Here is a 1,153,433-nt window from a genome sequence, read left to right as displayed (position 1 = left end):
GTATTTGTCAGGCTCTGGCAGAGCCTCTCGGGAAACAGCTATATCAGGTCCTGTCAGCATGCACTTCTTGACCTCTGCAATATTGTCTGGGTTTGGTGGCTGTATATGGAATGGATTTCCAGGTCAGGCAGCCTATGAATGGCCTTTCCTTAAGTCTCTGTTCCACATATTTCCTCATGTGAGTATTTTGTTCCCCCTTCTAAGTAGGACTGAAGCATCCACACTTTGTTCTTGCTTCTTCTTGAACTTCAATTGCTCTGTGAACTGTACTTTGGTAACCTAAGGTTTTAGACTAATATCCACTTGTCAGTGGGTGTATACCATGTGTGATTTTTGTGACTGAATTACCTCACTCAGAAAAATATTTTCATTTTTTAATTAATTTTTGATACTCTCTGTATTTACAATTGAAATAATTTGCCTAAGAATTTCATAAAGTCATTGTTCTTAATAGAGTAGTACTCCATTGTGCAAATATAGCACAATTTCTGTTGAAGGACATCTAGGATCTTTCCAGCTTCTGGATCTTATAAATAAGGTTGCTATACACATGGTAGCACATGTGCCTTTGTTATATGTTGGAGCATCTTTGGGGATTATGGCCAGAAGTGGAATAACTGGGTCCTCAAGTAGGACTATGTCCAATTTTCTGAGGAACCTCCAGACTGATTTATAGAGTGGTTGTACCAGCGTGCAATGGAAGAATGTTCCTCTTTCTCCATATCCTTGCCAGCATCTGCTGTGACCTTAATTATTTATCTTATACATTCTAACTGGTTTGAGGTGGAATCTCAGGGTTTTTCTTTTTTTTTTTTTTTTTTTTTTTTTTTTTTTTTTTTTTTTTTTTTGACTTGCATTTTCCTGGTGAGTAAAGATGTTGGACATTTCTTTGGATGCTTCTCTGCCATGCAGTATTCCTCTTTGATAAATTCTTTGTTTATCTCTGTACCCCATTTTCAATATGATTATTTGATTTTCTGGAGTCTAACTTCTTTGGTATATTTTTATATATTGGACACTACCACTCTATCAGGTGTAAGATTGACAAATTTTTTCTCAATCTTTTGGTTTGCAATTTTGTTCTATTGACAGTGTCCTTTGCCTTATAAAAGCTTTGTAATTTTACGAGGTCACATTTCTCTATTGTTGATCTTAGAGCATATACAATTGGTTTTCTGTTCAGGAAATTTTCAGATTAGTAATTATTAATCTACTTTTTATGATTTATAACATCATTTGTATACATTTTTTCTGCTGGATTTTGAAATTCCCTCTTATAATTCTGGTACATTAACGTGATATTTTGGTGACACCTGGTTAATAAGTTTCAATGTATGAGAAGTTCCTTGTACCATGAGACTTCACAGAGGCTGTGGTGACCTACCACCATATAGAAGAGAAAGAGGACAGGGCAATTTCAAGGGAAAAACATTGCTCACCTGAGAAAGTAATGCCACTCTGGAATAGTTCAGGAAACTTCTGTGTTAACAAACCCTGAAAGAGGGTAGGGTACTAGGACATTTTATCTCTAGGGTTTATGATAACTAAGGATTATAGAAGTGCAATTTCATAGGGATGCATGGCAGGCTGGCTAAAAAGCTAAAGAGTTTACTTATTTTGGGTTCTATTTAAAATAAAGGAGTCTGGTTTATTGACAAAAGGCTCTCAAGCTAAAGAATCACAATCTTCTTTGAAAAATAAAGAACCCAAGGATGGACTCTTCCTCAATACTTCTGTGCTCAGACCTGGGGTTATCCTATGGTCATCTGAACAAAACCTGCCCTCAGAGAGCTGATTTCTCAGGACGACTCTCACTCCTGAGCCCAAGGTCAGACCCATTTTCTCTCCTCCAACTGTCTAAAGAGAGACCTGAAGAAGCACACAGGGCATAGGAATCACAGGGCTACATAGAAGTGGACACATTCTGTCTCCATCTGCACCCACAGCAGGACCCAAAACCTGCCCACAGAGACCTGGTCTCCCATGAGCACACTCACTCCTAAGCCCATAGGCTCACAGGCACACAAGAAGGACAAGCTCCAGTCAGAACCAGCAAGACCAACTAACATTACAAATAAGAAGATGGCAAGAGGCAAACACAAGAACCTAAACAAAAGAAAAAAAGTCACCTTGGCATTACCAGAACCACGTTCTCCTACCACAGCAAGTACTGGATATCCAAAGACACTAGAAAAGAAGATTTCAAATTAAAATAATATTTTATGATAAAGATAGAGAAATTTAAGAAGATGATGAGGAACTCTCTTAAAAAAAAAATACAGGAGAACACAGGTAAACCAGTAGAAGCTCCTAAAGAAGAAACACAAAAATCCCTAAAAGAGTTATAGGAAAATACAACGAAACAAGTTGTATTTTCCTATAGAATTGAACAAAACTATCCAAATGTAAAAACGGAAATAAAAACAATAAAGAAATCACTAAGAAACATAGCCCTGTATATAGAATACCTAGGAAAGAAATCGGGAGTCATAGTTAAAAACGTAACCAACAGAACTCAAGGAAAAGAAGAGAGATTCTCATGTGCAGAAGATACCATAAAAAAACATTAACACAAAGGTCAGAGAAAATGCAAAAAGCAAAAAGCTTCTAACCAAAACATCCAGAAATCAGGACACAATGAGAAGTTCAAATCTAAGTATAATAGGTGTAGAAGACAGCAGAAATTCCCGACATAAAGGATCAGGAAATATCTTCAACAAAATTACATAAGAATACTTCTCTAATATAAAGATAGATGCCCATGAACATACAAGAAGCCTGGAGAACTCCAAAGGAATTGGACCAGAAAAGAAATTTCTCCTGTAATAGTCAAAAGAAGAAATACAGAAAACAAAGAAAAGAGTATTAAAAGCAGTAAGAGAAAAAGGCCAAGTAACATATAGAGCCAGACCTATTAGAATTAAAACAGACTTCTCAACAGAGACTATAGAATCTACAAGGTCTCGGACAGATGTTATACACACCCTAAGAGGACAAAAATGCCAGCCCAGGCTGCTATATGCAGCAGACCAATCAATTACCATAGATGGAAAAAACAAAATATTCTATGATAAAAACAAATTCACACAGTATCTTCCCACAAATCTAGTTTTACAAAGGATAATGGGTGAAAAACACCAACACAAGGAGGGAAACTACACCCTAGAAAAAGCAAGAAAATGTTCTTCTTTCAACAAATCCAAGACAGCCACAAAAACCTAATTTCACGTCTAAATACAAAAATAACATGAAAAAATCATTATTCCTTAAATTTCTTAACCTCAATGGACTCAACTCCCTAATAAAAAGATATAAACTAACAAACTGGATATATAAAAAGGACGCAGCATTTTTGCATACAGGAAACTCATCTTAGTGACAAAAACAGACACTATGTCAGAGGAAAAAGCTGGGAAAATTTTTTCCAAGCAAATGGTCCCAAGAAACAAGCAATAGTAGCCATTCTAATGCAGAATAATATTGACTTTCAACCAAATGTTATAAAAAAAGTTAAGGAACTTCAAACACATCAAAGTAATAATCTATCAATATGAGCTCTCAATCCTGAATATCTATGCTCCAAATGCAAGAGCACCCACACTCATAAAAGAAATGTTTCTAAAGCTCAAAGTATATATTGAACCACACACAATAATAGTAGGAAACTTCAACATCCTACTCTCATCAATGGACAGGTCATAGAAGCAGAAACTAAACAGAGACACAGTGAAACTAACAGAAGTTATGAACTAAATGAATTTAACATATATCTACAGAACATTTCACCCCCAAACAAATAGACCTTTTTCTCAGCACCAAAATAGACCATATAATGTGTCAGGAAACAGGTCTCAAAAGATACAAGAACTTGAGCCATTAGTGTTTTGTTCAGGAAATTTTCTCCTGTGCCTATGTGTTCTAAGGTTTTCCCTACTTTCTCATCTAATAGTTTCAGTGTATCTGGTTTAATGTGGAGATCTTTAATCCACTTAATCCACTTACACTTGAGCTTTGTACAAGGAGATAAGAACGGGTCTATTTTCATTCTTTTGCATGTTGAGTGCCAGTTGGACCAGCACCATTTGTTGAATAGGCTGTCCTTTTTCCATTGAATATTTACTGCTCCTTTGTCAAAAATCAGGTGACCTAAGGTCAAAGATTAACAAATGGGACTTAATGAGATTGCAAAGTTTCTGTAAGGCTAAGGACATTGTCAAGAAAACAAAAACGGCAACCAACAGAATGTGAAAAGATCTTTACCAACACCACATCAGATAGAGGCCTAATATTCAAGGTGTACAAGGAACTCACAATGCTAGACACCAGAGAATCAAATAACCCTATTAAAAAATGGGGTACAGAGCTAAACAAATCATTTTCAGTTGAGGAACACCGAATGGCCGAGAAACATCTGAGGAAGTGCTCGACATCCTTAGCCATCAGGGAAATGCAACAGATTGACAACACACCTGAATGTTTGAGCAAAAACAAAAGCAAATGTACCCAATAGGGGGAGGCAGCAAGAAATAATCAAACTCAGAGCTGAAAAAGACCAAATAGAAACAAATGGAACTATACAGAGAATCAAAAGAACAACAACAAAAACAAAAACAAGATCTGGTTCTTTGAGAAACTCAACAATATAGATAAACCCTTAGTTAAACTAACTAACCACCAGGCACAGAAAAAGTAGTCAAATTAATATAATGAGAAATGAGATGGCAGTCATGACAAGAGAAACTGAGGAAATTTTAAAAAATATATTATATCTGATAAAAAGTTTGTATTCAACAAAACTGAACAATACGGAGAAAATAGACCATTTTTTCTAGACAGATACCAGACAACAAATTTAAATCAGGAAGAGATAAATCATCTAAATAATTCCATAACCTCTAAATAAATAGAAGCAGTATTAAAAATCTCACAAACAAACAAACAAACAAACAAAAAGCCCAGGACAAGATGGATTAGTATGGAATCCTATAAAACATTCAAAGAAGACCTAATATCAATAAATTCTTTCTTTGAAGTTACAATTACACTCATACCTAAACCACACAAACACCCTACAAAGAAAGAAAACTTCAGAACAATTTCCCTTATGAAAATTGATGTAAAAATATTTAATAAAATTATTGCAAACAGTATCCAAGAACACATCAAAATGATCACTCACAATGATGAAGTGGGCTTCATCCCAAGGATGAAGGTATGGTTCAATATACAGAATTTTATCAACATAATCTACTATGTAAGCAAACTCAAAGAGAAAAAAAAAATCACATGATCTTCTCCTTAGATGCTGAGAAAGAATTTCCATAATTCAATACCCCTTCATGATAAAAGTATTAGAAAGATCAGGAATTCAAGGCCCATACATAAACATAGTAAAATAATATATAGCAAACCAATAGGCAACATCTAACTCAATGGTGAGAAACTTGGGACAATTCCACTAAAATCAGGGACTAGACAGGCTGTCCACTCCCCCTTTATCAATTCAATATTGTATAGGAATTCTGAGACACAACATTTAGAAAACAAAAGAAGCTCAAAGGGATAAAAATAGTCAAGGAGTAGTCAAAATATAACTATTTGCAGATGATATGATAGTATTCATAAGTGACCCCAAAATTCCACTAGAGAGCTCCTAAACCTGATAAAAAAAACATCAGAAAGTGGATGGATATAAAATTAACTCAAACAAATCATTAGCCTTCTTCTACTCAAAGGATAAACAGGCTGAGAAAGAAATTAGTGAAAACTACTCTTCACAATCGTCACAAATAGTTTAAAATACCTTGGTGTGACCCTAACCAAGCGAGTGAAAGATATATTTTACAAGAACTTCTAGTCCCTGAAGAAAGAAATCAAACATCTCAGGACATTGGAAAGATCTCTAATACTCATGGATTGGCAGGATTAATATAGTAAAAATAGCCTAGTTGTCTAAAGCAATCTATAGATTCAATGTAACACCCATCAAAATTCCCACTCAGTTTTTCCACAGAGTTAGAAAGAGCAATGTGCAAATTTATTCGGAGTAACAAAAACAGGGAAAATATTCTCAACAATAAAAGAACTTCTGGGGGAAACACCATCCCTGATCTCAATCTGTATTACAGACCAATCATGATTAAAACTGTATGGTATTGGTAAAGAGACAGGCAGTTATATCATTGGAATAGGATTGAAGACTCAGAAATAAGTCAATACACCTATAGTCACTGGATTTCTGACAAAGGAGCTAGAAAACATTGAATGGGAAAAAAAAGACAGCACTTTTAACAAATGGTGTTAGTTCAACTGCCAATCAGCAGGTAACGGAATGCAAATCAACCCTGTTATTTTTCTTTTTCTTGTTTTATTGAATATTATCTGTATTTACATTTCAAATGTTATCCCCTTTCCCCACACTCCCATCCCTGCTCTCCTTGCCTCTATGAAAGTGTTCCCTCCACCAACCACTCTCGTCCATCTCAGTGCCTTGGCATTCCCCTACACTTGAAAAAGAAGCCTTCACTGGACCAAAGACCATTGATGCCAGATAATGTTAACCTCTGCTTCATATGCAACTAGAGCCATGAGTCTTTTGCATGTGTACCCAATAGTTGGTGTTTTAATCCCTGGAAGCTGTGGAGGCTTTGATTAACTTCTTGTACAAAGCTTGAGTTCAAGAGGATCAAAGACCTCCACATAAAACCAAGTACACTGAAACTGATAGAAGACAAATTGGAGAAGAGCTTAGAACACATAGGCACAAAAGAAAATTCCTGAACAGAATGCCAATGGCTTATGCTCTAAGATAAAGAATCAAAAAAATGGGACCTCATAAAATTGTAAAGCTTCTATAAGACAAAAGACACTGTGAGTAAGGCAAAATGGAAACCAACAGATTGGGGCGGGGGAAATCTTTACCAATCCTGTATCAGATAGAGGGTTAAAATCCAAAATATAGAAAGAACTCAAGAAGTGAAACTCCAGAGAATCAAATAATCCTATTTAAAAAGGGGTACAAAGATTAACAAAGAATTCTCAACTGTAGAAAACAGAATGGCTGAGTAGCATCTAAAGAAATATTCAATATCCTTAGTCATTAGGGAAATGCAAATCAAAACAACCTTGAGATTACACTTCATACCAGTCAAAATGGTTAAGGTCAAAAATTCAGATGACAGCAGATGCTGACCAGGATATGGAGAAAGAGGAACACTTCTCCACTGCTGGTGGGGTTGTAAGCTGGTACAACCACTCTGGAAATCAGTCTAGTGGTTCCTCACAAAATTGGACATAGTACTGCCTGAGAACCCAGCTACAATACTCCTGGACATTTACCCAAAGACACTCCAACATACAAGAAAGACATGATCCACTGTGTTCATAGTAGATTTATTTTTAATATCCAGAAACTGGAAAGAACTCAGAAGTCCTTCAATAGAGGAATGGATATAAAAAAAAAATTGGTACATATACACAGTGAAGTACTACTCAGCTATTAGAAACAATGACTTTATGAAATTCCTAGGAAAATAGTTGGAACTAGATAATATCCTGAGTGAGGTAACCTAGTCATAATAGAACATGCATGGTATGCACTCACTGATAAGTGGGTACTAGCCCAAATGGAAGAACTGATTACAATATCCTAAAAAGAAGCCTAAAGGTGGGTTTTTGTCTACTAAATTAAAAAAAAGACATTATCTCCCTTAATATTCCTTTAGTGTCCAACTACCTCCGGAAAGGGCATCTACTTTCTGGTCAATGGTCCCAAACCAGCTAACCTGTATATAAAATTCATTTGCTTTTCTGTTATTTTGTTTCTCTGCTTTCCCCTCCCCCAAGAGGTAGCCTTGACAGTTTGTTTCCCTATAAACCTTTTGTTTTCTATCCATAGAGTTGTCTAGTTCATTGATTTCAATGTATCCTTGCTTACAGAAACACTAACATTTTAGTTAGAAATTAAAATCAAAGCTATAGATAGCTGACTGTCCACATGTCCTTCCTCACAGTGCTATAAAATAATATAATATTCATAGTGAGTATTATCAAAGATGTACTTATCAGTAATTATCAGTACACTGAAATTCTGTCATCATTAGTATTTTTCTCTAGTGAAATAAATCAAAACAATCTTACATGAAAAGCACAACAATAAATCAGTTTATTAATTTTAATTCACTTTCAGGAATGCATGATCATCTCAGTGTGTTCTATGATTGTAAACAATTTTCTCTTTTTAACCTGAATTATCCTTAGTGGGGGGGGGGGGCTGAAGAGATGGCTCAGTGGATAAGAGCACTGACTTCTTTTTCAGAGGTCATATGTTCAATTCCTAACAATTATGTGATTGCTCACTACCATCTGTGATGCAATCTGATGCCCTCTTCTGATGTGTCTTAATACAGCTACAGTTTACTCATATTCATTAAATAAATAAATAAATCTTTTATTTTAAAAGGGGACTAGAGACTTGACTCGGTGCTTAAGAGCACTGACTGCTCTTTCAGAGGTCATGGTTTCAATTCCCAGCAACCACTTCATAGCCTACAATATTCTGTAATGGGATCCAGTGCCTTCTTCTGGTATGTCTGAAGATAGCTACAGTGTACTGATATACATAAAATAAATAAATAAATATTTTTTTAAGTAGAGAAAAAGATACTGTGTTGAGGATTTGTTTGTTAATTATAGTTGTCTTGAAATTTAATAAAATTTATTAATAGAGAATATTTATCTAAAATCATCACAATCTCATATGACCCAGCCATAAAGTAACTCAGTGTACATAAATGAATTTATTTAAATACTGTTTTGTGCTTCAAACATAAAGTAATACATGATTATAAGTAAATTCCATGGGTTTTTTTGTTGTTGTCCTGTATTAAATCTGAAACTTTAGATTTTATAATTGAAAAGATAAAATTCATCTCATTCTCTATTCCCTTCCCTCCAATTCTTCCCCAGTGCACCCACCTATAACCATCACTATTCCTCTAAACGTCATGTGTTCCTTTTGTTTTGAAACCACTGAGTCACTGAAAGTCTATGTACAAATGTAAATCCATTTACATAGGTAGTCTTTCAAGGAACACATTCCTATAGAAAACATACTTTTCCTTCCCTAGAAATCATCAATTGCAAATTGCTCCTTCTCTGGGAGGAGACTTCATTAGTTATCTCTTCCACCCATGCTCATTTTTTGGTTGACATTTTATCATTGAGGTTTTCTGTATGCCATGAGAGTAGCTGTGAGTTCATGCATGCAACAATATTCTCATACTCAGAAAACTGTTTTTACTGCATTCACATACTTTTTCTGGCTCTTGTACTCTTTCTGTCTGAGCCTTGGGAAGAAATGCTGAATCTTAGTAACTTTTATATTGCTTTGATATGACACCAGTATAAAGCCAACTTAAAGAAAGAAAAAATTACTTTGGACTTACATTCCAGGAGGAATTAGCTCTATTGTCATCACAGGGAAACATAGCACCAAACAGGCAGACATGGTAGAACAGCAGCTAAGAGGTCAAAAAGAATGCAGAGGGTACTAGGGATGGCAGGAGTATTTTGAAATCTTAACCAGTCACAAACTCTCAGTACCTCATAATCCTTGACAAACAGCCATCAACTTGGGGCCAACTATTCAGATCCCTAATATATATATGAGACATCTCATTCAAACCTCCATATTCCAACCCTGGCACCAATAGTCTTTTGTCCATGTTCTAATGCTAAATACATTCCATCCAACTTCAAAAGTCACCCATAATACTTCACAGTTTCAATACAATTTAAATATTAAAAGTCCCTTCTGAGACTTAGGGCAATCTATTAACTGTTACTCTAGTAATAATAATAATGATAGATTCAATGCAATCCCCATCAAAATTCCAACCCAGTTCTCAGCTGACTTGGAAAGAGCAATGTGCAATTTCATTTGAAATAACAAAAGACCTAGAATAGCAAAATCCATCCTCAACAACAAGAAAACATCTGCAGGAATCACTATCCCTGACCTCAAGCTATATTACAAGGCAATTTGCTGAAAACTGAATGGTACTGGTACAGAAATAGGCACGTGGATCAATGGAATAGAATAGAAGATCCAGAAATGAGCCCTCATGTATATGGTCACCTGATTTTTGACAAAAGAGCTGTAAACATTCAGTGGAAAAATGACAGCCTATTCAACAAATGGTGTTTGTCCAACTGGCACTCAGCATGCAGAAGAATGAAAATAAACCCTTTCTCATCTCCTTGTACAAAGCTCAAGTGCAAGTGGATCAAAGACCTCCACATTAAACCAGGTACACTGAAACTATTAGATGAGAAAGTAGGGAAAACCTTAGAACTCATAGGCACAGGCGAAAATTTCCTAAACAGAACACCAATAGCTCAAGCTCTAAGGTCAGAGATTGACAAATGGGACTTAATGAGATTGCAAAGTTTCTGTAGGCTAAAGACACTATCATGAAAACAAAATGGCAGCCAACAGAGTGGGAAAAGATATTTACCAACCCTACATCAGATAAAGGCCTAATATCCAAGGTATATAAAGAACTCAAAAAGTGAGATACCAGAGAATCAAACAACCCTATGAAAAAACGGGGTACAGACTTAAACAAAAATTTCTCAATTGAGGAATATTGAATGGCTGAGAAACAACTAAGAAAATGTTCAACATCCTTAGCCATTAGGGAAATGCAAATCAAAACAATCCTGAGATTCCACCTTACACCAGTCAGATTGGCCAAGATCTAAAACTCAGAGGACAATAGATGCTGGCGAGGATGTGGAGAAAGAGGAACACTTCTCCACTGCTGGTGGGGTTGTAAACTGATACAACCACTCTGGAAATCAGTCTGGCGGTTCCTCAGAAAAATGGACATAGTACTACCTGAAGACTCAGTTATTCCACTTCTGGGCATTTACCCCAGAGATGTTCCAACATACAAAGAAGATACATGCACCACAATGTTCATTGCAGCTCTATTTATAATAGCCAGAAGCTGGAAAGAAGCCAGATGTCCTTCAGTAGATGAATGGATACAATAAGTGTGGTACATTTATACAATGGAGTACTACTCAGCTATCAGAAACAATGGCCTGAAGAAATTCTCAAGAAAATGGATGCATCTAGAGAATATCATTCTGAGTGAGATAACCCAGTCACAAAAGAATAGACATAATATGCAGTCACTGATAGTGGGATGATAACCCCAGAAAGCCCTGAACACCCCAGAAAAAACCCACAGACTGTGTGAAGATCAAGAAAAAAAAGAAAAAAGAATATATTTTAATTAAAATAGAACTGTATCACATCCCCCTTTCCTCCCTACAGCCCCTCCCAGTTTCTCTCCTATCTCCTCAAATTAATAACCTCTTTTCCTATATTATTGTTACATATATACATATGTGTATGTATAGGTACCCACAAATTCTTAATTACAACCTTATAAAATGTGTTATTATACTTTTATGCAAAAATGCTTAAAAATTTGTACATTTATCTTTGTTTTTTAAAGTAAAGTTAAAAAATAATGATAATAAAAATGATAACAACAACAACAACAACAACAACAATAATAATAATAGTAACAACATGCTTCCAACATATGATGGCACAGAGTATAAACTGCCATTCTGGAAGGGCAGAATCAATGAATAGTGAAGAAATCCTGGACCAAATAATACTGAAATCTAGCATGTGACATTCCAAATCTTATAGCCTCATGTTCCATGTCACATGACTTAATTGGCTGTCTTTACAGCTTCACTCCCTTCAAGTTACATGTTTCTCTTGGGCTGTTTACTTGCTTATGTGCATGTCTCCTTACAGAAATCCCACATTTCTGACTTGTCTTGAGATCTCTAATGATATCCAAGATTCAGTTTCCCAGCTTAAATAATGGCCTTTCAAAGACTTACCTTCTCATGGGGTTTCATGTAGAGTAATGGTTCTCAACCTATGAGTTAAGAACTTTTGGGGACTCAAACAACACTTTAACTTGTGTCACATATCAGATATCCTAGATATCAGATACTTACATTACAATTCATAACAGTAGCAAAATTAAAGTTATGAAGTAGCAGTGAAAATAATGTTGTGGTTTAGGTCACCACAACATGAGGAAATGTATTAAAGTGTCACATAATTAGGAAGATTGAAAACCACTGATATAAAGGTTTCCCTAGAATATATTTTCTGGCCTCAGTGGCATTCTTAACCATGGAAGGATATTCCATAACCTGTTTATTCATGTATGCCTTAGGATTCTAAAACCAGAACTATATGGAAGGCATGCCAAGCTTAGCTGCCTGCTTGGAATGGATTCTGCCTCCCTTGAATCAAATTAGTAGCAGATCTCATTCACTTTTGTAATTTTTAAACAGAACATTCCTTGGGACTTATTTTGTTCACAAATGGAAAGCTTAGTTAGGCAGTAACTTGACCTGATTGCAATCCTCCTTTTATTTTACTTTAAATCAGGCCCCCTTTTAGTCCCCTTATCACTTTCAGCAAAAGCCCTTCTCTCAATATTAAATTTTCTAGTGCTCTTTGATCCTTCAAACAATATATTTTGTATTTCTTTCAACCTCAATTAATTATTTTTCTTTGTAGGCTTCCTTAAGTCCAATTACTAATAACCACATAACAATCAACGTTAAGCTGTCTTGAAATGTTCCACCAAATATTAATTTTTAATCTAGCCTCAGGCAAATTCACAGAATTATGGCAGAAAGAAGGCATATTTTTGCCAACATTTCACAAGAATAACCTATAACCCAATTACTGTGAAAGTCCTTTGTCCCTGTCAAGCCTCTTGAACCATACCTCCACAGACCACATAGTTCTTAACATGGTTTTTAGGAATCCTACTAACATGGTCCTTTAAACCAAGATTCTAAATGCTTACATATTTCAACCACATTTGTAGTCCAAAGTTCCAAAGCCTTCCATTAAAACAAAACAAACAAACAAAAAAAACAAACAAGCAAATGAACAAACAAAAAACGTGTGTTACAGCAATAGCCCCGTTATTGGTAACAACTTCTGTATTAGTTGTTGTTCTATTGCTGTGACAAAACTCTATGACCAAGGCAACTTATAGAATGAAGAGTTTGTTTTATGTTTATAGCTCCAGAAGGATAAGAGTCCATCATCACAATCTTGGCAGGCAGGAAGGGTGCTGAAGCAACAGGTGAGAGTTCATATGTAATTCACAGAAAGAGAGTATACTGTGAGTGGGAAAAGCCTTTTGAAACTTTACATGTGAAACAAGTGTCACACCTATTAACTCATTCCAAATAGCTGCCAACTGGGTAATAACTACTCAAATGACCTGGATTGATTGATTGATTGATTGATTGATTGATTGATTGATTTTTACACTCCAGATTTTATTCCCTTCCAGGTCTACCTTCTGACTCTTTCACATTCTATACCTCCTTCCTGCCCCATATGCATGAAGATGTCCCCACCCAACCCACCCCACCAGACCTCTAAAGTCCCTGGGGCCTCCAGTTTCTTGAGAGTTAGGTGCACCTTCTCTGACTGAACCCAAACTTCTGCTGTATATGTGTTGGCGGCCTCATATCAGCTGGTATATGCTGCCTGGTTGGTGAGCCAGTGTCTGAGAGACCTCTGGGGTTCCGGTTAATTGAGACTGCTGGTCCTCCAGTTAATTGAGACTGCTGGTCCTCCTACGTGGTCACCCTCCTCCTCAGCTTCTTCCAGCTTTTTCCTAATTCAACCACTCAGGGAATCTATTTTTAAGTCATCGAGTGTAATATAAATCCCAGTGTCTTGTCCTTAGAATGCTGACTGGATGTTTGTATCTGTACTAGTAGTTGTCGACTGAAGAAAGAAGCTTCTTTTATGGCTATAAAAATAAGTACTTAAGAAGTTTAATATTATTATTATTATTATTTAACAAAGTATTTAGGTGCTTAATTGGGACTTATGATATACCCCGTCACTGGTTCTTGGCCAAGCTAACTGCAACAGGAATGAATTTCATCTTATGGAGCAGGTTTTAAGTTAAAAAAAAAATGGTTTGTTACTTTCATATCATTTGTGGGACTATTGCACTACTGAGAATGTCTTGATATGTCAGTCATTCTAGAATTTATGGGTTTTAAATGGTTGAAACTGTAAATTATAATTTTTGCCCTATGGTACTCTATATATCTCCTTTTGGCACTATGAAAACTTTGTAGTAAAGATTAACCTATCAGTTCAATACCAGCTTGATTTATTTGTGGTCTATTTCTCAAGTACACAATGTGTGCTTCATATTATATGCCAATCTGACACAAACAAAATTCATGTGAGAGGAGGGAAGCCTCAATTTAGAAAATTCCTAAATAAGATTGGGCTGTAGGTAAACCTCTAGAGCATTTTCTTAGTGATTGATGTGGAAGGGCCCAGTCCATTGTAGGTGGGGACATTCATGGGCTAATAGTCTTGGGTTATATAAGAAAGCAAGCTGAGAAAGCCAGAGTAAAAAAGTCAGTATCATCCTTCATGATCTTTGTATTAGTTCCTGCCTCAAGGTTCCTGACCAGTCTCTGTCTTGACTTCCTTCAGTAACGGAGAAAGATGTCAATATGTTAAACCAAATATACCCTCCCTAAGGTGCCTTGTGGCATGATATTTTAGGGCAGCAATATTGACCTAGGACATAATATACTCACAAGTAGGATTCTAACAAGGTCATTAAGGCAAGAAACTAAAATGTCAATAGACTAACATATTAAAAGGATTTATTGGGCAAAAAGGAGGTAACTGACTAACATATGGCATTTTGCTCTTATTTATTTATTTATTTATTTATTTATTTATTTATTTATTTATTTATTTATTTATTTAACTTGTTCAGTTAATACCCAACTCACTTCCCCACTCCCAGTCACCCCCTTCCATGGAGTGAGGACATTTGGCTTCTCATTTGGTATTGTATGTTGTCTGGGGATGGCTTTATTCCTGCTATAGGGTGACTCCATTTACACTTTTTTTTCCACAAATATGTATACTTTAAGACTCTTCAACACTAGTGAGTTTTCATATGGCTTTTTCAAAAGTCTTCAGAATATTTATTGCTATTCCTGAGTTCATTTCCCAGTGACTACAAAGGTAGTGCAAAATCACCTATAATTCTATCTTCAGAGAATCTGATATCCTCTTATTACCTCTGCTGATACCTGGACTCATATCCATATGATACCCACCTTCACAAACACACAAATACGTATAGTTAAAGTTTAAAAAATATTTTTGTGCCTTTTATTCCTTCCCAGACTCCTTCCTCTGCTCAGTTCTTCTATGTTCCTTCTAACACTTCCTGTTGAATCCTTCCACATTCTTCTTTCTTATCCCAGATGTCCTATGCTTAACCTTTGACTTCTCTTGCCTTCATTATTTCTCTGACTTATTTTGTTACTCCAATTTTAATACATATCTGAAGGTATAACATTATCACCTACATATGGAAGAGAATACATTGTCTTTCTCAATTACCTCATTGTGTATAACTATTTCTCATTCTATCCACTAGTATAAAATTTGATAATTTATTTTTTCTTTAAAGCCTATCAAACTCCCATGTGTGCATGTACTACTTTTCATTATCTGCTCATGAACTGACAAAATTATAGATTACTTATATTCACTGGCTACAATGAATATATTGTAATATATATATATATATATATATATATATATATATATATATATATATACATACATACATACATACATACATATACATATATATATGTATATATATTCACGGGCTACAGGGATAAACAGAGATGAGCAAGTATCACTATAGGAAAGTATAGAATTATTTGAGTATATTTACAGGAGTAGTACAGCTAGATTATATAGTAGATCTGTATCTAGCATTTTGAGGAACCTTGACGTAAAATTTTCATGGTATCTTCACCAGTTTTGTTCCCATAAATAGTGACTAAGTATTTCTATTTCTCGACACATACGTAATTGTTGGGAGTCATAAAAAAAAACCTTAAATATTCTGATTCTGATTTGAGTAAAATAAAATCCCAAACTAGTTTTATTCAAATGTCTTTAATAACTAAGAAGGTTAAACATTAAAAATATATTACTTAGTCATTTATATTTGTTCTGAGAATACTCTACTTAGTTCTATGTCCCAGTTTTGAGCTTGATTGTTTGTGTCCTTGATGGTTAGGTCTTTTTAGATTCTATGGGTATCCTAGATACAAACGTTCTGTTCTATAACTAGTAGAGAATTTTACCTATCTTGTAGGCTGCCTCATTACCTGAATGATGGTATTCTTTACTTTATAGACCCTTTTTAGTTTCATGTATACCCATTTGTCTAGAACTATACTACTGTTATTTTTATTTAGGAACATCTTTCTTGGTACTATACGTTTTTCTTCCAAGTTGTTTTATAGGTTCACACACATTTTCTTCCTCAATGACTGCTTTTAAAAAAATGTTTCATCTTTAAAGTTAATTTTACCAACACACAGAAAAAAACCACTGAGTATATAGTAGACACAAAATTTTCATGTATATGCAGATATAAGGAAAACAAAAAAAAATCTTCTGTGAAGAATGAAGAGTTCAAAACTATTTGAAATATGGATATGTCAAAGTAAGTTATGCTAATAACCTGCTAATCTTGAGGATATACATCATCTGTAGCTAAAGCACTTCACAGGAGTAATGTTGATTTTATAGAATTAGGCATTCTCTTACTTTATTAGTCCTCTTTTGAGTCCTGTACAAAATGTTCCACAGGAAATAACACTGATGACCAGACAACAGCACTTTGTAAGTGTCTCTGCCATTAATCAGCATGCCTGCATCCAAGGAGCTATTATTTTAGCCACATTTACATCCTGATTGCATTTTATTCTGTCTTGGCAAGGTTCACAATGTGATCTTCATTAGAATGTATTTTAAGCTTTCACATGCTGGCACGGCCATTATTTGTATCCCGTACTGTGAGCAGTAAATCATGTGGAAGATGGCTAGATGTAGAGTTTCTGGATCCAAAATTCTCTCCCTTTTGTTTTATTTTGTTCCTTGGTATTTCTCAAGGACTGAAATGAAATTTATAGTATAACTACACCTGGAAAATAAACAGATTGCTGTGAGAGTCACACATCCATTTTTCACTTTCAAGTACGTTTAATGACATCATCCTAGCTCTTCTGATACTTTTACTCAGGTGAGTCAATTTAACGTAGATATGTATGTAGAAAGAGCTTGGTAGATGTCAGAAGTAAATCTTAAAATCACTAAAGTAATTTATTATTGTGTCATATCTCTTGAAATTTTCTCTTATTTGGTTATGAACTGGCCTTGATCACTTGTATTTAATACCTGTCCCTTAGCAATGTGAAGGTCTATTAAAAGTATTCGTTTTAAATTTTATTTTACAGTAAAAAATAATTTGTATTATTTGACATCAAAATGTAGCTACTATAGCATGGTTCCTGCTTCCCTACTTGTCAGACAGGAAATATGACATATTCTATCATGCCATATAACGTCGAAAATCATATGATTCTAAATCAGACTTGGTTTGAATTCTAGCTTCCCAACTATAGGTTTATGGCCTTAGGTAGTGGTTTTAAACAGGAGTTAATCTGTTTATTTTATAATCCTTGGAATAAATGGAAATATCTGAGATAATTCGGGTTATAATGGCAGCAGATCACAGGTATTTCTACAGCACTGAACCAGAATTAGGACACAACCTACAGATAGCATGGTAATAGTGCCCTCCAGCATTGGGGCTTCCAAAGATGGGATCAACAGCTTTGAGCAAGGTTTCATTGGACCCATAGAGTGTGTGTTTACAGACAGGATATCAGTCCATATTATCTGTAGGGAAGTATGTCTGAAACTTCAAAGTAATCCCTTCAATTTATTGGACAAATTTATTGGTAGCCATAAAGAGGATGAATTATTCCACAAGATGTCCTAAAAGATGGAGTGGTGACCTTTGAGAATACAGGACATACCACTTTGGATTGTTTGAACATGCATGTTTATGGCTATATCAAGTGACTCAATGGGCCCCTGTAGCATCAGGTGTCTTAGGTGAGATTCTATCAGGAATGCTTCTTTCTCTTGGAGAAAGTACAGAGCAATAAAGAAGAATGGCCACAAAGAGCAGAGCATCCTTGAAACAAGAGGCAATGTAACCACTGTGTTCCTTAGCTCTGACAATTCTTCTTTGCCAATGAACAGATTGCTCTGATCATCATACTTTTTCAAAGCAATTTAAAAAATTTGTAAAATACTGTGTCCTATAAAGTCAAACTAACAAAGACTGTGTGGTACTCATACAAAGGTAGAGATATAGACTAATGGAATGAAAGATCTAGAATAAAGTCCAGACAGTTTTAAGCAGCTAATTTTTAATCAAAGGTATCAGGAACAATTTTTTTAAATGCAAAATTCCAGCAAACATAAAATATAAGTGTTCAATAATATTACTCATGAGAAGAATGTAAATTTAAAACTACAGTGAGACATTGTTTATTCTAGTTACAATGCCCATTCTAAACTTTTAAAATATCATGTGATAGCAGTATTAGGAGTAAGAAGAAAACCTGTACAATGTTGGTGGTAGTATACATTGATTTGGTTATTATAGAGAACTGTGAGAAGTTTGTTTTAATTCTAAACAAAAACTAGAATTACAATATGATCCCCCAAAATTATGTCTGTCATCTACTCAAAGAAAATAAAATGGAATACCAAATATACCAAAATTTTTATGTTTATTTAAGTATTATTCACAGTAACTGTAATATGGAACAAGACTAGTTGACCATCAGACGATACAAGTAAGGTATATATATAGTGTGTTGGTATTTAGCCAAGGAAAAAATGCAAATCTTAATACTGTCTTACCCATTCATCATCAAAGGTAATCTTAGGCAGCCGAGTCTTCATTAATCACATCTACAATACTTTCATATTGACTAATCTGTCCCCTAGTTCTAATTTATTTTTTTAATTTTATTAGGTATTCTCTGTATTTACATTTCAAATGTTATACCCTTCCCCATATCACTCCCTTCTCCCACTCAACTTGCTTCCATAAAGGTGCTCCCTCTCCAAACACTCTCTCCACCTCACTGTCTTGGCTGGTTGATGATGTTGTTCTTCCCAAAAGGTTGCAAACCCTTTCAGCTCCTTCAGTCCTTTCTCTAAAACTTTCACTGTGGTCCCCGTGTTCAGTCAAATGCAAGCATCCTCATGTGTATCTATATGAACTGGCAGAGCCTTTGAGGAGACATGCATATCTGGTTCCTGCCACTAAACACTTCTTGGCATCAGCAATTGTTCTTGGGTTTAGTGCCTGCATACGGAGTGGTTCTCCAGATGATGCAGTCCCTGTAGATCATTTTTTTCAATCCCTGCTCCTGTATTTGACCTTGTATTTCCTCCCGAGTGTTTAGTTCTCCCTTCTAAGAAGGGCTGATGCATTCACATTTTGGCCTTTCTTCTTTTTGAGCTTCATAAGGTCTTTGGATGGTTTCTTGGGAATTCTGAGAATGTTGGGCTTCTATTCAATTATAACTGAGCACATAACATAAGCACTCTTTTGAGACTGGGTTACCTCACTCAGGATGATAGCTCCAAGTTCCATCAATTTGCCTAGAAACTTCATGAACTCATTGCTTTTAATAGCTGAGTAATACTCCATTGTGTAAAATGTACCACAATTTCTGTATCCATATGACTGTTGAAGGACACCTGGGTTTTTTCCAGCTTCTGAATATTATACATAAGGCAGCTATTAACATGGGTGAGCATGTGTGCTTGTTAGATGTTGGAGCTTCATTTGGGTACATGACCAGGAGTGGTATAACTGAGGCCTCAGGTAGTACTACGTACAAATTTATGAGGAACCACCAGACTGATTTTGCAAACTGATGGTACCAGTTTACAGTCTTACCAGTAGTGGAGGAGTGTTCCTCTTTCTCCACATTCATGCCAGCATCTGCTGTCACCTGAGGTTTTGAACTTAGCCATTCTGACTACTGTGAGGTAGAATCTTAGTGTTGTTTGTATTTGTATTTCCCTGATGACTAGAGGTGTTGAGCAATTATTTGGGTGCTTCTAGGCCATTCAATATTCCTCTGTTGAGAATTGTTTGTTTTGCTCTGAACCCCATTTTTAATAGGATTATTTGATTCTCTAGAGTCTAGTTTCTTGAATTCTTTGTATATATTGGATACTTAAAAATTTCAACAATTTGTTATTAAAATTTACATCACATCACAATCATGGCCCCTTATTCGTCCTCTCCTCCTGTTCTGCAAAGTTCTTTCCCCATTTCTCCTCATAGAAAGGAAGTTACCCATTGGGTACCACCCTACCCTGGAACCAATATGCAGAGTGGTTGTAACAGCTTACAATACCATCAGTGGAGGAGTGTTCCTCTTTCTCTGCATCCTTGCTAGCATCTACTGTCACCTGAAATTTTTTATCTTAGCCATTCTGAATGGTTTGAGGTGGAATCTGAGGGTTGTTTTGATTTGCATTTCCCTGATGACTAGGGATGTGGAGCATTTCCTTAGGTGCTTCCCATCCATTCAGTATTCCTCAGTTGAGGATTCTTTGTTTATTTCTGTACTCCATCCTATTCTTAATATAATTATTTAATTCACTGAAGTTTAACTTCCTGAGTTCTTTGCATGTATTAGATACTAGCCCTCTATCTGATGTGGGGTTGGTAAAGATTCTTTCACTATCTGTCGGCTGCCCTTTTGTTTTGTTTTCTTAACAGTGTCCTTAGCCTTACAGAAGCTTTGCAATCTCATGAGGTTCTATTTGTTGATTCTTGATCTTAGAGCATAAGCCATTGGTGTTCTTTTCACAAAATTTCCCCCTGTGCCGATGTGTTCTAAGATCTTCCCCACTTTCTCTTCTAATAGTTTTAGTGTACCTGGTTTTATGTGGAGATCTTTGATCCACTTGCACTTGAGCTTAGTACAAAGAGATAAGAAAGGATCAATTTGCATTCTTCTTCATGCTGACTGCCAGTTAAACCAGCACTATTTGTTAAAGAGGCTGTCCTTTTCAAATTGAATGTTTTTAGCATCTTTGTCAAAGATCAAGTGACCATGGGTGGGTGGGTTCATTTCTGGGTCTTCAATTCTGTTCTATTGATCCACCTGTCTATCTCTGTAAAAATACCATGCAGTTTTTAACACAATTGCTTTGTAATACAGCTTGAGATCAGGGATGGTGATTTCCCAATAGGTATTTTTATTCTTGAGAATAGATTTTGCTATTCTAGGTTTTCTGTTATTCCAGATGAATTTAAAAATTGCTAATCTTCTTGATCCATGAGCATCTTCTGATATTTTCTTCAATTTATTTTCTCAAAGACTTGGTGTTCTTGTTATACAGGCTTTAACTTGCTTGGTGAGAATATTATATTATTTGTAGTTATTGTGAAGGCTGTTCTTTCCCTAATGTCTTTCTCGGTTAATTTAGCTATTGAGTAAAGGAGATCTCCTTTTTTTTTTCTATTTTTCTTTATATGTTAATTTTGCATCTAGCCACTTTGATGAAGGTGTATAAGTTGTAAGAATTCTCTGATAGAGTATTTCAGATCAAGTATGTATAATACTATAACTTCTATGAATAACAATACTTCAACGTCTCCCTTTCCAATTTTCACCCCTTTGGTCTCTGTTAATTGTCTTTTTGTGCCAGAAAGTGTTCATGAACCCTTAAAGAACACCAAGGAGCCATTTCTGATGTAATCACATTAGGGTCCCTTTATTACAATTTCAAGTTTAGGCTTACTCACTGCAGGATTGTTTGGTGAGTTTGCCCCAAACTCTGATCAGTACAGGTTTTATAAGAGATAGAAACAAGTGAGGGTGTGGTCCAGACTGGCAAACATTTAACTAAATATCTGTTGTAATCTGACAAGTGGGTGCTCTGAAGCAAGACCATACACAATCATGAAAGGTTTAAAAGTACATCTGAGACATATTTAAATTTTTTTACCAGTGAATAAAAATGCTGTTCATATTTATAATGTTTTGTACAAAACTATTAATTTGGTTCATAGGCATATAGTTTTTATAGTCTTGAATTTCGTTTTTATTCAGGTCTAATAGTTTCACTCATTATCTCTACAGTTAAACAATTAAGTGAAGGAGCTGTAGATCAGGTATATATAAAGTATTAAGCAGTAAATCAACTCTTACTTTATTGTGGTAATTTCATCTCTTGCCGCTGTATGTTTCATAAAAAAAGAAATAACGTGTAATTTCTAAGAAATAGAAATATAACTCACAACACATTAATCTGAGTTTAGCGGCTAATATTTTAGTCCAATATCTGTAATTTCTACACACGTCCAATCATTGTGTAGCTGTATTACCATGTTTTTCTCCTGATGAATGATTATTTGTATACTGTATATGTATTTTAGAATCAGTTTATGACTAAAAAAAGATTTTTTTAATTCTTAAAGAAATATAGCCTGTAAGTAATGTCAGTGTAACCCATTAAAGGTTTTCATTATAAAAGCTATCAAAAATTTAATTTTAGTTATTGTTTTATATAATTTTAAAACAATCTGCAATTTGCACAATTTCAAATCAATGATGTGCAAGTTTTTAATTGAATGGATACAAAAAAAGTCCTCTGAAAATATTCAAAGACAATATTTAAATTAATGTATTAGTTATCCATTACTGTGTACCACATTATCCATAATTTAGCAGTTAAAAGATATATGGAGTTAGTTACATCATAATTTCTGTGACTCAGAAAGCTGAATATGGCTTAGATAGAACTTCTCTGCCTGATGTTCTTTCATGAGACCACATGAACTTTGATATTTTGGAGACTGTAGAGATGGCTCTGTGGGTAACTCCATATGGCTCTGTCAAAGGATTCAAATAAACATAATTGTGTAACTCACTGCTGTTTGTAATTCCAGCTATAATGGATCTAATGTCTGTGGTTTCCTTGAGAGTTTGCATTCACATAAACTTACGTCTACCCCCACATATGCAGAATAAAAAATAATTAAATCTTTAAAAAGATTTAGAAAATAATTTTATCTACTGGTGGTAGTTCATCTGGATCTAGGCTAAAATACCATTTCAGCACTACTTATGAGGTTAACAGGTGTGGTAGCAATCAAAACTATCCTTGAAAATATCTATATTCTAGTCTATATACAAGTAGATTTGTTGTTATATGGCAAAAAAATTGTTTTGACAGAATTAAAATTTTAACTCAACAATTATTAATTGAGGAGACTAGTATGCCTTATCAGTTGATCTAATGTCTGTATTTAAAGTAGAACTAGGCACATAGAGGGCCCGGTCTCTGTAATCAGGACTCAGAATCTGCCCTCAGGAGACTGAGCTCCCAGAACAGCTGCACAGGCATACTTCCACCTGGACCTGTGATATTAAAAGAAAAATAAAGTTTTTAGGGGCTCTGAGACTTTTCCAAAACACCCATTTTTGAGAAAGTAGGCAAAATTTACTGGCTGACAGCCACATGGTCTCATAGAAAAGTCCAAATATACGTCAGCCTGAACTCCTCAAAGATTTTGAGAATGTGTATAAGCAAGGTTCTGAAAATGTAAAAATGAAGTTAAGTGGACAGGTCATGCTATGCTGACTAAACTTAGTTAAGATAAAACCTTTCTCAGAAAAAGACCCTCTCTACCCCTCCTGATAATAAGATTCTGAGAAAAACCACCAGGACATAGCCTGACCTGCCCCACCACCCACACCCCCCCAACACACATACACACAGGGACTTTTTATCTTGGCCTTTTTCCTAAGGCCAAGCACAGAGCAAAGATGAAGAAATGACTGAGCCAAGAACAGCCCCTTAAGCAGGCCTAGCCAATGCTTGATTCTTTGTCCTAAGATCCACCAATGTGAGTAAGCCAATAACTGTTGCTGAAATCTGCCAATTATAAAGAGTAAAAGATGTGTGACTTGTAAATTCGGGGTTGACTCTCCCTGCGAAGATGAGCAATCCCATGTACATGGAATTATAAGCCTCTTGATATTACAGAGGTCTATCATCTGTGTTCTGTGTCGCGCTCCTGAGATGACTCCTCGGGTCTTACAACAGACTAATGGTGACCCTGAGGCACAGGCCTGGGGAGGGAGCACCAGGAGTTCTCGGAGCACAGGGAGCTCTGTGCTCTCTAGAAGAGTCCTTTCTGTCCCACAGTGAGGGCCAGGTCTACACTACTGTGACTCAGGATCTGCTTCACAGGAGCTTTTCCACCTAGACCAAGTGTAAACCTGACACATAGGCCCACCTGCTGTTTGTCAAGGGAATAGCAGGTGTTCTCAGAGCACAGGGAGCCTGGTATTCCCTGGAAAAAGGACACATTTTGGCCAAGAGAGAAAGCTGGGTCTCCACCACTGAGACACAGGACCTGTGGGCAGAGGGCTGAGCTCCCAGAACAGCCTCATAAGAGCTCTCACACCTGAGCCCACAAAGACAGAACTGAGTCACTGCCATCAAAACTCACTGCCTGTCCAAAAAGAGCCGAACATCCAGGAGCTTCTGGGGCCACGGGGCCTTCAGACACACAGAAGAAGCAAGCACCAGTTAGAAACAAAAAGATCACCTACAATCACTAACAACAAGATGGCAAGAGGAAAGGACCAGAACCCAAGCAATGGAAACCAAGACAACCTGGTAACATCAGAACCCAGTTCTCCTACCACAGCAAGTAGTGGATTTCCCAACACTCAGGAAAAAAAAAGATTTAGACATAAAATAATACTTCATGATGTTGATGGAGATTTTCAAGAAGCCCTTGAATAACTCCCTTAAACAATTACAGGAGAACCAGCATAAATTATTCAAAGAACTACAGGAAAACACAACCAAACAGGTGAAGGAATTGAAAATGGAAATAGATACAAAAAAGAAATTAGAAGAGACAACCCTGGAGATAGAAAACCTAAGAAAGAAATAAGGAGTCATAGATACAAGCATCAGCAACACACTACAAGAGATAGAAGAAAGGATCTCAGTAGCTAAAGAGAACATAGAAAACATAGACAAAAGAGTCAGAGAAGATGCAAAAACCAAAAAGCTCCTAACCCAAAATGTCGAGGAGATCCAGGACACAACGAAAAGACCAAATATAAGGACAATAGGAATGGAAGAGCTTGAACAATATCAACTAAAAAGCACAGTAAATATCTTCAACAAATTCATAGAAGAAAACTTCCCTACCCTTAAGAATGAGATGAACACGACCATACAAGAAGCCTATAGAATTCCAAATAGATTGGACCAGAAAAGAAATTCTTCCCGACACATAATACTCAAAACAACAAGTGTTCAAAACAAAGAAAAAATACTAAAAGCAGTGAGGGAAAAAAGACATGTAAGATATAAAGACAGACCAGTCAGAATTATACCAGACTTCTCAACAGAGACTATGAAAATTAGCAGATCCTGGACAGACATCACACAAACTTTAAGAGAACACAAATGGCAGTCCAGGGTACTATATCCAGCAAAATTCTTAATTACCATATATGGAGAGACCAAGATATCTCAGGAAAAACCAAACTTCCACAATATCTGTCCACAAATCCAGTCTTACAAAGGATAATAGATGAAAAATCCAACAAAATAAGGGAAACTAGACCCTAGGAAAAGCAAGAAAATAATCATGCAAAAACAAAACAAAACAAAATAGAAAGGTACACAATCACAATTCTACCTCTAACAACAAAAATAACAGAAAACAGCCATCACTATTCTTTAATACCTGTTAACATCGATGAACTCAATTCCCCAGTAAAGAGACATATCAGACTGGATACATAAACAGGATCCAGCATTTTGCTGTATACAGGAAACTCATCTAAGAGACAAATACAGACACTACCTCAAAGTAAAAGTCGGGGGAAAAACCCTTCCAAGCAAATGGGCCCAAGAAAAATTCTGGAATAGCCATTCTAATATTGAATAAAATAGAGTTTCAATCAAAAGTTATCAGAAAAGATAAGGAAGGATACTTCTTAATTATCACAGGAAAAATCTATCAAGATGAACTCTCAGTCCTGAACATCTATGCTCCAAATACAAGATGTCTCTGCATAGCAATCTCTAATGGCCATGAAGCATTTAAAGAAACAATCACCATCTTTAATCATCAAAGAAATGCAAATCAAAATGACTCTGAGATTCTTACTCCAATAAGAATGGCTAAGATCAAAACTTCAAGAGACAGCACATTCTGCCAAGAATATGGAGCAAGGGGAGCATTTCTATATTGCTGGTGGAAGTGCAAACTTCTACAGCCTCTTTGGAGTTCAATGTGGCAGGTTTTCACATAACTAGGAATAGTTCAAAAGACTCAGCAATACCACTCCTGGGCATATACCCATAAGATGTTACAGCATACCACAAGGATACCTGTTCCACTATGTTCATAGCAGTTTTATTTGTAATATCCAGAAGCCATGAACAATCCAAATGCCCCTCAATGGATTTTTAAAATGTAGTTTATTTACATAATCGAATATTATTCAGTTATTTAAAACAAAGGCATCAAGAAATTTGTAGGCAAATGAAAGGAGGTAGAAAATACCATCAAAAGTGTGATAACCCAGATCTAGAAAGAGAAACATATGTACTTACTTTTAAGTAGATATTAGCCATAAAATACAGGATAACTATGCTAACCATCAACAATAAAAGGGAGAACTCAAAAGTGATTTTTGTATCTCACGGAGTAGTGGAAATAGAATAGACATTAGGAATTGATGGTAGGGAGCTTGGTGGGGGAAAGAGGTGGAGTAGGGAGCATGAGGAATCTAGTGAGGGGAGGATGGAGTGGGAGATCAATAAGAGAGAAAACTAGGATTAGTTGGGAGCATATCTGGGACATGCTAGAGACCATAGACAATAGAAACTCCCAGGAATCCATGAAGGTGACCCTATCTAAGACTCCTAGAAATAGAGAATATAGAATCTAAAAAATGTCATCTCCAAAAAATAATACACTTTCAGTGAAAGGATTGTGACACCATGTCACCCATAAAATATTCAACCCACAATTTGCCCAGCCTATCAGAGGTGCAGGCATTATGATGGAGCAGAAATTAAGGGAAAGGGAGGACAATGACTGACCCAGACTGAGACCCATGAGAGATAGCCCACCACTGACACTTTTAATAATATTATGCTATACTTGAAGACAGATGCTTATCATTACTGCCTTCTGAGAGGCTTCACCCAGAAACAGATGGAAACAGATGCAGAGACCCACAGACATAAACTAGGCAAATTTGGAGAATCTTGTGCAGGAGAAGAGAAAGGATTTAAGGACTATCAGATATCAGTGACTCTACAAGAAAACCAACAGAATCAACTAACCTGAACCTGTAGGGACTCATAATGTCTAAACAACCAACCAGAGAGCATGCATGCAACAGACATAGGTCCCTTGCACAAATGGAAGAGTTGTGCATGTTGGTCTTCATGTGGGACTTCTAACAGCTGGAGTAGAGGCTGCCTCTGACTGTTTTGCCTTCCTTTGGTCTCTTTTCACTAACTGGGTTGCCTAGTCTAGGCACAATAAGAATAAATTTATCTAGTACAATGCAATCCCCATCAAAATTCCAACCCAATTCTTCATAGAGTTGGAAAGAGCAATGTGCAATTTCATCTGGAACAACAAAAGACCTAGAATATCTAAATCCATCCTCAACAACAAGAAAACATCTGCAGGAATCACCAGCCCTGACCTCAAGCTATATTACAAGGCAATTGTGCTAAAAACCTCATGATACTGGTACAGAGATAGGCATGTGGATCAACCAGAAATGAGACCTCACATATATGGTCACTTGATTTTTGACAAAGGAACTGTAAACATTCAATGGAAAAAGGACAGCTTCTTCAACAAATGGTGTTGGTCCAATGGGCACCCAGCATGCAGAATAATGAAAATAGGCACTTTCTTATCTCCTTGTACAAAGCTCAAGTGCAAGTAGATCAAAGATCTCCACATTAAACCAGGTACACGGAAACTATTAGAAGAGAAAGTAGGAAAAACCTTAGAACACATAGGCACAGGAGAAAATTTCCTGAACAGAACGCCAATGGCTCATGCTCTAAGGTCAAATATCAACAAATGGGACTTAATGAGATTGCAAAGTTTCTGTAAGGCTAAGGACACTGTCAAGAAAACAAAACGGCAGCGAACAGAGTGGTAAAAGATCTTTACCAAGCCCACATCAGATAGAGGCCTAATATCCAAGGTATACAAAGAACTCAAGAAGTTAGACACCAGAGAATCAAACAACCCTATTAAAAAATGGGGTACAGAGCTAAAAAAACGTTCTCCATTGAGGAATATCAAATGGTGGAGAAGAATCTAAGGAAGTGCTCGACATCCTTAGCCATCAGGGAAATGCAAATCAAAACAACCCTGAGATTCCACCTCATACCAATGAGAATGGCTAAGATCAAAAATTCAGATGGCAGCAGATGCTGGCAAGGATGCGGAGAAAGAGCATTATTTCTCCATTATTGGTGGGGTTGTAAACTGGTACAACTACTCTGGAAATCAGTCTGGCGATTCCTCAGAAAATTGGACATAGTACTACCTGAAGACCCAGTTACTCCACTTCTGGGCATATACCCCAGAGAAGCTCCAACATACAACAAAGACACATGCACCACAATGTTCATAGCAGACATATTTAAAATAGCCAGAAGCTGGAAAGAACCCAGATGTCTTTCAGTAGATGAATGGATACAAAAATTGTGGTATATTTATACAGTGGAGTACTACTCAGCTATCAGAAATAATGACTTTATGAAATTCTTAAGGAAATGGATGCATCTAGAGAATATGATCCTGAGTGAGGTAACCCAGTCATAAAAGAACAGACATAATATGCAGTCACTGATAATTGGATACTAACCCCAGATAGCTCTGAACACCCCAGAAACAACTCACAGTCTATACAAAGTTCAAGAAAACACAAAGGACAAGAAAGAAAGAAAGAAAGAAAGAAAGAAAGAAAGAAAGAAAGAAAGAAAGAAAAAGAAAGAAAGAAAATGAAAAACTATTATGCTTAATCTTTACACACCAAGAGAACTCTATTTCCAAGTAACATCTTATTTTACATGTACTTTTATGTTCATATAACTAGTAAGATTTCAATGCACACTATCAAACCTTTAAAAAAATCAAGTACTGACAAAAATGTATTCATACACTTCTATGAAAAAATTTTTAAATCTGTACATTTATCTTTGCTTTTTAAAATAAAGTTGTTCAATTTAAAAATAAAATAGTAGATGGCATCAGGGAGAAAACTGAAAAAAAAGTAGATCTTGGTAATCTTTGTGGAATCTTTCAGAGAAGTCGAGCATAACATTAGTTTAGACTCAGAGGGTTATAAACTCCCATACTCAACTCCATCAGGGCTTTAACTTCCCTGCAGCCTCTGTCTTGTGGGAGCAAAGAACCTGCAGATTGCACCCAGTATGAATGGTTCTCCATGCACTAGTTCTATTTTTCATTCAATTAATCCAGACCAGAGAAACGTCATCTATGTATAGCACTATGATGGTCCTGATGTTGCTTTCCACCCACTGTTAATACAAAAGGGACTAGAAAAGGAGCAGTTTGTTAATGAAATCAGATTATATAACTAAGTACTTTGCTCAGGAAACCTCAGGAAGTTAGGTGAGTGGGTAGCCAGGAGTATATCTGTAACACAAGACAGATGAAATAGTCAAAGGTTCAGAAAAGCTTTGCCTCCTTTTTTATGAGTCCACTTTTCTGATCTTGTCCCTGTCCATTTGCTGTGTTTGGGAACAAAGACGAAGAACAATTTGATCATGTAGGTCTTTCATTAAACTCTTGAATTTTGCCTCTAGACATGAATACAAATATGGATCTGTATTGTATTTATATCCAGGAAATAGATGGAAGTCTAAATTTTCTGCAAATTACACTCTCACATGTAATCTAGCCAGCTCAGCCAAAATGATTAAGATATGGTCACCAGAAAATGCCATAAAGTTCCATCTCATAGTAAACAGTGAATAATAGTGTTTTATGAATTGCATGAGCTTTATCATATTTACTATTTGCACATCTCTGCACGCCTTTCAAAGTTAATACATTGTCCCGCAAAATTGCTTCACTATCCAGCCCCCAACCCTAATAAGTGCCAAAGAATTTTTTTCTTTCCCAGTTGAACAAGGTTCTTGTCTCAAGTCAATGTGAATCACATTAGTGAGATTCTATTGTAATCACGGTTTTATGTTTTATCTCCTAGGGATTATTCTAATAATGGCGTATGTGAAGCTTCTTCAGCAACATCTTTGGCATGCTGAGACACAGAAATAAGATGCTCCCGTTAAACTTAGAATACAAAAAAAGCATACATGAACACAGCAATTGTTTCCTTTTCAAGGAAATGTATTACAAATTCAACAATGATTTTAGAGGATTCATGATGAGCTTCTCAGAGATGTCTTTCAATCAGCAACAGCCATATCAGTGCGACCATCTGCAAAACAGTGACCAAATTATTAGAAATTCACAATTTGAAAACTTGATGTGACATTCCAAAATATTTCTTATTGGCTCAAATAAATTAATAAAATAAGATTATAAATATGGATATATTTACATGTATGTGTGCCTTTCCATAATGAGGAAAAGTAGTTAAATTGGAAAATAGGATAATGGACTTTTTAGTTTTCTCTGTACCTTTTTGCATTTAACATTGCTTTAAAGTTACAGTTGGATCAGAGAGTGGATTGGATCTTAAAAGGTTGGTTTTCTCTTTGGAGGGTTTCCATTACTTACCTTCCCGAAATCAATGAGTTTGTTATGGATCAACATCTTTTCTTTCAAGTTGAGCACTTGCTTTTGCACATTTACAGAAACCCTCCTTGTACGATGAGCGATTCACAGCTTTACATGATGGGCAGATCCAATTCACTGAAGTATGGTGTGAGAGAGGTTATTCCTGTTGCTTGGGATCAGAGGATTTTGTCCCTTGTGATTGTTTGGATTCTAACCCTTTTATTTCTTGAGGTTGCTTGATCTTTTGCTTTGGAACCGGTTGGTTTTTAGGGCATTTATTCATAAAATAACTTTTACATTTTCCCAGGTGGTTTTCTTGGAACCAGCTTGGCTCTTCCTTCTGGCTCTGGCTCTGGCTCCTGTCAGTCCCTGGTGGCATCGTCTGAGTTTTCTTCTCATTAGGACTCCCAGCAGTAGCCAGGCCTGTCATCTGCTGAAAAGAGTCTTCTTTCTGGCAATTTCTAGTTCCTTCTCCCGGGTCAGCGGCCCTCTGGAGCGTCTTTGTATCCTCTTTCTGGTTGCAGCTAACTATGCTTCCCAAGCGAGGCGTCCTCAAGAGAATCCCTGGATATTTTTTCAGGTTAGGGGTGGTTTTCTTCGCTTGGGTATCTGTCTCATGAGGAGTTGCCGAAACACATTTGGCATTGTGGCTGGTGCTCTCTTTCAAGCCAGCCACCTTATGGGAAATTCCTGGACATTTCTTCTGGGTGGAGCTGAGTTTTTTACCCTGGGCGGCTATCTCCCCAGTCATTACTGTTTCTTCCTCTATGGTGTGGTTACTGTTGACCTCCACTGCTGCTGTTTCCTGGTGCATCACTAGATTTTTCTTCTCGGTGGTAGCCATTATCTGGGGTATGGCATGATTTTCCTTGTGGCTGTTGTTGCTGCTGTCCCCATGGAGAGATGTTCCTTGAGGTTTCTCTGGACCTTCTTCTTCACTGTGGCTCACGCTGTCTCCTAGGTGACTTACACCCTGGAGGATCTCAGAACATTCATTCTGTATATGGCACATTTGGTCCCAAGCAGGAGCCGTTGTTTCCTGGGACCCCAGTGTAACCCACGAGCCAGGTGGGTAGATTCCTGGATCTATCTGAGGGGAAGCTGTAGGCATGGTTGCTGATGTTACCCCAGGGTTCATTAATACTGGACATGGTACAGGTGCTGAATATGGGAATCCCAAAGAGAATGGTGTATTGAGTGGATGAATCACAGGCATTCGAAGTAAGGGATGCACTGCTTGGACCCAAGGACTTTGAAGTCCAGGTGCGCAAGATAAGATTGGCATCTGGGCCTCCAAGTGGGACATGTTCTGGGACTCTCTAAATTCCAGATCTTCTAGCTCCTCTTCCTCAGCTGACCACAGTGATGCTCTACAGTGTTCCATTCTAGGTTCAGGCACAACAGCCAATGCAGACCTCTCTGCTTGGAGCAGCCTCCCGCGAAGTACTTCCCGCTCATCCATTGCCTCCTGGAGGGCAATCTGTGTGGACAGAAGTTGAGCAGCTGCCTGGTCCCTCTCTTCTCGCAACCTCTGTAGTTCAGAGACCAGAGTCCAGGAAGCCGACTCATGCTCTCCCACCTGGTCCTGTAGCCTCAAAACCCTACGTGCCTGCTGATCACGCTGCCTGGCAGCCACTCTCACACTTAAAGCCAAAGCACTCCAGGTACAAGCCCTTTTAAAGGAGCGTGGTACTTTGGGGTCAACAAGGATGGTGAGAAGCTGATCTTCTATCTCATTCCAAGACTGAGAGTGAAAGGTCGTATAAAATTCAGGACCCCCTCCATTTATAAGAACTTCATTATTAATGAATCTGATTACTTCAGTATGGCGGAAGCCACTGCTATGATCCCCAAATTCAACTGCCATGGCTGTGGGAGCTTAGCCAAGCAACATTCTGATGGACCTCCACTGTGCTCACTGACACAGCTGCCACATATGTGGCCAAATTGTTACCCTCTTTCCTCCGGACTCAGTTCTACTTCAGCCCTTGTCGGATCCTCATTTCCTCATCGATTCCTTCTCCTTTTCTTCCTTCTCCTGACAAAAGCCAAGCTGATCTTCTGACCAGGCCCACCTTACTCAACTGTAACTGAACCTTAGTTACGTAACACCCAACAGAACACGTCACAGAGGGGAAAAAAAAAAAAAAAAAAACTTGAGTCATGCTGCAAGGCATTCTGGGAACAGCTATATTTACCCTTACACTGGCAACAAGAACTACAGGCGAGGTAGATACTGTGGAAAGGGCAGTGAGCACAGAAAGGGATATGTATGTTGAAGGTCTTTCTGGAGACCATAACCTAGTGCATAAAATGAGGTCTTTAACAACACACTTTTTTACTGAAAATCAAGGTAGAATTTCTAGGCTGGGTAAAGACTGGGAGCAAGAGATAATGGATTAGAGTTATAGCCAGGGGAAAAATGGGATTTAGTGTCTTATAATTCGTGGAGATGAAACTGATTTGATTTCTTTCTTTCTCTCTCTCTCTTTCTCTTACCTCCCCCCACCCAAATTTGGAGAGGACATCAGGTGCAGGGGTGTAATGTCAGAGATCTAAAACAGAAAGCTGGCCTTGCAAAGCTGGCACCAAGAAGACTAGAAAATGGGTGCACAATGGAGTAGCAGTGGGAATCAGAATGTCATATATCTGTATATAGTAAAACGAGACACAAGCAGTCTGGGGACATTACAAATTCCAAAGAAAACTTAACAGTTCTTAAAGGGAATGGTGGTGAACAACACCATTCCATTGGCTGAGTAGGTGAGGAGGAAGAGAAAGCCAGGAGGTCTTCTAGGAAGGCTAAAGACAGGATCCCACAACAAACGTGTATACTCTCAACCAGTAAAATGAGGATAGAAATTTTCCAAACTTCACTCTCCTAACTAGAATTCTGGGAGGCAATATTTGCAGCTGAAGTGAAGAATGTTGGGTATCAAGAGTTTCTGAGACTACCAAAAATTTTGTCACTTGCCTGCACCTCAGAAGTTGCCCCTTATTGGGAGTCACAATGGGCAACAGGATGGATTCTGCCAGCAGTGTCAGGAAGCCACATGTTCCTTTAATAAGATTCACTAACCTAAGAGTCAATTCTAAACTCAATGCCTCAGGAGCTTTGGGATCTGCTGTGTTACCCCCTCACTTATCTGAAATTTTACATGGTCCTAAAGGAAGTGTGTCCCTAGATTGGCTGATGCATCAAGGGCCACTAGACACTGCAGAAATAATAAAAATATTACCTGAGAAATACAGAAGGAAACATATCTATCAAGAGTAAATAGAGTTTACCCAGCACAGAGGTCCAGAGTTATCATCCTGGCTGCTGTTTGTCACGAGACAGAAGGATTATCTTTACAATAAAGGACTTCTAAAACATCAAATGAGAAAACATATATTAAACAACTTAATAAATATTCTGTGAGCAGAATGAAGTATAGAAATCCCAGGTGGTCACTTGTATCTTCTACTTTATGTATCTTAATCCGCTTCCCCACAAGCTGACCTGTATTCTTATTAAAGTCTACACTTTTAAATGCTAAAAAAAAAAAAAAAAATGTTTCTGAGTTCTTCTGTCAGTGACTGTAAGCTTCAGGGAAAACGGTTTGTTTGTTTGTTTGTTTTCTTTTCTTTTTTCCATTTTTGAGTAAGAGGATAGAGTCACTAGATAACTACTAGATAACTCTTGTATAGTTCACATCTCAGTCACTCACAAAAAGAGCCTTCTATTTTCAAATGTAATCCTAATGCCTTCACATGTTATTTTAATACCAGCCTCTCCCATTTCTTGGTCTCAAACATTCTATCACACTGACATTTTTTATCTATTTTCTTCCACTACCATTTTTCTCATTATTTGAGCACATTCAAGTTACTTTCATACTACATAATATTCTAAGGTTCATTTTCTGTTCTTAATGTCCACTTCTGCAACTACCAATAATATCAAAAAGGGCCCTGTTTGTGTCTCTCCCTGTGCAATAACTCAAGGTTCCAAATATCCAATTCGTCCAAATCTGCTCTTCTGTAGCATAGATTAAGAAATAAAATAAGTATAAGTGAGCTATCAGAAGGAATGAAAATCAATAATCTGCTACTGCCTTAGTAAAAATCAATTTCCCCTCTATTTTTCTAAACCACACACTCAATTAAAATAAGGATTATTGGAACACAAGTATTGGGATATGTTGGATATGGTCTGATAATGGAGCAAGTACTACTAAGTAACTACTAGGTAACATTTACTGTGCACATGCTCTACAATGGTGTGGAATCCCTTTGCATTGTTTAGAACACAGTGCAAATTTAATCTTACATTTGAAATTTTCCACTTAATATTCGCAAATCACAGGATCCCATAGGATGCAAAACTATGATGAGATATAGACTATTGTAAATGTGTTGTTTTCACATTACCTACATCACCTCCCTTGTAACTACTAAAGAAGTGCTTTTTCGAGAAGTTGAGATGAGATGGGATTTGAACAATGTTTCATAAAATTCACATAAGGATACTGAGAAAGAAAGCAAATATAAAGTAGTTAAACTGATGTTTCTATGTTATTTACTATCAAATGCATGGGCAAGATCTGTAGTAGGTCATATTGTTCTTCCATATTCAGTTAAACCATATTATTCAATTCATATGATAAATGTCTCTTGTGTTTCTATACCACTATGTTTTTAGAAGCTTGCACCTGTTCTCCACCTACCTGCCTTGTATATCCCTACTATTTCTCCAGCTGCTCTTTGCTAGAGACACAATCTAGATACATATCTGAGACTACCAGGAAGGCGCCATGTGTGTACCAGCTTTTGTGATATTTCCAGGATCTACAATGCCTTCTGGGTGCTGAAAACATCATCTGCTTCTGATCAAAAACAAAACATATTCTGTACATGAGAGCAGGAGCAATACTGTGCTTTACAAGTAAAATTCTCGGAAGCATGGACTATTTAGAGATATAAGGAATATGAAGGAAATATGAGTCAATGCTAATAATATCATCTAATATTTTATTTTGTACATTTACCATAAAATAAAAATAAGATGGAAATATTCAGTATGGTTATAAAATATTACTCATTTAATATATTTATCTGTAAAAATGAACAGATTAATCTTCCCAAAATAATGACATTTTGCTGCTTGCACCAGTTTTGATTATGATAAAAACCATCAGTGTTTTGCTAGACATAATAAAAGGTTAGTATAAAAAGAGAAGTTATCATTTCTTCTTATTTAATATCTATGCAAACTGTTGAAATTATTAATAGTAACACATGTAGACTGGCAAATAATGTACCGATTTACATGATGTACTTTTGGTGATTCTACATTAAAGCAGCTCAATTATGATATTCTAATCTACTACTTCATTTCTGTTCTCTCTCAATCTTCAGTGAGCAAGAAATATTATATTCTCCTTCATTAGGTATGTTTTAGTTGACACAAAATAAAGAAGTAGTCATGTTTCCTTCTTGTGATTTTAAATCTTCTCTTTGGTATGGCAAAAACAATAGGTTATTATCCCATTTAACTAATTCAATATATTTATTGTGACTTCAGTATTAATCCCTTAACTAATACAGAACATATTACAAATGGTTGTATGAATGAATAAATGTTGGATAAATGTAGTACATCTTTTTAAAAAGTTTTTATGATTTATTTATTTATATTTATATGAGTATACTCTAGCTGTATTCAGAAATACACCAGAAGAGGCACTGGATCCTCTGCTGGGATCTAAGTGCTGTTCACTGAATTATTTTTAAATATTTCTTTTATACAAAAAACTGTTAACTTGAAGCTAAGATCTAAATATGAAATAGAACATAAGGTATTTGTCTTTCTGGGCATGAGTTATTTCACTCAATATATTTTTTGGTACTTCCATCCATTTTCTTGAAAATATGATTTCATTTTCTTTAACAGTAATGTTCTTTTATCTATATGTGGTAAGTTTTTCTTTTTCTTTTTTTAAGATTTTTTTTTCTTTTTTTATTGGATATTCTCTGTATTTACATTTCAGATGTTATACCCTTTTCTCCAATCCCATCCAATTTTTCTTATCAAAACATATTTCGATAGATAGCAAAGATAGTCCAAATTTCTAGTTACTATGACTAAAGTAGTGTTAAACATACATGTAGAATTGTTTCTGTTGTAGGATACAAAGTATGTTTAGGCCCAGGATTGGTAAAGACCGGTCATATGGCAATTATAATTCTAGATTTTCTGAGAAACTTCCAGACTGATTTTCAATATGATTTATCTAGTTTACATTTAGCAAGCAATGTATATAAAGAGTTTCCTGCCCCACCACCAATGCCAGCACATGTGTTATTTGGATTGTTGATTGCGGCGATTCTGACTAGAGAGGTATAGAATTTTAAGTAGTTTAACTTGCATTTCCCTAATTGGTAAAGTGACTGAGTTCTTTTAGAAGTGTTTCCTAGCCGTGTACATTTTTTTCTTTTGAGAAATATTCTGTTTGGCTTCAGCCTTATTTTTTAATTGGATATCATCTGTGTTTACATTTCAGATGTTATCCCCGTTCCCACAAACCCACAACTCCTCCAACCTCCCATTGCCTCCATGAAGGTGCTCCCTTTCCCAACCACCCTCTCCTACCTCAGCGCTTTGGCATTCCCCTACACTGGGAGAATGAGCTTTTGCTGGACTAAAGCCCTGTCTTCGCATTGATGGCAGAGAATGCCATTCTCTACTGCATATGCACCTGAAGTCATGAGTCTCTCTATAGGAACTCATTGATTGGTGTTTTAGTCCCTGGGAGCTGTGGTGGGTTTGGTTAGTTGATCATTTTGTTCTTCCCATGGGGTTGCAGACCCTTTCAGCTCCTTCAGTCCTTTCTCTAGCTCCTTCATTGGGTTTCTCATGTTCAGTCTGATGGTTAGCTGCAAGCATCCTCATCTGTATCAGTATGGCTCTGGCAGAGGCTCTGAGGAGGCATCCATATCAGATTCCTGTTAATAAGCACTACTTGGCATCAGTAATAGTGACTGGATTTAGTGTCTGCATATTTGATGGATCCCCAAATGAGGCCATCTCTGAATTGAGTTGTTTATTTTATTTCTTGCATTTACTAAAAAAATCATTCTATTCCTATACAATATATTATGATTACAATTTTCTCTCTGTGCAATACCCAGTTCTTCCCTCCTTCCCCTCCCATCTCGATCTATTCCATTTTCTGTATCTTATTAGAAAAAGAACAGGCTTCTAAGAAATAGCAACCAAATACAAGAAAATAAAATATAATAAGATAAAACAAAACCATTATACCAAAGTTGGACAAGCTAACAAACTGAAGTAGGCACAAGAATTAGAGACCCACTCAAGACACATTCAAAGTTCCCATGAAAATACTAACTGAAAATCCATAATATCTTCAAAGGAGCCTTTATGAAGACTCTTGACAGCCATGTGATTTCTGCTTCAGTCACTGTCAGTTTATATAAACTTTGCTAAATTCGTTTAGAGGCCATTGTTCTCCTGGTAACCTCAACTCCCTCTAGCTCTTAACACTGTTTCTACCTTTTCTTCAAGTGGGGTTCCCTGAATTGTGATGGGAGGGATTTGATGGGGGATATTACATGTAGAGCTGTGTATTCTAAGGTCTTTCTCTCTGCACTAATCATTAGGAGTCATTTTATTGTTACATTTTTTAGATCAGTTTTTTTTTTTTTTTCTTTTTTTTACCCTAGGCTCTTGGTTATCTTGTCTCTGGTTTTTTATCATCGAAGCTGTGTTGGCTACGGGGTCCATCTCATCGAATAGACTTTAAGTCAAATCAGAAATTGTTTGGTTACTTCTACAAGTTTTATGCCACCATTGGCCTAGCATATTTTACAGAAAGAGCAGATTATAGATTAAAGTTATGCAGCTGTGTTGGTAGTTAAATTTCCCTTTTGTTAGATACCATAGTACCTGCCCATATCAAAGATATTAGATCATATGAGTGAAGACTGTATGTAGGCTCACACTCTCCAAGTTCAATGAATTGTGGTGTGGGTGTTGGGTTCAGTACAGTAACAACAGTGACAACTGATGCTGGTAAAGGTGTGAACTAAGGGGAACACTCCTTTATTATTGGTTGAAGTACAAACTTGCCAAGTCACTATGAAAAATCAGTATGGGAATTCCTCAGAAAGTTGGGAAACAAGTCTACTTTATGATCCAGCTACATCACTTCTGGGCATATACTCAAGGCATGGTCTATCCTAACACAAGTATACTTACTCAGTAACGTACATTGATGTCCTGTTAGTTTTTTTTTAAACGTTATTTTAAAAACAAAGATAAAAGAAAAAAATTTTAAACATTTTTTGCATAAATGTATACAAATACATTTTTGTCAGTGTTTGGCTTTTTTTTCTTTTTTTTTTTTAAGGTTTGATACTCTGCATTAAGGTCTCACTAGTTACAATGAGCAAAAAGTACATGTAAAATAGGATGTAACCCAGAATTAGTCAACATTTTCTTGGTGTGTAAGGATTGAGCATAATTTTTTTTCTTTTCTTTTTGTCTTGAACTTCACACAGTCTGTGAATTGTTTCTGGAGCAGTCCAAGCCTCTGGGGTTACCATCCGACGATCAGTGACTGCATATTATGTCTGTTCTTTTGTGACTGGGTTTTCTCACTCAGGATGATATTCTCTAGGTGCAAACATTTTCTTAAGATTTTGGTTAAGTCATTGTTTCTGATAACTGAGTAGTACTCCATTGTGTAAATGTACCACAATTTTTGTATCCATTCATCTACTGAAGACATCTGGGTTCTTTCCAGTTTCTGGATATTATAAATAGAGCTGCAATGAACATTGTGGTGCATGTATATTTGTTGTATATTGGAGTGTCTCTGGGGTACATGCCCAGAAGTGGAATAGCTGGATCTTCAGGTAGTACTATGTCCAATATTCTGAGGAATCGCCAGACAGATTTCCAGAGTGGTTGTATCAGTTTACAACCCCACCAACAGTGGAGAAGTGTTCCTCTTTCTCTACAACCTCGCCAGCATCTGCTGTCATCTGAGTTTTGGATCTTGGCCATTCTGACTGTTGTGAGGTGGAATCTCAGAGTTGTTTTAATTTGCATTTCCCTGATGGCTAAGTATGTCGAGCACTTCCTCAGATGTTTCTCAGCCATTAGATATTCCTCAATTAAGAACATTTTGTTTAGCTCTGTACCACATTTTTTTCATAGGGTTGTTTGATACTCTGGTATCTAGCTTTTTGAGCTCTTTGTTTACCTTGGATATTAGGCCTCTATCTGATGTGGAGTTGGTAAAGATCTTTTCCCATTCTGTTGGCTACAGTTTTGTTTTCTTGACAATGTTCTTAGCCTTACAGAACTTTGCAATCTCATTAAGTCCCATTTGTTAATCTTTGACCTTAGAGTTTGAGTCATTGGTGTTTTGTTCAGAAAATTTTCTCCTGTGACTATATGTTCTAAGGTTTTCCCTACTTTCTCATCTAATAGTTTCAGTGTATCTGGTTTAATGTGGAGATCTTTGTTCTACTTACACTTGAGCTTTGTACAAGAAGATAAGAAAGGGTCTATTTTCATTCTCCTGCATGCTGAGTGCCAGTAGGAACAACACCATTTGTTGTATAGGCTGTCCTTTTACCATTGAATGTTTACAGCTCCTTTGTCAAAAATCAGGTTACCATATACATTCGGGCTCATTTCTGGATCTTCTCTTCTATTCCATTGAACCACATGCCTATTTCTGTACCAGTACCATGCAGTTTTCAGAACAATTGCCTTATAATATAGCTAGAGGTCAAGAATAGTGATTCCCACAGATGTTTTCTTGTTGTTGAGGACGGATTTCAATATTCTAGGTCTTTTGTTATTCCAGATAAAATTGCACATTTATCTTTCCAACTCAATGAAGAACTGGGTTGGAATTTTGATGGGAATTGCATTTAATCTGTAGATTGCTTTTGGTAGGATGGCCATTATTAAAATGTTGATCCTTCCAATCCATGTGCAAGGGAAAACTTTCCATTTTTTGAGATCTTCCTTGATTTCCTTCTTAAGAAGTTTGAAGTTCTTGTCATACAGGTCCTTCACTTGCTTAGTTAGAATCACAACAAGGTATTTCATAGCTTTTGTGACTATTTTGAAGGGTATCTTTTCCTTAATTTCTTTCTCCACATGATTTTCCTTTGAATATAGGAAGGCTACTGATTTGTTTGAGTTAATTTTGTATCCAGCCACTTTGCTGAACTTGTTTATCAGCTGTAGGAGTTCTCTGGTGGAATTTTTAGGGTCACTTAAGTACACTATCATGTCATCTGCAAATAGTCATGTTTTTACTTCTTCCTTTCCAATTTGTATCCCTTGGATTTCCTATTGCTGTCTAATTGCTCCAGCCAGGATTTCCAGTACTATGTTGAATAGGTAGGGAGGGAGTGGGCAGCCTTGTCGAGTCCGTGATATTAGTGGGATTGCTTCAAGTTTCCCAACATTAAGTTTGATGTTGGCTGTTGGTTTGCTGTATATTGCTTTTATTATGTTTAGGTATGGACCTTTGATACCTGTTCATTCCAGGACTTTTAACATGAAGGAGTATTGAATTTTATCAAATGATTTCTCAGCATCTAGTGAGATGACTGTGTGATTTTATTCTTTGAGTTTGTTTATATGGTGGATCACATTGATGGATATCCTTATATTAAACCATCCCTGCATCCCAGGGATGAAGCCTACTTGGTCATGTTGAATGATCATTTTGATGTGTTCCTGGATTCAGTTTGCAAGGATTTTGTTGAGTATTTTTGCATCAATGTTCATAAGTGAGTTGGTCTGAAGTTCTCTTTCCTTGTAGGGTCTTTGTGTGGTTTAGGAATGAGGGTTATTGTAGCCTCAAAAAATGAGTTAGGTAGTATTCCATCTGATTCTATCTTGTGGAATAGTTTGGAGAGTATTGGTGTTATATCCGCAATAAATATCTGATAAGATTCTGCACTGAACCCTTCTGCACCTGGGCTTTTTTTGGTTGGGAGGCCTTTGATGATTTCTTCTATTTCTTTAGGGGTAATGGGATTATTTAGATGGTTTACCTGGTCCTGGTTTAACTTTAAGATCTTGTATCTGTCTAGGAATTCATCCATTTCTTCCAGATTTTCCAACTTTGTGGAGTATAGGCTTTTGTAGTAGGATCTGATGATTTCTTGAATTTCCTCAGTTTCAGTTGTTATGTCGCCACTTTCCTTTCTGATATTGTTAATTTGTATACTCTCTCTTTGCCCTCTAGTTAGTCTGGCTAGGGGTTTATCAATCTTGTTCATTTTCTCAAAGAACCAGCTCTTGGTTTTGTTGATTCTTTCAATGTTTCTTTTTGTTTCTATTTGGTCTATTTCGGCCTGAAGTTTGATTATTTCTTGCTGTCTACTCCTCTTGGGTGTAACTGCTTTTTTTTGTTCTAGAGCTTTTAGTTGTGCTGTTAAGTTGCTGATGTATGCTCTCTCCAGTTTCTTTTTGGAAGCCCTCAGAGATATGAGTTTTCCTCTCAGTACTGCTTTCATTGCATCCCATATGTTTGGGTATGTTGTGTTTTCATTTTCATTGAGTTCTAGAAAATACTTAATTTCTTTCTTTATTTCTTCTTAGACCCTACTATTGTTTAACAGAGCATTGTTTAGTTTCCATGTGTATGTGGGCTTTCTGTTGTCTTTGTTGTTCTTAAAGAACAGCCTTAGACCATGGTGATCTGAGAGGATGCATGGGAGTATTTCAATATACTTATATCAGTTGAGGCTCGTTCTGTGTCCAATTATGTGGTCAATGTTCGAGAAGGTGCCATGGGGTGCTGAGAAGAAGGTGTATTCTTTTACTTTAGGATGATATGTTCTGTAGATATCTATTAATTCCAGTTGGTTCATAGTCTCTGCTAGTTTTACAGTGTCCTTGTTCAGTTTCTGTTTCCATGATCTGTCCATTGGAGAGAGTGGGGTATTAAAGTCTCCCACTATTATTGGGTGGGGTGAAATGTATTTTTTGAGCTTTAGTAGGGTTTCTTTTATGAATGTGGGTGCTTTTGTATTTGGAGCATATATGTTAAGGATTGATAGTTCCTCCTGACAGATTTCTTTGGTAAGGAGTAAAAAGTGTATTTCCTTATCTTTTTTGATAATATTTGGTTGGAAATTTACTTTATTCGATATTAGAATAGCCACTCCAGCTTGCTTCTTGGGGCTGTTTGCTTGGAAGTTTTTTTTTCCCAGCCTTTTACTCTGAGACAGTGTCTTTCTTTGTCTCTGAGATGAGTTTCCTGTATGCAGCAAAGTGCTGGATTTTATTTATGTATCCAGTCTAATAGCCTATGTCTCTTTATTGGGGAGTTGAGTCCATTTATGTTAATAGATATCAAGGAATAGTGGTTGCTGTTTCTTCCTATTATTGCTTTTGTAGGTTGAGTTGTGTCTGTGTCTCTTTCTTCTTTTGGTTTTCTTTCTTAGGAGTTTTCTTGTTTTTACTAGGATGTAGTTCCCCTCATTGTATTGGGGTTTCCACCTATAATTCGGTGTAGTGCTAGGTTTGTGGTCAGATATTGTGTAAATTTAGATTTGTCTTGAAATATCTTCATCTCTCCATCTATGGTAATTGATAGTTTTGCTCGGTATAACAGCTTGGGCTAGCACTTGTGCTCTTTTAGGGTTTGCATTGATATCTGTCCAGGCTCTTGTAGCTTTCATAGTCTCTGTTGAGAAATGGGGTGTGATTCTGATTGGTCTGCCTTTATATGTTACATGACATTTTTCCTTTACTGCTTTTAGTAATCTTTCTTTGCTTTGGGCACTTGGTATTTTGACTATTATGTGTTGGGAGGAATTTCTTTTCTGGTCCAACCTATTGGAGTTCTGAAGGCTTCTTTTATGCTCGTGGTCATCTCATTCTTAAGGGTAGGGGAGGTTTCTTCTACGATTTTGTTGAAGATATTTACTGTGCCTCTTAGTTGATATTCTTTGCTCTCTACTATTCCTATTATCTTTAGGTTTGGTCTTCTCTTTGTGTCCTGGATCTCCTGTACATTTTGGGTTAGGAGCTTTTTCGTGTTTGCATCTTCTCTGACTGTTTTGTCTATGTTTACAATGTTGTCTTCAGCCCCGAGATTCTCTCTTCCATCTCTTGTAGTCTATTGGAAATACTTGCTTCTGTGACTCCTGAGTTCTTTTTTAGGTTTTCTACCTCTAGGGTTCTCTCTTTTAGTGTTTTCTTTATTGTGTCAATTTCCATTTTAAATTCTTTCTTCCATTCCTTCATCTCTTTGGTTCTGTTTTCCTCTAGTTCTTTGAGTTCTTTGACTGTTTTTCTTCTTTCCTCTTTAAAAGCTTCTCATTCTTTTTGCTTTTCCTCCCATTCTTGCTTAAGGATCTCTATCATCATCTTGAGGTATGATTTTAGGTCTGGATCTTCTTTTTCTGGAGTGTTTGGCATTCTGCTGTTGGCTGTGATGGGAGCGCTGGGTACTGGTGTTGCCAGGTTGTCTTGGTTTCCTTGGGATATGCTCTTTAGCTTTCCTCTTGCCATCTTGTTTTCAGTGATATGATCTTGCCTTTCTCTTGTACCTGGTGTGTGTCCCTGGATCTCCGCTGCTCCAGGTGGCGGATGGTCCGAGCCCTGTTCTGTGCCCCAAAGCGGCCAGGTGGTAACAGAGGTCCCAATGCTGTGTTCTTGGTCCCTGTATCAGGCAGGGCAGGGGTGTGCTTTCCGTGCGCACTCGGCATAGATCTCTCTGCCCCCTGTTTACTTGGATCTCCTTCTCTCCAGGCCTTTGCCTTTGGGAACTTGATACACTATTCATAATAGTCAGAAACTGGAAGCAAGCTAGATATCCATCAGCAGAAGGGTGGATTAATATCTGATAACATGTGGTACACTTAAAGAATGGAATATTATTGAGCTGATAAAATGACAATGAAATTGACAGGCAAGTGGGTATAAATAATATAAAATCATCCTAAATGAGGTAACTCAGAGAGGTCAGTATGGTATGCATCTGCTTATATATAGATAGTTCCCATAAAATAAATGATAAAAAGTTAAAATCTATAAACCCAGAAAGGTCAGTCATACAAAAAAGTATTAGGGTGGTTACCGGAATCTCCCTGAAAAAGAGAAATAGGATGAATTTTATAAATAGTATGGAGGCAAGAAATGACTAAAATCAGAGTGCCAGGGGGAGAGGGGAGTGGAGATGAGATTGATGGAAGAAATACAAGAAGAGTCAGAATTGTGTGGAATTTGAGAAATAGTATGAAAACTTGGTACATTGGAAATTTCTCAAATATTTTAAGGCAGAATTAAAGATGTCTCTTAATAATGAGGAAAGCAAAGTACTAACTGGCTATCTATTCTCATCAAAATGAAGCTTCTAGTAATAGGCTGGATTAAATTCTGTTGAATTGTTTGTCATGGGGTCCCATGGAAATTGAAGTCCCAAAATGTCACAGGCTATTGCTAAGACAGTAGGTTGGTCTCTGCAAAATGACAGCAAAACTCCATTGCTGAAATGTTATTTTTAAATAAGATTTATGTTTTTAGCTCTTTGATTTTTCTGGACACCAGTCTTCTGCCAAGTGAATGAATGATAAAGATGTTTCTCCCATTCTGTGAGCATTCTACACAATTTAATCAAAATAATTGGAGGTGAAATAGAGCACAGTTGAATTAAAATAAATGAAGAGTAAAGAAGGCTGAAGAATTAACCAGCAGACAGATGGTGAAAGGAGGTGGTACTGATTAATTTATATAAAATTAATTATATATGAAAAAATCTTAATGAAAATCCTACAAGTTTTTAAGCAAACCTCAAAATTTTATAAAAATGTTTAAAAACAACAGTCCAGATGGAATTATATTGCTTAGGTGGACAACATTGCTCACAAGAAAGATGGATTATTAAAAGAAAAACCACAGTGCACAGAAATGGGCACCTCCATATAAGTTATTGGTCAGGGAGGTTACAAAAGCCTTCAAAATAACACAAGTTATTACCTTTGCCCTTGATTACCAACTCACACTACATGAAAAGTTCCTGTTTTTAGAGATATTAAATGAACTGACTTCAGAACATGGAAAAAACAGTCTGAGACTGGCTTAGGAATATCATTTCTGCTACCTAAGTTATATAGTTTTGCAAGACGCTATGCAGGATACTAAGGTAGAAAAGACTTTAGTGGTCTTTTCTCATCTTGGATCTTGCAGGATGCAATATGAACCTGCCAAGGGAGATGTGGCTACTACTGCAGTAGTATTATATTCTTACGCAGTAAATCACCATTTTCTCACTGAGTTAGGGAACTTCAGGCTTGGTACTCTATATAAAGTTAGTCAAAAGCTCACCACTGGGGATATCATAAGCCCTGGGGTAAAATGTAATATTGACTCTTACTAAATGGTCATGCTATAAAATTGACTTGTAAATATTATTTATATTTATATTTATATTTATATTTATATTTATATTTATATTTATATTTATATTTATATTTGTATTTGTATTTGTATTTGTATTTGTATTTGTATTTATATTTATATTTATATTTATATTTATATTTATATTTATATTTATATTTATATTTATATTTATATTCATATTCATATTCATATTCATATTCATATTCATATTTATATTTATATTTATATTCATATTCATATTTATATTATTTATATTCATATTCATATTCACATTCACATTCACATTCACATTCACATTCATATTTAGACTCAGACTCAGACTCAGACTCATACTCATACTCATACTCATACTCATACTTATATTTATATTTATATTTATATTATTTATACTCATACACCTAAGCTACTCTAAACCTTGATGGCAGCCTCATTTTTCAAATGTCAGCAGACAATGGAGAAATATGTTACTGGTCAAATATTAGCACTAAGAGACTGAGTGTGTAACCTCAAACAAGACATCTATATTGACCTCACCAGCAGCAAAAAGCCTCTGAAAACCTTAGTACAGAGTAAGCAGAAATATATGTAGAAAACATTCTATAAATGTGTCAGAAAAGTGTTTATTCTTGTGAGACAACAAAGCTTGCATATATCTTCCCATAGACATTTATACCCAGCATCAGGGTGCCTTGAAATGTTCCTCAAAATTTATGTGCTCAAGAATCCTTTTGCAAATAATAAAACTTTGATTCTTTGTAAATTAAGAATTATTCAAAATATTATCTTGCCAGTGTTAAGGAGGCAAAGGAATAGAAAAATATAAAAATGCAAGAAAATGATGACTCTAAGACTGCGTTGTAGCTATAGTTAGAATTTCCTATTCCTCTGCATATAAGCTTTGTGACCTTAAATAACATTTTCTAAAACTGATTAATATATAAAACACATCAATCAGACACTCAAAATATAAATTATGTGAATATCTCATTTGGAAAACTACAGGTCAGGGAGTGAAGTAAGGCAGAATATTTATTTTATTGCCTATTTTTGTCATGTGAATATAATGACCATATGTGCCTGGGAATCACTGGTTGTGGCACTTGTGTTGCAGAATGTAGTACTTGCAAATGGGTAGCAAAGGGTACCACAAATATGTAGAAATAAATACCTGCATTCCTTTACTCAAAATTCTGATATTTAATTAGGTTTATGTATATTCTTTCTTTTTAACATATTTATTTATTGGTTATTTTATTAATTTCCATTTCAAGTGTGACCCCTCTTCCCATTTAAACACCCTATCCTCTCCCCTACCAGTCCTACTTCTATGAGGGTGATCCCCCTACCCATCCACCTGTCCCAGCCTCACCTCTAAAACATCCCCTCATGCTAGGGTTCAAGCCTCCTCAGTACCAACGGCCTCTGTGCCCACTGATGCCAGATAATGCCATCCTCTGATACATGCAGCAGGGGCAATAGGTTCCACCATGTGTGCTCATGGTTAGTGGGATCTTTGGGGTATCTGGTTGGCTGATATTGTTGTTTTTCCTGTGGGATTGAAAAACCCTTCAGCTATTTTAGTCCTTCCCCTAACTCCTACACTGGGTCCACCTTGATCAATAGAATGGTTTGGCTGCATGCATCTGCATCTGTATTGGTGAGGTGCTGGCAAAGCATCTCATTGGACAGCTATATTAGGCTCCTGTCAGCAAGCACTTATTGTTATTAGCAATAGTGTCTGGGTTTGGTGTCTGCAGATGGGACGGATCCAGAGGTGGGGCAGTCTCTGGATGGCCTTTCCTTCATTCCCTGAGGCATTATTTGTCCCTGTGTTTCCTTTGGACAGGAGCAAATCTAGATTAATGATTTTGAGATGAGTGGGTTGTAACATCCCTCAACTGGGGGTAGGAGGTGGAGAGGGCATGCCCATCCACTGGATATGATCTCTACAGGCTCTCTTTCCCCTTTATGGGGTATTTCAGCTAATGTTATCCTTGTTGGGTCTCTGGCATCTGGGACCTTCCTAGTTGGTTACACTCAGTTCACAATCCTCCACTGCTACAAAACCCCCATTTAATTTACTGACCTTCTTTTCTTCTCCCCCATCTTCTCCCACACCTGATCCTGCCTCATTTTTCCTCCCCTCCTGACTCTATCCCAGATTCCTCCCTCCCTCTACCTCCCGTTGTTATAGTCTTCCCCCTTCTGAGTGTGACTGAAGCATCCACACTTTTGTCTTCATTTTTGTTGGGTGTCATGTGGTCTGTGAGTTGTGTCATGGGAATGCCTAGCTTTTATAACCAATATCCTCATCAGTGGGTACATACCATGTGTGTTCTTTTATGATTGGGTTACCACACTCAAGATAATATTTTCTAGTTCCATTCATTTGTCTGCACACTTCGTGAAGTTATTGTTTGCAATGGCAGAGTAATACTTCGGTGTGTAAATGTACCACATTTTCTGTATCCATTCTTCTGCTGAAGGACATCTGTGTTCTTTTCAACTTCTAGTTATTATAAATAAAGTTGTTATGAACATAGTAGAACATTTGTCCTCATTATATGTTGAAGCATCTTTTGGGTATATGCCCAGTAATGGTATATCTGGGTCCTCAGTTCTATGTCCAATTTTCTAAAAAACTATTAGACTGATTTCCAGAGTGGTTCTACCAACTTGCAATCCCACGAACAATGGAGGAGTGTTCTTTTCTTCTCATCCTCACCATCACCTACTGTCATCAATTGTTGATTTTAGAGCATGAGACACTGGTGTTCTGTCTGGGAGATTTTTCTCTATGTCAATATGTTTACTGTACTACTAAATTTAGAGTATCTGGATTGAGCTTTGTACATGGAGCTCAGAATGCACTCTTCTACATGCTGACCGCCAGTTGAAACTGCTCTATTTTTTGATAATGCTGTCATTTTTCCATTGGATTGTTTTAACTTCTTTGTTAAAGATTGGATGTCCATAGGTGTGTTGTTTAATTTCTGGGTCTTCTATTTTATTCCATTTATCTACCTGCCTGTCCCTGTATGGATATCATACAGTTTTTTTTTTTTTTTCACTATTGCTCTGTAATATACCTTGAGGTCTGGGATAGTGATAACCCTAGAAGTTCTTATATTGTTGAGAATGGTCTTATATATCCTGGGTGTTTTGTTTTTCCAGGTGAATTTCAGAATTGTTCTTTCTAACTCTATGATGAATTCCATTGTGATTTGGATAGGAATTGTTTTGAATCGGTAGACTGTTTTTGATAAAATGGCCAATTTTACTATTTTAATCCTGTTAATCCACGAGCATGGGAGATGTTTCCATCTTATCAGGTATTCTTCCAATTCTTTCTTCAGAGGAGTGAAGTTCTTGTTATACAGACCTTTCACTTGCATGGCTCATCACACCAAGATATTTCATATTATTTTTCACTATTGTCAAAATTCCCTAATTTTTTTCTCAGCCAGTTTAACCTTTCAGGAGAGGAAAGCTACTGATTTTTTTTTTTAGTTAATTTTATATCCAGCCTCTTTGCTGAAGTTGTTTATCACCTGTAGGAGTTTTCTAGTGGATATTTTGGGGTCAAATATGTATGCTATCTAACTATCCACAAATAGTCATATCTTTACATCCTTTTTTTCCAATTAGCATTCATTGATCACCTTTTGTTACCTAATTGCTCTGGCTAGAACTTAGAGTGCTATACTGAATAGATGTTAGGAGAGTCGACAGCCTTGTCTTTTTTCCCCCATTTGAGTTTGTTTATATAGTAGATTTATGCTGATAAATTTCAATATATTGAACCATTCCTTCACCCCTGTGATGAAGCTTACTTCATCATAGTGAATGATCATTTTTATGTGTTCTTGAATTTTGTTTGTGAGAATTTTATTGAATATTTTTTGCAGCAATATTCATGAGGGCAATTGTTCTGACATTCTCTTTCTTTGCTGGGTCTTTGTGTGGTTTAGAGCTCTGTCTAACTGTGGGTAGTATTTTTCTGTTTCTATTTTATGGAAGAGTTTGAGAAGTATTGGTATCAGGTCTTCTTTTAGGTCTGATAGAATTCTAAGCTAAAAACATCTTGTCCTGGGCTTTGTTTTTTTTGTTTTTTTTGTTTTTTTTTGTGGGGGGGGACTTAATGACAGCTTCTATTTCTTTAAGGATTATGGTACTGTTTAGATGGTTTATTTGATCCTGATTTAATATGGTACCCGATATTTTGTTTTGTCTCTAAAATCATCAATTCCATTTAGATTTTCCAGTTTTGTTGAGTATAATCTCTGACAATTTTTTGGGTTTCTTTAGTTTCTGTTGTTATGTCTCTTTTTTCATCTCTTTTTCCCCAGTCTTTTTATTTGATACTCTGTATTTACATTTAAAATGTTATCCCATTACATTACCCTGCTCCCTCTCCCCCCCCATCACCTCCATTTGCCTTCATAATGGTGCACTTCCTCATGATCACCCTCTTCACCCCATTGCCTTGGCATTCCCCTACATTGGGAAAACATGCCATCCCTGAACCAAAGGTCTCATCTCATATTGATTCCAAACACTGTTATCTTCAACTACATATGCAACTGGATCAATAGGTCTCTCAGTGTGTGTGCAAAGGTTGGTGTTTTACTCCATGGGAGTTTTAAAGGGTTTGGTTGATTGATAATGTTTTTCTTCCCATGAAGTTAAAACCCCTTTCAGCTTCTTAGGTTCTTTCTTTAGAAACCTCACTGGGGTCCCCAAGTTCATACTGAACTCTTTTTTTCATTTCTAAATTTGTAAATTATGGTACTGTCTCTTTGCCCTCTGGTCAGTCTGGCTAAGGGTTGTCTATCTTGCCTTTTTTTTTTTTTTTTTTCCAAAAAGCAGCTTCTGGTTTTGTTGATTCTTTGTATAATTCTTTTTGTTTAAGTGGTTGATTTTAGCCCTGACTTTGATAATTTTCTGCTGTCTACTGCTCTAGGGTGTATTTGTTTCTTTTTGTTTTAGAGCTTTCTTTTGAGATTGTTGTGAAAAGATTAATTTCTTGCCTTTTCTTGGGTGTAGTTTCTCTCCCTGTGTTGGAGTTTTCCTTCTATTATCCTCTGTAGGGCTGGATTGGTAGAAAGATTTTGTTTAAATTTTATTTAGTCATAAAATATCTTGGATTCTCCATCTATGGTAATTGAGAGTTTTTCTAGGTATAGTACCCTTGGCTGGCATTTGTGTTCTTTTTGAGTCTATATGATGTCTCCTCCAGATCTTTTAGAGTTTCTGTAGAGAAGTCTGCTCTAATTCTGATAAGCCTGCCTCAATATATTTCTTGACATTTTTCCCATGCAGCTTTTAATGTACTGGTGTTTTGATAATTATGTGATGGGAAGATTCTTGTCTAGTCCAATTTGATTGCGTTCAGCAAGCTTCTTGTATGTTTATGGGCATTTCTTTCTTTAGGTTAGAGAAGTTTCCTTCTATAATTTTGTTGAAAATGTTTACTAGTCTTTTGAGTTGGAAGTCTTCCCTCTCTTCTCTACATTAAGTTCTATCTTTCCATTGTGTCTTAGATTTCTTGAATGTTTTGAGTTGGGAGCTTTCTGCATTTTGTATTTCTCTGACTGTTATGGCAATGACTTCAAGGATATCTTCTACTCCTCACATTCTCTCTTCTATCACTTATTTTCTCGGTGATGCTTACATCTGTGATCCCTAGTCTCTTTCCTAGTTTTTTAATCTTCAGAGTTATTCCCCTTTTTTCTTTTTTAAATTGGATTATTTATATATTTACATTTCAAATATTATTCCCTTTCCTGTTTTTCTCCTCTCTTACTTCCCCTTCCCCTACTTCTATAAGGATGCCCTCTTCCCACTCACTCATTCCCACCTCACTATCCTGGGTTTTCTCTACAGTGGGGAAGCAAGCCTTCACAAGACTAAGGACTTCTCTTCCTATTGATGCCAGACAATGCTACCCTCCGTTTCATATTTTGCTGGAGCCAAAAGCTCTTCCATGTGTACTATTTGCTTGGTGATTTAGTTTCTGGAAGTCTGAGGATTCTGGCTATTTGATATTTTCGCTTTTTCCTATGGGGTTGTAAGGTTATTCTTTAATGTTTTTATTTCCATTTTTAGACCCTGGACAGTCTTGTTCAATTTCTATACCTGTTTGATTGAGTTTTCCTATATTTCCTTAAGATATTTATGTTTCCTCTTTAAGGGCTTCTATCTGTTTACCTTTGTTGTCCTGTGTTTCTTTAAGGGAGTTATTTATGTCCTCCTTAAAGTTCTCTATCATATTCATGACATGGAATTTTAGGTCAAAATCTTCCTTTTCAGGTGTTTAGGAGTATCCAGACTCATCGTGGTGGGAGAACTGGGTTCTGACGTTGCCAAATTGCATTAGTTTCTGTTGTTCATGTTCTTGCACTCACCTCTAGTCATCTGGTTATCTCTAGTGATAACTGGCCTTGCTGTCTCTGACTGGAGCCTGTCTGCTCTGCAAGCCTGGATGGGTCAGAGCTCCTGGGAGTCAAATTTTCTCTGGGTGTTGTAGGAGTGGGTAGGGAGCCAGAGCTCTAGGTCCACTCTGGGCTCAGGTACAATCCAGAAGGAATGTATGCCACTGGCTGGGCAGGATTTCCTGAGTCCGTGTGTTCTGGGGTTCTCAGTTTTGCTGAGTGTTGGGGCAGATCTTGTGGCCTCACCTGAGATCCTGTTGTGTCAGAGCTCCTGGGAGTCAAGATTTCTCTAGGTGTTGCTGGATTAGGTGAGGGGCCATAGACTTGGGTCCACTCTGTATTTCCTTTTTCAAATTATTCTAAGTTTATTATAACTATATAAATATAAACATATAAATATATGTTTAACATATAACATGTTTTATAATATGGTTTATTATAAACATAAATATAACTTATCTCACAACTTTGTCAGATAATACTAATGCATGAGCAGCTTTTTCATGCAGTAGCAACTATCATATCAAATATTCCTAATAATTGATTTTTCTTTATACATCTGTTGTTACTCCTTCATTGGAATGTTTTGGCAAGTAATTTTTTTGTGCTTAATGTCATGGACAGAATACAGAAATTTACACTTGATAGGCAAGAGTCATGCAACTGAGCTAAATTTGCACCCATATTATTTCTTCTCAGTTTATTAGAATACAGTAATAACTGTTTTGTCATTTTTTAGCCTTTCGGACATAGACATTAATATTTACATAACGATATTTTAATCTGTACAGTCACAAAACTAATTAGAGTTAGGAGTAAGTGGGGAAAAATTTTAGTATTCGGCTTAGAACTCTTCACACCTTACAACACTGTTTCTCACTTTAGATTGGAGTACGCTATTTTAGATACAGCAGAACAGTAAACAAATTGCTAGGTGTTATACATATTTTTTCTTTTGCTGAATCTATAAACCATTTGTTCTCAAACTGAATAATATTTGAAATTATCAAATATGATTATTGGAACTATTATTCATCTCCATCTACTTTATTTATAGCCATTGTAGTTCCAGATATTTCAGTCTTAAGTGTAGGCATATATAAGAGCATCCATTCTAAAATTCATCTATTTCTGTGAACTTGAGTTTCTCAGAAGTAGTGTCATTAAGCAATGAGTTTCCAGGAGCACAGAGTTTTAAAACAAGGTACAGCGATTATCATGAGTCAAGAGAAATTTATGAACTAACCACAAGATGACTGTGCTTAGAATCCCCTTGATGTTTTAATTTTTCCTTTTCCTAGTTATGTGTTCATTTCTCTCAATACAGGTAGTCAGTACCTAGAGCTCAGAAACTACCTTTTAAATATCTTGTTTTCTGCACATCATCTTGTAAATTTCTATTAAATAAATATTATTTCACTGATTATATTCTCTAAGGGTCTTGAGATGTTACAGTAACTCATGGTAATACTTTAATGAATGAAGCCTCTTTCCAGAATCAGGCAGAGAGTAAGTAAGCTATGCTTCACCTAAATTGAGCCTTCAAGATGAACCTGGCCTTCAGAAAAATTTTTTATTGCAATGTCTGTACAGCACGATTGTGTAGTGCCCATTGAGGCCAGGAGATGGCACCGAGTACCCTGGGGCCTAAGCAACAGATGTTTGTGAGGCCCCATGTAGGTACCAAAAATTGAACTTATATCCTCTGATATAGCAACAAATGCTGTTAACTGTTAAGCCAAACTCTACAGCCCAATGTGCTAAATAGTTTTACAGTGTAAAACACATGAAAATAGAATTCAAGGATATAATATTCTTCCTCTTTTAGTATTTATGATTCTTCTCAGTGATAATGTCTGTATTTATATGATATTAACATTGTATAGAATGACTATCACATCTCTATTTTCACTCCAACATATATTCCTCATAGTCACATGTAAATTTCTAAGCAGGTTGAACATTTCCATCTAAATGTTCTACAGTTATACAAAAGTCAAACCATGTTTCTATCAAGGATTAGTTCCTCTTCCTTTCTCTATTTTATTATTTTTTCTCCCATTTCCTGTTTTTATTAATTACTCAACTTTATAATGTAGAGACATTGATTGATTCCCCCTACATCTCTATTAGATACATATTTCATATTATAAATCTCTACAAGTCTTATTTTAAACCCTCAAATTATGACAAATAAATGTGAGAGCCATATAACCAGTTTCTTTTTGTTTTTCATGTTTTATAAATTTGTTGTATTTTCTTAAATTATTTTTTTTTACTTTTACACTCCAGATTTTATTTTCCTCCAGGTCCACCCTCCGACTGTTCCATGTTCCATACCTCCTCCCCGAACCCCCTATCTCAACAAGAATGTCCCCACCGCACCCCCAACCAGACTACTAAATTACCTGGGGCCTCCAGTCTCTTCAGGGTTAGGTACATTTTTCTCTGATGGAACCCAGACCAGTTAGTCCTCTGCTATACATGTGTTGGGAGCCTCATATCAGCTGGTCTATGCTGCCTGGTTGGTGAACCAGTATCTGAGAGATCTCAGGGGTCCAGGTTAATTGAGACTGCTGGTCCTCCTACAGGGTCACTCTCCTGGTCAACTTCTTCCAGGTTTTTCCTTTAACCCTGACATTTGCCCCTTAACACAGGCTAAAATGTGTCATATTTTCCATAGCTTAGGACATACAGAATACTTTTCATAAAAAAGAAAGCCTATCTCTCCATACAAATTGGAGACACACACATGCTACACTGCATTTCATGTTTATATTTCTAAGTATTTGTATTTGTTATTTGCTTTACCTAAAATAACATTTTTGAATGTAGATTGTGGCTAGAGGTAACATTTGAATGAATATATTTGTTGTCTGATAAAATGTTTCCAAAGATCTCAAGTTTATATAAACTTTATTAGTATTCAAAAAATAGATTATATGTTTTAGGTTATTTTTAAGGTTATTAGCACAACATGTTCAAAAATGCTGCTTTGGTTTTTTGATAAAAAAATCTAAGGGTCTAACAATACAATACAACCATCAAAATCATTTAGTTTCACTACAGTTTGGAGAAACTAAGACTCACAGTTTACATACTTACTAAAACTAAGTCATAATTAGCAATCCACAAAGATACTTTATAAATTAGTTCTTCCTTATATCATATTGTTTTTTATTACAGTAAAAGTTAACATATTTTATATACCAAGTAATTTTGATATCATAGTAAACTTGGTTGCTAAAAACATACTTATCTAACAATAAACTACTATTACTGAATAGAAGGCTTAGTACTCAAAAATGTATATTGCTAGTGCAGAGAAAGAGGATTTGTTTATTACCATATATATTGAACAAGGTCAAAACCATGTCTCCAGCTCCATGAGTCTTCAAAGCACTGCTGTGACCTCTGCAGGCACCTGCACAATGTGCTCACAACACACTTCATATATATATATATATATGTGTGTGTGTGTGTGTGTGTGTGTGTGTGTATACATATATACACAAAATTTTAAAGTCTTAACAATTAAAAAACAAAATATATAATATTATAAAGTAAACCAAAGATAATAAAAAAACCTTTAACAATATATATTTAAATGATGGTAGAGTGCAACATACATGCACTAAACACCAACTAGATAGAGCTATTGGCACATTAATAACAGTGTATTTGGAGAAAAAGCTCAGTACAGAAGATCCCTTGAGATCTCTAAGATGATGATGCAGTTTCTCCACATAAAAAGTTACAGCTACTATTAGATATTCTGTTTTTGTAAGATTACTTGTGATAATTGAACAAAGCATAAATTTTATAAACTAACATAAATAAAATAAAAAATTCATAAAATTTATAGGTTTGAGGTACAAAAATAAACATGTAAAATTATATTACAATATACAAATAGAAATATGCCTATAAAATTTAAGTAGTCTCCATCTTAAAATGATCAAAATGAGACAGATGTACCATAATTCTGGTAATATTATTTTGATAGTCCCAATAAGTGAATAAAATTGAGAAATTCTTAGTTGGTGGAACTGTCTCTAGGTGGATAAGGATGCATAGCTTTGTTGAGCAATTATGTTCCTGTGAGTTTAACGAGCACTGTGGAATTGAAAACAGTTCTACCAACAAACAAAACAAAAGCAAAATTTTAAATTACAATATTTTACAGAATAAAGTAATAATTTCAGGAAATTTAGAAAACATTTAAATGTCAAATTATATTCACATAAAATGAAAAGAACCTGCTACTCTTTACACACAAGGTTATGCATACCAAATTTGAAAAATTAATACAGGTATATAAATGTTCCTTTTTTATTTTTTTATTTTTTTTAAATTTTTTAAACGACTTTATTTTGTAAAACAAAGATACATGTACAGATTTTAAACATTTTTTGCTTAAAATTATACATTTTTGTCAGTACTGTTTTTTCAGACATTAAAATAAATTTTACATAAAACCATGTGAATATATTTTTTAGTCAGTACTTGATTTTTTTCAAGGGCTTGACAGTATGCATTGAAAACCTACAAGTTGGAATAAGCGTAAAGTACATGCAAAACAAAACGCAACATGGAAATAGTCAAAGTCTTCTTGTTTTGTGAATATATGTATATTTTTGTTTTCTTTATTTCTTGGACTTCATACAGTCTGTGAGTTGTTTCTGGGGGAGTGCAAGCCTCTGGGGTTAGCATCCCACTATCAGTGACTGCATATTATGTCTGTTCTTTTGTGACTGGGTTATCTCACTCAGGATGATCTTCTCTAGATGCAGCCATTTTCTTAAGAATTTGGTTAAGTCATTGTTTCTGGTGGCTGAGTAGTATTCCATTGTGTATATGTACCACAATTTTTGTATCCATTCATCTTCTGAAGGACATCTGGGTTCCTTCCAGCTTCTGGCTATTATAAATAGAGCCGCTATGAACATTGTGGTGCATATATCTTTGTTGTGTATTAAAGTGTCTCTGGGGTATATGCCCAGAAGTGGAATAGCTGGGTCTTCAGGTAGTACTATATCCAATTTTCTGAGGTATCGCCAGACAGATTTCCAGAGTGGTTGTATTAGCTTGCAACCCCACCAACAGTGGAGAAGTGTTCCTCTTTCTCCGCAGCCTCGCCAGAATCTGCTGTCATCTGAGTTTTAGATCTTAGCCAATCTGACTGGTGTGAGGTGGAATCTTAGGGTTGTTTTAATTTGCATTTCCCTGATGGCTAAGGATGTCGAGCACTTCCTCAGATGTTTCTCGGCCATTCGGTGTTCCTCAACTGAAAATGATTTGTTTAGCTCTGTACCCCATTTTTAATAGGGTTATTTGATTCTCTGGTGTCTAGTTTTTTGAGTTCCTTGTACACCTTGGATATTAGGCCTCTATCTGATGTGGTGTTGGTAAAGATCTTTTCCCATTCTGTTGGTTGCCGTTTTGTTTTCTTGACGATGTCCTTAGCCTTACAGAAACTTTGCAATCTCATTAAGTCCCATTTGTTAATCTTTGACCTTAAGCTTGAGCCATTGATGTTTTGTTCAGGAAATTTTCTCCTGTGCCTATGTGTTCTAAGGTTTTCCCTACTTTCTCATCTAATAGTTTCAGTGTATCTGGTTTAATGTGGAGATCTTTAATCCACTTACACTTGAGCTTTGTACAAGGAGATAAGAACGGGTCTATTTTCATTCTTTTGCATGTTGAGTGCCAGTTGGACCAGCACCATTTGTTGAATAGGCTGTCCTTTTTCCATTGAATGTTTACTGCTTCTTTGTCAAAAATCAGGTGACCATATACATGAGGGCTCATTTCTGGATCTTCTATTCTATTCCATTGATCCACCTGCCTATTTCTGTACCAGTACCATGCAGTTTTCAGCACAATTGCCCTGTAATATAGCTTGAGGTCAGGGATAGTGATTTATATGGTTTACCTGGTTCTGGTTTAACTTTAGGATCTTGTATCTGTCTAGGAATTCAACCATTTCCTCCAGATTTTCCAACTTTGTGGAGTATAGGCTTTTGTAATAGGATCTAATGATTTCTTAAATTTCCTCAGTTTTAGTTATTGTGTCTCCACTTTCCTTTCTGATTTTGTTAATTTGTAATCTCTCTCTTTGCAGTCTAGTTAATCTGGCTAGGGGTTTATCAATCATGCACATTTTCTCAAAGAACCAGCTCTTGGTTTTGTTGATTCTTTCAATGGTTCTTTTTGTTTCTATTCGTGTATTTCTGCCCTAATTTTGATTATTTCTTGCTGTCTACTCTTCTTGGATGTATCTGCTTCCTTTGTTCTAGAGCTTTTAGCTGTGCTGTCAAGATGCTGATGTATGCTTTCTCCAGTTTCTTTTTGGAACTGCTCAGTGCTATGAGTTTTCCTCTCAGTACTACTTTCATTGCATCGCATAGGTTTGGGTATGTTGTGTTTTCGTTTTCATTGAATTTTAGAAAATCCTTAATTTCTTTCTTTATTTCTTCTTTGACCCTGCTATTGTTTAACAGAGCATTGTTTAGTTTCCATGTGTATGTGGGCTTTTTGTTGTCTTTGTTTTTGTAAAAGACCAGCCTTAGACCATGGTGATCTGAGAGGATGCATGGGAGCATTTCAATATACTTATATCAATTGAGACTCGTTCTGTGTCCAATTATGTGGTCAATTTTTGAGAAGGTGCCATGGGGTGGTGAGAAGAAGGTGTATTCTTTTACTTTAGGATGATATGTTCTGTAGATATCTATTAATTCCAGTTGATTCATAGTCTCTGCTAGTTTTACAGTGTCCTTGTTCAGTTCCTGTTTCCATGATCTGTCAATTGAAAAGAGTGGGGTATTAAAGTCCCCCACTATTATTGTGTGGGGTGAAATTTTTTTTTGAGCTTTAGTAGTGTTTCTTTATGAATGTGGGTGCTTTTGTATTTGGAGCATATGTTAAGGATTGAGAGTTCCTCCTGACATATTTCCCCGGTAATGAGTAAAAAGTGTCCTTCCTTATCTTTTTTGATAACTTTTGGTTGGAAATTTACTTTATTCGATATTAGAATAGCCACTCCAGCTTGCTTCTTGGGGCTGTTTGCGTGGAAGTTTTTTTTTTTTTTTTCTCCCAGCCTTTTACTCTGAGATAGTGTCTGTCTTTGTCTCTGAGATGAGTTTCCTGTATGCAGCAAAAGGCTGGATTTTGTTTATGTATCCAGTGTGATAACCTGTGTCTCTTTATTGGGGAGTTGAGTCCATTTATGTTAATAGATATCAAGGAATCGTGATTGCTGTTTCCTGATATTATTGCTTTTATAGGTTGAGTTGTGTCTGTGTCTCTTTCTTCTTTTGGTTTTCTTGGTTGGGTGTTTTCTTGTTTTTACTAGGATGTAGTTCCCCTCATTGTATTGGGTTTTCCACCTATAATTCATTGTAGTGCTGGGTTTGTGGTCAGATATTGTGTAAATTTAGATTTGTCTTGAAATATCTTCATCTCTCCATCTATGGTGATTGATAGTTTTGCTGGGTATAGCAGCTTGGACTGGCACTTGTGTTCTCTTAGGGTGTGCATGATGTCTGTCCAGGCTCTTGTAGCTTTCATAGTCTCTGTTGAGAAATCGGGTGTGATTCTGATTAGTCTGCCTTTATTTGTTACCTGACCTTTTTCCCTTACTGCTTTTAGTAATCTTTCTTTGCTTTGGGCACTTAGAGGTTTGACTATTATGTGCCAGGGGGAATTTCATTTCTGGTCAAACATATTTGGAGTTCTGAAGGCTTCTTTTATGCTCGTGGTCATCTCATTCTTAAGGGTAGGGAATGTTTCTTCTACTATTTTGTTGAAGATATTTACTGTGCCTCTTAGTTGATATTCTTCTCCCTCTTCTATTCCTATTATCTTTAGGTTTGGTCTTCTCATTGTGTCCTGGATCTCCTGGACATTTTGGGTTAGGAGCTTTTTGGTTTTTGCATCATCTCTGGCTGTTTTGTCTATGTTTACAATGTTGTCTTCGGCCCTGAGATTCCTCTTCCATCTCTTGTAGTCTATTGGAAATGCTTGCTTCTGTGACTCCTGATTTCTTTTTTTGGTGTACTACCTATAGGGTTATCTCTTTTACTGTTTTCATTATTGTGTCAATTTCCATTTTAAATTCCTTCTTCCATTCCTTCATCTCTTTGGTTCTGTTTTCCTCTAGTTCTTTGAGTTCCTTGAGTGTTTTTCTTGATTCCTCTTTAAAAGCTTCTGATTCTTTTTGCTTTTCCTCCCGTTCTTGTTTAAGGATCTCTATCAGCGTCTTGGGGTATGATTTTAGGTCTGTGTCTTCTTTTTCTGGAGTGTTTGGCATTCTGCTGTTTGCAGTTATGGGAGAGCTGGGTACTGGTGTTACCAGGTTGTCTTGGTTTCCTTGGGATATACTCTTTTTCTTTCCTCTTGCCATCTTGTTTTCAGTGATATGTTCTTCCTTTTTCCTTGTACCTGGTCTGTGTCCCTGGGTCTCCACTGGTCCAGGTGGCGGATGGTCTGAGTCCTGCTCTGTGCCCCAAAGCTGCCAGGTGGTAACAGATTTCCCCGTGCTGGGTTCCTGGTCCCTGGAAAAGGCAGGGATGGGGCTTGCTTTCTGTTCGCACTCGGCAGAGATCTCTATGCTCCCTGGCTGCCCAGATCCCCTTCTCACTCTCTTTAAACCTTTGGGAACTGCTGTTCCAGGTGACAGATGGGCCGAGCCCTGTTCTGCACCCCAAAGCCGCTAGGTGAGAACAGAGGTCCCAATGTTGGGTTCCTGTTCCCTGAATCAGGCAGGGCAGGGACGTGATTTCCATGCACACTCGGCAGAGATATTTCTGCTCCCTGGCTGCCTAGTTCCCCTACTCACCAGTCTCTAAACCTTTGGGAACTGCTGGTCCAGGTTGCAGATGATTTTGAGTTCTTTCTATACATGGGATATTAGGCCTCTATCTGATGTGGGGTTGCTAAAGATCTTTTCCCAATCCGTTGGCTGCCTTTTCATCTCTTGACATTGTCCTTAGCCTCATAGAAACTTTGCCATCTCATTAAGTCCCACTTGTTGATATTTGGTCTTAGAGCACAAGCCATTGCTCTTCTGTTCAGGAAATTTTCTCCAGTGCCTATGTGTTCTAATTTTTCCCTACTTTCTCTTCTAATATTTTCTGTGTACCTGGTTTAATGTGGAGATTCACTTGCACCTGAGCTTTGTAGAAGAAGATAAGAGTCTATTTTCATTCTTCTGCATGCTGAGTGCCAGTTGGACCAACACCATTTGTTGAAAAAGCAGTCCTTTTTCCATTGAATGTATATAGCTCCTTTGTCAAAAATCAAGTGACCATATATGTGAGGGCTCATTCTGGATCTATTCTATTCCATTAATTCACTTGCCTTATCTCTGTTCAGCACCATGCAGTTTTTAGCATAATTGCCTTGTAATATAGCTCGAGGTCAGGAATTGTGATTCTCGCAGATGTTTACTTGTTTTTGAGGATAGATTTCTCTATTCTAGGTCTTTCGTTATTCCAGATGAAATTGCACATTGTTCTTTCCAACTCTATGATGAATTTGGTCGGAATTTTGATGGGGATTGCATTGAATCAGTAGATTGCTTTTGGAAAGATGGCCATTTTTATAATGTTGATACTTTTAATCCTTGAGCATGGAAGATCTTTTCATTTTCCCAGATCTTCCTCTATATCCTTCTTCAGAGAATTGAAGTGCTTGTCATACAGGTCCTTCCCTTGCTTAGTTAAAGTCACACCAAGGTATTTCTTATTGCTTGTGACTATTGTGAAGGGTATCTTTTCCCTAATTTCTTTCACCACATGTTTGTCCTTTGAGTAGAGGAAAGCTACTGATTTGATTGAGTTAATTTTATATCCAGCCACTTTGCTGAACTTGTTTATCAGCTGTAGAAGTTCTCTGGTAGAATTTTTGGGCTCACTTATGTACACTATCATGTCATCTGCAAACAGTGATGTTTTTCTTTCTTCCTTTCCAATTTGTATCCCTTTGAGTTCCTTTCACTATTTAATTTCTCCTACCAGGAATTCCAGTACTATCTTGAATAGGTAGGGGGAGAGTGGGTAGCCTGATCTAGTCCCTGATTTTAGTGGGATTGCTTCAAGTTTCTCAATGTTAATTTTGATGGTGGCTATTGGTTTGTTTTGTATTGCTCTTATTATGTTTACATATGGGCCTTGGATTCCTGTTCTTTCCAAGATTTTTGTCATGAAGGGGTGTTGAATTTTGTCAAATGCTTTCTCAGCATCTAGTGAGATGACTATGTGCTTTTTTTCAGTTTCTTTATATGGTGGACCACATTGATGGATTTCTATATATTAAATCATCCTTGCATGCTGGGGATGAAACCTACCTGATCATGTTGAATGATTGTTTTGATATGTTCTTTGGTTTGTTTTGCAAGGATTATGTTGAGTATTTTTGCATCAATGTTCATAAGTGAGATTGGTCTATAGTTCTCTTTCTTTGTACAGTCTTTGTGTGGTTTAAGAAGTAGGGTTATTGTGGTCTCGAAAAATGAGTTAGGTAGTGTTCCATCTGACTCTATTTTGAGGAATAGTTTGGAGAGTATTGGTATTATGTCATCAACAAATGTCTGATAGAATTCTGCACTGAACCCATCTGGATCTGGGCTGTTTTTGGTTGGGAGACTTTTGATGATTTTCTAGGTGTTATGGGATCATTTATATGGTTTACCTGGTCCTGGTTTAGCTTTTGTATCTGGTATCTGTGTAGGAATTCATCCATTTCCTCCAGATTTTGTTGTATATAGGCTTTTGTAGTATGATCTGATGCTTTCTTGAATTTCCTCAGTTTCAGTTGTTATGTCTCCACTTTCCTTTCTGATTTTGTTAATTTGGATACTCTCTCTTTACCCTTCAGTTGTTCTGGCTAAGGGTTTATCAACCTTGTTAATTTTCTCAAAGAACCAGCTCTTGGTTTCGTTGATTCTTTGAATGGTTCTTTTTGTTTCTATTTGGTCAATTTCTGCTCTGAGTTTGATTATTTCTTGCAGTCTACTCCTCTTTGGTGTTCCTGCTTCCTTTTGTTCTAGAGCTTTCAACTATGCTGTCAAGTTGCTAGTGTATGCTCGCTCCAGTTTCTTTTCGGAAGCACTCAGAGCTATGAGTTTTCCTCTCAGTGCTGCTTGCGTTACATCCCATAGGTTTGTGTATGTTGGGTTTACTTTTCATTAAATTCTAGAAAATCCTTAATTTCTTTCTTTATTTCTCCTTTGACCATGCTATCATTTAATAGATCATTGTTTAGTTTCCATGTGTGTATGGGCTCTTTTTGTCTTTGTTGTTATTAAAGGCCAGCCTTAGACCATGGAGATGTGATAGAATGCATGAGAGTATTTCAATCTTCTCATATCTATTGAGGCTTGTTTTGTGACCGATTATATGGTCCATTTTGGAGAAGGTGCTATGAGGTGCTGAGAAGAAGGTGTATTCTTTTGTTTTAGGATGATATGTTCTGTAGATGTCTATTAATTCCAATTGTTTCCTCTTTAAAAGCTTCTATTTCTTTATGTTTTTTCTCCCATTCTTGTGTAACATCTCCATCATCATCTTGAGGTATGATTTCAGGTCTGAGTCTTCTTTTTCTGGAGTGTTTGGCATTCTGCCGTTTCTGTGATGGAAGAGCTAGGTTCTGATGTTGCCAGGTTATCTTGGTTTCCCTTAGGTAAGTTCTTTTGATTTCTTCTTGCCATCTTGTTGTCTGTGATTATATGTAGTCTTGTTGTCAGTGATTGGTTTCCATCTCTCCCGTGTACCTGGCCTGTGTCCCTGGATCTCCACTATTTTAGTGGGAAATGGCTTGAGAATTTGGTCTGCACACAAGGGTCTTCTGGGTTGTTCTGAGTCTCTTCACCAGAGTTTCTGTTTTCCTGTACCAACCAGAGGGCCATACCTACTGTACACTTGGCTAGCACTCTCTCTGCCCCGGCTACTTGTAGCTGGGTCTCACCAACCCTGTGTTCCTGGATCTCCACTATTCCTGGTGGCAAATGGCCTGAGCGTTTGGTCTGCATGTAAGGGCCTTCTGGGTGGAAACTGAGTCCTTACAGCATAGTTCCTGCTTTCCTGAACCAATCGGGAGCCCATGCTTTCTGAGCGCTCAGCCCAGACCTTTCTGTGCCCCAGCTACTTGCAGCACAGTCTCACCACGACTGCGTCCCTGGATCCCTGCTCTTCCCGGTGGCAAATGGCCTGACCGTTTTGTTGATGACAGTACTTTTAATGTTGGACTTCATATTTGGATGAACTCCAGGTATATTGCATGAGTAGAGGCTAGAGTGATGGATCACTATTTAAGAACACTTGCTTCTTTTCATGAGGAACTTCAGTCCATTCCAACATACCATGGTGCCTGAAAACTGACTGTAACTCCATCTAATGACCATTCTTGTTTCACAGGCACTAAATACACATGATGTATGTCAAACTCAGTGACAAACACTCATACACATAAAAGAATAAGTAAATCTTTTTAAGTATATAACATGAGAAGACATTGTAGTCACCCAAAATGAAGTGATATAGAATGTAACAAACAACAAAAAAAAGTTAACCATTTTTGTTATGCACAATGCACCAAAATTATTTAAATAACATTATATACTTCAAATTTGTCATCAGTCTTTAGAATATATATATATATGCAATAATTAAATAAAAATCATCTATTAAATTGTACATTTCAGTATAAAAAGCTGAATTTCTTGATGTATGGCTAAATATTATTTTTCTTCTTCATAAAAAACAAAACATTCTGATGAAGTTATTTTCAACACATCAAAATAAACCGATTATATTAATTACATTTATGTCAAGATTATATAAAATTTCAACATAAAACTTTATTTTACTTTTACTGTGTCTAGGTTTAAATTTATCTATGTTTCTTACATTCATTATGAAAGATTTCTCCTGGATTAAAGAGGTAGACAGGCAGTGTCTACCCATCTTTGTAAGTATCCAAACACAGAACAAATTTTAATTTCTTCCTCAGTCCTTCTTAGAAGGAAGAACAAAATGTTCATAGGAAGAAATAAAGGGACAAATAGAAAAGCAGGGATTGGAGAAAAGATTATCCAGAGACTGCCTTACTTGGAAACTCACCCCATATGTAGTCACCAAACCCAAGCATTATTGCAGATGTCAAGTAGTGCTTACTGGAAAGAACCTGATATCAATGCCTTCTCTACCAGAGCCATACTGATACAGAGGAGGATGCTGGCAGCTGATCATCTGACAGAACACAAGGACTCCAATAAAGAAGCTAGAGAAAAGATGGAAGGAGCTAAAAGGGTCTGCAACCCCATGGTAAGATCAAAATGATCAATTAACCAAATCCACCACAGTACCCAGGGACTAAAACACCAACCAATGAGTTCTCAAATGGAAAGACCCATGGCTCCAGGAGCATATGCAGCACAGGATAGCATTTTCTGACATCAATGGGAGGAGAGGCCTTTGATCCAGTGAAGGCTCCTTTTTTCACAGTGTAGGGGAATATCAAGGTGCTGAGGTGGGAGAGGGTGGTTGGGAGAAGGAGCACCTCAATAGAAGCAATGGGAGTGGGAGTGGACAATGTGATTGGGGGAAATGATAATATCTGAAATGTAAATGCAGAGAATATCCAGTGGAAAATGAATGTAATTTTTTTTTCCCAAATTACCTTGAAGAATCAGTGGGACTTTGGGGATTGCTAATGGCACATGGGTGAACATTATTAACAAGACCATGAATAATCCCAAAGCAGCCAAACTGAAAGGTCTCTACCAGCATTGTTGTTTCCCCCCATAGGATCATGAAGTATCACTCTCCAGTTCTTCCTAGCCTATGTATTCTACCCTTTCTCTAATACCTTGATGCTATTAATATATAGAGCAGAATTTTTGTCAGCTGATAAGAAAGTGGCTGAATACTCAGTTGAGGATATCATGACTCTCCTACTCCTCTTTCCATGGCAAAAATACCAACAAGTCCAGATGGAATTATTCTTAACCACCAGGCAAGGCTAAACTCCTAAAAATGATGGCTATTTTATTCAGAGGATATTGTCCTGCCACAAAATGAACTGAAGGTCTCAGGAGGAAAGGATAAACATATGTTAAAAGGTTTACAAAATTTTTTGATGACACCAAACTAGACTCAGAAATATCAGCATGGTTAAACAAATTGGGTAAGTATGTAATAATTATATTAACATACTGATTTTTTTCTCTAACACTAAAGTTGAAGAGTTGTGTCCTGTAATATTGAAAACTGTTATCAAAACAACCTAAGACCCTTTGGTTTGTTGAGCATAACTTTTTACTATATCTACTTAAAATAAGACATGTGTTAAGTACAAGGTTAGGATAAAATAGGGAACCTTAAATGAGGAAATAGTTAAAGTCACTACCAACATTTAGAAAGCCGTTTGATTTGTGTAGTAGTTTTGAAAGAAGCTAAGGCTATGTGATGTGTTCTTTTTTTTTTTTAATCAAAGCAGTGAATTATTGACCATTGGTTTTTAGTTCATTTTTGCAATCCTCACAACAAAAAGTACTTGTATATTTAGTGTTTCATTCATCCTTATAACAAATGTTATTGATTATTCATTACATACCTAGAATTGTGTTAGGCACTAAATATCACAGACATAATTAAGCACACTTATGTTCTCAAGGGGCTCATTCCTAATGGGAGAAATAACCCTAGAAGCAGAAAATTAAAACACTATGTAGTAACTTCTGTACAAGTGATGCCCTTAATATTCTATTGGAGCAGAGATGTGGGATTACTTAATTCTACTCAATGAAGTCATAAAAAGATTGATGGAGGAGGAGTACTATGGCTAAATCTTTAAGCAAGAATTTGAACAGAAGCCAAAACAATGGAGGGAATCTATAAACACAAAATGTATAAGTGAAGATAGAAGACTCCTTCACCCTGCTTTTTATGAAACTACTAAGTTTCCTAGGTCACAACACTTGATATTAAAAATGATAAATTAACATGGAATAAAGTAATTTTCTATTTTCTCAATGAGTTCTAGAAACAGTATTTATATTCTTTCTCTCCTGCCCTCTCTCCCTCCTTATCTCCCTCCCTCTCTCTTTCCTCACCTCTCTCTTTCCCTCATTCCTTCTCTCTATCCTTATTCTATCTCTCCCTCTCTGAAGTTCTGAGGTATAGCTTTATTATTCACAGGCTAGATGAGTTCTCTCCCACTAAGTTATGTGCCCCATCACAGCGCTCAAGTGGGAGAGGGTGTGGGGGGAGAAGGAGTACCTTTATGGAAGCAATGGGAGGTAGAGGGGGTATGGGATTGAGGGAAAGGGGATAACATCTGAAATGTAAATATAGCGAAATTCCAAGAAAAAAGAACAAAATAAAAAAATATTTTACACAATTTCAAAAAATATTATTTCAAGAACTTTTTTTAAAGTTATGCAGACTGGTGTATATTCTTAAACACATGCAAATCAAATTTGTTTTTTTTTTTTCTGGTATGAGCTCAACATTCAATTTAACAAAATACTTTTTCAGAGAAAAACTGGGGATCGTTTGTTGTAAGTGAATATGTCCTGTAAATGAGACAAACAACCAGGAAATGAATTACTTCTTCTTAGGTTCTATAGCCCCCCCATTGTATTTCCTTTAATATTTTTACTTAATGTTTTGCATACAACCTGTTTTGACCATACCTTTCCACATCTGAATAAACTCAAGTTTGGGACTTCCTGATGCAAGAGTACTTATTTACAAGTAAATTGTATAAAAATTTGTGCTTCAAATTTGTCCTTGTCCTTTTGCCCCAGGCACTACTTCCTGATGCAAGACTATTTATTTGCAAGTAAACTCTATAAAAATTTGTGCTTCAGATTATACTATTTCATTCTTGCTTAAAAAATAGTTTTATAGCCTGGCAGTGGTGGGGATTGCCTTTAATCATAGCATATTGGAGACAGAGGCAGATGAATTTCTGTGAGTTTAAGATAAGCCCAGTGTACAGAGCAAGTTCCAGGACAGTGGGTTTTACATGCAGAAAGTGAAAAAAATCCTGTCTCAGAAAGCAAAGAAAGGCCTGGAGAGATGGCTCAGTGGTTAAGAGCACTGACTTCTCTTTCAGAGGTCCTGAGTTCAAATACCACCAGCTACCTGGTGGCTTAGAACCATCTGTAATGGGGTCTCTACTTAGCATAGTAATAAGTTTCATCAGGACTTTACTGATTATCTCTTCCCAATCCCCTCCTTTGTCCCTTTGCCCCAGACACTACTTCTTTTCACCCTGCCCATAGTTCTCCTTCTGTTTTCCAGCCACGTAAACTATTTTTGTAATTGTTTCCATCCCATTCTTCAACCCTCTTCTAAAACATAATGTGTACCTTTCATTGTCTTCTTATCATATACACCTATTTTTCTGCCTTTAAATGTACCTAGGCCACAGACTTCCAGAGTTTGCAGATTTTCAAAATATCATTCATTTAAAAGTTGGTCATCTCATACTTTTCCAAAAAATGAAACACTATTATTTTTAATTAAAACTATTATCATTCATTGTGTAAATCGGACAACACTAATGTGATAGTTTTATTCAAGATATCTCACCTGTTAATTAGCAAGTTGCTTCAGATAGGCACATTCTATGCTAATGCTTAGCCCATACATTTTTAATTAAAAATCGCTTCATTTCATGTTCATCACACTTTTTATTTACAGATTCAAAATATTTTAAAGTAATTTTCCAATTAAATTCTTGGTGAGTCTGGTAAGGCCATCACTAAAATTATTATCTTTCACAACCTGAAAGGGAGAATGTAGAACACAAATGGTACAAGAAAACTCTGATACTTAATGGTCAAATGAGTATGTATCTTCTGTTTCTCCTACTAGAATTCCACATACAATAGCTTTATTCTCTTCTATTGGGAATTCTAACTTTGTTTTTGAGATATATTATAAAAACAGTAATAGTAGGGTCACCTGAGTCCTGATTACCAGAATAGTTACTGATGGACGGTAAAATAAAGAGGTGCATGTACATGTTAATGGATAAACCAAGTCATTCAAGGTTACTATTTATATCTCAAGCTCCCTAAAATTTCCTTATGTAAAAATTAGGAATAATATATGCTTGATATTACTTATTTGACAATCTTATCTCAAGTGTATGTTATACAGTGCTGCCACATTAATTTTCTTTTGGGGGGATAGAGTATTATTTTACATTTTTTCATTTTTTTTGTTGGATATTCTCTGTATTTACATTTCATCTGTTAACCCTTTCCTGCAATTCCATCCCCCTCCCTCTGGAATTGCCTCCATGAAGGTGCTACCTCTCCCAACCACCCTCTCCCACCTCAGCACCTTGGTGTTCCTTTACACTGGCAAAAGGAGCCTTCACTGGACCAAAGGCCTCTCCTCTCATTGATGTCAGAAAACACACTTTGTACAACCCTATCCAGACTTTATTTACTTCACTGTTATATAATTATCTCTTCCCTTGTCTGATTTTACTCAGTGGATTATGGATTTGTAAACAGCTGAGACTTGACATTTAAATTGTATCCCCAGAACAAGTAATGTGAAAAACACATAGCAGGCCTCAATGAATGTTTACTGAATGAATAAATCTGCCCTCACTGAATGGTTAAAATGAAAGTAGCCATTATTGCTATTAAGTATCTAAGCAGCATATTTGTTATCCTTATGTTCAATGTTGGCTCACTGAGAAGGGTTCTACACTATTATTAAATTGCAACATATTAAAAGTTAGCTTTTCATAGAAAATTAATTCCCTAGAGTATGTTAACTGAGCCAGTTGATTTGTGGCTGTGTGTACAAAGGCGAACGAAATAGAAAGCTAAGTAACTGCTATGTCAATTCAGTTAATATTGACAGCTACTCTAGAGCACTCATGCAGATTACTTTATACTTAAATAGTAGAGATAATTGTCTCAAATCTAAGAGGAAATAATGGACGTGCATTTGTTCCCTACATTACATAAAATGGGCTGTTGTGACATGGAAAATTAGAGCTTATCCAAAACTAGTTCAAGAGTACTAGTTTTTTAAGTGTCATAAGGTCCTAGTTATAAATCCTTTTGCCCATTTAAAAGCTACATAGCATGAAGCTTGAAGGGAGCCACATTGAAAACTGTAGCTATCAATGAAGGACACTAAAAAATCGAAACTTGATTTTCAGCATTAAACAAAATTGGCAGTTGCACAACAATGACAAATCACTTCTGGGACACATTTATCAAACTAGTAGAAAACCAAAAATTACTAGAGACATTATGTTTACAGTTATCCTGTTGTACCTATAAAATTGGCAAATATCTTTAAATTCAAATATATATATATATATATATATATATATATATGATGAGCAAAATTATTAGGAAAAGTATTATTTACCATCTTCCAAGTTCAAATCACTTATCTCTCTTATGTGTATGCATGTGTTACTATGTGAATATGTGTACATAGGTGTGTATATATGTGCATGGGTATGGAGGAGAGAGGCTAACACCAGGTACTGTCTTTGATAATTTATATATATGTGTGTATATATAAATTGTCATATATGTATATATGTATGTACGTATGTATGTATGTATGTATGTATATGGTACAGGATCTCTCCCTGAACCGGAAGCTCACTTCTTCAACTACACTGGCTAATCATATTCCCAGTCACTATATTTGTCTACCACTATCCTCATATTATTGACATTTAAAATGTGAAAATGATTCCAGTGTATATAACATAGCTCACTTGAAATTCTTTTTAATTGACAGTACTGACATTAACTTTATTACAATTAGCATAATTTAGCATATAAGATAATCATACCATTTATTAGTAAAAGCTGATTTTTGCCAATAGGATCATCTTGACCTAGCCAGGGTTGAGCTATAACTAGATGATAAGGATTGTAGACTCAATTACAAACAGAAAATATAATGATATTTTTGTATGATGATGAAGATCCAGCTGAGTGGATTTTCTACTATGTCCAAGAACTATACTGCCAAGATCCATGACTTTTTCTTTGTTCTTTCTTCTTTTATTTTATATTTTTGTGTGTGGATTTATGAGTGTGTATATGCTCACATGCCAGAGTGTGAAATCAGAGCATAATTTTCAGGAGTCAACTTTTCTTCCACGGCATAGATTCTTGGGCTCATACTCAGGTCTTTAGCCTTGTCAGAAAGTAACTTGACCCACTGAACAATCTTACTTGCCTTACACTCTAAGTATTTCAAGGAAGTCTCCATTATGGATCATGAAGTTGGCTAGAGCTACCTGTATAACTGAGATTGATTTTAGATTCATAAAAACCATTTATTATCCTTCTGATTGTTATAATCACATATAGGTGACAATATATCTAAATAGTTACATAGTTTCTTTTTTAAAATAGTTTATTTGGTTTTTTCTTTCTATGAAAATTTTATACATGTATATGCTGCATCTTGGTCATATTAACCCCTAATCCTTCCCTTCAATTCTCCTGTCCCTCATGTATCTAACTCTAAAATCCATACATTCTTGCTTAATAATTACTCAATGTGTTCACTTAGATCTACCTATAGCTTCATGGGTTTGGGGTTATCCCATAATAATCTTATTAATCAATAGCTGATCTTGGCCCATAGCCACAGGCAGATCAGTCACACTGCCATCATTACTCACAACCTGACCAGAGAGAACTGAGCGCCCAGGGGAGACTCAGGATAATAAGGTCCCCAGGAACAGTCAGGGTGCTGAAATCGCAGTGTACTCTGGGATCAGATTGATCTGGCCTCCATCTCTGCTTGGAGCCACAGGCAGATCAGGCACACTGCCTTCAGGACTCACAGCCTGCCAGCAGAGAACTGAGCTACCAAAGGAGATTCAGGAGGACTCTTCCTTCTGAGCCCACAGATGAGCCGACACTCTATCTCCACTGATTGCCCTCCTAGAAACTCTCAGGGTGCAGGTATCATGCTTCTGCTTGAGTCTGTGCCCTTCAGACCTCCATCTGCACCCAGAGCTAGAACCGGCCCTTTGCCATCAGAACTCACAGCCTGACCATAGAGAGCTGAACACCCAGGACCAATCTCCCTCTGGAGGCCACAGCCAACAGACATACAGGAAAGACAAGCTCCATTCAGAGACAAGATCAAGTAACATCAAGGATGAGAAGATGGCAAGAGGCAAGCACAAAAATCAAAGCAACAGAAACAAAGACAACCTGGCAACATCAGAACTCAGCTCTCCCACCACAGAAAGTAGTCTATATCCCAACACAACAGAAAAACAAGATTTGGACTTAAAATTGTGCCTCATGCTGATGATAGAAGACCTCGAGAAGCACATGAATATCTCCCTTTAAAAATACAGGACAGCACAGAAAAAACAGGTACAAGCCCTTAGAGAAACAAGAGAAAACACAAGCAAATAGATGAAGGAATTGAACAAACCCATCCAGAATCTAATAATGGAAATGTAAGCAATAACGTAAACAGAAAGAGAAACAACCATGGAGATAGAAAACCTAGGAAAGAGGTCAGGAGCATAGAGACAAGCATCACCATCAGAATACAAGAGATGGAAGACAGAATCTCAGGGGCAGAAGATAACATAGAAAGCATTGATAAAACAGTCAGAGAAAATGTAAAAATTACAAGACTCCTAACCCAAAACATCCAGGAAATCCAGGACACATGAGAAGACCAAACCTAAGGATAATAGGTGTAGAAGAGAGCTGAAACTGAAAATCCAATGAAATATCTTCAACCAACTCATAGAAGAAAACTTCCCTAACCTAAAGAAAGAGATAACCATGACCACAAAAGAAGCCTATAGAATACCAAATAGATTGGACCAGAAAAGAAATTCCTCCTGACACATAATAGTCAAAACTCCAACCTTTAAAAACAAAGAAAGAATACTAAAAGCAGTAAGGGAAAAAGGACAGATAAAATATAAAGGGAGAACAATCAGAATCACACCAGACTTCTCAACAGAAACTATGAAAGTGGAAAGATCCTGGAAGACAACATACAGACCTTAAGAGAACACAAATGCCACCACCTCAGGTTACTACATCAAGTAAAACTTTCAGTTAGTATAGATGAAGAAACTAAGAGATTCCAGAACAGGAACAAATTTACACAATTTCTCTCCACAAATCTGTCCCTACAAAGAATGATAGATGAAAAACTCCAACACAAGGAAAGAAACTACACCCTAGGAAAAGAAAAATAAAATGATCCTCTTGCAACAAAACCAAAAGAAGAAAGGCACACAAACATAATTTTACCTCTAACAACAAAAACAATAGGTAACAACATTATTCTGTAATATCGCTTAACACCAATGTACTCAATTCCACAATAAAAAGAAATAGACTATCAGACTAGATTCGTAAAGAGGACCCAGCATATTGCTGCATACAGGAAACTCATCTCAGCAACAAAGACAGGGAGTATTTAGAGTAAAAGGTTGGGAAAATAGTTTCCAAGCAAATGTCCCAAGAAACAAGCTGGAATAGATATCCTGGTATTGATTAAAATAGATTTTCAACAAAATTAATCAAAAAAGATAAGGAACAAAACTTCTTACTCATCAAAGATAAGATCTATCAAGATGAATTCTCAATCTTGAACATCTTTGCTCCAAATACAAGGGCACCCACATTCATAAAAGAAATCCTACTAAAGTTCAAAGCATATATTGCACTACAAACAATAATAGTGGGAGACTTAACACATCACTCTCATCAATGGATGGATCGAGGAAGCAGAATTTCAACAGAGACACAGAGAAACTAACAGATATTATGAACTAAATGAATTTAACAGACATCTAGAAATATTTCATCCCAAAACAAAATAATATACCTTCTTCTCAGTACCTTATGATGGCTCCTTTCCCAAAATTGGCCATATAGTCATTCAAAAAAAAAAAAAAAAAAAAAAAAAAAAAAAAAAAAACCTGAACAGGTACAAGAACATTGAAATACTCCCATGCATTCTATCAGATCACCATGGACTAAGGTTGGTCTTCAATAACAACTACAAAAAAAAAAAAAAAAAAAAAAAAAAAAAAAAAAAAAAAAAAAAGCCCACATACACAAGGAAGCTGAACAATGATCTACTCAAAGATAAGTTAGCCAGGGAGAAAATAAAAAAAGAAATCAAAGACATTTTAGAATTTAACAAAAATGAAGGTACAACATACCCAAATTTACAGGACACAATGAAAGTAGTGCTAAGAGGAAAACTCATAGTTCTGAATGCCTCCAATAAGAAAATGGAGAGAGCATACACTAACAGCTTGACAGCACATCTGAAAGCTTTAGAACAAAAACAAGCAGATACACCCAAGAGGAGTAGGCAGCAGTAAATAATCAAACTTAAAGCAGAAATCAACCAAATAGAAATAAAAAAGAACTATACAAAGATCAATAAAACCAAGAGCTGGTTCTTTTAAAAAATCAAAATATTGATAATTCTTTAGCCAGACTAACTAGAGGGCACAGAGTAAGTATCCAAATTACAAAACCAAAACGAAAAGGGGAAACATAACAACAAAAACTAAAGAAATTCAAGAAATTATCATATCCTACTATAAAAGCCTATAGTCAACAAAACTGGAAAATCTAGAGGAAATGAAAAAATTTCTGGACAAATATCAGGGAACAAAGTTAAATCAGTTGCAGATCAACCATCCAAAGAGCACCATAACCCCTAAGAAACAGAAGTAGTTATCAAAAGCCTCTCAACCAAAAAAAAAAAAAGAAGAAAGAAAGAAAGAAAAAGAAAAAGCCCGGGTCTGTGAAGGGTTTAGTGCTGAATTCTATTGGACCACAGAGAAGACCTAATACCTATACTCTCCAAACTGTTCCACAAAAAAGAAACAGAGGAAACACTACCCAACTCATTCTTTGAAGCCACAATTACTCTCATACTTAAACTGCACAAAGACCCTACACAGAAAGAGAACTTTGGACAAATTTCCCTCATGAATATTGATGCAAAAATACTCAATAAACTTCTTCCAAACCTAATCCAAGACCATATCAAAATGATCATTCGCCATGGTCAAGTAGGCTTGATTCCAGGTATTCAAGGGTAGTTCAATATATGAATATCTATCAACATAATACACTATAAAACCAAACTCAAAAGGAAATAAAAAACAAACACAAAATCATCTCACTAGATGTTGAGAAAGCATTTGACAAAATTCAACACCCCTTCATGTAAAAAGTCTTGCAAATAACCAAAAAGCAGGAAAAAACCCAGATGTCCTTCAGTAGATGAATGGATACAGAAATTGTGGTATATTTACACAATGGAATACTACTCAGCTATTAGAAACAATGACTTTGTGAAATTCCTAGGAAAATGGATGCATCTAGAGAATATCATCCTGAATGAGGTTACCCAGTCAGTCACAAAAGAACAGACATAATATGCAGTCACTGATAATTGGATACTAGCCCCAGAAAGCTCTGAATACACAAGAAACAATTCACAGAAATTATGATGCTGAAAGAGAAGTTTTTTTATGCAAAAATGCTTTTAAAATTCTGTACATGCATCTCACTTTTTTAGAAAAGTTGAAAAACAAAAGAAATAGGATTTTACCAATAGCAGTGTCAATACGAGTAGCTAGTCAGGACTTTACCCAGAGTTTGATTGAGATGTATACTTAATAATTTATGCCTTCTGGGAGCAGCATTGTTCAATGATATAAGCTCTCTCTGTTCAAAACCTTTAAAAATACTTTAATTACATTAAATTTAATAGGGTTTTAATAGCCTTCTTTATATACATCCTTAATTTTCTTTAATCTACCACTTACCCTTTCTTTCCCTCAAACTCCTTCTTCTAACCCCAGTAATACTTTTAGCTCCAAGTATTCCCTCCATTGTTATTTTATGTTATATGTTATGTTTTACTATCCTCTTTATTGTTTTGTGCTGTGATTGCAAGACTATAAGCTCTCATGTAACTTCTTCATGGATACTTCTTTGTGGTAATGGTGGAGCACACCGATAGGATATGCTGAATAGGCAGAGACAGAATGATCAGTAGATTATTTTGAATCTGATAAAATAAAACATAAGTATTATAATATGCTAATGCTGCCATTGCTAAATTGTTATATGTGTGCTTTGAGGAGCATAAAATAGAACAAAGCAGAATATGATATATATTTACCACACACTTTCATAAATGTACTCATTATGTGTACCAAAGTGAGTAAAGGCTCAAAAGTAAAATTTGATTGTAAGACATAAAGTTTTGATACAGTAATGATATTGCTACTAGGAAAAGCATAGAATTGAAAGTCCCTTGAGGGAATATGAAGCTCATTATACAATTTGGCAGACCACTCAGTCACAGCAGGTAATATTCTTCTTCAGCCTGCTAAATTTGTCAAATTAAGAATAATGAAAACATCTTATGATTGTTTTCATCAGAAACTTTTGGTCTTGGATCACTTGAAATAAATTTACTTTGGAGTAGAAGAAAACCACTAGAGATTGATTTGCAAAAAAAGAAATAACTGTTACATTTTGCATACTTCTGGTGGAAATCTCCTACTTTGTTAAAAATGAACATATGTCTCTTAGATTTCAATTGTTCTCTTACAATAAAGACTTTAAAAGCCATTATCTTAAGTAAAAATGTCAATAAACTGAAAAATTCTTATTATTCTACTTGTCAGAAAAGTGTGATCACAGAGAAAATGGAACATACATGTAACATAATAGAAGTCTACAAATGAATGTAAAGGAAACCTCAGTATGTTACCTAGAATGGACTTGGATTCCTAGGCCTATCAATTCACTTGTTACAACCCTCCAAGAAGCTGGGACTCTAAGAAGACACCAACATCCAAGTGTAAGGTTGGATCTCTAAGACAAAATATAAAAAGGTTATTGAAGCACGAGTATAAGAGGAAAAAACTCTCACATACTAGAAATACAGAAAATGAACAATGAACAAAGCAGTAGTTGAGACAATTGTAAGAGCCAATTTCTTCCCCTTAATGATGAACATCAAGCTAGATGTAAAGATAGTAGAGGATATACCCAGGGGGACAAATGGCATATATTAATATAGATAGTATATCATATTCAATTTCCAGAAAGAAAAGTAATTGGGTGAAAAAGGATTGAAAGAAATCAGAGGAAAAACTAAAAACTATCTTACTTTGATAAGAATTATAATAATAATTAATAATAATAATAATTTGATCTTCCTTCTCAGAAACATTCAGACTAGTGGGGGAAATATTCAAACTGTTGATAGGAAAATTTATCCTACAAATTTATTTGCTTAGAAATGATGCTTTATGAGAAGAATGGCCTCCTAACAAATAAGTGACCTGTCTTGCATGAAATAGCTAAAGTACTTCATAAAGAAGAAAAATTATATTTCAAAAATAATAATACCAACAGTGTGCCTGAATCTTTTGTTCAAATGAACGCAGTAACAAAAATCACAAAAAAGTAAGAAGAATTAAACATTTTAGTATTATTATTCTTTGTATTCTCTGTGGAAAAGGATACCATACTTGAAGATAGATTTTGTCTTATATGTCTCTGTATACTTTCAAACTCCACGACAATCACTAAAAGCAAAAGAGCAAGAATGAAAGTTAATACATTAAATAAAGAGAAAAATAAGAATCATTGGAATGATATATTTTTAAAAGATTTATTTATTTAATGTATGTAAGTACACTGTAACTGGCAGACACATCAGAAGAGGGCATCGGCTCCCATTACAGATGGTTGTGAACCACCATGTGGTTGCTGGGAATTGAACTCAGGACCTCTGGAAGAGCAGTCAGTGCTCTTAACCACTGAGCCATCTCTCCAGCCCTGGAATGATATTTTAAATCTGCCAATGGAGAAAAAATAGAGGCACTTAGAACTCTACTTATAAACCAATAGAAACAAAGCATCAAGTTAAAGAACTTTGTGTGGAAGCAAATAACTTAGATACAGTAACAGAATTCTATGGTAGATGGAGAGGACTGTGGGATAATATCATTATATGCAAAAAAGCATCTGCCACATCAATACTCTAACTGAAGGAAGGGGACTATAGAGAAATTACAATACAGTAACACGGTTGCTTTGGCAACAGATCACATCGAAAGACCTTCTAGATCTATGTGATCCAGTGGAATGTAGAAAAATATGGCTTACAGCATGATCTGGCTGAAATGCAGTTATGACTTTAATATACACTTTTAATTCTTTTTTTCTTTTATTTAATTGGATATTCTTTGTCCCTGGGAGCTGTGGTGGGATTGGTTAGTTAATAATAATTTTGTTCTTCCCTTGGGGTTGCAGATCCTTTCAGCTCCTCAGTCCTTTCTCTAGCTCCTTAATTGGGGTCATCGTGTTCAGTCTGAGGATGTAGCTACAAGGAACATCCTCAATATCAGTATGGCTTTGGCAGAGCCTCTGAGGAGGAGGCATCCATATCAGGTTCCTGCCCGTAAGCACTACTTGGCATCAGCAATAGTGCTTGGGTTTAGTGGCTGCATATAGGTTGGATATCCAGATGAGGCCGTCTCAGGATGATCTTTTCTTGAATCCCTGATCCTCTATTTGTCCCATTATGTCTTCCAATGAGTGTTTTGTTCTTCATTCTAGAAGGACTGAGGTATCCAACTTCTGGCCTTCCTTCTCTTTCAGCATCATAATTTCTGTGAATTGTTTCTTGGGTATGCCGAGCTTTGGGGGCTAGTATCCACTTATCAGTGAGTACATACCATGAGAGTTCTTTTGTGACTGGGTAACCTCACTCAGCTTCAAGTTCCGTCCATTTGCCTAGAAATTTCATGAAGTCATTGTTTTTAATAGCCAAGTAATACTCCATTGTGTAAATGTATTACAATTTCTGTATCCATTCCTCCGTTGAAGGAAGTCTGGGTTCTTTCCAGCTTCTGGTTATTATAAATACAGCTGCTCTGAACATAGTGGAGCATGTGACCTTGTCAGATGTTGAAGCTTCTTTTGGGTATATGTCCAGAAGTGGTATAGGTGGGCCTTCAAGTAATACTATGTCCAATTTTCTAAGGAACTGCCAGACTAATTTCCAGAGTGGTCTTACCAGCTTACAAACGCCCTCCCCACCAAGAATGGATAAGTGTTCCTCTTTCTCCACATACTCACCAGTAATTGCTGTGACCTGAGTTTTTGAACTTAGCCCCACTGAGTGGTGTGAGGTTGAATCTCAGGGTTCTTTTGCTTTGCATTTCCCTTATCACTAGGGATGTTGAGCATTTCTTTAGGTGCTTCTCAGAAATTCGGTATTCCTCAGTTGGGAATTCTTTGTTTAGCTCTGTACCTCCTTTTAATAAGATTATTTGATTCTCTAAAGTCTAACTTCTTGAGTTATTTACATATATTGGACACTAGTGCTCTATCATATGTAGGATTGGTAAAAAAAAATTTTCCCAATCTGTTGGTTGCTGTTTTGTCCTTTTGACCACAGAAGCTTTGCAATTTCATGTGGTCCCATTTGTTGATTCTTGATCTTAAAGCATAAGCCATTGATGCTCTTTTCAGGAAAATTTCCCCTGTGCCTATGTGTTCTAAGGTTTTCCCTACTTTCTTTCCTATTAGTTTCAATGTACCTGGTTTTATGTGAAAGTCTTTGATCCACTTGGACTTGAGCTTTGTACAAGGCGATAAAAAAGAATCGACATGCATTTTTCTGCACGCTGACTTCCACTTGAACCAGCACCATTTGTGGAAGAAACATTCCATTGAATGTTTTCAGCTCCTTTGTCAAAGATCAAGTGACCCTAGGTGTGTGGGTTCCTTTCTGGGTCTTCAATTCTATTCCATGGATCGACCTACCTGTCTCTGTACCAATACCATACAGGTTTTATCACAATTGACATAGCTTGAGGTCTGAGATGGTGGTTTCCCAGAAGGTGTTTATTATTATTATTATTATTATTATTATTATTATTATTATTATTATTATTGAAAATATTTTTGCTATCCTGGGTTTTTTATTATTCCAAATGATTTTTTAAATAGTTCTTTCTAACTCTATGAAGAATTGAGTTGGAATTTTGATGGGGATTTCATTGAACTTGTACATTGCTTTAGGCAAGATGGTTGTTTTTACTATGTTGATCCTTCCAATCCATGTGCCTGGGAGATATTTTCACCTTCTGGGGTCTTCAATTTCCTTTTTCTGAGGCTTAAAGTTCTTGTCATACAGATCCCTCACTTGCTTGGTTAGGGTCACACCGAGGTATTTTATATTTTTGTGACTATTGTGAAGGGTGTCCTTTCTGTAATTTCTTTTTCAGCTTACTTATCCTTTGAGAAACATTTTAATCAAAACACAATCTTAAAAATAAAACAATGATTTTCATTTTTATGTGAGTTGTTGTGTTTTGCTTTTCAAGCTTTATCTACTGTTTATACACCCTTCTGCCTGCATGTATGCCTACAGGCCAGAAGAGGGCACCAGATCTCATTACAGATGTGAGCCACCATGTGGTTGCTGGGACCTGTAGGACATCTGGAAGAGCAGTCCATGCTCTTAATGGCTGAGCCATCTCTCCAGCCCTTTTTAAAGATTTGTTTATTTTGTGTATATGAGTGCACTGTAGCTGTCTTCAGACACACCAGAAGAGGGCATCAGATTCTATTACAGATGGTTGTGAGCCACCATGTGGTTGTTGAGAATTGAACTCAATTCCTCTGAGAGCAGTCAGAGTGCTCTTAGCCACTGCGGCATCTTTCCAGTCCCAAGTATTCGTTTTTAATGTTGGTCAATTACTTGGATTTGCACTTGTGAAATGGAATAATATTTTTTATTAAATGTGTCTAAGATTTATAATAAAAAAATCACCAATTCTTTCTCAGATTTATTTTAATTTTGTGAAGTGGGAATAGATTTTTAGTTCAGACTTTTTTCAAATAATAATGAAGATTCCCAGCTAAATTGATATAAACAAAATAATTAAAGTAATTATCCACATGATTTTGTATCTTAAATTATATATCCTACAATTAAAGACCTCATTGTTTTAGAGTGTAGATAACACATGTTTTCATCCTATAATTGAACTTAGATAAGTAGTTGATTGTTTTGTCTTTTTTATTTTTGTTTCTTTAGGCAGTGTTTATCCTGAAATGTTCCTGATTATTTTTAATTGTTATTTAAAAGATGGTAACAAATTATAGCTTGTCTATCTGTGAACCTGTACAGAATCTTTAACAATAATTAAGTAAAAATATTCTGCTTAGCTCCTGTTACAGTTCCTTTAGAATAGCCAAAATAATGAGATTATGTTTAACAAAACTATTTTTGAGATTGAAAAGAGAGCAGGTGGCTTAAAGAGAAAATTAATTTAACTTACAAACATGACTACATCTCTGTAAACCCATAAATAGTCTCTAGTCTTCCAGTTGTTCTCTTTTTGAACTTTTAAATGCTTTTTGGCAAGAAAATACTATACTTAATTATTTTAAAGTATGCTTTCAGTAATGTATATTTGATTTTAACATGTCCTAACACCAAGGGTGTCATTGGAAATTGTAAGACTTTTCTATATTTAATTTTATTTGGTTTCAAGGTCTATGAAGAAAAGATTTTAGTGAAGTGAAGGTTAATAATAACTTCACTTTAACCTTAATTATTTCTCTTTCTTTTTTCCTTTTACTCATTTTTAAACTGGCTAATTGTATTTGAGTGCCCTTTAAATCAGGACACCAATGACACTTTATTTCCAATTAACAGTAAAATCCTTTTTTGATCTTTTGACTTTTTATGGGATAAATTTATATTTCAGAGACTAACATGCATGACAACATAACTCTTTATACTTATTAATATTCTACTTTGCTGCTTTAATGAGATATCCAGGAAAGGTGTAATGGCATCTGCTTATCCGCAGCATTAATAACTCAAAATTAGGAAGAGACTAAAATAACTTTGAGACGTATAGTGGAATCAAAATATTAACTGAGCACTTACTATAGTCTTGAAACTTTCAAGTATTAATATGTATTAACTCATTTAATACAAAAACAGTTCTATAATTTGGACATTATGAATATTAAACAATATGAATAAATATGCTTAACCTACTTCATGGGTTTAGTCTTCTATTTATTTTATGAGTATATATATATATATATATATATATATATATATATATATATATATATATGAAATTTTGTAATTGATGTTTTATGACTTAATTCTTATACTATATATACAGTCTTCTCTAGGTAATAAAATTTCAATTGATTTTCATCTTTGTTTTCATACATTGTGTTATTATTTGCACCTAGGCAGCATTTACTTATAGACCAAGTCTAACATTACAATATTAATGAGAACATTGTTAAAGTTTTAAACAATATACTTTATCAAATATATCTTTTTTCCTCTCTTACAACTTTATTTTTTTTAAAAAGGGATACATGTACAGATTTTTAAAGGCATTTTGGCATATATCTTAAAACAATTCAAAATAAATAAAACACTTGACTGTATAAATTGGTGAAACAGTTTCAATAAATAGTCTGATTATCTCTAAAGTACATTGAGCTCATCGTCAAATGTCTGTGTAGAAATCAAAATTTCTTTTCTTTAAATGAGGCAAAATGACCATCTATACACTCCATTATGGTTGATTTCCACTGTTTTAAGCCTAAAAGAGTCAAACCGTTTATACAAAAATAGAATCTAACAGATCTTTCTAACTTGCCCCACATAAGTTCAAAGATTTTCAGTGGTTTTTATCCATATGTAGAAATATTTCAATGAACTCAAAGCAAATTGAAAATGGAAATTATCTCTGGGAGTGGATTCATTAATTGTATTAATTTAAAATATGATAATATGTAGTAAACAAAGCATATTTTGAGATAAGAAGCCAAATAAAGTAATCAAAATCTCTAGGCATGAGACCAAGTAACATGATTTTTTAACAAGCATCCCAGTGATTCTAATTACTTCACTAGGAATAAGATTTAGTCTCTTACTGCTTACGTTCCCAATAACACAAAATCACAGGATATGACTCCATGGTACTAATTGAACTAAATATAGAATTATCTCAAAAGGACCTGCAATTTTACATTTATAGTAACTTGGAAAAGTGAATTTTAAATGTTTGCATTTCTGAATGACTTGTGGTCGTTTTTTATCTTCAGCATGAATCATTTGTATAAAGTAATGAGCTTCATTGAAAAATTTCATGTGTGGATAAAATGTCTTCTGAATATGTTCAACTAACACATTAAAATTACAACAACAATTCAGCCAACATACATCATCTACTAAGTCAGAACTACTGAAGATAAATTCTAATCTTTTAAAAAAATAATTTCCTGGTGGTTTTATGATCAGTGATATCAAAACCCCTGGTCTAGGCTGCATGATAGCTCAAAATTTTCACTTTTTATTCCTTTTAAATTATACCTTTAAAAAACTGTTTGTTTCATTTGTTAAAGATTATAATATAATTACATCATTCCCCTATTCCCTTTTATCGCTCCAAGTGCTCCCCATCTATCCAAACTTGTTCTCTTTCAAAATTATGGTATAATTTTCATTAACTGTTGCTACATAAATATAGATAGGTGAAAGATACATAGACAGAGATATCTACATGTATTTGCAGAAACATAATGAAACTTTCTTTGTATAATTTATGTATATATTTTCAGAGCTGACCATTTGCCTATAAGTTTTGTATAGTTTTGAGGCTTTGTGGGCTTGCTTTGTCTCCTTTTGCATTCCTAATTTTGTTATCCTTATTCAGCTCATGTTTAGGCAATAATTTTGGTGAGATTTTATGAGTGCAGCTTCTGACATTCCAAGAGACACGATCTCACAGCAAAACTCCCTGACCCTTTGGCTCTTATAATTTGTGTACTGTATTTTACAAATATTTGGGAGTTGCTTTCTAGATATACCTATGGGAACTGGGCTCTGTAATGCTGCATTCCTTGGTTACTTATTTGTTCATTCTAGTAGCTAAATAATATCATGCAGATGTAAGACTATCAGGTGTTTTAATCCATGCGGTTATTATAGAAGGATTCAATGAAGCTAGTTAATATAACTTTTACTTTACCATTGTCTATTTTGGTTATTACTGTAAATAAATTTAAAAACAATCATAGCTCTTTTAAATAAAGAAAATAAAAATTAATTATATAAGAAGTCTTACCCAAGGCAGAAGGAAACATTTGAGTACTTTCACTTACTTAAGAGAATGAAATAGGACAACCACTTGAGTCCAAGATTTTAAAGGCATTATGGACAACAAAGTAAGGACCTTTTTAATAGCAACACAAATGCAGTCCTTTAATAAATACATCTAAACTCTATACAAAGTTTGTGGAGCTACTAAGTTTTTTAAATCTTCAGTGGTTGCATTCATGTGTAATAATGAATTTCAGAATATTTGTTCTGTCTCACATCCATTTTCTTATACTAAAACCCATTTTTTTTGCAAACTCCACTCCTACTTTGATGTATTTAGTGTAAAGTCTCTAAATCCAATCTAATATAAACCTCAATTAAGTTAGTTATATTAAAGAAACTGTACAGTAAACAATTTTAAAATAATGATTTGATATATGATTGATACAACCATTAGGCTAACAATGAAATTGTGCCTTCTATTTCCTCCACTATATGTAACCTCCTTTAAAAGAATCTACTCTCCGTGGAAAGTCTAAACAGGTTAGAGCTGAAGTTAATATTAATACTGGGTGGTAGCCATGGCACAGCCTGAATGTTGAGTTATTTGAAATCCTCTCCATCATAAAAGTTGGCCAATTAGCACTTTATTTAGCTTATTTCAAGTTTGCAGGAAATGGAATGTGTGCAAATTTTATGCTAAACATACAGAAGCAAATTCACTGAAGAGTGCATTTCTGGTATACCCAAAGCCATAGGCCTCAAAACTAACATGATAAAACCAAGCAAAAAAAAAAAAAAAAGGTAATTTTCTCTTGGTAATTTTTCTTTAATTCGCAGTGAATGCTGTCTTAATGTAGCCACTCATTCTCAGAATTGGCTAACCTATCCTGTTTATTTTTTTATTTTTTAATTGCACAACTTAATTTAAAAAAAAAACAGAGATAAATGTACAAATTATAAAAGCATTTTTGCATAAAAGTATATGACTACATTTTGGTCAGTACTTGATTCTTTTAAAGGTTTGATAGTGTGCATTAAAATCTTACTAGTTACAATGAGCATAAAGTACATGTAAAACAAGATGTAACATGAAAATAGTCAACGTTTTCTTGCTGCGCAAAGATTAAGCATAATGACTTTTCTCTTTTTTGGCGTTTCTTTTCTTGAACTTCATATAGTCTGTGACTTGTTTCTGGGGTGTTCAGAACTTTCTGGGGTTAGTATCCAATTATCAGTGACTTCATATTATGTCTGTTCTTTTGTGACAGGGTTATCTCACTCAGGATGATATTCTCTAGATGCATCCAATTTCTTAAGAATTTCATAAAGTCCTTGTTTCTGAAAGCTGAGTAGTATTCCATTGTGTAAATATACTACAATTTTTGTATACATTCATCTACTGAAGGACATCTGGGTTCTTTCCATCTTCTGTGTATTATAAATAGGGCTGCTATGAACATTTTGGTACACATGTCTTTGTTGTATGTTGGAGCTTCTCTGGGGTATATGCCCAGAAGTGGAATAACGGGGTATTCAAGTACTACTATGTCCAATTTTCTGAGGAACAGCCAGACTGATTTCCAGAGTGGTTGTACCAGATTACAATCCCACAAAGAGTGGAGAAGTGTTACTCGTCAGCATCTGCTGTCATCTGAATTTTTGATCTTAGCCATTCTGACTGGTGTGAGGTAGAAACTCAGGGTTGTTCTGATTTGCATTTCCCTGATGACTAAGGATGTCGAACACTTCCTTAGATGTTTCTCAGTCATTTGATAATCCTCAATTGAGAACATTTTGTTTATCTCTGTACCTCATTTTTTAATAGTATTGTTTGATTCTCTGGAGTCTAACTTCACGAGTTCTCTTTATACATTTGATATTAGATCTCTACCATATGTGGGGTTGGTAAAAATCTTTTCCCAATCTGTTGGCTGCCATTTTGTTTTCTTGACAGTTTCCTTACCCTTACACAAACTTTGCAATCTCATTAAGTCCCACTTGTCAATATTTGACCTTAGAGCACAAGCCATTGGTGTTCTGATCAGGAAATTTTCTCCTGTGCCTATGTGTTCTAACTTTTCTCTAATTTCTCTTCTAATAGTTTCAGTGTAGCTGGTTTAATGTGGAGATCTTTGATTTACTTGCACTTAATCTTTGTAGAGGGAGATAAGAAAGGGTCTATTTTCATTCTTCTGCATGCTGAGTGCCAGTTGGACCAACACCATTTGTTGAGGAGGCTGTATTTTTCCATTGAATGTTTACAGCTCCTTTATCAAAAATCAAGCGACCAAATATGTGAGGGAACATTTCTAGATCTTCTATTCTATTCCATTGATCCATGGGCCTATCTGTGTACCAGTACCATGGAATTTTTAGCATAACTGCCTTGTGATATAGCTTGAGGTAAGAGGTGGTAATACCCGCAGATGTTTTCTTGCTATTGAAGATGGATGTCTCTATTCTAGGTCTTTTGTGATTCCAGATGAAATTGCACATTGCTCTTTCCCACTCTATGAAGAATAGGGTTGGAGTTTTGAAGGGGATTGCATTGAATCTGTAGATTGCTTTTGGTGAGATGGCCATTTTTACAATGTTGATCCTTCCAATCCATGAGCATGAGAGTTCATTGGATTTCCCGAGATCTTCCTCGATTTCCTTCTTCAGAAATTTGAAGTTCTTGTCATACAGTTCCTTCACTTGCTTAGTTAGGGTCACACCAAAGTATTTCATATTGTTTGTGACTATTGTGAAGGGTATCTTTTCCCTAATTTCTGAATCTGCATATTTTTCATTTGAGTAGAGAAAGGCTACTGATTTGTTTGGAAATTTTATATCCAGCCACTGTGCTGAACTTGTTTATCAGCAGTAGAAGTTCTCTGTTAGAATTTTTGGGATCACATACATACACTATCATGTCATCTGCAAACAGTGATATTTTTTTCTTCTTCCTTTCCAATTTGTATCCCTTTTTGCTTTTTTTTGTCCTTTTGCTCTCTAATTGCTCCAGTCAGGACTTCCAGTGTTATGATGTATAGGTAGGGGGAGAGTGGGCAGCCTTGTCTACTCTCTGATTTTAGTGGGATTGCTTCAAGTTTATCACCCTTAAGTTTGATGTTGACTATTTGTTTGCTGCATATTGCTTTTATAATGTTTAGGTATGGGTCATGGATACCTGTTCTTTCCAAGACTTTTAACATGAAGAAGTATTGAATTTTATCAGATGCTTTCTCAACATCTACTGAAATGACCATGTGCTTTTTTTTTGAGTTTGTTTATATGGTGCATTACATTGATGGATTTCCATATATTAAACCATCCTTTCATCCCAGGCACACAGCCTACTTGATCATAGTGAATGATTATTTTGATGTGTTCTTGGATTCCTTTTGCAAGAATTTTGATGAGTATTTTTGCATCAATATTCATAAGTGAGATTGGTCTGAATATTTCATTGCTTGTAGGGTCTTTGTGTGGTTTAGGAAGAGGGTTATTGTGGCCATGAAAAATGAGTTAAGTAGTTTCCATATGATTCAATTTTGTGGAATAGTTTGTAGAGTATTGGTATTAGGTTGTCCGTAAATAAATATCTAATAGAATTCTGCACTGAACCCATCTGGACCTGGGCTTTTTTGGTTGGGAGGCTTTTGATGACTGCTTCTATTTCTTTAGGTGTTATGGGATTATTTATATGGTTTTCCTGGTCCTGGTTTAACTTTAGTATATGGTATCTGTCTAGGAATTCATTCATTTCCTCCAGATTTTCCAGCTTTGTTGAGTATAGGCTTTTGTAGTAGGATCAGATGCTTTCTAGAATTTCCTCAGTTTTGTTTGTTATGTCTCCACTTTCCTTTCTGAATTTGTTACTTTGGATACTCTCTCTTTGCCCTCTAGTTATTCTGGCTAAGGGTTAATCAATCTTGTTAACTTTCTCAAAGAAGCAGTTCTTGGATTTGTTGTTTCTTTGAATGGTTCTTTTTGTTTCCATTTGGTCAATTTCTTCTCTGAACTTGATTATTATTTGCCATCTAGTCCTCTTGGGTGTACCTGCTTCCTTTTGTTCTAGAGCTTTCTGCTGTGGTGTCAAGTTGCTAGTGTATGCTCTCTCCAGTTTCTTTATGGAAGCACTCAGAGCTATGAATTTTCCTCTCAGTACTGCTTTCTTTGCACCCCACAGGTGTGGTATTTTGTGTTTTAATTTTCATTAAATTCTAGAAAATCCTTAATTTATTTATTTATTTCTTCTTTGACCATGCTATCGTTTAATACAGAATTGTTTAGTTTACGTGTGTATGTGGCCTTTTTGTTGTCTTTATTGTTATTAAAGACCAGCCTTAGACCATGGTTATCTGATAGGATGCATGGGAGTATTTCACTCTTCTTATATCTATTGAGGCTTGTTTTGTGACAGATCATATGTTCAATTTTGAAGAAGGTTCCATGAGGTATTAAGAAGAAGGTGTATTCTTTTGTTTTAGGATGATATGTTCTGTAGATATCTATTAATTCCAATTGGTTCATAGTTTCTGCTACTTTCACTGTGTCCTTGTTCAGTTTTTGTTTCCATGATCGGTCCATTGATGAGAGTGGGGTGTTGAGGTCCCCCACTATTATTGTATGGGTGAAATGCATTTTTTGAGTTTTAGTAGGGTTTCTTTTATAAAAATGGGTGCTCTTGTAATTGTAGAATATATGTTAAGGATTGAGAGTTCCTCCTGACAAACTTTCCCTGTAATGAGTAAAAAGTGTCCTTCTTTATTGTTTTTTGACAACTTTTGGTTTAAAATCTACTTTATTTGATATTAAAATGGCCACTCCAATTTGCTTCTTGGGGCCGTTTGCTTGAAAGGTTTTTTTTCCCAACCTTTACTCTGTGATAGTGTCTGTCTTTGTCTCTGAGATGAGTTTCCTGTATGCAACAAAATGCTGGATTCTGTTTATGTATACAGTCTGATAGCCTATGTCTTTTTATTGGGGAATTGAGTCTATTTATGGTAACAGATATTAAGGAATAGTGGTTGCTCTTTCCTGCTATTTTTTGCTTTTCGAGGTAGAATTGGAACTGCGAGTCTTTCTTTTTTGGTTTTCTTGCTTAGGTATTTTCTTGTTTTTACTAGCATGTAGTATCCCTCCGTGTATTGGATTTTCCGCCTATAATTCGTTGTAGTGCTGGGTGTGTTGTCAGATATTGCATATATTTAGTTTGGTCCTGGAATATTTTGCTCTCTCCATCTATGGTGATTGAGAGTTTTTCTGGGTATAGCAGCTTGGGCTGACACTTCTGTTCTCATAGGGTCTGCATGACGTCTTTCCAGGATCTTCTAGCTTTCATAGTTTCTTTTGAGAGGTGTGTATGATACTTATTGGTCTGCCTTTCTATGTTACATGACCTTTTTCCATTACTGCTTTTAGTATTCTTTCTTTGCTTTGGGCACATGGCGTTTTGACTAATATGTCTTGGGAGTAATTTCTTTTCTGGTCCAATCTATTTGGAGTTCTATAGGCTTCTTTTATGCTGACTGTCATCTCATTCTTAAGGGTAAAGAAGTTTTCTTCTATGATTTTGCTGAAGATATTTACTGTGCCTCTTAGTTGATATCCTTCGGCCTCTTCTATTCCTATTATCCTTACGCTTGGTCTTCTCGTTGTGTCCTGGATATCCTGGACAATTTGGGTTAGGAGCTTATGGCTTTTGCATCTTCTCTGACTGTTTTGTCTATGTTTTCAATGTTGTCTTCGGCCCCCGAGATTCTCTCTTCCAACTCTTGTAGTCTATTGGAGATGCTTGCATCTGTGACTCCTGATTTCTTTTTAGGTTGTCTACCTCCAGTGTTGTCTCTTAGTGTTTTCTTTATTGTTTCCATTTGCATTTTAAATTTCTTCTTCAATTCCTTCATCTCTTTGGTTCTGTTTTCCTCTAGTTCTTTGATTTGTTTGAGTGTTTTTCTTGTTTCATCTTTAATAGCTTCTATTTCTTTATGCTTTTCCTCCCGTTCTTATTTAAAGATCTCCATTATCATCTTTTTTTTTTTTTTTTTTTTTTTTTTTTTTTTTTAGTATGGAATAGAGTTTATTCAGGTCATGGGAGGGTTAAGAGAGTGATAGAGGCAGAGAGAGAGAGAGAGAGAGAGAGAGAGACAGAGAGAGAGAGAGAGAGAGAGAGAGAGAGAGAGAGAGAGAGAGAGAGAAGTAGAGGAGTAGAGGCAGGCCATGAGCATGTGGGATGGGGGAGGGGGAGGCTGCAAGAGCACAAGAGCAAGAGAGGCCAAGAGCTCCATTGTCATCTTGAGGTATGATTTCAAGTCTAAGTCTTCTTTTTCTGGATTGTTTGGGATTTTGCTGTTTGCTCTGATGGGATAGTTGGGTTCTGATGTTGATAGGTTGTCTTGGTTTCTATTGGATAAGTTCTTTTGCTTTCCTCTTGCCATCTTGTTGTCTGTGTTTATGTGTGGTCTTGTTGTCAGTGATTGGTTCCCTTCTCTCCTGTGTACCTGGCGTGTGGAGCTCGTTCTTCACTGGTTTAGGTGGCAAATGGTTTGAGCATTTGGTCCACATGCAAGGGCCTTCTGGGTGGAAACTGCAGAGTTCCTGCTCCCATTAACCAATCAGGAGGCCAAGCTTTCCATGTGCCTGGCCTAGCCCTCTCTGTGCCCATGCTACCCTCAGTGCAGTCTCACAAGGCCTGTGTCCCTGGATCTCTGCTGTTCCCGGTGGCTGCTATCCTATTTAAAAACATCCTAATTACTTGAGTTAAAATGAAAAGGTACAGAATTTCTACAGTGGCACATTCAGGATATTAAAATGTGGAGAAAATTAATATTTATACCAGCTGTCAATTTGACACCATCTAGAATCACCAAGCAGATAAGTATGTGGGCATGCCTGTGAAAGGCATTCTACATTATGTTAGTTGAAGTGAGAGGATGCATGCTACACCACTGGAGCAAAGAAAATAGGGAAAAGGGAACTAAGCAGTAGCATTTCTCTGTCTTTGCCTGAGAATGTAGCTTCAATGTGACAAGCTCCTTCAAGTTCTTATAATCAAAATTTCCCTGTTATGCTGGACTGTATATACTTGAACTGTGAGACAAAATGAGCCCTATATTTTATTTGTTGATATTTTGGGGGGTTGGGGTAGGTTTTGGGAGGTTTTATTTGTTGTTTCTTTTTTTGCTTTTGAATAATATTTTGACATAGTAATTATACCGGTAATATTACAAGGGCAGATCTCAGACTGGTTGTGTATTTTTCCAATTATTTGGGCTCTTGGGTTTAAAGGTCATAAAATCATAAAGATTTCAAAGTTACTTAGTTCATGGGCAGCTTGGACTAGCTATGATTCTATGTCAAAACATAAACAAGTCCATAGATTATAATCTTTATAAACAGGATTTTAGCTTATAAATTTATGTTTTCCTGAATACATTAGTGAGTAACCTTATAAAATAAAACAACAATTTTGTGTAAAACCACCCTATTTATTTACATTTAGAGGCAGCTAAACAAATAAACAAAAAAGATGACCAAACTGCCATGACAGTCGAAATCCCAAATCAATTTTGAACAACCAAATTGTTTCAGAATTGGTCATCAAGATAGACACACTATATACGCTTATTGCAACTAGTACGTTTTCAATGCATACTGTCAAGCCCTTGAAAAAAATCAAGTACTGACTAAAAAACATATTCACATGGTTTTATGTAAAATTTATTTTAATGTCTGAAAAAACAGTACTGACAAAAATGTATAATTTTAAGCAAAAAATGTTTAAAATCTTTACATTTATCTTTGTTTTGCAAAATAAAGTCGTTTAAAAAAAAAGATAGACACACTATAGACAAAGCACAATCACAATGGTGTTGGTGTTAAAGACAAGTTGAAAACTTAGTTCATTCCTCCTTCAAAAAGATATAAATTTACTGACTCTCCAAATGTGAAGAATTTCATTTTTAAAAAAGTAGTATCATAGTAGTGTTGTAGAATACAAGTACAGACTTTTTTCTCTGAAAGATAGTCATTTTGACACTGCCTACTTGACATTTCATGCCATCACAGACGTAAATACAAGAACAACCTTTCTGTCCCAAGAAGAATCCTACTAATAGCATGAGGAGCAGCACATTAGCAGGATTTGTAAAAGTTCATTTAATTCAAATGAGAGACATATAGGACATTAAAAACCACCTCAATTATTGAAGTATAAGGAAGACCTTTATCTCATTCTGTTATTGTCATTTTTGGTTCATAATTGTGCAGTAGAAGTTTCCAAATAGAAAGGCTGGGTCTTAATAAGAATTTTAAGTGATTTTTGAAACATCAAAAGATCTTTTTCTAGACCAAAGCTGACTTTGTCCAAACTATATTTTATTTCTAGTATTTATGTGTGCCTAGAGGGTAATAAGCAGTATAAATGCAATGAATAAAATAAAATACATCTGACCATATACTCTCATGCCCAGGAAAGTCAAAAAGAGTGGATAAGGAGGAGTTTTGATGGTTTTAGTCTACTAACTGCATAACTGTTAAAGCAGGTTAGTACCTTAGTGGGCTCCCTAAGTCTCTAATGTACTCAAAAGGAGAAACTTCTTGGGAATATTAACCTCTAAATCACATACCAAGTTCCAGTGATGAAAGAATAAAGGAAGCATCATGCTAAATATAGAATACAGTCATGTACATTTTAGTCTAGCTGTAAAAGAGAACAAAACAAAACAAATCCAGAAACTAGATTCAGCTACATTTCCAAATTAAAAACATAGAAAAAAATAAGTGTATAGCACCCTCTCAGAGTGTGATACATTTAGACATTAAAACATTAATAATTCAAGAGCTAAGAATGTAGCCTTGTGGCAATTTTTGGTATTTAAAAATCATTATGTTTAATCTTTACACACCAAGAAAACTTTGACTATTTTCATGTTACATTCTGTTCTACATATACCTTATACTCATTGTAACTAGTAAGATTTCAATGCATACTATCAAACTTTAAAAAAAAATCAAGTACTGATAAAAATATATTCATAGAGTTTTATGCCAAAATGCTTTTAAAAATCTGTACACTTATCTCTATTTTTTAAAATAAAGTTGTTTAAATAAAGAAACCATAGAATGTAAGCTGTATAAAATCAAGGTTCTTTTATTCACAGGAAGAATTGATAGATCACTAAGGACGGGTCCTTATTGCTATATTGGATGTCATAGGATAGTACATACACCTGTATATTAGTTCATTTCTTAGATTTAAATTTTATTCATGTTATATATTTACCACATTATCATTCAATGTTATTTTAAGGGAACAATAAGTATTGAGATTTTGTTCACTTGGTTTGGCCATTTTTTATTTTTATAGCAATGTATCTTCAATTTAGAAAAAATGGGGCAGGGGTTGAAGAAAAAATCATTCAAAGACTGCCTCACCCCATATGCAGCCACCAAACCCAAGCTGATGCCAAGAAGTACTTACTTGGAGGAGCCAGATAATGGATACCTCCTCAGAGGCTCTGCCAGAGTCATGCAGATACAGTTGAGGATGTTTTCAGTAAACCATCAGACTGACCATGGGGTCCCCAATGAAGGACCTAGAGAATGGACCAGAAGAGGGAAAGAGTTTGAACCGCATAGGAAGAACCATATTAACAACCAACCAAACCATTCAAAGCTCCAAGGGACTAAAATACCAACCAATGAGTTATCATGGAGAGACCCATCTCTCCAGGTACATATGCAACAGTGGACAGCATTCTCCAGCATCAATGGCTGGACAGGCCTTTGGTCCTGTGAAGCCTCATTTTCTGAGTGTAGGTGAATGCTAAATCATTGAGGTGTACGGGGTGGTTGGAAGAGGGTACACCTTCATGGAAACAAGAGGATGAGGGGATGGAAGTGGGGGAAATGGCATAACATTTTAAATGTAAATAGAGAGAATATAAAAAAAAGAAAATATGGGAAATATCAACAATTCTGCCACATAAAATGACCTGTGTTGCCATTTTATTTAAACTCCAGTTTCAATGATTTTTACATACAGAAATGTACTGTTCCAAGTAAGTTTTGCTTCTATTAACAAACATTAATGTAAATTATAAATAAATATTATTAAACATAATAAAATAGTATTATGTTATTGATATGGATTATTACATTTACTGGTTTAACATATTTTCTTGCCTTCACGTACAAACAAAATCATCTGTCCATTAACATGCATGAAAACCTGCTAATAGAAATGGTTCACTATCCAAATAGGTTGGACCAGAAAAGAAATTCCTCCTGACACATAATAGTCAAAACGACAAGTGCCTAAAGGAAAAAAAAAAATAAAAGCAGTAAGGGAAAAAAGCCATCTAACATATAAAGAAATACCAATCAGAATCATACACGAATTTTCAACAGAGACAATGAAAGCTAGAAGAGCCTGGAAAGACATCATGCAGACCCTAAGAGAGAAGAGGTGCCAGCGAAAGCTGTTATACCCAGCAAAACTCTCAATCACCATAGATGGAGAGACTAAGATATTCCAAATCAAAACTAAATTTACACAATATCTGACAACAAACTCAGCACTACAACAAATTATAGGGGGAAACCCCAATACAACGAGAGGAACTACATCCTAATAAAAACAAGGAAACTTCTAAGCAAAAACACTAAAAGAAGAAAGACACACAGGCACAATTCAACCTCCAAAAGCAAAAATAGCAGGAAACAGCAACCACTATTCCTTGATATCTGTTACCGTAAATGGACTCAATTCCCTAAGAGATATTACTTGATATCTGTTACCATAAATGGACTCAAATCCCTAACAGATATTCCTTGATATCTGTTACCATAAATGGACTCAATTCCCAATGCTCTATTAAGTGATACCAGGGTCAAAGAAGAAATAAAGAAAGAAATTAAGGATTTTCTAGAATTCAATGAAAACGAAAACACAGCATATCCAAACCTATGGACAGAGACCCTACAAGGAAAGAGAACTTCAGACCAATCTCACTAATGAGCACTGATGCAAAAATACTCAACAAAACCCTGGCAAAAGGAATCCAAGAACACATCAAAATGATCATTCACCATGATCAAGTAGGCTTCATCCCTGGGATGCAGGGATGGTTTAATATACGAAAATCCATCTATGTAATCCACCATATAAACAAATTCAAGGAAAAAAAAAAACACATGGTCATCTCACTAGATGCTGAGAAAGCATTTAACAAAATTCAACACCACTTCATGTTAAAAGTCCTGTAAAGAACAGGAATCCAAGGCCCATAACAAAACATAATGAAAGCAATATACAGCAAACCAACAGACAACATCAAACTTAATGGTGGGAAACTTGAAGCAATCCCACTAAAATCGGGGACTCAACAAGGCTGCCCACTCTCCCTCTACCTATTCAACATAGTACTTGAAGTCCCGGCCAGAGAAATTAGACAGTGAAAGAAAATCAAATGGATACAAATTGAAAAGGAAGAAGTAAAAACATGACTTTTTACAGATGACAGGATAGTGTCCTTAAGTGACCCCACAAATTCCACCAGAGAACTCCTACAGCTGATAAACAACTTCATCAAAGTGGCTGGATATAAAATTAACTCCCACAAATCAGTGGCCTTCCTCTACTAAAAGGACAACCATGTGGAGAAAGAAATTAGTGAAAAGATACCTTTCACAGGAGTCACAAACAATATGAAATACCTTGGTATGACTCTAACTAAGCAAGTGAAGGACATGTATGACAAGAACTGCAAACCTCTAAAGAAGGAAATTGAGGAATATCTCAGAAAATGGAAAGTTCTCCCATGCTCATGTGTTAGAAGAATCAACATTGTAAAAAGAGCCATCCCACCAAAAGCAATCTACAGATTCAATGCAATCTCCTTCAAAATTCCAAAACAATTCTTCATTGAATTGGAAAGAGCAATGTGTAATTTCATCTGGAAGAACAAAAGACATAGAATAGTGAAATCCATCCTCAACAAAAAGAAAACATCTGCGGGAATCACTTTTTCCAACCTCAAGCTATATTTCAAGAGAATTGTGCTAAAAACTGCATTGTACTGGTACAGAAATAGGCATGTGGATCAATGGAATAGAATAGAAGATCCAGAAATGAGCCCTCACATATATGGTCACCTTATTTTTGACAAAGGAGCTGTAAACATTCAATGGAAAAAGAATAGCCTACTCAATAAATGGTGTTTGTCCAAATGGCACTCAGCATGCAGAAGAATGAAAATAGACCCTTTCTTATCTCCTTGTAAAAAGCTCAAGTGCAAGTGGGTCAAAGATCTCCACATTAAACAAGGTACACTGAAACTATTAAATGAGATATTAGGGAAAACCGTAGAACACATAGGCACAGGATAAAATTTCCTGAACAGAACACCAATGGCTCCTACTCTAAGGTCAAAGATTGACTAATGGGACTTAATGAGATTGCAAAGTTTCTGTAAGTCTAAGGACACTGTCAAGAAAACAAAATGGCAGCCAAGAGAGTGGGAAAAGATCTTTACCAACCCCACATTAGATCGAGGCCTAATATCCAAGATATACAAAGAACTCAAGAATCTAGACACCAGAGAAGCAAACAACCCTATTAAAAAATGGGGTACAGCGCTAAACAAAAAGTTCTCAATTGAGGAATATCAAATGGCTGAGAAGCATCTAAGGATGTACTCGCCATCCTTAGCCATCAGGGAAATTCAAATCAAAACAACCCTGAGATTCCACCTCACACCAGTCAGATTAGCCAAGACCAAAAATTCAGATGACAGCAGATGTTGGCAAGGATGTGGAGAAAGAGGAACACTTCTCCACTGTTATTGGGGTTGTAAACTGGTACAACCACTCTGGCAATCATTCTGGCGATTCCTCAGAAAATTGGACATAGTACTTCCTGAAGACCCAGTTATTCCACTTCTGGGCATTTACCCCAGAGAAGCTCCAATGTACAACAAAGACACATGCATCACAATGCTCATAGCAGCTCTACTTATAATAACCAGAAGCTGGAAAGAACCCAGATGTCCTTCAGTAGATGAATGGATACAAAGTTGTGGTATATTTACACGATGGAATACTACTCAGCTATCAGAAACAATGACTTTATGAAATTCTTAAGAAAATGAATGCATCTAGAGAATATCATCCTGAGCGAGATAAACCAGTCACAAAAGGACATAATATGCAGTCACTGATCATTGGATACCAACCCCAGAAAGCTCTGAACACCCCAGAAACAACTCACAGACTGTGTGAAGTTCAAGAGAAAAAAAAAGAAAAGAAAAAAAAACATTTTTTTTTACTCCTTACACACCAAGAAAACCTTGACTAATTCCAGGTTACATCCTGTTTTACATGTACTTTATGCTCAGTAAGATCTTAATGCACACTATCAAACCTTATTTTAAAAAAAGGCAAGCAATGACAAAAATGTATTTGTATACTTTTATGCAAAAACGCTTAAAATATGTACATTTATCTTTGTTTTTTTAAAATAAAGTTCTTCAATTAAAAAAATGTAAAAATTCACACAACTGGCTATTTAAAGTTTTAGTATTGCTTTTGCAAAATAAATTAAAATGTCATTTTAAATATAACATTCTCTTCAATATTGAAAAAAAAGAAAAAAGAGAATGTGCTGGACCTTAAATCATTAATTATCCAAGAGCTAATAATATAGCCTTGTGGGAATTTTTGGTATTCAGAGATCATTATGCTTAATCTATACTCACCAAAAAATCTGTTTCCACGTTACATTCTGTCCTACACGTATTTTTATCCTTATAGTAACTAGTGGGATTTCAATGCATGATATCAAACCTGTAAAAGAATTAAGTACTGAAAAAAAATACTCATATAGTGTTATGTCAAAATCCCTTTAAAAACTGTATATGTATTCCTATTTTTAAAAAGATAAAATTGTAAGAAAAAACGTTTTATAGCAAACAAGGAAAAATGGTTCAGTAAATGATAAAGTGTATTTGTCTTCTTGATGCTGTGAAATATGGAGTGTGTATTTACAACTTCTATTAGTTAATAGAGGAATGAGCTATAAAATACATTCATCTTGTTTAAAATCCTGTAGCACTTAAAATTGGTGTTCATGCCATAGGAATCATTTCTCATCTTTCATAGAACATTGAGTTATGATTTTAATTTTTACTCTTAATGTTTAAATACTTGAGTGCTACATTGAGGTAATAACAAATAGATAAAGATAAGAGAAAAGTGCAGGGAGAGGAGGAAGAAGGAATAATTGTTTGCTTTAATTTTAGCATAAAGAAATATTTGTCATTTCTAATGTACAAAAACTATTTGCTTGGAAACATATTCTGATTTCCTTTGCAAAAATGTGTGAGAACCATGCATGACACATTAAATCACTGGGGGTATTTTTAAAGATATATTTGAGTGGAAATGGCTTTTAATTAAAGGAGAGAAATGACTAGAACATTGATATTAAATGGCACATACACCTTTACTTTTGTGATCTCTAAATAAAACCTTGGCTATGGTTCAATGTGCACACATTGTGTTTTCTTTACTAAATTAAAAAAAAAAAGATTTATTTTTTTCACTGATAAAGGAGGAAATTACATATGAAGAAACTCTAATAAATCTATGAAAGACCAAGCTATTTAGCATTTCACAAGTCTCTTTATTCATCCATTCCTTGTCCCCAGTGAATATACCCCAAACCTCAGAACCAGAATCTATAAAATTACAACCTATGATATCTTGCACTTTTCCAGGAAAGGGCCACATTCGAGCACTTTGTGCATCTAGATCTACTTACCATTGTGATTTTGGAGTTTTAAAAATCCATTATTCTTATGAACTTCCCTTTTTGAGATACCCACATTGAAAACATTTTAAAAGAATGCTTGCACCACATTCTACATTCTTCAGTTATACGACGTACTCTTCTTCCCCCAAAGAATTTTGCAGGTTTTTACTGGCAAAGATTTTCTCACTGATTTCATACTTTAGATAGCAATTTACAGGAAATCCATACACCCCCCAGAATATTCTGGGAAAGGGTGATATTTCTTTGTTCCAATGTTTTATATGAAATACACACATATACACATCACATATTTTCATAATACCATGCAGTTCTGGTTTAACCTAAAGTAAAGTATTGTCCTATGAATTTTTCAATCATACCCACTGTTCTTTGCACCCCTTGCCTTTGTTGTCTTCTATTACGTCCTTCTTCCCTCCTCCATAGTTACATCCTCCCTCTGTTTTTCCATTTCCTCTCCAACTCCCACTTGGTCCCTTTTTTCCTGATTTTCCTCATTTATTCCAGTTAATATAGTCAAATATAAAGCTTTAGAGATATAAATAAGAGAGAAAAAGAACAGTGTATGCTTTCCAGGTGTAGATTCCTTTATTGAGTACTGTATGGTTCAAGTTCTATCCATTTATTTGCAGAAATCATGATTTAGTTTTGCTTTACTTCTGAATAGGATTTCATTGTGTATATGTACTTTATTTTCATTATCCACTCAATAGTTGAGGAACATTTAGGTTCCTCCCTTTTCCTAGTTTTTGTTAGAACAGCCATGAACATAGCTGAGCATGTGTTTGAGGAGTGGCATGCCAAGTCCTTTGGGTCTGTGCCCAAGCATAGTATAGCTGGGTAACGTATGTTAGCTATGCTTTTGGATTGTTGAGAATTCTCAACACTGATTTCCAGAGTAGCTGAATCACTTTGCAGTCCCACCAATAATGAATGAGAGTACCTGCTTCCCCACATCCTTACTAACATTGTTGTCAGCTGTTCTGTTGATCTTAGCCTTTCCGAATAGAACCTAATATAATCCCAAAGCATTACTGGCTTACAGTTCCCTAAGTGCTAAGAAAATTCAATACTTTTTGATGGATTTTATAGCTATTTTCAACTCTTCTGTTGCCAACTCGCTGTTTACATTCATAGCCTAGTATTTTAATAGGTTTATTTTCTTAAGTGATGTTCTGTGCATTATATACTTGAGAAATTGATATTTACCATATCAAACTTTAAAAGCACATTTAAATAAATTAATATTAAAGATTAAATAGCATTTCACCCATTTTCAGTACCACAGAATATTTGTTTTAAATTTCTGATGAAGCACGAGGCAAACTTTTCAGATTTACAGGACCAGCAGAATCAAGGACCAAGGAAATTTCTAAAAATATTAAGAGTCTCTAGCCTCCGAGTTTAATTCCCAGCAACCACATGGTAGCTCACAACCAACTGTAATGGAATCTGATGTCCTCTTCTGGTGTGTCTGAAGACAGCTACAGTGAACTTGTATTCATTAAATAAATACATCTAATTAATTAATTAAATAGTAAAAAAAATGTTAGACTAGGTCCATGAAAGTGAATGCATACATTAACCCTCTCATAGCAGCATTATAACCTCATTCATCTGGAAATGAGAAATTTAAATTTCCTAAAAATCAACCACATATGTGTGTTATGTCTATATTACTGAAGGTTTCAATCACATAACAGAGGAAATGTTCATCCCTATAAACACATACTCATTTCAAGCCCTCGAACATGTTCACTAATTGCTTATGAAGCAATCATATGAAGATTATATAATTTTTTGAAAAAACTATAAGAAAGAATAAAGTCTACATTTGCTAATAACAAGAAGGTAATCTTTACTGATACCCGAGGACATTAGAACTATCAAAAACTTTGCTTAAAGAATAAGATAATACATAGTTCAGTAATAAGTACTTGGTCTGTTACATTTCATTTTTCGTTTGTTTACATTAACAATACAAATAAAATTCAAGTGAACATTTTGAACTCAAAGACTATACACTAGATAGTCTTTATACTAGAATGTGGGTTAAGCTTGGACCATAGATTGTAAGTTTTCAAACTTTATTTAGTGTTTACATATAATAATCATTTTCTTCAATACTTATAATTTTATTATATTCAATATATTTACGTCAAAATAAGGTTTTTATATTATTTCTGTATCAAAGTCTGTCATGATTTATTTTAGCTCATTCTTTTAAAATTTCCCAATGTTAGGCATATCTAAACTCTACTCTTCATAGCACCCAATTTCAAATGGTTCTTCTATATGCAAATCTTTTGTATAAAATACAAAATATTCTGATTTCATATATAGGTAATTTTTGCACATACAATTAATCTTTTAGTATTCATATATTTAATTAACCCATATTACATTATTGTTGTCATTTTACATTACATAAAATCATTCTACTGCATGCAAGTTATAATTTTCATTTAGTGCTTTGTTTTTGAGAGATCTCAAAGACTTCTCCTTCTTTTGGTAATGCCATATTCAGATATATTATAGCCTATTTCAGAGACTCTGTATTTAACAGTACTACATTTACAAGTAGTACATGTTACTGAATGCATTGTCCTTTTATTGTCTCCATCTTATTTTGTCTCAGAAAACACAAACTATACAGATTATATAAATTCCACAATTTGAAAAGTGCACGTGGTAGCACACAGCCATAGTTCTAGCATTTGGGAGAGTGACAGTGGTAAAATCTAGTATTCAAGGCCATCTTGGGAAGCTTAGCACATTTTGGGCAAGCTTGAACTAAAGACTAAGACTTTGTCTTAAATAAACAACCAATAAACCAAATCTCTCTTCCTCCAAATCAAGAGGCTGGCCTGCTCAATATAACATAACAAGTTTATATCTATCATACTCATATATAACAAATTTTTGCTTATTACTGTTTATAAACCAATTTATATATTATGAGTTATGTAAACAAAGATCATGCTTTATAAAAATCATAAACAATTACAACCTTGCTGTCAGTAGTAAAATGTAACAAACCCTTTCTTCTTCAATGTACTCCAATTCAGTGATGTTTAGAGGAATATTTAGCATGAATCTCAGCATGTGCATTAACATATTGTGTTAACCATGTTGTCAGATGAGTCTGGCTTAGAGCTCTCTAGAGCATATGTTCTACCATTTCCCTCTTCTGCCTGTGATAATTGATAGAACTTTTCAGTCATTACAGTTGTTTAAATACCTAATGCCTCCTTGCTTTTCTTCTTCTTTATTTTCTCTATGCACAAGCCAGCCACATTCATCAATGTACTGTAGATATTTTGTATTCTAATGATGACCAGAAATGAGAAAAGATTAATTTGTCCCCTTGCATGTACTAGCTACTTACTATAGAAATTTAATGAAGAGTCTTAACATTTAATTGTAAATCCTTTCCAAAGAACAGTAACAAAATGATATGGAACTGAAAACAGAATAGAGAAAATTATGAAATCATTCTTCAGGTATGAAACTGATTCCTTCATGTTTCTTGTTTTCTTTAACTAGTTATGAACCTCCTTGAATGCAGAATATTTCATAATTCTTCAAAAATATTTTTACAAATCTAGTTCTATAGCTCAAAGATTTGGTTTATTTCTCATTGATATATATATATATATATATATATATATATATATATATATATCTGGTATATCATATTTTAAAATAATAAAAAAATTTCAGCCTTTTCTGTATTCTTCTTATTCTAATATTGTATATGTATATGGGATGTTTACTTTTCTTAATATAGGATTCTTATTTTCTTCTTTTGGTATTAATTTTAACTGTTAACATATTTATGAAGTGTAATATGATGTGCACTTCTCTCTGTTGAATATTTGATTGGAATGCATTCAGTGTACACAGTACTACTTAATCCACAGAGGAGTTCATGTGAGTTTTCAGTATTTAACAATTACTCTTAATGACATTTAACAAATGATTATGAAAAGTTTGTATTTTTCCCACTTTTATAGTATTAATATGGTATGCATGATAATGGTCCTAAAACGATTCCCACATTGGAATTCTTTTTTTCAGTATAGAATAGAGTTAATTCAGGGCATGGAGAGGGGTGTTAAGAGGGTAGTACAGTCAGAGAGAGAGAGAGAGAAAAGAGGAGAGGAGAGGAGGCTGGCAATGAGCACATGGAAAGAGGGGGGAAGAGAAGGGAATTCTTAAAGTCTGTGAATACATTGATTTATGATCCAGAAAGCTTTACACATTTGGTTGGTGGTAAGAGATGAGAGATTACATTAAGGATAATGTAATCCATATGGAAAATTTAAAAATCCATATGGAAACCTATATATATGAAATTAATTGGAATTTACCTACATGGAAGATAATGTTCTTCACAGAATCATGTATGACTTAACTATACAACGTATCAGAGTGACTTCTAAATCTGTATCTTTATGTTTCTAGGTTAGTACAGCTCTGTGTTCTCATCAGAGACATTTCTTTTTGTAGTGGATGGAGGTTAACACAGAAACCCAAGTCTGTTCAAAGTACAGAGAATATCTCTCTGTGAAGTATTCAGCCATAGATTAGGCATTTATTTCACTGTTTCCTGCATGGCTCAGGACTCATTACAGAGGATAAGGCCTTAAGAGCCCAACATGGGAGAAAAGTAGAACCCAACCATAACTTCTGAACTTGACAGTACTGCTGTAGCCATAAACTCAGCAACTGTGGGCGTCTTCACACAACCTATAGAGGATCAAGACAATAATCATTCGAGCAATTAGGGAGGTACGGGAGTTAATAGTCCTCTATAGCTCACTGAAGAGCTAGTTAGAGTTCAGGGAGTCTAAGGGACACTCACATTTCTTTATATTGTGGCCCCTGCTCAAGTAGATTTTCCCATATCCATATGTACATGTGTAACACAAACTGGATTCCTACTGTTATTAATAAAAAAAAGGAGTGTATCTGTCAAGATTACATGGTTTAAAACACTCACTGCTCTTCTCAGAGACCCAGTTTTCATTTTAGAGACCCATATGGTGGCTTACATAATGTTAGTAACTCCAACCCTAGGGCATTAGATGCTGTTTTTTAGACTCCTTGGGCATTATATACACATTGTGTACAGAAATACATGTAAGCAAAATATTCATCTACAAAATTACATTAAATAAATTATTTTTTAAATCTAAGAAGGAAGACACAAAGTTGGGAGGGGCAATAAGAAATACTTTGGTGGGGAGGTAGAAGTAGAAGTGAATGTAATTAAAATAAATTGCTGTGTAATAGAATCTTTAATAATTAATTATAACATTAGATGAATTACAGAAAAAGGATTAACCTGGATGTTTTCAGCAGAACACTAGATAGATATGGCACTGTTAATTTTGAAGTGTGAAAAATGGACAATGAGCTAGAGACAGTAAGTAGCCTCTAGATGAAACTAAATTAAAAAGAAATTGATAATGCCCTAGAACTTACAGAAAGAAATGTAGATATTAAACTGAGTTTAAGTTTAGCACAGAAGGATAGGGTAGCTATGAAGTGTTCTGAAAAGATTTATGTAGGTTTATTATCTCAATGCAGAGTTCAAGAGTGAAGGTTTTGAGATGTTATTGGAACATGAGAACTCAAAAACATGTGGATCGATCCACTGGTGTTTTCAGTTTTAAACAGCCTATGTTGGTCTATGACTCAATAGTTAATAGTGTAATCAGGCCTAAAAATCACAGCCATCCTCATACCTCCGCCTCAAAAGTACTGGTACCACATGAGCCACTATGCCCAGTTTTATATGTTTGAAGAGTAGAATTTTCCCTCTATCCTTCCTGCCTTTATCTCTGGTTTCTGACAACCATAAGTACATCAATTTATTCCATTTTTCTGCTTTCTCCATATTTTTCCTCACCTGGGGCCCAAAATGGCAACCAGACACTAGAATCTTTATAGCCATAGGCCAAAATACATATTTTCTTCTTTTGTTTACTGAGTAATTTTGTCAGCACAGCCAAAACTATCACATTTGTTTCAGATCTGTGTTTGACTTCTCCTCTAAGGATCTATTTTTTCTTATTGTTATTGTCTAAACCATTACATTACTAAAATCTATTATATCATCTTATATAACAGCAATAGAAAACTAATTCTGTGAATGTATTTCCCAATTGCTTCTCCATTGTCTGGTTGTTTTTTTATACCTCAAGGACTAAAGCAACAGAAACTATAAAACTAGAAAATATTAAGTAACTATAGATATACTAACAGAAAAACAAATAAAGATTAGAAATATATAATTAAGTATAACCATAAGAATGAGTCATGCCTGTCAGCCTGTTAGTATATGTTACAATATGCTTTTAGCTTTCTAGTTCACAATGAGAAAAAGAAATCTCATTGCTTATATATGCATCCTATTATTTACATTCAATGTCTCACAATGGTCTACTTTCTCAGAAGAATTTAAATTTCGCTTGAGGCTCACACCACTTGAGAATCTCTCATAAGAGGGTTTAATATATATTAGGGAATGATAACACCAACAACAAAAGTCCAAAGCTTATACTAAATTATATGATTTGTGGTATATTTCAATGGATGTAGCTTTGTTTATGACTTTTCAAATCAATATAACTGTGACCTAAGTTATAGTCTTTCATAAGTGTTTTTGAACCATAGGAAGCCCACAGATCTTACATTTGGCATCTTCAAAACTGACAATGTTTACTGTGGGATGAAATTTGTTCTTTTAGTAGATTTATGATCTTCCCATAAATAGCTAGATTCTCTAGTCTCCAAAGAATAGAATTTCTTTCTCCCTGTGTACTATTAAAGGTATAAAATTATTTATAGTATTGGTAAAATAGATTCTAGGGAGGCAAAATACAGATGAGATTATGACTATAGAAATGTCTAGTTACCATGTACTGGGAAGAACCGTTTGCAGGTCTGAAGAATCATTGTGTTCTCAGTCAGGTACAGAATTCTCTCTTATACTCTTCTGTTAAAATAGTGACAACTGATTGGCTTCAAACAGAATCCAGGAAGATCTTTGAGTCTTTCTTACACTAACCTCCCTTCTTAACATAAAAATCACTACAAAAATAAGATATTTAACATGCCAGTGCAACTAAAAGTAATTTAAATGTTTTCTTTAATTTAAGTGACTGGATGCCATTCCTTGATTTTGAATGCACTATTTGATGGAGGAAAATGCATAATCTTTATAGAATACTTAAATTGTAGTGGTACATTTTCTGTTTCAATACTACAAACAGTTGAGATATTTAAATGCTGAAACTTGAAAAATGAAAGTTTTAAGTAAGATATTATCTTTTAGAATATGAAGTTAAAATGTTCATACTTAAGGAGATATTTTTTCTTTCTAATTAAAACAATATGTCCTATTGTTTAACATTTTGGATAATAAATAACATATCATCCAGGCAGAAGAAGAAATAATTTAGTTTTCCAATGAGATTTTATAAGAAAAATCAGTTACCAAAGCATGATTGGGATGAAGTCACATATAGGGAACAAAACATGACACACTATAATTGACAGACTCCTCTAAGTAAAGCTGAACAATGAATACCCATATCTAATATTTTGGGGTACATTTATATTAATAGACTATGGCAAATTTTATATACATATTCCTTCAACTTCCAAGCATATCATATAGTAAATAACATCTAAAAGTAAGATATCCTATAGGTTTGCTTGATTGTCAAACAGCAATAGAAATAAGTCCACAGACAAAAAGGACACTTTGGAAAATTTGAAGGTTTCCATTAACAGTGATATTTTCAAGGGGAAAAAAACAAAAGAAAAAAATGAAATAGGCTGGATAAGAAGAAATACTGAAGATACCTAAGGAATCATTAAGTCTTACTTCAAATACATGTACTCCATAAAATTGGAAAAGATAAATAAGTACACAAGTTTCTTGATAGATACCACTTACCAAAGATAAATCAAGATTAGGTAAACAAACTAAATAAACCTATAACTACCAAGAAGCTAGATGTAATCATTAAACATCTCTCAACCAAATAAACTCCAGGGCAAGATGGTTTTAGGGGAGAATTCTACTAAATCTTCAATGAAGAACTAATGCCAATACTCCTCAAATTGTTTAACAAATTAGAAACAAAAGGAACACTGCCAAATTCATTTTATGAGGCCATGGTCACCCTGATACCTGAACCATACAAAGATTCAACCAAAAAAATAAATTTCAAACCAATCTCCCTTGTGAACTTTTATGTATTCTACTTAATAAAACAGTTGCCACCAAGTCTAAAAACACATCATCTCTATGATGAATCTAGCACAATGAAAACACCCAGGAATCTATGAGGGTTATCAGAGCTAAGACTCCTACCAAAGGAGGATATGGAGCCTCAATAAGCCATCTCCTATAACTAGGCAAGAGTTCTAATGAAGGAATTGGGACACCAACCTAGCCACAAAACCTTACACCCATAATTTTCTTCCATATAAGATGTACAGGGATAAAGATGGAGCAGAAATGGAGGGAAGACCCAAGCAATGACTGGTCAAGCCTAAGATCCATGCTATGAGAGAAAGCATACCCCTAACACTTCTCAGTATTGTCCTATATTAACAAACTGGAGCCTCATACCTGAGCTGAAAGAAACAGGTACAGAGAATCACAGTGAAACATTAAGTGGAGCTGGGGGTATCCTGTGGAGGAGAGGGAGAAAGGATTAAAAGAGACAGAAGAGTAAGGGACACCATGAGAAAACCTACAGGATCAACTAACATGGGCCTATAGGAGCTCACAGAGACTGAACTGCTGAGCAGAGAGCATGAATGGGATGGAATTAGGCCCTCTTCACATATGTAACAGTTGTACAGCTGAGTCTTCATGTGAGTTTCTTAAAGCTGTAACAGGCGCTGTCTCTGACTATATTCCCTGCCTTTGGATCCCTTTCCCTAACTGGTCTGCCTTGTCTAGCCTCAATAGAAGGAGATGTTCCTAGGTTTACTGTAACTTGACATGCCAAGGCTGGTTAGCATTCATGAGAGGCCTCCCACCCCCTTTTTTTTGAGAAGAAGGGGAGGAGATATGGATAGAGGGAAGAGGTGAAAGGGGGGACTGGGAGCAGATGAAATTACAATCACAATATAAAATGTAAATAAATAACTTAATTAAATAATGTTTTCATACTAAGAAAAAATATCTGCTTATCCCCACACGACATAAAAGTATTATCTCAAATTAGATAGCTTTCACTAATTCAAAGAAGCATTTGAGTCTCTTCACAGTACGTTACAATTATAATGGAATGTTTTTACAATAAATACAGTGTAAAAAACAAAACTAAACAAACAAACAAAAGATTTCCCCAAGACACCCATAACACATCTCATCTCTATCCAACCCTCATGCCTCTTCCTTCCTTCCTTCCTTCCTTCCTTCCTTCCTTCCTTCCTTCTTTTTCACCCTGATGGTTCAAATCAGTTCTGACCTTAAGTGCAAGGCCTGTGGCATCATCCACTGGAGAATAGGCAACCTACCAGTGACCATCTATCATAAAAAGGTGATGTCTCTTTCTTTCAGGAGCCCTTTCCACATCTGTACTCAAATTTGAATCTGGCTTAGTCATGTGTAAGTCTTGAGCCAGTAACCACAATGATAGTGAGTTCCTATGTACACAGCAATATCACACCCAGAGTACAGCATTTCAATGCACTCCTCCCATTCTCTGGCTCCTACATTCTTTCTGTTCCCCCTTTCCCAGTGTTCTTTAATCCTTATGTAGATCATGCACAAGTTGATAGAGATTTTTCTTATAATGCTAAGTACTCAGACTCAATCACCCTCACTATTCTGAATAGGTAAAAGTCTCTTTACTAACCACTACCCACTGCTTTAAGAAGTTTCTCTAATCAAGTTTATGATGAGCACAAATATATAGATATAAACAGAAATATTTAAAAGGCTGTTTGACAACATGGTCATTTAAAAGATCAATGTCATAGGTCCTTCCAAAGGGCCTCTTTTAAGATAAGATTTGTTTTTTTTTTTTCCCCTTACAACTTCATTTTTTTTTTAAAGAGAGATACATGGACAGATTTTAAGAGCATTTTTGCATAAAACTATATAAATGTATTTTTCTCAGTACTTGATTTTTTTTAAAGGTTTAATAGTATGTATTGAAATCTTACTAGTTACCATAAGCATAAAGCTCATATAAAACAAAACATGACATGAAAATAGTCAAAGTTTTATTGGTGTGTATAGATGGAACATAATGATTTTTAAATACCAAAAATTGCCAGGAGGTTATCTTCTTAGCTCTTGAGTTACTAATGATTTAACGTCTAGGTGTACCCATTTCTGATTGGGTGCTATACAGTTGTTGTTGCTTTTTTTTCTAAGAAGGACTGAGGTTTCCACTTTTTGGTCTTTCTTTTTTTGAGCTTCATATGATCTGTGAGTTGTTTCTTTGGTATTCAGAACTTTCTGGGATTAGTATTCAATTATCAGTGACTGCATATTATGTCTGTTCTTTTATGACTGGGTTACTTCACTGAGGATAATATGCTTTAGAATTTTCCTAGGAATTTCATAAAGTCATTGTTTCTAGTAGCTGAGTTGTACTCCATTGTCTAAATATACCACATTTCAGTATCCATTCATCTACTGTAGGTTTTAAGCATGTTCACAGAAGTATGCAACAATTCCCTCCTGCAGAACAGGCTCAAATCTAATAAAACTTGAGGTGAGATTTTTTTCCCCATACACAGTAGTGCTAATACTATGCCAGTGGTCACATCCTGCCTAGCAGGTCTATACTATAGCTTGTAGTTCCAGACACTTGTTTTTTGGTTTTTGTTTTGGTTTTTACTACCATTGCATCTGCACAGTACATTCTAACACTATGAAAGCTTGAGCAAACAGAAAGTAAGCTTAAGATAGCTTTCTCTGTGTTCTGAAACTGAAGTATATGGTGTAAAAAGAAACAATTTTACCATCTAGTTATAATAGCAACCAAAAACAATGTCGATGTCAATGATTTGTTTGAGGACCCCAAATGTCTCCTGGACCAATAATAAGTAAGCAGCTTAAATCATTTCCAATAGTGAAAGTTTAATTTAACACATCCTGTTTTCTGAGAGCAGCTTCATTTGGTCATGTGTGGTATCTTTGCTCAAATACCCTCTTAAAGTTGAATTTTAGTTACCTTACATACTAGTGTGTTTTCTCTCAGTCTTTTAGTTTTAATAAATGTATTTCCTTCCCCTCTTCTTTCATTACGCATCTCTTCCTCTTGGGTAAAGCCTTTTCAGCCCCAATATTCTTTCTTATTCATTGATATCACAAGAGATCCACTAGGCCTATTATTGCGACCTGAGTAGTAAGACTGAGAATTTCTACAACTATTTTCTTTCCCATTTCAGTTTTCTGTGTTCTCTCTTTCAGGTTGCCTATATTCTCCCATGACTTTTTAAAAAGTAAGTGGACTATATGCTAGAAAGAGACTTTCATTTTGTCTTCAAAAACAAACAACTCTGTCCAAAAAATTCAAAACAAAGAAAAACATCAGGACTGAATATGAGTAATAAGTGTGCATCCAACTAAACTGCAGAAATACTCCTTAGCACAAAACTCATAGCTTGACTAAGAATCAGTGAGCACCAGAAACCAAAGGCTAGAACATCCACCCATCAACAACAAAAAATATTCTACAATAAAAATCAACTTTAAAATTTTCTGTCCACCAATTCAGCTTAAAGAACACTAAAAGAAATACTTCAGTGTGAAGAAAACACACTGTGAATAATTAGCAAGAATGATATTTTCACAATAAAAAGACAAAACACATTGTCTTTGAATTATTCTCATGACTTTGAGATTATTAGAACTTTTCAAATTTATTCTTCCTGACAACCTTCTTGTACGTTGAAGATGTATTAATACGTAATTAGAATGAACTATTATTATAAATTTTAATGTATCAACTTTTCCCTTTCAAGTGCAATCTCAGAACAACAAATCAAAAGAGGGAAGAAAATGCATACCATGCCAACACAGCAGGGCTCCGGGGCAGCTGAAGTGGGTGAGATGAGTTATGAAACTCCCAGAGATGCTAAGCAGGTTTCAAAGCTTGCACTATCAGGAACTGGCCACCAACTAACTGTATCCCCAAAGTCAGCATATTGGGCACTATAGATGCCTTGGGGCTGTTGTGGGCTGTGGACTAGCAGTTAACACTGGACTTCATGTCTTACATTAAAGTCAAGTTTAAGAAGGATAATTAGGCAGTTGTACTAGGAATGAAACGCAGGGTCTCTGGAAGAGAAGCCTGTGCTATTAACCACTGAACTATCTCTCCAGACATGAATTAGATTTTACTTTAATTATTAACAAGCAAGGTTATTTCTCATTGCAGCAGCAGCACTTGCTATCTTTCAGCACAAAAACCCAGAGGTGAAATTGAATGTTGATTTTTCTTACTCTTCTTTTAAAATAATAGTAGTAAAAATATATCACATGTGTGATGCCTGATCCTTCCTGCTTTACTTTTATGCCTTGCTAACAATGTGATTAGTTTAAGCTGAAAACAATACAACACCATTTTACTTTCTAACTAATAATAATAACAAAAATAATAATCTATTTTCAATAAAATCAGCTAAACCTAAATAAGAAAATAGCAATTTATATTTAGGAACACTACAAATATGTGTAAACACATTTATTTGACTTGTTAATAATATCAAAAACAATATTAAAACCTAAGAAATTTCAACCATGATGCATAGTAAGCAGAGTATATGATAGAAATTTCAGTCAAACACGGTAATTGTTCAGTATTTAGTTTCTTTTAAAAATTATATTAGAAAGGGAAAGTTGATATATTAAAATTTATTATAATTCTAATTATGCATTAATACATATTCTTACTGATAGGTGCTTTATTTTTCAGTCTGAATTTATTATTATAACTTATGAAAGTTCAAAACAAACTTGCAATTTATTCCTTTAACAATCCATTGGTAATCATAAAGTCTCCTTTCCCTTCCCTCAAGCAATACCTTTTACCAATATGCAAACATAAGTACTTAACAGAATATGGTGATCTCAGAGCAGAGTATCCTCTGTTCTAAGAAATAAAAAACAGTATGAATAATTAGCATGAAGGACATTTTCACAATAAAAAGACAGTACACATTGTCTTGGAATTATACTCATGACTTTGAGATTACCAGAAACTTTCCAATATATTCTTCTTGCCACCCTTCTTGTACATTGAAGATGTAACCGTTTATCTCTTTCTTCTTAATTCCTGATATTACATAAGGTGTTAATCTTTTCTCCAAGGGTCAGAATAGTTTCTGGTAAATCATAAAACTGATGTTCTGTGAAGAATTGCTGTAATTGCTGTTCTAACAGAGTTCTTTGTGCCTTTGTGTCTATGTAGTAAAGAAAAAGAAATTTCCCTTCACTAATTGTCTTTCCTTTTTCTTTGAGTGCCAATTTCATTTTGTGGAACTATTTTAAAACTATTCTTTAGAAAATGATTTCTGTCATTCTTTGTAATATCTAATTCTTGTGGGACTCATCATGCAGGTTTTCTACTGCTGCCACACAAATGACACACAAGTGTTTTCTTTTTCCAGTTTCACATATTTGCAACATTTATGCTCTTGGCTATAAAATACATGGACTTTTCTTTTAGCCATTAGATATATCATAAACTCACTTTAATTCTGATAAATAAAAACTGATTTCAAATATTCTCCATGTTCAGAGAAATGCTATTACTGAAGAAATAGCCATTAGAACCCACCTAACATGACCTTGATGTACCTCAGCCATCCTAAACCAGAAGAGCAAGAGCTAACCCCCCCCCCCCGCCCCGCAACTCATCTATTGAGATGAGATCATCATCATCTTAATCAATTATGTTTTTGGCACTTCTCCAAGTGCTCAGATTCATGGATTGCATGTTTATCATAGTTGCCTGTCCTGCGTTAACAATATACCAGGTACTAGAAGGCTTTAGCTGCCTAAATTTATTACTTTTACATTTCTAGAGAATGGAAGGCCATGTTGAAGGTGCAAATTCTGCTTTGTGATAGCAGCTGTCAGACACATAAATGACCTTTCTTATATAATGTCATTTTATTTCTATTCCTATGTTAGGTGGGTTCTAATGGCTACTGCTCTCTCTCTCTCTCTCTCTCTCTCTCTCTCTCTCTCTCTCTCTCTCTCTCTCTCTCTCACACACACACACACACACACACACACACACACACACACACACACATGCACACATTTGAGAGTGCAGACTAGGGTGGAGAACAATCACAGTGGAAAGCTCTTATCAAAAAGACAGCAGTCAGTAAGAGTTAGGGGAAGTGAAAACTATGATCAGAATATTTTTAATTAAAAATTTTCCAATAAAAATTAAAAAATGAAAATGGCATCCATCTTATCAGATTGGAAGTTCATTCTTATGACCCCATTTGACCTTTATTATGTTCATTATTGTAAGATTTATTTATTTCTATTTATGTATATTTGTATATGTTTGTATTAGTATGGGGGTATGAATGCTTACAGATACCAGAATACCCACAGAGACTAGAATAGGCCATCAGATCTACTGTAACTTGATTCTCAAGGCTTGTGAATTGCCAGATATGGATGCTGAGAACTGAACTCTGCTACTATACAAGAGCAACAAGTAATTTTATCTGCTGAGCCATCTCCCAAGCCACTTTATGAATGTTTAAAACCTATGTCTCCAAATTCATTCATTTTGGAGTTTAGAACTTCAACTCTGAATTTAGAGGGAAATACAATTCAGTCCATAACAAGTAATTAAGTTCCCATACCCACTTCTCTCTACAACCTGTGGTGGCAATTGTTATGATAATTGTCAATTTGATGATATTTAGAAACACCATGGTAGCTGTGGTGGTTTGAATAAAAATGTTCCCATAGGCACACAAGGAGTGGCTTTTTTAGGAGGTGTAGCCTTGTTGAGGAAGTTTGTCCCTTGAACTTTGTGGTTTCATGTGCTCTAGCCAGACCCAGTCTCTCTCTCTATCTCTCTCTCTCTCTCTCTCCTCCCTCCCTCCCTCCCTCCCTCCCTCCCTCCCTCCCTCCCTCCCTCCCTCTCTCTCTCTCTCTCTCTCTCTCTCTCTCTCTCTCTCTCTCTCTCTCTCTCTCTCTCTCTTCCATCTGGTCCACATGTCAAACTCTCAGCTCCTGCTGCAGCACCATATCTATCTGTGGACTACCATGCTTCCTGCTATGAGAATTACAGAGTAAATCTCTGAATATATAAGCCATCCCCAATTAAATGTTTTCCTCTGTAAGAGATTCTGTGGTCATGGTATTTCTTCACAGCAACAGAAAACATAATGAAGACAGCAACAAACGTCTGGGTATATCTGGAAGTCATTTTAAACTGGACTGAGATAGGAATAAGTGATATGGGATTCTAGACTGGTGAAATGGTCAAGTGACAACCAACCATTAGACTAAGGTTAGGGACCCCTATGGAAGGGTTAGGGAAAGGACTATAGGAGCTGAAGGGGATTGTAATAACATAGGAAGAACAACAGTATCAATGAACCCAGATAGCCCAGACCTCCCAGAGATTAAGTCACCAACCAAAGATCATATATGGGTTGGTCTGTGGCCCCAGGCACATATGTAGCAGGACCTTGTCTGGACTCACTGGGAGAGAAGGTGTCTAATCATTTAAAGATTTGATGCCCCAGGGAAATGGGGATACTAGTGGGTGAGTTAGGGGAGTGTGGGGGTGTGGGGGTGGGGATGGAGGAGGAGTTGGGGTAATGGAAGAATGAGGTTGAGAAATCACCCTCCAGAGGTAAAGGGAAGGGCAGAGTAGGTGAAGAACTCTGGGAGGGAGGATAAGGAATGGGGAAACATTTGAAACATAAATAAATAAAATGATTGAATTTTAAAAAGAAAAAAAATAGAATGGTTCTTTGAAAATTATGCCTAGCCATTGAGCTCTTTATCTCTCTGTATTTCACTGAGCAGTTTCTAGGACATTTGTGCACTATCATAATGTACGGTCATCTCTATAGGCATAGAAACATGAATCCAAATTATCATGAACCAAACCTTTTCAAACCATGACCTCAATAAATTCTCTCTCCTTTTAAATGGATTTATAAGGTATTATATGCCACCACAACGAAAAAAACTGACAAAACACATTACATTTCCTAAATAAAATAAAGTGGTTCTATCACTGAACATTAGTGCACATGAAGAACTAACATTAATCAATCACAATACTATCACCAGATTTTTACAAATTATTTTTCATTACTGTTGCTGTTTTAATGTATTATTGTTGTTCTTAACCTATTATTTAGATTACTTTAAGTGAACCATATATATCAGATTGTAGATCTGCATGCATTAAATGCTTTTATGAAACAAAACAATTGTCTCTCAGGTTTTATGATATACTTTCTTCCTGCCAATTTGTTTAATTACTTTAACTAAAAAGTTTTATGAAAATTCTAGGTAAATAGTTTGGAATTTTTGAGGAACAATAAGTGAACTGTGTGAAAAAGAGAATCAATTTGTAGTGGGGATAAAAGAATCCTCTAAAGAATATTGTGTACAAGTGAATCCCAGAAGAAAAAAAAAATGTATTTGATATCTCCAGGGCAGAACAACTCTCATAGCCATAGGCAAAATTCTGTGGATCTATCTGAGCAGTTCTCTTTGATGAGAGATATGTGACCTGAGATTTGTCTTTACTTCCAAACATGCCTAATTTATATTCCCTTAGTGCATTCAGTAGAATTCTCTAGAGAGTATACCAGTGATTTAAAAATATATACTGGTCACATTCTGTTTTCCTCACTTTGTAGCAATTTACTGTAAATTAATAGAACTCAAATTCTAAAATATTGTAAATTTACATGCAAAACAAACTAAAAATGTTTATTTTTGTGGGTTCATTGCTGTTTTAGTTATAGTTTCTATTACTACAAAGATAGGCCATGGCAAGTTTTATAAAAGAAAGCATTTAATTGAGGGTGGCTTAGAGTTCAGAGGTTTAATATTTTATTGCATGGCAGACATGGTACTATAGAAAGAGCTAAGAGTTTTACATTTGGACTGGCAGGCACCGGGAAGAAAGAATGACACTAGGCCTGGCTTGAGCTTCTGAAACATGAAAGCCTACACCTAGTAACACATTTTTTCCCAACAATACCACACCTATCCCAAAAAGGCCACATCTCCTAGTAGTGCTACTCCCTATGAGCCTAAGGGGATAATTTTCCTTCAATAACAACTATTTATATACACCTCTTGAAATAAAAAATTGTTTTTAATGAAAAATAGCTTATTCCTTTAATAGCTGAACCACTTTAAAAATATCTTTTGCGAAAAAAACTAAACTTTTACACTTGTCTTTTGATATTAGGTTAAAACTAATGGAGTTGTGACAAAATCTATTTAGGTGAAGACAAGTTGTAGGTAATAAAATGTAGGTGCAAAAGGTGAGTCATTAGATGAATTATGAAAGCTTTCTGCACCTGATAAGTCAATCAAGAGTCCTTGCTGGTTTGTTTGATATTTTTACATATGTTCTCTCATAGACCTTTTTATCTGAGTTTGTATCATAGTACAGTTCCAGTATAACTCTGTGAAAACTTCCTTTCACATTATTGCATTTTAACAACTCAAACAATATCATTGGTGTTAGCATTTTGTCTAAGCCCCACCCCACAGTTACCTGGCAACAGCCAGGTATGCCTGACTCACTATAAAAGGAGCTGATGGTTCCCCTCTCTCTCTTTTGCTATTGCTTTCTTACTCCCTGCTTTTGTCCACTATCTCTCCTATTCCCTTTTCCCTCCCCTCTCTCTCCACAAGCTCATGGCTGGTCTATACTTTCCTCCTTGTCCTCCTCCTCCTCTTCCTCCACTCCTCTCCTTTTCCCTCTCCCTATTTTTCTCTGCCTTTCTCTGCCTCTACTCCTCTTTCAACTCCCTTTCATGCCCCAAATAAACCCTATTTTATATTATACTGTACTATGGCTAGTCCCTGAGAGGGAAGGGATGCCTCAGCATGAGTCCTCACAGGCACCCCCTTCCCCCACACCTGACTACACATTTACCAAAACATATTCCTTCTGTCATTATCTTTTTATAAACACAACAATTGGTCATACCTCTCACTTCAGAAATAGCTGACACATTTGAAAGGTGATGAAAAAAATATTTTGAAAATATTAAATATATAAACTATAAACAAAGGTTTACATGTGCAAATACAATAAAAAAACAAAGTTTACTTTCTAAAGTGTAATGTAACACACATATCCTTACACAGCTTTTATGTTTGCCTCTTGCCTCTGTTTCATCTAACAAGAGGATCTGAAACCACTCAGTGATTAATACAGATAAAAAGGTTCATTTCTTTGTGAAATAGTGTGTGGCACCCTAAATATCAAATTCACCATTTCTTTTTTATTTACCCTTTTAGAATTATTTTATTTATTTAAATTCCAGTCGTTGTCCATTCTCATAGGTCCTCATACCATTCCTCCACTGCCTTGCCTCTAAGCAGGTGCTCCCTCCCATCAGATCTTCCCCTTCCCTGGGGCCTCAAGTCTCTCAAGGATTAAGTGCAACTTTTCCCACTGAGGTCAGACCAGATAGACCTCTGCTATATATATGCCAGGAGCCTCAAAATGCTCTTGTGTCCTCCTGGTTGGTGATTCAGTCTCTAGAAGCTCTCTGGGGTCTCATTTAGTTGAGACTGCTGGACATCCTATGAGGTCACTCTCCCTTTTGGCTTCTTCAGTCCTTCCCCTAATTCAAATATAAGGGTCCTTGACTTCAGTCCAATGGTTGGGTATACATATCTTCTTTTTTCTCAGTCACCTGCTGGTAGGGGCTCTCAGAGGACAGACATGCTAGGTTCCTGTCTATAAGCACATCATAGCATCAGTAATAGTGTCAGGCCTTGGTCCCCCCTTCTACCTCCATAAGGTGGATCTCATGTTGGGCCAGTCATGGGACCTCTTTTCCTCGGTCTCTTCTCCATTTTATTCCCTACAGTTCTTTTAGATAGGAACAATTCTGGGTCAAAATTTTTGACTGTGGATTAGTAACACTGTCTCTCCAATTGAGACCCTATCTATCTACTGGAGATGGACTCTTGGAGTTCCCTTTCACCAATGTTGGGCATTTTGGCTAGGGTCACCATCAATGAGTACCGAGAGTATCTCACCTCCTGGATCTCTGGTACTTTCCAGAGGGTCTCCCCACCTCTTCCAGGCTGCTTATTTCTATTCATTGTCTTGGTCCCCTGGACTTATCTCCTGTTGGCCACATATCTGATCGTGTGCCCCTTTTGCCCTTTCCCTTCTTTCTCCCACTCAGAATTCTCCTTCCCTCTGCATCCACTGATAATTTCCTTTCCCCTTCTAAGTGAGATTGAAGACTCCTCACTTGGGCATCACTGCTTATTGTACTTATTGTCTGTAGGTTCTATACTAAGTTTCTGTAACTTTTGGCTAACATCTACTTATCAGTAAGTACATACCATACATGTCTATTTAGGTTTGATTTACATCACTCTTACATCATTATAATTTATTCTGAGATAGAGTCTCTCCAACATTCAGGACTAGCCTTAGTAACATTGTATAATAGATGGTAACCTTAAACTTTGTATTCTCTTTCCCCTCCATCCATGTTTTGGGGTGACAATTATTTGATCATAGAGAATTATATCCAGTGTATTTTATATCAGAATCAGAATGCAAGGCTTTGTACTTACTAAACATTCTTTACCAATCGATGTATATTGCCAACACCACATTAACTTGGGTTTCGGTCTGTTTAATATTGACATGTGATATTATATTTACTTAAAAATCTTGTATAATTGTAAATTTCAAAGAAAATAAATGAATCTCAAAAATAAAATATTTGTTCTAATTATATGTCACTATAAATAATATTGTAATAATCATCCTTGGACAAAAGATTCTATGTTTTTATGTGCATGAGTGTTTTCTTAAATGTGTGTACCTGGTGCTCTCAAGCCTAAAATAAGATTTTGCATCCCCTGTAACTAGAGGTACAAATGATTGTGAGGTATATTATGGTGTTATAAAGCAAATCTGGGTCCTTTTGGAAGAGTAGCAAGTATTCTTAATGAGTGATGTATCTCCCCAACTCCTAATATCTTTATATTTACATTACTGAACAACTTTCTGCTCATTTCCATAAGGTATATTACAATATTATAATTTTCAGATGAATAAATTATTTTCAAACACAGGAAAGTATACTGTGGTACTAGGCATGTGAATTACCATGCAGTTACATTTATAGCTTCTAAGTTATGTTATTAAGGTTATTAAAGCATCCTGGATTTGATGAGAAACACTCTGAGAATGTGATATATATCTTTACTCTCAAAACTGTTAATTGCATTTGTCCCTCATATAAGTATAAAATAAAAGAGTGCTTAAAAATACCTCTCACATTTACAAAATAGATTAAAATTGCAGAAACAAAACAAAAATAAATTGTCTCCAAACAAGGAAATTACAATAAGGATGTATTTATTTGTTTGATTGTTTTCCACATGTTTTCTCTTTAATTGTTTTTTAAAGATTCCAAGTAACATTTAAGCCATGTGTTTTTTTTTTTTCATTTTTATTATACAATCATTATATTTACATTTCAAATATTTTCCCATTCCCACCCCCTTCCCCTAACCTTGCTTCCATAAAGGTGCTCCCTCTCCAACCACCCTCTCCCAACTCATCCCTGCAGCATTCCTCTATACTGGAAAAACTAGCCTTCACTGGACCAAAGGTCTCTCCACCCATCGATACCAGACAATGTTATCATATGCTACATATGCAATTGGAGACATGGCTCTCTCCATGTGTACTCATTGGTTGGTGTTTTAGTCTGTAAGAGCTCTGGAGGGTTTGGTTGGTTGATAATGTTGTTCTTTCCATGGGATTGCAGAACCTTTCAGCTCTTTCAGTCCTTTCTGTAGCTCCTTCATTGGGGACCCCATTCTCAGTCTGATGGTTAGCTGCAAGCATCCTCATCTGTATCAGTAGAGCTATGGCAGAGCCTCTGAGGAGGCATCTATATCAGGATCCTGAAAGTAAGCACTATTTGGCATCAGCAACAGAATAGAGCTTGGGTTTTGGTAGCTTCATATACCCCAGGTGAGGAGGTATGTGGATATTTTTTTTTCAATTTTTGCTCCTCTATTTGTCCCTGTATTTCCTCACATTAGTGTTTTGCACTCCCTCCTAAGAAGAACTGAGGCATCTGCATTGTGTAAATGTACCACAATTTCTGTATCTATTCCTCTGTTGAAGGGCAGTTGGGTTCTCTCCAGCTTCTGGCTATTATAAATAAGGCTTCTATGAACATTGTGGTGCATGCGTCCTTATTATATGTTGGAACATCTTTTGGGTACATGCTCAGGAGTGGTATAGCTGGGTCTTCAGGTAGTACTATGTCCAGTTATATGAGAAACAGCCAGACTGATAAGTTTAGGAGTGAGAGAGCTCTCTATTGGCAGGCTGTGTGTCCTGATGGGAGTGGGCCAGCTCTAGCTCTGGGTGCAATGGAGACCAGAAGTTTCCAGTCTCAAGAGACACTGAGATACCGACACCCTGATAGTTCCCATCAGTAGGATTAGTCAGTGGAGAGAAATTGGAGCTCACTACTGGGCTCTAGAGGGAAAGTGGTCCTAGGTGCTCTGCTCTCTGCAGGCAGGATTTGAGTCCCAGGGATAAGTTTTTGAACATTTTACATTTTATATGGTAATGAAATAACAACCTTTTTAAAAGCACAATTTTATTTTTCTTTTTCTTTTCATAGAATTTTTTCTACATATTTACATTTTAAATGCTATCCTCTTTCTCGGGATGCCCTCCAGAAACCCTCTATCACATGTACCCACACTCCCTGCTTCTATGAGGGTGCTCCCCTACCCACCCACTCCTGCCTGCCACTCTGCCCTGGCATTCCCCTACACCGGGGCATCAAACCTTCACAAGACCAAGAGCCTCTTTTCCCAATGACACCTAACAAAGACATCCTCTGCTACATATGTGTCTGGAGCCCTGGGTCCCTCCATATGTACTTTATATGGTGGTTTATTTCCTGGGAGCTCTAGGGGTTCTAGTTGATTGATACTGTTGTTCTTCCTATGTGGTTGCAAACCTTCAGCCCCTTCAGTCCTTTGTGTAACTTCTTCATTGGGATACCACACTCAGTCCAATGATCGGGTATGAACATCTGTCTCTGTATTTTTCAGACTCTGGTAGAGCCTATCAAGAAACAGCTATATAAAGCTTCTTTCAGCATACACTTCTTGACCTCTGAAATGTTGTCTGGGTTGGATGGCTATATAAGGGATGTATCCCTAGGGAGGACTGTCTCTGATTGGTGTTTCCTTCAGTCACTACTCCACTTTTTTTTCTCTATATTTCCTCCTATGAATATTTTGGTCCTCTGTCTATGCAGAACTAAATAATCCACACTTTGGTCTTCCTTCTTTTTGAACTTTGTGTGGTCTGTGAATTGTATCTTAAGTATTCTGAGTTTCACTTGATTTTTGATAGGCACAAATCCAAAAAATGTTAAGTCACAAAATTAGATATTATAGAAATTAAAACCAGATCTTATGTAGCTTTGCAAAATAATACTGTGAGGCTATATCTCCCAAATTTTCAAAATCCTTTCAACTGGAATCATGTTGTAACATATCCTTTGTTCTCACATGAATAAAACTATTATTTATCAGAATATCTATTGTTGATAGTTTCCATTTTCACAAAGAGGATTTGTAAAACAATGCTTCAACTTCAACATTATGTAAACAGAAAAAAATCTTTTAAAGTTACCTAATCATGTTTATAAAAATACACAATTTTTTTCTTTTTTCTTTCTTCTTTGTTTTCTTTTTATTTATTCTTCTCTTTCAGAATATATTACAACCATAACCTCTCCTCCTGGACAAGGCAACCCACTTGACAAGAAGGGTCCCAAAAGCAGGCAAAAGAGTCAGAGATCCCCCATTCCCATCATTAGGAGTCACACAAAACCCTATCTGTACAAAAATAAAACCATGCTTATAGCATAGAATTTTCTATAAAATTTGCAAGGTATATATTTACTTATTTTAAAATACATGATCAGGGAGAACTTTATTTACATGCCATACAAGCTTCCAAATGAGAGAAGCTCACAATGTCTATGAACCACAGCAAAGCCTACCATGGCATGATCGCCGTAAGGATGCAATAGTGACACACATACCTTGGCTGTAAGCGATAACACTCTAAAGGATTAGAAACCAGCTAAAACTCTCAAAACAATATAAAGATGTGAGCTTCATGGGGGGGGGGGTCTAGCTTCTGGCTATTGTTTTCATTTTTTATTAGTCATTTTATTTATTTACATTTCAAATTTTATCATGAATCCAAGTTTCCCCACCATAAACTCTGTATCCCCTCCCCCTGCCTCTATAAGGGTGCTCCCCAACCTGCCTGCCCACCCCTGCTTCAATACCCTAGCATTCTCCTACCCTGGGTCATCAAGCCTTCATAGGTCCAAGGATCTCCCCTCCCATTGATGCCAGATAAGACACTCCTCTACTATATATCCAGCTCGGAGCCATGGTCTACCCATGTATACTCTCTGATTGGTAGTTTAGTCCCTGGGGAAGATTTGGGGAGTCTGGTTGTTTGATATTGTTGTTCTTCCTATGGGGATGCAAATGCCTTCAACTCCTTTAGTCTTTGTCCTAATTTCTCAATTGGGGTCTTCTCATTCAGTCCTATGTGTGTGCATCAACATCTGTATTGGTCAGGTTCTGGCAGAGCCTTTCAGGAGACTGTTATACCAGGTTCCTGTCAGCAAGCACTCCTTGGTATCAGCAATAGTATCTGGGTTTGGTGTCTGAAAATAAGATGGATCACTAGGGAGGGCAGTCTCTGGATGGCCTTTTCTTCAGTCTCTGCTCCACTCTTCATTCTTACAATTCCTTTTGACAGGAGGAATTCTGAATTAATATTTTTGAGGTGGGTGGTACCCCATCCATCTACCAGGGTACCAGGGATCATGCCTATCCACTGGATATGGTTTCTACAGGTTCTCTTTCCCCTTTGTTGGGTATTTCAGTTGATGTCCTCACTGTTAGGTACTGGGATCCTCTTTGATCCTTGATATCTGGAACTTTCTGGTGGCCACACCCAGTTTACCCTCCCCTATTTCTACATACCTCCTTTCAAATTCCTGACACTCTGTACTTCTCCTCCATTTCCCCCTATATCTGAACAAGCTCCCCCTTTTCCCTCTCCCTCCTCTCTCCCTCCCAGATCATTCTCTCCTTCTACCTTCTACGATTATTTTCTCTCCCATTCTGAGTAGAACTGTAGTATCCACAATTTGGTTTGGTCTTTCTTCTTCTTGGGTTTGGCATGGTCTATGACTTGTATCGTGGGTATGCTGAGCTATTTTGTTTTGTTTTGATTTTGATTTTTGGCTAAAATCAACTTATCAGGGAGTATATACCAGGTGTGTTCTTTTATGACTGGGTTACACCACTCATGATGATATTTTCTACTTTCATTCATTTCCCTGTTAATTTCATGAAGACATTTTTTTTTAATAGCCGAGTAGTTTTTCATTGTGTCAATGTACCACATTTTCTATATTCATTCCTCTGCTTATGGAGATCTGTGTTCTGTCCAGCTTCTGATTTTTATAAATAAGGTTTCAATGAACATATTAGAGCATGTGTTCTTATTACATGTTTGAGCGTCTTTTGGGTATATGCTTAACAGTGGTATAGCTTGATCCACAGGTAGAACTATTTCCAATGTTCTGAGCAACCTACAGACCAATTTCTAGAATGATTGTACCAGCTTGCAATTCCACCAACAGTGGAGGAATGTTCCTCTTTCTCCACATTCTCACCAGCATCTGCTGTCACCTGAGTTTTTGGTCTTAGCCATTCTGACTGGTGTGAGGTGGAATATCAAGGTTATTTTGATTTGCATTTTTCTGATCACTGAGGATGTTGAACATTTCTTTAGGTTATTCACAGCTATTCAATATTGCTTACTTGAGAGAACTCTCTTTTAAGCTCTGTACCTAACTTTTAGTACAGTTATTTGTTTCTCTGGAGTATAACTTTGTGAGTTCTTTGTATATATTGGATGTTAATCCTCTATCCAATTTAGTGTTGGTAAAGATCTTTTCCCAATCTGTGGGTTTCCATTTTGTCTTATTGACAGTGTCCTTTGCCCTAGAGAAGCTTTGCTATTTTATGAGGCCCCATTTGTCGATTCTTGATCTTAGAACATAACCCATTGATGTTCTATTCTGAAAAATTTCCCTTGTGCCCATGTGTCCAAACCTTTTCCCCATTTTCTCTCCTATTAGATTCAGAGTATCTAGTTTTATGTGGAGGTCCTTGATCCACTTCGACTTGAGCTTTGAACATTCTTCTACATGTAGACAGCCAGTTAAACCAGCACAATTTTTTGAAACTTTTTCTTTTTTCCACTGGATGATTTTGACTCCTTCATCCAAGATCAAGTGACCATAGGAGTATGAGTTCATTTCTGGGTCTTCATTTCTATTCTTGAGCTACCTGCCCATTTCTGTACCAATACCATGTGGTTTTTATCACCATTGCTCTCTATTATAGGTTGTGGTCAGGGATTGTTAGTCCCCAGAAGATCTTTTATTGCTGAGAACAGATTTTGCTATCCTGGGTTTTTTGTTATACCAGATAAATTTGAGAATTGTTCTTTCTATCTCTGCAAGGAATTGAGTTGGAGTTTTGATGTAGATAAAGTTGTGTTCTTACATTCACTGTATAATTTTTACCTCGATACAGAAATTTTTCTTGGCAACAGATAAAGACCATTAAAAGACATTATCAAACATGTAAATTTTATATTTCTTTCTTCTGATGCTGGGATGATATGAAGAAAGTACCCAAGCAGTGTGAATACAGGGATTGGATCTTTCTAGCTCTTTCTGAACTCTGACGGGCTGCTTCAACTCATTTGTTCTGGCACAAACTCCTCTCCAAGCTGACTGATTCAAACTAACTTCACTTGGTTTCTGGCTGAAATGCTCTGCTCAGCCTTTAACTATGTATGGTAATTTGGTCTAATCCTCTGACTACTTCTCACTCTTTGTCTTCACCTATGTCTAGCCTGTTCTCTCTGCAATCTGTCTCTGTAAAACTATTCCAGTAAATCTTTTCTAGAAGCTAAACTCAACCTAACTCAACTGACTTACTGAGTATGAATTTCTCTTTAAGAAGCCTCTCTTTCCTGTCCTTATGAGAGTTAGGTATATCTTATTGTCTCATTGTCTGCCCCACAATTATGACTTGCTTTCAAACATGGCTGCTTCCTTCTATAAACTAACCTTATTTCCAGTGCTAAAGATTAAAGATGTTTAATAAAGATGTGTCTATACTCTAGCCAGAGGGATTGAAGGTGTGTATGTACCAAGCGCTTGTGTGTATTCCAACTGCATCACATAGAAGTTCTTTGGATGTGATCAGTTTTCAGAGTAGCTATGTTGCTGGACTAAAATTCCTTTACAAAACAAAATGCAGAGCTGTGGAATAGAGTCCCAATGTATGCATCTGCAAAATATCCTCATACCTACAGCTCAGGGAATATTTTAGAAAAAGAGAAGGAAATTTGTAAAAGTTAGAGGAGCAGGGAGTTTGCTGTGAGATTGTGATCCTGTGGGTATTAGAAACTATGCAATAAACTCTCATTAACATGACTATCTAAAGAAAGCCTGAACAAAAAGGGCACCCTAGGGACATGTCAAAGAGATGGAGGAAAAGCTTATAAGGCCTCAGCCTTGTGCATAGAACTGCAGACAATTAATAAATGCTGAGTCTTCTCCATTAAAGAGTACACTGATTGGTTTTCCAATACCAAATAGCTGGCCCTGCCTGAAAATATATACAAGTAATATTACACAAATTGTGTTGTATTTTTGAATACACGTATATGTACATATGTACATATATACATACACATATATGTATATAGTACATCTTAAGTATTTCATCACTTTTAAAATTTAATTTTGGTTTCCAACTTATCCTTGCATGTATATAGAATATTATTTATGCTCTTTAACTTGAACCCATTTTACAGTATGTAAAAATTCATAGCATTGTGATATTATCATATCAATATTGTATTTTATCCTGCAGTTAATAAAATAATTGTGATAAAATATTTTTACAAAAAGTTTAAAATTCAGGAATATGTGATCCAAACTTGTACGTATCAATACATATATTATACAACCTTACTTTTCACTTTACTTACTATGTTTTCTAGATTCAAAGTAGCAGCGAACACTTGAAGCTTTGTATACATTTATACCTACATGTTTACATATATGTAAATATAATTTTAATAGTTAATAACTTTATATATTTTAATATAACCTATTGGCATGACTATAACATAGATGGTGCAACACTGGCTTTTATAATGGCCATAAGGATCTACTGTCATTACCAGAATCATAGTTACATTCACGGGATTACTCTACCTATAAACCCATAAAGTCTGAGAATAAGTAATTTCTTTTATAAATGATTTCATCCAAAGGAAAGTAATTTTCAAAAAGTACAGATCAGTTCCTCTGGCTTCCATTAACAGGAACCCTGTCTCATTAAAAGTGCCACAGGGTTCATATTAAGTCATGTGGAACAGTGAAAGGAAATCAATGAATGCTCAGACATTACCATGTTTACATTCTTTTGATGTTTTGTAGCTTAACCTCATTCTCATTTTAAATAGAAGATATTACCCATGGGAAAATAATGATAGATGTTATAATATGATGACAATAAGAATCACAAATGAAGGTACAGTTATCCATTTCTCTATAGATGAACACAACAAAGTTTTAATTTTCATCCCAATAGAATATAGTACATTCCAGCCCAACTCCCCAGAATATTTTTCTCCAAATAAGATTTATACCATACTGAAAATAGATTTCTGCAACTGTATCATTCATCTTAAAAGAGTTGTTCATTTGCCAAGAAAAAGACCTAAGATCTGAAGAACTTAACTCTGTGTCTTAAGTGTTTTAAGACACAGGGGATATAACCATATTTGTTCCAACTTCTGTTGAATAAGAGGTATGTGGCTCAACCTATACATTATGGATACAGAAGTATAACATATCAGTTTTAATTAAAGACAGCAAAAGGAGATCAAGGGGATACAAATCGGAAAGGAAGAGATAAAAACATCACTCTTTGCCGATGACATGATAGTGTACTTGAGTGACCCCAAAAATTCCACCAGAGAACTCCTACAGCTGATAAACAAGTTCAGCAAAGTGGCTGGATACAAAATTAACTCAAACAAATCAGTAGCCTTCCTGTACTCAAAGGACAAACATGTGGAGAACGAAATTAGGGAAAACGTACCCTTCACAATCGTTACAAAAACTATGAAATACCTTGGTGTGACTCTAACTAAGCAAGTGAAGGACCTGTATGACAAGAACTTCAAACCTCTAAACAAAGAAATTGAGGAGGATCTCAGAAAATAGAAAGATCTCCCATGCTCATGGATTGGAAAGATCAACATCTTAAAAATGGCCATCCTACCAAAAGCAATCTACAGATTCAATGCAATCCCCATCAAAATTCCAACCCAGTTCTTCATGGAATTGGAAAGATCAATGTGCAATTTCATATGGAATAACAAAAGACCTAGAATAGCGAAATCCATCCTCAACAACAAAAAAACATCTGCGGGAATCACTATCCCTGACCTCAAGCTATATTACAAGGCAATTGTGCTGAAAACTGCATGGTACTGGTACAGAAATAGGCATGTGGATCAATGGAATAGAATAGAAGATCCAGAAATGAGCCCTCATGTATATGGTCACCTGATTTTTGACAAAGGAGCAGTAAACATTCAATGGAAAAAGGACAGCCTATTCAACAAATGGTGCTGGTCCAACTGGCACTCAGCATGCAAAAGAATGAAAATAGACCCGTTTTTATCTCCTTGTACAAAGCTCAAGTGTAAGTGGATCAAAGATCTCCACATTAAACCAGATACACTGAAACTATTAGATGAGAAAGTAGGGAAAACCTTAGAACACATAGGTACAGGAGAAAATTTCCTGAACAAAACACCAATGGCTCAAGCTCTAAGGTCAAAGATTAACAAATGAGACTTAATGAGATTGCAAAGTTTCTGTAAGGCTAAAGACATCATCAAGAAAACAAAACGGCAACCAACAGAATGGGAAAAGATCTTTACCAACACCACATCAGATAGAGGCCTAATATCCAAGGTATACAAGGAACTCAAAAAGCTAGACACCAGAGAATCAAATAACCCTATTTAAAAATGGGGTACAGAGCTAAACAAAACGTTTTCAGTTGAGGAACACCGAATGGCCGAGAAACACCTGAGGAAGTGCTCCACATCCTTAACCATCAGGGAAATGCAAATCAAAACAACCCTGAGATTCCACTTCACACCAGTCAGATTGGCCAAGATCCAAAACTCAGATGACAGCAGATGCTGGCGAGGCTGTGGAGAAAGAGGAACACTTCTCCACTGTTAGTGGGGTTGCAAGCTAATACAACCACTCTGGAAATCTGTCTGGAAATACCTCAGAAAATTGTATATAGTACTACCTGAAGACCCAGCTATTCCACTTCTGGGCATATACCCCAGAGACACTTTAATACACAACAAAGATATATGCACCACAATGTTCATAGCGGCTCTATTTATAATAGCCAGAAGCTGGAAGGAACCCAGATGTCCTTCAGAAGATGAATGGATACAAAAATTGTGGTACATATACACAATGGAATACTACTCAGCCACCAGAAACAATGACTTAACCAAATTCTTAAGAAAATGGCTGCATCTAGAGAAGATCATCCTGAGTGAGATAACCCAGTCACAAAAGAACAGACATAATATGCAGTCACTGATAGTGGGATACTAACCCCAGAGGCTTGCACTCCCCCAGAAACAACTCACAGACTGTATGAAGTCCAAGAAATAAAAAAAAAAAAAACAAAAAAAATATACATATATTTACAAACAAAAAAAATCAATATATGCATGAGAGTCTGTATAACCTTATATTCTTTATTATACTTGAAATTTACTGTGCATATTATACTTAAAGTTTATTTTTGCTACTAGTCATATTACAAATAACTAATAATTTGATTGAAAATTCAAAGCAACTTTATTTTTTCAATGTTTCCTAAGTTACTTTTCCATTGTTACAAATCTTGATTGTTATTTGGAATAGATGAAGAAGCATCTTGATTAGTAAATTATATTTTCGAGGAAGTAAGTAAAAAAAAAAAAGAAAGAAAACTTGTTATTTAGAAACAGCATCTACTAAACCATCCTAAAATTAGAATGATGCAATTCCTTAAATATTCTTCAAAGAAAAGAGAGATTAAATTCACCAAGATTAAATTCAACAAATTACCACATTTGTCAGGAATACTTGCTTATGTTCTAGTAAAAACAATATATAGATTTAACATTGTGTTCAACTATTAATTTTCCATTTGGTAATTTGGATTAATAACTTAGCCTATTGGATTTTGATTGCCTCATTCTTAGATTGAAGTATCAATGCCAACCTCATGGTAACTTTAAAGAGTAAATCATATTACTTAATATGCAAAATATAATTGTATGATAACAGCATATATTTTGGTCTTTATATATAGCCTAGGCTAGTGATCTGCATGTAATTTTCTGGCCTTTATCATAATTCCAAGTTCTAACTCTTTTTATACAATTTTAATTTATGTCAGTTATATATAATTATGTATTTATATATTTATATGACAAATATTTAAAATTATTATAAAATAAATTAAATTTATTTTTAACTAAGTGTGTCCTCATTGCTTTTCACTCTTCATTTTGGTTTTCTTTCTTTTATAGATCCTCTCTGTATTTACATCTGAAATGTTATCCCCTTCTAGACTTTGTCACATCCCCATCCCCCTCCCCCTCTGCTTGTGGCTTGTGTCCACAAAGGTGCACTCACTAGAGAGGGTGATCATTTTAGCTTTCTAAGTACCAACACTTTCCAGAGAATATTTTTTTTCAATTGCAGAGTAAGAAATTGTTTTCTGATGTACATTGTCCCTAAGCTGTTTGTATTTTGATGTTAATTCTATTTCTTCAAGAAGGGCTGTCTGTCTAGTCCTGTACTCCTGTGGAGACTTCATCTGATCCTTCCTGTTTTACTTAGTAAAATAAAGGAAAGCCAGTGACTGGGCGGGGCAGGGGAGAGAGGAGATGTCTGAGGAGGTCAGAGGATGGAGGGTGAAGGTCGTGGCAATATTGAGGTTCCCAAGGACCAGCTGGACCCAGGTGGGATTTATTGGTGTTAAATAGCTATGAACATCAAGGATTTTATAGGTCTAATATCTCATATAGAAGGACAGTTTGTATCCTTGTCTATTTGATGTAATCTTGTTGTGTAGAGGGTTTGTGGATTGAGAGTTGGATATATATAAACCTGTACGAAATGCTATTGGGCTGTAGAGTTGTATTTATGTGGGAATTTGGGGTAGAGAAACACCCTGGGACAGAGGCAGAAAACCGGCGGTAGAAAACTACCAGGGAAGGGAGTTGCGTGGACAAGTTGGGCCTTGGTGGTGGCTCAGACCGGGTGCCAGAGGTGCATGTGGCTCTGTATCAGGGTTGGGCCTGAGGAGTGAGACCTCAGGGCTGATAAAGAGATATAAGCACTTATTTTTTAATATTTGCTACAACAGTCTGAAAATACCGAATTTGCATGTTTGCTCGGTCTCTCATGAGCATGTAGTCTTCAGAAAATTAATTAAATTGCCCTGAGCTTTAGTGTTCTCATTTTTATAATGAGAGCCAAAATTGTACCTACCCCATAGGATTTTTAGGAGAATTCAGGTAAATTATGTGATGCCACATTTCTCAAAAATGTTATCAATTATTTTCAATAATGCATAATGCTCATATTTTCAGTAATGCATCCTGCTCGTATTTTCATGTTGGAAGTTTGGCTGGCTTAATGCAAGCATTGGAGGCTATTTTAATAACAATTAGAAATATGAACCAACAGAATTGGCATAACCTAGGAACATAATAGAAATGCAGACTCTAAAGATGCTATTTTAAATCTAAATATGTGCATGCACACACACACACACACACACACACACACTCACTCAGAGAGAGAGAGAGAGAGAGAGAGAGAGAGAGAGAGAGAGAGACATCATCATCATCATCATTGTCATCATCATCAAAGGATGTTGGAGGCAGGAACTCAGGGTGGAAAACTGGAAGCAAGCACTAATACGGAAGCTATGAAAGAATGCTGATGACAGGTTTATTCTTTAAGATTTGCTCATTTATTCTTATACATTATAATATCACAGACCCAGTGGTCATAAAGCCTACAATGGTCTTGGTGCTCACACATTAATAACTAATTAAGAAAATATCTCATAGCCCTGCTTAGATGGTAGTCTCAAATGAGGATTCGTTTCCTGAAGTAACTCTAGTTTGTGCCAAGTTGACAAAAACCAACCAACCAAATAAACAAACAAAACTAAAAATGGGCAGAGGTATATCTATGTATATATTTAGGTTGCAGTTATGAGTTAGGCTGATTTAGAAATGTCAATTCTCCACTCTAATCTGCTACTTGTAGTCAGTGAAACATGATAGATATCTTGAGGTCCCAGGCCTTAAAATGTCTATTATGGCAGACTTTGAGTCAAATTAAACAAATATTTGTTGGCTCCTAAAATGTTAAGTGTCATAATTGAATCTTTGAAGAAGTATTGGTGTGCTGGTGATTATTATGTTATGCAGATTTTACACTTAGGTAGGAGTATTAATTGATTTTATTTCTTGGCAACTTGCTTAGTACATTTCAGTACTAAAAAAATTAGTTCTCAGGGAAGAGCTTTCCAGGTTACATTCAGCTTGATTTTGCCAAGGCCTCTACTCAAAATCTATGTTGTCTTCAGCAATACAAATTAACCTACAAGTTTTGGGAGGAAACAAGGCCACCAACAATAGCTTAAATATGAGACACTGTATACTGGAGTAAATGTGAGCAAATAATCCCATAATCCTTTGTATTCTATAAGAAGCCATCCTCTACATGAACCACCCCCCCCCCAAAAAAAAAGCCAAAGAATTGTTTAGGCCTTAATCCTGGGTTTTGTCTCTTAGTAAATAAAACTCGTCTTTATAAAAGTGGCCGCATATAATTTTCATCTTCCATCAATTGAATCCATCCTTATCCTTATTACAAATTCTTCCTCTCTACCCCTAAAGTCCCAGTTTAACATTACAAACTCCATTTTGCTTTCAGACTCCATTTTATAATTACTTACCCTGGGAGTGAACTCAGGTACTGGAACAACACCCAACTTCTTTTAGTAAACATGTCACCCTGGCAATAATCACAATTCTCTTGAGCAAATAACCAATCTATCCCTAGCAACAACCTATCAGCTGGTAGGGGGAAAGTTCCTAATGTCTAAACTAAATTGATTAAACTAGCAACCATTGTTCATACCAAGTTGAAATCATTACTAGCCAATAGAGGTGCACTAAGCAAATGTCAACCTCATGTAACTGCCAAGTTGGAAAGTCCTTAATCTGTTACACTGACCATCATAAGTAGGCAAGGCTTGCACCAGCTCAGCACAACTCCACTGTGCTGGAGAGGTTGGAGTGTCTGAGCTGAAAATTGAATAAAGACTCATTGCTTTTGCATATGAGTTGAAATACTGGCAATCTCCAGTGACTGTGGGCTTTTTGTGATCTGAGATTCCTAGGCCTGAGCACTGTTTCCCAAACAGTAGAATTTGTTCTTATGATAAAAGTTTTCTGTGGTTTACTATAGCAGTATACTTTCCAAGGTAAATTTTCTTCAGTTTTGTTTAGTGTTGTTTTATTTTGTTTGAAACAGGGTTTCTCTGTGTAGCCCAGGCTGTCCTGAAATTCACTCTGTATATCTAGGTGGCCTCTAACTCATAGAGACTCACCTGTTTGTTCCCCCTACATTCTGGAATGAAAAGCATGTTGTACTGTTTGGCTTTGTGTAAATTGACACAGGTGGAGTTATCACAGTGAGAGGAGCCTCAGTTGAGGAAATGCCTCCATGAGATCCAGCTGTAAGGCATTTCCTCAACTAGTGATGGGGAGGGGCATTGTCAGTGGTGCCATCCCTGGGCTGGATATCTTGGGTTCTATAAGAAAGCAAGCTGAGTAAAGCTGGGGAAGCAAGCCAGTAAGTTACATCCACCCATGGCCTCTGCATCAGCTCTTGCTTCTTGACATCCCTGAGTTCCAGTCCTGACTTTCTTTGGTGATAAACAGCAATGTGGAAGTGTAAGCTGAATAAACCATTTCCTCAACAACTTGCTTCTTGGTTTTAATGTTTTGTGCAAAAGTATAAACTCTGACTATGAAAAATTTTACCACCATAGTGGGGTATTCTGTAGCAACCTGACAATGTTTTTTGGAAGACTGTGGGAGGACTTTGGAACTTTGAGCTAGAAGAGCCATTGAGATGTTAAGAGTTCTGTGGGATAGACTTAAGGAGCTTGGAAGATACTGTTGAGAACAGTGCATAAAATGGCTTGCGAAATTTCAGAAGGAAGATCAAAGTCTCTTATCAGGGACATTGCTATTTTTGATTGTGAAGATTCTGTGGCTTTGGTTAGCTGGAGATGAAGAATCAGCTGTAATTAACAAGATACCAGAACTACAAAAGCAAATCCTTTGCAATACTGGATCTATCGTTGCTGGTCTGCTGGACCTAAGAAATTAGTGATGATTAAGAAGAAATCAGCATCATTTAGGTGAAATCTTGTATTTTCTGAAAGCACAAAGAAACTATGTTCCAGATATAGCTAAGGTCACACCTCATGCTGAGGCTGGAATTGGTAATGTGTAAGAGTCACCCAGGTGGTACTGGATTTGAAGGAATTAACATGTCATGAAGAGCAGCTGAGGCTTGGCACTGTGAGAGGCCATGGAAGGCCATTGTAGAAGGTGCAGCCCCAGTTGCAATTAATCCCCAGGAAGCAGTGTTTTGGAGATGCCACTACCATGAGATGACCACCAAGAATAGCAGTGGCAGTGGAGTACAGGCAGCTGGAGTCTAGAAGACAAGATGTTTGATTCTCTGGTGTCTAGCTTTTTGAGTTCTTTGTATACCATGGATTTTAGGCCTCTATCTGATATGGGGTTGGTAAAGATCTTTTCCCACTCTGTTGGCTGCCATTTTGTTTTCTTGACAGTGTCCTTAGCCTTACAGAAACTTTGCAATCTCATTAAGTCCCATTTGTTAATCTTTTACCTTAGAGCTTGAGCCAGTGGTGTTTTCTTCAGAAAACTTTCTCCTGTGCCTATGTGTTCTAAGGTTTTTCCCTACTTTCTCATCTAATAGTTTCAGTCAGTGTATCTGGTTTAATGTGGAGATCTTTGATCCACTTGCACTTGAGCTTTGTACAAGGAGATAAGAAAGGGTCTATTTTCATTCTTCTTCATACTGAGTGCCAGTTGGACCAGCACCATTTGTTGAATAGACTGTCCTTTTTCCATTGAATGTTTACAGCTCCTTTGTCAAAAATCAGGAGACCATAATTGTGAGGGCTCATTTCTGTATCTTCTATTCTATTCCATTGATCCATGTGCCTATTTCTGTACCAATATCATGCATGCAGTTTTTAGCACAATTGCCTTGTAATATAGCTTGAGGTCAGGGATAGTGATTCCCGCAGATGTTTTCTTGTTGTTAAGGATGGATTTTGCTATTCTAGGTCTTTTGTTATTCCAGATAAAATTGCACATTGCTCTTTCCAACTAGATGAAGAATTGAGTTGGAATTTTGATGGGGATTGCATTGAATCTATAGATTGCTTTTGGTAAGATGGCCATTTTTAAAATGTTGATACTTCCAATCCATGAGCATGGGAGGTTTTTCCATTTTCTGAGATCTTCCTCAATTTCCTTTTTTTTTAGAGGTTTGAAGTTCTTTTCATACAGGTCCTTAACTTGCTTAGTTAGAGTCACACCAATGTATTTCATAGTTTTTGTGACTATTGTGAAGGGTATCTTTTCCCTAATTTCTTGAAGCTAAACAAAAAGTTCTCCAATGAGGAATATCAAATGGTTGAGAAACTTCTAAGGAAGTGCTCAACATCCTTAGCCATCAGGGAAATGCAAATCAAAACAACCCTGAGATTCCACTTCACACCAGTCAGATTGGCCAAGATCCAAAACTCAGACGACAGCAGATGCTGGCGAGGTTGTGGAGAAAGAGGAAGACTTCTCCACTGTTGGTGGGGTTGTAAACTGATATAACCACTCTGGAAATCAATCTGGCTGTTCCTCAGAATATTGGACATAGTACTACCTGAAGATCCAGCTATTCCACTTCTAGGCATATACCCCAGAGACACTCCAATATACAACAAAGATGCATGCACCACAATGTTCATAGCAGCTCTATTTATAATAGCCAGAAGCTAGAAAGAACCCAGATGTTCTTCAGTAGATGAATGGATACAAAAATTGTGGTATATTTACACAATGGAGTAGTATTCAGCTATCAGAAACAATGACTTTATGAAATTCATAAGAAAATGGATGCTTCTAGAGAATATCATCCTGAGTGAGATAACCCAGTCACAAAAGAAAAGACATAATATGCAGTCACTGATAATGGGATACTAACCCCAGAAAGCTCTGAACACCCCAGAAACAATTCATAGATGGCATGAAGTTCAATAAAAAAAAAAAAAAAAAAAAAACATTATGCTCAATCCTTACACACCAAGAAAACTTTAACTAATTCTGGGTTACATCCTGTTTTGCATGTACTTTATGCTTATTGTAACTAGTTAGACCTTAATGGAAACTATCAAACTTTTGGAAAAATAAAGCCAAGCACTGACAAAAATGTATTTGTATACTTTTATGCAAAAATGCTTAAAATTTATTCATTTATCTTTGTTTTTTAAAATAAAGTTGTTCACAAAAAAAAGAAGAAGATGGCAAGGTGTGTGCTACAAAGAGCAGAGATATAGAAGTGACCCAAGCCCTTGGAAGAGCCTAGAAGTTCATGAGTGGATCCCAGATATTGGACAATTAGAGTTTGATTTTGATTTTGATTGTGTCTGCCCTAACTTTTTTCCCTCTTGAAGAAAAGTATTTTAGTGGAGCCCAATAAATTACTTGAATTGAAAACAACTTTGAACTTTAAAAGAGATTGGATACTTTAAAGGGATTGAAATTTTAATATGTAAGATTTTGTAAAGACTGTGGGACTCTTAAAGTTATTTGGATCTTGGTGATGAATAATAAAGTAAGAGTTGAGGCTTAATAGTGATATATTTTTATATCAAATTGACAAGGGGTCATTTGTACTGGCTGGATTTGTGTCACTGTCACACAAGCTGGGGTTATCACAGAGAATGGATTGAGGAAATGCCTCCATAAGATTCAGTAGTAAGGCATTTTCTCAACTAGTAATCAAGGGGAAAGGGCCCAGCCCATTGTGGGTGGTGCTATCTCTGGGCTGGTAGACCTGGGTTCTGTAAGAAAGCAGGCTGATCAACCCAGGGGAAACAAGTCAGTAACATCCCTCCATGGCCTCTGCATCAGCTCCTGCTTCCTGACCTGCTTGAGTTCCAGTCCTGACTTCCTTTGGTGATGAACAGCGATATGGAAGTGTAAGCTGGATAAACCCTTTCCTCGCCAACTTACTTCTTGGTCATGATGTTTGTGTAGGAATAGAAACCCTGACTAAGGCACATATACTACCACAATCTTTTTTAAAATAAAATTTTGATGTAACCACTTCTGAAACTTTGTTATAACAATTGCCAGCTGAACACTTGCCCCTGAAATTTTTACTGTGTTTATATGTATAAGAAAATTAAACCATGGAATCAAGCTCTGAAGAAGTTTTAATACAGTCTGAAAGACTGGGTCTGGATGTCCAGAGTTTTTATTCTCACCTTTCTGTGATTAATTTCTTTGCTTACCATGATCCCTGCAGGTACCTGCTCCCACAAGCTCATATTGTTTTTGGAGTTGATTGATGCTCCTAAGCAGAATTCATTTGAAAAAAGTTATGGGGAGTTATATTATTTGATGTTTGCCTAAATTTAAATGAATTTATGAAAGTTAGAGTGATACATCCCAAGAGATACATACAACCTCACATAGCTTACAGATTTTTCCATGTACCCAGGATAAAAAATACCCTACTGAGACTATTTTTAGAAGTTCATAGATGTTTCCCTGTATTGTTTAAACTTGTTCAAATTTAGGAAGTTGTAGTGTGTGGAGTAGTAGAGTGGTTTCACCTGATATGTTTACACTATCAAATGCTGAAAATTTAGATATATAGTGAGATTGAATAATAATGTGAAAAATATATAAATTCAGAAAATCATCTTTAAAATTCCAATTTACCTGTAACAAGTTAGTGGATTTTTTTTTCAAAATCATTCATTTTAGTACACTTCTAATTTACAGAAAAAAATTTCAATGTCAACCCATGGTTTTAATCATAATATACAGATCAAAATGACTACAATAATATTTTAGAAATATGTGTCCAATTTGAGACCTACTCATGATGTATCTTATTTATAAATGTTTGTGATTGAGTCAAAACAAGTAGAACTGCAATATGAGAATCTTCACAGGTAGCAGGAAAAAATACCTGGATATTGACCACCTGTATGAAAGCTTAAGAATGAACCATAGAGTAGGTATACATAATGACAATTCTACTGATGCAAAGACTAGAACCCCTTGAGTATGGAAAGCTGGAAAGCTGCTGTGGTCAGTATTATTGTAGAAATGGATCATGGGCATATCCTGGTGCATATCTTCTTATTGCATATTACTCCTATTTCCTGATCAACTAATTGCAGAAGAATATAGCTGGTCTCAAAGTGCCACATAGTGCTGTATTCCTTTATAACTAAAATATTAGATAGTTGCTAAAAGCAATAAGAGCTTCTGGTGAGTAATCATTAAAAAGAAAATTCTAGTAAGTGAAATATATTTCTCTTTGGTAAGAAACAGGGCTTTTACATTATAATATGAAGACTCCAGAGCATCAAAATCAATTTCAGAACACCATAAGAAAACTGCTTAACCTCTTTTATTAAGATTAAAATAGAAATGTATGATATGAGAACATTTCTTGATAAAAGATGCACAAATGGCCACCAAGAATATGAAAACCTTAGAATAGGGGTGAATAGCTGAAAGTATGTTTATGAAAAATTCTGCAAGTATAGATAATGAGTACCAAAATAAAATCATGAGAAGGTATGTGATTCTAATACTTGATCTCACAAGTGGGATATCTATGGTCTTCAACAGTTATTTATACTTTTCAAACATTTAGAGGAAGGGTATAAATGTTTCTTTCACACATAAATAATATATTAGTCAATATCATATAATTTATCTTTTTTGTTCATTATTCATAGTATATATACATTGAACTATGATATTGTACTCTGTAAATAAGTACAAACATAGCTGTTAATTCAAATTAGAATTAAAACCTATACTTATTTATAATGTTAATTTTTCTACAGAGTGATAATTGAAATCATTAGTAGAGCATTTGCCCAGTATAAACAAAGGTCTGGGTTTGATTTCCAGTATACAAGAGAAAGAGAGGGACAGAGAGGAGGAGGAGGAGGAGGAGGAGGAGGAGGAGGAGGAGGAGGAGGAAGAGAAAGAGGAGGAGAATGAGAAGGAGAAGGAGAAGGAGAAGGAGAAGAAGAAGAAGAAGAAGAAGAAGAAGAAGAAGAAGAAGAAGAAGAAGAAGAAGAAGAAGAAGAAGAAGAAGAAGAAGAAGAAGAAGAAGAAGAAGAAGAAGAAGAAGAAAGTGGGGGAGGGAGCCTGAATGCATGGATAATATGGCAACATACTAGATTTTTTATCTGAATTCACCCTCCTACCACCTATTTCTCTGGGACTTAATTTCACATCTGTAAAAACACTAAGTGGCAATTCTCATAGTTTCTCTGGAACTACATTGTTTAAGTTTTCAATTAAAGCCATGGAACAAATTCATTCTGACATTTTTTTTCCTTTGTATTCTCAGTTGCCTTTTTTATGGTTGTTGTCCACTATAGAATCATGGAGTACAAGGCTAATTAAACTATTAAAATTCAGATTGATTTTGTGAGCTATATCTATTCAGAGAATCCCGATTTTCAGATAACTTGGATTATTGAAAGTACACATGTAAAAGACACTGCTGAATTCTCCATTGAGAGAAATGTACATAGTAATATGAAAAAACAGCAGTAAAACTATGGTCTGAATGTGACAGGGATACAGTTTTGTACTCTCCATGAAAATATAAAATATTTATTCTCATTAACACAAGTAGCTTATTTCCAATTATATTAAGTACATCATCTATTATAACATAGACTATTTCAGAAATACAAGACTAAATGAATGTTTATATTCCTCCTCATTATCAAAGATCTCCACTTGAAAGACTAATCAAAGAGAGGAGTGTGTAAAAGCACCATTGAGACATAAGCTTAACATGTGTGACCAAGATTAAGTCAAAATTACTACAAGGGAGACAGAAAAGAAGTAAAATTAATCTGCACCCCTGCAAGGGACTTTTAAAAAATGAGCAGAAGGATTGATTTAAAAAACCTTCAAGTGAAAAAGACTATTTGAACAAAAGAAGCACTTGAATAAGATGAAACAGAATACCCCAGGCAGAATAAAAATGGTATTCGCTGTAAAGCTGATGTTCCCCAAAGAAGGAAACTCCCCAGAAATACGAAGGAAGATAAAGGCAGAAAGAATCAAAATGAACATTATGAATATTAAATTCTACTAAATGAACAAAGTGTTTGATTCACAAACAAGCACAGTAAGAAAGCTATCTATCAAGCAGAGTGTTTTCCTGAAAACACTGACTGACAATCAGTGCAGACAAAGAGGCACACATGCCCACTCACAATTCAACACTTAACTATGATGTTATTATTTGTATTCATGTCATATGACTATATTGAAAGTTAAATAAATGATCTCCAGACAAACACACTCACAACCCCCCCCCCACACACATACACACTAGTTGTTGGCATTCAGATAAGTTTGCATATCTGCATAGAAATATATGATATAATATCCATCCTCTTTGCCATCTTGCCTTACTCTTGTGCTGTTGTTGCCTTAGATAGCTTTTCTTTTACTTTCTTGTCATATATACACAACTAATTTTTGTATCTCTGTGGGCCAGAGAACCCTGATTCTCAGTTGAGACTGTAGAAGCCCTGGGAATGAGAAGTGAGACATCAGGAAGCTTCATGCTGCTATAAGCAGTACACAGCCCCCTGGGACTTTGGCCATGCCCCAAGTCCCCACTCCACAGGTAGATATGACCACAAGTCAAATAAGCTTCAGGAAGATGCAGGACCACCCCCAAATATGTAGACAAGTTCTTATCAAACCCTCAGCTCAAGCCAATGAGAAGTACCGGTTGTCAGACTCTGAACCATTTCAAAACTGTATATATCGGTGAGCTTGGGTTGAGATTTAAAAAAGAAAAATGCATGTAAAAATCATTCCACCACCTGAGAGCATTTGTTCTAAGAGCTGATAACATCTCTGATTAAGAAGAGGTTTCCTCTCCCAAATTTTCTTACTGGCTTGGTTTACCCTGGCCCAGTGCGCCATGGCAGTAGCATAAATGCAGGCAAACTGAACCCAGCAGCAAGGCAGCTCAAACACCCTGCCAAAGCCAAGCAGCAGAAGCAGCAGGCAAACTATTTGTTTCCCTTCTATTCGCCCCACCTCACAAGCACCAGCCAGACCCAGAGGCAGATGTGGCAGAGGTCACTCCTATCTCTAGCCAGACTATATGGATTTTCTGGCCTCAGGTCTCACGTATCCCTAAATTTTTTATTAAGAATTACAAGTAAATCAAATCACCACACACCAAAATCAATAAGAATGAAAGTCTATACAACTCAATAAACTATACAGTTAAAGTTAGTATTCAGACTAGAATCTGCAGAGTTTTTATTTCATTTTCTATCACTATATGAAATCTAAGAACCAAAAAGGAGAGAAAATACATTGCATTGTCTTTCTGACATTGCTTTAATTCTGTTTAATACCTATAATAATCCCCAGTTGTTTTGATTTTCATAAAATGGCATAACTTTTTTCATTGAGGCAGAAATATATTTTATATGTGTATCTAGATGGATAGTTAGATTTTCTTGATTAATTTCTCATCGATTCTATTGTTGGATATCCTATGTTTCTTCTATGACTCAACTACTCTGATTAGTTCACAAAATAAACATTGAAGTGCAAGTATCTTTGTCATAATGTCACAGAGTCGTTGGAATAAATATCCAAAAACAGCAGTGCTAGGCCTTGTGGAAGGTCTATTGTGAATTTTGAGAAGAACCTCCATACTGATTTTTATGGTTGGAGGGTGAATTTATATCTCACCAGTCATTCATCAAGGCTACGTTTTATCTCTATATTCCTTAGCATTTGTTGCTGGTTAGAAAATGACTGCCAATATGAAAAGTATGAGAAAGAATCTCAGTGTGCATTTAATTTTGTGATTCTTGTATGACTGGTGAGGTCAAACATGTATTTCAAATTTTTTAGCAACTCAAATTTTATATTTTGATTATGAACCATTTTATTTGACCATTTAGTCATTGAATTATTTTATATTTTAAATTTTGGAGTTATTAAGCCATTTTAGATATATTCGGTGTAACTTCATTTCCAATTGCCTCAAAAAAAGAAAAGTACAATGATTAAAATTAACAATAAGAAATAAATCACTATAATAATAACTTTAAACCACTGAAGAAAATTTGAATAAGATATTTGAAAATGAAAAGACCCCCCAATTCTCAGAAATTGGAAGGATTTCAAAATATGTATCATACCTGACAAAATATATATAGTCAATGTAATTTCAATCAGAATCCTTCTAACATTATTGCAAAATTTTAATATATATAGAAGTATATATGTTTTAGTCAATGTTGTAAAGGTATAAAACTGGTAGAATGAATGTATACACACACAGTCATACACATATACACACATGCACACACATACACACACAAACACACAGAGAGAGAGAGACAGACAGAGAGAGAGAGATAAAGAGAGAGGGAGGGAGGGAGGGAGAGATATGCAGTACTACAAGTGGAAGATAATAACAAGTAGGGGACTGAAGTAATCAGAATACAGTATATATCGCTATGAAATTGCCAAAGAAGAAAGTCAATAAAAGTCATTATTCTTTAAGTTGTAAAATATACACAAGACAAGTATGTAGATTAATGAAATAAAGAATAACTAGACAAAAACCATACACAAATAGAAGCCCATGGTTTTCAACTATTGTATCAAAATTTGGATTCTAGTAAGCACAGCCTCTTCAACAAGTGGTGCTAAGAAAATTGCATATCAACATAGAGAACAGCTCAGTAAAAATCTGTATTTTTCACCCTGTACAAAATCAACTGTAATTTGACCAAATACTTTTACACAAGAAATGAAACTGAAAATTTAAAGATATAATATGAGGATACACTTCAAAGTATCACCAGAAGAATGGAATACCTGAAAAGGACTTCAGTCATTTAGAAAATAATGCTATCAACTGATAATTGGGATCTCACAAAATTAAAACAGCTTATACACATTGATGGATATACTTAATTGAATACTGAGACAGAAAGTGTTAGATCATTCTCAGAAATAACAATCCCTCCAAAGTCCTGAAGTATGTTTCATGTTAGTTGCACATTTAGCAATGAGAAACATTCTGTGAAGAAAAATACTCAAATATGATAATGACCATCTCTGAATCATTTGAGACTTGGTGGTTGTACTTTACTCAATTTTAATTATTTTTATTTTTTAGGTTTTCTCCAGTAGGTAGGTAATTAAATACTTTTAAGATTATTTTTTCAAATGCATATGTCATTTTATAACAATCATATTTATAGTTTAAAAATAGATTTAGCTTAAATGTGGATTTTTGTAGCTTTAAAAGATGGGTGAGGTTCGTTAGAGTTCCAAAAGACTCTATATCTCACTACAGAGAGACTTGCTCACTCATTTTCATTGCTGCTCTATTACCAACAGGTAAAAATTAACAACCTAGGTAGACATCGACAGATGAATGGACAATAAGAACATGTTGCATTTCCTATGAAATCTTATTCAGCCACTAAGAAAAATGAAATAGTGAAGAATTTCAGATGGCACCATGAACAGTCAGATGAACCCAAGGGGCTGTAAGCAGTCACCTCCAAGCCTCATGCTAGACAGTGGGCTCATTTTGACCCAGGTATGGATGGCATTCCACCTGCAAGACAGCTGGGCACATACACAGAAGCCACACTGAAGACATCATCAATCTGTCAACTGTTGAAGTTGAAGAAGACCAGGGCCTTCACTAGCCTGCAGCGTGCTCCTCGACCAGCGAGGAAAGACGACCACCACCAGAGAATTTTTCTCAGATCACGCTTTATTGTGGGAGCCTCTTGGTTGAAGGGGAGAGCAGGAAGTGAGGGGCCCCGAACTACCCTAGCTGTCCGCTTATATAGGGAGAAGTGCATACGGGGCTTGCCATGATTGGTTGTCACCAGTCTGCTGACACCAGAGGCCTCAGGATTGGCCGGAGATAGGTTATGTACTGTGCATGAGCATTACTATATATGGAGTTGTTTACCTCAAACCGTAAGGCAGTCAGCGCCATCTTGTAATGACGTCCGCATTCGGCTCCCCACAGTTCCCCATTCTGTTTTAACTTGAGCACAAGGAACATCGGACTTACTCCAGTACAAGTCCCCACCTCATGATGTGTGGACTGCTCGAAGGAGGCCGTGTCCAAGGCGTACCTTCTCCTGTGCAATGGGAACTAGCCCAGGGAGGTGCAAAGGCTACGCCAAAGACCAGGTTTTACACGCGCCTTCCCCAGTACAATGAGAAAACGTGGTCTCGTGGGGGTGGAAAGGCCGCATGTGCAACCTAACTTAAGTGTTCTTTAAGGCTGAGAGCCAAGTTTGGGGTGAAGCACCATCCTCCAATGCAGCGAATGCCTGGGTAATAGCAACCTTATCTCGCTGATTTTGGGCGTGCAGCCGGCAGACCAACCATAGACAAAGTATGCAACCTCCCAGACAGCAAGCTATAAACAACCCCACCCCCACCCATTCTTTAAAGTAGGACTCAGCAGAAGAGAGCCAAGAGGTAAGTCCTTCAGCAAATCTAGGATCTCCGTGAGTAGCATTGATGGCAGTCACTGTAAAACTAAAAAGTTCATCAAGGTTGGCATTGAAATTTTCAGACCAATTTCAGGAGTGGCAGAGTAATTTTTAGTCTTGACCACAGGATTTTTCAGGGTCTAGCAGGCCTCAGTGAAATTTAGCACTTGTACATCTTCCACGGAGGTCGACTCATTCTTGATGGGGCACGTCAGCCGGGCTGGGACCCAATGAGGTGTTTCCTTTCCCTGGGGAAAAACACAAACAGCTCCCCTGAATCTAGATATAACCGGATCCTCTCCATACCATTTATTATCCAGCACATCTTTCCAGATAACTAGCCTCTCCTCATGCGGTGGTCCCTCGGAGGCATGCCTGTCTGCGGCTGATTTTCCATCATCATTTAGATGCAAAAAATTAAGGGTAAAGAGTGCAAGAGAGACTCTTTCCCAGGGGGTAGCTCCTTTTGCTATACCCCTTTTTGTTTTTGTAAACATTCTTTAAGATTTTTATTGGCCCTTTCAACAATGTCTTGGCCTTGAGGATTATAGGGCAGTCTTGTCAGGAGTGAAACTCCCATGTGATGGCAAAATTGCTTGAATTTTGCTGAAGTATAGGCAGGACCATTATCTGTTTTTAACACTTTAGGTATGTCCCATGCACTCCACACTTCAAGACAATGAGTAATAACATGAGAAGCCTTTTCTCCTGATAAAGGAGCAAAAATGACTCTTGAACAGGTATCAATGGACACATGTAAAAGATACTGAGATAATTGTTTAGAATAATTTGCAGCTTTAGTAAATTTTATATACTGAATACTGGTCACACATAGTCTTGAGAACTTCCATTGGCAGCCCAGCTGGGCAACCTGCCACAATATATCTATCTGTTTTTGAACCAGATCAATTCTCTAAGGTATTATTAATAACAGTTTCTATATTAGGAGAAAAGGTAAAGAGGCCCTTAATTGCCCAAGGTACTCCCCGAGATTGACAGCCAGTCTAAGGATGTAGGGCTGAATCTCTTCTTCCTGTACAGAAAGGTGACCACTTAGGTTGGGCTGCAATAGACAAATTACTCTGTGGCTGAGAAATAGGCCAGTGACCGGCAATCTAGGTGGCATCAACCTATCTAGGTTTTTTGTATAATTAGCAGTGACCCTATAAGTTTGGACTGACTTAACCACCTCTTTAACTTGCTTATGTTCGAGGTGATCATCCTCGAACCCGGGAAACATTTGCCTGATGGCATGGCGTTTCTCCGGTGAACAAAAGAACTCGCACTTCCTCTCTGGATAAAGCAGAAGAGCAGAGACGGTGGCTGCTTTAAGAGCTTCCAGTTTCACTATAGAATTCCTCCATCCCGGCTGAAACCACTCCACTTCAAATTTTGCTGCCTCCTCCTCTAAATCTTTCTTCTCAAACAATTTATCCTCTAACTCCTCTCCTGCCAGCTCTAATGCTTTTTGCTCTTTTAGTGGATACAAAGTATCCTCTCCTGGAAACTTGTACTTTGCTTCCTGGGGCACAATAGTCTCCTCTCTCAGTGGTCTTTCCACCTTTCGATTTTCTTTTTCACCTGCAGGCACTACTTTTAAGCTTTTGTCTTTGTTTTCCTTTTTTCCTTTTTCCTTAGGCCTACCCAAGTTTTCTCCTTTTAATTCAGCTTCTGAGATCTCTGACAAACTATCCTGGTACCTGGTTAACGCTCTATGTCCTTCCTTACACCGCAACCAAAAGCAGCAGGCAAGGACAACAATCACCCAAATCACAAACACAGCACAGAGAACCAGGGGGTCGGGACCCGCAAGCAACATACCTGGGAAAACTTGACTTACCGACATCGCCGCTCCCGCGTGTTGAGTTCTGGATCCTCTTTGGCCCCTCGCGAGGTCCCGGGTTCCGACACCAGTTGTCTCGCGCCCCACTTCCCGCCGGCAGGAAAGGCGTGCAACAACCTTTATTGTACAACACTCTGAGCAGGGGACCCACGTGGAAGAAAAATGCACTGCTTATATATGCCCAGGAGACTCGTGTCGCTACCTGATTGGTGCGCCCTCCAGTAACTCATTAGCATGCCCCGAGAGCAGGCTGTGATGTCTGTGGCACAGGCGTGCTATGTCTCTTGGGCTCTGTTTGCTGTGTCATTGGAGGGAAGCCAGCACCATGTTTGGGTGCAGCACAAACGGCTCTCTACACTAGCCCCTTTGCCACCAGTGCCTCCATGACATCCCAGGTCTCCTCTTTGTGAGTTGAGTCATATCTGACAGCTCTGTCGGCATTCTTGGGAAAGGAATTGTTTCCCTGCTCAAAGGCGAAAGGCCAGTGCATCAAGTAGATGTCCAAATACTCCAGTTGCAGATCAGCCAGTGTCTTCCTTGCACCTTTCAATATTTTTTCTTTGTTGTATATGGTTAGTATATTGATGGCTGTGTGCTTGAGGGGATTTCCTTTCCTGGTGCACTCTGTGCGTTTCTCGTACCTTGATAGCGATCCCCTTCTTTGGGTTAGGAAAAATGTTGTCTATGCTTTTGGTAAAAATATTTGGCCGGACTTTCTTCTCCTTCTACTTTTCCTATTATTAATATATTTTGTCTTTTATAATATCTCAGCTTTTATGGATGTTTTGTGCCTGAATTATTTTTATTTTTGGATTGAACATTTTCTTTGACTGAGGTATTGATTTCTTTTATCTTGTATTCATTGACTGAGATTTTGTCTTTCATATTTTGTTTTCCGTTGGTGAATCTTGGCTCTGAGGTTCCTGTTCAAATTCCTATTTTTTTTTTATTTCCAGTTTTCACTTAGTTTGGATTTTCTTATTAATTCTGTTTCCACTTTCATGTACTGAACAGTTTTATTCATTTCATTCCAATGGTTGATAATTGTGTTTACATAGATCTCATTAGTGGCTTTATTCTTCTTCTTTTAAAGGTCATTGATCATATTTGTAATAACTATTTTGACACTCTTTTTTTATGCTTTAGCTATATTGCATTTCTCAGGGTCTGCTGCAAAACTATTGCTAGACTCTATTGGAGTCCTATTGTCCTCTATTGGAGTCATATTGTCCTAGGTGTTATTGATTTTGTTATCATGCTGGTGTCTAGGCATCTATTTTTGAGATTATTTCAATCCTAGGTGTTGATATGTGCTTTTGTCTTTCTTTGGAGTGTTTTCTGTTCCTTGGTCTCTGTTATCCCATCTGGATTTTAGGAGCATGCTATGGCTCTGAGTTGCGTGGTAGGGAGTATTCAGAGTCCCTGCCAGCTATGATCACTGGAGATCTTTGGTATAATTTGTTTCTAGGTATTGGGAACATACAAGAATGGGAATGGGCTAGGAGGGTAAGGCCTTAGAGCTCCCACAGAAGTTTAGTTTGTGATGAATATTTGACTTCCTGACTAGTATGGTTAGCAGGTTTCTATGGGAAAAGATATTTTTTTAATAAAACAAGTTTCAGTAACTATATTACATGTACTTTATGTTTGTTCATTTGAATTCCTCAATTTGTAGAAAACCAACTACTTTCCAGGGTCTGTGCAGGCAAAAATGGATATAAAAGTAAATATATGGTTATATTATGAGGTCACAGATAAGTATCCAACTTCATAACTAACTTCATTCTTTATCTTGAGCTATAGAGTTTGACCAATACAATTTGTTGAAAATGTTTCTTTCTCCGTTGTATATTTTTGGTTTCTTTGCTTAAAAATCAGGATTATATCTGCCACCAGGAATAGCTGAGATCCAGGGACACAGGCCTGATGAGACTGCACTGCAAGTATCCGGGGAGCAGACAGGTCTGGGCAGTGCACCCAGAAACCGCACCCCTCCCCCATTGGTTCAGGGGAGCAGGAACTCTGCCGTAGGGACATGGTTTGCAACCAGAGGGCCCGTGTGTACAGAACAAACACTCAGGCCATTAGACACTAGGAACAGCAGGGATCTAGGGACACAGGTCAGGTACACGGAAGAGACAGGAACCAATCACTGACAATAAGACCACATGTAATCACAGACAACCAGATGGCAAGAGGAAAGCTAAAGAACTTACCCAATAGAAACCAAGACAACCTGGCAACACCAGAACCCAGCTCTCCAATCACTGCAAACAGCGGAATGCCAAACACTCCAGAAAAAGAGGTATGGTATCTAGAATATATATAAAAAAAAATCAAAGACAAAACAACCCAATTAAAAACTAGGGCACAGATTTTTTAAAAGTGTTCTACAAGATGAAATATAAATGGCTGAGAAATAACTTTTAAATGTTCAACACTTTTATGAATTCCACGCATGTAAATTAAAACTGTTTTGATATTTCACCTTTCCCATGCCCAAAAATATTGCCAAGATCAAAGTAACTATTGAAAACAGATGCTAGCATACATGGGTATGGAGAAAAAACATTTACACAATACTGATGTGAGTGAAAACTTTTACAACCATTATGGATATCACTGTTTAAGTTCCTTAATAAAACTGAAAAATAGACCTAACTCATAATGTAACTGTATTATTACTGGACAAATACCCCAAAATATTCCATGCCATTAAAGAGTTACCTGCTCAATCACGTTAGTTGTGACTTTCTTCACAGTGGTTAAAGAATAAACATTATATAAACTTGCCTCAACTGATTAATGGATAATATAATGTAGAAAACTTAATCATTTGAATATTATTCAGCTATCAAGTAAACTATAATTATGAAACTAGCTGGTAAATTTAAGAAGCTAAAAACAATCACCCTGGGTGACCCAGAAACACTAGTTTTCTCTCATTCTAGATGTTAGCTTCAGATAAAAGTGTTCCTGTAGAATTAAGCAAAGAACTCATAAATTTAGTAATGGCATTTGTGTCCGAGGTACTTTCAAGAGAAGGGAGATAGAGCACAGTGATGTAAAGGAATCAAGGGAAAAAATAGAATAGATTTTTTTTTCTTATTAGATACTCTCTGTATTTACATTTCAAATCTTATTCCCTTCCCCCTCCTCCTCCATTTGCCTTCCAAAAGGTGCACTCACTCCTAATCACCCTCTCTACCTCATTGCCTTGGCATTCCCCTACATTGGGAAAATGTGCTCTCATTAGACCAAAGACCTCTCCTCCCACTGATGCCACACACTGCGATCCTCTGCTACATATGTAACTCCATGTCTGCTCAATTGTGAATGGGTTGGCAGGGTAGAAGAATTGTAGTGAAGAAAAGCTTATACTAAAACCCTTTTGAGAAAGCCATACATTAAAATAATACGGAAACATTCTTAAAGAAATATACATATATAAAATGATGCTTAATGGAAATGAAAGGCAAGCAGCAATAATGCAACTAAATATCTCATGCTATCAAATGAAATATCCAGTGCCAGGAATGTATTACTTGTCAGCTTAGATTTTTCAAAACCTAATTTTAATAAGTGTTATCAAATACTTTGATCACCCTTCTAGCCCACTGTTCAAATGTAGTAAGAAAAGGTTATCAAGTCCAGAATGGCCTTGATGGGGACAGATTGACAGGTTCCTGTTCCCCTGACAGGACCAGTGGCTGTGGGCCTCCAAATGGCTGCCATGGGCATAAGGCTTGTTTGTATAATAATGTACATATTTTACATTTGTCCTTTGAGGACTGTCCTTCAAATTAACATTAATGACTCCACAATAATCAAAGATAGCATGGAGTAAGGAGATGAAGGTATGGCTAATGTCTCAGCAAAATGATAAATACTGGGACCTTCAGAACAATCTTTAATACTATGGAAAAGAACTCCACAAACCTGAGTTTAAAAATATATAATTTCTCAACTATACAAATACAATATAAACTATCCAACATCTAACAAGGACACATGCTCCATTATGTTCATAGCAGCCTTATTTATAATAGCCAGAAGCTGGAAAAAACCCAGATGTCCTTCAACAGAGGAATAAATACAGAAAATGTGGTATGTATATACAATGGGGTACTACTCAGCTATCAAAAACAATGACCTTCATAAAATTCCTAGGCAAATGAATGAATCTTTTTTTTTTCTTAAAACTTTATTTTTTAAAGAGAGGAATACATATACAGATTTTTAAAGGCATTTTGGCATAACACTATATGAATATTTTTGTCAGTACTTAATTCTTTTAGAGGTTTGATAGTATGCATTAAAATCCCACTAGTTACCATAAGCATAAAGTACATGTAGAATAGAACATAACATGGAAACAGATTTCTTGGTGAGTATAGATATTGAAGCTATCATCCTGAGTGAGGTAACCTAGTCACAAAAGAACACTCAGTATATGCTCACATATAAGTAGATACCAGACTAAAAAGCTTGGAACACTTAAGAAAATATCCATAGAACTTATAAAGCTCAAAGAGAAGGAAGGTCAGAATGTGGAAGCGTCAGTCTTTCTTAGAAGGAAGAACAAAATGTTCACAGGAAGAAATAAGGGATAAATAGAGAATTATGGATTGGAGAAAAAGATCATCCAGAGGCTGCCTCACCTGGAGAAACACCCCATATACACCCAATAAACCGAAGCACTATTACTGATGCCAAGAAGTATTTACTAGCAGGAACCAGAAATGGATGTCTAATCAGAGGCTTTCCTAGAATCATACAGAAACATCTGAGCATACTTTCAGCTAACCATCAGACTGAACATTGGGACCAGAGTAAGTGTTAGAGAAAGGACTCAAGGCACAGAAAGGGTTTCCAACCTCATGAGAAGAAAAACATTATCAACCAACCAAACCCTCCACAACTCCCATGGATTAAAACACCAGCCATTGAGCACATATGGAGAGACCCATGGCTCCAGTTGTATGTGTAGCAGAGGACAGCATTATCTGGCATCAATGTGAGAAGAAACCTTTGGTCCAGCGAGGGCCCGTTTTCCCAATTGGGAAATGTAGGGCAATGCCAAGGCATTGAGGTCCAGAGGGTGATTGGGAGAGGGTGTACCTTCCTCTAGACAAGTAGTGAGAGAGAGGGGATGAGAATGGGAGGATAACATTTAAAATGTAAATAAAAAGAGGATCCAATAAAATAATAAAAAATAAAATGAACCATAGAAAACCTGAAGTAAATGACTGCATTGATTTGTAAAATGAAAGACTGGTCTAAGGCATTCTGATTGGTATCAAGTGGAATCTCGGGGATTTTTGTTTGTTTGTTTGTTTTTGTTTGTTTGCTTTGTTGGTTGGTTTGCCTGTACCTGATAAATAAGGATGCTGAACATTAAGTACTGCCCAGCCATTCAGAATTCGTTAGTTGAGAATTATGTTTAGCTCTGTACTGAACTTTTTTTTTTTGATTTTTTTTTATTTTTTTAAACGACTTTATTTTGCAAAACAAAGATAAATGTAAAGATTTTAAACATTTTTTGCTTAAAATTATACATTTTTGTCAGTACTGTTTTTTCAGACATTAAAATAAATTTTACATAAAACCATGTGAATATGTTTTTTAGTCAGTACTTGATTTTTTTCAAGGGCTTGACAGTATGCATTGAAAACGTACTAGTTGCAATAAGCGTAAAGTACATGCAAAACAAAACGCAACATGGAAATAGTCAAAGTCTTCCTGTTTTGTGAATATATGTATATTTTTTGTTTTCTTTATTTCTTGGGCTTCATACAGTCTGTGAGTTGTTTCTGGGGGAGTGCAAGCCTCTGGGGTTAGCATCCCACTATCAGTGACTGCATATTATGTCTGTTCTTTTGTGACTGGGTTATCTCAGGATGATCTTCTCTAGATGCAGCCATTTTCTTAAGAATTTGGTTAAGTCATTGTTTCTGGTGGCTGAGTAGTATTCCATTGTGTATATGTACCACAATTTTTGTATCCATTCGTCTTCTGAAGGACATCTGGGTTCCTTCCAGCTTCTGGTTATTATAAATAGAGCCGCTATGAACATTGTGGTGCATATATCTTTGTTGTGTATTAAAGTGTCTCTGGGGTATATGCCCAGAAGTGGAATAGCTGGGTCTTCAGGTAGCACTATATCCAATTTTCTGAGGTATCGCCAGACAGATTTCCAGAGTGGTTGTATTAGCTTGCAACCCCACCAACAGTGGAGAAGTGTTCCTCTTTCTCCACAGCCTCGCCAGCATCTGCTGTCATGTGAGTTTTGGATCTTGGCCAATCTGAGTGGTGTGAGGTGGAATCTTAGGGTTGTTTTGATTTGCATTTCCCTGATGGCTAAGGATGTCGAGCACTTCCTCAGATGTTTTTCGGCCATTCGGTGTTCCTCAACTGAAAATGATTTGTTTAGCTCTGTACCCCATTTTTTAATAGGGTTATTTGATTCTCTGGTGTCTAGCTTTTTGAGTTCCTTGTACACCTTGGATATTAGGCCTCTATCTGATGTGGTGTTGGTAAAGATCTTTTCCCATTCTGTTGGTTGCCGTTTTGTTTTCTTGACGATGTCCTTAGCCTTACAGAAACTTTGCAATCTCATTAAGTCCCATTTGTTAATCTTTGACCTTAGAGCTTGAGCCACTGGTGTTTTGTTCAGGAAATATTCTCCTGTGCCTATGTGTTCTAAGGTTTTCCCTACTTTCTCATCTAATAGTTCCAGTGTATCTGGTTTAATGTGGAGATCTTTAATCCACTTACACTTGAGCTTTGTACAAGGAGATAAGAACGGGTCTATTTTAATTCTTTTGCATGTTGAGTGCCAGTTGGACCAGCACCATTTGTTGAATAGGCTGTCCTTTTTACATTGAATGTTTACTGCTCCTTTGTCAAAAATCAGGTGACCATATACATGAGGGCTCATTTCTGGATCTTCTATTCTATTCCATTGATCCACTTGCCTATTTCTGTACCAGTACCATGCAGTTTTCAGCACAATTGCCTTGTAATATAGCTTGAGTTCAGGGATAGTGATTCCCGCAGATGTTTTTTTGTTGTTGAGGATGGATTTCGCTATTCTAGGTCTTTTGTTATTCCATATGAAATTGCACATTGATCTTTCCAATTCCATGAAGAACTGGGTTGGAATTTTGATGGGGATTGCATTGAATCTGTAGATTGCTTTTGGTAGGATGGCCATTTTTAAGATGTTGGTCTTTCCAATCCATGAGCATGGGAGATCTTTCCATTTTCTGAGATCCTCCTCAATTTCTTTCTTTAGAGGTTTGAATTTCTTGTCATACAGGTCCTTCACTTCCTTAGTTAGAGTCACACCAAGGTATTTCATAGTTTTTGTAACTATTGTGAAGGGTACCTTTTCCCTAATTTCTTTCTCCACATGTTTGTCCTTTGAGTATAGGAAGGCTACTGATTTGTTTGAGTTATTTTTGTATTCGGCCACTTTGCTGAACTTGTTTATCAGCTGTAGGAGTTCTCTGGTGGAATTTTTGGGGTCACTCAAGTACACTATTATGTTATCGGCAAAGAGTGATGTTTTTATCTCTTCCTTTCCGATTTGTATCCCCTTGATCTCCTTTTGCTGTCTAATTGCTCCAGCCAGGACTTCCAGTACTATGTTGAATAGGTAGGGAGAGAGTCGCAGCCTTGTCGAGTCCCTGATTTTAGTGGGATTGCTTCAAGTTTCTCGCCATTAAGTTTGATGTTGGCTGTTGGTTTGCTGTATATTGCTATTAGTATGTTTAAATATGGGCCTTTGATTCCTGTTCTTTCCAGGACTTTTAACCTGAAGGGGTGTTGGATTTTGTCGAATGCTTTCTCAGCGTCTAGTGAGATGACCATGTGATTTTGGTCTTTAGGTTTGTTTATATGGTGGATTACATTGATGGATTTCCTTATGTTAAACCATCCCTGCATTCCAGGGATGAAGCCTACTTGGTCATGATGAATGATGGTTTTGATGTGTTCTTGGATTCGGTTTGCAAGGATTTTGTTGAGTATTTTTGCATCAATGTTCATAAGTGAGATTGGTCTGAAGTTCTCTTTCCTTGTAGGGTCTTTGTGTGGCTTAGGTACGAGGGTCATTGTAGCCTCAAAAAATGAGTTGGGTAATATTCCATCTGATTCTATCTTTTGGAATAGTTTGGCGAATATTGGTGTTATATCCCCAATAAATGTCTGATAAAATTCTGCACTGAACCCGTCTGGACCTGGGCTTTTTTTTTGGTTGGGAGGCTTTTGATGACTTCTTCTATTTCTTTAGGTGTTATAGGGTTATTTAGATGGTTTACTTGGTCCTGGTTAAACTTTGGGACCTTCTATCTGTCTAGGAATTCGTCCATTTCCTCCAGATTTTCCAATTTTGTGGTTATAAGTTTTTGTAGTAGGATCTGATGATTTCTTGAATTTCCTTAGTTTCAGTTGTTATGTCACCACTTTCCTTTCTGATTTTGTTAATTTGGATACTCTCTCTTTGCCCTTTAGTTAGTCTGGCTAGGGGTTTATCAATCTTGTTGATTTTCTCAAAGAACCAACTCTTTGTTTTGTTGATTTTTTCAATGGTTTTTTTTTTTGTTTGTTTCTATTTGGTCTATTTCTGCCCTAATTTTGATTATTTCTTGCCGTCTACTCTTTTTGGGTATATCTGCTTCCTTTTGTTCTAGGGCTTTTAGCTGTGCTGTCAGGTTGCTGATGTGAGCTCTCTCCAGTTTCTTCTTGGAAGCACTTAGGGCAATGAGTTTTCCTCTCAATACTGCTTTCATTGCATCCCATAGGTTTAGGTATGTTGTGTTATCATTTTCGTTGAATTCTAGAAAGTCCTTAATTTCTTTCTTTATTTCTTCTTTGACCCTGCTATCCTTTAACAGAGCGTTGTTTAGTTTCCATGTGTATGTGGGCATTTTGTTGTCTTTGTTGTTGTTAAAGACCAGCTGTAGACCATGGTGATCTGAGAGGTTGCATGGGAGTATTTCAATCTTCTTATATCGATGAAGGCTCGTTCTGTGTCCAATTATGTGGTCAATTTTCGAGAAGGTGCCATGGGGTGGTGAGAACAAGGTATATTCTTTTACATTAGGATAGTATGTTCTGCATATATCTATTAATTCTAGTAGGTTCAAAGTCTCTGCTAGTTTTGCAGTGTCCTTGTTCAGTTTCTGTTTCCCTGATCTGTCCATTGGTGAGAGTGGGGTGTTAAAGTCTCCCACTATTATTGTGTGGGGTGAAATGTATTTTTTGAGCTTTAGTAGAGTTTTTTTTATGAATGCGGGTGATTTTTTTTTGGAGCATATATGTTAAGGATTGAGAGTTCCTCCTGACAGATTTCCCCGGTAATGAGTAAAAAGTTTCCTTCTTTATCTTTTTTGATAACTTTTGGTTGGAAGTTTACTTTATTCGATATTAGAATAGCCACTCCAGCTTGCTTCTTGGAGCTGTTTGCTTGGAAGTTTTTTTCCCACACTTTTACTCTGAGATAGTGTCTGTCTCTGTCTCTGAGATGAGTTTCCTGTATGCAGCAAAAGGCTGGATTTTGTTTATGTATCCAGTCTGATAGTCTATGTCTCTTTATTGGGGAGTTGAGACCATTTATGTTAATAGATATCAAGGAATAATTGTTTCTGTTTCCTGCCATTTTTGCTTTTTTGGGTTGAGTTGTGTCTGTGTTTTTTTCTTCTTTTAGTTTTCTTGTTTAGGAGTTTTCTTGTTTTTACTAGGCTGTATTTTCCCTCCTTGTATTGGGTTTTCCACCTATAATTCGTTGTAGTGCTGGGTTTGTGGTCAGATATTGTGTGAATTTTGATTTGTCTTGAAATATCTTTGTGTCTCCATCGATGGTGATTGATAGTTTTGCTGGGTATAGCAGCTTGGGCTGGCACTTGTGCTCTCTTAAGGAGTGCATGATGTCTGTCCAGGCTCTTCTAGCTTTCATAGTCTCTGTTGAGAAATCGGGTGTGAGTCTGATTGGTCTGCCTTTATATGATACCTGACCTTATTCCCTTACTGCTTTTAGTATTCTTTCTTTACTTTGGGCACTTGATGTTTTTACTATTATGTGTCGGGAGGTATTTCTTTTCTGGTCCAACCTATTTGGAGTTCTGAAGGCTTCTTTTATGCTCGTGGTCATCTCATTCTTGAGGGTAGGGAAGTTTTCTTCTATGATTTTGTTGAAGATATTTACTGTGCCTCTTAGTTGATACTCTTCTCCCTCTTCTATTCCTATTATCCTTAGGTTCGGTCTTCTCATTGTGTCTTGTATTTCCTGGACATTTTGGGTTAGGAGCTTTTTGTTTTTTGCATCTTCTCTGGCTGTTTTGTCTATGTTTGCAATGTTGTCTTCTGCCCCCGAGATTCTCTCCTCGATCTCTTGTAATCTGTTGGAAATGCTTGCTTCTGTGACTCCTGATTTCTTTTTTTGGTGTTCTGACTCTAGGGTTATTTCTTTTAGTGCTTTCTTTATTGTGTCAATTTCTGTTTTAATTTCCCTCTTCCATTCCTTTATTTCTTTGGTTCTGTTTTCCTCTCGTTCTTTGAGGTCTTTGAGTGTTTTTCTTGTTTCTTCTTTAAAAGCTTCTGAATCTTTTTGCTTTTCCTCCCTTTCTTGTTTAAGTAACTCTATCAGCATCTTGAGGCATGATTTCAGGTCTGTGTCTTCTTTCTCTGGAGTGTTTGGAATTCCGATGTTTGCTACTATCGGAGAGCTGGGTTCTGGTGTTGCTAGATTGTCTTGGTTTCCTTGGGATATACTCTTTCTCTTTCCTCTTGCCATTTTGTTGTCAGTGATATGTTCTTGCCTTTTCCTTGTATCTGGTCTGTGTCCCTGGTACACTTTCTGTGTGCACTCCGCAGAGATCTCTCTACTCCCCAGCAGCCTAGGTTCCGGGTGGCAGCTGGGCCAGGCTCCGCTCTGCGTACTGAAGTTGCGTCTGGGTGGGAACAGACGTTCCTAAGATCTGTTCCTGGTCACAGATGCTCAGCCTCTCCGAGCCACCTTTCCGGCTGGCAGGTGGGCCAGGCTCTGCTCTGTGTCCTGAAGTCGTCTCAGGGTGGGAACAGAAATTCCTAAGATCTGTTCCCGGTCACTGGATCGGGGAGGACAGGGCAGGTCAGGGCAGGGGGTGCCCTTTCCGTGTGCACTCCGCAGAGATCCCTCTGCTCTCCCGCAGTCTAGGTCTCCCACTCACCAGTTGCTCAGCCTGTTCGAGCCGCCTTTCCGGCTGGCTGTTGGGCCAGGCTCTGCTCTGTGTCCTGAAGTCGTCTCCGGGTGGGAACAGAAGTTCCTAAGATCTGTTCCCGGTCACTGGATCGGGGAGGACAGGGCAGGTCAGGGCAGGGGGTGCCCTTTTTTAAAGTTTGTTCAAAAATAAAGTTAATAAATAAATTTTCCTTATTTTTACAAAGCCAAGATTACTGTCCTTATGTTCATTTCTATCATCAGTTCTCAATCTATGGGTTACAACCCTTTTAGAAGTAGAACTACCTCTTCACTGGGGTCATCTAAAACCATCAGCAAACACAGATATTTCAATTATGATTCATAACTGTAACAAAATGAATTATAAAGTAGCAATGCAAATAATTTTATAGTTGAAGGTTACAACAACACAAGGAACTGTATTAAAGGGTCACAACATTAGTAAGGTTAATTATCACTAATTTACATAATTTATATCATTTGTCAATGTATATATTAGACCATCTCTGCATAAAGGCCATATTGATCAGATAATTAGATAGATAGATAGATAGATATAGATGAAAGAAAAATTATATGAAGTCAAAATAAATAAATAAGAAATGACCACTTAATATAATTTAAACTCCTGTCAAGGAATATGTTAGATAATGTGTAACAATCCTATTATGATACCAATTGGATGGCAGGTACTTAATACTAGTAACTGAAGTGTAAAACCCATTCCTCCCCAAGTTACTCAGAAAAAAAATTCTTCGTTCTGTTAAGGTTTAAAACCACTGAAGTCAGTCTTTCTACATTATGGGGAACAACAAAATAAAACAAAAACAAATGAAAACCTAATAAGACCAACTTAAGGATAAAAACCTTATTTTGACTAGGGTTCCAGATGATTCAATATATGACAATTCAAACTTATCTCTGATTTTGATGCAAGGTCAAACATCAATACAAAGACTGAATAATGGAGCAAAATGGTTTCTTTTATACCAGCTAGAAAGCTATATGAGGACGGAGGTGGAAAGAAGATATGTATCCTTGTAAGATGCAATTCCGGTTGCTTATTTCTCTACCAGTTTCTACTCAACAAACTCATGAATTGATTAATCCACAGGTAAAGTTATTACTTTCAAAAACAAAATAGCCTTCAATGATTCGTTCTACCAGCACAGGAGCAACCCTCTTAATATCTTGAACTTTTGAAGTGGATACTTCATATTAAAGTCTTACTCATACATAGCTTTTCCTCATGTACCAACTTCATTTGAGTAAACCATCTTGTCTATGTAAACATGAGATATGAATATACATGATAATATGTGTTATATATTCATATATTTCTACAAAACTGACAACCAAACAGTTACTTAGTTGTCAAAACTAATACAATGTTAATATCCTGAGTAATAGCTGACTGTTAATAGGAAGCTGCACTTTAGGTAATATCCCTAGCCAGTGAGAGATCTTCTGGCACCTTCCTTCTGTTTTCATAATTCAACCTCTGAGACTCTCAATGGAAACCTCAAGAGCCAAAATATTTCTCCAAGAGTAGCCTTGTCTTCTTTACCCTTTTTCATTATAATCAGATACTTTTGAGTGACTGTTGAAGTGATATTTATAACTGTCATTCAATGCTCCATTAATATGTCATTAGCATGCCTGTTATTTTTATATAATATCTCAGCTTTTACACGCTTGGAAAATTCTATTTCTTTCTACCTTTTCAGTAAGAAAAATAAAGCTCAAAAAGATTAACATGACTCATATGACTCTGCATCCTAAAAAGACTGTCTCAGTCTAACTCGTATGAATTTAACCTGAAATTTTCTTAAACCTCAGTGATGCTGTCTGAGTTCATAGAAAAACATCCTGTCATTTCATACTTACGGGGGCTATTACTTGTCTTATTGTGTCTTCTTTTGTCATGCTTGGCTGCCATATTGTGGAGGCTTGATCTTTTCTGTTGAGGAAACAGAGGAGAGTGGATCTAGAGGAACGTGGGAGTGTAAGGAAAACTGGAGAGATATATTATATGAGAGAAGAAGCTATTTTTAATAAAATACTAAAAGAGTAAAGTGTTATAAAAACATCTGGACATCTACTTTTCACAATGACTCATTGAAAAGTGTAAACTGTTCATAATATGAGGATGACTCTCTCTTTGTGGGATGGCTAGCACTACAGAGGAGTGAGCAGATGGTGTTTTCAGGAGCATAAGACTTTTCACAGTTCATCTAAACTTACACTGACTGGATGATGTGTCACTTTCTGTACATATATAGAGGGTGCTGTCCAGGTTTCTACTTCTCATATGTTTTCACTCTAATTTTGAGTTTCTATAATTTCAATTGATTGATTAATTTATTTATTTTTATATTTTTTCTGCGACTCAAGAAATATTAAAAGCCAATTGCTATATAACACACTGGCAATGAAATGTTTTATAAGAAATATTTTGACATTAGCATGAGAAGATACCTAGAGATTATTTTTCTCAGTCTAAATGGTACCTGTAAAAATACATAAACAGAATTTCCTTCACATATGTATTACACACAGATCGATTCGTATCACCTTGCTGTTAAAATAATTTAAATCATATGGGAATCATGCTTTGTTTTTATGGAAACATATGAGTTGATTTTTTAAAAAAGTCTACAAGCAATTACTATGAATTAGGATGTATTTTTCTGCAGTGAATTATATTTGGAACTGCAGAAAAATGTTCGTATCAAAATGGTTTACTGGGCTCTGAACATTTGGAAAAGAAGATTGACTGGATTATATTTAAAAAAGTAAAGGAACAACTCCCTCACTTCTTCCTAAACTCTGAAAGACACATCTCTTTATTTAAAGATGAGCAAAGGGAAAGTTATTTTCCAAGTCATTCAGCCTTTAAACAAATCAATCTCACTGTAAACCTTCGAGACTCAAAATATTGAATATTAAAGTAAAGACACCATTGAATACAGAGCTTACAGTAACAGATCTGCAGAAACACATTAAGACTATTTCTTTGACATATCACTTTTAGCAGATGCCCTTTTCTGAAGATCACTTAACTCTGCCCATTTAACAATCCATTCCTTGTCTTTGATTTTGAAAGAGCATTGACATTTGCCCTTCTTATTTCTGTAAGCAGTGTCATAAAGCTTAATTTCAACCACAAGGTTCAACAGCGCAGAAAATTTGTACCACTTCTTTTCTATAGTGACTAAAATTATATTACACACACACACACACACACACACACACACACACACACACACATTCTAACAGAGAAAAAATGGATGAGATAAACATTCATAGTTATGATTGGTTTGTGAGGTTAATTATCTTTGTTCTTTTAAAATAAGTAATTTTTTGATATATATATTATATATAATGCATCATATAGAGCACATTTTATAGTTTCTGTTAATTTTTGATGGCATATAATCCTTAGGTATCAGACATTATCAAAATATTTTTTACACATCGAAGCAGAGTGTATCCTTATCTAAAGAACAAATTTCACATTTTTGTTTATTTTAAATACTATAGTGCTTTATTTAATAATCGATATGGATTATCATAAGTTATCTTTCAGGAAATATGAAATTCAAATATGATTACTCTATATTAGATTCATATGCTTCTATTACAAACTACCACAAATATGGTGTGACATAAAACCATAAACTTTTATTCTCTCACAGTTCTAGAGAAGTCTTACAATACCTTCACAGGATTTAAATGAGGATGTCGGCATCCAGTTTCCTTTCTGATCTGTAGCAAACAATAAATTCATGACCTCTTATGTCTTTTTATGGCCTCCAATCTCTGTTACCTTGAACTCAGTCACTTGAGTCTCTGTCCCCATAATCACAATGTCTTCTGACAATCCATTCATGTGTCAAGTTTTCTTTTTGAACTCTCCTACAAAACTGCATGATTATATGTAGTGTCTTCTAATATAAAGCAGAACATCCCCCATTTCAGGATCTATAAAAACCAGTATAGCTCCAGAGAGTAGGACAGGAATATCATCTGATTCAGATTGAACCACCATCCTACTGTACATACAAGCTAAATTATGGCTTCTATAAGCCATAAAGACATTGTCTTTGTAACTTCCACAAAAATAAATTTATGACTATTTTTGTTCAGCTTTGATAAAAGGTTCAGCAGTTAAGAGAACACAATTCATTTTCCTTCTTCTTATAACATATTCTGATTATAGTTCCCTCTCCTTAATCTCTTCACAGATCATTGACACCCCCAACTCCACAAATTCTTTCTCCTTCTCTTTAGAAAACAAATAAAGCAAAACATAAAACAAAAATAAAAACAAAACAAAGCAAAACTAATAGAAAAAAATCCAAAGTCTTCTATGCAGGTACACACAGAGAGACACGTAAGTCCACATACAAAATACATACACAAAACAAAACATTTATTCATAAGCAGAGGAAAAATAAGGTTAGAAAAAAAGGCCAAAAAAGCATGGCAAGAAAAAAAAATCTTCAAAAACTACCAAGCCATTGAGTTCATGCGCTGTTTTCCATGTCCTGAGCATGAAGTCTGCCCTTCAGTGTGGTTTCTATAGCCACTGATAGTCCAATTGAGAGACCCACTGGAGTATTTTTTTCATTCTGAGTAGTTGATACTTGAAGTGTTCTAGATGTTCTCTTTGTTCACATTCCTTCTTAGTTCTATGACATCATCTACCTTGGACCTGTGCAGGCTTTGTGCATGCTACCACCTTTTCTGTGTTTTTATATGTGTATCAGACCAGTTATGTCTCAAAGACACAGGCACATACACAATACATACACACACACACACACACACACTGCTCTTTCAGAGAAACTAACTTCAATTCCCAGAATCTATTTTGGAGATACACATCTACCTCTTATTCCAGGGCCAGAAGAGCCATTATCTTCTGGATTATGAAGCCATCTGTATTCATGAGCAATAATAAACACACTTATCACATGTACTTTAGCCACAAAGAGACACATTAATATATATAAAATCACAGGTATTTTGAACTTTTTGCTTAATATCCACATGTCAGTAAGTACATACCATGCATGTTCTTTTGTGACTGGGTTACCTCACTCAGGTTGGTATTTTCTAGTTTCATCCATTTGCCTGCAAATTTTATAAATTAATTGTTTTTAATAGCTGAGTTTTACTCCATTGAATAAATGCATCGACGTGGAACAATAGTTCCCAAAGGTACAGGCCTGGTTAGAAGTTGATATGAGTAGCCAGGGGGCAGAGAGATCTCTGCCAAGTGCACATGGAAAGCGCACCCCTGCCCTGCCTAATGCAGGGACCAGGAACCCAGCATTGGGACCTCTGTTCCAACCCAGAGGCTTTGGGGCGCAGAACAGGGCTTGGACCATCTGCCACCTGGACCCGTGGGGATCCAGGGACACAGACCAGATACAAGGGAAAGGCAAGAACATATCACTGACAACAAGATGGCAAGAGGAAAGGGAAAGAGTATAACACAAGGAAACCAAGACAACCTGGCAACACCAGAACCCAGCTCTCCCATGACAGCAAACATTGGAATGCCAAACACTCCAGAAAAAGAAGACCCAGACCTAAAATCATACCTCAAGACAATGAAAGAAATCCTTAAACAAGAACGGGAGGAAAAGCAAAAATAATCAGAAGCTTTTAAAGAGGAAACAAGAAAAACACTCAAAGAACTCAAAGAACAAGAGGAAAACAGAACCAAAGAGATGAAGAAGTGGAAGAAGGAATTTAAAACAGAAATTGACACAATAAAGAAAACACTAAAAGAGATAACCCTGGGGGGAGAGCACTTAAAAAAAATCAGGAGTCACAGATGCAAGCATTTCCAATAGACTACAAGAGATGGAAGAGAGAATCTCCGGGGCAGAAGACAACATTGTAAACATAGACAAAACAGTCAGGGAAGATGCAAAAACCAAAAAGCTCCTAACCCAAAATGTCCAGGAGATCCAGGACACAACGAGAAGACCAAACCTAAGGATAATAGGAATAGAAGAGGGAGAAGAATATCAACTAAGAGGTACAATAAATATCTTCAAAAAATTGTAGAAGAAAACTTTCCTACACTTAAGAATGAGATGACCACGAGCATAAAAGAAGCCTTCAGAACTCCAAATAGGTTGGACCAGAAAAGAAATTCCTCCTGACACATAATAGTCAAAACACCAAGTGCCCAAAGCAAAGAAAGAATACTAAAAGCAATAAGGGAAAAAGGTCAGGTAACATATAAAGGCAGACCAATCAGAATCACACCTGATTTCTCACCAGAGACTATGAAAGCTAGAAGAGCCTGGACAGACATCATGCGGACCCTAAGAGAGCACAAGTGCCAGCCCAAGCTGCTATACCCAGCAAAACTATCAATCACCATAGATGGAGAGATGAAGATATTTCAAGACATATCTAAATTTACACAATATCTGACCACAAATCCAGCACTACAAAGAATTATAGGTGGAAAACCCAATACAATGAGGGAAACTACATCTTAGTAAAAACAAGAAAACTCCCAAGCAAGAAAACCAAAAGAAGAAAGAGTCACAGACACAATTCAACCTACAAAAGCAATAATAGCAGGAAACAGAAACAACTATTCCTTGATATCTATTAACAAAATAAACTCAACTCCCCAATAAAGAGACATAGGCTATCAGACTGGATACATAAACAAAATCCAGCATTTTGCTGCATACAGGAAACTCATCTCAGAGACAAAGACAGACACTACCTCAGAGTAAAATTTTGGGATAAAAACTTCCAAGCAAATGGCCCGAAGAAGCAAGCTGGAGTGGCTATTCTATTATTGAATAAAGTAAATTTCCTACCAAAAGTTATCAAAAAAAATAAGGAAGGCGACTTTTTATTCATGACAGGGGAAATCTGTCAGGACGAACTATCAAACCTTAAAATATATGCTCCAAAGACAAAAGCACACACATTCATAAAAGAAACCCTTCTAAAGCTCAAGAAATATATATTTCACCCCACACAATAATAGTGGGAGACTTTGATACCCCACTGTCACCAATGGACAGATCATAGAAATAGAACCTGAACAAGGACACTGTAAAACTAGCAGAGACTATGAACCAACTGGAATTAATAAATATCTACAGAACATATCATCCTAAAGTAAAAGAATAAACCTTCTTCTCAGCACCCCATGGCACCTTCTCGAAAATTGACCACAAAATTGGACACAGAACGAGCCTCAATGGGTATAAGAAGATTTAAATACTGCCATTCGTCCTCTAAGATGGTCTTTAACAACAACAAACACAATAAAAAGCCCACGTACACATGGAAACTAAACAACGCTCTGTAAAACGATAGAAGGGTCAAAAAAAAATAAAGAAAGAAATTAAGTATTTTCTAGAATTCAATGAAAACGAAAACACAACATACCCAAACCTATGGGATGAAATGAAAGCAGTACTGAGAGGAAAACTCATAGCTCTGAGCACTTCCAAAAAATAAACTGGAGAGAGCATACATGAGCAACTTGACAGCACAGTAAAAGCTCTAGAACAAAAGGAAGCAGATACACCCAAGAGGAGTACATGGCAAAAAATAATCAAACTTAGGGCAGAAATAGAACAAACAGAAAGAAAAAGAACCATTGAAAGAATTAAGAAAACCAAGAGCTGGTTCTTTGAGAAAATCAACAAGATTGATAAATCCCCTAGCCAGACTAACTAGAGGGCAAAGAGAGAGTATCCAAATTAACAAAATCAGAAAGGGAAGTGGAGACATAACAACTGAAACTGAAGAAATTCAAGAAATCATCAGATCCTACTACAAAAGCCTATACTCCACAAAGTTGGAAAATCTGGATGAAATGGATGAATTCCTAGAGATATACAAGATCCTAAAATTAAACAGGACCAGGTAACCCAACTAAATAATCCCATAACACCTAAAGAAATAGAAGAACTTATCAGAAGCCTCCCAAACAAAAAAAGCCCAGGTGCAGATGAGTTCAGTGCAGAATTTTATCAGATATTTATTGCGGATATAACACCAATACTCTCCAAATTATTCCACAAGATAGAATCAGATGGAATATTACCTATCTCATTTTTTGAGGCTACAATAACCCTCATTCCTAAACCACAAAAAGACCCTACAAGGAAAGAGAACTTCAGACCAATCTCACTTATGAACATTGACGCAAAAATACTCAACAAAATCCTTGCAAACCAAATACAAAAACACATTAAAATGATCATTCCCCATGACCAGGTTGGCTTCATCCCTGGGATGCAGGGATGGTTTAATATAAGAAAATCCATCAATGTAATCCACCATATAAACAAACTCAAAGATCAAAATCATATGGTCACCTCACTAGATGCTGAGAAAGCATTTGACAAAATTCAACACTCCTTCATGTTAAAAGTCCTGGAAAGAACAGGAATCCAAGGTCCGTACCTAAACATAATAAAAGCAATGTAGAGCAAACCAACAGCCAACATCAAACTTAAAGGTGGGAAACTTGAAGCAATCCCACTAAAATCAGGGACTCGACGAGGTTGCCCACTCTCCCCCTACCTATTCAAAATACTACTGGAAGTCCTGGCTGGAGCAATTAGACACCAAAAGGAGATCAAGGGGATACAAATCGGAAAGGAAGAGATAAAAACATCACTCTTTGCCGATGACATGATAGTGTACTTGAGTGACCCGAAAAATTCCACCAGAGAACTCCTACAGCTGATAAACAAGTTCAGCAAAGTGGCTGGATACAAAATTAACTCGAACAAATCAGTAGCCTTCCTGTACTCAAAGGACAAACATGTGGAGAAAGAAATAAGGGAAAAGATACCCTTCACAATAGTCACAAACACTATGAAATACCTTGGTGTGACTCTAACTAAGCAAGTGAAGGACCTGTATGACAAGAACTTCAAACCGCTAAAGAAAGAAATTGAGGAAGATCTCAGAAAATAGAAAGTTCTCTCATGCTCATGGATTGGAAGGATCAACATTTTAAAAATGGCCATCCTACCAAAAGCAATCTACAGATTCAATGCAATTCCCATCAAAATTCTAACCCAGATCTTTATTGAGTTGGAAAGATCAATGTGCAATTACATCTGGAATAACAAAAGACCTAGAATAGCGAAATCCATCCTCAACAACAAGAAAACATCTGCTGGAATCACTATCCCTGACCTCAAGCTATATAACAAGGCAATTGTGCTGAAAGCTGCATGGTACTGGTACAGAAATAGGCATGTGGATCAATGGAATAGAATAGAAGATCCAGAAATGAGCCCTCATGTATATGGTCACCTGATTTTTGACAAACGAGCTGTAAACATTCAATGGTAAAAGGACAGCCTATTCAACAAATGGTGCTGGTCCAACTGTCACTCAGCATGCAGAAGAATGAAAATAGACCCTTTCTTATCTCCTTGTACAAAGCTCAAGTGTAAGTGGATTAAAGATCTCCACATTAAACCAGATACACTGAAACTATTAGATGAGAAAGTAGGGAAAACCTTAGAACACATAGGCACAAGAGAAAATTTCCTGAACACCAATGGCTCAAGCTCTAAGGTCAAAGATTAACAAATGGGACTTAATGAGATTGCAAAGTTTCTGTAAGGCTAAGGACAATGTCAAGAAAAGAAAATGGCAGCCAACAGAATGGGAAAAGATCTTTACCAACTCCACATCAGGTAGAGGCCTAATATCCAAGGTATACAAAGAACTGTAAAAGCTAGACACCAGAGAATCAAACAGTCCTATTTAAAAATTGGGGTACAGAACTAAACAAAACTTTCTCAGCTGAGGAATGTGGAATGGCTGAAAAACATCTAAGGAAGTGCTTGACATCCTTAGCCATCAGGGAAATGCAAATCAAAACAACCCTGAGATTCCACCTCACACCAGTCAGATTGGCCAAGATCCAAAACTCAGATGACAGCAGATGCTGGAGAGGTTGTGGAGAAAGGGGAAGACTTCTCCACTGTTGATGGGGTTGTAAACTGATACAACCACTCTGTAAATCAGTCTGGCGATTCCTCAGAAAATTGGACATGGTACTACCTGAAGATCCAGCTATTCAACTTCTGGGCATATTCCCCAGAGACACTCCGATATACAACAAAGATATATGCACCACAATGTTCATAGCAACTCTATTTATCATAGCCAGAAGCTGGAAAGAACCCAGATGTCTTCCAGTAGATGAATGGATACAAAAATTGTGGTACATTTACACAATGGAGTACTACTCAGCCCTCAGATACCATGGCTTAACCAAATTCTTAAGAAAATAGTTGCATCTAGAGAATATTGTCCTGAGTGAGATAACCCAGTCACAAAAGAACAGACATAATATGCAGTCACTTGTTTCTTGGGACCATTTGCTTGAAAAATTCTTTCCAAAACTTTTGCTCTGAGGTGGTACCTGTCTTTTTGCTGAGATGAGTTTCCCGTAGACAGCAAAATACTGAGTCCTGTTTTCATATCCAGTCTAATAGTCCTTGTCTTTTTATTGGGCAATTGAATTCATTGATGTTTAGAGACATTAAGTAATGAATGTCATTTCCTGTTGTTTTTGTTGCTAGAGGTAGAATTATGTTTGTGTGCCTTTCTTATTTTGATTTTGTTGCAAGAGAATTTTTTTCTTGATTTTCCTAAGGTGTTGTTTCCTTCTTAGTTTTGGAGTTTCCCATTTATTATTCTTTGTAGAGCTAGATTTGTGGACAGATATTATATAAATTTGGTCTTACCCTGAAATATCTTGGTTTCTCCATATATAATAACTGATAGTTTGGGTGAATATAGTAACCTGGGCTGGCATTTGTGTTTTCTTAGGGTCTATATTATGTCTGTCAAGGATCTTGTAGCTTTCATAGTTTCTGTTGAAAAGTGTGATGCCTTTTTATGTTACTTGTCCTTTTTCTCTTACTGCTTTTAGTATACTTTCTTTGTTTTGAACATTTGGTGTTTTGACTATTATTTCTTTTCTGGTTCAACCTATTTGGAGTTCTGTATGCTTCTTGTATGTTCATGGTTATCACTTTCTTTAGGTTAGGCAAGTTTCCTTCTATAATTATGTGGAAGATATTTATTGGGCCTTTTATTTGGGAATCTTTATAATCTTCTACACCTATTATCCTTGGTTTGGTCTTCTCTTTGTGTCCTGAATTTCCTGGATGTTTTGGGTTAGGTACTTTTTAATTTTTACATTTTCTCTGACTATTGTATCAATGTTTTCTATGTTATCTTCTGCTCCTGAGATTTTCTCTTTCACCTCTGTATTCTGTTGGTGATGCTTTGTGTCTATGACTCCTGACCTCTTTCCTAGGTTTTCTATCTCCATGGTTGTCTCTCTTCGTGTTTTCTTTACTGTTTCCATTTCTGTTTTTAGATTCAGGATGGTTTTGTTCAATTCCTTCATCTGTTTGCTTGTGTTTTTCTGTGTTTCTTTAAGGGCTTGTACTTGTTTTTCTGTTGTTCTCTGTATTTCTTTAAGGGAGTTATTCATGTTCTTCTCAAAGCCCTCTATCATCAGCATGAGGCATGATTTTAAGTCCAAATCTTGTTTTTCTGGTTTGTTGGGATATAAACTGCTTGCTGTGGTGGGTGAGCTGTGTTGTGATGTTGCCAGGTTGTCTTGGTTTCTGTTTCTTGGTTTCTGGCGCTTGCCTCTTACCATCTTTTTTATCTTTGGTGTAAGTTGATCTTGTTGTCTTTGTATAAAGTGTGTCTTTCCTGTGTGTCTGTTGGCTGTGACCTCCAGAGGAATATTGGTCTTGGGTGTTCAACTCTCTATGGGTAGGCTGTGAGTTCTGTGCCAAGACACACACTCTCTCTCTCTCTCTCTCTCTCTCTCTCTCTCTCTCTCTCTCTCTCTCTCTCTTTCTCTCTCTCTCTCTCTCTACAGAGAGTCTGGGGCCACCTGTGGGCTCAGGATGGTGAGCACTCTTGTGCCTCCTCTGGGTCCTCAGTTCTCTGTGGGCAGGCTACAAGTACTGATGACAGTGTGCCTGCTCTGCCTGTGACTCTGGGCAGTGTGCCTGATCTGCCTATGGCCAGGAAAATATGATTACCTATCTTATATCTGACAGAGGGCTAATATCCAACATATAAAAACTCAAGGAGTTAGATGCTAGAGACCCAAATAACTCTTTTAAAAATTCGGTATAGAGATGAACAAAGATTTACCAACTGAGGAAACTTAAATGACCATGAAGTACCTAGAGAAATATTCAACATCCGTATTCATCGGGGAAATGCTAGTCAAATCACACCAGTCAAAATTACTAAGGTAAAACACTCAGGTGACAAAAGATGCTGGTGAGGATGTGGAGAAAGAGGAACATTCCTCCATTGTTGGTGGGATTGCAAGCTGGCACAAACATTCTGGGAATCATTCTAGAAATTATTCTGAAGGTTCCTCATATAATTGGACATAGTATTACCTGAGGCCTCAGTTCTAATATTCCTGGGCATATACTCAAAAGGTGCTCCAACACATACTTGTATTTCTTAATTGCACTTAAGAGTTTTAAAGTTCCAAGCTCTGTTTTCCTATAATAGGATCTTAAAGTTGAAAAGACAAAATGTCTTAACATTAGTCTATGTCTTCTGAAACTCAATGAAGAAAAAATAATTTGGAAGATCCTTATAAATGTGGTAAAATTGTTGCATTGCGTCATCCCACTGAAAAGTCTGTAAATAGTAACACACAGTCTATTGTGAATGTTTCCTTTAAAATTTTTAAGGCTGGGACTAAGACATTAGTAACAGGAATAAGGGTGAACTAAATGACATGACTTCAGTGTGGCCTGGTTGTGCCTCAATTCATGTCTTTCAAATAACATTTCTCACCAATAATGTTATGCTACTGTCAAAGAGTTTATAATTGTTAGTCCATCTGTGGTTTTCAGAACTCTATTTCCTTTGGCAATAGGAGACTGAGAAATCATACAAATGTTATTGTGAGTTTTATGAAAGATTATAGTAATCAAAACCAAATCACATCTAGGTTAGCTAAGAGCAAATCAAAGTTCCGTTTTTATCCTTTGGTAAGAAAATGGTTTTATTTTTGTGTCCTGCTTTCCAACTAGGAATACTAAAGCCATCTATTTTCTACTATGTGTAAATTTTGTTTTACAAACTCAGTTTAAATGTTTTAATAAGATCTTTCAAAATTATATTACACCACAAACTCTTTTAGATTTATATTATACAACAAATGATATTTTATGTAACGCTTTATTAACTTCAGAACAGGTTTACACATACCTAGACTGAAATGCTTATTACTTTATACCCTCTCTAAGAAATCAGAATGTGTATTTTGAAAATGTACAATGAGATAAACAATTGGACTTTAAAGTTTACTTATGATTATTAATACAGTATTTTCCAATTTGCATGAAATGTTTCAGTGTTCAAAGTTTCACATACATATGACATAATAGAAATGAAAGCAGTGGTTAAATTATTGGACATATACATATTATTTCATTGATTTTTCATGACAAAACACTTAGAGAGGCATTTTATTATTCCATCTTATAGCTCAATACAGGTGCAGTCCACTTGAAAAGAATGTCTCCATTATAATAAGAAGGGTTCTGACAGTTAATAAACACAATTTAAATCTAAATTAGCTCTATCTGATTCAAGTCTATTTATGCAACAACTATTATACTATCTACTCTTTCATGCTTATGTCATCTTCTAATAATGTGTTTTTGAGGGAAATACCAACATACAAACATAATACAATATTCTTGTACATTGTACGTACAACAATGCACACAATGAAGTTGATGACTGAAAACTATCACTTAAATTCAGTTGTTAAATTAAGCACAGGAAACACTGGCCATATTAACTACCCTTTCAATTGGACAGTGTGTATTTACTTCAGTGAAATAAATAGTATGATTAAGAATATCAATGTGTTGATACCTTTGTGGATAAAGCTAATAGTTTTACTTTATTTGAAGCTATACACATGTTAGTTGACCTAAGCTACCTCAAAAAACTCACAAAAGGCATTTACACATCAAGAGTAGTTGGGCAGAAAAACTGAATAATACATAGCAAAATATTGTCTGTACTCTGAACAGAACAATGCATTCTATACTACACAAAAGAGGAGAGTAGTGGTTTATTGCAGTCTAAAGATAATATTAATAGGCAAATGAGCTATAAGTTTAATTATAAACAATGTGATTTGTGGTGCTATTTTATAGAAGCAGATGGATGTTACTGAATCATGCTTGAAATAGCAAATTTCCACTGATTATATATATATATATATATATATATATATATATAGACAGCCTCTCGAAATACAGTCACAGGGGAGTCCAAAACCTCTAGTCTCAAAGGCTTTGGCATGGCATGTTTGCATACACATACCACATAATTTAAAATTAAATAAATATTAAAAAAGAAAGTGGAATGCAGGCTATAAAATGCAAAAAAGAAGTACAAAAGGCGGGGAAGGGCAATGAAGAGAGACAAATTCGGACCTAGTAGGAGGGAACTGTGGACAACAGTAGGACAAAGGAAAATTCAAATAAAATTCAGTGACAATGTCACAAAACTCATCGTTTTGTATACTCATCCACAGATAATATTGAAAACAATCTCAGAGTTGGAAGAAGCCAAACACAGCTTACAATTCACCACACAGGCTTCCTCCACATTATGCCTTGCAAGAGAATAAACAGCATTTGTTTAACACTCCTAGTTAGATGTACCACATTGTGTTGAATGGAAAGTGGTCTTCTCCAGTATTATATTACAGTCTTCTTTGATTAGGTTGTCCTTCCCACCTATATGTACATTTATTAGGTTTAGTTGAGAGAAGAATAAGTTTAATTGTTTGAACCTATGGCAAAATTTTAAGGTACCAATTGTAGATGTTGTTTCTCAAGTTCTGGAAAGCGCTTATCCTGTTACTCAACTTTGCATTTATATACCAAAATTCCAGAGACAGGCAATATCAAGAGGAAAGGCTTGCTTGGCCTCACAGTTGTTGAAGTTTCTGTCTATTATCAGTTGGTTCCTATGCTGTAGAGTCTAAAACAAGGCAGCACAACACTGTGAGGACAGGTGGAAGAGAAAGCTGCATACCTAAGCCTAGCCAGAAGGTAAAGATGAAAGGCTTAGGAATCTTATATCCATTTCAAGAATATTGGTACTGTGACCAAATATTTACCCTGAGCCTCCACTTCCTAATAGCACCATGTACTTCAGACTAGCCCTGAATTTAACATGTGATCTTTGAGGTGCAATTAAAAATATTACCACGAATGTTTTCCGGAAATAATAGGAAAACAGAAAACAAACAAACAAAATATCCTTCTGCTGGATGTGTTGACACATGCCTCTGTACTTCCAGCAAATAAGAAACAGAGGGAAGATGGGACTTCTGTGGCAGACTTGGATATATAATTAGATTCTATGCAACAGATGAAAGGATTGAGTGATAACACAACTAAAAAGCATTTGCAACAAAAAAATGAAGACCAAAGTTCAGATCACCAGTGCACACAGAAAAGCTGAGTGTGCCAAACAACTATGGATCCTCGTGCATAGAATGTAGAGATAGGAGACCCAGAATCTCAATCTCAAATTTACTAATTTATCTCAAGGCCAAAATCACAAGATGAACCTTGAAAATTAAAGTGTACCAGGAGCTTCATTTCTGCAGATTTTCATCAATTCTATAGTTCTGCTGAATCAGTTCTCTTGAGAAAAATTTCTTTCTGTGTTGTGCCAGTAGGTTTGAAAAGAGACTGCATTTGTCAAAACCGGAGCTTAATTTAGAAGAATTTTAATTTGTTATATTTGATCATGAATCTATGTACCCAAAGTCCAGTATATTTTCTTTTCATCCTTGATTGCATTGGTCTTGTGCCTACTTTATCAACTATATGTACTAGCAATAGTCACACGCATAAGCATAGATGACTGTTTTCAGTGTGATTGGTTTTTATTCTGTGAATGTACTCTTCAAACAGTGTGAGGAAATCTTCAATATCAATGACTGGAAAGCTAAGGATACTCAATGCCTTCTTATCTACCATGTTTCTCATAGGTTCATATTTAAATACCAGAAATAAATATGATTGACTTAAGAAACAAAAAGTGGTAATTTTAACTTGTTTCTAATATGTTCTCAAACTTTTAAGGCACTATTATCTTGAGTTTATTTCTCTGCAGATTTTTCAATGTTTACCTTTCCAGGAGTGCTATGATTTACATTAAATGGAGATTCTATTGCTCGTTTTTTTCAAGAGTATCTACAAATATGTTCATAAAAGCTAGATTAAATGTAGAGTGTTCAACTATTACTGTTTCTTACTACAGCTTCATCCACCTTGGCTTATGTCAGTCACTCTTCACCTTTGGGGCATGGCCCCTTTGCCAAACCTCTATCTGCAAACATATTTACAATAAAATTCACAACAGTAGCAACATTACATTTATAAAGTAGCAACAATAGTAATTTTACAGTGGGAGCCATGATAACATGAGGAATCCTGTTAGAGGATCATAGTTTAGGAATGTTGAGAAGCAATTGTCTATGTGAACATAATAATAACCATGGAAACTGAGGCAAAAGGAAATGCACATTCTTGATGCCTGAAAGTTCTCCAAAAGTGTCTACTCTGGTTAGTTTCTCTTTTAGTAGTTGGATTATTTGGATTTTATTTTTTAGTAAACAAAAACACTTCAATAAGTGAAAAATATCTTAAAATAAACTCAACAAAAATATTAAAGGTCTTGACAATGGCTTCTTATAAGGCTAAAGAAAAAAAATTTTTTTAGAAAATAGTACAAAATTAAAGAACTTTCCATATCAAAAGATTGACAAATTTATAACTGTCAATATAGGCATATCACCAAAAGTAATACACCAAAATCAATGCAAATTTCTTTAAAAATAAATTTATTACTTATAAAATAAGAAAATGATCCTAAAATTATTGTAGAAACACAAAAGAACCTGAATAGTCAAAACAATTGTGGTGATATAAAAATACCTGACTTCAAATTGTAATATGTGACCCCAGGAACAAAAAGCCATGCTAATGGCACAAAAAATTAGAAATATAGATTAATGAAATAGAATTGTAAAAACAAGAATTAAGGCCACAGATTTACGGAAACTTGAACCCTAGATCTCTACCTCTCTCACTAAAAAAATTACCCTTAAAAATGAGACAGTTTGCTTAAATATGAAATCTGAATTTCTAGAAGGGAATAACCTCAAGAGCAGCTATACACAGTGTTCTTCCGAAAAGGTCTCCAATAACAGTGGAGTAATACTTCACATTTTATTTATGCATTCTTCAGTGGATATATATCTACGATGACAAAATTTTCTTTAAGTGTTTCTCAGCCACTGAAGATTTCTCTATTATAAATTATGTTTATATGTACCTTGTTTTTGAATTGGGATATTTAGTTTGTTTATGTATAATTTCTTGAGTTTTTTTACATATTTTGAATATTGGTCGTCTGTCAGGTGTGGAGTTGGTAAAATATGTTTGTTTTTTTTTTTTTTTTTTTTTTTTTTTTGCAAATTTTGTTCCACAACCGTGAGTTTTGCCTTACAGAAGCTTTTCAGTTTCACAAGATTTCATTTATTAATTCTTGTCATTAGTACCTGCACTACCAGTGTTCTATTCAACTATTTCTATGCCAATGAACTCAAATTTCCCAGTTTCTCTTCTTCAGGTTTAGTGTATGTGGCTTTGTGTTTAGGTCTTTGTTCCACTTGAACTTTAGTTTTGTGCCAGGTGATGAATGTGGTTTTGTTTGCATTCTTCTACATACAGACATTTAGTTTAATCAGCAAAATTTGTCAAAGATACTGTCTTTTTGCAATGTGCCTTTCTGGCATCTTCATTAAAAATCAGGTATCCATGTGTGTGTAGATTTATATCTTGCTCTTCAGTTATATTGCATTGATGGACATTTCTGTACTTCTGACAAAGTCATGTGGTTTTTTTTTTTTTTTTTTATTACTATACCTCTGTAGCACAACTTGAAATCAGTGATGATGATACATCCAGCAGTTCTTTTATGGTTCAGGATATGGTTAGACATATGAAAATTAGTAAATGTATTCTACCATATAAACAAAGTGAAAGAAAATAAAATTCCCATTAGAAGCCAGAAAGACTTTAAGGAAATCCTATATCCCTTCATGATGAAAATCCTGGAGAGAATAAGAATAAAATGAACATACCTAAACATAATAACAGCAATTTACAGCAAGCCCATAGCCAACATCAAGTTAAAGGAAGAGAAATTCAATGCAATTCCACAAAACTCAGGAACAAGGAAACATTATCCACTCTATATATCTATTCAATACAGTACTTGAAATTTTAGCTAAAGCAATAATACTAAAAGAGATCAAGGGGCTACAAATTGGAAAGGAAGAAGTCAATGTGTTGCTATTCACAGATGATATGATAGTATGCATATGTGAACCTTACTAGGGAAATCCTACAGCTCATAAACACCTTTAGCAAAGTGGCTAAATAAAAGATTTACTCAAAAAGGTGGTAGCCTTTCTATTTACAAATGGCAAACAGATTGAGAGATAAATCAGGGAAATAGCACTCTTTACAATAAACTTAAAATATTTTAATAAATGAGTTAATTCTAAACAGGCAAGTGAAAGACATGTATGACAAAAACTTCACATCTTTGAAGAAATCACTTGAAGATATCAGAAAATGGAAAGATCCCCCATGCTCATGGATCCATAGAATCAACAGTAAAAATAGCCATCTCACTAAAAACCATCTAGAGATTCAATGCAATCCACATTAAAACTTTATCCCATTTTTTTTTTTACAGATCTTGAAAAGACAAATGGAATTTCATTAAATCAAATTTTCACAGCATGATAAATAGCCACCAGAGCTAAAAGACACCATACAAAATGAAAAATCTTTGTCAACTATTCATCTGACAGAGAATTAATATCCACAGCAATCAACACCATCTTATCTCAGTTCTTCATAAATCATAATATTTAGATGATAAGAAAGGAGAAAATTTTGCCTGAGTCTCAACTTGGTACATGTCACATCAAAAATTACAAAATTACTTGTGATTTTTCTATTGTCTAAGTCTGTTAATAAAACCTGATGTTCAGTACATCACCCTGTTTTAATAACTATCTCTGTGGCCTGTTGTTGAGAGATCAATTTTGGAATTGTGTATTTGGTTGAACTTAACAACTGCCACTAATTACAGGAATATGAGTGAGTGTCCATTGGAAGGAGAATGGATGGCATCCAGGCAGCTACATCACTGGAAAGTCAATCCTAGACAGTGGCTTACACATGTATAAACTTGCATCCCTCCAACTTTCTGAAACACTTGTAGTTAGCTAAATAGGTCCATACCTCTTGCTTACTGCTTACTAAGACTTGTAAGTTTTGAAAAGCATGCCTCTTGATTCCTGGATGAATGCATACCATGCATTGATTTTTTTTTTTTTTTTTTACTAAACTATCATAATTGAAGAACAATTCATGGGAGAGATATGCACCTGTCATGAAGTAAATTTAAGTGTGTTTTAGAGGTAGTTGATTTTTAAATCCACATTTTATCTCTAGAAACATTTTCTAATGTCGGAAGTGCTTTCCCTTCCTTTCATATCTAAGTGTCCTGCGACATTTGCCACCTAAGAGAAGGTATTTCCTTGTCATGTCTCTATAGCCTGGACAGCTCTCCTTGAATGCATCTGTAGTCAGAGAAGTTGTTTACACCTGCCCACTCCCCTTCATGTACATGCTTTTTTCTTCCTTCCTTTTATCCTTAACTGATGTTTCAAGTTAATGAAATTTAAAAGAGAAACTTCAACTGAAGTTTTGAAAGAAATCAGTAGGGTGACATCTTTTTATATCAAAATTTGTATGGTTCAGCATCACAATAGGGTTTAAGTTGAAAGTATTAAAAGCCATTGAAAGTATTGTGAGTTATAGTTCCTCTTGGGATCTATACAATTCTAAGACATCATTGCCAGTAATCTGAGAGTAGTCTAATCAAAATTATCAGGGAGAGGATTAAGAATAGGTTGTATGTTTTACCCCTGCTAAGGAACTCTTCAGTGTTAGAGACTTTCCTTTTTAAAATCTGGCTCACTACTTGAAACCTTTATATACTATATGTTCATAAAAGGAGTAAAGAGCTATCTATCTGAGCCTTGATGGACACTGCTATTGCTTAGTTTGTGTTCCTAAATCTTAGTAAAATAAAATAAACAGGATTAAGGAATCATATTTAAAATTGGGTAAAAACTAAATGAAAAACCCTAATTATGGTGAGGTGAACCTTGAACCTCAGAGTTTGCAGTAATATTAAGCATCATGTATCTCAATATAATTATTGCAAATGTGAAACATGATCTAGTTTAAAGCACATTTAATCAGAATGGGCAATGGTTCAGAAATGTAAAGTTTCCATTTCAAAGATGTTAAAATTCATTACTGTATTAGATTCATGTTTTTAAAACTTTTTGGACATTGGGTTTAGACCCAGAGGAATTTTGAAAATCAAAATTGACAGTACATATTTAACTATCATAACCACTCTGCAATTATGCTTAGCTGCTATATTCTCATCCAATAACTCTACAATCTAGGAACTTGTGTGCGTATTGAGATTCCTATGGATGTTATAGCATTAATGAAATTGGTTTTTAAATTTCCCTAGGCTCAACCTAGACATTAAGAATATAAATGTAAATTAACAGAGAAGAACTAGCAGCTCTGAATGCTAACACTCAAATCACATCCATATTCATTTACATTTTACACAGACATCAGGGAAACAATCTCTCCTCCATTCCTCCAAAGAAATTACATTGATAATTTTGGCATGATCCCTGCAATGAAACAACATGGAATGTAGTACTCTTACATTACTTAGAATTCAGGCATATCAAAAGTTAATGCTTTAAAGGTCATTTACAAGACAATTTTTGGAAAAAAAAAGTGAATGTAGGTAGTCTATTTCTAAGGTTAAGGATATTTGAAGGTTTCTTTTAGTTAAATATGCTTCATAAAAAATCACTTGTTTTATATGTGTTATATATATATATATATATACATTATAATAAATGTTTAAGAAAGTATATCGCTAAAGCAATAACAATAGCTAAAAATAGTGATGTAGCTAGTAGAATCCCTACCCACCCACACATGAATTGGTTATTTGGGGATATGGGAGTGTGTGTGTGTGTGTGTGTGTGTGTGTGTGTGTGTGTGTAAAATCGGGTTCCACATAAGTGGAAAGACAGTTGAAAGGACTTTGTAGTTCTTTGGTCAAAAAGAAGGTCATCAATGTGGAACCATAGTGAAAAAGGCAGTAAAATTCCTATGACTCTATTTCAAGATTTACATAAAAACTCTATTGTAGAAGATTGTAGGGTGATAAAAAGTGGACTTAATAGGTGGGTCTTAGATTGGGGCCCATCATTCAAGATAAGCATTTTATTTCCCAGTTTGCCACATAAATCTTTCCTACCTGTGAATTTATCCTATGGACTTTCTTGTCTGACATAAATTTAACCCCTTGTGATATCTCTCTCTCTCTCTCTCTCTCTCACACACACACACACACACACACACACACACATATATATATATATATATCTTTGTGAAATGTAAGTAAATCTCTAAGTTGTAATTCTGTCGTAAAAGTAACCTGGATTTATTAATCATTTTTCTATAGCACTTCTGAAAGTGAGGCAGATGTCATTATTAACAGTCTAAATGCTAATTCAATTTTATTTAATGTTCATATAGGTAAAATCTTGCAAAATATCTTATTCTATTTTTTATAGTAAACAAAATCACACCTAAAATACTACAGGATCTATGAATTCTGATGTGTCATAGAACAATGCAAATTCATGAAACTTGGTTCATGAAAATGTGTATATGACTGAAGACAGAATGAATTTGTCATAAGATACAATAAGCCAATCAAATGTAGGAAAAATTAGGCTGCATGGGTTATTTATACAACAAAGAAAAATAAACTTTAATTTATGGCATCTAATATTATTAAAGATAATGGGAGAAATATAAATAATGTAAAGAAATTATGAGGTAATATTATCTCATTCTGCAAATTATCAAACTCACCCTAGACACATGAATATGTTTCTATGTGCCTTGTACTTCAAAGGTCCATGAACTGTAACTTTAATCTGAAGGGTAGTGCTGTTGAAAAACAATGAGGAACCTTTATCCAGTGAAATTTAATGAGAATATTTAGGTCACTGAGTATATTGACTGCTGCAGTCATCTTCGGAACCCAGTTCCTGCTCATAAAAGATTTTAACAAAGAGCAATGCTAATCCCTGAATGGCATTTGATTGTCTGAGATCTCTCCTCTCTTGTATGCACTCTCATTATGATACCATGAAGTTTTTAATCTCCAAAATTGTTGGTCAAGCAAACTTTTTTTTCTAAGTAATATTCTTAACTTTGGATAGTATATTGATTTTGTAACAATGGAAAAGTAGGGTAATACAAAAAAATTCCTTTTTATCTCAGTCCTATTTATTAAATAGATAGCCCCATGAAATGGACTAATAGTGTTAAATCAAAGCATACTATTTTAGAGAAAAATTTGCAATGTAGTGCACGGTGCATAATAATGCTATTCATTCAAATTTAAAAACTCATATATATGTCATGGTGGTTTGCATAGGAATGCCCCCATAGATTTGTATGTTTGAATGCTTGGCCATATAGGAAGTAGCACTATTAGGAGATATGGCCTTACTGCAGTAAATATGTCACTGCACTGGAGGAGGGCTTGTAGGTCACAGGTTCAAGTGATGTCCAGTGTGAGACACAGGCTACTTATGCTGCCTTCAGATCAAGATGAAGATGATCTCAGCTTCTTCTTAGGTAATACTATGTGTCTGCATGCTGCCATGTTCCTCATCATGATGACGATGTACTAAACCTCTGAAACTGGTAGCCAGTCCCAATTAAATGCTTCCCTTTATAAGAGTTGCCATAGTCCTGGTGTCTCTTCACAGCAATAAAAACCTAAACAATATAGAAGTATAGCAATATACACTTCCCAATTCTCACTATTGTTTTCATTACTTGATCTTTTGTCTTATGAAATGAAGTACCCAATCCAAAATTTGTCCTCAACTCATTCTATATAGTCTAGTATATAGAACCATAATAATATATGTCATACTTCAAGGTAATGGATAGTAAGGAGAAACAAAGATCTTAGTTTGACAAAGAACAGAATGGAAAAGGGCCTAGAAAGGATTTTTTTTTTTTTTTTTTTTAGCATTTCAGAGTAGAGTGATAATAGAGACACCTAAAGGAACTCTAAAAGAGTCTGGATGACCACATTTTAAGACCACACAGAGACTTTGATAACAAAGATTATAGAAATGTTCCTGGGAGATGAGTACTGTTTGACTGACTTAGAGAAATATAATATCATCCCTACCCTTATTTTCTATTACCCCTTTGACAAACTTAAAAACTTGTCCATGGCTCCTAAATCTTAAAGTCACTGATTATCAACCTGTGGGTCATGACCCCTTTGGATTGGCGTATCAGATATCCCACATATCAAATATGTATTTGCATTATGACTCATGAAAAACTGTATTAAAGGGTAAATGCTTTAAGTGGTTTGCATTTATTTCCTGACTCTTTTCTCATGTCATGTCATTTGCTGTTATAAACTGCTTACCCTCATTATACGCTAAATATACAGGCTGTTCTTGTAATCCTTGGGGTGTCCAAGTGTTTCTTATATGAACCAACAGATTCTACTATGTCTTCCCAGAATGCTAACTGCAACACACTCTCCAGTCCTCAGATTAATAGCACTGCCTCGGGGAAGTTTACCTAAGCATCTCCCTATCCCAGTCTAAATTAATTCTCTGTTCTCTTGCAGTTATTAACTTCTCTTCTTTTGGAGGAACTGCAGTTTAGAATTAACTATTCTGTAGGATTACTTATGCTCACATCTTGCCAGTAGAGAACATTATCAACAAGAATAGGGATATGTCTACTTTGATTACTACCATCTTTTTCCCAGTAATGTAGGTCCACACTAGGTCCTTCGTCATTTTTTTTTTAACTTGGTGAAAGTAAAAATGGAAGAACTATTACATATATAAAGAAAATTGCTCATGTTTGCTGAGTTGTGTGCCAGTAGTAAGGACATAGTTCAAACTTTTATTAGAGTTTTCCATTGAGGCATTGAACTTAGGGTTTTATTCATGCTAAGCAAATGGTCTACAAGTGAGCTGTACTTCCAGCTCTAAAATGCCTTTTAAATTGTATTTTATAATAGGCTATCATCTGATCATTGTTAGCATGTAATAGCAAGTGTTGATATGTATAATTATAAAAACTCTTTATGGCCACTATTGAGCATGTGTTTCCAAAGCAATGGATGGTTTAGATACTTCAATATAAATTAAAAGTTACCTGTAAGTCAATCTTGGTAATAATTTACTTAAAAGGTTATGATGACGAGGTCAGAAAGTTAGAGAGAAGTTCAAGTGCATTTAAACGCCAAGAGAACAATCCTAATTGTTCTAAATTCCTTTTGCTTTTCTTTGGGGTATAATTTCATCTCTTAAACAGAAGTCCTGGCACGTTTTGAAATCATTTCCCCCCTTTTGAACAACTATGTTAGTTAAAAAGTGTCTCAAAGTAATAGTCCTAAAACTACTTCCAATATAAAGACAAACACCACAGTTATGCAAGGAAGGCACTGCATTACCTTTATGAGGGAACATTACTGTTATTGCCACATTTGTTTATGTATCTTAATATCAAACATGAATTTTATATATAATAAAGACCAGAATAACATTCTTTCAACGGTCTATAATTTTTAATTTAAGCAGTTATTGTAATCCATTATAATAATAGTACAAATGAATGAATTTCTGCTGCACCCTGTTGGGAAGCCTTGGATTCTGAGAGTTATGATTAATCTGTATTGGGGCTATGGTTAATTTTGTGCATTGCTAAATCTTTTTCAAAGAGTGACATTTGATATAAATATAGTCTTCATTGAGAAGTACTTGCTATATGGAATATGAGGTGACCTGCAGCAGACACATTCTATTTTTCACGCACTTTGCTCCTCATTGCCATACTGACCAGCGTGGCTACATGGGACCCATTTAGATACTAAATGGGAATAAGTAAGGCGACATTAATTAGCTTGCCAATTGTTCTCCCGAGCCTTACGAGGGTGCACACAGCAAAACAAAATTATCATTTAACTGTTGTGACTAGTTGGATCCGGAATTCTGGTTGTTAGCTGCTCACATCCAGGCTCTGGAAAGTACCCTCTATCCTGAAATGGGTCTGTTTTTCCCAGCAGTGCCCACAGCTGTCCAGAAACGGGCACTCCCCAGCAACAAGCTGGTACCTACAGTTTTTCAGACATGTTTATGAAAGCTGTTTGAAAGAATCATTAAGCTACCATCCCTACTTCTGATTATTTCAGTCAGAAGTGAAAGTGCTGGCAGCACTCACTCTGGAAACTGATCTCTGCATGGCATGGTTATCGGTAGCAACAGGAAATAATGGTTCACCACAATAAGTATGTATTGAAAGTACAACTTTGAAAATATCCTCCCATTAGCCAAGCAACCAAACAAAACTCCTTCATTTCAGATGGCACACATTGATTTTCTTTATGTAATTGTTATTGACTTTAGTCCCTCTAATATTATCGTACTTATACTCTTACTTATGAGGGTACTTAGAAACAAGATTGAAATAAGTGAAATTTCCTTTGTGCATTCTTATCACAGAATGGAACCTATAGATTAAATGTACACTTTAAAAGTCAAAGCCAAAAGATCCATATATTATTTTCAAAGACACGGTCATTCTAGTGCATGGTAACAGCCATTGAAATATGCTTGTTGATTAGTGAATTTTTCACTAATCTTTGAACATCTCTTATCTTTTTTAAGTCTCAGTGTCTTTGCTGTTCCTAGTACTGGCTCAGTTCCTGCAATATAGTAGAAGCTCCAAATTCATTATGTGAATTGAATTCATATAATTACAATAGTTTCAGAAGGAAACATAAAGGTGAATGATTGCTTGTATAGGTGTCTTTGTTAAAGCCATGTATTTTTCTTTTTTCCTTTTATTGAAAAATATTTTCTTTTCTCATACAATATAACCTAATTATAGTTTCCTCTACTCCTCCCAGTTCCTACTGACTGCGCCTCTGTTCCCTTCCACTTCACTTCTGTCTCTCATTAGAAAAGAACAGGTGTCTCCATGTGTGCTCAAAGGTTGGTGTTTTCATCCATGGGAGCTGTGGAGAGTTTGGTTGCTTGATAATGTTGTTCTTCCCATGAGGTTGCAACACCTTTTAGCTCCTTCAGTCCTTTCTCTAGCTCCTTCATTGTGGTCTCCATGTTCAGTTCCAGGGAAAGGCATGTTTTCTCAATGTAGGAGAATGCCAAGGCAATAGGGTGAAGAGCGTGATTAGGAGGGAGTGCACCTTTGTGAAGGCAAATGGAGGGGGAGGGGGGGTAACATCTCAAATGTAAATACAGAGTAGCTAATAAAACAAATGAAAAAAAGAATTAAAAAAAGAAAAGAACAGGTGTGAAGAGATAACAACCAAACTTGACAAATTAAAATTTAATAAGATGAAGCATCCGATAGGAAATAAAGAATCCCAAAACCAGGCACAAGAGTTAGAGATCCACTCACTGTCACAGTCAGGAGTCCCATAAAATTACTAAGCTAATAACTATTATATATATGCAGAGGACCTGGTGCAGAGGCTTGAAGGCCCTGTGCCTGGTGCTTCAGTCTCTGTGAGCTCATAAGTGCCTTGCTTAGTTGATTCAGAGGGCTTTGTTTTCCTACTCCAAAGAATGTTTTGTTTTGCATTCTTTCTCTTCTGCAGGGTTCCAAGATCTGAGAGCAGGGATTTGATGAAGGCCTTCAATTTTGTCTCTCTTTCTCAGTGTAATGACTGGCTGTGGGTCTCTGCCTCTAATCCCATCTGCTGCCAGAGAAAAACTCTCTAGTGGTGATCTGACAAGACACCAATCTATGCATCTATGAGCATAGCAGAATATCACCAGGAATCATTTTATTGTCCCCTGACCCATGCTGGTCTCTGGAATATCTAGTCTATGGTTTTTGGTTACAAAAGTAGTGTCAGGTGTGAATCCCTTCTCCTGTAGTGGGCTTTAAATCAAATCAGACACTGTTTGGCTACTCCCGACAAGTTTTGTGCCACCTTTGCCTTGTGGGCAGGTTGTAGATCAAAGGTTTTGAGCCTGGGATAGAGTTTACATATCTCTTATCGTGGCCTGAACCTTTGCATACCAAAGAGACTACAACATAAAGATGAAAGCTCATTGTAGGCACTTCCAGCTTGAGTTCTCCAAGTTCAAAGAGCCATGTGGCTGTGGAGTTTTCCCTGGATATAGGGCCCCCTGTTTCTATAGAGCCTTTTGTCGAGCCACAGTCTTGGTTGGTTGTTTGGGGATTTCCATGCGACCCCCTTGGCCAACAATTCAATTCAATTCAACCTAGTTCTTGCACAACCCACCACAATCACTGGACTCACCTGTCTCTCCCCATACTCTCTTCCCTAACCCATCTGCACCTCACTTGATCCCCTGGTCTTGTTCCAGTCTGCCCATCATGGGAGGAGATCCATGCATCTCTGCTAGAGCCTTCTTTGCCTAACCTCTCTGGGTCTATGGATTGTAGCTTGGTTACAATTTACTTAATAGATAATATTTCCTTATAAATGACTATGCACCAGATTTATCTTTCTTGGTCTAGGTTACCTCACTCAGGATATTTTCTAGTTCTATCCATTTGCCTGCATATTTTGTGATTTCATCTTTTTTAAGCAGCAGAGTAATACTCCATTTTCTAAATGTACCAAAATTTATTTATTCTTCTTATGAAGGACTACAAGGTTGCTTTCAGTTTATTACTAAAACATCAATGAACATGGTTGAGCAAGTATCCTTGTAGTAAGATGGAGTGCCTTTTGTGTATATAGCTGGGTCTTGAGGTAGATAAATTCCCAGCTCTCTAAGGAACAGCTATATTGATTTTCATAGTAGCTATACAAGTTTGCACTACCACCAACAATGGATGAGTGCTTCCCTTGTGTCACATCCTCACCGGTATGAGCTGTCACTTGTGTTATTGATCTTAGGTATTAAGATGGAATCTCAGAGATATTTTGATTTGTATTTCTCTGGTGGTTAAAGATGTTGAACATTTTTTAAATGTTAATTAGCCATGGAAGATTCCTGTATTGAGAATTCTTTGTTTAGCTCTGTACCCCATTTTTAAATTGGATTATATTGCTGGGTATAATAGTCTGGCCTGGCCTTTATGAGCTCTTAGAGTCTGTAGCACATTTGTTCAGGACCTTATTGCTTTTACTGGCTCCACTGAAAAGTCAGCTGTAATTCTGATAGTTCTGCCTTTGGCCTCTTTCCCTTGCAGCTTTGAACATTCTTTCCCTGTTTTGTATATTCATTTTTTATTATTATGTAAAATTATGTATTTAAAAAATTTCATGTGAAATATTTGAATAATGTAAGCTAAGCAAATAGCGATTACGTGCTTCATTATGGTTGCTTATGTTGCCCTTTACAAGGGGCATCCTGAAACTAGCAATTTATTGTTTCCTTATTATGATTTCCACAATTGAAATGGAAATGCATGGTCTCATGTGTAAATGACATGTATATTCTACAGTTTCTTGTGGCATAAATATATCTAGGATATCTCTACCACTGAAGAAATGACTTGTCAAATACACCTATAATATCAGGATCTGGAACTTCCACTAAAGGAAGGAACAAAGTATTTTAAAATGTAAGAGAAATAACAGTAGAGGTGTAATCCTTGATTGGTTAGATATCTGAAAGGCCGGCAACTTGATTGAGTCTTCTTGCATGAAATCTTTAGGCCGGCTCCTCCTCCACTGTTTTAAAAAACTAGCAGCCAGAGAAATAGCGAGATCTTCACGGTTTTGAATCTTATTTTCTATTCTTATAACCTGCATGGGTTACCCATTTTCTATTCTGCCTGAATTTCCTCTGTTAATGGAGAACGCTATCAAACCTTTATCACGGATTTCAGAATTTCCTTAGATTCAATAACATTTCCAACCAATAAATTAACAGATAGGTGTTTCTCTTACCTCTCTCAGAAAACTAGCCAACAAACACACAATGATATCGATTCTAAGGTGAGAAGTGAAGATGTGTCTTATAAGTTTGTTTAGGGTTGTTTTTCTCCTCCGAAGTACGGTTTGGGTAGTTCTTAATGTAGAATCTTTACTTTTGTAAATAATATAAAATAATATGTTATTGCACGAAATCCTTGTTTGTCTTGAAGTAAGGTAGTGAACTTGAGAATTATCATTTATTTTCTGATGGAAAGAGAAGTTTTATATTCACTCCTTACAGTTTTAAAAAGCCCAACATTGAGATCACAGAGAAAGCAAGCCTGTTCAGCTCCCCCTCTCCCGCCCCCACCCCATCCTACCCCTTACCCACCCTGTAGTTATCTTTTGTTTCTTTGTTGGCAGGGCGATCAGGCTGGACTAAAGGTGCCTACTAGTTGAGCAGCAAAGATCCGAATGATTGACTAAAGATGAAGGTAGCTTAGAAAAGGGACGATGGGAATAAGTGTGCTCTTGATTCTTTATGCTCCCCACCCCAAAGTGTTCACCTCTAGGTACTACCTCCTCTCAAAGAAGTGATGGTTTATCAATGCTCCCTCCTTACAAATACCTGTACTGAAAGCATGAAAGATGGGAAGATGTGGTGCTAAGATCTCCCCCTGGCGTCGCCCTATGCTATCTCATTTTTGGAAACTAAAAGATCTCCCTTTGCTCTGGAGTGCAGGGATCATTCAGCCCGGAAGCTGTCCGCTGGCAGCTGTTGCCACCCTGGGAGGAGAACAGCTGGAAGCTTTGATGCGCTGCAAGATCAACTCTTCCGGTTAATTAGCGCCAGCCACAGCTCCAAACGTGCCTTACTGCAACCCCTAGTGGGCTTCCTAGGCAGTAATAGCCCAGTTCTGCCCAGTGTATTCTTACAGAGAAAAATTAAAAAGTGTGCGTGCACACATGAATATTTACACAAAACCTTCTGTCTGCACTCAAGAAAGCCATCAGTAACAGTCTTTAGGTCGGAAACAGCTCGATTGTCCGTGCGATTGTCATTTCTTTAGCTAGAGGCTGCTAGTCCCTGGGAACACATACACCGGCTTGCTCTCCTTGGGTCTTTGGTGCGCCCAATACCTCGATGCTACTGGGGTGGAGCTGAAGTGGTAGGGGCTTGGGAATCTGCAAAGACTCTTGTTCTTTTTTTTCAGTTGATACTGCTCCCCTGGCTAAGCATTTGGTATCTCCCAGGGTCCTGCTTTCGCTTGGAAGCCTCCAAGAAGGCATCTATATGGGCGTCGCCGGCGCCCTTCCCGGAACAGTAAAGGCTCCTTGGAGCTGGCGCCAAAGCCTCCCCACTTCAGCCACATCTGGTCCAGCCATGCAGATGTTAGCGGTTGGAGAGTGCCTCCACTCCAGGCGCCCCAAAGTCTCGAGCATGCCCAGTCAGGCTTCTAAGGTTCCCCAAGCTAGAGTTTCTGGGCGTGAAAATTCCACTTCTCCACTTTTTCAAGGAAGCTGAGGTGGGTGGGAGGGGAGGGATCCTAGGCTTGGGGCAGTGAACTGGGTTCACCTGGGTTATTGCCTTCTTGTCCATCTGGGTGAGGAACAGAGCTGTTTGGGGAACCCTGGGTCCACACACAGTAAGATTAAGAGCACGTTTTACACACACACACACACACACACACACACACACACACACACAGACAAACATCTTCCTTGAGGATTTTGTTAATGCTGACCTGTCCTGCTGCCCCTTCATGCGCTAGGGTCATACCATCAATGGCTGGCAATTTGGAGTTGCTCTCTATCCCCACCCCACCCTAACACACACACCAGAGAGCTTATGTGTGTACCTAGCACCATGTTCACCTACTTAGGTTTTCTGTAGGGCAAGGACGAGTAGAAAAATCGGAAGACACCCCCCCTTGAGTTTACCCCCCCCCCGAAAGTTACACTAACAAGAGACTTACTCTTTCTTAACTTGGTCCTGAAGCTTTACACATTGAAGCAGTGATGGAGAGTTTTAGCGCGTGTGTTCATGCTTGCGACTGTGTGTGTGTGTGTGTGTGTGTGCACGCGCGCCCGCGCCGGTGCACGCGCGTCCGTGTATCTGCTTGTGCACATCATGAATGCGAAACACTGTCCCGGGTTGGTTCTGAGATTAACAAACACTCCTTGGAAGTCTGCATTTCACCTCATCCTCTGGCGGAAATAATGATAAATGATAAGTGCTGGTCACGTGAGATCACAAACCATTCTAGTGTGGTATGAAATCTAAATTTTGTTTGTCCATATTGCCTTTTGCTCCAGTACCCAGCTTTCTCCTGCCCTCTCTTCACCCTCAAACACTCCTGACCATTCTCAGTTCCACTTCCCTTCCTCCGCTGGTTACCTGCTCCTTCAGCCCTCCTCCTCCTCCTCCAGCTCCTCCCAGCTCAACCCCCACCTCCCTGGGCTCAGCTGCGGCTAAAACCTGGAGTCTTGGGGAAAAGAAAAAAAAAAAAAAAAAGGAAAAAAAAAAAAAAGCCTGGGCTGTGAAGCTGTCAAACCGGGCATGCTCAGTAGACAGGGCAGGTTTTTTGGTCTCGAGTAGCGGAGAAACATTTTTTGCACAACCGCGATCAGCCTTAGAGCGCGGCGGCGGCGGCCAGGGCAACATCAGCACAGCCATCAGCGGTGCAGACGCTCGGCACCGGGCCGCGCGGTGAGCTCGAGCTCAGCCTGGAGTTCACCTCCCAGTGCCCGGGAGGCTTCTCTTACCCCTTCTGATCTCTCTGTATCTCTTTTTGTCTCTCTCTGTCTCTTTCTGTCTCTGTCTCTCTCTCACACACACACACTCTCTCTCTCTCTCACACACACACACTCACACACACACTCACATATACACATTATCTTGAAGAATAAAAAAAAAGAAAAAAAGAAAAAAAAAACCGACTCCCAAGCAAACATCCTTCTGGCAGCGATCCTGCACTGGCACCACAGTAGCCAGGTTCGGTTCCTGCCCCCAAGCGACCGCGGGCTGAGAGCTCCGCCGCCACCAGCTGGAGGAGAGCGATGCGGGGGCCAGAGCGGCAGCTCGAACAGTAATGTGGATTTACAGTCATTTCCCGCAGGAACCAGCAAAGACGCCCTAAGTCCAGTGCACTTATCGCAACCGGCAGAGCTGAGTACCTGGCAAGGAGGCGGGGAACCGCACCTGAAGACGCCACTGAAACTTGCGCCTGGACTAGGTAGGTCCCCTTCTTCTGGCTCTTACTTCCTTCCCGCTTGATCCTGCCTGCCTTCCGCCCCAAGGACTCTGGGCGAACTTCCCCCCTAGGATGCGATAGAATGCATTTGCGGATTGTGACTCCTGATCTTGAAAAGCTGGTTGCGCCCGCTTTGGGACTCCTGGTGGAGGGAACAGAGCCTCTGCAACCTTTTCTCTGGGTCTCCTTCTGCCCCTGGGATCTGGACCTCTCAGGAGAGATGGGAGATTGGCCTTGTCAGTTTAGGCTTCCGGCGGGCACTGGGGACACTGTCCTTCGAAGGTTTCGTGGGCTTCCCAGGTGGCACTTTTGCCAACCAACTCCTTCAGTACTGTTTAAGAGGGCTGTTTGCCTCTGCTTTCGCGCAGACCAAGGCACTCTAACAAGTGGACCAAGATGCTTGGAGTAGCAGGTGGGGAGGCTGTACCCAAAAAAGAAGGAGATGATCACCTCCTTCATTATCTCCACCTGGAGCGTCCACCAGGGTTCTGCCCCTCGGGGTCACCCATTACTCTCTTTCTCTCTCTCTCTCTCTCTGAAAGAAGATGCTCAAGGGTTAGAACGTACTGTAGAACCTGTTTGCTTCTTAATTGCTATTCCACCCTCACTCAGGGAGTTCGAGATCCAGGAGAACACCAGGACCCTCACTGAGGCCCCACCCAATGTGTTCTTTAATACCCCAATCTGTGTCAAAGGAAATAATCCTAACGGGGGCACTGGGTGCTTCAATCGCCGTCGGTGTTGGCCTTAACCAGGCGCTGGTCTGTGCGGGATTTTGTGTTTCAGGGTTTCATCCTGAAAACGTGGTGTCTAGAATCCAGCAACAGCCAGTACGTCTGCCGAGAGCCAAGCACCCGCTAGGCATGCCTGGGGAAATGTAACCTCAGCTTCTCCCATTCCGGGAACAGGCGGATTGCCAATTCAGTTTTAAGATGCTCTTTGCCTAGAGGTATGGAAAGAGCCTTAGCGCTACTTGGTGAGCGGATGTGCTAGAAGCCAGTAGCCTATTTAAACATTTCAGCAAATCGGGTGCAGCTGAATGTTTACAATTGCAGAAACAGCAGACCTCACTCCACTAGTGGATGTCCTCTCCACTCTGCTTCACCGCTGGGAGAATAGGGGCGGGGGCCAGAGCTGGCTTTCAGCTAGTACTTGCATTTGGCAGCGTTGGGTTTAGCAGATCTGCATCACTGCTGCTGTAGATATACTAATATGTTTAAAAAAAAAAAAAAACTCTACTTGAGTACAAAGCAATTGGTCAGAATTTCTCAAACTTCACTGGTTTTTCTGAGTACACTAACCTAGTCGTGTATTTATAGTGGTTCAAAGAAACAGGGAGAGAAGTTCCCTGTGTCACAGGAGAGAAATTAAGTGCCATTTGAATGTAGGCACCAAAAGCAAAGGATGTGTGCCCCAGCGAACTTTAATAGGTATCCTTAGATAAGCATTTAATTGATCATATTTCCGGTAAGGATTTCAGGCAGCTTCCTTGAATTGGAGATTGTTGTTTCATAATTATAATTAGCAAGCCAGGTACACTGCACTATAAGCATCAATTGCTACTTTAGATTGTTCCGTGAAGATGTGCAAATGTCTGCTCTATTGTACCTTTGGTTGAAAAAGAATCCTACATCCCTTCATCCTCTGAAATTTTCTGACCTGTAGCAGAGGGCACTGGAATAGTGCCCAGCAATAGCACCACCTAAAAGGGGAAAGCTGACTTTTAATGAAAGGACTGTCCTTTGAATGGCTTTAAGTTCTGCTCAGTAATTATCCTGCACTTGTTTACTTGAATACCACTGCCCTGTGTTCTAAGAATCTCCCAGTGTATATGTTTTAGAGGATGAATTTGCATAAGGCTTTGTATGACTCTTAAAAGTAGCTACCAGAATAGCAAAATCCAAGTTCTGACATTTTTATCCAAATTTGTAAGACTTTTAACATGATATGTTGAATAATTTACTATTGCAAAGTTCTTAAAGGCTAGTCAAAGGTTTTCAGGTATACTAAAACAAGGTTGCAAACTTTTGATGCTAATAAAATAAAGCCATAAAATGCATTTGTAATGTGGTTCAGGTATTTTCTAAAATGAGCCCATGATCTAGATGTTAATTAAAACTTTACAGGTTATTCATTATAACCTTAAAAAAAATCAGGTATTTCTGCCAAACAGATATAAAAATTAATACTCAACACAATACATCTGATAATGACAATAATAAAATTTGCTTTCTAGAACAAGGACAGAAATTTAGGAAAAACAATTGGGATTAGATGATATGGTGTTTGCTATTACATCTAGGACTCTGATATGGATTGAGGATAGATAGACATAGCATTTAATAAATTAGAGAGAGATCTTAAAGGAAAACATTGTTTTTTAAGATCATGCTGCTGTAATGATGGCTAACTAAGCATCCAAATATTCAAACACATTGGTGTACTAAAAAGGAACATCCTAGTGTATGGAATTATCAACACCCTCAAGGCCCTACTTCAAAGTTTGGATGTCCAGAAGGTCTCAGTGTGTGAGTTTGGCTGTCATATGTGTTAGTAACATTGACATGATTGATCATAGCTTCCCTTCTCATTGTACCTTTCTCCGGCCTTTATACAGATTCTTGCTGAAACAGAACAATATAGCCGTCACATTTATTCTCTATTATACTGTTTTGAATGATCAAACTGAAAAATTGTTATTTGATCTTTCTTTTGAAAACAAAAACAATGGGATTTTATTTTCTATGACAATTTTCAAAACTTAGAAGTGGTGAGAAATTTTAGTGATAGCTAACAAACAAAAAATTGTGTTTGATTCTACATTGGAGATAGACTTTCAGAATTCATGTGATGTTTGCCTGAAGCTCCTCTTCCTGAAAGTCTATCAGTGTCCGATTTAAGTAAAGCTCTTAAGTCTTCCGTATGGATTATGACTGGTCATTTTCCTAAGCTTTTAAAACATATGTTAATTTATTAGATATGAATATATTTCCTTGTGAATGACTTGAGGTCAAGGTAACACTGGTATTTTGAATACCTAATTCAAAGAAATTTTAATTGAAATATTTTAACATTTACTCGTACTTGTTACCTTCTTACACCCATCCCCACACACAAACATACATGCTCCAAAAGATGTATGCAGACACACACACACACACACACACACACACACACACACACACACACACTTTCTTGGAAGGAATCTTTCAAGATTCCTTAGCTATTTATATTCATTGTCTGATTTTATTTAAATTACATGTGTATAATTGTAAATTTTCTGTGAATTTTAAACCCAAATATAATGGTTTGTGAATATTTTACAAAGCTTCCCCCTCACCATTTGGGAAAAAAAAATTCTGAGTTGGGTTATTAGCACGACTACAGGTAGATGAAATGAGTAAAGCTATAGCCATATGATTATCAGCATATATCCATAACTTCAAATGTGAATGTAACATGGAACGTAAAAGAACCCAAATTTCAGAATTGTTCCACATAAACAGAAACTGATTTCAATCACCTGCAGATCCTGACTGTTAGATTAGATCGTTCTTTTTAATGGAGGTTGAGCTTATGTTTTCTTACTTTAAGAAATAAAACACCCTTCTTAACCGGATATAATCTTAGTTAGCTACTGTTAATAAAATCAAATTAATGCATGAATCATCTGGTTTAATGTTATTTGTTTACTTTCTTAGTTTCCTTTTCCTGATGATTCCTGTTAATGCAGATGGGAATAAATACTAAATAGCACCATTCGCAGTTAGATCAGGTGAATGTGATTAAAGGTTTTATACAGCTTTTGATTATTGTGAACAACCTTGATGGTTCAACCACAGCCTCAGTATCAGTGTTCCATCATGTAGCTTATATTATGTATAGTAATACTCTTGTTTGCTACACGTAATGTGGTAAAATTAAGCAAAGCCAAAGATATTGTTTACATTGAAACCTCAGAAAATATGACTGAATGGATTTAAATATATGGTATGAACTGAAAATCATATATGATATGAACTATAAATCATTGTTCTGCTAACAGTTCCATAAATAATTCAAGCAGACTAGTTTTATTTAGTGATAACAAAATTTACAGTTGATAAGGATCACTGATATTTTAAAAATAGTAACACTAATATAAAATTAAAACTATTAAATTATTATGTAACTTCAATACTTATTTGTAGATCTGAAAGTATAATCTTGGCTAATTAACAACCTTAAAAAATATTCTAAATTGTATTTCCTGCCCAAGCATCTACTTTTGGTAAACAATAGCATATGGTAAAATGTGTGTATATGCCAAATAGCCACTACCTCCCGGATGATGTTTTTAAAGTGATGTAATGATTCTGAAATATTAGGTTTTTCTCATCTACCCTACTCTAACTGTAAGAATGAAGTTAACTAGAAGATCAACATATCTATATGTATTAAGAATTTGTTTACAGATTAGTGGATCATTTTTGTGAATCAATTTCCCAGGAGCCTTCTTATCTGTGTTTCTTGGTCTGCAACATGATTAATATGACTTCTGGAAATTTATGATTGTATATGAGTCTCTATGATTATGCCTAGGTAAGACCCAAATGTATGCATACAACAGCCAACTGTTTGGAATTATTCAGACTAACCTCTGCTTGATCAAGAAAATGTTTCCTTCAGTGCCTGAGTGTTTTGGAATCATTTAACAGGATGATGACCACTGATATCTTTGCAGGGAAAGAAAACACACAAAACTCAAAAGAAATACTTTTTAGTGAAACATCTTTAAGATTTTTGAATTTCTCTAAGATACACAATACATCAAACGTCACCTTAGAGCCTTCTATGCCTTATATGAGATTTTACTGGCATCCCCCAACTAATACAAAACCAAAGCATACTGACTAATCTTTTCTAGAACAGAGAAGTTGCAACAATTTAACTTTGATCGCTACTTCTGGTGATTTATCACTTTAGAAATTAACACAATGGGTTTGATATGATTTTCTAGATCTCATTTCCCAACAGACCTTCTACTGCCATGGAAAGTAGATGGGACAGACAGCTGAGAGTCACTCATTCAGGACAGGAGCCTCCTTTTTCATTTCAGGTCAGCCTGTTGGTTCTAGAAAGTAACTGAAAAGGTCCAAACAAAGAATTTGTCAGCCATAAATTATTAAGCAGAGCAAAACTTCTGCCAGTTTTTCTTAAGATTTTATGTGTAAACCTCTTCTGTTTTTTCTACTCCAGCAGTTCTTTCAAAGTAGTCACAGAAGTAGAGGTTTGATTTGTACATTGTTGTTAGTATTTATGTAGTCTACAACACAATTTTGTTCTAATAGACCATTTGCAGCTGTAAAATAGTTTTGTAATAACTATTACACTGAAAAATATGTTCTTTCAAATTATAAGTCTGTAGACTTTGCAGAACCCTACTTAGTGATCAGAGCAAAACTAAATACAAGCAGTACTTGAATTTTCCAGTACTATGGGTTATTTTCCATTTTTAAATAGAAAAGCAATTCTGTTAAAATATCTATGCCCCACTTTTTTTTTATTAGAGACAAAATGTATTTGAATTCATTTATTTGGGATTTGTAAAAGAGTTATTTTACTCATCACTATAAAGCATGCTGATTGTTTTAATTTTAATCAACTAAGTTGTCATTTGATAAGTAGTCAACAATGAGGAAATTGCCTTTTAATGTCTCTCATATTTTGTTCTAACACTTTTGTGGCTGATTACAACTCATGAAATTGAATTTTAGAATCACAGTCTCTAATATGAGCTGAACTGAAACTCATGCTGTCTTTTGCAATGCCAGCTATAGGTTCTGAGAATCTAGTGAGTTTTCTTGTGAATTATTGTTGCAAACTTTTTTTATATTATGGCTAAGAAAAAACAATTCTTCAGTGAGGATCTTTGTAATAAAAGAAAGGCATATTTGTTTGTCATATAAAGATCAGAAGGTCTTTTATGTTTTAAATTACAATATTTTAAAACATAAATATGCTAGATAGAATTATGAATGATAGAATGGGCTATTTATTTAAAATCAAAAAAATTGTTTACAGTTTTGTATTATAAGGAATAGTGGGGATATTAATATCCTTGTGGCTGGATTTTGAAATGAATATATTTTATTTGATGTTTTGTTGGTATTTGATTATTTGCTTATTTACAAATAACCAAAAACTAGGTCACTCATCACTGTTGCACATGAAAAGTACCTAATACATGAATCATCTCTATCATGTCAATTTCTTTTAAACTTTATGCAAATAGTTGACAGTTTAGGGAAATAATAAAATAGCATATTAACTGTTTGGCTCAAACAATCTGATAAATCACATTTCATTGTATAGCCAAATGCTCAGGATTGAAGGAATTATAGCCTTCATATCTATTTTCAAAGTATAATATACTTACTGTTCAATTGTTTTTCTATTTGGAAGAGAAATATATTATCAATGTTGAGTGTGCTCATGCAGATAGAGTCACTCTCAGTAGAATTCAAATATGGTTATATTAAAGAAACTCCATTTTCATTTTTGGGCAATTAGTTTAGTGTTCTAGCTGCCTATATGAATGAGAACTTTTATATTAGCCAAAATAAAAGTAAATGACTCTCCGTTTGCATACTTCAGAGAAAAATCTTATTACTGGGTAAGGTCAAAGAGAAAATTTCCCAGTTGCCTGGTTTTGCCTAATAGGTATATTCTAAGTAAGTCTATTACCTCTAATGTCTCTATCTGGTTTAGACACCTGTCAAAGTACCAGATTAAACGCACAATTGGTTTATTAGATATCACCACCCCTGCATCCCAGCTGCATGTAGACATTTAAAGAAAAATTCTTTTATTGTTCAGCTAAAATTAAAAAAAAAAAACCCTACAGATGGCCCACCTCAATAATCCAGATTTTTTTCAGGTACATTTAAAATTAAATGTCCTAAGAGATGATTAATTCAGGAAAGTTATTGATAATGAACTCATCTTATGCTACACATCCTTTGCACCCATGATGATGCCTTATTAAAGGTGTCTCAATCTTGCTAATTACCACCTGTGTTTAAATATAGAGGTGTATAAATACACTACAACAGCACAGTGGCTGGAAGCATTCTAAACCTGAAAGTTTGTCTCTATTCCTAGCTACCTTAGTTCTTATCAACAAAATGTTTCTGATCAAGAGTTTCAATTTATTGTCTGTGCATTATGTCTCTTACTTTTAATGTTAAAAATTTCCTTTTCTAAAGCTGCTTTCCTTAATTGCAAACATTTGAGAGATATTGATGTGTGATCTCCTGCTCTATTAAGTATCCCCAAAATATAAATGTGTGTGTGTGTGTGTGTGTGTGTGTGTGTGTGTGTGTGTACGTGTGCATGAGCATGTGCATGTGTGTGTTCACAAAATTGATTTCTCTGGGAGATATTTATTAAAAGTATAGTTAGATTCACATCAATTTCACAAGCATTGTGTACAGACACATACCAATCTTCTCTGATATTTACTATATACTTTAAAGGAAAATGCTTCTGTGACTGAGCTTCCCATATATCCATAAAGCTTTAAGCAACATAGGACAAGTTTAGTAGAATTGTTAGACAAGTCAAACAAAGAAAATTATTCTGAGAAGATAATTTTAGTTTTACTAATGAGATCTAGTTACCTTTAAGAAAGATGGCTATCCAACTGAATAGGAGCTGGAAAAACATGCACATTCTCTGAACTTGGGTTCTTTTCCTTTTAATTTTTTTTTTTTATATTTATGTGTGTGCCCATGGGTTCATACACATATGGCATTTGTGAAGGTCAGAAGACAAAGGAAAGAAGGAAGTAGTCTATTCTATTTGTACCATGTTGTTGCTGAAAATTGAACTCAGGCCATTGGGCAGGATGACATGTGCCTTTACCTCTGAGACCTCTTGCCAGCACTGGATTTATATTCTTTATTGAAGGCTTCCTTTGAGAATACTTCAAAATATTTTGCATTTTTGAATTTCTGATGTTTAGTATAATAAAATCTCATCACTTAGGTAAGTGTGACACCATTTAAATTTTGATTGAGATCCATGAAGTATTAACACAAGCACACTATTTTACTACTATTATTACTGTTAGTCTTGTTCTCCTATTTGAGATTTAACAACTTGTAAATGTGAGATAATTTAAATGTAAACAATTAGAATCTAGTCCAGAAGAAGTATTTTAATGGTTAACTTATCACAAGAGGAATTTTTACAATGTAAGTTTTTAATATGAAATACAACATAGTTAAGCAAATGTATAAAAAATGAGAGAATATTTATCCCACACATTCGCGAAAATACTTGGTGGGACTTGGCTGCTGATGGTGCAGAGCAATATAATCAATATTTACAAGGAATTTAGGAATAATAGGTTTATACGTCTATGCATTTCCTCTGAAGAAACTTTAGGTGTCCCGTGGTGACCTCTTCTTTTACCCAGAGTTTCAGTTTTCCATATATTTTGTCATATATCAAAGAACAATCTTCATGAATAAAGATTTTCATCTGATAATTTTAACACCCTTGATGAACATTTACAAATGCCTCTATTTAGCTCCCTATACAAATTGATTCAAAAGACTTATCTATTCTTGAAGACAAACATATATGCCTAACATGATCATGTAAAAAAAATTCTCTAAGAACAATAACCAGAATACTGTGGAAACTCAAACATGATAAAGCTTTATAAAGGATAGATTGCTTAAATCAATTCCTTTTTAGAGTTTAAAGTTTATAAGTCTCCGTGTGTGTGTGTGTGTGTGTGTGTGTTTGTGTGTGTGTGAGTGAGTGCATGTGTGTATATATGTGTGTGGGGGGGTATGCAGGTGCCCATAGATGCCCTAAAAGAATGTCAGCTACTCTGGAACTGTTACAAGTATTTTTGAGCTGCCTGATGTGGATGCCAATAACTAAAATTAGATCCTCTAGAGAAACAATATATGTTCATAATGGCTTAGCCATTTTTTTCTGTGTTCTTAAATTAATTTTTATTGAGTACCCCTGGATATTTTTGTTAGAACACAGTGCTTCCCAACATTCCTAATGCAGGAACACTTTAATACAGTTCCTCATTTTATGGTGACTCCCAACCATAAAATTATGTCATTGCTACTTCACATCTATAATTTTCCCACTGTTATTTTAGAAAATGGTAATTTTTCTGATGGTTATTAAAAAATAAACAGGAAAGTTGTTTAAAAGTATATTTAAAACCAGAAATTACATATATTTTTGAATTGGTGGCAGGTTTTTAGATGACAGAGGTGACCAATTATCCTAATTTACTCTCTTATCATGATAAATACAATGACCAAAAGGAAACCAAAAAGGAAAGGTTCTATTTTTTGCTTACAGATTATATTAAACATTGAGAGAAGTGAGGGCAGTAGCTGGAAGCAAGAACCAGACGATAGGACCAGAATCAACAGCCACTGAGGAAGGTTTCTTACTGGGTTGTGACTTGGGACATGCTTATTAAGCCTGCTCATACAACCCAAGCTAGGTGCCACTCAGGGTGAGCTGGCCCTTCTTATATCAATTAGAAATCAAGAAAATGCCACATAGACATGGCCACAAGCTAATCTGATGAAAGCATTCCCTCAGTTGGAGTTGTCTCTTCTTAGGAGTGTGAATTTTTTAAAAGTACTTCCTGTATAGGCTAGAGTGGATCAAGAGTGAGATATGTGAAGAGACTATACTGCAAGTGTTAATGTTTCTCAGGGTGTGGACCAAACTTCAACAATAACTCATTATGCCATATAAGGACAACAAGAGAAAAAAAAAGAGTGGACAATGAGGTGAGATTTGGACTTACTTAATGTGCAATAGCACAAAGATATCGAGACCGATTTAGACTTTAGATGATTGAGCTGCAGAACTGATTATCATTTCTGAAGGTAGATATTTGGGTACCATCAGGAAACACAGCCATTAAACTTACAAGGACAAGTAATTAGAATGCGCTACAGACTGCAGAGCAGGGAGGAAGAAAAGCCCGTGTGAGAGTTTCAAAAATATTGCACTAAGGATGTTAGAGACACATGGAGGAAGTGTTCCATGTGGAGTTGTAAGCCCAGAGGAAAAGAAAATAATGAAATAAAATCTAAGTACACAGGATCTTGTACATGCCACTAGGAAAGGGGCATGAAAAATACAGTGCACGAGAGAAAACACAAATGCAAATTGGTGTTTTTTTTTTACTAGTCAAATTTCAGTAATCAAAAGAAATTCTATTAAATATGTGTGAAATTTCAGTTGTGAAAAGTGAATAACTTCAAATGATCATCTGTATATCATACCATCAGTGGTGTGTATAGACAGAAGTGTACACTTAAAACATAGAAACAATACAGAAAAATATAAATGTGAGGAATTTATTAATAAGAGGGTACAATTGTGCCAGACTCGGTTCTTAAGAGTCATTCCTGGCAGGTAAAACCTATAATCAAACCAATTAACAAATGCCTAACTCGGTTGATTCTACCTGCAATGACTTTATATGAGTCATTTTATCCCTGCTAATCATTAACAACCTCAACCAAGTCATCGTTTTTTTTTTTTTAAATTAGGACTAGGTAATAGTATTCACAAGGATTCTTTCATTGATTGTTGTTGCCCCTCTATGGTATTTTACAGAGCAACCAGTATGATTTTTAAATTCCATTAAGATATGTGCTTTTATCTCTCCTCTACCATTTAGAGAACAATCAAACATACCACATATAATATACAATTGAAATCTTTAAGAAAAAAAAGATACAAGAATTTGCATTATTTTGCTATCAGACGAGGTACTGTATTTCCTATCGAATCTTGCTCAAAACCTTATCCTCTATTTGTGTGTAATGATTTTTCCAGATTCCTACTAGTCAAATTTCTCATTGTATTCCTATGTTTAAATTATTGTCCTTTTGTTTTAACTGTGCCCTCCCCCCTTTGCCTTGACTTTTGTTACACTTCTACATTTCCCTCTCTCATTTTCTGCCTCTATCTCCTTTCTTATTAGAATTACTTGGTATCTTACTGTGGTTTTGCTTGTTTATAATTTATCAACTTCTCTAGCGTACAGGCTCCATGAGGCCATGAGCTACTTGCCTTTTTGTTTCCTACTACATCCAACCACATAATCTAGAACAGTGTCCCATGTATAGGAAGTGCTTAAGAAATATCAGTTTAATGAGAGATAAGAGAGACCCAATGGAACAGTAATTGGTAGAGATTCAGCAGTTTTCTGCGAAATCATTACGAATTTTGTAGCCAGTGGCTATGGTGGTGGATTACTGGTGGAGCATTTGTCCAGCATACATAGAGTCAGCATTCTACTCCTAGAGCCACAAAAACAATATTGGTATCCTTTATCCTAGTAACTTTACCTCTGAGAATTTGTTCTAAAGTAAAAGTAAATTCATTTGCAAAGTATTTTTAAAGATTTATTTATTTAATGTATATGAGTACACTGTAGCTGTCTTCAGACACACCAGAATAGGGCATCAGATCCCATTACAGATGGTTGTGAGCCACCATGTGGTTGCTTGGAATTGAACTCAGGACCTCTGAAGAGCAGTCAGTGCCCTTATCCAACGAGCCATCTCTCCAGCCCTGCAAGGTATTTTTTTTCACAGAACATTTTTTCCTCTTTTTAAAAATTGGATATTCTCAGTATTTACATTTCAGGTGTTATCCCCTTTCCATCAATACTCTTACTTTCTCCCCCTCCAATTGTCTCCATGAAGGTGCTCCTCTCCCAACCACCTTCTCCCACATCAGCTCCTTGACATTTCCCTACCCTGGGAAAATGAGTCTTTGATGGATCAAAGTCCTCTCCTCTCATTGATGCCAGAAAATGATATCCAATGGTAGAACACATGTTCAAAAAGAGAATTGCTAAATGATTTGCGATATGTTGAGAAAATATAACATTTTATGTGTACTATAGGTGATGTTTTCAAATACTTTTTGTAAAACGAAAATGTGCATATTATAACACCAAGTAAAAAAGTTGGCTAAATGACTGTATGTATCCCATATACATGTAGGGAAAAAGATTTTGGAACTAGATGCACAAAATTATTAAAAACAAAAAAAAAAACAGACCTGTTTGGGGAGGAAGTAGATAGGAAGCAGCTTTTATTTTTTATTTTTCTTTTCTGTGCATTTAGATGGTCTATAATAGATTATATAACTTTCATTATCAGAGTTTGTGTTCACAAGAAAGAGGAAATACAATGCACACAATAATTACTGGTGCATTGAAGTAAGATTTACTAGATAGATTAGAATAAACCTTTCTCCTTAAGTGGTGGGGATAGAGCAGTGCTTCTCGACCTTCTTCATGTTGTGACCCTTAGTACAGTTCCTTAGGTTGTGGTGACCACCAACTATACAATTATTTTGTTGCTACTTTATAAATGTATAACATTATACATTTTTGCTACTGCTATGACTCATTTATAAACAGCTGATATGCAGGGTATCTGGTATGTGACCCCCCTAAAGGGGGCTGGGAACCACTGAGGTAGAGGTAAAGAAATCAGGTTGAAATGTTCTCTGGATGTTTTGTTTAAAGAGACCCATAGGCAAGCGGAACAAGTGAAAGCCACTAATGTAATTTAGTCTTCATTTACTAGAGAACCAGCGAGAGCTGAGTTTATCCTCTCAGTATTTGAGCAGAATGTTAGGGGAAGATTAGGCAAGGTAAGGCTTCTTCATATTGCTGTGAAAAGCACTAGCGATTTGCTTCACGTAAAACAGAAGTGATTACTCACTATATTTCTTCATGTCGTGTAGTAATAACAATTAAGTGAAGTTAGACTACAGATTACTTGGCGAGTCAGCCCCAGTCACCTCTAATGGAAAAGAAGAAAAATAGCATTGACAACTTTTGGCAGGTCTCATCATTAGAAATGCCCATATTGCCAGAAAGAAAAGAAGCTGCATCCAATAATGTAAACCTAAAAGTTTTTTTAGGCCCTGAGGAAAAAAAGGTGACAACCCAGAGTGGAGAGGCATTAATTGTCGAGGAGCACAGATCATTGTAATGGCAAAACTGTCTCTGTTATTAACACAATTATTTTCTACAAGGTCCTTGAATAAAGGTTCCATTAGAAAAATTGCATCTGAGTTTTCAAAGCATGGGAAGCAACGCGGAAAGATACAGTCATTAGTAAAATAAAGTACAGCGACTTATGTGCCAGCCAAGGGCCTTGCAAATAGAAACCATGTTAATATAGCATGTATAGCTAAAATTTACTAAGAAATTGAGTAATTAAATGACACTTTTCTTAAGTTAATTAGAAGTTATTCTTTTGGAATCCATTGAAGACAGCAATTCCATATACACCTGTGTATATTTTATATATGTACATTCATATATTCATATTTTTAAAGTCTCATCTGCTTACCTTCAGTTCACTATTTACCTGTCCATTCACAGATGGCAATTGTTTAGAGATACTAAGCACCTCCTTTGTGCAGGCAGGAGGATATTATTGTTTTCATAGAATCAAATGAGAGGTCATAGCAGTATCTGAAGTTTGGACAAGATGGTCTCTTAACGACTACCTAGATTTGGATTTATGATTTGGCATCAAGATGTAGCCCATAAGTCAGTTGTGTGGGCCATCTTTCTAATGTTTATGGCTTCTGCTATTTTGCATCAGGTAAATATTATTTGCCTCTTTCCAGTGCCAATACTCTCAAACAGTCTAACTCCTTTTTGTTAAATGGTGGTTAGCACACATAAAGTCATTGAACAGTTTCTTCCTTTTGGAAATGAACACTTGTGTGAGATAAAGATTTGTAAAAAGAAAGAGAAGTAGAACATGTTTGCAACTCGTAAGTGATGGCATGTAACCTGAGGTATCTGACATAGATCAACCTATACACTGGCCTTCTATAATCTTAAATGGGGCGATTCGCTTCTAAATGCTGAAGCAGAAAAGCAATTCTGAAGTGAGCAGAGAAGAGCTATATCTTTTTAAAGCCAGTTTTCTTCTTATTTCTCTGTGTACCTCACCAAGCCAAAATGCTACATATAGGACAGTTTATTTTTTCAACTACTTTTTTTTTTTTTTTTTTTTTTTTTTTTTTTTTTTTTTTTTTTGCTAGCTTCCTTGGAGAATGAGCCTTATGGGTATGTGCCAATTTCTACAGACTTACTCTGGTGTGTGGAGCAGAAGAGACAGGAATACTTTTTGTAGTCTAGATGTCAGTACATACAGCAGTATCTTCCCTTGAAAGATTCTAATTTAGCTCTATTATGGAACCACATCCACACTTGAGCAGAGCTATGCCTTTTTTGGGGCAGCATTAACAGTGATAAAAATGCACATAGATAGAGCAATTAGATTGCAACTAATCAAGAGCACCACTTCAGTTTACTAGGAATGATTTATACATAGTACATTGGGCATGGAAATCATTAGAGATAATATTATACTCTATTATCACTACAAGGTCATCTTACTGATTTTTCCCCAAAGGTGATGATGATGTTATTGGCCTACATTCTTTAAAATGTATTTAAATATTATCTTTTATCTTGATATGTTCATACGATTTTTAAAAGATTTTTTTCTCAGTTTTGAAGTTCTCCAAATATAAAAGTAGTAGATTTTGGGATTAGTTGATTAATAAATTGGTGCCACGAGATTAATTAAATGTCAATCATAAAATATCAAAGGTTAAAGTTTAAAGTTGACATTTTCTTTTTCTTCTGCTTTGATTTACAATACTATCATTTCTACAGCAGAATTTTTAAGCAATTAAAATACATTTATTAATACAAGATTATACACTCATTACAGAAATATTAGATAATAGAAATATACATAAAAGAGGATCATATATTTTAAATATAGTTTTCTATACCGATTGCATTTTAAATTACTTTAATACACGTATTTTATTTACCAATATTTTGATAATAATTTCTAAGTAAATAAAATATATACATATGCATGTATATGGAGAGAAAAGCAGAAAAGAAGATAGCCCAAAAGAGATCTAACAAGCTTTTTCAAATGGCCTTGCTGTATCAGGCTGCAGTGGCAAAGAGCCATCCTTTATAACCAGCTCAAAGTACTTCCTGCCATTAACCAGTTCACCCAGGCCCTGGACAGGCAAACAGCTATGCAGCTGCTTAAGCTTGTCCACAAGTGCAGGCCAGAGATAAAGCAAGAGAAGTAAAGGCTACAAACCTGTGCTGAGAAGAAAGCTGCTAGCAAAGAGGACATCAAAACTAAGAGACTACCTCTCTGAGCAGAAGTCAGTACAGTCACCACCTTGGTGGAGAACAAGAAGGCTTAGCTAATGGTGATTGCCCATGATGTAGACCCCATTGAGCTGGTGGTTTTCCTGCCTGCTCTGTGTTGAAAGATGGAAGTGCCCTGCTGCATCATCAAGGAAAAGGCCAGGCTGGGGCACCTGGTCCACAGGAAGATGAGCACCACTTCTGCCTTCATACAGGTTAACTCAGAAGACAAGGGTGCTCTGGCTAGCTGGTAGAAGCTATTAGGACCATTTAGAATGACAGATATGACAAGATCTGCTTCTGGGGTAGTAACATCCTGGGTCCTAAGTCTGTGACTCACATTGCCAAGCTGGAAAGGGAAAGGCTAAAGAACTGGGTTAAATGTACACTGCTAAGTTTCTGTGCATAAATATAATTACAAAATTATCTTCCAAAAAGAGCTGAACACAATAAAAATATAAAGAAAAATAAATAGTTCCTCTCACCCCCAACTTTTAAGAATATTATTTGGAAACAAAGGTAAAAGTTAGATAAAGAAAGAATTGGCATGTCTTACTTGTCTCTATACCATGTTTGTGGTCTACTTAGTAGCCCATCCTGTAATTATGACTTGATGTAATTAACCAAAATATAATTATTATATTGTAAGTACTTTCAATTACTCATACAATTTTTTTCTTTTTCTTTTTTTATTGGATAGTCGCTACATTTACATTTCAGATGTTATCCCCTTCCCTCAATCCAATCCCCTTTCTCCCTCCGATTGCCTCCATGAATGTGCTCCCTCCCCAACTTCCCTCTCCCACCTCAGTGCCTTGGCATTCCCTTACACTGGGAAAACAAGCCTTCACTGGACCAAAAGCTGCTTCTCACACTGATACCAGACACTACTATCCTCTGCTACATATGTACTTGGAGCCGTGGGTCTCTCCATGTGTGCTCAATGGTTGGTGTTTAGTCCCTAGGAGCTCTGGAAGGTTTGGTTGGTTGATAATGCTGTTCTTCCCATGAGGTTGCAAACCCTTTCAGCACCTTCAGTTTTTTCTCTAGCTTCTTCATTGGGGTCCTCATGTTTTCTTTACATTTAACTCTTATTATTTCTTTATATATATGTGTGTGTGTGTGTGTGTGTGTGTGTGTGTGTGTGTGTATGTGTGTGTGTGTAGAAACCATTCAAGTAAATCATTTTAGTGTGGCTTGTTTTATGATATTAACCATTGTGTCTGAGGGCTACGCATGATATGTTGATATGTGTTAAAACATTTTACCTTCATTTTTATAAGTGTTTTATATATATACCTACATACACATATATATGTATATATATATATATATGTATGTATATATATATATGTATATATATATATATATATATATATATATATATATATATATATATATATGATTTGCTGTAGTAATGCTAGCTATTGAAGCTCTCTAAACCTTAGTTTTCCAAACCTAAACAATTATTTGGAGAAACAGATGAAGTTTGTATATGAATGCTTTCAGTAAGTACAAGTAAATAGTATACTTCAAAAACTATAGTTAGTATAAGCTTCATGTTGTTAATGACATTGTGGTATCATATCATCTCAAAATGTTGAGTATAAATTAAATGAGGCTGTAGGCGAGTAGATATAAATTCCATAGTATTCTAAGCATATACTCTGAAATTCAAAGTTTTCATCCTAGAATGGGACTCAGTGGTCGAATGCTTGCCTACATGCCTAAGGAGAAAAGTTCCATACCATGAGCCAAAATAATAACAACCAACCCCTTCTATTAGCAGTGTAGTTAGTATAATTGAAGATTAGAACAGACCTTTAAAAAAGAAGTGCACTTCCCTTGTGTATTATAAAATAATTTACAGTGTATATATAGTCTCATTATATACAGTGAATATATAGTCCTTCCCAGCATATATATAAATCCCCTTCACTCATGGCAGTATTTCATTGGTACTGTTTGTATATTTATATGAAATATAATTTGTTCTAATTTGTTTACAGAAATTACATGGGTGACTTTTGTTCTGCTTAACTTCTCTTCTGGACCTAACAAGGTATGTTCAATCAATGCTGAATTTTTTGACATAATAGTGTGTATTATTGAGTTTATTTTAACTGAAACGCATACTTTAATTTTTGGAATCTATTTATCTATTTTATATAAAAACATGTTTATATACACTATTATGATGAGAAGGTGTTTGCAAAAGCAAATGTTCAAACTGCCCGACAAGTTTGAATTATTAATTGTGTGACATTCTCTATACATAGTGTCTAACCCTAACCATAGTAACTAGTGGGACCTTCTGTAGAGTGAGTGGAAATACCAGCTGCCAGTAAGGAAATTTGCAAAATTATTTAATATTCTCATGGACTATAATAAATATTACACTTTTCTCTATCAGTGGAACAAACATTTCTATTCAGAAGATTCAGAACAAAATTTGTTTCCTGAAATGCATGTTATGATTATGTTGTAAAAGGTGACAAGTAAAATATTTAAATTTGAATTTTTAAATATAGACTAAGGCATTGCTTTAATTTATCTGACCTTCCATTTTTCTTCTAACACCTATCTAACCACATTTCTGTCCAATAAATTCACTAAGTAACCATCAAAAATCATTATAACCTTTCTTCTGATAAATAACTCATATAGCTATAATTCAATTAGAGTATTGACAAAGTGTTTTGAGATCAGTCTTCTGAAGGAATATATAAGAAAATGTGGCAAGATTTGTGACATACCTTATAGCTCTTAATTTTATTAAAACATTTGTCATTATTTACTTCTTAGTAATTAGGGAATAGATAATATTGCTCTTTTTAAACTTTGGTCCCTATCTGTGATCACGCTATACACCATTAATTAAATATTAATTTTCATTCCAAGTGAATGCAAGAATTCAAGAATGATCTGAATTTGAAGTTGGTAAGTCTTTGACATTACTTGGTACTTTAAAAACTACAGAAATATAGAAGTATAGAAAACTCAGAAATCTCCCAAATCTTAGATTTTGTACTTTGAAAAATATACTAAATATAAAAATATTCTATTAAATATTTCATTAATTAGAGCTCAACCTGTTATTAATTATTCTAAAACATGAACTTTAAATATATTGGCCAATTGTTACCATATTAAACATAACTCTATTACCATTCATCTAAACTATCTTTAGGAAAATAATATGACAAAGTCTAGATAATTACACAACAAAAATTATGATCAGATAATCAAATGACAAAATTAAAAGAAAATTTCCTTAGAGAAGAACTCAAGATTTTCACACATTATGTCATTTGTGAATGTGGAAGATCTCTACGTGCCCATTGAATGATATTAACATATCTTTCATACTAAGAAAACTTTGCAGCTCATGTAAATTAAGGGGAAACATCCCTGATACACTTGAAAGATACACACTTCCAAAAATTAGTGGCACTGATAAGATATTTCAGAAAACATCTAGGTTTCCTTCCTTAGAGAGAAAGCATTACATGGTAGAAAACCTGAACTCTACTCTGAGTCTTATGTTGACAATACATTTCTAGTTGAGTTATTTCTCTTTAGTTTTCTCATCTATGCTAAAACATTGTGATGGAAAATTATATTTTTCTCTCTGTTCAAAGAAAATCCTACAGTTTAAGATTGAGAGGTAGTTGGTGGGGTTAGAGAAATGGATACCTTGGTAATATTCTTGCAGCTTAATCATGAGACCCTGGGGTTGATCTCTTGAACCCCCTTTTCAAAAGCAAGGTACAATGCATTACCTTGGAACATACCTGAGGCTAGCACATAGATTCTCACTGAATGAGTAAGATCTCTACAGGTTCTGAGAATGACCTCATCTGAAAAAGCAAGGTTGAAAGTAATTGGAAAGTGTGGTGGTTTGAATGAACAATGAGCATAGGGTCATATATTTGAATGCTTGATTCCTAGTTGGTAGAACTGTTTGTGAAGGATTAGGAGATATAGCCTTGTGGGAGAAGGAATGTAATCAGGAGTGGGCTTTGAGGTTTCAGAGGATCATTCTATTCTCAGTTAGCTCTCTCTTTCTCTGACTCATGCTTGTCTGCCTGCCTGCTGCCATGCTCCCTGCCTTGCTGATCAAAGACTCAAGGACTCACCCTTAGAACTCATGAGCCCTTACAATAAATGCTTTGTTCTATAAGTTGCTGTGGTCATGGTCTTTTATCTCACCAATAAAAAATAGTCACTAAGACAGGAAGACAGCTAACCTTGACCTCTGGTTTTCACAAGCCCAGGCACATATAAGCACATGCACCCCTAACACACGACCCCCTGTGCACGCGCACACACGCACACACACACAGAGAGAGAGAGAAATTAGGATTCTTCTCAGGTATGTGTATAATTCAAGATTGGTGGTTAAACTGGAAAATATGCAGACAAATCAGCTGTCCAAAGATTTTCTGGTAAGTGGCTCAAATAAATTGGTAATAAATACTTATTTCTCTTTGAAATAAAGCAGCTGTGTATTCTTAAATGACTGCCAACCACTTGTCCCACCCCATAGCAATATGTGTACTGGCATTAGTCTAACTAGACTGAAGTCTAAGTTTAACCAGAAGTTTCAAAGTTTTTTTTCCTTAATAAAAAGGTTTAACTGTAGGATATTCCCATGCTGATTCTCTCTGTGTCTCTTAGAATTTAGCAAGCTCTATATTTCTTCCCTTTTGCTTAGGTGGTCATTCAAGGTCAAACATCTCTCTGTACCTTGAAAGCAGCCAAGTGCATAACCCGATGACTTCAAACTCCAATGCTTTCAATCTGGCACCTTTCATGAGCTTGTGTTCATATTAAAGCATTCAAAATATATTCTCCTTCATCTACATAGCACAGCAATAACATCCTGGGCATGACAGTGCCTGGGAGCAAATAACCACTTGGAGTTAATGATCTGAGGGGCAGCTGAAGGACCATTGACTCTTCCTAGTCTTTCCTTCTTCCCAATAAAATGTCTATTCTTGAAGTGCCAAGCCTTCAATAATTTTCCATCACACATCAGTTTAAGTAGTGGCTATAAATAATAGTATTTAATACATAATAATGAGATGTGGCAATGCAATAAAATACCAACAATTCAAGTGCTGTATAAGGTGGCTATTCTGATCAAACCAAAAAGGCAGCTGTAAATGAAGTTCACGAATCGTAATGTTTTAGAAGTGACTTTCACCTTATTGATTTGAAATGAAATAGAAGTAAAAATTCATGTAGTATAAGGGAGTAGTTCACTTTCTTTTGTTCCATATTCCACTCATGAATGGTTCAATTTAAAAATAATTTTATAATATCTCTGACATCTTTGAATGGATTTTAAGTAGTATAAGTTCATTTTTCCTATTTAGAATTAGATTCATGTTTTTTTAAAAAATATGTATGGCTGTGAACTCAGTAACACATACAAGTACACAATGGTTCTTTCCCAAATGAAATTTCACTTATTTTATTTATTATGGTGACATCCATTAAGTTTCCGCAGTGGGGCATCTTGCTAAGTTCTAGAGAAATAAGGATTGTCAAGGGGCAGGTCCTATTGTCAGAACAACATGTTATGTAGTTGAGGGCTAAAATATAGGTATTTATATACCAAGTAATCAATATTTTTAGTATGTGTTATATAAATGCATTTGCTTTGGACATTATTCTTCTAAATGAAAAGGATTCATATATCATATTCCTATTTGGTAAAATAATAATATATATGATCACAAATATCTCCACCTTCAAAAAAACTCTCAGGAAACACAGCTTACGTGAGGCAGAATTTCCTGCCCAAGCTCACCTTCCAATCCGCAAAATTTGTAAAAATACCATGCCATATGTCAAAAAGAATTAAGAGTGCATATAGATGTAGCAGAGGATGGCCTTATTGGGAATCAACAAAAGGAGAGGTCCTTGGTCCTCTAAGGCTTGGTGACCCTGCATGGGGGAATGTCAGGGCAGTGAGTTGGGAGGGAGTCTTTGGGAGGGGGAACATCCTCATAGAAGTAGGGGGAAAGGGTGGGATAGGAGGATTCTGGAGAGGAAACTGGAAAGGGGATAACAGTTGAAATGGAAATAATAAAAATATCCAATTTCTAAAAAGAGTACATATAGAATTAAAGATGCTAATCAGATGGCCTTAAATTACAGAGGATTAACTGCATAGAATCAATGTAATCACAAGGTCCTTAAAAGTAGAAGGCGACAGAATAGAGCTGCAGAAAACGTGAGAGCAATGTGACATGGCATTGGCAGCTTTAAGATAGAGGGAAGGGCCAAGGAATATGGGCAACCTCTGGGTGCTAATAAAAGGCAAAGAGTCATATTATACATACCCTGGTGCCTCAATGGAAAAACTCACCCTACTGTCACCCTAATTTTATCCTATCAAGAACCATTTAAGACTTCTGACTTAATGGAGTCTCAAAAATTTCTGTGTTGTTTCATTATCATAAGTTCTCACTAATGTATTAAAGTGAAGTTCTTGAGAAAACGTGTCTATTTGTAATATAATCATAACTACTAATAGATATGGTTCATGTTACTTCTGAGATATCTCATTCAGTGATCATCCTGAAGTCCCAATACTACCCCCATATATCCTCAGGACATTCCTACAGAGAAGTAATTTATTAGGTCCCTGCGAACCCATTCTCATTCAAATGGGTTCTTCTCAGGGAGAATTTTGACCTTTCCCCATCCCTTCTATAGGCCATTTGATAACATTCTTCCCATGCTTTTTGTCCCATAATCTTTTCCTTTTGTGTTTAGGGAACAGACAATATGGTTCAATGAGAAGTAGTCTTTCTTTGGGGACATTTACAGCAATGAAAAGAATGAACACACTATATTCCTAATATGTTTTTCATATTATATATACCTAGCATGGAGTTTCTGAGAAGAAAATGATGAAGTATTGAACATAGAAAAGAAAGCTAGTCTTATGTTTTGGTGTTACTTCTTTTCCTTTTTTTCAGGATACAACACAGCTAAGTGAATTTATTTAAGGCTTATAGGGATATTTGCATATTTGACATATTTGAAAAAATATAATGTCGCTAGATAAGTGGGTAAAAGAAAGAAAACCATATAACTAGGATAATTAATGCATAACAAACATTTTCCCCCCAAAAGTTTTTAAGTAGAAATTCTCTACATTTACATTTCAGATGTTATCCCCTTCCCACAATCCCATCCTCCCTCCCCCTCCCATTGCCTCCAAGAAGGTACTTTCTCTCCCAACCACCCTCTCCCACCTCAGCACCTTGGCATTTCCCTACACTGAGAAAATGAGCCTTCACTGGACCAAAGGCCTCTCCTCCTATTGATGTCAGACAATGCTATCCTCTGCTGCATATGTACCTGGGCCCTGGGTCTCTCCATCCAAACTCATTGGTTGGTGTTTTAGTTCCTGGGAGCTGTGGTGGGTTTGGTTAGTTGATAATTTTGTTCTTCCCATTGGGCTTGCAGACCCTTTGGCTTCTTCAGTCCTTTCTCTAGCTCCTTTATTTAGATCTCCGTCTTCAGTCTGATGATTAGCTGCAAGCAACCTCCTCTGTATTAGTATGCCTCTGTCAGAGCCTCTGAGGAGGCATCCATATCTTGCCAGGAAGCATTACTTGGCATCAGCAATAGTGTTTGGGTTTATTGGATACATATGGGATGTATCCCCAAATAAGGCAGTCTTTGGATGATCTTTTCTCCTATCCCTGCTCCTCTATTTGTCCTTTCATTTCCTCCCATGAACGTTTTGCTTTTCCTTCTAAGAAAGACTGAGGCATACACTTTCTGGCCTTCTTTCTCTTTGAGCTTTATAAGTTCTATGGATAGCTTCTTGGGTATTCCAAGCTTTTTGGGCTAGCATCCACTTATAAGTGTGTACACACCATGAGTGTTCTTTTGTGATTGGGGTTACCTCACTCAGGATGATAGCTTCCAGTTCCATCCATTTGCCTAGGAATTTCATGAAGTCATTGTTTTTGATAGCTGAGTAGTACTCCATTGTGTATATGTACCACAATTTCTGTATCCATTCCTCTGTTGAAGGACATCTTGGTTCTTTACAGTGTCTGGCTATTATAAATAAGGCTGGTATAAACATGGTTGTGCATGTGTCCTTCCTTTTTAGAAGTTGGAGCTTCTTTTGGGTATATGCCCAGGAATGGTATAGCTGGATACTCAAGTAGCACAATGTTCAATTTTCTGAGGAACCACCAGACTGATTTCCAGAGTGTTTGTACCAGCTTACAACCCCACCAACAGTTAAGGAGTGTTCCTCGTTCTCCACATCCTTAAGTGCTCAGAAATGTGTTTGTAGCCTAGGAACATAGCTACCTGAACTCTATCTTGCTGCTATTTATTTCTGTTTATATAAATGCTGCTAGTTTAAATGTGCCAACTTAAATACTGCACTGTTTATGATACCTGTTTCAATGCCATACTTTCCTAAACATACTAGACTTGTACCACACACAAGACAAAATGAGAAAAAACTATGTTAAAGACAAGAATGCAGTGCTCCATTGTAGAATGGCAGAGGGCTGTCCATCAGCAGTGATTCTCCAACTGCAATGTACATTACAGTTAATTGGAAGTCTCATTAAAACAAAATTTTCTGATTCACACATCTGAGTTTCTGCTTACATTCATATGGATGATGGCTAAAATTTTATATTTCTAACATGTTCTCAGGGAACATTGATGGCACGGGGCCATGGGGTGTACTTTGAAGATCATGGAGTCTGAAATGTGCTAACTATATGGAACTGATCAGGATAGGTAACTTAATAGTTGTTTAAAAGAAAGGCTTAGCCAACTAAGCAGACAATGCTTACATTCAGTACTACCAACAAGAAGTTTAGTAGGCAGAACTTAAAGAAAAAAGGTTTTATCCATATCAAGGAAGAAGAAACTAAAATCTTTAAACAGGATGTATGTATGATCCGGTTGTGTTCTACCATCTAGACAGTTTGACCTTGTTTTATGGACCAGCATCTGCTGTTCCCGCCAAACTTGTCTTTAGATGCATTTAATGCTATTCAAAGGCAAGATGGGAGATTTCAGATTTGGTAAATATGCGGGGAATAGTAGACATTATTTTATATCTATTGCATTTGGAGAATCTGACAAACATTTAAGTGAGAGGACCTCAAAAAAGTTAGATTTTCCATCAGGGAAATGCAAATCAAAACAACCCTAAGATTCTACCTCACACCAGTCAGATTGGCCAAGATCTAAAACTCAGATGACAGCAGATGCTGGCGAGGCTGCGGAGAAAGAGGAACACTTCTCCACTGTTGGTGGGGTTGCAAGCTAATACAACCACTCTGGAAATCTGTCTGGTGATACCTCAGAAAATTGGATATAGTACTACCTGAAGACCCAGCTATTCCACTTCTGGGCATATACCCCAGAGACACTTTAATACACAACAAAGATATATGCACCACAATGTTCATAGCGGCTCTATTTATAATAGCCAGAAGCTGGAAGGATCCCAGATGTCCTTCAGAAGACGAATGGATACAAAAATTGTGGTACATATACACAATGGAATACTACTCAGCCACCAGAAACAATGACTTAACCAAATTCTTAAGAAAATGGCTGCATCTAGAGAAGATCATCCTGAGTGAGATAACCCAGTCACAAAAGAACAGACATAATATGCAGTCACTGATAGTGGGATGCTAACCCAGAGGCTTGCACTCCCCCAGAAACAACTCACAGACTGTATGAAGTCCAAGAAATAAAGAAAACAAAAAATATACATATATTCACAAAACAAGAAGACTTTGACTATTTCCATGTTGCATTTTGTTTTACATGTACTTTACGCTTATTGTAACTAGTAGGTTTTCAATGCATACTGTCAAGCCCTTGAAAAAAAATCAAGTACTGACTAAAAAATATATTCACATGGTTTTATGTAAAATTTATTTTAATGTCTGAAAAAAACAGTACTGACAAAAATGTATAATTTTAAGCAAAAAATGTTTAAAATCTGTACATTTATCTTTGTTTTGCAAAATAAAGTCGTTAAAAAAAACAAAAAAAAGTTAAATTTTAACATTTAACTTAAAATATCTTGTATCCTTTTGTTCATTAATTTTTTATACAAAATTGAAGCAAAAATTCTACTAGCTAAATGACTGTATTGAATTTTTATTTTAACTGGTTTTCTGAATTCTTTGTTATACATGACACATACATATACATATATTATTAAGAAGCAATTGTTCTATAAGTATAATTGATTAATATTGTGTGTGTGTGTGTGTGTGTGTGTGTGTATGAATGTGATTCAATTGTGCTTTACTGACTTTCTATACATTTACAGTTAAACTTACAAGGTTTTTCTAGTGGTAAATTTGTCAGAGCTGACTATTATCTTTAATAGTATAGACCAGTGAATTCAAAGTAAGTTCACTCTTAAGTTTCCCCTTGAACATTCCTATGGCCTAGTTTTCTTTATGTTGCTATTTAGGAAAAAAATAAAAATCATGGGTAACAGAATATTAAGTTATTAAAGGGAGAGTAAGTATGTTATTTTAGCCTTTTCCTTTTCTATTGTGACCTATTTCATTCATGCTTAGAGTTTTCACAATCTACAGATTTTTCACAAACCTTCAAGATTGAAGGTAGTTTAAGAAGAAACTCTCTTTAAGCAGGATAGAACTCCTAAATGTTAACTGAAATGTTTAAATTAATAAAATTAATATTGTTCCAAAGGGATGAGAGCTTATTATTGTTGATTATACATACAATATTGCCTTGAATACATATATGTGTACATGCATATGCCTCAACTCATTTTTGTAGTTAAATGAACCCATAGAATCTTCTCAATGTAGAAGGAAAAATATATATCATAATTACAACCCTTCTTTACTGAAACTTCAATGAACAAGCTAGAATAAACTATGCCATTTATGCTTTGAAGATTCATTGCATACTTGTAATTTGTGGATAGATTAGAGACTCATTTATTTCCAATTGCAAGGTCTATAATGAACCTAACTTGTTGATTCAATTTAATTTTTTGTAACATTTAGCTATGACCAACATATTGCTCAGTTGGTACTTGTCCCTCTAGCTCAGAAAGAAATGGAGACGGAAAAAAAATTGAAAACCAACTACAAGATTGAATACAAAACCCAGGGTGATTGGTAAATACCTGTAGAGAAATCATGATCTGAAAGGTATTTACAAACAGGATGCTTAAGTAATAGGATAGTACTTGGTGGAGATAAAGCTTATGGTTTCCGAGCAGATATTATTTCATGCGATTATTATTATTTAATATTACAGATGAATGCAACAATATGCATTTTCAGTGAACCAAAGACTGTTTCATAGTTCTTCATTTTTCCATAATTAACCAAAAATTACTCTTTCACAATCCTAAAGCACTTGCAAGAAATAGTAATAATTTACGTTTTCCCTTAAAAAAAGAAAATTGATGATTAAAAATGGTAAAATAAGAACAAAAGGAAACTATAATCCTGTAATATGCAAGTGTAAACTGCAGAAGTGACCATGTTTTGTAAGATAGGTCTTAAACTAACCTTCAAATAGCATCTTGTTTTCATTATGGATCTTACAGATATCAGTTGAAACAATATAACTTAGATATTTCAATGATGTTTTATGAAAATGCACCAGCTACCTATTTTTGTCCCATATTCATTCGCATATCTGCATATGTATTTAAATCCTGGATGCATTTTAAAGGATACAGCTGACTAGATCTTCCTTGGAATGAAAATGATACCAACTAAATTATTCAGTCTTTTCAAAATAAGCTAATAGAAGTCACACAAATTTCCACTGTCCTTAATTTTACCTAATTATATAACTTTTTTTGTTAAAAAGCAACTTGATTGATGCTATAATATTTTTACTCAGCTCACGACAACATCCTGTAGGTTCTGTCATTGTGTCATTCATTCTAATTTGTACCAAGCTGATAGTTTTAATCATAAGAGTGCATGAAGTTAATGTTCGTTTTACTGCTGACAGTCATGAGGAGGTGGAAGAAGACACTGAAAGACGATCTTTTGGTAATTCTAAGAATCCCTGATTTTCTGTTAAGTACATTTTTGTAAGTCATTTTGTCATTTCGTAAACATCGAATGATTATTCCTTCAGACAGATGAAATATTCATTAAGAAGAGAAGTGAGGAAATCACAGTACTATTAAAGAATAGCAAAAGAGTGGGAGGCCTGTCAAGAATGCTCTGACCTGAGGAGAAAGAAATCAGAGTGCCATAGAGAGGGACCATAGAATGAAAACTTTTTTAAGGTAATTTCCATAAAGTCTGTAGAAATTTTAGCCTCCATTAAGATTTTTTTGTCCCCGGGAGCCTAAACGCTAAGTATGGTATGTGCTTTGTCTGCAGAATAAAAAAGAAGAGCTTCACTTAATCATTATCCTGGGAGCTGAACAGCCTGCTACATTTGAATAAAAATGCCTCCTTCCTAACTGATGGGAACACAGTGTTCCATGTATCAGTGATTTATGAAGAGCTTACTAACAGGGCTAACTTATAAATGAATGGCCAGTTTGAAGAATAATATTATTTGTTAATGTGTCTAGTATCAAATGAGATATTTTATACTTCTAAATTAGAAGAAAAAAAAAGCTACCAAGTGAGCATTGTCATTGAAAATTTTCACTTTGCTTTCCATGTACAGTGAGGGATCATGGCCAACCATCTCTTTATAGAGTTCATATCTCTGTTTTATCTTTGTCTTTACGAGATGGCCTCCTTACACTTCCTACCATTTAACACCTTACTAATACCTTCCTAAAGCTTGATATGTTGCTTTGCTAGCATATAAGCAGTGCCAGTGTGTTTTGGTTTTGGTTTTGATTGAGTTACACTTTATTTCTTCCTATGAGAAGGATTAAGTCACATTGAAAGCAGGCTTATTTTGGGTACATATTTTCTTCTACATGAGTATTTTCTCTTTGGGAAGGTGCTGCATATATTTTATCAGAATCACTAACATATTCCTGCCTTTCATCAATAGAAAAGGGAGCTGGAGAGACAAATTGTTTGTACAGAGGACTCAGACTGGGTTGCAAGCACTCAAATGGTAACTTACAATGACTTGTATCTCTCGTTCCAGGGGTTCTGACATTGCATTCTGGCCTCTGTGTGCACTGTACACATATGGTGCACATTCATGTTAGTAAACACTGATACAAAGGAAAAGGAAAAATGAATAAGTATAACAAGAAAGGACAAGAACAAAACTAATACACTCATAATGCTTTAGATGGCAATCAGAACATTTAATCCAGTGAGATCAGATAAAAAGCTCCATAGAGGTGGTATCCATACATAGTTGATCTTTAATGATGACTAGCAAGTGCCTAGAGCATTATCTCACACTTGTAGATATTTAGCAAATACATATTTAATGTTTTAATGAGTGAATTTCAGAAACAGTACTGTGCTAATCCAACAGGAGGAATAAAAATCTCTCTCTTGACTTGCCTTACTCACTTCAATATATTACACTGTACCTAACATGCTGAGATTTTCCCACATAGTCATATATTTAAGGTAATAATTGAATATCTAAGTGCAATTTATGCCCGTGTTAAATTATGCTTCTTGTGGGACAGCATGGCAGGATTCTCCTCGGGGTACTACAAATTATATTGATAGGGTGAAATGTGTTTTCATGTCTGTTTGTAAAATGTGGGATATTATTGAATTATTTTAAATGTCATGTTTGAGGTGAGCTTAGGCTGCTTTCTTTGGGCTTGACACATTTCAGTCTGTCATCTTGTCCTTAGAGATGCTGAAAATTAAATGGGGATCCTTAAATAATTTACCTTATAAGTTTGCTTATAGCTATGTGGTTTATCTAGCCAGATGTCAGTACCCTCAGATGCTGCTTGAACATAAATTAAAGCTGGTGCAGCATATCAAAGAACGGCATGTGAAATGGAAGGAAACCACTGCAATCTGTGCTAGAAAGGATGTTTTCTGTTTTAAAATGTTGGATAATATTGAGGAGGAAAAAAAGGCTAATTCATTCATAAAAGAACATTGTTTAAATATCAGGGGAAATTCTGTTCCTTCTATGTATAATGTCATAACTCACATGTCTGGAACTGGAAGTCTATAATAGATATCTTATTCTGGTTCCACGCCTTCTTATCCTTTGAAGACATTCTTTCCTGCTCTTTTTCAAATGCAATCGACCTAGTGTAGGTTATATGATGATAGCATCAACATTTCCAGTTTCTGGTAAAAGGAAAAAAAAACAAACAAAAATGGTCTAGACGATGTTTTAACAGGGCGTTTTATTCTAGTGAGAAATTATGCATCTGAGCTCATCTTCTCTGACATAAATGGAAAACAAACAACAGCCTCTATATAATTTAAGCAAGGTTGTGGGAGACAACTTAAAATGATAGAAGCAAAGCAGAATCATTCACAGCACTGCATACATCCTCAGTGGGACCTTGGGTAAGTCAGCTGCTATGCCTGGGTTTGCTTCTCATAGAAGATGAGGAATTTAAGATGAATCATTTCTCAGTTTCCTTGAATGCCCAGAGTTCCTTGAGAAGTAGTAATGATTTAGCAACCTCTACCTGAATTCTATTTGTTTTAGTAAATTATGCCTATGCTTTAAGACCCATGACAGATTTACAAGGATCCAATTACTGCATGAATGTCTTAATTTTCCCACAGTATGTACAGAGTTAGGAGGGCAAATTTTACATGTTCATATTATCTGGCTTATCTATTTTTACCCAGTTTATCTGATATATTTTTCATATTAAAAGTGTCTCCCCAAATATATTGCATAAGACTTTTAAATACAGCATTATGTCTATCCCATTTCCTCCATGGAATCTGGGACATTATGAGTTGTAACAAAATTGGCCAATGCTTAAGATGGTAATCACATACCATTAGGACTAAAAAAGAAGTTCAAATATACAAAGGTAGCACTTTGTTCTCATAGGAGACCAACTGTCTTGATAGCAAAAAGAATATGAAAGGTCCATGTATCAGTCTACTTAGACTTCTACAAATTACCTTGTTCTCTGTGGCTCAATGAAAGAAAATGAAAATTTAATTCTCAAAGTTCTGGATGTTAGGAGTTCCATGATGACAGTGCTAGGTCATAACTGGCCATCTGCTTCACAGATGATACCTTCTCACTATTTTAACATGATGTCAAAGGTATCAGGTCTCTTTGTGGCCTCATTTTGAGGGCATTTATTCTACTAAGGAGAATAAATACTCATGGTCTAGACAGTTTCCAAAACCATTTTCCTGATACCTACCCTGGGATTTAGGATTTAAGAATATTAATTCAGTGTGACTGGGAAGGCACAAACACTTAGAACATATCACTTTCTCTGAAAATCATTGCCTTAAACTCATGCATTGAAAGAATATTATAATTAATATGATCTTTTCTGGCTATAAAGAGCTATCAGGGTGTATCATTTGTGGGAAATAATTCTGTCTTTTTCAGGAAGGCGTTATTTCTGTAATGTTTATTTTCTGTTTTCTTTTTTCCCTTTTTAAATTTAGATTGACATTGACTGGTTTGCTGTATTGATTTTACTATGTTTAGGTATAGGCCTTGAATTTCTGATCTTTCCAAGACTTTTAACACGAAAGGGTGTTGAATTTTGTCAAATGATTTCTCAGCATCTAAAGAGATGATCATGTGTGTTTTTTTTTCCTTTCCTTTGAGTATGTTTATATGGTGGGTTACGTTGATGGATTTCCATATATTGAACCATCCCTGCATCCCTGGGATAAAGCCTACTTGATTATGGTGAATGATTGTTTTGATGTGTTCTTGGATTCAGTTTCCAAGAATTTTATTGAGTATTTTGGCATCAATGTTCATGAAGAAAATTTGTCTATTTTTTCTCTTTCTCAATAGGGTCTTGGTTTGGTTTAAGTATGAGCATAATTGTGGTTTTGAAGTATGAGTTGTATAGTGTTCCTTCTGTTTCTATTTTTTAGAATAGTTTGGAGAGTATTGGTATTAGGTCTCCTATGAAGGTCTGATAGAATTCTGTACTGAACCCATCTGGTCCTGGCCTTTTTTTTTTTTTTTTTTTTTGTTTGGGAGGTTTTTGATGACTTCTATTTCTTTAGAGATTATGGGACTGTTTAGATAGTTTATTTGATTCCGATTTAACTTTGGTGTCTGGCATCTGTCTCGAAATTGGTCTATTTCCTCTATATATTTCAATTTTGTTTAGTAGAGGTTTTTGTAGTAGGATCTGATGATTTCTTGAAATTACCCAGTTTCTGTTGTCCCCTCTTTCATTTCTGGTTTTGTTAATTTGGATACTATCTCTGTGCCCTCTGATTAGTCTGGCTAAGGGTTTATCAATTTTGTGGATTTTTTTTTCAAAGAACCAGTTCTAGATTTTGTTGGCTCTTTGCATAGTTACTTTTGTTTCTGTTGGTTTGATTTCAGCCCTGAGTTTGATATTTCCTGCAGTCTACTCCTCTTGGGTGAATCTGCTTGTTTTTGTTCTAGAGCTCTTAGGTGTCAAGCTACTAGTATATACTCACTCCAGGTACTTTCTGGAGGCACTTAGAACTATGAGTTTTCCTCTCAGTACTGTTTTCATTGCATCCCATAAATTTGGGTATGTAGTAGTGGTGTCATTTTTATTAAATTCTAAAAAATCCTTAATTTATTTTTTTAATTCCTTTCTTGATCATGTTATCATTGAGCAGAGCATTGTTCAGCTTCCATGTGTATGTGGGCTTTTTATTGTTTTTGTTATTAAAGACAAGTCTTAGTCCATGGTGATCTGATAGGATTTGTGGGAGTATTACAATCTTCTTTTATCTGTTGAGGCCTGTTTTGTGACTGACTATATGGTCAATTTTAGAGAAGGAACTGTGTGGTGCTGAAAAGAAAGTATATTCTTCTGTTTTTGGAAAAAATATCCTGTAGATATTGGTTAATTCCAGTTGGTTCATAACCTCTGCTAGTTTTGATGTATGCCTGTTCAGTTTCTGTCTCCATGATCTTTCCATTGATGTGAGGGGAATGTTGAAGTCTCCCATCATTATTGTGTGTGGTGCAATATGTGCTTTGAGGTTTAGTAGAATTTCTTTTATGAATATGGGTACCCTTATATTTGGAGCATAGATGTTCAGGATTGAGTGTTAGTCTTGATAGTTTTTTCCTGTGATGCAGAGGTGTCCTTCCTTGTCTTTTTTGATAACTTGTGGTTGAAAAATCTATTTTATTCAATATCAGGATGGCTACTCCAGCTTGTTTCTTGGGACCATTTTCTTGAAAAGCTTCTCCCCAGCCTTTTACTCCCAGGTAGTGTCTATCTTTGTCACTGAGATGAGTTTCCTGTATGAAACAAAATCCTGGATCCTATTTAAGTATCCAATCTGATAGTCTATATTTTGGGGGAAATTTAGTCCATTGATCTTAAGAGATATTAAAGAATTGTGATTGTTGTTTCCTGGTATCTTTGTTGTTAGAGGTAGGATTATGATTGTGTGTTTCTCTTTCATTTCTTTGCATGAATATTATTTTTTTGCTTTTTCTATTGTGTAGTTTCACTCCCTGTATTGGATTTTTCCGTTTATCATCTTTTGTAGGGCTGGATTTGTGGACAGATATTGTGTAAATTTGGTTTTGTCCTGGAATGTCTTGGTTTCTCCATCTATGATGATTGAGCGTTTCACTGCATAGAGTAGCCTGGGCTGATATTTATGTTCTCTTATGGTCTATATGATGTTTGGTCAGGATCTTCTAGCTTTCATAGTTTCTGTTTAGAAGTCTGGTGTAATTATGATTGGTCTGCCTTTATATGTTACTTGTCTTTTTCCTCTTACTGCTTTTAGTATTTTTTCTTTGTTTTTAAAGGTTGGAGTTTTGACTATTATGTGTCAGAAGGAATTTCTTTTCTGGTCCAATCTATTTAGAGTTCTGTGGGCTTCATGTATGTTCATGGTCATCTCTTTTTTCAGTTAGGGAAGTTTTCTTCTATAATTTTGTTGAAGATATTTCCTTGGATTTTTAGTTAGGTATCTTTGCAGTCTTCTACACCTTTTATCTTTAGGTTTGACCTTCTCATTCTGTCCTGGATTTCCTGGATGTTTTGGCTTAAGAACTTTTTGGTTTATGCATTTTCTCTGACTGTTGTGTCAATGAGTTATGTAGTATCGTCTGTCCTTGAGATTCTCTCTTCTATCTCTTGTGTTCTGTTGGTGATGCTTGTGTCTATGATTCCTAATCTCTCTCCCAAGTTTTCTCTCTCCAGGATGATCTCCTGTTATGTTTTCTTTAATGTTTCTATATCCATTTCCCATTTTTAGATTCCAGATGGTTTTGTTTTCTTCCTTTATCTGTTTGCTTGTGTTTTCCTGTATTTGTCTAAGGCTTCTACTTGTTTACCTGTGTTTTCTTGTATTTTTTTAATGGAGTTATTCATGTGCTTCTCAAGGTCCTCTATAATCAACATGATGTATGATTTTAAGTCCAAATTTTGTTTTGTTTTTGTTTTTGTTTTTGTTTTTTTTTTTTTTTTTTTTTTTTTTTTGATGTATTGGGATATTTTGCTGTGGTGGGAGAGCTGGGTTCTGATATTTCCAGGTAGTTTTGGTTTCTGTTGCTTATCTTCTTGTGCTTGCCTCTTGCCATCTTGTTATCTGATTTTAGTTGATCTTGCTGTCTGTGCTTGCAGTTTGTCTCTCCTGTGTGCATATGGGCTTGTGAGCTTTGGAGGAAGATTAGACCTGGGTACTCAGCTTTTTACAGACAGGCTGTGAGTTCTGATGTAGATGAGCTGGCTCTGGGCATATATGGAGGCTAGCACTGTCTATCTCTGCCCTGAGATAGTGTAGAGAAAGGGGGGCTTACCTGTAGGCTCATGAATGAGGGTGCTGGAGAGTCTTCTCTGCTCAGCTCTGTGCAGGCAAGCTGTGAGTCCTGATAGTGGTGAGCTGGCTCTGGCTCTGGATGTAGATGGAGGCCAGAATCCTGTAACTTTTCTGGAATTCTGACATCAAAAGTATCTTAGTTATGATTTCTTTTACTATGAAATAACACCACGACCAAGAGCAACTTCATGAGGGAAGGGTTTATTTGGCTTATACTTCCATATTGTGTCCATATTTGAAGAAAGCCCTGGCAGGAACTGAAGCAGAGGCCATGGCTGAATTATGCTTACAGGCTTGCTTCCAGAGGCTTATTCCCAGAGTCTGCTTTCTTAGATGCCCAGGACTACCTTCATATGGGTGACAACACCTATAATTTCCTGTTCTCCCACAGAGATCATTGATTAAGAAAATACCTCCCAGGGATGCCTAAAGGCCAATCTTACAGAGAAATTTTCTCCTTGGTATTCCCTGTTCTCAGAAAACTCAAGCTGGTGTCAGGTTAAAAAGAAGAAAATCAGCAAACCAACTGACTGTTGTTGTCCACTCAGCAAGAAGAAAGGCCATAGTAGGAGCTATTATGTTAGACTCTAGAGAGCGAGAGGGCGGTATGCATAAAGTGTATTCCATATGTTTGCAGTGACAAAGATCAGACATAAAACAAGCACACAAAATAATTTCTATACTATAGTGTAATAAAAACATATTAAAAGTATATAAGAGCTGATCTACAGTCATACACAAGTAGGTTTCTTGGCTTTCTTTTGGTTCATTTATTAGAAAGTACTTCCAAATTGTTAAAATTATTTGACATTTAGAAAATAAGTTAGACTCTAGCCTTTATGCAATGAAACAAAGTACATTCAAAGCTGAAAGATTAAAATAAGTATAAATATGAAGACATACAACTAATATGTCTGACTGACCACTTAATTTTATTAGATTAGAGAAATGGTTTTTGGAAAAAAACATTTCAGAAGATATGACTCAAATAACAAGACCTCTTCCTGACTTATTACTCACATTTTGGTTCATTTAATTCCCTCAAAGGAATGTATTCTTGAGAATTTTCTAAAAGTGAGGAAGATCATGGTTTTGAACAAAAGCATAGCTTTTCAAAAAATTGTATTTTAGGTAACCAAATTAAGATGGGCTGTGAATATATACATTTGAGATAAGACCATAGCTGTTTAAAAATATTGGAGGGTCAAATATAAACTAAATATCCCAGTTTGTTTAAAAGCAAAGCCAAAGCCTGACTGTGAACCAAATTAAGAAAGAGGAAAATAACTCTGATTTATGCCAGCCATGTGTGGCCACTATAGCCAGTTTGTTAGTCAGTTCTTTGTAATTGGATTTCTGAATTATTTGTTCTTCCTACATTATTGCCATCTTTAGGAAGAATGTGGCCATTTTTCAGCTTCCTGCATTGATAAGTAGGTATACAACTCCCACTGTTTTTCATGTGTGTCTAATTTTTGCCACTCTGCTGAAAAAATATGTGACAAATCAGAAGTCAGTATATTACATTTTATATCCTTAGTAGGAAACAGCTGCAGCAGGAGGTACAGTATAATACAGAATACTCAAGTAGAAGCATTCATTTAAGCCTGAAAGCATTCCTGTGGTACAGTTGTCCAATCACTAGCCACAGATAGATGGACAGAAGATACAGCTTTTCCCTCAAAGTACTTACTCTTAAGGATGACCTGCACACATACATGTTGTATTCATTTTCTCTGGCTAAATAAGGAACTCTTATAATCTAATTGACTGATAATGAAACCAATTTATTATTTCACAAATTTTGCAAGCCAAATGTATGGACATGACTTAAACTGTTTTTCCTCTCAGAGTCTCAATAAGGCTGAAGTTGTAGTGTTGACTGGACTTATTTTCCTTTAAGATTATGTAGAGAATATTATAATCCAATTCTTGCAGAACAAATTTCTCCATAACTGCAAGTGCATAGCAGTACATTTCTTCAGATCAAGCAGTAGAAAGGATTCACAGTGATTCAAATATCTAACATCCGTGATGACCTAGACACCCTTTGAAAGGACTTTTCTGATTATAGTAGGCTTACCCAGAATAAATGATCTTTTTATGAAGCCAATGTCAACTAATTGGGGCCTTAATTACTCCTGAAAAATCACTTTGTCTTTGCCATATTCTGTTTTCTACAAATATTTCAAAACATCAGGGCATATTCAAAGGATATTAATACAAGGACATGACTTACTATTATTCATTTGCTACCACAGCCAACACTAAGTACAATGAAAAAAAATCCCCCTTTTATGACTGGATTTTTAATCTTAGTGGAAATTACATCTAATGACAGAGGAAACACAAAGAAAAAGTGTATGTGGCGGTAACTTACTCATTCAGGAAAGGCTTAAAACAAATTTATCCACGTACCCTTGAATGCTATTCTAAACAGCTAAGACTGAAGCAAGTGCCACATACCAAGTAGCTTGGATAAATCTTTATTCCATTCCAAGTGCAAACCTAGAAGATTTCAAAACTCTAAAAGTTGTTTCTGTATAGAAAAAGAAGAAAGTTTTAAAAATCTACAAAAATAAATGGCAACAAATGTATTTATTTATAGCCACATACTCCATATATTTAGTTGTGTAGGTCAAACTTGCTTTTGTGTGACAAACTTTTCCATGAGAGATGCAATGGACTTGTTTATTGTTGCAGTAAATATTAAAAAGTGGAAATCGTTTATTATGCACTAGTTCCAGCCACATGACACTTCAGGTTTTCTTTAACTTAGTGGGTCCATGCAACCTCTAAGAACTCAGGCACAGTTCACTCCACTAACCCTGCACATTGTTTTCACTACCTTTCCTCCATCACCCAGTAGAAACATGACTCCACAATGATTAACTTATCAAACAGGATTATATGTTAAATTCTCAATTCATAAACCCTCTACACAATATAAACTGCCAATCCAGAAAAGATAAATTAGTCACATAGAAACCCTTAGAAATAATCATAACCTCATCAAGCTAGAGATGTACAAAGAGAAACATACATGTCGACTTCCATCTTCTCCCCCTCTTCTGTTAGACATTTCTCTGCCTGTCTCCCACTTTTAAAACTACTTATATAGATCTGGATAAGCAGAATGGTGAATAACATGACCTTAAATATAGGTCTTATACTCCAATTGTAGACTTCCTTGCACTGTGTTTATGTGTTAGCAAGTAAGTATAATGGAAGAAGAATTGACAAAGGAAGAAAAAGCATCCAATCTCTTTAGTTCTTCATTATAGTAAAAGATTCTGTGCTTGGTGGGCTTCTATTCCATTGTTCCTTTTAAGTTTCAAATAGTGGATGAATATAGACTCAAAGTATTTATACTGCAAATATATTTTAAAAAATAAATATAATGTTTCTAAAAGGTATTGTTGAATTTGAATAGAAAGACAACTTATGTAGGTCCTCCTTGCCCCATTAGTAAATTGATCCCTTTACTGAGAGTGGAACTCAGCAAGCATTCTTTTCCTACAGCAATTTTCATGATGTGAGCATTTGACCACTGGGAATGAGAAGCAATCACAAAATCATTTCATATAGGTCATTGCCCAAAAGACAGTATATTACATTTCAAGGCACTGTTGACTGTTTGTTCAAAGCTACTTTGAAATGCTTTTTTGTCTATCCAATTTCAATAGAGATTTTTGTTAGTTTTTCTACTCAGGCTACTCTGGGCTAAAGGATAGGATAGTTACTATAATTATTATAATTATAATAATAATTATTATCATTTATGCCATATTTAATTTAGTTATTTACACTTCAAATGTTATTTTTCTTCCCAGTTTCCCCTCTCCAAATCACCTATCCCATCTCTTCTTCCCCTGCTTCTATGAGGATGCTACCCAACCCACCAACCCACCCACACCTGCTTCCCTGCCATGGAATCCCATACACTAGGGCATCAAACCTTCAAAGGACCAAGGCCTTCTCTTCTCATTGATGCCAGACAACACCATCTTCTGCTACATATGAAGTTGGAGTCATGGGTCCCCCTGTGTGTACATGTGTATTCTTTGGTGATTTAGTCCCTGGGAACTTTGGGGGGAGGGTCAGGTCTGTTGATATTGTTGTTATTATGGATTGCAAATGCCTTCAGCTCCTTCAATCTGTTCTTTGGGGTCCCGATGCTCAGTTTGATGTTTGGCTGCAAGCATCCACATCTGTATTGGTCAGACACTGACAGAGCCTCTCATGAGACAGCTTTATCAGGCTCCTGCCAGCAAGCACTTCTTGGCATCAGCAATAGTGTCAGCATATAGGATGGATCCACAGATAGGATAGTCTCTGGATGGTCTTTCCTTCAGTTACTTTTCTATTTAGGTAAGAGCAATTCTGGGTTAAAAATTTTGAGATGGGTGGGTGGCTCCATCCTTCAACCAGAGGTCATACTAACTTCTGGATATAGTCTTTACAGGTTCTCTTTCCCCTTTGTTGGGTATGTTACCTAATGTCATCCCCATTGGGTTTTGGGAACTTTTTGCTTTTCTTAATAACTGCTTACTCACCCCAAGTTGCTCTATCTTTTCAATGAAATGTGTTGGACATCAATTTCAAATATTAACAAATATTGCCACTACAAGTTATTTGCAAATCTCTCCTGAAGTGAAAACAGTGTTGTTACTTCAATTGTCAAAGCTCTGCCCCTCCAGATGATATACATGGTGAAGTCAATATGGAGCAGATGAAAATTGTGATTCTGTAGTTTACATTATCAGTTAACATGCAATTTGATATACTTTAATTATAGATAAGTCATTTCAGAGCCATATTAAAGATATACAAACCTATCTAAATATCTTGTTACTCAGTGAACAGAAACATCTTATTGTCATAAAATTATATGTTTTGTGATATCTGCATTTAATATGCTGTAGCATGTATATTATGAGCCTCTTAATTTACAACAACAGTACATTACCCATATTCTAGGGCCTGGATTCATTACAGTTAACAGTATAATGCTGAGAAATTCATATACTGTCTATAGACCTCAGTATTTTAGTTTATTTTTCAAAGGTTTCCCTACAAAACAAAACACAAGATACTGATATAATCACACACACACACACACACACACACACACACACACACACATACACACACACACACACACACACATACTCACACATATGCACATACACTGGAGCCACAATGATCACAATTGATACTATTGAAAGAATGTTAGCAACTTGAATGAGCCCGATACTTAAACTTATTACATGGCAAAAATTTGTAAATACTTCTGGAGCTGGGAAGATGACTCAGTGGGTAAATCACCTGTTGCACAAGCACTAACATTTGAATACAGACCCCACTGCTGCAGGTGTCTAGCTCCAGCCTTTAGGAAGACTGGGGAGATGGAGATAAGAGGAATCCCCGAAGCACATTGCCCAGACTATCCAAATGCATGAATGAACTTCAGTGTCAGTGAGACTGTCTTTGAAAACAAAAGGAGAGGAATTAAAGAAAGACATCTGACTTTAACCTCAGTTCTTTATATATGCATGCATATAACCACATACCTATGTGCTCACATGCATATATTATGCTGCTCACATGCACATATTATGCACATACCTCACAATAAAAAATCACTCCCTAGTGTAAATATGAGCATTAAAATGTTTTATGTGAACTTAAATGTTGTTCTGTAAGGAGGTCACAATGCCTTACAATTAAAATGCATAATTAAAAATAGCCTAGGTTTTTAAGATTCCCAATATATTTTTATATAAAGTACTGCATGTAATTAGAGTTTACCCTTTAAGAAGAAATTCACAGACTAAGGAACAGATATTGATGTGTTGTGTTGTAAATACTATTGTATATTCTTATATATTTTCAAGACACACTATTTTACATATCTAAAACTCAAGTGCCATTGACACTAAATCATTTGAGCAATTACTTATACAAATTATTTTTTTCTCCAATGGCTGGAACAATGGCTTTTAAAAGCACTTGAAAAGTAGGTCAGGAAAACATCTTTTAGGTATTTGGAATCTAGGTATCTAATTTTTTTCAAGCTTTTTCCATGCTACATAGTAAAATAAAATTTATTTCCTATGTAGATGGCATGTTATAAGTAAATAAGTATCTCAGGTATGCATTTACACTTCTGAGTAATCTCATGTAATGATTTTTTTATGAATCATGGGTGTAATGACTATTGCAAGGGCTGGAGAAAGTTGAAAAAAAGTACAGCTTTCTCTACATTTCTCTTCAATATATAGAATCAATTATTTTTTTCTTCTGTTCTTTTCAAACTTCTCTTACTCTGTTTTCCATTCTCATAATGGTAATAAGAACTGGTATATTTTCACTAAGTAGAAAGTATGCAAATTAATGTTGAATTCTTCTTGTGATGACCTAGATAAAATGAGTGAGAATTGCTTTATCACTGTGAACTAATCTGTTGTGATAGACATGCCGAGTCATTTGTGACCGATTTGCTAACTCTTGCCCTGTAGTATAGACTTAGTTTTCCAGTCATAATCATGAATTTTCATTTATGAATACCGTTTGGGAAGAAGCTGAAGTAAATCAGTAACTAATTGTTAGGAATAAACCTAAAACTTTCTTTCTAGAAACTTTCTGTACTCAGGACTAAAGAAGATTAACTCCACTTTCTATGTTTAATAGAAATTACCACCCTTACCTATATTTAATGGTGAAGATATAGTTCACTTTAATGAGTGAGTACAGAAATATGTAGCCAGGGAACTGTGGAATGGAGTGGGGAGGAGCAAAACTCAGTGTCAAGGTATGTCTAACCATTACCCTGAGACAGGCAGGAGTAGAATTGCTATTATCCTGCCCCAGGCCTACTTGTCCCAGTAGCCCTGCACCCCTACCTTTGCCCACAGTACGTGGAGGCCAAGTTGAACTTTCTCTCTCCGCTTATAAGGTTTCATAATGTTGTACTTAAAATTCTTTCTTATGATAATGGAACATTCCCAGTGACCTGGACCTGTACCCTAATCCCAAAATCTTCTCTCCATCCCAAAGGTTTAAATAGTCTTTGTCCCCCACACTTATATTAAATAACCCTTTTCACCAAAGTTACACACACACACACACACACACACACACACACACACATAGTCTCTTCTCTCTGTGCTCACTACTGCCCTTCTCCCAATTGAGACTGAGGCTGATCATGGTATTGTGGGCCGGAAAGGGGGCCTAAATGACAGAGAAAGAAAGGAAAGGAGGATGTGTATTTTGCTAATATTTACACAATGGAATATTATTTTGAAGATAATTAGTATACTGAAGATACATTCTCTGAGAAGTCTTTGGTACAGCAGACAAATAAAGTCAGTTGATGAAGTAGGTCAGCCAATGATGTAAGTTCACATGTGTTTATGAAGTGTTTTTTATAGACTTGGTGGTCAGTCGGGTACAAAACATATCCGTTTGATATGTTAAACTCCTGTACTTAAAACTTCAAGTTTATACAAATCCAGAAAAGAGAAACTAAATGTAGCTTACAGTATTTATAAGCTACTTTGTAACAGAGTTGGGATAATGGGTCTTAAGAAAGCTTTGAAGGGTAAAGACTCATAAATGAAAATATTAAATTGAGGATATGATGAGTAAAGCTTTTATGATATTGAGTAGACAGAAAAGAACTTAGTGTTTGAAGAAGTATTTTGGATGTGATGAAACAGCATTAACTGAGATAATAGGGCTGGTCACATGGCTCAAGAATTATGAGTACTTACTACTCTTACAGAAAATCCAAGTTTGGCTCCAAGCACCCACATGGTGGTTTATAGCTGTCCATAACTCCAGTACTAGCAGATTTGATATGATCTTTTGACTTTTGCAAGCAGTAAACATGTACTTAGTGCTCAGAACATATACATAGGAAAAACACACATATATCTCAATAAAAATGGATGATTTTTTAAAATTACTCTAGTAAAGAAGATATTGGGAGTGGTTGGGAAAAGATGAAGCTTTGTCATTTAGAAGGAAGGATACGGCCATAAGGCTTGCCTAGGAGACATTTACACAAATGTCTAATTTAGGTCTTGTGTACACATATGGCTGAAATTAAGGAACTATTAGTTTTGGAACCAACTGACTTGGAACTGTTGTGCAAACAATCAGTTTGGTTGAATTTAGTTGTTTCTCTACAAACCAACTCATTATTAGAGAAGAACAGATAAAATAAGCTCATTCCATTGCTCATAGATAAACCAGTTTATAAATTATTTTGAAAATTTGACTCTTCAGATATAAGTTTCAGTGTGGTATCGATAGGTTGAGTCATATAAATATTGACAGGTGGTATTAAATATTTAGACTTAATAGGTATTTTCAAACTGACATGCCAAAATAAATGCTTATACGAGAATGTCACAAAATAATGTGATTTATTTTATTACATTATTTCCAGTGGCTCAGAATTTACTAACTTATGAATAAAAAAACAGAGAATAAAAATTATTGAGAAGAAAAGTGACAAAAGTCACATTTTATATGTCACATTTAAGTGCTGTGTAATGAGAAAGAAAACTCAGTTTTGTAGAAAGGTATTTACAAACAGACAGTGTGCATTTGTCAAAAACAATCAGAAAGGTTAATATCAGGCATAGCATTAAGCAGACCTGAATGTCACTTCAAACTTATATTTCCTAAAAGAATTAATATGACTTTACCCTTAACAAGAGACCAGGGATGCAGACATTTTTGCTCCTTTAAGCCAATTTAATAGAGGTTATGCTGATTCCATTTGATTATTACTTACTAATACTTTCTGAATAGCCATTACAGCAATGTGAATGATACTGTGAAGACTTCCTGTTTGTGACAACCTTTAGCAAAGATAGCTCATGAGAAAAAGACACTGATGGCAGTGTGCAGAGGGCAAAGTGAGACAAGAAATTCTCTTTGGGAAAAGAACCACTGTTTGGTGTCAATTCTTGCCCAACAGCCATATACAGCTGCTATTGATTTTTTTCTTCAGCTTCCAGTTTATAGCTGTAACAATAACAACATCCAGAGAGACTGGAGGCAGGAGTTCCATTTACAGTCCACTAGCACAGCCCTAGAAAACACTGATAGTAACTTGAATTAAAGCAATAGCCATAGGGATTATAAGACATGGACACGTGGAATAGACAATATGATGGATAAATTTTTCAAATGATGGTTACTTCAGAATGGTGGAATATAACAATTAAAAGTGGGAAACTCAAGTTAACGCTAGGGAAGTTTCAGTTGTGGGAATCGAAAGTACAGGTGCTGATGAATGAACCTGAGCCTACATGTAGTAGGGTCGCTGTTTAATTGAGTAAATCCATCCATTCTGCATATATTGCCTCTAGTATAGTCATAATTGTAACCTCTGGAGTGCTGGCATTTAGTGTGGGGGGGAGAAGGCGAGGGGGAGAGGGAGAGAGAGAAAACAAGAGAGAGGTGAGCAAGAAGAAAGACAGACACAGAGAGAGAGAGAGAGAGATGAGATGAGAGTCAGGGATGTCTTTAAAACTTTGGTTTTAATTCAGGTGATAGCAACCAATGAAACTGCACATGAAAGAAATAAAGAGAACCTAGGTAAACCTCAAGCTGTATTATAGTGTGACCGTGATAAAAACTGTTTGGTATTGGTACAGAGACAGGCAAGTAGATCAATGAAATAGAAATGAAGACCCAGAAATGAACTCACACACTTTTGGTCACTTGATCTTTGACAAAGGAGCCAAAACTAACCAGTGGGGAAAAAAAAAAACAGATTTTTCAAAAAGTGGTGCTGGTTCAACTGGCTGTCTACAAGTAGAAGAATGCAAATTGATCTATTTTCATCTCCTTTTACAAAGCTCAAGTCCAAGAGGATCAAGGACCTCCAGGTACTCTGAATCTGATAGAAGAGAATGTGCAAAAGAGCGTCAAACACATTTGCACAGGGAGAAATTTCCTGAAAAATACCAATGTCTTATGATCTAAGAACAAGAATTGACAAATGGGACCTCATAAAATTGCAGAGCTTCTGTAAAGCAAAGGACATTATCAAAAGGACAAAATTGCAACCAACAGACTGTGAAAAGATCTTTACCAATTCTACATCTGTTAGAGGGCTAATATCCAATATATGCAAAGAATTCAAGGAGCTCAAATCCAGAGAATCAAGTAACCCTATTAAAAATAGGGTACAGATCTAAACAAAGAATTCTCAACTGAGGAATATCAAATGGTTGAGAATCACCTAAAGAAATGTTCAGCATCTTTAGTCTTCAGGGAAATGAAAATCAAAACAATCATGAGATTCAACCTCACACCAGTCAGAATGGTAAAGATAAAAAACTCAGATGACAGCAGATGCTGGCGAGGATGTGAGAAACGAGGAACACTCCTCCACTGTAGGTGGGACTGCAAGTAGTACAACCATTCTGAAAATCAGTCTGGCAGTTCCTCAGAAAATTGGATATAGTACTTACTACCTGAGGACACAGCTAGACCACTCCTGGGCATATACACAAAAAGTGCTGAACATATAACAAGGACACGTGCTCCACTATGTTCATATTAGCCTTGTTTGCAATAGACAGAAGCTGGAAACAACCTAGATGTCCCTCAACAGAGAAATAGATACAGAAAATGTGGTGCATTTACACAATGGAGTACTACTCAGTTATTAAAAACATTGACTTCTTGAAATTCTTAGGCAAATGAATGGAACTAGAAAATATCCCGAGTGAGGTAACCCGATTACAAAAGAACACACATGCTATGCACTCATTGTTAAGTGGATACTGGCCCAAAAGTTTGAATTACCCAAGATACAATCCACAGACAGCGTGAAGCTCAAGAATTTGGAAGACCAAAGGGCAGATGCTTCAGTCCTTTTTAAAAGCAGGGACAAAATTGTCACAGGAGGAAATCAGAGACCAAGTGTGGAGCAGAGAATGAAGGAAAGGCCATCGAGAGACTTCTTCACCTGGGCATCCATCTCATATACTGTCACCAAACCCAGAAAATATTGCTGATGCCAAGAAGTGCTCACTGACAGGAGACTGATATAGCTGTCTCCTGAGAGGCTCTGCCAGAGCCTGAGAAATACATAGTTGGATGCTCTCAACCAGCCTTCCGACTGAGAATGTGGTTCGCAATGGAGGAGTTAGAAAAAGGACTGAAGGAGCTGAAGGGGTTTGCAACCCCATAGGAAAAACAACAATATCAACCAACCAGAACCCCCAGAGCCCTCAAAGACTAAACCCCTAAGCAATGGGTACACATGGAGGGACCTATCACTCCAGAAGCATATGTAGCAGAGGATAGCTCTATTGGGTGTCAATGGGAGGAAAAGACCTTGGCCCTGTGATGGCTTAGTACTTCAGTATAGGAGAATGTCAGGGCAGGAAGATGGGAGGGAGTGGTTGGGTGGTTGGGGGAACACTCTCATAAAGGCAGGGAGACTGAAGATGGGATAGGGCAATTCCAGAGGGGAAACTTGAAAAGGGGATAACATTTGAAATGTAAGCAAATAAAATAGCTAATAAAATAAATTAAAAAGGAAAGATAAGATAATTAAACCCTAAGAAAAGTATTTAAGGTATTGATAGAGGGGACATAGCCAATAAAAGAGTTACAGCAAAGGTATGAAGACTGATAGGGATCAGGAATATTAGTCATTCATTTAAGTTCTTATGCAATCACAAAGACTTGATTTCAATCTGAACCGACATAAAAAGCCAAGCACGATAGTGTTCTTTTACAATCCCTGCATCAAGAAAAAAGAAGCAGGTAAATCCCTATGGCTTACTAGCCTGCCATCCTATTTCCTTGGTGAACTATAAACCAGCTATATAAAGCATATAGATAATACCAGAGGAATGACACACTGGGTTGTCTTCTGCACGCTCAAACACACACATACACACACACACATGCATGTACATGTACAATGCTCTTGAATATCCACTTAATACACACATGTGATAGAATGAAAACATGGTATATAATACTTTGGAATCTAAACAAAGAGTGAATAAAGAGGAGTTGTGATGTGGCATCATTCATCAGATCTACCACAAAGAGTGAACAGGAGATTAAAAAACAGCACTTAGAATCGGCACTTTTGCTGAGCACTCTTGCAAAAACAGAGCATATGAGATAACAATGAGATACTGACGAAGAAGAACTAGGAAATACATTCTGGAACATATATTGTTAATGGTAGAAACCACAGTGAGAAAGCAAAAAAATACATGTAAAAATTGCCATATGATTATGTATTTTAATTCTAACTGCACACACGCTTCATTTGATGGCATCACTAACTAATGCTGTTTACCCACCATGATTTAAGTGCAGCACTCAAATTCTGTTAACAAGCATTAGATGTTTAATAGCTGAGAAAGCAAAGAAACACTCCTATAATAATGCCTGCATTACCGAAATAGCCAAACTCTTGAGTCCACCTACATTTCTGTCAGTGTGTGCGTGAATTAAGAAAATAAAATATATATACATCCAATATGACAGTATTCAGTCTTGAAAGGAAATAAATGTCTTTTGTGACAACATGGGTAGATTTGAAGAGTATTGCGCTAAAGGAAATCAATAAAACATAGAGAGAAAAAAGTAACCATATATTATAATTAACATGAGGAATGTAAAATGATCAAAGTCCTGAAGTGGAAGAAAGAATAATGTGTATGTTAGAGGGCGTGAAATGACTTGAGGCATTACAATCAAACAGATTAATTTTCAGATCAATTCAACAGTATCAGGATTATAGCTAGAAACAATTATGCAGATTTCAATAATTCTTTAATCAAACCCACTCTCTCAGAGGAGAACAGAGGGGTTATAGGGACAGGGACTCTGGGGGGGGGCGAACCAAGAGATGAGGCACCATTTTTTAATTAAAAAAATTATTTACTTAGAAGAATTTAGGATATCAACAAAACAGCCGCAGTTTCTTTTGCAATTGCAGAGTGCTATTCAGTTAATAGAACAACAATTATCTTCGTATAAGCTGAATAAGAGACAACTGAAGATTAAAATAAATAAATATATAAATAAATAAAATCCCCAAAACAAAACAAAACAAAAAAGCAACCAAACTACTGTCCCCTTATATAACTAATTTGTGTTGTGCACCAACAAGAACCTGCTTTAAATTTCTACGCCAATTTACAACCCCAGACTGTACCAGGCAAGGTTAGTGGCTATTGAAAACACCACCAGGACAGGGCTAGCTAAAGATACATTTGGTAGTGTGTTAACCATACAAAAAAAGACACTGTGCACGTTAAAAACAAATCTTACACAGCTTTACATTTTATTTTGTTTTTTAAAAGGAATGAGTTGTGTACAGGTGGGTTAAATGCTTTATAGGCAAGAAAAAAAACTGTGCTAGAACCAACTTATTCATCATTATCTTCATCTTCGTCTTCCTCTTCTTCCTCCTCTTCCTCGTCCTCTTCATCCTCCTAATCATCTTCCTCTTCCTTCTTTTTCTTGCTCTTTTCAGCCTTCACCACCGCTTTTTCACTGCATCAGGTTTTCCTTTAGCTCTGTAGGCAGCAATTTCCTTGTCCTACTTCTCCTTCAGCTTGGCGGCGCCTTCTTCTCATAGGGCTGCTTGTCATCCACGGCAGCATTGTTTGACATCATTCTTAGTTTCTTTGCGACATCACCAATGGATAAGCCAGGATGCTCACCTTTGATTTTAGGACAGTCAGTACTCAAAGCAAAACAAGAGGAAAGCCTAAAGAGTCCTCTTGGTTGCTTTGGGGTCCTTGAACTTTTTGGTCTCTCCTTTGGGAGGGGTGTAAATTTTCATTTCTCTTTCATAACAAGCCTTGTCAGCCCATTAGCCATATCTTCAAATTTCCCCTTTTCTTTAGCAGATATGGTCTTCCACCTCTCTGAGCACTTCTTGGGGAACTCTGAGAAGTTGACGAAGCATCCGGGTGCTTCTTCTTGTGCTCCTCCCGGCAGGTTTGCACAAAGAATGCATATAAGGATATTTTGCTTCTTGGCTTCTTAGGATCTCCTTTGCCCATGTTTAGTTGATTTTCCTCTGAGAGGCAGAGTCGCTCAGTGTCCAGCTCTAGCTTGGCCAGGCCCTGTCTCTAAGGAGCTCAATGTACTCGGATCAGCATTTTTTATGTAAAACAACAACAACAACAAAATAACTGCATAGAAAGTTCATGGAGTCAGCAAGTATGCCTTATCAAGAATAAATGTTATGACTTTAAAAATGCTAATTGCATAAGTTGGTGGATATGTTGTCTGGTTCAGTCAATCCATATTACATTACAATAAGTACCCCCCACACACAATTATAATATTTTATTGAATGATCAAAATGAAAGAAAGAAAGATGAAATCAAGTAAATTATGAGTCCTTTTTTTTTTTTTTTTTTTTTTTTTTTGGTGTGTGTGCGCCAATTTCAGAGTCTTAAAGCACCAGAAAGTACTGGGCAAGCAGAAGCTATCAGTGTTGAATTGAAAAGAATCCCCAGTGATTCCATATTTTAATATACTGATTGCCTCAGGAGAAAACAGTGACATAAAAGGTTTCTTGCTAGCCAGGTCCAGACATGCTACCATTTCAGAGGAAAGAAATGGACATTCAACTTCCTTAGTATCATCAAATTCTAATCAATGGCTAGTAGTAAAATACCACTGATTCTTTTCATTATCTACTTTCAAAGCAAGCATTAAAAAAGGTATGAATTTCATGTATATGTGTTGAGAAATGGTCTTAACACAAACGTCCAGAAAATTCTTTACTTAAACACATACATAGCAACAGCCTTAAAGTATATTATGAAATCAATAACATTATGCCTGGGCACGAGGAGGTAAATTTAGCCTGATTTCATTAAAATTTTGTGACTCCACTGACAAAAAATATTGCTGTCATTATTTTATCTAATTCGTTTATCATTTAAACTTGAGCACATACATTCTGTCTATTCAACAGTATTATTATAAATACTTATAAACTTAAAAATTCTAAACATTTATAGTACACAAATGCTAGTGATATTTGTCTTTTTTATATCATATTAAAAGATTTTATCTGAGATTCTATAAGAAAATAAATTTTCCGAGACACCTGCTAAACAGTATTAAAGAGGTAAGAGACAGAGGTTAACAAACCACATGCTTCATCCCCTGAAGTTTAAATAATTATTTTTCCAATAGTTTGATACAAAAGTTTATAATTACATAGGGTTTAGGACCATGAGATATGAACTAAAAGAGACTTTTCTATCCTTTAAATGATTACTTAACCATTTAAAGTAATTTTGGACAAAGATGTAACAAATTACATTTTATTATCTTGGATATGACTGACTACAAGTTGAAGAAAACACTAAAAAAATAAAAACATTTATTATCTTACTTGCTATGATATTGAAAAATTCTAAGTTGGAGTTAAGCATTTTTATGCCTCAAGACATCATTTATTTCCTGCTCTTCCTGCCACAGTATTTAGAATATGCGGTTGCTCATATTATCTTCATTGATAGAAATGCTTCTGGATAGAAGATCCAGAAACGAGCCCTCATGTATATGGTCACTCGATTTTTGACAAAGGAGCTGTAAACATTCAGTGGAAAAAGGACAGCCTATTCAACAAATGGTGCTGGTCCAACTGGCACTCAGCATGCATAAGAATGAAAATAGACCCTTTCTTATCTCCTTGTACAAATCTCAAGTCTAAGTGGATCAAAAATATCCACATTGAACCAGGTACACTGAAACTATTAGATGAGAAAGTAGGGAAAACCTTAGAACACATAGGCACAGGAGAAATTTCCTGAACAGAACACCAATGGCTCAAGCTCTAAGGTCAAAGATTAACAAATGGGACTTAATGAGATTGCAAAGTTTCTGTAAGGCTAAGGACATTGTCAAGAAAACAAAACGGCAACCAACAGAATGGGAAAAGATCTTTACCAACACCACATCAGATAGAGGCCTAATATCCAAGGTGTACAAAGAACTCAAAAAGCTAGACACCAGAGAATAAAACAACCCTATTAAAAATGGGGTACAGATTTAAACAAAAAGTTCTCAATCGAGGAATATCGAATGGCTGAGAAACATCTAAGCAAGTGCTCAACATCCTTAGTCATCAGGGAAATGCAAATCAAAACAACCCTGAGATTCCACCTTATACCAGTCAGATTGGCCTAGATCCAAAACTCAGATGACAACAGATGCTGGTGAGGATGTCCAGAAAGAAGAACACTTCTCCACTGCTGGTGGGGTTGTAAACTGATACAACCACTCTGGAAATCAGTCTGGCGATTCCTCAGAAAAATGGACATTTTCTGAGGAATAACTGAAGACCCAGTTATTCCACTTCTGGGCATATATTCCAAAGATGCTCCAACATTACAGTAAGGACATACAATCCACCATGTTGATAGCAGCCTTATTTATAGTAGCCAGAAGCTGGAAAGAACCCAGATGTCCTTCAGTAGATGAATGGATACAGAAAATGTGGGACATTCACACAGTGGAGTTTCACTCAGCCATTAAATGAGGTAGGAGTGGGTGGTTGGGAATGGGAGCTGCTTCATGGTAAAAAGGGGAGTGGGGAGGGTCGATAGGAGAGAAGGGAAGGGGATAACATTTGAAATGTAAATACATAAAATATACAATAAAAATATATTAAAAACAACAATGACTTCATGAAATTTGTAAGCAAGTGGATGGAACTAGAAAATATCCCAGTGAGGTAACCCAGGCAAAAAAGAAAACACATGGTATGCACTCACTGGTAAGTGGATTTTAGAGAGAGAGAGAGAGAGAGAGAGAGAGAGAGAGAGAGAGAGAGAGAGAGAGAGAGAGAGAGAGAGAGAGAGAGAGAAATCTCTGAACACCCATGATACAAGTCACAGACCATATATAGCTCAAGAAGAAGGAAGATCAAAGTGTGGATGCCTCAGTCATATTTAGAAGGGGAAAAAAATTAATCATGGGAGGTAGAGTGAGGGAGGGACTTGAGGGGGAGAGGGTAAGGGGAAGGGAGGGACAGAATCTGGTGTGGGAAGAGACAGGGGAGATATACAGAGGGTCAGAATTTGAACAGGGGTAAGTAGTAGTGGGGATGGGGAACCAGGGGTAGCCACCAGCCAGTTCCAGTTGCCAGGAAAGTAAGAGGCTCCCAGGACCCAGGAGAATGATATTAGGTCTTGAATATCTTATATGAAGGTAATTGTATAATGTGTGGCTTTGATGACAGGCTTCTTCACGTTAGCATAAACATTTCAAGATTTTTGTCACTGTAGTAAGCACTACCACTTCATTATTTTCTTATGTCTGAATGACATTCCATTTTACAGATGTGCTACATTTTTAAATAGATGTATCAGATAATGAGCAATAGAACTGTACTCATACTTTAACTATAGTAAAGATGCTACTATAAACAATTATGTACAGTTTATTTATTAAAAATGTGGTTTTGTTTAGTTTTGGTTATATAGATACCTAGAAGTAAATCACTTTATTACTGGACAGCTCTTTGATTAGCATTTTGAGTCACTGCCAAAGCCATTTCCAGAATATATGGAAGATTTTCTATTCCTATAAGCAATCTAGGGGTATCCTCTTTCAATTTCTTCACATCTCCTAAAAAGGTTGCTATTGACTTTTTTATTATGACTGTCCTATTAGGTGTCAACTACTATTTTATTATTATTTCCTAGTAGTGGGATTTGTTCTCAAATACACATATCACAGTCTGATCACAAGCAAATAAAAAATTCCTCATTTAAATAAATTTAACAACACTATTTCTGTTATTTCAATTTAACTTTTTACTTCCTTTTGAGTTCTCAGAATTTTTTCCTTTTTCCCTAGAGAAATAGTAATATTGTGAATGAATATTTCTAGATATAATAATCAATTTTAACATTTAAATATGCTATTATAACTATTTTTGTATATATGTTCACATTCATTTAAAGAATCTATTTACTTTTAATACACAAATTGGATGATATAATATCTGACTCACATAACACTAGTTGTCAGAAAACTAAAACATTTTTAAAATCTCATTTATCAGAAGCCTATGAGTTTGTTTTTAGTTTTATCATTTCATATGTGCTTTGTTCCCATAGAAGTAAGATGTCCTGGGACTGGAGTTACAGACTGTTATAAACTGCCATGTGAATGCTGGAAATCCCCTTAACCACTGAAGAATCTCTCCAGTCCCAAACATGAGAGTTGGTTCTGATAAAAAATCATTGTGATAAAAACATATTTTAATAAAAAGGACATACACCAGAGGTGAATTTCTGTAAAGCCAAAGCTAAATTTAGTATGAAGTCTGGTGGCAAGATTTCACTGCTTTTTTTCTAATGAACATTTGGACTCCTATAGAATTTTGTGGCTCTCTTTAACCAATTATACCACACTATACCCATAATTTTTTCCTTCTAAACTGAATTGCCTGCTTCTTTTACAATTTGGTAGTCTCAAAATCATATTATTTATGTACTCATGGAGTGTTTCTACCACCATGGCCCTAAGCAATTTCAACCCCTGAAACTCTAATCTTCCATATATATATATATATATATATATATATATATATATATATATGAAAGCATGCTGCATTTATTTAGAATTAGAAACTGTGATTTCCTTATCTAATTGTTTTTTTTATCTCCTTCATTTTAAACACAATACCAGAGTGTTTGGGCTTTCTTCAGTCCTAGTGTTGTAAGCTTCCTCTGTTTTATCAATGGAAGGAAATGTAGGCCTTATTCTTCCCCTTACTTCTAAGCATACAAATAGAATTGAAGTATATTCCCTCCACTTACACCAACACACATCTCTTACAACCACTGGTTAGTAACACGTCAACAAATATATAATGTTTCCTGACTGCCTAACACCAGTGAAGCTTCAGCATGTATAAATCGGCTAGAAATACCCTCACAAACGCTTGTCATCTTTTGGTAACCTGTTAAATCATAATAACTGGAGATGAAATCCAAGAAATACTATACTACCAACTCCTTAGTCTAGTTAATCTATGTTTATGGTATTGAGACCCTGTAAGCTAACAGAACACCCAACAACACTGTTTTGAGAAGCCTAGGTATTCATATTTTTGGCTACAACCCTAAATTCCCAGGAATAATCATTTAGATAACTATGACCTGGAAAGGGTTCCAAACCAAGACAACAGATTTAGAGACAGCCACCACTACCACCACCACCACCACCACCACTACCATCACAAGGGCATTTTTAAGGGACTCATGAAGACCAAGTTGAACATTTGCTACAAAAGAGTAGGAGGGCTAGACCCAGTCCATCTGTGTACTTTGGCTGGTGTTTCAGTCTCTGCGTACCCATAGACCTAGGTAAATTGACTCTGTAGATATCCTTCTTGATATGTCCTTGCCTCCCCCAATTCCCTCAACCTGACTCTCACTCTCCCACAAGACTCTCTGAAGTCCTGCCTGTTTGGCTATGGGTCCCTTCATCTCTATCTGTCACCTGCTGGATGAAGCCTCTCAGGAGACAGTTATGCTAGGCTCCTGTCTGCAAGCATAGCAGAGTATCATTAATAGTGTCAGGGATTGGTTATCCCCCATGGGATGGGTTTCAACTTGGAACAATCATTATTTGGCTGTTCCCTCAGTCTTTGCTCTAGCTCTATTCCTGCACATCTTGTAGGTGATACGAATTTTGGGTTAAAGGTTTTATGGGTGGATTGATGTGTCCTTTCCATGTTTGAAAGTCTGGCTACAGGAGGGAGCTATTCCATCTCTATATAGTAAGCTGGTAGGAGACTCAGCTAGTCCCACCCATCATAGATTCCTGGGTACCTCCCTGTCAGAGGTCTCTAGCTGTCCTGAAGATGCCCCTCCCCCGCCATACCTACTTCAGTTCTTTCTTCCCAGCCCCCTCCTTCCCACCTACTCTCTTCACACCAGACCTCAACCGGAGTCCCCCTTCCTGCCTCCTTTTTTCTTATCAGTTCCTTCCCTCTACCCACCTCTGATGTCTATTTTATTTTGCCTTCTGTGTGAGATTCAAACACCCTTCTTTAGACCCTGCTTTTTACCTAGCTTCTTTGTTTCTGTGGGTTGTAACATGGTTTTCCTGTACTTTATTTATGATAATATTCACTTACATGTGAGTACATACCATGTCTGTCTTTCTGGATCTGGAATACCTCACTCAGGATGCTATTTTCTAATTCTATTCATGTGCCTGCAAATTACATGACATCTTTATTTTTAATAACACTTAGTTTACAGTTCTGAAATACAGTACACTCTTAATTGGGCCTCAAAAACTTTTTCGAACAGAAAACCACCATACTAGTTTCTGTCACTTAGCCTTTGTCATGACTTCAATGACTTCAGAGTCTTATGTTAAACCCCAAGGTTATGACTCCAATTTAAATATGTAAATTTAAGAATTGTAATGTCAGTGCCCTTTATTTTGAGTGTAGATTGACTCCACACAGTGGTGTAGCTGGAATTTGATAATTTGATAATTACTATGGCCTACTGTAAATCTAGTTGGGTGGTGAATCAGCTAACATTTCTCTAATGGATTGTATTTCCCTTTTCATTAATTCCATGTTTGAAACTGGGTTGAGTTATAGATCAAGCAATAAAACCACTGGAATGATTTTTGAAAATGCTGTTATATTTTATCACACGGTGTCTTAAGAAAACTAATATTTAGAGATGTCTTGAGGATTAAAAAATGCAGCTTTTGCTGATGCAAGAAATACTCCCTGATAAGAGTAGACACAACGTCCACGCAGTGAAGATGACAATCAAGTGTTCTATTAAGTGAAGAAGCAGATGTCCTGTGTAGAAAATGTCGGTGTCACTGCTAGGAGATGTGTGTATGCATTACTCACCTCTGCTCAGGCACAACATTCAAATCACTTCCAAGTGTTCCTACTGAGGTACTGTCTCTGGGTTTGTGCTTTACATTTAACACTCACTTTGACTCTCCACAGAAGCAGGACAGCAAATTTGCACAGAATCGAAGGGTCAAAGCATAGCTTAATCAGAAAGCCCCAGCTTTATGCAGTGGGTCTAAGAGTGCTGCAGTCAGTGCCTTGTGCAAGTGAAACAAGGTATAAAATGGGTTATTTTTGGTCCTGTAAACTGGGTATTAAAACGGTAAAAAAAAAAAAAAAAAGAAATTGTAAGAATCACCCTGTAGCATCAGTAACTTCTCCCTTACTCAAAATCATAGTTGGAAGAAAAAAGCCTTCTTCCAAATATAATTTCATCCAAAATAATATCAAAGTAGAAAATAATGACAAAAATCAACTTTTGTTGTCTTAGTCTTACCTAAGGAATTTCAGCTGGTTAGGGGTTTTATTGTTTGACTAAGTTCCTTTTACTCTGGATTAATTCAGTCCCCCATGTATAAGCAAAAGACTCCTGTATTCAAGGGCTGAGCTAGTGTAGAAAGATTTTTAATTAATACAGTAAGTGATTCTGGAAATTACTTTCTAATAGAATCAGCCCATCCCTTCTCCCAGACATCTACACCAAGGGCATTGTAATGGTACAAGATCAAGGAACGGAAGGGGCCTTTCTTTCATTTCCTCCCGTTCAAAGTCCTCTTTAAGCACCAGCTCTTCTGGATTAAGCTCTTTCTTGGGGGAAAAACAAAAGACTTCCCCGGTGGGTCTCCAGATATTCTCCTAACAAATTCCTTTCTCCTGGAAGTAGCTAGCACTAAGACAATAGCTGGGGGATAGTGGATTGTTTTTTTTTTTTTTTTTTTTTTGAGTCACAGCTTGTTTAGGGAGGAGTTTTACCTTTGGCCTTTAAAGACACTACTCATTTGCACTCTTCTTGATTTAATTATTTTCCATTCCCTTTCTCTCAGCTGGTTAGCCCAGGTCTTGGGCAGCCTGATTTGAATTAGGCTTGTCATACTGCCCTGGTGACTGAATAATACTTCTTAAATGCTGGTGGTATTTTGCATGCCTTCTTGTCACAACAAAACAGTTTGTGCAAACTGTTCAGGCAAATCTGTTTCTGTAGTTGTATTTGGTAGTTGTATTTTTATGGTAGTTGCTTTTCTCTTAAATGTTTTCATATGGAAGAGTATTATTTATTTCTCTCCCCATTGTAATTAAATACTAGATAAGAACCAACATGTAGGAAGAAGGAATCAGTCCAGTGCACAGTCTCATGGCAAATAAACTGTGATGGCTCGGATCTGACCTTAGTTTGGGAACTGGAGACACTTCAGATCTCAGCAGCAGAAATGGGCGTGGGGCCATAATACACAATGGGTGAGAGGGAGACTGGGAGAGAAAGCAACTTTAAACACAGCAATAGCCTTTCCCTGTAATTCATATCCTCTTCTTCCATACAGCATGAATGGCATCGCATATGTGTGACTTTTCCCTTTTAATTTCACTGGCAGTGGCCATCTCTTACCTTTTCAACCTACAGGCACTCTCGCCTGTTCCTCTGGACATTCACATGTGGCCATTCTCACTTCCTCTCGCAGAACTGATAAATACATACAGTGATTTTACTGTAATGTATTCCAGGAAATCCCTCAAAATAAAATTAAAGTCACCTTATAGGCAAAACCATCTTTTAATATTTTAAAAGCGCTTAACAGAAGCTTTAAGATGCTTGGACATGACATCCAAGATGACATTCTTTATGGTTATTGTCAGTTCAGATTGCTCTAAGATTTTAGTAGATTCTCTTAGGCCAGAGTTCTTCCACCTCAGCAATATTGTCATTTGGAACAAGGTACATTTCTGCTGTGGAGGGGATGTTCTTTACATTATAGAACATCTACCAACATCTCTGGCCTGAAACCACTGTGTGCTAGTCAGGTTCCTTCTCTGAACTTGTGATAGTCAAAACTTTTTCTAGCACTGCCAAGTATCACCAAATGAAGATGAGCAGCCCGAAGCATTCTCTACTGAGACATACTGACTTAGAATTCCTGTAATATGGTTTCTTGTTAAAAATATCCAATAACATTTGAATATAAGTTATACAGGCAGATTTTCAATACTTGTAGTTATATTATTTGTATTATTCTCACAATTCTTAATATCATGCCTATACCAGAATTTTACTTCACTTTACATCCTGATCACTGTAACTTCTCCTAGTCCCCCGTGTCCTCTATACCCCCTCTTCTTCTCCTCTGAGAGAATGGAGGTCCCCCCTGGATGTCCACTCACTCTGGTACATCAAGTCCTTCCTTGCAGGGCTAGGCACTGCTTTTCTCACTGAGGCCAGACATGACAGACAAGTTAGGGGAATGGATTCTACAGACTGACAACTTTAGGGATAGTCCCCACTCCAGTTGTTCAGGACCCACATGAAGACCAAGCTATACATCTGTTACATATGAGGGGGAGGTCTAGGTTCAGCCTGTGTGTGTTCTTTGATTGGTAGTTCAGTCTCTGAGAGCACACAAGGGTCCAGGTTAGTTGACTCTGTTGGTCTTCCTGTGGAGTACCTATTCCCTTTAGGCCCAATATCCTTCCCCCAGCTACTCCAGGAGTACCCAAGCTCCATCCATTGTTTGGCAGTGAGTCTTTGTATCTATCTAAGTCAATTGCTCAGTGGAGCCTCTGAGAGGACAACCATGGTGGGCGTCCATAGTATACCAAACTCTTACAATGAATATCTGAATTCTTAAAAGGAATGTCACCTATTTTCCATGATTGTGGCCTAAGTATTCAGGAATCTATAATGTCCTGAGCTAAACTCCTATTATTCGTAACCATCATCTCCCACATGATAATAACATATCACCAATGTTTTCTCAGTACTTTCTTAAGTATGTTTTTGCTGTGATCCACCATGTTATGCTAAATATCAAAAGCAGAGCTGCTGAAATATTTTGGCTATATTCACTGCTTTGTAGCTTTGATATAAAGACTGAAAACCATTTATTTTAATATTTTGGGTACTTTTCCAAGAATTTTTATCTAGCCCTGCTTTTAAAATATATCATGTTTATATATTTCTTGACTCCATTCTTTCAGCATAGCTTCTCCTGTGAACTTGAGATCAGACACACACACACTTTAAAATGTTTAGATCCACTGAAATGTTGACTCCCTTGACTTTCCCAGGAATAGCACACAGACACATTTAATATCTTAATATGTTTTTTATTTCTTCTTTAAATAAGCATCGTTATGCCATTTAAGCAATAAATATTGGAGCAAGAACTAGTTTGATTTTCTGCTTTTAACTTGAAAACAATAGTAATTGTCAAACATTGAATCACAAGCTTACTGAAGCAATTTCCCCCAGAAAGTCTTTCATCCCACAGACATTTAATCCTTGTTCAAATTTGGCCAGAAAGTATGTCTGGTTAAAATATCTTATGATGGCTTATGGAGCTTATTTTTTTTGCTATTTTATGAATCAAAGGCATGTATGTTTTCTAAATACGCTACTAGCTTCAAACATAGTTTATTTCATTTACATTTATATATGAAGTCAAAGCTGAAGTTTCATTTTAGGTCAGGGGCTCATTAGGACAGGTACTTTTCTTTGAGAAAAGTGACCATTGGTAAGTTGTTCATGTGGGAGCATTAAGCGAACTCAGTGGGTTATTTAAAGTACGAAAGAGGGAGGCCATGAAGTTGCTAGAGATAGGGAAGATAATTTAGGGGAATGAGGTAAAGCTAAAGTGAGGGAGGGCATGAGGGTGGATATGATCAAGGTATATTGTAGACATTTATAAAATTTAAAACAGAAAACAAAAATATAAATAGTGTGTGATTACTTGCTTTACTGGAGTAAATGAGAGTCCTCTCCAATAAGATGCTAGTGTCCTGTCATCTTGTCAGTCTGTGCCTTCCACGCAAGGCCAGTTGTCTTACAACAGAGACCGTGTGAAGTTAGTGTAAGCTTGTTAGTGTTCATACAGTGGTGTGAAACGTTCAGAATTATATTAACCACCAGATTTACTTTTTAACTATTTTTTGCCATAATAATAGTTTTTGCTAAGAGTTTATTGTTATTATTCATAAAACAGCCATTTAAGACAATAAGTCACATCACTCATTTGCTTGCGAACAACACAGTCGGCATGTTTTAAACCTGATATTACCCTTTAACAGCTCACTACCATTTTAAATATTCCATTAGCCTTCAGCTCTTTCCTCATTCCCTCTTTTCCATTCTTCTGTCCTTTCTTGCATTATTTGGTTGAGGAAGATGATTCTCATTTACTATTTTGCTCTTCAATACTTGATTAGATTTTGACATCCCTATGTAGGTACTACAAACACAGATTTCTTGCTAACACAATAATCTCATTAAAATATAAATAATGTTGGATGTGCTACACCACTAGAAATAGGTTGTAATTTAATTGCATTTACTCATGGCACACTTGCATCTGAATTTATTGTGCAAGTATAGAAAGTGGTTAGGAGGTGAGAAAATAATTTTGTCTAGCCTATACTCTGATTCTTAGTAAACATGGTTTCTATGTATTTTTTCCATTCCTGTATAAGAAATGCTTTACAGAATTACATCATGTTAATTACATTCATTAAACATTTCACTTAAATCTACAATATATTAGATTTTAACTTTTGTTGCATGGAACATATTGTTCTTAATAATTAAATATATTATTAGTGCACCTGCTACCTGTGTATTCATGCTGAAATAAAATTTATCATTTCTTATGCTGGACACTGTATGTACAAATTCACAAGATATCTTTCCTGTTCACAGGAAGTACCAGTTGGTAGGAGAGGAGAGAACATAAGACCATGGCTGGTAGAACAAAGTCTTCAGTATAGATCTATACAGCATGTCACAGCAAACAGGGGAAATTGATTATGAACACATAAAATGGGCTATAGATGGAGATCATGACATTTAATCTGATCTTGAAAGAAAGATACAGGCTTTTCAGTTAAAGAATTAAGAGTATACATTGGAAGAGAGGGTGAGATTTGTTTTAAGCAGCTGATAAGTTGTAACATGGAAATACAAATTATTTAAAGCAGGATTCTGGAATAATCCTATTTCCATATTAATGATAGAATTTTTGTTGATAGTATTGAGGAAGGACTTAAGTGAGAAAATAAATATAAAGGGACTATTTACTAGTAAACTACAGTTTATGCCAGATGGAGTGTTGAGTTCCCAAATTAAGGCATGCACATTACAAATGGACATTTAAGAGTTATTTTAAATAAAGCACAGTAGCCAACTGTGAGGGAGAAAGGAGAAAAAAGAAAAACTGTCCAAAGGGCTGCAAGATACCCATGTTGGTATAACTGGAGAATGAAGAGCAGGGCTAGTAGGGTAGTTCATGTTAAGAGGGCAAGTAAACATGAAGTTCCATCATAGCCAACAAGCTTTTTATAATTAATACCCTGCATGGAAAGGGAAAATTACTTTTCTTCAATGGAGTGCCAGTGAATATATCAACCACAGTTAAAGGTAGGCCACATGCTCAGAAGTACTTCACTAATACGAAATGGACTCCTTATTTGTGTGTGTGTGTGTGTGTGTGTGTGTGTGTTTGATACTTTTCACTTTTCATGTTATTTTGTTTGAGTTTTGTATATTTTGGCCTTGATGGGTTGTTGTGTTTGTTTGTTTTGATTTTCATTCTGAGACCCTGATAGAAAAAAAAAAAACACAAAGTTGGGTGTGTAAGGAGGTAGGGAGGCTCTAAAAGGAGTAGGGAGTTGAAAACATAAAAAATAAATATATATTTTATAAAGTAAGTAAAAGAAAGAAAATTACTATTAGAAATTTTCTAATTTGCAACTTGAGTCAGGAGAAACAAAATTTAGAGACACAGACTTATGGGTAATTATCATAGATGAAATAGTTATAAATTTGGACCCAAGTAAAAAAAATCATAGGATTAGAGTATATATTCTAAAATTAAAAGAAGAAACAGGGCATATATTAAGGGAAATAACATACATTCTAGAATTGGCAGGAAAAGAGAAGCAGGCAGGAAGCTTAAGCAATTCAAACAGGAAAAGACCAAGATATAATGATATCATGGGAGTAAAAGAATAAAATATCTAGAAATGAAAATAAAGAAACAAGAAATAAATTAAAGAAAAAAAAAAGAAATATGCATAGAAGAATTAAAAGATTTAGAAATACTAAGAAAGATTAGGTAAAGTGCTCAGCTTGGGTTGAAGAACACTGTATAAACTAAACATGGTGGTGCAAATCCATAGTCCCAGTGCTTTACAGGTAGAGGTAAGAGAATCAAAAGTTCAAAACCATATGCATTCTGCTATACAGGAAGGTCAATGCCATCCTGGGCTCTGAGAGATACCCAGTGTCAATAAAAGATTGCATTGTGGTGGTGGGGGAGTGGAGGAGAAGGAAGAAGAGGAAGAGGAAAGAGACTGAATAATGAGAGAAGAAGAGGAAGAAGTAGAAGAGAGAATGGTATGAGTGAGTAGAAAGAAGAGAAGAAAAGGGATGGAGAGAAAGAGAATGCCTGTCTTTAGATTTTCTCATCTTCTGTAAAAGCTGCACTCATAGACACATATGTCTCAGCAGTTTAAAGAGTCTTTTCATGTTACTCAATTTTACTTTTTAGCTTTAAAAATTAGTTGAGCCATAATAGATTTTATATTTAAATCCACAAGACTCTAATCTCATAATTAGACTCTAAAATATCCTTTTGTACTTCCAATGAATCTGAAATCCCATCTTAATGGGATCACCAATCATCTCCCTAATAAGTTCATTGTCCACTCCTTACTGACTTTCCTTCTATCCCTCCCAGATCCTCACCTCTAGGCTTGGGTCTGCTTCTTCCCCTTGGGATATCCAGGCACCCTGGTACCTGGGGCTGGACTGGAAAGAATGGAGCTTAGCTGGGTTGGTGAATTAGACAGGGTATCTTTTGGCCTCAGTGCAGGTGAAACAGCCTTCTCTTGGAAATCTTTTTCCATGAAACAACTTTTTCTATTGGAGGCAAAAAGAGCTATATAAACCTTGGGGAGGAGGGAGTGTTTTGGGTTGAATATATACTATTGGCTGAAATTGAGGGACTGAGGTTCTAGGAATGCTTCATTTGTATGAAGAGGAATTCCAGGTGGGAGCTGGACCTTGTAAGGAAAGAGGGAGTCTTGAACCTGATATCTGGTCACTGGACTATACGACTACCATAAGAGTGGTGGAGGTGGGAATCTTAAGGTTTATGTGTTCAGAGTTATGCAGGCCCAGAGCAAAAAGGAAGCAGTCCTATTCCTCCTGGTCTCACAATGAGAATTTTGGGGTTTGGACATATCATGACCCCACTCTTGCACTGGACTTGCTCCTTTGGTTATAGGGCTTTCTGGTCTCAAACTCACAATTGCTCACAAGTTCCTTCTGTACTTTACTACATATAATATTTGATGTGTCAATTCTACATACATGTTTTTCCCATGATTTGCTTCTTCTATTTACAAGCAGCTAAAAACAAGAAAAAAATTTGTATCTCCTAGCTGATGATTCCCACTGCACATGCATTATATATGACATACTTGCATTTCAAGCTTCTAGCACTTAAATGTTTTAATGTAAATTGTGTATATAATATACAGTTTATTCATCTGATCTATTTAATACACTACAAATACAGAAAAATGTGGACAAATCTGTGTTTATGTAGAAAGTGAAAGACTAGGCCTCTGAAACATTCCTCTAGTTTATTTGGTGCTATTTAACATCTATTATAAGCAGGTACAGAATTGAAGGTGACTTAGTAATATGAAAGTAATAATTAGTAATAAACCACATTCAGATAGGTATGGTATGTTACAACAATAATGTGTGTTTGGTGAGACAAAATAAGAAAAATAATGTTTATTTACCCCCAGATATGATAGTGGTGAGAGAACAAAAGAATGGCTCTATTCAGTTTGTGAATGTCTAGTTAGGTTTTGTCAACTTTACACAAGCTACAATTATCTGAGAAGAGAAAACCCATTGAAAAAAATGCTTCTATGTTACTGTGCTATAGGAAAGCTTGTGGGACAAATTTGTATTAAATGATTGATATGGGAGGACCCTGATTTTCATTGATGATGTCACCTCTTGAAGGTGGTCTTGTGACATCTAACAAAGCAGGCTGAGAAAGCCATGTCAATCAAGCCAGTAAGGCCTGCTCTTCCATGGTCTCTGTTTCAGTTCCTGCCTTGAATTCCTCTTTTGACATTCCTCCTTGACAAATTGTGAACTGAAATTTGTATGATAAAATAAAAACTTTCACCTGCAAGGTATTTTTGCTAATGGTGTTTTATCACAGCAGTAGATACTCTAATAGAGTAAACCAATAAGTGAGATTATTGGGTTTACTTATAGGAATATGGGTGATTCAAAGAAGCTCTATGAATGGAAAACATATCGAAACTTGAGGCATATTGACTCATTAAAGTTGTATTTCTGCAACTCCTTGTACAGACTGTGGATGATACCAAGGAGGTGCTCCTCGTCTCAGTCTTTTAAAGTTTTCTTTACTTCTTGAGACTTACTATCCTCCCTCCATCCTCTAGAAAGGATTAAGTTCAAAGTGGAGAACTATAAAAGATTGGAACACTTTGAAGGGTGATAGAGGAGGACAGGTTCTAGATCAATGACATGGTGAGTTCCAGACTAGCTTGAACTAGAAGTGAGACCTTGTTTCAAAACAACAGAACATGTAACAGAAGTCAACTGTTGTCAATTTATATATATTATAAATATTGGGGATCAAAACAAAGCTATTAGTAACAGACAGATGGCCTGGTAACCATGAGTTATTTAACATTTTAATGTCTTAATGGTATGCAATCATGACATCTAATATAAATTAGATCCATGTTTCTTAAGATGTCTTTTGTTGTTTCTTAATTTCAGGACAATCACAACAATCCTAGTCAGAAAGACCTTTCCTACATTTATCTTGTAGAATAGTACTTTTGTTTCCTTATTGTTGTTTTAACCTTCCTGGTTTCAAATCAAAATCTTTTATCTATTGTAGTTAATTTTTGTATAGGAAGATAGTTATATGTGTAATGCCATCCTTGTCCATGTGGATACTAATATTTCTCAGCACCATAAGTTTTAGTTATATTTTTATTGAATAAGAAATACTGCCAAAATATAGAAAATTGATGAATACATGTGAGATGGCATGTTGACTTATTGGCAAAAGTCTTCTATTAGATCATTTCAGCCAATACAGATGGCATAAGAGGCACACATTTCACACTGTGTGACATTTTTGGAGGGGCACACAAGGAAGCATCCGTTGTCTTTAGATGGGGCATTTATGACAGGACAAAGAAACAACTCTATTAAAGTCTAGCTTGAGCTTACTTCTCAGGGAGGATTACTTATGGGAGCATGAGCATGTTTTATTCACAGGCTTACATGTATCTCTGAAGCTTTATCACAAAATTGTACTACTATAGCATTAGAAAGCTGCACTATTATTAGACTTCCCTGTAAAGGTATCAGGCATCTGCTTTGTGGAAAGGGCAGCTTCTCCATATTTCTTTATTATTATTATTATTATTATTATTATTATTATTATTATTATTATTATTATTATTATTCAATATGTTTTAATCTTGCTTTATGTCTCCTCCAACTTCTCCAAAATTTTTTTCTTCCTTCCTTCCTGCACACCTAAATTTGCTTCTTTATCTTCTCTCTCTTTAAAAAAAAAGCCAAAAAATGAAAACCAAACGAAACAACAAATCAATAAAATAAAAATGCCATAACAAAACCCCACAAAACAAAAACAGCAATAACATGAGCATGTGTCCTTCTTGTGCTGTCAAACTACTCCTGGGCAGGATGCTTGCCCTAGAATGTAGCTAATATACCCAGTGATACTTACTTCATTGGAGAAAAGTGATTTTTATTTTCCTAGTTTGTAGCTTCTTGGTTAGGGGTGAGACTTTGTGTACTTCCTCCTCACAGTATCACCCAGAAATTGTTTCATAAACATGAAGGTGAATCTTGTAAGTGTGTGACTTTCCTCAATCTTTGTCTTCTTTCCTTTCTCCAGAATGAAATTCTGTTTTCTATATTAATTTTTGTGGGTCCAAAACCTCAGCCTATGTTCTTCTGGAGACAGCCTTCCAGACTGCTTTCTCTTTGTTCTGCCTTCCTTGGAGCTCTCCAGAAAGTTCTCCAAGCAGTTCTCTCTTGCTATTTTAAACATTTCTCTAGGTAGTTCATGTCTTTATTACACATATCAATCCAGACACTGACTCTAGTTATCCTTTTGATTATCCTGTGAACAAGCATCCCAAGACAAAGTGCTTTGATTCTTAGGACACAGCAATCACTTTTTGTTTTAGATATTTATTTTTGAAACCATAATACAATTAGATTATAATATTAAAGTATATTATTTCCTGTCCCTTTTCTCACCCCAAAGCCTAAAACATATCCTTCTTGATTTTCCTCAAATTCTTTTATTTCTAGAATTGTTACATACAGCAGAAGTTATAGTCCATCGAACAAACCATGCTCCCTTGCATGGGAAGCTCTCTGTGGAGTTCTTGGTCAAGAAAGAAATTTTAATCCAGAATGAACAGATATAAAATAGAAACATCTCCTTTGTGCAGCCACATTTTCTAATGCTTTATTCTACCCTACACATGAGTGAGACTAACCTTGTGTTTGTACACAATTTGCATATAACTAAAATTTGTGGATAATTTATAACAATTAGTAGCTATTATCTAAATATAAAAGTTCTCTTTATAAGGTCATAATGTTTTGTTTAACTATCATCATTTCCGGGATTAATTTCATTTTCATGATTAAAAAAGTTAGAAAATAAGTTGCAGTATTAAAAGTGTCCTCTGCTAGTGAACCCAACCTCAGTCAAACCTATTTAAAGTTCCAAGAAGCTATTTTTTCCTATTATGTTTTCCACTTGATTTCCCTAAGTTGAAGTGAAGGGGATGAATAATTTTAATTTATCATTTTTGCATTCAAATATAAAAAGTCATTGGGTGCTAGTTGAAAATTTATGAAGTGACAGTCTTGTTAATAAAGATAAATGAGAAGGCTCGTTTTATTAATATTAATGTTGCACATAATATAGCTTTTCTAGGTAAATATAGGCTTACATTTTGCAAACTTTGCAAATTAAGTACCTATAGCAATAACACAGCTAAAGCCCAAGGTGTAGCTCTCAGTTTTCATTTTAATTGTAGACCATCTTTTAAACAGAGAACAACTAGGATTCATTTGAATTATGTGTGAGACATTTACTAACAACCTTTCTGATTTCTGGCATTTTTAGAGTGAGAACAAATAGTGGAAACTTGTCTTGTTTAATACGAGTCAGTCCTCATCACTATGAGTTCCAAAAGAAAGCCGGCCTTGCTTTTTGTTTGAGACAGGTTATAAATTGATAGAGGAAATAAAAAATGAGAAAATAGAAGGATTGGATACCCCGTCACTTCATTCATTCATTCATTCATTCATTATTTATTTATTTATGAGCATCTACTATGTACCAAACCCTGTGCTAAGTTGTATAAATAAGAAAGATGAGAAAAATAAATATATTCGGCCCCTTACTTCTCAAGTATGGAACTTTCTGTAGTCCTATAATGTTCTCTTACTTGTTGGGAGTGTGGTGGGCATTTCTCGTCTGTGTTAACTTAATATGATTAATATGTTGAGATGGAAAAGGGGAGGGAGTGTTGTACTTGGGCAGGGCTATTATAGAAGTCAGTCATTCTCTTCTTTATCACTTGAATAATGTTTTTCTTTCTAGATTAAGGTCAGTACATTCATTATAATACTTTTCACTTCCATTCATTTATCTGAACAAAATTGTGTGTGTATGTGTGTTTGTTTCCATACCAATTCATCACTTCATGGCCTTGTTTCACATTTTTATCCATTATGAATAAAACATCAACGGGCATATATCTCTGTGGTAATATGATTCCTTGTTGTGTATAGTAGCATAGCTGGGCCATATGATATTTCTAATTTTAGGTTTCTAATAACTTTTGTACTGAGCCCCCAAATGCTGTGTAAAATGTTCCAGACACATTTTCAGGGAAATACTGGATGGGATTTTAATATAAAAAATAATTTAGAAAATGGAGTTTACTGGTTTAGAAAGAATTGATGTTCAGTTTGTCAAAGGATTTGCTTTCTGTTTGACCTCTATCTTCACATCATTTCACAGCCCTTCCTGAACTTCTGTAAATTCCCAGGGACATGAAAAATAACTAAAAGCACTGTGGTGCTATTATGTTCTTAGAATCTGTTCACTGATCATGGCTTATATTTCATTTTACGTTTCCAAACTGTGATATTAATTATTTTGCAAAAAAATGTTAATTTGAATATAAATCACATAACCTTACAGACATTAGATATGCATAATATAAATTTAAATTTAAGGAATTTGAAAGGTAGATTCTATGTCATACTTGTGTAAGTCCTCTGTTGACTGGAGAAAATTAGTATTTGATGAGCTGCTAGGAATTGTCAGGGGATCAGTTAAACTATTCTAGTCTTTTTACTTTTTCCTCCTTAAAGGTCTCAAAATGGACCATGAAAGTAAAAGTTCTGTTTTACATATAATGCAAATTTCATACACTAGTGAAGATAAAGAAATTAGTGTCACAAGCTAGGAAGCAGAGAATATGGATTCTTTAGTAATAATTCAGTTGGTCTTCAGTGCATATTTCTTTTCTTATACTTTCTACTCTCTTTTCAATAATTTACTTTGCACAGACAGAAATATAATAAAAGGTAATGAATCACAAGGTAGTTCAGAGAAATATCTAAAGATATATTTGTTAATACATATAATATTATGACAGGAGCTTTCTACCTAATTCTCCGAGTCCTGAGACTTTTCAAAGTTTTTCCTTTGCTATTTGTATACCACCATATTTGTTTCTCTTTTCCTGATTTATTTGTAGTATACTTTAAATACTCTTTCCTTACCCATCTTCTCCCATGCTTCTCTATTTTCTTCTTTCCCTGGTCTCCCTATTATCATCTTCACAGTTGCATTTTCTAAAGGTATCAGAACCTCCCATCCTCAAGTCAATTTGGCTATAATAAATAACAATTCACATAAGGAAGGAAACTACAAAATTTGCTTAAGAGTCTGATTATCATTTCCAAACCATTTCATACTGTGAATAATAGGGGCTCACTTTAGAAGCTTTTGTTTTGTGTTTTTATGCAGGCTGGTAAAATATTCTTGAGGATTCTAAGGCAAGAGGTAAGCTTTAATAGCCTCATGTCTTGTGACTTATAACTGGTTTGTATCCAGATCATTTGCATCATAAAAAAGCAAATGTTTGTTGGATCAGTGAGCAACACTCCCAGCTTGAAGAACCAGCAGTAGACCTAGGGTATGTTTGAATAGTGTTTGAAATAATACTGTTAGTGTGCGTGTTGTTGTTGTTGTTCTATATTTATTGTATTAATAGAATGCTTAGGGTAAGGAAGAAATGCATTAGAGAAACCAAATATGAACAAGAAAAACTAATCACACATTGGTTAAAGCTACTGCCTTGGTTTGGCTGACTCCTAGAAGCACCATTTTTATCAGTCTCATGTTTGAAGGTCCATTAATCTTCATGAAATTGCTAGTGACACATAGGTGTGAAATAGTTGACTATGAAAACTAGAATATTTTCCTGTCAACGTAGAGGCTGTTCTTTAATAGAACAAAGTGTGTGATATTTCATAGTCATAACCTTGTTGTTGCTGGTCTTGTTAGTACGCCTTTAGTATATATATATGTTTTATATTTAGTGACATGTTTTCCTTAAATATGAATTTTCCTGGCCACAGAGGGATCTGTCTGGCTTCAGTGTTCCAGCCCTGTAGTGTGTGTGCCACAGCTGTCTCACCTTCCTTAGCAGGGAGTCTGACTGCACTTAACAAACACCAGCTCAGATGTTTTTAGTCTTACCATGATAGGCAGTGTTTCAGATAGAGCAGCAAATGTAGGAAACGGTGAGGCCAAAATAATGATGAACACATAGAGCACACACACACACACACACACACACACACACACACACACACACCTGGACAGACAGGAGCACAATGAGACTAAGGGTTTTTCTGCGGCTTTTGGAGGGCTGTAACATTCTTTAACAATTTATTTCTTTGTTCTAGTGAATAGGATTTTGTACCTGCTTTATATACCCCTGAGCTGTACAAACAAAGGTTTTATTTTGTCTTAGTTTTTAACACTGAACTTTTCATGGATTTGTAACAACTTAAATTTAAAATGCACCATCTTGGCATTTGCCCAATAGTAAATCAATCACTTTAAGGCAGATTGTTGTGGGAAAAGAAATGTGTATATGTAAAACTGTTTATGTTCACAGTGGCATTGGCTTATGAGTACATTTTATTTGGTCTATTCGAGTTTCATAGAGAAAGCTAGAATTTCATTTTAAAAGCTAATTCATGACTTAGTTTTTACTATTTGAAAGAAGTTTAAGTATTACTGATAACAAGGATTAATCTTCAAGTAAAGGACAACCATCTTTTAAAAACAATTTAGTACGTTATGTTTTGCTGTTATGTTATGTTATATTAGGCTAGGTTATGTTAGGTTATGTTATAGGTGCATAAATATGGTGACTATGTAGAGATGGGTAGGAATTATAAACAGAACTCACTGATGTAAGTCAAGGTACTGTAGGGTAGGATTAGGAGGCATTTACAGCGGAGGAGTCATGAGTACATCTGTCTCTTCAGCCTCACCAACACAAACATGTAGGGTTAGCACTGTCGCATGGCTGGCTGGCTGGTCCTTACCACACATACTTAGAAGATCCTCATTTGTAGCTTGAAATCATGCAGGTCGGCTGGCTAGGAGAGATCTGAGAATCTTTCTCATCTGTCAAATTTTATCTCCTTTTCTAGTAAGTTTTTGTGAAAGATTCCAAACTATTAAAATTACTTCTTAAAGGCTTTTGTTCCAGAGAGGGCAAGTTTTCCCAATGTAGGGGAATGACAAGGCAATGGGGTGGAGAGGGGGATCAGAAGGGAGTGCACCTTTGTGAAGGCAACTGGAGGGAGAGAGGGGTTGGAAGCAGGGTGGGTAAAGGGGTAACATCCCCAATGTAAATACAGAGTATCTAATGAAAAGGGAAAGTACTTCTTAAGGAGTAGCTATTACCTCAGCCTTCCTTACTGTTTCAGTCTCCATCAAAAACTGCTCTCACACCTATTCCAGTTAACACTGGTGGTTTGCTTGTAAAATAACACCATACAGTTGTTCTCAAACCACGTATCAAAATGCAATACATGGCTTTGAAAGGTGATTGTGATAAGTTGTCTTCTCATCTGCAGATACAATACAACAAATCCTAAGTATTAAGATTCCAGTAAAGCTCAAAATGCAACTTTGCCCTGATTAGTAATGCAAAAATTCCACACCTGTCAGAATGGCTAAGATCAAAAACTCAGTTGACAGCAGATGCTGGAGAGGATGTGGGAAAAGAGGAACACTTTTCCATTGTTTGTGGGATTGCAGGCTTGTACAACCACTCTGGAAATCGGTCTTGGTGTTCCTCAGAAAATTGGACATAGTACTACCTGAGGACCCAATTATACCACTCTTGGGCATATACCCAAAAGAAACTCCAACATCCAACAAGAACGCATGTTCCACCATGTTCATAGTAGCCTTATTCATAATAGCCAGAATCTGGAAAGAACCCAGATGTCTTCAACATAGTAATAGATACAGAAATTTTGGTACATTTACATAATAGAGAACTACTTAGCTATCAGAAACAATGACTTTATGAAATTCCCAGGCAAATAGACAAAGCTAGAAGCTATCATCCTGAGTGAGGTAACCCAGTCACAAAATAACACACATGGTATGCACTCACTGATAAATGGATACTAGCCCTCCAACTGCTCTGAATATGAAGAAACAATTCACAGACCTTATGAAGCTCAAAAAGAAGGAAGACCAGAATGTGGATGCCCCAGTCCTTTTTAAAAGGGAGAAAAAAAACATTCACCAGTAAAAATACAGGGACAAATTGTGAAGCAGAGTTTGAAGAAAAGATCACCCAGAGACTGTCTCACCTAAGGATCTATCACATATGCAGCCACCAAACTCAAACACTATTGCTGATGCCAAGAAGTTCTTACTGGCAGCAGCCATATATGGATGCCACTGCAGAGTTTCTGCCAGAGTCATACAGATACAGTTAAGGATGCTTGCAGTTAAACATTAGACTGAACATTGGGACCCCACTGAAGGAGCTAGAGAAAGGACTGAAGGAGCTGAAAGGGTTTGCATTCTCACGGGAAGAACCACATTATCAAACAACTAAACCCTCCAGAGCTCTCAGAGACTAAAACACCAACACATGGAGAGACTCATGGCTCCAGTTGAATATGTAGCAGACAATAGCATTGTCCAGCATCAATAGGAAGAGAGGCCGTTGGTCCAGTCATGACATGTTTTCCCAGTGTAGGGGAATGCCAAGGTGCTGAGATGGAGTGGGTGGTTTGGAGAGGGAGCACTTTTATGGAAGCAAGAGGAGGAGGAATGATAGTTGGGAGAAAGGGGATAACATTTGAAATGTAAATACAGAGAATATCCAATAAAAATTTAACGAAACAAGAAACAAAATAACTCAAACAAAAACAAACAAGAATTAATGCCGAAGTCTTAGTGTGTTCACCATCACAGGGAAAGAGCACACTGCTGATGGCTGAGTTGCTTATTTTCATGGATAAAGATTACCAAGAAACTTTTAAATTATCTTTTAAAGAAGAATATGGAGACACCTCACAAGATGCAAATGCAGAATGGAAGTGTCATGGCAGGAAGTTTGGTGGCTTTTTCTAAGTCTGGGAATACATAGGTTTCATGTCTGATGCTCTCTCACAGCTTCTCTCTGCACATGTGCTCTGACTTCTTTTTTTCCTTACATTTCTATTTAAGTTTGAATCTGTTCAATATGTATGTCCAAGTCCTAATTCTAAATGAACCTTTAGATCTAGTAACTGAACAAACACATCCAGTATCCTTTCTCTTACACAGGACATTTACAAAGGTATTTATGTGAACTCTCTTTCCTTTTACCCAAATAACATTTTACAATAGAGACCCCTGAAATTATAAGGATTTATGAACTTAAAAATCAAAACACCACCACCACCACCAACAACAACAACAAAACAAATGTAGACTGTTCTACTCAAAGCTTATAAGAAACATGTTTAGGTCAAGCATACTTGGGTGCCACCCAGACTGTTGCAAAATCTTCAGAAACTTTCACACTAAAGTAAGTAGGATTTTGTTCCTTGGCAATTGATTTTAAATTAACTTGATCCTTACTTGAAAAATATCTTTGAGTTCAAATCGACACCATGAAATGCCTTTACTGTGACACACAGTTGTCTGAGATATAGGCCAGAAAGAACAATGTTGCCCAGCTTACCTGATGGTGCTTTTATTCAAATAAATGAAATCATGTCTCTATGATGCTGTTGGTGAAGATACAGCAGTAATAAACTGTGCTGTAAACTCTAAAAGGTTAAGCACTACGTTTATGTCATTGACCATTTGCCTAACACAGTGACTACCACAAAATTTCACAATATATATTTGAAGGATGAATGAGTGAGGAAAACATTAGAACACTATTATTTTTTTTATTTTCAAAAATTACCTCAGCTGTTTTATCCTGGTAAGACTTGTGAAAATCCTATCTGTATAAATTTGATCAATTGAAGGAACATTCATGGAGAAAACAATACGGAACATGAGTAAATCATACAATACAAAAAGCCCTCACACTAGACTTTTGAAAAGAATCATGACCAAAGTTCAAGATAGATAAGGTATCCTTGTCATTAGCATAAAATATGATCATTATCACATGTTGAACATAAGAAAACATGCCTTCTTCTGGTTAGTGTTGATTTGTGATTAATCACTATCCTGTCTTCTAGGATTATCAATTAGGTCTTCCCATTTTTCCCTTATATTAATGGAATCATGTACTCTTTGCTTTTCCAACTCTATGACTTGAGAGTCAACTACTTTTCTTGTGGTTGGTTACATGGGCTGCATCTAAGTCTTTTAAAAATTAACAAATAGGTCACAAAAGAAAATGAGGGGACATAGTAGGGGCTAACAGACCTTCAATGACTATTTGTAGTGAAAATTAAAGATTTATTGAAGTGACACATGTTCTACTCAATTTAATGTGCCTTCTGTGTCTTCTCCATCATTGCTTCTCAAATCCTAATGATGCATCTTACAAATATTTGTCCTTGGGAAAATTACTTACTGAACCATAGATAATGTATCTCTTTACTATGGAAGAAAGTCCTTTGAACCTGTGTTCTCTCCCTGAGATGTGTCTGTAGGTGCTATTTATTTTTTTACCAGAGGCAGTGTTTAATTATTGATTCTCCATGCATATATCCTGAAAGTGTTTATTAAACTGAGGTTAGGGACATAGTTCTTTCCACCTCAATGCATGAGGTTATGAGACGACCTACCAGGGAGGGGTAATGAAAAAGGTGATTAAATTTCTAGACTGTTACATAGAATTAGATAAAATAGTAGAGTATGCATGATTTAAAATTGGTGAGGGCAGGCTTTCAGTATGAGGGAATCTTTACAAGTTATTAATCATATTTTTTGTGATGGCAAAAGTGAAAGGCTTTAATTAAATACACCTTAATAATGATCCCTTAGAAAACTCTCAAATAAATCCACTATCGAATAATCTATGGAAGGTGTGAGGTTACTCTTCTGTATCCCTACATAGTAAAGACAGCACTTGCTGACAAAGAAGATTGTCAGGCACTTACACAAATTACAAAAGAAGACTGGGGAATCAATGGCTGTCTGTTCAACATTGTTCTCATGCAAGTGTGCTTGGTGCCAGAAGGCTAGATGACATGGCCTTTTAGGAGGGATTTTTTATCCTTTTTATTTAACAATTATCATGTTTGTTTAAAAAAAAACATAAAAGTAAAATGCTTAAATTTTAAGAAATAAAATGAAGTGTTTCTTTTGTTGAAGGAATTAGTTGGTCTCTTTCTAAAGCCTTTCAGAATTTATGCTGAAAAGCACTTGGAGATAAAAACCATCCTTCCTTTCACTGCTTCTCCTAGCACCATGCATTTCAAGAGAGGAGAAAATAAAATGCACACTACATCTTTGCTTGGATAAAGAGCTATTATTTACTGTTGTTCATTTTAAAATGTTTTTATTGCTTTTCAAAGTGGTCAAGATGACACTTTTAAAACCCACAATTTTGTTTGACCTGAATATTGAACCACTCTAGACACTACTTGAAAGGTCTCTGTAGGCCACTGTGGCTCCATACAAAATAATAATCAATAACACTTAGACAATGAACTGGGTGCCAGGAATTGCTAGGCAATTTATATATGTTATCTCGTTTAATTCTCTCAATAACTTGCAAAGCAGATATCACTATAATTTGCAGTAGTTAATGAGAGGGCCTGAATTAGAACAAGTACATAGTCCTTAGTCCCATAACTAATTCTTCCAAGCTCTGAATTATGAACTTAGGCCTGTTGCCATTCCTTTTCTGCATTATATTTTTCTAACTTTTGAGATGCTTATCTCATTTCAAATAAGACTTTGAAACTTATGTGTCTTTAGATAGGGATACATTCCTATCTTTATCTGGATGGTCAATTAGACATGGTGGAAAATTTAGGATTTAAAAATGCTTAGACCTAAATTTGGACCTTACCTTTGCAAGTTGAAAGCTGTATAACCAAGTCAATTTACCAACCCTTTCTGAATTTCAGATTTGTATTTGTCCAAACTTTTATTGCTACGACAATGCTATCCATTATATAAACAAGCTCTTAATTTTCATTGGTTATTTTATTGATTTACATTTCAAATATTATCCCACTTCCCAGTATCCCACTTCATCCATGAGCTCCCTATCCAGTCCTCCCTCCCCTGGGTCTATGAGGGTGCTCTAATACCCACCCACCCACTCCTGCCTGAGTAGCTAAGTTCATTTCCCTATCCTGGGTCATCAAGCCTCCATAGGAACAAGGTTGTGTCAAGTACTCAAGAAGAGCAATTTGAATAAGAAATGTTTGATGGTTCTAAGTTTTGGAGGTTTCAACCTGTGAATGGATACTTCCATTGTTTCTGAGCCTGGAGTAAAACATAACATCATAGAAAAAAGGGAATGGAGTATAAATATTAGTTTCCTGTGGTGGCTGGGAATCAGAGAAGAAGAGGAAACAACTAAATATAAACGTCTTTTCCAAGAACATGCACTTCCCTATGGTATAACACCTCCCCAAATAGTAATATCAGTTGTACACCAAGTCTTCTACACATGAGCACTTAAGGGTATAATACTAGAGAAGACCTTGTTATGTGAAGTTAATAGATTTAGACATAATGTAAAGATAAAAGATATCAGGTAAGTAAAAACAGATATCAAGAAGCTGGAGATATTCTCCACTTAAAAGTTCTTGTAGATCTTCCAGAGGACCAGGTTTGGTTTTTAGTATTCTCACAATTGCTTATAACCATTTGTAACTCCACTTTCTCACTGTGTGCTGCTTGCATATGGTGTGTAGACAGCCATGTAAATAAAACACCCATAGACGCAAAATTGTAAAATGGTTAAAAATGTATCAAAATAAAGTGACAGCAGAGGTTGTCATTGTCTGCCATCAGAGTGGGAGCATTTTAATGGAAGCAAGGGGAGGGGGAAGGGAATGGATGATATGGGAAAGGGAATTACATTTGAAATGTAAGTATAAAATATCCAATAAAAAGATTAAAAAAGAAAAAGTAACAGCACTATTAATGAATTTTTTCAAATTTGTAAGAGCTTGGCAATTTCCTCTACTCACTAACTAACTCAGTAACCTCACAAAGAAACAAACAGCATCATATTCATTCATATGGAGCTTAGGTTTGGTGATTGAATATAGGTTATTATTACAAAATAACCTTGATTATTATATATGGATATTTTAGCAGTCTGTCCTTTCATTCATATTATGTAAACAACATGTGGGTATGTATTAATTTTAGGAAACTTCCATATGTACTTTTCATATGAGTTTAGTGCTATTTACCCTTCCCCATATTCTCTCCTTCAGTCCCAGATCTTCCAGCTGAAGCCGGGATTTAATCCTTTCTCTTCCATTATTCTCCTTTAACCCCTATAGAGTTACCCAACAATAGGGTGATAATGACCTTACTAGACACTATAGGCTGCAAATAAAATTCTCAGTGCCAGGAAAGGTTTACCACTTTTGGAGTTGTGGGACAGTTGTGTATCATAGACCCTTAAATATTGCAGTCTATTGTTAGTGGTCTTGTTTGCCAGCCAGACCTTGAAGGTAAGACCCTCTTGCTGATAATCCTACATTCTTTTATCTTTTTCTTTCTTTCTTTCTTTCTTTCTTTCTTTCTTTCTTTCCTTTGTAGGAGAAAGAGCTTGTTTGGCTTACAGTTCCAGAGGGAGAGTCCATAATGGTGAGGAAAATAAGAAGTGGCAAACATGGCAGCAGGAAGCTAAGAAATTCTAATTTCATCCACATGAAGGAAGAAGAGAGTGGGAAGGGAGAGAGAGGGAAGGAGATAGGGAGGGAGGAAGGGAGGGAAGGAGAGAGAGGGGGGCAGATTTAAGTGGGATGAGACTATAAACACTCAAAGCCTCCTCCCAGTGACCTATTTCCTTTTTTGTGTTTTGTTTTATTTTTGTTAGATAATTTCTTTATTTCTATTTCAAATGATGTCCCCTTTCCCAGTTTCCCCTCCTAAGTCCCTCTATCCATTCCCCCTCCCTTGTCTTTTTGACAGTGCTCCCACACCTACCCACCCACTCCATCCTGCCTCCCTGCCCTGGTAGTCCCTCACACTAGGGCATCAAACCTTCACAGGACCAAGGGCTATGTCTCAGGTCATTTGCCCTAGAGAAAAACCTACTACTATTATTCTGCATAATGAATATATCAAAGTAATAATAAATAAAATAAAACAAGTAACAAATAATAAGTAATAATAAATAAAGGCTCAGATATCATTGCAGAAGAGGGAACAAAAACAGTGTACCAATCAAAGGCAGTAGATAACCATAAGGAAACAGTGTCTTTTGGACACAACATGGAGGTTGCGTGTATAGCCTTACAGAAGTTTCAACAGCATGTATAAAATCTGTCCAACATCAAACTGAAACAAATCTCAGTGTAGAGAGGAGAAGTGGGCATGAAGCCACTACTACCCAAAGGTCATTGGAAAGAGAGAATATATTTTCTTTAAGAGGGTAGCCCCTGGCAAGTTGGCCATACTCTAGTGGAGAGGCACACAGCCAAGAATTTATAAGCAATACAAAGTAGAGTTGATAGGTTAAACAATGTGTGGATAAGTAAGTGGGGTTGTTTCTGAAAGGAGTAGGGTGAGGAAGAATGAATATAATCAAAATATATTATAACCCCCAAACTAACAAATATATGTAAAATTAATATCAAAACTAAAATTGAATTCCAATAAAACACATCTATAAAGCATCTGAAATTATTAGAATATTTTGATGCAGTAATTCATGCCTATTTGTCTACTTTTTAATTCTTACACATTCTAATTCAAAGTTGAAGCATATCACTCAAAAATAAATTCACTTTTATTTGTAATCTGACTTATATTTTAGCAAATATGGAGACTTGAAATTAAATTGCACTCATTTATGCTTCTTACAAGTGACTTTTATTGAGAAGAACCTTGTTCCCCATGATAATTATATTTTATATCAGGATCATGTGTATATTTTAGCATAAAAGCATATCATCATACATTGAAAATTATAAACGTCCAAAATCATTAATATCTGTTTCATTGCTTCTAACTTGAAACCATGTTTTTACTTAGTAGTTGTTGCTTACCATCACTTGTGAATCTCCTATTTGTGCAAAGTGAAACTTACAGAAGCATATGCTTTACATGTTTTTGATGTCAGCAAAAGTGATGCGTATTTAGAAGTGGAGGAAGATTATTAACCACGTGATTGGTAGATATTATTTGACAGTCATTCTGTTAAACTGAAATTCTACATATAACCAATGAGAATTATAATGAGAAATTTAACTTTTAAGCTTTCTATAAATTAATTTCATTTTCTGTCACACAATATTTAAGAGATAGTACTGTAAAATATACTTCTTAAGTTTATGTTAGAAATAGTTATATTCCCAGAAAGATTGCAGATAACTCATGTGTCTTAGTGATGGTTTTACTGCTGTGAACAGACACCATGAGCAAAACAAGTCTTATAAGAGACAGCATTTAATTGGGGCTGGCTTACAGGTTCAGAGGTTCAGTCCATTATCGCCAAGGCAGGAACTTGGCAGCATCCAGGCAGGCATGGTGCAGGAGGAGCTGAGAGTCCCACATCTTCACCTGAAGACAAACAGGACAAGACTTTCTTCTAGGCAGCTAGGACAAGGGTCTTAAAAACTGATGCTCATAGTGGCAAACTTACTCCAACAAGGCCATACCTTCTAATAGTGCCACTCCCTGGGCCAAGCATATATAAACTATCAAAATACGTATCATGGTTTCCTTTTATTTTAGGTGTGAGGTTAGATTTTTTTTTTTTGTGTGGGAAATTGTGGTTAGGGTGAATATCAGCAAGTTCTAAGGACTTTTAATCACATATTTTAAACCAGTAATCATGGAATAGTCAGATGCAACATTTTGCTGTGATGTTCAGAAACAATCATAGTTAATATGAATTTAGAGAAAGGAATTAAAAAAAACAGTCAATGTTAATAAGGCTTATTTTATAATTTTCCACTCGTCTGTGCTTTCTTCTGTTTATGGTCTTGTAAGTTTTTCTTTTCCTATCTAATTTAGTCTACCTGTTCTTAAAGAGATTGGCTTGTTAGTTAAATGTGACTCATTTATACCAGTAGAAAGAAAAGCGTTTTCATTCATCAGTATGAGCTAGCATTAATCTGCTCAGCTTTCATAAATTTCACTGTAAAAGAACTTAATTTGTTTCCATTATGAGAACTTTTGAGCAAGCACATTAAGTTATCATAATCAAAAAGCACTTAACTACATGTGCACTAGGCCAAGAGTATCACAGAGAGATATTTTCTGCCATCTGAGTGCTCAGTTACAAAGAGTAAATACCACAATATGTGGATACTTGCAAATGATAGGCTGTGCAAGATCCTAGAGAGTGAAGTTAATATCTGGGTATTAGATGCAAATGACATATCTGTGTCACACTTGGAAAAATCATGGTAACTAAGTACATACTCTATATCCAGGAGAAATGCAGAATCGAGATTGTGGTGTATATTCTGTGGAAGTGAATCCAGAAGATCAATGACAGAAAGAGGGTCCAGGTCAAAGTGATATCCAAGCATATAATAAAACTGGTTGTGATTCATAGTAAGGAAGGAGAACTGGAATAGACTTGATGTAGATCCAAAGCAAATGGAACATAGTTATATAGCTATGATGACAATATATATTCTTTTTCCTTCCCCGACTTTAAACAGCTTTTTCCCATATATTTTTCTACAAATATATTTATTCTTCCTAATTGAGTGATGCATGTGGGTAGAGATGCTGAGCAATGCACTATTCACTGAAATGCAGGAGTAGACTCATGTAATCTTGCCTTAAGGCAACATTAATATTAAAAAAAAACACTCATTTTAAGGTCAGATTCTACCAGTGTCTCAAGATAGGAGACTATCCAGCTCCTGCTTAAGGATTGCATTTTCTCTCACAATAAAATAGAAAATCTAGACAGATTTCCATGAAATAATGTTTAACATACACATTGAGTAAACCAATTCTTGTCTATATAGAAAAAAATTATTCTCTCAGCCCCTGAAACAATAAACTTTCAGAAAGAGATCTTAGGAAATATCTGTGATTAGTATGTTCTGCTCGAACAAACTAGTTATAGTTTCTCTTCAAATAACTTTCTCTTAAAGGTGCTTTTTAAATTTATTATTTTAGAACTATCTATATTTTATTATATTCTTCCCCTTTAAGTTCCCCCTTGATACTGTCCCACCTCTCTATACACTCAACTTCATGTTCCTTTTCTATGTCTAACAACAACATTAAAACAGAACAAAGGAAGACATCATGGAATTCCATTTGCATTGTTCAATTCCTCCAAAGCATAAGACTTGTTTTGGAGTATGGCTAATACACATAGTGTCACTGGATTGAAGAAAACATTTTTTCCTTCTTCTAGCAGCTATCAATTGAGGATGCTTTCTTGGATAACTTTAGGATGTTGTGCCCACTTTCCTTGTTTTCTTTTGGGGTTTTGTCTGGCTTGATTATCTATAAATTTTATGTATGCTATTACAGTCTCTGATAGTGCATATGTGCATTTGTTTGGCTGTGTCTGGAAAACACTGTTCCCTTGGAGTCATCCAATGCCACTTATAATCCATCTCCTGCTTCTTTCTCTAGATTTCTGAGCATTGGGAGAATTGTGATTCATATTGATACCCCTTACTGGCAGGAAAACGATATACTACAGACATCTACATTATAACTTAGATTTCCCCCCTTTTAAATATCTTTAATCTTTTTTTATAGTCCAGTTGTTATTCCCCTCTTGTTCTGCCCTCCAACAGTTCCTCATCCCCTTCTTTTTCCCCCATCTCCAAGAGTGTGTCCCTACACCCCAACACCCCCCACACCCTGTCAGGCCTCCCTGGGGCCTTAAGACTCTCTAGGGTTAGGTGCCTGTTCTCTTGGAGGCCAGACCAGGCAGTCCTCTCTCTGCTTTATATGTGTTGGGACCTCATATCAGCCAGTGTATGCTGCCTGGTTAGTGGCTCAGTATCAGAGAGAATAAAGGGGTCCAGGTTTGTTGAGACTGCTGGTCTTCCTATGGGATCACCCCGTAGGAGAGTTTCAGCATTTCTTGATCTCTACCAATTTTCTGTATATGAGTTGATATGTTAAGTACCATCTTCTATAAGGTGATGAAAGTTGCATAATACACTAATCTATCAGTATGGCAATATGCCATCACTATGATTTATTAGTGTGATAGCATAGTAGGTATTCTACTAGGCTCTTAGGTTCTTAGTTTCATTAATATGTATCAACTATGAGTTCTGTCTCAGGGAATAGGCCTTAAATCAGATTTTAGAAAGTGGACATAGTACTACCTGAAAACCCAGTTATTCCACTTCTGGGCATATATTCCAAAGATGCTCTAACATTACAGTAAGGACACACAATCCACCATGTTCATAGCAGCCTTATTTATAATAGCCAGAAGCTGGAAAGAATCCAGATGTCCTTCAGTAGATGAATGGATACAGAAATTCTGGTATATTTACATAATGGAGTACTACTTAGCTATCAGAAACAATGACTTTATGAAATTCTTAAGAAAATGGTTGCATCTAGAGAATATCATCCTGAGTGAGGTAACCCAGTCACAAAAGAACAGACATAATATGCAGTCACTGATAATTGGATACTAGACCCAGAAAGCTCTGAATACCCAAGAAATAACTCACAGACCATATGAAGCTTAAAAAAGGAAAGGCCAAGAAGAAGAAGCCTCAGTCCTTCTTAGAAAAAAAAAAAAAAAAAAAAAACAATAAGTGTAGCACCCTCTCAGAGTGGGGTATACCTAGACCTTAAATAATTAATAACTCAAAACTGAGAATATATCCTTGTGGTAATTCTTCATATTTAAAAATCATTATGTCTAATCTTTTTTTAAAAGCTTAACTTTAACGTTTTATTTTGTGTAAAAAAAAGGGCAAATTTAGTGAAATAATTTCATCTTGTACACAAAGTTATAATTTTATTACTTTTTACATCCATGCTGAAATTTGCATTTTGGTAATAAGGAAAGGAACATAAACTTCTCTGAAGGAATTTTTCATGCCATTATATACATTCCATGAGAAAGCTTCAAACACTTCCTCAGTGATCACAAGTTACCAGAAAATAAAAGATTAAATTTGTCCAGATATTGATCTGTATCAAACCAACACAGAAACCATGTAAAAACCTATGTACTTTACTTTGGCCTCTGTCCTTGAAAGGTTTGTCCAGGGACAGATGCTTTGTTTTTGTGTAAATGACTGTGGCTTTATTTAAAATATGAAAATCAAAGGAAGATACCCAGTTTAATCACAGTATTTTTAAAATCCCTCCCCAATAGTAAAGGATCATTACCAAATATATAGCACCGTAATACAAATATTGATGGGCAAGAGTATTCACATCACACAAAATTAATAATAAAAACAAACAAACACTGAAAACCCCTGTTAGTATCCACAGAATATTACACACCAAGAAAACTTTGACTATTTCCATGTTACGTTTTGTTTTACATGTACTTTATGCTCATTGTAACTAGTAAGATTTCAAAGAATACTATCAAACCTTTAAAAAAATCAAGTACTGACAAAAATATATTCATATAGTTCTATGCCAAAATGCTTTTTAAAAATCTCTACATGTATCTCTGCTTTTTAAAATAAAGTTGTAAGGAAAAAAGGCAAAAAGGAAAGTGGTCAGTTACTTCTATAACACGTATGACACTATTGAATGATTGGGTACAGTTTATAGACAGGTCTTTATTGTAGTTTGCAGTTTCATGGTCATGTGAGGTTTGTGATTACTTTTCTCTCCTGGTAGAATCTATAGTACATTTCAGCTACCTGGAATATTTGGATAAAGAGGAATTGTATGATAATATTTCCTAATAATTCTGTTGCAATTAGTTCCAAAATAAATTATGTGTGAAAATTAATAGTGAATAGAATATATAGAGTTTTGTAGCTGTTTGCTAAGATACTATGTGTAAATCACTTACTTGTATTCTGGAATCTTGGTAACTGCTTAAAAGATTGTCTGTTTTTTTTATTTTTTTTACTTTATTTTAAAAAACAAAGATAAAAAAAAATTTAAACATTTTTGCATAAATGTATACAAATACATTTTTGTCAGTGCTTGGGTTTTTTTTTCTTTTTTTTAAGGTTTGATACTCTGCATTAAGGTCTTACTAGTTACAATGAGCAAAAGGTACACGTAAAAAAGGATGTAACCCGGAATTAGTCAACGTTTTCTTGGTGTGTAAGGATTGAGCATAATTTTTTTTGTTTGTTTGTTTTCTTTTCTTTTCTTTTTTTCTTGAACTTCACACAGTCTGTGAGTTGTTTCTGGGGCAGTTCAAGCCTCTGTGGTTAGCATCCCACTATCAGTGACTGCATATTATGTCTATTCTTTTGTGTGACTGAGTATTCTCACTCAGGATGATATTCGCTAGATGCAACCATTTTCTTAAGAATTTGGTTAAGTCATTGTTTCTGATGGCTGAGTAGTACTCCATTGTGTAAATGTACCACAATTTTTGTATCCATTCATCTACTGAAGGACATCTGGGTTCTTTCCAGCTTCTGGCTATTATAAATAGAGCTGCTATGAACATTGTGGTGCATGTATCTTTGTTGTATATTGAAGTGTCTCTGGGGTATATGCCCAGAAGTGGAATAGCTGGATCTTTAGGTAGTACTATGTCCAATTTTCTGAGGAATCACCAGAGTGATTTCCAGAGTGGTTGTATCAGTTTACAACAGCGCGAACAGTGGAGAAGTGTTCCAAGATTGTCTGTTTTACAACCATTTCTATCATCATCCCACCATCCTCAAAGTATCAAATACTAAAGTCCATATTAGCCAGCAGCTGTCTCAGACACTATCCTTTGAATGTCTTACAGTAGAAAACCATTTCCTTTCTGAACCCTAAAGTCTTTAGATTATATAAAAGAAAGTACCAGTAATAATCAATGAGATCATTGGATAACTTTCCATTAAGCTTTGCTTTAGAATGTGCCTGTGTGGATTTCATATTAGTAGATCTGGGACCATATTCAAAGAAACCTAAACCGTGTTTAAGATCATGCCCACACAAAGAGAAAAATGATCAACCTAGCATGTTTATCTCTCTTAATTTCTGTGACTTTTGGAACACTATGAATAATTAATTATACAATTATTCATTAACTTTATTGAACCTCTAAATAATTCTGACCACCAGGTGTTTCAGGTTTCATGGATTTCCTATGTACCTAAATTTGCCCAAAACAGGAGTATTCTGTACAAATCATTATGTTGGGCTACTTTAACTTTTATGGCCTTTGATGTTTTTAAGGATAATCTACATAGGAACCCTCAAAATGCTCAATTGTGTGTACCTATCAGAATAAGAATGAGTGCAACAACAAATCTAGGTATACAAGAAGTCTAATTTTAAGCCAATGTAGCTAAATTTACCTTATGTATTCAGCCTCCCCATGAGTTAATTTATCTTTCCTTTCAAAATAAAATAGTAAAATACTGTTCTTTCTTCTTTCTCTAGTAATTGCTCACCATTTGTACTGACTCATTCTCAGCTTCTCAGTTTATCACCAAAAGGAAGTATCCAGATGCCTTTTACTTGACAAATTTCTGGTCCCAAGTTTCAATAACCTTCATGTTCATTGAAATTTATACAAGCAAAAACAATTGAAAATCATAGTATTAGTAAGGATTCTCTATGGCACAGTACTTAAAGAATGAATCTGTGCACACACACACCCACACACACACACACACACACACACACACACACACACACACAGAGGATTCATTGGAATGACAGGTGCAGTTTACTGAAAATGGAAACCCCAAGAATCTAGTAGTTACTCAATCTCACAAGTCTAGATGTCTTAGCTGATCTTTTTTATATGCTAAAACTCCCAAGTAGGCTGGCTCCAATTCCAGAGAAGTAATGGGTGTGCTAGCAAGGGGAGAGCAAACAGGCATAGAGCAAAAGCTTCTTTCTTTCAAGTACTTCCATTCCAGCCCATATTTAAAGTGTATCTTCTGTCCTAAAATTCCTAATCTTAGGCATGTGACATCTCCCTCAAAGATCTGAACTAGAAGAGTCTTCACCCACTTCCAACCAAGTAAATCACAGGTGTGTTTTCCTTTTCTGGATTGTACTTAATTCCAGATATAGTTACCCTAACAGTGAAGGATGGCCATCACAAACATTAATGAGGATTTTAACCCTTTGAAACCTAGTAAAACTTTCAGTTTCAGGGCAGAAAATTTTTGTAATTCTGAGACTTAAGACTTTTGACCCTATTGGGTAACTAAATTAGTAAAGGAAAAAAAAAAACCCACCACCACCACCACCACCACCACCACCAACAGCAACAACAAAAAAAATCAAGCTCTTCTTTTCAGTAGATACCAGGAACTTCTTAATAAAAATGTAAGAAATTGCAACAAGTGCATGCTTAGATCATTGTATCAGTAAAACTATCTTTTATAGAAAAGTGAATGTATAAGAATATGAGATATGAAATGCTAAAGCATAAGTTATGAGGAAATCAATCATTTGGATTTATTGATAGCAGAACAAGCTAATTGTTTCTTTAAATAATAATGCTTAGAAGAAATGAGACAATGGAGTGAATTTAAATATTTTTTCTTCTGTGCTTCTGAAAGTTTGCTCCTTTCCCTCTGAAAGGTTACTTCTTTCAAATCTCTGTCAAAATGTCATCTCATCAACAGATTTACACCCCTCTAATATGATAAAATACCTCAGAGTTGCTCTTTTTTGTTTTTATAACAACAATTACTATTTCATTGCAACATTTTATTTGACTTGGTTGTTTATGTAGTGCATGCCTTTCTTTTCAGTAGCAGGATAAAAGATCCCTTCCAAAAGCTGGCTTAAAAGTTAAATTTGGAATTATTAATTAAAATTAATTCCAATTAAGTATAATACAAATCACATAGATCAAAGTAAATTATTTTATAGTATACTGTATATAGTATTTTATAGTTATCATCTATTTTTTATTCATAAAATATTAGGTATTATCTTCTGAAGAAGTAAGACTTTATGTTAACATTTAATGACAGTTAAGGTAATTAATTTTTAGGTAATAATGCCTGATTTATTTTATCATTTCATACCATCAATCAAGATAATGAACTCTGCCATTGATAATACTACAACTTAGCAGTATTTTGGTGATAAATTTAGGTTTAGACTTTTGTTCTCAGATGTTGTGTAATTTTTCTGGGGGAAAGTGAATGAAAATAGATCAGTGTGTCACCCAGCTGCCATTAGATATGCTGTTTCCTATAGTAGAGGGGAACTAATATAGAGAGAGACCTGCAACTGGAAATCTTCAGAGAGTGAAAAATTTTGAAACACTCAATCCTAAAATGGGATGTCTACATCCAACCCCTGATCTCAAGGCTCAGGCAATAATGCAGAAGAGGAGGTAGAAAGATTGTAAGAACCAATGGATGATGACTCAAAGGAAACAATACCTTCCAGACACAACTGGATTGGTGCTTATAGGAACTCCCAGAGACCATGGCAGCAATCCCAGGATCTGTTCATGTTCTACTATTGGACTAAGAGGGGAAAGTTGACAGGAGCTCCCACTCCTAACCCAGCAGCTATCTCCAAATGACATTTGCTCACAAAGAAAATTAACTGTCCTCAGTAGCACCTAACTGGATATATTAACCACACTTAAGGGTAGGCTCAGGCCCAATAAAAATTCTGTTTTCTTTTTCAGTTTTTTGTTTTGTTTTGTTTCATTTGTTTTGTTTTTGTTTTTGTATGCCTCTTTGTTTCTTAAGGAGAGAAAGAAAGAAAAAGTTGTAGAGGTGAGTGTGTGGGAAAGTGAATATGATCTGAGCAGAGCTGAAAAAGAAATGTGAAAAACATTTTAAAAAAACTAAAACAGAATAGTAATTAAAACTTGAAAATAAATTAGAGCACGAGTATGCTCAAGTTTTTTAAATATTCAAACAATTTCTGGAAGTAAATATTAAAATACTCCTTTGAGATGTGGTAGAATGTTACTAGAGATGACATTTTATAGAGCCTGTGTTTTCTAATATATAATCTCATGATAACATTTTATGTACTTTACATTACCAAAATTACTGTTACAGTGCAGAAATTCTTTGTCAAATACAAAGTATAATTTAAATACAAAGAGCCATATGATAATTTTAATATAAAGTTTCATTTACCTAGTGACTGATACCCCATGGGTCCCTCCATGTGTATTCTTTGGTTGGTAGTTTAGTCCCTGGGAGCTCCGAGGGGGGGGGGGTCTGGTTTGTTGATTTTCTTGTTCTTCCTGTGGGATTACAAACACCTTCAGCTCATTCAGTATTTTTTTTTCTATTTCCTCCATTGAGGACCCCATTCTCAGTTTTCAGTCCAGTGTTTGGCTCTGAGCACCTGCCTCTGTATTTGTCAGGCTCTAGCAGAGCCTCTCAGGAGACAACTATATCAGGCTCCTGTCAGCATGCACTTCTTGGCATCCACAATATTTTCTGCGTTTGGTGACTGTATATGGGATGGATCCGCAGGTGGGAGAGTCTCTAGATGACCTTTCCTTAAGTCTCTGCCCCACACGTAGTTTTCATTTTTCTTCCTGTGATTATTTTGTTCCCCCTTCTCCAGTTAGTTTGATGCTGGCTACTGGTTTGCTGTATATTGCTTTTACTATGTTTTGGCATGGGCATTGAGTTCCTGATTGTTCCAAGCTTTTATTATGAAGTGATGTTGAATTTTGTCAAATGCTTTTTTAGCATCTAAAAGATGATCATGGGTGTTTTTTCTTTGGGTTTATTTATATTGTGGATTATGTTGATACATTTCTGCATATTTAACCATCCCTGCAACCCTGGGATGAAGCCTACTTGATCATGTTGCTTTTGCTGATTCTTTGTATAGTTCTTTTTGTTTCTACTTGGTTGACTTCAGCCCTGAGTTTGATTATTTCTTGCCTTCTACTGCTCTTGGGTGTATCTGCTTCTTTTTGTTCTAGAGATTTCAGGTGTGCTGTCAAGTTGCTAATGTATGTTCTCTCCACTTTCTTTTTGGAGGCATTCAGAGCTATGAGTTTTCCTCTTAGTACTACTTTCATTTTGTCCCATTAGGTTGGATATGCTGTGCCTTCATTTTCATTAAACTCTAAAAAGTCTTTAATTTCTTTTTTAAAAAAATTATTTTTCTTGACCAAGTTATTACTGAGTAGAGCATTGTTCAGGTTTCATGTGTATGGGAACTGTGAGATTTCTGTTGTTTTTATTGGTATTGAAGACCATCCTTAGTCTTTGGTGATCTGATGAAGTGCATGGAAATTATTTCATTCTTTTTGTATCTGTTGAGGAGTGTTTTGTGACCAAAAATATGGTGAATTTTGGAGAAGGTACCATGATGTGCTGAGAAGAAGGTATATTCTTTTGTTTTATGGTGAAATGTTCTATAGATGTCTGTTAAATCTATTTGTTTCATAACCTCTGTTAGTTTCACTGGGTCTCTGTTTAGTTTCTATTTCCATGATCTGTCCATTTATGTGAGTGTGGTGTTGAAGTCTCCTACTATTATTGTGTGAGGTGCAATGCATTCTTTGAGATTTAGTTAATTTTTTTTTTCATTTTTTATGAATGTGGGTACCCTTGCATATGGAGCTCATCTTGGTAGATTTTTCCTTGATGAGTATGAAGTATCCTTCCTTATCTTTTTTGATAACTTTTGGTTGAAATTTAATTTTATTAGACAATAGAATAAGTACTCCAGATTCTTTTTTGGGACCATTTGCTTCAAATTTTTTTCAAACTTTTTACTCTAGCGTTTGTCCTTTTCACTGAGGTGCATTTCCTGCATGCAGCAAAATTCCTGGGAATCCAGCTGCCTCTGAGATTCTGAAATCCTGGTGTGACCAAGCTCCTGAAATCATGTTGTGTCAGAGGTCCTGGGAGTGAAGCTTTCATTGGGTGTTGCAGGAGTAGGTGGGGAGCCACAACCCTGGGTTTGTTCTAGGCACAGGTACAAGCTGGAAGGAACCCATGCCTCTGATTGGGTGGGGGTTTGTGTTTTCCTGGTTCCTATTGGGGTCCCAGTTATGCTGGGTAGTGGAAAACGATTTTGTGACCTCAATTGTGATCTTGAGTGTGTCAGAGCTACAGTGCTTCCGGTGTGTCTGTTCTCCTGTGAGCTGATATTCCCCTCTGATACTATGATCCTGTGAGTCTGGGCATGTTAGAGCACCTAGGAGTTAGGCTTCCTCTTGATGTTGTGGAAATGGGTGCGGAATCGGAGTCCAGGGTCTGCTCAGGCACCGGTTCAGATGGGAAAGAACTCATGCCACTGACTGGGTGGGGTTTCCCATGTCCCTAGATCCTGGGAGACCAAGTTACTTCGGATGTTGGAGCAGATGTTGTGATCTACTCACGTTACCTTTGGGTATTATTACACCTGGGCATCAGGCTTCCTCTGGGTGTTGTAAGAATGGATGCAGAACCAGCACTTAAGTTCTGTCCAGGACACAAATTTCAGACCAGAAGAAAAGTGATTTTTCTTTTAGAGTTAAGAGATTTTACTTGACATTATATGATATTGTCAAATAGCTCCTAAGATGGGAAAACTAGTAAACTAAATATATTATTGATAAAAGAAATGTAGGATCACTGTACATTGGATGTACATTCTAAGAATGTGGTAATCAACGCCAACTTCTGAGGAAGATAAAGAAACATGATAGCTAAAAAGGCACTATGCTTTCCTCTTTGGGAAGATATTGATTTCATTAATGCAAATGCAAATTAAAATTAAAAAATGTCAATGTTTAGGTAGAAATCATTAGGCAAATATAAAATGTTTTATTGCATGTTAGGATGGCATAAAAAGTTTGATACTCATCTTAGAATCTTAGACAATCTTCCTACTCTTAAGCTGGCTGATTGAGATATGTTACTTTGCTCCTGAACCTACATGCAGGAAAATAGTATCATGTGACATGTTAAGTTGCTACTATCTTTGACTTTATTATGAATTTTGCACATCATTCAAGGTTTAGAATAGAAGCTAAACTCCGAGATCTATGAAACCAGACCTTCATTCAAATTAGAATGTGGCTAAGTTATTATATATAAGGCTAAACAACCAAGGAAAAATCCTAGCCTATATCCATTGATATCTCATACTGCTAAGATACATATCAACTCGACATATGCTCCTACTTGTTTTTGAAGTTTACTGTATTTTGATTTAATATAGACATACTTTAAGTAACAAATCCAGTGTACATAAGAAATACATGTTTTATGGGATTTCAATTTTATCACATCTTGATAATGGGAAACATTTTCCAATCACAGATAACTATTCTAGGTGATAAGTATGAATTTTGGATATATTACAAGTTTTCTCTTGCATTTTCAGAACAAGTAAGACTTACTAAAAATTATTTTCAACATATGAATTTCCCAGACCACCTATTTTCAACATACAACAAACACCAAGTGTACCACTGTGATAATGTTTATAGTTGTTACTTTTCATTGAACAGATTTGTAAATATGACAGATACAGTGATAGAGACATAGAGACCTTAAATGTTTTTTTTTTTTTTTTTTTTTTTTTTTTTTTTTTTTTTTTTGGTATCACATAAGTCAAATGCTCAATGAACTAAATTTATTATATTCCCCTTGATGTTACCAATAGATGTTCTTTTCAGTGCAGTTATTTAAAACCAAAATATTTCTATCTTGTGGCTCTAGCCTCCTATGAGCCTTTATATACTTCATTTAACATGTTTACTATGTGTTTTAGTCAGGATTTCTATTGCTCTGAGAGAGTTCATGGACACAGCACCTCTTGAACAGGAAAACATTTAATTATAGATGGCTTACAATTTCTGAGTTTTAGCCCATGATCATCATGGCAAGAAGCATGCTAGCATGCAGGCACACACCATCCATGCTGGAGAAGTAGCTGAGAGTGCTACATCTTTATACTCTGGCAGCAGAAGGAGACTATGAGCCACACTGGGCATAGCTTGAGCATAGGAGAGTTCAAAGCTCTGCCCCATAGTGATACACTCCCTCCAACAAGGTCACACACCTCTTAATATTTCCACTTCACATGGACCAAACCTTAGTACATAAATCTATGGTAGCCAAACTACCACGTTTGGTAACATGAGATTTGCACATGGGAATAATTTATAATTCACTAAAAATAACATTTGATGGAGTTTTATTAGTAACAGTTTAATCTCATGACTGTAACTAATTACTTAGATACATAGCCACTGTATATATTGAATAAATATGTATAAGATTAGCTGTTTTCTCAAACACTCTTGTAATTGTCTCAGCATCCAAAGGATGTGGGTGTCATCATTTTTTTTTTTATTCTCCTAATGAAAAGTTGGTACTACATTCAGCAAAAGTTTACTAGTAAGCTATATTTGAACTCAGTATTGCTTTAGTGCTATAAGGAGCTGAGCTGTTCCTTATTAGCCATGATAGTATTTCACTAGGTATTAAAGTTTTGAAATGTTAGACATTTTTTTTTCAAAAATGCCTTAACAAAGTACATCTATTTAAATCTATTTAAGTAATAGATTAAAGATTTTCTTTTACAACTCACAGACTGTGTGAAGTTCAAGAAAAAAAGAAAACAAAAAAAAAAAAAACCAAAAAAAACTGTCATGCTCAATCCTTACACACCAAGAACATGTTGACGAATTCCGGGTTACACCCTGTTTTACATGTACTTTTTGCTCATTGTAAATAGTAAGACCTTAATGCAGAGTATGAAACCTTAAACAAAAAGAAAAAAAGCCAAGCACTGACACAATTGTATTTGTATACATTTATGCAAAAATGTTTAATTTTTTTTCTTTTGTCTTTGTTTTTAAAAATAAAGTTTAAAAAAAATAAAGATTTTCTTTTACCTTTGTTTAGATTCTAAAGGAACAACAGAGACAAGAAGGAAGGGTGTCATGGGAGGAAAGAGAAGATAAAAGAAAATGGTGTTATTTTTATAAAGGATTTGATTATCTTTATTAAACCATGTGCTATCTTACATGTATTTTCTACCACCAATTTTTTCACCATTATGTCTTGTTCCTTTGTTGTCAGTAATTATGCAGAACTTTTCAGTGATTTTATGGTACAGTTATAGTGTTAATGATAGGGAGTCTTTATATAATAGACTCTTCACATAAGGAATGAAGAGAGAGAGAGAGAGAGAGAGAGAGAGAGAGAGAGAGAGAGAGAGAGAGAGAGAGAGAGAGAGAGAGAGAGAGAGACTGTATAAACACATTTTAGAATTCAAGTAAGTCTGTCCATATTGAATACATGTTGGAAGGACACAGACTAGGTAGGATCTGACTTCCCAAAAAGCTCCTAATTTAATCCAATACAAGAAAGGTGGGAGAAATGCCTTTCCTTCGTGCTAAATAGTTATAGTACTGAATAATAATTATAGACTTCGATATGTTTCTTACATCCTGGACAATTTTAAAGTCACCTGGACCAGATTGCCTATCCATTGTACTCCATTAAATTAGTACATCGATTTGTTTAATTTTTTTAAGAAACATCTTTTTTTCTATCCTGTATCAGTTGAATATTTATTTTCTTTTGATAGATATCATAATAGTATCATAGCTAAGTTGTACTAACAAACCACAGTGTATAAAAATGCAAGCTTCTAAAAGTTTCCTTCTTATTAATCACATTTGGCTCATAGAAATAATTTAATTCAACATTTTTAAACCACAAGAAGAAATTGTCTATAAAAGAAAACTATTCTAATTTATTAAGCCAATGTCTCCAATGCTATAATGCCCCTGATAGGTTTTCAAGTTGGTGACAGACAGAATGTGATAGAGTTTAAAAGTTTTCTTTCTATATTAAGGAAAGCACCATTCTGATATGCTAATGGCATACATTATCTTGAAGCTGAGGATGAAGAGTTAGAGAACAGTTGAATGACTTGTTCCTTGTAAAAAAAAATCAAGTCAGGTTTGTGGTACATGCGTAAATATGGGCCTAAACTAGAGTTCCTGAATAATGGTATCTTATCAGTCTTTGTTGATAATAACAGCAATACTATAATAGGTAAATAAAATATTCTAAACGTAAAACCTGCCTTACCAATCCAAACATCCTATATTCTGAGAAAGCACTGCAATCAGACTTGTAGAACTGAATTAGAGATGTGTGGGTATTAAAATACCCACATCCAATCCATTTCCACATGTACCATCTGTTGTTTCCAGATGTACTGCTTCCTAGAGACAGTATTCATGACCATGGTATTATGACACCAACAAATCGGCATTCCTACTTCTGGGACTTTATTTCCAGAAATACAAGTTTTCATTGGCTAGACTTAGGGGAATTAGCCTCTTCTGTGGCTGGGGACATGCCATTACAATCATGGTAACAGAAATAGACCAATACAGAACGTAAAAGGCTTCAGGGAGCTTTCAAATTTGGAGCATCACAAAGTTTCTCTGATGTGTCTGTAACTTAAGATAAGTTTGGAAGCACTATTAATGCTCTTCCCTTGGTGGATAGATATGTCTAGTTCCTTGTAGATAAGGCGTTAGAGGTACCTGTTCTATGTAACTTGTGATAAGGGAAGTTAGAAAACGCTCCAAAGACGTTTGAGTATATGCTTAAAGCCACATATATAGTCCAGCACCTTAATCTGGTGCTGTCTGTAAAGCAATGGGCTGTCACCTCCCTCAAGACCAATGCTTGCCTCATTAATACCACTGGAACAAATTATCACTTCACAGCCCAGAAATCTTCTATAGCAGTTGTGGTGATTGATGTAACAAGGCTAAAAAATAATGATGAAGTGCATGTTCCAGAAGACAGATTCAAATGGCAGGAGCTTCAAAGGCAATTAAATGTGACACAGAGGGAGGCTTCATGGAATAAAGTATTTTCAAATAAATGGTAAGATATGTGTGATAATCTCCTAGACTCACATTACACATAAATTAGTTTGCTGTGAATAATTATTTCTGTAGGCTTACTATGTATTAAAGCCAAAGCTTAATCACTTTGACACATGTACATATATTGTTTTAAGATGGGGTGGGGGAACAGTCCTATGGCACAGAGAAACTTGGCTGGGCTTGAGTTTATTTATTCTTGGCCAGACTATTTAAATGACATCTTTTGATATGTTTTTAAGGTGTCTTGTTTGTTGGAAAGTAAAGCCTCATGACTACAGATGACAAGTTTAACTGCCTTCCTCCTTCCTCTAAATTGAGTCAATGTGATGTCTTATGCTGCATTTATTCTTTACTGCTAAGTTTCTGTGTTGTGGGAGTCACCTGCCTTATCAAAACATGAGACAGGAATATCAAGGTTAATACAGCACAAACATTTAAGACATGGAAGTAACTGAAATAACTTGACAAGGTTAAAATTTCTGGCATACACTGGCAAAGGCAGAGGCACAAGTATGCAACTGTATTCATCCAGTGGAGTTATAACAAATAAAGTCTGGACATTCAGTATAAAAAAGGTGAAGCTCAAGCTGCCACATTGGATCTATAAGTACCAATTTCCTCATGTCTCGAACCTGGAACACATGGCAAGGAAGCAGAGGATTGGCTCAGACGCAGAAAGATGCAGCACAGAGGTCTTTAAGTAGATTCTGAAGAATAATTTTTGTAAATCATGTCTGAGTTGCATATAAGCTGAGTAGAGCCTTCCCTGCAATATTTAAGATGGTCTCTGGCAATCGTTGTTAACCAAATCTGTAAACTGTACAGAATCATAGGAATTTTGGCAGAATCATAGGAACATCGTTATTTCAGGTTAAGAGTATGTATTTGTCTAATTATGAACTGCCTTGGTAAAACTTCATGGGATTCTAGTACTCCTTTCTAGCTCCTTTGTCACATAAATTTGACAAAAGCTTGATCAGTCATTTCAATGTAATAATTAAATTATTCACACCTGTTTCTAGTTATACAGACCACAGTTAACATACTTGTTTACTCTGAGGAGGTTGAAGTGTCCTTAAACTAAAACTTAAAGGCTATTTTGACCTGTTTGTAAGCAACAAACACTTGGTTAGTTTGTAGGATGCACAAAGAACTATTGGCTAACTATCAAAAGAAAATGTCTATTTAAGGATGACTGCTTTTCACTGGGTTGGTCACTGAATCAAGAAACATATCTTTTCAATTTTTTAACTGACTTAACCTCTTAAAAATTGAGTTGTAATTTAAGAAACCTGCAAATTACTTACCTGTCTTCCTAATTGGTTAGAAATACTGAAAATGGGATGTTCATCTGACACATATGGCTAGTATGACAGCTGCTTAAAATGGAAAAGTAATAAAATAACCATGCTTTTATGACACATTTATAGTTTGGCAATAAAAGGTCTTTCCTAAACTCATTCTCCCATCACAGCACCCCAGTGTTTTGTGTAATTATTATTTTATATACCCTTTCAACCAATAGAACAGACAAAAATATGAACTGATGAACCAGGATTCATTTTATATTTTTAACCATTATTCAACACATGCAGTGTCACAGTTGTTTTTTTAAAGGAAAACTGATTCTTTTTGGTCCAATACAAATATTATGCTATTAATTCTTGGATCATATGCCAACTGATAAATAATAAAGAATACTTTTACAATCATGGCTTCAAATATACAACTTATATTGGACCATTAAAATGTCTAGAAAAGCCTTTTTAACTGAATATTTGGAATCATCCAATTTTGAGTTAATTTTGCAATAGTATTTTAAGAATGGAAAAGACACTTGCATGTACTGAATGCCTCCCAGAAACAAACACAATCACAAACAAACTTATTTAAGAACAACTACACAATATTTTGCAATATTTATTTTTGTAACCAGTTTTAGGAAAAGATACTGTCACACCAGCGTTGTAGCATCAGAACCAATGTTAAGTGTGCCTCTCCATAGTCCTAATTACCATATTACTTAACTTTGTAATAAATTGGAAATATATTTGAAGACAATTGCTTATTCAAAGAATATAGGGATGACTCTTCAGGAAAAATGGAGGCATTCAGTTTCTTAAATTGTACTCAAGACACTTGAATACATTAAAGGCATAATGATATGAAAATTTAGAGAATTAAGTTTATTACATTAATTCGTTTTCATATGTCTTCATAGTGATTTTATCTAAGAGCACTTACACATTATTGAAAAAAATATGGGGTAAAAATATTAGGTGAGGCTGCACATTCAATAAATACCAAACCTGTGGTTTCTACTATAAAAAAAAAAAACTCATATATAAAAGAAGTCATTACCAAAATAGAAAAATGATATAAACTCATAACTAAACTATCTGTTGTTAGTTATAAAGGCTATTAAAGATATTCTGAGTGAATTACTGTGTAAAAAAGGGCTTAAATTAAGTATCAAAAGTTGTGAAATGTTCTAATGCAATTGATTATTTCACTGTGATTCAGTATTGACTTATTTCTGCTGCAGCAAAAATTCAGTCACTATGAAAAGCAACAATATGATTCTATTCTACATGGGTAAAAATATTGCAGCCGAATTATATTCCTCTTATTTTTATACTAAACATTTCTGGACACTTAAGTAATTTTATTATTTTTGTTTTTTATCCAACTTTCTTTGAAGAATATAGAAAAGATAACTCCAGAAGTTACTCAGTTATTTACCATAAACTGTAAACTTCACAAAGCATCAAGATAAATAAATAAGGTTCTATTTTGCCAATAAATCTTCAAAGGGTAGTTTTTAGAATCCTTTAAGTATATGTGACCTGATAGATTTTTCTAGACAGTTTCCGAGTCAATTATTTTATAATCTATGGAAAAAGATACTATTTCCCTGGGCATCTATTATTAAAGAAATATAGAGTGTAGAAAAGAAATAATAATAGTGCTAGTACTATTACTACTAAATATTAAGTATAGAAAGAGTCATAATTATAATAGTATTTTACTAGTCAATATTATTAAACTGCTATTGAAATAGTATGTTAAACATACAATTCAACAATTTCTTTACTTTTTGAAAAATTTATACATATATACAATGTATCTTTTCAAACCCACCCCTCACTCTGTTCATCTCCCATTACTCATCTCCCTCCCCATATCATTTAACATATTTGACTTAATATCTCATAATCTGCCCATAATATTGATTTTAAAAAGTAAAATTGTAGATTTCACTTGGGTTATATCAGTTCAATTTGACAACAATATTAATGTAGCACCTTTTCTTTTCCTAGTATTATAAAGGCAATTAATTACAATTAAAAGATATCGAGCATGTATTTCCCCTTTAATTATCTTCGTTTCTCCAAGATATTTTGTAGCTTAAAATATAGAATAACCTGATTAAATTTATTTATTCAAATTACAAGAAATTCTAGATTATTTCCTTTTCAATTCTGGGAGAACTTAAGCCATCTGTTGCCTTGAAGTAGAGAGATTTAGTAATCAGGCACGGCAGTAAGAAGATATTTGTCTAGGGATGCAATTAATTAACACACTTGGAAAGCATACTGCATTTCTTACCTTAAAGTCAAACAGCCCTCACAAGTATATTGGACAATTCGAGTAGAAAACCTGGTCTGGGTCAGATGCTCCTTAGGCTTAGCAGGAAAATAACTGAATGGAAAGGAGCAAAATCCATAAAGATAGCATCAAAATGCAACAAATGATGAGAATTGTGAGGCTCCAAATATATGGATATTTAGAAACCTCCAGTTATTCTAAATGTCTATGTTTCTTCATAATTAGTTTTTCCTCCCTTAGAAAGACCTATTCTAGTGTTCTTTGTACTCAATGCCAAAATTTTAAACTGGAAAATCTGAACATGAAATTTTGAGAAAACTTGAACATTAAAAAAAAAAAAAAACTCATTTAAAATAAATTTTATTTTGGTATAACTAATTTGCAACAAACGAACTCATTTTAAAGTACACATTCTAAAGTGATTTGGCAACTGCACATGTCTATAGAAACATTACTAAGGTTTATGTCATAGAATGCTCCATCACTACTTCAAGTATTCCTATCTTCCCCTGCCTGAAGGAGACAGTGAATTACTTTCTTTCACTCCTAAAATTACATTCATCTTTTCTGGCATTTCATTGCAGAGGGAAAAACATACATGTACTCTTTTTTTTTTTTTTTTGTTTGGTATGACATTTCACTAAGAACATGGGATGTTATATTTATTTTCTATATCATTGTAATAGTCAATCATGTCAATAATTTGCATTTGTTTGCTTGGTTTTGTTGTGGTTGTTTGATTTTTGACACAAGGTTTCTCTGTGTGTCCCTGGCTATTCTGACACTCACTTTGTAGACCAGGCTGGCCCCTGCTTCCTGAGTGCTGCCATTAAAGTCATGCATCTCCATGCCCAGTTAATATTATCAATATTTTTCTAATCCTTTTTATATTAAATTATTTTATTAATTTACATTCCAAAAGTTGGCCTACTTCCTGTGGCCCTCTACTTGAGTTCTTCACCTCCATACCTCACCCCCTACTTCTGAGACAGTGTTCCTCCACCCCCCATCTCCCCCATGTTCAAAGTTTTAAGGGTTGGTCAAAACCTTCATGTCTCACTCTCTGGACCCTCTCGATATTTTTCTTTCATCTTCCCGATTTGTGCAAGCTTCTGTTCTTTGGTAACAGATTCTTGCAACTGTAAAGTACACAGATGTCAGAAGTCATGTAACGGTTAATTATCTTTCCATGATCATTGACAAAGTTCTCCTTGTAAATCAGTCTGTACTCAGCAAATAAAAATCATTAGTAGTTGTATAAACACACAAAACATTACATTCTGAATTCCAGGATGTCACACTACTGTACCTAGCATTTTGAGTCCTTACCTTTGCAATGTTACATAGACTGTACTATTTCTTTTATGTACAGTTTGCATGACTAAACCATCAGAAAATAAATTCTATCTTTAAATTATGTGTAAAAGAAAAAAAGTTCTAAGGAATACATGTTGCCAGTTTTGTCCTTTAGTCTTCATTTCTCTAATGACAAATGGTGTCAGTATCATTTTATTGAGACATGCATAGTATTGATATGCATAGTATTTGAGCCATAGGCTGGCTTTGAAATCACCATTCTCCTTCTTCATGCATCTGAGCGCTGGTATTTTTGTTTTTGTTTTTTTTTTTTGTTTGTTTGTTATATTTTTTTCTTCCGTTTTAGTTCTCAAGAGAGGGTTTCTCTTTGTAGCTCTGGCTGTCCCAGAACTCTATAAACCAAGGTAGTCCCAACCTCAGAGATTTGCCTGTCTCTGCCTCCCAAGTGCTGGATTTAAAGGCATGCTACACACCACATGCAGTCCTAGGCTGTTTTGAAGGCATGGTTCATATGTTTTCATATGTCTACTTACCATTCTTTTCTTCCTTTTAGTTACGTATTGGTTCTTCAAATCATCTGCCTCGATTTAATGCTCACTCTTCCTTTTTGTTATCAGTGGCTTACAAGTATCCTTTATATATTCTATATACAAATATCCTTCTCATGCTAAATACATATGAAAACTGCCTTTGTATTTTGTAGCTAACCTTTTGAATTGTCAGAATAGATGGTTTGGAAGCCTAAAAACATTTTATCTTGAAATTGAGCTTAACAATTTTATCACCGATGGTTGATGGGTTTTGTTCCCATCTTAGTTTTGTATCTGCCAATATCATAAAGGTTTTTGCTGTGTTTTCCTCAAGGAGTTTTACATTTTGGTCTGTAATATATTTTGAGGTCTTTTTGCATATTATTCGAGGTAAGTGTTGAATTGTAATTTTGCCATATGATTATCCAGTTGTGCTGGTATCATTTACATGAATATACTTTGTATTATCTTTTTTTTGTCAGTACTTTTTTTTCAGATTTTAACATAATTTTTACATAAAACTATATGAATATATTTTTTTAGTCAGTACTTGATTTTTTTCAAGGTTTGATTGTATGCCTTGAAAACTTAATAGTTACAATGAGCTAAAGTACATGTAAAACAAAATATAACATGGAAATAGTTAAAGTTTTCTTGTTTTGTAAATATTTTTTTGTTTTGTTTTGTTTTCTTTATTTCTTGGACTTCATACAGTCTGTGAGTTGTTTCTGGGGGAGTGCAAGCCTCTGGGGTTAGCATCCCACTATCAGTGTTGTATTATCTTTTTTGATTTTTATTTTAACCTCATTTGAATATATATTTGAATATATATGAGTGTATTTTAGGATTCTTTCCATTGTGTCATATATCTATACATCTGTATAATTATGTCAGTATTATACTGTCTTGGCTATTTTAGCTTTACAGTAACTTCTGAAATCTGTTTCCAAAGTATTCTGTTCTGAATCATAGCACTAGGGAGGAAGTATCAGAAAGATTGCCATGATTTTGAGTCCAGTCTGATCTGCACAATGAGTCCCTCTCTACAAAAACAAACTACAAACTAACGAAAACAAAAGCCCCCATTTTTTTTCATTTTGAAAATCATTTAAGCTATTTGAAATAATTACCATTTTCATACGATTTTAAAGAACTTTCTGAGATTTCAACTTGGTTTACTTAGAACTTATCAATCATTTTGAGCAGAATTGGTATATCAGAATCTTCAATGTTGTTTGTAATCTACTACCAGGGCATATTTTCCATGTGTTAGGCCTTTTATTGTGTTTAATAATGGTTTTTGTCCTACATTGTGCACTTCTTCTTTTGTTAAACTTACACCTATATATCAGAACAAACTTTGAAAGAGGGATTTGAAAAGGATAGAAAATTTATCTGCAAACTTTTGTTAGGTAAATATGTTACTAGTGTCTGGTATACAAAAGATAAGTTTTTAGTTTTATAAAATACACAAATATAAACAAATGTCATTCCATAAAAAAAGACATTGTATAATGGAGCTGAAGAAAGTTATTATAGAAGCACCTAAGGGGCAAGGGTAAGTTCAGTCATGTTCTCATGTTATATCTTAACTGGAGAGCTTCAAATTTACTTTATTACAACAGGTGGTATAAATAATAAAATAAATATTTTAATGACATTTATTTACATATTTTGGGGTATAGACACATGACAGAGTATATATGGAGGGCAAAGGACATCTTGTAGGAATGTGTCCTCTTTTCCTTCTGTGTCACTCCCAAGGATTGAACTCAAGTCATCAAGATGATAGCAAGCAACTTTACTGACTAAACTATCCTGTTAGTTGTTTTGTGGTTGTTGTTCTAATTTTTAAGTAAATATGTTTTTAAATTGTTTTATTTATTTACATTCCTAATGTTTGTCCCCCTTCCAGTCCCCCTTTGAAGAGTTATTTACCCAATACCCTCTACACTTTTCCTCTGCTTTATATTTGGGGATTATTGGCACAACATATGCTAAAAATTGTGAAACTGTAAAATTGAAATGATTTGAGTCTAGCTCTTTGTGTGTGCTAGAAAAACAATCTGTCAACACTCCCAGGCACTCATGGTTCATTATCATTACCTTTTCACTCCTAAAATTGAATGTAATGTATATATACCAACTATTGTAATGTCGCTGAGTCAGTAATAGTACTGACTCCAAGCTAGACTTCTAGGATTTAAAATGTGACATAATTCTTTACTGAGTATATCTTTTTGAATGCTACTTACCTTACCATACATCAGTGATTTGTAGAATGCAGACAGTGTTGACACTTAACACGTGATATTAATATGAAGAGAAAGTAATGCAGTAAATATTAACTATCTCAGTACTAAGTACACAGGGATGCATTCAACAGGTATTTGTGAATGTCACTCTTGTCATTACATCTCAGGTATTATCCTCACTTCCTAGACCTCTTGAAATTACCCTGGTATGCCTTTGCCTTCACTACTGCTCTTTTGTGCTATATGCATAAATTTCATAGGTATAAAATTCAAATGTGCTATACCTCTTAAATTCTTGTCATTGGAACAACACCATTGTAAACAGTATAATTAGCAAACTAATCCAGCCAAACAATACAAATCTGTTAAATATATTGTCACACTGATTATTTTTAACTCAATGAATGGATAATTAGCATGTTCAACTACTCAGCAAACATTTATTGAGTACATACCACATGTAAAGCATAATTAAATGCTTAGATCAGAGACCAAAGCTGAAAGTCAGTGCTTGAAAAACCAATGTTCTACAAACAACAGTCATTCTTCACAGCTGTCTTACATTTATCTGTTCAAATTTCAAGCAGAGCCACAGGTCTTTGGATGGCAGTTAAGGACTCTTCACTATAAGGTCATAGGAAGGATAACAAAGAACTTTATAAACAGCTAGATATGCTTTCTTGCTGTCTTTAGTTTTGTCTCTACAGAAAAAGTTGATGCTAAGAAACTAGCATAGGTTGTTGACCACTCAAGATAAATTTAGTTTGAGCTTTACTTTATAAATGAAAAAAGTTAGCTACCGTATCCATACAGAATGTGTAGGGGCCTTGTGATGTTGGTGAGAAGAATGTGTGGTTGTGCAAGAAGAAAAATATGATAGGAAAAAGAGCACACAGGACAGTGTATATGAAAGTGATGTTTAGACACTTATCCAGAACTGATAGTTCTTTGTCCCTGTCTCTTGACAGCCTTGACACTTCATACTTTAGTGAACTCTTCTGAGTTAAAAGCATGGAGTCATCTTTTATTGGATATTCTCTGCCTTTACATTTCAGATGTTATCCCTTTCACAATCCCTTCCCCTTCCATTGTCTCCATGAATATGGTCCCTCTCCCAACCTCCCTCTCCCAACCTCAGCACCTTGGTGTTCCCCTACACTGAGAAAAGGAATCTTCACTGGACCAAAGGCCTATCTTCCCAATGATGTCAGAAAATGCTGCATATGCACTTGCGGGCATAGGTCTTTCCATCTGAACTCATTGGTTGGTGTTTTAGTCCCTGGGAGGTGTGGTAGATTTGGTTAGTTAATAATATTGTTCTTCCCATGGGGTGGCAGACCCTTCTAACTCCTTCAGTCTGTTCTCTAGCTACTTCATTGGGGTCCATGTGTTCAGTCTGATGGTTAGCTGCAAGCATCCTCCTCTGTATCAGTATGACTCTGGCATAGCCTCTAAGGAGGCATCCATATCAGGTTCCTGTCAGTAAGCACTAGTTGGCATCAGCAATAGTGCTTGGGTTTATTGTGTGCATATGGGGTGTATCCCAGGGGAAGCAGTCTCTGGATGATCCTTTAATAATTTAAATTATTAGGTGAGATAGGAATGAAATGAAGCCCCCCCAAAACCCAAAACACCAATAAAGTAAAACACTTACTCTCCAAAATGACATAGTCTCTCTCTCTCTCTCTCTCTCTCTCTCTCTCTCTCTCTCTCTCTCTCTCTCTCTCTCTCTCTCTCTTTCTCTCTCTTCTTGCTGTATGATTTTGTGTGTTGTAAAGATTATATACATTTCAAGAACATGGTTTAAATCTAAGCTTGTCCATTTACCTCCTTTTAAATTTTGACAAGTTAATTAACCTCTCTAAAGTTTTGATTCTTCAAATCCCCATTAATAAAAGCATTGCATGTATATAGTTATTGCATGTAACAAATGGTGGTGAATGGAAATTTCTTACTAGAGAACTTACACAAATATTTTTCTATGCATTAATTCTATTTCTTTCTCTTCAGGTCTCATAAAATTAACTTGATTCTCAGTAAATACTTAATGCACATTTTCTTTCCCAAGTCAGAAATGCAATTATATATATATAATTATGATTATATATATATAATTATGATTTTATATATATATATATCTGTATGTATGTATATATAAAATGGTATTATACTACTTCCCCAAAATATCTTCTGTATTACATAGTACTCAATCACATGACATTCAATGGCTCCTTATTCCCTCCTATGTTATATTTAATAAAATCTCATATTATTCATCATTAAAAATCAGCCTATTTCTTCTCAACTCTGCAACACAAACATTTCACTTGAACCAGATACTCAATATTAATGTTTCTTTAGTAGTTTGGAGGACTGATTTTTTTTTAATGAGCAAGAGGGATTTGATTTTGACCCTGGCAGGAGTGCAGGAGGTTAATAGTGGGAGTGTTGATAGTTTTACAATATATATAATATATATATATGTAATTGTAGTTATGACCTGTAAAAGACAATGTACATTAAGTATATATGCACATAGTATATATATGATATATGTGAATCTGTCAAATGAGAATGTAGCTTATTATTTACTGTGAAAGTGACAGTTGAGTGTGACCTTGAAATATTGCACACTTTACAGCGAATGTCAATATTGAATAATAGTAAGACAAGGAACACATTTGAAATGAGGGAAACAAAAGATGCAAAAGGATAAAGTAGAAAATGTTTGATCCATTCTATAAAACAATGAAAAACACTCAAAGTTTTAGCACAGAGTGTGAATAGTGAGAGAATGCATAACTATGGGGAATCATGTTTAGAGTGTGAATTAAAGCCAACGTGGAGTTTTTATTAGACTAAATTGTAATTATCATTTACTGAATGTCTACTATAAGTAAGAGACTATTTAAAATGCTCCCTGTACCTTGCCATCCATATGAGATGTACTTAATATATAAGGAAACTATGCCAACATTTAATTACCAGAATCATCACTTCAGAATGGCAGAGAGAACACTCAGGCCAGACCTATAAGATCACAGATTTAAGACTGTGATAGAACAGAGGATTCGACTCCAACACAGCCTCTGAGAAAAATAGTATTAAGGTGGCTTACATTTATAAAGAAGAGGAAGCATTATCATATAGGCAACAATTGTCTATACAGCTGTGTGCAGATATATAAAGATAAAAGAAAAAAGCACCAGGAATGGAGCTAAGCTTTCACTGAGAACATCTAGAATTTTCTTTGCTAAATAATATAATCTCCTCAGAGTTCCATGCAGTTTTTAAAAATATTTTTTATTTCTATTGGATTATTGGCCACTGGAGGATATATGCTCTTCATTAATTTCTACAAATTATTTATCAGATATTCCCACACATGATGTAACCTAATTTTAACTATTTTAATTATATCCATTTATTTGTGGGGTGTGATGCTGAATTGCATATATATATATATATATATATATATATATATATATATATATATATATATGTTAATGGACAACTTGCCAGAGTTGGCTTTCTCCTTCTATCCTCTGGGTCTTAGGGCTCAACTAATATTCATTGACTCCAGTACAGCTCTATCCCTAACAACATTCTGTACATTCTGTAGAGAAATAAAACAGAATGAATTGAGGATATGTGATAGAGTGCAGAGGATGATGACATAGTTCAAAACCTGGCTCCTAAATGAAACAAGCAGAAAGATCCTAATTAGAAGAAAGTGCCTACATTGCTCCAGTAAATAACCAAGAGCTGGGCTGCTTTATCATACTTAAATGTGACAGCATAATTATATAAAAGGTCACAAATAATTATATCAAAGATTCAACGATGCATTATTCTCAAACTCGGTTTTTGATAAAATTAGATAAAGGACAAGATACATTTTTTTTCAATTTAAGCTTCTACATTCTAAATTAAAATTCCTATCATAGTGAATAATAAAACATTCAATAATTTTAAATTTTAGATCATAAATTACACACAGATATAATATACATACATACATACATATATAATTATAAAATTCTTATTATAAATATGTATTACAATTGTGTAGGTGAACTATTTTTTAATTATCCTAGAATTTGAGAAGACACAGTGCTCTGAATAAAAGCCGAGTATTATTCCATTGTTGCTAAGAGACAAAATCAATACTTGATTAGTCTGAATTAGTATATCCAACCATGCAAATCTTTAACCTCAGATTAACTAAATGTAAGACCATGACCCTACCCACAACAGGAACATTTAGAAATAGAGAATTAGCTGGTACAGGGCCTATTTGTAAAATGTGGGATTGCACTGCTGCCCAAGCCAGTTTCCCACCATTATTCTCTCTAGAGTAGCTGAAGAATTATGCCAGCAGAATTTTAACTAATTGGCATATGTGTAATCCCTTCCTATATCTTTCTATTGCTCATTTCAGGATAAACTTATAAATGAGGCCAATAGCCCCACAGTTGCACTGTTTTATATTGAATATACTTTCCTTTGTCCACATTTTAAATTGCTTTTACAAAAGGCAGCACAGTTTGCCTATCCATAGTTTTATAAACAGGAAAATATATGTAAGCAAATCAGATCATTTCAAATAGAGATCTATCCAATAAAGCCAACTCCCCCCCCCCCAGTACCTTAATGAACCTGCTTGTAGAGAGTGACCATGGTATCTGAGGTAAACGCTAAAATTTCAGTAAAGAAAGATTTTTTTGAATAGTTGGCATTTGAGCTGAAGCATATATTGTGGAATATACTTGATCGAGCAAGGATAAAAATTTTAGATAAGAGAATTTGCAAACAGACACTGGAATATATGAAATATAATAAGCTTTGTAGGGAGGGATATGTGGTTAGAAATTGGGGAAGCAGTGAAAATAGAGCTTGTAGTAAAAGTCTGGCCTGTGGCAGCTCTAACAAACTCAGCTTATTCCTTGTCCTGATAGAATAATTAAATACACAATAATGGTTAAAAAGCAGAAAAGGATTTATCTTTATGGGTAAGAGAAACAAAATGTTACAATAACCTTATATTTTTTTCTTTTGTTTTTTTTTTGTTTGTTTGTTTTTGATGTGCACTTTAGGTTGCAACAATAGAAGAATTAAGGCAAAAGGCCAAATGTATGCATAACTTAAGAGTTTTTGTTTAGACATGGCCTTATTACTCATTATGCATTGTCTTTTTTTATTGGATGTTTTATTTATTTACATTTCAAATGTTACCTACTTTCCAGTTTCTCAAACCCCCTATCCCATGCCTATCTCCTTGCTTCTATGAGGGTGATTTTCGTGCCACACACACACACACACACACACACACACACACACACACACACTCCCAACTCACTGCCCTGTCATTCCCCTATATGAGGGCATCAAGCCTTCAAGGGATCAAGGGCTCCTCCTCCTACTGATGGTAAATAAGGCCATCCTCTACTACATTTGCCACTGGAGCCATTGGTCACTCCATGTGTACTCTTTGATTGGTGGTTTAGTCCCTGGGAGCTCTGAGGGTTCTGGTTGGTTGATATTGTTGTTCTTCCTATGGGGTTACAAACCCCTTCAGCTCCTTCAGTCTTTCCCTAACACCTCCATTGGTTTCCCCATGCTCAGTGGAATGGTTGGTTGCAAGTGTCTGCATCTGTATTTGTCAGGCTGTAGTCTTTACTGTCATCTGCAAAGTGCATTAAAGAAGTCCTTATTGGCTGAAGGGTATAATCAAACACAAAATACAGAAATTCAGATTTTCATCTTGTTTGTAGTTATCATAGAGACCCAAGTAAGGATTCAGTGCATCTCTTTCGAAAGTGGTTTCTAAATACCTGTATAAGTATGGGGAAGACAGATTTCTCAAAGCCCTGTGGATCATGCCATTAAAGATACTGGTAAGTTGCATTTACTAGTCTAGCTGAAATTTACCTTAGTGAATCAATTTTTCTTCAGTTTCACTTCTTCCATACATGTTGACACTGTTTTTTCATTGTTTTTTAAAATTATGATTTATTGATTTTTATTTTATATGGATAGGTGTGGTGACTATGTATGTGTCTACACTGCATGTGCTCATAATGCTCAGAGGCCAGAATACAGATCCCATGGAATAACTGTTCCAGAGACATTTGAACTATCAGATGGGTGCTGGGAATTTACCTGTGCCATTTACAAGAGCAGCAAGTGTTCTTGAAAGGTGATTATCTGTTAGTCTCCGTACAATAGCTTTCAGTATTATCCACAACCCATTGCTGTTCTACAAACTTATCCTAGGACCTACGACATAATCTCCTTCCTGACTTCATGTCCTTGTTACTGAAAAAGTCTCATGGAAAAGTTCAGGAAGCACTTGTGAGAGAAAAAAAAATCAATTTTTATCGATAGACATCTGATAAAGTGACAGGAATCGTGGCAAGACAGCTTTCTTTCTTAATTTCTCCTCCTCCTTCTGTGTTATCCTATCTCACAAAATATTGAAAGATAATTAGAACCATTTTTTAAAGATGAGAAAATACCAATAACCCTAAATTAAATCAAGTAGTTTTCTTAAAGGACAAAAGTGTTAAGCAATAGAATCACTATTCATATCTGTATGATTCCAAAGCCCACCTCCAGTTTATACTATAGCTTTTCTGTTGAAAGGAATTTATTTTGACAAATTCTATTTACTATGTTATCTATACTTTTCAAAATACGCTATGAATTGGATTTTGTTGGAAGGGTGTTAATCATACATAATGAAATAATAATTGAGAGCCTTCATTCTATAAAGCAAAACGCTGATTTTTGAAAAGAACTGTAGACAACCTTGTATCCTTCTTTCTTCCTATGTTATGCTTAGTTGATAGACTCCCATGATAACACAAACCCTGACTTGTTAGCTTTAGAATAGACTATGCGAACACCATGTATTACTTACTTTTCTGTTGCTATTATAACATGGAGTGACTGAAGGTAACTTAAAGAAGAGTGTGGCTATTTTGCATTACAGAGTGTTATATAAGGTCAAAAAGCTTACCAGGGAGCAGAGAGTATGGTGATAAGTGCAGGAGGCTGAGAGCTCATATCCTCAACATAAAGCAAGAAGCAGACAGAGAGAGAATACCAGGAATGGCATATGAATTTTGAAACACCAAAGCGTGCCACCCAGAACTTCTTCCTAAAAGGTTTACCTCTTAAACCTCAACAAAAAGCACCACCAACTGGCCACCAAATGATCAAATATTCTGAGCCTACAGGGTACACTCTCAATAAAAATGACTCTGTAGTCATAGGATGTTACTAAACTTTTAAAATGAAAAATAAAAAAGCATGAATGAGCTAAGAGAATGCCAATCACTGATCAGTTCCAATCATAGCAATTAACACTTGTATTATTAGCTTCAAGTGCAGAGAACTACAACTTAAAACATGTCAATCATTCATGTATAACATTAAATTACCTTTATTTAAGTTACCTTTGTTTAAGGGATTATTTTATAATACTCATGTCACAAGGAGAATTGCTAGATCTAGGACAGCCTAGTAAAACACGAAAGGGAAATATTTAGAGGTAGGTTTTTAAATTTCCAAATATATACATTTTCTATTTTGTAATGTTATGTTTGCTACTTCAGTGAAAATATTGAGATTTAAAATTATGATTTTACTGGTTTCCTATATATTGCGTTTTCTATGTTTAGGTATGGACCTTGAATTCCTAATATTTAAAAGATTAAAAAGATTCCAAGACTTTTAACATAAAGGTGTGTTCTATTTTGCCAAATGATTTTCCAGTATCAAATGAGATGATCATGTGCTTTTTTTTTGAGGTTGTTAATATAGTGGATTACATTGATAGACTTCCATATATTGAACCATTCTTCCATTCCTAGGATGAAGCCTACGTGATCATGATGGATGATCATTATTATGTGTTCTTGGAATCATTTTGCAAAAATTTCATTATATTTTGCATCGTTATTTTTAAGGAAAATTAGTTTGAAATTTTCTTTATTAGGTCTTTGTGTAGTTTACGTATAAGCATAATTGTGGCTTCATAGAGGGAACTGGGTAGTGTTCCCTCTGTTTCTATTTTGTGGAATAGTTTGGAGAGTATTGGTATTGGGTCTTCTATGAAGGTCTGATAGAATTCTACACTAATCCCATCTTTTCCTGAGCTTTTTTTTTTTTAGCTGGGAAACTTTTAATGACTACTTCTATTTCTTTAGGAGTTATGTGAATGTTTAGATTGTGTATCTGATTCTGATTTAACTTCAGTGCATGGTATCTGTCTAGAAAATTTTCCATTCCATCTAGATTTTCCAGGTTTTTTTTTTTTTTTTTTTTTTGAGAATAGGCTTTTGAAGTATCATCTGATGTTTTTTTTTTTTTTTAATATCTTCAATTTCTGTTGTTATGTCTCCCTTTTTATTTCTGGTTTTGTTAACTTATATACTGTCTCTGTACCCTCTGGTTAGTCTGTTTAAGGGTTTGTCTACCTTGTTGATTTTCTCAAAGAACCAGCCCCGGATTTTGTTGATTCTTTGTTCTTTCTTATTTCTACTTGGTTAATTTCAGCACTGAGTTTGATTATTTCCTGCCATCTATTCCTCTTGTGTGTATCGCTTCCTTTTGTTCTAGAGCTTGCAGGTGTGCAATCAAGTTGCTAGTATATGCTCTCTCTGGTTTCTTTTTGGAAGCAAGTGCCTCCCACGACTGTCCCGATGTTGATAACATTACCTGAAATATCCCACAAAACAGAGGGAGAACCTGTTGAGGCCATACCTAGAAGTTAGCCTGGTTGAAGGATGAAGCCACCCACCCATCTCCAAAATTTGAACTCAGGATTGCTTCTTCTTAAAGGAAATACAAGAAAAAAGAATGGGGCAGAGTCTGAAGGAAAGGCCATTCAGAGAAGGTCCCACCTTGAGATCCATTCCACCTGCAGACACCAAACCCAGACACTATTGCTGATGCCAAGAAGTGATTGTTGACAGCAGCCTGATACAGCTGTCTCCTGAGAGGCTCTGCCAGAACCTGACCAATACAGATGCAGATGCTTGAAGCCAACCATCAGAATGATTACAGGGACTTTAGTGGAGGAGTTATGGGAAGGACTGAATGAGCTGACAGGGCCTTATCTGGATCAATGAAAGGGGTGGTCCTTGGTCCTTTGAAGGCTTGATGCCCCTTGTAGAGAATGATAGGGCAGTGAGGCAGGAGTGGGTAGGTGGGGGAATCACCCTCATAGAAGCAGGCTAAGGCTGGAGGGAATAGGGGGCTTGCAGAGGAAAAACCAGGAAAGGGGATAACATTTGAAATGTAAATAAATGAGATATCCAATTAAAATATGCTAAAAACTATGATTTTAAAATAATTTGATATTTGAATTATTTTTATTTGGGTATGTATTTCTTATATTTCAAGATACTTTTCTTTATAATTTCAGCTTCAATTTTTATTTTAAGGAAATAGTTTTGCAAGGTCACCTCTCAACTTTATTTTATTGGCAACTGGGTTCAAAGATGGGATGCTATGAACTTGATCTGAAAACTTAATAAGATATAATAAGATCTGAAATAGTGGCAGTGCCCTTTCAACTATCAAGATCTAGATAGGTACAGAATATTTTCAAAGATCTGTCTAACTGAATTCCATTTAAGTTTCTTTTTGAAATATTAAATGTCTTTTTTTCCTGTTTCAAACTAGAGTGTGATCACTTGGAATATTGGCTAGAAACAGGTCATTAGCAAAATCTCCAATGAAGACAATTGGCTTTGGGTTTGCTTTTCCTGTTTTTGCGGTTAGCTTAGCACCAGATGGTGCCCTAGTGAGTTCTGTATAAATAATACAATCATAGGGTTGAGTGATTCTCTACCAGTCACAGACTCAAGCAGAAAATAGCACTTGTCTTTCCACACATGTTCATGTAGATTCACTTATTGAGAAATTGTTCTTCTACAGCTCTAACTGTTAAACTGTTGTTATGGTTGGTGTTGTCTTTCTGTTTATTGGATAGGCAAGCAGCCAAATCCCCAATCTGACCCAGAGGGAAGGGCTTCAGAATTTTGGGATCTTTGCCAGATATATCCACCCTTTACAAAATGCAGCAAAAATGACTACATTCCTCGAGTTGTTTCTAAAAGAGAAGAGTGACTGTCACTCCCTTAACAGTTCATGCGCATTAGGGGATCATGATAAGAGGTTGTTTACAGAAACCCTGAGGCAACATCTTTTACTCTTTCAAGGTCTTGCTCAAATGCCAGATTCTACTCATGATACTCAATGATCTTTTCCACTTTATACTTCAAATCTAGCTCTCCTTTTAATGCATTTCACCACCATAGACCTCTCACTGTCAGTGTAAGTCTTGTCTCATCTACAAGATTGTTCTTTTCTCAAATCTAGTTTCTTATGGTCTGTACCACTTAATACAGTGTGGGTATTTGTTATCAATTTGCTGGCTTAACAACACATAAGTATGTCACAGCTACCACACAGAATAAAAATGACATGTATTCCATTGAGAGAAAAAATAACATACAGTGCAACATAGAGATTCTCTTTTTTTTTTCTCAAATTGAAAAAGAAACTTGAGACTCCGTGCTCTTTCTTTCTTTTTGTTTTTCTGAAGATTTGAGCCACATAAGAAAGCCACGAAAAAAGTTGCTGTGGTACTGAGAGAAAATGGTTAGAGTTATTAACAATAGTTCTTCCATTGAGAAAAGCCCATAATTTTTGTTTAAAATCAAAAAATAACCATAACCCGTTTCCTATTCTTACACAACTTCATTATAACTAATCCATGTCAGTGTTTTTGTAGAAGACAAATTGGCATTACATTCTAAATTATTATTTGTTGCATACTGATTTTTGATCAGCTTATTTAAACCAATAATTTATTCATTATACAAAAAAACAGCCATTATACAATTTCTCCAAAAGCCTTCATATAATGCTATGATATATTTTCTCTCTTCCATCAGGGAGAAATCCCAAAGGAAGTACATAGATAAGTACATAGGGCAACCTGAATGGATCAATATTCAACTGAGATGTCTTCTTCCCAAGTTAATGAAATGAATGACATTATTATGCCATTCAACCCCTTTGAACCTTTGTTACAGAGACATATCACTTGATGCCATATCTTCTCCTTATCCCTAAGACCCTATGTTAACATCACAGTGTGAAAACAGTGCAACTAAAGTCCCAAAGTCTTTAACAAATTCCAATGACTCCAGGATCTAAATTCTCTTTAAATTTCCAAAACATCTTACCTGGGAACTCTTCAATTTTATTTAAGGTTATATACTTTCTTATTCCGTGTGAGAAGAAAGAGCCAGATTAAAGTAAAACTCAAAATTCAAAAATGTGAAAATCTTGATGTCCAACATGATCTACAATGTGAAGGGTTTCAGTTTTCTCAAATCAATTCTATGCATCTGTCCTGAGCAGCACTGAGAGCTTGTCTGGCATATTGAGGCCACTATTGTTTTGGGCCTGCTACTGTCCTTGTCAACACTCCTATGCTAGGATCTCCAGTATAACTAAGACTGCATCTTCAACAATATTATGCTGGACTTTTTCAGGGACTGCAAACTCTGTCTCATAGTGCCAAACCGTGGTTTCTCTCCATGACCTCTTTAGTCCTGGAATTTTCACTGCAACTGAAGCTAAACCTTTATCAGTAGGTTCTCTTGGAACTCTCACACTGCTAAAGCTCAGCTGTCTTACATGATCCCTTTAAAACTTCAGAATTAGTATCATGTCCATGACTTACAGGTTACCAAGTTCAGCTTTAACTGGATATGCAGCCTTGGTCCCCCACTGGACCAGAGCTTTGTGTGCTGACCTGATGGAACACATCCCAGAAGATTTGACCTTGATGATCCCAGCCCTGGCTAACCAACATTGATTTTTCCAGTTCAACAGAGGCTTCCCTTCAGTGTTGCTGACCCCTTGTTAATCACAGCTGATTCTTCACTCATCCCACCGGAAACTACATTCTTAATTCAAATATCACACAAATGTCTTCTGATAAAGTGTTTTTAGGTTTCAGAAATTTTACAGCACTGGTCTTCATTGTCTGCATGTTTTTCACCATCCCTACCTTCCACGCTCCCACAGAATGTCACATTAAGCTGTGAACATTCAATGCATTTTTCAGCCCTATGTTCCATAATGCTTCACAACCATGCACAAGTAGAATGTTCAGATTTATCACAGCAAAACCTACGGTCTGCAACCAATTCGTAGGTCAGGCAAAAATTAGGGAACTCAAGAAGAAAGCATGGAAGAGTTCTCCTTACTGGCTTTCTCAACTTGTGTCTTACCTACCTGTCAAAGAGGAGTATGACCCACAGTTGCATATGACCTTCTCTACCAATTAGGATGCAAGAAAATTCGCTAGGAACATGATTACAGCCAAATATAATAGAGTCAATTCTTCAATTAATGTTTCTTCATCCTAAGAGTAAGTATCAAGTTGCCAAACCTAAACAAAACCTGCAACATCCAGATATATATTAGCTTCTAGAATCTTCATACTATATTGCAAAGTTTATTACATTATTATGCATATTTACAGATGAGGAAATGTGATCCTTTTGTTCTTAAAGGTCATGTGTCAGATCATACAGAGACAGAGTTTTGCATATTGAGTTCTTATCATGACTCTAGCCTCGATTTTCTACTTTTTACTATTTTACACTCACTCAGAAGTCCAATCTCTTTATTTCTTTAATATTTAGTCGCATTTGTCTGGATCTCTCTCTCTCTCTCTCTCTCTCTCTCTCTCTCTCTCTCTCACACACACACACACACACACACACACACACACACACACACACACACACTCACACACACACCCACACTCTGTGTGTGGGGAGGGGCAAAGGTTAGGGTCTGGTGTTTCCATCTAATACACTCACCATTTTTTATTATTAGATACTCTCTGTATTGACATTTCAAATGTTATCCCCCTCCCTACCCTGTGCTACCATTTTACCTCCCCTCTGCTTGTCTCCACAAAGGTGAAAGTACAGCCTCTCCCAATCACCCTATGCACCTCAGTGCCATGGCATTCCCCTACACTGGGAAAACACCCCTCACTGGACAATAGGCCTCTTCTCATATTGATGCCAGACAATGCTATCTTCTGCTACAGGTGCAATTGGAGCCATGGGTCTCTCCATGTGTGCTCAGTGGTTGGTGTTTAAGTCCATGTAGTTGAGGAGGGTTTGGTTGGTTGATAATGTTCTTCCCATGAAGTTGCAACCCCTTTCAGCTCCTTCAGTTTTTTGTCTAGCACCCTATGTTTGGTCTCATGGTTAGCTGCAAACATGCTCAGCTGAATCTGTATGAATATTGCAGAGACCCTAAGGAGGCATCCATATCTGGTTCCTGCCTGTAAGCATTTCTTGGCATGAGCAATAGTGCTTGGGTTTGGTGGCTGCATATGGAATGGATCTCCATTTGAGGCAGCCCCTGAATGATCTTTTCTTCAATCCCTGATCCTCTATTTGACCCTGACTTTCCTCCAATGAGTGTTTAATCCTCCCTTCTAAGAAGGACTGAGGCAACCACATTTTGGCCTTTCATCTTTTTGAGCTTCATAATGCCTGAGAATTGTTCTTGGGTATTTAGAGCTTTCTGGGGCTAGTATCCACTTACCAGTGAGTACATAGCATGTGTGTTCTTTTGTGACTGGGTTACCTTACTCAGGATTATAGCTTCTAGTTCCATCAATTTGCCTATGTATTTCATAAAGTCATTGTTTATAGTAGCTGAGTGTAAATGTATCAAAATCACTGTATTCATTCCTCTGTTGAAAGAAATCTGGGTTATTTCCTACTTCTGGCTGTTATAAATAGGTCTGCTATGAACGTGGTAGAGCATGTGTTCATGTTATATGTTGGAGGGTCTTTGGGTATATGTCCAGGAGTGGAATAACTGGGTCTTCAAGTTGTACTATGTCCAATTTTATGAGGAACTGCCATACATCAGCTTACAACCCCACCAACAGAGGAGGAGTGTTCCTCTTTCTCCCCAGCCTCACCAGCATCTGCAGTCATCTGAGTTTTTTATATTAGCCATTCTGACAGCTGTGAGGTGGAATTTCAGGGTTATTTTGATTTGCATTTCACTGATGAATAGGGATGTTGGGCATTTCTTTAGGTGCTTCTCAGCCATTCAGTATTCCTCAGTTGAGAATTCATTGTTTAGCTCTGTACTTCATTTTTAATAGGATTGTTTAATTTTCTGGAGTCTAACTTCTTGAGTTTTTGTATATATTGGATCCTAGCTCTCTATCAGATATAGGATTGGTAAAGATACTTTCCCAATCTGTTGGCTGCCCTTTTGTCTTCTTTACAGTATCCTTAGCCTTACAGAAACTTTCAAGTTTCATGAGGTCCCATTTCTCAATTCTTGGTCTTAGAGAATAAGCCATTGTTGGTCTGTTCAGGAAGTTTTTCCCTTGTGCCTACGTGTTCTAAGCTCTTCCCCAGTTTCTCTTCTAATAGTTTCAGTGTATCTGGTTTTATGTGAATGTTTTTAATCCATTTTTACTTCAGCTTTGTACAAGGAGTTAAAAATTTATTTGATTTGCATTTTTATTCATGCTGACTGCCAGTTGAACCAACACCATTTATTAAAGAAGCTGTTCTTTTTCCATGGAATGACTTTCACTCCTTTGTTAAATTTCAAGTGACCATAGTTGTGTGGGTTCATTTCTAAGTCTTTAATTCTGTTCTATTTATTGACCATGCTGTTTTTATTCTGATTATTATATAATATAGCTTGAGTTCATGGATGGAGATTCCCCCTTGAAGTTCTTTTATTGTTGAGAATAGTTTTCACTATACTAGATTTTTAGTTATTCCAAAAGAATTTGCAAATTGCTCTTTCTAATTCTATCAACTATTGACATTTATCTTTGTTTTTTTAAATAAAGTTGTTCAATTTAATAAAAAAAGAAAAGAAATATTGAGTTGGAATTTTGATGAGGATTACAATGAAGCTGTAAATTGCTTTTGTCAAGATGACCATTTTTACAATGTTAATTCTTCCAATCAATGAGCATGGGAGATCTTTCCATCTTCTGAGATCTTCTTTCATTTCCTTCTTCAGAGATTTGAAGTTCTTAGTTAGGGTCACACTAAAGTATTTCATATTGTTTGTGACTACTGTGAAGGTATCTTTTCCCTCATTTCTTTCTCAGTCTGTTTTTCCTTTGAGTAGAAGAAGGCTACTAATTTGGTTCAGTTAATTTTATAATTAGCACCTTTGTTGAAGTTGTTTATCAGCTGTAGGAGATCTCTGGTGGCATTTTTGGGGTCACTTAACTATACTCTCTTATCATCTGCAAATAATGATATTTTTACTTCTTCTTTCTGACTTGTATTATTTTGACTAATTACTCTGGTAAGGACTTTTAGAAGTATATGGAATGTATAGGGGAGAGTGGGCAGCCTTGTCTAGTCCCTGAATTTAGTGGGATTGCTTTATGTTTCTCTTCATTTAGTTTGATATTGGCTACCGGTTTGTTGTATATTACTTTTTACTATGTTTAGGTATGGGCTTTGAATCCCTGATCTTTCCATTTTTTTTTTTTTAACGTGAAGGTGTGTTGAATTTTGTCAAATGCTTTCTCAGCATCTGGTGGAATTATCATGGTTTTTTTTTCCTTTGAATATGTTTATATAGTGAATTATGTTGATAGATTTCCATATATTGAACCATCCTAGTATCCCTGGAATGAATCTGACTTTATCATGATGAATGATTGTTTTGATGTGTTCTTTGATTCAGTTTGCAAGAAGTTTCTTAATATTTTTTCATCCATATTCATGAGGAAAACTGGTCTGAAGTTCTCTTTCTTTGTAGGATTTTTTGTGTGGTTTAGGTATGAGCATAGTTGTTGCTTCAAAAGATGAGTTGGATAGTGTCTCTATTTTGTGGAATATTTTGGAAAGTCTTGGTATTCAGTCTTCTATGAAGAACTGATAGAATTCTAATTCTGAACCTAATCTATCTGGTCCTGGGCATTTTTGGTTTTTTTTTTTGTTTTGTTTTGTTTTTTGTTTTGTTTGGGAGGCATTTAATGACTGCTTCTATTTCTTTGGGTGTTATGGGACTATTTAGATCGTTTATCTGAACCTGATTTAACTTTGGTACCTGGTATCTGTCTAAAAAATTTGTCCATTTCCTCCAGATTTTCCAGTTTTGTTGAGTATATGCTTCTTGTAGTAGGATTTGATGTTTTTTTAAATTTTCTCAGCTTCTGCTGTTATGTCTCCCCTTTCATTTCTGATTTTGTTAATTTGGTTACTTTCTCTGTGTCCTCTAATTAGTCTGGCTAAAAGTTTATCGATCTTGTTGATTCTCAAAAAAAAAAAAAAAAAAAAAAAAAAAAAAAAAAAATAGCTCCTGGTTTTATTGTTTCTTTGTATAGTTCTTTTTGTTTCTACTTGGTTGATTTCTGCTCTGAGTTTGATTATTTCCTGCCATCTATCTAGTTCTCTTGGATGTATCTGCTTCTTTTTGTTCTAGAGCCTTCAGGTGTGCCATGAAGCTGCTAGTGTATGCTCTCTCCAGTTTCTTTTTGGAGACACTCAGAGCTATGAGTTTTCCTCTTAGTGCTTTGAATTAAATCTCATAAGTTTGGGTATGTTGTGCTTTCATTTTCATTAAATTCTAAAAAATACTTAGTTTCATTTTTTATTTCTTCCTTGACCATGTCATCATAGAATAGAGCATTGTTCAGCTCCCCTGTGTATGTGGGCTTTTTATTGTTTTGTTGTTATTAAAGACCATCTCTTAGTCCACGATGATCTGATAGGATGCATGGTTGTATTTTTATCTTCTTGTATCTATTGAGGCCTGTTTTGTGACTGACTATGTGTTCAATTTTTAATAAGGTATCATGAGATCCTCTGTTCCTTCTCTTGTAGTCTGTTGATTATGACATCTATGACTCCTAATTTCGTTCCTAGGTTTTATATCTCCAGTGTTGTCTTCTTTTGTCACTTCTTTATTGTTTCTATTTCCATTTTTAATTCCTTCACCTGTTTGGTTTTGTTTTACTGTACCTCTTTGAGTGAATTACTTTTGTTTCCTCTTTAAGGGCTTCTACTAGTTTATGTGTGTTCTCCAGGTTCTCCTGTAATTGTATAAGGGAGGAATTCATATGCTTCTTAAGGACCTTTATGATTGTCATGAAGTATGATTTTTAAGTCTATATATATATATATATTTTTTTTTGTGGTGTGCTGGAAAATCCACTACTTGATGTGGTGGGATAACTGGGTTCTGATGTTGCCAGATTGTCTTTGTTTCCATTGATTAGGTTCTTGTGCTTTCTTCTTGCCATCTAGTTGCCTGTGATGTTAGGTGATCTTATTTTCTCTAACGGGAGTTTGTCTTTCCTTTGGGTCTCAGGGTCCATGGACTCAGGAGGAAGATTGCTTCTTGGTGATCAGCTCTTTTTGGGCTGGCAGTGAGTTCCGATAATGGTGACTAGGCTCTGTCTCTCTAGGCTGGTGTGGGATAGCACTTCTGAGGTTCATCTGGGTACTCAGCAGCCTGAGGGCTGGCATGACTCTTGATGGCTGTGACTTGGCTATCTCTCTGGGCAGGAATTGACCCTTCCCCACTGAGCTCCATGATAACTGGGCAAAATAGTTCCCAGTGCTCCCTCCCCACATAGCCAGCAAGGGGATGGGGTGTTGCAGGCTCACTGTGGTCTCAGGTGAGAGAGTGCTTGTGAGGCACTTCTGGGGTCTCACCTTAGATTTAAGATAGAGAGTCTATTGCTTAACCCGAAACTCACCATTTTATGAGGATTCACTAACCATAAAGCACTAGTGGTTCTCTTGTCTCTACCTCCCTAGTGCTAGGATTACAGGCACATCCATCATACACAGGTTTTTATGTGGGTACTTGAAATCTGACTCAGGTCTTCTTGCTTGTATAGCAAGAACTTCTCATGTTAGTCACTTTTAATTAGTAAGGTTGCTTTAAATTTTTTTTATTATTGCACTTTGAAAGAAAAGGTACCACTATAATAATTGCAATTTATTTTTATAATATAAGGAAGAGGAGAAAGACCAGAAGGAGGACAGAGGTTAGCCACAGCGAATAGAATAGCATATTTGTTCAAACCAGACTGTACTAACCCTTGGGATTTTCACAATGAAATTTGGTAAACAAAAAAATGATGAATACTATCTTAAATAGTCATCAGAAATATGCATTTTATTGATAAAATTTGCATATTTTTATATTATATTTAGACACTCAGATGCATGGATTTATCAAACTTGGTTGTTTTAATGCCCTCAGTGGTGCTATTAGGAAGTTAAGATAAGAAGGGCCTTATGACTACATATTAACTGTAACTTCCCTTGCTTTAATGGCTTCAAGTCAGATTCTGAGTTTCTTGCACTTTCCTTTTGTGTCACTCATTAAGTACACACTACATAAACCACTTGAGATTCAGACTCACCCAACCCAATGCACCATATATTACCCAATTCTTCAGACTCTATTATATCTCTTACCTTGTTAAAGTCATCACAGTAGATACACACACACACACACACACACACACACACACACACACACACACACACACCACTTCTACTTACTACTTTATAAGCTTAATTTTTAGTGATTTTGACATATATAGCACCCCCCCTAATTTTCAGAAACTTTAAAGTTGCCACATTTATGAATTCTATAAATAAATGACACAACATAGAAAACATACTAATTTAAGCTATTCTTTGGCTTATATTACAGATCAACCTCAATGTAATTATATGTTTATGACAAAGGGGGAGACTCCTGCTAATTACATATCTACCTTGCCAAAGGATAAAGTTATTTTTTTATTATTCAAATTGAACTGAATCCTGCTTTCAATCTAGAAGTAATTACCTAGGCAGTGCACAACTGAACTGAGGCAGACTGCATTTTGCATTCTGTATCCATGAACTATCATTAACGGATATCATAAATATTGATATACAGTATAATACTCCACCAAGTTTATTAAAATAATAATTTAAGGGTCCATAGTGGTTTTATCATCCAGGGTTCCACCATTCTCAAAAGTGTGTTGAGTGTTTTTGTGGTTTTCCTAGATTTTGTATTTATGAGTTCTTTATGGCACTGACATTATTTTATGCCTGAATCCATTAACCTTTAAAGTTTCTGATATGGTATGGCACTATTGTCATCTCTGGTTTCTAGACCCACAGAATGCACCCTACAAAGAAGAGATGTAATGGATAACATTCTTATTCACTGGAAGTTGCTTTCTTTGGCCAGTTGGTCTCAAAAGATCAATGTTCAATGTGCTAGAGAGGGCAAAACTGCGCCTGATGTGATGTTGTTCTGATTCCTTTGTTAGAGCCCCAGATTACAAGCTTCATTCTCTCATTGCTGTCATTTTAAGAAATGTCAGTAACCATAGCTTTACTGTAAAGACTAGAGAAATAATGTCACTAAACAATGATTGTAGTGTATAAGAAAAGGTAATAATCACATAATCTGGGCATATTCTAATCAAGATTTTCTCTGACAAAAGTATTTCCCTAATGGCCGTTCTTTGTATAGATTAATAATTCTGTCTGGGTTCTGTTCAGAAGAGCTTACAGGATGACACACACACACACACACACACACACACACACACACACACACACTTCTTTTCAAAAATCCTTTGCTCCTTTTGAAACTCAAAAGGTGAAATAAATAGAGAGGCTTCTGGTGCTAACCAATGACTTTGGAACAAATGAAGCTGAAAGTAGATCTATTGTAATATTGATTCAGGCCTGGAATAAATGTTTATGTCCTTGAAATAATTTGTTGGTGGTTGTTCATTCATTATTGTCCTTGTGTATTAAATAAAAAGTCCTTTAGTCTCCTTTAAGTTCTGGATGGACTAATTAGCCATTTTGTAACCAGTATACTACTGTATTTTATCTGGAGTAATTAATTTATAGTCTTACATTGAAATGTAATTAAAATGTTGTTGCAACTAGGTTTTAGTCCCTAATCAGCAATTGCTGTTACTTTGTATATGAATTGGATGGTAAATTTCATTAGATTGTTTCCTAGGCAAATGATATCCTCAGACCAGAGAGTCCCAGAACAAGTAACCAAAAGTTACTCCTCCCTAATCTTTGAGAATATAAAGATGAATATGCTCCATTTTGATTTGATAATGTTTTTTTATTTCCTTAATGTTGTATTAATGCTTAACTCTTTCTACCTTAAATGCTTAAAAAGCAATAAGGGGAGGATTTTGTTATAATTGAAACCAATGTTCTCTTATTTTGTTTTTCATCCATCACAGCCAAATACAATCACAATCAATCTACCAATCTGTATCCCAGAGCTACTTAAAAGTAAATTTTAGTATTTAAAACGTATCCATTTCTTACCCCTGTCACACAACACATGTTTATCTATGCTTGCAATCGTCAAGTTATTGTGCTAAATGGACCTTATGGTGTTATTTAAGATCACAGAAAGACATAAACAATCTGAAATTAGTTGGATTAAAATATTTAAATATAAGCTTTTGAGCAGAAGGAAGCCATATTGATAATGAAATAGAAGTAAGCATAGTGAATTTCCACAAATATAATGGTACATAAAATAATGAAGAGAGAAACATATTTTCTGAATTAGGGGATTTATTGAAAAATTGAATTGCTTTAGTCAATCTTCTAAAAACACAAACAGACTTTTCTGAAAGTGTCATGTGATTGATATTGCTAGGGTTTTTCTTTTTCCCGTAGGAAACATATTACCTCTGAATCAAAAGAAGGCACACTGTGCAGTGTTTGTGAGGTATATTTCAATTTTCACCCATTTAGTAAATCAAATTGAGGAAATTAAAAATCAATGAAATTTGGGTTCTATGAAAGTTATCTAAAATATATGTTCACAGCTTCAGCTCTTTATAATTCATATGAGAATTCATTTGTTTTCGTTGCATTATAAACCTTTTTGAATTTGGAGAAATGAACTTTTCCTTTATTTATACATGTCTTAATATCCAAATTATACATGTACACACCCTGCATATACATGTTGAAATAAATATTCATTGTTTACACATACATACATTGACAGACAGATTGGTTCTATTGAAAACTTGTAGACATAATAAACCTATGCATCTATCTAATTAAACTATTAATTGTTGATTTCCTAAAGGGTAGCTCAGCAAAATTCTCTGGCATAGTGATTTCACATTATTTTGAATGTAAAAAAAATGAGAAATATCAAAACATCCCTGCTTAGTTGAACTTGTTCTTAGAAAAGCACAGCAAGCACTTAAAGTCCTACACTTTAGTACATAGGATAATCGTAACACAAGGACAAGTTAATCATGAATAGTGCCTATAGACGCTGACCAACCAACTAGCATTCACACTCTCACACCAGGAAGCAAACTATCTATCCATTTGGTTACACTGTATCTGAGCATGCACAACAGAGTGCCATTCTAATTTTATTTATTTAGGAAAATTTTGTTTGCCCACTTATGTGATCCTGTAGTAGGAGTTTTTTTCAAATATAGTTCAGGCTGAATTAAAATTCATGACCTTTCTACCTTTGCTTTAGGTCTGGGACTATAGAAATTTACTTCCAAGCAAGTCTCTCTATTTTACCAAGTTATATGATCATTGAATAGCCACACAGCTGTATAACTTTTCCTGGTCAGCTGCGAACAAATGTCTGTTCTTCCAGATGATAAATCAAAAAAATTATGCTGGAAAAAGCGAGCTTACTGAGTCACTTAATTTATTGGTGTTCCTTAAAGGAGTATGGGTGAAGGGTTACTAACAAGAACATGTGTGACTCAAAGATAGTCCAATGGGCAAAAAATCCACCTAGCATGGATAATGACTCAGGAAAAGCTGCATGCCTGGAGCACTCTTTCCAACTTTCCTGTACATCAACTAGTCAGAAGGTCTCCTGTGTCCAGAATTTGTTACTGTTTATAAAACCTTAGGAAAGTACCTTGGAAATCATGTAAAATTTAGGGACTACCTGATACTTAGGTGTTGTGTACTTTGTAAGTTGTTTTTAGTTTCTGATTCTTTTTTTTTTTTTTTTTTTTTTTTTTTTTTTTTTTTTTAGTTTCTGATTCTTAGTGAGCATTCTTTCAGGGTAGAATGCTCCAATTCTGATGTAGTCACTACACATAGCTTTTTTGAAGTGAGTGGATGCTCAAGGAACCATTTATTCCCACAATTAATTATCACTATGGCAATTTTCTGATCACCAAAATATTCTGTTGTAGGTGTATTGACAGGAAATTAAGACTATGTAACCAAGTATTCATTAAGGCTAGGTAAGCAAGTCTTGAGATGGCTTTAGGATAGAAGGCAGTGTACCTTTGATGTTTGATATTGCCTGTTTTTAAACTACTTTTCATTGTAAAGAACTAATTCCCTTCTTCCTACATCAGCTCTTGTTCAATGTTTCTTCAAGGACATGTGCTTGTATGTCAGGTTCCAGGGGCAAACTACTAAAAGAAGTGTTTCAATGTCTAAAGTCGAGTAAGTTTGAAAAGCAATTGTTAGCAAATAGGTTCTGAGTATTCCTATAAATATGAAACTTTATAAATTAACCTTGAGTTTTCCCTGACTGATCAGGTTATGAAAATTTTATCCCATATGTCAACTCTTAAAGTCTTATTTCACGGAAATCTCTTCAGTACATTTTTCAAAATAATACATATTTATTAAAGTAATTTAAAACCATATTGGATTTTTGGAATCATATCAAGCTAATATTGACTCCCTTAGTCCTATTATTTAGAACAATTGCTATTCTTGTTTTTTCTGGCTTGGCTTCTGAAAGTTAACTATCAGTCTTTCCCTTTTCTTCTTCTTCTCCCTCTGCCTATTTCTCCTCCTCTTCTTCTTCCTCATTTGCTTTTTATCTTCCAAATCTCTATTTCCACTCCAGTTTGAGATTTTCACTCCTGGCTTGTCCTATTATGCATTAATTATCAATTTGAGATGTTGTATTCTGAATCTACATAAATTGCTGAATAGAAAGGAGAAACAAGAGTAGGCAAGATTGGTATCATTTATGAAGCATCACACTTTGATTCTTATTAATAATCTATTTACTCAGAAACAAATAGCCAATTCTGCTAGTCCATGTGATTTGAAAATATTTTACCAGGAAACATTTCCCCCCTTCGTGTATTTTTCACATTTTCCTATACCAAAATTTAAAATAATCATGTTTTAAATATATCAAATCCTCAACTTTTTATAAAACTGTTGCTCTTTTGCAAAGTATAATATTGGTCAGAAGCTTGCTTTATATTTTTGGGATGTTCTATGCCCAATGAACAGTGTCTACAATGAAAATAAAGTATTTTCAAGGTATCAGTATATTTGTTTTATATTTTTTCTCTGAAAGCATGACACATAAAATTGTATATATTAATTAGTGTAGTTTGAGAAATAACAGATATATTTAAATATATGGGAGCAAGATTTCCAAGTGAACTGTTTAAAATAACATTTTACTTTAAATATATGTAGTAACTAGTTATCCATAATAAAAATTTAAGAATGGTCTGTTGTTAATTTTTCTCTCTACAGAGCAAGTATTTTGTTCACATTTACTTTAAACACCATAGTTTAATAAAAGTTTATTCACATTTATGTAGATTCTAATGTTTGGTCCCCCTCTACCTTGAATCTTGAAGAAGAAATTTTGCTTCATTTGCAAATCATTAGGGGACTATTATTGACATTTTGAAGCTAATTCTTAATATCAGAGCTCCATTAAATTTTTGTTGCTAGCATTGACATAGAAATAGGGTGTTGGAAGTGTAAGAACTAAGCTGGGAAACTGAAAAGACCTGAAGGGATGATTGACACCATGCCATATTCTAGCTGAGGGGCCTTGAATAAGTTATTTCTTGTCTCTAAATCTTGCTTCTTCCTTAGAAAATGGACATCAAGATGATGATGGATACCTAATTCATAGGATTTCTTTCAAGCTTACATGAAGAATATTCAAATCAGTATTTCCCAAGTTCTCTTACATACATTACAAGTTGGACAACTGATTATCAAACTCTCAAAAATTGATCTATAAGTAAAACTCCCAAAATTTTCATAAAACCTTGCACATTAGACATTAAAATTTTACACAGAGCTCTGGAGATCAAAGCCACCATATTATTTTAAAGTTTTCTCTTTGGGAGGACAACAAATTACATTATCTTTATTCATACAAAATGGTAACTGATTTAAATTCAAACTATTTCAGAAAACTATTTCACTTTAGTTGCCATACCAAAAATACTCTAAGCATTTTTTTTCCATCATTTAATTTAGCACAATGGACCGAGATGATGAATGTAAGTAGGATGATAGGGTCTACTGTTTTTGTATGCCCAATATATGGCCTATACATTTTGCAGAAATAATGAATAAAATAAACCAATAAACTCTTCCTTTTGCACACATAACTATATTGAATTATCTATGATAGACTTGCATAATGTCTGTGTAATTATTACAGTTTATATCATGATTCTGAAATTTTCCTTTATAAAATCAAGTTTAAGTCAATTTTTGTCTAATCATGTTAATTTTTAAGTATAGTCAAAATTAGAAAACCACAACATCTTATACCATAGTTCTTAATTAATCATTAGAAGAATATGGTCCTATTTAAATTTTAAAAGAACAATAGGGTTTAATGATGACCAATACTGTAAAGATGTAGATAAAGAAAGCAGATTGCTTCATGTATGTTCTAAAGAGACAATCTCAGTCTTTAAATCTTTAGATAATCTAAAGAGAAAAAATTCAGTAGTGACAGTGGATAGTAAGGACTGCATGAACAATTTTTTTTACTATCAGGAGAAAGGGTCCTCATACTTAATTCCATAGTTTACTTATAACCTACGTTCTATTTACTGTGGGTCCTTTGTAGTTAAGCCATCAGATAGTGGCATCTTGTGGTAATTCATCCATCCAAAGGAGTTGTTTCATTCTACTTTGTTCAAACATACCTCATGGAGAATATAGAGTTGACCACCAACCTCTACCTAACATTAATTTTATTGTCATGTATCTTTCTACTGTATTGTAAAGAAGCAAGCCTCATTAGTAAAGAGCTCCTTAATTTAGAAAGGATAGTCTTGTATTTCAGGGAATAATCTTGTTTCCCTAATATTTCTAGATAATTTGATAAGATCATCAAAGTAGTGTTGTAATAGAAATAACTAGCACTCTATAGTTAGAAAAAATAGTGTCTTAATTCTAAAAATGCAAGCTTTCTGATATTAAACATATTAATGGAAAAATAAGTTTGCATAAATGTCTCAAACATATAATGTTACATTTTAAATAGTAACACATACTATATATCTCACCAAACTAAATGGAGTTTACTACTTGAATAGAAATAAATAAAATGATGTTTTTTAAAGCAGTATAGTCATCCTACATATAATATTAACTTGAGGTGATAATCATCTTTGATCTCTATTTACTGAAATAATTTTCATATGGTTCTTTGCAATTGAGTGTAGTCAAAAATATTGAGAATCACTTATTATATAATGACTACCTCCCTGCCTTAGAGGAAATGAGTCTCGTTATTTGATCTGTCCCATTAAGTGCTTAGCTTCAGAGAGAAGATACCCTGCCCTGCTACACTTTGAACACTCCAAGGTATGGGACAAATGAAATTACAAAAATCAATTGATACTATTTCCACTTTGAAAATGCATTTTAGAAACTGATTGGTACGCTATAAGGAAAATATTTATATTGACATATTATGTAAAAATGGTTCGAGGAGAATACCCATTGCATATTGAATATACTTGCCAACATTATTATTTACACAGAGATTGAGAGATCAAGTTTTGCTTCTTAGATTATGGAGTACGCCATAGATTATCCAGTGGTTAGTCTTGCATAAGGTATATGTGGCTAGAATCATGAAAAATAGCTAAAGACTAGGTAATATCAAAATAAAACTCCAGTAATACTTTTATAATTGAAATTAACACCAACATTATGGCAAAACTCTCTCTGGACAGTGCATTCCTGTCATTATAAGCAATTTTGATAAAATAACATATTTTGTAATTTGGTCTGTAATTCACATCTTTAATTTCACTATGTATCTGTCCCTTATTATTTAATGGCGGAGCTTGGAATACATATATTAGTATATGATTTCCCTGATTCACAAATTTCTACTTTGAAGAGCATTTTGCTCCCATATTAGATCAAAAAATATTTATTTCCACATTGTTTTTTAGTACACCACACACACAAACACGCACACACACATATATATTCTTTGGTATCTTATCTGCTGTGGAATTTTGATTCCCTGAAGAGTTATGTTTTTCATTTGGCTTCTTCTAGTATGTCTTTGAACTTTATTATTGTTTCCATTGATGATATTTTTGAGAGTAATGATAAATTAGTTCTATAACATTATGGCTGCTACAAAGTCTACAAAGCTTTAACTGCAAAGTGAAATCAATATAATAGTAATAATTTTATAAAGCATGAGCACTTATTAAGTTTACCATGGTATTTTCCTTTTTTTTACTTGATTAAATAGTTTTCATCTCTTTGCCAGGTAAATACACATGTTTTTCCTTGGTGATTATTAGAGAAACACATTCTAGAAAATTCTTCCATATGTTTCATTTGAAATTATTTTATAGGCATGGAAAACATTATTTCAACAATTTATAAAAATACACAGATTCCTTTATGAGATACTTTTCTGTTAACAATGGTGTATGTTTATTCCAAAAATAAAAGAAGCAAATACTTTTAAACATACACTGTCTAAATAACTACAATTCATCAATTTTTCTCTTAGCATTTATGATTTAAATTACAGAGCTCCATGTGATACACCAAGGAAGCATTTTTATCTTGTTTTATTTAAAAACATTGATGATTGTATAAATCCATATTGCAAATGTATAATAGAATAAACATTTTTTCTGAAAAGCGGGTATTTGGTTTGTTTGTTTGTTTGTTTGTCTGTTTTTATTTTTGCTCCTTTTAGTTTTTTGTGGGTTTTGTTGTACTTTTTTTTTGCCTACATGGACCAGGTTCCTACACTACTGTTTGGGTGCTCCCAAGATCAGCATTTCTAACTCTCTGGTATTATTAACTAAATACAGTTAGGCCACATATTTCTCTATTATTATTAGGTTATATTATAATTAAAAGTGTCTAAATGTACCTGGGGATTAGGCATTTCTTCCTATTTTACCCTAATTAGAGTCTTTTCTTTTTATATCTATTCACTATCTTTGACTGTGCTATCTTCCTTCACAGAAATAAATAGGCCTCACTTTTCATTACTCTGTGTTCAAAATATGATCAAATGATCAAGCATTTTTTTTTCATTTCTTTCTGTTTTGGAATATCAATCCTGTTTGGCCAATATTTCTTTCTTTACACATTCTTAGCAGTCCCCTGGACTCAGGATGTCATCATCTGCAGTCTGTTAACCATCACTGTCTTCAGTCTGCCAGTACATTCTCCACAGTACAACCGAACCAATACACTAGAAGATTATATTATCCTTTTGTTTCCAGTTTATTTTTTGTAAATTACATCTAAACTACTTAACACAGTGAGCAATGACTTCCTAATCACACATGTTTTAGTCTTCTTTCCCACAGTTCTCCTGATGAAAACATTTTTACCAGGCCATACCATCTACTCTCATATCCTGATGATTCTTCTGCCCAGATGGCTGTCTATTCATTTAACCTAGAATGATATAACAACATTCTGATTATAGTGATCTCCTATAAGACCAAGTTGAAGTTTTGTTTTCATATGACTCTATTTCCATCCATGCCTAACTAGCATAAAATCCTGTAACATTCCTGGCTCTCTTTGTGTACTTTAAAACAGTATCTTTACACTATGTTTCAGACATGCATTTGCTTCTCTTTCCTTACTACTGTAGTGAATATCCTAACTTCTTCAATTTCCTTTCTCAAACTATTCATGCAATGCCTTATATGAAGTGAATATTCCACATATAGTACTAGATGAATAAATAAAAAAGAAAGAAATGAATAATACAGGTTTTATTTGAGATATAGTCAAACATAGCATGATGCTACAAACTTTAAACACTTGAAAATATAAAGCACATGGAGAGACCCATGACTCCAGGTGCATATGCAGCAGAGGATGGCATTCTCTGGCATCAATGGGAGGAGAGGCCTTTGGCCCAATGAAGGTGTGATTTCCCAGTGTATGGGAATGCCAAAGCACTGAGGTGGGTAGGGTAGTTGGGTGAGGGAGCACCTTCATGGAAGCAAGGGAGGGTTGGAGTGGGAGGAAGGGGGATAACATTTGAAATGTAATGACAGAGACTACCCAATAAAAATGCTGAAAAACAAGACCAAACCAAAAACAACAACAGCCAAAAAAGAAAATATAAAACACATTACCAAAAAATGAATAAATTCAAAATAAGACTGCTTGGATAATGTCAGGTAATTACTGGATCCTTAATACCATGTATTACTTGAGACTTCTGTTTGATATTTGAGAATGGCTTCCACAAAAAGATAAGCAGAGAATTACAATAATGAGATTATGTTTACCAACCAACACAGGACATACACGCATGCACACATTCACAGTCTAGGGTATCCTGATGTACCGCCTACTTTCTAATTCTCACACTAAGTATTTTTCAAGAGAGACTTGCTTAATATTTTAATATATACATATATATTGTTCCTGTGCTCCTGCATGGGAGAAACATCCAAAGGAAGTTGCGGAAACTAAACTTCTCCCATGGCTACTACTCCCTTCAGTATCCTCCCATTTAAGTTTATCTTTTATAGCTTCAAATATTTTCTTGAATTCTTTTTTTGCCAGAGTTTTTAAGTAGATTTAGTGACACAATGTGTACTATGGCATATAGATTAATTATGAGCTTGTAAACCAAATACAATAAAAGATTGCCTACTTAACATTTATTTTATTTCTCTATGTGATAATTAAATTATGATTGCTCACCATGTGACAAATCACATAGCAAACAAAAATGTATTTGTTGTGCCTTCATAGAATGATATAGTCTATTAAATAAAACTTCATACCTTCTATATTTTAATTATAAATATTTGTTTTATAGTAAATATGAAAAATAGCAATGAAGAATGTTAATTGTTCTTCAAACTTTAGGCTTTTGATGTTTGTGTATGTCTGTATGTTATATGTGGGTCTATGTGTTCCTGTGTATGTGCAAGAGTATTGGGGGATGCATACACATATGTACCTACTTTTGAAGGACAGAAGTCAATGTTGATGTCATTTTTAATCAGTCTCCACTTTATTTTGAAACATGATCTCTTCACTGAATTTGTGATTTATTGATTAGGGGTTATTCAGGATTAACTACCAGGAAGCTCCAAGGGGTACACCTATTTACACATTCTGCATGACAAGATACCAGACTTCTGTTTGACAACTCACAATTTACAGCTTTTTATGGATATGCTAGGAATCTAACTTCAGGCCCTCTTTTTTAAATAAAATGAACACTGTACTGACTGAGCAATCTATCCAGCCCACTAATCAATAAAATGAAAGGCAAAAGTTTCAATATGTTATTTTAGTATATTTACCTCCAAAAATTGAGAAAATGTGTTTTTATAAAATAATCGGTTTAAATTATTAAGTTGGAGTAAAACAGAGGAGAGTAATTTTTAACTCTGATTTAAATTTTTATGGATGTGTTGTTTAAATCATTTACAGACTCACATGAACAAATTTTGAATTTTTTCCCTTGAGAGTCTATGAATATTCAAATCATATAGTTAAAGTTCAGTGGGTAAGAATTCTTGCCTAGCATTCACAAAGTTCTGAGACTGTTCCCTAGCAATTGGAAGGTTGACAGGGGAGGATTAGAAGTCAAGTTCATCTTCAGCTATATAATGTATACAATGAGTACAAAACCAGCACAGATACAGGGGATCATATGTTAAATTTCAAAACCTATAATTATTATCTATGCCACATATCACAGATGGTAAGTCAAATATTTATTTAGAACTCTGAACTCTTTTAAGCATCTCATTTTATAAAATTACTAAAATAAGTGCTCTTTGCATTAATTTGAAATATTATTGAGACCTTGATATACCACTGATGATGGGAAAGAACTACATTTATCAGTATATAAATATTTGAAACTATGTATGTAAGCATTTGAAACTATGATTTTAAATGAGATGTTTTAATTTATATTGCTATGAGATATGTTACAATATTGACATTTAGATAGAGTTTATTGTGTTAGGGAAAGGTTGTCTGGTGTTTTCTGTTTCCATATTTTTCACACAAAATTTCAAATTTTCCTTTTGCTTCCCAGTAACACCATAATTTACTACATGTCAATATAAGTTTAAAAAGGAATATCTCATTGGCATATTAATGATCCTAGAAATAACTTGACTCCTAATTACATCTTGCTATATATTTAGAGTGGTATATCAATCAGTGATTAGGATGAAAACTTCTTTTTGCAGTAGATGGTAATTAATCAATATACAGAAATTTCTAAGAACCAGAGGTAGTGATGAGTTCAAGAAATCAATAATCCCCAAACACAAGAAAGCAGATACACCTATAAACTTATTACAGCATGCACAAGACCTGCATAAGTTCAAGTCAGACAATCTCAGCCTAAAGAAGCAGAAATGGACAGAAATTCTTACTCTTAGGCAAAAAGTTATTTGCAATTAATGCTTGCCAGGAGAATAATTTTCTTCAGAGAAATAACACTGAGTGTATCACATATTCTAGGACAGGAACCAAGCTCAGGTATAGTTGGCCAACACACCTCAGACTCCATGTTTTTCTTTCCTAACAACATAAACTATAATGTTGGATGTCTAGATTAATGTAATGGATCTGGGAAGAAATGGGGGACAGGAATGAATATAATCATATTTTTTCATGTTACATTCTCAAAGAATACATAAAAATATTTTAATTAATTAAGCTATAAAGATATTAGCTATACTCCTTTGCATAGGATTCTATATCATTGTGATCCCACATAATTATACTCAAACCAAATAATGAATCAATATTCATTTATTCTTTTTTTTAATTCCATAGTTTATGAAGTGTTCCTTATTCACTACCATTTTTCTATATCATAGCTCTCCCCCAAAGAATATTATATTACAGTTTCTTTTTTTTCTTTTTTTTTATTGAAGAACTTTATTTAAAAAGATAAATGTACAAATTTTAAGCATTTTTGCATAAAAGTATACAAATACATTTTTGTCAGTGCATTTCTTTAAAGGGTTGATGGTATGCATTAAGATCTTACTAGTTACAAGAAGCATAAAGTGCATGTAAAACAGGATTTAACCTGGAATAAGTCAGTTTTGTTGGTGTGTAATGATTGAGCATAATGTTTTTTTCTTTTCTTTTTTTTTTTCTTGAACTTCACACAGTCTTTGAGTTGTTTCTGGGGTGTTCAGAGCTTTCTGTGGTTAGTATCCCATTATCAGTGACTGCATATTATGTCTCTTCTTTTGTAACTGGGTTATCTTGCTCAGGATGATATTCTCTAGGTGCATCAATTTTCTTAAGAATTTCATAAGGTCATCTCCACATTAAACCAGGTACACTAAAACTATTAGATGAAAAAGTAGGGAAAACCTTAGAACACATAGGCACAGGAGAATACTTCCTGAACAAAACACCATTGGCTCGTGCTCTAAGTTCAAAGGTTGACAAATGGGACTTAATGAGATTGCAAAGTTTCTGTAAGGCTAAGGACATTGTCAAGAAAACAAAATGGCAACCAACAGAATGGGAAAAGATCTTTACCAACACCACATCAGATAGAGGCCTAATATCCAAGGTATACAAAGAACTCAAAAAGCTAGATACCAGAGAATCAAACAACCTTATTTAAAAATGGGGTACAGAGGTAAACAAAACGTTCTCAATTGAGGAATATGGAATGGCTTAGAAAAATCTAAGGAAGTGCTCAACATCCTTAGCCATCAGGGAAATGCAAATCAAAACAACCCTGAGATTCCACCTCACACCAGTCAGATTGGCCAAGATCCAAAACTCAGATGACAGCAGATGCTGGCGACTTTGTGGAGAAAGAGGAACACTTCTCCACTGTTAGTGGGGTTGTAAACTGGTACAACCACTCTGAAAATCAGTCTGGTGATTCCTCAGAAAATTGGATATAGTACTACCTGAAGACCCATTTATTTCACTTCTGGGCATTTACCCCAGAGACGCTCCAACATACAACAAAGACATATGAACCACAACGTTCATAGCAGCTCTATTTATAATAGCCAGAACCCAGATGTCCTTCAGTAAATGAATGGATACAAAAATTGTGGTACATTTACACAATGGAGTACTACAGTTTCTTAATATGTCTCCTTAGGCATCTCTTAAATACAAGGATGTCTTCATGCAAATGGCTTTGACAGTTTAATCACTTTGGAGAAATACTGATCAGAGCTTTAGAAGAATGATCTTCAGTTGCATTTGTCTTCTGTTCTTTTATAATTAGAATGTAAAATGTCTTTTATATATTATCCTACTAATGGCCTATATTATCAACATATCATCATTACTATTGTATTTGCATCATCTGACTTGAGTAGGATTCTCCTTATTTCTCCATCGTAAAGTGGTTCGATCTCTTTCTCCTCTTCTGCAAAAAACTCATTGAAAAGAATTTTTATGTATACTTCACACATAACGAGCCAATTGTTTCACCTCACCTCCTTAGAGTGGGTGTATTTACATACATTATTTAGACTAATACATAGAATATTTGTATGTTTACCATTCATATATGTCTTCCTCATTCTCTTATATAAAAATGGACCAATGAGTAATTATTTTAAACACTGTCTTATCTCCCAACATCATCGCCACTGTTATTTCTTTTTGTTCTACATTTTGTCAGTAGGAAATCTTTCACCTAGTTCTTGTCTTCCTTGGATATATTTTTATCAATTTAGGACTTTCAGGTTTATTTGAGTCTTTTCAAAGGATGCACGGGGCTTATTTTGTATTTCCACTTCTTTATTTTAATCTCCTTGATCTTTATAGAAACTTCTAGAAGATTACAAATGGCCAGAAAAAGCTGATTAATGGCTTAGAAAGGTAGTTTAACCCTGTGGTTTGACTAGACTCTCTTCTATAACTTCAGTTTGTACTTACTAAGTATTTTCTAGTGTTTTACACTCACTGTTATCTATATGAAACTGTTTTCTAGGCTACAAAATTTAAAATTGTTGCTGCTGGTGTTCATAAATTTATACTTTTTAATGGATTTTAATGAACTTAATAAGGATTCTTCTATAGTAACTAGCTGATATGCTTGTTAATAGATAATATAAGCATAATTATTGAAGAGATATAGCTATATCTTATCCTTATTTTGTTTTCTGTATAAGCTATTAAAATACGATTTACATAACATAAATTTTATGTAAATTCTATATTCTATACAACCTATGGTAAAGGAAATAATGAGTATTGAATTTGATACTAAGTTATTTTTAGTAAAAAAGTTATCTGTTTATAGATTCTGCTTGTGTATAGCCACATTTTGTTACTTTACAAATAAGTGACATTAGAAGTGTTTATGATATTACAAGTTCTCTTCTAAGTTCTCGCCAGAATTTTCATTATAAATGTACTTTTCAAGGACGTATAATGTCTTCTCAGAAATTTCATTTGGGGTTTAGACTTGCCAAACACAATTGAAGACTGAAAATTTTCTTTTGACAATTTAATCAGAATCATTGTTTTGTCCCCATGCTTTGACTTGAATGATAACTGCTTTCTTCCTGTGCCTTGATAAATGGTTTCTCTCTCATTGGGGAATGATGACTTTTGAATGAGAACATGGCCTTAAATTTCTCTGCATTTGATAGGTAGTGTGTTATATCATAACTCTTTCATTCTATGGAAGGCAACTTCCAGCATATATGTTCCATGACATTGGATGTTTCTTCTTGTTCCATTAAAAGCCTGCTAATATTGGGCCTGTGGGTTCTGCTTCACTTCTATTTTGATGTGTCAGCAATAACCAGATAGAAAATATTGACCACATATTAATAAGAAAAATTTTAACAAGAGAACACATAGCTTATATATTCTTGGAAAATAATATAAGTACCAGCAAATACAAAATTTGAACAGAAAGGTACACTAAATTTTTTTGTAGAATGTGTGACCCTTTTAAAAAGGTTCATTTTCCAGTTTATTTAAATTAAAGGCAAAGAACATTCTAGATAATTTATGCTTTTTTGTAAAATCAAGAAAAATTCTCCCTTAAAACAAGAGTTACAATTATTTTTAGAAGAATAAATAGATTATCCATATAAAATTATTGTAGAAAGCCAGTAAAGTGTTTAAACATTTAGTAATTAGAAATGCGTGTAAGAATGGAGAGGTAAAATTAATCAAATGACCAGGAAATTATTTTTTGATGAATGAACTATGGTGGACAACAGAATTAATAAATAATGTGTAAAAACTAGTTTGTAAGTTGGAATATACCATGAAATCCAATTGAGAGTACTAAAACATATGCAGCTACATAACATGTTGACTTAATTCAGAAATAACAGTTGAAATGTTTACACTAGAATGAGCCATACTTTTAAATGGAATTTAAGCTAAGAAAGTACTATGTAAGCATAAGAATATTGAAGAAATCACGAAAGGAATGATACTGGGTTACAATCTGTAATGAGAATGTTTACTTAATAAGAAACAATCAATGACAGACTGAAAAGAAAAGTAATAAACTCACAAACACACAAGTTTGTCAAAAACCTACTAATTTTAATGCATAAACATCTCCTACATCTCAGTAAAAATGAATATCCCTGAAGTAAAACTTACAAAAATCTGAGTAGGATATTGGAAAACATCACACAAGACAAATGAACATTTGACAAATGCAAATTAAAAGCCATTTAGTGCTGGGCCAGTCATATTCATAGATATTAGAAAACGCTATAAGTCAACTCCTCTCACAGCTAGGCTTTTGAAGGGGCATAAATTATCATAATGTTGCTAAAGAATAAATAACGATATGTATAAAGATACACAAATGTCATTAAAGTTTATAAAATAAAGAAGTAGATTTGTGTAAACACTTTACTACATTACCTTGATAAGTGTTAAAATTTAAGTGATGGCCGAGTAGAATCTCTGAAAACACTGTGGCACGTGTTTTATGACACAATGAGGGATGCTTATTGACAATCACATTGCATATATGATTTCAGTTATTTGAATAAAATTTTGTGTTCAGAATATTTTTATCACTCAATCTATTCAAATAAAAAAAATGAGAGTTCACAGAACTTTCAAAACTGCTGTCACTATTTGTTGTTTCCTGTTGGGAGTTTTAGCTTAGGAAATAAATAGTGCTTTTGAAAACAGGTATCAAGTCACATTTGTCAAGATTTTAGAGAACTTAAAGGTGCAAAGAACTCAGAATGTGCTTTCAACAAAGAACTCAGCTTCTGCTCACACGTAGGTTTATAAAAAGATTGATTCACATTTCACAAATCCTCTCCCCTTGAAAAATATGTCACAATTTCCTCCTGATTGCTTGTCCACCTTTCTAATTGCTTCTCTGCTGTAAAGTTGAGTTTTCATGTAGGTTGGTAAAACCGTCCTCAGCCATTTAAAATGGTTTTCATTTCAAGTTAAGACAGAAGATCTATCATTAGGCAATACTGTGAATATATAACTTGGGGTCAGACACACTTTATTTCTGCTACCAGAAAAATGTGTAGTTTTAGCCAAATGACTTCACCACTCTGAGACTTGGTTGTTATAAAAAGGCAAAACATGTATAAAATACTTAGTTTGTTGCCAAGTTTATAGTTGGCTCGAAATCATAGCTATTATTATTATACTATTATGTATGGGAAAGCTGGGAGAACAAAGAACTTCTAAAGAAATACTGTTGCTTTCAATAAAAAGGCACTTTAAAAGTTAATGCTACCAGTGGGACAGACAGACTATAGAGTATCAGCTGAGCTGGCAGTCTAAGTACATGAGACACCTAGGAATGAATTCGTTCTCAGGAGACACTAAGCAAGTCACACTTAAGGACCACGTTTTATGCACTAGTATCTAGCACAGCTCAATAAAGAATTTTTGAATTGACAAGTCGACAGCTGCAGCATAAGAAGTTAAAGAACCTGATAGCCTGACTGTAAGCAAATTGAGTGCATGTGTTTCCAAAGAAAGAATATGAATATGGGCAAAGGGAAAATGGGTCAGACAAAGAGAGAAGACACAGCCTTCTACATTGTTTGAAACTTTGGCCTCATACCCAGTTAAAGCAGCTGTGAACATTATAAAAAATGGAATCTGTGGATTCACTGATAGGCTTGATAATTTCCCCTCTTCACCTCTATCTTTGTAGAAAAGAAAATTAGTGACAAAATGACAAGAAAAGATTACTTCACAGAGCTATTTCGGAAGTCCATGTAGGACCTGAATCTAGGCTAGGAGAGCAATATAACCATGGCTATAATGACCTATTTTCTGAGACTTAAATAGGGACACATGATCTGACCAATGTTATTTTTCTAGAACAAGGATGAATCATGTTAAGACTCTCTCTCTCTCTCTGTCTCTCTCTGTCTCTCTCTGTCTCTCTCTGTCTCTATCTCTCTCTCTCTCTCTCTCTCTCTCTCTCTCTATATATATATATATATATATATATATATATATCTTTGTCTCTCTCTGTCTCTTTGTCTCTCTCTGTCTATCTCTTTGTCTCTCTCTGTCTCTTTGTCTCTCTCTCTCTGTCTATCTCTTTGTCTCTCTCTCTCTCTCTCTCTCTCTCTCTCTCTCTCTCTATATATATATATATATATATATATATATATATATATATTCTATAACCTCTTTAAATGATTCACCATTAACAGAAATATTTTTAATTAAGAATATTGAAATATTCTAAATATATTGAAACTATATATGGTTTGGGGAATCTTATTTAAATATACCATTTTTTTACTGTGTGAAAGGCTTTCTTTTAAATTAAAAGAAATAAAAGGAGAGGAGAAAAACAAAAAAAAATCACACAAAAATTTAAACAATCTTATGAATTACAGATTAAAATATATGATACACTTATATTCATAGCCACGTACAGCTTATGGACAAGTCCAGCCATGATATAAGTTTAGTAGTGTTTTTCCTTCTTTTAAATAGTGATTACCAATGTACAGAGGCTCAGATATAGAAATAAAATGACACATGCTGCATCAGATATGGTAGAAGGATCAGAGTTCAGGAGATGTAGGCTTAAGGATACATGATTAATAAGGGTCCAAAATAAAATATAGCTCCCAGAAATTTAGGACTAAAATCAGGATGAGAAAGGAGGATTTTAGGCACTCTGTACTTAAAGTATGATAGCTTTTGTAATAAGACCACAATCTGATGAAATTACTAAATGTGAGATGAATGTTCATGGAAAGATTTGAAAATAGAATGGGCTTTATGAATTAGCAAGGGTCAACATAGCCAATAGAATTGAATTAGAATCGAACAACAGATCTATGGACACAGGCCTTGTTAGACTGCACTGTGAGTATCAAGGGAGCGAAGAGGTCTGTGACAAGGGCTCAGAAAGTGTACCCCCCTCCCCAATTTGTTCAGGGGAGCTGGAACCCTGCCTTAGTGTCTTGGTTTCCACCCGGTAGGAGGTGCATGCAGAACAGGCACTCAGGTCATCTGCCACAAGGAACAGTAGAGATCCAGGGACACAGGTCTAGTGAGACTGCACTGCAAGTATCTGGGGCACAGAGAGGACTTCGTTGAGTGTGCAGAAAGTGTGTGCCCCCCCCCCACTGGTTCAGGGGAGCAGGAACTATGCCATAGGGTATCAGTTTCAACTGAGCAGGCCTGTGCTTGCAGAAGAGGCACTCAGTCCATCTGCTACCAAGAAGAGCAGAGATCCAGGAACACTGGCAAGTACACAGGAGAGAGAGGAACCAATCACTGAGAACAAGACCAAGTATAATCACAGACAAGAAGGTGGCAAGAGGAAAGTGAAAGAATTTACCCCAGGGAAAACTAGACAACCTGGCAACACCAGAACCAAGATTTCTCATCCCAGCAAACAGCAGAATGCCAAACACTCCAGAAAGAGGAGACTCAGACCCGAAATCATACCTCAATATGATGATAGAAATCCTTAAACAAGAACGTGAGGAAAAGCATAAATAAATAGTAACTTTTAAAGAGGAAACAAGAAAAACATCCAAAGAAATCAAAGAACTAGAGGAAAAGAGAACCAAAGAGATGAAGGAGTTGAAGAAGGAATTTAAAATGGAAATGGGAACAATAAAGAAAACACTAAAAGAGACAACCCTAGAGGTAGAAAACCTAAAAAAGAAACCAGGAGTCACAGATGCAAGTATCTCCAACAGACTACAAGAGATGAAAGAGAGAATCTCCGGGCTAAAGACAACATTAAAGACATAGAAAAAACAGTCAGAGAAGATCCAAAAGCCAAAAAACACCTAACCCAAAATAGTCAGGAGATCCAGGACACAATGAGAAGACTAAACCTAAGAATAATAGGAGTAGAAGAGGGCGAAGAATATCAACTAAGAGGCACAGTAAATATCTTCAACAAAAATCATAGAAGAAAACTTCCCAACCCTTAAGAATGAGATGACCATGAGTATAAAAAAAGCCTACAGAACTGCAAATAGATTGGACCAGAAAGGAAATTCCTCCCAACACATAATAGTCAAACACCAAGTGCACAAAGCAAAGAAAGAAAAGTAAAAGCAGCAAGGGAAAAAGGTCATGTAACATATAAAAAGAATCAAACCCGACTTCTCAACAGAGACTAAGAAAACTAGAAGATCCTGTACAGCCATCATGCAGAACCTAAGAGAACACAAGTGTCAGCACAAGCTGCTATACCCAGCAAAACTCTAAATCACCATAGATGGAAAGACTAAGATATTCCAAGATAAACCTCAATTTACACAATATCTGACCACAAACCCAGCACTACAATGAATTATAGGTGGAAAACCCAATATAAGGAGGGAAACTACATCCTAGTAAAAACAAGAAAATATTTAAGCAAGAAAACAAAAAGAAGACACACAGGCACAATTCTACTTCCAAAAGCAAAAATAGTGGGAAACAGCAACCACTATTCCTTAATATCTGTTAACAAAAATGAACTCAATTTCCCAATAAAAAGATATTTGCTACAAGACTCGATACATAAAGAGAATCCAGCATTTTGCTGCATACAGGAAACTCATCTGAGAGACAAAGACAGACATTATCTCAGAGTAAAAGGTTGGGAAAAAAATCTTCCAAGCAAACAGCCCCAAGAAGCAAGCTGGAGTGGCCATTCTAATATCGAATAAAGTAAATTTTCAACCAAAAGTTATCAAAAAAGTTAAGGAAGGATATTTTTTACTCTTTACAGGAAAAATTTGTCAGGAGGAACTCTCAATCCTTAACATATATGCTCCAAATACAAGAGCACCCATATTCATAAAAGAAACCCTACTAAAGCTCAAAAAATACATTGCACCCCACACAATAATAGTGAGAGACCTCAACACCCCACTCTCATCAATGGACAAATCATGGAAACAGAAACTGGACAAGCACACAGTGAAACTAGCAGAGGTTATAAACCAATCGGAATTTATAGACATATACAGAACATATCATCCTAAAACAAAAGAATACACCTTGATCTCAGCACCTAAAGGCACCTTCTCCAAACTTGACCATATATTCGGTCACAAAAAAGCCTCAATAGATATAAGAAGATTGAAATACTCCCATGCATCCTATCAGATCACCATGGTCTAAGGCTGGTCTTTAATAACAACAAAAACAAAATAAGCCCGTATGCACAATGAAACTAAACGATGCTCTATTAAACAATAGCATTGTTAAAGAAGAAATAAAGAAAGAAATTAAGGATTTTCTAGAATTTAATGAAAATGAAAACACAACATACCAAAACCTATGGGATGCAATAAAAGTAGAAATGAGGAAGCTCCGAGTGCTTCCAAAAAGAAACTGGAGGGAGCATACACTAGCAACTTGACAGAACAGTTCAAAGCTCTAGAACAAAAGGAAGCAGACACACCCAAGAGGAGTAGGTGGCAAGAAGTTATCAAACTCCGAACAGAAATTGACCAAATAGAAACAAAGAGAATCATTCAAAAAATCAACAAAACCAAGAGCTGGTTCTTTGAGAAAATTAACAAGATTGATAAAGCCTTAGCCAGACTACCTAGAGGGCAAAGAGAGAGTATCCAAATTACCAAAATCAGAAAGGAAAGTGTAGACATAATAACTGAAACCGAGGAAATTGAAGAAATCATCAGATCCTACTTAAGAAAAATAAGCCTATACTCAATAAAGCTAGAAAACCTGGAGGAAGTGAATGAATTCCTAGACAGATACCATATATAAAAGTTAAACCGGGACCAGGTAAAGTATCTAAATAATCCCATAACACCTAAAGAAATAGAAGCAGTTATCAAAAGCTTCCAAGCCAAAAAAGCCCAGATCCAGATGGATTCAGTTCAGACTTCTATCAGACATTTATTGACGACCAAATACCAATAGTCTCCAAGCTATTGCACAAAATAGAATCCGATGGAAAGTCTTCCTAACTCATTATTTCCAGGCCACAATAACCCTCATTCCTAAACCACACAAAGACCCTACAAGAAAAGAGAACTTCAGACCAATCTCACTTATGAACACTGAAGCAAAAATACTCAACAAAATCCTTGGAAACAGAATCAAAGACCACATCAAAACGTTCATTTACCATGATCAAGTAGGCTTCATCCCTGGGATGCAGGGATGGTTTAATATACAGAAATTCATCAACATAATCCACCATATAAACAAACTCAAAGAACAAAAAACACATTATCCTCTCACTAGATGCTGAGAAAGCATTTGACAAAATTCAACACCCCTTCATGTAAAAGGTTTTGGAAAGCACAGGAATCCAAGGCCTATATATAAACATAATAAAAGCAATATACAGCCAACCAACAGCCAACATCACACTTAATGGTCGGAAACTAGAAGTAATTCCACTAAAATCAGGGATTTGACAAGGCTGCCCACTCTCCCCCTACCTACTCAACATAGTACTGGAAGTCCTGGCCAGAAGAATTAGACAGCAAATGGAAATCAAAGAGATACAAATTGGAAAGGAAGAAGGAAAAACATCACTGTTTGCAGATGACATGATAGTGTACTTAAGTGACCCCACAAATTCCACCAGAGAACTTCTGCAGCTGATAAACAAGTTCAGCAAAGTGGGTGGATATAAAAATAACTCAAACAAATCAGTAGCCTTCCTCTACTCAAAGGACAAACATGAGGCGAAAGAAATTAGGGAAAAAAATACCCTTCACAATAGTCACAAACAATATGAAATACCTTGGTGTAACTCTAACTAAGCAAGTGTATGACAAGAACTTCATATCTCTAAAGAAAGAAATGGAGGAAGATCTCAGAAAATGAAAAGATCTTTCATGCTCATGGACTGGAAGGATCAACATTGTAAAAATAGCTATCTTACCAAAAGCAATCTACAGATTCAATGCACTCCCCATCAAAATTCCAACCCAATTATCCATAGAATTGGAAACAGCAGTGTTCAATATCATCTGGAATAACAGAATAGCAAAACCATCCTCAACAACAATAAAACATCTGTGGGAATCACTATGCCTCACCTCAAGCTATATTACAATGCCATTGTGCTAAAAACTGCATGGTACTGGTACAGAGATAGGGATATGGATCAACGGAATTGAATAGAAGATCCATAAATGAGCCCTCACATATATGGTCACTTGATTTTTGACAAAGGAGAGGTAAACCTTCAATGGAAAAATCACAGCCTCTTCAACAAATGGTGTTGGTCCAACTGGCACTCAACATGCACAAGAATGAAAGTAGACCCTTTCTTTTCTCCTTGTACAAAGCTCAAGTGTACATGGATCAAAAATCTCCACATTAAACCTGAAGAGAACACCAATGGCTTCTGCTCTTAGGTGAAATATTGACAACTGGGACTTATTTAGATTGCAAAGGTTCTGTAAGGCTAAGGACACTGTCAAGAAAACAAAATGGCAGCCAACAAATTGGGAAAAGATCTTTACCAACCCTACATCAGATAGAGGTCTAATATCCAAGGTATACAATAAACTCAAGAAGTTAGACACCAGAGAATCAAACAACCCTATTAGAAATGAGGTACAGAGCTAAACAAGAAGTTCTTAATTAAAGAATAATGAATGGCTAAGAAGCATCTAAGGAAGTACTCTACATCATTAGTCATCAGGGAAATGCAAATCAAAACAACACTGAGATTTTACCTCACACCATCCAGAATGGCTAAGATCAAAAATTCAGATGATATCACATGCTGGCAAGGATTTGGAGAAAGGGGAATTCTTCTCCACCCTTGGTGGGGTTGTGAACTTGTACAACCGCTCTCGAAATCAGTCTGGCAATTCCTCAGAAAATTGGACATAGTACTAACCGAAGACCCAGTTATTCCACTTCTGGGCATATACCCCAGAGAAGCTAAAACATACAACAAAGAGACATGCACCACAATGTTCAAAGAATCCATATTTATAGTAGCCAGAAGCTGGAAAGAACACATATGTCCTTCAGTAGATGAATGGATACAAAAATTGTGGTATATTTACACAATGGCGTACTACTCAGCTATCAGAAACAATGACTTTATGAAATTCTTAAGAAAATGAATGCATATAGAGAATATTATCCTGAGTGAGATAGCCCAGTCACAAAAGAGCAGATATAATATGCAGTTACTGATAATTGGATACTAACCCCAGAAAGCTCTGAACATCCCAGAAACAACTCACAGACTATATGAAGTTCAAGAAAAAAAAAGTACAAAAAAAAAAAGAATAAAAATTGGAAAACCATTATGCTTTATCTTTACACACCAAGAAAACTTTGACTGATTCAAGGGTACATCTTGTTTTATAAGTACTTTATGCTCATTGTAACTAGTCAGATTTTAATGCATACTATGAAACCTGAAAAAAAAACCAAGTACTGACAAAAATGTGTTTATATACTTTGATGCAAAAATACTTAAAATCTTTAAATTTATCTTTGTTTTTTAAAATAAAATTGTTCAATTCAAAAAAAAAAAAAAAAAAAAACACAAAGGATCGAACAACAATGATTCCAAAACTGAAGGTGTGGCCTACCACTATTCATTCTCAATCAATATTTTTAGTGCACTGACTACATTCTGAATCCTGTTCTAGAGTTCAGAGATGGAGTATTGTGGTAAAATACTCATGTGTCTGCTGTTTTAGAACTTGGCGTCTAGTTGTGAAAATAATATATGACAAAAAGCAAAAGTCTTTATGAGTTAGAGAAAAATATATTTATAAAAATTGAACCAGGACAGGTACTATGTTGGAGACACAATGTATTAGCTATGGGTTTGAAGTGATTTCTGTCTGATCAGGTAATAAAAATAAAGTTCAAGTGAACCAGCCTGATTCAATCTATGTACAGAGAACATTTAAGGTTGATTATTAAATGAACATTCCCTGGGTTGATTCTAAACCTAGAGTATATGGAAAGAGAGTGAGCTGGTATGGATATGTGTTAGCAAAATGAGAGAGACAAGAGCCAGTTCCCTCTAGGAAAGCAAGGAATAATCATAGGTCAATGTGAGATATTTATAGTGAAATAAAACCAGTGAACGGGATTTTGCCAAATTCCGCATATCTGATCATCTTGTGGAAATGGCAAGTAGTCTTGGATATGAGGATGAGTGAAGAGATTCAAAATTCATCTTGAAAGTAGAATTGACAGAACTTTCTGGATTGGCAGTTTGTGATAGAGCAGAATAAGAGAATGAACTAAGGATTTTGGCTTTAATTCTTGAGGACATATTGATAATACTTTCATGTATACATTATAAAAGTTGAGACACCTAAGAAGAGAATGAAGAAACAAAATGACATATTCAGTTTCAGATTTCTATTCTAGAGAGAAGTCGAAATTAAAAGTAGCTATGAATCCATGGACCTGGCATTAAAGACATTGTCAGAACTAAATTTATAGTGTGAAAATATGCTTATACACGTTACTTATTAAAAAGAAGAAGGGGTTTGATGTGAGAGTGAGGTGAATGAAGGATGTCAGGAGAGAATTTGGTAAAAGTACATTATATATTCCTAATGAAGTTATAAATATATTTCAAAAGATGAGATAATCTAGACAATGAGAATAAATGAAGAAGAAACCCAAAAAGCCAAACATTACATCAAAGTTCTATCACCAAGGTTTGGTTTTTTTCCCACAAATACTTTGAGTGTTTATGGTATGGTTGGAATTTTCCAAAGTCCCCAGACACAAAGGCAAATCATATCAATAAAGCTCTTGCCTTTGAATTACTTCCTGCTAAGAGAATCACGATAAAAATGTAGCCAAGAGAAATAACTTAGAATGTTGGGCTTTGTAAAGAAAAAAAGTAATAAAAACCCAATAATCAATAAGCAAAATATTATTAATCAGTATGTTCAACTTCTGCCAACCAAATAGAGGAAATGAGCATGGGTGTAAGAAAATACCTAATGTACATCAAACAACCTTGATGCATGGCACAAAATGAGTAATAGCCATTCTACACTTTGTATCTATACAGTGTTTCATACTTTTGTACATTTGGTTAACCTCGCCATTTTCTTGTTCATAATCATGTGGTGAAAGTCTTTTTTGTATATCCCTATCACCTGTCAAAGAGAAAAATAAATGAATTTCTTTAGCTGTTCATCTTGTCATTACTAAAACAGTGCTTTCCCAACTTGAATGAGGAAAGGAATCACAGGGGATCTTGTTATCATTCAGATACTGGTTCTCTAGGTACTGGGTGGGAGTTTGGATTCTGTATTTTCCCATACTACTGATGTAAGTGCTCCTTTCCACCACTTCAGATTTGACTAGTGTGAACCTCGAAAACCAATCTGGAAAACATTAGAAAACAGCAGATCTAGGGCAATCAGTTCTCTGAGTTTCGAATATTTCAGATGGTATAGTGATAATGACCTTTGCTTTTCACAGGCAGTTGTCAAAAATTGCATCCTGTTTAAACATAATATTTGACAATAGATAGGTGGATTTTAAAAGCAGTAATATAACAAACACATGAGTCTTTCAATGTTGTCCTGAAACAGATGTGAATGCACAGCTGTCTACTACAAAGAGAGCTTGAGGGGAAAGTCTCCAATGAGCAATACATCCAATTTTTATCATTTTCTCTTTATGGTGTTTTCTTTTCTGTATTCTATGAGAATGACATAATGGGATTTTATTGTAGCCTGTTTGAATGGATAGTACAAAGGAGATGTAATGGACGCAAGAAATTATTCTCACTGCAAAACTTTATCTGAGAAATGTTGCTAGCACAGTATAACTAAGCATTAGAAATAAAATTTGAGCAAGGTAAAAAATAATTCAATATAAATTGCATATTTTTTATTGAAAGTACTTGAAATATACAAGTAGAGTTTTATTATCAGTCCTGAGATAAAAACTTGGCCTTCAAATATATTGCTTGAATATGACTAGCATATTACATTGAAGAAAATGTTCTTTCTCAAGATTTTGATAAATCGAAATGCAAAAATTGTATTTAGACACTGCTTGGAAAGTTAATAAATCTATCTAGCTCCCCTTTGCTTTTTCAATGTGATCCCCTTTTTATGAATCAAATAAAGAATTAAATTTGTTATTTTAAAATGAATGTATTATCTATTTTAGTGAGATTTTTCTCAATAAGCCAATTTAGTATTCCATCCACAGCATGTTAAGCATTTTGTCTGTACTTGATTGATTGATTGGTTGGTTGGTTGGTTGATTGATTGATTCATATGAGAAGCAGTATAGTAACGTGTGTTCAGAGTGTGGATTTTAGAGACAGATTTCAGTCCTGATGCTGACATGTATTAATTGTGTAACATTGAACATTCCATTTAAGATCATAGCATTAGTTTATTCATCAGCAAAATAAAAAAAATGTCTCCTTATACTGTGGGTAACAAATATGTTAACACATATAAAACAGCCCAAATTATTACAATCACAGACACAAACACTAAGTATTTAGAACACATTCTCTAACTTATTACCAATATGTGCTAAACTATTTTATGTCAATGGTCATGATTTATATCCTTAAGAATAACACTAATACGTTTTACTGCATTTGGTAATTACATTTATTTTCTGTGCATTTTCGATCATCTACTATTTCTGTAATATATGCCATCATTACAGAAAATTTCATATGTAGCTTCAACTACCAAGAGGTATATTATGAGTTTGAAAAAAGAAAGCTACAAATAAGATAAACTCATACAAATAAGCAGTAAGTAATGAGGTATAGTGAATAAAAGCACATATTTTCATAATAAATAATTAATTTTAATTATAATAACTCCTATTCATTAATTATCTATTCTAACATGTTAAACACCCCGAACAATCCCCAGAAATCTTCCGAATAATTATTAATTAAGCAACTGAAATTCACAGAGACTTAGTAATACATCTCAGGGCATTATAGGATTCAACCTGATGACTGATAAAAATCATTGCCTTGATTTTATCTAGTTTACAAATATTCTAATGAAATTCCTGCTTAAAACAACTGAATTAGGCTTATGCTCCAGTTCTGTTTGGTCCTAGCTCTGTAATCACTTGGAATTCAGAAACCTTGTTTAGACAGATGGATGCTAAGTATACATCTTAAACTTCTTTGTAAAAGACTTTCTCTTCTGGCATTGTCCTGTTATATTGAGTCTTCTCCCTCCAGAATCATAAGAGTTGATTATCTGCCTCAAATGCCCTAGTCACTGCCAACAAAACTCTGTATGCATCCTCTGTCATCATGCCCCAGATTCTCCCCTCATTTTCTTCATTGGTATGAGTTATGATAATACATTTATGGCATTCTATCAGTGAGAGTAATCCAAATATGAAAACATTGTCTTTCTCCATCTGTTTCTACACTTAGGCTAGCTATTACATTTTAATTAGTAAGTACTACTCTGAAGCAGTCGTCCAGAACACAAAGAAAATGATCAATAATGCTGGCTCAAGGCCAAATGTACTATAATGAGACTCCTGGACACATACAGTACTACAACAAGTGATCTATGGTCACAGAATTGGCAGATTATTAAACCACTAATAATACCTTTGTTCCATTTACCCAGGGAAAAATAATTTCAGGGGATTTACCCCATACTTACTCATTAACCCATTTTCCTGTTACTGTGGAGCATTTATTAGGTAGATTGCTAACCATAGAAGCAGAAACAGTATCAAGTTGGAGGACTGGAGAACAGACTTTCTTAGTCACAAGTTTTCTTTCCAAAGAGAAAACATTTTGTCTAATATTGATTCATTCACCTGCATCATATAATGTCATTTAGGTTTGAATTGCAGTTCTGTCAGCCTTTGCTGTACTTCCAATTCAAGTGTCATTTGCAACTAGGAAATGTTTTCAATATTCTCATCCAAATAATTACATTCATATAAAAATCTGTTAATGAAACATTAGAGTTAAGGGCTTAATTGCTTAAAAAAAAAAATCAATGCTTGAAGCTAAAATGCTCAGTTATGGTTCCATGGTAACAGGATCTATTATTAACTGAATAAATGTTATCTAATTGAAATTAATATACTACTTTAGGTACTTTCAAGACTATATATAAGATAATATGCTATTTAAAAATAAAATAATTGTTTAAAATGGATTTCTTAATGAAAATTATGGGGAATGTGCCTTTTAAAAAATATTTTGTGCTTATCAAGTTACATGCTCATTTTTTCTATCAATTGAATGGAGATAAACTTCAACAGCTTTTGCAATATGATCATATTTAATGTCCACAAGTCATATTTGTATGATGTTTTCTCTAAAGAAGGAAATGCTTTGCAGAAAATGAAAGTATCCACTTAATGACGTGAAGAAGCTGATATAGGGTATATCCAAAGCAGAAAAGCAGGGCAACAGGTTGTATTATAAAGAAAATTTATAACTATAAAAATACACATGCTCTTTTTCAAGTATGGTGAGTACGACAAAGACAAAGTATTGTACACTTGTATCAGGTTAACAAAACATAGCCAGAAAGTGGTGCAATTCTTAAGTAGGTGTATTACTGCAATCCACACAAAATGACTGAATATTATTACATCTAAGAAATGAACAACTTAGTGTAAGCACACTAAGAGGATGATTCAGTGGTGAGAAACACTACTGAGATTTCCTTGTCCCAACACTGACTAGATGGCAGAAAAGAAAATAGAATCTTGGGCTATAGAGCAGTATTTCCAAAGACACATAAGATGATATTAGTGGCCTTTTCACATAGACTAAAAAGCCAATTTCCCCTATCCTAGAAAATGAACACATAGCTGAAAAAGACTTTATGGTACTTCAAACACTGGAAGAAGTGTATAATCAAAATGTACTTATTGGTTAATGTGTTAGTCAGCAGAATAAAAGCACACAGCATTTGCCCTCAATAAGTAGTTTTTAATCTGTAAAAAGTATATCTAAGACATTATTGTAAAATGTATAGACAAACTCCAAGTTCAGACACATATGAAGATCAAAAATATTATAATGTGAAATTCAGCTCACATTTCTGGAACATTTTCAGATAAAGGACAAATTGTTATGGGGTGACCAGACTGTCTAACTTGATGAATCTTTACTTTCTAGTACTTTGTTTTAAAAAAACTAAACACAAAAACACTTATTATGGATTTGGAAATGTCATAATAAAGAACTTTATTAAAAACAGTTATATATATTCTTTAAATGCACTGTAGAAAAGTAGCATAACTATTTTTTAAGTTTCAAAAGTCTATAGCCTAATTGGAGAATAAGAATGTTTATATCCATACATTGTTTCATATATTCTGGGCTAGCTTCAAATTCATATACAGCAAAGCAAAAAAATGAATATCTTTTTTTTCCATTTTTTTTATAAAACAACTTTATTTTACAAAACAAAGATAAATGTATAGATTTTATACATTTTTTGCTTAAAATTATACATTTTGTCAGTACTTTTTTTCAGATTTTAACATAATTTTTACATAAAACTCTATGAATATATTTTTTTAGTCAGTACTTGATTTTTTTCAAGGTTTGATTATATGCCTTGAAAACTTAATAGTTACAATGAGCTAAAGTACATGTAAAACAAAATGTAACATGGAAATAGTTAAAGTTTTCTTGTTTTGTAAATATTTTTTTTTGTTTTGTTTTGTTTTCCTTATTTCTTGGACTTCATACAGTCTGTGAGTTGTTTCTGGGGGAGTGCAAGCCTCTGGGGTTAGCATCCCACTATCAGTGACTGCATATTATGTCTGTTCTTTTGTGACTGGGTTATCTCACTCAAGATGATATTCTCTAGATGCAGCCATTTTCTTAAGAATTTGGTTAAGTCATTGTTTCTGGTGGCTGAGTAGTATTCCATTGTGTATATGTACCACAATTTTTGTATCCATTCATCTTCTGAAGGACATCTGGGTTCCTTTCAGCTTCTGGCTATTATAAATAGAGCTGCTATGAACATTGTGGTGCATATATCTTTGTTGTGTATTAAAGTGTCTGTGGGGTATATGCCCAGAAGTGGAATATCTGGGTCTTCAGGTAGTACTATATCCAATTTTCTGAGGTACCGCCAGACAGACTTCCAGAGTGGTTGTATTAGCTTGCAACCAAACTAACAGTGGAGAAGTGTTCCTCTTTCTCCGCATTCTCGCCAGCATCTGCTGTCATCTGAGTTTTGGATCTTGGCCAATCTGACTGGTGTGAGGTGGAATCTCAGGGTTGTTTTGATTTGCATCTCTCTGATGGCTAAGGATGTCAAGCACTTCCTCAGATGTTTCTCGGCCATTCGGTGTTCCTCAACTGAAAATGTTTTGTTTAGCTCTGTACCCCATTTTTTAATAGGGTTATTTGATTCTCTGGTGTCTAGCTTTTTGAGTTCCTTGTACACCTTGGATATTAGGCCTCTATCTGATGTGGTGTTGGTAAAGATCTTTTCCCATTCTGTTGGTTGCCATTTTGTTTTCTTGACAATGCCCTTACCCTTACAGAAATTTTGCAATCTCATTAAGTCCCATTTGTTAATCTTTGACCTTAGAGCTTTAGCCATTGGTGTTTTGTTCAGGAAATTTTCTCCTGTGCCTATGTGTTCTAAGGTTTTCCTTACTTTCTCATCTAATAGTTTCAGTGTATCTGGTTTAATGTGGAGATCTTTGATCCACTTACACTGAGCTTTGTACAAGGAGATAAGAAAGGGTCTATTTTCATTCTTTTGCATGCTGAGTGCCAGTTGGACCAGCACCATTTGTTGAATAGGCTGTCCTTTTTCCATTGAATGTTTACTGCTCCTTTGTCAAAAATCAGGTGACCATATACATGAGGGCTCATTTCTGGATCTTCTATTCTATTCCATTGATCCACTTGCCTATTTCTGTACCAGTACCATGCAGTTTTCAGCACAATTGCCTTGTAATATAGCTTGAGGTCAGGGATAGTGATTCCCGCAGATGTTTTTTTGTTGTTCAGGATGGATTTCGCTATTCTAGGTCTTTTGTTATTCCATATGAAATTGCACATTGATCTTTCCAATTCCATGAAGAACTGGGTTGGAATTTTGATGGGGATTGCATTGAATCTGTAGATTGCTTTTGGTAGGATGGCCATTTTTAAGATGTTGATTTTTCCAATCCATGAACATGGGAGGTCTTTCCATTTTCTGAGATCCTCCTCAATTTCTTTCTTTAGAGGTTTGAAGTTCTTGTCATACAGGTCCTTCACTTGCTTAGTTAGAGTCACACCAAGGTATTTCATAGTTTTTGTGACGATTGTGAAGGGTACGTTTTCCCTAATTTCTTTCTCCACATGTTTGTCCTTTGAGTATAGGAAGGTTACTGATTTGTTTGAGTTAATTTTGTATCCAGCCACTTTGCTGAACTTGTTTATCAGCTGTAGGAGTTCTCTGGTGAAATTTTTGGGGTCACTCAAGTACACTATCATGTCATTGGCAAAGAGTGATGTTTTTATCTCTTCCTTTCCGATTTGTATCCCCTTGATCTCCTTTTGCTGTCTAATTGTTTCAGCCAGGACTTCCAGTACTATGTTGAATAGGTAGGGGGAGAGTGGGCAGCCTTGTCTAGTCCCTGATTTTAGTGGGATTGCTTCAAGTTTCTCGCCATTAAGTTTGATGTTGGCTGTTGGTTTGCTGTATATTGCTTTTATTATGTTTAAGTATGGGCCTTGGATTCCTGTTCTTTCCAGGACTTTTAACATGAAGGGGTGTTGGATTTTGTCGAATGCTTTCTCAGCATCTAGTGAGATGACCATGTGATTTGGTCTTTGAGTTTGTTTATATGGTGGATTATGTTGATGGATTTTCTTATGTTAAACCATCCCTGCATCCCAGGGATGAAGCCTACTTGGTCATGATGAATGATCATTTTGATGTGTTCTTGGATTCTGTTTGCAAAGATTTTGTTGAGTATTTTTGCATCAATGTTCATAAGTGAGATTGGTCTGAAGTTCTCTTTCTTTGTAGGGTCTTTGTGTGGTTTAGGTATGAGGGTTATTGTAGCCTCAAAAAGTGAGTTGGGTAATATTCCATCTGATTCTATCTTTTGGAATAGTTTGGCGAGTATTGGTGTTATATCCCCAATAAATGTCTGATAAAATTCTGCACTGAACCCGTCTGGAACTGGGCTTTTTTTGGTTGGGAGGCTTTTGATGACTTCTATTTCTTTAGGTTATAGGGTTATTTAGATGGTTTACTTGGTCCTGGTTTAACTTTGGGATCTTGTATATGTCTAGGAATTCGTCCATTTCCTCCAGATTTTCCAATTTTGTGGAGTATAAGTTTTTGTAGTACGATCTGATGAGTTCTTGAATTTCCTCAGTTTCAGTTATTATGTCGCCACTTTCTTTTCTGATTTTGTTAATTTGGATACTCTCTCTTTGCCCTCTAGTTAGTCTGGCTAGGGGTTTATCAATCTTGTTGATTTTCTCAAAGAACCAACTCTTTGTTTTGTTGATTTTTTCAATGGTTCTTTTTGTTTCTATTTGGTCTATTTCTGCCCTAATTTTGATTATTTCTTGCCCTCTACTCTTTTTAGGTATATCTGCTTCCTTTTGTTCTAGGGCTTTTAGCTGTGCACTTTCCGTGTGCACTCTGCAGAGATCTCTCTGCTCCCCTGCAGCCTAGGCCTCCCACTCACCAGTTGTTCAGCCTTTATGAGCTGCTGTTCCGGGTAGCAGATGGACTGGGTTCCGCTCTGTGTCCTGAAGTCGCCTCCGGGTGGAAACAGAAGTTCTAATTTTCTGTTCCCAGTAGCTGGATCAGGCAAGGCAGGGCAGGGCAAGGCAGGGGGTGCACTTTCCATGTGCACTCCGCAGAGATCTCTCTGCTCCTCGGGAGCCCAGGCCTCCTACCCACCAGTTGCTCAGCCTCCATGAGCCGCCGTTCCGGGTGGCAGATGGGCCAGGCTCCGCTCTGCTTACTCCTAAATCTCACTTTTTCATCTGTTTGTTGGGTCTTTCAGAGGGCAGTCATGATAGGCCTGTTTGTGAGTTCACTGTAGCATCAATAAAAGAGTCAGGCCTTGGGGACTCCCCTTAAGCTGAATTCTAATTTGTGCCTCTCTCTGGACCTCTTTTCCTTCAAGTCTCTTCTGCATTTTTGTCCCTGCAGTTCTTTGAGACAGGAACAAATCTTTGTCAGAGTTTTTGACTGTGATATGGCAACCCCATCCCTCTACTTGATATCCGGTCTTTCTATTGGATACAAGTTCTACAAGTTCCCTCTCCCCATTGTAGGCCATTTTGTCTAAGGTCCCTCAATTTGATTCCTGAGAGTCTCTCACTTCCCAGGTCTCTGGTACATTCTAGAGGTACCCTCCTGAGTTTGCCTGTTTCCTTTTGTTCTGCTGGCCCTCATGGCTTCAGTCTTGTCCCCTCACCCAATAGATGATCATGCTCCTCCCTTCCCTTCCCTGTCTTCTTTCCAAGCTAGATCCCTCCCTCTGCTCCCTCCTTACTATTGCCCCCCTCCACCAAGAGGGAATGAACCATTCTCACTTGGGCCCTTCTGCTTGTTAATCTTGAGTTCTGTGGATTGTATTCTGGGTGTTCTATAATTTTAGGAAAATATCCACTTATTATTGAGTACATAAAATCCATGTCGTTTTGGGTCCAAGTTACCTCACTCAGGATAACATGTTCTTGTTCCATCTGTTTGCCTACAAATATCAGGATGTCCTTGTTCTTAATAGCTGAGTAGTATTTCGTTGTGTAAATGCACAACATTTTCTGTGTCCATTCTCCTGTTGTGTAACATCTGGGTTGTTTCTAGCTTCTGCCTATCACAAATAATGGAAATAACCGCTTTTAACAAAATGACAACTTTCATCCTCTCAGAGTGTGGTACACCTGGACCTTAAATCATTAATAATCCAAGAGCTAAGAATATAGACTTGTGGCAATTTTTGGTATTCAAAAATCATTATGTTTAATCTATACACACCAAGAAAACTGACTGTTTCCATGTGATGTTCTGTTCTACATGTACTTTATACTTATGGTTACTAGTAAGATTTCAATGCATACTATCAAACCTTTAAAAGAATCAAGTACTGACAAAAATACATTCATATAGTGTTATGTCAAAATGCCTTTAAAAATCTGTACATGTATCTCTCTTCTTAAAATAAAGTTGTAAGAAAAAAAAAATCACAAAAAAACATTCAAAAAAGAGAGCAGACTGAAGTTTCCCATAAGACAGTTTCTACCCCATACTAAGAGAAGCATGCTTTTATTACTGCACTTCAGAGGTTGCTGCCAAAATGAATGTGTATGGAAAAAATATTAAAACAGCATTTATCTTTTATTAGTTTTAAACACACATTTCCTTATCCTACAATTTATCACCCTTAGAAGCTTAAATTAATTTTCCTTTGTCTTACAACTTTGTTACAAATACATCATTCACATTTGTATTAATGAAAAAATTAGAGACTATATATGATTTTGATCTTAAGTGCTTCCTTCTGAGCAGGATTCCATATGCATGGTATGCTATTAAATAAAATGTGTGTGCTTTTATTTAAAAAAAAAGAAAAATCAATTTAGAATCCTATAATGATCTTACAGAAATAGGACTTTAAGAATTGGTGACTGTACAGGAAAGTGGAAATGCTGTGAAACATGGAGTCAAGGAGATTAAGTTTGATTTCAAACATTGACTATGGTGTGCTATTTTGATATGAAAAAAAGTTCAACAAAACTTCATGTGAAAAATGATTTAATCAAATATTTCTAGTTATATACATAAGAGTAATAAAAACATGTTTGTAGACTAGGAACAGCGGATCCAGGGACACAGGCCTGGTGAGACTGTGCTGTGAGTAGCCAGGGCACAAAGAGGTCTGGGCCAAGGTCGCAGAAAGTGCCACCGCCCCCTCCCTCCCCACCCTATTGGTTAAGAAGAGCAGGAACTCTGCTATAGGGACTTGGTTTCCAACTGGAGGGGCTATGCTTGCAGAACAGGTACTCAGGCCATCTGCCACCAGGAACAGCAGAAGTCCAGGGATACAGGCCTGGTAAGACTGGGCTGCAAGTAGCCGGGGTGCAGAGAGGTCTGGGCCAAGAGCCCAGAAAGCGCGCCCCTGATTTCATAAAGTCATTGTTTTTGATAGCTGAGTAGTACTCCATTGTGAAATTCTTAAGAAAATGGATGCATCTAAAGAATATCATCCTGAGTGAGATAACCCAGTTACAAAAGAACAGACATAATATGCAGTCACTGATAATTAGATACTAACCCCAGAAAGCTCTGAACACCCCCAAAACAACTCACAGACTGTATGAAGTTCAAGAAAAATCAAAGGCCAAAAAAAAAAAAAGAAGGAAAGAAAATGAAAAACCATTATGCTTAATCTTTGCACACCAAGAAAACTTTGACTAATTCCAGGTCACATCTTGTTTTACATGTACTTTATGTTCATTGTAACTAGTAAGATCTTAATGCACACTATCAAACCTTTAAAAAATCAAATACTGACAAAAATGTATTCTTATACTTTTATTCAAAAATGCTTAAAATCTGTACATTTATCTTTGTTTTCTTAAAATAAAGTTGTTCAATTTATTAAAAGAAAGAACAAGAACAACCCAATGAACTAAAAAAAAAAGTTTGTAAGAAAATATATCCAAATGTTTATAACAATAGTGTTCCTAATACCTAAAATATCTGTGTTTTTTTGCTATGACTAATATTTAACATAATAGCTTAATGGGAAAAGAAGATTTATTTTGATTGACAGTTTCATTTTTTTTCTGGGCTTTTAGTGTTATAGTACATCATGTAAGAGGTGTGTGGTGAAATGAAGCTGCATAAAACATGGTAACCAGACAAAAATAAGATATAATCTCCAAAAGACATGTCATCCCAAGAGCACACTTTCTCCAGGTAGGATCCATCTCCTATAACCTACATTCTTGCATTTCCCAAAAGTAGTGTGTAATGTATGGAGCAGTCCTTCAACACATACTCAAAAGTTCTGAAGTTGTTTTTCCCCCAAGCAAATAATAAGTCTTCAAAACATTATGCTAAATGAAAAATTCTAGATGCAAAACACATAATATGATCCCTTTCATGCGAAATGTGAAAAACTTATAAATATAGAAAACAGATGGATTGTTGCCTGCAATGCAGGCAGGAATAAGAGATTTCCCCACCTAGGAACCCATTCCATCTTCAGATACCAAACCCAGACACTATCACTGATTCCAAGAAGTGCTTCCTTACAGGATCCTAGTATTTCTGTCCCCTGGGAGCTGGGTCTGACTAGTACAGATGAGGATGCAGGAAGTCAACTTGGCAGACTGAGCACCGGGTCCCCAATGGAGGAGTTAAGGGAAGGACTGAAGGAGCTGAAAGGGTTTGCAACCCCATACAAATAACAACAATAACAACCAACCGGACCCCAGAGCTCCCAGGTACTAAGCCACCAACCAGAGAATACACTTGAAGGGACCCATGGCGCTTGCTGCTTATGTAGCAGAGGAAAGCATTGTCTGGCATCAGTGGGAAAAGAAGCCCTTAGTCCTGTGGAAACTTGATCTCCCTGGATAGAGAAATGCTAGGCCAGTGAAATGGAAGTGGGTGAGTGGGTGGGGGAGCTCCCTCATAGAATCAGGTATGAGAAAGAGTAGAATAGGGGTTTTTTGAAAGAGAATCCAGGAAGGGGGTAACATTTGGAATGTAAATAAAATAACCAATAGTATTTTTAAAGGAAGTTACACAAATGAACACAACAGATATTTTGGGAATAGTACAACAGTTCCAAAATTGGTTAGTGGTGATTATGGTCCAATTGAATGAATCATGTAAAATATAATTAAAGTATAGATTTCAAGTGAATGAATTTTATCTTTTTAAAATTAGATATTCTTTGTATTTACATTTGATATGTTATCCCCTTCACATACCCCACTCCTATACCCCCTACCACTTGTCTCCATGAAGGTGGACCCATTCCTAATCATCCTCTCCAAACCAGTACTTTGAGATTCCCCTACATTGGGAAAACATGCACTCACTAGACCAAACACCTCTTCTCACACTGATGCCAGACAATGCTAACCTCTACTATACATGCAACTTAGCCATGGGTCTCTCATTGTGTGCTCAGTGGTTGGTGTTTTAGTCCATGGAAGTTGTGGAGGTTTTGGTTGATTGCTAATGGTGTTCTTCCCATGAGGTTGCAACCCCTTTCAGCTCCTTTGGTCCTTTATTTTTTGCACCTTCATTGGGGTCCCCATGTCCAGTCCAATGGTTAGCTGAAAGCATGCTCAGCTGAATTTGTTTGACTCTGGCTGAGCCCCTGAGGAGGCATCTCTTTCTGGTTCCTGCCAATAAGTACTTCTTGACATCAGCAATAATGTTTGCTTTTGGTGGCTGCATATGGGGTGGAACCCAAGGTAAGGCAGCCTCTGTATGATCTTTTCTTCAATCCCTACTCCTCTATTTGACCTTGTATTTCCTCCCGTGAGTGTTTTTTCTCCTTTCTAAGGACTGAGGCATCCACATTTTAGCCTTCCTTCTTGTTGAGCTTTATAAGGTCTGTGAATTGTTTCTCGGATATTCAGGACTTTCTAGAACTACTCTCCGCTTATCAGTGAGTACATACCATGTGTGTTCTTTTGTGAATGGGTTACCTCATTCAGGATGATAGCTTCTAGTTCTATCCATTTGCCTAGGAATTTCATAAAGGCATTGTTTTTAATAGCTGAGTAGTACGCCATTGTGTAAATGTACCATAATTTCTGTATCCATTCCTCTGTTGAAGGATATCTGGATTCTTTCCAGCTTCTGGCTATTATAAATAAGGCTATTATGAACATGATGGAGCATGTCTCCTTGTTATATGTTGGAGGGTCTTTTGGGTGTATACCCAGGAGTGGTATAGCTGGGATTTCAGGTAGTACTGTGTCTAATATTCTGAGTAACTGCCAGACTGATTTCTAGAGAGGTTGCAGTACCTTGCAATCCCACCAAAAATGAAGGAGTGTTCCTCTTTCTCTGCATCCTTGCCAGCATCTGTTGTCACCCGAGTTTTTGATTTTGGCAATTCTGACTGGTATGAGATGGCATCTCAGGGATGTCTTGATTTGCATTTCTCTGATTAACAGAGATGTTAAACATTTCTTTAAGTGCTTCTCAGTCCATACAGCATTCCCTTGTTGAGAACTGTTTCTTTAGCTCTGTACCCTATTTTAAAATAGGATTGTTTGATTCTCTGGAGTCTAATTTCTTGAGTTCTTTTTATATATTGGATATTAGCCCTCTAACAGATGTAGAATTGGTAAAGATCTCCTCCCAATCTGTTGACTACCCTTTTGTATTCTTGACAGTACCTTTAGCCTTCCAGAAACTTTGCAATTTCATGAGGTCCCATTTGTTGATTCTTGATATTAGAGCATAATTGTGTTCAGTTCAGGAAAATTCCCCTGTGCCTATGTGTTCCAATCTCTTCCTCAATTTCTGTTCTCTTAGTTTCTGTGTATCTGGTTTTATGTGGAGGTATTTGATCTACTTGCACTTGAGCTTTGTACAAAGAGATAAGTGTGGTTCAATTTGCCTTTTTCGGCATGCTGAGTGCCAGTTGAACCAGCACCATTTGTTGAAGATGCTGTTCTTTTTTTTTGAGTGTTTTTTGCTCCTTTGTCAAAGATCAAGTGACTGTAGGTATATGGCTTCATAAGTCAAGAGCACAGCAATCGCTTTTCCAATACCAAATGGTCAGCCCTGAAAACAGTCATACATACAAGTGACATTATATGGAATTAACAGGTTAGAGAGTAATATATGCATATGCAAATATATATATATATATATATATATATATATATATGAATGCAATGACAAATAATTTTAAAAGAGAGGATACATTTGAAGGAGAGAAGGAAATTATTACAGAGAGGGAAGGGAGAATTTTTAAAGTTTAAATACAGTCTCATGATATATTTCTTAGTTTGCATTTCTGTTTTGAAAATACTCTGACATAAGCAACTTAAGGGACAAAAAACTTGCTATATTCCACAGTTACATGTTATCGTCCATCATAGTGCCAAAGTCAAGGCTTCAGGGACTTGAAACAGCTCCTATTATTGTTGCTGTTCATCTCACTTGCTTGATTCCAGTATAGATGTATCCTATGAAATGGGGCTGTCCATATAGAGGATGGCTCTTCCTGTATCAACCCAATAAGAAAATGCTTTACAAAAGAAACATACAGCCAATCTAATCTAGAAAATATCTCATTGATACCTCATTCCTCAGTGATTCTAGCTTTTTTTTTCAAATTGGTAAGTAAATAAACCATGGAGGAATTAAAAGTGCCAAGTGTTGTATCATGTTGAGTACTATACCATAAATGGTTTGTTTGATTATATTTGAAGCAATCAATAAATGTCTTCTAAACTAACTGAACCTTTAGTAGGAAATGATGGACTAGGTTTTTCCTAAATGGTGAAGAAATATGAAAAAGAGTAAAAAAGAATAAGGAAATAATATTAACACTAAAGTAGAGTATAAAATAAGTCTGACAATTTGTTTTCTTCTAGAGTTTAATAGTGTAAATTATTTGTACTATTGGAATGTTGATATTAAGAATACTATTGTTGGAATATAAATATTAGAATCCCATGACACCAAAACTGGCCCTGAAAAAAGGGACTAGTAAAATGTCCATGACTAGTAGCATTCATCAATGATCGAGGAATTAGGCTAATCTGACTATAGCTGTCTAGTGCTGCAACAAGACATTATTAAGCTTGGTTTCTTTTCCTGTTTGATAAAATACTGCCACAAAAGAAACTTTGAAATAATATATTATGGCTCACATTTCAAAGTTTTAATGCATCATGGCAGGAAGTCAAGGGAGCAGGAATTTGAAACAGCTGGTTAAATAGTATTCACAATAAGGAAGCAGCAAGTGATGGATGATTGGACTTAGCTCACTTTCTCTTTTTATGTAATCCAGGATCCTGGCTTAGGAAACGGTGCCACACAGTCTTAGAATAATCTTCCCACCAAAATAAATGTAATATAATTCTTTAAAAATCATGACTGGGATTGGGTAATGACTGGAATGTAAAAAATTAAGAGTAAGAAAAATATCATGACAAGAGGGTAAATAGTCACCTACAAGTGTATATTGAGACTTATCTTATAGATAATTCCAAATCCTATGGAATGGAAAAGACTGCCCATCACAGAGGCAAATTTGAGAAGAGTTTAGATCATAGAATATTGATTTGGTATCTTTTATTTGCTGTTATGTGGCAGGTGACTAAGAAAGAATAGTTTTTCATTTAAGAAGGGACAAGAAATTGACCACACTGGAAATGCACAGGGTAAAGATAGTGTTGTGAAACCATGTGTGTAAAATGATTGGTGATCCAGTATCACACAAGTGTTAATCTTCAAATATTGTGAGTTGTTTAAGTAAGCAGCCCTATCAACACTAGGCCCTTTTTAATTCTCCAACAGATTCATCGGTGTACTGGGGTAGAGAGGAACTCTGAATTTCTTATCCAAGTTGTCTAGAGTTATAAGGATTTCTTACCTATCTTGAAACAAATCCTACAGTGCTTGATCTAAGTGATGTGATAAGATCATGACCTTTTCAGAAATGCCTTTGATGTCAATCCTAATTCCACTAAATTTTACCTGACAGGGAAAGAATGAAACATTATAGGCTCATTTGTCAAGCATCCCAGTAATCTCTCATGGCAATAATCTGCTCCAACTCAGCCCTGCAGTAATAGGGTGTGGGAGTGATTTATCCTGACTGGGAATAAACTTGTTAAGTGTTCAAACATTGATTAATGAAGTAAAAATGCACTAGGTAGACCTTGAAGTGATAAACTGAACAGGAACCTTGGCAAACAGTGCTTCCTGACCACTAGCATGCTATGATTTATTTTGAGAATGATGATTTTCTTACCCACATACTTACAATGTCATGGGACAAATCGGTGTTAATAGTTAAGATGGAGAAATGAAAAATATTAAGGAAGAGGAAATGCCACCATGAGAAAATCATAGGAGTCAGACCATGATGGAAAAGTACAGGAGGAGAAACACCCCGCATGTAGTTGCAGAGGGAAGATATCCTCAGGAGAGCTACCCAGCAGGGTCCAGGGAAACAAAGATAAAATATAGATTTAGTAAGATCTTGCTTGACATGGTGATGCATGCCTTTAATACCAACACTTGGAGAGCAGGGGGCAGAGGCAGGCAGCTCTTTGAGTTTCAGACAGTCTGGTCTACCCAGTGATTTCCAGGACAGCCAGGACTGCTAAACAGAGAAACCCTGTCTCAGAAAAAAAAAAAAAAAAAAAGAAAGAAAGAAAGAAAAAAAAAAAAAGAAAAATTCGAAAAGCCTAGCACAACTGTCCTTTGAGAGGCACCACTCAACAGCGACTGAAACAAATGCAATGACCCACAGACAAACATTTGATGAAGCTGGGGAACTCTTGTAGAAAAATTAGAGGAAGAGGAAGGATTGAGGGACCCCAAAAGGATAGGGTCTTCACAGGAAGACAAACAGTTAGTTAACCTGGATCCTTAGAGCAAGGGCAATACTTGAGCCTTTTGTCTGGCCTCAGTGAGAGAGGGTGAACCTGGTTCTGCAGAGGCTTGATATTCAGGATGGGGGTGAAACCCAGGGAGGTTACCACTTCTCAGAGAAGGGGAGGGAGGAAAAACTGTGAGAAGGGGGGCACTGGGAGCAGGTGCTGATGGTGGAATGTGACATGAATAAGTAAATAAAGACAAAAATGCTGCTGAGATAGATGACTCAGTGGGTAAAGGCACCTGATACCATGCCTGCCAACCTGAGTTCAACCCCTAGGACCCATGTAATGTTGTAAGGGAAATACCATAACAAGATGTCTTCTGACCTTTACAAATGGACCCTGGAACAAATGGTTTCTACCCCCCTCAAATAAATAAAACATTAAAAAAGAAGTTATGGTAAGAAACAAAGAAATGAAAAATATCACACATCACTACTAATTTAAGTTTTAATCATTTTTATAAGGGTAAAGAAACATTCATGGTGAGATTTGTAAAAGCCCATTTTTGCGCAGCTGACCTTTCTGTTATAAAATTTTAAAGCTATTCTATCATTTTTTATAATATAAACATAAAAGATCAAAGAAATTGAAATTGCATTTTTATTTTTACAGGTACATTTTATGATTGCCCATTACAGCAAAGTAAGTATGTGATATTTTAGTTGATTATTCATTAAGTTTTAGAATGTCTTTACTCCCCTCTTCCTCAATTTATCTTATTTCTCCAAACACTACCAGCACTCCAGCTAACAAACTAAAATGGAGATGGGATAGGAGGGATAAATGTTTTTATTGCTATTCTCAATGTTTTCCTAAATTGCTAAATTTCTTTCTGATAAAAGTTGCTTCTATAGCAAACAGAAATTACTAAGTGCTTGGAGTATTATTTATTTGATTTTTTAATTTTCATTTAATACAAATGAAATCAGGAAGTCACTTATCTTAGATAGGGTATTAATTGCTATAGAAAAATATCATCACAAGTAATATGGAGAGGAAAAAGTTTATTTTAGCTTACATTTCTGTATCACAATCCACCATTATGGTCACCAAAGAAGTCAGAAAAGGCATTCAAGAGAGCAGAAACCTAAAACTAAAATCTGAAGCAGAAGCCATGAAGAAGGTTCTGCTTTGTGGCTTTTTGCCCATGGTTTGTCAGCTGTCTTCTTATGCTATCCAGACTTTAGTCCACATCAGTCAATAGTGAAGAAAATGCACAGGAGACTTACCCACGTGTTAATCTGATAGAGGCATTTTCCCAATTGAACTTTTTTAGTTCCTGAAAGACTTAACATTGTATTAAGTTCACATAAAACTAGACAGCACAATGTCTACAAACATGTGCATTCGTTCAGTCATGGATAAAACATAAAAAAATAGGAATTTATAATCAGATGATGGACAATGATAGTCTCTGAATCAGTTTGTCAAAGCACTATTGTAATATCATTTTTAAAAAAGCTTTTAACTGATTCATTGCGTCACATTATGCACCTCAGTCCTGCTAGTCTTCCCTCATATCTACCCTTTGCTCTTGCACACACACAAACACACACACACACACACACACACACACACACATACACACACACACAAATAAAACACAAAATCATACCATGCAAGCTCTAGTATGTATGTATGTACCACTCTATAGCCTTCTGCCCACAAATCTTTACTTGTAAATGGGTCATTTGCCTAGCTCAATATCTATAGCTTCTGTGACACCATCAATAGTGTATCCTCATTGGGACTCCTGACTCCTCCCTCCTCCCAGTTTTCCTGTTGTTGCCCTGTGTCAGTGAGATCCTGCAGCTTTGGATAGGCAGACTGCCCCTTTCAAGCATCACAAATATTCAAACATGATTCAAAGATCCAGAGCCTTGTGGATCTGGGCCTGGGTAGTAACTGAGCTGGTCAGGGAGTTGGTTTTCCCTTATAAGGCTCTAGGCTAAAGACACAATGGGCAGGGGACAGGGGGAAGGGCCAGGAGGCAGGCAGAAGTAGAATGCAGGAGGCAGGAGGCTTAGAATGTGCCACATCCATTTTCTTATCCTCTGCCTTTGTGCTTCAATGTGATGCACAGAATTTAACTTAAGATATTTGGACCTTTTATTTTTAAGAGTAATGGCCCATGAATCTTTACTGTTGTGTTTTTACCATGAGTGTGATTGTGTTTGGAGGGGAGTCTAAGGTCAATATTATGCTTTATTATTTCAGACTATTATTTTGAAGTTGCTTTTTAATGGTGGTCTTGTTTCTTTCAGATATTTTGAGGCATGAACTCATTATTTTGCCCAGTCATCCCTTAAACTCACAGTGATCAGCCCTAAGTTCTCAACGTAATAAGGCAAATGTCTGTCCCCATAGCCTTAACCAATAAAAGTTCATTTACATGAGTATTATGTGCACATGACACAGCATTAAAGAAATTGAAATACCAAATGAGATCTAAAATGTGGGCATTGAGACAAGTCCTGTTATACCTGAAAGGTTCAGCAATATTGCCTCACAGTTTCTTCCCCAAACTTCTGAATAGTTCCTGTTCATTACATCCCTCAAACTGTGCCTGATGATGGTCCCTGAGTGAGCAATTAACTTACCAAGAATTATTGTTCCTTTAAAATTGGGAAGTTTTTAGTTTGATAACTCAAAGAAAATCCTGATTTCTTGGCCCCCAACTAGCACTCTTATAAATTACTGACAAATGACTGTAAATGGCTCTTCTTACACTGCTGTCACCAATAGATAAATCTATGTTTTATAGTTCTGGCTTTTATTGTCTCTTAAAACATCATCAGATTGATTTTAGAGTAGCAATGATATAAAATAAACACACAAGATACACTCCCAATAAAACAGAAGAAAAGTATCCTTCTTTGTTTCTGAGAAATACAGTGTAAAAAAGAAAACAATTCCTGAGCACCTTTTGGTTTCAGCAGAAACAAGTCTGTTTCTAACTTGTATATTGTGAAGCCAATTCCCTGTATAAGAATTACAGAGCTCATGGAAAGTCCAATATTTTCATTGTACATTTATCACTAAAAATAATGCTCTTGATGAGCTTTAAGATAAAATTTAGTTTTTCTGGTTTAATGAATATATATTCACATAATGCATGCATCAGATAGATATAATTTCGTATCTCACCTATAGGTTTCCAAAGAAATATATAAATAGAAAGCTAGCAAGTCTTTGAACATAAAATGCCTAGTCTGTTGCAGCAGGTTAGTAGCCTTAACTATTTCTGTATTAATTTACTCAATATTTTATATACACTTAGATACCTTATCAGTGATACTTATAAAGACAAAGATAAACTATTTCTGTTTTTCTTCACACACAACAGTGATAAATGTATATTTGTAACATGGATAACTCTAATTAACTATAATATGTAAGAGGCAAATGCTAATTAAGGCACTTTAAAATTAAGTAGCACATTCATCTTTTATTTCAGTCTTTGTCGTTGAAATGTATTATAAAACTGTAGTCCATTTAATTATCTTGGTAAGTACAGTTTAGAGAAGATAATTGTGTTTTACTTTAATATTTGTAATATTTCTCTGGGTCTCATGTTCTATGTTCTGAAACCAGTTACGATTGTGCAGACAAAGTTTCACACTGGGATGAATCCTTATAACAGTACATCAATTCTTGGGAGAGAAAATTGTTTCTCTTTTAGTAAATCCAAGATATCTGCTTGCTTATTCGCGAGTCTTCTTTTTCTCATAAAAGTTTGAGTATAGAACATGAAATTAAATGTTTCATTAGTTGAGCTTCATTTAATTAACGTTTTACTGTACATAAAATCCTAATTAGTAACGGAGAGATCTGGCTGCTTTGGGGAAGAAGTAGTTTGTTCATTTTGGGATATGAGATTTTTGTTCAGAACATAGGCTGGCTCTATGATTGTATCCAGAAGGAATCGACCAAACAAGTGAAGGGAAATTACATACTATGCAAAAATAGTGAGCTAAAGTTAAAATGTCTATGATGAAGAAAACACTGAACAGGAGACACATTTATTTGATGAGCTTTGTATGGAAGACAGGCAAGAAATCCTTGTTTCGAATGGACTCAAATGTTGACCTTCTCTAAATACACTCCACTTACAGATACTTGTACTGATTTGTAATATTTAAAAAAGCTTTTATTAGACATGCTTACCACTATACCCCAAATGCCATATCTAGATGTAACTGACTTACACGTTTTCACGTTATTGTTCATAAGCTTTATTCATCAGTTTTCTGAGGTGATACCTGATTCCTTGCAGAAATGTGATAGCTGCTTATTTGATAAATGCTGGATTTGTTGAACTTGGTTCCTGTATCACTCTTCTCAGTCTTTAACATTCTATTTTTTTAAAAAAGAACCTTCGTTTTGTTTTGTTTTGTCTTTGCTGTTTTTGTTCCTTACTGTTTCCTAATTAGCTTCCTGAAATTTTTCTATATCAACCAAAAAGCGAGTCACTGAGATGGCTAAATGACTTTTGGCAACTGATATAGAAGAATTAATCACAAATGGAAACCCCTAAAATTGTCACATTGTCTCCTCTTTTCAATTTGGCTAGCTTCTTCCAGGACAGTTTGTAATTCACAGGGAATCATAATAACAGTTTTGGTTATTTCCAAGTCAGTGGATTGTTATGACTCTTTTAGAATTTCTTTCTTCAACAATGCAAATCAGAGTGTTTTACTTGAAATTCTGTGAACTTCAATGTATGATGTTAGAATGTTAGCTGTAAAAAAAAAGAATGTTTGTTACTCTTTTTGTAATATGTGTTTTTCAAGACAGTGCAGGTCAATTGTAAATCAACTTTTCACTGAAATTTTAGAAAATTGCAGGCTATATCAAAGCCAACTTTTATTCGCTGTACAAATGATGAAATGAAAAAGTATGGGAGTATAACGGTTCAGATGGGCACCTGGAGTCATTTTCTCTAGGTAAAGGTTTGAAAACATAGCAACTCCCTGATGAAACAAACAAAGGAACAAACAAAAATACACCTGCCCAGAAAACAAAGCAAAACAACAACAAAAAACAAATTAACAAACAAGTACAAAAACAAGAAGGGAACAACCACTTGGGAGAACTCATTCAATCTTAACTGTAATTATCCAAGCCCAACTGTGATAGACAGAAATTTGATTTACCACTGTCTTTGAAAGAACATTGCCTTTGGTGAATGAGCATAGGTTGCTAAAGAGATGAAAACAGGAGACAATGAAGACACTGAACATGTTTAAATGATGAGTAGAAAGTAATACCTTTTTTAACAGAGAGGAATAGGCAAAAATATTACATTGGATTAATAACATTCCCCTTTCTGTGTTAACAAATTTCACATTCTTTCCGTTGGATTCCTTGACAAACTTTGTTCCATCTTGAAGATCACAATCCGTATAACTAAGTGAAATCTATGAGAATGAGAACATCACCTGTGGAAATAAGTGCTCTATAATAGTTGGAAAGCTACACCCTTGTCATTTAGTGTTTGAAGAGTTGGATTTTTTCCCAAGATGACTTGACTTATAGTCTAAGACATGTTCACTCTTTTCTTACACAACATATAATAAGAATGAGTAGTTAATATGTCTTATGTACCCTGAAAAAATACTGTCCCTTCTGTTTCTCAAGAGAACACACCCAAAAACATGTCTGTGCATTAAATCCTCAAAGTATAAAGAATATAAGTTTGGACCTTTGACTTTTTCTTTATGCCAAACATTTCTGCATTTCAATAAATGACACATCGTAGCAAAATATGTAAATAGGAATGAGAATGAACAAAGGTTATTGTAATTTGAAGAAAATCTTCCTATAAAAAATTCACCCCAGGGTCAAGCAGCATTTTCTTTTGTAGTGAGTAGAAGTCAAACTATTTTGCCTGCATTCCTATCCTTATCTGAATCTAATATGTAGTTTGGCAATACTTCATTCAGTTTAATGGACTATGTAAAATAATGTTAATTTTCATTAATTTTTTTAATTGCCTTGAAGAATACCACAAAATATTCTTCAAAAGTCACTAAAATATTGATAGCATTACAATATATTTTCAGTCTGAAAGTGACCCCTGACCATTTAATTTGCTGCTACCTTTTTATAGATGATAACATTGAGGCCCAGTGAAAATGAACTAACAGGGTTCTTATATAACCTTAAAATTCCTTTCGAATTTCAGTAAGCCTTCTAATGCTGGGAGATGCCCCTGACGAAGTCTCCTCTTTGGTGAGAGTAAAGACAGCAACAACAATGTAGGAGTTTAAAACAGCTACTAATTCTCAGTTTCTGCTCATTAAGATAAGTAGCTCTACTCAGAAACCTGCTTCTTGCTGAGAGGGACTCTAGGCTACAAGCCAGTAGGAAATGGAACTGGGGAAGACTTCCCAGACTGTCTGAGTTTTAGATGAAACTTGATATAGGCAGAAGTTACCTGTAGATATCTTAACTTTATGACGGTCCTGATTTTGTTGCTTCAAGGTTTTTGGTTTTCTTAACCAGATCTCACTTAGAGCTCTTAGATTCCTAACAGTTTGCTCAGTTTTGAAATGGAAGTTTTGGTTTAGAAAAGAGTTTGGAAGTCATCTATACCTGTTACTTGAGTTCTCCACAGCACTTTCATGAAAAATGACATGAAATACATACAGACATGGCACATTTGATTATGCCAGTCACTGTCTTCTAAATATATTTGACCTAATGACCTTTTGAAGATGAGGATTATAAAATCAGACACAGGCTGTAGGTATTTCATGGGAAGCTGGACTCAAACTAAAGGATCAGTCTTTTTACTTTAAAATACGACATAGAGGTGACCTTTACAGTCATCTGGGTAGTGATCACCTTATCTGCAGCATTCTGCCAAATAACCAGACATAGGTACATCTAAAAACTCATAGTCTCTCTATACCAAAAGCAAGGATTAAATCTCTTGACATATTTTGGTATTATTGTTAATTCATTTATATTTCAACTTAATTATATCAATATTAATCACATATGTGTGTGTGTTCATGAGAGAGAGGCACACACACACACACACAGGGGGAGAGAGAGAGAGAGAGAGAGAGAGAGAGAGAGAGAGAGAGAGAGAGAGAGAGAGAGAGAGAGAGAGAGAGAATATTGTGAAAGACTTAATATGATGCCTCACTTATATAAAGTATATCTACCCATTTCCTTCTACCAACTTGTTTATCCTGTTTAAAAAGGAAATAATCTAATCCATTGTCTTGTTCAGAGTATAGCTCTACTGATTTTTAGTGTCAGTGGCTGGTAAAGATAAGTCAATATTCTTAGATGTCTTTCCTAAGGGCCAGAAAATATAAATGTTACTTAATACTCATTCTTCATGAATCTTGGTTTTCAGTTCATTATTGGTGATACCTCAGCTATTCTATTAGTCTGAGAGTTAACTCTTTTTTACTGGAAAGACAGGTTTTAATAAAGTATATCTAGTTGTTTACCCAAGGATTCATCTGAACATTGTCGTTGTATCACTAATTCTACCAGGACTGTTATCTACCCATTTTTTATTTTCTCTAAATAAAATGCCTCTACCTCTGCTGCAGTCTTCCAGTCTGTATCATCAATACATTGTATTACATATAGGTAATGTCTTGTTATATGAAATTATTTTTACCTCTTAGCATTATCTTTAAAACATGACATAGTTTCCAGCAACAAGTGATTCATAAAGGAATAAAAATCTTCCTTCTATCTCCTTTCAATATTTCTAAGATGAGGATGATAGAGAAGATAATGACAAATACAAGCACTAACTTGCTAAGTACTTTCTTTTTTCCATTTTATTTCTCAAAACTATGTTCTGTACATATCAAGGAATTGAATATAATATCCCAACACATATATATAGCAATGAGTTGAGTTCATAACCCCTTGAAGGGATCAAATAAGTGTTTTTTTTTTTATTATTTTTATTGGATATTCTCTGTATTTACATTTCAAATGTTATCCCCTTCCCCCATCCCCTTTTCTCTCCCCCTCCCTTTGCTTCCATGAAGATGCTCCCATTCCCAACCACCCTCTCCCACCTCAGTGCCTTGACGTTCCCCTACATTGGGAAAATGAGCCTTCACTGGACCAAAGGCCTCTTCTCACATTGATACTACACAATGCTGTCCTCTGCTACATATGCAGCTGGAGCTATAGGTCTCCCCATGTGAACTATTGGTTGGTGTTTTAGTCCCTGGGAGCTCTGAGAGTTTGGTTGGTTGATTTTGTTGTTCTTCCCATGGGGTTGCAAAGTAGAAATTATTCAAATTATTTATCCCATATCACTGTTTTCAGTGGGTTTCACAAAACCATTTTGAGAACAAATCTATTGTTATCTCTACCTTACATATGACCACATAGAGGCATAAAGAGGCCAGTGCTTTGTTTTGTTTTTATGGCATAGTTAGTGTTGAAGCTGAAGCTCTATACTGTGATTTCATAGCCTACAATCTTAAAATTTCACTCTCTTACTTGAGAACATTGGTTAGACATGAAAAGACAGAATTATTAGAACATCCACAATACATTTTCAGAAAATTTTATAGGAAAGCATGGAGAATATGCACAATTTGCAGTTCACAATTTCTCTATATCACCACACTAAATTATCCTAACCACTTCTCGTTGCAACTTCTGGGTTTTTCTATAAGCTCCCATAAGCTCTTAAGCTAAAACACAAGGTTTGCTAGAGCATTGGCTGCTGTGAATAATCCTTTGTTTTCCAAATACTCTACCCCAGGACAGTGCTAAACAAAAAGAATATGTGAAATATTAAACAAGTGGCCAACATTCCAATACATGGTTTAAAATAAAATAATGGGATATGTCTTCCTAGAAGAAGTATGTGTGTGTGTGGGGGGGGGTGATCTCAAATGCATTTTCAGATGAACTGCTTGCAGTGAGGGAAAGCATGATGCTAGTCATAGAAAAAATGTTCTGTGACTATCTGAAAATGAATAAATGAATGAGGTCAAGGAGATCAAGTTTCCAGTAAATGAGATCAATATCAATTGTCCTCATGACTTATTCTACAATAGTCATGCTATGTTGTACCATTAAGGAATTGCTATGATACATTAGCCTGTTTTAAGCTCCAAGGCATAGTTATTGTACAAGCAATTTAAATATTTTTCTTGTAATGTTTATTAAAATATTAATGTGTTTGTGGGTCTTGTATGTTTAAGTATCTAATATAATCACTGATGACGTGAAGAGAAAGGGGAAGATGTTGGAGAAGAGAGGGATATGGGTGAGTTATCTCATGAAATGTTTTACATTTGTATGAAGAGACCTTATATAACCATGTATAATGTTCATATATAAATTAGATAATTAGAAATAAGTATACATACACGTAGTTCAAACACACACACACATACACACAAATTCTCCCTTTTAGATACTAAAGTACCAAACTCCTCATATATTCAAAAATCTTATAATATTTTTATATAACCTAGACATTTCCCCACATATATTTTATGTCATCTCTAGATATATAATAAAATGCTATTGCTTGCTGTTCTATAATTTAAAACTAATGTGCTCCAATTTTTATTTCCAATATTTAAAGAATATTCTTCTCCACTTTATAAATATACTCATGTTGATAGCGGTGTTTGTATATATGCGTGTAGGTATTCATGTGTAAATGTATGTGGTGTGGTGTTGTTGTGTGTGTGTGTGTGTGTGTCCAGAGAAATGTATACATATTTTGCATTATTTTTGTTTGGGTAAGTAAATTATTCATATACCTTACACCTGGGTGAATATGCTTTATTATCTTAATATCTGGGTAAACCTTGTGGTTCAAAGTGACTTATACCTATTCAAATTTAATACAAGACTTAGACAAATTCTTTCATAACAAAAATAATTGGAGAACATATGATGGCTTAGGTCTTTTATATATAATTATATGGTTCCCAGAGGGGAGTTATAATTGAATTATAAGCTGCCTCATGAGTATTCTAGATGGTGTTTAGAGAACCGCAAAGTAGAGCTGAGCAAATTCTTTCTCCAGCTAGTCTGTGAATAAGACACCCTATAATTCAATTATAACTAGCCTCCAGTAACCATATAATTATACTATAAAGTAGTTTAGGGAAACTAGGAAACTGGATGTTTTTTAATACATTGTATATGTTTAAAATGATAATTTTATAATTTTGCTTTGCCCTTCAACTTTTCTAAATTCACAGCTCTGGAAAAAACGTTTTTGTGACCATATTCCTTTGTGCTTTTTAAATTTTTTATTGCAAATCGTCATCCTAAATAATCTTTCAATTACCCCCTTTCCATTGTGCTCTATGTTTATATTCATACATATCACTTAAATTCTTTTCAACTTTTTTCAGCTACAAAATGATTACACTTGACAGGAATAACCTGAGAAGCATTTTCCAATAGAGGAACTGCTGCTTTTATTAGTCAGTTCGGCAGATAAACAGAGTTTATTACTTAACTTACTTGTACTTTTACCAAAAGTCTGACAAGAATGAACTTAAGGAAGAAATTATTTGAGTGTCCAGTAGAGCCTAGGGAGAAACAGACATTGCAAGAATATGAGGCAAACAATGAATGACTTTGCATATAATGTCAGAAAGCAGAATGGGGGGGGTACTGCTGCTTACTGGCATTCCCCATTTTACCATTTTATTCATTCTATTACAGTAGACTATAGTATTGTGTGATTCTCATTCAGAATTAGTCATCCCTTCTCATAGAAATCTCCCAGGAAACACTAACATTCATATGGCAAGTGATGTGTCTCCTAGCTGACTACAAATCCAATCAAATTAACAGTGAAGATTTCTCATCACAAAGAACCAGCAAAGCTTTATTTATCTGTTTGTATGTCTAACCATCGAGACTCTGATAAAGAGACATAGAGATGTTATAGCAGTGAAAATCTTAAGAAACTGGCTTATGGCATTGTGGAGCTAGCAATTTGCATGGCACCCGTGTAAGGAACCATGAAGAATGGGAATGTTACAGCATGAGTCCGACGGCAGTCTCTCAGCAAAGATTCTTTCTTAGGAAGACCTCAGTCTTTTCCCTTAAGGCTACCAACTGCCTGGATGAGGCTTACCCACAGTATAGAGGATAATGAGCTTTACTTACTGTCTACTGGCTTAAAATTTAATGCCATTTAAAATATTCCTTCACAGCACTTATCTAGACTGGAGTTTGAGCTGAAAGTGAACACTAAAGCCAGACAAATGTCCACATACAGACACCATCATATGTTGATACAGTGAGAATGCGTTGCATTATTCAGCTTCTAATCCTTCAGATTTCAGATTACTTCCTAGGGACATGAATGGAAAATAGAAAGGAAAAACTTGAACTTTGAAACCATGGAATAACGTAATACTGTTATCAATTCTTTATATTGAAAAAATAGATTTTTTTTTGAGAAAGAAGTAATGTATTTGCCTTTCAGTTGCTATTAAGAAATGAGGAGGTAGCTTATAAAAGGAAGCATTTAATTGGTGGCTTGCTTCAAATTGCAGAAGGTAAAGCCATGATGGCCATGTTGGGGAGAATGGCAGCAGCATGTGGGCATGCTGCTGGAACAGTAGCTGAAAGCTTACAATTGGTCACAAGTGAGAGTCAGAGAGAGCACCAACTGGAATGAAATGGGTTTTTGAGACAGTTGCACACTTTCTCCACTAAAGCCATAACTCCTAATCCTTCCTAAAACATCTCTACCAACTGAGGACCAAGCATATATGAGCACATGGTATCCATTCTCATTCAAACCACCACAGAGTACATAAAGAATAAAAGTGGCAATCCCGGAATGAAGAAAAATGCTGAGGAATGCTGTATTCGGGACAACTCAAGACTGTTGCATGTATAAACTAAGAGCAACTGTCATTTACATAATATCCATACAAGAAAAAGTCAGTTTATCTCAGCACTGATGAGTTTTCTGATGTTCCACCTGAAGCCTTGTTGGCAGCTAATGGCTGCTGAGGAAAGGACAGTCCCCTTTCTTTGAGTTTGTAACCATGACTCAGTGAAAATATGGCAGGACTAATTGGATTCAGTGAATTATAGCTAAAAGAAAACGACATGAAATCATTAGATGTGGTGGGAGGATTCTATGGAGAATTAGGAAGGGAAATATATATTATGAAGTTATATTCCATAGATGAAAATTACAAAGGAAAATTAAAATATCAGTTAAAACAAAAATTATAAATGAGAATTGACATTTTTATTTAACAAACTGTATTTAAGTTATGAAATCTTGTTTTTTTCCGTTTTATAGAATAAAAACAATAACTAATTTTTAACAGAAATATTATGTACACACTGAATTCCTTTATATATTATTTTTTAATTTTTTTATACTGTGAGTAACTGGTAGAGCTATGCCTTGCTATAAAAGAAACATGTTTTATATTCTTTAGCTAAATTATAGTTATATAAATTTCCTTAAGAAAATATTATAATTATTGTACTGATTATATCCATTTTTAAATGCAAACCCAAGAAGTATTGGTGATGCCAAGAAGTGCTTATTGGCAGGAACGAGCTAGGGATGCTATCCATAGGACTGAACACAGGGACCCCAAAGAAAAAGCTAGAGAAAAGACTGAAGGAGCTGAAAGTGTTTGCAAAGCCATAGGAAGAATAAAATTATAAACCAACCAAAATCTCCACAAGTTCCATGTACTAAAACACCAACCAATGAGCACACCTGGCGAGACCCATGGCTCCAGGTGCATGTGCAACAGAAGATAACATTGTCTGGCATCAATGGGAGAAGAGGCCTTTGGTCCAGCAAGGGTGCGTTTTCCCAGTGTAGGGAAATGCCAAGGTGCTGAGAAGAGGGTGGTTGGGAGAGGGAGCACCTTCTTGGAGACAAGTTGAGGGGGATGGGAGATTGGAGCCTAGTGTGGGAAGGGGATACTATTTCAAATGTAAATACAGAGAGTATCTAATAAAAAAAATTAAAAAGTAATTCATGCATATGTGATTAGAAGCTCATAACATAACTATTTCTTTTAATACAAAAATAGATGTGATTAAAAGTCTAGAAACTTAAATGGCTAAACAAAATAAAAATAAAATGTTTTACTTCTCCACTGTTGGTGGGGTTGTAAACTTGTACAACCACTCTGGAAATCAGTCTGGCAATTTCTCAGAAAATTGGACATAGTACTACCTGAAGACCCAGTTATTCCACTTCTGGGCATTTACCCCAGAGAAGCTACAACATACAACAAAGACACATGCATCACAATGTTCATAGCAGCTCTATTTATAATAGCCACAAGCTAGAAAGAACCCAGATGCCCTTTAGTAGATGAATGGATACAAAAATTGTGGTATATTTACACAATGGAGTACTACTCAGCTATCAGAAAAAAATGACCTTATGAAATTCTTAGAAAATTAATGCATCTAGAGAATATCATCCTGAGTGAGACAACCCAGTCACAAAAGAATAGACATGATATGCAGTCACTGATAATTGGATACTAACTCCAGAAAGCTCTGAACACCCCAGAAACAACTCACAGACTATATGAAGTTCAAGAAAAGAAAAAAGGAAAAAGAAAAAAAGAAAGAAAAACATTATGCTTAATCCTTACACACCAAGAAAACTTTGACTAATTCCAGGTTACATCCTGTTTTACATGTACTTTATGCTCATTATAACTAGTAAGATCTTAATGCACACTATCAAACCTTTTAAAAAAAGCAAGCACTGACAAAAATGTATTTGTATACTTTTATACAAAAATGCTTAAAATCTGTACATTTATCTTTGTTTTTTAAAATAAAGTTGATCAGTAAAAATGTTATATATATATATATATATATATATATATATATATATATATATATATATATATATATATTATATGTATATGTGTACATATGAATTGTAGCCATATTGAGAGTCTCTGGTGTATGCTACAGCATGAGCTAAAGTTGGAAACATTATTTTCATTAAAATATTCCTACCTGAATACCCAGCTATTCCACTTCTGGGAATATACCCCAGTGACACTTTAATATACAACAAAGATACATGCACCACAATGTTCACAGCAGCTCTATTTATAATAGCCAGAAGCTGGAAAGAACCCAGATGTCCTTCAGTAGATGAATGGATACAAAAATTGTGGTACATTTACACAATGGAACACTACTCAGCCATCAGAAACAAAGACTTAACCAAATTCTTAAGAAAATGGCTGCATCTAGAGAATATCATCCTGAGTGAGATAACCCAGTCACAAAAGAACAGACATAATATGCAGTCACTGATAGTGGGATGCTAACCCCAGAGGCTCGGACTGCCCCAAAAACAACTCACAGACTGTGTGAAATTCAAGGGAAAAAAAAACAAAAAAACAAAACAAGGTCATGCTCAATCCTTACACACCAAGAACACATTGACAAATTCCAGGTTACACCCTGTTTTACATGTACTTTTTGCTCATTTGTGAAAAAAAAAGCCAAGCACTGACACATTTGTATTTGTATACATTTATGCAAAAATGTTTAAAATTTTTTTATCTTTGTTTTTTAAAATAAAGTTTAAAAAATAAAATGAAAAAAAGTTATTAAATAAATATTTGTTGTCCATAAAAATATTCCATTGACGATGGATATATCTCTTATGCTGCAATTTATGTAAAGTATCAAGAACATACATAAGCCAGAAACATAACAATGAATGTGTACTGCTGTATTTTATACAGAATATGAAAATTGATGTGATATAAGTTCGGAGTTGGAATTGTTACTAGTGGCAGAAGTAGTTCAGATAGTTTGGAAAGATGTTGGACAAATCATAAAGTTCTCATAAAGTACAAATTTAGAACCCAGATGTCCTTCAACAGAGGAATGGCTATAGAAATGGTGGTACATTTACACAACGGAGAACTACTTAGCTATTAGAAACAATAACTTCATGCAATTCTTAGGCAAATGGATGGAGCTATCATCCTGAGTGAGGTAACCCAGTCACAAAACAACACACATCGTATGCACTCACTGATAAGTCGATACTAGCCGCACCCCCTCCTAAAAAAAAAAACTCTGAATAACCAAGTGACAATTCACAGACCATATGAAGCTCAAAAATAAGGATGCCTCAGCCCTTCTTAGAAGGGAGAACAAAACATTCACAGGAAGAAATACAGGGACAAATAGAGGAGCAGGGATTGAAGAAAAGATCACTCAGAGACTGCCTCATCTGAGGATCCACCCAATATGCAGCCACCAAACCCAGTCACTATTGCTAATGCAGGATCCAGATATGGATGCCTTCTTAGAGGCTCTGCCAGAGTCAAACAGTTACAGGTGGAGGATGCTTGCAGTTAACCATCAGACTGAACATGGGGACCCCAATGAAGGAGTTAGAGAAAGAACTGAAGGAGCTGAAAGGGTCTGCAACCCCAAGGCAAGAACATTATTAATCAACCAAACCCTCAAGAGCTCCAAGGGACTAAAACACCAACCATTGAGCACACATGAAAAGACCCATGGTTCCAGTTGCATTTATAGCAGAGAATGACATTTTCTGGTATTAATGGGAGAAGAGGCCTTTGCTCCATCAAAGGCAAGTTTTCCCAGTGTAGCGGAAAGCCAAGGCACTGAGGTGGGAGAAGGTGGTTGGGAGAGAGTGCACCTTCGTGGAAGCAGGGAGAGGGGAAGGAGGATGGGAGTGGGGGAAAGGGAATAAAATTTGAAATGGAAGTACAGAAAATATCCAATAAAATGGAAGAAAAGAAAAAAGTTCTACTACTGTGTTATATAATGTGATGACTACTGACGAAAATAAGTGTATTTTTAAAAGATAGTAAGAAAGTGGGTCTCTGAAGGGGAGGAATATACCAGGAGTTCTACATCTTAGAGGAGAATGGAGGCAGAAATTGTGTGAGGAGGGCTCAGAGATAGGGGGCCCGCGATGGGATGTAAAGTGAATAAATAAATAAACATGAAAAGATAGTAGAAAATTGAATCTGAAGTTTTCTCATCACAAGAGTATTTATGAGAAATATCATGTGTTAACCTAATATGTGGTTAATTAGATTAATTTTAAAAATTGCAATACACCAAAGCTTCATGGATATAATACATATTGATGGTTTTTACTGATCAATTTTAAAAATAGTAAGTTTGACAGCATAACTATATCTATAAATGTAATTTGGAGTAGAATTCTGAGATGAAAGTAGAAAACAGGGAATAAATGCTAATGGAAATATTTATCTTAGTGAGGTAAGAAGTTTTAATTTTTTGATGATAGCTACACAGTTCTGTGGATATATGGAAATGATAGGACTATACATACCAAATATATTAGAATGTATACATAAATAAGAATGTGGTAAGAGCAATAACTATACAAGAAACCATTCATATAATGTTAAAGAGAATCTCTTAAAGCTTTATTTCTTTTTTCCTTCCCACTGCAGTTTGTAATCACACCATCCTTTCTGATTGCCTATTAGTAGCCAATATGACTATTTCAAGCCTTTCCCAAACACTCTGCTCTCCCATGATTTTTTTTTTTTTTTACTCAACATTTTCAGAGTCTTCCTGTATCAGCATAAATCCATTTATACCATTCTTTTAACTAACTATCTAGTATTCCTTCATGGGATGCATCAAGATCTATTTAAACATTTCTCTCCTGAGGAATTTGTTCTTTAAAGGGCTTGCAAAAAATGCTGCATGGACATTCTTTGATATCTGCTTACAACAAAATACAAAATATATCTGGAGGATAAATTCCCATAATGTTTTCTAGTAAAAAGATTTCACATTTTAAGATTTGGTAAAGGTATAGTAAGCAGATGAAGTAATTTATTTTTTGATGACAGTACTTGAAAACGTTTGTTAATATTGAATACTATGAATCCCTCATCTTTGTCACCATGACAGATAAAGAAAAAATATCTCCATGTTTCAGTTTCTATTTATGTTGATCATTATGGATGATAATTATATTAATTGGCTATGCCTTTTATTCATATTTCTGTTAAGTTTTAGTACTTGCAACATTCAAATTGCCTGTATGATTCCAGGTGTCTTATCTTTTTACTACATTCAACATACTTTGGGGTAGAGTGCTTCCTGGAAATAATCATTTTGCTACTTTCAAATACGTTCTACTGTACAACAGGAAGTATTTTCTGCACTGAAACCACACACCATGTGTCTTGCTTTTTCCTTGAGTCTGTAGTTTCTTCTTGAAGAAACTTACACATTACCATGGATAGAAATCTTCCACTGTACAGACCCATATTTTCATGAAAATCAGAGAGATCTTAATTTTCAATCTTAGGCTTCCTCTTAGATAAATGGATTTATTTATTTTTAATTGTGCACAGATTGATCAATAAAACCTGATAACATTAAACAGATTTCATACATTTTTCCTTTGCCAAGGCAATCTCACATCACCTAATGTAACAGCTGTCATAGTGCTTCCATTATTTGCTAATTTAATTTGATTACTTTTTTTCACATACTATTAAAGGACCTTTACAACTCACAGTTTTAACACATGGAAACAAAATGACATGTTAAATGATTCAATGTACAATATGTAAATGCAAGTATAAAAAATCCTGACAGTACAAATCAGCTACCAGAATCGGAATACTTTTCTTCTTTCTCTAACTTTATTATTTTTCTTTTCTTTTAAAAAGATTTATTTATTTATGTATATGAGTACACTGTCACTCTCTTCAGATATACCAGATGAAAGCTTCAGATCCCATTACAGATGGTTGTGAGCCACCATGTGGTTGCTGGGAAATGAACTCAGGACCTGTGGAAGAGCAGTCAGTGCTCTTAACCACTGAGCCATCTCTCCAGCCTCATTTCTTTTGTTCTTAATATCTGCTTTCCTCCCTTGTTATTGTGAAAGCAATGCCTACTCATAGCTACATATATAATATATAACATCCATATATGTCTATATTAGTATTAATATTGATTTCATATTATAAAAAGATAGATAAATAAATAGCCCTAGTCACCTCCTCACTTTTCTTCCATTCACTTACCTCAAAATGTGTACCAGTCTTTACACATTTTATATCTTCTTCATGGAGATAAATGTATATACATATTACAATATTTTACCTTACAAGAATATATGTGTGCAAATGAATAATTTCTTTTAGTGACGATTGCCTCAGGCTGTACACTAATCTCAATACAATATTTGCTACTAAGTTTGTTGGATATTTTGGAGGGTATTGTTTGAGGACCTTGGAAATTATTCTATACTTACACTGCAGTATTTTTTTATTTCACTGAGGACAAGTTTGATTTCAGGGACCAGTCACATTTTATTTGGGGTTTGGTATGTTATACATATGCATTCAACCTATCTAAACTCTCTTTGGTCAGAATCACCAGGGCAATAATGATCATTTTCAGAAGCAGCTTATAAGTAAACCTCATAGATTATTGTCAACAAGTAATCACAAAAACTTTATGAGAAACGGCAGTGTATATATCTGATAATCACATGAATGGTAATATACAGAATCATGAAGGTGAGGATCATTTAACCATACAGATTTTTTTGTGTGTGTTGGGTTTTAAGATGTCAGACTTCTGCTGTTCTGGTAACAAATTCACCCCATTTTTCATCTATAACTATCTAAGAAGCATCATTGTAAACCAGCACTGTGGTACATATAGGGCAAACTTTTGTTTCTGTTAGATCCCGGTGGCATAATGACAGTCTTAAATGTGAGGAAGAGTGCTGAGATTTTTTCTATAGGTTTTTGAAATACTCATTACATAATAGCTCTTCATTCATCTCTCTTTTACTCCCGTTTTCTTCATCTCTCTTACTTACTTCTTCTCTTTTTTCTTTGTTCCTCCTTCCTCTCCACACTCTGTTTAATTAATAGAAAAATGTGATTGATCTGATTCTGGAACAAATGTTTTAATTTTGACTTATTTACCTTTTCTGAGAAGCACAATACATCTTTTAAGGTGTTCAGAATACTGTTATCTTCACGTGAAAATTCTTTTTCTCAAAAGTTTCCAAGAATTTCTTTCTTAAAATCAGCTTTTTTTAAAAAAAAAAAAACTAGCTTTGATGACCAGTATAGGAATTTAAAATTGAAATTTTAAAATTAGCCATAATCTGTGATACGTACTGCCTTGTGGCAGTAATAATTGTAGCAAGTAGTTATTTTACTTAAAATAATTCTTCAACACATGAAAATACTAAACGATAGGGACAGTGATGTGCTTCAGTATTGTTCAGACAACCTGTGATTTTGAGATTGTATATAGCATGAAAGGTAGAAATTGTAAAAACCATAAGAAGTCAACTCGAATTTCTAAGCCTCCAGATGGTGGGAGGATGCTAACATTCTGAACTGTTAATAACTGTTTAAAATAATTTTGTCTCTGATTTTCAAGATTAAGAACAGTGTTCTAGAATATCTTCTTGTTTCTTTCAACATTGTTTTTCTAGGTGGGGCAGGATAGGAAACCTGATTATGGATTAACTTTTAATTTGAATCCATACTTGGTTGTAAGCGTCCAATGAAAGCCTTTGTTAGACAGCCTAAGCTTTATTTATTAGGTTCCTGTAATCTTTTGCAGCAGTCACTTCCCTTTTGGAACTGGCTTATCATTGCAAGGACAAGAAATGTGGGTAGGATGGGCATTTTCAAATGGTTTCATTGAATTCCCATTACAAAACTATCTTTTCTTGCTGAGTGTGCTGGTTACTGTCTTTAATTTCAACACTCAGGAAGCAGACACAGGTAGGTTTCTATGGATTTGACTCCAGCCTGATCTACATAGAGCTTTCTACACAAGCCAAGGATAGAAGAGACCCTTAGGAAAAAAAATTCTTTGTTTGCAGAACATGGGTTGAATATCTCTTGGGGTATCAGTCACCATGGCCACTAGCAAGAATATAGACACAGAAGGTGCACCTTTGAATGTGGAAGAAAAAATAAAGAAAGATTATAATCAGGATAATAAAATAGAGAATTTCTTCCAAGGAAGTATTCTATGTCATTAATTGGGCATTCTGAAAACTTCTTGATTTCTTCTCCTGTTAGAAGAAAAAGTTAAGGGAAAACAATTAAATCTAGAGCTCTGCTACCTACTAGTTGCAAATTCTCCTTCAAGTTGCCCAAATTCTGTGGGCCTAACTTTATATTCTTTGTAAATTTGGGATAACAACTATTTTATAGAGTTTGGGTAGGCATAATTGTTTATGAATATAATGTGACTTTTTAATTCAATATTTGATAAAACCAGGATGTTGAATGGATACATATATAGTTATATAGATATGATGTAAATTTGGGATAACAACTATTTTATAGAGTTTGGGTAGGCATAATTGTTTATGAATATAATGTAACTTTTTAATTCAATATTTGATAAAACCAGGATGTTGAATGGATACATATATAGTTATATAGATATGATGTTTGAATATTTTTTTTGGAAATGAGATTTTCACAATTTTAAAAGTGATAGGCACCGGAGAAGAAAATGATTGTATTTTCCTAAAGCCTCCCAACTACTTATAGAGCATAGAAAACATGCCTTTATGGCGATGAATTTTGTATCTTTCCAGCTTGGCATGCATATTATGGTTGCTATAAACACAATAATTTCACTTGCCACTTAACTTCAGTCTCACACATTTTCCTTTCAGATTTCCTTTGCAAGGGTCATGTCATGAAAGGCGGTGTACAGAAAAATGGTACCCTCCCCTGCTCCATGTGTCTCCTTTATAGTCTCTGATATCTTCCCTGTTGATCTGAAGTTTTAAAATTGGATTCACTTTAAGGCATCAAAAGCCTGCATTGCATAAAAAAGTAAAAATACTTTTACAAGACTTGTGGAGGACACTACTTTATGTTTGTCTGCTCTTTTCCAAATTGTTCATTTACTGTTCTCTAACCAATATCTAAATATTCAGTTGTTAGGAAAAATTTGAATCAGTTAGCCATTTACTGACTGTTTATTAAAACTAACTAAATATCTGTAACTTCCTGGCTTCGTGCTCTTCTGGTACACAGCTAAATGTATCTTTCAAGTGAAAGATAATATATATCTTGGAGCTAAAGTTTCAACTTCATCACATTTTTTGCTTAACTGAATATTAGGTCTAAATTCAGTCTATTTATCACTAATTAAAGGTCCCACAGGTAATTTTACTTGCTTAGCAAATTATTATAAAGACTGCTTGGACAGCATATGTGTATTTTAAGAAACACATGGCTATCATGTGCAAGCTATTATGGATTTACTGGGTCAACTGATAAGATATTCCTCTTTCCAAATTCTGAAAGAGGATTCTTTTGAGTACAGAAGTTCCTATAGTCATGTGCTGATTGTTAGAAATATGAACAAAGACAATAGAACACTTAAATATTATTCATTAATTTAAGAAGCATTTCTAAACAGACTGGGAGAAGGATCGCTCAAGTGCTTGCTGTATCAGCAACAGAATCTAAATTCAGATTCTTGGCCACCAGTTAAAAATTGTGCATGGTAGTAGGTGCCCGTAATCCTGTCAGTTGGTGGGCTCCAGGTTCACTAAGATGAAAGATCCTGTCTCAAAATCTAAGTTAAAGAACAAATACAAGTAGACACCAGACTTCAACCTCAGTCCTTTAAATAAATTATTATTCACATATAAATTCATCACCACCACCCCATGCGTGGACCTATTTTCAAGCACTTACTATGCATCAGTTAGAATGTCAAATGATAAGAATCTACCAATGAGATTAACAGATATCATGTCTTCCATGACAGAATTAGAAGAGACAGAGGAAAGAAAAGTATAAAATTAAAATAGTAGCATGCTGAAGGATCCTTACCAAATGCTATAAGGAAATACATCAGGGGCTTTTAATCTAGCCTAAAGAGCAGGGGACGATTTCAATAATAAGTAAAATCACCCTGAGGGGTGCAAGGAGGGCAAGAGTGACATAGACAAAGAAAGCTGGAGAAATGTTTGTGGAACTGCAATAATAATTCTCAACAGAGGCCAATTTTGATATGATTGGGGAACATTTTGGTATCCCCAGGGAAGTATCTGATGTGGGAGTAGAGCCGACACCATATTATTGTGATCAGAGTTTCTGTAAAATCTTTTTTACTCTTTTAATGAAGAGTATCTTTGCCAAAACTGTTTCTAATGAAAGGCATACAGTAAATTGTTTCAACCAGTACTGGGTATCCACTATGTCCTTGATCAGTATAGGCAGAAGGGCATTACTATCTTACTTCATTCCATAAATTAACTCCGAGAATAATCAGTAATAGAAATGAGAACACTGAAAAAGAAACATTAAGAGGGATGCTTAACATAGCATCATTGGTATGATACTTGAATGAGCTTAAAGTTATGAAAAATCAGAAAATTTTTCTAAAATCTTTGGAATCATTAGTTGGAGGAAGTGTAGTTATAGAAGATTGAAAAAAAAAAAAAGAAATAGGGATCAAAATCAAGGCTAAAAGATGTTGTGTAAGACAAATCAAACCTATCCCAGTAGATGGTTGCTTCTCTTCGACATTGTGCACTGCAGAATAAACAAGGTAGAGGGAAGGAAAATATAAGTATGTTGCTTAGACACTAAAATTCACATCCAAAGAACAGAAGCGGGAAACCTGATAATAGGGCAACACTGTCAACTGCAAAACAAAGATGGGGGAGGGGAAGGGGAAGAGAGATTTTAAGCAGATAAAAACTTAAAATGAAGCACATAAAACGCAGGTCACATTTAGTTGATGGATATACTCTGGATTCAGTATAACCTCGGGAAAATATATGTGAGACATTTCTTTTTAAAATTTATTTTTATTTTTTAATCATTTTTTTACAGTCCAGATTTCATTCCCCTCTTGGTCTACCCTCTCAGTTCCCCCAAATCCAAGAGGATGTCACAAACCCACCCAACCCCCTCCCAACCAGGCCTGGCTCCTCCCTGGGACTTCAAGTCTCTCAAAGGTTAGGTGTATCTTCTCTCACTGAGGCCATTCTTGGAAGTCCTCTGCTGCATATGTGTTGGGCCCTGCTTGGTAGGGCCTTAGACATCCCAGGGATCCAAGTTAGTTGAGACTGCTGGTCTTCCTATAGGGTCATCCTATTCCTCAGCTTCTTCTGGCTTTTTCCCAATTCAATCCCAGAGGTCCCCAGCTTTTCTCCATTGCTAGTATCTTCATCTGACTCTTTGAGCTGATTTTTGGGCCTCTCAGAGGGCAGCCATGCTAGGCTCCTGTCTGCAAGCATACCACAGCATCAGTAGCAGTGTCAGGGCCCCAGGCCTCCCCTTCAGCTAGATTCAAATTTGGGCCTGTCATTGCATGTCCTTTTTCTCATGTTCTTCTCCATTTTTGTCCCTGCAGTTCTTTCAGAAGAAACAATTCTGGGTCAGAGCTTTTGACTGTGGGGTGGAATCTCAGCCCTCTACTTGTGAGACATTTCTTAAATGATGTCTTCATCATAAGACCTAACCTTTGAAGAATTGAATCAACTCAACCCATATTTTATTTCTGCTAATAGCCAAGGCACCAACGAAACAATAAGCCAGCATGTCTTCAGTATAATTCCAAATTTGGAGTATCTAATACATTTCTTTCTTAAACCAATTTTTATCTTTATATATAGGAGTGTAAATGCTAATTGTATAGGAATTTTTGTTTGTTTGCTTTTAGTAGAATTGAAATTAATTTAGATATGTCAAGAAAAAAAAAAACTATGAACATTTTAAATCCAAAGCATACATATAGGTTAATGTCATTCACAACCTTACCTTCTTAAACATTATCTTTGTTTTCTTTATTTTTTATTGAACAACTTTATTTTAAAAAACAAAGATAAATGTACAAATTTAAGCATTTTTGCATAAAAGTATACAAATACATTTTTGTCAGTGATTGTTTTTTTTAAGGTTTGATAGTGTGAATTAAGATCTTCCTAGTTACAATGAACATAAAGTACTTGTAAAACAGGATGTAACCTGGAATTAGTCAAAGTTTTCTTGGTGTGTAAGGAGTAAATATAATGGCTTTTTCTTTCCCTTTCTTTTCTTTTCTTTTTTTTCTTGAACTTCACACAGTCTGTGAGCTGTTTCTGGGATGTTCAGAGCATTCTGGGGTTAGTATCCCATTATCAGTGACTGCATATTAGGTCTGTTCTTTTTTGACTGGGTTACCTCACTCAGGATGATATTCTCTAGATGCATCCATTTTCTTAAGAATTTCATTAAGTCATTGTTTCTAATAGCTGAGTAGTAAAATATTGTGTAAATGTACCACAATTTTTGTATCCATTCATCTACTAAACATTATCTTTGAAGCAACAGAAACTTTTTAAAGTGACCTAGTAAATAGCATATGGGTTAAAGCATGAGCAGTGGACTCAGAAATTCTGAGGTAAACGCTACCATTATTTACTAGTCTTGAGAAGTTAGATAAATTTCTAAACCTCTCTGTGCCTCAATCCTCTGCTCTGATAAAATGGAACTGATATTAACATCTATTAACAGAGTTTTTTTTTTTTTTTTTTTTTTTTTTTTTTTGTAAAGATGGCATCAACCGTTCTACGCAAAGTTCTTGGAATGCTGCTTAGCGATAGACAGGATCCCTTAAATACTTGACATGTTTCTCAAAGAGTAATAGTTCATAGAACTCAAGCGTATGCAGCAGGCAGCAAAAGAGTGACTGTGGTTGAAACAAGAGGTGGAGCTGAAATTGCAGCTGAGCCATAAGGTCTACTTCACTTTGCAGACATGAATTTTGCAAACTTGAAACTGCAGTGGGGGTGAGGGGGAATCTGTTTATAATCCAATCACTTTTCCCCACAAACCCAATATTGCCGCACATATATTGAGTCAATTTAGTCTTCCAAATATTTAGCCTTTTCTTTCTGGTTAGGTTCAAGAAGTTTCTAAAGTTCTGCCAGCAAAGTGAGGAAAAGGAAATTGCAACAGTGCATAAAATCTAGAAAAGAGATACAGAAGGGTTTTCTAAGTGTCCTTGCACATTTATCAAACGCAAAGCATGGAAGACTGAGGCTGGAGCAAAGGTTGAAGCATTATTCTCTAAAATTTTCTCACTAACCTACTGTCACTTTGTTATGTAGTCTTAAAAATTCTGTAATACATACCTGCTTAAAAGTTCAACCTAACATAGTTAACTAGGTCAAGTATTAGCTATGTGCATTATGTTGATATTAGTTTTCCTTTCACAATATGCACATGTATCAAATTATCAATATCATTCCACATACACTTTGAATATTTGTCAACCAAATGTCAGCAAATGTAAAAAGAAAACATTAATTAAAATCATTCCACTTTTAGAATGTTTGAGGGAACAAACAATTCTCTGCTTGTTTTTCTTTTTTCTTTTTTTTTTTTTTTTTTTTTGATTCTGGCAAAGCCTGGAACATTCCACATTTGTTCGTATTAAAGTATTTAGAAGCTAGGTGTGGTGTTGCATGCTTGTAAATGCAGCACTCAGGAGGATAAATGAATTTCAAGTTCCAGGACAACCAAGGGTACATAGTGGGACTCTGTCTCAAAGAGTACAAAGGAGCTAAATTTATATTATGTATTTAATTGAGATATCTGTCCATTATAGTGGAGCAATTTTTAAAATATTGTAATATTACCAATCCTCATATGAATCATGAACATTTTTTGTATTGTTAGGAATTGTTTCTTTGTACTATTATATGAAATTCTCAAAATATAAAAAGTTAAAATATAAAAAATAAAGTCATTTCACTTAATTGGCTTTTTAATTCTGTAGCACTATGTGGGGAGTTCTGTTTCTCCTAGAAGAGAGTATGTAAGGGTTTTGCTGATTTGGGTTGGTCTCCTCCCACAATGAGTAACTTCTGTTAAAATCAAATGCATTAAATTTCTTCACTGCATCCAATTACTTTGTTAATTGAAAAGGACAGCATTCCACTTTAATTATATGTTCTCGTTTTCTACATTTCTCTTAATTTATGGAACAATAAAAAGTAAAGCATTGCAAAAAACCAACTATTTAAGGAGCCATTTGGTACAGTCACTGTTTGACCTTATTTATTTGAATTTTCCAGACTTCCTGTGATTTTGGTTTATCTCCCTAAGCATGGTTTGTTAACTTCATTGGTTATTTTCAGCGTCACATTAGAAGTCCCCCGAGACCTTGCTTTGTAGCTGACATTTGGTGCTGTTTCTGCTGTCACTTTTAAGATTTTGTTCTTCTCCAGCTGTCACATTCTAGAGTAATCTGTTGTGTTGTCTGCATTCACAGACACCAAGAAGCAGCTAGGAAATGTGAGTAAGGGTGTCATTACACTGATACTTCTAATGAGAATTTGGTTTGGCTTTCTCTAATTAATAATAAATGGATAAGGGAAAGCAGGGAGACAACATCCAGAAGATTATAGCAACCCATAGAAAATATTTGCAAATTCCATAAGAGAGTTGTGGGCAAAGTACATGAATAATGATTGCACATCAATAATGAAAAAAATAAATAAGATAAAAGGGGCCAAAGTTCTCTACAGAATGCACCTAAATGACCAGTGAGAAAATGAGATCAATATCATTAGCCATCAAGGAAATGCAAATCGAAACCAGGAGATGCCATTTTACATTCACTAGTATGGCTACAATAAAAAAATAACAATGATAGTGAGGATTAGAGATATGTAAGCACTTGTACATTGCTGGCAACATATTCAATAGTACGGTCATTGAAAAACAGCTTCTGACAAGGTTTCCATGTATTACTAAGTTTTAGTAGTTTTCCAGAACCTTGATGTAAAACTTCATATTTGCAAAAACATACCCTTATGCTGGTGATGGTAAGTTTCATTATCAGACTTAAGATATATTGTGTGTGTAATACATCCGTAGTGGTCCTTGTAAATCCTTACTAGTAAACCCAGAATAAACATTTCTTAAATGGTCATTGTCCAATAGGACATATAGAGGCTTTAACTTCTCAACTTCCTTCTTTCAGATGAATATTTTATAGTAATTTCTTATTTGTAAGAAAAGAAAACAGCTTCTCAGTTGCTCACAAAGAAAATAAACATAGTTAATATATGACCTGCTGATTCCATACATATGTATAATCAAAGTTAAAAACACATCCACAGATATGTATTCAGTGTGTTCATGACAACATTAGCAATATACCCTACAACCTATTTGTACAATAGATAATTATTTAACCATAGAAAGAACTGGGATATTTTAAATGCTGCAACTTGAAAATAAAACTTTAAAACATTATCTAATTGAAAACTACCACAAATAAATGATCAGATATTTTCCAATTCTATTCCTTAAAATGTCTAGTAGAACAAAATTCCTAGAGATATAATTCACATTAGTAACTGTGGCTAGAGGGGAAGAGGAAATGACTAATGAGTAGAATTGGAATTAAAAACTAAACTCTTACAAAATTCTAGGAAATAATAAAAGGCTTTGAATTATACACTTTAAAGGATCAGTTTTATGATGTGATATTGTATCTTGATAAGATGGGAATAGAATAGATGAGGAAAGGAAAATAACCCATATTGTGTACTTACCTTGCTTCCAAATATACACAGGCAAATTTCATCTATCATCATGCTTGATGCTTACAACAACTGCAAGTGCATGTGTGCTGTAATCTGTCTACTTCACATATGAAAAATCTGAAAGATAGCAACATTGCATAAAAGTGTTATCCAAGGTACCAGGGCCTAAAATTCAAAAACCTACATGGTGATCCAAAACCAATTTTACTTCCTTTCTATATTTTAATGGCAGTTAAGTATCACACCATACAATAATTAATGCAAATTAACCTTCTATTCAGTATTTTTGTGTATATTTTCAAATAGGAAAACATCCCCACTGTTTACATTTGAGTCATCAAAACCATCTCCAGTTTATTATCAGTTGTTTATGGATTATATCTTAGTAAATTTATTTTTAAATTGACATCTAGCTATCAAAACTCTCCCCCTCATCTTCCCCATGATACTGCTGCCATAACTTAAATCACTGCATTCTCTTTTTAAACTCTTACCATATATATATAACCATGGAATTATAAACTTCTTTTTAAGAGATGGCCTTGAAATGTACTGTTTCTTTATATACCTAAAGGGCCAAGAAGGAACATTCTAGGTTTTGATTTGTCCTGCTTTGAAATCCCCTGCACTGTTTTAACGAGGAGCTGAGTAGTCTCAAAATGTAAAAATGATGTTTTGCTTCTGGGAAAGATTGCAGAAACTGTCAGGAACACTTCTGGGGCTTTAAAATTGACATAATGCCCTCTAGCTAAATGGCTTTGCTAAGTGGCTTTGCCAGAAACCTTTCCTAGCCTCCTTGTCCTGAAGCTACTGTTTTTTCTCCTGACCCTCTTGACTTTAGTTTGAGTGTACATCTTCCAGTTAACAAGTAATTTGGGGGAGTGTCAAAAGGTAACTAGTGTCCCCTGGGTTACAATTAACCTAAAATTAAAAGGTAGAGTTTAAAATCCTCATTAAGTATAAGGAAAACATAAAAGCTAGCCTTGGAATTGGACTTGGATTTAGAAAGTCACCTTTAAATTAATGAAACTGACTGTACTTTACCAGAGAGCAAGCAAGTTATTTGAGAGAAGACTGGGAGGAAGGAGAAGAGAGAGAGGAGCGAGTGTGTGTAATTTCATGTATTTTACTGGCTAATTAAAAATTAGTAGAGGAAAAGATCTGTCTAGGAGCTGTTTTCTATGATGCCACTCATTCACTATGCACATAATGTCCTTCAGCTTTAATTAGCACTAATTTTTGAAATATGCTTGTGAGTGTTACATTATTTGAATTATGAATTAGTGCTTTCTCATTAAACATGGTCAGAAATTGGGAAGCATCTTATTTCCATAAAAATTTTGATGATTTATTTTTAAATGTGGAATAATAAAAGCAGCCGAGGTCTTCAAAAATGATTTACAGTGAACACTTACAGTCTGATAATAAATTCTAACTAATATGTACTTCTTATAATGGATACCTGCAGATTATCAATTCTGAGCTAGAAAAGAGAAACAATATAGATATGGTTATTACTATATCAACCTTAAACATCTGTGTTTTGCCACATGGTTACAATCCATGATAAATGTTTAAATATTTAATTATTCAGATTTGCTAATGCTTCTTTTAAAACATCTTAAGAAGCTATTTCTTTAAGCTTCTTCCTACAACATACAATTTTAAGCCCCATTTTATCAAAATCATTTGTGGACCCCCTACAAGCAGAATTATATAAATGCAAGAAACAACATTCATACAGTGAATTGTTCCCATATATTTGAATACTTCTTTCCCCAGAATTTGTATCCAAGTTGCTTGGGAAGTGATAGCCTTGTTTACGTATTTCATTACGTTTTCTTTATTAAATCCCATGCATGCATGTGCAGACATGTGCACACACACTTCAATAACAGTTCACTCATTTATCTTTACCTTTCCATATGTCCAGGTATTATGGAAGTTAGTTCATTGGCTTATGTGTGAAATCGTTATGATCATATTGACCTACAGTCAGCAAAGTATTTCTCTCGAGTTATCGAGAAATGAATTTGATTTTGACAGTTCCTTTGTGACTTGAGGTATATGTTTCTGTGTATAATACTTGCATTAATCTTTCCTCATTTTTCATGGATCTGAAAAAATATGATTGAATTTAGAGACCATATTGCTGATCACTACACTCTAGGGCAAAGATATCAGGCAAAAGATAACTGGCCTATTTGAGGGTTGATCCCCCAACATTGGTTGTCAGGAGCTCTAGACTTAGCAAAAACATAGCAAAGGACAATTAAGATTTATATGGCTATTGACAGATATAGAATAGTTATCAATAGTATATTTTTGGTCCCCTTAGAAATGCATGTGAAGAGCCAAATTTATCAGCTCTCATAAAGATGTCTAAGATATCTGGCAGTTTCAATTAATTAAGAAGAGATCCATGTGGATGCAAATCTGTTAGCTTCTTTTCAGAAACATATTGAAAAATGTATAAAAGTAGATTTATTTGTGGGACTTTTAAAATTGTTTTTTTACTTGCTCACTTAGCATCCCACTCACTGCCCCCTTTTGGGTCACCGCTCTCACAACCCTGCCCCCATTTCCTTCTCCTTCACCTCTGAGTGGGTGAGATCCCCAGTGCTACTTCTTACCCTGGCACTTCAAGTCTGAGGCTAGGCCCATCATCTCCTACTGGGGCCAGACAAGGCAGCCCAGATCAAAGAACATATCCCACACAAAGGCAACAGATTTTAGGATGGTCCCTTTTCCAGTTTAAGACACACATGAAGACTAAGCTGCACGTCTGCTACATATGAAAGAGGAAGTCTAGACTCAGTCCAAGTGTGTTCTTTGGTTGGTGGTTCAGACTCTGAGAGCCCTAAGGGTCCAGGTTAGTTGACACTGTTGATCTTCCTGCAGAATCTTATCCCCTTAGAGTCCTTCTGTTCTTCCACAATGGTCCCTAAGCTCCATCGACTGCTCAACTGTGGGTGTCTGCATCTGTCTGAGCCAGCTGCTGGGTGGAGCCTCTCAGAGCACAACATGCTCCTGTCTGCCTTCAAGTATATTAGAGTATCCTTAATTGTGTCAGCGATTGGTTGATGCTTGCCCATGGGATTGGTCTCAAGTTGAGCCTGTTTTTGGCTGGCCATTCTTTAAGTCTCTGATCCATCCCCCATGCTTGCATTTCTTGTACACAGGATGTATTTCGGGTTGAAATGTTTCGTGAGTGGATTGGTATCTCTATTGCTCCATTAAAGTTCCTGCCTGGCTTCAGGAGCAAGGTAGAAGGGGTTATTAATAGGTGAGCAACCTTTAACATTTTCTTGATCCTTGCATATGGGTAAAAATGAACGGCATAATAATGTTAAGCTTTTATGCTTATTCTTTTCATTCTTCGGTGCATTTGTGAGATGAGAAAATATCCTTTCTTATGTAGTAGACCTCTTCTCAGATTAGTTTATATGACTGGAAACTGATCAGGTTTTTTAAAATGTCTTTTGTATTTGAATGTTGCTTTTCAAATATTTTTTTTTCTCAAATACCTCCTACTATATGGGGTGTAAGGGAGGGAAATGGTAGGTCTGCTTCATGTGGATTAAAAACTGGCAGCATATGTTTTAGTGCTTGGTAAATGAGAAATAGTTTACCAATACATATGTAGGGGGTCCTTTTAATTACAATTAATTAATGAAATCTGTGGGCTTAATCTGAATGAGTCATTGGTGTGATTTAGACTCAAGAAATACATGAAGAATTTTATGGTACTCTCCTTGCCCCCAGAGGATCTGAAGCTGAGTCGTGATAATTCACTGTCTTGATCATTGAGAACTGATTACTTTCCACCTTCAGTGGTCACAGTGGTGCTCTGAATATCCATGAGGAAAAAAAATATGCATTCCTGAAAACCAATAGGTACCTTTTCTGAATCATGAAAACAGATTTCCTAATTTCCATACCATTTAATACAGATGAGCTGTAGGGACAGTTGTGAGGCATATAGGAGAAACAAAACATAAGAGCATATATGCATGTTGTCAGAGTCCCCATCGGTCAGTACAGACTGACATGTTTCATTTTATTCCATCCCATAATCATGTGTTGTGTATTTTAGACTGTTGGAGGATGGTAGGCACCCTGGAAACCTTTGTTCAGTTCTGAATTTAGTCCTTCAGTTCCCCTTAGTCACGGTGATCATCTCTGTGCTCTTTTCTGAAATGCATTATCATCAATTCCTTTCCTTTGCTTCTTGCTCCTGGTGCCCACACATCTATCTTTTCTGTTGTTTTGTGTCTTTAAGTACGTATGGATGTCTAATGTGGAGAAGAACATCACAGTGACTTCTTTCCAATGGTGATGCCTTCAGAATGTGGAGGTGTGCTCGAATCCCATCTATTAAGAGCTTGTAGTTTTTCACCAAGAAAACTTTGACTATTTCCAGGTTACATATTGTTTTACATGTACTTTATGCTCATTTTAACTAGTAAGATTTTAAGGTATACTATCAAACCTTTAAAAAAATCAAGTACTGACAAAAATGTATTCATATACTTTTATGCAAAAATGCTTTTAAAATCTGTATATTTATCTTTGTTTTTTAAAATAAAGTTGTTCAATTAAAAAAAACTTGAAGTTTTTAAATTTCTAGTTGGATCCCTTTGATTTGATTTTATTACTAGTACATGAAAATCTGGATTGCTGATTTTTGGTATCGTGAAAAGAGCTAAAGTTAATATTTGAACAAGCCTATTTTTTTACACTCCAGATTTTATTTTTCTTCTGGTCCACCCTCTGACTGTTCCACATCCCATACCTTCTCCCTGCACTCCCCACTGTCTCTATGAGGATGTCCCAACCCACCCCACCCCTCCGCACTAGGCCTCTAAACTCCCTAGGGCCTCCAGTCTCTTGATAGTTAAGTGTATCTTCTCTGGCAGAGCCCAGACCCGAGAGTTCTCTGCTGTTTATGTGTTGGGGGCTTCATATCAGCTGGTGCAAGCTGACGATTTAGTGATCTAGTGTCTGAGAGATCTTGGGGGTACAGGTTGGAGAGACGGCTCAGTGGTTAAGAACACTGACTGCTCTTCCAGAGGTTCTGAGTTCAATTCCCTGCAACCACAATGGTGGCTCACAACAATCTGTAATGGGATCCTACTTACATAGAAAAGATAGACAAGTTATAATAATAATGAGAAAGCAGAGCCATACTGTAGCTGTGGGATTTTATAGAATATTATTAGTTTAGGTAATTTTCATAAAGTAAACATGAAATAATTTCAAGAAATGAATCATTAGATATTTGCATAATTATAAAACTATACAGCAATCATGTCTTTCTATAAAGTTGAAGTTATTTATCAGAATGTCATATTCAGCGAAATATTAGAAGGTTATTCTCATGTATTTACAATCCTTAGGAGAACACACAAGTACAGCATTTCAGTTCAATAGATATGCATGTTTTTGAAGCCAACTATGTCACAATTAGGAACTTTTGTAGTCATTGATGAATAAAGCTTTTGTTAAATAGATGTATCTCTATTTTATTCAGTTTTATTAAAGAAGACTACATAGAGTGTCACAATTTTGTAATTTTTAAAACACTCGTAGTTTCATAGATACATATGCCATATTTTAGTGTCAAAATCTAAGAAATGTGAATTTTCTGGCCAGATATGACTTTCTTACAGGCAACTTCTGTAATTTAAAGGGTTCTGAACAACTACTTACTCAATTCTACGCTCAAATCTGACATTTCACATAAACTAATATCTAACTCTTTTTTCTTTTGGTATCTAATAAGGTATTTGAACTTTTTTAGCTAACATGTTCTGAGGTCTCCTGCACCTTAAGCTCTACTAGATGATCAGCCATCTTTCTATTATCAAGCTTCTTTAGCATCTACTGTATTCTAAGATTTTCACTACAGTGCCCTTGCTCTAAGCTTTGGTAGCTACAAAAAAAAATCTTGTTTTCTTTTCCCTACTGAAATAGCTTCTAGCTCACCAAGTACAGTGCCTAATTTATTCCTTTAGACATAAGAGATTATTGCAACATCATTCTGATATAAAATCACTTCCACCGACACATTTTCTCAGAGTATTTACCAAGGGTATTTTCAGGTGTGTGTGTGTGTGTGTGTGTGTGTGTGTGTGTGTTTCTTTAAAACAGGTTTAAAAATAAAAGATAAGTATGGATTTCACTCAAGAATTAGAGAGAGTGCCAGACATAAAGAACACATTAAGGGTAGTACTGCTATCCACCTGCTAAGATAAACAACAGATGGGGTGGGGAATTTAGAAAAGAAGACACAGAAAGGAAAATTAGAGTAACAAGTATCTAAGATATGTACTTAACTGGTCTTCATATACCCAATAAAAACAGTAAGAATTATCCCCACTCATTTCTGAAATTCACTTCAAGGTATATTGCTGCTTTTAAATTTAAACTCCAAGTATATGATGAAAAGAAATTAATGATCAATCACAGCTCTCAAGTAGTTTCTTTTTCCTTTAAGATCAGGGGAGACATGCATAAAGCTATTGAATTTTAAAAGTGCCCATTAATTTAAGTATATGATGTATCCAGAGTCGAGAGGTTTTATTATGTAGTAAAAAGTAAAATAATAATCGAATCTTTAATTAAAACAGAGATATTCTGCTTCACCAGATATATTTATATAAGCCATGTGACATTCACCCTTTTTGTTAAGTCCTCTTCAGGTATATTCTTGTAGGTTTTCTCCACTATTTTCTCCTTACTGTTTACTCGCGCTTTATTCACTTCTCTTCACCATCAGTATGCAAAGAGAATATAGAATCTCATGAATAATATAATTCAAAAAGTATCCTCAACCTATTTGTTGAGGAGTACTTGTCCTCCAATCTTACATGGCATTCTTAGTTGTAGTTTATGCATCAGACTGAAAGGAAATTGGAAAAAGAATAATGCTGGCATCTAGAGCAACTATACTCACATTTACTTCCTCGAATGTACAGAGAAATGTAAAGTCTTCCATTTTAAAATATTTATATGGCATCAAGTATAAAAATTACAAAGGATCTTTGAGGTTAGCTTTATTTTTTAAACTAAATTTGAATTGTTTTCTTTTTAATTCCTTTTTTTTCCAACGATATCTGATGTGAAGGTTCAGTCTGAATGGGAGAACATTTTAGGGCTCATAGTGTCTGCTCCTTATTGGTTCTTTGAGAGCTCAGAGGCTCTATGGACTTTGAAATGAGCCGATAGTCTCAGGGATATTGTGGCAAAAGCATGTGAACATAAGCCCAATTTTATGATTCCCAATAGTTACATCTGTGTGCTTTTCAAAATGTAGCAGAAATTCTTCTTTTCTAGAAATAGTCAATTTAAGGTGAATCTGTGATTACAGTGCACTAGTGAGCTGATGAACATTTAAAAAAAAGATGGAAAGGAATTGTGGGAGAGCAATTCTGAACCAGAAACCTTTTTGCACATTGTACAACTTCTAAGAGAATATCAGAAATACGGCTAAGTATTAGGATTGGGTAGAGGTGTTTTATTATTGATAATTTGTGCTTAACAGCTCCCTGAGTGACATTAAAAGAGTATCAAAGTAAAGTGCCCTTTAATAGAAAAAAGAATGAATTGTAGGTCAGATGTCCCAACAGCAGAAGATTACTTTCTGAAAACATAGAGCAATATCTGGCATAAACCAGCTTACTGAGGTTATGAGCCTAAATTTTATTGCAAAACTCCAAATGATGAATAGTATCAATTTTTCCTTCAGATCATATTTTTAAGATCCATGAGAAGGATATTGCATATGGCAAAATAGATGTACTCTGTGAATACAAACAGAATTATGAACAGTAAAATACTAAGAGAAACTTACTCACCAGGATGTATTATATTAATTAGGAGAAAAACTAATATAGTGACATATATTTAGTGATGTTTCAAAAAACGATAACTCACAAGCATTGCCTATCCCAGGCTTACAAATGTATCTTTGCAATAGTTATGCTTTTTCAGTTTGTTTGAACTGTGCATAACTGTTTGAAAGGGTCAGAAAGTAAAGCAGAGAAGCAAACATGATACCATAGTTGACTTCTAGTGTACGTATATACATATATATGTATATATAATATTTAGGAATATATATATATATATAATATTAAGGAATATATATCATATATTTTTATATTATACTATGATGTATACTATAATTTCAGAACTTCCCTTTCTGAAATTTACAGAAACAAGTAAATATTCAGGCTTATACCTTGTGGAATCTTCTATTGATGAAGAGACTTTAACATTATATATGCAAAGTTAGTAATGGAAAAGATTATGGAGAAGGAGACAATGAAAGTGAGAAGTCCTGAGGGTTAAGCTTTAAAGTTAAACCACTGTTGCATAGAAAACTCATTGGGAAATAATTTAGTAGTTGATCAGTGAAGGAGAAAGCCTTTTTTTTTTTTTTTTCAAAAACCAAAACCCTTTGATATTGGAATGGTTTGATATGCTAATAACACATATAAAAACAAGTGACAAGATTGCTATCATTTGGTCAAAGGAAGGCAGACTTCGAATGCACAGTTTGATAAGATGAGATCTAAATTAGATCAATTAAAGTTTGATAGTGCTGTGACAATCTGGTGTGCTGTTATGTGTTACATCCTGAAAAATATAGTTAATAATTATGTTAAATCTCTGATAGTACATTCCATGCTGATTACATAGGAATTACCAAGAAACATTAAACAAAGCAAGATTAATAAGAATAGGCCCAACATTTTTATAAATGCACTCTAAACAGATGGTGTCCTGTGGCATGGAAGATAAAAGCTTGTATCAAAGTTAGTATGTGCTCTAAACTGCATTACCTTCTGGAATCACTCTACTTTTAAGCAGTAGGAATTTTTATTTGTCTTAATTGATCACTAAATAGTGCCATCTGACTACCTTCATCATTATTTTTTACCTTCATTATTATTAAGACTCTTTGTGTACAAGCATAATTTCTGTTACTCTGAAATTTATTCAACGAGTATTTTTTCTTTATTGGATGCTTATGGCTTACTCATATAAATACTAGCAGGTAATTAGAACGTATACTAATTGTTTCCCAATAGCAAGCAAATACAGCTGATACCTTTTTTTATTTTATTAGATATTTTATTTATTTACAATTCAAATGTTATCCCCTTTCCTGGTTTCACTTCTGGAAAGCCCCTATCCCATCTGTTCTCCCCATGCTTCTATGAGGGTGCTCATATATCCATTCCATCCAGCCTCTCCTCCATGGCATTCCTCTTACAATAGGGCATCAAACCTTCACAGGACTAAGGGATTCTCCTCTCATTGGTGCTATACAAGGCCGTCCTCAGCTACATATGTGGCTGGAGCCAAGAGTTGGTAGTTTGATCCCTGGGAGCTCTGGGTAGTTGATATTGTTGTTCTTCCTATGGGGTTGCAAACCCCTTCAGCTCCCTCAGTCCTTTCTCTAACTCCTGCATTGGGGACCCCGCTCTCAGTCCAATGGTTATTTGTGAGCATCACCTCTGTATTTGTCAACTCCTATCAAACTCTGTATTTGTCAGCTCCTGTCAGAATGCACTTTTGGCATCCACAATATTGTCTGGGTTCTGTGACTGTCTATGGGATGGATCTCCAGGTGGGGCAGTCTCTGGATGGCCTATCTTTCAGTCTCTGCTCCACACTTTGTCTCCATGTTTCCTCCTATGATTACTTTGTTCCTCCTTCTAAGAAGGAATGAAGCATCCACACATTGGTCTTTCTTCTTGAGCTTCATATGGTCTGTGTATTATATCTTGGATATTCTGAGCTTTTGGGCTAATATCCACTTATCAGTGAGTGCATACCATGTGTGTTCTTTTGTTATTGGGTTACCTCATTCAGTATGATATTTTCTAATTCCATTCATTTGCCTAAGAATTTCATGTAGTAATTGTTTTTAATAGCTGAGTAGTACACCACTGTGTAAATTTACCACATTTTCTGTATCCATTCCTCTGTTGAGGGACTTGTGGGTCCTTTCTCCCTTCTGGTTATTATAAATAAGGCTGCTATGAACATTGTGGTGCATATATCTTTGTTGTGTATTAAAGTGTCTCTGGGGTATATGCCCAGAAGTGGAATAGCTGGGTCTTCAGGTAGTACTATATCCAATTTTCTGAGGTATCGCCAGACAGATTTCCAGAGTGGTTGTATTAGTTTGCAACCACACCAACAGTGGAGAAGTGTTCCTCTTTCTTCCCATCCTCGCCAGCATCTACTGTCACCTGAGTTTTTGATCTTAGCCATTCTGACTGGTGTGAGGTGAAATCTCAGGGTTATTTTGATTTGCATTTCCCTGATGACTAAGGAAGTTGAACATTTCTTAGGTGTTTTTTCAGCCATTCTATATTCCTCAGTTGAAAATTCTTTGTTTAGCTCTGTCTCCCATTTTTAAATAGTGTTATTTGATTCTCTGGAGTATACATTCTTGAGTTCTTTGTATATATGTTAGTCATTCTATTTGGTTTCTTTCTTTCTTTTTTTACATTTTTCTGTATTTTATTTAATACTTAAAATGAGTCACTCAACTGACAATAAGAAAGTTCAGGTATTATTCTAAGGATATTTTAAGCTTTATGAGAAAAACAATTATGACCAAATTTTCCCATATGCAATTAACAGTATTGGATCCAAACTTTTTTTAACAACTTTATTTTTAAAAACAGAGATAAACGCATGGGTTTAAAAAGCATTTTTTGCATAAAACTATATGAATATATATTTTTGTAAGTACTTGATTTTTTAACAGTTTGATATAGTATTAATTGAAAACTTACTAGTTTCAATGAGCATGAAGTACATATAAAACAAAAAATAATGTGGGAATAGTCAAAGTACTCCTGTTGTGTAAAGATCACACATAATGATTTGTAAATTCCAAGGATTGCCTTATTGTCTAATGATATAGAATACTCATCGAAGTACCTGGGCTCTCTGTTCAGAGAAGTGTCACCAGGGATAAACAAAACCTGCTTTTTCTGAGGAAGAAAATATTTCAAGCAAACCCTATACACTAGAAATGGGGAGTTAAAAATGCTAATTGGGTATTTTTCTGACTCTACTTATAGAATAAATAAATGAATGAACAGTGTTACTAACTAAAAATAAATGTTTATGTGTAGGAGAAATAGAATCAAACCCCATCGCTATACCAAAACATATCTCAAAATGATAACTACATAAAAATGAAAAATTAGCCTATGGAGTCTCACTGGAGATACAAAGCATACTAAGGAGAGACCCCATGCCCAGTAGTAGATGGCCAACATAAAATGAACCCAGTGACATATTTTAGAGTTCTTTATCTCATAATGTTTTGTTTTGGCTTTTTTTACCTCACAGATCTTTTATGTATATACTATGGTTTTCTTTTTTATGTTTTTATTAGATTCTTGTGTACATAAATACCTGTGTCCGTGTCTAGATGCATTTCTCGCATATTTTCTTTGGTTAATTTTCTTCTGTTTCTCTTACCCAATTCCAGTTTGTTTATTTTTGCTTGATTTTATTTCATTTTTATTATTCTTAGAGACCTATCTGTTTTCAGTGAGAAAGGGTGTGGATTTGGATGGAGAGTAGAGGAGGAGGGTCTTAGCGAAGTTGAGGAAGAGAAAATCATATTGATCTTACTGCATGAAAAAGTTTATTTTCAATAAAATGAAAATATGCTCATCTGTAAAATATGGTATGTAAAACTTGCCTGCCCATAATGAAATATTTTATTTAATGAATGAAAGGGAAGGCTGGCAAACCCATATATTAAATAAATCCTAATGATGTCTTCTTTCTCTCCGCACATGTATAGAATAGACAAGCTTTTCCTTTCACTCCCACTCCTGTTTCTATTTCTTTCTATTCAAATATCTTTAACAGGGTGCTGCCAGGAGTAGTTTAAAGAAGTGAGGAACACAGAGTGAGAAACTGCACAAGAATTCTTCTTTGGATTAAAATTAAGCCATTTTTCACATAGCAGAAGCTTGATGGTGCTGTTGAGAGGAGAAATAAATCATCTTGTTTCCCAGCATCGATCTAGTAGCAGATATAAAGATTATCTTATGCCATAGAGTGCCAGTATGGTTTCCTATCCTTTCATTCTCTATCAGTAGAAAACATCCACCACCACAAGGCCCAAGAACCAGCTAGCCTTTAGAATAATCTTATTGGTATTTCAGGTTTTTTTAGGATGTTGCAATATATTAGAATGTAAATTTATTATGTCCTAACTATTCTTTCTTACCATGTATTATAGTTTAACTCCATATAGTCTTTTTATTGACCCTATGAAATCCTTTATATATCTTGGCCTACTGTAATCAATACACAGTAGCACACAAGCATCTTCAGCTTGAATACTTTTAATTCTCATCTGTCAAAGATCAACATAAATGTTTTAATATGCATTGACACTGTTTTGAGTGAATGAAAATTCAATTTAATGGAGCAGTGCTTTATTCTGCTACAAATGCATCCTAAAATGATTCTAACAATAACAATTCATGTATATATATATATATATATATATTCAGATAAAATGTTTTAAAATTGACTAAGTACCCAGCTATTAATGTTACAGTGACTTAATGAATATGTTTATATTCTATAATTAAGATTAAAGACATCTCTCCATTTAAGATTTCAATTAACAACAACCTTAAATTTTATTGAGCATAACATGTATTTTAGTTGTTTTGAGGAATTTTAATAATGATTTTATTGTAAACAGATTACTACCTTCCATTTCCTGGAGTAGTGAGAGAGAGGACATAGAATAGTTTTCTAGTGTTTTATTATGAAGGTAAACATTAAGAGCAACATCCTATTGTTTCTGATAGGCTATTGCTTCTAAAAGAGTGCCAGAATGGGACAAGAGTCCACCTTCTCCATCCACAAGAAAAAGGTCCTCTCACCTTTTTGGCTCTTCACATACTTAAATATTACTCTAGGTTATAATTTCCCTCATAAAGTTCAAGAAAGTATAACTGACAAATTTAACAGACTCATACCCTTACAGATTCTATAAATACAAGACAAAGCCATCTCCTGGCTAAAATCTAGCACTTTTTTCCACTGCCAACATATGTACTAGTGGATGCTTTACTTTTCAAAGCCATTTTTACATAAAAATGTAGTTAATTGTAATGACTCAGTAGAATTGCAGCAAATATGCCAAGAAGTGGAACAGGGAGTGGAGATTTGATGATGCCGAAACTTCTCTAGAATTTTTGCTAACTCTCCCAACTTCTTCACTGATTATTCCAATTCTAGTATAATATAGTAGCCTCTCAACATCAAAGATTCAAATTCAGTTGTTAGTGTCATTATAAGTCTGGACAGGCCACAGACTCATGAGTTCACTGTATGAACAGTCAAAATGTTAGTATGAAATCCATACATTCCAATGGTATGCTGTATTTACAAGTTTAATAATGGTAGAAGTTGTTTCTCAATGGTTTTTATGGTGTAGCATCAAAAGCACTTGATGCTTACTTTTGTTACTCTTATTCAGTTCTACAAAGAGATCTGGGAAATTGAATTTGAGTTAAGACTGAAAACCAGAGCATGAATTACAGTTTCTGTACTCAGTTTCTAGACTCCCAAATGCATGTCTAAGGATATTCAGAATTTTTTTCTTTTAATTTTAGGAATTTAAATATCCTACTCTGTAAATCATATTTCAAATAGTAGTATATGAAAGCAATCGCCACATGCTAGATTGAACACTTGGCTTTCACTATAATGGATGAAAATATTAATAGAGAAGCATCCATTTGTTGTTAATTTGTCATTTGTCAGGCACTTGGTAATCATTTAACATCCATTATCTTATTATTCCTAATGATGGGCCCATGAGGAATTCTTGCCATTGAAAGCCTTCAGTCTATTTAAAGTGACAAATCATGGAGATTTGAATTTGGATGGTTACTTAGGATGAGCAGAAAATCACTTAGTTTTTTACTTACAAAATGTATTAGGCAGTTTTTGAAAGTAACTGTTTCCCTCTTTCTTAAAATAAAAAAAAAAAAATCAACCAACCAAACAGACAGAAATATTAATTTAGAATATCCTAAGTCAGCTACACATCACTTGAATTCAGATAGCTATCTCCAAAGTTAATCTCTATATATCTAAATTTTAAGGATTTATAAATAATGTCAGTAGTAAGATGTGAGTGAAATTTTTATCATTAGATCAATTTGCCCCCTTGCTTTTATATTAAAAGCTTTTCTGTTTCAGGTAGCAGAATCTTTATCGTTTATTAAAGAAGATCCCACCGCCCTGTTGAAGTGGCACTCATTTGTGAGTCTGCTGTTATCCGAGCAGTAATCTTTGATCAAATTTTTCATTATTTCCCTTGGGAGCTGTGGAATTGCAGCAGTGTCAAACTTGCTTCTTTATGGCAAACTCAACTCACTGAGAACGAATTCGTTGCACAGTGCAGATTGATGCCAACTTTTGCAAATGACAATTTTTGCTCTCTCGCCTCCTCTGGTGTATAGTTAACTTAGAGCTTGTAACATGGAAAAATAGTGCAAAACCAAACAGATTGCAGAAGTCTAGCATCTCGGATGGTATATGCAGATTTGTTGCTTTTCCTGAAGGAGTCTTCTGTGAAGCAATCAAGGCAATCTTCTGAGTAATATATTGTCTAGGGAGGCAAGAGCTTTGGTGACTAGACTAGTCCACGCCTTGACACAAGCTATGGAACATTGTGGCAAACAACTTCATCCCTGGGGGCTATGATTTCTATAGTTATAAAGGGAATGATGATCCTCTTACAAATATGCTATCAGAAAAAAAACAAAAAGGTTATGTTCTCTTTAGAAATTCATACTATGCATCCAAAGTAGTATATTAAGATGCACATGGATATTTTCTCACTAGTAATATATATATATATATATATATATATATATATATATATATATATATATATATATATACACATACATACTCACATATATATACACATATATAGCGATGTATATGTGTGTATATATATATATATGAGCCCAAAAATTACAAATGAATAAAAATTGTTTATAAATCAACAAAAGTACTGTGTATCTGAGCTGAGTCAATTTTAATTCTATAACATATATGTATGTTGCAGAATTAAATATATATGATTTTTATAATCTGGTAGAGGATATGGAAAAAACAAACTTTTTCAGCTCTAATCTTTGCAAGGCAAAATGATCCTTCACTAACTCGTGGTTAAAGAAAAGAATTTCTGCTTGCTACTAATGTGTTAGCAAGCATGTCTGTATCCCTTTCCCTCTTCCTTGTTTACAGAAAAGTCATCCTATCTTGTCCCAGAATTTTACAGTTGCCAACCCAGGTAGTTTAACTGATCCTTTGGGCATAACTTAATATTCTCCTTTGATTTCTAATATATGTGCACATAGCATGATTATGTCTAAGGCATCCTCCACTAGATGACAAACTATACAAGCATATTGATACAATCATATTCATTGATAATAGGCTCATCGATTGTGCTTTAGTTAGTATATTTTTTCATAGTAGATACTGTTTCCAGAAAATTAGTAAATTTAATGAGAAGATGAATGAGAACAACCAGTTCTACTTCAAATCATGTCATGGCTAACATTATTTGCTAAGTCAAAGGATAATTTCCTTTATTCTCATTATGCTCTTTAACAATGTTTGCTTATCCTAAAAATGTTTGCCTAGCTCTGGCAAGAACTATTTCTAGGTTTTTTTTTTAACCTTTTAGTACTATAGATATAATCTTGGGACTCTTTTTCTATTGAGTTATTTTTGTTATTGATTCTAATACATTGATTTTATTTCCAAAGACCTTCCTTAAATTGTTTCTATATCATAAAATCTTGTATTAATTCTAATATTTCTCTGTGTATATAAATATGACATTTGAAATTCGTGAAAAATTTGTCTCATCTCTTCCATTTTATACCTGATTTCCCTTTTCTACTGTATTAGCAGAAATCTTTATTAATCATTTTAATAAAAATATTTATTGACAATTATCCATGATAACCAGACATACAACTTAAAATTTGACACTTTCCTGAGGTGAGAGAAAAATGTTGCAGATGTTCTTTTGTGCAGTTGAAAAACAGGTTAGGAAACAGCATGTCACTTCTAAAGTCCAGAAGGGGAATGCTGAAAGCAGACAACATTCAGTAGGAGGAACAGAAGTCACATCAGAGTCCCACTAGGTAAGAAAATACAATTTTGCGTTCCTTTTCCATGCTCCAGCATGCAGAAGAAGCAGGGAAAATGAACAGAAAGAACCCCAGCAGACATGCAGTGAGCCTCTAGCACTTGAATTTGTAAAAATGTTCCAAGCTGGAGTATCAGAGATGAGTCTTCCTGTCATATTTGCTGAACAAATTGCTCTAATATTTTGCAGAACAAGATAGGACAGGGTATTTTTTGAATGTGCTTTTTTTTATTATGACTACCAAATCTATTTCACTTGTATCTCATAAGCCTGCCATTTTTGTCTCAGAGGCTCACAACTCCAGAGAAAAAAAGCTTTTTCTTTTTTGTTTCCAAAAGCAAAGCCCACTGTTATCTTGTGAAGAAGGGAACAGGATAAGACATGAGGAATATTCCCAAACTAGTGCCAAAGTAAACCTGTAGGTTACTATTTACCAAACAGGCTAATGAATGACTCTAGCAGAGACAACATGGATCAGAACAAGAGATACTGAAGACAGCAGGGTAGGTGGGGGGCTTAATGCTTCCTGGGCTTTGAATAAACTGATGGAAGCTAGCCATGTCTTCATGACTGACTCTGGGAATGAGGGACAGGCCATCTTCTTCTAAAATAAGAACAAATGCTTGCTATTGAATTGATATATGTACTAAGCTATTGAATTGACAAAGACATTCCAGATGTTAAGAAAAAGGGAAGGAAATATAGAGTGACAGCAAATGTACTTTATTCCTTCCCCTCCTCCCTGTCCTCCTCCCCATAATCTCCCGTAATCCTTCTTCTTTTCCTACATTCAGAAGAAAAATTAGCATCAAAGGGCAGGTAACAAGAACACATATATTTATAAACAATCAAATCACAATAGGAACGTCACAAAATTGGTTAATTCTTGCCTTATTCATCTTTTTCATCCCCACCTTATGAATTCTTCATTAGCATATTCATGTTCCTCATTATCCATGTCCCCATTCTTGTAACCTTCATCTTCCTCCTCTCCACTCACATCATCTTCCTCCCCATCTTTCTCTTCATCATCTTTTCCCTTGCTGTAAACCTCCATGTAGCATCCATCAACTTCAGAATCAGAGTCAGAGTCAGGAGCCTCTTTGTTATCCCTGCTGTGAGCCTTTGAAGAATATGACCTGAAGCAGAAGCTTGAAACACATTTTCTCCATGGTAATTCTGGTTGGTCAACTTATTGTTAAAGGGTCTAGGCTCGTGAAATTGTTTAACTTCTTTAGGGACTCTTCTGTGCTGACATCTTTTACTTAGTTGTCACATAAACTTTCAATCATCAAAGTCCGGGCATTTTTCTGCCAATGTTTCCAAGCCCTCTGAGATTTTGTTATCTCTTAGTTCAAGCTTCTTGAGTTTAACATGGGATTAAGTTCACAATTTAGGGGTGGGAGCCTTTATGTTGTTTGGATTTGTGAATTATACTGTTTCCAGCTCATCTGTGAGGCTTTTGACTTTGCCTTTAGTTGACAGCTGTCCAGAACAAAGTATTTCATTTCATTTCAGCAGGTATTCTTATGCTGTTCTTACTGTTCTACAAAAATTGTTTGATTGTTTGTCTTCTCTCTCTCTCTCTCTCTCTCTCTCTCTCTCTCTCTCTCTCTCTCTCTCTCTCTCTCTCTCTCTCTAAGGATCCTGTGCCAACAGAACTCAGTCAATGAATGTATTTACTTACACATGGCTATATGTTTTGGGACTTTGAAGGCTCTACAAGCTTCATTAGCTTGTCCTTCATAAAAATTTTAAGTAGAAGAGCTAAGAACAGATGTCTCCATACTGATTTTCATGGAGAAAAGGTATAACATCTCTAACATGTTTGTTTCCTGCAGATTTTTATTAAGTATCCTTTAAATTCCTTAATATTCTACTAAATTGGTTTAAAATATCAATGAATATTTACAGTTTTGAAAATTATTTCTGAATCTATGCAAACAACATATGCCTATAGTTTGCTATTTGGATAATTGAGTCATTTACATTGATTAATATTTTTACTGTTAGATAAGTTTTTTATTTCTCAGATGAAATCAACTTGTCCATATTTATGTGCTTTTTGGAATTAATAGGACTAGTTAATTATTTCTTTTCTTTTTTTTTTTTGAAATTATAATATAATTACACCATTTGCTTCTTTTCTCTCCTTCCACTTCCTGCCATATAACCCCACTTTCTCTTTCAAATTCATCTTTTTAAATTTTTATTGCACAAATATATGCATATGTACGTGCATATGCATATATATGTATATATATAGCCTTCTCAGTATGTGTAATGTTACTTATATGAATATGTTTTTAATGTTAAGAATTTGGTATTGGGTAGCTAATTTGTGCACTCTTCCTTGGAGAAGACTATTTCTCCCAGCTTTTAGCATTTGGTAGTTACCTGTGGTTCTTTGCATAAGGGTGAGGTGAGGTCTTGTGGGCTTTGCCCTCTCTAGTTTAGCATGTTTATTTTTATGCTGTTCAGGTCATAATCATGCATTTATGCCTTTAAATATGTGGTTTCTGACATAGTAGGAGACAAAGTATCATAACACAATACCTGCTCCTCGTGTTCTTAAGACCTTTTTGTCCCTTCTGCAATAATCCCTGTGTCTTAGATGCAGAAACTTGGTGTTCATTTATCAGTTGATACCAAGCTCAACAACTCTGCATTTTGATTGCTTGTGATTTTCTGTAATTGTCTCTATATTTTGCATAGTAAAGTTTCCTTGGAGAGGGACTTCCCTTATGTGTGCCTATACAGAGAAATATTTAGAATATATTAGTAGATTATGTGAGTTTATGATGTCCCCATCCCTGAGTAGTTTCTGGGTTTTCAGTACTTGGTAGTATTTCTTTGTGTGTGTGTGTGTGTGTGTGTGTGTGTGTGTGTGTGTGTGTGTGTGTGTGGTTCTTCAGTCTAATTAAAGACATTTGGTTGCCAACAAAATATTTATGTCACTATTTCACCCTTAATACCTATTGGTCTCTGCTGGTCATTGTGGTTTGTGGGTAAGACTGTTGGAATCTTCCCTCCTTTGATACATTGAAAGCTAAACCTCTTGGAAGAGGGATTCAATTCAAACTCAGCTCATGGGTGTTTGGGTCCAGTGACCAAAGTGCATGTATTTTTTTCCCCCAGGAACAGGGGAAAATATACCACCTCTCAGAGACAATCAGGTCAATAGCAATAGCCTATAAAGTTTTGAAAGTCTCTTAGCACTGACCTTCAACTCACAGGAAGGCTTCTTCTCATACCTGGTACTGGGATTATTGTTAGATAATCTAAACTAAAATTTTCCCATCTGAGCTTGCAATGCTCCCTCCAAGAGGTTCACTTTTTTTTCAAGAATTATTGCATGAAGTTAATACACAATTTTACTTTTACAAGTTTTTCTTGTCAAATTTTTGTATCATGATTACAAATCTCACTAAATAAGCAGATGGCTTTCATTCTTATTTTAATATTAAATGTGTTCATTCAGAGAAATGTATTAGAAGCCTGATTACAGAATATAATATATATATATATATATAATATTTACTCAATATATAAGTATATATGTATCTATCATCTTTGTATATCTGTTCATATACATACACATAAAAATGTGTTATATTATTTTAATCATTTATATATATTGAAATGGAAAGGTGAATCACTTTGGATTTTGGTGTCTTTCCTAGTTCAACTCCTTTGTGAAACTTTAGTTTCACAAACTAAATCCTTTAGAGGTACAATTCAAAACAAAATGACCACACTTTATACATTTTTATAATCTCATGTTATCTTTTTGACACTACCTTTATACTCATGATATATTAAAAATCCCAATTTACTTTATACACAAAAAACAAGAATATTTACCTTTGTTTGTCCACAATTTCCAGAAATGATCATAGCCAAATAAACTTTTAACCTTTGCTTTTGGTTGAATGTTCCTCACATAAGCTATTTAGATTGTCTTTCAAGTATAAATCTGAAGCTAACACTGGGTATTAATAAGCAGCTTGCACAAGGAAGTAATAAGGCCAAATCGAATTCATTAGGGATTGATAAGCCATGCTGCACTCTCTGCACTTACCCAAGGAAATCTAATGCTTTTAGAATAGAAGTAAAGGAGATATAAATAGCTCCTCTGTGTTTTGGTAAATATAGTGATAATAATTAGTTTAGACTAAAAGGGTTAACTTGCTTTATTCTATACATTTTAGTGGCTAGTGAGAGTCTATATGTTTTGATTGATAGAAAGCTCCATGACTGAGTATAGTAGATGATGATCTATCCCATAACATATTCTATGTCACTGACTGAATAATAGAAGTTTTTAGGCTATCATGTCCTTATACATGAAGCACATGGAACTCTTGAAACTTTTGTACATGTCACATGTTAATATCTAATGTCATCCTTTCTAGGACTGTTCCCCTTTTTGTCTCTAGTATCCTAATTTTCTAGTGGATGATGAGCCAGAAAAGACTTTCTGGTTAGAAATTAACATCAATCACATGTCAGTGATGAGACTCTACCAAATGGTGTGTTCCATGGGTCTGCATTTATAGCTTCTAGAACTGGTATGAACATTTCTTGATGATCTAACTTATTTTGAGCCTATATTTCTGTATCTCAATATGTAAGATATTTCATAATCATAAGTATACATCTAAAAGACTATTAATGAGCATAAGATAAAGGAAATAAAAATAAATAATTACAAAAGAAATTGCATTCATAAAAGGAGTTGTACACAAATAAGGTAACTCTAAGTTTCTTAAATATAGTAACTGAGAGGCATAAATGTTTTCCTTTCATGAGAAATGATTTGCTCAAAATGAATTAGGCCTCTTGCTGCTTAGGTTGTCAAAGACAAATTTTAAAAGAAATTTGTTGTATAAATGATATAAAATTGTTCACTATATATCCTATTTGAGGATAGAGTTTTGTACTACTAGGTTTTTAAATTCCTAGAGATAGATAGACAGATAGATAGATAGATAGATAGATAGATGTAAATTTAGATGTAGATGTAGATACAGATATAATAATAATAATAATAATAATAATAATAATAGTAACTTTTTTTTTACTTTGCCTCCATTTGATAATACCACCTTAGCCTTTCAGAAACAAACCTGGAACTTCAGCTGATATTTCATAACATATTCCCCAGGATGCTTTTCTGTTGCTTCCAGCCTCATTTTTCAGAACACTAAGCAATTATTCGCATTTTTGTTTAGCACCCACTTTGTATAGTGACAGGATGAGAGATAACCAAGTACGACGGAGCTATCTGTGTTTCCAGCTGTATTTCAACTATAATTTGAGTCTCATCAAAATAGCCATGGATACAGAACTTTCAGTCAGAGAGTAGAGGGGCAAACAGCTATAAATTCTTCTAGATATACTATTTCCTCAGTTTACTCAGGAGTCATTTGACAGCCATTATCATAGTTAATAATGATGTTTTTATTTATGTTTAAATGACATAAGGAAACTTAGCAAAGGGGTTGGCAGATCAGGACCTTCAGTTAATATGGCCTAGCCTTTGTTTGTGATGATTTATAACATAACAATTATTTTTGATCTTTGAAAATTATTAAAATAAAAAAACCTAGAAATTTTGTACAATGTAAAAGTTATATAGTTTTCATGTCCCTACAAAACAAATTTAAGCCAACATGTCCACACTCATTCACTTAAATGAGTTTTTTTTTCAAAAAAGGCATAAAACATTTAGTAGGGGGCTTTTTACTGAAAAATAAAAAGCAATGTTTTCAGACCCCTGACCTATGAGATTGATGAAATGGTTTTCATAAAGAAATCTGCTAGAAATTGATCTGTTCTTATCTCCCTGCACAAAACTCAAGTCCAAGTGAATCAAGGACCTCCTCACAAAACCAGGTATACTCAAACTACTAGAAGCAGAACTATGCAAGAGCCTCAAACACATGGGCACTCGAGAAAATGTCCTAAACAAAACACCAATGGCTTATGCTCTAAGAACAAGAATCAACAAATGGGACCTCATAAAATTGCAAAGTTTCTGCAAGGCAAAGGATACTGTCATTAGGACAAAATGGCAAACAATAGAGTGAGAAAAGATCTTTGCCAATCCTACATCTGATAGAGGGCTAATATCCAGTATATACAAAGAACTCAAAAGGTTAAACTCCGTGAATCAAATAACCCTATTAAAAATAGGGTACAGAGATAAAGACTCCTCAACTGAGGAATACCAAATGGCTGAGAAGTACCTCAGAAATATTCAATATCCTTAGTTATCATGGAAATGCAAATCAAAACAACCCTGAGATTCTACCTTACACCAGTCAGAATGGCAAAGATCAAAAACTCAGGTGACAGCAGATGTTCGAAAGGATGTGGAGAAAGAGGAACACTCCTCCATTGTTGGTGGAATTGCAAGCTGGTATAACCACTCTGGAAATCAGTCTGTAGGTTCCTTAGAAAATTGGACACAGTACTACCTGAGTACCTAGCTTTACCAGTCCAGGGCACATACCCAAAAGATGCCCCAAAATACAACAAAGACACATGCTCTACTATATTCATAGCAGCCTTATTTATAATACTCAGAAGCTATTATAACCCAGAAGTCTTTCAACAGAGGAATGGATACAGAAAATGTGCTAAATTTACACAATGGTGTACCACTCGGCTATCAAAAACAATGACTTTATGAAATTCTTAGCCAAATAGATGGAATTAGAAAATATTCTGAGTGAGGTAACCCAATAACAAAAAGAACCACACACACGCACACACACACACATGCATACACACACACTCATACAGACATATACATGCACGCATGCACACACATGATATGCACTCACTGATAAGTGGATACTAGCCCAAAAGTTTGGATTACCTAAGATTCAATACATAGAGCACATGAAGGTCTAGAAAAATCAAGACCAAAGTGTGGATGATTCATTCCTTCTTAGAAGGAGAAACAACAATATTCACATGAGGAAATAAGGAGAAAAAGTTTGGAGCAAAGACTGAAGGGAAGGCCATCCAGAGATTGTCCCACCTGGGAATCCCGCCCATATACAGCCACCAAGCCCAGACAATATTGCTGATGCCAAGAAGTGCATGCTGACAGGAGCCTGATATAGCTGTCTCCTGAGAGACTCTGCCAGAGCCTGACAAATACAGGGGCAGATGCTCAGAGCCAACCATTGAACTGAGAAATGTGTCCCCAATGGAGGAGTTAGAGAAGGACCAAAAGAGCAAAAGGGGTTTGCAATGCCTTAAGAACAACACCACCAACCAACCAGAGCTCCCAGGGACTAAACCACTATTCAAAGAGTACACATGGATGGACACATGGCTCTAGCTTCATATGTAGCAGAGGATGGTCTTGTTGAGTATCAATGAGTGGAGAAGCCCTTGGTCCTGCCAAGGCACGATGCCCCAATGCAGGGGAATGTCATGGAGGGGAGGCAGAAGAGGGTAAGTGGGTGGATGGGGGAGCATCCTCATAGAAGCAAGGAGAGGGAAATGAAATTGGGGGTTTATGGGGGAGAAACTGGGAAAGGGTATTACATTTGAAATGTAAATGAAATGTATCTAATAAAACTTTAAAAAACAAAGAAATCTCCAAGAGGAAATTGTGACTACTTCATCTGAAATGTGCTATTCTACATGAGCAAGTTGCTTACAGACCTTATATATTAGCAGGTGCTAATGCACAAGAACAGAACAATGACTTCTGCCATAATTGTGCACATTCAGACAAAACTTCAAGTATAGCTGTATCCAGATGTTTAAGGAATGGGAACTGCAAAGAAACTTCAGAAGTCTTTATGGAAAAACTGGAGCAATGCTACAAGAGCTGCACTAAGGACTTGACAAGAAGCTCTAACAAATGAACTGTTTGCTTTTGATTTAGTGTGTAAACACCTTCATAAAACGTCAGTTCTTACAAAACAACTTTCAATTCTAAAGCAAAAAACTTTCACTTCTTTAAAATTTACATAATATCACCCAGAGTGAGGAAAATTTAATTTTATTCCATAACATTGAATAATATAGAACATGTTAACAATTTATTTACAATTATATTATGAAGTTGTGTGGTGATATTTGCATCCAGATATGATAAGTAAGTCCAAAGTAGAGGAGGGTAAAATCTGATTTTGAACCAAAGAAAGAAAATAGAAATTTCAGTATCGCAGATATTTTTAGGGTTAAAAGCTTGTAATGTGGTGTGTGTTAAAATAATACAAATGGAAGTGAAATTTAACTAATAGAGTTCACTTAACTAACGAAGACAATGAAACCAGATATTTCACTCCCTGAATGGGATTACATTTGGCAGTTATCTAGTTAATTTGATTCATTGGGATTTGTAAATTGGATCATTCAGAGTCCAAAGTGAAATGGTGATTTAAATGCAGCCCAATGGCCTCCAGAGAAATAATCAATTCCTTAGAATTCATCTGAAGAATTAAGTTTTATCCTAATTACTCACCTGGAGAATTAGCTAGAATTTTGAAGCAGTTGACTGAGGGAAAAATAAACCTGGGCCTTCCATTTAGACAAAACCTCCAGGGACAACCTTTGGGGACATTTGAGCCCATTAACAACAGGCCTGAAGCCTATTTTCATGATAAAAAATGTACTCAATTATGTGGCTTGGTGGAGTTTAGAAAATCTATTCACTTGTATCTTAGTATTTATGAAACTCTACTATGTATCAAATGCTCCCAAAATCATTAAACACACCAAGGCAATGTGCAAACAGCAAAATAGATTGGGTTCTTTCCTATAATTTACATTATTTATTGCAGTGTGTGTGTGTGTGTGTGTGTGTGTGTGTGTGTGTGTGTGTGTGTAGGTTGCCTGCACTTGTGATATAAATTCTTGCAAGTGTGTAGTATATGTTGGTAGTGATGTGTATGTATACATACATTTGTACATATGAAATTTCAAAATTGGCTTCAGATGTCTTCCTTTGTGATTCTATACTTTATATATTTATGTATTTATTTATATTTTCATTCATTCATTCATTCATTCATTCATTCACTTTCTTACTTATGAGTCAAGGCCAATCTCTAGAACTGAAGCTCAGGAACATGAGGTAATTCCCTGGGAATCCCCCGTTTTTGCTTTTGGAGTACTGGAATTGTAAGCAGACACACTGCCCATTTCACTTTTGTGTAAGTCCTTCAGTTCCAAACTCTGGTGACCATACTTGCTGGCAAGTGCTTTATTTACTGAGTGATCTTCAAGACTGGACTGTGAAATATTTTTTATTGCTTGGCATGGTGGACACATCTTTAATCCTAGCACTCAGGATGCAGCGGCAGCTAGGTAGATCTTTATGAGTCCAGGCAGTCCAGTCTACATTGGGAAGTAATTTTATTACTTTATTTTCATTATCATTAAAAAAATTTGAAATTTTCTAAATATAATTATAAAATATTTTAAATAATATGTTACAAAAATATTGTTTTGTATTATTATGACATATGCTTCATTACTTTATTTTTATTATTTATTTTAAATTATTTTAAACTGATATATAAAATATATAACAATCATGAGGTACCATGTTATCTTTCTATACATATATACATGTATGATCACATAATTTATAAAGCAGATTATATATTATATCCTCATACATTCCTCATTTATTTATTGTTAATAATATGAACGTCACTTTTCTTAGTGTTTAAAATTATACAGTTGTTTCCTATAGTTACTCTATTATCTAACAGAACGCCACAAGGACTTACTCTGTGGGAGTACAGCTTACTACCTATTCATCTGCATTTCCCCATACTCCCTTCACTTCTCCCAGGATTCATTCTTCATACAACTTCTAGGACATCAAGGTCATATTCTGCATATTATAGAAACTTGTCTTTCATGGGTGGCTTATTTTATTTAACATCAAAATATCTAGTTTCTACCATTGCTGTCACAAATGACAAGATTTCATCTCTTTTAGCTAAATAGTAATCTGCTCAGCAACAGCTGATAGACAACGGGTTGTTATAGTTCCCATTTTTATGAGGTAGACACAAACAGTAATTACCATAAGAAGTAATTTCAGGCAGAGGCACACCTGTATAACAAAATAGAGGAGACAGAAACAAACTAAGATGAGTGACACTACTTTGAGTAATGCCGACATAGCAGAGCTTCATAAGGTGAAAGCTAAATGCCTAGAAAAAGCTGACATGGGAGTACATTTGAGTACATATGTAAAACCATCCCCAAATACAAGCAGATGTCATTCAAAAGACTGTGCTGTCACACTCTCCACTCAAGCTCAAGTTTTGTTTTGCAATCAACAGCTTGAAAGAAACTTGTGAAAGATCAATTTGTTGTCTATTAGTATCATTATTTTATGTAAGCAATAATTCAATACACTATGGAAGCTAAGATATTTTTTCATAAAATCATGCTGTTTCAAGTTTTGCTAGGGAAAAAAAAAACAAAGCCAACAATATTCTTATTTGAATTTTAACTTCAGATGGGCAACTTTTTCCAGGATAAATGTACTCAGATATGGTATATGTTTTCTAAATTGGACAGTGCAAAATATTTTTCATGATCTTGGGGAAATTGTCCATTGGATAAAGTGTTCACTGCAGAGTCATGAGGATTGGAATTCACTTCCCCTAAACACACATTAATGCCGAGAAAGCATGCTAAATGTGCCTGTAATTCCAACACTAAGAATGCTGTAAGCAAATGATTCCTAAAGCAAACTGAATAGCCAGACAAACTGCATTTGCGATGTCCTGGTTCAAGTAAAAGACTACTTCAATACTTCAATACTTCAATATAGAAGATGGGGAACCTAGGGCCTTCACAGACAAGTGCACACACACATGTACAACACACAAATAAAAGTTGAAATAAAATAAATAGACAAATAAAGATAATTTGTCATATAAAACTACTAAGAGATATCCCAATTTGTTTCTCAGGAATTTGCTCTTCACTGTTTTCTTTTAGTTATGTTTAGAGAGTGTTAGCAAATCTTCAACACATTATTTTGGCAACTTGTTAATGCTGGTGATATACATGACCTGTTAGAAGATTGGTGCTCCAAAAATAACAGAAAACCTTCTCCAGAACTTTTCAGGAGCTGGGCTGAAACTTCCCCACTGATTCCCTGTCTATTCAAATGCATCTCTCCCTTTGATAAATATAAAAAGTTATGTCCCTGAACTCCATTGAGAGGGTTATTTTCTGTAGCTTCTTTATGAAAATATTTTATCTTTGCCATTTTTCAAATATAAAATTATATTGTAATAGTAAGCATGCATTTCCAAGTTACATACCATATAATATTACCATAGGGATTTTAAATCATCCCTTCAGATCCAGTGGATATGGTTGTGAATCAGGTATTGGTTTATATCATGTCAGAACAAATCAGAGAAAAATTAAAATAACCAATTTACTACTTAATTAGAAAACATATTTGTGGGTACTACAAACATATGGTGCAAATGTGTAGTCAAAGTAACCATACTCATAAAATTGAAATAAATAATAAATCCTTAACATTTTCCTAAACCAGTGTCTCTCAAATAATTGTTTCAAAAATATTAAATAATAATTATATGAGTTTTTATTAAAGAAGGCTAGCATTCTATTCTGTTTGAATAATGAAATGTTTCTATTCATCAAAACTAGGTTTTGATTTTATAAAAATGAAAATAATTTTCCTCTTCCTGTGCAAAGGGGAAAAAAATCAATTACAATGTCTCCCAACTTTCTCCTCTAAATTGGCCTGCTGTTTGTCTTTTGTAACTGAACCGACTGCTTTTCTTATGACCAGCTAAAATCTGAAAAGACTTTGGTTACAGTTGATAATTGTACTATTATATTATTTCACGTTCATTATTTATTCTTTCAGTATGGAAATAAAATGTTAGTATCCCCATTGTGCTGATAAAGATTCTGAAACAGTGAAGACACCTTTGGTTTTGCTATTGAGGATGAGATTATAAACCTGTTGTTAATCACAACACGTTTTAATTTTTATTGAATTATTCTTAAAACCCACATTACTGTCCAATTCTGTGCCCCATGTGTCTATTGATATATGAATTATTACATGTAAAGGGATAAGGCTTTGTGAGAAGAGGAATAGCAAGGCAATTATAGCTCCAGGAAAGAAGTGTTGATACACTTGCTTATTCTTAGAGATAATAGGCATTACTTCATGCAAAGAAATATTTAGCAAAATTGTTTTGTATTGTATTATCCTCTTCTGGTTTAAGTTTGCTGAGCTGCAGGAGCTAGCTAAGGTTCACCCATTTAATCTGGTTAGAGTGTGTACTGCACACTAACTAGGATGTATTGATTTTTTTTAAGTTGGACAGCACAGGGGCTCAGAGTCTTTAGCCTCTGATTTAATCAATCTTAAAATAAATACCAAACCAAAATTATTTCTCAGTTTATCAAATAATATCACTTATGTTCAGACTATCCTTTATCACTGAGCCATATTCAGGCCTCTAAATGAGGGAAAGCTCAAATTATTTAGTTAAAGTTCTTGAGGCAAATGTATAAAAACACCACTTTGTTATTCAAGCAAACACCCAGTATCAGTACTAACTGGTAATAAAAAGCAGAATTGGTAAAGCAGGATGTTTCTTGAAGATTATATTATAAATTATGTTTGTGGTTATTTCAAGATAATGTATTAAGTGGCAATTACTATTAAAATTAAATAGTGAGACATTTATCAGGCTCATTTAAAATGCATAGTCTGTTTTAAAACAAAATTTCTGCATCAATAAAACTGAGAGAAAATCTTTAAAATCTTCACAAAAGATAATCATGTTATAGTTAACATTCCCATTTGAATACCCACCCACCTTTTGCCTCAAGTTCTTAACTTTCAAGACAATGAGATTATCGGTTTCTACTTTTCCTCATAGAACAGTTAGTAAGTGTACAAGCTACTTTCAGGATGAAACCACTGGAATTCGGAAAGTATAAGAAATTTTATAAGGTGCATTTATGAAGCCTCTTTATCAAATTCATCTTATTATAACTGGGAAAGCTGAATGTTTTGAATGTTTATGGTGCACACCTTTAATCTCAGGACTTGGAAGGCAGAGACAGGTGGGTCTCTATGAATTTGAGGCTAGCCTGATCTACAGAGGGAGTTCTGAGACAGCCCAGATTACACAGAGAAACTCTGTCTCAAAAAAAAGAAAGAAAGGAAGGGAGGGAGGAAGGAAGGAAGGAAGGAAGGAAGGAAGGAAGGAAGGAAAGAAGGAAGGGAGACAGGAAAGGAAAAGAAAGAAAACCATTACAAGTTGACTAGTCATTTGATCTACATAATATCCAATAGTAACCAATAAATACTTTGAAAATATCTGTTGGATTCTTTTTATGTGCCAAATCAGATATTTAACAGTGTTATTGCCTTATATGCACATGCACACACATATATGCAGAGAACTAAAAATGTCATATTATAAAATCAATTACATAGTGCATGTTTCCATGCATCAAAGTAGTTTTCATAATTTCTCCTTCTAAACCTCAGTCATGGGATTAATAATATACCTACTTATTTATGAGCTAATTTTGACTCTTAATAAAAGCTAGTGGGAAAGGTCCATCCAAGAAGCTGATGACTAGACTCACATTTAACTTTCCCACAGCATATGAAGCATTCGTAGTAAACTTAAGGCAGAGTCTTAAAGAAATGTAGTATTTTACTGGTAAACCTGTCTTTTAAAAGGCACATGTTTTAGGGTGTCATCATTTTGGTGTGAATCATGTAAGTGTTGGCTGTTTGCTGTTGATTACACTCAGCTGCCTTTCTGCCCACACATATCGTGTAGTCTGTGAATGTTTAAGCGACATTAGCAGAATGGTTTGTGTAGAGAAACCTCAAGTTGTTGTCTCTTGACCTGTGTCATGAGTGTATCTACATTTACCCCGGGTATCATCAGAGGCCGTGTATTTGTGAGCTGTCTGGAACTAAAAATAAGAATAACTCCATTTTCTTGTAACAAACAAAAACGAAAGAAAAAAAAAAAAAAACCATAGTGCACGATCTCACCCATTATATTTGAATTGGTTTAACCAAGTTTGCACTCATTGTTGGTCTTAAATTATCAAGACCTGTTTCCTTCACTTGGACTTTGTGTAAATTGATCTTGATGAGAAGAAAGAATAATTCACATTAAATGTAGTATTTTCTTCATATAGAGTAATTTTCTGGAAAAAAACACAGTTATAGTATTCCATAAATGTCTAAGTCACTTTTAATTATATAAATATTTTTGTGGAGATTTATTAAAAATTTTTAAATTAAATTATTCCTACCTGTATAACTGTCTCTAGGCATGGTAATATAATTAAATCATTTCTGCTATATTCTGTTTTGTATTATGTAATATTGATAAATATGTTACATTGACTGTCTACTTTAGAATAATAACCTTATTAAGGAGCTCATTCATTTCTAAATGTATACTGTATGTTTGAATGTGGGCAGGGATATTTTTCTCACTTTGCTATACTGCCTTTCTTTTTCTGGAAGCTTTTACTACCCTATATTAATTGATTAATTTAAAGAAGGTGATAATTATTTCTATGTAAGCACAAATTGATGCAAAAAAATTAGAAGCCTTTTCTAACAGAATCCTTAGTATTATACATGCATCCTAAATTCAAAATTATTTAACTATTATTACACTTTAAATGAACAGGGTCATTTGTTGATGATTTGTCATTTCTAATGCTACCACATGGTAAGACTTCCTAATATTCATAGAAATACAGTTTGATTCTACTATCACAGGTAGTTTCCTCACCTGGTTTTCCTACTATATTTTTAACATAATATATCTATTTCTATTCCTGACAATTATAAGAACTTGGTTAGCAATATCTTGCTGGCAAATAGAGGATATATTTCCATTGTTGCCAACTGTGGCAGGTTTACCATTTCCCATCTTCACATTATTGTTTGCCGTGAATGTATCTAACTTCAGAGTAATTATAAACTAAAAATTTCCCAAGGCCATTGAAAAGTTCTTTTTAGATTATTACGATTATGTAAATTGTATGTGGGAAGATGTATCATATTCTACTATCTTTATCTGGCATTTGCACCAATAGATTTTAGTGAGGAATCAAGTCTTAGTAGGATAGTGAAATGTTTTATTCTTTTGCTTTATTTTTGCCTAAACCTCTATGTTGCATTTTAACTGAAGCCCGCCTGTGAAGGCCTTGATGTGTCAAATATATAGCAATAAAATGTTGAAACTCTTTTGATTTGCAGACTCTGAGTGGAAAACTTAGCTGTCAATGTGGGAATTGGTTAAAAGCAAGATTGTGATAATGATAAGGTTCAAGAAATTCAGAGGTTCCATGATATTGTTGAGCTTTAGATGAAGAAGGAAGTAACCCCAGATTACCCAGGAAAAGATAGTGACTTTGAAGATGGGAGAGATGAATCATTTTGATATATACAATCCCAGAACCCTTCTGTTTGCCCCTGATATTATCTACTCAGAATTTTAAAAAGTTTGTAAATTCAGACTTTTTGATTAGACAGATACTCATGAAGTATTTTCTTCACTAGGACAGGCATTATGTAGTAATTATAATAGAAAGTCATAGACATAGAATCTGTTTGCATCAATTTGTTTTGTTTCATGTGTGTGTATGTGTGTGTATGAATGATGAGGCATGCTTGTTTATGCACAGGTGTGCACATGTGTGCAGGGATAGAAGTCAATATTTCTTGTCTTCCTCCAATCACTCCTCACCTTGGTTTTTAGGAAAAGATCTCTCACAGAACCTACAACCTTTTAAAATGGCTGGCCAGCAATCGACCCCCCCACACACACATCTCTATCCTACCCTTGCTTCCTGAATATTGAAATAAAAGGAAAGCATTTCTGTCAATGCTCTTGGCTATGAATTGATACAAGGCTCTATAGGAACAGAGGTGAGATGTACTATACAACTAAAACTTATGTTTGCTCATTAAATAACCATTTGTTGTAAACCTCTTATTTCTCTGGCACTGAGTATAGATGGTATAAATGAACAAGTAACTGTGGCTGTCTAAACACTTATAGTCTGAAGGGTGAGGGGAATAAAACACCCTGGTTCTGATCAATTTAATTATTAAGAAACGTTCATGACTGGTGATAGTGCCTCATCTTTTGACTGCTTTGTTCATGTGTATAGGTATGTGTGTATAGACTTGTGTATATGCATTTGTGAATACAGGGCAGGTAATACAAAATACTATTTAAAAAAGCACAAATCACAGTGAAATCTCATTGTGCAAAGTGACAGCTCCATGTACAGGACAGATTCTGTAAGCCTCTTTTATGTCTTTCATTTTGGTACATAGCCTTGTCCTACAGTGCATTGTTATATATCACTTTAAGGATTATATTTTATCTCCATTAAAAGGTTTCTATGATCCTTAAGATATTAAACATCTTTGTTACCTTACCACCTATCATATGTCGGTTCAATATAATTTTCTATGTTTATAAATTATTAAATAAAGGAGCACTTTCAAAGTGAGCTGAATCACAGGTTTTCCGAAATGTGTTCTATTCATATTTTATTACTGTTATAAAATACCTAAAGTGGCATAATGTTAAAAAGAAAAGAGGTTTATTTGCCTCACAGGTCTAGTCCTTGAAGGTCATGTTTCCACGATCAGGTTAGCTCTTATAAGGGCTTCATTGCAAATTGTATCACAGTTGCAAGAGCTCTTGAAAAATGGAAAGGTCACAGTAGCACAAAAGGTGACCATGGATGAGCTGCTTTTATGTCCTTCCTCTGAACCCTGACTATTAATGGTGCAGTAGCAGTACATTTCAATACAAAAATAAAAGTAAAAGCTGGAGAATGCTCTCAATACTTGTATCTTTGGTCGTCATGCTAAAAATATTCCAAACCAAACAAAGGGAGAAGAGTTCAATGACTACGCAACCTTAGCTACCTCATTGTTCAACTGAGAAAACTGACAAAATAGTTTTGAGTACTAATGTCTGTCTCAAAGAATTTCATCTGATATAGAGAGATACCAAGGAGCACTGCCATATACAACGGATATTGCCAGATCCAAAAAGATGACAGGCAGCTATGGTGTGCATTGATTTCTAAGGTACAATTGGGAGACATTTACATTAATTCACTTGTTCTGCTAATTCACTGGCTCTCTAGAACCTCATCAGCTTATCTGTAAAATGGTCCCTTCAAATAAATAGCATAATTTAAACAGTGAAGACAGATGAAAATACATAAAACAAAAAAAGTACAATTACACATTCACTAATGGGATATCTGTAGCCAGACCCTTACTATACAGTGTAAACCCTTGACAGGCTTATTATTAGCACAGTTGCCTTTAGAATTTAATCAAGACACTAATTTCAGACTGAAACAAGTAGAGGGAAAGAGAGCACATCAGCTCCAGTAAATTGAATTCTAGAAGACTAAGCCTCTGGAGGCCTCAAAAGTGAGAAACAGGAAGCTCAGCCTCATGCAGTCAGCTGCTCACAATATATTTGGTAAATGTCGTATTTCAAAAGATAGCTTAAAAGAGTCTGGGCTCACGGGCCAGGGATAAAGCATTTGGTTGCAACAAGTCTAACATATGCGTGATCATTTCTCATTTTAAGTAAAAAACCAGACTGGCGCAGAGCTTAGAATTTTCAAAACAATTTAGCACTCTGCACATGGGGAAAAAAATAAGTATTTTGCTGTTAAAAGGAGCATCTACCATTCATGCCAGAATCTAGCTCATGTTACATGAATATGTCATCTCTCATATTTGTAATACACCCATTTTGGAAATATGATGCTTTTAAAGGAATTCTGGAAAGATAAATCTTATAAAACAACCTAACTTTTGTTTATTTACTAGTTTTTCCTGTTCATGTAAATGAAAAGATATTTCCAGTGTTCTCAGTTGTAAACTTCGGCTAAACATTTGAGTTTCAAGAATTTTCCCTGCTCTATGTCAGATTATATTTTCAATTATTAAATCCATCATCTTGAAGACAAGCATAATTTTGTAGCTTACTTGTAAATTTGTAATTTCAATTACTTAGTTAATGCTGAACATGAATAATAAACCATCATGTACTAAATTTGGAGAGTACCAGAAGTGAGCAATAAGACGTACAATGTGCTGTGAATTGATATCTGTTATTATCCTGCATTTTACAAATTTGCAGTGAAGAAGTGCAAACCCATATTTACTTGTACACCATGGGTTTTTGTTGGGACATATTTTATGTAAGAATTAAACCTCTACTAGCTAGTAAGTGCCTACTTTGTAGAAAGAACTCTCAGAATTTCCTGACTTGAATGAGCAAACCTGTTCATCCGTTTGAAAGACAATAAGCCATTGCTAAAAGCTTATCTACACACTGCTGATGGCACTTTGCTGTTCTTGCCAACATGCCCTGTCTTTAAAGCAAGGTCAGTGAGAGGGCCTTTAACCCAAGGGAGAGAGAATTTGAAGTATCCATGTTCTTTTCCTTTTCTTTTTTTAAATTGCCTTTGTAGAGCAAGACATTTATTAGTGAGCCTTGACAGATCCTTGATACTTACAAAATCACCCGTGGAGGGATAATAGGCTAACTTTGGATCATGTTTGAACTTCTCAGCTGGTAGTCGTTCAGAAATACCCTCCCCTGGAATCTGGACCCACCAGCCTGTCTACATTCTTTTCCACCTGCTCTATTTTATTAACAACTGATTTCGTTTGATGCTTAGTTTAAAACTGCAGTGTAGGAGGGCTATTGTTACATTCAAATTAGAACTTTTTTTTAAAGCTGAATCTACCCTTCATCATAAGTGTTTGACTTTAATTTGTAATTGGAACTCACTTCTCCCCTCCTTTTGTTATCCACTAATCTAGTTCACGGTGATCTTTACACATATAATAGCTATAGTATTTAACACTTATTCATTTAACACTTATTTTACTCAAATACCATATATGCACAAGAATTATTCTCTCAATGTCTTACATAAAACATGTAATTTAAAACACATAGTCTTTTGGATTTTGTATAACAATTTATACTGACTTAAACATATATTAAAACCCAAATCAATAGAAATTGGATGTTTTCTTACAGCCCTGCTTTTATTAAATTGAAGAATCTTGACATTGCTTTCAAATTTGGTACATGGAAGGAGGTGCTTTCAAAAAACTTTTCATCTCATTTCTTCATATCCCATTAGCTTGTTAAATCTCAAATGACATTGTACAGCATTGTAAGTAACTTCAGTTGATCAACTCAACTGCAACTTGTTTCTGCCATTACAAAATTTAAATTCAGCCTAGAGCTTTTGCACTGAAGCTCTGAATACCCAAGAAACAATTCACAGACCTTATGAAGCTCAAAAAGAAGGAAGGACAGAATGTGGATGCCCGAGTCCTTCTTAGAAGGGAGAACAAAAGACTCATGGGAGGAAATACAGAGATAAAATGGAGGAGCAGGGATTGAAAAAAAGATTATTCAGAGACTGTCTCACCTGGGGATCCATCCCATATGTAGCCACCAAACACAGTCACTATTGCTGATGCCAAGTAGTGCTTACTGGCAGGGGCCTGAAATGGTCACTGCCTGAGAGGCTTTGTCAGAGCCATACTGATATAGATTAAGATGCTTGCAGCTAACCATTAACTGAGCATGAGGACCCCAATGAAAGAGAAAGGACTGAAGGAGTGGAAATGGTCTACAACCACATGGGAAGAAAAACATTATCAACCAACCAAACCCCCCAGAGCTCCCAGGGACTAAAACACCAACCAATGAGTTCACATGGAGAGACCCGTGGCTCCAGGTGCATATGCAGCAGCTGATAACATTCTCTGGCATCAATGGGAGGAGAGGTCTTTCTTTGGTCCAGTGAAGGCTTCTTTCTGAAGTGTATCAAAATGCCATGGTGCTGAGGTAAAAGTGGGTAGTTGGGAGTGAGAACATCTTCATGGAAGCAAGGGGAGGGGGGTAGAGGGGAAGGATAGTGGGGGTAAAGGGAAAACATTTAATATGTAAATACATAGAATATCCAATAAATGATATAAAAGAAAAACATAAATTGAAGAGGATAAAAATTTGTTTCTGGTTTAGAGAACAATAATTTTCAGGTTCTGGAAATACCTCCATCAGTGTAATAAAGTTGGGGTTGTCTATGGGGGCTACTTTAAAGGTTATTTCTGAGTGTGCAGATGCACGTGTCTCTCTCTGTATGTGTTTCTTGTGCCTTTTCTATGGCTCTTTTTTGGGGGATATTGTTGTCTGCTTGTTTTAGCTTATTCAGATTTGTTTGTTTGTTTTAGATGCCTGCTTGTTTTTTGATGAGAAAGAGAAAGGAAGAATGCAGATTTGGATGGTCTAAAGATGGGGAGAATCTGGGAGGAGCGGCTATCTTTTGTATAAATTCTGCTGTGTCATTTAATTAAACCTATTATTATTATATTGAAAGGATGAATATGTTACACTGTGTGTGTAAGTCTCACTATTTCAACCAGAATGTAAACTCATGCTTCAGTAAAGCATCTACGCACAAAACATAAACTACCTTTCAATGCTTTATTTACGCTTCAGTTTTCTCATAAATCATATCATTATGTCCTATTTCAAAGATGCTATTACATATATACATAGTACCATGTTTCCTTCTGGCTTGTTCATACATGATTAGTTTTCATTGGCATGCACCCTGAGTGATCTTGCTCTCTTTAGTTCCTTGGAAATATCTGTTCATGTGTAATATCTTTTCTCAATGCTTATGGTGAATTTCTTGTTTTAGATCTCAGCCTTATAATTCAGTGACTACATACACATTTCTTTTGCTAAATCAATGTTATCAATTTCTAAGTGTACTTCTCTTGCATTTTATAATTTACTTTATTTTTATTGAAAATTGATTTTTTATGCAGTGTATTCTGATAATAGTTTTTCATCTCCCAACTCCTTCCAGGTTCTCTGAATCTCCCAACCATTTCTTACTTTCACTCTCTCTCAAAAGAAAACAATCAGGCATCTAAAAATGAACAAACAAACCTGAATAAGCCAAAACAAGCAAACAAGACCATCAAAAAAGCAAATAAAAGAAACACATGCAGAGACACATACATCTGCACACTCAGAAGTACCCTAAAAACACAAAATTTAAACAAAAACATATAAGCAAAAAACCTGAATGTTTTTTTTTAAATGCCCAAACAAACCATCACTGAGTCCATTTTTGCACTGGCCATCTACCAGTAGGCATAGAGGCTGAACCTAAGAGTGTTTTGTACACCCAATGAGACTGCATTGGAGAAAACTACTTTTTACTGTACAAAAATTATTTTCACTGGAGATAACTTCTGAGTTAGGGATAGTGTATTAAGGGTTCCAGTTCCCCTCTCAGTGCTGGGTCTCCATTAGAGGTTCTTGTGTGGCAATATCAATAAGCTTGGTTTTGAACAGTTTCAATCATCAGAGGCTCAAATTCCAACATTTTCCTACCATTTATGACTTTTATAAATTATCTGACATTTGCCTTATCATTTCATAAAATCCAGAGCACCCTTTCTATATATGACAGTGGCTTCATAAATCAAATCTATTCTTTCTCATCAACCTTATTTCTTTTACTTTTGTCAATCCCATCTCTCCACCAATTTTTTAAAACCTTCTTAGATTCTGGTGTAAGTTGACGAATGTTTACCTTGGTTTGATTGTTTCAACAATATTTTCATGATAAAATGGACAAATACTCCATCTTAATATAGAAATCCATCCAGCATAGTGCTCAGCATAATGCTTTACGCTTAGACATAGAAGTCATTGAACTTTAATGAAAGGATTGTTTAGCCTGCTGTAACTTTCATTTTTTCCAATGATCATAGATTTACTACCTATCTGAGTTAAGATAGATGCCATATAAATTTGAATTTCTATTGAAATTAAAATTATATTATTCTGAGAGAGAAAATAAAATATGTTTTGGCTTATTTGCCTTTTGGCTGTACTAAAATCAGTAAATCCCTTTGTGATTTGATATAGCATCTGTTTGTAAATGGTTGTTGGATTTCTAAGCCTGAAATTCAGAAAATAAAATTGGACTTTTGACTGTAGTATCTATTTTGGGAGTGCTGTATTAGACACATGCTTTCCGATGATTTACTTGGAACCCCACAGTATCTGTGTGGTCGTTTCTAGCACAAGTTCAAGAAATAGAAATTTTATGCCATAAGGATATGTTTAGGGACTTAAGAGTATTTTGACAAAAGCTAGGTCAGAAGTTAATATGAAGAAGGATTAGAGACTTTGAAAGATGCCAGTAACTATTTGATGATTTTAGCACTTAAGGATTATAACTTACATTTTCTAAATACTATGCACAATTCTCAGATTTCACCATTAAAATCCAACTTACTAGTTTAGAAGCAGTTCTTCCAGAAAAAAAAGCATTTCATATTTCTTATTATTACACTTAGCTTCTAAGGTGTAAAAATGAACATATCTAATCTTAAGTTTATTCAAGGAAGAAGAAATGTTCTTTATAGTTATTTCATTCATCAAAAATAAGTAACATTTTTGCTTGTAGATAGATATTTCTGATAGGTCTCTAGAAATGTTATGCATTGTTTTTTAATGAAATCCTGAAATTCATGTCAGCAAACTAAAACGTTTGTCTAAAAAATGTTAACATGCATACAACACTATGATTTATTTTTTCATTTATATTAATGTTCAAATATACTTCTCTTGAAAATTGACACATATATTACTGTGATGATGCCAACCCTTTATATGTGGCTTCTTTAATGAGTGTAATTGATTGTCCTAATAGTGGAACAGGGGTACTGATGCGTTCATACGTTGTCTTTGATGAAAATGTCATGTTCATGTATAGCAACTGGCAGATGGTAGGAGGTTCATTTCTAAGTCCTAAACTGCTCCCAGACTGTTAAATGTTCCAATCTTGCGCTGCTTGCCTAAATAGAAGCAGCATTGTGCCCTCAAGAGTTCTGTACGAGGCTCAAGAAAGTTGAATTGTAACCACGTGACCCTCTGATAATCCATGTATTCCTTTATTAAATAATTATATATTGGGATATTGGTAAGGCATAGGACTGAGAATTGGAAGCAGGTTAAAATAAAATGTATGGGTACCTGAACTCATGGAACATACAGTCTTGTGACAAAGAGGGATATATACACAGTGACAGCGTTGCACTGCAATGAGTATGAAGAGGAAAAGGTGCGGTATTATAGGTAAAAACGTAGTAACAGAATTTGTTCAGTACAGAGAACTCAGAATACATTCCTCCAAGGAACTGAGAATGTACTAGCTCCGTGTTATCAAAATTAAGCAAAGAGGGATTGCACATGCCTGAGGTCGTAAAAGCATACAAAGTGGTGCCTGTGGTATTAAAGAGCATGCTAGCCTTCTTAAGGACAAAAGGCAGGTTAGAGCCGTAAGAAGTGATGGAGCAAAGGACGTCTCTGCTTCCCGAGGGCTGCTGGGAGATGAACACGTGTCTAAAGTATCCACCTCTGTAACTTCCTGCATTCAAAGTAGGACCCAAAACATACTGTGTTTTCTTAAATTTGTTTTATTAGGTGTTCCTCACAGCAAGAAAAGTAACTGACATAGTAGTATAGGACTCTTCTTATGGTGACCTTAAAATCTAATAAGATGCCTTTGAAAAGATTTGGTCAGGGATAGAAAGTGTCAAGATTTGCATCCAGGAAAGATCCTTCTGAAAACATTGTGAAGAGTCCATCAGACAGTGCCTGGAGAAAAAGGGTAGGAATCAGACAGAAGACAAGGAGTATGCTGGGAAGCTGGCAGTGATAGTGGGGTATAGGAAGGTGGCAATAATGAAGTGTAGATGCAACAGGAAAGATGTAAAAGTAGAAGAGTTTAAACGAAATCTAGGGGTGGAAGGAGGGAACTGACAGTACTAACTCCCACATTTGAAGCTCAAGTAGGTGGATAATCTGTCATAATTTGAAATATAGAAGTCCAGAGAAAAATGTTTTTTGTTTTGGTGGGGTAAAGGATGCAGAAAGACGATGTGGATGTGGAAATTTTTGTTGTATGTGCTTGGTTGGTACTATTATGATGTTTTTGACTCATTAATTTGTAAAGCTTTCAGATAAGGGTGGTAAATCATAAAATTATCTCCTAAGAACACTATGTGAAAAAAAAAAGCCATACAGAATGTTTCCTTTGGGTCATGTGGTGTCTCAGTTGTAGCTACTATTTTCAGATATTATAGCGGGATTAAACCACTGAACCTCAATTATCAATTATAGCAATCTTTAAAGTTTGTCAATACAAACCTGCCAATGAATTTGGTCAATTACATGAAATGATCAGTTACATGAATAATTGATTGTATCATGGCTTATTAAATTAAATCACTAAGATTAACTGGCACAGTAGACTAAAAAATGTATAACTACACACACACATACATATTTACATATCATTATATATAACACTTTCTATATAATGTAAATGCTGAACTGCTGCAGAAGGAACTTGCTTTCTGAATAGAAGTTACTGTGGGGGGATTTTTCTCTCCTGTTTCCACCATGGATATTGCCCACCAATGTAGTCTTGAGGCATCAACCATGAGTAGTGAACATACAGAAATAAAACTTTATAAAAATATTATAATATACTCTATTCTGTTTAAGTTTATATTTTTGATCAAATTTAGCCTCAAAAAATTGTCAGCTCACTATACTTAATTTTTACTTGTCTTTGGCTTTGCTAACCAGTATTTTTTGAAAACAGCATTCTCTCATCTTTAATTAGTACATGTATTGTCTATATTCTCTTCCTAAATGTATATGTGTAAGTAAGGTTTCAATTATCCCATAAAATACTCTCTTAGCTAAACATTTTTAAGGTTTTGAATGGCATGTTGTTTGGATAAAATTATTTTCAAAATCTTAGTATTAAGAAGGATAATAATGGCCAACAATATCTGAACATTACTTATGTAATAAGCATGAAAAAATGAGGCTTCATAGTCCATAGACTATGGCAACTGAGTGAATTATTGACAACCTCTAGAAAAAAAGGTAAATTATTCAACAAAATCATACCCATAATTAATCTTAATAAAATACTAGTTCGCTATTTTTCTTTACAGCTTGTTATGCATGAATATATAAAACCAAGGCCTAAAGCCAAATACATTTTTCATAAAATTCTTTCAAACTGAGGTAGATGAATTATCATTCTATGATTTATGTAATAAGAGAGTCTTTCCTATGCAATATGATTATTATTTAGTATTAAACATCACAGCATAAGTGGGCATAAACAGATGATTAGTCAAATATTGTTTATTCTATTAAAGAGGAAAACTTTTATTTGTATCACTAGGACAAAGTTATGAGCCCTGCACAATATGACTAGAACACAGTCGGGAGAAGAGACTCATATGTTAGTCAACTTCCCATAACTTTGACCAAATCCTCAAGAAAGTCACTTGAAACAAAGGAAGATTTATTTTGGTTCATAATTTCTGTATCACTCTGGCTCCATTGCTAGTTCGGCAAGGCACGAACAGAATGTAAAAAACACAAGACAGGAAAATGAACAAATAAACAAAACTCAACCTAGCCAGAAACCACAGAAACTGGGTACAAGATAAATCTTTCAAAATTGAACTTCCTTGGCACCTAAGTGATAGAGCTTTTGACTATTAATTCTTTAGTAAATGGTGTTAAACTCTTGATGCAATCAACTCTCAATAGATCCCTTATATAGGGATAAAGTTTTGATATGGTATGAGAGATATTTTATATCCAAACCATGACAAACCTCACAGGAAAAGTGGCCAAAATTTAGAAGCCATGAAGATGGAAGGTCTTTGCAGTACAAAATAAAGTATATGATTCTTAGGAAAGTAAACAATAAACTAAAAACATAATAATCAGGTTAAACATGCATAAAACAAAGTCAGAAACTGTATTTATTCTGGGATTCAATATCAGACCTAGCTTTGTAATTAATGTTGTTATAAAGCAATATATGGTACTTTACATGTATGTTTATGTTTAGTGCTTATGAATTTTATGAAGAAGATATATTTATGTTTTTTCTTCGATTTTTTAGTTATGAAATCTGAGTTATGTGATTCTAAGCACTCCCTCTCTCTCCCTCTCTCTTTTCTTCTCTCTCTCTCTCATTTCTTTTTTCCTGTGTGTGTGTGTGTGTGTGTGTGTGTGTGCACGTGCGCACGTGCATGTGTGTGTATGTATGTATATGTGTGTGCATATTATCTAAATTTTCTCTATGTTTAGAAGAAAAGTTCCAACTTAATTAGCTTACCTTTCATGATTAACATGGTGCCTGCAATACCAAAGACACTCAGATAGATACTCAGCAAGTTTACTGCTGGTTAAATGAGCAAGCCCCCAGTTACAATTTGTTATCTAGGCATGAATGTGTGAGCTCATCCCTAGCCACTGCCACCATAAATTGTATTTTTGTTTATTAGATACCCTCCGGGCCTTATTTCTGCTGGACAATTGATAAATTAATCCTGATATAGGATGATAGCAGTAAATAATTACTGTATGTTAATGTGTCATCACACCTACATAACTTATTTGCATTTTAATGGAGCAATTGTCAATGCAATTGCTTCAGGCCAAAGAAAATGAATCTTGAGGGTAAGAAAGTGCTAATCTGGAATGTGGTGTGGGGAAAGGTGGTAATATGGAAATCTCAAGAGACTTCCTGTAGTTGTCAAATCAGTTGTGATCTTTCCTTTAGCTTTGTATTAGAGTTGTTGATTCTTTGGAGCAAAACCTCAAGCTCTCTTGGGCAAAGGCAAATGGTAAAGCCTAATAAGATGCATGCTACTGTGAAATTAGATTAATTAGCTAGGATTTGAATTAATGTTGTTTTGCAGATAAAATGTATCCAAAATCTACATATATGAAATTTTTATTTGAGATGCCTACAGTGCACTATATTGAATATAATTTTTCTCTTGTAGCTGACAAATGGAGAAATTATTGAGCATCTCATGAAAGGATTGGAAATATTTCATTTTATACCTGTGTATGAGGCAGAACTAAATTTAACTTACCACAGTGAAATCCATTTTGGTCAATTCTTTCTTTAGACACATACAATAAACATATTATTGAGTTTTTAAAATGTTTCAGTAAGCTCAACTTTCTGAGACATGTTCACAGGTCACATAAATGATATATTTTCTAGGTCAATGAAACAATTTGAAGTTATTACATGTTATTTGTCACAAAATAGAGATTTGTCAAAGGAATGACTGACAGAGTGGGGATACTTATGCATTAAAAGCTGGGAAAGGAAGAGTGCAAACAGGAAACATGAACACATAAATGTTTCCTGTACCCTCAAGTTAGACCGTGGAGCTTACACAATTTTTCCTGTGAAAGATTTTAGAAACTGCTTCAATTTGAATTGATAAACTTTTTGATTATCACATTAACCTCATATTTCTTCTGTATTATTGTGTTAGCATTGCTTCTTTTAAATAATGTTTGGGTGTTCTCTTTTTGTTTACCTTTCTAAAATATTATATCAGGATGAAACTGAAGAGAGATCTGACATCACTTGAGAATTTTCAACTCAAGTACTATATTTACATCCTTTCCTCTTCCCTCTCCTTCCTTCAACTCCTCCTGTGTCCATGTGCCCAGGCCTTCTTAAATTTATGGACTCTTTAATTACCATTATTGTGGGGGGTTATGGGGTGAATTCAACCCTGGAGGGACTGATTATCTCTCTCAGAAGCTGGTTATTTTGTGTAGCACTTCATTCATGGGCAGTACCTTATGCTGGTTACCTCATCTATACTGGCATGTGAACTGCTGTTGTCCTAGTCTGAGTCTACTTTGGGCAATCATGTTGTTGAGATTCCATGAGTACATCTTCCCTGTCCTTTATAAAGCACAGAATCTTGCAGTAGGCATCTTAGATTTTTGGCTCTTATAATCTTCTGACCCATCTTCGGCACTATTTCCTGAGCCTTAGATATATGGGTGTGTTGTAGATGTGTCATCAGTTGGTGTTGGGCTCTCTTCAGTCAATTGTTATCTGCCATTTTAACCACTTCTATATCTTGGTGATAGTCTCTGTTGCAAAGAGAAGATTCTTTGATGAAGGGTGAAAGCTACACTTAACTGTGGTTATAAAGCTAATTATTTTATTATTATTATTATTATTTTATTGGATATTCTCTCTTTAGAATGAAGTAGAAAATTTAGCAGTTCAGAGAAGTGGCAGTGGTGACTTCTTCTCTAGGGGCCTCACACTCCATGAATATTTGACTAGGTTTATAGTATCAGGCATGAATATGCTCCTGTAGAATGAGGCCTTAAATCCAATTGGATAGGGGTTGCTTATCCTCAGGATATAACTACCCCAGCTACAAAACACAACAAGGAACATTAAGAGACAATTAAATCCTAATGATGGATCTCCCAGTCCATGAAGAGTATTGTATTTTCCTATTTAATCCTCGTGTAATTTTTCTCCTTAATGTTCTTATACCATTCCCTGTCTTTACTTTCAATGTGGGGACTGTTTAGTGTATGAAGAAATAGGACTGATTTTCAAATATTAACCTGAATCTTAAGGCATTGCTACTTTGCCTTCTTGTTTCTGGTAGCATTTTGTGTGTGTGTGTGTGTGGCTTGAGATTTTTCTATGTAGAAAAGTCATCTTATCATTAAACTTGCTTTCCTTCTATCTTTAAAATATGCAACTCCCTTTTCCTTTTGCTTACCTTAGTTTGTCTCAAGTCTCCAATAAAATATTTAATTGAAACAATGAGCCCAGATATCTTATGCTTGTTTCTGATCATCAAAAACAATGTTATTTTACTAACTTTTAAAAAAATTAATAGTATCCCACTGTCTTAGTTAGGGTTTTACTGTTATGAACAGATAACATGACCACAGCAAGTCTTTCTTAAAATGACAACATTTAATTGGGTCAGGCTTACACATTTAGAGGATTAGTCCATTATCACCAAGGCAGGAAAATGTCAGGATCTAGGCAGGCATGGTGCAGGAGGAGCTGAGAATTCTACATCTTCATCATCAGACCACTAGAGAAGACTGGCTTCCAAGCAGCTAGGATGAAGATATTAAAGCCCAAAGTTACACACCTATTCCAACAAGTCACACCCCCTCTCTAACAGGGCCATACCTTCTAATCGTGAAACTTCCTGGGCCAAGCATATATAATCCATCACATTCCACACCATGGACCCACAGGCTTGTTCAAACATATGAGTCTGTGAGGACCATACCTACACATAGCATAATGCAAAATATATTTAATCCAACTTTCAAAATCTCCATGGTCTATAGCAGTCTCAACAATGTTAAAAGTCCAAAGTTCAAGGTCTCTTCTGAGATTCATCCAATCACTTAACTATAATCCCCAAAGTAGGACAGGAAACCAGCTGGGCTAACTCCAAATTCTGTTTCTCCATATCTGATGTCAAAGTGGTCTTCAGATCTTCAACTCCTTTTTCATGTTTACTGACTGGAACAAACTTCTTTCCCCTGGTCTAGTTCTACTCCCTGTTAGCAGCTTTCTTTAGCAGATAGCCCATGGCTCTTGCACCTTGAACATCTTGAGGTCTCCAAGGCAACTTAAAAGTTACATCTTCTTGTTTCTTTGTCTGGGATCTATACATGATCTTCTTGGCTCCTCCAAATGGCTGATGTCACTTCTCCAGCTCTGCCCTTTGTAGTAATCTAACCTCAGGCTGATCTACTCCACTGCCACTGCTATTCTTCGGGATCATCCCATGGTATGGGAGTCTCTAATATTCTGGGGTCTTCTGCTGCAACCAGGCTTCAACAATAGCCACTCATAGGCTCCCTTCATTGTGCCAAGCCTCAAATCCTTTACATGACTCCCTTCAGTCCTGAGCTGTTAACTACAACTGAGACTGCAACTCCCCAGTGCCCTTCCATGACCTCTCACATTGGCAAGCCTCAGCTGCTCATCATGACCCCTTCATGCCTTCAAAACCAACACCACCTGGGTTTCTCTTACGCATTACCAAGTACACCTGCAGCATGAGATACAACCTTGGCTCTCTATGGAATACAACTTCTTTGTGCTCTTAGAAAACAGTTGCAGAAGATTTTACTCAATCATGCTGATCTCTTCTTAATCACCACTAATTTCTTAGCTCTGTAGTGCCAAGGAAATATTATTGATCCCCAAAAAACCAGACAGGAGCTGATCTGATACAACTCATAGGAGAGTCTTTATTTTATTTGTTTATTTAGCTCACCCTCCCCACCCACCACACCACTCTGAGGAACTGGTGGTAAGTTGGTGGTAGTAGGGTCCCAAATGTCTATCTGGGCAAGGTTTTATAGTAAGCAGCAAGTGGGAATAAGTGTACAGGCATTTAAATGGAGGGCAACTGTGGCCTATAACATAATTGGCTGGTGTTGGGAGTCATGATACAAACTTAATTTCTGCTCTCCTCTGCATTTCGTGGTTCTTAGGCAGGGTGTGGGCTTGTATTCTGCAGGCACTGGTTTGTTAGGTAAATAACCTGGAGGTGATGGTATTGTTGAGGGTGTAACCGGGAGACTCTAGTCTTGTTGAGGATTAGCCTAGAGACTGAAGCTAGACTCAGTTTTTGTTGGGGTCAATTTGGAAAGTAATGCTATTCATTTATATAACCAGCCTATTAGTTTACCCGAGTTTACATGTAGGTAGGTCAGGTTCTCTAAAATAGAGTTTGAATTTAAAAGATTTGGCCTCTCAGCTCCAGCAAACCAGCATCAATTGCCCCAGTAGTCCTTTCTATTCTGGACTCTAAAGCAAAACCACATGGCTGAAGCTTCTGAGTTCTGCTGCTTGCTGGGGCTGGTACATGGAAACATGGCCACTCTCCTTGTTCTATTATATTATTCACCAAGTTTTGTTGTTATGTTGTTTTGTTTTCCAAGTCCTTCACTGCCTACGGTTGCCTGTCCTGGAATTTGCTCTATAAATTGACTTCAGAGATAGGCATGGCTCGCTCTCCTAAATACAGCTAAATACTATGATTAAAGGTGTATACCAGCATGGCTGGACATAAACTTTTCTTCATCTAGACCCTGCCCTGTCCTAGGCTGGCCTTGAACTCAGAGAACTTGTCTTTGCTTCCTGGGATTAAAGGCTTGTGCAACCTACCACGCCTAGACCTCAATTTAGCTAGGTGGGATCTTGCTCCAAGGTCACTACTCCCTTAATTCAATTTAATATTCTTGAACACAGAATTCAGCTCCATTTCATTTTATGATGGCTCTTTAATATGGTGCTGCTTTAACCATATATTTTTATATTTCTCCTTTCTCAGCTTGCTATGCTTATTTAACACATTCTTCATGAGACTCAACCAGAGAACAAAGTCTATGATGGGTGTTTCTGAGACTTCCTTTGAGTTTCTTCACGTTTGCCTCAGGAAGACTCTTCAGATAAGGGCAAAAGGTAGCCACATTCTTCACCAAAATAAGAAAAACAAAACAAAACAAAACAAAACAAAAACAAACAAACAAACAAAAAAACCAGTCTCTATGCCACATATTGAAATTCTCCACTGAAACCACTTGAGCCAGGTCCACACAATTCAAATATTCTAAGTAACAAAGTCTTCCATATTCCTATGAGGGTAGTTCATTAAGACCCACTTAAAGCATTCCACTGCTTTCCAAATCCAAAGTACTCAAATCCGCATTCTTCCTAACAAAACCATGGTCAGGCCTATCACAGCAATACCCCATTCCCTGGTACCAACTTCTGTTTTATGGTTTTACTGCTGTGAACTGACACCATGACCAAGACAAGTTTTATAAGGATAACATTTAATTTTGGGCTGGCTTACAGGTTCAGAGGTTCAGTCTATTATCATTAAATACCCACTCCAAAAGGGCCAACACCTTTCCCTGGTTCAAGCATATTCAGACCATCCAACACAGACTTTCTATTTTCCTACATGTTTTGTGACTATATATATATATATATATAACTGTTTTCTTCAATCAATATGTTTATACATATTTTGTCTTCAATGTCTGATATTCTCTCTTTCATGACTTGTATTTTCTTGGTAAATCTTGTCTCTGATACCCCTGATGAATTTCTAAGTTTTTAATATCCAGTTTTCCCTCAGTTTGATCTGTATTCATTCTATTTACACTTTCATGTCTTAATCAGTTTTATTTATTTCATTCCACTGGTGTGTGTGTGTGTGTGTGTGTGTGTGTGTTTACAGATTTCATTGATAGAATTTCAAATCCTCGTTAAGGTCATTGAGCATATTCATAATAGCTGTTTGAAAATTCTTGTCCTATGCTTCAGGTAATTTGCAATTTTCAAGTAAGTTTTATTAATTTTCGTTTGTAAGGTTGCTGGACTCTAGTGGAGCCAGGCTGTTCTGGCTGCCGTTGATCGTGTTTCTATGTTGTCATCTAAGCTTCTGAGTTGGATATAATTTGTCATTCAAGGTGCTGTTATCTGGTCTTGTCTGGATTTTAGGAGCATGTGGTGATTTTGGATTGCTTGCAGGGAGTACTTTTGATTTCCTGCCAACTGTGGTCACTGAGGTTCTTTGGTATAATTTGATTTTGGGTTTTGGGAGCTGACATGCAGGAATGGAGATGGGCTAGAAGACAGGGTATTGAGAATTTACACAGGGAGAAAGAATGCTGTGTCTGCTAAGATCTGTAGAGTCTACAGGGAATGGAGGAAGAGAGGGAATACAGAACCATGAAAGTCATCTTCACCTGAGCTGGGCTAGGAATGAGACTGGAGAATTGGAATCTGAGACTGTGAAGGAAGGTGAATGTATCATCACAAATGAATGATAATGACTGTGACACATAGAAAATGAACTCACTGGCTAGATTCAAAGCACATTAGGGGATTCTGGGTTAGGTGCCCTTTATCTTACTCCATCTCTAAGGACATTCCATTGCTTGGGCATGGCCGATAGGAACCTCTAAAGTGGGGTGTGGGAAGGGGGTCTGATAACTTTCTGACCCATTGTCCTTGCTTCAGGCTAGGTGGCAGGGCACTTTCTAGTTTCTGACTAGCTGCCTGAGACTTGCGGTTTTATAACTGACTTGCCTGGACTTGCCAAGTTCTTAGGCCTAGTCTCCTAGACTGCCAATTTGAAACCTGTCATGGCATTATATTCAATTAAGTGACTATTGATAAAAGATAACTATTACTTTATTTTGACCCAAGGTATTTTTTTTATTTTTTAGTTACTTTAATGATGAAATGATAATTTTAATACATCTAGTTTTCCACCTTATTTTGTATTATTTAATTAAAATTAATTCATAAAAATGTAATTATAATCTATCATTAAAATGGAAAGCCACATGATTTATTTTTAATTTGATTAACCTAAGAGATTTTGTCATCTGCAAATAGCACCTGAATTTCTCAAGATGATTATTAATATTTTTCTTATAGGATAATTAAGTTTTGCATACTGAAAAAGTTCTATGCTAAGGGTGAAGCAAATTATGGCAGAAACTAAAAAAATGTTAAGCCTTTCAAAACTCTGATTTTTATAAGGAATCAAGAGCTAGGGAAAATATTCACTAAAAGAGTATTAGAGCAGTGATGTGCACTAAGCCCACACCAGGTCATATTCTGTGAAAAATAGCTTATACAAAATGGAAACCAGTAATACTAGGTCAAGAATTTCTAGATTTTTATATCAGATACACCACCAATAAAGGCCTATGCTAATGCTCTAGTTAAAACTAAACTAAACTAAACTAAATCATCCCAGCTGAAAATAATGTTTTCTAAGGTTGTTGATCATCTTGTTTTCTTATTATCAACATGAGAAATTGCCTCCAAGAGAGTTTAGTATGACCAGGTAAATGCCCTCTTTGCTTGTAATAGGTAAGAGTCCTTTCAACTTTTTAGCATACATCTTAGGTATTGTATGTGAGTAACAATTCCATTTTACTTGTTTACTAAGAAGAGAAATGTCACCCTGACCATGATTCTCAGAAAAATTTGTGTGAACAGTTCAGATATATTCACTGTGAAAACACTTCGACAGGCCTGGCTGTTACACACTTGAATATTTCATTTTAACATACTGAAAGGTCTTAAGGTCATGGGGAAAATAAAATCAGAGAAAGAAAACCATGTACCTCATTTTTTTTAAAGAATACATCTTCTTAAAAAAAAGAATACATCTTCTTTTGGATAGAGCTATTGTTATTATTATTATTATTATTTCAAATAAATCAACCTCATTATTCTTTGCTTCAGTGATTTCTTTCCAAATATTGATTACATTGTAAGGATATCATGTCTGACTTCAGTAGGATTTAACTATGAACTTTTTATAGCTTTAAATATCAAAATATACCTAATTAGTGCTTATAATATTCATTGTTAAGTACCCTAGCTACATATTATACAAAATACTGAAAACAATGCTAAAATTTAGTCCATACCCACATCATTTTCTGTGATAAGTAGTTTATAAATTATTAAATTATTATACTTCATACCACATTTTTCACTACACACACATGTTAAAATACTTCAGGCATATAGATGACTACCTAGCATTAAGGATGGTAGATGTCGCCCATGTTAGTAGGACTAACATATGAATAACTGCCTTGAGATAACAGTTCCTCAAAAGAAGTTGCAGCTGCCTTAGGGGGTGATTCAAAACTTTAGGTCTTACTAGTGGTAACTTTTTAATAATTATGTTTAGTATTATTCATAATTGTATTTCTTACTTAACTAAATAATATACTTTGCACCAGTTCTAGAGAATAAAAATTAAGTAAAGCGTATTCACTAATAATCTACAGTGAATGAATTAGTCTTTCCTTGAAACATAAGTTATTTTTAGTTTATCCTGTGCTTTGGGATCATCATTAGAAATATCTCTTATGAACAAAAGAAAAATCTATTATGATAATAACTTAATTACCAAATAATACAGATTCCCTGAAGGGAGATGAAAGGAGAACACCATAGCATGAAATATTGCCTATTTTCTATATGCTTTGTTGAGGAAGAAGGAATAAAAGGCAGTTACTTTGGGAAACTTTACCTTTGTATTTGAAATACATACCAAGTAAGACTTTGAGAAAATGAAAATCCCAAAAATACCAATTCCCTTTCAGCAACTTGAAGCCTGATGCTTTCCTGGACTTCTAAGGATATATAGAGGCATAAAGAACTTTCGACTTGTATCACTGAATCACATGAGAATAAATTTATTTGAAGATATTAACAATCATCTTCATAAGATAAACTAAATTATTTACCTATGTGGCAATATTAATCCACTTGTCCAAAATACTAATTATGTCATACTTATGCTTTCTAAGGCTGTAGAAGAAAGAAAAGTATCATTGTTAGCTACCATAAAAAGACAAATTAGGTCATGAAATTGAAAGAGATGTGTAGCAGTAGGGGAGAGGAAACTGAGGGTAGATACTAGAAAGTCTCAGATACCAGGAAAGCAAGAGGTTCCCAGGATTCAACCGGGATGGCATTACCTGAAATACCCAACAAAGGGGAGAGAGAACCTGTAGAGACCATCTCTGATGGAAAGGCATGGCCCCTGGTTGAGGGATGGGGCCACCCACTCATCTCAAAAAAAAAAATACTCACACAGAATTGCTCCTGTCTAAAGGAAATACAGGGACAAAGAGTGGAGCAGAAAGTAAAGGAAAGGTCATCCAGAGACTGCCCCACCTAGGGATCCATTCCATCTGCAGACACCAAACCCAGACACTATTGCTGATGCCAAGAAGCACTTCCCGACAGGAGCCTAGTGTGGTTGTCTCCTCTGCCAGAACCATACTGATACAGATGAGGATTCTGGCAGCTAACCATCTGACTGAGCATGGAGACGCCAATGGAGGAATTAGAGAAAGGACTGAAGGAGCTGAAGGGGTTTGCACCCCCATATGAAGAACAACAATGTCAACCAATCAGAGTGCCCAGAGCTCCCAGGGTCTAAACCACCAACTAAAGAATACATAGACCTGTGGCTCTAGCCTCATATGAAACAGAGTATGCTTATATAGCATCAATAGGAAGGGTCCTGTGGAGATTCAATGCCCCAGTGTAGGGGAAGACTTGAATGGTGAGGTGGGAGTGGTTTTGTTGGTGGAGGAGCTCCCTCATTTAAGCAGGATGCAGGGGGAATGGTATAGGGGATGCCAGGAAGAGGGATAACATTTGAAATGTAAATAAATAAAATAACCAATAAAAATCTACTTATTCAACTCCCCCCACACCCACAAAAAAAAGACAAATCTGTGTCCTCACTGAATATGAAATCCACAAATGATGTTCTATAACTTCTTGGATTTTTTTTTTCTTTAAGAACTCAAAGTATTCTCCAATAACAAGATATCTTCCTTAAATGGTCAAATACAGGGCCTAAAATTTCAAGCCAATGACAGTATCTTTAGTCAAATACTGAATTTCCAGATGACTTCTACAGCAATTAAGTTCTTCTCAGAGAAATAACCCATTTAATTCCAATTAGATGTTAATCACTTTGAAGAAGTTCTTGGGAGACATCTGGGAATCCTGAGAAAAAGGAACAAATGTAGACAAATCAAGTAACTTGTGAGGAGAGAGGAATGAATGGGGAAGTAGGCAGGAGAAGAGAATGTACTCTAGTACATTTGGAAGGGGTTACAGTAGAATCTTACATTGTTTGGCATCAGGAGGAAGCCACTAGGATTCTTAAGAATTGGAAAGAATGAATATGTCTGTGCGCATGAACAAACACAAAAGCATGTATGTACATGCACACATGAACTCAATTCAATGGGAAAAAAAAAGCAAAAAGAAAAAGAAAAAGAAATGTACTTCTGTATATTTATGATGTAGGAGATAGTTTTCTTGTGGATAAACAGGAGAGCATAGCCAGAGGCAGGATATCTGGGAGATTCCAGAGTAGTTATGACCCGTAGAGTTATGCAGAGAGAGAGAGGGAGGGGAACAAAGAGGGAGAGGGGAGAAAAGGGAGCCAGATGCTGCAGGTAGGAGGCCAAAGGTACAAAAGGCACAGGTAATCAAAATGACTGGATTATATAAGGAAAAGTCTCTGGAGTAAGGTTAACTCAAGGGTAATCCTGCCCTTGAGAGTTAAGAGTAAGGGGCAGGATAAGGCAGCCACACCCTGTAAGAGGAAGTGACTGAAGGATGCTGGGAGAACCTGGCAGCCAGGTCTAATTTGGTGTGTTAAATAGGTACATTAGCAATTATGCCTGGTTTGAAACATAGCAGTAGTGTAAAGATTAAACGTAATGATTTTTAAATACCAAAAATTGCCACAAGGCTATCTTCTTAGCTCTTGAGTTATTAATGATTTAAGCTCTAAGTATTCCCCACTTTGAGAGGGTGCTATACATTTATTTCTTTTTTTTGAGCTTCATATGGTCTGTGGGTTGTTTCTTGGGTGTTCAGATCTTTCTGGGGTTAGTATCCAATTATAAGTGAGTGCATATTATGTCTGTTCTTTTGTGACTGGGTTACCTCATTCAGGATGATATTCTCTAGATGCATATATTTTCTTAAGAATTTCATAAAATCTTTGTTTCTGATAACTGAGTAGTACTCCATTGTGTAAGTATACCACAATTTTTGTATCCATTCATCTACTGAAGGACAACTAGGTTCTTCCTAGCTTCTGGTTATTCAAGAAAACTTTGACTATTTCCAGGCTACATTTTATTTTACATGTACTTTATGCTCATTGTAACTAGTAAGATTTCAATGCATACTATCAAACCTTTAAAAGAATAAAATACTGACAAAAATATATCCATATAGTTTTTTTTCAGTGACATTATTTATTTATTTTTTTTAATTTTTTAAAAAACAACTTTATTTTACAAAACAAAGATAAATGTACAGATTTTAAACATTTTTTGCTTAAAATTATACATTTTTGTCAGTACTTTTTTTCAGATTTTAACATAATTTTTACATAAAACTATATGAATATATTTTTTAGTCAGTACTTGATTTTTTTCAAGGTTTGATAGTATGCCTTGAAAACTTAATAGTTACAATGAGCATAAAGTACATGTAAAACAAAATGTAACATGGAAATAGTTAAGGTTTTCTTGTTTTGTGAATATTTTTTTGTTTTGTTTTGTTTTTTTTTATTTCTTGGACTTCATACAGTCTGTGAGTTGTTTCTGGGGGAGTGCAAGCCTCTGGGGTTAGCATCCCACTATCAGTGAGTGCATATTATGTCTGTTCTTTTGTGACTGGGTTATCTCACTCAGGATGATATTCTCTAGATGCAGCCATTTTCTTAAGAATTTGGTTAAGTCATTGTTTCTGGTGGCTGAGTAGTATTCCATTGTGTATATGTACCATAATTTTTGTATCCATTCATCTTCTGAAGGACATCTGGGTTCCTTCCAGCTTCTGGCTATTATAAATAGAGCCGCTATGAACATTGTGGTGCATATATCTTTGTTGTGTATTAAAGTGTCTCTGGGGTATATGCCCAGAAGTGGAATAGCTGGGTCTTCAGGTAGTACTATATCCAATTTTCTGAGGTATCGCCAGACTGATTTCCAGAGTGGTTGATTAGCTTGCAACCCCACCAACAGTGGAGAAGTGTTCCTCTTTCTCCACAACCTCGCCAGCATCTGCTGTCATCTGAGTTTTGGATCTTGGCCAATCTGACTGGTGTGAGGTGGTATCTCAGGGTTGTTTTGATTTGCATTTCCCCAATGGCTAAGGATGTGGAGCACTTCCTTAGATGTTTCTCGGCCATTCGGTGTTCCTCAACTAAAAACGTTTTGTTTAGCTCTGTACCCCATTTTTTAATAGGGTTATTTGATTCTCTGGTGTCTAGCTTTTTGAGTTCCTTGTGTACCTTGGATATTAGGCCTCTATCTTATGTGGTGTTGGTAAAGATCTTTTCCCATTCTGTTGGTTGCCGTTTTGTTTTCTTGAGGATGTCTTTAGCCTTACAGAAACTTTGCAATCTCATTAAGTCCCATTTGTTAATCTTTGACCTTAGAGCTTGAGCCATTGGTGTTTTGTTCAGGAAATTTTCTCCTGTGCCTATGTGTTCTAAGGTTTTCCCTACTTTCTCATCTAATAATTCCAGTGTATCAGGTTTAATGTGGAGATCTTTAATCCACTTACACTTGAGCTTTGTACAAGGAGATAAGAACGGGTCTATTTTCATTCTTTTGCATGTTGAGTGCCAGTTGGACCAGCACCATTTGTTGAATAGGCTGTCCTTTTTCCATTGAATGTTTACTGCTCCTTTGTCAAAAATAAGGTGACCATATATACATGAGGGCTCATTTCTGGATCTTCTATTCTATTCCATTGATCAACATGCCTATTTCTGTATGAGTACCATGCAGTTTTCAGCACAATTGCCTTGTAATATAGCTTGAGGTCAGGGATAGTGATTCCCGCAGATATTTTTTTGTTGTTGAGGATGGATTTTGCTATTCTAGGTCTTTTGTTATTCCATATGAAATTGCACATTGATCTTTCCAATTCCATGAAGAACTGGGTTGGAATTTTGATGGGGATTGCATTGAATATATGTTGGGGGCCTCATATCAGCTGGTGTATGCTGCTTGGTTGGTGATCCAGTATCTGAGGGATCTCAGGGGTCCAGGTTGAGAGTGCCAGTCCTCTTACAGCTTCTAACTTTTTCCTAATTCAAACAGGTGTCAGCAGCTTATGTTGCTTGTTTGGGTGCAAATATCTCCTTCTTACTTGTTCAGGTTCTTGTTGGGTCTTTCAGAGGGCAGTCATGATAGAGCCCTCCATAGCCTCTGTAAACGTGCCAGGCCTTGGGGACACTATTGAGCTGGATTCCACTTTGAGCTTGTCCCTAGACCTCCTTTTCCTTAGCCTCCTCTTCATTTCCATCCCTGCAGTTCTTTCAAGATGAGAACAATTATGAGCCAAAGTTTTGACTGTGGAATGGCAACCCCATTCCTTCACTTGATGCCCTGTCATTCTGCTGGAAGTGGGCTCAAGATCCTGCTCACCACTGGAGGGCATTCGATGTATGATCTCTCCCTTTGAATGCTGAGTGTCTCTCACCTCCCAGGTCTTTGGTACATTCTAGAAGGTCTGGTCCCACAATCCCTACCTCCCAAGGTTGCCTCTTTCCATTGTTTCTGCTGACTAGAGACTATGTCTCCAACAAAATGTAACAGAAGCTCAGACCAACACTTAAATTTGTCTCCTGATCTCTATACACGTGTGAAGGCACATACGGACCTCTATGCTCACTTGCACACATAGAGAGTAAGAAAAGGAAAAGAGAGACAGGGTACATGGGGATATATAGAGTTAATAGAGTAGTGATTAGTAGAATACACCTCTTTCTCCCTTACAGAAGTTTTCTGGTATGTACTGGAACTTCTTTGGTAGTTGAATAGTTTAAGGGATCATATAATTCTATTAAACGTCTGGGTTAGAGTGGACGTTTAGAATGAGCATTGACACCTAAAATGAGACTTACTAAATAAAAAGAAAAATAACCACAGCATGTAGGTAGACCAAGTCATCCAAAATGACAGATAGATTTCCGGGAAATATTTAGTGAGCACACCGCTTCCTTAAATATGAGTCACTTTTTTCCTAGTGGATTGTTTGACCCAGAGAGTTTCTGTTGAGAGATTGTAGTGATAATATTAAAGTGATGTTCTCTTTAAAAATCTACAAAAATAATTTGTTCAAAAATGCCTAAATTCCCTGTTCACCAGAAACCACTTTTCCTGACCCATAAGTGGTAGACTTAGAGGCAAAGACTTAATTCTTTGGCCTAAACAAGGAGCCATTTGGGTTGTTTACATCCCTGGAGGCAAATATACTATTGTATAAAAAGGGTCAAATTGCTGTTTGTTGGCGCTTTTAGTACACATGATTACCTCCTTTCTTTTCTTTTCCTAGGTTATTTTAATTTGCTGAGTTCCTTTAAAAACCGTATTCTATTTGCATGGGTAATCTTAAGACTTATCTGATAGAAAGCCAGACGACAATTCATAATTGTTCTGTACAATGGATAATACAGATAGTTTGTACCCACAAATGGGTCAAACATATTGTATTCAACATTCCATCAAGTCATGCCAATTTCTTCCTCTCATGGGTTTAGGCTGCAAAAGGAAAGGCTATGAGGTTGTGCGTTTCTTGGCATGAGGTATACCTCTTAGTGAAATGAAAGACACTTTGCAGACAAAAAGCTGGCATGAAACATACCTTTGATTTCACCAACAAGCATGCCATATGTCACAAAATTCTACCGCTTCCTCCTGTTATCTCATCTGAGTGCCTCTTTCCTGCACATGGCTTTTAAGTACAGATAATTAAAAAATGGATATTACATTTAGTTGATAGACTTTCAATTTATGTGAGTTTACATAGCTTGGGTGATAAAGAAATAGCACTACGGCTTGACAGCCTTTGTGGTAGCATGCATCTAGTAAAAATAGCATCCAGTGAGAAATAAGGACACCTGGCCTCTGCCACATTCTGCTACCATCTTGCTATATGACCTTTGGCAAATATCAGAACCTCTGTATTTTCTTTTGAATATGGAAGTGAAAATAAATTATGTCAGAAATATGTCAGGCATTTAATTTATAATACTATACATGAATATAGATAGTTTGAAAGAAAACTAGTGCACCTTGGAAACTGGGTACTTTTAATATAGAGCAATCTGAACATTTACACATTTATATGGATATGATATAAATATGAAAGGGAAAGTGAAAATAAGAAAGTAAAATGAGAAAAATTTCACTTAAGACTTATAATTGACAGTTTGATAAAAATGTAATATGACTTTAATGTACAGAATGGATAAGTATAAAACATTAAAAATAATTTATGATCACAAAACACAAAAAATCTTGTATGTTTCCATTCAATATTTTATATTTTAGAGAAATAATCTCCTATGTATTTTAATGGACACTGTATTCTATGTTGATACTTTAACGGACATTGATTATAAAAAATTAGGTAAAGAGAAAGTCATTCCTCTCTTTGCATGAAATTAGTATTTACATTAATTCTTATTTTTGGTTTTGAGTTTCCATTTGATATTGTATTCTATTATCTTCCCACAACATTAAAACCCTTTCTGCTGTGATAAAGTGCCATGACCAAAATGAAAGAAGGCATTTCATTTTAGGTTTATGCTTTCAAAGCCCTAAAGCAGCACATGAGGGCTACCGAAAGCACGGACTTAGCAACAACTGAGGGCTCACATTTGATTTGTAAGTAGGGTACAGAATGTATTTAATAACCTGTACATGTATCTCTGTTTTTTTAAAAATACATTTGTAAAGAAAAAATAAAATTGTAAACAGAAAAAAGGAGGAAAAAAATCTCAATATATACAGCAAAAATAGTCAGCCTAACTATGTTCAAATATCTCAAAGATTGCAATTAACAAACAAGGATTGCAAATGATGGCTAGTATGCACTCAATGGAAAAATGACAAAATGAATGTATTTTGCAGAAGAATGTAAAAAACTATGAGAAGAACTATCTGAAAATTCTATAACTAAAAGGCAAATAATTATGATGAAAAACTCAACCAACACATTAAAAAACACTGAAGATAGTGAAAGAAATAATCAGTTAAATACAGATATATAGGAATTATCTAATTGAGAAAGAAGAGAAATAAATTACAGAAAACTAAGCAGAGTTCCATTAGGTCAGGCGAAATGTAGACTGCATCATACATATTAATATATGCATAAAATGAGTAGCAAAAGTCAAAACTGGAAGGAAGAGAAAAAATAGTTTCAAAGGATTATGCCAGTCAAGAAAAAGGACATTATTTACTGATATGCATTACAATGTAAATGAATCATGAGAGTGTAGGAAAGAAGTCAGGTCCAAAAGATCACACATTAGGGCTAGAGAAGTACTACTGCTGCTAAAGCACTTGTACTAAAGCTTAAGGAACTGAGTTCAAATCCTAAAGCATGTATAAACATGAGTGATCAGAGCTAGGTATGGTGTTGTAGGCCTTTAAGGCCAGCACACAGGAGGCAGAATCAGGTGGGTCTCTGTAAGCCTCGTCTGCAAAAAGATTTCTAGGACAGCCATGGCTACATGATAAGCCCTGTCTTGAAAAAATAAAAATAAAAAAAATAGTGATCCAGGGTGAGAGCTATAATTAATTGGGGGTAAAGGGAAAATGCTAATAGCTTGTTAGAGGTTTTGCTAGTTTAGTAAATTAGTGACAGTAGTTCTCTAATAAACATGGTGTCACAAGTACTGAGTAGTTAGCTAGGTTTACAGTACATAGTAGTGTATACCTCTTGTAGAATGCCTCACAAAGATGAAAAGAACAGTTCTGTCTGTACTATGTCTTTATTGTGTAACTGTTGATCGACAATTAGCACATTCCTTTCTTTTTCATTGACATAGTACACAGGTGTTTATCAAACTGATAATTGATTGACCTAACAATTCACTTTCTTCACTGACTTCCACTTGCACATGTACATGCATGCACAAATATAAGCACATGCAACTGCCACATATTATAGGCCAGTATTTATAGAAGGTACTCAGAATACACCATCCCATAGAAGCAGGAAGTCCCAGCCTTCATTTAACTGGGCATATAGACTAAGTGCAAAAATTCCTGAGCAGGAGGTATGGTAAACTTCCACCTGATAATGTTACATAACTGGATTTTTTTTTTTTTTTTTTTTTTTTTTTTTTTTTTTTTTTTTGTCTTTCTCGTTTTATTCACATCAGCTTAAAATGTTTCTGGTCACGTGTAGAGTGTTTCCTTATGCTTACCACTATGCCAATTCATTTAAAAAGTTTAATATCATTGTTTCAGCTTTAAGAGTTTCTAGAAGCTTATTGATCACCGTGTAAGAGGAATATCTTGTTAAAATTCAATCGTAGATCTAGTGTCTTCCTTTGAAATTTCCAAAACTCTGTTGCCGTGTTCAGCAAAGAGAATAAGAATATTCTAGAGTTGGACCAGCCAGAGTTAGATTCTAACTTCACTAGCTTCAACATCTTGTAAATATGTGTTAAGAATTCTATGGTTTTTTTTTTCATCGCCTGTAAAAAAAGAGAATGAACTCATTATGGAATTTTTGAAGTTTAAATGTGATTATGTGTTAATTGCTTTTTAAAAGTTTGTCTTCTTTTTAGTTTATTTTCATTTTTTTAAATAATGTCTTAGATAGTATTAACTATTTACAAAATTATATAATATGAACTAGTAGATGCAATAATATATAAGAAAGCAGACAATATGAACTGATACTAATGTCTTTTACCTTGTTCTTTTTAAAGAAAACTACTAATTTTCCATTTTCATGTTAGAAATAGTTGGACCTTAGCTTCATGACAACAACATTATAGATACGAAATAGAAGCAGATTACTTTATCATAAAACTTTATTTAAAAGTAATATTGTGAGACTATTTTATGGGGATTTTTCTAATAGTAGCTCACTAGCTATGAATTAGTTGTCATTTTCCCACAGCAGTAAACTCCTGCGAACAAATCCCAGAGATCAGAATTAACCTCCGTATCCACCTCTGCAATCAAATCACTAAAGGGTCTATATTTTGGAGCATATGTTATGTTAATTTGATTAGATCTTTTACAGTCTAATGTTTAGCATAATTGCAAATGAGATTCTAGTAGCAAGTGGTGAACATGCGACTGCTTCCAATTGTTACACATGAAATTCGAGAGGGTTACTAATAAAGTGCCAATTTTGCTAAACTAATGCTGAAGATTGACAGCAATAAGAGAGTGTTGATTAATACTTGTTATTTGTAAACTATGGACAGAAATGGTATCTCCAATTACATAAAACCACATTTAAAAGGCATTCTTTTTGATGAAACTGTATTAAGTTTGATGCTACATTTTGGATAAGTATGTTAATGCTAAAATTACTATGAAATTTACAGAACCCCAATGGATTTCATTGTAAGAAAATGAATTGAATATGATTGTTTACTTGGGGAAATAAGCAGCTATTGTTTTTCTCCAAAGAGTAAAAAGAAGCTTTTATATATTGAGTTACCTTCAATTTTCTCGAAGATTGCTCTGCCTATTAAGTGGTTAGGTGATCTGCATAATCCAACACAGAGGATGTAAGGAAGTAATAAGAAGCAGATACTTTAGAATTACTTTAGGGCATTGTTAAAGTTTCAAAAGACTTGGAGAGATAGAGATCAATGGCACTGCAACTCAAAGATGAATTATCACTTGCAAATTACTAAGAAATAGAAATGTGCAAGTTATTTACACAATTACTGAAAAATTTCTTCCTTCGTGATATTTTGGGAACTCATTTTGAGATGCAAAACAATCTTGCCTTCCCTCTAAAGGTGCATTATGAACTAGAAAAATTTCAAAATCATAATAGTGTCAGTCTACAGTTATTTTATCCAAATTTGTTCTCTCTCTCTCTCTCTCTCTCTCTCTCTCTCTCTCTCTCTCTCTCTCTCTCTCTGTGTGTGTGTGTGTGTGTGTGTGTGTGTGTGTGTGTAAATTCAATGCCAAGATCATCTTAACTACAACAGAGACCACTAAATTTTATTAAGCCTCTCTTTCTGAAAATGTTTGTTTAGACTTTCTTTGTGGAGCCCTTCTGTTCACAGAGTCTTCTCTTTTTCCACATGTGTCATATGAAGCATATTAATCCAAATAATGGGGTTTTAACAAAAGCAAAGAGAAAATGAATAAAATACATACAGCAAAAATTCCCAGTGATATCTGAAAAGAGATGCAATAGCACTATTTAGTTGCAGACTTGCATAACTTTGGATTTTCTCCTTCAAAATGAGCTAAAGAACTAGCCTGGCAAGGCACCATGAAAATATCTATTGTAACTGTTTCAACAACTGACTCAGACTGTATTTGCAGAAGATTTTTTTTTCAGGAGCTACTGAGCAGTTTTCTATTATAAGATTTTAAGATGTCTAATGTAATAATTAACTGAATATATGAACTATAGTAAATAGAATTCATATCAAATCTGGAATTTCACCTTCTTGGTATTGTAACATGCTTATGGACATAACACAAAAGGATTTTCCTTCAGAATTCATCACTTTCTGACTAAAATGATCATCCTGTATCCTAAAACCTGGATAATTGTTTCTTTTTATTTGCAAAAACAATTTTGGTGTGTCCATTAGATGTGAAAAAGTTGGCAAATTCTATGACAACATCAAATTAATTTGTTGGCTTTCTGTATGTCTTTTGGCCATCACCACACAGAAAATGGTCATTTTTTTATAAGAGTTCAGCCAAAATGCAATTCATTTTGTGAATAACTGAATATAGTCAATTAAGCAGCCACTTAGTAATCATATATTAACCAATTGCTATTGGAAATGTTCTTGCTCTTATCAAGTTTGACATATTTTTCAAAAGTAACTATGGCTACTCATTGATCATGTTTTTCTCCTCTCATGATTACCAAAAACCCATAAAACTAAAATGGCAGAGAATTCACTGTGAAAGTTACCTGCTGCAAATATTCAGGGTGGAAGGTCATGCTAATTGTTGCATAGCAGGGATACAGGCTGATGTCTTTTGTAGTGTAAGGAAAGTTCCCAGTAGAAAAATGTGCAAACGCTATAAAGAGCTCACAGAAGAGGAACTGAAATTAGAAAGATTGTAGAAAGTGAAGTGTTATCAATAAGCAACTGCAAGCACAAAGATGGAACTCATAATATACTCATTTAAATAGACATTTAAAACAATGCACAGAAGTGACCAAGGTGCAATGAAAGAAATTTCCCACACATATCTAATGGTGGAGTATATTATAATTTTCCAAGCAACAATATATTCAAGACTTTTGGCTCATTAATTCATGGTCTTCGAATCTATTCTAACAAAACTATAGAGATAATGAAAGACAAGTATGGTGTCTTCGTAATGCTTTGGATATAATATTTGTAAACTGGGAGGGAGAAGTGTAAATAATCCAAAATAGGGGAATGCACAGGCAAATTTTGGTACATACACTTTGCAGCAATAGTTAAAGTTATTATAGAAATTGTATTTAAAATGTGTCACAGGGAAGGGAGAAAAATGGATGCCAAGAAAATAAACCAGAAAGACTGTAGTCATCTTTCTACATAGTAAAACGTTGAGGAAGATTTCTCCTCCAGTTCTTTAAAGACTGGGTGACTATGTTACTGTCAAAGACAGCCTTCATAACTCTTTCCCATTTTAATGAATTTTTTTGTAAAGAAAGGTAGAGAAAAATCAGTCACAGTTTTGCAACCTAAATTTGTCAAGATAAAGTAATGTAGGAGTATCTTATTGAGGAAAAAAAAAGCATTGCTACATTTGCAGAGTTTAATAACCTTTGCTAACTCTGCCCTCAGTGTTTTGTGATCTCCGTTCCTCTAAATGCTAGGCTATGGAAAGCTTGCTAGCCTTAAGCTGCGTTCTAGGGATCTTTTATTTGTTTTGTCAATTGGAGTGTGATTTCTTTGTTAAGGTTTCAACCCATAAACAGATACTAGGAGTGGAATCAGATGGTATACATCCTGAGTAATCCAGGAACAAGTGCCCACCTCGAAAGGCCAATGTATGCAAAAGCATATATACAATTAACATTAAACAAACTGAACAGAGTATATTTATGTATCAATGAGCATATATGTAAACACATATATAGTGGTAAATATTAAAATATGGTGAATAGTTTGAGCCACCTGGCGAAGCTAACACCTACTATTCTCTGTTCCTGGTGGTCCCTCTGCCTCCATGGTTAGCCCTATACAGTGGCCACCTATGTCACTGCTCTCTGCTCATATTCCCAGCATCTGCCCCCTTTGGTTCTAGTCACAGTTCCCAGCAACCTGACAAAATCAAAACTGTAGAGGCTTGTAATTTATCAGTCAGATTTATATCAGTAAATTCTCAATCCACAAAACGTCCACACAATAAACTCAGAGGCAATTGATATTGATATAAACTACCTACTTAAATACAACAAATTGCCCTGTAATTATCCATCCCTTAGAAGATGTTCATAGCTACCTGTGGCTGTTGAAAACCACACGGGGGTGGGTTCATCCTTCTCTTCCTCCATCGTGGTTAATTCTTTCACCTCTCCTATCTTTCCTTCCACTCAAAAACCCTGCTCCCACCTTTCTTTGTCCCTGCCCAATCATAGGCCTTGCTCTATCTTTGTGCCTGTCCTCAACTGAATAAAGACATCAACACACACACACACACACACACACACACACACACACACACACACACACACATGCAATGATGATAAAAAGAGGCCATCCTCTTCAAAAAGAGCTAGGAGGGTTGATGGGAGAGATTGGTGGGAGGAAGAAAATGGAAAGGGAAAATGATGTAATGATATAATATCAAAAAATAAAAAAATAATTTAAAAATAATTTATAGAAACAAAATAAAGCAGAGAGGAAGTGAAGTGATTGTTCATCCATGCATATGCACAAGGATGCATGGATTCAAAAGCTGTATTTTTATTCTAATATCCTATCATACATTTAGGTGTTTATTATCAGTTCTGGGAGAAGAGGGAACAGAAAAGAAAAGAGAGGGCATGATTAATTATGCAGACATGGAATTGAATATACTTTCTCTTTTATGGCAAATCAACCTCAGCTGTTCTTTCTTTTCAAAGAAAATAGGGAAATGTAGATCTAGGAGAGATTTCTGAGGTATCTTAATGTCTTCACTTTATATTTAGAGAAACTTACCTCTCAGAGAGCATGATGTTTGCTGAATATCCCAGACGGTTTTCCCACTGGAAAAAAAGACTATTGGACTAGTAGTTAGAATTTAGCTTTCCTTCATCATGTCTAAACAAGACTGACCTAGCATTGGACTTAATGGGAAAAAATGGAGTGCAGCAATCAGGAACGTATCTTTTCTCCTTGACAGATTTGCAACAATGTCTTTTTGAAATTACCGTGCTTTCAAACTTTGTTGCATTTCAAATGTCAGTCGTTCCCCAAATGTTAAGTTTGAAGCCTGTAAATTTTTCATAAATGCATTATTTGCCAATCATATTTCAGATCTGATTTTTTAGTTTTGATAAGTATCGCAATTACCTATTTTCAAAGCACCAGCCAACATAATTGTGTGAATCAACTTTTTTTTCTTTTATTTATAGGATATTTTAAGCATTTACATTTCACATGTTATCCCCTTTTCTGATTGCTCCTATTCCATCCCTCCTCCCCTTCCTTCTATGAGGATGCTCCCTCTCCCACCCACCCATTCCCACCTCCCTACCCTGGCATTCCTTTACACTGGAGGAAACTAGCCTTCCCAGTATCAATTGCCTCTCCTCCTATTGATGCCAATGTGGTCCTCTGCTACATATACAAATATAGCCATGAGTCTCTCCATATGTACTCTAAATACATATCACAATTACATATTGTCAAAGCCCTAGCCCACACAATTTTGTAAATCAATCTTATTTTGAAAAACAAAAGAAAACAAAACAAATGACACACACACACACACACACACACACACACACACACAAAACAGATTAAAAACTATACTGTTTCTCTTATATCTCTTATATCTCTTATATCTCCTGGATTAACTGATAGATTTTAGGACAAAAATGTTGTGATAGATGGGTCAAAGAGCTTTTACTGGTATTCTGCTTCAAAGGACGATTGGTTTCAAGAATCCTCAAGAAAAAAAAAAAAAAACCATTGAATAGGTGTGACATTCCTTATTCCTAGGTGATTTTTAGGTGGGAATTGCTGTGACTTGAACTTTAAAAATGGTTCATAACAGCTATATAAAACTGTCTTTCTGTCTCTTTCTCATTTCATATATGTAATATCTTATCGTGTGTTTTAAATAGACTCATTGAAAGTAAAAAGAATGTCAAGATTTGTGTACATAAAAGTAAATAAAATTATAGTGTGATAAATCATAGTTGCCATAATATAAAATTAGACATTAAAATGGAGTATTTTTAGTTTTTAATTTCATGTATTATATTTGAATGTCCTCATGATACATGTAGATTCCTAATCAATAAATGATTAATAGGAAACATTCTCTTACTGAGTTCTTTTTGTCTATATAATCCTTAATAGTTTTCTACAATCAGTGGTCTTATGTGGAAAATATTGGTTGACCTCCAAATTGTTGAAGTTGCATTCTATGATAAACAGCAACCAAAAATTGTGTATGAGAGTTTATGTTTTTAGACATCAAATTAAATGAATTTTATTGATGTGGGAGTTTTTGCAGGGTGTGTGTGTGTGTGTGTGTGTGTGTGTGTGTGTGTGTGTGTGTGTGTATGAAAATCTCTCTTCCTTTAATGAAAATGACTGTGTGCTAGAGTTTCTATAGCTGTGATGAAACATGACCAAACACAACTTAGAGAAGAATTTATATCCATTACACATATCTATCACGTTATTTTCCCTACATTTATATATCACATGTGTATTATAGTTTATCATCAAAGGTATTTAGGGCAGGAATGCAAACAGAGCAAGAACCTGAATGCAGGCTGATGGAAAAATCAAGGAGAGTATAGGTTTCTGGATTGCTCTACATGGCTGGCTCAGTCTTCATTCTTATCCAACCCAGGATCACCAAATAAGGGCTATCCCCACCCACAGTGAGCTAGGACCTCTTCAATCACCGATTAAGAAAATGTCTTACTACCTTGCTTACCTACAGCCTGACACTATAGAGGCATTTTCTTAATACGAATTCCCTCCTTTCAGATAACTTTACATTGTGTCAAGTTGACATAAATCTAGCTAGCACATTCTGAAATTCTGCTTCTTGTACAACTCTCATTTTGCACTGTTCATAGCAAATTTAAGGCCTAAAATTTAGACAAATATATAGCTCCTAAAATATATGCTATAGAAACATACAAATTATAATACACTTGATAGCATCAGTCTCAACAGACCTTTAGTCGTAGGTAGTGATAATATTGCTGGTGAACAAATAATCTAAATTAAGCACAATTTTTTTCACAATATCTTCATCTTTTGCACAGTAATTGCATAATATGACTAGGAGTCACTTTATTCTAACTTTATACTAGAGTTATTCATTTTACAACTTTGGGTTATAAGTTCAATAAAAACAGAGTCTGTGCCTTATTCATTTATTATCATTTATTTACCAATTTATCAATGTATTAATCAATGGTTTGCTACATGCCATTATTAAAAGGCTTACAGCAATAAATGTAACAGACAATTCTTATTGATATAGAAAAAAACAATACAAAGAATAAACAAAGTATTTATCATGACACTTGTTGATGAATTATTTGAAAAGACAAAAGAGAAAAATGAGTAGTCTCATCTGGGGTAGTTTGTCTATGGCAGATTACCCTAAGGTGGGAAAAGGCTTGGTGTTTTCAGAAAAAGGACATTAGTGTAACTACAGCACATTAACAGAAGGAAAAGAAGACTAGATAAGTTTAAAAATGTAAGCTAAGGTTCTTTTAGGTCATTGTAGGCTTTTGTCTTTTATTTTCGAGTAGGACATCATGCCATCGCTGCTTCAGAAAATAAGAGAACATGAACAACTATCTTAGTAAATGTTCTATTGCCATAAAGAGACACTGTGACCATAGCAACTTTTATAAAGGAAACATTTAATTGGGGCTGGCTTATACTTTCAGAGGTTTAGTCCATTAGTGTCATAGTGGGAATATGACAATGTGCAGGTAGACATAATGATCAAAGTGATCAAGAAAGATCTGAGAGCTCTGCATACAGGTCCACAGGAAAAGCTAGAGACACTGAAACTGGTTTAGGTCTTTGAAACCCCAAAGCCAATCCCCAATGACACACTTCCTCTAACAAGGCCACACATTCTTCAACAAGGCCATACCTTCTAATAATGCCACTTACTGGTGACCAAGCATTCAAATCTATCAGTATTAAAGGGGACCATTTTTCTTCAATCCATCACACTTATATATTAAAACTTATACTGTGACTACAGAAAAACTTCAAAAGCTTCAAAGCTCAACTTTTACCTTCCTGAACCTTAACATTAGGTTAAATAAGTCTTTAATATATAATGCTTTGTTCATAATATAAAGTAGAATGAACCATTTAGCATCAGCCACCCATGAACATCACTGAAGGATCTCTGGTTTCTGTATGCTTCCCATAAATGCAATAGGGATTCCAAATGCTGAGATACAATACATGATATAGGATCCATAGTTTAAATGTCCATAGGTTTCTTTCAAAAATTCTTTCAGGAAAAGTAATATCAGTCCTTGCGATGCTAAGACAGGAGGATAATACATTTGAGATGAGTCTGGGATAAAGGGTAGGGACTTTTTTTTCCAAAAACTGCAGCTCACACCAGAAGTCTGAGTAGTTTAGAGCCTAGGACGCAGAGTCAGTACAATCAAAGTCAACCTGGAATATATGGCAAGTTGCAGGCCATATTAAAATACAAAATGAAACCCTGTCTGAAACTACAAATAAACTGGGTGAAGTGATGAGAAGACCGAAGGAATCAATACTTTATTTCAAACTATGTGTTTAAACATTGTAGGAAATAAACAACTTGCAGACTTATTGCAGGACAAAATGATGAAAAAATAAATGGAAAAAAAAATAAGCTTAAAAAAAAAAAAAAAAAACACCCAAGACTTTTAATGTTCCAAAGGACTTTGACATCTTAAATGGCATTTGATCTCAAACTGTCTGTGATAAGTAGGGCAGCTAATGTCTTTACTAGCCCTAAGAGCTTTAGCATCTCTTAGCTCAGCATTGGGGAAAAGGGGGGGGAGGGGACTTTTCAGTGATTTATCATGAAGCTCAATATTGCTGCTTACAAACCCAATTTAGATCCTGCTGTTCCCATAGCAGTACAGTCTCTGGAAATGTTGTAGAAATATTGTTTATATCCTCACAGTGCTATGACAAACAAAAATTTACCACCACCCAAGTCATTAAAAATGCTCTGCGGGCCTGAGACTCAAAGCCACAATATAAATACAAGAAGTCCAGTCCCCTGAAGCCCACTTCATTTCATGAACTTTGGTAGCTGTCTCTCCACATTCAGAGCCCTTCACATCCTCACAGTCCCAGGCTTAAATGTAATATTAAACCAGAGGCAAAGAGCGATTCTTTGTGAATGTATTTTTCTCACTAGATTCATTTCAAACGCTAGCTATGCGAAGTTAATATTTATACTCCTGGCCACTTCCAAATCCCATAATGTTTTCTAATCTAATCGTAGTCTTTAACATTAAAATCACACTCTCATACCAAAGTAATATTGCCCTTTGTTTGCATTCCAAATGCAAATATTTTTGTAACCTATCCTTCTTTTAATTTGATCATTTTCTGATGCTACAACCTCTAGCTTCATCCAAAATGCTTGAGAATATATGCATGTAGAGCAGAGTTTTATTAGTGCCTCCAGCTAGCTACATGTCATCCACTTTGTCTTTTGCTTCACTCCTTTGATAGTATTAGCAGGCCAATTGTGAATCTGCCAGCTGTGTTTCCTTGCAAAGGAACAAATCTAAAAAGGCTCATGTTTTCTCTCTCTTCCAGGACTGTTTTCATTAAAGAACTTCCTTATCCTTCTTTCATGAAACTCGGCTTGCTTAATCAGAGATGGAGCAAACAGACTGCAAACCTTATCAGCCTCTGTCCAAAGTCAAGCATGAAATGGATCTAGCTTATACCAGTTCTTCTGATGAGAGTGAAGATGGGCGAAAACCAAGGCAGTCATTTAACTCCAGGGAAACTCTGCATGAATATAACCAAGAGCTAAGGAGGAATTACAACAGCCAGAGTCGAAAGAGGAAAGATGTGGAGAAATCTACTACTCAAGGTAGGTTTTTATTGGATTTTTATAAATAATATAACTTCTCATTAGTGACTGTTTATATACATAAATCTAAGTATCAAGAACAAATTCACCAGTGCTAACTGGTTAATAATTCCTACTGCTTACATATGTTCAGTTAATCTGTTCCACATGCCCATCCAGCTGAGGTTGTAGGTTCCATGTGCTTTTTAAGGATTATGCATGAATTTGGATGCAGCAATCCTCTTATCAGAGCTTTCAGAATTTGTCTAATCCTACAAATAGCCATTTAAAGACTAAAGGATTAAATAATTTATAGTAAGACGTAAAGTAAACAGCTATGTGCTTTTCAAACCATTGGCCATATGGGACAGAAGTCTCAAAGAAATATTCAGCTGCTGAAAACATGACACAGGCTAGTAGAGACCATCCAAACAAACAAGGGACTAGGAAGTCTGTGTAAAAAATGTGGAAAAGCTTTGCAGCATAGCTTACAAGGTAATGAAGAATGTTGAGAGTTTCTTTAAAAAAAAAGACATATTTTGAGATCTAATTTTGGCTACTGTAATCTCTCACTTACAGAAGGCATAAATGCTTTCTAACAAAATTAGGGAGATAGAAATAGAATTTCTATTTTTCAGATAATGACATGGAAATATACTGACATTAGCACAGACTATTGGTTAGGGGTAAGTCATCCTGACATTATTTTTAATTGTATTCATCTGGGACAGTGATTGTCTAGTTGTATAGCCATGTCTAAATAGTATCAACATTAACTGAGAGTCTACTAAACATTCAAATTCTCAGAACCCATCTTAGAAAGCCTTGGTTTAGGACATGTCTATCAATTTACAATTTTAAAAGGCTCACTGAATATTTCTGATGCCTGTGTGATTCCTCCAAAGTCATTTGTTCAAATCACTTCAGTGATCACAGTTATTTTGGGAAATTTTCAAATTTACATTTTCATTCAGCTTTCATAAATTACAGTTTTAAACATGCAATTATGTGATGGACATTTCCAAATTGATACTATATCAATCATGCTAAATTCTGTATAGTTAAAAGGAAGGGAATCATTCTAATGCCCTCAATTCCAGGCTTGCTTACATGTTAGACACTGACTAGTTCATGCTTGCCCTCTTCCAGTGAGCTGCCAAAATTTCTCTGTGTAACAAACTGCTTCATCTAGCAAAATTGATCTCTACATCTGAAATATACTCTTAATGTATCACACTGAGATTTAAAAAGCAAATATAACTAATCCGCTCATATTTCCTCTTGGCCCCCTTCATCCCTTTACTTACCTATTTCCTTGCAGCAAAAAAAAAAAAAAAAAAAAAAAAAAAATGGGAGGAGGTAAAGAAGATGCAAATGATAGAGCTGGATGTCTTACACATGTGCACTAAAACTCTACTACCCAGCTACAACTCCAGATATAAACTCTTGGACTCTGGGAATGTCCATCCTAGCTGCCTCCATTTATCTCTATTCAAATATCATTCACACCTTAACTTAAAAGCATCCTTTACTCTCAACTCCCACTGTGACTTTATTGCCAAACTTTTGCTTTGTGTAGATGATTGATCTTTTCTTCCATGAAGTATATTTTATTTAAATGAATCATTCTCCCAAAGGGTTTTTCTTTCCATACTGTATACTTAATGACGATGAGGATAGTGATTTCTTTACTGGTCTCTGTTTTCCTGTAGAATTTACATATATGGACTATGACTTCCCTATTTGATAATATATGTGACAGTACATGTCAGAAGTTGTATATTAAATATTGCTATGTCAGAGGCAGTATTACAAATTAAATTTACTACATTTTACATTATTATTAATGTCTTATATTTACAAAAACTCTAAATTGAATCAGTAATCCAACATATAGTGACATGTAAATGCACATACACATTTGTAATATCAACTGAATAATTCATTTACATTTCAATATAACTGAAAAGTTTTGAGCCCATCTTTTCAAAGGATTGACTTTAATTTCTCATGTCTTCAGCTAAAGTGTCTTACATTTGTGCAAACTAAAACCACCTCCCTCTTGAAAACATTTTATTTTTATCAGTATTTGAAGTCTATATTTCTCTTTAAAAACTGTATAGCTCTATTAAAATATTTCTCAGTAAATTTGTCTTTACAGAAGACAAATTCAGAATTAGAAGTTGTGAGTTGTAGAATGGGTTCATAGAATGGTTATGACTTTGAAAGTATGAATAATATTACACTAAATCTGAAATGAGAAAGTCAACCTCACATTTTGTTTCTGTTCAGGGTGATCAAGAGGAATTTAGGATGAGTGTAGTTTTTCTTTTCTAATGTCATGCTAACTTCCTTTCAATAGAGTATTTTAAGCAACTAGCTTTTGTTTAGCACTTACTGTTAGCCATATCTTGAGTCCTATGTTAGAGGTAAAACTTTAATGCTTCTTGGAAACTCATAGGTGGTGGATAAAATCACTATACAAACTATTAGGTTCAATTTTGTGATATGTGCTTTTGAAATAGCCTTCCCACACATGGTATGACTTTGCAATGGATTTTAGTTATATAACCAAGGTGTACAAAATAATGAAAAATTTCAGAAATAAACCATTGTTTAAATTTTTAATTGAAAAATCATGCTGACTATGCTAATTTTGCTTTCCCACTAGTATCTGTGTCCCACCCTGGGTAAAAATTATCACTTTGTTCAGTACATTTGTATTATATATAATATCTTCCCTTTAATTGTCACAGAACTCTAGTTAAGAGATAAAGTGGATAGCACTACAGGGTTTCTTTTCAAGTAATCTACTTAATAAATACTCCAAAGCACAAGAGTTAAATGTTGTCAAATATAAATGCTACACTAAAACAATAAGTGAAAACCATCCTTTAAATGAATAGGTGAGAGATCTTGATCTAAAAGGAGAGAAAAAGTTATATGCTGAGGTTGCTAGAACTACAGTACAAACAAATCTATGAAATTAAGGAGGAAGGAAAAGAAATTCACACTAGTTTTGAATTTACACATAAAGTTTTGTAAGTTACAGTCAAGGATACATGGTAAGTGCTTAGTAGAGAGAGAAAATGTATCAGATTTGTGAGTAAAAGATATGAGCAGCAAAATCTGTTCTGATTCCCGGGAACATGTTGTTCCAGAAAGCATCAAACCTACAGAAAGACTTACATTAAGAAATAAGCAACACAAAGTTATTTGGCTAAAAGTTAGGAATGGGTATTCAGATTCAGTGATATTCTTGGATAGAAAAGAATAAAAAATGCTGGAAAGGTTGTGTCTGGTGATAAGAATCTCCACTGCAGGTACAGCAGATGGGAGGAGACGAATGAATGCAGACTCACCCATAGCAGGCTTTGGGTGCAACAAAACCATACTGTCTCTAAGAATATGCTCAATGGAAACTGTTCATTAAAGAGCTGGTGAAGCACTAAGCCGTAAAGATGGTAGAGCATATTAATTCAGTACTGTATCATCATACTACAGAGGACATGGTAAGGCAGGTGTAAAATGCACAGCAAAGAACTCTCACTATCTCTCTAAAACAGAAAACAAATTAATCTTCCAATGCTGTGGCTACATCATCAAAAAGTAGGGGTGGCAGTCACCTTGTTTCTGGTATGATTTTATAATTATTTTATTTGAGAAGTGAAAACAGTATTTGGAAGGGGAAAGATTGCAAGTTTAATCCTTATTAACAATGTAACAACAACTCAGCCCTCCTAAACCTGTTTATTATAAAAACTAATGTTTCAAGGTTATATTTACCTTTGTCCCTTAACTAAAACATTATTTCATCCATCAAGGCTACATGTACTAATCTAGTGCTTAGTCTTCTTGGTTCAGTTTTTGAAAGAGAATTCTTTCTTTCATGGTTCTCAAACCTTACTCCAGGGCCTTGCATGTAGTAGGTATGTCCACTACCAGTGAGCTTTGTTCCTAGCCCTGGGTCATTTATTATGGTAAGCTTAATCTGGACCCAGTGCAATGGTGTAAGTTATTGACCATTTCTGGCACAATAATATTCTTTAAGCTCCATTCAAAAAATTAAAACCAGAATACCCCAGGCAGAATCAGACAGAAAGTGTAAGGGGTAAATATAATCAGAATGCATTGTATGTATAAATGAAATGTTCAAAGAATAAAAATTAAAATTAGAAATCAAACGTTAGAAGATTGAAGTAGAAGAACCTGCTAAGGACTAAAAAGAGAGGAAAGCAAGGTAAAATGACAGTTTGCTATTGTTTAAACTGCCAAACCTTTGAAATGTATTGCTATTTAATCAAGTTTGACTTGTAGAAAGACAAAAATAAGTGAAATGCATTCTTAATACAATAATCGAAAGGGAAATTTATAATTAAACTATTCTTTTAAGGGTGTCCTGTGGGAAAAAACAAAACTAAAAACTGTCATCTATCAAGTATTCCAAACCATGAATGTTGTCGACATTCTGACCTCAAGCCACTGACTCTATTATTGCTCAGTTACTCAAGACCACACAAAGAAGCTCCTGACTGACTACCACACATCTAGTCCTCATCTGGCATGTATTACTATGTCATTCACTTTATGTCATTTCATCATTCAGAGCATCACAGGAAGTATGAATATAATCCACTGAGAAATTTTCAGTCAGAGTTACTGTACTGATACATCTTCTTTTGTAGTGTATTTTTCAGTTTGGTGTTAGTTGTTGTTGCTGGTCTACTATTACAAATAAAGCTTTATCACAGGTCTGTATGCATACAAGTTTATTTGTGTTTGTAATATGATGAAGCATCATTGTATGTTCCAGGCAGTTACTGTTGATCTTTTTTTTAACATCTTTATTTTACAAAACAAAGGTAAATGTACAGATTTCAAGCATTTTTTTGCATAAAAATTATACAATACATTTTTGTCAGTACTTTTTTTTTCAGATTTTAAAATAATTTTTACATAAATCTATATGAATAGTCAGTACTTGATCTTTTTAAAGGTTTGATAGTATGCATCGAAAACCCAATAGTTACAATGAGCACAAAGGACATGCAAAACAAAATGTAACATGAAAATAGTCAAAGTTTTCTTGTTCTGTAAAGATTTTTTTTGTTTTGTTTTGTTTTTTTTATTTCTTGGACTTCCTACAGTCTGTGAGTTGTTTCTGGAGGAGTGCAAGCCTCTGGGGATAGCATCCCAATATCAGTGACTGCATATTATGTCTGTTCTTTTGTGACTGGGTTATCTCACTCAGGATGATAATCTCTAGATGCAGCCATTTTCTTAAGAATTTGGTTAAGTCATTGTTTCTGGTGGCTGAGTAGTATTCCATTGTGTATATGTACCACAATTTTTGTATCCATTCACCTTCTGAAGGGCATCTGGGTTCTTTCCAGCTTCTGGCTATTATAAATAGAGCTGCTATGAACATTGTGGTGCATATACCTTTGTTGTGTACTAAGGTGTCTCTGGGGTATATGCCCAGAAGTGGAATAGCTGGGTCTTCAGGTAGTATTATGTCCAATTTTCTGAGGTATCTCCAGACTGATTTCCAGAGTGGTTGTATCAGTTTACAACCCCACCAACAGTGGAGAAGTGTTCCTCTTTCTCTGCAGCCTTGCCAGCATCTGCTGTCATCTGAGTTTTGGATCTTGGCCAATCTGACTGGTGTGAGGTGGAATCTCAGGGTTGTTTTGATTTGCATGTCCCTGATAGCTAAGGATGTGGAGCACTTCCTCGGGTGTTTCTCAGCCATTCTATATTCCTCAACTGAGAACGTTTTGTTTAGTTCTGTACCCCATTTTTAATAGGGTTATTTGATTCTCTGGTGTCTAGCTTTTTGAGTTCTTTGTATACCTTAGATATTAGGCCTCTATCTGATGTGGAGTTGGTAAATATCTTTTCCCATTCTGTTGGCTGCCGTTTTGTTTTCTTGACAATGTCCTTATCCTTACAGAAACTTTGCAATCTCATTAAGTCCCATTTGTTAATCTTTGACCTTAGAGCTTGAGCCATTGGTGTTTTGTTCAGAAAAATTTCTCCTGTGCCTATATGTTCTAAAGTTTTCCCTACTTTCTCATCTAATAGTTTCAGTGTATCTGGTTTAATGTATCTGGTTTAATGGTTTAATCTTTGATCCACTTACACTTGAGCTTTGTACAAGGAGATAAGAAAGGGTCTAAGATATCATTGTGGCTAATAGTGAGTTATTGGACAATGGACTCATAGAGTTCAAGTTTTGCAATGTTAGTCTACAAAAGAATTGTCAAGCTTTAAGAGAGAAGTAGCTATAATAGAAAATATCTGACTATAGGGGTGTGTGGAAATCTGGAAGGTCACAAAGTCACCACAAAGCCAAGAATGGCATAAAGAGAAACATCACAGCTAAGAAAGAGAAGAGAAACACTCAAGAATTGTTTGTGTAACATAAGTGATATGACTTGGGTGACTTATTGCTGGCTGAATTTACAGAACAGCAGAGTTAAAAGCAGCCTACAGTTTCAAGTTTTGGAATTGTGAGGATGGTGATCAATTTGATAAGAAATGGATGTTAAGTTTAAGATGTTGGTCTGACAGCAGATGGATATTCCAATAGCTTGTTGAAGATGCATCTTTTGAATTCAAGATAGATTGAGGCCAAGAATTGAGGCAGGCTTGATTACATTAGTTCCTAAAATATGCCTGGGGACAAATGTGATTATTCAAGGAAAGTGTATAGAGTAAGAGGAGAAAGGCAAGGGACAGAAATCTAAATCTATCATCTATGAACTGACATAAACACATTTTCAACGTACTTACATTGTCAGCCAGCACCATTCTTTAGTGAACTGATTTATCTAAGCTAAAATATAAATGTCTAGAAAGCCAAAAGTCTGAAAACTTGAGATCTCATATGCTACTGTCTTTCTTACTGATCTATAGAGGTACTGTAGGAAAATATAGGCCCCCTTTGAAGAAAAATACATTATCCTATATTAAGCAAAAAAAAGTTCAATTTTCTTTTCTGTGAAATCTAGAATCTATGTTATTATTTTATTTCAGAATCACCTGTAAATCAGAGGAATCATTATTAGCTGTCAAAAATGCATGCCAGTATTTGTAACATGCATTAAATGAGCCCACCCTATTTTTTTTAGAATGACAGATAAAATTGAATGTATTTATCATATGTAATATGTTTTAGAGAGTACATGGATTGTAGATTCTCAAAAAGTCATTTGGCTTCAGATCAGCAATGAAGAAAACAAACACCATTCTTTATATATTGCACCACCTATTCACACCTACACCAGGAGGTCATGATAAGGATCTACTGATACCACAAGTGAGACAACACTGCCAAACTAAGACTACTTAGATTCCCTTCATTTCTGTGTATAATTCTGGCAGCTTCTTTATGTTCTGATGGCCAGTGCTTGACAGGGAAGTAAAAAGCCCTTTCAATCTGAATAGCATTAGGAAAAGATAAATGCTATGCTGTATACTTTATCATGAATGGTTTCTTTGATTTTATCTGTCAGAGAATCAATGAGTTGATGTTAGTTGTTGTTGTTGTTGTTGTTGTTGGTGGTGGTGGTGGTGGGGGTGTGTGTTTATAGTACAGGACTACCTTTGGTAAATACTGAAGTAATACTTTACTTCAGCTTTATTTTTCACCTCAGCAACTCTCCTGTCCAAGTGCAAATGGATTGCTGAATTCTAATGATGCTCCTTTTTGTTGCTTAGGTTTTTTTTTAATCTTTCAAAAGTCTTGCAATGAAAAGATAGACAATAATATCCTATTATTAGTTCTTGATTAACAGAATGAATATCTATAAGGAGGACTAGTGTATAATTCAACAGATTGAATACAAGGAATATGTTTTTCTGGAATGGAATGGCTGGTAATTGTTCCCAAGTATGTCTACATCCAAAGGTAGCTTCAAGTATCTAAGAAATCTATGAATAAAAATATGGAAAAGTAAATATAAGAAGGTATTTTACTCATGCTAATTTTTTATGGCTTTAATATGGCTAAGATTATTTTTGAGTGTAGGCATTTTACTCCAAACTAATAACGAAGGAACGTGACCAGTGCAAAACTGAAGGTATGGCAAAAACCAGTTATATCTCATATCGTACTAAACACTCTTAAAACACTAAAGGTGGCATTTTATTTTTGTATCCTGTTTTTTATGGTTCATTGTTTTCCTAATATGGTGTCTTTTTGCTTGGTTTCTTGGTTGTTGGGTTCATTACAATTTTATCTGGTGGCAAACATTCAGAATAGCGATTTGTTTGTTCTGTGGTTACAAAGCAAATTGTCTATCATCTACTGGTGGCTTTTAATATATTCACTTATATATGAACACTAATTTAGTATTGAGTATGTCCCAGGGCTATAGTTCTAAGTAGATGACATTGTCCTTGGAATAAATGTACCCTCATAATTGTTATTTTCCCATTCCTTGACCCAGGTTAATGAGTTACTTCATCCCACTGCAGAAGCTGTTCAAGCCATGTTGCCATATATTATGTTCAAGGGGGTAGAGAGAATCCCAAAATTGCAAAGCACATTTTTTTCTGTTCTTATTTCAAGCACTTATCTTTAGTTTGAGTTATGGTTTATGTATATGTAGATGACATGGATTATAGTTCCTACAAAATTTTTGAAAGAACTCTTAATCTCAGGATCCATATTTATGGGGAAAAGATCCCAGATGGCAGGAGTAATATAATGGTAACAAGACCTATAAAATGAGATTCTCAACAGCATTTGATTACACATAATGATTTTTCTCCTGTAAGCATGTTATGCTTATAGTTGTTTAGTATTTCTACCTTAAAGAGTTATAATGGCTGCTGTGAAAGAGCTTAGAGTCTAAAAGAGAATTAGTAAAATTATTTAATAACAATTTCAATTGGCTCAGGTCTTTTAGGTGATAACATTGCTTATGGAAATGTATTCACTTTTTTCTAATGGAGCATCTAAAATTGGAACTGAGTGTCCTTGACACATGTGCCATAGCTTCCTGTACCTGTTCCATGGCAGGACAGAATCATAATCAATCTTTACATCCTTGCCCATGAGACCAATTGTAATGTCACATATTCTATCATACATCATATGCCAATCACCTAGAATTTTAAACAAAGAAACATAATTCTAGACTGTGACAATGATGTAGCAAATCCTCTATGAAATTCTAAAATTTCACTGAGAGCAACCAATACTCCTTGCTGTCAACCAAAAACCAAAACAAAGAATCAGAGTTCACATGGAAAGGTAGACATGTAAAGTATACATTATAGGGGGATCTAGAAGCTAAAAATTGGTGCTTACTTGACTTGGTAAATTATGGCACTGATTATGGAAGGAACATGTAGCCTAAATTTCATAAGTTTCAGAGATAAATTTTAAGGAAGTGTCAGTGCTTGTATTTATGTATAGGTATTTGTATATGTGAATATACTGTATATTGTGAAGCTATCCATGCTGCCGAAAATGATTTGTGAATTTACTTTCTATCAACATATCAATATTCTACTGGTTCTCTCTCTCTCTCTCTCTCTCTCTCTCTCCCTCTCCCTCTCCCTCTCCCTCTCTCTCTCCCTCCCTCCCTCCCTCCCTCCCTCCCCCCCTCTCCCCCCCCCTCTCTCTCTCACACACACACACACACAACTTATGAAGTTGTAGTAATGCATGAAAATGTGTACAGCCAGAGAGGCTAGTATGGTAGCTTGAGGCTGCATTCATTTAAGATAATGTGCAAAAGCATAGTGATATTGAGATGTCATAGGATATAAATACAGAAAATTGCATAAACTTACTGATATGATTTCTCAACAGGAAGGGGTGATGAATATTTTTTAAGAAACAGAGGATTAACAAAGTAGGATGAAACATTGACAAAGGGTGATTGAGCACATCAATGCTAACTTTAGACCAGACAGCTTCCAATTTGTCTAGATGTTTAAAACACCCAAGTGAAACCTAGGCATTGAAGAGTCCCCTCAGTAGTTTGGGGGATTTAAATAAACATTTGAGATTTGAATCTACTGCCAACTATATCCACTGATCTTAGAGAAGTACAATATCAGAAAGACTAGGAAGATAAATGAAACTGAATATTTATTATATCAATACTGTAGAAAAGTGTATGCCAGAAACCCTGGTAGAAGGAATTTTAATTCTTTTCTCCTTTAAAAAATCCATTCATGCATACAATAGGTTTTGGTTAAATTCACCTTCTATTCCCTGTGTTCTAATTCTACCCCATCTTCTTCCCACTCTTGATTCCCAACTTCATTACTTCTGCTTTTTTGTCCTTGCTTAATCCACTCAGTAATGTTAGTATGTATATGTGTATAGGGCCATCTTCTTGGCGATAGGCAACCTCTGAAGGACCATATCCCTGAAAAAAATTAATGTACCCTAAGGGAAAATTCTTTGCATTTTCTGTAATAGAAAATAGGTTCCAAACTAGAATGGAAAAGCATTAAAAAAGGTCATATTTTAGTGTTTCCATTTCATTGAAGAAAAAAAGAGTCAAGGTTGTCTACTGAATGTGTAAATGCAAGCAAGAGATGCAGGAATGGGAAAGGATTTTAAGACTAAGGAAATTACATGCATATATGGAGCCTAAATGAAATAAGATCAAAGATAAAACTATGTGAATAATAATAATCACTGATATTAGATATTCTGCTATGTGGATTTATATATAGTTTAGATTTCAGTGTTATGATGGGGAAATAGCCATAGTGACTTCTATTTTTATTTTAAATTTCTATTGATTTTAAATGTTGAGGGTTGGTTTTATAAATATCTAAAATTTAATTTTTATTAATTGCACCTATTTTTATAGGTACACGGATTGTGAACCTATCAGAGCTGAGGCACACAACAGTGCTCACTGACCAACATATACATGTTTTATACTTCTAGATTGATCTTTATGAGAATATATCCACACTATGGTAAATGGTTTAAGCATAAGCTTTCATTTTAAAAACATGTTTTTCCATAGAGAATATAGTGCCAAAACGAGATTGGAAATCCCATAATTATTGTTTGAAGTGCCTTTCTGTGAAACTGATAGAAGAGATTATAAGCTACATATATTGTGTGTTAACTTTTATTCTATATACTAGGGAGCCATATTCTCCTCCTTGTTGTTACCATTTGCCTTTTGAGAATAGAAATTTGATAATAACATTTTTGTAAGACCTTTCTTACAAAACAAGGTCTTGTTTCTCAAAGCCTGGAGTCATATTTCTTCAGTGTGGTGGAGGTTGGGGTGTTAAAACTGCCTTCAGAATCCCTGAGACTATTCAGGAAAACTTGCACACAAACATAATATTTGTCTAAAATTCTATAGGATTCAGGAAGCCCTTGAACACTTTCTGTATCTATAGTCCTCCAATCTTTGGTAATAAAAGAAGATACAATTCTGCAGAGATACAAACTACCACACAAGGAACTTTCATCTCTGGAGCCTCACCTTTCACTGACATTATGTCATCCTGATATACTACTGTTGTCCTCAACTGAGATGTTTTCCACCAGTGCCAAATCTAAAAAAAAAAAAAAAAAAAAAAAAAGATTAGTAAATTGTTTTAAGAAACAAAATAGTATCTCCTTACATAACTATACATATTTATTTATTTTGGATCCAAAATTTAACATATTATGCAAGTGTGTTTGAAAGTCAGTTTCTTTTTTTATTGAACAACTTTATTTTAAAAAACAAAGATAAATGTACAAATTTTAAGCATTTTTGCCTAAAAGTATACATATACATTTTTGTCAGTGCTTGGTTTTTTTTTTTAAAGGTTTGATAGTGTGCATTAAGGTCTTACTAGTTACAATGAACATAAAATACATATAAAACAGGATATAACCTGGAATTAGTCAAAGTTTTCTTGGTGTATAAGGATTAAGCATAATGGTTTCAAAAAAGAAAACATGTAAGTAGAAAATGAATAGTGTACGTTTGTATTGGTACACCCTAGATATTACACCTTCAAGCAGCATTTTGAAGGACATTATCTCTGTAACATTCTTATTTTCCTTTTTATGAATCATGTAGGAGTACAACTCAGGGCCTTCTAGATGTCAATTTACTAGCAAATTACATAGGTTACTTAATTGGGCTAAGTTTGACTGAAGAACTTTTGTACATAAAGAATTTAATTAACTTCAGAAAACAACAAAAACATATAGCCTGTTGTAGATATATTTTACAGTTGCAGGTATAACTTTGAACATCAAAGCAAAGAAGAATCAAGTCAGGTTTTTTTTTTTTTTTTTTTTTTTTGTAAACTTTGGCTTGCTTATTACTTTCAAGCTAAAGGTAAATCTTACATTGCATTCTCTTGCCATCAGCCTACTTTGCTCAATTATGTGTCCTAACTTTTAAGTTTTTACTTTTTATTGAATCTAGATGAAAACCTACACACCACTATGGGAGATAATGCTGGCGTTCAATTCTTAAATAATTTTGTTCAGGGGATTTGTGTATTTCCTTTGAGGATGCACATAATTTGAAAAGATAAAAACTTGTTCCTTGGCTAAGTGTCACATAAATGGCTGTCCCCTGGGCAGCAAAACTACTCTCTTTTGGGGCATGTAATTTGGTTTCTGCTGAATTGCTTTAGCTACAAGGAAGGAACAAAATGGATGTTTGTCTCAGACTGTGAAGACTGAGGGGGTAATATTTGTTTCCATCTTCACACCCCCTTTAGTGCCTGTTCATTATGTATTTGGACAAAAACCCAGAGACCTAAGTAAGACAAATAATTTGAATGAAAAACACAATAGGTTGAAGCAGAGAGACACTGCAGAAGATAAAAAGTAAGTCAGTGGGATGTAGAAGGAAGCCATTACCAAACCTAAAAAGCCAAGTGAAAAGGCAGGGACTTGGTTCTATAGATAACAGGGACTTCCCTGGCACCATGGGTTTGAGTTCATGATGTGCACTAAAATTATAGCCTTAGTTCATGCTGCTTGTCTTTTATTATAAAGATTTGAGGAGGCTTCAGAGTTGGCATTTTGAAATCTAGCCTGATATTCATTCGAACAGTCAAACATGGTTTTAGATGTCTGTGGTAGCAGAAATAGGAAATATTCTAACATGTCCTGTCAGGAAATTACCCTGTCAGAAAACTGTCATTTGTCCTTTTTTTTTTTTTTTTTTTTTTGGTCATCTGTGAGGCAGAACTGGCACCAATGCAAATAATTTCTATTTATTTTCAGCACTTTTCATTCTCATTATAACTCTGAATGGGTAAGAGGTGACAGAAGATAAATCTTGAGTCCCCTGAAACATTGGAAACATTTTCATTTGAAGCCTTTATAACAAACAGCAGAGACTTCTGCTGTCCCATCAGTATAAACTCAAACATATGCAGTGCTATTTTGGCACCACACCTTCCTGTAGCACATGAAATATTTAGTTTGATTACTCTTGAGTCTGTATGAGCAGATGATCCTTTGTGTCTTTTATTTAATGGAATAAAAGGCAGTTAGAAACGAGTTCAAAGACAAAAAAATTAATAAGGATACACTCAAGCTTTAAGACTCGGTTTCTGGGCTACAGCTGAGACATTTCCAAAGACTCCCTACTAGAGTCCAATTATGTCTTTTCATAAATAGCTAAAGCTCAATGTCTAATGAACACTTAAAAAAATCACATTGACATCTAACCAAGCTAAATGCAATGGTGTCTCAGATTAATCAATAAATATGATCTAAAATCACCTTCACTAATTGGAAAAATGCAATCCATGACTTTGATAAAGAGAATGGCCACAAAATGTTCATAACGGTGTTATACAGTTTCTATGTATGCATACATATATTTCTATCAAATATTCACTAATTGTGTATGGATGTATGAAGCAACAAGGTTAATCAATTTATAATACAATTACACTCTAATTTATTCTATTGATTGAGTTTTTTTAAGCAAGACATACTTGTATATCATAACAAAAGACTAAACAAAACAGAACCTTTATAGAACAACAGTATGTAAACTTCAGACAGGAATACTAGTGCCTCCTATTAGTGTGGTAGCTTTCCATCTAAAGTTCTCTAAGCTTTAACTGTGCTTGCCAAATACTAGTGGCTGGCAAAGTCTGTTTCTCTATGGTTTCCTTCACACCACCTTTTGGAAAGAAGGCAATAAATCTGCTTCCTGGAGCATTGTAACTGTATCAGACAGCCAAGATGCCCAGTCTGTGTATTCTTTCCAAGCCACATTTGGGATTGGCAGAACCAGTACATGATTGCAATGGATACATCTGATCAAATTTCTTTAAGAAATATAAGCACACGGGTGGTGCTATGTTCCTCCTATCATGATTTTACAAGTTACATTAGAGACTGGAACAATATTTGGCACATAATACACATTAGTATACATTTATTGGAAAATGTATTAAATTTTAACACTATTTACAGAAATTCAAAAGAAAACCTCAAGTATCATCACTATATACTTTTCTTTTCACTCTTCACAAAGGAAGGGCCTAACAAAATATTTGATCACTGTATTATATTATGGGTTCTCATATAATAAAGTTAATTTAAATGTAAGAATTGTATAGCTGAAATGTGTACTCATAAGTTGACAATTAGATCTAGTTTAAAACATACTGACAAGTGCATCCTATGTGTCCTATTTTTCTTATGCCTTTAGCATGTGAAGATTTATCTGGACATGAAATTAATTTCAGACTTAATATGTGTGAAAGGAAGTTGTTCTACTCTTTACTTCTGTTTTACCAGACTGAAACTCTAGATAGTACTAAAAAACCTAGTCAGTACACATAGTCTGAAAGATCATAAGTGGCTTTATATTCTATTTTGTTTTTAACTTATTATAACTTCCAAGGGTAAATGGAAAAAAAATAATTATAATGAAAGGACCCTCTCTGATATTTAGGGTCTTGTGAATTAGTAGTATATTATATACTAACCTGATTATCTTTTTTGTGTAATTGCAGTTCTTGTTCAATATGTTTATAAATTATGCAATTGCTATTTGACTTTAAATATAAATTTTGAAGTTACTTTGTTACAAGTATACTTCAATAAGGGCATTAGAAGGTAATCACAAATGATTCTGGATTCTATATGATCCAGGCTTTCATGGCATCTGGACACAGGAAGAAGGACATTAGAAAAGCATTTCAACAAATTTAACAGATTTCTCAATCTTAAAAAAAAAAATCAATGGAGCCTTTCTTATAATAAATTAAAAACACAAAAGCTATAAAAAAGGACCGCATATAAATAATTATATTATGCACACTCAGAACAAATATTAAAAGCTAATTACAGTAAGGTTAAGAATCTTTGTAAAATCCCACTAGATCTGCTTCCCTAAAAAGGTATACAGCATTGTATTCTATTTCAATGGCATCATAACATTTATGCTGTGTTGGGTTTTCACTCCTCACCATATCAGAACAATTTTCAATCCTTATACAATTTTTGCCCGAATTCACCTTGACAACTACTCTTTTAAGGAGCTTCAGGTACAGATATTGTCTGATTTTTGAGGCAACCAAAAGATGTCTTGGTATAGAGAGATGGCTCACCATATAAGTTTACTTACCATGAGAGCCTGGTGAACAATTTCACAAAGTTGCCCTCTAAATTCCATATGCGCTTTGTGGTACACACCTACCTGTACTTGTATACATACATTTTGCATATCCATATAACTTACACAGAGGGGAAAAATGTGTCTTCTATTTTCTAGAAAATTTTCCAAGCTTCCAGAGGTAACAAGTATCTGAAGTACTTTTCTCTTGCTATGTACTTATAGGTCATGGAATATAACCAATCAACTCTATGGTGTAACTAGATGCTTCAATACAGGTCAATAATTTACAAGTTATAGATTTAAAAATATTTAGTAATATGGATCAAAATGTTAAAACATTGGCTTTCCTGTATTTCCTAGTGAATTATTCAGTGTTGTATAATATAAGGAATATGGAACTAGCAGGAATGTGCATGGAAGTTGCTCTTTTTAGCACTGTGTCAGCACAGAACCAACATTAAGTAAGATTTCCTGAATAAATTTAATTTAATTGGAATTGCAATTGAATTGAGTTGAATTCAATAATGCCTCATGCACTCCTTCCATTACAGCCTTCCCTACTGGTCCTCTTACTCTCCAGTCTGCTTCAGACATGGTTCTTTGAGGCTACTGTATTTCTACCAATCATTTCTTAATAGCCAACTTTTCTTTGGAACTAACATTCCTTTGGAAACTAAATTTCTGCTACAGCCCTTAAATCTACCTTTGTGTTAAAATTAATACACCTCAATTAAAATAGCAACAATTCTTCCACATGCCAATGGGGTGTATGTCATACAGCCACATACTTATTAACCTTTCTTAATCATCAATGGATCTTTAATATTTCTGGAACTGATAGTATTTCCAAACTCCATTTCATCACTGGCTAATGCATTGCTTGTAGAACTTTTTTTTCTCTAACTCTATATGGCTACCTCCTTCTCAGACTTTCCTGGTTCCTCATGTGCTCTGAAATGTCTTCCTTCTTCCCATCTAAGTTTAATTCAATGCCTCCCCAATATGGAAGTAGAACTAATGACTATAAATTGCAATTGTTTGTTTAACTACACTATAAAGTTTTCGAGGGCAAAGATTATCTTACTGCCCTTTATCATTCATGTTGTACGGTAAACATTCAATTATTTTTTTCTCTTTAGTGATGACTTTTACTTTTTTAAAAACAACTTTATTTTAAAAAACAGAGATAAATATACAGATTTTTAAACATTTTTTGCATAAAACTATATGAATATATTTTTGTCAGTACATGATTTTGTTAAAGGTTTGATAGGATGCATTGAAATCTTACTGGTTACAATGAGCATAAAGTACGTTTAAAACAAAACGTAACATGGAAGTAGTCAAAGTTTTCTTACTGTGTAAGGATTAAACATAATGATTTTTAAATACCAAGAATTGCCACAGGGCTGCATTCTTAGCTCTTGGATTATTAATGATTTAAGGTCTAGTTGTACCACACTCTGAGAGGGTGCTATACACTTACTGTTTTTGTTTGTTTGTTTGTTTGTTTTGTTTTGTTTTTCTATGAAGGACTGAGACATCCACTTTTTGGTCTTTCCTTTGTTTTTTGTTTGTTTGTTTGTTTGTTTTTGTTTTGTTTTTTTGAGCTTCATATGATCTGTGAGTTGTTTCTGGGGTATTCAGAGCTTTGTGGCTTTGTGGGGCTAGTACCCAATTATCAGTGACTGCATATTATGTTTGTTCTTTTGGTATTTGGTTACCTCACACAGGATGATATTCTCTGAAGCCATTCTTTTGCCTAGGAAATTCGTAAAGTCATTGTTTCTACTAGCTGAGTAGTACTCCATTGTGTAAATGTACGACAATTTCTGTGTCCATTCATCTACTGAAGGACATCTGGATTATTTCCAGCTTCTGGCTATTATAAATAAGACAGCTATGGACATGGTGGAGCATTTGTCTTTATTCTTTGTTGGAGCATCTTCAGGGTATATGCCCAGAAGTGGAATAACTGGGTCTTCAGGGTAGTATTATGTCCAGTTTTCTAAGAAACCACCAGAATGATTTCCAGAGTGGTTGTATCAGCTTCCAACCCCAACAACATTGGAGGATTTATGTGAAGATCTTTGATCCACTTACACTTGATTTTTGTACAAGGAGGTAAGAAAGAGTCTATTTTCATTCTTCTGCATGCTGAGTGCCAGTTGGACCAACACCATTTGTTGAAGAGGCTATCCCTTTTCCATTGAATGTTTTCAGCTCCTTTGTCAAAGATCAAGTGATCATATTGTGAGAGTTCATTTCTGGATCTTCTGTTCTGTTTGACATTTAGTTTTATGTGTGGTTGTTCTGTCTTAGAAGTCTGTTTTTTTTCTGATGAGAAAGAGAAAAGAAATGGATCCAGATGGGAGAGGAGATGAGCATGAATTAGGAGGAATGAATGGAGGGGTAACTGTAATCAGAATATATTTTTTAAAGTTCATATTTGAATGTCTCAGTTGATATTTTCAGGGTTAAAGAACTGATCAAAATAATGAAAACACCTATTTCCCCCCATTGTTTTACAACAGCACACTCTTTTGTTGTAGTTTTTTATATAAGCAAAATATTTTGGCTTATGATTCACATGGTATTCCTAAGCATACATCCACTGAATTATATTATAAGTCTATTCAGAGTAAGAATGGGAGAGTTTCTAATCTTCCAGGGCATATCTTCTCTTCCTTGAAAGGTTATGATAACTAGAATTGGTAGCTCATGAAATGCCCAAATCAATATTGTCATTGACTTAATCCTCATAAGAGGCTTAACTTCATAGGTGACTTCTGAGCATCTGAGACAAAAGGAAACAAAAAAGAATCAGTCTTTAGTGACTTCCGAAGTTTAAAAAAAGCTGTGCAGGAGCAGACTTCTAGGCTCACACAGACAGCAAAGTAGGACATTGTAAGCAAGTTTCAAGTTTCTTTTAGTAATTACATCCTCATCATTCCCATTCTTGAAGAATAAAAATCGATCATGTGTTGCACAGTAAGGTATCCTAATCCAACATTTCATATCAACCTGGCTTACTTAGGCACACTATTGCTCTTCATTTTACAAGTCTCACAGTTGAAACATGGGGAAGGTTAGCTTTCACAATATGACAAATCTAATTTGTGGCACAATTAAGACTTTAACACGTGCTCTGAAAAGTAAAGGTCATGATTTTCTTTTTTAGAGGTTCAGGGAGGCTTTGATTGGGTGATATGTTACCATAGAGCAGGATGCACAAAGATACCTACCATTTGCATATAAATCTGTTTATTGTTTAGAGTTAGGCTCTCATGTCTTTTCTTAAAATTTCATATTTCTAATCCACTTAGATTACCAGTTAAATATTTTTGCTTTTATTTTTAAAATATTTTTGATAATTTCATGTAAGCATACTTTTTTTATCATTTCTCTATTACCAAATTTTGTTTGTACCCACATATCCCCCTACACCTTATAACCTCTTCTTTAATTGTTGATATACATATATATATATATATATATGTATACATACATATATATGTATATATGCACACATATCTCATTTTGAGTCCATTAGTGTCACACACACACACACACACACAATGCATATTAATTTCATTTAGTGTTACTTCTCTGTGCATGTGCTTAGAGCTGACCAATTGAAACTGGATAACCCATCTGGAGAATCATTATTAGAGAATAGTGATTCTTTCAGCCTCTATGAGATTACTTTTACATCTTCATCTATGGGTGTGGTCTTATGAGATTCTCATCCTTCCATGTTGAAATGTTCCTAGTGTTACCATTGTATAGGTCTGGATTAAGAAACCATATTGTTGAGATTTCATGGATATACTATCTTAATTGTGTCTAGAATATACCATCTTGTCTTTTACCCTATTCTTCTGCAACACTACTTGGTCCTTGGACATAGAATTTGATCCCCATGTATATCAGCTGAGGCTGGGTATACTGTGGTCAGATGATCTTTATATTTTGATCAGTTGTGGCTTTCTGTAATGGTATATGTCTGCTCCAAAAGAAAATAAAAACTACTGTTTTGATGGCAGTGACAACTACATTGGTCTGGGTATAAGGGTAGGTATTTAGACTTCAGATGCAGGCGAAAATGGCACTAGTAAGTAACCTAGAGGCTTTGTGACCCCACCACCCACAGGTTGTTGGCTTAGTTTACAGTAATAGTTATCAGTACCCTTCCTTTGAGTGGAGTTATAAGTGCAATTAGACAGCTGTTACTAACTGCAAGATCCCAATGCCACTATATGACCCATGAGGTTATTTTCCATGCTGATATTTCTTGTTGCTCACAGGCTTTACATCTCTACAGGAATACTTATTGCTTTCCCCCCTTGGCAGCTTGCATAGCCCTTCAGATTCTATGAGTTAGTCCTCAGTGCCAGCTCAATTCCTACCCGGTATTCAATGTCCATGATGTCCTTAGCAACAGGGTCTTACTTTCATGTTTTTGGATGCAACAAAGTTCAAGAGCAAGTGTTTATATTATTTTGCATCAAATCAATATACTATGCATGTAAAATGTATTCATGGCACATGGTTATTGTACAAATGGACCCATAAATGATATTTTAACTTTGTTACACAAAAATTAATTTGCATTTTCTTTTTCCTATACCCCATTTTACAGTTAACCCTCACTTCCTCATTGCTACATCCTCATCTTCTCTGCCCCCTCTTCCTTGCCCTGCTTAGAACTTTCTTCTTCAAGGCACATAATACTGCACATTTAAAACACAACCTAAGAAAGAAGTTGACTACATGTTCAAACTTGCAAAACTACTAGATTTAAATGCTCAGATTTGGAAAAATTGGACAAACAAACAAATAACAGTAATACCTACTTTTTTAAAAATACAGAGCATTAAGGTACATTTAAAAATTAGTTAACCCGGAACTGTTCCTGCTTAAGAACTCTTTTAAATTATTTTATTTATTTAGGTTCCAAATATTGCCTTCTTTCACTTGCCCTGTCCCTGAGTTCATCACCACACCCCCCTTCCCATTTGCTTCTGAGAGGGTATTACCCACCACCCACACACCCTTGCTAGCATTGCCGCATCCCTGGGGGTATCAAGTCTCTCCAGAATTAGGGACATTCTCTCCCACTTAGTCCAGACAAGGCAGTCCTCTACTAAATATACTCCAGGAGCCATGGATCAACCTATGTATGCTCTTTTGTTGGTGGCTTAGTCTCTATGACTTCCAAGACATCCTAGTTAGTTGATACTTTTGTTCTTTCTATGGGGTTGTAATCCCTTTCAGTTCCTTTAGTCCTTCCTCTAATTCTTCCATTAGGGTTCCCTGGCACATTCTGATGGTCGGCTGCAAGCATCCTCATCTGTGTTTGTCAGGCTCTGGCAGAGCCTCTCAGGAGACAGCTATACCAGGCTATTGTCAGCAAGTGCTTCTTGGTATCAACAATAGTGTCTGGTTTGATGTCTGCAGATGGTATGGATCTCTAAGTGAAGTGGTCTCAAGATGGCCCTTCCTTCAGTCTCTGTTCCATTTTTGTCCCTGCATTTCCTTTAAAGAGGAACAATTCTGGGTCAAAAAACACAAAAGATGGGTGTGTTGCCCCATGTGTCAAGTTGGGGCCATGTCGATCTTCTGGAGGTGGTTTCTTCAGGTTCCATCTACCCACAATTGGGTATTTCGGCTACAGTCATCTCCATTGGGTCCTGGGAGCCTCTCACATCCCAGGTCTCTGGCTCTTTCTAGATATCACCTTCTTACCTTGTGCACACCACCCCCACTACTACTTACTTTTATCAATTCTCTTGGCCCTCTGGCCTTCTCTCCTATCTCCCTCATACTGACCCTGTCCCCTCCCCCCTTCCACTCAGGTCCCTCCTTCCCTCTGCCTCCCATGATTCTTTTGTTCCTCCTTCTAAGCGGGATTGAAATACCCACACCGTGCCTTCCTTAAGCTTCAATTGATCTGTGAGTTGTATCATGGGTGTTCTGTTCATTTTGGCTACTATGCATGGATCAGTGAGTTTTAGTCCCTATCCTCTTTTCTTTCATTCTAGCTATGTTCTGTAATCTACTTCCTTTAGGATATCCTAAATGGCTACTTTCTCATTTCCTGGTTCCCAGAGGTACACCCAATTAAACACACACCTAACAATTAAAATTCAGTATTTATGTATCAGAGAAAACATGTGGCATTTGCCTAGGTTTAACCCACACAATGTGATCTTTTTCAGCTATCCCAGTTTACATGAAGATTTCATTTTTCTTTGCAGCTAAGTAAAATGACACTGTCTCTGTGCACCAAATTTTCCCTATCTATATTTAACTTGATTTTTACTTCCTAGTTATTTGAATATAATCAACATGGATATACAGTATTTTCTGCTCCTTCACATGGTCAGAGTATCATATTTATTTTGTCTTCCTAGAAGAGTGACTATCTCTTCTCACTGCCCTTTGTTGATTTTCTCACCATCTTACCGGTGTCGAAGCATCTTGAGGACTCAGTCTTATCCTACTGTAGCTATTCTTAATCCCTCAGAGGACCTGTTTCATATCAGTATTAACTATATGCCATAAGAATATTTCCCCTAAATTGACCTTTATATTTATATTTATACTCATATTTATATCCGTTTTCTTATTCCCTTAGGTGCATGGTAACATACCACACAATGGTTGTTCTGTGTCTTATACTCTTCAAACCTACTTTGTCATTGTAGCTGTGATTGCAGTTATCAGTTGTGCATAAACAAACATCTGCAATTCCTTATCACATCTGAAGCAAATGAACTCTTTGACTCTGCCTGTTCTGTGTAGGAGGAATGTCTATCACAGCTCACTTCATCTGTTTTTTTTTTTTTTTTTTTTTTTTTGGTGCATAAAAACATGTATATAGGAAAGTGAATATATTTTTGAATAGCATTTGACATAGAAGAGAAAGAAATATTTTCATGGGTATTTCTTCTCTGAGCAGTTTTGTTTTCTTCTGGGTATTTTATAACAGGGGCATCAACAGCACCTATCTCTCCTTTCCCTTATCTGTGGCCAGCTCAAAAACAGACAGTAGAGTAACTTATTTACTTCTCTATTTGGTTTTACTTGTTCTTCATTCTTGTTTTGGCCATTAGTGTCCAAAATACACTCAATGTATACAGTGTTTTCTTTCTGGTATCGATTTCAAGATACTGAGGCTTACATCTATTCAAAACTCTAGACTATGCCCTCAGAACCTCCTCCTCCAACCTCACTGACCTCAGATTCCTGCAACTCTTTCTCCCAGTCCTTAAGCCTTGACAGGACCCTAATCATACCTATCATCACTCCTTGTCATCTCTTCTTTGAAAGCAAACTCAGACTGTGACTAATTCTTGTCACCTCCTCTGCCACTGCCCTTGTCTAAAGCACCATCATTTCTCGTATTGATTTTTCAGGGAACTTCTAACTAATCTTCCTGCTTCTGTTTTACATTATAACCCTAACATTTTACTCAAAGCACAATAGCCAAACTAGTAATTTTAAAAATGTATCATAGATAATGTCACTTCCTTGATGACAACCTGTAGCCACAGAATAAAAGACACTACATAAAGGTTGTTTCCCTTTCCACTTGTGACTCTGTATCCTGCTATACATATTAAATGTTTCTCCAAAATGCAAGGTTATCACTGCCTTTTCAGTTACTGATCTCTGTACCTAAATTATGTTTCCTCTTCACACTTACCTCTTACCTGATGCAGATTGTTATGCATATATTTTCCTCTTAGTGAGACATATCTGACCATGCTATTTCAATTTATCATTCGTACACAAATTCTCTTTTCCCTTTCTGTAAAATATGTATTTCTTAGCTGTCTATCTGATTTATTCTCAAAAGTAGGAAATTTTGTGCATGGTGTGTGTGTGTGTGTGTGTGTGTGTGTGTGTGTGTGTGTGTGTGTGTGTGTGTGTGTGTTGTAGACACAACACAGGGCCTTGGGGGGTGGGAAGAACTGTAACACTGTCCCATGTTTAAGCACCACACTGAAAGTGTATTGGAAGTAAATGTCTGCACTAAGAATAGCAACACTAGGATCATAGCTATGAACCAAGACCGCATGGGAAAATTGAGACATTATGGTCAGTCTTACTTTTTACGATTTGACATACTATTGTAGTTTTTCTCATTTATGCATTATATATTTGCTAATGCTTACTGTGTATATGTGTTTGGTATATGTGCTAACTTCTTATACTGCAAACAGGGCTTTCAATAGTGTACTACATATTTTTTTCATTTATTAGTACACTTCTAATATGTTCATTTGGTTGCTATGAAAGAACAGGTTTTTGTCTGTTTTCTTTTTTGTCACAGTATGAGAACAATCCTTAGAACATACTGTGCATTATATAGATAGGGATAGAGATATATACAAAAATATTGGCAAGCACATCAGCAGCTCTTAATCACTACTTATTATTCCTATCGACAGGAAATATTACTATTATTTGCCATCAAATAAAAATTATTTTTCTTAACTCTGATTGATCATTGTGATGTTTGAGTGACATTACTCTATTTTATTTACTACTACATAATGTCTTCATTGAATACCTATATGAAGGTGGTTGCAATCATCAACTCATTTTTCATTTGCTTTTATATAGTTGCTTTTTTAATTATGATGCCTTGTAGATAGTTGTTTACAAATCTTTGACATTGCTGAGGTTGCTTGCTTACTCGTCAGTTTTGATAACAAATTAGATAAGAGCATACTCTGGTTTTGTACTTTAAAATGCATTGGGTTAATTCATTTAAAGTCAACTTGTGGATACTTTATAAAATTCATGAAATTCTTGTTATGATAATAAGAAACACATCTCTTATATGCTTTATCCAGCTGCAAACTGTGGCTAAAAATATCTTAGAAGAGGGATTTCGAGTTCTTTTAGTAGAATTCTAGAAATGCAAATTCATATAATTGTAATGATCAATCATTTACTGGTATGTTAATTTCTTAATGCATTCAATTTATCAGCAGCAGGTTTTTCCTAATTCTAAAGAAGCAATGCTTAATTCTCTTTTTACTGATTAATTGTGGAGAATTATACTTCTGGCAGTTGACAAAGGGACTTACATGGTTTGCTTCAATACCATTCAAGACATAGGTAAATAATAAAAGTAAACAATTCATGAGAAGGGGAAACATAATTAACAGTATTCTATGAATGTTTGTCTCCTCTTGCAAAAATCCTGGTAAGCTATGACACAGGCTTCCAGTTTTCTTTTGATGAGAGCACTTGTTAGCTAATCAATTTATAATCCCAAGTGATCCTTAAACATTAAAAAATTGACATCAGCCATTTAGCTAATTCAATTGGACAAGCATTTATAGAACATTTACTATTCAAGCAATTGTCTTTTAGTCACAGACACAGAATGAATATAACAGTACCCGTGTATAAAGCTTATGTTATAAAGCATAGAGATTCAATTCTTTTTTGCTTTTGATATGCTAAGCTTTTATATTTCAAGACATAGGATTTTCTTTATAGCACATCTGTAGTCTTATAATCACAGGCTGTGTTATAATACAATTGTGCTTTATTGAGACAGAATGGATGAATTGAAAGTTCACTTCGTAAGTCCTTTCATTTAGTGCTGAATTCCATGCTGAGGAGCCTTGTCTTCTAACAGTTTGTATAGATAGTGTCTCTTATTCCCATTTGCTCCCTTTTGGCTTGCCTCCACCATATGGTCTTCTAGAAAGATCACATCACTGGGTCAAGACTCATGCTTTCAATTTTGCTTCATTCACTCACTGGATGACCTTAGGTCTTCTTTAAACTGCCTTTACTAGTATATTAATAGTCACCTGGGGTCTGGTGGCACAGTTAATCAAAGTCCTAAAAATAATTTGAAATGTATAGCTTCCCTTTCTGCCCCTGGAGATAATCTTTGAACCAAAGAAAAAAGTAGGATGGTAAGGGAGATTTGCTCAGATCATCAACAAGGTCTCTATGTGATGATTCCCCATTCAGCACTGTCTTCCATATGTTCCTCCTTAGTCTTCTAAAAATGAAATAAACATTTCTGATATTCTTTTGTATAATTCCTTATTTGAACTGCAGAGGCTATAAAATGACGAAACTGACATCTATTTGAAATAAAAATAATAAATTGGCAGTTTTTTTATAATGCCAGTTTGAGATTTAATAAAAATAACTGAAATATTTATATATTTTGCATATCTCTATATTATACATGTCTATCTATCTATCTATATATATATATATATACCATAATGTATAATATAATGTATAGTATAAAATGCACCATAAATTTGAGACGTGATAGGACATGAAAAGTGTTAGGGAAAAATATAAATGAAAGTAATTTATATTTTAATTAAAATATATTCAAAGAAAAGAAAAAGAAATACAAGGTACAAAGTGACATCTAAATCATATTCTAACCATATAATGCCAGATTTGAATGGTAGCAACATAGAAATTATAGCCAGGTATCTATTGAGACTTACATTCTCCTCTATATAATATTTTTGTCTCTCTCTGGTGTTTGTTTTTACCCCTTTGATAAAGAATATAATTTCTGGTATTCTGCAGTTTCCTGTTGTTGTTAATAGACTCTCTACTTAATTGTAGTCCTATTCAAATAGTTGTAAAAATATTAAAAGTTATTTTAATAAAAAGCATTTCTATATTGTTGTGTGTTTGTATGATGTGTATGTATACATGCCACAGCATGCCTGTAGAAGCCAGAACAAACATTAGCTAAGTTGGTTCTCGCTTTCCTCCTTCATGTGGGTGCCAGGGATTGAACCCACATTGCCAAGCTTTAATATCAAGTATCTTTACCTACAGAGCCACATTGTCTCCCTCAAAGGTAGTTTTTATGTACTCATATTGTACCTCATGGAAAACTATGTTCACTGTGGGCTTCCAGATGTTTTAAGCATTTTCTTTTATAACATGGAAGGTCTCAAAACTTTTAAGGCTTTTTGGCAATGCAAAACATAGACTGGATGAATAAAAATGATTTGAAAATGACCACTTGTAGTGACACTACACTAATCTGGACAAAATGATGATGAGAAGATTACCTTTTGCATTAAATGGCCAATAAATAAGAGGAGCCATCATAAGAGATATATTAGAATTGGCAGTGCTTAGCAGCTGACTATGTGTGATAGCTAGAAAATGATCAACATTTTAATCTTTGTTTAATCAATAACATAAAATAAACCTAGACATCAAGGTAGGAGAATAATAAAAAAAAGTATTTGCAAAGAATCTATTCTCTTTAGAACATGATCCTTAAGGAATTGTACATTGTCAAGATCTAAGTATGCAGTTTGAATTAAGATATATTTGAATTGGACCTATAGTCTCTTAAATGACTAAGAGAAAGTGAAGCCTCTCAAATATTAATGTAGGTGATGAGAAAACAATGATGTGAAAATAGCTATTGTCCGTCTTGTTGAGAATTTGCCCTCTTGTAAAACAAGATTAATAATAAACTTTCTTCTTTAGTGGAGATGAACTTCAGGATGAATGGTCAGATAAGTCTATATGTAGTTATCACAAGAAAGATGCAGCTATTTGAGGATTTGAATAAAGGTAATTGATACAGAGAAAAAAAGCAATTGCAAGATCATAGGGTAGGAAATGAACTTGACATAATTAATAATTAACAGAGAGATGGTCAATGGGAAAAGAATTGAGTGAATGAATGGGTGAATGCTGTGAGATGGAATGGGGAAAGTAAGCAGAAGTGAGATCTCATATGCTCCTGTACTACTAAGTTTTTAATCTTGGGTGAAGGGAAGGAAAGCAGATGGATATAGGCTTTCTTCCTAGCGCTGACCCAAGTAAAAGTAAATCAAGCTAAGTCTTATTAGAGGATTCACAGGTTGAGTAGAAAGACAGTCAGGGAATGCAGAGTTAATATACAGTGACTACTTACAAGAAGTTGATCCAGGATTCAAGATAACCATAGGAAACAGCTAAACTTAGGAGGGAGTCCGATAGACTATGAGAAAAGAAAGGTCATTATCTTGTGGTATTTGTCAAGGATGAAATGTATGGTTTACATCCAGGAGACAGTCAGTAGTAAAAGAGTTGCCCTGGCAGAGAGGTTTTTCTAATCACAGTTGTTGGAATGCCCTATTATTCAGATGAATACTCGTTTTTATGTTTATTACATCCAGCCAGACTATGAATATCTTGTTAGTGTACCTAGTTTCCAGGAACTTGCTTATTTGGGTTCAAAATGCTCTCTCCTCCCCATTCCCTTTTAAAATTGTGATCTTTTCCATTATTAAACATTGGCTATTTTCCCAGAGATGGCACTGAAGAAGAAAATCAATGACATATCTAGCCAGCCGGCTTGGACTGAATGGGCATTCAAATAGACTCCAAGGGCCAAGTACAGATGGTGATTTATTGTGCATACAACTTCTACAGAATGCCTTCATTTGAGCATTGATGTATATACAATTACTCACCAGAATGCTGCAGTTTTACAATTCAGCCAGGAATCTGTGGAGAGAGATCATGTTCTCCAAGAAATCCACAAATATAGTTTCTACACTTTCAGCATTTCTAAAAACACTCAGTCATCTTCTGTATGAAGAGGCGATTTCAAAAACCACTTCTTTCATTTTTACCATATTTGTCATTATTGTCATGCTTACACAATTACCATTTGATGACAAGTTCAGATTTGTTAAACATTATTCCTCTCTGAACATGTGAGTAGAAGGAGTTGCTTGAGGCAAATCATTTACTATGGCTATTGTGAAGGCTAAATGTGCACTGGTGATCTATACATACCAGAGACTTGCTCAGTGTAAAAAACATTTTATGCATTGTTCACATCATAGGGAAACAATCAATTGAATGTAAAACCATTCATAGAAACCAACTACTTAGCATTGCACTGGCAGAAAAAATAGTGAAGATACATCTAAATTCTCGTTTTATCAAAAAGCCTTTGAGTGACCATTTTGTCTTATTATCTGAGTGGCCAATTGAAATAGTGTGGAAACTTCCACCTTTAGCAGAATAACTTTAAAAAGAAATATTCTTTGTTTCTTGCCACATATTACTTACTTGCTATGCTATTAGGGTAATGAAAGTATGGCCATGAATTTATATGTTTATATTTTACTTCTGTTTTCTATTATTAATAATGTGCTGTTCTGGTTTATAACTGAAATTAAATTATATTTTTCTTTGCACCGCCATATTTAAAATTACAACAAAAATGTATTGTCTTTAATATTTCAGCTAAAATTCAATGTAAATATTTACAGAATCATTTCAGACTTCTCTATAAGGAACACAATACACATTCAAGATTAATAGTAGCTATAAATAAAAAGAAGCTGTAATGGTATTGATAAAAATCAGCTCAGCAAATGAAAATGAGGAAGTTCAATAACGAATAATATACTGCAATGACATAGTCCATCGAGTTGCTAGATGAGGCAGCATGACAAGTAATCCTTCATGTTATTTCTGTACTATAATCAGCTGGAGATAAAGCTACTAGTAGAAGGGATAGGTAAACATTTTGCATGATGCTAGGCTTAGTGCTGCCCTCAAGTTAAACTGTATATATGCATTTGATGTCTTATGATAGTGCCTTTCTATTCATTATTAACACATTCCCCTGCTTTCATTAGCCTTTCCTCATTTTAACCATATTCCGATGTCTAGGAACTTCTCTGTAATAATCTCTTTTTTGTTCTTATAACACACAAAGTAAACTGATTTATGAAGAAAACAAGCTTATTTGGCTTAGGTTCTGGAGATGTGTATAAGATATCCACAGTCCTAATCTGGAGATGAGACTCTTGTTGACATAGTACCTAGGTAGTGCATAACCTCCAGTCATTAGCTGAGAAAGTGCATATGTTTCATTTTTTCTTTTTATCTTTGTCTTCCACCTTTTATAAAACTACAATTCAACTACACGGACCCCAGCCAAATAACTTTTATCTTATTCTAACCATAGTTCAAAGAATCCACTTCTTAACACTATGGTTAAAGAAATTTTCAGAACATAAATGCCAGTAATTTTTCACTGGAGACACTCAATTTCTGAATTAATTGGAACAAAGATGGACAAATTATAACCATCTACATTTAGATCACAGTATATGACTCTCATATCTGATAAAAATCAAAGTCAGTGTTGATACAGAAAGAGGTACTTTTAAAGGAGTAATTTCAGTTAATTGAGCATTAAAATAGGTGCTCTTTAAGTAATAAAATACATTTTATGGATATTTCCCTTCATGTTGAGACATGAGACAGGAATATAGGGTGTGTGTGTGTATGTATGTGTGGCATGTGTGCATTCGTATATTTGTGTATATGTATATGTTGAAATGTTTTAATATGAGGAAAATTTGAAAAAATGGTGGATAGTTTCATTTTATTTTATGATTTTATGAGATTATTCCAGCTTTTTAGCCTATATTATTCTTAAACTTGTGCAGCTAGGGCTGGCCTCAAATTCAACATGCTCCTGCCTCTGTTTCCTAAGTGCTGAGATTATAATCTTATAACAGCATATCTAATTGCACCAAATTATAATTAGATACATTCTTTTATGATAACATTGTTACAGAGTTTCACTGTGTTATCAGGATCATTTATTAATTAACAGTAATACTCATCAGTTATTGAATAAATTGATGAATTATGGATAGATGAATGGATGGATGGATGGATGGATGGATGGATGGATGGATGGATGGTTGGATGGTTGGATGGATGGATGGATGGATGGATGGATGGATGGATGGATGGATGGATGTCTTCTGTGTTTCTTGCCAACACATGTGGCTGGTGGTTAGTGTCTTATAGAGGAGAAAAAAAATATGAAGAATCAATTCTCAGGGATATGTCTAGGAGATTGATATGTGGAAGACTGACAAGGAATGTTTTTCGGACAAAAAATGAAGAGTTCAATTTTAAATGTGTTTATTTTGAGAAACCCATTCAGTGACTGAAAATAGAAATCATTTTATTTACCATCTAATGAAAGATAGTTCAAAAGCTTCTACATGAGAAGAATTCACCAAAGAGGTTTAGTGGTCATGCTTTAATTAATTCAACAAATGTTTGTTGACTTTCTGCTATGTGACAGCTATTGTGCTAAGTAGTAAGAATACAAAAGCACAAAGTAAATAAAACAGCTTATTACATGGAGTTCGAAAGAGAAAGCAGTGAGTTTGTAATACATTATGAAGAGAAGAGCATAGAGTATCTGACTCGAATAGGTGGTTAGATGAGTCAGGAGAGGAAGGATTCCTGGAACATGAAAATCTGATTTATGTTCCAAACTTCCAGAGAGAGAGAAGAAAGGATACCAAACTTAAATTTGTTCAAAAACATTGTGCCAATAATAACTATGTGACAAGAACAAAAGTTTGAAAACTTTTTAATTATTGTGGACATAGGATATTTTGAATTATTTGATATGGCTATGGTATTTATAGAAATAAAGAAATATAAAAATTAAGGTAGCCAGGTTTTACAATTGGACTCCAAGAGGTGTTGCATGTACTAAGCCTCAATTGTATAAGTTTGTTTCTGTTTCATTTTCAAACATTACAACATATTACTATTACAAACATTACAACATTAAATTGCTACCCGGTCTTCCAAAGCAATTATTTAATCTTCCACATTTCTTACCTCTTTCAAGATTTTTTTTTATTTCCAGAGGAAAAAAAAGTCACTATGTCCAGTACTTTTCAGTTACTCTATACCTTGATTAGCAGTGAATAATTTGAAGTGACCCTTAATCAACTAGTATTGGCATCTGGAATTTATCAGCATTATGACATGTGTGAGGAGACGCATAAAAGTGATCAAAAGAATGGTTGTAATCACATTCTTTTTGCTTCTTTTACAATTTCTGCCTCTATTTTCTTCCATTGGATATGCCAATATTTTGGGATAAATTCAAAAATGTTCAGAAATCAAAATTTAATTTAATTTGGTTGACTCCTAACCATTTGTTAGACTGCATTTGATCTTCCACAGTAAGGATGTCCCAGCTATTATGTCCCCGTCATTTCTAGCACTGCCCACAAATCATATTGACACTAGTAGTCAAAACTAGCAAAAAAATAAAAAGCAATCTGCTTCTTTCCATTCCCCTCTTTGTCTACCATCAGAGAACTAAAACTTTAACAAATGACACAAATTATTCCCTGCCAATGACAGCGGCACTTTCAGAAGAATAAGGCAAGATTGTAAAGTAGGAACTCATTTAGACCAGTTAAAAAGAGTCTCTTGTGAATGTCAGAATACATCTGTAATACTTGCAAATGTATTTCTATAAAGTATAGATTGCCAGGCATGTATGTGTGATTTAAGACCATACAGTCGCTTTTGGGAGACAGTTATGTGCATATTGGACAAAAGCACAGTGGTAATGCTTTAAGTCTATATTAGAGTGGGCTGCTTGAAAAGGATGGAGAGGGTACAAATTCACATTATTTACTTGTCCAATAAATAAACGATATACAGCAGTTAATAAGTTAAGATTCTAAGTGTCATTGAAAATATTTCCTATACATACATATGCATAAATATGAACACCTTACATTTAAAACAGGTATACAAAGACCAATCATATAAAAAGATATATTTTGGGATATATACATAATGAATATACTGATTTTAATTATGACTTCCAGAATGGAAGTAGTTGGAGGTCGAGATAAAAAAGAAAGTTATTATATATGTATGTATGTGTGTATATATATGTATACATATATATGTTATTTTGAAATGCTTGCCATATGCAAATATAACTTTTATAATTGTAAAATTTTCTGGGATAGTGTAAAATTGTTTATATAGAAGATAAACTGAAAAATAATGTATGTGCTATTGCATAGTTATAAAAATTATAAAATAAAATATGTAAAAAATAGATCTAAAATGCACTTGAATTTTATCTGGGTAAATAAAATGATAGGCAATTATTGGAATGCAAATGTGTGCCTTTAAAGTACTTTTTAAAAGCTTCTTTTAAATTGCTTAAGCAGTTCCTTTGCAAATTTTAATTTAAAAATTAATTTTGTTTGTTCAGCTTTTTAAAACCAACACTATATTCATAGGAAAGATTGTCAGCATATTTATAAGAAAGACTGTAGAAATTTAACAAATTTTGAGCTCTTAATATCTTGATGAGGATTCAAAACAGCCTTTTCATACTAAAAATAAATGATGTCTAATTTTTAAAAATACCTTTTGAAATAATGATGTCTATAAGTTACAAATCACTCAAATTGTTCTGCACAATCTCAATGAACCTTTACATTTAATTTTCTTATTTAAACTTTTCAATTCAATATGTTCTCTCTATTTTGAACGTTCAGCTTTGGTACATGTGTGAGAATATAACTGTCTATCTAGTCCCCTCCCTCCCTCCCTCTCTCCCTCCCTCCCTCCATCCCTCCCTCCGTCTCTCTCTCTCTCTCTCTCTCTCTCTCTCTCTCTCTCTCTGTGTGTGTGTGTGTGTGTGTGTGTGTGTGTGTGTGTAAGTATTTGTACTCGTCTGCCCTAAAAGGCCATAAGTAGGTGTCTGGAGCTCACATTATAAGAAGTAACCATGTGGCTCATAGAAAACTGAACTCAAATCCTCAAAAAAAAAAAAAAAAAAAAAAAAGACCATGAAGTTCCTATAAGCACTGAGCCATCTATTCAGTTCCAACTAGCTCTTATTCTTGGTGATAAACCAGATGGTCACCATATTGAGTTGTTAAAACAACTTTTCTGATTGTGTTGTTGTATCTGTCTTTTCTTGTCTTTTTTTAAAAGCTATTTTCTTTATTTATATTTCAAATGTTATGTCAAATGTTATGTTATCATCCGTCTCAAGGTTTCTCCTCCAGAAACCCCATGTCCCATTCCCCCTACCCCTGCTTCTATAAGGATGCTTCCCCTCTCACCCATACACTCTTACCTCGTGCCCTGGCATTCCCCAACACTGAGGCATCAGGCCTTCCTAGGACCAAGGGTTTCTCCTCATTGATGCCTGATAAGACCATCCTCTGCTAAATATGGGGCTGGAGCCATGGGTCCCTACATGTGTACTCTTTGGTTGGTGGTTTAGTCCCTGGGAGCTCTGGGCAGTCTGGTTGGTTGATCTTGTTATTCTTATGAGGTGGCAAACCCCTTCAGCCCCTTCAGTCCTTTCTCTAACTCTTCCATTGGGGTCCCTGTACTCAATCCAATATTTGGCTGTGAGCCTTCTTCTCTGTATAGTATGGAACAGGGACTGAAGGAAATGCCATCCAGAGACTGCCCCGTCTGGGGATCCACCCCATATAGACACCAATCTCAGACATTCTGTGGATTCCAAGAAGTGCTTGCTGACAGGAGCCTGTTACAACTGTTTCTTGAAAGGCTCCGCAGTACCTTGACAAATAGAGGCAGATGCTTGTGGCTTTTTCTTGTCATTAGGCTAACCTTGTTTGGACTTTAAACTTCTCCATAACACCTTCATGAAAATGTGAGTAGTGGAAAAGAAAAGAAAAACTGATTACTCTTGTTGTTCCAGGGCAGCCTGAAACTAGGTGTGTGTGTGTGTGTGTGTGTGTGTGTGTGTGTGTGTGTGTGTGTGTGTGTTTTCCTACTTCAACTACAACAATAATTAGGGCAAGGAACTGTAGAATTGGATGGTTTTCTTTAAAGATTATTCCTGGGATTATTTTCAAAAAGAATTTATAATTAATTTGAGTGCAATTTCACCATATGTAGTTTCACCAAATGTATTGACGTTATGGAATTCATTCAGAATCATCTCTTGAGAGTTTTCTTTTTTAAAGTCCAGTATTGACTGGGATCTCAAGATGTTTCTGAAATTTAATTAAGGTAAATGTTTAAAATTAATTTTTATATGTACTATAGGTGTGCCTCGAAGAAGCCCTTGTGAATTGTGATAATCCACTTCTCTTTAATCCCCTTAGCTTTTACTTTCCATATCAGGAGCTCACTCAGGAGTAAACATAATGAGGTGACCCAGGTCATGTTTGGCATCCCATATTTCCCTTGAGTCTTATTTACAATTTTTCCCTGCAATTCATTCTAGCGTTTACAGATCTCATGTGCCTCTAAGGCTTATTTCAAGTCTTTCCCCTTGGATCAGGTTTTTCTTCACAGCTTCTGGTTTCTATATATAGTCATATGTTGCTCACTGCTTCCATGAGATGCTACGGTTTCCTTGTCTGACAGTCAGTCCTTAAGCAGTGATTGTGAAAACATGTTTCCTAATGAAATGGTAAGTGGCTTGAAAAATAACCGGAGATACTTTTAATTGTACTGAAAGGAATAGATATCTCTTGACTTTGCTTACATAGCACCTAGTACTTAGTTGGTGCTCAAAATGATTGAACTTGTAAAGTTCAATTTTTTTCGCCAGTATACAAGTGACATTTAAAATCCCACTATTGCCACAGTCTCAATTAGTTCCTGCCTTTACTATATCATTTTTTTACAAGGCAGGACAAAAATATTGCCACTGATATTCAACTCTGGTTCTGCCTATCTGCTGGTGGCAGGCTTTCCCGTAGGGCATTGTGAGCTTTTACGAAGCTAGTATACCTAATCTGTTACAGAGCTATCTTGCCCTTTAGGTCTGATTCCTTTTCTCAGGCCTGCAGTATTCTCTGGGCTACCGTGGAAGCCCAGATTTCAAATTTTGAAAGCAAAGAGTAAATGACCAGCAGCGTCATAGAACAGGAAATAAAATCACATTTCTAAGTGACCATCTATACTTAAAAGTCAAATAATTCCAGTGGAAAGGACCTTCTGACAACCATGCCTGAGTTCTCCAAACCTTTATTTACCCTACCAGTCCCAGAAAATTTCATGCTTTTTGAGATCCAAGACCCTTCATAGTTTAACAGAGCACATGATAATTTCCAAACTTAATTTGAGGTAGACCTTAAAAAATGTTTGCTTCCCTTCTTTTCAAGCCTTTAAGGATTTTTTTTATCTGCCAGAAAATTGATTTGAGAGACTATGAAATTTGAATATCTCAAGCTGAAACTTACAGAGCTACTGTGCAGTGTTCCGTACACAGAAAATAACTGAAGATGAGTCAGGGACAGTATCTACGGATTATAAGAGGCACTCTCTCCTCCTCTTGGGCATTTTCTGCTGTTTCAGCCTCATGGTTCCTCTCCCTGCAAAGAACAGGTGTGCCTGACAGCAGGTGTGTTTGTTCTACTTTTCCTATGGCAGCTGTCACTCCCCAGGTAACTCCATTTTCCAGGTGGCAGATTCTTACTGCCCATCATTTTCTTTCCTGGCCACCATTACTTTTGGAAATAAAAGGGGGGGGGGGTTGTCAACATACCCTGGTTGGACTGTAGATTCTGTTGAAGTAAACATTGTAGATGTTATTGTTGATTTCTCCTCCTTCTCCTCCTACTTTTCCCCCTCCTCCTCCTCTGCCTCTTCTCCTTCCTCCTCCTCCTCCTCCCCTCCCATGCCCCTCATCCTCCTCCTCCTTGTTGTTCATCTTCTTCTTTGGTTTCATGTTTTGAGAAGATGTATTTTAGGGGAAAACTGTCTTCAGTATCATGTTTTGAGAAGATGTATTTTAAGGGAAAACTGTCTTCAGTAAGCTTTTATTTACAATGAAGATAAACAATGCTTTCTTATTGAATTCTCCTGTGAAAATGAGCAGCCTTTGATTTGGATGAGATTTCGGAGCTTCCTTCTGAGGCAGTTTTGGGCTTTGTCATTTTCATATTCTCTAGTAGATCTTGAAGTCCACCCTTAATCAAGGCACCACTGCTGGGACTGCCAGTCACTACAGGCTTGGCTTTGATCCTTCTTTGTTTCTATTCATAGCATGCATTTCTCATAACTCTAAAAGACTGTTTGATGCCCCATGTTGTTTAATATCTATGTGATTAAAGCAGCTGAGAGAATTAGCTCATGCCCTAAGCCTAAGGAAAAATCCAGTCTGAGGAAATTGTATTGCAGGCCTAGATCATTTTTAATAAGCTCTGCTGCTCTTTCTTTCCATTTCCTCTTTGGGGATCACTTGGGCATATTGTAAGTATTTGAGAGAAGTTGAAAAAAATTCTTTCAGGCAAGTGTTTGACAATAACAGTAACATTAACTGAAATACAACATTGTACAGGTCCTTGACAGTGGTCCTGCAGTCAATACAAAACAAGCCACTATGCCTTTCTAACATTTAGGGAATTAAGCACTCTGGATGCAGTAATTGATATAAAATGCACATATTTAAAAATTATTGAGTGTAGGCTATACTGAAGTTCTCAAATGAGTAGGCATCATAGAACCATGAACCTTGTAAATAATGGAGAAGACCACAAATAATTAATAAATAATATAGTTAACTACCTAACATACTCTGTGTGCATATGTATATATATATATCCATCCATTCATATATATATATCCATATATGGGAGAGAGAGGGAGGAAGCAGGGTCTAGGAATTCAAGTTTGTGACTATAAGAAGAAAATCTGATTTTAAAGGGAACAGAGATTGAGGCCAAACAAAAATGAAATACTTTACCTTTCAAAAATATTTCAACTTAACCTTTGGTTTGAAATTACTTACTCATAATACAAGAAACTATTTACCATTGAAAATAAGAGTTTTTGGTTGTGAGCCTAGTCTTTAATGGCTGATCCATCTCTCAAACCCTGGGCATACTCCAGAGACACTCCAATATACAACAAATACACATGCACCACAATGTTAGTTGCAGCTCTATTTATAATAGCCAGAAGCTGGAAGAAACCCAGATGTCCTTCAGTAGATGAATGAATACAAAAATTGTGATACGTTTACACAATGGAATACTACTCAGCTATCAGAAACAATGACTTAACCAAATTCTTAAGAAAATGGTTGCATCTAGAGAATATCATCCTGAGTGAGATAACCCAGTCACAAAAGAACAGACATAATATGCAGTCACTGATAATTGGATACTAACCCCAGAAAGCTCTGAACACCCCGAAACAACTCACAGACTATATGAAGTTCAAGAAAAAAAAAAAAAAGAAAAGAAAAAACCATTTTGCTCAATCCTTACACACCAAGAAAACTGACTAATTCCGGGTTACATCCTGTTTTACATATACTTTTTGCTCATTGTAACTAGTAAGACCTTAATGCACACTATCAATCCTCTGGAAAAAAAAGCCAAGCACTGACAAAAATGGATTCGTATACTTTTATGCAAAAATGCTTAAAATTTGTTCACTTATCTTTGTTTTTTAAAATAAAGTTGTTAAAAAAAGGAAATAAGAGTTTTCGCAGGAAAAAAATATTTCTCTAAAATGCTATGTTCCCAGAATTCTGTAGACTAAAACTTACATTGAGATGATATGCATAATGGCTTATCCCTGCAATGAGATGCTTGGGAAGTTAGAGTAGAAGGAAGAAAAATTGAGATCTTCCTACGTGATGTAGTGAATTCAAAGCCATCCTGAGATACCTTTGTGCTAGAATACTTGTCTACTATGCACCGGGCCTCAGATTCAAACTTTAGCTCCCAAAACAAATCCGTTCATGCTAAAGTTTAATTAATATTGCTATTATAAAAAGAGGTGGAATCGTTAACAGGTTATGCTGACATGAACACTTGGCCTTCATGTGTGGACTGATGAAGTTACCAGAAAAAAGTAAATTTGTTCCTCTTTGTTTCATGTGATCACATGTTCTTCAACTTTCCACTCTGGGATGAAACCACAAAGACACACTCCCTAAATGTAGTGCAAAGCTTTCAGATATCTTTGCCTCCAAAACAAAGTAAGTAGTAGACTTGTAATCTTCAATTGATCTAAGACAGAGAGTATTATACATTTCCATAAATTGATAATCTGTGATGATTCTGATATATGGTTTTGGAAGGTAACCTGAAAAAAACATGTTAGAAAACAAAGTAGGTAGGAAAAGATGAAAACTAAATTTCTGATAGACTCAAATAATCATATTAGCATGGCTTAGCTGAAATTGTGATGTTGGAAAGTAGGACCAGAGAGCCTCTAGAGCCCAAGTCATTTGCCCGAGGTCTTTTTCCTGCAGGTGAATTCTCTAGTGGCAGTTATCACAATCATGCCAGAGGCTTATTTTCATGTAGACATACTTTCTTGTACTTTCAAAGCATCTATTGACACAACTGTCAGTGTAGGCAGAGCCAGTCTACTAGGGAACACCAGAAATCATGAGCATATTTCAGTAAACTTTTACTGTGTGGCTAGCATATACTTAGAAATTGAGAGATTTATGTAAACGTCATAAATCATCCATTGGGATACTTTGTGGGACTTTAATATTTTCAGGCATACAATAGTAAAAAGGCCATTTTTCATTTTATTGAAAATAGTTTTTTTTCTCACGTAATATTTCCTGATTGCTGCTTCCCCTCCCTCTACTTCTCCCAGTTGCTGGCCAACTCCTACCCCCTTTCTGTCCCTAATTAGAAAACCAGCAGTTTTCTAATGGGTAATTATTTTAAAAATTAATATAATGTAATAAGATAAAACACATACTAACATATAAGAATAGTAAAAACTAAACAAACCAGAAAAGAGCTCAAGAAAAGACATAAGAAAAAGATGCTTAATCGTTTATACACTCAAGGATTTTTGAAAACACAATACTGGAAGCCATCATATATATCCAAATTACCTATAGGGTAAAATCTGAGAAAAATATAAATAAAATAAAATACAATAAAAAATTTAAATTCTATTAAAATGTGTGACAAGGCACAAGACATTATGGGACAAGTTCTCTCCAGAACAACCCCTGGTTTTGCTTTCTGTTCAAGGATATTTTAAAAATCAAACTCCATTTTGACAGTAAAGTGAGTATTTTAGAATGCTAGAAAAAGATCAGTTAAATGAATATGCTGAGAGTGTCTTCATAAAGGAATTATAACTTGCCCTATAACTGAAAACATAGCACAGATTTTAAAGAGGCAATGAAAAAATAAATATGCTCAAATTTTGGATAATTTTGAGGAAGACACACAATAATAACAAAGAAAACAAACAACAAAACCTGGCATTTATTTATTTACTTGGTTGTTTTTTTTTTTTTTTTTTTTTTGACAGCTACAAAGTGGGTGTGTTATAGGAACTCAGAAACTACTGCTCATTTTTAAAGTTTTCATTGAAAATAGACTCTGCTCTTAGACAGCACATCCTGACTGCAGTTACCCCCACTTCACTTTTCACAGTCCCATCCCCAAAAGAACACAATCAAACAGAAGAAAACAAGATACAACTTAAACACAACAAAAATTCTCGTATAGAAGCTGGACAAGGTAACCCAACAGGAGCAAGAGTCTCAAGAGCAGGCAAATGATTCAGAGACACACCTGCTCCTACTCTTAGGAGTCAAACAAGAACCTCAAGCTAATAGCATAGATGAAGAGGACCTGGTGCAGACCCATGCAGGCTCCTTGATTGAAGCACCCATCTCTATGAGCTCTAGTTAGTTGGCTCAGTGTTCCATGTTCTCCTGGTGCATTCTACCCACTCTGAATTCTACAATCCTTCCTTCCTCTCATCTGCGATGTTCCCATATCTCCTAGGGAAAGGACCGAATGGAAACCTCCAGGTTAGGATCTCTCTCCATTTATTGTCTGACTGTAGGTCTCTGCATCTGCTCCCATTTGCTGCTATTCTGGACAAGTCTCTCTGGTCTACCACTAAAGCAGCATACCATTAGGAACCCCACATACTAATTTCTTTGGAACAGGATGGTACTCTGCAAGCTACTGAAACAGAAATGTGAACACCAACCTAGCCATAAGCCCTGGACAATATGTCCTGCCTGCACAATGTTCTGGTGGCACAGAAATTGTGGGAATGGCCAACTAATTTCTGGTTTAACTTGAGTCCTCTTCCCTGAGAAGGAACTCATGCCCAACATTGCCTGGATGGGCAGGAACTGGAGACTGGATAACATGGAAACCTAGGGTAGAATCAAACACTACTGGCAAAAAAGCATCTGGTATTTGAAATGGAAAATTATATTTTATAGTTGGAGACTGTCACAAAGACCTCGAAAGCAGGTCAAATACTTTGAATTAAATATGTTAAATATCCAGTTGCCATTGTTACATGCAATGTAAAAGTATGGCATCATTATTAAAGTGTATTTTTAGAGGAGGAAATAATAAGACCTCTCCAAATAGGTGGAGAAGAGATAGGAAGATACACACACACACAAACAGAGAGTGAAAAATACACAACTGACTCTATCCTTAATTTCTCAATTCATAATGGCCAATACCCTAGAACTCCTACATCTATATTCCTGTTACAGTTAAATAGAAGGCCTGAAGAAACATATACTTGCTTTTTTGGAAAATGTGTCTGTCTTTCATATTTGATTTAGCCTGTACAAATGTTCCTTAAGAAACTGAAATTACTTTTTATTACATTCCTTACATTTTTTTCTTCCAGGACTGATAACATCTTAGGATGTTTAACTTTCAGATGGAATGAAGTGAATAAATAAGATGACAAAGTAATAATTTTCACAGATGACCCCAAACCCATTAGGTATCCGATAGTATAGTAGAAATATGTACCTTCCAGACAAACAAGAACAACAGTGCTGAGAACTCAGGCCATGAGTTTCCTATTACAATGGAATTTTCTAAGAGCACAGTGCAATGTAAGAGTACTATTTCCAGCACTGCCAAAGAAACAAACAAATGCACTGTCCACTTCACAATAATCCAAGCCTTGCCATTTTCAGGAGACTATCAGATATGCAGAATTGAGAATTATTACTTCATTGGGTTATCACAAGTGCCTTTTCTGCTACCGCATCATTAACTCATAAGAATTTGTGTAAGAAGATATGTCTTTTGATATACTATTGTTGACACTAATAACTGAAAAGGTTTTTTTTGACTACCTATAAAGTTCTGAAAAGCAATAGTTGCACAACTAATAGTAAACAAGAGAGTAATCAATAACTAGGAACAGAAATATGAACCGGGACTTGTGAGTATTTATAAAAGAAGTGCAGGGAGTGATGCTATATATACATATACATATATATATAGTACATAATATACTACATATAATGTGAGATACACTAGTTGTTGCTTCAGCAACAAATTATTAGATAGTTCTGTGATTATAAAAGAGTAACTTAGAACTGCAGTATGTTGCTGGTTATTCATGACTGTTCCTGCATATTGCTTGATTGTCATTTTGTATCTTCATTTCTCCAATAAGTTAGAGAAAGTCAGCCACATCTAACTTCATAATCCAGAGGGAGGGCTCATTTAAAATCTGTAAACACACATGTATATTTGACAATGTTTCAAGTAAAATATTATGAATGTTATCATTCTGAAAAGTAATAGATATTTTGTCAAGATATAAAATCCAGAATAAACAAGAGAATATTGCAAGTGCCTTTGACAATCCAATTCCATTCTTCAGAAGCATGAATAGCAGATGTATTCCTTCTAAGAAGGCTACCAGGATAATCTTACAAAGATTACAGTCTTTATAAATGTAATATAATATTACATTTATATAAATGTGAAATTTTTATACTTTAATAATGTGATAAACTGACCACACAGAAAGTATTTGGTGTGATTTCAAGTTTCAGGTACAAAATTACTCTGTTTTATTAAGTTTGAAACTTTTTAGAGATAGATATAAATAGAGAAGATAGATAGATGGATGGATGGATGGATGGATGGATAAATAGATAGATAGTTAGATAGATAGATAGATAGATAGATAGATAGATAGATAGATAGATGGATGGATGGATGGATGGATGGATGGATGGATTTATTTGTTTTTTTGTTAAAGCAGACTAGAGATATTATCATTTGTTAAATTCATTAATCTTCATAGCACATATTTATTAGATGTGAGTTTGTTCAGATACTAGATCTAGAACTGGGAATATACCAATGAAAAGATATAGACACATTTTATAACATCACAAGACTTAAATTACAGTAGCAACTAGGTTATAAGATAGGTCCAGGCAAGGAGAACTCCTGTTAAAAACAAATAATTTAGCTAACTAAGGACAGAAAACCAAACGAGACAAAATTTAATATATTCCCATTGCCAGACTGCAACAGAGACCCATCTGATGTGTAACTCCTAATTAATTTTTACATGTATATTTTTATGCTCAGTTTTCAGAAATGGAATAGGCTCTGAGAGTATAGGCAACTTGTACAAGATTACCTAGTTTTTAGCAAATTTCCTTTTAAAACTCCTAATTCAAATCTGTGCATTTAAAAGTAAGTTTCACATTACATGTTGGTTTTATTCTTCTCTTAAGTATTAGAAAGTTAGAGCCTATGTTCTCAGAGATCAGCAGCCAACTGAAACTGGACATCACCGTCCCCATTAGAGATCTAACTATGATGATGTTATTCATTTCTGTGGTCTCTAGAGCCCAGACCCACTAATGATTCTTGTTACCTGTGATTGATTTAACTCATTTCTTTACATGTTTCTCTCCTGTAGGCATAAAATTTGTGAAACTTTAGACCAGATAGTTTGAACATTCTTTAATAATTGAAAAGTTATACTACTGAAGATTAAGGATGAGATATGACTTTATTAACTACTAATTTGACCCTCTAGCAACACTTAAATGAAAACATATCCTCATTTCTTCCTCTTCACAGGGTGTGGTCATCACATAAAAAGTGATGAAACTTCACACTGACACTTTTCCCATTTTAAAATACTACACACAACAAGGCAGGTAATCACATACACACACGTTATATCTCTATTCAGGAAAGAGTAAAACATGATAAGCATGTTATAACATTGAAGTGTCCACATAAAAGGCATTGGTAAGCAGCTTCATTGATAATACTGGAAGATTAATTAGAATAGTACCCGTCACTGGAAATTTGAATAAACAAACTGAAATGTTCATATAGTAGGATTCTATTCAACAGTAAAAAGGAAGAAAATTTCTGATTGATATGACAATGTGGACAAATCTCACAAAGCTTTACTCTGAGTGAAAAACAAGTAACTCATAATAGCAATTAAAAATCTCCAATATGAAGACATTCAGTCTACTTTAAAAGTTTATACTTTTGTTAAGTATGTAATTCACCATAGCCTCTAAAATCTAACTAATTTATTAATTTAATATAGCTTAGGGATGAAAAACCAGTCACAATATCAAGAAGGAATAGGAAAAAAAATCTCTCATGAAAATAATTCAAAGAATAACTATTCCTAAGCACATTATTAAAATGTATCTTCATAATATAAAAATTTTTATTAGTATTTTGTGATATAAGATGTTTTAGTCAGTACTGTGTTAAATTCTCTTTCCATATTTATAAGTTTGATAGGGTTTATTTTTTTTAACAATAAACACTGAAATTTCTCTAGACTCACAAAGAATTAGAGTTGTTTAACAGCACAGGTACAAGTTGTTTGGTCAGCTCTCAGGCCCAATTATCTGTTCATGTGGCTGCCCTAGAGCTTCCCAGAGGCAGCATAGCCTGTATAGCTAGGGTATCTAGTGTGTTTGGTGGCTCGTCTTTTCTTTTTCCATGTTTGATTTCACAAAGGCACAGTAAGATCCTACTTACATAGTGTGAAGTGAAGAATGGCACCAGCCACCAATGCTTCCCTGTGTACTCTGCCACAAGTTCCATGAGTCCCATAAATGATATTGTGTCCTACTAAAAAGCCAGACCACTCAAAAATGTTGAAGCCATTGTCCAACACATAAATGTTATTGATTTTATTATACTATGAATTTTCTCATTGATATCCCTATCAAAATCTCATGGATTCTGGAGGTAGAACACAAACCAGACAGGTACATTCAAAGGTGGAATGGAGCATTGTAACTGAACAATGTGTTACATTAGATTAGGAACATTTAGCAACTACACATTCCACTGGATTTTCAAATTGCAAAGGCAAAATAGATGGAAAAAAAGCTACGTTGAAACCTAAGGAAATGGAAATGAAGATGAAAAAGAGAATATTAATTTCTTACCTTGGATTGAGAATTACTTTTGTTGTAAAATAAATACATAAATCTTAGAGGACTATAATTAAAATTTCAGAATGATTGCCTTTCTCTTCACGAGCTTCTACAGTCATTGTTATTTTATTCAGATCATGACTTTATTATCTGTGAACCTTGTCATTGTGTATCTGTTTAACTTTTACTTCGAATTTGGCACTCTTACGGTTAATAGTTCAGATATCTAAATGATCCAGCCTAGTCCCAAGGCCACCTAGTTATTAACTATAATACCATCTGATACCTCTATCATGTATAGAAACAGGTACACATGTGTGAATTAGGGCATGTATATTTTGTATATTATGACATATATATAAATATTACACTGTGATAAAGAGAATGCGTTTATCACAATAAAGAAAATGGGTAGACATATTTATTCCCAGAACCCAAAATTTACTAATTTAGTTGAGTATACATATCAGATACAAATATTAAACAAAATAATGTAAATGTTTCAAAACAAAAGGAGAAAGAAGTATGTAGGAAATTTTCATTACATAGATGTTCAGATAAGGTTATCAACTTCAGATAAAGTAATATTCAAGGTTAAAAGCAAAAATCATAATCCCTAAAGTAATTCCCCAATTAAGCATATGTAATGTTTGAAGTGATTTATAAGAGTTATGATAAAACCATGGTGATATTTGGAGAATAAAATTATTTTAAATTTTGAGACATACATAAACCAAAACATAACAATGCAAATATTTTCATATTATGATATGAAACTTGAGGTAATATTTTTACCTTTGAGATTGTATTTTAGTTACATTTATCCCTTCCCTATCTTTACTCCCAACTCTGACATACTTAACAAACTCTCCTTCAAATCCATGTCCTATTGTTTTCATTTTCATTGCATACATATATGTATTTGTGTATACATATAGACACCGCAATATAATCTATTGAGTCCATAGAAGGTTTCTTGAATGTACATATTCAGGACTGATAGTTTGCCACTGGTAGGCAATGGGTGTGCCTGCCATGGGGAGTCCTGCCCTTCATACCTGTAGTTGTTTGTGTACGACAGAGACCTTGTGGGCTGTCTCTGTAAGGTTTGCCATGACCCTTGGTCTCTTTCTTCAACTCACGTTTGGGCAGTCATGTTGCCGAGACTTTGTGTGTAAATTTTTAATTGTTTATTTTTTGTGATTATGATATAATTACATCATTTCACCCTTCTCTTTTCTCTCACAAAGCTTTCCATATAACTCTCCTTGCTAGCTTTCAAATTTGTAGTCTCTTTCTAAAAAACACATAATAATTACATTAGGGTATAATAAAACGTGTTTCTGTTTTATAAATTACGAATGAATAAAATAATATAATAAAAATGAATATTATAAAAATATATAATTATACATAAATTTCCTTTTCTTTTCATTATAAATTGATTTTCCCATGTTATGTCCTCATTATACTTTCCTGTCCTTTCATTAAAAATTGATTTTCCTACATGTTATATCCTGATTATATTTCCCCCTCTTTTCATTAAAAATTGTGGAGAAAACTAAACATGTATTTACAAGTGGTTCTCAATTAGAGATTGGTTCTGGACTCATAATGAAGGCATGTTCCACGTCTCCTTTTAGTGCTAAGAACCAGTCTGGCATATTCCTGTGCATGACCTGTGTGTTCATCAGGGTTTGTTCATCTAGCTTTAGAGGACCTTGTTTTCTTGGTGTTCTCGGTACCCTTAGTTCTTACACTTTTTCTGCTTCCTCTTCCTCAAGGTTCACTGACCTCTGAGAGAAAGGGTTTGAGGACGACATTTTATTTAGGGCTAGCTGTTCCAATATATCTCCCTCTCTACATATGATCTGGCTGTAGATCTCTGCATTTATCCTGATGTGCTTTGGGCGGAAGCTTCCTTGATGGTGGCTGAGAAAGGCACTGATTTTTCCTAGCTGGAGTAGCCTGTAGGTTTGCAGGGAATCAATAGTTCTGGTTTTTGACTCAGAGACATTTTTTAAAATGGAATGTATGCTTTGCCACAATGAAAACTTAAACAAAATCTCATGTACAGGACTGACACAATGTTTTCTGACTCAATTCTATGAAGCTTGAAGTCAACAAATACATGAGAAAAGTGACCAATCACAATGCTATACATAATTGATTTAGTACTCAGAAGGCAGAGGCAGGCCGACCTCAAAGAGTTGAAGGCAAGTATGAACTGCATAGCTACAAACATACACATTTAGACAAATAAGCAAAATTGTATTTATGGGATTAGCTTAGAATAAACTTACATTTAATATATATGAGAGAAATGATTTTTTATACAATGAAAACCTATTGACTTACAATGATAAAGGAGGAAATCTTGCATGCTTTCTATAAAGAAAAATAATCAAAATTATAAGTTTTATTATCTTTATCCTATAATGTACAAAAGAAAAATGAAAGTGCTTGTCAAAAATCAGTGGGAAAAGTAAAAACCCAGCATCCTATTCTGCAGTGAACATACTGTTTACCCAATTAGAGAAAGATGTATGAAGATATGGAACTATTAAAAAAGCATGATGCTCTCATGTACCAATGAAAACAAAATTTGATTTAAATACAGAACCTAAGATGAGAAAGGAAAAAATAAGTAACAAATGTGGCTTTCTAAAAAGGCAATTAAATTTAAATGGAAAACCACTTGGCACTGGATAAAATGTGAAGCTAGAATTTTTAAACTGGAGAGTAGTGTCGTCAATTAGAAACAGAGTTTACAACTTATAGGCATCATTGGTCCAGCTTTATATAGATTATTTTAAGCTATAGTCAACCATGGTACACAACTATTGTACCTGAAGTAAAGAAGAATAAGTTACAGAATCTCAGGAGTGTGAAGTCTCATTCCATTCCTCTTTATCTCTTCATGTCATGAATTGTCATTTTTCAGTCTTGTCTATGATGTATATACTAGCAGCCTATTGATCATGTAGCACCAACCTGAACCATCAGATCACCTGCCATGGTATTCCAATACTTGTGTTCAGGTGACCCACAGTTTCCTTAATGACCCCAACGTACAAGACAAGATCATTGAGTGATGCTTTCTATTTAAATATGCCAAAGAGAAGTTGTAAGGATTTTCCTCTAAGCAAAAATGAAGGTTGACATATTAATTAAAGCTCTTAGAACATGTAGTCTACAGAAGAGAAAAAGCTGCTGCTGCATGTCTAATTTTAGATTATACATTATGATATAGCATAATATATACATATTATATATTGAATATATAATACATGTATATCTATTTTCATGTAGCCGAGTTTTCTAGGCATAGAATCACTTGAATAGAACACTAGAATACTAGATCATACCTAGACACTGATTAACACAGTTATGGCTAGACTAGAAGTCCAGTAAAGTTTAAGCCAGTCCTGTCTCAGTAAAGTCAAATTTGATCAAATCCAAGATGTGCTTGCTTTTGTCAATTTTATATAAATTGACAGTTTGCTTGAGCATGTTCACTTATTTATAAAATGAATAGTATTCACCTTCCTGAATTCATTATGAAAATTACATTTTATAATAGAAAATAGATGTAAAGATCTAACACAAACTAGACCTTAACTGACTGTCTTCTGTTTTTAAACTGTAATTTTAATAAATTCTTTTACAGCTTTCTTTCTTAGGAAACTATGTAGCTAATGAATAATATATTTTCTTATAATTTTATTTTAAGCCCCAATCCCTAACATAATGTTTTTCCTCTCTTGTCTTAGAAAATAGAACACTCTTTCTTTCAATTTTTCTGCATCATCATTTCATCTCTAGCTTCTTTGTATGTATATATATATATATATACCTATAAATTGTTATACTACATAGAAAGTCCAAGCTTAGCTATTGAATATATCTTAGCTAGTTTGTGTATAATTAGTAAAGAAGGCATGCAAGGTATCTGATTAAACTGTTATATGAAATCAGAATCAATAATAAGGCCTGGATCTGAGTCCAGATCTTATGCATTCCCTCCCTACTCCCTGTTCTTTCATTCTGAAAGACAGAGCTGATGTCAAAATACAAAGATTCCTGCCTCCATATTACTTGCCTACCATGGCATGCTGGGAGAAAATCTTTGAAAAGTGGTTCTATTTCAGTTAATAATCACGAGAAATCTAGATGAATAACAAACAAGTTATAATGAAAAGAGAAAGTCACTTGAGTTCTTATACAGGCTGAGAAGAAGCCTGTTGTATCACGTTGTTAAAGGTTTATCATGGTAAGTAAAAATGTACAAAGATGGCAGAGAGAAAGAGAGTGGGGGGAAGGAGGGAGGGATGGAGGGAGGGAAGAGAGGAAGGGAGGGAGGGAGGGAGGGAGGGAGGGAGGAGAGGAAAGGGGGCCCAATTTGACAGTTTATAAATTTCTTTGTTATTTGGCTTGCATTCTTTTTCTTTCTTTCTTTCTTTCTTTCTTTCTTTCTTTCTTTCTTTCTTTCTTTCTCAGTTATCTATAAATTTACATCCCAAATGGCAACTCCCTTACAGAATTTCTCCCTCCATCTCCCTTGAGGATTAAGGTCCATATCCCCACTGCTATGAGTCTCAAGATAACTCACAAGATAATGGCACTAGTAATGCAAAGTAACCTCTTGAAGACCCCACCTCCACATATTGCTACAAAGATAACTGCACATTAGCATGAGTTTTTCAGGTTACCATATGAGCCACAGAATATATGCTAATAAGATTGTCCCAAACAATATTAGATAACCATCACTTGGACAAGCATTGTGGCTAAGATTTCAGCATCAAATTCGGAGCTTTGTAAAATACAAACTAACAGTTTAGAGAAAGTCAGTGGGAGCATGTTATCCCACATGGGATTACCTAAACATAGTTAAAATAGAAACGAATATTTGGAAGCCGCAGCCTGAAATGGAGGATACAAGGGCAGCTGGAAATTCTGCAGGTGTTCATAGTAGTTCTTAATCATCCTAAGGCTTTACTTGTAATCTGTTGCAGTCCACTAAATTCCCAAAATATTCATCTTTATATTTTAAGTCTGGCACAATCTTCCCTTCTAATACTATCTTCATTTTTGTCCTTTGCATGAACCGTCTAAACCAGGCAGCCCAGTTTATTCACAGTGCAAAAATCCCTGTGCTGTACCTATATTCACACTGTAATCAGTCCTCCAGATACAACATCCTCATTCCTGTGTGTGTACTATGATTTCATCTTTGCTTTAAATGCTTTTTCAAAACACTCCTTTATCCACCAAATATTGATTTATTTTTCAATGCATCAAACATTGTCTTATGGACTATATATACAATGGCAGTGTATAATTATATAAATGATTCTCATGTGATAATTGTGTTTAGTGATTTATAGCTTAATCTGGTCTAGATGATGAAGAAAGTGAATGAGAATCTGAACAATAAGGCTATACAAATAAACTGATGGAAAGGACAAAACAGAGAAGTAGAAATACCATCCACAAATAGAAAAAAATTAAAAGGAGGGTGTTATAATTAAAAATCTGAAAGAAAAATCCAGAATTGGAGAGTTTTGGGGAATAACTAGGAGGTAAATTAATATGAGACTGGAGAGATACTCAATGGGTAAAGCTATTGCTGCACAATCATGAAGACTAGAGTTCTGATCCCTAGTACCCATACAAGTATCAGGCAGGCATGACATATGCCTTTCAATTCTAATTCTCAGAAAGTTTAGTAAGAAATCCCTGGGGAAAGCTGATGAGCTACATACACTAGCTTAGTTATTGAGCTCCAGGTTCAGCAAGAAACTCATTTCTTGAAAAATGGTAAGCAGTCCATGAAGATACCCAACATCAACCCCTGTCCCCCAGAAGACATATATACACATAAGAGCTCATATGTGTATAGAGTCATGTGTGCCTCACACACATGTATAGAGACCTGGAAAAATATTACTTAGTGTTGTGTTGAATGCAGAATTGATAGTGCCTAAATTACTAACCTCAGCCAAGGAATGCATGTATAGTAATTATTCACTGAACAGTAATAACAAGAGGAGAATCAAATTTGGAATATATAATAATATAATAAATAATTATATTAGCTTTATAGTTTTAATAGTGACATTTTTTAAAAGCTAGGTTACACAATAATGAACACATAAAATCTCAAAGCAGACTAGCAGGACTTAGAATATTCTCCATGTCTATTCAAACCTTTCAATTCATCCACTAGTTGCATAATCTAGAATCTCCACAAGATCCCACCATCCTGATCATCCTCTCCCAGATGCTTATACTCTTAATCGTGTACCCTGCCTTTCATATTAAACGTGTCATATTTCTATACTATACATTACGTTTTTCCAAATGTAGAGATTCCTATTAGATCAGGGTAACCTTGACTACTACCATAAAACTACATATGTAGTTAGAAATCACTTTTAATAAATTTTTATTTACTGAGAGTGTGATATAATTTTCCCCTTTCCTTTTCTCCATCAAATTCCTCCCATTTATACCCTCCTGTTCTCTTTCAAACATATGGCCTCTTATGTTGTTACATATGTATGTATATTCCTTCAAGGTTGACCATTTGGTATTAGATAACCAATTTGGTGTGTTCTTCCCTGATGAAAATGATGTATCTCCATCACAACATTCCATAGTTGCCTATAATTTTGTTTGGTATGACTGAGGCTCTATGAGCTTTTGTGCTGTCCATTGTAGCATAGCAATTGGTGTCATCCATGCTGAGATCCTTTTTCCTGTTATAAACTGGAAGCATAGCATCCCTCGGGCTAAATTAGTATCAGAACATGGGCATGTATTCTAATCTGTTCAGAATCAGTTCTTTACCTGCCAAAATATCAGCTCAATCTTGAAAAGTGATTTCAGAAATCTATTATAATAAACAATATGCAGGGAATGCAAAATACATCATGTATATCAAACATTAGATTAACTGGTAGTTGGCTCTGTTGTCATTATTATTGTTCATTTTTTAATAATCTGAAAGTACTATAATTTCACATGACAGCTAATTCTTTGCATGATGTGACAAGTAGTAAAAGCATGTCCTCTTTTCTTTACTTTTTACTAAAATAAAATGTATTTTTTTCTCCTTCTGAGAACAGGCATTATATGTTCATCTTACCCCTGTCTAGAGCCTAGCTTCTAGTTTTAGAAAACATTACATTGTAGTCAGTCTCCTGTGTTACATAAATTACAAATTAAACTATAGTTAAAGTTCACAATATTTGTTGGTTCACACATGTTTGTGTGTGTGCGCACACATGAGCATGAACATATGTTTATTTATTATGTTTGTGAAGAACACTTATTTCTGTTGGTATGTACTATATATTGGTCATTATGTGACTAGAGCATTTACAGAAAATTATCTACTTTGGGTCATGAATCACAAAGTTTGTACTAGTAGGGTTGCTTTTAGCAAAGAACAATCTCTTCCTGTTGCTTTCTGATGTTCTAGTCATCCATCACTAATGCATCTCTGAACTCTATGTGGTTTTCTGCCACCTTACCAAAAGAACAAGAACATTTATTTTGTTTGCATTAAAAAAGACAGAATAAAGTGAGTGAAGAAGTGGCTTGATGGTTAAAAGCACTTACTAATATCAGAGCTAATCCAAGCAGGGGTCTCCACATACATGCTGGTCATTTCACACCCTCCTTACCTTTGGCCCTGGGACATCTGATACTTCTGGAAGTTTCAGGCATCTTCACCTGAAACTTTGCAAACACACACACACACACACACACACACACACACATCCACAAATACACACAGATAAAAAATGATGCACAAATATATAAACTACTAAAATTAAAACAAAGAAACATATATGAAGGTTTATTATTTATTGACATTTATGAAATATTTACTAAGGAAATCAAACTGATGATGTCTGTAAGCATGTGGTAAGTGTAAGTGGCCACTTTTTATACCTTTTATTTATTTTTATTTCTTAGTATTGTTTGTTTTTAACTTATTCACTTTACAGCCAGCTCACTGCCTCCCTCCTGGTCCACAATACTTCCCCCATCTGCCCTCCCATTCTCCTCTGAGCTGGTGGAACTCCTCTGGATATCCCCCCCAACCCTTACACTTTAAGTCTTTCTGAGGCTAGGCACTTCCTCTCCCACTAAGGCCAGACAAGGCAGCCCAGCTAGAAGAACATATCCCACTTACAGGTAATAGCTTTTGGGCTAGCTCCTGCTTCCATTGTTTGGGACAATCATATATATGAAAAGTCAAATTCAAAATGGCTGTCCTAGTTAGTTTTCCTTCCAAACCTTTCTTAAGACCCAGTTGAACTTTATGCAGGATAAGAAAAAATATCTTTGATGAATTAAAGTTAATATTTTGTCACTTTTACCCTTATATTAAAACTATACTGTCAACAAGAGCACTATTTTAGACAATGCGGCTGAGATTTGGTATTTTGATAGCAAATATTCAGCATTTATATAGGACAATATAATTCCTATTATCTTTTATTTATTGTTTATTCATTTTAAAGTGAAACTGTGATGCACTGATCATTTTGTCAGATAAGCTATTCTGTGCTGTCTCTGTTTATTTCCTCTTATACCATCTCCTTCCACTTCTACCAGGGACCAGTCTCTGAAGACTCTATTATTTGAGATGGTACCTAATTTGAGAAAAAGGGCTTTCCCTTTCATCTCCAGAACTTTATCCCTCTACCCTCAAAGATATTGAATTCCAAACTATTTAGCCAAAGAAATCTTTCAGGATAGAAAGCAAATGTGGCATGCAGGGATAAAAATAGGCTGTCTCAGCAAATCTTTCAAGGTCTTCAATTCCTCCTCATGTAGAATACACAGAAGGTATGGATGTGGCTTTTTACTCAGTAATGTTCACTTGTGTGAAGAAGCCAATTTGTTGTGTATTGATGCTTGCATATAGTACTTTTGTTCTGAATATCTGTAAGAATTCTGAATTCATACCCATGAGATAATTTAGAGGTCAGTATGAAGAAATATGTGATTCTAAAAATTAGTCTATTCTCATTAGAGGATGAGTTCTGTGATGTCCTGAATATTTGTCTAATTTTTCTTTAGTTTCTGAAAAGAGTGCCATCATATTAGAGTTTTCTGATTTAATAGATTTTTCTTACATTCTAGATTAGAACTCATGGCCTTACAATTCCAAGACTACTGAGTATATTTGAAAGAAATTCTATAAAAATTTTAGGAATTGAAGATATTTTCTATACTACATAAATATTAAAACTTTGAGCTATGTCCTAATGCTAAATTTTTGTAGACTTCTGTTGTTTTGATTTGCTTTTGTGATTTTCAAATGTATTCTCACTGTTACCCAGGCTAGCTTCAGTCTTTTAAGTTTCTGAGATTTTAAAACACCTACCACTGTTTCCAGTTCTTAAAAATACTTTCATAATTTAGCTATCTTTGTTAGATTTATAATTCTGAACCCCTTGTAGATCTGAACAGTAAGCATCCTGGATAAGCCTTGGAACCAGTGGCATAGGCAAGTAACTGTTGAAAATGAAAACCTAGCCAAGCAGGTGTTGTCTGAATATAACATCAAATCACTTATGATTTTTTTTCATAAAGTGTGGACTGAGAACTAAATAAATATAGTTAACCATCCAGGTTTTATAGACTCCCATTCTATCTCATACACAGTATTGATCAATCACAGTCTTGAACAATCTTCATAAACTATTTGACCTTGTTCATATTTCCTGTCCTGAAAATGAATATGCAACCGTGTACAGTTTGTCTATTCCTAAGTGTCTATAAATGCCAATTTGTTTATTTGGATTAAGTTTTTGGACTATATTAATAAGATGTTGGGCTCTATAAGTTTCCTATTCCAAAGTACAATGTTATTGTCGCTGCCTGTATTTGATTTCTAGCAATGAGAGGTTTAGAAGATTCATTTTGTTCAAATTGCCTGTGGAATTAGCACCAAGGTTAGCATATGAGCTAAAGAGAAAAAAAAAATGACTTTATTCAATGTTCCAGTTCTTCCATGAATTTCAAATAAATAAAAAGGGTTCTAAATACATAATGGAGAAGTAAAGAATATTTTCCAGAAAAAATCACTTTTCTTAATGCTGTGAGATATGCATAAAACTTATAAAGTAGATCACGAATGAATGGCTAGTCTATCTAGCCTGTGATTATAATGCTATCCTGTAAACGAGACCATGCTCCCAGTTTTTGATGTGGTTGTCTCCTGTGGCTGGGCTACAATGTGCTAAAGTTATCCCCACCACACAATTCCTAGTGAATAATATTCCTCTCACAGTTGTTAATGCTCTTAAATAATTCCAAAACCCTCCTCACGGCAGCTGCTTTGGGCTCCAGAGCTAAACACAGGAAAGGCCAGCATTTTCGTTTATATGTCGGCTGCAGACACAGATGTTGTTTGTGGTGTCTAGAAGCACAGAATATGCTCTGAAATATCACTGCTGTTTTCAGTGAGTCAAAGTGACATGATTGTAGTGAAGGAAATCCATAAGAATTAGTACAAAGTGGAGTTGTATTTCAGGCAGAGATATAAAAATACATTAAACTCACAGAACAATCATGAGCTAATATATGCAGAGTTTAAGGGTCCCTTTTCAGGCTGTCAGTGATGGAACAAATGCCCATTGTCTTCTGGCTGCCATATCCCTCAAAGTATTTTGGCGACTGGCTGTGAAAATCCAGATGGAAACAGCAGCGAACTGAATGAAACCTGGGAAGCAAGGAGCAGGAAGTCCTTGGCTCAGCCGCATGCACATTGCACAAATGGGAGCTAGGCTGTGAATGTGAATCGGCTACTTTACAACTTTCTATGCTCTGTGAGGTGATTAGGGCTGGATGTTCAAATTGTTCTGAGTTAGCTTTGCCATCTAGCATCTAGGCAGCCTTAGACAATTCATTTCATTTCTTTGTGAGCCTCCGTTCCTTTCTTTGGGAAAACAGGAAAAATAATAACAGCTTTTCTCCGAGAGCGTACTGTGAGGATTAAATGAAATAACATATGTTTCAAGGCCTGGTACATGAAGATCCTGAATACACATTTGGATTTATTTTCTTCTTATCCTAATATGTGACATGGTGTGTTCTTTTGTAGCTTGACCTCCAATTACTTCTGAGCAAAGACTTTGGAATCGGTACTTAACCGCGAGACACTGCATCTGATGATTAGAGTAAAATCTGGCGTTTCTTCATTTACTTATATATTTTTTTTTTTTTTTGGTAATCAGAGTAAATTAATTTCATGTTTTCTACAGCTAATAGTGACTGTTATCCCTAAATACATATTTTAATAATAAATATATAATGTAGAGAACCAATATCAAAAACATGTTTTCTGTTCTTATCTACTATACTTTAAAAAAAAAAAAAAACAAGCATTAATTAGAACGATGCCTGACTGCTAAAGCAGTCGGCTGTGCGTTATTTCCTCTTGGTTGCCATTGAATGGTGCAAGAAATAAGTCACATTACAGACTTATGTTCAACTCTGTCTGCCACTTAATAGATATTATTAAAAAGCTTGAAGAAATCAATAATGTACAAAGGAAGCATTACTAACTCTAGTTTAATGGCATAAACTTTTAGTCCCCACAATTGGGAGGCAGAGGCAAGTGTATTTCTATGCGTTCAAGGCCAACTTGGCCTATGTAGTAAGTTCCAGAAAAGTACACAGTGTAAGCTCATTTCAAACAAATTCAGTAAAATTATTAAGTTCCTCTTGTGGAAAAATATATTCTCAGGTATATTTTGTTTTAATAGCACGGTCTACATTTTGACTGACTTAAGAATAACATTTCTTTTATTCTTCTTTGCAATAGTTATGCATATACCATAGTGGGTAAACAAAATTGTGAGAAAAATCTCTATTTACATAATAAAACCAAAGCCCCTAACACATCAAAGTGGATAGAGTCACTGATATTAAATCTATGAGATTTATCATGGTACTTTATCACGGAGGTCCCAAAAATCCTTTTTGTCATGGATAGATGAAACTGAATTTCTTAGTCATTGTAACACTACTTAGTCTAACATTTCTGCATACGGCATTTAAGCTTCCCTGGTTCCACTGGAGTGAGTGAAAGCAAAAGACAAAACTCTGAAAGAAATCTGTCATTTCTCTCATTCAAGGCAGTTTGTGAAACCAAACCCATTATCCTATCCTATAAACTTGGTTATTTGATTTTGTAGCTCCAAGTGTTTTACTAGAACATTTAAATTGGGTGATCAGAAAATATTTGATCCTTCCTTTGGTGTTTTGCAAATCATTTTGTTAAAATATAATTAACATGTAATAAATTATGTACATTTAAATGCACATTTTTATGAATTTGATATATGTACATAATCCTGAAAATATCATGAAATCATAATAGTGAGCCTAGGTATTTCCCCCAAATTTTATTCTAGTCTCTCTGTAATTTTTAACCCTTTGATTTTTTTACCTACTAGCAAGCAACCACCGATCTGTTTTCTGACACCATGTGTTAATTAGTTTTCATCTTCTATAATTTTACATAAACAAAATCCTGAAGCATTCAGACATTTTAGCATTATCTGACTCTTTTACTTTGTTTTGCTGTGTTTTGGATATGGCTCTAACATATAGATAAGTATGGTCTCACACTTATCAGCCTTCTATGTATTATTTACTTTCCTTGTTGTAACTCCATTCCTAAAAAGATACACCCATTGATGGAATAGTGAAATCGTAGCATAAATGTTATGAGAGTGACCAGCCACTGTTTGGAAATAAGTCCACATTATATGAAAAAGCCACTTTTCATGGAGACAAGAACCTAATATGGCTAGGTAGGTCATCAGCCTTAGGGAAACCTAGTACTATTATTCTTCTAAATACACATAGCACAAAAATTACTCCTTGTGACTTATTACATCTCTCAATTAAGAAGTGCCTTTTATTAAATATCTATTTATTTATTTTATGTATATAATTATGCTGCCACTCTCTTCAGACACACCAGAAGAAGGCATTGAATCCCACTACAGATGATTGTGAGTCACTACCGGTAACTGGGAATTGAACTCAGGACCTCTGGAAGAGTAGTCAGCGCTCTTAAACTCAGAGCCATCTCTCCAGCCTGAAAGTTCTTAGTGTAGATGATAGTTGATATCGAGGGCCACAATGAGTCAACATGCAGAGAAATTATAGAGTACCCTACCATAAATATGATATGCTTATCACATTCCTTGCCCCAAAAGCTCAAGGAATTTCACAGAAGACAGAACTGAAAGGTTACATGGGCCAGAGGTAGTGGATAGCAACAAGGAAGCAGACTCAAACGGAAACAACATGCACATATGAACTCACAGAAATTATGCAGCAGGCAGAAGATATGACAGTTACCAAGCAGACAAAAAAAATCAATCAGGGAAAAGGAGAGGTTAGCATGGATTTCTACTCATAGTTGAAGATCTATTGGCATTTGATGGCTACTGGGAGAAGGAAAGTTGATTTCTTTCAATGGATTAACATTTCGTATATCAATCATCTACTATGGCAGGTCCAGTGACTAGGTATAATTAGCCAGCACAAACTATACTCACTACACTTACAGCACATACACACACACACACACACACACACACACACACACACAGGCTGGGTGAGGTGAGAACATAATGTTTCATTCTTGAGTGAGGAGTGCTCTAAGGGAAAGATCTGAGAAGAGTTTGAAGGAGGTAATGAGTATGACCAAAATATATTGTTTGAAATTCTCAGAGAACATATAAAATAATTATCTTTAAAATGATTCAAGAGTCTCAAGGAAAGACTTATTTTGTGTAAATTCATGGCAGGCAAGCCCTGACAGCTTGAGTATCTGGAGGTAGCTGGCACATTCTGTGCATAGTCAAGAAGTAGTGGGAGGTAAATGCTCTCACTCAGTGGGCCTCTTCCATTTCATTGTGAACAAAACACAGGCCAGGGTAGGTCTTCCCACTTCCATTAACTTAATCTAGGCAATACCTCACAGGCATGCCCAGACCCTATCCTCATCTAAATAATTTCTCACAAATGTACCTGGAACTTTGCCTCCTGGTCATTCTAATTCTATCCGATTGACAGACTATGCTAACCATCACAGAAAATGGCCTCGTTTTTTTTAGCTTAGGTTTGCATCAAATTCATGATCCCTAGCTTCCACATTCACAGTGTTCAAACTGTAGTTATGCACCATTTCAGGCTTTGTTTGCTTCTTTGACTCAGGATAATTATTTTCATATTTATCCACTATAAATATTTAATATTATTTGCTATTGTATGTGTAAATAATTTTTCTTCCATTTTATGTCTCAGTAGTGTTCAACTATGTGGGTGTATATAGTTTGAATTTCTTCTTCTGTTGATGGCCTTTTGAGTTATTTCCATCTTTCATCTCTCCAAAACAAGCCTGCAACAAACATTGAAATATACATTATTATATTCATAACCAATTTCATTTCTCTCTGGTAAATATTGATAGAACATCCTATTATATTCCAAGTAAACATCTAGCTAGATATAAAGGTCTAACTAATCCTCAAACAAAATTTGCTCTTAACCTACCTTAAAAACCATGGTAACAAGACTGAAATGAAATTATCCCCAGCTACCCAACCTGGGGTCATAATGTGTGCCCCCCCAAGAATCTATGACTGCCTACTTGCCCTCTCTAAGCCAGTTGGTGCAGCCAAATATATTAGTAAAAAGGTAGAAAATGAGGTTTTGCCAATGTACCATCATAAGGAATAGGAACAAAGGGATCAACTGACTCTCTTTTCCTTCATCTTTCCTGTACTGAGGGTAAAATATATAAAGCGGGCTTGGGATATTTGCAGCTTAGAAGTATATGCCAAGGTGTGTCTAATATATCATTGGTTTACCACTGTCTTGATAACATTATAGAGCTCCTGGTGTGAAGATTTGCCACTCTGGATGTCCTAGCCTTTTCTTTTCGAGGCATAAAATTTGCTGAGAAATTCTTATGTCCATTGGTTTGATAGTCTGGTAGATAAGTATCTTTTAAAAATATAATCAGTTAACTAGGCCAAGTATACTTTTACCAAGTTATTTAGACAACTGCTGGGATAAACCTAAGAATATACTATCTGTCAGCTTTTTCTGGAAGAAACTTGAAGACTTAGTCATAACTTGATGCTTTATTTTGAAGAAGGTTCAAATGTAAAACTTCCTGAGAAGTATCCAAATAGTTATTTACTCATCTTTTATCCACTTAGAGAGTTATGTCATCAGAACCACTCAACAGGAAACTATAAACTCACTGGCATGGTGATCTCTGTATTGTGTATCCTATGAAACTGACTAACAAGAAAGACAAGTTTCTATGTTTAGAAAAGCTTAAATGTCTTTTACTCAGTACTTTTAACTAGTTTCAGTAAATGCTTCCTGTACTATACATGTATTTGTAAGGTATATTTATAGGGTGTATTCCTAAAGGGTTTACCTAAGAATTCATTTGGCAACTCATTATAACAAATGATTTTCCTTTGAGACTGTTTCCATCAAATTATCTGGAAGGCTTACTCTACATTTGTGTAGTGTTGTTACAAATTTTTTATTTCCCTGAATCCATAGATAGTCCTTTCCTTCTTGTCAAATTTGCAGAGCATCAGTTACTGGAAATTCATAGACAATTTTGTATAATAACTTCCTAGTTGAATTACTCCATTAACATTTAATACGAACTATAATTACAATCATGATGTTAATCCTTTTAAGAGTACTTTCATATTTGCATTTGATTTTAAATTTTTGATACTTAATAATTTTTTGCCCAGAATTTTTCTGAGATGTGAAGTGATATTGCTTATATAGTTATGTAAAGATCATATATCACTTCATATTTATCTTTTTTTTCTGTTTATTATATTTATAATGAGGAGGATGTGATATACTTGTCTTGCTATTTATGTTGATAGTGAGATAATTATTACATGTAAGCAAATTAAAATGTCTACAAGCCTATATAGATACTATGTTTGTGTTTGTAATAACCCCTAGCCACAAATCCCAGTTTTCATTTCAAAAGCTCACACTAAGAAAAAATGACATGATATATAAATGATTAAATTATTTACTTACACTTGGAACTAAAACTATGGAGATAAACACTTAATTTGTGTTTACTTTGTTTATAGTTCATTTTTTTAAACAAAGATGAAAAAAGGTGTGAAATCTGAATATGTAGATTTCTCTATGAAGCTTAGCTCCATGAGCTAGGAGGTAGGGTTATTTTCTAATGTCTGAGCTTTTGCAGATAAGCATGTTTCAGTCTCAACCTTGCATGTATTGAAACAATCTTCATTCCCAGGGCCATTATGGTAGTATGAGTGCATAAAAACCTCCTTTATTTTTGACGACCCAATAGCACACAGCAGTTTTTATTAAGTATTTTATTTACATGCCATATTTTGTCCACACTCCCAGTTGCTCCTTACAGAGTTCTTTTCTGCCTTATCCATCCCTTTTATCTCTGAGAGCACACCCACCTCACTTCCCTCTACCCTGGTTCATTACTTCTCTATAGGATTAGAAACTTCCTCTTCCACTGAGGCCAGATAAGATACCACTTTGTTACGTAAGTGCTGGGGGCCTTGGACCAGCCTTTGCATGCTCTTTACTCTGTGGCTCAGTCTCTGGGAGCTCTCAGGGTCTAGGTTAGTTGAAAGTGGTCTTCCTATGGGGTTGCTAGGCCCTTCACTTTCTACAGTCCTCCCTCTAACTCTTCCACAGAGGTCCTGAACCTCAGTTCAATGCTTGTCTGTGAATATCTGCATCTGTCTCTAACAGTTGCTGGTAGAGTCTCTCAGAAGACAGCCATGCTAGGCTCCTGTCTGCAAGCACAGCATGGCACCAGTAATAGTGTCAGGGATGGATTCTCGTCCAGGTTGGGGTGGTCACTTATCTGCCATTTATTCTGTGTCTGCTGTATTTTTGTTCCTGCATTTCTTTTAGAAGCAACTTTGGGTAGAAAGTATTTTTAGGTGGGTTGATGTTCTCATCCCTTCACCGGTGTCCTGTCTGACTACTGCAGGTGTTCTCTTCAAGTTCCACATCCCCACTGTTGCTGTATTTTGGCTAAGATCTCCCACACTGAGTCCTGGTAACCTCCCTATCCCAGGTCTCTTACTCTTCCTTGAGATTTCCCCCACCCCACCCCAGGCAGCTGCATATTTTCATTCATTCTCTTGACCCTCTGGGCCTCTTTCCTGTATCTCCCCATACCTGATTCTGCCCACTTCCCCCTCTCCTGTCCCTCTCCAACACAGATGCCTCCCTCTATCTTCTGTGATTATTTTCCCCTTTCTAAGTGGGATTTAAGCATCCTCACTTGGGCCTTCCTTCTCATTTAACTTTTTAGGGTCTCTGGTGTGTATCATTGATATTCTGTACTTTTGGCTAATACCCATTTATCAATGAGCACATACCATGTATGCCCTTTTGGCTCTGAGTTACCTCACTCAGGGTGATTGAGAAACATCAAAATTGAGAAAAAATGTACTATATTGAAGGCAACAGTTTAATTCAAGAGACAATATATGTTATAAATAATGAGAAAAATAAACAAACTGTGTAATAGTATATAATAAGGTTCAAAGTAAGTGCTACCATGAAAGGTAAAATTACTGGGATTGAGGAAATTTAGAGAAAACTTCCTGAGAATTCTGACACAGAATGCATATGTGTACATGTATCAGATATATTAGAGAACCAAAAAGAAGTATCTCAGGTGCTTGGTACCACAGAGGAAAACACAGTGTCTTTGAAAGGCGTTAGTAAGAATCCCTCAACAGAGTGGAATGCAGTTTATTCAGTAGCTCCTCATGGGCATTGACTCAGGTTCCATCTTGACATCTTGCTCATTCATCACAAAACAAATGCTATCAAAAAGCTGTGGAGCATTTCAGAATTCATATTGTTTGCCTTTATGTGTGTGAAGGTCTCACAAGTTTCATTAGCGGTGTCACTCCACTACATGGAACTGTACAGTAGATTAATGTAGTTTAAAATTTCAGACACACACAAACAGAACACAATGAGCAAACAGTTTCACGTGCTTAGTGAGCATAATGGAAACTCACAGCGATCCCTGGAAGACCACAGTCAACAATAAGGATGCAGGCACCGAAGTGCTATGAGTAGCCAGAAAATTGGACCAACAAAGGTAAGAAATGAGAAATTTTTAGGGCCATTGAACACCATGTATTTGCAGTGTTCAGTAGCCCTGAAAATTTCTCATTTAAGCCAGGAAGTCCCTGTCTTGTTCAAAATGTTGAAATAAAGACAGTGTGTGCAGGTTCTCATTGATCAAATTTCTGCTGTAGTCTAGGACGTCCCACTATCTTTTAGGGCCCCCAATTTCTTTTTCAGGCTCTTGTCATGAAACTGAACAGCAGGCCTCCCTCGTTTTCATCCTCCCAGGAGCTGTTACAGAAGTTTCTAAGCAAGTTCTAATATCTTATGTGAATACATTCTAAAAGGAAAGGATCTCTAAAGTGAGAATTTGTTGAGGAAATACTCACTATTTTCTTATTCCCACATCAAATATCTTTCCTCTCTTTAGACTGATGACTCTTTTGGTCTGAGTGTGATCAGTTTGTTTAAATTTTCTTCGGACTCATATCTCATTGCTCTTCCATTTGACTTGATGCAATTATTTGCTGGGATTCTTTGATATGGGCTGTTATTTTATAGACTAGTGTTTCACTGTACCTCTGAGAACAGTCTTTTGGCCTCCTCCTGATTTTTTAACTATGTTCTGGGACGTTGCCAGGTAGGCAATAACAGTTTGCTCCAAATGATAACTGTTTATATTTCCGGGTTTAAACCCTGCAGGGATTGGCTAGTTTCCTTTTAAGTATAACAAACAGATGGAGAGATCTTGAAAGTGAAATAAGGCATAATCAGCACTTGGAAATGCAAAGAGAAGATTAGACTGCAAGAAGCTTGGCTATTTTATTTATATTCTCTGATAACCACATACTCCAATCCTACACTTTTGGAGAACTTCCTCTCTCCCACCTATACCCAAAAGCGCCGATGTGCCCTCAGTCTGAAACTAAAGGTCAGGTTTGGATGGTGTGCCTTTATTACTTTGCTACCACTAGGGCCTTTAAAAAGACTCTCTGTGGAACTTTACAAAGGACATGACACAGAGTTTCAAACTCACTCTTCTCGCTGCCTTGTGTAGCACTAAACAATTGATAAAGGTTTTTCATAAAGAGAAAAGGAAATTAAAAATTGGACTAATCCTTTAAGACCAGGAAAAACCAAGAAAGGCTGCTTGGTTTGGATTTTTTTTTTTTTTTTTTTTTTTTTTTTTTGACTTGACATTGAGTGGGTGTTCAATGAAGCTGGGTAGGAGCACAAACACATGAGCTGGTTTATTTGAAAATGTGATATCATTTTCTTTGAAAAGCCCCCAAGCTGAGAAACAGAAAATGGTTTCCAGTAGTGAAAATTATTTGTCTCATATTGCGGATAGCTAATTACCTTCTTTGTATTTCTTACTAGAGACTGGAATAAACCACTGCATATTCCCTAGAACCAGTAATGGATTATTAAGTGGTCAATAATCGTCTTTCAGTTGTGTGAATTAATTATAATGGAGGCCTGTTTCTGATAGCCTAATTGTAAACTACTAATTTTATGTTTACTGAGTAAGCATTTATGCAGTTGTTTTTTACATTTAATATTTTAAATATTTTATCAATTAATATTTTGAAATTCTCACTGGTTGCCCAGACTATATCATGTCTTTTAATACACTGAAATTGCTAATATTAACACAAAAACTTATTTAGCTTTTATGTGTGCTTATTCATCACAAAACATTTTCTGTTTAGTTGTTGATCAATAATATTTTATCCTAAAAGTCTCAGAATATAATTATAAAGTATAGAAGTTGCCATTTAGATATTTGTTTTTATAGTTGAAGAATCTGAATTTCCTCACATGACTTTATGTTCTAATACTACATAAGTAATTAACAACTTTTATTTCTATAATTCAAAACGGTTGTCATGACACAGAAATCAAAAACAATAATTTCATCACCACCCATTATTTTGGATATAATCTATACCCTTTACATTTTATGTCCCCAAATTTTCAAATCATAGCTAAAATAATCATGGTCCTTGACCTCCCAGTATTTGTCTAGATCATACTGCTTTGAAGATTCTTATAATGTTGATGGGTAGAATTTTAACAATATTAAATTCTTGAACCTTTCAAATGCTTAGAAATAGTAAGTCTATAAAAATGTTGATGTAGATATCATCACTGTCCTGTTCTAGTTCTGATAAATGACTTTTTCAGACTTCCCACCTAAAAATGAACATCTGCATTCAAACAGAAAATACTGTACCTAAATTTATTTAGCAGCTCAATATTTAAGTAATTAATTTCTTTTCATAAATACAGATAGCCTAGGGTGGTCTCATGTATCAGAAAGTTTCAAGCTAGTCTGATGTTCCTCATCAATTGGATGGGATGCTCACGTAGCTTTGGAAGGCTAAGTGATCAGTTTCATCCTATTTTTTATCTAAATTTGAGTCATTTAATATTCCTGTGAAAATATTGAGCCCTAGAGATCACTAAAATATTATGCATCCATTAACCTTGATGGCCTCTTGGCTTAGATATAAGTAAAATAATATTTCTTTTCACATTCAAATGCTTCCATGTCTGAGACTCTTGGCTCCATCTGTGAAGATGGATTGACTTAAAAATCCCTTCACTGTCTTCATAACTTTTGATGTACAATCCCATCATAAAAACTATATAGAAGTATAGTGAAACTATAATAAATCAATTATGCCCAAAGAAACTTTACTATTTCTGAAATTGTTATTTCCCCTAGTTAATTTTTAATTATCAGAACAAAACAACCAAAAGTCATCAGAGAAGAAGGAATTTCAATTAAGGGATTACTAAAATCAGATTTTTCTGCGGCACTGCCTATAGGAATTATCTTGACTGTCGATTGCTGTGGGAGAGCTACACTCACTGTGGGAAGCAAGGCCAGTCTAAGATCCAACAGAAAGCTACCTAAGCCCAATCCTGAGAGTAAGTGAGCCAGCAAGCTCCTCCTTCCCTCACAGTTCCTGTACCCAGGAGCAGGCTTCAGAGGCTTGCCCTGCTGTCCCTGAATAATAGATTGGGACATGGAGGTTAAATTGAGATAAGTCCTTTCTTCCTGCAGTTGTTTTAGGTCATGGTGTTTATCAAAGTATTAAACAAACCAACCAACAAACACATAACAGTATATATTCATTTACATATTTTAGACATTTAGTAATTGGAAACACAGGAGGTATATTATCACCTGCTTTGTTTTACTTGGTGTACTTGTTTGGATTGTGAATCGCATTGTTGTACATCAAAAATCCTTTCCTTTATTGTTTTTCACTGTGTAGATATTTTACAGTTGGTTTATTCACTTACTGTTTTTGAAATAATAATAAAAAAAAGAAATTAAAAAATAAAAGAAAAAACCACCATGCCTGGTCTGGCCCGTTCTCCTCTCCATGGACTCTCTGACCTGGAGCTCTGAAATCTCTCCACCTGACTCACTAAGTTTCCATGGCAGAGTTGCTGCCAGGCCAGTCCCAGACATCCTAATAAAGGGCTGTCTTGTTTGTACTCCTCACAATACTGTGTTTTGCTGCTGTTCTTTTCTCTCTATGACCAGCCGATTCGCTGCATGAAAGAAAACACCACACAATCTTAGTTTTCAATCAACAAGTAAAACAATCGCTGGGCATAGCAACTGTCATCCTAATATGTAAGCCATTCTAAGTTAAATCTTCCAGTGGCCAATCATGGCGGATCTGCCATCTAAATTGGCTGTGCTCTCTTGTTTGTTACATCTTCCTCCAAACTCTCCCTGTTCAAAAGCAAGTCACCTTTTCCTGCCTCTTCTTTTCCCCTCTCTGACCCAGAAATCCTGCCGTACTCTAAAATATATATTCATTAGGGGAAGGTCCTGCCACCTTTCTGTCCAATTAAAAAAGACCTCGCACACAGAATAAGTTTCCTGTAGACTTTAATATGCCATCTATCTATTATGCTCTCTACCTGGAGCCATAGACTTTTATTTATTAATACCTTTTCATAGCAGGCAAATTATCACTGTTCTGTACTTGGAGTGACTAATTTTCCCTATCCTAGTTCTGAACCATAGGTGAAATTCCCCCAAGTGATTCGGACAAATTCTGCTCATAAATCTATCCTAAAAGCAAATAATCCCAAATTTATAAATTTATAGTCTTCTTATTAAAGATTTTATTCATTTACATTTCAAGTATTATCCCCTTTCCCGGTTTCTCCTCCATAAACCCTTTGTCCCATCTCCCTCCCTCTGCTACTATGAGGGTGCTCACCCACCCACCCACCCACTCCTACCTTCCTGCCCAGGAATTTCTCTACACTGGGGCACTGAGGCTACCCAGGTCCAAGGGCTACTCCTCCCATTGACGTCTGACAATGCCATCATCCTCTGTTATATTTGTAGCTGCTGCCCTGGCTCCTTCCATGTGTACTCTTTGGTGTTTTATTCTCTGGGAGCTCTGGGGTTTCTGGTTGGTTGATATTCTTGTTTATCTTATAGGTTGCAAACCCCTTCTAAAGCCCATGCTAGACCTAGTGTGGCTCTCCCTTTCACTGTTTGTAGATCAAGATATATCTCTTAGCCACCTCTCTTATACCAAAGCCTGCCTGTCACTGTGCTCCCTGCCATGATGATAAATAATCTTCTGAAACTGATAGCAAGCTCCCAGTGAAATGTGTTCTTTCGTAAGACTGTCTTGGTCATGATGTCTCTTCACATCAATAGAATAAGACACTAAGGAATTTCTTGTATTTCTGTTTGTTTGTTTGTAATCCATACTAGACAATGTGGTTTCATCACATTGTAGTTGTAGTTTGTATTTTCCTGACAACTAGATAATAAAAGTATTATTTCTTTATTTTCCATTTTTATATTGTTTATTGTGAAATGTCTCCTTGAACATATAATGTATTTTTTAAAAAAATATATTTTCAGTCTTCTAATCTCTTGAAAGTCCATAAAATAGGTTTTCCTGAGAACAAAAATTAGAAACATATTCATGAGCCTGCAGATACCTTCCTTGAATATCTCTATACTATTTCATTCTTGAAATTTAGTTTCCTATATTACCAGTCTAGCCATGTAAACCATAGGTGTTCCAAGAGTATACATTTATTTCTCTTGTAGAGAGCTCTTTGTTAAGAACAGATCTATAATAAACCCAGTTGAACTTTATCTCCTCTAGGGAATGTGCAGCTTTTCAGGTAACAAGGTTATATGTGTAAGGCTAAAAACAACCACTAAGGGTACGGTGAAGCGCTTGTTCAATAATGCATCTTATGGGAATTTTAAGCAGAATGCAGACTTTTGTGTCTTTAAGAAAATATTCTGCAATGGTAACTTTGACTTCAAGAAAGGAACCTAAGACAGCCTAATGAACATCACTTATGGTGATAAGAAAGACATTTCTATCTTTCTCTGATCCTTCATACTCTCCAGCTTTCTCTCCTTTAACACTTCATAAAAAGTACAACTCCTATCTCGCTTGGATCTTTCTGAGTTTAGGTTGTCTAACTTCTTTAATTATAATATTTATGATTTAGATTTTGGTTTCGAAATGACATATAATTCCAATAGAAAAGAAATTGGTTATCCTGTGCAAGGTTTGATAATCTTGAATGACATTTACTTTGAAGGGAACAAATCAATGCTCAAATTTCCATTTTAGTTGTAAAATAAATCTCTTCAACCAAAACAATGGAGTCTGGCTATATATGTCAGTGCCCCTTGGAAAAAAAAGTCTTATTCCAGTGTTTCATTAATCTCTAATGGCAAATGGCCATCTCTTCATTTGTGTTTGCTCATCCTTTTTCAATAAATGCCATGACTCGGATATTCATAATAAAAATGTTTTGAAAGTCACATCTGATGTGCTATCACCAGAGTAAAACTAAATATAAGCCAGTTTTGGAGGGAACTAAGTTTCCAAATTAGTTCCCTGGATCTATGAAAACTATGTGGAGGTACTTCACAGCCACTCAGAACAGATATTTTCTTTCTTCGTCTCCCGAATTCAAGCAGGCATGTCAAAATCTGTGGTAGTGCCATGGTTGTAAATTCACTGCTCTCCTTCACCTATTTCCTTCAGAGAGATCTCTAGGGCAGAAGTTTTCAAACTATGTTTCCTATGATCACTATAAGCCTCACCTTAAAGGCCTTTTAAATGTGTAGTCCAACTGCATACCAGCTGTTTCAGACATTATACCAGAGGGTAAGGTGGGAGTGAGGGTAAGCAATCTATGTTTTAACAAGCCTTCTAAGTGATTCTGAGGCAGGCAAGTTTGGGAGCTGGCATTCTGACAGAAGGAACAAAATTGTGTTTAAAATACTAGGGAGCATTCATTTCTTACAGCTGTAGGCTGATATGTTTATTAGCACGTGGTTGCAGCAGCGCTACCGTTGTACTACTTAGTAAAGAATCCTACTGAAATTAACAAATAAATATTGTAAGAAATCTAAGATTTGCATGGAGTAAACTGAACTTTTAAATTTTATTTTAGACAAAGCACGATTTTAAAAAGGTTTTATTTGATAAGTGAAATTCTCAACATTTCTTTCAACTTGACATAGGTTCTAGTAGAAAACTACAACTCTTGAAATAAACTAATTAGTGAAATCATAAAGTAGCATTCTGAAAGTAACCTCCAACTCTGAAAGGGTTAATTGCTATTGACTTTCCTAGTACATTATAGCAGATTTATTTGTCTGTAATATCAGTTTCACAAAGCACAGTGCTAGGAACATAACAGCTATTAAACAGCCATTACTCATTGGCTTCTAAAACCCATATTTAGTAATTTTTGCAACCCAGAAATAGTTACTATGACAAATAAATTCATATTCTGAATTTTCTCTAGTACATACTATAAGATCAAACATTTTCTGTATTCAAAGAATTGATTCCATGTTAGAGTTTGCATTTTATTGCTATGTGCTATGGATTAGATGCAGTCAGTTAAGCCCTTTCCAGGCCAGTTGACATACCCTGTCTCTGGTGTCAGTCTGAGAAAATCCTATATAGTGCACTGCATCCAAGGATTACCTTATCTAAGTGTTACATGGACATTTCAGATGATATGTCTTGGCATGTGGTCATTTTTCATTAAATTATTAGGAATTGTTAAAGCATCTTTCCCCTTTTTTGAAGCCTTGCCATAACTGAATATAAATTGACTTTAAGACAGAATGCCAGATATTCACGCAGTAGGTTACTGGAGCTTCACGGGCGTCTAGCAGAAATGATACTCACCTTGGATATTGTAGCCAACTAACTAAATAAATAAATACAGAAGCTTTGTGATGTAGGCTCATGGATAAGTGCCATCAGCATACTGGATTTTATTTTACTAACTATTAAATGTCCTGATTACTAAGATTCTAACTGTTGTAAATTCTAAGATTTGGAAGGAAAGGGAGAAAATTGAAACCATGAAGCGCTACTGTGCTGTAACACCCAATTTGTATGATTTTGTTGATTGTTTGTTTAAAGAGCAAAGAAATAATTATCACTTAACTAAGATAATGTGCTTTCTCTCCTCATCCACCCTCCCAGTCTGTTGGAGAACTACAAACTACAGCCAACCAGCTTCCTAAACCAGTCTTCTTTGAATTACCCAAAAAGCTTTATTTCTATCTCTGTTCTGTTTACCCTAACACTTTGAGCTTCCTTATTTTCTTGGAAAGTCCCCCTCCCTGCCTTGTGGCAGTCCTTGCAGGCTTAAATCACAGGGCGTGTTTTTTTTTTCTTCCTCTTCCTCCCCCCACATCCTCCTCTCCCTCTCCCACATCTCCTCCTCCAGGCTGTTTGGTATTATAGCTTTCGAACCCTGGAGTTTTTCTTTGAGTATGATACAAGCCTCCTCCAGCTTTAAAACAAAACAAAATAATTGCCATAAGTATGCCTTAAACTCATTTGAAGACAGTGGAAATAACATTAGTTACTTATGATTTTGGAGTTTAGTATATTTGAAAAATCTATCTGAATGTATTGTTTTTCTCAGTTTTATATTACTTATTAGATGACATATAATACATATGTTATGCTCAGAAAAAACAAAACACTTTGTTCTTTTAAGCATGAGTGTGCTGTGTAGACCACATGTTCATTCTAGAAAAGAAATTGCTTCATAGGACATCTCTCTGCACTTTATACTTACTGTACTCACTTATTTCATTACATTTCGTACAACCAAAAAATTGTAGCTATGAGCTATTTTGAGAATGTATTCCCCCCCCCCGAACCTTGCAAGAATCAACGGGAGTATAATTTCAAGCAACAGAAGTGCAAAATAAGCACAGAGTACTAACTACCATAAATAAAAGGCCAAAATTCTAACTTTGCAAAAACTCATGATTACTAGCAATGGGGAAGGGGAAACATAAGGACAGAAAAGTGAAACTTTGTGGGGTTTTAATATATATATTTTTTCTGAACTTTTTTCTTTCTTTCCAGAGATAGAATTCTGTGAAACACCTCCTACTTTGTGTTCTGGCTACCAGACGGACATGCACAGCGTTTCTCGGCATGGCTACCAGCTGGAGATGGGATCTGATGTGGACACAGAGACAGAAGGTGCTGCATCACCTGACCATGCACTCAGAATGTGGATAAGAGGCATGAAGTCGGAACATAGTTCCTGCCTGTCCAGTAGGGCCAACTCTGCATTGTCCTTGACTGACACTGACCACGAACGGAAGTCTGATGGGGAAAATGGTAAGAAAACTAACATCTGTACGTTTGCTTTGTTATCACTTCTGGTATCGGCCCATCTTTCATTTAGCATGCAGAATACAAATACAAGGTAGCAGGGTCCCAGAAATGAGGAGGATACTTAAGTATCTAGCAAATAGACATATTTATTTATAACGACACAAAATAGTCTTCATTTCTGAGGAACCCTCAAGAGAAATTATCTCATGTAGTCAGCAATATTGTGAATGTCTTGTTCATTACTCACCTTTTATTTTCATTTTTATTTTCCAGAGGTACCCCAGTGGGATTTATTATAGGAAATACTCATCTCATGTATTTTAGCTTTACATCGGTGTATGAACAAGAAGATGAACAATTATATAGCATGCATAGTCTCTGTAGGGACTCTCTATTTTAATCCAAATTAACTTGCGGAGTTTATAAACAGATTCACATTAACCACATTAGGATGAAATTATTTCACAAACACAATTATTTTAAAGACACCAGTCATTTGCCAGACAATAAGTACTAACAGCAATATCATTATGTTGTAATTATATATTATTTCCTTATACATTTTAGAAAATGAAATGTTTTCTCTTTTTGAGTTTTGAGGGAAGTATTGGCTTATTGAATGTACGTTCTTCTGCCTCTAACCAAAAATAGTGATTTCATAATAGGCACATTAAATGAATATTAATCAAATTAATCAAGTCTATTTATCATTTCTGTCAAAATTTTATGAGTTCTTATATCATTCATATTCATGCTAGCATAATATGTAAATTCAACCCATTTAAAAATGATAAATACTGTGTTTTCTCTCATTTGAGGTTCCTAGATTTTATACAATCACATAAAATCATGTATATATACATATATATTAAATGAAAACAAATAATTTTTTCTAGGGAACATAGGGACATGGGGAGCTAAGTTAAGAAAAGAGGATAGAGCAAAGATTAATTAATGAACCATTTGATATTACAGGTTTTAAATTCTCTCCTGTTTGTTGTGACATGGAGGCTCCAGCTGACTCTGCTCAAGGCAAGTGTTTCCAAATATTTGATGATAAGTTGTTTTTCCCTCAATCAGCCATGACATGTGCCTAGTCTACAAACTAACTTGAAGGACTAAGAAGCAGCACATAAGGCTGAACAATGCGATTGTCATAGATTAGTGTAGTGGGCACATACTGCATTGCTGATGTAGGACAACACTCATTTGTCTTGGGGTTTTGCCCTAAGGAAAACAACCACCTTGTTGTTGTTGCTGTTTCGCTGTTATTTTGTTTTAAATTTAGAATGGTTTTAACTTTAACACAGCATATATCTGATGCTGTCATAACTTTCCGGTGCTCACTATCAGATGGCCTTGTTCTTTTCTCCAGATGCTCCTATCTCGGCCTTATAATCACATTTTATTCCTGTCATCAATTGCAGATAACTCAAAAAGTCAAGGTGTAAGGTAGCCATCATTTTATGAGGTTTTTATTCTTGTCATTCTCTAATAAGAGGAGCATTCCTAGTTATTGATAATAACTAGGGATGACCTGTATTTAATAAAATTTTAGAGAAAACTTGAGAGTGTCAATGTTTTTTGTTTTTCCCCCAAATGCATGTTAATTTAAAAAAAAATCATTTTCAACTCATTTAACTTTGTGTTTGCATGCAAATGGAGCTATTTATTTCCCACTGATATCATCCATTCATGAACGCATGCCTAGCGGGTTATCTATCTCATTAGCTCATTAACCTGAATTTATGCATTCTATATTTGAAACATAAAAATGCTTAAAATATTTTTGATTTATAGGTTTTGGTAGTTCATATTCCATGCCATCTTCTCCCTGTGACACAATTAGTGTCGGTGGCATTTTCATTTTTTCTCCCTTCCTATACTTTGTTGGGTTTTTTTGTTTTGTTTAATTATTAATGATACTGTGAACATAATATTATGAAAAACTTTAGGATAAGTTAAGCCTCACTGCTGTAAATGACCAATACATGTTTAAATAATGGAGTTTTTTTATTTGGGTGAGTTATACAACCATAAAAACATCTAAGAAATGTTATCAAAGTTGCTTACAATTGTGCCCAACCCACAAGTAGACAGTGTGATTTAGGGGCACTTTGTTGTTCTATTTGAATTTCCAGAATTTTGCCTAAAAAGGTTGATTTCTGTCATTTCATCTATAGACAAAGCATTAAAAATATTTTAGTACTATTAACCCTGTTTTGTTTTTCTAAACATAATTTAAATCTAAAACATGTTACAAAATATAAAATTTTTACTAAAACTTTACTACTAGAATATTTGCAGGAAGGGAAACTATCAGGTAACAACAATAGATATGGTTTTGTACGTTTTCCCAGAAATACCAGAATATTCTTTGTTTTTTGAATCCTTCCCACTGGTCCTAACACAATACCTTAGCATGCAATATTACTTAATTTTCTATTAAGGAAAAATGCAGATTCAATAGATAGCTTAATCCTGGAACCTGAACAGCAGTTTGATATCATTCATCTTTAAGTATACCCTTCTTGCATTTAAACTATTTGTCATATGTCTAAGTCATAGAGTCCTAGGTTTTCATACCTCACAAAGGTATAGACTAGGTAGAAGGGCAGTTTGCCTTATATTCTCCATTATAGCTTCAATAACTACCCACAGGATCTAGAGCATAATTACTGAGTTGATAAATAATTATCACATCAAGTTTTGAGTGGGGAGATTATATTAAGAGATAAATATTTTCATGAATTATCTGTGACTTTGTGCCACTCTTTGAACGATAGAAATGTTACATTGAGTTACGCCTATGGTTGTCCAATGTGCACCTTTGCCTCTAACAAATGATCTCTTCATCATTTCTTATAACAATATGACAATACTATTTTGTATTAGTCAATGTTCTCTAAAGGAACTGAGCTTATATAATGAATATACATATATTAAACATGGGATTTAGGATGGTATATAGGCTGTTATATGGTTCTTCCAATAGATATTATTTCCTGTCTCAAAAACCAGGAATCTGCTAGTTAGTTGTTCAACCCTGACTCAGAGTCTCAGTCTTGTACTAGAGTCCTGGTGGATTCCTAGAGGCTTACTAGTCTTCAGTATATTTATTCTATTCAATTCAGATTGAATTCTGAAGGAATAAGTATTAATACCCATGAAGTAATGTCTCAGAAACAGGATAAATGACTTTATCAGTGAGAATAAGGGCAAGGAGGCCAAAATCAAAAGCCTCCTACTTCCATGTCATTTTATGTGCCCTGTCACTAGAAAACACGGCCCAGATTTAAGGTTGGTCTTCCCAACTCAAATGATCCAATCAAAAAAGCTCCTCACAGTTGTACTGAGCTATTTGGGTTTTAGTTGATTCTGGATACAGTTGAAAACTAAGATTATGCATCTTTTGTGCACCCCTTGCCCACTTTAGTAAAGCACATCTCCTTAATGATGCTTAATTTCCAAATGAAAACAAAAATGGAGTTAGTCATATTTCTGCAACTGGTCACATGGCATTAGCTGCTATTTATAACTTCTTTCTTACTACCCATTCTGTTTCCTCCAACCTCAGCTAATCTTATTTCCTATCCAGGAGGAGTGACCCATACTTTCATTACTGAAGGACCTGTGTCCTTTTGTCATCCTGCTTGAACTGAGCTGTTAGAGTTTCACATACACTTTAACCATAAGACATGGTAACAACAGGAGATGCGCTAATGGATCTCCTGTACTCAAGGCATCATTTTTCTTGCCTCCTTTATGGTGACGAGTAGCAATTTTCCCTGAGAGTCTGGACCAATTACCTTTTATGATAATATCACTCCTATCTTACCCTGTTGGCTAATGGTCATCATAAGTTCAAAGTGGCCAGTTAGAAATTTTAGTTCTCATCTCAATAGAAAGTTTGCTGTGTTTCCTAGGAGAAGTGGTCACCGTATCTATGCCAGGTCACTAGGGGTGATAGTGAATAGAACCATTTCCATTTATACTACTTCATTCCTGGACCAGTGAATCCTGGGTATGGGAGAACATTACCATATAATAAAAAATGATTCAAAACATATAATGTATTTCAGAGAATCTGGCTTTAGCCTTCTAGGTTACTGCCACCTAATTAAACCTATGCATTCAAATGTTCTACCTTTCTATGAAGTCAGCTGTTTTCAGAGTGGTTTACTGCATAATGCCAGTGACTTCCATGAGAGTATATCTATTGTAACACTACTCTGCCTATTAAGTGAATTCTTAGGCAAAGGAAATTTTGTATAGAATGCCTTAACAGGGGCTAAGATATTCTGTGAGTTTGTATATGGTGGGTTTTTAAGAAACATCATGTGTAAGAGAGGCAAATTCATAAATAGGATAAGTATCTATTCCAGTGAGGACAACATATTAGGAGCTTAGTGTTAGCTTCTGTTGCTGGCAGGTCTGGCACTTAGCAACATCTGTAACCAGTTGGATAAGTTTAAGTACATTTGTTGAGCCCATACACAAATTCTATTTCTGCTACAATAGCCACTCTGGTAATGGGCCTATTGGAAAATAACAATAGATGATGGGGAAAGATACTGCCTATCAACAAAATTGGCCATCTTATCCAGTGTTTTTTGACCTCTACTAAAGTCACCTTTTGATGAGCATTTACATGAAAGACAAGCATCTTCACATCCTTTGCCCATTTAAAAAGATGTATTTAAGGCTTAATTCCAGGTTTTTTTCTCACTAATTTTCTAATCATGTTCTTTCCAAATAGTTAACCATCCAACCAATCTATTTACTAAAGCTCATTATTCAAACAAGTACACAAATGGCCTTTTCTTCATCCAAGGAAAATTTAAAACCTCATATTCTGCCCCAAATTCTACCCACTATGAAGATACCCCTTCACTGGCATCTTTCAGGGTTGTCTCAGAAAAGGTTTGTAAATGATACAACTTTCCAGTTCTCAGTAGTACTTTCGTAGCATGCAGAAAGAGAAGCATCAGTTCAAATGACACTAATTCCTGAAGAGATGGTTCCCTGGCTGAAAGCACTACTTGCTCTTCTAGAGGACCCTAGTTCAATGGTCAGCACCCACATGGAAGCTCACAACTGTCTGTTCACAACTCCAATTCCAGAGGATCTGACACTCTTGCACAGAAGTACATGCCTGGAAAACCCCAATGCACATGGGATAAAAATATTTATTTTTAATTCTTCCTCAGTAAAAAGTTCATAAGGAATGAACACTTTAAAAGGCTATGGGAGCATGATTGGGAGTAGAAAGGATTTTAATGGGAGTAGAAATCATAAACATTTGGGCAACTTCTTTATATAACTAACTGGCTTGTGCCCTCAGGACCTGCTTGTGTCAGATCACATATACACTACTTCCATTTGGTAATAGACTGCTGCTGTGCATATCCTAACTTATAAATTTCGAGGTCAAAAAAAAAGTCTAGATAACCATAGGCAGCCACAGTTGCTTGACAACTTGGTGTCTCATTGTCAAATATTCATTTTACACTAAGGCCCAGTAGCAGGTCAAGAGCTGTCTTTCAAAAAAAAAAAAAAAAAAAAAAAAACAGTTGTGTGCAGATGATGGTAGAGATTTGTTGCAAAATTTCTAGAACTTCCTTTGTGATTCATCTATACGGAAGTGCTAATGGCTCCAGGAAACCAGCTTATCAGCAACTGATACCTCAAGCACTGTCTGGTCTACAGAATCATATTGTCCCAGTAGAAGAGCAGCCTACTGAAGACTCTTCTCTTGTTCTAAGCCCCATCCATTTAAAGCTAGAGGCTTTCCACCTCACTTGATATATTGAATGAAACACCATACTCCCATAAGGAATGTGATGCTTCTGCGGTCTAAATAAGCCTTCCTCTTGATGGTGGAAATGGTCACATATGATAATTTATACTTTATTTTACATGGAATATCTGTGCCCCACACAGTGTTCTCCTAAAATTTCACCAACATTCTACCTTTGAATTTGTTTGGATTTAGCTCCCAACCTCAGAATCTGTATGTGTTCCCAACAAGTCCAAGGTGGTCTGTATGTCATGCTAACATGGTCTAATCAGCCTAATTTATCAATTTAGTAGATCAATATGATATTTTACAGGAGAGACAGATGATCAAGATCCATTCAACCTAAGTTATGATGCAGTGCTGGAGAATTAATATACCCTTAAGATAAACTTCTAAAAGTATACTGTTAGCCTTACCAGCTGAAGGTAAATTGCTTCCTGTGTTCCTTATGGACAGTTATTAATGGAAAGGCATTTTCTATAGTAGTAGCTGCATATCATGTACCAGGAGATGTGCTAATCTGCTTACAGAATGATACCAGATCTGGTTCATCAGTTTCAATTGGTGTCTCTACTGGATTAATTTTGCAACATTCAACTGTCATTCTCCATGATCCATCTGTCTTCTGTGCGGGCCAAATAGGAGTTTTAAAGGTAGAGGTGGTACAAACCACAACTTCTGCAATTTCAATTCCTTAATGGTAGTACTAACTTCTGCAATCCCTCCTGAACTATGACATTGTCTTTTGTTCAATATTTTCTCTAGTAGCAAGAACTTTGTTGTCTTGTGTTGGCTTTTGCCAACCATCATAATTCTCACAAAACCAATACAGGAATTCTGCCAACTTCTCTAAGCATATATACCCTCAATTATGCATTCTAGAAGGAGGGAAATAACCACAGGATGAGTTTGGGGACCAACTGGGCCTGCTGTGAATAAGACTTAGACAAAACACTGTCATCTGATCTCCATAATCACCTACTTTTACTGATAGGTCATATTTGCTTTTAAGGCTCTACCATAATCTGTACCAACTACTTTCCTAGAATCAGTATCTCAAAGACTCTGGAAAGTCGATTATTTCCTTTACCCAGTGTAGAGTGGCCCATGTAAAAGGACATGTGTCCACTGCAGAAGGATTGGAGAAAACTAACCATAAAACTCTTAGATATTTCATCAAGGCCCTTCATCAGATGACCTTTGACATCCCTTCATTCAAGGGACCTAGGCTTTACAAATAGATTCAAGTCTAGAAATGTTTTCAGGAGCCAAGATTTCCTATTGCCACTATCCAATGTGCCCTTTCTTGGATTTGGTCAATAATGTATCTGCTTATACAAATCATATAAAACATAGTAGGCTTCTTCGTGATTACATTTCTACAGACACAATCCATTAGTCATTGTAAAGCACTTTGCTTCTGCTGCCCATTATGGGTCTGCCCATCATTGACATTGCTTCACCTGTGCTTCCATTGCCATAATAATTCTTATCATTGTCTTTGGTGATTCAGTGTTGCCACCTGAATCCTGCTCCTCCAGGGCCCAATTACAACCCCTTGCACTTAATTCATCTAATTGAACTGTGGTATTTAAAACCCTAAGTTCTGACACAAGAAAGAAATAACCACAGAGTTCTTCAAGTGAGCCTGTGCGCCTTTCAGCATATTTTATGTTGTAGGATTAGTGAAGGGCATATCTGGGCCTTCCCACAGTGGAGGATTAGGTTTCCCCTGCACACCCTCTGTAGCATCGTGAACTTTAATCTTTAACTTTAATTTCTCCCTGAACTTTAAAATCCTTGTCAACATGAAGGCAAGCAATGTCAATCTTCATCTTCTTTTCAACAGGCCATCTTATGACAAATTTTGGCTGCGCAAATTTCCATACTAAACTGAGAATCTGTACTCAGTGCTTCCATATCAGAAAACTCAGTCTGTTCCAGTTTTACATTTCCATCTACCATTATCACACACCCTTAAACCCCATTTCTCCATATATTCTCAAGACTTTTGCCTCAATGAATTAGTAAACTCATCAAGGTCATTAGTGGTATATTGCATATTTTCGTGGACTATACTTCTTACCTCTCTTCTATGAACATCTTTAGCCTTGAATATGGTCATAGGTATAGAAGCACTCACTATATGCGGGAACTGACTAACATGAGTACTATTTTGCCTGCCATCTTCTTTAGAGAAAAACATTGCCAGTTCAGTAGACAGTGAAGGATAACTCAGGCAAATATGGAGAGAGAAATACTGCAGTAGATTAAAGTGAAGAAGTATTCTACTCTAAGGGTGAAGAATTATTGATCAGGTGAGCTAAATCCTTCAGAATAGGAGAGTACATTGTCCCACGCTTCTCCATCTGCAGTTACAGGATTCTTACCAGTCAGGGTACCTATTTCCCTGCTTATACCCTCTGAGAATGGAACTTGAGTTTTCATTGTAAATAATCATATACTGAGGATTTGTGTTATATTTTCCATAACTTGAACTCTTTGTTTGCTGAGGTAAAGATTCTCTTCCATAGTCCACTTGTAAACTTTTAGACTAATCTGTATAATCTCTAGTCAATCAATTAACTCCGTTACTGAATTATTTTGTTCCAATACTCTGAGATATTAGAATTTTGTTAATTTTATCAAGGAGTTCATACGTATCCTTTGCCAATTCATCCAGAGATTTTAGAAGTGACCAGGCAGCATCATTCTTTTCCTCATTTTCCCACCAACTGTCAAAAATGTTATATATAGAGTCACTAAATTTGCTGTTTCTTACAATGGATGGATCAGGATAATCAAATAAATCTATCTTGATAAGTTTAATAGCATGGATATTTAGTGCTCTTCACGCTAGTATGAAGAGCCCTTCAGTAACAGTAGGTATCAGCAGATTAGGAACCCAGTTCCAGATACTTTTAAAAAAGAGGCTTATGGGTTTTTATAGGTTCAAGGCCAGCCAGGATTACAGGGTGAGTTCCAGACCAGCAAAGACAACACAGTAAGATCCTGTCTCATAAACTAACAAAATACATAAATTCAACTACCCCTTTTAAAAAATTAAGCCTTAGAATTTTGTTTCTATAGAGCCCATTCTCACATCACCATCTCTATTAGTCAGAGTTCGATAAAGATACAGAACTGATGGAATGAACATTCATATATTAAAAAGGGATTTAGTTGAAAGGCATGCAGGTTATGCTCTCTATAGTCCAACAATCGCTGTCTTCTAACTGAAAGACGAAGGATCTGGTAGTAATTTGGTCCATGAGTCTAGTTGTTTTAGTAGTCCCAATCTGGTGCCAGAGTCTCAAAGGACTTCTAGAGAGCTGGTAGTCATCAGTTCACATTGGAACCCAAAGAAACGGGTTCTAACACCAGTAGAAGAATACCTCAGCAAAAGGGTAGATGAACTTGCCAGCAAGAGTGAGAGCCAGTAGGCTTTATACTGTCATTAGTAGACCCGTTGGGGTATATGTGCCAACTTGATATTTATTGTTTTGAAGTTTTGGGCTGCTTTAAAAATCAAGTGGGTGGGATTCCGCATAGCGATATTTATATTATTGATTTTATCCTCTGGCTGTAGTTAATGAGGTTCTGTTAAATACCTGAATCAAGTTGAGAAAATGATCCTATTTCTATGGAATGTAGCAATGACACTAAAGCATACATGTTTAATTTTAGCTGCTTTTCTGGGGAGAAGTAAGAACTTGACTGTGTACAGGGTCTTATTCCTTTCTTTGGGATTAATATTTAGTCACTAGTCAATCTGCAGAGATATAACTAAATATAATGGATCAATGTACAAAAGGAACTGACTTAACAATTCTTTCTACTTAGTCCCTTTTGTGGTTATTTTCTGTTTAATGTAGCTCAAAATGTTTTTGTCACTTATAATAAATCCTCTTAATTATTTGGACATTAATATTTCCCACCAGTCTAGAAATGCCTTGAGGTTAGGGATTATACATAATATTCATTTTTCAAGTATCTCTAGTACTTAATACCAAGTTTGGCAGCAAGTAATTGTTTCATGAGCATTTTTAAATAGAAGTATCATTATTATTAAAACTATAGGTAAATGTAACTTCTTTGTAATTCATACTTTATTAAAATTAACAAATACAATTTCTTACTATTTCTTTCTGTTTTGATTATTTAACAAGCAGTTTTATAGTCGAGTTTTGGTACTACTCAAATTCTTGACTACTAGTGGTTAGATGTCTAGTTAAAACTTCACAAACCCCAATTTTTTTAATCTATGAAAAGGAAACATTACCAATTTTAGTGTGTGTGTGTGTGTGTGTGTGTGTGTGTGTGTGTTATAAACAAAATGTATATATATATATATATATATGTATATATATATATATATATATATATATATCACTGTATACTGTGACTTTTATAATTGTATATTCAATGCATGTTAGGTGTGAATTAAGTTTATTACTATTCATTTACTATGCCCAAGTTTTGGGATAGATGAGTGACATTTATCAGGAATTACACTAGTAGCCAATGTGGAATATATGGCACCCTCAAGAATTTCTAGATCCTGGTGGAGTCCAGACTAATTTCTTCTCATTTCAAAAAAGGTAAAAATCCTTGTGTTTCTCTTACTTTAACTAATACATCATTTCAATAGTTAAAAATATTTTTCTAATAAGCACAGAAACATATTAAAGGAAATACAGTGAAGTGATATTAACTGATTAAGGCTACTGTTATTTCCCATCGGTGTATAGTAGACCTTTAAGATAGAACTATAATCTTATTTCCTCAGAAACCATGCTCATTTTCCTCACTGTTGAACAGTTAAATTCTTTCTAAGCTATTCAACAACTTTACAGAGAAGGGAAGATCTGAGCATATTCCATTAGAGTCAAGAAATCTGTAACAGCTCCCTGTTACTTCTATACTTCATACCCAGAACCAGACAACAGAGCATATATGGCCAATAAATACCATACTAGCATAGCTTTGCATGTGTCATTTTGAGAACCTAAATTGCTTCATAGGAACATCTGGAGTTGTGAGACAAAATGCCTAGATGAACACCTGGAGGTCTTTAACTGGCATGTAATACTTATGCCCAAATGAGGAGTTACCCTTCTGATATTTGACCATGTGGGATCATTTGCGCACATTTACTAGAAGGGATTTGTTTCTTTTCCATTTCTTTCCTGTGCTTTCCATGTTTTCCCCTGGTGATATAAGTTATAAAGGACACTTCTATAGCAGTGAAAACAGTTCCTTAGGAACCATCGAAAATTTAAAGGAAGTGTGTGAAACAATACAATGATTTGGTAATAGCTTTGGCAGGAACCCTGCCATATAACTGGCACCCTAATAGTTCTGTTGGAACCATTATGCATGTATGAGGCAGTGCAGTTGACTTTTGTAACAGCTCTTTTGGAGAGTTACATGGTCAGAGGAAGTGTATAAGTCATTTGGATGACTTTATGTGTGAGTCATACATTTCTGTGATGGCTGTGATGCTCTTAGAATTGAAAACCATTCTAATGATATTGAACATTAAGCTATTGTCAAGGTACATAGAAGAATGCATATCTTCACATATTAAAACCTTTATTAGTATATTTTAGTGGTAAAGTCATATCCGGTGATGATTTAAAATCGATACAGTAAAACAGGATTAAGGTCTTTCTCTTTTTTCTTTTTTTAGAGTAAACTGTTCTCATCGTCATTCTTTAGGTGTCATACAAGTGTTGGTCATTTCCACATTATCAGTATAAGTACAGATGGAACTCTGTGAATGTAAAAGTCTAGTAACCTTTTCTAGTTTAGGTATCTTGCTGATTATCCTTCGTTTGTTTTCCTCGGTCATAGCTGGATGGGACCCTGTCACATAGGTGTCACTTTTCTATTTAGCTATCTGATTGATACAAATGTAGGTGTCCATCAGTTTGTCCTTCGAAAATGTGCCATCATTTAATTCTTACATACACATCATTTTACACACTTGTTGAATAATTATTTCTTATGATTGGAGATGATTGATGGGCTGAGGTAATAGCAATTTAATATTTCCTACAGCTATCCCCAAACTTTGCCCTTTAAAAAGAAGAGTTAGTTTATGCTTTCTGAAGAATCTGTTTGCTCATATTCTCATTAAGGCTGGCAATGATAAAAAAAAAACATTTCTAATACACATTATCCTAACATATATAAATGTTGCTATGGTATTATTTTTACTTTGTGAGTGATCTTAGAAATCTTTCATATGTTAATGGCACATTTTTTTTATCTTATTCTCAATTGTTTGTTGATATGTCTGCTCATTTCTCTACTTATAATTATTAAGAAAATAATCTACCAACAATGTAAAAAGTAGGGATGTAGATGTAGACCACAGTAAAGATAATGAGAATGTTTTTTAAACATGAACAAAATATTTATCTTCATTTGTCAGATAAATTCTTATTAAAAACACAATGTGAACTATATGCAACTAAAGCTAGAAACAGGAGCAGTGGTAGTCCTCAGGGAAGAATATATCTTACTAGTTATCTGTCGATTTCCTAGTGGTCAGTCTTCAAATATATATATATAAAGGGGTCAGGAATTTTCAAAAGAAAGAGTAAGAAGGAATATGTGAGAGGGTTCAGATGGAGGAAAAGGATAGAGGAAATGTAATAAAATTATAATCTGAAAAATAATCTAAAATGTAGTGTGGTGTGTAAAATTATTGCCTAGAATCTTAGCAGTAATAAACATTTGATAACATATCCTTTATTTAAAAAAATGAGTATCAAAGATTGATTACAGGAGTATAACCAAACAAAAATGAACCTATGTCTCCTAAAACAAAACTGAACCTATAACTCTTATAACTATATAACTCTTAGATGATCATACAGGAATATGTATTCAGATGTCCCAACAAGTGAAACACTGTTGGAAACATTGAAAAATACCAATCAAAATGTTTATCAATAAGCACCCACCTGTATATTATATAAGATATTCATATTCTGGAATATTCTCCAGCTTTAGAAATGGTGAGAGACCATATGGACAGACCTATGACTCCAGCTGCATATGTAGTAGAGAATGGACTTGCTGGTCATCAATGGGAATAGAAGCCATTGGTCCTGCCAAGGCTCTATACCCCAGTGTAGAGGAATGTCAGAGTGGGGAGACAGGAGGACTTGGATGGGTGGGAGAGCACCCTCATAGAAACAGCAGGAGGGGGGATAACATAGGGGGGGTTGAAGGGGAAACCAGGAAAGGGGACTTGAAATGTAAATAAAAAATATCCTATAATAAAATTTTAAGAAAAGAAATGATGAGGAACATGTAAAGAGAGAAGAGAGATGTCTCAGAGCCATTTGGACAGAACCTCTACTACATTCAGACTGTGTATGTATTTATAAATATTAAAAAAATAAGCACACCTATATGATCCACCAATGGTTACAACATTACTTTTTGTCACCTTTACAATTACAAATGATGAAGATTTTTATTAGATACTCTCTGTATTTACATTTGAAATGTTAACCCCTTTGCCCACCCCGTTCCCACTCCCCTCCCACTCTACTTGTCTTTAGGAAGGTGCACTAGCTCACAATCACCCTCTCCACCTCAATTCCTTAGCATTCCCCTACATTTGGAAAACATATCCTCACTGGACCAAAGGCCTCTTCTCACATTGATGCCAGACACTGCTATTCTCTGCTTCATATGCAACTGTAGCCATTGGCCTCTCAATGTATGCTCAATTGTTGGTTTTGTAGTCCATGGAGCTGTGGAAGATTTCGATGGTCGACAATGTTGTTCTTCCCATGAGGCCACAACCCCCTTTAGCTCCTTCATCCATCACCCCCCCCAACCCTTAAGGGATCAGTCTGATGGTTAGCTGCAAGCATGCTCAGCTGCATGACTCTGGCAGAGCCCCTGAGGATGCACCCCTATCTGGTTCCTACCAGCAAGCACCTCCCAGCATCAGTGTGGATCCCTAGGTGAGGCAGCCCCTGAACATCCCCTCTTCAATCCCTGCTCTTCCACTTCATCTTGTACCTCCTCCAGTGAGTGTTTTGTTTTCCCTTCTAAGGACTGAGGCTTCCACATTTTGGCCTTATGATGGACATTTTTTAATGTACTGAACACAAACCCAGTGGGATAGTGTTATATGTATTAAAGTGGAACAATCTTTCCATCATTAAACAAAACTACAGTATTGAAACCTCGTGTGTTTTAATGTATTATTGTCTTCAAATCCCTAGAAGGAATATATAATATGTTGTAACCTAGCTCACAATGAATTTAAAGATAAAATACAGACACAGTTTTTGTATATTATTTTTTGTATATACCCTTTTTTTGTATATACCCTTCCTATGAAAGTTACCCTGATATATTTTATTCTGTTTTTTTCTAACTTTTGTACTGTCCATTATGATTTAGTAATTTTATTTACTAACTCACAGATAGATTACAGTCTGCAATTTAAAAATCACAATACAAAATATGGTATATTTTATGTGGCTTTAATGGAAGTGTAGACATACATGTCTGTATATGCATACATTGCTTTGCAACTACTAAAATTAAATGACTAGACAAAATTAGGCACGTTCAGGATAGTATGACCATAACCCAATCATCTTTAGATCGACTTCTTCCAGCTACTAATGAGAGAAAATGCAGACCCACAGTCAAGCAATAGGCAGAAGTTGCAGCACCCTTCAGAAAGAAGGATTATAGAGACACAACCCATAGAATCAACCAAGCATCACTCATAGGAGCTTATCGAGATTGTCATGGTAGCTTGCATGTGTCTGTGCTACATTCTTTGCATATATGTTAGGATTGTTGTTCTTGTAGGACTCCTAAAAGGGATTGTCCATGAGTCTTTTGCCTACTTGTAGGATCCTTTCCACCTATTGGATTGTCTTGTCTGGCTTTGATGTGAGGGTATGTCCTTAGTTTTACTGGAACTTGTTCAGTTAACATCCCTGGGATGCCTGTTGTTTTCTGAAAGGAAAATGACAGGGAATGGATCTGGGGGAGATGGGAAGTGAGGAGAGTGACTGGGAGGGGTTAGGGAAACGTGAAATTGCAATCAGGATGCAATGTATGAGAGAAGAATATTAAAACAATAAACAAATATTATTACATTTGTAGAGAAATACATAGTTAAGTGGTAGACTGGAAACTGGGTTGTTCCTGAGTACATTTGTCCCCTTTAAACTTTATATTCAAAGCTGATAATTTTTAGCTTATGTTATTTTAAATAAATGCAATTAATATGATATCACAGAAAAAGTAATCCTAATTACCTGTTCTCTGGACTATTTTAGAACATAGTCAACAATGGCTGCTTACAGGGATGTTTTGAATGTCTAAAAGTAGTTCACAAAATTTCTTTTGGGTAGGGAGAGGTATTAAATACTCCTTTTGTGATAGTGCCCAGTTTAGTACCCATCTCTCTTTCTCCCTTTTGTATCTGTGTGCACCCACATGTGTGTGTATGTGTGTGTGTGTGTGTGTGTGTGTGTGTGTGTGTGTGTGTGTGTGTGTAAACAATTGTATTAAATACTATCTTTATGTAATAATCTCTTCTCTGGGTTACTGTTAAGCTACCTGCTTATTTTGATTTTGTTCATGAAATGAGAACCAGGCTCATTAGTTTCCTTGAAAAAGCTGTTTTTGTAGATAAGTTTCTACCTTACATAGGAAGCAGGGCATGGAAACATTATAATCCATTGGACAAGCAATTCCTTTTTTTCTAAATTGTCTGCCAAAATTAACAGTTGCAAAACAAAGAAAAAAACCCAGACAGTTGTAAATTTCAAAGCCTCCATGTAATATATACCATACTATTTTCCTTTGAGACCAACAACATATATTTGTCATTTTACAATTTTAGAAACATACACATAATCATGTTTCCATGAACAAACACCTATTATGCTAAGTGGCATAGTTTAAGTATAATTTCTGTCATTCACACAGTTGACACCTTCAATTTTTGCGGTTCTATTTATGGCCACTATCGACTAGAAATTTGTGCTTAATACTTTTCATTTATTTTGATGTTTGTAAATGCAAAACAGGTTTTTCTGGGTTAATTTACCCTTTATTTTTATTGTTTCTGGGAAATGCAGTGTTTGCTGAAATAAATACATTTTCTCCATGTTTATGAGGATTCTGAAGACCAAACTCTGTTCATTTGTCTTGCCTGGCAAATACCTTTCACAGAATGAGTCATCTTTCTGTCCATCATTTTAGCAGAGCTTAAAGTTAACAAACACGGAATAGAATTTGATTGTTTGTAAATAAGTGCATGCATTGTTTTGTGAGTAATTCATGAAATGAACAAGTCAATCAAAATTGTCAATAAGTTAATTCATTTAAGATAATTTCTAAATTGATATGTTGTCTGACTGAATTACCTGATAATCTACATGCAAACTATTGATGCTTTTATGAATATGTAGTCATTTTATCAAATAGCACATCAATTGATTGGTTATGATAATATTCAGTTAGAATTGATCAATCCAGTCAAAGTTGTCAAGAAATACTTCTTTGTAAGACAAATTCTAAATAATAAAGACTAAAAATGTGTTGTTATGAAATTTAATTGTCCCAAAGCATATCATAATTTCAGGAAATTTCCATGAAAGTTGAAAAGTGTAGAAAATAAAACCCAGATATTCAGCCTTACAGGAATTATAAACCTATCAAATCATGACATTTTAACAGTCTTACTTAGATATATAAAGTCAAAACAATAATGACACTGAACTATCTCAAGGTGGAAATAAATAAAAACACAATAAAATAAAACAGCCATGCAACATTAAAAGTCAAGTGAAGAAAAAGAAATGGACAGCATTAGTCCCCTGGATTAATTATTTGATATAAGTAATTACTTCCCTCAGCACATATAAATTATTGTAAGCTGTCACTGTTTTCCTTGAAGTTTTGATCTCTAGGCTACTCTCTGTTCAGTTGAGTACTTTATTTAAGGAACAGGAAGAATTTTGAAAATGGTTTCTGTTTTGATTCAGGTGTGATTTCAGTCCTAAGTTTCAACACTTGTGTAGTCAACTGAATGTTGTCATTTTTAATGGCTACAGCCACAGTAAGGTTTATCAAGATGTTTTTGCCCTACATCTCATTTCCACACAGCTGTCTAAATGTACAGTCACGAGTCTGCTAAATTGGGCAGGCATTTGGAACACTTTTTTTTTCATGTTCTCCTAAGAACTATAATTATGTATATATTTTAAAGACATAAAAGAAAAGGAGTTAGCTCAAGGTAAATCATAGCAGAAAAGTGCTTTTCTGATAACTGTTTGCCTCCAAAGTAGGGGCTGGTCTTTACTCACAAGAACTAGAAAGAATAATTTGGACGTATTTTCTTGGCCCTTACACCTTTGGACCCATGAGACTTAAAATAAAGAAATATCTTGCTTTCCTACAAGTTGAGTTTCAGTTGTTCCAGATTGAATTAGTGTAAATAAAATAGAAAGAAGGGCTCTAGCAAATCAATACTGCATTGGTAGTAAACTGGAAAATACTGACAAATTATCCTTTTAGGCCTTAGCGAGGTTTAATCTAAACATCGTTTTCTCTTGACACGATGAGAGAGAAGAGAGTAATTTATTACACGGGCCTGATATGGATGAGAAAAGACTGCTGCTTGTTCTCCAGTGTTATGGCTCCTTCCCTTTTTGTACCAGTTCCATTTTTCTCTTGCTCCAGAAAAATCATTTTCCAGTAATGTTTATGAGTCCTATATCTCCAATGCCACACCTTACCACGCTATATTTGGCTACTTGCCAGCTTGGTTAAGAAAAAATGTCAATTGAAAAATGTTCTATTGAGACTCTACAAGAGTCTTTTATATAGGTGGGAACCTTCTTAAGTTATGCTATACATGCAATTTCATAGTTTTAGAAAGTAGAAGAGAGCAACACATATAGGAGTATTGTATTAATCTGGTTACATTTATCATAAATAAACCTGGACCATAAACTTATAGTAGCCAACACATGACATTTCCTTTTTTATTATTATTGGGGTTACATAAGATGTGTTCTAGTTCTAATTCCATTCCAAATTTGCTACTTGTTTGTAGGAGAAGGAAACATTTTATTTTGAATGAAAATAATCTTCAAAGTGTTTCTTTCCAAATTATGGTTTTATTTCTCCCCATTCTACTCTTATTCATAGTTATAAACATGAAGCACAAATAAGTTCATCTTTTCTGTTTAATAAAGTAGTTGTGTTCAACGTCATATCTTCCCAAATGGATATGATAAAATAGCATTTTTAATTAACCCAAGAGGGACATGGACATAAGACAACCACGTACTTGCTCCAGGCAGGATCATTTCTCAAGGCACTGTGTTATGAACAGTATTGAAATGGCTACCTATATTTATCCCTCATATTTTTTAAAACCTAAGGTTTTATACTATTGCAATTATATTTCCATAGTTATTATCATGGTAATAAAGATATCAATCTGAAACACTTCTGCTTTAGGTTCTTGGGGAATGTATGCATATATAATAGTAAGAAGTAGTTCGTATTTATTGCACCCCATACCAAATTGAAGTCTCTGTAGGCTTAGTTTCTCATTCAAATTAGAAGCCAAGGGCACTGTCAATAGGACAAAAAGGTATCCAACAGATTAGGAAAAGATCTTTTCCAACCATACATGTGATAGGGGGCTAATGTCCAAAATTATACAAAGAACTCCAAAAGGTAGGTTCCACAGAACCAAATAAGCCTATTAAAATGGGGTAAAAATGGGGTACAGAGCTAAACAAAGAATTCTCAAGTGAGGAGTATCGAATGGCTGAGAAGCATCTAGGGAAGTGCTGGACATCATTAGCTATCCAGGAAATGCAAATCAAAACACCCCTGAGATTCCACCTCACACCAGTCAGAATGGGTACGATCAAAAATTCAGAAGACAGCAGATGCTGGTGGGGATGTGAAGAAAGAGGAACACTTCACCACTGCTGGTGGGGTTGTAAACTGGTACAACCATTCTGGAAATCAGTCTGGTGGTGGGAGTTAGTTCAGTTGAGTGAAGTCCAAATCACAGATAATTCCATGACACCTTTGAAAGTTTAGCATGTCCTTCTATAGCCATGGCTTATCTTGGTTTCAGTTAGAGGATAATGATGTCAGAGAAGGAAGGTGAAAACTATAATGACTATCAGAGGCCAGGAAGTGGGGTAAAGGGAATAAGTAAAATAAGGCTAGTTGAGGGGTATAGACAGAGCATTAGAAATAACTTTATCATATTCTATGAAAAATTATGTAAAAGTAACTTTTATTCACCAGATGTAATTGTCATCTTGGAGACTGATTGCTGAGTAAACCCATCCTTTGTAGTTCTTTCTGAACTCTGGCTGGCTGGTTCAACTCAGGTGTTCTGGTTCAAGCTTCTCTCATGCAGACTGATTCAAAGTGACTTCTGTACTTCTGAATGAATTGCTCTGCCTCCACACTTCACAAACTGCACTGAACTGCCACAGGCTGACAAAGTCCACTCTTCTGCACTGCTCTCGCTCGACTTCCCAGAACTCACTTGCTCTCAACCAAACTGATTCCCTCCTGACTCAACTCCCAAGTCGCTGGTCCTTTATAATTTGCATGATATCCTAATGATTTAAAATGAGGAGAATAGTAACTTTCGTACTTGATTTTTTTCTCACCCCTATTTGCAGTGTACAAAAGGCCAACTTTGGCACCAGGAAGTAAACTGAGACAGGTAGCCATTGGGAGTCATTGGAGCTGTTGACGGAGGTGGATCCAGATACTTACAGGGGCTACTGTCAAAGGTAGCCACTGAATAAAGAAGCTATTCAGCAGACGTTTTCTGAGGGAACAAAGCTTAATTTATTGAGGGTGGCACTCTCCATGGCCAGCAGAAAAACTATGAGCTCTTTTCTGTTTACTCCTTAGGATCAACGAGAATGAGAAAAAGAGAAAATTAATGTGCGCGCGCGCACACACACACACACACACACACACACACACACACACACACAAAGGCACCTTCTCCCACACAAACACTGAGTGAATGAAACAAAAAGCTAACTCTAAAAACTTCATATACACCAATATGCATACATCTATACACACATACATACATACATACATACATACATACATACATGCTAACAAACATACAGACCATTGTATACACATAGAATGTACACAGATAGAATGGTTAGAGCAAAGCTCCGGCAAGCAAGCAAGTCCCAAGCATTTCACACAGGCGTACATACATACATACATACCTACATGCATGCATGCATTTACACAATTGGTGAATGGAGCAAACTCCAACACACACACAAAAACAAGCTTTACATGTATACATACATGCAGTTGATGGGTAAAAGGAGCAATGTTACAAACCACCACACACAAAACTTTCACATACACACACAGTTGGTGGGTGGGAGGAACAATATTCCAGCCACCCATACTTTATTCTTTCTTTCATAGTTTATATATCCCAGCAAAATCTTTCAAACAGTGTAGAATTACAATGTGGTTGTGGTTTAGTTTAATTTAGTTTAGTTTAGTTTAGTTTAGTTTAGTTTAGTTTTCTGGTGAATGATTTTAAAAAAGCAGTGTGTCCCCAATACCTTTATAAAAAATAACATTACATAGTACAGATACAGAAAACAAATTATTCTAAACGAAGCAATACATTTATAATCAAACAATTTGTTATGGATTAACAAAGTGTAAGCAAGCAAGGTAGTTTTCTCAGCCAGTTTCTGTTACTGGCAGGAAACAATTTGTGGTCACAAAGAAAGTAGCAATTATTTTACTGTTTATTTTTAAAAATAATCTTGGAAGAATCTTGAAAGAATCACAAATCTAAACTTTTATATAAAAATCAGTCATATCACCTAAATCCTCAAAATGCATATTTACTCATAGCAATTCTTAATGAATCAGGAAGCTGAGTGCAAAAATGAGTATAAGAAATCAATTATTATCAGCCAGCCTCAGTGAGAGTCACGTCAGCCAGTGCTGCCACTGTTCTTGTTCCCTGACCATAACAAGTCCCTAGCTTAACTAATGAGATTGTGCCATTCTGAATTTCAAATTGTTGCCTACTTTTTTTTTTTTTACATCAGAGGCAGTACTAAAAACATCTCAACCTAGCTTCTCTAACAACTGTATTTTTCCAAATGTTTTCTAATGGTGGTGGTCATTGTTGACACACTTAGTCTCTGAGTTCTTGTTTGTTGAATCATCATCTGCTTTAGCAGTAATGCTTGAAAGAGATCAAGCATTAATACTGTGAATGCCAAAGATACTGACCAATGAGGAACTGGAAGCCCCCCTTAATGTTTTCATATAACTCTTAGATTGAAAGGGATGTGAGGGCAGCAAGCAGAACAGAACTGCATAAAACAGAAAGTCCTCAAGACACGTGGTTCTCAGGGCCATGTCACACCAAGGCTCACCCATGTGGCTGTGGTAACCTATGGGCTGCATTCCATAATTCCTAAAGCCATTTGTCGTTCCTTCTTACATGGTCCGTAGCAGCAGTGTACTGATAAAACTACTTCTCTTATATGAGCAATAGCAAGCAGAAAGCCTCCGCCCCATTGGTCAGGGCAACAGTGATGGGAGAACTCAATCCCTCCTTGTCACGTCACTTCCACTGCTGCTACTTTGTTCTTCTTACTAGTCTACTACTTTCATCAAACTCTTCACAGCGTCATATCTACGCCCTGTCTTTTAGACCTTTGAATACTTTCTTGTTAATTCAATTTCACCCATGAATATGTTGATAACTTTATACTGTATTGTTTTGCCACTCAATGATGGAGCAGTGTTATTTGAAGTTTCCCTATTCTTTACCCCATTGTGCTGACCATTACTCCCAAACAAATCATATGCTTGATTGGTGCCTATGAAAATTCACAATACCTAATTTTATCACAGTCTTAAGACTGTTGGTTTGTTGTCTTTCTCCCACTCTAGTTTCACTCTTCCTACTCTGATGGGGTCCTGGCAGAAATCCTTACTCTAATCACACCTTCACAGAGAGGTGCTCCCTAACCCATGCAGAAAATGTAGGTCCCCAATAATGATATTTCCTCATTTTCTCCCATCACATTGTTAACATACGTGTAATTTCGCATTTTATTTTACAATGCATTTTACAGTCTGAAGTATTGCTATCCCTTTTAAATGTCAATTCTCGTGTGCTGGTCCCACTTCTTTTGAACCTTCCAGTTTCAATAGTCTTTTATGTGCCCTGCATTAGGCCTTCCCTTGCTATAAAAACACTTTCTCTGTGATCACTCCATTCCCACTCTTTATGGCTTGTTCCATTTTACTTCTTTATTTAAATGTGGCTTAAACACATAAGGATTCCTATGACCACATTATTGAACATTAGAACCTCATATACCCTGGCTACATAATTACTAGCAGCTCCCATTTCTTGCTTTCATTTTTCAGTTTGGTCTTTGTCAGTCTATCACTGCTGGCTTATTTTTCTTAGACATTATTTCCCTTCTCCAGTAGAATAAAAATTCCACAGGGCAGGGATTTGCATGTGAATCCTCATTAACTCAAACTATATTTAACATAATATAACAGAAAAATATTTACTGAATAAAATTAATGAATGAACTATAAGTTGAGTCCCATTTTCTATTATTCTAATGCAGTTATAAAGAATACCATGTCAGGACTATATTCTAGATTTAACCTAGCTTCAGTATTACTTAGTGTGATTGGTTATCTGTTCCATTAAGGAAATATAAGGAAATATATATATATATATTGAGCTCTACAGTTTTTCAGACTCCTCTTTGGGTCTCTTCATCAGTCCAATCTACTTTCAAAAAATACATTAGTCTTCTCAAGGGAACTGTCCCTAAGTAATTCTTTTTTTATATAAATATTTCTCTGAGAAATTTTATCTGTATTATATCTCTAAGCACTGCAATGAATTCCTAATGTAGAGCTAATGTAAGTGACAACTCTCAGCCAGAATGGTTTCTATAACTGAACACGTGCATTCTAGAGAAGCGCACACAGCTTCTTCAAATCTAACACCAATTCAATTCCTCTGAATATCTTATATTAGTGGTACCAACATTTGCTATCATTTCCGTACCGTAGATATCTGTAACATGTCTCAGGATGTTGCTTCTCTCCTGCCTTGACTTGTAGACTCCGTCCTCAGAAATCGATTTGCAAATTCCATTTCTGAAGCAATCGTGTTTTTCCTTCTGTCACTCCCATTTCTCATTTTCATCCACACATCCTGATTTTTCACAGAGGGTATGACAATAGTCATCTATGCGGTTTTCATCTCTTTGTGCCTTCACAAATTCAAGTTTTCCATATTTAATATTGTTACCCAAACAGTAATACAAGTTGCTCTCTTGCCCATTGCCATGACTGTTACTGGTCAGCTCCAACAAATCATAAAATCTATTGTAAACCTGCCTTCATCCTTTTAAATTCTACAGGCATATTAACTTCCTTATTTCCCCCCAAGTACACAAAACAATTTCTCAATGTAAAAAACATGGTTAATGTTAGCAAACTGTCATTTTCCCCCCTCCCCCATACTTTTTGAAAGACTTCTAAGAATATTTCAAACCATTTCAATACCAGTTCTACAGACATTCTTCGGGTATCCATGGAGGAAGTAACCACTTTCTTTGATCATAAAGCACTTTGTGTCACACAACTCTACAAAGCTATGATTACATTATGTCTTAAAAGAGAAAGGACTGAAGTAGATGAAGGGGTTTGCAACTCCATAAGAGCAACAATATCAACTGACGAGAGCTCCCAGGGACTAAACCACTATCCAAAGGGTACTTATGGACGAACCCATGGCTCCTGTTACATATGTAGCCGAGGATGGCCTTGTTGGGCATCAATGGGAGAAAAACCCTTTGGTCCTGCCAAGGCTCGATGCCCAAGTGTACTGGAATGCCAGGGTGGTGAGGTCAATGGGAGTGGATGGATGGGTGGGTGAGCACCCTCATAGAAGCAGTGGGGGGGGGGGAGATGAGAGTATGGAGGGGAAACCAGGAAAGGGGATATCATTTGAAATGTAAATAAGAGATACAAAGACAATGTGGCAAGGCACTCTGTGAAAGAGCCAATGGGATTAGCACACAGTATGAAGACTTCCCTCTCATTTATATTTCTATCTAATATCGTGTGCCTAAATTCATTTTTCAAGTCTCAAATGAACAGATCTGATAATTAAAACACATTAAAATATCTTCTGATTAAAAAAAAGGAAAAGAAATGTTGTTAGATATTCATATTTTTAACCAGAATATAAAGTGGCAGATAAGAATGCCAAAACTGAGGAGACAATGCGCATATTTAAAAGAAATAGTGTCAGTGATAGATAGGAGAGTCTAGCCAGAGTATGACTGAAATGAACAAAGAATAATAAAAATAAACTCTATTTGCTTCTTAAGTGTGAGTGTGGATTTAATGAGAACGTGGCACTGAAATTGAACCATTGTTTCACTTGAAGACCATATTTTGGGATACTATTAAAGCAATAAGACTGGACCACAGAGTATGTATTGATACTGTGAGATCTGAACTAGAGAGTAGGTTCCCTGATATATATACACACATTTATACATATTTTATAAAATTATAAAATTATATATATATACACACACATATATATAAACATGCCCCCTAAACAATAGACATTTTTGACCTATCACCCATGCTTTTGCACGTATTCTCATCCTAAAATTAGCAAGTCTACAACAAAAGTGTTCTGATGTCCATAGGGAATGCACCTATTTTTACTCCTCTTCTTAAATCAATTTAAAAGATTGCTTTTGGAATCTACTCAGTTCCTGTAGATCATAGGTGCCATTCAGAGAATATTCTGATTCTGATAGGAAAACAGAAAGACGATAGAATATAATTTGAATTGCAGAATTTGTTTTATGAAATGTGGCAACAAGTTTCTGCTATTAAAGTGAAGAGGAATAGAAGCGACTTGCACATGCTTCTGCTGCCTAAGCAGCTAGTCCTAGCTGTAGCACTGTAAGTCCTTTCTACTCTCTTCTGGTTGTCTCTTTATTCAGAAGTTTACATTAATTAAACTTGGCTCTCCTAGTGTTTGGATGGCAATTTAAATGCCTGTGGTAAGAAAAATCACAACCTAAAAGATCAGCCAACATGCACTTTCTAAAAGAGTCAACACAGTTGGTAGTGATATTTCCTAATGTCTCTTTGTCACACGGTTCTTGCTTTTTCTGTACTGTTTCTTTCCTAATTATTATCTGTTGAGATTAGTGGTTTGCCCTTTGCTTTCTGGCATGGCACATTGTACAAATGTTTTGTGGTGGGACTTTAATTTGTTCATGATGACACTGCTTCTGCCTTTGCCCATGGGAAAAAATAAAATTGAGTAATTCTTCCTCTGGCCTTTCTCGGCTCCATATCCTGTCGGTATGATGTTTATCTCAACTTGCCTATCGATGATCACATTGATTGTGGTGTATTCTAGTGTGAATCTCTATGCTTCTGGCTTTTTGTTTTGTAGAGTTCACGTCTCTTAAGAGAAAGCCTTTATGAAATTAAAATGTCACTGAGGAGGTTAGAAGGGAGAGTACTTCCTCTAACATTAGTTAGTACTACTGTACTAGGTAATTCAAAAAGGAAGTTGTGTGAATGTCAGAATATAAATTCTATGTGATAATCAACCACATTCTAGCCAAGCCAAATGACTGAGGTTTGTTTTTTTTTTTCTTTTTGTTGTTTGTTTATTTTACTTTGTTTTGTTTATCTCTGAAGAAAAAGAGTGCTGTAAAATATAATATATTTGGGAAGAGGAAAAGTAACGTTTAAATTATTACCTTTGCATGAGTTGCTAGTCTTTCAACTTCTCATCAGTGATTTTTTTTTGAAGTGTTATCAAGAATGGGACTGATATTTAAAACCTTTAGATTTCTTATTTTTCAGCTTTGACAACCTATTAACCAAAATCTCTGACTATTAATCCTGACTTATCTACATACTGGGCTGCCCGTGTTTATCATATTTTGTAGCTCCTTATATTTACAGCAAATTTATATAAGGCTAGTGCACAAGAGTTTAATGATGGCCTTATAAGATGAAAGATAGTTCTTAGTATATATTTGGTGGAGGTACAGCATGAGGCCAGTGACAAGAGAAACAGTTACGTACTTTTTCCTTTCGTCCATGAAATAGTATATATAGCATTAGATACATATTTGAATTATGAATTCAATATTGCTATATAGAAAGTTACTACAGGCTTAAGAAGTTAAAACAACACCATTTATTATTCTTTAGTTACTCTAAGTTCAGGATCTGAACATATAAAAGTGACTCTTCTGCTTGGAGTTTCAACTAGGATAAAATAACAACTGGGACTTGGCTCTTTCCTGATGATTCTCTTTAATATGTATATGGCTGGTGACAGAATTCAGTTCATTTGATTATAATAGTGAATCCCTGGTTTCTTCCTGCCACTAGCCAATTGTCACTATCAGGTGTTAGAAGTAGCTCTCTATTCTATGCTATAAGATATTCTGCACATGTTCACTCATAGCACGGTGTATACTTCAATGTCAGCATTTCTGATGGACAGACAGAGGCAGATACGGATATAGATAAATTCATACAGATATGTAGAGACAGAAAACAGGATGAGACAGGAACAAAGACAGGCTGAAAAAGAACAAAGATGAGAGAAAGAGAGATAGAGGGATAGAATTAATTATATGCTAAGAAAAATTAATCATATAAATATATAGAATAATATGTATGAATAATTACATTTGCCACCTTATTATTAATTATGAGTGAGTAACAATTTACCTTTACCCATAAAGTGTCAATTATATAATGGCATATACAAGGAACCAGATGAAGATTCATGTGTTGCAGTACTAAAAAAATAAGATACAATTCACTAGCCTAAAGCCTAAATGGGACGAGTAGTATCCTTTAATAATTATTTAAGAAGCCTGAGTGAACAAAATATCAAATGTTTCATATTTTATTTTCCCAAGATTATACATTTAGAAAGTACTTCTATCACTTGAAAAATGAAAGTTGTTCAAGTAATTCATGATCAAAAGCTTAGTATAAAAAAACAATTATAGAGCAGTATAAATAGCACTGTTCTGTCTTCTTGACTCTTACCTGCCACAGCACATTTCTCTATCCAGCTGATCTCAGTGGTAACACTCTATATTTTTCTGTAATATTTTAATAATGAAATGAGATTATGCTCTGTGTGTTTCTCTATACCTATGCTTTCCAGACTGTGATTTCTGGGGCTACTTCTAAATCATGTTTCGTAGCTCTCACTCTACTACTTGATAGCTTTCTATTTCTATAAACCACTGGATACGTCTTAATTTATTTTTACTTTAATGAATTTTATGTACATATGTATTTATATAACTGTGGGGATTATCATGTATGAATACTTTCCCTTAAAGTAGAACTGACAAGTGGAAAGATATACACAATTAAAATTTTGATAGAAAACTGAATGAAGTATACCTGATGTTTAGATACCGTTCCAATATCGTCCAAAAATGGTTTGTATTTAAAAACCTACTGACAGTATTGTAGATGAATGCTTTTTCTCCCTATATGTTCTTCTCTAGAATGCTTTACTGCTAGAAACCCAGTGAGGAGACAAAATAGAGGTTAGTAAACATGATAATGAAAGTGCAATAGAAAAGAGACAGAAAGACTCCGAAAGACAGAAACACACATAGAGAGCTAAAGAGACACAGAGAGAGCTAGAGAGAGCTAGGGATGCCATTTCTCCTGCTATAAAAAATGAGAGCACTCTTTCTATATCAGCCCGCATACATACATAGAGCAAGGAAATAAGTGTGAGAAAAAGAACAGTGTGTTTATAGAATGAACATTCTGGAACACTTGAAAATATCATGGAACACTAGTAATATATATCATTAATTCAATAACTGTAAGACTCCTTCAAACCCATCTCTAAATCACCTACGATTCATAATTAGAGGCCTCTTAAAACAAGTTAAGTAGACCTACAAACCAGGTTGTTTATTAGACTACTAAAAAGCTTACTAAGAGCTATCACATAAAAAATGTCATAAATTATAGCTACCTACCCTCCCCCTAAAAGAAATAGAATTCTTTTGATAATATATAATAATAATGTCAGATGTTATTTTTCTATGGCATTGCTGGAACTCAGTGGGATTTTTTTTGTAAATTTTATGATTACAAAAAATTACTCAGAATCTCAAGGCTGACATCCAACCACCATGATCTGTCCACACCCACATATCTTGTTCATCTTTGTGAAACTAATTATGATTGCTATAAAAATACTCAATTATCTCCATTTTTTCTTTTCTTATTGGATATTCTCTTTATTTACATTTCAGATGTTATCCCCTTCCCATAATCTGATTTCCCCTACACCTCCCATTGCCTCCATGAAGGTGCTCCCTCTCCCAACAACCCTCTCCTACCTCAGCGTGTTGACATTCCCCTACACTGGGAAAATGAGCCTTTACTGGACCAAAGGCCTCTCCTCTGGTTGATGCCAGACACTGCTACACTCTGCTACATACACAACTGAAGCCATGAGTCTCTCCATGCAAACTCACTGGTTGGTGTTTTAGTCCCTGGGAGTGGTGGTGGGTTTAGTTAGTTGATCATTTTGTTCTTCCCATGGAGATGCAGACCCTTTCAGCTCCATCAGTCCTTTCTCTAGCTCCTTCATTCAAGTGCTTGTGTTCAGTCCGATGGTTAGCTGCAAGTATCCTCTTCTGGATCTGTATGGCTCTGGCAGAGCCAATTACTGATTCCTATATTCTTTCCATTTTTTCCTCTTTTGAATAAAAATACATAAGAAAAAGAAAATTATCAAATAAACATTATTCCATGCCTTCTCTCTTCCTTAAATACTTTTAATTAATTATATCTACAATTTGTGGATCAATCATGGAAGGTGAAAATCTTGTCTTAATCCAATTGGTTTAATAACCCTAAATTAAAACTCCAGTGATGAAATTACAGGCACACTATGCTACTAATGCTTAAAGCTGCTGATTATACAACGTTTTCTAACAAAATTTTGAATGACTATTTTGTGCATAAGAAACTTTCCCTGCAAAGGTTAAACAAAATTTTTACCATTTCATATGTTTATAAATAATTATTTGAAGTACATTTTATCTCCCAAGTTATTTCTAGTAGATGGCTGCTTTTAGACTATATTCTTCAAACAAATAAATCAAAAAAGAACAACAAATGTGTTTAGGAGCTTCATTTACCATTTCTCTTCTTGGTGACTGATAATACTATCAGCATTTTCATTTAATAATAAAAACCTCTGTACAAATATGTCTGACACAAAGCTCCTCAAATTTATTTGTACTGAGAAATGTTTTAGTTAAGAACACTAGCCTTCTTATATATCAGGATTCCCTATGTTGCCCTTAGCAGTAGCATTATCAAACTATACACATTGTATTTCAGCATTTACCATGATGACTTCACATCATTACTTTTAATTCATTTCTTGAAATTAATTTCTTCTACAACTTTAATTATATTTAAAAAATGTAAGTATCTCTAGCTGGCAAGGAATGGGCAGATGCACTTATAAACATGTACCATGAAAGTCTAATAATTGAAAGACAGTGGATTTAATTATGTAATGTATAGGGGAATACAATTCTCAACAACCATATCTCTCTTTTCAAAAGGTCATTTTATTCATAGTTAATAAAATACAACCCTCAGAAGATAGCATTTGATAAAGCCTCTTATTTGGATGTACTGCCCTCTTATCATTGTTAACTATGCTTGTGAAAGATAATCGTAGGATACCAGGGGAATTAGAAAACAAAGTATTCTGGGGTCACCTTCATCCAGGTGACGGACTGAAAACTGTGATTGAAAATTGTACACAACTTAAGAAAAAACTAAATAAAAAAGGAAATCACTGTCACACAGAGGGATAGTTTTGGAAGTTGAACCCTTATAAATTGTATTGATAGGAAACCTGCACCTGAGCCACAGTGAATCATGCCACTTGGATTATATTTAATGGCAATTGGAAATATCCTTGTTCCTTATACTTTTATTGTATGGTACTCTTTTGTGGCTCAGCTCAGAAGCTCAAGTTTATTGGGAAATAAATTTTCAGAGTTTCATATGTTGTCTTTAAGGAAACAGTAGTCACCACCTGCCACTTGACACCCACTGATGTCATTTTTCTTCCCAATCAAAAAAGCAGGTCAGCAATTTCCTAGCAGGACAAAAGTACTAAAAGACACTTTTCTTCTCTGCGTTGCATCATGTACTTACACGTAGTAGGACACAGGACACATACTTTTAAATGTCCAAAGCTACATCCCCCATGAAAGAAAAAGAACATATATATTATATTTACAGGATCTGAAGCACATAGAACTCTTTCCTTTTGGTATGATATATATATATATATACTATATATATATACATACATACTGTGGATGCTATAGATTAGTTGTGCGTATATTTACACAACATTTTGTGACTTGTAGAATTTATATATTCATTTTGCTTTATCATGTCGCTTCATCTGCCCACCCTTATTCTCTCTACCATACTATACCTCTTTGAATCCAGATTTCATTCTACTTTCTCTGGGGTGTTGATAACACATGCTTCCTTACACATCTCAGCATACCTTGTAAACAACATACATTATATACATGTCATATGCCCCAGGGTATTTTCCTGGCTCAACTTGAAGGTCCTCTGTCTACCTTGTGATCAATACTATCATCATTTATGTTTCTCAAGGCATAGTAAACTACTCTATATTTCTTATGTCAGACTAAGGAATTTGTATGATGCTTTGAATATAGAATGTTTATACAGCAAAGAAAATAATGTTACATATCCTGCATAATGTAAAGTCCTGCAAATAAATATGACCTAAAAGTTGTATTAATTAATATATTAATTAATTAATTAATGTATTCATTACTAAATTAATACAGCCAAAGAGGAATCCCTTCTATGCTATGTGTCACTAGATACTGAAAGCGTTATCCACAAACCCTGTAACACCTTAGAAAGACAAAATCAGACTATCAAGATCATTCAATGAGTAAAACAGTTGCTTCATAAGCTTCTGGACCTGCATTTGAATCCCCAGAATTCATATAAAGCTGATGGTAATATACATCTGCAATCTCAGAGCTTCTGTGGCAAGATAGGTAGTGACACATGAGAATGCATCAAAGCTTGCAGGCCAACTCCTCTGATGTACACAGAAGAACAAAAGATTTTGAACTAAATCAAGAAGTGATAACAGTACCCAAAGTTGATTTTTGACTTTCATGTATGCACAGTGGTACTATGTTTCCTCTGTCCAATGCAAATACAGTCAAACACAGAGAGAGGGGGTATGGGGGAGAGAGGTAGGGAAGAAGGTAAGGAGGAAGACAGAAAGACACAGCAAGATGTAAAAGTGCAAAATCTATGCCCACCCAAAGATACTGAACTTGAATAAAGCTTTGCCAAGATTCCTAGATGACCTGGGAGATATTAAATGTGAAGACGAAGTGTTCCGGGTGAATTGTGCCTTGCAATCTATCTCTGTGATGTAGTGAAAAGCATGAAAAATGGGATCCTGTGAAAAATGTTCTCATTAATATCTATTGCTGCTGCCATTATTCCAGTTATTTCTATGCAGTATCTTTCTAAAAGAGACTGCTTCACAAAAAACTTCCTGGTATTCTGCCTCGTCCTACCTGCTCTTTTGCAATGACCTGAGCCATACATGTAGGATTTTTTATATAGATGCATTATTGGGATTCACCTCCCCACAATCTGCCAATCTCTGCATTGTATCCATTGCTATAAACAGAGGTTTCTATGACAGGGATCCTCACTACACTTTCCTGTGGGTATAAGGATAAGATTTGAAATGTAGTAAGAAATTATGTGGGTCTAGTAAAATAAACCCAGCACATTCTTTTCTAAGATTCATGACTTTACAAACCCTGGAAATCTGATTAGGATTGTAGTAATGATTGCTGGGAGAATTGCCTTTCCCTAGGGATAAGCCTCCTGATAGTGGTCTGATACAGAGTGAGCAGCCCTGAAATATATACATAAACAACAAAAATGGACTAGGCAGGGTATTGTTGTTGATTGGGTTTCAAACCCAAGAAGAAACAGGTGATGTTCATATTTCACATTCCAATGCAGACCTTGCCTCTAGGTTTTCCCAGCAGTCCTAATTCCATACCTGGCATACCCTGCCCTCCACCCTGAACTTTCCAACTTAGGGGATGGGTTGCCCTTCTGCTAGGGCCTCTTCTATTTATAATACATTTAGATCTCACCCTTCCCTTCTTCTCTCTTTTCTTCCTTTCTCTGCATATGCACTTTCTTTCTCTTCCCCCTCCTTTCTGTCTCCCAATCCACTGCAACTTCCCTGGCCTCATTCCATGGGACCAGTGAAATTAACCTGCCTGAGAGAAGTTGCCCAATAATTCTGATTTTATATATATATATTTTATATATATTCTAATCTGGCTTGAATTGGCTCTTTTTTATCTTCCAGATAAATAACTTACAAGTTGTATTTATATATTTATGCATATACATAAATCTATCTCTGTCTGTCTGTATCTTTGTCTCTTTGTTTGTGTGTGCCTGTTTGTGTGTGTTGTGTGTGACTGTGTGCCTGTTTGTATGTTTGTGTGTGTGTGTGTGTGTGTGTGTGTGTGTGTGTAAAACAACAATAATAATGAGAAAAATGAGGCTATCACCTTGAGTGTGGGAAATTATATTGGTAGGGTTAGAGGGGGTTACCATGGAAAGGCTAGAGGGAGAAAAAGATGAGGGAGAAGAGTGACATTTTAAATATCACTTCTATTTTAAATAAAATCATCATCTATTAAAAAGCATTAAACAATGAGAGGGAATTAGCTTATATTTACCTGACATAATATTACTATTTTAGAATCTCAAGTCCATCTGACATAGTATTACTATGTTAGAATCCCAAGTCTAAAATGAACCAAAGTGCTGAGATTTTTAAGGTTTTATATTTATTTGTGGTTATAAGTAATTCCACCACATTAATGTATCTGTACCACATGCATGTCTGGTGTCTGCGAAGGCCAGAAGATAGCATCAGAAGACATGTAACTGGAGTTATAGATGATTGTAAACTGTCAAATAGGTTTTGGAAATCAAACTTGGCCCTCTACATGAGCCCGCAAAGCATTATTTTTAAATTAAGATAAAATGTACTTTTTACATTTTATAATAAATAAATTTATTTACATATTTCTATATTTATAACCTCTTCAAGTATACTATATAGTATACTAGTATATTCTATATAGTAGTGGGTTTATTTTCAGAACACAGCCTCAGAGAGTCTAGATTATAATTGATATCCTGTGAAGGTTCACGGCTCTTCCATTTATTAAGCTGCATAGGTAATCTTGACACAGGTTGCTGTTGAACCTTATTTTAAAAACAATGATACTTGACAACAATATGGGTGGGAGGAATGCAATATAAATATGTTAAAATGAGCACCAACTGCATCAAATCTGTAGTCAGCTTGCTAAATGTAAAAAACCAACTGGTACTTAACCTATTCTCACAGGAATGGATGAAGAACATGGTTTGCCTTAAGCAAAATTTTATTTATGTTTACCAAAGTTTTGCTATTGGTGACATTATTTGTCAACACAAATTATTGTTTCTATAGAAGGAACCGTGGTTAAAAACCTTTCACTGGATATACTCAAAACATAACATAAAAATGATCAGCCTTTCCTCTTGAATACTCTCATCCTATTCAACTGCACAGTCCATCCAAACCAAGATAATGGTACATTTCTCTTCAAATCCAACACTGAATGTTGGCTATCCTGAGCATTTTAAATGCTTGGGAATAAATTGGATCCATTTTGTTCCTATTTGTCTGGCAGCAGATACTGAGGTTACTTAATTAGATACATTGGAAATGATCATCTAGAATGTATATTAAAAATACTAAGAGGCTATAAGCATAAAAATACTTATTGCTGTGCCTTGGATAAATGTTTCCTAATGTAACTTAGAAAACAGATTATATAAGCCTGTTATGAGAGTAAACAACATTTTCCTAGTTCTATGTAAGGATTCCACAGAGCACTGCACTGGAGCAAGATTTCTCTCCTATGAGCTCAGTATCTAGAGAGAAAGGTATGAGAGCTATTGAGTGCATAATGTGTGTCTCTAAGAGCAGAAAAAGAAATCTGAGTTGACAAAGATGAATTTCTTGATTTTACTCTTCCGGTTAATAGTAATGAATCATTTAAAACTTCTTCTGTTCCTCCTGTCACTATGTCATCCCAGGAGGAGGGAAACACAAAATAGAAATCCTCAAAGAAGTTAAACACCATAACAAAATGAAAACACGAATCCCACTAAGCAAGGTAGACATCTTAGTGAATAAAACCACAAGTACCAAGTTGCCCTGTTACTGGAGGCAAGTTAACCACTAAGAACTGTTAAATCAACTGATGTGTTGTCTTATAAGCAAGAAATAGTATCAAGTTTAGTCACCTATTTTAAAGCAATTGCGATTTTTACTGAAAATGCAAAAATATCTGTATTGCACCCCAATGTACTGCTTTCATATTTCATGAAATATGGGAAAAAGAAATTCCTAGTTTTTCGCAAAGTGAAAGATACTTGAAGAACCATCAACAATTTTGTGAAATGAGGCAAAGATGGCAGAAAAGGCAAAAGTGGTGAATGGAATAAGGGGATCAAGGAGGAAACAGCAGTGATCTGTAGTTAATTTACTTGTGGGTTTTAAATGGAGTGGAAAACCAAATTCTTTATCTTCTCAAGCACTGAAAGCATTTCAAAGGCCAGTGAGAACAACTGGTTCTCAGAGAGAGAGAGAGGAGGTGGGGGAAGGTCTGTGGGAGGGAGGGAAGCTGTGATAAGGAGTAAAGAAAACAAAAAGAACAAAGAGAGACAACTACTTCTCAAGAAGCAGAATGTTTGGTAAACCTGCTCAGGAAGGTAATGAACTTGTCCTGCCTTTGGAACTATAGCTAACAACACACCTTGAATTTAAAACTTTGTCTCATTGGAAAGTAAAACAGTACTTCAAGTGAAAAACAAAGAGGGCTGTTTATTAAAGGTGTTGTGTAATTGTAGGCTGGCAATTAGAATACCTACCATAATCTAATTCTTTCAAGTTTCGATGAGGTGAAAACTGAGAACCCTAAATGAGACATTTTAGGCTTTTATCTCTATGGGAATCTCCATGGTTGACAAAAGGAAAGTCTGGTTATCACAAAATAAGTGATACAATTTCAGAAATTGTACCACTTGCTACAATTTAAAAAGAAAAAGTAAAAAGAAAATCTTAATAGAGAAAGTACAAGTGATGGTGTCAAGATTCTGTACAGTTTGATAGACACAAGGAAAATGTGTGTTTTTTTTTTTTCTAGAATATAGTTTCTTGATGTTCTGGCCTTTGGCCTAGAAGTCTTTGATAATTAGTTGAATGAAAGCAGAACGCTGTAGAGTAGGTTTTGTCCTTTCCAAAGTTTATGTATAGGAGCCCTATTCCTGGATATGTAAATGTGGGGCATTTTGTGGGTAATTACATTTGGGTGAAGTTTTGCAATTTTGGTGAAAATCTCCCACTATTAATGTGTGGATTTTGATGTGTGATTTAAGCTTTATAAGTATGGGTGCCTTTGCATTTGGGCATAAATGTTAAGAACAGAGAGGTCATTATGCTGTATTTTTCCTTTATTAGTATGACGTGTCCTTCTCCACAGTTATTTCAAGGTGAGTCACATTTTTTTAGTTGATCAAAATAGCAACATATATACCATGAAGAAGTTATTACTATACTCAAAATCATCTCCATTACACCCACACAGATGTTCATAAATGTGCCTTATTAATCTCCTAGCTATCTGTCAATCCAATCAAAATTAACAAAGCAATGGTTATAAATATTCCAGGATTTTACATAACCTTTGGCAGATTTCAGTATCAAGATAATGTTAACATTATAATATGTCTTATTCGGTACACAGACAACAGTTTGAAAGTCTCCATGGTAAATGAATAAAATATGTAGTGATGCACACACATGTGCACACATGAAAGAGAGAGAGAGGGAGGGAGAGAGAGAGAGAGAGAGAGAGAGAGAGAGAGAGAGAGAGAGAGAGAGAGAGAGAGAGAGAGAGAGAGAGCTAGATTACTCACCTGCTTGCCAAGATAGGTCATAACCTATGCTCTGCGTGCATGGCTTTTGAGAAGCCTCAGGTTACCAGAAACGGTACAAAAAGCAATTGTTCATGATTGGTACTCCTCTGTGCTAAGTTTTGTCCTTGCTTTCTTAATAACAGGGAACACATGTTGCTTGCTGAGGAAGCCTTTTTGCTTCATAGGAGTCCTTGCTTTCATTTACAGAATACAAACTCCCTCAATATTGTAGCTGAGTTTAAACTCTATTGCTTATTTATCTGTGCCTCTATTTTTGCCTTTCTTCAACCAAAAGGACAAAATACACAAAAGACATGCTGCTTTTGTAACTCTCTCTCTCTCTCTCTCTCTCTCTCTCTCTCTCTCTCTCTCTCTCTCTCTCTCTCTCTCTCTCTCTCTCTCTCCCTCTGTGTGTGTGTGTGTGTGTGTGTGTGTGTGTGTGTGTGTGTGTGTGTGCATTTTCTATCAACAAACATATGATGGGAGATACTTTCTCCATCCATCTTAGCTAATGTTTAGAGACAGCTAATAATTTCTATATACTCATTATTTTTCTTGCAGCAATTTTGCATACACACACACACGCGCGCGCGCGCACACACACACACACACACACACACACACACACACACAGGGTTTTACTCTTCTGAACCCTCAGGTGCAAAATTTATGGAAGTAATTTTGGGCACAGAAGAATCTTTTCCATGGTAACTCTGTTCCTATTTTGATCAACAAAAAGTGTAAATCAAATTGAAATAACTATATCAAATCATATTCTAAAAGTATCCTTGTTCTGCTCTAGAAAATGAAATGTTAAAGTGGTATATTCACTTTGCCATACTACATTATGGCCTAACTAAAATTATATAGTATAGCCATGCATTAAAAACCTATAATAAAGATAATTATTTATTAGAAAATTATATGCATGCCTATACATGTATAAATAAATAGCCAAGCATTCTTATCTCCCTTGTCAAACTGTATCATTATTAAGTCGCTAGAATTTTACTTGGGGTCATCAAACAGGCAATTATATTCTGATTATGACATGTTACGATGTTTTAGAAAACAGAGCATTTCAAAAACATTGCATTATGTATACTTGTTGAATTAAGTAATTTTAAAACCATATGGTATCTCCTCTTTTTTAATCTTGTACAATCAAACACCAATGTGAGCTTAACAGTTTAGTTCTATTAACCATGGTTAATATCCATTGTCATCTTAAATGAGTTTAGAATCACCATGTAAATACCCACTTGGGTATATTTATGAAGATGTTTCCAGAAATATTTAACTGAGGAAATAAGAGCCCATCCATGGTCTAAGTTTGTCCAGTGAATAAAAGAACAAAGCCAACTGAGCAACACCTTTCTTCTATTCATTCCTTTACTCCTTTATCCTTCCTGACTGTAGAGGCCAAGTAAGGATCATTTTCACATTCCTACATCCTTGATTTTTCCCAACACCACAGACTGTTTTCTACAACTGAGAGCAAAATGAACCCTTCCTTCCATAAATAATTTTTCTCATAAGTATTTTGTCACGGTGACAAGGAAAACTTATGTTCCATCTAAACTAATTTATACTCATAATTTTTATTGAGGTCTTTTTATTTTGTTGTTTCAGACAGGGTCTTACCCAGATTAGCTCCTAATTTGTAATCCTCTCCTTTCAGCCTACTGGGATCACACCCTACCATTCCTGGCTAATGCAGATTGCTCTATTATTTTTTATAACTTTCTTGTTTGTGATGCTGAGAATTAAAACTAGAGCTTAAGGCATGCTACAGCAACACTTCCACTGAGCTACATTCCCAGTTGCTCATTTATTCTGAGAGTTAAATACATGGCTGATATTTAATGTTACTTTTATGTTTATTACTGATTACCACTGCAAATTATAATGCTGTATAATAATATTATAGACTCAAAGCACTCAATATGAACAACTCAGTCTGCATCTTTCCTCAAATATCTTTTTGATGAGAATCCCAAAGGGAAGTCCAGGTTCCACTGGCATTATTATTTATAAGGTGTTCTGTAACACCTTATATTTATATAATAGGATGCATGAAGAACAGAAGTGTATTTTAAAAGTAGTATCTGTTAGTTGATATTATTAACCTTATTTGAATGATGTAAGGAAAGAGGTCCTGAGAGGTCAAGCCACACGTCCAGCTTATAAGAAGTCATTGGCAGAGATTGAATTCTCAAGGCCGCAATCCTGTACTCTATCCACTCCTGTCACTCAGCTCCCAGCCATCAAGGATTTACTATAATCAGAACTAAAAACAGCAGGACTTCCTTTACTTGTGATGTACCAAAGAGATAAGGTCCAATCACTTGGCAGGGTGGATCCAAGTTGATTGGATCTGAATGACATAGGCCAGATGATTTAAGACTATTTTATTTTTTTTATCCATACCTGAAACAACTATTGAAGTACTTTATTTAGGGAAAAAAAAGTAAAGATATTTATTGAGTTTTTCTGTTTCAAATATGGCACTTTATAGCTAATAAAATTTTTATTCGATGAAAAGAGCTTAAAACTTACAACTTTTCTTTATAATTTGTATATTGGTGTACTCTGTTCTATTACACACACATACACATACTCACATACATATACTCACACATACACACACATTCACAGAAACACCTTCATTTTTGTCTGTATGAATCCTTTCAAACATAAGTCCCAAAGGGAGGAAGCATGATATTTTTGTTCCGGCAACCAGAATCAAATCTATGTTGTCATTTTGCCATGCTTAGCCATGCTTACATCATCGACATTTTTTTTTTTTTTGCTTTGTTCTTTAAACTTGATGATTTTTTAGGTTAATGAAACAAAAAGTTTAAAAGCTGATAAAGATTTTCTCCACCCCAAGCATTCTAGTTCCAGAATTAGCTACTCCCTGGAAGCTGGATTTGTTGTACTTGGTTTACATGTATATGGAAAGCCATCTTTCCATTTAATGGTAAAATCTCTGTATAGCTAGATGACTGACCTTCTCTCATGTGTAGCAACTGGAATATCTCTGAGACATGTCTGAAGCATCACTGCTCATCTTTTATTCTGTTGCATTTCATTAAGGATGAGTTGTGTATTATCTACTTGTGAGGATATCAGAAAGCATATTTTTTCAATATATATTAATGAGCTTTTGGTTTTGCCGCCGAACTAGGTGGCAGTTACCATGTCTGTAAATTGTAAAGCCTCTTTGTAGCTCTTCTTCTTGAATAACCTATAATTAAGCTAGTGTTAACTTTAAAATATTGTTTCCTTGTTCACAGCTCATCTTTCTGAGTTTCAATAATTCCTTTTGCCAAACTTTGGGCAGCAGATAACTCAGATATAATAGAAGTCATGTCACCTTTACTCAAATGTGATCACTTAGGATTTGTAGATGCTATTCTGCTATGTTTAGAGGCATTTATACAGTCTGAAAGTCACTAAGCCATTTTGCACTTCATTGATTTTTACTAGAGAGCATTTATGCATGTACTCCCTTTACCCATAAAGCCATATTCACCTTTTTACATAGAGTAAGCAAGTAGTATTTTGCAAACTCCATTTTATAAAATCTTGAGACATAAAACCAATTAATCTGGTAATAATACAGAAAATAAGGAGTATGTATTGTGGTTGGATGGCAAAACTCAGTCTAGAATTAATACTTTAGCAGACTGAAGCCAGTGAGAAGCTCAGAAAAGTAATCTATTAAGCTCACAATTCATAAGATTAGCAAACTAGAATCAGTAGAGGAAGAATTACAATCCACATCAAGTCCAAAATGAATAGAGTAAATATGAATTAGAATAAATAACCAAACTCAAAAATTCAAAGCAAGAAGAATGTTGTAATCAAATAGTAAGTAGCAGTAGGCCATGAGGATACACTTGGTTTTCTTAAGGAATTCATTTCATTCATTTGAGCTTAAGTACCATCATCATCTTAAAGTATAAAGATTTTTTTATTAGCAAAAGCTGTTTCAGAAATGTTGTTTTTGGGATTTTTAATTCTCATTTCTAGAGTGCAAAATAACACATAGAACTGGTAAATCTAGGCATCAGAGAAGATGTCTACTACTTCTATAAATGTAAAAACAGCTATCAGGAAAAAAATTAACATGGACTATTTAGGCAACTAGGCTACATTTTCAGTCGTTATATGTTTTTCAGAGTTTGGATACACAGGGTTAGAAAAACACAAGGAAACTACTTCACTACTAAGAAAGATCCAAGACTACATTGTGCTTGTCTTACAAATGGTGATGGGACAAAGTTGTAACGAGCTCTCAAGTGAAGAATACAGAAAGAAGGGGAGTGATAGGAGAAAGAAAGGGGAAGTATACAATTTTGAGTAAAGAATTTTAATGAGGCTGGAGAGAGGTTCAAAAATTAATGGCAATAAGCATTTTGTTGGCCCTAGTAGTAAATGATAGAGCACTACTAAAAGAAATGTATTTTCCTGATTGGTCACAAATGTTATGTAGGTCCATGCAGTGGCATAGCTTAAGTAAAATTTATTAGTATAAAATTACTCTGTATATCATCAATATTATAACACAGTTTTATGAATAAATCTTTTGTCATTCCTTCAGTGTCACAAAGTTACCTATGATCCTACTAAAATTACTGCATGGAAAGTCCCCATGATGCTTTACATGGTTCATCATATACATTTTTATATTGCAAGCCCAACTCTGCATCCCTTCCCCAAATACCTAGGAAATATACAACAACAATGCCCTCGAAGCTACTTTGAACAAATGGTTAATTGGGATGATTCCCCTGAGGAAGGATATTCCAATGATCATTTCTCACTTGTAGGGGCCTAGACTTTGCTGTTTTTTTAATTTTAATATTTCCCATTAACTTGAATCATTTATGAAGGTATCTCTGCGCCAAGTCTCGGTGACCAGATTAACTGGAAACAAACCAGTGACCTCCTAGAAGCTAATGTGGAAAATGTGTCCTGTGCTCCCAAAAGGATGGAAAAGATGAACACTTAGGCTAAGAGGTTAATAAAAACTACAGGAGAATATGGTAATGAATTTATTCATAGGGCAGAAGTGTATTTGAACATTTTGTAATATATATATAAAACATTTATAAATATCAACTAATGTATATTTAATGAATATGGCACAGATTATACTACCTAATACATAAACATTATATTTCATAATTATGATCTGCTCACTGGGCAGCATTTCACAGATGAAAGGTCAAGGCTGAGAAAACACTTTGTAGAAGCATGAAAGCCCCAAATGCATCTTTTACAGCACTTTTAGCAGACCAGATTACTCTATTTACTCATGTTCACCTTAATCCTTTAATTTTGCAAAGGAAATAATATTCACTCTTGTCGTTTCAGTGAAAAGATATTTCCTAAGGAGCTCCTATGGGCTGAGGTGTTTGACTATCTGGATAGATCAGATATTTCAGAAAGTAGGATTCACCTAAGGGAAAAGTCTGAAGCATGACAGATTATGGAATTATTGGAGAAACGAAGGCTTGTTTAGTTTAAGTAAAGAGAAATGTGCCTGCATAGTGTTGTGAATGAGACTAGAGAAGACAGGCTCCTTTACAATAGACCTGTATCAGATTTGATTCTCAAGGTAGTGGGCAGCAGACAATTGATGCAATTGCATTTGCATAACTAAAATCCCAGTATAGCAACTAAAAAAGTAAAGATTGTCGTGTGGGTACATCTAGAGAAAAATATAGAAGTTTCAGAAGTTATTTCTTTGGTTCAAATATGGATTTGGACAAGACCTCTGGGGGGGGGGATGAGTTGAGGACTCATAAAGTGATGGCACAGATGCCACATGGTAATACAATAGACTTTGGAGTCCCTCAGAAATCACATGTCATTTTACCAATAATATTCACTGGCTCTTTCCAATGTTATTTTTTTGGGGGGGGTCTATAGCCATGAGACTCAGTACCTGGTGTGAGTACTCAATGAAGCCATAAAATTTCAATATGTACATTGATGTATTAATGTCTACAATGAGACATGGTAGTCAGTTATATATAGGACCTGAGAGAAAAACATTCTATATTGAATCTCATAAGATCCTATCAGGTAAAATCCCAGGATTTTGTCTTAAAGTCTTCAGGAGCAGACAAAGCTCTTGAAGATATAAAAAGTAGTTTGACCATAGGAGAATATATCCTCTCATTTGTATTTTGATATTGTGTATATTATCTAAATATAGAAATATTGGCCCTAACTGTAAGTAGAGAAGGAGGAGGGGGGAAGTAAAGCTAAAAAGAATTGGACAGATAAGATCTGTGATATAGTTCATTGCTAGAATGATTACATAATGTGCATCAGGTGGTAAGTTCCATCACCATTCCTACAAAAAAATATCAAGAGTCATCTGTAAGTAAACAGTTACTTTTCATAGATTTTTGACTTGAGTAATTATAAATAGTTTTGCATATACTAATACTATCATAAATGTGAGTAATACTGAGTGCTGCATCAACAAACTCTAAAGTTGAAATGGCCTGTAGACTCCATTAGGTTTATCCCCCATACTACTTATTCAATATCCTACTAGCATGAACAAAGCACTGCTGCTTTAAGTCTAGCTTGTGGTTCCTTCAGCTCGTTATCCCCCTGGGCAGAACCACTCTCTGCAAAGGAAGGCGGTGGTTTTCCGTGAAAAAGTTCTTCAGACTCCTGGGGATCATTTGTGAAGCACTCATTGATCTGTCACTGAAAACTGTTGATAGCACTTCTAGAGCTGATTGGGCCCTTTTATTATGTTCATCTTTCCTATACATAGCAACTTAGCATGCAATGTTTAAGTAGCTGTTGTTCTTGCTAATTTTCGTCAGTCATACAGGACATATAATTTTTTTTTAACTTGCTTGGTGCCCTTATTAGTATTTTGCTACTTTATGTATATTTTAATTTTTTGTTAGTTTCATATGCATCTACAATGTACTGTTATGACACTCACCTGAAATGTGTTTTGTATCCAAATCAGTTTATTCATTTTGTTATATTTTAGCAGTAATAATAATGATTAATAATAACATGTTCCTTGCAAGAAGTCTGATAGACACAGTTTCTCAAGTTTTCTGTATGTGAGTATCTATAATCCTTGGATGAAATAGGTAATATTATCATTCTCACTTTTGGAAAAGGAAACCAAGCACACAAACTTAATCAGGACGGCCTATACACACCGCACTATCTGTGTTCAACATGGACAGCAGCAGTAGGAATACACAGGCCATTATTATCCCCCTAATCATTTAGACCAATAATTTTTTTTCTTAGTACTAATAATCAGGACTAAGAAACTGATCCTATATTGAGCACTACAGAGTACTGCTCTATTCAGGTGTAATTACGTCTCCCTTAGCAATATTTATTTTTCTATTTTGTCTCTGATAGAATTTGCACCCAGGCTTTTATTTCTGTTTTGACAATTGCCTTAAGATGAACATGTTTTCATTTGTCCTAATTTTGCTTAAGTTTGTCATTATGAATATGCACTCAGGGCAGTGGCAAGTATTGCATTGTAAAAGGCCGGGGGGGGGGTAGGAAAGAAGTTAATAAATAAGACCTTACTTCTTGGATCTTGAGGGACTGAGAGGTGATAAAGCAAAATACTGTTAAAAATTCATACTAGCAACTTGTGTTGTATATTATGCATGGAGACTAAACTTTTTAGTGTCTTGGCAAAGCCCTGGGGCAGCAGAGAGGTACCTTAGAGCAGAGAAAGTGCATTTGAAATGGTAATAAGAAGTGAGCCCCATGACAAAGTGCTAGTCACTGAAATATTTCTCTGAGACAAACATATATTTAGAGAGGGCAGAGAGTCATTGACTGCTGCCAGATGACCTATTTTAAGGTTTCTTTTTTCCCCTGAGTATACTCAGATGACTTCACAGTGAGTACAATTTTAATAATGCAATAGATGTCCATCTATTTGAAGTTTGATACTAGCATCTTCACTTCTTATTTCTTGGGATACCAACTTTGAGTTTTACTGTTTTCAAACATCAGTGGCACCTACATGAAAGCCCTCTCAAGGTTTAGGATACTTTTAATACTTCTTCATTTTAAATTAAATTCCAACAATTTTCTTCATCATCCTTTAATAGCATGACAATTTACTTGTCCTCTGGACTTTAGGGTGAACAGCACAAAAAGTTCCTTATGTAACACATTTGTGTTGCTTCAGTTTGTTAACCTCTCGTCCTTCTGTTTCCTAGTAAATAAAATATAACAATGCAAAGGGACCCACTTCCAAATTTTCAGGAGTCATCCACTACCATTTCTCACCCCCCCACACACACACATGCTTGGATATTCAGTGAAATCTATGAGATCATATTACAATGAGATCCCTCAACTCAACTAGTTGTTCTTAATAATTTTGATGTAACTAAGAGCCTTGAGGTAAGACAACGAGGGTAGAAAAGCCATCTAAAGAATTGTTCCAGCCTCAGGAGCCTTAAGATGTTCTGGTAACGAAGCTGGAAGTGCTGCTTGGGTTGTGTAGCTAAGGAAACAGTCTTCAAGGGCAGAGCACCTGGAAAACAGAAAGAAGCTATGAGAACATTTTGTAGAAACAAGGAAAGATTGCAAAGGCTACTTAGCTCCACAAAAAGAGTCTTGTTATGATATAAAACATAAATTTGAATCAGCTATTCAGTTAGCTATGTCCAAATATTTGAAGTTGAAACACCTGAAAATTTGAAACTCAAGTATCTTATGGTAAAACATGCTGCTTCTCATTCTCCTTTGAGAAACTTCATGGTTTTCTGTGCACAAACATTTTTTAATGTATTCCAGAAGAGAGCACTGATGGATAAAGTCACCAACCTGATTATAATGGGGGGGGGGATTTTTTTCTTCATTATATAAATGTCTGAACCATTCTTCCATACCGGAACAAATTTGGACACACAATCTCTAATATCCCAGAAAATATAGCATTTTCCTACATCAATGTAGGATCAGAGCTTTCATAGCCCAAGACTCCCAATTATTTGTTAGGTTCCCACAATCTCACTTGTCTCAAGCCAATCCCTGTGTGTGTGTGTGTGTGTGTGTGTGTTTTAATTTAATCTTTTTTTTTTACAATCAAGATTTTATTGCCCTACTGGTTCACCCTCTGACTGTTTCACATCCCATACCTCCTCCTACCCCTGTCTCGATGCCCCCACCCCCCACTCCCACCCCACCAGACCATCCCAATTCCTGGGGACTCCAGTCTCTTGAGGGTTAGGTGTATCTTCTCTGCCTGAGTCCAAACTCAGTAGTCCTCTGCTATATATGTTTGGGGCCTCATATTAGCTGGTATATGCTCTTAGGTGGTGGCTCAGTGTCTGAGTGATCTCAGAGATCCAAGTTAGTTGAGACTCTGCTGGTCTTCCTACAGGAAAGCCCTTCTCTTCAGTTTCTTCCAGCTTTTCCCTAATTCAATCACAGGGGTCAACAGCTTCTGTCCATAAATTGGTTGTAAATACGTGCATCCGACTCTTTCAGTGCTCATTGGGTCTTTTGGAGGGCAGTCATAATGGGTCCCTTATTCTGTTTTTAAAATTGTGCTGGTGAAAAACAAAACAAAAAACAAACAAAAAACTGTGTGGTTGCCTTATCAAGGCCATTGTCATGGTTAACAATTATCTCCTTGAATGTACTCCTTCCCCATTAGATTTCCCAAAGCTATAATCCAAATTCTCTTACTGCATCTCATCCCTCAACCCTCATTATGTTCTCAGAACAACTGTGCTCCATGAAGATACAGGAAAACCGTCTTTCTGCCCAGTTCTGTATCATATTTTTGTAAACTGGTCTCTGAAGCAGACCAATTATATTCAGTATTCATGAACATAGTTCCTCTCTATTATTGACAGAACTCACAAAGGTAGAGTCAGTGGAAAGCAGATAATTGGTGTCAGAAAAGGCTATCCTCAGTTCACCAATTCTGGCTCTAGATATTACTACTATTATTCCTCTAAAACATATATCATACTCCATACCAAATTGACTAGTGTAAGCAATCCCTTGGAAGTTATTTCATTTCTCATTCTCATTTTTAATTCATAGCAAATCAGGACCACATGGCTTCATAGATATCATAGACATCAAATACTTCTATAATTAACATGCCACAGGAAAAAATACTCCCCCAACATGCACAGGTTTAACATAAAATCTGAAGACACAACAAATGGCTATGGTGTAAGAAGGTACAATATAGTATGAGTGGAGGTGCGGCAGAAGTAGATAAGAGTTCGTGATAAATTTTCCCACAGATCATAAAAAAATCAAGTCTCTTTTAAGCATGAGCACAATCAGAACTTTAAGTCTAAACAAGGGAAGTAGACTCTCAAGATACAGTAAAGTAATCCAAGTCAAACTCATAATTTCCCCCTTGGAAATCTCTCACCTACAAGCTTTGTCGACCGATTACTTTGACAGTAGGAGCTGAACTTTGACTAATTCCAGGTTACATCTTGCTTTACATGTACTTTATGCTCATTGTAACTAGTAAGATCTTACTTAATGCACACTATCAAACCTTTAAAAAAACCAAGCACCGACGAAAATGTATTTGTGTACTTTTATGCAAAAATGCTTAAAATTTGTACGTTTATCTTTGTTTTTTTTTAAAGTTGTTCAATATAAAAATGAGAGAAAGTAGGAGCTGCTAGTCTTGTGTATTGTGTGCCTGAGACTAAGAATATGATTGTTTAAGCATGGAATACCCAGAGGACACTGGGTATATCTCATACATATCTTTCTGTTGTCCGGCATGTGGGTGTCCTCTCAGTGAATATTAAGCAATAAGGTCTGACCCTCTTAACCATACAAGATGATTCCTTGTTCTGAGATGCAATGCCCTAGGAATAAACAACACTTCCTTTATTTTCGATGGCTCTCAAGCTGGTATCTTTCATCAGAACTAAATTTGCTTTACGTTATTGAATGCTTAAGAGTTTTAACAGAAAATCTCTCATCACCACTGTCTTTTCAACATTTTATCTATTCAACATGTAAAACTTAGTATCATACTGAGAGGGAAAGAAAGAAGTCCTGAATCATGGTGTCAGGTTCATGACTTCCGTAATGTTGCAATGGTGATTATTTTTTGCCATAATCTTCTTCTGGCTCTTAGCCCAGGGTGGGAAGCTACATAGTTGCATTGTTAAATAAATGACAGTGGAGGCAAATGCCTCCCCTCAAGTATATGTACATATGTGTGTGGGAAGAGTGTAGGTGTAATCCTCAGGACAGAAATTTCCTACCTACTATTTTCATAATAATTCATTAAAAATCTTGAATTCTAGCTCTTGTTATTTAAGCATTGGAAATATTCTCTAATCCTCAATATTGTTTGAAACAACATAGAAATACTATCATGTATTTGAAACCACTGAACATACTTATACTCATGGCTTCTTGGTGTGTACTTTTTTTTCTTTTTCAATCAAGAGTCAGTTTCTTATAATAAAGAGAGGTATAGGTGTATACAGAACGGGTTCTTCTCTTATCCTTGGTCTTTATGATAATCATCCTTACTGTTTTGCCTATTCAAATATATGCAGTTCTAAAAATAACAGCTTCTTTGAAAGAGGTCTAATTGGCATGAGCTGCAGTTGCAGTCCTGCTGAAGTCCTGCTGACAAGGTTAAGGTTGACAGAAAAACAAATAAAAGCAACTGATAAATGTCAGAAATAAGTTGTAGTAAATATCACACTGTTTTGTTAATTTTGATAAAAGGGCAGGTGCAATGTATATCAAGTCCCCCCACCCAGTAGAGTTTTCTCAACTGATAGACTGAAAATCCTTATTGAAAACTAAATTTATAATAAACAAGCCTAAGGTGAGATTACTCACAATTCAAACTGGAAAATATGCATAAATGGCTGATAATTAAAGTCCATTTTAATTTGATTTTCTGAGATTCCATGTCAAGGTCTGTTGCATTCTTTTCTGATCATGACTCTGACTGTTCTATCCTAAGTTTGGATTTCTGTTATCTGCCTATTCTACCAATGAGGCACTCCACATTTTAAAACTACCTTTCTGTTGAAGTACATGAACTTAAAAGATTAGACTGTCATGTAATTAATAGTTTTCTTCTTTTGATCATTGTGTAACACTATTTCAAATAAATTATTTTTGTGGAATGAGAAAAGCTGTGAAGAATGAACTCAGATAAAAGATATTTGTATTTACATGTTGATTTTTTAAAATATAAAGCCATGAACTTCTTTCTTTTCTCTTTTTTTATTGGATAGTCTCTGCATTTACATTTTAGATGTTATCTCCTGCCAATCCCATCCCCCTCCCACTCACATTGCCTCCATGAAGATGTTCTCTCTCCCAACATTCATCTCCCACCTCAGCACCTTGGGATTCCCCTACACTGGGAATATGAGCCTTCACTGGACCAAAGGCCTCTCCTTTCATTGATGCCAGATAATGTTATCTGCTATATATGCACCTGGAGCCAAGAGTTTCTCCATGAAAACTCATTGGTTGCTGTTTTAATCCCTGGGAACTCTGGTTGGTTTGGTTGGTTAATAGGCCATGAACTTCTAAGTTAACAATGTAAATATGTTCTTCTTTTAATAAGCCTACATAGTGCTTCTACAATTTGACATTCCTTTCAGAACCAGGAGGTATCTTTTTATTATATATATATATCCCTAAATATAGGATTTGTGCCAAAGTAATTAAAAAGTATATACACGAAAAATAATGTGAAAGTCATTTGCTAGGAAGGTTACAGATGTTGGATCTAAGCTAATGGTCTCTTTTATTTAGGGCTTGAACCAAATGTTCTTAAAGTATTTATCTCCTCAGATTCATATCTCTTCCAAATGAGGGCATTTCAGTCCCTCTCAGGTTCCATGTAAGAATGTAAGAATGCTCTTTGATGGGCAGTATTTATGACTCTACAAAGTTAAGTAACTCCAAATTTCCAATCCAAAAAGAAAAAAAGATCACCCTTCATTAACTTCTTTTATTCTTGTAAGAACTCCACAGTCCAAAAATAACACACAAATTTGATTTGTTTTTAATACCAATAATGTAAGAGACAACCAAAGATATGTCAGTGAGCAAAATGTATCATTACAAATATAGGTTCAATTAATAAAATGTACATAATACCATTAAAGGGTGGGGTGTTTCCTTATTTTGAAGAAACTAGATAATCACTTTAGAAAAGTTAAAAACATAATTAGTAAATTTTGAAAATACAGAAACATAAAAATTCAAGGAGGTAAACTTGGAAAAAAAGCTAGTAATAGTTTCCCATATTTAGTGGCATAGTGGCATGTTTTTTATGTTTTGCATAATTTGGTTCATGTTATTTATGTCCTAGTCCATCTTGCCATTTGTTTTAAACAGTCACATTTAAGTTATAATGCCAGTAAATAATTTTGTGACAATCTTTTTAATGGTTCGGTTATGATTTGCAATTGCATTAATGTCCCCCAACTGATGGATTTGTAAGGTGTCTTCTTCAATTTTCAATATTCCATATAATTCTAAATTAAGCACTCTATTGTTATTAATCTTTCCTTCTTTGTATTTAGAGCTTGCATAAATAAAATTAAAAAAAAAATTTGGGCCTTTCTGGTTTGCTACTCTCTGCTCACTTTTCACTTAAGAAGTCAACAAAAAAATGTCCATATGAGTCAGTATGGAAAGTCAGATGTGAGACAGTAGCTGTCAGTTTTCACTAATAGCCTATTATGTGATCCATAGTTATGCTTAGGATACTAATATTTTCTTTACCCACCTGTGTCTTATTATCTAATTTTATCATTTTATGTAGTTGAAGTACATTTTCTAAAATGAGGAAAGGACAATTTCTTAAAATTTATTTTTGGAGAGGCAAAGGTTGAAATGGGAGATTAATGTATTTCTAGGATTCCCCAAGTTTGAAAAAAAACCATACCCTTAAAAAGACTTTGACTCTGATCTTAATATTTAAGAAAGGAAAATTTCACACTAACAGTAGTACATGGCCTGTGCTCTAAAGTTTTATTATTTGTCTATATTATTGTATATATTAAGAATAATATTTGAAATGTGATACATAAAATATCCAAGAAAAAAATACCATCACAGTGGTTAAACCATGGACTACAAGCTAAGTAGACTTATTTCAATTTTGGTGCTGTCTTCAACCAGCTATGTAACATTAGACAAGCTAACATTTAATTTACTGGAAATGGTTTTCGAATTTTTTTTCTTTTTTGTCTCTTCATCATTCATCCAAAAACTTTTTGGCAAGAGTTTAATTTGTGTTAAGAGTTTTAACACAAGTTTCTCATAAAACATGATAAAAGTATTTCTAAACTTTGCACAGGTAGACATAAATCAAGATTTCTTTGTGTACTTCACCAATATGGATGTTTTGTCTGCATGCACACCTGCACACCAGATAGGTGCATCAGGCCCCATTACAGATGGTTGTGAGCTGCCATGTTGTGCAGAGAATTGAACTCAAGACCTCTTGAATAGCAACCAGTGCTAGAAACCTCTGAGCTGTCTCTTTAGACTCCTGTAGGCATGAATGGAATAAGCTCAAATATATGAAGAGAAAAAAGGAGGGAATCCAATGATGTCGATTCGGTTCAATAAATTATAGTATAACTGTATACTACAATATAATCCATCATTAAAAGATGGCTAGATGGCATATATATGTTAAGTGGTAAATACATTATAATAAGACAGCATCTACACAATAAGCATCTCTTTAAAAAAAAATATGTGTTTTAAATCAACCAAAGAAATGGCCACTGTACTGTCTATGATTGTTCCCAGTCTTGATTCTTTTAAAGTTATTACAGAATTCATCTGGATAAAGATAGCATTTTGAGTTTTTTTTTCTATCCTTTCCACATAGACTTGAAAGATCAGTGTGCTTCTCAACCTTTGCCTGAGAAGCTTCTATTTTCAGTAGATAGTCATTAACACAGAGATTTACAAGTTGCCAAAATGCAGAGAATATAGGACTCAGAATGTTCAGCCTTAAAGGAAAAGGTGTACTGCACTGCCTTCTATCAAGGCTCAGGGGTCATTATGGAAGAGATAGTATAAGGAGTATGATAACCAGAGGCAGTTATAAGAAACATAGTTATAAGAAAACATCTTCTGGATGTAGTAGCAGCATGGCAGCCACACATATGAACCTGCAGTGATTGCAACACCATGCACAAAACCTATGCAAGCCCGAATCTGACCAATTCCCGGTTTGGAGTGGGTAGTCATAAACACAATCTCACAAGTACCTGTGGGGCTAATGGCAATTTTTAGCTTCTGGAAAAGAAAGACGGCTTTCTCCAAGAATGTGGCCCATCATAAGTTAACCACACTCCAGCTGAAAACCAAACATCCAAGAATACTTGGGCAACACAGATGTCCTTGAAGAGCATTACAAAAAAGATACAAATTTGGATGAGTAAAGTATGGAGAATAGACCTTGGATAGAGAAGAGGTGCAAAATATGATCAAAACACTGTATGTAACTTCAAATTCTCAAAGTACCATATTTTATAAATCTGATATAAACTTATAATATTAAATATGAGTAACTGGACAGAACCTAGCATCAACTAGGAGACAAACCCCTGGGCATTTCTATGAAGATAGTTTTAGATCATATTAACTGAGGTGAAAAAGAAAAACATGTTACACATATTCTTTAGCAAAATAAAAAAGATAAAGTGAATTCAGCACCAGAATTCAGCATTCTCTACCTCCTGGTTGTATAATGTGAACAGGTTCTGTGACTTGCACTGTCTTGGTGTCCTATATAATTGACATTTAAGATAAATTGAATCATTTATGAAATTATTTGGTAGGGTACTCTGACACAACAAAAAAGTAAAGTAACTACTATAGTAGCTTATATTACTTTTATAAATTTAAAATATTTCCCAAAAATGAAGAAAAATTACTGTAAAGAATAGCAGGTTTGGATGATTCTCTTTAAAGCTACAGATAAAACATCACTTACAAGTGTCTGAATTTTCTTAAATTTCTCCTTTGATTACCACAAGTAATTAAGCTGAACTAATGAATGATGATAAAAAGAAGAAAAACATTTCATAAACACCTGTGCCCCATCCTCTCAATCTTTCATTGATTTTTTGTTTACAGAAAATTTATCTCAGCCAAAGTTTCTATGTGCAAATCTGTAAGGAGATTTGTTTTTAAAACATATGTCAGAGGTTACCACAGCCTAAAACAGTTACTTTGAATGACATTTGCCCATCTAAGTAATTTCGTTGAAAATTTCAGGCAAATTTCTAGTTTTACCAAGTATGAGTGCCCTCTCATAAAATGTGGCACTCTAGATCTATAGCACATTATAGAATTGTGGTGAAATATAAAGTACAAGTAGTAGTTTAATGTGACAGTGTAGGTGCCACTCAAGTGGTGCTTGCTTCATTAGTACTTTATTTTATTAAACCTTTATGATAGAATACAGAGCTATTGACAATGAGCACTTTCTCACAGTTGAGTTATGAATGTAAATTCCTTTATGTAAACCATCGCCCATTACCTTTCTGTACCTTCTTTTGTGTAATGGAATTTTAGAAAGAGAGGACAGCATAAAGTATAAGACAGTAGATTATACAGAAACTGCTACCATGAGTTCATTTTTTTTAAACATCATTCCTGAAACTTACACTCTTCTTAGTCTCTATTACCTACAACAAATGTATAGTTGCTCCAGGCTCATATAGTTACAACAGCATATTATAGTCAAACATCATGCAGTTCAAATGTTTCAGTCTTCCTTTCAGCCAAAAAGCACTCCAGGAGAGAGATCCTAGATTGGAACTGTAGAAGGTACATAGGAGAATAAGATATGAACTCAATACTCACAAAGCTTGCTCTGCTTGAAGAGATAAGACATACAGAAACAGAACTCTTCTAGGATTCTGAAAAACAAGTCCTGTGAGGAAGAAGCAAACAAGGTGTAATGTGACAGAAAAAATGGTGGCATATCACAAAGTATTGTGTGGGAAAGTTATATGTGAGTTATAAACTAAATTATGAACACTATTTGGCATAAATGAATGGATACCATAAGCACATGATATAAAAAGATCTTAAACAGTCTTTAAGTACTTAAGTATTGGCTTCAGTTATTATGTTGTAAAAAAAGCTTATTCACTATAACAACATGTTCATAAACAGAATATTAGTTCACTATAATGTAATAGTCTATAGAAGGTCTACAGAGCAAACACACCCACTGCATACAGTTTATGACTATGTCAGGACATAGAATTATGTCTTTCATATTATTTCATGAGTACCTAAGTGAAAAGGAGATGATCCCATTTATCAACCATGACTCAGGTATATGAATTCTGCAAGACCAGGCATATTATTATATTTTAACTCTGAATATGGCATAATAGAGGGATACATTTGTTGGGTAGTAAATTGTCTCTCCCCCAGTTTATATTAAGACCACATAGTAGTGTGTTATCCCCATGCCAGAGGCACATCCCATCCTAGTAATCTGACATTGAAGTTCACTATTTCAAAGCAGTGACATTTCTATTCTTCATGTTGTTTCAACCCAATATATTCTCTATTTGTTTGAGCTTTTGAGACAGTCTGTGTAGTCCAAGCTAGTCTCTTTCTCACAAGGTAGATGCGACTCACCTTGAATTCTTGATCTCCAGCTTCCACCTTTCCAGTTCTGAGATTAGAAGTATGTGCTGCTGAGCCCAGGTGAAGACGGTACTGTTTCTCTTTTCTAACATAGAAAGTCATTCCCAAAGCCCACCTCAATGCAGAAATAAGTAAACTTCCTTAAATAAGTAAAGCCCACACACTTGCACTTTGCTATCCTAGACTATGACAAAAGGGATTATAAAACAGTGAATAATAAAACCAGTAAAGGCTCCTGAACTGAATTCTCTTTGATAAATATCCTCAGCAATAAAGTGACAAGGTAAAGCTAGTTGGAATATTTTCATTTCATATGGGCCAAAATTATGAAAAATGTATATTTCAAAGTATAGAATTTAGATTGCTCTTAAGTTTCCTAAACAATCTGCAGTATATTTTTGACAGAGAATCTTTTTATATAGCTCATTCTGATAAAACTATAGCATAACTTTTAATCTTATCATATCTAAGTACTCCTAATACTGAAAAAAGGCATACTTGTGTGTGATAGGAAGTTAGTATATTCCAGAATGTTTATAAATAATATTTCATTAAGGTTTTGGAGAAAATTATAAAAAATAATGAAAATAACAACTACAAAAGCCTCATTAATTTTTATCAAACAAAAAGATAAATTTCACAAAGAGAGAAACTTTGTTCACCTCTCTCTCTCTCTCTCTCTCTCTCTCTCTCTCTCTCTCTCTCTCTCTCTCCTTTTCTCCCAATTATATAATGTCTAGACCAAAGTTCTATCACATAACCTGAGGACTTTGTAAAGAAAGCACTGTTCTACGCTTTTTTATTTCTGTTAATGCATTTACTTATCCTACCAATCTATGAGAAATGCAGGCTAAATAAGGTGATACTTTCATTAATATAAATAATAAAAATAGATTTAGCTTATTTATTGGTTTTCTGATTAATAGAAAACTGTACTTCAATTGTATTTTTTTTTTATTTTAAACTATTTTTTTTATACCCAGGCATGCACTCTACCATTAAGTTACATCCTTGGCCCGATTTTAACCTTCTTAAATTACATTTTTTTTTTTTTTAAAAATCACAGGCTCTCCTGACCAAAAAGAGAGCCCATAGGGGTTCTTTATTAGATTAAATGCACAAATAATTTCATAACGTTTTCTAAATGTTTGTCTTTGTTATTTCTTCAGGTGCAGACAGAGCTATATTGTTGTAGTCTTAGGGCATGTAATCTTGTTTTCCCCATCCAATTCTCCCATTTACTTGTAGATAGTCCATAGAGAGACAATAACATGATTTCTGGGGAGGAAAAACCACAGGCTTCCGAGGATGGAGGGACACAAGAATAATCTTTCTTTAAATGGCTGTGTGCTTTGGGCAAGTTTCTCAAGATTTCAGAACTTTTGTTTACTTTTCGTACTTCTTTTCTAAAAGGAGACTTGAAACAGAGTAAGCTTTGTTTGGACAGTTGAATAAGGCAGTGAAAGTAAGGTTTCTCTAAAATAGTACAGCTGTAAGAATTCTACAGTGTGCACTGCCTCAGTTACTTTCCTATTGCCATTAGAAAACACCCTGACCAAAAATACTTAGAGAAAAATAATTTGATGGGGGGCTTACAGTTTCAGAGGGTGAGCCCAGGAACTTTTATGGAAGGTAGTCAGTCAGCATGCAGGGGATAAACATTTGAGATCTTACATCCTCAGACACAGACATAAATCAGGGAGGGAGGGAGGGAGGGAGGGAGGGAGGGAGGGAGAGAGAGAGAGAGAGAGAGAGAGAGAGAGAGAGAGAGAGAGAGAGAGAGAGAGACACAGACACACAGACACACAGACACACAGACACACAGAGAGAGACAGAGAGAAAAAGACAGAGAGAGGGGAGAGGCGGAGGAGAGAGGAAGAGACAGAGAGAGAAATGGAGAGAAAGACAGAAAGAGACAGATATACAGACAGAGACAGAAAGACAGGGATACAGAGAGACAAGGGCACGGAGATAGAAACAGAGACACAGAGAGAAGAGACAGAGAGGACACACAGGGTGTGGAAGGATATTTTGAAACCTCAAAGACCACCCCACCTCCAGTGATACATCTCCTCCAACACCTCCTAAACTTTCCCAAATAGTTCTACCAAGGAGAGACCAAGCATATATGAGTCTATAGGTCAGGATATTCTCATTCAAACCACCACACATACTCTAAAGGTAAATGAAAAATATGACTTGCCTCCAAAATACAGGAAATCTAATACATAGGTAAAAATATATTCTTTAAAATCTGACAGATTTTATATAATAGACAGATCATATTCTATTTACATATTTAGGAAAAGGCCAGAAATTACACAAAATAAAAGACCAGAATCAGAGAGAACTAGGGATGTTACATGGGTTGGGAGGAAGGAAGGGAGAGTGGGGAAATGATATAACTATACTTTAATCTCAAAATCTTTGTAAAGCAGCTTATTTATTTATTCATAATAGGAAGCATATAATACTATGGAGAAAATGTTTTGTACTTTTTAACCATTTGTGTCCATCTGAGTACACTGATATGCAAATTAACACTCAATTTTTCTATATTCCAAAAGAATGTGCTTTTGGAGATATTCCCTAATTCATCTGTTGAACTATTGTACATCTGGAAAATGGTGTGCCCAGAAATCCAAGACATATGCATATATACTGTGCTTTTGTAAATGAACAGTAACTATATTTTCATAATACATTATCTGTAAATGAAGATTTGTTACATAATTTATTTATTTTTATATTTTGTGTATTTGAGTGCACGTAAATGAGGACACTAGCGGTACATTCCTAGATTGCTCTGCCAGGGAATTTTGTAAACAACTCAGTAATTTGCCTAGACTGGCTCCCCTCTACAAGCCCTAGAAGTTGTAATGCCTCTACTTTACTAGTGCTGGGGTTACAAATTCATACCTCCATGTTCAGCATTTTCTCTACATGTATGTTGAGGATCAAACTGGAGTTTTTATGCTTATGTGGCAGATTTTTGCTGACTGAACCATTTTCCCAGCCCTGGCGCATTATTCTTACAGTTTGGGGTCAATTTTATCAGAAATGGTATTTTGCTATATTTTGTCAACATCTATTTGATACACATAATAATCAGCTTTGTCCTTATGACAGCTAATTAATGACTATTATTAATCTTGAATATGTTCACAAAGAGAAAAGTTTCCAAATATTTGGTAAGAAACAAAAATTCCCCTTGTCTTGTTGAAAACTTTAAACCTAGTTCTTCTTACAATATGAGAAAATACTTTTCTTCATTTTCAGATGAGCTTAACCTCAAAGTAAACTAAGCATTCTCAATACCTTAAATCAGTTTTATTTCCCTAAGTGTAGTGTTTATATAAAATTTTCTTTATGGATCTAAAGTACATTTTTAATTAACAAAGATTCTTTTATTATTGAAAATTATATCTAAAATATTGATGGTGTTTTAAAAGAAAGATTCTATTTAGTTTTTGCCCATCGCTTTCTTGGCAACTAATTCAGAGGACAATAGTCATTTGAAATTTAATATCCAGAATTTTGGAATGTCCCAATTCGAACATTATCTTTCGCAGTATAATAAAATGTGTTGGAATAAAAACACCCAGCTTTCACGGAGCTGTTTGGGATTTAGGGAAGCTTCTTCACTGTTTTTGTTCATGGAATAAGCAAGAATATTTCCTTTATGAATTTGGAAGAAGACTAACTTTCAGAGTCTTGTTTTCTAATATATTTGCAGTCAGCCTACGGGATGGTTTGTGATGGATGGCACAGAGCAAACTCTTTCTTCTGTGTACATTGGCTTCAGGAAGTGTAAAAATAAAGTGTAAAAATAAGGATTTCTAAAGACCCTACCTGACTCTGACAGACCCAATGTATTGATGTAGTACCCTGCCAGCCATCTACAAACATGCATAGCTTCTTGAACTCCTCATTAGGAAATAATGAGGGAGCAGTCATAAATATGTTCAATTGATTATGCATTAGTACTGATGCCTGCATTTACTTTCAGTACTGGTTAGGTCTACTTGAGACATTTAATTAATAGTTTGCAGGCACTTGCTGATGGAAACATTGAGTATATACCATCAAGACCGAAATAATTTATTTCCTTGCTTGATTTAGTGAAAATGTTAAATATGTTGAAGGCTTGTTTACCACAGTCCTAGCATTGGAAGTTACTTTCAGTTTCAGCGCATGCCCGTAGGATTCAGTCAAATAAGGCACATCCAAAACAAGAATCATTCTTGACAATCGGTGCCAATCAGATCTTTCTTCTCCTCTACCTTTAATCACAGCTTTTTTTTTTTTTTTTTTTTTTGTTGCTTGTCTGTATCATTTGAAATCGAAACAGAAAAGGCATAATGGAAATTATAAGGAAGATGTTTAATATTGGATCTTGGTCACGCAGATTATGGAAACATAAAGCAGCTGAACATGGCAGATGTTATCTATCTGACTAAAGCCATAGCAGGAAGCCACTGATGTTTTTAGGGTGATGGATAAGGGCAGGACCCACTTAGGTGGTAAATAAAAAAAAGGAAGGACCAAGCAAGGATGAATGTGAATGGTGAATCTAAAAACAAATAAATACCAAATGGGTATGGTTGTAGTGACAATTTAGGAGGAAGAGAGAGGGAGCAGCTAGCTGTTGATAAAAATGTAGACCAAACCCTCAAGCACAGTGTATTATGCATGTGGTATTTAATTCATCTCAAGACGATTATAGTATTTACCGTTCACATCTGAATTAGTATCCTGGCATGAACTACCATCAGATTTGCCCAGAAATCTCTAGTTGTAGCATTCTAGCCCTCCTCAAGTTTGTTTTTCCACACATTCCCAAACTTCTCCCACCATACATTTGGAAACATTGTAAAACTATATCACCAGGCCAGCACAGTAATAAAGGCTCCATTTCTGTTATAATAAGTTTTGAGTTAAATATTTCATCACATTGGAAAATATCTATGAGGACCAGTGTGAAGAAAGCAAAATCCACTTGTCTCGAGGTCTCTGAGATCTCAGTACTACTGCTCTAGGCCTGAAGCAAGGATGAACATCATGGAATAAGGCATTTGCTGGGGCAAAACAACTCACATATGGAAGCCAGAGACAAAAAGGCCTTTGCCAAGACATCTACTTCTAAGCAAGCCCTACCTCCTAACCTTTCTATCACCTCCCAATAATGCCATTGATTTCTGATGCCATCCATATGCTGATTCATCAAGGATTTCAGAGCCTTCAGGATCCCACCCCTTGTCTAAGGCCCCGTTTTGGAGCACTGCTTGGATTAGGAACAAAGATTTTAACACAAGATTTTTAGGGAGAATACTTTGTGACCTAAGCACAAGAGAGTTAAGATTTCTGTAAGAGGGCTCTACCCCTTAGCTGAAGAGCTATTGGCACTTGATTGCTATTAGAAAAGGAAGAGCCTGTTTTCTTTAGCAGTGTACCCATGGGTAGAATTCCCATGCTCCTGTGGATGACCCTAAACCCATGTACAAATGGAAAGGGCTGATTGGACTCTGAGTTAAAAAAATAAATAAATAGAAACTATTTTGAAAGAAATTTAGATTTCTTTTGTTTCTTTTACGTTACATTTTGTGTAGGTTTTTTGGTTGAGCAGACATGCCCATGTGAAAGACAGAAGAGGGCTTGTAGAAGTCAGTTCTCTCCCTCTATCAGTGTCTGAGTTCTGTAACTTGGGCCTCAGACTTGGCAGCTGGGTCAATTACTGACTGCGCCATCATGCAGGCCTCTAAGAGTCTTAAAGGCCATTATGTTCGACAGCTGCTGAGTTACCAAATGCTTAACTATACTAAAATATGTTTACAGTATCCCAGCGCCAGTGTAGTAGTTAGCTTTCTTCACCATAACAAAATATCTGTCAGTGAACTTATAGTTATAATGAACTTTTAACTAACAGTTTTAGAGACTTCATCCTCTGATTGATTGGCTCTGTTTGTTTTGGACTCATGACAAAACATCACATCAGAATAGCAATTCCTGGCAGAGAAAAGCCGCTCATTTCATAGTTGGGAAAAACAGTGAACATAAGAGTCAGTTTTCCAATATTCCCTTGATGGGCATACCCCTCTTGTAGCTTCTTGATGAACACTACAGAAAGTTTAAATTCATTTAGTATTTTTAAAAGTAATAAAGTTAATGGTTTTTTTTTTTCTTGGTGTTGCCCATTGTTCTCATCAGTGGTTTGGAAATAAATTGTATTCTAAAGTAACTACGAATTGTTAATTTTGATAAATATTGACATGTTTGACAAATAATGTCAAATTGACTTCCACAGCAGCTGGACTGATTCTATTTCCCATTATAAGTATGTGAGAGTTCTGTTTCCTTAATCATGTGCAAACACAACATAATTGTAAGTTATTAAGTACTTAATGTATAGATACTCTGCCTGGGGCTGGAGACACATATTAAAGAGCTGCCCTTCTGGCCCATTGAGGAAGTCGTCATTTCCTCATCATGCTTTCTATAATAAAATCACTGGCCCCAATCTTTGCTTACCTCCCTTTCTTTATCAGTATCTGAAAATGTGACATGTCCATTTTACCTGATGACTCAGTTTGCTTAAATTTATGCCTTTTCTAGCCATTGTAAAAGATATCTCCTTGTTCGAAATATTAACTGTCACTCACCTTACTGTTGATTTCATGTTACTTGGTATGTCTTTTCAACATATCTATTGCTGTAGTAGTAGAAGCACAACACACATCAACAAAAGTCTATCTGCTTGTATTAGTCTTCTCTCATTACCTTTTTCCTCTCTCTCCTTCAAGATAACTTGTAGCTGTGTTCTAAAATCACATATTGGCATATCAATGGTTTTTAACTATGTGCCTTTGAATAACTTAAATGAGATACAGTAGGTATTGTTTCCTAGCACAAAGTATCTTCTGTCTCATCCTCCTTTCACATGGGTTTCTATAGATTTCCTTAAGTGTATATGCTCTCCTCTTCCCAAAACTTATTTCTTTTGGTACCTTTCAATGAAGTTACTCAGCTTTTGTCTTCCTAGCAAATGTAAAAATGTGATCCTTTTGTATCCTTTGTTTGCCTCAGCAATGTTTTTTGCTACTTAATGCTGAGAAGACTGAGGAACAATGTATACATAAAGGTTGTTTTGTCTGTGCTTAGGAACGAAATAACAATATTCTTACATCAACTGGCAAAATATAATTGTATGACCGAAAGTAATTTAAGACTTGGCCTCCCTTTTTGTCACCTTGTATTGATAACAATTATTGGGCCACAGATAAAGATATGCCAAAATCTAGCAAGAATCATTTTGTGACTTAAAAAAAATCTTTCTTATTGGAAATCACTTTTCAATACCTCTTAATTGGTTTTGAGTCTGTAGTAGGAAATCCAATCAAAACTATACAGATTCAAAATATCATAGGATAGAGGAAGCAGGAAATTACCATATTTAATTATAGATTTTGAATGACTTCAAAGGAAACTCTGATTTTTTCAAGGGATTAATGCAGGAATTGGTCCCTTATTACAGGAGACTACTTGGGCTTCTATTTAGCTGGTTTCTGGCACATTCATTGACAGGAATAATTTAATGATTGTGAATAATCACCAAGTGTAGGAAGTAAGGTCCTCTTTGAGTCATAAAGCTTTTAAACATGAGTAATATTATGCATTTGTTTGAGAATGGTAAAATGTGTGAACTAATTTCACATTGTCCTCCCAATTATGAATGTGTTATTTCTGGCAAGCAGGTCTCTTTAAAATTGCATATGCTTAGTTGCTTGCCAGGGAGGTGAGAGAAAAACATTGTCAGCCTCTTTATACCCAGCTGGGGCCAGGTGCTGATCATTAACATGTAAATAGTGCAATTACTGCCAATTAAGATTTTTTAAAACATTAAAATTTGTAGGAACACAGTTATATCCTCTGTAAGATTTTAAAAATATCTATTTCTTAGTGCTTTAGGTTCCTATAAGGCATACACTGTAACATGTAGTCTTAATTACACATGATTTCAAGTTGCCTTCCTTTGTAGAATGCCATATTTATCATATTTATTGTTAGAATGGAAAATGAAAGGATGTTCCTAGAATTAGGTTCATAGCCAAACTGCATTACAGTTACTATTACTGGGAAAATTATAGTTATTTTTTTCTCCCACAAATATTTATTGAACTTTCTGCATATAAAGAACCATGTTTGGATTAAATTATGAATAAGGCAAACATAGGCTTTTACTCCACGAAGCCTACTCTGTCTGAGCCCCACCAATAAACAGAGAAACCAACATAGAAATAACTACACAAACTGGTCAACAGTGTTATAAGAAGAACCGATGCTATCTAGGTGAAGAAATGGGCATGAGACTATCAGGAAGAGATAACACTGTTTAAGCAGCTGTAAACAAGAAAAAGTGAAATGCCATTACAAAACTGAAACCCAGAAATACACACCTGTCACCAAGATCTCAGTCTGGCCTTTCCTAATCCCAAGTCTTTGTGATCTCTGGCTAAAGAATTCAAAAAGACACACAAAGTTCGGAGTTTGTTATAGTGTAAAGCAGGAGCACTCTCAAGAGATGAGAGGAACAGTGACTAAAGAGACTGCTGTATAAAATACATACTCAAGGGGAGAGAATGGGCAATGAGCTAAGGGACCATTGTGCAGACTTCCATTTTAAGTAGGCTTTAAACTATTTTTAACATCTCTGGAACAGACAACTTTCCTGAGGGACATTTTGCTGTCCAGGTGATTGACGAGCCCTACTTGCATTGACGCTTCTAGAAAGGGGTGGTGGTATGTCATTGTTTTTTATCTGAAAGTCTCTTGTTAGATAGTAGTCCTGTATGGTTCTGGGCTCCTAGACCCAAGTTTAAATAGTTATCAATTAATAATCTTCCAACCAGTTCTGGATGGCACATCTCCTCTTAGAACCACAGATGTGACTTACATACCATTGAACAACTTTCTAGAAATAACAAGTAAATGGAAAATCAAGGGCTAAAGAAACCCAGAAATGGCTATGGGAAGGTCCATGGAACTACCAGAATATAGAAAAGCATTAAAAGAATCATCAGTCCTTGTCTATGGATCTGATGAAAGGAATCCAGATCTACCCAACCAATTCAGTCGCATTACTTCCTTAAGTATTTGATTTAGCACCATATGCAAAACACCATGACCTACAAAATGTAGCAGATTTAATGTTGAAAGAGTTTACTGTTCCCTTAGTGCAATAAAATAAATACGAGTCTTACCCATTTCTGGGAGAATCTAAGAATGGAAGAGTCTGAAAATTTCTGAGGGAAGACCTCAGATTCAGATAGTATGCAGACTTTTAATTCTACAGAAACATCCAGCATGTGGGTATCAACCATTCTCCAAAATGGCAATCCCAGACAAAGGCACACAGGCCTTTTTACAGAGAACCTGAGGGAGTCTCTAGAAGGATTAGGTAATCTAAAATTTTATTGGTGGGTGCTAGGGGGTCACAGGTGCTCAGTGGTCTCCATTCTTATGTCATAACCCTTTATCTGTAGGGTGACATAGGGCTGCCCAGCACAGCTGGCCCATCCTGAGATATTCCCTCATTTTTTGTGGCTATCCCCAGGCTGTTCTTTGGGAATGGGTTTTATGACCTTGTTTCTGGATTTTATGGTCTGTTCCAGGAGGTGATGCCTATGGCCTCCTTTTTTAGATCAGGCCTGGTCCTTAAATGGAGGTAAATTGGGTTTCTGTTGTCCTTTCAGAAGTCAATTTTCAATCCAGTAGGTAGAGAATAGGAAATGACTGCTTCTTTCACTTCAGAGATGAATTGAGTCAAATTAATGGTCCATATTCTTATGAGATTCACAGAGGAGAGAAATGAGCAGAAATCTAGAAATAGTCAATGTAGTCAAGGGCATCTTTTAAATGTCAATATAAAATTCAGCTATATATCATTATCATTCACAACTGATGAAATTATCACTTTTTCTTGATAAAGACATTTATAACCATAAATATCAAAGTTCTTTATATGTAAACCTTGCATCTGAAGTTTAAACAGCTAAAATTTTTATTTAGCACACAGAAAATATAGATTAATAAGTCATGTAGACATATCACTATCTTATAGACAATACCATTTATATTTGGTATGATAATTGGGTTTTTCTAGAAGAGTGCAATACTGTTAAAATCTAATGTCTGATACTAACCTCAATATGGTTAAGGTACTAGCTTTTTTTTTAAGGAAGTAGAGCAATTGTCCTGAATTTTAAAGTCGAGAAGCCCTGGCTTTATAAATAGACTTCGATAGAGAAGTGCATAAGACATCATGCAAAGGTCAGTAGGGCCGATTATCCATTCCAAAATAGTGATCCCTGGTGGAAAAGCAATGTAGTGCATATCACCATGTGCTGCAAAATGAAAATGTGTACTACTACAGTTTGTGAGCAGTACCTGCTGCACTAAATAAGCACAGATGTACTTCAAATTAATATTTAATCTGAGATGAAAAGCACTTAAAGGAGTTAGGGATATGAGTTAGTCAGAAGAAATGACTTTTTTGTCACACAGAGCAATTACAGCACTACAAAGATAACAAAAATAAGATTGCCATAGTCTCCTTGGGCTTCAGTGGGAAGTCTGGAGGTGAAGTGGTTCTCTTTTTTTCTTAATCCTTTTTTCTTATAAGAAGATAAATAATTCTCTTGGACTGTCACAGCCTGGATCAAAACTAAAGCTCATAAAGTGCTTTTGAAGGAAAGACTTGCTAAGTCCTTGAGGGCGGATGAGAGTGACTTTTAATTGACATCATTAGAGTGTTATTAGGATGAGATAGAACCAAGAAACCATTATTAATCTTTAAAAAGAAAATGCCTACAATCAAGTTATAATTTTTGAATTCTTCCTGTGAGGCTATCTTCTGAATCACATTGCAAGAGCAAATTGGAGTCTGGAGCTATTGTGTTCTTGCCTTTCATTTTAAACTCATTTATATGGCCTGAGAGAAGTTTAAACATCATGTTGGTGTTCCAGTACACAGAAACTACTACCTCAAAAGAGAAAAAAAGGCAAAAATACAATACTCCCTACTTCATCTCTGGGAGTATTTTTTCTAATTATCTGTAAAAGAAATGACTAAACCATCTACATTGAGAGGAGGCTTAAAGTAAAGGCATTTTATGATAATGGTAGGTATTGTATGGGCTGATGTGTCATCAAAATGCCACACAAAAAATGTTTTACTGTGACTACTTTTAGATAATGGGTTAGTCATATATGTTGTAGCAATTACAAGTTTCTCCAGCTTTTAAGTTGATGAGATAAAAGGTATTCTTTGACAGAAACTCATTCATCAACATTGGAACTAATCTTTGTTCAAGCATCCATATATATTTATTGAGTACCTACTATAGGCCAAACACTGAAGTAATACTGAAGGGAAGTCATGGCAATAGGGATGAGAAGCAGCTGGTCATATATGCACAAACAGGAAACAGGAACGAATGCATGCATGCTACTTGCTTCCTATTATCCCTCTATATACTCCCAGATCCCTGCTCAGAAAAAGTGGTGTTGCTCACAGTAAGTCTTCCCACCCCAATTTATACAATCATGACACTATCCCAAAAACATGCCTAAAGGTTCATCTCTCAAACGATCCTGGATTCTTTCGGGTTGATAATACTGATATAATGTGGAGATGTGGTGAGGTTAACTGTTTTTCTAAGCCATGGAATTAGGTTGAAATTTTATCTTACAAAACTGAGAATTGAGCCCTCATAGTGGTGTGTGTGTGTTTGTGTGTGTGTGTGTGTGTGTGTGTGTGTGTGTGTGTGTGTGTGTGTGTGTGTGCCTGTGTGCACTAGGCAAGCATTTGTAACAGATACATCCTGAGTCCTTGATTGGTGGATTATTCCATTTTTATTTTTTGAGACAGAAACTTGTTAAGTTGAAAGACTCACCTTGAACTTCTAATCTTCAGTCCTCACCATCTCAGTGCCAAGTTACTAGAATGAAAAAAATTACTTTTAGATTTTCACATAATAATTGTGGATATTTATGAAACACAATGTGGTATTTCCATGTGTGTTCAAAATATGTACTGATCAAATGAAGCATTTCATTCTCCTTGCTATTTAGATTTTGAGCTCCCTTTTTCTAGTGTTTTTTTCTCTCCTTAATTTATATATATTTTATTTATCCCCCTATATATCATGAGCACACATGTTGATCTTCTCTCTTGATAAGTGCTACAACTAACCCTGAGAATGAATGTATCTTTGGTTTGTTCATTTCATTTATGGATATATACTAAAAAGTATGGTTTTTGAATCATTGACTAACATCAATCTAGTTTTGTTGTGGGTGCTGTTTGGCATGTGTTATACAAAACCATTGCCTGTATTTTCATCTAGGAGTATTTTCTTTATGTTTTCTTCTAGCTGTTTCATGGTTTGAGGTCTAACATTTCTATCAGTTATCCCCTCTTATCCATGTGAATACTGAGCATTATTTATTGATCCATTCCTTCTCAGATATGTGCTTTTTTTCTTTCTCTGTTGAGAATTAATTAGCTGTAAATATGGATGTTTATTTCCAGTGTCTTAATATCAATCCTATATGTCTTGAGATTAGATGTTGGGATATTTCCATCTTTTTACTCATTTTAAATCTTGAGATTTTCCTGACTATTTTGTATATTTTCTGATTGCTTTTTTAGTTATGTGAAGGATGTCAATGCTGTTGTAATGGAAACTGCCTCAAATCTGTAGATTTCTTTTGGTATTAATATATATATTATATATATATATATATATATATTGAATTATTTATTTATTTAAATATATATGGGTGTTTTGCCTATATCTGTCCATATGTCACACATGTGACTAGTGCCTATAGAACCCAGAAGATTGTACCAGATCCCATTGGATGGAGTTACAGATGGTTGTGTACCAAGTAGGTTTTGAAAATCAACCCTGGGTCCTCTGCAAGAGAACCCATTTCTCTTAACCACAGGGTGATCTTTCCAGCTCTCCATAAATAGTTTAATATTACAGGTATTAATTATTCAAATTGTGAGACTTAGAATTTCTTCAGTTAATCTGCCTTTTATTTGTTTCATAAGAATTTTGTAATTTTCATTGTAAAGGCTATTTATTCCCTGGCTTGCCTTTTTTATAAGGTATTTTATTAGGTATTTTATTTTTTGCTGTTGTAAATGGACTTGATTTCATGGCTTCCTTCTGAAAAAGTATATTAGTAGTGTATAAAATACTGATTTTTTAATTTTTAAAATCTTTTCAGATTTTCTAAATTTATTTATCATCCCTATAGTCTTTTAATAAAGTATTTAACTTTTTCAATATAAAGAAAATGGAAATAATTTGACTTCTTTTTTCTATTTCCATGCCTTACATCACTTTCTGTATCCTAATTATGGTATAAGATCTCGGGTGCTATGTTGGGAATGAGTGGCGTGAGTGGATGCCCTTGCTGATTTCTATTATCATAATAGGTTCTGGGTTTTGATCTTTTTTATGCTGGTGGGAAATCAAAACTTCTGATTCTTATTTCTATCTTGATCAAACTCAATAATTTTTTTAAACTTTCTTAGGCTGCTTTTTATTACAGAAAACAGATTAGAGGACTAGTATTGGAATTAAGGAGGCCAGAAAGTAAACTATTACAGGTACACATAAGTCATGAGAGACTAGAGAGAATTTGATATAGACAAGCTGTATTTCGGTAGATATTCAATGAGATTTGATGATGGATCTCATATAAGCAATAAGAAAAACTCAATTTCTATGCTGAAACAACTGAATTCCTCATTATACCCCACTGAGTTTATGTGAGGAAAAAAGCATGGTGAACACAGAGGAATTAAGAGGCATATTTTATGATCAACTGAGTTTAACAAGGAGAATCTGTGATCCTCAATGGGTTTGGGACTATTCTTTGGAACTCAGTGGGCTCAGAAGTGGATATATAACTAAATAATACTTGTCATTTCTTAAAAATGTTTCAGCATCGTGTAATTGAACAGGAAGAAATAAGTTTCCATGAGCCCTCCCCAACTATGAATGATTGTTGGCCAAACCAGTCTTGTACATGCTCAATGCAGGTACCTGCACCTTTTAAGAGTTCAAGACTAAAGTGGCTTTATCATGCCCAGAGGGATTTTTAGGGAGAAGGTGTAGCTGTCAGGAGTAAAAGGCTAAAAGAATTACAACACCTTTTTTTCATGTGTGTGAAAATGTCAGAGAATAAATGTAACCTAATCAATAATAAAAGAATTGGATCAATAATGTAGCTGAAGATAGCAGTGTCTGGCATCAATGTGAGAAGAGGTTTTTAGCCCCGGGAGGGCATGTTTTCCCAATGTAGGGGAATGTCAAGGCAATGGGGTGGAGAAGGTGATTAGGAGGGAGTGCACCTTTGTGAAGGGAGGGGTAGGGGGATAACATCTCAAATGTAAATACAGAGTATCTAATAAAAATAATAAAAGAAGTATGTTTTATGCTGAGGGCATGACTATCTACTATGTTGACTGCTATATGTTGAATTCTACCTGGATATGTGAACTTAAGCACAAGAAGCAGCAATCTTCAAGAAATTGAAAAAAAAGTCAACAAACAACAGCATATAGTGTCACAATAGTTCTTCATATTCCTAGTCTGCAAGCACTGATGGTTCTTTTCAATGTATGTTTCTACCTGGGGTTCCATCTTATTATATGTTTTCTCCTGATAATTCCTTGAAAGTACATGCCAGAGAGTAAGATATCATTGCTGGAATAAAGCAGGCACTACAAAAGGCATGAGGATTATATAGGTCTAATTAAGAAAGCAGAATGGGGACTTGAGGGGTTGCTCAATGATTTACTCTTACAAAGGACCCAGAACCCACATGGCAGTTCACAACCATGTATATCTCTAACTATACAGGGAATCCAATCACCTCTTCTAACCTTTATGGGCATCAGTCCTATATGCACACATAAATACATGGAGGAAAAGCACATACATAAAATCAAATAAAACTTTGCTTAAAATGAAGTAAGAAATCAAGCAGATTTATATGCAATTTACAGACCCAAAAAGAAGAGAAAGAGACTTGGGAGAAGAGAAAATTAATAGCAAGAAAACTAAACATCAAGGGAGAGATATACTAAATCATTTTTAAATTTTGTAGAGAGAAGAGACTACTAATATATTTATCTGTAGATCTCTCTGAGTATAATTTCATTATTACTAATTCTTTAACAATCATATAGTAGGAGAGGGTCACAGTTATAAATATATAAAATGAACTAATTCATTTGGCTGTTTGGAAAAAGCTATGAAATGTTTGTTATGGTTATTAAATAGGGTATTTTGGGTTGGCTTGAGCAGTCAATTTTTATTCTCCTTTGTCAGTACAGTTCTAACAGTCTTAAACACTATATACATTATTAATATAACATGACTTGTACATTAATATGACTTAACAGGTGTAAGTGCACCATTATATTTCTAACATGTAGGATTTTGCCACAGATGCAACATTAATGTTAATATTCATATTTTTATTTCATAAATGCCATATATTATGGTAGAACTATAATATTAACACAACAGCTTCCAGTTTATATAGTCTTTTATTTTACTCTACTTAATTTTATGTTTTGTTTTCTTTTTCATGACTTTATCCCTTGAAAACTGTTTAAGGAACAGTATATACCAATCATTCTAGAAACCACTACCCATTTCTAAGCCTGTGATATTGATGAGAATTTCCTTTTCAAAGCTTTCATCTATATCTTCTTCCATGAGGAAAATGTTATGAAATTATTTTTTTGCTGAGACATTAAACTTGAGGAACTTGCATCTAACTACTAGAGTACAACTCTGACAGATAAAGCACATTTATCCCACACAGAAAAATGAAATGTGTTAATTGACTAGTGTATATATTATATGTCTAAATGATATGGCCTAGTTCAGTAACAAATTAAAACAATGTTTAGAGACTAATCCATTTTTTTCACAAGGCCAGAAATGCCTTGCTATAAAGAAATGAAGGGCATTTTGATTGATAGGATTTGGTGAAACAAGCCAAAATTACCTTTTTTGAAGTTTCAAATAATGGTTATTTTGTATCCACAAAAAAATTTAAAAATTTCTTTAAATTTTGTGTTAAGAAGTGCTTTTTAAATCACTAATTTTAAAGTGCTTTGCCTTTTTGAAATGATTTTCTTTTTGATTAAAGGGAAGTATTTCTATTTTCATGACTAGGTCCCATCTGTCATGCATATGGGCTTGCCCTTTTCCTTTTGCAAATGGTCTGTTTTCTTTCTTTTTTAACAAACATGTCCAAAATTTTCATAGCAAATAAGAAAAATATTTTCTGTCATTATTGTTTGGCTGAGACATGGCATAAACTTATGACTCTAAAGAATTCATTGCTGAAAATGCTTGTCATTTCAGGACTTAATACTTGCAAAATAAAAACAAAAACATTTTCTTTACTTCCATTTTGAACAATACTTCAACTGAAGTTTGTTATCAAAGTACTAATTCCCACGTCACTGGTATATTTTTAATGTACGACCCAAGAAAAGGAAAATCTTTCTAAAAAAATAAAAGTTCAGATTCTTGGACTTGAATACAAAATGTCTAACATATAATCTGTACTGAACATTTGGCGAAAAAACAAAATGCAAGTCCTGCCATAGAGAACTGCTGCAGGGAAGAGTCTTGAAAAAGTAAGGTGGAGAAGATAGGGATAATGGTGGAAATGAGGTTATGTGAATTATTGAAATGATTCGGGTTGGCAAGTTTCTAATATATTCCCAGGTTCCAGCTTAGATAATTCAGTCACCCCCAAAGATAGGTCAGGCACTCCCCAGACAGAGAAAATATTGGAATATCTGAAAGAAATAAAACCCTTGCCTTGATCCATCCTTCATATTGAGGTTAATACCTCCCTGAAGGTTTTCTATCAGCCCTGGAACTAAAATCATGAGGCTGTGGTGTATATTTTTGCAAGCATGGGAGTGTGTACATGCACACAAACACACATGAGAGCTCACGAGTATGCTTCTACACTTTTACTTGAGTATCTGCAAACCATCAAAATAAGGTAGAAATAATGACTCTACTTATCATCAGCTTCCAACTGAAATGTACCAATCTTGTCACTATTCTAATGGAGAAAATTAATATATCACATCAGGACCACATGATAGGAAATGCTGTGAAGTGGCTGCTTATAGAAAAGTCGGTTAATCCACTTTGATCTACATTTTTGATGTTTGATAATTGCACTTATTATCAGTTCCTGTCTGCTCTTTTCCTCTGACATGAGATCCATTATCAGTGACAGCATGAGTGTGATTTGAAAAACTGCTTAAGATGAAATAATAGAAATGAAGGGTTTTTTTTTGTACGTTCATATTAACAGGCTAAAGGAAAATTAAATTTTATCATGCAGTGGCTCTCTTGAATTATTTCTCTTTAATATATAACATTGTCTGGTGCCTTATGAGCTTAATTTGAAAGAAATTAATACATAGGGAAATGTTTGTACATAAAATCTCAGACCATTTGCTTTCAGGTTTTTTTTTTTCATGTTCAAATATCAAGTGAATAATAACAAAAACAACAAAAAAACAACAACTGTGAATGGACACAGAGAATGAGACAGGCTATGTTTTTCACTTTTGCAGTCTCAGAAATAAATAAAATTAAAATACATAGTCATCTATGGTTAGAGTAAGACAAGAATAAAAATTAAAACTTTTATTTGATGGAAGAAAATATATGCAGACTCACATTTATATGAAATCACGATAAATTCATTAATTGGATGTTTTTGCTATCATTTGATTTATTTAGAATAAAACAGGTTACCTAGAAACACGTCATTATGGCAATTAATATGGGCTAATGTAGCTGAACTTTTCTGCTTGCCTAAATTTTACAAAAAGCATGAATGCTAATTTAAAACTTTAATGTGGTCTTGTACACATTGACAAATTAGTATTCTCACAGTGGAAGCCTAAATAAAATCGGTGGTTTATTTATCCATTTATTCTTTATCTCTGTTATGGGCATTGCTTGGTGTTTGGTTAAACACACACACACACACACACACACACACACACACACACACACCACACACACACACACACACACGATGGGATTGTTAAATTATTTTATCCCAAATGACATATTTTTTTATGTTTATGAGTTTTAATTCTTTGCTGAAGGACATACAAAAAATAAATTTACCAGTACTTAATCTTCAACCAAGTTATCTTGTGTTTAGTTCAATTTGAAAGCAAACATGTTGGTTTGCCTGTTTCCCATTACCTTTTCTTTCTTTCCTTTTTATTTATTTATTTTTTGTTAACTCAGATAAATGCTCACCACAAGGTCACTGGAGAAGTAATATTCTTCATAGCTTTTGAAAATATGATAATGTGTTTGGAAGTGTAGTATGAACTAGCTTTGTTTTAAAATTCTTTAACTATTTCATATACTATACTGACTTTAGAGACTTTCAATGAACCCAAAGACCTCACTCATTTTCCATTTCTTCCACTAAGAACACTTGATTTTCTAACAAGCCCATTTCAATATCTACTTTTTCTTAAATACACTGATTTAATTATAATCACTCATAAGCACGAGTGGCGGGTTATTTACCAGAACATAACCAATGTACTAATTGCCACACAACTGAGGAAAATTTCAGGCAGCCCCCAAGTACTCATTATCTGGCCATAGACACTCAGCATGATTAAGTAGGGGATAAAGGCCCCAGTCTTGTACAGCTGCTGTGGCAAAGAAAAGAATTCTGAAATAACTTTTGTCCATAAAACCACTTGTTAAAATATAAAATTTGTAAGTTGTTAAACCACAGGAATTATCCACTACAATATCAAGCCTCCATTGGTGTATTGACCTTCCAATCTTTCAGTTCTGTTTTATAGTATTTGGATATTCATGATAAATCCCTGTCAATCTTTCATATGGATACATTTTTGAAGATTGTTCAATCTTTGCATAGTGCTAATTTAAGAATTTCTCAAATGTTTGAAAAATAGTAATTTAAATGTTGGCTTCCTGTTGAATAACTCACTGAGGTTATATTTTATACAAATATATTGGTCTGAATATGTATTTGGAGATATAGTATACAAAAAGTAGATTGTTTAGAAAAAAGCTTACCATAATTTGTTTTTTTAGCTAAAGTACAATGTGATAGAATACTAGTTATAATTGCTAGAGCTCATGTCTGAAGACATAATGACAGAAGCAAATTCCCATGTATCCATTTGAATTCCTTTGCAAATAGCAACTCTTTATCACTACCAAACAGGATTGAGATAGAGCACATAAAGCATCTTTTTTCTTCTTGTCTCAAAATAAGGCATAAGTGATGTATATTATGCTTAAATTGGAAACTAGTTTTCTTAGCTAGATTAGTGGCACACAACTCTCATCCCAGCATTCAGAGGCAGAGGCAGATAGATAATTTAAGACCATCTTGATCTATATAGTGTTAGGATAGCCAGGATTGAGATCTAACTACCCCTTGAAAAGTTTTCTATAAAAGTTTGACAGTTCTACTTAAAACATTAAGAGGAGAAATCTTAAAGCTGTGTTGCCAGTGAGACAGACAGTAATAGATTCAGAAGAAAACATGCCTGCTTAACTTATGCTGCCAAGATGCCAATTAATGCACATCCTTCATTTGTACACATTATACACAAAAGTACATATATGTGTATGTACCTTATGTTATTTTTGAACTACTAACATGATTTTAAACTTACAGAAGTGTTGTAAAAATATAGTTTCTGTGTATCGTCCATTCACCTTCCTCTTGTTTTGACATCTTCTCTAATAAACCCGTTTGTCAAAATTAAGAATTAATACTGCTGTTAACATTGCCTGAAGTAGCAACCTAAAAGTAGATACTTTATCTTTTTAGTAGCATCCTCTTAACCAGTCCAGATCTGTTTTGCAGTTGGTTGTCTGTCTCAATAGTCTTTTGCTTTATAACATCATATCATAAGGAGAGCTGGTGTTGTCATGTGTTTCTGGCATGGTTCACATCGAGTGCTCTGCTAAAGTGGTGTCTGCTAAAATTCTCTGCTGTAAACTTTACCCTGCTTTACTTTGTAATTACTAAGTATTTGCTAGAGATACTTTGAGACTATGCAAATGTCCTGTTCTTGCTTAGAGCTTGCCTTTTACTATCTCCTGACAGATCTTGCTTGTGACATTTACTTGTGTGGTTTTAAATGGTGATTTTTCTATTCCCATTTTTTCTATATTTATTAATTGGAATTCTTCTGGAAGGAACTATAGCTACAGGATTTATACATTTTAATTATAAAAAAATATTCAGGATGGGTATAAACTCAGAACTTAAAGACATAATTTATGTTAATTGATTCCAGTGGCCAGTATCAAACGTTAAAAAAAAAAGACAACACTTGTAACCTGTCTTGCAGTAGGGATTGAAGAAAGGATTATTCAGAGACTACCTCACATGGGGATCCACCCCATATGCAGCCACCAAACCAAAGCACTATTGCTGATGCCATGAAGTGATTACTGGTAGGAGGCAGATATGGATACAGTTGAGGATGCTTGCAGCTAACTGTCAGACTGAACACAGGGATTCCAATGAAAGAGCTAGAGAAAAAAATCAAAGGAGTTGAGATGGTTTGCAACCCCATAGGAAGAAAAACATTATCAACCAACAAAATCCTCAAGAACTCCCAGAGACTAAAACACCAACTAATGAGTACACACGGAGAGACCCATGGCTCCAGTTGCATATGTAGCAGAGGATAGCACTGTCTGGCATCAATGGGAGAAGGGGCCTTTGGTCCAGTGAAAGTGTGTTATGCCAGTGTAGGGGAATGCCAAGGCACTGAGGTGGAGAGAGTGGTTGGAAGAGGAAGCACTTTCATGGAAACAAGGAGGTGGGGGGTGGGGGCGATGGGAGTAGGGGTAAAATGGAACACATTTGAAATGTAAATATAGAGATGTCCAATATAAATGAATAAAATATTTAAAAAAACACACTGCTGGGAGAGAGCTGATCTCATAAGAATGCTATCACATCTGAGAACACAGGAGAGACAACCACCCCTGCTCAAAATCTTGTCCCAAGAGGAATCCACCTGGAGCACTCAGGACACTAGAACCTAAAAGCAGAAGGGACAAGATCCTTGCAGTTTCCACCTGTGCCCAGAGCTGACCTGGTGCTACAGCTCTGGTCCCCCAGAAGTGCTGAAACACCCGAGAGTACAGGTAAGAAGACCAATACTTCTGCTCTGTGAACCCTCAGGACACAAGAACAGAGGAGTAGTCTGGGACAAGACCATTCAGGTTTTTGTCTTGCCCAGTGCTGACCCTGACCCACAGCTATTTCTACCCAGACCCTGCTGGGAGAGGACTGGTTGCCCAGTAGTACTGATGCACGGGCTTACAGGAGTGTCAAGCCACTGTCAGAAGCAGCAAGACAGGCTAACACCAGAGATAAGCAGATGGTGAGGGGTAAGTCCAAGAACCTAAGAAGTAGAAACCAAGGCCACGTGGCATCATCAGAACCCAATTTCCCCTGCACAGCATGTCCTTGATACCCCAACACACCTGAAAAGCAAGATTATGATTTAAAATCACAAATCATGATGATGTTAGAGGACTTTAACAAGGTCATAAATAACTCTCTTAAAGAAATACAGGACAAAACAGGTAAACAGGTAGAAGCCCTTAAGGAATTACAGAAAAACAGGAGCAAACAGTTGAAGGAAGTGAAAAAAAAAAAAAAAAAACATCCAGGAACCAAAAACAGAAATAGAAACAATAAAGAAGCAGCCACAAAGGGAGAGACAGCCCCGGAGACAGAAAACCTAAGAAAGAGATCAGGAGTCATAGATTCAAGCATCACCAACAGAATACAAGAAATGGAAAAGAGAATCTCAGGGGCTGAATATACAATAGAAAATATCGACAAACCAGTCAAGAAAATGCAAAATGCAAAAAGCTAACCCAAAACATCCAGAAAATCCAAGAAGCAATGAGAAGATCAAAACTGAGAATAATATGTATAGAAAAGAGAGAATACTCCCAAATTAAAGGACCAGTAAATATCTTCAGCAAAATTAGAAAAAACCTAAACTAATGAAAGATGTGCCCATAAAAATACCAGATGCATACAGAACTTCAAATAGATTGGACCAGAAAAGGAATTCCTCTCATCATATAATAGGCAAAACTGCAAATACAGAAAACAAAGAAAGAATATTAAAAGCAGTAAGGGAAAAAGGTCAAATAACATACAAAGGCAGACTTACCAGAATCACAACAGTTTTCTCAACAAAGACTATGAAAGCTAGAAGATCATTGGCAGATGGAATACAGCTCCTAAGAGACCACAAATGCCAACACTGGCTGCTATATCCAGCAAAACTTTAAATTAACATCGATGGAGAAACCAAGATATTCCAGGACAGAACCAAATTAACACAATATCTTCCTACAAATCCAGACATAAAAAGAATAATAGATGGAAAACTCCAACACAAGAAGGGAAACCAAGCCCTAAAAAAAGCAAGAAAGTAATATTTTATCAACTAACCCAAAAAAAAAGACAGCCACACAATCATAATTCCACCTCTAACAACAAAAATAATGGGAAAAAAGAATCACTGGTCCCTAATATTTCTCAATATCAATGGACTCAATTCCCCAATAAACAAAATCAGGGCTGAAATCAACCAAATAGAAACAAAATAAAAAAAAAAAAAAACTATACAAAAAAACCAACAAAACCAGGAGTTGGTTCTTTGAGAAAATCAACATGATAGATAAATTCTTAACCAGACTAAAAAGAGGACACAGAAACAGTATTCAAATTAACAAAATCAGAAAGGAAAAAGGAGACATAATAACAGAAATGAGGAAATTCAAAATCATCAGTTTCTACTACAAAAGCCTATACTCAACAAAACTGGTAAATCTGGATAAAATGGACAAATTTCTAGACAGGTACCAGAGTTACATCAGGATTAGATAAACCAACTAAACAGTCTCATAACCCCAAGAAATAGTCCAGGACCAGGTGGCGTTAGTGCAGAATTCTACCAGACCTTCATAGAATACCTAATACTAATACTCTCTAAACTATTCCACAAAATAGAAACAGAAAGAACACTACCCAACTCATTCTTCAAAGCCACAATTACTCTCATGCCTAAACCACACAAAGACCCTACAAAGAAAGAGAACTTTAGACCAATTTCTGTCATAAATATCTAAGCAAAAATGCTCAATTAATTTCTTGCAAATTGAATCCAAGAGCATATCAAAATGATCACCCATCATGATTAAGTAGCCATCATCCCATGGATTCAGGGATGATTCAATATAAGGAAATCCATCAACATAATCCACTATATAATCAAACTCAAAGGAAAAAACACATGATTATCTTATTAGCTGCTGAGAAAATGTTTGAAAAAACCCTACTCCCCTTCATGTTAAAAATATAGCAAAGATTAGGAATTCAAGGCCCATACCTAAACATAGTAGAAGCAATATACAACAAACCAGTAGCCAACATCAAACTAAATGGTGAATACTTGAATCAATCCCACTAAAATCATGGACTAGATAAAAATGCCAACTCCCTCCCTGCCTATTCAATATAGTAATTGAGTCCTAGCCAGAGCAATTAGACAACAAAAGGAGGTCAATGGGATATAAATTAGAAAGGAAGAAGTCAAAATATCACTATTTGCAAATGATATGATAGTATACTTAAGTGACCCCTAAATTCTACCAGAGAACTACTAGAGATGATAAACAACTTCAGCAAAGTGGCTGGATATAGAATTAACTCAAATAAATTAGTAACCTTCCTCTACTCAAAGGATGAACAGGCTGAGTATGAAATTAGGGAAATAACACCCTTCACCATAGTTGCAAATAATATAAAATACCTTGGTGCAACTCTAACTAAACGTGTTAAAGATTTGTATGACAAGAACTTGAAGTCTCTGAAGAAAGAAACTAAAGATCTCAGAAGATGGAAAAAAGTCTCCCATGCTCATGAATTGGCAGGATTAATATAATAATGTCCATCTTGCCAAAAGCAATCTACAGATTCAATGCAATCCCCATCAAAATTACAAATCAATTCTTTATAGACATAGAAAGAGCAATTTTCAAATTCATTTCGAATAACAAAAAAACCCAAGATAGTGAAAATTATTCTCAACAATCAAAAACTGCTGAGGGAATCATCTTCCCTGACCTCAAGATCTATCACAGAGTAGTAATCATAAATACTATATGGTATTAGTACAGAGACAGGAAGGTAGATCAATGGAATAGTACTGAAGATCCAGAAATGAACCTACACACGTGTAGTCACTAGATCTTTGACAAAAGAGCTAAAAGCGTCCAGTGCAAAAAAGATAGCATTTTCAACACGTGGTGCTTGTCCACCTGGAGGTTAGCATGTAGAGGAATGCTAATTGATCCATATTGATCTCCCTGTACAAAGCTCAAGTCCAGATGGATCAAGAACCTCCACTCAAAACCAGATACACTCAAACTAATAGAAGAGAAAGTGGGGAAGAGTGTGGAACAAATGGGCACAGGGGAAATTTTCCTGAAGAGAACACCAATGGCTTATGCTCTAAGATTAAGAATCTACAAATGAGATATCATAAAACTGCTAAGCTTCTGTAAGGCAAAGGATATGGTCAGTAAGACAAAATGGCAATCAACAGATTGGACAAAGATGTTTACCAACCCTACATCTGACAGAAGGTTAATATCCAACATATACAAAAAAAAATTCAAGAAGTTAGACTCCAGCTAATCAAATAACCCTATTAAAATGGGGCATAGAGCTAAATGAAGAATTTTCTACTGAGGAATATTGAATTGCTGAGAAGCACCTATAAAATTGTTCATCATCCTTAGTCATCAGGGAAATGAAAATCAAAACAACCCTGAGATTCCACCTCACTCCAATCAGAATGGCTAAGATAAAAAAAAAATTCAGATGACAGGGGATGTGGTCAATTATGTGGAGAAAGAGGAACAATCCTACATTGGTGAGACTGCAAACTGGTACAACAGCTCTGAAAATCAGTGTGGCATTTTCTCAGAAAACTGAACATAGTGCTACCTGAAGACCCAGTTATTCCACTCCTGGACATATACCCAAAAGACAATCCAACATACAACAAGGACACATGCTCCACCATGTTCATAGAAGCCTTATTTATAATAGTCAAAAGATGGAAAGTACTCAGATGTCCTTAAACAGAGGAATGGATACATAAACGGTGGTAATTTACATAATCAATTACTATCCAGCTCTTAAAAATTATGAGTTCAAGAAATTCTTAGGCAAATGGATGAATCTAGAAAATATCATCATGAGTGAGGTAACCCAATCACAAAAATACTCCCATGGTATATACACTCATTGATAAGTGGATATTAGCCCAAAAGCTTGGAATACCCAAGATAGAATTCACATACCATATGAACCTTAAGAAGAAGGAAAATCAAAGTGGGGATGCTTCAGTCCTTCTTAGAAGGGAGAACAAAAATATTCTCAGGAGGAAAATATGGACAAAGAGCTTAGAGTACAAACTGAAGGAAAGGCCATCTGGAGACTGCCCCACCTGGGGATTTAGCCCATATTCAGCCACCAAACTAAAATACTATTGCTGGTACCAAGAAGTGCATGCTGACAGGAGACTGAAATAGCTGACTCCTGAGAGACTTTGCCAGAGCCTGACAAATAAAGCAGAAGATGCTTGCAGCCAACCGTAGAACTGAGAACAGGGCTCGAAATTGAATAGTTAGATTAAGAATTGAAGGAGTTGACGGGGTTTGCACCTCCATAAGAACAACGGTACCAACTAATCACAACTCGAATGGACTAAGCCACTATCCAAAGAGTTCATATGGTCAGACCCATGGCTCCAGCTGCACAGGTAGCAGAGGATGGCCATGTTGGGCGTCAATGGGAGGAGAGGCCAGTGATCCTGCCAAGGTTTGATTCTGCAGTGTAGGGGAATATCAGGGTAGGGAAGGGGAAGGAAGTGAGTGAGTGGGTAAATATCCTCCTAGAAGCAGGGGGAGGGATGATAAGATAGCAGATATGGAGGGAAATCTGGGAGAGGGGATAACATTTGAAATGTAAATAAAATATATTTAATGTAATCAGTAAAATAAGATAAATAAAACAATGATTTAAGAAGGAAACAAATATTTATTATTTGTAAATTTTGTGAGACCTTTGAATTTAATTTGATTTGAAAACTATTTTCTTTTGAAATTCAAATCTAGACTTGCTTAAGGTGTCTAAATTTATATTACTTTGGGGTCATTTTTTTCAAACTCTTGAATAAAGTTACCTACACTTGGCAGGATAAATAAAGAGAATTACTATAATGTTTATTCTTTAGCTTCCCTTGAAAATGTTCCAGTATATTTCTGCCTGTGTAATTTGTGGTTTTGACCTATTACACCCCTTTTTTAATTTTTTTATTGGTGTTTGGCCTTCATGTATTTCTGTGTCATGGTGTCAGAACTGTAACCTGAACTGCAGATAGATGTGAGCTCTTAACAACCAGTGCTCTTAACAACAAAACCATCTCTGCCCATTTTTCAACTAGATTCTTTTTGTTTTCTTCTTTGTTTCAACATGTTACACTCTTAAGAAAATGCAAGACTTGTATACAGTTGTCACCTAAAACAAATCATATGAAGGTATTACAAAGTATTCCATTCATTGACTGTTTTAGTTGGGGTTTCTATTTCTGCACAAAACATCATGACCAAGAAGCAAGTTGGGGAGGAAAGGGTTTATTCAGCTTACACTTCCACATTGCTGTTCATCACCAAAGGAAGTCAGGACTGAAACTCAAGCAGGTCAGGAAGCAGGAGCTGATGCAGAGGCCATGGAGAGATGTTACTTACTGGCTTGCTTCACTTGGCTTGCTCAGCCTGCTCTCATATAGAACCCAGGTCTACCAGCCCAGGGATGGTACCACCCACAATGGGCTGGGCTTCCCACCCTGATCACTAGTTTAGAAAATGCCTTATAGCTGGAGCTCATGGAGGCATTTCCTCAACTGAGGCAGCTTTCTCTGTGATAACTCCAGTTTGTGTCAACTTGACACAAACCCAGCCAGTACATTGATCATTCAAATTAAAAGGACACACTGTTGATCAAAGTATGTTATTTGCATTTAAACTGAAATGTCAACATCTGAGATACCTCTACCAGAAATGACAAAACAGAATCTTTGTCTAGAAAATTGATTCAGAACTCAGTGTCTCTCAGGAGTGGTGCTATTCTGTGTTTTATTAAAACATCATTCTATCCTATCTGATACTTCAACCCCATTCTGTTTCATTATAGCATAAAGAGTTCATTGATTGCAAAGGGTCTAACTTATCTTAAACTCATAAGACATTCATAAATTTACAAGAAATACAAGTGTCCTATAAGCAACATAGCTTTAATCAATGACATTCCAGTTAGATATATTTTTAAGATTAAAAATAACTCAATACAAACTTTTAGATGAACCACATATGCTAAAAATAGTGAAAAAGGAAACATTATGCATGGCGTTAACCCACACAAATACTGTATATAATATTCCATTTTATTATATACTACCATGAAATGTATACAAATATAGAATGCTAATTTTTACAAAAGTTGACATAGATATTTACAGACCATACTTGGAATCATTTAAAATCAATATAAATGTAAGCAAATGTAACGATGGTTTAAATTGTAAATTTGAAATTTTGCAAAATGCATAGCATATAATTGGAATAATTACATAGATGTTTCCTATTGTATTGCTTTGAGCAAAAAGGTAATTATCCATGTAAAATGCCGTGTCAACCTTCTCCATCAAAGCTATTTATATTTATTATAAATGTTATATCCTAGTATAAAATGATCTCCTATGATTCACATAGACTTTTAACAATAAATAATACCAACTGCATACAAAATCTTCCTTGAATGACTAAATATATTATTGGGGAGCATTTATTTTTTAAAATACATATTCTGAGTTCTTTCCAGCTTCTGGCTATTATAAATAAGGCTGCTATAAACATGGGGAAACATGTGTCCAGATTATATATTGGAGCATCTTCGGGGTATATGCCCAGAAGAAGAATAGCTGGGTCTTCAGGTAGTACTATGTTCAATTTTTCTGAGGAACCACCAGACTGATTTCCAGAGTGGTTGTACCAGCTTCCAACTCCACCAACTGTGGAGGAGTGTTCCTCTTTCTCCACATCCTTGATAATATCTGCTGTCATATGAGTTTTTGATTGTAGCCATTCTGACTGGTGTGAGGTGGAATCACAGTGTTGTTTTGATTTGCATTTCCTTGATGAATAGGGATACTAAGCATTTCTTTAGGTGCTTCTCAGACATTTGTTATTTCTCAATTGAGAATTCTTTGTTTAGCTGTGTACCCCAATTTTAATAGGATTGTTTGATTCTCTGGAGTCTAACTTCTTGAGTTTTCTCTATATATTGGATACTAGCCTTCTATCAGATGTGGGATTGGTAAAGATCCTTTCCCAGTCTGTTGGCTGCTAATTTGTTTTCTTGACAGTGTCCTTAGCCTTACAGAAATTTTGCATGAGGTCCCATATATCAATTCTTGATCTTAGACCATAGGCCATTGGTGTTCTCTTCAGGAAAATATTCCCTGTGCCTATGTGTTCTAAGATCTTCCCCACTTTCTCATCTAATAGTTTCAATGCGCCTGGTTTTATGTGGAGATCTTTGATCCACTTGGACTTGAGCTTTGTACAAGGGGACAAGAAAGGATTGATTTGCACTCTTCTGCATGCTGAGTGCCAGTTGAACCCACACCATTTACATCATTTCTACTTCTCTTCCTGTTCTCCAATTTGTCTCATGTCCTTCTAAAACTTAGCCTTCCAGCCATTACCCTACCCAAAACCTAATAAAGAGGCCAAAGAAGATAAATATAGATTAACATGTGAATAAGACTCTTATGATGTAAGTTACAAAAGCATCAATGAAAAACATAGGATACCAAATTTATTATAAGGATCTAGCAGGAGTCTGACACAGTGGGTCCACAGTTAAAAAACAGTTCTTGCAAAGAGAAGCTCAGTTCCTAGCACACATCAGGCACTGCAAACTATGCTCCTAGGGGATCTGGCCCCTTCTCCTCATCTCTGTGCGTACTGTCCACACATGCATATTCAAAAGTAAAAATAAAACAAACTATTTTCTTTAAAATGGGAAAATATCTCATAACTCAATGAAATGAATCGTCATAGTGTCTACAGAGGTCTTGACCCAAGGAACTGGAGTGAACTCACTAATCTCCACTGTCTCAAATACTTTGTGTATGTTTTCTCTGCTTATTGCTACAGACATACTGTTTGTGTCCCACTCTGCATTGCCAGAAATAGGCACACTTCTGATTTTGAATGGGCATGGCATCTAATTTTAAAGTACGATTCAATCTACCTATGGCTCAACCCTGATTCTCAAATGCCAGGAAAGAACATCTTATTAGTAAAGTTTAGATCAAGAACCTAATGCCATGATACTTGGGTCTCAAAATAGAAAAGGAATAATCACATAGCTACCACAGAACTTTGTACTGCATGCAACTGTTGGGAAAAGGAAAAAGTGGACTTCGCCAAACTGCCTGGAGTAAGATGCCCTTGTGTTCTGATTTAAAGTCCTGGTGTGCTAATTCTAGTATCTGAGTTATTATTGGATTCATCTCGATAGATTCTCCATTTCCCCTTAGAGCAAATCATAATTTTCCTTGATTTTTGTATGCTGCAATTTAGGAATATATTTTGGAAACTGACTATTTCTGGAGACTGTAGGATCTATTTTCCAACTTGCACAGTTGTGCTTGGTTTTCTTTTATTCTTCCTTCCTCCCTTTCTTTCTTTGTTTTTGAAAACATATTCTTTAATCTTTTTTTACAGTCCAAACTTTATCTTCATCACAGTCTTCCCTCTGACTGTTACACATCCCATACCTTCTCCTCTCCTCTCCAACAGGATACCCCTAACTTTACCCCACCAGACTTCTGCACTCCCTGGGCCTCAAATCTCTCGAGAGTTACTGGAAGGGTTACATTGAGGCAAGACCTGACAGTCTTCTGCTGTATAAGTGTTGAGTGCCCCAAATCAGGTGGTGTATGCTTCTTGTTGGTGGTTCAGTGTCTGAGCAATTTCAGGGATCCAGGTTAGTTGACACTGTTGATCCTCCTACAGAGCTGCTATCCATCTTCTTCCAGCTTTTCCCTAATTCAACTACAGGGGTCAGTAGCTACTGCCAATTGGTTGGGTATAAATATCTGCATCTGACTCTTTCGGCTGCTTGTTGGGCCTTTCAGGGGTCAGATATACTAAGCTCCTGTTTGTAAGCACACCATAATATCCTTTGAGATGGATCTCAATTTGGGCCTGTCCCTGACCTTCTTTTCCCCTGTCTCTTCTCCATTTCCATCCCTTCAGTTCTTTCAGACAGGAATAATTATGGGTCAGAGTTTTGACTGTGGGATGGCAACCTCATTCCTCCACTTGATGCCCTGTATTTCTACTGGAGGTGGGCTCTACAAATTCCCTCTCCCCACAGTAGGGCATTTCATCTAAGGTCCCTACCTTTGAGTTCTGAGATTCTTTTACCCCACAGGTCTCTGGTACATTCCAGAGGGTCTTCCTTCCTCCTACTTACTAAAGTTGTCTTTTTCTATTCCTTCTGCTGGCCCTTGGGGTTTCAGTCCCCTGCATACCTGATCATGTTCCCCTTTTCCCGTCCCTGTCCCCTTCCCCACTTGGGTCCCTTCCCCCATAATTGCTTGTTTTTCTTTTGGTTTAAAAGGAGGTTAAAATTTTTACATATTAATATCAGACTTTGGTTCAGACACTACAGCTCAAGACTCAGTTGTATTTTTTTTTTTTGTTATTATCAGCCAGTGATTTTGGATTGAGTTATATGCTAAATATGCAGTGTATCCTCTTTATTCGTGTAGTTTTGAGGATAAACCCTTTACTTTCCCTTGGCTTACAATTGCCTATCTAAACTCTGTCTCATAGTTAAGCTAGAGATACTGTAGTTTTCTGTCACTTTAGTTGCTACCTTGAGGCATCTCTGACTGCTTTATTCATTATGTTTAAAAAAATAAAATGAAACAACCATGAACTAGAAACTCACCCTTCCCTGGCCATCTTATAAGTTTTGATTCCTCATCCAAACCTACTAGTTTTATTCATTCTCCAGTGGCTATTGGTCTTTATTTTGTTGTTGATGATGAAGTTATTTTTGTTGATGGTTTTTCTTCCTTTGAATTTTTCTCTCATATGTTACATCTCAACTGCAGTTTCTTCTCCTTCTCCCCCTATATGGCCCTCTCTCTACCTTCTATTTCCCTAAGATTCACTACTCCTCTGGTTCCTTTCTGAAAAACAAAACAAAACAAACAAACCAACAAACAAAACCAGGCCTCAGGGATATCTACTTAACACGGCCTAACAAAATACAATATGACTAGGTACAAACAAACCCTCATTTCAAATCTGGACAAGATAACCCAGTAGGAGGAATATAGTCCCCAAGTGTAGATAAAAGAGTTGGAGACAACCCCACTCCCATTTTTGGGAGTACTATAAAACCACCCAGCTACAGGACCATTACATATGTGCAGATCATCTAGCTTGGATAGATACAAGTTTTTGTTTTTTGCTTCAGTCTCTATGAGCCCCTATATGCCTTGCTTGGTTGATTCTGTGGGCCTTGTTATGATATCCTCTATTGCTCTGACTTTAACAATCCTCCTTCTCCTCTTCTGGCTCTAACTACAGTTTTGCTTTGGTCTCTGCATGTGTTCCCACCAGTTGTTGGATGATAACTCTTATGATTGCATTTGGGCTAAGGCATTAATCTATGAGTATAGCAGAATAATATTAAAATCATTTCATTGACTTTTATTTTTGCCAGTCATTTTTTTTTTTTTTTTTGATCCTGGATCTCTGTACTGTCTTTTATCTAGTCCCTGGCCCTCCAGTGTCAGGTGTGGCTCAAGTTGAACCTGTCATTGGTTGGCCACTTCACAAGTTCTGTGCCACCATTTCTATAGCATATGTTGCAGGAAGGACTAATTGTAGGTGGAAAGTTTTTTGGCTGAGGTGATGTCCCAGTCTCATTTCTGGGACATTGTTACAAAAGATGGCCAGTTTGGGCTCTCTGTCTCCCATTACTAGGAAAGTTTACTAGGGTCACTCTTGTAGATTCCAGGGAGTTTCTACCATACTACACTTCTACATTGCCCCCTAAAGCACCCCAACTCCAGTCACCTCTCCCAGCATTCTCTCCCTCTAACCTTCCCACCTCCACCTGATTCTTCTTGTTCCCATCCCAACTTATCCCAAGTCCACCACAAATCTTGTTGTCTATAAATGGACATAATATGATAGAACTCAATTAAATCCTTCTCATTTCTTGGACTTTTACCAGTGTTCTTTATAAGTTTCTCAGGAAATTAATCCTTACACACCCACTTTAAACTTAATATAACCCAAACATCTACTGTGTATAATGTTTTACATCTGCTAGGCCTCTTTAGCAATTTATATATAATAGCTTGTTTATGGAACCAAATAACATAGGATCATATAAAGTGATAAGAGTTCTATTTCTCTCACACACTCCCTGAGAGATGTGTTCCTCCTGAAATTTATTAGGCAAATGAAATTTTTGCTATATATGATCTTTTGGAAATTTCTATACTCAGAGGTATATTTTAATTCAATTTAAATATTGAATTATCTACAATAATTTTTATTACAATCACATCAAATTCATACACACACATGCAAGCATTAACATATTAGGTACTTTCACAGAAAATATTTAAAAATCCTTTTATGAATAGATTTTTAGTTTTAAAATAGATTTACTTAACCAGTTTTACTTCCTATCTTCTTTATACAACAAAATATTGCCATGATCTAAACTATAATCTTCCCTAACCTTTTGTTCAATATTATTTAATAAATAAACAAATTGTCCTAACTTAAATCAACTTGTTTAAATGAATATAGTCAGATAAAGATTAGGTATAACATAATATATGGGAAAATACTTTAAACATTTTAAATTGCTAAAGGAGTTTTTCTATGCATATCTGGAGGACCAACTATAAATAAAATTCTAGACTAGTTGGTTTGGATTTAAAGACAATATAATTCCTTACTTCCAAATGAAGACAATCTAGTTTTAAAAAGACACATGGCCAGCTGAACTATGGTTTTCTTTAGAGATACAACTAATGCCTTAATGTTACAATATGATATACAGTATCAAGTCAGTTGGCGAGGAATTTCAGTCATAGCAACTGTGTGATGCATTAGTTACAATTCTTCCTTGTATTACAGAATAACCTAAAACTCTACAGAGGCTCAAAAATAGGAGTTGATTTTTCATTCATCCAAATGCTTCTAAAATGTTCTGATTAGTGAGTAGTTCTCTGGAGTTTAACTCAGAGGCCACACTTCCTTCTATCTTTACACCTTCACTGTCTTCAACATGAGACATGGACATTCCCATGTTTATTTGTGTCAAAACATGGGAAGGGTGAAAAGCAAAGTCTTATAAGACCTGGGAATAGTACTATTTTTTTTTTTCATTTCTGGCATCAGACATATGCCTTCATCTTTCCGTGTGAAAGAGTGGTGGGCACAAAAAAAAATTATGCTTCATAGAATAAGTGGAAAATAGTTTAGTAAAGAGTTTTGTAGTCCTTGCCGTGAATGGTCAGATTTAGTTGCTAAAAAGTATATTCTGGTTACAGTGTGGATGAGGAAGTAGACAGAAAGAAGCTAAAGGTGGCTTAAAGTATTGAAACAATTTTAACATTTTAAGTGGCAGTTAATGAAGTCTCCATGTATAGGATATTTGGGTACTGATACAAGGATACCTCTCAGTAGTAGGATCTGGTGACTGAACTTAGAGATGGCAAAGTGAGCAAAATGGACACTAGATTGGTAATACAACTGATTAACTGTTTGCCTATTCTACAGGCAAATTATGTGTCACTGTTTGTTGAGTAAAACACCCCAAATGAAAAAGAAGGGGAAAAAGAAAGAAAAAAGGAAAGAGAGAAAGTAGGTGGCAGAAAGAGAAGGGAGAGGTGGAGATAATCAGTGTTTTCCTTCAAAATGTTTGTGATGAGAGAAAATACATACATAGGATAGCTTTAATTTATAGGATCGTTTTGTGTGTAAGTGTGTGTGTGTGTGTGTGTGTGTGTGTGTTTGTGTGCAAGCACGCATACTCACATGCATGCTTGTGTTTGTGCATGCATGCATGTGCAAAAGCAAACTAAAAAGAAACAAATGAAAGACTATGATAGAATTTCTAAAATTAAAACGAGATACTAGCCCCAGAAAGCTCTGAACATCTCAGAAACAACTCACAGGCCATATGAAGCTCAAGAAAACAAAGGCCAAAAAGTGAAAGCCTCAGTCCTTCTTAGGAAAAAAATAAGTGTATAGCACCCTCTCAGAGTATGGTACACCTGAACCTTAAATCATTAATAATCCAATAGCTAAGATAACAGCCTTGTGGAAATTCTTGGTATTCAAAAATTATTATGTTTAACCTATATACACCAAGAAAACTCTTGACTATTTCCACGTTACTAGGTTCTGTTCTACATGTTCTTTATGCTAATAGTAACTAGTGGGATTTCAATGCATGCTATCAAACCTCTAAAAGAATTAAGTACTGTCAAAAATATATTCATATAGTGTCATGCCAAAATGCTTTTAAAAATCTGTACATGTATCTCTTTTTTAAATAATGTTGTGAGAAAAAAAAGTAAAATCACAAAAATAAATAAATAAATAAAAATAGCAGTGTACTGGCTCTAATACACTTGTATCATAAAGCACACAAGTCTTCTGTTTATTTCTTTTTTGTATTGTTTTGAAATGTCAGGATGAGTTAGCCTAGGTATTAAATTCAATAGAAAAAAATACTTTAACAACAAGAGAATCAAGCAAAGAATGATGGAAATAAATGAAAGAATGGCAAGAAAAAAATTATACTTTTAAAGTTCAACAGTCACCAGACAATTCATTTTTAATGTGCTATGAATTTTCTGCCTTTCCAATGAGATGAAATAATAGAAATATGAAATAAAGCATGCTATTCATGGAAACTGGCTTAAATGATAAAAACATATCTATAAACTAACGAACAAATAAAAGGCAAATAAAGTCACCATACGCTAAATCCCAAATGATAATGAGATTTAGGAGGATAGGTATCAGGAATGTATAGGCTACTTGGGCATAGACTCAAGTTTGGATTTTATTTCTTCATTTGAGAAATGTGTATTAAGGTTATATAATATGGTAAATAAATGGCCCACAAAAAGATTCAATGATCATTTTTCAACTTTTTTAGTTTATGAGGCAATTAAAATACCCACTACTTTTTTTTATTTTGAACAACTTTATTTTAAAAAAAACATAGATAAATGTAAAAATTTTAAGCATTTTTGCATGAAAGTATACAAATATATCTTTGTCAGTGCTTTGGGTTTTTTTCTTTCTTTCTTTTTTTAAACAACTTTATTTTACAAAACAAAGATAAATGTACCCACTACTTTTGAGAGAATGGGAGTATATAAAATGGTCTGGTAGGGCTCACATAGAGGTAAAGGAGTAGTGACATGTTGTAATAGAGAGGTCTGGTAGGTGTAGGGACAAAGAAACATATTCAGAAGTCACAGAACAAGGGATACTGATGGTAGGAGATAACTTCTGAGATTGTCATCAAATAAGAGTACACATCCCCACTTATTTAAAAGTGACAGGTAAGATCTTCAGTGTCTTTCCAATGAAGAGGCAAAGAGTAAGCATTAAGAAGCAATGATTAAGGTCATGTTAGTACCTAGAATTTCATGTATAATACTTAGCCCTTTAAAGCCCTTTAAAGATGTTCAGAAAATATCCAATTCGATCCTTATATGCTTTCACATAGTCCTTGGTACTATGTCTAGTTTTACTTCTTTCCAGATTGAGACATCTACCTAATTAACAAAGGTGGTAAAATAATGATTTTTCCATCAGTCTTTGAAGGCTCTGCTTGTCCCTGCTGATGACCTCACTTTGCATTTCCCCAAGGCTACAAAGTCATTTGCAGATGTGTATGGTTGCTTTAAACCATAGTCACAAGCCCACCACTGATATACACCGACTATGTTCTGTTCAAAGTGAGATGCACAGTATAGTATCAACAAATGCCATCTTAAATTCCAAATGAGATGGAGGTGACAAAAGGTTTATGTGATATAAGTCACTACCATCTTGAATTTCCCCTATTGTAGCAGTGCTACATTTCTTAGAAGCTGACAACCACATATTCTTAGTAAAATGTACTGTTTAAAGTGTGTAAGTATACATTGGTCCATGGAGAGTAGTATTTTTAACCTGAAATGTTTTAGAACAAGACAATAAGTTAAGTGAATACTTGGGCATAAGGTATGAAAATGCCACTTGATTTTTACCTTTGTACCTCATCTCATCTGTATGTTTATGTACATAGTAAGTGTCTATTATAACTTTAGCCCTTCTTGTCTAATTTTCCATGACCTCATGTATAAATTCACACTAGTCAGGATAGCTCATTTTAAATGAAGGGTAAGCTAAAGCTTCTTTGTGCTCCTTTACTAATAGTTATCTTACACCATCAATATAAAAGTAGGACAGGATTGATCGGCCAAAGGTATGTTCATTGCCCAGGTTTGCCACTTCCTAACGATTTGATCAGGTGGTTCCGTAGCACAATGCACTTCTGACAGTGTAGCCCTAAGCCAGGCACTGTGCTCTCTGCCTCGATTTTTTTCCCTCTATAAAATGGAACAGAACCAGCTAAGACCTCTGCAGCATATTGTGAAAATCAGAGGTTGGATTGTGTATATTAACAAATGCAAAGGTCTGTAACTCATTGCTAAGAGCGTTTGCATCTCTCAAGTTAAGTAATTTACTTCCAGTGGGAACAGTTCTTTATATATACCCCTGCCCATGTTCCTCAGAAGATACATTCCAAGACCCTTAATAAAGGCCTGAAGCTTCATATTTTAGTAAACCCTCTCTATACATATGTGAGTTTCTTATGTACAGATGCATCCATAATAAAGTTTAATATAGAAATTGTCATCATATGAGATTATTATTATTAAGATAGAATGACATGCATTTATCATAGTTCAATGGTCTCCATCCACTATGCCTGTAATTTATCCTTCATATTATTTGGTTGAAGAGGGGTTACTTGCAAACAAACATGGTGATACTAAAACAGCTGATGTGAGGACTGAAATGTCTCCCAACTAGTGGGAAGGTCACATAAGCAGGTTAGAGATGTTAGACAAAGATATTATTTACATGTTGGACATAATAACATGGGAGTTTTCTGTGGCTACTAAGAATGGTAAACAATTTAAAGCTGTACCGATGCTTTATATCCAGAATTTGATCCAGTATTTTAGACCTCTGCCAACCATAATGATTAAACTATTTAAAGTGGAAACAAACATAAAGGAGGTCTATTGTAATGGTTTTAAACTTTCCTTCTTTTCTCCATAAAATTATGCCAGACACCTAAGTGTGGAAGAGAAGTAAAACAGAAGATAGGACCTCTAGCCCCATCCCATTCCCTAAAACATAATCCTAAGAGATAATTTGACAACCATTCCATTGGTAACACCCATTTCAAAGTACTAGGGAAGCAGGGCAAATGATAAAATTAGGGAAACACTATATGGCTTCTCATACATCCCTAAATGGTCCAAAATGTATATTCTATAATAAGTATAATTTTAATAAAAAGCACTGCAGAGGCAGGGAGTGTAGCTCAAAAATAGACCATCTGCATAACATGTTCAGCACCCTTGATAAAAAAAAAAAAGGTTTGCAGTAGAGATATGGGAAAAAAATGTATTCGATGAGTACTGACCTTCAATTTACAAAAGAAACATGTGAGAAATGGATTTTCTTTGAATAACATAAAAATTTTATGGTTTCCTCAATTTCCAGCAGTCTTCCTAAGGAAATGAGCTACAACCTGTGCTTACAGTTGTTGAATGATAAGTTGTTCTCAAAATACTTCCTGGCAATCCATCAGAAAATTATTATAAAGTACTGGCTGTTAGAATAAGATCTCATGAAGTCATTTTCCACAAATTTATTTTAATCTGTCAACTTCCAGTCTCAGATGTGAATGGAACATTTACATACAGTGTGTGAACATCATTTATGTCAGAATCCTACAACTCTCCATGGTTTTTAAATGGAGATGACTTCTCTAGGTAATTAGAATTGGAAAATAGTTAAAAAATATAATTGGTTCTTAATATGTTGCATAGATACATTAGAACATGTGTTTTTAAAAAGTTGTAAACCAGCTAGAGAGATGGGTCAGCAGTTAAAAGTACTGTTTAGTCTTCCAGAGGATCTAAATTCAGTTCCCACTACTCACATGACAGCTCACAACTGTCTGTAACTCCTATTCCCAGGGATCTAACACGCTCACACATACATACATGTAGGTAAAACATCAATGTACATAAAATAAAAATAAATAAATTATTTTTGAAAAGCAGTAACCAAGTAGAGATTCATGAATTTTGGAGGCTTTTCTACAAATTGGTAGCTAGTGTAGTAGAAAATCAACTCTCAATAAAATTATAAGCAGATCAGATTCTATTTATCAATTTAAATGTAAAATGTATAAATGATCTTTCTCAAGCTTATTGAGTTGAATAAGATTTACCTGTACTAACACATAAGACTTGTCCTACCTTTTTTCTGACTTAGAATGTATTGTAAATACAGATGCATCCCTCCTTGACTTTAAACTGAAGTAATTTAAAATGCTAAAAATAAAGAAAAATAATGTTCAACTATTCCAGTCTTCAAAGAAAAATGATGTTTTAAAAGTTTTACTTAAATAACTATTTAGTTAAATAATCCTGATAGTAAGCTCTGTGCTATGAAATGAATCCTCTGGATAATGAAAACCTGTCAAGTCCAGCATAAATGCATGAGACAGTGTCTATATGACTGTATATAATAAAATATTTATTGTACACATAAAATTTGGCTAACTCATGTTATTCAAGTTAATCTTACATAGAAAATGAAGCATTATATATGTTTGTCTGAATAACATCAATAGAGAGAATGCAAACCCATGCTTCACTCTTGATGTTAACTATTATCTTAAAAGATATTGGAAAGTAAATAAAATACTTTCCCCTCCATTATAGTCATAGCTCAAGAAAATAGAATAAACAAATGTTGGATAAAAGTAATTTAAATGAAATGAAACAAAGGAAGGGACCCTTTTACCAGAGATATTAAAACTTCAGTAGTGATTTTACAAAATTCTTCAAAGTTAAAAAGCCAATGATATGGTAAGCACCAACATTTTACTAAAGCACCCCTCTCTCTAAAAACGACTAGCATTGTAAGGACCAGTGAGTACCATAGGAAGAAATCCTGACCGCCCAACAGAGATTATTTAATGGCATTAGAGGTAGAAGTAGAAGGCACACACAAAATCACGAAGGGACATTTTTAGGAAGGAAAAACGAACAGTGGGGAATAAGCAAATGAAAAAGAAAATATACATATATACTATATACACATGCATATATATATATATATATATATATATATATATATATATATATATATATATATATATATATATATATATATATATACATACATACATATACATATATGAAAATCTCCTATGGGAAAAACAATGCAAAACCAACCAACCAACCAACAAACAGAGGAAACAGTCCCATGAGCCCTGACCTCTGATTTGCAGCCATCCCATAGAGGGCGCTATTGTGACAGACTATGAGGACAGTAAGAAAGTTTGGTTGGTTTTCTTGTCCAGGAGACTGGAAAAGGTATGATACACAGAAGCGACTTATTCACATCGGTGGACAAAATCCTGCTTTACCAACTTACATGGGCCATTTAATAGCGTCTATGGCATAGTTGAAAATCTCTAGTCATTGTTTTGGTTATATTTTATTTACATTTCAAATGTTAATTGCAGTCCTATTGTAATTGTTCCTTGCCACCCAATCGCTTTATTTATTTATTTATTTATTTGTTTGTTTGTTTATTTATTTATAAAGTTTACTTTTGGTCTGTATCATTCCACATTATCATCGTCAAAAATAAAAAAATCCAAGATTGGATTAAATGGACAAAAGCTTGGGAGAGTAGGTATTTTGGAAAGAGAGGGAAAAGAAAGCACAAACACTCAGAATGCAGTGTTACTTGTGGTCAAGAAGAAAGGAGGACTAAAACTATCCAACACTACAGTGAAGATCTAGAAAAACTTTGGACAGGTCAGTAAACAGTGCTAGAATAAAACTGACCTGTATGAATACTCTTTGACTTATCTTTGGCATGAAGTAAGCACTAAGGAGTGGAGACTCAGCATGGACACATTTGTTGGCTTCAGAATGAGAATCAGGGGTCCTGTCAATGATTCCAGTATAGTGGACCTAAATGATGGATTGCTCTAGGTGCTTCTGATATTTTGAAAAATGTGCATTTATTTTAATTTTCCTTGTTTGTAGGGTTGTGCTTTTTGAATCTGAGAACTGTCTGGGATTCTTGAACTTTTAAACAATCTGAGGATATCCTTAGCTATCCTGACTTCTTCCCATTGTCATTTTCTAAGAAGAATTAGAGTTAAATGATGTCATGTCTTACTAACTTCCATAACCCTAACTTTTGTTCCAGATAAGTCATTTAATTTTTTCCAATTTAATTTGGGTAATTTGACCTTTGCAACCAAGTTCACTAAATCTTGCTTTATTAATGCATCTCTTGTTATTTAACTTGTCTTTTGAATTTTCTTTTATTTTTATTGAAAATAGATTTCTCTCTCATTTCCCCTCTATTGGGAAATTCTTGCTTAGATCTGTACCCTACTTCTAATAGAATTATTTGGTTTTTTTATATCTAATTTTTGAGTTTTAAAAATACATTTTAGATAGCCATTGGATAACTCTCTGATGTGGCGTTAGTGAAAACTTTTCCCATTCTATAGACTGACTCTTTGTCCAAATGATGTCCTTTACAATGTTTTTCAGTTTCATGAGGTCCCCATTTATTAATGGTTGGTCTTAGTGCCTGCTCTGTAGGTGTTCTGATGAGAACATCCTATGCTGATGCATTCATGGATGAAACCTAATTTTTCTTCTATCAGGTTTGATATGTCTGGTTTTATGTTCAGGTCTTTGATCCACTTTGGAGTTAAGATTTGTGCAGCGGTGATAAATATAGTTTTATTTACATCCTTCTACATGCAGACATCCAGTTTGACCAGCACAATATGTTGTAGATATTTTCTGTTTTCCAACAAGCTTTTCTGATTTCTTTTTCAAAAGGTGGTGTCCATTGGTACATAGATCTTTGTCTGGGTCTTCAGTTAAATTCCATTGATTAGCCTTTTTTCTACCAATAAATACTATGCAGTTTTTATTACTGTAGTTCTGTAGTAAAACTGAAAATCATGGATGGTGATACCTTTAGCAGTTCTGTTATTGTAATGTTTTGCTTTCTTGTTTTTTTTTATTAGACACCTGATTAGGTATTGCCTTTTTTCCCTTCTTTTATGTTTTTCCTGGCTATTCTCTGTATTTATAGTTCAAATGTTATCTTCACTTACATTTGCGATTGGAGCTGTTCATGTCTTTTCTACATTTAAAGCAATTCTTTGCCCTACTCTTTGTGAATGTGTGGTCAGACACAAAGGAGGAGGAGATAATATCCAATCAGAACAACTTTCCTACTCACAATTGAAGGCACTCACTGCATTCCAAACTAACATTTACGGATGGCTCAGGACTAATTTATCCTTCCCTCTTCAGCCTGCATATTTCTTCTGCGCATAATTCCTTCTTGAAGTTAATGGGAATTCGGCATGTGGCATGAGCATGCGTTTCATGAGATGGGAATCTGGGATCCATCATTTAATAAAGAATCTGCCTTTTCCCTTAATTGGTCTGTCTTCCTAATGTCCTTCATTGTACTGTAGTAGAACAGGCAGGCCTTCCATCCTAATGTGAAGTGGAGCTATTTTAAAATGCAGGTTATATACTGCTAACCAGGAACAGAAAGCAGGTGCATGATCTATTGGACTAAAGATGGATTTTGAAATGTTACACTTTTGAATAGGAGATAAAAGTAAAAATATTCTGTGTGCATGCTACATTGTAAACATTTTAAGAATAAGACACAGTATCACTTTCCCATGCTAAGTGGACTCTGGAAACACCTTACTTAGGCCATGAACTTTAAATATAAAATGAAACTACAGCTTTGGTGTTTTTCTTTTCTTATTGTTCCTGAGTGTTGTGCACACTGTGCTAAAGTTTAGCTTGGCTTTGCTAATATCAGCATTTCTGTTTTTCAAGTTAAAACCTTATGTATGGTGAAATTACATTATTATCTAAACCATTTTCAAGTACTTTCTGATAATGTCACAACACATTGAATTAATAAACTATAGTGTCAATACAAGACAGTGCCATGCAGAAAATAAGAAGAGAGATGTTTTTGTAGTATTGGAAGTATCTTAATGTGCACAAATTTTAAAATTCAAGTTGAAAAATGTATATATAATGTATTATGCTTTAATGTATAAAATGAGATTATATATATATATATATATATATATATATATATATATATATATAACTGAAAAAGAAGAAAAGAGGATGTTCATTTAAAAGAAAGAATATTGTGGATACATGGAAGTTTTAAGGAAAGTGGAATGATGTAATTATGTTGTGATCTCAAAAAAATAATGAAATCATTTAAATAATAAGTGTGGAAATGGAATGATAATATACTCTTATATTTGTAGTTAAATAAAAATTGACTGAAATTGTTAATAGAAATTAGTAAATAGACTTGATTCCCTAGAAGGGGAAGAATCCAATGGATAGAAAGAAATTAAATGAAGCTTTTCCGTATGTGCCTTTCTACCCATACGTTCTCTCAATCAGGCAGGTATGCATTTACCATTTGAAAACCCATTTACTGCCATGCTAAAAATAATTTCTATCTTTTAACCTCAAGCTACAATTTTCCACAAATATTTGCTAAAATATCCTAAATGTGGTAATATCAGAGGAACTCAAAACATTGACTTTTAACTGCTAATCAGCATTTTGATAAGCTTCCGAGTCTTTATTAAATATGTGTTCATGTTTGATATCCATTCTGTTTAGGCTTCAATTATTTAATTACAGGTCTTGATATGAAACTAATCATGCACACATCCATATGAAGCTTGCACACTGACAGGATAAAATCATTAAACAGCCATTACTGTAAACTGACATTGGCCTCAAATTTTTGCAGTTAACGGGGGAGTTGATGCTTGATGAACAATCCAATTAAAATTGGCAACAAAAGACCTAAAATGTCAGCCAAATTGCTTTTTAATAGTCAATGCAGCCGTCACAAAACATAAACATTAAAGTCCCCATAGAAGCATAAAGCTTCATGGTGAAACAATTCTAGAAAATGAATAATAATTACAGCATCCTGAGGATTCTTTTAATAGATGTGCACTCATTAAAATTATTTTGTTGGTTAGAATAAGATGACAAAGTTTGTTTCCTGGAATATTTCCTTATATTTGTAATGATAACGGTTTGTTTTAGAGAAGTGTGATTTCTGTTAGTAACCAAAGAAGTAATTTTCAAACGGTTTTAAAAATCCTTAAAGTTTTGACAAAGAAAGAAGTATAAAAAGAATAAATCATGGCACACTACACCTTAAAATAATAATAATGAATCATCTACTGCACTGACTTTTTCTTTTATTGAAAATAGATTTTTTCTCCTATAAAATATACTAATTATGGTTTTCACCCATCTACATCTTTCAGTTTCTTCCTACCTCCACTCCCATCCAGACCCATCTCCTTCCCATCTCTCATTAGAAAACAGTCTTCAATTAGATAATGATAAAATAAAAATAAAAAGATAAAACAAAAAGGCAAAACAAACAGGAAAAACAGCCCAAGAAAAGGCAGAAGAATCAGATAAAGGCATAGAAACAGTCACACATTTCTTCTCAGTCACACATTCAGGAAATCCATAAAAACACAGAACTTAAGCCCAAAATATATATGTTAAGGACATATAGGTTAAGAAGTAAATAAATAAAAATAAAGGTAAAAAATAAAAATTATAAGGAAAGAAAGAAAAATGTCCTGACACTCCTTTATAAGCAAGAATACAAAAGTACCATTGAGGGGGCTTTTTATTGGATATTTTCTGTATGTACATTTCAAATGTTATTCCCTTTCCCCCACTCTCATCCTCCATCACCTTCCCCTTGCTTCCATGAAGGTGCTGCCTCTCCCAACCACCCTCTCCACCTCAGTGCATTTGAGCAGGCCTTTTGTTTACTTGTTTGTTTGTTTCTCTGTCTTCCTCTTGGCCATCTACTGCAGAGAATGCAGCCTACCCAAAGAGATGTTTGTTTCCTTATTGAGACAAGTGGTTATCAGTTTTAAATTGTTTCTGGGTGATGAATAGGACCATGTGTCTACATCTCCTTTCAGCTCTAGGACCTTATGTGGTGCAGACCAGTGCAGGCCCTGTGCATGCCTCAGTTCCTGTGACTTCATGTTAGTCCGTTTTGTTGGCTTAGAGGGTCTTGTTTTCTTGGTGTCTTCCATTCTCACTGGCTCTTATGCTCTGTTTGTCTTGTCTTCTACAAGTTACCTTGTACCCTAATTGGAAAGATTTGATGGCAATAGCATATTTACAGCTGAGTGTTCTAAGATAAGATCTCTTGCTCTCTGCATGTTGTCTGGCCATAGGTCTCTCAATTAGTTCTTGGTTTTGCACTAACTTAAAAAATAAAATTTATTGCACATTTCAAAGATCGATATATATATATATATATATATATATATATATATATGTATGTATGTATGTATGTATGTATATAAAACATGTGGTTATAAGATACATACAAAGGAAAAGGTAGAAAACCAGTCATGATTCTACTCAGTAATCTCTGAGTAGTAATTAACATTCAGAGGCTTCAGTCTCTGGATAAGCAATATCAAATATATAAGTGGATTAATCACATTGATATTTGCTATTATGTAGCAGTTTTATTTTCAGTTGATGGTACAGATTCAAAGGTTATAATTCTTTTTTAAACCTTTTGCTCAGTTGTTTTTCACATGGAGAGCAAAGTAGTGGATTTTAGGAAATGTTATTTTATGTGCTATGGTTAATTCAACTTCCTGGTCATTATTGGCATATGTTTCAATAGATAGAGAAAGAAATTGTGGGGTTTTATCAAAAAGCTCCTAAGAAAAATATTTTAAACATTATGATCTTAATTATATATACTTTTTCTCAATGAATTATACATATAACATCTACAGGGTATTGACTACACTGACAATCAAAAATGAGTAATATTTGTATGTGATCCCAAACTTACTTTTTACTTGAAGTTTAGACACATAGACAATCTATGGTTGTTCTTGAAAATAATCAAATCAAGAAAATAAGAAACAAGTTTCTTCCCAATTTTCACAAGAGTCATTTTAGCTCATCTTATATATTTTTAAAATGACTTATGCCATATTGATAAATGAATAGAGGCTCCATTCAATTGGGGCCGTAATACATTTATGCAGTGAAATATTTGTCAATTAAACATAGCCTTCCTCTATAATCACAGACTTTAATGTGTGATGAAGTATAACTTGATACTTGCACATCTCCAGCTGCTGTTCCTCTGTTTTATATGTTAAAAAACTTGATACTATGTTTTCAGAACAACTTTTATTTTAATTCCTCAAAGGGGTAATAGATACATTGAGACTTCATACTCTATTAGCTGAAGCAGTGAGGAGAAAAGCCTATAGGAATATAAATGAAAGTTTAATGACACCATGTCGCAAAATATTGAATAATCCAACTATTCATAATAATTGCTCATTTTATGCTCTTTCTCATAATGTAATGATGACTACATATGTACACACATTATCTATATCTATATCTAGTCTATATATTTCTAGGTATGTTTAATAGAGATGTGATATTTCAGCTGTACCTTTAAACCATCATTTCAGCCTGTGAAAATAAAAATCTCTTGGTCTCTTTTATGCACATAATCATATAAAGGCATGTCAGTAATGTAGTTAAGTTTGTTTTAGCAAACCAAGTCTGGAAGCTCCTTTGTCACTGCATGGACTATAGAGTAAAAGAGTTAAACATGTGTACCCCAAAATAATATTCAGATATTTGCAAAACATTTATAGAAGTTTAACTTGCAAAATAATAATAGAGAGGGAGAAAAGTATGTGTGTGTGGAAGAGATCTAAACCTTCTGGCCAATATCAAATTGTTTAATGACTGCTTCGTAGTGCCATTTTCAATTCAAAGTAAAGACTATGTATTAACTTATTAAACAAAAATAGATAATGAGTCCTGTTATGATATAAGCATCTGATGGACATTGAGAATTTAAAGATGAATATTATACAGAATTACTCTCAAGGACCAGGCTGTCTACCAAAAAACTCAAAACAAAAAGAAAATATTATGATAATGTAGTCAGTTTTCTGATAGGTAACTGTAATATATGACTTGAAAATACAAAGCATAGTGGAATAAAGCATTACAGATGAAGTAACATTGCTACAAAGAGTAGGTCACAGAAGCATCAAAACAAAAGCAATATATACAGTGCTATGAAGATTTCAAAACAAGACTTAGGTATAATGGAAGCTGTCAGGACTTATATGCTCTATCAGTGATTTTTATCTGTATCTTATAAGCAATAAAGATACATTTCATTCATCATAATTAATGAAATGATGAAATAATTCATTTTGACTATTCATTTGAAACACACCTAATTAAGCTGATACACCATAGAAATATTCTGTTTATTTATTTATTTAGCTGTTTATTTATTTATTTTGATGAGACTCCAACAGGTTAATCTCCAGACAAGTTGAACTGGTGGTCTTGAATATGTTTAATTCCTATAAACATTTTATAGCATGTTTTCTTTGTAAAGCACAACCAGCACACTTTCATATAGAAAGAACAAAACCAATATCAGAACCATTTTAAAAGCTTCATTTTTTAAGCTATAGTATTCAGATTCAACTCTTAAAAATATTCAAGGGCCCCTCATTAAGTAAACTTCTCTTTCCAATAGGCAGAGGTCACCACAGAAAACCGGATCCAATCAAAACACAGTTGGAGAGTCCAATCTCAACTGATACATCTACAACACAAATCTCTTAACAAAGGGTCAGAGAATATTGAAGGAGCAATGGAAAGGTTATAAGAGCCAAAGGATCAGGGAGCTTAGAATGAGATTGTGCTTCCTAGTAATGGCTGAAGCTAAACCCATAAAGTGGTCAACAATGTGACCACCCAAACATGAACAGAACAACTCCAATGAATATATCAAAGTGGACAGAAAAAAAAGCATGAGTACTCCAACCTATACAAAGAGCTGCTGGCAACTAAGGATGCTGAAATTAGGAGAACTCATCTTTACTGGGGAAAAGCAAAACAAGTGACTATTCAATACAACAAGATTAGCTCTGAAAACATACATACAAGTAACGTTATTCAGACTGATAGGGCTATATTTATGAATATATATGTATATACATATATTCATGTCACAATGGTTCTTTAAAAAGAGGCCATGCATTTGAAAGGCATTTGGGAGGTTTTAGAAGGTGAAATGATATAATATTTAACATAAAATAACAAAAATAAAAAAATATTCAAACAATGAAATTCCCCACATAATTAACACTTAACTAAGGTTAGTGAAAATATATCATTTTTATTATCCACAATTATTTTACAGTTATAACCAGTAACATAGGCTTTTACAACAATAAACAACTTGAAAAATTGATCATTTGAACAGATTGAAAAATCAATGTTTTCCCATTTATTTGTCCCTCTATATTCACATTTAGAATCAGATTTAAATCATACTATACAAAATTTAATCCAACGTTTCATGGAACAACTTATTCCTTTACTCAATGTGATGCCATACCATACATACTGTTTATTTTCTTTCATTTTTTGACATGTTGGTCAAAATGTTTTCATAACACATCAAGTGATCATAGTTGGACTCCTGGAAACACCATTCAAAATGGAAAAGTTGGGAGCAAATAGTGAATTCAAAGTCAAAAGAATATTGATTTAGAAGCTGAGCAACTGTGCTGTGTGTGGTATTGCACATCTTCAATACCAGCACTTAGGAGGTAGAGGCAGACAGATCTCTGTGATTCTGAAGCCAGTATGGTCTGCAGAGAGAATGTCAGGATAGCCAAGCGAGGCTATGTTAAGAGACTGTCTCAAAATCCTTGGGGGAAAAGACTTTGGGCCTTTTGCCTGCTTTCTTTTCATTGTTTATTATCTCTGTGACCTTGGTAAAGTCAGTTAACTTATTTTGTTTTTAAACACAAAGTGGAATGATGCCTTCCTTGTCCATATCGCAGACTTCTGTTGTAGGGAACAAATGAGATAATATATTTCAAAGTGCTTTGCAAGCCATAAAACACTATGTAAGTGTAAGGAGGTGATAGCCATAAAATGAGACTATACTTCATAGTTATGTATTTCATGTGACTTCGGTGAGCCTTTTAATCCTTCAAATTCATTCGTGAAAAATAATTTCCTTGAGGGTATCTAGTCACACCAAATATATATGAAAATAAGTTTGACAAAGTGCTTCCTGTTCTGAATAAAAGACATCAGTGACATCAATTCAAGTACAGTTTACATTTTTAGCCTCCTAGAAAAGAGCTTGATACAGATCGCCACACTTTAAACTAAAAAGATGCTTGCAAAAATAATGGGAAGAGTCCAGGACTTTATATTATATAATTTGCTTATATGACACATCCTTTGTGATACATGGCACTACTGCTAAAGTTAGCCTTTGGCAAAATGTGTCATAAACACGTTTGCAGAACTCTAATAGAAAGAAATCTATAACAGTGAAAAAGAAGGCAGGCAAGTTATTTATTTGAAAAAGCAATGTTTAGTAAAACATCATTATAAAGTGTGTTCAGCTCTTGCTTTACAAAATGACCTGAAATTCAATGATATGGGGAGGAGTTGTCCAGGTTTGCCCCTCAGGAGTTTGTGCAGTACTGACTGTGCCAAACTGGACATGCTAACAATGTCTTTCCAGGAACTTTATCCTCTCTGTTAATAGTAAAACAGGCAAAAATGTAGCCACAGAGCCTTAGAGACTGCTGAATGAATAAAGACACTTGTGGCCAAACCAAGTGACATGAGTATAAGCACCATATTTACCACTGTGGAATAAAACATCTGAAATGACTCCAAGTTTTTCTCTGACCTCCACACATGCAACAGTACACACATCTACAGAAAGACATGCTACATAAATGAAGTGTAAAAAATTAAAGAGGAAGCAACGTTAAAATTCAGAGACACAGTGGCAGGCTTGAGTTGCATTACCTTACTCAAACTCTCTCAAGTAATAAAAATTTATTACATGTGTGTGTGTGTGTGTGTGTGTGTGTGTGTGAGAGAGAGAGAGAGAGAGAGAGAGAGAGAGAGAGAGAGAGAGAGAGAGAGAGAGAGAGAGAGAGAACAAAAAAGGTAAAAAGTAAAGGTAAAAGTAAAAGTGAATCTCATTCAGGAAATTTCAGTAGAAAGACAATTTGAATATCATGGTATCATCCATAGAATAGTGTCTGTGTTTGGACTTGGTATTTTGTATCTCTCTTCTCCTTGCTACTACAGGGTTTAAGCTATATTAAGAAATCTGTAGGTATATCTAGAATATCATGTTCTTGGAGACTAAAACAGAAAATAGCTACTTATTTTTTTAATTTCTTTCACAAGTTACAGTATAGAGTGTTAGAGAAAATGATGGTATTTTTAAACAAGTGTGTTTTAGCAGATATTTTTTCTCCTTCACCTGCTTTTCATTTATATTTCAAGAACTATCTAGTGAATAAGACAGATTGTTCCTTGGAGATAAGAATATAGACAATGAGGGATGAAAGTAAAGGCTTAGAGGTGGAAATCATCATTGGTCCTGTTGAATGGAGAACAATAGCATTTGACAGGACAAGAAGTATGGAAAGTGAGACTAGGCTGAAATCATGTCTTTTCATGTTTCAAGTTTTATTAAAACTAAATTGAAATGTAATCATTCTGGTTGTGTTTTAAAATGCAGTTAACATTTTCTAATGAAAAAATCAGTTTAAACAAGGCATTCTTCAAAACACATATTTATTAGTCTTTGCTTCTATGCATTTGAAGAAGAGACTAAAACAGTTTTTGCTCCACCATTAAGCTTATCTAGTGAGGCATGGCATTAGATCATACATAGATTGATAATAGAAGAAGCTCCCTATCCTTAATATTTTCAATTTATCTGAGGGACAAAACCAAACACATACAGAAGATGTGCAGAGATGAGCACTTGCACAATCCCCACGCTCTGTGCACTATCACTTCTACCAGGATCCTCCGTTAGAGTTCTTTCTCTGTTATTTTTTTCATATCCCTTACTCCTCCATCTTCCTTACACTCGAAAGATGCAGAGACACCTAATTGGTTATGAAATTGAAATGTCAAGTCAAAGATTTATGTCCCTCTATCAGTTACACAACCCACCCTAATACTTGTTCATATTCGTTTCCCACGTTGCTGTTTCCAGGAGCACAAAATAAATAGTCTCCCATGGGAATGTTTTGTCTTTAAAGAATATTGATGCCTGTACAGAAATCTGGAAAGTAGACAGCGAATCGCTGATAACATTTGATTACCTTTTATAAAGTCACATTAATTAATATTTCCGACATAAATTCCTCAATAGTTGTCAGACCAAAGCTTAGCCACACCTTGCAAATATCAGTTACATATAGTTGTTTGTACCCGCAGAAGACTTATGTTTTTGTGTTTATTCTGCAGGAAATATAGGTGCCCAATGTGTCACAGTTACAATGGTATTCAACAATATCACGATCTGCTTTGCGATAGAATACAATCATTCTAATCCTGAATGCCTTCCAAAAAGAGAAAGATGCCTCCAAATCCAAGAAGGCTACTTCAATTTAGTCCCCAAATTGGGATATATTGCTAAGTGTATTGTGGACCTGGTTTAGATGACTCATATACTGGGTATAAATGTAAATGGATCTAAAAGCAAGAAAATACCCTCATATGAAACCTATAATAGTTATAAAATGGATATTTACAAATTAATCATAGGACAGAAGTAGTAACAAAAAGCCTCTGGAGAGACAAAAGACTTCATAACACATGCCTTTCCACTGATTTCAAGATTTTTTTGTTTTTGCTTTTTTTTCTTTGTTTTATTATTATTATTATTGTTGTTGTTGTTGTTGTTGTTGTTGTTGTTGTTGTTAATCATTCCATTCGTTTACAACTCATGATATTTTATTTCTCAGCTACCCCTCCAATATCCCCCCTTCCACAGACTCCCTCTCCTCCCTCCCCTTCGCTTCTATGAGGATGCTCCTCCACTCACCCACCCTCTCCAGCCCCACCCCTCCAGCATCCCCCTATGTTGGGGCATCAAACCTCCACAGGACCAAAGACATCCCCTCCCACTGATGTTTGTCAAGACCATTCTCTGCTACCTAAGTCTCTGTAGCCATGGATCCCTCTCTGTACACTCCTTGGTTGGTAGTCTAGTCCGTGAGAGAACTGGGTGGTCCAGGCAGCTGACACTGTACCTCCTATGAGATTGAAATCCCCCAAGCTCCTCTAGTACCCTCTGCCAGATCCCCAACTAGGGCCCCTGAGCTGGTTCGTTCAAACATCAACATCTGTATTGGTCAGTTTCTGGCTGAACCTCCCAAGGAGCAGCCATACCAGTGCTACTTGGCAATGGCAAGAGGGTCAGGCTTGTTGTGTGCAGACAGGATGGATCCCCAGGTGGAGCAGTCCAAAGACGGCCCATCCTTCAGTCTCTGCTCCATATTTTTTGTCCCTGCTCTTCCTATGGGCAGGAACATTTCTGGGTTAAAAATTTTAAGACGGGTGTGTGGCCCCATCCTATGACTGAGGCATGGTACAACCCACAGACGCTATGGAGCTTAGGAGGAAGGAAGCCCAGGATGTGGATGCTTCAGTTCTGCCTTGAGGGGGGAAGAGGATGATCTCAGAAAGTGGAGGGAGGGGGAACCAGGAAGGAATAGAGGAGGAGGAATAAATAAGGGGGGGCAGAATCGGGTACTGGGGGGGACAGGAGAGAGGTACAGAGGGTCACAAAATCAAATAAAAATATGTATTGGGAGGGATGAGGAACTGGGGATAGCCACCGGAGGGTCCCAGACACCAGGAAAAGGAGAGGCTCCCAGAACCCAACAAGGATGACTTTAGCAGAGAAGGGGAGCTAGAACCTATAGAGACCACCTCCAGTTTATTTCAAATTTTTATATACACATGTTTACATTTGTGCATATGCATAATAGAGTTTAATATTTTATGCAATCTAATGGGTCAGCATAATATTTCACAGGAGCAATCTATTATCTCTGGCTCTTATATTTCTTCTTGCCTTCCATGATTTTCCTTGAGGCCCAGGGAAAGGACAGGTGATACAGAATTTTCATTTGGATTGAAATCCCACCCCCAAGTATTGTATTTTCTGCACAATGACAAGTCCAGTGTCTGTATTAACAACCATCTGTTGAAAAAAAAAAGCTTCTGGACATAAAAAAAAAAGTTACATATGTGACTCACAGTAGCTGGGTCTGCATGCACAAGACCTGTGCAATATCAACAAGTCAAAACTCCAGCATGGAAAAGTGTAGGGTGCACTCTTTTAAAGGCCTTCTCCTGGCTAGCAGCTGCTGACAAGTGATGGTTTTCGGGAGAATCGGTTTTCTTGAGAGATGTGACCCCTGAAATGCCGCACATGCTCCAGTAGATAGCCCCATATGCTGGTGCATAATGGCAGTTATATCGGAGGATCCAGTTGGTTAAATGTGAAGTTGGGAGGAAAAAGTGGGGAGACATATAGGAGAGATATTTCATAATTTTCATTTTCAAATTATTATTAAATTTTAAATGATTCAAAACAAAAATAATGAGCATATGATTTTTCTGTTGAACATTTTTTTCAGGAACCTTGGGTTAAGAATACTTACAATGGAGGCAAACAAAATACTTTTTTTCTAAAACAATGCATTATAGTACATTCATAGAAGACAATATTTCACAACAGCAAACAAAAGTAAATGAAATTGGCAACTGAAAAATACTGCTCTAACTAAGATCATATTGAATGCTTCTTTATATGATGTCTCTTATGGCCTTTTGAGAGAAATAATATTCCCTTTTAATATTAACTCTTGAGTATATTACAAACCCAACAATAACCAGTATAAACATTCTTGTTTAGATAACAAAATAGACAGTTTGGGGTCAGAAAAAAATTAAGTCAACATTAGAGGATCTGTTGTTTTTGTTCTCTGTCTTTATTCCTTTTAAAATTCCCATTTGTTGTTCAAGCCACCAAGTTGCTTCATTTCTTTACAAGAAGTCTGCCTCCCTTATCTGTGTACCACTCAGCTTTTCTTTAATAGTTACAGGGTCTCTTTGCAACTTTAGCACTGTGTACTAGGCCCTGTGTTTTCAATCAACTCTGTTTATGTACATACACTTATCCTCTCCCGATGACTACTCCCTGTTTCTTCTGGTTATTCCTCAGACAGATGCATCCAGTTGGTAAAAAGAAAGGTATGTTTAATAACAGCTTGGTTTGTATACTTTTAGAATAAAGTGAGTAAAGGAGGCATAAACGTATCTGTTGCTCTTCTAGCTCCAACGAACACTATATTTTCTGAAAAACAGATGCTGGTAACTATTTAATATAGAGGTAAAAGGCCCATTAATACTTGGAGGAAAAGAAGTGATGTTTCTCTCAATTGCCTCTACTGGTTAAACATGTGATCTTGAGAAAATAATATAAATTTTTCATGCTTCATTTTCCTCATCTTGTATTTAAATGTATTTATTTATTGCACCAGCAACTTTATAATAGCAATAACTTACCACATCTTATAATGAGAATGATGATGGGGATGATAAATAAATGGAATGATATTTGCACCTCTCTCTGTCAGAGACCTGAAAGTAATTAAACACAGTAGAAACTATTTACTCTGAATGTCTTAGACCCAATCTGTTCTAGATTAATTATATTAGAATTTAGATATCTTAATTTCAGGCGAACATAACCATTTTTAAAGGCATGTTAGCACATAAATTATCCTACGTAGTGTGGGATGCAAAATAGAGTAAGAAGTAAGTTTTGAAAAATTCTCAGTGCCACAGAAAGCATGATGCATAATATAAAACTAAGATCTGTATAAAATAAAGGCATTTACAAATATATCTTGAAAATGTTTAGCTTATGCTTGTATCCAATCAAGATTGGTTGGCACTATATATTTAGGTATGTTCCCCCAAAACCCTTATGTTAAAATCATAGCAGAGGCAAGAGCATGATCTTGCAACCCTATATACCACATGATTGTATTTGTGGATGGGACTTATGGAGATCTTCATGTCTAGATAATGGCATGACAGTTCATTTTCATAGGAGTGCAATGTGCTTATAAGAAGAGATTCACTCTCCCTTCACACTATGAGCACACAGTCAGCAGATCTGTTCCTACACAAAACATCATGACCAAGAAGCAAGTTGGGGAGCAAAGGGTTTATTCAGCTTACACTGTCCACACTGCTGTTCTTCAGCAAAGGAAGTCAGGACCGGAACTCAAGCAGGTCAGGAAGCAGGAGCTGATGCAGAGGCCATGGAGGGATGTCACTTACTGGCTTGCTTCCCCTAGTTTACTCAGCCTGCTTTCTTACAGAACCTATGTCTACCAGCCTAGCGATGGCACTACCCACAATGGGTTGGGCCCTCCCCCCTAGATAACTAGTTGAGAAAATGCCTTACAGCTGGATTTCATGGAGGCATTTCCTCAACCGAGGCTCCTTTCTCTTGATAACTCCAGCTTGTGTCAAGTTGACACAAAACCAGCCAGTACAGGTGCCATCTGCAAGCTAGGAATAAAGGCCTCCTAAGAAACCAACGATGTTTCTGACTTTTTTCTCTAGAAAAAATATCTCCAGGTCTACCTATCTGTGCCATTGAAAGTGGTAGGAATTTCTTAATGGTTAATAATATTCCAATATTTCTACATATCACATAGTGTTTATTAATTTGTGAAAAAATGTTTTGGTTGACAGCATTTCTTGGCTATTATAGCCAACAGTGACTATGGGTGTGCAAATGTTTGTTTATTTTAATTCTCTTATGTGAAATTGCTGTATCATATAGGAACTATATATTTATAGTATGAAAACTTTATTATTTATTTTTCATAGCATTAATAGCACAAAACTGCATTTTCTCTACACTATCCCCAACATTTGTTATTTTTCTGAATATTTATATTGCTGGGTTTTTTTTTTCCTGTAGAGCTGTATTGAGCACCTGTAGATCTTTGGAAAAGTGTCTAGTGAGCATCTTTTATTTATTTTTTGATCAAGTTATGCATGTTTTGCTACTGACTTGTGTGGTGGTTTGAATGAAAATGGCCCCTAGAAGATGGTATATTTGAATGTGTGGCCTCTAGTTTTGAGAACTGTTTTGGGAAGAATTAAGGGGTGTGGCCTTGTTGGAGGAAGTGTATCATTAAGCACAGGCTTTGAGCTTTCAAAAGCCCATGTCAGGCCCAGGCTCTCTCCTCACTTTCTCTCCCCCCTCTTTTTCTCCCTCCCTCCCTCTCTCCTTCCCTCCCTCTCTTCGTCCAACTTGCAGGCCTGGCTCTTAGCTATTGCTCCAGTGCCATGCCTGTGTTCCCCAATGAAATGGATTCTTTTATAAGCTTCCTTGGTTATGGTGTCTCTTTGCAGCAATAGAACAGTGACTAAGATGATCTGTATGCATTCTATGTGTATTAGAGATGAAAATTCCTCATTAAATATATGCTTGCAAATATTTACCTCATTTCATAGGAATTTTCAACTTGCTCAGTGTTTTTCATTGATAACATGAGATTAACAACAACTTTAAAGTAACTTCAGAAAATTTTCATTGTTCATATATTTCCACTCATTAGTCTTCTATATAAACTTCTTTTATAATGTTTAGGGCTGAAGGATATATTTTTCTGCTACACATTTTTTAAAAATTTTTCATAAATCAAAATGTTGTTTAAATTGATTATGTCTACATGATGTGTTTTAAAGAATATAGATCTCAAAATATGAAACAATTGACATAATTTTTCAGGATGTAATTTTAATTTTAATGGACAAGACACAGCTCACCCATCGCCCAGATAACAATCTCTTATGTCATGGTACAGAGATAGAAATGCTTTATATTACACATGTATTCTGTCTATACATCTTAAATTTATTTTCTTTTTTATTATGAAATATTGTGTTTTTATATGTAGAAACATAACTTTTTCATTTAGGATTTTTATTAGAGTGTGATTAGAAAACACAAAATTATATATATATATATATATATATATATATATATATCACTATGATATCTTGCCTTGTTTAATAATTCTTAAAATGACATATAATATAATCATCATTTGACACAAAGTTTTTCTGCATATACTTATTTTAAACTGACTCTCAGGTAGCTTAGATTGGCCTTGAATTTGCTATGCAGTTGGGATGGCCTTGATCTTTTGATGTTTCTGCCTGTACAAGCTGAGTGCTTGAGTTGTAGACATGCACCATTAAGCACAGTTAGTACAACAGTACCAAGCCCAATGCTTTAATGTATACTATGCAAACACTGTATCAACTGAACTGCATATATCCTTAACCTTTTACCCAAATTTTGAGGCCAGATTTAATATTCAAAAATTGTTAGATATTAGATGTGGGCATGTCTGTGGAACACTAGACCATGACTTTATTTTGTATAATCAACCATTACAGATATTTTACTATGTAAAATATTCACTGTTCCTATTTGTAGAGTTATTAAGTCCCTAAAATCTCCTCATAAGTATCCACTGTTTTAATTCTAAAGTACATTTAGAGAAAAATCCCTACATGAAATTCATAACTTAAATAAATCTATTTTTGATAAGATTTATTTGAAACTAACTTGGCATTCCCCATAAAGGAAGAGATTGACATCCGGAATGAAAATTTCCATTTAAAATAAGAATTTGTTTCTCCACATAATATTCTATCAGTAAATACAGTTAGATATCACAGAACTACATGCAGAAATCAGAGACGTAAATTGCTAACTTGTCTTCTTGTGCCATTATGTTTTATGTGACTTTCTGGATCAACTTAGGATAAAAATTGTACTCCAAGTAAGTTAAAGTTGCTATTAGTTGTATATATTATATAGGTACTACTGAGGTTAGGATAATTGCTACAGAAAATCTCAAAGAATGATTTAATTATCTGTGCTTAAGCAAATTATACAAAGTCATCTATGAATACATTTCAGCATAAGTTACTTCATGTCCAAATGAGAGTCAACATTTTATCTCCTTTGGTTACTATAAAGATGAATGGCAAATGCAATAGAAGCGCAATTATTGTGGTTTCCTTAGAAGCCCAAGAGATGTGGCTAAGTGCCAGATAATATTGTTAGTTTAATGCCAATGTACCAAAGCCTCGAATTAACTGCCGCTTCCCTTCTTTGAGTCTCCTGCTTTTGTATCTCAAGATACATACAATCCATAATTATAAAATGATGTATTGTCTTTTAAAGGGAAGAACTATTCATATCCCCCAAAGACTTAAAATTCTCCCATTATTAATAATTGCTATTCTTTCAAATAATCTCATTCTTTAGCATAATATTTATCTGAGTAAGAAAGTGTAATAGGAGAATTGAAGAGCAATAAAATTCTGTGAAGTAAAGGAAGCTAGTGGTGTCTCCACCTAAAATGTGTATGCAATAATGCCATGTGTTTTAGGTTCTGGGGGAATTTTGAATTTTGTATCCCTTGTTTTCATCTGCATTATAAAAATAAAAGTCTTATGTACAGACCCTATCTTAGTTTCAGTTTCTGTGGCAGTGAACAGACACCTTGATCAAGGCAACTCTTATAGGGAATATTTAATTGTGGCTGCCTTACAGGTGCAGAGGTTTAGTCCATCACAATGCTGGTGGAAAACATGGCCTTGTCCAGGAAGACATGGTGCTCAAGAATGAGCCAGGGATAAACTGATTCTTCTACACTGTGACTGACCCCCAAAGTCCACCTACACAGTGACACACTTTTTCTAACAAAGCCACACCTACTAACAATGCCACTCCCTGGACCAAGCACATTCAAACTACCACAGACCCCAATAATATGCCTTCCTGATATAACCATAGCCACAGTCTCCATGATAATAAAAGTATGAGGGCCATCAATCAAAAGTTGGGAAGAATGCCAGTAGATGGCTCAGTAGATAAAGCAGCTTGCCACCACCCCTGATAACTTGAGTTTTATCTCAAGGACACATGTGGTTGAAACTGACTGCCAAAAAAAATTTATAATATACTGATATGTACATATGTACACTATGGAATACATGAACACACACATGAGGGTGTACATGTGCATGTACACATACAGAACTAAATATAAAAACAATACCTTGCCTACTCTCATCATTGGTGGCTCTTACACAGATAGAGGGAGGGATTTTTTTTCTTTCCCTTTTTTACATTTTTTTTCAGGAACATATATTGACAGTAGAAAAACTAGTAGTAGCAGAAACAACAAATGTGAATATGCCAGTCTTCTCTTAAAATTATTTTAATATGCTTTAATCGAAATATAATTGTACTACTTTCTCCCTTCCTTTCTGCCAAACAAACCTTCCAGCTATCCTCTCTCAAACCAGCAACATGTCCCCCACTCTCAAGCTGATAGCTTTTTTCTTTATTATTGCTACATGCATATGCATATGTGTACATGCATGTTCATATACCCATAGATATGTAATACAAAATGATGGGTCCATTTTAATGATTTGTGTGTGGAGGTAGCTTGAACGAAAATAGCTAGCATAGGGAGTGGTATTACTAGAAGTTGTGGCCTTTTTGGAGGAAGTGTGTCACTATTCGTTGGCTTTTAGGTCTCTGAGGCTCAAGCCAGACCTAGTGTCACCTTTTCTTCCTACTGACTTTTGATTTGGATATAGAAATATCAGCTGCTCTTCACCATCATGTCTACATGTGTGCTCCATGCTTCCCACCAGGATGATAATGGAATAAACTTCAGAGCAAGCCAGTTACAATTAAATGTTTTCTTTTATAAGAGTTGTCTTGGTCATGGTGTCTCTTCACAGCCATGGAAACCCTAACTAAGACAGATGTTGATACCATGGACTGGGGTATTGCTGAGTTAGGTCTAACCATGATTTTGTTTGCAATAATGGGGACTTTGTGTCCTTGGGTTAGGAATATAGTGGGATTCTTCAAGCAACACTTAATGGGTCATACTAGTAAGAGCAAGGAAGACAGTGGTGCTGAGAGTGATTTGATTGTGGGGGCTCAGAGAGGTTTCAGAAGAGAAGAATATTAGTATATGGCCTAAAATCCATTCTTGTAATATTTTGGAGAAGAATATGGCTTTTGGCCCTTGTGCAAAACATCTGCCTGAGACTAAATTGAAGAGATATGAATTAATGGCTTTAGCAAGGGAGGTTTCCAGACAACCTAATAGTGACTTGGTAATTAGTGACTATGCTTATGCAGATCTATAATGTAAAGGAACAAGCTAAATAAAGAAAAATAGCAAGTGTACAGTTTGAGGAGAAAAGGAGTGCAAGGAAAAACTTTTTTAAAAGTCTGGTGCTAAATGGATTAAATGGAGTGGTGATCCCAGCACAAAACCCCACCAAGCTAAGCTTCCAGTTTGTGAAAGGGCATTAAAGAGAAGTTTGGTGGCAAATACCTTTAATCAAAGCACTAATCAGGTTAAAGAGGCAGTGGACTTCTGATTTCAAGACCAGCCTTGGCTATAGAGCTAGTTCTAGTACAGCCAAACTTGGGCAATAAAGGAAACCACTGAGAGCAGAAAACTACTGAAAATGTATTTGAACAAGAGGGGGCATGTTTCAATCCCAGAAGATAGTAAAACATGATGGCTTCAGGCATTTGGTTTTGGCTTTAAAGTCAAGGAACAAGAAAGGGGTTATGGACTCTCCCTCCTGATCCAAAGAAAGCCAACAAGGCCAGGAATATATCATGGGTATCCCACATAGAGTCCTAGAAAGGCCATTGCATATGACTGTGAATATGAAGCCTAGATTTCCTTTGAGACCCCAAATGTTGGAGTTGTCAGAGTTGTGTGATATCTGCTAACATATAGTAGAGCCAGCCCAAGAGAAAGAAGTGTGTTGCAGTCAACAAAGCTAAAATGAGTTGGAGATCTGAAGATCACTTTAACATCAGACATAGAAGTGCAGAATTTGGAGTTTGCCCAGCAGTTTTTTGGTCTTGCTTTTGGGTCAGTATTTATTATGCTTTATTTTCTACTTTTGGGAATGTAAATATATATCCTGTGCCATTATATGTTGGAGGTATGTGATCTTCTTTTTGATTTTGATTTTATAAAAAGATTATAGTTAAGAGGTTACCATGGATCTCAGAAGAGACTTTGGACTGTGGACTTTTAAACAATTTGAAACTTATAGACTATGGGGACTTTCGGGGTTGAACTAAATGCACTTCTGCATTATAATATGGCTAGAAGCTTGTTGGTTCAGGGAGTGGAATGTGATGGTTTGAATGAAAATTCATCCACAGTGTCACTGAGAGAGCCACTATTAGGAGACGTGGCCTTGTTAGAGCTCATTGTATCACTATGGATGGACTTTGAGGTTTCAAATACTCAAGCCAGGTCTGGTGTCACTCTCTCTTCCTGCTGCCTGTGGATTTGGATACAGGACTCTCAGCTTGATCACCAGTACCATGTCTGCCTGTATGCTGCCATGCTTCCTGCCATGACAGTAATGGACTTAGCTTCTGACCCTGTTAGCCAGCCCTAATTAAAAGCTTTCCTTTACAAGAATTGTTGCGGTCATGCTGTCTTTTCATAGCAATTGAAACCTTAGCTAAAACAGAGTTTATATAGTTTTTAAGGATGTCCAGTCTGCATTGTATAACCAATAAGTAGTTCATCCATTGGAGAAGCTAATTCTCCTTTTCACAGTAATAATTTGTTACCTGTAGTTCTTTGTCTAGGGTTAGGATGTAAATGTTTCCCATTTTCCTGTTAACATATACATTGATATTGTCATTGTTCTGATCTTGTTTATGCAATTTCTAGAAGTCTGTTTCACCAAAGACTTACTGGTATTCTGGCTCCTCCACTATTTCTGGCCCCTGTTCAAAATAAGGGTCTTTGATCCATAGGCCCAGAAGCTGTGATATAGAGGTATCTGTTGGGACTAGGCTCCTCATGAGCTGCTGATCTCTAAATTATGTTGTTGTTTTTTTTCAGTTTTCACTGTCTATTTTTTTAAAAATGAAAACTGGATTCCAGATCTAACATAATTCTGATGATTTTAATTACTATAACCAATTATCAATAACTGTCACATGTAATAGGTACTATACTTAGCATTTGAAATACAAGCTTGAGTGATGCCTGTGCTGTTTACATATAATACAAACTATCATTAATCATCGATATTGTCATGTGTTAAAATTATTTTGGGGGCAGGGATGGTGCCATGGCTTAGCAGCTAAAAATACTGGCTGCTCTTCCATAGATCTGAGTTCAATTCCTAGCAATTGAACACATGATGGCTCACAACCATCTATAAAGGGATCTGATGTCTTTCCCTGGCTTGTAGGTGTATATGCAGACAGAGCATTTCTATATGTAAGAAAAACATAAAAAAATAAATTAAAAATGCATTTGGGTACATGGTAAATTAAGGTTATTACATGATGACAAAATTTCTTAGATATTATTAGCTTATAATGTGGCTGCTGGTCTTTATGTCAAACTTTATATGATAAAGTCTCTGCTTATTTATCTACTGTAAAGGCTCTACCTGTGGGTCATTATATTTATAAACCACAGTTTGTTATGTAGTATTTCATATATATAATTTTTAGATGCTTCTGAACATTCCAACATTTTGACCAGATATACAAACTCCTATCCTCATGAGGTCTGCTATACTTTGAGAAAATTCTTTGAAAGACCCTTTTGCTTGAAGCTTGGCCCAGTGAATAAAGCATCAGATAATATTTGTGAAAGTCTTTGAGGAACTCAGATGAAAGGTGCCTCATAAATACAAAGCACTAATGTTGGATGCATGGAAATACTTTGCCTTCACATCTTTGCAGTAATAGCTAAGTTCTGAGGTGCTGTTGAAATAGATACTTTCCAAAGGCATGCATACCCCCAAATTATTGAGTTTGGAGAGATATGCAAGATCATATACCCCGAACCCTCAAATGAGAAACATGAAGCACTACTTGTTATGTGAAGTAAACGTGACTGAGAATAATAAAAAAAGCTAATCAATAGAGGGTATTCAGAGTGCTTAGAGGAAGCATAAAGGACAGACATCAACAATTCTTATATATACTCATGAATTCAAAAATATTTTTGAAGTATTATTAAAAGAAAAGGAGAAAGTGAAAAATCTAGAAAAAAATTTTAACTACAACAGAGGAATTGCTAATAACTGCATTTCTTGAAACCAAGTAGATTTCCTTTCATTTACTTTCTAGGTGTTACCTGAATATTATAGATTTCATGGTATTCACTAATTCCACATTCATTTAGTAATAGTGTATATGCTTTATACATTATACCAAGTGCTCTACACATTCCTACATTTGATTGTCTCAAGTTTTAAAAGATGGTAATACTATCTCAACTTCATGGAAGAAAAAAACAGAGGCTTGAAAACATGTATTCACACTTTGTGAAACTTGTGGTAAATGTCACAGCTCTGCTGAAAAGCCATATTAATATGATTCTAATGCCTGAAACTGATTTTATCATCACTTAGAAATGTTACAATATAGCCACTAACCTAAACTTATGTAAATTGGTATCTGTTTATACATATTTTTCTTAACTCTTTGAAGATTTCATACATAGTATTTTAGTAGATACTCTCTGCATTTACATTTGAAGTGTTATCCCCTTCCTTCATCCCAATCCCAACTGCCCTTCCCCTTCCAGTTGCCTTAACAAAGGTGCACTCCCTCCTAATCACCCTCTCCACCTCATTGCCTTGGCATTCCCCTACATTGGAAAAACATCTACTCCCAATCCCAAAGTCCTCCTAGATCTACCGCTGATTCAGTATCTACCCATCTCCATGTTCTCATTTAAAACAAAGTCCAGTCACATTAGAGATGGCTATATAATCTGGTATGTGTTCATTTACTGGAGTGAATTCTACCTACATAGAGACACACCTTTAAAAAATTAACTCCCAGTCTCTAGGCAACTACAAATTACCAACATCTCCTCAAGCTAAGGGTAGGACTTATAACTATCTCCCAACTTTATGCTGGGATTTTGTCTCACTTCCACTTCCTCAGGCCTTGTGCATGCCATCACAACTTCAGGGAGTTCATATGAACAACTGCCTGGATGTGTCTGGAAATCACTGTTTTATTCTAGTTATCCATAGTCTCTGTCTATTATGATCTTTTTACGTAAGCAAGGTAGTAATAGAGAATTTATAGTATACTTGATCCACTTTACTTAAAAGGATGAAACCAATATGTTCATTTATTCGTTGTACATCAATGTACAAGTATTCCACAACTAATTAGATCAGTTCCTGTTTCTCTTTTGCTTTTCCATAACTTGTATTAATGATCACAAGTAATAATAGCACACTATTAAGGTTTTACCCCTCCTTTTAAAGCTAGACATTAGTTCAATGATATATTACACTTGACTTTGTACATCTATATATCTTGACCTATAGGTGACTTTTGATAACAAATAGGAGACCCTATTGTAGACTATGATCAAATGTGCCAATAGAAATATTTAACATGCAAATGGAACATAATTGGGATCTATGTTCTGTTTCTTGATGAGACAATTTTTCCTAATATTGCCACAGATTTGAAGAACAAGGAGCTAAACAATAAACTTGAGTAGCATGACTCTCTGAAAAACACAATTAAGTTTTATATTGCCATTTCCAAATACATCAAGGCTAAGAGAACATACATCAGTAACATAATTTTATGTTACCTTATGCTGATGGAAAAACATATTAACGTGTGAGAGCTTGACTTTATGGAGTACAAGGGAGGTAAATGGATTCATGTATACACCTGAATCCTGATTTGATTTCTATTCCTTATAATGATTTTTTGGACACACAGGAATAATTCAAAGCAAAAGCAAAGTTGAATCCAATCCAGCATGTCATGAGGACCATCCATGAATTTAAATGACTTTGTGGTCTATACAAATTTAGATGCACAGTAAAGAGCTTGCATGCACTCAGCCACTGAGTTAAGATCATAGAACTCTCTTTTAGAAACTACTTAATATAAGTAATCTGTCTAATGCTATGTCCCTCTTAACATCTCACACATCATCAGCACAAATGCTTTTCTTGGATACTTTCTCAAATTATATTTAAATTATCTTAACTGAAAATTAACTTGTTCAGGAGTTTCTTGAATAAAACTTACCAATCACTACTATGATTCTTTTCTTATTTCTAGGACAATGACTAGTACTGTTATCAGCATAATGCATTTATAATGTCTTGAAAACACATTCTTACCTTTTCTTCTGTGTATATAATATGATTTTCTTCCCTTTGAGGTGAGCTTTTTTTTTTCATTTGACCTATTTTCTAGTTTGAAAAATTTCAAGTTATCTATGCATTCTATTAATCTCAATAGTAGGAGCTGTGCAATATAGTTTTCAATCCACATTAAATATTATATTAGAACACTCCACTAATTTGCCTATTTTGATGAACATTTTTCACTTGAAGCTGCATGTGGAAAGCTATCACTACAAAAGAACTTATCAGTCAATATTTTGAGATTCTGGGTGTTATCTAGAAAATTGTATTTCCTTGTAGAACAATTACAATTTAGTTAATTTGAAGGGGTGTCTGTAGAGATGAGAAGTAATATAATTGAAGGGAAGAATCAGATATTGAAAGTAAAATTTAAAAAAAGTTAAAAACACAGAGCTTACCATAAGCAATGCTTATAAGATAGGCTTAGTAACAGAGTTTCATAGATCCTCAAGTTGACATCTTAGAAAATATCTTGATAATAATCTCTCACTTTATGTTTCAAAGATAAAATTTATAATAATGAAAGAATTAATCAAAGGGCACTTCAAGTAAAAAATATGTCCACACAATTGGAAAAGTGAAAATGCAGGCAAATAAGTTATTGGGCATCATAAATCACTCTACAAAACAATTGCTATTTTATGACAAAATGATTGAATTACAATTTTAAAGGTTTAAATTTGTTCAAATTAATTTCTTTTGAAAATAAAATAACACAAATACAGGCCAGATTTTTTTAATTTGAATTATAATGGTCATTCAAATCCAAACCATAAGGCATTCATTCCCTTAATTCATGATCGGAAACCAAGGCTTTATCCTTCATACAGAGGTGGTCCTTCTTACTCATACTTCTTTAAAGACTCCCCGAATAACACAAAATATGTCATCCAGAAAGATTACTGGCAGCCAGTAATATACTGGTATCAGAATCACATTTTTCTATTTTAGTCCCAGCACATTTTAATAATATGTATTTGTGTATCACAGTGCCATGAAAATTCCAGGACTTCTTTTCACAGTTGGTTACATTTTCCTTTTGGAGAAGAATCAGGAATAAACAAGCCTGCATGTGTGTAGAATAATTTTTCTCATTTTATCAGTATATGGATAAGGCAATCGCTATTAAATTTGTTTATCAGTTCACTCCTTTCACTTTATACCCAACAGTTTAACACTCAAGAAGAGTAACACAACTCAGTGAGTGTGGCAGTATTAGAAGTATTTCTTTCCGTTCACTATCATGTATCCTTCTGTAAAAACATAGATCCTTTGTGAAATTCAGGTCCTCGTTGTAAAAAGGAATCATCCAATATTGGTATATTGACACTATTGCCAAGAACTATAGTACAAATAATTTTGTTCATTGGGTGGTCATGATGGTAGTGGTTGTGGGGTCTCTCTCTCTCTCTATCTCTCTCTCTCTCTCTCTCTCTCTCTCTCTCTCTCTCTCTCTCTCTCTCTCTCTCTCTGTGTGTGTGTGTGTGTGTGTGTGTGTGCCTGTGTGTGTTTGTGTTTCAGTTAAGCAATGAGGAAAAAAACTGCCTTCAGACCTTATGTATGTTCTTATAATGGTGCTGTATTCTCATTATGCAAGATGGCAGCCTATTCAACTGTTCCCCTAAATAGTGTTAAACTCTACTTACTCCTGGCAACTGATGTTCTTTGTTCCTAAAATTGTGTTTAAAGTGAGACTACAAAGTACAGGAATAATTTCTATATCAGATATGTAGAAATTGATGGTTGGGGGTAGGATTTAAAACCAGACTATTCTTTGTCTTTTGAGGAGTTTGGGTAAAGATAAAATTTTTTCTAGACCTCCCTGTTCTCTAGGTTTTGTTCTTAGACTCACCTTTAAAAAATTGTAGCTGATGTTGCTATTTTTCTTACTTTTCCTGTTAATATGGAATGCTCTCATTAGGTAGCATATGATCGCTTTGAAAAGACATAAAGGTCAGATGGAAACATGTGCACCCAGGACTCATTTTCCTTTCATGGTGCTTATTTGACACTAAGGAGTTAAGCCAAGTAAAACCAAAGTTCTTGATTTGTGCTTCAGTGTTCTAAATTCTGTTTTCACAAATAACATGGCAATAATTATTATGCATTGCTTTCTGACCAAATATAAGATGACCATTTATAACAGTGTAATATAAATGAAGCCCTGAAAATGAAAACCGTAAAATTCTAGAATATTTGTTATTAATGTATTAAATGATACACTGACACTTAATTCAGGAATTTCCATTAGTGCCTTTTCAATAAATAATGATCTTGGGGATTGAAAATAACTTTCATACCTACATGTAACTTTAATTTTAGTGTAAAGTAAATATTAAATGTCCATAGATGATTACTTTTTTCTATTTTCTTTATGGCATACTCCACGAGCTAAAAGTAGAAGCCAAAGAATCAATGTTAGCATACTATAAAACACAACAATTATATATTTCATTTTTAGGATACATACTGGATGACAGGGTTTCCATGAGTACTTATTTTAATTTTAATTATCATATATTAATATACAGTGACATTTGAAATTTCAAATTACATAATAAACATTGTTTTACAATTCTGCTTACATAAAGGATAATTTCTTAATGTAGCAAATGTTTTGGCTCTAATACATATGTTCTAATAAATGGGGAAAGAGGTTTGAACCATACCCAAAGAACTACAAGAAACTAAGGAATGCTGAGAGCGGGAAAAATAGGTTCCCCTATGGAAAATCAAAGCAATTGGCTATTCAATACTACCTGATCATCCCTGAAAGCATATATTCAACTAATATTATATAGTCTGAGCATATATATATATATATATATATATGTGTGTGTGTGTGTGTGTGTGTGTGTGTGTGTGTGTGTGTGTGTGTGTAAGTAGCAACAGTTAAAAGAAAGAAAGGGACATGAGTTTTAAAGAGGGAAAGGATAAGACAGGTTGGAAAAAGGGAATTAATGATATAACTAAAAGCAAGAAAAAAATTAAAATGAAGAATTACCAATTTAGGAGAATGGAAAGTTCATTAGTTAAGGAGACTTGTGGCTCCACAGTCCATATCAGGCAGGTTTCAACTACTTGTTAGCTCTAGCTTTGGGCATTTAACACTGTCTTCCCATCACACACGCAGGACTCAAATGTTTAAAATTTTCAAATTAGTCTAAAATATAATCAAAGATGCATTTTATATTTTTACAGTCATAAAAAGTGGGTAATTTTACTATAGTAATTTAAGCAAAACAATATTTCCTAGAGCTCTCTCCTTCCTCTTGCTAGCAAAGTTCTACTTTACTCATTATAATCTGAATTGAAGAGTTGATTGTCTTAGCAAACAAATCAATTCTAGGTAGAAATATTGACTATTATGGCTAAGGTTGGGTAATTTGACTAAGCAAAGGCAATACAGTGCACATCTCAGCAATATCAGAAACTACTTGACTCTGGGCATACTTCTTTGTGGATTTTTCACTGATTGTTTTTCTTGTAAAGCCTAAAAATAACAGAAAAGAAAGTGAAGGAGACTTAGAAACTTTCTGGAGGTTGATCTTTTGCTTCAAAGGTAAGCATAAGAGAGCTTAAGAGTACAAATATGAATATCAGCATAGTCATTTCAAATTATGGGAGACCCTTCAACATTAACCTTTACACCTAATACTTATGATAACACAACTAACAAAAATTAACAGTGAATACTAATTTACTTGATGGCTTAATGAGAGGATAATACAAAAGCTTCAAAGAGGTATGTTTTGCTATCTCAAACACACTGAATGTTGTTAGGGAGCTGTGGAAGCATGCAGAGTTCACTGATACAGAACCAGCTGAACTCGTGTAAAATGTAAAGCATTGTAATTTATTGATAGCCTGCCCCCAGAACTTCTGGGATGCCTCTCTTCCATTCATCTGCTTCAACTCTGAATTCTCCCTTTCTCCTCACCAGCTCTTTCTATTGTTGCCTGCATCTGCCTCAGACACATGGCCATGAACATGTATAAACATTTGCACTTTTTGGGATTATAATATAATTATATTCTTTCTTCTCTCTTTTAATTCTGATACACCCTATTGTTCAAATTCATGACCTCTTTTGGTTTTGTTCTTATATGCATTTTTGTATTTGTTAAGTTAAAGTCTCTTGAGTATTTCCTCATCCATTTCAGTCTCTCCTAGGCTATCTCTTTAGTAGATTTCAATTTTCTTCTCAAACCACTTGCTTGCTTAACAGGTGATTCTAATTTTTTATTTAAAAAATACTATAAATGCAATGGGAGCTGGAGAAATGGCTCAGCAGTTAAGATCAGTTGATGACTTTTGCAGAAGATCCAGGTTTAGTTCCCATCACCCACATGGTTTCTTGCCATCATCTGTCACTCCAGCTCCAGAGAAGATAAAAAAAACTCTTCTTGTCTCTATGGGCACCAGGCACACAAGATGCCATCAGACATACATTCAGAGAGAATACTTATATACATAAATTATTAGTTTTTAAAGAAAGAATTACAGTCACATTAATATTAAAGAATTTTGGTTCATTCAGAGACAGGTGAAACTATACTTGTTCACTGTTTTCTTGCAAAAAAAAAAAAAACAAATTTCTTAGGTTTTTCATCTTCTAGCCTCTAATAGTAAATTGTATGTTTGAAACCTCAAGTGTCCATAGGCAGATAGATATACTTAAGATTAATTTATTAATTACTGAGCAATGTGAAGGTAACAGTCATTAGCCTTAAGATACAAATGTATGTGCTAGTTTCTTATAGGTTATAAGAACTCATTATAAGTGAATAATTTAATACTATAAAGTAGACATGTGTTTGTAATTTTCAGCAGTGGTTAATATTAGCAATAAACCTCTCTGCCTTTCTTGAAGCCCATTTTCTTTGATTTTTCTCTCAAACCTAGGAGGAGAACAGTTCAGAAGGCAACACCAAGCAGCAAGTTTTATAATTAGCTATGAGAGACCTGACTAAACTAGTTATAGCAAAAGCCCTTGGTGTGATGTTATTTGCACATGTACTTTATGATGATCTTTATACAAATTCATTAATACTTCTTTCAAAAATTCATCAAGGTAGTTATTTACTAACATATGTCAATAATTCCTTATTCAAATATTTGGGATCTACCTGTTTCAGAATTTTAATTTTTTCCTGAATTTACAAAGGGAACTTAACACACACACACAGACACAGACACACACACACAGACACACACACACACACACACACACACACACACACACACACACACTGTGTATTACATAATCCCATATGTTGGGTTGTAAGCCAATATCCTTTAATGAAGTTCACTAATATTTTCACAATTGAATGTATAAAACCCCATTTAATAAAGACCATAAGTATGCTGAAAGTTTGGTTAATGTTTACCACTAGAAGAACTGGAAAGGAAGCCAATAGTCTTCATGTTTCTTTTTTTTTTCTTTCTTTCTTTTTTTTTTTTTTACTTCAGCCCAGTAAGAGATGCAACTTCTGATTCTTTATGGAATTTATCCAAAATGATAGGAATAGATGTGTCCCCTTTTGCAACATGCATGATATGGTATCTTTTGAAAAAAAAAAAACCCCACTAATTTGAATCATCACAGTATCACTGAAGTAAAGAGTGATAAGATTGATAAATATATATATATATATGTTTAAAACATGATACTATATCTATTTTGGTTAAATTTTCCAAGAGCAATGATATAGTTGACATCATTTTAATACTGGTAATATTTTTAACATTAAATACAATTTTTTATATTCAGTTAATTCTGCTACAGCATTTGTTTTGAGAGCATTAATTCTAATTCGTTCCCTTGCTATTGGAAGGCTTTAAAATAGCTTTTAAAATTTAAGCCAAAATTTGCATTTCCATTCTGTTAGAAGCAAGCATTAGATGAGTGAGAAAAAACTGCATACATTTGAATACCACCTGCAAATCCATGAAATGGGCACACTGAAGCCAAGCACCATGCAGTTTTAAGAGCCTTCTCTACACACAGCAGACATTAGAACTACTGTCCTAGGAAGATATTCCTTCTAGGATTTTTTCCTATTTTCTTTCTTTATTAATCATTTTAGTTGTTTACATTTCAAATGTTATCCCCCTTCCCGATCTCCCCTCCATGAACCTTTGCCTCTAAGAGGGTACTCCCTCACCCACCTACTCCAGCCTCACCCCTTTATCATCCCCCTTCTCTAGGGCATCAAGGCTCTACAGGCCCAAGGTCCTCTCCTCTCACTGATTCCAGATGAGACAATCTTTTGCTACATATGTAGCAGGAGCCATAGACTGGCCCATGTATGATCTTTGGTTGGTGATTTAGTCACTGGAAGTTTTGGGGGGTTCTAGTAACTCACTGTTTGCAACCCACCAACACCCATTTTCACTAACATTGCAAATTTTTGAAAGTAAAATATTATACTTGATTTGGCATCCATCCATTTGTTAATAACCAATATATATCAAACTGTACTAACATTCTTACTAAGTCACTTTCTTTAAATATGTCACTGATAATTTAGGGAGTATTGTACTCTGTATTAGTTCATCTTTTGACATGATGACCTACTGGATTAAAAACAACTTAGAAAGGGTTGTTGCCTTACAGGCCTTAGGGGTACAGTTTGATATTACAAGGAATGCATAGTAGTACAAGTAAAGGTGACTGGGTACATTAGTTTCATGGTCAATGATTATAGAACAATGAATAATTTAGATTCATTAGTTCCATTTTTATTTTTCAGGCAAAAGAGGGTCCGAGTCTAAGAAATGGTACCAACTACTAATGGAATAGCTCCTCTCCCCAATTAACTTAAAATAGATGTCTCTTCACAGATTGTCCACTCACTTGTCTTTCCCAAGATTCTAGATCTTGTCAAGATGAAAATTTACGTTCACTACCACATACTCCAACATAATTTTTAAAGAATTTTCATGTGTGATTTTATAGTGCAATAAATTTTAGAAACGAATGTAATACCTAATAGCAGAACTCAATGTTAATAAAATATAAAAGGTAAGACATCCTACCAGAAATATTGTAATTTCTGCTGAAAGTTTATCCAACAGTGATCTATATTAAACATCATCTGCAAAGTGAGTAGGGGAAGATACCATCTTCTTACCCTATAGAGAAAAGAGTGCTATTTTAAAGGCATATGCTTCTTCCAACAACTTTGTCACACCTAAAATATCTTAGATCTACAGTTTAGAGTAATTTCCACACTGAGAGATTATTTTACCAAGTTATTTTAGGACCTCAGACCTGAAAATGGTTCATTTTCACGTATATTATATGAATTAGACTTTGCCATTTGAAAACGTAATTTACTTTCAAAGAGCTTTAGAACTATGTCTGAACATTGATTTTCATGTAGCCCCCTACAGCCCCCAATTTTGCTTCTTTGACTTGTGCACTGGACTGTATGGTTGCCAAGCACATTTGGAAGTGAGTAAGTGCGATTCTAAACCTGACGGCATTAGTGCTCTAGAGCGCCTAATACTGAACACTAATACATAATTCATTACTATTTAAGTTTGGAAAAAAAAATCACCTTCATGGAGCCAAAGGATTAAATTGCTTTATTTGGAGGAAACAAGTGCATTCTCCATATTTTTCCTGAGGTGAAAAAAAAAAGAAAAGAAAAATGAAGAAGAACAAATATGAGATTATTTGCATTTCATAAGTGTTTTATAAGTGTTTCATAAGTCGGCATGTAGGAAATTAGGTATAACATTCCAAAATGGTGAAAGCATTTAAAGAAAATATTATCATTATGAAAGACTCTGCATATAAAATGTGGAAATAAAAATAGTAAAATTGACTGTTATATGCATATGAGTATTCATATTTAATGATACACATATGCACATGTATCAATATACACATATATAACTATGGTTCCTATACATAGCAATTCTACCTGCAGCAGAAGTATTATAATATTATGATTGTACTTTTATCACTATAGTTTTATCACTATTTTTAATTGGTGACATATAAACATTTAAAGAAAATTCAACAAACCATAAAACTAATGATGACTTTTTTAAAAACAACACTACTGAATGGGAACTTTTTAGAAAATAACTTCCTGAAAAGAACTATGGCATAGGCTAGTAGATATCATGTGTTTGTTTGGAGGTGTTCTAAACATGATCTCTAAAACCTCTTCTGGCTGTGAAAAACCACAATGGTTTCTTTTTCTCAGCATCATTAAACACTTTCTTATACATGATTTTGGATGCCATATCTGTACTGTGAGAGGATTCTTCTTGACTTGTGAGAGCATTGCTTAAAATGCTTCCTTTCACATAGTATTGTTCTTTCCCAGGGTCCTTAGAAAAGATTGTCAATTAAGAAGCATACCTGTCTATGAGCCATCAACTAGATATTCGATTGACATGCATCAGAATTATAACCAAAGAAAACACTACAGGAAATTCTTTATGGCCCATAAATGAACCAATATCACTTCTATCAGTAAATCTGCCGGGACATTGCTTTATACCAGTTCTCCATGGTTTCTGACATAAGAATTTGAAAGAGACACACTAAAAAAATACATATTCTGAGAGAAAAGACAAAATACGTGCTCTATCAAGTTCTACCTTAGTATAGCAGCCCCAAAGACTAAATTAATATTAAAAACAGTAAATGTTAAAATTATATAAAAGAATCGCATTTATTTTTCAAAATAGTATAACAAAGAGTACTGAAAAAGGAATCACCACACAGGCGACTTTATAAATTTATTGAGTTGAATAGTGTCAATTTTCAACTTGGTAGAATCTAGACTCACCTTGGAGATGAGCCTCTGCCTTGACTATGGAGAATAACCTTGGTTGCACGTTGATTGATAAGGAAAAGTCATCTTAATTTCTAAGGTGCAGAATTGCGGACTACATAACATCAAGAAAGCAAGCTAAACAATTCACCCCTCCTCTGTTTTTGAACTGTTCCCCACTATGATAGATTGTCCTTGAACTGTGTGGTCTTTAGGGCTTCGTATTGTGAGGGGACATTTGTGACCACAGCAACTCCTATAAAGGAAAACATTCATTGTGTCTGTTACATAGTTTCAGAAGTCCAGTCTATTATCATGACAGGAAACATGGTAGTATGCAGGCCATACCGCCTAATAGTACTACTCCCTATGGGCCAAGCATTCAAACTTAGTCTGGGGTAGAAGCATTTCTATGCAAACCACATCAATTATGAGTTAAAATAAAACATTTATCCTGTAAGTTGCTTTTGTCAGAATATTAAAGGAAAAGAAACTAAGGCAGTGAGTGACTGAGCAAGTCATTTCAACATGCTGGGCCTTAGCTTTGACTTCAGAAGCTAAACTACAGACTATGTTCTTCCCATTCTTAACATCTTCTACTATAGTCAGCACACAGCTATCAGCATATCTTTACCTCCATCTTATAGCAGCCAAATTAGACACAAAAAGATATTATATTATATATAATAGACAAAAGTGACAGGTTTGGGCATGAAAGAAACGGAACTCCAAGTCAAGTTTGTGATTCCTACAAAGCCTGTGCTCTTTTTTAGCATTTTGCTATCTACTACCTTTCATTCTCTCTCTCTCTCTCTCTCTCTCTCTCTCTCTCTCTCTCTCTCTGTGTGTGTGTGTGTGTGTGTGTGTGTGTGTGTGTGTGTGTGTTTTAAATAAAATAGTTTATTTACACTTCAAATGTTATCCCCTTTCCTGGATTCCCCTCTGAAAAGTTTGTATCCCATCCCCTCTACCCCTGCTTCTATGAGGGTGGTTTCCCTACACACCCACCCACTCCTGCCTCTCCACCCTGTCATTCTCCTACACTGAAGGAAACTAATCTTCCAAGGACCAAGGGCTTCTCTTCCCATTCATGTCAGACAAGGCCATCCTTTGCTACATATGCAGCTGGAGCCATGGGTCTACGTGTACTCTGGTTGGTGGTTTAGTCCCTGGGAGCTCAGGGTGGGCTGATATTGTTGTTCTTCCTATGGGGTTGCAAACCCCTTCTGCTCCTTCAGTCCATTCTCTAAATCTTCCACTGGTGTCTCTGTGCTCAGTCGAATGGTTTTCTGTGAGTTTCTGCTTCTTTATTTGTCAAGCTCTGGCAGAGACTCTCAGGAGACATCCATATCAGGCTCCTGTCAGTAAGGGCTTCTTGGAATCAGCAGTAGTTACTGTGTTTGGTGGCTGCATATGGGATGAATCCTTAGGTGGGGCAGTCTTGGATGGCCTTTTCTTCAGTATCTGCTCCACACTTTGTCTTTGTATTTCCTTTAGACAGGAGCAATTCCATGTTTTAAAGGTTAAGGTACTTTAGGGAGAGAGTAGAAACATTTAGAAAATGTACAGAACTCTGTGTCTGTACAACATAAGGAAAAAAACTGTATTAGTCATATCTGTGCCATGGTACCAGCCAGAAAGTCATATGGAAGTTCTACCTATGATTAAACTATACCTTTGCTTTGGTTCTTAGACAACTTTCCTGTCTGGAAAAGGAAAGAACCTACCAGGTTCTTTGTGCCCCTAGCACTTTATGCCTCATAGAGTCCAAACAATGCAAATCATATTTCTATCTGTGTAATTATAATCATGGATGCAAAAGTTAAGTACTAGTGATGACATTTTAGAATTTATGGGTTTGGGGGTTGAACAGAGAGTACTGGGGTAGTTTAAGAATTGTATGGATTGTTTTAAGTATATAGGGATAACTGAACACCTAGAAATTTTGTAAAAGAAATAATCACCAGTCTTTACCCTACATGTCTCTCGTGCAATTTTGATTTTTCATACATAAATTGAGTTTATTTTAAATGGTAACCACTTGTACTAGAAAATCCAGCCAAGAATTTGTCATACTTTTGCTCCCAGGATAGTATTTTTTATATGAAAACCAAACCAATGTCTTTAAAATTCATGTCTGAAGTGGAAGGATTGAAAGACGTGATTTTTTTCCCTCTGATCAGTCCCTCCATAGTGGGCCTCACAACACACCAGCTGAGCCCTCTGTTAGACAGGGAAAGCCTCTGGCATATTTCTACTTTTCAATCCTGTCACTGGGGAGAGGGGACAAAGCCTTACCATCTACAAAGTTTAGCCAGAACGTGCTGGTGTTACAAGCTATCACTTGACATCTCTGATGTCCCTCCTGTGGAAGGTGGCTATCTGCTACAACAGTGATTTCTTTTCAAAGGGCTTTAATTGGGGTAGTTCTCCTGGGTCAGATTCTAACTAACTTTCTTGATATGTGCCTGCCTGAACAGCAGTAGAAAACCAACCAAACAATAGCAGCATCAGGAGTCTGTGGACTTCTGTCCCTATCTGCCCCCTCTGCAAATCAGCAGGGGAAGAAAATCTGCCCATTGCTGCCTCAGGTGCTGTGAACTGAGCAGAGCTCCTAAACTGGTGTAGTAAAGGACAAAGTATTCAGAGTTTGTTCTGCTTGGTTATGGACATGCGTATGGTAACCAGAGCAAAGTCCCCTTAGTCTGCTTTTTACAAGGAGCAGTCTGGGGTGTTGGGTTGGTGAAGAGATTAGTACTACACAGTGAAGTTACTCACTTGTGAAATATTTTTTCTGAAGTATGAATTTACACCTATGTAGGCAGGCTACCGTTATTTCCCGAGGGAAGTCAGAAGGTGGCCTTATATTTTTATTTGGAATGTAGAATAATTTTCCTCACAACGAATTTGTGCCTTTCACTAGGATTTTCGGAAGTGTGATTTTTTTTCCAACTGATGAAAATCATCTCTGTTCTGTTGTGTAGCCTTCTATCTCATTGATGACAAATTGTGTGGGGTGGCCCCATTATTTTTAGCTGGTATATATCTGATGACTCTACGTATAAATGCAACTATGGATGTTTTACATTTCATACACTTGCCGAACTTGTTTTCAAAAGTTAACACAACATCTTTACAGATGAACTTCAAACTTTTCTTCCATCCAACAGGTTATCTTATGTGAAACACCAATGAGTCTGTCCTGCCTTGTTCTCAAAGTAGGAGAGTAAGTCCTTATTTGCTGTTTTTCTTCTCTTGATTTTAGACATGCAAAGCAGTCCACACAACCAGTTCACCTTTAGACCCCTCCCACCACCACCACCTCCTCCACATGCCTGCACCTGTGCCAGGAAGCCACCTCCTACTGTGGACTCTCTGCAAAGAAGATCAATGACTACCCGAAGCCAGCCCAGCCCAGCTGCTCCTGCTCCTCCAACCAGCACACAGGATTCAGTTCATCTGCATAACAGCTGGGTCTTGAACAGTAACATACCACTGGAGACCAGGTAGGCAAGTTATTATTCACCCTACTATGCTTGAATATTGACAGAGGATGACTCTACTGATTGCAGGAACTCCTTTTACCATAGTTAGTTACCTAAGCTTATACCATCATACACAACCAGGTAAATAAGTAAAAGGACAGATCCCTTCATAGGCACACAAGGAATAGTGATTCAGGCAGATTCACAGATATCACTCATAGATATATGTGTAAAGTTGCAATCCCAGTGCATAAATACCTCATTTTTAGACACCCACCAAAACTGAAATGAAGCAATGATCTGAACTGTGACTGTAGCCTTAACATGAAAATCAATTATGTTGTGCTTCAAGGAACTATAAAAACAAAGAAACAAACAGAAAGAAAACCAGTGGGAGGAATAGTAGTCATTGCCATGTTATTTCTTATAAAATCATTTGAAAAGAACGGTGCCTTCTTATAGTTTAAAAAGGGTTTGCACAAGAAAAAAAGAAAATGCATAGTAACTTTAAAATTGCATTCTAGTAGCATGACTCTTTGAAGGGAAATACGACACTGATTTTCTGTCATGCCATGTATCCGAGTTTCTAAATTCACTCTCTAAGATTTTATTGTGAACAAAGTTCTATTCATCTACGGGTCTGGGTCCTTTGAGCAGAAAAGGCACTTTGGTACTAGAGAGGGTGAACTGAGAAATTACTCACCTTTTCCCATCACTCTTTCATTAAAAAATTAGTTTTTAGAGAAGGCAGTATAGCTCAGTAATAAAGCACTTGCCAGTCATTCAGAAGACCCTGAATTCAATCTTCATCATCATATACCCACATGCTACTTTCAATCAACATAAGAAAATATAAGCTAGTAAAACATAGGGTCCTGTTGTCAAATTCCAGGAGTTCCTGTTGACTTCTTTATGTCTTAATTATTTTTGAAAGACAATTTTATGTAAACAACATTCATAATAGATCAGTCAATAAACAATGCCTGGCATGAACTTCTACCTTAATATCCTCTGGGAATCATAAGAGAAAGGGCGTGACTAATAAACTCACATTACGAGGTTTTTCCTCCTTGGTACTATATTAAATTAGAGGCATCAGCAAATATCAAAACTAACACACAGAAGCTGCTGTGGCCTCAATCCAGAAAACTGTATCATTTATCACAGACTTGATTAAAAGGTTTCATAAGCCACTCTTTTCTGCTACCTTCTGATAGAAAACACAGTGGTACTAGTCAGCACCTCTGGTGAGGACAACAGATTTTGAATACTAATAATGATACAATTTGTGCATTTTTTATTATTATCTAGAATTTCATAGAGATGAATGTGTTTTTCAATAAAATTTAACATTTCTTTCTGTCCCATTCCATTCCTTATCCACCTACCCCTCTATCCATAGAATTATTACTAACTTTTATTGTAATCAAAGGGTGACAATGTATAAAGTGAGAGAAGCAAACAGTAAATGAAATCCTCAGTGGCAAGAGAAAAGGGAGATAGCTCAGTAGTTAAGAGAACTCTTGCTGTTTAGGTATAGGCCTTGAATTCCTGATCTTTCCAATACTTATCTAGAAGGGGTGTTGAATTTTGAAAAAAAAGACATTCTCGGCATCTAATGAGATGATCATGTGTGTGTGTGTGTGTGTGTGTGTGTGTGTGTTTTCCATCGAGTTCATTTGAAGAGTGTATTGCATTGATGGATTCCCATATATTGAACCATCCCTGCATCCCTTGGATAAAGCCTACTAGATCCTAGTGAATGATCAGTTTGGTGTGTTCTTGGATTTGGTTTGCAAGAATTTTATTGAGAATTTTGCATCAGTATTCAGAAGGAAAATAATTGATCTAAAAATCTCTTTCATTGCAGGGTTTTGGTGTGGTTTAGTATAAGTATAATTGTGGCAGCAAAGAACAAATTGGGTACTGCTCCATTTGTTTCTATTTTGTTCAATAGTTTGAAGAGTATTCGCATTAGGTCTTCCTTGAAGGTATGATAGAATTATATATTAAACAAATCTGGTCCTGAGATTTTTGGGGTTGGGAGACTTTTAATTACTACTTCTATTTCTTTAGAGGTTATAGGACTATTCAGATGCTTTACCTGATCCTGATTTAACTTTGGTAGCTGGTATCTATCTAGAAAATTACCCATTTCATCCAGATTTTCCAGTCATGTTGAGTATAAGCTTATGTAGTAGGACCTGATGGTTAATTTCCTCAGTTTCTGTTATTATGTCTCCCTGTTCTTTTCTGATTTTGTTAATTTTGATACTGTCTCTGTGCCCTCTGGTTAGTATGAATACTGGCATATCTATCTTGTTGAGTTTCTCAAAGGAACAATTCCTAGTTTTGTTGATTCTTTGTATAGTTCTTTTTGTTTCTACTTGGTTGATTTCAGCTGAGTTTGATTGTTTCCTGCTGTCTACTCCTTGTAGGTGAATTTGCTTCTTTCTGTTCTAAAGCATTAAAGTGTGCTGTCAAGCTGCTAGTGTATGATCTCTCCATGTTCTTTTAGGAGGCACTCATAGCTATGAGTTTTCCTCTTAGAACTGCTTTTATCGTGTCCCATAAGTTTGGTCATGCTGTGCCATCATTTTAATTAAAATTAAAAGCAATATACAACAAATCAGTAGCCAACATAAAACTAAATGGAGAGAAACTTGAAGCAATCTCACTAAAATCAGGGACTAGACAAGGCTGTCCACTCTCTTGCTACCTATTCAATATAATACTTGAAGTCCTAGCCAGAGCAATTAGACAAGAAGTGGTCAAAAAGATTCAAATTTGAAAGGAAGAAGTCAAAACATCACTATTTGCAGATGATATGATAGTACACTTAAGTGACCCTGAAACTTCCACCAGAGAATTCCTATAGCCGATAAACAATTTCAGCAAATTGGCTGCATATATAATTAAACAAATCGGTAGCCTTCCTCTACTCAAAGGATAAACAGGCTGAGAAAAAAAATTAGGCAATTGATACCTTTACAACAGTCATAAACAATATAAAATACCTTGGTGTGATTCTAACCTCAAGTTGTATTGTATAGCAGTAGTGATAAAACATTATTATATTGGTAGAGACAGGTAGATCAATGGAATAGAATTGAAGACCCAGAAATGAATGCATACACCTATGATCACTTGATTTTCGATAAAAGAGGTAAAACCATCCAGTGGAAAAAAAGTTAACATTTTTAACAAATGGTTCTGGTATAGGTGGATCAAGGACCCCTAAAAGAAAAAAAAAACAAAAAAAAAAAAAAACAAAAAACAAAAGCAGATACACTGAAACTAATAGAAGAGAAAGTAAAGACTAGACTCAACACAGAGGAACAGGGGAAATTTTTCTGAACAGAACACAAATGGCTTATGCTCTAAGATCAAGAATCTAAAATGGAACCTCATGAACTTTCAAAGTTTCTGTAAGGCAAAGGACACTGTCAATAGGACAAAGCAGCAACCAACAGATTAGGAAAAGATCTTTACTAATCTTATATATGATAGAGGGCCAATATCCAATATATACAAAGAATTCAAGAAGTTAGGCACCAGAAAACCAAATAACCCTTCTTAAAAATGGGGTACAGAGCTAAACAAAGAATTCTCACCTGAGGAATAATAAGTGGCTGAGAAGCACCTAAATAAATGTTCAACATCCTTAGTGATCAGGGAAATGTAAATCAAAACAACCCTGAGTTTCCACCTCACACCAGTCAGATTGGCCAAGATCCAAAACTCAAGTGACAACAGATGCTGGCATGGTTGCAGAGAAAGAGGAACACTTCTCCACTGTTGGTGGGGTTGCAAGCTAATACAACCACTCTGGAAATCAGTCTGGCATTTCCTCAGAAAATTGGACATAATACTACCTGAAGACCTGTCTATGCTCAAAGAAACCTTATTTATAATAGCCAGAAGCTGGAAAGAAACCTTCAAAAGAGGAGTGGATACAAAAAATGTGGTACATTTACACAATGGAATACTACTTGGCTATTAAAAACAATGACTTAATGAGATTCTTAGGCAAAAGGATATAACTAGAAAATATTATCCTGAGTGAGGTAATCTAATCACTAAAGAACACAAATGGTATGCACTCCCTGAGACGTGGATATTAGCCTTAAAAGTTTGAAATTTCCAAAATACAATTCACAGATCATATGAAGCTCAAGAAGAAAGCAAAATGTTGATGCTTCTGGTGAGAAGGAATAGGAGCATTTTCATAGAAGCAAGGGAGGACAGAGAAGGTATTAGAGAACGGGGAAACCAGGTAATGTTTGAAATGTAAATATATAAAATATGCAGTAAAAATAACAGAAAAGAAAAGAAAAGAACAAAATCAAGGAGGAAATACAGGGATAAAGAGTAGAGCAGAGACTGAAGGAAAAGATTATCCAGAAACTGCCTCACCGGGGAATCCATCCCATGTGCAGCAACAAAAACCAGTCATTATTGCTGGTGCCAAGAAGTGCTTGCTGCAAGGAGCCTGATATGGATGTCTCCTGAGAGGCTTTGCCAGAGCTTTGTTGATACAAATAAAGATGCTTGCAGCTAATCATCAGACTGAGTATGGGGTCCCTAATGGAGGAATTAGAGAAAGGACTGAAGGAGCAACCCCATAGGAAGAACAACAAAGTCAACCAACCATATTCCCCCCATCCCCACTCCAAGCTCCCATGGACTAAACTCCAACCAAAGAGAACATGTAGAGGGATCCATGGCTCCAGTAGCATATGTAGCAGAGGATGGCATTGTCTGTCATCCATGGGAGGAGAAGCCCTTGGTCCTGTGAAGGCTCCTTTCTGCAGTGTAGTGGAATGCCAGGGTGGTGAGGTGGAAGTAGGTGGGTGGGAGGGGAGCATCCTCATAGAAGCAGGCAAAGGGGGAATGGGAAAGTAGGGACTTGAAAAAGGGATAACATTTGAAATGTAAATACATAAAACATCCAATAAAAATGCAAAAAAAGAGTGAACTCTTTGTTCCTTCAGGAGAACTGAGTTTAATTTCCAGCTCCACCAAGGTTCCTTACAACCATTTAACCCCTGCCCCATGGGAATTGATACCATTATCTGCCTGTCTTGGGCTACAGGCATTTACATGGTACACAGACATACAATTTAGGCAAAACACCAAAAGTAAACATGAAATTAAAAATTTTTTGAAGAGTAATAGAAATCTAAAGTTTTAAGCAGCATTATATCCCTCATTCTCCCTTCAAGGCATCTGTGGGACTCGCTACAACCAAGGAATCAGTGGGACAATATGGTTAATGAGAAGTTTTGTTAATCAACTCAGATCCTTCCTCAGGAAGACAAATAACTGGAAATCTGGATGGAGGGTAAAGACAGGCTCAGGCAAATTGAGAAATAGAACTATTCTTATTTGAAATGTACATCCAGTCATGTTTGTACAAATTGCACCCACGGACCTTCTGTATCTGTGCAAGGAATGTATTAATTGGTCTCAGTTTCCTAAGATGTAGAGACAAACATAAGTTTCCATGTGATACTGAGAAGAGAGCATTTTTAGTCTATTTGGAAATATATTCAGCATCAGAAAAAAATGAAGTTAAAAATACTTGGAAGCCTTACTGGCCCGATTAACTAAAGCTTTCCAATTTTATCCTTGAAAAATATTCATTTCATGCTTAGTCAATAAAGGGTAAGAGTGAGTGCATAGAATCAAAACAACCCTGAGATTCCACCTCTCACCAGTCAGAGTGGCTAAGATAAAAAACTCATGGTATGCACTCAGTGATATGTGGATACTGGCCCCAGAATGCTCTGAATACCCAAGAAACAATTCACATACTTTGTGGAGCTCATAGAGAAGAATGGAAAAAAATGTGGCTACCTCAGTCCTTCTGAGAAGGGAGAAGAAAACACTCATGGGAGGAAATAAAGGGACAAATAGAGGAGCAGGGATTAGAGAAAAGATCATCCAGAGACTGCCTCACCTGGGTACCCACCCCATATGCAGCCACCAAACCCAAGCACTATTGCTGATGCCAAGAAGTGCTTACTGGCAGGAAACAGATATGGATACCTCCTCAGAGGCTCTGCTAGAACCAAACTGATACAGGTCAGGATGCTTGCAGCTAAGCATCAGACTGAACAAGGGGACTCAAATGAAGGAGCTAGAAAAAGAACTAAAAGAGCTGAAAGGGTTTGCAACCCCATGGGAAGAACAACATTATCAACCAAGCAAACCCTCCAGAGCTCTCAGGGACTGAAATGCCAACCAATGAGTACACATGGGGAGACCCATGGATTCAGTTGCATATGTAGCAGAGAGTAGTACTGTCTGGCATCAATGGGAGAAGAGGCCTTTGGTCCAGTGAAGGCACATTTTCCCACTGTAGGGAAATGTCAAGGCACTGAGGTGGAGAGGGTGACTGGGAGAGGGAGCACCTACATGGAAGCAAGTGGAGGGGGAGGAGGGATGGGAGTGGGGGGAAAGGTGAAAACATTTGAAATGTAAATACAGAGAACATCAAATAAAAATTAATTAACTGAAAAAAATTCTCAAAAACTCATGTGACAGCAGATGCTGGAGAGGATGTAGAGAAAGAGGAACAGTCCTCCATTATTAGGATTGCAAGGTGGTATAACCACTCTGGAAATAAGTCTGGCAGTTCCTCAGAAAACTGGACATAGTGCTACCTGAGGACCCAGCTATACCATTCCTGGGCATATACTCAAAAGATGCTCCAACATATAACAAGGACATGTGCTCCACTATGTTCATAGCAGCCTTATTTATAATAGCCAGAAGATGGAAAGAATCCAGAAGTCACTCAACAGAGGAATGGATACAGGAAATGTGGTGCATTTACACAATTGAGTACAACTCAGCTTTTAAAAACAATGACTCCACTGTGTGAAGTTTAAGAAAAAAAGAAAAGAAAACAAAACAAAAAAAAAAAAGTCATGCTCAATCCTTACACACCAAGAGCACATTGACTAATTCTGGGTTACACCCTGTTTTACATGTACTTTTTGCTCATTGTAAATAGTAAGACCTTAATGCAGAGTATTAAACCTTAAAAAAAAAGAAAAAAAAAGCCAAGCACTGACACAATTGTATTTGTATACATTTATGCAAAAATGTTTAAAATTGTTTTCTTTTATCTTTGTTTTTTAAAATAAAGTTAAAAAAAAAAAAACAATGACTCCATGAAATTCTTAGGCAAATGGATGGAACTAGAAAATATCCTGAGTGAGGTAATCCAATCAAAAAGAACACACATGGTATGCCCACACTGATAAGTGGATATTATCCCAAGAGCTCTGAATACCCAAGATAAAATTCACAGACCACATGAAGTTCAAGAAGAAGGAAGACCAAAGTGTAGATGCTTCAGTCCTTCCTAGAAGAGTGAACAAAATACTCAGACATAGAAACACAGGGACAATGTGTGGAGCAAAGACTGAAGGACAGGCCATTCAGAAACTGTGCCACCTGGATATCCAGCCCATATACAGCCACCAAACCCAGTCACTATTGCAAAAGCCAAGAAGTGCTTGCTGGCAGCAACCTGATCTGCAGGAAGAGGCCCTGCTAGATCCTGACAAATACAGAGGCAGATTCTTGTAGCCAGACATTGGACTGAACCCATGGAGATAGCAACCAGCCAACCCTATCCACAGCTGCCAGGGATTAAACCACCAACCAAAGAGTATATATACATGGAATGACCCAGGGCTCCAGCAGAATATGTAGCAGAGGATGGCCTTGTTTGGCATCAACCAGAGGAGAGGCCCTTGTTCCTGTAAACGCTAGATATCTCAGTGTAGGGGAATGCCAGGGTGTGTTTGGGGCATAGAAGCAAGTGGAAAGGGAGATGGGATAAATGGATCCCAAAGGGGAAACCAAAAAAGGGATAACATTTGAAATAAAAATAAAGAAAATATCCAGTAAAAAAATAATGTATGCATAGTAACTTATGTACAAACTGGAAATAGGACCTCTCATAGCCTTAAATTTCTCATTTGTAAAAATAAACACAAAGTTTCCCTAGGACCAAGCACTTAGTCCCTGGCTTCCATGACCAACACCCCCCCAAATTGCCTACCATGATCATGTGTTAAAAAGAATAAACTAGAACCACATATAGTATGCCATACACTGTAAAACTGTCCATTTGAAAGGTGATATTATTATCCTTATTAATTGGTTGCCTGCCTCTGTTTCTGTATCTCTAGTAAGGAAATTGACTAATAACTGAAATATTCCATTCTATCTTTTACAACTCAATAGATTCCTTTTTAACCAAACTTGACCATATGGTCGAAGATGCCAAGTTCTGCTCCTTACAGGAGCTGGAACATGGGCCCCTGGTTCTATTACATCATCACTAGCTTTCTGTTTTCTAACTCCTGCACAGTCTAGTTTGGCTATCCTAGATCTTGCTCTGTAGATTGACCTTAAACTTAGAGATCTGAATGCTTTTCTCCTAGAATTAAAGGTGTGCATAACCATGCCTGGATTTAAGCTTTTCTTCACCTAATGAAAGACCCCCCCGGAGGGTATCTTCAGTCTGAAGAGACCCGTCCCAAGAACAGCGAGACCACTCACTTCCGATGCAAGTAGCAAGAGGTTTATTTACACAGGTACCTGGGGCAGCAAAGTCTCTCGGAGGACTAGCGCGCCGGACAAAGGGGCAGTCCCCTTTTTATAGGACTTGAGGGGCAGAAGCAAGGTACAGAAGCAGAAGCATAGTTACAGGGAGGTGATTGGTTGATTTAAGTGAAGCCAGGGTGAACTGGGGACAAGCCTCAAGTTCTCGGAAAGAGCGGCCTTGGCCCCTCTTCTGGGACAGGGTATCGTTTTTCGTCCTTGCCTTAACATGTGTGGCAAAATATTGTGTCTTCACTCTGGTCCAGGTGGTCAACCGCAGATATCTTGTTTTGACAGGGACTGGGCTGTCCTCTGGCTCACTTCTGTTTCAGTATTTTTCCATCCCTGCCTGTTCTGGGCCTAGCACAAAATGGCGTTACTGCAGCTAAAGCAGGAGGGGGTCTTTCACTACAACTTGCTCTGGCCAAGGCTGGCTTTGTACTCAGAGATCTGCTTGGCTTTACTTGCTCAATCCAAGGTGCGTCCCACCATACCTGGATATATTTTTATTGATTATTTTGCTTATTTACATTTCAAATGTTATCCCCCCCCTACCCATTTTCCCCTCTACACACTCCTTATCCCATCCCCACACCCACTGTCTCTGTGAGGGTGCTCCTCCACCTGCCCACCCACACCTGCCTCAGAGCCCTATGCTGGGCCATTGAGCCTCTACAGGACCAAGGGGCTCCCCTCCCACTCATGGTAGGATAAGGCAATCCTCTCTTACATATTCAACTGGAGCCATGAGTCCTCCATGTGTACTCTTTGGTTGGTGGTCTAGTCCCCAGGAGCTCTGGGGGTGTGGTTGGTTGGTTGTTCTTCCTATGGGGTTGCAAACCCTTTCAGCTGCTTCAGTCCTTACCAACCCCTCCATTGGTGTCCCATTGCTCAGTCCAATGGTTGTTTGAGAGCATCCATCTGACTCTGATTTCTCAGGCTCTGGAAAATCCTCTCAGGGGACAGCTATACCAGGCTCCTGTCAGCAATCCCATGCCTTCATCTTAATTTAGTAGGATAGGATCTTGCCCCAAAATCCTAGTTCCTTAATCTGCTATCTCCCAGAAGATTCAGTTCTATTCTACTTCCTGGTGCTCCTTTACTATTTAATATTACTTTTCCTTTCGAAGCTTGTTCAAATGCTCTCTTCGTGAGACTTAACTAGAGAACAAAGTCTCTGCTGCACTTTTTTGAGACTTCCTTTGTCAATGCAATAAATATAAATATAAATCTATTTACCTTAGATTCATGTAAACACTTCACAAAAGGACAAAAACGCGCCATACTTTTTCATCAAAATACCACAAAAACAGTATCTATGCCACATGTTGAAATTCTCCACTGAAACCTTTTGGTTTAGATCCTCACAATTTAAATCACTCTCGGTAACAAAGTCTTCCATATTCCTACAAGGGTAGGCCATCAAGCCCATTTAAAGCCTTCCACTGCTGTCCAAACCCAAAGTCCCCAAATCCTCATTAATTCTAACCAAAGCATGGTCAGGACTATCACAGGAATGCCCCAGTCCCTGGTACCAACTTCTGTATTAGTTCAGGTTTTAATGCTGTGAATAGACACCATGACCAAGGCAACTAACTCATACAGAGAATATTTAATTGGGACTAGCTTACAGATTTAGAGGTTTAGTCCATTATCAAGGCAGGAACATGGCAGCATTCAGGCAGACATGGGACAGGAGGAGCTGAGAGTTCTACATCCTCATTTGAAAGCTGCTAGCAGAAGACTGGCTTCCAGGCAGCTAAAGTGAGGGTCTTATAGCACACACTCACAGAAGCACACCTACTCCAACAGAGCCACACCTTCTCTAACAAGGCCATATCTCCCACTCCCTAAGCTAAGCATATAAAAACATTACATCATATTTCTGGGTTCCAACTTCCATTCCTGATATCTTTCTTTAAAGCACACTCACTTTTCACAAACCAATCATAGAATATAAAGTCTAAGGCTCAGTACACCCTGATGCCTAATAGATTCTCTGGCTTTAGGTCATCCTGGTTTGCCTGAAAAACACACATTTTCAATTGAATATTACCCCATGGAAATTCAGGAAACACTGGTCAACACCCAAAGAAAGGGCAAAGTTTATAGACACATATTACTGTTTTCTTAGTCCAGTAGCTTTTTCTTTATGTTGGTTCTATTGCTTTTGTTTGCCACAGCATCCACTTCTACCACTTCACTACAGGACTGTATATGTACTTCTTTATTTAAAGTGATTATAATGTTTATTTCTAAGTAGTTTAAAAGTGTCCTATGAATGCTATCTAAAGGAAAGTCAAAAAGATCCTAAGTGGAGAAAGGGAGAAAAAGTTTCCTAAGTGAAAAAGTTCTTCTGAGGGAAGAAAGGATGGAGTGGAGTGGAAAGAAGGGGAATGGGAACTGGAAAGGGATCATCACCTCTCTCTTTGTCCACAGTACTTATTCATCTTTCAGAATACATGATCACATGTTACAAAGTTTATGACAAGTTCCCCCCCCCCCAAAAAAAATTAAATCACGAATTGAAATAGAAGTATACAGCAGAGAATGTTTACATGCATATCCCTTAGGAGTCGTTATCTGGCTAAACATCCATCACCTGTCTCAGCTCCACAGGTTCACTGAAGGTTTAAAACCATAACAAAGTCATTAGTGAAGTTTTATATAGATAACCATAGTCAATAATTTATCATCTGTCCTAGCACCTATAATACATTGTTAGTTCTCTTTTTTTTTTAAACTTTGTTTATTTTCTCTTTTCCCTCCAAAAAAATGTATTGGAAATTCTCTGCATTTACATTTCAGATGTTATCTCTTTACTACAATTCCATCCTCCTCCCCTTCCCATTGCCTCCATGAAGGTGCTCCCTCTCCCAAAAACCCTCTCCCACCTCAGCAACTTGGTGTTCCTCTACACTGGCAAAATGGGCCTTCACTGGACTAAAGGCCTCTCTTCCCATTGATGCCAAAGAATGTTATCCTCTGTTGCATATGCACCTGGAGCCATGGGTTGCTCCTTGCAAACTCATTGGTTGGTGTTTTAGTCCCTGGGAGCTGTGATGGGTTTGGTTAGTTGGTAATTTTGTTCTTCCCATGGGATTGCTGACACTTTCAGCTCCTTCAATCCTTTCTCTAGCTCCTTAATTGGGATCCCTGTGTTCAGTCTGATGGTTAGCTACAAGCATCCTCCTTTGTATCCGTATGGTGCTGGATGAGCCTCTGAGGAGGCATCCATATCATGTTCCTAGCAGTAAGCACTTCTTGGCATCAGCAACAGTGCTTGAGTTTTCTGGTTGCATATGGGATGGATCACCATGTGAGGCAGTCTCTGGATGATCTTTTCCCCAATCCCTGTACTTCTTAATACCTCTCGCCAAATTCCTTCAAGTGCTTGTCTCATTTCCGTGTGATACTAGGTTCCAAGGCCTCTAAACAGGAATTTGATTAGCCCAGTTCATCTCTTATGTGTCCTGATTTGAGCATTTTAGCAAACCAAGACAGTTAGTCTCCTACTCCACTGGGATTAGGACCAAGAAGAAAACCCTGAGGTTAAAAGTAGCAGTAACATGTTGAATACCAACCAGGCATTTGACAAGCACTCTCAAGGTATTCCTAGTACTGTTGCTTGGGAAAGAACTCGGAGCATATCAAAAGCCCATTAAATAGGATTCTTAGAAGTTACCTTGACTCATGTATCCAGGGCTATGTCCTATGGCTGATAATCAAGATGTCTCCTTTGTTTGACCATTATTTCTACTAATATTGTCTACTCTAATATCGTTCCTTTTGATGGTTGACATGACAATGCTGATACACATTAACAGAACTAGTAACTAAGACTGTAAGTCTTTTTAATAAAGTTTGAATGTTATATAGTCTATAAATGAAAAGTCTTAAATTGTGTATTTGAAAACTGCAGTCTTCTTAGACTGAAGTTTTGTGATTTAGAACCTTGAAATGTTCTAATCTGATTTCATCCTGTTAGAATATAGAGATGCAGATGAATTCTCATTCCACTGTGCAAAGGAGATATTTTACTCTCATCTTGGTGAGATATTCATCCTCATTTTCTTGTGAGTCACTGGTAAAATATATATAGTACCAGAATATTGTCAGAGCTCTCCAGAATGCCATGGGAAACACTTCTGCAAGGCTGTCTTTGCAGTCAGGCAGCATACTAGTACTAACATACAACCCACATTTTTGCATCTTTACTAACACACAACCTACATTTTTGCATCTTTATTAACATATAACCCACATTTCTGCCTCTTATGCAGAAACATACCATAAAAGACCTTGTCAAATGTCTTGGTGATATCTATATACAATTACCCATTTTTCCCTTGATCTGCCAATCTAATAATGGCTCAAAAAATAAAATGGAAGTTTTACCCAACAGGAATAACTTTGCAATATTTTATACTTTCTTCTCAGAGTTTCTACCCTTTTTTGTTTTTTTCTAACTCCTCAAATTCATTTTCAACAAAATTAAATTGTTCTATATTAATCCCAAGATGTTTTGTACTCTACTAAAAGAAGACTACATGTTTCCTTTTTCATTTTTAAAACTAATGTTTCTGTTTACTATTTCCAGTGTTCTGCCACATTATCCCTGTGCCATAGTCTCTGAAATGGATATGTAATCCAACCCACAGAACATCTCTCTCCTCTGTTATAGAATGTTTGTGTATTTAGAATTGACAAATGCCTTTGTGTATGTTTAATTACGATATAATCAGTCACATATGTGTATATATCCGTGTTCGTGTCCTCCGTATCCGTGTGTGTGTGTGTGTGTGTGTGTGTGTGTGAGAGAGAGAGAGAGAGAGAGAGAGAGAGACAGACACAGAGAGAGAGAGAGAGACAGAGAGACAGAGAGACAGAGAGACAGAGAGACAGAGAGACAGAGAGAGACAGAGAGACGGAGATTTCAAGCACCATTTCTCAGGCACCATCTACCTTGTTTTATGAAACAATGATTTTTATTAGCCTGTGGTTTGCAAACTTACCTAGCCTTTTGGCTAATGTAACTTGGACATCTACCTCTCTGCCATCCCAGAACTTGGGCAACAAGTACACACCAAGGTTTTTGGCTTTCATTTTATTTATCCATTTTTTTTTATTAATTTTCACGCAATATATTTTGATTATATTCTTACCCCTACCCTAATTCCTCTGATATCCCCTAATTCCTACTCCCCTACCCAACTCATGATAATGCTCATAAAATAAAAAAATAAGGCAAAGATGAAGTAAATAATCAAATACCCCCTCCCAAACACTCAGGAGGGGTGTTCTGTCTTGTGGTGGCCAACAACTCCTGAACTATGAATTCAGCCAGGGAGTATGGTCGCTATCGGTAGTGTCAATCTATAAAACAAAAATGAGTTTTGTTCTCCCAGCAGCTATCAACTGCAAGTACTTGGCCTTTCTTTTTAAACCTGAGTATTGGAGATGAAACACAAGTCCTTGAATTTGTATAGCAAGTGCTGTATTAACTTAGCTCTTTCCCTAGCTTAAAATGTTTTTAATGAACCCCCAGTTTGTATTTAATGTATATTTACTGAATCATGTTGGCCATATTAAGTGTTTAGGTCTTTTTTGCAATGAATGCTATCAGTCAAAAAAGAACTCCCAGAATAGAAGAATAGAAGATCCAGAAATGAGCCCTCACATATATGGTCACCTGATCTTTGACAAAGGAGCTGTAAACATTCAATAGAAAAAGGACAGCCTACTCAACAAACGGTGCTGGTCCAACTGGCACTCAGCATGCAAAAGAATGAAAATAAACCCTTTTTTATCTCCTTGTACAAAGCTCAAGTGTGAGTGGATCAAAGATCTCCACATTAAACCAGATACACTGAAACTATTAGATGAGAAAGTAAGGAAAACCTTCGAATATATAGGCACAGGAGAAAATTTCCTGAACAAAACACCAATGGCTCAAGCTCTAAGGTCAAAGATTAACAAATGAGACTTAATGAGATTGCAAAGTTTCTGTAAGGCTAAGGACATTGTCAAGAAAACAAAACGGCAGCCAACAGAATGGGAAAAGATCTATACCAACACCACATCAGATAGAGGCCTAATATCCAAGGTATACAAAGAACTCAAAAAGCTAGACACCAGAGAATCAAACAACCCTATTAAAAAATGGGGTACAGAGCTAAACAAAATATTCTCAATTGAGGAATATTGAATGGCTGAGAAACATCTAAGGAAGTGCTCGACATCCTTAGCCATCAGGGAAACGCAAATCAAAACAACCCTGAGATTCCACCTCACACCAGTCAGATTGGCCAAGATCCAAAATTCAGATGACAGCAGATGCTGGCGAGGTTGCGAAGAAAGAGGAACACTTCTCCAGTGTTGGTGGGGTTGTAAACTGATACAACCACTCTGGAAATCAGTCTGGAGATTCCTCAGAAAATTGGACATAGTACTACCTGAAGATCCAGCTATTCCACTTCTGGGCATATACCCCAGAGACACTCCAATATACAACAAAGATACATGCACCACAATGTTCATAGCAGCCCTCTTTATAATAGCCAGAATCTGGAAAGAATACAGATGTCCTTCAGTAGATGAATGGATACAAAAATTGTGGTACATTTACACAATGGAGTACTACTCAGCCATCAGAAACAATGACTTAACCAAATTCTTAAGAAAATGGTTGCATCTAGAGAATATCATCCTGAGTTAGATAACCCAGTCACAAAATAACAGACATAATATGCAGTCACTGATAGTGGGATGCTAACCCCAGAGGCTGGGACTGCCCCAGAAACAACTCACAGACTGTGTGAAGTTCAAGAAAAAAAGAAAACAAAACAAAACAAAATAAAAAATCATGCTCAATCCTTACACAACAAGAAAACGTTTACTAATTCCGGGTTACATCCTGTTTTACATGTACTTTTTGCTCATTGTAACTGGTAAGACCTTAATGCAGAGTATCAAACCTTAAAAAAAAGAAAAAAAAAGCCAAGCACTGACACAATTGTATTTGTATACATTTATGCAAAAAATAACTCCCTAATTTTTCATTGCAATAACAATTGTATATTTCTTTTCACACACACACACACACACACACACACACACACACACACACACAAACCTGTAATAATCCTTAGTGTTTTCTCTAGTTCTGGGCTCATTTTGAATGTGAATAGTATTGGAATTATTTGTATTATATAGCTCTGGTTTGCATGCGCTTATTTTAGGTACATGCCCTTACAGTACTGAAGCTAAATGGAGACACTATAGTAGATACACAGGTTTCTATTATTAACCAACTTTCTGATCTCTATTTTAAGGAACCTCAGGATATGAAACCCTACCTACCTACTACATTTTAAAATCTCTTTTTCTAAAGTCTAATATTTTAGCTTCATACTCTATTCATTAAGCCCAAGATAAAATAATTTCTTTCTCAAAAGCTTTAGCCTACAAATTCCTCTATGTTTTATCTACTTACCTACATTTTATTTACATTACCTTCTGGAATGTACAGTGTTCAAGAAGTTGAGAGCTTGCTATATATTTGAATTTAGGTAAATAATATATGGAATACTAATCATTTCTGCTCTGTATACATTTCTCTTATGGCACTTCTCTTCCTGTGTTGCAAGTTAACATATCTTTATTCATATGGACACATGGCTCATTATAGACTTTCAGATGCACTACATATAAGGTAATATATCCTTGTATGTGTCCCTCGGCATCACCGTGTTCTAGTTTTCTCATCTGTACAATAAGGAGGATAGAAAAATCTATTTCATGATGCTTATATGGGTATTGTAAGAATTACATAAATTAAATTTGCAATGTTCTTAGAGCAGCCATGATCCCTGGAAGCACTTGATAAGTAGTATTAATAATAATACCAATCATGATACAAGCACACATTCTCCTTCATATTACTTTTCAATTTCTTCGTGCAATTAAAAGTATTTCTGTCTTTATGCTCATACTCTCTCCCGAGTAAAAACATACTTAATGTACTTCTTTTGTGGGCACTTTTACATAAAATATATACTTTCATCACCTTATTCCAGTCTTTAGATTCTCTCTCTCTCTCTCTCTCTCTCTCTCTCTCTCTCTCTCTCTCTCTCTCTCTCTTTCTCTCTCTCTCTCTCTAATGACAAAAACCTTCATGGTTTAGTGAGAATGCTTTGTGATCAATGTCCAGAACAGCTTTAGGGTTGCTAGCTACTTGCCATCAATCAGAGAAACAATGTCCTGATAACCCACTATATTCCAAATTGTACACTACCATGAACTGTTCCTTCCTTAACTATCAACCTTTTTACCTCCTTTTTCTAGCTCTTTTCTCAACAGTGCCAATACCAAAACATTTCTGGATGACCTATCTTTTTCAACCAAAGAATGGGCACATTACCAAATTCAGAAATAGCTAATGATGTCTTTAAGCATATGTACTTCAATATTCCTAGACTAAGGCACTTAACATTGTCATGGTATAGATATATTACTAACTGCCACCCGCCTCAGTTCCTCCAAGTATTATATGGAGAAAATTACAGGCCTTACCTTGTGGGTTTGTCTCAAGAGTTGAATGAAAACATTTGTAAAATATCTGCTCAGAGTCAGGAACATAGGAAGTATCAGCTATCATTTCCAATTTGGTATAAGATCCTGGTAGAAACCAGATGACAAGGAGAGGAATTCAGAGTCACTACAGTTCAAAGAGCTACATTAGCCACAATCTGTTCTTTTTTTAAAGCAACTATTCATAAATATCTCTGAGTTTATGGCTTACTGAGCATGACTTACAGAGTGAGATATTCACTAAACACTTACTGATCCTGTTTCTTTGTGACTACTCAAAGGATCTCTATATTCCAGAACCTTATAGTCTACTATTAACCACAACAATATTAGCTAAAAGTGTAGTACTTCTGCATGTACACTGTTCTTGGTCCTTTAATGTTTGTATACATGTCTGTGGATTGGGAACTTTAAGTATCACTATCCTCCATTGAGAAATGAAGAAATTGATAAACATAGAAGTCAAAGTATTCTGCTGGGACCTAACAAGTCTACATTATATTTTTATTATTAAGTATAGGCTTAGGATCTGCATGCTTCACTGTGCATTACTGCCTTTCTGTGACTGTGAATGTAAAATAAAAAAAAAAAAACAATTCCATAATAATTTGCTATAAACTATGTGATTCCCAACATCAAAATTTTTAAAAAGTGAAGCTTCTGCAAAGAAAATAGCTTAAAATCACTTTGTTCTCAAATCACAAGGCTTTAGGTGAAAACTGTAGGAAAAGGCATTCACACTCATGTGCCTGTGCACTCTTTGGTCATCTAAGTCATGGTAGCCACAGAGCTTCTTTTCTTCTTGTTCTCCCCCCCCCACACACACACACACTGACACTCATACCATTTGAATACATTTGGCCAGGCTGTTTGTTGTGTAGGAAAATGTGTTTCTTCTCATAGTAATAAAAAGATAATCATAATACAACACTAAAGGTAAAGCTTTTATGTCATGAACAAAAAATGGAAATTTTACGCTGAAGTCCCTGCTGTTAAAGGACTATATTCTCCTCCTCACGGGGCCTATGCACAGCTATACTGTAGACTGCAGTTCTTCTGTGGTTTAATTGTTCCGCTGGATGTCTATTTACACCCTGTCAGCCTCACTTCCATCTCAATCCCATCATTTGGCTTTGACCCTTTGCCACATGATCTGGTGTTGAATTTCACTTTCATTGTGTGACCATGGGCAATTTCTGAAAGTCCAAACCTCAGCTTTCTCATCTTGAAAATGACACCTTACTCACCCACATCACTCACTCACATCCCATCAACTGACAGGGCTTTCTTTAGAACTTACGTATGGTTTGTACCCTCCTTTTAGTTTTCTCTACATTTTCAGAATCTCATGTTTGCTTTGGTTGGCTTTGCTTCCAGGTCTGTATGGTCCTCAATTCTATCCATACATTTTTTGAGCTTATGTGGCCAAGCACACTTTAAAATGTGGTACTTCTTTCTGTGGTAACATCAAAAAGCTAAACCACAGCCTGCAAAACCAGAGCGGAACTTCAGTTTGTCAACCTTCAGGACAACTTTCACTATTACACTTTTCCTTAACTATGCTTTTTTGTGTCTCTCACATCAGTTTCTTAACTCAGTTTGTAGTCTCTTATTCATCAGATTATTTGGCCAAGTGCTAGTTTAAGACCATTGGAAGGTTGTTTGCCCTGCTCCTGAAAATGTTATTTATCTCAAATAAAAGCTATAAACATTGGCCCTGGTCATCCACCAAATAATTCCTACTTAAAATTTTGCTTTTAATTATTGAATGCTAGAGAGAACATAGGTTTAGGAAAGGAATAGCTGCCACCCCGGATTAGTTCATGGGAGCAGAAACTCTTAGGGACTTGGTTTCTATCCGGAGGGCCCATGCATGCAGACCAAACACTCAGGCAATTTGCCACAGAGAACAGCAGAGATCCAGAGACACAGGCCTGGTGAGACTGTGCTACAAGTAGCCAGGGCACAGAGAGGTCTGGGCCGAATGCTTGGAAAGCATGCCCCCCCATTGGTTCCGGGGAGCAGGAACTCTACCATAGGGACTTGGTTTTCACCCAGAGAGCCCATGCCTGCAGACCAAATGCTCAGGCATGTGCCACTGGGAACAGCGGAGATACAGGGACACAGGCCAGGTACACAGGAGAGACGGGAACCAATCACTGACAACAAGACAACGTATAACCACAGACAAAAAGATGGCAAGAGGAAAGCAAAAGAACTTACCCAATGGAAACCAATACAACCTGGCAAGTACAGAACCCAGCTCTCCCATCACAGCAAACAGCAGAATGCCAAACAATCCAGAAAAAGAAGACTCAGACCTGAAAACATACCTCAAGATGATGATGAAGACCTTTAAAACAGAACAGGAGAAAAAGGATAAAGAAATGGAAGCTTTTAAAGAGGAAACACACACACACACACACACAAATACTCAAAGAAATCAAAGAGCTAGAGGAAAACAGAACCAAAGAGATGAAGGAATTGAAGAAGGAATTTAAAATGGAAATGGAAACAATAAAGAAAACACTAAAAGAGACAACACTTGAGGTAGAAAACCTAAAAACAAATCAGGAGACACAGATGCAAACATCTCCAACAGACTACAAGAGATGGAAGAGAGAATCTCAGGGGCCGAAGACAACATTGAAAACATAGACAAAACAGTCAGAAAAGATGCAAAAGCCAAAAAGCTCCTAAACCAAAATGTCCAGCAGATCCAGGACACAATGAGAAGAAACAACCTAAGGATAATAGGAATAGAAGAGGGCAAAGAATATCAACTAATAGGCACAGTAAATATCTTCAACAAAATCATAGAAGAAAACTTCCCTACTCTTAAGAATGAGATGACCATGAGCATAAAAGTAGCCTACAGAACTCCAAATAGAGTGGACCAGAAAAGAAATACCTCCCGACATATAATAATCAAAACGCCAAGTGCCCAAAGAAAAGAAAGAATACTAAAAGCAGTAAGGAAAAAAGGTTCTTTAACATATAAAGGTAGACCAATCAGAATCACACCCGACTTCACAACAGAGACTGTGAAAGCTAGAAGAGACTGGACAGATATCATGAAGACCCTAAGAGAGCACAAGTGTCAGCCCAAGCTTCTATACCCAGCAAAACTCTCAATCACCATAGATGGAAAGACCAAGATATTCCAAGACAAAAAAATTACACAATACTCGACCACAAACCCAGCCCTACAATGAACACAGGTGGAAAACTCACTAAAATGAGGGAAACTACATACAAGTAAAAACAAGAAAATACCTAAGCAAGAAAACCAAAAGAAGAAAGACACACAGGCACAATTCTACCTCTAAAAGCAAAAATAGCAGGAAATATCAACCACTATTCCTTATTATCTGTTAATGTAAATGGACTCAATTCCCCAATAAAAAGACATAGGCTATCAGACTGGATACATAAACAGAATCCAGCATTTTGCTGCATACAGGAAAGTCATCTCAGAGACAAAGACAGATACTATCTCAGAGTAAAAGGTTGGGGAAAAAAAAACTTCTAAGCAAACAGCCCCAAGAAACAAGGAGTGGCCAATATCGAATAAAGTAGATTTCAACCAAAAGTTATCAAATAAGACAAGGAAGGACACTTTTTACTCGTTACAGGGAAAATTTGTCAGGAGGTACTCTCAATCCTTAACATATATGCTCCAAATACAATAGCAACAATATTCATAAAAGAAACCCTACTGAGGCTCAAAAAATACATTGCACCACACACAATAATAGTGAAAGACCTCGCCAGCCCACTCTCATCAATGGACAAATCATGGAAACAGAAACTGAACAAAGAGGCAGTGAAATAGCAGAGGTTATGAACCAATTGGTATTAATAGACATCTACAAAACATTTCATCCTTAAACAAAAGAATAGACGTTCTTTCCAGCACCTCATGGCACCTTCTCCAAAACTGATCATATAATCAGTCACAAAATAAGCCTCAATAGATATAAGAAGATTGAAATACTCCCATGCATCCTATCAGATCACCATGGTCTAAGGCTGGTCTTTAATAAAAAGAAAGACAATAAAAAACCCATATACACATGGAAACTAAACAATGCTCCATTAAACAATAGCATGGTAAAAGAAGAAATAAAGAAAGAAATTAAGGATTTTCTAGAATTTAATGAAAATGAAAACACAACATACCCAAACTTATGGGATGCAATGAAAGCAGTACTGAGAGGAAAACTCATAGCTCTGAGTGCTTCCAAAAAGAAACTGGAGAGAACATACACTAGCAACTTGACAGCACTGTTGAAAGCTCTAGAACAAAAGGAAGCAGATACACGCAAGTGGAGTAGAGGGCAAAAAATAATCAAACTCAGAGCAGAAATTGACCAAATAGAAACAAAAAGAACCATTGAAAGAATCAACAAAACCAAAAGCTGGTTCTCTGAGAAAATTAACACGATCAATAAACCCTTAGCCAGACTACCTAGAGGGCAAAGAGTAAGTATTCAAATTAACAAAATAAGAAAATAAAGTGGAGACATAACAACTGAAACTGAGGAAATTCAAGAAATCATCAGATCCTACTGCAAAAGCTTATACTGAACAAACCTGGAAAATCTCGAGAAAATGGATGAATTCCTAGACAGATACCAGATATTAAATTTAAACCAGCACCAGGTAAACCATCTAAATATTCCCATAACACCTAAAGAAATAGAAGCAGTCATCAAAAGCCGCCCAACCAAAAAAAAGCCCAGGTCCAGATGGGTTCAGTGCAGAATTCTATCAGACATTTATTGAAGACCTAATACCAATACTCTCCAAACTATTCCACAAAATGGAGTCAGATGGAACACTACCTAACTCATTTTTCAAGGCCACAATAACCCTTGTTCCTAAACCCCACAAAGACCCTACAAGGAAAGAGAACTTCAGACCAATCTCACTTAAGAAAATTGATGCAAAAATACTCAGCAAAATCCTTGCAAACCAAATCCAAGAACACATCAAAACGATCATTCACCATGATCAAGTAGACTTCATCCCCGGGATGCAGGGATGGTTTAATATACAGAATTTCCTCAAAGTAATCCACCATATAAACAAACTCAAAGGAAAAAAAAAAAACACATGGTCATCTCAGTAGATGCTGAGAACTCATTTGACAAAATTCAACACCCCTTCATGTTAAAAGTTTTGGAAAGAACAGGAATCCAAAGCCCATACCTAAACATAATAAAAGCAATATATAGCAAACCAATAGCTAACATCAAACATAGTGGTGAGAAAATTGAATCAATCCCACTAAAATCAGGGACTTGACAAGGCTGCCCACACTCCCCCTACCTATTCAACATAGTACTGGAAGTCCGGGCCAGAGCAATTAGACAGCAAACAGAAATCCATAGGATACAAATTAGAAAGAAAGAAGTAAAAACATCACTATTTGCAGATGACATGATAGTGTATGTAAGTGACCCCAAAAATTCCACCAGAGAACTTCTACAGCTAATAAACAAGTTCATCAAAGTGGCTGGATATAAAATTAACTCAAACACATCAGTAGCCTTCCTATATTCAAAGGACAAAGAAATTATGGAAAGGATACCCTACACAATAGTCACAAAAACTAGTAAATACATTGGTGTGACTCTAACTAAGCAAGTGAAGGACCAGTATGACGAACTTCAAATCTCTGAAGAAGGAAATCCAGGAAAATCTCAGAAAATAGAAAGATCTCCCATGCTCATTGATTGGAAGGATCAACATTATAAAAATGGCCATCTTACCAAAAGCAATCTACACATTCAATACAATCCCCATCAAAATTCCAACTCAATTATTCATGGAGGTGGAAAGAGCAATGTGCAATTTTATCAGGAATAACAAAAGACCTAGAATAGCAAAATCCATCCTCAACAAGAAAATATCTGGGAGAATCACCATCCCTGACCTCAAGCTATATTAAAAGCAATTGTGTGAAAAACTGCATGGTACTGGTTCAAAGATAGGCATGTGGATAAATGGAATAGAATAGAAGATCCAGAAATGAGCCCTCACATATATGGTCACCCTAGTTTTGACAAAGGAGCTAAAAACATTCAATGGAAAAAGGACAGCCTCTTCAACAAATGGTCTTGGTCCAACTGGCAGTCAGCATGCAGAAGAATGAAAATAGGCCCTTTCTTTTCTCCTTGTACAAAGCTCAAGTGCAAGTAGATCAAAATCTCCACAGTAAACCAGGTAAACTGAAATTATTAGAAGAAAAAGTAGGAAAAACCTTAGAACACATAGGCACAGGAGAAAAGTTCCTGAACAGAACACCAATGGCTTGTGTTCTAAAGTCAAATATTCCCAAATGGGACTTAATGAGACTGCAAAGTTTCTGTAAGGCTAAAGACACAGTCAAGAAAACAAAAGGGCAGCCAACAGACTGGGAAAAGATCTTTACCAACTCCACATCAGATAGAGGCCTAATATCCAATGTATACAAAGAACTCAGGAAGTTTGGCACCCAGAATTAAACCACCCTATTAAAAAATGGGGTACAGAGCTAAACAAAAGGTTCCCAATTGAGAAATATTGAATGGCTGAGAAGCATCTAAGGAAGTGCTCGACATCCTTAGTCATAAGGGAAATGCAAATCAAAACAACCCTGAGATTCCATGTCACACCAACCAGAATTGCTAATATCAAAAATTCAGATGACAGCAGATGCTGGTGAGGACTCGGAGAAAGAGGAACACTTCTCCAGTGTTGGTGGGGTTGTAAACTGGTACAACCACTCTGGAAATTAGTCTGGTGGTTCCTCAGAAAATTGGACATAGACTACCTGAATACCCAGTTATTCCACTTCTGGGCATATACCCCAGAGACACTCCAACATACAACAGAGACACATGCACCACAATGTTCATAGCAGTCCTCTTTATAATAGCCAGAAGCTGGAAAGAACCCAGATGTCCTTCAGTAGATGAATGGATACAAAAATTGTGGTATGTTTACACAATGGAGTACTACTCAGCTATCAGAAACAATGACTTTATGAAATTCCTAAGAAAATGGATGCATCTAGAGAATATCATCCTGAGTGAGATAACCCAGTCACAAAGAACAGACATAATATGCAGTCACTGATAATGGAATACTAACCTCAGAAAGCTGTGAACAACCCAGACACAACTCACAGACTATATGAAGTTCAAGAAAAACAAAGGCCAAAAGAAAAGATGAAAAATCATTATGCTTAATCTTTATACACCAAGAAAACTTTCACTATTTCCAAGTTACATCCTGTTTTAAATGTACTTTATGCTAATTGTAACTAGTATGATTTTAATGCAAACCTTTAAAAAAATCAAGTACTGACAAAAATGTATTCATATACTTTTATGCAAAAATGCTTTTAAAATATTAACATTTATCTTTGTTTTATAAAATAAAGCTGTTCAATTTTTAAAAAAGAGAGAAAAGTATAGCTATACCAGCTAATAAAGTCAAACTAAAGTGATGTTAAGGAGTTATGCCTGCCCAGAGGTATATGGCAGGGGGGTTTATCCATTTATTTTTTAGGATATCCTGACAGAGGACTATACAGTGGTGGGACACTAATTGCCTTTATTGGCTTTAGGCCCCTATGTACAGGACTATTTTTTAAAAGAACAAAAACAATCAGTGTATCAGACAGTGACTGGCAATGACTAAAGAAAGAAATTAAATCCATATGACTAATGCTTGTGATCATACTTCTAGACCTAGTGTCTGTCATTGGGAAAAGAAACATTCAGAAGAAATATTAACAGTGATGACAGTATTATAAATATCTTTGGAACAATACCTTTTACATATTAACTCATAAATATAAGCTATCTAGTTGTAATTTTATTTCTGTATTATAAAGTAGTGCTAAAATCTACCTAAGATTTATAAGTAGCTTTTTTCCTTAGGATATTTGCAATAGAAAAATAGATTTACAGAAATAATTTTTTCTTCCAATAATGAATAAAGGAAAAAAAGGCCTGGAATATACACATCCAATGCTTAAATTCGACAATTCCTCATGCTCTAATCTGTGAACAGCACCAGGGTTAGTCATATCTATCTTCAGCCACAGATTTAAAGATTCATTTTAAGACAGGAAAATACTTCTGTGAACTAATCTATGCCCTATAAATCCTGTTTACTACACATGAACAGGAATCAACCAGTCTTTCAGACTATAACAAATGATAAATAGAGAATATTTTAAATTTAAATAAAGATAATTCTCCATTCTCAATATATTTTTAGATATTGGAAAGAAAGCTTCAGTAATAAATATCATTTTTGGCCACCATTGTCACAACACTCTGTCGTCACTTTTGGTGATAGTATTTTTAAGCATGTTCTTTAATAAAATATTCTCAGGTTCATCTCAAAATAAAACCTTAAGTAAACATAATTTGTTATATTTTATAAGGAAGGGGAATTTCTTCCAAGGTGAGAGAAAATCTAATTTTATATGGAGATTTATTTAGCAATCCAAATGTAAATGTATACAGGTGTTTTCGGGAATTTAAAGAGGTGAACTGTTTGATATGAGCAAAACAACCAAAAATTAAAATGTAGACAAATCAATGTCCCTGGCTTTTTGCCTTCCCTTACCATATATCTACATATTTCCCTACTGAATTCAATATTTAATACACAATGCCTGATTTTCAGCAAGAGAGAGAAACAGCTTTTAACAAATTTTCTACCCCAAAGTTATTTAATTTTAATAAATATGTTTATTGTCATGTCAAATTAATCAACACTCATGTAATATATTTTCCTGAAAGTATGTAATGTATTTGACATGCTAAAAACACAATTACTTTTTACTTTTTTCTAGAGAAATGTGTGTGTGTGTGTGTGTGTGTGTGTGTGTGCGTGCATGCGTGCACGCTTTGAATACACCCACATAAATGTATGCCTTTGTTTCTGTGTTTGTATCAAAGAAATTTTACTGAACATCACCCTTTGGGAGAAACCAGCTGGTTCTTTATTAATCCACAACACAAAAATGTTTGTGCTCTAAAAGCAGAAGATAAAATCGGGTTAAGTATTCAGATCTTTGAACCATCTCTGCAACAACTGTGAAAGCTGGGACTGAGTGTTTCATTTAAGAACTTGAAAGCTCAAAAAGAATTGCCCCCTTTGGCAAACAGATAAGCAAATAAGCAGTAACATCTGCTTTCCCATTCTATTAAAAAAATAAGACAGAACAAAAGCCCCAGCTTTGGTGTGAGGGTATAAGACTGTGCATAATGAAAGGTTTTAAAGGGAAAACTGTTCATTTTAAATTTGATGATGGATTAAATGCAATGTAGATGCTTTTTAACAAATTTTGTCAGGTAATTATTATTTGTCTGCCATGTTCTAGCACTGTTCTAGTTGCTAGCATTACAACATAGTACATAATAAAAGAAAACCCTACCTTCAAAGATATACTCTTGTTGGGAATATATATAGTCCTTTCTCTTAGAGAAGTGAATAATAACACCAGACTTGTGGACTGACTAGAAGTGATCTGGAAGAAGAAAGATACAACTCAAGGAAATATTTTAACTTTTCCACTTTACTTGCTTTCATATCTGTCTTAGTCATTTAAAACTGTATTAATGAAATCTCTTAGACTGAATAATGCATGAACAGCAGAAATGCATTGCTCACAAATATGGAACTTTGGAGACCTAGGATCAAGATAAAAGTAAGTAGTTTCTGGTGAAGATCTATCCTTTTTATATGGCATATATTGCTATGTCCTTCACTAGGGGTAGTTGTTCTCTTGACTCTTCTTTGTGGGGACATTAGTACTACTCATGACCTAACAGTTGTCCAAATATCACACCTCCTGATCCTAACTCACTGGACATTAGAATTCAACATACAAATTAAGAAGGACTAACACATTCAGGCCATACCAAACTTCTTATCTCAACTTGCAGATGAAAAATTCTTTTTAAAACATTTTATTGGATATTTTCTGTATTTACAATTCACCAATCCCATCCTCCCTCCCCCTTCCATTGCCTCCAAGAAGATACTTCTCCCAACCTCCTTCTCCTACCTCAGCATTCCCCTAAACTGGGAAAATGAGCCTTCTCTGACTCAAAGCACCTCTCCTCTCATTGATGCTAGAGAATGATTCTTATCAGTGTTTTTATAGCATTCTAGGGGAGTAGTGACAAATGCCTTTAATCCTAACCCTTTATGGGCATAGGCAGGTAGATCTCTGTGAACTGGGGGATATCCTAGTCAACATAGCAAATTCCAGGCCACTGAAGACCATATAGTCAGACCCTGACAACTAGCACACCAAATTTTTGCAGGGTACATGGAAAAACAGAATAAGTGAGAGTAAACAAAAGAATTTATGTAAAGTCAGGAAGAGAAGTTAGTAGAAAAAAGGATAGCAGTTCTTTTCTGTAAATATTAGGACACCTGTATAGGATATCCAATTTTTAATCTAATTAACAGTTGAAAATATCAACCTAGAACCAGAAGAAGAGAGAAAAATACCTATACTGTCATTTTTTCTGTCTGTGTGTACATTTGATGTACACATTCAAGTATATGTACATAATAGTGTTTGTTTGTGTGTGTGTGTGTGTGTGTGTGTGTGTGTGTGTGTTTGTGTGTGTGTGTGTGTAAGTCAGAAGAAGATCATAGGCTTGGATCTTCACTTTCCACCTTATTTGAACCACATATTTTTGTTGTTTGCTTGTGTATATGCCAAGTCGGCTGGCCTACATGTTTCCAGAGATTTTCTTGTCTCTAACTCCTAACTTGCTATAATGCCAATCATTGTTTATGTGGGTTCTTGGTTTTGAACTCATCTATTAATCCTACCATAGCAAACACTTTTCTCACTCAGCCATCTCTTTACCTATCATTTTCTGAATGCCTGTGATAAAGAAAACATTCTATCATATTTGTTTTAACTTGTGGTTTAAAAACCAATAGTTATAAATGCCTAACAATATTACTCTAGGTCATTTGTTAGTCCATAAAGAATCTAGTTTAAACCCAAGTGTTTATGGGCTAAGTGTTGTAGCATATACCTATAATTTTAGAACCCATGAAGTTGAGGCAGGAGGATTTCCATGAGTTGAAGCCCACTTTGTATCAATAATGTGTTACAAATCACTCTATGCTACACACAGACTAAGAACATTTCTGTCTCAATTTAAAAACACAAGTAACAACCAAAAAACCCTACAACAACAAAATTTGGGGAACAAAACAAACAAAATTTGTATATTGTTTGATTTTAGAACTTTTCTATGATAAGCGTGGGTAATTAAGAGTTTCACTGATAGACATAATGATAAGTTTTTGTGACTGATGCATGGAATCCTGGTATATTAAAATAGTTTAATGCAAGAATGAGAAAACTAAATTCTGAGAATATTGGTATAGAGATATAACGAAAAGGACAAAATTGCTGAAAAGGAATGGCCTACAAGTATAGAAATGAAAGGTGGATTTTTTCAAGACAATGATAATCATACTTTTCAAATGGTAGAAATGAGTCAAATTAAATATGGATGAGAAGAAAGACCTTTGACTCTGACTGTTAAAAGTATTAAGAAACAATTTTACTAAAATGGTGAGTACAAAGCAACGCAGATTTGGATTAGAGGAAGTAGGACTATGAAAGCATCTGAAAAAGATCCCACTGTTTTAAGTGGGATGGTAGACTGACACAAAGCTGAGTCAAGGTAAATCACTCATATGTTCTAAATGGGGGAAGAAAAGGAGAATTACTTTCTGTGAGTGGGTATTTCGTAGTCAGAGTAATTATAGTATTGAGAGGTATAAAATAAGAATATCAGATAAGAGAACAAGAACATGAAAGAAAGTACAGGTATGACCAAGTAGTTATAAAGGAAGCAGCAGTACAATCCCACACAACAGTTCAGGTTTCTAAGCCTCTCACAAGGATGATGTGGTGATGATTCAGTTTGAGAATCCCTCCATTGCCCATCTACAAAATGATTACTTTTGTCAGTATCATGTCAGAAGGAGGTATTAAAATACCCCCACCCTTACTAAAAATCTGCTGTCAAACTTAAATCATTTATTCCTGAAGACAAGCGCCAAGTCATGATTATTAGTCATATTTCTTTCCTCTGTCTGACATACATACACAGAACTCTAGGCAGTCCCCCATTACTGACAAAAATACTCAGTAGTGACATATGGACACCTCAGGGCTTGCATTGATAAAACAGCTGCTAACTTATGACTACTTCTAATTCATCCATGGAAATATCAAGTACAACATGATATTAGCCCCCTTAGAAAATTTAATTTCTTTTGGCATAAAATATTCACAATCTTCTGTTTCTCCTGAATTCAATTAAAATAATTGTCTTTCATGTATGACAGTCCAATCTTTCAAATTTTGTCATCTACTGTAGCATGCTATGTCAAGAACCTAGGTAACTTTGTAGCAAAACATTATTAGTTGCCTTTCAACAGCTAAATATTTTTAACAAAGTCAAAACCTTGGATTTTAAATAATTTATTGGACATATGTACAAATGTGTACATGCACATATAAGCATGCATACATATATGTATTAATAGGACTTTTGTTTCCAAAATACTTCTGCTTGGTATTTTATCTCAGACTGTACAACCCTGGAAGGACAATATGACAGGAAATAGTCCCAATTTAAATGCAAATAACAGAGCCTTGGGGGAAATGTTATTAACAGATCCTATGGTAGTTGGAGTAAGAATTGGAACTGGAATTCGAGTCTTTACAAAACCAGCACACTAATTCTTGCATATGACAATATCTCTGCCATAAGGCAAACTCTAGTTTATCCCATTCTGTCTATTCATAAGCTGGTTTATGGTTCAGCTAATCTTCCCTGCCCACAAACACATGCTAGTTTGTATTCTATTAATATAAAAAATCTTGATGAGCCTAAACGCTCAGAAAATGGAGGGCTTTTGCATAATTGGATTTGGTTATTAGCTTAGGGTTAGATAAAACTTTTCAAAAACAATTGTATTCTTACTAAATACCACTCTTAAACATGAATCCACTTTTTAAAATCCAAATACCAATAATTTAATCTTTCACAGTTATATCAGAGTTGCTATTTTAGACCCACGTTTTTATTATAAAGTGTCTAAACTGAAAGAAATATTGTAGACATTATAAAATGTCTAGTAGTCCAAGGATATTTTTACAAATTTGAATAGTCACCTGTGAGTAGTGGTAGGGCACAAGAATCAGAGTTAGAAATCTTGAGCCCAAGTCCAATTTTGCCAGTAAATAAGTATATGATATTGATGATTTTCTTTCTTCAACATAATGTCATTTTCATCAACTGTCAGATGAGAGACTGAAGCAAAATATTTAAGATAACTTATGGTTTGCAAGTTCTGTCACTTCGCGGCTTATCTTTCTGTGACTTGCTCCTCCGTTTAAAGAATTCTGATAATTTAAGCTTTCCAACAAGTTGAGTTATAATTAATTGCAAGTTGGGTAATTCAATGTGACATTACTATATATGGGAAATAAATTTAAGTGGGAACACTGAAATACCTTCAGAATTTCTAATATGTAAAAAGAAATGACAAAGATGCTAAACGTGCCCATCTGTCAGGACAGAGTGGTGAGAGCAACCAAGTATAGTTAAGTAAGCACTCCTAGGTCATTGCTAGTCTCGATAACGATCTCTCTGATACATGAATACAAAATAGTTCTTTGTCAGTAATTTTAAATACTCTGTGTGTGTGCATGCATGCGTTTATGTGTGTGTGTGTGATTGTGTGTGTGTTTTAAAACACAAAACTTTTCATAGACATAGGATTTAAAGTACTTCATATAAAAATTTGTCTCACATATGACCATGCTTTGAAGCTGAACCTGAATTTCAATCTCTTTCCTCATACTTTTATTTTCTGTCTAATTGTAAAGGAAATAGAACAGTATTTCATATAGTCTGGGTTACATTTATGTTCCAACCAGCCATATTTATGCTGCATCTTATGAATATTTGGTGGGAGTTTTTTCGCAAATGTTGACAATCATGCATAGAGAGAAGTACGGGTTTGTCATTCTATTTATCATATAGGTCATAACATTGCAGGGAATCGTTGTACTCTTGTTGTTGTCCTTCTCTTATCTGTGTTCCTGTGCTGTATTGGAGTGGTAAATGTGAACCAACACTTCTCTGTATATTCTATAATTCACACAGCAAGTATGGCCAATTTCAGAGGAATAGCCTGATATTTCAAAACTTCTCCTAGACTCAAGGGGGATTGTACTTACTGAGTTTTAAATCACACACAGAGCCCCATTTGGCTGTTTCATAGGTTTTCAAAGTATGGGGGAAGTTAATGTTGTTTCAATTGACGTGATTATTATATATTCCACATATTTTAATCAGCAGTTGAAGATTTAGGCTTTGTAACTAGTTCATGAAAGCTACAATTTGAAAAGCAATTTTTAAAAAATTGAAGTACCAAATGTCTTCAATTCTCCATAACTTACAAAGATTTCCTTTGTTTGGTCAGCAAGGGTAAATATTTAAGGCGATAATGAATGAGTTGTATATAATTGTATATGTGCTCTGGCCCTAAAGTTTGGGACATTTGTTTGGATAATAGAGAAATCACAAGTGAAAATAGCCTCACATAGTAGTAACTGTGAGCTTAGAGAAGAGGATAAAACCATGAATTTCTGACAAGAAAATATTTCCCTGGAAAATATTCAAAAGTGCCTAATTCCCTCTCATAGAGTTAGTGATACTGAAAACTGCATGTTTCCATAAATGAATAGTTTTAGACCATGTTATTTCAACACTGTTGTTGACATTTCAAGGTGGATAAATCATTGATGGGTACAACTTAATGAGACAACTCGCCGGAATGTTTAGGAGCCTCTCCCACTGCACGTCAGTAATAAGAAACATCATCCCCCCCCAAACTGTGGCAACAGGAAATGTTCTACAAACATTACCATATGTTCCTTCCCATAACAAAATCAATCCACAGTTGAAAACACATCTAACTTCACCTAAGAAATACTTTTCTATCCTTGTTAGCCAGCTTACGTTAAGTATCTGTGAGGCAGAATCTGTTGCCTTCTCACTCTTTACACAAGCCTTCTTCTGGGTCTTCCCCCCCCCTTTGTTTTCTCCCTTTGCAATGTTCCTGTTTGAGGTTTTAGATAGTCTCCAATCTATAATGTGACTCACACTGAATACCATGTAACTGCGTGCATTTAGCTCTGCACCTCCCCCAAAGTTTCCTTTTAATACAGGGACAATTCCTCATACAATTTTTATCTTTAATTACCTTGTTACTACTCTCATTTCTCTGTGAGAGCCTTAAACAAAAGGAGTATATTTTGTTACTTTGGATATATACGCATTTTGTGCTGTCTAATTGGTCTGTGTTCTGGGAATTTAGAAGATGGAAGATTATAATGTATTATTGCTGGTTTCTTATGTTAGATTTATAACAAATGAGGCCAGAGTCCTAAAGCAACAAAAAAATCAACTCCCCTTTGAAGATGTAACACTTTTGTCTATCTACCCACCCATTCTTACATATAAGATTTCTTTTCCCTTCACCTACCCTTTTCATTCTCTCCATATTCTCTTCTGCCTTACATAAGCGCAATACTGCTTTTATGAGTGTCAGCTCTTCTGATATTTTTCTTTCCTAAAATTATTTAAAAGATGCAGAAGCCTAGAAAAGTGACATATTTGGTATGATGCACACCGGATATAGAATGTCCAGAAAAGGTGGGCATTGGAGCAATAGCAGTGGTAAAGCTGACAGGTTCTCAATGGATTTATGCAAAAAACACAGATGACCATGAAGAAAAATTCTGACAAATCCAATAACTAGAACACGATTACTATGAAGACTTCCATCTTTACTTCTTAATCTGATATCTTCTGAGTAAAAATATGCGATTGTGTGTAGTTTGCTGAAGCATGTGAGGAAAAAAGGAAAGGAAGGAATCAAATAAACAAATAAGAACCCAAGAAGCTGAATAGAAATGCAAAAACTTATTTATAAAACTAAGAAAAAATTTGCAATTATTAAAATAGTGAGGAATCTGATTTAATGTGAAAGGTATGCTCACAGAGTTTCTCATGGCTACATGCTTGTTTCTGTTTCAGACATTCTCTGCTGGGGAATGAGCCATTGAGTAGTCCTTAATTTTTCCTTCATGATAAAGATGTATAAATTGCAATGAATGTTGATAAATTTGCTTACCACTTTCTAACTTTTATCGAATTTGACAAGATTACAACTTCTAAATTATGTCTCAAGAAGAAACTTACTATTAAATATAATTCATTCAAATCTACTAAGCTTATTAATCTAAAGCAATTTTATGTATTGACCTGATCCTTTTTATCCAATAACTTTATTAATAGAAAACACTAATTTCATATTTACTTTTAAGCTAGTATAGTTTTTAATATATTTGATTTTATGTATACCAATATTCTGCTTACATGTATATGTGTGTACCACACATATGCCTGGTACCCACGGAGATCAGAAGAAGGCATTGGATGCCCTGGTACTCCAGTTACTTGCAGTTATAAGCCATGATGTGGTCCTGGGAACTAAACTCCAGTCATCTCCAAGAACAAGAGCCCATAATCAAACCCAAACTCTGCAGCCCCTTAACAATGAGTTTTATGTTAAAATTAGACATACAAAACATAAGTATAACTTAAAGAATGAGACATTTACTAAAAGCTTAGCATTATGAAGTTTATACACACTTAGTTAATGTATTTGAGGGTTTAATAATGCAACTTGACTAAATATTATAAAATTTTCAGTATTTTTGTTTTCTATCTATACCATCACCACAGTACTGTTTTACCTTAAAGTTTGTTGTATCAAAAATGATTTATATGGAAAATAGGATATCCCGCACATTCTAAATGGGGATAAGACAACAACTTCACTTTTCTGACAGTTTTCAATATGTACAAGCTTCTTAATATAGTTTTCTGTTTTCAATAATTTTGACTTGACAGAAAAATATTCTATTAAAAAGTTCAGTTAGGTACTTGGCAGACACAAACATTCATCCTTGAAATGAGAAATAACAGATGACCATGTGAATTAAGATTACACTGCCAGACAAGTGTTGAGTAATGCACTAGTCTATGGGTATAATAGTAAGTCATTAGAAGTTACTTTAGTAGTATGTCCATGTGGCAGAGTTAATAGTGGGAGATTGTCTCATAGAGCCTATGCCCTGTGTAACCACTGGTTCCTCACACTGACTAGCCAGATTCTTTTTGCAGTAGGTTGTGTTTAACATAGGGAACCACAATTGATAAAGGTACAGAGAATAAAAGACTATAGAATGCTCAGCCCTAAATGAGACATATCTAATACAGTGTCCTCCCAGAGCTCAGAGATAATTGTAGAAGAGGAAGTAGAAAAGTTGTAAGAATTGGAGGAGGTGAATGACTTCAAGAAAACATAGCTTTCTGGTCAGAGCAGGAAAGTTGCACGTATAACATCACAGCAGTTGTGACAGCACAAGGCCCCTACAATGTCACTCCAGACAAAAATTTCCACATGGAGAGCGGAAGAGGACACAAAGTGACACTCTTAGCTAAGGAGCTCTTGGGAGAAGAATAATCAGTTAATATGATTGATGTCTCACTCACTCGGCCATCATGATAGAGTCTTCCTGCAGTAGATGGGAAAAATTCAGAACTTCATAACTGTACGATGTACAGTGTGAGATTCCTTTGAACACTCCATCCTAAATGGGATGTCTCCATCACATCTCTCCCCTAATAGCTCAGGGAACACGGCAGAAGAGGAGTCAGAATGACTGTAGTAGCCAGTAGGGATGGAGGATACCAAGGGAATAACACCTTGTAAACACATCAAGTGTTTACTGAACTATGTATGAATTCGCAGACATGGTGGCAGCATGCACAGATCAAAGCCATTGGAGTCCCAGGTTTGACAGTGGAGGTAGACACGATTGCCCACTACTAGCTGAGAAACCATCACCAATTGACAATGGCTCAACAAGGAAAAATTACTTTTGTCCAATAGAATCTCACTGAGTATACAAACCGCACTTAATGGCAGGCCCCATGCCAGCAGTAGTGCGTAGGCACAGAACAAACTCAGTGCATTTTGGGAGGTTTTTTTTCCTCATAGTGCGATTTTCTATAATTTTATTTTTAACTTTCCAGGTCTTTTACTTATTTACTATATTTCCAAATTTTGTGCTTTTTGTATGTGTTTGCATATTTCTCAAACTTTTTCTTTTGATCTTATTATTCTTTTTGTTTTTGTCCTATTCTGATATGTTTGTTTGGTTACTTCATTGTTTTGTTTTCTAATGAGGGTGTGATTTTAAGTGGGTGGGAAAGTGAGGCAGTTCTCAGAGGATTTGCGAGCAGAGGAAACAATGATAAGAATATATTGTATAAAAAGTATATTTTTTGCTGTATAATATTATATTCATAGTGAACAATACTGAGTTTTAAAAACACACTTAAGTTGTGCCAAGAGAGTAGCACTTTGCTCTATGTTCTTAACATATACATGCTCATATATACATGTTAAATAATTCCTTTTTTGTTATTGTCTTTTTCTTTTTTTTAAGTGAAGAACTTTATTTTAAAAAAAACAAAGATAAATGTACAAATTTTAAGCATTTTTGCATAAAAGTATACGAATACATTTTTGTTATTGCTTGGCTTTTTTTAAGGTTTGATAGTGTGCATTAAGATCTTACTAGTTACAATGAGCATAAAGTACATGTAAAACAGGATGTAACCTGGAATTAGTCAAAGTTTTCTTGGTGTATAAGGAGTAAACATAATAGTTTTTTCTTTTCTTTTTTTTCTTCTTGAACTTCACACAGTCTGTGAGTTGTTTATGGGGTATACAGAGCCCTCTGGGGTTAGTATCCCATTATCAGTGACTGCATATTATGTCTGTTCTTTTGTGACTGGGCTATCTCATATTTTAAATAAAAATATTAAAGAACTTAGCTTGTAGTATGTTGACCATGCTTCAGTGGAACGTCACATATCCAAAAGCCGGTGAGCTGTATAAACTGCAGTAGATTGGCTTAATCAAAAAGACAACACAAAGCTCAATGAGTAGGAAACAGGACATGGATAAGGGAGGCTACAGGAAATGTGAATATGAGCAGAATACACTTTTACTTTAGCATGTCTACTGATGCTGTCTTTGTTCAGGTCCTGCTTAGACAACCTTATAGTTGATGTATCATAGGTCAAGCTTCTCCGTTGTTTCTAATAAACACAAGGAAAGCATTGCAAAAGGAGCAAAGCCATCCTGCAAACCTGTATGCTAATGTTTTCTTCTATAGCTCGGACATAAAAGACCTTAAAGCTAGAATATACGTCCTGTATTCAGCTGATATGTATTCAGAGAAATATTAACATTCAGGACAGATAGTTCTCCTTACAAAACAATTCATCTGAAAAACACCACAATAGTAATGAAGATCATAGAGTATTGCCAACCAATGAGTACACATGGAGAGACCCATGGCTCCAGCTGCATATGCAGCAGAGGATATCATTCTCTAGCATCAATGGGATGAGAGGCCTTTGGTCCAGTGAAGGCTCATTTCCCCAGTGTAGGGGAATGCCAAGGTGCTGAGGTGGGAGAGGGTTGTTGGGAGAGGGAGCACCTTCATGGAATCAAGGAGAGGGGTGGGAAGAGGGGAGTGGGAGCAAAGGAGGATAACATTTGAAATGTAAATACAGAGCATATCCAATAAAAATATTTTATTATTGTTGTCATAAAACACATGATAAAGGTAACTTATACAGAAAGTTTTTATGGTCCCAGAAGGTAGCAGGCCATCAAGGTAGGGAGTATGACAGCAGGCAGGCTAACATGGCAGTAGCAGCTGACAGCTCAGATCCTTAGAAAGGAAGTAGAGAGAGCCCTGGGAATGGCCTACAGTTTTGCAAGCTTAATCTTGTCCCTAGTGACACACCTCCTCCAACAAGGTCACACTTCCAAACCATCCCCCAAATAGCCACCCAAGTATTCAAATTTCTGAGACTTTTAGGAGACATCACATTCAAACTACCACACCTTCCCTGGACACAGCAGTGCATCTGTGTTTGGAAAATGGGTTGCAATTGTGGTCCACAACTGATTGCTTGCCTGTGTCAGAAGCTTAGATGAAACACAACTAAAATAACCCATGGGTGAAATGGTTTTCAAGAAAGAAAGCCAAACAAATGAACAAAGAGATTTGGATCATGATGTCCTCATAATGGTGCAAAGAGGAAAGGTACCAATATGTATAACATTCAGGTAAGAGATACATCAAGAAACATGATGTGTTTCTTTAGCAGATCCCAGGGATTGTATAGTAGGTGGTACCAGGCCATATAGGCCATTTTAGATATTAAACCTATAAAAATGAATGTCTTCTAAACTTGGCAGTCAGAAATTTTCTTGTCATGCTTACTGCTGTGGTTTGAATGAGGATGGTCCCCATAGTCTCATATAGTTGAGTGCTCTCCAGTTAGAGAAACTGTTTGGACATCTGGGGTCTTTCCAGCTTCTGGCTATTATAAATAAGGCTGCTACAAACACGGTAGAAACAATGACTTCATAAAATTTCTAGGCAAATGGATGAAACTAGAAGCTATCATCCTGAGTGAGGTAACCCAGTCACAAAAACACACATGGTATGTACTCACTGTTAAGTAGATACCAGCCCAAAAACCTTAGAATACCCAAGAAACAATTCACAGACATTATGAAGCTCAAAATGAAGGAAGGCCAGAATGGGGAGGCCTCAGTCCTTCTTAGAAGGGAGAATAAAACACTCATGAGAGAAAATACAAAGACAAAGAGAGGAGTGGGGATTGAAGAAAAGATCATTCAAAGACAGCCTTACCAGGGGGATCCACCCCATATGCAGCCACCAAACCCAAACACTATTGCTGATGCCAGGAAGTGCTTATTGACAGGAGCCTGATATTAATGCCTCCTCAGAGGCTCTGCCAGAGTCATAGAGATACAGTTGAGGATGCTTGCAGCTAACCATCTGACAGAACAGGGGCACCCCAATGAAAGAGCTAGAGAAAGGGCTGAAGGAGCTGGAAGGGTCTGCAACCCCATGGAAAGAACATTATCAACCAACCAAACCTCCCCAGAGCTCCCAAGGACTAAAACACCAACCATTGAACACACATGGAGAGATCCATGGATTCAGTTGCATATATAGCAGAGGATAGCATTGTCTAGCATCAATGGGAGGAGGGACCTTTGATCCAGTGAAGGCATGTTTCTCCGTTGTAGGAGAATGCCAAGGTACTGAAGTGGAGAGGGTGATTGGGAGAGGGAGTACCTTTATGGAAGCAAGGGGAGGGGAGGGGGGTGAAAGTCGGATTGGAAGGGGATAACACTTTAAAAATAAGTACAGAGAACATCCAGAGAGAGAAAGAGAGAGAGATAAAGAGAGAGGGAGGGAGGAAGGGAGGGAGGGAGAGAGGGAGGAAGAGAGGGAGGGAGAAAGGGAGGGAGAGAGGGAGGAAGGGAGGGAGAGAGGGAGGAAGGGAGGGAGAGAGGGAGGAAGAGAGGGAGGAAGAGAGGGAGGAAGAGAGGGAGGGAGGGAGGGAGGGAGGGAGGGAGGAAGAGAGGGAGGAAGAGAGGGAGGGAGGGAGGGAGGGAGGGAGAGAGGAAGAGAGGGAGGGAGGGAGGGAGGGAGAGAGGGAGGAAGAGAGGGAGGAAGAGAGGGAGGGAGAGAGGGAGGGAGGGAGGGAGGAAGAGAGGGAGGGAGGGAGGGAGGGAGGGAGAGAAACTATTTGGAAAGGATTGGGAGGTGTGCCCTTGCTAGAGTGGGCATGGCCTTGTTGGAGGTGGTGTGTCACTGGGGATAGGCTTTGAGGTTTCAAAAGCCCATAGCAGGCCGAATCTCTCTCCCTGGGAAACTTTCAGATCAGTTGTGAACTCTCTTGGCTACTCATCTAGTGGACTACCGACCTACACATGACCCAGCTACGATGGCCCCCAATTAAATTCTTTCTTTTATAAGATGCCTTGGTCATGGTGTCTCCTCACAGCAGTAGAACAGTAACTAAGAAAAAACAGCAATACTGCTATTTGAGAATAGATTCTTTAGCTCAGATTTTATCTTCATAAAATGAAAACTTCTATAGGCATGCAGAAACATTGATAAGAACTTAAAATTACAAATGACACAAGAACAGAAGTGTTATCCATATTTGGCATGTGAGGATTGTAGGGGACATGTGGACAGAGGTTATTTGAATATTTGGAATTGAGAATGAGAAACAAAAATGAAGTCTTCCTCTATGTAACGATTAGTAGAGGAATAAAGTCATTTACCCCACTTCATTTTTAAACTGATAATACTAATAAGCTCAAGAAAAATTTATATGATTACCTTTTTTAGGTATGTATTCCAAATTGGATAACAGAACACTGAGTATTGAGATGGAAACACCTTCCCACAATCAGATCTACATATTTTCTCGGCAGAAAAGAAAATAGGGCTGACTCAAAAATAGTTTTTTTTTTATTTTTATATATGTTTTTGAGCCATTAGATTGAATACATATTTCTCTGAAGACAGTTAACAAAAGTCCAGAATACATGTGGAAAGATGTACAATCACAGAACTGCAAGTAGAAACCACATTAATAAGACTATTATCAAAACAAAAGCCTAAGGGTTGGGAAAATGGCTCAGTGGTTAAGAGCACTTGCTGCTCTTCCGGGAACCAAAACTCACAGCAGGCAGCTCACACCCATCTGTAACTCTAGTTCTAGGAGTGGAGAAATGCTCTTTTGGTCTCTGCAAGCACCAAGCACATGCCTGGAGCCTGTCCACACATATAGGCAGAACAATCACAATCATAAATTAAAATGAGTTCACCTAAAAGCCAAAAATAAACCATGATAATACACATTGAAGAGATAATAATAAACATGTGAAAAATTAAAAACTTCATACACTGTTAGTGGCACTTAAAAATCTAAGCTTCTGTGGAAAAGTGACATGGAGGAGGATTCTCAAAACAATTTTAAAATATATAAGTATGATATAATTCCATAATTCTTCCTTGGGTGTGTATCCAAGTCAACTAAAGCTAGACATAAAAGAGATGCTAGTTTTCTTGTTTTCACAGAATCACTATTCCAAATTGCCAAGAAGTAAATGTACCCTAAGTATTGATAAAGGAGTGATCAGATAAAGAAAATGTGATTTATATTCCATACAGTGGAATATTATTTGATTTTAGAAAAGAAAGATATGCTGTCACAAGCTGAAAAATGAATGAATTTTAAAGAAGTCATGTTAAGTTAAATGATCCAGTCATAAAAACATAAATACTGTTTATTTCCTTAATGGTGAAGTAGTCAAAGTCATAGAAATGAACAGGGCAATGGTGGCTGCTAGCAAAAGAGTTGTTTAATTGGAAAAGAGTGTTTCAGATTTTAGAGGAAAGTGATTGTAGAGGCTTCTCACAAATTACTGAACACTATTAAACTACATAATTTTAAAAGTTTAAAATGACAAATTTATGTCATGTTATTTAGATTTGGATCACCAACCTACATGTGATAACTGTAAAAATGGGTAACTAAATGTCACCATCCCATCCAATTGTAATTTAGGTCTACTCATAATTTTTAAATCAACTTCACTTTCACTAGAAGCAAGGTGAACCTCTTTCTTTGGGAAAAAGAAGTGATCCAAATGCTTGTATCTACAGGAATGCAGGCTTAGATGTGTCTCATAATAATGTTTACAAGATCTAAAAGAGCAAAATTATTGGTTATTTATGTATCTGTTGTTTAAAAAGCTGTAGATTTCTGCCTATTTCCTGTAGAATTTTAAGTGCCACATTAAATCACATTATTTAATGCTAACAGATACCTTCAGAATTATGTAGTATAAGAGCTTAAAAGAGAGAGTTCATTTTCACCCTTTTATAGATGATTTTAAAATCCATACAGGAGCATTTATGATACTCCCATTTACCACTACTGGGTCTCATCAGTCATGAGAATTTTTTTTTTTCCAATTTCCTTATGTGCCCATTTTCTTTGGTAATATCTTACTTTCTCTGTTTAAATTTGAACATGAATATTAAAACAGATGCAAAAAGAAGCAGTACTCACACATAAACTCTTGAACTGCATTTTTGTCATTTGCTCTGTGGCAAAAAAGAAACCCAATTGTATGAAATTGATAACAACATTTTAGTATATCCTCGGGTCCTCAGGGAAAAAGCAATGTGTGTAGACAGATGATCTGATTTTATGAGCACATAGCTGAAGTCTAGTGCTGTGCATTTGTTTTTATGCTCCTATTTTTTCAAGGACTATGAAAACACATTAGGTACCAGCTTCACTTTCCACAATGACCTGCAAAGCTAATGACAACACACACCATTTATATTTGCTGTTTCTCAGGATACATATCACAGTATGGATCACTTTTAGCATAGACTCTTAGTCTGTGCTTGTTAATAAGAAAACAAGATCCTTAGTTTACAAACTTATTTTATTCTCTATTCACACTGTGGACTGTCATTTGGATTCTACTCAAACATGAATTAGTTTAAATGATGCTCTGCTGTGACTGTTGAATTTATTCATTAAGATGTAATACTTTACTTATGAAACTGCATTTAGAAATTCTTTGGTGTACATCAGATGAAATTACAGTGCTCAGAGATATTGATTATTGCTTGTAATTGCCATCATAATAGCTAACAATTCTCTTTCTTCTACCTCTTAATGATATACCAAACTAAATCAATATCTAACATATTGGGCCACTTACATTGTCTTGAAAATCCAATTGTTGTTCTTCATAAATATGCAAAAGATTGAAGAATTTTTATCTTCAAACATCAGGTAAAAGGGTTGGTACTCCTGGGTTTTCTTTTTAGCTCATAAAAGTATATCAGAAAGATGCTATATAGGATTAGTTATATGTCTGTGGCACTTTATCACCTCAAAATAGTGACAGGGTAGAGGTGAGAGGCTAGGAAGGCAACATCGCTGTATTGCTCATAAATTGCTACATGTGTTTTTAAAGAATTATTATACATTATATATATATATATATATATATATATATATATATATATATATATATATATATATGAATACACTGTAGCTGTCTTCAGACACAACAGAAGAGGGCATCAGATATCATTACAGATGATGAGCTACCATGTGGTGGCTGGGATTTGAACCCAGGACCTCTGAAAGAGCAGTAAATGCTCTAAGCCATCTCACCTGCCCACATTTCTTACTCATTAGTAACTTAATGACCAATGAGGAAAATTCTAGCTAGGAGAGGTCTCCAGGTATTGAGGAGATCTACATCTTTAAGTCACAGTCTATTTAAAACCCTAACAGTGGAAGTACAATTACATGAAACCAACACAATGGTATGGATTTCTTACCCAATAAAATATAATTTCTGTTATTGCTGTTTATATACCATGTCTCCATTCTTCCGTTATTGAGATAAATTAGATGTCTTTTAGAAACAACAATCCTTTTTATCTCCTGAGGGTAGCTTGTCCTGTGGCATTTGCACATTCATCCAAAATAGTTAATCTGTGTTTAAAAGAGGCTATAAGAACATATGAGATACAAAATGAGGCTCAAGAGATGACTCAGAGAATAGAATACTTCTTATCTCCAAGAAGCAACTTGGAGATAAGAGGGCCTATTTCATTTTATACTTCTAACTCATAGTCCATTGTTGATAGAAGTCAGGGCAATAACTGAAGCAGAAACAGAGGGATGCTCCCTACTGGCTTGCTCGCCTTGCACATCCTGCTTTAAAGAAAAAAAAAAGAACTTGTTCTTTAATCCTTTATAGTCCAGACTTTATCCCCATTCTGGTCTGCCCAGTGACTGTTCCACATCCCCTAGCCCCCCAGCCCCCACCTACCCAACCAGACCTCCCCTCAACTTGGGGCCCCAAGTCTCTCACAAGTTAGGTGCATCTTCTCTCAGTCCAAATCTGGATGTCCTTTGCTGTTTATGTGTTTCAGGCTTCATATAAGCTGTTGTATGCTGCCAGGTTGGTAGTGCCTGACAGAACCTAGGGTTCTAAGTTAGTTGAAACTGCTGGTTTTCCTATAGGGTCACCCTCCTCCTCAGGTTCTTCCAGCTTTCCCTAATTCAATCACAAGGATCAGCATCTTCTGTCCATTGGATGGGTATAAATATCTGCATCTGACTCTTTCAGCTGCTTGTTGGTCCTTTCAGAGGGCAGACATGCTAGGCTCCTGTTTGTAAGCACACCATAGTATCACTGATAATGTCAGGCCTTCGTGCCTCCCCCTGAGTTGGATCCCACTTTGTTCCTGTCACTGGACCTCCTTTTCCTCAGGCTCTTCTCCAGTTTTGTTCCTGCAGTTCTTTCAGACAGGAACAATTCTGGGTCAGAGTTTTCGACTGTAAGATGGCAACCCGATCCCTCCCTTGATGCCCTTTCTTTCTACTGGAAGTGGGACATATAAGTTCCCTCTCTCCACTGTAGGGCATTTCATCTAAGGCTCCTCCCTTTGAGTTCTAGGAGGTATGAGGTGAGGAACCCTCTAAAATGTACTAGAAACTTGGAAAGTAAGAGACATCCTGCTTTCTTATATCTTTCAAGACCACCATCCCAGGGTTGGTACTGCACACAATGGTCTGGTAACTCCCATATCCATCATTAATTAAGACATTTCTATATGGATTTGCCTCTAGGCCAGTCTTATGAGGACATTTTATCAATTCTCAGATTATTCTATCTTGTGTCATGGTAAAAATAAATAGAACAGCAAAATTGACCCCTTGTCAACTTGACACAGATACATACTGCATATTAATCCATGGCCTTTCATTCCTTATTCATCTCTAAGATATCATACTAATATCAATACCACAGTATAAAACATTCCAAAGTCCCACAGTCTTTAAAAATTCAAACTCTTCAAAATATCCAAATATCTTAAAATAACCAGTTTCTCTAAAACCCCAAACTTTCTCAACAAGTTGAAAGTCTCTCAAGTGTGAGCTCCTATAAAATAAAAATCCAAGTTACACACTTTATTTCAGGGGTGGGGAGTTGGTATTAACCAGGGCAAAAACCAAAGTTCTGTAGTGTAAAGTTCAGTGTCCTCTATCATGGAATCAGGATCTTCCGGGCCGAAAGAGGATTCATACTGCTATTGGCAGTAAGAACAGCTTGTTGGAGGCTCAGGTCAGCTCCACTCCATTCTGTCCTTGGCAGTCACATCATAATATTGGCATTTCCAATATGCTAGGGTCTTCAGGAAAACTGAGACTTCACTTTCACCAATGGCCTCTCAGTGCAAAATCCCAGCTCTTCTCCATGACTCTGTCCTGCCTTCAAAACCAGTAAGCTCTAGGAAATGTACACATTAACAGGTTAAGCTGCCAGCACAAGGTACAGCTTTGGCCAACTCTAGATTACAACTACCATTTGCTGACCCAGGGAAAACACTTCCCAGAGAAATGGTGCTGGTCTCTTAATCACAGCATATTCTTATGATCCAATTGACAAGCATCAATTGTTCCGGCAAAACAAATGTTTCACTTTAATTGTTGTGGTCTCTTACGAATCGCAGCCAATACTTCAGCCCCAGCAGATTAGAATCACATGGTATTAATTCAAAATAGCACATTAAAAGTCCTAAAAGAATATTTTCTTCTCTCTGAAACCCCATGAGACAGGCCTATATTATCTGCTTCGCTCAAAATGTTTCTCTTCCTATAACCCGCAGTCAAGAGTCCTGATACTGAGCTCTGAGTATCCAATGTCCTTTCCAGCCTAAATTTCAAACGCTACCACGATCCTCCTCAAAACACATGGCCATATCTGTCACAGCAATACCTCCAATCCTGGTATGAATTTTGCCTTAACTAGGGTTTCTATTGTTGTGCTAAAAACACCATTACTGGATGCAAATTTCACCTCATACTTTTATCAGTGAGGTAGCTCAAGGTTGAACCTGAGGGTGAAATCAAAGCCGAAGCAATGATGGAAAACAGTTACTGCTTGACCCACCATGCTTTCTCAGACCATCTAGGACCACCTGTGCCAAGTGGACTAGGCACTCCCACATCCATCATCAATCACAGTCTCCCATAGACTTGTCTATAGGCCAGTATGGTGAAAGTGATTCTTTAACTGAGGCTGCCTCTCTCCAGATGATGTCAGCTTGGGTTAAGTTAACAAAAGAACATAGCAGCACAAACACATACAAAAGAATACACATACACTCTGTAAAATGTTTTGAAACAATAGTGTTGCTTTATTGAGTCAGTTAACATAGATTATTAGACCATGATTCTTTTCTAGTGAGGATTATGGTCACTGATAACATCAGACAATGGAAGTATACTAAGTAGGAAACATCCATTAACAGCTTTATCCACACTATTGACTAGATGTGACTTAAGTAAGTCACTTTTACTCTTTAGGTCCCAGCTATTCTCATTGAAAAAATGAGGACATTGGACTACTAGATGATTTATAAGGAAGTCCCTTACAGTTTTCTGAACCTATAGGTCTCATTCCCACATTCTTCTTATTAAGCCAAAGTGAAAAGTAAAAAAGCTTTGTTGAATGTCTACATGCCTAATTCAGCAAAAAAATTTGCTTTTTCTGATTTAATGGATCAAAATTAAAATCGTGATGTTTTTCAGGAGCTGCATAAACCTAGTACTCTTATTGTCTGCTAGAAATGGCTCCAGAACACAGCACTGTGCATTTCCAATTATTAGTAATGGAACAATGAACCCAGTTTCTCCTCTTTGTTTTGTTTTCTCATCTGTAAAAGGGACATAAACATTGTAATAAGCTTGTTATGGATATAAAGTGGTATAATACTTTATATTAATGTTATAAAAATTACCAGTTATCACCTGTACTAGAGTTTTGTCATCTGTAGAGTAAAATAATAGTACCAACCTCAAGCACATACGACGATCAAAATAATATATTTACAAAAACTAACTTGGGACTTGACCTCTCTAAATAAAGAGGAGACTAGAAAATTTACTGAATACCAACCTTTTTATTTAGTTATAAAGCTGATATGAGATCAAGAACATTTTATTAATAAAATATCCATACTTTGTTAACATAAATTACTGCTTTATCTATGAATATCATGCCTTTTTATTTTAGAAAATTATATCTTGTTTTGAGGCCTGGCTTCTTTCCCTTAGTACTATATGTAAATGCTTTTCTTAGTGGATAAGTATTTTTATAGCATAATTTCAATGCCTAGGAATCATGTACTTTTAAAATTACTTAATGAAATGCCAATTATTAGCAATATGAGTAGGTTATTTTGGCTATTATAAATATTACTTTAGTAAATGGGTATTTTAAATAAGTTATCATAAACATCATTTCCAGGAGAAAATTCCTACAAGCATAATTACTATATAAGCAAATATATATTCAGAAATCTTGGTATATAATGCTAAACTGCCCTCTAGAAAGACACAGGAATCTCAATATCATTCAGAACCCAGCCTTTTAGAAAACAGTTAACCTCCATGATACTCAAGCAAAATTCCCTATTGTAAACATTTTTCATCAACTGACAGGTAGAGCTGTTTGGGGTTCTTTTCTTTAAATGAACGTAGGGTGTTATTTTTTTTTTCCTTCCAATGTGGAAGCTGGAAATGAATCTTATGCATTTGGGCATATGTTGCAAGGTGATGTTGACTTTTCACTTACTGAGAGGTTTTATACTATCCATTAAAATGCAGCACCAGAATGTTCTTTGTTTAGCAGTGCATTTTACTGCCATAGAGGGCACAGTAGAGTGCTTAAGATTCAAGACTCTGAAGCCTGGATACCCTGTATGCTGATTCCAGCTCTGTCACTTGAATGGCAAGTGAATTTGAACAATTTGTTTAATCTATGCTTGCCTTCTCGTTCTTAAATGTTCAATGAAGAAGATAGTATACCCTGTTTCACACAAGTCAAGAATGAACGCACTAATGAATAGCCAATAGAGCACATGGCACTTAGCACCTACTAAGGGGAGATTATGGGGACAAAATACATATATTTATTTTTCTCAAGTCCTTACTTATGAATGTATTGCTACTGTTTATGGAAGATCCAGTTATAATAATAAGGAGCAACCTGTGATAATTCTATAGGAATATAAGAGCACCATTAGTTCACTTGTAAGAAGTTCCACAGCAGGCATAATGAATGTAAGGTGATAAACTATAGAACTGGATTTGTCTCTGGGAATGGAGGTAGAAATTGGCTTTGAAAAATTAAGTGAGAATTCCTGGAGTTATGAAACTGTTCTATATTTGAATAGAGGTGGGTTGCATGAGGGATTGCATTTATCAAATCTCAGCAAAGATACACTGCTATCTAGAATGCTCTAATTAGCAAAATATGATGGTACAATGCAGTCAGCACTTCAGAATCATGATTAAGAAATAAGAAAAGCATCGTGAATATTAACTCTGGAACAGCAACATTTACCTGTCAGCAAGAAAGGAAGGAAGGGAAGGAGGGAGTGAGGGGACAAGGTGACACAGAAAAGAAAGAGGAGAAAGAGATAGCAAAGATTCTAAGACAATTCAGCTAACTCTAGATTACATGAAAATTTTGTCTAGCCTGGTTTGGGTCTCCTGAGATTAGCCATAGCATGGCAGTTTGAAATCAGTAGTGTTCGTGCATTTTGTAGCAATCTGCTCTGGTATTTATAGGAAAATGTATTTTGTTTTCCCCTATTAGGCATTTCCTGTTCAAGCATGGATCTGGTTCCTCTGCTATCTTCAGCGCAGCCAGTCAGAACTACCCTCTGACATCCAATACTGTCTACTCGCCACCTCCCAGGCCGCTGCCTCGAAGCACCTTTTCCAGACCTGCCTTCACCTTTAACAAACCGTATAGATGCTGCAATTGGAAGTGCACAGCCTTGAGTGCCACTGCAATCACAGTGACGTTGGCTCTCTTACTGGCCTATGTAATTGGTAAGCCAATTTATTCTATGTATCGGCTTCCTTTTCTAGCCTTCTTGTTTTGTTTGCAGTGGGGTGGGAATTCACATTCAGTGCTGGGATGAACACATTTGTAGCAGAGCTAACTGCCGTAATAACAAATGGATTTCTAGTTAGGCTCTTTTTTTCCATCCCTAACCTTAAGTACTGTTTGTTGTTGGTGTGGAAGGAGCACTCTTTGAGAAGAAATATTTGTAGTCCTAATACAGTCTTATTGATTGTGGTTACTGTAGTTAGCCATGTTCCTTTCAATTAAATGGTTGTTATGGTTTTCTCATTAAAAGTCTTAAGTACTAATCTACAATAGCTTCTTAAATTATAGTGCACATCAATATGGCTACCGAATCTTCAGGTAGGAATTTCATTAAGGAAGTACTTATTTGAGAGTTTTTCATAAAATTTAGTGCGCAATGTCTTCTCAAAGATTTGAGAAACCAAAACATACAATCTTATTTTCACAAGAAAGTTGGAAATAATGTGGTTCTTGAGCTTGGAAGGGTAATTGTGTATAGTCTTTTAAGGGAAAAAATGTTCTTCAGTCACTCTGATTACAAAGTCACCCACACTTAATAGAAAAAATTGTATTGATTTCTATGGATTGCATTTTATTTTGACTAAAATCTAATCTCTGTGATTCAGTGATTCTGCCAGTTTAAAATGTAAATACTTTAAGAAACATGTGCTTTTTGAAATTCTTATTCCAAGAATAGATGGAATATCCTAATGCAAAAGACAATCTCTCTAGATGTGTCATTAGCAACTCCTTTTCAGGTTTAACCTGAAATTTCATCTCCCAATTGAAGCAGAATGATTCCCTAAGATATAACAAATATGACTCTGAGAAGTGAATAATAAAAGACTTAAATTTTCTCATTACTGTAAATAACAAAGCATGCTTGGTTGATTCCGATTTTTCAAAGTGCTAACAGGTCCAAGACTTCCCACATCCAGTTTCTCTAGGAGCTGTATAGCAAGAAGATATAAGCAAGTAAACAGATAACTTTTAAAGAACTATTACTCTGATGTCAACAATAAAGAAACATGGCCTCTGATGGCCTCCATGATCCTTGCTTAGAAATTTCCATCAAACAATCTATATTCTATTATTGTGTCACAGATATTTCTTGTGCATCATGTTTCACCCGGTGCTTGCATTGTATGCTTATTTACTTTTCAATGACCCTAATGAGAAATGCTTTTCACGAGATAGAAAGAACAGATTTCAGTTCCAGTATATTTTAACATGAACTCATTCACAATAAGAAACAGGGACCAGCAAGATGGCTTCGAATGGAGAGACATCAGAGTTCAATGCCCTGAACCCATTTTGTGGGAGGAGAGAACTTTACCCTACAAGTTGTTCTATGACCTCCACATACATAACATGACATGTGTATCCACATACAACTACACAGCTACAGTAAATAAGTGTTGAAAAGATAAAAATAAGGAGTAATTTGACATGTTTCAGTACCATAATCTTTCTTCAAAATGTTCCTGCTGAATCATGAAATCAACTTGGTTTTATATGTGTTAGTTTTTGTTCACTTTACTATATGGAAGTAATGCTTTTACATATAAGATAGAACCCATAGTACAAATAAATTCAGATGATATGAGTGTGTTAATGACAAGTTCACATTATGCTTAAGTCTATATTTCTATTTAAATTTATATCATATAAGATGTGATACTTGTGTCAGAAATTTTATTATATAATCTAAGACTCAGTGGTTTATGGTTTTTCATTATGTTAGTAGTCATGTCAGAGAGTATTTATATAGAATATTATGTTAACATGTCATGATAACATACTACAATATTTTATGAGCATAGATTTTAAATTTTCTGCTACTTACTATACATCTTGCCATGACTGAATCATTTAATCTGTTCAGACTTTCATTTGATCATGTGCAAAATGCAACTTAAGTAGTCTCTTATAAAAGGAATGAGGAGAAATAAATGAATGAGCAAAAATTTTAAACTAGATGTAACATGTTATGTCTTGCAATGGTAAGTAGAGCTAAGTGGTTTGATTGGTTAAGAGCTATCTTTTGAAAATATTTACTGTGATGTCTTTTAATTTCTTCCAAAACACTAATCTAGTACAAAGAATGGGTTCAAAAGGAAGTTCTTACGGTGATCATTGTGACTTTCTTCTTGACCTTCGATAAATTAGGAAATGCATTTGTCTAAAGTTGGGTGTTATATAACTCAATGGTGGCATGCTTGCCTAGCATGTTTGAGACCTTAGGTTCAAAACCATGTACAAAAAAAAAAAAAATCCCACTGTCTTCCTGGATTTATCTTATTACTGCCCTATTGCTGACCATCTCAGGAAAGTAACTTAAGAATTCATAAATTCACATTCAGGTGAAAGATGCCACATAAGAACTATATTATATAAGATGATTTTTAAATGGCTTTCTATGGTTGAAATAAAACACTATTATACTTCAAAATATGAAACCATTTCACCCTCCACTCTTTTGGGGCTTGTAAGAGTTGTCTTTTTTTCAATCCCCTTTGCATTTGCTATATAACACAAGAAAATCTTTCACTGAAACTATTACTGCTTTCTGTTTCCAGTGCAAATTCCTTTCTGCTGTTTCATTTTCCTCTATTATCCATTATACATAACCTTTACATACTAATGACTGTGTGCTGGGTTGCCCTCAATCCACCAGGGAAAATCACATCAATATCAATGGGACATCAATAGGTGTTCTGTGCATAATGCCTCTGTAAGTGGTCACTGGAAAGCATTAGAAATCTAGTATGTGAAAAGCCAGAGTTGAGGTGTTCAACCAAGCAGCTATAGTCTCACATTTACCCACTATACCTTTTAAGTCAGTGAGGAATAATTTCTTTGAATAAGTTTTGAAGTCATAAAATTTGGTAAAGAGAGCTATGAAGAGCTACTGATTATATGAAGATATCATGGAAGGGTTATTGTCAGAACTTCCTCATAAATCTGAAATATTTTCTATCTGAATCAAAAAATATGTCCTTATACTTCATCCTCTCTGATATTTTAGCACAAGTGATGTATCAGTGCCAGTCAGAAGCACATTTTCTTGAATTTACAAATAAGCTATATGAAGTATAGTCAGGAAGACAGATGACAGTATACAGGACATCAAGAGAAGGCGAGGTTTAGGTACTCCATCAATGGCTTGAAGGGCACAAAACACAGCTTCTCTGCAATCTTTGATGTTTTGATCAAATTTCTACAGAGTCAGCTATTTCAATAAGCAAGAATAGAAACTCACGGGCAATAGGAAATCATGAATACATTTTAACAGGGGTCATATGGACTGCTGCATTGAACAAATCTGGAGAAAAAATTCTAGCTTTCAGACGATCCTTTAGATTTTGTCATGAAATTAGTAAGGCTTCATTACACCTTCAAGAGATATGGGTGTTCAAACTGTAGCTATTAAAACATTAAATACTATAAATGATGCCATGACACACTATATGGCTCCCATATAAAATGTTAATCATATGGATATTAACAATATAGAATTAGGAAAAGGTAAAATATTCAGTTTGTTTCTGTGAACTATATATATTATTAAAATTATTCAGGAGAGTCAAAGACCTGCTTCATATTTTTCTCTACAGCAAATTTAAGTAATACCTTATTTTAGTGTTTTGTTTTACCTCCTTAAGACTTGCCCAAATTGTTCTAATTTCTATGGCTATTACTATGGTGGAATAAGATAGGGATCAAAATAATGGAGTCAAGGGGAAATAGATGTGTTCCTTTTGCCCATAATTTGTGGGACCAAATTGTGATATCTCATTAGAAGAAATCAATTAAATGGGAAATGAAATGCCCTAGTTTTGAAAACGTCCAAGATTATATATTGTGTTAATGTAGAAATTTTAAAAATGAAGAAACTTCCACACGAAATTTAAATATAAACTGACCCCTTGTGTCATATTTTTAAAAATTTTATATTTACCAAAATCCCTTTTAATACTAGCCAATTTATATATCTGCTTAAGTTTATCTGAAATATGGAAATATAGATCTATAAGGGTTTTCTTTATACTTAAACGAGTCATAGTGAAAGACCCCCGAATTGGGGAAGTCTCTCACTCTAGTACCGGGAGAACTCGAACCCCAGTACTCACATAGTCTATCTTGCTGAAATCAGGCATGAGGTTTATTTAAGGGGTGGGGGGATGCCAGAGTTCTGGGGAGGACACATATCTCACGCAGGAGATAGAGGAGTCGACCCCAAACTCAATTAGGGGGATATATTTATAGGGAAAATTACATAGGCACTTAGCAACAAGCACATAACAATTTAATTGGTTTATTCAAATTGGCACTCTTTGTCTGCTTTTGGACATAGTTCAACTCTAGGCCACTCTGCTTTTGGGCACACTGACCTTCATACTAGTTTTTCTCAGGACTGCAGAGTCAGACTTTCTTGAGACCAGGTGGTCTGTGTTTTTGTTCTCAGCCTTGAGACACACTTGTCCTCAAGGCAGGGTTAGTGGGGCTAACTTGAAATTTTAACTCTTTCATTGGGTTTATCTATACAAACACTTCACTAGTAACTTAGTTATGGTTTTATACTTTGTTTGGACCTGTGGAGCTGTGACAGGTGGTGGATATGGAGCCAGATAATTATTCCTAACGGATATGCATCTAAACATCTCTGTTGTAAATTTCTATTTCAATTTAGGATTGATGAGGGAGAGGTAGAAGAACTTTTTTCACTTGGAAGAATTTTTCCCTTTCTCCACCTAGGACTTCAGAGCAGGAGGATAATCACTTTTCTAAGTTTCCCCTTTTCTTCCTGCAACTAGCAGGCTGAGAGTTAGAGCCTGGCAGTTCCTGCTGAGATAGTACAAAGGCTATTTACCTAATCCTTTGCTGTGTTAGGAAGAGGTGCTAAGTGCCAGAGACTGCAGTTTCTGGCCTCAGAGGAACACAGAAGACAGGTCAGCTACAGTAGCACCTTAACTTAGACTTAGGTAAGTAAAGTTTTTATTGAATAATTTATGTATTTACATTTCAAATGTTATTCACTTTCTCCCCTCTTCCATCCTTCCTCCCCCTGCTTCTATGAAGATGCTCTCACTCCCAAATGAGAGTAACCCAACACAAAATGTCTCCTAAGACAAAGTCTTACCCTGTATTTCCTAAGATCAATACTTACCCTCCGCTGATGCTCTTCCCACTTTGCTTGCCTCCAGAAGAACCAACAAAAAAGAAGACCCCCTTTTTTTATTGGGGCTCTCTTCCAGCAAAACTCACCAAATGACCCTACTAATGTTGGGTTTAGCAAGCAAGATGAAAATTGAGGTCATGAAGAAAAATAGAGAAGCAAAAGATTAATGCATGTGAATCATAATGAGAGCATAAATATCTGGGAATAAAAGGAGTGGTACTGAGACGTATTTAGAAGATAAAACATATTTGACATATATGATAGGAAAGCTGGTTGTGATGCTTTTATAACACCAAGGTGACATATAAAATATAAAAGGAAGATGTAACAATTAAATACAAATGATCATAGAGACTATTATAGAATTGTGTGCCAATAAATTAAAGAATCTGGAAGAAACAAATAAGTTCCCTGATAAGTACAACCTACCAGTACTGAATTATGAATCATAGAATATCTTGACAGACCAATATCAAGTGGAAGGCTGTGTTAGTAGTAGTCTCCCATCAAAGCAAAGCCCAAGACAAGGTAGCTTTATGGCTTAATTCTACCAAATATTTAAAGAAGAAATATTACTGAGTCTTCTTACAATGTTTAAAAATTATTTTGAGGAAAAAACACTTAGAATTCCACTCCACTCCAACATCATCTTACTATCAGTGCCAAACATTGAAACTGAAAACGAAAGCAAGATTATTAATGGAGAAAGGCAGATGAAGATAAGAATGAGATATTTGTCTACTCCGATTAGGATTGCTGCTATCAAAGACTGGAGAAAACAAGTGCTTGCAAGGATACAGGGAAATAAAAAGAACTCCTACACATTGTTAAATAGAATGCAAGTTACCACAACCACTATGAAAATTGCTGTATAGGGTCCTCAAAACCCTGAAAAGTGGCATCCCATTCCACTACATCTGGGTATATACCAGAAGAAATCAAATTGGTTTGTTAAAGAAATATTTGTTCCATTCTAACTGAATAGATAAAATGTTACATGTAGAAAACGATGTGCTATTCAGTCATAAAAGAAGAGATTATATTATTTGCAACAAATGAATGATACGAAAGAATATTTTACTAAACAAAATAAGAAATACTCAGAAAGATACATACTCCATGGACTCATTTGTGTGGAATATTGAGTGGTATCACAAAAGTAAAGGTTGTTACCAAGGCATGCAGTGAGTGAAAACAGGGTTGTAGACATGTTGTTTCCAGTATACAAAGTTTTATGAGTACAATAGGAGTAATAAATCTGGCAATATTATACAACAAATATAAAAGCGTGGTATACATGAAAAATGCAAATGTGCTAAGCTATCATCACAAAAATGACAACGGTGTGAGATAATGTATATGCTAAGTAGCTACATTGAGTAATTCTAAGGGGACAGTCATATTGTACACCATAAAAAAATTCATGCTCTCTTTTTTCTTAAAGAAGAATATATAGACAAGAACTTTCAGGGTGAAAAGAGGGGTATATATAAAGTCACTTAGTATATTATTTATCTGGTGCCAAATAATTGGAAATATCTACTTTAAGAGATGCCAGGATATTAAGAGAACAAGAGATTTTTTTTAAAAAGCTGAAAGCTAGTGCCCCAGGGAACACTTGATGTTCCAGAGGGCTTGAAAGTGAATTTTGTTTTATTTATTTACATTACAGCCCAATCACAGCTTCCCTCACTCCTTTCAACCCAGCCCATCCCTCTTACCTCCTTTCCCTCCATTCTCCCCTCCCATTTTTTGAGATAAAACAGAAGCTTCCCATGGATATCAACCTTCCTTGGCATATCAAGTTGGAGGAGGAATAGATGCATCCTCTCTAATTGAGCCCAGACAAGGCAGCCTAGTTAGCGGAAAGGAATCCAAAGCCAGGCACCAAACTCAAAGACAGTTTCTGCTCCACTTCTAAGTGGTCCAACATGAAAACCAAGCTGTGCATCTGTTACATATATGTAGGGGTCCTATGTTCATACCATACATGCTCTTTGGTTAGTGGTTCAGACTCTGTGAGCCCTTATAGGCCCAGGTTAGTTGACTCTGTAGGTTTTCATGTCCTACAGCCATATTTCTCCTTCAATCCTTCCTCCTGTTCTTCTACAAGAATCTCCAAGCTCCATCCCATGTTTGGCTGCAGGTCTCTGCACCAGTTTCAATCAACTTCTTGGTAAAGCCTCTGAGAGGACAGTTATGCTAAGCCTCTGACTACGAGTATAAGAGAATATGATTAATAATGTCAGTGGTGGGCTCTTTCTCTCTCATGCCACAGGTCTCAGTCTGTTTCATTGTTATCCCTGCACATCTAGTAGACTGGTTAATTGTGGTTTCAATGGTTTATGGCTCAGTTATTGTACCATCCCACCATTAGAAGTCTTATCTGGTTACAGGAGGTGGCCATTTCAGGTTCTATTTCCCCTATTGCTGAGTCTTAGCTAATCACCCTCACAGGGTCCTGGGAGTTTCTCTTGTCCCAGGTTTCCAGTTCATCCCAAAGATGCTCCCACCACCAATCCCAGTTGTCTCCTTCCATTCTCTCTGATATTTTAAAATTGCAATTATCATAAAGGATGACCTTTATGTTAAATGTAATGGTTCATAGTTATTGTTGAACAAGTCAATAAACACTTTAGAATTATCCATTAGACTGTTTAATACAATAAACATCAACAGACTTAATACATCAGTGAACCTTTCTTAACATTTTCAGTAAATTTTCAGAGTCAAAATTGCTGATGACTCTAAAAACATTGTTAAAAAAGTAAATAAAAGAAGTTCCAGAAGTGTGATTAAAGGGCAAGATGGTTACTTAGTGTTTAGTCCAATATAGAAAGCATTGTTGGTGGTAATGTTTTTTCAGCAATCAGACTTAGGGCAAACTTAGTAGGAAATAACATACAAGAAGAGGACTATATTAGAGTATTAGGTATAAGACTTGAAGTGCTAGATGTGGTTCTCCAATTTATTTTAGACATCAGTAAAACACAGTATTAAACACTTTCCATATGAGTCATTCATTTTGTAAAGGAATAAACTGGCTCCACATGACTTCAGAATGCAGCCTTTATTGAATGCAGCATCAAATATTGTTATAGTGATGTGCACAGAATAGTTAAATAATATTACTACCTGGAAATCCATGGTATGATTTCAAAAGATTTCCTCTCTTGGTTCCTTTATTTCTGCCTATAGGACAATAATGAATAAATTAAGAGGGTGCCAGATGACCCACTGGGATTGGCTTCTGATTAAAATCTCATCAGAACCTTGCCAATCTAATTATTGCAGACATTATAAAACATATTGTAGCTGACTTTTAAAGAAATTGACTACTATGAGAGTTCCGAATGCTTGGCTTTACAGTTGCCAGATACTGGGCTGAATGTGACAACTGGAAAATTTAACTGCTAGCAAATGCATATAACTGTGCTTTGGAAAGAACATTTGATCCATTTCATTTCTTTCTCATAAAGGGAACCTGATGTTCAGCTCAAATAATCCAAACACTACAGGTTAGCGTTGTATTTAGAACCTAGAAGGTGGTAGTTGAGCTCTCGGATATACTAGTTGTATTTCTACCCAGAAAACAATACAGAGGTGGTTTTCACAGCAAGTACTTTGTGCTGCCTTACAACCTGTTTCAGAATACATATACTCTGCACAGCAATAGTCTTAAGTTTTGTCAAATCAAGTAGCTTATCTCTCATTGCAGATAAAGCTTATTCTTATTATAAAGCTTATTAATAAAACTCTTATTCAGTTTTTTGTTTACCTCATTTAAGGAATAATCTAGATTTTCTTTAATCTTGGAAGTTAGATTTCATTTAAACATATATATTAGCATGTCAAATAACAGTAGTACATAGTTTTTTTCTGTATGCAATATACTTGAAAATACTTTACAAAATTAAGTTGTAAAATGTTGGAATTAGGTCAAAAATATTAAACAGAAAAGCATAGGAAAAATTTTGTGTTTTCTTTTTACTCAAAAGAAGAAACCAAGTTAATATTAAATTTATAATATATAAAAAGTGGGTGATAGAGAGTTGCTACCTGTCAAGAAAGTAGAGTCACTTTCTGACTCTTTCTGGGAGCTCAAGGTATGAAGTTGAGGGCGTGGTGCGTCATCTGGAATGAAATTCCAGATTTCCCTGGGTCTTCCAATAGGAGCTGTGATCAGTTATGTTGACAACACAGGAGTCAAAATTTGTATATAATAACTGTCAAGGGAATCAAAGAATGGCTGAACACCCCTTGACTTCATGTGGCTGGTGTGGCACCACGTGATATTTAAGAAAGATAAACTGGAGTAAGAAAAAAGATTCGTCCAGAAGTGGTAACTTGACAACAAAAGTTACATTGAAGAGAAGATGAAGTGTTTATTTTGAAAATGATGCAGGGGTCACAGTAAACAATACAGGTGAGATGAAAGTTTCTTCTATCACAGATCTCATTGCAATGGAGTGTGCAGACTTGTGATCCAGGATTGCATTCAATGGAGACACTATTGTATAGTTATCCAGTGTATTTGTAAAATATATTCATTATAAAGTCTTTGCTCCATACACAAGCTGCTCTGAAGCTGCTTGTACATACACAGCAGAGGACTACTTTGTCTGGCCTCAGTGGGAGAAGATGCAACTAATCCTGTAGAGACTTGATGTCCTAGGGAAGCAGGATGCAGGGGGGTGGAAAGGGAGTAAAACCCTCTCACAGGTGAAGGGTAGAGGTGATGATGTGAAGAACGAACTATGGGAGGGGGAACAGGGCTGGAGGGGGCAACATTCCAGACGTAAAAAAAATAAAATAATTCATTTAAAAATTACGTACAGCTTATTGGCAGAAAACATACTCCAGTCCACTATATATTTTATTTATTTTTTACTTTTTATTTTTATTTTTTATTGGATATTCTCTGCATTTACATTTCAGATATTAAACCGTTCCCCCAATCCCATCCCCCTCTGGCTCCCCCATCCCATTGCCTCCATGAAAGTGCTCCCTCTCCCAACCACCCTCTCCCACCTCAGCGCCTTGGCATTCTCCTACACTGGGAAAACGAGCCATCACTAGACTAAAGGCCTCTTCTCACATTGATGCCAGAGAATGCTATCCTATATGCATATATGCTATATCCTAGATATGCACCTCGGGCCATGGGTCTTCCATGTGAACTCATTGGTTGGTGTTTCAGTCCCTGAGAGTTGTGGTGGGTTTGGATAGTTGATAATACTGTTCTTCTCATGGGGTGGCAGACCCTTCTAACTCCTTCAGTCCTTTCTCTAGCTCCTTCATTGGGTTCCATGTGTTCAGTCTGATGGTTAGCTGCAAGCATCCTCCTCTGTATCAGTATGGCTCTGGCAGAGCCTCTGAGGAGGCATAGTGATAGGTACAGTGCTTTCATATGAACTATGTCCATAACTTTTAATGTAGTGTAAATGGTGTCTATAAGTTTGTTATCATGCATTGCTCAGGGGGCAACAAGTAAAAAAATCTTTATCTTTAAAAGACAATGCTTTGGCAAGACTTTTCTACTCATAGTTACTTGAACGCACAGATACTAAACCTACAGATAAGAGGGTGAACTAAGAATGAAAGTAGAGAGGATTTTTGATTTTTATATATATTTTTAACTTTTTAAATATTTCAATTGTTATCACCTTTTCTCCCTCTCCCATTCCTCCTCCTCTCCCCCTGCTTTTATGAGGATGCTCCCCCTCTCACCCACCCATTCTTACCTCAACAGCCTGGCATTCCCCTACACTGGGGCATTGAGCTACACTGGGGAAACAAGTCTTCACAGGACCAAGGGCTTCTCCGCCCACTAATGCCCTCCTAGGCCATCCTCTGCTACATGGAGCTGTCCCTCTATGTGTACTCTTTGGTGGTTTACTCCGTGGGGGCTTTGGAGAGTCTGGTTGGTGGATATTGTTTTCCTCTTGGGTTGCAATCTCCTTCAGCTTTTTCATTCCTTTCTCTAGCTCCTCCATTGGGGTCCCCATGCTCAGTCTGCTTAGCTGAGAGCATCTGCCTCTGTATTGGTCAGACTCTGACATAACCTGTCAGGAGACAGCGATATCAGGCTCCTGTCAACATGTACTTCTTGGAATCTGCAATAGAATCTGGGTTTGGTGACTGCATATGGAATGGATCCCCAAGTGGGGCAGTCTCTGGATGATCTTTTCTCTAATCCCTGCTCCTCTATTTGACCTTGTATTTCCTCCTATGAGTATTTTGGTCCCTGTAAGAAGGACTGAAGCATCCACATTTTGGTCTTCCTTCTTCTTGAGTTTCATATTATCTTGAGTATTCTTAACTTTTGGGCTACTATCCACTTATTATTGTGTATCTTGTGTGTTCTTTTGTGTCTGGGTTATCTCAGTAGAGTGGCATTTTAAAAAGGAGATAGTGTGCTACTTCAAGGCATAAGATCATCAGGAACTAAATGCATTGAAGCTATCAAAGAATTTGTGCATTTCCCCACCAACTAGCATAGAGACAAATCATGTCTTTAACTTACACACACACACACACACACACACATACACACACACACACACAGGAGAGAGAGAGAGAGAGAGAGAGAGAGAGAGAGAGAGAGAGAGAGAGAGAGAGAGAGAGAGAGAGAGACATATATAACCATAGTACCAAGATGTGGCCTCAGAAAGTTTAAGAAAAGTACAGTTGTTTTTGAACCTAATTAATTTGTTATGTGAGTGTTCAGTTTTAAAGCTGAAAGCAATATAGTAAAGAATTTCGTGTATTTCTTTAGGGTATAGTAACACTTGCATAAACATTAGAATGTAGGATATTGTAGAGATAACATTCATTAAGGTTTACCAACATATGAGGTTGTGGGAGTATCTGGAAGCCAGATGGAACAAATGGATCCTTTCTTTGTCGAGCCTAAAATACAGGCTGTTTCAAGATTGAACAAAACCCAAACAAGCCATTTGTATCGTTGGTGTCTCTTTTCGTTGGTTGTACATTTTTAGTTTGGTTTCCCCGTCCAAGCCTTTCCTGTGGATTAGTCAGCACAAATGCCTCATAGCTGAAAGGCAAAAATTTATTCTTGAAATCAATGAAATAGTAAGCATAAAACAAAACCTATCAGCAAAGACACAATAAGAACTGAATTGTTAACTGACCTTTCAAAAACTGATAAAATAAAAATAAAATCCAATGGTAGGGATATTTATTTTCCTAAAATCAAAAAAGCATAAGTAATTATTAGGGTACATGGAAAGCTGAACAATATAGTCCCAGTTTATAAATAATTATAGTTTATATGTCTTTGTGATTTTAATAATTAGGGAAAATATTTGGATTGATCACAGACTATCTTAATAGCGATACTGCTAATGAGACTGAGGTAATGCTTTATTTGAGCCCGTTAGCTCTCTTCCAGTCAGGACTGAAGCCTGTGCTCTCATTTGTCCATAATGTCCCACCCCTCTTCCTGTCAAAAGAATTTCAGACCAAGAGTGAACTGAGCAGGTGCAGAAATTTGTCAAATTATGTCAAAATTGTTTAAATTTAAGATGTGTTTTGATATACATTCATGTCACATATATTGAACTATAATTTAAAAAATGTTTACCTTTACAGTACATAGCATGATGTTTTGATACAGGTGTATTTTTTGAATTAATTAATAACCAAAATCATGTTGGGTAACTGACCAAATGAGTAAAAAAAGAATATGTCACCCAAACGTGACAAGTAAGTTCTAACCCTAAACTCTTAGTAAAAAGCACAAAAGCAATACTCCCATTTTAGCATCTGAGAGCCACAAACCACAAACACGTGCATCAGACACAGACAAAGGTCATATGGATACTATAAATAATGATGATAATAATAAATGAAATAAACATTCAAAAATTACCAACATGCATGGAAATAAAAAGAGGACTTGATGTGAGAAAGAGACCAGCAGCAGAGAAGAGGTGGTAAAGACGATCAGCTAAAGCACAGTGTGCAAAAGAATGGTATGATAAATGTATGTTGTTAGAATAATTCATTCCACTATCATATATAACAAAAAAGAAGATGAGAGACATGCAAAAGTAGCTCTGATTTAGAGATTTTCATGGTAATTCCTCTTGCATTTTTGATGAATAACATGACCACATACATATTTATATGTTGCAGGCATATTAACAAATCATTTTAGCTTTTATTAAATTTAAATTAACATATAAAATGATTTAATCAATTATTGTATTCTCATACTTGTGCCATATGTTGACTTTTATCCTCTACCCTATTCAAGTATTTTTAATAATTTTCTTAATTTTACACAAGATTTAAAAGTGATTCCTTTACCATTGTTATAGTATTAGATCATTCTCAATTTGAATACATTCCTATCTTACAATAAGTTTTATTTTTCCATTCTTATCATTTATATGTTATAACAAGTAAAGAGAAATAACTTATTGAATTATAACACTAAGAAATAGAAATACATTCCAAAATGTCTAAGGATAGTTCTAAATGTTAGACTTTCTGTGTTTTAGCTGTTAACATTTTTCTTTTCTTTTTTTATTCTTTATATTTTTTTACAATCCAGACTTTAATCTCCTTCCTGGTTCACCTTCTGACTGTTCCACATCCCACACCTCTCCCCCACCCACCTCCTTTTCCCACCCCTCCCCAGTCTCCAAGAGGATGTCCTCACCTCCATCCCACCTTACCAGACCTCACCACTACATGGGGACCCGATTCTCTCTAGGGTTAGGTTCATCTTCTCTGGCTAAATCCAGACGTGGCAGTCTGCTGCTGTATGTGTGTTGGGGGCCTCATATCAGCTGGATTATAAAACCTGGTTGGTAATCCAGTGTCTGAGACATCTCAGGGTCCAAGTAAGTGGAGACTGCTGCTCCCACAGGGTTGCCCTCCCCCTCAGCTTTCCCCTACTTCAATCAGAGGAGTCAGCATCTTCTCTCCATTGGCTGGGTATAAATATCTGCATCTGACTCTTTCAGCTGCTTGTTGAACCTTTCAGAGGGCAGTCATGACAAGTCCCTGTTTTTGAGCACACCATAGCCTCAGTAATAATGTCAGGTATTGGGCTCGCCCCATGAGCTGGATCCCAATTAGGTCCTGTCACTGGACCTCCTTTCCATCTGTCTCTTCTCCATTTTTCCCTGCAGTTCTTTCAGACAGGAATAATTCTGGGTCAGAGTTTTTGACTGTGAGATGGTAACCCCATCCCTTCACTTGATGCCCTCTCTTTCTACTGAACGTTGCTCTTACATGTTCCCTCTCCCCAGTGTACAGTGTAGGGCCTTTCATCTAGGGTCCCTCTCTTTGAGTCCTGAGCATGTTTCACCTCCCAGGTCTATGGTATATTCTAGAAGGTTGCCCCCTCCTTCTCAAGCTTGCCAGTTTCCTTTTTTTTTTTTTTTTTTTTTTTTTTTGATGGCCCTCAGGGCTTCAGTTCTTTTCTTCCACCCAATACCTGATCATGTTCCCTGCTTCCCCTCCCTGTCCCCTCTCCTACCCAGGTCCCTCCCTCCCTCTGTCACTGTGATTGCTTTCTCCTCCCTCCCAAGTGAGACTGAGGCATCCTCACTTGGGCCCTTGCACTTGTTCGCCTTTTTGAGTTCTGTGGACTGTATCCTGGATATTCTGTACATTTTAGACTAATATCCACTTACTAATGAGTACATATTATGCAGGCTCTTTTGGGTCTTTTTTTTTTTCTAGGTGAATAATTCTTTCTTAACTGGGTCTATAGGTCATGAGCTTCTTCTCATTGCCTGTGAAAGACTTTCTATAATCTTCATTTCTGAATGACAACTTCACCAGTTACGATATTCTTAGTGAAGGATAGTTAGAGGACATAGGTAAACTAGGAAAGCAAAATCAGGCTTCCTGAGATAGCTGCTTCTTGTTCCTATAAAACACTGTGAGGAGAAATGTCAGAAGGACATGGGAGCAGTTACCCAAATAGGACTGACAGAGGAAAGAAGACACAAGGGACCTATAAAGTATCAAAACCAGTATCAGTTTAAGAGACTTCCAGCCTTAAGCTTTTTTAAATTCAGAATGTAAAACATTGTTACACTTCTTTCCTCCATGACTTAGTTTGTCCTTCCCCAGTTCTTTGTTCTTGTTATTTTTGTTTTCCCCTTACATTGGCTTTCTATTTTTCTCTCTCCTGAAATACCTTGATCATGCTAAAAGCCAAGCTTATCAATACCTTAGACAAGCAGTCTTGCCCATTATATTCCTTGAAGAATTTGGGAATCTGAGGGAATTTTCCCCCATTCAGTGCTTTGGAAGGTTTTTACTGAGAAATCAACTAATGATAAATGGTCTTATAGATGTTGTCATTACGTGATAAGTTTTTTTTTTCTTGCTGCGTTCAAAATTTAATTATCTATAGCTCTCAAAATTGTTCAGTTCTTTAAATTTGGAGTTCTTTGATTTTGTTAATCTAGATATTTCTTTCTCTCTTAAGATTTGATGAGTATTATTATTTCTTTAAATACAATTTTAACTCTTTATCATCTGTTATTCCTCCTGAAATTCCAATGCTGCATATGTTAGTTCATGAGATGGTGCCCAAATATCTCAGTGATACTGTCTTAATAACACATTCTTTAGTAGGTGAAATTTCCATTTGGTCATTTTTTATAGTTTTTAATCACAAGTTGATCTTCATACAGTATTCTTATTTTGTTCTTTTGGGGACTTTATTTATAAATATGTTCACTTACTACTCACTGATCTTTAAGTTGCTTATTTTCCATTCTTTATCTAGATGTTCATATATCCCTCTGTTTCTGGATGGCTCTTTATATAATTTTTTTAATCTGTAATGCTTCTCTTATTATTCGTGGTCACTTTATTTTTGTCACATCCTGTAGTATTTACAGACTATTCTCAACTCTTCACCAGTCTGCTTTCCAAAGCTTATGCATCAATGGTTTTAGAGGTTCTGTGGTGGATAAGCTTATTCCAGGAATGTTTGAAGAGTTGGGCTTGGTACTTGGTACTCAGGGGAATTGACTTGAAGCTTGTTCCTATAGGTGCCATGCAATGGAAACTTGGAACATAATGAAAGCTGGGAATTTGAGGTTCTGCGTGCCAAGGGCCCACACGGTGCAGATATACAACTTGAGCCTGTTTCCATAATAGTCAGAATGGATGATGAGTGTTTGGAGGTCTAAATGCTAATGAAACAAGTCTGTGACCCAAGTTTGTGGGTGCTGACCTTATGCCTAAAACTACAAGAAAGAATGGGTTGGTGCCTGGGTTATTTAGCATCACCCTCAAATCACAAGTATTTATTTAGCACACCAGGGTGCCAACAGCCTTGATCTATTGTGACTAGCCTAGAAATAGGAGTTTCTGGAGGGCATCTTGTGATGGACTCCAGAGTGAATGTGTTCACATTCTCCTTTTTTTTCCAACACTGAGAATAGCTTTTTCTCCACAATAAATTGCAAAGGCTTAAAGAAGGGATGTGGATAACGTGAAACTCTCCTTTCCATGTTCTTTGATGGATCTTTTAAAAAGAAAATTCTATGTACCTCTAAAGTGTTTTAATCCTTCACTTAAATTCATTAGTTCATAGAAAGGAATTTTTGAACATGAGTACTTATTCAAATTAATGTTTCTGCTGCTACTTCACCATTAAACTAAAATCACCCCCCTTGGTTATATTATTAAATTACCACTGTGGTTGAACACTTTAAGTTGCCACTATTACTTTTCCTCCTTTCTTGAATTACCTCGTGAAATCCTTTGTCTATTTCTATTTAAGGATTCACCAGCTGTTTATTGATTTATACAGTGATTTATAGCTATGTTATATATTGAACATGCTGTTTATTTTAATATTGCATAAAATATAATGAAAATTGTAGTTTTAAGTCAGAAAACAATAAAATCAAGATACTGCCATATTCATTCCCTATTATGTATTAGTTCCATGAAAACTTGCTTCAAGAAGCATTAAGAATAATTTTCTATTTATTTTCACATATTATGTGAACATTAGAAAACTTTTCACCACCAACCTATGTTTAGAGAGGAGCTTGTATCCTTTTTTTTTTTTTAATATAACAAGACTTTGGACAACAGTGATCAGTTATAACACAAATGTCAAGATTTATATAAAAAACAGGAAACTATGAATCCAATTGAATATATATGCATGTGTATGTGTGTGTACATGTGCATTTGTGGTTGTATATATGTGCTCACTCATATGTATATGTGTGTGTCTCTGTGTGTATGTGTTACACATAGAAGTTTAGTTTATATGGTCTAGTAATGCAGTATAATTATCAGTGTCTTTATACAAGTTATTATTGTCTTGATATGAATGTGTTTGCATTAGAAGAATGTTGTAGTCTTTAATGTGTCACATATACTTATCTGAGATAAATGGACAAAATTAGCTTTGAATAATCAGTCTGAGGCAAAGATCAGAGGTTTTTCTCTCCATGCAAAAGCAGCTGGTTGTCACAAAGCTTAACCTAGAGAATAGACCTTGTTAGCCTAATATTTAAGCTAAATTACTTCTATACTAAATGTTATTAATACAAGAGTGGGTTCCTTTTGCAGTGAATAAGATAAAAATATTGTGTCTTGGTAGAATAAGAATATGATAAAAAAAACTAATGTGTATTAGTATCTAAGTTGTAGTGTCGTCTTTGGTAAAATGAAGAGACTGAATCAATTTGTCTTGCCACAGTATTTCTTTTCCAAAATTAGAGGTTAATTTTAGATTACATTTATGTTTACAGAAAATTTTAAATGTTAGTAGTGATAATTCTTATAACCTGTTCATCTGGTTCCTTCTTCTATGAACATCCTCTCATGTAGACATGTGGTGCAGCTATAATACTAGGGCTGGTGATTCTGAGGCAAGGAAATCACATGCCTGAGGCAAGGTTAGAAGACATAGTGAGACCAAGGCCAGCCTGTGCTACATGGCATCTTAGCTACTTTTCTATATCATTGTTATGATAAAATACTCTGACTGAAGCAACTTAGAAAAGAGTTTAATTGTATTTAAAATTCCACTGGATTAGAAGCTATGGTACAAAGGCATGGTAGCAGGTGGCTAGAACCTCAGTTAAGAACACAATTCTCTTATCTACAAGGAGGCGGAGAAGGCTAACTCAAAATGGTGTTATTCTTTTGAAATCTCAAAGCACATCTCTGGTTATATACCCTTGACATCTTTAAAATTCTTAGTTTCCTTAATTTCTGAAAATATTTTTATCAATAGAATCCAAAATCTACAGCTTAGAAACTCCAGTAATCATCATGACATAAAAAAGAAAACAACTAGTTTTAAATGATGATGAAAGAGGAGATAAAAGAATGTCTGCACTTGGAATTAAAAAGTTAGGTAGAAATCCGACATCAATAGAGAGCTAATAGGACAAAACATGAACAAAGAGACTGGGGAAAGATCTTTACCAATCCTACATCCCATAGAGGGCTAATATTTAATATATACAAAGAATTCAAGAACATAGGCTCCTGGGAAGGTCTGATCAATTCTGCACTAGTCTCATCTGGTCCTGAGCTTTTGGGGGTTGGGAGACGTTTGCTGACTGCTTCTATAGTTCTTTAGGGTTTAGGGGACACTTTAGATGGTGTATCTGGTCCTGATTTAATTTTGGTACCTGGTACCTGGCTAGAAATTTGTGTATTTCCTCTAGATTTTTTTTGGTTTTGTTGAGTATAGGGTTTTGTAGTAGGATCTGATTATTTTTGAATTTCCTCAGTTTCTGTTGGTATGTTTCCCTTTTCATTTCTGATCTTGTTAATTTGGATACTGACTTGTGCCCTCTGGTTAGTCTGGATAAGGGTTTATTTATCTTGTTGATTTTCTCAAAGAAACAGCTCCTGGTTTTGTTGATTCTTTGTATGGGTTTTATGTTTGTTTGTTTGTTTGTTTCTACTTGGTTGATTTCAGCTCTGAGTTTGATTATTTCTTGCTGTCTACTCTGCTTGGGTGTATCTTCTTTTTGTTCTAGAGCTTTCAGGTGTTCTGTCAAGCTATTAGTATATGTTATCTCTGCTTTCCTTTTGGAGGCACTCAGAGCTGTGAGTATTTCTCTTAGAACTGCTTTCATTGTGCTCCATAAGTTTGGTCATGCTGTGCCTTCATTTTCATTAAAATTAAAAGCCATATACAACAAACCAGTACCAAACATCAAACTAAATGGAGAGAAACTTGAAATAATTCTACTAAAATCAGGGACTGACTAGACAAGGCTGACCAATCTCTCCCTACCTATTCAACATAGTACCAGAAGTCCTAGCCAGAGCAATTATACAACAAAAAGAGGTCAAATAGATACAAACCGGAAATGAAAAAGTCAAAATATCACTATTTGCAGATGATAAGCTATTATACTTAAGTGACACCAAAAACCCACCAAGGAATTGCTACAAGTGATACACATCTACAGCAAAGTGACTGGATATAAAATTAACTCAAAAAATCAGTAGCCTTCCTCTACTCAAAGAATAAACTTGCTGAGAACGAAATTAGGGAATTAACACCCTCCACAGTAATCACAAACAATATAAAATACCTTAGTGTAACCCTAACCAAGCAAGTGAAAGATCTGTATGACAAGAATCTCAAGCCTCTGAAGACAAATATTGAAGAAGAGCTCAGAAAATGGAAAGATCTCCCATGCTCTTAAATTGGCAGAATTAGTAGTATAATAAAAATGTCTATCTGGCCAAAAGCAATCTACAGACTCAGTGCAATCCCCATCAAAAATTCCAACTCATTTCTTCATAGAGTTTGAAAGAGCAATTTGCAAATTCATTTGAAATAACAAAAAACCCAGGATAGCAAAAACTATTCTAAAAAATAAAAGAACTTCTGGAAGAATCACCATATCTGGCCTCAAGCTCTATTACAGATCAATTGTTATAAAAGCTTAATTTTATTGGCACAAAAACAGGCAGGTAGATCGAAGAAACAAAATTGAAGACCCAGAAATGTACCTATACACCTATGGTCACTTGATCTTTGACAAGGTAGGTAAAAGCATTCAATAGAAAAAGGACAGCCTCTTCAACAAATGGTGCTGGTTCAATTGGCAGTCAGCATGCAGAAGAATGCAAATCAATCCATTCTTATCACCTTGTTCAAAGCTCAAGTTCAAGTGGATCAAAGACCTTCACATAAAACCAGGTACACTGAAATTAATAGAAGAGAAAGGGGGGAAGATCTTAGAATATAGGCACAGGGGACATTTTTCAGAACAGAACAAAAATGGCTTATGCTGTAAGATCAAGAATCTACAAATGAGACCTCATAAAATGGCAAAGATCCTGTAAGGCAAAGGACACTCTCAATAGGACAAACCAGCAACCAACAGATTGTGAAAGATCTTTACCAATCCTACATCTGATAGAGGGTTAATATCCAATATATACAAAAAACTAAAAAAGTTAGACTCCAGAGAATCAAATAATCCTATTAAAATGGGGTACAGAGCTAAACAAAGAATTCTCCACTGGTAACCCAGTCACAAAAGAACACACATGGTATGCACTCACTGATAAGTGAATATTAGCCCCCAAAACTCTGAATACCCAAGAAACAATTCACAGACCTCATGAAGCTCAAAAAGAAGGAAGGTCAGAATGCAGATGCCTCAGTTCTTCTTAAAAGGGAGAACAAAATTCTTACAGGACAGGGACAAATGAAGGTGCAGGGATTGAAGGAAAGATCATCCCAAAGACTGCCTCACCTGAGGATTCATCTAATATGCAGCCACCAAATCCAAACACTATAGCTGATGCTAAGAAGTATTTACTGGCAGGAGCCAGATATGGATGCCTCCTCAGAGTCTCTGCCAGAGTCATACAGATACAGTTAAGGATGCTTGCAGCTAACACGCAGACCTCAATGGAGGAGTTAGAGAAAGGACTGAAAAAACTGAAAGGGTTTGCAACCCCATGGGAAGAAGAACATTATCAACCAAACAAACTCTCCAGAGCTTCCCCGGGACTGAAACTCCAACCAATGAGTACACAAGGAGAAACCCATGGCTCCAGTTGCATATGTAGCAGAGGATAGCATTGTCTGGCAACAATGAGAGGAGAGGCCTTTGGTCCAGTGAAGGTTCGTTTTTCCAGTGTAGTAGAACACCAAGGCACTGAGGTGGGAGAGGGTGGTTGGGAAATGTAAATACAGAAAATATCCAATTAAAATGAAAAAAAATACTACAAAAACGTTAGACTCCAGAGAACCAAATAATCCTATTAAAAATGGGGAACAGAGCTAAACAAAGAATTCTCAACTGAGGAATACCTAATGGTGAGAAACACCAATAGAGATGTTCAACATCCTTAGTCATCAGGGAAATGGAAATCAAAACAACCCTGAGATTCCACCTCACATCAGTCAGATTGGCCAAGATCCAAAAATCAGATGACAGCAGATGCTGGAGAGGCTGCGGAGAAAGAGGAACACTTCTCCACTGTTGGTGGGGTTGCAAGCTAATACAACCACACTGGAAACCAGTTAGTGGTTCCTCAGAAAACTGGATATAATACTTACTACCTTAACGAAATTCTTAAGAAAATGGACGCATTTAGAGAATATCATCCTGAGTGAGATAACCCAGTCACAAAAGAACAGACATAATATGCAGTCACTAATAATGGAATACTAACCCCAGAAAGCTCTGAACACCCCAGAAACAACTCACAGACTATGTGAAGTTCAAGAAAAAAGAAAAAAATATATTTTAATTAAAATAGAACTGTATCACATCCCCCTTTCATTCCTACAGCCCCTCCCAGTTTCTCTCCTATCTCCTCAAATTAATAACCTCTTTTCCTATATTATTGCTACATATATACATATGTGTATGTATATGTACCCACAAGTACTTAATTACAATCTTATAAAATATATTCATATACTTTTATGCAAAATGCCTAAAATTTGTACATTTATCTTTGTTTTTTTTTAAATAAAGTTAAAAAAAATACTTACTACCTAAGGACCTGTTGTACTAAGCCTAGGCATATACCCAAAAGATACTTCAGTATATAACAAGGACACATGCTCCACTATGTTTATAGCAGCCTTATTTATAATAGACAGAAGCTGTAAAGAACCCAGATGTCCATCAACAGAGGAATGGATACTGAAAATGTGGTACATTTGTACAATAGAATGCGACTCACCTATTGAAAACAATGACTTCATGAAATTTGCAGGCAGTGGATGGAAGGATCTACAAAATATCCTGAATGAGGTAACTCAATCACAAAAGAACATACAAGGTATGTACTCACTGATAGATGGATATTAGACAAAAAACTTGAAATACCCACAATACAACTCATGGACCACATGAAGCTCAAGAGAAAGGATGACCAAAGAGTGGATGTTTCAGTCCTACTTAGAATAGGGAACAAAATAATCAAGCAAAGTTGAGGGTGGGAATTACTTTGGAGAAAAGGACAAGGAGAGGGGGGAAAGAGGGGAAGAATTAGGTATGGGAGGAGATGGAGGAGATGTACAGACTATCAGGAAATTGAACAGAGTTTTGTAGCAATGGGGGATGGGGAACTGGGGGTAGCAATGAGAAAGTCCCAGATGCCAGGAAAGCAAGAGCCCCTCAGGACCCCATGGGGATGAAATTAGCTGAAATGACCCACAACCAAGAATTCCTCCTGTCTAAAAGTAATACAGGAACAAAGAATGGTGCAGAGACAAAAGGAAAGGCCATCCTGAGAGTGCCCCACCTGCAGAATCCACCCCATATACAGACACCAAATCCAGACACTTATTGCTGATGCCAAGAAGTGCTTGCTGATTGGAGCCTGATACAACTGTCTCCTAAGAGACTCTGACAGATCCTGACCAATACAGATGTGGATGCTTGAAGCAAACCATCAGACTGAGCATGGTGTCCCCAATGGAGGAGTTGGAGGAATGACTGAAGTAGCTGAAGGGGCCTTTTCTGGCATTAGTGGGGGAAGAGATTCTTGGATCTGTGAAAGCTCAATGCCCCAGTGTAGAGGAAACCTAAAGCAATGAGGCAGGAGTGGGTGGATAGGGGGAGCATCCTCATAGAAGTAGGAGGAGGAGGTATGGGATAGGAGGTTTCTGGAGGGGAAACCAGAAAAGGGGATAACATTTGAAATGGACATAAATATCCAATTATTTTTAAAGTTAGGTTAAAAACTTGTTTTATAGTTATAATGCCATGCACAGATTACAACTGAAGTTCTTTCCAAAACTCAAGAAGAACTTCTATATTAAATTAAAAAACATAAAGCTTGTTTTGATAGCATGTCCTATTATCCTAGCACTTGGATGACAGAGGGAGAGGAATCCTCTTTGAATCAATGGCAATCTGGACTATGAACAGTGAATCACTTTATTAAAGAGTAAAACGTAGACTGACATAGAACAAGTTACCTAATCACAAAAGCATTTCAAAGCATCAACTACTACCAAAGATTGGAAGCATAAATCAATGAAGAGATTTTTACTTTTAAATACAAAAATATATAGGACAAATCCATAAGAAGGAGAGAGAACTGCATAAGTCAGTCTGTTTTGTAATCTCCAGAGATGAAATTTTGGCTTAGATCTTTCTGAAAAATGTGGATATTTTTCCATATGTACTCAAACCCAAGGTGGGGGCAGGAGGAAAGGATGTAGGGACTTTAAAAGTCCCTATTATTCATCATCAATAATATCCTAGACAATAGTTTGAATCCCAATGAAAGGAAAACTTCATTAAGCTAAAGATGAATTAAAATGAGAAATGAATGGAAAATTTAGGCAATCGAAAGTGCTAGATCCTGATTAAATGGATATTTTTTGCTTCATTATTCTGGAAAGTAAAAAAATTGTCTATCATTATGGTACTATTTCTCCCAAATTCACAAAGCAAATAACAGCAGAGAGAAACTAAAATTTGAGTTCTAGAGAACACTTATTAGTACTGCGACTTGAGAAGAAAGCACTAAATAACTGTGTCTGTCTGATAAGGGCTACACAGATGGGCCTGTTATGCAACTGCAAATGGAGATCATATATTAAACCTGCGATAAGGTACCCAAATAGACATGTTATTTATAAATATTGCTGCAGCTTTGGATGGAAAATATAAAATACATACTAAATGAAAGTTTTAAGATAATATAACATAGAACTGAGATATTAAGATGATTTATTACTTTGATAGAATCTTTTCTAGCCTGAGTATTGGATGCAATGAGGGCTATACTAAGCAGGAATGAAAGCGCTCATACAGCCACAGAGAATTATTCTTTTCATTTAGGAGAGGAAAGAGGAGAATTCAAAGCACATGGAACAACAAGAAAGGTGTCCTCCTTGTCTGTTTCACTGTCTCAGAATTAATTGGTACATAATTGTATTATTTCATTTAAAAGTACTATAAAATGCTTGAAGCTAAAACGATTTTCCTTTCTCTCTTAAGAAAAGTAGCAATGCCCTTTCTTTCAAAATAAATACTACCCATACCTGGCACAACAAATGTTTATGATTGCCAAATTATTTTAAGGGGATCTCAAAGCCATATTGACTGCCTTGAAATTGCTTTGAAAATGGACAGTGAAGTAAGTTTTATTTATTGCCATTATGTAGTAAGGCCCAGAAAATATTTTCAGTGAAAAGAAATAGATGTATAACTGTAGGAAAAGAAGAACTTAAATGAAATTGGTGAGGCAAAATAAGACAGTCATAAATAAACACACATTAAGGTCCTTATTTAGTTTCTAAAAATGCTTCACTGAAAACTAATAGGTTTCTATCCTACATATAATCTGGTTATTACCAGGATAAAACTGAGATAGAAAGGTAATTTATCAAAGATTGTAGTTCACTCATACACCACTTTGATGTTTAACATAATAAAAATGGGATTTTGTTTTAAAATAGAAAGATAAACTGCTTTCTGTAATCTTTACCATCACTATATTTAACTCAAGTATTGTTTACATTTGCAATGATATTTCTGATTGCAGAAGTGGTTAGTGTAAATAATGTCCACAAAAGCAATGGTCCGAAGAGATTGTTTGCCGTTGGAGTTCAGTTAAAAGCCTGCAGTCATCAGGGGTCACCATCTGGGTGATGTAACTTGGTGTATTTTTCAGGATAGGAACTGTCCAACATGTAAGTAGATATGTAGCTTTTACAAGCTTTGGAAGTAAAGTACAAAAGCTGGAAGCATGAAGGAAAGTGAAGCAAGACGTGTAAGGGAACTGGTGAAGGGCAGAAAATGCCGACAAAACTGGAAAAACAATGGACCCAAGAATGTGTCATATACTTTTATTCTGTGACATCTACCATAATGATCAGACTTTATTGATAAGGCAGATTTCAAATAGTCTGAGCATAATCATTTAGAACAAAATAGAAAATGATACCCCCAAAGATCTTACAACTAGTAGATATGGAATCCACATCTATATTGCTGTTTGTACTCCTGAAGAGGACTTGAGTTCTGGTGCCAGAATCCATGTCAGGTGGCTCCCAATCACCTGTAACTCTAGGTCCAGGGGTCTGTCTTCCACTTCTGGGTTGTACAGGCACCTGCACTCACATGCACAGATACACTACACACACACATACATATACTCCTAACTTAATTAAATAAAATAAACTATTACCTATTATTGAGATATTGTTTAGCAAACCCTATTATTGAAGTTTTATGGAGGCTGCTTTCCTATCATATATAAAAGATATTCTTGCTGCAGGATTCTTCGTCCTCTGAATATCACAATCTTTTTACTTCCTTTTCTAAAACAATCCCTGAACCTTAGATGCAGAAACTGTGTTGTGAATATATTAATTGAAGTTGGGCACACAATTGTTCACAGGTTGATAGACAAATATAGATGGGAAAAATCTCATGGGTCCCCACTCCTAGATGAATATATATACATATACATCTACATCTACATCTACATCTACATCTACATCTACATCTACATCTACATCTACATATACATATACATATACATATACATATACATATACATATACATATACATATACATATACATATACATATATATTTGAATATATATGCATGCTATTAATAACTTCTAAGAGGGAGAGGAAATTGGTCTTCCTCAGAGTTTAATACCCTAAATTAGTAATCTTAAACTAAGCAATCATCCCTAAAAATTTATGTATATGAATAGGACCTCAAAACTATTTTTGTTTAATGACAGTGTTGAAAAATGATTATTTCTATAGCAATATCTTTTTGTGTTTCCTTTATTTATTTTCATTGAAGTAAAATTCATACAATTTACTTATCATGATTTTTCCCTTCCCCAACTCTTCCAAAATCTTCCCCACCTCCCTATCGAACTCAGGGCTTTCTTTATCTCTTTAAAAAACAAACAAGCACACAAAAAGCCAAATGAACTAAAAGAAAAAAAGCAAAAAGAAAATAAAAGCAAAACCACAAAAAAACAAGAAAAACACATACAAAACTCTCTCATACATAAAATACACACACACAGAAAAGCCAAATCAATTTGAGACAACAGTGTAAAAAATACTGAATGACGGCAATAGAGTTCATTTTGTGTTGGCCATCTACTGTTAGGTATGGTGTCTGCCCTACTGCACTGTTAATATATCCAGTGAGACTCCACTGGAGAAAACTAATATTTCTCTGCTAGTATGTATCAACTGGAGATAGCTCCTTGGTTAGGGTAGGATCCTAAGTCTACTTTAGAATCTTAGTTCTAGAACCCAGTCGGATTTGAACTTCTACTGGTCATGTGCACACTGGCACAGTCTCTGTGAATTTATATATACATTAGTTCTCTTGTGTCTGAAGAACATTTCTCTGGAGCCATCCATCACCTCTGAATCTTACCACTCTTTCCATTTTCTCTTCTGAATATATCATGATCCCTGAGAGGGGTGTAATGAATACATCCCACTTAAGGCTGTCTTCCAAGGTCTCCCATTCTCTGCACATTGTCCAATTGTGGGTCTCTGTGCTAGTTCCCACCTACTGCAGGAATAAGCCTCTTCTCTGATGATGGTTGAGTAAGGCATTAACCTGAGTCTCAACGAGATTCAGGCACTGGGAGTCCCTGGTAGAAAGTGTTTCTAGATATCAGCAACTGACACAAAAAGATGGAGATGGGCTAAGAGAGGCTAAGAGGATCCATGGGCCAAGTTGTATTTATATTTCATTTGTATATTTGTGTGTGTGGCAATAATAATTAAAGAAAACAGTCCATAAATTTGGAAGTAAATTTCGAAAAATGTGAATTTGGAGAAAGTATAAGAATGTGAAAATTATATAAATTCAGTGCATACATGAAAATTTTTAAATCAATTAACTATTTTTTAAAAAACATTTTTAAATGCTTGAAACATCTGTTTTAAATACACACAAAAAAACTACAAAGGGATAAAAATACCCAATGCCTGTATCCAATTCAAATTCATAAAGGTATTATTTATCACTAAAATATGTTCTACTTAAAATATATGTATATACATCATTGCAAAGAGGTTGCAACAATAGTTTAAAATATTAAAGTATTCTTTGGGTTCCTCTAGCTCCAGTTCTAAAGACACATAGTTTAATAATTCTTGTTTCAATATGTTTCTGTGAATTGGTCTTTGTAGAGATACATGTTTTCTATTTAAACAGAATCACGGGATATGCATTTGTTCTGCAACATTTGCCATATAAATCTTGCCTTGTCAGCACATAAAGGGCATTCAGTGGTTCATTCATACATATTTGATACCTAGATCCTTGAGTAAAAATTTGTTTATTTCTAAGACACGGTGACACCTACCATAGGCTGATTTTAGCCACCATCATGAAGTTACTGAAGGTAAAACTGTGAAAGGATATGTAAAATGTGTTTTTTGTAAACCAGAAAAATTGGTACTAGTGCATTGCTTATTCATTCTATGTGAGTCTCTTTGTTTCTGTGTCTTTCTGCATCTCTCCCTACATCACCACATCTCTCTATCTGTCTCCATTTTCTCCCCTCTCTCCCTCCCGCCTTTCTTTTCTCTCACACTCTTTGTCATTTTCCTTCCCTCTCCCAATAATTTTAGGCTCACAGAAAAGGCCTAATAAATGTATGAAATTTTTGTATATGTAACTGATAGTCTTTGAAAGTTAGAAATTTGTGAAAGCATAATGACTTGGTAAAACTGGGAAATTAACAATGGTATTATGCTATTAGCTGTGATGCTATTAGCTGAGTTTGGAGTTTAATAGAGATATCTGCAGTTTTTCCACAGTCCTTCCTATTTCAGTGTCTTATCTAGGATCCCATATTGCATTGAATTGCCCTGTCTCTTTAGTTTCTTCCAATCTCAGATGCATAGCATAAATACTTTTAATGACTTGACATTTCTTTTTGCAAGAATTTCACATTTGTTTTTAACTAAAATAAAAGCATAAAATTTGACCAAGGAGATGTATCTAAAGGTAATCATACTTGCTGAACAAGTAAAAGATCCTAAGTTTGGATTCCAAGTTTTCACATTATAAAGCTTAGCACTGCCATATGTGCCTGTAACAGTAGTGCATGATATTAGAAGACAGAAAGAGAAGTATGGCTGAAGCTTATTAGCCAGCCAGCCTAGGCAAAAACTAGCAAACTTAAGATTCTGTGAGAGAATCTGCCCCTTGGGAATAAAGGTGATACTTAAAATGGGTTTGCAAAGGATTCTAAAATATGACCACATCACTACTCTTTCACACAAAGAGCTATGTTGGTTCTAATTTTTATGTATTTAAAAAGTCAGTATAAAATTGCACATAAAGCATATAAGTGTCTTGTATGCATGTACATGTATAGCTTATATAAAGCTATGCCATTTTGGCTGACAATGCTCACTCCAAGAGCTGTAAACCAATACAAAATGATTGAAATAATCCCATGCATCCTATCAGATCACCCCATACTAAAGCTGGACTTTAATAACAAAAAAAAAAAAAAAAAAAAACAGAAACCCCACATACTCTGGGAAACTAAACACCTCTCGGCTCAAAGAAAACTCCGTCAACAAAGAAATAAAGGAATCAAAGACTTGATAGAATTCAATGAAAAATGAACACACAACGTACCCAAACTTATGGTTCTCCATGAAAGCAGAGGTAAAAAGAAAATCTATAACACAAAGCACCTTCTATGAGAAATTGGAGAGATGCCAAAGAAGCAACTTAGCAGCACACCTGAAAATCCTGAGAACAGAAAGAAGCAAGCACACACAAGAGGACTAGACCTCAGAAAATTGTCAAGGCTGAAATCAACCAGCTAGAAACAAAGAGAAGGATACAAAGAATCAACAAAACCAGGAGATGGTTCTTCAAGAAACTCAACAAGAGAGATAAACTTAGCCAAACTAACTAAAGGGCACAGATAAATCACCTATTGAGTTATCAGATAAGGGAGTCCCAGGAGACTCCCAAAGCAATATAAGCTATGCTTTTATCTTGGGGTACCTCCTTGAGGCTAAATATATATCCCTGATGCTGAAGACATCATGTGCTTCAGACACAGTATCTGTCCTGAAAATCTCCATCCTGAGGATTAGATTTAATAGTACCAGAAGATTCTAAGGAAGAGAACAAACAGTCACACCCAGCTGTTGTGCCTATTAACCACAAAACTGACCTATATAGCAATATATTCCTAAGGATACAGAAATAGAACTCATATACTGGCTTATAAGCTGATCAACATAGGGAAAACCATGCCTGGTACTGGAGCCATTCAAGTCATTATTGTATTTCAAAAGTAGTGGATAATGGAATACAGGGTAACAACTGAGTGCTGAGTTTGGAACCAGGGACAGAAAAATGATGATAACTAGATGCCCATTGAGGCAAATATGTCAGCAGATATTTTCAAAATGCTTTGGTAGACTCAGTGCTATACATCAACAAGAGGAGAGGTCCTTGGCCATGTGAAGACTCAACACATCAATGTAGGAAAATGCCAGGGCAGGGAAATGGGAGAGTGTGTGGGGGTGGGGAAACACTCTCATAGAGGCAGGGGCAGGTAGGAAGAGATAGGGGGATTCCTGAGGGGTAATCAGGAAAGGGGATAACATTTGAAATGTAAGTAAATAAAATATTCAATAAAAAAATCAGGTGGAAGAAAAAGAAAATATATCTTTATGAGCTATTCTAGGTAATAGAAGTTATCACTGTTCAATAGAAATATGTGAACTGCATATGTGATTTAAGAGTCTGGTAGATTTATTTAAAACACAAATATAAGTAAAATAAATTTCAATAAAATTATAACAAAAGAGTCTTTCAATATATAATTGATATGCAAATATTAATGTGTTATATATTTCCTATTTCATACTGCCTTTGATCCTGACTAGGCAAAATTTTAAAGTGCTTTTTTTATTGGATATTTTATTTACATTTCAAATGTTATCCCCTTTTAAAGTTTCCCCTCTGGAAACCCGCTACTATTTCCCTCCCCCTGTTTTCATGAGGATGCTCCTCCACCCACCCACCACCACCCCCTCGCACCTCCCCATCCTGGCATTTCATTACACTGGGACATCAAACATTCTCAGAATCAAAAAGGCTTTTCCTCTCATTGATGCCTGATAAGGCTATCCTCTGCTACATATGCATCTGGAGATATAGATCCTTCCATGTGTACTCTTTGGTGGGTGGTTTAGTCCTGGGAGCTCTGGGAGGTCTGCTTAGCTGATATTGTTGTTCTTCCTATGAAGGGAATAGGCAAATTTTATGTGCTCAGTAAATGCATGCATCAAGTGGCTATCCTATTGGAAAACACAGACAGAATTTATCCTACTTGCATTTCTCATATTGCTGTTGTCTGAATATTGTGGCTAAACGTGTGTTTCTTGAAGGGAAATAGAATGAGGGAGCATTATTAACTGTGTTACTAAATACCAAGAGGCTCATTTAAGGGAAACAAAGTCCAACTCCCTAACAGACGTTGCAAAGATATATATGTAATAACTTGACCTTTTCTATAGATATATGCAAGGAGGATTTCTGCTTCTAGAGACCTCCTTGAGACTCAGAAGTTCAAGAATGTTTTCAACGTAGATATAAGATGTGCAACCTGAATGGCTTAGGCCTGTGTTTGGCTGTGGACTGTGTTTGGCAACAGGAAATAGCATGATATTCCGATTGAAAACTTAACTTTGTAATGAGCTTGCGATTTCAGGGCATAGCTCTTTACAATTGGATAAAAGAGGTCTAATAATTACAAATTGTATAGTGCTGAGCAGCAGGGAACATTTGTTAAAGGGCCATTAGGAACTGTCATTCTTAATCTGTTGGGAAGACATTACTCCAGGATGATCTGAATTGGCATACACGCTCTGTCTAGTCAGTGGATTTCAGTAAAATACAAAGTAAGTAGTAACCCTGGATAGTCTGCCTCCTCTCTGAGTATGTGCATTTGTGAGTATGTCATTAAGAGCGACAAGTTTAATCTTGCTCTGGATAAAGTACTATATTAATACCTACCTTAACTCATTGGAGCACTTTTTTTGTGAAAGTTTAGCTTTATCGGTTTCTGTTCACTTCTTTATTGATGACTGGCTGAGAAGTGGGTTTGACTGGTGAGATAACAGGATTGTGGGACTAGTGACTATAGGCATGACTTTTTTCTACCACTCTTCCTGACCCACCTCACACTGAGCTATTTAATGCTCCTCGCAGATTCCATGTAATCCCTTAGAGACCTTTGTATCTATACTCCCTGTATCTGGAACAGTTTGCTATAGATAGTGCTTCTCAACCTTCCTAATGCTGTGACCCTTGAATACAGTCCCTCATGCTGTGCTAACCCCCAATCCTAAAATTATTTTTGTTGCTACTTCAGAACTGTCATTCTGTTACTGTGATGAATCATAATGTAAATATCTGATATACCATCCCAAAGGCACCATGACACCCAGGTTGAGAAACTCTGCCCCTTCTTACTGTCCTGTGTTAGTTATTTTCCCTGTTGCTATGATAAACCCAACTGGCAAATACAACATATGGCAGAAAATGTTGGCTCTGTTAGATGATATGTTCCATCATGGCGGAGAAAGTATAGTGAGAGAAGTGGGAAGTCACTAGTCGCATTGGATATGCAGTATGGAAGCAAAGGGAGATAATTAGGTTCTCAGCTTTCATTCTTTCTTATTTTAAATTCAGAGCAGGACTCCAGCTCTTCTAATGATGTCAGCCACAGTTAAACTAGGTCTCCTTGTCTCAATTAACTTAATCTAGATAATCCGTTCAAGTATACCCAGAGGCTAATTTTAGAAGGTAATTCCTCACAGTCATCATCTGAGGCTTGTCTCTTAGGTGATTCTAGATCTTGTAATATTGACAATACTAACTATCTGCACCTATACTTATATTTTTCCTCTTAGAACTTATAACTGCCTAAAAATATCTCCTTTTCTGATTCTTTTTTCCATAAAATTCTACTTTATCATTTATATTATACCACATATTTCTTGGTCTATCATAATCTGTCACCATGTTCTGGACAACTTTGAACACTAAAATAGCAAGTTCCTTACAAAAAATAGTTATTTGATTAGCATAAGAATATAACTTAAAATTGCTATCTAGTAATTGCCTTATTTCTATATAGTTGATTCAGATGAAAATACTTGGGTTTAAGACAGTGAAAAAGATTTGATTCATCTCCTTTCCAATCTTCTTTCCAAAGATGTCAGCCAGTACACATTAATAATTAATGAATTATTTTTGTCTATTATTCATTTTAGCTGTGTGTGCATCTGTGTCTACATGCACACATACACTAAGGCCTGGAATCAATCCACATACACAAAAAAACATAAGCCTTCTATATCTGAGTATAGGTTATATAATATGATAATTTCCAGTTCCTTCTATTTTATTCCTGCATCTCAAACATTCCCAGTGTACTTGGCACATACTTTGAAAATATTTCCCAAATAAAAAGGTCATCCCTACCTGTAAATTACTGTGAAGTCATTCTAGTGGTACATTGACACATCACAAATTAACATACTTTTATTGAGTGCCTTAGTATGGACAAACTGTGTTTGTTTCTAATAGAATTCCATAGTTCTTTAGTGGCCACAGTCTTTCTGCTTATAAATGCATTGTTTGTATTCCTTTCAAAACTCACCATATGGAAATTCAATTTGGAAGAGGAGAAGGTCAGTCACCTTGCCTTGGTACCCTTGATCTGTAGCAAGTAATTAACTTTCATTTTATATTCACAGAAATATATATTCTAAACAGCTTGCTCCCTAGGCAACATATAATATACTTAAAAAATTATAATGCTTCATTGCTGCTACAGAATATTCTACTAATGTGTCCTTACCTCTGTATCAGCCTTGATTGGTTTGAAGCAGCCTTCTTTTGACAGTGAAAGTAAATCCTATTCTTACATATTTTAAAATGACAGTCTCTCTACACATATTTTTTTCTTATTTTCTAGTCTCCTCAGGAAATTGGTTGAACTTAAATCAAGTATTTAAAATAGCTCTTTTGGTCTTTAAAATGATACTCATTATGTCTTCTGTTATAAATGGTCAATCTAACTTCACAAAAATAATTGAACCAAGGAAATAAAATTTATTTCAACATGATCTGTAATATCAAAAATTATTTTGGGAACCAGAATATACCAAACTTTCTAACATAGTGATAAACATCTAAATACCATGAATTGAGACAATAATAGTAACCAAATTTCATGTCCTTTGGCCTAGAAACCTCAACAATGGCAAATAATACAGCTTTATCAATAGGACATATATTCCTCAAATCTATTATCCTCTAGCGTTCATTGTCTCCATTAATTGAAAAAAAAGAGAATAATCAAGTAGCTTTGTCTTTGAATTAAATGCTTTCAAGTTTTAAAGATTACTTAGAAATAATGTTAGAAATCTCTTTCACCCCAACTAAAAATAGATGAATGATTTTTAAATGGACTCTCTGGCTAGTGTCTCAGTTTTAGTCACCTACTCACATGATAATATGAGTGATAGAAGTACAAATTAAATTCTCTCAATTTCCCTAGTAATACAAAGAAAACCATGAGATGGTTTATGGACAGGTGAAGTGGAAATATAAGGTTTCTTTGGAAAGTTGTTTGGATGGTGTTTTGCTGGGGCAAACACATGAAAGTGTGTCAAAGACTCAAGCAGTCACTTGACAGAATGTTTTGCTGAAGCAAACACAGAAGAGAAGGTGTTCTACTAAGGCAAGCATGTTAAAGGGCGTGAAGAAGGGTTCTTTGCTAACAACACGCATGTATTCATCCACCTTGGGTTGCTTAGTTGAGCTGCATAGAGAGAAACACACCAAAAACTGGTGGTATCCTGCAGTTTCTTGTAGTTTCCAAGGACTTGGGCTGATTAGATGCACGTGCCAAGGCAAAAACCATGCTGAATCAAGGCACATGAAGGAGATGTGATGTTTGTAGGGTATGCATATGACTCCATGGAATGACAGAGAGCTTGGTTTGCTGGTACAGCTAGCTATGCAATGCTTGTGGGTTTCTCCTCTTTCCTGATCTCTGCTTCCCAGAGAGTCACAGCTGAGAACTTCTGGTATTCTTCTGGGTCCCTCCTGCTGATTTAAGCCAAAGCTGAGTGAGGCTTGGCTGTCTCTGCTAGGTAGTCCCACCAATGCTGATTCTTGTTTGCTATCCTGACTCTACGGAATTGGACTGCTGATGCATCCTTGAAGAGTTTGGGAGTCGATTGAGCTAATACTACTAACCTGTAAACTGAATTTCCAATTTCCACATAACACAGATAGGATTTGCTCCAAAAAAAAAAAAAAAAAAAAAAAAAAAAAAAAAAAAAAAAAAAACAAGCAACAGGTTTACTTCCCCATATTCCTTTCCACTATATCTTGTGGGTGGTGGGCTACAAAGAAAAGGAAGTTAAAGTGTCTAAGAACCATCATTAAAAATAAGGTTTGAAAATTTTAAAGTAAAAGACAAATTTACTTTTTTCTTCTTTGTCTTTCCTTAGAGTTTGAGAAAACAAAACAAAAACCAAACAAAAAAATAGAGGTTAAATCTAATTTCTGCCCTGGGTATTTCTCCAGTGGCCTCACTCACTCACAACTTCAACTATGGACTCAATGCATATATGCTTTTCCTAACCTCAAACATCTTGTATAAAGCGTTATTATCTGGATGCCACATCAGTCCCTGGAGCCCTGTTTCTCTAGGGATGAATTACTTCATTCCTCTCATCCCACCTAAAACTACCTTTTCAACTAGTTATCAATAAAATACAGATCCAACCACAATAACTTGTAAGATAAGTGAAGAATCTCCTAAATATTTTAGTGGATCCAGCATTCTTTTGGTTATTGTGGCTGTAAATCAAAACCATTTAAAATAATTTCCCATTAATTTAATGGACAGATAGATGTCTTATTACACCTATATACATGCATGATATTTCTTGGAGACATGATATCATTACAAACTCCCAGATCCTCTGACCCTTACAGTCTTTTTGTTCCCTCTTCTATGATGTTCTGTGAACCTTAAGTACAACGTTGTTACTAAATTTACTATTTCCTTTTAAGGAAACTCTATTGACTCCTTGCTGTAAATAATTGAGACTTTACAATACTACCTTAATTTAGAAACTATTTTCACCTACATTATGAAAATCCACTCCAATTTGTGTGTTTGATATATATTTTACATTCCCTCACTCATTTGTTTTGCAATGTTACTTGACTTATCTTTCTACAAAACGTATTTCAATACTGTTCACTTGCCTTGAAACAGCCAATAATGCCATTTGCTATCAAATTTTAAATCCCTAAATAAAATTGACCATATAATATTCTTAGAAACATAGTTATTTTTCTGTTTCTCAATAAATTAAAGGCAAATATCTAAGTGTGACATTCATAGTTTTCTAAAATATAGCCTCAAAGCTACCATTCTGGCTTTACCATCCATTATCTGCCATAGCTAAGCTCCAATGAACCCAAACAACTTTATTTTCCTCAAACCCATTCTATACATTATAAAGTAGTACTTTGTTCAGCCTTCCCCTCATCCTTACCCATCTCTGTCATGCTTCAAAGCATGACATAAATATAAATACCTATCTCTGATAGTAATTCCTCTGTAAAGTTGTTCTTCATCAATCTAGAACAATTTAACTTATTTCTAATCCATTTATTTTAAAATAAAAAATGTAGAAATCATTAAGAGGAAAATTAAAATCATCCATAAGCTCCCAAACCATTAACATGTTGCTTCCAACACATTATTTTTCTAGATATGAAAACATGCATACACAATCACACACATTTACACAATTCAGATTATATAATTCATACCTTTGGGGAGTCTGCTATTTTCATTTGATGATTCATGAATACTTCCCATGTAGTTGTTTGACATCTTCAATATGATTTTAATAACTATATAATTTTGCCTTATTAATATATCACCCAGTAATCACACACCAATTTTTTAGTTTATAATTCTGGAATATTATTATCAGATACTGTTACAGATAATAGAAACTAAATGTTTGAAACATAACAAGTCAAAATTTTAAAGTTTTATTATGTTCATGTTTGGTTTTGCTTTTATTAATAATGCCATATTACTGTGCACAAAACTCATTACATTTTAATAACTTCATGTAAAATACATGTATGATCATATTCCTGCATACTGATATTATGAAATATTTCTTGGTCTTCTGATAGAAAATTAAAGCTACATTATGTCAATTCTTCTACATAGTATTATGATTCTCTTATATTTGTAATCCTACGAAATCCTACCCAAATAGGCATCTAGATTTCAATAGCTGTAGCAGTTATAAAGCACCTATATTTACTAGGCAGACAATAAATATTTGCCAAATAAGATTAGCAGGGTCAGAAAATTATCCTGTGTTGAAATTTTTCTTTCCACGTGGAGAACTCTTGGTGCCACTTCAAGGATATAGGCAAGAATAGTTACATTGGACTAGGACAAGGACAAGATTAAAGATAAATACAGCTGAGGAATGTGTTCCTTGTATCTTGATCATCTTGATAAATCCCTAGATACAGTGACCACCATGGGACTTTGCTTATAGCCTCGTTTGTTTCTTGACTATTTTGTTTTTATTTTGCTTGTTCCTTGACCTAGAACTGAGCCTATCTTTGTATGTATCTAGAATGATGTAAAAGTAAACTGAGAAAAAAATAAATTTGCTGGAGTCATACTATAGTATTTTCTAATTGTCTATTCATTCTTTAATCCTTCCTCTCTCCCTCAAGACCCTGTTGACTGACTGAGTGAGCTTGGTCATATCCACATTATTCTGTAGTGGTTTCTGTGTGTAATTAGAGTCACATGACTAAGGAAAGTAGAAGCACACATGAGCACAGCCCGGAGAAACTGAGAACAATCCCACTGTAATTGGCTAACTAATCCTACAGTTTCTAAAATTACCTGTTGGATAACCTCCACCTCAGTGTTTTAACATCAGCTACTTGACAAAATAACTATATCTGTAAATATAGATGTAATACTCCTAGTCCATTGGCTTAATTAGAGGACCTCAGACTATGATATTTTCAGGTGCAAAAGGAGAGCTGGTTTAGCAGCCTTCTAACTGAGTCAGAATGAGTTAATATACGCTTGTTTTCTTGCAGCAGTACACTTGTTTGGCCTGACGTGGCAGTTGCAACCAGTTGGACAGATCTATGCGAATGGAATTAGCAATGGGAACCCAGGGACCGAGTCCATGGATACTACTTACTCTCCCATTGGAGGAAAAGTTTCTGACAAATCAGAGAAAAAAGGTACAGTGACCAAAATGATGGATGAATTCTTGATTAAATTTTTCCTAATTAAGTTATTAGGACCATAGCTGGGATGGCTCCACTTCACATAAAATTTCATTATTACTTGAAAGAACTACCCTACGTGAACAGAATAAGGCCATGTCTCCTGAAAGCAAATTTTTCTGTATCTCCAGTGCTTTTGAATATAGACCAATTAAAGTTTTTAAATATGTTGCCAATTTTAGAAATAAATAAATATTTATAGAGTAAAACTTTTGATACAATAAAAATTTAATTTCACATATAGCTACCCTGAAGCAATGTAGGACTTTGATTAAGTTTTCTTATATCTTAGCCCAGCATTTATTTATAGATAAAATTTTACAAGGGGTATATAAAAATTTCTTCTGTTTATAATAAGTAAAGTCAGTTTTTGGCTCATGTAAAGGTGAATGTTTATAACAAATGGGAAAACATGAATTAATTTCTAGTTGGTAAATGTGAATTCTTCCTTGTTGAAAGAAAATTACTTTTAGTCTTCAATTATTTAAATTAACCAAAATGAGTGTGAACTAGGAAACCTATTTAGAATAAATGCCACAATGCTAGAACTCCTAAATTCTAATTTACAATCAATGGTTTTAGTCTTAATAACCAAATAAAAATAACTAGAACCTGCGTTCTGATTTCTTTTGAAATAGGCTTAAGTACAAAAGTATGCTGGTTGTGTAAAACTTTACTCTATTTGTAAAGTAGAAATTAAGAACAAAACTATCCTGTTTTCTTTTTTTGTTTGTTTGTTTGTTTTTGTTTTCACTTTTCAAAACAGGGCTTCCTGGAACTAGCTGTGTAGATGAGTCTAGCCTTGAATTTATAGATCTGCCTTCTTCTGTCTTCCTAGTATGGGGATTAAGCTATGAGCTACCTTACCTAGTTCTACCCTCTATTTTATAAGATAAAATTTAAAAAAATAAATGACTGAAGTAATTGCAACCCTTAACAAACACTTTTATAGAGGTGATAAGTTTTGTTTTGCTTTATTAGTTCTCAATACAGGATCAGTTTATTTCTCCCTTATTTGAATTTGTTGTCTGTTTCATTGCTTTAGTTGGTGTTTGGAGGATATTTTTTGTCTGCTTTTGGAAAGGTAACTTTGTTTTGCCCCATGATTTAGTAAAAGTGAATATTTAAGGTTCAGAAAAGATGAGACTTTTGTTCTAATTTTCAATTCACAGTACACTTTGATTTGCATCTCATTTCAGAATACTTAATTCTAGCCAGAACTGACCTTTCCCAAAAGTTTCACTGTTATTGCTATAAGGAGGTGGGGCTGAAAGAAAGGGTCAGAAGTGAACAAGGAAAGGACCAGACTAAGCTCAGACTTTTCTTCTCTATCTCTTTTATCTCCTTTTCCTTTCTTCTTTCTTCTTTCTTATTTGATTCTTTCATATCTGAGGACATAAAAGTAACCATCTGTTATTATCTTCCTAGGGACTTTCTTGTCATTCATGGTGAAAATCAAAAATACCTGTTTAAAGAATATGGAAAATGCAGGACAGCAGAAGATGATTATATAGTTGTCATAGGATTATATTCAACTTTGCATTTGAATTCAAATGTCTCATGAATTTTCCCCAGAAACTAGGTTGAAAATACAGTCAAAAAATTAAGTAATTCTATGTCTAACATTGTTCTAGACACTTTACATGGATTTCATCATGAATGTAACCTTATGCTTCCCATTTTTAAGGAAAAAAACAGAGGCAGAGAGGATATGTGATTTACTCATGGTCAAAAAGGTAGAAACTACTTGACTGATACCAGACCCTGCTCTGTTTACTATTTTTATAGTATCTTACTGTGTAGCTTTAACTCAGTAAGATGCTGCAAAAAGTACTTCTTGAAATGAACCCAATGAAAATTGTTTTATATTCATGCTAAATTATAAAACATACATGGAAAACTATTTTAATTCAATAATTGATTTTTCTTTTTTTCATTATTGGATATTTTATTTATTTATATTTCAAATGTTATCACCTTTCCTGGTTTCCCCTCTGAAAATTCTTTATCCCATCCCCCCTTCCCCTGCTTCTGTGAGGGTTCTCCTTGACCCATTCCCACCTCCCGGCCCTGGCATTTTGCTACACTGGGTCACCAAGCATTCACAGGACCAAGAGACTCTCCTCCCATTGATGCCAGATAAGGCCATCCTCTGCTACATATGCAGCTGAAGCCATGTGTACTCTTTGGTTGGTGGTTTGGTCCCTGGGTGCTCTGAGAGGTCTGGTTGGTTGATAATAATTTTCCTATGGAGTTGCAAATCCCTTCAGCTTCTTCAGTCTCTTCTCTGGCACCTTCATTGTGGTGTCCATGCTCAGTCCAATGGTTGGCTGCTAGCATCCTCATCTGTATCAGTAAGGCACTTAGCAGAGCCTCTCAGGAAACAGCTATATTAGGCTTCTGTCACCATGCATTTCTTGGCATCTACAATAGTGACTGGGTTTGGTGGCTGTATATGGGAAGGATCCCCAGGTGGTGCAGTCTCTGGATGGCCTTTCCTTCAGTCTCTGTTCCACACTTTGTCTCCATATTTTCTTTAGACAGGAGCAAGTCTGGGTTAAAATTTGGAGATGAGTGGGTGGACTATCCCCCAACCAGGGGCCTTGCCTAACCTCTGAATATGGTCTCTACAAGTTCTCCCTCCTCTTTGTTGGCCATTTCATCTAATCTAATCCCCATTGGATTTTGGGAACCTCTTGTTTCCTGGCATATGTGACATTCTGGTGGCTACTCCCAGTTCCCCATACCTCATTGCTATATACCTTTGTTCAACTTACTGACCCTCTGAATATCATCTCCATCTCCTCCCATACCTGATCCTGCTGCCCCCCCAAAGGCATTATATGTGTCCCCTTGTAGGTCAATCATACAGTACAGGGATGGCTCTACCCCTAAAGGTAATAGGGCAACATAAAAATTAAAAAAAAAAATCAAAGTTGTGTTTGTAGGTAGATGAGGGTGTGTATGATGCATGGGAGGAGAAGGAGGCATAAGACAAGTGAGTGTGATAAAAAACGTATTACATTGTCAGAGAGTTACAAAATATTATTTTAAGAGAAGCACAATTATATATTCACATACCATAGAAGCAGAAGTGCAGCTATTTAACGAGAAGAAACAGAGCAGCAAATGCAAGGAGTAGAATGTATAATGAAGAAAGATAAATTAGAGGAAAGATCTATGATACACACAAACATCCAAGCATGTGCAATATCCAAATCCATTACTTTGTATGCTAACTTAATTTTTTAAATAAAGCAAAGAAAACTCCTTATGGATTTTTTTAATAGTCGAGAATTTGATAAATGCAATTTGATCATATTCGCCACCCAAGTCCTCCCAGATCCGCCCCCTTCCCTACCATCCAACTTTCTGTCCTTTTTATTTTTTTATTTTTATTTTTTTAGTACAGAATAGAGTTTATTTAGGTCATGAGAGAGTTAAGAGGGTGGTAGAGGCAGAGAGAGGGAGAGAGAGAAGTAGAGGCTGGCCACGAGCACGTGGAGGGAGAGGGGGGAAGGGAAAGGGAAGAGGAGGGATGGGGTGGGAGGGCAAGAGAGCCAGGAGGCAAGAAAGGCCTTTTTATTGTTAATGGTCATCAAGTGCAATTAGTACTGCCAAATATTCCTGGATATGTGGCTGTCCACTACAGCATGGTCAACTCAGTAGAGCCTATGCTCTTAAAGAAATTTAACTCTCAGCACATACCACTTGCCAATAGCTGCTCAACTAGGGATAAGATTTCTTGTCCATTTTCTCTTCCCTAATGGGATTTAGTCTGGCTGGAGCTTCTACTGGTCTTGTGTGCTACCATAACTGCTGTTGAGTTCATTCATGCAGCTGTCCTATGTTGTCCAAAAAACACAGTTTGCATGTAATCATCTACTACTTCTGGGTCTTATACTCTTTATGTCCCCAATTCTGCATTCATCCCTGAGTCTTAGAGGACTCAATGTAATATAGATGTTTCATTTAGTGTGGAATATGATGTAATTTCTATTTCGTTGTGCCTTGACCAATTGTGTGTCTTAGTGTTAATCATTATCTTCTGATAAGGGTTAAGAGATACCATAATCTATTTTTAAACAATAAATCTCAGGAGTCAGGTCATCTTATTCCAAGTATACCAAGTTATAAGTATCAAGTAACTTTATAGATACCTCAACTATAACTGCATGTCATGATTCAGTTCTACTGAGTTTTTACTGTATATTGTTATACTTACTAAGTAAAAATATAGCTCTTTTTTAATGCTATGTCTATATGGAAGAGAACTGCACAGAAGAACTGATACATTATAAGTTTATATTTTAGACAATCAAATTATTCCTTTAAGAATGCAGTTTTAGAAGCTTGTATTAATTTTGCATGCTCTAATATATGAAACTTACAACTAGGTCATTGTTTTTACAGTGGTTTCCTTAATCTCTATGAAGATAAATTATACCGAGGAAGTTAAAAACTCAAGACTTACAGTCAGACAGACATAGCTCTGCATCATGCATAGTCTCCAAATTCAAGCAACTGAATCCTAAACTAAGTACAAAAATGACATGTTTTTGTAAAGACTAAATAGAATGATAAATAGAATGTGTGTATATAACTGTCTCTAGCACATTGTTTAACCTAGCTATAATATTTATTGTTTCAAAAAGTGGGAAAATACCTTGAGTATCAACTTTTCTTCTTGGGAAATAAATAATGGTTTATTTCCTGGACATTTAGGCTCCATGTACTTCAAATTGATCACCTATTATTGTTAAACTAACACCATGGTGAAAGGTCATAGATAAATAAAGTAGTTTTTAAATCACTTTCCAGTAGAATAAATTCCCCAGTTACGATATTTGTCTGCTTCTCATTAAGAGATAAAAAATTTTACCACTTGGTAAATTAAGTGAAGAAAGATGAGAACTCATTTTCAATATTTTGTGTGGTAAGATTTCTAAAAATATGTTAGAAGTTGTAGCATTTCTCAGCAACATGCTGGAATTTATCAGATTATCTGCCAAATATCTAAATTGAAATTGTTTGACAGGCACACTTACAATTGAAAGAATTGTATTTGAATAGATATTAACTACACCAATACCTTACTATTTGTGACAGTTTGTTTATGCTTGGCCCAGGGAGTGGCCCTATCAGGAGGTGTGGCCTTGTTGGAGTGGGTGTGTCTCTGTGAGTGTGGGCTTAAGACCTTTATCCTTGCTTCCTGGAAGGTACTCTCCTCATAGCAGCCTTCAGATGAAAGCATAGAACTCTCAGCTCCTCCTGAACCATACGTGTCTGGATGCTGTCGTGCTCACTCCCTGAGGATACTGAACTGAACCTCTGAGCCTAAAAGCCAGCTTCAATTAAATGTTGTCCTTATAAGACTTGCCTTGGTCATGGTGTCTGTTCATAACTGTAAAACCTTAAAATACCATTTAATTAGAAACAACTAGTATAACTGGAGCAGAGAAGATAAGAAGGAATAAAATGCTTACAGTTAGTCTTCAGCGAGGACATATGCATAAGTAAAACTACAATATATAGCTTTCATACTATATAAAAATGACTACAGTATATAGTTTTTAAATCTTAAAGATGATGTAATCCTTATTTAAATGTGGGGAAAAAATGAGGATGTGAAAATTCAAGATCGCAAAAGAAAACTGGGAACTAGAACTTGGTTCCATTTTATGTTTGTCTTGTCTATCATTGTAGCAACATAATGCAGAAAAAGAAAAAAAAATCGGAGCTGCTAGAGAGCTTCTCAACATAAAAGTTTCAAAGACAAAAACAGCCCCAGCAATGACTCAGAGTATATTTAGGCTAATGCTGCAGGATGGTATTTGCCTCAGACATGTATCAGAAATGGAGAAAGTTACATGTGCGATGATTAACAAGTAGGAATTATTTTGCAACCAAGGAAGTGCTCAGTTAGTTAACAGTATAGAGAAGGTTACTGTCTATGACTAACTTCTTACAAATTAAAAATGAAGCTATTTTATTCTCAGCTATTATTTCATGAACAATGAGCAGGAAATGAGATGCATTGTATCCCATTTCAGTAGGCAAATAATAAGGGAAGGACCTGGTCTCCAGTGAACAAGGGACTCATAGGCAAATCTTTAATTTTGTATTAATTAAAATGTAACTCCATCATTTGCCCCCTCTTCTTCTACCCACTCCTACAGTGGCCATTTCCACACACCCAACCCCCTCCTAAATTTAGAGTCTTCCCTTATGTAACCATTTTTGTTACATATACATATGAATGAATAAACATAATAATGTAAAATCAAGTTGAGTCCATTCTGTGGTACTTGCACGTATGTTTGTAGGGTGATCCACTTAGTATTAGATAACCAACCATGTGGCTCATTCTTCATTTTTATTTGCTTGCAGCTCTTTATCTAATGGTGGGTTCCTTGAGATTTCCCCTGTCTAAGTTGGACTGTTAAATAGTGTTGATTTTGATGAGAATTCATAGGTATAGCTTCCCTCTTGTAGATAGAAAGCTCTCACTGCAGAATTTCTGATCTACTGGCTATTATAATCTTTCTACATCTGCATATGAAATGTGCCCTGAGCCTTAGATGAGGATATATCAGTTGGTGTGAGGCACCCAAAAGTCAATTGTCCTCTGCATGTTGACCATATGTTGATTTCTGTAAAGGTCTTCATCTGCTGCACAGAGAAGCTTCTTCCATGTACAGTAAGAGGTACAATGACATATGGGCATAAAGATAATTATGCAAAATAGTTAAGAATAAGACAATGGATCTTAAATGCAAACAAGCTTACTTCTATTTTCATAGGCAAATCTTATGAGAAGGAATGGATAGGGTATAAAGAAAGGTGTGTTATATGTTTTCTGTGCATTGTGTGTGTGTGTGTGTGTGTGTGTGTGTGTGTTTAGTATGTAGTAAACAGTTTCCCAGAACACTAAAAGGTTGGGAATATTTCTTAACTATTATTTCTCTAGCATCAGGATTATGTAAAATCCTAGCATTTTTAGTAGCCATCTGACTGATGACAAGATTTATTGAGAGGCTCAACAATGAATTCTTCCAAGTAAATGTCAAAAGAGAACACCTGGAACAAAGAAAAGTGGGAAGAAAAAAGAACTGAAATATACTAAAGGCAGCTATGGGATTTTTACAGTTTTTCAAAATACTGGCCTTGGTGGGGCGAGTGGCATTTCTTTGAAATTCATTCCACAAGATCTATCTTTGCAACACTGAAGGGGAAAAAAATGATGCTTTCTAGTCAGTTTCTGCTGAATATATGACCATGTAAACAACACTCCATTGATTGATATGACACAATTTATAGCTTGTCCTGAACATTCTGTAGCCAAGACCAGATAGCAACTATAGCTTCACTTCTCTTGGATCCGTTTTTTTTTTTTTTTTTTTTTGAAATATGGGGAAATTGCTTTCAGCCCCTTAAGACAGTACAGGAGGAAATCCTTATGCAAAATAAATATTGGTCAGAAATTACTCATGGGGGCTGGAGAGATGGCTAAGTGGTTAAGAACACTGACTGCTCTTCCAGAGGTCCTGAGTTCAAATCCCAGCAACCACATGGTGGTTCACAACCATCTGTAATGAGATCTGATGCCCTCTCCTAGTGTGTCTGAAGACAGATACAGTGCACTCGCATACATAAAATAAATAAATACATATATATAATTAATAATTAGCCATCCAAATAATAACAAATGTATTTATGCAGAAGGTAGAATAATGCTGAAAGTGGTTGAAAAGTATGTTTGTGAGGCTTGCCACTTAGGTACTTACTGACAATTCTGTTAAATTGAAGTAATTGATGCCCCGTTTTTTACCTTCTAACTTTAGAATTTTTTGACATGTGTATAACAATAGCAGGCTGCACTTAGAGAACATTTATGATCTTAAAATACCTTAATGGAGTTTATCCACATATGAGTTTTATGCTGTGGCAGCTATTGTTACCTCTGTCTTCCAGTTAAAGATGAAAACAAGGAAAGGTTAAGTAACCTGCTTTGCATAATGGTCAGAACCATGAACAGAACTGAGTTAGGGGCTCAGTTTTCTTCTTACTTTTATCTCAATGGACTTTTAGCCTCTTCTTTCTTTTACATTTAAGAAAATTACCTTCTCCAGGCCAGTTGTTTAACTAATGGCTATCTTAATTATGCACCTTTGTGCATACAATCCAAATATTTGACACCTTGCATAAAAATGCTATGCAAATTTAAAATTTGGGCCCAAATATGTTCATTGGTTGAGCACATTTTTTTCATGTACATGCTGTCTTTTTTTTCTATTCTTTCTTACTGGATATTCTCTGAATTTACACTTCAGATGTTTTCCTCTTTCTGCCAATCCCATCACCCCCACCCCCCAGATTGCATCCATGAAGATGCTCCCTCTCCCAACCACTCTCTCCACCTCAGCACCTTTGTGTTCCCCTATACTGGGAAAACTGGATAAAAGTCCTCTCCTCTCACTGATGCCAGAGAATAATATTCTCTGCTGTATATGCACCTGGAGCCATTTATTATAACACACACACACACACACACACACATACACACACACACACACACCTTTATGAAGTGTAAAATTAAGAAAAGTACAAAATGTATCATTTGATCTGTCTCTCATTATGGTCTATAGAGAAGTGTGGCAAAGGGGAAAAAGAAGAAGAAATAGGAGTGTAGGAGAGGGTAGACTTTTTTTTCTTTTTGCTTTGTCTTTCCTGAGTAAAGAAATTTATCTTGATAAGTGTCAACCTTGAATGGCAGGTTAACTTCTGCATTTATTTAGGGTTTTTTTTTTTTTTTTTAGGTCTTTATTTTACTGACAAAATCAATAGTTAAAAGTCATCAGAAAGGTTTTCTCTAGCAGCAGATGGGAGAGATTGTCACAGCCAGACACTATATGGACAGAGTCTAAGTCAGAGTTCTCCTTCAGCTCCCTTCCCTCAGAGCTCAGGAAACCCCACAGAAGTGAGGAGAAAAACTGTAGGAGTCAGAGATGGAGGACATCAAGAGAGCATGGCCCACTGCATCAACTAAGCAGGGGTCATATGGGCCCAGAGACTGATACTACAAGCACAGAGCTTTTAAGGGTCTGCATCAGATTCTCTGTATATATGTTATGGCTATTAGTTTGATCTTTTGTGAGACTCCTAACAGTGGGAGCTGGTGAATCTCTGACTCCTTTACCTGTTCTCAGGGCTCTTTCCTTCCTGTTAGGGTTTCCTTGTCCAACTTCAGTAGGAAGATATTTTTCTTTGTCTTATTGTATCTTGCCTGGCCTTGTTTAGCTGCTGTCTTTTGAATATCTGTTCCTTTCTGAACAGAAAACTGAGGGGGAGTGATTATAGGGAAGAGTGTAGATGAAGTGGTGCTGGGGGGTACAGGGAAGGAAAACTGTGTTTGAGATGTATAGTGTGAGAGAAGAAACTATTTTCATAAACAAATATATAAGTAAATCTAATCACTCTGGGGGATGAAAGCCCTCTGTGGCAGCAAATGAAAAGACTACACCACATTCACACAGGGAATCACTGTTCATTCACGTGGGACACACTCCCATGGTGTAATGTTCTTGTTCTTCAGCATTGGTTCATAGAAAGTATGGATATTAAAATACAATCAACTGCTCTTTGAGTAAACCTAATATTGTAGTGTCTTTTATTTAAAGTAGAGCAGATTCTAGGACACTGGTAAAATTGGGAATAATTCATATGCACACGGTAAACCACATAAACAAAATAGTAGTAACGCACTAACAAAGAAAACATTGTTGGGAGCTTAACATTATTATTTTTTAAGATTGATGTCAAATTACAGTAAATGCTACCTATAATGATATATAGATGTTTCTATAACACAAGGTTTCTGAGGGCCCAGCTAGAGTGCTGCAGCTTGTTTTCAACTATATTAAATCACTTTATCAATATATTTCAGTTTTAACAAAAGCTATTTTAAAGCATAGTGGAGACCTGACTTCTAAAGCAGATTTATAAAATGGGTTCTCTATGCTAAAAGGAAAACGTACTGCATAAAAAATTCATGCTAAATGTTCTTGGTCATATATGTTTAATGTGTGATTCCCATTTCAGTTTAAGTATTATGTTATTTTCAACCAATATGCACCTTTTCTGGGATGACATAATGAAATAAATCTTGTGGGCTCTTGACCTTAATATTCTACCTCAACAAAGCTGGTCGTATAGAAGAAGTACAGTGACAGGCTAGCGATTCCAAAGCTGGGAAATCTTCCTATACCATCCTCATAATTTTGTAGGCTTTTATAAAAATCAGATCACTGTGGAATGTATCACCCAAGTGTATATCCGACTCAACTGATTATCCACTTGTCGTTCAACTTATATTATTTCTAAAGAAATAGTAACCATTTATCAACATTTTCATGAAGTCATTTTATTCAACTTATTTGAAACTTTCCTTCCAAAATGAAGTCTTGCAGTTTCATTATTATACACAAGGTTAACCACACAATATTGAATAACCAAGTTGTAAGCTTTTCTCTGGGAAAGGCTATTATTCCCACTCTCACCATTCCTTAGTTGCCTGTTGTTCTTTGCCAGGCCCTATGTGATTTCCGGTTTCCATGTCATCCTGAATATTGCTGCCATCGTCATCCTCATTTGGGTCTAGTCATGTTGATGAGACTTTATGGGTATAATGACTCTAATATTTCTAGGAAATGAATTCTCAGAGCAATCTTCCTCTTTCCCTGGCTCTCCCAACAATTCCATTTCTTCTCCTGCGATATCTGATGCCAATGGTCACCCCTGAAACAATACATAATATACAAATGTAACATAATATGGATTGAGTATGCTGTGTGTATATATTTAGGAAGTGTGCATGTTTGTTTCCTGTAACACCAGTGGTAAAAATAGGCACATAGGGTTCTGGAGAGAGAAAAGGGAAATGATGTAACTATATTTTACCTTCAAAAATAAAAAATATTTTTAAAAATCAGAAATATATACTTCTACTGTGTATCTTAGGAACTGCATTGGAAATAATATATATATATGTATATATATTTGCTTTGCCTCTATATTTCTAATAATAGGTATTTGTATTTGCTTCTTTATCTTTTTTGTACCACCTATCTTCCCTTTGTACTTTTCTATCTTCTTTTTATGTCCTACTGAAGTTGTCTTGTTCAGATTCACACACAAGTACCATCTTTCTTACTTGGACCTTGAAAGGGAAGAATAAATTAAAATGTTGCGTTGACAGAGAAATCACACCTGACCACATCAGTCCTCTTTTAAAGAAATTGGAAGGCAGCTAAAATTTAAAGCTTAGTATTTAGAAACACAGAAACCTTTGATTTTAAATGTTATGTCAATTAAGTTTATATTTAACGGTGCTAAGTGCTGTAGAGTGTTAACAAATGAAGCAAAAAACACAGTTGTTACCCTTAAGGAGTGTGATTAAATAGGAGAGCTGAAAGAAACATGCATGCAGGTACCCGCTATGCAAAATAGCATGCCGCTAACTGTTATATAGAAATAGAAGTAAGATGATTAAGTCTTTAAAGGCTTAAAATAAAAAAAAAACATTATGAAAGGGTAACTCTTTTTGCAGTGGTCTTAGCTAGACCTTGGAAAACAAGATGGGTGATTCAGTCCTGATAAGTACATATGTGGGAGACTGGAACAGTAAGTAGAGTCATAGGAAAAGATGCAGATGCTAAAAGTCTCCATGATATGTATGGAATGAAGCAGTAGTGGTACCAGATGGAGACAGTTTGGCAAGAAAATGAAAAACAGTATAAGTAGGTAAAGGTCTATGTAAGGCATTGTTTTCACAAGGGACTTGAAGGGACTAAAGTTCTAGAGGTAGCACATGCGAGGAGAAGTGAGAAGCCTCAGGAATAAAAAACTAGGGTAGCTAATTGTGTGCTTTACTAGGAAAATAAGAGAGTTGATGGATTTTTAAAAAGTAAGAAATGGGGACTCAATAAGGAAGGCACTATAAATGTTCAATGAATGCTATCACTTATTTTTATTATTCTTATTATTGCTATTCTCTGAAATGAGTTTTGTCTGTAAAAAATGTTAATTTTATATTATTGAATTTCTTCTGGGTTCCTAAATTGTACATATCAAAGGTTACAGCAACATGACAACCAATGAAAATCAATATCTGTGAAAGTTGCCTCTTTGTCTGGAGGCCAGGAATTACAAATTATAAAACTTCCTCATTGCTCTCAACTATGTGATAAATAGATAATCATCTAATTGTTAATAAATGTCCAGTTAGATGACACCAAGAATTTTGGCATTTGTTAAGTTTTCTGTATGCTTTACCTTCTACAAACATATTCTTAAGGTAAATAGGAAGCTAAAGGCACCACATCAAGGGCCAGAATAATATGAATTTTGACACCTTAGCTTCTACACAACAGTATCTGACATTACATATGAAATGTAGAAAATAATTGTCCCTCTGGGTACTCTCTTCCATTCATACTTTGTAAGAGTATTGAATAAAGAGTAATCAGTTATCACCTACAAACTACCTAGAAATGCATTAAAATTCTTGAGACATTATATCATAGTGTGTGTGTGTGTGTGTGTGTGTGTGTGTGTGTGTGTGCAAATGTTCCCTGTCAATTATACCTCTTTAACTATAGTTATATAACAGTTATGTTGGCATACAATTTATATAACCATAAATTTATTCTCTTTACATTCACAATCCTGGGAATGTTAGTATGCTCATAGTTGTTGCTGTCACTATTATTTAGAACTTGAACATTTTTATCATTCTGAAAATTGTAAGTATTGTGAAGAAGTCTTATATAACAATTATCTTCACAAATTTCTATGTTTTTGCATAAATAGAATTACAAGATATATAAACACTTGATTACAAACATTCTCACTGGTATATTCTCATAGTTCTTGTCATTAATACAGGTCATACTCAGTCTTTTTTGTTTTTATTTTTTCCATACTCAGTCTTTTTATAGATAAATAACACTACATCAAATTAATATACCAGACTTTCTTCAGACGTTCATTATTTAAATACAGGTCATACTCAGGTTTTTTTTGTTTTTATTTTTTTCATACTCAGTCTTTTTATAAATAAATAACATTCCATCAAATTAATATACCAGATTTTCTTCAGACGTTCATTATTTGAGAGACCTTTACATAGATTTTTATTTTTGGACTACTATGAATAATTCTGATATAACTATTAATGCACATATTAATACTTTAAATATTTTTATTGTTTGAGTGTATTTGGTAGATGTATATAATGGGGCATGAACAAGGGCATTTTCCATTCCTTCTTCTCCAGTATCTTAACCTGTCCACCAATTTTACATCCTGATTGTTCTCCATTGATAAGCCCAGTAAATTTTACTTAGTGCTGCTTATATGTGCATGGGACGAATCTATTCAGAAAACTGAATCTTTCTCTCCTAGCAGCCATACATTTCCAATAGATCCTTAGCAAGGAATGGTATTTCATCAACCCTTCCCAAATCCATGCTAAGATTTTGTCTGTCCTAATAGTACATAGGTCTTGTGCATACAGTCACAGCACCAGTGATTTGATGTGTGTAAAGACACTGTCATTTCCAGACAATACAGCCTTGCTGAAACTTTTTATGACCCATAGCTCCTATAATCGTTCCACCACCACCCACCCCTTCATCAGTATCTCTAAACTTTGATGGCAAAATGTAATATAGATATTCTAAAAAGAGCAATACTCCATACTCTAATATTTGCTAAAGGTTGACCTGCTGTGGGGTTTTATATTAATTTTCATCTATTACAAAAAGAAGCTTCTTTAAAGGTTGTAAACTGTTATAATCTATGGGCATAAATATAAGAACTTAGGGGGTCATTTATTACTATATCTGTTTAGAAAATAATAGTAACTGGCTCTTCTTCTAGGACCTAGCCATCTGTTGGTTTGGCAACTAATTAAGGATATAAAGCAAGATTTTCATCCTTTGTAGTGGGAACTTTACATCAAGCCAGAAAGCAGTTGCTTACTCCCATAATGTCCATGCTACCGTTACCAGCGAGGTTATATAGCGAGGCCAGTCATTGTTTTAACATTATTGCAGGATTCAAAGCTGAACAAGATGGTTTATTATTTTTTTCCTCCAATAACTTGTATATAATATCCCAGCACTATAAAACCAACACAAAATATATTTATAAAACCAACATAAAATATAAGAAAACTTATTATATGTTGAGCATCTCGTGGGTATATGCCCAGGAGTGGTGTAGCTGGGTCTTCAGGTAGTACTATATCCATTTTTCTGAGGAACCACCAGACTGATTTCCAGAGTGGTTGTACCAGTGTACAACCCCACCAACAGTGGAGAAGTGTTCCTCTTTCTCCACATCCTCGCCAGCATCTGCCGTCATGAGGTTTTGATCTTAGCCATTTTGACTGGTGTGAGTTGGAATCTCAGGGTTGTTTTTATTTGCATTTCCCTGATGACTAGGGATGTTGAACATTTTTTTTTAGGTATTTCTCAGTCATTTAATATTCCTCAATTGAGAGTTCTTTGTTTAGCTCTGTCTTCCATTTTAATAGGGTTATTTGATTCTCTGGAAACTAACTTCTTGAGTACTTTGTATATAATGGATATTCTTTTTTTTTTTTTTTTTTTTTTTTTTTGTCTTCAAAACAAGATTTATTTATTTTAACATGAAAATACATGGAAAATACATTGGTCTCTTATCTGTTACAAATAAGATTCAAATTATTAATCATAACAAGAAGTGTTTCTTGAGATATTTCCATCTACACAAAAGACTAACAGCTTATTATTTTTTTTAAAGATTTTAAACATTTTTTGCTTAAAATTATACATTTTTGTCAGTACTGTTTTTTCAGACATTAAAATAAATTTTACATAAAACCATGTGAATATGTTTTTTAGTCAGTACTTGATTTTTTTCAAGGGCTTGACAGTATGCATTGAAAACGTACTAATTGCAATAAGCGTAAAGTACATGCAAAACAAAACGCAATATGGAAATAGTCAAAGTCTTCTTGTTTTGTGAATATATGTATAGTTTTTGTTTTCTTTATTTCTTGGACTTCATACAGTCTGTGAGTTGTTTCTGGGGGAGTGCAAGCCTCTGGGGTTAGCATCCCACTATCAGTGACTGCATATTATGTCTGTTCTTTTGTGACTGGGTTATCTCACTCAGGATGATCTTCTCTAGATGCAGCCATTTTCTTAAGAATTTGGTTAAGTCATTGTTTCTGGTGGCTGAGTAGTATTCCATTGTGTATATGTACCACAATTTTTGTATCCATTCGTCTTCTGAAGGACATCTGGGTTCCTTCCAGCTTCTGGCTATTATAAATAGAGCCGCTATGAACATTGTGGTGCATATATCTTTGTTGTGTATTAAAGTGTCTCTGGGGTATATGCCCAGAAGTGGAATAGCTGGGTCTTCAGGTAGTACTATATCCAATTTTCTGAGGTATCGCCAGACAGATTTCCAGAGTGGTTGTATTAGCTTGCAACCCCACCAACAGTGGGGAAGTGTTCCTATTTCTCCGCAGCCTCGCCAGCATCTGCTGTCATCTGAGTTTTGGATCTTGGCCAATCGGACTGGTGTGAGGTGGAATCTTAGGGTTGTTTTGATTTGCATTTCTCTGATGGCTAAGGATGTAGAGCACTTCCTCAGATGTTTTTCGGCCATTCGGTGTTCCTCAACTGAAAAAGATTTGTTTAGCTCTGTATCCCATTTTTTAATAGGGTTATTTGATTCTCTGGTGTCTAGCTTTTTGAGTTCCTTGTACACCTTAGATATTAGGCCTCTATCTGATGTGGTGTTGGTAAAGATCTTTTCCCATTCTGTTGGTTGCCGTTTTGTTTTCTTGAGGATGTCCTTAGCCTTACAGAAACTTTGCAATCTCATTAAGTCCCATTTGTTAATCTTTGACCTTAGAGCTTGAGCCATTGGTGTTTTGTTCAGGAAATTTTCTCCTGTGCCTATGTGTTCTAAGGTTTTCCCTACTTTCTCATCTAATAGTTCCAGTGTATCTGGTTTAATGTGGAGATCTTTAATCCACTTACACTTGAGCTTTGTACAAGGAGATAACAAAGGGTCTATTTTCATTCTTTTGCATGTTGAGTGCCAGTTGGACCAGCACCATTTGTTGAATAGGCTGTCCTTTTTCCATTGAATGTTTACTGCTCCTTTGTCAAAAATCAGGTGACCATATACATGAGGGCTCATTTCTGGATCTTCTATTCTATTCCATTGATCCACTTGCCTATTTCTGTACCAGTACCATGCAGTTTTCAGCACAATTGCCTTGTAATATAGCTTGAGGTCAGGGATAGTGATTCCCGCAGATGTTTTTTTGTTGTTCAGGATGGATTTCGGTATTCTAGGTCTTTTGTTATTCCATATGAAATTGCACATTGATCTTTCCAATTCCATGAAGAACTGGGTTGGAATTTTGATGGGGATTGCATTGAATCTGTAGATTGCTTTTGGTAGGATGGCCATTTTTAAGATGTTGATCTTTCCAATCCATGAGCATGGGAGATCTTTCCATTGTCTGAGATCCTCCTCAATTTCTTTCTTCAGAGGTTTGAAGTTCTTGTCATACAGGTCCTTTACTTCCTTAGTTAAGAGTCACACCAAGGTATTTCATAGTTTTTGTAACTATTGTGAAGGGTACCTTTTCCCTAATTTCTTTCTCCACATGTTTGTCCTTTGAGTATAGGAAGGCTACTGATTTGTTTGAGTTAATTTTGTATCCGGCCACTTTGCTGAACTTGTTTATCAGCTGTAGGAGTTCTCTGGTGGAATTTTTGGGGTCACTCAAGTACACTATCATGTCATCGGCAAAGAGTGATGTTTTTATCTCTTCCTTTCCGATTTGTATCCCCTTGATCTCCTTTTGCTGTCTAATTGCTCCAGCCAGGACTTCCAGTACTATGTTCAATAGGTAGGGAGAGAGTGGGCAGCCTTGTCGAGTCCCTGATTTTAGTGGGATTGCTTCAAGTTTCTCGCCATTAAGTTTGATGTTGGCTGTTGGTTTGCTGTATATTGCTTTTATTATGTTTAAATATGGGCCTTGGATTCCTGTTCTTTCCAGGACTTTTAACATGAAGGGGTGTTGGATTTTGTCGAATGCTTTCTCAGCGTCTAGTGAGATGACCATGTGATTTTGGTCTTTAAGTTTGTTTATATGGTGGATTACATTGATGGATTTCCTTATGTTAAACCATCCCTGCATCCCAGGGATGAAGCCTACTTGGTCATGATGAATGATGGTTTTGATGTGTTCTTGGATTCGGTTTGCAAGGATTTTGTTGAGTATTTTTGCATCAATGTTCATAAGTGAGACTGGTCTGAAGTTCTCTTTCCTTGTAGGGTCTTTGTGTGGCTTAGGTACGAGGGTTATTGTAGCCTCAAAAAATGAGTTGGGTAATATTCCATCTGATTCTATCTTTTGGAATAGCTTGGCGAATATTGGTGTTATATCCCCAATAAATGTCTGATAAAATTCTGCACTGAACCCGTCTGGACCTGGGCTTTTTTTGGTTGGGAGGCTTTTGATGACTTCTTCTAATTCTTTAGGTGTTATAGGGTTATTTAGATGGTTTACTTGGTCCTGGTTAAACTTTGGGACCTTGTATCTGTCTAGGAATTCGTCCATTTCCTCCAGATTTTCCAATTTTGTGGAGTATAAGTTTTTGTAGTAGGATCTGATGATTTCTTGAATTTCCTTAGTTTCAGTTGTTATGTCACCACTTTCCTTTCTGATTTTGTTAATTTGGATACTCTCTCTTTGCCCTTTAGTTAGTCTGGCGAGGGGTTTAATCAATCTTGTTGATTTTCTCAAAGAACCAACTCTTTGTTTTGTTGATTTTTTCAATGGTTTTTTTTTTTTTTTTGTTTCTCTTTGGTCTATTTCTGCCCTAATTTTGATTATTTCTTGCCGTCTACTCTTTTTGGGTATACCTGCTTCCTTTTGTTCTAGTGCTTTTAGCTGTGCTGTCAGGTTGCTGATGTGAGCTCTCTCCAGTTTCTTCTTGGAAGCACTTAGCGCAATGAGTTTTCCTCTCAATACTGCTTTCATTGCATCCCATAGGTTTGGGTATGTTGTGTTTTCGTTTTCGTTGAATTCTAGAAAATTCTTAATTTCTTTCTTTATTTCTTCTTTGACCCTGCTATCCTTTAACAGAGTGTTGTTTAGTTTCCATGTGTATGTGGGCATTTTGTTGTCTTTGTTGTTGTTAAAGACCAGCTGTAGACCATGGTGATCTGAGAGGATGCATGGGAGTATTTCAATCTTCTTATATCGATGAAGGCTCGTTCTGTGTCCAATTATGTGGTCAATTTTCGAGAAGGTGCCATGGGGTGGTGAGAAGAAGGTGTATTCTTTTACTTTAGGATAGTATGTTCTGTATATATCTATTAATTCTAGTTGGTTCAAAGTCTCTGCTAGTTTTGCAGTGTCCTTGTTCAGTTTCTCTTTCCCTGATCTGTCCATTGGTGAGAGTGGGGTGTTAAAGTCTCCCACTATTATTGTGTGGGGTGAAATGTATTTTTTGAGCTTTAGTAGAGTTTCTTTTATGAATGTGGGTGATTTTTTATTTGGAGCATATATGTTAAGGATTGAGAGTTCCTCCTGACATATTTCCCCGGTAATGAGTAAAAAGTGTCCTTCTTTATCTTTTTTGATAACTTTTGGTTGGAAGTTTACTTTATTCGATATTAGAATAGCCACTCCAGCTTGCTTCTTGGAGCTGTTTGCTTGGAAGTTTTTTTCCCACCCTTTTACTCTGAGATAGTGTTTGTCTCTGTCTCTGAGATGAGTTTCCTGTATGCAGCAAAAGGCTGGATTTTGTTTATGCATCCAGTCTGATAGTCTATGTCTCTTAACATAAATGGTCTCAACTCCCCAATAAAGAGACATGAGACCATTTATGTTAATAGATATCAAGGAATAATTGTTTCTGTTTCCTGCCATTTTTGCTTTTTTGGGTTGAGTTGTGTCTGTGTCTTTTTCTTTAGATTTCTTGTTTAGGAGTTTTCTTGTTTTTACTAGGCTGTATTTTCCCTCCTTGTATTGGGTTTTCCACCTATAATTCGTTGTAGTGCTGGGTTTGTGGTCAGATATTGTGTGAATTTTGATTTGTCTTGAAATATCTTTGTCTCTCCATCGATGGTGATTGATAGTTTTGCTGGGTATAGCAGCTTGGGCTGGCACTTGTGCTCTCTTAAGGAGTGCATGATGTCTGTCCAGGCTCTTCTAGCTTTCATAGTCTCTGTTGAGAAATCGGGTGTGAGTCTGATTGGTCTGCCTTTATATGTTACCTGACCTTTTTCCCTTACTGCTTTTAGTATTCTTTCTTTACTTTGGGCACTTGATGTTTTTACTATTATGTGTCGGGAGGTATTTCTTTTTCGGTCCAACCTATTTGGAGTTCTGAAGGCTTCTTTTATGCTCGTGGTCATCTCATTCTTGAGGGTAGGGAAGTTTTCTTCTATGATTTTGTTGAAGATATTTACTGTGCCTCTTAGTTGATACTCTTCTCCCTCTTCTATTCCTATTATCCTTAGGTTCGGTCTTCTCATTGTGTCTTGTATTTCCTGGACATTTTGGGTTAGGAGCTTTTTGTTTTTTGCATCTTCTCTGGCTGTTTTGTCTATGTTTGCAATGTTGTCTTCTGCCCCCGAGATTCTCTCCTCGATCTCTTGTAATCTGTTGGAAATGCTTGCTTCTGTGACTCCTGATTTCTTTTTTTGGTGTTCTGACTCTAGGGTTATCTCTTTTAGCGCTTTCTTTATTGTGTCAATTTCTGTTTTAATTTCCCTCTTCCATTCCTTTATTTCTTTGGTTCTGTTTTCGTCTCGTTCTTTGAGTTCTTTGAGTGTTTTTCTTGTTTCTTCTTTAAAAGCTTCTGAATCTTTTTTCTTTTCCTCCCTTTCTTGTTTAAGTAACTCTATCAGCGTCTTGAGGCATGTTTTCAGGTCTGTGTCTTCTTTCTCTGGAGTGTTTAGAATTCCTATGTTTGCTACTATCGGAGAGCTGGGTTCTGGTGTTGCTAGATTGTCTTGGTTTCCTTGGGATATACTCTTTCTCTTTCCTCTTGCCATTTTGTTGTCAGTGATATGTTCTTGCCTTTCCCTTGTATCTGGTCTGTGTCCCTGGTACACTTTCCGTGTGCACTCCTCAGAGATCTCTCTACTCCCCAGCAGCCCAGGTTCCGGGTGGCAGCTGAGACAGGCTCTGCTCTGCGTCCTGAAGTCGCCTCCGGGTGGGAACAGACATTCCTAAGATCTGTTCCTGGTCACAGATGCTCAGCCTCTCCGAGCCACCTTTCTGGCTGGCTGTTGGGCCAGGCCCTGCTCTGTGTCCTGAAGTCGTCTCCGGGTGGGAACAGAAGTTCCTAAGATCTGTTCCCGGTCACTGGATCGGGGAGGACAGGCCAGGTCAGGGCAGGGGGTGCCCTTTCCGTGTGCACTCCGCAGAGATCCCTCTGCTCCCCCGCAGCCTAGGTCTCCCACTCACCAGTTGCTCAGCCTGTACGAGCCGCCTTTCCGGCTGGTGGTTGGGCCAGGCTCTGCTCTGCGTCCTGAAGACTTTTCTGGGTGGGAACAGAAGTTCCTAAGATCTGTTCCAGGTCACAGTAGCTCAGCCTGTACGAGCCGCCTTTCCGGCTGGTGGTTGGGCCAGGCCCTGCTCTCTATAATGGATATTCTTATCACGCCATACAAAGCTCAAGTCCAAGTGGATCAAGGACCTCCACATAAAATCAGATATATTCATACTAATAGAAGAGAAAGTGGGAAAAGAGCCTCAAACGCATGGGCACTGGGGAAAATTTTCTGAACAGAACAGCAATAGCTTATGCTCTAGGATCCCAATAAAAAATTGATTAAAAAAAAAACTCATTGAAAAAAAAAAAGAAATGACAAATGGGAACTCATAAAATTGCAAAGCTTCTGTAAGGCAAAGGACACTGGCATGAGGCCACTAACAGAACGTGGTCCCCAGGGGAGAAGTTAGAGAAAGGAATGAAGGAGCTGAAGGGGTTTTCAACCCCATAAGAACAACAATTCCAACCAACCAGAGCTCCCAGGGACTAAACCACTATTGAAAGAGTACACATGAATGGATGCATGGCTCCAGCTGCATATGTAGCAGAGGATAGCTTTGTTGGGAATCAAAGGGAGGGGAAGCCTCTGTTCCTGCCAAGGCTCAATGCTCCAGTATAAGGGAATGTCAGGTTGGGAAGGCAGGAAGGAGTGGGTGGTGGGTGAGTAGGGGAGCACCCTCATAGAAGCAGGGGGAGGGGATAGGGGGTTTATGGAGGGGAAACTGGGAAAGGGGATAAGATTTGATATGTAAATAAAATATATCCAATTATAAAGGAAAAAAGATAAGAAACTATTTTAAAAGAATCATGTTTCATTTCATGCATTGTCAACAAACTTATAATCAAAATACCATTCCAACTAAGTCCTTGAACTAAAATACAAACTTTTAGCAACAGCATTTTAACATAGATCATATACATATATAAAGAAAAATTCTATATTTTATAATATAAGCTATTCTGATAGGTTATAAAGAATTTTTATTTATGAACTTAATCTTTTATACATGTACAGTGATATATTTGCAAAGTGCAAGTTTAATTTATGGGTTTTAAACCCATATTTTCAATATTATCAACATTGTAAAGACAAAGGAGTTTTATTTAAAAGCATATAGTATTCTTTTTGATTTCTCAACTGTCTACGTGTTTATACAGATTTAAGGACTTCTTACTTCAAACCTCGGAATTAAAGGTTAATGTATGCAATTATTAGCAACAAATTTACTCATTACTATTTACTTTATTTTTGAGACAATACTACAACATTTTCTCCTTTCATTTCCTCTCTCCAAACCCTCCCATATTCCCTTCTTTGGCCTCTTTTTCCATTAATTGTTATTACGTATATATATCTACATGTATAAACATATATATTCAAATATAAATTTCTCAATTTGTTTAATATTACTATGTGTGTTTTCAGGGCTAACAATTTGGATTTTTAATTCACTTTTGAAAATGCTTACTATGTCTGGGGTTCATTTCTCTACTTCTTTCTCCTACCTTTTCTGAAAATCGATAATGCATATACAATATGTTTAATAGAAAATATAGACATTCTCTTTTGATGAAATAATAGTTACATGTGGAATGGAACTCAGTGTTAGAGTGATTTCCTTGAATGTGTAGGTCCCTAGGATCTGTGTCCAGATTAAAAACACACATAAAATTACTTCATAATATTCTATTTCAACAGGTCATATAAGAAAATTTAGACAAAGCTACACTGATAGAAAGGGTACATTTTGCTTATTCCACTTAATGTCTTTATAGTTTTAGATTGTGGGGAAAAAAGATGCATTTTACATCTCTATTTTCTCTAAGAACTAATATTCTAAAATTTTCAAAGACTTATTAATGTGAAAGTGATATCATATTCAAAATACCTTAAATATGGAACTTAAAGCATTTTGCATAAAATCTGAAAAAATATATCCTTTCAAAATGTTGAATATGCAATAGGATAAAATAAAGAATAAATATATTCTTAATGCATGGTTTTATGCATTGGAATACAATGCTTAGATACTTTTCAGGTAACTCTTAAATGCCTTTATGACATGTTTATGTTTCTGCTAATACAAATACAGTACCTTTAAATCTAACCAGTTTTGTGTGAAGGTTCTTTATAATAAACACATCTGATCTTGCCAACATCCAATTGAGTTTTGATTTTCATATATTGAACCGCCATAGCATTAAGATCTATCATAGTATATTAGGTAAGAAAAATACATGTATATGTCCAGAATATAGTTATTACCCTGCATTTTGAAAACAATTTTCATAATAATCACATTGATAGTGTTCAAGTATATGTCTAGATATTTAAAACCTTGGTTTAAGAGACACAGTCACTGAAAACCATATCCATCCTAATTTTCATACCCTATTTTCTTGCCCTCAAGGCAGCTTGGCTGTTCCTTGTTGAACAAAGCTATTTTCACTTAGTGTGCCATCCTTCAACATAGCTCCTTTGCCTTTGTTTCAAACTCAGCAGTTGATGTCTGTGTTACAACCTATAAAGAGAGTGTTTAGCTCAAACTAAATTGATGGATATTTGTAAGACTGTGATAACTACAGTTCTTCACAGTAGGATATAATTCATGACTCTATGCATTTCATTCCCCATGTGTACAAGAAAAAAGCATTCTGTTACTAAAGAGCATGCTCTTCTTGAGCCTTTTGATGTGCTTCAGGGGGAAAATGCGATTAAATGATCATTAAAACACGAACAATACAAGAGCATAGCTTATCCTTCTCTTTCTGGAAATTTGTATTTAATCAGTGTAACACTTGTTCGGTGCTATTTCATTTGCCTTTATTAATCAAGTGCAGATTTATGTTAAGTCGACATAAAATGATTAGACAGTGGAGTGGTAGGCAGGGAAAAGGTAGAAAAACAAAAGAGTAAAAGAGATTAGGGGAGGAAATCAAGATGGAGCCAGAGAAAGCAGACCTAGATCCTGGTGTCCATAATTGGCAATGAGTAGATAGGAACATTTTAAGGGATTCTATATGTCTTATCTCATATAGAATGACAGTTTGTACCTTTGTCCATTTGATGTAATCTTATGGTATGGAGGGTTTATGATTGAGAGTTTGATATATAAACCTGTATGAAAAGCAATTGGGCTATGGAATGATGTGACAGGTAGTGGAGGAAAGAAAAGTCTGAGACAGTAATTCCACGGGATAGAAGCACCAGGGCCTAGGAAGGGAATCTTGTGGAAAGTGTAGCTCGTGGACCAAGTGCCAGAGTCCATATGTTCGGCTCCAAACTAGAGCAGCATCTGAGGAATGAGACTGCAGGGGCGGGGGGGCGGGGCAGATAAGGAGATAAGCAATCCATCATTCTAATATTTACTACAACAATCAAATGCATGTTTCACAAAAAAAACCCACATAGTTTGTGTTGCTTTCTTGCATTTTTTCTGTTGTTTCCCAATCTTTTGAGTTACACCATTAAAAATAACAAAAGAATAAATTACCTTGTAATCACTGGACTGCAATTCATACCTAAGTTTGAAAGATAATAAAATGGAGGTTATTTAACAGTGTATATTGCCAACAGGAAGCTACTTCTTTTTCTGATGATTGAGGCTGCATGAGGGTAGAGGCTGTAAATTTTCTCATCTGTAAATTATGAGAATTTCTCTTCTCTAATAGCACTAGGTTAATTTCTTTTATTTAAATATGGTCTACATGTTTATTTATGTATCTTTATCTCTACTCACCTTATCTGAACTTAAACCTTGTAAAAGAGGAGACCATCATCTTGTAAAATTGCTTTCATAAATTATTGATGCATAGGTACTCTAGATGTACAGAAATGATAACAACCAGGAAACTCTGACAGTAGAACTTTGCGGTCCTCTTTGGATTTAATAAATAACATTAAAGTAGCATTATTATGTAATGACTGATGCTATACAGTGCAGAAAAAGAAGTTGTAATATTAAGTAAGGTTTCCATATAAAGGTTAATGTCCCTCAACCAGTTTTGTGCAGAGATTTAAAAATGAGTGCATTAATTAAAGACTATTCATGGCGCCCCTAAATTGTACTGCTTGACCCTAGAACATTTTGAATTGTTTTATATTTATAATATTGTTTGCATGATGAAATGGTGCATTTTAAGAAGTGATAAAATTTTCTTTGATAATGAAGATAGCTGTTGGATAAACTGAATATTAATTTGAGAGCAAAAATGCCCACATAAATATGGTCTATTAATCTCCTGCCCATTGAAGATATGCATTGGTTCTAAACCCTTAAGAGTTAATTTTACAATCCACCCTTTGGGAACCAAATTGCTCTGACTTACATAGAAGAAAAGTAACTTTCAGTGAAAAATAAAGGACTCCATTGGTCATTTATTATCTCAAAGGGTGTATTTTATTAGAAATGTCAATTCCACAAAATTATGTGTCCTGTAATACATAATTATGTTCAAAATTGCATTTGAAATCTATTATTAACAGTTAACAGCGAACATTCTTAAAATAGTTATTACTCTTGGCCTTAACACAAAAAGCAATAATGTAGGTATTTTAGGGAGTTAAAAGCTGCAAGGCATTGGCCTCTGAATAAAGTCACTGCAGGTGTGTTTCTTAATGGGCTGTTAATTTTATGTCAGGTGAACACAAAGGACAGGGACCATGTGTGTTTTTAAACTGTTTGTTATGGAGACAGAGTTGATGGATGAAAAGATAAAGATGGGATGAAATCAGGCCAAATTTAAACCTCCAGGGGAATAAATAATCCCTGCTTAAAATGGAAGCAAACCAATTCTCTTTTCTTCTTTTATATTACTTTCCTCCCCCACTACCACATGACGTAGTATACCATAGAAAGATATATTAAGCTAGCACACCAAGTAAAGTTCTGCTTGTTCAAACTAAACATCTGCCTCTCACAGACCAGATACTTCTGGGTTTCATATATTTGGCTATTAGTACTATCCAAATGATTCAAACTCACAATTATGGTGTCAGTTTAATGTTTCCTCTTTTGCCTTCACAACTATTACCATCACTTCTCAGGTACTGACGAGTGAACAATGCAACATCAGCACCACTTGGAGTCTTATAAAATGTTCCACTTCAAACATATGCCTTCAATCCTTGTGTTTGAAGATTCCTCTACTCAGTTACATTAAAATTTGACAAGCTCTGCTTTGGATTCTTCTAAATTGTTCTATCTTCCACCTACATTCTGCCTATAGTAAATTACTTTTCACATTTCTGTAGAAATGTACCTTTTCTACAGAAGCTATTTGTGCTTTACCTAAATCCAAGTGTTTGTGCCATTTCATCTGAATCAACGATCTGTACTTCCTGTGCTGTGTTTGTGTCTCCTAATTCTGTCCTACATCCTGCCTCAAGATTAGACTATCTAGTATGCCCAAAACTCGTGGATGATGGGCAATTACTATACTTCTGAGCTATACTATACCTCTTCCATCTATCAAAAATTCAAATGCTAATTGTGAAACTGTTAAATTGCTGTTACTGTATAGAGATATTAATGATCATTTCAAAAGATGCATGTTGTCAAATAAAAGTTCCGGACCATAATAAGGAATATTGCCCTTTTAGTTGTTGATCAGAGATAACATGGAGCCCCCCAAAAAACAATAAAGGCTATCACCATCAATTGTAGTTACCCAGCAGAACATGATGGTATAATCTTATTGCTAAAGTCACCATAAGCTTTGCTCATAAGATGTGGACAAATGAAACAGGTACTGACCTGGCAGTTTCCTCATTGTTTCCAATGCATCCAAAAGATGATATATAGTCTACTGGGAGAGAAAAATTATGTCTTACCAGCCATCACCCTATGAGCCAGAATAGTGACAAGCCCAGCAATATATGCCAGTGGGAACAATAGTGGCAAGAATTCAATTGGCAGGGGCAATCAACTATTTTGTGATTTTACTTAAGGCCCATTCCCAAACAGGAAAAAGATGACTGGCATTATAAATCTGACCAAGAGCCAAAGATGATGAGCTCATAGGCACATCAGTGAATCTACTAGCATTATTTTACTAAAGGGACATAGTATCACAAAATTCCATCTAAATATGTACTCCAACACTTAAAGTTTAGTGTAAATGTGACTCTCGGGCTTCATCAGAGGCTCATCTCTGCACGGTAGGCAATAGTGAACACAGAAATTCACAACTGGTCAAAACACAAAGAACAAATGTCTATGATATACTCATCCATGAGGAAACCACCTGAATCACGTTTCTCCCTTAAAAAGCTCAGGGAATATCAGGGGAGATAGGGCAGAAAGATTGTAAGAGTCAAAGTTTGGGGATTCCAGTGATCAAACGGTGTTCTTATGGACACGCAGAACTTAAGTACTCATGACCTCACAGCGGCTGTGGTTGCCTGCCCATCCTCAGCACAAAGTCAACCCAATCTTTTCAGTGTGGAGAGGAAGAGGCTCAAAAACCTCCATCTTTAGTTGAGGAGTTAGTAACAGGTCATGGCTTCTGGTGTAGGTTATGCATTTCCGAATCAGTTGTCTTCAATGGTTTGATCCCTGGTAGGATAAGCGTGCTCTGCTGGTAGGTCCACAAAATCTTGTAAATTTTCAGGGCTGACCATTTGTTATTGGAAAGCCAGTTAGTATTCTCTTTCCTGGAAAAGACTATTTCTCTCACTCTCAATAGTCCTTAATTGCCTATATTGTGTGTGTGTGTGTGTGTGTGTGTGTGTGTGTGTGTGTGTGTAGTTAGTTGAGCTCTCATGGACTTTCTCCCATCTACAATATCATGTCTATTGTTGGGCAACCTTGTCCAATCTCATGTTTAGGTAGTCAAGTTGGTGAGACTTTAATGGTGTAACCTCTATTATTACTAAGAGACACAATCTCACAGAAAACCCCCTAATCCTCTACCTCTGAGAATCACTCTGCACCCTCTTCTGCAATGTTCTCTGTTACATTATCTTTGCCACTTGTTAAGAGCATGGCTAACTCAAATAAATATTTTATTTAAATTATATATGCATATTTATGTAAAGAATTATATATATGATAGGTTTCTTTTGATAAATAGTTAATATGATTCCATGTGGTTTTTTTTTCAGATATTCTTACTGTTCTAAATGTTAACTTTACTAATCAAATCCTTTTGACTGGTTCTAAAGACAATATAAACAATGTGTCATTCTTTCTTTTAGACTCTACTTAGAACTCTTCTTCATTATATATGCATATCCCACAGCCTTAAGATCACAATTTCATAGCACTGTTTTAGTGCAAGCTTCTTCTAAGGCTTATGTTTAATGCTACATCCCATAATCACCATTTTATAACTCATCTGCAATTTTATTAAATAATTATATATTGATAATTCATGCACGTGTGTTTCTGTGTGTGTGTGTGTAAAATCTTTACATACATTCACATAATTATCTAGATACTGAGGATAAGAAATGAACAGTGCAGCTCTACTTCTTGTTCTCAAAATGTTTATTTTATATGATAGAAAAATAGGCAATATGTAACACATACATAAAATATCCAATGTGTTGTGTAGTAATTACTACAAGAAAATAAAAGGCAATAAAGAACATAAAAAGGGGGATTACAAATATAAACCAAAACGTCTTATTCTTTTGAATATTCATAGCATTTTTTTCTTTACAGTGTGGCTACTTTCATATTTGTCTCATTTATTCAGTGATTTTCAAAACTCGAGACCTACAGCTGCATCTTACTTCTGATTCTAATTCCTGCAACTATCAAGAGAATAAGTGTTCAGTAAATACTTAAAAGTAATCATGCTAAACAAAATAAATGTAACAGGAGTTACAGAGAGTAATTGGCATAATGGTTGGTCAGAGAAGGCCTGTTAGAAGATATTTAATATGAGCAATACCTTGAAAGATGCAGGGAGAAATAAAAAAGCTGTCTAAGTTGTTCTAATACATTTGTTCTTGAAAGGCTAAAGAGCATTCCTTTATCAATTAAGATTAATTGTATGTATGATTGTCTTTTTTTTAAACCAGTGTTTCAGAAGGGACGAGCAATTGACACTGGAGAAGTTGACATTGGAGCACAGGTCATGCAGACCATTCCGCCTGGCCTATTCTGGCGTTTCCAGATTACTATCCACCATCCTATATATCTGAAATTCAATATTTCTTTAGCCAAGGACTCTCTGCTGGGAATTTATGGCAGAAGAAACATTCCACCTACACACACTCAGGTATTTGATATAATAGGTATTTTCTTAAATCCTTTTAGAGGGTACTATATCAAGCACTTCACACTTCAGATGTTGTGATTTGTGAATACTGTAGGATTAAAAAATGAAGGCAAAAAATGTCTGTAACCAAAGTATCTAAACTAATCACACTTTAATGAAAACACAGCAACTAGAAACAAAGAAAAGCATTTAGGAAAACACAGTCAGAAAAGATAGCTTAAGGAAGCATTCTTTTAACTTGATCTCTGTATCTTCCCCATTGCTTTTGTATATTGTTTTTACTATTGCAGGTTATATCTTACATACAGAATTTTTCTATAAGCAATAATTCACAAAATTTAAATATATAAAAGTTCTTCAGTTTCCATAGTCTATTTATAAACAGATACCATATTTCAAGTGTTTTTCTTGAGCTTATTTTTCTGCACTAATCTATTAGTAGCATTGCTCTATCCAAGATGTAATTTAAAAGAATTAAACACTCACTCTACCCTTCCCCCAACAATGATATCTAGAATCAAAATTTTATCTTTTGGTCAAGTCAAGAACAGTCAAAATGCAATTCAAACATGAATCACAAAATATAGGAACTTGTAAAACAATATGTTTCCCAAATGATTGGAGAGGGAAGCTACACTTTGAATATATAAATACATACCCACAAAGGTATTAAGTTGTAATAGATGCTGTCATTTATAGTTTTTATTTATTTGTTTTTTAAAGCTGGAAAAGCTTTTAAATTTGTTGACAAGGTCACATTTCTGAGCAGAATATGCTATCAAGTATCTTCTCTTAGACATATACTTTGTTCAAGTCAGGACCTTATACATAATACTCAAAATTGTTTCTATTTCTTGAGATTTTACTTTTACACAATTTTTTGAGACTTCATTACTTTATTACAATTTCTCATTCTTCTTGAGATTTTTATGCATGTATACAATGAAAAATACTTTACCTGCTTCCCATTTTATTCTAATGTACAAATTCTATTGTACTCCCTCTACATGGTTCTCTCACATTTCTTCTTCTTTATTTTTATTGGAAATTCTCTTTATTTTTAACAGCCTGAAACTTAGTTCCCAACATTTGTAAGTATAGTGAAACTAGAAAATTCCTTTTACTTCAAATATACTTAATAACTGGTAACTTTCTTTTGCATTTTTTGCCAACTATCTAAGCAAAGAAATACATATAAGTCAGTGAGAATTAAACATATAATAGTTATATGTCCAGAAATACAAAGTAGTTCAAGTTCATGTTTGTGTCTGTATATTTCCAGTTTGATTTTGTGAAGTTAATGGATGGCAAGCAACTGGTCAAACAGGACTCTAAAAGCTCGGATGACATCCAACACTCCCCAAGGAATCTGATCTTAACATCACTTCAGGAGACAGGTTTCATAGAGTATATGGACCAAGGACCTTGGTATCTGGCATTTTACAATGATGGAAAAAAGATGGAGCAAGTATTTGTGCTAACTACAGCAATTGGTAAGCTGCCGTGACTGTTGTTTGAATTCACAGTATAGCTCTAGAGAGTCAAACATGGTTAAAGTATTTGGTTACTCACATACTGTTCCTTCTACCTTAAAGTCATAATTCAATAAATGTCACTACAAGTAACATTTCATTTTTTGTTTTCATTGATGTTAAAACATTGGTTGAGATTTCCGTAAAGATTGCCAGTATTTGTTGATATTCTAAGATACTTGTCATGAAGCCCTTCATATGTTCGTAACAAAAAAAAAAAAAAATACTCCCTGGATAATATTGTTTAAAAGGCTAGATGGACGAACAACTTTACAGAGAGAAACTTACAAGCAAAAATATCTCTGTTAAACCCAGCCAACATGCTTGCCCCTGTGCCAATGGCATAAGATATAGGTTTGTGAGTTTAAGGCCAATATGAGATTAAAAGGAAATTCAAAGCCAATCTTGGCAAACGAGTCAGTACCTATCTTAAAATACAAAATATATTAGCTGGTGTACCCTGGTGACAGAACAATTACCTAACATGTATGATTCCTAAGGTTCCATCCCCAAAGAGATAATGGGACATAGAAAATAAAGGCCTTGTTAATTGGTTTGATTATAAAATAAGAGCAGATAAATACCTCTCAAAATAGAAAGACTGGCATCAATACAATTCTTTAGAACAATTGATTCTTAAACCTCTAAGGCTTCAAAATACAAATTAAGAATAATTCGAGAAGAAACACACCCCCCAACCCTTTGTATGAATAAAGCTAAGCTCTTTAGCAATTTGGGGAGTCCTCAGGGTAAACAACTTGTAGGCACAGCATTGTAGTACTTGAATTTTCACAAAAGGCAACTCTTTTGAAAGAAGAGAAAATCTTTTACAGCTGTCAGTTCTCTACCCAACTCTACTTTATCCTTTAGTTAACCTGTTCAGCCATATGCTTAGGAAGATGTGTTGACTGTTAATAAATAGACCATCTGCTCTTGATAACAATTATGTTCTATTTTGACTTGATGCTGAGGACCTTGAAAGAGTAAAAAACAGTATACTAGCCAGAAGACTATTTTTCTTCCTCTAAAGAAAAACAATAAAAAATCATACTGAGACAAACTTTGTTGATCTTACATCTCCAAACTATATAACATTCTTATTAAAATTTAAAATATATACATTTTCATTCACATCATTATTTTGTCACTAAGAATGTATCCTTACAAGTCACTGCAGTGAAAAAAATCAAAACACAATTTTGATATGATTGCTATTAAATTATAACAGACTAATTTAGAGAAATTAGAAAATATAAAATGTTTGTGAATATTTTCTCTCTTCTTTGTCACCAAATCCCTTAGTGACAGATTAGGGAGATTCAGACTGAAGTCCAATTTTGGTGTTACAGGTGTTGCACAATGATTCTACTGATTCAAGGAACTAAAGGGCCACAGTTATAAAATGCATTTCTCAACCTTTCTTATAACCACTCAATCTCCTTCAGGCAGAGATACCTCCTAGAATCTATCTTCTTTATTAGATTTTTTTTCTAAGTGAAGGAAGGCTTTTTAATTTAAAAACAAAAACAACAAAAAAAAACCTAGTGAAATGATTTTACTAGACCAGAATTAGGAAGCAAACAAGTGAGGGAGGGAGGGAGGGAAGAAGGAAGGAAGGAACAAAAAAAGGAAATGAAATCTCTAAGATCAAAATTGTTAAGTATAGAATTTTTATTATTTAAAGTAATATTTAATTTTAAATGTATTTTGATCATATTATTACCCTCCTTCCAAATTCCCCTTCACTATGCACATAACTTTAGTTTCTTTCTTAAAAATCTAAACAATAATCCAATACAACAAACACAGAGACATATCTCACCAAGAGCAGCACATTGAACACCTGATCCTTTATAGATCCATAAGCTAAGCACTATTATACTCAAAATAATTATAAACTATAAATCTAAATTTATCTTCCAACAGTGACATTTGCAAAACAGTTGTTTTTCAGAGAATTTATATAAATTTTTCTAACTTATTTACTGCACAACTTCATAGGCATCCTCAAAACTGTTCTTCATTCCCATGAAAACTATTCTGTAAGAAGAGATTTAAAAGAAATAAGTGGTAGGGAATTTACAGTCAAGAAGGCATTTCTCAACAAAATACTTTTAGGTTCGAATGCTTTTAGTGGTGGTGAATTTAATATGAACACTTACTTTAAAAGCACTCCATTGTCACTTATTAATGAAAGTAGACTACTGATTATCATATTTAACCTGTCAAGATAGTATATTAAATAGTCTACATTCTAGAGAAGAAACTTTATTTGCTATAGCATAAGTATGAAAAATAAACAGTAATCTTTGTCTTCTTGGGTACATTTTAAAATCTGCTTTGCTTTTAAGAGATGCCTTATAATACCTCTACCATTTCAGCTTTATCACAAATGCCTCTTAAGAATAAAATTTATGTTGACCCTTTATCTACTTTAGAGATGAGTTGGTTTTTGATCTCTTTAAAAGTCAATTCACCAAATTGAGAACTATGTTTAATAATCTACTGTATATGATACCATGAACAAATCTTTGCCATGTATTTTTAACAATAAGAGCTTTACAGACAGCAGAGGACAAGATTAGTATAGACAAGGAATTACTGAAACTTTTTAAACAACATGGCTCTTTCCTGGATATGGGTTTACTTTTTTCCCTTATTTTCTATTAATAGAAATAATGGATGACTGTTCAACCAATTGTAATGGAAATGGAGAGTGTATCTCTGGGCATTGTCATTGTTTCCCAGGATTCCTTGGACCGGACTGCGCTAGAGGTAAAGTTGTTCTGTGATTGTGATTGTTTTAGAGAAGTGATTCACTTTCCTAATGTTGTTACTCTTTAATATAGTTTCTAATGTTGTAATGAACCCCAACCATATAATTATTTCATAGCTACAATTTTGCTAAATCTGTAAATCATACCATAAATATTTGTATTTTCCAATGGTCTTAGACAATCCCTGTGAAAGGGTCATTGGATTCCAAAAGGAGCCATAACCCGCAGGCTAAGAACCTAGAGAAATTCCATTGGAAAACTCAACATTATGAGCAACAGTGGCAATAGAAACAATAGTCATATAAGCGATGCCAGCAGTGCTTGCCAACAATTGTTACCAAATTTGAGCACTTCATATGCCAGCTGTATTCTAAACACTTCCTATTGCCTCTTTTAATTCCTCCTTCCTACAGTGTTGCTACAGATTAGGTCTGCTATTACCACTACTTTATAAACAAAGAAAACAAAGGGGATGATTAAGAAATAGAAGTGCCAGCTGAAATTCGAACCCATATCATCTGAGCCAACTACAACATACTGCTTACATTTCTTGTGTAAAGTAATTCATAGTGGTCTGAGTTTAAAAGAAGTCAAAGTCAGAATTTGGAAGTAGCACCATGTAGATAAATTTTGATCCAGCAACATGACTGCTCTGGCAAGAGATCAACATCCAAAGACCTTCTAGCTCCATAAGTTCTAGCGTGAATATAGACATGCACTTAGTACTTACCTTTAATCCCAAACAATGAAGCTAAAATTAGTTTGTAGAAGGAGGCAGCCATGTAGAAAGTGACTTCTAATCAAGGGGCAGACATAGTGATGAATCTGAGAAATATCTAAAAGCATGAGCCAGAAATAGGACATGTCAAACTCCCATAAAGGACAGAAAAAGAGGCTCCTTAAGGGCAAGACAGAGTGACTCAGAAAAGGAGGGCAGCTCAGTGAGTATTCTTTAGCTGACTTCAGTTCAGAGGGCAGTTCTGCTGAATTCAGTTCAGTGCAGTTTGATGAAATTCAGTTGAATACAGTTGAATCCAGTTGAGTTCATGCAATTCCATTCTGTTTAGTTCAGTTCATGCAATCAGCATAGACAGGGCAGTCAGAGAAGTCCAGTTCATGGAATTCAGAGGCAGCAATTCAGTGAGAAGCTAGTTTGAATAAGTCAGCTTGGAGATGAGTTTTGAGCCAGACAGCTGAGTTGAATCAGCCAGGCAGAGTTCAGAAAGAACTAGAAAGGGTGACCTTATCCAGCTGTAAGCCTCCAAGCTGACAATTGCATCTGGCAAATAAAATTTACTTTTATACCATTATAGCTGGAAGTGGTAATGAATCACTAAGTGGATATATAGTTTAAAAAGTAAAAAAATTGAAATTCAAAATTAAACTCGAAATCTTTATTGTTTCATGAACTTGAACATAGTTTAATTAATTCTTGAAAATCTGTAGATAAATTGGACCGTTCTTCCCTTTAGAATTGAAGTTATTATTTTACAGATGCTTCCTATTCATTTTCAACGTAGTTTTAAAGTTTCTGGTCTGCTAAGTTAATCTTTGGTTTCATAGGGGAAAAAAAAAACTCTGTTCATTTACATTAAATTTCATTCCACAGAGAATTTTAAAGCAGTTGGTAGGTTTCTTGTACAGTAACAGATCTTATGAAATGGAGGATAAGGGTTTTATATCTTTAAAAAAGACATATAAGAAAAACAGAAGACATGGGTACTACAATCAAAAACCTCATAGATTTAAAATGAATGCACATAGTAACAAAACAGAATAAGAATTATAATAAAAGTCTATAGAAGGGAATGTCCACTGAAAATCTGTTTGTACAGGCTTTATGAAATTTTTTTCATATGAATAATCTATTTATTATATTTTAATGTATATTTTGCTGAGAGAGAGGGAGGGAGGAAGGGGGAGGAAAGGAGGGAGGGAGGGAGAGAGAGAGAGAGAGAGAGAGAGAGAGAGAGAGAGAGAGAGAGAGAGAGAGAATTTGAGGAAATAAAAGCCATTAAATAGACAAAACCCTAAGTAAAAAATAGTAGCTGTGATAATAGTAGCAATGATAATAATTTGGCATTGTGATAGGATCAAAAGCAAATATATACTCTCCACATAGGAAATATTTACAATTTATCTTTAGCCAAGTTCTATAAGAGGAAAATTTTGTCTGTAATCATGATCTTGGGCCTATTTAATAAATAATAAGACAAATAAAGAATGAGACAAAACTATTACTTTTTGCCAGAAATTATATACTAGAAACAATATAGAGTTATTCCTGAAGATTTTCCAAAGGATTATAAAAACACTACAACTTATTTGCTAACCTTTAGATTCATGCCCTGTGCTGTGTGGCGGTAATGGAGAATATGAAAAAGGACACTGTGTCTGCAGAAATGGCTGGAAAGGGCCTGAGTGTGATGTTCCAGAAGAACAGTGCATTGACCCAACCTGCTTTGGCCATGGTACCTGCATCATGGGAGTTTGCATCTGTGTTCCAGGATACAAAGGAGAAATTTGTGAGGAAGGTCAGAGTCCCATTTTAATACATTGCTTCAGGCTTTTCTCTCACTGGATTTCTCATAGTTTCATTCTATAGTACTAGTAGAAAAACAAGCAGTCATTGCAAATAATGGATGTTCAACATGCCTTGGTACAAAGAGCAAAGGTTTGAGGTCAGGGAAAATCATGTCTCTTCTGACAGTCTTGTGAAACGCATGATACTGTTTCTATGACACCTGAAAAGCAGTAATGCAAAAGTGATATCTGTTAATTTCTAATACTGTTTTATAACTTGATAATTTTCAGCTTGAGTATTTTAGGTGTTAATCATATGTTTTGATTATTACAGACTCCTTTATGCTGCACAATGAAGCATTACATTTAAGAATGTAATAAAAATAATGATATAGACATATTTGGAGACATTTTGTAAATATATTCCTAGGGAATGGTTTTTAATTACCACTATTACTTTTGCCTTATGTTATTTATTTTTTCATACATGCCTCATGATGAAACTTGACCTCCTTCCCTAAAAAAAAAAAATTAGACCTACCACTAATGAGTTTCACAGCAGAGTCTGTATTAAATTCACCTCAAAGGAGTTTTTAGAAAAAATATTTTTGAAATGACTATAGTTTTATCATTTAAACAGACATATTAGAAAAAGTTTACCACTAATCAGAGCATTTTCATGCCACATTCCTCAAATAAGACAGATTTCAGAAATAATATGAAACCATTACCATGGGAGATGGTCTTATCAGAACTGTTGTTCAGGAAAGGGGCTGCTGAAAATGCACTGTAATTGCTTTTTAAAGATTGCTCATTAAGACTATTACACAACATTCTACAGGGTTTAATATCATTCCACTCCATGAACAAGCAGGATTTTAGCTTTCCACCTTCTATTAGTGGCAGTAGAATATGGGTGTAGAGACTGCTTGTACCAGTGAATTCCATCGAGCCTGTAAAGGCACTGGAAATGCTATATCTTAGAAATACTTTTATATGATTATATAATGATCAAACTATTATTATATGTAAGTATAAATGCAGATGCTCTGTAGACCCAGAGTTAACAATGAGTGCAATCTATCATGTACAGTTTGTGATGAAAATCATGTAACCTAATTCATTAGACTCTTCTGATTTAAATTTCATAAGCAGATGAAAAAGGGATCTACCATAAATTACACTTTTTCTTGGTCTCTAAGAAAATATGTAAAACAGCCAAAATAACAAGAAAGAATACTCACCATACTTAATGGCACAGACTTTAATAATACAATATGAAAATATTGTGCCTCTTATATCACACATGAAGAACCTATAAGCTGAAACGGGCTGTTCATAGCTAGTTTACAAACATGATGTTGAAAAATTCCTACTTCTAACTTCTCTTCAATCCTAGAATGTCTGGGCCTGCATTACCTATACTCAAGATCCTTCTAAACAGAACACATAGTTTCATAGTTTGCTCCCAATCAGCAAGGTCCTTACAAATACCCCATTTCTTTCATACCTGTCTTCTCAACCCTGTTGATTTCATTCCTCCAATTTAAGTATTACTTTCATGACATAAACGACTTTATAACAAGAATTTCTAACCCCTGAAGAAAGAAGCTGATAATAATTACCCTTCAGAATGAGCTTTGTTAGAAAATCTCCATTGGAAACCATGGAAAGCCATGCTTGGGACTTGGGTGGAAAAGAATATTGAGAGAACATTACCAGGGATAGCTTGAAGTAGTAAATATGAAACATTGCTATGGGCTGGAGAGATGGTTCAGTGTAAGAGCACTGTCTATTCTTCCAGAGGTTTTGAGTTCAATTCCCAGCAAATATTTAGAGGCTCACAACCATGTATAATGGGATCTGATACCCTCTTCTGGTGTGTCTGAAGAGCACAGCAGTGTGCTCATATACAATAAATAAATAAATAAATAAATAAATAAATAAATAAATAAATAAATAAATCTAAAAACAAAACAAAAAACATAGCTATTGCATACACCATTGAATTAAGCAGAAAGTTCTACACTACATAGTTTAGTTAAGCCTTGCATGTAGATGAAGCATGTAAAAACCAAGTCCTAAGTAATTACTGGGACTTATTTAACAGTGGCAAGAATTGGAGTCACTTTCTCCTCAAGCTTAGCCAAGGTCTGCAAATTCTAACTTTCAACTGTAAAAGGTGTGATCTCATTTCTGGAAAAGGTGGGAAACTAGATATACCAAACATGACTGAAATGAATCAAATGTAGCACCTCTTGAGAAAATAAATTAAATGACATTTTGTTTATTCTTCTTCTTGTACATTGGCATAATCATATAGAGTTTTGTACATTGGCATAATCATATAGAGTTTTTTGAAAAATAGTCTATATCATGGATTTTACCTCTTACTCCAAATCATGAAACAAATTATATATACATTCAGATATTTTATTTGATGATAAATACAATTATTGAACTACTGTTCTAATGACCTTGAAATGTTGGGATAATTATGCTACTAATAACTCCAATTATAATACAACTTTTGTGGTAACAAGCCACACCCAAAGATAAATCACACTTGTCAGTTAATGAAGGTTACATCATCAATGTATTCCCATTGCTTCAAATGTATATCAAAGCGTAATTAACATTAAGATAAAGCATTATATTCTTATGTGTATAGAAAGGCAAAGAATATGGAAGTCAACCTTCCCATGCAACATGGAATAGTCACTGGAAAGCAAAATCCAATTTTCTATGAGGCAAAATTTCTAGATTCATGGAATCAAAGACAAATAGAATAGGCTTATTGTAAGATGACAAAAATATGTCATAGTGTTCTGATAGAAGAAGGAAGCATCAAAAAAGTTTGAAATAAAGTTGCATTGTTGATGCTTCTTAAGAATAAACATGAGACCGTAATAACTTTGTGTAAATTACATTATTATTTCGTAGAACAGTCACCTCACCAAATAACTTGTTACCCAATTTAATCTCCTAGATACACTAAGTAAAAATTTGATTCTAATTTCAGAAAAGATAAAAAATGACTTATCAAAAAAACTCTCAGACATTTTGGAAAAGCTGAGAAATTCCTACTGAGGGTCCATACAGGTCCACCTACTCATTTGTGTGGGGAGTATCACTGACTGTTCAGAATTGCATGCAGCATATGTGTGAATTTCTTCTTCCAAATTTAGGCTGCAACCTTTATCATATCCTACCATATTTTTAAGTGTTAATAATCTTCTGGTTTAAACACAATGATTGCATGAGTAATTTTATTGCCTAATTAAAGCAACATTAATGAGACGACACTAGGAAATCAATGTATCTCAGTTCCATAATCCCATAATCTCTTCTCTCTCTACCTCCCCCAACCTTTTTCTTTTGCTTTTGATATTTAGAGGACTGCTTAGATCCAATGTGTTCCAGTCATGGCATCTGTGTCAAAGGAGAATGTCATTGTTCTACTGGCTGGGGTGGAGTCAACTGTGAAACTCCACTTCCTATATGTCAAGAGCAGTGCTCCGGACATGGAACTTTTCTTCTGGACACTGGAGTTTGCAGCTGTGATCCTAAGTGGACAGGGTCTGACTGTTCTACAGGTAGAGTGGATCTCTCTCTTTCTCTCTCTCTCTCTCTCTCTCTCTCTCTCTCTCTCTCTCTCTCTCTCTCTCTCTCTCTCTCTCCTCTCTCTCTCTCCTTGCCCTCCCTACCTCCCTCTCTACCTCTCTCCCTCCCTTCCTCCCTCTAATCTCAAATCTATCCTTAAGGTACTACATTGTAAAATCTGGAGTGTATAACTTCATTAATCATGATAAGTTTCCATGTATTTCCAAGGTCAGTATTTTACTGCCATTTATTTTTATAGATTCCTAATTATGTTTCTCTGTGATAGATATATGTGGTTCACTTTTTGTTCTCTTTCTTTCTTTTACTGTAGTTGCTACTGTAGTTGCTGCAATAGTCTTCAAATTTCCTACAATCTATACTTGGCAGATTCTTTCAATATCTATTGCCACAAACTTGAATTGTCAACTATGCTTAAAAAGAATGACCAACCCTCTCTATTGCTGGCATTGTAGAGCCACGTGTCATTCTCATCTCAGTTAGCTGGACTTGGCAGACTCTATAAGTTTCCAATTTCCATCCCAGTCTGCCATTGGCTACTCTCTGGGCCCTGTGGCAATCTCTCTACCCCCATGACTAGTTTTATGCCTGGGTCACCTTATCCTGGCTAGCTCTCTGCCTCAAACTCTGTTCATATTCCCAGTAACTGCATCCTGAGGTTATTGTCACAATCTATACTAGCCCAACAAAATCAAAACTCTAAAACATATAATGTTTCTATTAGATTTATATCAATCAATTCTCACTCCATAAAACGTACACATTAATCTCAGAGACAATTGATATTGGTATAAACTGCCCACCTAGATAAGACAAATTGTCCTAAAATAATCCATCTCTTATAAGATATTTATAGCTACCTGTGACTATTTAAAGCCACATAGATATAATCTTCTTCCTTCTTCATCTTGACTTCTCCTCTCTTCCCTTCTATCTCTCCTGCCTTTCGAAAACTCTGTCTCCACCTTACTTTTTCACTGCCCAACCATAGGCTTTGCCTTATCTTATGCCTGCCCTCACCTGTATATCAATCACACAACTATTCATTGAGTAATGCACCATTTAAAAACATAACAACCACAGTATTCTCTAATGTTTAATATATTGCCTCCAATTATTATTATTTCTAAAACATTTTTCTCTTTCTCATTCTTCAACCTAATATCTTCCATACTTCTCTCCTATCTACATATAAGCTCCTTATCAAAAGATCACCAAAAATTATAAAAACTGCTTGCCATCTACTTCTGCTTTGTGAGTGGTTCCCTCCCCTGATTACATAATCTATAAAATATGCTTATCCTAAGCACAATCAATGTCTACATGTTTCCATGTGTTCTGTTTATCATAAAATGTTAATTAACTTTCAACCTAGAAAAATCCAACAACCAAGACCAACTACAAATTTAGGCATTTTTGTTCTCATCCCCCTTCCTCTCCTTCTGTCTTCATGAAGGTCCACTCAAAGGTGCACTAGCTCCTAATCCCCCTCTCCACCCCGGTGCCTCAGCATTCTCCTACATTGGGAAAATTCGCCCTCCCTAAATCAAATTCCTCTTCTCACACTGATGCCAGACACTGCTATCTTTAGCTACATATGCAACTGGAGCAATAGGTCTCTCAATGTGTGCTCAATGATTGGTGTTTTTGTCCATGTGAGTTGTGGAGGGTTGGGTTGGTTGATAACATTGTTCTTCCCATGAGGTTGCAACTACTTTCAGCTCCTTTAGTCCTTTCTTTAGCTCCTTTATTAGGGTCCCCGTGTTCAGTACAATGACTAGCTACAAGTATGCTCAGCTGTATCTGTATGACTCTGGCAGAGCCCCTGAGGAGGCATCTCTATCTGGTTCCTGCCAGTAAGTACTTGGCATCAACAATAGTGCTTGGATTTGGTGGCTGCATATAGGGTGGATCCACAGATGAGGTGGCTTCTGAGTGATCTTTTCTTCAATGTTTGTCATAAAAACTGATTTCTGTGTGAGGTAATGATATGTCAAATAGCCCACCTTGGCCATTACAGGATGTGTGCACATGCCAAAGTATACCATGCATCATCATAGGTATATATATATATATGTGTGTGTGTGTGTGTGTGTGTGTGTATGTATGTATGTATGTATGTATGTATATATATAAATGTTTCTCATTAGTTAAAATCAATTATTAAAAATAAGCCCTATTAAAATGCAGATGATTTGATTCAGAAAGCCTGATTACTATCTTTATTTTCAAGATATTACTAAAAACCTTACATAATCTCATACATCAGCTATAGTATTACTGAATGCTAGTACTCTTATTGCTAAAATGCATAATGGTGGCTTGTTATTGTCTCCTATTCTCAGTGTTGCACATATGTCAATTCACTAAAGTACAATTACTATAAATACTTTAAATCTGAGGAAACGGATGTACACAGAGAGGCTATAACTTATTCAAAGCACCAATATTACCCATTGTCTTAGTCAGAGTTTCTATTCCTGCACAAAACATCATGAACAAAAATAAGTTGGGGTGGAAAGGGTTTATTCAGCTTACACTTCCACATCACTGTTCATCACCAAAGGAAGTCAGGACTAGAACTCTAGGAAGCAGGAGCTGATGCAGAGGCCATGGAGGGATGTCACTTACTGGCTTGCTTCCTCTGGCTTGTTCAGCTTTCTTTCTTATAGAACCCAGGTCTACCAGTTCAGGGATGGCACCACCCACAGTGGGCCCTCCCACCCTTGATCACTAATTGAGAAAATGCCTTACAGCTGGATCTCATGGAGGCATTTCCTCAAGGAAAGATCCTTTCTCTGTGATAACTCCAGCTTGTGTCAAAGTGACACAAAACCAGCCAGTGCAGCCATGCTGAGCCACAACATTGACTTGCATATTCCATACATTTAATAATGTTCATTTAAGTGTCATTTATCTGCTTATTATGTATAGAGAGATATATAACTATATAGATTAGATATAGATGTAGATATAGGTATAGATACAGCTACAGTTATTACAGGACCATGGCCAGGGCCATGCGGAACAAAGTATGAAAGAAAGCAATTCTATTTCTCTCTGAGATGAGAGAAAACTTTGAGCAAAGCTTCACACTTGAAGTTTTGCTAAAATTAAAAATGATGGTGAATGCATATTGGCTGGCCAGAAAGGAAAAGCAGGGCTGAAGGAATAGATTTTTTTTTTTAAGTCACGAAACTAAATGCCACATCTGGGGGCTTGAAATTCATTGGGTTAGTTGTAGCCCAGGAGTGCTAAAGGAGATAAAACTGTCACCAATGACGAGAGCACTGGGCCAGAACATAAAGAATTTTATTGACCCACCATGCTCCAGAATTTGCATTTCTTCATAATGCAGTAGGAGTGCACTGAGTAGTTTGAAAGAAACCACAATGTACATTTAAATTTTACCAGTCTGACAAATACTGAAAATATTGATTCATAAAGGATGACACAGGGAAAGATGCAAGTAGCAGTTGAGTGTGGAGATGGAGAGAGACAGAAGCCTGGTCTAACCAGTCCAGGTCAGTGTGTAGAAGGAGGAAATACCACCAACTGATAGAGGCAGAAGCTCATGGGCAGAAATGTGGGTTTCATGTAGAAGTACCAGATGTAGTGCTTGATTGCATGTGTATGCTGGAGATATTTGCATAAGGCATAAGTAGACATGCCAAGCAAGAGGTTGAGATTCAAGGATGGAATTAGAAAATAATACTTTTTGTTATGCAACTCTATCAACATTCAACATGGATGGGGGTGGTCCATGTATTATTGGGAGAGTCATTTTCATCAGTGGTGTAGCCACTAATAAGATGTTCTTGCTCATGTAAATAACTTTCAAACCCACAAGTAGTCAAGAAATTCTAATTAAACTCAGGCATATACCAAAAGAATATGGCATGGTATGACTTGCATTTGTAGAAAAGACAGGTTCTAGAATAAGAGGGAGACTGATGAGAAAAAGAAATCAGTTTTAAAATTGACTAAAATTCATTATATAAATTTGTGAAACTATCAACGAATAAAAATAAAATGAATATAAATACATCATAAACTGGGAGTGAATTATCTGCATTTTTTTTCAGAAGGCCAAAAGAGAGTGCACGATTGCCTAGGAAGAATATATAAAATGGGGATCAAGTCAGAACTCCATGGAACATCAATATGTCTTTACCATATTAGGGTCCTTAATGTCACCTCAACACTTGATACCTAGAACTGAGGATGTGGATCATTCAATGCCCAGAAGTGCAAAGAATTCAACAAGAAAGGATAAAAATCACTTGTCTGTTGATATACAACTAGCTTACATGCACTCATAATAAAGAGTGATTCTGTATCAAGTATCTGTTCCCTTGGAACTCAATTATCCCATACATGTTCTTCTTGGTGCCTTAAAATTAGATAAACTTCCTCTTAATATATCACTTAGTGGCATGCATTAAAATATTTCAATTTCAAATAAGTTAATATAGTTTCTCTCCACAGTGTTACCTGCTTTACTAGTTACTTTTCTGTTGATGTAATAAACACCGTGAGGCAATTTTAGAAAGGGGTGGTTTTGGTTTCAGGGGAATAAGATTTTGGATGATATCAGAGGTGCACAACATGCTGTATTGTGGCAGCAGGAACATAAAGCTGGGAGCTCAAATACCGTGTCACAAGCAGAAGGCAAAGAGTGAAAACGAAGTGGGTAGGCAAGATTTTACTCTCATAACCTGCTTCCAGTAACATAGTTCCTTCAGCCAAGTTAAACCTCCCAAACTTTCCCAGCCATCTACTGTGAATCAGTGTCCATGTACCCAAAATATGGGGACACATTTGTTACCCCAACTACTATACCTGCATTCCCTAATATGCAATACCATGTATCAGTATTATAGGCTAGGAAGAAACTTACATGAGAGAAAAGGCCTATAACAGAGGGGACTTGAGGAAAGATGGCTGACATTTTGAGGTTGCAGTATGTCATTTTAGAGAGTCGTGGCAGTAGAAATATGAAATAGGTCAGAGGTCAAGGGTAATAGGAATGATGAAATCCAGTTCACTGGCTCCTTTTTATTTAGTTTAGGATCCCTGCCAGTAGTAACACGGTGCCATCCTCCACATTCAGAGTCAGTCTTCCCTGTTCAGGTAAACCTTTCTCTAGAAACAGCATTGTAGACATATCCAGAGGTGTTTCCCTGATAAATCTATATCCAGGCTAGTTGATGACAAAGATTAACCATCAAAAAGGTATTTAAGGAAGATAGTATTTGACTACATCTGCATTTTAGAGAGCTCTTTCTGGAAAATGTTTGAAAAACTAATTTAAAATTATATCCATGTGATTTGAAGGAATTTAAGACATGAAATAGAATAAACATGTGTAATATCTGTTATAAAATAGGATTTGGTAACCACATGCTATAACCTTCTGAGAGTATAGAAGATGAGCATAAAGCCAAAAAAAACAAAAAAAGTCTGGACTGTGTAGTAAGTTCAAATCCAGCTAGTTCCATACTGTGGGACCCTGACTCAAAAATAAGAGGACTTTAAAACTACATGAGTCTAAATTTAGACTGGGATTTTATTAACAGTGATTTGACTATTATGAACATACTACATAAATGGTAGCAATACTCAATGAGATTAGTTTTCACCTATCAAAGGATTTTTATTAACTACATATTCTGTGTTGTTTGCTATGGTCTTGGGATATGTCATCAAGGAAATAAAGATTCCTGCACTGCAGTCTGGAATGGTGAGACAAATGATAAATAATAAATAAATACACAGGAATTTCTTTAGCAAGAGAAAAAGAGAGACATTAAGTAACAGACCCAAGGTCATACTTTTGGTGAGTTGCAAACATATGTGTAGTAATCAGATCTGCTAATAAACATGCTACATGCGGTGTTTTTATTTTCAGCCTCATATCACCGTGCTCCTACCCAAATAAGACAGGAGTTAAACAAAGAGAGAGTGCTCAAATGAATAAATGCTCTTATTGAAAAGCAGATAAAAACATTAAACACCAAGTGTGTGAATGGAATCTTTTTGCCAGAAAACCTGAATCAAAGTCACATTCATTCAGATCAGACCCAGTAACCAAACCTCACTAGAAAAATCTTATTCACACAGGCACAAGAGTGAATAGATATCCTAAATCCTCTGCAGTGAAGGGATCCCTAATAAACCTACCAAATTAAAAATAAGGACAGGAAATAGTTTCCAAATCTCTAGTGTCATGGTAAGAATAGTCCTTCTGTGATTTTTAAGCACTATAAAGGTTGTTCCCAAAGAGCATATTTAACCATGGAGATGATCTCACTGTGCAGACTCTTAATTGAGTGTTCTCAGTACAGGAAGCAATTTAGCATCTGATTCTGATAATGGATCGCGTCATTGATCATCTTCCTCCTTCTAGTACATGAAGCAGCTTAGCTGTTGGCATGTTAACCATGCTGCTGTGATATCAAGGGGGCTGCAGCAAATCATCTGCTGATTATTTTTAGTCTGTTTTCTAACCTACAGTACTGTTTGCAGCCTTAAATTGATATTTGACATAGACTTCTTTAGCCTGATAGTCTCATGACACTTTGCAAAGGTTAACTCATTAGTCTTTAAAATACCTCAAGAGGAATATAATAGAAGCTTGTTATATCATGGGTTAGATTTGGATATACCACAGGTCAAATTGTGCTCTCTTAAAACATAACTCCTTGCTGTAAAATCTCAGTAATACATTTAGCCTTTTGTAAGGGTATTGGCCCTGACCTCTGAGATCAGCATTGTAAAATGTGTCTACTATATTTCTTCGGTAAGATCTGACTTCTCCTGTACACAGTCTCTTAGGGGAGCATAAAAGTAGAATATAGAGTTCTGTATCACTTTTTTAAAAAATGAAATTGATCTGAGCTACTTTGTCATTACTCACAAATAATAGATAGTACAATTCATGGAAGTAAGTATTTATATGAAGAGGGTGGTTCTTGCTCTTGCTCTGCTATAATCACCCTTTTAATAAGTGTGTCTTAGAAGTAGATTAACCAGCTAGAAATACACAGAGTCATAAAGACTAAGGTGATTCTAAACATGCTATTTGTTATACATCAAAAGCATTTGAAGGATTATCATTGTGTGTCTCATCCAAAGAGAGAATTAGATACTAAGGACATCAAAAGACATTGTTTTGAAAATATTTGCTTTTAAGCCATCCTTTGACATTTGCTCCTATTGCCATTAGAAAGACAACAGTGTTGATGTAGTTGTGAATGTAGGTGTCTGCATGTATAAATATATTCACAGAATGGTGACTTTGAGTAATACATTTAATTTACTTGTGCCTCAAATGCATCATGTGTGAAATGGTAGATTAGTCAAAAGACCCCTGAGGTCCTCTCTAATACTGAAATCTATGATTCCTGATCCTGAGTATTCAACTATTGACATTGATTATTAATGGTTTGTGGATATAGTCCATTAACTATCTTAACTCTCAAAATGTTTGTGGTGAGACTATATTAAGTGAAAATAGTTCTCATTATAAGAACAGATTCATACTTTGACATATAGAACATGCTTTTAAACATTTAAATCTGAAAAAGACAATGCACACTCATAGAGATATGTGTATATATGTACATATATATACTTTTCATTATAAAAGTGTTTCACTATGTTTTTAAGTGTTCTCTAATGGATAGTGATATTCATCTACTAATAAAAAAGATAATTAGCAGAGAAAGTCATAAGGGATTCATATAATAATTGTTACTAAGGAAACATTCCTTGATTATGCAAGCAACATATGCTTCAAAACATTGTCACTTTCTTCTTTTATTGAAAATGCCAATGATAAAAAGATTTCATCTGACTATCTCTAGGACAAACAACACATCACTTCCTGCAATTTTTAAGAATTGATTAGACCTTTTAAAGTGAGTCATACACACACAGAATTTTCTTCTAATGTTATAGTTACAACAGGGTCATAGATACTATTTGACAAAGAAGCTTTATTAAAAATGTAATGCACATTTTATGAGGATGACTTATAACCATTCATCATGCTGCTAAAGAGAAAAATCTATTCACATATAAGGTAACTAGGATATAGCTACCTTAATAAAAAGAAATCAGTAAAGTAAGCAGAAGAGAAATTTGGGATTGCAAAGGCTTTTCTCTCTGCAGTTCTAGACAGCCCTTGATTTCTTAGGGATGATTATAATTTCTCACAAAAGGAAAAATGAACGTCATTAATGAGCAGTAGTATTTACATATTCTAATTCTACAGATATTTGGACTTAAAGAAAGACTCAGTTAAGAGCAAAGAGTCACTGCCTGCTGAGTTAACATTAAAAAGAAACAAGGCTTCTGATTAATTCATGCCAGCTTATTTATTTTAATCTGATGCTCATGGTGTAACACCTATGCTGAAATTTATTTTAACTCGATTTTATCTTCTCTAAAACTAAAAAACAGACTTGGGGTGATTGTAATATGTTTAGTTACAATTTTTAAAAACCTGTACATTAAAAATTGTTGCATTAACTAAAGTCAGGTCAGAACTTTAACAATAGATTGTTGAAATAAGTGAAGTTTGTTGGTGACACTAGAAATGCAAATGAAAAGCATCCTTAAAAGCATCCTAAGCCAAATTAAGTGTGTGAAACTGCATTGCAGAAATATCTTTGGGAGGTAGATATGAAATGGAAAAAAATCACACCATTATAATGATTTCCTAGCAACACATCCTACTCAGACTTGGTTTGTCACCCCCAAGCCTTTTTTCTAAAGTGAAAATAGAAATTGAACCCAAATATATTCATCGATTTTTAAATTTTCTCATTTATATAGAAGGTCCTGTAAGTATACCCTAATTTTCTACATAAATGTATAACTGTACATTGAGTATCTAATATTTTCAAAGTACACCTTTTTCTCATTTTGTTCTGAGACAATAGAAAAGCACACCTGTTATGCCATCATTAGCAGGCAGCAATGCAAAAAATACAGTGAAACTTTGACAATTTGACAAGTCTAAAGAGAGGCAAATTTCCAGAGGCCTCTGTAAATCTGAGATGAGTCTACTATTTTAGGACACTATAACTTCAAATTTATTTTGAAACCCAGGGACTCATATTATTAGTGAAGCCGGAAAATCAAGTTAAGTATGAGTGTGAGCACAGATACTCACTGATTTTCTAAAGGGATTTATTTGTTGGGACAGACTTACAGGGACATTAAAAGCAAACAAGCATCATTTGATTTTCACTGCTAGATACATTCTTCTCATTTACTTAATTATTCTGAGTTTTAGACTCTTTTACTATTTGCCATGTGTTTAGTTTCATATTTAACTACATAAAAAAATAGACCTGGAAAAACTATGTACAGAGGTGTGTCTAGTCTTTCATGTAAGATCCTATAAAGAAAGCAGTCACGTGGCACCCACCTTCATAGTTCACCCTGGAGTCTGTGTGGTCTTCTGACAGAGGGGTTAGAAAAGTCCAATTCCAAGACAGCTAAGAGAGACAGAAAGTAAGACTCAACTGGACAAAATCAACAAGGTGAACTCCGAGGTACAGCAGAATGCATTATCCCAGTCCTACACATGAAGATCAGTTGATTAGAGATGAAAATGTGTGTCCCAGGCATCCTAGTCTGCTTTCTATTGCTGTGATAAATACCATGACCAAAGCTACATACAGAAGAAATGCTTGTGAGTCTCTGTCATATTTTACTATGAAGGGAAGATAGGGTAGGACAGGAGCTCAAGGCAGGAATCTATTGACAAGAACTAATGTGAAGGTCATAGTGGGTTTCTGTTTATTAGTTTGTTTCATGACTCACTCATCCTACATTTTTATACAAACCAGGACTATCTACCCAGGAATGGCATCATTCCATGTTGGCTGGTCCCTCTTATACCATTCAATAATTAAGAAAATGTCTCCATACACCCACCTATAAGCCAGTGTGATGAACAATATTTCAATTCACAATTCCTCTTTTTGTATGACTTCAGATTGAATCAAGTTAACAAAATTAACCAATATATTATGTATGCTCACACTACAAGCTAAAATCATTCCTATAACTAAAGTATCCTTCATTTGCAATATCATTTTCTTCCCTTCATCATATGACCCCATTCATGTTATTCAAATGAAGATTACAGACTATACTTTGATTACATCAAATATCTATAAGATGGCTCCAGAGATCTGACTCATTGGAGAAAATGACAAGAGGGTTTGAAAATACCTATCTATATATACAAATAACAAAATTAGAACTGAAAGATTATATTTATATATTTGTGAATAGCTATTATATATAGGTAGATGATATATTACATGCTTAGACAATAACCACAAGGAAGAGAGAACTAACTAGAAATGATATGGGCTTTTTAAACCACAAAGTTCACTCCCAGTGACACACCATGTCCAAGGCCACATCTTTCCAAACATTTTAACTAACAAGAGACAAAGCATCTAAAGTTATGAACTTATAGGGGCCATTATAACTAAAACCCTCAAATTCTACCCCTATTCTCTGTTGGATTTTACCCATATCATAATGTAAAATACATTTATTGCAACTTCAAAGGTTACCATATTGTTCTACTATTTCAACACAGTTTCAAAATCTGGACTCACTGCTGAGACTCAAGGCAATCTCTTAATTTCAAACCCTATAAAATCAAAAATCACATACTTCTAATATATAATGGCACAGAGTGTACATAACCATTACAAAATAAAGTGAAAATGACATAGTGAAAAAATACAGGATCAAAACAAGACCCAAGCCCAGCAGGGAAAATACTAAATCTGTCTCGGATATCAAAGTACGTATGTGACTCTTTCATCCATGCTCTGCTGATACCAAGAGACTTCTCTCTCTTGGACTGGTTTTGCTTCCTGGTGGATGTACTACAACTCTGGTGCCTCCAACATTTTGCAGTCTCCATAACAACCCAAGCTTCAGTTTCTCAATTTCACACAACAGCTTCTCCAGACATTATGTGAAGTCCCTACCAGTCAGCAGCTGGGACTCTTGACTTTAAAGATAGAACCATGTAGCTCTGATGCCTATTCCTCAGACTGCTTGGGATAAAACCTGATCCCCTCCTTGAATCACAGTTTGGTTTGTTGTTGCTCTTTAGAAACAGATAACTCCTTTTTTATTACTTTTATTTTTTTATAGGTCAGTCATTAACCCCTTCCAGGTCTACCCTCTCACATTTCCTGGTCCCCTTCTCCTCCCACCCCCTTTGTCTCCAAGAGGATGTCCCCCCACCTCTGTCAGGCCTCCCCACTCCCTGGGGCCTCAAGTTTTTCAAGGGTTAGGAATTTCTTCTTTCACTGAGGCTGTATCAGGCAGTTTTCTGCTGTGTGTGTGTGTGTGTGTGTGTGTGTGTGTTGGAGGGCATGGGACCAGCCTCTGTATTCTGTCTGGTTGGTGGCTCAGTGTCTGAGAGACCTCAAGGGTTCTTGAGATGGACCTTCATTTTCCACATTGTTCTAAGAAACACTGTCTTCCAAGCTTCTACCAGGAAGGCCCATTCTTTAATGGATGGCCAATACCTCTGATGGCATTCGACCACTTTACTAGTACAAAATACTTAAATTTTCCATATATCTCCAAAAGCAGCATGGTCAGGCCTATCACATCAAAACCTCACTTCTGGTACCAACTTCTGTCATAGTTAATTCCCTACTGTTTTGAATGAACTTCATAATGAAGGAACCTTATAAAATAAACCATTTAATTAGGGTTCAATGTGTCAAAGTACTAGGTCCATAGCCATCATTCCAGGAAGCATGGTAGCAGACAGCAAGGTTTGACATTGGAATAGTAGCTAAGAGCTTACATGGTTAGACAAGAAAGATAAGGAACACAAAGCTAACTGGAAATAGCATGGGCTTTTTAAACCTCAACCATCCCTAGTGACACAACTTCTATAACAAGGTCATATTTCCTAAACAATCTCAATATCTGGAGACCAAGAATTTAAATATATAAATATATGGGGTCCATCCTCATTCAGAACACATAGTGTGATTGATTTTTCTTTTTCAAGATTTGAGAACTTTATATATGCACAGAATCAAATATGATTATACCCACATCTATTTACCTACAAACTATCTTGAGTCCCCATTGAAACATTTTACCTCTCAAATTCTCATCTTGTATTTTGTTTGTTTATTGGTTGGGTTTTGTTTGTTTGTTTTGTAATACCCTACAAAGTTCAATTACTACTACCAATATGTGCATAGGTGTGGATCTATCTACTATAGCATAGTAATTCTACCAAGGTTTGCCTCAAAAGAGTGATTCTCCCTTCTCTAGATGTTATCACCATCCAATGGCTCCTTAGTTATGGATGGAAGCTTATAATCTTCTCCCTTACCCATGCTTGAAAATTGATTGTCTTCACCTTGTTCAGGTCTTCTATATATAACCATGACAGCGATTACTCAATGAATGTAATAACCATGTCAAGTCCAAAGGCTAGCATTTCACAACACTCCTCTCCATCCTTTGGCCTTTCTACTTCCTCTAGTGTGAGATAGTCTGAGACTTGGAGAGGGTGACATGTAATATATTTGATTTAGGACTCAGCATTCAACAGTCACTTGTTGTCTGCTCTTTAACCAATTATGAATCATATTTTTATTGACTTCTTTGCAGTTTTTTTTAAAAAAAAAGCTTCTTTTACTAATGTCAAGGGCATCAGATTTCTATAGATATAAACATAAATATTTAGAAGACAGCAAAAACATAACTATTTTGAAAAATAGTAATACTGTCCTTTACCCTTAAGATGTATACCTCCCCATCTATGGGATTCCAATCTTCTTAATAGTATAGAAATTATTTCTCTCCTGTGTAGCAAGCATCAAAAACAATCAGAAAATAGTTGGATACCCAATAACAATTGTGCCATTGCTGTACCAGTGTATATATCTTGCCTGGAGAGTGGTTATTGTAGCAAACAAAGTTCAATGTTGATTTGATTTCTTTTCTGCCCCACAACTGTCACAGCATCTTGGAGGATTATGAAATATAACTGTAGGGGCAACTTTCTTAGGCAGTTTGAGATAGAATATGGTGTTTCAGCAGTAGGGTAGTCTGAAAGATAGATAGGTAGATGGATGGATGGATAGACAGATAGATAATAGATAGATAAAAATAGAGATAATGATACATATATATATATATATATATATGTATATATATATATATATGGTATGTGCAGTTTATATGTATGTATTATAGCTGAAGAATTTTTTCCATTTCACATGTAGATACTTGATATTGCACAAACTCAAGAGTTTAGATAAAAATATTGTCTATACTCTAGATAGTTATTGAACTTTAGGTGAATCAGTTCAGTAGAGGACCACACGTTTCTTAACAGAGCAAGACTTACCAAAATGACTTGGGTGTATTATCACTATGAATCTCAATTTGAAAATCTAAAAGCTGTCTTTTTAGACTAAATTCAGAATTTAGTTCAGTTTCAGTAATTAGCACTTTACACTCCAAGTATTTTTTTAAAAAAGAACTTATAAGTTTCACTTAAATCAAGAAATTATTCTACTAATATGTAAGTAAACATATTAGAGCTCAGCAAACCTTAAAAAGCTCATTCCATGCTAGCAAAGTGGTTCTGATAGTGTGCATAAAAAAGAATTCTCAGAAGTATTGTTTAAAAGATAGTTTTGAAATCATAGTCAAAATCAGTGAGGTTAAGAGTGAAGTCAAGAGTCGACAGCTTCAACAATCAAAGCAATCCTCCCACACGTCTCTGTTAGATTCATTCAGTTTTTAATTGAATTTTCCATGTCAGGCAATGAAAGTTTCAACACTGTAAATACGATTGCCTACTAACATTCTTTTTTTGTTCCTTTATAATCATTATTTGATAGACTTATTAGTGTAAGCACTGGAGAGATTATACACATTGCTTAAAAACGTTTGTTAGTTTACAGAGAAGGACACTGTCCATAGTTAATATGAGAACCAAGATTTAAATATTGTATCTAAATATCATTCATGGAGCTTGTTTTAATTTGCTAGATAATGTTTCATTTTCATTTTCAACACTTTCACTGAATCTCCAGGAAGCTGACAGAGAACACACCCAGGGAAGTATCCCCCAAACTTTCTTTTTCTTAGCCAACAGAGTGTTATGAAAATTGTCTCGGTTTCAAGCACAAAAGTATTCAGAGAGAAATAAAGTCAAATCTTGGTCTTTTTCTCAACTATTATGTGACCTTGAAGAGCTTTCTTAGCTTTCTGAGCCTCTTCGGTAAACTCCAGAATGGGGAAATAATTCCCAGTTCCAGGGTAGTTGTAAGGGTTAAACGACATTATATAAAAGCATCTGCCAGCATAGTGCCTCTCACATAGAAGATACTAAATTATGATAATAAATGGTTGCTATTATTGTCATTATATTTCAATTCTCATTGTAAAGACATATTTCAGAGACAAATCTTTTATATGAAGGAGATAAATTAGTAGCTGTCTCAAAGAAATTCATTTTCAGACACTGTGAGGCTGAATTAATTTAAAGGAATATGAAAATTTTTTTCTACTCCATAGTCATTTCATTCTTTTGTCCTTACCCAGATGGTGTTGTTTCTTGTGTTTCTTGAACACAGATAGATGGTTTATTTGAAAAGGTGGCTGAAAACGTAGCTGTTCCATCTCTTCATTTCCTTTCTTTGAGCTCGGTATTCATTATAAAATATCATTCAAAGAAAATTTATATTCTTTGTGTGTCACTTTAAGACTAGAGTTTAGAAACAGGAATTGCCAGTCTCAAGAAAAACAAAATGTGGCTTGTGGCTTAAACAAGAAAGTACGATTTTTCCCTGAGGTAACACACACACACACACACACACACACACACACACACACACGTGTGTATGTGTGTGTATACATATATACATATATATACATACATACATATAGATAGATAGATAGATAGATAGATAGATAGATAGATAGATAGATAGATAGATTGATAGATATGGGCAGATAGCACAAATGTCCTTGGAGATTCTGAAAAACAAGGCTCACCACTCTTTCATCCTTTGAAGACCCTTATACTTACATTATACAATGGTAGCCAGTTCTCTAGCTAAAATGTCCTCATTTTAGGTAAGAATGTGGTTGGGGTCCATTTTACATTCACTTTCTTCATTGAAAGCATACCTAGAAACATTCACTTATATCTCATTGGCCAATAACAATCACATACTCACACTCAGTTGTAAAAATCGAAGGTATAGTCTTTAAAAAAATGAAACAGAAACAAATAACAAAATTTTACCCATGCTTTCAATCTCTCTTTAAAACAACACAAAATGACAATGTACACCCAAGCTAAAGACAGATGACAGAAATTAAAATTTCTGTTGGAAGTGGTAGTACACTTTTACCAAGGAACTTTCTTCAAGATCTATACGGAAATTCCATAGAAGTATCTGGTTATTAATTTTTTTATTGATTGCATGTTAAAATACCTTGAATATATTGACTTAAAATATAATTTTAAGAAAAATGACATCCATTAGTTTTTACTTTTTAATGTGGCTACTGAAAAACATATAATAATCTGCTTTCTTTGAACTCTGCTATTCTTTCCAAAATATCACTGAAGAAAAATGTATATTCTTTTTATGTATGCTACCTACTGAGTTCATTTAGTGATTGTGATGGTTGGAATGAGACGTCCCCAATAAGTGGCAGGCCTTTTAACACAGGGTCTCCAGGTGTTTGTTGTTTAGAGACAATTAAGTAGTCTGAATTTGCTGAAGGAAGTATGTTACTAAGAGTGAACTTTGTGGTTTCAATCACTCATGTTATATAACATTAGCTCTCTCTACCACCTGCTTGTGGTTCAAGATGTATGCTTTCAGATAATCCTGCCACCTCACCCTGTCATCATGGATTCTAAACTTTGGGAACAATAAACTCAATTAGGTGCATCCTTTTCTAAGTTGACTTGATAATAGCATTCTATCATAGCAATAGAAAGATAAGTAGTAGTGTTTCACCTATCTGCATGTGTTTAGCAATAACAAATTGGGATTGGATAATATATCAAGGAGTTCATCTGTGGAGAAAATATTTCTGCCTCTCTCCATAGCTATTGATTGCTCACAAGGTGTGGGGCCTTGTAAAATTTCTCCCATATACATTGATATATCAACTCAAACTAAATACTAGGTAGAGAGGACCAAATAATCGTCTTCATTTTAATTTTCATCAGTATATCTTTAATGAATTAGACTCCTTCTTTCCCTTGAGGCCCATGAGAACATGCCTGTCAGTACAATACAAATCTACTTGGTACATTCTGAGCTCAGCTTTCTTCTGTTTTTGATTTAAATATAAATGTAAATAAACTTAGAAATAGCTCTTCCAAAAATGTGAAATAGTGAAGACAGAGTTCATTTTGAGTTTTTAGAGTATCTATTTTAAAGATGGTAATTTAAAAATGTGAAGATAATCCTAGTCAATCATTATATACAGAAAATAAAATCTATAATGATTACCCCCAGGCTGGATATAGGCAACTTTTCACAGATTTATCCTTCAGTAAGAGCTCATGTAGAAATATATGATATGTATGTGTGTGTAAAGGTTTTCTTTTGGGTTAATAGTTCCCTCACTAAAAGATTGGTTTCTGGGAAACTAACCACATACTACCTTAACATTTTTGCTAAAAAGAAACAGAACCAGCCACAAACCCAGAATTCAGCTCTTAAATATGAGGAACAAAAAAACAGAGCATGGATAGAAGTTTAAACATAGTTTTTAAAAGACCCTACATCTAAGCAAAATGTATGCCACTTGACAAGAGATTTAAAATGGACGAGGCTAATTATTTCCAGATCACTAAGAAACTAAATCGGGACCCAAGGTAGAAAGTCCAAGTTGTGTGTCATAACTTCAACAACATTCTACCTAATATTTTCTGTTTTCAGTTATTTTTATTTCTAGCTACATGGAAAAGAGAAGATACAAAGCTCTCATTTGTGGGATAATAGCTGTACGTAAAACAATGTCTTAGAATTACATTAAACGAATCAGAAAGTATAGTGAAAATAACCAGGTGTTTACCTGTGGAATTCCAACCTCTAATATTTCAGAAAAAAAAAAAAAAACAAAACTTAGTGTCAAAGAACACTTTGGTGATTCTAGGAACTCGTTTACTCTAAATATACACACTGAAGAGAAGTAATATGAGTATACTGTCTGCAAAAATATGTAACCTCTATGGCTATAATTTACCCAATCTAACAAACAAAATCCTCTGGTTTCCGAGGTTGTAGATTTCTAGTTTTCTGCTTTCTGAACCAGATCATCTGCATTTTAATAGGGCTTATTTTTAATTTAATTGATTTTAAATAATGAGTAAAAGTTTATATACATATATATGATGATGCATGGTGTGCTTTGGCATGTGCACACATCCTGCAATGGCCAAGGAGGGCTATTTGACATATCATTAGCTCACACAGAAATCAGTTTTTATGGCAAACATTGAAAATATCTTCAATTAATCTCATTGTTGTTAATTATGATCACCATGACATATTAGTAGGCTGCTTGAATCAATTCATCATATCTTATTCTGTTTTAATGATTGCAGTGATGATTATGGTTATGATAATAGCAATACTATTACATTTATTGAGTTCTTGCTATATACAAGCCTCACAAATATCCATTTAATGTTTATTACAAGTCAGTATTTCCAATGTACTTTCTATATAACAGTTTTACTGCCAAGTATTATGGAGAAATAGAAACTATTCTATTGGGCAGAAAGCATGAGAAATACTACCCATGTTAGGTTCCATCAAGAAATGCACAAAATGCATTCCCATATTATAGATTTTTAACAACCGTGCATAAAGAAATATGTCTGGAAGAGTGTTCCACAAATCTTTGATTAGAAAACTCAGTTGTCTCACATTTCTTACCTTCTAAAAGTACTAGCATTCTTAGGAACATACTTTGGGACACGATGCTATAAATGCTGCTGGTGGTTTTAAAAAGAGGAAATAAAAAAATTAGAGACATTCAGCAGCCTGGAATCACATAACCTGTAAAAGGTAGATTTTTAAAACAAAAATAAAGCTGAATTTTATTCCCAAGCATATATCTGTCATTAACTTGTTCAAGGTCAAATATCATCTATCCAATAATCCTTAACATTTATGATCAAATCATTTTACCTATACTGTCTCTAATTCTCAAAACCCCTGTAACATAAATATGGTTATCCCCATTTTTAAATTAGGAAACTAAAGCTCAGTTAGATAGTCTTACTTCCTAACATTTTTTTAATTTATATATATATATTGCTTTTATTTCCATGTATGCCTTCATGTCAGAGGAAGACATCCTATATACCATTATAAATGGTTGTGAGTAACCATGTGGTTGCTGCTGGAAATTGAACTTAAGACTGCTGGAAGAGCAGCCAGTACTCTTAACTACTGAGCCATCTCTCCAGCCCAACTTCTTGGCATCTTAACAAAGAAGAATAAAAAGAATTATCAACATGAGTGAATAACTAGTTGTTGCTGATTTTTTATTTTAAACAAAGCCAACTCTATTAAGTTTTCAATGTTTATACCTACAAAAAGGTGATACTGGTAAAAAGAAAAATCCTCTGGTCCATGTTAGTTAATAAAGACACAGTTTTTCACAAATAGCAATGAATTTAATAAAGTCAGTACCTAAAGTAAGTATACAGTGGGACTCACCATTATAAGTAAAGGCCATGCATGAATGAATTCGTTGCCTTGAGAATATGTATGAACTTAGTATGAATCAAGTTTTAGTCCTCATAAAAAAGGCAATTGAGGAGCACATAGGCAACTAGACACACTCCAAGGAAGGGAAATTATAGGTTCTGTGAAAGATTTAGCATGGAGTAACCCAAAAAATACAGTAATATAGTGAGACAGACCTAAATCTGTTGCTAGCCTTTTTGCCAACTACCCTAAAAAAAAAAAAAAAGTGTATCGAACACTACTCTACAGGGTTGTGGTTAAAATCAAGTAAGATAAATATGTAAAGATGTAAACCCTGAACCAGTTACTCATTACATAGTAGCTATATTTCACAGAACTTTCCTGTGTACCTTATAAAGCACTATGCTTTAAACAAAATAAGAGAACACTACCAATGAACAAGCATCAACATTACTGAAGAAAGGTACCTGATACTCTGCATCTTTAAGAGAGCTCTGAGGTAAAGAGAGATGATAATGATAAACTTTTAAGAATTAATCTCCAAGTACCTATTCCCAAATGCTACGAAAGTGATACATGTCACTGAGAATGAGGAATCCTGATAGACTTATTACCAATTCAAAAAGTTATAAGTTATATACATGCCAAACACCACACACACACACACACACACACACACACACACACACACACACACTCACTCACTCACACAGTTTGATGGATTTATCTTCATTCCATACTGAATGTTAATTTAAAAAAAAATCTCAAGGACACATTCAAGTATGAGTAACATTTACTTTCTGAGCATGTACTTAAATCACAAAGACATTCAGGATTTCTACATATACAAACATTGCAACAATATGAATGCATGAGGAACTCAAACTCGTTTCTACTTACAGTCATAATCCAACTTCAGTCATCCCTATGCAAGCATAACTCTCAGGATCTTCACACTTCACACTCAAGCATTCATGCCATCACAATATCATTTATTCACATGATTCCATAGCCATACATGCACCCAAAGATGCATCCTTGCCTATTCATGGACACCCACAGACATCTGAACATAAACTGACCTGCACGCACAATGTGTGTGTATGTATACCTGTGTGTGTCTGTGAGTGTACATGTGCACACACGTGTGTGGTTTATATACATTTTTAAAGAATGATGACATTACTTTGAAAAAAGGAAAATTTGTTTTGTTTTGTGATCATTTCCTAATTCTATAATTATTTTGTATGCTCATGGAATATGTGAGTTTTTATTTACTCAACTCATACCAGATGATTTTAAGGCTCTAAATTGTATCTGTGTTCTTTTAAAAGTTAACTCTCACTCCATCAAGAAAAAACAGTACATCTTTAAAATTAAAGAGCTTTGGAAAAATATACAAAAATTTGTAAATTGGTATGTTCACTGTAGAGTAATTTAAAATCATTAGAATGATACATTTTTTAAGTAAATGCTTTGTTAGAAAATGAGTAAAGCAGTATTGCACTGTATTAATGGAGCTCAAGACATCGTAAATTGATTTTGAAATTAAACACCAGAAATTGTAATTTGAAAAAATAATTAGGTAAACCATTATATAGCAATCAAAGAGAGAAAAAGAAACCTATTGAAATTTAGGAAATTGCAAATTAAGGGTGTCAGTCAGCCTGGTTTGGCAAGGGCAAGGATTGTCAATGAAAAGAAAAAATAGGCCACTTAAAATATTCTTGAAAACTGAATCATGACTAAGATTTATTATTCTATTTTGGTTTCTAGTCTTTTATGTTCTTCCTGCATATCAACATAAGAGCTTCATTCAGCAAAGGTCTGACAAATGTTCCATCATTTAAGGAGTTGATAATGTGAGACTTTTACAGAGGACGCTGGTTTCACTAGACAGGAAAAGAGGTTGAAAACCCTCACCTCCTACTTACCTCGCTGATATCCATTCATCATCTGAAAGAAGGGAACTATCCCAATATACCACATACAAAGTCCCAGTTAGATATCCCTCTGTCTTTCATATATTCTGACTCTTTTTAAGTCTAAACACCTTGCACATATCCACTGTATTTTTAGTATTAGAGACAAATACATTTAGATGGAATGATCTCAAAACTAAGTAACATTTATATCGAACTCCCTCTGCATGAAAGTGATTCCTGAAATATTCCCCAAATTTATCTGTGACATCAACTGAATCCAGTCAGTGTCGATACAAGTGCTGTGGCAATTCTATTTTTCTTCCAGTCTTATTGAATCCCTGGCAATTACTTGTGAAATGAAGTAACAAGTGATAATATACCTCTTCCTTCTAGTTCACTCCTATTATTTTTTAGTAACATAGTGATAACATTTCATTCTTTGGATACAGCTTTAATTGCAGGTAGTCATTACCACCAAAAGAAAAGCCCTGAACAGAACTGACTCAGAATTTGTATGTGAAAACAATTTGGTATGAAGCACCCACCTTTTTAATCCTGCGCCTGCCTGGAATAAGATATCCAAATATAATCAAAGTCTGTGTAATGTTTATAAATAGCTACTTAGTCGTATTAGTTACTCCGAACTGAAAAAAAAAACAGCCACACTATAAAAGAGTGACAGTATCACTATAGTGAGTTAAATTGTGATGCATTTTGAAATGTCATGCACCCATTATTAGTTTCTGGGCATCGTTCATAATTTATATTTTAAAGTCTTAAGATATGAGAGATCCAAAAATAAGTTAAAATATATACCTAGCATCACAACAAACTTTATAATAGAAAGAAGCATTCCAACATTTCAGAAGTGCATATTGCTAAATTGGTGAAAATTTCTTTTCTGGTTTTTTTTTTTTTTTTTTTTTTTTTTTTAAGGACTCAAGGGGACTTAAAAGTGGGAAAGCAGTCAAGTTTGAAATCCTGGGCAAAAGATCCTTGAGGACAGGTTATTCACTCAGAGAAAAGAGGGTTCTGAAGATCCTTGGTAATGTTGTTCAAGTACTTGAAGAGCTCACCAACAGGGCATAATGACCAAGGCTCCTTCAGTCCCATAGAAAACAGAATAAAAAGCAATAAAATGAAAAGAAGTCATGTTTGGCTACATAGAAGAATGGAACCAAGAAAGAATAATGTATATTGAGAAGCCAGTCTTCTTAATGCCTAAGCACTGGCTGACTGCACTCTTCAAGTCATTCCAAGCCTTTTGCATGACTTCATTTTTACTTATAGAATATGAGGTGCAGCTCCAGTTTCTGAACATTATAGGTTTTACTATGAGCCATTCTAAATACTATTCAAACTGATTTTGATAGACTTTAGGAAAGAATCAGGAAAAGATGTTCAATTAACTGTTTATATGAAAACATAAGTTTAAAAAGAGATGCTTTTAACTCTTCATACTAGCCAGAGATATAGAGAAACAACTATGTTTCACTGCTTGTATAAAGTGGTATGAAATATTGCCAGTATTTATCAAATTTTTAAATGGTTATAGGCTTCCCATTAACTTAATTTCTAAAGCATGGTAGAAAAAAAAGCCATCATCCACAATAGAAAAAAGTCAGAAACAACCCAAAAATCTATTGTTAAAAGATTAATGAAATATATATAGACAACTATGATAATAAATATTACTTTACAGGAGTGAGGTAGTTCTTTATGGACTTAGCAATATGTTTGGAAAGTGTTTACATGTTCATGGAACAACATGTAAAATTTTATAATTCTGATTTAAACATATGTATTTATAAAACAGATTATCTGGCTAATCTGGAAAATAAAAGAAAACAATTCACAACTGAAAGTTTATTTGTTCCTATCTTTAAAGTTAAATTTTACCATATAACTAGTTTTCATTACTTACATACAATAGCATGTGATGAAAGGCAAACAAGTAGGAATCAGGAAACAAATATATGAGATAGTAATAAAGACAAATAATATAAATAAATATTTGTGATATTTGACAAGAAAAAAATTCTTAGACCGAGGCTAAAGATAGGCTTGTAACAGGATTGCAGGAGGAAAAATGGGGAAAACACACTTTCAACAGCAAAAGAAATCACAAGGTTAGGTAATATAAAATGTGCAAAAATTAGAAAAATATGTGTAACTTTGTGATAATGGATAAAGAATTGTTCTGCTGGATAATGAAATGTGTTATAAATTCTAGCTATGCTAAATAAATTAGTATTGCTTCCTGAAAAGCTACATCATGGAGTAATATAGACAATCTAGAAAGCAACCAAAAAAATTTAGAGTAAGTTAAATCAGTACAGAGAGGATGGATGACACAATATTCCAAAAATTCTTTGTATAGCCACTTCACCTTGCAAAACTGAGACATCTCCCCGAATTAGCAGAAAAATAATAAGTGGATTATGAAAATTACAGAATTAGAATAGGAGCAATTCTTCAAGGCAGGTTAACAGTAACACTGATTTAAAGAGGGCTTTGTGTTCAAATTTTTATATAAAGAAGCGACTTTCCTGTGACGACACAAAGTGTAAGGGCAAGTTCTTAAGGACCACCATGGTTATAAATGGAGTCTAGGTATTCTTTCCCTGGATTAAGGAATCCTTTCTCGTTGCGTTCAGTTCTTTTAGCTCCCCAGTGAAGTTATAAAGTGTAATGGTGGTTATCATTTTGTTTGTTCAGGAATTGGAATCTCTTATTGATTTGAAAAGAACCTAGGGTTAAAACTAACTTGTAAACTAGTTTCCTTTCTGGGAAACAAAAAAAAATTAATTATTATTATTATCATCATAACAGGAAGAAAGGCATAATTCAAGTCCCATAAGATTTAAAGAAAAAATTATGGGCCAGTAGGATGGAAACCCCAAGGTTTCTGGACCTAGTCCAAGATGTACCAGAAGGGCCTAATGCAGTCATTCATTGATTTGAGAGATAAAGATATGTCAAATATATTAGAGTTACTATGAGGCAACCTACAAGGCCAGCTTGCCAACCTTTACTTGATCATTTGCTGCTAGGTATTACTGGCAAGAGAGTCAGAAATATTACCTCCTCCCTGCCCCCTTTCCTCTCTGTTACAGCTAGTCAATTCTCAGTCCTCCTCTGCTTCAGCTCCAATCACCTCAAAAATAAACCTCCTGAAAAATCTGCTTTTATTACGCATATATCATATATCATTTTCCTTAATCTTGTCACTCACTCGTCAGCCAAGTTAGCTATAAAACTTGAGGACTTCAATGGTTACAAATACATTAGTACCCCTTTGTCATCCGGACTTAGTATTACCTACTAAAAACACCTTTAGTGAAATATGGCAAGAAGCAAGCCATCTTAATTTTTACTAAAAGAAAAGAGAAAAAGAAAGGAAGAGAGGGAGGGAAGGAGGGAGGGACGGAGGGAGGGAGAGAGAGAGACAGAGAGAGAGAGGGAGAGAGAAAGAAAGAAAGAGAGAAAGAAAGAAAGAAAGAAAGAAAGAAAGAAAGAAAGAAAGAAAGAAAGAAAGAAAGAAAGAAAGAAAAGAAAGAAAAAAAGAGGGGAAGAAGGGAGGGAGGGAATAGGAAGAATAGGAGTAGGAGAAGGAGAAGCAGCAGCCCAATTAAAAACATCAGTTCGAGCAACTCAGAATTGGTACTGCCAAGAATAAATTTCAAATTTTTAGTACCAGTGAAATTTCATACCTAGAGGAACCTCACATGATTGTTCACCATTCTAAGCACCATTCACCCCTGGTAGATATTTTCCAAAAATAGGGGATTATTTTTATTATATTACATTTTGTGTATTGCCCCTTCAGATAGGAACGCCTAGGGTTGTTTTTCTTCTTTTCATGTTTTCTTTGGATCCCTGTAACTTTCTACTGCACATAGACTAGATGTCAATTATTTGTGTAAGGTTTTTCCACTTTTTTCTCTCCCAAGTGCTAGCTGCCAGACACTATGCTTACATGCTGCAGATATAATAACGAATACTCCAAAATTGTTTTCTAGCTTCATAGAATTCAAACTCTAGAATGGTGCAGTGTAAGAGACTATGTTCTATCTCTACTAGAACATTCTCATAATAGTGATCATTCAAATATCTTTCTTCTTTTATTATTCAGTCTACATCACACTCACTGCCTCACTCCTGGTCTCCCCCTTCCAACCTTCCCCCATCCTCTCCCCTTCTTTTCTGAGTGTGTGTGGGTCCTCCTGGGTATCCCCCAACCTAGTACTTCAAGTCTCTGGGAGGCTAGGAACTTCCTCTCCTACTGAGGCCAAACAAGTTATCCCAGCTAGAAGAACATACCCCACATACAAGCAACAGCTGTTGGGATAGCCCCTGCTCCGGTTATTTGGGACCCACATGAAGACCAAGCTGCACATCTGCTATATATGTGCAAGGAAGGCATAGGTCCAGCCCATGTATGTTCTTTGATTGGTGGTTAAGTCTCTGGGAGTCCCAAGGGTCCAGGTTAGTTGACTCTCTTGGTCTTTCTGTGTGGTTCCTATCCTCTTAGGAGCTGCAACTCTTTCTACTGTTCTTCTAGAAGTGTCCCCAAGCTCCATCCACTATTTGCTTGTGGGTGTCTGCATCTATTGGAGTCAGATGCTTGTTGAAACCTCTCAGAGGAAAGCCATGCTCTGACTTCTGTCTGCAAGTAACAGAGTGTCATTAATAGTATCAGGAATTGGAGCTTGCCCATGGGATGGGTCTCAAGTTGGGCCCATTATTGGTTGTCCATCAAAGATGTTTCTTAAAGCTATGTAAGATGATATATTTGGCCTCAGAGCTTCTTAAATTTGAATGTACACTAGAAGTAACTGAGATGCCCATTGAATATTTTGTGTTCCTCCTCACCCTAATTCAAATACACTGTAGTCTGAGACGAGGATCAGGTATCACCATGTTTATCCTGCTACCCATAATAGATACCCTAAAAAATATGTTATATATATTTAAGTCAGTTTTCTCTAGACATAGAAAATAGGTGCTCAGCATCTTTCTTGATGTAAGATTTCTGGGCATAGTCTGAAGTTGGCTAATTTGTGGCTAATTTGGGACTTTAGGTTTTATTAGTAGCCAGGTGTTGTACCATACATCAGAATAGGTATGTAGCCAATTCCAACATTCAAATGCTCAGTAAAATAATTGAGCTGGTTTTAACAGCTGCATGTTAATAACACTTAGGCAAGACTAAAATCTGGGAAGTGATTTTTTTTATCTTTTTTTAAAAATCATGTTGATTATCAAAGTACACTTTAAATAAGGTCCAGATGATAAATATTTTGTCTGCATGACCTATTAAAATTGGTTTACATTTCAGTGTTGGCATTTAATCACTGCGAGGAACTTTTATGTCTCATTCTTAAAGGATCATAATAATACTTAAAGATGAAATTATATAAAATCATAAAATAGTGCATATATAAATATTATTCTTGATATGTCTATAGAAAGTGTTCAACTTGTCCCATTGCCCTACAATATACATCTAGACTTGAGAATAGTTAATATACATTCAAAAATTATTAAGTAGCCAATATGATAGTAACTTGTGAATAACAAAGAAAAATATATCTAGAGAGATGGCTTGCTAAGTAAAAGTGCCCTTTGTATAAGTACTTGAGTTTGAATCTACAAGACCCATGTAAAAGCTAGCATAGTCATGAGTGTCTGTATAGTAGACCAGAGACATGCAGATCCTTAGGACTCACTCATGAGCCAGACTAGCGAAAATGGGGCAAGCATCAGATTCAGTGAGAAATCCTGTCTCTCAGGAATAGAGCAAAGAATGATAGAGTAGACCACCCAACATCCTCCTCTTGTACATGCATATGAAGACACGGAAGCTACATATATACCCACACAAGAGGCACACAAATAAATAAAAAGAAATAAATCTAAGACAAAACAGTGAATCCTACATTATCATTCGTTTCACCATTTACTTCCTAGAAGCTGTTAGGATATATTTGTAGTTCCAGTTCCACCGGATCCAGTGGCCCCTTCCGACATCCTTGAACACCATTTTTGATTATAGTACAAATGTTTATCATTCACATGAAATATTCATGCACATAAAGTAAAATAAATAAACCTGAGGAGAAAATTATTATTATTGTTATTATTATTCTTATATGTGTGTGTGCGTTTGCAAGCATTGACCCATTCAAACTCAATTTGTACACAGAGGACACCTTTACAGAATCAGTTCTTCCCTTTTGCCTTTAAAAGAGATTCAGGGATAAAAGTTGGGTCACCAGGCTTGAGCAGTAAGAGTGTGCTGGTTTGAACAAGATTGAGCCCCAAGGCTCATATATTTGAATGCTCAGGGACTGGCATTAAGAGTTATGGCCTTGTTGGAGTAAGTATGGTCTTCATTAGAGGAAGTATGTCACTGGTCATGGCCTTTGAGCTTGCAAAAGCTTAAACCAGGACTAGTGTCGCTCTTCCTGCTGTTTGCCAATCCAGATGTAGAACTCTGAGGTCCCTCTACAGACCTCGTCTGCCTGTGTGCTGCCCTGCTGCCCACCATGACAATAATAGACTAAATCTCTAAAGGTTATCCCAGCCCCAATTAAACTTCTTTCCTTTATAAGAGTTACTGTGGTCATGGTGTCTCCTTTACAGCCATAGAAGCCCTAACTAAGACAAAATGCCTTTAAGTGCTGAGGGATATTGCTGTCCCATATTGTTAGTTTTTGAAAATTGCTCCTGCTAACTACAGCACAACTTGAACTTTTATGACATTGCATTTTTAAAGATCTTCCTAATCATTATTGCATGTGATTATAGCAACCCCATGAGTGAATATTACCATTCAGCAGAGGAGAAAATCCAGGTACACTTAGGATTAATGGTTTGCTTAAGATCTGAATACATATGAGGTTTCTTCAATTAGCACATTTATCCATGAACAGGCTCTTTAATGGCTGAGACCATGCTTGAGCATCAACAAGTGAATCAATTTGAGCAGCTTTTCAGGTCAAGGTTTATAACCAAATATATTTCATGCAAAAATACCACAGATCTATGCACTCAAAGCTACCTCAGCCAACATTTCCTCAGCTGCTTTGCCTATCCTATACCTAAAACTACATTTTTATATATAAATAGTAGACATTGATCTTTATATTGCCATTAAGACTCATTTCCTTCTTCCTACTGTGGGAGGAACAAGAACTAAGAATGTTGTTGAAAGGGTGACTTTTAGACACAACTCTGCGTAGTTTCCAGCCTGATATTTATTCCTGGAGCTTTTCTAACAATGGCACCATTTTGTTCTTGAAAATGACTTTAATCATAACTTTTTACACTGGGACATTAAACCTAATACATTATGAAACTACGACACCCAAAGTACCCAGTCTTTGCTCAGATTTTATAGACTTATATTGGAAACCATGTGGCTTTAGTCATCTCCTACCTCAATTCATGTTTCCTTCCCACCAACTTATTTAATTATATTTATACCACTTCCATATATACACCTTTAACCAAATCCTGTCCATTTTAAGAAGGGATCAATTTCTCATAGTGGGTCCTTTTGGGTCTGCCTTCTAGTTACTTTTTTGTATATCTCAAATTATATTTAGGTATCTTTGCTTCTAGCTTGAATAACCTGTGGCTCATTTCCTCCCAAGTGCTATCCCATGGCTCATGCTTCAATTAAGTTAAGTCTTAATTATATGTTGGACACAGAAGTAGAACAACAGACCTCCCTCTCATGGGCCAACATGCATAAGCTGGAGCTTCTTGGGAGTTGGGCTTTTTAAGTCTTAGGTGCAATGATGTATATCATGGCAATTTTCTAGATTATATTAAGATTTCACATACTGGTCTATCGGGAAATAGTTTTGTGTAGGGCTGCATTGCTTGTATATGTAATTGGGTTACAAAGGGCTACACCTAGACATTGCACATCCTGGAGCAAAAACTCAAGTAAAAATGGTTTTAACCCCATTCTCTTCACAGTATTACTTTGTTCAGCATCTTTCTATAGCAACCTTATATCAAATAAAATTTCTAACTCAACACTGAAAGGACATTTTGAACGGGGACTTTTTACTTGGTTTAGATACTAGAAGACAAAGACCAAGAGCATCTACCCAATTGAATAAAAAGTATAATTTATTTTTGTTCCGGCTATAGAAATAAAATACATTTTGAAACTATTTATTTACTACCCTTCAATTTATTTATTTATTTATCACAATTAACTACCCTTCAAGAAAACACTTCTAAAGTTTTATAATCCATATGTATTCATGAAGTTGATCTTGAAATTTGCTTTGCTGACTAACAGTGAGGAGCAGGTAGATTTGCATTAGCATAAATTAAGAGAAAAAGGAGGAGGTGGTGGATATATGGGAACTAAAATAATGGGATGGAAGGATAAGGGCAATCATGTTAATAGGTCTTCCTATTTTCTCTATTTCCCAACACGGAAGAAAAAACATTTTCATTCTCTCTGTAGTTATGGGTCCTGTTGGAATTTCAACACATAGCACAATAACAGATCTCTTCTTTCTTGGGAATTTGTTGGGTAGCAGAAGTTGACATACTTTTACAATCACACATGGAATGATTGACTCCTTTAAAAACAGAAAACGTTGGGGTTTCTTATAAGAAAAATATATTACCATTGATGTTTGCTGCAGAATACTTTCTAGCTGGTGGATTTCAATCTGTTTGAAGTCTACAATGGGCTAGTCCTATCAGGTTGATTGTTTTCAGTACTGTCTAGATTCTCATTTAAAGTGGTTGTTCTGGGAGGAGATAGAGTGCATATACTTAAAATATACTCCCCTCAGTCATTTAGATTGTGCATGCACACACAGGCTAACACACCTAAACATTGCTGTGTGAATAAATTTTATTTTGTGCTTTAAAAGTGTATCTCAACAAGGCATACAATTTTATTCTTTTGTTCTCACTCAAATGTTCTTCAGAAATGCTAGTGACATAGAATAACCTTTGTCATATCTAAAAGTATCACCTTCCTTCTGGCCATAATCCCAAAAACAGTATTTTTGTTTTCTGATCAAATCATATTTTAAAATTCAGCAAGCCTGAAAACTTACAGGCACAATGTATTAAAACATTTACTCTCACATGCAAGTCAAGTTCCTTAGCAGTAAAGAGGCAGCTGTGGAGTTCAAAATGAATCTAAAAATGTGTACCTACTTTAGAAATTAGTTTCTAAAACCTGCTGTGCACCTGAGACTTAGTATTCATTATGGGTAACATTATGTGCACCTAATACAATGTGACATGAAAAGTCAAAATATTCTTGAGGATTTCTCTGTAACACAGTGGGAGGACCAAAGACCAGTCAGTAGAACAAGAAACAAAGAATGGATCTTTGTGTGATGTGTTCCCATTTTAGATTCCATTTTGATTTCTGGCCCCTGAAAGAGATTATTTGCCTTCTTATCTTTAATATAACAAAGGTTCTTATGCTGCATCCATTCTTTATATGCATATTAGAGACACTTGAAATTGAATGGTGCTAAAGCCTGAGGTTCTTTAAAGATACCTTAGGAGCTTCCAAGGAAGCCAAAAAAAAAAAAAAAAAAAAAAAAAAGTTAGAGCCTTGAACCTAGACTTTGTAATTAGATAAAATTATGATTTCATATTAAAAAAAGATTTGTGGCATGCATACCAAGATTCTCTAAAACACAATATACATTTGTAGTTATAAAGATCATAGAACGTGTTTTGTCTATGAAATATGAGATGTTATATATAGCATCCGGGTGGAAGCATTTCCAAACACTGAAGAATTATTCATTCAACTGCCTTCGAACACACTACAAATTTCATATGGGGAGCTCCTTAAAAGCAGCTGGTGTACAGATACTACCATTACATTCTGTTCTGCATGTACTTTATGCTTATGGTAACTAGTAAGATTTCAATGAATGCTATCAAACCTTTAAAAGAATCAAGTACTGACAAAAAGATATTCATATAGTTTTATGCCAAAATGCTTTTAAAAAATCTGTACATGTATCTCTCTTTTTTAAATAAAGTTGTAAGAAAAAAAGAGTTTTTTTTTTTTTTTTTTTTTTTTTTTTTTTTTTTTTTTTTTTTGTAAAATCTAATTTAACTATACTGACCAGTCCAGTAGCCTTTCAAAGTTGCTGATAAATTAGAATATCTGAAATTGGGCCAGTAGCCCTGTGGATAGCCATGTCTCTTCTTTGAACAGGACTGGGGACTTTTATGAGTTTTGCTGTTTCCCTTTTTCTCAATGCAGGAATAAACAATCTGCATGCATCCTAAAAAAAAAAAAAACAGCAGAACTGATATGTTTAAAATGAAGATAAAGAATTGTTTTATGTGTTGTAGACATGATAGTCAACATGCATGTGTGAGTAAACATAACCCGAAAACGTTCTAGAAAGAGGAAGCCTCTCTCTCTCTCTCTCTCTCTCTCTCTCTCTCTCTCTCTCTCTCTCTCTCTCTCTCTCTCTCTCTCTCAACCTGTATGTATAAAAACCATATCATGTGCACACAATAGTCAGAGAACAATTTGGTATGCATCAGTTATTATCCACTTCTACCATGTGAGTTCTGGGGGTTCGAGCTTAGGTCATTAGAGTATCTGACAGAACATTTCCCAGCTGGTCCCTCCTGCCACACTTGCCAACCTGGCTGAGTAAATCGTCTCCAAGATATCATTCTTATGAAAATCTAACTCTATGCATTTGTTAGAGAAAAGCACCACACTCAAAGGGTTTAAATAACAGGAAGTTTGCATTGCATGTTAAAGATTAAAAAGTAAAGGAGAAGTCAAAACTTTCTGTAATATGACACTTATTTGCTATACAGTTTATTCCAGAAACACCACAATTGTGACATTTGAAACAAACACATGCTCCTTTTACAATAATTTCAGAAGTAAGAGTTAAAACATGGTCTCTAAACTGTATTCATTTGCATCTTGTGGAGGATAATTATTTCTGAACTATTACCTACTCTTGTAGTGCAAACAATTTGATATTTAGATCGTATGCATTGTCAGCTTTCCGAGGGAGTCTGAAGTAACATAACCAGACTAGTTTATGGTTTGGAGACAAGCAATGCTCTCTCTCTGATTCTCGGGTATCAAAAAAAAATATATGGTTACCTATCTCTTCCATCTTCGTTAAGGTGATGGTTTTCTCCTCTGTAAACAAGCCAGTGACCTAGAATGCCATGTGGATTGTGGTGAGACAGGCCTCCTGGTAAAGTGATTCTAAGAAATGTTAATTAGTGATCTCAACATGGAAGTGCTGCCATTTCCTGTATTCCTTCCCCTGTCCCACAATAATACCAGGATCAAGTCTACATATACAGTTTTAGTGGATCCCTCAAAGACTCTATGTTCATTACAAGAGCCATACACACCATGCTTCTTTGGATCTAAGTTCAAACTTAATCCTCAGGGACAGTGTTGTTTTTTTCTTTGCCCTAGCTGACTCATGTATCCAAGTCTTAAACCTGTGTGTGCCCCTGCACAGGAAGCTTCCTCTGCACTCTACTGGAGTCAAGACATTTAAGGGTTACATGAGCACGGGATAAAGGCAAGGCCAGGTTGTATCTTTTGATTAATTTCACTCCTCTCTCTAAATCCCCTAGAAATGATGAAATACACTTCCTTTGGTATTGCTACAGTTCTGATAAACTATCTTAAATGGCTTGTTGACTGAAATTTGAACCTCTGGAAGCTACTGTCTTACAATTCCACTTTCCTTTCTCAAAGCCAAGTGTTTTAAATATATGTAAGAGAGAAAAGAGCAGCCATGTTTTGAGAATCTGAAACTATGTCTCCTCCAAATGCTTTATTTTTAACAGCATGATCTTGCAGACTTTTACTTCTTCAAAACCTATGCCAGTCTAATTTTCCAGCCTATCAGATTAAGATGTTTTTCATTTGTTGTAAACGATTTTCCACAATATCCTTATTTGATCTGCCAACACGTACGATCTATAGGCCTTGAGGGGAATTGGAAAGGCAAGTTCTACTGTTCACAAACCCCTTGTGTGTTGGCCACAGCATAATTGTATTTCTGCTTTACACCTATATCATGGTTGGATAAACAAAGTTATACCCAATGGTGAATGAGTAATCCTTTTCTGTAGTATCAATTTCCAGAGCTTTGGCCCCATGAAATGATATATCTGTTAGTGTGTTTACCATTACCAGTCCAACTCATAAGATAGTATTGATTAAATTTTTGTACTGCAACAATACCATTTTAAACCAGGATGAAATCAATATGGGTGTGTATTTTTATATACAAATTGGATTGAGCTCAAAAAGAATATTCTTTGTTGGAACAAAAATAAATCTGGAAAGCAAATCTGATAAAGAAGGGAAAAGAGTTCATCCTTCCTGGTGCTTCAGTCTTTTTCTCTTGGCTGTTCATCAGAGCCCAGCCCTCACTGTCTGAGTGGAGATTTCTCTTCTTCTCCAAGCAGATCAATGTTTGCACAAATTAGGACGTCAGATACCATCATCAGTGTGCAAATGCCTTCTTCAGATTGAAATGACACAATTGCATCCCTTTCAGCTCTTTGGGAAGCAGCACAAAACAGCCAGTGAGGCTCCTGAAGGCTGTGTGCTTACTGTAAAGAACGGAAGCTCTTTTTTCCTGGAGCACTTAATGCTTCAGAAACATCCTACCAGATGGGGTAGGATTATTTCCAGAAAGCAATTAAGGCAGTTACTGGAGCGATGGTAAGGCATTGCTGTGAGTAAGCAAATAGCAAAGTTGTAGCCCCTCGACTTGTACTAGTTTTATTTGCTTTGGTTAAAGCTGAAGTTCAGAGATAATGAATATAGCTTATGAAAGCTGAAAAGTGATGTATATTAACTCTGAATATGGACTTCTCATGCATAAGGAAGACCACAGCTTATTCCCAAAATAATTGTACAAGAACATGACTAAAACTAAAGGCAGTGTTCTCTGGCTTCCTTATAATCCTAACAAAGGCACATTAATATAAAGTCTTGGGGCACCTGTTACAGAGCACCTCACACAGAATGTAATTATTCAGTGTTACTTCACTGTTCCCTCCTACAGTCCCAGCTGAATTATATGTCTATTATCCTCCTGTATCAGCTACCACAGTCTTCCCGATTTCAGAAAATGCAACTCCATTCTTCTACTTACTTGGGCCTAAAACCAGAGTTATCATGATCTCTCATGCCTACTTCTGATCAGTGAACAAATCAAACTGACTCCATCTTCAAAATACATTCAAACCCTGACAATGGGCTCTACTGGTTTCCATCAGCTTTTCTTTTCATTATCATTACAATAACGGCCTATGTAGTGGCTGAGTTCTTCTGCCTTTGTTGTTCTTTGGTGTGGTTTGGTTTGCTTTTCTTGTTCTCCTAGAGTCTTTCAATACATCAGCAAATGTGACCCTTTGAAAATCAGATCATGTCACTCCTAAGCACAGAATGGCCCCATGGTCTCGTCATTTCTCTCAGAGTAAAAGATGGCATGCCATCATGTTCCACAAGGCCCTCCCTAGTCTGTTCTTTCCCACCCTCAGAGCCTTCTCATAAACAGCTCCCTGTTCCCTTCACCACTTCTCATGTATCTGCTCTATCTACATATTCTTGACTCCATTTTTAATTTTTTTAAAGATTTGTTTATTTATTTGTTATAAGTACACTGTAGCTGTCTTCAGACACACCAGGAACATCCCATTACAGATGATTGTGAGCCACCCTGTGGTTGCTGGGATTTGAACTCAGGACCTCTGGAAGAGCAGTTGGTGCTCTTAACCACTGAGCCATCTGTCCAGCCCGCCTTTTTAATTTTTTAAATGCTAATAATCTCTCAGTTCAGATCCTTCAGAGGCTTCAGAAAACACCTCTGCTTTCCTCTCAAATATCTATAAGCCCCTCATATTTCCTTTGTATCTCAGACCGCCTTTGTATCAGAGAGGCTTTCTCTAACCACCAATGCAAAACACCACCTTGCTAGTATCCATGACCAAACAGTCTAATTTTCCTTCTAATCATTGTTGCCAACCCCACCAACAACAAAAAGCCCAGGATTTCAGGATTTCAATCTTATCTTGACTGAGAATCAAGATACCTTTCCCAGCCTGCCTCACCACACCCAAGTTATATATTATTCTCTTTTATACATAAATTATAAATTCCTCTTAAGAATACCACTGTATCTTTAGTGATGGAACCGTATTTAGGACACAATAGGTCCCCACATCTAATTTGTCTTCAAGTAAATCTACTAGTGTATTTATTGAATGTCTAAGATTTTGTCTCATGCCCTGTTATGTCCCCCGTTCTATTCTTTTTTGCTATTTTTTTTAATTTTTGAGGTTATAATGACGTCATTTCTCCCTTCCCTTCCTCCAAACTTTCCCACATATCTCTGCTCACTTTCACATTCATAACCTCTATTTTTGTTGGTTGTTATTACATGAATATATGTATATACATATGTATTTCTAAACAGACTCAGTCTGTATAATATAATTGTATGTATGTCTTCCATGAGGTGCACAGTCCCAACAGGCACATCTACAAATCAGCTGCCTCACATAAGACTCAGGAAACATTGTGGAAGATGGGGTAAGAAGATTGGAAGAGCAAAAGGATGAGGTCATTCTTCTGTAATACTGTGTCTTCTAGTAATGTCAGAAGCTATACATATAAAATCTCACTGAGATACTGCCTAAACTTGACTTGAACAATGATGATACCAATAAGACATGCAGGAGTGAGTGGGGAAAAAGCCCACAAGGCCTCAACCCTCATCTTCTCATTCATTCTTTTACTCTTGATATTTTAACTATCTATAATATTCATTAACCCCATGTTCCTGCCTGTTTATATGTGACCTGCATATCTGTTTTAAATTTTTATTCATTGTATGTGTGGGCGTGTTTTTTCCTACATGTGAATCTGTGCACCAGCTGCATGCCTGATGCCTATCGAGGCCAGCAGAGGGCATCAAATACCCTAGGACTGGAATTATAGACTTTGTGAGGTCCACGTGGATGCTGGGAGTTAAATCTGGGTTCTTTGGGCTAGTGATGTTGAATGATAAGCATTCTTTTATAATAAACAAGAATTGTCCATCTCTTTTAATAAACCAGAACTTGACGGGGATATATATTCTTACCATGAATAAACTGCACCTTAAGAGTGTTTCATTGGTTCAAGAGACACAAAGAGAATCAGAGCTATGCTCTAACCCTTACTCTACTCGTCACCCTAGAGATTTCTCAGTCTACTTTTCTTTTTCATCTCTATTATTCTCCATGCAGCAGATGGGCCTTTGATAAAATCCCCAAACACTGGACTCAGATGAATCTTGAGACATACCAATTGTGATGCTTCTTCCCCCTACACTCACTCTTTGCACTGAAGTTTCTAAAATATACCTCAGCAATCTTAATACTCACCAACTTCCATATGAGTGTAAGCAGCAAAATAAAAACTAGAAACTTGTCTCTAATTCTTTGTAGCTCTTTAGTCACCAAAATAGCCTTGTGTTACTGAGAGTTTGGAATAAGAGAATGGCAATGGTTATTTATTAATGAAGAGTGGAGAAACAAAAGAATGCCCATCTATTGTTAGAAGAAAAAAATGTCACACCATTTTCACATTTTGAGTTAATAATCCTGGGGTAAGACCCAAGATTTTATAGCAGGTAGTCTGTGGGCCCTATTTTTGCAAGGCTCTGTATCATCCACACACACCAGGTTTTGATTAATAGCATGAGGTTTTGTTGTGAAGGTGCCAGGGACATTATTTTAAAGGAGAAAAACATCATGTCACTTTACTTAAAAAGCTTGGAGGAAATTGGATTTTCATTTAGACCCTGAAAATCATTTGGAATGCCTTGCAAAAGTTCACATTTTAATATACCCAACTGCAGTAAGAGTTCAGCATCTCAAGTCAGCAGAAGCAACACAAGATGAGAAAAAGTCAGCCTTGCTTGATATATGATGACCAAAATACATATGCTAATTAAAAGCTTCACACTTAATGGGAACAGTGCATTTATTAATGATGCATGACATTGGCATTGCAGTGAAACAATAGATCATGGTCCATATTATCCAATGCATGGCATTACAATAAATACCCTAAGGATTAATAATGTTTCATTATGGAAACCGTCAAGTTTAAAACCATTGTTAAGTTACTAGGCTAGTAGCATCATTCCTCAGACACTGAAAATATAGGCAACGCTGAAAAACAAACAGTGCTGAAAAGTGAAGTAAGGCCAGAAGTATAGGAATGTTGCTTCAATACAGGGGGAGTGGGAAATATTAGTGATTACAGCATGACATTTACTCCCAAAGTTGGCCTACAAAGTCTGGGCCCATGAATATATGCAACATATCTTTTATCGCATCTAGCGTCAGTGGAGTGACTGGATCAAAGGAGAAAAGAGAGAAACAATTATCTATTATTTCTTAGGTAAAATTTTCTGCTGGACCTAGAATAATACAAAACTCTTCATACACATACAGAGCCACCTAGTCAAGAGTATTAAAATGTGTCCCTTTTATCTTTGCTGAAAGAAAAGCCCATCTACTATGGGGAAAGTGGTATTGAACTTTAGAGAACACTTTGAAAATCTGTATTCCAGATATTAAACTCCAATTTTCTGAAATACAACCTCCTTTTGGCTGAACTCAAATTGATTTTTCTAAGAAAATGTAGAGCCTGACACTTTGACTTCACAACAGTCCTTGGTGCTTTGTCCTTGGGACATCTTTTAGGAGTCCCATGTATGAGATGCATACTATTCATTTTAAGTGATATGTGTTTTCCCTAGACTTTCAGAAGGAAAAAATACATAAAAGAGAAGTAGTGAAAATGAATAACCTGCCAGCCAGAGTATTCACTGTTTTCATGGATGTCACCTAACAAAAGGAATCCTCCTAGGTAGCTATCTCATTTGACAGTTTTGAAAACACAGTTGTATGTTTGACAGATTGGAAAGTAACATTAAAATATCCCAACAAGTCCACACAACTGCATGTTTCAGAGCTACAATTCAAATCTTTTTATATCTGCATTAATTATTTTCTCGTTGCTATAACAAAATATCTACAAAAGCAGCAGTCTAGAGACGCCATCCATCATAGTAAAGAAGGCAAGGTGTCGGATGGAATGAAATTGAAGGTGTCTGTGTCGAAGCGCTCCTTATGATGGTTGAGCAATACAAATGTCGAATGCAGAGCAAAATACATTCCTTTATAAAGAAGAGTTTGCTCATCTGGAGTGATACTATATTACTGCTTCATATTATGCTGATTGTTTTTTTAAATCAAAGAACTACATTTACAATAGACTTTTGTACAAAGATGTAAGAGGAGAGTGCATAGTCAAATTAAGGAGCGAGATGTCTTACTCTGGTAAGAAGAAGAGAAAAGTTCAAAATATTTAATAAAGTATCCCCTACACATATTAAAAGCAAGTAGCTGAAATGACATGGGAAAGATCATCATTTCTCTTAGAGTAGCATGACAAGTTTCAGCATGAGGTGAAGTACCGCACACATTAATTTTACTCAGTGCTGGTCACTCTAAGAGGCAAGACTTGCATGAAAACTCTTCACTAGTGTTGAATGATAGAGTAAATAAAGGATGGGAGAAAGGAAAGAATAGTCAGCATATATGTATGACATCATCATATAACAAAATCAAGAAATAGGAAAATGGAATCCTGTCTTATGTAGAAAAAAACTGTAAATTTAGACAGAAGCTAAAAGCAAAGTCCCTTTGACTGATCAGCCATCCAGTCTTATTTAGTACATAAAGGCTTTCCATGACTATACTATACTCCCGAGAGCAGGGTGTGGAAAGCATGGGCTTCAAAGGTAGCAGGCTGTGTAAATTCAAAGCCTTTGGAGGTAGAATATGTGGATTCAAAGCCCTGTTCTTATTGCGTACTATGAACTGTTAAACAATCTGTTGAACGTTGATATCATCTAGTGTAAATTAAGGTTCATAACAATACTTCTAACATAGAGCCACTAAGACTAAGGGAAGAAACCTATACACATTGCTAAGTATAGAGCTTAGTGTACACAATTCTCAGGAAATATTAGCCATGTCCACTGTCGTTACTTCTCAATGTCAAAAAACCTACAGGCTCAGAATTCAACATGCCTTCTTGTTTAGACCAGTGAGTCCACCATAGGTATAAATTGTGTGTTTAGAATATCTGATATCTAGAATACATAACAAATTCTGCCAAAATGAGTGACCTAACACCATAGAAATTTTCTCTCTTACTCTGCTTCACATTACAAATCTAAAATAGATGTACTAGGACACCTCTCCTAGTGGGGGTCCTAAGAGGACTATACAACTCCAGTTTTCATGTGGCTTTCTCTGCTTTTTTTCCTTTAAGAATTGAATTTAATGGTCTCATCTCAATATATTTAGTTTGTTATATCTGAAAAGAATAGTATTTTACAGTCAGGACTCATACACAGAGTCTAGGGCTGGTGGCATGGACATAGCACTTGACCTAGGGGATACTTGGTAAGGCAAACATGATCTCAGTTCTTTATCGTTTCCTTGATGAATCCCTGGGGAAGACTTGTATCATGTTATCAGACAAAATCAGATACTACCAGCATTATGAAAATTATCAAGTCTATATTCTCTGTTCCTTTGTTCCCCCCTCTGAATTCCTAGTTTCTCCACCATTCCCTTACTAGTCTTACTTGCACATAACACCATTATTCTGTGCAACAACTGGCCCCAACATCTACTGCATTCATGTCAAATTTAGCTTGAAAAGTGTCTCAAACTTTAGGCCAGTATTTAACTTCCCAATAATCCTGTCTGCTTTAATGGTGCCTCGTTATTAGTTCATTGTGCCAAAAAAAAAAAAAAAAAAAAAAAAGCAAGTAAATTTTCTTAAAAGACATTTTAGTTGAAATTTGAAGGGAAAGCCTGAAACACTAAGTATAGTATCGCTTTCCAATAGACTATCCAGTGCTTTTAAACTTCATTTCTTGACAGCAGAGAATTTCAGTTAAATCCTCTAATGTTCAGGGAAAATGAATAAAAACAGACCTTCTCATATGGACATGCAGGTGTCTGGATTTTAATGAGCTAATATGTTAGTTACTGAGATTTTAGACACTATCTAAATCTCAGTAACTAGATTTTAGCACAAAATCCATATATTTATGTCACTTTTACTAACACTGAGCAGATAGGATCTTCACAAGCTAAACTGTATAATTATATGCCAGTATTTTAAAGTTCTGATTAATGATTCCAAATGATGAGAAAACTGGAGAGCATCATTGCAATTTATTAGGAAGAGTGATATTTTCTGCTCAGTGACTATTCTACTTCAGATTTATTTGCACACCTCACGTTTTTACTGAGCTATAGGTTAATGCTTTTCCACTCAGTGATAGGGTTTAGAATTTCTACATATATAAGTTTTGCTTTAGTGGGGAATTATAGGAAAATGTATGATTCCCAAGTTCTAACAAAAGAAAGCTATTATTTTAAACACTCTAAAACCCCATACCTCCTTGGCAAAAGTGATACACTGAATCATTTTAACTTTCATAATCACCTGTGCCCATTGGAGAGTAAAATTCAAATAGCAAAGGTTTGGTGGAGAGTAATCATGTTGAGTTAATCAGTCTGTGTCAAGGCAGCATATCGTGGGAGGATCTTGTAACATAGGAAGCTGCTCACCTCACAGCAAGAACAAAATAGATGAGAAGTCAGATCACAATATGTCATTCAAGGGCTTACCCAAAAATGACTGTAACACTTTCAATTAGTCCCTACCTCTTAAATATTCCACCACCTCTAGGGGTGCCACAGGCTCGCAACAAAACTTTAAATATCTGTGCCCATGATAAACAGTTGTCTTAACTACAGAAGTCACCAAGCTGACCTGAGTACTCAGCAATATCCAACCATGTGTTCCATGGGTTACGTTATTCATAAGCCTCACTACTTTTCCAGAACTAATGTGTTTCTCAAAGTTCTAACTTGTTTTCATGGGATCATATTATTTCATGATTGTGCATTTTTGATAACCATTACATAGAATATCTCCAATGTCCTGTCATGAAATATAAAATTAGAGTGTGTCTGTACTGATAGTGTCTTTCAAGAAGGAAATCTATGAAAATACCTGCTAAATTTCATTCCCTCTACACAGTCTCTGGATCATACCATCATTTCATTTTCTTGTTCATTTATGCCTAACTGCAGTGTCCCTACTATATCTTTATTGAAGGATTTTTCAATAAGATTTTGTCTCTTCTACTTGAAAAGAAATATACCTTATTGAACTCCATGTTCTTTTTTCATTATCTAAATATCTCTTGCCCCTACTTAATGGTTGAACTTCAGTTCCTTTCCTACTCTGTCACTGCAAAACAATCACAAGCTTAATAAAAAGTATAAATAACAAATATCTAACAATAAATAATTGGTTAACTTTTTCCAATCCTCATTTATCTCCTAAAGTTAAGAACACTGTTCTATAACAATCACAACTTAGCCATCAAAGTGAAGATGTTCACATAATAAAATACTACTAGCAGTCACATTTCATTCATATTTTTCTATCTGTGACAATACTGTCCATTGCAACAAAAGTATCTGTACAAAAATCAATTACTACCTTTTTTATCATGTACTGTCCTATGCTCTCTTGCTATTTATAATATTGCCTTTATCTTTCTATAGTTGTCATAGGCAACTATCTTAAATATTGTACATCAATTATTTTGTAGAATAACCCTTAATCTAAAGTTTTCTAGAATTATGTCAAAGTTCAATTTGTATTATCATTCTGAAAGATAACAAAATTAACATTTTAATCTTCCCATTGTTTCCTATCAATCAATAATGATGTCAATATTAATCCTTTAATTAAGGTGGCACCTTAATGGCTATTCTATTTTATTCTTTCTACTTATAATTAACAAGTACGTATAGTAATGAATATTGAAGTTATATAACTTTCATTAATCACTGAGCTTTCTATTTATCCATTAATTTATTTACATAAGAGTTCGTAGTTTCCTTATAATATACAAGAGTTATACTTTCTCGTTTATTTCAATCCCCAAATATTTAGTTTTAGCCAGTGATAATCCCTTCAAAATACATTTCCTCTATTTGACTTGACTTCTTTTTTTAAATTTATTTTAAAAAACAAAGATAAAAGAACAAATTTTAAGCATTTTTGCATAAATGTATACAAATACATTTTTGTCAGTGCTTCGCTTTTTTTTTTTTAAGGTTTGATACTCTGCATTAAGGTCTTACTGGTTACAATGAGCAAAAAGTACATGCAAAACAGGATGTAACCCGGAATTAGTCAACGTTTTCTTGGTGTGTAAGGATTGAGAATAATGTTTTTTTTTTTTTTTTTCTTAAACTTCACACAGTCTGTGAGTTGTTTCTGGGGCATTCTGAGCCCTCTGGGGTTAGCATCCCACTATCAGTGACTGCATATTATGTCTGTTCTTTTGTGACTGGGTTATCTCACTCAGGATGATATTCTCTAGATGCAACAATTTTCTTAAGAATTTGGTTAAGTCATTGTTTCTGATAGCTGAGTAGTATTCCATTGTGTATATGTACCACAATTTTTGTATCCATTCATTTACTGAAGGACATCTGGGTTCTTTCCAGCTTCTGGCTATTATAAATAGGTCTGCTATGAACATTGTGATGCATGTATCTTTGTTGTGTATTAAAGTGTCTCTGGGGTATATGCCCAGAAGTGCAATAGCTGGATCTTCAGGTAGTACTATGTCCAATTTTCTGAGGAATCGCCAGACTGATTTCCAGAGTGGTTGTACTTGACTTCATTACTCTGAATATTTCCTCACTTTCTGTCACATTAAGATGTTCTGTGACCCATAGGAAGATCAACAGGGTCAAATAACCTGGACTCCTGGAGGATCCCAGAGACTAAGCCACAAACCAAAGAGTATACATGGGCTGGTGTGTGGCCCCCAGCACACATGTAGCAGATATCTTGTCTGCCCTCAGTGTGAGAGGATGCATCTAGTCCTATAGATGCCCCAGGAAGGAGGGATACCTTGAAGGGGGCACTCTCAGAGGCAAAAGGTAGATGGGGATAGGGGAAGAATTCTGCAGGGAGTGTCAGGGAGTACAACATTTGGGATGTGAATAAATAAAACAATTAATTTAAAAAAGATGTTCTGCACAGTCCATGCAACTCACAATTTCTCCAATATCCTGACTCATTTTTGTGAAAATAAATTTAGAAGCCATGTTCAGGGCACGGATGTTTTGTTTATTGTCTTATTTAGTGCTTTTGTTTTTATTTATTTTAATTTTGTTTTGCTGTTATGATATATGTATTTCTGGGTACTGCAGTTAACTCATATCGGGACATATGATTATGTATCTGTGTATCTTTAGAAAACTATGAATACCCATTGTTACATCTAATTCAACACTGCAAGTTTCTATTTTATTGTCTTTTTTTTTTCTTTTTGTATTTTCAACTTTCTTTTCTGGCAGTTTGACACCTGGATGTCTCACCCTCCACAAATTTACTCCAGCCATTTCTCATTCCATTTCACTTTGGATTTCATTCCCCAAGATTCTATGTAAAGTGATGCCATTAGGAGACCATTAATCAACATTTTACTCAACATAAGGAACAAACCTTATTCTTAACTCTACTTGATTTACAGAAACTCTGTTTCCGTTGGTTTCTATAAAACAACATTCTCTTGATTTTTCTCACATCCTTGGCAAATTTCATTCTTCTTTGCTGGATCTTCCTTCTTAGCTTAATTTTAAATGTTAAAATTCTCAATCTTAGGGCCCATTCATTTGTCAGCTTATTTGACAGTCATCTCTGGTTTTACTTATGATTTTCATTGAAGACTAATAAATTTAATCTCTAACCCTGATGCCTTTCCTTGATTTCGAACCCATTGAGAAACCCACTGGTAAATCCACTGACAATCTGCCTACTTGACAGCTCTACTTAGATTTCTCACAGGTATTTCAGATTAACATATCTAATGCTGACTCCTTAATTACTCTTCGACATGAAATTTGCTATTCCTTCAGCAGTCACTATATTGATTTTTTAAAGTAATATAAACTTTTATATAGTTGTCCATACCAAACTTAGCCATGATTCATGATGTCATGTTTTATCTCTATTTTTGTAATCAGCCACAAGGTTTAAGTCTACTTCCAAAAAATATTTTGAATACATATATTTGCCTCAGTCCCTCTAGCCATAGCAACCTGGATTTTGTCTCACCTAGATTCTTAAAAGTAGTTTAGGTGTATCCACTATCCTGAACATACATTCTTTATTAAGAGTAAAGTTTGCCTTGTCTAGACACTTCAAAACAAGTAGTCTCATAAATATCTTTGAAACTCCACTTCTGCCCTATTCTCTATATTATATCCAAATATCTTTTTACTATGAATCAGATTTCTTTGTGAGTCTTTGCTGCCTTTCAATGTTTGTTTTTTCAACAACACTTTTCACAATTTGTAGGTACCTATTATTTGAGTTGTTTATACTGCAAAATTCATACTCTAGGTAGGGGTCTCCCTCTCTCTCCACACCACTCTAAGTGTATGTGTGTGTGTATGTGTGTTTGTGTGAGTGTGCAGGTGTGCATATATGTTATAGTATTTAAACCACTTATCAGTGCTTAACCAGTGGTGCGCACTTCCTATCAGTAAGTTGTAGGAATTGACATAATCGAATTAAGAAAAAGAGCATACTCATCCTTGAAATGACAAACACTTGGGTGAACGATGAAATTTTTAGCCAAAAATTAAAGTCTACTTATGTGCTCACATATTTTTGTTAGCATGAATATAAACAAACTAATTTCCTTGGAGTCAGACATCAGAGCAGTCTGATTGGCTGGCTTGTAATCATTTCACTTGTGCCATTCAGAAACTGCTTTCTGAGATTTTTTTCTCAAAACATTGCTTAACTTGGTTGCTCAAAACTGAAATTGGATTGTATCCTGGACACAGCAGGAAGGCAATTTGCAGAGCCCATGAACATTGTTGAAATTATCATGCAAGCTTATTAAATGCAATGTATATTTAAATTGAAAAAACTTTCTTTATTAAACCCAGATAGGTGAATTTTTATAGCTTCCAGCACTAAAGTGTATTAAGTTTGAGAGTCAGGTTAGATTAATTTCTAATCTTTATGGAAATCATTTTTATTAAAAAGTGGAAAGTTAAGATTTTGACAGTTACAGGGTTTGGAAAATTCTAAAAGGATCATCATTTAAATATGCAGGGAACATAAAATCAGAGTGCTTTCATGATAAAGATGATTTGTTTATTTTATATCCTCATTTTTAAAAGCTGTTTTAATATTTAAGCTTGTTAAAGAAAATCTGAAATGTGGTTGAATATATTAAAGCCTAAATAAGTTTTGACTTTCATTATTTTTCATGAGACCGAATGAAATAAACCTTAGCCTGAGCTTAGTTGCTAAAATGAAAAAGATTAAAGGGATATTTTTATTTCTAAAATAAGTGGTCAACATATCTGGAGTTTTATTTGTGAATATATTTCATAATTTGTGAGGGAGCCTGCATTCTCTCCTGAATACAGGGAGAGTCTGCCAGACTGGAGGTTCTTATTTAATCATTTGCATTTCAAGTCGATTCCTCTTGGTTCTCTTTTGTTCCAGTTTTATTGAGAAGTAATTTGAAAATAATGTAACATGCACAATCAGATGATTTTTATACATATATACTATGAAATTGTCACAATCAAATTAGCTAGATTTTTATCATGCCACGACTTGCTTGTCTATGAAATGACAGCACTGAAGATTTATTCAAGAAATTTCAAGTCCAACAACATGAATTCTACTATAATAATTCCTGCAGTGATTGGCTTAGAGGTGCATACAGACCTTAAAGCACATTAAAGACTATAGCTAGTGATAGAATGCCTCTGTGACATACAAAGGACCATGTGTTATATTCCCCACCTCTGCAAGTAGAACAAAATAACCTCCCAGAAAATGTCTGGAGGAAATGCTACCAATAAGACAATAAAGTGGGAAGAAATTACTTTGTCCTTTAAAATTAAGTGTGCAAATTACTGGGTCCTTTAAATTTAAATTTAAAGCACACCAAAGTCTTGGGCTCCTTCTTATTTTTGTTTTGCTTTTATCTTATTAAATTATATATTTATATATTATTATAATATATATTAGATAATATACTTTGTGTGTGTGTGTGTGTGTGTGTGTGTGTGTGTGTGTGTGTGTGTGTAACAGCCTATTTGCTTACTGAAAGATAGAATGGGGTGGATCCAGACAAGAAGGAAGATGGAGAGAAACTGGGAAGAGTAGAGGGAGGGGAACCATAATCAGATCTTACTAAATGAGAACATTTCTTTTTCAATAAAATTTGGAAATATATTGTTGCCTTTACATTTTAAAAGTTGAAATATCAAAAAAAAAAGAAATGTTGAAGATAAATTATGAAAGGAAATCATTACATTTACACTTCAGAAGAGCTGGGCTATTTGCCTAGCATGTTCATTGATAATATACAAGTAGTCAAGAATTTTAACTTATGACAACTGATCTTGGAAGTACAAGAGAAAATTAGATAAATACCCTCCTGTTTTATACCTTTATGCTATGGAATGATTCCTCGTTGAATGAGATGTTTATCTTTGCGTATCAGACATATATATATTTAAAAAGGAAGCTTTCAAGTATTTTCTTACTACTGTTTTCAGTGAAAGCATTCAAAGTAATTTCTTCTAATTAAAAATAAGTTTAGTACTTATTTTTGTTACTCTGTTATCACTATACGTCTAGTTATAAGTCAGGATCTAAACTGCAATTAGTTCCCACTTCTCCCTCCCAACTGCTTTTCCCCATAGCTGCGAAGCATTATTTTATTTTTAGCTTCTATTAAGTCAATTCCATTAATCAGTAAGATCATGTATTATTCTTATTTTTTCTGGAATTTTTCTCTTAACACAATGACCCATAATCTTATCCATAATTTGACAAATACCAGAGTTTTATTAACTTTCAATATGTATTTGTTTGTATGTCTGTTGTGTGCATGTCAGAAGGCACATAAATGGAGGTTAGTGGAAACTCCGTGAGAGTAAGTTTTTTCTTCGATTGTGGATTTCTGGAATATACTTCAGGTCTTCAGGCATAAAGGTACATAGCCTTACCCAGTGAGACTTTTCACTAGCCCACCACATGTTCTTCAACTTTCCATCAGCTGTTCAATATTCATTGCTTGCTTCAATGTCCTGGATATTGTCGACAGTGCTATAATAAAAGTGAGAGTAAAGATATATCATCAACATATTGAATTCATTTTCCTTGGGTACAGACAGAACAGTAATATAGTTGGATGATGTAAAGATTCTGTTTTTAGTTGTATGTTGGAGCTTCTCTGGGGTATATGCCCAGAAGTGGAATAACTGGGTGTTCAGGTAGAACTATGTCCATTTTTCTGAGGAATTGCCAGACTGATTTACAGAGTAGTTGTACCAGTTTACAACCCCACAAACAGTGGAGAAGTGTTCCTCTTTCTCTGCATCCTCACCAGTATCTGCTGTCATCTGAGTTTTGGATCTTAGCCATTCTGACTGGTGTGAGGTGGAATCTAAGGGTTGTTTTGATTTGCATTTTCCTGGTGACTAATGATGTCCAGCACTTCCTTAGATGCTTCTCAGCCATTTGATATTCCTCCATTGAGAACTTTTTGTATAAGTCTGTACCCCATTTTTAATAAGGTTGTTTGATTCTCTGGTGTCTAGCTTTTTGAGTTCTTTGCATACCTTGGATATTAGGCCTCTATCAGATGTGGAGTTGGTAAAGATCTTTTCCCACTCTGTTGGCTGCCGTTTTGTTTTCTTGACAGTGTCCTTAGACTTACAGAAACTTTGCAATCTCATTAAGTCCAATTTGTCAATATTTGACCTTAGAGCAAGACCACAATGTTCGTAGCAGCCAGATTTATAATAGCCAGAAGCTGGAAAGAACCCAGATGTCCTTCAGTAGATGAGTGGATACAAAAATTGTGGTATATTTACACAGTGGAGTAGTACTCAGTTATCAGAAACAATGACTTTATGAAATTCCTAAGAAAATGGCTGCATCTAGAGAATATCATCCTGAGTGAGATAACCCAGTCACAAAAGAACAGACATAATATGCAGTCACTGATAATTGGATAATAACCCCAGAAACTCTGAATACCCCAGAAACAACTCACAAACCATATGATGTTCAAGAAAAAAGAAAAAAAGAAAATGAAAAATTATTATGCTTAATATTTACACACCAAGCAAACTTTGACTATTTCCAGGTTACATCTTGTTTTACATGAACTTTATGCCCATTGTAACTAGTAAGATTTTAAGGCATACTATCAAACCTTTAAAAAAAATCAAGTACTGACAAAAATGTATTCATATACTGTCATGCAAAAAATGCGTAAAATCTGTACATTTATCTTTCTTTTTAAAAATAAAGTTGTTCCATTAAAAATTGAGTATGACTATTAAAGTTTCCAAATGTCAGGAAAAATTAAATTTTCTGTTATTTTAACGTATTTAAATTATCTAAATGAAAAAAAAATGATTCTGTTTTTAGACTTTTGGGAAACATCCATAATAGTTTTATGAGGTCTGTACTGAAATACATTTTTATTAATGATGGAAAAGTCTCCCTTTTCTCAGTAGTACTTTAGAATGTGCCACATTTAGTGTTTTTGATAATATGTAACGGATTGGAGTGAAATGGTATCAGGTCCTTTTGATTAATTACACTGAGTGTTTCTTCATATATGTGTTGGTCATTTATATGCCTTCCTTTAAAAAATGTCTATTGATGCCTTTACCTAATTTTAATTGGATTATGTGGGGTATTTTCCTTTTTGATATTTAGCTATTTGGAGGCTATAACTAATAGTATGTTTCACAATGGTGAGCCTAGTACTAGTGTCAGGTCTAGAGCCTAAAATCATTCTTCCTACCCGAAGCAGGAATATTATTACCTCTATTATTTGCTTAGAGTTGAGCAAAATGTAGCACACACACACACATTCATGACATTTTATTTCCTGTTTTCTAACTTTTTTCACTGTATTGACTCTTATCATGCTACAACTAGGTACTGTTGTCCCTCACCTAATTTCTATTGCTTTTGTGAAGACAGTTTAGTGCACGAATAGTTATACACATTGATATTTGTGGGGGAGCCACATTTATAGAGTGTTTTTTTTTGTTACCAATTCATTACAACTCCCTCTTACCTTCTTTGTGTACCTATGATAGAAACTGGAATGAATCTTTCTCTCTAGAATAATAGAATCTTAGCTTAGTAAACACTTACCATTCTGCATATTTTACTAGCACTAGAAACCTCAAGCTGTGTAAAACCAGATGTCAATCACTGAATCTCTTGATTCCTCTCAATGATGTCAAAAATGTTCTTGTATCCCAGTTTGAAATATTCAGTTACATTTATATTTGTCAATAATTTATTTAATCAACATATATTAAATGGTATTTTTCCTGAGAAAATTGGAAGTCTGAATACAAGAAATGGAGTAGAGTATGTAGGTTGTTAATTATGTTAATTAAATAATCCTATTGACTGTTTACCATGTACTAGAAATGTGGGGTAAGTAAAAAAGACTGAGATACAGGTGTTTCCTTTCTCTTGTAGAAAGGAGTGTAATCAATATGTATAGAAAAACTACAATGAAAGGCTGTATAACAACCATCATATACATATACATGTACATATACACACATACAGAAGAGGAATGGTCATTGCTTTTAGTCCATGAACTACTGAAGCTGAAGCCTCAATTATCATTTAGTCAAACAAACGAACTACAGGAAAAGCACTGTAAAAGGAAGTGGAAACCCAAAGGAACCTTGCATGCATATAAAGGAAGGTGAGTTCTATATAAAACTAGTAGTCTAGTTTGTCTATATCAAGGACACAAATAAAGTAATAATAAAAGCCCAAGTCAGACAGATAATAATTAGGAGTTGTACTAGAAGTGATTAAAGTTGTAAGATTGGAGAATTTCTACTGTAATCTTTAGAAGACTATGAGGTATTTTTACAGCAGTATGTAGCCAAAACTGTACTTTTCCCACACAGAGGTAAACAAGATGCCAACTGAAACTGGTTATGCAACATAAAGGTAATATATATAACACTGGAAGGGTTCAGAGTGGCATGATAAATCATAACGTAATTTAGACAGCTATCTTCAAAAATCTGAGGACATGGTTGTTGTATAACAGTTTTCCTGTGAGATTGAATGATTTCATCCTATATAGTTGCTCATTAACAGCTTCAGGAATTCACAGAAACTGACAAGATTCAATAGGCTATCTCCTTCCACAAGAGTAAAAGCAGCAAAAACTAAGGATAATCAGTCTCAGACAAGTCAAGCTTCAAAGACACAAATAAGCCCAGCAGCCCGGAAGAAGCAGCAACCAGCAAAACAGCCTGAACATAACAGAGAACAGCCAAACTACCTAGAAGATACTAAGACCAGTTGAATTTCTTAGAAAAATTCTGATCCAATTGAGCCACCAGGAAAGAACACTGTCCAAGATGTTGGGCTGCATATAGATTGTGTCACCAATGCTAGGATGAACTTTGGTGATAAAAGGTTTTGCCATGCTGGAGTCGAGTAGTACTCATGCATTTATCTGTTACCAGCTTCCTATCTGGGATGAGTAGACATGCAGACCATCCCAGAAAACATGTCACACAACAGTGACCTGAGTCAGATGGAACACTACCTAACTCATTCTTCAAAGCCACAATAACACTCATTGCTAAACCATACAAAGACCCTACACGGAAAGAGAACTTCAGACCAATCTCACTTATGAACATTGATGCAAAAGTACTCAACAAAATCCTGGAAAACCAAATCCAAGAACATATCAAAACGATCAGTCACCATGATCAAGTAGGCTTTATCCCTGGGATGCAGGGATGATTCAATATACAGAAATTCATCAACTTAATCCATCATATAAACAAACTCAAAGAAAAAACTACATGGTCATCTCACTAGATGCTGAGAAAATATTTGACAAAATTCAACACCCCTTCAGGTAAAAAATCTTAGAAACAGCGGGACTCCAAGGCCGATACCTAAACTTAATAAAAGCAATATGCCACAAACCAATAGTCAACATCAAACTAAACAATGAAAAACTTGAAGCAATCCCACTAAAATCAGGGACTAGACATGGCTGCCCACTCTCACCCTACCTATTCAACATAGTACTGGGAGTCCTGGCGCAAGCAATTAGACAGCAAAAGGAAATCAAAAGGATACAAATCAGAAAGGAAGAAGTCAAAATATCACTATTTGAGATGACATGATAGTCTTAAGTGACCCCAAAAATTCCACCAGAGAAGTTCTACAACTGATAAACAAGTTCAGCAAAGTGGCTGGATATAAAATTAAACAAACAAATCAGTAGCCTTCCTCTACCCAAAGGACAAACATGCTGAGTAAGAAATTAGCAAAAAGACACCCTTCACAATAGACAAACAATAGGAAATACCTTGGTGTGACTTTAACTAAGCAAGTGAAGGACCTGTATGACAAGAGCTTCAAATCTCTGAGGAAGAAATTTGAAGAAGATCTCAGAAGATGGAAAAATCTTCCATGCTCATGTAATAGAAGGACCAAGATTGTAAAAATGTCCATCTTACCAAAAGCAATCTACAGATTCAATGCAACCCCCATCAAAATTCCACATCAGTGCTTCATAGAGTTGAAAAGAGCAATTTGCAAATTTATCTGGAATAACAAAAAAAAACATAGAATATTGAAATCTATTCTCAACAACCAGAAAACTTCTGCAGGAATCACCATCTCTGACCTCAAGCTATATTACAAAGCATATGTGTTAAAAACTGCATGGTATTGGTGCAGAGATAGTAAGGTAGATCAGTGGAACAGAATAGAAGATCCAGAAATGTACTGTCACACATATGGTCACTTGATCTTTGACAAAGGAGCTGAAAAGATTCAATGGAAAAAGGACAGCCTCTTCAACAAATGATGTTACCTCAACTGCTAGTCAGCATGCAGAAGAATGAAAATAGACCCTTTCTTATCTCCTTATACAAAGCTCAAGTGCAAGTGGATCATAGATCTCCACATTAAACCAGGTACACTGAAACTAATAAAAGAGAAAGTGCCAAAAAGTTTAGAACACATAGACACAGGAGAAAATTTCCTGAACAGAACACCAATGGCTTGTGCTCTAAGATCAAGAATTAATAAATGGGAATTAATGAGATTGCAAAGTTTCTGTAAGGATAAGGACACTGTCAAGAAAACAAAATGGCAGCCAACAGATTGGGAAAAGATCTTTACCAATCCCACATCTGATAGATGTCTAATATCCAATATATACAAAAAACTCAAGAAGTTAGACTCTAGAGAATCAAAGAATGTTATTTTTTTTTTTAAATGGGGTATAGAGCTAAACAAATAATTCTTGAGGAATATTGAATGGCTGAGAAACACCTAAGGAAATGCAAATCAAAACAACCCTGAGATTCCACCTCACACCAGTCATAATGGCTCAGTTCAAAAATTCAGATGACAGAAAATGCTGGCAAGGATGCAGAGAAAGCAGAACACTCCTCCACTGTTGGTGGGTTTGTAAACTGGTACAACCACTCTGGAAATCAGTCTGGGTGATTCTCAGAAAATTGGACATAGTACTACCTGAAGACCCAGTTGTTCCACTTCTGGGAATATACCCCAAAGATGCTTCAACATATAACAACGACACATGCACCACAATGTTCATAGCAACCGTATATATAATAACTAGAAACTGTAAAGAACCCAGATGTCCTTCAGTAGATGTTTGGATACAGAAATTGTGGTATATTTACACAATGGAGTACTATTCAGCTATCAGAAACAATGACTTTATGAAATTCCTAGGCAAATAAATGGATCTAGAGTATATCATCCTGAGTGAGGTAACCCTGTCACAAAGAACAGACCTAATATGCAGTCACTGATATTTGGATACTAGCCCCAGAAATCCCTGAATATCCAAGAAAAAACTCACAGACCATATGAAGCTCAAAAAAGAAAGAAAGAAAGAAAGAAAGAAAGAAAGAAAGAAAGAAAGAAAGAAAGAAAGAAAGGCCAAAAAGTGGAAGCCTCAGTCCCTCTTAGAAAAGAAAAATAAGTGTAGAGCTCTCTCTCAGAGTGTGGTACCCCTTGACCTTAAATAATTAATAATTTAAGAGCTAAGAATATAGCCTTGTGGCAATTCTTGGTATTTAAAAATCATTATGTTTAATCATTACACACCAAGAAAACTTTAACTATTTCCATGTTACATTTTGTTTTACATGTACTGTATGCTCATTGTAACTAGTTAGATTTCTAGTCATACTATTAAACCTTTAAAGAATCAAGTAGTGACAAAAATATATTCGTATAGTTATATGCAAAAAATCTTTTAAAAATATGTACATGTATCTCTGTTTCTTAAAATAAAGTTGAAAAGTAATATATATATATACATATATATATATATAGTTGATGACACATTTTTCCTACATAGCTTCCCCAATAAAATAAATGCCTAAGCTAAAATTTTAGCGGAAGGAATTGGGCCTCTGAAACCAGACTCATAATCAGTTTAATATACTGGGGTCAGTTGGAATATTTCAAAAAGTAAAATGCAAGAACTACTTGGGTGAGAGCTTAAGTCAAAATATTTACTACAAACTGGATCACACACTCTCTAGGGGTCAGTATAGATTATAGCTGAAGAGCCCACAGGATTGAGCTACATTTTAAATAGACGTCCTAGTTCCATTTCCTAATGCTGTGCTAAAATATCCTGACAAACACAATTTAGAAGAAAAAAGAGTTTGTCTCCCAATTTCAGGTTACAGTCCATCACTGCAGTGAAGTCACGATGGCAAGAAATTGAATCAGGTAGTTCTACTACATCCAGTCAGTAGAAGAAAGCAATGAATGAATAATACAATCTAGTGCTCAGTTCACATTCTCTACTATTAAGCAGTTCAGAAATCCCTACAGAAGGAATAATGCCACCCACAGTGGGTGGGTCTTTCCACATCAATTAATATACTCAAGATAATCCTTACAAAATTGCTCATGGGCCTATCAGTTTTAAACAATCCTCTTTGAGAATCTCATCCTAGTTGATTCTAGATTATGTCAAGCTGACAACTAGAAATAACTATCACAGGAATCTATATTTCTAAAATTTCTAAAACAAAAAGCTTCTCCTCAGTGCCTTTTTTCTATTCAGATAATTGGTAGGCCCATTTGCATTGCTCCTTACATAGGAGTGAATCAAGTAGCCCTGAAAATACATACATACAAATAATATTATATAGGCTGAGTAGGTTTTATTTATATATTCAGTGTGTGAGCATGTGTGTGTGTGTGTGTGTGTGTGTGTGTGTGTGTGTAGGAGACCAAGAGGAACACGGGAGAGTTTGAAGGGAAAGAAGAAAGTATGTAAGTGTATTGTGATTAAATATATATATATATATATATATATATATATATATATATACACTAAACATAATATAAATATTTATATAAATAAATACTGCACTGCAGTCACATAGATTTAAGCCTCCTGAACCCAAGTCAAGATAGTAATCAAATAATGACCCTTAAGACTGTGTGTGGTGTGATATCTCCTCCCAGCTCCAGAGATATGACCTGGAAATACCATTCTCTAACCAGAAATCAGGGTGTAGAAGTTTGATCCTTCAGTTTTAGTTGTTGTTTTTTGTGTTTTGTTTTTTATTAGCTATATTGAATTTACATTTCAAATGTTATCTCCTTTCCTGGTTTCCCTTACAGAATCCCCCTATCCCAACCTCCTCCCTGTGCCTCTATGAGAGTGGTCTTCCACCCACCCATTTACCCTTTCCTGCCTCCCTGTCCTGGCATTCCCATGCACTGGTGTATTGAGGCTTCCCAGGACTAAGGGCCTCTCCTGCCATTGATATCTGCATGATAAGACCATCCTCTGCTACATATGTGACTGCTTTTTACCAGCTGCATATTTTGAGGGCAGAATCTAGGTATCATATTCTCTGAACCAGCTAACATTAAACTATCTACCAACAAATGTCCTAGTAACATAGAAGTATATAGTACAAAATTAGTGAAATCGGGAGTAACTTAAGACTTTAAATTGTCTACTTATAGCTAGAGTAATAGACTACCTAGTTGTATGTCAGTATGATTAAACTCTAATATAATATTGAGAATGCAGAGATTTACATTCAAATTGTTTATAATGCCTTGACTGTTAAAAAAACCTAATATGAAACTTTTTCAGAAACAAACAATATATGTTTATTTTAAGTAACAACCAGTTTGTACAAAACATATGTGTAATCCCAGACTTTGGGTGTCTGAAACATGAGTATTACAAATTCGGTCCAATCTTGGGTTACACAAGAAAGCATATATTTATCTTTTTGTTCTGATAGCCACGTAACATTTAAAAATATTAGTTTTTCCTCAGAATAAAATTATGAAGTTTTCAAAAAAATACTTAACATGTTTAATGTTGATTAATGTAGACAGTACATTCCAATGCCATACAAATGCATTTATATCTATTTTTATCGTGCTTAGGAGTATATTAACTCTAGGTTCCTTTTCTTCCATCATGAAATGTTTCCTGTTGAAAGAGAAAATAAGTCACAGATGCATGGTCTCTCAAGCAATGGTTACAACTAAGCACAGGAGCCTGGTGCCGTTCTTGGAGCTTCTTCAGTTCTTGCTAGCATTAAATCTTTCAGAGCTTCTACTCAGATTTCATTCTCTGAAGTCAGGAGAGCCCTCTAACAAGAATGCTGATGGGAAGGACATAGCAACCGCAGAAGCTCTTCTTCATTCAGAGTAAATGAAGAAGTGAAGTGTCATTTCATTTAAGTGAACTGTCTTCCCAACAAACAATTTTGGCTTCTCCACTAAAGTATACTCCCACTGTGCTTGAGGTGTGGATATGTTTAAAGATCTATCAGTGAATTTTTCAGCACTCATTTATGGAATGTAGATACTTTCTTGCTAAATAGGAAATATTATTTTTTAATGATATCACATAAAAAAGTTAGATGAACACTAGTACAATTAACAATAATTCATTTTCCAGAGGAAAAATAATCTTTAAACAATTTTAAGGGGGGAAACAGATCAAATATTCATCAGAAAATATTTCTCTTCATCGTTATTTCTAAATGATATAAAACCACTGCAAAATGAGTGCTAAGCCTTATATATAAAAAAGAGCTTTCTTAATTATGAACAAAATTTAAGTGTATATTTGGATTCAAGGTCATGAAAGTCTGAGTAAAGGCCAACAAATACAACCATTTCAAACAAAGATGTAGCAATAATAGATTTGATGATAATGGTACATAATTTCATCAATGAGACTACTGTTGTACCATTTTATTATTGGTTTCAATGTTTAAAGTTAGGTTTATTTTTTTATGTCATCAAATTTTCTACCAGAGAACAGCAAACCACTTTACTAGAGAAATCCTAGGCTATTTGATATAAGCAAGATCCATGAAACTTTAAGCCAAACATCATCACAGATTTCTTATTTATATTGTTGTTGTTCCTGTTTGAAGCAGTTTCTCGATGTAATCCTGGCTGACATGGAACTTGCTATGTAGACCAGGATGGTATGAATTAATAAAGATCCACCTGTCAATCCAGGGAAGCAGGCCTGGTGAGATTGCGCTGTGAGTAGCCAGGGCACAGAGAGGTCTGGGCCAAGCACATGAAAAGTGCCCCTCACCTATTGGTTCAGGAGAGTAGGAATATGGAATTCGGGATTATTATCAGCCCAGAAAGCCATCGTGTGCAGACCAAACGGTCAGGCCATTTGCCACCAAGAACAGCAGAGATCCAGGGACACAGGACTGGCAAAACTGCACTGCGAGTAGCCAGGGCACAGAGAGGTCTGAGCGCGCCCCCCCCGCCCATTGGTTCAGGGGAGCAGGAACTCTGGAATAGGGACTTATGATCTGCCCAGAAATCCATCTCTTGCAGACCAAATGCTCAAACCATTTGACACTTAAAACAGCAGAGATCCAGGGACACAGGCCAGGTACACAAAGGAGATGGGAACCAATCACTGACAACAAGACCACCTATAATAACAGACAAGATGGCAAGAGGAAAGCGAAATAACTTACCCAATGGAAACCAAGACAACCTGGCAACATCAGAACCCAGCTCTCCCATCACAGAAAGCAGCAGAATGCCAAACACTCCAGAAAAATAAGACTCAGACCTGAAATCATACCTCAAGATGATGATGGAGATCATTGAGAAGAATGTGAATAACTCACTTAAATAAGAAAGGAAACTAAAACATAAAGAAATAGAAGCTTTTAAAGAGGAAACACGAAAAACACTCAAAGAAATCAAAGAACTAGAGGAAAACAGAAACAAAGAGATGAAGGAATTGAAGAAGGAATTTAAAATGGAAATGGAAAGACTAAAAAAAAACACTAAAAGAGACAACCCTAGAGGTAGAAAACCAAAAAAAAAAAAAAAAAAAAAAAAGAAAAAGAAAAGAAATCAGGAGTCACAAATGCAAGCACCTCCAACAGACTACAAGAGATAGAAGAGAGAATCTCAGGGGCCGAAGACAACACTGAAAACATAGACAAAACTGTCAGAGATGATATAAAAGCCAAAAAGCTCCTAACCCAAAATGTCCAGGAGATCAAGGACACAATGAGAAGACCAAACCTAAGGATAATAGGACTAGAAGAGGGTGAAGAACATCAACTAAGGGGCACAGTAAATATCTTCAACAAAATCATAGAAAATCTTCCCTACCCTTAAAAATTAGATGACCATGAGCATAAAAGAAGCCTACAGAACTCCAAATAGATTAGACCAGAAAATAAATTCCTCCCGACACCTAATAGTCAAAACGCCAAGTGCCCAAATCAAAGGAAAAATACTAAAAGCAGTAAGGGAAAAAGGTCATGTAACATATAAAGGCAGACCAATCAGAATCACACCCAACTTCTCAACATAGACTATGAAATCTAGAATATCCTGGACAGACATCATGCATACCCTAAGAGAACACGCGTGTCAGCCCAGGCGGCTATACCCAGCAAAACTCCCAATCATCATAGATGGAGAGACCAGGATATTCCAGGACAAAACTAAGTTTACACAATATCTGACCACAAATCCAGCACTACAATGAATTATAAGTGGAAGACCCAATACAAGGAGGGAAACTACATCCTAGTAAAAACAAGAAAATACCTATGAAAGAAAACCAAAAGAAGAAAGATACACAGGCACAATTCTAACTGAAAAAGCAAAAAGCAGGAAACAGCAACCACTATTCCTTAATATCTGTTAACATAAATGGACTCAATTCCCCAATAAAAACACATAGGCTATCAGACTGGATACATAAACAGAATCCAGAATTTTGCTGCATCAGGAAACTCATCTCAGAGACAAAGACAGACACTATCTCAGAGTAAAAGGTTGGGAAAAAAAGAACCTTCCAAGCAAACGGCCCCAAGAAGCAAGCTGGAGTTGTGATTCTAATATCAAATAAAGTAGAATTTCAACCAAAAGTTATGAAAAAAGATAAGGAAGGACACTTTTTACTCATTACAGGAAAAATCTGTCAGGAGGAACTCTCAATCCTTAACATATATGCTCCAAATAAAAAATCACCCACATTCATAAAAGAAACCCTACTAAAGCTCAAAAAATAAATTGAACATGACACAATAATAGTGGGAGACCTCAACAGTGCTCTCTCGTTAATGGACAGATCATGGAAACAGAAACTGAACAAGGACGCAGTGAAACTAGCAGAGGTTATGAACCAATTGGAAATAATAGACTTCTACAGAATATTTCATCCTAAAACAAAAGAATATACCTTTTTCTCAGCACCTCACGGCACCTTCTCCAAAATTGACCAAATAATCAGGCACAAAAAAAGCCTCAATCGATAAAATACTCCCATGCATCCTATCAGATCACCATGGTCTAAGGCTTTTCTTCAATAACAACAAAGAAAACAAAAAGCCCATATACACATGGAAACTAAATTATGCTCTAATAAATGATAGGATGGTCAAAGAAGAAATAAATAAAGAAATTAAGGATTTTCTAGAATTTAATGAAAATGAAAACACGACATACCCAAACCTATGGGATGCAATGAAAACAGCACTGAGAGGAAAACTCACAGCTCTGAGTACTTCCAAAAAGAAATTGGAGAGAGCTTACACTAGCAACTTGACAGCACAGTTGTGAGTTTTAAAAGGAAGCATATGCACCTAAAAGGAGTAGATGGCAAGAAATACTCAAACTCAGAGCAGAAATTGACCAAATAGAAACAAAAAGAACCATTCAAAGAATCAAGAATACCAAGAGCTGGTTCTTTCAGAAAATTAACAAGATTGATAAACCCTTAGCCAGACTAATTAGAGGGCAAATAGAGAGTATCCAAATTAACAAAATGAGAAAGAAAAGTGGAGAAATAACGACTGAAACTGGGGAGATTCAAGAAATCATCAGATCCTACTACAAAAGCCTATACTCAACAAAGCTGGAAAATGTGGAGGAAATGGATGAATTCCTAGACAGTTTACCAGATACAAAAGTTAAACCAGGACAAGGTAAACCATCTAAATAATCCCATAACACCTAAAGAAATAGAAGCTGTCATCAAAAGCCTCCCAACCAAAAAAAGCCCAGGTCCAGATGAGTTCAGTGCAGAATTTTATCAGACATTTATTGATGACATAATACCAATACTCTCCAAACTACTGCACAAAATAGAGTCAGATGGAATACTACCTAACTCATTCTCTAAGCCACAATAACTCTCATTGCTAAACCACACAAGGACCCTACAAGGAAAGAGCACTTCAGACCAATCTCACTTATAAACATTGATGCAAAAATACTCAACAAAATCCTTGCAAACTGAATCCAAAAAGACATCAAAATGATCATTCACTATGATCAAGTAGGCTTCAACCCTGGGATGCAGGGATGATTTAATATACGGAAATCCATCAATGTAATCCTTCATATAAACAAACTGAAAGAAAAAAAAGCACATGGTCATCTCACTAGATGCTGAGAAAAAATTGACAAAACTCAACACCCATTCATGTTAAAAATCTTGGAACAAACAGGAATCCACGGCCCATACCTAAACATAATAAAACCAATATACAGCAATCCAATACCAACATCAAACTTAACACTGAGAAACATGACACAATCCCACTAAAATCAGGAGATAGAGAATGCTGCCCACTCTCCCCCTACCTATTCAACATAGTACTGGAAGTCCTGGCCAGTGCAATTAGACAGCAAAAGGAAATCAAAGGGATACAAATTGGAAAGGAAGAAGTAAAAACATCACTGTTTACAGATGACATGATAGTGTACTTAAGTGACCCCAAAAATTCCACCAGAGAACTCCTACAGCTGATAAACAAGTTCAGCAAAGTGGCTGGATATAAAATTAACTCAAACAAATCAGTAGCCTTCCTATACTCAAAGGACAAACATGTGGAGAAAGAAATTAGGGAAAAGATACTCTTCACAATAGTCACAAACAATATGATGTACCTTGGTGTAACTCTAACTAATCAAGTGAAGGACCTATATGACAAGAACTTCAAATCTATGAAGACGGAAATTCCAGAAAATCTCAGAAAATGGAGAGATCTCTCATGCTCGTGGATTGGAAGTATCACCTTTGAATTAATGGCCATCTTACCAAAAGCAATCTACAGATTCAATGCAATACCCGTCAAAATTCTAACCCAATTCTCCACAGAGTTGGAAAGAGCAGTGTGCAGTTTCATCTGGAATAATAAAAGTGCTAGCATAGTGAAATCCATCCTTAACAACAAGAAAACATCTGCAGGAATCACTATCCCTGACCTCAAGCTATTTGTCAACGCAATTGTGCTAAAAACTGCATGGTACTGGTACAGAGATAGGCATGTGGATCAATGGAATAGAATAGAAGATCCAGAAATGAGCCCACATATATATGGTTACTTGATTTTTACAAAGGAACTGTAAACATTCAATATAAAAATGACAGCTTCTTCAACTAATTGTGTTGGTCCCACTGACACTCAGCATGCAGAAGAATGAAAATAGATCCTTTCTTATCTCCTTGTACAAAGCTTAAGAGCAAGTGGATCAAAGATCTCCACATTAAACTAGGCACACTGAAACTATAAAACACATAGGCACAGGAGAAAAGTTCCTGAACAGAACACCAATGGCTTTTGCTATAAGGTCAAATTATGACAAATGGGACCTAATGAGATTGTAAATTTTCTGTAAGGCTAAGGACACTGTCAAGAAAACAAAATGGCAGTCAACAGATTGGGAAAAGGTCTTTACTAACCCCACATCTGATAGAGGCCTAATATCCAAGGTATACAAAGAACTCAAGAAGTTAGACATCAGAAAATCAAACAATCCTATTAAAAATGTGGTACAGAGCTAAACAAAAAGTTCTCAATTGAGGAAAATTGAATGGCTGAGAAGCATCTAAGGAAGTCCTCAATATTCTTAGTCATCAGGGAAATGCAAATTAAAACAACCCTGAGATTCTCAGAATGGCTAAGAACAAAAATTCAGATGACAGCAGATGCTGGTGAGGATGTGGAGAAAGAGGAACACTTCTTCCCTGTTGGTGGAGTTGTAAACTGGTACAACCACTCTGGAAATCAGTCTGGTGGTTCCTTAGAAAATTGGACATAGTCCTACCTTAAGACCCAGTTATTCAACTTCTGGGCATATAACCCTGAGAAGCTCCAACATACAACAAAGACACATGCACCACAATGTTCATAGCTGCCCTATTTATAATAACCAGAAGCTGGAAAGAACCTAGATGTCCTTCAGTACATGAATGGATACAAAATGTGTGGTATATTTACACAATAGAGTACTACTCAGTTATCAGGAACAATGACTTTATGAAATTCCTAAGAAAATGGATGCATCTAGAGAATATCATCCTGGGTGAGATAAAATCCAGTTACAAAAGAACAGACATAATATGCAGTCACTGATAATTGAATACTAACCCCAGATAGCTGTGAACACCCCAGAAACAACTCACAGACTATATGAAGTTCAAGGAAAACAAAGGCCAAAAAAAAAAAAAAATGAAAAATCATTATGCTTAATCTTTACACACCAAGTAAACTTTGACTAATTCCAGGTAACATCATGTGTTACATGCACTTTATGCTCATTGTAACTAGTAATATTTTAAAGCATACTCCCAAACCTTTAAAAAAATCAAGTACTGACAAAAATGTATTCATATACTGTTATACAAAAATACTTTTAAAATCTGTACATTTTTTAAAAAAATAAAGTTGTTCAATTTAAAAAATCTAAAAAGCTGAAAATAGATATTCCAGCCAACCTAGCTATATCATTCTTTGGCCTATACGCAAAGGAATCTAAATTGTACTGCAGAGATCCTTGCTCATCCATGTTCATTATTGTTCTATTCACAATATTCCAGAAATTTGAAATAGCCTACATGTTTGTTACCTGATGAATGGGGAATGACTATGTCATTCAATTTATAGAATAGAATTTTTTCAGTTAAGAAAAATGAAATTTTGAAATTTGCATGTAAATTTGTAGATCTCAAAAACAGTAGTATGAATTGAGTTAACCCAGAGTCAGAAAGTCAAGCATCGTATGTCTTCTATTGTTTGTGTATTGCTTTTAGCTTTAAATCTTCAGATGTATTTCTTTTGGAAGGTTTACAGGGGTTGGCAAATTACTAAGGGTCCATGAGGCATGGCTTCCAAGAGAGGAGAGAAAGATTGCAGTGGTATAAAGGAAGAGAAGGTAATAATGGATAAGGGTGTGGTAAAGTGAGGTTGGAGAGGGAACATCATGGTGGAGGAGAGAATGCAGGGAGGGATAAAGACTTTTTGAAAAAGTTAAATGGAAACCTACTACTTTAGAAGCTTCCTAACACACACACATGCACACACACACACACACACACACACACACACACACACTCACACACACACAGACACACGCAAGCAAAGTTAATATATAAAAGGACAAAGATGGCCCTATTAGATACCAAAGACTAGCAACTAAAAGGCCTATTGCCGGCAGTGGGTTAATTTTTCTGGAGTTGTTGGTCACTGACTTACCATACATCCCCAAATAATACCGGCCATTGCCAACTCTTGTTTTTTCTCTAGATCCTAAGAGTATTTCCCTATTTTGGAACATATATATCTCAGTCATAAAAACAATAGAAAATTAAGCTAGTAATAATCTGGAAGCTTTATCTCTACTGGCTAGAATTCATAATAGAACATGCTATGTACCCTACTGGAACTGAAAATGAACCATTAACCTTCTCTACCTGCAAACTTTGTGAGGCACAATAATGACAACCCTTGAAAGATATGTCAACTAGTGTAATACTGGTGTGATAAACAGCTTGATTAGAGTTAAATCCTGCTCTGTAAGGTGGGGCCCATATTTTTACCATTGGGGACAAGAACACCTGGCTAGAAAGGGTATAGGCCCAAGAGGAGAGCCTACTATTTTACCTTGCTAAATAAATACAGTACTAAATTAACTCCTAATGACTTACTGTTATAGTCACAGATGAATGCCTTTCTTAACCCTCATTTTATTTACAATTACAATGATTAAAAAACTTCTATTTACAATTAGAAGGTGCAACTATAACTAATTTTTCTAAAAATTCTGTAGTGTTCTCAGCCCTGTGCAGAAAGTAGGTAGGAGCCAGAGGTGAAACTTCTGGGCACAGCAAGGTTTTTGCAAGTATGAACTCACAGTAGTTGGACAGCATGTACAAGACCTATTTAAACTCAGTCTTGACTAAATTCCAACACAGTGAGGAGAAAGAGATGGGCACAAAAATCTTATCTTTAGCTATGGTGCTATTGAAAACTGTTAGCTGCTGGGCGAAGGAAAGTCGGTTTTCTCTAAGAGAACAGCCTATGGACAATTTGTCATGTTCCCCAAGAAAGGCATACATAGAAGAATGTTCAGTCAGCAGAAATTGCTATTAACAGAGTGTTAGATGGGGAGTGGAGAATAAAAGTTTAGGGGATGAGAAATTCTGAAACTTTAGATGAATAAGATGCTTTCACGACAACAAATGTACTTCATAAACAAAGAAAGATCTGAATATATATGTATGTATGTATGTATGTATATATATATAGCACATATGACTTCACAGGCATAGATCACCAAATTTTAAGAGGGCAAATAATATCCATAAAATTGTGTGGAGAAATGTCAAAAGCTCCCTGAAGCATTTTGTGGGAAAACTACAATCTAGTAGCCAAAAACGATAAAAAATATAAAATTTTGGTAGGCTAATATTATCTATAAACATAGTGATAATACTATCCAGTAAAATCTCATAAAACCCTTAAAACACATTTATTCACATACTAATTTATAAATCATTATCAAGATTGTATATGATGTATTAACTTTAGAAAATAAATCAATGTGATTTATGCTAGAAACAATCCATTTTACTTTAATATACTTCATAGTGTTTAATGGAAATATGTAATCTTACACACAGAAAAACTAAATAAGTAAATTTTAGTGTCCCTTTGTGATAGGATCCCCTAGCAACTTTAAAAAATGATGAAGTGGGCTTACTCAAATTCTACAGCAATCATAATGTTTGGTAATGGAATGGGACAAATCTTCATTTTATAATAAAAAGAAGTACTAAAATTAATTATTGCATTTAATTCCATATTGCACTAGAGATCTTAGAACAATAAAATAATTGAAATTATAAAAGAAGTAATGGTTGCCAAAGGAGATACCACTAGATATAAGTATACATTATAATAAGTAGTAGACAGAATAACAGACATTTTAGAGTCAAGGTGAAAAAATTAAAATTAAAATTATACATGCCTATATATCAGAGATAGCTAATAAATATGTACTTTGAAAAAACAAAACTAAGTCCCCCAAACTTGACTATAAGTAGCAAATCAACCAAGAAATATATGTCCTGTGTTCATAAGTAAAATGGTAGTTATCAATATGATTTTCATTAGGGTATCAACACTTGTGATTTGATTTTAAAATCTAAGCCTGGTGGAAATGTCTGTAATCCTAACACTGAGGTGGAGAGGCAGATGTAGGAGATTTGAAATTTCAGAGCTACCCTGAAAAGAATTTAAGCCCAGATTGTGATATAGGAAACCTTGTCTCAAAAGACTCTTCAAAAATGAAACCCCTGGCATCTTAATGGAACAGGAATAACCAAGAATTCATAAACTATTTTATAGTATGTTAATATGTGAGTTCAGGGCTGAACTAAAATTTTCATTAGTGGGAAAATGGATATTGCATTTTACTTTAAAACTATAAAAATTAAGAGATATATGACTTAACATGGGAAACCTCTAAATTATGAAGGATGAAAGTAGACTCAAACATAGGATAATGTAAAAAGTATCTATACATATTTAGAAAGGTTAAAACTCTGTGTAAAAAATGACTAAGTTCAGAATAATGCTTTCATGAAAATGACAAGGCATGAACATGGCATCTGAGGTAGGAAAGTTAGCAGAGGGCGTCACATTCTGACTACTCTGAAAATTTTACAATATGTACACATAGCAAATTTATTCAAAGTGCTCCATAATATGCCAGAATAGGGATTATTAACATCAGCATTCCTGAAGTTGTATCCAGTTTAAAATGGGATTTCTGGAAGGGTTCCGAGATGTTCTTCAATTCCCATCTACTTAAAATCAGTGTCAGGGTCACCTGAGTTTTGACAAAGGAGCAGTAAACATTCAATGGAAAAAGGACAGCCTATTCAACAAATGGTGCTGGTCCAACTGGCACTCAGCATGCAAAAGAATGAAAATAGACCCGTTCTTATCTCCTTGTACAAAGCTCAAGTGTAAGTGGATCAAAGATCTCCACATTAAACCAGATACACTGAAATTATTAGATGAGAAAGTAGGGAAAACCTTAGAACACATAGGTACAGGAGAAAATTTCCTGAACAAAACACCAATGGCTCAAGCTCTAAGGTCAAAGATTAACAAATGGGACTTAATGAGATTGCAAAGTTTCTGTAAGGCTAAAGACATCCTCAAGAAAACAAAACGGCAACCAACAGAATGGGAAAAGATCTTTACCAACACCACATCAGATAGAGGCCTAATATCCAAGGTGTACAAGGAACTCAAAAAGCTAGACACCAGAGAATCAAATAACCCTATTAAAAATGGGGTACAGAGCTAAACAAAACGTTTTCAGTTGAGGAACACGAAATGGCCGAGAAACACCTGAGGAAGTGCTCGACATCCTTAGCCATCAGGGAAATGCAAATCAAAACAACCCTGAGATACCACCTCACACCAGTCAGATTGGCCAAGATCCAAAACTCAGATGACAGCAGATGCTGGCGAGGCTGCGGAGAAAGAGGAACCCTTCTCCACTGTTGGTGGGGTTGCAAGCTAATACAACCACTCTGGAAATCTGTCTGGCGATACCTCAGAAAACTGGATATAGTACTTACTACCTGAAGACCCAGCTATTCCACTTCTGGGCATATACCCCAGAGACACTTTAATACACAACAAAGATACATGCACCACAATGTTCATAGCGGCTCTATTTATAATAGCCAGAAGCTGGAAGGAACCCAGATGTCCTTCAGAAGATGAATGGATACAAAAATTGTGGTACATATACACAATGGAATACTACGCAGCCACCAGAAACAATGACTTAACCAAATTCTTAAGAAAATGGCTGCATCTAGAGAATATCATCCTGAGTGAGATAACCCAGTCACAAAAGAACAGACATAATATGCAGTCACTGATAGTGGGATGCTAACCCCAGAGGCTTGCACTCCCCCAGAAACAACTCACAGACTCTATGAAGTCCAAGAAATAAAGAAAACAAAAAAATATACATATATTTACAAAACAAGAAGACTTTGACTATTTCCATGTTGCATTTTGTTTTGCATGTACTTTACGCTTATTGTAACTATTAGGTTTTCAATGCATACTGTCAAGCCCTTGAAAAAAATCAAGTACTGACTAAAAAAATATATTCACATGGTTTTATGTAAAAATTATTTCAATGTCTGAAAAAACAGTACTGACAAAAATGTATAATTTTAAGCAAAAAATGTTTAAAATCTTTACATTTATCTTTGTTTTGTAAAATAAAGTCGTTTAAAAATTTAAAAAAACAATATTACAGTTTATAAATGCTATCATTTGTTCCATGTAATATTATGATCAATTTAACTATAATAACAAAAATCAGTGTCAGGGGTGGGGTGGAGGGAGAGAGAAGATGAACACACAATGGATTCTGAAAATTGTGTAACTTATAAACGTGATAGAAATGATGTCTGCTCTAATATATTTGTCTCACAAGCACTTCTATTTTGTGAGCAATGTCTTCATCTGGATGAAAATATATTAACATCATAGGCTGCAAAAGATGACAAAAGAGTGCTAAAATATAAACATGCATCTATGCAAATGAAAAACAACAGGAAAATATAGGCAGACACTTTAAAGTTCTATTGAGACATCCCATTTTTAATAAGTTTCTTTATGCATGTCAACAGCGAACACCATTTGGATAAATTGGACTGGGAGGGAACCAGAACACTTGTTTGTTCCATGCTGACAAAGAACAACTTGATTAAATAGTAAATCCTTCCACACAGCCCTCTAAAACATCTCTCTGACATTTGCCTTTTAGATACAAACTCGCAGTAAACTGAACTCTGTTATTACTGGCACCTCAACTGCACCTAATATTCTGCAATGGTACCCCCAGGCACCCCCAAATATTAAATCTTGTTCTCCTGTTGCATAACTTGTTTATGTGAAAAATTGACGGCTACATCATGGCATCCTAAAGAAGAAGAGACAATTTCTGACATAAAGATTTGTAAAAATTGACAAATTGACTACTACCCAGGAGAATCTGTTAAAGATGTAAGGATATGAATCCAGAAGGGGAATAACTAACCAACGGACTAAACAAACAAACAAGGAAAGGGTACAAAAAATCAATATATAGTTATTCTCTTTGTTCAACTTACTACAATTTTGTTACCAATGCTTTGAGAACTTTTTATGTCAGTGATTTAAGAAGCTGTAGGTGAAAAAAATTTGGGGAGTCAGGTGCACTCCAGAGTTTTACTTACAATATTTATTGATCTTGTTAAATTATTTCATTCTACTGAGGAGTGTGGCATATATTTTGTTTAGAAACATTATTAGCTCTTAAGCTGCTTGTGTTCACATTGCCCCCATTAGTAAATGAATCAAGCAACTTCTCTACCATGCAAGCCCAGGGTAGTGAGGATAATCAATCCCAGATAGAAACTCCCACAACTGTGAGCCAAAATATGCCTTTGCATTTTATGAGTTGACTGTTTCTGGTATTACTTACGGTTGCAGAAAACTGACTAACACTATGTTTGAGTATTATACATGAATAATACAACTCCTTCTGCCTCAACATTACAATTGTGCATCAATATAATTTTTTAGTCTTAATCTCAGATCTTACATCTGACTCGAGTGCTGTACTAGTAACAACATTATAATTCTAGACTGAACAAGTCTTTAAATTTAAAATTTGTTTAATTTTAAAAATCTTTCAAATAGTTATAATGATAGGTTGTCATGGTGGTACATTTAACCTTAGCAGTTTGCAGAAAAAGACAGGTGGATCTTTTTTTTTAATTGAACAACTTTATTTTTAAAAAACAGAGATAAATGTACAGATTTTAAAAGCATTTTTGCATAAAAGTATATGAATACATTTTTGTCAGTACCTGATTTTTTTAAAGGTTTGATAGTGTGCATTAAAATCTTACTAGTTACAATGAGCATAAAGTACATGTAAAAAAAAATATGTGACCTGGAAATAGTCAAAGTTTTCTTGTGTGTAAAGATTAAGCATAATGGTTTTTCTTTTTGTTGTTGTTGTTGTTGGCATTTGTTTTTCTTGAACTTCATATAATCTGTGAGTTGTTTCTGGGGTGTTCTGAGCTTTCTGGGGTTAGTATCCAATTATCAGTGACTGCATATTATGTCTGTTCTTTTCTGACTGGGTTACCTCACTCAGGATGATATTCTCTAGATGCATTCATTTTCTTAAGAATTTCATAAAGTCATTGTTTCTGATAGCTGAGTAGTACTGCATTGTGTAAATATACTACAATTTCTATATTCATTCATCTACTGAAGGACATCTGGGTTCTTTCCAGCTTCTGGCTATTATAAATAGGGCTTCGATGAACATTGTGGTGCATGGGTCTTTCTTGTATATTGGAGTGTGTCTGGGGTATATTCCAGAAGTGGAATAACTGGATCTTCAGGTAGGACAATGTCCAATTTTCTGAGGAATTGCCAGACTGATTTCCAGAGTAGTTGTACCAGTTTACAACCCCACCAACAGTGGAAAAGTGTTCTTCTTTCTCTGCATCACCGCCAGCATCCGCTGTCATCTGAATTTTTGATCTAAGCCATTCTGGTTGGTGTGAGGTGGAATCTCGAGGTTGTTTTGATTTGTATTTCCCTGATGACTAAGGATGTCTTGCACTTCCTTAGATGCTTCTATGTCATTCAATATTCCTCAATTGAGAACGTTTTGTTTAGCTCTGTAACTCATTTTTAATAGGGTTGTTTGATTCTCTGGTGTCTAGCTTCTTGAGTTCTTTGTATTCTTTGGATATTAGGCCTCTATCAGATGTGGGGTTGGTAAAGGTCTTTTCCCAATCTATTGGCTGCCATTTTGTTTTCTTGACAGTGTCCTTAGCCTTACAGAAACTTTGCAATCTCATCAAGTCACATTTGTCATAATTTGACCTTAGAGCACAAGCCATTGGTGTTCTGTTCAGGAACTTTTCTCCTGTGCCTATGTGTTCTAAGATTTTCCCTACTTTCTCTTCTAATAGTTTCAGTTTATCACGTTTAATGTGGAGATCTTTGATCTACTAGCTCTTGAGCTTTGTACAAGGAGATATGAAAGGGTCTATTTTCATTCTTCTGCATGCTGAGTGCCAGTTGGATCAACACCATTTGTTGAAGAGGCTGTCCTTTTTATATTGAATGTTTACAGCTCCTTTGTCAAAAATCAAGTGATCATATATGTGAGGGCTCATTTCTGGATCTTCTATTCTATTCCATTGATCCATGTGCCTATTTCTGTACCAGCACCATGCAATTTTCAGCACAATTGCCTTGTAATATAGCTTGAGGTCAGGGATAGTGATTCCCACAGATGTTTTTTTGTTGTTGAGGATGGATTTCCCTATTCTAGGTCTTTTGTTATTCCATATGAAATTGCACATTGATCTTTCCAACTCTATGAAGAATTGGGTTGGAATTTGGATAGGGATTGCATTGAATCTGTAGATTGTGTTTAGTAAAATGGCCATTTTTACAGTGTTGATCCTTCCAGTCCATGAGCATGGGAGATCTTTCCATAGATTTTTATTTTTGAGATTAAAATGTAATTACATTTCTGTCATCTCTTTCCTCCCTTCAAATCCTCCCATAGTCCTTCAAATTCAAACCCTGCAGTGACCTCCATAGTAGCTGAACTCCCACTAGCAGTGAATAAAGAATGAAGGAGTACTTTTCGTTTCCCTGTATCCTCACTAGCATCTGTGCTGCTATCTATGATTCTCTGTAGGAATCCGAGCAGTTCCAACTGAGGTAAAATTAAATCTCAATGTAGTCATAATTTGTGCTCCCTGAATTGCTAAGGACATTGGACATTTTAAAAACATGTTTCTCAATCATTTTTGAGAACACTTTTAAGTTCCACAGCTGAATTTTACTTTGGTTATGTTTTTTTATTTTAATTCCTTTTTATATTCTATATCCTAACCCTTTGTCATATGTAAAGGTTCTTCTATTTCTCTTCTATGGGATTGCAACTGGTAGAACCACTTTGGAAATCAATAATGGGACATAGTACTACCTAAGAACCCAACCATACCACTCCTGGGCATATACCCAAAACAAGCTCCAACGTCTAACAAGGACACATGCTCTACTATCTTCATAGCAGCCTTATTTATAATAGTCAGAAGCTAGAAAGAACCCAGATGTACTTCAATAGAAGAATGGATACAGAAAATGTGGTGCATTTACACTATAGAGGACTACTCAGCTATTAAAAACAATGACCTTATGAAATTCCTAGGCAAATGGATGGAACTAGAAAATATCATCCTGAATAAGGTAACCCAATATCACACACACACACACACACACACACACACACACACACACACACACACACACAAAACACATAGTATGCACTCATTGAAAAGTGGATATTAGCCCAAAAGCTCAGACTATCTAAGATACAATTCACAGACCACATGAATCTCAAGCAGAAGGAAGACCAGAGTGAAGATGCTTCAGTCCTTCTTAGAACGGGAAACAAAAATATCCACAGGAGGAAATACAGAGACAACATTTGAAGCAGAGACTGAAGGAAAGGACATCCAGACAGTGCCCCACATGGAGATCTATCCCATATACAGCCACCAAACCCAGGCAATATTGCTGATGCCAAGAAGTACATGCTGACAGGAGCCTGATTTAGCTGTCTCCTGAGAGGCTGTACCAGATCATAACAAATATAGAGGTAGATGCTCACAGCCAACCATTGAACTGAGAATGGAGTCCCCAATGGAGGAATTGGAGAAGGGACTGAAGGAGCTGAAGGGGTTTGCAATCCCATAAGAATAATACCAACTAACCAGAACTCCCAGGAACTAAACCTCAATTCAAAGAGGGATAACATTTGAAATGTAAATAAAATATATCCAATAGAAATGCAAACCACAAAAAAAAAAGAGAAATCCAGTAATGACTTTGGAGCATGGCTTGATGAGGACCAGACATTTGCGCCTTTTCTTAGCATCATTGGTGCTCTCAAAAGCATCTGCCAGGACATTCATGCACATCATGCTGATGACATGGAATGATGCTGAAAAAAGGTGCTTTGGGAAAGATGAGCACACAAAGTTATCTGCTTTCTTTTCTTGAGGCAGATATTTTATGTACTATTTCTTTTTATTGTGCTTCTTTTTTACCAAATGTACTAATTTTATAAATCTCTGCAATGTTCCTAATTTACATATCAAAAGGTGTTTGTTGTTTTCACTATAAATTTTTTCTTTGATAATTTCATACATGTATGTAATGCATTTTGATTACTCACATTTCTCACGTTTTTCTATTTCTCTCCCACCCCTGACAACTCCCCAGTCCTTACAAGACCCTTTACAATGTCTTTTTTTTTAAATCTTGTTTTGTGACTCATTGATTTTTAAGCAGGGTGTCTGTGTGAACAGGGGTTTCAAACTACCTATTGAAGTTAGTAGGCTCACCTATGAGATACATAAATGAAGGCATTGATTGCATCTCCTGCAGAATCCACCAAGTCAGAAATTCACTTAGATGGAAGGTGCTCTTTGAGAGCAACTCCCCAACCCATGATTGACTAATGACATACCAAATGTCCTACTGTTTTAGTCCAGTCAATTGCAGCCTCTGTGAGATCCTGATTGCAAGGACTCTTCTATGCCTAAAAGGCATTTTGCATACCTCTATGACGCAGCTCTTACATTCTTTCTACCCCATCTTCTGAAAAGTTCCCTGGGTGTAGAGTGGTTGATACAAGCACCCAGTCTTAGGCTGAGCATCCTAATATTATTCACTCACTGCGGCCTGAATGACCATGACTCTTTGCAATTGCTGTAGTTTATTCCAAAGACAGGCTGTCTGGCTAAGACTTAGGGCAACATTTGCTTATTGTTATAATTATAAATATTTAGATGGTTCTATGGTATCACATATCTAGCTAAATAATTTTGTAGTACATTCCAGACTAGTGTCTAAGGCCTCCTGAGCCATGGGTTTTTGACTGAATTTACAGTACACAGAAGGAATTCCCTCTTGTAGAGCAGCCCTAAAATCCAATCAGAGAGTAGATTGTTACGACCATAGCAGCTATGTCCCTATATAAACCCTGGGTACATCTTGCCTGGTAGGCTAGTATTATAGTTCATAAGCTTTAGCAGCTTTTCAGGAAAGCAAGCTAGATAGGAAGAAGTTTCTAGCTTAGTTCCAGCTTGATTTCTGTCTTCACAAGTTTTAAGAAATATTATTTTCATTGTTGTTAGTTCTAATTTCCAATATAAATTCTGGAAATAACCCATGAATTATTTCGAAGTGTGGTTAAGGAAGTGGTTTCTGGAATGTTACTTTTGTAACATCTTTTGTTACATATTTCTAATTCTCTTACATTCTGCTGAAATAGAAGATGAGACAGCTTTGTCGACAAGTGCTTTTGCAGCTTTCATAGGCGTTCTTGGAGTGAAAAGAATAAATATTGTATAATCATGGATGTAAGGTCCATGGAAATTTGTTATATTGAAGATATTTGGTGAAAAGCCTCATCAGTTTTTAATTTTTCAAGGCTGATGACAAAACTGTCCATTTGCCTTGCTCTAACTCTATAAAGCTTTACACATTTTGTGTATTTTGAAGCTAAATTACCATCCAGAGTCTGGATTGCTACACCTTCCTGGTGAATCCTTTTGTTACTAGAGAATAACTGGCTTGACCCATGATGATGCTTTATGCATCCAAGTCTATATTATGGTAGTGTGATAGTCATCTGAAGTTGTGCTTGCTTGTTGTGAAACTATAATGTTTCTTCCTTTTATTTGCAACTTTTCTCTATTGGTAATTTTTTAAGAAATTCATTCTTAACTGAAAGAAAATATTAAGTTTTCATTCTCATTCAGTTTCAGAAACTCGTTCCCATGGCAAATTCAATTCATTTTTCATTTACTGAAACTACTGATGTGTTTGAATTTCAATCTTATAATCTTTTGTGTGTCTTTGTTACAGTTTGTCTTTGCTTCTGTCTCCTTTATGCCTTCTCTTTGAATGAACTCTTCTTATTTTTTCCACTACTCCAGTTAGAAAGATCTATTCTCTCACTATTGTAGTAGTTACATTTAATATTAAACTTATAACATGCCGTTGCATGATTTATTGAATGATGGAATGCCTTGTAACTACTACCTAAGTAAGAAATAAATAATAGAACTTGGATGCCCTTTTGTAACCTCTCATTACGAATGTCCATCTTTCTCTCTTTTACTAGATAAGGCTCTCTCTCTCTCTCTCTCTCTCTCTCTCTCTCTCTCTCTCTCTCTCTCTCTCTCTCTCTCTCTCTCTCTCTCTCTCATTTAACTACATGACAAAACTAGCTAGCCTTAAACCTGCACCATACTTTTTCCTCAGCTTCACTAAGCCTAAAATTAAAGGCATGCATGAGTCACAAAACTCAGCAATCACAAGTTCTATTTTTTGCTTGTTTTTGATAAAATTTTAATAAAATCTTATAATATGTATGCTTTTTAATGTTTTTCATTCAGCATTGCTTTTGCAGACTTATCCATATCATAGCATTTTTCTATCAATCATTTTCTTACATTTTATCATATTTTTACATGATTGCTGCAATTAATTATCCGTTCTGTTGCTGATGGGTGTTTGAAATGTGTCCATTCTGTCTAGCACCAGTAATTCTCTGTGAACACACTAATACATACTTTTTGGAAAGCATTTGCTTGCTTTCACTCTGCTAAGAAAATCCTAAGTGGAGGTACTGTGACATAACAAAATATATGCATGTTCTACTTTGGCAGATAATTTTAAATACTTTTCCAAAATGATCACACCAATCTCCAGAGCCTCCTGGGATGCATGAGAATGTTTTCCCTCAAATTATCTGTAACACATTAATCTTCATATCATTCATTTTAATTTTGACCATTATAGTGTTCTTGCAAATAATTATTTTCATTTGTATGTCCCTGAAATTTGTATTTGGCCATTTAGGTATCCTTTCATATATTGCCCATTCCTCTGATGTTTTTACTATTAATTTGATGCTCTTGCAGTAGTATAAATAGATCATCTTTTTTAGTAATGTATACTACCCAGTAGAATATCTTTTTTCTGTCTTTTGGTAAGTAGTTATTAATTTTAATGGACAAAAATTATTCGATTTTACTTTTATTATTGTATTTTAATGCCTCCTATGAAATATGAATCATAAAGACTTGAAATGATTTTCTAGTGTTGTATTTCAACAGCATTGCTAGAAAGTGCTTATTACCCCATATGATTTTTAAATTATTTATTGCACAAAATAACATAGATATTTTCTGATAGATATTTGGTTTCCCATAACATTTAATTTTACAGAATATTCTCTCTGCATGTTTATATGGTCACCTTCACCATAAATCAAGTTTTCTTATATGTTTTGATTTATGTTTGTGTTTGTGTGTGTATCTGTGCTAATATTCACTAAGTTAATATGAGTTTGCATTATGCTAGTAGGTCCTAGCTACATAGTTTTTTATCTTGTTGAGCCTCTTCATTTAGTTCTACAGTGTTCTCACAAATATGCAAATAACTACACAAATGAACATGAACACAAATATATTAAGATACTCATTCATTTCATTGTGAAATGAAAGAACTACTTTGGGAAAGGGAAATATTGACTTTCCAGCCCATAAACAATATATAGCTATCAATTTCTTCAGGCCATTTCTCATTTCACTTAAAACATTTTATAGGTTTCAATGGGGAGGGGGCTTGAACATATTTGATAGTTGTTTTAGATTTAATTATTGCATATGGTTTGATAAGAGGTATTTTCATGTATTTCATTCATTTTATTTAATCTGAATTTTCATTCTTCCACACTGCTTTTAGATGTATGTCATGTTGTCCTGTATTTTTACTTACAATATCTCTGCTAGAATTTTATATGTGGCTTATATTGACTTCATAAGACACATTTTAAAGAATTTCCAGTTTTTCTATTTTTAGGAAATACATTTCAAGTTTTTAAATCTTTTCATCCTTAAAAGATTGATTTATTTACAAATATTGCCATCTGAGACTAAGGTTTTCTTTATTTGTTCCCAGGGGATTAAAGTTCTTTGTGCACTATACAGTTTCTTTTGACACATGTTGTTATAAATACATGTTGTGCTTTTATGGTAACTGCCTACATCATAACATGTTCAAATACAGAGATAGAAATCTGAACTGATTTCCTACTCTTCGTTCTTGATAATAATTGATAGAGTCATCTACATTTTTGTCTTGATTGACCACTAATCACAAGGGAATTAGAAACTTTATTGACCTATGCATATAATTTATTGTTATTCCTTAAGCTTTCTAGTTACTTGCCACTGTTTCATTATTCACCATTCTTGTAATTAACATTTTCTTTCTTCTACTTTTTTGAATTTACTTTGATACAATAATGGGCATTTCCTGGTCATTTTTCTACTTTGTTGTTGTTATTTTTTATATTGAAAAAAATTACGAGGTGTGTTTTCATTATGTTTTCCCTGCTCCAATTACTCCCTCCCTGTCCACTAATGCTTTCCTGCCCTGCGTCTCTCTCTGTCTCTCCGTCTCTCTCCCTCTCCCCAGCCTCCCTTTCACCTCTTTCCCTCTCTGTAAAGACCAATAAGACAAAACCTATTAAAACAAAGCAACTAAAACAAAAAGTTCACAAAAACACTGTTGTACCACTGTGTTAGTTTTGAATTTGCCAACTACTCCTAGGCATAATGGCTACCCTCAAGTTTGGTTAAGACACAAACCATTAGAGAAAAGTGATATCCTATTTACCAGTATATATCAATGTCAGGGAGTTTCTTGGTTAGGGTACCTCCCCTCCATGTCTCCTTCTGCCTCTCAGTGCCTCCCTGTCTGGACTAAACCTGTACAGAACTTGTATTTGCTGTCGCAGTCATTGTGGTTTCTTATGTGCCCTGGTCCTGGAGTGTCTGGAAACAATATCCCTGGAGGCATTCCTCACTTGTGGCTCTTACAATCTTCCCATCTCCTCTTCCTTTACTCATTATGAAGTTGTACAAAGTAACAAATATCTATCTATCCTTCAAACAGGTGTTGGCCTTCTCCAGCCTAACAAAGCTTAACCCAGCTTCTAGGCCTTTCTATATTCCTCAACTAAAACTGCTAGACACTGAAACAGGATAAAGCATCCATAAATGTCAGAATCTGAGTTTTCTTTTTGTCTTGAAATTGATATAGCAATTCTTTAGTGTCTTAGAGAAACTATTATCTTCAAAACTATTTAAATATCTTGTCTGCATGGCCTAGGTTTTTATTAGAAAGTAATAGTAAAAGATATTGGATCCTATTATTAGAAACCAGGTCTTAACATTTACATTTTTATATACAACTTCGATAACATACTTCTTGCCTGTCTCGTGAATAATACAGAACTTTACAAGCATTTCAATTAGGACATTTCATATCATCTGTCTCTCATTATACAATAATATTTTCTTTCTACATTATTTTCTTTTTAATTGAACAGCTTTATTTTAAAAAGCAAAGATAAATGTACAGATTTTAAAAGCATTTTTGCAGAAAAGTATAGGAATACATTTTTGTCAGTACCTGATTTGTTTAAAGGTTTGATAGTGTGCATTAAAATCTTACTAGTTACAATGAGGATAAAGTACATGTAAAAAAATATGTGACCTGGAAGTAGTCAAAGTTTTCTTGGTGTGTAAAGATTAAGCATAATGGTTTTTCTTTTTTTTTTGTTGTTGGCATTTGTTTTTCTTGAACTTCATATAATCTGTGAGTTGTTTCTGGGGTGTTCTGAGCTTTCTGGGGTTAGTATCTAATTACCAGTAACTGCATATTATGTCTGTTCTTTTGTGACTGGGTTACCTCACTCAGGATGATATTCTCTAGATGCATCCATTTTCTTAAGAATTTCATAAAGTCATTGTTCCTGATAGCTGAGTAGTGCTCCATTGTGTAAATATACTACAATTTCTATATCCATTCATCTACTGAAGGACATCTGGGTTCTTTCCAGCTTCTGGCTATTATAAATACGGCTGCTATAAACATTGTGGTGCATGGGTCTTTCTTGTATATTGGAGCTTCTCTGGGGTATATGCCCAGAAGTGAAATAACTGGGTCTTCAGGTAGTACTATGTCCAATTTTCTGAGGAACCGCCAAACTGACAGCCACTTCAACAAATGGTGTTGGTCCAACTGGCACTCAGCATGCAGAAGAATGAAAATAGACCCTTTCTTATCTCCTTGTACAAAGCTCAAGTACAAGTGGATCAAATATCTCCTCATTAAATCAGGTACACGGAAACTATTAGAAGAGAAAGTAGGGAAAACCTTAGAACTCATAGGCACAGGAGAAAAGTTCCTGAACAGAACACCAATGGCTCCTGCTCTAAGGTCAAATATTGACAAATGGGACTTAATGAGATTGCAAAGTTTCTGTAAGGCTAAGGACACTCAAGAAAACAAAATGGCAGCCAACAGAGTAGAAAAAGATCTTTACCAACCCCACATCTGATAGAGGCCTAATATCCAAGGTGTACAAATAACTCAAGAATTTAGACACCAGAGAATCAAACAACCCTATTAAAAATGGGGTACAGAGCTAAACAAAAAGTTCTCAATTGAGGAATATTGAATGGCTGAGAAGCATCTGAGGAAGTGCTCAACATTCTTAGGCATCAGGGAAATGCAAATCAAAACAACCCTGAAATTTCACCTTACACCAGTCAGAATGGCTATGAACAAAAACTCAGATGACAGCAGATGCTGGCAAGGATATGGAGAAAGAGGAACATTTCTCCACTGTTGGTGGGGTTGTAAACTGATACAACCACTCTGGAAATCAGTCTGGTGGCTCTACATTATTTTCTAACTCCCGAGTTTTTAGTTATCATATCCTGTCATTGAACCAGCGCCTCTCTATTGATATGCTTACACAAAGCAGAATGTAAGAAACATTTCCATTCCACTGTTGTCTTGATAAAGTTTTATCAATGGGATCTCTCCTTTTAGAAGATTTTTTTCAGCTTTTAGTGTCTTGAAGGAATCATTGTAAGAAGCAGATCATGACTTCAGATGCACCACGGGAACTGCTGTTGGAAGACCAAAACATCAATCAGAAATGTGGAATCAAGGTGTAGGGATCTCGATAAGATAATTCTACCTAAGCTACTACTTATTATACGAATGCTCGCCTTTTAAAATAGATTTTTCAGTGTTCTAGACATTTTTATGATCTGGTGGTCCTGTAAATGTCTTTCCATTCATTCTTTTTTTTAATCCCACGTGGCCTTGCCACTACTAACTTATCAGTATAGCTCTTTCTAGAGTAACTGAGAGTTTCTTGTTGATGAATGTAGTGGGCTCATGTCAGACTGAGTCTGAGAGGTATATTAGCATAATAATTACAGTATACCATTCATTTAAAAAATCATTTCTCTTGAAGCTTTAGCAACTCCATCATCTTGTTGGATTTCTTCCTAAAGTGAGTGCATTGCCTTCTTCTCTGTATGCTTCAATGGCGACTCCTTTTTTTTTTTGATATTTTTGTTTGATATTTTATTAGAAAATGATAAATTCTGTCTGTTTCATAATAGCCTGCATACTCTTTAAATCAGTGAACATTTCAGAGGTTATGCTATTGAATATATTTTGGGGGCAGTTTAACTGTCTCTGTTACATGTATAATAAAGACTGCCAAATTAGATCTCCAGACCTAGCCCCTCCCACACACATATTCTAGTAATTAACTGATTTTTACATGACTCAGTATACAAATCTTAAAGATAATATTTTTGGTGTCCTACTTATGATTCCACAAGCCTTTTCTATGTCATAAACAGCATTGTTATCCATTCATTGATTGTTTTTATTAAATTAACCTTCGCTTTATTTACTATATTCAAACTTGAGAAACTCCTGTTACTTATATCTCTAAAATGTACCTAAAATCAGTCCACTAGCCATTTGATATGTATCTGTATGTTATTCCTTCTGGTATATATGTAACACAAGTCAGATAGATACTATTGATAAGTTATTTAAAGATATTAAGAGATATCAGTTATTGTTTCATATTTTAAATCTCCTGCTTTCCATCAATCCCTAGCCTGAAATCTAATCAGTGGTTTGGAAGATGGTTCAATGAACAAAGAGCTTTCTCTACAAGAGTGGGGACTAGCATATCTATCTTTAATGCCACATAATAAAGGAGGATAGATATGCTGGCCCACCTGTGATTATAGCACTCTTCAGGCAGAGGCAGGGTATCCCTGAGGTAAGGTAGCTAGCCACAGTAGCCAAATAGGTAAGTGGGATGTTCAACAATGGACTCTTCCTCATTGAATAGAATGGACAGACAGACATCAAGAAAGACACTTGACACCAAACTCTGGCCTTCACACATATGCATACAAAGCTATATATGTGCAGCCACACAAATGTGAACATACATGCAGCATACACATGCAAAACAAAAAATAAATTAGTGAGAAAATCAATTCAGATGTAATAAATTCTACAGATATTGCTTTACCATAAAGATACCATCATATTCTGAAGAATCATCTGTATATCTATAGAGTTTATTAACATTATTGTAATCAAATCATTCTTAATATGGAATTTCATTTCAAATTTTAGACTATGAAAATGACTCAACTTCAAGAATATCCTTTTTGCATTTCAAGGATATATGACCATTAAACAGCAAACATATTGGATTCCTTCAGAAAGCTTTTATCCCTTCTCTTCTAGCCAGAGAATTAGATAAGAAAGAGCTTGCCAAGTTTTGATTTTTGTTTATCTACTGTCAGGATTTTATTAATATTCAACAATTCTCATCAAAAAGTCAAGGAGACAAAGCAGGCATCTTTGGCAAAGCCAGGACATACCATCAGTATATTGACTAAACATTGAATAGCGTTTCAGAATAAGAAGGCTGTATACTTTAATCAACAAGGAGACATTTCATATAGTTAAAATAAATGCAAATATTGATTTGTGATCAGATAAACTAGTTGATTGCTGTCATTGGAAACTGTGCCTCTTGTGTATTATGAATTTTATTATGTTAGTTTCTTTCTAGTATTATCTTCCTATTTTACTGTGTCATCATCTACTGTGAATTCATATAGTATCATAAAATAACTCAATATTATGTGTGATACTAATGAATTTTTAAGGAATCCTCCCAGACAATGGTTAGACATACAATTCTTTTCTAAGTCTTGATGATATTATTCTATGGACTTAAAATCAAATTTTCCCTACAATTTATTTTATAGAGTCTTAACTACCTTCTTTGCAAAGTTTCATGTATGTTTACTCAGACACAGAATAATGTCTTTGATGTTTTGTTTATATATTTTTAAATGTTCATAAACATTTCACTTAAACTGTCAGTGTGGGTTGTAACATTTGTTCATTCTGATGACTTTTGGAAGGAATGACTGTTGTTTTTCACTAAATGTGTTAATATACCTTCTTTTTTTATTTCTACAGAACTCTGTACCATGGACTGTGGTAGCCATGGGGTCTGCTCAAGGGGAATATGCCAATGTGAAGAAGGTTGGGTAGGCCCAACATGCGAAGAACGTTCCTGTCACTCTCACTGTGCTGAACACGGCCAATGCAGAGATGGAAAATGTGAGTGCAGCCCTGGATGGGAGGGCGACCACTGCACAATTGGTAAGTAGCAGCAGACTTCGATTAAAGTCGGTTTGGCTAATAGAAGAAGTGAAGGGAGTTCTAGTGAGTCAGTTGACAAGCTCTATCATAATACCATTTGAAGTTGGAGAATGGGAAGGAGAAATATTAGCTACAACTTTTTGTGGACTGAGAGGTTTCTTCTTAGACGGCATTGTTCTGATTTCTTCCATCGTTTCTTTGCTCATCTCTTCAGCGTACTTTATATAGTTCTGTTCTCAAGCACTTTGAGTTACTCAAATGAAAGATGATTTATTGGAATAAGGTGTCATTAGTTAACAAGACAAGTGCTTTTGTTGATAGTAACATTCACTGTCCATTTTTCCTTTTGAAAAATATAGGTTATTTCAGTTGAAAGTATCTACAGGCAATTTCATTAAATGAGACTACTTTAACAGATACCATTTAGCATTTAATGTATCTGAAAAAGACACTCCTGACCTATTATCAATAGAGCATCTGTGTTGAACGGTCTACCTTTATTTAGTAGTGCCAAGTTTGTACTGAAGCATTCACCCTTTCTCACAACTTAGGCATCAATTGCACAAATTTTCAAACCACAGTCAGACAGATGGCAGGTGGTGCCTATGTAATAATTATCATATCACGTGGTACTCCCAATATAAAAGAAAATACTAATAATTAAATTTTCTATTGTAACATAGTTTCAGTTTCAAATAAACCAAAGCCTTCTATTTGTGTACAGATCTGCCACAAAGGTTTCTTGTACTTTGTCGAAATCATATATATTATGATTTCTATGATAAAATACCTCAACAAAATCGACTCAAGTTAGAAAAGAGTGTATTTTAGCTCACAGTTCCAGGTTCCAGTCTGTCATAGTAACGAACTCACAGTGTCAGAAAGGAGCACAGTAAATGTGTGCATGCTTGTGCTCCAGTCTCTTTCTCCTTTCTTTACAGTTCAGCATCCCATGCAGAGGGAATGCACACAGTAGACTTGTTGTCCAGTCCCAAATAATTTAATCACAAAAACCACCCACAGATATTCCCACAGGCCAATGTGACCTAAACACCCCTTTATTGAGACTCTGTTCCCAGCTAATTATAGACTGTATCAAGTCATATTCAAAACTAACCATTATAAATGTACAATGGAATAAATACAATTGTACAATTCTCATTGTTCTGCTAAGGAAATGGGTCACAGTGTTCCATTGGCATTTCCACAACCAGAAAGAAAAGGTGTACCAATGAAAGGCAGACGTGATCTTTTGGTTTTGATAATTTACTTTTATTTGTAGTTTATTTCTGTTGTATATTGTAGCTTAGTTTTCTCCTCGCCTAACTAAAGAAAACTCTTCTTACCTCCCTACACACCCAATTTCATGTTTTTTCTCTCTTACAAGAAAAACAAAACAAAACCAAAAATATATAAACCAAAGTGCACACAAAAATGTGATTTGTGTTGGCCAACTACTCTTGAACAGGAGCCAGCCTTGAGTAAGCGTTATGATATACAATTCATTTTCAGCTTTTTTTCTCCCAGTAGACTGTATTATGACTTTTGCTTTTAGGTGATCTTAGTTTGTTATAATGGTTTGAATCTGTCAAAGCAATGCATAATATATGCTATTCTACTTCACGTACAGTAAGTCTTGTTCTAGGACTGTGGGAATATTTAAGAATCATTAAAAAGGTGGTGAGGGTTGATTCAGATGCAGCTTAAGTAATTATGTTCTGCACTAGAGTAAGTTTATTGCCTTCACGTGAGATGATTTAAATACTGTGATTACCAAATGTGGTTGCTCCAGAATGCTCTTCCAAAGATATTCCCAATAAGAAGATATAGCTTCTTTCATAGAAGTTATGAGTGAAATGTAAAAAAAAATGCATTTCTTATACATTTAGTGAAATATGACACTTTTAAGGAAGCCTAATAGGGCATCTTGCAGAAAAGACATTAATAACTTCTCTACATAAAATATTATTCACAAAATACACAGACCAGTGTACCAATTTTTGAGCTTCAGGCATTTCAACAACTCAGTTTGCTGTTCTCCTTTCAGACAACAGATGGTAAACCAATTTTATATGCTGTATAATTTTAGTCCTCCAAAAATTCATTCAATCACTCTTTTCCTCCCTTTTAGCTCACTACTTAGATGCTGTTCGAGGTAAGACTTTTTCTTCAGAGCAGATATGATCTTTTCAGAAGACTGTGCATGTGGGAGAATGAAGCTAGTGTTTTAGTTTTAGTTGCTTGGTTGCATTTCATTGATGGTTGGTTTCTTTCTGATTTTTACTTTGGGCAATTTTATTTCAACGTTCTACTGCTGTGTACATTGTACTACTAATGAGAGTAGAAAATAACTTGTTTTCCTAACATCCAAGTCCCTATTGCTACATTTTATATGCACTAGCAATTACAAGGACTCTTTTCTTTGTTCTGTGTAAAAAAAATGTGCAGGGAAGTTGCAAGTACACACACACACACACACACACACACACACACGCAAAACCCACATATATCTATAAACAATTACTAAGCAAACTAGGTTGAGGTAGACAGATATCTCTCTGTATATGTATAAAATTCTTATGTCTTTCTAAGTGCCTTAACCTCTGTCCCTCCAGGGATTTGCTTTTGACAGAGACAACAATAGATTTTCTGTCAGATATGTAATGTTTTTGTGTTCCAAATCACCTTGGGTTTTTTTCCCCTCAATTGAGTACCTACAAAAATACAAGTAGAGAAATTTCTTTTCCAAGTCTATGTATATTCATTCTATGCCATGACTTGGAGATATAATACTCATAAAACTTATCATTCTTTCTGTAAGCCATCTGCTGTTTTAAAGTTTTATTTCCTTGAAAACCATTTGAAAAGAAGATGAGGTTACTTCTATGATATTCTAAAACTTAAGTTTATATTTATCCTCTGAAATTTTCATTTGAAGGCTTACATTAAAAAGAATGCTGATTGGACTACCCCTAGTAAAAACCAGGTCTGGCCTTGTATGACTACTGGGAAAATACTCAGGGTGTATAATTATCATCATCATCATCATTATAATCATTACCATTGTATATATATATATATATATATATATATATATATATATATATATATATATATATATAGTAGTGATCAATTAGTATTTACAGTTTCCTTCTGATAGTGCCTACCAATGAACTACTGATAGAAAGAGTAAGAAACCTTTTTATGGGGTACTAAATAAAAAGAATCTGAGTTCTAAAAAAAAGTATGGTTGTCTGCATTTGTGCTTTACTAATTTGATAAAATCTATTTAAAATCTGTACTTTCTCTTGAGTATATTTTTCCAGTTATTCTCTAAAATTCTGGAACTCTATATGTATAGCATCGTTTAATCCCATAAACATTTCTAAGTAAATATTATTATTATTATAATTATAAACACAATAATATGCTGGGTTTTGTAAGAGATATCACAGAAGTAAAATTCCCAGGACTTAGCCAGTAATAATCTTGAAAATCCGAATAGATACAAATCAAGTATAGCACATTTCTAAAAAATAAGCAAACACAAGGTGGTATGGTCTGAATTATAAGCCAACATACCTATATCCTGAAGCACTAGACCACAAAGGAAAAACCATCACAAGTTAGAAGTAGTTGAAGAAAGTTTCTCCTTATAAAAACTGTTGTCTTTCTTCAACTTCTTGACCATAACTAGATACAGCATCATCTATCCAGTTGGGGGAGAAATGAGATAGATTTTTCAAAAAGAAACAAACAAAAAAAAAAAACTTCTTGTCCCTACCACAGTTCTCCTCCTATCTGAACCAGGAGGTTGGGAATTGAGGTTAGCATTAATAACACTTAATTGGCTCTCTAAGGAAAAACACTGCAAAGTCAGGGATAACAAGTTCCCTGGGAAGGTGTTGCAAGTAAGCAAGCTCCTCTTGCATTTATTCAGCACCTCATCTGAACAGAGCCCAGATGATTAAATTCTTCCCTGTGGGCAGATACATCACTGTTGGCCAATCCCATTCTGGTGGCTGTGTGATTGTTATCCTCTGCTGTCTTTTCAGATGGCTGTCCAGGGCTCTGCTTTGGAAATGGACGATGCACCCTGGATCAAAATGGCTGGCACTGTGTGTGTCAGGTTGGTTGGAGTGGAACAGGCTGCAATATTGTCATGGAAATGCTTTGTGGCGACAACTTGGACAATGATGGAGGTGAGTTATTTACAAAATGTTTATGTAAGAAAGCAGTAGGTGTACCTCTAGCACAGTTGTAACCAGCCTTGTCAAGGGCAAAAAATTAAAAATACTATGTATCAATAATATTGAGGTTTATCGGGTTGTACAATTTTTAATTTCAGTAATATTTTCAAGATATTATTTACTAAAAATTGCTGTGGTTGTGCAATACTCCAAATGTTTTGCATGTATTATATCTCATTTTATTCTAACCCAAAATAGGTACCAATATTGTGTCTCAAAAAACTAATAAATAAAATATTATGTTCAGCTCTTAAATACAAAAATCTATCTGAAATTACTGTGTCCTCTGAAAGTCATTAAGTGTTACTAAAAGGTAGTAACACCAGAGGGAGCTCTAAATAATTGAGAACAAAGAAAATATTTTATTTGTGTACAGTGGAAACTACTTAAGTGTCTGACAAACCCAGTGTGATGATTCAGTTTGGCCTAACTTTTGCATACCTTCTAGGCAAGAAAACATAAAATTAACAACAAAATCCTTTTCTTATTACAGTATCTTGGAAGTAGATTATTAAATGTAAAGCTGGTTTACTACATTTGTAACTAACTGCATGTGTTATAATTTCCATCCAAATAAAAAAGGTTAAATCATTTTGGGCTTAGGCATTAAGCTGTTTATAAATTTTTCTTCCATGGTTTGGGAAGATGATTCTGTAGACTCAGCCCTCTTTTCCCGGCACTGGAAAGACAAATATAAGGCATCTCTAACACATGCTAAACTAGCCCAAAGTGGTAGGCTCTGGGTCGAGTGAGACACTCTGCCTCAATAAATAAAACAGAGAATAATCAAGATAGAAATCCAGTGTCAGCTTCGTTCCTCCATATATGTGCATAAACACACACAAACACACATACCACCCATATCTTGTAATATATACACATGACTAACATGTACACATACAAATACATGCAAAATACATTTTCTTTACATGTTATATATAGGAAAACTAAAAGAATTGAAAATAAAAGTATTAAATGCATAGAATATGACTGTAAATATAAAAAGAGATAAAGCAAGTAATCACATAAAATGTAATGGAAGACATAACACATACATACACACACAGGGAGGCAGGGGGAGGGAGGGAGGAAGGGAGGAAGGAAAAGAGGAAGGGAGGGAGGGAGAAAGGGAGGAAGGGAAAGAGGAAGGGGGGAGGGAGAGAGAGGGGAAGGAAGGGAGAGAGGGAGAATGAGGGAAAATACTTGTTTCTAAAAATTCTGCTTCCTATCTATATAACTTAAGACTTTTTTCAACTAAATGATCTATATATCAACTGATTGGCTGAGTTTCAAAGCTCTAAGGTTCATCTTTACTTTCCTTGGCTTTGTCTTCATTATCTGCATGTCTTCTGGTATACCTTCTCTTCCCTCATATTTATATGTCCACCATTTCAGTTTCCACTCAAGCCACGTCTTCCATGAAATCTGTGACTTCTGCCCCCTTGATTTCCCCTGCCATTTATAGAATAGACTGTACAATTGAGTACCTCATCGTATATCTTTCTGCTTTTCTTGATCCATGTCAGGCATGGCACATGTGCAATAGCTATTTGCCAAATATATTTGATAAGAACAGTAATTTACTTGTGTATAGAATTCACTTAGAACCAAGCCTTGTGCTGAGAATCTTTTATGAGCTATCTAATTGAAAAACTTTGGTGTAGGAAACTCAATTGGTGATATTTTTGCAATTTATAAAACTAGGCACAGGAAAATAAATTAAGTTTCTAAGGATTATATAGCAAGGAACTGAGATGTTTAGCAGTGTAAACCTGGATGAGCCACCTTATTCATGTAATTAACAAAGCTTTCCTATCTGATGTGTTGATTGAAAGATTATATTCACAAAATATATTAACAACTTATACATTTATAATTTCTGGCTCGATAACAGTTGAGCCAAAATACATTTTGTGATTTTCTTAGGTAATAAAAATTATGGAATATTTAATTATCAAGAATCCTTATGGCTTCAAGGTCATATCAAGGAAGCCACAAATGTTTAATGGATGGATCAATTAAATAGGAATGAATTATTGGATTATCAATTCTCAATGTCTGTGGAATATGTGGGTATAAAAACATAGGAGGTTTTACTGAATGTGCATTGACCTCTGAACATTTATTAAAATTGTGTATCTATATGCAAATTTAAAATCAAAGGCTTGATAAGAGCTCAGCATAGCTTAGAATTGTCTCTTTAGGGAGTAAGGTTAGAAAGCTCTGTGAGAGTTTCAATTACCATTTTTCCTTTAATGGGACTAAGATGATATTGATGACAAATATAGATTGGTCTCTACTTTAAGATAGGAAGATAAATGGAGTAACCACTAAAAGTCCCATGACTAGATTTTAGACCAATAATTTCATTTCTACAATGTTTATACTACCTCAAAGAATACATTGCATGCTCTTCATTTGGGGATCTCGTCTTTCCAGATTCTCAAAATGACAGAGGTCATTTATCTTGCTATGACTAATGATTAGTATCATCTTTGTTTGTATATGTGTATGTGCTTTAATTAAATCAGAAAGTGGCAATTGAACCTTCCTGAAAAAAAGTAAGCCTAATTTTTAAAATGCAATTCTTAAGAAATCTTCCAATCAAAAACACATCACTTTCAAGCAGTTGCTTCAAGTAGCTGCTACCTGATTACTTCATATTACACCTGATACTTAAGACTGTTTGGTATTTTTCTTGCATCCTAATCACTGTTGAATATTCATTAGAACCGCTGCTACATCCTGCAGCTTTGACTTTAGTTACACTCTGATCTCAATGCATTGTGACTCTTAGTAAGTAATTGGTCTGCGTTGAATATGTAGGTGACACAGCTTTCCTGTAAACTACATAAGAGATCCTTGAAGAGTAAAAGCTGGGAACAAATAACCTTTGGGTTTTTTTTTCCCTAACAAAGGAAAGAGAAAGGTTCTTTCCAAGTACTAATTACTATAGAAGTCACAGCTCTGTCAAATACTGTGACCACAGTTATCTCTGAACAAGTTAGCACTTACCATCTATAGAGCCCTAAGCATGAAGGAGACATAACATCACGAGGACCACCTTTTGACTTTTTAGTCAAGTGTCTTGAGTTGAAATTTGAAACTATGATCACAAACTTTTACAAGCCCAAGGAAAAGAATAAGCATTGCATTAGCCATGTCTGAATACCTAAAGCACATAGTAAGAGAAGCTACCAACAAGTAAAGTCTATTTCAAAGCTTTCATAGACAGATCAACACAAGCCAATAAAAGCCCTGGAACATACTCAAGCACACATTTAAATTTATTGGATCATTAAGTCAGCATCAAATAGTCAGTGCAAAGGATAAAACCTAGCATGGTGACATGAACCTGGAATCTCAGTGTTGGGAAAGCAGAGACTAGAAGATCCCTGGAACAGGCTAGCCAGCCGGACTTGCTAACTTGCTCCATGAACCTCAGTTTCAGAAATCCAGGTTAAGTGACAGAACTTGAGAGAGGGGGGGGGGAGGGAGAGAGAGAGAAAAGGGAGAGACAGAGAGACAGAGAGACAGCAGAGAGACAGAGAGACAGAGAGAGAGGGAAAGAGAGAAAGAGAGACAGAGAGACAGAGAGACAGAGAGTGACAGAGAGAAAAGCCTAGTAGAGACCCAAGTTCAATCTTCAAATTCCCAGAACTGTTTTAAGTTAGTAAGAGGGACACAAGTTCTACAAAGTTGTCCACTGACTTTCACATTAGCAGTGTAGCATGTATGTCCGTGCATGTACATCATCATAATGCACAAGCATATACAAATATATACATGTGCATACACATGTTACAATGAAAAAAATAAAGAAGATAGAAAGCAATTAAGGAAGACAGGCAATATCAACAGGACTGTACAAACATATGCATTGATACATACACAGAAGCACAGGAATACATATAAACACATACATACTACATATAGAAAACCCAAAAAAGTCAACAATATAATCATTATGAAATATGTGGTGTTGAGACAACTATTAAGAAACAGACTTTGAATAATACTGTGTACCTAAAGAAAAAGAAATATATTCTATTTAGATTATTGAATTAAATGCTTTTGAAAGCAGAAATTACAGCTCTCGATGTGGAAAAGAAATTCATCACTATAAAAAGGAATAGAAGAACTTACAATGGGCAGAAAAGTAACAAATCTAATGTTAAATTTTTAAACCATTTTATAATATTTGGAATATTTAAACATCATCCAATATCTACATATTTGGAAACATCACATTTTTACTGTCTATACAAAAGCTATGTGTATTTTAACATAATAAAAATTCAGCTGTTGTTTAGTCCCACTAGTCAGATCTCAATGTCTAAGAGCCACATCAGGCAACTCGCCTAACAATACACAGCTAGAGTCTCCTAATTTTGAATAGTTTAATTGGTTAGCACAGATTCACACATTATACTAGATGTCTACCTTTTAGGTAGACGTTCCACACTGAATGTCCAGGTTTTCATTAAGTCATTACTCCCTTTTCAACTGTTTTTCTTAACATTGTGATAATAATGAAATTATAAACAAGGTAAGTTTCTGCTTCTATGAAGCTTATTCTCTAACAACAGAAACAGATACTAAAAATCCTCATAAAGGGTTCTGTATTTTAAATGTGTCAGGGTACTATAAAACACTGAGGGTATATAAATGTACTTGGAGGTCATAACCTAATCTGGGAGATGATAAAGGCCTCACATGGTTCCAAGGAAGAATGTTCAAAACAGTAGACATTGTGGAGAGTAGAATGAAGCTATAGTTTCTGAACCACAGGAATATGGTGATCCAGTGCTATTCAAAGGTACACAGTGATATATATTAAAAATTGTTGTAGAAATTAGCTTAGAAGATTCATTTAGAAGTACCTAACACTTAGAAAATATTAACCAGTTGATACAAAGTTGAAATTTCTTAAGGATACCCTACCGAAACTTAGCTGTCAATTCCTATGCAGACAATAGTATGGGTATTAGGAGCAACTTCATTAGAGGTTTAGGCCAACATGAGTCTCTCCTATATTGTTCATATCTCCTTTCTATTCCCTTTTCCAATCAAGGGCACACAAGTGATAGCCAAACATTTATTAGTGACAACTTGATTACACAAAAACAGTATTCTTGATCTTCATCGACAGGAATTGAACCAATTAGAATAGACCCAAATTGGTTGGCAAACCTAGGATCAATGAACACCATGTTTAGTCTTCCAAGACAGTATAACCTCCATCTTTTTGCTCTCCTTTATTTCTATTCCCTTAAGGAAAACATTCTCTGAAAATAAAATCAGCTAATGTATGATATGTTTGTATCTGACACCCTGAGCTTGGCTGTCAGTAGGATGCCACAGCTTCCAATTCAGAACAATAAAAGAACTGTTAATAGACAAAAAAAAATACACACATCCAGTGTGACTGTCATTTGCACTTCTTTGTAACAGTCTAGACATACTGTTTGGAGTGTTATCCAATGTGATAATTGGTAAGTAGATATTTGCTCTTGTGCTGGGTTTGCCTGCAAATTATAATTTAGGGTTGCATGCCATTGTTGGTTGGCTTCTCGATACCTTTCTAAATTCAACAGTGCCTTGTTTTTTATTTTGTCAAAAAGAAATCTCTCATAGGGTCAGCTCTGCATACAATAGGTACTACTAAATGTAAGAAATTACCTTGAATTTGATATCCCATAACTAAATGAGAATGTGATTCCCAATTTTGAATTAGTTCAATGGTTAGTTTTAGAATCCAATTTTGAAGATTACTATGACAAGAATATTTATTTAAAATCATCTTATTTTCCATAATAAGTTGGATTTATAGTTGGTAGAATGAGACCTTTCAATGTCCAAAATTGTTATTAGTACATTTGTTAATGTTTACCAAGCACGACATTAAGTGATTCTGTTTACGTCATGCCAATAAAAATCACAATTAAATTTAAAAAATGAGTAAAGATAAGTTTGCAATTGACATTCATTTTTTTCATGCTTTTTGTATGGGGCACTAATAGCAAACATTACAAAAACTCTTTTAATCCATCTGATATTTTTGCCAACTTTTCTATACATTCAGATATCTACTTAGTAGAAGAGTAAAGAAATAATGTGCTAATAGGTGGCTGAAAACATCTTATCATAGTAAAAGGAAGTAATGTCATCTAAAATCCAGGGAATACCTGCTAATTTATTTTGCTAAATGATGAAAGAAGGGAACTTATTTTGAAACAGAGCCACTTGTAAAAGTTTATCATAAATAAAAAGAAATGTGTCCATGGAGAAACAAAAGGAAAGCATGGGCAAAAATCAATTAAACAGGCAAAAAAAGGAAAAAAGCCAACTTCATTTTAAAGCAAAGTACTGTCTGTGGTATAGGGAATTTGAAAAGACCACGTGTAGGGAAAAGAGGTGCCCTAGGGCTAGTCTTCCAAAAGCCTCCTCTTGGTGTTGCTCCCTTTCATTGCCCCCAGCTATGATACATCCTCCTAAAGTCCAAGTGGACCAGCCAAGTGAGGGAGGGAAAGCAAGCAAAATGGCTGCAGTAAACCAGTGCCTCTTTTATCATCAGCCTTAAGGAGCCACTGATCCCCCTGAACCTCTCTATTCCACTGAAAGCTAAGATTAGCATTTTATGCTTACCCTTGTTAAACAACTGATTTAGAGCCACTTGCCTGTTCTAAGGACCCTGGAAGGACTTTAATTTCTTTTGCTTATTGGATATGGTGTGAAGTGTCCATATGCTTAGTTAATCACTCCATCCACTTCTTTTTCTTTGCATAGGATTCTCTTACAGCTCTTCTCATACTTCACTGTACAAGAGTCAGCTGTTTAAATGCCTATTTTATCCTCTGAAGTCCCGAGTTTCTAGAGGGGGGTCTTTCATTACCTCATCAAGCAACTAGCAAAGCATTTTGTACCTATTATATTCTAGCCATTCGTCCCTTCAGTATGTCTTGTATACTGTATCTTTCCTCTTCCAAACATTGAAACTTTCACTGGATTATTTTTCCTTCATTCTGTTAATTCTGAGATTTGCTGGAGAAAAACCAACTCTACAATTTTGGTTCAAATTTAAAACAAGCTTTATTAAATATTAAATCATGACTAAGAGATAGACTTTGGTCAGGACCATTCCCTGGTATTTTCCAGCTAAAGGGTCCCATGGCACATGTTACAGGGTTTAGAAGAACATATAAAGGATGCCATACTTTCTATGAGGCTTTGTTATTTTCTAAGAACCACCACTCCCATCATTTCAGGAACTTTCCTGGTCTTCTAATAAAACAGTGGATTCTGAAGTCCAAGGCAAATGATGAAGGCACCCCTAGAAAAGGGAAAGAAAGTGATTCATTATGTTGATGGATACTAGGTTTAGCAATAAGTACATAAAACTATCATTGCTTGTATAAAATCCTTAAATAAAATGAATGATCAGCTACTTTAGTATGCATCATAATCACACATATTAAGCATGTACAATCTTAGGACAAGGAAAAATTCTGACTCAGTAGGTATAATTGAAGAATATAGATACTTAATATGTTCCATAAGTAATTGGCTGCACATTTGAAAATCCCTTTCCTATATCCCTGTTCACCATGAAAATTGCAAATTCTATGTTGAGAATTATCTATAAATAAGCATATTAAGACCATTTTTAAGTGAAAGTAAAATCACTTTTCAAGTACTGGTTAACTGTATATTCACAGTAGATGGTCTAGGGGAAAAATTTTTTAAGGGACAGTAAAATAGTTACCACTCTAATGAGTGGTTCATCAAAGATAGAAAGGTATAACAAGATATACTCAATGTAGTACTTTAATTGAAAACTACATTGCAGTTACATAAACTATAGTCTCCGGTTAAGAAATATTAGAGAATTCCAAACAAGAAGATTCAGAAACAAAATAGATCAAATTGCTCTGAGATACCCTATAAACTTGGTGAGTAACAATTCCTGAGAAGCAGGCAGTTATAACAGGCTCTAGCCTCAAAAATATAACTTTAAGTTTACATTTACCATCTTTCTCCATTTTGCATCTAATTATCAATTTCTTTTGTTTTCCAGATGGTTTGACAGACTGTGTGGACCCAGATTGTTGTCAACAAAGCAACTGTTATGTAAGCCCACTCTGTCAGGGCTCACCAGACCCTCTTGACCTCATCCAGCAAAGCCAGCCCCTCTTCTCTCAGCACACTTCAAGACTCTTCTATGATCGAATCAAATTTCTTATTGGCAAGGATAGTACTCATGTCGTTCCTCAAGAGATCTCATTTGACAGCAGGTATATAGAAATTTATTTTGTCCTTACTAAAAGTGCTCATGCTTTTCCTTCAGAGTAAAAGAAAATTGTCTTCTAAAGACCAAATGGTTTCTCATTCCTTTCAACAGTATTGCTATCTTTTGCCTTCTCTTTAATGCCTGCACTGTTACTAAGTTGTTTTCAAAGGCCAACTGGTCAGAGTCTATATCATCAAGTTATAGGAGATGTCTATATATGTATGGAAATTGTTATTTAATGGCAAATAGAAGTACATTTGCAAACTTAATCTTTAACCCCTGAATTATTATTTGAAAGGAAAAAAACATGAATTTTAGTAGCTAAATTTTAGGTTCTGTTTCATGATCAAAAGTGTTTTCAGGTCAAAGGGTTGATGTCTTAATGGGAAATTCATGATGAAAAATAACTATTCTCAGAAGGCTCAAATGTCAGAATTATCTTTAAAGATTAGACAACAAACACATTTAAATCGCTTTATTTATATAAAGTATAATAACAAAATTTTGCTCATTGGTATTCCACCTGTTCACTTTCATCAAAGACACACTTTAATAATTATCACAGGTAAGTCTAGTTATTGCAGATTTTTTAAAATGTCCTTCTTGGAGCTGGAGAGATGGTTGGTGATTAATAGCACTTGCTGCTCTTTCAAAGGACCTAAATTCAGCTCTCAGAACCCGCATGATTATCTCAATGTCCTATAACTCTGATTCCAGGGCATCCAATGCCTTTTTCTCACCTCTGCAGGCTCCTGCACTCATATATGATTATATAGTCAGGCATACACACATATTACACACACACACACACACACATCTCTCCTTGATTTGTTCATTAAATTACTGTTTCACCAATTTTGTAGACTCTTGCAAACAAAGTTCTTTAACAACAACAAAAATGATTTATCTAAGATCCTTCATGTATGTCCCATTTCCTGCGGATATATTATTTCAAGAGCTTGATACCAGTGACAGTGTAAGAAAATCACAATTCAATGTTAGCAAGTATTAAGTAGAGAGGGGAAAAATAAAGATTTACCTGAAAACTCCACTCCGTTTCTCTTCAGTGGAATGCTAGAACTCTCACTGAAGCAGAAAAAAAAAAAAAAAACTTTTCCCCTTATTTTATTACTGTATCATTCTTACCTTTGGGGCTGCCAATATAACTAAAAACCAATGCCAACATATCACAAAAAGGGTTTTTCTTCTAGGGACTATAGACAGTATTTGCCTTCCATCAAGAGATTCAGTTAATCCCCACTTCAAAACCTTTTCCCAGCCTAATAACCCCTCTAGTCCATCTTTCAGATGGACATAATCAATATAATTATTTAGAGACTATAGATTTAATTTTGTAACACAAAGGGACAAAAGGAATTGAGGGAAGTAATTATTCCCATTTTCCTACTCAAGGTAAATCAACTCTATCGCTTTCTCCATACTTGGGGAGAAACCAGTCCAAAATAGGGGGTCAGATGCTGAGAGAAATAATAACCTTCATGACTTGAGATGTGTTGAATAATATGTTGAATTCAATAAGGGGACAAAGACAGGACCTGAAAGAGACAGCAGACAAGTCATTTTGACCCAGAACAGAGCATTTGAACCTTTTCTAAGTTTAAAGACAAACTTAAACCCCTGTGGTTCAGCTTCATGCTTCAACAGCGGTTGCTAGGTACTCACACAGAGAACAAAACCATTACTTTGGGTGGCTAATGCCCTTCTCCTCCTCCTGGTTTGATTGAGTTTTCACATTCTTTTCTAAAATGCTTCAAGTTACCATTTGGCTCTGTAAGTCACATTTAAATTCAGAATGATGGGTCTCCATCTAATGTCCTGAGCTATTAGAGTCCTTGCTGTTGGCAAAAGATGTGAGCCTTCTACAAACTTGTATAACCTGAACATAAACAATCCAACCATGTTTTCTCTAAAAAGTGCATTCACTTTTCCTTGCTTTATCGTTGAGAAAAATAATTTCATTTTAATCACATGTATAAATGACAATTACAGTCTCTCTGGTACACTCATATAATACATTTTTAGTTTGGAAATCACCCAAGCACATACTATCTTATTTTCACTGTATCCCTGTGAAATGGGGCAATTGTATTTGGTATATTTTGTATATGTGGAAACTGATATTCTAAGAGACTAAATCACACAGACAGCAAAGTTGCATTACAGCATCTCCTATAACCTTTCCATTACACCACACTTGCCCCATTTCTGCTTGTCCTTAAACTTAACTGGTGACATGAACCAAATTTATCTTGGACAAATTGCATCTAGGTCAACATGAGAAACCTTAAATCCAAGCAGTTTTTAAAAAATTAGCTTCAGCTTGCTGTATTTCATTCAACAGCATGAGTTACAAAATGTTAATCCTGGTTAATGGAGATGAGCGTCGTGAAATGGACATTTTGTTCCATGGCAAGCATTGTTGTGTATCTGTGTGAATCTGACCTCTGCTATCTTGGATCTGTGTCATTTCGTCCCTTTCTCACTCAATTGTTCACGGTATGGTTTGTTAAGTTTCAGTTTTCAAATGAGGAAATTGGCATCTTAGGCAAGTGACATTAACAAAACCGTGAAGATGTCAGCACCTAGATTTGAACCCAGGCACAGTAGTACTGAATTCCTGGATTATAAATCATTGAACTGAGCCATGGTAACTTACTTAGAAAACTGGAGCCTGTGACTCTAAAATACCTCATGGCTCTTACACAACCCTGACTGTGGACTAGCTTCCCTCAGATAAATCTAAAACAGTTACATGCTGCAATCAGGCAAAGCACTTTATTTTTTGCTTTTGCCACATAACTGAGAGGCAGTTGGGTAGACAGGCAAACACAAAAGTCATTGCTAATGGTTTTATTAACGTCCTGGAAAACCATGAGCCACTCAGTGGATTTGCTGCTGCATATTGTGCCACAGTCAGTCTACAGAGAGCAGTACATAGCTATGTAAGTGTAGTAGGGACACACACAAATAATTGTTCACACTTGGGCATCACAAGGAGAGTCATTGTTGCTATAATCAACCAGCTGCACTTAAAATTGTGATAGATATATACCTTCCATACCTTTTATGATAGTCTAATGTCTATGAAGACAAAGTTGCCTGCAGAGAAGTCTCCAGCAAGCTAAACTCACCCTTTTTGATTTTCCTAAATACAACTGACCTAGTGGCTCAAATTTCTTTCTTTTCTTCAATCTATTCCAAACATGTCTACAAAGTAAACCACATCGTCTATGTGCCCTGTGTTACTTATTACTTTTTAATAATGTAAATAGGTGAACAGAAGCATTATTGATCTTCAGTGTCTAAGCATTTAATCACTATTAATAATGTAGAAGGTTTTTATAAATATGTAAAAACAAGAGTACATTAAACTAAATGACAGCAGTAATTTGCAAAGCCAGACATTTTGCTCGCCATCGCTAATGGAGAAGTGCATTTAAAAACAACATCGTAGCAGGGTTCGCACAACCACTGACAGTAGGGTTAGCCAAACTCATTTATCTCTTTAGTAACTGAGAGGTTGATTCCTCAAATCACTCTTTGTCAAGTGTCTCTATCCGATGTTCAGAATCATGCCACAGATGTATTTTGTTTAGCTTGACATTTATGAAGTGAGAGACCAAATGTAAAAAAAAAAAATAGACTATAAAATGCTTCTAGAAAATTTACAAAGCTCAATACTGCCAGACACCCAGTCGTAGCATAGGTGTTCTAGACGCAAGGGACAGTGATCCCTCTGGGTGGGAAAGGCAATGCCTGTCTAGTGCAACGCTGTCCCCCTTAAACCTGGGTCACTTCCCACTTTCATGATGACATGTTTCCCTTTTTGGCACTTGAGTTTTTTATCTTTGATCTGTGGAAATTCTGTTGCTTCCCTTGAAAAGATTTTAAGGCTAGGTCTGTTCTCTTACTTCAAATGCATTTATATATTGATTGTTATTTTAATTAATTATTGGACTTTTATATTAAATTAAAATACAGAAAGATAAATATGAGATAGAAATCATATTAACAGGAGAAATGATATTTCCAACCATTTGTTCACTGAGGGACTATGTATACTTCACACCTAAACTAATATATTCTCTCCCTCAAATGTTAAGCTCATGAACTCCTATAGTGGGATATCTTATGTACCAATAAGCAGGATATCATATAACTCAGGTCCTACCAAATTAAGGAAAGGTCTACTTTAATTATCATTATATTCATCACCTGAAACAATTTTCAAATACAGTTTAAAATCTGAAAGTTTGGCCCAGAAATTTGTGTTTCGTCGCTAACCCCCATGTAAAAACCCACTGGAGCACTTGCATCTGTAACTCTAGCACTTTTATTGCTAGAAGCTTGTGCACACAACACAGCAGCAGACACTAAGGAGACCATCCCTCGAAACACGATGGAGAGGACCAACTCCCAAAGTGCTCTCTGATTCATATGCTGTGGCAAATGCTCCTACTTACTACCTATTTACACAATCTACGCACAGAGAGAGGGAGGGAGGGAGGGAGGGAGGGAGGGGGGAAGAGAGCACTTAAAAATAAAGGTCTAAACTGCTAAACCAGTGCTGCTGAAAGGAATTGCAGAAGCCTCTTGGAATTTAGGACTTGGGCCAAATTTAATACAGCAATAAGTGTATAGTATTCTTCGTGAACTACAATGAAAATGAAGTTAAATAAGATGGTAGAGGGTTTTTTTTTTCTAGCTCTTTTTATAGAGTTGCTGCATTGTAGGATTTTTTTGTTTTTGATTCACACTGGGATGTATATTGTTATCTCTGAATTATCACATTCCTTAATCATGAACCACAAAGGACAAAGACCAAGTCAGATTTACCTTCACCATGTTTTGAATATCTATTGCTATCTAGCAAACTACTTCTAGTAAATGGATTAAAAATACTTTTTATTATCATCCCATGAGTCTGAGAGTTAGCAATTCAGATATGATATGAACAAGATGGTTTTTCTCTGCTCCATTATGTATGGGGCCTCCGCTAGACTGCATCAAATGGATAGTGGCTGAAACAGTAGGGCAAGAGCTGGGAATCCTTTCATCTACTTTCAGCATCTCTCTTAGCTATTTCAGTTTCCGACTAGCATAGTAGCTTTGATTTCGTCGGAGATCATATATTGTGTCTATTTAGTTCCAGAGGCTGAAATGAAAGATGCCAGTCTCTTAAGGAATGGGCACAGAAAATTTCCAAATATCTCCTGTGTTATATGCTACTAGGTAAAGCCATCAAAAAGCGCACCCAGATTCCAAAGGAGGGGCACGGGCTACATTTCTTGATGAGACAGATGTTAAAGAACATTTGACATTTATCTTCATGCCACTATATTCACAGGCCCTGACATATTGCCTCACAGAAAGCAAGTTCAAAATTGAGTGGCTTGGGTTCCAGTGATTTTCCTTTTGAAACAGTATCCCACATAGCCATGAATGCCTCAAACCCGAACATCTCTGCTTCTACCTCGTGATTGCTGGGTTTAAATGCATGTATCACTTTGCCTGGCCTTGTTGCCATAATCTTGAAGTACAGGTGTTCGTCTTGCGTTTCACAATGAAATCAGCTGATACTGGTTGCACAGAATGTACAGATATTATTAAGTTCTTAAGGAAAACAATTCTCAAATGGAAAACCAGCCTAAAGGTAAGATCCCTACTCTCCAAAAAGCACAGACGCAAACCTCATAAAAGGTGAAGTGATTGTGTAGCAGCGCCAAAGTGATCACTCATTTTTAACTTATACTAGCTTCCCCCACTGTCACAGCCTGCCAATAATTGAGATCATTCATAACTCCATATCCACATCAGTAATTCTATCTTCAGTGGACTAGATAATCAAGATTTAGTACCATAAAAAACAAAGCTAGAAATAAGAAGCAACATTAAAATTAGGAATACTTTCGTTAACTGCATCATTTTTGACTCACTAAAAAAACAAAAGAATTTAACACTCTAGAACTACCTGAAACCGAGAATTTAACATCCTAGAACCACCTGAAACAGAGAGCTCTTGGCAAATGCTTTTTAAACAAGCTATCTTCCCCCTTTTCTGTGTCCCATTCAATAATAAAATCTTAATTTTTGACCCTGATTAATCATGATACCTGGTAATAGCCATAATTACTTACCATTGCTTGTTTAATAAAATGTGGTATTCTGCACTTGGCTGAACTGGATATGAAATTGGATTAATGGCCAATAAGTTATTGACTGAAGCCTGAGGTTAAAAGAAGGTTGTGGGAAGATGACCACTGTAAGAGATGTCGCTGAGTCTGAAAGCAGAGTGAAACCTAGCAATAATCACACTTAGCATATACTCCTTACTTTTAAGCATATATTTTATGAAAGTATTTCCAGAGTAACTTATGAGTGAATTATGACTTCATTCATCTTGAGAAGGAGATAGCAATATTATATTCCTCTGACATTCTTAATACAACACAATGTCCTGCTATTGATTTGTGTTTTTAAGACTGGCAAAGATTTCTATTCACACATCCCTTCCAGAAATATTTTCTGAGAAACTATTTTGCATCAAGAATTGTATAGATAGATGTAAACACAAAAACAGTATTTTCAATGGAAGATTTTACATTCTAGAGTCAGAAATAGTCAAATATCAAGATTTAGTTATTACACATTATATATAACATAATTATATATATAACATAATTAACATAATAATATATAAATACTATGTCCCACTTAAAAATAACAAATGGTTATCTGGAATGATATATCAGTGATAGGGTACCTTATTACTAGCATGTTAGAATCCCCAGATTTGATCCTTGAATCTGCAAAAAGCAGCAAATAAATACATATTTGTTTAAAATAATTATATTTTGCAATAAATTTGTTGTGTCTGTGTGGATACCTCTTACCTTAGTTTGATAGAAGAGAAGAGGTATCCAAACCGATACACCAAAGTCATTAAGTCGTATCAGAAATGAAATTAACCAACATGTTTTCAACAATAACCCAGAGATGGGGTTAATTGGGTCTACTGACTACAAAGAACTGCTAAAATTGACACTCACAAGACTAACGATGACCTGCAAAAAAAAAAAAAAATACAAAGAATATTTATACAGGAAATGGTTTACCTATAACCAAGCAGTTTTATCTTTTTGAATTTAGGGCCCTAAATTTTTCTACATCTTAAAAGTTTTTGTACTAAGCAAATGAATTCAAAGGAAAAAAAATCAATCATGAAAAAATTCTCATCTCCCCTAGTAAAAAATCCCACTAACTACACTTTGGAGTCATTTTATCATGATAGATCCTACACTTTCTTTCAAGGTAACCCGAATTTCAGAGGATTGATAGCCATTTCAGTTGAGATTTATGAACATTACAACATTTACTTGGTTCATTTGTTCATTCGGTGATAGACACTCTCCTAGGCGCTAGGCTACAGGGGCCAATATCTCTTCCACATAGCAAGGAACACAGACTATAATGAAGAAGAGAAATGTGAGGAAGGAAGAAGTACTGTCAAGTGAGATTTAAGAAAAAAAAATCAAGAGCAGAGAATGATCACTTTTGACAGAGTGGTCCAGAGAAGTCTCCCTAAGGAGATAACTCTAGATCAGAGGCCTCATAGCTCTCTCTTGGTATGCCAGATGATTTGGACGTGAATATTTCTTACCACCTGGACCCTTCTACAATAGATTTTCACACACTGAGCCTGCTATTGACTTTCAGGTGCTGTTGAATTAAGATTCTCTGGCATTGTGTTCAACAAGAAGGTAAAACAAAACTATCTCAAGGAATTGTTACCTAGTAGTTACTATATATACTAGATTCTTCTGATAAATGCTAAGGGGCTCTGCCCTCTGGGAGTACATTGAGAAAATCTGAATACCTCAGACAAACTGAATAAGCTTTACAAAAAGAAAATAAGGTGTAACCCTAGACCATTTAATCATGAAAGGGGAAAAACTATAGCCAGTCTTCATCGATTACTTGAACTCCAAGGAATCCAGTATGTAGAAAACATTTGCTGATTTAGAATTATAAAAAAAGAAAAATGTTTTTTAAAAATCTAGCAGGTTGGAGGTTTTGTTTTTAATGAAATACAATGCAATTACTGTATTCAAGCACCCAAAGAGTTGACATTCGGTTTTAAGATTTCATAAGTAACTTCCAGAATATCCACAATATTTGTTATTTTGCTGAAGCACAAATTTGAAGCCATGTGCTTTCTGTTTAAATTGTTAATGAATCTATTTGTGATAGAAACCTATTTGTTAATAGCAGGTTTTCAAAGGTTTTTAATATAGGAACATAAAAAGCATCTGACCATGTATGCCACTGGGAACTGATAAACACACAAAACAGCAAATGCTAAATGTATTGAGGAGACTAAGAACATGGGGTATCAACTCCCTTAAATTTAACATCTATTCAACTTCCCTTCTTTCAAAAGAACACTACCTAGGACCTTCCCCCATTCGGGGAATATGTTCCCGTATGCTTCTGCTAGGGTGTGGTTCCTTGTGATTCTGTCTTTCGCACTCATTTTCCTAAGCAGCCTTTATGTGTTTACCTCCTTTGCAGTTGTTGTCCTAAGTGGGAATTCAGGTTATTGATGTTTGCTAAGAAAGCACTTTGATCTCATTTGTGTGGAAGGTGTTACACATGTGAAGGCAGGATCTCCAGATTTTCAAAATAGAAACACATGTTCAAGCCACATTTCAAAAATGATAAAGTGCTAAGGGCTCCCCGATTTGTAGTGCTGACTAGCTACTGAAATTAGCACTCAACACCTAAAAGTATCAAAAAGAAAAAAAAGTGTGACTTTCACTTTTTTTGCAAGTTCTCTTGGACAAATAAGAATGAAAAGAAATCAGAACAGAAATTTTCAAAATGGTATTTAACAGATCATTATGAAAATCTAAAACGGAAACGTTCTGAGATACTCAAAACTTTTAATTAGGAATATCAGCAATTCTGCAACTTATCTGAACACACACACACACACATTATATTTTGTCTGGTTGATTAAAACCCAAAGGCTCAACTCTTCATTGCTATGTCTGAGTCAAACTATGTGCTTTTGCTCACTCTCTAGCCAATTCACTAATGCCATGTTATCCCTTTCAAGGGTATTCAATGAACGAATATTCTGTGGCTGGGTAGGTAAGATGGCTGAGTCGCTACTGTCACTTGTGACCAGGAATGGTAATATGAGTCTAAACCATGCGACTCATATAGTGATACCCGTAAGTTCTTTCATACTTTTATATACACACCATGCCATTTAACCTCTCACCCCGCACCCTCCACACACACGGTAAATATCATGTACATATAATTTATTGACTTATTCTCTCATACAATACATCTGAACAGTTTCCTCTCCCTCCTCTCCTCCCGGCTCCCCACCTGCCTCCCCAGTTCCAGAAATCCAGTCCTCTTCCATTTCTCTTCAGGAATAACAGTTGAACACATTATAGCAATTTACACTAAGACTAGGTACAAACTGTCATATAAAGGCTGGAAGAAACAACATGCTAGAAGGACAAGGGTCTCAGGAGCAGGCAAAAAAAGAAAAAAATCAGGGACTCTTTCCACTCCCCACAGGAAAAAAATGTCATTTACATTTTAAAAAGAATATTCCATAGCTAATTTCCACTACATGCACCAGACATGGAGAGTGAGGAGCAGTTGGTGCATTTGTGTGGGTAATGACTCTCTGAGGATTGTACCCATTGTATAGGAAAGCGCCTCCATTCCAGGCCCCATTCTTTATTCCTGGACTCAGAAAGATATATGCTACAGGTAAGGTTCTTTTGAATCCAAGGCATTACCACTATTTTATCACTGTCTGTTCTATGTAGAACAAGGTTTTTTGTTTGTTTGTTTTGTTTTGTCCTTTCCATTTTTAATTCTAGCCTTAAACTCACAATGATTCCCCTGCCTCTGCCACCAAAGTGCTGGGATTAAGACAAGTACTACCAAAGCCGGTGAGCGCCTTCATTTTTACAATAAAGTTAAGGGTTTAAATTTCTCAAGACGACATTATGCTGCATGAAATGAGGTGAAGAAATTGTCTGACAGGGCAAGTGCTTAGAGTCTTATTCATATAAAATGTGTATTTAATAATTATCAGACCATATGAGCAAATAATTTGAAAAGTCCAGCTCAAAGAAGCATAATTTTTGGGGGGAGTACTCTTGTTTGAAATTTGCTGGGAGATACTGAGGAAGAAGACTAGATGGAAGTGTGATCGCCAGTTGACAAAACTTCTAAATAAAATCAAGAAGAATTCTGTTTTGTAAAAAATTCTGCAGTGGCAATTACTAGGGAGTCAGAGCTAGAGCCTGGTAGCACCTGTAGCTAGGACATGCTTTCCTTGAAGCAGGAAAAGAATCTATGCCCAGGAGATGACCAGCAAGAAGGGCGTGCCCTATATTTAATGACTATCCATTATGTGAAAGGCAGGTCCATGGAGAATGACAGGAGAGGTTAATGAGGTTAACAAAACCTCTGAGGGCTGATTAGAAAGACAGAGCATGTGAGTAATGTTAGAATAAGCAAAATGCAAACAAAATAAAATATTATATATACTATATATATATATATATATATATATATATATATATATATATATATATAATAAGTGCACTTCAGCCTATTCAAGATTTGCTGCAAGGGCTTAAAGGAGAAATATTTCAAGATTCAAATTCTAGACAAAAATAAATAACGCAAACAGGCACTTACACAGTACTGAAAATGGAACTGCATCGTCAGTTTTCTTATTGCTTCAAAACACTTGATCTTTTTTCCATTACTTTGGGGATCTCAGGCATCCAAAGCAAGCCTACTTTTGACAAGCAATTACCAGGGCAGATGGGAAAATAGCCACCCTACCTAAGGGTGAGTGCCCCCATTTTGTTTTACTTGAAACATCACTAGCCATGAGGAAAATAATTCTGCTTAAAAAGCTATCTGCATTTTCAATAGCACCACCTTTCCCATAGTCCTGCAAGGTTGATATGTAACACTCCGGCTGTTTTTAATGTTACCCGCTTGGTAAGGATTATTTATTTGGGCTAGTGACCAAATGAGTAGGACTAAACCATCTTTCTCTATTTAAGCAAAAACTAATGAAATTTTATTGGGCTCTCCTATTGAGTATGCAGTGCAGCCACAATTTTTGAACATGAACATAGGTTTATGCTACAGCATTGAATGATTTTTGTGGTGCTACACTGACCTAGATAACATATCAAAAACATCTTGTACTCTGTTGAAACACTCTCCTCACTCAAAAACATCTGTATATTAAAAGCCTCACATGTATTTAAATTAGGAAATATCAAACAGTAATCATATGATAATGTATAACTGAATAATAGGCTTAATGTGCATAAATTAAGCATTTGATAAGGTCTATTCATTCATTTTCCCCAATGGCACAGACAATGTTTAATTCCCTGAAGCAGTCAATTATCAGACAAAACCCTCATGATGAGGACGTTGGCTTCTAACAAACGAACTTTAAGGCATCTGTCACATAGGATCTTCAAAGTAGTCTCTGAAACCCTTGAAGCAGTGCCATGAGGATACGGCCCAAGAACCTTACAGCTTTCAATTACAAAGAAGAAGAAAGAAAATATTTAAGCTGAAATTCTATTAATTGTTTCTGAACATGCTCTGTATATGCCCAGAAGGAAGGAGGACACAGATGGGAGGAGGGGGAGAAAACACACAGTTCTGGGGCCTTGTGTGGTCCTCTAATAGGAAAGAGCAAACAATCTATAATGTCATTCCAGGCAAGTTATGACACATACAAACACATGGGTGTGAGCACCGTGTGATGACAGCAGTAGGACAGGAGACACTGACACTTATCTGCAATGGATAAATTGGGTTAAAACATATTTCTGTTTTACACTCTCTGGTTTTGAAGGGACCTCCACAGCTCATGTGATGGGTCCCCTATTATTTTGTAGTGACAATTTCAACATGACTTGCCAAATGCCAGTTGCTGCAAACCTTTTTCCAGAGGCATTTGCAGAAGAGTTAAAACCCAAAGATTTTATAGGAGTGAGATTGGGAATTGTTTATTTTCCTGCTTTTTTGTAGCTTCTGCTTCCTGTCTCCTTCCCCGGGAACCCTTACAGCTTAATTGGCTGATTAGGTAGTAGTCTTGCTTTCACAAAACTTTGGCCTTTACACATGCAGGATGAGCAGCACTTGGGAACTTGTTAGATGTGTAAACTCTCAGACCCCACAACAGTCCTACCAAATCAGAAAGTCTGTGGACATACCCACAGAAGTCCAATCTTTCCTTCAACAAGTCCTCCAGGAGATTAAGGTATACAGCCTATTAAGTTTGAGAATCACTGGTCTATAGGAGAAGAGAAAGATCACCACAAAGTCTTTAGGACTGACATGCCAGCCCAAAATTCTACCCCAAAGTCATTACTATCTGTTATGGGATAGCAGTGATGAATGGGAACATTATGAAGTCTTTCATACACTCAGAGGTATTTCCAAGTCCTATAGGGCCCCAGAAGCAGTGCTTTACCCTGAATGACACAGTTTCCCGAATCAGGATTTACGCTGTGATTAACCCCTGTATAAGATGTCAGAAGAATGCTCAAAGTGTAGCTCTCTGTGCAGTCTGTCTTTGCCACCTTGAAGACTTGAACGAACTGACAATCGATTAGGGAATTTACAGGGCCAAATTCAAACACTAGTGAGCAAAGGAGTCATATGGCCTCTCCCAGTCCAGACTATCTCAACTATTATTTCTTGTACAGAATGATCAGTCTGTAGAAAAAAAAAAACCTCAGTCCTTCTGTTTCTGTGGAGAAAGTTGCCTAACCTGTCCACCTGCTGCCTCAGCCCCATCTGGAGAGGTCCTTGATTTTGAATGTCACCCTTTTAAGGATGGTTTAAGCCCATGTAGGCAACAAAAGCAAATAGCTGTAACTTCTCTGGCCCTAAACCTCATTTTCCCTGTGAAAGATTTTAATCAGAAATACAATGCAGGAAATTACATCTTCTTTCAACAATTGAGTTTTTGTCCTTGTTTTCCAAACCAACTTCTGTACTTGAGGCTAATGTTGCCAGAGGTGTTGAATGAATATTGGAAATTTGACAGTGAAGACAAAAGACAATAAATAAGGACAAAGGAGAACAGAGTCAAGGGTTGATTGAAGGCTAGAGTTAATTTAACTGTGCCATGAAAATAACAAATACAAAATGAATTAGGCTTTTTGCGTCAGCGCTGTCTAACAAGCAGCTTGTTAGTTTAATAAGGCTCTCAGTATAGGCTGTCCTGTTCTTCAAATCTAACTGCAAACACTTAGAAGATTCAACACTGAGTTAAGGTGAAGCCATTCCCTTGGGGTTGCTGCTTTAGCATAGTGACAGCAGGTGGGCAGCTTGGTGGCAAGATGCATCCTCCAGAAAAAAGGAAAGAAACTATGTGAGGGATGATCTTCCCCACACATCCTATAGTTCCTAAAGTCACATTAGACAAGCCCTCTAAGTCCTACTTACCTTGTTCTAGGCAAGTACAGTAGGAAGAGGATCTTGTTAAAGATTTAAGGAAGCAAGGCATCCTATCCATGTCTCCAAATCAAAGAAAGTCCCGAGCAAATATGCAAAACATGACGATCCTGGCTTCAAGAGTACATAAACATAAGCATAAAACACATGCATACATACATAAACACACACCACACCACATACACACACACTAAACATATACACACAATAATTACACTGGGCTGATACTCACTGATGACAAGACAGCATACATACAATCCAAAGAGTATCTTCTATCATATGGCTTAACAACTCTGAAGATTCCTTTATGGTACTGAATGGATAAGGGACCATAATAAATTTATTTCTGAAATTTATTTTAGAAATAAGGATTCATTCTTAAGAGACCAGAACTTGAGATCAAGGTAGTTTCAGTTTTTGTTTTATTTCAATTTGCTTTCTTGTGACATTGGGTATTAAACCCAGAGCCTTGAACATGCTAATTGTATCTCATTTGGTGGCTGGCCTTAAACTCAACGTATAGCCCAATACAGGTCTTTTATTTTGTGATCTTCTCACTCCAACCTCCTGAGTAGTTGGGATTACAAAACTGTGTCACCTGGCCAAGCCTGCAGGAAAGTTTAACATGACAAGTTTAATATGAGAAGAGCAGGTCAAGTGGTTCTGTCTATATTAGATACAATTAGAGAAATGTGGGTACTCTCTGGGATACACAATGGGGTGACACCATAATGGGAATAAAGAAATATATGTAATCTTATCAAAGACATATCATGACCATGTGCACTTCCCTATCCAACTGGCGTCTTGAAAATACATCAGTTCCACCGGTTACTTAGGGCCTAAAATCAATACACAGAACAAGCTATATAATTGGTAAAGAAATTAAATATCCTGAGTGGGTCAGTAAAAGGGAGATAGATATAAGAATAACATCTAAAATTAGAAAGCACATTGAGCTTAGAAGGTCTAACAAAGGCGCTCATTCTCTCAGTGTAGGGGAATGCCAAGGAGCTGAGGAGGTTGGGAGAGGGAGCATCTTAATGGAGGTAATGGGGGAAGGATGGGATTGGGATACAGGGGATAACATCTGAAATGTAAAAACAGAGAATATTCATTTGAATTTTTTTTAAAAAAAGAAATTGAAGTTCACAAACAGGCAGCTGAAGAGCATAATACCCTCTACAGGCCATTTGGAGATGAGACACCCTAGAAGAGAAGCTGGCCTCAAGAGCTGTTTGGGTTGAAACACTGAGTATCTCTAAGAAGATTTCCCCTCCCTCTCACACAGTTTTCTATATGAAATATCAGTCAAGGTTGCTGAAAATTAGAAAGAACACATTAATTTTGTTCCAAAAATGTATGTACTTGACACTGACACTGAATGAATGATATTGGTCAGTGATTGGAGTAAGTTATAACAACTCAAGGATAAAAGGAGCTCAAGATCATTCTAGTAAGAAATAGATGACATGGAGTGCATCAATAGTAAGAATAATGCAGCAATATACAAGGGATCTTAGAACATTTGAAATCTACTACATTACAAAAGCAGCTCAATGCTGATAAATGTAGAATAATACATTTTATGGAGCTTTATCATATTCTGTAAGTTGGTGTGGATCATAAAATATGAAGAATAAAAAAGAAGGGGAGTAGAAAGATAAGTGTGTGCACATTATTTATGAAAGACGGAGATTGAAATGAATGAGAAGAACAGGTAGACAATGTCTTGAATAACGATGACTTTGATGAGTAGTTATCACCCAAATCTGTGTGCTTCATAAAATATGAGGAATAGTGAAAAGCAGAAGAGTCAAGTGACGGGTCTCTTCGGAATGAGATACAGAATGAAGAAAGAGAGAAATCCAGGGAAATGCACAGAAAAATGATGACTTTTATGAGTCTTTCACTCATAGCCTTAGATCCTTCATAAATACAAGCCATATAGAAAATAAAAGAGCAACAAAAAGAAAAGACAGATCTGTGTCTGTCATAAAATATGAGACAATAATGCCAGCTAGGCTTGACAAAATAAAAACAAAAATAATTGAGTCATGTACAACTGTGCAAAGACACAATATCTAGATTAATGTGGGCAAATAAAACAAGTGAATGCAAAATTGTTTTACCTAAAGAGAGTCAGCAAGTACAAGCTACACATTATTGTGGCAAAGCCCATAACAAAGTTAACTGATGGAATATTGGCAAGTTCACAAGTAGCCTATATGTGCCCCCAAAATGACCAACAGTATTTGGGGTGAAGGAAGGAATGCACAACCAACTTCTAAATTATTTCTCTCTGCACAGTCTCTCCTCTGGTCCCTGGCTCCAATTTGCAAATAGTCGATAATAGAGCTTTCAAAACTCTCTTCAACTTCACCTCTATTTATCTCATCAAATATTTTGTGAAGACATCTAAACTGTTTACTACTGGGACTGGAGGGATCACTCACTGCTTTCATAGAACACAAAGGTCCTATTCCCAGCATTCATATGGCAGCTCACAACTATCTATAACCTTGGATACAGGGTATCCGATGCCCTTGTCTGGGTTCCATGGGCCCTGTCCTCATATGTTACACTTAAATCCATGTAGAAAAAAACTGATACACATAAAAATTAATAAATCTTAAAATACACTAAGCAAGCTGTTACTTCATAAATATGGGGGTCTTTATTGTTTCTTCTTTTTACATTGGGCTTAGAAACAGAAATCTGATTTGTCATCAATAATTCAAATAACTAGAACATGAGGATTTGGGGTGTCTTCTATAATAGAGCAAATAAGAGGTGAGAGTGATTGAGAAAATCAGACCTGGCCAAGCAGGTATCAGTGTTCAATTTACAGGCCAATGATCTATCTGTATAAAAGAACTAGGAGTATTGGCCTGAGAGCTCAGAATGTACATAAATGATGATAGCAATAATTATATTATTTCAATTTCTATAATAATGTCTTATAATTCGTATTAAGGAATGACCTTAGAGAACTCAGTAAGTCCTATCAATTTCACTTAAACCAGTTTCTTAAACTGCAATGGAATTTACTGAGGTTTATTGTCTAAAACAAACTTAGACTGCTACCTGTACTTGGTTCATTTGGAGATGCTTTGATTGTGTAGCTTTGTTTGGTTACTCTTACCCTTCAGATTTGTGCCTTGAATAATAATTATGTTGAACAATATAAAATCCCAGGGTAAAATTATTAGGGTTAATCAGGAAATCTATTTTGGTGTGAAAAACATGGCCCACCTGAGTCAGAGGTTTATCTTTCCAGAACATTCTGAATTCTATGTAATTTTTTAAAAAGATAATGTTCAAGGCTTTAGCCTATTTTTTTCCTTAGCCTTGCATGCTTGAGCAACAGAATTCATAAACAAGAGCTCAGAACTGCCAAAGCTAAGATTGAAGTCTAAAGAAAACTCTCCCCTCCCTATACACAACTCTAGTCAATGATAGACCAGTAGAAAATCGTTGCTTTGAATTTATTCCATGGCTCTCTTTTCATGTTGCATACTTCTAAAATGTGTTACCATTTGTCTGACAATTTAGAGCTGAAAGCAATGGTCACTTTCCTAGACTGTGCCCTTTAACAACAATCCTATTTAAGAACTAGAATGAAATATCATTTTAGCAAAGATGAAATTTGTTTAAAAGAGAAATGTCCATACCTGTTTTTTAAAGTAGAGAAGAAAAACATGCTGTCATTATTGAATATTATATCTTTATTATAGATTTCAAATTCACCTAACTGGGAGACGGGGAGCTAGCTCAGTAGATAAAATGTTTAACATGCAAGCTGAGTTCAGATCCACAAGAATCCACATAAAGCTAGACATATTAACATGTGTCTATAATCCCAGTGCCCCGTAACAAGAGGACAGGTGGATATAGGTGGATACAAAAGCTAGCAGGCCAGCTATTCTGAGGTATACATCATCCAAAAATAGAAGACACCGTCTCAAACAACTTAGAAGACAAAACCCAAGCCCCGATATTATACTCAGGTTTCTACATGCAACCATAACACAAAGCTAACACCCAACTAAGGTTGTTTGCTTGGTTCTATTCTATAAAAATAATTTGGCAGTCTATATCAAGAGCTTTATTATATTCATTCTTATATGAGTAGATGAATACAAAATATACACAAAAAAGATACTGTGGTTAACTGTGGTTAAAAAAACAAAAACTAAAAAGGGTATAGGTGATCAACAGGGACTTTAGGCATACATAGACAGCATTTTTATATTAACTAATGTAATTCAGTTTAATTTTGACAAACAAAAAGCATAATTAAACAGATAGAACACTCAAGGAAATAAGAAGTTCAGCAAGGGAAAAAGAAAAGAATAAACAGCATGTCTTCAATTAAACGTCAGATTAAGCAAGTCATGGAATATTGCTTAAAGATAAATTATGTAATAATGAAAGTACATATTCTCAATGCATCGGATAATATTGATAGCATATTATTAACTCTAAAATGTTAGAATTGTGAATGGTGCCTTGTGTGATCCCAATATTAATACATAAAAAGCATAGCATCCCCAAAATAGTATTAGTACTTTTTTCTAGTTGGTTTAATTGTTGTTTCCTTCATTAAACTTGAGTGCTTTCCAGAGATTCTATGACTCGACACTAGAGTTTACTATTATTGTGCTCTTCTGATTATCTTTACCCTTCTGTTGCAGGCGTGCTTGTGTGATTCGAGGCCAGGTAGTGGCTGTAGATGGAACCCCTCTTGTGGGAGTCAATGTCAGTTTCCTGCATCACAGTGACTATGGCTTTACCATCAGTCGGCAAGATGGAAGGTATGCCTGTTGCTTTTGATCATTGTGGAAGGAAAGTACTGACCTTTTGCTATAAGTATAACCAAGACTCAAATTCTGTGACAAGGATAGTAAGCCTGTGTTCCCTTTAGTTGTATCTAGAAAAGGAAATAAAATGGTGACATTTATGTCCTCTATTTCCAATTTAAGTCAAACCAAATTTCTACCATTACACTATCATTCTCAAGCCCTCTTCAAACACTAGGCATGTGGTCATATAATTCCATTTATAAATCTAACCTGAAAGGTCAGTGAGATGATGCCAAAAATAAATGATAAAATACAGAATAACATAGGCTGTTCTTCCACAACAAGTATAAAAACATTTCAGATATTTGAGAAATAGCCATGTAAAAAGGTTTCCTCTAAAAGTTCAAAAGTCAGTCACATTAACTAAGGGCTTTTAAACTCTCTTTTCCCTGCTATTTGAAATGTAGCTCAGGGTAGAAAGATGGATTGGCATGTACAGGACCTGGGTTTGATCCCTAACATCATAAAAACAAAGTCCCATCCTATCTTACCTATTTCCTTAGTGATTGCAACTTATAAACCAGCATGGCCAGCCCATGTAATGAGACTAAGTTAATATCAAGTATCAACTATCATACAATGCTTTCTCAAGGTTCCCTAAGACCTGGGAAGTGTGACCTCTGAGATAAGCCTTTTCAGCCTTTAAAAGCATTTGCTCCCAAAACATTTTTCTTGCTGTCATTTAGATAGACACTTGTTCAGAATCATTGAGTCAATAGACCCATGTGTCCATCTTGAAGGTAGCTATTTATGACTCTCATGAACACTATAATAATAGCCTTAGGGTGCCCTAGTCTCCAGGTAGCTACCCTTAAAGTGTCCTACTCATAACAAACCACTTCAGTACTCACAAAAAGACCTGTTGGCTCAGAGCTTTATCACAGTGTGAGAGACTATCTTATTTCAAGAACCTACAATCAAACCTTATTAGTCCTACCCACTTCAGAAATGCTAATTGTTCAACTTGAGCTGTGCTAAATTTATTTTTTCAACTGCCTGTCAAGAAAATGTGTGTAAAAATTAAAGACTATGGAGAGGAGGTTTTTAACCTACTTAAGACAAGAAACTGTATTTAGACAGTTTAGAAAATTATTTGTATGTAAATTATATTCCTAACCAGCCATCTTTTTGCAACAATCTTCACAAAGATGTTAAGGAAACAATATTTCCTGACAGATATTTCATAATTAGAACTCTTCATTGATTAAAGTAGACCTTACAGTTAGTTGGACTGAATGACAGAATTTTGGAATTTCACTCACCAATAACTGATACAAAAAACAACTTACTCGGTTTCTGCCTGCACCTGGAGCTGACCTGGTGCCAGAGCACTCTGTACCCAGACCCCACTGGGAGAGAGCTTGTCTCACAGGAGCACTGACACATCTGAGAGCACAGATGAGACCTCCACCCCTGCTCAAATTCTTGGTCCAAGAGGAACCCACCCAGAGCACTCAAGACACAGGAACCAAAGAACAGTCTAGACAGTATCCTTCTGGTTTCTGCCTGTGTCCAGAGTTGACCCTCTTCTAAAGCTTTCTAGACTCAGACCCTGCTGGGAGAGAGCTGGTTCCCCAGAAGTGCTGACACACAAGTTTACAGCTGTTAGAATCAGCAAGACCAGCTAACACCAGAATAAGCATATGGTGAGAGGCAAGTCCAAAAGACCTAAGCAATAGAAACCAAAGCTACTTGGTATCATCAGAACCCAGTTTCCCCCACCACAGCAAGTCCCTGATGCCCCCAACACAATGGAAAATTAAGATTCTGATTTAAAATCACAACTTATGATGATGTTAGAGGACTTTAAGAAGGTCATAAATAACTTCCTTAAAGAAATACAGGACAACATAGGAAAACAGGTAGAAGCCCTTAAGAGGAAACACAAAAATCAACAAAACAGATGGAAAAATTGAAGAAAACCATCCAGGATCTAAAAATAAAAATAGAAAAAATAAAGAAATCACAAAGGGAGAGAAATCTGGAGATAGAAAACCTAGGAAAGAGGTCAGGAGTCATAGATACAAGCATCACCAACAGAATAGAGATGGAAGAGAGAATCTCATGGGCAGAGGATAACATAGAAAACATTGAAACAACAATCAAAGAAAATTCAAAATGCAAAACTCAAATCATCTTGGAAATCCAGGACACAGTGAGAAGATCAATCCTGAGGATAATAGGCATAGAGGAGAGCAAAGATCCCCAAATTAAAGGGCCAGTAAATATCTTCACCAAATTTATAGAAGAAAACTCCCCCAACCTAATGAAAGATATGCTCATAAACATGAAGAAGCCTACAGAACTCCAAATAGATTGGACCAGAAAGGAAATTCTTTCTGTCACATAATAGTCAAAACACCAAATGCACAAAACAAAGAAAGAATATTAAAGGCAGTAAGGGGAAAAGGTTAAGTGACAGATAAATGCAGACATATTAGAATCACACCAGACTTCTCAACAGAGACTATGAAAGCTAGAAGATTCTGAGGAGATGTCATATAGATCCTAAGAGAACACAAATGCCAGCCCAAGCTACTATATCCAGCAAAACTCTCAATTACCATAGATGGAGAAACCAAGATATTCCACGACAAAACAAAATTTACACAATATCTTTCCATAAATCCAGTACTACAAAGGATAATAAATAGAAAACTCCAACAGAAAGATAGAAAGTGCACTCTAGGAAAAACAAGAAAGTAATCTTCTTTCAACAAACCCAAAAGAAGCCACACAAATATAATTCTACTTCTAACAACAAAAATAACAGAAAACAACAATCATTGGTCCCTAATATCTCTCAACAGCAATAGATTCAACACCCCCCCAAAAAAAGACATAAACTAACAGACTGGATATGTAATGAGGATCCAACATTTTGCTGCATACAGAAAACACAACTTAATGACAAAGACATACACTACCTCAGACTAAAAGGCTGGAAAACAATTTCTGAGCAAATGGTACCAAGAAACAAGGTAGAGTAGCCATTCTAATATCAATTAAAATTAATTTTCAACCAAAAGTTGTCAAAAAAGATAGGGAAGGACACTTCCTACTCCTAAGAGGAAAAATCTACCAAAATGAACTCTCAATTCTGAATATCTATGCTCTAAGTACAAGGACACCCAAAATTTATAAAAGAAACTTTAATAAAGCTCAAAGCACACATTGCCCCTCACACAATAACAGTTGGAAACGTCAATACCCCATTCTCATCAGTGGAGATCATGGAAACAGAAACTAAACAGAGACACAGTGAAGCTAACAGAAGTTTTGAACCAAATGGATTTAACAGATGTATAGAACATTTAGCCTAAATATGTACCTTCTTCTCAGCACCCCATGGTATCTTCTCCAAAATTGATCAAACCCAAACAATATTGTTGATGCTTGACAGGAGCCTGATGGCTGTCTCTTGAGAGGCTCTGCCAGATCATGACAAACACAAAGGCAGATACTCACAGAACTGACAACAGGGTCTTTAATGAAGGAGTTACAGAAAGAATTGAAGGAGTTGAAGGGGTTTCCAAACCCATAAGAACAATACCAACCAACCAGAACCCCCAGGGACTAAACTACTATCCAAAAAGTACACATGGACAGACCCATGGCTTATGCTGCACATTTAGCAGAGGATGGCCTTGTGAGGCATCAGTAGGAAGAGAATCTCTTGGTCCTGCCAAGGCTTGATGCCCCAGTGTAGGGGAATGTCAGGGCAAAGAGGTAGGATGGGGGTTGTGGTTGGGTGAACACCCTCATAGATGGAGGGATAGAATAGAGAGTATGGAAGAAAATCTGGGAAGGGGAACAACACTTGAAATGTAAATAAAATATATCCAATAAAATCAGTAAAAAACAAACAAACAAACAAAAACCTTACAGCGTTGCCAGTATCTTGAACCATATATATTAAGTGAGAAAACAATTATTCCTTTGACTTCTAAGGACTTATCGTGGAGGTATAATGAAGCCTTAGTTTGGGTCAATGCACCAAGTTATTTACCCTTAATAATTTTCCTGTCTAAAAAGTCTAAAAGCCTGTATTTCTAGATTGGAGAAAATATTTAAGAAAATAATTTTGTTGCAGTTTTTGTACTTTGTATTTTAAATACCAAGACCCTCCTCTGAGGGACTTTCTGTAAAAAAACAGGTTTATGTAAATTGTAAATAGTTCTCTCTAGCAATGACAGTCTTTGCAGGATTCATAAAGAGTATATATATATATATTCAAAATATATGCCCTAAATGACACCCTGACTATCACACTAGCATTTCTCAGACATAAAGTGGCCATGGCAAGGTTTTTTGTTTCTATGTCTCCTTGTTGCTCAGACCAAGTGCCTTTCAAAAGTACAATGCTGTATAAAAATATACTAAAAAATAAAGATTATAAAAAGGCTGATGTTAACTACTAGATGATATAGTATAGAATGCAAGGTGCTATGAAGGGCCTTCTGTCAGTCCCTTGAGTCTGCTACAATGCTTGCAATTTCCACCAGCAGTATACACTATCTTAGGTTTACTTACATCTGCAAGGTTATGCCAAATGTCAATGTTTGTACACTAGACATTATTTGTCCCCATATTAACAATGTGTTAATTAACAAACACTTTTAAAAACACAGAGAAGATACAGGCTAACAGACCAATCCGTATAAAACAAAGCAAAAGGAAGCATGGTAATAGAAGGCTGAACCCTCTGTGAAGTCAAAGGTTAGATACACAGAAAAAGGCATGAAGGCTGTAGTCTCCTAATTCTTTCTCTGCCTGTTTCTTCCTTGAGTAGAGGAAGGGTACTGATTTGTTTGACTTAATGTTATATCCGGCCACTTTGATGAAGTTGTTTATCAGCTATATAAGTTCTCTGGTGGAATTTTTGGGGTCATTCAAGTATACTATCATACCATCTTCAAATAGTGATATCTTCCTTTTTTGGCAGAGGACAAAGCTGACTGAGGTTAACACAGATGATGAGGCCAGAATCCAAGGTTTTCTTTTGTTTTTTATTCAAATCTTATTTTTTTACTTATTCACTTTAAATCCCATTTGTTGACCTCCTAGTTGCCCTTCCCACATTTCTTTCCCCTTCCTGTTCTTCTCTAATCAAGTAATCTTGCTTTTCTTCTGTGGTTTACCACCTTCAGTTTAGACACTTAACTCAGTCAGCACAGTATTGAAAGAAATTTTAAAAGTGCTTCAGCTAACAGCAACCAAAATACATGAAATGCTGATGATATTCTTAGAAGATTTCTAGAAAACATTAGGTGTTTCAGGAACTTTCAAGACTGAAAGATAAGGAGAGTTCCCTTTAATTTGCTCCAATTGGAAGATATCATAAGGCATCTTAGAAGTTTCAATAATTTCCATTTATGAACAGTATTGGTTTAACATCCTATAGATTGATGAAAATCTATGAAAAAAAAAACCCTCTTAAAGCTTTTGTACTTACTAACTTATAGCATAAAAACATAATCTTAATGATCTCTAAAAATGGAGAGGATTTGTGATACGAAAATATCTCAAATAATAAATTACTCAACAGCTCAGTGTTTGGCATTGTAATGGCTGGCATGAATTTAAGGCACATATCCACCTTCTACTTCCATGTCATGTAGTAAGCCCAGTAATATTTACTATGTATAACCAGGTGGAAAGAAGAGAAGCATGTAAGTCAATATTTTCTAAGAAGATAGAAAAACCAGAACATTTGTACGTAAACTGTAGATATTCAGAAAGCAATATCTATCGCCATTCATATATATGTGTGTGTCTTTGTCCTATTTATACCAATAAAGTATTCATTTATAACAGCAGATATAGATATAAATATATCATATTGGATCCTTTATTAATGATAAATAACTGCAGTTCATGGAGATTTAAAAACTAACCCTGACAAAAAGTTAATGATATATATATCATTATATATATATGTATATATAGAGAGAGGGGGGGAGAGAGACAGAGAGAGAGAGAGAGAGAGAGAGAGAGAGAGAGAGAGAGAGAGAGAGAGAGAAAGATTTGAATTTATTTCAAGGATTTGACTTATGTTGTTATAGAGCCTACTCATTTGATATCTATAGAATGGGTTCATATATTGAAAACTCGGGAATGACTTGTAGAGATAGTGAGCAAGATTTTCCTTTTTTGAAGGCTAAAAAAAATCAGTTCCACATCTTGTTTATTTGAAAATAAGTTTATCTTATGAATTTACTTCAGGAGACTCAGGTACCACAGAAACCCAAGGGATGTGAGATTAAATTGTTCAAATATATTAATATTCTCAAAACTTAATTACCTTTAAATACATTTATATGAATGTAATTGCAGATTTAATAATTCAGATATTACTGTAGTCTAAATTCTTCTGTCCTACCGTGATGCATACATTGAGGCTTTAAAACCCAAGAGCTAATCCGTTTTTATCATTTTTTATTAAATATTCTCTGTATTTACACTCCAAATGTTATCTGCTTTCCACCTCTCACATCCCCCCTTCCCTCTCCAAGACTTGCTTCCACAAATATGCTACCTCTCCCAACCATCCACTCCTACCTCAGCACACTGGCATTCCCCTACACTGAAAGTGAACCTTCACTGGACCAAAGGCCTCTCCTCCCATTGATGCCAGACAATGGCATCCTCTGCTACATATGCACCTGGAACCATGGGTCTCTCCATGTTAATTCATTGGTTGATGTTTTAGTCCCTAGGAGCTGTGGTGGGTTTGGTTAGCTGAAAATGTTGTTCTTTCAATGGAGTTGCAAACCCTTTCAGCTCCTTTGTTCCTTTCTCTAGCTCCTTCATTGGGGTCCTAGTATTCAGTCTGATGGTTAGCTTCAAGCATCCTCCTCTGTATCAGTATTGCTCTGGCAGAGCTTCTGTGTAGGCATGCATATCAGGTTCACCTGGTTGAAAACCTTAATCTTATCAGCTAAATATCTCCACATCAATATCTAAGATTTGAATTTGGTTGAGTAACCAAATTTTATAACCTCACCAAACTGAATCATAACACAAACTACCATAAGAAACCTAGAGGAACTTTCAAGAACTCAGAACTCAGTAACTATTCATGGAAGTAATCAAAAGCTGGCTTACAATTGGTTTGAATTGCAACAAGGAGAAATGTACAGAAAATTTAGTAGGAGAATACATATAATTTCAAAACAAAATTAACATATACTTGATTCATAAGTCTTTGTCTTTATAGAAGTAGCAGTAAATATAACATATTGGATCCTTTATTAATAATACATAACTATAGTTCACCGAGATTTAAAAAGTAACCCAGACACAAAGATAACATAAAAGTGAGATTCAAACTCAAATTTGTTTAAAGCTAACACATTCTTCCCACAAAAAAGGTAACTGTCCTGTCTTCTTAACCTTTGCAGAAAGAGAATAATCCATAGATATTGGATATTATTTGTATAATTTATTTGCCTTTTGTATCTTTATGTTGGTTTGTTTTCGCAATAGATAAGCACTCAGGTTTTACGAAGTTCAGGCTTGCTGTTTGTACAAAGCAAGCACATTTGACCAAGGACTTGAAGTGAAATCTATGTAAAACTTGATGTAAAGAAGAGCTTTCTTAACAAACAGTACTGGACATTTCACCTGAAACTGTCTTAAACAACTCCTATTATCATGAATTCAGCAGCTCTGTCTAAAGCATACACTGTCTGGTTTTACTTTTGAATTGAAACCAATATTAATTCCTAACTCAGTTACTAAAACCCTCCTTTTGAAATACATCTTAATATTACTGCTACTTCGCTAAAAAGGCACAAATGAATATATGGTGCTAACCATCCTTTGTTGCCACCCTTTATCTTTACCTGGATTATCTTCAATAAGAGATGAATGGTAATACTTGATTGAGCCTAATAAATTTCACATAAAGGGAGTGGCAAAATATCTATAATTAAGTCAATTTCCTTAGCAGGCTTTCTGCATTGAAGAATTTTACTGAAAGGCCTGTGCTAATGTATGGACATGATTATACTGTGCTGATATCAACTTGTATTGCTTTGAGTATTAAGGAGCATCATATTGTCTTTTATGTATTTTTAAGATGTAATGATAATGATTTATCATTTTATTACTTTTTGTTAAAGTTCATCTTGTTGGGTGCTTTCAAGTGCACTACCTCAAAGACATCATTTTACTTTTTAAAAAGTTAGGTGTAGCCATCAGCACAGAATGAAATGAAAGCTGAGGCTTTTATGCTCCCATACAATAGTCTTGTCAGAGACCACTTCTACTGAGGGACATAGTTGGCTTACAGAAGATATAGTCTTCTTTTGTCAGAGATACCAGAGAGCTGGAGGCAGATATAAGTATGAAGAGTTACTGATAATAGGAAGCCAAAATCAGAAATCCTAAATATAGAATTCAAACATAATCAGGGACTGAAAATGGTGGTTAGATGCAGGCGCTCTATGCACTGTTTGATTCAAATTTCTCTGAATACTTTTCCTGTCCTTGTATGTTTCTCCCAAATTTATCCGAGAAACACTTACTGATTTCTGACACTGTATTTGTGACCCTGAACAAGACATTTAACCTTTGGCTCTTTCCATATAAATAGAGAGATATAGATCAATAGATATGTTGATAGATTATAGATAGATAGATGGGTAGATAGATGAGCAGAAAATATATACTTGTATATATATAAATACATATAGTATATAGCTATTTATAGAAATTTTGAGGATGAATATGCACATTTAAATACTGAAAACAGTAAGTAGTCAAACAAGGAGAAGCAATAATGTCAAATTTAATTTTATAAAAGTATGTATGGACTAATTTTGTTTAAGAAAATATTAAAATTGATATTTCAGTTCTGATGAATATCACACACTGGTACAAAAGTCCATATCAAAAGGCTACTGAATAATAAAAAGAAATGATCCATGAAATGAATACTAAGTTAATGGAGATTTATAAAACAGAAAACAAAAGTGGATACAATTTTCCAAAATTAAAAAATGCTATAATTAACCTATTTTAATTTTAAATAATAAATTTTATTTGGACTGTTCATGTCATTCATAGTGCTTCTCTCCCCCTGCCCCACCCCTTTATCCAACTTCTCCTCCTCCTCCTTCTTCTCTTCTTCCTGCTTTATTTTCTCCCTTTTAGCTTTGACCTCGTAGCCATTGGTGGTATCTCAGTAGTCCTAATCTTTGACCGATCACCTTTCCTGTCTGAAAAGAGAACACTCTGGTTGCCCTGGAATCAGTTTATTGTGGTGGAGAAAGTGATCATGCAGAGAATTGTAGCAGACACACCATCCTGTGATATTTCCAACTTCATCAGCCCAAATCCTATTGTACTTCCGTCACCCCTCACATCATTTGGAGGCTCCTGTCCAGAAAGGGGAACTATTGTTCCTGAGCTGCAGGTAGGTATATTGGGCTTTGCATGTATGAAGTTATAGTCATTAAGATGTTTGACAATGGATTATAGTTAAGTCTTTTTCTATCATTCCTGTTGCTCCTATATTATGGGTCCCTTTGTTTTTCAAAAGAAGCATTTTGAATGAAGTCTTTCTAGAACATCATTATATGTGGCCATGAAATAGTAAGGTAAACTAGCTCTCAAGAGAAATGTTCAACCTTGACCAAATTAACATGGTGCCCTAAAAATTATGGTGAGCTTGTTTAATGGTGATAACAGTATAATCAATGAGCTTTGACTGTTTCTGGTCTGAAACTGAAGCTGCTTAAAATCTACTTTTCTTCTATTGAGTAGGTTGTATTTACTGTCATTGTTCTTAGAAGACATGAAAGTTCTTTTTGTTTAGCTGTATTTAATAAAGTAGATTTCAAAACTGGAAATAGGTGCTTTATGCAAAGTTGTTTTTTAGTATTTGAGCTTTATAGTTAAGATCTTAATAATTTAGCATCTCTGAGAATTACTCTTTACTGAACATTTATTATTAAACTACTCTCATAGCCATGATACCATTCATAGAAATGTCTTAATGCTATTTGAAAGTAGATGCCACACAAATGACTTACAGATCTAAAAATCAAGCATATACCTCAAACAGCTTAATGAATATTCGAAGATTGAACTGACTTTACTGCTTTCACAACAGCCCCCAAAGCTCCCGGTATTCTCACTGAGGGACAATAACCACAATAACCCTCTCTGGAAAAAGCCATCCAGATTGTCTGTAGTGTGTGGTATTGGCTATTCCAACACTTTTTCTTAGAAAATAAGAAAAAGGATGGAAAAATAATGTCTATAAAATTGGTGCATTCATTCTTCCACAGATGTCATTAGAAAGTTTAAATCTTTGTTTAACACAAAGGTTTTCAAACTTGGAAATATTTCCTAATATAAATTAGATAGATAGATATAGATGTTGTAACAAATGTGTTATCATTGACTACAGTGTGGATCTGAAAAAGTAGCCAGTGGACAATTTTAATATAAAATATATAGTGTAGAGGCTGGAGTGGTTCAGCAGTTAAGTACACATGCTATTCTTCCTGAGGATTAGAGTTTGATTCCCAGCACGAATATTTTGTAGCTTACAACTGCATATAATTCCAGCTTCATAGAATCAGATACCCTCTTCTGGCTTCCATGGGCACCTACACTCATGTGCACAAACTCATACACAGACATGCACAGACACATAACATTAAAAATAAAACAATTCTTTTGTAAAGGGTATAAAAAAAGACATTAGTTCTTTGGAAGTGGCAAAAATACCCCCAAATCTGGAAAAGGATATGATGCTTTGCATTTAAATATCAGTTCTTTGGACCACTTTGCCTACAACTATAAAGAAGCTGAAGAAGAAAAGAGGTAGTAATAAAACAGGACATGAAAATATTTACACATTCCACGTCATGTTAAATATCCTGAATAAAATGGCCTCTTCGGCTATTTTGTTTTGAAAATTAAAAATCACGGAATATACGATCAGTTTTAGTTACCAGTTTTTGACATTTAGTTCCATCTGTAGTAATAAACAAATAAGTAATACCAATTAATTAACAAAGCCAAATGGCATTTTAACTCTGAAACCAATGTTTACTATAAGATTTACAGAGGAATTAGTGGGAATTATTTTCATTTTGGTCATCGGAGCCAAATTGGAGAAAGTTTTACCCAGCCATTTGTATATACAGTCATGAAAAATGTGAGAAAACTGTGATTGAAATTTTGATCTCCAAATCATTCCAAGCTCCAAAGTAAACAAACTTGGTGACTTCAGTAAAGATGAACTCCAAAATCTTTGTCATTAATATCACATTCTGCTTTCTGCTTGAAAATATCGATACCCGCTCCTACAGTCCTTCCTCTTCAAAAGCTCAGCCTAAATAAGCAATGGAATTGAAGTGTGTGCCATAGCACCAAGCAAGGGTATCTGTATGTATTTATAAGGAAGAAGACCCCCTTCATGGAGCTTAGAGCACCACCCTGCTTGACATCTGGCAGTGGTACCTTTCCCAACTCTTGCTAAGCAATTTTTAGAACACGGTTGAAAGAATAAAACTGATCTTTGCAGTCATTCCTGGCAGCAGAAGATGAGCGCAATCTGTAGTGTTGGCTCCAGTCTTGTTCTCATTCACATTTTAGTAGAAAATTCAAAACTTTGGGTTGCCCAGACTCATAAATATCTAGGAACGCATGATGACACCAGTGTATTCCGGTACTTACTTTCCTTTGGTCTGTTTCTCAGACAACAAGCCTGTGTCAGCTTCCTCTACCTGTGACCACTGGACAGCTAATTTTGTTCTTGGTGGTGTGTGTCTGTGTATGCCTGTGTGTTTCAATTTTAGGTTGTACAGGAGGAAATCCCCATTCCGTCCAGCTTCGTGAGGCTCAGTTACCTGAGCAGTAGAACACCTGGGTATAAAACTTTGCTGAGGATCATTTTGACACATTCAACAATTCCTGTGGGCATGATTAAAGTACACCTCACAGTAGCTGTGGAAGGCAGACTCACACAGAAGTGGTTTCCTGCTGCAATTAATCTCGTCTATACATTTGCTTGGAACAAGACCGACATCTATGGACAGAAGGTTTGGGGCCTGGCAGAAGCTTTGGGTATGTTCTATTTATTTCTATTTAAATCGCAGTATCATGCTTACAAAACAGAAAATATTAGATGTATATCAATGTGAATCTGTAATATTTATTATTTTTCTTCCAGTTAAGGACCATCAGGTTTTCCTGTTAAAGGAAACACATACTTTGGACCTGCTTAGAATTCTACTTTGATTATTTTGCTTAAATATATTTTAGCTACATGGCAGTGGAATGCCAGTGGAATAACACAATATCTAACTTGTAGCTGTCTCCATAGCTGACTGTTACTTTCTAACTGTAGACTTTGCTGTGGTGTTCTGGAGAATTTTTTTTTTTTAATTTGACATTTAGACTGCCGTTTTACCTTAACAACTACCAAATTCTAACTTATAGGCATCTCTACTTGTTATCATTTATGTCTAGGATGGTTAGACTCTATTAACTTATTACTTTAACATGTGAAATAAAATATTATCTGGATTTCCTATTCCTATTTCCTATATGATTTTCTATATCTAATCTTGAGACAGAGTATTACTGTATTGTCCAGAAACCCAAGGACATATTAGAAGCTGAATCTCTGGAGCAGCTGTTTTCACATCCTTCCTTGCAAGTGTTTACCATGAGATAACTCCACACAACTAAGCAATATTTTTTAGACTATAGTGTATCATATTCTTCTCCTATTCCGGAGGAAAATGAAAAATCTGGTGTCTTTTCTCTGCCTAGTTAAGATGCATATACTTGACTTATGACATAATCTATACTGAACTTTACTGAAATACAAGGAACGTGGGCAGGTTTGGATGACCTCAGCCCCTTCCTCAGCAAGATTTCACTGTCGCCCTCAATCTTTCTTATTAGTGAGCTCACCTTAGACTTCAATACTGCTTTCCCTTTCTCTCAGCTCTTCATCTACCAGTCTGCTGGTTTACTTTTTTTGTATTCAGATTCTTGTTGAATGAATATCACATTATACCAGCCAGTCTACCATGAGGCCAATTTACACTAAGGTCACTGAGCAGCCAACATTTGGTCTCTCTTGGGTGTAGCCATTATGCTAAAGTTCTAGAGACTCCTCTACATTCAATTGTCTTCCTGGTGGGTGGCCATCTGTCTCTAAGCTTCCTGTGATCCCTGTGTCATCTGTAAGATGAGAAGGCCTCACAGTGCTGCCCAGTGCTGCCAGTCTGATAGTTTCCCACTCCTTGATTTTCCTTTAGCTTTTCCCATACTTTCATCCATTTTTTTTTGCAGTAGGCACTTTCTGTGATCATACCTGATATATACTCAAAGTCCTATAATCTCTGACCCCAGATTTTAGCCTATAGTTCTTGATTTCCTGGGCAGAATAAACTAAAATTTCTTATACTTCTATATAGCTCTTTATCTTCCAATTCTTCAGGCACCTCCTTGGACCCCTGTTATATTTAAAAATTATTTTAGTTGTTGGTGTTACAATTGGTTATTATTTTCTTAAGCTGTAACATACAAATTTATCAACACGAAGAGCTAACTGCTATAATTTCTATTATTTCTTCACAAGATGTGTGAAGATGTGTGAAGGTGCATGAAGCTGAACATGATTTCAAAATAAAACACCAGCTTTGTTGGGACATAGTTTATATACCATAAAACTTTACCTACAGGGAGTGCCCAGATAGTTCAGTCAATAGATCAGGAGACTCTTAATCTCAGGGTCATGGGTTCAAGCCCAAATTTGAGTGTCACACGTATTAGCCGTTACTCTTCACACCTCTCTCTCCTCTGGTCCTGGAAACCATTAATCTCCTTTCTATCTTCCTATATTTCCTTAATTTGTATATTTCGAACCAATAGCACCATACAGTAAGTGAACTTTTGAGTTTGTCTTTTTTCACTCGGCATAACATTCCAAGTGTTCATTTATGTAATCTCATAGAGCTGTCCTTCCACTTTATGACTGAACAATATTCTTTTTCTTTGTTTTGTTTTATTTTTCAATTTTATTGGATATTCATATAGATACAGAGGAGGATGCTTGCAGCTAAACATCAGACTGAACACAGGAAACAATACTCTATTACATGTATATACTATAAGTCTACTCCTTTATCAAATCAAAGACATTAGCACTGTTTTCTTTTTCCTTTTTAGAATATATTTTGTTTGCATTTTAAATGTTATCCCCTTTCCCAGATTCCCCTCCATATCCCCTATTCTATCGCCCCTCCCCCTGCTTCTATGAGAGTATTCACCTACCCACCCACCCACTCGCACCTTCCCACCCTGACATTCCCCTACACTGCAACATCAACTTGGCAGGACCAAGGGTTTCTCTTCCCATTGATGCCCAACAAGGCCATCCTCTGCTACATGAGCAGCTGGAACCATGGCTCCCTCCATGTAGCCCTGTTTTCATTTTCTGCCTGTTTTGAGTAGTTTTCCTATAAATATTCGTATACATGTCTTTATTTTAATACCTGATTTTAATTATTTTGTATATTTATCAATATTTCTGCACAGCATAGTAATACCATGTTTGAATTACTGAGAAACCCCAAATAATTTTTCTCAGTTGCTCCACATCTTGTTTGTATGTGTATGTGAGTGTGTGTGTGTGCTGGTAGACATGTGTACAAATGCATATGGAGGCCAGAGGTTAATGTTAAATGTCTTTGATCATTCCCTGTCTATCTTTTTTTCCCTTGAGATAGTATCTATCATGTAACCTAGGACTCATTGATCTGGCTAGTCTGGCTGTCCTGGAAGCCCCAGGGATATAGTACCAGTCTTTTAACGTGGGGTTAGAAGATTGAACTCAGATCCCCAAAGTGTACATAGTATGTATTTCACTGACAGAAGTATCTCTCTAGCCCCTAACAGTACCATATTATCAACTTCATTTTATACATGAACTGTATCTCTTCTTTATACATATCTTCACAACTGACTACTCTAAACTCTTTGTTCTAGTTAATCATCCTCAATGAGGAAACCACTAATACATTTATCTATAATTATGTAAACCATATTTTAAGCAAAAATTAATATGTAGACTCTAATAGTGACTTTTTTAAAATGTCCACCTGTGTGTATCATTATGACTATAAAATAACAGCAATCAAAATGCCATGTGGAAGGTTTTAGAAGGAGTAAAGGGAAGAGAGCAATGGTGTAAATATAATCTCAAGAAATTTTTTAAAGTAAAAGGATGTAAAAAATGTTTTTGGGGGGGCTAAGGCTAGTTATACTAATTAAAGTGAAACATAATGAAATCCTTTAGAAATATTCAAAGTATAAAGCAAAGCAAAGTTTCTTTATAAGTTTAAGGGTAAATTTTAGAGTAGAGAAAAAGATTGACAAAGCTCCCTAATAGAAGGCCAAAATAATTGCACTAGTACCTAAGCTGAAATATAGATTATGTGCCTTGTAGGAAATGCGACAGTTGGCCATGACTTAAGGGACTGGTGGCTAAAGAGACATTATTTACTACACATCCTTTATCTCTGTCTCCCTATTTTAGCTTGAAAAGAGGAAACAGGTGATTGTTTACTTTTAGTGCTTAGCACATTTTAACACATTTTTAAAGTATTTGGTTTAGAAAAAGGTTAGTAAATAGGTAAAAAAGAGTTTCTTTATTGAAGGAAACCCTAGTTTGTGTTATATTTATAGATTTAATCTATAACATGTTAGCCTATATGTATAACTTAAATAAATTCATGACTTATACAGCTCGTTATTTATGTTTACTTTTCCTTACAATAAATTTAATGTTTGAATTAAAAATAATTAGAGTACTTTTCTTCCTCTCTTTCTTCCCTCTAGTCTCTCCCAGATCCCTTCGTCTCAAGCCCCTTCTGTGCCCCCAACTCTCATGCCCATAGCTTCATTTTCTTTAATTACTGCTGTGCAATCAAACCGTACATACACATACAAATAAATACAACTTGATAGGTCAATCGTTGTTGTTGCATGCATATGGTCCCAGAGCTGACCACTCTGCATTGAACGGTCATTAGGGGAGCTCATACCTGGGATAGGTTAATTCTCCTCTCATCATAGAAGCTAACAGTTTTCTGATAATGGTAAAGCATCTGAAGCAGTGCAATAATGAAGTCGGAGAATCAACTATTCAAGAAAAATGGAGAACCCTTGAAGGAAAACAAAGAAATTTAAAAGTAATAAATGTATGGTGACATGGGTCTTTTTTTGTGACATGGGTATTAAACATATAATCACTGGGGTGAAATGTTCACAACTATAAACTTGTGAGCATGTCAATATTTTATAATTAGTGTACCAGTATGAGTGGAAATAGACCAAGTTTTCAATCAGGTAAGTAACAAAAATGTTTTATATGGCATTGCTCAGATTGCTTTTAAATTCAGAAAGCTTAATATAGATTTTTGGCAACATAAAAATAGCTAACTTCCTTCTAAGTATGTTATGTTGCATGCTAAAAGAGAATTAAGGTTACAAAGGAAATTTAATTTGATGATTAGATTTGAATATGTGATTGAAAATTGCCCTCCTTTGTCTAGGCCTTGCATTATCAGAAAGGCTTGAAATCACATGGACAGATCAGAGTTACACAAGGACATAACTGGGTGACAATGACACAGAGAGATAGATGCGTAGTTCTGGTCTTTAAGAAGAAATATGAGAACCACAAAACAAGGAATAGGAGTGTCCACTAGAAGCTGGGGATGACAAATATGGGATCTACCTTTAAAGTCAGTGGATGTTAGCTTAGTTCTGCTAACACCCTGGATTTTGTTCATTGAAACCCATTTGAGACTCATGGCAGCTTCAACTGTAAGATGACAAATTTATTTTCTTTGAGTCCTTTCACTGTGTGACACTTTTTTTGCAGTAGCAATAGGAAACTGATATAAGCCTTAGCCATCGTTCGTAATGTTCTACTTATAGCAAGGATTTTGATTAAGGCTATGGCCAAGAAGGACTTAACTCTTGTTCCTTCTCATACCAATTAACTGTCAGTCTCTGGCCCAGCTATTTTAAGATGATGGACTAAGAGTCCAAATTTAAATAAGCTGAATTTGAAGCAATGGAGAATATCTACGTTGAAATGTCACTTAGTTTGAAATGTGGAAATCTTGCTTCCCATGTAGCTCAGCTTTGGGGAATTGGTGTTGTATCTAAGGACTAGAATGTCACAAAAGAAGAATAAAGTGTTAAAAGACAACCAAATGGAAAGGAGAATATTTAACATCCTAGGCTATCCCATCATTCACTGCAATGAAACAGACCTTGGCAATGAGGATAATACAAGAGTGAAGAAATTACCAATAGGGATTATATAGACTCCTTACTAAAAAGAGTATTGGTGAACACTAATAAGATTGATTAATCCAAGTACACTATTGATCTAGTAGATGTAGAATAAAACTCACCCTAATGTTCACCACAAAAGCCACAATCACTAGTTCATCCAGCTTAAAGATTTTGTTGTCTGGTTCATAGACAAGACTGCCTGCCGTGCTGAAAACTGCACATGAGCATTTGGAATGGTTTGGCATTAGTGCTTCATTCCCTGGTTCTACAGCAAGTATAATGTCTAGAAATCATTGTATTTTATTTAGTTTCGTTCCCAACTCTATGGCTTACACAACAATATAAAAAATCACTACTGTTAAGTTCATAGTGCTGTTAAAATTCTAGATATGGCATATTAAATTTGACAAACTAGCTTGTTCAGGGCCTCTGATCTGCATCTATTATGTGAATTTTGTCAAAATAACTCCCTATGTCCGCCTGTGTCTGCATATATTATCAATGTATAATAATGCATTCTGCCTGGTCTTCATTTTAATTAAATTAAATTGCTGCAGTTTAGAGTCCTGGAAGTTCAGAAAATCAGCCATCAGCCTTTAGTAGCGCTGCAATAAACAATCTTATTTTTCTTCAAGGTTATTGGCAACAATGATTGCATAATTATTTAGTACAGTAGTTTGGCAAGAAAGAGTGTTGTTTCTGTGGGAACTAGACTTCCTAAAGGTTCACAATACATAGGAGTCTGTCTAAATTGTGTTAGAGAGAAACAGGGGAACATTAATAGTAATAGGTGCTAAGCTATGGTTGCTTTGTGCACACAAAACATTCCTGAGAATGATGCTTTAGTGTTCATAAATTTTCCTTCAGTAAAACCTAAGCTAGCTGGGCAGCCATGAGAACAGGACCCACTGAATATTTTAATAATAAATGGGGAGTGCTTTACAATTTGCAAGGTACTTTCACATACATTATTTCATTTTAATCCATATAGCATTCCTGCTTGGTAGGCATAGCACAATTAATAAGATCTCCAATATCCAGAGGAAGAGACTAAGGTTCAGAACGAGCCTAAAAGCCTGTACTGAACAGGAATTCTGCTGTCATTCTTGACCCACCTTAACAAGCGCCCAATTTCTATGCCCCAGTGCCTTTCTGTCAAGAAAGCTAGCAGAGATAATAATCTTTCATTTCTTTCCACTCATGAATTCATAATTGTTAACTGAGAACAGAACTGTTAGACCGTCAACTTTATAGGCACAGTGCCTAGGGTGTAAGTTTTTTAAGGAACAATTACATGCTTGCAACCTCAAAGCAAAGCATGAAAAGAAATGCAGAAAAAAAATCACCACTAAGTGTCTGCAAAGCGAAGCATTATGCCAGCTTCTCAGGTGCTATTCGGGTTTCCAAGCTTAAATATAAAATGTTTAGCGCAGGGTAGGAATTGTGTACATGTTAATATGAGATAGTCTTTAAATAAAGACCTGAGAGCTTCCCAAGGCTTTTAAATGGCACAATACTCTAGTAAGCAAGTATTATGTGTCCATTTAAATCTGGACAAACTCATGGGTGGATTGTAAAACTTATTTCATGAATCAAGCAGCAGTATTGGACTAAAAGAATGTAATTTAGTGGAGAGCAATAGAGCAAAAAATGATCAGAATAGAATATAGTATTGAAATATGCTAGAAGAGAATAAATATTGCATAGGAACACTTTATTCACTGTGTGTGCATATATATATATATATATATATATATATATATATATATATATATATATATATATATATAAACAGTCAACAAACTCTTGTGACATTCAGAAATAAATGTTGAGACCTCACCTGTAAGGCAGGGTCTAGAGACAAAATGTCATGGTTTATCAAAGAATACAACAAACAAATCAGTCAAGTCTTGGTAACTATCACTGCCTCCCACTCCCTTCTCTAAACTCATCTCCATATACTTCAGTCCTCCAAGATGTGGTGAGAAAGTAATTCATCCTTCAAAACAAGATGCTATTGAGAGTATAAAGGTATTTCTTTTCTTTACAATATTGCATCCTTTTTAATAAAGCAGGTTTTTAGAAGCCCATTTCCAAGATGAGTCCCACTCTTAAAAGGCCTACCCAAACAAAGCTGTCTAAACAATGAAAACGGATAACAGTCTTTTGTTTTACCTTTTACTGGGTGAGTTCAGGAATGATTGCAGTTCTTTATTTATTTTTGATGTGCTGGAGAAGTGACTCCAGCCAAACCGACCTTCTTTAAATTTCATAAAAATGCCAAGTATCAAAGTATTCAACACATGCTATTCTTTTGCCTAATATGTTTTTTTTCTATGCACACAATTCATATGAGGTGAACTTACTATTTCATGTTGGTGCAGTGCCATCAAAACAATGTGAATTCTGTAAGAGACATACTTTGAATTTTGATCTTTTCCCTAGCTAGTAATACATAGTACCACATTCTCTGGTGTTGCTGGGCAGCAGAAGAAAGCTGTATTTCCCAGTCAATCACTCAATTCCAAGAATAAATAACTAATATTATACAATGTTGTTAACCTCTGATGTATAGAAGGTTAAGTGTATTGAATACATTTTTTACTCCAAATATTTTTGGGGTGCAAACACAAGACCATTGCTAGTCCAGGTGATTCTATACAGCAGTCCCGCTCTCCTCTGTGATTCCAATTTTCTTGGTTTCAGTTGCCCAGTGAGCTGAAGACTGAAAGTATTAAATGAAAATTTCTAGAAATAAATACTCCAAGCCATTTTAGACTACATGCCATTCTGAACAGCATAATGATATCTCTCCCCATTCCATCTTGCAGAGACAAGAATAAGTTCAGGCTAGTGAGATGGCTCAGCTAGTAAACTGCTTTCCATGTGAGCCTGGCGACCTTACCTGAGTTTCATCCCTAGAACCTAGGCACAGGCAAAAGGAGAGAGCTGACTCTACAAAGTTGTCCTCTGATCTCCATGTGTTCAGGATGCCACATACACACAAACATCATGTACACATAACATCGATAATTTTGAAAAACAAGAAAAGAATCACCTCCGTGTCCAGCATATCAATACTGTAGTGGGCTATTAGTGTCAAATAGAAGAGTCTGTTATCAAATCAACTGCCCTGCTATTATAGCACTCGTGTTCAATTAATGCTTAATTTACTTAATGACTCCAAAGCACAAGAACAGTAGTGTGACAGACACCGCAGCATGAAACACGGGAAGAATAGATTAACTCTGACTACTTCTGTGACAGTGCCGCAGGACACATAGACAAAAATACCAGCATGAAGGTTTGATACTGTTAACAGATTCGGGCTATCCACAGATGCTGCAAGAGGTCTTAGAGCATGTTCCCCAAAGTGAGAGAGGAGTATTATAATTTACTAAGTAAATTTCTTCTCTTTGTCTCCTCCATCCAACATGAATTCCCTCATTAGAATCCCTCCTAATATTTTACTCCGAAAATTACAGATTTTCTTCTTGTAACACTTACCAAAGTATATGTAAGTTTGTGTGTGCTATTTATTTTTCTTCTGTGTTTTTTTTTTCTTTCACTATAATATAAGCTGTGCCTAGAAGAACTCTGTTTTATTCATTCCCATATCTCCAGTGTTCCACACAGTGCCTGTCAACAGGAGGTGCTCAATAAATATTGCATATTTGTTGAATGATTGAACAAACAAAGGAATGAAGGGAGAAGTGACCCCTTAGTCTTACCTATGTAGTAGAGTGATGTGGCTCCACAGTAAGAGGCAGACAAGGGCACACAAGAAAACTCCCAAATATGTACATTATCCCAGAACATCTCTCTGTTCTTTATGCAAATAGACTTGAACAAGGCACCCAGTAAAAATGTTACAACATTGAGTTGGGTTTCAGTATACAAGACCTATTATGGGACAGCTGAATAGCTTCTAAATAACTCTTATATTTCTTCTACCTGTCCAATTATATATATATATATATATATTAACATTATCATTTTGCATGGCCCTTTTTGTGAATGGATAAGGTATATATCCTAAAATAATAATATCACCCAAGTCAAATCCACTGACTGGCTAAAAGAATAATGTATCATTATCAGTTGAATTTAATTTGGGACCACAGTGATGGTTCAACAGTGGGGAATCTATTGCTATAATTCACTATGTTAGAAGATTAAAGTAGGCTCTGCCTAGTAGCTGACTCAGACAGATGCATACACCCACAGACAAATGAAGGACGGACCTAGTGGACTCTTGTGGAAGAATAAAAGGAAGGATAACTGGCCCCAAAAAGGATAGGAACTCCACAGGAAGACCGTCAGAGTCAATTAACCTGGGCCCTTGAGGTTTTCAGAGTATGAACCACCAACCAAAAAGCAGGCACAGGCTGGATCTAGGCCTCCCACTCATACGTAGCAAATGTACAGCTTGGTCTTCATGTGGGTCCCGAACAACTGGAAAGAGAACTATCCTGAAAGTTGTTGTTTGTATGTAGGATATGTTCTTCTACTTGGACTGCCTTATCTGACCTCAGTGAGAGAGAAATCGCCTAGGCTCCCAGAGGCTTGACATGCAGGGGTGCAAGGAGAAGAGGAGGGGGAGAATTTGTGGGAGAGAGTAACAGAGAAGGCAGTGAATTGGATGTAAATGAATAAGTAAAGAAAAGAAAGATTAAAAAGAAAAGAAAATGCTATGACTGCTTTTCACAAAACCTGTAAAGGCACTCAATATAAACCCATAACTTTATGAAGATAGTCTTAATAAATTAGGTATTATATATAAACATCAATGGAATGTGTTAAATCAAGGAACCTCTGCTATACGAAATTGCTGGAAAATAGGAAAAGACACAACTCACACATATGCACAAACACCATGAGAGCAAGTAGTTATTTATAATAGATAATATTTTATCAACATAGTTTTGGTCTGTTGTTACGGCCTTTCTTTGGTTCTGTGGGTATTTTGTGTCATTTCTGGTTTTGCATTATTATAGTTTTAATGAAATAATTATTTTTAATTTAAATTTTATTGGATATTCTCTGTATTTACATTTCAAATTCACACACTCCCCCCACTACCCTCCCTCCACCCCCTAAACTTGCTTCCATGAAGGTGCTTCCTCTCCCAATCACCCTGTCCACCTCAGTGCCTTGGCTGGTTGATGATGTTGTTCTTCCCATGAGGTTGCAGACCTTTCAGCTATTTCAGTCCATTCTCTAACTCTTTCATTGGGATCCCTGTGTTCAGTCTGATATTTAGCTGCAAGCATCCTCATCTGTCACCTATATGACTCTGGCAGAGCCTCTTAGAAGGCGTCCATATCTGGTTCCTGCCAGTAAACACTTCTTGGCATCAGCAATAGTGCTTGAGTTTAGTGGTTGCATATGGGGTGGTTCCCCACGTGAGGCAGTATCTATAGATCTTTTCTTCAATCCCTGCTCCTCTATTTGATCTTGTACTTCCTCCCATGAGTGTTTTGTTCTCCCTTCTAAGAAGGACTGAGGTATCCACAATCTGGCCTCCTTCGTTTAGAGCTTCATAAGTTCTGTAGTTGGTTTCTTGGGTATTCTGCACTTTTTTTGGATAGTATCCACTTATAAGTGAGTACATATCATGAGTGTTCTTTTGTGACTGGGTTATCTCACTCAGGATGATAGCTTCAAGTTCCATCCATTTGCCTAGGAATTTCATGAACTCATTGTTTTTAATAACTGAGTAGTACACCATTGTGTAAATGTACCACAATTTCTGTATCCATTCCTCTGTTGAAGGACATTTGAGTTCTTTCCAGCTTCTAGATATTATAAATAAGGCTGCTATGAACATGGTTGAACATGTGTCCTTGTTAGATATTGGAGATTCTCTTGAGTATATGCCCAGGAGTGGAATAACTGGGTCTTCAGGTAGTACTATGTCTAATTTTCTAAGGAACTGCCAGACTGATTTCCAGAGTGGTTGTACCAGCTTACAACCCCACCAACAGTGGAGGAGTGTTCCTCTTTCTCTGCATCCTCGCCAGCATCTGCTGTCACCTGAGTTTTTGATCTTATCCATTCTGGCTGGTGTGAGGTGGAATGTTATGAGTGTTTTCATTTGCATTTCCCTGATGACTAGGGATGTTGAGCATTTCTTTAGTTATTGTTCAATTAAATGACTTCTCTTGAAGAAAAAGATTTTCATTTTCTTAGTTATTTTTAAATGTCTTTGAATTATTACTAGATGTATTTTGAGTTCATAAAGGTGACATAAATTTTTCCAGTGACTATTAGGCTACTTTTAATCATATATTACTTTCATAAATGCATGTATTATGGATTCTGAAGCCCTAGCCTGATGTTATTGAAAACCATCTGCTTAATCTTATCCTATTTTACATATCAGCTTCATTGTATTGTATCTTTACCTTGGCTGCTTACTGTCACTTCCTTATTCTAGCCACTATAGATGAAAGCTGCAGTCATTACACTGGATGTCAGGGACAGTATAGCCCCTTTGTCTCATAGTTTTTATTTTCACCTATTTGTATTTCAAGTGCATTGGTGTTTTGCCTTCCTGTCTACCTGTGCAAGGATGTCAGATCCTCTGGTACTGGAGTTACAGACAGTTGTGAGCTGCCCTGTGGATACTGAGAATAGAACCTTGGTCCTCTGGAGGAGAAGCCAGTGCTCTTAACAACTTAGCTATCCCTGTAGCCCCTCCTCTTTGGCCTTATAGTCAACATATGGTTAAAAAATGATGATGCCCATATAAACAGTCTGAACATTAGGAGGGTTTTGTTTTGTTTTTTTTGTTTGTTTGTTTGTTGGTTTTAAATTCCTTGGAGAGAACAAGCTAGTCTTTCTTATTCAAAGTTCATTATTAACCCAGTATAACATTTTCAAGAAGACTAGCAATGAAGTCAGAGATGTGGCCATGTGACCAGAAGACACAGCACTCTGAAGTAATGTGTATCAGGACAACCAGTGCCTTGTTCTTAGCAAATATTCGATTATTATCTCTGCATGAATATGAGGCAAAGAATACAAAAAGACAGAACCATGGATGGAATAAGGGTGTCACAAAGGAGGTTAACACATGGCTCAAAGAAAGTATTCTTACATATTGATTTTTTTCCAATGACCTTTTCAGTATATTCACACCAACATGAAGTCCTGTGCCAATTGCGTGTCTAAACCATTTCTATAGTCCTTCTGAAATACTGTTGAATTATTGTTTTCTTTCTTATTATACTAGTTTTCCTAGCCACACTTCAGAGTGCCAGAGGCTAAATCTCTGACTTATACAGTCCTGTGTTAATGATCAAACGCTATAGGGAACAGGCCAAAAACTGGTCATGGTCCGCTCTGCTTACTTAGCATGGCAGCTGTCATGATGTTGAGCAGAACGTTCTGACAAAGCTTAGCATTTTTAGTGCTGGATCCAATATGAAGCCCCTTTTCCTATATTTAATTATACAAAAGACTAGGGCTTCAGTGTGTGGCCTCGTGCCTCCGGGAGAAGGTGACGATTGCACTGCTGCTCTGCTTGCTTGCTTGCTTGTTTGTGTTTGTTGCATTTTGAGAGCAGTTCAGCATCATAGAGTGAAACGTTTCCTTCTCAGAAGCCAATTGTAAGTTTCAGGATTATGCTAAAGTGGGCTGCTGTCAGAAGGAAACCTGGCCTTGTTACTGTGAGCAAGGAGTTGCACACAAAAGTCCACCAACACACAGCCATTCTCATTAAAGTCAGTTGGAATTTCAGACAAGGCTTAAGTATAAATTATACTTTTATTAGCTCATAGAGCTTTCTCAGGAGAAAGTAAATCTAATAAAAATTAGAAGGAACTTATTAAGTGGCTGCCTAGTTGCTATTTGCTGTGACTGGGGAGGGAAAAGGTAATATAATTGTGGGCTTTGCAGCCAATGCACTTTTTTGTTGTGGACTAGAGAGCAATTCAGAGAGCAGATAGGAGGAGGTGAAAATAGTATGTGTGTCTCATTACCATTGCATTGAGAACTGTTTAATTGATGCTTTATGCAAGCATTTCCTGCTGCCGAGTTAGGATGATCTTTAACTGTTACTGAGAGGGGAAAAGCAGGCTCTACACCATCATCAGAGGTCACCAAGGCACGCTGCTTATTTGCAAAACTGCACAATCACCTTCCGGAGAAGGGATTCTAGGGGAGCTTACCAGACTTACATTGTACAGAAGGCAGCTCCCATAATTGCCAGGCATACAGTGGGGAATGAGATGATGGCTTTAAAGGAACTTGCAATTATTGTTGTTGTGATTATTTATTAATCAAGACTTTTAAACATTGGCAAGAGATGCAGAAACCATGTCGTACAACATTCTCTCACCACCTGATTTTTCTAACATGAGATGTATTGTAATATTTGTCTTGTTAGTTTGATCCTAAAGTAGAACTTACCAAATGCTATGTAACTGGAGTGAAAATTTGAATCATATAGTGTTAATGTTGAATGAAGTATGAAAATAATTATTCAATACATGTGTCTTTTATCCAAAAGTATTTCTTGGATATTTCAATTACTTACTATCAAAATTGGTACATTTGTGTATATTTGCAGTGACCTAGGAAGACTATACTATATCACAAGATTCACAAGTCAAAACATCAGAACCAGTCATATAAGAAGGACCAATTTTAATGTCCCTCTCCCAACTTGTGTACCAATAAAGACCCTAACTCTCAGAGATGAAGAAGTTGCCTGAGACTCCAAAGCTACTTAATGGCAGATCTGAAAGTCAACCTTTTTCTTTTCTTGGTCTAAAATCAGCTGTTTGGGATTTCTTAGTCAGTAGAAGAGCTCTGATGAGGTTGATTGATGAAGAACACAAGTGCAACCAGAGATTACCTTTGTGATTCCTTCTAGCTGAGAGATCTTATTCACACCTATCTTCATAAAGAACAGCATTAGACAGATACCCCTGACATGACTTCTGTTTAGACATTACCTTCATTTTATGATTAGTAATTGCCCTTGCCCACTAATTACTCTTGATAGTGTTGCTTGGTTGGGATTAAATTTAAATGAAAAATTACTTTGCAGAAATGTGAAGGTTGCTCAGTAGATTAAGTGCCTGTTACTCATGCCTGGGGACCTGACTTGAATCCCCAGAATCTATGTAAATCCAGGTGTGATGCCATACATTTGTAAGCCCAGGACAGAGAGGACATAAAGAAGAGCATCCCTGGGTTTTCTAGTCCGCCTGTTTAGCTAAGCTGGTGAGCTCCAGTTCACTGAGAAACTGTTCCCACCAAAGTTAAGGGTGAGACTGGCAAAATAGCTCAATTGATAATGCTGGTTGTAGCCAAGCCTGATGTCCTGAGTTAGATAGAAGGAAACCACATGGTAGAAAGAGAAAGGTGATTCCTTCACGTTGTCCTCTAAAGTCTACATACACATTTTGGAACAGGCACAAGCAAAGCAACCAACAAGCAAATAAACCAACAAACAAATAAAGATAATTTTTAAATTTAAAAATAATAATGTAGAGAGATACTGATAAAGACACACATCAACCTCTGGGCTCTACATATGCAAGCATACACATATGTATATGCACATACACAACAATTAATTCCCATGAGTTTTAACAAACTGATGGTTGATTGAAGTGCAGTGACATCAGAATTGGTTATAGAATTTGTCAAACCCAGTGAAACAAAAATACATATCCCCTTCCATTAAAAAAAATAGTAAGGGTTTCAAAACCAATAGCAGAAAGCTTAAAGTCAACTGTATGGTCCTTCAAATCATAAGCTACACCCAGTGAAAAGTATTAGGATTCCTTACTCCTAAGCTTTATTGGATTGGGAAAGCAAAGGAAATGTAACCTGCAACTTCAGATTGGTCATGCATTTATAAAATTGGAGATTCGTGTTCTCGTAATCTTAAAGATGGTTTGACTTATCACCATATATATACATACACATAAGCAAATCAATTTGTTTTCCTGGCTATAAAATAATGGCAGTAACCAAAAATGATTTGCATTCATTTTTCATTTATGATCTGTTATTCTGCCATTGTTTTCAGCACTTGTTTATTTATTTTCTTGCTTTACCATTTTTTATAACCAAACATCAGAAAAGAGCGGAGCTTTCCAAAGTTATCTAAAGAGCTAGTAGAGACTGGTATGTATCAGGTGACAGACTAACTTGGTCTATTTTAAGCTGGTAACATGGCAAAAGCACCAGTGGGATGAGCAGAGTAATGAACCAGTGTTCTCAGGCTGAGAACATTTAGGTGCTAGAGAGCATTTTGCAATTAATAAGACAGAAATCTGGGGTTCCAACAGGTAAGCAGGTTCACCAACTGAGAAAATGGCTACGACTTGGTATGCCTGGGCTATACATATTTCAGTAGGGCAAAGACATCTAAAATACCACATTCTGTACATCCCGTTTTAGAGGCATACTAGGGTTCCACATTTAATGCACAACATCTGTGCTTCATAGGAGCTGAAGCCAAATGCTTGGGTGATGTCCCATTGGTACTCTATATGCAGAAGTGAAAGCCTAATCCCCACAAAGTAGGATTTACAATTGTAGCACTTCAAGCAGACTCTGGTCTCTTGGTAAAGAAAGGCTGTTAGTACAAAAAAATATATGAATGAACTAAATCAATTTTATTAGTGTCATATGTATTCAAGTGTTGCATAAGTGGTTCAGTACTCCAAAGTCCATTTCCTGAATGCATTTTGCAATCTAGAGAAGTAAAAAAAACAGCCTTCTCCTGTACCTTTGCAGAAGTACTAAGGAATTATGCTCTGTGCATGGAATTCTCAGAAAGCCAATGTCATTCTAAGCACAGTTCCATACTATGCCAGGTGAAAGGTATTGCTATTCAATTTCACACCAAATCAGAAATCTTTAGCAGTTACAACAATCACAGAATTATCAACCAATGTAAACATGAGACAAATATTTTGCAATTTTCTAATATGCTGTTTAACGCTTCTTTTGCAGTATCTGTGGGATATGAATATGAGATGTGCCCTGAATTTGTTCTCTGGGAACAAAGGACGGTCGTTTTGCAGGGCTTTGAGATGGATGCATCTAACCTAGGAGGCTGGTCCTTGAATAAGCATCATATTTTTAATCCTCAAAGCGGTGAGATAATTTTAAAATTTGTGTTAATACCCATCTCCTAATCTTGTTTAGTACTCATTTGTTGTTGAAAATTTGGTCACGTGTAAGAGCAAACTCACCTACAATGATGCCACTTAGAGATGTTCAAATTAATACATTTGCCCATGATCTCACTTCATTTGTATATTTAGTGAAAAACAGCTTCATAGAAATCTTGATGAGCAAATATAACCAGACTGGCTCCACCAATAGAATTGCAAATCTATTGACCTAGTCCCTATGTGGGACCCAGGTAAACAAATCCATTACTATATGCCACCAGTATACCTCCCTCTTCTCCTTGAAGAAAGATGCTAAGTTCCATTTCAAAAAAACAAAAAAATAGAGCAAAGCTTCAAGCACAGACAAAATGTCAACCTTTTTTTTTTTTCAGTTGTCAAAAGGAGAGCCACAGTTTAGAGAAGAAAAACGAAAGGGCAGATGCCACTTATTAAATTATTAGGGTATTTTTTTGTTTTGATTTGAAAGAGTTTGACATTTTAAGCAGCCCTTTCTTTTCCACTCACTTTTATTGGCGTATATGGATTGTCCCTTTCAAACGCCTGTCATTGACATTAAACACAAAGTGGGAAATGACCTCAATGGAACCAGCTCCCAGCTGCGTGCTCCCAGTCGTGTATCTTTCTATCATTTGCTTCACATAGATGTTGAAACAGAGGGGAGCCATCCAGAAAGCTGGCTTTGGGAACCACACATTGCTTACATTCCTAATTCGCCCATAATTACTTCTTAGGTAATTAGGTATGAAGTTACTTCTGAGAATTTTGAACTGCTTTATTGAAGTATAATTTATACATCATAAAACTTACTGGTTTTAAGTGCACACTTAAATGAATCTTAGAAAATTTGTACTTATGCTGTGATCACCAAAACCCACATACAGAATATTTTATCACAACAAAAATATCTCTTGCATTACCAGCAGCCTCACTAAATCTACTTTCTGTTTCTACCTTTCTGATCATTTTTAATGAGAAGAACACCTTATTATTTTGGATAATTTCTCCCCTCTCCTGGGAAAGACATTTGTTCACTGAGCATCTCTTTTTGTAGAAGCATTGTGCTTCTCACCAAGAACTGGTCCCACTAGTCAGGAAGCAGCTCTGGCAATGCCTTTCAGCTTGACCTTGCATACAGATGCCTGTCTTAGGGGGTTTCTGAAGCCAAAAATCCCACCCATAAGGGTAGTTTTAGAAGCAAAAATGATAAATGCAAGGGAGCAAGGTTCAGAACATGGAACACCGATATAGAAAGCAGTACTCTTCCCCTCTGGTCAGATGATCTTTTCTGACTGATTAGAGCAGGAACGATTTCTTTCCAAATTCCGCCACTCCACTTCCCTCACGAAAAAGCCCAACTCTTTAGGCACCCAGCCTTTTTGATCTGAGACAGATAGTAGATTAGAAACAAGAATCTATCTTCCTCCAATTTCCTCTTGCTGGTTAAAAAGACACCTATAATTAGATTAGATGTCTGCTGCCATTCCATTCTGTTTTTTCTCTGGCTCCCCAGTCATTACGCAGTGGGCAGTTTCCAATAAACACTGTATGTAGACCACTTGCCATTTCAGGTATCACAATTATATTTACCTGACAATTAGCCACTGCTTATGCAGAAACAGTTATGAACATTTAACCCGATACACATAGACAGTTTCTGCTTGTATCATGACGAAAACACTAGAAATCCATTACTACCTCCAAATATATCCCTTGACAATTGTACAGAGTACATATTCATTCTTTTAATTCTTTAAAATTATTATTTATTACAGAGATTAGCCATATTTTCTACCATCCTCTAGTATTTCCTAGGAGTTAATTGTTTAAAAATATTAAAAATAATTCATGATACTAATTGCGTATTATTATCCATGAAAAATAACATATTCCCTTAACCTCTCAAATAGGCCAGTAGTTTGTCAACAATTGGTTTTACTGGGAGAAGTAAAGTGCCATTGATCACAATGGCATGGCTCCCGTTTTGTATTTATACTCTCTCAGTCAAGTAGTTAGAGATATATGTATTATATCCCCTGATGGTCATAAGTCTGAAAAATGACTTCTCCTTTGAAATCAGCACAAAGCACCACCCACTGGCTTCCGATGGAAATTTTATTTTTAAACTTGTTTATAAACTTCAGAAGAACTTTCGAGCAAGGTAGCAGAAAGGTGGCAGTAAAATGTTTTTTAAAATGTGCTTACTTTATTACAGTGCAAACTTGGCTCTTTCTGTAACAGAGAAAGGGGAAACGTGGGGGAGAAAGGGTATCACATTCAGTGCTCTTTCATTGTCGACTAAGATATACAATCCCAAGGAAGTTGGCCTTCATATAAATAATGCGTGTTTTCCCATTTCAAAACAATCATGCGTTGCAGAATAAACTAGAAAAGAAGCAGCAGTAATTGATCAAAATTTCCAGAAACATAAACAAAATATTTTCACAGCCACCTTTTGCAGAAGAATTGGTGTTAAATCATTGCTGCTAGATGCTATGGCCTGGTTCTGTGTAATGGAAGGTTAAACAGATTCTTGAAACAACAAAAACACCCTTCAAAATGATCTATTTTTCCAGGGCAATACAAAAGGGGTTTGCCCATTTTTGTTTTGATTGCTTCAGCTTTAAACAAAAATGGTAATTTCAGTACATGGGCACTTTAGTACCTTGCATGAAAGCAAGATATCAATTGTAAAGATGTAATCAGAAAGTACATTGCCTTATGTTTTACTTCCTTTAATCATTCTTCTTTTTTGATGGAGTACTGGGCTTTCTAATCGAAAAGGGGAGTTGTGGAATTGCAGGCTTAGAAGAATGGGTTAGAATAGCCATCTTTAGTTTTGAAATTGCCAGGAGCCTGGTAATAACATGTCATTTGAGGGCAGTTGTTAACTATACCATTATATTGATATAAAAAATGGAGATCTACCTGTGAAAAATAGATGTTAATAGCAAATCAGGTATTTCCAAGCTAATAATTGGAAAGATTTTTGAATAGTACACCCTATCGTGAATTGCTGAAGTACAGACATGCTAAATAATGGTTTCCTCAATTATTAATGAATGTGTCCTACTCTCTCATTGGTTAAATATTCAGCTAACAATCATCAGGCAATTTCTTTTCGATGATGTTGTACAACTGCCATTATAGTTTCCTTTACTTCTTCCTATTGCATTAAAATTGCAGTATTGATCATACCACACTTAAATGGTTTTGGAGGGAAATGAAATTCTGTCCTATTAGTTGTCTTGAGTTAATTACTCTAAGTCATCAGAAATGCCCTTATTGTCTAATAAAGTTATTAACAGTTTAATAAGTAGTGATCATAAAGTTATCCTGCAGTCTTGTACTAAAAGATCAGTTTGTTGGAATGTAAACTTGTAGCTACTCTTGTAAATCATGTATTGAAAAGCTAGCAGGAGTCACCCTGGGAGGGAATATAAACATATTTAAATTTGAAATCCAAAGACCATATGATGGATAGAACTTCTAGCTCTTGGAAGTCCCTTTATAGGAATATATTGGTGTCTTGACGCACATATGTTATGTTCTTATTTATTTTTACCAGCAATGTTCCTATCTCAGAATGATCAATAGTTTCTTATGTAGAGCTGAAAGTTGGAAGAAGACATTCCAGAAAACATTTAGGGAGAATAACAGATAGTGTATGGGAATAGATAGCAAGGAACAAGAGAGGAAAAACTAAGGGCATGCAGTAGAACTTCTCCATTCATTTGCTGTCGGTTACTCCAGTCTGACACATTGCATGCCTTCTCACAACATGGATGTTTCACCTGCCCCAGCTCCTTCTGGACTGCCTTGTGATATTTAGCACAGCAGTACTCAATCCTTGGATTGTCTGCCCAGGCACAGCAGGTTTGCAAAAATCATTGCAATTTGAAAAAGGAAACTACAAGCGACTCAAAGCCTATTTTCAGCATTTACTGAGTACTTATAAAAACTTGGCCGTGGGGATTGGAACTAAAAATATAGAAAGGAGTAAGACAGAAAGTGTGCCTTCAAGGAGCTCATTCATATTACAATGGGGAAGATAGGGAAGTGAGAAAATGCAGCATACAGTGTGGTATGTGTTACAATAGAGCCATGGAAAGCAAAGTGTGAACACACACAGAGGAGAGTGACCAGTTATGCCTGGGTGGAGCGTTAGAGAAGACAAGAACTGAGTTCTGAAGTTAGTTCCCTCAGAAAAAAATGAAGAGAGAATTCAGTATATGGGACAATAATGCATACAAAATCATAGCAGGAGGGAAGAGTGTGAAAGAAACTGTATGAGTTTGCTTATGGCCAGATATGAGAATACAAATGAAAATGTAATGAGAGAGAGAGAAAAAAATCTCACAAAATATAGGAAGGCCAACCAATACATGATTTGTTGCCTTGTCAATAATGGATGCATTCTTTATTCCATGGTGGATGTGTACATGTCGTAAGGTGTTAATAATAATCTCTGGGCCTGGGGTATGGTCAATGGTTTGCAGATGGATATGCCTGGACAGCAGGAAAACTGTGCTAAGGCAGTAATAGTAGGAATGGGGGAGTTACTAATTAGTTAGACTTAGAGAATAGAATGAAATGGAAAGGGAATAACATTTAAAATGTAAATTTAATAATATCCAATAAAAGAAAAGAAAAGAAGAGTCATCGTGATGACCAGATTTCCAAATTAGGAAGTATGTACTGAGGATAATACACATGAAATGATTTTTTTAATAGAAAGGTGGGGATGAGTTTTGTAGGAGACACAGAAAATATAATGAGCTCAGTTCCGACCCTTTTTCAGTTCGAAGTAGCCATGGAGCTTCCAAGACAAGAGGTCTAATTCAAAAGTGTATGTTGGGTAAAGACTCCAGACAGAAGGAAGTTTCAGCTAAATTGATGGAAGTCAAAGTTATGGGTAATTACCTAAACTGAATGATTGAAAAACCTTTTCATAAGTCAGTGTCTCCAGTATTGGCAATGATATAGTGAGAGAAGCTGCAAAGGCGTAGAGAACTCAAGTCTATTTAGTATAGCTCTGAGGTGAGCATAACAGTAGAATTTCTTTCCTTCCCATAAAAGCACATCACTATCCTGATTGTGTTTTACTAAGGTTAATATTAAAATGAGTGGAGAGTCTCTTTTTCTGAGCAAATTACATACTGAGGATAATTTGGAGTCAGGCAGATAGGTGTGAAGCATCAATAGAGCCAACCAGAAGTGAAAAATTAGTTGTACAGAATCCACAGATTCATGTTAAAGAGACTTTGCATTTCCCCACTTCCCAGAAAGACAAACTGAGGTAAAGGGTTACATTAGTATTTACAATAGCTATGCATTTAAACAAAGTTAATAGTAATGTGATTGACTCTCAGAGTCTTCCATAAGGCCAAAACTCCCTCCTGTTTTGAACTCTGAAAAAGAACCTTAACTTTTGGCAAGATATTTGTTCAGCAAATAATTTTCTAATTTTTTGTTTCTTTTTTTTTAATGTGTCTAGGAATCATTCATAAAGGAAATGGGGAAAATATGTTCATTTCCCAGCAACCCCCAGTCATAGCTACCATAATGGGCAATGGACACCAAAGGAGTGTAGCCTGCACTAACTGCAATGGTCCAGCCCACAACAACAAACTCTTTGCCCCCGTCGCCTTAGCTTCTGGCCCTGATGGTAGTGTGTATGTTGGTGACTTCAATTTTGTAAGGAGAATATTTCCTTCAGGAAACTCTGTTAGCATTTTGGAATTAAGGTAAGTTTCTTCTATTGTTTTAAAAATATTAAAAAAAAAGACCGTGTGAAGATAAAAGTTATAGTCAACAAAAGCATTTAGTTAGCTTGGAGTAATTTCTTTCCTATTTGTTGTCCAGTGAGAAGTGCTTAAAATTAAAACTTCATATACACAAATAACAAAAGTGGACTCAGAAAGTTTTATTTATGCATACATGTATACGCATATATGGATCAATAATAATAACAATAAAGGAGGTTATCAGCTTAAGAATGGGAGGGAATTTAAGAAGGGTTCGGGGCAGGAAGCAAGGAGGGGCTGGAGTGGGGGTGGGGGGGGGAGAAAAGAGGAAAAGTGATGTAATTCTACTCCAATTAAAAACTCCAAATGTATTTAAAAATCAAAGACTGTTTTAAATAATAAAACCATAATTTAAAACATTTTTCAAAACCTAGAGGAAGAGGAGTAATGGTCACATGCCCACTTCAACTATTTGAAAGAACATTTAATCAGTCATTTGAAGAGCCAGGAAATTTTGTCATCCCTAAGTGTGAGGCCTTCCTGTCAGCATGGCCTCCTCTGTTACATGGATTTCAGTACCTCTAAGCAGTGGCATAAGTTCCTTAGTGTTGGCCACTATCAAGCTAAAAGCTACCTGTTCCATTGTTGCTGGCGGCTGTATCACCAGATATAAAGGGCTTTTTAGCCTTTTGAAGTTATTTAATATAGAAGAACATTGAAGTCTGTTTTCTCATGGCATCACAAAGAAGGAAGGAGACACTTTCTACCTTTGAAAGCACAACTCAATGATGATTAAAGTGCCCATCTTTAGGTTTCCTTCCTCTGTTCTAAGTATGTTCTTGAGAGTACAAAGAATGTTAATATCTTTTGTAAAGAATGTATACCTTTTTGCTCTGCTATATCCTGAAATTGCATAAAGATCACAACTCAATTAAGCAAGGTTTAATCCGCTTACTTCTTCCCTTTCTGTGGCTGTTAGACAAACTATATGTCCTTTGAAGTTCACAAAATAGAAAGCATCCATTCCTATCCCATTAAGGATTAAGACTACTGCTTCACTCTCGAGGAACCAGGCAGAGCTTTCTTTTTGTAATCTGTTATGGCACATGACTTCCATGACGCATGACTCTGGAAACTAAGGCTAAAGTTTCTCTGTATTACAAAGGATTTTGATATCGCCTTTTGAATTATCCCATACAACAGATTTTGCTTCGAGCATCACCTCAGGGATGTCAAAGTAGCAACTGATGGAGACAACAGATTATAAAACAAATGTAGGTACCCAAGACTAATGAGAGGCTTCGCATCCTTTTCATTCACCACTTAGGTTCAGTGTAATGAAAGTTTGAATATACTTGGGCATTCCTCGAAGGTTTTCGCACTTCCATTCTTGCTTTTGGAACTGACCTCCCTTTTTCTCAAACTGAGTTATTTTTTCACACCTAGTCTGGGAAATGTAGTCCCAAGCCACCATCCATTTTCCACATTAATTCACTCTAGTTTTAATACATTTCTTAATTATAATTGCAAATGCTGTCATATGGAAGAAAGCTGCTAAATCCCTTAGCTAATAAAAAATAGACTGTGAAGTTAAGACTTTGTAGACACAAAGCACATCTAGAAAGTCTATAGGGGTACTAATTCATAGCACCTTACCCTAATCAAGTATTCATGGGCCTCACAATGTCAGACCTTGTGGAGATTTGTCATTTCTAGGAGTATATCTATTTGGGCATCAGTAGAAATTCAACAGGAAGTCTAAGATAACTGCATACCTAAATTTGAAAATTGCTTATGAAACATCCTGTATGGTTTTCATAATCCCAGGGGTGTTTTATTGACATTATTTGAAACATGAATTGAAACACTGAGCAATTGATTCAACATATAGGCTGCCAGATAGTAAAATCTCTAATCTTACTGAGCTGGTCAAGTTAATCCTATAAAATGCCTACAATACAGAAAAACTACATATCTTCTTCATCAAAGGAAAATTATTAAAATCTATTAAAACAAAACCAAAATTATATTAATAGAAGGAAGCCCAAGCTGAATTTACTCTTTTCCTTTGTAATTTAAGTGTAATTTTACCTAAGGTGGAACAATTCACTTTTTTGTCAAAATTCACAGTCAAGGATTCTCAACAATTCGCAAATTTGCATTTCAGTACAAAGTACCCTGTAGCACCTTCAACACAAAGTCGTTTAAAGTATAAAATAAAATAACTTAACATCTAGTCACAAAGTGATTTCTATTGGTACTTGAAAAAACTTCATTTCTGCCCCCTTTGAAGTACTCTCCAAAGCCTGTGTGTCATTCTTCGTCCCTGTATTCACTTCCCAATATGTTGTCCCACATCTGTCTTCAAGTTCAGAGGCATGAACATATGTCACACTCCCTGCTTTTCTTAGTTAGCCTACCACTCTATTTGGCTTCTCTGAAGTATGATCCTTCAAATTTTCTTAACAGTTTTTGTCTGACTCAGGTTTCTCTGAGAATTTATTTCAAGCTAAGTACTCTTTCTACAGAAAGAATGTGCCACCCAAAATTGTTCCTATGTTTCAGCATGTCACCATTTTAAACCTCCATGCTGCCACAAGCCTGCCAGCAACCATTTCTGTAACTAAGCCGTGTCATAGCGTCATGGTTAAGAGTGCCTTTTAAATTAAGAGACAGATTTTTTTGTGTCCTTCTCAAGTCTAACACTCCTCGACTGGCCATCACAGAAATAGTATAGCCAAATATACAATGTTGAATAAGTCCCTAACTATAGCCAAATCAAACCAGTTCATGTCAGTGCACATTAACTGTCATGTTTATACAGAAACTAATGTAGTTCTAATAACAACCATCTTTTATTGAAAATAGATTCTTCTCTCATACAATACATCCCAACCACAGTTTCACCTTCCCCCACTCATCCTACGCCCTAATCTACCTTCTCCTACAGATCCACTGCCCCTCCATTTCCTCTTCAGAAAAGAGCAGGCTTCAAAGAGATGACAGCCAAACAGAACAAAACAAGATACAATAAGACAAGGTAAACCCCCTCATATTGAGGTTAGACAAGGCAACCCAGTAGGAGGAAAAGTGTCCCAAGAACAAGCAAAAGAGTCAGAGAAACATACACTCCAACTCTTAGGAGTCTCACAAAACACCACTTTTAAAAATCACTACCAATTAGTAGCCCATGTGTATAAATTGAATCATTTGCCTATTATTGGTGGCTTAATATATTTATTACTGTTCTAGAGGTACATTTTTCTGCAAAGAAATAAGCTGATTTTAATAAGGCACGTCTAACTTTAGAACCAGAATGTTTATTAAATTCTACGTTTAAATAGAAACTTAATTTTATGCCAGTTTTGGTGTTGGTGTTCAAGTCAGTTAATTCAATTTCTCCTACTTTAAGTACATTAGTTATTTTATCACATTGAACAATTTTTTTCTTGGAAATACAGACTAGTATAGTCATAATGTTTGTTATATTCAAAACTGTGAGTGGAGGAACAATGTCATAATCAGGTTATTACAGAAAAAGCAGAGAAGTCTCCTATATCTTTACTCATATATTATACATTAGTTAATTTACTCTGTCCTCCACCATCTTAAGTGTAAAACTAAATACAACCTTACATTTCAAGTATCTACTTCCATGTCTCATACAAAGATCTACATATGGATCATTCCTGGCTCAGTGATTGATTACTTTTGGGGAGGACATAAAATTTGTCCCAAATGGAAACCTCTTATATTTCCTACTTTCCTATACTTTTATTCCATATTTGACTATATTTAAAGATTCTACTTGGCATTTCAAAGATTAGAAGACTAAATAGTCTTCTAACCTTACCCCAGTCAATGCAAACTATCCTCTGAGCTTTATTTTCTCTGATTTCAATAATCACTTGATCTCATTAGCTGCCAGTCATTTCCCATGTGTGCATGGCCATTCCTCATGAGATGAACAGGACTAGAAAGAAATGTTCAATGATATTTTCATTGCTAAAATTTTGCCAAGTGAAACCTTACTTGTTTAAGTCTATAGTATAGCTCCTTCCTGGTTTCCTGTAGTATTGGTCTCCAATATGCTTCTTGATGCTTTCTTCTAGTAAAAGTCTCAAGTAAGATTAAAAAAAGTAAAGCTTACAATGTCATGGAACTCAAATTCAAAATAACATTTTCTGAAGACCTCTAAAGATATAAAGTTTAAATCTCGATTTCCTTATGAATTTGTTGTTTTAAAAGGTATACATATATGTGCATATGTATGTATGTATATATATATGTACAAATACATTTATGCATATTTTCTTAATACAAAATTAAAATCACAGATTTGAGAATTTAATGTTTATTGAAAGAATCCATGAATATATCATGTGCAGTATATACTTGACATTTTGTCATTTATAATTTACCTAATCACTTTCAATAGCCAGAAATTTAAATACCTCTTTATCTTTAAACATATTTGTAAAAGAAAGACAGAGTAGGAGAAGAAAACGGAAAAGAAAGAAAGAAAAGAGAGAGCAGATTTTTTCTTTATGATAACCTTAAATCATGAAATATCGCTTTATTAGTAGCAAATTTTAGATTCTGAAGAACCACAGAAATAACTTCCTTTTTCTATTAATTTTTTTTTCACAAATATAAAATTAGCTGTCTGAGATTTCTGAGCTTTCTCTTCTCCACACACAATGTGCTCAAGTTCAACTCTATCTCATCAATTATGGCTGCTACTTTTCTCCTTTGATCTTGGTTAGCCTCAGGGTCGCCTTTTGCTTTCCTAAAACTAATATGGATAATTATATAAGTAAAAATAGAAAACACCCTACCAAGTACTTTACAGGAATTTAAATATGCAAGATACCATAGCTCACATCTCATCTTCTAATATTACAGCTCTATTAGAAAAACCATTAGGCATGACTGGAAGTGATTTGTTCTTCATAGAATCCTCATACTTCAATTTTTTTTTTCAAAATTCAGTTATTTTCAAGATATTTATTTTGTTGTTCCACTAAAATTGAAAGAAAAAAAAGAAAATAGGAGGCTAGAAAATATATCTTGTACCTTGAGCAATTTGGACTTGACAAATGTCAACGTGACATGAAAATTTCTCTAGAGATTTTACTATTTCTTTTCCAGTGACTAGTTAATATCTCTTGCATTGCTTATAGGACTTGACTCCTGTCACTGGTTGGAAATGGAGGCGACATTGAATAGCACCCACTCAGGAGCAGTTAATCCTGCCAAGGGGTGGTGAAACTTATAGAAACTCTTCTAAGGGATCAAACAGAATCTTAGCTTTGAAGAATTCTATGAATAGTTGACATCTTGCCATAAACCACTATTTTGTTCACAGAATTAGAACTACAAACGCAAGAAATAATGCCTGTAGGTGAAAGAGATGGGTATCCCTACCTGAGTTTGATCTCATATACTGGGAGTGGCTTTTAAACACAAGACAAATAAGTTCTAATAATACTCACAAACAGAGCCATAGCACTGGAGAAGTTAATCTAAGATGACATTTGTTGGAACTAGAAACTCTTAAGAACTCAGTCACAGACAATTGTGGATTCAAAACCATAAAGAAAAGAAAAACACAAAAAGATAGGAAATAATATTAATTCTGGCCAGGTATGAGGAAAGAAGGTGGGAAGAGAGTAAAGAATGGAGGGTTGCAACCTTCACCAAGCAAGACACTCATACTCTCCTGTCACTATGTCTGAACACCTGATATAAGGTCCCCATTTCCTGTCTTTCACCACACAGACACACACACACACACACACACACACACACACACACACACACACACACACACACAATTTTTTAAAAAGTAATGGGTCGACTTGTAAAGTGCAAGAAGACAGCCACAAAAGTACAAATACGGTATGATTACATTTATTTTGAAAATATAGCATATCAAATCCATATAGACAAAATCAACACTTGTGGTTACCTGGCACAAAATAGGGGAGGAGGGAATGAATGAATGGGAAAATAACAATTAGCAAATAGGTACAGGATTTCTTCTTGAATTGCTTTATCATACAGATTGAATAAATGAATGTGTCTGAAAATGCTGAAATTCATGTTTTACAAAGGTAAACTCTATGTCCTATAAGTCACATCTCAATACTTTTCTTTCAAATCCAAAAGGAGGAGTTATATAACCCTCACTATGATTTTTGGACTGAAAAAAAAATCAAGTACTAATTCACAGATCCTCTCATTAGGAGTGTGCCTTGCTCTCAGAAGATTTGTGACTACTCTTTTCTCTTCTTAACTCAAGACAAAAATTCAAGGTTGTCAGTTACCAGGTTGTAATGGCCACTGATGGGTCTTGGCATTTGTGAAGAATTCACACACTGGCAGCTCAATATGTAGTTCATTGATAGCTAGACAGCAGGTTCACTTTGGTGGTAGTTCAATCCTGAATCCTTAACTAAAAGTAATTCTAAGACAGAACAAGGTCACACACTAGAAATAAATTCCATCATTTTCACTTCCTCCCTCTGAGATGTTAATGAGAGAAGCTGCTCTGCATAATACGGGACATCTTCCAAATTCACAATGACATTATTGACAGGATCAGAAGCAACAGCGAGAGAAACAAACTGTCTCCCTCTCTGCTCCTTGCCATTCACCTAAGAATTTCAAACTACTATGTAGACACACCAGTGGTTTTTGCTATACCATGCAAATACAAACCACTGTGGGTAAAATCATATTTTAATGAAGCCAATCTAGTATTTTTCACCACTAGACTCCTCCAGAAAAATTTCCTTTGTTCCAGTGATTAAAGTCTGGCTCCAACAATCATTTTATAGACACTGTGAAAACAATGTCCAAGAAACAAAGAAAAAATTCACAAAAGCCTAAGGCCAGGTTTCTAATCAGAGCTCTGCTTCCTTACTGGATGACCTTTTTGGCAACCTACAGAATACCTACCCTTTTGAGATGGACCAAGAAAACAGAAGAGGCAGTGGAGAATGACCTGTGGCCATGCTAGTATCTCGGAAAGATGCTTTTTAAGAGAGTTGAATCCATTTTAGGAGATAATTTCAAGAGAAATAATTTTGTATCTTTTCTTCTTCCTGGACATGGGGGGGAAAGAGCATTTTATTTTATTTTTTTATAAAAAGGTTTATTATCTTCATGTCTTCAAAGTGACCTAGGGGCCAGATTTGAAAGGATTTTAAAATTAAAATGACTGTATTTCACAGATGATTATAGCCTTTTATTTCCAGGAAAACTTGACCTACAGTCAGGCCTACACAGAGTGAGCCCCTCACACGAGAACATCATACCACATCGCCCATGAAACATCCAAGACAATGTACCCTGTGTCAAGAAGCTATTAGATGAAGTGCTTACTCAAAGTTCTGCTTCTTTATGGCTGACAATTCTGTTTTGCTCACCCCAGTTGCCCTTTGGAACACAGATGGCTGGAAGACATAAGGCTTTAATACTTGATGTGCACTATGTTTTATTGAAGCTGTTTTGATGTAACAGTTTCAATGCTAAGGACATTCTATTGTGGTCTAAAGGAAAGCCTTCTTTTTTTCAATTCTTTGAAGATTTCATACATTTATACAAAAATTTTTGGCCATATCCATCTACTATCTCTTACTTTTCCTCTAGCCTTTCCTAATGCCCCTAACCCTGTCTCTCTTCCAACTTAATACTCCACTTTTGTTGTTGTTATTAATAATTCCTAATCAAAATAGTGCTGTTCATATACGTACAGAGGTATGAGGCCATCCGCTGGTATATGGGCAACCCACTAACAACCATGTCCTCATAGTAGAGTGACCTTTGTTCTATCCGCAACTATGAACTGGAAATAGCTCTTCTGCCAAAGGTTGGGCCTCCCTGAGACCTGCCTCCAATTCATACTGAAAGAGTGACTGGCTTGATTTTGTTCAGGCATTGTGTAGGTAACTGAAGGTGCTATGAGTTGATTATACAGCAGCCATATCATGTCAAGAGTCTGCATTCCATGGCTCCCCTCCTTATTTATAAGCTCCGACTTTCTTTGACAACTCTTCTGTAATGGCCCCTGATTCTTGGTTGTGGGGAGATTAAAATAAGTGATTCATCCATTGCTGATTACTCATAGTCACATATTCGTGGCACTTTGACCAACTATGAATCTTTATATTAACTGCTACTCACTGCAGAAAGATTTTTCTTTAACCAAAATTGACAGCAGATAAAAAAATAGAGGTACAAGCATAAATATTTAGAAGGCAGTTAAATAATAGAACCATTTAAAATAACAACTGTAGGTTCTCACCTAGGAACCATAATCTTCCTTGTCATGGACTTTTTCTCAGGTTTACTTTATCAAGCATGAAACCGTTTTCTGTGCAACATGTCTCATAACTGTCAGAAAGTGGTTGGTTCCCTCCATAATTGTCATACCACTATGACAACAGTTAGTGTATCTCACCAGGCAGTTCAATATTGCGCATGAAGAGAAAACTCCCATACTTTTAAGAGACCTTTTTAAAAATATTGTCATTGATTGTACACACAAATGTCTGTACCTTATCTCTGAGGCCAGATAACTGGATTAGAGTTGAGATTAGGATGCCTGTCCAGTACATGCCTTTATAGGAAGATCCAGTGGTTTTACATTTCCATTGAGGAGAAAGGGGCTATCAAACTAAAACTTAGAATGTTCCTTTATAGTGACTCCTTTTTAATGTTCTAACCCAGTGGTTCTCAAATCTTAACTCTGCATCACAATCACCAGCTGAATTTATTAAAAATACAGTCACCAATCCCTGCTTGCATGTGTCAGGATTCTGGTTTCGAAAGACAAGGGAGAGCTCCCAGAAACCTGTACATGTGCTAGAATCCAGTGGTCCTGATGCAGATGGCCAGAGAGCTTTTTGCTAATTGTCTTAGAAATTTACCTACCCACCAAGCAAGACATCTAACTACCTTGATACCATCTTATAAGGAGAAACGTGGAAGGGGTGAGTCAACTGTGGCTTCACAATGACTAAATGATCCCAGCGGCGCCTCTCTAATTGCCAAAAGCTGAGTCAGGAATTGATGTATCTGCTGAGATTTCTCTTGTTGAATGATACTGATGATTCTCTATTTGTTTTTACTTGCTACTTGTGGATACCTGTGCACCCTAGAAACAGAGATACCAGACATAGGTAAGCAAATAATGCAGGCATCTGCCTAATGATCCTCTTACCTAAGAAGCCATTTTCTAATCAACAAAAAAAAAAAAGGTGGAAGGAAAAGTTTGCTTCTTAAATAAAGTTAAAGAAATAGTTGAAAACAAATTTAGAAATTATATGCAGGTAAGTGTATTTCAGAAAAGGTCAGTATATTGAGTAGGAACTTACTGGAGGAACAGAACAATCAGAAAAAAAAAGATAAGATAAACGAGAGAAGACAGTTCGGTATGTCCTAAGAAAGTGAGGCCAAAAGTCTCATCATGTTTCCCTAAGGTAATGTCACAAACGCGTGCTTATGTTCAAGTCAGTTTAATGTTTGAAAGTTGCAATGTTTTTTCTCCCAAAACTCAAAAATACAGTTGTCAATTACATTAAGACACAGTGATCATGATGACCTTCCTTCTTTAACCAAGAGTTGCTTTTTTTACATTCAATAATTTGCGTTAAGAACATTGGGATTTTTTTTTTTTTTTTTTTGATGTAACTAAATGAGTTCGATTTTCTTTCATTAAAGGAAGTAATTTAAAAGCTCCAAACTGACCATTTACCAACAAGGCCATATAGCATTGAAACTAGTAATGAGGATTTTTAATTGGATATTTTATTTATTTGCATTTCAAATTTAATCCCCTTTCCCAGTTTTCCCTCCAGAAACCCCTTATTCCATTGCTTCTATGAGGGTGCTACCCCACCCTCCCACCCCCTCCCACCTCCCAACATTGGCTTTTCCCTACACTGGGGCATCAAGCCTTCCCAGGACCAAGGGCTTCTCCTCCCATTAATGCCCCACAAGGCCAGCATGATGAGGATTTCTATTCAACTCATTTATGCAGTACATTTGTCAGGACTGATCAAAATTTCTGAAATTTCAAAGGATAAAACTTAATTTGTTTATTCCCAAGTGCCAGTTGTCATCAAAATAGCACTAGTAGGGTTTTGAATATGAATAAAGTCAAGGGATTGCCACTTCCCAAAGGAACAACACACACTCAGCTTCACAGCTTTGGCATGGCTGGTTCTTTAAGCATGTTCAGTTGGTTGCCCATTCGATTACAAGTAAATTATTATATGTTATTAATTATAAGTGTTAGCTGGCCATTTAACTATCTATGTGATTTTTCTGTGTATGAATGATATGATCCCTGCTAACTGAAAGAGCACGACTTAAGTATAAAATGAACCAGAAGGTGACACAAGAGAGTCTAACACCTCGATTACAGAAGAAATTCTCACATCTGTCAAACTGATATGCACTTAGTCATGAAGGAGTAAAGCAAGTAGGAATATAGTGCAGCGAGTTTGCATGTTTTCAGAAAGTACAAAGAAATCATTGTCAATGGAGTTGAAGTCTACTTGGGAAGTGGCAGGAAATTGCATATCATTACAGGGTATATTCTTGTCAAGAAAATACCATTAATCAGATTTGAATTTGATGTGTTGGGCTATTCCCTTTTCTAAGATCCAGTAATAAAGTTGGCAAACAGCCTTGCAGAAAAAAATCTGACAACGTCCACAGTTAGGAAAAGGGTGGAACACTGGTTGTCTTTTCCACCTTCCGATCAAGAGTATTCTGTTGGCATTTTGCACACGAGTTCACGTGTGATCTAATCTAATCTTAATAACAGCACAGAACTGTTAGTGACCCTGGGCAAGCCCCTTATGGTTCTGGGTTTCCCCAGCTGAAATTTGAAGTGAATACTAATTCTAACTTAGCTTACAGGCACACTAGAGATACTCAATAATGAATGGATGTAATGTATTCCAAAGTACTTTTGTGCGAATAACATTTCTCTTAGAAAAATAGCCCATAGACCCTACCTAAACAAAACATGATTAATCTGGCTCAATTGAAATTCCACAAATTGGCTACCCAGGTAGTAAATATTATTTTCAGGAAAGGTTGTAACCCATTCTTTCTTTTGAGAAAAAAATCTAAGTGTGTTGGAGAAATATTATTCTGAAGATGAAAATTTGAACTAAATATGTAAAAACTTTTACTCAACCACCTATTTGAGAAGTCTTTGCTACAGAGATGCTTTTCTGGTCAAGCTGCCAAATCAATTTTGGAATATGGTGGTGCCCTTTACAATTTATTTACAGCACATGTCATGGTGGTTCCAGGGTTGAAGAAGTCCCTGGAATCTACTGAGTTATCTTACTCAAAGAAGGTAAGTAGAAAAATAAATCAAATATTCTAATAGCATCCTTTTTTCCCATTACAAAACTACAAACTGAGTTTTCAAAGTTACCTGTTGTTAATGTTATAATGATTAACATACATATATAAGCTTAGAGGGCAATCACAATTAAGAGAATGCCAATCCTTAAAAGAGCTCTTTCTTCTGAGAGTACTCACCCCTCTGCTTCCTTTGACTAAGTACCCAACTTATTCTCTCATGCTTTACTTTTATGTCGTGTGGTTCAGTTCTTGTTCAGCACTTACTGAATGAGCAAGGACCTTTCAGGCACTGTTTGACATCAAGGACAAAGAGGTGGATATGGTATTTGTCTGCAACCAGTTCACAGTGTATTTAGAAAGAGCGTTACATTCAACATCAGCTTAGACCCAGAAATGAAGTCCTCCAGAAATGGCTGATTCTAGTATCAAGGAAGGGAGAAATGAAGAAGTATAGAACATTTTTATAGTGACAGAAGTGATCAAGTCTTAACCTAATAATGGTGGTGGTGGTAGTGGTGGTGATAAATATTTATGAAGTCAAAAGGGCATATAATCCAACAGAAAGAATTTTTATTGGTAGCAACTGGAACAAAACCATAGAAAACATTAAACAACCTCAGGTTTTATTTGTGGCAAGCATAAAATAAAACTCTATGGAGCCCATAGTTATATAAACTAGTCGTACTTCTCTTAAATAAATGGGAAAAATAAACCAGCGGTTCAAAAATCATAATAATTTATGTGATGTTCTATTCACAAGGAGGTAGAATATAATTCCCTGATACCTCCAGTCCTGTCTGTGTACAGTTGTTTCTCTCCAGGAAGAACACTGCAGAGTGCTTTTGGTTTCATTTAGTTTTGTTTTGTTTTTATAGTCAGGGAAAATGGCTCCACCAGAAGATCACGGTCAAGCCTGGCAGGGAGAAATTTTGCTGATTGTTTACAACCTAGGTATAATTTTGCCAAAATGACACTGTTCCACTGAAATGCCACAATTCCTATCTGAGGAAAATATTGGGCAAATTCCAGTAACAGGAGTATCCTAGAGAACAACTGACAGATAGTCTTAAAACTGTTATAGTCATCCAAAACAAGAAAAGTCCAAGAAAATGCCACAGGCCAGAAAAACCTAAGAAGACATGATGACAAAACACAATTTGGTGGCTTGGCATAGGAGAATGATCTTAGATTAATCATAATAAATGATAATAATAAATAACAACAAACTAATGGAGTTTAAGTAAAACATAAAGTTCAGTCATTAATGATAAGATTAATAATAAAACACTAACCCAAATTCTACAACCTTTCTGTGATTATCACCCTTCCTTCTCACATTTTCTTCAGTAATACTTAACTTATGAGAGTCATCTTACCTTGCTTACTTCTCAGTCGACATGACTAACCTGTGAGTTCCATGAAGGAAACTGTTGTGTCTTACACACAAGCTAGTCTCCATTCCATAGCATTGTTCTTGAGCACATTTCAGGTCCTTAGAAGATGCATTTTACTGAACTAGTAAAGAAGCACACAACATAGAAATGGCACCAATGAATGCTCCAATAAGAGATGGTGTGAATTTGGACTAATGCCAGCAGAGATAAAGGAAACACATCACAGAAGAAAGAAGGAAACAAAAACGTGATGCCCTATGCATGTGAGAAATGATAGAAAGGATTTGGAAAGAATAGCATACAGTTTCTGGCATAAGACCAGTGGGTAGAAAGCAGACCTTTCAGAACTAAACATAATAGAAATAAATGGTAACTTGTGGTTCTTCTGCTAGCTCTCAACATTTATTAGAGCCGGGAACACTGACACCTAAAGTCATTTAATTTCTATGTATTCTCCCTAAGCATTGTGCAAATAATCCAATCTAAAGGATTTGGGGCAGGCTTCCTTCTTGAGAACTTGCCTGAGTAAAGACACTGAAAGCATGTGAGAATGGATGAAGTAAAAATGTTAGGGTACTACATCCAAAATTTTTGGAACATCTCAATGGGAGCAAGAGATGGGGATAATTATGAAGACACTATGGAGAAAATGGATACAACTTCCAAAACACCTTTTTATGTGACAGACAACAAAGATGAATCTAAGTACACAAACATATGACTAAATACACTGGTTAGTTTCTGCCAATATGACACAGACTAGATTTGTTGGAGTAGAGGTTACCTCAACCAAGAAACTGCTCACACCAGGCCTGTGAGCCTGTCTATTAAGGGTGAGCATTGCTCTGAATGCTGGTTGATAAGGGTCCAGCCCAGTGTAAGCAATATCAACCCCAAGGCAGGTCATCAGGGCTGTATAAGAAAACAGGCTGAGTAATAATACCTGGAGAGTAAGCCAGTGAGCAGCACTCATCCATGGCCTTTTATTCAGTTTCTGCCCCCAGCTTCCTCCCGAGTTTCTTCTGTCTTAGCTTCCCTAAAGGATGTGTTCGACCCTATAAGGTACAATAAACCGATCTTCCCCAAATGTGCTTTGTTCATGGTGTTTATCAAAACAACAAAAAAATGAAGTTTTGGTTAGTTCAAAAGAAGGATTTGGAAGTTTGACAGTAGATCTCTTACATACCTCTTCAACAGTCCTCTAGCTTGAAATGCTTTTTAATTGACAACAGACACATAGGAAGATGGCAGCATCCCCGAAGAAAGCCAAAAATCTAAACAGGAGTAAGTTTATGAGGGATGGGGATGGAAGTGAAAAAAAAAAGAATATTGGTGCCAGATTCGGTGAGCTTGAGATGACAGTGACACAGGCAATCATCCAGCAGGTAAATGGATAGCAGACTAGGAAAAGCATTTTCTGAGATGTTTTTCTCTTCTGTTTCTTTCTACTCTCAAAAGGACATTATCGAAATGTCAGCATCATTACAGGTTGGCAGGATGCATTGGATTATCTCATACCTGAACCCATTACTAAAAAAACAAACAAACATGTGTCTAGACCTTTGGTACATAAGCAGGAAGATACATAAATTCTTTCACCTATTAAAATAGATTTCCATTTGCGACAAAAGACAAGATTTCTGGGGTCCACGTTGAACAAATTGCTTTTTGTAACTTATGTTTTCCTCTTCCTTAGCACAAGCCCTGCACACAAGTACTATCTGGCTATGGACCCTATGTCTGAATCGCTCTACCTATCAGACACCAACACTCGAAAAGTCTACAAACTGAAATCTCTCGTGGAAACAAAAGATCTCTCGAAGAATTTTGAAGTAGTAGCAGGAACAGGTGACCAGTGCCTTCCCTTTGACCAAAGTCACTGCGGAGATGGTGGGAAAGCCTCAGAAGCTTCACTGAACAGCCCTCGAGGTAAAAAAATAAAAATAAAAAAACAAATAAAAATCTAAGCCTTGAGTGATATGACTTCGCTGAATTTTAAGCCAATTGTAATGTTGTACTCTCGCTCAGCCTTCTGTCTCTCATAGCTTTTTCAGAGTCTATCACAGAAGACAGGCACCTCAAGGCAAATTTTTACATGATGTGAATAGGGCCCATATTTAGATTATTATAATTGTGAGCAAAGATTGCTATGTGTTGAATCTGGTTAACAAATAACTATAGCTCGGGGGCCATTGGAGTACATCCCAGGATTCCTAACCTTTTCTGAGCACTATTTTCTAGAAGCTCCACATAGGCCAGCACTTAAAGAGTTAACTGGTCCCAGCCTAGAGCCTCTAGTCCCCTCCTTTGCTCTACAGCTTACATTGGATCTAATGAGTCTGTTCCCACCTTTCTGTACCACAGCCAGAAACGCTATCTCAAAACATCCCTAGTTTTCTTAACAACCATTAATGAACTTTTCTTCCTTTAAAATATCCAGATTATTTTTGAAGTGTTTTTTTTTTTTTATTTATATCAACTCTAGGATAAAAGAGTTAGTGGGAGCTTAGCCTTATTGTAAAACGTACTTCCTATCTTGTAGGACTAACCATTACTTCATGCCTGGAACATTTGATGAACAAATCTATGTCTCCCAATTAAGTTCATAATTTTGTAATATTCAATCATATGTTCAGATGATTAAATCTGCGAATGGCCATGTTTTAAGTCTGTCATCACATATCATTTACCTCATCTGTTCAATTATTCAGACATTCTTCTTGGTTACTTCGCCTAGGTTTTGATGCATGCATGTGTGCATATTTGTTTTAGTGAGTTTTAAAAAGTATTCATATCAGGAGATCTCTTAAAACTAGCATTAAATATAATACATGCTTGTTGTAGAAAAATACAAAAGAAAGAATAAAAAATGTTTTAATTAAAATTGGCATATATTTACAACACAGAAAATCACCAATAACATTCTAATAATATATATATTAATATATAGTTATATATATATATATATATATATATATATATATATATATATATATATATATATATATATATAAAACTCCAAATATAGTGTATGTTTCAATTCTATAAAAGTAGGCTCATAGTATATATTGTTATTTTATAACCTGCTTACACATTTGATGTATTATAAATATCTTTCCGTGCCAATAAATATTGTGAGACCAATATATTTAATTTGCTGGAAAGCAAGTTATTATCTCAAATACTAAGAGGTTATTCTGTAGCCATTTGACATTTGCCATATTGGAATTAAATATTACCTACCATGATAGTTCAAAGTCTCCAGGTTCTTCAATTACAGTGTTTCTTAAAAAGCCCTTCTGGCAAACTTCAGCGCATTAAATCTGAATTTTTTTAAAAGGATTTATACTATTTAATTAATACTGGATTATATTTTCCTTTCCTTTGCTTCCCAGTTCCTTCATGGAAGGTTCTCCCCACCATGGAAGTTTGCAAAGTGAAACTACATCTAATATTGTATGACTTACCATCTCCCTAGCATCTCTGAGCCTGATGTAGAATGCTTCAAATGTATTTATTTTACAATTAATCAATTAAATAACTCATACTTATACAAGGTATCTCCAAAGGAAGTGTAAAATCCCCCAAGAACTATAGTAAAATTTTTCCTCTTCTCTGTGCCAACTCCTATTGCACACACATAGTGAGCCCACAATAAATATTCAAAGAGTAAATGAATAACTCAGGTGCAACATATAATCAGCTCATCTTTCAAGAAAATACATCAGCTTGGGTCTTACCTTTTATACAGATTTAAAACCCTTATGGGTATTATAAAGATTTCTGCATAAGTAATAAGGAAGAATCAGGCTTGTATTGTGCCAGAAATTGACATCCATCTGAGTTGCTGCTAGTCTGAAAACCACTCATCTCACCTACCACATTCAACCTGCCACACAGTGAATGACTATCTCAGCTCTTCCAGATAAAGCAAAGAATTGGCTCTGTATAGGTTTTCTGCTTGGAAAGCAGCAATGAGAGCCCTGATTAGCAGAATTTGCATGAACTCTTGAAGTGTCAGTAATTAGAGTGCCATAATTTATACATCTATTAAAGCTAATATCAAACCTAGTCTTTCTTTTTGACAAATCTAGAAGGGTGCTTTCTTTCACTTTGATTTACTTGTCAGGCTTTACAAAAGTGCCCCTTACCATAATCTGGTATATTTTCAAAGGAGCCCTGAGAACATCAGGCTCAGACAGACAGTTGATGGTCTGAACTCATCTGAACAACTTGTACATAATTTTCCTGAAACTTATGCTTTCAACATTCATCCAGACACAATTGGTGAAATTGATTGCTTAAGGAAATGGAAGTTAGAATTTATACTAGGGGGTACGTAGCACACCCCCTTGAACTATGGAAATGATGTTTGATACCCTGATACTGATTTTCAAACTCACACAGATTGCAAAACCTCTGTACACACATCACTCACCTTTAACAGACTGACCAGAACATTCAAGTGGCCGGTCATATCTCTGATCTCCATGCTAAACCTAGACAGTATTCACATTGTTCAGGCAATCAGATGTGAGAATCTTATTATATGAAATGCTACAGGGCAATTTCATAGACTTCTGTAGGAGGAACATTCATGCAAGAAGTTATTAAATTACAGTGTGCAAATTAAGAAAGAAGAGTACGGCTAATTGGTAATTTAATCTTTGAAGTTTTTCCTGCAGATTCTATGTCTCTCAAGAAGTGCAACTTGTTTCCAGTTTTGCTTTACACAGCTCCTTCTTCCCAGTTTTTTTGGAAAATGGCAACTATTTAATGGATTGCTTTAAGTAGATGTTTGGGTTTTTTTCCCCCTTACATAGAAGATAATTTTAAAAAAAAAAATATGAATGTGCATCTGAAGAGTACCATTATTGGGTTAGGAAAGAACACTTGCTCTAAGACAGAAGTTCTCAACCTGTGGGTTGCAGGTAACCCCTTTGGGAGTCACATATAAGATGTTTTGTGTATTCAGACACTTACACTGTTATTCATAACCATAGCAAAATTACAATTATAAAGTAGCTACAATAATAACTGTATTTTTAGAGGTCACCACAACGTGAGGATCTGTATTAAAGGGTTACAACTGACAGCTGTTGCTCTAAGACTTTAACAAGCAACATATTACAGTTTTAGGCAGACCAGCCTTAACTACTTACTCAGGGTAAGGTAGGTAAATATTGGTTGGCAAAGCAGTTCATTAACTTTTCAAACCTATTGTAAAACTAAGCTGAAATATAATGTGTTTCGAGATCCTTTATTCTAAATTTGGAGTACGTTATGGAATCCTATCAAAAGCCAGTCAGCCAAAGGTCAGCAGTCAGAAGCTGTGCTGTGTTTAACTTCGGTTTGCTCATTTTGTTTGTTTGTTTGTGAGAAATTACAGCAAGTTGAGAAATCCAGGTTAGAGAGCCTGAATTTTTGTAAACTATCTGTGTAAATGTCCGTGTTTTCCTTGAATGGCTATTCCCTTACCATGCTTCCTTTTTACTCAACACTAAAATAGGCTTAATAATGCCATGCACTATTTTGGAGCTGTCATGGAATTTAACAGATGGTCCTGTAATTTCTCAAATGTACGATGAAGTGCTCAGGATGGTCTTCTTTCAGATTCTAATGGATTACAATAAATAAAGCTATAGTACATTGATTGCCTATTGGGTGCTATTCAGTCTGGTAGATATTTCCACACACTACCTCTGATCTTCACAGCAATTCACTTGTTTGCATGATTCCCAGTATGCAGAATGATCTCCATTATATGATTCCCATTGTACAAAAGGAAACAGAAACTTAAGTAGGGTAAGAGATCTATTCAGGATCACATGGTATATAGGTGACAATACCAGAACTCAAACTAAGTTAGCTCATCTCAAAACATCTACTATGGAAAAGACCAAAACCTAGAATAGTACTATTCCACACTCCACACCTTTCTACTAAAATCCAGGATATCTGGGGAGAATACAAATTTTGGAAGCTACTTTGAAATCTAATGAAGGGTATTCATAGGAAAATAACTTTATTTAAGACAAATAGTTTCCAGTCTAGTTCCCTTGTTCTATTATATTTTCTCTAAGTGTACTAATAATGTACCCTATAGCATTTACATAGTCTGTAAATGTAATTATTTAAATGAGTCTCCAGGAATCCTTGTCACATCTCTTTGGAAGATTCTGCAACTAGGAATTTCACCAGATTTCCCTTAAGGGACCAAGTCAGGTAACCTTCATTTTATTAAATGTCCTGACTACATAGTAACTACAAATTTTGTATGAAGGGGAAATGGAAGCATCTGCAAATAGAATTTCATATGATAGCCACTGGGTTCTTCTCCTGTGAAGAAGCCTGTATCTCTTCCAATGTGATATACTTTTATTTGAATACCAATAAAAAGAAACATTTGCCACTTTACTCATCAATACTTCAGTGTAATAAGGCAAGGAAAAGGATTTGGCAAAGCGGTTGAGGGAGTACTATTCCCTAGCACTGCATAAGAGTTTGAATTGACTTTAAAGGATGCTTTTAAAACATGCATGGATGATGTCGTTGAAACTTAGGTTCCATTTATTACTTTTACTGCAACTTTCTTTAATTCTACAGAGAACTCAAAGTAATGAGTCATGTAATAGATGACCAAATACTTAAGCTGAATGTGAAATGGTACTAGGTGGTGTTATAAAATAAAATGTGTGACAAGCTGAATGTGCTTACACTTTTCTAAGTAGATACAAAAGGTGAAGAATTGACAAGATGGGTTAAAATTAATCGATGACTTAATATAGTTTTCTTAGACCTCACCGCAGATTATATCTCTATTTTCAAGTGTGTCTTTAAATAAATTGACCTCAGAAGCCATCAGGGCTTAGGCAATATCCGTTTGAGGGCAAACAGTTTTCCCATAGAAGAGAAATAATTCTTAAGTCCTTACACATTTAAAAAGCAACTTTAGGATATTCATGGCACTATATAGGATTTATCTTAACTTTATAAGAAATTATGTAATCTGTATAATGTAAAATCTAGAGACAGACAGTTGTTTTTGTCCCTAAGTTCAACTCAGGTATATTCCTAAACTCTTCTTTAAGCATCTGCATACTATTCCCAAAAGCTGATTAATGAAAAGATAGAAGACAACAATCAGTGACATCTGGTTTACATCAGTGGTGACTATAAGGAAGAGAGCACAGTAGAGAAATGGGAAATCCTTTGGGTTCTCCAGTGCAGTGGGGTGGTAATGGCTTTCTTAAATTCATTTAGTATCTTATATGACTTCTTGGTGACAATCATTTGGAAATCTAAGAAGGATATTCCTGAATAAAATTACAGACAAGCTACAGCATTGATAAAGCAATGCTGTATTTAAGAGTCTGTGAAATAAGCAATGTTTTATAGTTAAAAAATCAGAGTAATAGCAGAAACAAAGGAGGGAGTGATAAGTTATGATTTGAAACATGACAGTGACATGATCATCTGCCTTATGCATTTTGGATAATTTGGATTACAGTCAAATTAATTGTACAGGAACAATACTGGGGCAGCAAATTGAGTATGGGTTCTAATTATAAGATAGAGGCATCCAATGAGAAAAACAGAGAAGGATCCTTGAAAACAATTGAAGGTGGACCAAAGAATCATGGCATTCAGGAAGCCATGAGCATTTTTAAACAAGATGTAGAAACCAGTATCAACTATTAATGGCCAATGAATTGTCACTGAATGAAGTAGTTGTAAGAGACCTTCTGTGACGTGTAGAAAAATACAAAAGGCAGGAAATTAATGATGAACAAAGGACGTGAGGAAATTCGACCAACTTGGGCTTTAAATCAGAAGGAGAGCAAGACTGATATCCATATGAACTCACAGAGACCATGACAACAAGCTCAAGACCCAGATAGGTTTAAACCAGACAAAATCTAGGAGCTGAGAAGGGGAAGTAGATACTAAATATCACTCTTAACCAAGAAGCTATTTGTAACTAAAGCCTACCGGGAGAGTGGAAATCAGTTTTCTCTAATGGTCTGCCTCAGGATACATCAAGCACACTCCAGGGCAACCACCTTGCCTGGGAGTAATTAACAGCACAAAGGGAGCTCCAAGTGATGGGGGGGGGGGGGAATATCAGTGGGCTTTTTGTTTCACTTTGTTTGCTTTGGGTAGGTTGTCTTACTGGTTTATTTGGTTTTTTTTTGTTTGTTTTTGCCTTTTGTTTTTGTTATTGTTTTTGTTTAGAGGGAGAGAAGGGGGGGACACAAATTTGGGTGAGTGAAGAGGATCTGGGAGGAGTTGGGGAGGGGAAAGAAAATGATCAAGATATATTGTACAAAAATATTCTTAAATAAAATGGGAAATGGAGGGAGAATAAAATATAGTCCTGAGTTAAGGATGAGGATAAGGGGTGTAATCGTCATGGACCCCAGGGTTTTCAAAGGAATAGATCTTTTCTGCTGAAAATGAGGGAAGTGAGATCAGACATTGGGGTAAGCAGGAAAGATTTGACAGAATCCTGTAAGTCAAATCTGTTTATGAGTAATATTGAGTAATATCACTGTAGCCACATTCCCAACTAGATTGCAAGACACCTGCCATCCAGTTTTCTAGTTCAACATTCTTGGGTTAGGATTAGAAGCAGCTTATGAAAAATGTGTTTGACACTCTTAAACATTATCTGATAGTAATATCCTGACTTTTTAGCAGCATTTTTTCGATGCACTTTATTAGTAAAAAAAAAAAAAAAAAAACTAGAAACTTAATAATTCAGTTGCAATTGAATAGCATATGACACATGTAAAGAAATATATCATACAACCATTTAAAAACTATAGAAATGCATTGTATTCATGAAGATTTCTTTCATAAACCAAGTTCTTAGTAACTTAAAACTGTAACTACTGAAGAGGACATCTAACATCTCTTATCCAACCAGAATGAGAGTGCACCTGGTCTCTGAATTCACTTGCTCTAATGTATCTGCTTATGATAATGGAAAGGAGAGAACCTTGTCTTGTGCAAGCAGTTGTAACTGTAGGACTTTTCTGACTTTGACTTTTTGTTACAATTTACAAAGCATAAACTGTTGCTGAGGAAAGAAGCCGAGGCAAGGATAAACATGACCTCGGCTAATTGCCTTCTCCCTGCCATTTGTGGCTGAGAGCTTTTTTAAGTGTGTTTATGTTTTATAAGCCATGGAAGTGTTTATTTTAACTACTTTGTACTTATCAGATTTAGTGAAACATTATAATATTTAAATGACAGTGACCGCCTAGGCTCTAAAATAAAACCAAACTAGATACAAACCTCAGATTCTTCACTCTTTGGAAAGTTGTCTAAATTTTCTGAGCTATCGGTTCCTCATCCTTAAAGTGAGAGCATGAATAATGCCCACAATTGATTTGTTAGCTAAATAACATAAACTGCCTAATAAAATACTTTGGAGCACATACACAGTAAATATTACTTATGGTACTGATCAATGTTGCTTTGTTACTAATAATGATTACAATAGTTAATAGCATACTGGATAGGTGACTTTGGAAAGAGGTATGCTCTATATCCTAGAAAAGGATGGTGCCACAAGAGAATCCAGAGTCAAGGCAATTTAGGACACAGCTATTGTGTGTGATTTAAGTAAACTCTGGTTCTAGTTGGTGTTAGGTAATGCCCCACAAGACCACATTTAACCAAAATAATTCCCATTTTATTCTCCATAAAATTCATTCTGGAAGAATTTTGTTCAGATGTGAAATAAGTGTTCAGAGAAAAAAGTTGTCCAGGGCAGCAGCCCATTGATTCAATGCTAATTTGCTTTATGGGAACTTTGTTTAAAGAGACAAAATAACCTGAAGACAGCAGGTAGAATCTAAAGCAACGCAGTAAAATCTGATGCTAGATATGTGCTAGAATAGCAGGAAAAATGGGAAAGGTATGGGAACAATAATGAAATAAAATCATTCATTGATATCCCAGGAAGATGTTGAAGACTTTCATATAAAATGCAGAATATTTGTGTGTAATCTATACAGTTCTTTCATATACTTTAAATCATCTCAAGATTACTTATCATATCTAATTCTATGCAAATGCTATGTAAATGGTTATATTGTATTGTTTAGGAAATGATAACAAGAAAATTCTATGAACATTCAGTACAGATGAAATTTTTTTAATATTTTCGATCTTTGGATGGTTGCAACCAAGGGTGTAGAGTCTGCATATAAAGAGGGCTGCCTATACTTCATCCACACAGTATTGTCAAGAATGTAATTTATATCCCCCTCCACTTAAGGATTGGAAGCATAGAACTCTAATGGTTCTTATTTAAGACCACTTACCCAAACTAATTTTACTTCTTTATCACAGGTCCTCAGTGTCAGACATTTCCTGTCTGTCCACTTAAGAATCGCCTCAACTGATCCAAAGAAAACTCTCTAGCCAAAGAAATAAAATAATGACAGATATCATAGCCTAACATGCTGCAAATCATTGAAATCATATTTTGAGTGGTGTATTATGGTAACCTATAAATAACTAATTGCGTAAAATTGCTTTAGTACTTTCTAGATGGCAGCTTTAATTAAAAGCACCAGAGACATTTAGAAGTTTAGAAATGGATGGCATGTAATTTGCCCTTTTACCAACCATAAAATGGTAATTAAGGAATTTGATTCACTTCTTCCTATTAAAAGTTTTATGAGAATAGCAAGTTCCTTCTAAATACAGTTTCTCTTCAGCAGAAGGTAGTAAGTTTGCTTTATCAGTCTTCTCCAGCAGGGTAAGATGTTTTAATGCACAAATTCTTCAGAAGTTAATTAGGACATTTCCTTCCATGTAAAATGTTTGTTTTTAAGGCTCTAAGCCATGAAAGAGTATTAGAGTTAGAACTTTGATCATAGCCCTCATATTCTTCCAAGATCAGTACAAGATGACCCAGTAATTCCACATCTGACAAATATATTGGGTTAGGCAGGAAATCAAAGAATTGGAGTGTCATTTTCTTATAAGTTTAATAAGGCTTGTTGATGTCCGGAGAAATCTTCTGTCTATGGCACACTGACATTCTGGGAAATCCTAAATATTAACTCAACAGCATAGGATATTTTTAGCTTTAGTAATGCTCTAGAAATAACTAAGTAAACCAACAGGTTTACAGAGTAAAACTTCACCAACATAAGGAAACGAAGATATCTTTCAAAATCTGTAACTTTGACATCACCATGGGCTAACTCACATCTGAGTATGGAGTCATTGTGTTTATTTTTTAATTGAACAATTGACTGCAAATTTTTTGGCCACTTCACCCAAGAATTACAGATGGCATACCCAAGAAACGCAGCTGTCGTTTGGGTTTTAAGTCAAAGAAAAGCAGGTTTTTGCAAGTTATCTATGCTGGAATCCAAGCCACAAACTGGGAAAGTAGGGGGTGTTTTAAAGGTCTCTTTTTCTATTTTTTTCTCAATTCCTTCCTGCAGCCCTCAGCTTGTCTCTCCTGGATATAAATCTAGCTATTCCTCTTCCTTCACCCCAATCAGAATCAGAGAAGAATACAGTAGTATTCTAAAGAAGTATGGCACCAGGGGCAAAGGTTTTTCTTGCTGCTATTTTTAGAATTTCTAGCAAATAGTGACAGGAAAAAAAACAGGCACACTGTGTACACTATTGATTGTTTTAAATGTTTCTACAGAAAGTGAGTGTCCCCTTACTGTATGCATCCAAAGATTGATTATTCCCTCACCTTTCCAGCCCCATGCCTTACTCACATCTGAGCCACAATGAAAATACAAACTTCTGTCCAGTGAGAAACTGAGAGCACAAAGCAGCCAGCAGTGTATGCTGCTAAATCTACAAAGGTGCAGACAGCAGTGTGTACATCATGTGGCAGGAGAAGCTTGAAAGGAAGCATGTCACATATCTATGATCATTGTTCTACAAGGAATTGGAAATCATTTTGATTTCATTCTCTTTGAGTTTCTGAGTAGGGATGAAAATATAGCACATTTTTCTTGTAGGTACAGAGCTATGGGGTCGAGCTAGAGCACATTTTTCTATTTTTATAAGTCAACAAAACATAAAAAATTATATTTTGATTGATTGAGTGCTTAGTTATGAAGTAAACTGTAGCTGTTGAGTGTTCGCATATATACATACCTACAATATTTTAACACACACACACACACACACACAGGGAGAATCCTATAGCCTGATCTCTGGAGAAACAGGTCTTTGTTTTCATTGATGACAGATCTTCAAGAAAAAATATCACACTAGAAAAAGTTGACAATGTGTTATTCGAATCTGAGCATTTGAAAAAACACCTGATGAGGATGTCATTTCATAAGTCAAGGAAAAATGTAAATAAATGGCAGTTCAGTCCTCTCAGCTGATAGTAAAACTATTTTATTTATATAAATTTAGATTATTATAAAAATCCTTTAAGTAATTCATAATTTCATCACCCATCTACCTAAGCCTAATGAGCTGGAAAAATATTAATTTAATAATCTCTATTGCTTCAAAATTAAAAGTGTAGAGAAAGATAGAAAGGGAAATGTTCAGACTTCTTTCCCAAACCCTTTTAACATTTTTTTTGGTTCATCCATAACTATACTGCTTTTTCTTACACAAAAGAATTACTTTTTCCCTACAAAATGTATGCTATTATAGTATAAAACAAATATCTACCATTTTAACCTTTTATATGTACATTTCTCAAGTAATAAGTACAGTCATATTTGTTTGCAATTGGTACATATGTATTTTATATGTGTATTTTGTGATGTCACATATCAAAACTAAGGTCTCAGACATGGCAAACACAAACCTGTAATGGAGTCCAATAACATCAAAAAAAATCTTTTAATTGTATAAGGATTTCATACAGGCATATAAAGCATTTTGATCAAATTGGTTCTACTATTCTTCCACCTACACAAATTGTGAATGCACAAAAGTAATACTAGGTGTCATTTGGAGATAAATGGTCATGCAGCAATGAATTTAATATGTACAAGAATGATGCACACTAACTTCAGTAGAGGACAAACTCTAAGGAAGTAAGGACAGAGTGGAAGACAGAAGCAGAGGTGATTTAGCTATATCTATGATATTTTCTGCTTTAAAATGCAGGAAACACTTATTTTTATATTTAGCTGTTATGTGTTTATGTGTTAATATATTATGTGTGAATGTCCCACATTTTCTGTATCCATTCCTCTGCTGAAGGACATCTGGGTTCTTTCCAGCTTCTTGCTATTATAAATAAGGCTGCTATGAACATGGTGGAACATGTGTTCTTTTTATATGTTGGAGAATATTTGGGTATATGCCCAGGAGTGCTATAGCTGGGTCCCCAGGTCGTACTATCTCCAATTTTCTGAGGTACCACAAGACTGATTTCCAGAGAGCTTGTACCAGCTTGCAATCCTACCAACAGTGGAGGAGTGTTCCTCTTTCTCCACATCCTCACCACCATCTGCTGTTACCTGAGTTTGTGATCTTAGACATTCTGACTGATGTGAGGTGGAATCTCAGGATTGTCTTAATTTGCATTTTCCTGATGACTACGGATGTAGAGCATTTCTTTAGGTGTATTCAGTATTCCTCAGTTGAGAATTCTTTGTTTAGCTCTATACCCCATTTTTTAATAAAATTATTTGATTCTCTGTTGTCTAACTTCCAGATTTATCTGTATATATTGGATATTAACTCTCTATCAGATGTAGGCCTGGTAAAGATCCTTTCCCAATCTGTTTGTTGTCATTTTGTCCTATTGATAGTGTCCTTTGCCTTACAGAAGCTTTGCAGTTTTATGAGGTCTTATTTGTCGATTCCTGATCTTAGAGCGTCAGCCATTGGTGTTCTGTTCAGAAAATTTTCCCATGTGCCTATGTGTTTGAGTTAATTTTATATCCAGCCACTATGCAGAAGTTGTTTATCAGGTTTAGGAGTTCCCTGGTAGAATTTTTGGGGTCACTAAAGTATACTATCATCTGCAAATAGTGATATTTTGACTTCTTCCTTTCCAATTTGTATCCCTTTGACCTCTTTTTGTTATCTAATTTCTTTTTCTAGGATTTCCAGTACTATATTGAATAGGTAGGGGAAGAGTGGTCAGCCTTGTCTAGTCCCTGATTTTAGTGGGATTGCTTCAAGTTTCTCTCCATTTAGTTTGTTGCTGGCTACTGGTTTGCTGTGTATTGCTTTTACTATGTTTATGTATGAGCCTAGAATTCCTGATCTTTCCAAGACTTTTAAGATGAAGGGGTGTTGAATTTTGTCAAATGCTTTCTTAGCATCTAATGAGATGATCTTGTGGTTTTTTTTTTCCTTTGAGTTTGTTTATATAGTGGATTACATTGATGGTTTTCCTTATATTGAACCATCCCTGAATCCCTGGGATAAAGCCTACTTGATCGTGATGGATGATCATTTTCATGTGTTCTTGGATTCTGTTTACAAGAATTTTCATGGGTATTTTTGCATTGAGGCTCATAAGGGAGATTGGTCTGAAGTTTTCTTTTTCTGTTGGGTCTTTGTGTGGTTTAGGTATAAGTGTAATTGGGGCTTCGTAGAACGAATAGGAGAAAATGTGTTACATTTACACAATGGAGTACTACTCAGATATTAAAAACAATGACTTTATAAAATTCTTAAGCAAATGGATGGAACTTGAAAATATCATCCTGAGTGAGGTAACACGGTCACAAAAGAACACATATGGTATGCACTCATTGATAAGTGGACAGTAGTCCAAAAGCTCGGATTACCCAAGGTATAATCCACTGACCATATGAAGTTCAAGAAGTTGGAGGGGAACAAAATATCCACAGGAAGAAATACAGAGACAATAGTTGGAGCAGAGACTAAAGGAAAGGCCATCCGGAGACTGTGGAGATCCATCCCATATACTGTCACCAAACCCTGATAATATTGTGGATGCCAAGAAGTGCATGATGACAGGTCCCTGATGTAGCTGTCTCCTGAGAGGCTCTGCGAGAGCCTCACAAATGCAGAGTCAAATGCTCTTAACCAACTATTGGACTGAGCATAATGTCTTTACATTTATAACATCCCCAATGGAGGAGTTATAAAAAGGACTGAGGGGAAAGGAGCTAGAGAAAGGACAGAGCTGAAAGGGTTTGCAACCCCATGGGAAGAACAAAATGTTCAACCAAACCACCCTCTAGATCTCCCAGAGACTAAAACACCAACCACTGACCACACATTGAGAGACCCATGTCTCCAGTTGCATATGCAGCAGAGGATAGCATTGTTTGGCATCAATGGGAGGAGAGGCCTTTGGTTCAGAGAAGGCTCCTTTTCCCAGTGTAGGGGAATGCCAGGGTGCTGAGGTGGGAAAGGGAAGTTGGGGAGGGAGCACCTTCATGGAGGCAATGGGATGGGGAGGGAGAATGGGATTGGGGGAAGGAGATAACATCTGAAATGTAAATACAGAGAATATCCAATTTTTTAAAAAAGGACTGAAGGAGCTGAGGGTGTTTTCTACCACATAGGAAGAACAACAATACTAACCAACCAGACACCCCGGAGCTCCCAGAGACTAAATCACCTACTAAAGTGTACAGATGGAGGAACTCATGACTCCAGCAACATATAGAGCAGAGGATGACCTTATCAGGCATCAAGAAGAGGAGAGGTCCTTGGCCCTGTGAAGGCTCAATACCCCACTGTAGAGGAATGCCAGGGTGGGGAGATGTGAGGGAGTTGGTGGGTGGGAAAACACTCTCTTAGATGCAGGCAGAAGTTGGATGGGATAGGAAGATTCTAGAGGAATTTAACTATAATATAATAATAATAAATAAAAGTGGCACTCCTAAAATAAATTAAAAGAAATATATTATGAGTGAAATTTTAAGGTTACTGGTATTGTGTTCTGAGTTGTCTACCATTTGAAATGTTGTGTAGTTTTGAAACCTCTAGAATCAGAAAGGGGTTTAGGAAACAACTTAAAAATTTACACCAAACAATTCCATTTAGAAAACGAATGCAGTTTGTTTTACTTTAAACAAGGCTTTCTCTCAAAATATTCTGCAACATATGTGGCACAGGTAACGATACATATGAGTGTTGACCTAAAATCGGCGTCTTTAGAGCACTGTCTGGCTCTGGTATTCATCTAGTTAATGAACTTAATAGATTTAAGCCTCTCCTATTAGTTGCAGGCTTACCAGCACTTTTAATACATGCCCGCACTCAGAGTTCCCCAAATGGCTGACTGTGAACTTCCTGAAAAACATCGATGTAATGACTCAACTTTATCATCACCCAAAGTCACTGTTTCTTTGGGAGGGAGTTCTGGCCCATTTAAAGTTTCTCCCTGAGGAATCACAGGATTAACCACTCGAATGTGAGGTTATCTTCAAGCCTCAAATATCAAAGCCTAGCGAGGAAGCCCCAGTGGTATTTGCTCTATTTTTCTTCCAGTTTCATTTACTAGCTATTCCATTTGCTTTTGCAAAATCTTGTTAAAGTGTGTAATGGATTTGGGGGGAAGGAAGGTAGGTAGGTGGCCCAATTTTACCAGTATTTACTCGGGAAAAGACTCTGCTTATACCAGTAATTATCCCGGCTGGCCAGGAACCACTTCTCATTTTGGAAGGCATTTCTAACCCAAGAAAATTAAAGCCATACTAACAGATTGACAAGTCTGTGTTATCCCTCCCAAGCTGAAATCTCAGAATGGATGTCGCCAACATTTTTACCCTGTGTTCTATAGCCCTTTCTCTACCATCCTGAGCAAAGTAAACTCATAACTGCCCTGGCCCTACCTTAGGATTTAGTCCAACAAGGGGCCTTTTCACCTTTTCCAAAGTAGTAAAATGGGAGTGTGGTGCATGTCTAGAGAGAATGAACTTAACAGGGCTATGTTCAGTAATATAAAAGCTAAACCTCAGGAAGCAAGAAAATATTCTTGAAACCATGGGTTAACATGTAAAACCCTCTTTTTTATTTTTAGTGTGGGGCATTATAGCTGGTCCAGTTTTGACATTAAGACTTTATTCATAGAATCCATTTGAATATTTACAGGATACTATCCAGAAATCACAGATGGCCCAAACTACCAGCTTGTTAGCTGATCTTCTCTTGTTTCTAAAAAAGTTAGAGATGTCTGGACAATTGAGTTATGGAACCACTGCAGCTTCTAAATATCACATCTGACAGTATTTCATTATGTTTATGTTTGCTTTTGTGATTTACAAGGCTCAGTCTTATTATTTTCTAATTACTTATCATGTTCTACTTCTAATAAAGACCAGAGTTGTTTATTCAGTACACATATAAACCCTCCTTTATGCAGGAACTATGCTAATGCGAGTTAAGAAAAAGCTTCCTGCTTATGGGACAGATAGATATCCAGAGATGCCATCATCTTTTTAAATCATTTTTATTGAATATATCTGTATTTACATTTCAAATGTTATCCCCTTCCCCCACCCCTCTCCTTGCTTCTGTGAAGGTGCTCCCACTCCCAACCACCCACTCCCACCTCAGCACCTTTTGCATTCCTCTATACTGGTAAACCTAGCCTTCACTGGACCAAAGGCTTCTCCTCCTATTAATGCCAGACAATGCTATTCTCTGCTACATATGCACCTGGAGTCATGGGTCACTCCATTTGTACTTAGTGGTTAGTATTTTAGTTCCTGGGAGCTTGGGGGAGGTGAGGAGGTTGGTTGATATTATTGTACTTCCCAAGTGGTTGCAAACCCTTTTAGCTCCTTCAGTCCTTTCTCTAGATCCTTCATTGGGATCCCCGTGTACAGTCTGAAGATTAGCTGCAAGCATCCTCATCTGTATCAGTATGGCTCTGACAGAGCCTCTGAAGAGGCATCCATATCAGATTCCTGACAGTAAGCACTTCTTGTTATCAGCAATAGTAGTTGGGTTTGGTGTCAGCATATGATGAGGCAGTCTCTGAATGAACTTTTATTCAATCCCTGCTCCTCTATTTGTCCCTGTAGTTTCTTCCATGACTATTTTATTCTCTCTACTAAGAAGGACTGAGGTATCTATATTCTGGCCATCCTTCTCTTTGAGCTTCATAAGGTCTGTGAATTGTTTCTTGGACATTCTGAGCTTGTGAGCTACTATCAGTGAGTGCATACCATGTGTGTTCTTTTGTGATTGGGTTACCTCAATCAGGATGATATTTTCTAGTTCTATCAATTTGTCTAAGAATTTCATGAAGTCATTGTTTCTAATAGTCAAGTAGTACTCCATTGTGTAAATGTACCAAATTTTCTGTATCCATTCCTCTGCTGAAGGACATCTGGGTTCTTTCCAGTTTCTGGCTATTATAAATAAGGCTGCTATGAACATGGTGGAACATGTGTCTTTGTTACGTGTTAGACCACCTTTGGGGAATATATACCCAGGAGTGGTACAGCTGGGCCCTCAGGTAGTACTATGTTCAATTTTCTGAGGAACCACCAGATTTATTTCCAGAGTGTACCAGCTTGCAATTCTACCAACAGTGGAGGAATGTTCCTCTTTCTCCACATCCTCGCCAGCATCTGCTGTCACCTGAGCTTTTGATCTTAGCCATTCTGACTGGTGTGAGGTGGAATCTCAGGGTTGTTTTGATATGTATTTTCCTGATAACTAAGGGTGTTGAACATTTCTTTATCTACTTCTCAGTCATTCAGTAGTCCTCAGTTGAGAATTCGTTATATAACTCGGCACCCCATTTTTATAGAATTATTTGATTCTCTGGAGTCTAAATTCTTGAGTTCTTTGTATATATTGGATATATATATATATATATATATATATATATATATATATATATATATATATATATATATAACTTTATCAGATATAGGATTGGTAAAGATCTTTTCCCAGTCTGTTGGTTGTCAGTTTGTCCTTTTGACAGTGTCCTTTGCCTTACAGAAGCTTTGCAATTTTATGAGGTCTCATTTGTCAGTTCTTGATCTTAGAGCATAAGCCATTGGCGTTCTGTTCAGGAAATTTTCCCTGTGCCTGTGTGTTCTAAACTCTTCCCCACTTTCTCTTCTATTAGTTTCAGTGTACCTGGTTTTATGTGGAGGTCCTTGATCCATTTGCATTTGAGCTATGTTCAAGGAGATAAGAATGGAGTGACTTGCATTCTTCTACATGCTGATTAGAGATGCCATCATCTAATTAATACTTTCAATATATTTAACTGATGTCAATGAGACATTGGCACAAGTAGCTCTGCATTGCAATTCATAAGGCTCCCACTGATTTTAGCTACTGTGCCAAATCTACATCATCATCCCTGTATATCTTGCAAGGAAAAGAATGTTATCTGGGTTCCACTGTTTGGTTAAGCTTTGCAAACAGCAAATTCAAAACTCGTCAAGACAGCAAAAATAATATGGCCCTGTCCTTAAGTAGAACATAATGTGTTTGGGAAAACAAGAGATGACTCATTAGGTTATATGATGTCAACATTGAACATTGCAAGGGTTCAAGGAATAATTACCATATTGGGATTGAAAGAAATGTGTTAGGGAAAATCAGCAGTAGATGGGGAAAAGGCAAGTAATGTAAAGAGGGAGACAGACACAAGGATAAAATACAACTGAGCACTAGATTCTAACCTTTATCTATAATAGGTTAAGCTTACTCTAAAAGGAAAAGGAATTCAAAGAGTAAAGCAAGGGGGTGGGGTAAATGGAGTAATGGTGAATTAAAATGAGAAATGAGACTTGAATTGGTTAGTTCTTGTTATAAGGAGATGAATTCGCACTAATAACATGTAAAATGTATTGCTTCTTCATTTATTTGAACCGGAGTTTTAGGCAACCTAGGCTAGCCTTGATTCTGCTATGTAAGTGATGCTGGCCTTGTACACCTGATCTTCTTGCCTCTGCATTCAAATGCTGGGAATTACAAACGTACACTACTAGGCTCAGTGTAAACCTACCATACTCTTTGTAAGAATGTAGGTTACACCTCACCCTTTCCCACTTGGAATTGCATCCCATACCTCTTCGAAAATGGTGAAGGCAAAATTATGGGGATCTAAAGGTGATGTAGTCTGTGTAGTACACAGACTGATTTGACTCGGAAAAAAAATACAGGATGCTATCCAGACTGATCATCACTGTCAGCATGGAACAGATGCTGACAGAATTACACATGAGGCTTCTGCCATCTAAGTAAAGCTATGTTGAAATAGGTAATCATGTACTAGACAAACCACAGCATGATGCCAGAAAACTAACTGTTAATCAAAACTATAAATAAGTATTAACATCATCAGTGTTCACCTTTCAGAACCATCTTGCAGACAGGACAGCTGTTATTTTATTTGCCCTCTGTAATCATCTGCTGACATAGGCAGCTCAGCTATTATCCCCACCATCAGACAAAGATGAAAGGCTGATCACTGGGAGTTTTAGAACACAGGTTCAAGCTACGGCCTTCCAATCTGAATTTCCTCCTCCTCACATCACTCATAGACATGTCTGTGTAGCTCGATTTAGAGAAGAAAAATATGGAGGTGGTATTGGGGTGCCTGATCAAGATGAATCATAGGCAGTAGCCAGCATCTAGCTTTTTAGTACCTTTCTGCATAACCTTCTCATACCCCCAGATTCCCAAACTTCTAGATAAACTTGCCAATGGGGCAGGGAAGTGTACTGAGAGTTGCTGCTCCAGGAAACAGAATATCCTGAATATGTTTAAATCAAGTGTCATATATTTGTTTGTTTAAATTCCTTACATAGTATCTGTGTGTGTGTGTGTGTGTGTGTGTGTGTGTGTGTGTGTGTGTGTGTTTGCACACAAACATGCCACAGAATAGAAGCAGATTTCAGAGAACCCAGCAACTTATGAGAGTCAGGTTTCTCTTTTCATCATAGTTCCAGGTTAAGTCATCACAACTGGTAGCAAGGATCTTAAACAGAGGAGCCATCTCGCTGGCCCTTGGCTGTCATGTGTGTTGGCATATGCATGTGAGAAAGAGCTAGAGCTAATAGGCACATGTTTTGTTGTAGTTACACATTATTGATTGTGCCCAAACTCATCTTCCTTAATGACAACTGAACATCACTTAAAGGGCTGAAAAGTTGCACACACACAAGGCTTATTATCTTATCTTACCATTTACCAATGTTTGCCTACTGCTCCTGACATAGGAAACTTCTTTTCTGGAATTAGCTCCATTTGTCAAGATGAATGGATGGTGGCAAAAAATCTTAAATGGGCTTTCTACATTGTTTTTGAGTGAGCACTAATATGCAAATAGTTATCTTTTTAAAAACTTTGTTCTTTTTTTGTTAGCCTACTTTTCTGCATAGTAAGCGCTGTCAGCTTATTGCTTCCTATCCTGCTTTTACTGATCATTCGGGCCAAGGTATTCTACCCAGTCTGCTTTTTTATTAGAACACCTTGGTCAATCACATACCTTGAGATTCATTTTCCCTAGAGAGAAACAATTGCAATTAACTTTTTGCTGATCCATTGGCAATAAATGAACTTTCCTTCCTAATGCTAATTGTTCATATAAGAACCTCAGGAGGTGCTTGCTTTCTTAGGAATGCAGAAACATTTCTTTAAACTGTATCTTAGCCTGCATAGGTCAAGTTTCCCTTAAATCACACTCCAGTCACATCTTTTGGGCAAAAATTTTACTATGAAAATAAAGCAAGAAATACATAATTTGATGGAGAATCATCTACTTACCCAATATTGAGCTAGAATCATTTACTTACCCAAATCTCTCTTGCAGATACACACAACACACACAACTTCTATATAGCAATAGAAAACAATTACATCAGCACTGGTGTCAGTTTTCATAACAAAATGTTGAAATACCAGGACCACCCTTGCCCCAGGGCACCCACTTAACCAATTGCACAGCATGGAGCCACACTGGCTTGATTATCTATGAAAATTTTAACCAGCTTATAAAATTGTGAAGGCTTTTAGCTCAATAGCTCATTCGTGCAGAATTTCTCCCAAGCTGACAAAACTGTTTTTAACCCCTACCTTGTCTCTGTGGTGAGTCTAACATAGAGTACTGTGCTGACAGAGGTTACATAGGATTTTCAAGACTTACATCTTCTACTATCTGTAACTCCACTATATAAGGACCTAAAGTGTTCAATTATTGCCTATATAGAAACCATTGTCTATGATTCTAAGTTTGGAAAAGTCATTTTCACAAAGAATAATAGAAATGACTGTGTAATTATGATGCCACTTAGCAGTTCCATTCTATTTTATCCTTTTCATGACCCTTTCATTTCCATGGCTCTTGTGATCTTCAGAACATTTTGCATTGTGTAGGAGGGAATGGACAGTCAAGGAAACCAAGAGACCAAATGGTAAAAAGCCTTACACAAACTCCTATTAGAAGTGTGCCATCTGTGTCTCTTTGTATCTCCTGACACAGTGACTTAGAACAAGATTAAAGGACCTGAACACAAAACTGTGTGGACAGAGCACAGTGGATTTGTTGTGGGCAAGCATAGAGTTATTCAGGACTGCAATGTCCATAGATAAAATTCATTATCAGTTAATTTGATTTATGAACTTTCATCTCCCTGTTCTTTGTCGCCTAACCCCCTTTTTCCATACTCAAATCATCACTAATTGATAAGACTATCTTCTTCTTAATGCCCATTGGAAAAGGAGATTATCATTGCAGCCTTCCAACACTCATCTTAGAGACACCAAAGTTTAGCTTTTGACCTCCTGGCATGCTTTGTTTTATTCAAGTTTAGATGTGCACCAATATGAACAAGTGGAAATTTAGTCTATAAATCTGCAGGATTTCTTGAGCACTTATTCTCAGGTATCCTAGATTTGTTAAACTATAAAAATAAACCTGAAAATGGCATTTTTATCCTCAAGAAGCTTATTACATAAGCAGATAGTGCTTGGAGAATTCACATTAAAAGCACATAAATAAAATGATAGCTTCTGCAGTTTAGGAGAGATTTTGTAGTGAATTAGAGTTTGCAAAGAAAGCTTTAGAAAACAGAGGTAGCTTAATTTCTTCACCTACAACTGATATTAATATCTTCTATACAGGGTTATTTTTACTATTAAATGAGAATACATAAGTAAAAAGTCCAGCACTGCACCTAGAAAACCATAGTACTCTCACAAATGGAAATGATCACTGTATACTGAACATCCTGAAAGTGTTTCCAGGGATGTTTAATCAGATGAAAATGATAGATAGATAGATAGATAGATAGATAGATAGATAGATAGATAGATAGATATGGACAGACAAACAGACCAATGTATTCTGATTTCAGGTTATATGTACTCTAATAGGATACCATTTATGAGCATAAGTTCTCCACTCCTGTGACATCCTGAACTTATCATATTATATCAATCATATTATTACATTTTATGCTATATTGTATTACAGTACTGTATTTGCTTGGTTGTTTTCCCCTCCATAACCCCTATTTATTTCTGAGCTCCTTGTGGGCAATGTCATGTCCGTTTTTTACTGTATGCACGGGAAGGACATAGCACAATGCCTAACAGATAACAGGTGTAAAGTAAATGGTGAACAAATGGCGAAACAGATTCTTCATTAACATTTTACCAAAATACTGGTTGATGGGGAGAGGGGAGCTGTCCATTACATTGCCTTGCAACAGTGCTGAGGTTAGAGTTATACAAGCCAAAGAGAAAACAAAAATGCTGCAAACTGGACTCGTCTGTCTTTCTCAAACTCAAAATTCTTGGTTAGGTAGTTTACCAACTTATTGCTCTTGTGGTAACTGTAAAGTGCTTCAAAGAAGCTCTTCATTCATCAAAAACAGAGGGCATACAAGCCAGTAGACAATAAGTTTAAATGTTTGTCATTTTAAATGTCTATTGGTGTTCCTTGGGAATGACCTTTACATCTTAGAACTTGCTGTAACTTTTATTAAGCAGAATATCTAATTAAGTACCTCACACCATTCACTAGCCACAAAGTGCTGGAATGAGCTTATTAGTGTCTCCTATTGGATACATTCTGATTGCATTGCTTACTACACAAAGAAATCATCCCAGCTGTTCATTAAAGTCTATCTCAATCTAACTGGTAGTGACACAGAGATGCCTAGAAATCCTCCAGGTTCTAGAAGCTTCATTAGTAGCTACCTAACAAGAGAAACTAATGGGTTCTTTGTGTAGATGTGTAGGTGTGCAGAATCTTGTTTGGCCCTTTCTGATCCCAGTAACTAATTAAGAGGACAACAACTAGACCAGTTGAAGGAAAAAATGCATCTGCCTAAGGTGTGTGCACCTTTATGTGACAGCAATTTTAAGAGAATTTAGATGTACATGAACAAAGCAAAATAAATTATTTCTCTTTTACTTAAAAAAACTTTATAATCAACCAGTCAATGTTGGTTACAAAATTCAGCTCTTACTCCTGCAGATTAAGCTGACACCACATTATATTTAGAGTATTACCTAGAAGTTGTTATAACCATTTAACTCTCTCAAACACAAAAAGAGCACATTGAAGAAAGAAAAATACAATATTTCAGATGGAGCTACAGATGGGGAGGAATTTATGACTATTTTTCAAAGCTTATATTCTGAAAAAAACTTTCAATTCTTCACATAGAAATAAATTTTTAAAGATGTAGGTAGCCTCAACAGCTGTAATTAATTTAAATCGATATACAGAGCTATCTTCTGCCAACATTTGAAATTGTCATTATACATAATCAAAACCTCTGATTTTCCTGTTATCTAATATGGGGTTTTGGCTGCCAAATTCAGGTTGTTTGATTCCACATCTGGACTCCCAGTGATCATGTCAGCATGCCCTCTTTCCTTCAATATTGATCAGGAACATCTTGTTCCCCAACAGGTGATAAATTTGTTAGTAACTATCCAGGCTGTCTCGGCTTTACGCAGTTGCCTTCCTAGGAGTTATAGTATTTATTCATTGGGGGATAATAAGACAAGAGAAGAAGTCAAATCATTTCACCTGTAATTTGCAGCCATTTCATACACAGTGATGCTTCACAGAGAAAAGAGCCTGTGGTTCAGATATTATATAATGTTCCCTACTTTGCCTAAGACATTGTGAATAATGTTTCTTACAGGATGCACTGTATTTATGAGCAGGTCCCTTCATTGAAGCTGCTTGTTGGGGCTTAATGCAGATGAATGGAGAAAGGTTATAGTCTGTCAGCACTTTCATTATGTGCACTAATTTTCAGGGATTTATTTATTTTCTCACAAAACTAAAGATGTGCTCCAAGCTTTACATGCAGTACAGGCATCTGAGCCCAGTGTGTGCCTTGGTGAGGGTGCACAAGTATGAGGACTCAAGCTGGTGTGTGCATGTGTTCCCACTTCTACCCTGGCCTCAGCATCACTATCTGAACTTTGAGTAAGTGCAGAGATTCATATTTCTCTGCTTGGTTTAAGAATGAACAGTGCTTGCATTTTTTAAATCCTGGAAGCAATTTTCTGAATGCAGTTTAAATCTTTTCTTATCCAAGACTGCGGAGTATTGTATTAAAAGTGATAATGAAAACACTGTTGGTTAGCACATCAAAGGACATGATTGTTAAAATAAATTATGCCTACAACATTGGACAACCAAGGTTTGGAAATAAGACTACAACAATGTAAATATATGAGACTAAATTGAATCTGCAGATTCTGCTAGCCCCAGATGGCTTTATGTGATCTGAAATCACTCACTTTCACGTCTCTGAAGAATAAAGCTTAAAATATACTTGGTATGTGTCACATCCTCCCACTAAGTCTAACGAGCACTAATACATCATACTGCAGCATTGCTACCACAATTCTCATTATGGGATGGAAAACCTCCCCCAAACAAGGAACAAAAATAATTCTCTTTGTTCTGCATGGGGTTTCTAATTTGAATTTTACTTCCAGTGAATACTGAATATATCTTAATTCTCACAGAGGAGAAATTGGGGAAACTGTGGTTAGGGAAATTGTTTTGTGATTGTTGTTTGGTTGGATGGTTGACTGATAACAAAAGAAAACATACCTAGCTGCTTTCACAAAACCCCTGTCAGGCAGGCCCCTCAAAGACCAGTCTACTATTTCTTTATCAATGCCAGGCTCAACTATGACCCAATCAAAGTTAATGAAAGAGTCAGGGAGCAGGGAGAGAGTACATCTGGAACTTGTACCTTGATAAAAAAGAAGTTTATTTACAAATATAGAAAAGGAGAATATTCAACAAACTGTCAGGAAAAAAAATGCCCTGAAGGCAATGGTGGAAGGAGTATTTCAAAGTGCTCTCTTGTGTGGAAGTCAGCAGGCCTGAACAGAGACGAAAAGACAGAGTCACAGCGGGTAGAACCCCACCAAACTTACGAATGCAAAGTGATGTAAAAGCAATTTGACCTGGATCAGGTCAAATTCTCTGCCCTGACAGAGCTCACCAGTCAAGTAGTCCAGAGATAAAATTTTCCTTCATTGTTATTAGCATGAAGGTGCTAAGATTTGCTGCCATTAGAATCCGAAATGGACTCCCAAAGATCCAAGTATTAAAGGCTTAGTGTGCAACATGGCACTACTGGAATGTGGTAGAAATTTTAAGGCCTCTTATCATTGGTGATGTGATCTTAAAGAGAATAATGGAGCATTGCCTTTTCCACAGGTATTAATGAAGGTCTTTTACCACCATGGATCCCACTGCGAGCTGACACTAAGAGGCCCAAGTCAGTGCGGGGAGGTGGGGGGAGAAGCAGCCAACCATGATCTTAATTTAGAAGGTTATGGATTAAAATAAAGTTTTCCTCTTTTCAAGTTGATTGCTTATAATATTTATTTTACAGTATAGGAAAGCTGACCGAATACACCTCCCCAAGAACATTAATTAGGGAACAGGTTTTTTTTTCTGCATCAGTGGGGAGCCTCCTCACATTTCAGAAGATCTGATTCTCTCAAACCTCTTAGTAAAAGCAATGCTTCAGTTTATTTTTAGCATTCTTACTGAAATGTTTATTGTTTCTCTTAATCCCCACTTCAGTATACAAAGAGTCCTTTGGTCCTCAGAGCTGAAGATACTGCCATTCAAGTATCTCCTTGGTGCATGGCTCACGAGTTCACACAGTTTGAGCACACCTCTAAGAAGTCTTCTTCCCAGGCTTAAGCCTTTCCCTCCTTTGTCTCCAGGCTTCCGTCTTGATCATTTATTCAGCCCTCTCATGACAGGGAAATCTTAAATTTTATATTCAGTGATGTTTAATATAGAGACCTCAGAAGGCAGTCTTAAATAGGAGGCCTAATGAAAGCCAGATTTCACTTTTGGCAGTTAAGAAACTGATTTTGCCAAAACACATACAGAAACAAAAAGCATCATTCCTCTTGGATCATCATCAACCGGAATGTTCATGTGGGGAAGGATAAGTAGTCCTACGCCATCGTCATTGATCTGCATCAATATTACAAGTCCATTTATTGACTTCATTAAAGCTACATACACTTCTAACATGATAGATCTGTTGATGAAAGAAGCTCTTATTTGGATATAGTGTTATCCTTGGAGGAATGACAAAAAACATAAAAGGTTTTAAGAGGTTTTTAGGGAAAATTAAAATGAACTTTATAACTTTTATAAATGTTAAAAATAAAAGGAACGCAGTGATTGATCAATTATATCCCTGAGCCAAATCTGAATATTAACCTCATGCTAATGCATTAGCACATCTAAATGCAGACTATTGGACTAGATTTTTTTTGTAGTTATACTGAATGAACATTAAAATTCTCTAGCACTAACTGGAATAATATCCTCAGTGAGTTTTTCTATGTTTGTGTGTATGTGTTAGTATATATGTAGTATATATGTATGTATACATTGTGTAAGGGATACACTCACTCATGTGGGCATATGTGTAAGGCAGAGGTTGACATTCAACTGTCTTTCTCAATAATTTCTCCATCTTACTTTATGACACAGAGTCTCTTCCCTCAATTTGGAGATGTACAGTTTTGCTAAGAGTGACTAGACAGGGAGCTCTCCCCATATCCATGGTCTGCCTATTTCCATACCCACAGGACTGGCGTTACAGTCAGACACAGAAAGTGATTTAGGATCTTGGGGTCTGAACTCAGACCCCCATGTGCTGCAACCTATAAAGCTTTAAGATTGACCTCCCCTGGGTTGATAGAAAATGAAGGTACTACAAACAAATGTAGAGAAAAACTTGAGTGGGTAGGGCATGTACTCTGATGCAGATGCATCAACAGCAGCCCATTAAGTCGGCACATTTATCATATACAGCACAAATGAAGCAGCAGATTAGTTAAACCTCTGTAGTGGGAGAGTATCCGGTTGGAGTCATCCTGACATTCAGCATAAAATGTCGGCATTCAAACGTTCACCCGGGAAAGCCTTTGCCATTCCTCTGAGCCTGATCTGCATAAGGCCTTGGTAGATACATGGATCTGAGGAGTTAAGCTGCTTGACACGGCAGCACTCATGTAGATAATATACATTGACTCAGGACTTCACCCACCTCCAACACTCATGTTGGCATAGCGAGCGTTTTACCGACTGAGCCATCTCTCCAGCCTCCATTTTGTTCATTTAAAAACAGGATATACTAAGTTGTCCAGTATGGTCTAGAAGTTGCAATCATCCTGCCTCAGCCTCTGGAATAGCTAAGACTATGAGCCTGTGACACCGAGCACATCCTACGGTACATTTACAAACTGCCTCTAGATGCGTATCTTAGTTAAGTATATTGGACCAAAAATACCATGAATGAAAAAGCGCCTTTAAAAAGAACAGATTCAGATGAGAAGGGGAAGAGGTGAGAGAGAGATTCTGTGAGGGAGTGACCAGGAAGGAGGCAATGGTTGGGATGTAAATAAACAAATAAATATTAATTAAAACAAAAAAGGCACATGTGATGGCCCACACTTGTATTCCTAGTGCTAGGAAAGCAAAGACTGCTTAATCTCTAATCTTGCTTTTCACTCAGCCCAACCTATTTGGCAAACTCAAGCACAGAACATGCTGTCTGAGAAAAAGTTTAAGCAGATAGTAACTGAAGAATAACACTCAAATTTGTCCTCTGGCTTCCACACACAAACACAGACACACACAAACAGGCATATGTACATGGGGATACATATAAACATACACATACCTAAACATTAAGAATAAGTCTGAATATAGTATAAGATGTTCTATGAGGAACATCATGTAAATATTCCTATAATTATTTAGTACACTTGAATATATAGTCAAACATCCACCACTGCATATCCTCACATTTCAAGAACATTCTGAAAAAAAAAAAATGCCAAAGAAAAGGAGAGGTGAATGATATGCATGCTCCTTATGTAGGTTTGCTGATTTTTTTCATCTACTATCTCATATGATCCCTAAGATCGTACTTTAGGCATATAATTGCCTATGCAGCCCAGTTTATGAAAGATGGGGCTATAAAGCTGAGCCCTGCTCCAGCACTCAGGAAAAAAACCCGTGACCATAGATAAGGCAGATTACTTTTTCAAATTTTACCAAAGTTAAACCTGAAATTTTGAGGGTAAATACTTCAACCAAAGTGAAGTATCAGTTATAATTCGTATATCCATTATTAGATGGCATGGTTTCTAAGTACTTTTAATGTACATTTTAAGAAACCAGACTGGAGTTAACATTACACAAAAGCTACACTGAAGTTTGGCTGTCTCTCCCGTACTGGAAACAGTAAGTGGACTCGGTTGGTTTAAACACAAAGGCACATAACGTTGGGAAGGAACATGGTGGGAGAATATATAGGAGGACTTGAAGAGAAGGAATTTGGTTGAAGTATGTTATATACATGCATGGTATTTAAAATGATAAAACAGAAGAAAACCTGATTTTTCTAAAACCTTAGCTCTCTTTGCACAGTGCCATGGCTGTCCCTCCCACCTTTATAATAGGCAATGCAGAGGAAAGTGTTCAGTTTAATTCATCAGAAGTATTACAAATTCCCTTTGAACTAAATATAGGTTCTTGAAAATAACACTAATCCTTTCCAAGTCAATTATTTCCTAATGCAACCATGGAATTAAGCAGTGGCCCAAGTATCAATACCCTAAAAGAAATGTGACAGACACGGCGTCCTCTGACTTTCCTTTCTGTCTGCATGTGAGGGTAAGCAAGTAGCAAAGAAGAACAGGTATGAAGATGAATAAAATAAAGCTATTAGACACAGCTTTATCTTTGCAGGTTACTTGTCAATTTCCTTTCAAACCACGACAGAAATGAGTATGTGTCACAACCACCATCTCCCATTTCTGCCCTATCTGTGCAGAGCAAAACTAAATGTGTGTGCATTTACAACGCCCTTTCATTGCAATGGCTGCTTTCAAGATACCAAACTTAGTGTAAGTATGGTCTACTAGATTATGAATGCTAATTTGCTTTTTCCCAACAGGTATCACAGTAGATAGGCATGGATTCATTTACTTTGTGGATGGGACTATGATCCGAAGAATTGATGAGAATGCTGTGATCTCAACTGTAATTGGCTCAAACGGTCTGACTTCCACACAGCCACTGAGCTGTGACTCTGGAATGGACATCACTCAGGTAGGCACTGCTGCTTGTCAAGCATTATCACCATTTGGCATCATGGAAATGGATAACAATTTTCTCATGCAGAAATTACATAGAAAGGAAGCTCAGCACATCTGCTATAATGTCAGATAGCAGAATCTTCTCTTTCAGTAAGTTACTTTATCCCTTCTCAGAAAACTTTGAAGAAAATAGTGAGCTAGGATGGGAGTAATGTTTGAAAAAAATACGGCTATAGCAAAGCCTCCCAAATTTGAATCAATTAAAATTATATTACACTATTTCCTGAAATATAAAATATTACTATTTATATTTTATTGTATTTATTTATATGTTGGGGGAGTAAGGAAGTGGGTTTGTGGAAGTCAAAGGAGAACTTGCAGAAATGGGTTCTTTCTTTCCACCACATGAGTACTAGCAATCAAATTCAGGTCAAGTTCAGTAACAAGTCCCTTAACTCACTGATCTATTTTGCCAGCACAATTTATTATGTTTGTATACAACAGCAAATGGACCTTAGCCAAGTAACGATGATCAAGGTCTTTTGAAATCCGTTTAATAAATATTTGAATGTGGCATGTTATTCATGTGCATATAAACAGGTATTTCTGGGATGTTTTATGTTTTCTTAAATAAAAGCAACACCTTTCTCAGATTTGTTTTATACATATTTAGCAAAACACTGTGATATTGGCCCTGTCCTCAGGAGTACCTGCGCAAACCCTATGGCTTTTAGTGGCTTTTTTTTAAGAGCAAAAGAATGTGAAGATGGATGGGTGGGAAGGAAGGAGGGAGTATCCAGGAGAAGTTTAGGAATGAGAAAAAATATGATAGTAATGTACTATACTAATTTTTCAAAGAATAAATAAAATGCTTTTTAAAAAACCTGTCCACCAGAAAATAAAGAGGTAAAAATCAGGGTAGCATTCATATGGACCCAAAATTCTGATTTTTTTAACACCATTCAATGAGTAAATGACATGTAGAGAGATTATAGAACATAGAACATTATTTCAGCATTATTTGGATACTTTTTCTTAGTCTGTAATACAGAAAGTCGATAGGTATAATACAGTAAAGAGGCTAGACAATCCTTGAAGAGGCTATGCTCTAACATTTTAATGACCTGTGACTCTAATGATGGTTTCAAAGTAATTAGAGTAATATTGAGAATTCCAACATTGATTAATACATCAGGGAGAATAGTTTCTGCTAAAAATAACACAAACTGTGTAAAAGTATTTTCAACAATAAGGCTTAATCATCTCATATAGTGAAATGTCCAAAAATTAAACAAAAACATCAGTAGATTTTATTCTGCAGACACATTGTCAGGAACTGAGTTTCTACATGTTTGCATATGTATTTATGTATATAGTATATTAACTCACTCGCAAAGGAGAGATGGAATTTTCTAAAAGATTTGAGACTCTCTGGACACAAGTTATTTTCTTTGAGAATACTGCTACTTAATCCTTGAATGGAAATCGGGTTCTTATTAGAAATGAATGTATGGTCACTCTTACATAAGCAAATGGTGCCATCAATTACTATTGGGATGTCCTAGTAGCTTCATTTTCCATTGCATATGAATCTGAGGATAACAGGGAAGATTAAAGTAACACATTATTCAGTGTTTCTTTAGTCGTTAGTCTAATACCTCGCCCCACCTCTATTTATTCTCCTTAGAATGCTGGAGATGCACCTATTCAAGTTCTCACTTTTTCTGTCCCTGCCTCACTCCAGAAATTGAAATCATCTGAGTCAAGTTAAAAACAAACAAAATAAGGAGTGGAAAGGCCTGAAAAATGGATAAATTTAACAAACTTCTTATTAGATATTTGAGTAGGTCAGATGTTCAAGTTCTTAAAACAGTTTAACTTTCTATGATTCAATATTTTGCAGAAGCCAAAGAAAATGAGCAGTATTTATGGAAATGTGGAAGGGTGTGAATATATTTATATAGGAGAGTGGAGAGAGAAAAGATGCATATATGTGATTCATTTGTGAGTTATTTTTAACTTCAAATAGAACACTTAGTACTGTGATCAATCAACTCTAAACAGCTGATGTGATTTTGTAGAAAAGTTAGTCGGAAAAGAGAACTCTTTGTCTCAATAGAGGGAAAGTATGAAGTTCACCACCATGCGAGTGATTCTTTCTCACATGACACTTTTCAACCACAATTGCTACTATAATAGCTCTCACACCTTTTTGTTTGAGACTTGCAGTAGATGGTATGATCTCTGCTCACTCAGCAGATACCATTATGGTTTAAAAAAATGTTCCATATGACTGGGTAGCGCTGAAGCAGAGACATAACTAGGGGTGAAATGGAGAGAGAACTTCTAAGCATAATGGAGCTTCTGTTTCATCCAGTGGAAAATGGAAAGCAACTAACAGCCTTAAGAGAGGAAATGCACCATATGTGGTGGCAACATATCTTTAATCTCAGTACTGGGAATGGAAAGGGGGACAGATCTCTGGAAGTTAAAAGCAAGGTCTACATAGTGAGTTTCAGTCACAGTTACATACCTCATCTCTAAAACAAAAAAAGGAAAGAAAATAAGTCCGAATTTTATCATTGTTGTTCAGGGATAACAATTCATTGGCAACCAGGCAAGGTTCTAGACTTAATAGGCAGTACTGCTATCAAAAACTATTTCAGAAGATGTGTTTGATTATAGAATAGAGAATAGAGTGAAACAAAAACTGTTAGAGGATCAGAGACTATTTAAAATCTGTTGGAGTGATGTAGATATGACAGGAACAGAATATATCAATGGATCAGTGATTTAAAAGCCTTTTCAGAAACTGATATGCAAACCTGGTATAGTGCTGCATGCCTTTAATTTCAGCACTTGAAAGGCAGAGGCAGACCGATCTCTTGGAAATAAATGTTACCCTGGTCTACATAATAGGTTCTAGAACACCAGAGCTGCATAATGAGATAGTCTTGAGGAGAAAGAGGGAGAAGGAGAGCTGGAAAGGGAGGAAAAGAGAAAGGGGGATGGGGAAGAAAGTGCTATTTAGAGTAAGCTGCTTTTTGATGTGGTTTCTTGGTTTCTGTTCTACACCATGACTAGTACTTATAGAAGAAAACACTTACTTGGGAGTCTGATTAGTTTCAGAGGGTTAGACCGTAATGGCCACAGTGGAAAGAATAGCAACAGGCAGGTAAGCAGGTAGCTTATTGTGGAGCCACAGGTGAGAGCTTGTATCCTGATCTGCAGACAAAAGGCAAAGAGTAAGCCTAGGCTTTCCCTCAGCTTTTGAAACCTCAAAACCCACCCCCAGTGAAACAGCCCCTCCAACAAAACTACATCTCCTAACTCCTCCTAAACAAAGTCCACTGACTAGGGAACCAAGTGTTCAAATTTAGGAGCCTATGGAGCTGTTCTCATTCAAACCAGCACAGATGCTGAGCTGTTAGTTCTTTGTACCACACTAGTGTAGTGAGCCTGGTCAGGACCTCCCCATTTTTATGAAGTTGCATAAGCAGGCACTATGGACAGCTGCATGTGAAGTATCAATATTCGAACTGAGAAAATAGATTTATCAAATCTTGGAACTCAAATCACAGGTGTGATGATTGACTGAGTTTCTAACTTAAGCAAATGCAAGAATGGCAGTGCTGCTTACTGAGATAGAAAAGAAAAAGAGAAACAGATTTGAGTCAGACCTGGATGAGGAGTTCAGCTTGGGGCATTCTTGAGTATTAGATGCCTAGTCTAAGCAAACAGGCCCGGAAGAAAATTAAATATTAGTCTAAAGATGAAGGTCTGAAATGAAGATTCTATTCATAATTATCTATTTACTTTTATCTATAATAATGGCACATAAGTATCCAGTGAGAACTCTTGGAAAGCAAACACAACATACAAAGAAAAGAAAGTGTTTAAAACAAAACTCCATGGAACAGTAAATTTCAAATAGAAAAAAACAAAGAAGAATGTATGTACCACAACAAAAGGCTAAGAATAAATCCTTAAGTAATCAAGTAAGATAAAACCCTAGAAGGTATAAGAAGAAAAAATCCCAAGGAAACAAGATTTTCAAGAAGATTATCTCTCATGTTGAGTAGGTGTCATGGAATAAATGAGGCTTTGGCTCTGAAATATACCAGCTCTTAGGTATGAGTAAATCATCAAGTTACAACAGAAGTACAATGAATGCAATCTAATTGATGAATGGAATGAATAATTCCAGCAAGGACAGTAGACAGCACAGTTGCCTAGATCCTCGGTGATTATCCTATTCGTGAAGACAACTATGACCCATGTTTCCCCTGGTCATCCTTAAGAACATGGACAGTATTCACTTAGTAAAACCAAAGCACAGTAGGGAGCTTCATAGCACCTACCATGAGCAAAAGTTCAATTGTTTATAATTATGTTTACAGTGGTCCAGCTGGGCTTAAACATGGCTCAGATACATGTTTAAGTAACTCAAGATATACTGCTAGTCCACTCTTTATCCCTGTATTTCCTCCTGTGAGTATTTTGTTGCCCCTTCTAAGAAGGACTGAAGCATCCACATTTTAGTCTTCCTTCTTCTTGAGCTTCACTGAAGAAAAGGCCACCTAGAGATAGCCTTAACTGGGGATCTATCCCATATGCAGCCACCAAGCCCAGACACTATGATAGATGCAAAGAAGTGCTTGCTGACAGGAGTCTGATATAGCTGTTTCCTGAGAGGCTCTGCCAGAGCCTGACAAATACAGAGGCAGATGCTCACAGCCAACCACTGGACTGAGAATGGAGTCCCCAACGTAGGAGTTAGAGAAAAGACTGAAGAAGCTGAAGGGATTTGCAACCCAGATGAAGAACAATAACATCAACCAACCAGATATCCCAGAGTTCTGAGGGACTAAACACTAACCAAAGAGCACACATGGAGGGACCCATGGCTCCAGCTGCATATGTAACAGAGGATGGCATTTGTCGGGCATCGATAGGAGGAGAGGTTCTTGGTCCTGTGAAGGCTTGATGCCCCAGTGTAGGGATATGCCAGGGCAGGTAGATGAGAGAGGGAGGCTCCTCATAGAAGCAAGGGGATGACAGATGGAAGAGGGACAACCAGGAAAGGGAATAATATCTGAAATGTAAATACATAAAACATCCAATAAAAATATACTGCTGGATGAAGGCAGAGACAAGCATCTCAACAGAACTGCATAGCTTGTGCTGATAGTAATGTAGAGGATACAGCTTAAGAAGGGTATTCTGTTACAGAGACTATGAGATAGCAGTATACATGATCAAAGGATTTTATGGGGCCCCTGCCTATTGAAACTTTTCAAGCAAATGTTAAATCAAAATCATCCAGACCTTATGGCATAATAAAAAGAAACCAAGCATTCACATAAATGTATCTCTACAAAAATATAATCGTGTTGTCTTATCTTCCCTGCAATTCAAATTCAGCAGGTCTACAACAAGGCCAGTCCTACCCATACTAGCATAATATCTACATATTTTGAGAAATGATGCAAGAAAAGGCTTTTTCTTCTTAGTTTTCTGCACTTTCTTAGAAAAATGGAACCTCAGAAATCAAGGCCTTAATAACAGATCATAATACCCTCTAGTAAAGTTCTAAGAATAACTGCAACCATTTATTAAGAATTTTTAAGTGTTATTATTAAATTTTTACTATAAATGATGCCGGGAAACATAAGGATCCTTTTTATGCAAGTGTATATAATAGTGTACACATCCCCCATATTCTCTATGCTTCTCTTTTTCTCTCCTCTTTTCACTCATTAGTTCCCTTTATTTTTCAGCTTTACTACATTCTTATTATATATGCATGTATGTGTGTGTATACATATATATGTGTGTGTGTATAATATATATTTACTTATTTATCTATAGAAAATCTGGAAAACATATATTTGTCTTTCTGAGAGCAGTTAAATTTAATTCATATGAGTATCTTTTGTTGCATCTACTTTTTGCAAATGACATAACTACATTCTTCTTTATGACTGAAAATTTCCAGTGTGTGTGTGTGTGTGTGTGTGTGTGTGTGTGTGTGTGTGTGTGTAGAGAAAAAGAGAGAGAGATGTGTATTGCGTGTACATACAGTGTTATAGTGTTGTTGCTATGCATTGTTCCATTCCATAACCCAGCCATAGTTTTATTGTTCACATCGTGGATAAGAAAGCAGTTAGTGAGAAGGACACATAGTGTGGTCTGACCATTTCATTATAAAGTGATAAAAATAAGACTCTGGGCAAAAAGTTTCAGGCCACAGATGTACATTCTTCCAACTTACACATTTTCAAAATTAGCGTTGATCAAATATCATTCTATTTAGCCAAGAGATGAATGCCACTTGGTTGAGGACTGTGCTGTTTAGTCACAGAACATGTGTTTATTGACAGTCAGGAAATAGTTTAATAAAACCTAATCATCTCAAGAAATGAATTTTGCTTTGGCAATAAAATCATCCACTTACTCAAAATCAATATATTTTTAAGTAAAATGTGAAGCTCAAAAATTCTCAGTACAAATTCTGAAGTATAACTTCCCTTTCTAAGTAACCAGATTTTTCACTTCAAGGAATGAATTGATTCTGGAAAGAGTCAGATATTCATTTTCATTGTTCATTTCAGTCTTCCTTCTCTGTCCTTGCCTCTTGTGCTTATATACAATGAACCTGGAAGTCATACCAAGGGTAACTCTGAGAGCTGGATTTCCTATTTTAAGAAAGTCTAATGTTACAACAAAATTCAACCCAACAGCAGACATGAAATCACAGATAATACTCATTTTCCACTACCTATAAGGCACATACTTTTATTTGTTTTCTTTTTCTGGTTATTTTTAACATACAATATTTATTTGAACAATTTAAATTTTCATTTATAAAATAATAAATTTTAAGAATCCCAGCAAATCCACTGCATGAGTTTATGTGTCCTATGTATGTAGGTGCCGACAGAGGAAGAAGATTGCCTGGAATTGGAGTTATAAGTGGTTTTTCTTCCCAGTATGGGTGCTAGAACCTAAACCCAGGTCCTCTGCAAGGGCAATAAGAGCAGGAGACATGCCTTCAGCCCCTGGTGTCATACTGCTGACACATGATGGGATAGAAAGTATTAAATGACCCTGCCTCTTAGCTCTTTCTCCTTCCTCACTAGTATTATGCAATTTGTCATCTGAAGCATACTGCAGCGTTATGCTAGTCTACATTTATACCTTGTTCTTTGGTGTGGTACACTTTTTTGTATTCTTCTGTTAAAATCTAGTATCGTCAATACCTTTCACAACCTTGCATCAACTATGGATTTTATAACTGCCTTTCATGTCTTTCATCTGTAATAAAGATCCAAAATGTAAGTGTGGGGTATCTAGTCTAGTTATTAGGTAGATTATGGGCCACCCATTTGACCTATCATTTATGGGCTGTGACTCACACTGGACAATAAAATCAATACAATGACCTACGGTAAATGTTTTTCCCAAAGTGAAACTGAAAGAAAAATGCAAACTGTATAATGTATAGTAAGAATATATATTATTTCAAGAAAATAATATTTCAGCAGGCTCATGGCATAAAAATAGTTCTGTGAGTATGTCATATACAAAATAGGTGTGAAACTCACTTAATTTACCACATTTTTTCCAATTTATCTACAAAGGGATTGTGTAACTCAAAGGTTCCATAAAGTATTAGGAATTGTTTAAAGAAGACAAGAGTTGCTTTACAAAATCTGTTTGCACTCATGTGACCAATAAACACTACTTCCTGATCATAGAATAAGTAAACAACTTTTAAAAGATATTTTGGAGGGCTTTGCTTTGTTTTGTTTTATTTTTCTGAATCAATCACCTTCCATGAAGTTTACAGGACACAATCTGATTCCTCTTGAAGTCTGATCTATGTTTAACCCTCTCTAATAATCAATCATCCACTAGTTTTCAATAGAAATGAACTAAAAGAGAAGGGAAAAATAGCTCCCAAAGTTCATTTGCAATTTCTCTGTAAGAGGTAATTCTTCCTGGCCAAATGGCCAAAAAAACTTGAATTCAGTAGTTAGATTTTCTTTTAAAATCTCTTCACCCATCTTGGGCTTCAGTAACTTTGAATCGATATTCTTTGTGGCCATTTTCCTTAACAGAAAAAAACAAAACCTTTCCTTCTCTCATCCATCAGCATTACAACACCTGCCCCAAGCAACAGACCTCTGGCTTCCCTGGCTGTCTTCCACTCTCTGCATAACTGAAAAAGCCATTTTCTATTGTCCTTAGAATTTTTTTGCAAGCTTCAATCAAATAAACTACAACTGTAAAGAAGGGGAAATATAAAGCATCCTTTTCAAAATCTACATGCCAGTTCTTTCATAGAGTAGATTCAGCATTTTCTGTTGTTTTTTAAAATGCGTATATAATAACAGGCAAGCATGAAAAGTTACAGCAATCTGGGAAGGAAAAACAAAATAAAAAGAAATAGCAATTTAAGAGAGAAAAGGCACCTTTATTTTCCTTTCTTCGAGTCTCACCTAATGTCTCTCATTGTCTCTCTCTCTCTCTCTCCCCTGCAAACCCTTTCACAGTTAGAGAATGTCCTCCATCACCCTGAGTGATGCAGATGATATCAAAACTCAAGTTTTTCAGGGGTTACTTGCCTTTCTTTGTGCACTTCCATCCCTCTCCTATGTGCACACTGAATGAGAAGAGAATTAGTTCTTTTGTGAAGGCCATTATAAGTGGAATTCCCTGCAGGGACTGACTTCTGAGTTTCTGAGCTCTGTAGGGAATCAAGAAAATCTGAATTATAATAAGTTTGCTTGAATAAAGGGATCTCCCAGGGGGAAAAAAAAAGAACGTTTATTTTAAAAGTTCCTGCCACTAGAGAGGGAAATCTCACCACCTGGGCTCCCACCACACCCTCTCTGCGCTTAGGTAAGTGTGAAGCCAGCTCACTCTCAATGCAATGAAAACATCTGTGGTGCTGTGGTGACCCTGTGTAATTCAAATAGAGATATAAGTGGTAGACGGTGAGGGTAGCTTACAGGTTCACAACAAGATAAAGAAGATAAAACCAACATATCTGAAATATATAGAAATATCCTAGCAATCCTAGTGGCCAACAGGCACAGGAAGAAATGAGGACAAAACAATAGGAGACGCTTGAGATGGAAAGAAGATATAATAACAGATGAATGAGGCCCAGAGAGTGAAAAGAAAAGTCCTGGTGTCAATTGCTTATACACTCTCAATTACGCATGATTACTTTTACCAAGTTAAAAAAAATAAAATAAAACATGTGCAGAGTGATGGGTGACATCGAAAGTCCTACCAGACAACCCTCCAGTGGAATGTTGTCTCTTCATTCACTTTGCCATTGCTGGACCACAGTAATGGAGTTAGCTTCTCAGCAATTGGTTATTCCAAGACTTCAAACATGAGCTCAAGCAAACCGCCAACTAAATGGGCACGTAAAAAGAAAGTGCCACCAACTTCAAGGCACATAGCAATCATATTTTGCTGCTGCCTAACCGTTTAAATGTCTTACTTTGCAGTCGTACTGAAGCTATTTTTAATCGTTTCCTTGGGAGTTCCTAATGACTTTCCATGTTGCTTACTTGTAAATAGAAGATGTGTTCAAAATGAAGGCCACAGATTGTATTAAAAGTGCAGAATAGCCATTACTTTTAGTTGCCCTTTAGTCATTCAAAAATCTTTCTGAAACACCCATTCCCCTCTCCTCTGAAACAGTAACATAGAAAAATTCATTTTGTCTAGTTCTTGACCCAAACGAAGGTGCTCTACAATTTCACTTTCAACACTACACTTATTTTTAAAAAAACAGACAGTAGAATCCTAGAGCTTGTTAATTATTCCTCTTTATGAAGGCCAATTTAATACATTACCCAATTGTTGATTAAGTGGCCTCTCTTTTTTTAATGGAAAAGCACTTGCGATCTATGAAGTGCTTTACAAATATAGAGGGTGATAGAAGATGCTAATTGGCACCTTCAGAAAACGTTTTCTGCCGATTCATCATATGCTTGCTAAAATGGAAAGACACAAGAACAAAATAAGTCTGCAAGGTGGTTATTCTTTTTGGACTAGCCTTTGTTGTCGGTGTCTGATTTAAATGTATTCCTGGATAATGTTATTTATTGCTTATGCAGCCGAAACTCCGTCTCCTGGCTCTGTCACATGCAAAAAAAAAAAAAAAAAAAAATTAAAATTAAAACACCCTCTGGAACTGGGAAGGCCAGCCAGAAGGTTTTTTTTTTTTTTTTTTTTTTTGAGCCTTTATAGAGGATTCAAGAGACAAATTCAAGTCTTTTTGGTAGCTTCTCCTTCACAATATTACCGATATGCAGTCAATAAAGCTCAGTGGTTAAGAAAAGGGAGTGCTTCATTTCAAATCCTTGATCTATGCTTGATGGATGCCCTTGAAAAAAATATTCATCTATAAATGGGACTGATAATATACCTTCCTCATGTTGAGGTTGTAAAGATTCAGTGAGGTCAATATGTATAAATCATTTAACAGAGTATTTGGTTTATAAGTGCTCAGTAAAATACCATACTAGTAACAGGAATAATAGTAGCCGTTTTTGACCTTGCTCTCCCCATCTAGAAAACTGACCTGGGACCTAACAGGATGGGAGTCAAATTAACTAGCAGAAGCTTGGAATTGATAAAGAAATTGTGTAAAACTCTGATCTGACCAGTTGATGGAAGGGTACCTTTTGCAAAAAGTCAAATATCAGTAGGTTTGAGGAGCTGTGGCAAACACATGTTCCAGAAACTGAACTCAGTCTGCTTTGACCTTCACAGAGCATATCTTCTGCCTAATGCTGATGTGAAGCCCCATCTAGGTCACTTAGTGAATGATCGTGATAGTCATTGAATAGTACCCCAAAGCCTTCATTGTCTTTCTCCTTTCAAAAACTGATGTGTACGTTATGGAACTAGGGCTGGAATCCACAGAAATTGCTTATATCTATGTATTTGAGATTTTTTTATCATCTCTCATCTCTTTAAATTTTAGAGGTAAAGGCAGTTTATTCAGCCTGCAATTACTCTAGATGGGCCAATTTTGCCAGGAATGAATGAATGAATGAATGAATGAATACTAGAGAAGATAACAAAAAAGAATGTATGTAGGTCAATATGAAGAAGGCTGTCATTCTCAAATGAAAACAAAATGAAATAGAAAGGCCCCCAGCTAAGTATAAAATCAAAACAAGACTTGAAGCTAGAGTTTCCTCAGTAGAAAACAATGCTCTTGGATCTTTCCTTTTAAATCAGTTTAGTTTGTGAGTCCTTTTGCCTACCTAATGACACTGGTTTATTCGTGGTGGCTTTGTTTTATTTTGCTTTGTTTTGTTGTTGTTGTTTTGTTTTTTAAAGATATCCAGGTTCTAAGTATGTCTATCAGGGTTTTTTTTAATCTAATATAAAAGATTTACCAAAATAATAAACAGAGACAAATGTTGCAATAAGACTATGTACAAACTTCCTTTAAACACGATTGTTCTCCAAATTCACTTAAGCTGTTTTAACTGTACTTTGGGGCCTGCATCTCTCAAGCAAACATAGAATCAGTAAACTCTAATACAATAACCTCTTATTACAGATATTTGCACTGATGCCTCCAAGTTGACAGCTCAAATCACTTGTATAAGAAGCAAAGAACAGCAGGTCCATACCTTCAACTTCAGCATATCCAAATTCTGCTGAAGTGTCTGCACAGAAGCAAATAGGCTGAGTTTTCAGATGCCTTAAAATAAAAGTCAAGTACCGTGTTCAATGCTATATCGAAAACGTAATTTATCACATAAATAAAACTCCCTCAGCAGTGTCCTCTTTCCACACAAAGGACAATGGCACGTTAGCACTTATTAAAACTATTAAGCACCAGAGGAAAAGCGTCTTCAAAGTTCAGGGAGAGTCACAAAATGCAAAGCTTGCAAACTACTTTGAACTGCTCATGCTCCATGTTTTGCTTGGCATGCTCCAGCTGAGGCCAACCTGAAGCTGTCTACAATACCAAAATACTTGGTTGATAAATTCAGTAGTTGTGTCTAGATGTTTTAGGACAATATCCCAGCACGAGCCATTTGATCTCCTTCTATCTCTTAAATAAAGCCCCAAGTCCCCATTAACTATGGAAGAGGAAGTAAATACACCAACACAAACCCTTCTTGATCGTTCAAAAATGCTGTTCTACAAAAGAGGGCCATCTACTCATGTAAAAGTCAGCATATTTAGAAAGTATTAGCTAATTAAAAATAAATAGGAATAGAACATAAAAATCATAAAGAAATGAGGGCAAGGTTGAAGATACAGATCTATCTTCATTCTTCTACTTATGGATAAATAATTTTCTTTGCCCCCCCAAATGTAAACAAAGGAATATGCAAAGCACTCATCCACACACTCTATTTGTTGAGAGGACTTATCCTGAGATACATTCTTTCTTGGCATAGAATTCATTTAATAAATGAATAGCATAAATTGAAAACATTTGGAAAGTTGGATATGCATGTGTGTCATATGGTTTATTCCAGTAAATGTTCTAAGACTCCAATTTTTAAGGACAATAATTAAGTCAATCCCCAAAAAATGCAGTTTGCTATTCATGTCCACTACTTCCATGTGAAAATAAACTGAGAAACAGTCTTATGTCCATGTGGGTCACCTCTCACTACAATTCCATTGACCAAAGTCGTGGGAAGACAATTCTGAAGGAATGATCCCAGTATCTATTCAGTTGACTATCCAGTGAGAATATTTTTAAAAAAGATAGTTGTATATATTCAACGGATTACTGTTTACAAATACAATTCTGGACACAGAAAAAAAAATTTGTTGTATGTCAACCTCATAAACATGAAGTACAGAGCTATCACTTCAAAGACACATGGGAAAATCATGGGTCCTGCTACGGAATTACTTCAAGTATCACAAGAATGAGATGACGTACAGAATAGTCGCATTTCACGGAGGTCAGAAAAGCACAAATTATTTCACATTCACAACAAAATTCCCAACGTACATTTGTTTTGTGTGTTGTTGTTGTTTTACTTTTATTGCAATTTTAGTATCTATTACTTAGGCTTGGCCTAGGCCCTCTAATGTATGAAAATCATTGACTAGTAACAAGATGGCCCTTGATTGTTTTTGTTTACCTTTACTATCTCACCTTTACTAGCATCTTACTTTCCTCTGTGTTGCTGGGATAAAATACTCTGATAAAAACTATTTTAAAAAAATAAAGACGTTTCTTTTAGCTCATGGTTCAAGGTACAGTACTGTTAAAAAATGTCATGGATGTCAAAGACCTGCTCTGACATCACCGGGTAGCAGTGTGGGTAAACCACAGCAGGCAGCAAGCTGTGACATAGGCTGTGAGCAACTGAGGGAGGTCAGCCCTAAGCAGGGATGATGGGGATCAGTTCTAGATAGCATCCAGTGGTGGCTGATTAAAGAAGTGACTCAGCAAACTTTTCTCTGAGGGAACTTGGGACAGCACTCCCTGTGGCCAACAAAACACTCTGAACTCTTTTAATTCTTAGGGGCCAGCACAAAATAAAAGGAAAGAGAAAATTCATACACACACACACTGAGTGGATAAAACAAATACAGACTCCATTAACTTCATGCATACACATACGTGCGTGCAGGCACATAGACAGAAGGACAGACAGACATATGCATATTCACACATTGATGTTCCTGCCTTGATAATAATGAACAGAACCTCTGAACCTGTGAGTCAGCCCCAATTAAACATTGTCTTTTATAACATTTGCCTTGGTCATGGCGTCTGTTCAAAGCAGTAAAACCTTAAGACACCCAATACCTTTACAAAAAATAATGTTACATAGTACAGGTAAAGGAAACAAGTTATTTTCAAGAACCCATGTACATTTGTAACTAAGCAACTTGCTATAGATTAGCAAAGTGTGAGCAAGCAACAAGGTAGTTCTCTCAGCCAGTTTCTCTTACTGGCTGGCAGCAACTTGTGGTTACAAAAACTGATTAATTATTTTATTATTTATCTTTCAAAGTAATCCTATAAGACTTAAAAAAAATCACAGATCTGAACTTTCATATATAAAAATCTGTCATATCTATTTTAAATCCCCAGAATGCATATCTATTCATCAGCAACTCTTATTAAATCAGATCAGGAAGCTGAGGGGAAATGAGTATAAGAAATCAATCATCAGCAGTCCAGCCTCAGTGAGAGTCACGTCAGCCAGTGCTGCCATTGTTCTTGTTCCCTGACCAGAAAGAGTCCAGAGCTTACCTAATAAGATTGTGCCTTTCTGAACTTTAAATTGTCCCCTAAGATTTTCTACATCAGAGTCAGTAGTAAAAAATATCTCCACCTAGCTTCTTCGCTGACAACTTTATTTTTCCAAATGCTTTCTAAGGGTGGTAGTCATTGCTGACAATCTACGTCAGCCCAGTGAGGGGCTGGAAGCCCCCTTAGAGTTTTCATACAATTCTTAGATTATGAGGATTGTAAGGGCAACAAGCAGAACAAACCTTCATAACTGCATGAAGCCCTCAGGGCACATGGTCCTCGGGATCTGGCCACACCTAGGGGCACCCATCATGGCTGTGCTAACCAATGAGCCACATGTCATGAGTTCTAAAGCCCTTTGTCATTCCTCCTGCATGGCCCCTGGCAGAATCCATCATGGCATGGAAGTCAAGGCAACAGGACCATTAAGCAGCAAGTTCTGCCTTATGCCCACAGGCAGAAGAATACAACATAAAAACATGCATTCTAGGTCCCCAGTTAGCTTTCTCTTTCCTGTCACTCTGGGACCCAAACCCAGGGAATGGTTCTACCCACCAGTGGGACAGATCTTACAACATCAATTAACAAAATTAAGGTAACCCCACACAGACATTCCCAAGGACCCTTCTTCCAGGATGATCCTAGATCGTGTAAAATTGACAATTGATACTAACCATTCACTTCACTACTTTATGGATACCACTGGCCTGCACTAATGTATATTACCCTTCCCTTATCCCTGTATTTGGGTTCATGCTAATAAGTATTAGTCAAGACTCGATGAGAAAATAGAAAAGATTTAATTATCATAACACTATTTAATACCTGGGATGAGCTGCACAGGTGTTAAACAAGTTAAGAAAATTAAGAACAACTTCAGGAAGTGGCTGCCACCTCTAGATCTGGGAAACAAGAAGAGTTTGAAATTGTTAGAACCTACAAAGGTGAGAGTTTTCTTCCATGGAGGTAGGGCATGGCTGTTGAGAGAAGGATACTGACAGCCTCACAATAAGAATGTACTTATAACAAAGTAGGCTCTTTACCTGTTAGAGGGCTAGAGAAGACTGAGTCTCAAACTATGCAGATGAGCTGGAAAGGGCAGCCAAAGCTTGCTGCCAGAAGGAAGGACTACTATCGGGGCGGTGATATTGACAGGAATAGAAACCTGGAAGAAGGAACCAGTCCCCTCTCATTCATCGAGCCTCCCAGCATCACTCTATTTTCCATATTGTCAGAATCTATCAAAAATCCAGCTGGCAAAAAAAAAAAATGTAGATAGCATAGTCTCAACCCCAGCATCACAGAGCAATGTCTTTAAAGGGGTGAGTTTGGAGCTGTGAGACAGTAACTTAATAACTGCCGTACTGTGCAATGAAGTGTTAGATTTTCATGTCATTGTTGCTGCTGGAGTCACTCAGATATGCTTACAGTTTGGATGAAACATTAATTAGAGTAGACTGTTTGCCACAGAGGATTTCATCATTACTAGATCTGTAAGAAACTGTTATTAAAAGGCTTCAGCCAGAGCTGTTCAATGAGTTGTGAAGGTGATTTTTTTTTATCTCCCTTCTTGTTAGAACTCAGGTATTCAATATTCATCAGTTATATTTTTTTTTGTTTTGGTCACTCTCAAGTTTCTCATCTGCATGCTTTCTTAAATGTCTCTTTGTGTGTGGTAAGGGGTCAGGTGGTCAATCTCCTGAGTTCTGGAAACACAAGCTTAAGCTGGGCCATCTGTTGAGTATGTGTGATTTTTGTCTTTCACACAGGGAAGTGGTGGGCAAAACCCGGAAGCACACTGAAGCCCTGATGAAAATACAGCCATTTAAATACTCCTTCTAAATATTCATTAGGCCATCTGCTGTTATTAGTGTCCTTATCATTTGGAAGCATTCCAGAGTTAAGCTGAGAGAGACAATCTGTGGGATTCTAGTCTCACTTGAAATGAACTTCAGAGGAGGGCAATGATCAATTGTGATGTTTTCTCTTCCCATTCAGAGTCATGGCCACTTATATCCTCACATCTCCGTGGTGAGATTTTTTAATAGTTTCTTCCTAAAATGATCAGCAAGAAGGGAGAGCAGTAGCTACAGAAATGAAAACATAATCTCAGAGTGGCTGATCAATGAAATCAGGCCATTTCATAAGAACCATGCACTCATACTTCTGGCCTGTAAATTGCTCTAGGTGCCAAAGGGAATTGGAAGCTTGGCCTATCTTTTTGGGCCAATACTGTAATATTAACAACCTGCAACAGACAAGCCTCTGCAACTTCTCAGCAGGAAGAAACTGAAGAATGATCTCTGAGAGTGCTTTTTTAAGCCCCAGGCTTTTCTTCTGTACAAGCAAAACCTTGGCTCTCAGGAGGGCAAGAGTCCAGTCTCCTGCACGAAGACACACAGTGATCACCTCGCCCTGAATTATTCCAGAACTCACGCTATTGTTGCCTGGCCTCATATAGTTTCCTATTTTCCTGGACTGTGGTCTGCTTGTCCTCCTTCAGCTACCGCATTCCCCCACAGTGATGAATGCTCGATAGCTATTTACTAAATAGATGTAAATTAAAATAATGTAAAATTAAAAAAAAAAAACAGTATTCCACATTCCTCTCCCCACTTCTCCAAGTGCTAAAAGGGTTATTTCTTTGACTGCAATGATAAAACCCAAGATACAACAGACACAAATAGTAAATTGGCAAGTGGCGTCATGTAAGTAGCACCATGTACAATATGTTCTTCTTACAATAACAATCGAATTTACAAACAAATTAGCCATGGAGTCTGAAGGACATTCTGTGGTTTTCACACTGGGCCTTCCTCTCCTGCTGATAGATGACTTTGACTGTAAATTGAAAAGTGGAAGTTGTTAAACTGTCTGTGTATTCACAAGTGCCATTTCCAAAATTGAGGCTTCAGAAAAGGGATGCCAGAAAGGGGCGACGGAAACTCAGAGCAATTATGCCTGTTATTAGGATGAGGTGGTGGCAATTACACAGCAGACTCACGGGAAGCTTGTACATGCTGATTGTTCTTCAGGAGCCTGTTTGAACGAACTCTTATAGCACCCATCAGAATTTGGGTCTCTAGTGGAAGTGAAGATTTTCAGGCTCTCCAACAATGTGATTTTGGACAGGGCTTATGGACCCAAGAGCCATCCTAAAAGAATCATGTGCATATTCTCTTAAGGAGCCTAAATGAAAGCCCTATATTAAAAGAGGGGCCTCTTTCATTGATTCTTTCCTATGGAATAATCCTTCCCAAGATTTGTGGTCTCAGGACACCTTTACAGTCCTGAAAACTGTTGATACCTTCAAAGATATGCCTCCTTAGTCTTCAATAACAGGAATTGTATTACAGATCCATCAGTTGGGACTGGGTTCCACAAGTCTGAATTTTGATTGGTTGTCGTCTTCTGTAATGGTCTTTATTTCTTGCAAAGAGAAGTTTCCTTGGTGCGGGATGAGAAGTGCATTTATCTGTGGAAATAGGACAAATATTTAGAATGTAGTTAGGGATTGTGCTGCTTTAGTAACATGGCAGCTGTAAGGTCTTATCCAAGATCCATGAATTCACAAGTCCTGGATTGTTGGCTAGGGTTCCAGTACCAGGAATGACTTACCTCTTGTTGATTGGGTCTTAAGCTAATTAAGTAGCTGTTGGTTACCTCCAAGGTATCCATGCAACTAGTGCACCACTAGTGTTATTGTACCATATTAGTCATTACTGTGGCTCATAGGTGTTATAGCTGGTTAGGACTGCTGGTTGCTTACCTTTTTTGAAAGATTACATGACAGCTTTTGGTACCACAAAAGCTAGTCATTAAGGAAAAGGTTTTCAGATCAATTCCAGCTCAGGAGCCTTTGAGTCCTGTTTGAAGTGCATGGTATCTTCAGCAATAAAGACTTACCCTTCCACCACAGGCAACTAAAAACAAAAGATATAATCTGTAATGTTTTGGGAGTCTCTTCAACAACCCTGGTTAACAACACAAAAGAGGATTTCTAATACTTAGTGGGTTGTTGTTGTTGTTGCTGCTACTGTTGTTGTTTTATGTTCTTTGGTTCTTGGGGGGAATATTGTCAGCCTAAATGGAAACTTTTCATTTAAGCTATAAATGTATATTTATATGTTTACTTATATGTATTATCGGTATTTTAGGTCAATCATTAATAATATAATTCCATGTAACTTTCAGACATCCTTGCTTTTTTTTAAATCCTCCTCTTTCCATCTTCTGTATTTATCTCTCTCCTCCTCCCTCATTAGATCCCATCCCATTTCTTCCATTAGATCACTTGTGCCCTGATATTCCCTTTACCACTGCAAAGGTGTTTTCTTTTTTATCATGTCATGATACTAAGAGCATGGCTGTTGTTTGTTTGTTGCTTGTGTTGAGCAAAGAATAGTTTGAGGGTTTTGTTGCTTTTGGGTTTTGTTGTTGTTGTTTTATGAGAAAAATGGGTCTCATTATGTAGTGCAGGCTGGCCTAACTTTCAGTGGCTCTAAATCTCTGAGTATGGAGAATGTAGATGTGTGCCATCCTGCCTAGATTATTGGGTAATGTTTTAGACTGAAAGCATACAAGCTTCAGGGATGCTCTAGCAAACTCAACTCTAAACTCATGACCATGTATCTAATGACAAATTTCTTGATTAATAATTTTGATCTCAAAGACTTCGAAAAAGAGTTTCACACAATCTCTGAAGTCCTTATGCCAAACTGGTAATTCCACGTTACATTAATTATACCATGAACATACACTTGAAGGCATTGGGAGTTGGTCCTAAATCCTCCGAGAAACATATGCTTTGATTATAAGACATGATTATCAGAAAAATGAAAACATGAAAGGGGTGGCAAAATGTACTTCAAAATAGTAGAAACAGAGCAACTCTCACTATTACCAGTCAGCATATGGAAACCAGATTAATGACAAAGCCACACTGATGAAACAGTACTTTCCAGTATCTATTTGCATATTTTAATTCATGAATGTTTTAATTTATAAATGTTTTCATTGACAGAAATTATTACAGATAATAAAGCATTAATATCTTCAACCAACAAACATTTGCCAAGTATGACCCTAGATAGATTATAAACTGAATGAGTATTCATCCTTATCCTTTTATACTCAAAGACCTGGTAGAAGATAAAAGAAGACACAAAAGCTAGTATAGCACAGACACATTAGATATGATTAGAGTCACATGGAGCTAGAAAAGTTTGTTAAAGTGCTTGGAGATGGAGCCTCATGTATTCAATAATTCTTGAAATTTATCTTTATCATTAAGTTGGATAAATTTCCCATCCAATGTATTAAGGTCTGTCCTATATAATGGTTGCAATTGGAGCTTATTATGTTAATTAAAATGAAAGCAAAAAAGGCAGATACTAGATGGTCTTATGCATATAAAAAATGTTGATATCGCAGAAGTTAAAGGAAGGCGGAGTTTATTAGAGGCTGAGGAACAGAGTGGAGGGTGGGAGCTTATTCATGGATATTAAGGTACAGTTGAAAAGGAGCAAACTATTCTGGTGCTGGTTTCAGTTCAATGACTCCAGGCAACAATTAAGCAACTTTACATTTCAAAAGCCTAGAAGACAGGATATGGAAAGCTTTTACCATAGAAAGTTCTTGAGAAGATAAATATATTTAATCTGATTTAAACATTATAGAATATACATCAAAAAATTTATATTGTACTCCATTAATATGGACAACTTGTAAGGTTTGTTTATGTACCAGGTAAAATGAACAATTCCAGAAGACTGTTCTTGTTGTATTCTCACATTTACAAAAATTTTAATTTATTTCCATTTAGTTTACTTTAATTTAGTAAATACAGGTGATTTCTCCAAAGAGGAAACACTAGAAATGTGTTAAACCAAAGTATCTATAATGGTATAACCAGTAGCTCTAATCAAAATGAAAACCAAAAGGCCAGAGCATCATCTTCGTTTTGATTCTCTTCCACTGAGAATAACAGAGAACGCCAGGACAACACAGGTGCAAGCCAGATACCAGGCAGAGTAAATGTATCATTCAGGATTTAGGTGGAAGAGCCACATGTTCATTCAGAATCTAGGCTCCTGAATTACTGCTAGCTGATTACATAATGTCTATTTCTAAGCAATGAGATGCTCCAAGAAAGTTGGCAAAACTTTTACTGTTCATACATCCCAAAGAAAGCCAAGACCACAGAAATTTAGCTCGCTGGTGAGCATTATACAACATATACTTGCAACTGTGGATGATCCCATCATTCCTATTACATCATACTGTCTGAAACTTTGCAATATGGTCACAGATAACTACAAATAATGTTTTTGTATATATACGTAATATATATAAATATATATATGTACATAAGAACTCAGGTCAGCTGTTAAGGAGGAAAGAAAGCAAACATTTGAGAATTCATATTAACCCTCATCCTTTCTGAGCATCTTCAAATTAACAAAAGGGAGAAATCTTACCAATATAAAATTTGGTTCCCCATATTGCAAATAAAAATGGCTCATAAAAAATAACGTTTCTCAATGACTTTATGAAATTCCTAGGAAAATGGATGCATCTAGAGAATATCATCCTGAGTGAGGTAACCCTGTCACAAAAGAACAGACATAATATGCAGTCACTGATAATTGGATACTAACTCCAGAAAGCTCTGAACACCCCAGAATCAACTCACAGTTACCATAAGCATGAAGTACATGTAGAACAGAATTTGAGATTCAGGTGTACCACACTCTGAAAGGGTGTACACATTTATTTTTTTCCATAAGAAGGACTGAGGCTTTCTTTTTTTCTTTTCTTTCTTTTTTTTTTTGGCCTTTGATTTTCATAATAATTTCAATCTCAAATTATTACTAATCCAAGAGCTAAGATAATAATAGCCTTGTAGCAATTTTTGGTGTTCACAGATCATTATGCTAAATCTATACCCAACAAGAAATCTGTATCCATGTTACGTTCTGTTCTACATGTACTTCATGCTTATGGTAACTAGTGGGATTTCTATGCATGCTATCAGACCTCTAAAAGAATTAAGTACTGACAAAATTATTCATATAATGTTATGCCAAAATGCCTTTAAAAATCTGTAAATGTATCCCTCTTTTTTTTTTAAATAAAGCAGTAAGAAATAATAATAAAAAAAGAATAGGAAAAATATATAGTGTGAAAAAGAAAATGAAATAAATTAATATTATTATTACCATCTCAAAACTCTTAATTTCTTATTTATGACATCATAAATTCAACTTCATATTACAGATTTATGTATTTTTTCTTTATTAAGGGCTAGATAAATGTTCAAGTGGGCTGTTATGATTTGTGATTTAAGATGAGTTACGGTGAAAGTATTCCGTTCAAAATAAAATAGAAATTTTAAAAGAAAAATAAAATGTTTCTAAACAACCTTGCTTATAAAGGCATAAATTATTAGAAGATGAAATATACGAAGACAATTTGAATGCTCTTATTCTATTCGTGTGAGGCATAGGGTATACTTTGTTTTGCTTTGATTTGATTTATTTCATTCATTTTAAAATTAATTTAAGAACATTTGTGCATATTGAGTTTCGTCTACGTGCTCTATAGTAGACTGATTCTAAATAGCCTAAGTATAAGCCATTATATTGACACTACCCATTCACTTTCAATGAATTTGGCAACTTGAACTTGCATTTTTCTCATGGTTTCTCATCCGATACCATGGAGACAGACTATGTGGATGCTCATGAGCAAAGGTTAAGAATTTCTTCTAAGTGTCCAGCCATTATGAAGAGCTATAGCGTGTGTGTAGCTCTGAGATAATGGGAAATAATTTGCTTGTTGACAAGGCCATGAAATCTTGGTACATTTCACCTTCTAATGATTTCCACTCTTTAGAAACAAAATCAATAGGGATCATCACTCTCAAAGGTGTCATCATGATCTCCAAGTGGATTTTTTTTTTTTTTTTGTCTCCAGACAGCATTTTCCTTCTTTTATAAATGTGAGGAAGCTTAGACAGTATCAGTGTCAAGAAATAAGAATGCCATTTGAAAACTGACAAAAAGTGATTCTAACAACCTGGGGTTGTCAGCTTTTAGAAGCATGAGGCATCTAATGTGTTACTGGCAGAACACCTGGTACAGGGCATCCAGTGCCATCATAGCATCGTCCCCAAGGCTGACATACCTCAAAGGAGATAATCATTCACTTCCTGAAAAGTCCTACTGAAGAAGCCTTAGAGCTCAAGTTCATGCAAAGTCACTTGTTAAATGAGCCACCGCGCTCTGAGTGGAGTAAAGGAGAGAGATCCCAAGTCTGGGGTGGAAGGCAGGACCTTCTGCAAAACAGCTAATTTTCTCCAACCCAGTGGAACTTTGGGGAAATAACTTGTTAGCAATTGGTGGTGATTGTAGAATAGTGTAATAATCATAGTTTGTCTTGAGGCATTTCCACCATAGTTAATTTCTTAAAGCAACCGGAGTGGAAAAGAAATAATCTATTGTTCTCACCCAACAGCAAACCCTTGTACTTACAGAAAAAAATAAAGCAAATAGAGTCAGAAAAGACAATAACCTCCATGAAGGGAAGAGTCTGCTCCCTTCATTACATCTGGTGTGTTGATATGTAGCATAGTGTGGAAATAGAGCAAATATACTTTTGACAGAAAAGAAAAATTAATGTAACATGTTTTGTGTTTGATACTGGGCCAAGAGTACTGTTAAAAAAGCAACATGGCCCAGATAATAAACTAAACTATAGGGAAATGGGTAATATGTGAAATGGCTAGTATGTGAAATAATATGTCCCAAGATAAGTCAAAGAATCTTGGGTGTTTTATTTGCTAGAAAAAAAAAATCCCTAAGGAATAGAGCAAATAATCTAGTGCCTGGTGATATAGAATTGCTGGAAGTCTTTAAAGAGTATGACCATGTTATTAAACTTATGAGTTCATAGGATGTCCAGAGAAGAGCACATTGAATGAATTGGGGAAAGGTCAGAGGATCACAGTGTTTCTGTGCTTGTGTAACCGCTGGACAGTTTGTCCTCAGATCCAGATGAACTGTTCTTTTCAGACCTCTTTTCATGTATGGGTCACTCTGGTGATTTACTTTGTTTTTCATTAAGTCCTCACAATTTTTCAGAAGGTATTATTTGATGTAATTTCTAGGCGAGGAGACTAAAATGCCTATATGATATTTGATTCTCTGAAGCCACTGTGATAGAAAATCCCATCATTTAAGATTTTTAATCCATGGAGCTCCTGATCACTTTCCTCTAGTACATCTGAACATTTCCTCTATGTAGAGAGTACATAACTTTTGCCAAATTCTCACACATTTACTGAATGTGAATGAGAAACAGTATTGCAGACTCCAAGTGCCAGGAAGATATATAGCAGATGGCTGGATGGGGGAACATGTTAATGGGCGGATGCACTGATGAGTGACTTGTCTCTGGAGTGATCATCTTGTAGCTAGTCTACTCTCCCTCCAACATGTCCCCCAGTTTCACCCTCAGCAATGTTTTATGTAAATATTAATCTGACCTTATCAGCTGTCCCCTTTAAGATCTCCATTGTCTCTTGTCGTGTTATTGTTCCTTAGGAAGCATACATTTGTTGTGATTGTTATTAATGGAAGTAAAGATACTACTGATTTCTATGGAACAATGATGCTAAACATCCTACCAATGCATGATGCTGATTCCAACCTGAAAAAAATATATATATCTTTCAAAAGAAACCTGGTCCTATCCCTTATCTTAGCAAACATTTACAATGCCATTTGCCAGCAATAGCTACCCTATATCATAACTGAGAAAACCCAGCTCATAATCCACACATTTCCATATGATTTCACGCTTCTTTGCTTTTATTCATTTTCCTTTGCTGAGGTCATTCTTCCTTGGTTCCTTTGTTCTTTCTTTTAAGTTAGGTTTAATTTTCATTTCTATGAGTCTTGCTTGAACTCCCACTTCTATGTACCCATATCACTCTAAGCATGACTTTGCCATGACATTTACCTGTGCTACACAGAATGACATGTTTTTATATCTGCCTTACTTCGCTTAACTAAGAACTAATGAAGGGCAGCAGTATGGGAAATTTGGATTAGAAATTGTTCTTCTCTTGAGATGGCAATATGAACATTCAGTCATAAGAAAACAATTACAAGTATTTTAAAATCTGAAAAAAAAGAAATCATTGTTCTCAGATGATGGTTTTCTGAAGTATATAAAATACTAATCCATAGAAAATACTTGATACCTATGAAGGAGTCAATAAATAGTACTCCGATTAATAACCCAGATTAGTGTCTCTCCAATTTTATAAGTGCTATACTAGAAATGAAGACCACCTCAAAAATGGGCAGCACATACTCATATTTTAAAAAAAAATAGGTCAATTTAAAGAAAAGTATTAATTCAAGTCCAGTATAGTCGGCACAGGGGTGAAATAAAATTCAGGGGAAAAAATCTAATACAGAAAACTGACATTCATGGAAGTGTTGAAAGGCAACTGCCTTGTCTGGACTTGTTTTCTCTAGCTAGAAACACTCATGACCATGAAACCACCTCGCACACAGCATGTGCCAGACACTAGGATGAGCAGCATGTATCACCACATAACATTTAATCTATGTGAAGATAAATTCACATGTATATATACATGCCTATACACAGTCATTAACCTATTTTCCTTGCTAGAGATGAGAAGATCAGAGCTACATGAAAGATAACCTAGTTTTCCTACTTTTACAAGAAATTAAGGGCAGGAACTCTGAGTCAAACTGTTGGAGGGAAGCCAAGGATATAGATGATGCTTTAGCTCTTCATTGTGCAGCTAGTTCTGTAACTGGAGGCATCTTGAACTTTGTATAATCAAAAGGCTCATATTTAGAATGTGCTTTTACACACAGGTCCCCCCCCCCCCAACCCCTGCCATAGGATTCTGCTGTCCTCTACGGCGATACTGAGGTCAAAATTAGCTAGAACTTTAAGCCAACCATGGGACTGGTTGACCCGAGAGTCAACTCCTTCAAGGCAAGTTTTCAATTAGCAGAGGAAGACAGTGCTATGCAGTGCTGACATCCCAACCCATAGCTCCTTTCTGCTCAGGGTTATTTCTCAAGGAAGGTCGTTGAGGGATGGTCACATTCCACCAGCTGGAGGCTATGCCAGTGACCTTTAATGCTAGTTTAGCTTAAACGCATTTTGACAGTTTGAACAAATCAGTATATTTTTACAAGGTGGGGCAAGCACCACAGATCAGACCTAAAGGTTTGCCTGGGGGCTGGATCAGTAAGCAGAGTTTACAAGATCCTTCGCTGCTGCACTTCGCTCTCTTTCTTCCCAGACTCCAAGAGAAAATCCTCAGTTCTACCACCACATACTTCTTCCATTTACGAAGAAGAAGAAGAAGAAGAAGAAAGAAAAACGGTTGTACAAATATGGGAGCAGCTTCTGCAAGTTAGCCTTAGAATCTCCATAGTATAGCGTTCGTGGATCTCTCCACGACTAATAGGTGCTAACGCAGCCAAAATCAGCTCAAAAACATCACGCCATATGTTGAAGGGTGGTTAAGCAAAAAATGCCTCAATAGAAAATGCTGTGTTTCTATCATGTGGGTGTACAGCACTCGTGCCTTGATGACTTACCTGAAAAGGGATGGATTCAACATGAGAACAACATAAAGGAACTGACAACCTAAAAGCAGGGAGCAGGTCCATCCTCTAAAGCACTGGCCCCTTGACTACTAAGTAGGCACACAGCTTTCATCTGAGTGCATCTCGTGGACAAGCTGCTCTGCTGAATCAAATGGGAATTAAAGGGATTCTGTGTAGTTGGCATAGAAAGCGTCTCAAAAGCACAAAGGCCACTTTAGTCACAGGAAACTGCCAGAGGGGTAGCTCATTTGATGGGAAAGAAAACAAACAGACACAATGGCTGATGTCTTTTTGAGGCGATATTAAATCTAATAAACATGACACCAATAGGCTCGGCTTAAATCAGCTTGAGAGAGTTGGAGGATTTCACAGCGTGTTTTCTCACCACCAGCCTCTCTCTCAGGCAGACTTGATAGCTGAGAACAGTGTCTAAAATACATTCCTTCCCTAGCTTCTGCCAGGTGTGCGCCATTCCTCGGCCTCTGGCCTGGCTTTGGCTCCCAGAGTGGGGATAATTAGAATGTCATTTCAGCCAGCTTTGTTTTTCTGGGTCACCAGCTTCAGACTCCATCAAAAGAGGAGTGTTGTGCTGAAATAAATTCATTTCCTCTTCCTCAGCCTGCCCTGACTTATTTCCTGCGGGACCGTGTTCCATAGGACCAGAGCACATAGACAGCTTCTGTGCACGTTTGACAGTGTCTATAGAGGTCTGAGGTGGGGGGCACAGGGTAAAGGAAGACTCAACCCTCTGCTGCTGCTCCTGCACTGGCAGCAGGCTCTCACTGTCTCCAGCAGCACACTGACATGCAAAGGCCTCAGACAGCCATGCTGAAGAACACATCACCACAAACTGTTCTGGGAGCTGGTGTTTAATGTTTATCCAATGGCCTCCATCCGAAAGACTCTGTAGAACATGCACAATACAAGCAGAGCTTTATACCCCATTAGCACTCAAATATCTAGCTGCCCAGAGGCATATGGTACTGAGCATAGAAGGTCAGCATTTGGAGAGGTGGAGGTAGAGGGCACACACACTTGTGGAGACACAATGAGAGACACTCAGATGTCGGGGGTAAGTGTCTCTGGGCGGTATTATAAGGAGAAGCCAAAGGCAACCTTTGTTCTCCTCACAGCTCCAATTACCCACCCATATCGGGCACAAGTGAAGAAAAAAGTTCTCATCTCCAATATCAGATGGGGCCTTTTTCCACTTTGTTAATCTCTATCCATAAGGCCCCATTCAGTTGAGGAAGTCAAGGGCTACAAAAAGCAATGAGAGCCCACATCTGCTTCCCAAACGTTCTGATTCCATGAGAAAAACAAAGACTCCCTCCGGCTTTCACTCAAAGCTAAAAAGAATAGTTACATTACTGTCACTATTTTAGTCCTAAATAGGACACTTCTTTCTGCCTTTGTCTAGCCTGAAAGGAGTGAAATGGAAGTAAGAACCGCTGATGTGGGGAGTGCAGCACGGAGCACTGTGCTCTGAGAAGTGCCCAGACCTCGGTAGTCACTGTTCTGCCTGGAAATGTCAGGGCAGGCACTGAGCCAACTCAACGGTCAGAAAGCAGAAAGTAACTACAGTAGACTCATGTTTAGTTTGTGTATTCCTAGCATCTAGCACAGCACTTGGGCAGAGCACACATACACACACATGCATAAACAGACATCGTTTTGTTCCTCTCTAACGTATCTCAAATTCCTGTGTTCTCAATGTCCCACACTACCATCCTAGTTTATGTATAAAAATTCTTTACCTAACCTACTGCAGAAGCCTCCTCTGGGAACCTAATCTCACCTCTGCATCCTACACGTCACAACAGCAGCCAAAAAGATCCATTTTATACCCAAATATGACTATGCCACACTCCCACTTAAAGCCCATCAGGGGTTCCCCCCAGTCACAAGGACAAAAATAACCGAGTGCTTCCTTCCATCAGCCGGTATATTTGTTTGCCAGAGATGTTATAACAAAGTATCAAAGATTAGTTGTCTTCAATAACAAAAAAATTATTTTCTCATATCTTTGGACACTGGAAATCCAGGACTTGGGTATTCGTTTTGCCTGAGCAATCTCTTTGACATTCAGAAGGCCATCTTCTTGCTATGTTCACGATTACGATTTAGATTAGGGATCCAGCCGTACAATCACAACTGTCAAAATGTACTCTTTAAATGCCTTATCTTCAAACATAGTCACATTGAAGGTCAGGACCACAGTACATTAATTTTAAGGACAAGATTGACTCTGTAGCATCTAGTCACTCTCCACCTCCTGGTTGACATCACTAGTTGTTTCCACTGAAACCACAGTAACTTTACTGAAATATTTATTGTACCCAAGATGAGTCATGCTCTGGTGTTTAGGTTTTTGCCCATGCCATTTGCTCTACCCAAATTGTCCTTAGACACATACCCCTCTTCTCCTAATAGACACTTCATCCTTAGCTTGCATACCGTCTCTTCTGTTAATATCCTGACTCCATGTATATGTGGAGGGTTTTCATACCATTTCTTTTGCTTCTGTTTCACGACATGGAGAGTAATTGCTAATAGTGTTTCCAAGGGCTCTGTCAGACCAAAAAGTTATTTGAAGGCATAGGTTTGTGTCACAGAAGCATTTGTTTTAATCCCTAAAGCCTAGCTAGCTAGCACAAAGCTTAATCCAAAGAATGTTCACAAAGAAAACATTCAGGGAAATAACAAACCAACCTGTTTCTTTGCCAAGGTAGAAGACTAAAGGAGTAAACAAGATCCAGCTAAGTGAGAATATGTGCCAGTCGAGGACTCTGAATCAATAGCTAGAGAACTAACCCTTCATAATATACAAGATGGATATTAGGCACATGCTAATGGCAGGCTCTGTCCAAAAAGTCTATTGATTGAGTAAAATCTGGTTTCCCCAGCACTCTCTTTTGTCCCCAAATCTTTAAGACTTTGCTTTTTCTAATAATGTATAAGACATTAACAGATTGTGTTGGGGGGAGGGTGTGGTGATCTAGCAGCCCTATAGCAACAACCTTCAGAAACATCTAGAAGATCTGTAAAAACACAGATGGTTGGATCCCCATTCTTAGGGACTATGATACTAGGATGGGGCCTCAAAATTTGAGTTTATAATCATTTCCCAAGTGATGCTATGGTAGTTGGTCCAGAGGCCATACTGTGAAAACCACTACTCTAGAAGATACTTCTAAGACTGTAGAAAACAATTTCTACTGTATTGGGAATAGCAGAGATGATAAATATGCTTACCAGGCTGTGTGATTACCTAGCCATCCTTCATTGCCAGACAGCATCAATGTTCCTGTAATCAGTAATAAGCTGTTTATTACTTTTAAGGTAAAAATATCTCTGGGAAGATGTGGTGACGTAATGATGTGTGCTCTGTTCTTTCTGTAGGTACGATTAGAGTGGCCAACAGACCTTGCAGTCAATCCCATGGACAATTCACTGTATGTCCTGGATAACAACATTGTGCTCCAAATTTCTGAGAACAGGCGTGTACGGATCATTGCAGGGCGTCCCATTCATTGCCAGGTGCCCGGCATCGATCATTTCTTGGTCAGCAAAGTAGCAATTCACTCCACTCTGGAGTCAGCTAGGGCCATCAGTGTCTCCCACAGCGGGCTGCTCTTCATCGCTGAAACAGACGAGAGGAAAGTGAACCGCATTCAGCAAGTGACCACCAATGGGGAGATCTCCATCATCGCTGGTGCTCCCACTGACTGCGACTGTAAAATTGATCCCAACTGTGACTGTTTTTCAGGTATGACCTTTTTAGCAATTCAGCGGCTCCCCCTCTCTCTTTTCAAAAGCAAAAACTGGCATCAGAAAAGCCTAAAGGAAAACAAAAGGAACTTATATAAACTATTGTGAGGGCTAGTGGAGAAAGCAATGTATCTGAGAGTCAACTCTGACAGCTGACTTACTGACCCAGAAAAGCCATAAAACCTGTTCACAATTCATCTGCCTTACTTGTTACATGGAGCTAAGTGTGTTTCTCCATCGTGTCACTTTGCTGTTCTTGGAATAAACAGATGTAATAACTTTTCAGATTCTAAAAAAGTTCACATCATACAGATTTAAGAGCATACCATTACTTTTGCATTAGATAAAGGAAAATAGGTATAAAAACATTTACTGATTTTATTATGGAAAAATACATGTACCTTAAGTGACTGCTTTCCACATTAAAAGCACATTCTATTAGACATTAGAAGGGACCCCAAGTAGATTGCTTTTGAGAATGCATAAGACAATTTAAATTCCACAATTTATATCTTTCGTTTACGATACTCCTTAACATCGTGATATGTGGAGCCATGGGTACCCCTATAGACAGTATATTTTGACATTGGGACAATGCAAATGAACAGAGGAAATGACCTCTGAGCACAATCGAACTGGAAGATCAGAAAAGAGATGCCACAAGCAGCAGTAGCAGCAATAGGACTCATGGAATTGCAGGCAACTTCTGTGTGGCTGGCATTGTTTGCTGCTATCATGCAATACAATAGGTTCTGAACAGCGGGATTTAGGAATTCACAAAATTGGTGTAACTGAGATAATTACATCTGACTGTTCATCTTTAGTGGTACTGACTCAAGAATTATGATCTTTTGAATAATGGGTTTCAAAATAATCAGATGGGGATCATGCAAAGAATGGTGGTTTCCTGGTTGTATTTTTTTAAATGATTTTAAATGCGTATTGCTTTATATCTAGGCTATGCCCCTCAAGTTTCTCTGAGGCCAATTATTCATATCAAGGTCTCTTTCTCCATAGGTGATGGTGGCTATGCCAAAGATGCAAAAATGAAAGCCCCTTCTTCTTTAGCAGTGTCACCCGATGGTACCCTCTATGTAGCAGACCTTGGCAATGTTCGAATTCGCACCATCAGCAAGAATCAAGCCCACCTGAATGATATGAACCTTTATGAGATCGCCTCTCCTGCTGACCAAGAACTCTACCAGTTCACTGTCAATGGAACTCACCTACATACTATGAACTTGATAACAAGGGACTATGTCTATAATTTCACCTACAATGCTGAAGGTGATTTGGGTGCAATCACTAGCAGCAATGGCAATTCAGTGCATATTCGCCGGGATGCAGGCGGGATGCCCCTGTGGCTTGTGGTACCTGGCGGTCAAGTCTACTGGCTTACCATTAGTAGCAATGGAGTCCTGAAAAGAGTGTCAGCCCAGGGCTACAATCTGGCCTTGATGACCTACCCAGGAAACACGGGACTTCTGGCAACAAAAAGTAATGAAAATGGATGGACAACTGTTTATGAGTAAGTTCTAATTTCCAACTCAGCCTTTGTTAGGTTTTTATTTGAAGTAGAGTTACAGTAAGAACATGGTTTAGTAATTGATGGCTTGTTGCATGCTATTTTCTCCTAACAATCACAGTTAAAAAATAGAAAGTAAGTAGTCAAGGAGAAAATTTTACTCAGCTCCTAGGGTGGGCTCCATTTTGCCTAAGCAGTTTGTAGAGCATAATGCTTAAAGTATAGTGTGGCACAGCGGGGGACAGGAATGAGGTAGAAGTCCATGCACTCAAGAAATTTACAGCATCCCTGGGAAGACAAGGTAAAATTGCATCTAAATAACCAAAGGAAAGGATACTGCTGAAGCAGTAAAGAAGCAGTGTGATTTAACAGGTATTTACTGATCCCGGTGGGGTTCGATGGATGAATAAATAAGGCTGTGCCCAGCCCAATTCAGTATTCATTGTTGTGAGAGATAAGGGTGAAGTAAGTATGGAAGAAGTGGACCCTGAAAGGAGAATGTAAAAAATCTCTGGAGGGAATGCTGACCAGCAGCTCTGAGCCCTTGATCAACTCTGCACAAGCTGAGGCTTCCTCAGTGTCCCTGCACCAGTGGCAGCTAGCATGCAGTGGCAATTACAGGCTAGTTCTGTGGTAACTGCATTTGACTGGGAACTAATAGGAAGTATGGCTGACATAAAGCTACTAGGTAGTTCCATAGCATGAAAATAGAGACCATTGTCTTTACCTTGTTGCCAAGTCAACTCACTCAGCAAGCCAGACTGATCAGCCCCATGGAAACATTGCCCCACAAAGAAAACTGCCAAATTTCTAGCAGTATACCCTAGCGTCAGAACTCAGGATAATCCCTAGAGTCAGAACTCAGAACCTGGGATGACAGTCAAGCTGAAGGCTTTAAACATGAAGAAGTGGAGATACTAAGTGTGAGGAGTTCAAGGTGTGACTCCTCTTGTGTGGTTACAGAGAATATGTCCAGAGCACAAAAGCTTTCTAAAGAAAAGAATAAAGCAATTGTCCTTCAAATTTTGGAGCATTTCCCAAAGAAATGCCATTTATACAAAAAGACCTGAAAAGCTATTCCACTTTCACTTGGAGAAATGTATTCAGTAGTTTCTGTTGCAGGACTTCCTCATTTTTTTTAAGTTCTCTTATGTCTTAATAAGAGTAACAAAAGCTTCTGTTTTCTAAGGATTTAATTCCTGCTAGTTATTGTGCTGTGTAATTGTTATACATTATTTATTTTGGTTCTCTTTGTCACAACATGGGATAGAGGCTCTTAGCATCCCCATATTCTAGATAAGTAACTAAGCCACAAATATAATTGATTGGTCCTGATTCTCGCAGCTGTCCAGAATTCCAATACCAATAGCCAAAATCAAGAAGCCATACTTCAAAACACTCTTCCTTTAGGAAAATTAATTTCTAATGAGAAACTTTTGATGTCATTGAAAATGAGTCTCACCCCAGATCACAAAGCAGTTAAAATTAGACAAGAAAAAGAAAACCACTTTTTTGAAACCTGACTGTTAAATTCAATCCTGCCAAAACAAATGATTATGTTAATTAGTTTTCAAATCAACAAGATAACCTGGTGCCTTTTCATTTCTTTGACTAATATTTTTGAGGATTTGTTAAGTACTACAAAATATTTCAGGCAGGTCTAACCTTTGACACTGAGACAGATTGATATCATCTACTAAGTTCAAAGACAAAATCTATGAAGTCTGCTTACAAAAAAGTCACAAAAATCCCATAAGTCAGTTAATGAATTTGTATTGACCTTTACTCATAACTATCCTGAAGTGTATGAAACCTGTAGGCCACAGGCTAGATATACCTATTATGTGTAGAGATGTAACCATTAATAAAAAAAAAATAAAGTTCCATTTATTCATGAACCTTATATTTTACTGGAGGGCAGTAAGTTATATGGTATTTCAAATAAGGATGTTATATAAAGAATATATGCATACATACATATATGGTATAAAATGTATTAGTAATATGGGGCTAGTAAGATGTCTCAGTAGGTAAAAATGCTTGCCTCCAAGTCTGATCATTTGAGCTTGATTCCAAGAACCCATATGGTAGAAGTAATGAGCTGATTCCGACAGATTGTTCCCTGACCTCCTACTTTCTGCCAGGGCACACAAAGATAGATAGATAGATGGATGGATGGATGGATGGATGGATGGATGGATGGATGGATGGATGGATAGATAGATAGATAGATAGATAGATAGATAGATAGATAGATAGATAGATAGATAAAGAGATAGACAGATAGATAGAAGAATGAATGATCAATACTTACTGTCAAAGTAGATGTAAGATTTGTGGGAAACATTAGTAAAAGACAAACTTCAAAATCTGTGGCCTAAACAACACAATGTAGAATTTCTACCCTTAAAAATATTATACAAGACATATTATAAGGTAAGAGACTAGAAATTCAATTTGTGACAATTAGTTAAACTTTTAAATAGATGAGTCTGGATTTGAAAAGAAGCTAGGAGTCCTCATTTGGAATCCACCGAAGGATAGAATTGATTTAAATTCATGAGACAGATGAGATTGCCAGAAAGTGAGTATAGTAAGAAAAGATAGCAGCGCAATGATAGATTTTAGCTTAAGAAAAAATGTCAAACAAGACTGAGTAAAGAGGGCCAATGAACTGGAGATGCAGCATGTCCTGAAAGCCATTTGGTTTAGTCCAGCCCGTTTACACTCTTAAAGAGACTGTCTTAGACCAGGTTATGTATAAACAATAGGAATTCAGTCTGGGGAGGGTGTGCACATATGATGGGTGTCAGGACAACTCTATGGAGTTGGTACCTTCTTTCCACCTTGATATGGGTTCTGGGCTCAAATTCAGGCCACAAGGGCTGGCCAGCAAATACTTTTACCCACTAAGACATTTTGGCAGGGGCTAGAAAGTCTAAGATTAAGGTGCCAGCAGAATAGATATGTGTAGTATGAGGTACTCTCTCCTTGCTTGATGGCACCTCTTGCTCTGTGTCTTCATATGGCAGAAGTAGGGGGGAAAGGAGGTAGGCTATTTCCCTACAACTCACAGATCTCATTGTGGGGGGGCGGAACCCTTATGACCTGATCATCTCCTAAAGACCCTATCTTTTGCCATTGGACAGATGGCTCAATAGTTAAATTCACTGGCTGCTCTTTCAAAGAGCCTGGGCTTAATTCCCAGCACTGCATGGCAGCTCACAACCATCTGTAACTCCAGTCCCCAGGTGTCTCATGCCCTCTTCCATATTAGGCCTGCAAGAAGTACACAGACATACATACAGAATAAAAAAAATTTATATGCATAAAATTTGGGGAAAAGTTAAAATAAGCCCAGCTTATAATATATTTTTACTTAAAAAATTGGGGGACGCATTCATAAACCATCCCTATATAAAGTAGAGGGGGCTGAGTCTAGAGCTCAATGGGAGGTGACCTGCTTCACATATACAAGACCCTAAAGACAATGTTTAGCATCCTCAGAAAATAAATGACAGTGTATCAGATAGTAATAAATAAGTTCGTCCTAAGAATCAACCATTGTCTGTGAAGATCGTTATTTACCCAAAAGGAGGAAGATTCTACAACACGGTAGAGGACTCAAGCCTGAATAGAACAGGTCAATGAAAGACTCAATGGTTGCACAAATGTTCATGGCAACACTGTTCATAATCACCAGAAAGTGTCTACCAAGTGGCAAATAGACATGCATAATGCAATCTATCAATATCATGGGGTAATATTAACTCAAAAGTGGAAATCAAGTTTTGATCCATGCTAAAACATGAATCCACCTCACAAGAATTGAGTGAAAGAAGCTATACACAAGAGGAAAAGTATCATATGGTTACGTTTACAGAAAGTGTATAAAAAAGGAAATGCATATAGATATAAAATAGTAGTTGCCAAGAGCTAATGAAAGAAATAAAGTGGAGATGTGGACAGGCATAATGAATAAGGTTTGTTTAGGAAATGACAGAAATGCTCTGGAAGTGGTGGGGATGGTTATATAACATAACCAATGTACTGAAACATTAGTAGCTTGTACCCTTTAAAACACTAAATTTTATGGTATGTAAAGTATCTCTCAATAATAATAAAAAAGAAAATAAGAGGAGAGAGACTGGACATAGTAGATAAAAAATTACTTTGAGCAGCTTTGCTATAAAAAGTAGAAAAAATAGAGCTGGTGTGGGGTAGGGGAGAGAAATAAAGACAAGAGAAGGGATTTTTGTTGTTCGTTATTTGTTTGATTTTGGTTTTGGTTTGGTGCAGGGTCTCACTATGTAGCCTTGGCTGCCCCAAAACTTGCTATGTAGACTAGGTTACCCTTGAATTTATAGAAGATTTTAGTGGTATGTTTGCTTGCTAATGGAAAAGGTGCAGTATAGAGATAAAAACTTATGATGCCCAGTAGAGAAGAGGGTGTCTGAAAGATCAGTTTGTAATAGCAGCTTTCTTCTGCTGGCACCTTGAAGCAGAGACAATGTGGTAAGCAGTATCCCTGAGACTTGTCACCAGGACTCATCCTGCAATCATAACCAATAGTGAGACTCTAAGGGATAAGAAGCACAAGCATCCACAAGGGAGTATACTTGGAATTTTATGGCCACAAAGAATGGTTAGATGTCATCATATAAGTGAGAGAGTCCCAGAATAAGGAGGTAACTTGCCCACAGAGATTGCTTTTTGGCTAGATCTAGAGTTAGAATTATTCTTTCTGTTCTACAACTACCACAATGAGTTCCATAAAAGAGTGAACATTTAGAGCCTACAAGAATGATGATACAGAATGTGGAGAGCTAGAGCAGGAAGTGAATATGAGAACATCATTGGGTAAAAAAGAAAGGCTATTCTTTCTTCTACCTCCTAACTCCAGCAAGAAGCATGCTAAAATGGTCAAAACAAATAACATGTGTTCAGAGCAGATTCCTCTTCCTTTTGGAGCTATTTGTTCTCCGGCTGAACAGCAGGCCCCAGTAAACCACAGCCCCTATCCTGTCTCTCCTGGTCATGTAAGAATGCATGATAATATGCATAAATAGCCTATCTTCTGCGTGTGGTTTGTTTCCCTGATATCCTTTATATCGCTTATATCCAGTTCTCAATATTCCCACAAAACTCTCCTTGTCCATCTGAAGTTTGAGAACACAGAATTGGAGCTACTATCTCAATCAGGGTCAGAGGAAGGCTAAGGATGATAGAAACTGAAAGGCTCTTCTAAAACCTCAAGTATTTCTGTAAAGTGACAGCATGGCTTCTTTCTTCGGTTAAAGGGGACAAATTGTTTTCCAAGTTAAAAACAGAATTCCGTTGTGAGATGAGATGAGAGCGTAGCAAAGTTTGTCAAGATGGAGACCTGCTGTGTAGAAAGAAAGACCCATGAGAGTAATCTGTTTAGCTTTTGATTATCTGCAGCTATTGAAAGAAAAACTGACACAGTCGACCCTGAACAGTGGGTAATGCAAACAGAACTTAAAACAGTCTCTTGTGCAGCAGGAATATAGGGGCTTTTTATTGTGCGGCGGGATAGTGTTTAAATAGATCTTTGGTTTTCATAATTGTTTGATTTGGACCAAGATCAAAATTACACACCCCAAGTATTAGCACACGGCCCACAAGCATCCTAAGTGTCAGAGTGCAGGGTGGGGCACGGATGAGAAGCTGTCCACGGAGAAATAGCTAACAAGGAGGTGACTGTCAAGATAAGAATAATACTAGAACAAAGAAATGCATTCTGTCCTGACATACTAATGGACCCCTAATTGTAATTGACCCTATCATAGTGGAGATCCAAGGGGAAATCCTTGCTCCTTCCATAATGAGCAAATCCTCTTCACCCTTGGAACTGAAACAGTAACCATGAGGCTTTCTCTTATTTTTATGGTATTTTCCTGGTAAAAAAAAAAAAAATGCTTCTGCTACATTAAATAGAAAAAGCCCCAGGCTGAGGCAAGAGAATCGGTTGTGTCTGCTGTCAGGCTGAGCAGAGTTAACAGTTCCTCAGTCCCTCCTGTCCTTTATAGGAAGTCCTTGCACTTGGGAGGAAGACTTCTGCATTTCCATGTGTTATTGATCTCTGGGTCCTCTGCATTCTCCATTTCTAGACTCTGTTAGTTCGTTTCTTTCCACACAAAAAGCCACTTAGTGACAAGTGAGAAAAGCTTTCATAGTGTTTCTCAATACTTTCTAGAGTGTTTTTTAAAGGCCGAGTCTTGTCAAGGGTGGCTAACAGAGAATCCCCCTTTCTCCCAGATAAAATTGTAATGGCAAAAGGCACATAAGCCATATCTTCATGCAGAAAGTTTCACTCAATAGTCATCCCTTCAAACACTTGAAATGGGGCTGGAGAGATGGCTCATCCATTCACTGCTAAGGCTCATAAGCCAAATATATGCAAGTTTCTAGTCTCTTCTACAGTCACGGGATAAAAAAGAAACTAAGGTGCTATAAGGTGCAGCCTTTGCCTCCAGGCGAGTAAATGACTACAATTTAGTAAAAATAGGACTAAGGATGTAATTCAATGGGTGTCGTGCTTACATAAGCTATATAGGGCCAGGCATTCTGTCCTTAACTCTGTAAAACCACCATCTCAAGTACCTAATATTTCTGATCCAGCCTTGGCTACATAAGACTCTATCAAAAACAAAAATAAAGCCACTACACATGTAAACAAGAATATAAAAATATGGACTGTTCCTTCAGGTATCTAAAGATAGACTCAACATTTTTGTTCAAATACTTCTCTTTGTTCCACATCTTGCCATAACTCAATAATGAAGAAAACAGAATTTGCAGTGATGCTATAGAGAATCAAAATAAAGATTCAGAGCCCATGGAGGCAGAGAAAGTTTCAGAGGCGTCAAAGAAGTTTCACTGCATTTGCACGGAACTTCTATATAAACCAAGTTGGTCCTCTTGTCCTACTTTGCTTTCTGTTGCTGAGCTGAAACACGGAATCAAAGAAACTTAAGCTGGAAAGGCTTTACACTTACCATGAAGGTTCTATCCATCACTGAGGGAAGTCAGGGCAGGAACTCAAAAGCAGGGACCTGGAGGCAGAAGCTGAAGCAGAGCCCAGGATGCTTACTGGCCTGCTCCCATGCTTTATTCAGCTTGATTTCTTATAGCACCCAGGGATGGCACCATCCACCATAAACTGGAGCCTCCCACATCAATCATCAATCAAAACAAAGCATCACACGCTTGCCCACAGAACTGGGCAGCTCCAAAAACTGATGGAAGAATTTTCTCAGTTGTGACTCCTCCTCCCACATAACTCCAGCTAGGTCATGCTGACAAAAACTAAACGGCAACTCTCCCAACATCACTGAAGATGATTCTGTCTGCTTCCTAACCCACTGTTGCTCATATTGAAGGCTCCTTTCTATTTTCCCTGGCAATGTCCAGTTACCACTCATCTACCAAGTGAGTAGATGTACTGAGAATCTACTCTTTGCCACACTCTGAGAATGCAAAGATGACTGAACAGCCAAAAGATGTAGGCTCACAGTTCAGTGAGGAAAGCACGTTCCAAGGACATGTGATCACAATGCATTTGATAAAAACAGGCATTCATCATCTTCCCTGACAGGAGCTGAGACTGTAGTAACCTTAAAATCTCTATTACTCCCAGTGTCCCCATATGCAATTCTATGTCATCAAAACACTGATCTGGTCACACCGTTCCCCACAATACCCTCGAAAAAGTCTTTCCATGCCTCTACATTACCTTCTTTGCCCTTACATAACTTTGTATTTACCCTGAGAGCCTGGTATGCCAACCCCCACTGTGCTGACTTCTCCAGCATTCTCTCCCACTTCCTTCCTAAAGGAAACTTGTTCTCAAACAGCATGTTCCCAAAGGATATCCCACATAAGTCTGTGCTGGTCTTCCTGCTCCAGCTTTCTTTGAAATGTCTTCTTTCCTTCCCCAGTCTTGGAACACCTTCCAGGATTGAAAAACTACCACCTAGTGATCTTCCTCCCTCTCTCATGCCCAGTGCAGCAGAAACTGAGTTCTGCCTTTATTGGGCTTCTACAGTTCTTCCTTTACATGTGCACTAGCAATATCCTTGGGACTAGAAGGATTTTTTTTTGTGCAGGTCTCATCTGCCCTATTAGAGACTGTGAGCTTCAGGAGACTCTGTATCCCCAGAACCTATAACACATGGTTCTATTAGCTGGATGAAAGTCAAATGAGAACACAAGGGCATTGTGGACTTGAAAGTGCATAATAAAAAGCAAAATACTATTGCTGGTGAGAAAGGTGGGATCCACTATTTCCTAAAGAATGCTTATTAGATTGGTCAGTTTTGACCTGAGGGAGTATAGAGGTCTGACTTCTTTGTCCTTCCTTTTAAAAATATAAATAATGAATCACACATTTATTAATGTGAGTATTTCCTAATAAGCAAAGGTAGGGGCACTCCCAGATTCTGTTCAGTGCAGTTCAGAACTGGCTTAAATGCTCCTCGGGGGAAAGATCACACTATCCTTCATGAGAAAAGATTAGACCAAATATATTTTTAATAATGTATAAATATAACTTCCCCCAACAAAAGTATATCCCCCTCAAGGATAATGAATTCTAGGAGCTGAAGAGATGGCTCAGCGGTTAAGAGCACTGGCTGCTCTTCTAGAGGAACCAGGTTCAATTTCCAGCAACTATAGGCTTAAAACTGCCGATCACTACAGTTCCAGGGGTACCATCCTCTGGCTTCCATTGACACTAGTCGATGACACAGTTGATGCACAGACATACATGCTGGGAAACCAGCCATACACATCAATTTTAATTAATCAGCTAATTAATTCATTAATTTTTAAAAGATGAATTTTCTTTACATGCTCTACCAGAGCGCATACATGTGAGCGTAAATACGCACACATACACATACTATACCCACAGTCTATCATGGTGCGGAACTAAAGGATAGGTATTCAATACTCCTGTTTTCCTTCCCTATAAGAAGACTGCAAGATCCATCTAGGAGTGAACAATATGACTCTTACCAAACCCACTTCTAATGGCTAGGAAGGTAATACTCATTGCCTAATGGCACATTTCCACTAACAATTTTTTTTTGTGCCTGGTTAAATGAGCTCTCTGTTCTGGAGAAAAGAGGGGGCATTCCCATGCTGTGGCCTGAGGGGATCAGTTGAAGCGTATTGGCTTGTACTCGCTGCACCAAAGAGCGCAAGCTCCAAAGGGAGCAACACTACATGAGAGAATTTTGATTAAACTTGTTTCTTTGACATTCAGCCTGGAAAGATGCATTTCCCCAGTGATGGGAGTTCAGGGCGGGGGGGGGGGGGGAGTGGACTCAAGCAAGCCCTGAGAAATCAAAGGCTCTCTTTCTTTCTTGTCCACTTTGAGCAATCTTTCCAAACTTAAGGGAATTACCCACTGATGTTTACATCTGCCTGTAGCTCTTCATTGGTAATGATCCCATGGAAGAGAGGTGGGCCTCTTCTGCTTTTGATCCAGAGCCATATAAATGATTGAGCACATGAGAGACACCACACTACAAACACTACCAAATGGAACTGTTTGTGACTGGGACAAGTGGAATGTGGCTGCTGAAGGGTTTTGAGGGCTGGAGTTCTATGATCAAGGTACATACAGTTTGTAATAACAATGCCTACCCAGCCACAGAGAGGAAATGAGGCGAGGCGACTTTCTAGTCATTCAGAGACTACCCAAGCCTGTGAGAAAGGTTATATTATCCCCTAAACGATTGTCTCCTTCATGAGAAAAGTACCAAGCAGCAGCCTTCCACCTAAATCTATCTGAGTAACTCGAATCTTATCCAGAACTAGCTTCCCTTTCCCAAAGCACTTCTGTAGACTTGGGAGGCAGTGGCAGGAACAGAATGTGTAAGACTATGCTTGTGATGTTGAGAATAAGCAGGAAATGCATCTCGGGCAAAATGTATACGGCTTCGTGTAACAGGTATTAACTAGATTGGTTAGCAAACCAAATTTGTGTGCAAGCCTTTACTGCGGCTTATCAGAACTCTGGGCTCTTGCATTTAAGTATGTAGATGGCTCTCAATTGCATCTGATCTTGCCTTTCTTTTGCAAAGGGACACAACCACTGAATTCTTTCCTATGGAGTGTTGTTCAAACTCAAGGAGAGGCCTGGAACATAGCTTCGATATAGAGCTCTTGCTCTCAATCCCAATAAAATATAACACCGGTCTATAGGACTGGGAAGGGGGAAAAGTAGTTGTCCCCAAATGGAAAGTCGGTTGACACTTTTACCTACAATATCTCAGGGCCAGTGTCGTGCAGGAATGAAGAAGATGGCACTGGTTAAGATTTTGAATCCTTAGAACCCAGGAAAGGGAGAAGAATGAGGCAGAGCTGCCCCGGCTGAATGGGGATCAGGAAGGAAGGAGTGCATAACCCAAGCTGCTAGACTGGAACCCTGTCTACTGAGGAAAGCTGGCCACAGCTGCCCTCTCTCTCTGCAAACTGGAAACTTTCCCTCTAGGGAGCAGCAGGCTGATCACTTTTGTTTACAAAAGATGGACATTCTTTTCATCCTCTGGAAGGACCACCCGGCAGACAAAGGCTGGGGTTGTGCCTGTAGCTGTACCTATGCCTCCCCATACCCGTACCCCTAACACTAACACAAACACTAATACACAGCCAGTCTATGCTGCCTTCTGAACGGAGGCTTGCTGCTTACAGGTGCAGAGCCCCAGAGCAAGCTGTGAGCAAACAGGCTGGGCAAAGGGAGGATTTTGCCATAAACCACGGGCACAAATAGCAGGGTCGACAATGAGTCCTTCTCCGCACAGTAACACCACACCAAGCATTGTGAGTGGAGCCCATATAAAAAAAAAACAAAGCCCAATGGAGCAACAGAACAGTTGGAGTGTCTGTGATGGCAAATGACCGATTTGATTCTCTGTGCACACACATAAACACAACTGTTTTAACTGATAATCTATGTGTGACTATAGACATAACATATACATAGGAAATTGTAACAGGATTGTGTATATTCTCAAGTGCAGCTCCCTCTTCTCAAACACAGCCTAGCCGAAAGCTGGTCTAGATTTGAAATTTTCAGCAACTACTCAGAGCCAAGGTCCTTAAAACCTGATGGACTAGCACTCCTCCCGTTTCCCGGAAAGGAGAGTGGGACAGAGCCAGACTCAGGACTGTGTCTTTGCTGGGTCCTGTTCACTTCGGGTTAACAAAAAAGAATATAATTGTTTAACATTTTAAAAGCAAATAAAAAGTGCTCAAATATTTTGCAATTTGCAACTTGAAAAAGGAAACACTAATGGGTTTCCAAGTGCGTGTCTTTACTTTTAATGAACTGTTTATTTTTCATGGTTCCATTGGCAATAAAAGACCAGCTTCACATCAAAAGCCTTTAGGGAGGCAGTTTCCATTTGGAGGACAGTGAGATTGCCAATACTTTTGATTTGTTTTTAAAAAGTAAACCCATTAGACTATATTTCCAGACATGGGTTATTGCCTATTATCCCAGGTAATTATTATTTTTTGGGTGTCTTCATCATATAGGCAAATTACAAAACATACACTATACTCCAGAAAGATGAAAAGAATTTAAATGATACCAAGACCAAGGACCTCCAGACTGTTTTTATGAACATGTTTCCATTATCCTCTGTGCTTGTTCATTTTGTTGGAAGAATGATTCATTCATTTCAAAATTTGGCAACGTAAACAGCAGTAAAAGATAACTTTTCCATCGTGATGCAAACTCGGTTTATTGGCCTGCTTGGGCTTTGAAGGCCCCTTTCATGGCTCCTTTTCCTTTGACAACAGCACCCTCTGCTGGTTTGCATAAGTCATCGCCGGTAGTGGGATCGACCCAAATTGCAGAGGCCTCCCTGGAACATTGCACACAGCAGGACATGATTCATAAATCAGGTTTCCATCCTGGTGATTCATGACCAGATTTTTTTTTTTTTCTGTAAAACATCACAGCTCAAGGAAGTCATCAGGAATTCAGAAGCTTCAAAAACTACCTTCTTTTGATTAATCATCTCTCTGACCTTTTTCTTCTTATTGAACAAGGTTAATAATATTGGTTATCCCTCAAAGTAAAACAATATTAGCTTCTGACTGATTTTTGTCTTGCAAAGGCCCGTCGTCACTGCCAAGAGGCTTTGGAGTTGATGATTGTTATGTTCCTCAGGTATGACGCCGAGGGACATCTGACCAATGCAACTTTTCCTACTGGAGAGGTCAGCAGCTTCCACAGCGACCTGGAGAAGTTGACAAAAGTGGCACTAGACACTTCCAACCGTGAAAATGTCCTTATGTCAACCAACTTGACAGCAACCAGTACCATCTACATTTTAAAGCAAGGTAAATGATCTTCAGAACTCCATCTGCTTTAAGGTCTCTGGTCAAACGTAGGCTCTCTATTCAGGAATTGAATTCCCCTCTGATTAAGAGGATGAGTTCTCTCTTCCACTTTCCAGTGGGAACGCAGACAAATTCAGACTTCTCACATATCCACTTTGGGCCCCAATTTCTGTGGGAGTAATGAGGTTAACTCCTGCCAAGTCTGATCTCCCATCAAGTCATTTCCCGCGCCCAGCCATTTGTAAAGCTCTTTTAGGGTTTCCTATGTTGGAGGACAATAATAGAGTCTGTGCCCCATCTGAGCTTAGCATTCTAGATCATATCTGACACGGATGAATACAGAGGACAAAGGAGGGAATGCACACGTGCTGTGAGAGAATTAAAAACACAAAGAGAGGAGGGGAGAAAGAATTGAAGAAAAAAATACAATCTCAAAGGAATGTGTTAGAAGCTATAAAGGAAGTGGACAAAGAAATAATTTTTACTGTCTAGGCATTAGAACTTGCTCTGTTGTTAAGCTGTGGGGCAACTCACCCCAAAATGAGTAAAACCAACTTTCCAGTGGCTATGATGCCACCTGCAGTGGCCATGGTGCCGACCATCCGCAGTTGGCAGGATGCTGAGTTGAGCTTCATACCCTTTTCATTCTAGCTCCCAGCATATCAAACTAAGAAGTCAGAGAGGGAATCTCTGGGGGAACCTTTTAAAAGAGACCAATAACCAGAGAGAGAAAGAGAGAGACAGAGAGACAGTGAGAGACAGAGACAGACAGACAGAGGGACAGACAGAGAGGCAGGCAGAGAGACCAGCCCGCCTTGTGAGACAGCAGTGTTTTATCCTGTTCACAAGATCTACCCTAGCTGTGAAAATAGCAAGACCTAACCAAATCTGTAAAGAATTTAGGTCAGAGTGGGGGTTTAGCCCAGGGTGCAGTTAGACCCCGATGCCCCATCTGCTCAGCCTCTCTTAAATGTGTCTCCTGGAGCTGAACTTTCCCTCTTCCTCCTCCTCCTCCCCCTTATCCTCCTCCTCTTCCTGTCCTCCTCCTTTTTCTTCTCCCCTCTCCCCTCTCCTTTGCTCATCTGTCTACAGAAAATACTCAGAGTACCTATCGGGTGAGTCCAGACGGTTCACTGCGTGTCACCTTTGCCAGTGGGATGGAGATCAGCCTCAGCTCGGAGCCCCACATCCTGGCAGGGGCTGTCAACCCCACTCTGGGCAAATGCAACATTTCATTGCCCGGAGAGCACAATGCAAACCTCATTGAGTGGAGGCAGAGAAAGGAGCAAAACAAAGGCAACGTTTCAGCCTTTGAGAGAAGACTGAGGGTGAGTAAGGCCTTTCCTTTCTAACAAAGGACAAAAGTTCATGGGTTCCCTTGGAAAGTCAAGAGCCTCCCTAAACTGAAGTCTCACTTCTCCAAAGCTTTTCCAGGTGACTGACTAGCTTATATGATATACTAATTCAAGAGCGCGTGCTAATGGCTGATAATGGTTCAGTATCCTTAAATGCGCATTCTAATAGGGGCTTTCTTTGTCATTAGCCAGCTAAAGTGCTCTAATCATAGCAATTTCAGGCTCCAAGAAAGTCTAGGGCTGGAGAAATATGTTTAGTCAAGGAGCCCTTCAGTACTCACCGCAGCCTGCCTTGGAGATGCTTATTAGATTGCCCAAGTTGACCCAGGTTCCCACTTTTGTGTGGACAGGAAGGGTGTAAGATATAAGGCACCATTTAAACAAAGGCAACATGGGAGGGCAAAATCCTTGAGTGATCCCATTGCCCTATATACACCATAGAGCCATGGAAGCAGAGGACGGGATGGGAGACTGAAACCGAGTGCTCAGGCGAGCTCAGCTGAGGGGACTGAAAGCTTTTGACAGGCCTCAAGTCTTTACCAAACACAGTTCCCCTACAGTTAAGCAGAGCTCTCTGTCAGAAGCACTGCCCTGTGGTGTAGGAGGCTTGCAAGCACCATAGCACCCTAGCTGTCCTTCCTTGAACATTACCCAATGTGTTGGCAATTTGACTAGCATCAGAACAGCTGCCCGTCTGCAGGAAGTATTCATTATTGAGGCCGGGCCTCGGAACATCCGCATCACGCGCTGGGCGCAGAAAATGCTTGTACCCTTTTCACTCACTTTAAAAGCACTATGGGGAATTGAGTGCTGTAGACGTTCAACTACCAACCAAGCCTTGCATTCGGCTGCAAAAGGAAGCAGTCAAACCAACCCGTGAGAGGTCTTGATGCAGAAAAGTTAATCTGCAAGTGTGCTTACTTTTTAAGCAGCTCTATAGACAGTACATAAAAGCAGCTTTTAGTAGCTGGGTGTTTTTTAATAACAGCTATGGTACTTGTGCAGTTAAACATGTCAGGGTGTATGTTTCAGTTCTATTGATTGGTCTGTAATAGAACATTTGCCAGATAGGCCCCTGAATTAAGAAGTGAATCCAGTCAAACTCGCAACGCTCTAGATGTGCATGAAAGTCAACGCTTATGCCTGGGTTCTTCAACAAATGCAGTTACTGCATAGAAATTTGAATGGGAAAGCCAAATGATCAGACCCTGATACCCAGTTTTATTACTTGCTTTAAAATGCCGTTGTGTTACAGTGGTTTGTATTTATGTTTGGTCTTTGAGGCCATGTCCCTTTCTGTATCTGAGGCAGTGCTCAAACTGATGGTTTCCTGCAGTAACCTAAGGATGAGGAATAAAGGCATTCCTGTGAGGTGAAAATGTAGTGTTATGGAAAAGAAAGACTTCTCTACAAATGGCTTATCATCGTAATGACTGATAGCAGAAAAAAAGTTGATCTTTTAGTTTTCCCCCCAGCTTATAGACTTATTACAATATTATGAACTAACCAGATAGTATATCCTTGGGGATCTTTTTCATGTTTTAGGGTAACCCAGTCTCTACCACTATGTGACCCTAGAATGTTCTAGGATGGCCCATTCTGTATTCTCCCCTTCAGATTCAGATAATAGAAATTGTCAACCATAATTCGTACCTCATATGCCAAGGTTTTCTTGCTTTTGAAGACCAAGTAGCCATAAGATACCGAGGAACAGTTTAGTATTGGAAACTAATGGGTTTAGTAAGTGCTAATTATAAGTTGACCCACATTGTAACAAACTCCAGGCCTTTTTTTTTTTCTCTACATAACTTCAACTGTACTCCCTGAGGTCTTGGAAATGAAGGATTGGGTCCCTTATTGGCTAGGTGCTGTGACTGTGCAGGTCCCAAGAAATCTACTAAGAGTCTTTTACATAGATTTAGTGCCTTGGGGTTAACACGATGCTTTCACTGGCAGAATTTTATTTGATCACCACAGACATCAATTGTCCTTATTCCCAATTTACAGAGAAAGACACCAAGGCTCAGAGAGGTCAACTGATTTGCCCAAAGTCAAACAGCTATTACAGCTCAGCGCCGGAGCTGAGATGCAGGTATTCCCCTGGTATGGCACTGTTTCCACTGCAGCATGCTCTGCTGCCTTGTTCCTTAAAATAATTAATCTATAAATCATTGCCCCCACTCAGCACAGGCACCTTGGCAGAGCCTGACTCCTCATTTCAATGCTGACAAAAAGAGACAAGTAATCGACTCTAATGTGCTGGCCAGTGTGGGCGCTTCAGGACAACTGGCTGGCCTCCAGGCAGAGAAAGCGTGAAGGAGATAAAAGGAGAAGAGAGACTGTTTAACTGATTCATCCTTACCTGCCCTGCCCATTCACAGGATTTGGTACATTGCTGCCTTGGTTTCCCCATGCCAGGCATGGAACAAAATAACCTTGTGGGATGAAAGGGTTCCCAAAAGACAGGCGTAGGTTAAGTTGGAAAAAGCAATTAACTCTTTGCCCATTGATATTCTTAGTTCGAAGATGCTATCCCTTCACCTCTGGAAGGTATTCAAGTAAACAGATGATGAGCATGCTCTCTTTTTCTGGTGGAATATACAGCGACCCATTTGTAAGTATAAATTACTTACGAATGTGAAGAACAGGGGCCCCTGATGTTCTCCAGTTCCAAGAGGCCATGACTGAATCATTTGTTTCTCCTGCTGAAGCTGCTGCTCCAGAACATAGTCAGGATACAAGATAGCAGAGATATAGAAGCCCTTGTGGTTTGTAAATGTGCTTGGGCAACAGGTCATAAAATGCTAACAGTCCAAGCACAAAAGAGCAGCTTCATTTAAAGGGTCATTTGGTAAGACGACGGACAGCCCATGTTCCAAAATCTACGTGTCATTGCCTCAGACTTCCTAGATGGAAAGTCTGAAGAAACATGTCTTTTTCTTTTTTTAAAAAAAAAATGGAAACAAGAATGAATTCTCTCTGGTGATCACTGGGGATTTCTTTCCCACTCACACCAAGTCAATGTGAGGGAAGAAAATTGTTGGGAAGCACAATATCATGTGCAGCCCACGAAGGCCAGGGATGTGTTGGATCTGCCATCCTTCATGGGCACCATTCAATGAAATAAATCCCATTAATATCCTGAAATTTCATTTATCTTTTTAAAAATAGATTTTCCCTGTGTAAATGTGTCTGAATCACAAGTAAAATACTTCTGCATCCAATCCGTGTACCTTTTCATCTGCTGTATCAATCTGTCCCCACAAATATGTTTCCCTGGAAAATAGAGGAACTAGAGTATGGATGACAAGAGAGGAAATTGTCAAAGAATTGAATGTTCACCCAAAACAAACTGCTTTAGAAACTACAACCATGTTGCACCTTGCTGTGTCTGTGGATAAGCACGGCATAATGAGACGTATCCTAGTATTGGATCCCAGAGTCCTTCATAAGATTTCCGAGAGTGAGCAGCAAACTCCTGGAACTACAGCCTGCTCTCTTCTTTAAAGAAAATAGTAATTGAAAAACATTTAAGATCAAACTCAAATAATCAAATTGAATGTTAATATACTACCAATCAAAAAGAAGCAAATACAAATACCCTCACAGGCAATATTTAAAGATGATTGAAAAGGACACAGGTGTGTTTTGTTTTGTGTGTGTGTGTGTGTGTGTGTGTGTGTGTGTGTGTAGACAGATGTGGTTATTCTCTGGTGTTATTCTCAGAAGTCATCTACCTTGGTGTTCTGAGATGCAGTCTCTTACTGAGACCCAGTGCTCATCAATTTGCCTAGGCTTGCTAGACACCAGCAGAAGGGAGCTTCTTGTCTCCAATCTGCCTAGCCTTCAAATTGTAAGTGCGCACGCACTACTGTGCCTGGCTTTTCTTCCATGGGTACTAGGACAGAACTCTTGTCCTCTTGCCTGTCCAGCAATTTATTATCTTCTAGCCTCCACAATATGATTTTTTATGTGCAAATGATCTTTTCATTCACGTGTGATCTGAAATCTCAACAGAACAAAAAGTCTTGCTAAAACATAGGGCCTGGAGCTGAGAAATCACAGAGAATTGGAGAGTAGGCCAAAAGTGTAGTAGAATTCACTTCTATGTTCAGAAATGGCCTGACACAGAGCCATCGGCTGTGGAAGTGGAGTTCTTGCTCCTCTCCATTCTGACTTCCTTCTTACCAGGTTTGGTGGAAACATTCTTTTTGTGAAAAGTTATGTAGGAAGCTATTTAGAGGTATATTAATCCACTTTAAATACGTATCTGTAATCGTCGGTGTTTATGCCCCCAACTCCAAGAAGTAATCTGGAAATAGGAAATTTCAGGCACCAAGACTGATAGATGGTGTTGTATTTTGGAATGAGGGTTTTCTTGGAGTCTTCATAAAAACTACTGTTTCTTGGTCGTGAAATAGTCTTACTAAAATAAATTAGGATGAAAATATTATTTTACAGGTGACTTAAATTATGCATAAGCATTAATAAATCGCTATCATTTTTAAAAATATGTATTACAAGACTACCCAGATAAAGTAATCAACAGAAAAGTACTTATGAAGACAAGTTAATAGAGAGTTTAAAAAAAAAAGTCCAGGTTAAATGGTATGATCGAGTTCAGATGAGAAAAATAAGATTAGGAAAAAGAAATCACATGCAGTGATTTTGCAATTTTCCACCTATAAATGAGGCATATGCACTGTGCAGTCTCTATTAGGGGTGCTAATATTACCATAAGCCATAACAACAATCACATTTGAGGGGGCCTTACTAAGTATATCACCATATGTTAACTTATTCGCCATTCATAACATCTCATCGGGTGGGGGGGGGGGGGTTAGTAGTTCCCATTTTAGAAATTTCAGGATTTGAACCCAAGAATTCTGGCTCAATAAATCTGAGCATCTCTTAATATCTCTTCTAGCACTAAGATTTTGTAGAATGTCAATGTAAAAAAAGTATCTTGAGAACAAAATTGGAAAACAGACGAATGGAATTGTAAATGGCTATCCCAGGCAAATACTAACTCGGAACATGCCACTTCGTTTACAAGCAATTGTGGAATAAAAGCAGCCCTGAGTACCTTTTAATTGTTAAACTGGAGATATCAGGAAAATATAAAATCTGTTGAATTAATGTACTGATTGATCTTTAAAAGTCCAATACTAATTACCTTAAAACTAGTGAGAGTAGACTAGCATAGGCCACTTTAAAGTCAGCTGTGAACCTTCTGCCCATTCCTTGACTTCATAAAAATGCAATGCGATATAACTTTCAAACTTTGATGCTGATTGGCCTGTCTCTTATTCACCTTCTGTCTTCAGCAAAATTTAACACGTAATTAGGTTGTATTATGACCTGAAATGCTAGATAGTCTCCTTGACAGCATTCTCTCCCTACAGAGGAAAGAAAATCAACTGCCAGGACTGAAGCTCTGGGGTGTGTGTGTGTGTGTGTGTGTGTGTGTGTGTGTGTGTTTAAGTGTGTGTGTCCTTGTGTATGTATCCTTGTGTGTGTTCTTGTGTGTGTCTTTGTGTATGTGTGTGCATGTGTGTCCTTGTGTGTGTGTGTCCTTGTGTGTGTGTGTCCTTGTGTGTGTCCTTGTGTATGTGTGTGCATATGTGTCCTTGTGTGTGTGTCCTTGTGTAAGTGTGTCCATGTATGTACCTGTGTGTGTCCTTGTGTGTGTGAGTCCTTGTGTGTGTATCCTTGTGTGTGTGTGTCCTTGTGTGTGTGCCCTTGTGTATTTGTGTCCATGTGTGTCACTGTGTGTGTCTGTGTGTCAGTTAAAACAGAAATTTTCCTTTTCTGTGAAGCACAGCTATTAAACATCTCCCATTGTCCATATATCAATCTAATACAGCATTAACCTACTATCTGGATCAGTTAAATATGAAGGGTTGAAGTTTTCTATTAGCTAATTCAAACAGAAAGTCTTGAGAAAAGGCAGAATGTACACACAGAGGACAGCTGCCTCTGGAGGCCCCGCCTCCAGCCGTCCACATACCCAGAAACTCACCAGAATGCATTTTCCTCTCTTCCTTTCTCTCTGACTCAACTGTAAACAAAAGTCAAGTCCCTCTCCTTAGTATAGTTTGGAAACCAGAGGACCCATGCAGCAACCTACATCTTCCTTTACTGAGAAACTAAGTATGCTCATCTTTCTTATTACAAAATACTGTTTAACAGCTGCTAAATTCAAAGGTCTCATTCATTGTACAATAGTCCCCTTTATATCTTGGGATTAGCCTCACTCTCTCCTTTCCAGGAAAGGGATCGGTATAGATTGTTTGAAAATACAATAGGACTAAGGAGGGTTGGCCCATGCTTGGATCAAGAGCTATTGTCTTAGAGAAGAGCAAGCATGTGTATGAATATGGATTTTTCCAACCTTACCCATGACCCGAGCAGTCAGTGGCACTCAGTTTGGTTCTAATGCCCATCTTAGAGGCTGGCAGCACATAGTTATTCTGGACAGAGGTTAAGAAGGCTCACCTTAAAGCAATTACTTTGCAGCTTTCTTGTGTGTGGTCCCACAGAGAACGAATAGAGGAAGCCTATGGCATCTTTGATTCTTTGAACGCTTTTGGTCCTTGCTGAATTTTAACTTCCAATCCCAACTTTGAATTAAGGGTTTCAGGAGCATTTGGCTAGCAGCATTAGAATATCAGGATGCTTTATTCTGAAACAGAGATGCACTGCTGTACAAGCCCCAACAGGCCAAGAGAAAAGGCACTAGATGGGGTCCTCCTCTGATGACTTTGTGGTGGATTTCACTTACAGAGTCATAATGACTTTACTAAGAGATGTTCTTGAGTAGTAAACTTCATCGCTCAGGCAAATAAAACCACAAATTTTGTTGGAACAAAAATTGCTTGTTACTTTAACTGTCATTATAACATGAATAGTAATAGTTACAGTTAACTCTGGGAGTACGTAGATATTTTGCAGCTGTTATAAATAAAAGGTATTACAGTTGGAGATATGTGACTATAAAACCACAGGAAAGGTAGTTGAAGAAAGAACACCTGGTCTCTTATAAGCTTCCAAGCCCCAAATATCACAAGACAGCAACTATGTGCTTTTCTAGCACCTTTTAGGTGATCACAGCAGACTAGTGTATGTTTTTGCAAAACAACACTGCACACATTTGCTACAGACAGTTTCAAAAATTCAGAAGTCCCAAATCTGCCCCTGTGGTAGCTGAATTAAAACTACCCTCTGAAACCAAGAGCAGTTCTGCAAAATAATAATTTGAGTGATCACTGGTCTTCTGGCTAGAATTCAGGACATGGAACGTTTTAGTCCTTTCTCTGCAGAAGTTCAAAATTAAGGCCTTGGCTGAATGACGATGAGACTGAGAGCAAAGCATGTTTTAAAAGAGCAGCTTCCACATTCCTGTAGAAAAACTGTCACAGCGCAATGCATGTGGTCAATAATTAAAAATAAAATCAACCTCATTCTCATGACCAATCAAAAATATGAGAAGTTCCTAGCAAAAGACTATTTTCTCACTCTCGAATCCAGAAAACTTTACTAACAGCATTGCAGAGGATAAGATGAGATAAGCCTTCCACTGCTAATCAAGTGGGATATAAAACTTGGGCAACCTTGGGTGCAATCCAGCAATCTCTCAAATCACATCTGGAGTCTTTTAATAATGCTTGTCATTTATTACAATATTTTTATTAAGATCTATGTTATAGAAATGCTTATTGACAAAGAGGTGCAAAAGAAAATGAAGATAAGAACATTAATGTCCAACTATGGGAGAATGAACACACAGATATTTATCATGTAGTTAAAATATTGTGTAACCATTGAAAGCCAGGTAACCCAGTCACAGAAGAGCACTCATGGTGGATACTAGCCCCCGAAGCTTGGAAAACCCAAGAAACTATCCACAGAACTTATGAAGCTCAAAGAGAAGGAAGACCAGAAAGTGGATGCCTCAGTCCTTCTTAGAAGAAAGAACAAAACGTTCAGGGCAGAAAATAAAGGGACAAATAGAGGAGCAGGGACTGAAGAAAAGATCATCCAGAGACTGCCTCACCTGGGTATCCACCCCATATGCAGCCACTAAACCCAAACACTATTGCTGATGTCAAGAAATACTTAGTGGCAGGAGCCAGATATGGTTGTCTCCTCAGAGGCTCTCCCAGAGTCATACAGATACAGTTGAGGATGCTTGCAGCTAACCATCAGACTGAACACTGGGACCCCAATGAAGGAGCAAGAGAAAGGACTGAAAGAGCAGAAAGGGTTTCCAACCTCATGGGGAGAACAACATTATCAACAACCAAACCTTCCACAACTCCCATGGACTAAAACACCAACCATTGATCACACACGGAGAGACCCACGGCTCCACTTGTATATGTAGCAGAGGATAGCATTGTCTGGCATCAATGTGAGAAGAGACCTTTGGTCCAGTGAGGGCGAGTTTTTCCAATGTAGGGGAATGCCAAGGCACTGAGGTGGAGAGGGTGATTGGGAGAGGGAGCACCTACATGGAGACAAGTTAAGGGGGGATGGGAACAGAGGGGGAAGGGAATACATTTGAAATGTAAATGCAGAAAGGATCCAATAAAATAATTTTAAAAAGAGTACATATTAATGTGAAAAATGGTGGCAATAAAACATTGGTTGAAAAGGAAGGACACAACACTAAGTGCCATCCTAGTTGTATATATTTATATGTATGAAAATATATGCCCCTCAGAGTAAGAGAAATGAGAGGAAATACTATAAGAATGAATAGAAATTCTCCTTGGATGGTAGAATTTCAGCCCATGGTTTCCTCTATCTATTTCTATATTTTCCAAAGTAGGGAAGCTTTGAAAAAAATATCCTTTGATACTAATGGAATGTGAAAGAAGCTAATAATTTTTGAGAAACAATGTATGCCAAGTGACTGAGAAAGCAAAGACAAGATTCTGATGTAGGAGTAGGGACTTTGTAGTCATTGACGCCACTAAGATAAAAAGTCTATCTGAAATTGAAACTTTGATCCCTGAGTACTCGTAGTAGTTTCATGGTTGGGTTTCAAGAGGGAGGGATGGCCAACTGGGACTATATCCCAATGTCCATGTATGTGTTTATGAAATTTGATGTGGGTGCATAGTTTATAATTTTCAGGCAAAGGGATTCTTGACCACCAAAGTCGAGCTCGGGAGATGGTTCTATGGTTAAGAGCACGTGGTCCTCTACCTGAGGACCTGAAATGGATTCACAGCACTCATATGGCATCTCACAACCACACATCACTCCAAGGCGCTCAGGCAGTTCACACTTATACACATAAAGTAAATAAATCTAAAAAACATATTCTTTTCAAGTTAACAAAGTTTTGTTGAATGAACTAGTGGATCGAGTTCAGTCTGACTTTACTGAATAGAATCACTCTTTAATGTAAAATTTCTGTTGGTTTATCTTTGCATTCATATCTCAATAACCAGTCATTTGACATTCTGTATGAGATTGTGCTGATGATTCTTGCCCATATAAATGTTTTAAACCAAGCTGGAATTACCTTGGCATTTGACCCATGGGCCTATTCACAGGCCTAAATAAAATGAGAAAAGTGATCATTATATTGTATATTTTTAAAATAGTGGTTACTGCTTCTCTACAGTTTCCAAAGTTTCCATTTTAACAAGGCCTTGATGTATAAAGTGCTATCTCTTTAAACATCTCTTAATGGAAAATGTTGTGTGAATGCCACTCCCATTTCGTAGATAGTAAAATTAAGCACCAAGTAGGAAAAAAAGACTGGTACGTGAATCAGTAAATGAGTCTTCTGAGAGTCCCATTCGTTCTTACTTACACTTCTCAAACTCCTTCCTTATTCTTGCCTTCAGTTCTACCAGATACATTTGAACTTTCTCCACCCAAATCACAGCATCTCCTCTGAAAGTTGGGTGAGAAGTATATTATGACTCCGCCATGTTTCAATTTCATATGTCAATTAGTTCAAAATAAGTTATATTTATAGTAAAGCAGAAGACATACTAACACATAGTTCATCTTTCTTTTTTGTAGGCCCACAACAGAAACCTACTTTCCATTGATTTTGATCACATGACCCGGACGGGGAAAATCTATGATGACCACCGAAAATTCACCCTTCGAATTCTTTATGACCAGACTGGGCGGCCTATTCTGTGGTCCCCTGTGAGCAGATATAATGAAGTAAACATCACATATTCACCTTCAGGATTAGTCACATTTATTCAAAGAGGAACCTGGACTGAAAAGATGGAATATGACCAGAGTGGAAAAATAATCTCAAGAACCTGGACTGATGGGAAAATTTGGAGCTATACCTACTTAGAAAAGGTACGTATGTAGAAGGGAAAATGAATACGAATATTGATAATAACTTAGTATATTTGTTCATCCCCTTGAAATGGTGTCTGTATTATTATGAAAGCTCATCGTGAGAAAAAAAAATTGCTAGTAAATTCCAATGGTCCTCGTGTCAATGTATCTCAGCTCTGGTAAAAGGCCTCTTGCCCAAAATATAAGGATTTTTTTCCTTACCAAAGCCAGTGAAATTTTTGTTGTACACCTTTGAGGACTAGTTCTCAAAAGTAATTAGCCTGAGGGAATGCTGACAGAGAGTACTAATTGGTCTTTTGTATGTACTAAGTCTCCACCAGCATCCACAATGGAAGCCAATACTTTCTGTCCAGGATAAAAGGATTATAATCCCACCACAAGAAACATTAGCCCCTACATAGCAGAAAGGTTTCCACTCTTTTCTTTTCTTACCACTTTATTTTTTTAAAAAAGAGGGATACACATACAGATTTTTAAAGGCATATTGGCATAACATTATATTAATATTTTTGTCAGTACTTAATTCTTTTAGAGGTTTGATAGCCTGCACTGAAATCCCACCAGTTACCACCACTCTTATCACTACCAGTGGATGAGAACAATTAACCTTGCTCCTCCACTGCCAAGTCTGATCCCCTCCTAAGGTATTCAATGTTTTCTTCCAAATTAAGTCATTTCAATCAAATGTGTTGTTCCTGACCTCATTCCTCAGAAAAGTAGAAACTACTTTCTTTCCCCCGGCTAATCAGTATCTCTTAGAGGGTCACAAGGGATTATAGCACACATGGCAGAAAGGGGACAATTTGTGTGTTTCTAATACAACCCTCAAAAGTTTGGTTTTCAAAAAGTGGTGTGCTGGTGGCTCCCTGCCATCAAACAGCTAGCTTATTACTTCCCAGAGTTGGTTGTTGAAGCACTTCCCTCACGGATAATATCTAAGATAAAGCAACCCTTGGGAGCAAAGCAAGAGGCCTTAGCCCTCTGCTTTAGGCTCCCAGGGTCCTTCCCTTCTGGGAAAGCTTTTAGAATGTGTAATCTGTATTCTGAGCAGGAGAAATCTGCATCTCACAGAGTAAATCTTTCCTCTTTTGAATTTCAACAAAGAAGGACTGGGAAAATCCTGTGGCTAAGGACCACATTGAATGCACTGAAGCTTTCATTAAATCTGAGTGTTTGCTAGCATCTACTCAAGTCAACATGTTTCATAGGGAATTTACTAATAACGTTGGTAAATATGCACATTTTTAAATGTATATATTTAAATGTATGTATATTTAAAAAATCATGTCACTAACCTAACAGGTTTCCTTCCCCAGCTCCTCCATGTGAGTTGGGAAGTAGCCAACAATCCTTAGGGACACATAGGGGGTTATAGCCTCCAGAGCACCAGAGTGTGACCATTCAAGCTAATTGCCTGCAGACAGTAATATCTTAGCCTCTTAAGTCTCTCCCTTTTATGCCATCTATATAATAACAAAATATCTATTGGAAAGCTAAAATTCAACCCCAAATGCAGTTTCTCTGACACCAGTGTGAATATACGGTCTTTCTTTTCCAAAGTAGCTGTTTATCTTGTCACATTGGCTTCGGGAATCACACAGAAGAAATTTCGTATCCGTCCTTTTTTTATACAACAATATATTTAGTGGGCACCAGTTCCTTAAAACAGAACAACAGCAAAACAGCCCAACATACCTATAACCCCAGCCCTAGCAAGGTCAACACAAATCCTGCAACCCTTTCTCAAAAATAAATGAAAAGAAAACAACCACAAAAAAAAAAAAAAAAAAAAAAAAAAAAAAAAAAAAAGATGGAAGACCTGTTGACCTAGAATAATATGTTAAGAGAAATTTCAATGACTTCCAATTGTTTACGGAGCTGTGAAACAACCAAATCATTTGGCCTTTTACTTATTGTGCCTCTGTTTCCTGTGTAAATTATTCTTGAGCTAGAATGACCACAAAAGTCCAATCCTACAAAATACGTAATTATGGAAAGGCTTCTTACTTATAAAACGGTTGCATTTGTGAGATTTCTAATCACATCATCCATATTCTTGCCATAATTTCCTAATTCATTCTGAAATTGATTTTAGCAATATTATTATCGCCAGTGATAAATAACGAATTCACTGAACAAATGCATGACCTAAATGAAATAATTTAAAATAAATCACAAAAATTAGATCGTTGAAACTAGCTGTCACTTACTTCGACTTGATGGTAAATTGAGATATGAGCAAACAAAAGAGAGAAGGAAGAAAATGAAAACGTCTTTGAAATTTGGATTCAAGGAAAACTAGGGAAAGAAGATTGGATGTTGATGTGCTTTGGCAGGGGCTTGCTGGTCTGTGACTCCTCGAATTCTTTCTAACCCTGCCTTTTAACATAAACTTCCTACCACATTCTTTCTGTAGTATAGGGGATGGGCAGGCATGCGCATATTACTTCTCATAGTGTACAGTAAGAATGTTCAAACTTTAAAATATATACTCTGGTATTTCATCTGCAAAGCTCCTTGCTGTGATGGCATCATAATATATTAAAATCAGCCTCGCACTTTTTTTAACCTTAGCATGCAATAATTTCGTTTAAAAAATTAAAGAGAAAAGAAAATAGTTTCACTTTCTCTAGAGTAGGTGAAAGTTAGACATACCATTTTGTGAACAAGACTTTGTACTCATTAGGAGAAAAATAAGTATTTGGCTAATGGCTATGGTTTCTTAAATAGTTTCTTCTCTATTAAGAAAATCAATTATTACTTCTTAGTTTTTCTCTCTGTAATCATTAATTTTCTGCCGAGATTTATGACACTTCTCTAAGTTAATTATATTTTGAAGACCGGTGCAACAGAGTTTGTATTATATCTGAAGTAAATCTTTCAGTTTCCTAAAATCACTCTTACAAGCGCCATTTTAAAGTGCTCTTAAATATATTTTATAATCATTTAATTAGAAGGCTTAGTTTTACGCACTTACACAAAATTGGCTATTTGGGCTTGTTTTCAAGGCTTACTGCAGAGACAGAATACAATCTTTGGCTTCAGTTCCCAGGTAGCACCACACTGCCATCTGGTGGCCATTTCGGTGTTATACCTTTTCAAATTTCTACTTTCGTTTCTAGTCTTGTCTGAATAAGTATACAGCCATGATTTTTCTCTTTTATTTCCTTTCACGGAGATATCTTTTTACAGTACAATAATCTATTTTTAAAAAACACAAGCCTCTCATTCTATTATTCGCACTAATAAGGAATAGCTTTTTATCCTGCGGTAGCACAGCGGACACCGGGTAAACGCATAAGCATTGTTTTTGGAACAAACTGTTGATAATACCAATCCAAAGTGAAAAAGCAGCCAAATGGGGCTAAATGGTATTGTGACAACAAAGCAATAGTATGCGGGACATTACTAACCATCTCTTCCACGTTTTTGCCATTAGCAGGAAGGTTTAAAGCAGACGGGAGAGAGGAGCGGGGAAGCTTTGAAGGCAACGCATTGTCAGCACCATAGAGAAACGGGGATCGGGCACTGGTTTTCTGGTTTGCTACAGGCTAGAGGAAGCGAACAGAGGAAAAGAATACAATAGCAACGCAGTCTTAATTTTTTGGCAAAGCTAGCACAGTGACTGAAATAGGCAGGATGGTACTGGATAATGTGTGGCAGCCATATGGTGATTGTCCCTGGCCCACACCACAAGTGACAGATGTCATTTGTTCTTGGCAAACTGACAAGAGAGAGTGGAAAGGAGCTGGAAAAAAAATCAGACTTTCGGGGTGGAAATAACACAGAGGTATTTTCACCAATTACTGCATCTACCCTACCCACTTCAGTGTTCTTCCGCCTGCTGTTCCATTCATAGGAACAATTCCTTCTGGTTCTGGGGAGCTTTGCATTGATGGAGAGAGGGCCTCTCTTCATGTCCCCAGGTTTTCACAAGATTGTGCCTTTTATTCGGGGGGGGGGGTTGTAGATCACAATGGTAGAACCACAAGATGTGGCAAACTGCAGGTGCTCCGTGAGTAGCAAAATGACAGGATTTCTGCACCTACTTCTGACTCCCCAGCGTGATGGTGGTGGGAAAGAAATCATAACTACATGAGCAAATAACACCAATTTCACGGGATGGACACGAAACTGAAACATCAAGATTTCTCTCAAGTATAGGAGGGGTGTGCCCTTGTGCAACATACATACGATATTACAGCCTACTTCTGTCGTTCTCTAAACATCCACGTTGCATGTGTTTAAGTAAATTACATTCACAATTATTTGTGTGATCTGCATGCAGAAAATGAGACGACATCTATTGTTTTCCCAACATAGAGTTCAGAAGTTGAACTTCCTGTTTTTGTTGTTGATTTATAGTTCTCAAAAGTGAAGCTCTACTTAAAGCGTTATACGAGAGTACCTAGAGTGGAGTTTTCATTTTTATTTAAAGACAAAAGCACTGAGGACAAACAGAGCGTGCTCTATTAAAGCACTGAGGAGGTAGTGTACGTTCAAATCCCTAACACCCACATGAAAAAAGCTAGGCATGCATAGCTCCACATTTGCCTATAGGTCCAATGCTATGGGGACAGAGACAGAGACAGGAGGTATGGTACTTGTTGACCACCAGGATGGCTCCAGATTCTTTAAAAGGTAATTTCTCAGGACAATAGGACAGAGAGTTAGAATGGGATAGCCTGTGTCCTTCTCTGGTCTCTCCAAGTGCACATACAGAAACAAATGCAGATGCCCACATGCATACAAATTTAACACAATCTTTTAAAAAATGTTTTAATTGCCAGTGAATTAGAGGGCTTCATAAAACAGTGCTTTGGGGTGTATAGATTGATCCTGGCTTTCTTTCCCTGTGGTACTGGAGATTGAATTCACAATCTCACATATGCTAGGCATGCGCTCTATCAGTGATCTATATTCTCAACCCTTGAAAAAATAGTCTTGAGACAGAGTCTTTCTAAATAGCTGAGGCTGGCCTCAAACTCATTTTGTATCCCAGGCAAGCCTTGACTTTTGTTGACCCTTCTGCCCTCAGCCTCCCGAGCTGCCTGGATTATAGGCCTGTACCAGCAGGCCTAATTCATGTTTCTGTTTAAAATTATAATATCAACCAATATTTATTAGACATCAGTTACGTACAAAGTATTATACTTTGACAAATGAGTGATCCTAAAATACAAGTTTATTGAGTGTTGGGCAGGATATAGCCAAAGAATTCTTCACTTTTAATGCCTCTCTCTTAGTATTAAACATGAGTTGGATTGAAAAATGAAAAGGTTAAGTATATATTTCAAAGCATGTACAATAATATTCAAGAAGACAACAACTATATCAAAGCAATGCTTTTCAGTGGATCAAAGTTCACACTTGATATGCCATCTCCTCTTCACCTCCCTCTAATCCCCATACAGAAGCAGCAGTGACCTTTTGAAGACACTAACCTGACTGTTTTTCTCTCACCTCAAGTGTCTGTCCTACAATTTGCTTAAAACTTGACAGTGGGTCCCAACAGGCTTAAGTCTAAAGCCTTAAAACATCATGCAAATTCTAGATCCACTGCATTCTTACCAATCGTTCACTATCTCTACCCCCAAACCACACACATTCTGGCCATACAAAATTCCTCTCAGTCTACTGGGAAAAGCCATCTTCATAGGCTTCCTTAAGGCTCAGCCCCTCCTAATGCTGCAGCCTTTGCCAGAAGTACTCTTTCCTTCTGAACAGTACACCTCCCTGTCTTCACCTGCCCAGTATTATTTAGGTTTCAACTTGAACAGTCCTGCCTGAGTCTGGGATAACCGTTCTTCCTCTACTTCCCTGAAGTCACTGTATGTCCCCTGCCTTAACTCAGTTCACACTGTATTAGGATGACTTGGTAACTTGTCTTTCATTCCCATCAAACTGCACATTCTATGATGGTTGATGACATTACTGTGTACTCCTATAGACACTGGGATCCGCCACAATTCCTGGCACATAGTAATTGCTAGAAGGAAAAAAAAAGCACGTACTATGTTAAATGGTCAAACGTATTTCTTTGAATCTCTGAAATATAAGTAGTACAAATGACGGTATTTTGTTCTTGTCTCGTTTCAGTCTGTGATGCTTCTCTTACACAGCCAGCGGCGTTACATCTTTGAGTATGACCAATCAGACTGTCTGCTGTCAGTCACCATGCCTAGCATGGTGCGCCACAGCCTACAGACCATGCTTTCCGTGGGCTATTACCGTAATATCTATACACCGCCAGACAGTAGCACTTCTTTCATCCAAGACTACAGTCGAGATGGCCGACTGTTACAGACTCTGCATCTAGGAACTGGGCGCAGAGTTTTATACAAGTACACAAAGCAAGCAAGACTGTCTGAGATTCTCTATGACACTACTCAGGTCACATTGACATACGAAGAATCTTCTGGAGTGATTAAGACAATACACCTGATGCATGATGGATTCATCTGCACAATCAGATACAGGCAAACAGGTTTGTTATGAAACGGGGTAGCAGTATACCTCAACATCCATATGGTTTTATATTTTTATGGTCAAATTCCTAAACATAAGTGCTAACCTCTCATGCTAGCTCGTGTTTGACTGAACAAATTTATGTTTTCCTTCTCATGCTATCTTCCACTCTAAATTTAAAGCATACTGCAGTCTACCTGAAAGCTGATTCCTTAATAGCATACCATATATTTCTGTCTCAGCTTTCAAAACAATTGCAACTTCAGTACCTATGGTAACCCTATACTTGTTCATATCTACCCGTGTATAAGGCACGAAGCTCAGAAAGCAGCTCAAGCCCTAGGTAACCTCAATAAGCTTCAGTTAATGACAAAAGTCAGAACTCTGGGATTTATTTCAACCTTTGTATTCATAACATGCCCAAAGCCAATTACTTGAATGTTGGACATTGTGAAAGTCTAGCCAGCTGACTTTGTGGCAAAGGTTAACTAAAATGAACGCATTTTGCCAGTGATGATAGCAAAATGGTATGAACACAATAGCAGTTTCTTCCCTCTAGGCTACTGGATAGTTATCATTTTGATAGTCTCTATAATTAAATTGATCAGTAACCATGCTATGCTATATTTTCCACATCTAGTGACAAATGCTACATACACATACACACACACCACACACACACACACTGATATGCCCAGGCATCAGACATCAGAGACAAATCTATAACACAATATGATTTTGAACATAAAGGTATCAATACTTAATCAAAAAAAAATGTGATTATGCCTAAGATGGCTATTTTCTCATTTTTATTTTGGTTCCTACAGGACCTCTCATTGGACGTCAGATTTTCCGATTCAGTGAAGAAGGTCTTGTGAATGCACGGTTTGACTACAGTTACAACAACTTTCGTGTCACCAGCATGCAAGCTGTGATCAATGAGACCCCTTTGCCCATAGATCTGTACAGATATGTTGATGTTTCTGGTAGAACAGAACAGTTTGGGAAATTCAGTGTAATTAATTATGATTTAAATCAGGTTATAACTACAACCGTGATGAAGCACACCAAGATCTTCAATGCCAATGGACAAGTCATTGAAGTCCAATATGAGATCCTAAAGGCAATTGCCTACTGGATGACTATTCAGTATGATAATATGGGCCGGATGGTCATATGTGATATAAGGGTAGGAGTAGATGCCAATATCACAAGGTACTTCTATGAATATGATGCTGATGGGCAACTTCAAACTGTTTCTGTGAATGACAAAACCCAGTGGCGGTATAGTTATGATCTGAACGGAAACATCAACCTTTTGAGCCATGGGAATAGTGCTCGCCTTACTCCTCTCCGCTATGACCTCCGAGACCGCATCACTAGATTAGGAGAAATTCAGTATAAAATGGATGAAGATGGTTTTCTGAGACAGAGGGGAAATGATATATTTGAGTATAATTCTAATGGTCTGCTGCAGAAAGCCTACAATAAAGTTTCTGGCTGGACTGTACAGTATTACTATGATGGGCTTGGGCGACGCGTTGCCAGTAAGTCCAGCCTAGGACAGCATCTCCAATTCTTTTATGCAGACCTTGCCAACCCTATAAGAGTTACTCATCTGTACAACCACACAAGCTCAGAGATTACATCTCTGTATTATGATCTTCAAGGTCACCTTATTGCCATGGAGCTAAGCAGTGGTGAAGAATATTATGTAGCCTGTGATAATACAGGCACCCCACTGGCTGTGTTCAGCAGTCGGGGTCAGGTCATAAAAGAGATTTTGTATACACCTTATGGTGACATCTATCATGACACATACCCTGACTTCGAGGTCATCATTGGTTTTCATGGAGGCCTCTATGATTTTCTTACTAAATTAGTGCATCTAGGGCAAAGGGATTATGATGTTGTTGCTGGCAGATGGACAACGCCTAACCACCACATATGGAAACAGTTGAACCTTCTTCCTAAACCATTCAACCTCTACTCCTTTGAAAATAACTACCCAGTTGGCAAAATCCAAGATGTTGCAAAGTATACCACAGGTATTTATGTGGAATTCAATTAAACTGAACTTGACCTAATTTACTGCTAACCAATCTTAGTTTATAGTCCCAATACCATTGTAGAGACGTTCCCTATATATGGCCCATTTTCTTGAATAAGAAAAGCATGGAACTTTTCATTGGGTATAATGCTTTTGCATCCTTGTTCTTTCCCTTTAAGCTATTTCTGTGCTCTATCCTTAAAAGCTTGCCAAGGTACTCTCATAAGACAATCAGGATTATGTTGCGTGGAATAAATCCAGGGTCACAGTCCAGATGTTTATAAAACCAGTACCATCTTATGAGTTTCACTACTGTAAACTGAGCCTAATCCTGGGATTGCCCACAGGTCAATAGATTTCCCTACGTAGGGGAATGAATATTGTTTTACAGTGAATCAAATAAGGGGGAATGCTTATTTTTCCTTCCCGTGGTCTAAACATTGAAAATAGAAGTATATCTTTCAAGTTGAAAAGTGCCTATTGAATGCCTTTTTTTTTTAATTTTGTGTCTCACAGACATTGGCAGTTGGCTGGAGCTCTTTGGTTTCCAGTTACATAACGTACTACCTGGATTTCCCAAACCAGAACTAGAAGACTTGGAATTAACTTATGAGCTTCTTCAGCTTCAGACAAAAACCCAAGAGTGGGATCCTGGAAAGGTTAGTACAAATTTTAGCAAAAAAAAAAATATATCATCTAATGCAAAAAAAATATTATTTCTTTGAGGGGCATTTTGAATGATGTATGAGGAGTCATCTGTAAGGAAATGATCAGGAAAGTGAAGCTTTGAAGGGAGAAACTAGTAGATTTCTGATGACGACACAAAGGAATTAAATGTCTGACATTCTAAGTTCCACAACAATGGATTCTACATGGAGAAAAACTGTACTAAGATTTCAAGAATTGTGCCTAACATGAAAATAACATAGTAAACTGTTTTTGATGAAGACGAGCATGCAGGCATAAACAAAGATATTACATTTTGTAGTGATAAAGTCTTGGAGAACTGTGAACACGGAAACAATGAAGTGTTAGCAGATGAGGTACAAATAGAAGAGAAGGAAGGAAGAAAATACAAATGAAATTTGAGGAGAGAAACTTGACATTTGGGTCAAATTTATAAAGGAAAGGAAATTCTAAGTAGATAAATATTGGAAAGCTATTTCTTGTATAAGAATGTATGATATATATGCAGTTTTCATTACTAAAAGTCACTTTTTAAAACTATCAATAAATAACATTTGAAATGTTTTTTAAAAATATTGTCTAGGAGGACTATTAGTCTTTTCTCTTTGTTTCTTAACAAATTTGAAAGTTGCACAACATGAATAGGAGGAGAAGCCCTTGGTCCTGTGAAGGCTCATTTTCCCAGTGTGGGGGAACGCCAGGGTGTTGAGAGGGGAGTGAGTGGATGGTGGGGTACCCTCATAGAAGCAGGGGAAGGGGGATGGGAGAGAGGGAACCAGGAAAGGGGATAACATTTGAAATATAAATACATAAAATTTCCAATAAAAAAGATTTTTTAAAAAGTTACCCAAGTAAGAAAAATATGTTAAGTATATGTAAAAAGGTCAGCATATGTCTTTCATAGTTTTGGTTTCTTTAACTTATTTGTAAGACCACAAGTGATTGAAAGCAGGAAATGTGCTTTATAAATTTTTTTGCAAACTCAAACTGCATAATGGATCACTCTGTACAGTAATAGCATCTAGTTAGTATCAGTTACACTGCTGAATATAAGATGTATGTTTTGAGAGAGTGAGCCTATTTAAAGTTTCTTCTATGCCCCTCCCTCCAAAGGTCAAGGAACATCACAGAAGGGGTACACCTATCATAAGTAGGGGTTAGAGGGACTGCCACAAAGGAAAAAAAATCTGTATTCTGGACATGACAGGCAGTTACAGTCACAAACTCTCAATGAGCTGGTTTTCTACACCAGACCTATGCAAGTTCGATCTCATTGAGCATTGAGGTGGGGCTCACAAGGCCCCAATCCTAGTTGAGAAGCTATAGGATTTCAGTGACTACCGGGGTGGGGAGTGAGGTTTGGTGGAGCCTGTGGTGAGTTGTCCATGCTACAGTGGCTGGCCCTATACCTTCGTGCATGTAGGTAACACCATTTGGACTGATGGGACTCAGTACAATACACAGATACAAGCGGGGAATATGATGGGAGGGAAAGTACCTGGGAGAAGCTGGAAGTGAGAACTCTGAAGTAGATTTGATCAACATAAAATATATTCAGGTTGAATGGGAATTTTTTTTTTCAGAAACTGGCTACCACAAGTAAACGCTGAAAAAAAAAAAATCCCACAAAGTTCCTTGTAGCTGTGAAATTGTGGGATGCCGTGTTTGAACATATTTTCTTACACTCCACTAAAACAAGATGTAAGGTGACTGAGAAATCAGTACCTGTTAGCCATCTGCTTTCCCAATCTTTGGTGTAGATATTCCAGTTTGTTTGTTTGTTTGTTTGTCTTTAATAATGACTAAGTTACAACTTAGAAAAGGAATCGCCCTTACCAGCCTTTCCAATAACCAGCAGGCATACAGCAGTTAGCTAACCCTGGACTGCCTTTGTCCTGTGCCTTCTTTCCTAGATGATCCTGGGCATTCAATGTGAGCTCCAGAAACAGCTCCGAAATTTCATTTCCTTGGATCAGCTTCCCATGACTCCTCAGTACAATGAGGGGCGGTGCCTTGAAGGAGGGAAACAGCCAAGGTTTGCTGCTGTCCCTTCTGTCTTTGGCAAAGGTATCAAATTCGCCATCAAGGAGGGCATAGTGACTGCTGATATCATAGGAGTAGCCAATGAAGATAGCAGGCGTCTCGCTGCCATTCTCAACAATGCTCATTACCTGGAAAATCTGCATTTTACCATAGAAGGGAGGGACACTCACTACTTCATCAAGCTCGGCTCTTTGGAGGAAGACCTGGTGCTCATTGGTAACACTGGGGGGAGGCGGATTCTGGAGAATGGTGTTAATGTCACTGTGTCTCAGATGACTTCAGTGTTGAATGGGAGGACTAGACGGTTTGCAGATATTCAACTGCAGCACGGAGCTCTGTGCTTCAATATCCGGTATGGAACGACTGTCGAAGAGGAGAAGAACCACGTGTTGGAGATGGCCAGACAGCGCGCAGTGGCCCAGGCCTGGACTCAGGAGCAGAGGCGGCTACAGGAAGGGGAAGAAGGGACTCGGGTATGGACAGAGGGGGAAAAGCAGCAGCTTTTGGGCACCGGGAGGGTGCAGGGATATGATGGGTATTTTGTCTTGTCTGTTGAGCAGTATTTAGAACTTTCAGACAGTGCCAACAATATTCACTTCATGAGACAGAGTGAAATAGGCAGGAGGTAACGAAAGAAATCTCTGCCTTTGCGTCACCAAAGACTGCCTGTTTTTAAAACAAAACAAAACAAAACAAAAAAAAAGGTTTATTGTATTGGTTTTCTAGATCAGAACTCTGTATATGTAAATATGGAGGAAAAACATATCCAACTGCCTTTCAATGTGACAGAAGATGGTATTTTAATATTGTTTGTTTAAACTCTTTAAGAAATGACAGAGATTTTTAGTTCTTGTGTGGCAGTATTCAAAAGAACACAAGCTGAACTCAAACAGCTAACACAAATGTTTTCAGAAAGCACCACTTTCAATTTATTGAGCCATACATATGTTCGACTACATAAAAAGAACCCACGGCTCTCAATTCCTATGGTGATACCAAGTTTCGCATCCAATTGTTGGCAGAACTTATAGGCTACTTAAAACTGTGGTGCAATAGTATCTAAACCTTGCATCTCAAAAGACTGCCAGCCCCCCTTACATTGTCCAGATCTGTTCTAGGAAACTTAAAAAGAAATCTAAAATGTCTTCAAGCACCATCTCCTGGAGTCATAAACTGTTTTCCCTCCTTTCCTGATTTTTCCTCCTTGCCTGTTAAAAAGTAAATGCCATGGTGTTGTGCTGTGTTTTGGCGTGTGGTGGCTGACTTTGGTCTACCACACCTTGCTGTGGGTGCGGTAAGCAGGCTGAAGAGCCACTGAATTGCTTGTGTGTATGTGATACCAAAGCAGCTGGTCGATGTGACCTCTCTCACATAACCTGATTTGACTCAACTTTTTCTCCATTTGCCCAGCTGTATTGGCATCACGTAAACATAGCTTTTATTAACCTGGGTAGGAATTTCTCATTTATATATAGGATGTGCTTTGGTCATAGCTTCACATTAGTAATTCAGTATTTATACACTAATCCAATGGTTTGTGCACATGAAAGGTAATATACTAAAATGGATGGTTCTGGTACAAGAAAAGAGGCTTTAACAGGTCTATGTGCCTGTGATGCTGAGAAACATATTAGCTACTGCTGCAGAAATTCCTACCAGCCAAAACCTTCGAAACAATAGACCTTGCATTACAGTGAAAATGAGATGAAAGCCAACATAACAATAGTTGCTGCCTCATCATTTCCTCGCACTTAGAGTCATCTTTCAAATGTACAATTTTGTATTGAATCTTTCCCAACCATATGCAGAAAATTGAATTAAGTGAATCCTTTCCAACGTAAAGCATTTCATCTAATTACTGAGGGGCAAACTAGTTTTTCACCAATGTAATTTATGTGGTTATTTTAGCTCTCTGTCTTTACTCCACGTATGTTTGTTTAATATTCCACCTAGGAAAATAACTAGTTTCAGGAGGGGTTGTTGGTTCCACAATCACTTAAAATTTAGAGTAATGTCGGGGTTGATATCAATATCTGCTGCAGTTTTCTCAGTCTCTTATGAATCCTGCAGTAAAAGAAGCCACTTGGTGAGCTGAGAGATCTGTGCCCATTGACAAAGAGGCAGTTTATAAAATGCTGTGGAATTGCAAGTTACCACAAATGAAAATTCATAACAGCACAATGTGCCCGGTAGAAAATCCCCAGGAGCCAGCTTCTACCCCGGAGTCACCCGATGAACATTTGCTGTCTGGAGGAGCAATATGATGGACCATTCCTTTAGATTCTTTCCAGCTACTACCCAAATACAATATGGGGTCATTGTCCTGTTTGTAATGACTGTTGCCTTGAAAATATACAAAGTCAGAATCCAGGCTCGTGTTAAGATTTTTTTAAGAGTCTGACTCTCATTATACAAAGAATGAGGGAGAGGGACCCCAGCAAACAGTAGGGGAGAGTGTATCGAAATATTTAATTGTTAAAACCTTCAGGTTCAGATCATCACAAACATGCGGTGAGAACCAGGGAGGAAGAGAAAGAGACGATCCATGATGAACTCATCATTTATCTTTGTAATTGGAAGCACAGCAGCTCAAAATACTGCTAATCCAGACTAAAATCCTAGTATAGAGGTTTTTTCCCCCGAATCAGGCTTGTGTTATCACTACAGTATTCACAATGGAATACTGAAAAGTTTCTCAAACCGGTTGAAAATTTGAATACCTCCACACCAACCTAAAATTAGACCTTAAGTTCCTAGAACCTCTGACATCCTTTTAAGTCAATGGGAAAATAATTTGTTAACTGTATATAAAAGTGCATTCTTAAATGTGGTGTATTTGTATCACTAACCCAAATGTGTCAATCTTGGAGTCTATTTTGCTTCTATTTTAAGTGATTTCACTCTTTGGCAACTCACTAGTGATATATCATTTTCAAACCGATTTAAATATCCATTAGAAAGAAATATTTGGAGCTATTCCTTCATAGTAATTACCTTGAACTGTGCAATTCTAGTTTGTAATATGTATTTAGTTAGTTTGTGCCTTTGGTTACCTAAAGTTATATTTGTATTATATTCAGGAAATGCACTTTTTATCACTTACAACTGTGGTTTTAATACTGCCTTGAAATATTACTGTCCTCTTTACAGCTCCTAAAGTTTTAAGGAGGAAAAGAAAAACCAAAAGGTTTTTAGCACTAACAAGTTACAAATCTAAGAGAAACATTTTGGCATTTCATAAAAAGAACATGGAAATATTAAGTATATTGCTTCCTGTTGGCAGGGTGGGAAGGGTGCTTTCACTGAGGTTTAGTTCTGAAGTTTGAATGAGAGGACAAACCATTTGTGTTTCCTGATGACATGCAGCTTTGAAAGGGAAAAAATGCATGAAATTTCTCACACACAAAAGGCAGGTGGCTCACATGACACAGGTACATGCCACTCAGGCAGGTTAAAGTGAGAGGATAGTATTTGATGCTCCGGTGAGGAACATTCTAGGAGGAATACAGGAAATACTCTGATTGCTTCTTTTCCTTAGGCCAATTTTATTGGTGTGTTTTTGGTTTTAACTCGTTTCACTGTTGCACTCTAGAGTTCCAGATGAGCTGAAAAGTTTAAAGTTGAAAGGGTATTTAAATACAGCTATTTTTAGTTGTCAATCCAATCGCTGTGGATTAGAAGCACGATTCTGGAAGGAAAGAGAAATACAGCTCAATTCATTCTTTCACCAGAACACTTGCCATAGAAATAAGTATATGTTTTATTTCTGAACCCAGCAAAATAACGTGTAAAATAAGGATTTCCTTTATTCTCAAGCCACCTAGGAGTTCTACAATATATACACTGCATATATACGAAATAATATATATACAACATAGCCAAATATATGAAAACTTGACCATGTATAATTTGAAACTCACATACTACCTACATAAAGAGGTACCACATTCTATTCCAACTTTCATTAGAATTCTAGTTTCCATTGCTTATTTCTGCATTTCCTTTTTCTCTTTCTTTTCCACTAGACCTGTTCCCACAGTAACTTTACCAGAGAGTCCAGGCAACGTTTTTGCATTTCGCAGATTTGTTTATGTTAAGGGCAATTTAGTTCAATTACAATGAAAAGCAGAAGTATAATCATCAAATAGCAAGAAAATTGGATGGAATGGAGTGTACTGTAGCTTGTAGAGAACCATGTGGCTATAGATTGGATGTACCATTCTTGTTTTCTTGGAGGAACTCACATATACATAGCAACCTGCCTAATACTTCAGATCTCAGACTGCTCTTCCACAGCCTTCTGTGAGGTTCTTCATTCTGCAAAGAAAACAAAACAAATTAAAAAAGAGCAAAAACAAAATAAAAACCCAAAAAAACAGAAAAAAAGAAAAACAAAACAAAACAAAAAAAATAATAATTCAACCACAGAACAGTGGCTTATTTCAGTGTGTCCTTTGTGTGAAAGCTGTTAAGGACCAAATATACTACTGTGTGTAAGAAGAAATCGCTTCCTAAACAGTAATTGAACATACTTAGAGTTAAACTTGCTGTGGATTTTGTCTTGGCAGTTGTCATCTTACATTATTTGTCAAAGGAAATGTGTTTGGCAGTTAAAAATCTTTCCTTAGATTTAGTGGTGGACTTTAACCTCTTAAATAAATGTTAGTATATCAGATTGTGTCCTTGAAAAATATTTTACGTGTATGAATCATGACAGTGTCTAAATCTTTACTGTTCTTCTGGCAAAAACATCAGTAAGAGAAAAGGTGAAAAGGAGAAGTCCAGCTTTTCTGTCAGAAAAGGACTCTTTTTAGCTGCTTCCTTTCTCATGAAAAGTAAAGATGTTTACAGTGTATGCCAAGATTTTCAGTTTCTATGTAACAACAGTTAGAGGTTCTAATCATACTGAGAATTGTGTTATAATGGCCTGAGCCGTGTTGCTAGGAAACAATAGGCTCCAATTTTGTATTCCTGCTCTCCTGTGCTGAAAAGTGACTGGATACTGTACAGGTTCATGTTCTCTGGCTGCAGTTCCATGGTCTTTTGCATTTTGCTCTGGCTTTCAGGCCAGAAGCATGCTTTTTTTTTTCTACAAGAGCATCACGACAACATGCTGTAAATATTTAAAGTTAAACATTATGTGTCACTATTTGAAAGAAAAGTACTTTGAATATTTCATTTTTAAAAAATAAAATTGCAAATGAACATTGTGTCCCATTTTATTTCACGCGCCAAACTGCATCCCCAAGTCAATCTGCTCAACTAAGATAGGAAAGGGGGCTCCTTGGCAGGGAACAATCAAGGCCATGTGATTTTGAAAATGTAGGTGCCAAAATCAGAAAGGCACTAATCCTAGGCAGAAGTCACTTCATTTTTATTTTTCATACAAATAGGATCTGGGATACACATGATCACCTAATAAACAAACAAGAGTGACTTTTTAAAAGGCTTGCTCTCTTTTTCTGGGGCCTTCGTCAGCAATAAAGAAAAATCAAATAAAAATAAATAACCTAGTGATGGAGAGCTAGAAAATCATAGTATCGTAATGCATTGCCAAAAAAGAAAGAAAAAAAAAAAAAAAAAAAAAGGATGTTTGAAGGCAGGAGTGACAATCGTGACAGACTTTAAAAAGAAACCACAGCTCCACATAGGCACTACAGCACAGATTTTGACAATTGCCTTTTTTTTTTTACTTACATTTCATACAGAGACATTTGTAAATGAGACTGAGAGATCTGGCCAATCGGTTTCCAGATGTTTGACTCGATAGGAATGGTATCCATATATAACATTCCTTACTGAAATATGTTGTTTACAACACTTCAAAATGCCCTCCCGCTTTTTCTACTGGTTGCCTATCTAATCGATCACTGACATATACGGCATTATATTTATGTGTACACAGGTAGGAATATATTGTATATACGTATACAAATATACAATGTATACTGTAAGCAAGAGAGCACTGAAACAACCAAACCGGACCACTCCCTGGATGGCTGCCATAGCTGTCTTCTGAGACACAGAGAGAATAGCACAGGGCAGAAAAGGCCTTACAGGGTTTTGGAAAGTGATGGGTGTTGCAGTGAGAAGAAACCTGGAACTTAAAGTAGTTGGTGGGTGTGAACCAGAATAGCTGGGGGTTTGGGGTTAGCTAGAATGGGAACTAGATACTCCTCTCACCCCACCCCCGCTGCCAGAGGTAGCCATCTGTACAGGCAAATAAGGGAAGTAGGGGTTCCTCCAGACCAACAAAACCCCGCACTTCACTAGTTTCTAAGGGATGCTGATCTTGGGCCTTTGTTTTGTTTATCAGCCATCAATCCTGGTTAACCACAGTCCAGCCTAAACTGAGCCCAGGCTATAATTTAGACATTGTCAGGAGCACTGGCAATATGGAGGCCCACTTTGGACCTAACATGAACACGTAGAGGAAATGACTTAGGAAGCAGAAGATACCCTTGTCTTAATACAAAGGAGGAAAGGGTCTACTTCCACCTGAGGATTTTTTTTTAACTATGCATTCTACCTGGTTCTTGTATTTAAAAAGAAAAATGCCAGGAGTCCGACTTTAACAAAACTTCTCCGTGTACCTTCACTGTTCACCTTTACCTTTAATATTTGAATATGCATGCACACATTTTCTGCTATTATTATATTAAAGACATAGAATTCTAGTGCTTCAATAATCCAGTAAGATGAGTAAGATTTAATTATTTCTATTTGGCGGATGCTATAAAGGTTCCAGACTGACTTAGCTACTAAGGTCACAGGGACTATGAGTGACAAAGATGAGAGAAAATGCAGGTCTCCAGCATTTCTGCTTTTACTCCACCACCAAATATGGCATCTCCACCTATTGTCTTGGGAGCAGGCAAGTACATTTCACGGGTTGGGTAGAATCATCCAGGTATGTGTGTGTCCGGGGGTGCGGAAGGGGTTCACTATGTTATATTGATGGGTTCTATCTGTCCAATTTGTCACATTTGTTACACATCAAAAACGTGTTCTTTTAAAAATCGAAAGGAGCAGGAAGAACAATAGTTCAGTCAGTAACATGCTGCACAAACTTGAGGCTCTGGATTCGATCCACACAGCACATGGAGGGTGGAGCCAGGAATTTAAGGTGGGACCCACTCCCAAACCCAGCTTGGCAACATACACTGGACTAGATGTAGAAACAAAAATGAACAACAACAAAAAAAATATTCATTGGTGGGTAGTAAGGAATGGGAGTAGAGAAGCTGATGCAAGTGGCTATGAAAAGAGTTTGGGAAGGAAGGGGGAATATGTTCTAACTCAATTAATAAACAAACTTGGTTGGTTTTGTTTGTTTTCCTTTGCTTTGCTTGCTAGCACACACTTGTAAGCCCAGTACTGATAAAGCAAGGGCAAGCAGATGCCTGGAGTTTGATGGACAGCCAGCATAGCTCACTTGGTGAGCTCCAGCCCAGAAAGAGAGCATGTCTCCATAAAAATATAGGTGGACAGTGCCTGAGAAAGGCTATTTGAGGGTTTTTTTGGTGACATTCACAACTATGCACACAAGAATAGCAACACACATACAAAGCACTTACAACACACACACAAAACTCAAATGACCTGCTAAGAATTCAGCCTTTTACTAGAAATTTAGCTTGTGATCCCAAACTGTGACTATCTCCAAGCTTCCATTCACCCCTTACAGCAAACTGAAAAATACTAAGATCCCATTTCCTGCAAGGGCAAACACAGGTGACTCAGTCGAATTTATAGCACCTTAACAAGAAAACCAGATTTCATGTAACCTTGAAACACTCAAGGGCAAATGTCGGATTTATTATTAATAGACTTTGGATTCTGAGCTCAATAAAGTGAATCAAATAAAATATAGCCTAATGTCATAACATTCATAACAGCTTTAAAATGTTGCTCACATTTTTAAATTATCCATTCTATCTAAGGAAAGAATACCTACCATTCAGCCCTTTATTTATACCAGATGGCTTCATCAGAAACATTCATGGTAGATTTATTCTACTTGTGAACTGAAACAAGGATCCTTGCTTGTCACAGTCAGACAATTACCTAAGCTTGTCTTCCTACTGACCTTATGCTTCTAAGAACAAATTTCTGAGGAAATAGACAAGGATTTGATAAGCTGTCATATGTGTTGTGAGCTTGCTGACACACTTTTTAAAAAGAGGTATATTCTTGGATATGCCCGAGTCAAGTCCCAAAGATCCTGGAACAAGTCTCACTCAGTACCAGTGACTCCTCCCAGCACTTCTCACCCCGCCCCCACCCTGAACATGCCCCCCCCCCTGGGCTTCCCATCCCCCAGCTTTGCTTTCCTATATAACCTCAGCCATGAGTGTTTTGTTCTCCCTTCTAAGAAGCCGGTTGTGGTGGCCCATGCCAGTATGATAAGCTGAAGGAGGCAGAGGCAGGAAGATCATGAGTTTGAGGCCAGCCTGGGCTACACATGTGATCATTTTCATTCAGCCTGTGTTTTTTGGTTTGGGAGCTTTTTGTTACTTCGACTTGACTTCTTAAAGCCATACCCAGCTACCACAGTACTGTAGATGTGACAAGGGTATGATCTTTCTGTAAAAATGCACCACCTTACATACTGGGAGATAACAAAGTTACTCGAGTTAGGAAAGAAAAGAAGAGGAATCAACTTGATGAGTCAAGTCTAGCCAGCAAAGATGGATGGAGGCACATACACTGGGAAGTTTGACCTTGTAAAACCATAAAAGTTCATAACTTTCCCAGGGATTCATTCCAATAAAGATACTCTTCTTCGGAGCTTTATTTATTTATTCATTTTCTTGTGTGTGTGTGTGTGTTTGTTTGTTTGTTTTTGAGACAGGGAAAAGGTCTCTCCATGTAGTCCTGCCTGACCTGGAACTCACTACTTATATGAGACTGTCTGTGTATTTTAAATGACTATTTAAAAACAAACCAGATAAATACAATTTTCAAATCCTTTATTAAAAGGTGAGGGTCACTAATGATTTCAGAAAGCATTTTCAAAACAGAGTCTTATAAAGGAACACTTAAGTATCACTCATATATTTAGTTAGTCCAGGATGAACAGATTTCAGAGAGTTAAAAACACAACTTGAAATTTAAATTTGAATTAAATAATTTTTAAAGTAGTTTTCAGGACTGGGGATGTAATTTGGTTGGTAGAGTGCTTATCCAACATACACAACTCCCTGGGTTAAAACCATGGTGCTGTACAAATCAGGTATGGTGGCACATGCCTATAATATAATCATGCAGGGGGTGAAGACAGAAGAATCCAAACTTGAAGGTCATCCCCAGCTACACGACAAACTGGAGATCAGCCTGGACTACCTGACATCCTATCTTTAAATAAAGTATTTAAACATATGTATTTTTTGTTCTATCTTAAAAGTAAACTACTTAACTTCCTTACAAATTAATGACACTGTTATTTCAACAAATAGCAAGCTGTCCCCAGTGAGTCACTGTCCCCACGCTCCTCCATTTTTGCACACTCTAAGTATCCATGTCAAATGGTCTGGATGCATAGAGTAACGAGCCCTGTCTCTTGGCAGTTCATGCATTCTTAACCAAGCTCACAGGATCTGGGGAAAGCTCAGAGTTCTAATGTATTAGTTTTCCTGTGGATTTTGGACCAGAGTATTTATGCTGAGTCGTCCTGCCACTAAATACAAATGTACCTACAGATTGGGAACCTCACTTACATATGTATCAACTTTCATAGTCATTGTTGTGTCTAAATTTTCTTTTTATGTTTTTACCCTGACAGTTTTCCTGTCCGAAAGGACAGTGTACTGCCTGAAGGCATGAAACAGGTGTTTCTACTTCTCTGCCCCCAGTGCACTGCTATGTTCTTTGAGTGAATGAATTCGGAGAGCCCTGGAGCAACTTGGCATACAATCAGTCACAAACACCGTGGAAAGAGGAATGTGAGAAGACACCACTGCCTACAGTCCAACTCTTACTTAGGCTTCTGTGACTCAAAATTGCTGAAAATTAATGAAACCACAAGCTATTGTGGGGTTGCCTAATTACAAATCAGTTGCTCATGAGATGCAGCCACCGGAGTTGCCTTCCAAATACATTTCTGCTTCCAGCAGAAACAACTAGGGCACAGATGCATGAAAAGAAAGTCAGTGCATAATTTCATCAGATCTCTAACAGAATTTCAAACCCTGTAGCATCAAGTACAATAAACATTTAGAGACTATTGAAAAACATAGGCTTGTAAATTCCAGTATGGTCCGTGGGCTTTTTGAAGAAGGGTGTCCCGTAACCAAATGATATTAAACTCCTGATCACCCACCTTCATCTCTCAATTGCTGGGATGAAAAGTATGCCTTACTATATACTCCACTGGTCCAAAGATTTAACTCTCTTAGCAGAAGAACTCTAGGCAAGCAGGTCGATTTTAAATTTAAACAAATAGTCTTTTCTCTTTATCTACTACGTCTCTTAGCACACAACTTCATAAGTCCCAAAAGAAGCCTCAGGCACCTCCGCTATTGTACCAACCACCTTGCTACCAAGAAGTGAAGCAAGACACTTGCAAATCAATAGCTATGAAATAAGTCACAAACATGCTGCTTTTGGGAGAAAAAAAAAGACAGAGAGATTAATTTTATTTACATTTGGTAAGAATTGACATTAATCGTGTGTAAAGTCTTCATTGTGCTTTTAAACTGTTTCTCATTTGGAAATACAGCAACTAAAAATACCCTAAGGGATTCTGTTTTTCAATCCGCACTTTAAAGCCCTTGTTATCTACTACGTCCACTTGCAGCTTTGACATCAGGCGAGATGCTATTACAGGACTAGAGTCATGTTTAAAAGGCATTTGCAGCTCGCTGAGCTATATTATCTACAATATACAAGACTTGGCACATACTTAAATTATTGAAAATAAAGTACAGGGTGAGTTACTCTTCTTCATGGCGCTTTCAGGCAAATATCAGAATCTCTTCTCCCTAAAGAAAAAGAATAGCCAACATCAGGACAAAGTCATTCTGTATTAAAATAGTTGTTTAACTCAAATTTGTAATATTGAACCTCATGCTATGATGCCTCAAGCAGCTATTGTTTAAAATTCAGCCATAAGAGTGGAGAACTGGACAGGTAGAAAAGTTAGCTGCATGCTAAATTGGAGTTCAATTTACATTTCTATTTCAATGTCGAGCTATTCATTAATTTCATTCACAGGTGAGTCTAATTATCAACTTATACCTGAGCCTGGCTCCTTGCCCTCAAAGTGATAAAAACTCACTTTATCATAAATATAACTGTATCAATCACAGCACATCTTACTCAAAACAAAACACTAACCCATTTTCATAAAAGAACAGCAGAGATATCAGTTGGCTGGTGTGTTCAGTCTTGTGCTCAACACTTTCCCTAAAAATAGCTTTGCTCAAGAGAATCATGCATGCTAGTAAAACAGCCAAGTTTGCTAATTTGAATTCCTTTGCTACTATAAACATGTCACTCATTCATTCAAACGACATCAGTTCAGAAGTCAAAATCACGGGAACTCGGGTAGCAGGAGCCTTGCTGTGCCATCTTTCAAATTGTACGTGCACAGGTCATCGAAGCAAAATGGTATTTACTGTTTATAAAGGGGAATAGGGGCAATAAGCTAGAAATAAAGAGATTTAGCTATCCTGGAACCATACTTCCCATTGTTCTACAGTTTTAGGAAAAGTGTGTGATAGAGCATCTGATAGCCCCTTTCAGTCATTACCTCTCACCAGATTGACTGGCTCCAGCTACCTCCTTGTTACATCTTTTCTTATGAGTCTTCCTGTTTATGAAGTGGTTGTGAATAGGCTGACACACTCCACCCCTCCTACTCCCCATTCCCCCTCCCCGCCAACCTGAAACTCTGTAACTCTTTTTAAACTGGGCCGCTAGGCACACCTGTGGTAGCTTGTGGACTCCTGGCCGGGGACTTTTCAACTGGATACTGCAGAGGTGTTACAATGCCTTGATCTGGCTTCTGAAACGCTGAAATGAGATTTTTTACTTTCCGGAAAAATCTTTTATGTACCCCAGGTGCTGTCTGGAAAATAAAAGACCAAAAACCATTATTTATTTGCCTCCTAATGCTTAAAGAAAAAGACCCATAAGATGTGAGAAGGATGCTGAGAGGTAACATTTGTACAACTTGCTCAAATATTTGAAAACATAAGGAAGAAAGCAAAACAACATCCAGAAGAGCTTACTTTGCTTGGCTGCATTTCCCTGCAAGAGGAGCTAATGAGCTGTCATTTCAGCTTTCCCAAGGGTAGTATTAGTTTGTACAAGCTCTTGCTCACAGCCCTGCCCTTCCTCACTGGTACCCATCACATATCCGGAACCTCTAAGGATGTACAGGCCATTACCCACAATGAATTCAGTAGCAAAGGAGACGTAGTTAAACATAAAAAAAAAATACCAGATCCTCCAGGTCATTAATAAAAAAGCCTGAGCAACCAAAACAACAACTAACAACCTCTAGCCCATCATAGTTTCACAATATAAAATGCTACACTGAAAATTAAAACTAGGCTGTGATGATACCCGGAAATGCATGGCTGGCTATCACATTTACTCTTCTACATCATAAGCCATACTAACTCATCCTTCTTGCAAATTTTGTGTTCCTAGCCCCAGTCCATCTCACAGTCAGCACTACACCGTGACAAGGTTTCCTCTATGACATGAAAATGAAAGGCTACAGATAGAAGGTCACCTTTATTTATATATGTGTTAGTTTGTAAAGGGATCCCATTTGGAAGTGGCTGCCAGGACTGTATTCTTTCCCTGACATCTGCGCTCTCACAAAGACACTGCCTGGAACCAACACTCCCCCACAAAGCTTTGGAGCTGAGCTTTAGGCACCAGCTCCAAACTGTCATTTTACAGAAAATAAAAGAGTATCGCTCTGAGCAACGAAACAATGACGACTCTTGTTGCTTTCTATTTTATTCTTTTTTTTTTTTTAAAGAAAGTTGTTTTTCAGATATTCCATCTGGAAGGCTCTTTTAAGATGGGAGCTGCTTGGTTATTAGCATTTGATGAGAAAACATGAAGTCTAGCACAAGGCTTCTGTCAATTAGACCAAAAGCTAGACCCAAAGCTACATTGTCATTGCCTACTTTGGAGTAAGGACTTTTCCAGTACAAACCCTGTATTTTCTTCTGCACTGTAAAGTCGTTCCTGCCTGTACACTCTCAATAGACAGAAACAGTCTCCCACTCATCTCTATCCGTAGAATCAGAAGAGCTTCCTAAATTTCTTTTGAGGCCTCATGTAAAAATAACATGGCTATTCTTGCAGAGGCCATGCCTGTGACTAGCTTTTGCTCCAGGATAGACTCTGCAAAGGACAAAGTCATGCAATGGGTACAAACTACTTCCTTATGTCTTTCTTAGGGCATGTCTTCATCTTTGCAAACACGTTCCCGTGTATTGCTTTCACTATTCCGTCTCGGATTGGTAGACACACACGCACTCTTTCCATTGCTTTCATTCCGCAGGCACAGACAACGTAAACTAATCCTCTTACAGAAAGGAAATTACTAAGCAGGTGTGCAGTCACGTGTGTGATCAGAAGCAGCAGAGGTGTCTCTGAATTCCGTTCAGATTGGGAAAAGACCAAGAAGTTTCTAGTGAAGCTGAGGTCACCAGGCAGAGGAAAAACTTACACATTTACCAAGAGTGGAACCATTTCAAAACCACACTTCATTTAGACTAAAATTTTTGTGGTTAATAAAAGCGTTTTCAACAAAGGCATCATTTCTACAGGGACTGATTGTTAACACTTTATAATCCGTGTTGACAGGGAAGAGCTATAGCACTGGACATACAGAAGCAATTTGAACTTGAGATGCAGTGTTTCTTTAGGAAATGGTTGAGCTAATTCATGATGCTTGGCTTAATTCAGTAAGTAATTTGCTTGTTAGCTAAGGATCTCCTGATGACCAACTATGCAGAAAGGTCCAAAGGAGCAGAATTTGGCGGGAAGAGAACAGTACGATTTTGACAATGAAAGGCTGACAACCTATTCAATAATAAATAACAATCAACAATTCATCATAAATTTAGTCTCCAAGGAATGAGTTAATATCCTCAGCAGTGTTCTACCTAAAATGAAAAACATGAATATTTGTCTTGTATAAGTAATAGATTCAAGGTTCAATGTAATCTCTGTCTTACGTTTACCTAGCTTTCAAATGCTCTGTGTACAGTGGATAGAAAGCTACTGACATGACTTTTTCTACTGTAGCAAACGAAAATGTTTTTTTTTTTCCTAAACATAGTACAGTACCACTTGCAAAATTTGGAAAGACATTTATCACACACAAAAAGTCACCACTGACAGCACTATCCTGTCCATGAATTCATTTCTTGTTCACATTTGTGTCCCCCATACTGCCACCTCTTAGTTATCCATGGAAATGCTATTGGTCTTCAATGCATTCTGGAGAAATTCCTTCCAGTCAGGTAGTATAAGTTCTGAGACTGTACACTAGTTTAATATTCACCTTAACAAGAAGGCAAATGTTGTAGACATAAAAAAATGTAATACAACATAAAGCAAAGAGGTTTATCTCTCTCACATTTGGGGATAATTCATGCCAATCGACTGCACTCATGATACAAATAATTATAATATTTCTAAATAACAAGGGTCAAATCAGACAACATAGAAAATATTTATGCTCCTAAGCCCTCTCCTACCTTCTTAAAATGATTGCATATATGTAACAATGTGATATGATCTTATATGTGAAATTGGAGAAAACAAACTATAAAATGTGTCTAAGGATCGATATCCCATCTCGTCCTCCCAAGGCTTAGGCATCACGGAGTAAGGGAGGTAAAAAGAGTGTTAAGGGTCAAAGGGGGTGGATGACTCCAAGGAAACAGAGTCTTCTAGACACAGCAGGATAGCTGCACATATGAACTCATTACAGTTATAACAGCAAACACAAGACTTGGGCAAGCCCAACCTAGACCAAATCCCAACATGGAGAGGGGAAGTATGCAGAGTCCCACCTCTAGTCAAGGAACTATGGGCAATTAATAGCTACGAGAAGAGCCAGGGTTTTTTTTTTTTTTTTTTTTAAGAGAATAGCCCCTGGTAAGTAAATCATGCTTCAGTGGAAGGCCACACACCCAAGAATGTTTGAGTTGCACAAACTGCATTGACAGATTTAGAAAAAACAGGAGTATTCAACCTTGGATGGAAAGGGAGGAAAAAGAATAGATCTGTGAAGAGTTGGAAGACATGGATAAATATGATCAAAACATATTGTACAAAATTCTCAAAGAACTAATTTTTATTTTTAAATCATGAAAATCAAAGGCTCTCCATTAAAATTCACTATTGCTCATCTGAAGGATCTTTGTTGAGGGGAAAAAGATTATATACAGATAACCCATACACAAATTCCTATGTGTCAGCTCTACGTAACTATTCTTTATGATAAATCAAATTGCTTATTTATTTGAAGTGATAGATTTGTTTAAGAAGTATAGTTTTCATTAGAATTGGTAGTGATTGGATAGTATTACTGTATTAATTATCATGACACAAAGTAACATGGACAGAAAACAATATAGTATCATATGAAAAACATGATCAAAGGATGTTATAAACTGTCTTATGAAATGCATTACTATGTACAGTGGTCAAAACATAAAAGTATTTGAGGATATTATTCAATGGTATAGCAATATCCTAAAATGCATGAGACCCTGGGTTTTATCCCAAATTCTATTTTTTAAAAACCTGAAAGTTAAAGATAAAACTTAAAATATAAAATTAACCGATTAATAAGATAATGGTGTACTTGAATGCATTCTCCTTTGTTTTGGCAATTCAAATACTTGTAATTTACACTTTTTTTTTTTTACTGACAAATATGTAAGACACTTTTTAACTTTTGTCTAGACTTTATTATTCTTTAAATGCACAGATATATTAAGTTACTAATAGACATTGATATTAACATTTATGTTTTTAAAAAGTAATTGTGAAGCATTTCCACTATTGGGATAGGATAAGAAACCAACTAAAACCTCACTCAAGTTTGCAAACCTCAGCTGTGGAGTCATGAATTGATTCATAAGATAGGCTGTTCTATACCACCCTACTCCATAGAAAGATTTCACTCATTTCTTGGACTGATACAGTGGTGTACAAATATTTCAATGCCATAAGAAACCTTCATCCTGAATAAATCTTATTCAAAGTCCTAGTTCATAAGGAAAACTAAAGGGATATTGCCCAATGAAGCCAAGATAGGTACCCAGAAGTACACCCACTCACCTTCCCAGGGAGTCACAAGATAGAAGAGAACTGTGATTCTATAAAACACTGTTTTAAACCACTGCAATAGCAGGTAGAAATGCTTTGTTTATATATGTTTAAATCCTCAATGTTTTTATTAAATAATTACAATTTTCCCTCTTCTCTATTCCAAATATCCAGAAGCCTCTAATATGTTTCTATTGAAAATCTTGCCTATGCACACAGAGCAGCATCAGTTCCAATGCAACCAACAGATTGGAAAACATCTTACCAACCCTATATCTCATAGAGGACTAATATCTAATATATATGAAGAACTCAAGAAGTTAGACACCAGAGAACCAAATAACCCTATTTAAAAAATGGGGTAAATAGCTAAACAAAGAATTCTCAATCGAGGAATACTGAATGGCTGAGAAACACATAAAGAAATGTTCAACATCCTTAGTCATCAAAAAAATGCAAATCAAAACAGCCCTGAGATTCTACCTCACACCAGTCAGAATGGCTAAAATAAAAAAACTCAGGTGGCAGCAGATACTGGAAAGGATGTGGAGAAAGAGAAACACTACTCCATTGTTGGTGGAATTGCAAGCTGGTATAACCACTCTGGAAATCAGTCTGGTGGTTCCTCAGAAAATTGGACATAGTACTACCCGAGGACCCAGATATACCACTCCTGGGCATATACCCAAAAGATGTTCCAACACATAACAAGGACAGATGCTCTCCTGTTTTCATAGCAGCCCTATTTGTAATAGCCAGAAGCTGGAAAGAACCCAGATGTCCTTCAACAGAGGAATAGATATAGAAAATATCTTACATTTACACAATGAAGTAGCACTCAGCTATTAAAAACAATGACTTCATGAAATTCTTAGGTAAATGGATAGAATTAGAAAATATCATCTTGAGTGAGGTAACCCAGTCACATAAGAACACACATGGTATCCACTCACTGATAAGTGGATACTAGCCCAAAACCTCAGAATACCCAAGATACAATTCACAGACCGTAATGAAGCTCAAGAAGATGGAAACCCAACGTGTGAATACTTCACTCCTTCTTAGAAATGGGAACAAAATACTTAAGCGAGGAAGTGCAGAGACAAAGTGTGGAGCAGAAACTGAAGGAAAGGCCATCCAGAGACTGCCCTACCTAGGGATCCATCCCGTATGCAGCCACCAAACCCAGACAATATTGTGGATGTCAAGACGTTCATGCTGACAGGAGCCTAATATAGCTGTCTCCTGAGAGGCTCTGCCAGAGCCTGACAAATACAGAGGCAGATGCTCCCAGCCAACCACTGGACTGAGAATGGAGTCCCCAATGGAGGATTTAGAGAACAGATTGAAGGACCTGAAGGGGTTTGCAACCCCATAATAACAACAATATCAACCAACCAGAGCTCCCAGGGACTAAACCATCAACCAAAGAGTACACATGGAGGGATCCATGGCTCCAGCTGCATATGTAGCAGAGGACTGGCATCAATGGGAGGAGAGGCCCTTGGTCCTATGAAGGCTCCATGTCCCAGTGTAGAAAAATGCCAGGGTGAGGAGGCAGAAGGGAGTTGGTGAGTGGGGGAACACCCTCATAGAGGCAGGGGAAGGGGGAAAGGGATGGGAATTTCTGGATAGGAAACCTGGAAAGGGGATAAATAACATTTGAAATGTAAATAACTAAAATATCCAATAAAAGGATAAATAAACATGTAAAAATAAAATAAATTTTAAATAAAACCAGACACAGACAACAAAATAAATAAATAAATGACCTCACTTCACACAGTGGTGGCTAAACAGGTCTGGAATCAAAAGTTTCTAAAGACTTCTAAATGAATCCATCCATGACTATAGAATTGAGCATTAGTGATGTAAATGTGATTAATATTTTGGTAGTGTATGCTATGACTTCACTTTTTTAAACCAACCTAGATTTCAAGCACTTTTCTGATACCCAGAGAAGCAAAAGCAGATAAAAGAGCTGTACCTCAGCACTCCAAGAACCTGTTTCTGTCCGGGCCACTCGATATGTATAGATGAAACCTTGATACCTGTGAAAGAGAGCATTTCCATTACTAATCGCTTGCAGAAGAACAGTGAATGCTCTAACCTCCATCTTACTTTCATCTAAAAAAAAATGTCACATATGCTGGATGTACACGTATAGCTTCCTGGCAGTCTCCGGAAGCAAAGTCATTGGATTTCATTTGCTTACATTTTATTCCAGCACAATCACAATTTCAAGTGATTTGTTTTTCTTTAACCTAGTGTGGATTACTATACCTAAGTATTTGTCTAGTAGAGAGACTAGACACAAAAGAAGCTATAGGCCTGCCATCACTGACCTCCCAAAATCATAGATTATTAATCAACTTTAACAAGCCAGGCTCTTACTGTTTTTTTAAGCTAAACGTGGTTGACTGAAATAAGACCCAGTTAAATGAACAGTAATACTGATAGTATTATTAAAGTAAGTATATCGTACTATGAAATATTATTATTTTTCTAATACTATTATAATAAATAGTAATATACTATTACTATACCAACGTATAACATTGAAGCATAGCAGTAGTAGTAATTGGATTTTAAAAAGAAGTACTGTAACATGGAATGCTATCCAGCCTTTGAAATAATTAAATTCTACTAGTTACAACAATATAAATAAAACTGGAGGACAGGATGTAAAATAATTCAGGCACAAAACCCAGTTCCCTTAAGTATCCATTTTCCCTTACTTGAAGATGCTGAAGTGTTTACCTCAAAGAAATACAGAATAGGGTGGTGGTTACTATGGGGCTAGAGAGATGGCTGAAAAGCTAAAGGCATTTTTTTTTTACTCTAGCAGAAGACCAGTTTCAATTCCCAACACCCACACAGTAGTAGTTCACAGCCATCTGTAACTCCAGTTCCAGAGTACCTGATGCTCCTTTTTTTTTTTTTTACCACTATGAACTCCAAACAATTGCATGGTGCACATATATACATGAAGTCAAAATGCTCACACATAAAATGTGTGGGGAAGTATGCTATAAAAGAGGGATCTGCATTGTGGTGTGGTACTGTGTGCCTGTCATCCTGAACCTGGATCTGTACCTGGGTGTAAGCTACATAGGTCAGCCCACCAGCGATCCTGTGCTATGCCACCAGGACTAGCCCTCCTACCTTGCCCAGGCAAGAAACACAGCCAGCTTTCCCGCGCTCATGTCCTCAGAGCTTGCTCACCTACCAGGTCTAGCTCTACTGTGTTGCCCAGGCAACGTGTGGGGTCAGTTCTTCTAAGTGTTGCAGCTATAGTTTTGTTTGTTTATGTACAGCCCATTATTAGTATCTATCACCATCTGACTGTGCATGAACAAATCAGAAATTTTTGTTCCTATTTCACTGTACTGGTTAGTTTTTTGGTTTTTTTTTTTTTTTTTTTTTTTTTTTTTTTTTTTTTTTTTGTCAACTTGATACAAGCTAGTCATTTGGGAAGAGGAAACCCCAACTAAGAAAATGAATCTATTACACTGACCTGTATCTGTAGGCAGATCTGTGTGGGCATTTTCTTGGTTAATGATTCATGTGGAAGGGCCTAGCCTACTGCTGGTGCTGCTACCTCTGCATGAATTATATTTTTAAAAGCAAGCTGAGCAAGCCAATGAGCAGCATCCTTCACGGCTTCTGTTTTCCTTCCTGCCTCTCTCTGCACTGATTTCCCTCAATAATGAACTTTAAGCTGAAAGATGAAATAAGCCCTTTCCTCCCCAAGTTGCTTTAAGTCGCTGTGTTTATCACAACAACAGAAAGCAAAGCAGAACACTAAGTGCCCACTGCTCAGCAATTCCCTAGCCTACACCTCTCCTCTTTTCCCCAGCCACAGACAACCAACACACTACTCTCAGTCCCCACGGGAATGATTTTGTTATATTCCACATATGAATAAAAACATGTGGTACATGACTTTCTGTGTCTGCCATATTTCATTTCACATAATGACTTGAAGTTATATCTACGCTTTTGCAAATTACATGATTTCATTCTGTTTACAGTTGAACAGACTTCTATTCTGTTTGTCTCCTTGTTCTGTGCTCGACCCTCAATTGATGGATCCTCATGCTAGCTCCATTTCTTGGCTTTTGTAAAGTAATGCTGCACTGAATCTGACAGGTCAAATATCTCTCCAACATACTGATTTCATTTTCTTTGGATGAATATTCAGGTGTGGATAACTGAAGAATGTGGTAGCTCTGGTTTGTCTGAGGATCTTCTATGTTGTTTTTCATATGGAATGTTCCATATTTCCAAAGTATTGCCCTATCTACATTTTTGTAAAGAGTGAGTAATGTTTCCCCTTTCCCATGTTCTCATTTGTACTTATTTACTTTCTTTGACAATAGCTTTCATTATTTGTTGTTTACTCATTTATTTTTCATGGAGTGATGGAATAATCTTGTGACTTTGGGTTTCATTTCCCTGGTCTTCAGTGAACTGAGCATTTCTTCATTACGGTCCCTTTTATAAAGATTTATTTTATTTTTATTTTATGTTTGATCTTTGTGCCTGCATTTATGTCTGTGCCAATGTGTGGACAGTGCCAATGGAGGCCAGAAGAGAGCACTGAGTCCCCTGGAACTGGAGTTACAGACAGTTGTGAGCCACTATATGGGTTCTGGGAACTAAGCCCAGCTCCTCTGGAAGAACATCCAGTGCTCTTAACCACTGAGCCCTCTCTCCAACTTCTTAATAAATAGTTGCCTAATAGAAAAGTAAGGTGACCTTTATGCTGAATTTTCAAACAAATTTTGAATCTGAATATAAATAAATTATTATGATCTCATTTAATATATTTTCTGTTGTTCTTGGGCACAGGATTGGATCAATTGGTATCCTCGGTTAGAAAATATTTTGAAGTCTGTTTAAATCACTGTGTTTAAACTTAAAAGAGTAAATGATACTAAAATCTTACAAAGAGACAGCTATGCTTAGTTCATTGCTCACATTGGCATCAAGTCCCTTTAGAATTAAAAAGCCTTTAAATATTTGAATTAAATTGTTATGCCTTTAATCGCTATCCATCAGCACTAATTACCTAACGAACTACAAAAGACATTTCAAACACTCTAATCTAATCGGGTTTATTTGACTTGTGAAATTGAACAAAAGGCCAATTTAAATGTTGGTGTGATCTCAAAACAAATGTTTTATTTTTGTAACATACATTTACCAAAGCATTCAAATCATATATAAAATAACTTACCATGTGCATATATATAATATGCTGAATAAGTTATTTTACTTAAGGTCTAATTTTTAAGTAATTGAACTCTCCTTTAAAGTACACCAATTTTAGTAAGTGCTCAACAGCGAACAAGACAAGAACTCTGATTTTTGTTTTTCACCATGGGAGCTTGAAACCTGTTTTAAGAGACTTTCTTAACGCAGGGAGGAAAGTGGAGGCAGGGCCCTTAGTTTTCTTTTTTACCCTTTGGGAAGCAATTAATGTAAATAATTCATAATAAGTTTAAGGGTGATTATATAGAAAATGCAGTGCTTAAAAATCTCAACAATGGAACGTTGGAGATAATGCAGTTGGTAAAGTGTTTGCCTGTATGCAGGAAGACCTGAGTTCAACCTCTGAATCCATTCTATGCATGATGCTATGCACTTGGAGTTGTGATCCCTGGGGCTCACTGGCCAGCCAGCCTACCAAGGTTGGTGAGCTCCAGAAATGTGAGAGTACCCATTTCAAAAAGTTAGGATGAACAACTCCTGAGGACTAGCACCTGAAGTTGTTCTCTGGCTTCCACACACATGTGTACACATACCTACAAGCACTTGTACACACACATATAGACACATATACATGTATACACACAAAAATAAACTCTCAATAATTTAACCAAAATGGTAAGCAAGCTATCTTCCAGATTCTAGAATAATGGGCCTCTAAAATATACAATGGATATACTCTTTACCATCATTCAGCTTCATTTAGTCAAAATAAATGAGTATGTTTTGAAAATTGTTTCCTAACGAATCTGATCTTATCTCACTTTCGGTTAAGCAGCAGGAACCTGGGTACCACTTCAAAAGCTCTTACCTTCTTCAGTCTCCAAACAAGCTGATGTCAATGGCACATACTTTTTCTCATGATGAAGGTATCTGATATTAACAATTTCCCCACCCCAAGCCCTTGAATTCTGAATGAACAAACTTTTCTTTCAAATAAACCAAAAGTGTGTGACTTCTGTTTTCAGTCATATAACTTACTAATCAATCATCCTCCAAAGGCAACATTCATAATAATATGACATGGAAGGGGGAAATCTAAAGCAGAACAACTCAAATTGTATCCTAAGATCATAGCATTTAATATGGATGTTGGGAATCAAATTCAAATTCTCTGGAAGTACATCAAATGCATTTAAACATCAGAACATGCTTTTTAAAACCACATATATGCTCTGTCTGTAGAAAAATCACTATTATAGGAAAAGCAACAAGTGTTAATAAAAACCATAAACTATAGATATCTTTGACCAACTAATCTTGCTTATTATCATACACCCCAAGGAAATAAGTCAAAAGAAAATAATGTTTTAATAGTAAAAGTGAAATTAACCTAACTACTCCAAACAAGTAAGAATTACTCAAAATAAGATAATAGTTTTTAGATATGCCTTCAGAATTGTATGTGACTAAAGTAGAAATAAAAATTACATCAAAATAAAATAATTCTTCACAGGCAGGGAACTAATCAATAGATAGAAGCAAAAAAACAAAAAAAACAAACAAACAAACAAACAAACAAAAAAAACCCTAGTTAGAAGCATACCTGCTGAAGGGGAAAGAGAATTTGCAACCCATCAGCCTGACAGATAAGGCTTAGTATCCAAAATATCTAAGATTTGAAAAAAATCTCAGTAAGGAAACAAATTGATTGAAAATGGGCAAAGGACCTGAACAGATTTTTCATAAAATACATATAAAATGGCAAAAAAAAAACTTATGAAAAGAAATCCATTCATCATTGGAGAAATGCAAACTGAAACCACACCTGTTCAAGTGACTCTTACCAAAAATATGAAAGGTGAGTATTGTGAGGAGGGTGTGGAGAAAGAGAACACTTGTACAGTTCTGGGAATGCAAATTAGTAGAATGATTATGGAAAACAGAAAGGCGGTTCCTCACACACACACAGACAAAAAAATTAAATTGCATGACTCAGCCAGAGAATGACTGGGTGTATATCTAAATGAGATCATTCCATTGAAGAGTCTGTGCTCCCCAGTTCAGTGTAGCACTATTTACAATATAAAAAATAAGAAATCAACTTTAGTGTACAAGACTGGATAAATGATGTATGAAGAAAGTATGATATAGATGTACTACACCTTATATGAGGGATCTAGATTTTAAAACAAACAAAGGAAGACATGGAAATAAACTAACTGAGAAGAAAAGACCAGAAGAAGGGAATACAAAATGAATTATGGGACAAATATGGGTTCAAAATATATTCTACATGTAAGAAAATACTATAGTAAACCTATTTTGTATAATATGTGCTAATTATTAATAATGAAAAAACAAAATCTGAAGTACACATGTAATTTAATACCAGTTAAACTTAACAAAAATGTTATCTATTTTTGACAGCAGGGATGAACCTGAAGGACAGACATTATGTTAAATGAAATAGTCCAGGCCCAGAAAGTCAAATATTACAAAATCTCAAATATGAACAGAATCTAAAACTACTGATTGACATAAGCCACGAATGTTGTGCCTTTGTTAATCACGAATTAGAAGAAAGCATGTAATTCATTTTCTAAAACTGCTACATGCTTCCAACTTCCTCTATGAATATAGACAAATCAAGAAATGGATCAATTTTCACTTTCTTCTCCCACTGAGATGCTTTTTGGAATTGATCATGAACCCAATATTTAGAATTTAAAACTGTGGAGTGTTTTAATTGTTGCTGTTAATTTATTTTTCTAAATAACAAATACAAAACGTGTGTTTAGTCCTTGCTGATTCTAAAATTTAACTTTATTTTATCTAAAGCTGTCCCCTGTGCTTTGAAAATGTGTTCAGACTAGCAATGGGCAGGTACAAGGTCACTCCATTTAGTTCTCAATTTCTCAGTGGGTCAGTATGGTGGGTAGGACTTCACTTCAAACCAACAAACCCACATCAAGTTTCTTGATGCCAACTAAAGGGCTTCTCAAAAGAAAAGCTGTAAGTACATCTGACTTATATATTCACTCTGCAAATACTGCAACCTAGTTCCCATCATCTTATCTACACAATATATTTACACTAAATATTTATAAATATAGACATTTGTAAGACACAATTATGAAACAGATGTTGAGGAACTTTTGGTGCTTTGTTTTTCAGGCTGATCTGAACTCATTATACAGGTCAGACTGACTTCAAACTCATGGTGATCCTCACACCTCACTTCCCAAACGCTGAGATTGCAAGCAGGGTCACCATACGTGCTGTAACTAAATTTTGAACAAATATATTACATCCATAGTGACTGTTCCATACATAAAAAGTCTTCATTATTAAAACTGTATTCACCCTCAAATGGTTTATAATTTTCTGTTGTCCAAACTTCCTTCTTTTGGAGTGGATATGAATTTCGAGTACAATCTAAAGTCATTCAATATCCAGACTAATGGGGAAACTGTGTAATGATCCTGTTCTTACCACCACCACTTGTTAATCCAGGGCTAAAGAAAATTTGAAGAATTTGACCAAGGTAAAATTCCTAGATAAGAGGCAGTGTTACAGGGGCTGGAGAGATGGCTCAGCGGTTGAGAACACTTCCAGAGATCCTGAGTTCAATTCCCAGCAATCACATGGTGGCTCACAACCATCTGTAATGGGATCCGATGCCCTCTTCTGGCATAAATATAAAAATCATCTTGGCAAGTTTTACTTTAAAAAGGAGATAAGTAGACTTGCACTGTGTGCTCAGAGGGTCTTGCAGAAAGAAAATTGAAGATTAATCCTCATTGTGTGATGCATTCTTAGACTGGTGAGAACGAATGAACATTTTGGTCTTAACGGTAATTTCAGAAGTATAATTTTCTACAAAAAGAATGTGTCTATAAAGACAGAACATTCTGATGAAGACAGAACAGGAGAGGTAGCTGAAGAGAAAGCAGCCCAAGATATGTGGGATGGGGGAGGGGTGGCTAACAGGTCAACACAGACTTCCCCTACATTTAAATTAAATGGCAACTTCAGACTAACCTTGAGGCTTCGATTTTACATTGCCCTCCCCCTTTTTTATTGGATATTTTCTTACATTTCAGATGTTATCCCCTTTCCCTGTTTCTCTTTTGGAATCCCCCTATCCCATCCATCCTCCCCCCACCCCCCTTTATGAGAGTGTTCTCCCACCAACTACCCACGCCTTCCCACATCCTCACCCTGGCATTTCCCCTACACTAGAGAAATGAACCTTCACAGAACCAAAGGCCTCCCCTCCCATTGATGCCAGAGAACACTACATATGCAGCTGGAGCCATGGGTCTCTCCATGTGTACTCATTGGTTGGTGGTTTAGTCTTTGGGAACTCTGGGGGGTCTGGTTGGTTGTTGTTCTTCCCATGGGGTTGCAAACCACTTACTCTATAAGCCAGGCTGACCTTGAACTCAAGAGATCCACCTGCCTCTGCTTCCCAAGTGTTGTGATTAAAGATTTGTGCCACCATTGTCTGGCTTACTTTATTCTATCACTGTGTTTGGGTAGGCACTGTAGATCCAGTGTTCTGATAGTAAATCCTGATATTTTCATGTAGACTTCTTGTCTTACTGAAAAGTAAATATCAATTTTACATTGTTAACCAGAGTCAGATTTTAGCATATTTTGTCTGTGAATTGCCCGTTTTGTGGTTGATGTGTAACAAATTTAATACTAGCATGACTTTTGTGCTCACTCTACCATAAATTAATTGTATTGATTGATGAATATTAATTAATTATTTAGTAATTATTAATTAATGGTTATTATCATTAATAAATTCTACCAAGAAAATCCAAAATAATTTTAGTGGCCAAGGCTATTCTGGAGATGTGGCAGCAGTAAACATACACAGTAGAATTTTTTAAAAAATGTCTGGGCAAGCAAGATGTCTCAGTGGGTACTACCATGAGTACTCAATGGGACACTACAATGCCTGAGACCCACATGGAATAAGGAGAAAACCAACATACATGTACTCACACACAGACATACAACACACACATAAATACATAGGGAATTAAACGAGGAATCTAAAATGATGAGAACTAAAGTGTCATTTATTGTTAAATTTTATAACCCTCAATTCATTGCCATACTCTCCTTTGTCACACTGTCCCCTGCTATTACAACTGGTAACCTGAAATTTTATAGTACTACATATCCTCTACTTCTTGAATTCCGTTGTATGGTGGGTACTTTATTTCCAGTTCAAAAAACTCTATATCTGCTACAGAGATATTGGTTCATTCATTTTTATTGCTGCCCTATTCACAATTGTTAGGAAATAGGAAGAGCCTAGATGTCCTTCAGCTGATGAATAGATAACAAAAATGGGATATGTTTCCCGATGGGATGGTATTCAGCTAATAATAAAAATGGAATTTGCAGGTAAACAGATAGAACTGGATACAGCCATTCTGAGTGAGCCACAACATCACCTGTGTTCTCCCATTTGTGATTGTTAGCTTTGAGTCTTGAGATATATGTGTTTCATTTGGAATACCTATAGAGATCATGGATCATGGGATGGCTACTTTCAAAGAAAGAGAGATAGAACGTACAAGTAGAAAGATTTAAAAAAAAGGAATATAAGAACAAGAAGGGTTAAATTGGGGTGGCAATAGGAAAGTAGGGTAGAAGACAGAATACAGGGAAGGGTGACAGTAAAACCCTCTCAAAAAGTCCTATGTAAACCTACTAATGTAGATACTATAAATATACACATATATAAAAAGTGTTAAAGTGGAGTTACTCTACAACAGGTAGCTAGACATCACATGTTACCAAATAAAATTCCTAGTACCAGGAATGGATTATGACTTTTTAAAAATTTGGCCAATGAGGTCCCATAGACCACCATTAAAAGCCATTGCCAATGTTCTTGACTACCCTCCACAACTTGGCAGTAAAACCCTATTGCTGAAGAAACCACACACTTGAGGGATAGATCACAGCGAAATCAAGCTGGTACAGACATGGAGGCTTCATTTATATGGGCTAATCCATAGTGCTGGAAGGTGCTATGCCCACTAACAGAAGAGAAATGTAATCATCAATTTCACCACTTAAAAAGGACAAAAAGATAACTCTTTTATCCAAAGACATAAATGGCAAATGATGTCATTCTGTGTCTTCAAGGCTGAAGAATTATAAATGCATTTCTTCTTCTGAATCTTTCATTAGAGAAACATAAAATCAGCTAGGTACAGAGAGATGTTAATTGTGGATATGTGGTGTTTTTCCAGCTTATTTTAACATATTTTAATTAGTTTTCTTCTTGTGAGACAATCTAGGGAAGTGGCTGTTTATCTTAGAGTGAAAAGTGAAAACTTGTGAGGGTGTAATATGTACCTCAATGAAAGAAACTTGATATACCCAGAAAAAAAGAATAGAATAAAAGCTTACACCCTATCTTTGAAAAGAGTTTATTCTCTAAAACTGATAGTTTGTCCTTAATTTATTCTTGATGTTAATTTAATCTAATTTAACAGAAGTATTTTAGATTTCATCAAAAAAAAAAAACATTAGACAAGAAGACCTAATAACTTTTGAGTATGTTTGAAAAAGACAACATACTAACTCAATTAATATAAGTATAAATGTATCAATTGAACCAAACAATAACCTTATTATAACTATTTAGTTCGTTTAGTTTTTGGTAAAGTGGCCAAATAAAAAGTCGAAATTCTATCTAGTAAACAATTGTTGAACAATTGAAAACCACTTGGAAATAAATCAAAGTAGATCTTTTATGTACATAAAAGTAAAGTTTAAATGGAATTAAAGAGTAGAGGATAATTTAATAAAATCATATATTTAAAACAAAAAAGTGAAGCTTTGTGTATGTCAGGAGGAGAAAAAAATTTCTAAGCTGAGAAGCAAAGGAAAAAATCAAGCATGAGGAAGCTGTATAATGCATTTTAGTGCTAAAATTATTAAATAACAAACACCAAACTGATAAAGGACAACAGGTTAAGATGTTTCTCTGTGTGTTACGATGTTTCTGTGTGTGTGTGCGTGTGCGTGAGTGTGTGTGTGTGTGTGTGTGTGTGTGTGTTTGTGTGTGTAAAGCAGTAAGATCCAAATCTTCAAGTCATAAAAGAATGTAAAAAGCCAGTTCACAAATGGGGAAAATAGTTCAACAACCACATAAAAAATGCTTAGTGCTACTAACAAAAGCTAAAATATGAAAAATAGAGTGTAAATATAATAAAAACTAGACATCAAATTTCAGAGGAAATCATTTTTAACAGGAATACTCATTGGTAAGGGAAAGTACACATATAAACTAGAATGCACATGTAGGCAAAAATATTTAGTGATCATTTATATGTAGAATTATAATTTAAAAGTATTGAATCATTCAGTTGTCAAAATAAGAAGCTGATGTACATGTACAAAGTCATCCAAAAACAAAATTAGACAACAAACAATAAAATAAGTGATTAGTCCAGAAAAATATGATTCATGTACAACTTAGCTGAACTAAAATACAGCGCTTAGAAGATAATGTCTTGAACTTATTTGTGAATATGCTGCATATGAGTCAGCTTTTTTAGTACTAAATGGAAATTGCAGCAAAATGTAATGAAAGGATGTACATGTTCCAAAATATTCATTTTCTTAAAGTAGAAAAGAAATTGTATTTAAAAATTAATAGTAGTCTTTAAATCACAATATTATAGTATTTTTCCTTAAATTCCATTATGTTTTCAAACTTTTTATCTTAAATAAGTATAAAAGACTGTTTTGATGGACTCTTTTAACTCTAGCTTTATTTAGGGCAAACAACTGGAAGAAAAGCTTCTTGTTTTAAATGAAGGATACCAATGCTAGAAATGGAAGACTTTTACAATCTTTGAAACATTTTGGTTTTGAAAATCTAACAGGAAAAAGGGTCCTATGTGACTGAGATTTAATCTGTATAGAGGCCCATATTGTTTGAAAGTACAATTTTCTGCATAGTTTGAATCATACAAGAAAAATAGAGTAAGTTGAAGTTTAAGCAAATCTTTGTGGTTAATGGTAATAAACAAAACATGGAATAATGTGGTCCTGAGTAAACAGTCATTATTAGAATTTTTTTCATGCATATATGATTTTTTCTTGCTACTCTACATCCTACGAATCAGTATTTTGAGTTAGGAAGTAGGTTATGTTCCCAATAACATGGTGCACTACTACCGTAGTGCCATTAAGAGGGAATAAAATGTTTGTGTGTATCAAAAGGGATACACAGCTCAAAGGCAAAAACAAAACAAACAAACAAAAACCCTGAAGCACTTATCAAGGGCAAGCAAAGCCTTCCTCTTGTCTCTTCCCTCCACAGTTGCCTGGCCATAAACCCTGAGAACCCAGACAACAGGGCATCATTCTAAAGACTGGAGGAGGAGAATTCTTCAGTTCTCTATTTTCATAGAAAGAGGTTTTTCAACTAAAGTTAATTGACAGCAACAAAAAAACAACTACTTTACATTTATACAGCATCCCCCATCAGTAAAAACCAGAAGGCTGAGAATTTCCTTAAGTGGTTCAGGAATACATGTCCAAATACTAAGGTTTCATCTCTTCAAGATTTCACTTACAGCCATCTTTTATAACAACTGGTTTCTGTTTGACATGGATGTAAGGTGAAGCCCCAGAGAATTTGAGTGACTTCCTAGAGCCCCACCCAGCCTAATGATCTTTGCAGTGAAGAGTACAATATGTCTGAACAGTTGATCTAATCCCAAATGGTTTGCTGAGTGCCTGTTAAGTACCAGGATGTGTTCCGAATACTGGAGACAATGTTTGCTCCTTCATGAAGGTGGTTTGTGGTAGAGCCCATGTATAAGTAAGCAAGCTAGTGTCAGTAAAAGTTCCTTGAATAAAAGTAATGGGATAGCAACCCAGAGAGCACACGTCCATTTGTTAATGAACAAGAGATGTAATGTTGAACAGACGTGAAAAGATCTTGAGTAGGGAGTAGGTTTAGTTAATGTCAGGGGTGACCAGGAGGTATGGAAAGTACAAGTCTGGGGTATACCGTCTCCAGCCCCCACTCCCCTACATAGGCTTCATTTGAACCTCAGTTAAGGAGCATGTTACCTCTATTATCAGTGCACCCCTTTTACTCACCATCCTTCATTTTCCACAAGGAAAAAAAAATACCTAAGGATTGTCATTGTCTTGCCTAGCCTTTCTTGGAGTTCCACTTGGTCCATGCCCAGGGTTGAGTGTCTAGCTAAGTAAAAATTCGTTTTAGGCACACAAACAAAATCCTAGATTCTGTTCCCAACACTGGAAAATTATTTTTCCATCTATTTACCTTGAAGACTTCATGATAAATGTATTTAATATGATCTAAAAACTGCCAGAAATAAGGGTTGGCCATTTAAAAAATCAATACACAATGACAATCCTCTCACACCAGCCTCAATTTAATCTTACTTTTCTGGCCCAGAAAGTCGTTCAAATGTTAGCAGTGTATTATCATGTGCAGAACTCCCTACCAAGCATTTTTTGTTTTGTTTTTGATTTTATATTTTATATAGACTGCACTGAACTCTGCACTGAACAAATGAAGCTTTGTGGGGTTTATATACACACGGTTCTTACAGTAGTCTTTGAACCGGGTCCTTCTGTAGACTGCCTCAAGAAGTACTGAAATAATTGGTCCAAAAAGAGACTAATAATAAACCATACTTTCATTTGCTGAGTATCAAGCCCAAGTGTTCACTTTTTCTTTTTTTGATGCATGGAGGTATTTAATCTTCCTAGTCTCTTGGAAAACGAGACCCATTTAAAATCAAGGGCTAAGAGATCGGTTTTCGGAGGGTGTGACTCTGGTAGGATTGGCTCAGGGAGGTTGGGAGCCAAGATGCAGCTGCACCTGGTTCAGAATGGAGCAAGAGGCTGAGAACAGTCTAGGCAAAGATCAAAGTAGGGTCATTACCGTGGTGTTTTCTTTTTGTGCTCTTTAAAACGATTGGCAGTCCTATCTTTTACGGGACACACCATGTTTTTTTAAACTCATTACTCCTCTTCCAAAGCAAGGTAACTCGGCAGCAGCAGAAAGGTGTCCCTGCTCTTTCATACGCATCCTCTTCAGTGCTGTGCCACTTCGGTGTCGTTGTCTAATAGGATCTTACACCATAGAGCCCTGGCTGGCATGGAACCGGTTATGGAAACCAAGCTAGTTACCTGAAACTCAACACACACCTCTCTCTGCCTCCGTCTTCCCTGTGCTGCGTTCTAAAAACAATGGATTTCATTTCCTTCTTAACCACTTCTCCAAGCATTTGCTAGATACTTTTCTTTTGGGAGTACCATTTTCAGTCACATTTGTAGAGAACAATAGAGAAAGATTTCCCTTTGCCTTAAATCATGGCCCAGAATACAAATAGTCCATCATCCCAGGGCTCCACCATCTTGGTATCTACTTGGAATCAGAGCCGAAGTCTAGAGTATGGGTCTTCCTCAAAGTAAAGGTAAATTCTAGGCCCTGTTTTATCATTCTGAAGGGTATTCAGTGAAGCTGTCACAAACCCCCTGGGAAAATGCAGTAGATAAAATCCCCAGTAAGGAACATACATCCAAGTACTGCCTACCACAGCCCTGGGTTCAGCCCTGAGACCATCCATAAGAGCTGGAAGAGTACTCAGTTCCTGCTGCATGCATTCCCTGGGTACCTATGCCAAAAGCTGTAACCCTCCCAGCCCCCCCCCCCCCCCATGAATGGGCAGGGTACACATGCTGCTAGCCTGCCACTACCAGGAGAGGTACTCACAAAACACACAAGCAGTACACGCCAGGGACGCTCTCACTGTCTCGCAGCAGATAGCTTCCATCCAGCCCCGTGGCGAGTAAGAGCTTCTCCCCCGTCTCCCTGCTGATTTTGCCGTGGTACACAGTCACCGCATCCATGCCTAGCAAACTCTTCGATGGTCCCAGAAGGGTGATGGTAGAAGGAAGCTCTTGCTGCTGCTCTTGTTGCCTAAGTGGCTTGCTGGGCACAGCCACCTGACTCCCAGGGCAGCCAGTATGAAAAGAGAGAGAGCCGAGCACCCTAACAACAGGATGTTGTCTACCTGCCTTAAAACCTCTTCTCACACTTCAATTCAGGCCAGCTCAGCAGTTTAACAGCTTCAAACTTGTGATGGGTTTGTTCACCTACTCTCCAGCACAGTGTGTGTGGTGGGGGAGGGGGCACACGGGGAAAGTGAGCACTTGCAGTATTGGAGCTGTGCCAGCAATGCAGACAGAGCTTGCACAAAGATGAGAAGCTTGATAGTGCTTTTGTTCTTGTGGAGTTCCTGCAACCTGTGAAGCCGATGACAATGACTTGGCTTAACCAGGGTACAAAAGATCTGGTGCTAGAGGCGAATGGTACATGTCATCATGAGGAGCAGAAACGGACTGGCAAAATAAAAGCATCAAAACAGCCAAACTACAAAACCACGGCAGAGCATCCCTATAAGGGTTCCCCAGCATCACCAAGTACTGTTGAACTATAGACTTTGGAACTGGGTGTTCCTGAGGGGGAAAAAGCTTCCCGTTCTTCAGTGCTGATGAGACAACCCAGGACCTCCCAGATGAAATCTTCTACCACTAAGCCATATGCCAAATCCTTGAATACACTTAGGTCCAAGCAAGTAGTTTTTACCTTAATGTTCTTTTCCAAGATCCAAAAGTATCGATTTAGTCACACATAGAAATTGTCAGGGTGTTAAATAGTATTGCAGATGGATCTAACTGAAGGGCTTAAGGAGAGCAAATCCTTTTATTGGTGCTTTTTTTGTTTTATTATTAATACTATTATTATTATTATTATTATTGCAATATAATTATAGCATTTCTCCCTTCCCTTTCCACCCTTGAAACCCTCCCACAAACCCCTCCCTGCTCTCCTTCAACATTGTTATCGAATGCATATATGTATATACATATAATTCCTAAACACAGCCAGTTGTATCTGTGTAGTGATATTTCTCTACATGTTTTCAGGGCTAGCCATTTGGTACTAGATGACCAATTAGTATGTTCTGCCCTAGGGTGACCACTTCCTCTATACCCAGTTTTATTCAGCTGTCTGTAGCTCTTCCTGTGGAGCTGCTGGCTTGTGGCATTTCTCTGTCCAGTTGGTTGTATGTGTACTTCTGTGTACTCTTTGGTATGTTGTGGATATAAAATCCATTTTACTTCATTGCACGGGGGTTGATTGATAACTGTGTTCTAACTTCTATTCTCATACATAAATGCCTACCTACATCAATGTTAACAACATCAGAGCCTGACTAGGGCTCTATTTGAAAAAAAAAAGCTAATACTCTAGAAATGATGGCATTTTAAATACGACAAGAAAGAAAGGTGGGTCCTCTTTTATTGAGTCATATAGACAGCACCCCACCTATAGTGTAACTGCTAGAACATTGAGTGTCACATAGGTTAAAAACAAAACCTAACCCTTTTCTTTTTGGTCTCTGAACAACTCTGAACAAATCATCTACAAACATTGGAACAGAGAAACCTGGATCTGGCAGAGCAAGCATCCCGTGCATTCTTTCCTTTCTGTTTCATTCTGCATTGCTAAAATAGCACACTTGTCAAAGCAGCCAGGTACAGTGGGCTTCAGCACAACGAAAATCGCATCAAAAAAAAAGAACAGTTAAATTATAAGGTAATGGTACAACTCTCACATCTAGTACCTTATTGTCATCTCACAAGCAAACTGACAGGCAAGCCAGCCCACCAGTGCAGTGTTGATGAAAAATACTGACATCTTTGCTTGGCTGCTACACAGGCACTAAGCCTGACTTTGGCAAATTCAAACTTCACACAGAGCTTGAAGTGTAGAGAATAGAGGACCTGAAATAGCTTTCTTCCTTCTCTGTCCCTGTACCCACAATACAGGAAGACAAAGATCATATAACAGAGAAGGGGAGCTAAAAGTGGCACCAACAGACAAAGAGCTAAGGAATGGACCCTATTCATGAGAGGAAGAATCTCCTTGTGTGTTGCCTGTCTCTGCCACTTGACCTTAAGGTCCATATCAGCAGAGCTTTATATCTTTGGTGACTGCCACAAAGGATGAATTTAGTGAATGAATAAATGACTGAAAATAAAGCTGTCAAGAAAACAATCTGAAATTATCCCCCCTTGTCTTTCCATCTGTCTTTCTCTGCCTCTCGATCTCTGTCTCTGTCTGTCTATCTGTCTGTCTATTACATACACACACACACACACACACACACACACACACACACATATATATATATATATATATATATATATATATATATATATATATATAGAGAGAGAGAGAGAGAGAGAGAGAGAGAGAGAGAGAGAGAGAGAGAGACTTTTCATGCCTTTGGCTTCCCTTAGAAACCACAATGGGAATTGGGAAGTGCATTAGTAAAATAATTATAAGGTCCAAACTGTACTCCACCTTTTACCACTAAATGGAAGAAGCATGATCTTAAAGTCTCAACAGGAGGAGGCATCTGTTCTCATTGTTTTTAAAATAATCTCAGAAATAAAAATCACTGGAGAGGAAGAGAGCTTTATATTTTAGAGAAAACTTTCTGAATATAGATGCCATTTAAATCAAACACAAAAACACTGAAAGCTAGAAAATCTGTCAGGCAAGGTTAAAAGGGTCTTCTTGTCTAAACTTGTCACCTCCTGAGATCTTTGAGCAGTGACAGGATTTTGCATCTGGCTACCCTGTCTGAGGTGCTAATTGTCTGTATTCCAAATGCCCTAGGCTATTCTGGAGCCTAGGTAGATTAAAAGAATGATGCCAAGGGCAGTCAGTTCTGTAGGGTAGGTAGGACATTTCAGAATCTTTTTCTCTAACCTTTCAAAACTACCTTTGTTCTTCTACCAGCTTATCTAAAATGTGTGAATTCTTCTGTGACCATGTTATGATGTGGTGAGTTTACACATACTCTTGGCACTTAAATTTACTTCCTCTATAAAAGGAAGAAAAAATAGTCTTAGTGAGAGAGCAAGAGAGTGAGAGAGCGAGAGAGGGAAGGAGAGAACAAGACAGAGGAGAGAGAGAGAGAGAGCACAAACCTAAGTTTATTTATAAAGCTATTTTTTCTTAATGCCCTCTTCAAAGAGAGAAAGCAGACACACGGTTGCAGTGGATATTTGTTTAAGCCTGTTAAGTACTTGTATTATTCTTCCAGCTATCAATAACCTTCTATTGCATGTCAGATCCAATAGTTGGAACTTAAGTTAGAAAGAAGAAAAACAGTTCATACCTATTCTCGAGTGGCTCATAGTAGGATGCATACAGACAGTTACATTCCAGCTCCTGCATTGAATGTTTAGAGCCCATCTGGTGGCATTATTCTGGGACAGGGTAGAAATGTTAAGACGTGGGCCCTACCTGGAGGAAGTAACTCACTGAGCATATGCTTCTGAAAGGTACAGCTAATTCCAAGTCACAAATTCTCCTTCTTTCCCCACGCCCTCTCCTCTCCATCTCTCCTGCTTCCTCGATATCTCACTTCCCACTCCCAGCCACCACTAGCAAATCAATGTTCCTTCTCCCTGCCTTCTTTGCCATGATGCTGCATCTCACTTAGTCCTCTGGAACCATAAAACAAATTATTCCTGATGGAAATGGCTTACAGCAAGGATTGTGTAACAGCCAGCACTACAAAAGTAACTAACAAGCTATGATAGAGGAGGGGGCGGGGTTCTCACAGCACAGTAATACTACATCTTGCTCTATTTTTATTCTGAATATATACAACCAACATACTTGATGTGACAATGTCTTTCATCTTTATCTGTCTGCTATGTATAGCTACTTCCTTTAGTTTGCCTGATTTTTTTTTTAACCTCCATCTTAAATTCAAAGAAACTTAGTTCTAGCCAAAACGGCATGTTTTTGAGCCTCTATGCTTTATTTGATAGTATGCCTTGGAAAGATCTCGCCTGGATGGTTTGCTGTTCAGTTTTCAGGCCCAGAATATGGATCATCAGTTATCTACCCATCCATCCAAAGTAACAGTACTCTGAGATAATCTGTTGCTGAAGTGAACTAGCTGGGTTCATTGGCACATGCCTGTGGTCTAGCAATTTAGGGAGAATTTATTGAGCCCAGAAATGTAGATCCAGCCTTGGCAACCATAGAAAAAATATTTCTTAAAAAATGGAAAATGAATAATTGACGTGTCTTCTATCCAAGTCACAAATTGCTACACAGACAAAGGCTTATTGGTCAATTCTTCTTTTCTAGAAGAAATGAAGACAAGTCACGAGCACTTTTATCTTCATTTTCCCAGTGAGTATAAACCAGATAAATATTCTACTTGCCTCCAACCTAACAGATGCTCAAGAGCTTTTTGCTATGAGCTTGTGAAACCCTGGGAGACATGGATGATGCCATATTCCTCATAGGGCATACATATCCAAACACAGTACCTGACATCTGGTTAACATGATTTTTGCCTTCCCTATATAGAGAGAAACTCCTACAGAGTGTGATTTCTAATTTGATTTCAGTAACGTTTTTGTCATTGATTTCTTTTCCACAATCATTTTCCAATGTTTATCAAGTGGTCTGCCTTGTCCTTGTTGAGCTACTCATTAATAAATCTTCCCGTGTCTTTTTGGCTTCATTATCCCAGTTAGTTTCAGATAGTATCTGAATTATCTTTCTTCACTGTTTATTTCCAGGTAAGATTAAAAAAAATAACAGAGAATCTAAATTCCCACTTGAAAAGCTTCTTGTTCTGTCTCTCTCTATCTCTTTCTCTGTCTCTCTCTCTGTCTCTGTCTCTCCTGCCCCCTTTCTGAAAGTATAAAATTTTACCACCAGAGCTCAAACTGGATTAAAGTGAAAGGTACTGTTACTTTGTATGTGTGTGTGTGTGTGTGTGTGTGTGTATGTGTGTGTGTGTAGAAAAGGCCTTGTTAATCAAAGGGATTCACACATTCACACATACACATACACACACACACACACACACACACACGGGGGGGGGGAGAGAGAGAGAGAGAGAGAGAGAGAGAGAGAAACAGAGACAGAGACAGAGTGAGAGACACAGAGAGAGGCAGAGAGAGAGAGAGACAGAGACAGAGACAGAGACAGAGTGAGAGACACAGAGAGAGGCAGAGAGAGAGAGAGAGAGAGAGAGAGAGAGAGAGAGAGAGAGAGAGAGAGAGAGAGAGAGAGAGGCAGAGGCAGAGGCAGAGAAAAAGGGAAACAGAGAGAGACAGAGACTGAAGCACCAAAAACAGGGCCTGCATCAGTCTGCACCTGGTTCTCTGCAGTCATATTATGGCTTCCAGTTTGGTAGTTTCATTGGGCTCCTGAATGTCTAAATGAGTGGGTCTCTGATTCTTATGCCTTCCCTTGGATTCTTTTCCTTCTGTTGGTTTACATTGTCCAATTTCAATGTGATAGTTTTTTATCTTATATTTTAGTCTGTTATATTTTACCAAAAATATGAATGAGTGCAAACCTATTCACTAGGGTAAAGGTTAACAACAAAACTGTCACTTATACTTTCTGGGAAAGAGACAATCAATTTTCTCCAATAGAATGACACTGGGTATATTAACCACTGCAGGGCAGGCCTTGTGCTCAGTCGTTGATGAACAAGTAAGAGACTCCACAGGTTTTGTGTGTACTTTTATTTACTTACAATTTGGTGGGGTGTTTGTGTGTTGTTGTTTATTTGTTTTGGGGGTGCTGTGTTTTGTTTTCTATATTTTGGGTGTTTTGTGGTTTATTATGTTTTGGGCTAGTTTTTTTTGGAAGGATCATAAAGTCAAGTAGATAGGAAGCAGAAATGGATCTGGATGAAAGTCTTAGTTAGGGTTTTACTGCTGTGAACAGATACCATGACCAAGGCAACTCTTATAAAGGACAACATTTAATTAGGGCTGGCTTACAGTTCAGAGGTTCAGTCCATCATCATCATGGTGTGAAGCATAGCAGTGTCCAGCCAGGCATGATGCAGGAGGAGCTGAGAGTTTTACAGCTTGGTCCAAAGGCATTCAGGAGAAGACTGGCTTCCGGGCAGCTAGAAGAAAGGTCTCAAAGCCTATACTCACAGTGACACAATTTTTCCACCAAGGCCACACTTACTCCAACAAGGCCACACTTCTTAAAAGTGCCATCCTCTGGGCCAAGCATATTCAAACTACCACAGCAAACTTTGAAGGAGGAGAAGTATATGATCAAAATACATTTAAATTTAATATTGTTTTAAATAATAGAAATAAATCTAATGATATAGCAATTTTCAGAATGGAAACCTGATTTTATAAAAATAAATGTTACTTTTAAAAACATGAATTATCACTTTTATCTACATATCACAGACATCAAAAATTGGCAGAAGAATGAGTTAGACTGTACACATTTTTGTAGATATGAATCAAATGTTGTAAACAAAACAGCTAATGGCAGATTTCTAAATGGCAAGTAATAGTAGTTACATATGCAACATTTACATTCTTTTTCGCTTTCTTCTCAGTAATATTTCTTGGAAAAATCCTGGCATCTTGTATCAGCATGGAGTTCAATAGCATGAGTATTCTATAATAGCTTAAAAAGGAAGTTCAGTAGATAAAAGTGTGTGAGAAACAGAATTTTGATCTCCACTAGCCATATAAAAGACCACTGGCTATAGTGGCCACCTATTATCCCTGTAGCAGTAGAAACAGGAGATCCCCAGGCAAGGTGGCTGGCTAAACTAGTAGAATCTGCAAACTTCCAGTTCAGTGAAAGACCCTGTCTACATAGAAAGCAATCAATGAAAACACCTAGTATCAAAATTCTACACACACACATACACACATACACATACACACACACACACACACACACACACACACACACACACACACACTCATCTAAATACATATATGCACACATGCACAAAAATGCATATCCATAAGTATACATACTGCCTGTATACAATATATATTGAAAATCAGATACTAAGGAGTAGAGAGATGGCTCAGCAGTTAATAACATTTGCTATTTTTGCAGAAGACTCAAATTCAGTTTCTAGCACCCATGTTAGGTGGCTAAGTACCATGTGTACCTTCAACTCCAGGGTACTCTGACTCTCTTATCACCTCCAGGGGCAGCCACATGCGTGTGCACTGACACTCATAAACAAAATATTAAAAACTATTTTAAAGTTGGCCAAATATGTTCTGATGTTTCAAAATTGTCTAGGTAGTATAATATTTTAGTGGTAATGGTGGAAGACATACAATTCTTTCTCTATTCCTCCATTTCTTGGAACCAATGTAATTAAAAAATTTTTAGTTATCTATAAATAGGATTGGAGAGATGGTATGTCAGAGAACTAACTGACTGCTCTTCTAGAGGTCGTAAGTTCAAGTCCCAGCAACCACATGGTGGCCCACAATCATCTGTAGTGGGATCTGGTGCCCTCTTTTGGTGTGTCTGAAGACAGTGACAACATACTTATGTTCATAAAATAAATACATCTTAAAATATTTCTACAAACAAAACCCTCAAAGAGATTTTTTTATCATTTTTATAAGTACTGTGATAATGGTTTCATAGTGCACACCTCAAAAGTAATTATAGGTTTCTATCTTGAAATAAATTATTTTGTCATGTAGAAACAAATGATAAAGAAAGCATAAAACAGTACATGTAAACATAAAAATGCCTACAGAATATGTCAAGGAAAGCTGTAATGTTATTAATATTGCATATATTTTGAAATAAAGCAATGTTAACATTCCTGGCAGCATTTTTATGAATTGGGGTCACAATCAAGTCATCCGCTCTACCACAGAAGCCTTGCAATTTAAAATATACACACTTACTAATCCTGAACTCTTCATTGTCAGCACTTACTTGTGTTTGTAGCATGTGATAAAACTACTAGATTTTTTGCATAAGTTGATCCCACCTTGTATCTCAAACTTTTATAAACTTTTATAATTATTCTCTTAAAAGATCTGCTGGCTTCTCTCTGTTAACCTTATACTTGAGAGGCTGGGACTAAATTGCCACAAGTTTGAGGTTATCTTTGACTATAAAGTAAACAAAAAAAAAAAAAAACCCACCAAACAAAATACAAAAAGAAGGAAGTGTCAACAAATTTCAACTGCAAAAGGTCTAGAAAAGTGGTTAGATAGTATATGATTTGTCTGCACATAACAAAATTAACTGGGTTTTTACCAATAGAATTATGTATGATGGTAGAATAAGGAGGTTCTGTTAGCATTACATTTACTTTGTATGATGAAATTTTATGTTGACTTTCAATTTTAAATGAGAAGAATAATCACTTACTGTTTGATGCCATTCAAGATACATAATCTTTCAAGACTTGACATTTACAGGTTAAGAATATGATGGGACAACTGACGAAGAGGCAGAACTCTACTGTTTGGTACTCACTTTACAGAATAGCAAGTACCTTCGTTGAGTACAGGACATTGTTCCACTTACAGCAAGACTGCCCCAACTGCCTGCTCCTCACTTATCTTTAAAGGAATAAAGGAAACTGGAGACCCCCATTGGTATTGCTTATCTCTAAAAGTGACAAGTGAGAAGATAAGTATAATCTTTTATACTTTCAAGAGGATGGGTGAGATGGGCCATGATCTAATCCACTACAGGAATCATTAGGTCCACTGAAGAAAGTACTTCCCAACAATGAACCAACAGGGACTAATACTTTAAGGACTAATACTTTTGTACAAAAGACCTGGAGATATTTTATAATGTGAAAAATACTCTCTGTAACTGCTCTACTGTGCTTCTGAACATTAAAAAAAATATAAACATTAGAGTCAATGAAAAAAGCAACCTGAGAAGCTGACATTACAACTCAGTTGGTAAAACATATGCAAAGTCCCAAGTTCAATCTTTAGTACCACAGAAGTGGAAGCTCACCAAGTTACATGCTAGGGATATGTGGTATCATGCGACATTTAGTGTCAGTTGATACAATCATTCTAGCATGAAGCAGATGTGAGAAGGTACTCAAGTGTTAGTCACAGTGCCTGGGCCACATAGACCATACTAGCAACAGTGCTAAGATTTTTGCAAGGCATAAGACAAAAAGATTATGTGTCTTTGCCACTTAGCAACATCATTGGTTTTTAAAGTATCAATTCTATCCTCTGAGACATGAGTCTGAAGATTTTGGAATCTCCCACCCCCCATTCTTTCTCAGCAAAAAAAAAAAAAAAAAAAAAAAAGTATGTAAACTTATATTTGACCTCTACAGCTAATAATTTATCCGCATAAAACAAAACCCAAGTAGTCAGACTTTATCTATGCAATGAAGATTTCTTTTACTTAATCACATTAAACTCCAATATAAACTTTTTATAAGAGCTGTCTGTTCAGTCAAGCATGCCACTCCCATTGCCTAAGTTACCACCCCATTCTCTTTCCGACATGAAATTAACTACGACAATAAATGGCCCTACATGCTGACAACCTAAGTGCTAACAAGTTCCAAACTTAGAATTCTAAATAGTCCTACCAACATTCAGCCATTATGCCTCAAAGCTCTGTGACATACACAGAAAACAAGGTCAATTCCTTTAATTTAGGTATTTTTAATCCCTGTCAATACGTAAATGTGTTACACAGTATAGGTAACTAGTTAAGGTAGTTTACAGTGGAAGGAGAACAGATACTGGAACCAGTAAAATTATATTATGAAGCCATGTCTCACTAAGGCCCAAATTTGGGTATTGGCTAAACATCTTTGTCAAACAGGAATGTTATACGTTTTCAGGGATGATAATTTCATAGTGCATAATCAATTGCTATGCTCATTTTCGGAGAAACTATACAAGTAACATTACACAGACTGAGCAGATTGCACTTACATACTTAAGGATGTATATGTATTTAGAAATACATATTTAGGAATATATGTGTATACAGTATATACACATATATAAGTATGTAACAATAACTAATGAAAAAGAGGAGAGAGAGAGGAAGAGGAGTATATGGGAGGTTTTGGAAAAAAGGAAAAAGAAGAAAATGATGTAATTATGCTACAATCTCAAAAAATACTAGAAATAATTTTAAATAGAATAAATGGGAGTGATAGTACCTACTTTGAAGTATTATATATTGTATGTTAATACTGTAATATAGATTACATAATATAAATTTCTATAAAGTATTATATATAAATATAGGAACCCATTATATCTATAATAACCAAAAGACTTTATATACTTAGTGAACCTGATCCATAGCAGGCACTGGATGGTATCTTTCCATTTAATCCAGAATGAGCCTTTATGCTTATCATTGTAGCACACATATTAGAACAAAATGGTAGGTAAGTAGAACCAACACTTACTTGTTGAGTGTCTTAGGGTTCCTACTGCTGTGATGAAACTCTGTGAAGAATATCAAGTTGAAGTGGAAAGGGTTTATTTCACTCACACTTCCATATAATGCTTATCAGCAGTCAGGACAGGAACTCAAACAAGGCAGGAACCTAGAGTCAGGAACTAATTCAGAGGCCATGGAGGGTTTCTGCTTACTGGCTTACCTCTCTCTGAAAGCTTGCTCATTCTTCCTTTGTATAGAACCCAGAACCACCAGTCCAAGATGTTCTCACTCACTATGAACTAGGCCCTCCCAATTAGGCACAAAGGAAACTTCAAAAGTCCAGTGAGCTTTACCTGGCCTTTAGGAGGATTTCCAGTGATTGGGTAAAAGTCAGTATTTCTTGGGAACTTGTGAAATGGTCCCTGTTTACCAAAAGGAGTCATTTCCCTTATCTATGGCAGAAGAACCAAGTGGCTGCCTGAGGTGTCTATCAGAATATCAAAGCTCTGTTTTCAGGCCCCCTTGGTATCAGGAGTGCCAGGCTAGAAACCTACCCCTTCTCACCTCCTCCCCTACCCTAAACTCCCTCCAGCTCATGTGTTTTCCTTCCCTTGGCTACTCATTCCCTTTAGAACTTCCCCCTTCATCCTCCAGCTCCACAGGAGCCTATGTGTTCTCTTTCTCCCTCTCCCTCTCTCACTCCCTCTTCCTCTCCTTCCCCTCCATCTCTTCCTACCCCCCCCCGTCCTCCACTCCCTCTTCCTCTCTCTCCCTCTCTTCCTACCTTCTATTCCTGCTTTGCTTCTCTCAATAAGCTTTCTCTAGTCTCTATCCCCTGCTAGTCTCACCTCTCTTTCCAATAGCTCTGTCTTCTGGCCATGCTCAGTTTATTTCTTTCTCTCTCTGCTCTGGTCTCTTCCAGATGCCTCTGGCTGTCTTTCTCATGTCTACAATAGAAGCCTTCCCTTTCACCACAGCTAGGAGCAGTCATGTCATGAGTTTATATTCCTTTATCAATCACTGGTTAAGAAAATGGCTTAGAGACTTGTCTGTAGTCCAAGCTTACAAATGCATTTTCTCAACTGGGGTTCCCATATCTCAGATGACCTTTAACTTATTTTAAGTTGACAAAGAAAATTAGCCAGGACATTTGAGTTCAGAGAATTTAAAAAAAAGTTACTCAAAAAAATTCAGTAATTTCTTTAATATCTTATGGCTAGGAACAGAGCAAGGATCTTAACTCAGGTCGGATTCCAAAGCCTAAGTCATTTCCTGAAAAGTCTGTTACTCTTTTTGATGTACCAATCCATGAAGAGGATAGTAATTTGAAAGTCTCAATGGTTCAATGTGCTCTGAAAGTTAGACCACAAACACCAAACAAAATTAAAAATATTATATATATATATATATATATATATATATATATATATATATATATATATATGATTGTTTTCATAAAGGTCTAAATGCATGATAATGAACAGAAGGGTCTCTTCTGACACCATGAGAAAACAATTATACAGAGATCGATAAAGACAGACTAATATATAAAAGTACATTATGCTAGTACAGTTCTAAGTTTCATTTGTAGTCTATACTCCAAAAATTCCAAGGTGCTATAAGCACAAATGGATATGGTAAAACTTGTCTGTCCTAGCTGTTTCTGAGTGTCAGCTTGAAATCTTCAAGGGAATATTTCCTCCAAGTCAGCACACTTACTTAAGCTGTGGTCCAAAGAGAGCCAAGACCACATATCATGTTGTCTGCAGAACCTAGAAAATAATGTATTAGTGCCCCACATGGTATTGGTTTTGAGGGCATGAAGGTGTTGTGTAGTGCAAGGGTTGATCCTGTCTTACAGCTTCATAAGATTATAGGCAGGAGACTGGTAACAATGCCTTAGAAATACAGGAAGTGTATTTCTGATTATGGGATATTAGGGAATTCCAATGATGTAACAGTACAGAGATTCTTCGTAGAGAGCAAGACTGAACCCTCTGTGCCAAAGCTCCAACTTAGGCAGAAGCACCTACTCCGAGTTCTGACCCTTTGTCCTTTCCACTCATCCCACTCCACACCCAGAAGCTCCACAGAAGTTCCTCCAATTCTTGGATATTTACCAGGAGGAAGGACCCTCCAAGAGTGGATAATATTGAGCTGTCCTACAGTTCAATGGAATGGAAGATAAGGATTTAATATGCTACCTATGAGCCAACTCTCCCCAAAATACAAACCACACAAAAGGCACATCATGAAAGTATACACTCTTTATTGTTGATAGCAGAAGATGAAGGAAAAAACCTGAAAGGGTAGAATGTGGTTAAGTTGGGAAAATTCAAGGAATTAAGTGAGAACTCTAGTTAAGAGTAGAGAAAAAGCTAAATTCCCATCCCCAGCTCCTTTCTGGCTAGTTTACCTCACTTGGGATGAGAGCTTGTAAAGGAACAGTTTACTCAAATTCTGATGAAAGTCTCCAAATAATAACTATTTCATGAATTACATGAAATATATCAAAGCTGTTATTCTATAGAACTTAGCAGTACAACTTTAAACCCATTAAAGCTAGCTCATCATCTTAATGAAAAAAAATAAATTCTAACAAAATTAGATTGTTATTTAGGGTTCCCATAATGTATACCAGTAGCTTTTCTTTCCTAATAGACTTTTCCTTGCTTCCACTATCGGGGTCTCATTGATCTATGGGGCCCATGAAAATTAAGGTGGTTCTTTTTAGTTCTTAGATGGTATTATCATGGAGAAAGTTCAGTTTCCTCAGCAACAAGCAAATTTGTGGAGTTGCAACATCTCAACATCACTTTAACCTATAAACTTAAAAGTTCCCCCCAAAATAGCAGACAACGGTATTTTTGAGAAGTTCAATTTTTAAATATGTAGTGTTTTCAGGAAAAGAAAATTAAGGCAACAAAGGAGGGGAAAGGGTTTCACAACTTTTTGTTATTGTTCTTCTTCTTCTTTTTCTTAAGCATGTCATCTCATCAGGAACAGCCATCCGGAATCCACCTCCTGCAAAACTACAAAATTGAAATGTTATTAGGAAGAAATCTCAGCTTTAAGAAGTACAATATTCAAAACAGCCCTCCTTTGTCCAAAAGACATTTATTTAGTTATTTAAACAAAGCAACATCAACCTATATAAAATGTTCTTTAACTTTCTTACTGAACAATATCATCAAGAAATTTTTGATAATAAAAAATACAAACAAAATATTTTTATGTGTTAACCTATCATAATAACAACTTAGTTAACTTGAATAAAGGCCTAACCGGTTATTTTGTCTGTAAAGCAAGTTATTGTTGATGGGGATGAGGGGTGATGGTTTCTTTTGCTTACCTTCTGGAATCAGCGAGTTTGTCCTCCAATCAGTAAGTTTGTCCTCCACACTCAGCTGGAATACAAACTTTCTTGCATTTATAGCAGACTTTGCGCCACGGAAAATTCATAGCCTTGCACCGTGGGCAGACCCAGTTCACCCGAGAGTGTGAGACGGGCTGGAATTCTGAAGCTGCTTCCACTTGTGGCTTCTTATCCTTCCTTGGCAACTGAGGTTGTTGTTTCTTTGGGCTTTCTCTCACGGCTTGGCTCCAGCTCTCCCACACAGGGGTTGGCTGGGCCTCCTCCACACCTTCTTCCTGGATTTGACTTCTAACTGAGTGCAAGGAAGCTGGAACTGATACCTGGGGACTCTTTTCACTTTGGCTATGAAGCTCCCCTTGCTCAGGAAAGTGGAGTTCCTGGAGATTCTGAAGATCTGCATCATCATTATATGCTGCTGCTGTTGCTGCTGTTGCTGCTGCTGCTTCCTCCTCCTCTTCTTCCTTTTCTTCTTTGCCTGCATATTCTGCTGCGTCTGTTGCTTCTTCTGTTTTCTCTGGTGTTACTTCTGCTGCTATTGCTTCTGCTTCTTCATTTCCTTCTTCACTATCGTCTTCAGTATCCACTAGGGCAGCCCTCTCCTGGATTTCTTGGGGACCTTGATATTGAGTGTGGCTTCTGATGTCTCCCAGGGTATCTGTCCCCTGGCACTTCTCTGAATTTCCTTCCTGGCTTGAATCTCTGGTGTTCTCTGCAGGTACAGCACGCTGGATGCCTGGCAGACCTTCAGTAGCCATGTAGCATCTCTGGTCCCACAGAGTAGCTGGATCTTGGGAGCACGGTGCAGTAACCGGACCAGGACACGCAGAAGGTATCTGAACTGGAACTACAACACCTGCTTCTGTTTCCATAACTACTGAAGGCGAGAAGGGCATCAAGAATGGAGATCCCATTAGGAGTGGTGGGTGTGGTGGGAGCTGATATGGCACTGGAGCTGGCACAGTTGGTTGCATGGCCATGGGCCAGGGACTTGTGCCTCCTGGCATGTAAAAGACATTTGTGGCAGCTGACATTTGTGCCTCCAAATACTGTCTGTCATATGCTCCCATTGCACCCATAACTCTTGCATGATCTGGACCCAGGGGTACCACTGAAGCCCCAAGCTGTTGGGTTTGAATGCCAGGCACTATATCGTGAACCAGAGGAGCTATCTGGACTGATCTTTCAACATGGTGCAGCCTCCGGCGCAACAGATCACACTCTCTCATCGTCTGCTGTAGGGCGGCTTGAGTAGAAATCAACTGGGTAACGGCCTCTTCTCGCTGTTGACGGAGCTGCCACAACTCTGAGACTGAGACCCTGGGAGCCGAGTGGCGCTGCCCCAATGCATCTTGTGGCAAGCCAACCATATAAGCCTGCTGCTCACGCTGCCTTGCAGATATTCGCACACTCAGCGCCAGGGCACTCCAGGTACAGGCCCTTTTGAGAGGACGCGGCACCTGAGGATCTATCAAAATGGTGCGAAGTTGGTCTTCTATCTCATTCCAGGGCCGCATGCGGAAAGCCATGTAGAATTCAGGCCCACCTCCATTGAGGAGGATTTCGTTGTTAATAAAGCGAATCACTTCGCTGTGGCGAAAGCCACTGGAGTGGTCACCCAAGTCCATCGCCATGGTCAGTGCGGCCTAGTCACGCTAGCGTGCCTGACAAAATGCTGCCACTGTCTCTCAACGGTCACAGATACAAGCTGTGCCACCAGCCCCACTTCCCTCTTGCCACTGGCTCAGTCCTAAACAAGTTCTTGCCCAATCTTACAAAAGAACAAAGTCAATCCTCAGTCCTAAACAAATTCTTGCCCAATCACAAAAGAACAAAGTCAATCCTCTCACCACCTCAGCCGTCTCAGGACAACATCCAGGACCACCAGTGGTCGAAGACCTTAATGGCGACCGAGTGGCAACATTGACAGAAAAACGGTCAATTTGGAACACTACGTCACCAGCTTAAACGTCATAAAGAGCACGCCCCTTAGCACAGCGCCACCTACAGGTGGCTGTGGTAAGAACAGCAATAAGCCACCAGCTGTGGGCTTAGTTAACTTGAGTTTGGGAAAGAAAATAGCCAAGGTGATGCAAAGAATTCATAGCCACGCATAAGGGCTTCTCATAGTTCAGCTATGACTCTCAAGACTTTAAATTATGGTTTAGGTTTTGCTGTTATGACTCTAGTGGTAGATGATTAACTAAGTAGCAGAAGTTTCTGGGTTACTTCCACAGCGCAGTAAGAATAATTGAGACGTAACTGGCATCTGCAATCCTAGCATTCGGAAGATTTAGGCAAAAAGGTAGGTTCTAGGGAAGCTTGAGCCATAGAGTGAGACGCTGTGTCAAAAAAATTCACACAAATAATTATAGTTTCAGAATAAAGTAAGCAAATTTCATGACAGACGCTTTTTCTTTTCTTTTTAATTTTTTGAGATTATAATTACATTTTCCTGTTCCCTCCTCTCCAAAGCCTCTCAGCCGCCCATCTCCTTCAAATTCATGACCTATTTTTTCATTTATTTTCACATATATAAATATACATGCTAAATATATATAATATGTATTATATATCATATATTGAATATTGCATATATTATATACATGTATTATGTATTATGTATTACATATATATTATACATTATATGTTATATATTATATATTTTATATTTTATTTTATACTTTATATTATGTATTATATATTATGCATTATGTATTACATATTATATATTATATCATACATATTCTATATTCTATACTCTACATTATATATTACATATTGCATATTGTATATCACATGTCACATGTTGCATATTGCATATCACATATCGCACATATTATATTATGTATTATGTATTATGTATTACATATTACATATTATAAATCTATTATCTATTATATACTTTATATTTCATAATATACTTATATATCATATATTATATTATATATCATACATCATACATCATAAATATTACATATTATATGCTATGTATATTATAAATTATATAGTATATATTATATATTTTATATTTTTTATTTTTTATTTTATATTTTATATTTTGTAGTTTATATTATATATAATATTTTAATGTTATATTACATATTTATTACATATTACATATTATACATTATTTTATATAGTATATACTATATATTACATCATAGATAATACATCATACATCTTATATTTTATATTTATTATATATCATATATTTATATTTTATTATATATTGTAAATTATATATTATTATATATCACATATCATATACCATATACCATATATCGTATATCATCTCTTATATTGTATATCAATTAGATATTAGATATTAGATATTGGATATTAATCAGATAGTATACTATATTATATATTTATTATATATTATACATTATATTAGATATTACATTTTATATTATAAATTATATTAGATATTAGATATTACATATTATATATTATACATTATATTACATATTACACATTACACATTACATATTATATATATTCCAAACTGTCCTAAAGAATAAGAGATATATTTATTTTATGTATGCCTGGAAATTAAATAAAATTTAAACATTTTCATAGAATATCAGATCATCATTATATCCAGGCTGTTGGCTGCTGTTTTGTTTTCTTCATCGTGTCCTTAGCCTTATGGAATCTATGTAGTTTCATGAGCTCTCATTTATCGATTCTTGATCTTAGAGCATAAGCCACTGGTGTTCTGTTCAGGAAAATTTCCCCTGTGCCTATGTGTTCTAAGATTTTCACCATTTTTTCTTTTAATAGTTTCAGTGTACCTGGTTTTATGTGAAGCTCTTTGATATGTTATAGATTATAGATTACATTATAAATTATAGATTACATATCTAGTATCTATTATATTAACTATTATATACTAATTATAAATTATCTATTGTCTATTATATATCATCTATCTTTTATTATGTATCATGTATCATGTACTATGTGTTCTATATTGTTTTAACATATATATGCTAAATATATGCATATTCCTAAATATAACCTGCTCGGTCCATATATTGTTACTTATATGCATGTTTTCAGATATGTAGTTTTAATTTTTTTCTAATTTTATTTTTTTCATAGTACTGCATGCCTGTGCCTCTGATGTGTGAGTGCGTAAGCCAGTGGTGGTCGGAATAGAATTTTGTGGATTGGTTCTCTCCTTCCACCTTTACTGAGTTCTCAAGCTCCAATTCAGGCAACAGGCATGAATGGTGAGTGCCTTTATTTGGTGAGCCAGCTTTCCTGTCTCACAACGAAGATGTTAATGCCATGTTTTCTCAAGTCATTTGTGGGTCCTAACGTCTACATATCTGAGATCACTTATGTACAGATGACATGAAAATAAAAGCAAAACTGGAGAACAAAGACAACTAATAATGGGGGAAAGTAAAGATTGCAAACAGAGATAAAGATGAACTATGCTCAAAGTACAATATATACCTTTATGAAACTGATCTTAGTTTTAAAAATTCACCTATTATACTCTTTTTTTATAAATGTGTGTGTATGTGTGTGTGAGTGTATGTGTGTGTTTGTGTTCAGACACTTGTGCAGGTCAGAACACAGCAACTTACTATATAGTCAGTTCTCTAAGTGAATCCTCGGGTTATCAGTCTGGGAAGCAACAGCTTTGTTTTCTAAGCAAGTGTTTCAACCCCTTCTTAGACTATTTGTTAATTTACTACTCCAATCCTTCCAAAATGACAACCCTGACATCTGCAAATGTCCTTACTCCTCCAGAGAAGAGGAACTCGGAATGTTTGTCATGAAGAAAATTAAGTAACTGAACCATGAAACCCCTGACCTTTCATTGGTTAAACACATCCACCAACCCAAGTGTGGTGGTGCACAGCTGTTATTCCAACATGTGGTTTTTCCCAGAGACACTCTCATGTGCTTCCGAGAAAAATACCTGTTTGTTGTAAATTGCCTGATAGACCTATTTTTGAATAGTATTTTAAAATCTACTATTTTTGCATTAACACCCTGAGCAATCTTTCTTTGCATTCTTAAATGTGAAATATTAGTCTCTGACTACTGTAAAACTGCTTAGTAGCCTTATAGTATATCTATTTATAGGTATTGGGGAACTTTTCTGTTACTCTATGCTTATAATAATGCATCTTTTGATACATTATTTTGTCTCTGAGATTTTTAATTAATTTTAGTTAACATACAAAATTATGGGTTTGGGTATGACATTTCAATCTGATTATCACTGTATTTCATTTTAGATCCAGCTTCTTAAACTGTGGATTATATGGAATCATGTAGTCAAATGGGAAGGTGAAAAAAGTGACAACAGTAAAAAGATTTTGAATGCAATGACAAAAAAAATCAAAAATAAACTTATAATGAATCCAAAGTGTTTCTGGAGTACTCATCTGTGTTGTATCTAAGTACACAAGAATGTACTCTACAAAGCATGTGGTGTCACACCATAGAACACCAATAAATGATACCTAAACGACCTAGCCTCAGGACTCAGACTCCTTTAGGCTATGAATTTTAGTGTTGTTCTTTTTTAAAGAAACATGCAAATTTTCTTTTCATATAAAACCTTGATAACTTACTTGTTGAAAACTAAGAACTTTACTTAATTGTTGAAAACTAAGTAAGAACTTTCATAGTTTCTTAACATCATTCCTCAACATGTATCAAATTAGTGTATCACTGAATTATATTGTGTTAGAATGCTTGCTTTTTAAAAAAAAATTGAATTTCTGAGTTTCATTTTAAAAGCTACTCCTTTGAATTTTGGCTTGGAATTAGGATAGAATTTTCAATAACTTTTGAAGTAGCCCTAAATATATTTCTCTCATTTTATACTATGTATTTATGTGAAGTGGTAGCCTCAGCATTGATGATTATAAAATAAAAATAGTAATTAACTCTGAAAGTGTTGAAGATACTCTATATTCTACAGTATCAACTATTCAGCCAAGATTTAATTCTTCATGTAAAACTAATCAAGTACATCCATCTCATTACTATGTAAATTTGCTTTCATCTTTAACAAATAATCAGTTTATATGTCTACCAAAAAAGTATTTCATAATATATTTCTTTTAAATTTTATTATCAGTAGATGTTTCATTTTTGTATACCTATTTTACATATACATTCAACTGAGTAGAGAAAAAAAATTCTTGGGGAAAAATGAGTAGGTAACAAAAAATTTTAAGAAACCCTGCTCTAGTCTTTTAACATACTATATGTTCCAAAGGACTTGGGGAGTCCCACAAATGTGGCTTTGGTGTTTTCAGCCCACTAGTATTTCTATCTACACTGCAGTTTGCCTTGGAAGCTATTCCTCATTCCTGGTATTTCTTTTTTGGTGACCCAGTATAACATTAATTCATTTTACCTTCATAGTTTGTTCTACGTCAAGTTATTTTCTGTTTGATTTTCTTCTTTGTTTGTTTGTCTGTTTTTGTAGGTGGTATAGAACTTATCCTTGTTTTTGTATATTTCCGGGTTTTGTATATTATGTTTCTATGTCTGGTATGTTTGGGTGTTATTATTTACTCTTCTCTGAGTGGTATTGCAATTGAACCCTCAAGAACAGGTTGTTCATTAAGAACATCCATATTACACTAAAAGAGGTATATTTCCTGACAGACACAGATCTATTATTTTCTCTTTTTTCCTCCGTTTTTATTGGATATTGTCTTTATTTACATTTCAGGTGTTATCCCCTTTTCCCAATCTTATACCCCCTTCCCATCCCATTGTATCCATGAAGGTGCTCCCTCTCCAAACCACCCTCTCCAACCTCAACTCCTTGGAATTCCCCTACACTGGGAAAACAAGCCTTCCCTGGATCAAATTCCTCTCCTCCCACTGATGCCAGAAAATGCTGTCCTCTTCTACATATGCACCTGGAGCCATGGGTCCCTCGATAAGAACTCATTGGTTTCTGTTTAGTCTCTGTGAGCTGTGGTGGGTTTGGTTAGTTAATAATTTTGTTCCTCCCATGGGGTTGCAGAACCTTTCAGTTCCTTCAGTCTTTTCTCTAGCACTTTCATTAGGATCCCAGTGTTCAGACCAATGGTTACCTGCAAGCATCCTCCTCTGTATCCTTATGGCTCTGGCAGAGCCTCTGAGGAAGCATCCATATCAGCTTCCTGCCAGGAAGCACTACCTGGAATCAGCAAAAGTTTAATGGCTGCATATGAGATGGATCTGCGAGTGACGAAGTCTTTAGATAATTTTTTTCTCCAATCCCTGCTCCTCTACTTGTCCCATTATTTCCTCCCATGAGTGTATTTTTCTCACTTCTAAGAAGAGCTAAGGCATCTGCATTCTGGCCTTCCTTCTCTTTAAGTTTCATAAGGTTTGTGAATTATTTCTTGGGTATTCTGAGCTTTGGGGGCAGGGCTAGTATCTGCTTAATAGTGAATACATACCATGAGTGTTCTTTTGTGACTAGGTTTCTTCACTCAGGATGATGGCTTTCAATTCCATCCATTTGCCTAGAAATTTCATGAAGTTGTTGTTTTAATAGCTGAGTAGTATTCCATTCTGTAAATGTACCAAATTTCTGTATCCATTCCTCTGTTGAAAGATATCTGGGTTCTTTCCAGCTTCTGGCTATTATAAATAAGGCTGCTCTGAACATGGAGGAACATGTGTCCTTGTTAGATGTTGGAGCATCAGAATGATTTCCGGAGTGGTTGTACCAGTTTACAACCCCACCAACAGTGGAGGAGTGTGCCTCTTTCTCCACATCCTCTCCAGCATCTGCTGTCACCTGAGTTTGTGATCTTAGCTCTTCTGACAGCTGTGAGGTGGAATCTCAGGGTTATTTTGATTTTCATTTCCCTGATAACTAGGGATGTTGGGCATTTCTTTAGGTGATACTCAGACATGTGATATTCCTCAATTGAGAATTTTTTGTTTAGCTCTATACCCCATTTTTAATAGGATTATTTGATTCTCTGGAGTCTAACATCTTGAGTTCTTGTATATATTGGATACTAGCCCTCTATCAGATGTAGGATTGGTAAAGATCTTTTCCCAATCTGTTAGTTGCATTTTATCTTTTTGACAGTGTCCTTTGCCTTACAGAAGCTTTGCAAATTCATGAGGTCCTATTTGTCCATTCTTGATCTTAGAGCGTAAGCCATTGGTGTTCTGTTCAGGAAATTTTCTCCTGTGCCTATGTGTTCTAAACTCTTCCACACTTTCTGTTCTATTAGTTTCAGTGTAGCTGGTTTTATGTGGAGGTCTTTCATCCACTTGAACATGAGCTTTGTACAAGGGGATAAGAATGGATCTACAGGCATTCTTCTGCGTGCTGACTGCCAGTTGAACCAGTACCATTTGTTGAAAATGCTGTCTCTTTTCCACTGAAAGGTTTTAGCCACTTTGTCAATAATAAAGTGACCATAGGTGTGTGGGTTCAATTCTGAGTCTTCAGTTCTATTGTATTGATCTACCTGCCTGTCTCTGAACCAGTACTATGCAGTTTTTTTCACAATTGATCTGTAATACAGCTTGAGTTCAGGGATGGTGATTTTCCCAGAAGTTCTTTTATTGTTGAGAATAGTTTTTACTATCCTGGGTTTTTGTTATTCCAAATGCATTTGCAAATTGCTCTTTAACTCTATGAAGAATTGAGTTGGAATTTTGGTGAGAATTGCATTGAACCTGTAGGTTAATTTTGGCAAGATGGCCATTTTTACTGGGCTAATCCTCCCAATCCATGAGCATGGAAGATCTTTCCACCTTCTGAGTTCTTCTTCAATTTCCTTCTTCAAAGACTTGAAGTTCTTGTCATACAGATCCTTCACTTGCTTGGTTAGGATCAAACCAAGGTATTTTATATTCATTGTGACTATTGTGAAGGGTGTCAATTCTCTAATTTCTTTCTTAGCCTGTTTATCCTTTGAGTAGAGGAAGATTACCAACTTGTTCGAGTTAATCTTATATCCAGCCAGTTTGCTGAAGTTGTTTCTCAGCTGTAGAAGTTCTCTGGTGGAATTTTGGGGGTCACTTAAGTACACTATCATGTCATCTGCAAATAGTGATATGTTGACTTCTTCCTTTCCAATTTGTATCCCTTTGGCCTCTTTTTGCTGTCTGATTGCTCTGGCTAGTACTTCCAGTACTATATTGAATAGGTGGGGAGAGAGTGGGAAGCCTTGTCTAGTCGCTGATTTTTGTGGGATTGCTTAGAGTTTCTCACTATTAATTTTGATGTTGGCTACCAGTTTGCTGTATATCGCTTTTACTATGTTTAGGTATGGGCTTGAATTTCTGATCTTTCCAAGACTTTTAACATGAAGGGGTGTTGAATTTTGTCAAATGGTTTCTCAGCATCTAGTGGGATGACCATGCGGTTTTTTTCTTTGAGTTTGTTTATATAGTGGATTATGTTGATGGATTTATATATATTGAACCATCCTTACATCCCTGGAAAGAAGCCTACTTGATCATGGTGAATGATCATTTTGATGTGTTCTTGGGTTCAGTTTGCAAGAATTTTATCGACTATTTTTGCATCAATGTTCATGAGGGAAATTGGTCTAAAGTTCTCTTTCTTTGTAGGGTCTTTGTGTGATTTAGGAATGAAAGTAATTGTGGCTTCAAACAATGAGTTGGGTAGTGTTCCCTCTGTTTCTATTTTGTGGAATTGTTTGGAGAGTGTTGATATTATGTCTTCTATAAAGGTCTGATAGAATTCAGCACTAAACCCATTTGGTCCTGGGCTTTTTGTGGTTGGGAGGCTATTGATGACTATTTCTATTTTTTTTAGGGGTTATGGGGCTATTTAGATGGTTTATCTGATCCTGATTTAACTTTGGTATCTGGTATCTGTCTAGAAAATTGTCCATTTCCTCTAAATTTTCCAGTTTTGTTGAGTATAGGCATTTTTAGTAAGATCTGATGACTTCTTGAATTTCTTCAGTTTTTTTTATGTCTCCCCTTTCATGTCTGATTTTGTGGGTATATCTGCTTTTTTTTTTTGTTCTAGAGTTTTCAGGTTTGTTGTCAAGCTGCTAGTGTATGCTCTCTCTCTCTCCAGGTTTTATTTTATTTTATTTTGAGGCACTCAGAGTTATGAGTTTTTCTCTTTGTACTGATTTCATTGTATCCCATAAGTTTGGGTATGTTGTGCCTTCATTTGCATTAAATTCTAAAAAGTCTTTGATTTCTTTCTTTATTTCTTCTTTGACCAAGCTATCATTGAGTAGAGCATTGTTAAGCTTCCATGTATATGTGGGCTTTTTGCTGTTTTGTTGTTATTAAAGATCAGCCTTAGTCCATGATGATCTGATAGGATGCATGAGATTATTTTGATGTTCTTCTATCTGGTGAGGCCTGTTTTGTGACCAACGATGTGGTCAGTTTTGGAAAGGGTGCCATGTGGTGCTGAGAAGAAGGTATATTCTTTTGTTTTCGGATGAAATATTCTATAGATGTCTATTAAATCCATTTGGCTCATAACCTCTGTTAGTTTCACTGTGTTTCTGTTCAGTTTCTGTTTCCATAATCTGTCCATTGATGAGAGTGGGGTGTTGAAGTCTCCCACTATTATTGTGTATGGTGAATATATGCTTTGAGCTTTAGTAGGTTTTCTTTTATGAATGTGGGTGCCCTTGTATTTAGAGCATAGATGTTCAGGATTGAGAGTTCATCTTGATAGATTTTCCCTTTTATGAGTAAAAATTGTCCTTCCTTATTTTTTCTGATGACTTTTGGTTGAAAATCTATTTTATTCAATATTAGGATGGTTACTCCCCTTTGTTTCTTGGTAGCATTTACCTGGAAAATTTGTTCCCAACCTTTTATTCTGAAGTAGTGCCTGTCTATGTTTCTGAGATGTGTTTCCTATATGCAGCAAAATGCTGGGTCCTGTTTACTTATCATGGCTGATAGTCTATGTCTTTTTATTTGGGGAATTTAGTCTATTGATGTTAAGAGATATTAAGGAATAATGATTGCTGTTTCCTCTTATTTTTGTTGTTAGAGGCAGAATTATGTTTGTGTGCCTTTCTTCTTTTGGTTTTGTTGCAAGAAGATTATTTTCTTGATTTTCCTAGGGTGTTGTTTCTCTCCTTGTTTTGGAGTTTTCCATATATTATCTTTTGTAGAGCTGGATTTTTGGATGTGTGTAAATTTGGTCTTGTCCTGGAATTTCTTGGTTTCTCCATCTATAATACCTGAGAGTTTTGCTTAATATAGTAACCTGGGCTGGCATTAGTATTCTCTTAGGGTCTGTATGATGTCTGTCTAGGATCTTCTAGCTTTTATACTTTCTGTTGAGAAGTCTGGTCTAATTCTGGTTGGCCTGCCTTTACATGTAACTTGTCCTTTTTCCCTTACTGCTTTTAGTATACTTTCTTTGTTTTGAACATTTGGTGTTTGGACCTTTATGTGTTGGGAGGAAATTCTTTTCTGGTCCAACCTATTTGGAGTTCTGTTAGCTTCTTGTATGTTCATGGTTATCTCTTTCTCTAGGATAGGGAAGTTTCCTTCTATAATTATGTTGAAGATATTTACTGGGCCTTTCAGTTGGGGGTCTTCTCTCTCTTCTACATCTATTATCCTTAGGTTTGGTCTTCTCTTTGTGTCCTGAATTTCCTGGATGTTTTAGGTTAGGAGCCTTTTAATTTTTACACTTTCTCTGACTGTTGTGTCAACGCTTTCTATGTTATCTTCTTCCCCTGGGATTCTCTCTTCCATCTCTTGTATTCTGTTGGTGATGCTTATGTCTATGACTCCTGACCTCTTTCCTAGGTTTTCTATCCCCAGGCTGGTCTTTCTTTGTGATTTCTTTATTGTTTCTCTTTCTGTTTTAGATCCTCAATGGTTTTGTTCAATTCCTTCATTGGTTTGCTTGTGTTTTCCTTTGTTTCTCTAAGGTTTAGTACTTGTTTTTCTGTGTTCTCTTATATTTCTTTAAGAGAGTTATTTATGCACTTCTAGAGGCCCTCTATCATCAGCATGAGGCAAATTTTTGAGTCTAAATCTTGTTTTTCTGGTATGTTGGGATATGCACTGCTTGCTGTGGTGGGAGATCTGGGTTCTGATGTTGCCAGGTTGTCTTGGTTTCTGTTACTTAGATTCTTGCATTTGCCTTTTATCTTTGATGTTAGCTGTTCTTGTTGTCTCTGAATGGAGCTTGTCTTTCCTGTGCATCTATGAACCATGGGTTCCAGAGGGAGACTGGTCCTGGGTGTTCAGCTCTGTATGGCAGGCAGTGAGCTTTGATGGTGATGTGCCTGCTCTAGCTCTGGGTGCAGATGGAGGCCTGAAGGGCATAGACCCAAGCACTAGAGACTTGCACCCTGAGAGTTCCCAGAGGTCTCTCCCCGAATAGGCAGTGGAGAGAGAGTGTGGGATCACCCGTGGGCTCAGGAAGGAGAGCAGTCCTGTGTCTCCTCTGTGTAGTCAGTTCTCTGCAGGCAGGCCGTGAGTCCTGATGGCAGTTTGCCTGATTTGTCTGTGGCTCTGGGCACCCAGACACAAACCTTAAACACAAGGACGTATGAGAAATAAGTCACATGAATCCTCTTAAGAGTCACAATCCTCCAAAAAGCAAACCCAAAATTACTGAAGTGAATAAAATATCAATGAATTCAAACATTTACATTAAAAAATGATCCAAAAGAGCCAGACTCTGAATGACAAAACTTACATGTTGATCATAACTTCTAATGTTTGTATTGATGTAAATAAGGGGGTAGAAAATGGTTGTGAAATGAACAAGGAAACTACTGGAGGGGCACAAAAGATGAAGAGGAAGTAGAAGGAGGACAGAAGTTTGCCTTTGGCGTGAAGGCAGAAAGGCATCTACTGAGGTTGCAGGGATGTAAAGAGAAAAAAAGATAGAAGAGATAATGGGGAAGAGAAACAACTAAAATAAATTTTATTTGAGAAATGCTAGGATGAAACCTAATTCTATGTAAACTAATATATTTCTACTTAAAAATTAAATAAGCATGAGGTTAGAAAAATATATAAATATATAAAAATCAGCTTCGGTAAGGTATTCACTAAAGACAATAGAAATCTTAGAAGCAAAAACCCAATGAAACAGAAACCTCAGTGGAAACATTACCAACAAAATATACCAAGTGGAAAAAACTACAAGGGGATAAAAAATGAAGATCTGTTAGATTGAGGCAGCAATCTAAGTAAAAAGAAAAACTCAGACATGACCACAAATTTGAATAAATCTTAGACACAACTATGACAGTAAATTTACAATCCCTTGGTATAAAAGGAATAACCAATATACAAATTTTCAAAGATAGAAAAATTGCTCAAGAATAAATTGACATGATAGCTCAGTGGGTAAAGCACATGCTGCCAAGCCTGAAGAGGTGAGTTTAATCACTTGGCCCACATATAGAAGGAGAGAACTGAGTCCTGGAAAGTTGTCCATTATTTCTACATAAATGTTATGGCACAAACTTGCTTATATACCCATATGTATACAAACACACACACACACACACACACACACACACACACACACACACACACACACACACAAAATAAATATATAAAGTCATTTTAGAAAGGAAAATTACTCAAAGAAATAATTGAGACTTTTCCAAATATTGGGAAAGGCATGGGTATCCCACTACAGGAGGCATTCAAAACCCCAAATGGACATGATTAGAAAGGACTGTTAAACCCAGGCATGATAGCAGACTAGATATCCCTATAACTCAAGAGCTAGCAATGTGCTACCAAGGCTGATGACATGTTTGTTCTACAGGACCCACATGGTAAAAGGAGGGAACAAAATGCTACAAATTGTCCTCTGACCTCCTCATTCATGCCATTGTACATGTGTGCCTGTAAGAATATGTGTACATACATGTAGATAGTGATAGATAGATAGATAGATAGATAGATAGATAGATAGATAGATAAATAGATAAATAGATGATGGACGGACAGATGAAATGACAGACAGACAGACAGATAGAGATAAGCAGGTAGACAGGCAGATAGATTAGCAGATAGATAGACAAACTATAAGGAGTGAACAAAGCCCTAAGAGAATGTGCGTTGTTTCATATGGTCTTGGCCATATCAAGGCCTCAGTCCTTTAGATATGGAAAAGCCTTCCTCATTTCTGACTCCAAATGTTGATAGTATATACAGAAAATGTCCAACAATAAAAGACCATCCAGAGACTGCCTCACATGGGGATCTATCCCATATGCAGCCATTAAAGTCACACACTATTGCTATTTCCAAGTAGTGCATACTGGCAGGAATCTGATATGGATGCCTCCTCAGAATCTCTTCCAGAACCATACTGATACAGAGAAGGATGCTTGCAGCTAACCATCTAACTGAATACTGGGACCCTAATGAAGGAGCTAGAGAAAGGACTGAAGGAGCTGAGTCTGCAACCCCATGGGAAGAACAAAATGATCAAATAACAAAACCCACCACTTCATGGAGGCAATAGGAGGGTGAGGAGGGATGGAATTGGGGGAAAGGGGATAACATTTGAAATGTAAATACAGAGAATATCCTTTTTTAAAAGTTGTTAAGTATTTCATTGATACATATTTTTGTATTCTATGTTAAAACTCTATACAGTATACTATTAAACTTAAAAAAATGTCCAACAAAGTTCACACACACACACATTTACAGCCTGAAGAATGCTCCCTTACAGAGACTTATCCTATTAATATTAGCTAGACATGCTTTCCTTTTTCGTTGTATGCAATCACCCAACCTCTTCATTCAACTGTTTATAATATATGAACACACTGAGCATCCACGGCGCTGTGGCTTCTCCATTTGATAGCCCAGAACTCCTGATACTAGCTCTTCTGTATATGTGTTTCTGTCTTTCTTTTAAAGTGTGTCATTCCCTTAACTTACCCCCTACTCAGTGTTTGAGGACCAAGCCATATAAGGATGTACCTTATAATACTTAAGTGCATAACAATCTAGAAAGACACCAACTCTATCTTTGGCTTTCACATGTACACATAAATAGGTAATACACTCTATATACACAAGAACATTTAAAAAATTAAAACTCCAAATCAGTGATGAAAATTGTTTTAAAATTAGAAAAATGGAAAGAGCCCAAATGTTCATACATTGGATGGCTTTATAATTTCAAGTCAGTAACATTCCCTAAGATGATCTACAGATCCATGACAATCCTTATCAAAATCTTACTAGACTTTTGTTTCCAAAAATATGGAAGCTGAGAGCATAGATTATAAGGTATGCCAGTCAACACAATTGGATAATTTACATTTCTTGTTTATTTTTTTTATCATTACAACGCTAGAACTTTCAATCAGTAATGTAGACACAAGGACTTGCATATACATCAATAAGATAGAATCCAAGGTCCCAAAATGCAATCACTCATCTATAGTGCATTGAATATTTTGACAGTGGTACCAAGATAACTCAATGCAAAAGGAACAATAGTTCTAAAATAACTGGGTATCTACACCTGAATGAACGAAGGTTCATCACCAACTTCAGTCCACATACAAGAACCAAGAACGAGAACAGGGCGCAGCCCATCTGCCACATGGATCAGGAGCACCTAAAGCTTTAAAGACTTGTGAGTAGGAGACCTGGGCAGCCAGGGAGCAGAGAGATCTCTGCGGAGTGCACACGGTAAGCATACCCCCCGCCCTGCCATCCCTGATCCAGGGACCAGGAACAGAACTTTGGAACTTCTGTTCCCAACCGGCGACTCTGAGGCATAGAACAGGGCTTGGCCCATCTGCCACCTGGACCAGTGAAGATCCAGGGACACAGACCAGATACAAGGGAAAGGCGAGAACATATCACTGACAACAAAAATGGCAAGAGGAAAGCGAAAGAGTATATCCTAAGGAAACCAAGACAACCTGGCAACTCCAGAACCCAGCTCTCCCATAACAGCAAACATCAGAATGCCAAACACTCCAGAAAAAGAAGACGCAGACCTGAAATCATACCTCAAGATGCTGATAGAGATACTTAAATAATAACGGGAGGACAAGCAAAAAGATTCAGAAGCTTTTAAAGAGGAAGCAAGAAAAACATTGAAAGAATTCAAAGAACTAGAGGAAAACACAACCAAAGAGACGAAGGAATGGAAGAGGGAATTTAAAACAGAAACTGGCACAATAAAGAAAACACTAAAAGAGATAACCCTAGAGGTAGAACACCTAAAAAAGAAATCAGGAGTCACAGAAGCAAGAATTTCCAATAGATTACAAGAGACGGAAGGGAGAATCTCGGGGGCAGAAGACAACATTGTAAACATAGACAAAACAGCCAGAGAAGATGCAAAAAACAAAAAGCTCCTAACCCAAAATGTCCAGGAAATACAAGACACAATGAGAAGACCGAACCTGAGGATGATAGGAATAGAAGAGGGAGAAGAGTATCAACTAAGAGGCACAGTAAATATCTTCAACAAAATCGTAGAAGAAAACTTCCCTACCCTCAAGAATGAGATGACCACGAGCATAAAAGAACCCTTCAGAACTCCAAACAGGTTGGACCAGAAAAGAAATACCTCCTGACACATAATAGTCAAAACACCAAGTGCCCAAAGCAAAGAAAGAATACTAAAAGCAGTAAGAGAAAAAGGCAGGCCAATCAGACACACACCCGATTTCTCAACAGAGACTATGAAAGCTAGAAGAGCCTGGACAGACATCATGAAGACCCTAAGAGAGCACAAGTGCCAGCTCAAGCTGCTATACCCAGCAAAACTATCAATCACCATCGATGGAGAGATGAAGATATTTCAAGACAAATCAAAATTCACACAATATCTGACCACAAACCCAGCACTACAACAAATTATAGGTGGAAAACCCAATACAATGAGGGAAAATACAGCCTAGTAAAAACAAGAAAACTCCTAAACAAGAAAACTAAAAGAAGAAAAAGACACAGACACAACTCAACCCACAAAAGCAATAATGGCAGGAAACAGAAACAACTATTCCTTGATATCTATTAACATAAATGGACTCAACTCCCCAATAAAGAGACATAGGATATCAGACTGGATACATAAACAAAATCCAGCCTTTTGCTGCATACAGGAAACCCATCTCAGAGACAAAGACAGACACTATCTCAGAGTAAAAGGGTGGGAAAAAAAACTTCCAAGCAAACAGCCCCAAGAAGCTAGCTGGAGTGGCTATTCTAATATCGAATAAAGTAAATTTCCAACCAAAAGTTATCAAAAAAGATAAGGAAGGACACTTTTTACTCATTACCGGGAAAATCTGTCAGGAGGAACTCTCAATCCTTAACATATATGCTCCAAATAAAAAAGAACCCATATTCATAAAAGAAAACCTACTAAAGCTCAAAAAATACATTTCACCCCACACAATAATAATGGGAGACTTTAATATCCCACTCTCACCAATGGACAGATCCTGGAAACAGAAACTGAACAAGGACACTGCAAAGCTAGCAGAGACTGTGAACCAACTAGAATTAATAGATATATACAGAACATATCATCCTAAAGTAAAAGAATACACCTTCTTCTCAGCACCCCATGGCACCTTCTCGAAAATTGACCACATAATTGGACACAGAGCGAGCCTCAATCGATATAAGAAGATTGAAATACTCCCATACATCCTCTCAGATCACCATGGTCTATGGCTAGTCTTTAACAACAACAAAGACAACAAAAACCCCACATACACATGGAAACTAGACAACGCTCTGTTAAACTATAGCAGGGTCAAAGAAGAAATAAAGAAAGAAATTAAGAATTTTCTAGAATTCAATGAAAAGGAAAACACAACATACCCAAACCTATGAGATGCAATGAAAGCAGTACTGAGAGGAAAACTCATAGCCCTAAGGGCTTCCAAAAAGAAACTGGAGAGAGCTTACATCAGCAACCTGACAGCACAGCTAAAAGCCCTAGAACAAAAGGAAGCAGATATACCCAAGAAGAGTAGAAATAATCAAAATTAGGGAAGAAATAGACCAAATAGAAACAAAAAGAACCATTGAAAAAATCAACAAAACCAAGAGTTGGTTCTTTGAGAAAATCAACAAGATTGATAAACCCCTAGCCAGACTAACTAGAGGGCAAAGAGAGAGTTTACAAATTAACAAAATCAGAAAGGAAAGTGGAGACATAACAACTGAAACTGAGGAAATTCAAGAAATCATCAGATCCTACTAAAAAAACCTATACTCCACAAAGTTGGAAAATCTGGAGGAAATGGATGAATTCCTAGACAGATACAATATCCCAAAGTTAAACCAGGACCAAGTAAACCATCTAAATAACCCTATAACACCTAAAGAAATAGAAGAAGTCATCAAAAGCCTCCCAACCAAAAAAAAAGCCCAGGTCCAGACGGGTTCAGTGCAGAATTTTATCAGACATTTATTGCAGACATAACACCAATACTCTCTAAACTATTCCACAAGATAGAATCAGATGGAATACTACCTAACTCATTTTTGAGGCTACAATAACCCTAGTACCTAAACCACACAAAGACCCTACAAGGAAAGAGAACTTCAGAACAATCTCACTTATGAACATTGATGCAAAAATACTCAGCAAAATCCTTGCCAACTGAATCCAAGAACACATCAAAACAATCATTCACCATGACCAAGTAGGCTTCATCCCTGGGATGCAGGGATGGTTTAATATAAGGAAATCCATCAATGTAATCCACCATATAAACAAACACAAAGAACAAAATCACATGGTCATCTCACTAGATGCTGAGAAAGCATTTGACAAAATTCAACACCCCTTCATGTTAAAAGTCCTGGAAAGAACAGGAATCCAAGGTCCATACTTAAACATAATAAAAGCAATATACAGCAAACCAACAGCCAACATCAAACTTACTGGTGGGAAACTTGAAGCAATCCCACTAAAATCAGGGACTAGACAAGGCTGCCCACTCTCCCCCTACCTATTCAACATAGTACTGGAAGTCCTGGCTGGAGCAATTAGACAGCAAAAGGAGATCAAGGGGATACAAATCGGAAAGGAAGAGATAAAAACATCACTCTTTGCCGATGACATGATAGTGTACTTAAGTGACCCCAAAAATTCCACCAAAGAACTCCTACAGCTGACAAACAAGTACAGCAAAGTGGCTGTATATAAAATTAACTCAAACAAATCAGTAGCCTTCCTATACTCAAAGGACAAACATGTGGAGAAAGAAATTAGGGAAAAGGTACCCTTCACAATCGTCACAAAAACTATGAAATACCTTGGTGTGACCCTAACTAAGCAAGTGAAGGACCTGTATGACAAGAACTTCAAACCTCTAAAGAAGGAAATTGAGGAGGATCTCAGAAAATGTAAAGATCTCCCTTGCTCATGGATTGGAAAGATCAACATTTTAAAAATGGCCATCCTACCAAAAGCAATCTACAGATTCAACGCAATCCCCATCAAAATTCCATCACAGTTCTTCATGGCATTGGAAAAATCAATGTGCAATTTCATATGGAACAACAAAAGACCCAGAATAGCGAAATCCATCCTCAACAACAAGAAAACATCTGCGGGAATCACTATCCCTGACCTCAAGCTTATATTACAAGGCAATTGTGCTGAAAACTGCATGGTACTGGTACAGAAATAGGCATGTGGATCAATGGAATAGAATAGAAGATCCAGAAATGAGCCCTCATGTATATGGTCACCTGATTTTTGACAAAGGAGCTGTAAACATTCAATGGAAAAAAAGACGGCCTATTCAACAAATGGTGCTGGTCCAACTGGCACTCAGCATGCAAAAGAATGAAAATAGACCCTTTCTTATCTCCTTGTACAAAGCTCAAGTGTAAGTGGATCAAAGATCTCCACATTAAACCAGATACACTGAAACTATTAGAAAGTAGGGAAAACTTTAGAACACATAGGCACAGGAGAACATTTTCTGAACAAAACAGCAATGGCTCAAGCTCTAAGGTCAAAGATTAACAAATGGGACTTAATGAGATTGCAAAGTTTCTGTAAGGCTAAGGACATTGTCAAGAAAACAAAATGGCAGCCAACACAATGGGAAAAGATCTTTACCAACTCCACATCAGATAGAGGCCTAATATCTAAGGTATACAAAGAACTCAAAAAGCTAGACACCTGAGAATCAAATAACCCTATTGAAAATGGGGTACAGAACTAAACAAAACGTTCTCAGTTGAGAAATATCGAATGGCAGAGAAATATCTGAGGAAGTGATCGACATCCTTAGCCATCAGGGAAATGCAAATCAAAACAACCCTGAGATTCCACCTCACACCAGTCAGATTGGCCAAGATCCAAAACTCAGATAACAACAGATGCTGGCGAGGTTGTGGAGAAAGAGGAACACTTCTCCACTGTTGGTGGGGTTGCAAACTAATACAACCACTCTGGAAATCAGTCTGGCGATACCTCAGAAAATTGGACATAATACTACCTGAAGACCCAGCTATTCCACTTCTGGGCATATACCCAAGAGACACTTTAACACACAAACACCTTAGTACACAACAAAAATATATGCACCACAATGTTCATAGCAGCTCTATTTATAATATCCAGAAGCTGAAAAGAACCCAGATGTCCTTCAGAAGATGAATGGATACAAAAATTGTGGTACATTTATACAATGGAATACTACTCAGCCACCAGAAACAATGACTTGACCAAATTCTTAAGAAAATGGCTGCATCTAGAGAATATCATTCTGAGTGAGATAACCCAGTCACAAAAGAACAGACATAATATGCAGTCACTGATAGTGGTATGCTAACCCCATAGGCTCACACTGCCCCAGAAACAACTTACAGACTGTAGGAAATCCAAGAAATAAAGAAAAAAAAAACAAACAAAACAAAAAAATCTTTACACAACAAGAAAACTTTGACTATTTTCATGTTACATTTTGTTTCGCATGTACTTTGTGCTCATTGTAACTATTGGGTTTTCGATGCATACTGTCAAGCCTTAGAAAGATCAAGTACTCACTATTCATATAGATTTATGTAAAAATTATTTTAAAATCTGAAAAAAGTACTGACAAAAATGTATTGTATAATTTTACGCAAAAAAATGATTGAAATCTGTACATTTATATTTGTTTTGTAAAATAAAAGTGTTAATAAAAAAAAAAAAAGAACCAAGAAAGTGTTTGTTTTGTTCTTGCTGCAACTTAGGTGGCGCTCTTATTTCAATTGCTTCTGTAAACAATTTCTCTTTTATATGGCCACTAACGTATGTTTCATTAGAAATTGTGTGTTGACAAAATTCTCATTAACATGTGGACCCCAAAAGGAATTTTTAAGACACCTATACTCTAAGCCAGGCAATGATGACCCATACCTTTAATCACAGCACTTGGAAGGCAGAGGCAGGCAGATTTCAGTGAGTTCAAGGCAGGCTGTTCTACAGAGTAAGTTCCAAAGCAGACAGGGCTGCACAGAGAAACTTTGTCTTGAAAGACAAAACAAAACAACAACAACAACGTTTTGGAACACTCCTTTGATGATTATCCACTGTTTTAATTATTTTTCTAGTGCTGTGACCAAGTCAACTATAAAATAATTTCAATTGGGTTTACTGTTTCAAATGATCAGAGTCCATTATGAGTGAACAAAGTCATTGCAGCAGCACAGCTAAGAGCTCACATCTTGACCCACCCCCATGAAGCAGAAAGGGGACATTGGGAATGCCTTTTTGAATTGAGTGTTTTGAATCCTCAAGCTACTTCCAGGGATAGACCTCCTCCAACAAGACTATATCTCCTAATCTTTGCCAAACCGTTTCACGAACTGGGGACCAAGTATTCAAGCATAGGAGCTTATGGGAGCCATTCCCATTCAAACCTTCACACCCATATCATTAATCACACTGTCTTTACTTCCTGCATCTTGTAACATTAGAGTCAAGAAGATTAGCTCAGCTCGGACCTATAGGACATGTATGTGCCTCTTCTTTCCATTACATGCTTTAAAGCCTGTCTTCCTCAATCTTGAGAATGCTCTGGACTGGACAGAAAAAGTACAGACACTATGTTAATAGTCTTCCAGGGACCTAGCAGACATACATAACAAATAACCATGATTCTTTGAAACTAAGTTCCATATCATTCCATCACCTGACAACGTATGCCAGGATCACAGGCTTCTGTTAGCTTGGATACTGCCTGCCCATTTGGTGTTGGTGAAGAGGAGATTAAACAGCCATTAAAACATCAGAGAGATTATTTAATGCACTACAGCCCATTTCGCCTCTTTATCCACCCACAATCCCCAACTGCTGAGTTTTTACATGGTTCCAGACTTACACAAAGACCAGTTCTGACCATTTATACTAGCTCTTTTATGGGGGCATGGAACCCTGGAATTCTGTATCTTTTTTTAAAAAATATAAAGGGAGGTCTCATATCTCAAACCATTAATATCACAAACTCAGTCTAATATCCCTTTCAGATATTGTTTGTCCTATCTTAACCACTATGTCCTCTAGGAAATTTTTCATGACCATTATGTAATCAATAATGTAATTAGTAATTAGTCTATAGTTTTATTTTATTTTCTATATGTGTATGTGATACACATACACACCATTTAGTATTTGCTCATGGGTGTGTGGGAAGGTATGCACTTTTGTGTATATCCCTATAGGGGCCAGAATTTGGTATCGGGTGTCTTGTGCAATTACTACACAACCTAATTTTTGAGCCAAGGTTTCTTGCTGAACCTGGAGTTCACAGGTGTGACTAGACTACCTGGCCAGTAAGCCCAAAAGATCATTCTGTCTCTGTACACCCACAAGTACTAAGGTTACAGATGAATTGCATATCCAGATCGTACGTGGGGGCTGGGGATGCAAACTTAGGTATTGGTATATGGACAGAAGACACTTTCCCTGAGTAATCCCTCCAGACCTGTAATTAATTGTTTTGTTTGTTTGTTTGTTTGTTTTAGTTCTATTTCAATCTTAATATTTTCAGATTAGAAGTTGGTATTATTTCATCTTTTTAGTCCTAGCACCTAACAGACTTCTAATTACAAGCAGCAAAAATAAAATAGAAGTTAGGAAAATGAAGGAAAGGGCGTAAAACAAAAATATCTGTAATCCTGCATAAAAGTCAGACCCAAATGTAAAGGCAAATCTATGGCATGACTTCAACCCAAATAAAAGTAAATTTTAAAAGCTACATGTTTCTTACAGAACAACAACAAAAATATAGAAAATACGTCACTATATGCAAATTGGTGAGATTTTTTTTTATAAACTAATTTCATATACTGTTATAGTTGCATTTTGTAACAATTTTTAAATGTTTCTAAATTAAGGTAACAATGTTTGATAAATGGCAATGACATTTAAATTTTTTTTTAATTTCAAAAGTTATCACACACCTATTTGTCAAGATATAAAAAAGTCAATTCAGCCAGTGTTGAGGAATGTCAGGGTGAGGAAGCAGTGGGTGGATAGGTTGGGGAGCACCCTCACAAAAGTCGGAGGGGGGATGGGATAGGGGGTTTATGGAAGGGAAACTGGGAAAGCGGATAACATTTGAAATGGAAATAAAATATATGCAATAATAAAAAGTCTATCCAGAACTGATCTGGAAACTTCTACCATGCTAGTTAGCTTCCGTAGTCCTAGAAGGTACTTTGTAAGCTGCTGAAGTTCAGTGGTCTAACCATCTGGGAATGCTGTGACCTCTCTACTAGACTGCCAGGCATGATGTGCGAACTAATGGGCTGGACAGATGGCTTGAGGGTTAAGAGCAGGAACTGCCCTTGTAGAGGACTGGAGTTCTGTTGGAGACAGCCACATCAGGTTCGTCAGCTTCCTGTAACCCCTAGCTCCAGGGGCCCTCTGCGGACACCTGTGCTGTGTGTGCATATGCCCACACAGACATGCACACATATACATAAGTGAAAAGTAAACTAGAAACTTGCAAAGTGAAGGCGTGCAACTTGTACAAGAATGACATTACTTATGGGAAAAACCAAATGCTTTCCACATGGATTCAAGGCTTCCTCCATAGGGTATTTCCAAGTGATAGCACAGACTCAGTGAAAGCAGGGAGCTCCCTCCTGTTTGGGGAAATTGTCCTGGGACCAAACTACACTGTAACATTTAAGGCTTGTATCCATAGACAAAGGCCACTTTCAGCCTTAATCAGAGAAGCCTCTCGGCAGTGAATGATGATGAATACAGAGACTCACAGCTGCTCAGGACTCTCAGAATAAGTGACAGTTGAACAGAGCCCTAAACAGAATAGTTATACCAGCCTCTTCCGAGGCTCAGAGAATATCATGAAGAGGAAGTCATAAATGTCATAAAACAAAAGAAAGGGAGAAGGGCTGTGAGATGCTCTATCCTTTGGAATCATCTCTCTGGGCCTGTGGAAGACTGGGATTGTCATCTGTAAAGCTTAAACCTGGGAGGGGTTCATGGGGCCCCACCCCTCCCTGATTAACCGTTGGTTACCGACATATGCTGGGGCAGTCGTTGTCACCCATTATGTCCCCATAGGTGAATGCATCAGGACCCAATAAACAATTACAAACCATAGTCACTCAGATAGCCCAGGTTAAATCCAATGAATAACAAAAGACATAAATGTTAGAAAGGGACGTCTGGAGAAGGATGGAGGAAAACTGAGTAAGTGTAATTAGACTGCATTAACACTTGTAAAAATGTCTAAAGACAAATTTAATTAAGACTTTTAAATATTATATGATTTTATTTTTAGTTTTTAAGCTTAAAATATTTGTGGCCTTTGAAACCCTCACAGGAAGTAGATAGGCAATGGCCCAGAAAATGGAGCAAGTACGGTAAAATTGTTCTTGATAAAACTATGATAATATAAGAAAAAAATACTAGCACACTTCACTTTGCAGGTGAGCAAGTTTGCAAAATGTGAATGTATGTTTACAAGAAAGTAGAACAATTCGATTGTATAGATTAATCAATCTGAGAAACCACATTAAAAACATAGCTTATTTGTACATGATCTTCAGTGAGTTCATATACTTTCAATTTTACTAAAACCTCTGTCACAGGGCCTTCAAAACAGCTCTGAATGATAATCATTAGTGATAAAGAAAGGAAAATGACATTTTAAAGTTCATCACACTAGTGTGCAGATTTAATCACACAGCAAATAAAAGTGATACACTGAATCAAGAAAGGGCATACGTAGTAAACATAAGCTACTTATGCTGAGTTTGGGGGAACATGTTTCACGTTACTTTGGGGAAATTTACTTATTTTACTACTTTGCACCCACAGTGACCTTTTCAATATAACAGCCAAGCCAGTGCCAATGAAAAGAGAGGGATCTGAGCAGTTCCTCTCAGAAATACCAGAATGATGCTCCTTAGCTTTCTTTTTTCATGTAAACAGAATACATGGCTGGATGCTGGTAGTTGACACAGTGTCACATTATAAGCAAACAGAAGTCGCAATCAATTTTAGCTGACTACTTTGACAACATGACTAGTCAGTATTGTGAACATGTTAAAAAAAAAAAACAGTTGCTGTAAAGAGCAAACCAGACATGCATTCCTGTTTTCTGTATTCTCATTTCTTCTCTCCTCCTGAGATATTCAGCCTCTCTCTGACATCACTCAAACGTTTTCACTGAATCCACTCTTGAATCAAAGTCTTTCTATCAACCGCTAGCACAAACATGCTCTGTCACACAGAGTCTTATGTCTGTCCCTTATATCCCAAGGTGTCCTAGAAAAAAGTAAGGATACTGGGATTCTGGGATAGTAAGCTCTAGCCAATTGACTGACAGGAGTGCAATCTCATTCTTTTAAGAGTTAACAATGACTAGGACTTTGATGAATCTAGACAGCACAGGGAACTCATTACCCATCACCCCAATAAACATAAGCTTGCATATGCCCTGCAGCAGGGCAGACAGATTTCACTCTTAAAAGGACAGCACAATAAAAAAGCAACTTTCAGTTTTGCTCTTTCTGCCCAAAGGCATACTCAGAACCCTACACTCTCAGCAGAGCTGCGTCTACTCTCAAGGGCCAGATGGCATCTCTCTCTGAAATGTACCTTTTCTCATTTGACCTTATTGACTTACAACTGAATAAACACACTTGATATTTTTCCTGTTTGCCATAATAATAAGTAGGATTTGGGAATGGTTTACTCAGTGGTAATGATGCAAAATATGGACATAATTTGATCATCAGAATAAGTCAGTGAACTAAAGGTATACTTATCCTATTTTGTAAATGGAGACTGGAGCCTCGTGAACTTTAATGAGCTTGCCATGAACCTAGGTGTGGTAATGCTAGATTTGTGAACGCTTTTGATCCTTTTCTCTAAAACCTGTTCAACGTTTGTGATACAACTAAAATTATCTGTCAGTCAGCTTTTCTCTTCTCCTTCGTTCTCCTTCCTTCCACAGAGGTAACACAAGTTGGGACAAACCTTCCTATATATATTTTTATAAATATGTATTTGTCTAAAAGCAATATGTAATGTTACGACTATAACAATTAGCAGTACTTCTCATTTCACATCGATATTGCTGTGTTAAAACTGGTGAGTTACAGATGACAGCAGATGCTGGCGAGGATGTGGAGAAAGAGGAACACTTCTCCACTGTTGGTGGGGTTGTAAACTGATACAACCACTCTGGAAATCAGTCTGGAGATTCCTCAGAAAATTGGACATAGTACTACCTGAAGATCCAGCTATTCCACTTCTGGGCATATACCCCAGAGAAGCTCCAACATACAACAAAGATACATGTACCACAATGTTCATAGCAGCTCTATTTATAATAGCCAGAAGCTGGAAAGAACCCAGATGTCCTTCAGTAGATGAATGAATACAAAAATTGTGGTACATTTACACAATGGAGTACTACTCAGCCATCAGAAACAATGACTTAACCAAATTCTTAAGAAAATGGTTGCATCTAGAGAATATCATCCTGAGTGAGATAACCCAGTTACAAAAGAACAGACATAATATGCAGTCACTGATAGTGGGATGCTAACCCCAGAAAGCTCTGAACACCCTAGAAACAACTCACAGACTGTGTGAAGCTCAAGAAAAAAAAAGAAAACAAAACAAACAAACAAAAAAAACCATTATGCTCAATCCTTACAGACCAAGAAAACGTTGACTAATTCCAGGTTACATCCTGTTTTACATGTACTTTTTGCTCATTGTAACGAGTAAGACCTTAATTCAGAGTATCAAACCTTAAAAAACAAAAGCCAAGCACTGACAAAAATGTATTCATATAAATTTATGCAAAAATGCTTAAATTTTGTTCTTTATCTTTGTTTTTTTAAAAATAAAGTTAAAAAACAAAAATGTATTTGTATACTTTCATGCAAAAATGTTTAAAATCTGTACATTTATCTCTGTCTTTTAAAATAAAGTTGTTCAATTTAAACAAAAAAAAAACTGTTGAGTTATTTCTGCCTTTTTTCTTTTTTAAATTACTTCTTAAACATTTACATATGACCTATCTTGATCATAGTATTCCCCTTTCCCCACCAGTTCCCCACCTCCCTACCTACATAACTTCATGTCCTCAGTCTCAAAACATAAAACAAATGTCAAAGCAAATAAAAATCAATAATAAGCAGTAAGACAAAATACAAAATATTCAGTTTTCTCTAATGGAATAACACTAGGTATATAAAACATATTCCAGAGCAGACCATATGCCCAAGGGTAGTTGACCAATATAAAAAAATTTGTATATGTCATCCATTTTAATTACTGTTTATGACCTTACTCTTTAAATATACATTCAAGCTATTAACAGATTTTATTTTACCATTAGCTGTGGTTGCAATTAACAATATTACACATTGTTTTATTTTATTCATATGTATATAATTAAGAGTAGGTTTCCACATCTGTGTACATTATCTATGTAAATTTGTGATTTATAAATTACTAACTTGTTTGCACAATGATCTTGAGGTGACACTTAGGTCTCATTACCAATCCAGTTTCTGTACTCTACAAAGACACTGCCGATGATGATATTCAAAATCACAGCACGTTTATGACAACTGATACTTAAGAAAGACAATTTAAGATGATAATGGCTCCTACCAAAGGAAGAAGTGCATACCTGCAATCTCAGTCCTCACAGAAAGGAGGGTGGTGAGTATGAGGTGAGATTTTCTTTAAAAAAAATATAGTTGCAGTAGGTAGTTTAAATTAAAGGGTCCCCATACACGCATATAGTTGAATGCTTGATTCCCAGTTGGAATTGTGTAGGATCAGGAGGTGGGGCCATGTTGGAGGAGCTGTGTCACTGAGAGCAAGTTTTGAGGTTTCAAAAGTCTAGGCCATGCCCAGTTAGTAAGGATGAGAAAGTGAGCTCTCAGCTACTACTCCAGTGCTGATGGTTGCCTGCCTATTGCCCTGCTGGTCATAAAATTACTGTCTAGAATCATGAGCCTCAAAATACATTTTTTCTATAAATTTCCTAAGTGACAGAGTCTTGTCCCAACAGTAGAAAAGTAACTAAGGTAATAGTTATAAGTAACTAAGATAATAGATAACCAAGCCTAAGGACCATTAAGATCACTCAGTATCCCAAAAAACTACAGAGTTTTCAGACCTGGCCTCAGCTCTACTCAATAAGATACTGGAAAATGACATCACAAAAGGTTTACCCCGTGATAGTAAAATTGATACAGTATATCACTTGCACTAATCCAAGCTATATTCTGATGATAATATTTGTCTCGGGTCTACCCATTAGACTCGTAGAAAGCTATACGGTAGGAACCTTCCAGGCAGCTACATCACCAATGACAAGCCTCTCTTTTCCGATAATTGTTAATCACTCATATCTCACTGGATAGCATAAAGCCTTGAAGCCTAGTGATAATAACTTTATTTTAGGTTGTTCAGTAAAGTGTATGGGAATTTGTTACAGCAATAATAAAAATACAAACAAACTGGGTCATAACTGCAAAGAAACTGACCTTAATGCATCTTGTCACCATTTCATGACCCAAAATTTTGGTTCACACCTAACTACTTCCTTAGCACTTAAGCGGTTATACTTGAGTCAAGGTCAAATCACATGTTTTGTACACAACCTCAGAAAACTAAGACCACAATCTAGGGCTGGCTACAAAGGTGTAAACGTGTAATCACACTTGGTTTTATATTTACTGATACATATCTTGACATCTCTTTTTAATTCAGTAAAAGGGGCCTATTTTCACTGGATGCTACCCACAAAGTATATAGTAAGTACCACCATTATTCTGTTTCCTTCTTTATGCTGAGCACCAGTTTACCTAACAATTTTATTTCATGCCTTCTTTTCTTCCTCCCTTCATTTCTTTTCTTCCTTTATTAATTTTCAAGGGGGCAGGACAGGAAATGTCGGGACAGGTGCAGCATGCCCTGAAGTTTCCTTGAATTGAGCACACATGGAGAGACCCATGGCTCCAGCTGCATATGCAGCAGAGGATAGCATTCTCTGGCATCAGTGGGAGGAGAGGCCTTTGGTCCAGTGAAGGCTCATTTTCCCATTGTAGGGGAATACCAAAGCACTGAGGTGGAGAGGGTGATTGGGAGAGGGAGCACCTTCATGAAGACATGTGGAGGGGGAGGAGGGATGGGAGGAGGGGGAGGGGGATAACATTTGAAATGTAAATACAGAGAGTATCTAATAAAAAATGTTTCCTTGAAATATTAATCCTTCTGCCCCCACCTGCTCAGTGTCAGGATTAGTGGAGCACATCACTACTCCTAGTATCTTTTATTTTATTTGATAATTTTATATGCCATATTGCTGTTTTCTGACACTAGCTTATTCTGCCTTGATCAGTTTCCTGATTTCCAAATCTCAGGACAAAGAAGATAGAAGTCCTTTTCCTTTTTATAGTGAGTGGCATTTTCTTTCTCTAAACTGCTGCACTGCTGACTGGTAACATCTGCATAACCGATATTGCTTCTCAAAGAGTGTCCCAAGATGCCTTTCTAATTCTTGCCTTTACAGAGAATAATTGGTAGCTCCTTTCACTGAAGAAGGCAAAAATAATTTATTTCTGATAGACCCGCCTGAACTGAACACAGAACACTAGTGTCTGAGGACATTGAGTTTAGAAGAAAAGGGAGTCGTGTAATCAAAGAACTTTGTCAAACTAACCTGGCCTTTCAAAAAATCTTTATGTGTGCATATGTGTGTATGTGTACATATTTGTGTAAGTACAGGCACAGAAGTACCATATCGTAGGTGTATATGTCAAGAGTCCTTGTCTTTAATCCTGTTTTAAGACAGGGTCTGTTTGCTATTCACTGTTGCATATGTCAGGCTAGCAAGACCAGTGCTTTCCAAGGAACCTTGTATCTCTGCCTCACATCTCACAATAGAAATACTGGAATCTCAGGCGCAGACTGTCATGGTAAGCTTTCATGCTTGTGTGTGTTTCCTGGGAATTCTAACTCATGCCCCCACCACGCTTGCTCACAGAGCCAACTCTCCGCCCACACACTGAGATTTAAAAGTTAAATTACTTTATTGGAGGACTACTCACCTTGTTTAAGGTTCATAGGAACCCTGAAGATGTTGTAGGAGAATGTCCTAAACTTATTTGACAAAAATAGCTGCCCCTGTTTTATCTAGTGGCCTTGTAAAACTAATATTCTGCACACAAAAATGTTGAAGTATCCCACAAACAAAGTGCTTATCAAACTGTGACCTTTAGTTTATCTCCTTTTATATTGAAATTTACAACCATAAAAGCCAGAACACACCGAGGTATATTTTCATTATCTCTATAATTCTGCCCCTGTTCTGTTTTTGGTTCATATACACAAACTATGTAGAACAGCCATTTCAGATAGATATCCAGGTCTAACCTTCCGGGGTGGGATAAAGTAACACTGGTAGCTAACATTTATTAAGTACTATGTGCTTAAAAATTAGCATTTTGTTTGATACCACAATGCTCAGCGCAAATTCCTCATTTGCAATGCAAGGACCTTTAATTCTTGAAGGTGGTAACTCTTCATGGGCAAAGTTGACAACAAACTCAGTATTTTTAATTCACCACGGGGTAATAGCATTTCTAGCAGCACATTTGCAAATGCTAGAGAATTATAGAATTACTTTTTTATGCATAGAACAAATGAGCAAACCAATTTATTTTCCTAAATCAATACCAAACTACTGATAGTGTAATTGTAAACTTGTTGAAGATAAATTGAAACATCTGGCCCTTTTTAAATTCAAATGGATATCAATGAATGACCACTGATACTGCTGCTAAAGAAAACTAAGATTTGTTCTGCAAGCTGGGCACTAATTATTCAAGTAATCTTCAAACTAAATGCTAAAGAAAGTATGATGAGAGTCTCTAAAATTATTCTTAGATCAGAAAATATTTCTTTTTTTAATTGAACAACTTTATTTTAAAAAATAAAGATAAATGTACAGATTTTAAAAGCATTTTTGCATAACAGTATATGAATACATTTTTGTCAGTACTTGGTTTTTCTTAAAGGTTTGATAGTATGCATTAAGATCTTACTAGTTACAATGAGCATAAAGTACATGTAAAACAAGATGTAACCTGGAATTAGTCAAAGTTTTCGTGGTGTATAAAGATTAAGCATAATGATTTTTCTTTTTTTTTTTTTTGGCCTTTGTTTTTCTTGAACTTCATATAGTCTGTAAGTTTAGAAAATATTTCTTTAAATGCATATAGAGGATATTTAGGGAAATATTAACTACTCAAAGGAGCATACACTTGGCTTTTTGTACTAAATAATACTACTAATATTAATAATAATAGCGCAGAATTTAGAAAGCTAAGACAATTGGGTCTCAAGTTTAAAGATCACATAAACCATATAGCGAATTCAGATTCAGCCTGAGCTGCACAAAAATGCACAAATAATAAAGCCATGTGATAGCTTTTATTCCCATTGTCAGTGTCTTTTATAACCCAAATCCCTTCAAGCTTCTCCAGCAGACTAATACTGTAGGATTTCTGTTAGTGACAATCACCAAGTTTTGCCAGTCTCTGCATTCGATACAAAAATGCCCTAGTGTCTCCAATTAGAAACCATATTAAGGGTTCTAGGCATTCCTGGAGAGTGACTACATACTATGGGAACAATTCACTGCCCTGTGGTTCTTTCTTTTACTTTTGCTGTCCCTCTTCCCTTCTCTTATTTGTTTGTCTTTAATGTTTTATTTATTAAATTTAATAATTTTATACAATATAATTTGGACACCCCCCCCAGATCTTCCCCATCCCTTTATCAACTGTGCTGGCTAGTTTTAGTTTGGCACAAACTAGAGCCATTTGAAAGGAGAAAACCTCAATTAAGAAAATGACTCTATAAGATGGGGTTGAAGGAAAGCCTATAAGGCATTTTTTAAATACTGATTGATGGGGGAGCAGACCATTGTAGGTGGGGACATGCCTGGGCTGGTGGCCCTGGGTTCTTTAAGAAAGCAGGCTGATGGGGGGTAGCTACCAGAAAGTCCCAGATACGGGGAAAGCAAGAGGTTCCCAGGACACAACGGCGATGACATTAGCTAAAATTCCCAACAAAGTAGAGAAAAAAAACCTTTAACGCCATATCCAGAGGTTAGGCATGGTTCCCGGTTAAGGGGTGGGGCCATCTACCCATTTCAAAAATATTAACTCAGAATTGTTCCTGTCTAAAGGAAATGTAGGAACAAAGAGTGGAACAGAGACTGAAGGAAAGGCCATCCAGAGACTGCTCCACCTAGGGATCCATCCCATCTGCAGACACCAAACACAGACACCATTGCTGATGTCACAAAGCACTTGCTGACAGGAGACTAGTATAGCTGTCCCATGAGAGGCTCTGCTGGCACCTGACCAATACAGATGTGGATCCATGCACCCAACCGTCAGACTGAGCATAGGGACCCCAATGGAGGAGTTACAGGAAGGACTGAAGGAGCTGAAGGGGTTTGTAACCCCATAGAAAGAACAAGAAAATTAACCACCCAGACTCCCCAGAGATCCCAGGGACTAAACCACCAACCAAAGAGAACACATGGAGGGACCCATGGCTCCAGCTGCATATGTAACAGAGGATGTCCTTGTCAGGCATCAATGGGAGGGGAAGCACTTGGTCCTGTGGAGGCTGGATGGCCCAGCATAGGGAAATGCTAGGGCAGTGAGGTGGGAGTTAGGAGCTCCCTCATAGAAACAAGAGGAGGGGGGATGGGATAGGGAGTATGTGAAGAGCAAAACAGGAAAGGGGATAACATTTGAAATGTAAATAAATAAATTAACCAATAAAATAAATGAAAGCAAGCTGAGCAAGCCATGATAAGCAGGCTAGTAAGCAGCATAGGTCTCTGTATCAGCTCCTTCCTCCAGGTTCCCGCTCTGTTTGGGTTCCTGCCTGGCTTCCTTCAATGATGGACTATGATATGTAAGCCAAATAAATTCTTTTTTTCCAACTTGATTTTGGTTATGCTGTTTCTTCGCAGCAATGGTAACACTAACTAGGACACCTGCCCAACTCATGTTCCTTTTCTCTCTTTTAAAACTAGAGAAAGACAACAAGGAAAATCTCGAAGACAAAAACTACCAAAACAAAAAGTACACATACACACAGAAAGTATAACATCCTCTGTGTGTTGGACAACTATTCCCGAGCATATAGCCTGCCTTGGAGTTTGGCTGACTAACTGGGGACACTCCATCAGAGAAAACTGTTACCTCTCCCACTGGGTAGCAATTACAACTTCCTGGTCTGCAGTGGTACTTTGTGCCATTTCCTCTACTCTGTGTTGGGATTTTTGTCTGTCTTAAACGTGAGCAGATCATGGGCATGCTCTCACAGTTTCTGTAAGTTCATATTACCTCAACCCTGCCATGTTTTGGTAGATACTGCTTCCTTGGAGTCAATCTATTACCTCCTCCCTTGCAATCTTTCCAATCTCCTCTCCCACACAAATCCCTCTGCCTCAGGTTAATTCTTCAGTGCCAGGCATGGGTTACATCTTTTTTGAGTTATTGGCTGAAGAGGTCTCATATATTCCATGTATTGCCCCAAACACTACAAGCTATGGCTAAGACTTACCTGACTGACAATGATGCCCTATTGTTAAAAACACCACTTACATATGTCATCAAACATGGATAAATCAAGCTGGTGCCCAGCTAAAAGGTGTGCCTCTACTGAGACGCATTCATGATGCTTGAAGGTACTATGCATACTACCAGAGGGAAAAAGTAACCACCAGTCTCACCCAGTTATGAACCCTGTGCCCTACAACAGTGACTTGTGTCTGCACAATAATACACTGGTACAATAGTGTCACAAATGTTATCAGAGTAACAAACCAAATTTGTTATCGAATTTTATGCCCACTGCATGAAATGGAATCAATACCTGACACTTCTAAACTAGCCAAAAACCTGAGACTATGCAGGCCATGGGCCCTAGGGGAAAACCTACTACTATTATGCTACTAAAGTAACATAGAAATAAAAAGGCTTCAAATATATTGGTATAACTATAATTAAGTGTCTCAGTCAACCTTGATAAGAGAAACTTCCTCTTCCAGTTAATGGTGATTAACATAGAAAGGTACAACTGGACAAGGTGCACAGTAAGAAACTTTGGAGCACTCAGCCCTCAATGGGATATCTATATTAAACCTCTCCACTTTCTTAACTTGGCAGCATGTCATCAACCATGTCCCACAACTCCCTACTTGAGCATCTCCTGACATCTCACCCAGCCTCCAGACTATATCCCTAATTATTAAGCACTGAAGTTTAAAGATGTCAAATCTGCCTTGTGCTGTTCTGAAAAGTGAGAGAAAATACTCCTTATACTCTATTATCTCTTTCCATGAAAGAACGAAAAGTAAGGTGTGAAAAAAAAAAAGGTAAATGGAAGCCTCAGAAGCCATTTGGTCTTACATATAAATGATCAAGGAGACAAACTTGAGAGATTATGTCTTTCTTAAATATGATGCTCTGATCTTTCTATAAACCACTTATCTCTGTAACAATCTGTGAAACTTAGATTCCAGCGTTATGGTAATATTCTTGAACAAAATACATAAGACTACAAAGGAAGACAGTTACATTCAATATAATAGTCGATCTATTCTTAAACCAAAATTATTATAGGATAATGCAAGTGCTTCATACTAACATTAAATAACCATCATATCTATCATGACAAATAATATATGAATAAATAATATTTGATACATCTAAATATAATGGGATATGAAAATATCTGTGGTTTCTACTCATGACATTCATAAATGTGCTAGCTTTATTGTGATTTGTTGACTATGTACATAATTGTGATAAATGCTAAGTTTCAAAAATGTTCATGGTTCCCATGAATTCTATTAATGAACCTTGAATTAAGAAACACTACCTTCTGCTAACTTCTCTTTAGATGATCCTTACAGTGCATTGTTATAAGCCTCGGCAAACCCAAATCCCAGCCAGAATTCAGTCTAGGAATTCTTTTAATTTTTTTACAATGTTCTTAAATATAAATCAATTTGTTATTATAATCAGGTTTTTGTAGGTAATCAAGAGTTTTCCTTGACTAGGTCAGTCTTAGCCTGGCATTACTTCAGAGTCATCACGAATGTCACCAATTTACCCAGCACATTGTGATGTAGGGCTTTTTGGTGGTGGTGGTGGTGATTGTTGAATGGTTATAGCTGATAGAGGGAAGGAATATTCTTGTTTTCCGCTTACAGTCTACATTTCTTTTTTTCCCAACTTTATTTTTCAAAAACTAAGACACATGGACAAATTTTTAAAATCATTTTGGCATAAAACTATATGAATACATTTTTGTCAATACTTGATTTTTTAAAGGTTTGATAGTATGCATTGAAATCCTACTAGTTACCATGAGCATTAAGTACATGTAAAACAAAACACAACATGGAAATAGTCAAAGTTTTCTTGGTGTGTAAAGATTAAACATAATGATTTTTAAATACCAAAAATTGCCACAGGGCTATCTTCTTAGCTCTTGAGTTATTGATGATTTAAGGTCTAGGTGTGCCACACTCTGAGAGGGTGCTATACACTTATTTTTGTTCTAAGAACTGAGACTTCCACTTTTTGGTCTTTCTTTTTTTGAGCTTCATATGGTCTGTGAGTTGTTTCTTGGGTTGTGGTATATTTACACAATGGAGTATTAGCTATTAGAAACAATTACTTTATGAATTCCTAGGAAAATAGATGCATATCATCCTGAGTGAGGTAACACAGTCTACATTTCTAAGACTCCAGAGCATAGAGATTATTTTTAAAATTAATATGATCATACAATAAACATAAGACTCTATAAGTCATTTTTAGAGCAAAAGGCATTTTATAAATAGGGTCCTAAATATATCTCTATTCTCTTCTCACCAAAAAAGTGGTTAAAAATGATTGTGATATGCTAAGCCACATGCTGTTCCCCATATACATCTCAGACCTTGGTGTATGCAATTCCCTGTCACTGATCAGGCCTCCAATGTCATCTTTCCTGAGCAAAACCCTTGCTCCCTGCCACATAGTACTGATTCCTCTGACTTTCTTAGGAAACTTTATTGCTTTCTCCTATATGGTACCATTCATCGAACCTTGACTATACATATAGCATTACCTTATATAAACTAGTTTCTTGAATAAACTAGACACAGCAGGGTACCAGCAAAATCCAATATACTTCTTTCACAACACCATTCCACACCATAAGCTCAAAAGAGTCATTTTTTCCCAATCTCTTCATGACATTTCAGACATTTCTCCTACCTTATTCACTCATTCTCAGGTATTACAAAAACAGTCTTCAATTTTTTTAGGCATTAATTTCCAATATAGTCTGAATGCTTCATTCAATCTGATGCCCATTTTTCAAAATTCACTCATTACCCTCAGTTCATGTATGCCTCAACAAGAAAATGTTGAGTCAAATAAGGAGAGAAAGAGAGAGAGAGAGAGAGAGAGAGAGAGAGAGAGAGAGAGAGAGAGAGAGAGAGAGAGAGAGAGAACACTGCCTGCAGCTTTTTTTTATTTTGGATTTTAAACATGGAGGGGGACTTGAAATTCAGAAATAGTAATACAGGTTCATGTATATTTTGACATTAATTAAATAGTGTAGCAGATTTCCAAAGATACTTTTTATTTCTAGAGGGTTTCTTGGAGGTCCTCTGTCATCTCTCATTTGTAGTATCCTTGTCTTGAGCTCCGCTCTTCTTGCCCAGCCTGTTTCAGTGACGTTGTCCTTGTTTTGTATCACTCAAGACTTATGCTGGGTCACTTCACAACTCTGAACAATTGTTCTAAGAAAAATCATTAAGATGGCCTAACTCTAACTTCCTACGGTGTGGAGAACATCTTTGGCACCTCTGAACAGTTGATGGCGGAGTAATGTTAATATTAATATTATCCCAGGACACCTTGGGGCTGGCCAAGGCAGGAATCTGGTTTTTGTGCTATGCCCTGTAAGGGCTAGTATCAGGCACATTGGCATCTGTAGCTCGAAGTAGGGCTCTAAAGAGTAAAGGTATAAGGAAGTACATCTATATCTGAAGTTCGGGGCAGGGCTTTTAAGAATGTAGCATAGGGAAGTACATTCCTATTTGATGCTCCAGGCAGTATCCTTAGGAATGCAGTTTACGGTAGGCTGGATTTCAAAATGTAGGCACAGCAGTATACATTTTTGTCTCTGACCTTTTCACCTGACCTCCAGTAAGATGTTTACAGAACTTTGATTGTTAACTTGTTTGTTCCTTTTTTGCATGTAATTAAAATGATTTTAAAAGAGCCAAATTAAGCTAAGCTTCGCTTCAGCCATGGGGTTTCAACCTCAATGCTGGCCAAAGTCATGCTGCAACTTTAACTAACTTGTCATTTTTTTTTCAATCCTTGCTCCGGCTCCAGGAGGACCTGTTGGGTGTCCAAGCTGGCCTCCGACACTATGGTGTGAGTTTAGCTTGTTTCTGGAAAACAGATCAGTTTGCCTATCCATCAACAGTTATACATCCCCCCTGCAAATATAATCCACTATCGCTTTCCTTGGTTGTCATAGGCTATGGTAGCCATAGCCTCTCTCAGAATTGGAGAGAGCTCTGCATGATTAGGTGTCTGTACTGTTCTTGCAGAGGACCAGGGTTCATTTTCTAGCTCCCATGCCATGTGACTTACAACTTAACTCTTTACTCCACGGTATTCCATGGCCTCTGACCTCTTCAAACACCTACAAACAAGTGCATCTCTCTCTCTCTCTCTCTCTCTCTCTCTCTCTCTCTCTCTCTCTCTCTCTCTCTCTCTCTGTGTGTGTGTGTGTGTGTGTGTGTGTGTGTGTGTGTGTGATATTTTAAACATGTCTTCTCTCACCTTTAAACCTTCCTTTTAGGCATGAGTCAGTTGCTACTTCTTGGAGCTATGGTTGTACAGGAAACACAGGGCAAACTCTTGGTAGTGGTAACTATGTAACAACCTTCAATCGCTCCATAAATAGTGAGTTATAAGCTCACAAGCAGACAAGGTATTGCAGCATATGTCTTTAACCCCAACAATCAGGGAATCACTGTGATTTCGAAGCTAGTTCGTTCTACATAGCAAGTTCTAGATCAACCAGGAGCCACACAGTGAGACCTTGTTTTATGAAAATAAATAGGACAAAAAAAAAAAAAAAAAAAAAACTGTGTCAAATCTGTGTTACCAGACTCTGGATTTTTATAAATGCTTACAACAGCCTTGGAGAAAAAACAAATGACTAGTCTGTGCTAAGAGGTATAATTGCCTGCCTACTATCATCCCCCAAATGTGCATGTCAACAATCTATGATAGCAGCTTCACCTTCTGGTACATGTTTTCAGTAAATATAAAAATGAATATGCTGCTACCAGTCCTGCACTGTCTCACTACACCAGAGCCACTCCAGTGGAGCCATATGCCCAGGCTCTTTCTCTACCATGCAGTCTGCAAACCACCCTCTCTCAGCTGTCTCCCTATCAATTGGGAACTTGGCTCATATTCTCCACAGCCATAAAATCATGACTCATCAATAAGTTATCAAACAGATTTATCTGTTAAGTTCTTAATCCACAATCCATCCACACAATAAGCTTACAACCAATTGACAAAGATAAAAATCACCCAACTAAATAAGATAAATTGACCTATAAAAATCCATCCCTAGAAAATATACATATCTACCCATGGTTACTCAGAGCCAAGCAGACAGAGATGGGTCATCCTCATCTTCCATGTTGATTCCCCCTTTTTCCTCCTCTCTCTTACCTTACAAAATCTTTGTCCCAGCCCTAATCTCTACTCTCCTATCTTGTATCGCCTTGATATCAACCTACATGTACATGTTTTCAGTACCAGGCATAGCAATATAGAACTTCCACTCACAAAATTATGGTTGTTCATTTCTATATTGTAATGTCAACTTTTCATCACTGTGAGAAAATACCCAAGGAAATCATCTCAAAGGAAAAGATATTCACTTGGCTTAGTTTTAGACATCTTCATCTATGATTGCTTGGTCCCATTGTTTGAAATTCTGATGGAATACATATATGGAAGAAAACACATTTAATGGAGAATAGCATCTCTAGATTCAAAATAGCTACAAGAGTACTGACTGCACATGTACATTGGCAAGTAGTTTTTCTTATGTGATAAATAAGAAAGAACTGGAGGGAGGGCAACTCTTCGATTTGAAACATCATGATTCTTAGTCCACTTTTCAGACCTGAGCCAACTTTCAGTCTAGGTCCTATTGACTATAAAAAGATGGTTCCCATGAGAAAAATTCTGAAATATCCTTAGAACTAATCAAAATTGATTCACAGTCATGTACTTGAGTAAAGTTATTGTATTGTCGCAATTTACTTGTTGTAACAAAATACTTGAGGCAAACAAATTATAAGATTAAAAAGAAATATTTAGATTATAGTTTCAGAATTTTCAGTACATGGCCATCCAAAAGCAAAGAAAGGTTCTAGATACCAGACTACACCCCCTGAGGCTATAACTCCAGTTATTTCTTTCTTCCAATTGGACCTTATTTCTTAAATCTTATAAAAAGATAACCCATTGAGAGGTGATCCCAACAATTAACTAATAATCTATTGATGAGGGCAGCATTCTCATGAAACCTGACCTCTCAGCACTGTTCCACTGGGAAGCACTCCATCAACACATGAAATATGGGGAACATTTCAGAAACCCAAAAAATCAGATATAAAAGCTTGCTTCTTTATAGCATGACTCTGTGCATTTTCAGGACTAGAACATCTTCTTGGGCAGCATTTGTCAAAAGTATTTAAACACGCAGGGATTGGTATTTAAAAAAATGGCAAGACACAAAAGTGGGGACAAGCAAGAGATATACCAATAAGTGTGGGGAAAAAGGAGCTCTGTGGGTAAAATGGCCTTTAAAAGTAACCAATGAATGTGTAGTTGTGAATCGCAGTCCCAGGAGATACATCTACACAACACTCCTAAACCTAAGGCTCAGGAAACATTGCAGAAGAGAAAATAGAAAATACAAAGAGCCAAGGAATCAGAATTTTCTCTGAGATTGTGACTCCTAACATCAGAAGCTACACCCATAATGTCTCACCAGTTGTCACTACCCAAACATGAGCTGAACAAAGAGCACACCCACAAACATGCCAGAGTGCATGGTGAGAAGCCAAGGAGGCCTCAACACTACACAAGGAACTACAGTCCTGAAAAACACACAAACAAGTAACATTATATGGACTCAACAGGTTTTATTTCAGAATATATATGTATATACAAATGAATAGTTGTGAACACTAATAGTTGATGAAGAAGAAAAGAAGAGATGAGTATATGGGAGGATTTGAAGTGGAGAAAGGAAAATGTAATTAAAACACAACCTCAAAAATAAACAAAATCCAACCAAACAACCAAGCACACCAGAGAATTAAGAAAGTCATGAATATGCCCAAGGCTGAGTCTGGATGTAGACAATATTAACTTTCACTTATGGATGAACTTCCCATCTCTGCCCATGAATGAAGACTGAGGCAGTGTTGTGAACAAGGTAGCTAAGCTTCTATGGAGGTCCCAGGACAAAGGCAATGTGTGAAATCAGAAATTTCCTTTCTCTGCTTCTAAGCATGCCAGGGAAGTCTATCAAAATACTACCTATAACTAACTGAATAGACAAACTATAAAGAAAAATTAATAGAGAGTAAAGGATATATGTGTATGTGTAATATAATATTTATGTATATGTATATATATTGTATCATCAAATATAAGAATATTGGTACAATATAAATATCAGATAGAAAGACTATAATGAAACAAACAGCTGAAAATGTGAATAAATAATGGTGAAAATAGAGCCGGAAAGGCTGCTCCAGCCAGAAAGGCGGCTCGTACAGGCTGAGCTACTGAGACCTGGAACAGATCTTAGGAACTTCTGTTCCCACCCGGAGAGGACTTCAGGTCGCAGAGCAGAGCCTGGCCCAACCACCAGCCGGAAAGGCGGCTCCAGCCAGAAAGGCGGCTCGTACAGGCTGAGCTACTGAGACCTGGAACAGATCTTAGGAACTTCTGTTCCCACCCAGAGAGGACTTCAGGTCGCAGAGCAGAGCCTGGCCCAACAACCAGCCGGAAAGGCGGCTCCAGCCAGAAAGGCGGCTCGTACAGGCTGAGCTACTGAGACCTGGAACAGATCTTAGGAACTTCTGTTCCCACCCGGAGAGGACTTCAGGTCGCAGAGCAGAGCCTGGCCCAACCACCAGCCGGAAAGGCGGCTCCAGCCAGAAAGGCGGCTCTTACAGGCTGAGCAACTGGTGAGTGGGAGACCTAGGCTGCGGGGGAGCAGAGGGATCTCTGCAGAGTGCACACGGAAAGGGCACCCCCTGCCCTGACCTGCCCTGTCCTCCCCGATCCAGTAACCGGGAACAGATCTTAGGAACTTCTGTTCCCACCCGGAGACCACTTCAGGTCGCAGAGCAGAGCCTGGCCCAACCACCAGCCAGAAAGGCAGCTCATACAGGCTGAGCTACTGTGACCAGGAACAAATCTTAGGAACATCTGTTCCCACCCGGAGGTGACTTCAGTACGCAGAGCAGAGCCTGGCCCAGCTGCCACCCGGAACCTGGGCTGCTGGGGAGTAGAGAGATCTCTGAGGAGTGCACACAGAAAGTGTACCAGGGACACAGACCAGATACAAGGGAAAGGCAAGAACATATCACTGACAACAAAATGGCAAGAGGAAAGAGAAAGAGTATATCCCAAGGAAACCAAGACAATCTAGCAACACCAGAACCCAGCTCTCCGATAGTAGCAAACATAGGAATTCCAAACACTCCAGAGAAAGAAGACACAGACCTGAAAACATGCCTCAAGACGCTGATAGAGTTACTTAAACAAGAAAGGGAGGAAAAGCAAAAAGATTCAGAAGCTTTTAAAGAAGAAACAAGAAAAACACTCAAAGAACTCAAAGAACGAGACGAAAACAGAACCAAGGAAATAAAGGAATGGAAGAGGGAAATTAAAACAGAAATTGACACAATAAAAAAAGCGCTAAAAGAGATAACCCTAGAGTCAGAACACCAAAAAAAGAAATCAGGAGTCACAGAAGCAAGCATTTCCAACAGATTACAAGAGATCGAGGAGAGAATCTCGGGGGCAGAAGACAACATTGCAAACATAGACAAAACAGCCAGAGAAGATGCAAAAAACAAAAAGCTCCTAACCCAAAATGTCCAGGAAATACAAGACACAATGAGAAGACCGAACCTAAGGATAATAGGAATAGAAGAGGGAGAAGAGTATCAACTAAGAGGCACAGTAAATATCTTCAACAAAATCATAGAAGAAAACTTCCCTACCCTCAAGAATGAGATGACCACGAGCATAAAAGAAGCCTTCAGAACTCCAAATAGGTTGGACCAGAAAAGAAATACCTCCCGACACATAATAGTAAAAACATCAAGTGCCCAAAGTAAAGAAAGAATACTAAAAGCAGTAAGGGAAAAAGGTCAGGTAACTTATAAAGGCAGACTAATCAGACTCACACCCGATTTCTCAGCAGAGACTATGAAAGCTAGAAGAGCCTGGATAGACATCATGCACTCCTTAAGAGAGCACAAGTGCCAGCCCAAGCTGCTATACCCAGCAAAACTATCAATCACCATCGATGGAGAGACAAAGATATTTCAAGACAAATCAAAATTCACACAATATATGACCACAAACCCAGCACTACAACGAATTACAGGTGGAAAACCCAATACAAGGAGGGAAAATACAGCCTAGTAAAAACAAGAAAACTCCTAAACAAGAAAACTAAAAAAAGAAAAAAAACACGGACACAACTCAACCCAAAAAAGCAAAAATGGCAGGATACAGAAACAATTATTCCTTGATATCTATTAACATAAATGGGCTCAACTCCCCAATAAAGAGACACAGACTATCAGACTGGATACATAAACAAAATCCAGCCTTTTGCTGCATACAGGAAACTCATCGCAGAGACAGAGACAGACACTATCTCACAGTAAAAGGGTGGGAAAAAAACTTCCAAGCAAACAGCTCCAAGAAGAAAGCTGGAGTGGCTATTCTAATATCGAATAAAGTAAATTTCCAACCAAAAGTTATCAAAAAAGATAAAGAAGGACACTTTTTACTTATTACCGGGGAAATCTGTCAGGAGGAACTCTCAATCCTTATCATATATGCTCCAAATAAAAAATCACCCACATTCATAAAAGAAACTCTACTAAAGCTCAAAAAATACATTTCACCCCACACAATAATAGTGGGAGACTTTAACACCCCACTCTCACCAATGGACGGATCAGGGAAACAAAAACTGAACAAGGACACTGCAAAACTAGCAGAGACTTTGAACCAACTAGAATTAATAGATATATACAGAACATACTATCCTAAAGTAAAAGAATACACCTTCTTCTCACCACCCCATGGCACCTTCTCGAAAATTGACCACATAATTGGACACAGACCGAGCCTTCATCGATATAAGAAGATTGAAATACTCCCATGCATCCTCTCAGATCACGATGGTCTACGGCTGGCCTTTAACAACAACAAAGACAACAAAATGCCCACATACACATGGAAACTAAACAACACTCTGCTAAAGGATAGCAGGGTCAAAGAAGAAATAAAGAAAGAAATTAAGGATTTTCTAGAATTCAACGAAAACGAAAACACAACATACCCAAACCTATGGGATGCAATGAAAGCAGTATTGAGAGGAAAACTCATTGCTCTAAGTGCTTCCAAGAAGAAACTGGAGAGAGCTCACATCAGCAACCTGACAGCACAGCTAAAAGCCCTAGAACAAAAGGAAGCAGATTTACCCAAAAAGAGTAGACGGCAAGAAATAATCAAAATTAGGGCAGAAATAGACCAAATAGAAACAAAAAAAACCATTGAAAAAATCAACAAAACAAAGAGTTGGTTCTTTGAGAAAATCAACAAGATTGATAAACCCCTAGCCAGACTAACTAAAGGGCAAAGAGAGAGTATCCAAATTAACAAAATCAGAAAGGAAAGTGGTGACATAACAACTGAAACTAAGGAAATTCAAGAAATCATCAGATCCTACTACAAAAACTTATACTCCACAAAATTGGAAAATCTGGAGGAAATGGACGAATTCCTAGACAGATACAAGGTACCAAAGTTGAACCAGGACCAAGTAAACCATCTAAATAACCCTATAACACCTAAAGAAATAGAAGAAGTCATCAAAAGCCTCCCAACCAAAAAAAGCCCAGGTCCAGACGGGTTCAGTGCAGAATTTTATCAGACATTTATTGGGAATATAACACCAATATTCACCAAGCTATTCCAAAAGATAGAATCAGATGGAATATTACCCAACTCATTTTTTGAGGCTACAATAACCCTCGTACCTAAGCCACACAAAGACCCTACAAGGAAAGAGAACTTCAGACCAATCTCACTTATGAACATTGATGCAAAAATACTCAACAAAATCCTTGCAAACCGAATCCAAGAACACATCAAAACCATCATTCATCATGACCAAGTAGGCTTCATCCCTGGGATGCAGGGATGGTTTAACATAAGGAAATCCATCAATGTAATCCACCATATAAACAAACTTAAAGACCAAAATCACATGGTCATCTCACTAGACGCTGAGAAAGCATTCGACAAAATCCAACACCCCTTCATGTTAAAAGTCCTGGAAAGAACAGGAATCCAAGGCCCATATTTAAACATAATAAAAGCAATATACAGCAAACCAACAGCCAACATCAAACTTAATGGCGAGAAACTTGAAGCAATCCCACTAAAATCAGGGACTGGACAAGGCTGCCCACTCTCTCCCTACCTATTCAACATAGTACTGGAAGTCCTGGCTGGAGCAATTAGAGAGCAAAAGGAGATCAAGGGGATACAAATCGGAAAGGAAGAGATAAAAACATCACTCTTTGCCGATGACATGATAGTGTACTTGAGTGACCCCAAAAATTCCACCAGAGAACTCCTACAGCTGATAAACAAGTTCAGCAAAGTGGCCGGATACAAAATTAACTCAAACAAATCAGTAGCATTCCTATACTCAAAAAACAAACATGTGGAGAAAGAAATTGGGGAAAAGGTACCCTTCACAATAGTTACAAAAACTATGAAATACCTTGGTGTGACTCTAACTAAGGAAGTGAAGGACCTGTATGACAAGAACTTCAAACCTCTGAAGAAAGAAATTGAGGAGGATCTCAGAAAATGGAAAGATCTCCCATGCTCATGGATTGGAAAGATCAACATTTTAAAAATGGCCATCCTACCAAAAGCAATCTACAGATTCAATGCAATCCCCATCAAAATTCCAACCCAGTTCTTCATGGAATTGGAAAGATCAATGTGCAATTTCATCTGGAATAACAAAAGACCTAGAATAGCGAAAACCATCCTCAACAACAAAAAAACATCAGCGGGAATCACTATCCCTGACCTCAAGCTATATTACAAGGCAATTGTGCTGAAAACTGCATGGTACTGGTACAGAAACAGGCAAGTGGATCAATGGAATAGAATAGAAGATCCAGAAATGAGCCCTCATGTATATGGTCACCTGATTTTTGACAAAGGAGCAGTAAACATTCAATGGAAAAAGGACAGCCTATTCAACAAATGGTGCTGGTCCAACTGGCACTCAACATGCAAAAGAATGAAAATAGACCCGTTCTTATCTCCTTGTACAAAGCTCAAGTGTAAGTGGATTAAAGATCTCCACATTAAACCTGATACACTGGAATTATTAGATGAGAAAGTAGGGAAAACCTTAGAACACATAGGCACAGGAGAAAATTTCCTAAACAAAACACCAATGGCTCAAGCTCTAAGGTCAAAGATTAACAAATGGGACTTAATGAGATTGCAAAGTTTCTGTAAGGCTAAGGACATCGTCAAGAAAACAAAACGGCAACCAACAGGATGGGAAAAGATCTTTACCAACACCACATCAGATAGAGGCCTAATATCTAAGGTGTACAAGGAACTCAAAAAGCTCGACACCAGAGAATCAAATAACCCTATTAAAAAATGGGGTACAGAGCTAAACAAATCTTTTTCAGTTGAGGAACTCCGAATGGCGGAAAAACATCTGAGGAAGTGCTCGACATCCTTAGCCATCAGGGAAATGCAAATCAAAACAACCCTAAGATTCCACCTCACTCCAGTCAAATTGGCCAAGATCCAAAACTCAGATGACAGCAGATGCTGGCGAGGCTGCGGAGAAATAGGAACACTTCTCCACTGTTGGTGGGGTTGCAAGCTAATACAACCACTCTGGAAATCGGTCTGGCGATACCTCAGAAAATTGGATATAGTACTACCTGAAGACCTAGCTATTCCACTTCTGGGCATATACCCCAGAGACACTTTAATACACAACAAAGATATATGCACCACAATGTTCATAGCGGCTCTATTTATAATATCCAGAAGCTGGAAGGAACCCAGATGTCCTTCAGAAGACGAATGGATACAAAAATTGTGGTACATATACACAATGGAATACTACTCAGCCACCAGAAACAATGACTTAACCAAATTCTTAAGAAAATGGCTGCATCTAGAGAAGATCATCCTGAGTGAGATAACCCAGTCACAAAAGAACAGACATAATATGCAGTCACTGATAGTGGGATGCTAACCCCAGAGGCTTGCACTCCCCCAGAAACAACTCACAGACTGTATGAAGTCCAAGAAATAAAGAAAACAAAAACTATACATATATTCACAAAACAAGAAGACTTTGACTATTTCCATGTTGCGTTTTGTTTTGCATGTACTTTACGCTTATTGCAACTAGTACGTTTTCAATGCATACTGTCAAACCCTTGAAAAAAATCAAGTACCGACTAAAAAACATATTCACATGGTTTTATGTAAAATTTATTTTAATGTCTGAAAAAACAGTACTGACAAAAATGTATAATTTTAAGCAAAAAATGTTTAAAATCTTTACATCTATCTTTGTTTTGAAAAATAAAATCGTTTAAAAAAAAATAAATAATGGTGAAAATATATTTCCACTAAGTCATGACTGTAATCTCAAAACTCAGGAAGCTGATGAGGAAGGATTTCCAGAAGTTGAACACAAAATACATGGATCTTAACACTAAAGAAAATCAACAAATACCAACTAGAATTAATTTAGTGTGATGTCCACCCAAACGCTTTATAACTAAATTATTGATAGAAAGTGAGAAGATTTTGAAATAAGGAAAAGAGAAATAACTCATTACGTATGTGATTCTCAAAATGGTAAATAGCCAATTTGTCTTCAGAAACCTTTTATTGCACAAAGCAATAGTCTGAAAATTTAAGGTACAAAAATAAAATATGTTTACCCAAAACTCTATATTTAGTAAAGCTATCCTTATAAAATTAAGATACTTTCAGATAAATAAATGTAGGATTTTAATTGCTTGTTGCACATATCCTACAAGAAATTCAAGAGGTCCTATACCATGAAGTTAAAGCATTCAAGGTAGTAATATTAAGTCCAATGGAAAAAAATTAAATATTTTGAAATATCACTATACAAACATAAATTACACTTGTCAAAAATTATATTGCACAATTTAAATATAAATAATTTTATTTTTTCAGTAATAATTGAATAAAACTAGGGAAAACCTAATGTAATTTTCATTTGTAATTTCTTCTTTCTCCTATATTTTTAAAAAATAATGCATAAAACAATTAAAATATACACATATAATGTATCAGACACTTTCTATCCAACTGATATACAAGGATGAGTACAAGGATTATCAAGAACTGTACTGCACTAACCTGTCTGTATCCAAACTCTCTTGTGATGACATCACATCAATAAATTCTACCAGTTTGTCATACATACAGATAGATTTTGTTATAATATCAGCAAAAAGAAGGAAGGACAGACATGTATTGCAGCAGAACTTTATTAATAATTCTGTTATTCAATTTATGCCAAGGTTAGCATTATTTTAAAATTGATTACAATTTTTATTTGACTATTTTTAATACTTAGCATAGTTTCTAAAACAACAACTAAAAAAAATACAGTAAAAGAAGGGTAATAGTTTTGTATCTCAGTGGTAGAAAGCTTGCTTAGATGTTAAAGTCCCTGGATTTGATTCGAAGTACTACAAACACCAACCATATAAACAATACCAGGATGACAATATTATGCAATTGTTTGCACCTATAAATCCAGTATTCATATCAGAGCAAAGGGGACCATGAATTCAAGGATACTTCATAGTAAATTCCAGGTTGTTCTGTGATTCACAGTGAGATTATACTTCAAAATAGATTATCATCATCAGATATAGAAATTATAAAAGAATTAAACTTGTACATTGAAAAATTAAATACAAAACAAGACAGTGATGAAGGAGATAAATAAAAAATAACAGATTCTATATACAAAACAAATTACAAAAAATAAATAAATGTCTTTACTAATTACTTTAGAATGAAATGACAAAATTCTTCAGTTAATTCAGAATAGAACGTTATCCAACTACATGCTATCTATGAAATACATAATAGAAACAAAAAGTACACAAAACTAAAACTGAAAAGAAATTGAAGAAATGAATAGGCAGCTTAACAATAAGGATCTAAACCTCCAGATTCTGCTTCCAATTCTGGATAAAAGCAAATTTATACCCAAAAAAAAATAGCCATTACTAATATAAATCAATTAACTCGCTCAGATCAATGCTCCATAGACAAATAGTAGAATACATATATTTCTGAGTACCATAGGGAATATTTGTTAGGATGAACCATATAGTGTGCTAAAAAATAATGCTGGATAAATTTTAAAATATTTAAAACACACATAGAATCTAGGTCCGAAAGAATGGGACTTGCCCCCAAAGATGCTCCAACATACAATAAAGACACATGCTCCACCATGCTCATAGCAGACTTATTTATAATAGCCAGAAGCTGGAAATTACCCAGATGTCCTTCAGTAGATGAATGGATACAAAAATTGTGGTATATTTACACTATGGGGTACTACTCAGCTATCAGAAATAATGACTTTATGAAATTCTTAAGAAAATGGATGCATCTAGAGAATATCATCCTGAGTGAGGTAACCCAGTCACAAAAGAGCAGACATAATATGCAGTCATTGATAACTGGATACTAGCCTTAGAAAGCTCTAAATACCTAAGAAAACAACTCACAGACTATATGAAGCTCAAAAAAAAAAAAAAAGGACAAAAAATGGAAGCCTCAGTCCTTCTTAGAAAAAAAAATAGTGTATAGCACCCTCTCAGAGTGGGATACACCTAGTCCTTAAATCATTAATAACTCAAGAGCTAAGAAAATAGCCTTGTGGCAATTTTTGGTAGTTAAAAATTATTATGTTTAATCTTTACACGCCAAGAAAACTTTGACTATTTCCATGTTATATTTTGTTTTACATATACTTTATGATCTTTGTAAATAGTAAAATTTCAATGCATATTATCAAACCTTTAAAAAAATCAAGTACTGTGAAAATATATCCATATATATTTACGCTAAAATGCTTTTAATAATCTGTATATGTATCTCTGTTTTTTAAAATAAAGTTGTAAAATAATTAAAATTAAAATTAAAGAAAAGAATGGGACTTGCAAACATATATCTATCTATGTATATAGATAGATAGATGTATAATGGGAATATATCAAATTTAAACAACCCATTCTTAACTACTATGTCAGAGAAGTTAGAAAATCCTTTTAGATGAAAGAATATGAATAAAACAATATATACACATTCACTAGATACAATGGACGTAGTACCAAGTGAGAAATTCAAAGCTATAAATATCTGCATTTAACTTTTTAAAAATTTGATGTGGTGGCAAGTACCCCATAGCACTCAGAAGGTAGAGTCAGAAAAATTCAGAGTTCAAGGTCTTCCTCAGCTACACAGTGACTCTGTCTCAAAATTAACAGGGGAGGAAGAAGAGAAGAACAAATACCACAATAAGCCAGCTTTCTACTATAAGGAATCAGAGAACCAGGAAAAACAACAACAACTAAACCTAAGGTGATTAGAACAAATAAACTGTAAAACAAAGTAGTGAATAGGGAAACAATAAAGTAAATTAATAAATTCAGGATATGATTTTTGTGGGCTGGGAAGGTAGCTCAGTGGAAAAACTATTTGCTACACCAGCATCCCTAGCACACACATATCAAGCGAAGTACTGTGGCATATATCTATAACCCTAAGTGCTGTGGGGTAGGGGCGAGTGCAGGCAGATACCAAGAGCCTGTGGTTGAGTTCAGTCTATGAGTTCTGGTTTCAGTGAGAAACCATGTCTTAAAACGATAAGGTGGACAGCAATTGAAGGAAACGCTCAGCATCCACCATCCACCTTTGGCTTACACACACACACACACACACACACACACACACACACACACCAAACTTGTCTAGACAGACTAAGAAGATAGAATATACAATCACTCAAATGAGAAATGGAAGAAATATTATTACCAACTATACCGAAAAGATGTTCAATGTCATTAGCTACTCAGGAAATATAAATCAAAACCCACAATGAAATACTTCACACTTGCCCACTTTAAAAGAAAGTAAGAGAGAAAAATAGGGAAAGAAAACAGATGGAAAGGGCATAGAGAAATTAGCAACCATATCCATTCCCAATCAGGATGAAAATGCAGCTACTGCAGAACATGGTGTTCTCTGAAATGTCCCCATAGAATTACATCATGACAGGGTACTGCCCCTGGCATGTGTGTGTCCATTCAAGAGAACTGAAAATGTACATTCACACAAAGCCTTGGCACCAATCTTCATTGAAGCATTTTCCCATAATTGCCTGAAAGCTTAAACAGTTCATATATCCATCATCTGATGACTGGATAAAATGCAGGTAAGTATACAAACTAATGAAGCACTGACACATGCTTCATCATGGATAAACTTTAAAATGATGCACCGGGAAGACAAAGGCAGAAACATGAGGCTGTGTATTCTATCATTTTATTGATAAGAAATTCCAAACTCGGCAAACGCATGAGACAGAAAACAGGTTAATGATTGGTGTGTGGTGCTCGTGGGGAGTGATGAATTGATTGTGACTACATAACGGATGCAACGTTAGCTTGTGAAGGTTATTAAGCTATCCTGGGACTGGATGTGGATGCTAATTGCAGAGCATTGTGAATTTATGATCACCGAGTTATAGATTCAAGTAAAACTTTTATGTTCTATCTACTTTAACATAATAAGAAACATGTGAGTGGCGTGATCAAATAGAACATTGACAGCAATTGACAACATTATGTTCGTATCTGTTTGTGTGTATATATATGTAGAAGAGTAGTTTTGGGAAGATGAAGGGAACCAGGAAGAAAAGGTAGGGATGGAAATTAAAGATAATGGTAAGGTGAATGCGGGCATGATATAATGCATGAAGGTGTCACAATGAAAAGGTGTCTCATTACTTGTATGCTAATTTAAATGAATTGGTAATTAAATTTAAGAACTGGAAATGGGAAAACAAACATTTTTACAAATTATTTACTTTACATTCTGGCTGCAGCTTCCCCTCCCTCCTCTTCTCCCCATCCCTCCCTCTCTTGTCGCAACCCCCCCTACACCTCTCCTCCTCATCTCCTCAGGAAAGGGGAGGCCTCTCATGGATTTCAACCAGCCAAGGAATACCAAGTAGCAGTATGATTAACTGCTTCTTCTCCAGCTGAGGCTGGACAAGGCAGCACAGTAGGAGGAAAGGGTCCTGAAGGCAGGCAACAAGTCAGACACAGCCCTTGCTCCCCCTGTTAGGAGTCTCACACGAAGGTCAAGCTACACATTTGTAGCCTATGTGCAGATGGCCTACGGCAGCCTCATGCGTGCTCCCGGTTGGCATTTCAGTCTCTGCCAGACCTTATGAGCTTAGGTTAGTGAGTGAGTATCCTTCACCCCTCTGACTCTTACAAGGTTTCCTCCCCCTCTCTCTCTCAGGATTCCCCAAGCTCCACTTAATAAAACAAAGTTCTTAGTGTTAAAGGTGACTCCATTCCAGCACTTAGAAGATAGAGGAAAGAGGATCAGTTCAAGGTCATCCTTAGCTACATAATGAGTTCAAGGCCAGTCTGGGCAACATATGACCTCGTTTCAATAAAAAGAAGGAAGGTGATTTCAACGTATGCATAAAAGAAAGATGATTACACAGGTTTATTCATTTTGATTTATGTAGATTAGGGAACTTGAAAGCTAGCATTTTTCTAAACTTCTAATTTGAGCTTACTAATGTTATTCTCATTATATCATTCCAAATTATGAATGAAATCACCTTAGACATTTTAAATCTGTAAATATATTTAACTTTCTTTTTAAGTACTTGAAATGTCTTTAGCAATTCCTGAACAGTTAAACAATCTAAATAAGTGCTTTAACCGTTCTAGTAAATACAATAAATGAAATGTTTAAATACTGGTGATTCTTATCTGTGTAAATACACAATGCTGCTCACAACCTCAATTTCTTTTCTTACTTTTAAGCCAAAAATACCAGACTCAATCATAAAGCTACTCTGTACTTTCATGTGTCAAATTCCCATGACCACTACAAATTTTTTTAAAATAGTGTTCCTATTATACAAATCATCATTCATTTGAAAACACTTTTCCTGGTCTTGTCATTTTTAAATTCACATTTATCCATTTATGAATATATTCGTATATATGAGAGAAATGGAAAGGGAGGTTGTGTGTGTGGCCTGTGCCAGCTCATAAGTACATGCCCTGGTTCACACTTGGAGGTAAGAAGACAACTTTTCAGAAGATGGTCCTTTTCTTTCATTTTTCAACTTAGGTCTTCAAGTTGGCAGCAAATTCTTTGACCCACTGAGCCGTATTTGTGGCCCTCTGTTCTCTTCTAAGAGATAAGGAAGGCACTATCAGACATTTAAGTTCCCATAATGCAATGTGTGTATGAAGAAATAATGCTTTGAGGGGCTGGGGAGATGGCTCTGTGGGTAAGATCACTTGCTACACAAGCATAAGGACATTATTTTGAATCCCAATACCATGTTAAAAATAAAGGTGGGGTATGGCCACACACATGCACCTATAACTCCAGTATTATGGGGGATGTCAGGGAGACAGCCAGATCCGGAATGGTTGAAGTGGGACATTGCACTGGACATAAAGGTAGCTTTAAAGGCTGATAGCCTCTGACTGTTAGCTCTCTAACTATACTGGATGCTTGCTAATAGCTACTAAAAAATCCTAATAACTTTCTTGCTTATTCTATGATGAACCCCCCACCCTCACCCACCCCCACTGCACCCCTGCTGGCTTGGGCAATTAACACCTGTTGCCTAGCATCAGGAGATTAAGTACAGAACTTTTTGCTATTGCTCCCTTCTCTGGCCAGGCAGCCAGACACCTCTATGACTAAACTGGTTAACTCTCTGTGAACCAGAGAGGAAAGAAAAAAAAAATAATTAAAATACTTTAGAGGCAAATATGTCTCAAGCCTATCTCTTTTTAGTGTAATTGTGAAAGCTCATTGCATTTCGTATTATGCGGCCTTTACTTACTATTGTGAGGGATGGGCACAGTCTATTCTTGATTCTAACTTTATTATATCTTTCTAGCAAAGCAAATAAGACCATCTCTTAAAAGTTTCTTCCTCAGTGTAATCGAGCAGACCTGAATGTCAAGGATTTGTTGTTCAGAACAAACTGACCTTGAAACTACAGGGATCCACTCAGCAGTTAAGAAAACTGACTGCTTTTCCAAAGGTCCTGAGTTCAATTCTCAGCAACCACATGGTGGCTCACAGCCATCTGTAATGGGATCAGATGCTCTCTTCTGGTGTGTCTGAAAACAGCTACAGTATATTCACATAAAAGAAAGAAATCTTTTTTTTTTAAGTTTCTTCCTAAAATTACTTAAATCAAATCAGGATTTTCTATAGGATCATTGATTTATTTTCAGCATTAATTCATGAAAGTTCATCTTTATGTTGATCCGCAAGAAATCTGATCAGTGGGGTGAGCGAATGCCCAGGGATTATTATATTAATTTAATAATGACAAGAAAGGCATATCAGTTGCAAGAAGCAACCCTGAGATGAACTCACTTTGGTACCTTGCTTCACAGAGCTCACCCATTGAAGACAATGCAAAGAATGGTGGGCTAACTCCAGGAAGGCCACCTACTAGCTTTAGCCTACCCTAGATGGCTCCTGACAGGGGATGGCTACAGTGGTTTGCTACCTAGCAGCTCCTTTCCAAGTGCATGAAAGATCTGTGTCCAAGGGTAACAGAGGATCCTCCATATGTTCCTCTGGCTTTCATTAGTGCCTTCAAACACAGTGGCACCCACAGCTACATCTATTCATGCAGAAGAATAAAGGATGCTACAGATTTATGTTTTCAAAATGAATGAAGGAATTGCTATTTGAATGCCAGATGTGAGAATGTACATATTTAATTCCAGCACTCAGGAGAAAGAGTCAGAAGGGTCAGGAGTTTTATATCATCCTTGGCTACATAGTACATTGAAGGCTGAGCTGAGCTATAGGAGTTTCAAAGACATAAAAGAAGAAATTTTCAAAATGCACTTTGAAAAAGTAAATGCTAACAAGTTTCTAGAACCCTTAAATGATATACATGAACTTTGTGAGTCACCCCAAAGTGGTTGTGTCAGAAGTCTCAGCTCAGTCTACGTGCTAACTTCACCACAGCTGTATAGAGTTATCCTGTAAGGAAAAGATGACAGGGCACCAATGAAAGGAAAAGTCACTGAAAGGAAAAGTCTCGGGGCACCAATGTTGTGAAAAGATGATGTCCCGTGTTTCAGCACCAATGTAAGGGGAAGGATGAAGAAAGTGGGGGGCATATGGCCCCTGGAGGTGCGGCAAGGCCTGAGGGCAAGGGAGATGCCTCTGAGGGGCCCATGTTGGGAATCCCTTCACCCTGAGGGACCAGCCACACAACAGTATAGTACGGAATAGAGTTTATTCAGGTCATGGGAGAGTTAAGAGGTTAGTAGAAACAGAGAGAGAGAGAGAGAGAGAGAGAGAGAGAGAGAGAGAGAGAGAGTTACAGAATCCCAACACATCCCCTTTCAGCTAACCCTACAAAGCCTCTGTTCTTTAGAACCTTCCAAGACCATGAGGCTATACGGACGCAAGGCAGAACTCTATTCAGCTGACCGGGACACAAGAGGAAGTGAGTATGATCTGAGGTGAGGGTCCCCACCCACTGTAAATAAAGACCAGAGAAAGGGGGGAACAAGGAAAGAAATGGAGTGAAGGTAATAAACACGGCTTTTAAAAGTAGGGAAACTTTTTTGAGAGTACTGCAAAGCCATGTTCCAAACATCAGCAAGCTGAAATAGATTTTATTCAACTGATGGATTATAAGAAAATGAAATGAAATAGTCACGGAGAGAACATCCATTTCACTTTAATACTAGGAACCATTAGAGGAGGTGAAGTAATTTTAACACATTTACTGGCTTGGCATTTCTTGGCAAATTACATGACTCAACAGTGAACAATGATTATGCTATCATCTATATGGTGCTTTATGTACTTTTTCTAATGTTGGAGTCAGCCTGCAGACGAGGCCTAAAAGCTTTGGTGGCGTTATATTAGTCAAGAGTCAGGCAGGAAAGCTAAATCATTATCAGTATTACAGAATAAGGTCTTGGTTGTTGGACTGAAACTGCAAAATTTTGGAAGAGGTTGGCAAAGTACACATCCCAGAAAGTTTGAAGATTACAAGAAAACCACCAGCCAGTTGCTGGAGTGGGAGAGGAGCGGTGTTCTGATGGAGAACGTGGCACATGACTCTTTCCTTTGCAACTGGTATTGGATAAGATGAACAGCTAGCTCATCCATGCATAAAGACACATGTCTAGGCATACCCCAATATGTATATATGCACTGATTTAAAGTAAATACATATGTAAAACACACACACACACACACACACACACACACACATGAAATGTCTGAAATTCAAATTTAACTGGGTACCCTTCATTCCATCTCAAAACCTGAAACACTACCTAGGATCAGTGAGCAAGGCTGCCAGTGCAGAAGAGTCTGCATCCAAGTACAGAGAAACAGTGAGTTGGAGCCCACAGGGAACCTGCATCTGACTTTGAGTGAACATAGCAATAGCAAGCAGAGATGAGAGAGCTGTTTATTTCTGCTTTCTAAATCTCGTACACATGTCTGCTTTGGCACACCCATTAGCTTCATGTCATAACATGAAAGGGGGTTTGGAAATTAAAACTCAAGTTTAGCTTGACTGATTTTTTTAATTATGAAGAATTGAAGCCCATATTAGAGTGTTTACATCATATGAATTGCACCACTGCATAAACCAATAGTATGCTGGCCTTTATGAAATGAGAGCAATGAAACAATTGGGAAAAAAAAAAAAAAAAAAAAAAAAAAAAAAACATGGGATTTAGACCTCAGTTTTGCAATTTCTATTTACTTAACAAATACAGGCATGTCACAAGAACATTCTGAGGAGACATGAACAGAGGATTGCATCCCACCACAGAGAGCACCCAAGTACCCAATTCTACCAAAGTACAATTGTGTGAACCCAACTAACATCAGGCTTCCTTACAGAAGTGTGAATTCACCTCAAATCAGCTATTGTATCAGCACTCTCACCCAGTACAGCTGCCGACTTCATCACAGCTGTGTGGATGAAATGATCCCTTCACTTAACCCTCCACACTAACTTCTCTAGGACCACCCAAGACCTTGAGGCCGTTAGAGTTTAGGGCAGAAATGCACACAGCTGGTAGGGAAGTGAAGTAGGAAGTGACTGAGCTCTCTGTCCACCGAAAGGTTTTTTTTTTTTTTTTTTAAATTGGATATTCTCATTTCAAATGTTATCCCCCTTTCTCCCCACTCCCCTCCCCCACCCCTCCTCTTGCCTCCATGAGGGTGCTCCCTCTCCCAATCACCCTCTCACCTCAGTGCCTTGGCATTCCCCTACACTGGGTAAAAGAACCTTCCAGGACCAAAGGCCTCTTCTCCCATTAATGCCAGACTATGTCATTCTCTGCTACATATACAACTGGGGCCATGGGTCTCTCCATGTGTGCTCAATGATTGGTGTTTTAGGCCCTGGGAGCTCTTGAGGGTGGAATGGTTGATCATTTTGTTCTTCCCATGGGGTTGCAAACCCTTTCAGCTCCATCCTTTCTCTAGCTCCTCTATTGGGGGTCCCCATATTCAGTCCAATGGTTAGCTGCAAGCATCCTCCTCTGTATCAGTATGGATATAAAGAGCCTCTAAGGGGTCATCCATATCAGGTTCCTGCCAGTAAGCACTACTTGGCATCAGCATTAGTGCTTGGGTTTGGTGGCGTCATATGGGATGCATCCCCAGGTGAGGCAGTCTCTGGATGATATTTTTTTCAATCCCTGCTTCTCTATTTGTCCCTGTATATTCTCCCATGAGTGTTTTGTTCTCCCTTCTAAAAAGGACTGAGGCATCCACATTCTGGCCTTCCTTCCTTCCTTTTGAGCTTCATAAGGTTTGAATTGTTTCTTTTGTTTCCAAGAGTTTTGGGGCTAGTATCCACTTATCAGTGATTACATACCACGAGTGTTCTCTTGTGACTGGGGTTACCTCACTCAGGATGATAGCTTCAAGTTCCATCCATTTGCCTAGGAATTTCATGAACTCATTGTTTTTAATAGCTGAGTAATACCCCATTGTGTAAATGTACCACAATTTCTGTATCCGTTCCTCTGTCGAAGGCCATCTAGGTTGTTTCCAGCTTCTGGCTATTATAAATAAGGCTGCTATGAACATAGTGGAACATGTGTCATTGTTATATGTTGGAGCATCTTTTTCAGTATATGCCCAGGAGTGGTATATCTGGATCCTCAGGTAGTACTATGTTCTGAGGAACCACCAGACTTATTTCCAGAGTGCTTGTACCAGCAGGTACCAAAGTTAAATCAGGGTCATATAAACCATCTAAACAGTCCCATTACCCCTAAAGAGATAGAAGCAGTCATCAAAAGCCTCCCAACCAAAAAATATATCCCAGGACCAGATGGGTTTAGTGAAAAATTCTATCAGACCTTCATAAAAGACCTAATACCAATACTCTCCAAACTATTCCACAAAATAAAAACAGAAGGAACACTACCCAAATCAATATTCAAAGCCACAGTTATGCTCTGTCTTAGTCGGGGTTTCTATTCTTGCACAAAACATCATGACCAAGAAGTAAGTTGGAGAAGAAGGGGTTTATTCAGCTTACACTTCCACATTGCTGTTTATCACCAAAGGAAGTCAGGACTGGAACTCAAGCAGGTCAGGAAGCAGGAGTTGATTCATAGGCCATGGAGGGATGTTACTTACTGGCTTGCTTCCCCTGACTTCCTCAGCCTGCTTTCTTATAGAACCCAGGTCTACCAGCCCAGGGATGGCACCACCCACAATGGTCTGGACCCTCCCCCCTTGCTCACTAGTTGAGAAAATGCCTTACAGCTGAATCTCATGGAGGCATTTTCCCAACTGAGGCTCCTTTCTCTGTGATAACTCCAGCTTGTGTCAAGTTAACAAAAAAAAAAAAAAAAAAAAAAAAAAAAAAAAAAAAAAAAAAAAAAAAACAGCCAGTACATGCTCATACCTAAATTACACAAAGAGCCAACAAAGAAAAAGAAAATTCATACCAATTTTTCTCATTAATATCCATGCAAAATTAGTAAAATTCTTGCAAACAAATCCAAGAACATATTAAAACAATCATTCACCATGATCAAGTAGGCTTTATCCCAGTGATACAGGGATGTTTCAATATAAGAAAATCCATCAATGTATCCACTATATAAATAAACTCAAAGAAAAAAAACACCCATGATCATCTCATTAGATGCTGAGAAAGCATCTGACAAAATTCAACACCACTTCAAGTTAAAAGTCTTGGAAAGAGCAGGAATCCAAGCCCTAAACATAATAAAAGCAATATACAGCAAACCAGTAGCCAACATCAAACTAAATGGTGAGAAACTCGAAGAAATCCCACTAAAATCAGGAACTAGACAAGGCTGCCCACTCTCCCCCGACCTACTCAACATAGTACTGAAAGTCCTGGCCGGAGCAATTAGACAGCAAAAAGAGATAAAAGGGATATAAATTGGAAAGGAAGAAGTCAAACTACCACTATTTGAAGATGATATGAGAGTATACTTAAGTGACCTCAAAAATTCCACCAGAGAAATCCTACAGCTGATAAGTAAGTTCAGCAAAGTTACTGGATATAAAATTAACACAGACAAATCAGTAGCCTTTCGCTAATCAAAGGATAAACAGACTGAGAAAGAAATTAGGGAATCAACACCCTTCACAATAGTCACAAATATTACTAACACTTTCTATGAGGAAGTTTCAATAGGCCCACTTTTGAGAGTCACTGAGGTCATAGCTACTTCTAATGAAGATGATGATGGTCTTTGTGCTAGGACAGCATTCTACAATAAGACATTAAGTGTCAATAAAAATAAAATATCTACCTGCCTGTCTCTGTACCAGTACCATGCAGTTTTTATCACAAATGCTCTGTAACACAGCTTGAGGTCAGGGATGGTGATTCCCCCCAGAAGTCCTTCTTATTGTTGAGAATAGTTTTCACTATCCCGGGTTTTTGGTTATTCCAAATTAATTTGCAAATTGCTCTTTCTAACTCTATGAAGAATTGAGTTGGAATTTTGATGGGATTGCATTGAATCTGTAGATTGCTTTTGGCAAGATTGCCATTTTTACTATGTTAATCCTTCCAATTCATGAGCCTGGGAGATCTTTCCATCTTCTGAGATCTTCCTCAATTTCCTTCTTCAGAGATTTCAAATTCTTGTCATATACATCTTTCACTTGCTTGGTTAGAGTCACTCCAAGGTATTTTATATTGTTTGTGACTATTGTGAAGGGTGTCATTTCCCTAATTTCTTTCTCAGCCAGTTTATTCTTTGAGTAGAGGAAAGCTACTAAACTGGGGGTAGCCACCAGAAAGTCACAGATGCCAGGAAAGCTAGAGGCTCCCAGAACCCAATGAAGATGAAATTAGCTGAAATGCCCAACAATGGGGAGGGAGAACCTGTAGAGACCATATCCAGAGGTTAGGCAAGGCCCCAGTTGGGGGATGGGCCACCTACTCATCTCCAAATTTTTAACCCAGATTGGGGACAAAGTATGTGGCAGAGACTGAAGGAAAGGCCATCCAGAAACTGCTCCACCTGGGGATCCATCCCAGATACAGATACCAAACCCAGACACTATCGCTGTTGCTAAGACCTAAGAAGTGCTCACTGACAGGAGCCTGGTATAACTGTCTCCTGAGAGGCTCTGCCAGAGCCTGACAAATACAGAGGCAGATGCTCACAGCCAACCATCTGACTAAGCACAAGGACCCCAATAGAAGAGTTACAGAAAGGACTGAAGGAGCTGAAGCAGTTTGAACCCCATAGGAAGAACAACAATATCAACCAACCAGACTCCCGAGAGCTCCCAAGGACTAAACCACCAACCAAAGAACCCATGGCTCCAGCTGCATATGTAGCAGAGGATGGCCTTAGTTGGCATAAATGGAAGGGAAGGCTCTTGGTTCTTTGAAGCTGGATACCCCAGTGTAGGAGAATGATAGGGTGGTGAGGGACTGGGTAGGTGGGGGAGCAGGAGGAGGAGGATAGAATGGGGGTTTGAGGAGTGGAAACTGGGAAAGAAAATTTTGAAATAAATAAAATATCCAATAAAAATAAATAAAAAGAGAGATGACCCAATAATCTTGTCAACTACCACTTATATTTTTTTTTTCTGAAGAAACCAACCCAGAATTTGATCCAGACCGTGGACCCACTGGCCAACTTTCTAAAAGTACAACAGATAGAAAGACATAAGTGTCATCTCTTTAAAGGCCAGACTGTGAGAAAGAATAGATTTATTCTCCTGTCTCAAGAGTTAACTTTTAAAGAAATAAGTAAAATGTGAACTTACTGGTGATATGGACATCTTAATGGTAAAGGAAACAACTACACTAATTCAGCATGGTGGTAAATAGTGAAGAGTGGGAAGTTGTCATAACCTGAGGAATGCAAAAGGTCCTCTAAGTGGTTAACAAAGTACTGTTTCTTAATCGGGGTGACAATTTCAAAAATGCTTCTTTTCACAGTAGTTCATTAAGCTGTTTACATTTATTCTTTTTGTTTTCTGCATTTGTATCTTTTTATTAAAAACAAAAAAAACAAACAAAAAACACTTCCCAAAATTATGTGGGGAAAAATTACATTCGAAAAATATGTTTTCACTATTATTAGTGCCTTTGGTTTTGGTTTTTCTGTATTGGAGATATCATTACTATTCCAATAGAGCTAGGAAAGGAGACATTGTAGATCTATGGTAGGTGGATTCAGTTTGTAGGATAGCATAAACTAGGCATGGTAGCACAGACTTGTAATCTGAAGTTAGAAGCAAGATGATCAGAAATTTGAGGCCATTCTTGTCTACATTGCACATTTGAACTACGTGAAGCCTTATCTCTTGTCTCAAACATCAACAAAATAGTAAAAGATACATTCATGGGTCTATAAAACAAGGGAATGTGTGTGTGTGTGTGTGTGTGTGTGTGTGTGTGTGTGTGTGTGTGTGTGTGTGTGTGTGAATAACAGGAATGAAAATGCATAACTCCATGAAGAAGAAAAATAAGTCTGGAAAATAATATTGAGGAAATAAGCTCTGGCTAGTGATAGATGAAAGAATTGTATCCCCTGTTAAGGAATTTGGCTGTTCTCCATTCCTCATTCCTCTTTCTCATGGCCGGAAAGAAGTGGTAATGACTATCAGTTTTAGAAATAGACAGAAACCAAAGATAAGGGTCACAAAGCTTTTTCTGTGAAAGACCAGAGAAATATTTTGAATTATTTGAATAATAAAGCCTTTGTCACAATTATTCAATACCATTTCTATAGCTTAATAATAGCTTTAAACAATATGGAAATTAATGAGTATGTCAATATTCCAATCAACCTTTGATTATACACAAATAAGTTTATATTTTTTTCATGGGACATGAACATTTTTTCATCCTTTGGTTATTTAAAATGTAAAGACCAGTCTTAACTTATGGTGATAAAAAATCAAGTGGTGGCCATAATTTGCCCTAAAAATAGTAGTGTACAGAATAGGGATCTAAATCTGCTGTTCCCAACCTATGGGTCACAAGTTTCAAAGACCATTAGAAAACACAGATATTTACATTGCAAGTCATACAGTAGCAAAATTATCATTGAAAGTAGCAAAAAAATAATAATTTTATAGTTGTGGATCACCACAACATAAGGAACTGTATTAAAAGGGCCAAAGCATTAAGGAAAATTGAGAACCACTGGCCTAAGGTATGTCCAAGAAATGAGGTGCAATCTGAGTTTCTGGAGCTGAGTCACATACTTGAAATGGACTTTTAACTGCTATATGAGAAAAGTACCATTAGAGATTGTTTAGCCCAGTTAATGCTGTCTCTCTATTATGCTGACTTAGTCTATTCTCTATCTATTACAAGGAACCACTGGAAATTCTCAGCTGAACTAACATTACAAATGTTTCAGTGCATTTAGCTTCCTGGTGGAAGAGAGAACATATATTCTACCAACAACTTGTAAGAACCCTTGAGATACAGGGATGAGAGTGCTCACCAGTGAATCTTGGAGCACTAAATGCTGATCAACAAGAGGGTAGATAAATTAATTGTGACAGATAAAGTCAATCCAATAAGTAAAATGAACTATAGTTATGCCAACATGGGGACTTTTACAAATAGGAATTTGAACCGAAAAAGTTGAAGAACAAGAACAACAAAAACCTATGATGCCACTTATATGAAGTTTTAAGTAGGAAAAGCAACATGAAATATCACTTATTGGCATATACACTAAACACCAAAACCAGGATAGTGGTTTTCACTGGGGAAAGACAGAAAATGGGTTAAGAGTCTGGAATGGCACAGAACTTTCTGTCACTGAGCCTGGTACATCCTATTTATGTTTGAAAAGTCAACCCAAGCAAAATTAAGTATTTGTTGACTGTGCAAATTTCTGCGTCCAAATGTCCTAGTATTTATAAATTTTCCTGTTACATCTTAAGGGTTACATTCATGAAGATTTCCCAGCGAATTGTTAGCTAACATTAGCATAGGATTAAACTTGCTGATGTTGGGGGACAGTTTTATGCACTATGAATTTATATGCTGATTTCTATGCCAAACATGGGCAAGGTCAAGCATGTTCAGTCATCTAAAAAAATGTTTTCCATCTCCACTAATTCAGCTGATTCAGAGCTGATTCAGCTAAAGGCTATGCAGAAGAAACAAGAAAGACAGAACTTCTGATCCCCAAGGTGTAGGTGGTTGTCTCAAACAAATGGGCATGGGAGATATGAGAGAAAGCTGAAAGAAGGAGAGGAAAAAGAAGTCACCATGAGGAGATCCAGGGACGCAGGCCTGATGAGACTGCACTGCGAGTAGCCGGGGCACAGAGAGGACTGGACCAAGTGCCCAGAAAGTGCACCCCCCATTGGTTCATGGGAGCAAGAACTGTGCCATAGGGACTTGGTTCCACCCAGCAGGCCCAGGCGAGCAGACCAAATGCTCAGGCCATCTGTCATTAGGAATAGTAGAGATCTAGGGACACGGGCCAGGTACTTGAGAGAGACAGGAACCAATCACTGACAACAAGACCACATATAATCACAGATAGCAAGATGGCAAGAGGAAAATGAAAGAACTTACCGAATGGAAACCAAGACAACCTGGAAACACCAGAACACAGCTCTCCCATCACAGCAAACAGTGGAATGCCAAACACTCCAGGAAAAGTTGATTCAAACCTGAAATCATAACGCAAGATGATGATAGAGATCCTTAAACAAGAACGGGAGGAAAGGCATAAAGAAATCGAAGCTTTTAAAGAGGAAACAAGAAAAACACTCAAAGAAATCAAAGAACTAGAAGAAAACAAAACCAAAGAGATGAAGGAATTTAAAATGGAAATGGAAATAATAAAGAAAACACTAAAAGAGAGAACCCTGGAGGTAGAAAACATAAAAAAGAAATCAGGAGTCACAGATGAAAGCATCTCCAACAGACTACAAGAGATAGAAGAGAGAATCTCGGGAGCAAAAGACAACATTGAAAACATAGACAAAACAGTCAGAGAAGATGCAAAAGCCAAAAAGCTCCAAACCCAAAATGTTCGGGAGATCCAGGACACAATGAGAAGACCAAATCTAAGAATAATAGGAATAGAAGAGGGAGAAGAATATCAAAAAAGAGGCACAGAAAATATCTTCAATAAAATCGTAGAAGAAAACTACCCTACCCTTAAGAAGGAGATGACCACAAGCATAAAAGAAGCCTAAAAACTCCAAATAGGCTGGACCAGAAAAGAAATTACTTTCAACACATAATAGTCAAAACACCAAAAAAAAAAAAAAAAAAAAAAAAAAGTCAAAATGCCAAGTGCCCAAAGCAAAGAAAGAATATTAAAAGCAGTAAGGGATAAAGGTCATGTAACATATAAAGGAAAACCAATCAGAATCACACCTCACTTCTCAACAGAGACTAAGAAAGCTAGAAGATCCTAGACAGACATCATGCAGACCCTAAGAGAACACAAGTGTCAGCCCAAGCTACAATACCCAGCAAAACTTTCAATGACCATAGATGGCGAGAAGATATCCCAAGACAAAACTAAATTCACACAATATCTGAACACGACCCCAGCACTACAACGAATTATAGGTGGAAAACCCAATAAAAGGAGAGAAACTACATCCTAGGAAAAACAAGAAAATACCTAAGCAAGAAAACCAAAAAAAAAAAGACACACAGGCACAATTCTACCTTCAAAAGCAAAAATGGCAGGAAACAGCAACCACTATTCCTTAATATCTGTTACCATAAATGGACTCAATTCCCCAATAAAAAGATATAGGCTATCAGACTGGATACATAAACAGAATTCAGCATTTTGCTGCATACAGGAAACTCATCTCAGTGACAAAGACAGACACTATCTCAGAGTAAAAGGTTGAAAAACAACTTCCAAGCAAACGGCCCCAAGCTGGAGTGGCCATTCTAATAACGAATAAAGTAGATTTTCAACCAAAAGTTATCAAAAAAGATAAAGAAGGACACTTTTTACTCATTACAGGGAAAATTTGTCAGGAGGAACTCTCAATCCTTAACATATATGCTCCAAATATAAGAGCACACATATTCATAAAAGAAATCCTACTAAAGCTCAAAAATACATTGCACCCCACACAATAATAGAGGGAGACCTCAACACCCTACTCTCATCAATGGACAGATCATGAAAACAGAAACTGAACAAGGACACAGTAAAACTAGCAGAGGTTATGAACCAATTGGAATTAATAGACATCTACAAAACATATCATCCTAAAACAAAAGACTACACATTCTTCTCAGCACCTCACGGCACCTTTTGCAAAATCGACCATATAATTGGTCACAAATCAAGCCTCAATAGATATAAAAAGATTGAAATACTCCCATGCATCCTATATCACCATGGTCTAAGGCTGGTCTTTATTAACATCAAAGACAACAAAAAGCCCATATACACATGGAAACTAAACAATGTTCTATTAATGGACAACATGGTCAAAAAAGAAATAAAGAAAGAAATTAAGGATTTTCTAGAATTTAACAAAAATGAAAATACAACATACCCAAACCTATGGGTTGCAATGAAAGCAATACTGAGAGGAAAACTCATAGCTCTGAGTGCTTCCAAAAAGAAACTGGAGAGAGCATACACTAGCAACTTGACAGCACAGTTGAAAGTTCTAGAACAAAAGGAAGCAGGCAAGAAATAATCAAACTCGGAGCAGAAATTGACCAAATAGAAACAAAAAGAATCATTCAAAGAATCAACAAAACCAAGAGCTGGTTCTTTGAGAAAATCAACAATATTGATAAACCCTTAGGCAGAATAACTGAGGGCAAAGAGATAATATCCAACTTAACAAAATCAGAAAGGAAAGTGGAGACATAATAACTGAAACTGAGGAAATTCAAGAAATCATCAGATGCTACTACAAAAGCCTATAATCAACAAAGCTGGAAAATCTGGAAGAAATGGATGAATTCATAGACAGATACAAGATACTAAAGTTAAACCAGGACCAGGTAAACCATCTAAATAATCCCATAACACCTAAAGAAATAGAAGGAGTCACCAAATCCTTCCAACCAACAGAAGCCCAGGTCCAGATGGGTTCAGTGCAGAATTCTATAAGACATTTATTGACAACCTAATACCAATACTCTTTAAATTATTCCACAAAATAGAGTCAGATGGACCACTACCTAACTCATGTTTCAATACCCCTTCTGCCTAAACCACACAAAGACCCTACAATGAAAGAGAACTTCAGACCAATCTCACTTATGAAAATTGATGCAAAAGTCCTGGCCGGAGCAATTAGAACACAAAAGGAAATCAAAGGGATACAAATGGGAAAGGAAGAAGTAAGAATATCACTGTTTGCAGATGACATGATAATGTATATTAGTGACCACAAAAATACCACCAGAGAACGTCTACAGCTGATAAACAAGTTCAGCAAAGTGGATGGATATAAAATTAACTCAAACAAATCAGTAGCCTTCCTCTACTCAAAGGACAAACATGTGGAGAAAGAAATTAGGGAAAGTATACCCTTCACAATAGTCACAAACAATATGAAATACCTTGGTGTGGCTCTAACTAAGCAAGTGAAGGATCTGTATGACAAGAACTTCAAATCTCTGAAGAAGGAAATCGAGGAAGATCTCAGAAAATGGAAAGATCTCCCATGCTCATGGATTAGAAGGATCAACATTGTAAAAATGGCCATATTACCAAAAGCAATCTACAGATTCAATGCAATCCCCATCAAAATTCCAACCCAATTCTTCATAGAGTTGGAAAGAGCCATGTGCAGTTTCATCTGGAATAACAAAAGACCTTGATGTTGAGCACTTCCTTAGATGTTTCTCAGCCATTCGATATTCCTTGATTGAGACCTTTTTGTTTAAGTCTGTACCCCATTTTTAATAGGGTTGTTTAATTCTCTGGTGTCTAGTTTTTTGAGTTCTTTGTATACCTTGGATATTAGGCCTCTATCTGATGTGGGGTTGGTAAATATCTTTTCCCACTCTGTTGGCTGCCATTTTGTTATCTTGACAGTGTCTTTAGCCTTACAGAAACTTTGCAATCTCATTAAGTCCCATTTGTAGATATTTGACCTTAGAGCTCGAGCCATTGGTGTTTTGTTCAGGAAATTTTCTCCTGTGCCTATGAGTTCTAAGGTTTTCCCTACTTTCTCATCTAATAGTTTCAGTGTACCTGGTTTAACGTGATCTTTGATCCACTTACACTTGAGCTTTGTACAAAGAGATAAGAACGGGTCTATTTTCATTCTTCTGCATGCTGAGTGCCATTGGGACCAACACCATTTGTTGAATAGGCTGTCCTTTTTCCATTGAATGTTTACAGCTCCTTTGTCAAAAATCAGGTGACCATATATGTGAGGGCTCATTTCTGGATCTTCTATTCTATTCCATTGATCCACATGCCTATTTCTGTATCAGCACCATGCAGTTTTCAGCACAATTGGCTTGTAATATAGCTTGAGGTCAGGGATAGTGATTCCCGCAGATGTTTTCTTGTTGTTGAGGATGGATTTTGCTATTCTAGGTCTTTTGTTATTCCAGATGAAACTACACATTGATCTTTCCAATTCAATGAAGTACTGGGTTAGAATTTTGATGGGGATTGCATTGAATCTGTAGATTGCTTTTGGTAGGATGGCCATTTTTAAAATGTTGATCCTTCCAGTCCGTGAGCATGGGAGATCTTTCCATTTACAGCCCCTCCTAGTCTCTCTCCTATTCCTTCAAATTAATAGTCTCTTTTCTTATATTATTGTTACATATATAAATATGTGTATGTATATGTACCCACAAATACTTAATTACAACCTTAAAAATGTTTTGGAAAAAAATTAAATAAAATAAAAAATAATAAAAATACTATATGGTTAGCATTACATAGCCCCTCTATAAGTTACTGGGAGGGCTGCATCTGCTCTTTTTGCAATGAACTCATTTTCTTACAACACAAGATATGACAAATAACTGTGATGTGAATGCACAGGACACAAGAACAAGGACACAACAAAATGAGAGAGCAAATCAGAATGCCAGCTGTGATGGTTTTAATATGCTTGGCCCAGGGAGTGGCACCATTAGGATGTGTGGCCCTATTGGAGGCTGTGAGCTTAAGACATCATCCTAGCTACCTGGAAGCCAGTCTCCTACTTCCAGTCTCCTACTTGCAGCCTCTAGATGAAGATGGAGAACTCTCAGCTCCTCCTGCACCATACCTGCCTGGGCACAGCCGTGCTCCTGCCTTGATGATAATGGACTAAACCACTGAACCTATAAGCCATCACCAGTTAAATGTTATTCTTTATAAGAATATTTTTTTCTTATAAATGAGGATGAGGGTCTTAAAGCCCACACCCAAAGTGACACACCTAGTTCTACAAGGCTATACCTCCAAATAGTGCCATTCCCTGGGCCAAGCATATCCAAATCTTGACAGGAACTAACTCTCAAACAAAAGCCATTATCAAAAGCTAAATTTTCTCAATAATGTCCAGGTTTTCTAATTGTACAGTTACCATTATTTTTTTAATTATCCTTCCACTGACTTAAAAAATAATCCTATAGGAAGCAATCTCAAAACACCCATTAAGAAAAACCATGATAGAACATTGCAATATATTTACAAAATGAAATGCTATATGTCGATAAAAATAATGTACTGAAGAAATGTGTAAGAAAATGAATGAATTTCAAAAAAACATCATGCTAACTGAAATAAGCCAGAAATAGAGGAGTGCACACTGTTTAATTTCACATATATGAGGTCCATTAGGGGAAACTAAACTAAAGTCACATAAATCAGAACTCCAGTTTTTAATTCCATTTATATGAAGTCTATTAAAAGAAAACTAGGCTATAATCACATAAATGAAAGCAGTGACCTAGGTAGTGAAAGCTATATCAAAGAGGAAGAAGAAGAGATGATTCATCTCCATTGGGGTAGTGACTATATGCATGTGCAACCTAGTAAAACAAACAGAAATTATATTGAATTTTATACTTAAGCCATTTTATTTTTTATATGTCACATGTTAAGAGTGCTAATTGTCTTAATTCCTGTATTAAAAATAGCATTGGAACTGAGTGCCAAAATATTCTCTGACCCAGAGATTTGAGTCCCAAACTCACAGATCAAAATAAGCCCACGGCTGTATTTTGATGGAGTCAATTTTTTTTTCAAACTGAATTTTTGTCAAAATTGGAGAACTGACATTGTTTTTGATTTTTTTAATCCTGCCTCTGATTGGGGAAAAATAGATTTTACAATACTAAGCCAACTTTTGTTTTTATTTGTTTGTTTGTTTGTTTTAACTTAATCACTTTATATCCATCCCACACACTG

At 36.0% G+C, this 1,153,433-nt stretch overlaps 3 protein-coding genes across 7 annotated transcripts; 1 reads left to right on the top strand and 2 right to left on the bottom strand.

Annotated features, from left to right (window-relative positions):
* Positions 1-31,047: 31,047 nt before the first annotated feature.
* Positions 31,048-32,757, bottom strand: LOC308415286 (testis-expressed protein 13C-1-like; the record flags this gene model as incomplete). The annotated part of the gene is made up of 1 exon (XM_080910273.1): positions 31,048-32,757. One exon carries the CDS (start codon positions 32,755-32,757, stop codon positions 31,048-31,050), a length of 1,710 nt encoding a protein of 569 aa, XP_080766399.1.
* Positions 32,758-451,638: 418,881 nt separating this feature from the next.
* Positions 451,639-1,037,634, top strand: TENM1 (teneurin transmembrane protein 1; the record flags this gene model as incomplete). Of its 3 annotated transcripts, none has more annotated exons than XM_080911093.1 (32): positions 451,639-451,858; positions 523,105-523,365; positions 524,338-524,394; positions 654,312-654,552; positions 702,580-702,818; positions 740,749-740,895; positions 769,618-769,817; positions 771,100-771,310; positions 774,023-774,124; positions 776,466-776,660; positions 780,045-780,245; positions 861,683-861,868; positions 864,000-864,023; positions 865,924-866,070; positions 874,196-874,412; positions 892,666-892,785; positions 901,993-902,254; positions 904,653-904,920; positions 921,160-921,303; positions 926,839-927,088; positions 936,256-936,276; positions 941,573-941,805; positions 970,293-970,447; positions 999,784-1,000,150; positions 1,001,170-1,001,680; positions 1,013,886-1,014,058; positions 1,015,151-1,015,386; positions 1,025,458-1,025,754; positions 1,031,857-1,032,244; positions 1,033,053-1,034,273; positions 1,034,792-1,034,934; positions 1,036,876-1,037,634. In XM_080911093.1, the coding sequence occupies 32 exons, from the start codon at positions 451,639-451,641 to the stop codon at positions 1,037,632-1,037,634; spliced, it is 8,196 nt and encodes a 2,731-aa protein (XP_080767219.1). The 3 variants fall into 3 exon arrangements, with proteins under 3 accessions (XP_080767219.1, XP_080767218.1, XP_080767220.1); XM_080911092.1 differs by having other exon boundaries at positions 740,746-740,895; XM_080911094.1 differs by lacking the exon at positions 936,256-936,276 and having other exon boundaries at positions 740,746-740,895.
* Positions 1,037,635-1,047,949: 10,315 nt separating this feature from the next.
* Positions 1,047,950-1,069,477, bottom strand: SH2D1A (SH2 domain containing 1A; the record flags this gene model as incomplete). Of its 3 annotated transcripts, XM_080910539.1 has the most annotated exons (5): positions 1,047,950-1,047,987; positions 1,048,934-1,049,075; positions 1,055,307-1,055,370; positions 1,064,548-1,064,601; positions 1,069,341-1,069,477. In XM_080910539.1, the coding sequence occupies 5 exons, from the start codon at positions 1,069,475-1,069,477 to the stop codon at positions 1,047,950-1,047,952; spliced, it is 435 nt and encodes a 144-aa protein (XP_080766665.1). The 3 variants fall into 3 exon arrangements, with proteins under 3 accessions (XP_080766665.1, XP_080766666.1, XP_080766667.1); XM_080910540.1 differs by lacking the exon at positions 1,064,548-1,064,601; XM_080910541.1 differs by lacking the exon at positions 1,064,548-1,064,601 and having other exon boundaries at positions 1,069,350-1,069,477.
* Positions 1,069,478-1,153,433: the final 83,956 nt, after the last annotated feature.

Source organism: Micromys minutus (assembly GCF_963924665.1).
Source record: "Micromys minutus genome assembly, chromosome: X".
Taxonomy (NCBI): domain Eukaryota; kingdom Metazoa; phylum Chordata; class Mammalia; order Rodentia; family Muridae; genus Micromys; species Micromys minutus.
Note: the sequence above shows the minus strand (reverse complement) of the source record. Positions and strands in the feature narration are given on the sequence as shown.